Source organism: Dendrobates tinctorius, unplaced genomic scaffold (assembly GCF_039654945.1).
Source record: "Dendrobates tinctorius isolate UK_male_01 unplaced genomic scaffold, ASM3965494v1 ptg000003l, whole genome shotgun sequence".
Lineage (NCBI taxonomy): Eukaryota > Metazoa > Chordata > Amphibia > Anura > Dendrobatidae > Dendrobates > Dendrobates tinctorius.
Genome location: NW_027361671.1, coordinates 91,847,834 through 93,001,266, shown reverse-complemented (window position 1 = coordinate 93,001,266; position 1,153,433 = coordinate 91,847,834). Strand labels below are relative to the sequence as shown.

General features: G+C 43.9%; 3 protein-coding genes across 4 annotated transcripts; 1 reads left to right on the top strand and 2 right to left on the bottom strand.

Moving 5' to 3' along the window:
• Positions 1-218,911: 218,911 nt before the first annotated feature.
• On the bottom strand, positions 218,912-1,105,995 carry KSR2 (kinase suppressor of ras 2). 2 transcript variants are annotated; one of them, XM_073560006.1, is made up of 20 exons: positions 1,105,770-1,105,995; positions 976,697-976,837; positions 898,277-898,427; positions 740,020-740,527; positions 600,179-600,357; positions 501,421-501,490; positions 496,141-496,224; positions 486,116-486,183; positions 483,921-484,039; positions 476,973-477,141; positions 467,299-467,385; positions 466,764-466,830; positions 453,326-453,374; positions 450,336-450,703; positions 333,333-333,429; positions 320,207-320,340; positions 250,881-251,012; positions 250,379-250,508; positions 221,315-221,448; positions 218,912-220,969 (listed from the first exon to the last, which is right to left on the bottom strand). In XM_073560006.1, exons 1-20 carry the CDS (start codon positions 1,105,944-1,105,946, stop codon positions 220,963-220,965), a joined length of 2,871 nt encoding a protein of 956 aa, XP_073416107.1. In that variant the 5' UTR covers positions 1,105,947-1,105,995; the 3' UTR covers positions 218,912-220,962. The 2 variants fall into 2 exon arrangements, with proteins under 2 accessions (XP_073416107.1, XP_073416183.1); XM_073560082.1 differs by lacking the exon at positions 218,912-220,969 and having other exon boundaries at positions 221,311-221,448.
• On the bottom strand, positions 713,678-716,210 carry LOC141072908 (uncharacterized). Its single transcript, XM_073560186.1, has 2 exons — positions 713,875-716,210; positions 713,678-713,774 (listed from the first exon to the last, which is right to left on the bottom strand). Exons 1-2 carry the CDS (start codon positions 714,691-714,693, stop codon positions 713,769-713,771), a joined length of 825 nt encoding a protein of 274 aa, XP_073416287.1. The 5' UTR covers positions 714,694-716,210; the 3' UTR covers positions 713,678-713,768.
• Positions 934,271-936,844, top strand: LOC141093048 (uncharacterized). Its single transcript, XM_073579526.1, has 2 exons — positions 934,271-934,607; positions 935,883-936,844. Exons 1-2 carry the CDS (start codon positions 934,271-934,273, stop codon positions 936,842-936,844), a joined length of 1,299 nt encoding a protein of 432 aa, XP_073435627.1.
• Positions 1,105,996-1,153,433: the final 47,438 nt, after the last annotated feature.

Genomic DNA, 1,153,433 nt, shown 5'->3' with positions numbered 1-1,153,433 from the left:
ATCCCAATTTTTTTTTTTTTGTCCTGCTGAGGTACTGAGCTGCAAACTGCTTTTTTAAAAGCAATCCCAATTTTTTTTTTTTTTGTCCTGCTGAGGTACTGAGCGTGCATTTTTTCACACCATACAGCAGTGTACGCTCCTCACACAGTACCGTGTAACGGCTGTTATCACAGCCACAGTGAAGCTATCTGTGTCACTCTGTGAGAATAAGTCGAGGACATGTTCCGTTCTTACAGACCTGCACTCTAGGGAGATTCCTACTCTGCCCAATTCTACATACACCTTGTAGTTTGTGATACACTAGCCAATTTCTGCCTGTGACATAGCGCTGTGATATTCAGTGGGCCTCACACAATCCAAAAGTGTCCAGTGTCCACAAGTGTGTGCAGAAATTCAAAATCTCCCTTATCCTCTAGTCACTTTGGTTACAGCTGTGCCATCGAGCCTGTGACATAGCGCTCAGATATTCAGTGGGCCTCACACAATCCAAACGTGTCCAGTGTCTGCAGAAATTCAAAATTTCACTAATCCTCTAGTCACTTTGGTCACAGCTGTGCCATCGAGCCTGTGACATAGCTCTCAGATATTCAGTGGGCCTCACACAATCCAAAAGTGTCCAGTGTCCACAAGTGTCTGCAGAAATTCAAAATCTCCCTTATCCTCTAGTCACTTTGGTCACAGCTGTGCCATCGAGCCTGTGACATAGCGCTCAGATATTCAGTGGGCCTCACACAATCCAAAAGTGTCCAGTGTCTGCAGAAATTCAAAATCTCACTTATCCTCTAGTCACTTTGGTCACAGCTGTGCTATCGAGCCTGTGACATAGCGCTCAGATATTCAGTGGGCCTCACACAATCCAAAAGTGTCCAGTATCCACAAGTGTCTGCAGAAATTCAAAATCTCCCTTATCCTCTAGTCACTTTGGTCACAGCTGTGCCATCGAGCCTGTGACATAGTGCTCAGATATTCAGTGGGCCTCCCACAATCCAAAAGTGTCCAGTGTCTGCAGAAATTCAAAATCTCACTTATCCTCTAGTCACTTTGGTCACAGCTGTGCCATCGAGCCTGTGACATAGCGCTCAGATATTCAGTGGGCCTCACACAATCCAAAAGTGTCCAGTGTCCACAAGTGTCTGCAGAAATTCAAAATCTCCCTTATCCTCTAGTCACTTTGGTCACAGCTGTGCCATCGAGCCTGTGACATAGCGCTCAGATATTCAGTGGGCCTCACACAATCCAAAAGTGTCCAGTGTCTGCAGAAATTCAAAATCTCACTTATCCTCTAGTCACTTTGGTCACAGCTGTGCCATCGAGCCTGTGACATAGCGCTCAGATATTCAGTGGGCCTCACACAATCCAAAAGTGTCCAGTGTCCACAAGTGTCTGCAGAAATTCAAAATCTCCCTTATCCTCTAGTCACTTTGGTCACAGCTGTGCCATCGAGCCTGTGACATAGCGCTCAGATATTCAGTGGGCCTCACACAATCCAAAAGTGTCCAGTGTCTGCAGAAATTCAAAATCTCACTTATCCTCTAGTCACTTTGGTCACAGCTGTGCCATCGAGCCTGTGACATAGCGCTCAGATATTCAGTGGGCCTCACACAATCCAAAAGTGTCCAGTGTCTGCAGACATTCAAAATCTCACTTATCCTCTAGTCACTTTGGTCACAGCTGTGCCATCGAGCCTGTGACATAGCGCTCAGATATTCAGTGGGCCTCACACAATCCAAAAGTGTCCAGTGTCTGCAGAAATTCAAAATCTCACTTATCCTCTAGTTACTTTGGTCACAGCTGTGCCATCGAGCCTGTGACATAGCGCTCAGATATTCAGTGGGCCTCACACAATCCAAAAGTGTCCAGTGTCCACTAGTGTGAGCAGAAATTCAAAATCTCCCCTGTCCTATAGACACCTTGTACCTTGTTTTACATTACTATATAGTTTGTTGGATTTTGTCTACATTTCTACCAAAAATGAGGAAGGCTGGTGGAAGAGGCCATGGAATTGGGCGGGGGTTGGCAGCTGGTAATGATGATGGTGTTGGTGGTGGATCTGATGGTAGTGGCAAGAGCAAAATAGGACCGAATGCAGGAGATGTTGAGCCTGCGTCATCGTCTGGCTCCATAAGGCTTCGAAGGCTTAGTTTTCTAGGAGTTGGCAAACCGCTTTTAAAGCCAGAGCATCAGGAAAAAGTTTTGTCTTACATTGCTGACTCAGCCTCCAGCTCTATCGCCTCCTCTTCTTCAGTTGTAAAAAGTAAAAGCACTGAGTCGTCATTGGAGGCTCATGTTCATGAACCACACCTTTCCTTGTGTCCTTCACCCCAACCAAGATTGATGGATGACCCAGGCCATACTACTGATTACTCCATGGAGCTGTTTTCACATACCATGCCTGGATTATCAAGTCAAATGGTGAATTACCCAGGCCAAGATGAATCTGACATGGAGTGCACTGATGCACAGCCGCTGATGGATGATTCTGCTGGTACATTCACTCAGGGCACTACATTGTCCTCACAGTGTACAGAGCCAGATTCTGACCCTGATGAGACTCAGGTGCCCCTTCCCGCACACTATACCACCATACACGGTGACACAGAGGAAGGTGCACATGACATTGAAGAGGAGGTGATGGATGACCCAGTTGTTGACCCAGTTGTTGACCCAGATTGGCATCCATTGGGGGAAGAGGGTGCTGCTTACAATAGCTCAGATGAGGAGCATCCACAGCAGACATCGACATCGCAAAAGCTGTTATCTGGCTGGCCCGGAGCACTCCAAAGACAGGTTCCAAAAATCAAAAGAGTTGCTGGACAGCTTGTCCAGAGGGTCAAAAGATCACAGCGTGCTAGGCCGCAAAATGTCTGCCAAAGTAGGAAGAGTGCAGTGTGGCACTTTTTTGAACAAAATCCTCATGATCAGGCCAAGGTTATCTGTAAGAAGTGCGCAAAGACCTTTAGCCGAGGGAAAAATCTGAAAAATTTGAATACCAGTTGCATGCTTAGACATTTAAACACCATGCACTTGCAAGCGTGGACACAACACCAAACCTCAAGTGCCACATGTGCAACTGATCACAACGAAGGTAGTCAGCAATGCTACATTGTTTCCCCCACTGTAAGCCCACCGGTTAGCACAGCAGCAAATGTTGAGGTGTCGTTGCAAGGCCACAGCAGTCAGGGAATCCCACTGTTATATCAATGAAAGACTGATTCTAGGCCATCAGAAAGAACACCAACTCCATCACCATCATCAACCCTCTCTCAGTCCGCCTTGTCCACCGCTACTTCCACCATATGCAGCTCTCAAGTCCAGCTCACCCTCCCAGACACTATGAGTAGGTCAAGAAAGTACTCAGTCTCTCATCCGCGTACACTGGGTTTGAACGCCCACATTGCCAAACTAATCTTGTTTGAGATGATGCCCTTTCGGTTGGTGGAAAGCGCAGCTTTCCGCGAACTCGTGGCCTATGCAGTACCACGCTATGACCTACCCAGTCGCCACTTCTTCTTTCGCAAAGCCATCCCAGCCCTCCACCATCATGTGAAAGACCGCATTGTCCATGCACTCAAGCAGTCAGTGAGCGGAAAGGTGCACCTCACAACTGATGCATGGTCCAGTCGGCATGGCCAGGGCCGTTACGTGTCCATCACTGCGCACTGGGTTAATGTGGTGGATGTAGGGTCCACAGGGGACAGCGGTGGTGGGACAGTGCTGCCTAGCCCACGGTATAGGAAACAGTTGGCTCTAGGCGTCCGACCCTCCTCCTCCTCCTCCTTCTCCTCCTCCTCCAGAAGCGAAAGCTCGTTCCCAGAGCGCAGTCGTACGAGCACTCCATCTGCAGCTGCCACTGTTGCACACGAGGTGTCCCCCTATCGAGCAGCTAGTGGAAAGCGTCAGCAGGCTGTGTTGCAGATGATGTGTTTGGGTGACAGACACACCGCCGAGGTGCTGGCCGAGTACTTGAAGCGACAAACTGAGTCATGGCTGGGCAGTGTACATCTTCAGGCAAGCAAGGTAGTTGGTGATAACGGCCGTAATTTTGTGGCAGCCATAGCCCTTTCAAAACTCAGCCACATACCTTGCTTGGCTCACACCTTGAACCTGGTGGTGCAGTGCTTCCTCAAAAATTATCCGGAGTTAACAGCCCTGCTCCAGAAGGTGCGAAGACTATGCGCGCACATCCGCCGGTCGCCTGTACACTCCGTTCGTATGCAGAAGCTGCAGCGATTGCTCCACCTTCCCAACCACCGCCTCATTATCGACATTGCAACAAGGTGGAACTCCACCCTGCACATGGTGGAGCGGCTGTGCGAGCAGAGGCAGGCCATAATGCATTTGTGGGAGGATACACGGCCAGGCACTTTGAGAGCAGACATGGAGTTGACAGGTGTGCAGTGGTCGAAGCTGAAAGACCTCTGTAAAGTCCTTCAGTGTTTTGAGGAATGCACACGGCTGGTAAGCGCAGACGACGCCATCCTAAGCATGAGCATCCCACTTATGCGTCTGCTCATACAAACTTTGACGCACCTTAAGGAGCAGGCTTCTGCAGCCAATGTTGATGAGGAGGAAGAGGAGGAGGGAATCCTTGATGACATTCAGCCATTGTCTGCTCAGGGACCTCTCCTGGACGAGGTGGAGGAAGAAGAGGAGGAGGAGGATGATGGGGATGATTACTTAGGGGAGGAGGATGCATCTCGTGGGGCAAGTGAAAATGTTGGCGTGGCAAGGTCTGGTACAGGGTTTGTGCGTGACTGGAGGGATGTGGATTTGCCAGAAAGTGCTCCTCCAACCAGCACTCGCAGTGCATCATTGACACCGGGAACATTGGCCCACATGTCAGATTATGCCTTGCAGATCCTAAAAAGGGACCCCCGCATTGCTAAAATGATGAACGATGAGGACTACTGGTTGGCCAGCATCCTGGATCCACGCTATAAAGGCAAATTACAAAACATCATGCCACAGGAGAACCTTGACCTAATATTGGCTAATAAACAAGCAACTCTGGTAAATCGGTTGCTTGAGGCATTCCCAGCACACAGCAGCGGTGATGGTTCTCACACGAGCCGTACGGGCCGGGGGAAGCTTGCCAGAGGTGTTCGTGGTGCACACAGCAGAAGTGGCGTTGGAGACAGGGGTTTCATGACAATGTTGTGGACTGATTTTTCAAGTACCGCTCACACAACTGGTAATACTGCATCGATGGAAAGTGACAGGAGACAGCAGTTGTCAACTATGGTTACAAACTACTTTTCCTCCCATATCGATGTTCTCCCACACAGGTCATTCCCCTTTGACTATTGGGCCGCTAAACTGGACACCTGGCCTGAATTGGCCCAATATGCCTTACAGGAGCTCGCTTGCCCAGCTGCAAGTGTGCTATCGGAAAGAGTCTTCAGTGCAGCTGGATCAATCCTGACAGAAAAAAGGACCCGTCTGTCAACCCAAAATGTGGATGATCTAACCTTCATTAAAATGAACCACGCATGGGTTTCCAAGGATTTTGTCCCACCTTCCCCTGATGACACATAGGGTGACAGAAAAATGGCTTGCTTTGGTCCACCTCTTCCTGGGACTTGACCTATTTCACCTTTTGCATCAGCTGAATGTCCAACATCAACATATGCCACTTTCTAAAACTCCCTAACTGTGCTGCCCCCCCCCGTGGCCGGGGTCACCACCTAGCGCACGACACCGTGCGAGTGCCGTTGCCCTGGACAGGTGGGTAGGCCGACTCTTGGGCGTGGGCACTGGCACAGGGTCCCTCATAGTGCAATCAAGTGTCTCTGACGGTGGTGGTGCACACCCGCCGTACTATGAGGGGCCCAGTGCCAGTACCGACACCCACGAGTGGGCCCCCCTTGCTTGGGCAGGGCTCCAGCATTTGCAATCTTTACCTCTCCCTGCTCCTCCGCTGTGTAGTCTGGGCCGTTAAATCCATACTGTGCCTGACACCGTTTGAGCCTGCCTTCTGATGTATAGACATATATTTTGAATGTGTACGCTATCCATACATGTTATCCGGGGATACGGTACCCTTTCTAACCTTTGTGCAATCATGTGCAATCCATACTGGGCCTAACACCGTCTGAGCCTGCCTCCTGATGTATAGACATATATTTTGAATGTGTACGCTATCCATACATGTTATCTGGGGATACGGTACCCTTTTTAACCTTTGTGCAATCACTTGCAATCCATACTGGGCCTAACACCGTCTGAGCCTGCCTCCTGATATATAGACATATATTTTGAATGTGTACGCTATCCATACATGTTATCTGGGGATACGTTACCCTTTCTCACCTTTGTGCAATCACGTGTAATCCATACTGGGCGTGAGAACGGCTGGCGAGCTGTTAAGCAAGCTACAGCACCTGTGGTTTGCACACGTAAGTTTTTCATTTTTTCAGGAATGACGGTTAGGCCTAATTCCGGAACTGCGGTTGACCTGCACTTACTGGGAAATCATTGTTCGCGGGTAATAATTGTAATCAGTGATCCCCATCACTAACGTTGTTCAGCGGGTTATCTGCACCTGTAAGCGACAAACGCTGGCCTTTGCAGTGTAGCGCACATGCAGCCACGGACATGTAAGGGCATGACACACCAGTTATTGGCCAATCTCATGTGCCAGAGCCTCACGTGTCCCTCTAGTAAGCCGGACTCGGACCGCGGGGCATGACGGAGTCTCGTTCGTTATCGGAATTAAGCTTGCAATGTGTGCATCTGTTCTGTAGCTGGCATGTTTGAGGTTTCCCAGGTGGAGTCGAATTTAACCGTAGGCTCCACTCCTGGTGGTGCCCTTCTGGACATTCCTTTAAGGTTCAGCTTTGCAACCATACTGCCCACGTAAAACAAACACTTTGCCTTCATGAACGCTGTTTGGAGGGTCATGACTCATGGGAATAACGCCGCCCAATCAGTTAACCTGCTAGAGAGATCGTTCGTTGCTCCCAAGCATGACATCACACTCCCTAGGAGGAAGGTAATGCCACTGTGGCGACCGTACTCCTGGGGGCGACACAAGTGCACTGATGCCCAGCCACTGCTCGATGAATCTGCTGGTACATTGACCCAGACCACTACATTCCCCTCGCATGCTACATGGCCTGAATCTGACCCTGATGAAACTCAGGTTACCCTTCACGGTGACAAAGAGGAAGCTGCAGATGAAAGTGCAGGTTCGGCCCACCCGCCATCAGACACACCACCGTACTATCAGGGGCCCTGTGCCAGTGCCGTCGCCAATGAGTGGGGGTCCCCCCCTGCTTGCTCAGGATCACAGCACTTGCAAAGTTGAAACACTGTGCAGTGAGATGGAAGATGGGGACGACGGGGAGTCCAGACAAGTACAGGGATTCCCTAGCGAGGAGACTTATTTGATTGTTTTCAATGTTGGGACAGCAATTTTTGGGGAGCACTATACTCTGGAGAATGATAGATGGGGCCCACCATACACTGGAACATTCCAAAGGTGGACATCAGACACTGGAGCAGCATTTACAGGGCCCATTATACACTAGAGCATTAGAAATGGGGCCCATTATGTTTGGAGCATTATTTGGGCCCATAAGACAGTGGAGCTTCATCCATGGGGACCAACATATACTGTAGCATTATGTGGAGCTCATCATATACTGTTTCAAACATTATATGGGACCAATGATTCTGTATGGAGAAATAGATGGGCCTCGTCATGAGATGTAAAAAGTGAGGTATTTTTCATTGTACTATACCGCTATTTCTCTGCCGTATCGGAGCATGATGAGTTGTGGTATGTGTTAATGGGGCGCTCTTTCGCCCAGGGCACATGAAAACCTGGAGCCAGCCCTCCCCCCCCCACAACTGTAGCCAAATAACCCCCATTTTTCAGTGCGTAACTTGTATTATGAAGTTAATTAAGGTTGACAAGCTTAAGTAAGAAGAATTGATGCTTTTGGCATTCAAATGGGCACTGTAGGTGTGTTTCCTGTCCTACTCTCACTGCCGACTTTTATTCCCCATTGACTTATATTGGGTTTCGTGTTTCGGGACGACCCCGACTTTTCCCTATAATCGGACAATCTTGCTCGACCCGACTTTTGGAAAAGTCGGGTTTCACGAAATGAAACGCGACCCTAAAAAAACAAAAGTCGCTCAACTCTAAAAATAAGTATTTGGTCAGAAACAAGCAATCAAGATTTCTCCATCTAGCCAGACGGGAATCCAGTATCTTCTCTACCTCATATTCCATGTTACCTTCAACCAATACAGGGTCCGGAGGTGCCACCCCAGGAACTACTGGTTCAACAAACCTCTTCAACAAAGACTTATGAAACACATTATGGATTTTAAATGTGACAGGAAGAGCAAACCGAAAAGAGACCGGATTAATGATCTCCAAAATCTTGTAAGGCCCAATAAATCTAGGCTTAAACTTAGGAGAAGCTACCTTGATAGCGATATTTTTTGATGATAACCAAACCATATCACCCACCTTAAACTGGGGACCAACGGTCCTATGTCGGTTGGAAAACCGCTGGTCCTTTTCCTGGGAGAGAGATAACTTATCCACCACTTGGTCCCAGATCTGGTGCATTCTCTCCACCACAGTGTCAACACCTGGGCAGGCAGAAGGCTCCACCTGCCCTGAAGAAAATCGAGGATGAAACCCAAAGTTACAAAAAAAGGTGACATCAAAGTGGCAGAACTAGCTCTATTATTTAAAGCAAATTCGGCCAAGGGCAAAAATGAAACCCAATCATCCTGATCAGCGGAAATAAAACATCTCAAATACGACTCCAAGGTCTGGTTTGTTCTCTCCGTCTGCCCATTGGTCTGAGGGTAAAATGCAGAGGAGAAGGACAACTGAATTCCCAGCTTGGAACAGAATGTCCTCCCAAATCTAGACACAAACTGAACTCCCCTGTCAGATACAATGTTCTCAGGAATCCTATGCAAGCGAACCACCTGTTGCTAAAACAGGGGCACAGCTCAGAAGAAGATGGCAACTTAGGGAGTGGTACAAGATGAACCATCTTAGAGAACCTATCACAAATCACCCAAATAACAGTCATTCTCTGAGAGACAGGCATATCAGAGATGAAATCCATTGAAATATGGGTCCATGGCCTCCTGGGGACCGGCAAAGGCATCAACAACCCAATAGAGCGAGAACAAGGTTTAGACCGGGAGCAAGTCCCACAGGACTGCACAAAATTCCTGACATCACGAGACAAGGCGGGCCACCAAAAAGACCGACTCACCAGATCTCTAGTACCAAAAATACCTGGATGACCAGCCAATGCAGAGCAATGAACTTCAGACATCACTCTCTTCTTCCACTGGTCAGGAACATACAACTTTCCACTGGGACAACGCTCAGGTTTGTCCTCCTGGAACTCTTCCAGAGCATGTCTCTAATCGGGCGAGATGGCAGAAAGAACTACCCCTTCACCTAAGATGGTAGCAGGCTTGGTCACCACAGGAGAATCAGCAAAGAAGCTCCTAGAAAGAGCGTCATCCTTGACATTCTTAGTGCCAGGAAGAAAAGAGACCACAAAATCAAAACGTGTAAAAAACAAGGCCCATCTAGCCTGTCTAGGGTTCAAGCGTTTGGCCGACTCTAGGTAAATCAAATTCTTGTGGTCAGTGAGGACCACGACTTGATGTTTAGCTCCCTCCAACCAATGTCTCCACTCCTCAAATGCCCATTTCATGGCCAACAGTTCCCGATTCCCCACATCATAGTTACGTTCAGATGGGGAGAACTTTCGGGAAAAGAAAGCACAGGGATTCATTTTAGATGTTACAGGATCCTTTTGGGACAAAACAGCTCCTGCACCAATCTCAGAAGCGTCCACCTCTACCTGGAACGGGAGTGAGACATCAGGTTGCCGCAAAACCGGGGCAGAAGTGAATCTTCGCTTCAGCTCCTGAAAGGAAGAAACAGCCTCCGGAGACCAATTCAACACATCAGCACCCTTCTTAGTCAGATCAGTCAATGGCTTGGCAATACTAGAAAATTTTGCTATAAATTTCCGATAAAAATTAGCAAAACCCAAAAACTTCTGGAGGGCCTTCAAAGAAGTGGGCTGAACCCAATCATAAATGGCCTGTACCTTGGCCGGATCCATTTCAATAGTTGACGGAGACAAAATAAATCCCAAAAATGAAATCCTCTGTACCCCAAAAAGGCATTTCGATCCTTTGACATACAGGGAATTCTCCCTCAAGATCCGGAACACCGTCCGAACATGTTCCACATGAGAATCCCAATCCTTGGAGAAGATCAAAATATCATCCAGATAGATAATCAAAAATGTATCCACAAAGTCTCGGAAAATGTCTTTCATGAAACACTGGAAGACAGAAAGGGCATTAGTGAGCCCAAAAGGCATCACCAGGTACTCAAAATGTCCCTCTGGAGTATTAAACGCCATTTTCCATTCATCCCCATGCTTAATGCGGATAAGATTATGCACCCCCCTGAGGTCAAGCTTGGTAAACCAGCAAGCAGCTTTAACTCTGGAGAATAGATCCGAAATCAGGGGTAACGGATACTGATATTTAATAGTAATTTTGTTGAGGGCACGATAATCAATACAAGGCCTTAATGAACCATCCTTTTTGGCCACGAAAAAAAACCCAGCACCTAATGGTGAAGAGGATGGTCTAATATGACCCTTCTCCAACGCCTCCTTAATATAGGATCGCATAGCCTCGTGCTCGGGTACAGATAAATTGAAGAGCCGACCCTTGGGAAATTTACACCCCGGGATCAGTTCAATTGCACAGTCATAACTCCTATGAGGAGGCAAAGACGCAGACTCATTCTCACTAAATACATCATAAAAGTCCGCCAAATAGTCAGGAACATCATGCGACTGAGGAGAGGTGGAAAAAACCGGAGCCTCACTAAGGGCACACCGACAACCCCAACTCACCACAGACACAGATTTCCAGTCCAAAACTGGATTATGAATTTGCAACCAGGGAAACCCCAGAACAATGGTATCATGCTAATTATGCAACACCAAAAATCTGCAATTTTCTTGATGGTTTGGGGCAACCCGCATAACCACCTGGGTCCAAAACTGAGGTTTATTTTTCGCCAAAGGAGTAGCATCAATCCCCCTCAAAGGGATAGGTGTCCGCAGAGGTGTCATATGAAATCCACAACGTTTAGCAAAATCCAAGTCCATTAGGTTCAGGGCTGCTCCCGAATCCACAAAAGCCTTGGCGGAGAATGTGGACAGGGAGCAGATCAGAGTAATTGCCAGAAGAAACTTAGGTTGAACACCACCCACAGAAATCATGTGTGCAAAACATTTCTCTAGTTTCGGACAGACAGAAATAATATGCGAGGCATCTCCACAAAAAAAAACACAGCTTATTACGCTTTCTGAACTCCTGACGTTGCTCCCTGGACAAAACTCTATCACATTGCATAGGTTCAGACACTTGTTCAACAGGTGGCAACAACTCTCATGCAGTCCTGCGTTCACGTAAACGTCGATCAACCTGAATGGCTAATGACATAGAATCGTCCAGACCAGAGGGAACAGGAAATCCCACCATAGTATCTTTTACGGCTTCTGACAAACCCTTCTGAAAGAGAGCTGCCAAGGCATTATCATTCCAGGCAGTAAGGACCACCCACTTTCGGAATTTTTGACAGTACAATTCTGCAGAATCTCGACCCTGGCTCAATGCCAACAGGGTCTTTTCAGCCTGATCAATAGCATTAGGTTCGTCATAAAACAACCCCAATGCTTGAAAAAATGCGTTCACATTAGTCAGACAAGGATCATCAGGTTTCAAAGAAAACGCCCAATCCTGGGGATCGCCACGCAGCAAAGAGATGACAATTTTAACCTGCTGCGCGGAGCTCCCTGACGAGTTAGGCTTCAAGGCAAAAAATAATTTACAATTATTTTTGAAATTCAAATATTTAGACCGATCCCCAAAAAACACATCAGGAGTAGGGATCTTTGGTTCAGCAGCATGTGAATGAGCAAGGTAGGCGGAAATTCCCCACACTTCCGCAGCGAGCTGCTCCACACGATCAGACAATTGCTTTATCTCCATTGAGAGAAAAAAATATTCCCCCTACAGCCTCAGAGATATAGAGGAAAAAATATACACACTTTTTTTTTTTTTTTTACAATTCTTTCCTGCTATTGAGTACCCTAGGATCTGCGGTATGGCTGGTGATTCTGTTATGAATGAGTCACAGTAGGAGGCAAAAAACAGAAATGCTAGCTAAGTCCAGAAAACCAGAGAAGTTGGCAGCTATCGGATTGCAGACCCATGAACCTATCAACAACAACTAGCAGTAGCCGTGGGGGGTTCCTACGATGCCCTAGACCCCTCGATCACAGCCAGAGAACTACATAGCCTAAAGACAGAAAGGGAAATCTAAACTGCCCCAGAGCAGACCCCAAAGCAATAGGCAGCCCCCAACATATAATGACGGTGAAGCAAGATGAAAAAACACTCACACAGATAGAAAGATAGACTGAGCAAATGACGGGGCCCAAGTTAACTAGATAGGACAGGATAGGAAAGCTGCTGTCTGCAATGCGCGAAAAACCCTATCAAAATCAGAGCCAACAGACTACCAGGGAAAAAGGCCCTGAAGACGCTAGGCTTCAAAAAGACTATGTCAGTACTCAGGTATTTTCTGAAGACAGAGCAAACCGACAAAAAAGGAATTCAGCTCACCCCAGTAGGGAATGGCAGAATCCAGAAAAGCAAGGCAAACTAAAACCAAAACACAAATGCAAAAAGGCAAAGCAGAAAACTTAGCTTTTGAGGAGCAGGAATCAGACTGGTCTCCTAGAATTCCACAGAGAAATCACCAGCGAGGCAGAAGGGCGTCGGCTGCCTTATATCCAGTCAGAGATCCCCGTCGCCCAGTCATCCTCTCCCAGCTCAGGTGCTTGGTAATCAGCCTCACTACCTTCCTTCACCAGAAGAGGGAGTTCATCAGACCTCAATGGTGAAGGGGAAAATGAACTCATAGCATCCTACTGCTGCTGCGATGTCTGGTCTTGTAACATTCACTAGATACAGTAATTTTTCTATTGCCATTCTATACTCTTCATTATTTGGTAACACATTTTTCTCACTATTCATCTCTTTAAGATAATTAGTTTCCATTGGAGACTTTGCTATTTTTGCATCCTTCAATCCAAATGTTTCGGTTATGTCTTGAATCATGTGATTTTGATTAAGTAAGAAACTTCCATCTTCTTTTCTTTCTTTCTGTATTCCTAGGTACTGTTTCACATTTTCCAAGTCTTTGATCTTGAAATGTTGATCCAGGATTTTTAGTATGTCCTCTTTATCCCTTTCTTTATCAAAACAAGCTAAAATGTCATCAACATATATGAGTACATAAATCCATCTGTTCATTAGTCTTTTTGTGTACAGGCAAGAATCAGCTTTGCTTCTTTGAAATTTTTCATTTGTGAGCACGTCTATGATTTTATCATTCCACGCTTTAGCAGCTTGTTTTAAACCGTATATACTTTTCTGTAATTTGCAAACCATGTTTGGGTTACTTTTATCTTTGAATCCTGGAGGTTGTTCCATGTAAATATCTTCTGTTAAAGTTCCATTCAAAAATGCTGTCTTTACATCCAGATGTTTCAGTTCCATTTGTTTCATTGCTGCAACTGCAAACAAAGTTCTTATTTTAGAATGTTTGACAACTGGAGCAAATGTTTCATCATAGTCTTCTTCATATTTTGGAGAATAACCTTTAGCTATGAGTCTTGCTCGGCATCATTCAGTTGTGCCATCTGTTTGGTATTTTACTTTAAAAACCCATTTACGATCCTATAGCTTTTCTTCATTCTGGTAATTCTGTCCACATCTTTGAGTCATGCATGGATTTTATTTCTGCTGCTTCTATCCATTTATTAGCTTCTTCTTCAGGAAGTCGAGATATGTCTTCCCAAGAGGTAGGTTCATACATTTTACTTGTACTTGCCTTGTATGAGAGACGTTTTGGTGGTTTTCCTTTGTTTTCTTTTGTTGAACGTCTTGGTTCTGTGTCTGTTTGTAGTTGTATCTCTTCACTTTCAGAATTCTATTTTTTATCAATTTCAACTTCTTTTTCATCAGATATTCCTTCAGCTATATCACTGCTAGGTTTTTTTTTCATTTTTTGTTTCCAGTGAAATCATAGTGTCTTCATTTAGATCCTCAATGAAAGTCACAATGTTACTCACCATATCTTTGTCTGTTTTGGGATCTAGGAGTCTATATCCTTTGCAATTTTCACTATATCTAACAAATATTCCTTCTATGGACCTGTTTTGAAGTTTGGAATGTTTTTCTGATGGAATGAATACACAAACTTTACAACCAAAAACTCTTAAATGATTCACACTTGGTTTCATACCTTGCCACAGTTCATATGGAGTTTTTTTCACCTTTCTGGAAAAAGTTGGTTTTGTAGATATGTAGCTGTTGTTGCTGCTTCACCCCAATATTTCTCTGGTAGTTTGGAATCTGTCAGCATACACCTTATCATTTCAGTCAGAGTTCTGTTTTTCCTTTCTGCTACTCCATTTTGTTCAGGTGTATATGGAACAGTCTTTTGATGTTCTATACCATTTTGTCTTAAGTAGTTTTCTATTTCGTGTCCTGTAAATTCACCTCCATTATCACTTCTAATGACAATTGGCTTCATCTGAAACTTGCTATTTGACTTTGTCACGTAGTCTACAAGTTTATTGAAAACTTCGCTTTTGTTCTAGATCAAGTATGTGACTGTGTATCTTGAGTAGTCATCTATAAAAGTCACCATATATCTATTGCCTCCTGATGTAGTCACTTTCATGGGTCCACATTCGTCAGTATGCACCAAATCAAGTGGTCTTGTGCTTTTCGTTTCGCTTTCTTTAGGAATAGATATCCTTGTGGCGGTAGATTTTATACAACATTCACATCTTACAGTAATTGAGCAATCAGATATCAATAGATCCTTTGTCAATTCTTTCCTGTGTAGCTCCATTATACTTTCAGGATGTCTGTGTCCTAGATGTCTATGCCACATGTGAATACAATTCTTGTGATCATGTGTATACAACTTTATGTGTTCCTTTAATGTGTCTAGATGATATAATTGTTCATCTGCCTTGACATTGATTATTACCTTATTTCCTGCTAGGATTGTACATTCATCATCTTTGAATTTTACACTAAGTCCTTTAGCTGTTAGACATTTTACAGATAACAATCCCCCTTCTAATCCTGGAGTGTAAAACACATCCTGTACAAGTATTTTTGAATCATGCCCAAATTTGTTAGAACAGTTTAGCATTCCTTGTCCAATACCTTCTGCAGTTATTTTGCTTCCATCTGCAAGATAAATGGCTTCCTTCTAATTTAAATCAAGTTTAGTAAATAAATTTTTATTACTTGTCATGTGACTTGTTGCTCCTGAGTCAATAAACCTACCAAATGATTTCTTTTCAGTTACTTTAAATGAGCCATTCCAATTATTTTCACATGAATCAGAAATGGTGTTTTTCACGTTCTTTGTATTCTCCCTATGGTGTCATTTCTGTTGTTCTGCTTTCCATATAGTACAGTCTTTCTTTAAATGTCCTTTTTTCTTACTTCTGAAACATTCTCTTGTCTCTTTATTATAGGGTCTTTTTGATTCTGTAGCTTTAAGAGCATTTCCATTATCTTTTCCAATAGAAGAATCATTTGTTTGCTCTTTCCTTCTTTGATATTCATCTAGGAGTCTGGTCTTCACAAATTCTAATGTAATGTCTATTTCAGGTCTTGTCTCTAGTGCATTTATTAAAGCAGTATATGAATCCGGTAAACTGCACAATAATATTGCTGCTACATGGCTTTCCTTAATATCTTCATCAATTGATCTCAGCTGTGATATTACTTCCATAATAGAGAATATGTATATCCGCATGTCATTTAAGAGAAAAAAGACCAAGAAAAGAATGGCCTGCACACCAATTAAATCTGATAACACATAATAACCGAGAAAAATGCTTTATTGGAAAACACAACACACAAGTTAAAAACAATTAAAAGGACAAAGGAAGTCCTTGTAACACCCCTGCATATAATAATCACATACAGCCATAATAGGTATAGAGCCCTTTTTGTATCATTAAGAGTACAGACAATGAAAAGCCATCACAATACACCATGTGTGCAGAGTTTTTTCTGAGACATATGTAGTCTCCAAATTGATTCCTATATACCAGCCCAGTGTACAAACTTTCCAGGACCACAATTCAGGAGCCTGCAAACAAATAAGGCTGTTAAAATGTAAGAGAAGTTATAGCTACATACTCACTGAACCACCTAATGAGCAAAAACCCTGAAAGCCAGCTCAATATTGCCAGATTATACAACATATTATCCGCATGTCATTGTCTGCACTTAGTCTCATACTGTAAAGCTTTCATAACAGAAGTAACTTGTGATTTAAGCTGGGTCTCTCATGTAGCTTTTTCAGTTCTTCCCACATTGCCTTTGCTGTATCCTCATTCCTTATGTGGATTAATTGAGCATCATCCACTAATAGGCTGATAGTAGCTCTTGCTTGCCTATTTTTTCTATCCTATGTCTGATTATCTTCATCAGGTCTATCTGTAGTTATTACTTCCCATAAATCATCTTTAGACAATAACATCTCTACTTTGATCTTCCATGACTGATAGTTCTCATTTTTCAGCTTAGCTACTGTGAGTTTTAGCTCTGTGCTACTCATTATCTTTAACTTGTCTTACTTGTTTGTAGAGAATTGTACTGAAGAATCCTTCTGCATTCACTACGGTCTTTGCTGAGAGTTCAGGTGTACTGGGTGTCTGGTATCCTCTGTGCTTGGGATTCTCTATGAGTCTCTAGTATTTTCGGTGCCTGGGATTTTCTGTGCCTGGGCCCATAACCTGTTGCACAGCTTGTTGCAGAGCTCCTTGAATACCCACGGTTGCAGTAGAAAACTTCAGAGAGCAAATTACATGAGATAACAAGCTTTTACTTGTCAGAGCATGAGGTAAAGGAAAAATGCACAGTCATACAATGCTGCATTATCAGGAAGTAGGAAATCAAAACTGAAACTAACAAAAGAGACCTTTTCTCTTAGAACACGTTAAGCAAGGAAACTTTACACAACATCGCCATCTATTGTAAGATCAGCATAAAGTCCTCCTTTAAACAAATGAAGAAGTCCACAGCTGTTGCATATGCCAACACCTGGAAAGAGGCTATATGAGTCTGTCAATATTTGTCCCTGGTTCTGTCTGAATCCTACCTAACAGTGGAGGTAGACACCCTAGGGACTCTGCACATTGGCGCCCCCACTCCACGACAGCTCTCCCTACTTGTCTTTCTCTATTTCACCCTAAGATTTCATAGGAAACTCTGATATGTCAATTGTTCATTTATACCTTGGGGAGTTGTGATATGTAGTTGGAATATCCAACGTATCTTCCTCTGTAGTATCTTCTGATCCCAATCACATCCTCTACTTGGTACGGTGACTTGATCCATTCCCGTAAAGTTTATCATTTTTTTCATTCCCTTGATGTACAGTTGTGGCCAAAAGTATTGACACCCCTGCAATTCTGTTAGATAATACTCAGTTTCTTCCTGAAAATGATTGCAAACACAAATTCTTTGGTATTATTATCTTCATTTAATTTGTCTTAAATGAAAAAACACAAAAGAAAATGAAGCAAAAAGCAAAACATTGATCATTTCACACAAAACTCCAAAAATGGGCCAGACAAAAGTATTGGCACCCTCAGCCTAATACTTGCTTGCACAACCTTTAGCCAAAATAACTGTGACCAACCGCTTCCGGTAACCATCAAAGAGTTTCTTACAATGCTCTGCTGGAATTTTAGACCATTCTTCTTTGGCAAACTGCTCCAGGTCCCTGATATTTGAAGGATGCCTTCTCCAAACTGCCATTTTTAGATCTCTCCACAGGTGTTCTATGGGATTCAGGTCTGGACTCATTGCTGGCCACCTTAGAAGTCTCCAGTGCTTTCTCTCAAACCATTTTCTAGTGCTTTTTGAAGTGTGTTTTGGGTCATTGTCCTGCTGGAAGACCCATGACCTCTGAGGGAGACCCAGCTTTCTCACACTGGGCCCTACATTATGCTGCAAAATTTGTTGGTAGTCTTCTGACTTCATAATGCCATGCACACGGTCAAGCAGTCCAGTGCCAGAGGCAGCAAAGCAACCCCAAAACATCAGGGAACCTCCACCATGTTTGACTGTAGGGACCGTGTTATTTTCTTTGCCTCTTTTTTTCTCCTGTAAACTCTATGTTGATGTCTTTTCTTAAAAAGCTCTACTTTTGTCTCATCTGACCAGAGAACATTCTTCCAAAGCGTTTTAGGCTTTTTCAGGTAAGTTTTGGCAAACTCCAGCCTGGCTTTTTTATGTCTCGGGGTAAGAAGTGGGGTCTTCCTGGGTCTCCTACCATACAGTCCCTTTTCATTCAGACGCCGATGGATAGTACGGGTTGACACTGTTGTACCCTCGGACTGCAGGGCAGCTTGAACTTGTTTGGATGTTAGTCGAGGTTCTTTATCCAACATCCGCACAATCTTGCGTTGAAATCTCTTGTGAATTTTTCTTTTCCGTCCACACCTAGGGAGGTTAGCCACAGTGCCATGGGCTTTAAACTTCTTGATGACACTGCGCACGGTAGACACAGGAACATTCAGGTCTTTGGAGATGGACTTGTAGCCTTGAGATTGCTCATGCTTCCTCACAATTTGGTTTCTCAAGTCCTCAGACAGTTCTTTGGTCTTCTTTCTTTTCTCCATGCTCAATGTGGTACACACAAGGACACAGGACAGAGGTTAAGTCAACTTTAATCCATGTCAACTGGCTGCAAGTGTGATTTAGTTATTGCCAACACCTGTTAGGTGCCACAGGTAAGGTACAGGTGCTGTTAATTACACAAATTAGAGAAGCATCACATGATTTTTCGAACAGTGAAAATACTTTTGTCCACCCTCTTTTTTATGTTTGGTGTGGAATTATATCCAATTTGGCTTTAGGACAATTCTTTTTGTGTTTTTTCATTTAAGACAAATTAAATGAAGATAATAATACCAAAGAATTTGTGTTTGCAATCATTTTCAGGAAGAAACTGAGTATTATCTGACAGAATTGCAGGGGTGTCAATAATTTTGGCCACAACTGTATGTTAAACTACAAAAATGGTGAGAGCATTCTAATTTATCATTTAATTGCTGATGTGACTCCCACCACAGGGCAGGGTAAGGCATATTTTGATTTGTACACCATAGAGGGTTGCAGGTATTATTACCCATCAAGTTAAGCAATGCTAATTACCTGGTTTAATATGTACAAACGGATGAATAGTTTGCTACTGCACTGTTTTTAGCACTTTAGCCAAAACAGGGTTTCATTTATGCTGGTCTCTATATCCTATTTTTTAAGGTAAAGATTAAAGATTAAGTTTAATATCACTCACTCTCTAGTGCACAATCATATGAGTTACCGTATATACTCGTGTATAAGCCGGCTTGAGTATAAGCCGACCCCCCTAATTTTGCCACAAAAAACTGAGAAAACTTATTGACTCCTTCAGGGGAAGAGTCCTGAGGAGATCATTTGCATATTCCCAGTGCCTTCTGGGATAAGTGAAGAGTCTCCTGCGAGCTCAACGAACACTGGGTTTTGGCCGTTGCAGCTGAAAAGAGGAAATCTCAATATGGAAGAGGCCAGGAGCCATTTGGTGAGCTGCATTTCTTGCTACATGTTCACAAACTTACCAGTGGAAAAGCCAAACTTCACATGCCACAAAGGCAAGCTTGAGTCCCTGTTGGAGGAAAAGTTGCAAAATCTCGAAGAGAGGTTAGCTACGTTGAAGATCATTAAGGAAAGCGAAGAGTTCTTAGACAGAGTAGAATTATCTCATGTTACAGAAAGAAAAGAAATTCGAAGTGCACCTGAAGAAACAGAGGAATGGAAACATGTGACCCAGAGAAGCAGGAGGATCAGAAGGCAGTCAGCACCCATACTTCTCAGGAACCAGTACCAGGCTCTCACGCAGGAAAACGATGAAGAAATACATCAGGATAAGACTTTGCCCACAAACAGCAACCTTGTACGCCTTCAAAGTCCTCCTGGATGGAGAAAGAAAAATGTTGTGAAGACGAAATGGAGAGTGGTGGTCATGGGGAATTCCCTGTTGAGAGGAACAGAGGCCGCTATCTGCAGACCGGATATAACTTCAAGAGAAATGTGCTGTCTTCCAGGTGCAAAAATTAAAGATGTGTCTGACAGAATATCACGACTCTTCAGACCTACAGATGACTACCCATTCCTGCTACTACATGTGGGGACAAATGACACCACAAGAAACGAGATGGAAAAAATCTGCAGAGACTTTGAAAACTTAGGCAAGAAACTGAAAGAACTGGGAGCGCAGGTGGTCTTCTCTTCCATCCTCCCAGTGGATGGCCATGGAACAAGAAGGTGGAATAAGATTCTGCTGGTGAACAACTGGCTACGTCGATGGTGCCGTCAGCAACGATTTGGATTTCTGGATCACGGAGTGAATTACCTATACGATGGACTACTTGCTAGAGATGTGGTGCACCTTACGAAGACTGGAAAACATGTATTTGGAAGTTGCCTTGCTACACTTGGAAGGAGAGCTTTAAACTAGAACAACATGGGTAGGGAAGCAAAAGACCAGAAAAAGCCATACACCTGACAAATGCTATTGAGAACTCTGCTATTAGAAGTGGAAAGGAAGAACAAAGACAAAAGAATCTAATTAATACAAATATTGGAGAAAGAGAAACCAATCACAAACTAAAATGTTTCTATAATAATGCACAAAGCATGGGCAACAAACAAGGAGAATTGGAACTACTAACACAGGAAAAGAAATATGATGTCATTGGAATCACTGAAACTTGGTGGGACAATACACATGATTGGAATACAAGACCATAATAATACAACTTATTTGCAAGAAACAGATTTGATAAACGAGGAGGAGGTGTCGCATTGTTAGAAATGCGTATATCTGCACAGAGATTGAAGCTTCAGAGACTGGGAGTTCTGTGGAAACTGTTTGGGTAAGAATACAAGGACAGAACAATGGAAAGGACACCATTGTAGGTATTTACTACAGGCCGCCTGTGCAAGCTGAAGATATGGATGAACTCTTTATGCATCAAATGGCCAAGTTCTCCAAAAACTATGACATAGTTGTCATGGGAGATTTCAACTATCCAGACATTTGTTGGGAATCTCTCTCAGGCAAAACTAACAGGTTAAGGAAATTCTTATCCTCTCTTGCTGACAACTTTATCTTCCAAAAGGTAGGGGAGAAAACAAGGGGAACTGCTACCTTGGATCTAATCCTTATAAACAGGGAGGAAATGTTTGAGGAGGTAAAAGTGGCTGGGAGCCTAGGAGGTAGCGACCATGCTATTTTAGAATTTTGGATAACTAGAGGCGGAAGACCTGTGAAGACTCAGACGTCAAGGTTAGATTTCAGAAAGGCAGATTTTAAGGGATTCAGAAAGAGAATTGGAGGGATCCAATGGCTGGATATCCTTAAAGACAAAAATGTCCAGGAAGGATGGGAAATCTCGAAAAATGAAATTCTCAAAGCACAATTGTTAACAATTCCGAAAAGAGGGAAGAATAGGAAGCATTTAAGGAAACCAGGAAGGATGAACACAGAACTTAAGCACATGCTAAAAAGGAAGAAAAAAATGTTTATAAAATGGAAAGAGGGAGGCATATCTAAAGAAGAATATAATGCTGTCTGCAGAACCTGCAGGGCACAAATCAGATTATCTAAAGCTGACAATGAATTGAGGCTTGCAAGAGATGTCAAAAGCAATAATAAAGGATTTTGGGGATATGTCAAAAGTAAAAGAAAAGTCAAAGATGCTATAGGATTTTCACAGGATGAAAATGATGAAATGGTAAGACAGGATGTTGAGAAGGCCGAACTTTTAAATTCCTATTTTGCATCAGTTTTCTCTCAGAAAGGAAATGTAACATCAACTGTTCTTCACTGTCCTATTAAGGGAATAGAAGAATCCAGGATATCTATAAACAGAAAGATAGTGAGGAAACACTTAGCTAACCTAACTTAATTCAAGTCTCCAGGTCCAGATGAATTACACCCCAGAGTACTGAAAGAGATAGCAGAAGAAAGTTTTGAACCCCTCTCCATAATCTTTGAAAATTCTTGGAGAATAGGAGAAGTCCCAGAAGACTGGAGAAGAGCAAATGTTGTTCCTATCTTCAAAAAGGGGAAGAAGGTGAACCCAGGCAACTATAGGCCGGGGAGTCTGGCTTCTATACCAGGAAAGATCTTTGAACATTTATTAAACAACATGTATGTCAGTACCTGGATAAGAATGAAGTGATTAAACAGAGTCAGCATGGGTTTGTAACTAATAAGTCATGTCAGACTAACTTAATTTCCTTCTATGACGGAATCACTGATTGGGTGGATCAAGGAAATGCTGTAGATATAGTATATCTTGACTTCAGCAAAGCATTTGACAAAGTATCTCATACAATCCTTATTGAAAAAAATGACTAAGTATGGAATGGACAAGGCAACTGTTAGGTGGATTCATAACTGGCTTAGTGATCGGACCCAAAGAGTGGTCGTAAATGGCTGCGCATCCAGTTGGAAGAATGTCTCAAGTGGGGTACCACAGGGCTCTGTCCTGGGCCCTGTATTGTTCAACATCTTTATCAACGATTTAGATGAAGGAATTGAGGGTAAACTGATTAAATTTGCTGATGACACAAAGCTAGGGGGATAGCTAATACTAGAGAAGAGAGAGAGAGGATTCAAAAAGATTTAAATAAACTGGAGCAGTGGGCAGCAACTAACAGAATGGTTTTTAAGAGGGAAAAATGCAAAGTACTACATCTGGGCAATAAAAATGAAAAAAGCATATACAGAATGGGAGGAATAGGGCTAAGCAACAGCACATGTGAACAAGACTTGGGTATACTAATAGATCACAGACTGAATATGAGTCAACAGTGTGATGCAGCAGCAAAAAAGGCAAATGCAATTCTAGGATGTATTAACAGAAGCATACAGTCTAGATCACGTGAAGTCATTATTTCCCTCTACACCTCTTTGGTCAGACCTCATCTGGAATATTGTGTCCAGTTTTGGGCACCACATTTAAAAAAAAAAAACACACTGGAGCAAGTTCAGAAAAGAGCGACCAGAATGGTGACCGGTCTGCAAACCCTGTCTTATGAGGAAAGGTTGCAGGATTTGGGAATGTTTAGTTTGCAAAAGAGAAGACTGAGAGGAGACTTAATAGCTGTCTACAAATATCTAAAGGGCTGTCACATTGTAGAAGATCATCTTTATTCTCATTTGCACAAGGAAAGACTAGAAGCAATGGGATGAAACTGAATGGGAGGAGACACAGATTAGATATTAGAAAAAACTTTTTGACAGTTAGAGTGATCAATGAGTGGAACAGGCTGCCACGAGAAGTGGTGAGTTCTCCTTCAATGGAAGTCTTCAAACAGAGGCTGGACAGACATCTGACTGGGATGATTTAGCGAATCCTGCTTTGAGCAGGGGGTTGGACCAGATGGCCCAGGAGGTCCCTTCCAACTCTACAATTCTTTGATTCTATGACTCGCGTATAAGTCTAGGGTGGAAAATGCAGCAGCTACTGGTAAATTTCAAAAATGAAAATAGATACCAATAAAAGTAAAATTAATTGAGACATCAGTAGGTTAAATGTTTTTGAATATTAACTTTGAATCAGGAGCCCCATATAATGCTCCATACAGTTCATGATGAGCCCATAAGATGCTCCATACAAAATACACATCATATAATGCTGCACAAAGGTTAATAATGGCTCCATATGATACTCCATAGAATATGCCCCATATGCTGCTCCATAATATGCTCTGTTATGATTGAGTCACCGAGGAGGAAAAAACAAATCACAAGCTCAGCCCAGAAAATCAGAGAGGTTGGAAACTAGCTGATTGCAGACCCCTAATCCTATCACACTACTAGCAGTAGCCGTGGAGTGTTCCTACGGTGATCCTAGACACCTCGGCACAGCCGGAGATCTACATAAGCCTAAAGAGAGAAAAGGGAAAAACTGACTGCCCCAGAGCAGACCCCAAAGCAATAGGCAGCCCCCAACATATAATGACAGTGAAGCAAGATGAAAACACTAACACAGATAGAAAGATAGGTTGAGCAAACGATGGGGCCCAAGCTAACTAAAAAGGACAGGACAGAAAAGCTGCTGTCTGCAATCCGAGAAAACCCTGCTAAAAATATTACCAACACAACTGATAAGCAAAAAAGACCCTGAAGTCACTAGACTTCAAACCCTATATCAGCACTCAGAATATTCTGGAAGCAGAGCAAAAGAGATCACTGATCAAGGAAAAAGAATCCAGCACACCCCCGGCCGGGGATGGCAGAACTCAAAAAAACAAGATAAACTAAACCAAAACTAATAAGTTCAATAGCAGAGCAAAAGCTTATCTTTGGGAAGCAGGAATCAGACTGGTCTCCAAGAATCCAGCAGAGAAATCACCAGCGACTAAGAAGGGCGTCGGCTGCCTTATATCCAGTCTGAAGTTCCCGTTACCCAGTCACCATCTACCTGATCAGGTGTTTGGTTTCTTTCATCCCAATCAGCCTCACTACCTTCCTTCACCAGAAGAGGGAGATCCTCGGACACAAAAGATGAATTAACAGATGAGCTCACAACAATGCTCCATAGTTTATGCCCCATAAGATGTTCCATAGATTATGTCCCATATGCTGCTCCATAAAATGCTCCATAGATTATGCCCCCATAAGATGCTCCATAGAATATGCCCCCATAAGATGCTCCATAGAATATGCCCCCATAAGATGCTCCATAGATTATGCCCCATAAGAAGTTCCATAGATTATGCCCCATGTGCTGCTCCATAAGATGCTCCATAGTTTATGCCCTATAAGATGTTCCATATATTATGCCCCATATGCTGCTCCGTAAGATACTCCATAGAGTAAGTCCCATAAGATGTTCCATAGATTATGCCCCATATGCTGCTCCATAAGTTGCTCCATAGATTGATGCTCCATAGATTATGCCCCCATAAGATGCTCCATAGATTATGCCCATAAGATGTTCAGATGTTCCTTAGATTATGCCCCATATGCTGCTCCATAAGATGCTCCATAGTTTATGCCCCATAAGATTTTCCATAGATTATGCCCCATATGCTGCTCCATAAATTGCTCCATAGATTATGCCCCCTTAAAATGCTCCATAGAATATTCCCCCATGAGATGCTCCATAGATTATGCCCCCATAAGATGCTCCATAGATTATGCCCCCATAAAAAGCTCCACAGATTATGCCCCCATAAGATGCTCCATAAGATGCTTCATAGATTATGCCCCCTTAAGATGCTCCATAGATTATGCCCCCTTAAGATGCTCCATAGATTATTCCCCCATAAGATGCTCCATAGATTATGCCCCCATAAAATGCCCCATAGATTATGCCCCCTGTGATGAAGGAGCAGCCGCCATCATAGATATGGGGCCACATGTCTGAGCTTGGCATCCATTTTGGTCTAAGTTCAGGAATTACAGGCAGCTAACGGCTTCTATACCCCCAGGTGCTGTGTACTTAATAAATAAAAGCAGGATTTATTGTTCCAATGCTAAATAGCCAGGGCCATTGGTGTGATAATGAGGATAGGCCCAAAACATAGCTTCAAAGCTCAGGTACGGAGCCGTGCCAGCAGGGGGCCGGAAAAAAGCCTAGGGCTTCAATTAGAATGTACCTGCTAGCAGACGCAGGAATATACATCCTTTGTGTGTCCCAGATGCTTTGGCTCCATCCTAGGAGCATGGATTATTAGCCCACCCTCTGACACAGGGGGAGGAACCTAGCGTGTTTAAGGACTAGCAGCCCCTGGCAGATATTCATTCTTTCACACAGAAGATCCAGACGACGATCTAAGAAGGACCTGGGGACAGACCTGCCGAGGGGAGCAGCGGCCCATGCTTTGGGGGTCTGTCCGGCAACTAAGATTCTTGTACCTGTGGACTGCAGAGCTCCCAAGCACCCACATGACCCTACAATCTGGTAAATTGACCTCCAGCTTAATATCTTAAGTCTTGTACCCTTATTGTTATATCTTTTCTCTGACTGCAAATTTACTGTATATTTCTGTAATTATCTAGTGCGCCCTTAAGGCAATTAAACTATAAACTTAATCTTGGGCTGATGCTTTTACTGTGATCACGAATCTTAGAACCCCCAGCGGGTAACAGGATCTCCTCCCTGGCGACCATTTGCTCTAGGTGCAGTTCCCTTACTGACCTGAGAGACAAAGGGGGCGCCGGAGAGCTGTGCCTGTGTAGTTACGTCACGGTGGTGACGTGGGGGGAACGGGTCTGTGTGTGTTCCTCCACACTTGGTGGCAAGCGGTGGGATCAGAGTAATAGTGTGCGTGGGACCCCTACTCCCAGACACCAGAGACTACCAGTGGTTACTTTCACTGTTGGGGTCTTAAGGTCAGCCCAGCACTAGACGGTCAGAGTGCAAATATAATAAGTTGTGTGCGAGGCCAGGGTTGCAGCTGTGTCAGTAACCAGAGGTTCCCAAGATGGCGGATGGCACCAGGAGTAGGACAAAGGGGGAGGCCAATGCTATGGTCTATGAGGAGGTGGTGGAGGACAATACCAATGAAGGCGAGGGGGAGCTCAGCCAGGGCTCCCCAAGGAGCCAGACCCCAGTGCTCAGTCCCGCAGTGGACTGCCCACCACCTGCCCACCCCAGCCTGTCCAGATCGGAGGCCCTTTTCCATGCGGCTATGGCACAGCTCGAGGCTGGTAACGACGCCGCCCATGACAGACTCCTAGCGGCAGCAGAGAAAGCAGCGGAGCGTGAGCAAGCGGCGGCCGAGAGAGCAGCAGAGCGTGAGCATACTGAACGCCGTGAAGCTGCGGAGCGCCGGCACCGACTGGAGATGGCTCAGCACGGGCTCCCGCTGGACGCTCCAGCCCCACCAGGGACCAAGGCTTCCAAGGTCCGGGCGGAGGACTTCCCCCTGCTTGAAAAGGATGGAGACCTGGATTCCTTTCTGCTGGCCTTTGAAAGAACCTGCCTCCAACACCATCTGGCCCTGGATCAGTGGGCAAGGTACCTGACCCCCCGTTTGAGGGGTAAGTCCCTGGAAGTTTTGGGGGACTTACCTGCCGGGGAGGAGCAGGACTACAACAGCATCAAGCGGGCCCTGATCCAGCACTACAACCTCACCCCGGAGTCGTACCGCAGGAAGTTCCGGAGCCTGCAGCGGGGCTCAAAGGACACCAGGACCGACCACATGCGGGCACTGCTGAGAGCTGCGGAGCACTGGACCTCGGGTCTAGAGCTCACCACCCACCAGGAGGTCCAGGAACTGTTTGTCACGGAGCAGTTCTTGTGGAACTGCCCAGAGGACCTCCAGCAGTTCCTCCGTGACCGGAAACCAAAGGGGGCTTCTGCTACAGCCGCCCTGGCAGACGAGTATGCCAACAACAGGGCCTCTGAGCTGAAGAAGCCTGCCAGCAGCACCTGGAGAAGGGGTAAGCCCAGTCCTGCCCCTGTCCCCCAGCCCCCAGAGTGCAAGGGGTGTACCCCCCTGCTGCCCTCTCCAGGCCAGGAGCAGAACCTAGACTTTGTCATCATTGCAACCAGCCGGGACACTTTAAGGCTGCGTGTCCCCAGCGCCATAAGGTCGCATCCCTGTCCCAGAAACCGTCCACTGTTTTGTGTGTGGGAGGGGGTGGTGGGTGGTCCCTGGACAATTACCAACCCGTCACCATCGGCCGCTCAGCGATCATGGGACTGCGGGACACAGGCGCTGAATGAACCCTGGTATGTCCTGAGGTGGTGTCCCCTCAAGACTTGGTGCCTGGGAAAACCCTTTCCATCTCCGGAATTGGAGGTGTTGAACCGGTGCTGCCCATCGCCAAGGTGTTTTTGGACTGGGACTCCGGGAGTGGAATGCGGGAGGTGGGAGTAACGCCAAATATTCCTGCCAATGTGTTGCTTGGGACTGATTTGGGGCGGCTAGCATCTCAGTATGTGGCCACTGAACCCCCAAGTCCGGCTCCCCAAGAATGTCATGACCCTACTGTGATGGCCAATTCTAATGTATTGAATGTGCCTCCAACAATGGAGGTGGGAGTAATGCCAAATTTTCCTGCCAATGTGCTGCTTGGGACCGATTTGGGGCAGCTAGTGACTCAGTGGGTGACCACTGAACCCCCAAGTCCGGCTCCCCAAGAATGTCATGACTCTACTGTGAATGCTAATGTTAATGTGTTGAATGTGCCTCCAACAGTGGAGGAGGGAGTGAAACCTGATGGTAAGCCATGCACTGACACTACACACACAGGGCTCACAGTGAGGACAGCTGAGAAGACTGCAGGGGAGAGCTCAGAGGTGGAGGGAGGGGCTGCTATGGGCAGTGTAGGGCCCCTAAGTGAATCCAGCCTGCTGAGTCGAGGGCCTCTGCAGAAAGAGGAACAGGCCATGGGGGGAGGGGGCGTCCCGGGAGAGGAGCCACCAGGTAAGACCCCAGGGCAGGAGTTCCCCACATCCGGGATGTCAGGAGGCCAGGGAAGTCTGCCTGACCCGGTGACTTGGTCGGGGGCCGAGGGGAAGCAGGCGCTACCTGTGGTCTCAGCGGTCGTGGCCGCTGTTACCAGGAGTAGGAGCGCCGGAGCCCAAGGAGCCTCACGGAGGTCCGACGGTTCCCCTCTCTCTGACCAAGTGGCTGCCGAGTCAGACAGCGGCCAGGAGACAGATCCCGGGGAGCTGATAGAGGAGGTGGCAGTTTCGTCAATTCTTGCCACATCGAGTCAGGGATTTCAGGCAGCGTTGGAAGCTGACGCTAGCCTGAAAGCTCTCAAGGAGCAGGCGGCACAGCCTCCCCTGGAGTCCGACCGCGAGCGAGTGGTCTGGGACCAGGGGTGGCTGTACTGGGTAACGGTCCATCAGGGTTCACCGGAGGCGTGGCCCAGGGACCGACAGTTAGTGGTACCCTATCCGTTCAGGGCAGAATTGTTGCGGATCGCACACGAGATTCCCATGGCCGGACACCTAGAGATCGCTAAAACCAGGGTCAGGCTAGCTCAGCATTTCTACTGGCCAGGAATGAGGACCGAGGTGATTGCCTACTGCCATTCGTGTGACACCTGTCAAAGGGTGGGGAATGCGGGGCGGCACCCCAAAGCCCCACTGGTAACTCTGCCCATCATCGAAGAGCCTTTCTCGAGGGTGGCTGTGGATCTCATTGGACCTCTGTCCACTCCCAGCCGCTCCGGGAAATGCTTCATACTAATGGTAGTGGACTACGCCACCCGGTACCCGGAGGCGGTAGCTTTGTCGTCCATTTGGGCCGACAAAGTGGCCACTGCCTTACTGGAGACTTTCTCCAGAGTGGGGTTTCCCCAGGAAATGCTCACCGACCGAGGGACCCAGTTCATGTCGCAGCTGATGGAGTCTCTCTGTAAGCAGGTACAGGTGCAACATCTGGTAGCCAGCCCGTACCACCCACAGACCAATGTCCTGTGTGAGCGGTTCAATGGCACCTTAAAGCAGATGCTGAAGATGTTGGTCGACTCCCACGGGAGAGACTGGGAGCGGTATCTCCCACACCTGCTGTTTGCCTACCGAGAGGTCCCACAGGCCTCAACAGGGTTCTCCCCCTTTGAGCTCCTGTACGGGCGACGTGTACGGGGGCCTCTTGCTCTGGTGAAGGAAGCATGGGAAGGGGATTTGGCTACCCCTGGAGTGTCGGTCATTGAGTATGTCGTGCGCTTCCGGGACAGAATGACGGCCTTGACACGGCTGGTGCATGACAATATGGCACAAGCCCAGGCTGACCAGAAGCGGTGGTACGACCAGAATGCTTGTGAGCGGACCTACGAGGTGGGTCAAAAGGTGTGGGTACTGGTCCCCGTACCACAAAACAAGCTTCAGGCGGCCTGGGAGGGTCCATACCTCGTGCACCAGCGGCTCAATGCTGTCACCTATCTGGTCACCCTGGACCACGCCCGTGGAAGGAGGAAGGCCTTCCACGTGAACATGATGAAGGCCCATCATGAGCGGGAGGCTTGTGCCCACCCAGTGTGCAACCTTCCCGAGGAAGGAGAGGTAGAAACCCTCCTGGATCTGCTCACCCAAGCCAAGGCGGGTGGATCCATCGAGGATGTGGGGGTTGGCCACCAGCTCTTGGAGGAACAACGTTCCTAGCTGAGGGTCACCCTACACCCCTTTAGGGAGCTGTTCAGCAGGCTGCCCGGAAGGACTGAGACAGCCGTCCATGACGTGGACACCGGCAATCACCCCCCGATCCAGCGTTCAGCATATCGGGTCTCTCTTGAGGTGCAGCAGCACATGCGCCAAGAGATAGACGAGATGCTGAAGCTGGGGTGATCCAAGTGTCCAATAGTGTGTGGGCTTCGCCTGTAGTCGTCCTTAAAAAGGACCGAACTACACGGTTCTGCGTGGACTGCCGGGGGCTCAACGCTGTGACGGTCACCGATGCGTACCCAATGCCGCGTATCGATGACCTGCTCGATCGGCTGGCCGGGGCCAAATACCTGACCATCATGGATCTGAAAAGTGGCAGGGGCATTCTTCATGCCGAATGGCATCACCGTGGACTCATACAGTCCGAATGGGGTGATAAAGGCAGAGCATTCCCGTGCCCCAGGGGTCAGGGGAATCTGCCAATTTCCCCTGACCCCTGGGGCACGGGAATGCTCTGCCTTTAACACCCCTTTCGGACTGTATGAGTCCACAGTGATGCCATTCGGCATGAAGAATGCCCCTGCCACTTTTCAGAGGATGGTCAACACGCTGCTCGAGGGACTGGAAGGGTATGTGACCGCATACCTAGACGACATCGCCATCTTCAGTCCCACCTGGGAAGATCACCTAGAGCTCCTGGCGCAGGTGCTCGGGCGGATCCAGCGAGCAGGCTTGACCATTAAGCCCGAAAAGTGCCAGCTGGGTATGAGTGAGGTCCACTACCTGGGGCACCGGGTAGGTGGGGGAGCTCTGAAGCCAGAGCCCGGGAAGGTGGATGCCATCGCATCCTGGCCCACCCCCAGGACCAAGAAGCAGGTGATGTCCTTCTTGGGGACAGCTGGGTATTATAGGAGGTTTGTTCCACACTATAGTGCCCTGGCCAAGCCCCTGACGGACCTCACCAAGAAGAGGCTGCCCGTCACAGTCGACTGGACAGTCGCCTGCGAGACAGCTTTCCAGGTGCTCAAGACCGCCGTTTCTAGTTCTCCTGTACTACAGGCAGCCGACTTCATGCAGCCCTTCGTAGTGCAGACCGACGCCAGCGACTTCGGCCTCGGTGCTGTGCTCAGCCAGGTCGACACTACGGGCCATGAACACCCCGTTCTGTACCTGAGTCGGAAGCTCCTGCCGAGGGAAGTGGCCTATTCCACGATAGAGAAGGAATGTCTGGCAATTGTGTGGGCCCTGCAGCGTCTGCAGCCATACTTGTATGGACGCCAATTCACCATGGAAACAGACCACAATGCTCTCAGCTGGTTACACACGGCCTCTGGGACGAATGGGAGGCTGCTACGCTGGAGCCTCTCTCTCCAGCAGTATCACTTCACCATTCACCACAACAGAGGCAGGGACCATGGTAACGCTGATGGGCTGTCCCAGCAAGGAGAGGGTGCGGAAGGGCGCATGGGGGATCACAGGAATGTGATACCCCCTAGCGTCCTCTAAAGCAGGGAGGTGTGATGAAGGAGCAGCCGCCATCTTAGATATGAGGCCACATGTCTGAGCTTGGCATCCATTTTGATCTAAGTTCAGGAATTACAGGCAGCTAACGGCTTCTATACCCCCAGGTGCTGTGTACTTAGTAAGTACAAGCAGGATTTAGTGTTCCAATGCTAAATAGCCAGGGCCATTGGTGTGATAATGAGGATAGGCCCAAAACATAGCTTCAAAGCTCAGGTACGGAGCCGTGCCAGCATACGTCCTTTGTGTGTCCCAGACGCTTTGGCTCCATCCTAGGAGCATGGATTATTAGCCCACCCTCTGACACAGAGGGAGGAATCTAGTGTGTTTAAGGACTAGCAGCCCCTGGCAGATATTCATTCTTTCACACAGAAGATCCAGATGATGTCGATCTAAGAAGGACCTGGGGACAGACCTGCCGAGGGGAGCAGCGGCCCATGCTTTGGGGGTCTGTCCGGCAACTAAGATTCTTGTACCTGTGGACTGCAGAGCTCCCCAGCACCCACATGACCCTACAATCTGGTAAATTGACCTCCAGCTTAATATCTTAAGTCTTGTACCCTTATTGTTATATCTTTTCTCTGACTGCAAATTTACTGTATATTTCTGTAATTATCTAGTGCGCCCTTAAGGCAATTAAACTATAAACTTAATCTTGGGCTGATGCTTTTACACTGATCACGAATCTTAGAACCCCCAGCGGGTAACAGGACCTCCTCCCCGGTGACCATTTGCTCTAGGTGCAGTTCCCTTACTGACCTGAGAGACAAAGGGGGCGCCGGAGAGCTGTGCCTGTGTAGTTAAGTCACAGTGGTGACGTGGGAGGAACGGGTCTGTGTGCATTCTTCCACACCCCCATATGCTGCTGCAAATAAAAAAAATGACATACTCACCTCTCGTCGCTGGCGGCCAGGTGCCGGTGTCACCGCAGTGGTATTCACCTGGTCCAATGCTGCTCGCCGCTGTCTACCAGGTCATCTGTCACTGACTGTATAGGCAGAGGGCACGGCGTGCACTAAACACGTCATCACACCCTCTGCTGCCTGAACGCCACTGACAGAGGACACTGCAGACAGCGGTGAGCAGCGTTAGAACGGGGACAGGTGAATACTGCATATACTCACTCCCTCCTGGTGCGGTCTCTGTAGCTCCACTTCTCCCACGGTCTCCCTTCCTTCCTTCAGCGGTCACGTGGTACCGCTCATTAAAGTCATGAATATGCACGTATTCATGACGTTAATGAGTGGTACCACGTGACCGCTGAAGGAAGGAAGGGAGACCGTTGGAGAAGCAGGGGTCTGCAGAGATGTGCCAGAGGAGGGTCAGTATGATCTGACACCCCGCTCCCCCTCACCCGCCGACCACTGGCGTATATGACACATATAAGACCAGAGGGGGACTTTCAGCCCCCAAAAAGGGCTGAAAATCTCAGCTTATATGCAAGTATATATGGTACCAGAGTACTCAGGACAAACTGGACAACAGCTTTTGGGGTCCAATTTATCCTGTTAACCTTGTGAAAATAAAAAATTGCTTGCTAAAATATAATTTTTTGAGGAAAAAAAAGATTTTTTATTTTCACGGTTCTGCGTTATAAGCTTCTGTGAAGCACTTGGGGGTTCAAAGTGCTCACCACACATCTAGATAAGTTCCTTGGGTGGTCTAGTTTCCAAAATGGGGTCACTTGTGGGGGGTTTCCACTGTTTAGGCACATCAGAGGCTCTGCAAACGTAACATGATGCCCGCATGGGGTACCAGCGTACTCAGGACAAACTGGACAACAGCTTTTGGGGTCCAATTTATCCTGTTAACCTTGTGAAAATAAAAAATTGCGGGCTAAAAAAATCATTTTTGAGGAAAAAAAAGATTTTTTTATTTTCACAGCTCTGCATTATACACTTCTGTAAAGCACCTGGTGGCTCAAAGTGCTCACTATGCATGTAGATAAGCTCCTTGGGGGGTCTAGTTTCTAAAAAATCATTTTTTGAGGAAATAAAAGATTTTTTATTTTCACAGTTCTGCATTATAAACTTCTGTGAAGCACTTGGGGGTTCAAAGTGCTCACCACACATCTAGATAAGTTCCTTAGGGGGTCTAGTTTCCAAAATGGGGTCATTTGTGGGGGAGCTCCAAAGTGTAGGCAGACAGGGCCTCTCCAAACACGACATGGCGTCCGCTAGCGATTGGAGCTAATTTTCCATTCAAAAAGTCAAATGGCGCTCCTTCCCTTCTGAGCCCTGCCGTGCACCCAAACAGTGGTTCCCCCCACATATGGGGTGCCAGTGTACTCAGGAAAAACTGAACAACAACTTTAGGGGTCCAATTTATGCTGTTACCCTTGTGAAAATAAAAAATAGCGGGCTAAAAAATCATTTTTGAGGAAAAAAAATGATTTTTTATTTTCTTGGCTCTGCGTTTATAAACTTCTGTGAAGCACTTGGGGGTTCAAAGTGCTCACTACACATCTAGATAAGCTCCTTGGGGGGTCTAGTTTCCGAAATGGGGTCACTTGTGGGGGGTTTCTACTGTTTAGGCACATCAGGGGCTCTGCAAACGCAACATGATGCCCGCAGAACATTCCATCAGTCTGCACTCCAAAATCGCGCGCCTTCCCTTCTGGGCTCTCCCATGCACCCAAACAGTGGTTTCCCCCCACATATGGGGTATCAGTGTACTCAGGACAAATTGCACAACAATTTTTGTGGTCCAATTTCTCCTGTTAGCCTTGTGAAAATAAAAAGTTGCGGGCTAAAAAATCATTTTTGAGGAAAAATTTTTTTTTTTTTTATTTTCACTGCTCTGCGTCATAAACTTCTGTGAAGCACTTGGGGGTTCAAAGTGCTCACCACACATCTAGATAAGTTCCTTGTGGGGTCTAGTTTCCAAAATGGGGTCACTTGTGGGGGAGCTCCAATGTTTAGGTACACAGGGGCTCTCCAAACATGACATGGTGTCCACTAACGATTGGAGCTAATTTTCCATTCAAAAAGTCAAATGGTGCTCCTTCCCTTCCGGACCCTGCCGTGTGCCCAAACAGTAGTTTATGACCACACATGAGGTATCGGTGCACTCAGGAGAAATTGCCCAACAAATTTTAGGATCCATTTTATCCCATTGCCCATGTGAAAATGAAAAACCTGAGGCTAAAAGAAAATTTTTGTGAAGAAAGTTTTTTTTTTTTTTATGGATCAATTTGTGAAGCACCTGGGGGTTGAAAGTGCTCACTATGCATCTAGATAAGTTCCTTGGAGGGTCTAGTTTCCAAAATGGGGTCACTTGTGGGGGAGCTCCAATGTTTAGGCACACAGGGACTCTCCAAACTCGACATGGCAACCGCTAAATATTCCAGCATATTTTCATTCAAAAAGTCAAATGGCGCTCCTTCCCTTCCTTTCCCTGCCGTGCGCCCAAACAGTGGTTTGTAACCACATATGAGGTATTGGTGTACTCAGGAGAAATTGCCCAACAAATTTTAGGATCCATTTTATCCTGTTACCCATGTGAAAATGAAAATTTGATGCTAAAAGAAAATTTTTGTTGGAAAAATTAAAATGTCCATTTTTTTCCTTCCACATTGCTTTAGTTGCTGTGAAGCACCTGAAGGGTTAATAATCTTCTTGAATGTAGTTTTGAGTAGCTTGAGGGGTGCAGTTTTTAGAATGGTGTCACTTTTGGGTATTTTCTGCCATATAGACCCCTCAAAGTGACTTCAAATGTGAGGTGGTCCCTAATAAAAATGGTTTTGTAAATTTTGTTGTAAAAATGAGAAATCGCTGGTCAACTTTTAACCCTTATAACTTTCCAACAAAAAAAAATTTTGTTTCCAAAATTGTGCTGATTTAAAGTACACATGGGGGAAATGTTATTTATTAACTATTTTGTGTCGCATAACTCTCTGGTTTAACGGAATAAAAATTCAAAATGTGAAAATTGCGAAATTTTCAAAATTTTCGCCAAATTTCCATTTTTTTCACAAATAAATGCAAACATTATCGACCTACATTTACCACTAACATAAAGCCCAATATGTCATGAAAAAACAATCTCAGAATCGCTAGGATCTGTTGAAACATTCCTGAGTTATTACCTCATAAAGGGACACTGGTCAGAATTGCCAAAAATGGCCAGGTCATTAAGGTCAAAATAGACTGGGTCAAGAAGGGGTTAATACCCGGCACTACCGCCGACACTCAGGACAGGAACATTCAGCTGCATAGAAATACATTCAGCTGAACGCTGTGATCCGAGTGCCGGCGGCAGTGCCGGGTATTGACGTGTGAGACTCATGCGAATTTCTCGTAATGTGACCCCGGCCTCATAAATATATGGTTATGTATTTTCTGCAAAGGCGAAGCTTAATTTTAGTGCTCCTGTCCCCTGACTAGTCAATCATCCCTGCATTGGCATCACGCCCTCCGCTGGGTGATTGATAATTCAGATTATGCAGAGAGGACAGAGAGGAGGAGCAGTTGTCCTCTTTGTCTGTCTCCCTAAAGGTATGTTCACACCATGCGCTTTTCTTGTGGCCGGAAAGAAGCTGCAGAAAAAAAACACATTTTTTGCTGCATTTTTGGCATGCTAGATTTGTCTCTTGTGCGTGCTGATAAAGTTTAGGGTTGAAAAAAGTCCTATTTGATAGAATCATGTGTTGGCACACAGGTTTTTGGTGCGTTTTTTTTCAGGGTTTTTCACCACCCACTCATTTCAGTGGGTGAAAAATTCTAATAAAAAAGCTGAAGTGACATGCTCCATTGTGCAAAAAAAACATTCAAAGCACAACATACTGATGACAATAAAATTAAGGCGTGTGCATGAGATTTCTGAAATAATAGCTGATACTGTAAAACGCAGCTGAAAATTTGTATTAAAAAAATGCATTGAAAAAAAAAGCTGGAAAAACGCCTAATGTGAACTTAGCCTTAATCTGCAGGTAAATGGAGGACTACAGATTGATTGCATGCTATACTAGTACCTTCCTCACACATGTTTATTCATCCAATGAAAAATTTTGCTAAATAATAAAAGCATAAACCATATTAATAAAACTGAATAACTTCTGATTTTAAAATAAAATTCTCCAAGGACATGCCCTACCATCTATGAGTTGGCAACTGCAGAAGTATGGCATGACATAAAAATACAGAAAGATACAGCCCCTACAGATGGACAATCAAAAGCGTCACAATAGGAAGCCACTTGTAATTGGTTGGCAGTGAAAGTATGAGGAGCATTAACAGTGCTCATTGTGAGTCACCAGCCTGTAATAAATCAGTTAATTAGCAATTGACAAGCATTGTTAATTGCTCATTAACTTAAACTGCTATTCATGATCACAAACAGATTATTCCAACACAGATTATAGATCTGCCATGAAATGCTAGGTTTGCCTTATTTACATCCTATATACATTTTTAATGGTCTTACTATGAGCTGTTTTGTTAGTTTTCCTTTTGATTGTATAAAATGTAGAATTTCTCTTCTTGTAGTCTCTTGTAAAGTAATGTACTGCATATATATAATATTTTATAAATACACATTTATTACCAGAGTTAGGTGTTGAAATTAATCCAGTGTATATTAGCATGTGATGTGATACAAGAGGAAAGCATGATGCAATCATCAGACCGAAATCAATAGAAATCATCACTCCTCAACATATGTGTCGTGTATAGTGTTGAGCGATACCGTTCGATACCCAAAAATATCGTATCGGATGGTATCGCCCGATACGAAAAAATTATCGGGTATCGCCGATTCCGATACCGGAAGTCCCATTCAAGTCAATGGGACTTCCGGTATCGGAATTTAAAAAAGCCCTTTACTTCCTTGTTGGCTAATTCTACGTAATTGAAAACAAATAAGAGTCATGTAGAATGTATTGTGGGAGGTGGAGGAGACATTAAAGGCATAGTGGTTTATTCAAATCACATGGCATAGCATTAATTCCAATTTTTTTTTTTAAGACGTTCGGAGTTAAAAAGATATTGACTATGTTAACTTTTTTATATTTTGTCAGATATGTATGTTTCACAACTTCCATGCTCTTCACCTTCTTTTGTACTTCTCCCACACTTTCTCCTTCATGATCCGCAGCAGTAGCATTTTTTTCATCAACTTTTTCTTCACCTTATTCATCTTCTTCACCTTCTTCCCATTAATTTTTTTTTTCCATTCTTCATATTCTTCTTTTTCAGCTATTATTAATTTTCATATGCTATTTCTTCATCTTCGTCCTATTCTTGTTTTTCTTCATTTTCTTATGGTGACAGGCATTCCTGTAGTACTTATCTATAAAAGTTATAAGATTACACCTTACGTTCTGCCTGTCACAAAAGATTTACAACAGGATTTGTCCGCATTCAGTTTGGCCTGAAGCAGCAGGCAATATCCAGGGGCACCACGAGGAGGAACGGACTCACCCCCATTTACTGCTTAGGCTGGAGTCACACAAACCTGCGCAAAATACGCTCCGTATTTTACATGCGTAATACGGATGAATGACCACTAAATAGTGGTCCGTAAGTCATCCGTAAGCAAGGTGAGGTCGCGTATTTTGCGCATGTGTGTATCCGTATGTAATCCGTATGCAATCCGTATGGCGAGATTTTCTCGCAGCCTTGCAAAATGGACATTTAACGGTTTTGAGGCCTGCAAACAATTTAAATCATTGGCCTGCACCCTATTTAGACACTCAGAAACAGGTGGCTGCCTACATTCTGTACATTTGTCACCTTGCTTTCACGAGGTGTGTTGGTGTTCTTTGTGCAGCATGGCAGAGGGTCTGACATTCAATACAACCGAGCAGGTTCTCTTTACCTGGCTTTTTTCACTGCGCTTTGGCCAACCATTTCCTGTGATAGTGGATCCGCGGAGGAGGAGACGCATGTGGGTACATCCACTTTTGAGGCAACGACTCACAAGAGGTCATTTTCACCGCCTCTATTCGTCTCTGCGGGAGCATCCGGAGAAATTTTACCAGTACTGTCGAATGAGCATTTCCACATTTGATCGCCTCTTGGAGACAATGCACCCTGGGATCACCTTTCAGGACACTAGGATGCGCAAAGCCATATCTGCAGAGGAGCGACTTCTACTCACAATACGGTATTTACTACACAACCACATTCTCTATGTTCATAATGTGTGTGTTAATTTATGGTTTTTGGCTTTCTTGGACAAAGTTTAATACCCTCATCTTACTCAAAATATGTTTCACCTGACACAGCAGAATGTTACATCTAATATGTCCTGCATATCACTTAGTCATTGTGCCACCAAATATGTGTGTGTTGTTCTCTCTCATTTCCTAACAAGTTTGGTCGGCATGTAACTGATTTTTTTTTACTTTAGCCATTCTAACCTGTACTATTTCTGTTGTTCTACAGCTTCCTGTCCACTGGCCTGTCTTATGCCGCCCTCCACCATGAGTTTCTCATTGGAAAGTCAACCATTTCAGGCATAGTGAGGTCTACATGTGCACAAATCTGGACAAGACTCCATCAGGTGGTCCTACCCGAGCCCAGGATGGAAGACTGGTTAAGGATTTCAAGGGACTTTGAGGAGGACTGCCAGTTTCCAAATTGTATTGGGGCCCTGGATGGCAAACATATCAGGGTGCGTAAGCCGCCAAACTCAGGCTCCCAATTCTTCAATTATAAGCAATACTTTTCTGTTGTATTGTTGGCTCTGGTAGACCCTCAATACAAGTTTATAATTGTTGACATTGGGGCCTATGGAAGGACGGGAGACTCTCGAGTCTTCAATACTTCCATAATGGGTCGGCGGCTACGCACCAACCAGTTGGATCTACCACCACCACGCCAGCTACTAGGCTCCCCCGAACAATCAGTCCCTTATGTCCTTGTGGCAGATGAGGCCTTTCAGTTATCACGTAATGTCATGAGGCCATATCCCCGGCGCAACCTTGACCACAGGCGCAGAATTTTTAACTTGCGCCTATCACGTGCTAGGCGACTGGTGGAGTGTTCCTTTGGGATTCTTTGTGCCAAATGGCGGGTACTCCAGTCTGCCATTCAGTTGACTGAGCAAAATGTGAATGAAGTTGTCAAAGCCTGTGTTGTTCTGCATAACTTCACCAGGATACATGATTGTTCCTCCTCTGATGGTGTTGTGCGTAGGCCGGACAATGTGCGCAGGGTGAGACCACCTATCATCCCTCAACGTAGACCGCTCTCTGGCCTCAAAGTGCGTGATATATTCACGAATTACTTTATCTCACCTGAGGGGGCAACTTCTTGGCAATTGTCTGTTATAATTTGTTTCTTTAAAAGTGTGTCTAAATATATATTACTCAAGCCTTTTTATGATTCTATGACTGTTTCTTTGCATTGGTTGGTGTCTGTTAGTATGTTGTGAGGGATTGTGAAAAATCACACAGACGTTAACTAGAGTAGACACATTTTTAGTTTTGCCTTTTTTGTTTTTGTTTTGCTTAAAGGCAAACCTAATTTTGCCATAACACAAATTTGGCAATGGCCAAAATGACCCTTTGTGCCTTCTTTAACTTGGTGTAACATTAACATTACAGAAAAAAAATGCAACAAACATTATGCAATAACAACATTGCTGCATGCCTACATTAACCTTGATTAGGCAACAAAGGGTGAGCTCCATCACCTAAATAAAGTCAATAAGATAACACTCACATTTCCTCATAATGTTTTCCAATCATAGAAAGATTCCACCATGAAAGGCAAGGCTACCTCACATCTTTCACACAGATATTACCTGTCTGTAGAACAGACAATATTTAAGCATGCTATACTGGAAAGGATGAAAATACAAAACTCACTTGTTAAGACATAGAGAGAGCGTGATATTCTGAATGCTGGTCGCCTCAAATTGTTTTACTAGAGATTGCTAACAACAAAGTTGACTACTTAACTAAAGGCAAGCACACCTTTCCTATGCATTAGCAAGTGAATAGTGTATTTTCATCCTTTCATGTAACAGTATAGCGCATTTAAATATTCTCTTTTATACACACATGTAATATCTGTGTGAAAGGCGTGAGGTAGCGTTGCCTGTCATGATGGATTGTTTCATATGTTTGGAAAACATTGTTTAAAAATGTGAGTGTTAAATTATGTTCTAAATGTTGGTGAAGGAGAACACCTGTTTTTTTGTCTAGATTAGAAGCACCAGTTACATGTCACTGGACATCTCCAAATTTTTGATTCATAAATCCTCATATGTAGGGGAAGGGGAACGTGGAGGAACAGCCTGTGGGTATTGCTGGACATTGTGGGCAACATCGCCCTGTGTGGGGCCATACTGTTGCCCATGATGCTGTTGTTGTCCAGCCTCCTGGGCCTGTTGGTGATACTGGCCAGAGTAATGATGATGGTGAGGGGCTTCTTGTTGGCTCTGGTAGGCCCGTGGCTCATACCCACCAACATAGCCAGATCGTCCCCAACCAGGTTGGGACCAGCCTCCAACACTGGGTGGGTACAAGTGGCCATATTGGTGGGGTTGGCTTGAGGAAGACATTTGGGGCTGCGAAATAGAAGGATGGGTAGGGGGAGGAAGGGGTTGAGGTGTTGGCCCACGTATTAGGGGCTGTTCAGACCCTGCTTAAGCAAGCATCTGTGTGGATGGTCTCATGCGCATTAAATTTCTTGGTGAGAGCTGCCACCTCTCCAGAAATTCAAACACCTCATATGGGGTATTGGGGGGGGGTGCTTGCATCAAGCAGGATCTGAATACATCCCCTAATACGGAGCCTGACCTCACGGGTAAGGGCACGGAGATAAAGGGTGAGGCTACGTGCATAGGCCTCCTCACCATCATCTGTAGTGACTCTGGACAAGTAATTCAGCACTCCTGTGTCCACATTGGTCCTTCTCTCTTGAATGGTGACCTGGCGCCTTCTTCTTATTCGCCGGGATGCTAGAGCAGCCTGTGGGGAGGGCCTGATCTGGGCAGTTGGGCTGCTGCTCAAGTTGCCCGGCTCTTCCAGGATGGGTGAGGTTGCAGCAGCAGACCGTCCTGGTGGTGTGTTGTGTAGGGCAGCCATTGTGTGTTCTGGTGATGCCGCCTCTTCAGCCATCCTTCTTGTAGGGGGAGAAGATGGGCCAGCCACCTCATCCCCTACAGGATCTATAATGGGCTCTGCCTCTGAGGCCGTTCCTCGATCCGTAAGGTTGGATTGAGTTCTGTTATGAAATAGAACAGAGGCAAAAATACATCAATATTTTTGTCCCTGTAAAGTATTTGTGTAATGTTTTTGTGTCATGTGGTGTGAGGTATGTACTTACGGTCTCAGAGCCAGAACTGGGGCGAGGAAGTTCAGCCGGTCATAGTAGATATATTTGCGCTTTACATGGCCAGCATCCCCACTCCTGGACCGCTGCTGGCGTTCCCTGCGGTACTGGTCCCGGATGCTTCTCCACCGTTTCATCACATCTTCCACTGCAATGTGACAGGAAAGATTGTCAAAATCACATATTTGAGAGATCACATTTTCAAACAGTAGTCTAGGCATGGGGCCTTCTGGGGTGTGCGTTCTACCCATGGTGGCATATGTAATTGGGCCGATACCCAGGGTCTCATTAGCTCCACTGAAACTAATTTTAGTGGCTAGGAGGATGAGGAGCTTGTGGCCTAACCCCTAATTATGGCTGTGTGAAGCCACGTGTCACATCCTAATGTAACGGCCTCATGAGGCTAATAAAAGTACATGCACAGGAAGGGGGGGTGCTGATTGTAGATTCATTTTATAGCGCGCGCTAAGGTTAATTATATTTTTATGGTTGCACTTACGAATTTTATGCTGCTCATCACGTGGTCTGTCACCAAAGTCATGGTACATCTGGCGACAGATGCGCCTCCATGACGCCTCCTTTCTTGTGCGGTTCGCATAGTTTGCGTCGCGTGGGTCCCATATTTCTGGACACTCCTGCACCAGCACAATGAGCATCTCTACATTAATATATGTGGACGCCATGCTGCTGCTGTACTCCGTGGAGGCTGACTTCCTGGATGTCTGGAGCGGTTTTTGAGCTCATTTGCATGTCTAGGCTTCCTGATGATGGATTGGCCCATTTCCTGTTCACCAGCCAAAAGACCTGCGTATTGCTCGCAGGTCACACGTGTGTTCCGTGTGTAATGCATATTTTTTGCGCACCCATAGACTTGCATTGGCGTACTACGGGCGTAGTACGCTGACAATCGCAGCATGCTGAGAGTGGCACGGAGCGTAGGATACGGAGGAGAAATATACGCCTGGTGCGAGTGACCCCATAGAGAATCATTTGTCCATGTCTAATGCGTGCTTTTAGCGCCTCTCACTCTCCCGTATTCCTCGCCAGTGTGACTCCGGCCTTAGTCTTCTTCTGCTTATAATTTTGATTTCTTCTATGCTGATTTTTTGTCTTATGCTTAATGTTCTTCTGCTTTATGTTCTTCTGCTTTTGCTTCTTCTGCTTCTTGTTCTTCTGTCTTTTGTTCTGTATCTTGGTGGTTGTCTTCATGTTCTTTGTCCTCTTGGTCTTATTATTTAGGGTCATATTTCTGGTCTTCTTTGGTGTGGTCTTCAGGGTCGTCATCATCAGGGTCGTCGTCATGTAGATCAATAAGGATTACCAAAGACAATTTCAAAAAGCTTGATCTTGGAAATGTAGCAGAAGGTACCAGAAGGCTGAGAAACTGGCGAGAACCAGCTGACAGTACTGGAACCCGTAGTGGCAGCAGAAGGAACAATAGCCAATGGCACTACTGAGGAACAGCTGACGGTGCTGGACCCCGGTTACTATGCAGGAGGTACCTGTGCTAGAAACCACTACCAAGGACCAGCTGACGTTGCTGGACCTCGGATACCAAGATGGAGGCACCTAGGCCAAAGGCTCTGGCGAGAACCAGCAGACAGTGCTGGAACCCGGATGGGTAGCAGAAGGAAGAAGAGCCAATGGCACTACCGAGGACCAACTGACGGTGATGGACCACGGTTACTAAGCAGAAGGTACCTATGCTAAAAAGCACTACCAAGGACCAGCTGACGGTGCTGGACTTCGGATACCGAGATGGAGGCACCTAGGCCAAAGGCTCTGGCAAGAACCAGCTGACAGTGCTGGCACCCGGATGGGTAGCAGAAGGAACAAGAGCCAATGGCACTAACGAGGAGCAACTGACGGTGCTGGACCACAGTTACTAAGCAGAAGGTACCTGTGCTAAAAAGCACTACCAAGGACCAGCTGACGGTGCTGGACCTCGGATACCGAGATGGAGGCACCTAGGCCAAAGGCTCTGGCGAGAACCAGCTGACAGTGCTGGAACCCGGGTGGGTAGCAGAAGGTACCCATCCAAATCAAAGTAGCCAGGCCGCAAGCTGGCCGCAGTTACCGAAACCCACAGTCCTACAGGGGGTCCATGTCCCATTGGCACTACGGATCCAGCCTTCAGTGCCAGTTCCCGCAGCCCACATAGGAGTCACCTAAACTGCAGGCACCGTAGAGTCGGCTAACCCGGCCGCAAGACGACAGGACAACGGATTGGTGGCATAGTGACCTTGACACTACCCGGAAACAGCTGGCCTGCTGGAACCAGGCTGGGCAACAGGGAGTACCCGTGCCAAAGACACTGCCGAGAACCAGCTGACGGTGCTGGAACCCAGATGGGTAGCAAAAGCTACAAGAGCCAATGGCACTACCGAGGAACAGCTGACGTTGCTGGACCACGGTTACTAGGCAGGAGGTACCTGTGCTAGAAAGCACTACCAAGGACCAGCTGACGGTGCTGGACCTCGGATACCGAGATGGAGGCTCCTAGCCAAGGGCTCTGGCGAGAACCAGCAGACAGTGCTGGAACCCGGATGGGTAGCAGAAGGAAGAAGAGCCAATGGCACTACCGAGGACCAACTGACGGTGATGGACCACGGTTACTAAGCAGAAGGTACCTATGCTAAAAAGCACTACCAAGGACCAGCTGACGGTGCTGGACTTTGGATACCGAGATGGAGGCACCTAGGCCAAAGGCTCTGTCGAGAACCATCTGACAGTGCTGGCACCCGGATGGGTAGCAGAAGGAACAAGAGCCAATGGCACTACCGAGGACCAACTGACGGTGCTGGACCACGGTTACTAAACAGAAGGTACCTGTGCTAAAAAGCACTGCCAAGGACCAGCTGACGGTGCTGGACCACGGTTACTAAGCAGAAGGTACCTGTGCTAAAAAGCACTACCAACGACCAGCTGACGGTGCTGGACCTCGGATACCGAGATGGAGGCACCTAGGCCAAAGGCTCTGGCGAGAACCAGCTGACAGTGCTGGCACCCGGATGGGTAGCAGAAGGAAGAAGAGCCAATGGCACTACCGAGGACCAACTGACGGTGATGGACCACGGTCACTAAGCAGAAGGTACCTGTGCTAAAAAGCACTACCAAGGACCAGCTGACGGTGCTGGACCTCGGATACCGAGATGGAGGCACCTAGGCCAAAGGCTCTGGCGAGAACCAGCTGACAGTGCTGGAACCCGGGTGGGTAGCAGAAGGTACCCATCCAAAGCAAAGTAGCCAGGCCGCAAGCCGGTCGCAGTTACCGAAACCCACAGTCCTACAGGGGGTCCATGTCCCTTTGGCACTACGGATCCAGCCTTCAGTGCCAGTTCCCGCAGCCCACATACGAGTCACCTAAACTGCAGGCACCCTAGAGTCGGCTAACCCGGCCGCAAGACGACTGGACAATGGATTGGTGGCATAGTGACCTTGACACTACCCGGAAACAGCTGGCGTGCTGGAACCAGGCTGGGCAACAGGGAGTACCCGTGCCAAAGACACTGCCGAGCACCAACTGGCGTTGTTGGAACCCAGGGACAATCATGGTGAAGGCCGAGGCCTACTTGGTGGTAGTTTTAGATTGTTTGTAGGCTACAACAGACTGTCAACGTGCTCCAATTAGGCATCTGTCTCCACTCTGTTTCCAGGATTTCACGTGACCACCAACACCGCCAGTTTATGCGTACAGTAGCCGTCTGCCCAATCCACACATGTTCCTGTGTTACTGGGGTTCTGTAATGTCAGCAGATCCCCTGATGTGTGTCTGCCACTGTCTCCTGCTCTGTCCACATTCCCACCGCTTGCAGTGGGAAGGTGGACAGCGCAGGAGACAGTGCCGGACACACATTGGGGGATCTGCTCACGTAACAGAACACCAGGAACACAGGAACAAGTGTGGAATGCGCGGACGGCAACTGTGAGCAGGAACTGGCGGTGCTGGAGGTCAGGGGAAATACTAGAGACAGAGTGGAGACAGAGGCCAAATCAGAGAATGTTTAAATCTGAAGTTACAATTTGGAGGCAGCAGCACTTTGCCCTCCACACAGCAGGGGATCAGCTGACGTTACCGACCCCCACTTTCACATGAACGAGTGTTTTTTTTCTGTGTGGACAGCACTTCTGAGCAACAACTGGCGGTGTCGGAGCCCAGAGAAAATCAGGTAGTAGGCCGAGTCCTACTTGGAGCCAGGTGTAAATCTGAGGTTGTTTGACTGTGGAGGGAGCAGGACACTTTGCCCTCCACACAGCAGGGGATCAGCTGACGTTACCGAACCCCACTTACACATGAGCGAGTGTTTTGTCTGTGCGGACAGCACTTCTGAGCACCAACTGGCGGTGTCGGAGCCCAGGGAAAATCAGGTAGTAGGCCGAGGCCTACTTGGTGGCAGTTTTTGTTTCTAGACTACTACTAACTGTCAACGTACTCCAATTAGGCCTCTGTCTTCACTCTGTTTCAAGTATTTCCTCTGGCTTCCAACCACACCAGTTGCTGCTCTGAAATGCAATCTGCACAACCCACACTTGTTCCTGTGTTACTGGGGTTCTGTAACAGCAGCTTCTCCCTAGAGGTGAGTCAGGCAATGTCTCCTGCTCTGTCCACTTTTCCACTACAAGTAGTGGGAATGTAGACAAAGCAGGAGACATTGCCGGACTCACCTCTGGAGATGAGCAGATGTTACAGGACCCAGGTAACACAGGAACAAGTGTGGATTGTGCAGACGGCACTTGAGAGCAGAAACAGGCGGTGTTGTAGGCCGGAGGAAATACTCAAAACAGAGTGGAGACAGAGGGCAAATCAGAGAACATATTAAATCAGAGGTAGTCAGAAGTTGTAGGCAGCAGGAGAGTTTGCCATACACACAGCAGGGGATCAGCTGACGTTACCGAACCCCACTTACACATGAGCGAGTGTTTTGTCTGTGCGGACAGCACTTCTGAGCAACAACTGGCGGTGTCGGAGCCCAGGGAAAATCAGGTAGTAGGCCGAGGCCTACTTGGAGCCAGGTGTAAATCTGAGGTTGTTTGACTGTGGAGGGAGCAGGACACTTTGCCATACACACAGCAGGGGATCAGCTGACGTTACCGAACCCCACTTACACATGAGCGAGTGTTTTGTCTGTGTTGACAGCACTTCTGAGCAACAACGGGCGTTGCTGTAGCCCAGGAAATAAAGTTCAGGTCATAGAAACATGAACACAACAGGAGACCTGGATCCTGCTGCCAGCCAATTATTTGTTCTGGAAGAGGACTGGCAAATTCAGGTGAGATCCAGGCCTTGTTCATTTTCAGAAAAGTAAGCCGGTCAACGTTATCGTTGCGTGCGGCGGTCTGTTACCACACCACCTGCAGCACTAAAGACACGTTCCGATAATACACTGGCAGCAGGGCAAGCCAGCACCTCCAATGCATACTGGCTAAGCTCTGGCCATGTATCCAGCTTAGAGACCCAATACTTGAATGGGGAAGAGCCGTCTGGGAGTACACTAACAGGGCAAGACAAGTAGTCTGTCACCATCTGATGGAAACGTTGCCTCCTGCTGACTGGAGCCGTCTGTGATGGTGTAGCCATTTGTGGCAGTCCCACAAAACTTTTCCACATTTGGGCCATACTGGCCTTGCCTTGTCCTGCGGCACTGCCTCTGCTACCTCTTTGTGCAGAGCTTCCTCCACTGCCTCTACCCACATGGCTGCTTTGAAAAGCACTACCTGCAACACTTGCGGGGGAATGGAGAACATGATGACCTGCACAAGTGTTTCTTGGTACGCCCGCATTTTTCGCTCCCGGTTCAACTGTGGTATGAGGCTTTGTAAGTTGTCCTGGTAGCGAGGATCTAGGAGGGTGTACACCCAATAATCAGCCGTGTGGAGAATGTTGGCGATGCGGTGGTCATTTAACAAGCACTGCAGCATGAAATCAACCATGTGCTGCAGACTGCCAACTGGACCAGAAACGCTGTCCCCAGCTTGAGGCAGCATCTCAGCCTGCTCAGCATCACCCCACCCTCGCTGTACACACTGACTACTAGAGCCTTGTGTACCTCCCTCCTCTGGAGAGATGTGTTCCTCCTCCTCCATTGACTCCTCGTCATCCTCCTCACTAAGTGTCCCCTGCCTGGTCCTTTTTGTGGAAGCACTTTGCGCAGACTTGCCAGAAGCAGATGGCATTTCTGACTCCTCATCCTTGACCTCTTCAAAAACATCCTCACTTAGTGCTTGTAAGGTTTTTTGAAGCAGACAGATAAGGGGGACAGTCATGCTGACTAGTGCATCATCTGCACTGGCCATCCACGTGGAGTCATCGAAGGCACGCAAAACTTGGCAGATGTCCCTCATAGTGGTCCACTCAGTGGTGGTGAAGTGTGTCCGGCGCACAGTGCGACTTGTTTGCGCCTGATGCAGCTGGTACTCCATTACTGCTGCCTGCTGCTCACACAACCGCTCCAACATATGTAACGTTGAATTCCACCTGGTGGGGAGGTCACATATGATGCGATGTTCTGGCAGGCGGAATTGGCGTTGCAGAGATGCAATGCGCGATCTTGCCATGCTGGAACGCCGCAAGTGAGCACACTCTAGGCGAACCTTGTGCAGCAGTGCATCAAGATCCGGATAGTCCCTCAGAAAGCTCTGCACGACCAAATTGAGCACGTGTGCCAGACATGGTATGTGAGTGAGGTTGCCTAGGCCCAGAGCTGCCACTAGATTTCGGTTATTGTCACTCACTACCAAACCTGGCTGGAGATTCGCTGGCACAAACCACACATCGCTCTCCTGCTTGATGGCATTCCAGAGCTCCTGTGCTGTGTGGCTCCGATTCCCCAAAGAAATTAATTTAAGGATGGCCTGTTGACGTTTGGCCACACCTGTGCTCATATCTGGCCTAACAGGCTCATGCAGTGCTGATTCCGAGGAACTAGAGTAGGAGGAGGACTCAATATGTACAGACTGCATTCCTGCAATCCTTGGAGTTGGCAGAATACGTACAGAGCCACTCTCCAGATCTGTACCCGGCTCCACAACATTGACCAAATGGGCAGTGAGGGAAAGGTATCGTCCCTGTCCATGGCTACTGGTCCACGCATCGGTGGTCAGGAGGACCTTGCTACTGACGGCGTTTAGTAGCGCATTTTTAATTTTTACCTCCACATGCTTTTGCAGGGCAGGGACGGCTTGCCTGCTGAAATAAAATCGGCTGGGCACATTGTATTGTGGAACTGCCAATGACATCAAGTTCCGGAAGGTGTCAGTCTCCACCAGCCTGAATGACAGCATCTCAAGGGCCAGTAGTTTGGCAATGCCGGCATTCAGAGCCAGTGCTCGGGGATGGTTTGCCAAGTATGGCCGCTTTTTCTCCCATGCCTGTGCTACCGATTGCTGGTGAGTGGCCTGGGAGTGTGCTGATGACTGAGAACGTGGTTCAGTGGGTGGAATTTCACTGGGTCTCTGTACAACAGTGGCAGAGGTTCTTCCATGGCGTTCCAGTGAGGAAGCCGAACCAACTGTGTGTGAGCTGGAGGAAGAGGCCCCAACACGAGCTGAAGAGGTTGTAGGTGCTGCTGAAGGTTGGCCTACATCTTCAGTGTGTCTGTGTAACTCCACCTCGTGCTTGGTACGCACATGTTTCCAAATATTTGTGGTATTGAGTTTGCTCACATTTTTCCCTCATTTAACTTTCTGATGACACAGCTTGCATTTGACAAAGCAAATGTCATCTGCAACTGTGTCAAAAAAAGACCACGCACTGCAAGTCCTGGGAGCGCCCGTTTTCTGTTTTGGAAGAGGATTGCTCCTCACGGGTGCCAATGTGGAGGCTACAGGCAACCAAGTCTGCCCCCGCCCTCTCCCTCCTCTTTTGGCCGTTCGGGGAATCTCTTCCTCAGAGCTGCTCCCACCACCTTCCTGTGGCTGACGCCATGATCGGTCAAGGACCTCATCATCTCCACTCCCCTCTTCAAGCACCGGCTGGTCCTGGGTTGTCTCGCCAGCACCGTACGCACCAGAAATTGGCGACTGAGTCTCATCATCAGATGAGCACTGAGGTGTGCTGACAATAGGCACTGGCCCACCCGCCTCTTCAGATTCAGAGGGACAAAGCAGTTGCGCATCACTGCATACTCCCTCTTCTTCACACTCTAGAATGCTGCTTGGCTGGCCACCTCTTTCCAAGCCAACAGATTCTGAGAACAGAAGTAAAGATTGAGATGGCTCCTGTCCAGGGCTCTCAGACTGCCTGGGCAATTTGGCAGGTGGTGAAGAGACAGATGGTTGCTCTTCAGTGCTCTGGCCATGGGAGGATGCGGAAGTCATTGAAGTGGATGCGTTAGCTGCCATCCATCCGACAACGGCTTCAATTTGTTCGTCACGCAGCAGTGGGGTACGGCGAGGTCCTACAAAGCTACGCATGAAGGACTGTTGCCTGGTAAAAGTGGGGGATGCCGGGTCACTGGTGGCCGCAGCAGATACCGAATCCCCACGTCCTCTCCCTGCTGAATCCCCCCGTCCTCTCCCTGCTGAAACGCCACGGCCACGACCACGTGCCTTACTCCCTGCCTTCTTCATCTTGGTAGACTGATAAAGATAGGCAGAAAAGTAAAAAAGGGGTGGCTTAGAGTTCTTATTCCTGAACACCTGCTAACCAGTATAAGAAACACTAGTTTGGCTAAGAGTGTGTGTACTACACTTTAATATGATCTAATGTGGCCTACACAACTGTAAAGTGGAGTGTTTGGTGAACTTTATTTCCTTTTTTTTGGGGGGAAAAAGAAAAGGATGTGACCAAAGTTTGAAAGCTATAGTATCACAAACTTTTTGGAGCGATTACAATGCAGGAAGCTAACCTACAATGCAATTGATGAGGCTCCAAAAAATAGGGTGATACTAGTCTGGCTGGCCCTGAAGGGCACAAGCCAGCAAAAAGGCTCCTCTATCTAATCCTATATAGTGTTTGCAACCAACCAATGACAATGGATGCGGATGGAAGCACACTAATATAGGAGCAAAAATCTGGATAAATTTGCTGCAAAAAAAGGACTATGTATGAGGCAGTGACGCACGCTGAGCAGACTACAACCAGCGGTGGCTGTAGAACACACTGCAACGTGAGCTGCACTCACACACAGAGAGACCTATCAGACAGCCAAAAACAGTGCAGAGAAATGGGCTATAGCACTGAAAGGCTGCTGAAAGGCTCCGCTGTCCACTCCTTTAGTGTTTGCAACCAACGTATATGGATACGTATGGAAGCACACTATACAGGAGAAAAAAAAAGCAGCAATAAAAGAAAAATGTGTATGAGGCAGAGACACACGCTGGGCGGCCTACAAGCAGACGTGCCTGCAGGACACACTACACAGCATGGGTCTGCACTCACATAGCCCTTGCAGACAGCTATTAAAACAGCGCTACTGGGCTACAAAAATGCTACAGTGGTGGATTATGTAGCCTGGGTAGAGCAATAGATATGTTTGATGATCGCTATTTCTAACTGTCCCTCACAGTCTTCAACAGCAGCCTGTCCCTAACTGAATTCACAGCAGAGTGAACCCGAAATGGCAGCTGCTGCGGTTTTTATAGTGCATTCATGACATCATATCAGCAGCCAATCACAGCCATGCCAGTAGTTAACATGCCTACATGCCTAACAGGATGTGCCCACACTTCTGAGGATCCCCATTGGCTGAATCAAATCGAGCGGGCTCCTAGCATTATGGGAACTTCCGATTCTGGTATTCGATATGAAAAAAGTATTGGAACTAAGTATCGGAATTCCGATACAGCTAATATCGGCAGATACCCGATACTTGCGGTATCAGAATGCTCAACACTAGTCGTGTAGGTTTTGATTTATATGCATTATTTTATTATCCTAAAAAATTACATTCACTTACTGTTGGCAGCGGATTATTCAGGATACTCTCCAAGCGTGTGACAACAGAGATTCTTTATTCAGGAACAATATATGATAAGCTTAATAGATCAGGAATAAATCCTTTGTGTGTCTCTATTTGTGCAGAATCTACAGCAGGCTGCTTCTCTCATACACAGACACAGGAAAACAAGAAATACAGTCACATGATCTCCCTGTGTGAGCCTCTGGGAGTTTTTTTTGTTCTAACTTTATAAACAGCATACAAATTTAGCAACTGAACACACATAGACAGGAATGGAGTTGTTGCACCAAACAAATTCCAACACCCCCACTCAACACCTACTTATTCTGTTAGTCCCATTGCGGTTCTGAAGTTCCCAAACTTGGCTTTTGATAATGGCTTTGTCATACCATCAGCTATCATCTTGCCACACTCGCAATAAACAAACTTGAGTACACAATGTTCCACTAAGTCACGTAAATGGTGATGTTTTACATCAATTTGCTTAGTCCTTGCACTAATCTTCTCACTGCTGGCAAGTTTAATGCATCCTTGGTTGTCCTCATAGATAACTGTTGGTTGAGCTAATGGCTTGCCGAAATCTTCAAAAAGTTGTTTCAACCAAATGACTTCTTGAAATGCATAAGTAGCAGATATATATTCTGCTTCTGTAGAAGATAATGTGACTGACACTTGCTTTCTGCTGGACCAAGAAACTGAATTTTCTCCTAACTTGAACAAGTAACCACTTGTTGATTTCCGATCACTTGAATCTCCAGCCCAATCTGCATCCACATAACTTCTTAGAGTGAGATCTCCTGATGCAGATATCTTAAGATTTAGACTTTGAATTTCTTTAAAATATTGAATAATTCTTTTAATTGCATTCCAGTCTCTTTTTTGCGTGACTTGCTTACATGTCGGCAGAGAATTCCAACTGTGGCTGTGATATCCGGATGAGTTGTGTTTGCTACGTACAGAAGAGCCCCCACTGCTTGTCTGTAACTCTCATTGCTGGGTTGCAGATTTTCTTCTCCTTGCAACTTTAAGTAGGACAGATCCATTGGTGTTGACGCACCTTTGGCTTCTGATATTCCAAACTGGTTAAGTATTGCCGAAATTTTAGAACTTTGGTTTAGAAGAAAACTCCCAACTTCCTCTCTCTGGATTTGGATTCCCAAATAATATGGCACATTTCCAAGGTCCTTAGTCTCAAACTGCTGGTTGAGAATTTCACCTAGCTTTGCAATTTTCTTTTCATCTTGATGACACATGATTACATCTTCTACATATAGGAGAACATACATTCACTCCTTTGCTACATTTTTCACATACAAACATGGATCACCTTGAGATCTTTTAAATCCTTCATCCATCAAACCTTGTTCATTTTCGGGTTCCAAGCTCTTGCCAACTGCTTAAGACCATAGAGAGATTTTTGCATTTTACAAACAATGTGCTCTTTATCCTTTTTAATATATCCCTCGGGTTGGCTCATGTACAACTTTTCTTCCATGTCACCATGGAGGAAGGCTGTTTTGAGGTCAAAATGACTCACTATCATCTGTTGAACTGCAGCTATGGACAATATAGTTCTGAATGTGGTTTGCTTTGCAACTGGAGAAAATTTAGCATCATAATCTTCAATATACTTTTGTGAGTATGCTTTTGCGATCAATCTTGCCTTAAACCGGTGAACTATACCTTCTGAGTCATATTTGTTTTTGAAGACCCACTTACATCCGATAGCTTATTTTCCTTGTGGTAGCTCTGTAAGCTCCCATGTCTGGAATTGGTGAAGGGACTCTGTCTCTTAGTGGCATTTATCCACTTCTGCTTCTCATGAACAGTCTGTTTTTGCATCTCTTGGCATGACTGTGGCTCTGGTTCAGGAAGTGTTCTGACCATATAACAAAGGCGGATAGCTGAGATACCTTTGCTTGGCCTTTCTGATCTCCTGACTGGAGGTTGACTTGGTTCTTCTGTGTCTTCTTTGGTGGCTTCAGAGCTTATCCATGTTGCATTTTTTTCCTTTTCGGTGTATGGGTTTGGTGACTGAGATTCTTGTTATTGCTTCTTAGGTTGAATAACTGATGTAACTTCATGGATACAGAGTTTTCATCAATCACTATATCTCTGCTGATTGTTACTGTCTTGGTCTCTGGGTGCAGGATTCTGTATCCCTTTTGAGTTTCGTTATAGCCCACCAAGACTCCATGATTTGCATGTGATTCCCACTTGGAACATTTTTCTTTGGGAACATACATAAACATTTTGTTTCCAAATATCCTGAGGTGCTTTAGGTTAGGCTACTCGCAGTTCCATGGCTGATATGGAGATTTATTTGTGGCTTTACCTGGCACTCTTTTGAAGATAGCAAGCTGTTATGATGGCTTTTCCCCAATACGTTGTAGGTAGATTCGCATCAAACAGCATACTTCTTCCACTTTCACAGAGAGTACGGTTCTTTCTCTCTGCAATGCCATTTTGTTCTATGTTGTATGGAATGATAGTCTGGAACACGATTCCATCCTTTTTCAAAATGGTTTGCGCCTTACCACTTGTATATACGGCTCCATTATCTGCACGCAGGGCTTTTGGCATTCTTCTAAATTTGTTAAACACTACAGCAAGATATTCTTCAAGTTTCTGTGGAACTTTATCCTTACTGTGAAGCAGGTAGGCAACTGTATATCTGGAGTAGTCATCAATAAATGTGAGAAAATATCTCTTCTTGCTAGGAGTTTGAATACTCATTGGACTAAATACATCTGTATGTATCAGATCCAGAGGTTGTGCAGATCTAGTGGTGTGTTATGCGTCGGCTTCCTGTCGCTGCACAGCAGGAACCCCAAGCCTTGCATTCGTCAGTCTCCCATTCCTTTCCGGCCGCAGAGGAGGCTACTCAGCAGACTCGTCGATCCCAGCGCTCTGCTCAGACCAGCTCTGTTTGTTTGGTTGCTGCTGCCACCTCTGGTTCAGCTATAGCAACGCATGCTGGTCAGCAGCGCGCTACTCCAGGGACTAAGTCCTCCTTTCGGTCCACTAAGCATGCCCGTGGGACAATATCTCATTGGAGATCGGAGGTCACATGCTCAGGTCCTTCTCCAGCTCGGATTGGACCATCAGGAAGGTCAGGAAGGTCCCGGCAGGATGCTGCTATAAAAGGTTTGCATGGCCGCTTGGCCATGTGCTAGTATAGACTGCATTACCAGACTATGAGGAGTGAGTGTTGTATGCATGTATGAATGTCTCTGGTGAATGACTCATTAAGAAACCCCTACCCTTGGTGTATGCATGTGTTGTGCAGCCTACCCTGTAAAGCACCCAGGCTTAGGTGTAGATAGAGGCAGAGTCTGAGACTGGCATCAGTGTCCACAGGTGGCTCTGCACGCCACAGTGCACGTGCTCGACACTCCACCATAGTCAGCGTCTATAGTGGCGTCCGTAGGTGCGACGTCGCACGCTCAGGAGGTCTAGAGGGACTCTGACCCCATGTCCTTGGGGCAGAGTTCTGTGACCGCATTCTGTGCGCTCCGTTGCCGAGCTATGTGAGCTAAACAGGCTCCTGCATTTATGTTCTGCGGTAGTGCGGCTCTGTGAGGTAACAGAGTTTGCCCTGTTCACACTGGGTGACATTAACCCACGTGTGACCTTTTGTATACCACTTTATACTTCCGCCATTTCTAAGCAGCAGTTTACCACCCCTGCACGGTGGACCCCAGGCTGCGAACGCAACTTACTATTATTTTGTGCGTTCCGCCAGTCCTAACATTGTGCTTATTTTAGGAAAGGATTTTCTGGACATTTTCCCTTTAAGACAGATTGTGCACTTCATCATTTGACTACACTGGTTGATTTCAATACCATTTGCAAGCTGAGCTAGCTTCCTTACAGCTTATGGGTCTCTGTGCCCATGTCGCCTGTGCCATACATGGATACAGTTCTTATGTAGATCTTGTCTAGCACTGTACACTCTTTCTTTGCATTTTAGCTGATAAAGTTAATCTTGGATTTTTCCTTCTGCAAGAGTGTGACCCTTCTTTGAGATGATGCAGCTGTTACCTTTAAAAGTAACTACATACCCCTTTTGTGTGAGCTTCTTTACTGACAGAAGATTGCTTTCAAGGCTGGGAACATAGAGAACATCCTTTATTAGGATCTTTCTGCTTTGTGCTGAGGAAACTTGACAGTGGAGGTAGCTGTCTCCTACTCCTTCTGAAGTCATATAGTGACCTTTTCTGACTTGCTTTCATTAAGGTTAGTGAAGAAATCCTTGTTATTTGACATATGACTGCTTGCACCAGAATCTATACACCATATGCTTTGCAGATATGCCTGTACTGGTATTAAATGCAGCTTCAACACATGCAGAATCTCTCTTTACAGCTGTTTTAACCCTTTGATGACTGGTCTGCCTTTTAAGCTGACTCATTCTTGATTTCTAAATTCTGCAGTCTGCTTTAAGGTGGCCAGGCTTTAAACAGACAAAACATTCACAAGTTTTTCTTAGAGTACTCTTATATTTAGGGAAATCCTGTGTCTTTAATGCTGTTTCTGCTCTGGATTCATTACTGCTGCTTACATGCTGCATTTTTTTCTTGAATTCATACACAAGTTTGCCTTTAACATACTCTAGTGTTAGCTCATCATCTGTCCGTGCATCTATTGCAGTCATGAGTGTGTCATAACTCTCTGGAAGACCACTTAATAGAAGTGCATCAACATGAAAATCTTTAATTTCTTCTTCAATACCCCTGAGATACTCCACAGTCTTTAGGGTGTTTCTTATGTAGTCCTGCATATTCTGTCCATCACTTAGCTTAGACTGATACAGCTTTCTCATGAGATAAAGCTTATTGCTGAGATTTGATCTTTCATGCCCTTTCTGTAACTCATCCCACATGTCGTTTGCAGTTGCACACTTGCATATATGCACAATCTGATTATCATCTACACAGAGGGAGAAGGTGCTTTGTGCTTTCTGATCCTTCTCTAGCCAATCATCTGGTAATGGATGAGGCACTTGTTCCTGAGCTGAGTATATTTCCACATACCTTCTCTTATGAGCCGCATCTTCACCTTGAATTTCTAGGACTGGAAGTTCTGGTTAGTGAGGCTTGGCACTGAGAACTTGACAGGATTGCTGCTGGTGGACATCTCTGTTGCTCTGTGCTGCTTTTGCCTTGGGCTTCTGTTGCTGTGGTACTCTGGGGTTCTGTTTCACTCTGGGTCCACAACCTGTTGGCAGCAGATTATTCAAGATAATCTCCAAGAGTGTGACAACAGAGCTTATTCACGAACAAACAGGAACAATATATGATAAGCTTAATAGATCAGGAATAAATCATTTGTGGAATGAAAAGCAGGAAATACAATTACATGCTCTCCCTGTGTGAGCCTCTAGGAGATTAGGAGATTTTTTTGTTGTAACTTTATAAACAGCATACAAATCTAGCAACTAAACACTCAGACAGGAATGAAGTTGTTGCACCAAACATATTCCAACATTTGCAATCATTGGCCCCAATTCATCAAGCTGGGCAATTTTCTCACGAGTCTTGATGTGCGGGTGGTAGTGGAGATGTTTTGTGATTCATGAAAAGGTGTATTCCTCTTCATGAATTTGGAGCATCTAACATTGGTGAGTGTGTTACAGCAACCAGGGTAACCTGGGGGTAGAAGATCACTGCAAATTGTGAATCGCAGATCTTCCATTTAATCTGTGTGTTTGGGTCTCATATTAAATTAATTTATTTTCCTTTGATGCTGAAGAGGTCAATGACCCTTTCTATGTTGGTCAGAAACTTGCAGCTCCATTTTCAGCTGTTTCTGATCTAGTCATTATTTTTTCCTATAAAACCTGACCAGACCCTCTCTGTCTTGCCAGTGAAAGCAAGCTTTGCTTCCTAGCTCTTTGGGGAAGCTGTTCTGAATAGGAGTTTGTTGTTGCTACTGGAGATTTGTTTTCCTGTGCTGTGTGCTAAAGCTAAGGGGTTTAGGAGTAGAGTCATTATAGAAGTGGTTCTGTCTGATGCAGCACATGTTTGTTTATCTCCTGGTCCTTTTTCCATTTAGTTTATTCCTCCCTGTCCCTATCCTCCTTCCCTATTGTTCGATAGTGTTTTTGCATGATAGAGATTTTCTGTTACCCTTGTTTTGTCTTTGTGTTTTGTTTACATTAAATTTCTGTCCCAGGCCTCATGGGGTGGGGCAGGGGATCAGTGTTTAACCAGAGCATAGTTAGGTCAGAGACTCAGCCCTGTGTACCTTCAAGAGTACCCCTGGGACAGGGACAGTTATTGTCCCAGTTCCAGTGACAATTTGAGGCTCCCCTTCCTTACCGAAGACCGTCACAGTATGACATGACCTGTACCTCCCTGTGCCTCGCATGATATCGTACTCTAATCACTAAATGGAGTAAGATTTTAAGAAACACCACAGCTCATCATTAATTAGACAAGCAATTTATTCCAAAATTCTGTTGATATTGCTTTGATGAATCAGTACCATATTATTAACTGGTATGTGGCTGTTCCTTCATAACTAGATCATGCTGATTTTTCTGGATATAGAATGATGGGCTATGCATAAAGGTAGTATTTTGCCTTCCTCTACCTTAAGATAACATCCTATCTCAACTAAACTTAAAATTCAAGTAACTGTGCAAGCATTTAAAGGGAAGGTGCCGTGTTTTTTCATAATTTAACCCCTTCCTGCCATCCGACGTACTATCCCGTCCATGGGACCTGGGCCTCTATGCCCATGGACGGGATAGTACGTCTCAGCGATCAGCGGCGCCCACGTGGTGAGCGCCGCTGATCGCGGCCGAGTGTCAGCTGATTATCACAGCTGACACCCGGCACAATGTGTCAGGGGCGGTCACGGACCGCCCCCGACATGTTAACCCCTTGCACACCACGATCAAACATGATTGCGGTGTACCGGGGGTTAAAGGGAAGCATCGGCAGGGAGGGGGCTCCCTCCATGCTTCCCTGAGCCCCCCACGGCAGCGCAATGTGCAGCGCTGCTGCGGGGGGCTCCTTTCCTACAGGCCCCCGAATCCAAGATGGCGACGGGGGCCTTCGGGGGCCTGCAGGAAGCTGGCTTCCTCAGTGCCTGCAAAGCGCAGGCATGAGGAAGCCTTCTGCACTGCCTGTGACAGATCGCTGATCTGTCACAGTGATCTGTGATGTGACATATCAGCGATCTGTCACAGGACAGTGATGTCCCACCTGGGACTATTTAATAAAGTTAAAAAAAAATAAAAAAAAGTGTTAAAATAATTTTAAAAAAATCACCAAATAAATTAGAAAAAAAAAAAAAATATTCCCCCAATAAATCCATTTTTTGGAAATAAAAAAAAAAAAACCAATAAAAGTACACATATTAGGTATCGCCGCGTCCGTAACGACCCGCCCTATAAAACTGTCCCATTAGTTAACCCCTTTAGTGAACCCCTTAAAAAATAAAAATAAAAAACGAAGCAAAAAATGATTTATTATCATACCGCCAAACAAAAAGTGTAATAACGCGCGATCAAAAAGATGCATATAAATATCCATGGTACCGCTGAAAACGTCATCTTGTCCCGCAAAAAACGAGCTGCCATACAGCATCATCAGCGAAAAAATAAAAAAGTTATAGCTCGCAGAATAAAGCGATGCAAAAATAATTATTTTTTATATAAAATAGTTTTCATTGCATAAAACCGACAAAACATAAAAAAAATGACCTAAATGAGGTATCGCTGTAACCGTACTGACCCGAAGAAAAAAACCGCTTTATCAATTTTACCGCACGCGGAACGGTGTAAACGCACCCCCCCAAAAGAAATTCATGAAACGCTGGTTTTTGTTCTTTCTGCGTCCCAAAAATCGGAATAAAAAGCGATCAAAAAATGTCACTTGCCCAAAAATGGTACCAATAAAAACGTCAACTCGTCCCACAAAAAATAAGATCTCACATGACTCGGTGTGTCAAAATACGGAAAAATTATAGCTCTCAATATGTGGTAATGCAAAAACTATTTTTACAATAAAAAGCGTCTTTTAGCGTGCGGCAGCTGCCAAACATAAAAACCGCCATAAATAGTAAATCAAACCCCCCGTTATCACCCCTTTAGCTAGGGAAAAATAATAGAATTAAAAAAAATGTATTTATTTCCATTTTTCCATTAGGGTTAGGGTTAGGGCTAGGGTTAGGGTTAGGGCTAGGGCTAGGGTTAGGGTTAGGGCTAGGGTTAGGGCTAGGGTTAGGGCTAGGGTTAGGGCTGAGATTAGGGTTAGGGGTGTGTTGGGGTTCGGGTTGGAGTTAGAATTGGGGGTTTCCACTGTTTGGGCACATCAGGGGCTCTCCAAATGCAACATGGCGTCTGATCTCAATTCCAACCAATTCTGAGTTGAAAAAGTCAAATGGTGCTCCTTCCCTTCCAAGCTCTGCCATGCGCTCAAACAGTGTTTTACCCCCACATGTAGGGTATCAGCCTACTCAGGACAAATTGCAAAACAATTTTTGGGGTCCAATTTCTCCTGTTACCCTTAGGAAAATAAAAAATTGGGGGCAAAAATATCATTTTTGTGGAAAAAAATGATTTTTTTATTTTCACGTCCGAGTGTTATAAACTTCTGTGATGCACTTGGGGGTTCAAAGTGCTCACCACACATCTAGATAAGTTCCGTGGGGGGTCTAGTGTCCAAAATGGGGTCACTTGTGGGGAGTTTCAATAGTTTAGGTACATCAGGGGCTCTCCAAACGCACATGACACCCGCAGACCATTCCATCAAAGTCTGCATTCCAAAACGTCACTGCTTCCCTTCCGAGCCCCGACGAAGTAGTTTTCTCCAACATATGGGGTGTCAGCGTACTCAGGACAAATTGGACAACAACTTTTGGGGTCCAATTTCTCCTGTTACCATTGGGAAAATGAAAAAAATTGGGGACTAATTGATCATGTTTGTGGAAAAAATACGATTTTTTTATTTTCATGCCCGGGCATTATAAACTTCTGTGAAGCCCTTGGGGATTCAAAGTGCTCACCACACATCTAGATAAGTTCCTTAGGGGGTCTAGTTTTCAAAATGGGGTCATTTGTGGGGGGTTTCCACTGATTAGGTACATTAGGGGCTCTCCAAAGGCAACATGACACCCGCAGACCATTCCATCAAAGTCTGCATTCCAAAACGTCACTACTTCCCTTCCGAGCCCCGACGTGTGCCCATACAGTAGTTTTCTCCCACATATGGGGGATCAGCATACTCAGGACAAATTGGACAACAACTTTTGGGGTCCAATTTCTCCTGGTACCCTTGGGAAAATAAAAAAATGGTGACTAAAAGATCATGTTTGTGGAAAAAATACGAATTTTTTATTTTCACGCCCGGGCGTTGTAAACTTCTGTGAAGCACTGGGGGGTTCAAAGTGCTCACCACACAATTAGATAAGTTCCTTGGGGGGTCTAGTTTACAAAATGGTGTCATTTGTGGGGGGGTTCCACTGTTTAGGTACATCAGGGGTTTTCCAATCGCAACATGGTGTCCGATCTCAATTCCAGCCAAAAACGTCAAATGGCGCTGCTTCCCTTCCGAGCTCTGCCATGCGCCCAAATAGTGGTTTACCCCCACATGTGGCATATCAGCGTACTCAGGACAAATTGCACAATAACTTTTAGGGTCCTGTTACCCTTGGAAAAATAAGAATTGAGGGTGAAAAGATCATTTTTGTGGAAAAAATATGATTTTTTAATTGTATGGCTTTATGTTATAAACATCTGTGAAGCCCATGGGGGTTCAAAGTTCTCACCACACATCTAGATAAGTTCCTTAGGGGGTCTAGTTTCCAAAATGGTGTCATTTGTGGGGGTTTCCACTGTTTTGGTACATCAGGGGTTTTCCAATCGCGACATGGTGTCCGATCTCAATTCCAGCCAAAAGGGTCAAATGGCGCTGCTTCCCTTCCGAGCTCTGCCATGCGCCCAAATAGTGGTTTACCCCCACATGTGGGGTATCAGCGTACTCAGGACAAATTGCACAATAACTTTTAGGGTCCTGTTACCCTTGGGAAAATAAAAATTGGGGTGAAAAGATCATTTTTGTGGAAAAAATATGATTTTTTAATTGTACCGCTGTACGTTATAAACTTCTGTAAAGCCCTTGTGGTTCAAAGTTCTCACCACATATCTAGATAAGTTCCTTGGGGGGTCTAGTTTCCAAAATGGGGTCACTTGTAGGGGGTTTCCACTGATTAGGTACATCAGGGACTCTCCAAACGTGACATGGCGTCCAATCTGAATTCCAGCCAATTTTGCATTGAAAAAGTCAAACGGCGCTCCTTCCATTCTGAGCTCTGCCATGCCCCGAAACAGTCGTTCCCCCCCCACATATCAGGTGTCAGCGTACTCAGGATAAATTGCACAATATCTTTTGCAGTCCAATTTCTCCTGTTACCCTTGGTAAAATAAAAAATATTGAACCTGAAGTATTTTTTTTATGAAAAAAAGTTAGATGTTCATTTTTTTTAAATATTCAAAAAAATTCCTGTGACGCACCTAAAGGGTTAATAAACTTCTTGAATGTGGTTTTGAGCACCTTAAGGGGTGCAGTTTTTAGAATTGTGTCACTTTTGGGTATTTTCTATCATATAGACCCCTCAAAGTGGCTTCAAATGTGATGTGGTCCTAAAAATAAAATGGTGTTGTAAAAATGAGAAATCACTGGTCAACTTTTAACCCTTATAACGTCCTAACAAAAAAAAATTTTGGTTCCAAAATTGTGCTGATGTAAAGTAAACATGTGGGAAATGTTAGTTATCAAGTTTTTTGTGTGCCGTATCTCTGTGATTTAAGGGCATAAAAATTCAAAGTTGGAAAATTGCGAAATTTTCAAAATTTTCGCCAAATTTCCATTTTTCTCACAAATAAACGCAAGTTATTTGAATGAAATTTTACCACTAACATGAAGTACAATATGTCACGAGAAAACAATGTCAGAATCACTGGGATCCATGGAAGCGTTCCAGAGTTATGACCTCATAAAGGTACAGTGGTCAGAATTGTAAAAATTGGCCCGGTCATGAACGTGCAAACCACCCTTGGGTGAAGGGGTTAATGTAAAAAAGAAAATAGTATAAAAAGATATTGTCCCCTAAGCTTGACTCAGTGATGTGTATGGATTTTTTTTTTCTGTAGTAATGCAGCCACTGGGGGTTGCCATCTTATCTCTCTGGCTGCTGAACGACACTTTCCATGCTCATTTACGGCAGTCCCTGGGCATAAGAGATAATAGTCGGCTGCTGACCACTGTCTCTTTCATTGCAGCTGCATCAGGAGTGAAATGGCCACGCCTCTGTGGGCAGCTCAATTCACAGCTGTAGGTGTGGCCAGGTGCCATCTTATTAGGCTGAGTGCAGACGGACTTTTTGGCCCTGCGGATTTTTCCGCGCAGAATGGAAGAAATCCGCAGGTCAAATGACCTGCATTTTTCCTGCGGATTTCTTCCATTTTTCATGCGGTTTTCATGCGGTTTTTGTGCGGTTTTCCATTGCGGTTTTCCCCCTGCGGATTTGGTGACAGGGGAGATGGAAAACCGCACAAAAGAAGTAACATGCTGCGGATTTTGTACCACGGGAAAACCGCGCAGAAAAATCCGCAGCGTCTGCACAGCGTTTTTTTTTTTACATTGATTTTAAGGCTACTGTACATCACAATGCGGATATGCAACGTTTCGGTAAAATCCGCTGCGGAACTGCTGCAAATCTGCATCGTGTGCACACAGCCTTAGAGCCCTGTGCTTTTCTTTTAGCAATAGCCCTGGATGCTGTACTTTTCCAGCATAACAGGGCTTGGATGTTGACTCTGCACATACCAGCTGCAGGAGAGGAACGAGCTCCTGGACACCAAGCTGCTCTTTCCAAAACACACGGCCAGCTGCTGCCCCTGCAAAACATAGGAAGCGCTGCTCCCGGCTGTTTGAAATCACTTGGCAATCTGCTGGATATCTAATCCTCTCCTGTGTGAAACTGACTGCTGAGCCGTGTATCTAATCTTATCCTGTGTGATACTGCCTGCTGAGATGTGTATCTAATCCTCTCCTGTGTGATACTGTGTGCTGAGCCGTGTTTCTAATCCTCTCCTGTGTGATACTGACTGCTGAGCAGTGTATCTAATCCTATCCTGTGTGATACTGTCTGCTGAGCCGTGTATCTAATCCTATCCTGTGTGATACTGTCTGCTGAGCCAGATATCTAATCCTATCCTGTGTAATACTGACTGCTGAGATGTGTATCTAATCCTATCCTGTGTGATACTGACTGCTGAGCAGTGTATCTAATCCTCTCCTGTGTGATGCTGTCTGCTGAGCCGTGTATCTAATCCTCTCCTGTGTGATACTGACTGCTGAGCAGTGTATCTAATCCTATCCTGTGTGATACTGTCTGCTGAGCCGTGTATCTAATCCTATCCTGTGTGATACTGTCTGCTGAGCCAGATATCTAATCCTATCCTGTGTAATACTGACTGCTGAGATGTGTATCTAATCCTATCCTGTGTGATACTGACTGCTGAGCAGTGTATCTAATCCTCTCCTGTGTGATGCTGTCTGCTGAGCCGTGTATCTAATCCTCTCCTGTGTGATACTGTCTGCTGAGCCGTGTATCTAATCCTATCCTGTGTGATACTATCTGCTGAGCCGTGTATCTAATCCTATCCTGTGTGATACTGTCTGCTGAGCCGTGTATCTAATCCTATCCTGTGTGATACTGTCTGCTGAGCCGTGTATCTAATCCTATCCTGTGTGATACTGTCTGCTGAGCCGTGTATCTAATCCTCTCCTGTGTGATACTGTCTGCTCAGCTGTGTATCTAATCCTATCCTGTGTGATACTGACTGCTGAGCCGTGTATCTAATCCTATCCTGTGTGATACTGACTGCTGAGCCGTGTATCTAATCCTATCCCGTGTGATACTGCTCTCCTGAAATACTCTGTGCTGCTGTCACCCTGCTCCTCCACCACATATGTCCCTCTGTGCCCCCCATAGGCCAGCACACTGCTCTCCTGAAATACTCTGTGCTGCTGTCACCCTGCTCCCAGAATCCTTGCTGCCTGCCATCCTCGGTGACCGAAGACCCCATTCCTCTCCTCAGATCCCGTCCTGGCGATGTGTGAAAGCGAGGCGACAGGGGCCTGATATATGGTGGAAGGAGCAGGGCAACAGCAGAACTGAGTATTTCAGGAGAGCAGTCTGCTGGTCGATGGGGGGCGCCCTGTTACATAGAGTGCTGTGTTTTATACACATGGATGGACCGTCTGCTTGTCTGCTCCACAGAAATCCAGGAAACATTTCTGCTGATTGATGGCCTGTTCTGATCCATACTTTACATGCAAAGACAGTCAGTAACTTTGCAGGCCCCATCAAAATGGCTGCTCACTGTGTTCCTAGATGTCATCCTCTCTTTTGCCTTAGCAAACACCCAGAAGGGTAGGAGAGGAGTGACATCACACCCATGTCAGCAGACTCCGCCCATATTTACTCCAGTGCAGTAATGTGAGCTAGTTGCACTAGGTTTTTGTGCCAAACTTTAGTAGCTGCTCCCCCTAGTGTTAACAAGTGGAAATGCCAAACTTTTTAAAATTATTTGTCATATTTTACAAAATTAAAAACAAATGATAATATTTTTTAAGAAAATGTAAACATTAATTCTTTACATTTTTTCAATTACTGAAAAAATTTTTTGGGGATGTCACCTTCCCTTTAATTACCATCTTCAGATTCTGACTTACAACTTGTTAAATGCTTCTGAGCTGCATTTACAATTCTGCAGATTTTAGCTCTGAAATCCCCCAGCTCGCTTTGCTGTACAGAACTTTCTCTTATTTGAATTCCAGTAATGTACAGTAATATGATATAGGTAAGGCTCACTGTTTCTCTGTATTGCAACAGGAGACCAACCTGTGGAAAGCTTGGTGATTAGCGGTGATTATCTGGCATAACAGGCACCGTTCATGCAGCAGTCAACTAATCAATTGTCTTCAATTTTATTCATAGTTTTTTCACGGTCAGTAATCTATTGCATCCAAACTGTGCTCCTGATGTGTTGATCAAAAGGAAGGCAAAAACCATAATAGTGACAGATTCTAACTGCCTCACATTAGGGGGAAAAAATAATTCCTGACACCAAATATGGTAATTGAAAAAATTGCCTAAATCAACATTGATTCATAAAATCTGTTACTGATATTGTTAGATTTTTCAAGACAGGCCCTTTGATTTAAATTTGTTTAGTGAATCACCTATTGCAGTATCATGTGGCAGAGAGTTCCATATTCTCTCTGCTCGCACATTAAAGATTCAACATCTGTGATAATGCTTAAATGGAATCTGTCAACAGATTTTTTTGATATGTAATCTGAGACGAGCACAATGAGACCCTGATTACAGTCATATGTCACTTACTAGGCTGTTTGTTGCAGTTTCAATAAAATCAGTGTTTTATGAGCAAGAGATTATCACTAGAGGAATAGTTGTCTTGTGCCATGTAGTCCTCCTGCTCTGTATAACCCCACCCCACCACTGACAGTGTACACAAAACAATCAGTGGTCTGGGTGGAGCTATACAGAGCTTAGCATTCAATTACCGCAGCCTCTGCCCCCTGATGACGCTTCGTTTGAGTATCCCACAATACACTGGGATTCTCAAATGAAACATCAAAGAGAAAGTAGAAAAAAATTAAGCAATTAGATAGTGTAGTAAGGGAATTTTTAGGGAAATTGTAATTGAAGTATATTAGAAAAAAAAGATTAGATTATGACATTAAATAGAGTTTAGGATAAAAATAAAATTTAGTTTTGGATCAACCCTTTAACCGATGCTCCTTGAACGATCCATCCCATATTATATAACATCCAGTGTTATATAACAACGTCCAGTGTTATATATGGAGCTGACCCTTATTACATAGCACTTCATTTTGTTATACAGAATGTAGGCCATCCCATATTATGTAGTGTCCTTTGGTTAATTATAGCGCCATCCCATAGTATACAGGATCCTTTTGTTATTTATAGCACCGTCCCATATTATACAGCGTCCTTTTGTTATATACAGTATATATTTCTAACTACATAGTATCCTCTAGTATGTATAGTGCTATGTTATATATACAGTATATATGCGTCTGCCATTTTGCATCTTGAGATGTGCATCAGAGTAACAGTGTGTTAATCTCGTGACCCATCTCATGCTCTCAGGGAAATCATGTGACATGTGACATGTCACATGGTACATCAGGTACTGGGGGGCACACCCTTTAAACTTCCCGCGTTCCTGGCTACTCTTAGGCTGGAGTCACACTAACCAGCGCAAAATACGCTCCGTAGTTTACATGCGTAATACGGATGAATGACCCCTAAATAGTGCTCCGTATGTCATCTGTAAGCCAGGTGCGGTCGCGTATTTTGCGCATGTCTGCATCCGTATGTAATCCGTATGGTATCCGTATGCAATCCGTATGGCGAGATTTTCTCGCAGCCTTGCAAAATGGACATTTAACGGTTTTGAGGCCTGCTAACAATTTAAATCATTAGCCTGCACCCTATTTATACACTCAGAAACAGGTGGCTGCCTCCATACTGTCCATTTGTGAGCTTGCTTTCACGAGGTGTGTTGGTGTTCTTTGTGCAACATGGCAGAGGGTCTGAGATTCAATACAACTGAGCAGGTTCTCTTTAACCAGCTTTTGTCACGCCGCTTTGGGCAACCATACCCAGTGATAGTGGATCCGCGGAGGAGGAGACGCATGTGGGTCCATCCACTTTTGAGGCAACGACTCACAAGAGGTCATTTTCATCGCCTCTATTCTTCTCTGCGGGAGCATCCTGAGAAATTTTACCAGTACTGTCGCATGAGCATTTCCACATTTGATCGACTCTTGGAGACAGTGCGCCCTGGGATAACCTTTCAGGACACAAGGATGCGCAAAGCTATATCTGCAGAGGAGCGACTTCTACTCACAATACGGTATGTACTACACAACCACATTCTCTATGTTCATAATGTGTGTGCTAAAGTATGTTTTTTTGCCTTCTTGGACAAAGTTTTATGCCCTCATCTTACTCCAAATATGTTTCAACTTACGCACCAGAATGTTACATCTAATATGTCCTGCATATCACTTAGTCATTGTGCAACCAAATATGTGTGTGTTATTCTATCTCAATTCCTCCCAAGTTTGGTCGGCATGTAACTGATGTTTTTGGACTTTAGGCATTCTAAACTTATCAATTTATGTTGTTCTACAGCTTCCTGTCCACTGGCCTGTCTTATGCCGCCCTCCACCATGAGTTTCTCATTGGAAGATCAACCATTTCAGGCATAGCGAGGTCTACATGTACAGAAATCTGGACAAGACTCCATCAAGTGGTCATGCCCGAGCCCAGGATGGAAGACTGGTTGAGGATATCAAGGGACTTTGAGGAGGACTGCCAATTTCCAAATTGTATTGGGGCCCTGGATGGCAAACATATCTGGGTGCGTAAGCCGCCGAACTCTGGCTCCCAATTCTTCAATTATAAACAATACTTTTCTGTTATATTGTTGGCTCTGGTAGACCCTCAATACAAGTTTATAATTGTTGACATTGGGGCCTATGGAAGGACGGGAGACTCTCGAGTCTTCATTATGGCTCGGCGGCTACGCACCAACCAGTTGGATCTACCACCACCACGCCAGCTACCAGGCTCCCCTGAAGAATCAGTCCCTTATGTCCTTGTGGCAGATGAGGCCTTTCAGTTATCGCGCAATGTCATGAGGCCATATCCCCGGCGCAACCTTGACCACAGGCGCAGAATTTTTAACTTGCGCCTATCACGTGCTAGGCGACTGGTGGAGTGTTCCTTTGGGATTCTTTGTGCCAAATGGCGGGTACTACAGTCTGCCATTCAGTTGAGTGAACAAAATGTGAATGAAGTTGTGAAAGCCTGTGTTGTTCTGCATAACTTTACCATGATACATGATTGTTCCTCCTCTGATGGTGTTGTGCGTAGGCCGGACAATGTGCGCAGGGTGAGACCACCTATGAACCCTCAACGTAGACCGCTCTCTGGCCTCAAAGTGCGTGATATTTTCACTAATTACTTTATCTCACCTGAGGGGGCAACTTCTGGGCAAGAGCATGCTGTGTTTGTTATAATTTGTTTCTTTAAGTGTGTCTAAATATATATATATTTATACCCCTTATGATTCAGGGCAGCACGGTGGCTCAGTGGTTAGCGCTGCAGCCTTGCAGCGCTGGGGTCCTGGGTTCGAATCCCACCAAGGACAACATCTGCAAGGAGTTTGTATGTTCTCCCCGTGTTTGCGTGGGTTTCCTCCGGGCACTCCGGTTTCTTCCCACACTCCAAAGACATACTGATAGGGAATTTAGATTGTGAGCCCCATCGGGGACAGTGATGAAAATGTGTGCAAACTGTAAAGCGCTGCGGAATATGTTAGCGCTATACAAAAAATAAAGATTATTATTCTATGACTGTTTCATTGCATTGGTTAGTGTATGTTAGTATGTTGTCAGGGTTTGTGAAAAATCACACAGAGACGTTAACTATAGTAGACAAATTTTTAGTTTTGCCTTTTTTTTGGTTGCTTAAAGGCAAACATAATATTGCCATAAGAACATTTTGGCAATGGGCAAAATGACCCTTTGTGCCTTCTTTAACTTTTTTGAAAAGTAACATTACATAACATAACCCAAAAAAAGATTAGGCAATAACAACATTGCTGCATGAGAATATTAAACTAGAAAGGAAAAAAATAGGTGAGCTCCATCACCAAAATTAATGCTAAAAGATAACACTCACATTTCTTCATAATGTTTTCCAATCATAGAAATATTCCACTGTGACAGGCAAGGCTACCTCATGGCTTTCAGACAGATATTACCTGTCTGTAGAGCAGAGAATATTTAACCATGCTATACTGGAAAGGATGAAAAAACAAAACTCACTTGTTAAGACATAGAGAGAGCGTGATATTCTGAAGGCTGGCTGCCTTGATTTGTTTTACTAGAGATTGCTAGCAAAAAAGGTGACTACTTCACTAAGGCCAGCATGCCTTTCCTAGGCATTAGCAAGTGAGTAGTGTATTTTCATTCTTCCATTTTACAGTATAGCGCGTTGAAATATTCTGTTTTGTACACACATGTAATATCTGTCTGAAAGGCGTGAGGTAGCCTTGCCTGTCATGATGGATTCTTTCATATGATTGGAAAACATTGTGAAAAAATTAGAATGTTAAATTAGGTAAAAAAGTTTGGTGATGGAGAACACCTGTTTTTTCCTTTCTATTTGGAGCACCAGTTAAACCGCACTGGACATCTCCGGCCATCAGACTTATAAATCCTATAGGTTGGGGAAGGGGAACGTGGAAGAGCAGCCTGTGGGTGCACCAGTTAAACCGCACTGGACATCTCCGGCCATCAGACTTATAAATCCTCATAGGTTGGGGAAGGGGAACGTGGAAGAGCAGCCTGTGGGTGCTGTTGGACACTGTGGCCAACATCGCCCTGTGTGGGGCCATACTGTTGCCCATGATGCTGGAATTGTCCTGCCTCCTGGGACTGTTGGGGATACTGGCCAGAGTAATGATGATGGTGAGGGGCTTCTTGTTGGCTGTGGTAGGCACGTGGCTCGTACCCACCAAGATAGCCAGATCGTCCCCAACCAGGTTGGGACCAGCCTCCAACACTGGGTGGGTACAAGTGGCCATATTGATGGGGTTGGCTAGAGGCTGACATTTGGGGCTGCAAAATAGAAGGTTGGGTAGTGGGAGGAAGGGGTTGAGGTGTTGGCCCACGTATTAGGGGCTGTTCGGACCCTGCTTGAGCAAGCATCTGTGTGGATGGTCTCATGCGCATTAGATTTAGGGGGGAGAGCTGCCACCTCTCCAGATATTCGAATAGCTCATATGGGGTATTGGGGGGGTGCTTGCATCAAGCAGGATCTGAAAGCATCCCCTAATACGGAGCCTGACCTCACGGGTAAGGGCACGGAGATAAAGGGTGAGGCTACATGCGTAGACCTCCTCCCCATCATCTGTAGTTACTCTAGATAAATAATTGAGCACCCCTGTGTCCACATTGGTCCTGCTCTCTTGAATAGTGACCTGGCGCCTTCTTCGTGTTCGCCGTGATGTAAGGGCAGCCTGTGGGGAGGCCCTGATCTGGCCAGTTGGGCTGCTGCTCAAGTTGCCCGGCTCTTCCAGGATGGGTGATGGGGCAGCAGCAGACCGTCCAGGTGGTGTTGTGTGTTGGGCAGCCATTGGGTTGTCCTGTGATGCCTCATCTTCTGCCATCCTTCTTGTAGGGGGAGAAGATGGGCCAGCCACCTCATCCCCTACAGGATCTATTATGGGCTCTGGCTCTGAGGCCGTTCCTCGATCCATAAAGTTGGATTGAGTTCTGTTATGAAATAGAACAGAGGCAAAAATACATCAATATTTTTGGCCCTGTAAAGTATTTGTGTAATGTGGTGTGAGGTATCTACTTACGGTCTCAAATCCAGAATTGGGGCGAGGAAGGACAGCCGGTCATAGTAGATGTACTTCCTTTTAACATATCCAGCATCCCCACTCCTGGACCGCTGCTGGCGTTCCCGGCGGTACTGGTCCCGGATGCTTCGCCAGCGTTTCAGCACATCTTCCACTGCAATGTGACAGGAAATATTGTCAAATTCACATATTTGAGAGGTCACATTTTCTAACAGTAGTCTAGGCATGGGGCCTTCTGGGGTGTGCTTTCTACCCATGGTGGCATATGCAATTGGGCAGATACACAGGGTCTCTTTAGCTACACTTAATAATTGTTTTGTCTAGAAGGATGAGGAGCTTGTGGGCAAACCCCAAATTATGGCTGTGTGAAGCCACGTGTCACATCCAAATGTAACGGCCTCATGAGGCTAAAAGTACATGCACAGGAAGGGGGGTGCTGATTCTATATTCCTTGTTTGTTGCGCGCTAAGGTTACTCATGTTTTGCGTTGTACTTACGAATTTTATGCAGCTCCTCACGTGGTCTGTCACAAAAGTCATGGTACATCTGGCAACAGATGCGCCTCCATGACGCCTCCTTTCTTGCCCGGTTTGCATAATTTGCATCGCGTTGGTCCCAGATTTCGGGACGCTCCTGCACCAGGACAATGAGCATCTCAACATTTATGTACGTGGACGCCATGCTGCTTCTGTACTCCGTGGAGGCGTACTTCCTGGATGTCTGGAGCGCTTTTTGAGCTCATTTGCATGTCTAGGCTTCCTGATGATGGATTGGCCCATTTCCTGTCAACAGCCAAAAGACCTGCGTATTGCTCGCAGGTCACACGTCTGGTCCGTGTGTAATCCGTATTTTTTGCGTGCCCATAGACTTGCAGTGGCGTACTACGGGCGTAGTACGCTGACAATCGCAGCATGCTGCGATTGGCACGGAGCGTAGGATACGGATGAGAAATATACACCTGGTGCGAGTGACCCCATAGAGAATCATTTGTCCGTGTCTAATGCGTGCTTTTAGCACCTCTCACTCGGCTGTATTCCTCGCCAGTGTGATCCCGGCCTTAGGCTGTGTGCCCACGTTGCGTTTTTGAAGCGTTTCCACAGTGCTTTTAGACAAGCGTTTCTGCTGCGGAAACGCTTAAGAAAAGCATCCAATGTAATAGAATGGAAAATGCACATGTTGTGCTAATGGTGCGTTTTTTTCCGCTGCAGAAACACTTCGCGGAAAAAAACGCAGCATGTTCATTAATTGTGCGGAATCGCATGTGATTCCGCATACATACACTGCAATTGCAAAAACGCATAGGAAAACGCATGTCAAAATGCTTGACAATCGCGTCAAAAAGCGCATGCGTTTTCCCTGGCAAGGGCATGCGTTAAAAAACGCTTAAATGCTACGCAGGCACATAGCCTAAATCCGCCCCTGGACCCACCTGTCTGACTATTCTACAGCTCGGCACGGTCCGGGGTGGTTTTCAATGTGCATTCTTCTCTGAAATGCTGCAGCGTTGCAGAGTCAAACATACTTGGCCGAGGTCATACAGCCAATTCCTGAGATATGCTGCCCATAGATTGAGCAGCATGCATCAGCTGTCAGGTTCACTTTCAAATCTGAAAAAAAATCTGAATTTTGTAGAAAAAAATGGTCTTTTTTGCTATTAAGTTTTGATCGTTGTATAATTGGATTTTTTAGGAAAGTGTGACGAGTCGACTGAAAAACCATAGTTCTGTTATTTTGATTCATTTTTCTTTATGGCATTTTCCGTATTGGTCAATTAATTTTAGATTTTGATAGACCGGACCTTTTTGCACACAACAACTTTAGATATATTTATTTTCTTGTTCAATTTCTTTATTTTTAATTGGGAAAAAGAGGGTGATTTAAATTTTTTGATTTGTTTTAAAATTTCTCTTATAGAACTAGATATTGAAATTCTATTCTTCAAGTCCTCTACAAGATTATTAATAAATATAGATCTCAATAGTGACCCCTTTGGTACCCTCCGGTATTTATGACCCAATCATGATCTGTTCCCACTGTATGTTTCCTGTCACTTAGCAAGTTGTTAGTACCAATAGGTCTCAATTTATAAACCAAGCCATTATGTGACACCATATCAAACACCTTTGAAATATCCACGTAGACAACATTCATGGCATTACCCTGTCTCAGTCTAGGATTTACATCCTCATAAAAGTTCTATCAGATTAGTTGGACAGGTCTGATACCTCCTAAGCCAAGGGTGGTGAATCTTTTTTCTGCCAAGGGCCATTTCGATATTTAGACCATCCTTTCTGGGCCGTACAAACTCCGCCCACAAAGTACATCCTGACTCTGGCACTGGTGTTAGGATGTAATCTTTCATTGCATGCCCTTCAGTGTTCATTAGTGAACACTGCATGTGTGTGCTAATAGAGAAAGAATAAATTAATGTGTTTGTGGCAATTAAAATACAGCTCCTTGCCCAAGAATGCGATCCCTGAGAATCTGCCCGAGGGCCTGATGAAAGGTCATCGAGGGCCGAAAATGGCCCTCGGGCCTGAGGTTCCCTGAGCCATTACAGTTGCTGAATTATAAAGTTATTTTATGAGATACTCCAGAATAACATCTACCTGGTCTGGTCAGGTTAACCAAACCTGCATCTAAACAAAGTTTCCAAGCCGCAGATAGCTACAGTATATACCCTAATGGGGTATTTTAAGGGAGTATATAAAACACAAAGTTCAAGTCATTGATTGTTGTGTCCAAAGATGATCAACAGTAATTCATACTACTCATGCCATTTACAAACAATATGCTCCACATAGAACTTTTTTTATATCATACAACAGTAGGTTTATGTGACATGGTACTTTCATCAATTCATTCTTTTTTTGTTGTTGTGATTATATTTTTATCCCACATATTTTTGCACTATTAAACTATTTTTTAATGTTAGGCCAGGTTCAGATTGCGTTAGGCAGTCCGTTCAATGCATGCGCAACTGCCTTTTTTGGATCTCGTTATGCGTTAGCAGTGACGGACCCTTGAACGCTGCAGACCGCGTACAAGAGTCCGTCACAGCATGACGGCACATCGCTAACGCATGCCGATTAGGACATGCGTTAGTGATGCGCCTCGTTATGGCAGTGTTAACAGATGCATTACATCGCGTTAATGCCGTGTTGTAACGCAATCCGTTAGACGGACTGCAATAACGCAATGTGAACCCGGCGTTACGCAGTTGTGAAATGTCCGATGTATGAAGCCTATGGATATTTGCATGTTACAAAAGATAAATCTAGTTTGCGTGCACCTCAGTAGGATTATATATGTGCTAGGAGACATACAATGACCTAAAAAAATTTTTCCTGGTGTCTTAAAAATGTGTCCTGTCTTCAATATCACCTTCCACTAGAAAGTATGATAATAATCTTTATGATTATTCTTGTCTTATTTTTTTTTAAACACAATCTTTGAAATGGTTCAAAAGTACCCAACATTGCAGGAGGATGCCAGTCTGAGAATCTCACAAATCCCTGTAGATGAGAGGAAAGAAATTGCTGAAATCTCTACTCACAAAAGCCATTTGCACGCAGAACATGTGCAGTTCAAGGACTCTACTAAGAAGAAAAATTAACCTGTGTGACCCATACTGTTTATAAAGAACAGAAGAATTGTTTTGAAGGGAAGAGCACTAATGAGTCTGTACATAATTAATGATAGACACACATACGTGGGGGTGGCAACTGCAGGGTAATTTCATGTTCCTAAAAGAATATTAATACAATTTGTAAATGCAACCTCAGTAAATAAAACCAACAGAGAGGAGTTTGGGAGATGTATGGGTTCAGCAAAATGCATTATGATTTAGTCAAACATAATTTGGGATCTGCTTAAGCTACTCAGGTGTTAATTGCTATATACAGTAGCGAATCCAGAGCATTTAAGAGTTTACACGTAGTAATTATACCATTCGAATTTCCCAAACAGTGTGATAATGCGATAGTATCACAGCCACTACTGCCTTGCCGAAGAGTTCCCTTACAGAAGTCTGTAGCCTTGCCAGAAGTTAAGTTGGTATACAAATCCTGAGGTAGGTCCTTTCCCAACAGCAGTGTCATGCAATGCTGAATTGGACTTAAAAATGACACAAATTTACAGTAATATATTAGTATCATAACACAATTTGTCTATGAGAGTAGTACAACACATTACAATTTAAAGCACCATTCCAGTGTTTTTCATTTCAGCGATGGAGTGTTGTCACTAATGTAAGTTCCCTGACCTTAGTTTTTTACTCCTCAGACGCAGTCTTCAACTGTTCCCGGAAGCGCTCTGGTCCCATACCACGGTCTTGTGACCACAACTTATGACTGACTGGAAGCATGGCCAGCGTTGGGTGGGAAAACTAGGCAAATGCCCAGGGCCTCAATCACACAAGGGACCAATCCTTCTGAGTTGCCAACCAGCAAAAATTTTGTGACTCAGGCATTATCAGTGAACAAATTTTCAAAATCTGTAGGAAAATGTGCATTTGTCTTTGCTGCTTCTTGGATAGCAGAACAGTATTCATAGCTAAAGTTGCAGACTGAAATTTTATGGAGCAAAGTTGAATGTTTAGATGCTTTATATGGAGATATAATGGAACAAAAAGAAAATTTGAAATGTCAGATAAATGTTTAGAATAAAGGTACTGTCACACTTGGCGATGTACCAGCAATCCCGACCAGCGATATGACGCGGTCAGGATCGCTGGTACATCGCTAAGTGGTCGCTAGTGAGCTGCCACACAGGCAGATCTCACCAGCGACATCGCTGGGGACGGGGATCGCTACTTACCTGTCACACCAGGCGATCCTGCGTCCTCCCGCCCGGCTCCACGCGTCGCTCGTCCTCACAGCAGGAAGCGCCGCAGGAAGCAGACGACGAGAAACAGTCCTGAACGTTCTCACGCGATCAGCGATAACCAGCGGGGGAGCCGGTCGTAGGTAAGTATCACACATAGCGATATCGCTAGCAATATCGCTATAACGTCACTAGTTATAGCGATATTGCTAGCGATATCTCTTAGTGTGACTGGCCCTTTAGGAAACTCAAGAATTAAAGGTATCTGATAAAAATGCTGAGTGAGCAACTCAGTGAAAATCTGAAGGCAACAGAAAGCCACATGGCTGGGCTATCTGCTTCCTCTATCACTAATCAGGCTAATCATTCCAAATCCAAAATATGTATGAAAGCTGAAAAATGGGAAACAGTGATACATAAAAGTTGGATAGCAGCTGCAATATATGCTCTTTTAACCCCTCAACGTCAATTGACGTGCACAGTCCGTCATGGCCAGGTGTAAGTTCCTGCACCATGAAGGGCTGTGCATGTCATTCATTTAAACTGTCACTGCGTGTAAACACGCAGTGACAGTTCAGTGCCGACAGCTGTCATAGACAGCTGACAGGCACGGCAAGTTCCAAGTGCAAGTTCCAAGTGCAAGTTCCACCACTTAAAAAGATGAGAGGCGTCTGTAATTTACATCATAGGTAGACCTCAACTATGGGAGACAAACTGAGAAAAAAAAATCCAGAAAATCACATTGTCTGTTTTTTTTCATTTTATTTGCATATTATGGTGGAAAATAAGTATTTGGTCAGAAACAAAATTTCATCTCAATACTTTGTGATATATCCTTTGTTGGCAATGACAGAGGTCAAACGTTTTCTGTAAGTCTTCACAAGGTTGCCGCACACTGTTGTTGGTATGTTGGCCCATTCCTCCATGCAGATCTCCTCTAGAGCAGTGATGTTTTTGGCTTTTCGCTTGGCAACACGGACTTTCAACTCCATCCAAAGGTTTTCTATAGGGTTGAAATCTGGAGACTGGCTAGGCCACTCCAGGACCTTGACATGCTTCTTACGAAACCACTCCTTCGTTGCCCTGGCGGTGTGCTTTGGATCATTGTCATGTTGAAAGACCCAGCCACATTTCATCTTCAATGCCCTTGCTGATGGAAGGAGGTTTGCACTCAAAATCTCACGATACATGGCCCCATTCATTCTTTCATGTACCCGGATCAGTCGTCCTGGCCCCTTTGCAGAGAAACAGCCCCAAAGCATGATGTTTCCACCACCATGCTTTACAGTAGGTATGGTGTTTGATGGATGCAACTCAGTATTCTTTTTCCTCCAAACACGACAAGTTGTGTTTCTACCAAACAGTTCCAGTTTGGTTTCATCAGACCATAGGACATTCTCCCAAAACTCCTTTGGATCATCCAAATGCTCTCTAGCAAACTTCAGACGGGCCCGGACATGTACAGGCTTAAGCAGTGGGACACGTCTGGCACTGCAGGATCTGAGTCCATGGTGGCGTAGTGTGTTACTTATGGTAGGCCTTGTTACATTGGTCCCAGCTCTCTGCAGTTCATTCACTAGGTCCCCCCGCGTGGTTCTGGGATTTTTGCTCACCGTTCTTGTGATCATTCTGACCCCACGGGGTGGGATTTTGCGTGGAGCACCAGATCGAGGGAGATTATCAGTGGTCTTGTATGTCTTCCATTTTCTAATTATTGCTCCCACAGTTGATTTCTTCACTCCAAGCTGGTTGGCTATTGCAGATTCAGTCTTCCCAGCCTGGTGCAGGGCTACAATTTTGTTTCTGGTGTCCTTTGACAGCTCTTTGGTCTTCACCATAGTGGAGTTTGGAGTCAGACTGTTTGAGGGTGTGCACAGGTGTCTTTTTATACTGATAACAAGTTTAAACAGGTGCCATTACTACAGGTAATGAGTGGAGGAAAGAGGAGACTCTTAAAGAAGAAGTTACAGGTCTGTGAGAGCCAGAAATCTTGATTGCTTGTTTCTGACCAAATACTTATTTTTAGAGTTGAGCGACTTTTGGTTTTTTAGGGTCGCGTTTCGTTTCGTGAAACCCGACTTTTCCAAAAGTCGGGTCGAGCAAGATCGTCCGATTATAGGGAAAAGTCGGGTCGTCCCGAAACACGAAACCCAATGTAAGTCAATGGGGAATAAAAGTCGTCAGTGAGAGGAGGACAGGAAACACACCAACAGTGCCCAATTGAATGCCAAAAGCATCAATTCTTCTTACTTAAGCTTGTCAACCTTAATTAACTTCATAATACAAGTTACGCACTGAAAAATGGGGGTTATTTGGCTACAGACTGTGGGGGGGAGGGCTGGCTCCAGGTTTTCATGTGCCCTGGGCGAAAGAGCGCCCCTTTAACACATACCACAACTCATCATGCTCCGATACGGCAGAGAAATAGCGGTATAGTAATAAAAATGAAAAATACCTCACTTTTTACATCTCATGACGAGGCCCATCTATTTCTCCATACAGAATCATTGGTCCCATATAATGTTTGAAACAGTATATGATGAGCTCCACATAATGCTACAGTATATGTTGGTCCCCATGGATGAATCTCTACTGTCTTATGGGCCCAAATAATGCTCCAAACATAATGGGCCCCATTTCTAATGCTCTAGTCTATAATGGGCCTTGTAAATGCTGTAAGTGTCTGATGTCCACCTTTGGAATGTTCCAGTGTATGGTGGGCCCCATCTATCATTCTCAGACGGTGTTAGGCCCAGTATGGATTGCACGTGATTGCACAAAGGTTAGAAAGGGTACCGTATCCCCGGATAACATGTATGGATAGCGTACACATTCAAAATATATGTCTCAGGAGGCAGGCTCAGACGGTGTTAGGCCCAGTATGGATTGCACGTGATTGCACAAAGGTTAGAAAGGGTACCGTATCCCCAGATAACATGTATGGATAGCATACACATTCAAAATATATGTCTCAGGAGGCAGGCTCAGATGGTGTTAGGCCCAGTATGGATTGCACATGATTGCACAAAGGTTAGAAAGGGTACCGTATCCCCGGATAACATGTATGGATAGCGTACACATTCAAAATATATGTCTCAGGAGGCAGGCTCAGATGGTGTTAGGCCCAGTATGGATTGCACGTGATTGCACAAAGGTTAGAAAGGGTACCGTTTCCCCGGATAACATGTATGGATAGCGTACACATTCAAAATATATGTCTCAGGAGGCAGGCTCAGACGGTGTTAGGCCCAGTATGGATTGCACGTGATTGCACAAAGGTTAGAAAGGGTACTGTATCCCCAGATAACATGTATGGATAGCGTACACATTCAAAATATATGTCTATACATCAGGAGGCAGGCTCAGACGGTGTTAGGCCCAGTATGGACTGCATGTGATTGCACAAAGGTTAGAAAGGGTACCATATCCCCGGATAACATGTATGGATAGCGTACACATTCAAAATATATGTCTCAGGAGGCAGGTTCAGACGGTGTTAGGCCCAGTATGGATTGCACGTGATTGCACAAAGGTTAGAAAGGGTACCATATCCCCAGATAACATGTATGGATAGCGTACACATTCAAAATATATGTCTATACATCAGGAGGCAGGCTCAGACGGTGTTAGGCCCAGTATGGATTGCACGTGATTGCACAAAGGTTAGAAAGGGTACCGTTTCCCCGGATAACATGTATGGATAGCGTACACATTCAAAATATATGTCTCAGGAGGCAGGCTCAGACGGTGTTAGGCCCAGTATGGATTGCACGTGATTGCACAAAGGTTAGAAAGGGTACCGTTTCCCCGGATAACATGTATGGATAGCGTACACATTCAAAATATATGTCTCAGGAGGCAGGCTCAGACGGTGTTAGGCCCAGTATGGATTGCACGTGATTGCACAAAGGTTAGAAAGGGTACCGTTTCCCCGGATAACATGTATGGATAGCGTACACATTCAAAATATATGTCTCAGGAGGCAGGCTCAGACGGTGTTAGGCCCAGTATGGATTGCACGTGATTGCACAAAGGTTAGAAAGGGTACCGTATCCCCGGATAACATGTATGGATAGCGTACACATTCAAAATATATGTCTATACATCAGGAGGCAGGCTCAGACGGTGTCAGGCACAGTATGGATTTGACGGCCCAGATTACACAGCGGAGGAGCAGGGAGAGGTAAAGATTGCAAATACTGGGGCCCTGCCCAAGCAAGGGGGGCCCCACTCGTGGGCGTCGGTACTGGCACTGGGCCCCTCATAGTACAGCGGTGTGTCTGACGGCGGGTGTGCACCACCACCGTCAGAGACACTTGATTGCACTATGAGGGACCCTGTGCCAGTGCCCGCGCCCAAGAGTCGGCCTACCCACCTGTCCAGGGCAACAGCACTCGCACGATGTCGTGCGCTAGGTGGTGACCCCGGCCATGGGGGGGGAGGCAGCACAGTTAGGGAGTTTTAGAAAGTGGCATATGTTGATGTTGGACATTCAGCTGATGCAAAAGGCGAAATAGGTGAAGTACCAGGAAGAGGTGGACCAAAGCAAGCCATTTTTCTGTCACCCTATGTGTCATCAGGGGAAGGTGGGACAAAATCCTTGGAAACCCATGCATGGTTCATTTTAATGAAGGTTAGATCATCCACATTTTGGGTTGACAGACGGGTCCTTTTTTCTGTCAGGATTGATCCAGCTGCACTGAAGACTCTTTCCGATAGCACACTTGCAGCTGGGCAAGCGAGCTCATGTAAGGCATATTGGGCCAATTCAGGCCAGGTGTCCAGTTTAGCGGCCCAATAGTCAAAGGGGAATGACCTGTGTGGGAGAACATCGATATGGGAGGAAAAGTAGTTTGTAACCATAGTTGACAACTGCTGTCTCCTGTCACTTTCCATCGATGCAGTATTACCAGTTGTGTGAGCGGTATTTGAAAAATCAGTCCACAACATTGTCATGAAACCCCTGTCTCCAACGCCACTTCTGCTGTGTGCACCACGAACACCTCTGCCAAGCTGCCCCCGGCCCGTACGGCTCGTGTGAGAACCATCACCGCTGCTGTGTGCTGGGAATGCATCAAGCAACCGATTTACCAGAGTTGCTTGTTTATTAGCCAATATTAGGTCAAGGTTCTCCTGTGGCATGATGTTTTGTAATTTGCCTTTATAGCGTGGATCCAGGATGCTGGCCAACCAGTAGTCGTCATCGTTCATCATTTTGGCAATGCGGGGGTCCCTTTTTAGGATCCACAAGGCATAATCTGACATGTGGGCCAATGTTCCCGGTGTCAATGATGCACTGCGAGTGCTGGGTGGAGGAGCACTTTCTGGCAAATCCACATCCCTGCAGTCACGCAAACCCTGTACCAGACCTTGCCATGCCAACATTTTCACTTGCCCCACGAGATGCATCCTCCTCCCCTAAGTAATCATCCCCATCATCATCATCCTCCTCCTCCTCTTCTTCCTCCACCTTGTCCAGGAGAGGTCCCTGAGCAGACAATGGCTGAATGTCATCAAGGATTCCCTCCTCCTCTTCCTCCTCATCAACATTGGCTGCAGACGCCTGCTCGTTAAGGTGCGTCAAAGTTTGCATGAGCAGACGGATAAGTGGGATGCTCATGCTTAGGATGGCGTCGTCTGCGCTTACCAGCTGTGTGCATTCCTCAAAACACTGAAGGACTTTACAAAGGTCTTTCAGCTTCGACCACTGCACACCTGTCAACTCCATGTCTGCTCTCAAAGTGCCTGGCCGTGTATCCTCCCACAAATGCATTATGGCCTGCCTCTGCTCGCACTGCCGCTCCACCATGTGCAGGGTGGAGTTCCACCTTGTTGCAATGTCGATAATGAGGCGGTGGTTGGGAAGGTGGAGCAATCGCTGCAGCTTCTGCATACGAACGGAGTGTACAGGCGACCGGCGGATGTGCGCGCACAGTCTTCTCACCATCTGGAGCAGGGCTGTTAACTCCGGATAATTTTTGAGGAAGCACTGCACCACCAGGTTCAAGGTGTGAGCCAAGCAAGGTATGTGGCTGAGTTTTGAAATGGCTATGGCTGCCACAAAATTACGGCCGTTATCACTAACTACCTTGCCTGCCTCAAGATGTACACTGCCCAGCCATGACTCAGTTTGTCGCTTCAAGTACTCGGCCAGCACCTCGGCGGTGTGTCTGTCGCCCAAACACATCATCTGCAACACAGCCTGCTGACGCTTTCCACTAGCTGCTCGATGGGGGGACACATCGTGTGCAACAGTGCAACTCGTACGACTGCGCTCTGTGGACGAGTTTTCGCTTCTGGAGGAGGAGGAGGAGGGTCGAACGCCTACAGCCAACTGTTTCCTATACCGTGGGCTAGGCAGCACTGTCCCACCACCGCTGTCCCCTGTGGACCCTGCATCCACCACATTAACCCAGTGCGCAGTGATGGACACGTAACGGCCCTGGCCATGCCGACTGGACCATGCATCAGTTGTGAGGGGCACCTTTCCGCTCACTGACTGCTTGAGTGCATGGACAATGCGGTCTTTCACATGATGGTGGAGGGCTGGGATGGCTTTGCGAGAGAAGAAGTGGCAACTGGGTAGGTCATAGCGTGGTACTGCATAGGCCATGAGTTCGCGGAAAGCTGTGCTTTCCACCAACCGAAAGGGCATCATCTCAAACGAGATTAGTTTGGCAATGTGGGCGTTCAAACCCAGTGTACGCGGATGAGAGACTGAGTACTTTCTTGACCTACTCATAGTGTCTGGGAGGGTGAGCTGGACTTGAGAGCTGCATATGGTGGAAGTAGCCGTGGACAGGGCGGACTGAGAGAGGGTTGATGATGGTGATGGAGTTGGTGTTCTTTCTGATGGCCTAGAATCAGTCTTTCGTTGATATAACAGTGGGATTCCCTGACTGCTGTGGTCTTGCAACGACACCTCAACATTTGCTGCTGTGCTAACCGGTGGGCTTACAGTGGGGGAAACAATGTAGCGTTGCTGACTACCTTCGTTGTGATCAGTTGCACATGTGGAACTTGAGGTTTGGTGTTGTGTCCACGCTTGCAAGTGCATGCTGGTTAAATGTCTAAGCATGCAACTGGTATTCAAATTTTTCAGATTTTTCCCTCGGCTAAAGGTCTTTGCGCACTTCTTACAGATAACCTTGGCCTGATCATGAGGATTTTGTTCAAAAAAGTGCCACACTGCACTCTTCCTACTTTGGCAGACATTTTGCGGCCTAGCACGCTGTGATCTTTTGACCCTCTGGACAAGCTGTCCAGCAACTCTTTTGATGTTTGGAACCTGTCTTTGAAGTGCTCCGGGCCTGCCAGATAACAGCTGTTGCGATGTCGATGTCTGCTGTGGATGCTCCTCATCTGAGCTATTGGAAGCAGCACCCTCTTCCCCCAATGGACGCCAATCTGGGTCAACAACTGGGTCATCCATCACCTCCTCTTCTATGTCATGTGCACCTTCCTCTGTGTCACCGTGTATGGTGGTATAGTGTGCGGGAAGGGGCACCTGAGTCTCATCAGGGTCAGAATCTGGCTCTGTACACTGCGAGGACAATGTAGTGCTCTGAGTGAATGTACCAGCAGAATCATCCATCAGCGGCTGAGCATCAGTGCACTCCATGTCAGATTCATCTTGGCCTGGGTAATTCACCAGGCAATGGTGAATAATCCAGGCATGGTATGTGAAAACAGCTCCATGGAGTAATCAGTAGTATGGCCTGGGTCATCCTTCAATCTTGGTTGGGGTGAAGGACACAAGGAAAGGTGTGGTTCATGAACATGAGCCTCCAATGACGACTCAGTGCTTTTACTTTTTACAACTGAAGAAGAGGAGGCGATAGAGCTGGAGGCTGAGTCAGCAATGTAAGACAAAACTTTTTCCTGATGCTCTGGCTTTAAAAGCGGTTTGCCAACTCCTAGAAAACTAAGCGTTCCAGGCCTTATGTAGCCAGACGATGACGCAGGGTCAGCACCTCCTGCATTCGGTCCTATTTTGCTCTTGCCACTACCATCAGATCCACCACCAACACCATCATTACCAGCTGCCAACCCCCGCCCAATTCCACGGCCTCTTCCACCAGCCTTCCTCATTTTTGGTAGAAATGTAGACAAAATCCAACAAACTATATAGTAATGTAAAACAAGGTACAAGGTGTCTATAGGACAGGGGAGATTTTGAATTTCTGCAGACACTTGTGGACACTGGACACTTTTGGATTGTGTGAGGCCCACTGATATCTGAGCGCTATGTGACAGGCTCGATGGCACAGCTGTGACCAAAGTGACTAGAGGATAAGGGAGATTTTGAATCTCTGCACACACTTTTGGACACTGGACACTTTTGGATTGTGTGAGGCCCAATGAATATCTGAGCGCTATGTGACAGGCTCGATGGCACAGCTGTGACCAAAGTGACTAGAGGATAAGGGAGATTTTGAATCTCTGCACACACTTTTGGACATTGGATGGACACTTTTGGATTGTGTGAGGCCCACTGATATCTGAGCGCTATGTGACAGGCTCGATGGCACAGCTGTGACCAAAGTGACTAGAGGATAAGGGAGATTTTGAATCTCTGCACACATTTTTGGACACTGGACACTTTTGGATTGTGTGAGGCCCACTGATATCTGAGCGCTATGTGACAGGCTCGATGGCACAGCTGTGACCAAAGTGACTAGAGGATAAGGGAGATTTTGAATCTCTGCACACACTTTTGGACACTGGACACTTTTGGATTGTGTGAGGCCCAATGAATATCTGAGCGCTATGTGACAGGCTCGATGGCACAGCTGTGACCAAAGTGACTAGAGGATAAGGGAGATTTTGAATCTCTGCACACACTTTTGGACACTTTTGGACACTTTTGGATTGTGTGAGGCCCAATGAATATCTGAGCACTATGTGACAGGCTCGATGGCACAGCTGTGACAAAAGTGACTAGAGGATAAGGGAGATTGGATTGCTTTTAAAAAAGCAGTTTGCGGAGCAGTGGGTAAACAGCAATGCAGGAATGTCAGGAAGCCTTAGAAGGCAGCCCAACAACCAACACCACTGATACACCACTATATAGCCTCCCCTTGCACTGCACACACAGTGACTGGTGTGTTGTGCAGGCCAAATCGCTAGCAGCAGAAGCAGTTTTTTTGTCTTCTTCCCTGCCTAATGCTCTCCCTACAGAATCAGCAGCAACCTCTCCCTATACTAAGATCGGCAGAAGTAAGATGGCGGTCGGCGTGCACGCCCTTTTATACCCCCTGTGACGCCCACCAAAGCAAGCCAATCACTTGCATGCCCTTCTGAAAGATGGTGGTGACCCGTGCCTATGTCATCACGTTGCCCACAGTGTCCGTGGATCCTGATTGGCTGAAAAAGAGCGCAAAACAAACTTTTGAAACGCGACTTTGGCGCGTAAGTCGCCGACCTCGTGGCCGACCTCATCCTAGGGTCGGGTTTTGTTTCATGAAACCCGACTTTGCCAAAAGTCGGCGACTTTTGAATTTTTTCGACTCGTTTCGCTCAACTCTACTTATTTTCCACCATAATATGCAAATAAAATGAAAAAATAACACAATGTGATTTTCTGGATTTTTTTTTCTCAGTTTGTCTCCCATAGTTGAGGTCTACCTATGATGTAAATTACAGACGCCTCTCATCTTTTTAAGTGGTGGAACTTGCACTATTGCTGACTGACTAAATACTTTTTTGCCCCACTGTGTATATATATATACCCACAAGTCATTGAGATAAACATATATAAATATATATTTATATTTCACAGAGTTCTTCATAGCAGAATAGCCGCTAATTAAATTGCCGGCTTCTATCAAATCCTTCCCCAACCCGACATGAAATGACACATGGTTTACATTCAGTAAACCATTTCATTTCATGTTTTCTTATATGTCCATGACTAATAATTAGATGCTGGTTTGTGTGCAAAATTTGGGAGTTGTAGTTGTTATTTTAAGGGGTTAATTCGTTGTTAAAAAATGCGTGGGCTTCCCATTGCCCTGTAGCGGTGGCGAATGGGTTAATCTAACAAAGGGTTAATGTCACCTTACAATCGAATGGTGATATTAACCCTTTGTTAGATTAACCCACTCGCCACCAATATAGGGCAAAGGGAAGCCCACGCATTTTTTAACAACGAATTAACCCCTTAAAATAACAACTACAACTCCCAAATTTTGCACACAAACCAGCATCTAATTATTAGTCAAGGTCATATAAAAAAAATGAAATGAAATGCTTTACTGAATGTAAACCATGTGTAATTTCATGTCGGGTTGGGGAAGGATTTGATAGAAGCCGGCAATTTAATTAGTGGCTATTTTGCCATGAAGAACTCTGTGAAATATAAATATATATATGTTTGTCACAATGACATGTATGTGTACTGTGGTGAAGTTACCACTATGTCAGCTAGGGGGTGCTGTGTGGGTGTCCCAGGACGGGTGTACAGGCACATTCAGTGTGGTAACAGGAGCAGGGTCCTAAATGACCATTATGGGTCTCAAGGTGGGTGGCCTTGGGATGCAGGCTCCAGGGTGTATTGATCAGCAGAGGTACTGCTGATCTTTCTATTACACTGTGTCAGGGAAGCCTGTGTGTGTCATTACAACCTTTAGTGATGTCATAGCCATGTGATCACCTGTGGGTGTGGTTACAGGGCTATGTAATTGAGGTGTTTGGCACATGTCAGAGAGTGGAGGGAGTCTGTCCAAGTGTGGACAGACTTCCATGTGTCCAGGTGGGACACTACAGAGAGTGTATATGGGGAGGACTACAGCTCCCAGCATGTGCTGAGACTCTCAGTCCGAGTCTGAAGCCACGGACATTTCTGTTCCTTTGCCTGAAGTGAAGGTTACATTTCAGTGTTATGCTGCCTTGTGGGTTTATGAAGTTAATAAACCCCATGAACTTTGGGAAAACCTGTCTCATGATTGTCTCCCGCTGCACCTGAGCGAGTCACATCCCTACAATTGGTGACAGACTGCGGGCAGCGACTCCCAGAAGCACGTGTGGCAGCGCTGGCGATTCTGAGCCAGGAGAGCAGACTGTCTGACAACCGTGAGTAATACTGACCGAGGTCAGAGAAAGTGACTGTGTTAATATTTGTGGGATACCTCTGAGGAGAAGAGGCGTCCAGGAACCTGTGTGGCCGACACAGGTAACAGACAGGAGTCTGTGTTGCACTGACCAGGGTCAGTGAGAGACTGTGTCCCTGGAGGGGTCAGTGAGCAAGGTCCTGGAGGGTCAGTGTTGGGAGGAGCCCTGAAGCACGTGCTATGACCTTGGACCTGGTGAGGCGTGTGTTGGGCAGTCTCAGGTGGAGACGGATGTCCTGAAGAGCACTCGCTGAGCCCCTGGACCTGGTGAGACCGGTGTGTTGGGAAACCCTGGGAGGAGGGCTGCTCCCTGTATAGCACTCGGTGTGCGCCTGTGTGTTGGATGGTCTCAGGCGGAGACGGTACGTCCTGAACAGCACACGGACAGGACATGAGAGACTGTGCATGTGTTTTTGGTTTTTTTTTTCTTTTCCTCTGCAAAACCTGAAGGTGCTTGCCGTGGCTCAGTGGGGTCATGAAGGTCTCGCAGCACAGGGTCCTGGTGTTTTTCCTTTTTTGGGATCTGCCCTGGGAGCATTGGTAGCAGACGCTGTCTGTCTACACCATCCTGCTGCAGCTTTATTGCATGTGACTAAGCGGATACAGTAGTTGTGGCTTTACACAACTATTGAGGGTGAGTACCCTGTATCATTGCTTCATAACCCATTATACCTGCACTGGTAAGGCCCTATGGGCACGCTTTTGTGGTTTTTATCTTTGAGGGTGACAAGCGGTTTCCGGTAACCCGGCGGGGCTAAGAAGGGGACAAGCAGCTTCTGGTGGATCGGTGGGTCCACGAAGACTGCGCAGCAGGAGCTGCAGTGACACCAGTCGCTGTGTGTGTGTGAACAGCAGCCGGAGGTGCCAGTGATCAGTGACAGCAGGAGCTGTGGTGGTGCCAACAAAGACTTGTGTGGTATCGTTAAAAGACAAACTGTACTGTGTGAACTGTGGCATAAGAAGTTCTGCAGAATGGACATGGGGAAATCCCAAAAGGGGGCGGTGACCCAAAAGGGAGTGGTAACCAAAAAAGGGGTGGAGTCCCAAAAGGGGGCGGTGACACAAATTGGAGTGGTAACCCAAAAAGGGGTGGAGTCACAAAAGGGGGCGGTGACCCAAATTGGAGTGGTAACCCAAAAAGGGGTGGAGTCCCAAAAGGGGGCGGTGACCCAAATTGGAGTGGCAACCCAAAGTGGGGTGGTGGTCCAGAAAGGGGCCAAGTGTGAAGAAGTGACAGCACTGGGTGACTCAGTAGGTATGTCTGGAGTACCTCAGTGTATGTGCAGGTCTTTTTCAGAATGTGGAATATCCTTTCCGGGTAGTAATGACGGGCCACAGATGTGTACAGTGATGCTGCACCGGGAAGGAGCCTTTGGTCGGCTGGACTCAGAGAGTCAGGTGACTCTGACAGGAACACCTCTCGTTTTCTCTCTGACCGAGAAAAACGTCAGGGTTCGCTGTAAACACGGGGTCACGGTGAACTACGCAGTAGACACAGTAGTGTTTGAGGGGACCAAAGGTGGTGAGTGCCAAGGTAGCGGGATACCACGGGACTTAGTCTATGCCTGGGAGAGGGGCCGGGACTTTCTTTTGTTTGATGACGTTTGGCCGGACGATGGAGATGCTTCGACTGTGGGGCCAGCGGACACTGAGACAGTGACGGCTCCTGACGTGGACAGGTCAGAGGTAGAACTGACCGGAAGAAGGACATCTGCCCAACTTACGGACCTGACGTCTCGTGATAAGACAGATGGTGGGCTGGGAGATGAGACGACTGGACTAAACAAACTGATCCAGTGCTACCCTTTAACGATATAATTAAAGAGGTAGTGGTGAGACACGTGATGGACAAAAGAGAGCAGGATCGTGAGATACAGCTGATAAAGGAGACTGTAACAGAACATGTCGAACGGGAAAGAGTCCTAAGGCAAGCAGCTGAGCACAGAGTGGATGCGCTGGAGAAGGAAGTCTCTGAGCTCAGAGGTCACCTGTCAGCGTGTAAAACCATGAACAAGACCCTGTTGGAAGATATGGAGGTGCTCAGAGAGGCCCAAGAGAAGCATCAACAGGAGATTCTCAGGAGAGAGGATCAGCGTCGCTACCTGGCAGAGGAGCGAGATAAAGTTCTGCAAGAACTCAATGGAGTAGTAAAAGGTCTTCTACAGGAGAAGAAGTGGATAGGCGAAGACGTACAGCGGCCTTGCCCGACTGATAGCAAGGCAGAACTGCCAAAGCCCATCTTGGAAAAGGGTCCTGAAGACTGTAAATCTCAGGAAGATGGTGAGCCAAGAGCTGCACAAGACAGTCACCCGGTCTTGGCAGATACCTTGAGGGAAGTGTCCGTGGGGAACCCAGAGCCATCTGTCCAGGATGAGAGCAAGTCCATGACCTTCAAGTGCGTGATGGAGGTACCCGAAGACGTGCGAGAAGCGTGTGCCAGCGAAGGTGTGCATGAGACCTTTAAAAAGGCAGTAAAGGCCTACAGTGTGAGCTGGGCACCAGAAACAGACCAGTTGGTGATACTGGCAGAAACGGAAGACACAGAGAGAAGGGTGGCTGTCCTGAAGGAGATGCACCTACAATGTCTCCGCACGAAACAGATGCTCGTGGAGCGTAATAGGAAAGCCGTTCGACGTCTGGAGCTTGCAAGGGAAGCGCAAAGTCGGCTGGGCTTTGTGGAAGACATAATTCCGGTACCCAAAAATCTGGTGGGGAAAGTTGTTGGCAGACTTGGAAAGGTAATGCAGGAGATGGTGAATCGATCCAGTGTGAAGAGAGTGAGGATCCCACCTGCTGCTGAAATCCAAGTCGCTGTTGAAGATGACATGGTTCCTGTCATTGTGGTTGGTTCGGTGGAAAGCATTGGGAAGCTTCGCATGCTCCTGGAATATCGGGTAGCGTACCTGAAGGAGATTGAGCAGCTAAGACAGGATCGACTGCAGGTGAATAAGCAGATACAGAATGTCAGGTGGCGTCCCCCTCCAACCCAAGGTGTAAGGACCCGAAGGGATCCTCCAAGGAATGAAAGGACAGGTAGTCGAAGGCAAGAACGTCGAGAGTCCGCAAGTGGCCGGTCTAATCTTAGTAACATAGGCACGAGACTCGGTGGTGGACATAGCGACAGAGGGTCAGACTCAGACCAGCCAGTTGGCCCAGCTGGACGTGGGACTCATGACCGTGCGAACTGGGAGAGCCAGCCAGTGAGAGAAAGGTCGCGTGATGAAGCACACTGCAGACAGGTGGAGACTAAAGAGTGTCTGGTCACACTGACGGACGTTGACGGGAAGGCCAAAGCCCAAGGCCGAGATACTGACCGCTGGGGGCAGGGGAGGCCTAACGTAAATATGCAGTATGACTACCGAAACAGACGGAGATGGTCCTCCCGACTGGTAGGGCAAGGTGACATGGGTGCCAGGTCTCAAGATCCCTGGGTGATGTCATGTGTTCAACCCCACAAGTTTGAACAGAGGGGGGAGGTATGTGGTGAAGTTACCACTATGTCAGCTAGGGGGTGCTGTGTGGGTGTCCCAGGACGGGTGTACAGGCACATTCAGTGTGGTAACAGGAGCAGGGTCCTAAATGACCATTATGGGTCTCAAGGTGGGTGGCCTTGGGATGCAGGCTCCAGGGTGTATTGATCAGCAGAGGTACTGCTGATCTTTCTATTACACTGTGTCAGGGAAGCCTGTGTGTGTCATTACAACCTTTAGTGATGTCATAGCCATGTGATCACCTGTGGGTGTGGTTACAGGGCTATGTAATTGAGGTGTTTGGCACATGTCAGAGAGTGGAGGGAGTCTGTCCAAGTGTGGACAGACTTCCATGTGTCCAGGTGGGACACTACAGAGAGTGTATATGGGGAGGACTACAGCTCCCAGCATGTGCTGAGACTCTCAGTCCGAGTCTGAAGCCACGGACATTTCTGTTCCTTTGCCTGAAGTGAAGGTTACATTTCAGTGTTATGCTGCCTTGTGGGTTTATGAAGTTAATAAACCCCATGAACTTTGGGAAAACCTGTCTCATGATTGTCTCCCGCTGCACCTGAGCGAGTCACATCCCTACAATGTGTACATATATATATATGTATTCTATGTGTATATATCTATTCTTTCGTTTCTTTATTAAAACTGTCAGTATGAGTTTACTGTATAGCGCACTGAATTGCCGGCTTTTCTAAAAGACACCGGGTGCGTATTTCTCGCAAGTCACATGTGTGGTCCGTGTGTAATCCATATTTTTTGCGCACCCATAGACTTGCATTGGCGTATTACGGGCGTAGTACGCTGACAATCGCAGCATGCTGCGATTGGCACGGACCGTAGAATACGCCAGAGAAATATACGGCTGTTGGAAGCTGCCCCATAGAGAATAATTTGTCCGTGTGTAATGCGTGCTTTTAGCGCCTCACACTCATCCGTATTCCTCGCTAGTGTGACCCCGGCCTAAAAGTGTCACCCTAGTTAACCCCTTCAGTGAACACCGTAAAAAAAAACACAAAAAAGTAGCAAATTATACTTTCATTATACTATCATCATACCGCTTGGAAAAAGTGGAATTAAACACGATACAAAATTTATTACCATTAATTTTTTTTATTACTGAATGCACCATCTTGACCCGCAAAAAACAAGCTGCCATACAGCTCCATCAGCGGAAAAATAAAAAGTTATAGCTCCAGAATAAAGTGATGCAAAAATAATAATTTTTCTATAAAAGTTTTTATTGTGTAAAAAAACGGCAAAGCATAAAAAAAATAAATAAATGAGGTATTGCTGTAATCATAGTGACCCGAAGAATAAAGCTGCCTTACCAATTTTACCACATGCGGAACAGAGGGAAAAAAAAACAATTCCTGAATTGCTGGTTTTTGTTCATTCTGCCTCCACAAAAATCGGAATAGAAAGCGATCAAAAAAGGTCATGTGCCCGAAAATGGTACCAATAATAACGTCAGCTCGTCCCACAAACAACAAGCCCACATATGACTCTGTGGGCCAAAATATGGAAAAATAATAGCTCTCAAAATACGGCGATGCAAAAATTTCTTACGAAAAATTCTTACAAAAAAAGTGTCTTTTAGTGTGTGACAGAAGCTAAACATGAAAAAAGGATATAAATCTGGTATTGCTGTAATCGCACCAACCCAAAGAATAAAGTCGCCTAATCACTAATACCGCACGAGGAACAGCGTAAAAAATAAAACCAATACTTCACCTTTTATGGATTTGTTCATTCTGCCTCCCAAAGATCGCAGTAAGGCGATCACATTGGTTCCCCCCCACAAATTGGGTATCAGCGTACTCAGGAAAAATTACACAACAACTTTTGGGGTCTAACTTCTCCTGTTACCTTTGTGAAAATAAAAATTTGGGGGCAAAAAAGTCATTTTTGTAGAAAAAAATATGATTTTTTATTTTCACGGCTCTGTTATAAACTTCTGTGAAGCACTTGGGAGTTCAAAGTGCTCTCCACACATCTAGATAAGCTCCTTGGGGGGGTCTAGTTTCCAAAATGGGGTCATTTGTGGGGGGTTTATACTGTTTAGGCACATCAGGGGCTCTGCAAACCCAATATGATGCCCGCATACCATTCCATCAAAGTCTGCGTTCCAAAACGGCGCTCCTTCCCTTCCAAGCTCTGCCATGCGCCCTTGAGGGTTCAGAGCTCTCACCACATATCTAGATAAGTTCCTTGGGGGGTCTAGTTTCCAAAATGCGGTCACTTGTGGGGGGTTTCCACTGTTTAGGCACATCAGGGGCTCTCCAAACGCGACATGGCGTCCAATCTCAATTCCAGCCAAAAAAGCCAAATGGCGCTCCTTCCCTTCTGAGCTCTGCTATGCGCCCAAACAGTGGTTTACTCCCACATATGGGGTATCAGCGTACTCAGGACAATTTGCACAATAACTTTTGGGGTCCTGTTACCCTTGGAAAGATAAAAATTGGGGGTGAAAAGATCATTTTTGTGGAAAAAAATATGATTTTTTTCCTTTTATGGCTCTACATTATAACCTTCTGTGAAGCCCTTGGGGGTTCAAAGTGCTCACCACACATTTAGCTAAGTTCCTTGGGGGGGTCTAGTTTCCAAAATGGGGTCACATATGGGGGGGTTTCCACTGTTTAGGTACATCAGGGGCTCTCAAAAAACACGACATGGCATCCACTCTCGATTCCAGCCAATTTGACATTCAAAATCTCAAATGATGCTCCTTCCCTTCTGAGCACTGCCATATGGCTAAAGATTGGTCTTCCTCCACACATAGGATATCGGTGTATTCAGGAGAAATTGCACAACAAATATTGTCGTTCATTTTCTCCTGATACCCTTGACAAAATAAAAAAAATTTGTGTCCGAAGAAACATTTTTGGGAAAAAAGTTAAATGTTCATTTTTTCCTTCCACATTGCTTCAATTCTTGTGAAGTACCTAAAGGGCTAATAAATTTATTGAATGTGGTTTTGAACACCTTGAGGAGTGCGGTTTTTAGAATGGTGTCACTTTTGGGTATTTTCTGTTATATTGACCCCCCCAAACTCACTCAAATGTGAGGTGGTCCCTAAAAGAAATGGTTTTGTAAATTTTGTTGGAAAAATGAGAAATCGCTGGTCAATTTTTAACCCTTATAACTTCCAAACAAAAAAATTATGTTTCCAAAATTGTGCTGATGTAAAGTAGACGTGTGGGAAATGTTATTTATTAACTATTTTGTGCAACATCACTCTCTGATTTAATGGTACAAAAATTAAAGGTTTGGAAACTACAAAATTTTCAAAATTTTCACCAAATTTCCATTTTTTTCACAAATAAACGCAGATCCAGGAGAAACAATATTCACATTAGAGGGTTGATGAAACTACTCCTGACAAAGACCTGTCAGGTCTCCTGCAGAGCTTTATACAAACAGTGATCTCTTCTGCAGACAGCAAGGACGTAATGGTGGATAGAATACACAGGATTCCAAAACCAAAAGGCTTCAGCCCAGATTTACCTCGAGATGTTATTGCCTGCATTCATTTCTATACAGTGAAGGAGACTTTTATGGCTGGCCTCAGGAAACGGCCAAAACATCCAGACAATTTGGCCCAGCAAAAGGTATTCCCTGATTTGTCGGCAGGTACTTTAGCTCAGAGGAGGGAATATATGCCGTATACTACAGCCCTCAGAGAACAAGGGATAAAGTACCACTGGGGATTCCCCACAAAACTGAAAGTCTTGAAGGACAATTCCATATTTGTCTGCACATCCCTGGAAAAGGCGAGAGATTAATTGCTAAAATGGAAGATTCAACCTATATATCAGAATGACAAAAGAGCTCCTCAGGCAGAGAAACAGAAAAAACTTGACCCAGACTGGTTTAAGGCATAATTGATTACTGGAGAGCAGTTCTCTATTTCCTGCTTTCTACTCTTTGCTTGGTGCCTCTATGGCAATGTTGAAACCAGGCAAATTTGCCCACAGAGTGTCTTTTCTTCCCTCCTTTTCAAGTTGTTTTTTCACTCTTTTCTGTTTTCTTTACTATTTGCTTGATTTTGGAACTGTAACGGGACTTCCTCTTATGTTGAAGCAAAAATTTTGGTTTGATATCCCTTCATCTACATATTCAAGCAAATTTCTTCCCCTGTCAGTCCCCCTCTACGTCCTCCCAATGTTTGTCACTCATTTAAGAGCAGTGGTCTCACATAAAGCAATGTATAGTATTAACAATGCAAATAAAGGTTTTATCTATAAATGTCAATGGTTTAAAATCGGCAGATAAAAGATCCATCTTTTGGAAGAATATTTGCAAAGAAACAGTTGATGCAATTTATGTTCAAGAAACATCCTTTTTCGGCTCAGGATAATGCTCGACTAAATAACCCCCGATATCCACACCAGTTCTTTGGAAACAACAAGATTGAAAGAGCTGGAGTGGCTATTTTTATAAGAAACTCACTAACCTTTAAATTGTATGATACTATTATTGATTCGGTTGGGAGTTTTATTTTCCTTGATTGTTCTTGAAATAACACTAAATACACAATTGTATCTCTATATGCCCCAAATACGCACCAGTTCTCATTAATCAGACAAACACTTAAGAGGGTTCAGGTATTCTCCAAAGGGTTTAAAATTGTCTGTGGAGATTTCAACCTCCCCATGTCTGCCATATTATATTGCTCAAACAGGCATACCTCTAGGGGGGAGATGAGATCTCTTGTTTCAGAATATAACTTACATGATATCTGGAGATATCTCCACAGCTCTGAGAGAGATTACTCCCAATTCTCCTCTAGACTGATTTCCTATAGCAGAATAGACTATATTCTTGTGGATGATAGAATTCTAGTTTGTGCACTTGATGCAACGATAGGTGCCATCTCGTGGTCTGACCATGCTCCTGTCTCGCTCACCATATCTGATAGTGATTCCTCATTCAAAGCTAATAGGTGATGTTTAAATGATTTTTTACTGACCAACAAAAAATCATTGAGTTAATAGAGACCAAATGAAAAGTCTTCTTTGACATAAATGTTAATAACTCCACCTTAGACGAAGTGGTTTGATCAGTCCACAAAGCATAAATGAGAGGCATTTTTATTAAAATGGCAGCAGTAGAAAAGAAAAGGAGAGACGGCAGTGTCGGACCAAATGACTCAAATTAACAATCTGGAAAAATCAACAAGAAAAACCCCACCCCACAGTTGTCCCAAAAAATAACAGAACATAGAATGAGGCGCGTGCTCTACTTTTATTCCAGTACGAAAAAGCTCTTAAAAAGTCCAAAACAAAATATTATGCAATGGGAGATAGAGCAGAAAAGATCTTAGGTAGGAGAATTAAAACAAGGGAGATAAGAAATAGGATTGCATACTTGAATAAACTGGACTGGACAAAAGTACTAAATCCAAACGACATCGCTAAAGAATTTAGGCGATTTTACTATTCACTATACAACCTAAAAGAGGATCCCCATACAGTTCAGCCTAATCCACAGGAAATTAGTAACTTCCTAGAAAGAATCTCGCTCCCCAAATTATCGGCAGCTCAACTTAGTGACCTTAATACTCCTCTCTCTATGAGTGAAATAGAACAAATTATCCGTTCTACTAAAAAGTTCTCTCCTCTGGGCCTGGACGAGTTTTCTAACACCTATTATCATTGTTTTGTCAAAACGATAGCTCCTTACCTCGTAAAAACTTTTAATTTTTGGAAATGTAGTTCTTCAATAAGCCATGAAAACCTGGAGGCAGTAATCACAACCATTCCTAAACCAGGGAAACCCCCTGAACACTCCTGGTCATTTTAGGCCTATCTCTTTAATAAACTGTGATCTAAAAATATTCTCTAAAATACTGGCAGCCAGAATAATGTCAGCTCTTCCCTCTCTGATAGTACCTGACCAGGTTGGGTTTGTCCCTGGGAGGCAGGCCAAGGACGACACTAGAAGAGTAATAGATTTGTTGGAGATAATGGAGACTAGTAAACTCGCCCGTGTACTGCTGTCTCTTGATGCTGAGGAGTTTGTCAGAGTGCATTGGGGTTATATGGGAGAGGTTCTAGATAAGTTTGGATTTGTTGTAGATATTAGGAAGGCTATATTGGCTCTATATTCTAATCTGAACGCGGTGGTGAGTGCATCTGGCTTCACCTCGGACCGGTTTGTGATATCTAATGGCACCCGGCAGGGCTGCCCTTTTTACCGGTTATCTTTGCTTTGCTAAAGGAGCCGCTGGCAGAGGCTCTTAGGACTAATCCAAGCATACATGGAGTACATGTGGGAGATATGGACCATTTGGTGGGATTGTATGCAGATGATGTGATATTATCTCTCACCGGCGTGGAGGAGTCCCTGGTGGGTTTCATGGACACTTTAACTGAATTCTCCAGAATCTCATATTACAAATTAAATGCCACAAAGTCTATCATATTCCCCATAAATATTACACCTTTGTAAAGGATAGAATGCTAGAGCATTTTCACTTTAAGTGGGAGGAAGCGGGATTTACATATTTGGGAATTAAAATTTCAAAATTTGGAAATCTAATTAAGTTGAACTGTGAATTGCTAATTTCGGAGGTTCATGGGGACTTGGAGAGGCAGACCCTTCTCCCACTGTCATGGGTTGCCAGAATACAAATGGTAAAAATTATGTTGCTGCCTAAGATTACCTACTTGTTTACATGTCTCTCCCTCAAGTTCACATCTAGATGGATAGGGCTTCTACTGTACATTCCCTATTGTGTAAGTTTATTTGGAAAAACAAAAAAACAAGGGTGACAGTCGGGGCTCTGCATTTCCAATATTTCTGGAATGGCGTACCAAATCTATCTTTATACCACAAGGCAGCCATTTTCGAGGCTGCAAAGAATTGGTGGGCTGGGGATCTTAATTATAGATGGCTCCAAATGGAAAGACAGTTTGCTCCCCTCAGGTCTACTAGACTTTTGCTAGAGATTGAACTACTGAATACCCTGAATTTGAAATTTCCCTTACATACGATGTCCTCGTTGATTTCTTATTGGAATAATCTTGATAGAATTCTGACAAAATTCCTATTTACATGCATTTCTGTAAAAGCGATAGAGGCACACATCTCTGGGTTGTCGCTAGACCTGTGGGTGAAATCAGGGGTAAGCACCCTTGACAAATTATTAGATGGCCCTGTATTCCCCTCATTTGCAGATTTGTCTCAACTTTACAAGATTCCCAAAATGTGCATCTATCAGTACCTCCAAATTCGTCATTTTATCCATTCGTGTACATTTCCAACTTGGTGGAGACCTGACCCATCAGACATACAGTACTTTAAAGTAGAATATCCAAATAAACATGGATTGTCTCTGTTTTATAGGACTCTTAACTCACCAGCGAAGTCGGTCAAACTCCCTTATATGATTGTCTGGGAAAAAGCACTATCTTTCTCTTCCACCCCCGAACACTGGTGGATTGGGGCCACATTTACTAAAAGGTACTCCTCCTGCATTAACCATCTTGAACAACTAAAGAAAATACATATGAACTGGTATCTGACCCCTTATAAAATTTCCAAATTTAACAAATCATATTCCTCTTTATGTTGGAAGGGATGTGGTAAAAAAGGTGATCGGGTCAAGTGTGGTGATGGTGCCCCAAGATAGAATTCTGGAATCGAGTGGTTGACTTAATCAGGACTTTGATAGGTTTCCCTTTAACCCTGGAGGGGTCCCTGGCAGTCTTAAGTATTGGGTTGGACCTTCTTTACCAAACCTAGTTCCAGTGATAACCCATGTTTTGACAGCGGCTCGTCAGAGCTTGGCAAGGCACTGGAGAGAAACTACTACCCCCACACAGGAGCAACTCATTGGTAGAATAAATTCTCATTATCTACATGAACGTTGTTTGGTTCCCTCGATAGAGCAAAAAGAGACAGTCAGTGGCCAGTGGCCAGTGGGAGATTTGGGAGACTACTGGATTGGCGATATCTCACACTTAGAATGGTTTCTAAAATTTTTTCCTGGTTCTTATGGTCTTCTCATGATTTTATTGGTTAGATTGGTACACAAAAATGTTAAATCAAAGCTCCTAAAGTTCATTCTCCCCCAATATGCATTAATTTACCTTTTGTGTCCAATTCCGGCGGCCTTTCCTTCTGTGTGATCCTTCTTTCCCTCCCCTCTCCTATAATGTCCAATTTGGAATTAGTTTATACTAGTGGTGATAATTTGAGCATGACTGCTTTATTGATATAATTGTGTAAACAAGTTTTTTCTGTTATAACATTTTTTTTAATAAAAAAATTATTGATTAAAAAATAAAAGTGAATTAAAGAGCAGAGAGTGTGGACTTTGTGTTGAAAGCAATAAACTGTTGTGTTTGTGTTGTGTGATGTCTATAAAGCGGCTGATATAGCATATAGTATATAGACACGTGTCTGTGAATAAAATAATATTAGCAAATTTAACAGAACACAAATTTATATTAATGTTTGTCAAATCCAGACTGTCTCAGTAAATCATATCACTTCCAAATGAAAAGGTATCAACAGAACTGTCTAGGTATACAGTCATGGAGGGAATTGGTGTTGGCACCCTTGAAATTGTTCCAGAAAATGAAGTATTTCTCCCAAAAAATTATTGCAATTATACATGTTTTGTTATACATTTTTATTTCCTTTGTGTGTATTGGAACAACACATAATTACAGAGAAAAAAAAATTGGACATCATTTCACACTAAACCCCAAAAATGATCCGGACAAAATTGTTGGCACCCTTAACTTAATATTTGGTTGCACACCCTTTGGAATAAATAACTGCAATCAATTGCTTCCTACACCATCAACAACAAGCATGAGCAAACCCAAACTGTAAAGTTCAGGGTTTGCTCCATGTCCAATGCTGAACTCTGAACAGTCCAGTGCTGAACTACGAACACGGACTTCTCCTGGAAGTCCGTGTTACTGATTGGAGCTCGGATACTTAATAAAGCTGGTTAAAAGGCTGCAGCGCCAATTCTGATGCTTACCTTGGCTGTTCCCGATTGCCCTGCTGTAGCGACAATCAGGTTAATTAGATTGTGAGGTCCACATGGAGGTCCCACAATGATGCCAGTCTGTGTCTTCAAATGTATGGAGCCCCATTCATACAGTAAGGTAAGTGCCATACACTGGAAGATGGAGACGGGGATCATCATGGGATCCATGTGGATGAAGGCAGATGAGCGTTGGACCACCATTTTTTCCCAGGCATAAGGGGCCTAACATGCTAATGTGGTCATGAATATAACATATCTATGCTTTAATAGCCTCATTAACTAACTCAGCCTGTCTGATACATTACAGTACCTGACTAGAACAAACACAATGGCCACTACCAGCAGGATATCTAAACTGTATCCACTCAAAGTGACCTCTAATTTTGAGGATGCCAACATTCATTGGTTCTTCCATTTTAACCCTAAAAAACAGTTCATTTGAAACCTCCCAAAACAGCACTTGATGCTACCAACCAAGTTTTCAATTAACCGTCTACCTCATCCAGAATATATTCTCAACACCCCAGCAAGGAGGAGTAATAAAGGGTTTGGAATAGGAATTCCCATCTAAAAACTATACCTACTATGTCGGAGATGGAATCATATTTCCCCTACCTGTGGTATTCAGAAAACCATGGGCAGCAGTAAAACATGAAATAATGCAGATTGGCCAGAGAGTTGAAGTTGTTAACCCTGCTGTTATGTTCGGGTCATAGTGACCCGTAAGAGAATTTGTGTGGCCCTGTAGATATTTTTCTATAAGTTTCTAAAACTTGAGGTTACTTGACGTTTCCTCATTTGGGGGACCTATCTATGAGTATTTTTTTTTGTGTGTGTTTACTTTTTGCTACACGCCGATTTGTACACTTGTCGTGTTCGGGTCATAGTGACCCGCAATCATTTTTTACAGCTGTGAGGCCATATTTTCAGTGAAATAAAGGAGTTATAACCTCAGTTCGGTCTATTTATTGCATCTACTATTGTATATCAATTTATTTATTTCCTAAATTATTTCAATGGGGTCGTACACGCGCTCTCCCGGGTGCACGCATTGAAATCTGCGCACCATAAAAATGGCTTTATATTGATTATTTTTGGTGCGCAGTCTATACTAAAATGTAGAGCACATCCAGAGAGATCACTAGGTGTGCACTACACGTGTATATTCTGCGCAGTACAGACTGCGCAGAACGTGCTGTGTAAGAGGGCCTTATTTTGTAAAGCTGAGCTCTAAAGGCCTCCAAATGATTTTTTTTTGCTAAGTAAGTCTGTCTTCCTTGCTTATCTCCTTGTTTTCAGAAGGGTTCTTATTTTCTCTGATCTTATCAGTACACATATGTTAGGTCAAATGGATAAAGGTACTGTCACACTTAGCGATGTACCAGCGATCCCGACCAGCGATATGACGCGGTCAGGATCGCTGGTACATCACTAAGCGGTCGCTAGTGAGCTGCCACACAGGCAGATCTCACCAACGACATCGCTGGAGACGGGGGTCGCTACTTACCTGTCAGACGAGGCGATCCTGCGTCCTCCCGCCCGGCTCCACGCGTCGCTTGTCGTCACAGCAGGAAGCGCCGCAGGAAGCTGACAACGAGAAACAGTCCTGGACGTTCTCGCGCGATCAGCGATAAGCAGTGGGGGAGCGGTCGGAGGTAAGTATCAGACACAGCGATATCGCTAGCAATATCGCTATAACGTCACAAGTTATAGCGATATTGCTAGCGATATCGCTTAGTGTGACATGCCCTTAAGTGTACTTTCTGTTTCTTTGGACAGCAGCTCTGAACACATCTCTGTTCCAGGCTGTATCTTGGCTTTTTACAGGTATCTAGCTTGTTATGCTTTTCTTATTCAATTCTGTTGGTAGATTGTATATTGTAAAGGAATACTTTTATTTTATTTTTTTACATGTACTTAGTGTTATTACTATGTGTTTCTGTAAGCTATAGGTCACTGCATACTGTCTGCAAAGCTGACAAACTTTTTTCAGCTAAGAGCTGTTTTTTTTTCCTTGGCTCCTTCTTTGTTGAAGCAGGGGGTCACTTACATTTGAAAGACTCAATGTTTTTACAAGTGGTGTCGTATTCTCACTGCTCTGACTGAATGATTAGCATGTTAGATGGCTGGACATTGAGCACTGGTATGTTTTGATGTAGTATAGAAGCTCTTATTGTTTTTGAAGCTGGTTGTTTTTTTCTCAGATTTTATTAATATTGGAAAATCAATGGTTAGGCCATATATTGAGGAAAGAAAGGTCACACCCAGAATGGAAGGAGCAGCAGGCCTTGTACAGAGCATCCAGCAACATGCTCAGGAAAGTGAAACCATGACCTCCACAAGCACTTCTACCCCCATGGCCTCTACCAGCGGTGCTTCAAGATTAAAAAGATAAAGGTGCAGCTATTGCCCTTATTCTTGTGATAATAAAACAAGTGTTACATGTTCTGGATGCAAAAAATTCTTATGCAAAGCCCATGTTTATTGTTCTTCATGCAAGAATACATAAAGTAATCTTACCATGTAAATATGTTCCAATTGAAGTGTTTATTATCTTTAATTTTTTTCACAAAACGATTTGCTTGTTTTGGTTTGGTTTTTTTACCACATGTGTAGTTTGCTATTTTTCGTTTTGCTTATTACTAAGTTTTTTCTGAATAAAAAAAAAAATAAAGATTTCAATTGCATTTTTCTTTTTTTTATTTCCAAACATGTTCCCATACAGTCTAGTAAGCAAAAAGTATAAAAATAATTGAGTTTTAGAGTATCTAAAATCAAGATTTAATAAACCGGGTCATAGTGACCCGGGAACAGTACAAGTGTATAGTACATGGGAACAGAACAGCAGGGTTAAAGAAGTCCACAAATCTGTATTTACACAGCTTGAAACTCATACAATTTTAGTGCAATAGCACACATCTCAGATTTCTGATACTCATGCTCATCTCGATAAACTAGAAAATCACCATAAACAATCTTTGCATGAGGAAAATCCCTGAATCTTTCTCCAGGTCAGAACTGGAGATTGTGATCCAGAGAATCTTTGGAAAGCTCTTGATGCACTAGCCAACAGAACTGGTTATGATTGACAGGATCCATAGGACCCTAGGCCCAAGACCAGAAGATCCAAAAGAGAAATTTACATGCAAAATTCACAACTTTAAAGAGAAGACAAATAGGTAATTATTAACACTGCTTCAGACCAGAAAAATATCTCCTACAACACCAAAATCTCAATGCTGGCAGCTTACTCATTGCACCCTACAAATAATAAGAACTCTTCATTCCTTCCTCTCAGCTCTAATAGAAAGGGTGCCCCATTCCAATGGAGCTTCCCATTACAGCTACACACACCTTGAATGGAAAAATCTGATACATTACAGTTGCCAGCCATCTTACCAAGCTTCTACATATATTAAAACTACTGATGATGTCTTTACTAATGATGTCTTTACTGGATTTGTCTACTCTATTCTTTTAACCAGGTCTTCCTCAGTGGGAGAGATAGTAGGTCACAGGAAAATCTGCATTTGAGAAGATGATTAGTGCTGTTGGTGCCACTGACTCCCTTCAGAGACAGTATACTTGCAATCCTATATATAATGTTCTGACCTGTTGACAGGATTGGACTATCTGGATTCTACTCCCCTCTGACATCTACAGTATGCAGCTGAACTCATGTTCAATGACTGTGGTTTGTATCCTGATGAAGAAATTGGAAGATTTTGAAATGTGTACATAATAAACCGCATAAAGTATTTATTGAGTCTCCTGGGATATTCCTGGTTTTCATTTGCAGCACAAAGTAAACACCTGTTCCTATTTTTGGGGTTATCTATGGTTTTTTAAACCTGTGAATCTGCAACAGCTGATCTTCTCAAAGCTCTAATATTGTTGTGTATTATACAACTCCACCACGTAAAGGGAATCCTTGCCCTACAGTGCACCCTTTAATACTAGATAAGACTCAGTTTGCTCTTTTGGTCCCAAGTTTCCTTCTACTTCTTTCTCATAGAGAACACATTAGACCTCGGCTGAACGGGCACTCCTGTATTTGGAAGTGTCGACTGAGATGGCTGTTGGCCAAATGATTGGCTGAAGCATCATTCAGCCAACAGCCATCTAAAATGTGTGGGAGCCTTATCTCTCCTACCTCACTATTATTACTTAGGGTCCCCTTTGATGTTATGCTTTCCTCCCTTCAGGACCCCACTAGGGACATCCTCAACTACCACATGAAAGTCTTAAGCCAACCTCCCACTGGATAATAAAGGAACTTAGACTATCCCTTTCATACTTGGCTGAGTTTTCTTTTGTATACCGATCAGTGGTGAATTTCTGATCTTGATAAATAGTCCTTGGAGAATGACTTTTCCACCAAATAGGTGGAAGCAGTCACAAAAGAACTCAAAGCAGGAAAGATCCCAGGATCTGGTGGTTTCATGCCTAAGTTCTACAAGATATTGAGCTCTGTGCTGAGCTTTTAAAGCTTTTCAAATTATCACAAATGGACAGTCATTCTCCTCCCAATCAGTAATGGCACATTTCTCCTTAGTTCTGAAACTTGGGAAAGAAAAAACATATTGCGGAAAGTATGGTCCAATATCTCTTATTAATGGAGATATAAATTTACATTAATAAGAGATTGAAATTGCATAATGTAGATTTACATTATCCACATTATTCAATTGGATTTTATCTCTGATCGCAAGGCTTGGTACAATTATATCAAAACCATTTCTTTGATTTCCTGGGTGAGTATTAGGAAAATCCTGATGTATCTATTATCAATCAACACTGAGAAAGCATTTGATCGGATAAGCTAAGATGTCTTGGAGGCTGCTCTAAATACCATTGAGCTGGATTCTTCTGTGATTTTCAGAATAATTGCTCTGCATACTAACCCCTCTGCTCAAATTTGTGTTAATTTTTGGCTGATAAACAGTTTTCAATCTGGACGGTGCCAAGATGTGACCAGGCAGGTTGAGAACCACTGAGGAAAGAGGTGCCTCGAGCTCACCCTCAGTGACTAGCGGTGATGTCATCAAAGTTACCACTGGTCACTGAGGCCTTGTTTCCTGCCAGGCCCTTGAACTGTGGGGACATTGAGACTTTTTTGAACAGCTGACATATGCCTGTAAAAGCCGCTGGTGGAATCACGATAAACCCGCGGCTGTTAACCCATTAAATGGCGCTGTCCATCTCTGACAGGGGCACTTTGCTCACACTTCTGGCAAGCGTGCCAGAAATTCCACCCATCGGTGACCCCGTCACGTGATCGCAGGTCACCGATGGGTTGGCATGACAACCAGAGGTCTCCAGCAGACCTCTATGGTTGTCATAGCCACATTGCTATTATCAGATTGCTCCTGTTACATACAGGAGATCTGATCATCGCCTGTATGTAGTAGAGTCGATAGGATAACTGCAACTTCTAGTCTTCCATGGAAACTATTGAAGCATGCAAAAAGTAAAAAAAAAGTTTTAAAACTATTAATAAAAAAATAAAAGTTCAAATCACCCCCAATTTCACCCCATTCAAAATAAAACAATAAAAAAAAATAAAACAATAAAAAAAAATCAAACATACACATATTTGTTATTGCCGCATTCAGAATCGGCCAATTTATCAATATAAAAAAAGAACCAGATAGGTGAGCAGCGTAATGAGAAAAAATTCAAAACTCCAGAATTATGATTTTTTTGGTTGTCGCTACATTGCAATAAAATACAATAATGGGTGATCAAAAGATCGTATCTACATCAAAATGGTATAAATAAAAATGTCAGCTCGGTGTGCAAAAAATAAGCCCTCACCCAGCCCCAAACCATGAAAATTGAATATGCTACGGGTCTTGGAAAATGGTGCAATTTTTTTTACCAAGTTTTGGATTTTTTTACCACTTAAATAAAAAAGAACCTATACATGTTTGGTGTTTCTGAACTTGTAATGACCTGGAGAATCCTAATGGCAGGTCAGTTTTAGCATTTAGTGAACAAAGTAAAAAAAAAAACAATTGTGGAATTGCACTTTTTTTTGCAATTTTACTGCACTTGGAATTTTTTTCTCGCTTTCCAGTACACGATATGTTAAAATCAATCAAGTTGTTCAAAGGTACAACTTGTCCCACAAAACACAAGCCCTCACATGGCCATTTTGACAGAAAACTAAAAACATTACGTGTCTGGGAAGAAGGGGAGCAAAAAACGAAAACCCAAAAACGAAAAATGGCCCGGGCATTAAGGTGTTAAAAGAGTCTTTGACATACTTTCAATTAAAGGACTTTATTCTAGCAATGTGTTTATTAACAATAGAACTATAGGATTACTAATGGATAGGCATCTTATAGACACCTCTCCATTATGAAACCGTGGGCTTGATGTCACCGGACAATGCAAAGGTGACATCAAGGTGCCAAAATTGGCCAAAGTTCGGTAAATAATAATAATCTTTATTTTTTTATATAGCACTAAAATATTCTGCAGTGCTTTACAGTTTGCACACATTATCATCACTGTCCCCGATGGGTCTCACAATCTAAATTGTCTAGCAGTATGTCTTTGGAATGTGGGAGGAAACCGGAGTACCTGGAGGAAACCCACGCAAACATGGGGAGAATATACAAACTCCTTGCAGATGTTGTCCTTGGTGGGATTCGAACCCAGGACTCCAGCGCTGCAATGCTATCCACTGAGCCAAGTTCACTAAGGGCTCCTTCAAATGTCAGTATTTCATGGGTATGGGCTGCAAAACATCCCGCACACGTTCACACTGATGACAGCTCCGTGTCATTACTGTCACCAGCGGCACCTGGGAATTAGCGGTACTGTTTGCACTCTTGCCCTGCGCCAGGTGCTGAAGTGAAGACAGCTCACATCACTGTCCCCTGCTCATGCTGCCATCAGCGCTAGCAGGAGACAATGTTGAAAGTTGCATTCAGCTGTTAACAGCAAGAGCAGGCGGCGGCTGCTGGGAGTATTCATCGGCCGCCGTCTGCGCTATAAATAAATATAAAAATTAATGTGGGTTCCCCTGTATTTTTGATAACCAGCCAGGCAAAAGTGGCAGCTGTGGGTTGCAACCTTCAGCTGTCAGCTTCAGCAAGGCTAGTTATCAAAAATAGGAGTTCCATTGAGTATTTTTTAATTATTTAACTAAAAATTATTTTTGACAACCAGCCAAGCTAAAGCAGACAGCTTGGGGCTGGTATTCTCTGGCTAGTAAGGGACCATGGATATTGCCTTCCCCAGCCGAAAAATAGCAGGAAAGGCTAAGTATTAATGGCCTGGGAACCTTTATGAATATTGTCTCTTTCCTAAAATATTAACATCAGCCCCCCGCCGCCTGCTTTGCCTCAGCTGTTTATGAAAATTACAGGGGACTCCACTACATTTTTTTTCATTAATTTTTTTTATTTATTAACAAGTACAGTAAAATACACAACCAAGGTAACCTTAGTTCACAACCTTTAGGTGTTCCAGCAGCTGGAGACTTCAGTAACCTTAAAATGTCCCTCAAAGTTTCATATGAGGTTTCCGGGGCTTGCAACTGCCGGGAGAATCAGTGGCTGTGAAGTCTTGTACCATGAAAGGTTACCAGAGTTCAAGCCACTGGGTCTCAAGGTAGCTCCAGTGCCGGACTGTTGAATGCGCTATTGCCAAGTGCCAGATTCACGGATATTCATCAGTCCGGCACTGGCACTTGCAAAGAAAGAGAAACAGCTGCTATGAACTCAGGTGACCTTACTGTTCTTGTTGACAATTAAAAAATTAATTGAAAAAAATGTATGGAAGTCCCCCGTAAATTCATAATAAGCAGAGGGAAAGCCCATGGCTGGGGGCTGATGTTAATTGTCTGGGGAAAAGAGACAATATTCAGAAAGGTTTCCAGGCTTTTAATATCAGCTGACAGCTGTATACTTTTCCTTTCCTGGTTATTAAAATGGGGTCCCTCAAAAAAATTATTTAGTATTCTCCTATATTTAATAATAAGCAAATGCTAGGCAGACAGATGCGCCAAAACTGGCACTTAGCCTCACTCTTCCCACTTGCACTGGTGCGGTGGCAATTGGAGTGATAGCTGAGAGGTTAATGTCATCTTTGTATTGTCAGGTGACATCAAGCCAAGGGGTTAGTAATGGCGAGGCGTCTATAAGACGCCCAAATTGCTAAGCTCATATTCATATTCAATAAAAAAACACACCCAAAATAAAGTCTTTAATTGAAAGAATGACACAGACTTCTTTAAGCCCTTAACCCCCGGAGGTATTTTCGTTTTGCGCTTTCGTTTTTCGCTCCCCTTCTTCCCAGAGCCATAACTTTTTTTTATTTTTGGTCAATATGGCCATGTGAGGGCTTCTTTTTTGTGGGACGAGTTGTACTTTTGAACTACACTATTGGTTTTACCATGTCGTGTACTAGAAAAAAATTCCAAGTGCGGTGAAATTGCAAAAAAAATGCAATCCCACACTTGTTTTTTGTTTGGCTTTATTTACTAGGTTCATTAAATGCTAAAACTGACCTGCCATTATGATTCTTCAGGTCATTACGAGTTCATAGACAGTGAACACATCTAGGTTCTTTTTTAGCTAAGTGGTGAAAAAAATTCCAAACTTTGTAAAAAAAAAATTAAATTGCGTCATTTTCCAATACCCCTAGCGTTTCCATTTTTCATGATCTCGGGTTGGGTAAGGGCTTATTTTTTGCATGCTGAGCTGACGTTTTTAATTATACCATTTTGGTGCAGATACAATTTTGATAGCCCTGTTATTGCATTTTAATGCAATGTCGCTGCGACCAAAAAAACGTAATTCTGGCGTTTTGACTTTTTTCTCACTACGCCAATTAGTGATGAGGTTAATTCTTTTTTTTATTGATAGATCTGGCGATTCTGAACTCGGCGATACCAAATATGTGTATGTTTGATTTTTTTTGTTTTATTTCGAACGGGGCGAAAGGTGGGGGATTTGAACTTTTATTTTTTTCATTTTTTTAAATATTTTTAAAAACATTTTTTTTATTTTTGCCATGCTTTATTAGTCTCCATGGGAGACTAGAAGCTGCCATAATCCGATTGGCTCTGCTACATACAGGTGATGATCAGATCGCCTGTATGTAGTAGATTTACTAACTTGCTACGAGTGTCAATCACCATGTGGTGCTCATAGAAATCCAGCACTGACAACCATAGAGGTCTCCAGTCCAAAGATGCCAATGCCTTCTGTAACAGAGTTAAAATAATAAGCAACAATGTTCCTCACCAGTCCACAGAGAAAATAATCCATTTATCCCATGATGGGTCTAGCTCTGAGGCAGCAACAGGCTCCCATTTTTAGGCTTTGAAGACTAATATCAATGGCCCCTTACAAGCCTAAGAATACCATCCCACAGCTGTCTGCTTTAGCTTGGCTGGTTGTTAAAAGTGGGGGAGACCCCACACCATTTTTTAAAATTTATTTATTTAAATAATTAAAAAACATGGGCTGGGGACCCCTTTATTCTTGATAACCAGCCTTGCTAAAGCTGATAGCTGAGGGTTGCAGCCCACAGATGTCTGTTTTGCCTGGCTGGTTATCATAAATACAGGGGAGTCCACATCAATTTTTTTTACATTTTTATTTATAGTGCCATTTATGGGTCAATTGATGCCACTTTTCCTGGTGTCTGCCTCTAATTTGAGCTGTTTTGGCAGCTTTTTGTCTCCCCTGAAGGTGTTGTCTAATGTGTTGAATTCAGTGGGGTTCGGATATGTTCGTCGAACCATTCTCCAAACATGTTCGTTGAACATCGGGATGTTATCTGAACCGAACCTTGAAAGGTTCGCTCATCTCTACTAGAGAGTGCAACTTTATTTGTTAGTTTGTGAGCTATGTATTGAAATGGGTACTCTTAGTTTGTAACTGTATACACAAGTTTTCTGTTTGGAAGTGACAATCAATCATTTGAAATTCATAAATAGTGTCTTTGAGCACTCCACCAATTAGCCCATTGTGGTTTAATTACAGCAGGATCCTATCTACCCATATAAATGTAGGCTATCAGTCCATGAGGAGTCTTATTAGATTAGGTTCCCAGCAGAGAAGGTCGCCTTGCTGTAGCTGCTTGGCTTGCATTAATTTGCCAATTTATGTACCAAGTATCTTTATTTTTTTCATATATTCTAGAGCACTCTTGACTAATTGGGGGAAGCCCCCTAGGCTTAATTGGAAAACTTATTTCATGACTGCCCCTCACACTTACCAACAATGTGGTTTTGAGTCCTTGCAAACAGAGAGTGTTAAAATATGCCCATCAAAGAAAACCCTACCCCATTTTTCCTCCTCAAATCCACTCATTGTTTTTGTTATTATATTTTTGTAATACCAAGGGAAGGCTCATGTTGCATTCAACCCTTTTTAATGTTTATTAGAAATGGAATTTACCATTAATGCATGCCTACTATTCTGTATTGTCCAAACTTCCTTTTTATGCTTCTTCTTAATTGAACCTGAAGACTTCCTTGTATGCTTTGAAACATGAACAATTATGTTGGATATCTTTTTTTTCCATAAACGTTTAATAAACTGAAAAACATCTTGTCTAACTTAGTGAATAGCTCTGGCGCTTTAAGAAAGGGAGACTAAGGTAAGTTGAAGTTGGGCTCTTTGCGGTCTCACTTTTGACAGCAATAGCAAATAAAATACAGTGAAGAAAAAAGTACTGTATTTAGTCAGCCACCAACTGTGCAAGTTATCCCACTTAAAAACATGAGAGAGGCCTGTAATTGACATCATAGGTAGACCACAACTATGAGAGTCAAAATGAGAAAACAAATCCAGAAAATCACCTTGTCTGATTTGGTAAGATTTATTTTGCAAATTATGGTGAAAAATAAGTATTTGGTCACCTAAAAACATGCAAGATTTCTGGCTCTCACAGACCTGTAACTTCTTCTTTAAGAGGCTCCTCTTTCCTTCACTCATTACCTGTAGTAATGACACCTGTTTGAATCTCCTAGCAGGTGATGGTCGGATTTCTTTGATTCACATCCGTGATGAAGATCTTACTCCAATACTTCTTCATGGAGGGTGAACTGCAACAACATCAACAGTTTAATGGAAGCTCTGGTGATAAGTCATAATCCAGAGGAATGGAAGCTCTTCATTGATTCTTCCAAAACAGCTGCATAATGGCAATGCACTAATCATAGAATGCTAGAGTTGTCCAACCCCCTGCTCAATGTAGTGCAGGATTCACTAAACCATGGCAAATGTCTCTCCAGCCTCTTTTGGTAGACATCCATTGAAGGAGAACTCACCACCTCTCATTGCAGCCTGTTCTGTTATGAATGAGTCACCGTAGGAGGCAAAAACAGAAATGCTAGCTAAGTCCAGAAAACCAGAGAAGTTGGCAGCTATCGGATTGCAGACCCCTGAACCTATCAACACAACTAGCAGTAGCCGTGGGGGGTTCCTACGATGCCCTAGACCCCTCGATCACAGCCGGAGGACTATATAGCCTAAAGACAGAAAGGGAAATCTAAACTTCCCCAGAGCAGACCCCAAAGCAAAAGGCAGCCCCCAACATATAATGACGGTGAAGCAAGAAGAAAGAACACTAACACAGACAGAAAGATAGACTGAGCAAAGACGGGGCCCAAGCTAACTAGATAGGAAAGGATAGGAAGGCTGCTGTCTGCAATCCGTGAAAAACCCTATGAAAAAAAAGAGCCAACAAACTGACAGTGAAAAAGGCCCTGAAGACGCTAGGCTTCAAAAAGCTATGTCAGTACTCAGGAATATTCCGAAGACAGAGCAACCGGCAAAAGGAGATTCAGCTCACCCCAGCAGGGAATGGCAGAATCCAGAAAAGCAAGGCAAACAAAAACAAAACACAAATGCTAACAGGCAAAGCAGAAAACTTAGCTTTAGAGGAGGAGGAATCAGACTGGTCTCCTAGAAGTCCACAGAGAAATCACCCACAGGGCAGAAGGGCGTCGGCAGCCTTATATCCAGTCCGTGACTCCACTCAGCCAGTCATCATCATCAGGCTCAGGTGCCTGATAATCAGGCTCATTACCTTCCTTTACCAGAATAGGGAGTTCACCAGACCTCAGTGATGAAGGGGAAAATGAACTCACAACAGTACCTCCCCCTTGAGGAGGGGTCACCGAACCCTCAACCACGCCACCAGGGCGACCAGGGTGAGCCCGATGAAAGGCACGCACCAATCTTTTGGCATGAATATCAGAGGCAGAGACCCAGGAATTATCCTCCTGACCATAACCCTTCCACTTAACCAAATACTGGAGTCTCCGTCTAGCCAGACGGGAATCCAGTATTTTCTCTACCTCATATTCCATGTTACCTTCAACCAATACAGGGTCCGGAGGTAAATCTTCGCTTCAGCTCCTGAAAGGAAGCAACAGCCTCCGGAGACCAATTCAACACATCAGCACCCTTCTTAGTCAGATCAGTCAATGGCTTGGCAATACTAGAAAATTTTGCTATAAATTTCCGATAAAAATTAGCAAAATCCAAAAACTTCTGGAGGGCCTTCAAAGAAGTGGGCTGAACCAATCATAAATGGCCTGTACCTTGGCCGGGTCCATTTCAATAGTTGACGGAGACAAAATAAATCCCAAAAATGAAATCCTCTGTACTCCAAAAAGGCATTTCGATCCTTTGACATACAGGGAATTCTCCCTCAAGATCCGGAACACAGTCCGAACATGTTCCACATGAGAATCCCAATCCTTGGAGAAGATCAAAATATCATCCAGATAGATAATCAAAAATCTATCGACAAAGTCTCAGAAAATATCGTTCATGAAGCACTGGAAGACAGAAGGGGCATTAGTGAGCCCAAAAGGCATCACCAGGTACTCAAAATGTCCCTCCGGAGTATTAAACGCCGTCTTCCATTCATCCCCCTACTTAATGCGGATAAGATTATACGCCCCCCTGAGGTCAAGCTTGGTAAACCAGCAAGCACCTCTAATTATAGAGAATAGATCTGAAATCAGGGGTAACGGATACTGATATTTAATAGTAATTTTGTTGAGGGCACGATAATCAATTCAAGGCCTTAAAGAACCATCCTTTTTGGCCACAAAAAAAACCCAGCACCTAAGGGTGAAGAGGATGGTCTAATATGACCTTTCTCCAACGCCTCCTTAATATAGGATCGCATAGCCTCATGCTCGGGTACAGATAAATTGAAGAGCCGACCCTTGGGAAATTTACACCCCGGGCTCAGTTCAATTGCACAGTCATAACTCCTATGAGGAGGCAAAGATGCAGACTCATTCTCACTAAATACATCATAAAAGTCCGCCAAATAGTCAGGAACATCATGCGACTGAGGAGAGGTGGAAAAAACCGGAGCCTCACTAAAGGCACACCGACAACCCCAACTCACCACAGACACAAATTTCCAATCCAAAACTGGATTATGAATTTGCAACCAGGGAAACCCCAGAACAACGGCATCATGCAGACCATGCAACACCAAAAATTGCAATTTTCTTGATGGTCTGGGGCGACCCGCATGACCACCTGGGTCCAAAACTGAGGTTTATTTTTCGCCAAAGGAGTAGCATCAATCCCCCTCAAAGGGATAGGCGTCTGCAGAGGTGTCATCGAAAATCCACAACGTTTAGCAAAATCCAAGTCCATTAGGTTTAGCGCTGCTCCTGAATCCACAAAAGCCTTGGCAGAAAATGTGGACAGGGAGCAGATCAGAGTAATTGCCAGAAGAAACTTAGGTTGAACACCACCAACAGAAAACGTGTGTGCAAAGCGTTTCTCTCGTTTAGGACAAACAGAAATAATATGCGAGGCATCTCCACAGAAAAAACACAGCTTATTACGCCTTCTGAACTCCTGACGTTGCACCCTAGACAAAACTCTATCACATTGCATAGGTTCAGACGTCTGTTCAACCGGTGGCAACACCTCTCGTGTAATCCTGCGTTCACGTAAACGCCGATCAACCTGAATGGCTAATGACAGAATTGTCCAGACCAGAGGGAACAGGAAATCCCACCATAGTATCTTTTACGGCTTCTGACAAACCCTTCCGAAAGAGAGCAGCCAAGGCATTATCATTCCAGGTAGTAAGGACCGCCCACTTTCGGAACTTTTGACAGTGCAACTCTGCAGAATCTCGACCCTGGTTCAATGCCAACAGGGTCTTTTCAGCCTGATCAATAGCATTAGGTTCGTCATACAACAACCCCAAGGCTTGAAAGAATGCATTCACATTAGTCAGAATAAGATCATCTGGTTTCAAAGAAAACGCCCAATCCTGGGGATCGCCACGCAGCAAAGAGATGACAATTTTAACCTGCTGTGTGGAGCTCCCTGACGAGTTAGGCTTCAAGGCAAAAAATAATTTACAATTATTTTTGAAACTCAAAAATTTAGGTCAATCCCCAAAAAATACATCAGGTGTAGGGATCTTTGGTTCAACAGCATGCGAACGAGCAAGGTAGGCGGAAATTCCCCGCACCTCCGCAGCGAGCTGCTCCACATGATCAGACAATTGCTTTATCTCCATTGAGAGAAAAAAAAAATTCCCCCTACGGCCTCAGAGATATAGAGGAAAGAATATACACACTCTTTTTTTTTTTTTTTTTTAAACACAATTCTTTCCTGCTATTGAGTACCCTAGGATCTGCGGTACCGCGGGTGATTTTGTTATGAATGAGTCACCGTAGGAGGCAAAAACAGAAATGCTAGCTAAGTCCAGAAAACCAGAGAAGTTGGCAGCTATCGGATTGCAGACCCCTGAACCTATCAACAGCAGTAGCCGTGGGGGGTTCCTACGATGCCCTAGACCCCTCGATCACAGCCGGAGGACTATATAGCCTAAAGACAGAAAGGGAAATCTAAACTGCCCCAGAGCAGACCCCAAAGCAAAAGGCAGCCCCCAACATATAATGACGGTGAAGCAAGAAGAAAGAACACTAACACAGACAGAAAGATAGACTGAGCAAAGACGGGGCCCAAGCTAACTAGATAGGAAAGGATAGGAAGGCTGCTGTCTGCAATCCGTGAAAAACCCTATGAAAAATAAGAGCCAACAAACTGACAGTGAAAAAGGCCCTGAAGACGCTAGGCTTCAAAAAGCTATGTCAGTTCTCAGGAATATTCCGAAGACAGAGCAACCGGCAAAAGGAGATTCAGCTCACCCCAGCAGGGATTGGCAGAATCCAGAAAAGCAAGGCAAACAAAAACAAAACACAAATGCTAACAGGCAAAGCAGAAAACTTAGCTTTAGAGGAGGAGGAATCAGACTGGTCTCCTAGAAGTCCACAGAGTAATCACCCGCAGGGCAGAAGGGCGTCGGCAGCCTTATATCCAGTCCGTGACTCCACTCAGCCAGTCATCATCATCAGGCTCAGGTGCCTGATAATCAGGCTCATTACCTTCCTTTACCGGAATAGGGAGTTCACCAGACCTCAGTGACGAAGGGGAAAATGAACTCACAACACTGTTCCATTCATTGATCACCCTCACTGTCAAAAAGTTTTTTCTAATATCTAATCTGTATTTTTTCCCTTTCAGTTTCATTCCATTGCTTCTCGTGTTTCCATGTGCTAATGAGAATAAGGATGATCCCTCTACACTTCAATTCCAGTTGGTTATGTAATCTACATTAAAGAAACATATTACAACATGAAATTGCTGTTGAGGTGCCTGAACTATGACCAACATTTGTGGCACCTCTGTTGTGGCTTAAAGGTGGCTGCCCTCTTACTTTGTCTCCAGGATAGATAAGCAAAGTACTGCTGCTTTTTGTTTGAGTGGGATAGTCATGCAAGAAAATATCACTACAATAAAAGAGTCTGGCCTCTCGCCGACATTCACTTCAGCCAGGGAGTAAAAATGTCATGCATCTAGCACTTGTTGACCCACATTAAGGTTTTGCTTCCACCATTACATATCAAGTTGGGCATAATGAAGATCTTTAGAAAAAATCTGAAAAAGTTCATCAGCTCACGCATATTTGCTGTAGTTCCAAGTGCCTGATCCTGCACGGACTGGGCTAAGCAGCCTCGGAAGAGATAATGAGAAAACAGGTGAATTACAGCAGGATCCACAGGAAATCTTGATCACTTAAAAAGTAACTTTTATTGATTATCATAAAATTATGAACAATTATGATGTTCAATGCAAAAATAGCACTAGCAGCACAACACATATAGCAGCATAATCCAATGCGTTTCTACTCTGTCTTAATCATGTGTGGTGTATTGACCACTGTGTCCACTAGGGGGTGTTGTGTGGGTGTCCCAGGGCAGGCGTATAAGCATTTCCAGTGTCCTGGTAGGTGTAGGATGCTGAATGATCGGAATGTATCTCAAGGTGGGTGGCCTTGAGATGAAGCTTGTGTATGTGTTTATCAGCAGTGATACTGCTGAGGTTTCGTGCCAATGTGTTAGGGAGAGCTACCTACAAATCCACCCAGGGGTGTGTCTGAAAACGCTGGTAGTAAAAGACTATGTGAGTGTGAAGGACCTGTGATGAGGTAATAGCCATGTGACCCAGTGGGCGTGGCTACAGACCATATAAGGTGGCCAGGGTAGGTCAAATGGGTGACTGCTGGGACCCAGTTGGTCCGTTGTGGAAGGTCCTGCTGGGAGATGGGGCTTCCTGCCTGACAGAGCATGAATGCTGTGAGTAATGGCTGCAAGCGTCTGACAGTTCCCAGGGAGAGGGAATGAACGTCTGCAGTGAGCTGAAGCAGCCATGAGGTAACCCTGACGGGGTGAGATATCTGTGAGGCTGAAGAACCTGAGTACTGGACATTGCGTAACCTGTGTGACCACAGGGATAACAGAGGGAAGCTCTGTCATGAACTCTATGCTGATTATATGAACTTTATGTTACTGCTGTGGGTTTATGATGCCTGAATAAACCGCATGGATTGTTATTGTTTTATGGAAAGCCCGTGCCAGACGTGATTATTTGGCTGCCAAGCGAGTGTCCCCAACCTTGAATGACAGCGCTACCTTACACATGGTATAAAGGTATAGGCATTGTTCACATTTAAATAGTATACTTCCCATTCCAATCAGGTGTTATAATCATGACGAGTGTTTCAGGTTCAAGAAACAAACCAAATAGCTGCATATGGGCACAAAATCATTAAAACAAAAACTTCCTTTGGCAAAGGAACTGATAAAAACATATATTACATCCAAGAAAAATCCCAGAATGATATAAATTCACAATAGGAGAAAATAGTTTGAAAAATATATGCAGATTTTTTTTTTCCTTTAATATTGTAAGATCAAATCTTGCCTCTGATTTAAATCATTCGGTATTCTTGTCTCCAGAAAGATTCTCTGTTTAAAAGTTTGCGTTTATGATCACCACCTCTGTAGGGGCGATAGACTTTCTCAATAGCACAAAATTTTAATCCGCTTACATCTCCCTTGTGAATTCTGGCAAAATGTTTAGAAACCGCTGATGAGGAAAACGCTTGGGAATTGGCAGTATCTGATATATGCTGTCGGATCCTAGTTTTTAGCGCACAAGTGGTGCAGCCAACGTACTGCAATTTACACAAAACACATTCTACAAGATAAATCACATACTTATCATCACAAGTAATGAAATCACGAATGTGGTATATATTAGAATTGGGTACAGATGGAAATTTATCAGTTTTATTAACATGATGACACGCAATACATCGTTTTGCCCCGCATCCAAAAAAAACCCTGTATACTTAACCACGTTTTTTTTTTCCCTTAATTGTGATGTGTGCTCTCCAAAAAGACTGGGTGATAATAGGGACCCCAAAGTGGGGGCTTTTTTAGCTACAAATCTAACATCATTACCCAGAATTTCTTTTAATTTTATATCTTGATTCAATGTTGGAAGATATTTTTTAATAATACTCACAATATCATTATACTGGGACTATATTCTGTTGAGAAAGTTATGCCTGAAAAATGGTTTTTATTTTCATTTTTAGATTTATATAGTAAAGTCTTAAGGTCAATATTATCTATTCTAGCTTTAGCCTTTTTCAAACACCAATCAGGGTATCCTCTATTTGATAATCTATTGAGAGTATTATTAAGTATTAAGTTCCCTAAACGGTATATTGTATTTGACGTGTGGTGGATGGCATGATTGGGCTGCTAGAATGGTGTTGCTGGCTGTGGGTTTCCTGAAGGCGGCAATATTGATCTTTTTCCTATCACAATTAACCTGTAGTTTTAAATCCAAAAAATTAATATCCCGATTATCAAAAAAATATGTAAATTTGAGGTTAAAATGATTGTGATTTATATAATCAACAAATGCCATTGACTCTCATCGAGTACCCCCCCATACAAAGAGCAGGTCATCTACAAATCTGCCATACCATTTAATAAGATTTACCAAAGGGATTGTCATCATTATAAAGAAAAAGTTCCTTCCATCTAGACATTACCAAATTGGCAAAAACCGGAGAGAATTTTGCCCCCATACTCACACCATTTTTTTATAGGAAAATAATAATACATTTTATTTCTATAGCGCCGACATATTCCGCAGCACTTGACATTTCAGAGGGGATTTGTACAGACAATAGATATTACAGCATAACAATAATCACATAGATTATAACAAATACCCAGAGGAATGAGGGCCCTGCTCGCAAGCTTACAGTCTATGAGGAAAAAGGTAGACCCAAAAGGTGGGTGGTAACAGTTGCCCTGATTGTATGGACCAGCCATAATGTTAAGTGTGTAACAGTACAAACACAGAGGGCTAATGGATGCTAAAGCATGTGGCAACATGATGCGGGGAATCTAGTTATGGTAAAACTTTTGGCTGTGCCACACAGGGATAGATAAGGTTAATGTGTTGAGGCGATAGGCCAGTCTGAATAAATGCGTTTTCAGGGCACACTTAAAATTGTGGGGATTTGGGACTAATCGTATTGACCTGGGAAGTGCATTCCAAAGAATTGGCGCAGCACGTGTAAAGTCTTGGAGACGGGAGTGGGAGGTTCTGACTATTGAGGATGCTAACCTCAGGTGATCAGCAGAACGGAGGGTGTGGGTAGGGTGGTATACTGAAACAAGGGAGGAGATGTAGGGTGGTGCTGAGCCATGGAGGGCTTTGTGGGGGAGGGTAATAAGTTTATACTGAATTCTGGAGTGGATGGGTAGCCAGTGTAATGACTGGCACAAGGTAGAGGCATCAGTGTAACGATTGGTGAGGAATATAATCCTGGCTGCAGCATTCAAGACGGATTGGAGAGGGGAGAGTTTGGTGAAAAAAGAGGGGAAGAGAGAGGGGAAAAAAGAGAGGGGAAAAAACGGCCATCGAAACTAAAATAATTGTGAGTCAGAAGAAAATTAATGGCAGATATCAAAAAATCTTTAGTAGCGGTATTATAGGAACTGAAGGTATCCACATGATAAGATAAGCTTTCTATAGCAATATGGTGTGGAATTGAAGGATAAAGTCCAACAACATCACATGCTAGCCAGCTAAAATTTTCTTCCCATACAAAATCGTTGAAAATACCTGCTACATATTTAGTGTCCTTGTTAGCAGCGGATTAATCAGCGTAACATCCAGAGTCAGCAACACAGAATGTAGATTTATTCATATCCAGGTTGAACAGCTTACAGCATGAAATTTGATCAGTCTGGTATCTGCTGTGGCTTGCAGCATGGGAGCATTACAACAACAAGAAGGGAAGAGGAGGGGGCATTCTGTCTGTTTTTTTTTTTGTCACTGAACTTTGTTAACAATCTCACAATATGCACAATATATAAAACAGTACAGTAGTAGTTGTTGCAATACATACAGATCAATATGCATTATTCCAACACCCCCACTCAACAACTACTTATCCTCTTAGTCCCAGTGTGGTCGTCAATTCTTGGAACCTGGCTCGTGGTCTGTTTAGCGAATGGAGCAAACGTGGCATCGTAATCTTCGCCATACTTTTGAGAATATCCTTTTGCCACCAACCTTGCTTTAAATCTGTGGACTTTACCTTCAGAGTCATATTTGGTTTTGAAGACCCACATGCACTTGATTGCCTTTTTGCCCTGTGGCAGCTTGGTGAGTTTCCAAGTTTGAAGTTGATGAAGCGATTTGATTTCCTCATTAGCAGCATTGATCCACTTTGTTCTTTCATGGACAGGTAGTTCTTGCATTTCATCCCATGACTGCGGCTCTGATTCAGGTAGTGTTTTGACTATGTAGGATAGACGTTTAGCTGGTACCCCTCTGTTTGATCTTGAAGATCTCCTGATTTCAGATTCACCTGATTTTTCTGTTGTTCCTTCAGTGGTTGAAGAATCCAGCCAGACCTCTACACCCTCCTTGTTATTGTCTTGTAATTGTGACTTCAGCTGGACTACTGGCGTGATGTCACAAAACTTGGGGGACATAAAGTCCTCATCAATCACTACATCTCTACTTATTGTGACCTTGTTTGTTTCTGGGTGTAGAATCCTATAACCTTTCTGGGTTTCACTGTAGCCTACCAGGATCCCTTCCTTAGCGTGAGATTCCCACTTAGTTCGCCTTTCTTTGGGAACATGTACAAGCGCTTTACTTCCGAATATTCTTATATGATGTAGTTTTGGCTTTCTGCTGTTCCATTGCTCAAACGGAGTTTTCTATGTAGCTTTACCTGGTAGTCTGTTCTGAAGATAGCAAGCTGTCATGATTGCTTCCCCCCAATATGCTGTGGGCAGATTTGCATCAAACAACATACTTCTTCCACTTTCACAGAGTGTTCGGTTCCTTCTTTCCGCAACACCATTTTGCTCAGGATTGTATGGTACAGTGGTCTGAAATAGGATTCCATTTTTCTTTAAAATGCTCTGTGTCTCATTACTTGTGTATTCAGTCCCATTATCTGCACGTAGAATCTTTGGCATTATCCCAAATTTATTATATACCTCAGCTAGATATACTTCAAGTTTCTCTGGAACTTCTTTCTTGCTGTGAAGCAGATGGACAACTGTATATCTTGAATGATCATCAATAAATGTGAGAAAATATCTCTTCTTCCCAGGAGTCTGAGTGCTCATTGGAGCACAGACATCTGTATGTATTAAATCTAGTGTCTGTTCTGTTCTTGTAGTACTTCTCTTAGGAAAAGCTTTGCTAGACATTTTCCCTTTGATGCAGCTAGTACATTTCATTATCTGGATACATAGATCAATTGTAATGTCCTCAGCTAGTTGCTTTTGAACTAACATCCTTATTGCTTCTGGGTCTGTGTGTGCCAGGCGCCTATGCCATACATGAATGCAGTTATTGTGCCTTTCTTCCTGAGCAGTATACACACACTCTTTGCATTTAAGCTGGTAAAGTTCATTTGTGATTTTTCCTTCTGCTAGTGTGTGGCCCTCTTTTGAGTTGATGCAGCTATCATGCTTAAATGTAACTTCATTTCCTTGTTTTGTGAGTTTCTTCACAGATTGTAAATTACTCTGAAGACTAGGCACATAGAGCACATCTTTTACTGGGATCTTCTTGCTTTGTGTTGGTGAGATTTGACAATCAATATAACCATCTCCTATACCTTGTGAAGTCATGTACTGACCATTAGCCATAATCACTTTCTCTGACTTACTTTGGTTAAGCTTAGAAAAGAAGTCCCTGTTATTAGTCATGTGACTAGTTGCTCCAGAGTCTATACACCATGCATGCTTTGATGTATTTACACTGACAGTAAATGCAGTTTCAGTATTCACAGAATCATTTTCTGCAGACACAGCACTTTTAACCCTTTGAAGACTGCTTAGCTTTTTCAGCTGATTCATTCTAGCTTTCCAGACTCTGCAGTCGGCTTTCAAATGTCCTGATTTCTTGCAAACAAAACATTCACGTGTTTCTTTTAGGTGCTTTCTGTTATCATTTAGATTTTGTGTCTGTAAAGCAGATTCTGCATCGCATGTCCTGCTGTTTACACCTTCCGCTTTCCACTTATATTCATCGATGAGCTTCCCTCTGACATACTCCAATGTAAGCTCATCATCTGGGCGCGCATCTAGTGCGGTTACAAGCGTGTCATAGTTTTGTGGAAGACCACTAAACAGTAATGCGGCTACATGAAAGTCCTTCAAATCTTCCCCAATGCCTCTCAGGCGTTCTACAATCTCCTACAATCTACAATCTCCAGGAGGAGGAGCGCCGAGAGATGACTGCTCTGGCATGAGGCTCCTGAGTTTTTTAGTTTTTTACCCCGTTTAATTGTTAATTCTCCCTTTGGTTCATTCACCATTGCGTAGCTACAGGATTCGGCAGAGCTGGGAGTAGTGTGGAGACTGCGATCAGCTGGGACCGGTGTATTTTTGTCCTCGTGGAGCTCCGTGCCTGGATTCAGCTGGGAGAGAGTGAAGCTGCTGGCTGCCTGCCAACTTTCCTACAACTTGTACCCATTTCCAGCAAGAAGATGATCCCAGGATAGGAAACCCGGTGGAGTGTGTGGTGCTGGAGTTTTTCTGGAGATCTTGTGGTCCACGTGGAGCTGTAGGGCTACAGGATTCGGTAGAGCTGGGAGTAGTGTGGAGACTGCGACCAGCTGGGACCGGTGTCTTTCTGTCCTCGTGGAGCTCCGTGCCTGGTTTCAGCTGGGAGAGAGTGAAGCTGCTGGCTGCCTGCCAACTTTCCTACAACTTGTACCCATTTCCAGCATGCAGATGATCCCGGGATAGGAAAGCTGGTGGAGTGTGCGGTGCTGGAGATGTTCTGGAGATCTTGTGGTCCAGGTGGAGCTGAAGGGGTGAGCTGGGCAGGTTTGGACTGACTGTTGGTATGTCCCCTGATGTCCCTGTCTTGTTGCACCCATGCCCTCCCCCCCAGCAGTGCTGGGAGCACCCTTTATGGAAAGTTGTACATTTAACTCTGCTAAGCTGTGACTGTTCAGTCTTTATAGCTACGAGCTGAGTGTAATCATGGCCACTGCACTCTGTAAACCTACTCTTATGATTTCAAGGGACAATTTATTATTCTGGAATCATCCGCAATTTCTCATGGACTCCCCTTCTTGAAGCATGATTGCTAATTCAACAATTGAGTACATAAAATCCATTACTTCTGTGAAACCTGTGGAGGTGTACTGCAAGAGAGGTAGGAGAGGAGGCGTCCTGGCACGCCTTCGGAGGAGAGGGTTCAGAACAGCTCTTCCTTCACTCCACTTGGCTAATGTCCGTTTCTTATCTAACAAAATGGAGGATCTGAGCTTACTTTGCAGCATGAGATCTGATATGGCCAATTCAGCTGCTCTTTGTTTTACTGAGACCTGGTTGAATGAGACCATCCCTGATTGTAGTCTGGATCTACCTGGTTTTGTTATCTACTGAGCTGACCTGATTGTGTAGCTTCAGGTAAACAAAGGAGGGGTGGGGTATGTCTCTACATCAACACTAGCTGTTGCTGTGATGTTAACATACTGGGAAAAGGTTGCACTCCAGATCTAGAGTACCTTGCACTCAATTGTAGACCTTTTTACTCTCCAAGAGAGTTTTCATCTATGGTTCTGGTTGCAGTATATATTCCCCCTCAAGCATCTGTTAAAGCTGCTATTGGTGAATTAGCTTGCAAAATATCAGAATGGGAGAAAGGATCTCCAGAAGCATTTGTGATCGTAATGGGGGACTTTAACAAAGGAAAACTCAACCTGGATCTCCCCAAATTTACTCAACATATAAACTGCTTCACGAGAGAGAACAATACGCTTGATCACTGCTATACAGTCATAAAAGGGGCCTACAGGGCAGTGAGGAGAGCAGCAGTGGGCTTTTCAGATCATTGTCTAATTCATTTAATTCCAGCCTACAGGCAAAGATTGAAAACATCCAAACCTACAGTTTATACAAAGAAGACATGGTCTGAGGAGGCAAAATTGCAACTACAAGCATGCTTTGAATGCACGGACTGGGAGGTATTCCAGGAAACATGCTCGGGTCTGGATGAATGGGTTGATGCAGTGTCCTCATATATCCATTTTTGTGAAGACACGTTTATTCCATCCAAATCTGTCCACTTTCGGGGAAACAACAAGCCGTGGTTTACAAATAAAGTCAGGTTGATCCGTAAGAGAAAAGAGGAGGCTTATAAAGCAGGCGATATTACTGAATTCAAGAAACTTAGGAACTCGCTATCTAAAGAGATCAAGTTAGCCAAACACGAGTATGCAAAGATTCTGGAGGAAAGGTTCTCATCAAAAGATACTAGATCTGCATGGAGAGGATTAAGAGAGGTCACCAATTATAAAAGCCACCCCACTATAGTGAACCCCAGCAGAAGTCTGGCAGCAGAGTTAAATGAATTCTACTGCAGATTTGAGGCAAGCTCTACACACAGTGGCTATTCATCTCTAAGCTCCTCAGTCTGTTCATATAAAGGTCATTCATTGTGCAACACCCAAGTAGTGATCTCCGAGGCAGAGGTGATACGCATCCTGAAGGGACTTAAGGTCAAAAAGGCACCTGGCCCTGATGGTGTATCTCCAATGTGTCTGAAAGTATGTGCTACCCAGCTTGCCCCTATACTGACAAATATATACAATGTGTCACTGAAAGAGTGCGTTGTACCTCAGTGTTGGAAAAATTCCACAATTATCCCTGTCCCCAAGAAAGTGGGATCCTCTGAGTTGAACGACTATAGACCAGTAGCACTCACATCTGTAGCTATGAAAGTCTTTGAAAGAATTATGATGTCCCACCTGATAAAATTCACGCAGAAGCTATGGGACCCGCTTCAGTTTGCCTATAAGGAGAATCGTTCAGCAAACGACACTGTCAATCTGGCACTGAAGCACATTTTGGATCATACAGATGAACTGCACTCATATGTCCGGATTCTTTTCATGGACTTTAGCTCAGCGTTCAATACCATTGATCCGAATTTACTTCATAAGAAAATGGTAGCTCTTGGAGTCCCTCTCAACTTATGCTTGTGGATTTATAACTTCCTGACAGCCAGGATACAGAGTGTAAAAGTTGGACCATTCACTTCGGACACCTTGGTAACAAACATCGGGGCACCTCAGGGGTGTGTTTTGTCCCCGTTACTGTTTTCTCTCTATACGAATGATTGCATCTCTTCAGCAGACTCAGTAAAAATCTTGAAATTTGCCGATGATATGACACTGATTGGTCTCATCAGGGGAAATGCTGAAGACTTGTATCGGAGTGAGGTGGAAAGAATATGTGACTGGTGTAAAGCCAATAATCTTGTACTCAACACTAAAAAAACTGCTGAGATGGTTGTGGATTTTAGGAAAGATCAACATGAGATACTTCCAATCTACATCCATGACGAAGTGGTTCTTAGGGTCACAGAGACCAAATTCCTTGGTGTTATCATCTCTCATGATCTTAAATGGGGGAAAAACGTGGATGCTGTTATAAGAAAAGCACAACAGAGGATGTTCTTCCTGCGTCAGCTGAAAAGATATGGTTTGTCTAAGAATCTGCTGATCTTATTCTTTAATGCTGTCATCAGATCTGTGATTTGTTCTTCTCTGATAGTCTGGTATGGGGGAGCCGCTGCGCATGACAAACTCCGCTTACAAAGGACTTTCAGAACAGCAGAGAGAATTATAGGTTCCCCCCTGCCTAAAATCCAGGATCTTTATGATAAGAGTATTCGATCCCACGCATTGAAAATTTCATCCGATCCCTCTCACCCGGGACACTCCTCATTCCAACTACTCCCTTCAGGACGTCGCTTCAGAGTCCCCAAATGCAGCACCAACCGCCATGTGAACAGCTTCTATCCACTCTCTGTTCAACAATTAAATCGTCATGTGTAGACTATATACTGTATCTGTCTTGTTAGATGTTACTTGTTGTATCTGTTGTTATATATTATGTTGCCTCTTTGCCACAAAGAATTCCTTGTATATATGTAATATGTACTTGGCGATAATAAATTTGTTTGATTGATTGTTTGATTGATTTTTGATTGATGAAAGTCCTTGAAATCTTCCCCAATGCCTCTCAGGCGTTCTACAATTTCTAGAATGCTTGTTATGTAGTCCTGCATATCCTGGCCATTCTGTAGTTTAGACTGGTACAATTTTCTCATGAGATAAAGTTTATTGCTTAAATTTATCCTCTCATGCACCTTTTGCAGCTGCTCCCACATTTCTCTTGCAGTTTCACTTTTACACACATGCACAATCTGATCATCATCTACTGTATACTGAGTGATATGGTACTTTGTGCTTTTTGATCCATCTCTATCCACTCCTGTGATACTGGGTCAGGTTTAGGCTCCTGTGTGTATTTCCATGTACCTTCTCTTATCAGCAGCATTTTCACTTTGAATTTCCAGGATTGATAATTCTGGTTAGTGAGACTTGGTACTGTAAACTTCATGGAGTTGCTGTTGCTGGTGGCCATCTTTGCTGTCTTCCTTTCTTTTCTTTTCTCTGTGCTCTGGGGATCTGGGACTCTAGGACTCTGGGCCCATAACCTGTTAGCAGCGGATTAATCAGCGTAACATCCAGAGTCAGCAACACAGAATTCATATCCAGGTTGAACAGCTTACAGCATGAAATGTGATCAGTCTGGTATCTGCTGTGGCTTGCAGCATGGGAGCATTACAACAAGAAGGGAAGAGAAGGAGGGAGCATCCTGTCTGTTTTTTTTTTGTCACTGAACTTTGTTAACAATCTCACAATATGCACAATATATAAAACAGTACAGTAGTAGTTGTTGCAATACATACAGATAAATATGCATTATTCCAACAGTCCTTGATAAAACTAGGTGTATCAACTACAAGCGGTTGTAAATGGTGATCGACCCATGCCCCCAATTTCTCTCCAAGAGCACCTATACCAGCCACAATAGGTCTTAACGAAGGTGGAAAAATATTTTTGTGCACTTTGGGGAGGGCATGGGAAATTGGAATTATCGGGTTCTCTACATACATGTAATCGGAGAAAACAAAAAGCAAAAAACACAAATATCCTGAACTAAAAAGTAAAAAATAAACTGCAAATAATGCATAAAGGTAATAATAATAATAATAAGGGTATTTAGTAAACATAATTTTGATCAAAATAATGTACAAGCCATCCCGCCACGTCACGGCAAGCCTTGTGGGACAGTCCTACTCTAGTATTTAAAACCTTTTCACTTGCCAAGTGACGTGAATGTGAACAAGGATCAAGCAACTGAACCACTGGTAAAAGCATAGGCCAGACAGAATGGTTTTCCCAGCTCAGAAATATATTTATACATGTAATCGGCTATTTTTTTGTTTATTGCACCAGTAAATAATGCCTCCTGGATCAAATCATATAAAATTTGGTTGTAATCCTTTTGTTAATTCTGCATAGTTATCAATATTTTCCAAATCTTTTAGGTTAAGTTTTTATATAGACCTGCATTTAGTAGCACAATAGTCCCACTCTAATCCGCCTGGCAGACTACAAGATCAGTATTAGCTCTAATTTTATTAAGAGCATGTCTTTCTACCATTGTTAAATTATCATCATGAAATTTTGAAGAACAATTTTTTTTGAGTTGGATAAGGTCCTGTTCTATCATTTCCTGGAACTGATCCAAGACTAGTGGACGAGACTGTAATGGTTAATAGAATGGATTATTCATCATGAAACTTCAAATTCAAATTGAATGTGTTTTGACGGGATTCTGATTCAATAATTTTTAAATTCAAAATTGACTTTTGAATTTAAGACCTACTGTTGGACAATTGTAAGAGATGATCCGATGCAGGAGTGCAACAGAGACAAACAAAAAAGAGTTTTAGTTATTTTAATTGTTGCTAAGTTTACTCTAATTAAATAACAGAGAATTGGCATAACAAATATTCTACATCTTTATTTGTAAAAATAATAATAATGCAAAGTACTCAAACTTTTATGCATAAAATTAATAATAATTTGTAGCACGGTATAAAAAAACAAACTTCCTTCTCACCCCCAATGGGAGTGGTCTTTGTTGTCCTTTCTCATTCTCGAGTCCTCTACCAGACGCCTGGGAGTTTAAGGGTTCTGTGCAGGATCATAGTTGTTACAAGCGTTGCGCTTTTCTGGACAGAGAGTTCAGATGTTGCTCCTGGGATCTGTTGTAGTAGCCATTCTTCCAACTTAGGGGTCACTGCTCCAAGTGCTCCTATCACCACAGGAATAACTGTTGCCTTCACTTTCTATATCGTCTCCAGTTCTCCTTTGAGGCCCTGGTATTTCTCCAGCTTCTCATATTCCTTCTTTCTGATGTTGCTGTCATTTGGCACTGCCACATCTATTATCATTGCTGTCTTCTGATCCTTGTCTACTATCACAATGTCTGGTTGGTTAGCCCACACCTGCTTATCCATCTGGATCTTGAAGTCCCACAGGATTTTATCCCTTTCATTTACCACCACTTTCTCTGGGGTCTCCCACCTGGACTTAGGGGGACTTAGCCCATGTGCTGTGCAGATGTTCCTGGGTCACGCTCATGCCCTGACTGGTGGGCGTGAGCCAGAGTTATGGCCCCACTGCGACACAAACCAGACTACCCTGGAAGGGGTGTGACTAGGACAGATGCATTGGTTTTCACTGGAGCCTCTGATGGTGAGGTCAGACTTATGCGGCAGGCAGTTGCCAGTTGACTCTCCAGGGTGGTGTCTGGCTGTGGCTGTTGATCCCACTTGGGAAGATGGTGGCATGGCTGAGACACTGGCAGGCATGGCAGAGACACGAGCAGGCAGGTACGGCTGAGACACTGGATGGCAGGTACGGCTGAGACTGAGAGTAAGCAGGCACGGCTTGAGACACAGGGCAGGCAGGCATGGCAGAGACACAGGGCAGGCAGGCATGTCAGAGACACAGGGCAGGCAGGCACGGCTGAGACAGGGCAGGTAGGCATGGCTGAGACACAGGGCAAGCAGACATGGCTGAGGCATGGGGAAGGCAGGTGTGGTGTATGAAGGAACAGGTAAAGCCCTGTTCACACAGTGGGTGCTAGTACTGGTACAGACAGGAAAGAGTGGAGTTTGACGGAACATGTTTGGACCTGTTCACACAGGAAGAGCAGGTACGGGTACTGACAGGATAGAGTTGAGTATGACGGAACAGGTTTGGACCTGTTCACACAGGAGAAGAACAGCAAGGCTGCGGAGAAGAGTTGTAGAGCAGCAAGAGGTTCTGCTGTAGCAGAACCAAGCAGAACCACAAGAATACAGAGCAAAGGCAGAGCCTAAAGAGTACAGAGCAGGCAGAGTTGCAAGAGAGCGGAGCACGAACAGTCACAAAACTGCGGAGAAGAGTAGTAGAGCAGCAAGAGGTTCTGCAGCAGCAGAACCAGAACCAAGCAGAACCGCAAGAGTACGGAGCACAAGCAGACTGGGAGGACACAAGGAAAGACACAGCAGGGAATGAAGCCAAAGACAAGGAGACAGACAGACAAAGGTAGGACAGAGTTCAGACAGGGCAACAGTACGAGACAGAGCCAAGAACACAGGGACCAGAGTATACACAGATACAAAGCAAGGCAAGAACAAAGACACAGAGACCAGGGTATTCTGCCCCCTGGAGGGCAGACAGAGAAGTAGCAAGCAAAGCTAGAAGTAATGCCTCCAGAAAAGGAGGAACACCCTGACTCCATAAGAACCAGAGAGTTATGGCGCCACCCCCCTATGTACACAGCCAGGAAACATGCACAGAGCAGATAGGAGACAAGCGGCACAGAGCATGGAGATGGCAGCAGACAGAAATCACAGCATGGCATGGAGCATTGAGTAAGCTGGTGTGTGGGAGATGAGAGGCCATGCAGCGATGCCAGCAGGGTTGTTACATCCTGTATACAATTCCCGCTATTTCTGTTATAAAAGTCCGGGTTGGGAAACACGCCTTGCCTGAGTATTCTGTTTGCTGTTGGCTTGCTTCTGGATTTCCTGCTGCTTGTTTAATTGGGGCTGCTTCCTGATCCTGGCGGTGGTAAACCTTTTGTTCAAACTTCTAAAGAGAGGAGTTATACATCTCCTATGCATCACTCTTGCTTCATATAACTTCTGAACTTGCTTGTATTAGCGGTCATGCCCCGATATCATAGTTGCTGGACATTTCCGTTTTGTGCTGTCCACTTCACTGCAATTTCAGGATTGTTAGTTTATGTTATACCTCATTTTTCTGAGGTATTTCTGGATACTCCTTGTTTCATCCGTGACCAGCACACTATGCCACCTCAGTCAGATAATTACAGAGTCTGGCTATGGATGCAAGTTTAAGAGTGCTTCCACTATGCCACCTCAGTCAGATAAATGCACTGTCCTCATTGCTGTCCTACATAGGCTTGAACCACCTCAGTCAGATAATTACAGAGTCTGGCTATGGATGCAAGTTTAAGAGTGGAAGCCTATGTAGGACAGCAATGAGGACAGTGCATCACCTTGATATATTCCGCATTTGATGACCACTTGTGCTAGTTGTCTTGAGTTGACTTCCAATGTTGTTCTCCATTGCCCCATTGAGTTTCTGAAGGTTCTCAATTTCTTGTTGACATTGTAGAGAGCCAAGCATTCACAGATCCATATGTGTGGCATTGAGTCATTGGCTTTCCTGTAGTCAATCCAGGCTGTGCTGAGACTTATTTATTTATTTTACTCATTAAGCGCTTTACAGACATTATCGGCACTGTCCCGATGGAGCTCACAATCTAGAATCCCTATCAGTATATCTTTAGAATGTGGGAGTTAACATGAGTACCTAGAGGAAACCCACGCAAACACAGGCAGAACATACAAACTCCCTGCAGATGTTGTCCTCGATGGGATTTGAACCCAGGACCCCAGCACTGCAAGGCTGCAGTGCTAACCCCTGAGCCACTGTGCTGCCCTAATAGCGCTGTCTGGATCTTGAGTCTCGAGCGACTGCTCTATCTACTAAGAGCTGGTGCTTAGAGCTTTTGGTGTCAGTCCCAATGCCTTTCTGACTTTCTGAGCTGGATTCATGTACTGGTTCACACGGTTCTATAGCTTGGTGGCTAAAATGCCTGATAGAAATTTCCATGTTGTTGCAAGGCAGGTTATTGGGCGGTGTGTGTGTGTATATACTGTATATATATATATACACACACACACATACACCCACACACATCTCAAAGACCATGCAGCTGAATAGGACCTGAGCTGCAATTTTTGCATTGGCCACTATCATGTCCAGAGCTATGTTTTTTACTTGAGTATGTATGTATATATGAGTTAAACCAGTGGAGTATATTCATAACCATAAAATATGCTTAAAGCATTTGTTACTTCTCTTCTGTAGCAGAGGAATCATTTGGCAGGCTCAGCTAATGCTCCAACTAATCTCTGCCTAGGGTGGGATCATTTCCAACAGTGGTTGAAAATGAGATTATCATGGGAGCTAATTAAAATGTAAAAGTTACATACTTAAATATTGATCCAACATTTTTTTAGCCTTTACATCACTTTTAGCCATTAAATATGGGAGCAATTTAAAGCTGGACTTTACTGGAATGTTTCCTAAATTGCAAAATTGTTACTTTTTTATATGCTATAGATTTGTAGTATTAACTGTGCAAATGTGATTAAGTAATTAGACAGAATTGATGGGTCTGAACTAATGCTAAATGTAATACTGTAGATAAAGAGATAACAAGTAATCAGTTGGTGGATGCTGGAAGTAAACTATATTTGTGTTTTATGCTATACTAGCTGAAGAGCACGGCGCTGCCCGACCATAGTAACTAACTACGGTTAGTTATAACAAATTATAATGATTATATCTCTATATATATAAAGCTGAGTGTATAGCCCCGCCCACTCCGCATAGCCACATTCACTATAATATCCCACATCATCCCGTCAGCCAGAGCTACCGGACTACTACCCCTAATATCCCACATCGTCCCGTCACCCAGAGCCACCAGACTACTACCTGTTAGGGGTCAGGTTTCTGCGTCTGCTCTGCAGGAATCCAGACCCTTACATTCTGTGGTCTCTTGCTGTTTATCTGCCGCAGAGGAGATTGCCTTGCAGCAAATCTCTCCAGGGGCTAAGTCCCTCTGTCCTCCTACTGAGCATGCTCATGAGACGATTTCCCATTGGAGATCGGGAGTCATGTGCTCAGGTCCTGCTCCAGATCTCATTGGTCCATCTCGGAGATCTGGAAGCTTCCGGAAGGTCCCAGCTGCTATAAAAAGTGCCCATGGCCGTTCCGCCATGCGCTAGTATAGTCTCTAGTTGCTACTGTGTGAATGATGATGGATGTATGATTCTGGTGAATGACTCATTTGAAACCCCTTCCCTCTGATATTACGTATGTGGACAGGGACTAAGCTTAGAGTCACGCCAGAGCGCCACTACTACATCGTCCACGGTTGCTAGTGTCCGACATTGCGCTTGCATACTAGCTTTGTTGATTAGCGGCAGTGTCCTACGCCACGCTGCAGTTGCAGTCCTCCTTGGCATCCGCAGTTGCGACGTCGCACACACGGTAGGTCTAGACGAACGCAGTTCCGCTGTCTTTGGCTCTGCTCCTGTGACCAGATACTGTGTGTGCATTTACTCTGAGTACTGTGACTCCAACAGGCTCAGCCTTATTGTATTTGTCTTTGTTGGCACCTCTGTGACTTAACAGAGATTACTCTGCGCACCTGGGTGACGTTTAACCCACGTGCGCATTTCCGCCATATTGCTTGCCTGCCACCACTTAGCAGCAGTCATATCATCTACTGCACGGTGGACCCCGAGCGGTGAACGCACTTCATTATTATTTTTATTTAGTGCGTTCCGCCGTTCCTAACAACTACCCCTAATATCCCACATCATCCCGTCAAAGCCACCTGACTACTACCCCTAATATCTCACATCGTCCCGTCAGTCAGAGCCACCGGACAACTACCACTAATATCCCACATCATCCTGTCACAGCAGTCGGACTACTACCCCTAATATCCCACATCATCCCGTCAGCCAGAGCCACCGATCAACTACCACTAATATCCCACATCATCCCATCACAGCCGCCAGAATACTATCCCTAATATCCCACATCATCCCTTCAGAGCCACCGGACTACTACCTCTAATATCCCGCATCATCCCATCAGCCAGAGCCACCGGACTACTACCCCTAATATCCCATATCATCCCACCAGCCTGGGGTCAGAACCAGAGCGCTGAGTGGAACGGTCCTAACTTCCATACCGGGGATCCCTTTAAGAGAGGCCTGGCGTCAGAACCAGAGCGCTGAGTGGATTTGCCCTGACTTCCATACCAATGATCCCTTTTATCGAAGCCTGGGGTGAGAATCAGAATGCTGAGGGATTTACCCTAACTTCCATACCGGAGATCCCTTTAAGAAAGCCTGGGATCAGAACCAGAGCACTGAGTGGATTTGCCCTGAGTTGCATACCAATGATCCCTTTAATAGAACCCTGGGGTCAGAATCAGAGCACTGAGGGATCTGCCCTAACTTCCGTACAGAAGTTCCCTTTAAGAGAGTCTGGGGTCAGTACCAGAGCATTTGAAGGCAATTGCCCTGACTTCCATACCGGGGATCCCTTTAAGAGAGGCATGGGGTCAGAACCAAAGCACTGGATGGATTTGCCCTGCCTTCTACGCCAGAGATCACTTTAAGAAAGGCCTGGGGTCAGTACCAAAACGCTGAGTGGATTTGCCCTAATTTCCATACCAATGATCCCTTTAAAAGACCCTGGGGTCAGAACCACAGAGCTGAGTGGAACGGTCCTAACTTCCATATCGGGGATCCCTTTAAGAGAGGCCTGGGGTCAAAACCAAAGCGCTGGATGGATTTGCCCTGACTTCCATAGTGGAGATCCCTTTAAGAGGGAAGATGTGCCTATGGGATGGAGGATGTGTGATGTGCATATGGGCACGAGAGGGGGGATTCATTTCTGTCATGTGCTCTGTGCTCCTGTCTGGGGGGCAGAGAATGGCTGGGAGCTTTTGTTCCCGGGGATGCTAGATTTCTGCCACCATGTCAGTGTCTGCGTAGGTGTTGTCAAGTGGGAAAACTTGCTCCTAGCAACCAATCACAGCTCAGCTTCTTTTAACCAGCTCAGGTGAAATGAGAGATGCTTAGTGATTGGTTGCAAGGAAATCTGTTGTTCATAGCAACCAATCACAGCTCAGCTTCTTTTGAACAGCTCTGGTGAAATGAAAGATGCTTCATGATTGGTTGGTGATACACACACACGTACATACATACATTCAGTTTTATATCTAGAGATTAGAACTCATTGCTATAATTTTCAGCTTATTTCTGAATCTATCATAGAGAAAATATAATGAATAATGTGAAAAATGAATATATATTTTTACCATATCAAATATTTGGTCTCCTTGACTCTGCAGCGAATCCCTAAATGGTAGTGAGCTCAGTGTCGCACTGGAATGTCAAGGGCCCACCATAATCATAGATCCAGGGGGCACACTAAACAGTTACATGCAAGTATTTCCTGCTATTATCTGATTTTAAATTCCTGGTCAACACATTCTCCATGAATATGAATGGAAAAGTGGTGTTGGTTCTTTTTGTCAGGCCACATCTTCACTAAAGTAAATAGAAAATGTTGGGGAATTGGTAACCCACCATACATCTAATAGAGAAGGATCCCAGAGGTGGCATTTATAGCACATCTTGCAAAAGAAGGGTAAGTAGTATATAAATAGTGCTCACATTTTGCATAAAAAGTGCTCTTGTACCACAGTCTCCTGGCTTGTTTGCATATAGTGGATCAAGTGTACTATGTCAAACAAAGATCATGTAAGGGCTGACGACCCACCCTTGCATAGAAACCAACTGGGGAATCCAGCTGTTCTCCTGTGGACCAGTCTGAGCCTGAGTGGGTGGCTAAAATACTTAAAATTAATTACATGCCTCTGTTCAGACCTTCTATTCATAAGACATTGGCATTTATTGGTGCCTCACAATCAATGGAAATAGTTTAAGCTATCACTATCACAAGAACAAAATTAATGGGTGACATCTTGGTTTCCTTGATGTCACTTTGATGGCACAGACACAAGTAGCTATAGCATGCATCCTGAAAAAACTATCCCTTGTCTAGCACCACAGACACCTGTGAATATTATCTGGTGAATGAAAAAGTGCTCCTTTCCATAACTTGTCCTGTGATCTATTAAGAATCACAGTGGTTTAGGTTTACTATTTTACCTTAATAGAAAATACCAGAGATTGTCTGTTTGCTGTTTCGAACACCATGTCCTCCCACAATCAGAAAATGCATCTTTCCAAAACTGAGTTTTTCATGTTTTTCCACTCTTCCCCAACCTACCTATACCCGATATTGCAATTGCCTCTGGGGGTCAAACCATAATTCTTCTCAAAAGACAAAATGAGAAAAACCCTGCTGTAATTAAATACATAAAAAGCAAAAGTGCATTTAAATAATACAGAGTTCTTAGTAATACTCTATTTGATCAAATATGGCATAAAAGCCATCTCACCATCGACAAGGTGACTCTGTGGCCGGGGCGGTCCTACACTGTCTAATATTAAAAACCTAATGTGTGAATTTTGACTTCAGTGTTTGAATAAGGGCAGCAAACAGGACCGGGTCCCAACCAGTGGACACCAGTCAGGGGAAGCCTTTAAATGCAATTTTCAGCTCAGCAGAGGGAGGCCACACCTCGGCTTGCACAAAATGCAAAAATACAAAGAGAAAAACACAAAAATTGAGCTTGATATACAAAAAATATTGTATACTTTATGGCCAATGTGAACATGCGTTTATATGCTGCATGTATTCCAACTCAAACCAAGCTCAATTTTTTGTTTTTTTCTTCATAATTCTTCTCAAGCAGTAGGCTCGCTGTCTTGGAGTCATATTTGACACAGAACTTTACTGTACTCCCGGTGTCCAATCGCTCATGTTACCTACATTTTAAAAGCATCTCCAGGAGCCAACCATTTCTAACCTTTGAAACTGCAAAAAAACTCACTGTCACTCTTATTCATACTTGCCTGGGCTACTGCAGCTCTCTTCTGATCTGTCTTCCTCTTACCAAACTATCTTCTCCAATCCATCCTGAATGCAGCAGCCAGTCTTATATTTTTGTGCAGCCAATTGACCGATGCCTACACCTTGTGCCAGTCATTACAATGGTTGCCCCTTCACTATAGAATACAATACAAACTTATCTATCTGACACACAAATTCACACACAAAGCTCTCCACAGTGCTGCACCTCCCTGTATCTCCTCCCTTATCTCTATCACCCTGCCTGTGTTATGCTTCTGCAACTGATCTAACACTAACAACCTCCATAATCCGAACCTCATACCTTCGTCTCCATCCCTTCTCTCCCCAGACGATCAGACTACGGCCGGGGTCACACTGGCGAGGAATACGGGAGAGTGAGAGGCGCTAAAAGCACGCATTAGACACGGACAAATGATTCTCTATGGGGTCACTCGCACCAGGCGTATATTTCTCCTCCGTATCCTATGCTCCGTGCCACTCGCAGCATGCTGCGATTGTCAGCGTACTACGCCCGTAGTACGCCAATGCAAGTCTATGGGTGCGCAAAAAATACGGATTACACACGGAACACACGTGTGACTTGCGAGCAATACGCAGGTCTTTTGGCTGGTGAACAGGAAATGGGCCAATCCATCATCAGGAAGCCTAGACATGCAAATGAGCTAAAAAACCGCTCCAGACATCCAGGAAGTCAGCTTCCACGGAGTACAGCAGCAGCATGGCGTCCACATATATTAATGTAGAGCTCCTCATTGTGCTGGTGCAGGAGCGTCCAGAAATATGGGACCCACGCGACGCAAACTATGCGAACCGCACAAGAAAGGAGGCGTCATGGAGGCGCATCTGTCGCCAGATGTACCATGACTTTGGTGACAGACCACGTGATGAGCAGCATAAAATTCGTAAGTGCAACCATAAAATTAAAATTAACCTTAGCGCGCGCTATAAAATGAATGTACAATCAGCATCCCCCCTTCCTGTGCATGTACTTTTATTAGCCTCATGAGGCCGTTACATTAGGATGTGACACGTGGCTTCACACAGCCATAATTAGGGGTTAGGCCACAAGCTCCTCATCCTCCTAGCCACTAAAATTAGTTTCAGTGGAGCTAATGAGACCCTGGGTATCGGCCCAATTACATATGCCACCATGGGTAGAACGCACACCCCAGAAGGCCCCATGCCTAGACTACTGTTTGAAAATGTGACCTCTCAAATATGTGATTTTGACAATCTTTCCTGTCACATTGCAGTGGAAGATGTGATGAAACGGTGGAGAAGCATCTGGGACCAGTACCGCCGGGAACGTCAGCAGCGGTCCAGGAGTGGGGATGCTGGCCATGTAAAGCGCAAATATATATACTATGACCGGCTGAACTTCCTCGCCCCAATTCTGGCTCTGAGACCGTAAGTACATACCTCACACCACATGACACAAAAACATTACACAAATACTTTACAGGGACAAAAATATTGATGTATTTTTGCCTCTGTTCTCATAGAATCATAGAATCGCAGAGTTGGAAGGGACCTCCTGGGCCATCTGGTCCAACCCCCTGCTCAAAGCAGGATTCGCTAAATCATCCCAGTCAGATGTCTGTCCAGCCTCTGTTTGAAGACTTCCATTGAAGGAGAACTCACCACTTCTCGTGGCAGATTGTTCCATTCATTGATCACTCTAACTGTCAAAAAGTTTTTTCTAATATCTAATCTGTGTCTCCTCCCATTCAGTTTCATCCCATTACTTCTAGTCTTTCCTTGTGTAAATGAGAATAAAGTTGATCCTTCTACAATGTGACAGCCCTTTAGATATTTGTAGACAGCTATTAAGTCTCCTCTCAGTCTTCTCTTTTGCAAACTAAACATTCCCAAATCCTGCAACCATTCCTCATAACAGAACTCAATCCAACCTTACGGATCGAGGAACGGCCTCAGAGGCAGAGCCCATTATAGATCCTGTAGGGGATGAGGTGGCTGGCCCATCTTCTCCCCCTACAAGAAGGATGGCTGAAGAGGAGGCATCACCAGAACACACAATGGCTGCCCTACACAACACACCACCAGGACGGTCTGCTGCTGCAACCTCACCCATCCTGGAAGAGCCGGGCAACTTGAGCAGCAGCCCAACTGCCCAGATCAGGCCCTCCCCACAGGCTGCTCTAGCATCACGGCGAATAAGAAGAAGGCGCCAATGTCACCATTAAAGAGAGCAGGACCAATGTGGACACAGGGGTGCTGAATTACTTGTCCAGAGTCACTACAGATGATGGTGAGGAGGCCTATGCACGTAGCCTCACCCTTTATCTCCGTGCCCTTACCCGTGAGGTCAGGCTCCGTATTAGGCCTCTTTCACACTTCAGTTTTTTGCATCAGTTATAATCCGCCAAAAAGGCGGACAAGCGGATCCGTTGTAAACTGATGTGAACGGATGGCACAGGATCCGTTTTCAGACGGATCCTGAAAATGAAGAAATTTAAAGGAAGAGAGAGAGAGAGAGAGAGAGAGAGAGAGAGAGAGAGATTTTTTTTTTTTTTGTCCGGCACCCAGAAAGAAATTCGGGTTAAATCAGTGTTTGCAGGATCCGCCAGAGAAAAAAACGTTACAAGCTCCGTTTTGAAATTTTTGACGATGGTGACGGACAGCAACTTTTGGCGGATCCTCACAAAAAACGGATGCAACGGACAGCAATCCGTCACAATCCGCCATTAATGCAAGTCAATGGGAAAAAAACGGATCCTCAAAAAAAAATTGAGGATCCGTTTTTTTTCAAAACCTGGCGGATTGTGACTGATTGTAAAAAACGGAAGTGTGAAAGAGGCCTTAGGGGATGTATTCAGATCCTGCTTGATGCAAGCACCCCCCCCCAATACCCCATATGAGGTGTTTGAATTTCTGGAGAGGTGGCAGCTCTCACCAAGAAATTTAATGCGCATGAGACCATCCACACAGATGCATGCTCAAGCAGGGTCTGAACAGCCCCTAATACGTGGGCCAACACCTCAAGCCCTTCCTCCCCCTACCCATCCTTCTATTCCACAGCCCCAAATGTCTTCCTCAAGCCAACCCCACCAATATGGCCACTTGTACCCACCCAGTGTTGGAGGCTGGTCCCAACCTGGTTGGGGACGATCTGGCTATGTTGGTGGGTATGAGCCACGGGCCTACCATAGCCAACAAGAAGCCCCTCACCATCATCAGTACTCTGGCCAGTATCACCAACAGACCCAGGAGGCTGGACAACTACAGCATCATGGGCACCAGTATGGCCCCACACAGGGCGATGTTGCCCACAATGTCCAGCAGCACCCACAGGCTGTTCCTCCACGTTCCCCTTCCCCTACATATGAGGATTTATGATTCAAAAGTTTGGAGATGTCCAGTGACATGTAACTGGTGCTTCTAATCTAGACAAAAAAACAGGTGTTCTCCTTCACCAACATTTAGAACATAATTTAACAATCACATTTTTAAAAAATGTTTTCCAAACATATGAAACAATCCATCATGACAGGCAACGCTACCTCATGCCTTTCACACAGATATTAAATGTGTGTATAAAAGAGAATATTTAAATGCGCTATACTGTTACATGAAAGGATGAAAATACACTATTCACTTGCTAACGCATAGGAAAGGCGTGCTTGCCTTTAGTTAAGTAGTCAACTTTGTTGTTAGCAATCTCTAGTTAAACAATTTGAGGCGACCAGCATTCAGAATATCATGCTCTCTCTATGTCTTAACAAGTGAGTTTTGTATTTTCATCCTTTCCAGTATAGCATGGTTAAATATTCTGTGTTCTACAGACAGGTAATATCTGTGTGAAAGATGTGAGGTAGCCTTGCCTGTCATGGTGGAATCTTTCTATGATTGGATAACATTATGAGGAAATGTGAGTGTTATCTTATTGACTTTATTTAGGTGATGGAGCTCACCCTTTGTTGCCTAATCAAGGTTAATGTAGGCATGCAGCAATGTTGTTATTGCATAATGTTTGTTGCAGTTTTTTTCTGTAATGTTAATGTTACACCAAGTTAAAGAAGGCACAAAGGGTCATTTTGGCCATTGCCAAATTTGTGTTATGGCAAAATTATGTTTGCCTTTAAGCAAAACAAAAAAAAAAAGGCAAAACTAAAAATTTGTCTACTCTAGTTAACGTCTCTGTGTGTTTTTTCACAATCCCTCACAACATACTAACAGACACCAACCAATGCAATGAAACAGTCATAGAATCATAAAGGCTTGAGTAATATATATTTAGACACACTTTTAAAGAAACAAATTATAACATAGACACAGCATTCTCTTGCCAAGAAGTTGCCCCCTCAGGTGAGATAAAGTAATTCATGAATATATCACGCACTTTGAGGCCAGAGAGCGGTCTACGTTGAGGGATGATAGGTGGTCTCACCCTGCGCACATTGTCCGGCCTACGCACAACACCATCAGAGGAGGAACAATCATGTATCCTGGTGAAGTTATGCAGAACAACACAGGCTTTGACAACTTCATTCACATTTTGCTCACTCAACTGAATGGCAGACTGGAGTACCCGCCATTTGACACAAAGAATCCCAAAGGAACACTCCACCAGTCGCCTAGTACGTGATAGGTGCAAGTTAAAAATTCTGCGCCTGTGGTCAAGGTTGCGCCGGGGATATGGCCTCATGACATTGCGTGATAACTGAAAGGCCTCATCTGCCACAAGGACATAAGGGACTGATTGTTCGGGGGAGCCTGGTAGCTGGCGTGGTGGTGGTAGATCCAACTGGTTGGTGCGTAGCCGCCGACCCATTATGGAAGTATTGAAGACTCTAGAGTCTCCCGTCCTTCCATAGGCCCCAATGTCAACAATTATAAACTTGTATTGAGGGTCTACCAGAGCCAACAATACAACAGAAAAGTATTGTTTATAATTGAAGAATTGGGAGCCTGAGTTCGGCGGCTTACACACCCTGATATGTTTGCCATCCAGGGCCCCAATACAATTTGGAAACTGGCAGTCCTCCTCAAAGTCCCTTGAAATCCTTAACCAGTCTTCCATCCTGGGCTGGGGTAGGACCACCTGATGTAGTCTTGTCCAGATTTGTGCACATGTAGACCTCACTATGCCTGAAATGGTTGACTTTCCAATGAGAAACTCATGGTGGAGGGCGGCATAAGACAGGCCAGTGGACAGGAAGCTGTAGAACAACAGAAATAGTACAGTTTAGAATGGCTAAAGTAAAAAAAAATCAGTTACATGCCGACCAAACTTGGTAGGAAATGAGAGAGAACAACACACATATTTGGTGGCACAATGACTAAGTGATATGCAGGACATATTAGATGTAACATTCTGCTGTGTCAGGTGAAACATATTTTGAGTAAGATGAGGGTATTAAACTTTGTCCAAGAAGGCCAAAAAACATAAATTAACACACACATTATGAACATAGAGAATGTGGTTGTGTAGTACATACCGTATTGTGAGTAGAAGTCGCTCCTCTGCAGATATGGCTTTGCGCATCCTAGTGTCCTGAAAGGTGATCCCAGGGCGCACTGTCTCAAAGAGGCGATCAAATGTGGAAATGCTCATTCGACAGTACTGGTAAAATTTCTCCGAATGCTCCCGCAGAGACGAATAGAGGCGGTGAAAATGACCTCTTGTGAGTCGTTGCCTCAAAAGTGGATGTACCCACATGCGTCTCCTCCTCCGCGGATCCACTATCACAGGATATGGTTGCCCAAAGCGCCGTGACAAAAGCCAGGTAAAGAGAACCTGCTCAGTTGTATTGAATGTCAGACCCTCTGCCATGCTGCACAAAGAACACCAACACACCTCGTGAAAGCAAGGTGACAAATGTACAGAATGTAGGCAGCCACCTGTTTCTGAGCGTCTAAATAGGGTGCAGGCGAATGATTTAAATTGTTTGCAGGCCTCAAAACCGTTAAATGTCCATTTTGCAAGGCTGCGAGAAAATCTCGCCATACGGTTTGCATACGGATTACATACGGATACACCCATGCGCAAAATACGCGACCACACCTGGCTTACGGATGACCTACGGACCACTATTTAGTGGTGATTCATCCGTATTACGCATGTAAAATATGGAACGTATTTTGCGCAGGTTAGTGTGACTCCAGCCTAATACTTAGCCACCACATTTTTAAGTGTGCTTTAAAAACACATCTTGTTAGACAAGCCTATCATCTCTGTTCCCTCTTTCTAAATTTTCCTCAAAATCTGGTCCCTCCTATTCATCGGTCTCCACATCCTCCATGAACCCCAAAAGCACACGTTAACTGTGCATAAAGAGTTACTGACTGATGACAGCATCATGCAGCTTTATTTGGAAAAAGGCCGCATCTATATATATAAAACTGAATGTATGTATGTATGTGTGTATCACCAACCAATCACAAAGCATCTTTCACTTCGCCAGAGCTGTTCAAAAGAAGCTGAGCTGTGATTTGTTGCTATGAGCAACAGTTTTCCTTGCGACCAATCACTAAGCATCTCTCATTTCACCAGAGCTGGTTAAAAGAAGCTGAGCTGTGATTGGTTGCTATTAGCAAGTTTTCCAACTTGACAACACCTCAGCACACTGACTGGGTGGGAGAAATCTAGCATCCTTGGGAACATAAGCTCCCAGCCATTGTCTGCCCCACAGAAAAGAGCACAGAGCACTTTGGTTTTGACCCCAGGCGTCTCTTAAAGGGATCCCCGGTATGGAAGTTAGGGCAAATCCACTCTGCGCTTTGGTACTGACCACAGGCATTTCTTAAAGGGATCTCCAGTATGAAAGTCAGGGCAAATCCATCCAATGCTCTGGTGCTGACCCCAGACCTCTTTTAAAGGGAAATCCCAGTATGGAAGTCAGGGCAATTGACTTCAAATGCTCTGGTACTGAACCCAGGCTCTCTTAAAGGGATCTCTTGTATGCAAGTCAGGGCAAATCCACTCAGCGCTCTGGTTCTGATCCCAGGCTCTCTTAAAGGGATCCCCGGTATGGAAGTCAGGGCAAATCCACTCTGCGCTCTGATTCTCACCCCAGACCTCTCTTAAAGGGATCTCCGGTATGGAAGTCAGGGCAATTGCCTTCAAATGCTCTGGTACTGACCCCAGGCTCTCTTAAAGGGATCTCCTGTATGCAAGTCAGGGCAAATCCACTCAGCACTCTGGTTCTGATCCCAGGCTCTCTTAAAGGGATCCCTGGTATGGAAGTCAGGGCAAATCCACTCTGTGCTTTGGTACTGACCCCAGGCCTCTCTTAAAGGGATCTCCGGTATGGAAGTTAAGGTAAATCCCTCAGCACTCTGATTCTCACCCTAGGCCTCTCTTAAAGGGATCACTGGTATGGAATGGAAGTTAGGACCATTCCACTCAGCGCTCTGGTTCTGACATGGAAAAAGGTTGTCCAGCTCCACGATGTAGTGAAAACAAATTTATTTTATTCACTTCAATCGATACAGGGTAGAGGTTAAAATGCCAGCATAGATATAGATGCTTGCATTCTCAATGCGTTTCTGGTGTCTTAGTTACTATGCCCAAGCAGCGCCGGGCTCTTCAGCTAGTTTATTATAATGATGGCTGGACCATACATGACATGCCCCCCCTATTTCCTTATAGATTGTAAGTAGAGTTGAGTGAATTTGTTCATATTTGCTATATTTGGTTTTGCAATATTCGTTGAACACAGCCGAACATCATTAGTCAATGGAAGTAGAAATTACCGAATTTGTTTGGAACCTATCATCAAACATACATTCAGCACGAATAGGGTACCCATATGGCACGAATATGGCAACTTCAGATTCGGCGACAGAATTCGAACAAATTCGCTCAACTCTAATCGTAAGCTTGCCAGCGGGACCCTCACTGCTCATATAACTGTTGAGCTGCATATTACTTTCTATTGGCTTTATGGTCTGTACATGTCCCCACTTAATTGTAAAGAACTCTGGAACTATATAAATAAAATTATCATTATTTATTATTATAATCTTTTTTATGTAAAATACGCACAGTTGAAATGACATTTATTGCAGCAGTTATAAACGCACATCAAATTTTTCTACCCAAGATATAAATATAAATTATATATGTGTTGCCATGAAAGTCATAATCATCAAATAGAATGTAATCACACAATCTCTATGATTTGTATTAAAATTATAATACAGTTTATTGCATCCAGGCTGTTACTCTTCTATTTCTGCTTCATGTACAGTGAACATTTATTTTGTATTCTTGTCATTGATAAAATGATCTTGCTAATATTCATAAACTACATTGCTGAGCAAGTTCCAGTAATGTGTATTGTTCCTGAAGGTTCTTTATTCTTGAAGGTTCCCTATTGATATGATTTTACCTGGTCAGGCAACCGACACAGCTTTGTCTAAAGTTTAATACACAACACATAATGCTCATGATTACTAGTAACTAAAAAGCAATATTCACAGCTTTATCATTATAAGAGACAATTACAGTATGGGCCCGTACACTGAGAATATTACCAAGCTCCTTTACCACGCAGGATTTGGCTTGCAAACATATTTGTTTTTAGATGAAGCAGAGACAGTTCATTCTCACTATTGCAATCTGTGGTAGGTACAAAATTATTTTTATTCTTTATGCTTATTTTATTCTTTGCTTTTTTTTAGTTGCTAGGAAACCATTTCTTCATACTGAACCTTTAAGTGTTTAAATGATGACGGCCTCCATACCACAAGGATAGCCTAACTGCACGCAACCACTGTGAAAATCATATGCTGCTAGCACATTCAAAGGAAACCTGTCTTGAGCTTGTGCTGCACCCTCCTTCAAGGCACTTAGCTACAGGAATTTCATGCTACATGAAGAAGATGTAGGAAAAATATATAGTCATTGGTAACAGCTTAAAGACAATGCACCTTTGTTTAACAAAACTGCGTATCATATTCATCAGTTTTGTTCATTATGCTGGTACATTATTTTCTAGAAAGTCATCAGATTGGGATAGGTGGATTGTGTGACTGTTCTAAATGTAAATAGTCTTCTACAGACCTTGGAGCCGTCGGCGCCCTCTTACACCCTTCAAACTGTGTGTTTGAGTCTACGAGCAACAGTGGCGATGATGTTACTAGATCACTCATGCTCCATGGAGCCTTAAGGGGGTTTTACACATAGCGATATTGCTATAACGTCAACGATTTTGTGACGTTATAGCGATATTGCTAGCGATATCGCTATGTGTGATACTTACCTCCGACCGGCTCCCCCGCTGGTTATCGCTGATCGCGCGAGAATGTCCAGCTCCATTTCTCGTCGTCAGCTTCCTGCTGGGGCTTCCTGCTGTGATGATGAGCGATGCGTGGAGGCGGGCGGACGTCTTCATCGCTGTGTGTGAAAGGTGAGTATCGTCCGCTGTATCACTGTGAGATCTTTCTGTGTGAAAGCTCACTAGCGATCATTTAGCGATGCACCAGCAATCCTGACCGGGTCGGATCGCTGGTCGGATCGCTGGTGCATCGCTAAATGTAAAAGGGCCTTCAGTCCGGTCGCTGTACAGAGCAGAGTATCAGGGAAATAGGACTAGGTGAGGGCCTTGTATTGTCATTCTTGTGTGATTAGCAGTCATCATAGTGTGTGTGGAGTGCTGTGGAAGTGTAGGGTCGGACAGGTTCGCAGGATGCAGTGACGAGACACTAGACGAATGGTGGTTTTTGAAATCACTTTTATATAACTCTAGCCGATGGGCTAGGCTGAACAAAACAAGAATAAAGTACAACAACAACAGTCCACGCAGGGACTCAACAATCTTAACCAAATATAGTTTCACTTAGCCTTCCAGGGACTGCTGGGTTCGGTAGCGTGGCCTCGTTGAGGTTGCTGAGGTGGCTGTCCTGAGGAAAGTGATGTCGGTGGGGGGCAACAGGCCCTGAAGAAAATAATACCGTTGGGGCGCAACAAGCCCTGAAGAAAACGCTGCCGCTGGGGCGCAACAGGCCCTGAAGAAAACACTGCCACTGGGGCGCAAAAGGCCCTGAAGAAAGCAATGCCGTTGGGGCGCAACAGGCCCTGAAGAAAGCGCTGCCGCTGGGGCGCAACAGGCCCTGAAGAAAACTCTGCGTTGGGGCGCAACAGGCCCTGAAGAAAGCAATGCCGTTGGGGCTCAACAGGCCCTGAAGAAAATGATGGAGGTGGTGCGCGGTGATGACGCAGTTCCCCAGAAGGCCTGTAGCCGTCCTTTACCAAGGAGTCTCTTCCTAAGCCCGGGTAGCGAGCCTTTTTCCCCGCCTGTGACAAGGTGGCGTATCTTGAGGCCGATGATGGCCGTGTCGGCGTGATGGGGGAAGGCTGGGGGGAAGGGCCCAGGTCTCTGTGGCCTGGTTACCGGTACTCACGGCCACAACCTGAGGTATAGTTCCTCTCTTTCCAAGGCGGTGGTTAGCGGGGATTATTCTCTCAGAACGGGAGCGGGGAGCAGTCTCTGGGCATAGTCTCTCACGTCTCTCTTGTCGGTAAATCGGCCGCTTTCTCCTCGCAGGCTCCTCTCGGTGCCCCTCCAAGTCACCCTGCGTCCTGCCTTCACTCCCTCTCTTCCCCAACTGCCACTTCAGCATGTCCCCTGCTCCTTTTACCCTAGCCCCTCCCCCTGTTGCCCTGACAACCTCAGTCGCATGTCTCCCTTTGTAATTCCCCTGTTGTGCTTCCTTCAATAACTCTGATGGCGGTCCCCTTGGTTCCGGCCCAAACACTATATGGGGGTCCTCCTCCCCACATTCCTCCACCCTGTAAGCTCACCAGTCCTCGGGCGAGGGAGTTAGTCTATTAAGATTGGCCTGTAAAGGTGTTAATATTCGTTGCCATATGAACTGATCTTGTTCATACCGTTCGGGGGGTTTGCCGGCTGTTGACCACTCGGAGCGTCTAAGTTCGACTGGGGTGGAATCTTCTGGGGTGGTGGACGTCGGTGGGCTGCATGGTGCTGGTGGGTTAATTGTGTCAACTGGCTCATTATTGGGTGGAGGGCCCTTGGGAAGTGGAGGGAAATCCTCGTCTTCCGAGTCCCAGCATATGGACTCCGGTTCGGATGTCTTCAGGACAGGTTCCAGCTGCTTCGGGTCGGTGGAAATACATGGGCGTAACATATTACGATGCACAATGCGGGTGGGCAGTGTTTCATCCTGCTCGGGCCGTATTTCATACACAGGTCCTTCTGGATGGATACGACGTAGTACCCGATAAGGGCTCTCTTCCCAACGTGACTCCAGTTTATTCTGGGGGCGTTGATCTAGTACAAGCACACGGTCCCCGCTTTGGAGATGGGGAGGGGAGGTTGTATTCTTCCCTGGGTGTTCCCAGTCTTGAAGTTTGGTATGTACAATTCGGTGAAGAGTTTGCAGCCTGTGGCGATGATTTCGGACCCAAGACGACACTCCGGTCCAGGGCCGAGGCTCTTCGGGGTCCAACTCTACCTCCGTGATCCCTTTACCCTCTCGTCCGAACAGCAGGAAATAAGGAGTATAGCCCGTAACTCGATGTACCCGATTATTATAAACCCATACTAATTCAGAAACATATTCAGGCCAACGAGCTTTCTTGTCACTCTCCAGAGTGCGTAGCATTTGAATCAATGTCCGATTAAATCGCTCACAAGCCCCATTCCCTTGCGGGTGATATGGTGTGGTCCGGGATTTATCAATCCCATAAAGATGATGTAGTTCCTCCATAACTTTCCCCAAAAAACATGCTCCCTGGTCGGAATGTATACGTTGAGGACAGCCGTACACTTATATAAAGTTTCTGCAAATTGCGGAGGCGGCTGACTCCGGGGTCTGGTCTCGAGTAGGGGTGACCACAGCGAACTTGGTGAAATGATCCACCATGACGAGGCAGTGTTCAGCAGTGAATGTGAGACCAATGTGCAGATAATCCACCGTCAGGAGCTCAAAGGGTGCTGAAGTCACAATCGTCTGTGTTGCGGCCCTCTGAGCAGGCAGTTTGGCCAATTCACATAAGAGGCAGGTGCGGCAAACTTCTTCCACAACAGCCGACAAGCGTGGGTGATAAACTTTCTGTTGTAACCATTGCAAAGTCTTTTTGACTCCAAAGTGGGCTCCTTTTACGTGAGCCTCTTGAGCCAGCTCGTGTAGTTGAGCTCCGGGTGTAACCACCTGCCAAACAGTCGCTGAGGTTTTTTGCGAAGTGATTTTACGGTACAGTAGTCCCTTACGGATAATCAGTCTCTCCCATTGTTGCAGCATCAGCGACAGGTCTTGGGTCAAAGTTTGTAGTTGAGTATCAGTGGGAAATTGACCAGCGGCGACCCATGTCCGGAGAAGTCCAACTTCATCTTCTTGTTGCTGTTGTATCCACTTATCCCGAGATTGTTCCAGGATGCCCCTGTGGGCCTCTGGGGAAGATACTTTTGCATCAACATTGGTGAGCACGGCAGCGGTAAGAGCGAACGGTATTTCCTCTCCTTCTAATTCTTCATCTCGATTCTGTCCGGGAGTTGTATGTCGAATCCTGGAGAGAGCATCTGCATGAACATTCTCGGCCCCTCTTTTGTAAATAATCTTGTAACTGTACTTCGCCATTCGGGCCACCCATCGCTGCTCCAAAGCCCCCAACTTGGCGTTTTCCAAATGAGCCAGTGGGTTGTTGTCAGTTCGCACTACCACCTCGGAGCCCGCTAGGTACTCTGCGAATCTCTCCGTCATAGCCCACACCACTGCGAGGAGCTCGAGCTTAAAAGAGCTGTAATTGTCAGGGTTACGCTCGGAGTCATGGAGTGAATGGCTTCCATAAGCGATCACCCTCTCCTGGCCATCCTGAACCTGTGACAACACAGCCCTTAGCCCGTGAAGACTCCAGTCAGTGTGCAGGATGAACGGCTGAGAGAAATCCGCATAAGCCAACACTGGGGCATCCGAGAGTGCAGCCTTGAGATCTCGGAAGGCCTCTTCCTGAGGGTGTCACTACTGGATTTTTCGCCCATTGGCCCCAGCGGGAGCCCCCTTCAGCAGGTCATGCAGGGCCCGAGCTTGACATGCAAAATTCTTTACGAAACGACGGTAATATCCGGCTAACCCCAGAAAAGCCTGCATGTCTTTCACCGTCTCGGGGGTAGGCCATTCCTGGATAGCAGCAACCTTCTCCCGGGACGGCCTCACACCCTCTGCCGAAACGACATGACCCAGATACTCAATCTGAGAGTGAAATAGGTGGCATTTCTGAGGCTTCACCTTCAACCCGTACTTTTGCAGCCGGCTGAGTACCTGTCCCAACCCCTTCAGGTGGTCCTCGAAGGAGGCGGCATAGACAATGATGTCGTCCAGGTAGATCAACGTGGCCTCAAAATTGAGATCTCCTAAACATCGCTCCATCAATCGCTGAAAGGTCCCGGGGGCGTTGGCCAGCCCGAATGGCATACGATTAAATTCAAACAGTCCCATGGGCATTATGAATGTCGTCTTAGCTCTGTCCTCTTCTGACATGGGCACCTGCCAGTACCCACTGGCCAAGTCCAGGGTCGAAAAACATGTTGCTTTGCCCAATGCAGACAGAGATTCTTCTATGCGGGGCAGTGGGAATGAGTCTTTAATAGTGCAAGCATTCAATTTACGATAATCCACACAGAATTGTAGTGTACCATCTTTCTTCCGGACCAACACGATGGGGGCCGCCCAAGGGCTTTGACTTTCCCGTATCACCCCTTTTTGCAGCATCTGAGCCAGCAAAGTTTTCACCTCTTGATAGAGTTGTGGTGGGATCTGTCGATATCGTTCTCGGATAGGGGCCACTCCTGCTGTGGGAATCTCATGAGTGATGGCGGTGGTACACCCAAAGTCGTCCTCATGGCTAGCAAATTGTCAGAGACACCGCACTGCACTTGCTCATAGAGCCAGTGCGCGTGTCCTGAGTACAGAAGCAGTGCTAAAAGTTACCTGGGGAGCAGGGCAGCAGCGGTGACCATGCGTGCTTCAGGCTAATAGTGTCAGGGTCCAGTCAGCGCTGGAAAGTAAAGAGGCATAGGACCTGCGGACACTGAAAATGAGTAAGCTTGCACGGGACCTATGGTCATGTGACTGCAAGGGGGCGGGGCTTAGCGTCCTGTATTCAGATAGGACAGGACACCATACAACAACTCAGAGTCAGGTAAAACAGAGGTCACAGCAGTACGGGCAAACGAGGTACAGGAGGGACAAACAGACGGGTAGTCAGACAGAGCCAAAGGTCATACACAAGAGGGCGACGTGGTACCAAGTGGACGAGCAGAGAGGAGTCGGGTCACAAGCAGAGAGTCATACACGAGAGGTAGCGCAGTGCAAGAGGGTCAGGCAGAACTCATAACAGGGACAGAACCAGATCACAACCGAACAAGCAAGCAAGATATCAGGCACAAGGCACATGTATACAAGAGGTCACTTAACTCAGCCGAGGGCAGGAGTATAACTGACACCGGACCCAGGTCCAGTGAGCACTAAATAGCCTCCTGCTGCCAGAGAGAGGCAGCACAATTAACCCATAGTATAACCAGGACGGGTCAAAGCGAAATCCCGTCCTGGATCATGACAGTACCCTCCTCTCAATGGGGGGGCCACCGGACCCCCAGGTCTCTCAGGGTACTTGGCGTGAAAGGCTTGGATCAACCGATCCGCATGAACTGATCAAGCAGGAACCCACGAGCGTTCCTCCGGACCGTAGCCCTTCCAATGTATCAGATATTGAAGGGCACGACGGACCAACCTGGAGTCGACAATTCGTTCCACCTCGTACTCAGCCTGCCCATCTACCAGAACCGGTGTCGGGGAAGATGATGATCCCTCCCCATCAGACCTCACAGGTTTCAAAAGGGCCTTATGGAAGACATTAGGGATCCTTAGAGATGGCGGAAGACTCAACCGAAAAGCCACCGGGTTAACTGCTTCGGTAATTACATAGGGACCTATAAACTTGGGTCCAAGCTTCGCAGATGGGACCTTGAGCCTTATATTTTTGGTGGATAACCATAACTTATCTCCGACCTGAAACACTGGACCCACGGATTGCTTTTTGTCCGCAAAAAATTTAAATTTGTCCTGGGCCTTCGTAATGTTATTCTGGACCTTCCGCCATATCTCCCCCAACCGCTGGATCGTCTCGTCCGCCCCAGGACACCCAGAATTCAAGCGGGAAAATTCTCCAAAATGAGGATGAAACCCATAATTGCAAAAAAAAGGAGATGTACCCGTAGACTGGTTAGTGCGGTTGTTAAATGCAAACTCAGCCAATGGTAACACAGAACACCAATCATCCTGTCGGGCTGAGGTCAAACAACGCAGAATTTGCTCCAGAGACTGATTGGTCCGCTCAGCAATAAAAAGAGAGAAGAGCCAGCACTGCCAGTGGTCAGGACGCATAACATGAGGTGCATATGCACATATCTTACTGCATTCAAAATGAGACATTTAGCAAAATATTGATCAATATATTGAGCCACCCCGCCATGCCAAGGCAATCTCATATGGGGGGTCCTACTCTACATTTTTATTTATTCACTGTGCCATTGCGGCCTCCTAAATGTTTTAAAAGCAAGACCATATCAAATACAATCCATACCTGAAGCATAGCTGCATCACTCCCGTGCAGCCAGATGGAGCAGGTGCAGATGAAGGCCAACCAGGTCTGAACACAGACATCTCAGATGTGACCTCCACACACTGCCTGACCAGCAAACAAGGATGAAGGGCAATGCAGGCTCAGACATGGATGCAAAAATAAATAAAGCCTGGGGCAGGGCGGGGCTGCCGTGAGTGTGCACAGCAGCCTAGATCAATCACAATAAACACAGAAAAGATGGCGAACATGACCCAGCGTGCACGGCAACAGTGGTGGTCAGCCACAAAACCAATTTGCAATAAAAAGAGAGAAGAGCCAGCACTGCCAGTGGTCAGGACGCATAACATGAGGTGCATATGCACATATCTTACTGCATTCAAAATGAGACATTTAGCAAAATATTGATCAATATATTGAGCCACCCCGCCACGCCAAGGCAATCTCATATGGGGGATCCTACTCTACATTTTTATTTATTCACTGTGCCATTGCGGCCTCCTAAATGTTTTAAAAGCAGTAATGTGTCATTTTGAATGCAGTAAGATATGTGCATATGCACCTCATGTTATGCGTTCTGACCACTGGCAGTGCTGGCTCTTCTCTCTTTTTATTGCAAATTGGTTTTGTGGCTGACCACCACTGTTGCCGTGCACGCTGGGTCATGTTCGCCATCTTTTCTGTGTTTATTGTGATTGATCTAGGCTGCTGTGCACACTCACGGCAGCCCCGCCCTGCCCCAGGCTTTATTTATTTTTGCATCCATGTCTAAGTCTGCATTGCCCTTCATCTGTGTTTGCTGGTCAGGCAGTGTGTGGAGGTCAAACCTGAGATGTCTGTGTTCAGACCTGGTTGGCATTCATCTGCACCTGCTCCATCTAGCTGCACGGGAGTGATGCAGCTATGCTTCAGGTATGGATTGTATTTGATATGGTCTTGCTTTTAAAACATTTAGGAGGCCGCAATGGCACAGTGAATAATAAAAATGTAGAGTAGGACCCCCCATATGAGATTGCCTTGGCGTGGCGGGGTGGCTCAATATATTGATCAATATTTTGCTAAATGTCTCATTTTGAATGCAGTAAGATATGTGCATATGCACCTTATGTTATGCGTTCTGACCACTGGCAGTGCTGGCTCTTCTCTCTTTTTATTGCAAATTGGTTTTGTGGCTGACCACCACTGTTGCCGTGCACGCTGGGTCATGTTCGCCATCTTTTCTGTGTTTATTGTGATTGATCTAGGCTGCTGTGCACACTCACGGCAGCCCCGCCCTGCCCCAGGCTTTATTTATTTTTGCATCCATGTCTGAGCCTGCATTGCCCTTCATCTGTGTTTGCTGGTCAGGCAGTGTGTGGAGGTCAAACCTGAGATGTCTGTGTTCAGACCTGGTTGGCCTTCATCTGCACCTGCTCCATCTAGCTGCGCGGGAGTGATGCAGATATGCTTCAGGTATGGATTGCATTTGATATGGTCTTGCTTTTAAAACATTTAGGAGGCCGCAATGGCACAGTGAATAATAAAAATGTAGAGTAGGACCCCCCATATGAGATTGCCTTGGCGTGGCGGGGTGGCTCAATATATTGATCAATATTTTGCTAAATGTCTCATTTTGAATGCAGTAAGATATGTGCAAATGCACCTCATGTTATGCGTTCTGACCACTGGCAGTGCTGGCTCTTCTCTCTTTTTATTGCTGATTGGTCCGCTCAGTCTGCCCATTAGTCTCTGGATGGTAGGCGGATGAAAAGGACAGACCAATACCCAACCTCCTACAAAAGGCTCTCCAAAATCTGGACACAAATTGCACTCCCCTATCAGACACCACATTCAGGGGTACCCCATGCAACCGCACCACATGCTCCACAAACAATCTGGACAATGTTTCCGCATTAGGTAGAGCTGCCAAAGGTACAAAATGTGCCTGCTTACTAAACCTGTCCACTACGACCCAGACCACGGTATTACCCTTGGAAGGGGGAAGGTTGGTGATGAAATCCATGGACAGAAGAGTCCATGGTCTCTCAGGAATTGGCAGTGGTACCAATTCCCCGGCCGGCCGGTTATGGGGAGTTTTCGCACGGGCACAAACCTCACACGCAGACACATACTCCCCAACATCAGAGGCTAAAGAAGACCACCAGAATATTCTAGCAATGGCCTTCCGGGTCGCTGAGATCCCTGGATGTCCACCCAGAACTGAGTCATGGAACTCCTGGAGGACCTTGAGACGAAACTGAGCTGGCACAAAAAGTTTATCCACCGGCTTAGCTGGAGGTGCAAGAGCCTGGGCTTCTCGAATCTCCCGTTCCAACACATTAGAAACCTCTGCCACCACCACCCCAGGCTGAAGAATGGAGGATGGAGGTTCCGGGGGGGATACCGGATCAAGACTGCGTGACAACGCATCCGCTCTGATATTCTTGGATCCTGGTCGAAAAGTGATCGAGAAGTTGAATCGGGAAAAAAAAGTGACCATCTAGCCTGTCTGGGAGTCAACCTTTTAGCTGACTCAATGTAAGCTAGGATTTTGTGGTCCGTGATTACCGTTATAGGATGAACAGCCCCCTCCAAAAAATGCCTCCATTCTGCAAAAGCCAATTTTACGGCCAGAAGTTCCCGATTCCCCACATCATAGTTTCTCTCCGCCGGAGAGAACTTCTTTGAGAAAAAGGCGCAAGGTCTTAAATTGGTCAAAGTGGCGGGTTCCTGGGACAATACCGCCCCCACCCCCACCTCTGAGGCATCTACCTCAACAATAAATGGTTCAGAGGGGTCCGGTTGGATAAGAACCGGGGCCGACATGAAGCATTTTTCAAAAACTGAAATGCCGCTACCGCTGCGGTTGACCAATTCTTGATATCGGCCCCCTTTTGAGTCATGTCTGTGAGGGGTTTAACCACCTGTGAGAACCCCCTTATAAATTTCCGATAATAATTAGCGAACCCTAGGAAACGTTGCAGACCCTTCAAATCACACGGTTGAACCCACTCGAGAATGGCCTGCACCTTATTAGGATCCATGCGATACCCTTCAGCAGACACGATGAACCACAGAAAGGACAGTTCCTGAACAAAAAATAAACATTTTTCAAGTTTAGCAAACAGACAGTTCTCCCTGAGCCTTTGGAGAACTGCCCGAACATGACCAATGTGAGTCTGTTTATCAGGCGAGTAGATTAAAATGTCATCCAAATACACCACCATAAAACGTCCAATCAAATCGGAGAACACATGATTTATGAAATTTTGGAAGACCGCTGGAGCGTTGGTCAGGCCGAAGGGCATGACCAAATTTTCAAACAACCCTTCAGTAGTGAGAAAGGCGGTCTTCCATTCATCTCCGTCCCGGACTCGGAAAAGGTTATACGCTCCCCATAGGTCTAATTTCGAAAACCACTTAGCTCCGGACAACTGATTGTATAAATCAGGAATAAGTGGAAGGGGATAAGTATTCCTCACAGTTATTTTATTTAACTCACGAAAATCGAGGCATGGGCGCAAACCACCGTCTTTTTTTTTTACAAAAAAGAACCCTGCCGCCACAGGAGAAACAGAAGGACGAATATGTCCCTTACGGAGGCTCTCAGAAATATATTCCTTCATCGCAGCCCGTTCCGGACCTGAGAGGTTATTCAGGCGGGCTTTGGGCAATTTAGCACCTGGAACCAGGTCAATGGCACAATCAACTGGGCGGTGTGGTGGTAAAACCTCAGCCTCTTTTTCGGAGAAAACGTCAGTATAATCTATCAGGCACTCCGGAATGCCTTCTAGACCCACGGACGACACAGACACAGAAACAAGACATTTCTCAGAGCAATAGGGACCCCATTTAACAATATCCTGAGATTCCCAATTAATCACAGGATTATGCAGCTGTAACCAGGGGAACCCCAACACCAGTCCCGCAGGCAGGTTGTTCATTACAAAACATGAAATACGTTCCTGATGTAAGGAACTCACTTTAAGGAGAAACTCTTCAGTACAAAACATAATGTCATTCTTAACCAGTGGTGTTTTGTCAATAGCAACAAGGTGAATCGGAGTCTCCAACCTAACTGTCCCTAACTTACACCTGGCCACCAAGTCAGAGTCAATAAAGTTCAATGATGAACCGCAATCCACGAAGGCAGAAGTGGATGTGGAGTCACCCCCACAACAAAGTTCCACTTGAAATGACATTTTAGAAAATGCAGAAAAGGGTACCTGAGAGCCTGGGTGACCTCCACGATAATCACCCGGGCTCAGTCGCTTGTTGGTTAGTGGCCGGGAGGGGCAATCCTTTTTCCCATGTCCAGACTCGCCACTGTGAACACAGCATTTTCTCACGTGCCGTTGTCTCCTTTCTTCCTCCTTAAGGTTGATGGTTCCCATCTCCATGATTTTCAATGAAGAACTGGCTCCCCTTCCTTGGGAGAATAATGATGTCTCGGTTTGTATCACTCCATTTGCCCGTAACCTGCGATCCATTCGGATGGCCTGTGTCATAGCTTCCTCCAGGGCATCACGTGGGGGGTGGAGAGCCAAGGCGTCTTTCAGATGCTCAGACAGGCCTCTACGGAACAACCCCCGGAGAGCGGCGTCGTCCCAGCAGACCTCAGCAGCCCAGCGTCTGAACTCTGAGCAAAACCACTCGGCTGAGTGTTTCCCCTGGCAAATATTCATCAGCCTGTCCTCAGCCATACGCACCCGATCAGGCTCATCATAAATATGTCCCAGGGCCTCAAAAAATGCATCCACAGTCATACGCTCAGGGGCCGTGGTAGGAAGGGAGAAAGCCCAGGCTTGGGGGGCTCCCCTTAACAGAGACATAATGACCCCCACTCTCTGACTTTCATCCCCAGAAGAGTGTGGTCTTAAGGAAAAAAAAAGCTTACAGCCCTCCGTGAAAACTCTGAAGTCATTTTTATCTCCAGAAAAGGTATCTGGTAACTTCACTGGAGACTCAGGGGAAATTAATGTAACATCCCGAGCCCCCAATGAAAGAACCCCCTGCACAGTGTCAGCGATCAGCTGCTGAGACTGAGCCAGGACTCTTTGTTCTCCAAAGAGTTTCTGAGACATCTGCGTCAGATGCTTAACCTGCTCAGAAAGAGCATGCATAGGATCCATCACACACACAGGTGAATGGGAGCAGAGAAAAAAAAATGGTATCGGTCAGTTATAATGTCAGAGACACCGCACTGCACTTGCTCATAGAGCCAGTGCGCGTGTCCTGAGTACAGAAGCAGTGCTAAAAGTTACCTGGGGAGCAGGGCAGCAGCGGTGACCATGCGTGCTTCAGGCTAATAGTGTCAGGGTCCAGTCAGCGCTGGAAAGTAAAGAGGCATAGGACCTGCGGACACTGAAAATGAGTAAGCTTGCACGGGACCTATGGTCATGTGACTGCAAGGGGGCGGGGCTTAGCGTCCTGTATTCAGATAGGACAGGACACCATACAACAACTCAGAGTCAGGCAAAACAGAGGTCACAGCAGTACGGGCAAACGAGGTACAGGAGGGACAAACAGACGGGTAGTCAGACAGAGCCAAAGGTCATACACAAGAGGGCGACGTGGTACCAAGTGGACGAGCAGAGAGGAGTCGGGTCACAAGCAGAGAGTCATACACGAGAGGTAGCGCAGTACAAGAGGGTCAGGCAGAACTCGTAACAGGGACAGAACCAGATCACAACCGAACAAGCAAGCAAGATATCAGGCACAAGGCACACGTATACAAGAGGTCACTTAACTCAGCCGAGGGCAGGAGTATAACTGACACCGGACCCAGGTCCAGTGAGCACTAAATAGCCTCCTGCTGCCAGAGAGAGGCAGCACAATTAACCCATAGTATAACCAGGACGGGTCAAAGCGAAATCCCGTCCTGGATCATGACACAAATACTTCGTGGTACTGTCCCAGCAATGCTTTTACTTGTGAAAGTTGGGCCGCAGTTAGTCCAGAAAGCTCAGCCCGCATCTGCTCCAAAATATTTCGGCCCTTCTCTCGTGTCGAGACTTCGTGGGCCTGTAAGGTTCGTATTGTTACCTCCCAAGGATCCTCGGGGTGTACTCGTAATTGAACCGCAGGAGCGGGCAGCACTTCTTCTAAAGGCTTTACTAGTTTGGCCAGTACACTCCGTGCTCTCAGAATGGTATCTCGGTCTTCAAGGTTAACGCAGCGGACCAGGACGGTTCCTTTTCGCACCGTAGCGAGGGAACGAGCCACCAGTATGCCAGGAGGTAAGTGCTCTGAGTGACACGGCTCCACCTGCACCTCTACGCCCTCCAAAGGTATCGGGGCCCGAATTGGCAGGGCCACCACTCTCTGTCCAGGTGGCAGCACAAGCAGGGGTGCCGCTGACGCGATGACCTTACCCAGAGCCTCACCCTCCTGGCAGTCCCGATGCACCCACGCACCTCGCACCAGCTGCTGGAATACCTGTCCCTGAGCTGTGCGAGAACCCCACTGCTTCAGGGTCCTTTGTGTGGGATCATTAAGCAACAGGTTACCAAACTCTTTTAAAACATTCATGCCTAGGGTGACGGGGTGTCGTTGATCAGCTTCTCCTTGAGTCAGTACCATCCCTCTGCGGCCGAGGGGTTTACCGCACAACGTCATCTGCACCCACACTACCCCGGCAACCGGGACCGGCAGTTGGTTAGCGGCTACTAGTCTAATCATGGGCCCCCACTGAGGCCTTGCTGCCTCTGGAAAGTTTCGTTGAAAGTACGCAGCGGGCATAGTGGTTACTTGTGACCCCCTGTCCACCAGACACCAGACGGCCCGGCCCTCTACTTCTGCCCAAACTACCGGACACTTTGCTATCAAATCTTCGGGACTTCCACCACCCCTAGTTGTGGTTTTCGGCTCCGAGCGGCGTCCCCCCAGCCCGGAGCCCTTTAGTTTAATGACCGCCGGGGTGGGTATCTCCCATGCCGCGGACACTCTCGGGCAAAGTGGCCTGGTTCTCCACACTCATAACACCGGGCCGGTATAGATTGACCACCCCGCGGAGAACGTGACCCCCAGGGACCGGGATTAACACTGGGTCGTCCAGTCTCTGGTTCGGTTCTTCTCTTTACTTCAGCCAACTCGCTCTTAATATTTTTCAATTCTCGCTTCATCTCCTCCACCCACTGGGGTTCCTCAACTGTGTTCGAGGAGGCCTCCACACCTCGGACCTTCCCCACGGGAACCGCCATCCCCTGCTCTTGCTCCCGAACCCGTGCCTGACTTCCCACTTCTGAAAAGTCTATTTGGGGATTCATTCTGATCTGTTCCCGTAATGCCTGTTTTAACAGTGGATCTCGCAGTCCAGTCACCAGTAGGTCACGTAGGGTAATGTCAACAGGTCCTACCCCTACCCCGTCTTTTCTTTCAATAGCCGTATGCAATTCTTGGAGCACATTCATATACTGAGTAATCGTCTCCCCCTCTGCCTGCATCCGGCTAAACAGACGGGTCTTTAACTCTCCCACATCAGTGGGATCTCCGTGGGTCTGTTCCACTATCTGCAACACCTTTTCAAAAGTGTTGCGGTGCCCCGGAGGTTTCAACATCACTGACCTCCGCACCTCCCCGTCTAGGGCCATGAGTGCCACTTCAGCTTCCAGGTCAGGGGTCATTGTGTGCATCCGAAAGAGCCCCCGCATTCGCTCTGTCCAGCTCCATAGCATAGTATTGGAGCCGGAGAATCTAGGCAGGTTGTTCAGCATGGCCCCCAATGAAATGCTAGTACGGGGGCCCTCATTATTTACAGAGTCTACAGCTTCCCCCTGACCTGCGCCACCACCGTCTATGCTCGGAGACTGCATCCTGCCGACTACGCCAAGTGTAGGGTCGGACAGGTTCGCAGGATGCAGTGACGAGACACTAAACAAATGGTGGTTTTTGATATCACTTTTATATAACTCTAGCCGATGGGCTAGGCTGAACAAAACAAGAATAAAGTACAACAACAACAGTCCACGCAGGGACTCAACAATCTTAACCAAATATAGTTTCACTTAGCCTTCCAGGGACTGCTGGGTTCGGTAGCGTGGCCACGTTGAGGTCGCTGAGGCGGCTGTCCTGAGGAAAGTGATGTCGGTGGGGGGCAACAGGCCCTGAAGAAAATAATACCGTTGGGGCGCAACAAGCCCTGAAGAAAATGAGGATGTTGGGGCGCAACAGGCCCTAAAGGAAATGGGGACGTTGGGGCACAAAAGGCCCTGAAGGTAACGCTGCCGCTGGGGCGCAACAGGCCCTGAAGGAAACGCTGCCGCTGGGGCACAACAGGCCCTGAAGAAAGCAATGCCGTTGGGGCGCAACAGGCCCTGAAGAAAGCGCTGCCGCTGGGGCACAACAGGCCCTGAAGAAAACTCTGCCGCTGGGGCGCAACAGGCCCTGAAGAAAATGATGGAGGTGGCGCGCGGTGATGACGCAGTTCCCCAGAAGGCCTGTAGCCGTCCTTTACCAAGGAGTCTCTTCCTAAGCCAGGGTAGCGAGCTTTTTCCCCGCCTGTGACAAGGTGGCGTATCTTGAGGCCGATGATGGCGGGTCGGCGTGATGGGGGAAGGCTGGGGGGAAGGGCCCAGGTCTCTGTGGCCTGGTTACCGGTACTCACGGCCACAACCTGAGGTATAGTTCCTCTCTTTCCAAGGCGGGGGTTAGCGGGGATTATTCTCTCAGAACGGGAGCGGGGAGCAGTCTCTGGGCACAGTCTCTCACGTCTCTCTTGTCGGTAAATCGGCCGCTTTCTCCTCGCAGGCTCCTCTCGGTGCCCCTGCAAGTCACCCTGCGTCCTGCCTTCACTCCCTCTCTTCCCCAACTGCCACTTCAGCGCGTCCCCTGCTCCTTTTACCCTAGCCCCTCCTCCTGTTGCCCTGACAACCTCAGTCGCATGTCTCCCTTTGTAATTCCCCTGTTGTGCTTCCTTCAATAACTCTGATGGCGGTCCCCTTGGTTCCGGCCCAAACACTATATGGGGGTCCTCCTCCCCACAGAAGCATCACACTGTGTGTGAGGGACTATAGGATAGTCACACTTCATGAGTGGAAGCTGTAGGTGCCATAATACTGTGTCACAGAGCTGTGTGGGGTATCATACTGTGTGTGGGGCTTCATATAATCATGTGTGAGAGTCTGCAGAGACCAATCATGTATGAGGGGTGTGGTGGGGCTACAAACTGCAGGGGAGGATTATAGGGGCATCATTCTGTGTGGGGCATTGTGGGGGTCATCTTACTTTGTGTAAGGAAGCACTGGGAGAAGCATAATGAGTGTGAGGCACTGTGGGGTTGTCATACTGTAAAATTGTTTGAGGATTGAAGGAAAACGTCACATCTACAAATCTCATTAAAAATCAATTACTTTGATTATACATAAGAAATAAATAAAAAGAATAAAATCTACATGGCATGGTCTGAAAATTCACAAGAAGTACTTAATTTTCAATTAAAAAAGAGGCAGCACTTACTGTTCCAGATGCAGTTCTTTATTCAGTGGCGTGAACACATATTGGCGGCCGATATGTGTTCACGCAACTGAATAAAGAACTGCATCTGGAATGGTGAGTGCTGCCTCTTCTTTAATTGGACATCACATTTTCTTTTTTTCAGCAAGCACCCAAATTTCCTTGTCCCCAGGTTCATCGCTGCTCTGTTGTGCTGGGCTGACGCGTGCCAATGTCCAGGGGCTGGTGCCAGGTTTTCAATTCCCCTGCTGGAGTAGTTAATTTTCACACCATGCCATGTGGATTTTAATCTTGTTTCTATTTCTTATGGATAATCAATAAAGAAATAACCGATTTCTAATTAAATTTGAGGATGTGCTGTTTTCCTTCAGTGCTCAAAAAATTTACCAAGTTGGAAGACTTTAACTCCTTAATGCGTCATTTTACTAACATGTGAAATAAGAGAATAGCATCCCCCAACGGGTGACAATCCAGCAACTATCAGCTGTACACAATAGATGACAACTTGCTGCAGCAGCTTTGATCATTGATGGCATTGACAATGGTTGTTTAACCCCTTAAATGCTGTTGTAAATAGTGATTAGGGCATCTAGATGGTTAACGTAGAGTGGTGGCTTAAGGCTCCATTACACATAACGATGTCCCAGCTATCTCACCAACGATCCGACATGGATGGGATCGCTGGGACATCGTTAGGCTGATCACTGGTAAGCTGTCACATAGACAGCTATTGTGAATTCCCTTGCTCGTAGTTCTGAGCTGACGCTCTCTCTGCTGGTTACTGAGAGTAGTGGAGCTGGCCAGGTGGATGGAAGTTCTCCACCTGACGACAATAATTGGGAACCTGGGATTACTGGCTGGGAGTATATAATTGAGCTGGCTGCTCTTGGAGGTTGCTGGTGATTTCCTCTGTGTGCATTTGGAGTTCTTTTGTCCCCTGCCTGATCTGCATGGTTCAGCTAAGTGATTCTTTTGCTAATCCTTTGCATCTAATCTGGTTGTGTGTCTTTTTTTTGCTTTCTGTTTTGCTGCTAGGGTTCAGCGTGCTCCCTGCTGGGGGCAGCGCTGGGCCCTTCTTCATATGTTGCAGCTTGTTCAGTCCCCTGTTATATTAGTATATTTTTGCTTTGCTGACAGTTTATATCAGAGTGCTGATTTAGCGGGGGTGAGGTCGTGTGACCTCAGGTTTTTTGTATATTAGAAGTGTTGGACTTTTTCAGTGTTTTGTGCGTGATTGCAGACAGTATCTCTTCTGTCCTGTCCTGTCTAGACAGCTTGGGCCCCACTGTTTGCTCAGTCTGTTCTCTGCCTGTATTTGTGTCTCATCTTGTCTCACCGACAATATATGTTTGGGGGCTGTCTATTCCTTTGGGGATCTGCTCCGGGGCAGTTTAGATTTAATCTTTTTGTCTTTAGGCTTAGTTAGTCCTCCGGCTGTGACGAAGCGTCTAGGGCTTTAGAAAGGGGATTAGGGGGCATATTCCTATAGAATAGTTTTTATTTAATATGCAAATGAGGGTGTTTTGTAGCACTCATATTTGTGTACAAGTTTCTAAAATCAGCTTGCAAGTCTGCTTGCAAGTTTTTTTTTAAATCAGGCAAAATCAGGCTTTTCTGCCAAATCCTGATCCTTTCAGGATCCATTTTTTTGTCCATTCATTTTAATGGTGTCAGGAAGCAACCTGAAGTAACTGGATTCTACCTGACACTATTAAAGTGAATGGACAAAAACTGGATCCTGATTTTCCCTGATTTGAAAAAAAAAATGCAAGTGTGAAACTAGTGACACTAGATGAGTGCAGCTGCCTGCTCCAAGTGTCAGTGTGGGTGCACACAATGTGGCTGCAGGCTCACTCTGGTGCCTGCTACCTGTCTGCTCTTGGCTTCCCTTTGAACACCTTCAGTAAAGAGGAGGGGTGAATGAGCAGACACAATGTCTCTATATCACTAGGCCTCTCCTCACTGAAGCACCTATTTTAAAGGGAATCTGTCACCTATTTTTTCCACTATGAGATGTGGCCACCTCCATCAGGTGCTTATCTACAACATTCTGTAATGCATTCTGTAATGCTGTAGATAAGCCCCCAATGTAACCTGAAAGATAAGAAAAAAGAGTTATATTATACTCACCCAGGGGCGGTACAGTGCGGTATGGGTCCAATGGGTGTTGCGGTCCGGGTCCTTCCATCTTCTAGCGATGATGTCCTCCTTCTTACTTCTGCCGCGGCTCCTGTGCAGGCGTAATTCTTTGCAATGTTGAGGGCAGAGCTGAGTACTGCAGTGCGCAGGCGCTGGACCTCTCTGACCTTTCCCGGCGCTTACGCACTGCAGTACTCTGCTCTGCCCTCAACAGGGCAGAGAATTACGCCTGCGCAGGAGCCGCGACAGAAAGCAAAGAAGAGGACGTCATCGCTAGAAGATGGGAGGCTCAGGACCGGACCGCGACACCCATCGGACCGGACCCCGGGATGAGTATAATTTAACTTGTTTTTCTTATCTTTCAGGTTACATCGGGGGCTTATCTACAGCATTACAGAATGCTGTAGATAAGCCCCTGATGGCAGTGGCCGCATCTCATAGTGGAAAAATGAGGTGACAGATTCCCTTTAATCACTTGATGACTTTGAGAAGCTGAAGGTGTTAAAAAAACGCTCAAAAGACTGAACCTGTGCGCAGCAAGTGCAGATGTTCATTCTTTTAGTGTTTAATTAGCGCTTTTTAAAGTGAGTAGATCTGCCTTGTAGATGCCATGTGCATAGACTCAGTGTGTGACGTCTGTAAGGGGCGCAACCACGAAAAGTGGCTAGGGCAGCATGAAGGCCAAATACGGTCCTGAGTACATGGCAAACCTAAACTATAATAGTGTTTCTCACAGTAAAATACCATACACTGGATGCTCATATGCTCAAGATTTGTCACTATGACATACATGTAATACAAGGTAATTTCACAGAAGTACCAAAGGGGAAGGTGAGAAGAAATTAACATGTTCAATGACCATATATTGTATATTGTGTTACAAAATGTCACAGCACAAAATGTACTACTAGAGACATGTGCAGCTCTCTCCGTATCACCAAGATCTTAGGTGCCAATGGGTTGTTCATAGCAGGCAGTGGGCCCAATTAAGGCTCCACCAGGTTTTTCTATCTTTGTGCCTCTTTTATGTCTGCAATACAGTAGTATTTTCAATGAGAGATCATACTCCAACATCATCAGGTCCCATAGAGGAACTAAAATAAAGAAGAAAAAGTTAAATAAAATATTTAGGAAAAGCTCCATGTGTACCAACCAAGGTTGTGCTCAAAGTGCATAACACTGGAATAAACGTGAGAGCTCCCCCGAATTGCTGCTGCACCAACAGCAGGCTCCCACTGATGAAAGCACGAAGCTGGATGAATAACAGTAATATAGTTTTGAAGGCTGAAGGAAGACCTTATGTCCATCTAGTTCAGCCTATTTTTAGTGCAGCTGTTCTGCATTGTTGACCCTGGGGAAGGCAAAAAACCCACAGAGTAGAAGCCAATTTTCTCCATAGGGAAAAAAATTCCTTCCCCTAAGCTGGGTCAACCATCTACCAATAATATTCTGTTATTCGTAACCTTCTATACTGTTACTCACAAGAAAAGCATCCATTCCTTTTTTAAATTCATTCAGTGAGTTGGCCATCACCACTTCCTCAGGAAGAGAATTCCAGAGCCTCACTGCTCTTACCGTGAAGAACCCTCTTATATGCTGGTGCAGAAATTGTCTTTCCTCCAAACGAAGAGAATGCCCCCTTGTTCTTGTCACAGTCCTTGGTACAAACAGTTCATTGGAGAGATCTCTGTATTGCCCTCTGATATACTTGTACATATATATTAAGTCTCCCCTAAGTCTTCTCTTTTCTAGAGTAAATAGACCTAATTTTAATAACCTTTCTCGGTATTGTAGTGAACCAACTCCATTTATCATTTTAGTAGCCCGCCTTTGAACCCTTTCAAGTTCAGTAATGTCTTTCTTGAGCACCGGCGTCCAAAATTGCACACAATACTCCAAGTGTGGTCTGAAGAGTGATTTGTACAGAGGGAGAATTATGTTTTCATCTCGTGTCCCCAGACCTCTTCTAATGCATCCCATGACCCTATTTGCTTTGGTGGCAGCTGCCTGACACTGGGCACTTCAATTTAGCTTCTTATTGACTAAGATGCCTAAGTCTTTTTCCATGTCTGATTTCCCCAGCAGTTTCCCATTTAGTAAGTAATTATAGCATCTGTTTCTCCTTCCCATGTGCATAACCTTACACTTATCTGTGTTAAACCTCATTTGCCATTTTTCAGCCCAATTTTCCAATTTACTCAAATCTGTCTTTAGTTGCAAACTGTCCTCCTTTGTGTTAACTACCTTACATAGTTTTGTATCATCTGCAAATACTGATATTTTACTGTGTAAGCCATCCACTAGATCATTAATAAATATATTAAATAGTAGGGGGCCCAATACAGAACCCTGTGGTACCCCACTAGTAACCCTGGCCCAATCTGAGTATGCCCCATTAATAACCACTCTTTGTTTTCTATCACTAAGCCAGCTACCCTACACACATTTTCCCCTAGCCCAAGCTTTCTCATCTTACTTACCAATCTTTTATGTGGGACAGTTTCAAATGCTTTAGAGAAGTCGAGATAAATGACATCCAATGATTCTCCTTGGTCCATTTGAGAGCTTACATCCTCATAGAAGCTGATCAGGTTAGTTTGACAGGAGCGATCCTTCATAAATCCATGTTGATATGGAGTTAAACATTTATTAACATTATGATATTCCATAATGTTATCCCTTAGAAACCCTTCAAAAATTTTACCCACAACAGATGTTAAGCTTACCGGCCTGTAGTTTCCAGGTTCCCTTTTACACCCCTTTTTGAATATTGGTACCACATTTGCTTGCTGCCAATCAAAAGGAACAGACCCTGTTTCTTTAGAGTCTTTAAATATGAGGAATAGAGTCCTGTCTATCACATTACTTAACTCCCTTAATACCCGCGGATGAATACCATCAGGGCCTGGTGATTTGTCAATTTTAATCTTCCTAAGGGGGTTCTGTACTTCTTCCTGGGTTACGCAGGTAATACTTAATGGGGAGTTTACATTATCACTCTGCATTTCCCCTGGCAAATCCTTTTCCTGTGTGAACACTGTTGAGAAAAAAGTATTTAAAACATTTGCATTTCCTACTTCGCTCTCTATGATTTCACCCTCATTGTTCTTTAAAGGGCCGACACCATCAATTTTAATCTTTTTACTGTTTATATAATTAAAGAATAGTTTGGGGTTTGTTTTACTTTCCTTAGTAATGAGTCTCCCAGTTTCCACTTTTGCTAAATGTTTTTGTTTTGTACACATTTTATTTTTTTCTCTATAACTTTTTAATGCTTCTTCATTGCCTTCTTGTTTTAGCTTCCTAAATGCCTTGTTCTTGTTATTTGTTGCCCTTTTTACATCCTTATTTAGCCACATTGGTGTTCTCCTGTTCCTAGCCCTTTTATTTCTGTACGGGATGGCTAGCTCGCAGTGGGTGTGTAAAACTGATTTAAATATTTCCCATTTATTTTCTGTGCTCCTATTTTTGAGGACATTGTCCCAATCAATCAAATCAATGAAGGAAGGAAAAAAGGAAAAGTGGCATCAGGTAGCTGCAAGGAGGAGACATGCCAGATCCGGGTAGGATAAAAACCATTTATTCCGCTCTGTGTTTCAAGGATGGTCTGTCCTTTCATCAGGTGTATACAGTTCACTATCGGCCTTAAATAAAAAGGTTTGAGAAGATTAAAACATATATACTGTACATACAGTATATGGCCAATTAGATGGGTTGTCTGATGTTAAAAAAAATCTTAGGCATTTACAATTAACCCCTTTCTGACATGAGATGTACTATCCCATCCATGGGACCCGGGCCCCTATGGCCATGGACGGGATAGTACGTCTAGCGCGATCAGCGGCGCTCACGGGGTGAGCACTATGTGTCAGGGGCGGTCATGGACCGCCCCCGGCACGTTAACCCCTGGCACACTGAGATCAAACACGATCACAGTGTACCGGGGGTTTAGGTAAGCATCGGCAGGGAGGGGACTCCCTCCGTGCTTCCCTGAGCCCCCACAGCAGCGCGATGTGCAGCGCTGCTCCGGGGGCCTCCTTCCCTGCAGGTCCCCGGATCCAATATGGTAGCGGGGACCTTCGGGGGCTTGCAGGGAGCCGGCTTCCTCATGCCTGCAAAGCGCCGGCAAGAGGAAGCCTCCAGCAGTGCCTGTGACAGATCGCTGATCTGTCACAGCGATCTGTGATGTGTTAGATCAGCGATCTCACACATGCCAGTGATGGCCCCCCTGGGACAGTATAATAAAGTTAAAAAAAAAAGTGTAAAAATAATTTATAAAAAAAATCGCTAAATAAAAAAAAAATATTCCCTAATAAATTCATTTTTTGGCAATCAAAAAGACGGATATAAATATCCATGGTACTGCTGAAAATGTCATCTTGTCCCGCAAAAAAAAGCTGCACACAGCATCATCAGCAAAAAAGTAAAAAAGTTATAGCTCGCAGAATAAAGCGATGCAAAAATAATTATTTTTTATATAAAATTGTTTTCAGTGCATAAAAGCGCCAAAACATAAAAAGACATAAATAAGGTATTGCTGTAATCGTACTGGCCCGAAGAATAAAACCGCCTTATCAATTTTACCGCATGCGGAATGGTGTAAACACACCCCCCAAAAGAAATTCTTGAAATGCTGGTTTTTGTTCATTCTGCAACACAAAAATCAGAATAAAAAGCGATCAAAAAATGTCACATGCCCGAAAATGGTACCAATAAAAATGTCAACTCGTCCCGCAAAAAATAAGACCTCACATGACTCGGTGGGTCAAAATATGGAAAAATTATAGCTCTCAAAATGTGGTGATGCAAAAACTAATTTTACAATAAAAAGCGTCTTTTAGCGTGCGACAGCTGCCAAATATAAAAACCCACCATAAATAGTAAATCAAACCCCCTGTTATCACCCCCTTGGTTAGGGAAAAAAATAAAATTAAAAAAATGTATTTATTTCCATTTTCCCATTAGGGCTAGGGGTAGGGATAGGGTTAGGGCTAGGGTTAGGGTTAAGATTAGGGTTAGGGGTGTGTTGGGGTTAGGGTTGGAGTTAGAATTGGGGGGTTTCCACTGTTTGGGCACATCAGGTGCTCTCCAAATGCAACATGGCGTCTCCGTTGAAAAAGTCAAATGGTGCTCCTTCCCTTCCAAGCTCTGCCATGTGCCCAAACAGTGTTTTACCCCCACATATGGGGTATCAGCCTACTCAGGATAAATTGCAAAACAACTTTTGGGGTATAATTTCTCCTGTTACCCTTAGGAAAATAAAAAATTGAGGGCAAGAATATCATTTTTGTGGAAAAAAAATATGATTTTTTTATTTTCACGTCCGGGCATTATAAACTTCTGTGACGCACTTGGGGGTTCAAAGTGCTCACAACACATCTAGATAAGTTCCATGGGGGGTCTAGTTTCCAAAATGGGGTCACTTGTGGGGAGTTTCAACAGTTTAGGTACATCAGGGGCTCTCCAAATGCAACATGACACCCGCAGACCATTCCATCAAAGTCTGCATTCCAAAACATCACTACTTCCCTTCTGAGCCCTGACATGTGGCCATACAGTAGTTTTCTCCCACATATGGGGTATCAGCGTACTCAGGACAAATTGGACAACTACTTTTGGGTTTCCAATTTCTCCTGTTACTCTTTGGAAAATAAAAAAATTGGGGACTAAAAGATCATGTTTGTGGAAAAAATATGATTTTTTTTATTTTCAGGCCTGGCGTTATAAACTTCTGTGAAGCCCGGGAGGTTCAAAGTTCTCATCATACATCTAGATAAGTTCCTTGGGAGGTCTAGTTTCCAAATTGGCGTCATTTGTGGGGGGTTTCCACTATTTTGGCACTTCAGGGGCTTTCCAAACGCAACATGGTGTCCGATCTCAATTCCAGCCAAAAAGTCAAATGGCGCTGCTTCCCTTCTGAGCTCTGCCATGCGCCCAAATAGTTGTTTACATCCACATATGGGGTATGAGCGCACTCAGGACAAATTGCACAATAACTTTTAGGGTCCTGTTACCCTTGGGAAAATAAAAATTGGGGGTGAAAGGATCATTTTTGTGGAAAAAAATATGATTTTTTAATTGTACGGCTGTACGTTATAAACTTCTGTGAAGCCCTTGTGGGTTCAAAGTTCTCACCACATATCTAGATAAGTTCCTTGGGGTGTATAGTTTCCAAAATGGGGTCATTTGTGGGGGGTTTCCACTGTTTAGGCACATCAGGGGCTCTCCAAATGTGACATGGCTTTCGATCTGAATTCCAGCCAATTTTGCACTGAAAAAGTCAAACGGCGCTCCTTTCCTTCTGAGCTCTGCCATGTGGCCAAACAGTGGTTCCCCCCCACATATCAGGTACCATCGTACTCAAGAGAAATTGCACAATAACTTTTTCAGTCCAATTTCACCTATTACCCTTTGGTAAAATAAAAAAATTGGACCTGAAGTAATATTTTTGTGAAAAAAAGTTAAATGTTCATTTTTTTAAACATTCAAAAAATTCCTGTGAAGCACCTGAAGGGTTAATAAACTTCTTGAATGTGGTTTTGAGCACCTTGAGGGGTGCAGTTTTTAGAATGGTGTCACTTTTGGGTATTTTCTATCATATAGATCCCTCAAAGTGGCTTCAAATGTGATGTGGTCCGTAAAAATAAAATGGTGTTGCAAAAATGAGAAATCGCTGGTCAACTTTTAACCCTTATAACTTCCTAACAAAAAAATTTTGGTTCCAAAATGGTGCTGATGTAAAGTAAACATACGTGAAATGTTACCTATTAAGTTTTTTGTGTGCCATATCTCTGTGATTAAAGGGCATAAAAATTCAAAATTGGAAAATTGCGAAATTTTCACCAAATTGTTAGGAGTCAGATTTCGGCCATTGCTAGGCAGGAATCTAGACCCTCACATGCTGCAGTCTCCTGCTCTGTGTTTAATGATTGCAGAGGAGATTGCTTTACAGCAACTCTCCCCGGAGGCTAAGTCCTTCGTCCCTTCTTCTGAGCATGCTCGTGGGATAACCTCCCATTGGAGTTCAGGAGTCAGGTGCTCAGGTCCTGCTCCTGATTCCATTGGTTCATCCCAGGGCTCTGGAGATTTCCGGAAGGTCCCGTTCACTATAAAAAGTGCGCATGGCTTTTCCGCCATGCGCTAGTATTTCATACTTGCTGCTGTATGTATGGTGATGGATGCTTGGACTGGTGACTGACTTAAGAAACCCCTTCCCTCTGATAATACGATTGTGTGAGTGTTTGGGTTCAGCCAGTAGCAGCGCTTGCGCCAGCGCGCTTACTCTCCATCTACCTCAGCAGCTAGCGTCCTGCATCGCGCTTGCGATATAGCGGTGCCATCTCTGTGGCACAGGTTTTGCCGCGCTGCGCTTGCAGTCTTGTCAGGCGTTTGCAGTTGCGACGTCATGCACCTTATTTTACGGTAGGTCTAGAAGGAGTAGTCCTGTTGTTTAAGGCTACTTCTGTGACTTCTAATACCGTGTCGGCATCGCTGATAGTCTGTGACCTTGAACAGACTCAGCGTTTAATTTTTGCCTGCAGCTCTGTGAATTTAACCGAGCTTGCTTTGGTGCACTGGGTACAGTTAAACCCTTGTGCACATTACTGCCGTAGTGCTCTGCCTCTTCTAGCAGCGGTTTTTCCATCTGCCGCACGGTGGACCCCGAGTGGTAAAGGCACTTTATTTATTTTTTATGTAGTGTCTTCCGCCACTCCTAACAAGTACTGCTTTGATCACACCCAGAGAACTCTAGCCTTATGTGTATGTGGACAAAAACATGGATTTTTCAGTAATGCAGTGGCAGAGTTTAAGAACAAAAGTTGTCAATTGTCTTATCTTTCAAAGAGCTAAATGACAAATGGCCACTTTAATGGTTTGAGGAAGGTTGTGGCATGGGGTTAGTCAGCAATTGAAAAACTCCCCTAAAAAAATTAACAGAGACATGCTCACATGCTGCCATTACTGTGGAATCAGCACAGGCTGCTTTAGTGGTCGGAGTTGGCATTAGAGCAGATGACTGTGCCATCCAGATATGATTGGCCTGCTAAAACCTGTGTTTGGATGATGTAGTGATCAGGTGACTAGAACAGCTTTCATCAGATATTTTCTTACCTGCCTAACTCATACATACCCTCCAGTCCGTGGTCAGAAACTGGTGAATCCCCGCAGCAAAGTGCATGCGCTGGGGGGATTCAGAAGTCTGTAGTCACACAGAATGACTGCAGACTTATCGATCTGGTCTGGACAATTCCTTTAACTCTGTCTGTGTTTGCTGCATTCCACATAAAAAGAGTATCAAACTTCAAGTATTTAATCGTGCTTTACCATATAAAAACATTATTGTGATCCCCAACTCTGGGGTATTACATAACTCAACAGTAACTACAAGCATTGACCATATACTTGTGTACATAGGAGATTCTACACTGGGTGCAGAATTATTAGGCAAATGAGTATTTTGATCACATCATCCTTTTTATACATGTTGTCCTACTCCAAGCTGTATGAAAGCCAACTGCCAATTATGTAAATCAGGTGACTTGCATCTCTTTAATGAGGATGAGTGTGGTCTAATGACATCAACACCCTATATAAGGTGTGCTTAATTTTTAGGAAACTTCCTTTCCTTTGGCAAAATGGGTCCGAAGAAAGATTTGATGGACTGTGAAAAGTCAAAAACTGTGAGATGTCTTGCAGAGGGATGCAGCAGTCTTGAAATTGCCAAACTTTTGAAGCGTGATCACCGAACAATCAAGCGTTTCATAGCAAATATCCAACAGGGTCGCAAGAAGCGTGTTGATAAAAAAGGCGCAAAATAACTGCCCATGAATTGAGGAAAATCAAGCGAGAAGCTGCCAAGATGCCATTTGCCACCAGTTTTGCCATATTTCAGAGCTGCAACGTTACTGGAGTATCAAAAAGCACAAGGTGTGCCATACTCAGGGACATGGCCAAGCTAAGGAAGGCTGAAAAACGATCACCTTTCAACAAGAAACATAAGATAAAACGTCAAGACTGGGCCAAGAAATATCTTCAGACTGATTTTTCTAAGGTTTTATGGACTGATGAAATGAGAGCGACTCTTGATTGGCCAGATGGATGGGCCCAAGGCTGGATCAGTAAAGGGCAGAGAGTTCCACTCCGACTCAGACGCCAGCAAGTTGGAGGTGGGGTACTGGTATGGGCTGGTATCATCAAAGATGAACTTTTGGGACCTTTTCGGGTTGAGGATGGAGTGAAGCTCAACTCCCAGACCTACTGGCAGTTTCTGGAAGACACCTTCTTCAAGCAGTGGTACAGGAAGAAGTCGGTATCGTTCATGAAAAACATGATTTTCATGCAGGACAATGCTCCATCACATGCATCCAAATACTCCACAGCGTGGCTGGCCAGTAAAGGTCTAAAAGAAGAAAAAATAATGACATGGCCCCCTTGTTCACCTGATCTGAACCCCATAGAGAACCTGTGGTCCCTCATAAAATGTGAGATCTACAGGGAGTGAAAATATTACACCTCTCCGAACAGTGTCTGGGAGGCTGTGGTGGCTGCTGCACGCAATGTTGATCATAAACCGATCAAGCAACTGACAGAATCTATGGATGGAAGGCTTTTGAGTGTCATCGTAAAGAAAGGTGGCTATATTGGTCACTGATTTGTTTTGTTTTTGAATGTCAGAAATGTTTATTTCTAAATTTTGTGTTGCTCTATTGGTTTCCCTTTTGAAAATAAACGAGTGAGATGGGTATATACTTGGATTTTATTAAGTTGCCTAATACTTCTGCACTGTAATAGTTACCTGCACAAACAGATATCCTCCTAAGATAGCCAAATCTAAAAAAAACCACTCCAACTTCCAAAAATATTATGCTTTGATATCTATGGGTCTTTTGGGTTGATTGAGAACATAGTTGTTATTCAATAATAAAAAGAATCCTCTCAAATACAACTTGCCTAATAATTCTGCACATGGTGTACTGTCTGTATCTGCAGAATGAAAGCCCTAATTTTCCAAATTCAGTTGATAGATTATAGCTGACATCTGATTGGTGGCACAGGGTAACTTATAGACATTTCCATTTCACTTGTTTTGACCAATCTGCTTCCAGTATGTAGTTAAACTTCTTTTAAGCCTTCTGTTTCTTGGCATGTGCGCTATTATGATATATTTTACCACTTCATTTGAGTATTCTAAATTGCTGCATCAGCAGAATATTGTTATGTTTTTATATCATTGACAAATTGGTTGGAAAACATTTGGTGCAGGCAGCAGCGTGTTTTACTTTAATGGTATTAATCATTGTGTGTTGTACTCATATGCCAGAATGTTAGTCTGTAGCAGTAAAAAACTTGGCATTAAGTTAAGATTTAGTGTAATGCGATTCCTTATGACATCCGGTGCACCATATACAAGGCAAATCTAGATTCAGTTATTTAACACCAAGAGAGGTTATCTCATTTAACATTTATTAAGTATATTGAAAATGAAATCCAAGCTTACTTTGACCTACAACATTTTATAAAATTTTTGCATTGCGGCATTCAGAGATTATATTTTATTTTTTATTCTTTCGTTAACTTCATTCTTTTTTGGAACGAAGAGGTGAGATGGATTTTTCAATGGTACCATTTTGGGGTCCATATAACTCTGACTGAAGGCTCATTCAGATGCCCGATTTTCACGTATGAGTGTTGGCCATATTTTTCATGGATAGCAGTCGTACCTGTGATAGTCTTATGGAGCCATTCACATGGACATATTTTTTTTTTTTCATACCAGAAAAATGGATGACATTCAAACCACTTTGTGATCAAAGTCTGATCAGAATAATTAATCTGTTTTTCAGAAAAATCCAAGGTGAATGAGCCCTTTTGTGATCATATATGTCTCATTGGGGATAGAAAATAAATCAAATTCTAACTTGTTACTTTCATTCTTTGTGAGAGTAGTATGATTTCAGAAATATTAAATGTTTTACAGCTTTTTAACAGTAATAGCACATCTCATGGAAAAAAGTTATGTATTTTGCGTCATTCCAAGAGCAGTAACTTTTTGTATTTTTTAGTTGGTGATGATTATAACCGTTTCGATTTAGATTTCATTTTTTTAAAATTTATATTACGTTTTTAGAAATAGGGAGGCGGAGTTGGAATAAAAAGGAATTCTGACATTGTTTTTTACATTTTTCTACTGTATATTAACACCATTAGAAATGTTTTTCAAGGGTGATTGAAGACAGACTGGGATACAATATGATTTTTCATATTTGCTTTTTTGTTTTTCCTTCCTTTCATTCAAGAGACATAACTGTTTATTTTTCCGTCAACATAACAATAAGAGGTTTTGTTTTTGCATAAGTTGTAGTTTTGAACTACACCATTCATTTTATCAAACAATATAGTATAAAACAGGAAAAAAATATAAGTGGGATGAAATACAATACAGCTATTGTTTTTGGGTTTTAAATTTTGCAGCGGTCATTGTGCTGTAAAAATGACCTGGTAATATGATTTTCCTGGTCAGCACTTTTTGGGGATATCAACCATCTAAGGTTTTTTTTATATATTTTAAAAGTTAAAAATAACTCAGAACTTTGTAAAAAAAAAAAAAAGAACAAACGAAAAGATGTGTCGCCATTTTCTGAAACATGAAACCTTTTTACATTTTGCTGACGGAGCTGTCTGTAGGATTGTGTTTTTGCCCACTGAGTTGTAGTTTTTAGTTATATCATTTCAGGCTGCATACAATATTTGCATTTTATTTAGGGACAGAAAAAACAGCAACTCTGGCATTTTAATTTTTCTTTCTTGTCAGCATTTAATGTACAGCTAAAATAATTTTATGTATTAGTAGATCAGACTTTTTAAGAACTAATAATAAATATTTTTTAATTTCTTTATTTTTTTTATCAAGTACAATGGAGTGAATAGATGATTTGAAGGGGTAGTCTAAAGTTCTTAAATTGCAATAACAGCATGCACTTTAAATAATCAATTGACTTGCTTTTTCTATCTGCTGTTATTTTCCTGCAATTACAGCTTTTATCTTTTGTAGTGTATAGCTCGTTTCCATGGAATCGGGCCTCTAGAGACTGAGAGTGTGCAGTAGTTACATTCCAAGAGGTGTTAACTCTTAACATCCCAATCAGCTGTCTCCATCCCTGACCTCGGCAAAGTGCCCTCCCTGTTGACGTTAATCTGCTGCTGCCACTGCAATCCTCATACTCTGGATGCAGGCAAAGGTGAATACATTTGTGGAGTAGGGGCCGCCAGCCACTTCTTCCACCAATTAGCATGTGAGATAGTTTACTCGATGATGTAATTTCATTGCATTAGCTGTGCACTGTGGAGAGTCAGTGCACCTGAGATAGGAGCATAGGCAGAGTGCCGGGGGAACGGGAGCGAGGTGAGTATGTGTGTTAGGGCTAGCGGAACACACCAAATAATAAAATAATAGTAAGGTGCGTTCACAGCCCAGAGTCCACCGTGCAGGGGTGGTAAACTGCTGCTTAGTAATGGCGGAAGTATAGAGTGGTGTACAAAAGGTCACACGTGGGTTAACGTCACCCATTGTGAACAGAAGCGAACTGTGTTAACTCACAAAGCCATGCTACCGCAGAACATAAATGCTGGTGCCTGTTTAGCTCACAGAGCCTTGGCACAGAGCGCACAGAAAGCGGTCACAGAACTCTGCCCCAAGGACATGGGATCAGAGTCCCTCTAGACCTTCTGAGCATGCGGCGTCGCACCTGCGGATACCACTATAGACGTTGACTATGGAATGTCGAGCACGTGCACCATGGATACTGATGCCTGTCTCAGACTCTGTCCTACCTACACCTAAGCCTGGGCACTTAACAGGCTAGGCTGCACAACACATGCGTACCAAGGGTAGGAGTTTCTTAATTAGTCATTCACCAGAGACATTCATACATGCATACGACACTCACTCCTCATAGCCTGAGAATGCAGTATATACTAACCTTTTATAGCCGTGTCCTTCTGGGACCTTCCTGACCTTTCTGATGGTCCAATCCGAGCTGGAGAAGGACCTGAGCATGTGACCTCCGATCTCCAATGAGAGATCGTCCCAAGGGCATGCTCAGTGGACCGAAAGGAGGACTTAGTCCCTGGAGTAGCTCGCTGCTGACCAGCATGCTTTGCTATGGCTGGGCCAGAGGTGGCAGCAGCAACCAAACACACAGAGCTGGTTTGAGCAGAGCGCTGGGATCGACGAGTCTGCTGAGCAGGTTCCTCTGCGGCCGAAGAGGAATGGGAGACTGCCGGATGCAAGGCTCGGGATTCCTGCTGTGCAGTGACAGGAACCCGACGCCTAACATTACCCCCCTCCTAGGGCTCCCTCCCCTCTGAGCCTCGCTATGCTCAAATGCCGTAATAAGGAGCGGAGCGTGGATGTTCTCCACTGGCTCCCAGGTCCAAGTCTCTGGACCACGACCCTTCCAATTCACCAAAGAAAATTTTTTAAACCGCACCACCCTGCATCCCACAATGGCATTGACCTCAAACTCGTCCGATGACAGGTCTGATGTCCCGGCAGATGACTCGGAGAACCGGGACATGTGCACAGGTTTAAGGAGGGACACGTGGAAGGTGTCAGAGATAGCCAAGTGTGGTGGAAGGGCCAGACGATAGACCACCGAGCTGATCTGCTCGAGGAACTTAAAGGGACCAATGTAGCAAGGAGTGAACTTAGTGGACTCGACTCACAACCTGATGTTACAGAAAGAAAGCCACACTAAGTCGCCAGGGGAGAAGGTGGGAGCACGACGCCGGTTTGCGTCTGTGGAGACCCTCATTCTCTCCTTAGTGGCCCAAATAGCATCCTGGGTGCGGTCCAAAATATCACGTGCCTCCACTACCCAGTCTGCCACTCTAGAGTTGGTGGATGACACGGGCATGGGCACAGGAACACGAGGATGTTGGCTGTAGTTAAGGAGGAATGGGGTCTGGCTAGTGGAATCGGCCAGAGTGTTGTTCAAGGCGAACTCTGCGTATTACAACAAGGATTCCCAGTCATCCTGCCTGGCCGAGACAAAATGTTGGAGATATGTGACCAGGGTCTGGTTGGCCCTCTTTACCAGCCCGTTCGTCTCGGGATGATAGGCCGAGGAGAGATTCAGCTCAATACTGAGCAAGCGATAGAGCTCTCTCCAGAACCGAGAGGCAAACTGGGGACCTAAACCAGGGGAAGAGTCTTGAGGAGATCATTTGCATATTCCCAGTGCCTTCTGGGATAAGTGAAGAGTCTCCGCGAGCTCAACGATCACTGGGTTTTGGCCGATGCAGCTGAAAAGAGGAAATCGGAAAACCAGGGGAAGAGTCTTGAGGAGATCATTTGCATATTCCCAGTGCCTTCTGGGATAAGTGAAGAGTCTCCGCGAGCTCAACGATCACTGGGTTTTGGCCGTTGCAGCTGAAAAGAGGAAATCGGAAAAATTTGGGCTCATCTTTCATCGTTTTTAAGAAATCTCAAGATGGAAGAGGCCAGGAGCCATTTGGTGAGCTGCATTTCTTGCTACATGTTCACAGACTTACCAGTGGAAAAGCCAAACTTCACATGCCACAAATGCAAGCTTGTGTCCCTGTTGGAGGAAAAGTTGCAAAATCTCGAAGAGAGGTTAGCTACGTTGAAGATCATTAAGGAAGGTGAAGAGTTCTTGGACAGAGCAGAATTATCTCTTCATGTTACAGAAAGAGAAGAAATTCGAAGTGCACCTGAAGAAACAGAGGAATGGAGACATGTGACCCAGAGAAGCAGGAGGATCAGGAGGCAGTCAGCACCCATACTGCTCAGAAACCAGTACCAGGCTCTCACGCAGGAAAACAATGAAGAAATACATCAGGATAAGACTTTGCCAACAAGCAGCAACCTTGTACGCCTTCAGAGTCCTCCTGGATGGAGAAAGAAAAATGTTGTGAAGAAGAAACGGAGAGTGGTGGTCATGGGGGATTCCCTGTTGAGAGGAACTGAGGCCGCTATCTGCAGACCGGATATAACTTCAAGAGAAATGTGTTGTCTTCCAGGTGCAAAAATTAAAGATGTGTCTGACAGGATATCAGGACTCTTCAGACCTACAGATGACTACCCATTCCTGCTACTACATGTGGGGACAAATGACACTGCAAGAAACGACCTGGAAACCATCTGCAGAGACTTTGAAGACTTAGGCAAGAAAGTGAAAGAACTGGGAGCGCAGGTGGTCTTCTCTTCCATCCTCCCAGTGGATGGCCATGGAACAAGGAGGTGGAATAAGATTCTGCAGGTGAACAACTGGCTACGTCGATGGTGCCGTCAGCAACGATTTGGATTTCTGGATCACGGAGTGAACTACTTATACGATGGACTACTTGCTAGAGATGGGGTGCACCTTACGAAGACTGGTAAGCATGTATTTGGAAGTCGCCTTGCTACACTTGTAAGGAGAGCTTTAAACTAGAACAACATGGGAAGGGAAGCAAAAGACCAGAAAAAGCCATACACCTGACAAATGCTATTGAGAACTCTGCTATTAGAAGTGGAAAGGAAGAACAAAGACGAAAGAATCTAATTAATAAAAATATTGGAGAAAGAGAAACCAATCACAAACTAAAATGTTTCTATACTAATGCACAAAGCATGGGCAACAAACAAGGAGAATTGGAACTACTAACACAGGAAAAGAAATATGATGTCATTGGAATCACTGAAACTTGGTGGGACAATACACATGATTGGAATACAAGACTAGAAGGATACAACTTATTTGCAAGAAACAGACTTGATAAACGAGGAGGGGGTGTCGCATTGTATGTTAGAAACGCGTATATCTGCACAGAGATTGAAGCTTCAGAGACTGGGAGTTCTGTGGAAACTGTTTGGGTAAGAATACAAGGACAGAACAATGGAAAGGACACCATTGTAGGCATTTACTACAGGCCGCCTGTGCAAGCTGAAGCTATGGATGAACTCTTTATGCATCAAATGGCCAAGTTCTCCAAAAAATATGACATAGTTGTCATGGGAGATTTCAACTATCCAGACATTTGTTGGGAATCTCTCTCAGGCAAAACTAACAGGTCAAGGAAATTCTTATCCTCTCTTGCTGACAACTTTATCTTCCAAAAGGTAAGGGAGAAAACAAGGGGAACTGCTACCTTGGATCTAATCCTTATAAACAGGGAGGAAATGGTTGAGGAGGTAAAAGTGGCTGGGACCCTAGGAGGTAGCGACCATGCTATTTTAGAATTTTGGATAACTAGAGGCGGAAGACCTGTGAAGACTCAGACGTCAAGGTTAGATTTCAGAAAGGCAGATTTTAAGGGATTCAGAAAGAGAATTGGAGGGATCCAATGGCTGGATATCCTTAAAGACAAAAATGTCCAGGAAGGATGGGAAATCTTGAAAAATGAAATTCTCAAAGCACAGTTGTTAACAATTCCGAAAAGAGGGAAGAATAGGAAGCAGTTAAGGAAACCAGGATGGATGAACACAGAACTTAAGCACATGCTAAAAAGGAAGAAAAAAATGTTTATAAAATGGAAAGAGGGAGGCATATCTAAAGAAGAATATAATGCTGTCTGCAGAACCTGCAGGGCACAAATCAGATTAGCTAAAGCTGAAAATGAATTGAGGCTTGCAAGAGATGTCAAAAGCAATAATAAAGGATTTTGGGGATATGTCAAAAGTAAAAGAAAAGTCAAAGATGCTATAGGATTTTTACAGGATGAAAATGATGAAATGGTAAGACAGGATGTTGAGAAGGCTGAACTTTTAAATTCCTATTTTGCATCTGTTTTCTCTCAGAAAGGAAATGTAACATCAACTGTTATTCACTGTCCTATTAAGGGAATAGAAGAATCCAGGATATCTATAAACAGAAAGATAGTGAGGAAACACTTAGCTAGCCTAAATGAATTCAAGTCTCCAGGTCCAGATGAATTACACCCCAGAGTACTGAAGGAGATAGCAGAAGAAATTTTTGAACCCCTCTCTATAATCTTTGAAAATTCTTGGAGAACAGGAGAAGTGCCAGAAGACTGGAGAAGAGCAAATGTTGTTCCTATCTTCAAAAAGGGGAAGAAGGTGGACCCAGGTAACTATAGGCCAGTGAGTCTGACTTCTATACCAGGAAAGATCTTTGAACAAATTATTAAACAACATGTATGTCAATACCTGGATAAGAATGAAGTGATTAAACAGAGTCAGCATGGGTTTGTAACTAATAAGTCATGTCAGACTAACTTAATTTCCTTCTATGACGGTATCACTGATTGGGTGGATCAAGGAAATGCTGTAGATATAGTATATCTTGACTTCAGCAAAGCATTTGACAAAGTCTCTCATACAATCCTTATTGAAAAAATGATTAAGTATGGAATGGACAAGGCAACTGTTAGGTGGATTCATAACTGGCTTAGTGATCAGACCCAAAGAGTGGTCGTAAATGGCTGCACATCCAGTTGGAAGAATGTCTCAAGTGGGGTACCACAGGGCTCTGTCCTGGGCCCTGTATTGTTCAACATCTTTATCAACGATTTAGATGAAGGAATTGAGGGTAAACTGATTAAATTTGCTGATGACACAAAGCTAGGAGGGATAGCTAATACTAGAAAAGAGAGAGAGAGGATTCAAAAAGATTTAAATAAACTGGAGATGTGGGCAGCAACTAACAGAATGGTTTTTAACAGGGAGAAATGCAAAGTACTACATCTGGGCAATAAAAATGGAAAAAGCATATATAGAATGGGAGGAATAGGGCTAAGTGACAGCACATGTGAAAAAGACTTGGGTATACTAATAGATCACAGACTGAATATGAGTCAACAGTGTGATGCAGCAGCAAAAAAGGCAAATGCAATTCTAGGATGTATTAACAGAAGCATACAGTCTAGATCACGTGAAGTCATTATTTCCCTCTACTCCTCTTTGGTCAGACCTCATCTGGAATATTGTGTCCAGTTTTGGGCACCACATTTTAAAAAAGACATCAACAAACTGGAGCAAGTTCAGAAAAGAGCGACCAGAATGGTGACCGGTCTGCAAACCCTGTCTTATGAGGAAAGGTTGCAGGATTTGGGAATGTTTAGTTTGCAAAAGAGAAGACTGAGAGGAGACTTAATAGCTGTCTACAAATATCTAAAGGGCTGTCACATTGTAGAAGGATCAACTTTATTCTCATTTGCACAAGGAAAGACTAGAAGCAATGGGATGAAACTGAATGGGAGGAGACACAGATTAGATATTAGAAAAAACTTTTTGACAGTTAGAGTGATCAATGAGTGGAACAGGCTGCCACGAGAAGTGGTGAGTTCTCCTTCAATGGAAGTCTTCAAACAGAGGCTGGACAGACATCTGACTGGGATGATTTAGCGAATCCTGCTTTGAGCAGGGGGTTGGACCAGATGGCCCAGGAGGTCCCTTCCAACTCTACGATTCTATGATTCTATGATTCTATGACCTCGGTCACTGACAATCTTGTCTGGCATGCCATGTAACTGAAAAACGTGTTTGATGAACAACACTGCTAGGCCACGTGCGGAAGGCAGCCGAGAGAGAGGCACCAAGTGCACCATTTTAGAAAAATGGTCGGTGACGATCCAAATAACTGTGCTGCCACTGGACTTGGGTAGACGCACCACAAAGTCCATGCCAACCATCTCCCAGGGCATGTCTGCCACCGGTAAGGGGTAAAGTAACCCAGCGGGTCGTTGCTAGGAAGGCTTATTCTTGGCGCAGGAGATGCACGCCTGAAAATAGTGTTTGACGTCACGAGCCATATGCTGCCACCAGTACGTCCTCACCAAAAGCTCAACCATCCGCTTAGTACCAAAGTGTCCATCCACCCTGGATGTGTGAGCCCAAGAGAGGACCTCCGGACACAATCGGGCAGGGACAAAAGTCTGGCCCCGGGGTACAGACTCAAGGGAGACTGGAGCCACTGTCCTCAGGCTCTCAGATGGTACAATTAACCGAGGCTCCTCCTCCTCTGCTGACACCACAGAGCGAGAGAGCTCATCGGCCAGGACCTTCTTCTCACCAGAAAGGAAGTGTAGGGTGAAGTGGAACTGGGAGAAGAAGAGAGACCATCGGGCTTTGCGAGAATTTAACCACTGGGCAGTTTGGAGATAGACCAAGTTTTTGTGGTCAGTGTAAACTTGGAAGGGATAGTTAGCCCCCTCCAGGAGGTGTCTCCATTCAGAAAAGGCCAACGTCATGGCTAGCAACTCCCTGTCTCCAATGGAATAGTTCCTCTCGGCCGGTGAGAAGGTCTTGGAAAAGAAGCAAGGATTTTTCCGACCTTGAGCATCCTTTTGGAACAGGACTGCTCCAGCAATGACGGACGAGGCATCCATCTCTAAAATAAATGGCTTATCCACATTGGGGCGATGTAAAATGGGAGCGCTAGCCAAAGTCGCAGTTACTCACCGGTTAACGGTATTTTTCGGAGTCCATGACAGCACCACCTGAGAGAGCGGATCCGCCCTCTAGGAACAGGAAATCCTACAGATACATAAGGGCAGCACCTCTCCCACGCATCAGTTGGTTTACAGAGCACAAGAGGACCGCAATGGTTAATAGCATAATTTATATACAATACTGTACACGACTATCAATTACCCGTGTACATATAAGAGGAATAAGAGGAAGAAGTGCACACCCAAATTAAACTAAAGGGAGGGAATATACGGGTGCTGTCATGGACTCTGAAAAATACCGTTAACCGGTGAGTAACTACGACTTTATTCGGTCATCCATGACAGCACCACCTGAGAGAATTACAGAAAGTAATAACTACTTTAGGGAGTGACTACAGCCTGCAGAACCCTGACACCAAAGGAGAGGTCTGAGGAAGCACCCAGGTCTAGTCTATAATGGTTATAAAAAGTGCTCGGAGAGGACCAAGTAGCTGCCTTACATATTTGGTCGATTGAGACCTCCGATCTCTCGGCCCACGAAGTTGCCATGGCCCTGGTGGAATGCGCCCTCAGCCTGCAGGGGCCAGTTTGCCTTTTGAGGTGTATGCTAAAGAAATGGCCTCCCTAATCCATCTCGCTAGCGAACTTTTTGAAGCTCTAAGTCCCTTCCTAGTGCCCTGCTAGGAAATAAATAAGGAATTATCTTTTTTCCAGGGTTCGGCAACTGTCAGGTACTCTAGGAGACATCTCCTAACGTCTAGTGTGTAGAGAAAAGGGGGAGACAGGGCGCTTCCAATGCGCAGGTCTGTATAGAAAGTAGATGAGTGCACAGCAAGTGTTAGGCTCACCTGATAGGGTTGTGAGAGTCACAACACCTATAATCGCATAAAACAGCTGCAGCAGTCTGCACGAGGTCCAAGGACTTGGTACAAAGAGAAGGTTGGTAGTGCAATAAGAGACTGCTCTGCTGTGGTAGAATTCAAGATATCTTTATTGCCAACGCGTTTCCTGAGCCAGTCCCAGCTCACTTCATCAGGGCATCTGATGAAGTGAGCTGGGACTGGCTCAGGAAACGCGTTGGCAATAAAGATATCTTGAATTCCACCACAGCAGCGCAGTCTCTTATTGCACTACCAGCCTTCTCTTTGAACGTCTAGTGTGTGTAATTTCCTTTCCTTATCGTTCGTGGGATTAGGGAGGAAGGATGGAAGAACTATCTCCTGAGTTCTATGGAAACTGGAGGCTACTTTAGGCAGGTATGCTGGATCAGGTGTAAGAATTACCCTATCATCCCTGAATTGTATGTAAGGAGGGAGTCTAGATAGTGCTTGGATGTCACTCACTCTACGGGCAGATGTCAACGCCACCAGGAGAGCCACTTTAAGGCATAGGTTTTTCGTAGAGGCTGATGATATAGGTTCAAACGGGGCCTCTGTCATGGCTGTAAGAACTAGGTTTAGATCCCATGGCATAGATTTATTTTTCACTTACGGTCTGGACCTGCCTGTTGCTTTAATGAACCTATTGATCCAACGGTTATTGGCGATGTTGCAGTTGAACAGTGCCCCAAGAGCCGACACCTGTACCTTGAGGGTGCTGGTGGAGAGTCCCATATCCAGACCTTTTTGCAAGAACTCTAAGATCTGTGCTATGGGAGTGGACTGTCCAGCTACTACCCCTGAACTCTGAAGGAATCTCTTCCAGATCCTGACGTAGATTTTTGTTGTAACCGGCTTTCTGCTTTTAAGCAGGGTGTTAATTAGGACCTTTCTCTCTTAGCAGTGCCCGTTCAAAATCCACGCCATCAGATGTTGGCCAGCTACCTGAGGATGGTAAACTGGACCCTGGGACAGGAGGTCTGGGATGTTTGGTAGGACCCAAGGGTCGGATACCGACATGGTCCTCAGACATGAGAACCATGCCCTCCTGTGCCAAAACGGGGCGATCACTATAATCCTCGCTTTGTCCTTCCTGACTTTCCTCATCCCCAGGGGTAGTACAGCCAGGGGAGGGAAGGCGTATGCTAGCCTGAAGTCCCATTTGATAAAAAGAGCATCTACTGCCAGAGGGTTCTCCCTGGGATTCAGGGAGCAGAACCGCGGCACCTTCCTGTTCTCTCAGGTGGCGAAGAGTGTTTCCCCTTCGTCACTGAGGTCTGGTGAACTCCCTATTCTGGTAAAGGAAGGTAATGAGCCTGATTATCAGGCACCTGAGCCTAATGAGGATGACTGGCTGAGTGGAGTCACTGACTGGATATAAGGCTGCCAACACCCTTCTGCCCTGCGGGTGATTTCTCTGTGGACTTCTAGGACACCAGTCTGATTCCTGCTCCTCTAAAGCTAAGTTTTCTGCTTTGCCTGTTAGCATTTTTGTTTTTGCCTCCTACGGTGACTCAATCATAACAGAATCACCCGCCATACCGCAGATCCTAGGGTACTCAATAGCAGGAAAGAATTGTATTTAAAAAAAAAAAAAAAAAGTGTGTGTATATTCTTTCCTCTATATCTCTGAGGCCGTAGGGGGAATTTTTTTTTCTCTCAATGGAGATAAATCAATTGTCTGATCGTGTGGAGCAGCTCGCTGTGGAAGTGCGGGGAATTTCCGCCTACCTTGCTCGTTCGCATGCTGTTGAACCAAAGATCCCTACACCTGATGTATTTTTTGGGGATCGATCTAAATTTTTGAGTTTCAAAAATAATTGTAAATTATTTTTTGCCTTGAAGCCTAACTCGTCAGGGAGCTCCGCGCAGCAGGTTAAAATTGTCATCTCTTTGCTGCGTGGCGATCCGCAGGATTGGGCGTTTTCTTTGAAACCAGATGATCCTATTCTGACTAATGTGAACGCATTCTTTCAAGCTTTGGGGTTGTTGTATGACGAACCTAATGCTATTGATCAGGCTGAAAAGACCCTGTTGGCATTGAACCAGGGTCGAGATTCTGCAGAGTTGTACTGTCAAAAGTTCCGAAAGTGGGCGGTCCTTACTACCTGGAATGATAATGCCTTGGCTGCTCTCTTTCGGAAGGGTTTGTCAGAAGCCGTAAAAGATACTATGGTGGCATTTCCTGTTCCCTCTGGTCTGGACGATTCTATATCATTAGCCATTCAGGTTGATCGGCGTTTACGTGAACGCAGGATTGCACGAGAGGTGTTGCCACCGGTTGAACAGACGTCTGAACCTATGCAATGTGATAGAGTTTTGTGTAAGGTGCAACATCAGGAGTTCAGAAGGCGTAATAAGCTGTGTTTTTTCTGTGGAGATGCCTCGCATATTATTTCTGTTTGTCCTAAACGAGAGAAACGCTTTGCACACACGTTTTCTGTTGGTGGTGTTCAACCTAAGTTTCTTCTGGCAATTACTCTGATCTGCTCCCTGTCCACATTTTCCGACAAGGCTTTTGTGGATTCGGGAGCAGCGTTAAACCTAATGGACTTGGATTTTGCTAAACGTTGTGGATTTCCGATGACACCTCTGCAGACGCCTATCCCTTTGAGGGGGATTGATGCTACTCCTTTGGCTAAAAATAAACCTCAGTTTTGGACTCAGGTGGTCATGCGAGTCGCCCCAGACCATCAAGAAAATTGCAGATTTTTGGTGTTGCATGGTCTGCATGATGCCGTTGTTCTGGGGTTTCCCTGGTTGGAAATTCATAATCAAGTTTTGGATTGGAAATCTGTGTCTGTGGTGAGTTGGGGTTGTCGGTGTGCCTTTAGTGAGGCTCCGGTTTTTTCCACCTCTCCTCAGTCGCATGATGTTCCTGACTATTTGGCGGACTTTTATGATGTATTTAGTGAGAATGAGTCTCTGTCCTTGCCTCCTCATAGGAGTTATGACTGTGCAATTGAACTAAGCCCGGGGTGTAAATTTCCCAAGGGTCGGCTCTTCAATTTATCTGTGCCCGAGCACGAGGCTATGCGGTCCTATATAAAGGAGGCGTTGGAGAAGGGTCATATTAGACCATCCTCTTCACCCTTAGGTGCCGGGTTTTTTTTTGTGGCCAAAAAGGATGGTTCTTTAAGGCCTTGTATTGATTATCGCGCCCTCAATAAAATTACTATTAAATATCAGTATCCGTTACCCCTGATTTCGGATCTATTCTCTAGAGTTAGAGGTGCTTGCTGGTTTACCAAGCTTGACCTCAGGGGAGCGTATAATCTTATCCGCATTAAGCAGGGGGATGAATGGAAGACGGCGTTTAATACTCCGGAGGGACATTTTGAGTACCTGGTGATGCCTTTTGTGCTCACTAATGCCCCTTCTGTCTTCCAGTGCTTCATGAACGATATTTTCCGAGACTTTGTCGATAAATTTTTGATTATCTATCTGGATGATATTTTGATCTTCTCCAAGGATTGGGATTCTCATGTGGAACATATTCGGACTGTGTTCCGGATCTTGAGGGAGAATTCCCTGTATGTCAAAGGATCGAAATGCCTTTTTGGAGTACAGAGGATTTCATTTTTGGGATTTATTTTGTCTCCGTCAACTATTGAAATGGACCCAGCCAAGGTACAGGCCATTCATGATTGGGTTCAGCCCACTTCTTTGAAGGCCCTCCAGAAGTTTTTGGGTTTTGCTAATTTTTATCGGAAATTTATAGCAAAATTTTCTAGTATTGCCAAGCCATTGACTGATCTGACTAAGAAGGGTGCGGATGTGTTGAATTGGTCTCCGGAGGCTGTTGCTTCCTTTCAGGAGCTGAAGCGAAGATTTACCTCCGCCCCGGTTTTGCGGGAACCTGATGTCTCACTTCCGTTCCAGGTAGAGGTGGATGCTTCTGAGATTGGTGCAGGAGCTGTTTTGTCCCAAAAGGATCCTGTAACATCTAAAATGAATCCCTGTGCTTTCTTTTCCCGAAAGTTCTCTCCATCTGAACGTAACTATGATGTGGGGAATCGGGAACTGTTGGCCATGAAATGGGCATTTGAGGAGTGGAGACAATGGTTGGAGGGAGCTAATCATCAAGTTGTGGTCCTCACTGACCACAAGAATTTGATTTACCTAGAGTCGGCTAAACGCTTGAACCCTAGCCAGGCTAGGTGGGCCTTGTTTTTTACACGTTTTGATTTTGTGGTCTCTTTTCTTCCTGGAACTAAGAATGTCAAGGCAGACGCCCTCTCTAGGAGTTTCTTTGCTGATTCTCCTGTGGTGACCAAGCCTGCTACCATCTTAGGCGAAGGGGTAGTTCTTTCTGCCATCTCGCCCGATTTGAGACTTGCTCTGCAAGAGTTCCAGGAGGACAAACCTGAGCATTGTCCCAGTGGAAAGTTGTATGTTCCTGACCAGTGGAAGAAGAGAGTGATGTCTGAAGTTCATTGCTCTGCATTGGCTGGTCATCCAGGTATTTTTGGTACTAGAGATCTGGTGAGTCGCTCTTTTTGGTGGCCCACCTTGTCTCATGATGTCAGGAATTTTGTGCAGTCCTGTGGGACTTGCTCTCGGTCTAAATCTTGTTCTCGCTCTAGTGGGTTGTTGATGCCTTTGCCGGTCCCCAGGAGGCCATGGACCCATATTTCAATGGATTTCATCTCTGATATGCCGGTCTCTCAAAGAATGACTGTTATTTGGGTGATTTGTGATAGGTTCTCTAAGATGATTCATCTTGTACCACTCCCTAAGTTGCCATCTTCCTCTGAGTTGGTGCCCCTGTTTTTGCAACAGGTGGTTCGCTTACACGGGATTCCTGAAAACATTGTATCTGACAGAGGAGTTCAGTTTGTGTCTAGATTTTGGAGGACTTTCTGTTCCAAGCTGGGAATTCAGTTGTCCTTCTCCTCTGCTTTTCACCCTCAGACCAATGGGCAGACAGAGAGAACAAACCAGACCTTGGAGTTGTATTTGAGATGTTTTATTTCCGCTGATCAGGATGATTGGGTTTCATTTTTGCCCTTGGCCGAATTTGCTTTAAATAATAGAGCTAGTTCTGCCACTTTGATGTCACCTTTTTTTTGTAACTTTGGGTTTCATCCTCGATTTTCTTCAGGGCAGGTGGAGCCTTCTGCCTGCCCAGGTGTTGACACTGTGGTGAAGAGAATGCACCAGATCTGGGACCAAGTGGTGGATAAGTTATCTCTCTCCCAGGAAAAGGCCCAGCGGTTTTCCAATCGACATAGGACCATTGGTCCCCAGTTTAAGATTGGTGATATGGTGTGGTTATCATCCAAAAATATTGCTATGAAGGTGGCTTCTCCTAAGTTTAAGCCTAGATTTATTGGACCTTACAAGATTTTGGAGATTATTAATCCGGTCTCTTTTCGTTTGGCTCTTCCTGTCACATTTAAAATCCATAATGTGTTCCATAAGTCCTTGTTGAAGAGGTTTGTTGAACCAGTTGTTCCTGGTGTGGCACCTCCAGACCCTGTATTGGTTGAAGGTAACATGGAATATGAGGTAGAGAAAATACTGGATTCCCGTCTGGCTAGACGGAGACTCCAGTATTTGGTTAAGTGGAAGGGTTATGGTCAGGAGGATAATTCCTGGGTCTCTGCCTCTGATATTCATGCCAAAAGATTGGTGCGTGCCTTTCATCTGGCTCACCCTGATCGCCCTGGTGGCGTGGTTGAGGGTTCGGTGACCCCTCCTCAAGGGGGAGGTACTGTTGTGAGTTCATTTTCCCCTTCGTCACTGAGGTCTGGTGAACTCCCTATTCTGGTAAAGGAAGGTAATGAGCCTGATTATCAGGCACCTGAGCCTAATGAGGATGACTGGCTGAGTGGAGTCACTGACTGGATATAAGGCTGCCGATGCCCTTCTGCCCTGCGGGTGATTTCTCTGTGGACTTCTAGGACACCAGTCTGATTCCTGCTCCTCTAAAGCTAAGTTTTCTGCTTTGCCTGTTAACATTTTTGTTTTGTTTTTGTTTTCCTTGCTTTTCTGGATTCTGCCATTCCCTGCTGGGGTGAGCTGAATCTCCTTTTGCCGGTTGCTCTGTCTTCAGAATATTCCTGAGTACTGACATAGCTTTTTTGAAGCCTAGCGTCTTCAGGGCCTTTTTCACTGTCAGTCTGTTGGCTCTTATTTTCATAGGGTTTTTCACGGATTGCAGACAGCAGCCTTCCTGTCCTTTCCTATCTAGTTAGCTTGGGCCCCGTCTTTGCTCAGTCTATCTTTCTGTCTGTGTTAGTGTTTTCATCTTGCTTCACCGTCATTATATGTTGGAGGCTGCCTATTGCTTTGGGGTCTGCTCTGGGGCAGTTTAGATTTCCCCTTTCTTTCTTTAGGCCTATTTAATTCTCCGGCTGTGATCGAGGGGTCTAGGGCATCGTAGGAACCCCCCACGGCTACTGTTAGTTGTTGTGATAGGATCAGGGGTCTGCAATCCGATAGCTGCCAACCTCTGGTTTTCTGGACTTAGCTAGCATTTCTGTTTTTGCCTCCTACGGTGACTCAATCATAACAGAAGAGGTCCACTTCTGGCTGTCCCCATTTTTGTACTATCTGGTTGAAGATGCACGCTTTTAAGGACCATTCTCCTTGCTTTAGGAGGTTGCGGCTGAGGAAGTCTGCCGTGGTCTTTTCCTTTCCTTTTATGTGCAGAGCTGTTAAAGACAGGAGATGTTGCTCTGCCCACTGGAACAGCCGTTCTGCTACCTCCATCAGGGGCTTGGACCGAGTGCCGCCTTGGTGGTTGATGTAAGCCACGGTGACCTGATTGTTGGAGAATATACGAACATGGTGCCCCTGTAGATACACAAGAAGGTTTTTAACTGCCTGCTCTACGGATGTTAGCTTTTTCAGGTTGGAGGACATTCCCAACTAATGACTAACCCACAGGTCCTGAATTAAGGTTTCCCCCATGTGGGCCCCCCAACCCGTAGGACTTGCGTCCGTGGTGACTACCCGGGTTATGTTATATCCAGGGTACCCCTCTGGCTAGATTGTTCACGTCTAGCCACCACTCAAGTGATCTCAAAGTGTGTTGGGACAGAGTCAACCGACCTTCTAGATACCCGCCCAGGATTTTTTGGTGGCGTAAAACCTCGCTCTGTAGCACCCTTGTATGGAACTGGGCCCACCGGATCACGGGGACGCAGGATGAGAGAGACCCCAGGAGGGACATTGCCTTCCTGAGAGACATGGAAGGGCTATTGGAGGCGTTCAAGACCTGCTGACATAGGCAACTTTATTGTGGAGCTGATCATTTCCATTTTGAAAGGTTGAATGACTAGGTAATTGTTAAGCGCCTTCAGATTAATTATGGTCCTGTAGGAATTATCCGGTTTATGGACCAAAAATAGGGGGGAGTAGAAGCCTTTGCCCTTCTCTGCCTCTGGTACCTTTATCAGTACCCCCTTCTGGCATAGTTCAATAACTTCGGTTTCAAGGGCAATCTGTTCCGCCAAGGAAGACCTAAGTGGCGTGGCTCTAAAGCTGCTCTGGGGGACACAGGCAAATTCGAGCTTTAGGCCTGCGGCCACCAACCCCAGGATCCAGTTACTGTTTGAGATCCGCGACCATGCTGGATAGAAGGCCGATAGTCTACCTCCCACCAGGGCCTCTAGTCATTGGGGAGGTTTCTTGGCCTCATGGGATGCTTCTTGGCACCCCCTCCAAACATAAAACCGGTACCTTTTCTTTTCTTATCTTCCCATCTGCCCCAATCCCTGGATGACCTCCTCCGAATAAATCTCTTCCTAGAAAAGGGACGCCTATAGGAAGTGGTGGGTAGGGAAGGGAATTTCTTTTTATAATCGCCAGCCATCTCCAGGAGTTCATCTAGGATGGGTCCGAATAAATATTCTCCCTCACATGGGATGGAGCAAAGCCGGGATCTGACCTGGATATCCCCGGGCCAGCATTTCAGCCATATAGCCCGTCGGGCTGCATTCGAAAGCCCTGCGGCCTTGGCCGCCATTCTCGCAGAGTCTGCTGAAGCGTCGGCTAAAAAGGCTGCCGCATCCTGGATGGTAGGTAGGGTTTTTAAGATAGACTCCCTCGAGGCTCTGTCCACTAGCTGTGTTTCTAATTGGTCCAAACAGACCATCATAGATCTGGCCGTGCAGGTAGCTGTGACCGTCGGTCTTAGGGCGCCAGCTGACTTTTCCCATGTGCCTTTCAAGTAGGAGTCCGCCTTTTTATCCAGCGGATCTTTCAAAGAGACCATGTCCTCAAAGGGAATAGTGGATTTTTTGGACGCCTTAGCCACTGCTGCATCCAATTTCGGGGCTTTGTCCCATTTATTCACCACAGGGTCCTCAAAGGGATATCGCCGTTTAAAGGCTGGTGGTAGGGAGTAGAGATGAGCAAACAAAAAAATGTTCTATTCGAATCTAATTTCGAATCGAACCGCATAAAGTGCGGTTCGATTCGAAAATGTTCGATTTCATTTCGAATTCAAATAGAACATTGTTCGAATACACTTTTATCTGCGGGTGCGTTCGCGTGTGCACTGACTACTAACTGCCACTTGTCTGCGAAACTGACTGCTTTGCTTGCTCTAACTCTCCAACCACCTACTACTATCTTAGCTCCCACAAAACAGCATCCGGCGAACGCGCTCTCGAGTCTTTTATACGGGCGATGACGCGATCTAGGACGCGAGCGCTGACGCGACCGATGACGCGCCGCTCTGAGCCAATCAGTGTAATGCCAGGAATGAACATGGCCGCGGCACCCTTCCCTCGCTTCATGATGATTGGTTCTATTCGCAGTGATACAATGTCGGGCGTGGCGGCGAAACTGAAAGTGCGACGCAACAGCCATTTCTAACACAACAGCCACAAAACCCGCTAATGTTCGATAAAAATGTTCGAAATTCGAACATGTGTGGTTCTATTAGCTCAACTCTAGTAGGGAGCCTTTCCTTTCTGGTTTCCTCCATTCTTTATTAATCAAATTTTGGACCTTGTCATTTAACGGGAACGACTTACGTTTCCTGGGGTCTAAACCCCCGAACATTAGGTACTGTGCTGACCGTTCAGGTCTGGCGTCTGTTACCCCATGGTAGCCCTAACTGCCTTGACTAGCTTGTCCACTTGGTCAAGACCTAGGCAGAAACGGCTGGCGTCTTCCTCTGAAGAGGATGCGGACGCGGAGGTGGAGGGTTCTGAGGAGTCTTAGTTTCCTCTAGGGTCTGCTGAAGAGCCTGACTCTGAGAAGCTCACCCTCTTTCTCTTCCTAGACGACTCCCCCTGGGGTATGGATTTTAGGGCTTTAACCTCCGCTCTGATTATCTACCTTAGACTTGTAGCGAAGTCAGGGGTCTCTTCTGCCACCTACAGGAGGGGGGACAGAGCAAGGAAGTATGCTTGTAACTCTTTGGGACTACGCCCCCCCTTTTCCCTTTTTTTTTTTTTTTTTACCGTCTGCCGTATGCATGACTGGCACAGCCTCTTAGGGTAGGCATCCGGCAAGGAGCATTTACAAAGGGCGCATTCCCTGTTTTTTGCCTTGTCGGTACATTTCTTCCCCTATAGGAGGAAAAACATACAGGGGAACACTGCATCAGGGCACATTCACGAAGATCTCTTACCCTGAGCAAAAGGCGTAGGTACCGGATCAGGGGGGGGCGAGCTGGATCCTTCGGCCTGGAGGAACTTCTATGGCCGGATTGTCCAGTTCATTTCTTCTTTTGCTGGGAGCTGGTTTGGGACCTCTCTGAGGTACGTTCCTGCTCTTTGTCCAGCTGTGGCATGGGAGCTTCCGGCTCGTCCATCCTGCCTCTGAGCTTGAAGCCGCTCGGAAGTGCATCTGTGCCCTTTTTCTCCCCCCGGAAATCCGGGTCCGCAGATGACGTGGCCAGGGGATAATTTTCACCCCCCCATTTTCCCTGACGTCCACCCCCCGTATGCCTTGTCCCCCCTCCCCCACCGCCCTGACGGTGCCGGCGACGCATGGGGAGAGAGAAAGCCAGCCAGCCGGCACCTGACTTCCGGTCCGGCGCCACCAGCCCCGCCCCCGCTGCGCCACTTCCGGTCCGGGAGCGCACGGCGGCGGGCAGGCCATCAACGTCACCGGCCCCGCCCCCCTCCACGCCACTTCCGGTCCGGGCGCGCGAGGATGCGCAGGCCACCGGCCCCGCCCCCGTCACATCCGAACCGGGCGCGCGCGAGGACGCGCAGGCCACTGGCCCCGCCTCTCACCCGTGCCACCCCCGGCCTGGCGCACGAGGATACGCAGGCCACCAGCGCCCCGGCGGCGCCAACACATAGCGCCTCCTGAGCGCCACCGAAGCACAGCCCCAACCGCCATCCAGGCAAGGGGAGCCGCACCAGCCGGGGCAAGGACCGGAATCCTGGGGGGAAGCCTACTTACCCGCCGGCGCCGGCCCAGGAGACGGGCATCCACCGGACCCCGCTCCCACCTGCCCGCACACTGCCGTGAAACCCTGCACGGGTCACCGTGGCGCTTCCAGGGGACTCCGCACTGCCCGAGGTAGGAGACGCCCCCGCTACCTGAGTCAGACAGCCGGCCTGGGGATTCCTTCGTCCATGATGGCATGATCTGTAGGGAATCCTGTCCTCCAGGAATAGGAAACCAACTGATAAGTGGGAGAGGTGCTGCCCTTATGTATCTGTAGGATTTCCTGTTCCTGGAGGGCGGATCCCCTCTCTCAGGTGGTGCTGTCATGGACGACCGAATAAATGGGACTTGATGGAGAAGAAGGCCTTGGAGACCTCCTCTGACCACAATTTAGGATTCGCTCCCTTCTTGGTGAGGGCAACCAAGGGAGCTACCAAAGTCGAGATGTGCAGGAAGAATTGGAGGTAGTAGTTAATAAATCCCATAAAGTGCTGCACCGCTTTGAGGGAGTGAGGCTCCTGCCAATCCATCACTGCCTGTAGTTTGGCAGGATCCATGGCCAAACCCTGGGCCGAGATGATATAGCCCAGGAAAGGCAAGGACTCCTGCTCAAACACACACTTCTCCAACTTGGCATATAGGGAGTTTTCCCGTAGGAGATCGAAGACTTTGCAAACATCCTTCCGGTGGGAGTCTATATCTGGAGAGTAGATGAGGATATCATCCAGATAGACTACAACCGAGGTGGTGAGCATATCCCAGAAGATGTCGTTCACAAAGTCTTGGAAGACGGCAGGAGCATTACAGAGCCTGAAGGGCATCACCAGGTATTCATAATGCCCGTCCCTGGTGTTAAAAGCCATCTTCCATTCGTCTCCCTCACGGATGCGAAACAGGTTGTAAGCACCCCGCAGATCCAGCTTAGTGAAGACCCTCGTTCCCCGCAGCCTATCAAAAAGCTCAGGTATCAAAGGCAAAGGGTACTTGTTCTTAACGGTGATGGCATTAAGACCCCTGTAATCTACGCATGGACGTAGTTCCCCGTTCTTCTTCTGCACGAAGAAAAACCTGGCCCCTGCAGGTGACACTGACTTCCTAATAAAGCCTCTTGCCAGATTCACCCTGATGTACTGAGACATGGCCTCTGTCTCCGGGAGAGATAAGGGGTAGACTCGTACCCGGGGAGGCTCCGCATCCAGCAAGAGGTCAATAGGACAGTCATAGGGGTGATGCGGTGGAAGGGTCTCCGCCGCCTTTTTGGAGAACACGTCCGCATACTGTCGATAATGTTTGGGGAGCGAGGAAAGATCAGCGGGGACCTCGGTGGAAGCAACCTTGACACACTCCCTCAGATATCTACCCTCACATGACTTACTCCAACCAAGAATTCTCCCCTCGGACCACTCTATATGGGGAAAATGGTACCGCAACCAGGGGACCCCTAGAAGGACCTGGTCGATACCCTCGGGCATGATGAGGAGGGATATCATGTCCTGATGAGATGGAGACACCGAGAGTAAGTGGAGCGGTTTGGTGGGTAATCTGTGAGGGCAGAGTCGCACCGTTCACTACTCTGACGGTGACTGGCTTAGATATCATAACCAGTGGTATTGCGTGCCGTTGAGCAAAGTCAGATGACATAAAATTGCCCTCCGCTCCAGAATCCACGCAAACCTCCACCGCCAGAGTGGAAGAACTAAACTCAAGTGTCCCCTTAAAGGACAACTTGGAGGAAAACGCCACAGATTCTAGTAAGCTGCCTCCTATGGCCACTAGATGCGAGCATTTCCCCAGCCGCTGTGGGCACCGGTTGGCAAGGTGACCGGACTGCCGACAACCATGACAGATCACAGGGACTCGAGCGGACCAGGGCCTGGATCCCTCACGTGAAGCCCCCTGATGCTCGGACGTCCGATTGGGAGGTTCCAGAGGTTTAGCAACACTGGGTGCCAACCTAAACCTCTGCCTACACTGGGACCGCTCCAACCTTCGCTCGGCAAAGCGAAGGTCTATATGGATGGAGAGACGGTGATAAGCTCCTCCAGTGTAGCGGGAATCTCCCTGGTGGCCAGAGCGTCCTTCACATGGTCAGCCAAACCTCTCCAGAATGCCGGGATGAGGACCTTATCTGGCCACTGTAACTCCGAGGCCAGCGTCCGGAACTGGATGGCAAAGTGGCTGACCATGGACAAGCCCTGTGACAATGCCAGCAGCCAGAGCGCAATGTCATGGGTGACTCGCGGTCCCAGGAAGACCTGCTTCAGATTGCCCAAGAACTGCGAAGCACTCTGCACCACATGATCACCACGCTCCCACAGCGGTGTGGCCCACTCCAAAGCCCTGCCCAACAAGAGGGAAATAATAAATCCCACCTTAGCCCGCTCAGAGGGGAATTGTGCTGCCAGCAGCTCCAGCTGTATAGAGCACTGGCTCACGAAACCCCTACAAGAAGCACTATCGCCCGAGAACTTCTCGGGCAGCGGGAGGCGGACAAAGTCGGGGCAGGGATGGCAGTGGTCACACGGGAGACAGCCTCTGTGGCTGCCTGAACAGCGACCGCAGTAACATCCGCAGCTGAGGCTGAACCCTCAAGAGCCGCCAACCTGCCCTGCAGCTTCCGGATGTACTGCATTACAAACCACTGATTGCTGAATGTATTATAGCAGAACTTGTGTTCAGTCTTATAATTCTATAAAAACAACAGTTCAAGTGCTGCCCCTTCCGCCACACTGACACATGCAGCAGGTTACACCAAGAGATCAGAGCTGTATTATTACATTTCATATACTGAGAAACCTGCTCTAAGTTATGGTGTATTGCATTAAAAAAGTTAACTCATTAAAGTATGTGGCAAATACTTTGATTGCTAATACCTCCACAACAGAGAGGCAAAATTAAAAAGAAAAGTTTTACTCTGATCTGCAGTTTCTATTACATTGTGTATCTAAGTCAATATGAAAAATCTGCTAAAAGGTCTTCTTAACATGTCTGTGTGAACTTGATAAAAAAGCACAATAGTTTTAACTAGCTATGATACTTTCAAAAGGGGGTGATACTGGGTACTACCCAAATTTTTGCATCGGCCCATTTCCCTTTTTGTAATTTTTAAAATCAATTTTAAGATCAATGCACTGGCATAGCACAAGGCAGCTCTGGTGCAGGCCAGAGATACATTGAGCTTTGACCATATCCTTATATTTAACTAGCTCCCATCTGTAGAGCGTTTTCTGCAGTTTGACATTCAGCGTAAAATTATAAATACTTTTTGAAAGTGTAGAAAATGTTAGAAATGTTTTCTGTACAAAATTTACAGAACAAGACCCCCTTCCAACCTATCCTGCCCTCCCCCGATAGTTTAATTTAGTATCACAGTCTATTTCATTGTTCTTTCATGACTGCACGGTTACTAATATTCAGCTTGCACCACAATATTGCAAACCAATTTATCTGGAAACAAAATAAATCACACCAAAATTCATCTAGCAGAAACCTGACACAAAATGGAGCAGCGTCACACTCATTATGTAAAAATATGCAAAATGCTATTATACCTGTACATGCTGAAGAGGCAGTCATCCTGTGGATGGAAACCATTTTTGGTAAAACCTTAGTCTATGGATTCATGCATATGGCTGTATTATGAGTCCAGTTGGTTCTACTATTCACTTGAAGTATTGCTCAAGGATAAGAGCCCACCCTGCCAGAAAACAGGAAGTAAGAGCATGCCCCCACCATGTCTTAGAGCAGATTTAGGGCCTTGTCACACATAGCAACGCACTAGCGATCCCGACAATGATATGACCTTGTCAGGATCGCTGGTGTGCCACTACATGATCGCTGGTGAGCTGCCAAACAGGCAGCTTCACCAGCGATCAGCACCAGCAACATGCGGGTAACAAGCGACGCACGTCGCTTTGCTACCCACTGTGTACCTTAGTTACCAGCGCGCTGGTAACCAAGGTACACATCGGGTTTCTAAGCACTGTGAGGTGCTTAGAAACCGGATGTGTACCTTAGTTACCAGCGCCAGCTCGTTGATCACTGGTCTCCCGCCTGCCACACGCAGCGATGCGTGCTGTCCAGCGGGAGATCAGCGATCAAAAAAATGTCCTGGCCATTCCAGGATGATCAGCGATACCCGGCAGGGGGGCCGGTCGCTGGTCAGTGTCATACACAGCAATCTCGCTGGTGAGATCGCTGTTGTGTCACAAAACTTGTGACTCAGCAGCGATCTCGCTAGTGAGATCACTGTGTGTGACGGGGGCTTTAGGCTATGTGCACACGTAGTTGGAAGTGCTGCGGATTTTTCCGCTCGGATTTTGAAAAATCCGCAGGTCAAAATACCTGCGGTTTACCTGCGGATTAGCCTACGGTTTCGCCCTGCGGTTTCATACCTCACAATTGTGAAGGTGTGAAACCACAGCGGAATCCGCACAAAGAATTGACATGCTGCAGATTGCAACCCACAGAAAAATCCACAGCATGTGCACAGCGTTTTTGGTATTACCATTGAAAACAATGGTACTGTACAACGCAGCAGAAACTGCTGCGGACCCGCAGGGTCAGAAACGCTGCGGATCCGCAGCAGAATCCACAACGTGTGCACATAGCCTCAAGTGTCAGTTTGTGGGGAGGAGCAATGCAGCTGGGTTTACCTGTCACATTACAAACCCTTCTATCAGCTTACAGATTACTGAGTGTGTCAGTTATCACACTTATGTCTACTATGCTTCAGCAACTTGTATTTCCCCTTTAGTGAGATCAGGGGTGTCACTAAACCTCTCACACAAGAGCAACCTGCCTGTTCTGGACTATTCCTGAGTGATATATAATAACACCCTGCTCTGATCTCACTGCATTGCAGTTATAAAGTGAGCACAACAGACTGTGTGGAGGAGAGGCAAAACAGAAGAGCTGATAGTGCTATTAGAGGAAGAGAGGTGATGGAAGTGTTTGTAATATGACAAATATTCAGGATTGAGAGTCCTCAGTAGTTGATACCTTTTAATGGCTAACTGAAAAGATGGTAATACATTGCAAGCTTTCGAGACTACTCAGGTCTCTTCATCAGGCTAGACTAATACAAAATCTGAAGTCACATATTTATGCACAATACAGCCTAGAAAAAATGCAATAGATAAGACAAGTGACGTGAAGCAGAACTATCAATATGGGAGAGGGAGAAACATAAATATAAACATTGGACCAGTTCATAGATAAGGAGTCTGGATGTTTTATGGTCCTCTGATTGGGGTCTAGTTCTGTGTTGCCCCGCAAGGTTTTAAAAGGAAATTCCTTAATTGATGTAAAAAGACATAAATCCATGCGACACATTCATTCCAGCACTGAGAGTGTCAAAGTTTGTCATAAATTTGTACTCCCAAACTCGTCTCTCTCTCTGAGATGTGAAGTTACCTTTCAATACCAGTAATTTCATATCCATGCTGCTGTGATCAGGGATACAGAAATGTTTTGCCACAGGTAGATCCATTCTTTTTTCTCTTATTGTGTGACGATGAGCATTCATCCTTGTTCTAAGCTTTTGCCCTGTCTCCCCCACATACAGACCCCCAGTTGGACATTTAGTACAAATAATTAAGTACACCACATTAGATGTAATGCAGGTGAAAGTACCTGGGATCTTGTAGTCCTGATGTGAGTTGGGGATCTTTATCTTGTCCGTGGTCATTATAAATGGACAGGTTTTACATTTTTTTCTGGTTGCAAGGAAAGGTTCCTGCAGCTGTTGGAGAGGACAGGGAGCTTCTGACAATGATGCTTCTTAAATTTGGGGGCTGCCTAAAACACAGCAGTGGGGGGTCTGGAAAAATGGATTTTAGTCGGGCATCTTTTTGTAGTAAAGGTTGTAATTTCCGTGCAGCTCCCCTTAGCACCTCCAGATTTGGGTTGTAGGTGACTACTAGAGGCACTCGGTTATTTACTTCTTTAGCTTTGTAATGTAGCAGGTGATTCCTTGACAATCTGGTGGCTCTTGTAATTTGGTTTTCAATTGTTCTTGGATGGTAACCCTGATTCAAAAAGGTCTTTTTGAGGCGACCAAGGTGTTTGTCTCTATCCATGGGGTTGGAACATATACGATTGTATCTGATGGCTTGGCTATAGATAATAAAGTTCTTTATGTGTTTTGGATGGAAACTGTCCCATTTAAGGTATGTTGGACGGTCGATTGGCTTCTGATACAGGGATGTCTCTATTTCATTGTTTTTTAGCTTAATGATGGTGTCCAAAAAATTAATCTCGGTACTGGAGTAGTTGAGTGTTAAATTGATGGTGGGATGAAATTGATTAAACTGTTCGTGGAACGTCTTTAGCTGTTGCTCAGACTCCGTCCAGATGATTAAAATATCATCAATGAAGCGGTAGTAGGCCAGGGGCCTGATGGGGCATGAGGACAAAAAATCGTTTTCAAGCTTGGCCATGAAAAGATTTGCATACTGTGGAGCCATTTTACTTCCCATAGCTGTGCCAGTCTCCTGTAGATAGATCCTGTTGTCAAATTCAAAGTAATTGTGGGTGAGAATGAATTTTATGAGTTTCACCACAGCATCAGCATCAGTCCCTGTGTTTTCCATGAAGAATTTGCAGGCATGTAAACCATCTTGGTGTGAGATATTAGAGTACAAAGATTCCACATCCATGGTGGCCAGGATGGTTCCTTCTGGTAGAGGACCTATTGCTGCTAGTTTATTCAATAGGTCAGTTGTGTCCTGAATGTAGCTGGATGTATCCTTTACCAGTGGTTTAAGAATACCCTCTACCCATCCAGATACCTGCTCAGTGAGGGTGCCCACACATGAAATAATTGGTCTTCCTGGATTTCCAGATTTGTGGATTTTGGGAAGCATGTAGAATGTCCCTATTCTTGGAGTCTCTCGTATCAGGTCATCGCCAGCTCTTATGGACTGGTCAGGCAGACAAGAAACCAACTTGTTTAGTTCCTAGTAATAGTCCTGTGTAGGATCCGACTCCAATTTTCTATAGTAGTATGTGTCCATAAGTTGCCTGTTTGCTTCCTTCATGTAGTCTGACGTATTCATCATGACTATTGCACCTCCCTTGTCAGCAGGTTTAATGATGATTTCTTTGTTGGTTTTTAAAGACTGTATGGCCTTTCTCTCCTGGGCACTGATGTTGGATGCTTGTCTCCTGTTAGTGTCTATGATTGTGGATTTTATCAAATGTCTGAAGGAGTCTATATATTTATCCAAATGAGGGTTGCGTCCAGGTGGAGGTGTCCAGTCTGACCTTTTCCTAGTTGTTACGATCCCTTTTCCTTCGGTCTGAGTGTTTTCTGAATCTTCTGTATCATTGAAATATTCCCTCAGGCGCAGTCTCCTGAAATACTGTTCCATATCACTGCAGAGTTCAGTTTTATCTAGGGCCTTAGTGGGACAAAATGAGAGTCCTCTAGAAAGCACGGCCAGTTCCACTTTGTTGGGTTTATAATCTGAGAGATTGGTGACACAGTTAGATGCTTTTGTGTCTGGAATGGAGTGGTTGTCCAAGTTGTCAGGTTTTGGATTTGTTTTGTGTCTGTTTGTATAGAGTCCTGAATTGAGACGCAGTCTGTGTAGTTTCTTTTCCTTGTTATGAACCAGAAAGGTCCGTAGTTTGTTGTAGTATTGTTGTAATTTTTGCTCTGTGCTTTCTGTAAGTGTTTTCCTCAGAGTTTCAAATTGCCCCTGGACTTTACTCCTTATGCTGTAGCAGACATGTAAAAGGTGGTTCCTTAGTCTCTCAGAAGTCCTGTGACAAAGGTTTTGTGCATAATGGGTATTGTAGGTATGAAGAATTGGGTTTGTAATCCAGAGTCCTTTGGGAATTAGATTCTCCTTTTTGCATTTAGATAAGAAAAAAATGTCGCTGTCCATTTGTGCACGTTTCTTCAGAAGTGGTTTTAGTTCCATAAAGATGCGGTACATTCTGGTATCCTCCATTTTGATACAGGAAAGATGTATATCTTTGTACCATGTTAGCCAGTGGATAGAAAAATATTCAGGATTGAGAGTCCTCAGTAGTTGATACCTTTTAATGGCTAACTGAAAAGATGGTAATGCATTGCAAGCTTTCGAGACTACTCAGGTCTCTTCATCAGGCTAGACTAATACAAAATCTGAAGTCACATATTTATGCACAATACAGCCTAGAAAAAATGCAATAGATAAGACAAGTGACGTGAAGCAGAACTATCAATATGGGAGAGGGAGAAACATAAATATAAACATTGGACCAGTTCATAGATAAGGAGTCTGGATGTTTTATGGTCCTCTGATTGGGGTCTAGTTCTGTGTTGCCCCGCAAGGTTTTAAAAGGAAATTCCTTAATTGATGTAAAAAGACATAAATCCATGCGACACATTCATTCCAGCACTGAGAGTGTCAAAGTTCGTCATAAATTTGTACTCCCAAACTCGTCTCTCTCTGAGATGTGAAGTTACCTTTCAATACCAGTAATTTCATATCCATGCTGCTGTGATCAGGGATACAGAAATGTTTTGCCACAGGTAGATCCATTCTTTTTTCTCTTATTGTGTGACGATGAGCATTCATCCTTGTTCTAAGCTTTTGCCCTGTCTCCCCCACATACAGACCGCCAGTTGGACATTTAGTACAAATAATTAAGTACACCACATTAGATGTAATGCAGGTGAAAGTACCTGGGATCTTGTAGTCCTGATGTGAGTTGGGGATCTTTATCTTGTCCGTGGTCTTTATAAATGGACAGGTTTTACATTTTTTCTGGTTGCAAGGAAAGGTTCCTGCAGCTGTTGGAGAGGACAGGGAGCTTCTGACAATGATGCTTCTTAAATTTGGGGGCTGCCTAAAACACAGCAGTGGGGGGTCTGGAAAAATGGATTTTAATCGGGCATCTTTTTGTAGTAAAGGTTGTAATTTCCGTGCAGCTCCCCTTAGCACCTCCAGATTTGGGTAGTAGGTGACTACTAGAGGCACTCGGTTATTTTCTTCTTTAGCTTTGTAATGTAGCAGGTGATTCCTTGACAATCTGGTGGCTCTTGTAATTTGGTTTTCAATTGTTCTTGGATGGTAACCCTGATTCAAAAAGGTCTTTTTGAGGCGACCAAGGTGTTTGTCTCTGTCCATGGGGTTGGAACATATACGATTGTATCTGATGGCTTGGCTATAGATAATAGAGTTCTTTATGTGTTTTGGATGGAAACTGTCCCATTTAAGGTATGTTGGACGGTCGATTGGCTTCTGATACAGGGATGTCTCTATTTCATTGTTTTTTAGCTTAATGATGGTGTCCAAAAAATTAATCTCGGTACTGGAGTAGTTGAGTGTTAAATTGATGGTGGGATGAAATTGATTGAACTGTTCGTGGAACGTCTTTAGCTGTTGCTCAGACTCCGTCCAGATGATTAAAATATATATCAATGAAGCGGTAGTAGGCCAGGGGCCTGATGGGGCATGAGGACAAAAAATCGCTTTCAAGCTTGGCCATGAAAAGATTTGCATACTGTGGAGCCATTTTACTTCCCATAGCTGTGCCAGTCTCCTGTAGATAGATCCTGTTGTCAAATTCAAAGTAATTGTGGGTGAGGATGAATTTTATAAGTTTCACCACAGCATCAGCATCAGTCCCTGTGTTTTCCATGAAGAATTTGCAGGCATGTAAACCATCTTGGTGTGGGATATTAGAGTACAAAGATTCCACATCCATGGTGGCCAGGATGGTTCCTTCTGGTAGAGGACCTATTGCTGCTAGTTTATTCAATAGGTCAGTTGTGTCCTGAATGTAGCTGGATGTATCCTTCACCAGTGGTTTAAGAATACCCTCTACCCATCCAGATACCTGCTCAGTGAGGGTGCCCACACATGAAATAATTGGTCTTCCTGGATTTCCAGATTTGTGGATTTTGGGAAGCATGTAGAATGTCCCTATTCTTGGAGTCTCTGGTATCAGGTCATCGCCAGCTCTTATGGACTGGTCAGGCAGACAAGAAACCAACTTGTTTAGTTCCTTGTAATAGTCCTGTGTAGGATCCGACTCCAATTTTCTATAGTAACATGTGTCCATAAGTTGCCTGTTTGCTTCCTTATCTATGAACTGGTCCAATGTTTATATTTATGTTTCTTCCTCTCCCATATTGATAGTTCTGCTTCACGTCACTTGTCTTATCTATTGCATTTTTTCTAGGCTGTATTGTGCATAAATATGTGACTTCAGATTTTGTATTAGTCTAGCCTGATGAAGAGACCTGAGTAGTCTCGAAAGCTTGCAATGTATTACCATCTTTTCAGTTAGCCATTAAAAGGTATCAACTACTGAGGACTCTCAATCCTGAATATTTTTCTATCCACTGGCTAACACGGTACAAAGATATACATCTTTCCTGTAATATGACACATATAAATTAAGCTGTGCTGCCCCTTCCGCCACACTGACACATGCAGCAGGTTACACCAAGAGATCAGAGCTGTATTCACCCCTACTCTGGAACTCTCTACCACAACATATCAGACTCTCACCTACCATCGAAACCTTCAAAAAGAGCCTGAAGACCCACCTCTTCCGACAAGCCTATAACCTGCAGTAACCACCGATCGACCAAACCGCTGCACGACCAGCTCTACCCTCGCCTACTGTATTATCACCCATCCCTTGAAGATTGTGAGCCCTCGCGGGCAGGGTCCTCTCTCCTCCTGTACCAGTTATGACTTGTATTGTTTAAGATTATTGTACTTGTTTTTATGTATACCCCTCCTCACATGTAAAGCGCCATGGAATAAATGGCGCTATAACAATAAATAATAATAATAATAATATTATTACATTTCATATACTGAGAAACCTGTTCTAAGTTATGGTGTATTGCATTAAAAAAGTTAACTCATTATGTGCCAAATACTTTGATTGCTAACACCGCCACAACAGAGAGGCAAAATTAAAAAGAAAAGTTTTACTCTGATCTGCAGTTTTTATTACATTGTGTATCTAATTCGATATGAAAAATCTTCTAAAAGGTCCTCTTAACATGTGTATGTGAACTTGATAAAAAAGCACAATAGTTTTAACTAGCTGTGATACTTTCAAAATGGGGTGATACTGGGTACTACCCAAACTTTTGCATCGGCCCATTTTCCTTTTTGTAATTTTTAAAATGTAAACAAAAAACAATATTTTTTTGCCTAAAATACAATGGAAATGTGTAATTTTTAACTTTAGGTCTTTTAGAGATAATTTTATCTTCAACTTGCTTAACTGTTCACAATTACAGTAATTTTGACCAGGGTGCCTAAACTTTTACATGGCACTGTATATAGATTTGGGAGGGTGCACACAATACCTCTTGTCTTGAATGGAGTCCACAAGATCTCTGGAAATGTCCTGTAGTATTTAATTGTGAGGCATTAGCAGCAGGTCCTGGAACTTGCATAGTAGGGAATCCAGTAATTGGACTTCATTTTCCAGCACATAACACATCAATTATATTGAGACTTGGGGAATTTGCATGCCTTGAACTCTTTATTATGTTACCCATAGCATTTATCTTTTTTGCAGTGTTGCAGAGCACATCACCCTGCTAAAAGCAGTCACTGTCCTCAGTATACAGTTGCCATGAAGAAATGTACCGTATTTTGCGGATTATAAGACGCAACCCAAATTTTGCAAAGAAAAATAGGAAATAAATTTTTTTAATAGAATGGTGATGCTTCTTATAATCCATGCATCTTATTGCTTACTGTGGGTGGCGGTTGCAGTAGAGAGGGGTCCCAGGAGGCAGGAGTGGGACGATGTTGCGGAACCACAGGATGAGAGGAAGAAGTATTTGGAAGTGCTCCGCTGAGAGTGTTCATTGGCGCTGGGGCTCCAGCTCCATGGTTTATATTGTGGTGGATCAGGGGTGACACATGTGCAGATGGAGATCTCAGGGCCAAGATCTCATCTCCCGAAATCTCACCGTTGAGATCTCCATTTGCGCATGCGCTGTCCCTGTTGGCTAATTTCCGAGTCCACTGCAATGTACACCATGGAAGGGCGTGGGGATCTGGGCTTTAATAAAATGTTGGCAAAGTCCCCGCGCCAGCGAACAACCGCAGCGTCGCACCTTCAAATACCACTCCCAGGCCGAGGCTCACAGCATTGCCTTGCTCCTGCCTCCACCAGCAGGGACCCTGGGACCCCGATTAACTGCAGCTGGTGAGATATATTCGAATTAGAAGACACACCCCCATCTCCCCCCCAAATTTGAGGGAAAAAAGTGCATCTTATAAATTTCTCTCTCCCACCCTACAATACAACACATAAATTAATCATTTTGTAATGTCTAAAGCTTAAAAACCACAATAACATTTTCCAGAATGTGATTGTGTAAGAGACGAATATACAGAGAAACAGGTGAGGAAAAAAAGGCCATGGTCAGTGTAAGGTTTGATGCAATCCCTTTCAAATTCTTTATTGGCGTAAGTAATAGAAGACGGCGGCACTTTTTACGAAACACTGCATGAGAAAACACAGGTGGGTAGGAGGAAAAGAAACACATTTTAAGATCAATGCACTGGCGTAGCACAAGGCAGCTCTGTTGCAGGCCAGAGATACATTGAGCTTTGACCATATCCTTATATTTAACTAGCTCCCATCTGTAGAGCGTTTTCTGCAGTTTGACATTCAGCGTAAAATTATAAATACTTTTTGAAAGTGTAGAAAATGTTAGAAATGTTTTCTGTACAAAATTTACAGAACAAGACCCCCTTCCAACCTATCCTGCCCTCCCCCGATAGTTTAATTTAGTATCACAGTCTATTTCATTGTTCTTTCATGACTGCACGGTTACTAATATTCAGCTTGCACCACAATATTGCAAACCAATTTATCTGGAAACAAAATAAATCACACCAAAATTCATCTAGCAGAAACCTGACAAAAAAAGGAACAGCATCACTCATAATGTAAAAATATGCAAAATGCTATTATACCTGTACATGCTGAAGAGGCAGTCATCCTGTGGATGGAAACCATTTTTGGTAAAACCCTAATCTATGGATTCATGCACATGGCTGTATTATGAATCCAATTGGTTCGGAGCTGCAGTAAGGCTTCCTCGGAGGTGCACGAGGACCCTATTGTACCTCCATATGCTCTCAATCATATGTAAGTTTTTTCTGTTTAGGATTGGTACCAATCTAACATAAGATGTTTTGCTATGCTTCCTTGAATGATAAATGTACTTTTAGGGGAGAATATTTCCATAAATATGACTGCCGAAGAGAACCTGTACAGCGGCCCCTGGAGACCGGTGGACCATCTTACTTGGATTTTGTTTATTGCCATACAGACTCCATACATTCAGCTCTTACAGTATGCATTAGCAATTAGTCTCTGGCTACAAGAATGTTTTTTGAGACACATTAACTACTGAGTGACAGCTGCAGTCCAAGGGGGTGTACTAAGTTGTTTAAAGGGACTCTGTCAGCACAGAATGAATGTTCAAACTAGACACTTGGTGCATCATGGCAGGGCCAACCATTTATATACACCTTCCCATCTGCTTGTTTTCTCTAGTAAGTCACAGCTGTCAATCAAAGAAGAGAGAGATGGAGATAGAGGGAAAACAAGCAGGTGGGAAGGTGTATATAAATGATTTGACCAGCCATGGTGCATTGAGCACCTATACTTGGTTTGAACAGTCATTCTGTGCTGACAGAGTCTCTTTAAAATTAAAATTAGTCCTCTGGACTGCAGTTGTACTGTAGCTTAATAATTGTAATTGAAATGTCCATGCCCACACAGCGTTTCAATGTAGTCATGGCCTAATTAACTTATGATTTGATTCTATTTGGTGAACCTATAGGCTTCAATCTATTTAAGAACTCTCATAATCTGATAATACGTTTGGATTTGAAGATATATTTGGAATATTTGAACATTTGACTGAAAATCAAAATCCAGTTTCAAGACAATTTTAGGGTCTTCTTTTTAAAAATAGAACATCTCAGCTACTCATGGCACCATAAAAAAGAGGACTGCCTCCGAAGTATTTAAGTGAGAGACACATTAATTGGCATTTACAGTTTTCAGCAGAGGAACGAGAAGATTTATTTCATTTGAACAAACACCAATAAGCCGCACGATGGGTAGTGTACCACTGTGTGAGAACGCTTCTTAGCTGGAGGAACAAATTAAGTTACTGAACTGCTCCCCAGCTGAGATAATTCAAGTGAAAATAACGGTGAAAGTAACACAAGGCATAAAAAGTACCGTACTGTGGATTGGATGGAGAAATCTGTCTTAATAATGTAGCATTTTGTGACTGCAAGCCATCAGTGTTTTGAATTTCTGAAAAAATAAAATTGAGCTTTATGTTGAGTTTTATGCCTGGACAGCTGTACATGTCTATGTGTATAAAGAGGTTTCTCTCTATCGACGTACAATGATCACACAAATAAGAAGGGTCCCTTCTGGAACTGTATTATTTAAGCTCAGGGAAACTAAATGTCATTTTTTTTTGCAAATAATGTCTCCCTCAATCTGCCTCTAAATGATCAAACTACAAAATCTTGCAATCATTTTGTTTTTATCGTAATATTCCCATTTTCAACATTCTTTAGTGTGCTTCAGTCCTTAACGTCTTGCGTCTGAAAAGCATAAAATTTGCACATGTAGCATGGAAAGGCCGTCTACTATATGGAAGAAAGTACTTTAAAGAAGCACTCTCATGAAGTTTTATTTTTTACTAAAGCTCTGTGTAGGTGTATGTAGTTTTGTGTATGTGTGTTAATATACTCACCCACTGCTGCCCTCTCTTGGATCCAGTGCTGTTCTGCTCCTCTTCTCAGAGACGTCATCACTCTTCAGTATCCATGTCATAGAGCGCTCTGCATGACACGGAAGTGTAATGAACAAACTAAATGGAGCATCAGAACAAGGCGCCATATCCTTACATTGTAAAAGAGACTTCTTGCTCACACAGAGAGCCTAGAGTAAGCCAGAGAGTCTGAAGTCATGTGACGTCACTGAGAAGAGGAGCAGAACGGCACTGGATCCCAGAGAAAGTGGCGCTAGGTGAGTATAATAGTAAAAAAAATAAAACTTCATGGGAGTACTTCTTTACATGACCCTTTCTTTGAAATACACAAAAGGGATAAACCAATTCTAAGTATGTCAGATTGCTAGGGATTTACATTAAACCTGTACACAGAACATACTGTCTGATTTAAATGCCAGAATATGGAACATGTATCTCTTCATTTTCTCCTGCTCTATGACAAGCTGTCTACCGATCAGACTGACAGATTTGATTCCTTGCTGAAAACTATCAAACTATTCACGGTATAAGTCATTATTCTTATTTCAGGCACGGTCAGTCAGTGTAGACAGTCAGAGCACGATTAAAATGTACAGTATGTTAAATGACGATAACAATTGGTTTGGTCAATATCATGGAATCGTGGAATCCTCACTTCGCATTTCTAGATAATTATGATTAAAACTGTAATATTTTCCTAGGACCTACACTATTGAATTTTTACTTTTATGTTGTTGCGACGACCTTTAGTTTTCCATTCTCTTTTTTTTTTTCTTCAATAAACAGTACTTATAGGACAGAATTAAATAGCATAATAATTCCATCTAAAGGGATTCTGTCACCAGGTTTTTGCTACCCCGTCTAAGAGCAGCATAATGTAGGATGCAGTTATATGAGGAATGTGGTGGTTCACGCGTTTCAAGGTTTTCAAACCTCTTCATCAGGCAAAACCTTAATAACCATAATAATGGTTCTGTCATGATGAAGAAACCCTGAAATGTTTTGACAAATTAAACCACATTGATACCTCATCTTTGTCTTTGATCGCACTTTGGATCTTTGGCATTCCACATTCAATTGCATCAGATCCTATTGGTGATCCTGCAGCAATCTTCACATGCTTTCTATAGGGGTTGTGACTATCACAATTCTATCAGGTGAGCGCATTTCTTCATTTTTTAAACTTTTAAAATTTCTTAAACTTTTCATACCCTTTTGTTCCCAGTTAAGACCCTGTTTTGCACTTCTTGTTTCTCCATTTTCACTACTTTATTTGCAGCTTAATGTAGGGGCACAAAACCTTGAAAGTTTTGATTAAGAACTGTTTTATCTCTTGCAGATCTAGCAGTTATCTGAATGCTGAGCTGTGTAAAACCCCGCCCGCACCACTGATTGGTATCTTTCTGTGTAAGCTATGCATAGGAAGGAAGCTGCCAATCAGTGGTGAGGGTGGGGTTGGACTATCTGGCAGCAGGCCAAAAAGTCATATAGTATGCTAAAAAAAATACACTAAGCAGACCATTAAGTAATACATTGCTTAAATCAGGATCGCTGTCCTTATATCATGCTACTCTCAGATTAGGTAGCAGAAAACCTGGTTACAGAATCCCTTTAAAGGAGGGTTGCCCTAAATCTACACCATTCGGTTCTGCTAACTAAGCAGATATACTGCATTAATTTATAGCTGTATCAAACAGACCTGAAGTTTTCATTTACAGCTCTGTTTCCAGTTGCCATAGTCTTGAAGTGTGTTGCACTAAACACGTACATGTACCTATATTTACTGGCGTTCAGGAAGGGCCATGTCACTGGCTGACTCAGGCAGAAAAATGGTTAGGCACACAACCGAGATTATTAAGTAAATGAAAAGAAAAGGGCAGCTCATTTTCTTATGCTCTAGGCTACAAAGTGAAGTACATTTATAACATATTTGCCAGCCTGCTGTCATCAAATGTTATCAAGCACACTATCAAACACTCGTTCCACAAAGCACAACGTGCTCTGCTCCTGTGTTCTTTGTTTAATTTAATATATCAACCACTTCAGGTACATAAACTAAATGATGGTCAAAAGCAGTAGCCATCAGCTTATTTGTGCAACCTAAGTAATTACCAGAGAAAATTAAGTGGGAAATTCAAGAGCAAAACATTTACTAACGGGTCGTGTTGGAGAAAATTTATGACAGCCTAAAATGCTAATAAATCATTCGGAAGTGAATGAAGCAGGAACATCTTTAGTGCATTAAAAGGCAATCTAAAAAGTCCATTAAGTGGGTATTCTGAGTAGCAATGTCTTCTCTTAACCAGGGTCCCACCTTTTTCTACTTGCACCAAAATATACAGTATACACCAACCTTACAGGGAGCGCTAAGGATCATCAATATCTTCTCTAAACCAAGTGGTCTCAGTTATTAGCTGACTGCCAGGAATCCGGTTCCATATATAGTTGATAGAATATAGTTGTCTACTCAAATTTTACCGAATTTGGCCCAAAGCCCATGCCTAGGGTGAACACCAGACAAAAGATGTTGGCAGGGAACAGCGGGAGGGGATGGAGTGGTGGCGGAGTGGTTGAGTATAAGTATTTTAATCAATTTTCACATTTTACATTTATAATATGCATACTTTCTTGTCTGGAGAGGCCCAGAGCATAATAAGGGACACTACAATCACAGAAAATAATTTCTCTGCAAATTGAATTTTCTGGGAAAATCCACGCTAACAGATGATTATGAATTTTGTCCGAATAATAAGTAGTAGTCTATAGAAACAGACATATTTCTATAACATCTATGTTGCCTAATATGGAATATTGATAGGATTTAGGACACGACCTTTAATCGAAATTAGCAACCACCATGGCAACATCTGCATGGGGTTTGTATAATTTTACTATGATTACAGAAGTTGTTTCCCATAATTTAGTTACAGTACCTTAAGATAAGATTCACCCTGTACATGGACTCTCTATGGGAGTATATCAAACAGCTACAGTATTATCACATAGAAGCAAAATGCCAAGCAAAACCACCAGACATAAAATGAGAGTCTCCTACAGGTAAATTATGGACCTATACAAGGATAAGGGTACCGTTACACTTAGCGATGCACCAGCGATCCCGACAAGGATATGGATCGCTGGTGCATCGCTAAGTGGTCGCTAGTGAGCTGCCACACAGGCAGATCTCACCAGCGACATCGCTGGGGTCGGGGGTCGCTACTTACCTGTCAGAGGTGGCGATCCTGACGTCTTCCCGCCCGCATCCACGCGTCGCTCGTCGGCGCCGCAGGAAGCGCCCGACGAGAAATGATCCAGGACCTTCTCGCGCGACCAGCGATGAGCAGCGGGGGAGCCGGTCGAAGGTAAGTATCACATGTAGCGATATCGCTAACAATATCGCTGCTACGTCACAAAATCGGTGACTTTACAGCGATATTGCTAGCGATATCGCAGTGTGTAACGGGGGCTTTAGCCACATAATCGGGATTCGTATACTACAACTTGTAAGTAGGTACATAGGTATATGGCTAATTGGGGCAAGTGTTAATTTCCTTGTGTATATATGAGATATGGAAATTAGGTAAAGGGACATGTAGGTAAAGGGACAAATTAGATTAAATATTTTTTTTTACTATTGTGTCCAACATGTCAACATTATATGCATTAAAATCTAGTGTTCATGAATGGTTAGTTTGTTAATCATTGTAGAAGACTTCTCTTTAGCTGGTACCTGTTAAATTCCCTTGTAGATTTAATCTTGTATGAGAAATTTCTTTGTTTTTATCAATAGCTGTGTCAATTTGAAATTTATTAGGATTGAATTTTATGTAAAACTTTTCCAATGAATAAATACAAATTTTTTAAAAGCGGAGAGCTTTCATACAGGAAAAAATTGCAGATTTTGAAGTATGAGGAAATAATACTTTTTTTTTATTAACAGAGCAGTTTTTAGTCCATTTGACCAATTAATTCTTAGTCTAAGCCTTTGCATATAATTAGCCCAGTTAGTAAAATGCTTTCTGCTCAAGCACGCCCAGGGTTTTTATCGTACAAGATTAGATGTCAATGAAATTTGTCCGTGTATCAGAAAAATACATGTATCCATAATATTATGGAAAGGGTCTATGATGTTGCACCATTTAGTGCACAGTATCGTTCTACATATATATATATATATATATATATATATATATATATATATATATATATATAGCTTCACACTGATCCCAGCAAGGCTCTAACCAGACTAAGCTAAGCTTACTATGATCTCTGTACACTCTAAAAAATAGACTAAAACCTCATTAAGACATGTGTTTGTTTTTGCATGCAAAAAATGGTCGGAGTGTCATTAGTGTTTTGGATCAGTCTGTTAGTAGTGTTTGTTTAGTGATTACAAAGCCTCTCCTATCCATTTCAATGTTAATCATGGAGGGCACACAGTTGATACACTGAGACTATAGGGGGTTTTACACTAAGCGATATCGCTAGCAATATCGCTAAAACGTCACTGGTTTTGTGACGTTATAGCGATATTGCTAGTGATATCGCTATGTGTGATACTTACCAACGACCGGCTCCCCCGCTGTCCATCGCTGATCGCGCGAGAATGTCCGGCTCCATTTCTCGTCGGGCGCTTCCTGCTGAGACTTCCTGCTGTGATGACGAGCGACGCTGGACGCGGGCGGGAGGACGCAGGATCGCTGTGTGTGAATGGTAAGTATCGTGCGCTGCGTCGCTGCTGCATCGCTGTGAGATCTTTCTGTATGAAAGCTCACTAGCGATCATTTAGCGATGCACCAGCGATCCTGACCGGGTCGGATCGCTGGTTGGATCGCTGGTGCATCGCTAAATGTAAAAGGGCCTTATCCGTGTTCTTTTTTTTATCTGTTTTTCATGGACCCAAAGACCTGTACGGGTACTTTTCATCCATAACGCATTTTTTTTATTTTTTATTTCTATTTTCATTTAAATTCCGTCTTCTTTTTTCATTCAAGTTCTTTACATTATATTATTTCTTTCCCATTCTCTTTCACTAACCATCACTCTTTACTTCGAGCTTCCGGGAGTTGCGCTCATGCTGTCAATACACATACTCCTTTACTTTCCTGTATGTCTCCATGCATGTGTACTGGTTACTCATCAGCCGGAGACATCCACCCGCCTCCTCTGCACCATGTGACCTTACCTCGATCACATGACTCCCCATCTCCTTCCTGCTTGCACGGAGCCAACGCTCACCACACTGGTGAGTAATTACATGCATTATAGCAAAGCAAGCTGTACTTCCCCTGACGAAGCTGCGCTAGATGCTACAATATGTGTAGGGTCAGTCCCCAAGCCACTGGATACATTTATTACCAAGTTTGCCCTGGCAATTGTGCCCAGTTCTCCTCTATTGCCTCACATTTAAGGGGCATTCTGAGGGTTCTTGTCTTCCAGGTGCTATACACATGTAGGTAACTCTGGCGTATGTGCTCTTTTTGGACACTTTGTGGGATTTCTTCATATTGCATATTGGCTATATTATACTTTATGCCCGCGTATGTCCTATATCTTTCTTTAAGAGCAGCCACGTTATTTTCTGGTTATTCTTAAATGAATGGTCACACGTTATTTTCGTGTTTTGTTAACTGGCTGTCTCTTTTTTAGTTCATGCTGCAGGATAATCACCATTAGCTTTTGTTTCTGTGCAATGGTCCATATAGTCAAACTTTATTGAAAATTTATTTCTTGCTTCATATTTACATGATATTTGTGGATTCACACTGTATGCACTTTATGCACTTATTTATTTGATTCATTATGGGGCATTTTTGGGTCCTGGGCTACCTCAGTTTAACAACTTTTAATTGTTTTTATTTATTTTTTTGTGCTTGTTTCTGTTTTGTGTCCAATAAAATTTCATATTTTTTATTTATAAACTTGGTGAGTGTGCACATGATTACAGGTAGCCTTCTCTTAGCTGTTCAAAACAGCTGACATGTCCCGGGAAAGATGTGGTCTCACCGCCGGAGCCCACATCAAAGGGAGGGAGTCTGACATCGGCGTAAGCTTATGCCCAACATCGGAAAGGGGTTAAATTAAAGTATGAGGGGCTACTTAAAAGAAATGAAGCTGAATTCAGTTCAGTTGTAAGGGTCCGTTGTACACATAGATACAATAATAATTGCTCAATTATACAGTCAGTTCAGGAAAAACCCCGAACTTTGTCACTAAACTATGTTATACTTATTCTATGCTTCACTATTCTCTATCTTGTATTAAATGCCTTGTTGTTCACTTTCAAGTCCTTTTATATTTTGCCTATATCTCATTTCTGTTTTCTTCCCCTAGTATAAGCAGCTGGCTTGAAATAAACAGCTTTTTTTTAAAAAAATTGCAACAGAATGCAACAAAAGAATATTAGCATTTTTATGCCTATGAGAATGTGTCTTATTTATGTGCTTAGAAATGCTTTCTGATATTATTTCAAATTCCTAAACCTACAGAATAGTCTAACTTTACATTTAATATGATCCAAGTCCTTTAATCATCACTTTTTTCCCCTAAATATCTCAAGAAAAAATATTCCTAAAGATAATATCAACTGTAAAGCGCTGCGGAATATGTTAGCGCTATATATAAAAATAAAGATTATTATTATTATAATTCTCTATTTCAGCCATTCTCTATGTGCTTTTAATTACACAGGTATGCAAAATTTGTTGTTTTTTTTTTTCAAATCCAATGACTAGTCGATTCTTATCTTTTTTTATGCCCTGATTTAAAAAAACACTTCTATTTTTAACCATCAGGTATGGATTTTGCACAAAACATGCATGAAATTATGTACAAGCGAGATGAACAAGAAAAAACATATAAAAATTTATTGAACATTCATTCTGCAACTTTATTGGAAATTAATTCTTGCACCTTTTAATTTTTTCTTCAAAGCTTCTCTTGATACCATTTTTCTTCTTATAGAAGGCCTGCGGATCTTCTCTGTGATGCAATCAACAGTAGTCACCCATCATGTTCACGCTCCATCTACCTTAGTACTGTCGTTACATCTCCTTGATATTCAGATGAAATCTTTCTCCTTGCTCCTTGTTAACAGCACCAAGGTTTTCAGGAAAGTTCTCCAAATTGGAATGTAAAAAATGTCACTTCAAATTCATCAGACAACCTAAGGCTTTGAAACGTTTCAACATGTTCTCCATGATGGACTTACATTTTGGATCTTTGTTGTTACCCAGAAATTTCTTCACGACTTCTTTAAAAGAATCAAACACATCATCATTCATAAGTTTCCAAATATTCGGACCCACAAAAATGCCTTCCTTCAGTTTTCCTTTGGACAGTCCCTGAAACTTTGTACGTAGGTATTTAAAAGTCTTTCCTTTCCGTAGAGCTTTCACAAACTGCTTCATCAGTCCAAGCTTAATGTAGAGCGGTGGAAGGACAAATTTAGTGAGATCAACTAACCTTTCTGCAACTACATTCTTGAGTCCAGGATGAAAGGTGTTCTCGTCAACTTTTTGGCTTCAGTGATGAGTCCCATTCACATAAAATGCACAGCTACCTTGTGCTACCCAAGGTACAAAGACAGAACTTTCAGATCACCACATATTAACCATCCTTGATCGTTGTAGTTAAGTTTCCTGAGAATAAAGTCTAAATTCTCATAGCTTTCCTTCAAGTGCATAGCATGCCCTACAGGCATTGAAGCATACTTGCTGTCATTGTGAAGTAACACAGCTTTCAGACTTTTTTGGACGAATCAATAAAGTCTCCTCTCGCTCACATTGTACACATTGTAAAAAAATTTCTGGAGCTCAGGAACATCACTGCAATACACTAGAGCACCGACTTGAGACAAGTATGGAAAGAATTCCACTTCTGCTTCGGTACCATGAAAAGCAGGCATCGGGAGCTATCAGGTTCTTTTCCTTTAGTCTAGAGCCTAAAAGTTCTGCAGAATGTTTACGAAGGTCCAAGTCCCTGACTAAATCATTTAATTTGAGCTGGGAAAAAATCTGTGGCTCGATGGGACTAGAATGAAAGTCTTCGTCAGCATCCTAGTCTTCATGTTCTGAGTCTTCTGAATCAGTTGTATCTTCAAGTTTCTCCGGAGGTGAAAGACATGTATTCCTGGACCGTGAGGCACAGAGTGAATTGCTGACTGAAGGTTAGGGTATATAATTTGCTCCTTATTTTTAAGGTTGAATCTCTTCACATTGCACGTACAAAAGTAGCAGTCACATGATTTTGTGGTTCTCTCCAGATCATTGGCACACCAAAATTAAATCTCTCTTTCTTACCTTTAGACCATTTTCGTAGTTCTTCTACACAAACAGAACACAATACATGTGAAATCCACAACCTAGTTTTACACCAAAGTGTGCAAAATACACATTTCAAATTAAGTCCGTAATGTTTCTTTGTTGTTTTTTCACTATAAAACATTTGACATTCATTTGTAGCCATTTCAATCATGTTGTTAGAAACAGAAGTTTAATCCACCACAACCACTAAATGCTGAAATGAATCATGGTAAGCACAATAGCACGCTCTTACGAACCCGGTCTAGAAGAAAATCTGCCTTTGCTCCTCATAGTAACCAATCACAGTGCAGCTTTCAGTACTTATACTGCTGAGGTAAAATGAAAGCTGTGTTCTGGTTGCTATGGACATCACCACAGTGTTATGAACTGTGACTAAAAAAAAAAAAATCTGTCTTTACTGCCCATAACAACCAATTACATTTCATTTCTTATACTACTGAGGTAAAATGATAGATGTGCTTTGATTCCATACTATAGACACCGACACACTCTTTTTAAGCTGGGTTAAGAAAATCTTCTCTGCCCACAGCAGCCAATCGCGGCACATCATCCAATAATTTCTAACCAATCTAATGTCACCAAAATCATCTACCAAAGGTCACGCAAAGGGATCAAAGTCAGGTGCAATAGAGCAAGAAAAATGGAGTCAGTGTTTGTGAAAAATCTGTATGCAATGGAATTTTTTCGATATTTTTACTGAGTTCAGCGATTGAAAGTATATATAAATCAACTCTTTCTTTTAAAACAATTTTACCTTTGCAGACCTGTGTTATTGTGATAAATAAACTTCAAATACATTGTGTGTGTAGTTTGTTGGTGTGTAGGAGAGAACAATTATCATAACTTTTTTGCACTATAGGTTCAAAAACAGAGGTGTACAACTTGTGGTCTAGGGGCTACATGTGACCCACAATGTCATTCTAAGCAGTCACCAACCATTTGGTCACTGCCATCTATATTCCTTGCAAGAGAGAAGATTAGTGGCGTGTAGTGCAGAGGAAGGACAGATAAGTACCTATAGCTCACTATGTGCCTTTCTCTGGAACTCCAAAATACTGTTATAATGAGGGTCTACTGACTCTTGTGTAGTACTCCAGAAAGGAGTAAATCAGTGTTTCCCAAACTATAGTTCTCACGGCCCCCAGCAGATCAGGTTTTTGGGATTTCCTTAGCACTTCAGAGAGGAGAGAACCTGTGGCAAATTCTGATGTCTTGATAATAATTGCATCACCTGTGCAATAGTAGAGAAATACTGAAAACATGATGTGTTGGAGTTTGGTAAACACTGGAGTAGATGATGCGGAGACATGGCCATACATGAATCAGGTTCTCTTCAATGTAGTTTCACTGGATAACTGAAACACCTTTTAGTAATTCACAATAACTATAGTAGAGAAACCATGTATGATCTCTTCCACTCTACAATGTGAGTAAGGGAAAAGATGACTCATTATTTTCGTGATGGATGAGAGTCTTGGAATTGTAACTTGTACAAATCTGATATTTATGACGCTTAAATACAATATTCATTACATATCCCAGATTATAATACAGCTTTAGGATTTATTAAAAGGGCTGTAAACAACAGGACAACCTCAGCTTAATCAATTCAGGGCCCCAATTATAGTAAAAGCAATGTATACTCACTTCTTTAGTGGCACTGTTCCAGTGATATCGGTGCAAACGTACCTGGAGCGTGATGCGAGTTGTGTCAGGTGCAGACTGCAGTCAATGAGCGAACGCTCATTAACTGCAGCCTTCACTATTACATCAGAGTGGCCGTCAGCCCTAACTGAACATTGATGAGCTGCAGCCAAAAAGCAACTGCTCATTGACTACAGACTGCACCTGACACAAGAAGTCACGTCATATTTGGGGAAAAACAGCACCAACATCAATGTAATGACACCACTGAAGGAGGTAAGTATACACTGCTCTTATTTTAATTGGAGTCCTGAATAGATTAAGCTGTGGCTGTCCAATAATGGACAACCCCTTTAAGGTCCTTGGAATTGATTTAATTTGACAAATTGGCCCTCAGACCAGAAAAGGCTTCTAGCTCAAGATACTTAAACTATACTTACCTGACTGTCATAACTACATTTTTTTAGCTTATTTTCCTCTTGTTTACATGGTATTAACATATTACCAAGTGCTATACAGAGGTTCCTGCGACTTACTAGCATAATGTATCAGATTTTCATCTATTTTTGGTCCATATGACCTATGAGGCTGTAATTTCTGGTCAAGATGTCCACGGTCAATCTGGACATTAAGGTCTTTATATGGACAGTGAAATACGCCCATCTGAGCTGGCTCTCTATCAGATTGATATCTAGGACCCCAAAATTGCCAGGGAATAGTGTTAACCACAAAGCCACCACACACACACATCTTCAGGTCTTTTAACATCTAGCACTGGGAATATTCAAACCAGGTGCATTGTGCTTGCATGTAACAATGACAGATACCACCAACTGATGAATACCAAACATAGGAAGTTAATTAGCTTCTTGTGTAAATAAAGGCCATCATTTACATGCTAGCTGAACGATAGAACAAGTAATCATTGTGCCAGCAGCCCTCCTGGCAGGCTCTCATATACACAGGAGTGCTCGTTCAACAAAGCACTCCTGCGTTTTCTATGATAGAGCAGTCCCCAGACATGTCTTATCTCCGGATAAACAAAAGAATAGACAGTCCAAAATATGACATGTTAGATGTTTTAACTTCCCTGACAATCATTTGGGGTCCCCATACACAATAGACTGTTGGCTGAACTCATCAATATGGGAGCGTTTTGTCGAAATTAGTGTAATGCATTTAAGGCTTAACACTAGAGTGTAGTTGGACATGAACTATGAAAGTCTACTCAAGAGAAGGACTGAAGTAAATAATCACTTTTTTTGGACTATCCCAAACAATCTAAAACATAGGAAGAGATTGCCTTCAATGATATCACTATGCAGGATTATAATGGCTTATGTTTCAACTAAAAAAAGATACAATATTAACAGTTTAGCCAGAATATTTTGTGTTAAATCATGCAACACTAACAAAAAATGCCTTGTGAACTTTCACAAACTTGAATTATGTCACATCTTAGTAGAAGTCAATACAAGGTGTGAACATGGCTCAATCATTAGCAGTAAGTTAAAGAAAATACAATGAATAACAAGGATCAATCTAAAATGATTCGCTAAATGGTTCCAATTAGACCATTTAAACTGTCTGTTTAGTTTCTATGGTTGGGTAAAATTGTACACATAAGTGTAATGTCATTAAAATGAATCCTGGGGAGGTCAAACACAGTATTCATGGATTCAGAATTGGAAGGTTATTTTCTCTGTAAACGTGCCCCCTGTACTTCACGGGAAAAGCAGCATGCTGCCAGTAACCTAACAAAGAGTACAAATTAGACACAAATAAAGGACATCTATCTTTCAACCAATCCAGTCACTAATGTACAATCTCACATCAATCAGCCAGATTGATCAGTGTAAAACTGTAGAGGATCTTCATACTTTCCAAAACAGTTTCGATCATCAAAAAAAACATGTTAAAAAAATAAAATTGGCGCTTCGTTTGCCTTCCTTAGAGTGGGTAGGACAAATGTGAGACAATTTATTCTAGGTAAAGTCAAGAAATTTTCCCCAGCGTACATTAACTGCTAGAGAAGGCCACAGGACTGTGAAATCCCAGAGTTCTGCAGCAGTTTCTAGCATATTGGAGGTGCATATTCAGGGTCAGTTTAGAGTTATGTGCACAACTGGCCCTCACAACGATACAGCGCATATAATGACCACCAAGAATCTTAACAGCTCTGGCCAAAAACATATCTTCTAATCTCCTTCTAGCACTCCAGTCTCTGAGAAAGTTAGAACTTCTCACTGAAACAATCCAACCTACAGGCAGGTGAAATCAGATGGGATAGCCCATGGCTTGTTGTCATGTAAGAGTGCAAGGCTCCAATTGTCCTCAGCTTTCACTGTCTTTTCTACAGATTCTTCCACCTTCAGATTTTCCAAAGCTTGAGGAGGAGAACAGTAGTGCTTGGGACAGGGAGAAGGCAGATGTAGAAAAGGGGGAACTAAGATGCCAATGCACAACACAAGATATTTGTCACAGCCTAAAAAGAAAAAGAAAATAATGGAAAAAATATGCATTATACAGTAATAACAGGGTCAAAACTAAGCAATTTTATATAGTGTACACCATTATAATATCTTCCTATGTAATAACTAGTATAATAGATTATGGTCAAATATATAAAATGTTGAAATATTTGGGAGGCAGGATCATCTTTAGTGAATCACTTTTCCATAATATATCAGATAATGTCATCAATTGTACTTAAAATGATTCCCTTATCGTTATAACAGGTAAACCATTATACCATTAAGAATTCAAATCATTTACATCTTCTTCAAACAAATTATTACATAGAAAGAAGTCACCAATTTGGTGTACTCACTCAGCTGACTTCCAAAAGTGACCTGGATGAGAGAGGCGTCTGTTCCGCTTTGGCAGTTTTTCCAGCATCTCCACCAGTTTGGTGAAACTTGGCCTTTCTTCCTGCTCATAGGCCCAGCAGAAAAGCAAGATGTCCTAAAATTATAAACAAATATTTTTTTAATTTTTCATGGAGCATAAGAACAACATGGATCAACATGGAGTAATCTGCATGTATTAGTAGTTTTGCAGACTTAATTTCTAATTTCGTTTTCCCCGAACTCAGCTACAGATGGGGCAGAGACTTGATCTGATTCTCCAACATACTGCACATTGAAATAATAGGAGATCCTGCACCCCTTTCTTTATCTCTCTGTTATTTCCTTCTACTATGGCCGCCTTTGTATGTAGTAGTCCATGGTTATGTAAGGGGGACGACAGGACTACGGGTCCGGAACTAAAAGGGCTGCATTCCCTGTTCATGGGGGGAAGTCTGAGTGTGCTGGACCTTCCCCTGTTGCCTGAGGGAAGCCCTAGCGAGGCGGAACTTCCTGCTGATGGAGGGGGGAGTGAGGAGAGACGGAGGGAAAGCGCATGCAGCAGCGGGGGGACAAAAGGAAAAAGCACACGAAGCAGAGGAGTTTGGCGTGAACGGAGGGCAGCGCACAGACAGGCAAGCGGTGCTCTACGCTTCCCCCCTCACCAAGGAGTACCGTAGCTGCAGCAGGGCCCCACCATCTGAAGGGGGCCCTTGCGCTGAGGGGAGCAGTGTGCCCAGCAGCAATCCAGTGAGAGGGACCGCTGCAGAGAGTGCAGAGCCAGGTTTGCCCAGCAGCCAGTGAGAGAAGTGCTCCGTCTTGGGAGCACCAGCATTACGCAGGTCAGCGTCCGTGCAGCAGCCCCGTCGCCAACAGCGGGGACCAGAGAGAAAGAGTCGTGTAGTGTGTCCAGTGACTACAGAGAGACGGTGCAGTGTGCCAGTGACTACCAGAGAGAAAGGCGCTGCACGCTAAGTGTCCGTCAGTACAGTACACGTGCCACATAGGAGGGACCATATGCGGGACTGACACTTGCACCCTGACGTTACCAGCGAATATTTGCCCAGACACTTGCACCCTACTTCACCAGTGTATATTTGCAGAGCCACGTTGGGCTCGTAAAGGACTGTGGCTCGTACCCTTGTCAGCCACTGCAGTATATGGACTAGGCTCAGCGGAAGGTACCGGAGAATGACCATTGCTGCCAGAAGACTAGACATTGTTGTCCATAGGACCTTCCTGGAAAAGACACTATGCCAACCGTTGCCGGCGCTATTAAGTTCCCAGCAGGAGTTACAGTTTGAGGAACCACTGAATTTCATCAAAACTGCCGTTATTTGAATTGTTGTCCTCCCACTCACCATATCCTTTACCTTTTGAACTGTTTAATCCCCTGTTTTACCCTTTGCATCCCTGCGTGGAGTGTTCCCCTGTTATTAAACCTGTTAAGCCTTGCTCTGCCTCCTGTCCGTCGCGGCATCCCACGTACCTGCTCACAGTTACTATGGTGGCTTGGCAAACATGTCCTTGGCTATGTGCGGTTTAAAAATTGAAATTGCATTACTCAGAGCAACTGCATGCTTGTCTTAAGAGTTACTTTATTTTCCACTAAGCTCATACTCCAGCCTGATGCCTAAATTATCTTTGGCTACTCATGACTTCCATTCAACTACTAGCATTTATTTAATCACTCAGTCCTCTGAATCCTGGTGCTATTGCACTCTCATCTTTATTGTTACAGGTACTCGTGGGAAGACTCAACTCAACTATTACTGGTGTTCAGATAAATGTCTTTTTAAGCTAAGTATCTGATTATTGCTTGCCGCTAGAGATGTGAGACTTTGCCTTGTCGGGTTTCATGAAATCGGCCGATTATCGTGAAAAGTCGAAGGCCGACTGAAACACGAAACACAATGCAAGTCAATGGGGAACCAAGGTCGAAAGGGAGTGGAGGACAGGAAACACACCTACAGTGCCCATTTTAATGCCAAAAACATCTATTCTTATTACTTAAGCTTGTCAACCTTAATTTACTTTATAATAATAGTTAGGTGTTAAGAATGAGTCACCGAGGAGGAAAAAACAAAAAGCAAGCTAAGCCCAGAAAACCGGAGAGGTTGGTAACTAGCGGATTGCAGACCCCTGATCCTATCCACAACAACTAGAAGTAGCCGTGGAGCGTGTCTACGGTGGTCCTAGATGCCTCGTCGCGGCCGGAGAACTAAATAAGCCTAAAGAAAGAAAGGGAAAATCTAAACTGCCCCAGAGCAGACCCCAAAGCAATAGACAGCCCCCAACATGTATTGTCGGTGAAACAAGATGAAAACACAGACACAGGTAGAAAGATAGGCTGAGCAAACGATGGGGCCCTCGCTAACTAGAAAGGACAGGAAAGAAAAGCTGCTGTCTGCAATCATGCAAAAAACCTTGCCAAAAAGAATGTCCAACACGCCTGATAGAAAAAGGCCCTGAAGTCGCTAGTCTTCAAATCACTATATCAGCACTCAGGTATATTCTGAAGACAGAGCAAAAGAGATCAACTGATCAGAGACAAAATGGGGATTCAGCCCATTCCCAGCCAGGGCTGGCTAAACACAAAAACTAAGCAAACCAGACAAAAACTCATATGAACAATAGCAGGGAAAACTTAGCTTTAGGAAGGCAGGAACCAAACTGGAAACCAGGAGCCACAGTCAGGAAAAATCACCAGCAAGAAACTAGGGAGTCGGCTGCCTTAAATCCAATCAGAAACTCCTGATGTCCAATCGCAGTCCTCTTCCTCAGGTGGCCAGTCTCTGCCATTTAGATCAGCTTCATTACCTCCCCTCACCAACAGAGGGAGTCCAGATAGAGAACTCACTACTCCTCTGTCAGCACAGCCAGCTCCATAACCCTCACCAGAAGCCAGAGGCAAACCCGAAAATGAGCTCACAACAGTTAGGCATTGAAAACTGGGGGTTATTTGGCTAAAGTTGTGGGGGGGGTAGGGCTGGCTCCAAATTTTCATGGGCCCTGGGCCAAAGAGTGTCACTGGGCTCTTGTAACACATGCCACAATTCATGATCCTCTGATATGGCAGAGAAATAGCGGTATAGTACAATGAAAAATACTTCACTTCTTACATCTCATGACTGATATCCATTTTAAATTCTCCAATAGCTCCAAAAACGGACAGTATATTACTCCATACAGTATTATGGCCACCGCATAGTGCGCTATACAGAGTAATGAGGCCCATATATTTCTCCATACAGAATCATTGGTCCCATATAATGTTTTGAGAAAAGGAGATAAATCCAGCGAGCCAAGTTTGAAGTACTTAAAAAATCTTTTTCTTTATTTCAAACGTAGATTAAAAATATTTATCCATAGCAGCGTATTATAGATGTAGGCAGAAATAGGAAAAATTACTGCTGTAAAGCGCACGGCAAGACGCGTTTCAGCTAGATCTTTATCATTGCCAATCATTGGCAATGATAAAGGTCTAGCCGAAACGCGTCTTGCCGTGCGTTTTACAGCAGTAATTTTTCCTATTTCTGCCTACATCTATAATACGCTGCTATGGATAAATATTTTTAATCTACGTTTGAAATAAAGAAAAAGATTTTTTAAGTACTTCAAACTTGGCTCTCTGGATTTATATCCTTTTCGCAATTATTGTTGGCAAGAGCTCCTGTCATTTATCAGTTGCTGAGAGCCTATACAGTATAGCAGCTTATCTTTTGAACCAACCGGGTAAGCTGGCATTTTTTCTTTCTTATTATATAATGTTTGAAACAGTATATGATGAGCTCCACATAATGCTACAGTATATGATGGTCCCCATGGATGAAGCTTCACTGTGTTATGGGGCCAAATAATGCTCCGTATATAATGGGCCCCATTTCTAATGCTCCAGTGCATAATGGGCCCTCTAAATGCTGCTCCAGTGTCTGATGTCCACCTTTGGAATGCTCCAGTGTATGGTGGGCCTCTTATATCATTCTCCAGAGCATAGTGCTTCCCAAAAATAGCTGTCCCAACATTGAAAACAATTGAATAAGTCTCCTCGCTAGGGAATCCCTGTACTAGTCTGGACTCCTCGTCGTCCCCATCTTTCATCTCACTGCACTTGGACTGTTTAGGCAGAGGGCATACAGACGTGATGTCATCGTGCTCTCTGACCAGAATGTCACTGTTAGGAAACGCGGAAGACGTCACGGCGGTGGAGCAGGGAGAGGTAAGTATTTCAACTTTACAAGTGCTGTGATCCTGAGCAAGTGGGGGGGCCCACTCGTTGGCGATGGCACTGGCACAGGGCCCCTCATAGTACGGCGGTGTGTCGGACGGCGGGTGGAGGGCCGTCCCACCGGCAGAGACATTTTTGCGTACTATGAGGGGCCCTGTGCCAGTGCCGTCGCCCATGAGTATGCCCCCCCCCCGCTCAAGGAACCTGCACTTTCATCTGTACCTTCCTCTTTGTCACTGTGTAAGGTGGTATAGTATGCGGGAAGGGGAACTTGAGTTTCATCAGGGTCAGATTCTGGCTGTGTAGAGTGCGAAAGGAATGTAGTGGTCTGGGTCAATGTACCAGCAGAATCATATAGCAGTGGCTGGGCATCAGTGCACTTGTGGTGCCCACAGGAGTACGGTCGCCACAGTGGCATTACCTTCCTCCTAGGGAGTGTGAAGTCATGCTTGGGAGCAACGAAGGATCTCTCTAGCAGTTAAACCAACACACAACACAGTTCCCACTCCAGGCCAGCAGGGAGACCTCTGAACCTGACGCAGTCTGTGAAGGGAAGAGGAAGTGTGTGGACGTGAGAAGGGGAGCTGGAGGATGAGCAGAGTTAAGGCTCACTCCTAGCTGGAGCGCATGGTCCGGATTCCGGTCTCCGAGTTTGTAGGGACACTGATGGTCCTGCAGCAGAAACCGGAGGAAGTAGCAGCTGTAAATGCTCTGTTCCCAACTAAGGCTCGGAGGCCCCGGCAGCGAAGTGTGTGAGCCAGAAGGAAAAGGCTATGGCTGCCTGCCATACGAGAAAGTTCCAAAAGAGAGTCAACAGGGCGAACTTCAGTGAACTCAGTACTACGAGTACTTCAGATAAGCGCTAGAACGGAGGCCACACTACCTATCTGCAGAGAGAGAATTCCAAATTTGCTTCCAGGCTGACCAACTCCTTCTCCATCTGTACTCTGGGTCCTGGATGGCACTTACCAAGTACAGGTAAAGGAACTGCATGACTGTGTCTGTCATCTTTCTTCTGCGCCTGCTACATCCTGCAGTGCACACCATCTACCAACTCTTTCATCTGCCCTGCAACTATGGCCCTACCTGTACAGGGCTTCTACATCTTAGCTGCACCACATCTGTCTCGGAGAAGCAACACTTCAGTGTGGGTCAATCTGATCAGAAACCACAGGTGGCGTCACGTATCATTCACCTATAAACGTTATTCACCCCTTTGCATGGACACCCAGGGCCACGGAACGGGTCATCACCACCAAAGTGACGCATCCCTCTGAGACACCGGCCCGGTACCGATTAACCCCACTGCCCTGGCTGGCCACCCACACTCCATGTCAGATTCATCTTGGACTGGGGAATTCACGATTTGACTTGATAACCCAGGCATGGTATGACAGAAAGAGCTACATGGACTAATGTGAAGTGTGGCCTGCTGCATTATTCACTTTTGGTGGGGGTGAAGGACACAAGGAAAGGGGTTCTTCCTGACCAGGAGCCAGCACTTGACGACTCAGTGCTTGCATTTTTTGAAACTTCAGAAGAGGAGGGCATATTTGCTGGAGTCTGTTTCGGCAATGTAAGCCAAAACCAGTTCCTGATGCTCCAGCTTTAAAAGCGGTTAACCTGCTCCCAGAAAAGGTAGCCTTCCAGGCGTTCCGGAGCCAGACCATGACGCAGGCTCAACACCTCTTGCCTTAGCTGCTATTGTGCTTTTGCCACTACCAGCAGATGCACCACCACCATTAGCACCAGCTGGCCCCCCCACACCCACATCCACGGCCTCTTCCACCAAACTTCAAAATGTTGCAGAACATGAACCCAAAATAACATCAGATATATGGTACTGTATCAGAAGCGTACAGCTCTATACAGTCAAAGGAGGATTGTCAATCTCCCTATATATATCATCAGTCACACAGAGACGCTCACAGGCTCAGTATGGATTAGACAAGAAAATAAAAAGTAGAAAAAGTGTACAGTATCATCAGATAGCAGGTATATATAGTATAGTGTAAGCATTCTAAATCTCCGTAGATATTTCAGGAGGCAGACACAGACGCTCTCAGGCTCAGTATGGATTACAACACAATATAAAAAACCGTAAAACGGTAATGGATCTGAAGAGTGCAGCTGTAGACAGTGTAGGGGTCATTGTTGACAATCTCAGTATTTATTTCCACAGTCAGAAAATAACTCTCACTTGGCCATTTTGGATTATACCAGAATATAAAAAGCAGTAAAGGGGTAATGTATCACAAGCGTAGAGCTGTATACACTAGTGTTGGGGTAATTTTTAAATGTACATCTAAATTGCAGGAGTAACCCACAGACTGTCACACACTCAGGATGGATCACACCACAATATAACAATAAGATCTGCAAGAAATAATAACACATGTGGGACAATGTTCCAGGTGTCAATGATGATACACTTAGAGTGGTGGGTGGAGGACTTCCTGGCAGAAAGAGTACAGTGTCACCAGATGCCAGGTTTATATAGCATAGTTTAAACATTAAAAATGTACGTCTATATATTCAGGAGTAGTGTTGAGCCACCCCGCTAGTGTTCCAGTTCGTTTGGGTTCGTTGAACACGAGGCAAGTTCGTCGAATGTTTGTCGAACACCATTGAAAACAATGGCAGGCAAACACAAACACATACAAACACATAGAAAACAATTACAAAACACCTTAAAAGGTGTCCCAAAGCAGACAAAATGCTCAGAAGACACAAATAACATATTGAAAAGGGCAACTACATATAGAAAAGAGGTGGAGGAGTAAAAGGAGGAGACACAGATATAGGCATGTCATGCCCTTATGAAGTCAAGAAAGGCTGGAATAAAAATGTGAAATACCAAAAAACAGTAAAAATCTGAAATTGAAGACAATCATATACCGTCGGACTTCCCACCATAAATTAGGCCAACTTCTGATCGGGCGGCGTTATTCCCACGAACCTCCGAACAGCGTCCATGAAGGCAAAGTGTTTTGTTTCCTAGGGCAGTATGGTTACAAAGCTGAACCTTAAAGGAATGTCCAGAAGGGCGCACCAGGAGTGGAGCCTGCGGCTAAATTCGACTCCACCCGGGAAACCTCAACCATGCCAGCTACAGAAAAGATTGACAGATTGCAAGCTTTGTTGATTCTGTGGGTGGTGGTGGATGTTCGTTTTTAGTTGTGCTAGTGATTTGTCAGCTTAATTCCGAACGAGACTTTGGCATGCCCCAGCGGTACGCGTCAAGCTTACTAGAGGGACACGCGAGGCTCTGGCACGCGAGATCGATCAATAACAGGGCTGTCATGCCCTTACATGTCCGGGGCTGCATGCGCGCTACACTGAAAGGTCCAGCGTGTGTCGCTTACAGGTGCAGATAACCCGCTGAACCCCTTTACTGATGGGGATCGGGGATTACAATTCTTCCCCGCGAACAAGGATTTCCCAGTAAGTGCAGGTCAACCGGATTTCCAGAATTAGGCCTAACCGGCATTCCAGAAAAAATTAAGTGTCCAAACCACAGGTGCTGTAGCTTGCTTAACAGCTGGGCTCCTATGCTGAGTAGCACGCAGTTCTTACATAAAAAGGCGGCATAGCTTGGTTCACTGGTGGGCTCCTCTGCTGAGTAGCAGACAGTGCTACAAGGCCCAAAAGGATTTTCTGGACAAGATGCGGTAAAAAATAATTAGAAACACACACGGTGTAGCTCCTTGACAGGTGTACTACACCGCTTGCTACCACACACCGCTACTATGACATGAAACAGTCTATTAACATTGAAAACCATTTTTAATGTGAAAATTAAGTTACGCTTTTGGTGAACGAACTGTTCTCGAACGGAACCTCGAACAGCCGAATTTTAAGCAAAGTGTTCGAGTTTGACAAACGGCTCGAACACCGCCCAAAACAGCTTGAATTTTAACTTGGCGAACAGGTCGACTCAAACACCACTCATCTCTAATCAGGAGGCAGACTCAGACGTTCTCAGGCCCAGTATGGATTCGACAAGATTGTACAAAGTTGAGAAAGGGTACAGTATCACCGGATAACAGGTATATATAGCATAGTTTAAACATTAAAAACCTATGTCTATATATCAGGAGGCAGACTCAGACGGTCTCAGGCCCAGTATGCATTCGACGTGATTGTAGAAAGTTGAGAAAGGGTACAGTATGACTGGATAGCAGGTATATATAGCATAGTTTAACCCTCCGTCAGGAACAATGGATCTGACAGGCGCAGCTCTTCTACTTTCATTTCTCCCTTCTCACCAGATTTTCAGGAAACCCCCTCCCTCTCGATAGTCTCCTGGCTCTAGCTGCTGTGTGAAACCTGATACCACAGTTGGTCTGCAGAGCTTCAGGAAGGAAGATATAGCTGTGCTGGCTTCTCAGGCTCATTGGTCCCGAACACATCACACTTTATAAGGTTGGTATGTAATGTTTTTAGTCATTACTATTGTTTATTTAGCTTGTTTTATGAATGGATAGAGAAAGGTTTGTGGATATTTCATATAAATAAGGCAGATTTACTTACAAATGAAAGTGTACTTCTCAGGAGTTTTGAAATTTGTGTATATCAAAGTTATTACTTTTATGTTGAGTAAATGGGTTTATTTTGCACCTGATAATGTGTAGTCTCTTTTATTACATCCCTATGAAGGTCTCTGATCACTTTTAGATCACTGAAATTGAGAAAATTAGATATTCTAGGCATTTTTCTAGTCTGCGCTTGACAGGCACATTGTTCCATTACGAGTTATTGCGAATATTGTTCCTGACGGAGGGTTAAACATTAAACATCTGCGTGTATATTTCCGGAGTCTGACCAAGACACTCACAGCCTCAGTATGGATTAGACAAAAATCTAAAAAGTAGAAAAAGGGTTATGTATTCGAAGCGTACACCAGTATACACTGTTGGGGTATTTTTCAATCTTCATATATATTTCAGTCTCAGTAAGACAGTCCAGACTCTCCGTAAGAGTAAACGAGATGATACAAATACAGAAGGAAAGTCGACTGATTGCTGAAATTTTAGAATTACTCATCATGGTAAAAACTCCCGGGAGAATTCTCAGAGGCGATGCTGACCCTCAATTACTTTGTCTGTGGAGACAGCGAAAACAGTTCTTGTGAAGAAAGGTTTGCTGTATTGCAGTACCGTGGAACCCATCACCGTTACTCATCTCCATCAAATTGTGATCACAGGGACAGATGTAGACATTGCCCTTCCTGCCTATCATGATCTGTCAGGTAACTTTGGAGTGCAAAAGACACAAGCCACAGGCCGTAGGTGATTCTATTGGATTGGCATGAGAGGACACATTTAAAAATGTGGGCAGGAATGTCACACGTCTGAGTCGGAAAACCGTGAAAGCTGATGATAAACCACCACTGCATCTCATTGTGAGTCGACGTCCATAACAAATGGAAGCCATTGATCATCTGAAGATAGAGCCCAGCAGGAGAGGGCATAGCTACATCTTAACCATCATCTATCATTTCACCAAATTTGTATTGGCAGTACCAGTGAAGTATTTAACAGGCCAGACTACACAGTGGTGGAGCAGGGAGAGGTAAGTATTGCAAGTACTGGTGCCCTGAGCAAGCAGGGCGGCACACTCGTGGGCAGCGGTACTGGCACAGGGCCCCTCATAGTACGCCGGTGTGTCTGACGGCGGGAGTGCACCCCCACTGTCAGAGACACTTGATTCTACTATGAGGGACCCTTGTGCCAGTGCCAGTGCCGTTGCCAAAGAGTGTGCCCACCCACCTGTCCAGGGCAACAGCACTCGCATGGGTACGTGCGCCAGGTGGTGACCCCGGCCCTAAGGGGGAGGCAGCCCAGTTAGGGAGGTGGAAAAAATGGCATATGTTGATGTTGGACATTCAGCAGCTGCAAATTATTTTGGAGAAGTAATTGGAGAAGTCCGCGGAAGAGGAGGACAAAAGTAAGCCATTTTTCTGTTAACCTACGTGTCAGCAGGGGAGGGTGGGACAAAATCCTTTAAAACCCATGCATGGTTCATTTTAATGAAGGTTAGATCATCAACATTTTGGGTCGACAGACGGGTCCTTTTTTCTGTCAGGATTGATCCAGCAGCACTGAAGACTCGTTCAGATAACACACTAGCAGCAGGGCAAGCGAGCTCCTGTAAGGCATATTGTGCCAATTCAGGCCAGGTGTCAAGTTTACTGGCCCAATAGTCAAAGGGGAATGACCGCTGAGGGAGAACATCGATATGGGAGGAGAAGTAGTTTGTTACCATAGTTGACAACTGCTGTCTCCTGTCACTTTCGATCGATGCAGTATTACCAGTCGTGTGAGCGGTACTTGAAAAATCAGTCCACAACATGGTCATGAAACCCCTGTGTCCAATGCCACTTTGGCTGTGTGCACCACAAACTCCTCTTCCATGTTGCCCCCTACGGCTCGTTGGAAAAACATCACCGCCGCTGTGTGCTGGGAATGCCTCAAACAAACGGTTTACCAGAGTTGCTTGTTTGCTAGCCAATATTAGCTCTAGGTTCTCCTGTGGCATGATGTTTTGGAATTTGCCTTTATAGCGTGGATCCAGGATGCTGGCCAACCAGTAGTTGTCATCGTTCATCATTTTGGCAATGCGGGGGTCCCTTTTTAGGATCTGCAAGGCATAATCAGACATGTGGGCCAATGTTCCAGGTGTCAATGATGCACTGCGAGTGCTGGGTGGAGGAGCACTTTCTGGCAAATCAACATCCCTCCAGTGACGCACAAACCCTGTACCTGACCTTGCCACGCCAACATTTTTTCTTCCCCCCTGAGAAGCATCCTCCTCCCCAAAATAATCCTCCTCCCCTTCCTCTTCTTCCTCCACCTCGTCTACGAGACTTCCCTGAGCAGACAATGGCTGACTGTCATCAAGGCTTTCCTCCTCCTCTTCCTCCTCGGCTGCAGACGCCTGCTCCTTAATGTGCGTCAAAGTTTGCATGAGCAGACACATAAGTGGGATGCTCATGCTTATGATGGCGTCGCCTGCACTTACCAGCCGTGTGCATTCCTCAAAACACTGAAGGACTTTACAGAGGTCTTTCAGCTTCGACCACTGCACAACAGACAACTCCATGTCTGCCTGCAAACTACCTGCCCGTGTATCCTCCCACAAATGAATTACAGCCTGCCTCTGTTCGCACAGCCTCTGAAGCATGTGCAGGGTGGAGTTCCACCTTGTTGCAACGTCGATAATTAGGCGGTGCTTGGGAAGGTGGAGCAATCGCTGCAGCTCCTGCATACCACTGGAGTGTAAGGGCGACCGGCGGATGTGCGAGCACAGTCTTCGCACCTTATGGAACAGGGCTGTTAACTCCGGATAATTATTGAGGAAGCACTGCACCACCAGGTTCAAGGTGTGAGCCAGGCAAGGTATGTGTCTGAGTTTTGAAAGGGCTATGGCTGCCACAAAATTCCGGCCGTTATCACTAACTACCTTGCCTGCCTCAAGATGTAGACTGCCCAGCCATGACTCAGTTTGTCGCTGCAAGTAGTTGGCCAGTACCTCCGCGGTGTGTCTATTGTTGCCCAAGCACATCATCTTCAACACAGCCTGCTGACGCTTACCACTAGCTGTTCGATAGTGGGACAACTCGTGTGCAACACTGGCAGCTGCGGATGGAGTGCTCATGCGACTGCGCTCTGTTGACGAGCTTTTGCTTCTGGAGGAGGAGGAGGAGGGTTGAACACCTACAGCCAACTGTTTCCTATACCGTGGGCTAGGCAGCACTGTCCCACCGCCGCTGTCCCCTGTGGACCTTGCATCCACCACATTAACCCAGTGCGCAGTGATGGACACGTAATGTCCCTGGCCATGCCTACTGGACCATGCATCTGTTGTGAGGTGCACCTTTCCACTCACTGATTGCTTGAGTGCATGGACAATGTAGTCTTTCACATGCACGTGGAGGGCTGGGATGGCTTTTCGTGAAAAGAAGTGCCGACTGGGTAGGTCATAGCATGGTACTGCGTAGGCCACGAGCTCGCGGAAAGCTTTGCTTTCAACCAACTGGTAGGGCATCATCTCTAACGAGATTAGTTTGGCAATGTGGCCATTCAAAGCCAGTGTACGCGGATGAGAGGATGAGTACTTTCTTGTCCTACTCAGAGTCTCTGGTAGGGTTAGCTGGACTTGAGAGCTGCATATGGTAGAACTAGGGGTGGACATGGCGGACTGAGAGAGGGTTGGTGATGGTGATGGTGATGGTGTTGTTGGTGGTGTTGCTGATGGCCTAGATTCAGTCTTTCGTAGCAATAACATTGTGATTCCATTACTGATTTGCCCTTGTGATGACACCTCGACATTTGGTGGGCTTACAGTGGGGGAAGCGATGTAGCATTGCTGACTACCTTCATTCGGAGCAGGTGCACATGTGGTACGTGAGGTTTGGTAGTCCGTCCATGCTTGCAAGTGCATGGTGGTTAAATGTCTAAGCATGCAACTGGTATTCAAATTTCTCAGATTTTTCCCTTGGCTAAAGGTCTTTGCGCACTTCTTACAGATAACTTTTGCCTGATCATTAGGATTTTGTTCAAAAAAGTGCCACACTGCACTCTTCCTACTATGGAAGACATTTTGAGACCTTGCACGCTGTGCTAATTTGACCGACTGGCCAAGCTGTCCTGCAACTCTTTTGGTTTTTGTAACCCGTTTTTGGACTGCTACGGTCATGCCAGATAACAGCTGTTGCGATGTCGTTGCCTGCTGCAGATCCTCCTCCTCTTCTGAGCTATTGGCAGCGGCACCCTCTTCCCCCAATGGATGCCAATCTGGGTCGACAACTGGGTCATCCATCACCTCCTCTTCAATTTCATGTGCAGCTTCCTCTGTGTCACCGTGTAAGGTGGTATAGTATGTGGGAAGGGGCACCTGAGTTTCATCAGGGTCTGCTTCTGCCTCAGTACACTGCGAGGACAATGTAGTGCTCTGAGTGAATGTACCAGCAGAAAAATCTAGCAGTGGCTGTGCATCAGTGCACTCCATGTCAGATTCATCTTGGACTGGGGAATTCACGATTTGACTTGCTAAGGCTGGTTTCACACTTGCGCTTTTTTGCGCTGTTTTTTTAGCGCAAAAAAGCATGCGTTTTTTCCCCCTATCTTTTACATGGGTGCGCATAGGTGCACATACACATGCGTTTGTACGCGTTTGTATGCGCATGTGTTTTTTTGTAGTGTGCGCTCGGGCGAACAAAATGCATCCTGTTGCATTTTTTGTGCGTCCGACTTGCCCCAAAAAACGCGTGCGTACGCAATGCGTTTTTTTTTTACAGTAAAACACCCATTATAGTCTATGGGTACGCATACGTGCGCATTGTAATGCGCACGTATGCGCCAAAACGCATGCGTTTTTTTAAAAAACGCACCAAAACCCGCAAAAAGCACACAAACGCATGATGCGTTTTTTTCATGCGTTTGTGTGCACAAAAAATGCACCGCAAAAAAACGCAAGTGTGAAAGTAGCCTAACCCAGGCATGGTATCTGAAAAGAGCTCCATGGAGTAATCAGTAGTGTGGCCTGTCACATCCTTCACTTTTGGTAGGGGTGAATGACACAAGGAAAGGTGTTGATCCTGACCAGGAGCCTCCACTGACGACTCAGTGCTTTTATTTTTTGAAACTTCAGAAGAGGAGGCGAGAGAGCTGGAGGCTGTGTCAGCAATGTAAGCCAAAACTTGTTCCTGAAGCTCCAGCTTTAAAAGTGGTTTACTTACTCCCAGAAAAGAGAGCCTTCGAGGCCTTGTGGAGCCAGACGATGATGCAGGCTCAACACCTCCTGCCTTAGGTGCTATTATGCTTTTGCCACTACCAACAGATGCACCACCACCTCCATCGGGACCAGCTGGCAACTCCCGCGCACTTCCATGGCGTCTTCCACCAAACTTCCTCATTTTTGTGAAAATGTACCCAAAATACCACCAGCTATATGGTACGGTAAAACAAGGTAGAAGGTGTATCTGCTATTGGTGAGAATTTGAACCTCACTATAGATTTGAGGATGCTGAACTATTGTCTCAGGCCCAGGAGAGATTACACCTCAATGTAACAGGCTGAAATTGGATGGTGTATGACAAGGAGTAGGGTGTCTATAGGATTGGTGAGATTTTGAATCTCACTATAGATTTGAGGACGCTGAACTATTGTCTCAGGCCCAGGAGAGCTTACACCTCAATGTAACAGGCTGAAATTGGATGGTGTATGACAAGGTGAAGGGTGTCTATAGGATTGGTGAGAATTTGAATCTCACTATAGATTTCAGGACGCTGAACTATTGTCTCAGGCCTAGTAGAGATTACACCGCAATGTAACAGGCTGAAATTGGATGGTGTATGACAAGGTGAAGGGTGTCTATAGGATTGGTGAGAATTTGAATCTCACTATAGATTTCAGGACGCTGAACTATTGTCTCAGGCCTAGTAGAGATTACACCGCAATGTAACAGGCTGAAATTGGATGGTGTATGACAAGGTGAAGGGTGTCTATAGGATTGGTGAGAATTTGAATCTCACTATAGATTTGAGGATGCTGAACTATTGTCTCAGGCCAAGGAGAGATTACACCTCAATGTAACAGGCTGAAATTGGATGGTGTATGACAAGGAGTAGGGTGTCTATAGGATTGGTGAGATTTTGAATCTCACTATAGATTTGAGGATGCTGAACTATTGTCTCAGGCCCAGGAGAGATTACACCTCAATGTAACAGGCTGAAATTGGATGGTGTATGACAAGGAGTAGGGTGTCTATAGGATTGGTGAGAATTTGGATCTCACTAGAGATTTGAGGACACTGACAATGATGCTCTCAGTCCAAGTATGGACGCAGGCAGCCTAATAAGCAGGACTGCTGCACACACAAAAGGGTGAAAAAATGAACGCTTGGTAACTGTGCAGAAAAGAGGAAGAAAAGTATTTTTGCTTTTAAAAAAGAAGTTTGCACAGCAGTGTGCAAACAGCAATGCAGCTATCAGGGAGCCTTATAAGGCAGCCTAATAACAAACAGAGCTGATGCACAAAAATAGAGCCTCCCCTGTCACTGCACACAAAGTGTTGTGTGTTGTAAGTGGAAATCGCTAACAGCAGAAGCAGTTTTTTGGTTCTTCTTCCCTGCCTAACGCTCTCCCTTCTTCTGAATCAGCAGCAGCAACCTCTCCGTAATGCTAAGATCGGCAGAAGTAAGATGGCGTTCGGTGTGCACACCCTTTTATAGCCCCTGTGACGCCACACAAAGCCAGCCAATCACTTGCATGCCCTTCTCAAAGATGGTGGTGACCGATGCCTATGTCATCGTGTTGCCCACAGTGTGCGTCCTCCATCATTAGCTGAAAAAGGGCGCTGGAAGCATCTTTTGAAACGCGACTTTGGCGCTCTGGTCGCCGACCTCGTGGCCGACCTCACGCTATGGTCGGGTTTCGTTTCATAAAACCCGACTTCAGCGAAAGTCGCCGACTTTTGAATATGACCGACCCGTTTCGCTCAACTCTACTTGCCGCAACTATTCCTGTGTGTAATCTCATCACTGAAAGCAATACACAGTTTGTATATTTATAACTTCTGTCCTGCAGTTAACGATCTGTCTGCTGCAAGCATAGGACTTTGCCATTAGCCATCAGTCTGCTATAAGCATAATACTCTGCCATTAACAAATCTCATTACTCTCAGAAAGTCTAAACATCTACTGTTCCCTTGTGTAAGTATGAATCCTCACATCTAGCTCTGCTTCATTCAGTGCTTACTGTTCAGTTTGTTAGTCTGTTGAATTGCATGCCCCCCTGTCCTGTCTCTGCTGATCTATATATCATCGGGCAAAACCTGCTCTGCTACTCCATCGACCATGGTCTGTGCTGCTCAACCTGATCTATGGCTTAGAGAATCCACCTCAACAGGTAAACCTTTAACTGTATCCCACTCAATAACTCATACAGAAACAGCAGAATGGAGGACATTATACAGTAATAATGAGCTGTAGTGTATTTGGTGGTTGGAGAGTTTTTCTGGAGACTGCTGTGTGGAGTTGGTTTGCGAATTTATCCTTATCCTCTCACATTTGGGTTCCCTTCCTATACCTACTCTGTTGTTTTGTGAATGTATTTGTTTGATTGTAGTTTTCTTTTATCCCTGTCTTTTAACCCTCTCTGTCTGGTTCGTGTTTTCCTATACACTTCAACCCCTCACCTCCCTGGGTGGGGGAGGGATAGGATAAGGGTTAATTTGGGAACATAGATAGGTGCAAAAACCCGGCATTTCCACCTTCAGGAGTAATCCAGGGGTCAGGGATAGACTAGGGCACCCCTAGTTCGAGGGAGGTGTCCACAGTCCCTTGATACTACCTGACAAGAACAGAGCATAAGAGAAGCTGCTGCTCTGTCTATGTGACATCATCGGAAGCTACTGAATTGCTGACAGGATCGGCCTATGACTGCTCTATGCCAGCAGAGATCGGCGCTGGGCACAAACAGAAGGTAGTTAGCAACTAGCTACATGTAAGTTCTTAGGCACATTATAAAAAAAGTAGTCCCAGATAACCCCTTTAATAATCACCGCAAACCATATAAACCTACAATGATGCCTCCTGGACTGTTGCATGAAACACTTAAAGAGGTTTTCCAAATGAAAAAAGAAAAAGAAAAGAGGAACCCAAACGCTTTTATGTACTGTATGTAATAGAAAAAAAAGATCAAGTGCTCACTGCTGCTGTGGTGAAAGTATTTTGGCTGCAGCGGTGATATCAAATCAACAGTTTACATCACAGCCAATCACTGAGCTCAGTGGCTTTGCAAATGTAGTCAGTATGAGCCACCAAGCCCAGTGATTGGCTACAGTGGTGATATGAGCTGTTGATGTGACGCGTGGTAACCACTGAAGCAAAGTCCCTGAGATCAGAGCAGCATCAGAATGGCAGTTCTGCCCTCCGGAGGATGAGTATCTACTGTGTTTGTTTTATTCCACACAATATATAAAAGTATTTGGGGTGCACTTTTTTGAAAGTGGAAAACCCCTTTAAGAAAACTATGTCACACGCAAGACATGCACATGGTGATAAGATTTCAATCCCAAAGCATATTTTATTTTGGCATTAGTTCCACATTTTGAAGGTGCTGAATACAGACTCTAATCCACTGAACACCCATAGTAAATAATGTTAGTGAAATACAATGAGTAGCATTGTTTGTGAAAGAAAGCAAACGTGTATTCTTTTCTTAATCTCCAAAAACAATAATGATGTATATATACCCCAACCTGACCTGCAAGACAAGAAAAAGACCTTTTATGATACTTGCCTGTGGGGCGGTCAAGAGGGGTGTCGGTGGTTTTGGTCCAGCACCTCACATCGATGCAGTCCTCCTTCTTGGTTCATGTGGCTGACATGTCCCTATGTAAGGGTGGTAGTCATGGCAACTGGCTGTTATGTTCCCACACCCTGGCACCCCACAGATGAACTGCAATGTCCCTTCTGCTGTGTGCGCAGTACAACACTCACGTCAATTGCTGGAGTCCTCTCGTCGTCTGTTACTCCAGCTTCAAATCCATGGTACTCACAAAACACTTCAGAGTCACAGTCCTTTTCAAACAGTTCAACTTTACTAATGGAAAGGGCACTTATCACTTTAGTAGCAAGATTTATACAAAGCCACATATCATGTTCTTTCTCTGCCTTCCGGGCAGACTCCATTCTTACTGTAATCCTTCTCTCTTTTCTCTCGGCAATCCCTGCCATCTGTTTGGACAATCCGTGTCCCGTCCATGCCTTCCTTTTACCTGCCTTCTGAGCAGCCTCTTTGGACAGTCCGTGTCCCATCTGTACTTTCCATGTCACCAGCTCCCTGTCAGCTTCACGTCTGGTTCCAATTGAGAAAGGTGCCAGGAACACCATCTCAGCTGCTCCCACCCCGGTCTTAGACCCCGGATCTGTCCTGAGAATGATACTATTGAGCTGGTGCCCGACTGAACTATTCTCCAGCCTGGGGCCCCTTCCTGCCATAGCAGCTTTATCCTCATGGCCTGCAACAGTCTGCTCTACCACTTCTCACACACTCGGCCCTGGTCAGGGGTGCCCCAGCTTCTGCCTCTAATCAGGAAGCTCTTCTCCTATATCCCTTTGGCTCTGTCCTGCTCTCTGGCTCCTCCCAGCTGCTTAACCCTTATGCTGTCTGAACCTTACTAACACTTCCATTTATTCTATGCTATCCTATCACTGTGATGCCCCCCTATATTCTAATCCCCTATGGTCTTATACTGTCCTTAAGCTTAAGCACATTACTGTCATGGTATCTGGAATTTTGGTCTGACAAGCGAAGGGTTAATGATTAGAGCCACTCTTTGACCTCAGGGAGGGTATTTATGGCCACAGGCGAGCAACCTTCCCTGTCATTTATACTTTATACTTGAGTGTGTCCGACCCTGTCTTTGATAAGTGCCTCTCGCCTGTTCCCGTGTCTATGGTGTGTATGATCTGGTCTGGTTTCTGGTTTTGTCTCTTGGCTTTCTGATTTGGTACCGTCCTGCTCGACCCATGTTCTGACCTTTGGCTTCCCTCGACTACCCTCTCGTTTTCTGATTTTGTACCGTGCAGCCTGACCCATGCCTGACCTCCTGCTTGCCTGACCATTCTTGTTCTGCCTGATTCTGTATCGCATTGCTCCTCCTGTGTATGACTTCTGGATTGCCTGACCATCGCTACTGTATAAACCCCTGGCTCTCTGAGCCCCCTGCCTGTCACCTCAGCGTCCCTGCGATAAGCTCCGCCCCCTCTGACGTCACAGGTCACGTGGTGCTAGGTCCTGCAACCTCTGAGTGCTTTTACCAGCACTCCGCCCCTTCCACAGGTCCTGCGACCTCCCAAACTGTGTTCCTACACAGGTCCCTCTGACAGCCCTAAGGTCTGAGTTGCTACGCTGACGCCGGGACAGCTGACCGGTCACGCTACCCTCCTGCAGATAAGGGTAAGCGTGATATTTACATAACAAATGAACAAAATTAAAGTACATGACAATAACATTAAGAAACTGCACATTACATTAATAAGCAATGAGGTACCACAGGTAATCCTGTGAGCAGCCACTAGGGGAGAGGAGGCATGTGAGGGTCCCTGCCACCTCCTTACACCTATGTCATCCATACAGTCTTCACCATCATCACGCTCCTGCGCAGGTGTACTTCTCTGCCCTGACATCTTGTTCCGCGAGGGTTCAAGCCGGAAAAGGTCAAAGAGCTCTGATGCATTCACACTGCAGTACTTTACCCTGCCTTCGTTAGGGACATATATACAGCATTATAGAATGCTGTATACCAGGCCTGAAAGAAGGTGGTCTTATCCCATATCGGTCAAACCTGATTGCAGGTTTCCTTTAAAGAAACACTTATCCAAGTTTTTATACTCTTAATATATTACAATCATCATATTATATAGCACTGCGTACTTACAATTGCTCATTTTGTCTTTCTACCCAGCTAAATCTTCTCTTTTATCTGCTCTATGTAAAAAAAGGAAGTCTCTAGTCCCTGCATTTATCATTCCCCTTTTCAACTTCTGATCCAGCTGCTCCCGATCCCCCTGCCAGGGACCTTTGCAGTAACATATGAGTCATACAGGGAAAATTGACCTCCTGTTTCTGCACAGAGCTTAGATGGACTCAGCTAAGCAATTTTTAAATCACATGATGTCATAGACCTAATGTAAAACAGAAGAATTAGCTGGGTAGAAAGGCAAAATAAGCAATTGTAGGTATACAGTGCAATATAATATGTTGACTGCAATATATGAAGAGGATAGGAAGAAAAACATTTTTTAACCTCTTCACCCCTCAAGCCAGCTTCACCTTCATGACCAGGTTAAATTTTACAATTCTGACCGATGTGAATTTATGGGGTAATAACTTTGGAACGCCTCAATGGATCCTAATGATTCTAAATTATTTTTTCATGACATATTGTGCTTCAGGATAGTGGTAAAATTAGTTTGATATTGTCATGCTTACCGCCGGCTCCACGCTCGCCGCCCCCGCCGCGTCCTCGGCTCCTGCTTCCGCCTCTCCCCGCGCTGGGTGCGCCCGCCGCCTCCGGCGTGCTCCCGTGGCGGGCGCGCGCTCGCCTGCGCTCCTGCCCTCTGCCCCGCGCTCTGTCCCGGCGTTCTGCCCGGGGCGCATGCGCGCCTTGCGCTCCTGGTCCCAGTGCAGGCCAAGCCAGGCCTTCTCCCCGCCCTCCTGACCCTGCTGACCTGACCCGGAACTCCTGTCTCTATAAGAGGCAGCCTCTTCCTCCAGCTCACTGCCTGATCGTCACTTCTCTCCCTCTGTGACTCTGGCCCCAGTCTGCCTGCCTTTTCCTGCTGCTCTTACCCTTTTCCTGGTGCTCCCTGTCTAACCGTTCCTTGTGTTCCTCCCAGTGCCCGCCATCTCGTGTCCGTGTTCAGCCTGTGCCTGCGTCTGACCCGTTTCTTGCCGTTCCAACCTGCCTGCCTGTATCCTTCAGCCTCCGTTCCTGGCTTCCAGTCCTGCCGGTTCCGGTCCAGCTCATTCTTCCGCCTGCCCGCTGCATCTTCTACTGTGCTCCTCCGTCGTCGGGTACCAGCTGCCGTGGTGAGTAGTTTCCCCTGGGCCTGTCCCAAACGCTCCCTGTATAGAGGGTGGTCCACCTAGTCCGCTCGCCCAGGGGAGGTTCGCTTGCCGCGGTCCAGTGGGTTCACCCTTGGGAATCATTACAGAACGATCAGGCCATGGACCCCGCTGGTACTTCTACCCCGACCCAAAAGGAACTTCTGTTCCTGCGGGAAAATCAAGCGAGGATCATGTCGTTCCTCAAATCCATGGAGTCTCGTCTCTCGTCACTACAGGCCTCGGATCCGGGGAGTACCACCCAGATCGCCGGCCTCCAGCAGGAGCTAGCCCAGCAGCGCGACACTCAGGCTCATATCCTGAACTACATGGCCTCGGTGGACAACCGCTTGCTGGCCCTCCAGACCGCGGCCGCAGCCCCGGCACAGCCTGCGGTTCCGCTCTCCTCCCCTCGACTGGCTAAACCCCCGTGATATAGTGGCGACCCCAAGACGTGTAGAGGGTTTTTAAACCAATGCCAGCTACATTTTGAGTTGCTGCCACAGCAGTACCCCACTGACCGTGCCAAGGTGGCCTTCATCGTGTCCCACTTAGAAGGAGAGGCTCTAGCGTGGGTTAACCCCCTCTGGGAAAGAGACGATCCCGTGGTCACCCAACTCTCCTTTTTTCTAGACACCTTTCGTAAGGTGTTTGATGAACCCGGTCGCCTTGCCTCCGCTACCGAGGCGCTGTTCAATCTTCATCAGGGCATGCTTTCTGTAGGTCAGTACGCCATTCGGTTTCGCACCCTGTCCTCAGAGTTGGGTTGGAACAATGAGGCCTTGGTGGGAGCCTTTTGGCGGGGCCTTTCGGGGTGGATCAAGGACGAGCTGGCGGGGCGGGATACCCCCACCTCCTTGGAGGATTTAATCTCTTTGGCCACCCGCATCGACCTCCGCTTTCAAGAACGTTCCCGAGAGCTCGCTAGGGACAGGAGACCTCTCCGCGCTCCTCCGGCCGCTCGGAGTCCACCTCGAGCCCGCTCAACTCCAGCCTCCACGCTCCCGCTACCAGAACCCATGCAAGTGGATCGCCTCAAACCGGTGGAGGAGCGTCGGAGAGAGAGGGTCGAACAGGGGCTCTGTTTCTACTGTGGGAGTGCGTCCCACTTTCTTCGTGCCTGCCCCACTCGTCCGGGAAACGCCTCCGCCTAGGACAGGTAAGAGAGGTCTTCCTAGGTAATTTTGACTCCTCTCTACCCTTGACCCTATCTGTCCTTTTGCTTCTGGATTCTAAACGTTTTTCTGAATGGGCCTATATAGATTCTGGGGCGGCCGGTAACTTCATCCAACTTGAGGCGGTTAGGAGACTTGGAATTCCTGTCAGATCCCTGGAGACCCCTCGGCAGATTGCTTCGGTCGACGGTCAACCCCTGCGGGAGTCCGTTACTCAGGTTACCGAAGACGTGGAGCTTCAGGTCAGAGCCTTACACCGGGAGAAGATAGTATTCTACGTGCTGCCTTCTTTGTCCCATGCCATCCTTCTGGGACTTCCCTGGCTAAGGACCCACGAGCCTATCCTGGATTGGCGCTCTGGTGACGTTCTGCGATGGGGTCGACTTTGTCAAGATAAGTGCTTACTCCCTGTACAGCCGCCGAAATTTCCACGTCCTACGTCAATGTCTAACGAATTACCCTCCGCCTACTGGGCCTTTTTGGATGTCTTCGACAAGAAGGAAGCAGAGGTCCTGCCCCCGCATCGTCCATATGACTGCCCCATCGATCTGCTCCCCGGTTCCACGCCGCCTCGTGGTCGCATCTACCCGCTGTCACCCTCCAAGACCCAGGCCATGTCCGAATACGTTCAGGAAAACTTGGCCAAAGGCTTTATTCGTAAGTCTTCCTCTCCTGCAGGCGCTGGGTTCTTTTTTGTCAAGAAGAAGGACGGGTCCCTGCGTCCCTGTATTGATTATAGAGGGCTCAACGTTATCACCATCAAGAACAAATATCCTCTGCCCCTCATTCCGGAGCTATTTGACCGTCTACGAGGTGCTCGGATCTTCACTAAATTAGATCTTCGAGGGGCCTACAATCTGGTCCGGATCCGCTCCGGTGACGAATGGAAGACCGCCTTCAACACTCGTGACGGCCATTATGAATACCTCGTTATGCCCTTCGGCCTATGCAATGCTCCCGCGGTGTTCCAAGAATTTGTCAACGACATTTTCCGAGAACTTCTTTACTCCTGCGTGGTGGTTTACTTGGACGACATTCTGGTGTTTTCTCCGGATTTGTCCACACATCGAAAAGACGTGCGTCAAGTTTTACTTCGGTTGAGAACACATCGTCTCTACGCCAAGCTGGAGAAATGCGCCTTCGAACAGTCGTCTCTGCCGTTCTTGGGTTACATCATTTCCGATTCTGGCTTGCGCATGGATCCGGGAAAAGTGTCTGCGGTACTCAACTGGCCGCGTCCTCAGGGAATTAAGGCAATCCAACGGTTCCTGGGATTCGCCAACTATTACCGGCAGTTTATTCCGCACTTTTCCTCTCTGACCGCTCCCATCTCTGCTCTGATCCGAAAGGGAGACGATCCTCACCACTGGCCTCCGGAGGCCGAGAACGCCTTCCGAACCTTGCGGCAAGCCTTTGCCACAGCCCCGATGCTACATCGTCCAGAGGCGAACAAACCATTCACCCTAGAGGTAGACGCTTCTGCCACCGGAGCCGGTGCGGTTCTCTCCCAGAGATCTCCTTCCGGTCGCTTGGTGTCCTGCGGCTTCTTCTCCAAGACATTCTCCCCTGCGGAGAGAAACTATACCATCGGGGACAGAGAGCTGCTTGCCATTAAGCTAGCCTTGGAAGAGTGGCGGCATCTTCTGGAAGGAGCGGTACACCCACTCCACATCTTCACCGACCACAAGAATCTAGCCTACATTCAATCAGCACAAAGGCTTAATCCCCGGCAGGCGCGATGGTCATTATTCTTTAACCGGTTCGATTTTGAGCTCCATTTCCGTCCGGGTGAAAAGAATCTCAAAGCGGATGCCCTGTCTCGATCCGTTCTGGTCACCGACAACGAGGAGGAGCCTTCACACATTGTGGAGCCAAGCAAGCTCATCATAGTCGCGCCTGTTAACCTGACTTCCGTGCCCCCCGGCAAGACTTTTGTCCAAGATGATGACAGGAGGCGAGTTCTACACTGGGGTCATGCTACCAAGTTAGCGGGTCATGCCGGCCTCAAGAAAACATTCTCCCTCATCTCTCGTTTTTATTGGTGGCCTTCTTTGTCTCAAGATGTCCGAAGTTTCATCCTCTCCTGCCCATCGTGTGCCAAGAACAAGGTCCCACGTCAGCCACCCTCCGGTTTTCTGCATCCACTTCCGGTTCCCTCGGCTCCGTGGCAGCATATCGCGATGGATTTTATTACGGATCTACCTCGTTCCTCAGGTCACACGGTCATTCTGGTGGTCGTGGACCGCTTCTCCAAGATGGCCCACTTCATCCCTCTGCCCGGTCTACCTTCCGCTCCTGACCTGGCGAGAATTTTTATATCTCATGTCTTCCGGATTCATGGCTTCCCCAAGCACATTGTCTCGGACAGAGGGGTTCAGTTTACCTCGCGTTTCTGGAGGGCTCTATGCAAGCTGATGGAGGTAACGTTGGACTTTTCCTCCGCTTATCACCCTCAGTCCAACGGTCAAGCGGAACGCACGAACCAGATCCTCGTAGCATACCTCCGACATTTTTCCAACGCCCATCAAGACAATTGGTCCAGCTTGCTTCCTTGGGCCGAATTCGCTTACAACAACCATACCAGCAAATCCTCCGCCAAGTCGCCTTTCTTTACGGTCTACGGTCAACATCCTGGTATACCTCTGCCGGTACTCTCGACCTCGGGTGTGCCGGCGGCTGATCTTCTGACCGAGGAGTTCTCCAGGGTCTGGCAGGAGACCAAAACCGCACTTAAGCGAGCACGAGACGGGTTCAAGAAGCACGCCGATAAGAAACGCCTGGATTCTCCGCTGTACCACCCTGGGGATAAAGTTTGGCTATCCTCAAAATTTGTTCATCTCAAAATTCCCTCCTACAAACTAGGTCCCCGCTACATCGGTCCCTTTGAGGTTCTAGCCCGTATCAATGACGTTGCCTACAAGCTAAAACTCCCCGCTTCACTGCGGATTCCTAATTCGTTTCACGTTTCCCTTTTAAAACGGTCATACTCAACCAGTTTCATGCTTCCACTGGCAGCGCTCCCGCGCCCGTTTCCGCACAGGATGTCTTTGAGGTTAAGGAAATCCTTGCTATGAAACGATCTAGAGGTAAAACTTTCTTTTTAATTGACTGGAAAGGTTTTGGCCCTGAGGAGAGATCCTGGGAACCCCGGGAGAACATTTAAGCTCCCCAGATTTTAGCTAAGTTTCTTTCCGGCCGTGGGAAGAGGGGGCGTAAAAGGGGGGGTACTGTCACGCTTACCGCCGGCTCCACGCTCGCCGCCCCCGCCGCGTCCTCGTCTCCTGCTTCCGCCTCTCCCCGCGCTGGGTGCGCCCGCCGCCTCCGGCGTGCTCCCGTGGCGGGCGCGCGCTCGCCTGCGCTCCTGCCCTCTGCCCCGCGCTCTGTCCCGGCGTTCTGCCCGGGGCGCATGCGCGCCTTGCGCTCCTGGTCCCAGTGCAGGCCAAGCCAGGCCTTCTCCCCGCCCTCCTGACCCTGCTGACCTGACCCGGAACTCCTGTCTCTATAAGAGGCAGCCTCTTCCTCCAGCTCACCGCCTGATCGTCACTTCTCTCCCTCTGTGACTCTGGCCCCAGTCTGCCTGCCTTTTCCTGCTGCTCTTACCCTTTTCCTGGTGCTCCCTGTCTAGCCGTTCCTTGTGTTCCTCCCAGTGCCCGCCATCTCGTGTCCGTGTTCAGCCTGTGCCTGCGTCTGACCCGTTTCTTGCCGTTCCAACCCTGCCTGCCTGTATCCTTCAGCCTCCGTTCCTGGCTTCCAGTCCTGCCGGTTCCGGTCCAGCTCATTCTTCCGCCTGCCCGCTGCATCTTCTACTGTGCTCCTCCGTCCTCGGGTACCAGCTGCCGTGGTGAGTAGTTTCCCCTGGGCCTGTCCCAAACGCTCCCTGTATAAGGGGTGGTCCACCTGGTCCGCTCGCCCAGGGGAGGTTCGCTTGCCGCGGTCCAGTGGGTTCACCCTTGGGAATCATTACAGATATGACTTGTGTTTATTTGTGAAAATACCGGAAATATGACAACAAGTTCGCAATTTTCAAATTTTCTTATGCTCTTAAACTAGGGAGTTCTGCCACACAAAATAGTAAACAAATAACATTTACCACATGTCTACTTTACATCTGCATCATTTTGAAACATATTTTTTCTTTGTTAGGAAGTTATGACTTTATGACAGAAAATACTCAAAAGTGACACCATTCTAAAAATTGCACCCCTCAAAATCCTCAAATCACTTTTAAGAAGTTTATTAACCCTTTAGGTGCTTCACAGGAATTAGTGCAATGTGGAAGGACTTTTTTTCACAAAAAAATTACTTTATCTCCAAATTATATATTTTCACAAGGGTAACAGGAGAAATGGTCCCCAAAATTTGTTGTCCAATTTCTCCTGAGTATGCCAATATACCATACATGGGGGAAAACTACTGTTTGGATGCATGGAAGAGCTCGGAAGGGAATTAGCACCATTTTACATTTTGAACATAAAAATGGCTGGAGTGAAGAGTGGATACCATGTCTGCTATTTGATGGAATAGTACATCCAATGGCAGTATCCCAGCTTTGAAAAGGGCTCCGGTGGTGAGCCTGCATCAAAGCCGGGATATGTCAGCTATTTTGAACAGCTAACATGTGCTGGCAATCGGTGCAGGTGGAATTGCGATCCACCTGTGCCTATTAACTAGTTAAATGCCGCTGTCAAAGACTGACAGCAGCAATTAACAAGCACTCCCGACCATCCGGCCGGAAATGCGCTCACCGGTGACCCCCATCACATGATTAGGGGTCATTGGTTCATTGGCAATAACAACCAGAGGTCTCCTTGAGACCTCTATGGTTGTTGATGCCGGATTGCTATGAGCGCCACCGTGTGGTCGGCCCTCATAGCAATGCAGTAGTTCTGCTACATAGAGGCGATCTGAGCATTGCCTCTATGTAGCAGGGGCGATCAGGCTATGGCATCTTCTAGCCTCCTATAGAGGCTATTGAAGCATGCCAAAAGTTTAAAAAAAATAGTTTTAAAAATATATAAAAAAAATATATATAAAAAGTTTAAATCATCCCCCTTTTGCCCCATTCAAAATAAAACAATAAAAAAATCACGCATACACATATTAGGTATCACTGCATTCAGAATCTTCCGATCTATCAATAAAAAAAAAAGCTTTAACCTGATCGCTAAATGGCATAGCGAGAAAAAAAAAATTGAAATGCCTGAATTACTCTTTTTGGTTGCCATGACATTGCATTAAAATGCAATAACGGGCAATCAGAAGAGCATATCTGCACAAAAGTGGTATCATTAAAAACAAGAGCTCGGCGCGCAAAAAATAAGCCCTCACCCAACTTGAGATCACGAAAAATGAAGACGCTACAAGTCTCGGAAAATGTGGCAATTTTTTTTTTAGCAAATTTCTGGAATTTTTTTCACCACTTAGATAAAAAAGAACCTACACATGATTGGTATCTATGAACTCGTAATGACCTGGAGAATCATAATGGCAGGTCAGTTTTAGCATTAAGTGAACCTTGTAAAAAGCCAATCAAAAAACAAGAGTGGGATTGAACTTTTTTTGCAATTTCACTGCACTTGGAATTTTTTTCCCATTTTCGAGTACAAGACATGCTAAAACCAATGATGTCGTTCAAAAGTACAACTCGTCCCGCAAAAAATAAGCCCTCACATGGCCATACTGATGAAAAAATAAAAAAGTTATGGCTCTGGAAAGAAGGGGAGCAAAAAACGAAAACGCAAAACAGAGAAAAGCTCCGGGGGTTTAAAAAAAAACTAAAATGACCTTATTTTGGAAACTAGATCACCAAAAGGAATGCATCTAGATGTTTGTTGAGCATCTTAAACCTCCAGGTGCTTCACAGAAGTTTACAAAGTAGAGCTGTGAAAATAAAAAAAATCATAATTTTTTCCCACAAAAATGTTATTCTAGCTCCATTTTTTTATATTTAGAAGGGTAACAGAAGAAATTGCACCATACAATTTCTTGTGCACTTTCTCCTGAGTACGCTGATAACCCATATGTGGGGGAAAACCACTGTTTGGATGAATGGGAGGGCTCGGAAGGGAAGAAACGCCATTTTACTTTTTGAATGCAAAATTAGCTGGAATCAATATGGATGCCATGTTGGGTTTGGAAACCCTCTAATATGCTTAAACAGTGAAACCCCCCACAAGTGTTGCCATTTTGGAAACTAAACCCATCAAGGCATTTATCTAGTGGTGAGCACTTTGAATCCCCAAGATTATAACGTTGAACTGTGAAAAAGAAAAAATAAAATTTTCCTACAAAAATGTTGGTATTGCCCCAAATTTTCAATTTTCATAAGGATAACGGGAGCAAAATGGACCATACAATGTGTTGTGCAATTTTTCCTGTATGCACCGATACCCAATATGTGGTCGAACACTACTTTTGAGGCACAGTGCAAAGCTCAGAAGATCTCAGTGCTGAGATCTCATCTCCCAAGATCTTGGTGCTGAGATCTCTATCTGCGCATGCGCCACCCCCGGCCGGCAGCCATTTTCCCGGAGACCAGTCCACCGCATAGGAAACCATGTAAGGTAACTGCAGGGGCAATGGGCTTTCACAAGATGTCGGCAGAACCCCCGCAGCACCGAACACTCACAGCACCGAACACCCGCAGCGGTGCGCCGCATCGCACATCCGAACACCCCCCCATTCCAGCATGCGGACGGTAAGGTATATCCGCATTAAAAGATGCACCCCCATTTTCCCCCAAATTTGGGTGGAAAATGTGCGTCTTATAATCTGAAAAAAATGATATTTTCCCCTCTGTAGCTATAATCAGAAAAACTGTACTACATTTCTAAGTAGAGGCATTTGCTAATATTTTTATTATTACATCTACTACATATTGAAATAAGAGATGGGAATACCCCTTTTTGTAAAAACGGACAAAACAATGAGTGAATAGGGCCGCCAAGAGAATATAGTAATCTACCTACAGAACAAGTCATAGAAAATATTTACAGGTTGAAAGCTTATTGTTAATAGTTTTACTTACCGATATCTCTTTTCCCATTCCAATTTGGCTAAGATTTGGCTTCATGCCTGTTCCCACTTGCCATATGATGGCCTCTGCAGATTGGCTTTTGAATGGCCACTCTCGAGCATGCAACTCATACCAAATAGTTCTGTGGATATAGAATATAATAATACTATGCCTTGAGCTTAGTTTTTGAAAATATTTGTGCAGTGTTTGCAAAAAAAAAAAAATCCTATTGAATTTATTTTAGAATGTTTTTCAGAATGAACAGATCAAAATATTTCAAATTAGGTTCAGGAAGAATCATTTTTATTATTATTAAGATTTCCTTTTCACGTTACTAACTATGCCAGGAACTCATCTAATCTAGAGAGCTCCATTATCTTCTTATTCATGATAGAAAAATGATATGCTCATCTAAGCGGACTAAAGTCCTATGTAATGTAAAATTTCTTGGAATGACTATATTTTCTATAAAGCATTCTCCCTCTACACTGAAATATTTCATTAATTTACTTACCCAAGTGCAAATACATCAGAGTGCTTTGAGAATGGAAGTTTATCCTCCTCCGTGTCAGGAGACAGCTGCCGTATTATTTCTGGAGCCAAATGACAAAGCCAACCATTAGGGACCCGCAGCTTGTCTTCTCGTCTGATCAATGGAGAAAAGAGTAGTCTATATAAATATTTGTGCCATGGATTAGATATATTCCATGTATTTAGACATTGCGATAAACCAAAGTTATAACAGGAATAATGAAACATCTGCTGTCAAACAGTAGGAATGGAAGAAGCCTCTGAGGAGCTCTATGACCACAGACATAATAATAATAATCTTTATTTTTATATAGCGCTAACATATTCCGCAGCACTTTACAGTTTGCACACATTTTCATCACTGTCCCCGATGGGGCTCACAATCTAAATTCCCTATCAGTATGTCTTTAGAATGTGGGAGGAAACCGGAGTGCCCGGAGGAAACCCACGCAAACACGGGGAAAACATACAAACTCCTTGCAGATGTTGTCCTTGGTGGGATTCGAACCCAGGACTCCAGCGCTGCAAGGCTGCAGCGCTAACCACTGAGCCACCGTGCTGCCCACGCACATGCACAAATTTACAGGAGAAGAACTTTTATTGAGGTTGAAGAACTTTCTGTGATTCAAAAGTTTCGTAGTTTTTTTTTACAATTTTTTAAACGGTTTTCTGAAACTTTGAGACTGGTGTCTTTGCCTTATTACGGGCTGATTGAGAGAGCTATGACGATCAAGCGAGCACCACAGCTTTTTCATTGTTTACCGGGCACATGTCTGAGCTACATTACCAAACACATCCTTTACAAACTGTCTCATTCACTTTAATAGGACGGAGCAGCAGTGAGATGCAGTACCATGAATGGCCACTAGAAAGTGTAAGGAGCGGTGAATGGTAAACACCACTAGCCCACTGGCTCATTGTGTCAGTCCACCTTAGAAATGATAAAGGCCATCAATATCAAAGTCTCTGGAAACACCTTTAAATGTTGTGTGATAATAATGATGTTTTAGCATTGAACATGCATTACCTTTAAATTTATGGATTTATATGGTATGTACTGTATTATGACGGTTTAGCGCTCCTAATGAAGGTGCAATCGCTAGGATCTCCAGCAATCCCAAGAACAGAGCTCTAGATCCTTGTACCAGGATCTGCTCAACCTCAGCTTGGGAGTTCATACTCGGGATTTCAAAGGGATCCCAATGGTCAGAACAGAAATCAGTAAAGTATCCCTTAGTCTTATCCCTTTAAAATTCTGCTCATTCTTGACTCAAAAATACTGTGATAGTCCTGCTCTGTGACTGACAGACTTCCCTGAATGCATACACAGATAGCCATCACTGGTAGGGCCGCCCCCCTTGACTATTAACACAGAATGATCAATGTTTCAATTATTAAAATACAAGTTAAGGGCCCGTTACACACAGCGATCTCGCTGGCGAGATTGCTGATTTTGTGACACATCAGCGATCTCTCCAGCAAGATCGCTGTGTGTGACATCCAGCAGCGATCGGCCCCACCCGCGGGGTATCGCTGATCGTGCTGGATCGTCCTGGCCCATTTTTTCATCGCTGGTCTCCCGCTGGCCAGCGCGCATTGCTGCATGTGGCAGCGGGAGCCAGCGATGAGCGACGCTGCACGCTGGTTACCAACGTAAACATTGGGTTTCTAAGGGCTGCGGGGCCCTTAGAAACCTGATGTTTACCCTAGATACCAGCGTGCACTGCAGGCAGGGTGGGAGGTGGAGGCAGAGCGGAGCACAGACCGGAGTAGCTCTGCTATCTGCTACTCCGGTCTGTCACCAGACGGAGGTCAAATGTATTTTTTTTCCTCCATGGCCGGTATGCATCAGCATACTGTTGGTTTTACTGAACCCTATTATACAGAGGGTCACTGCAAAGAACCGTATACTATGAAATATACGTTTTTATAAAATGAGTGCCTGTCAGGCACATACCTGCTAAGTGCATGTGCCTGACAGTAAGCATAGATGGAGTGTGCACCTAATCTAATTTGAGGAGAAATATAGGCTTGTAGAGGTGTATTTCACTGATATTAGACAGTTCTTAGATTTAAAGGGGTAGCAGGTCCAAATCGATAAGTCTGCAATCACTCTGTGTAACTGCAGACTTATGAATGCCCCAGCGCACACACTGTTTGATGCAGGGATCCGCTGGTTTCAGATCCGGTACTCGAAGACATGTATGTGTCATACATACCCCCGGCCAGTGGGCACGGTGTCGCTACATAGACATGTATCAAGCAAGGCTGCACCCTGTTTAGTGACGTGATAGGTCAGCGGGCATTACTGACTAGAGGGTGCGGCCTTGCTCCATACAAGTGAACAGAGCTCATATATGCCCTCCAGTACCGGGTTGCCGCAGTGCACAGTGCGCTGGGGGGATTGATAAGTCTGCAGTCACACAGAGTGACTGCAGACTTAGCGATTTGGACTGAACAACCCCTTTAAGGGAATCAGAAATCAGTGAAAGACAAATCATTTCAGGCTCATGGGTGGACCCTTCCATGAGTGGTATTTTGGAGAAGTTCCACTATGTCTCACATTTACAGACGTAGCTTTTCTTAATATGATAAAGATATCATAATACAGAAAGATATCCAGATGCAGCAAAAAAACAGAAATGTAGAAATTTTTCTAAATTTATTAAAAAAGAAAAACTGAAATATCACATGGTCATAAGTATTCAAACCCTTTGCTCAGACACTCATATTTAAGTCACATGATTTCCATTTCCTTGTGATCCTCCTTGAGATGGTTCTACTCCTTCTTTGGAGTCCAGCTGTGTAATTAAACTGATAGGACTTGATTTGTAAAGGCACACACCTGTCTATTTAAGACCTTACAGCTCACAGTGCATGTCAGACTAAATGAAAATCATGAGGTCAAAGGAACTGGCCAAGGAGCTCAGAGACAGAATTGTGGCAAGGCACATCTGGCCAAGGTTACAAAAGAATTTCTGCAGTACTCAAGGTTCCTAAGAGCACAGTGGCCTCCATAATCCTTAAATGGAAGAAGTTTGGGACCAACAGAAGTCTTCCTAGACCTGGCTGTCCAGCCAAACTGAATAATCGTGGGAGAAGAGCCTTGGTGAGGTAAAGAAGAACCCCAAGATTACTGTGGTTCAGCTCCAGAGATGCAGTAGGGTGATGGGAGAAAGTTCCACAAAGTTAATTATCACTGCGGCCCTCCACCAGTCGGGCCTTTATGGCAGAGTGGCCCGACGGAAGCCTCTCCTCAGTGCAAGACATATGAAAGCCTGCATAGAGTTTGCTAAAAAAACAAATGAAGGACTCCCAGACTATGAAAAATAAGATTCTCTGGTCTTATGAGACGATGATAGACCTTTTTGTTGATAATTCTAAGCAGTATGTGTGGAGGAAACCAGGCACTGCTAATCACCTGCCCAATACAATCCCAACAGTGAAACATTGTGGTGGCAGCTATGGGGGTACTTTTCAGCTGCAGGGACAGGACGACTGGTTGCCATTGAAGGAAACATGAATGCGGCCAAGTACAGAGATATCCTTGATGAAAACCTCTTCCAGAGTGCTCTGGACCTCAGACTTGTCCGAAGGTTCGCCTTCCAACAAGACAATGACCCTAAGCACACAGCTAAAATAACAAAGGAGTGGCTTCAGAACAACTCTGTGACCATTCTTGACTGGTCCAGCCAGAGCCCAGACCTAAACCCAATTGAGCATCTCTGGACAGACCTGAAAATGGCTGTCCACCAACGTTCACCATCCAACCTAACGGAACTGGAGAGGATCTGCAAAGAAGAATGGCAGAGGATCCCCAAATCCAGGTGTGAAAAACTTGTTGCATCATTCCCAAGAAGACTCATGGCTGTACTAGGTCAAAAGGGTGCTTCTACTCAATACTGAGTAAAGGGTCTGCATGCTTATGACCATGTAATATTTCAGTTTATCTTGTTTAATAAATTTGCAAAAATTTCTACATTTCTATTTTTTTTTAGTCAAGATGCCGAGTGTACAATAATGAGAAAAAATGAACGTTTTTGAATTTACCAAATGGCTGCAATGAAACAAAGAGTGAGAAATTTAAAGGGGTCTGAATACTTTCCGTACCCACTGTAACTATATAGATTCAATTGCTTTTGATGTGTTAAAATGTAACTGGCACTTTATAAAGAAAATTTATGTATTACAGATTCCGAAATAGCATTTCTGATTAATTGGGGTTCCTCTTCTGAGACCCTGGCCGATGAGTTAAAACACTGATCTGAAGTGCACATCTCCTGCATGAATGATGTATGGGCTCAATAGTAAATGTATGATTCCACACATTCATAGAGCTGTGAAAAAAAAAAAAAAAGAGGAAAGCATGAAACCGACCGCACAGTCCAAAATAGCAATACTCTATTCATTGCGACTTGTCTGTTTATTTTTTACCTGAATTTGTTCTTACCAGAAATTTGCAATAAATAAACTGATTGCTATTTCGGACTGTATGGTCGATTTCGTGCCCTCTTCTCTTTTTTGTTTCGTATTTTCCGACTGTCCATGCCCTATCACTCAGGTCCGGCTTCTTGGTAGCAGGGATTTTTTACTTTCATATGATTTTGCATTGCAAATTCACTAAATATCACATATACCCTCACTACTATGTAGCATTCCTTTGTTGCCTTTATTGTTGATATTCATAGGGCTGTGTACAGACCCATAGACTTACTATTGAACCCATACACCATTCATGCAAGAGCTGCACACTTCAGATCCGCATTTTGACCGATCGGTGGGGCTTTTAGACCACAGACTCCACCGACTAGCAACATTATCCAGAGCCTGTATTATATAAAATATTTTATAAAGCAAGAGTTATACTTTACAAAATAATATTTCTGCATAGTGAAATCATAGTTTAAAGAAAGGCTATATCTGCAGTAGGATGTTATCTTTCTGATTGTAAAAGAATACTCGGGTTTTGAACTTTTTGCTTGCAGTGGGTAAAATAGTGGAAACAGCTTTGGATGCCATCTTCTGTAAAGGTACTGTCACACTCAGCGATATCGCTAGCAATATCGCTATAACGTGTGACGTTATAGCGATATTGCTGTGTCTGATACTTACCTACGACCCGCTCCCCCGCTGGTTATCGCTGATTGCGCGAGAACGTCCTGGACTGTTTCTCGTCGTCAGCTTCCTGCTGGGGCTTCCTGCTGTGGAGAGACGAGCGTGGAGCTGGGTGGGAGGACGCAGGATCGCCTAGTGTGACAGGTAAGTAGCGACCCCCGTCCCCAGCGATATCGCTAGTGAGATCTGCCTGTGTGGCAGCTTACTAGCGACCACTTAGCGATGTACCAGCGATCCTGACTGCATCATATTGCTGGTACATCGCTAAGTGTGACAGTACCTTTATTTGAGTCACAGGTCACACTCCTAAACAAACACTACTGCAAGAACACAACATGGATATTACCCTGCTCTCTGTTTCTTAACTCCTAGCCTGGGTTAGGGTCATATTGTTCTAATTATTCCGTTATGTATCCAATGTAATAAGCTAAGCATGGCAGCAGCTTGCAGAAGGGCTCTCATAAATAAGAAAACATTCTGATGACATTAAAGTGAAATTAGATTATGCACTTGGCAATAAAGACCACAAGACAACAAATCAAACCACAAATTGGCCACTGAAAAGCAGTAATTACAGAAAGCCTGACGAGATTAATTTCATCGAGTGAAATACCGATTGAATAGTGTTTTATGAATTAGAATGAAATGGTTTGTAGAATGAGAAAGCCCCACTGACACTACAGAGAAGAAGACGATGCGCACAGATGTCCAGCTAAATAGAAGCTGAACAGAGGAAATACAGATCTTAAAGAAGCACTTCTATCAAAGTTTTTATCCTCTTGATATATTTCAGTCATCATATTATAAATACCACCAAGAGAATAAAACAGGTGCATGTGATCTCTCAAAAAATATAGACTTTATTGAATTCAAACAATTAAAAACAATATACAATAAACAGAGTAAGACAATATAGGACCACTTAAATGTATTTACATGTTTACACCTAATATCACTAAAATTATATCATTATTAGTCTGAATAAATGTTCAAAGTTGTAAATTTACGACACTCAAATCAAAGCCTTAATGGCAGAAGGTTATTTTTCGGACTGTAAGACGCACCTAGGTTTTAGAGGAGGAAAATAGAAAAAAAATTGAAGCAAAGAATATGGTCAATTCTGTACTAATATCCCCCATCCTGCTATATATATATATATATATATATATATATATATATATATATATGTGTCCCCAATCCAGGTATACATGGTCCCCTCATCCCTATCTTGAGATGCATGGCCCCTTCATCCCTATCCTGTTATGCATAGCCCCCTCATCACCATCCTGCTAAGCATGCTCCCCCCTCATCCCCATCTTGGTATGCATGTCCCCTCATCCCCATCCTGGTATACATGGCCCCCTCATCTCTGTCCTTGTATGCATGGCCCCCTCATCACCATCCTGCTAAGCATGCCCCCCATCCCCATCCTGTGGTGCATGGCCCCCATATTCCTATCCTGGTATGCATGGCCCTCTCATCCTTATCCTGGTATGCATGGCCCCCTCATCCCCATCCTGGTATGCATGGCCCCCCATCACCATCCTGTGGTGCATGGCCCCCTCATCCCTATCCTGGTAAGCATGACCCCCATATTCCTATCCTGGTATGCATGGCCCTCTCATCCTTATCCTGGTATGCATGGACGCCCATTCCCATCCTGGTATGCTTGGCCCCCTCACCTCCATCCTGATATACATGGTCCTCTCATCCCCATCCTGGTATACATGGCCTTATCATCCCCACCCTGGTAAGTATGGCCCCATTAGAAAAACATAAGAAAACAAAAACCATTCTTCTTAACTTCCCTGCGTTCCCTCGCAGCAGCCTGTTCTGAAGCCAGCAGCTGATTTCTGTTGTGAGCAGAGCATGGCAGTGATTTTATGCACTGTTTAGAAGCTAAGGACAGCTGCTGGAATACTCATTGCTCCCCACGTCCGGGACTATGGGCATGTGGAGCAGTAAATATTAATTTCTCTTTAAGAGCAAGCACACTGGTAACTGCAGCTGACTGCTTCCTGCAGCTGCTGGGCGATCATGTGTGCCCACTACTAAAGGGAATGAATATTTACTACTCTCTACTTCCATGGGCATGGGGAGCAGTGAATATTCATTCTCTTTAATAGCGGGCACATATGATTGCCCAGTCGCTGCAGGAAGCCAGTGGCTGCTGCTAGTGTGCCCACTATTAAAGAGAAATGAATATTCACTGCTCCACACGCCCATAGTCCCTCCCATCTCTCAGCACTGACTTCAATGCAAAGAGGTGAGAGGGACTATGGGTGTGGCGAGCAGTGAATATTGATTTCTCTTTAACAGACAGCACAGTGTTAGCGGCAGCAGCAACCTCCTGTCACCCGCTGCTCCACCGCTACCGCTTCCCCACCTCCCCATCCATAGCCACAGCCAGTACATCCAGACTATTAAACACCCCCCCATTTTCCTCCAAATTTTTGGAAGAAAAAAGTGCATCTTATAGTCCAAAAAATACGGTATATATTCAATATGCCCTCTGATGAAGGAAGAATGAAATATATATTGGGGCACCAGGATCACATATTACACCAGTCTGCTGAACATGTTTTCTTCATCCTTTAGCATATATGGCTTACCATACCATCTTCTTAAAAATGTCAGAAATTTTTTGCTGTGTAATATATACATTCTGCCATTAAGGCTTTGACTTGTGTGTCAAAAAGTAATAAGTTTCAACATTTATTAAGACTAGTGATGATATAATTTTAGTGATATTAGGTGTAAATATGTAAATACATTTATGTGGTCCTCCAAAGTGTACACGCTGCGGATTCTGCTGCGGATCCGCAGCGGTTTTGGTACTGCAGATCTGCTGCAGTTCTGCAGACAGTGTACATTGCAATGTAAACCTATGGGTTTTCAAAGCCGCTGTACAGTACACATGCTGCGGAAAAAAAGTGCGGAAACGCAGCTACGCAGCTTTTTCTTTCCGTAGCATGTCAATTCTTTTTGTGGTTCTGCAGCGGTTTTGCACCCATTGACTTGCACTTAGTCAGTGTATTCCGCAGCAAAACCGCAGATGAAAAAAGATCTGCGGTTTTTGCTGCGGTTTGGGGTGTCAAAACCACTGTAGAAGGAAGTGTGTGGGCGGAGTGTAGTGTAGGGAAGAAGACGTCGCCATCATGGAATACCGTCGCATGGACATTGACGTAGGGCGTTTGATAGACTTGGTATGTATGTTTGTATGTTTGTGTGTGCGTCTGTCTGTGCGTCAGTCTGTGTGCATCCTGAGTGTCCATGAAACGGTAGGCCCCCTATTGTGCTCAATCGCCGCATGGGATTGCTGCTCCCATCCGCCTATAGGATGGGAGAGTAGTCCCTGGGGCGACCGAGCACAATGAAAGTGTGAAAACATGTAACAAAACACATACATGACATACAACATACAATACATGTATACATGACAGACATGACATACAACATACAACACAGAATACATACTCACCACATACAGCACATCTTGGTCCCCGAAGCCCTCGATCACCTAGGGAAAAAATAAAATAAAAAAGCACCAAAATACTCCCTGTACGCAGAAATCCAAAAAACGAGTGTCTCGCGGCGATCTCTGCTGTCCTCGGGCGATACACTAGCAGGAGCGGTGCTCCTGCAGTGTATCGCCGAATCTCCCGGAGTTCTGTTGCTCCAGGACCTCGCTTTCCGGCTTTGAGCTGCGTGAGAAAATTACCACGCAGCAATGGCATAAAGCGAGAGTACCGGAGTCAATGAACTTAGCTCCTGTCAGTGTTTCTGCAGCCATGGAGAACGGTCACATCTCCTGATGTGACTGTTCTCCATGGCAGATCGTCATGGGATTCTCGTTTAATGGACTGTGTCGGAACAGTAGGCATAGAATTGGTTTGGTTTTTTTTCTTTTTCTCTAGGTGATCGAGGGCTTCACTATGGATTAACAGAGAAATAAAAAAATTGTCAAAAATATTGTTTTTATTTCATTAAAAAAAATTGTTTTATTGTGTCAGTGGTTTTTTTTTTACATTTTTTTAATATAGGATTAATAATGGATCGGTGTCTTATTGACACTTCTCCATTATTAACCGGCGTTAATGTCACCTGTCAATCAAAGGTGGCATTAACCCCTTTATTACCCCACTTCCTGCCGCCACTGAGCGGGAGTGGGAAGAGAGGGGCTAAGTGCCGTAATTGGCGCATCTTATAGATGCGCCATTTCTGGGGCGGCTGTGGGGTGATATTTGTAGCCGGGGGGCAATATCCATGACCCCTTCCTAGGCTATGAATATCAGACCGCAGCTGTCTGCGCAGCCTTTCTGGCCCTTATATATGGGGGGACCCCACATCATATTTTTTGGGGGTCCCCCTTTTTGTTAGAGCCAGAAAGGCTACGCAGACAGCTGCGGCCTGATATTCGCAGCCTGGGAAAGGGGCCATTGATATTAACCCCTTCCCAGGTTGTAAATATCAGCAAGCAGGTTTCTGCTTAGCCTTTCTGGCCCTAAAATATGGGGGGACCCCATGTCATTTTTTGGGGGGTCCCCCTTTTTGTTAGAGCCAGAAAGGCTGCGGCCTGATATTCGTAGTCTGGGAAAGGGGCCATTGATATTAACCCCTTCCCAGGTTGTAAATATCAGCCCACAGCTGTCTGCGTAGCCTTTCTGGCTCTAAAAAAAAAGGGGGACCCCCCAAAAAAAATGACGTGGGGTCCCCCCATATTTTAGGGCCAGAAAGGCTAAGCAGAAAGCTGAGGGCTGATATTTACAACCTGGGAAGGGGTTAATATCAATGGCCCCTTTCCCAGGCTAGAAATATCAGGCCGCAGCTGTCTGCGTAGACTTTCTGGCCCTAAAATATGGGGGGACCCCACGTCAAAATTATTTTTTTTTTGGGTTACACATCTAATATATAATATATAATATATAAAGCTCAATGTGTGTGTGTGAGTGTATGTTTGTATGTATGTGTCTATGTCCGGGATTGCCATCTGCACCGTCGCAGCTACAGTCACAAAATTTTGCACACGTCACACGTCTGGACCCTGAGAGCGTCATAGGCTATGCTGTGAGATCAAATTTAAACCCCTCATGTTCCAATTCACCAAACAATTTTGCCCCTAGGTACATAATGGGGAAAAAGTGAATGTATTTATGCATATGTGTATGTCCGGGATTGCCATCTGCACCGTCGCAGCTACAGCCACAAAATTTTGCACAGTCACACGTCTGGACCCTGAAAGCGTCACAGGCTATGCTGTGAGGTCAAATTTAAACCCCTCATGTTCCAATTCACCAAACAATTTTGCCATTGATAATCAAACTGTGCTCTTTCCTTTCTGAGCTCTGCAGTGCTCACAAATAGTGGTTTCCCCCACATATGGGGTATTTGTGTACTCCATGCAAATTACATAAAAAATTTGGTGGCTAAATTGTCCCTTTTGTGTTCGTAATATTTACAAACATCAGGTTTGCACAAACGCAAACCTCACACTCGCATAACATTGCATTAAAATATGCATTCAAAAATGTCACTACTTCCCTCCAGAACCACAATGTGTGGCCATTAGGGTTAGTTTAGGGTTATGTTTATGGCTGTAGTATGAGTAGGGGTTTAAGATAAGAAAATTTTTAAATAAGTTTAGGAGATAATTAGCGGGTTTGATATAGTATGTAATGACATAATTCTATACATTGTAGGTCCGTGAATATCTCACAATATGGGACCAGGCAGAGGACAGTTTTAAAGATCATTACTTAAAAGAAAAATGCTGGAACAAGATCTTTGTGGACCTCTACCCGGAATGACATTCATTCCAAAGTTCTAAGCAGTTGCAAATCGGTAATTATAATGTTATTGTACACTTTAGATTAGATTTGTTAAGAAAGGGATAGTGAAGTAATTTTTGTTTTCTTTTTCTCTTTTTGCAGATAAAGATTTGAAGCAGAGGTGGCGGTCCGTTAGGGATCGATTTCATAAATGCATGGCAAGCTTGCAGAAAAGTGGATCTTCACCACCTAGGAAGCACACTTTCCCTTTCTTTGAAGAGCTGCAGTTCCTTGTAACCAGCCGTACATTGCGGAGGTAATAATAATATTTATTTTTATATAGCGCTAACATATTCCACAGCGCTTTACAGTTTGCACACATTATCATCACTGTCCCCGATGGGGCTCACAATCTCAATTCCCTATCAGTATGTCTTTGGAATGTGGGAGGAAACCGGAGTACCCGGAGGAAACCCACGCAGACACGGGGAGAACATACAAACTCCTTGCAGATGTCCTTGGTGGGATTCGAACCCAAGACTCCAGCGCTGCAAGGCTGCAGTGCTAACCACTGAGACACCGTGCTGCCCTATTTCCCATAAAAAAAAGGAAATTGTTAATGATATATATCCTTTATCTTTCAATGTGGCTCACCACTATTGGCTGTCTATTGAACACTGTGTACAGCTGCAGCATTCAATACGCAGTGTCAAGATGTTACTGCAAAGTGGGTTTTGATTTTGGGAAATCACGCAGCCACTCTGCGTAAAATCTTTGAAGTGCCTAGACATGCTTTACCTTATATGTGGCTTTACCGTACATGTGGCTTGTCTTTTCACACCACAGCATGTATAGTTATCTTGCGTTGGCGCTCTGTCTCTGGCAGATAACTAGAACACTGTATTGATGTATTGTATCATCATGCAAACACAAAAGTGTTCATCAATTTTGGCGCATCGTGATTTTTTCTGCTTAAAAACTGTTGGTCATACAGAGCGTGGAAACATACACTAATTATTTTTTTGGTTTCGTTTTTCCACAGTACTCAAGGGAACATTTGTCCTGCAGAGGAAGAGTCCGAAGATGGAGCAGGTTCCTCTGGAGCTGTTGACAGATCTTCGCCATCTGTAGCAACCGCTTCTGCTGGGGCAACTTCTTCATCAGCTGCTGGCCCATCTGCAGCTGCTGGCCCATCTGCAGCTGCTGGAGCATCTGTCTCCGCAGAACTGTTGGTACAGAAAGAACTGCCTATCTGGTGAGAGGTGAGCCAAACAAGAAAAACCCAAAAAACAAATTGAGGATAAAACGGTAAAAGCCGCCACAGAGACTCTGGAGTTGCTCAAAAAAACAACTTCAGAGGATGTCTTTGACTTTTTTGCCTTAACGATAGCTAATAGGGCTCGCTCACTGACGCCGGATAGGCAGTCTATTTTTATGAGCCTGGCACAGATGAATCTGACAGCTTTGGAGGACCCTGCTCCAATCGCACCATACAAGAGCATCCTCATGGGTATTTTCGGACTCTTCTGGCCCACACAAGCACCCCAGCAGCCCTCAAACTTTGGAGCAACCCAAAAGGATTGGACCCTCAACAGCAGCCCCCTTAAATTCAGAACCGTCATCATCATATGCGTATGGATACTGCCCAGAGTATCAATACTTATAATCCTATGTTTTGGAGACATCCAGTTGGTTGTAGTTATAATGTTAACCTTTCTACCTCGGTTCTATGGAAAATAGACAAATTTTGAAGGCTCGCTCAGCACTTTAGCATGAGCGCTGATAATGTTGAATTGGTGTTGATTACAATGAGAATGCTAAAGAGGTCTCCCAACTCTCTTAAATGCCCTGTATGGATAAAAATATAAAAGTATCGTATTTTTATCTATTAAAATCCCCAATCCTCCTGTGACAAGGATCGGCAGGTCCCCCTCTCTACTCTTTGTGGTACTAATAGCCACCAATCACATGTAACAGAAAGGAGATCTTAATGGAGAGCACCTCACTCCTGCAACCAATGACTGACCACATTATCCTAGCCTCATTTTTCAGGATAACAAGTCCTTTTGTCATCCAGGAAAATTTTTATTAAAAGGCATCTAGAAGGTCATTTTTGTACACCATAGTAGTATCCTGAGTAGGGCTTGAGCATCCCTTTCTGGACATGAAACTTTTATTGACATGGAAAATATTTAGTTGTGCATCTGTAATTGAATGTTCACTACTTCCCCTGGCCATAATCCCACTCACCTCTCTGCGCCGCCATCAGATGGATGGCAGCAATTAAATTAATCAATTCAAAAACTAAAAGGAAATCTGTCAAGTCTCAAAAGACTATATTGGGTTACTTTGCTGGTCAATAGCATTTCTAAGCTGCCCGGCCGCTGTACTGAAATCACAACTTTCAAGAGAAAAGGAACTTTATTCCGCTCAGCAGCATTGGGCTTTCAGTCATAGAGGCGCGACTTCGTTCAGTGCTCAGTACATAGTGAGCAGCATCTGTAGCCACAACCCTGCCACTGACGGGACAGCTGGCGCAGCACAGCATCAGTACAGAACCGCTTGTGAGTTTGTGCCAGGGCGTGGTTATAGCTGCCGGTCACTATGTACTGAGCGGTGACTAGCTGAACCTCTATAACTGAAAGCCTGAGGCTGCTGGGAGGAATAACATTAATTTCTTCCCGGCATCAAGGCTCTCAGTGCAGCAACTGGGCAGGTTTGGAATGCTATTAACTTGCAGGATATCAGGTTCTATGATTATCCTCTACAAATTTGTGATATTCACAAATATCACATTTTGTACCAGAATTTATGTAAACATTTTGAAGAAATGACAATGCTTGTCATGCTTTGTTGCTTGTTAATAAAATTTATTGATATGTTCTACTTTCTGGTCATGGCTATATGAGGGCATGACTATGTTAAGGTGATATGTGTGATTGTAAATGTGCAAGTGACTATGTGATGGAGGATGTGTGTCATGGCAGTGACTTAGCTGTGTACACCTGTTGTATCTCAGCCATGCTCGCCTAAAGTGTTGCCCTCCTGTCTGAGCCTCAGCCTGACCAGCTAGCCAGTGCCCCATCCATGCTCTGTGCTTCCTTGAACCCATGCTGTCTCTGCACTGTGTATTGCATGCCCTCTTGGCACGCGTAGGCCCTCGCCTGTACCCTGGCGTGCCTCCAAGCATGCGCAGGCCCTTGCCCTAGCCTGAACACTGGCGTGTCCCTTATCAAGCTCCTTGACTTGGACCATGGTGTGCCCCCTACCACACACCCTGCCTGGAAACCTGCCTTGGACCTTGGCGTGTATTCTAACATGCACCCAGTGTTGAAATATGCCGTGCCTCCTTGCCTCAACCCTGGATTGCCTTCCGGATGCCCGGAGCCTGCTAATCGCTGGCAGAGCTACCGAGCCTGATGACCGCGGCCTGATGTTCGGAGCTGATGTCCACATCTGATGTCCAGATACTGAAGATAGTTGCCAGATGTCCGGAAACCAATGCAATATAGCCCTTGTGGAAACGCTTGTGTGCCACCTGGCACGTATCATGCCTTGGACCTAATCGTGCCCCTGTACGCACCTTGCTGTGCTTGTCTTTATCCAGTAACTATGTTTACATTCAAATGAAGCCATGTGACCACATTTATTGAAGAAACACTAGCAAATAGAAAATGACTGACAGCACTTACAGGATCAAACAATGCGCGCGCTAAGTCCAGGGACCCAGTTGGACATGAGAAGTCACAAAATGAAGAAGTGCAGCATCCGGTCCGGGTGAAGAAGCATATAAAATTTATTATGCCATGAAAACATACAACGTTTTGACCATCACATGGTCTTTTCCAAGCATGCTTGAAAAAGACCATGTGATGGTCGAAACGTTGCATGTTTTCATGGCATAATAAATTTTATATGCTTCTTCACCCGGACCGGATGCTGCTCTTCTTCAATTTATTGAAGAAACACTGTGACCACGTTTTATGCATTGTTTCCTGCACATCCCCTGTTGTCATACACTCACACTCGTGTCTTCCAGTAGACGGCCGTCTGATTACAGCAGTCACGGTGAATCACCCCCTTGGTCTTGCCACTGACACTCACTGTATCGGGAGTGGTTCATCACAAGGTCAGTTTGACCTCTGTGTGTGGGTGCCACGACCCAGAGTGTCCACTCTAGAAAAAGACTCAGCAATAGCTGACTCCCTCACAATATGTATGATGTTAATCTGGGCCTGGGAATACGGGATGGAGAAGAGGTTTCATAGTATCTGTACACTGCACTGTGTAAAGTTCAATATTGGAACCAACCCAGTAAATTAAAAAAGGAACACACCTGAAATTAACATGTAAAAATTTTTATTACATAAAAATACATAGTGAATTTAAATTTTTAAACCAAAAAAAAATTAAGGGTACTTCTTTTGTGTTGCTCCATCTTCTTCCATCCTTCACTGCTGTTCTGTGCCGGTGTTGGGCGGCCTGGAGTATTGCCAGTGCACGGCACCTTCAGGACTCATAAAATAGTCAGCAAAAATTTCTCTCACACGCACACCCAAGTTGAATGGCCTTCCCGCATTGCGCACTGGATTAAATTGTGGCTGCTGGTACTCCACATCTACATCAGTATTGTAATCATGATTGTAGTTGTGGCGTACACAGCAGGCCTTAATCACAGTGTCAATGGTGTCTGCATCTAACTGGATGGCTGTGTGAAGGATCCTCCACTGACTAGTCATGATCCCGAAGGTGCATTCCACATATCTGCGTGCACGACTCAGCCGATAATTAAAAATCCTCCGCCGGGCATTCAGTCCCCTTTCTGGGTATGGGCGCAGCAGGGTTGTCATTAAGGGAAACGCCTTATCCGACACCTTCACAAAGGGCACTTGATGTGTGGAACCCAGCAAAGGTCTTGGGGCTGGGAGCGTTCCGCCATCTCGAAGAAATTGCTGACCAATCTGTGATGTTCGCAACACCCGAGAATCCCCAGTACTGCCATAGGCACCAATGTCAATGGCAACAAATTTGTAATGTGCATCAGCCACCGCCATCAGGACCACCAAAAAATACTTCTTATAATTAAAGAAGCGTGATCCTGATCGTGGTGGCTTCTGCACTCTTACATGTTTACCATCAACTGCACCTATGCAGTTTGGGACATTGTGCACAGACTGAAAGCCTGCTGCAACCTGCAGCCAAGTCTCCTCGGTTGGGGAAGGCATAACCATGGGCTGCAACTTCTGCCAGATGGCGGCACATGTGCACCTCACAATTTGAGAGATGGTGGATTTACCAACTCTAAATTGGAGGTGTAGGGATGTGTAGCTCTCTCCTGTGGCCAAAAATCTGCAAAGAAAAAAAAAAACAAATTAGAAATGTCACACAAACATGTAATGGAACCTGGCAGCATTTATGGCTATAAGATGTGGCCAACGCCTGGTGTTATCTGAAGCATTTTATTATTCTGTCTCTCTCACCCCAGTCACTCAACAAAGGTTCAAATAGCAAAAAATGGACCCAAGAGCGTGAGGCGATCATGTCAGATGGGAGTTGCATGTGCGTGGCCTGGCAATAAAATATTTTTTGAACGCCGCCAGCCTTCTGTTTGTTAAAACACTATACTGCTCAGCCGTACTTTTTTACCCTGTAGAGGGAAGAACAAATTCATGCAGTGATCAAGCGCCAGAAAAGGACATTGAGGCCCAGCGCGTACACACCTCCGGAGTTTGGTTTATGCTCATCAGGACGCAAGAGTAGTCCTGCGCAGTAGAGCGATGAAGCAAGCAGGAGAGTGGTATCGCATTATCCAGTTGTGAATACTGCAGAAAATCCCTCAAAGGCAGTGGCCGCATCTTATAGCTGCCAAAAATGCAGACAGGTTAAAAAAACACCAGGATATGTCCGGTACGGCAAAACACTGTACCAAAGATATCCATGTCAGTGTGTCTGTGTGTGTATGTTGCATGTATGTGCCAGCCATGTGCTGCACCATTCACACACGAATGGCTTGCAGGGAAAAAGCGCTCCAGAAAGTGAAGTTACACGGTGGCAGGTGGTGAAAGCAAAGCCCATTCTTCCCTGATGGCGGTTAAATCCTGCAGACCAGGGGAGAATGAAGCCACCATCTTCAGCACCTGCCGCCAGGGAACAGCGCTTCCTGTAGTGCTTCTTCACTAGTGTCAATGCATGTCACTCAGAAGACATCAATGTCTGTTCTCTGTGTGCAGGCCAATTTAGGCACCGTGCAACTGGTCATCGTGTATTTCACTGAGACCACGAAAACACGCTGACATGTGCACAGACTGATTAAAGTGAGTGGGTGTGTGTGTCAGTGTCTCCAGTACATGTGAAAACTGTCATCACACATACCAGACACACTGACGTGTGAAAGAGGCCTAATGAATCACATACAAAGCAAAAAAAAATTACTTACTGCAAAGTGATGAGCAGCCTTTCTTCAGCAGTGATGGCCTTCCTCATAACCGTATCTGACAACGTAAGATGAGATCCTAATATTTCCAGAAGTCAGTCAAATGCCAGGATGCTTAGTCTGCAGAAGGATATGAATTTGTACGGAAATCTGGAAATTAAACAGGAAAAAAAAAAGGATTAGTGTTTTACATACACATTTTAATGTGGATAATATATTTAGAAATTTGTCTACTTAACTCCTCAAATCAGTGTAGAGCACATAAAAATGGCCCTTTTCTGTACGCTCCCTACTATTGGGTGAACCCACATTTTTCGTGCTCGTATTCTTCTCTGCTGCACCTAAAAAAAATATAGCATTTAGTACACAACACAGTGATAAACCAAAGGCTGTGTTCAGTTTGCGTTAAAGGTGTGCATTTAATGCATCCATTACATAGCGGCATTACCGCTATGTAACGGATGCGTTTATGCACCCATATGCTGCCATAGACAAGCGCATTGCTAACGCATGTCATAATTAGGCTAGGTTCACATTGCATTATGCCAGTCCTTTCAATGCATGCGTTAAACTGACTGCGCTAACGCAACTTCTTTTATGATTGCATTATGTGAACGCGCTAGCAGTGACAGACCATTGAACGCTGCAGCCGACGTCCAACGATCCGTGACAGAATGACAGCACATGACTAACACATGTCAATTATGACATGCGTTAGCAATGCGCTCGTCTACGGCAGTCTATGGGTGCGTTAACGTAAGCGTTACATAGAATTAATGTCGCAATGTAACAGATGCGTTAAACACACGACGCAATGTGAACCCAGCATTTGCAATGTGCTGTCATTCTGTGACGGATTCCTCACATGCGGTCTGCACCATCCGAGGGTCCGTCTGTCACTGCTGTTGCAGATGCAGCATCTCCACTAGTGGAATCACATAACGCAATCATAAATAAGTGGCGGTAGCGCAGTCCATTTGCATGGATTGATCGGGCTCCTGAAACGCAATGTGAACCTAGCCAAAGACATGTCAGTACTTTTTGACATCTACTTTCGCTTACTTGCTGTGTGTGGCGATTGAAGATATTCAACAGGAACTCAAGAATCCAAATTCTATTGGGCCTGCGGAGCCATAGAAGGGCGCTGTGCTCTAATGTGCGATGGGCGCTCTGCTGATCATTTTCCCGTCCACTCATTGTGTTATTTGGCAAAATGGAGATTGGAAGAAGAAGGGGCTGGACAAGGAAGTGACATCATTTTTTTTCTCCAGTCAAGTTTGTAAAAACTTTATAGGTCTCCATTGCTTCAAAAACCGCAGACAAAACCGCAGCAACAAGAGACCTGCGTTTTCTGCCAAGAGCTGCGGTTTTTGTGCAGAAAAAATCCGCAGACAAATCTGCACTGTGTGCACATAGCCTAAATCCATTTATTCTACATTGTTTTTAATTGTTTGAATTCAATAAAGTCTATAATTTAAGAGATCATATGCACTTATTTTGTTCTCTTGGTGGTATTTATAGTTGAGATGGGTCTTCAGTCACCATCATTTTGATGATTTATGCTCCCTCATGTTGATAGTCAGTCAGAAATAATTGACCTCCTGTTTCTACATAGCGATTGGAAGGTTTAAGGTACTCAGTTTTTAATCATGTGATGTCATAGACCTAATGGAAAAGAGAAGAATAAGCTGGGAAGAAAGGCAAAATGAGCAATTCTAAGTACACAGTGCTATATGATATGATGAGTGCAATATATAAAGATGATAAAAACTTTGATGGGAGGAGTGCTTCTTTATTATGAATGCACTTCAATATATAGATAATAGTTTGAATCATATTTCCAGAAATGTGAGAGAAATATTGTGATAGGCAAAATGGGGGAAACTGTTAAATATTCAGAGTACTTTTCATGAAAGTAAAAAGTCTCAAATTATGGCACATGTCATGTTTGAGCAAGAATTGGAGACTTTTCTTCCGTCTCGTCTTTTGGAAAGGGTCAGGAAAAATGCATGGTTGGTTTAATTGAGAGGGCCAAGGAGTTTGTATGTTCTCCCCGTGTTTGCGTGGGTTTCCTCCAGGCACTCCGGTTTCCTCCCACATTCTAAAGACATACTAATAGGGAATTTAGATTGTGAGCCCCCATCGGGGACAGTGATGGTGATGTATGCAAACTGTAAAGCGCTGCAGAATATGTTAGCGCTATATAAAAATAAAGATTATTATTATTATAGAGGGCCGTGGTTTCAGTAGGGTGTACACACCACATAAATTTGCTAAATTGTGCTACAAAAATTATGGATTAAGCCTGGCATTTAACAAACAAGGAGGTTTAATAAATGTGCACCCATAAGTATTTTGTCACTGATGCCAGCTCATGTGTTCCATCTACAGCAGTGTTTTCTCTGGTAAGGTTCCAAGAGAGTCAAGGGTTTCCTGTTGGAAATACTCTTAAAACCCTTGAAAGTTTCTTGGAATGGGGTGGAAATAAAATTATATAAGTCTGAGCCACTAAATGATGATCATGAGATAAGTGAAACGTGCATTGCACTTCTGCTCTGGCAGACTAAAGGTCATTTACAAAGAAAGCTATTTATTTGATTTGCAGCCACCACATTCTTACAGTGCAGCCAGCTTCATTTTTGTTCTCTCTTCCTATTTTTTTTTACAATAGATTAGCGATAGGATTCAACGGTATATGCATCCAAGTACACGCTAATGTAGAAGTATATGTTGTTGATTTTTTCTGCATTGGGCAGTGCAATGGCTACTACAGATTTATTCTTCAGAAAAGGTAGCTTTATACTAGGGTTCTTGGAAGACAGATCAGTAGTTGTTAGATAATTCTTCTGATACTCCCCAGTGGTTATTTCAAAATAAAGTCATAACATTTTACCATTGCTTTGATCACAGGAAGTGGAACCATATTGGACGTCATTACTTATCACAATTATTCAGTCAGCATATTCTAATAATGACAAAGTGACAGATGAAGGGGCACAAAAGTTTCACAGTGAAGTACTAGGTGAAGGATGACAAATTAATCCATATGCACCTTATAAAATGTAGAAATATTTTTTTTTCTGAAAATCAAAATAGATAAAATCTCATGGCAGCAAATCTATCAGAAGCTTTAGTTCTCTTATGTAAGTCAGTTGAGCATGGCATGAAAGTTAGTACACAAAAAGGCCAAGAGCAGCAGATAGGCTATATTCTGTAAAGGGAATGTGTCAACAGAAAATTGTTTAAATCAGGTTTTTATTAAAGTGAATCTGACAGCTAATACATGCTGCCCTATCTACAGACAGCACAGCATGTATCAGACGCTGGCTGTATCCGACAACCAGGTATGCTCCACTTTGAAACACTGCAGCGTTTCAGAGAAAAGCATACTTTAAAGCGAACCTGTCAGCAGGATTTTGCTAAATAGACTACAGACACTGTCAGGTTTGCAGTGTTAAACTGCTTAAAATTATACCTGCGGTGAAGATATCTGTCTTGTGGTTCTTGTGAAGTTTTACAAGCTTCCAGTTTAATGAGATACCTGTGCACCAGAACAGGACTGCAGGCAGAATCTTATCTTTCTGCTCTAAACCAGAGAAACCTAGGAAAGACCTGCCCACAGACTGCATCGAAGCACAAACAGGTTCCTCATCATAGAGACAGACTGTTTGTGCTTCGAGGCGGCCTGGGGGCAGGTCTTTCCTTGATTTCTTTGGCTTAGAGCAGGAAGATAAGACTCTTCCTACAGTCCCACACTGGAGCACCGGCATCTCATTAATTGAAAACTAACACTGATTACACAAGAACCACAAGACAGATTTCTTCACCCCAGGTGTAATTTTAATCAGTTTAACAGTGCCAACCTGACAGTGTCTGTAGTTTCCTTGGCAAAATCCTGTCAAAACGTTAACTTCCTTTAGTTTAATCAAACACCACATGTACAGTAACAGCAATGAACAAACTCTGACCCTACCTTTTGCACTGAAGCATCTACTGAGCATGTGCAAAAGGTCACTGTGAAGGGAGGAGAGGAAGGGTCAGGGGTGATATCACTTATTGTGATTGATGGATCCTGTTATATCATCTATATATAGAGGTGTTACTTGTCATTGTTATACTTCCTCTGATGATAAGGAGCCTACTGAAAACTCTTCCTGAAAGGACAAAATAGTTAGAGTCTAAAATAAACCCTAGTGTCCAATATGAAAATTACTAAATGACTAATTTTATTTTTATAACAATTGTAATATGAAAAAAAAAAAACCACTAGCATACTGGTATGTCATATGTCGGCTCCGCATCTTTACCAGCAGAGATTAGCTGTTTTATTCAGACATCATCTGCCTCTATCAGCTGCGATTAGAGCAGAGCCATCTATGGCTGTTAACCTGTTAAATTACTGTTCTATTTGCTTATCGGTTCCACTGCGACATGATCGTAGGACTCCAATGGGTTGCCATGATGGCCATGGTCTGTAGAAGAATCACATGTAGGTCATGACCGATACTCCTATTAAAGCTATCCTTTGGCTGGAGTTCATAGGACACCATGATTTTTCCTATATATATCAATACAATATAGCAATGTATAACACAGACAATCACCGACTCAATTCACCTATTCATAACAAGAAAGTAGATGAAAATAACTGAATTCCGTTTTTTTGGATGCCATAACAACACAAAAAAAATCAATAAACAGTGACCAAAGCTTTATATTTATCCCAATATGTTATCCTTAAAGTGGATATCTGGGAAAATGTCCCTATGCACAAACAGGCAGGTAGTTGCTACCTACCTGCCTATTGAACCTGGTGACGTTTATCACTGGCACAGGTGTTATGAATGGGTCACCGAGCAGGAACAACAAAAAGCTAAGTCCCAGAAAAACAGAGAGGTTGGTAACTATGCAGATAGCACATCCCTGATCTTAACCACACAGCTAACAGTAGCAGTGGAGCTTTCCTACGATGTTCCTAGACGCCTCGTCACCGCTGGAGGACTACATAAACCTAAAGCAAGAAAAGGGAAAACTAACTGCCCCAGAGCAGACCCCAAAGGAATAGACAGCCCCCACACATGTATTGATGGTGAAGCAAGATGAAAACACAAACATAGGCAGGAAAATAGGCTGAGCAAACGATGGGGCCCAACTAACTATAAAGAACAGGAAAGGAAAGACACTGTCTGCAATCTGCCAAAAAACCCTACAAAATAATGTCCAACACGTCTGATAACAAAATTAACCCTGAAGTCACTAGACTTCTCCCACTATATCAGCACTCTGAAATATTCTGAGACAGAGCAAAAAGAGGCCAATCTAATAAGGGACTAAAAAGCAAATTGGCAAATACAGATAAATAAGAGAGGAAGTTCAGCACAGCCCAGCCGGGGCTGGCTGAACACACAAAAAACTGAATAGACCAACAAAATCAAGTGTGAACATTAGCAAAAACACTTGGCTTTGAGAAGGCTGGAACAGAGCTGAAAACAAAAACCTGAGCAGCCTGAAGCATTCACCAGCACTGACTTAGGGCGTCGGCAGTCTTAAATCCAATCTAAGATTCCTGAAGTCCAATCGTCTTCATCACCATCAGGTGGTAGATCCCCACTGACCAAATCAGCCTCACCACCTCCTGTCACCACCAGAGGGAGTCTGGAAGGCGAACTCACACTGGTGGACCAGAGAATGAACTCACAACACACAGGGCAGGCACATACCACTCCTGGTGAGGATTCAGCTACCTTTGTTGACATCACATCAACAGAGCAGCGGCTTCATTGTTATTCTGATAGACAGTCAACTTCTCCAGTTACAACTCCACCAGTTAGGCAGCGGTATCTGGCTATCAATCAGAATGACATTAAAGCCCCACCCCATCAACGTGACGTCAGCACCAACAGCGGAATCGCCGGTTGGAGCATTCTGTGACCACTCTTGTGACACTGGGCACAACAAACTAGCTACTTGTTAGTGCTTAGAAAAAAAAACACAAAAATTGAGCTTGGTTTGAGTTGGTATACATGCAGCATATAAACGCATGTTCACATTGGCCATAAAGCATACAAAACCTACAAAAGACAAAATGAGAAAAACCCTGCTGTAATTAAATAAATAATTTTCTTTGTATTTTTGCATTCTGTGCAAGCCGGGGTGTGGCCTCCCTCTCCTGAGCTGGAAATTGTATTTAAAGACTTCCCCTGACTGGTGTCTACTGGTTGGGATGCGAACCTTTTGTCTGCCCTTATTTTTATTTTTTTGTAATAATTTATTTTTTCACCTTTAAAATTAAAAAAACATAAGAACTATGCATGTTTTGTATCACTATAATATTGTAGACCTGCAGAATCATATTTCTAGGTCATTTTTACAATATAATGGACACTGTAAAAAAAAAAAATCCTAAAACCAATGACAGAATTCTCCTTTTTTGTAATGGTGCTGCTATCAGAATTTTTTCCCATTTCCACTATATAACATAGTAAAATTGATGGTGTCATTCAAATGATCCCAGAAAAAGCATTCATATGTCTATGTCAATGAAAAAATAAAGTTATGGATTTTGGAAAAAGGCGAAGTAAAAATGAAAGTGATTAAACAAAATAAAATAAAAAATTTACCCTGTCAGCGTTAAAAAAATACATGTAACACAAAAACTTGATTTACACAGTATAATTTTCTGATTACACATTCCCTTTAAAAGCATGTGGGGTTAGAGCATTATTGCTATCAAAGGGGATAGTTGTCCATTGTACTGTTAAAGTCTGCTGTGCTCCATAGATTATACAAACCTGCAAATACCCTTGGGTGAGGAGAGAGTCATAAAGCGGAAACTGGAATAAGGGATCACACAGAATGAATATAACATATTCAAGCTTTCTTATCTTGTGACTTTATTCTGTACATGTCCATATTTCTGGCAGTGAATTCTGGCAAACAAAAATTGTTAAGTATTTTCTTGACATCTTTCCTGTCTTGAAGCACCGGATCTCGAAAATCTAAAAACTCATATTTGGGTTTATTCACAAACTTCTGGTATGTTTCTGAATCTTCTCCAACGGTCCCATTCATTTGAACAGAATTTGTAAATGTTTAGTTTAATCCCTTATTTGTTTGATCCTTTTTTATCCCAAAATACTAATAATAAAAATATCATAAATTAGTTTAAAAGTTTAATTTATATCCAACCCACAATACTTTCCCATCCCTTTGGTGACACGTGAGAAAGCAAAAAAAAACTAACTACTAGTATTATTCCCCTTCAATCACAGTAAACCTTTTCCTGCAGTATAATAGTTGGAAATCAGGTCCCTACATAAACATTCTGTCACAATCCATTTTTGAATCTGTGTCAGATTCTGGATTCTCTTATATAAACTTTTTTCCTTTCAGGCCATCGGGGGTTAATATTAGTTTTTGCCACCGGTTGCCGCTGGTGTTACTACATGTTTGGTTATTCTGAGCCTGCTGATGGTGACCACTCCCAACTTCCTATAAAAGGTCACCTGAGGCATCACCTGGTGTTGGTGATACACTTCCTTTTGGTTACCAACCGTGGTCAAGACAGGAGCTGGCTGAGAGCAGTGGGGTTTCTGTTGAATGCTGATCTGGTGCCTTACTCTGCTGCTAGGTGCATTGCAGCAGATAAAGCTAAGTGTTGTTTTTCTTACCTTGTCTGTTATCTTTCCTTGGTGTTTAGTGTAGCGGTGGGACCAGTATCTGCACTTACCAATTCCCTAGTGAGGGATAGGTGCAGGGTAAGTGAGGGACAAGGTATCCTGCTTGGCAACAGGTTGAAAGACCCTGTATAGGGACATCAGGTTAGTCTAGGACTCAGTCGCAGCAGAGTGCAGGAGATGTCCCTTTCCCCATTCCCTATAGCAGGGTCCACTGTTGTAATTGTGTCCCCGATGTTCCCTTGCTTGTTTGTCTTGTTATTAGGTGACCGACCGATCGTCGGGTCGCGTCACGCAGGGTCAGTCCCTTATCGTGACATTTTCATACATAAAACTGAGATGCCTCATATTAGAAATCATTATTAGTTTACTTACTATTAATAATCCTCTCCATTCTCAAGAATGTAGGGATTTCTAATTTTATAGTTTACAGCTCGTTGCCAACATAAATGGCCACCCTGCAGTCTATCAAAGGTAGCCGGTGTCCTAGGCATGTAGTTTGCACTTGAAAGCGGTTTGCGATACAGTTTTCAAGGGTTGCTCTGGGAGCCCTACTTACACAGGCAACCCGCCAAATGGAAACCCAACTTCATAGTCTCCACATTTAAAAAAAATAATTGTCATACACCAATAAAGTGGCATCAATTCCCACAGGGTAGAAATAGTATAATAGGCCTCTGACACACCTTCCACTACAGGCAACCCACAAGATGGAGACCCAACTTGAAGTCTCCACATTTAAAAAAAATGTTTGTAACATCAGCAGCAGTAGAAACAGTAAGCACAGAGGCCACAACAAAGGTGTCAGACTGCAATAACGCAAGATCACTACAAGATGGTAACACTAAAAACAAGACCATCGCCTAGTCTGCCTAATCTGTGACTGGGATGCAAAATTCATCAGAGATCCATGACTTGTTCATTTTGATAAAAGTTAGATGGGGACAGCCAGATGCGCTTATCCATTAGGATACCACCAGAAATGCTGAAGACACGTTCTGAGAGAACACTGACTGCATCACAAAACCTCCAAGGCATGACAGGCAAACCCAGGCCACTCTTCCATTTGTGAAGACCAAAATGCAAAATGGTCCATACCACCACCTGATGGAATTGATATTGGGCTCCAGATACTCCTGCACCATCCTCTCCAGTCATTCACAAGGTATCAGACTTGTACTTTGTTCTGCTGGCTGGTCTAAAAAATGTGTGAAACAACTCACAGAAATTGGTTATGACCCTAACACTGCTGCTAACGTTTTTGCGATGACGCCTTGACATTCCCAGGTTGGACGTGGACGTCTAGAACTGTGATGCACACTGTGTGACTCACTGCTGTCTTGGGAAAAATCACTGGACAGTACAAGCATGTTTCAATACGCCAGCATGCCCGTCCCATTCCGGGGGGGGCAGCATCTGGCTTAATCTACTCTTGTACCGTGGATCTAGCAGAGTGGCAACCAAGTAGTCAGCACTATTTTTAACCCTAAGAATATGGGCATCATGTTGAAGATAGTGTGTGATGTTAAGGTTGAGGAACAGGAGGAGAGGCCACTTAATGCAGCACTTGCCACCCACTGGAGCAAGTGCTCTTTCTGGCCCTCATCTACAAGGCGTACCGCTGTGCTGCCAAAGAAAGGGATTCAAGTAGCCCATCCAGTAACAGAAGTTGTCAGTTGTCTTTGGATAGGACGAGACAGTGTTTGTTCAGTTGAGCTTTCATTAGCATTAACAACTAACCCATGTATATGTCGAACACCAAGCCTATTCCCCCTTCCACCATGACCTCGCTTTTTCACACTCATGTTGTATGTATATTGTATGTACCCTTCCCCTCTTTTAACCTGCTGTTTAACAACTTTAGGCCCACAGCTCTCAGTCATCTGTCACTAAATGAACAATCACTATATATTTTCTGATAGTGTGCCTGAACAACACTGTTATACCTAACCATTTTGATGAGCAAATGAACTCCTATAACAGACCTAACAATTTTTAGGTGGAAATCTTGTATTCTGATTTCTCACTGAAACACAGTTTTATCAGAAGCAATTTGGATTAGCAAATGGGGCCACCTGAGACTGCAACACAGTTCTTGAACAATCTAGTTGGATGCTGGAACATCCATTTCACACAGGACAGGATCCTATCTAGCTAAGGGTGGTTTCACATTAGCGTTTCAGGGCACAGCGACAGCCTGCGCACGGCCGCCGCTAAGCCCCGCCCCCTACCGTGCCTCCACCGGTAGCTCCGCCTACGGGCGCATGACGCTGCATGCGTCCTGCGTCCCCTATCTTTATCACTGGGGACACAGGCCGTGCGCAGTATGCATTTGGCGGTGCATGCGTCCTTTTGGCAGTGCGCCGACCAGCGCCAAACGCAACCTGTTGCAATTTGGTTGTGCTCAGCGCACCGTCAAAAGGATGCACGTGCCACCAAACTCATACTGCGCACGGCCTGCGTCCCCAGTGATAAAGATAGGGGACGCAGGACGCATGCAGCGTCATGCGCCCGTAGGCGGAGCTACTGGAGGAGGCGCGGCAGGGGGCGGGGCTTAGCGGCGGCTGTGCGCAGGCCGTCGCTGCGCCCTGAAACGCTAATGTGAAACCACCCTAACTGACAAGATCACTTGCAGCACTAGCAGGAGCAACTTCTCTGCACTGTAACACTGGGAAAATGGTGCCAGATAAACAAGATATCTGCTTTTTAAATGGCCAGGGACATGTGACTTCAGCAGCCAATCACAGAAGACATTGTGTCATGACATTGTGGATGGTTTCTGCGCCCTGATTTGCTTCCGTAATGTACACACATTAAGTTATAAAAAAAAAAATTTTTAATTACACTCCGCAGCTCCTCTGACATAGACCCCTCCCCTCATCAAACACGTCCCCCAGACCAGCCCCGCTCATCATACAGCACCACAATCCTAGCCAAAGTAATAGCAAAAGTATTAGTGGAAATGCGACGATTTACTGTGACCGAATTTTACCAACTTTGAGTAAAAATGCTTGTGAAACCGAACACGAATCCAAATGTGCTATGTTCATGCCAAATTTGAGATTAATGATATTTTTCCGAACAAGTTCGCTCATCTCTACCATTAATTATTTACAGAACCATTTACAATTCCCTATGTTGCAAAATTGGAATTTATTTTTTTTTTGCACATCCATAGACTTGAATAGGTGAGTCTCATCTGATTTATGGAAGAAGCTAGTCAATAGTCACTTAACTGCCCTTTAAAAAAAAGTAACTCAAAAGTTTGAAAACAGTACAAAAGTGGCTTAAAACATATTTGTCACCAGATTTTGCAATGCAAACTGCATATATAATATTGAGATTATAAGGAGCATTTTAACAGTCCAGCTTTAGCTTTAGATGCATAAAATGCTAATTTTCATATTAGGGAGAGAAAGTTTACCAAACAATTATACAGCCATTCTGACATGGATTTTTCAAAGTTAGTCATAGCTCCGAACCATCCAGATTCTCACGGGACAGTCCCGTTTTTGACCCCCCCACCCACGTCCTGCCCGGGAGCCATGTGTGTACGAGGTGTACGGAGCAGAGCCGCATGTGTACGGAGTGGAGCCGCATGTGTACGAGGTGTACGGAGTGGAGCCACACGTGTACGGAACCACGTGTGTATGAGGTGTACGGAGCAGAGCCGGATGTGAAAGGAGCTCCCAACCATCCCGATTCTCACGGGACAGTCCCGTTTTTGACCCCCCACACACAACCCACCCGGGACTCTATTTTTCCCGCACTGCGCTGAGCCGCCACGCCCCCCATGCACCGACCCCTTCCTCGCCCTCCCAAAGAGACCCACCGCAGCCTGCAATGACATCCTAGGCTGTTCTGTGGCTGTGCGCACAGGACCTGTGATTAGGTCACAAGAGGGGATGAGTGAGGGGTCACATGATCAGGGGCCTCCATATCTGCACTCTTCAGGACTCTGCTGTGCTGGTTGTCATGGTGCTGGATGAGGTGAAGTTTCTGTGTGGGGTCAGGAGGGGTTTACAGTGTGGTTGTAGCAGAGATGTGTGTACGAGGTGTATGGAGTGGAGCCGCGTGTGTGCGAGGTGTACGGAGCGGAGCCACGTGTGTACGAGGCGTACGGAGCGGAGCCGCGTGTGTACGAGGTGTACGGAGCGGAGCCACGTGTGTACGAGGTGTACGGAGTGGAGCTGCGTGTGTACAAGGTGTGATGACTGGAAGTAAGAGGCTGCAAGGAGAATATAACTTGATTTTCTCCTTATAGTCGCACCCAGACAGGCATGGTTAACACTATATCTACAGGTCAGTAGCATTTCTGAAGGTCACAGGTTCCCTTTAAATGTGGTAAACAAGAAATATATTACATTATTAACAATATCTCTCGAGAATTACATTGCAATGAACTGTGGGCTAAAAATTTTGCTGAAATGTAATTTGTGAGTTGTCATAGCTAGAATATCATATTGGATAAATTGTGTTTCTACATGACTGGAAGAGGCCATCAACCTCCGCAGGATGCCTGCCCTAAGACCAAAGAACAACAGAGCTGGGTGTTTAAAGATAACCTTGAAGCATATAATTAGAAGGGTTTTTTTCCCCATTGTTGGAACTGATGTTTAATGCATCCCAAGCCTTCAAGCCCACAGTAGACTGCACCAGGTGTCCTCATTTCCTAACTGCAGCTCATCCTGACACATCATAAGAAAAATAATTGCCCAACATCATTTTTTGCTGTGTTTTAATTGCAAGTTGTGCTACAATGAAACGCTCATCATAAAAGCCATAGAAGAAAGGATCTCCCACATAATAATGCAGAAACTTTACAGCTGCTAATAGGAGTTTTAATATGTTTACAGAATGATACACGTTAACTAACGGTGAACCTTTGTGAAACTCAAGACTGAGTGAAAAGGCAAAATTCATCAACTAAGGTGATAGTGTCAAGTTGCACGGCAATGTGCATGTTATCTTATATAGCATATGTCAAGAACCTAAGACTCCCCTCCCTTAGATTTGTCTGAATTCTGTATTCTAGACTGAAGATAACAATACGATATTTTGTAAATAGAGTGGCAAAGGAATTGTCTCTTCTTGCATTGCTATTTTTATTCATAGCAATTTACTTCACTGGGAACTTAGTGCTTCCCTCCTGCTGTCACTGTAGAAAGATTTATTTTAGAGAGAGATTTTGCACTTTGTACAAAACATCCAGATATCCTGTATATTTTCTGTGTCCTAAAACACACAGAGCTATTAGATTACATCATCCACATTATTCTCTTATTATAAACAAAAAACAAACATATTTTGTGTGAAACTTTCACAATCCGCTCATGGCGACAGCTTGGACCTGAGGTCCATTACCTGTTTACATACAGTTAAAAACATTGGCCCTGATTCATCAAGACCAGTAATCAGCACATCGATCTTGATGGAAGGGCAGGGTGGAGTACGAGACTCCTGATTAATTCAATGTGCTCCATGTGTACGTCACCACAAATCTTACTACATTACCCAGAGAGATTAGCAAAATTAGGATTATTTAGTCTAGAAAAAAGACAACTGAGGGGCGAACTAATAACCATGTATATGTATATAAGGGGACAATACAAATATCTCTCTGAGGATCTGTTTATACCAAGGAAGGTGATGGTCACAAGGGGGCATTCTCTGCATCTGGAGGAGAGGAGGTTTTTCCATCAACATAGAAGAGGATTCTTTACTGTTAGGGCAGTGAGTATCTGGAATTCCTTGGCTGAGGAGGTGGTGATGGCGAACTCTGTCGAGGGGTTCAAGAGAGGCCTGGATGTCTTCCTGGAGCGTAACAATATTGTATCGTACATTTTTTAGGTTCTTTAGAAGGACATAGATCTAGGGATTTATTCTGACAGAATATAGGCTGAACTGGATGGAAAAATGTCTTTTTTTGACCTTCCTTACTATGTCCTTTCTGGTGTAAAACATGTGGCATGGGCCACTGATCGTCATAAATTTGATGGATAGTGGTCACCACTCCCCTGTCACGCCCCAGCTCTACCAGATTTGTCAAAGCTGGGTGAAAATGGTGTGAGAAAACCAAAACTTACGAAATTTGAATGCAGCCTCAAGTTGTGACTCTTCAAGGCTTTTTATGCCAGAATTCTGGGGTAAAAACATTGATGAATTGGGCCCACAAAGTATACATAAAAATGGTATAAAAATAAAAGATAGGGCATTTGCCCACAGCAAAAAAAAAGTTGTGCTTACTTTCCATATACAACACAAGACAAAGGATTTCTGACCACATTAATTAAAGAAATTTAAAGGAGTTGTCAAGAACTTATAAACCGATGACTGCATAGGCTATCAATATCAGATTGTTGAGGGTCTCCTGCACTCCCATGATCAGCTGTTACTAGGACTTGTAGCAGCAGGAAGTAGTGTATGGAGTCGGGACACAAGAGCCATGAACACTGTGACATGGCCATTGTCGGGTACAACGTCTCAATTCCAATTCACTTCAATGGAAGCTGAGCCGTAGTACTTGAGAATGGCCAATACACAGTGGATGGAGCTCTGGTATCCTGGGTCAAGTCACGGATAACTTCCAAACAGCTGTACAATTACAAACAGCTGATCGGTGAGGAGGTATGTTGTCGGACCACATCTAATCTGATATATAAAACAATCTATTACCGCCATGTACGCCCGGCTCCTTGTGCTCCAGTCTCCCAACGGGCTGCTGGGACCGGGGCGTGCCGCGCTATCACTGTGCTCCCGGCCTTGTAGCCTCCCCAGGTGCCTCGCTGTCCGCGCATACGCATTCTTAGGTCTCGGCCACGCGCTGGCCAGGTGCACTAGGCTTCTGTCAGAGTCCTGACAGAGTCCGGTGTCAGGTATATCAGACGGCTTCGTCCATTCCTCGGCACCTGATCATTTTTTCCTGCATTTGCCTGTGCAGGTGCATGCTCTGGTCTGTCCCTGTACGCTTCCAGTGCGTGCTCTGCTCTGTCCCTGTACGCTTCCAGTGCGTGCTCTGCTCTGTCCCTGTATGCTTCCAGTGCGTGCGCTGCTTTCTCCCAGTACGCTTTCCAGTATGCGCTCTGCTCTGACCCTGTATGCCTGCCAGGGCAAGCTCTGCTCTGCCCAGGACCTCGCACCCTCTGTGAACTCTGCCTTGTCCCAGATCCCGTGTCTCTCCGCGCCTGCTCAGGTCCGTCTCATTCTCGGTGAGTACCCTGATTCTTCAAATTGTCCTAGAGCCAATCCTCTGGCACTAGCTATTGTGGTATACATTCCTCCTGGGCCTGCCCCTACCGGTCCCTGTATAGGGGTTGGTTCCACCTGGCCAGCTCGCCCAGGGTCGGTCGGTACCGCAATCCAGTGGGCCCACTCTAGGTTTCGTAACACAATCCTAAGGATAGGGCAGCAATATACAGTAATATACAGTACCACTCAATTATTTGAAGAGAAATTACAGTCCATCACTACTTTAAGACTTGAGGGACAGTCAAAAAAGGAAATTGGTAGAAACTTGAAGGTATTCCTTAAGTGAATCAATTGCTATGATGGAACTCAAATGAGGACAACTCCAGGAAAGGAAGACCAAGAATTACGATTACTGCAAAGGATGTTTCTCAGACTTATCGACCTCAGAAAAGGTAAATACACAGCACCTCAGGTTATAGCCCTCATAAATGATGCACAGACATCAAATATCAACCTAAACTATCCAAAGGGGAAAGCGGGAAGCAGGTCTTTATGATGAAATTGCTGCAAGGAAGCCACTACTAAGGACAGCAAACATGAAAATACCTGTTTGTGCCAAGCAACACAATGACATGAAATTAGATCAGTAGAAATATTTTATAGTAGGCTGAGTCAAAATGTGAGTTTTGTGGTAAAAACCACCATGTCTTCATCAGATGCAGAAAAGGTGAGCAAATGGTTTCTACATGTAAAGGGCCCACCACGAAGCATGGAGGGGGGAGCTGATGGTGTGGGGGTGCTTTCCTGGTGACATTATTGGTGATTTATTCCAAATTAAAGACACAATTACCCAGCAAGCCTACCACAGCATTCTGCCATCCGATTCTGCCATTCCACATAGAGGAATCATTGTTGTGTTGCGCAACAGTATCATGACCCAAAACACACCTACGGGCTAAGTAAAGGCAATGTGACGGAGAAGGAAAGGGAAAAAGTGCTGCGTCAGATGACATGGCCTCCACAATCACCTGAACGCAACCCAATTGAAATGGTTTGGGATCAGTTTGCGCACAGTGAAGGCAAGGAGCTCCGCGGACTACTACAGTGGGGAAAAAAAGTATTTAGTCAGTCAGCAATAGTGCAAGTTCCACCACTTAAAAAGATGAGAGGCGTCTGTATTTTACATCATAGGTAGACCTCAACTATGGGAGACAAACTGAGAAAAAAAAATCCAGAAAATCACATTGTCTGTTTTTTTTTCATTTTATTTGCATATTATGGTGGAAAATAAGTATTTGGTCAGAAACAAGCAATCAAGATTTCTGGCTCTCACAGACCTGTAACTTCTTCTTTAAGAGTCTCCTCTTTCCTCCACTCATTACCTGTAGTAATGGCACCTGTTTAAACTTGTTATCAGTATAAAAAGACACCTGTGCACACCCTCAAACAGTCTGACTCCAAACTCCACTATGGTGAAGACCAAAGAGCTGTCAAAGGACACCAGAAACAAAATTGTAGCCCTGCACCAGGCTGGGAAGACTGAATCTGCAATAGCCAACCAGCTTGGAGTGAAGAAATCAACTGTGGGAGCAATAATTAGAAAATGGAAGACATACAAGACCACTGATAATCTCCCTCGATCTGGTGCTCCATGCAAAATCCCACCCCGTGGGGTCAGAATGATCACAAGAACAGTGAGCAAAAATCCCAGAACCACGTGGGGGGACCTAGTGAATGAACTGCAGAGAGCTGGGACCAATGTAACAAGGCCTACCATAAGTAACACACTACGCCACCATGGACTCAGATCCTGCAGTGCCAGACGTGTCCCACAGCTTAAGCCTGTACATGTCCGGGCCCGTCTGAAGTTTGCTAGAGAGCATTTGGATGATCCAGAGGAGTTTTGGGAGAATGTCCTATGGTCTGATGAAACCAAACTGGAACTGTTTGGTAGAAACATAACTTGTCGTGTTTGGAGGAAAAAGACTACTGAGTTGCATCCATCAAACACCATACCTACTGTAAAGCATGGTGGTGGAAACATCATGCTTTGGGGCTGTTTCTCTGCAAAGGGGCCAGGACGACTGATCCGGGTACATGAAAGAATGAATGGGGCCATGTATCGTGAGATTTTGAGTGCAAACCTCCTTCCATCAGCAAGGGCATTGAAGATGAAACGTGGCTGGGTCTTTCAACATGACAATGATCCAAGGCACACCGCCAGGGCAACGAAGGAGTGGCTTCGTAAGAAGCATTTCAAGGTCCTGGAGTGGCCTAGCCAGTCTCCAGATCTCAACCCTATAGAAAACCTTTGGAGGGAGTTGAAAGTCCGTGTTGCCAAGCGAAAAGCCAAAAACATCACTGCTCTAGAGGAGATCTGCATGGAGGAATGGGCCAACATACCAACAACAGTGTGTGGCAACCTTGTGAAGACTTACAGAAAACGTTTGACCTCTGTCATTGCCAACAAAGGATATATCACAAAGTATTGAGATGAAATTTTGTTTCTGACCAAATACTTATTTTCCACCATAATATGCAAATAAAATGAAAAAAAAAACAGACAATGTGATTTTCTGGATTTTTTTTTCTCAGTTTGTCTCCCATAGTTGAGGTCTACCTATGATGTAAATTACAGACGCCTCTCATCTTTTTAAGTGGTGGAACTTGCACTATTGCTGACTGACTAAATACTTTTTTTCCCCACTGTACATGTTTTTCTTGATAGACCTATGCAACCCCTGTAAAAAATAAAGTAAGAATTAAAAATAAATCCAGCTGTTTAATTATTATGTGTAATGTTCTCGGTTAAATCTTCCATTTCACTTACATCATTACTCTTATGTAAAGTAATTATCATGAATAATAGCTGGGCTTGTTATGCATTAGGAGGTTGTGGTTTTTTAATGAACATAATATAACACGGTATGTGGTACTAAGAGCAAAAACATCCACACTGAGAATTCATATATTTAGCATAGGAATATACAGTCCAATGCCAAATATACATCCATAGGGAATCTCCAATTAAAAGGGGTACAAAAGGATCATCCCAGCTATTTAATACTGTTCTTGCTTATTTACTTAATCTGTATTGTATTTTATTTCAAACGTTTATTTGTTCTTGTATCTTAAGCCTTATATTGTAGGTTTGTTATTAGTGAAACAACCATTCATAATAGTCAGAGGCACTACCTTAGGATCAGTGAACATAGTTGTCTTCTTGATTTGTGCCCCTTGTTCTATGCTTTTTGAGCTGTGGCGCCAATATTTTCATTACTCACAGGATTCCACACTAATATGAGGAAACATTTCAATGAGGCTCTTTAGGATCATAATTTTGCCATTGTGAAATAGGGGAGGCATACCAATTAGAGTTGAGCAACTATTGCTTTTTTAGGGTCGAGTTTCGTTTCATGACCGAAACACGAAACCCAATGTAAGTCAATGGGGAATTAAAGTCGGCAGTGAGAGGAGGACAGGAAACACACCTACAGTGCCCATTTGAATGCCAAAAGCATCAATTATTATTACTTAAACTTGTCAACCTTAATTTACTTCATAATACTAGTTACGCACTGAAAAATGGGGGTTATTTGGCTACAGTTGTGGGGGGGTAGTGCTGGCTCCAGGTTTTCGTGGGCCCAGGGCCAAAGAGCGCCCCTTTAACACATACCACAACTCATGATGCTCCGATATGGCAGAGAAATAGCAGTATAGTACAATGAAAAATACTTCACTTCTTACATCTCATGACTGATATCCATTTTAAATTCTCCAATACCTCCAAAAACGGACAGTATATAACTCCATACAGTATTAAGGCCAGCGCTTAGTGCGCTATACAGAGTAATGAGGCCCATATATTTCTCCAGAAGGAATCATTGATCCCATATAATGTTTCAAACCGTATATGATGAGCTCCACATAATGCTATAGTATATGTTGGTCCCAATGGATGAAGCTCCACTGTCTTATGGGCCCAAATAATGCTCCATATATAATGGGCCCCATTTCTACTGCTCTAGTGTATAATGGGCCCTGTAAATGCTGCTCCAGTGTCTGATGTCCACCTTTGGAATGCTCCAGTGTATGGTGGGCCCCAAATATCATTCACCAGAGTAGAGTATAGTGCTCCCCAAAAATTGCTGCCCCAACATTGAAAACAATTACATAAGTCTCCTTGCTAGGGAATCCCTGCACTACTCTGAACTCCTTGTCGTCCCCATCTTCCATCTCACTGCACTTGGCTGTTTAGGCCCTCCCACCGGCAGAGACACTTTTGCGTACTATGTGGTCCCCTGTGCCAGTGCCATTGCCCATGAGTATGCCCCCCTCACCTGCTCAAGGAACCTGCACTTTCATCTGCACCTTCCTCTTTGTCACCGTGTAAGGTGGTATAGTATGTGGGAAGGGGAACCTGAGTTTCCTCTGGCTCAGATTCTGGCAGTGTAGAGTGCGAGGGGAATGTAGTGGTCTGGGTCAATGTACCAGCAGCATCATCCAGCAGTGGCTGGGCCTCAGTGCACTTGTGGCGTCCCCAAGAGTACGGTTGCCACTGTGGCATTACCTTCCTCCTAGGGAGTGTGTTGTCAAGCTTGGGAGCAACAAAGGATCTCTCTAGCAGTGAAACCAACACACAACACATTTCCCACTCCAGGCTAGCAGGGAGACCTCTGAACCTGACTGCTGAGGAGCTGCTCTCTGTGGTCGGGAGGAGGTAAGTTAGGGCACTCTGTGCAGGGAAGGGGAAGTGTGTGGACGTGAGAAGGGGAGCTGGAGGATGAGCAGAGTTAAGGCTCACTCCTAGCTGGAGCGCATGATGCCGATTCCGGTCTCCGAGTTTGTAGGGACACTGACGTTCCTGCAGCAGAAACCGGGGGAAGTAGCAGCTATAAATGCTCTGTACCCAACTAAGCATCGACGTGTGGGAGCCAGAAGGAAAAGGCTACAGCTGTCTGCCATACAAGTAAAGTCTGAGGAACATCTGTTAGACAGGAGGCGCTTCAGTAAACCACGGTCCAGTGAGTGCTTCCCCCACAAGCGCTAGAAAGGAGATGTTCAGGAAGGTACATGTTGGCGGAGTGTTGGAAGGGAGCTTTCCATTTTGGTCCCGGAAGTTGGCTGAGGTCCTGACCCGGAGGACACAGCACGGAGGCAGGCATCTGTGTAACCTGCAGACTGTGAGTAAAGCTTTGGAACTGCACGCTCTGGTGTCCTACAGTTATTCCAGCACCGCTACATCTGGGTACCAGCACCTACACCGCCTGTGCCTTTCCCCCATCACTACATCTACACTTCCCTGGGACTCCAGCTCCACCTGTGGGGAGCTTCACCATCTTTGCTGCACAACACCATCAGTCCCAGAGGATCTGCATGCAGCGTCGGCCTAACATCTATGTTGCCGAACACCACAGGTGGCGTCAAACTATCTATATAAACTCTTTACCATTATACCACGCCATTTACATGGGCGCCCAGGGCCACCGTCCGGGTCACCGCTGCTGTGACACATCCCACTGACACCGGCCCGGTACCGAGTACCCCACAGCCCTGGGAGGGCGACCCATATGCCGACTGCTGATCGGGCGGCGTTATTCCCACGAACCTCCAAACAGCGTCCATGAAGGCAAAGTTTTTCGATTCCGGGGGCAGTATGATTGCAAAGCTGAACCTTACAGGAATGTCCAAAAGGGCACCACCAGGAGTGGAGCCTGTGGCTTAATTGGACTCCACCCGGGAAACCACAACCATGCCACCTAAAGAAAAGATGCACACTTTGAAAGCTTTGTCGATTCTGTGTGTGGTGTGGTATGTGTGTTTGTAGTTGTGCTAGCGATTTCTCAGCTTTATTCCGCTAACAACCGAGACTCCGGCATGCCCCCGCAGTACGCGTCAAGCTTACTAGAGGGATAAGCGAGGCTCTGGCACGTGAGATCGAGCAATAACAGGTCTAGCATTCCCGTACATGTCTAGGGCTGCATGCACGCTACACTGAAAGGACCAGCTTTTGTCGCTTACAGGTGCAGATAACCTGCTGAACTCCGTTAGTGATGGGGATCTGGGATTCAGATTATTCCCCGCGAACAATGATTTTCCAGTAAGTTCAGGTCAACCGTAATTCCGGAGTTAGGCCTAACCGTCATTCCTGAAAAAATTACGTGTCCAAACCACAGGTGCTGTAGCTTGCTTTACAGCTCGGCAGCCGTTCTCAGGCCCAGTATGGATTCAACAACATTGTAGAACGTTGATAAAGGGTACAGTTTCACCGGATAACACGTATATACAGTATGTAGCCTAGTTTAAACATTAAAAATATATGTCTATAGATCAGGAGGCAGACTCAGATGTTCTCTGGCCCAGTATGGATTTGACCAGATTGTACAAAGTTGAGAAAGGGTACTTTATCACTGGATAGCAGGTATATATAGCATAGTTTAAACATGTAAAATCTCCGTGTTCTCAGTATGGATTACACAGCAATCTAAAAAGTGGAAAAAAGGAAATGCATTTGAGGCGTACACAACTATATACTTTTGGTGTTATTTTTAAATCTTCATATATATTTCTGTCTCAGTAATACAGTCCAGCCTCTCCGCAATAGGAAATGAGATGCATACAATTACTGACATAAAGGCTAGTGATTGCAGAAATCTAGGAATTACTATTCACGGGAAAAACTTCCGTCACAATTCTCATAGGCGATGCTGACCCTCAATTAATTTGTGTGTTGAAACAGTGAAAACATTTTTTTGTGAATAAAGTCTTGCTGTATCGCACTTCCGTTGATTCCATCACTGTTACTCATCTCAATCAAATTTTTATCACAGGGAGCAATGTAAACATGGTGCTCACTGGCTATCATGATCTGTCACGTAACTTTGGAGTGCAAAAGACAGAAGCCACAGGCCGTAGGCAATTCTATTTGATTGGCATGAGAGGGCACATTTTAAAATGTGCGCCGGAATGTCACACGTTTGTGAGTAGGAAAACTGTGAAAGCTGATGATAAACCACCACTGCATGTCATTGTGAGTCGACATCCATAAGAAATGGAAGCCATTGATCATCTGGAGCTAGAGCCCGGCCAGCAGGACAGGGCATAGCTACATCTTAACCATCATCTTTCAGTTCAATCAATTTGTAGTGGCACTCTCAGTGAAGGATTTGACAGCCCAGACTACATAGCGGAGGAGCAGGGAGAGGTAAACATTGCAAATGCTGGGGCCCTGCCCAAGCAAGGGGGACACACTCGTGGGCATCGGTACTGGCACTGGGCCTCTCATAGTACGGCGGTGTGTCTGATGGCGGGTGTGCACCACCACCATCAGACACTTGATTGCACTATGAGGTACCCTGTGCCAGTGCCCGTGCCCAAGAGTCGGCCTACCCACCTGTCCAGGGCAACGGCGCTCGCACGGTTTCGTGCGCTAGGTGGTGACCCCGGCCATGGGGGGGGGGCAGCCCAGTTAGGGCGGTTTACAAAGTGGCATATGTTGATGTGGGACATTCAGCTGCTGCAAAAGGCAAAATAGGTCAAGTTCGCGGAATAGGAGGAGGACCAAAGCAAGCCATTTTTCTGGCAACCTATGTGTCATCAAGGGAAGGTGGGACAAAATCCTTGGAAACCCATGCATGGTTCATTTTAATGAAGGTTAGATCATCCACATTTTGGGTTGACAGACGGGTCCTTTTTTCTGTCAGGATTGATCCTGCTGCATTGAAGACTCTTTCCGATAGCACACTTGCAGCTGGGCAAGCGAGCTCCTGTAAGGCATATTGTGCCAATTCAGGCCAGGTGTCCAGTTTAGCGGCCCAATAGTCAAAGGGGAATGACCTGTGCGGGAGAACATCGATATGGGAGGAAAAGTAGTTGTTAACCATAGTTGACAACTGCTGTCTCCTGTCACTTTCCATCGATGCAGTATTACCAGTTGTGTGAGCGGTACTTGAAAAATCAGTCCACAACATTGTCATGAAACCCCTGTCTCCAACGCCACTTCTGCTGTGTGCACCACGAACACCTCTGCCAAACTGCCCCCGGCCCATGCGGCTCGTGTGAGAACCATCACCGCTGCTGTGTGCTGGGAATGCCTCAACCAACCGGTTAACCAGAGTTGCTTGTTTATTAGCCAATATTAGGTCAAGGTTCTCCTGTGGCATGATGTTTTGTAATTTGCCGTTATAGCGTGGATCCAGGATGCTGGCCAACCAGTAGTCGTCATCGTTCATCATTTTGGCAATGCGGGGGTCCCTTTTTAGGATCTGCAAGGCATAATCTGACATGTGGGCCAATGTTCCCAGTGTCAGTGATGCACTTCGAGTGCTGGTTGGAGGAGCACTTTCTGGCAAATCCACATCCCTCCAGTCACACACAAACCCTGTACCAGACCTTGTCACGCCAACGTTTTCACTTGCCCCACGAGATGCATCCTCCTCCCCTAAGTAATCATCCCCATCATCATCCTCCGCCTCCTCTTCTTCCTCCACCTCATCCAGGAGAGGTCCCTGAGCAGACAATGGCTGAATGTCATCAAGGATTCCCTCCTCCTCTTCCTCCTCATCAACATTGGCTGCAGACGCCTGCTCCTTAAGGTGCGTCAAAGTTTGCATGAGCAGACGCATAAGTGGGATGCTCATGCTTAGGATGGCGTCGTCTGCGCTTACCAGCCGTGTGCATTCCTCAAAACACTGAAGGACTTTACAGATGTCTTTCAGCTTCGACCACTGCACACCTGTCAACTCCATGTCTGCTCTCAAAGTGCCTGGCCGTGTATCCTCCCACAAATGCATTATGGCCTGCCTCTGTTCCCACAGCCGCTCAACTATGTGCAGGGTGGAGTTCCACCTTGTTGCAATGACGATAATGAGGCGGTGGTTGGGAAGGTGGAGCAATCGCTGCAGCTTCTGCATACGAATGGAGTGTACAGGCGACCGGCGGATGTGCGCGCACAGTCTTCGCACCTTCTGGAGCAGGGCTGTTAACTCCGGATAATTGTTGAGGAAGCACTGCACCACCAGGTTCAAGGTGTGAGCCAAGAAAGGTATGTGGCTGAGTTTTGAAAGGGCTATGGCTGCCACAAAATGACGGCCGTTATCACTAACTACCTTGCTTGCCTCAAGATGTACACTGCCCAGCCATGACTCAGTTTGTCGCTGAAAGTACTCAGCCAGCACCTCCGCATTGTGTCTGTCGCCCAAACACATCATCTGCAACACAGCCTGCTGATGCTTTCCACTAGCTGCTCGATAGGGGGACACCTCATGTGCAACAGTGGCAGCTGCAGATGGAGTGCTCGTACAACTACGCTCTGTGGACGAGCTTTCGCTTCTGGAGGAGGAGGAGGAGGAGGGTCAAACGCCTACAGCCAACTGTTTCCTATACCGTGGGCTAGGCAGCACTGTCCCACCACCGCTGTCCCCTGTGGACCCTGCATCCACCACATTAACCCAGTGCACAGTGATGGACACGTAACTGGACCATGCATCTGTTGTGAGGTGCACCTTTCCACTCACTGACTGCTTGAGTGCATGGACAATGCGGTCTTTCACATGGTGGTGGAGGGCTGGGATGGCTTTACGAGAGAAGAAGTGGCGACTGGGTAGGTCATAGCGTGGTACTGCACAGGCCATGAGTTCGCGGAAAGCTGCGCTTTCCACCAACCGGTAGGGCATCATCTCTAACGAGATTAGTTTGGCAATGTGGGCGTTCAAACCCAGTGTACGCGGATGAGAGACTGAGTACTTTCTTGACCTACTCATAGTCTCTGGGAGGGTGAGCTGGACTTGAGAGCTGCAGATGGTGGAACTAGCGGTAGACAGGGCGGACTGAGAGAGGGTTGATGATGGTGATGGACTTGGTGTTCTTTCTGATGGCCTAGATTCAGTCTTTCGTTGATATAACAGTGGGATTCCCTGACTGCTTTGGCCTTGCAACGACACCTCAACATTTGCTGCTGTGCTAACTGGTGGGCTTACAGTGGGGGAAACAACGTAGCGTTGCTGACTACCTTCTTTGTGATCAGTTGCACATGTGGTACTTGAGGTTTGGTGTTGTGTCCACGCTTGCAAGTGCATGCTGGTTAAATGTCTAAGCATGCAACTGGTATTCAAATTTTTCAGATTTTTCCCTCAGCTAAAGGTCTTTGCGCACTTCTTACAGATAACCTTGGCCTGATCATTAGGATTTTGTTCAAAAAAGTGCCACACTGCACTCTTCCTACTTTGGAAGACATTTTGCGGCCTAGCACGCTGTGCTATTTTGACCGTCTGGACAAGCTGTCCAGCAACTCTATTGATTTTAGGAACCTGTCTTTGGAGTGCTCCGGGCCTGCCAGATAACAGCTGTTGCGATGTCGATGTCTGCTGTGGATGCCCCTCCTCCTCATCTGAGCTATTGGAAGCAGCACCCTCTTCCCCCAATGGATGCCAATCTGGGTCAACAACTGGGTCATCCATCACCTCCTCTTCAATGTCATGTGCACCTTCCTCTGTGTCACCGTGTATGGTGGTATAGTATGCGGGAAGGGGCACCTGAGTCTCATCAGGGTCAGAATCTGGCTCATTACACTGCGAGGACAATGTAGTGCTCTGAGTGAATGTACCAGCAGAATCATCTATCAGTGGCTGTGCATCAGTGCACTCCATGTCAGATTCATCTTGGCCTGGGTAATTCACCATTTCACTTGATAACCCAGGCATGGTATGTGAAAACAGCTCCATGGAGTAACCAGTTGTATGGCCGGCGTCATCCTTCAATCTTGGTTGGGGTGAAGGACACAAGGAAAGGTGTGGTTCATGAACATGAGCCTCCAATGACGACTCAGTGTTTTTATTTTTTACAACTTCAGAAGAGGAGGCGATAGAGCTGGAGGCAATGTAAGCCAAAACTTTTTCCTGAAGCTCTGACTTAAAAAGCGGTTTGCCAACTCCTAGAAAACTAAGCCTTTGAGGCCTTATGGAGCCAGACGATGACGCAGGCTCAACACCTCCTGCATTCGGTCCTATTTTGCTTTTGCCACTACCATCAGATCCACCATCAACACCATCATTACCAGCTGGCAACCCACGCCCAATTCCATGGCCTCTTCCACCAGCCTTCCTCATTTTTGGTATGTGATCAAACAGCAAATATACTTAACTGTTTGAAAACCAGACAAAACTAGAAGGTGGAGGTCTGTAAGAATGGAACAGGTCCTCGACTTATCCTTACAGAGTCACACACAGATAGTTTCACTGTGGCCGTGATAACAGCCGTTACACGGTACTGAGAGAGGAGCGTGCACGTACACCGCTGTCCGGTGTCCGTAAAATTGTCAAGCTCCGTGTTTTTTAAGTATACGGACTGACACACGCTGTCTCTCTATAGTTTTGAATGTGATCAAACAGCAAATATACTTAACTGTTTGAAAACCAGACAAAACTAGAAGGTGGAGGTCTGTAAGAACGGAACAGGTCCTCGACTTATCCTTACAGAGTCACACACAGATAGCTTCACTGTGGCCGTGATAACAGCCGTTACACGGTACTGAGAGAGGAGCGTGCACATACACTGCTGTCCGGTGTCCGTAAAATTGTCAAGCTCCGTGTTAAGTATACGGACTGACACACGCTGTCTCTCTATAGTTTTGAATGTGATCAAACAGCAAATATACTTAACTGTTTGAAAACCAGACAAAACTAGAAGGTGGAGGTCTGTAAGAACGGAACATGTCCTCGACTTATCCTAACAGAGTCACACACACATAGCTTCACTGTGGCCGTGATAACAGCCATTACACGGTACTGTGTGAGGAGCGTACACCGCTGTATGGTGTGAAAAATGCACGCTCAGTACCTCACCAGGACAAAAAAAAAATTTGGATTGCATTTAAAAAAGCAGTTTGCAGAGCAGTGGGAAAACAGCAATGTAGCTATCAGGAAGCCTTATAAGGCAGCCTAACAACCAACACAGCTGATACAGCAAAATATAGCCTCCACTTGCACTGCACACACAGTGACTGGTGTGTTGTACAGGCAAAATCGCTAGCAGCAGAAGCAGTTTTTGGTGTCTTCTTCCCTGCCTAACGCTCTCCCTACAGAATCAGCAGCAGCAGCAGCTCTCCCTATTCTGAGATCAGCATGAGTAACATGGCGGTCGGCGTGCACGCCCTTTTATACCCCCTGTGACGCCCCCCCAAAGCAAGCCAATCACTTGCATGCCCTTCTCAAAGATGGTGGTGACCCCTGCCTATGTCATCACGTTGCCCACAGTGTCCGTGGATCCCGATTGGCTGAAAAAGGGCAGAAAACAAACTTTTGAAACGCGACTTTGGCGCTAAAGTCGCCGCGCTCGAGGCCGACCTCACCCTAGGGTCGGGTTTCGTTTCATGAAACCCGACTTTACCAAAAGTCGGCGACTTTTGAAATTTTTCGACCCATTTCGCTCAACTCTAATACCAATGTTACTTCAGTAACTCCAGGTCCATAGGACACTAGCATCTGTACATTATCTGTTTCTGATGCACGTATATTGTAATTGAATAGTCCAAGCCTAGTGTGAAAAGAGTGTGTCCAAGCCTAGTGAGATTTTTTTTTTTTTTGAAGCACTGGTAGCAACATCTGGAAAATAGAAACAGCTTATGAATCCATGTTCAGCTACACTTGTCACATAAGGAGCTTTACTTCTTCACTGGCTTATTTTTAGGGCAGAGAACAAGGATTGTCAAAACCATAAAAATACACAGAGCTTTTCAAGTAACATATTTAATCAGCAAAGACTCAATGATATAAAAAGGTGTCACCTGTCCTCTTCCCATGTAATTTCTCTACATGAGTGAAGGGCAATTAATTTTCCGAAGGGACGATGTGAATGACAATGATTTAATGGAGGGTCAAACCAATAAGCTGAACTAAATTCTGCTCAATATTCAGTATTCTTAATACTGTCATTAACCCTTTCACTACATGCGCTGTACCTGTACTGCGCATGTCGTGTCCCTCTCTTTGATGTGGGCTCCGGTGCAGAACCCACATCTTTCCCGGCACATGTCAGCTGTTTTGAACAGCTGACTTGTGCCCCTAACAGTCGTGGGTGGAATCGCGATCCACGCAGGGCTGTTAACCCGCTAAATGCCTCTGTCAATCTCTGACAGCGGCATTTAATGTGATCGAGCCAGAAGCGCCTTACTAATCCCGCCTATCAATGACCCCGTCACATGATCATGGGTCACTGATGGGTTGGCATGACAATCAGAGGTCTCCAGCTGACCTCTATGGTTGTCAGCGTCGGATTCTAGTCTCCTATGCTTACTACTGAAGCATGCAAAAAGTAAAAAAATAAAAGTTTTAAAAATATTTAAAAAATAAAAAAAAAGTTTAAATCACCCCCCCCTTTCGCCCCATTCAAATAAAACAATAAAACAAATACAGATTTTTGGTATCACCGAGTTCAGAATCGCCCGATCTATCAATATAAAAAAAGAATTAATCTGATCGGTAAACGGCGTAGCAGAAAAAAAAAAGTCAAAATGACAGAATTACGTTTTTTTGGTCGCCGCAACATTGCATTAAAATGCAATAACGGGCGATCAAAAGGTCATATCCACACCAACAAAGTATCATTAAAAACATCAGCTCGGCGCTCAAAAAAATAAGCCCTCACCCAGCCTCAAATCACGAACAATGGAGACACCACGGGTCTCGGAAAATGACACTTTTTTTTTTAACAAACCTTGTATTTTTTTTTTACCATTTAAATAAAAAACAACCCAAACATATTTGGTATCTACAAACTCGTAATAACTTGGAGAATCATAATGGCAGGTCAGTTTTTGCATTTGGTGAGCATGGTAAAAAAAAAATCCAAAAAACAGTTGTGGAAATGCACTTTTTTGCAATTTCACCGCACTTGGAATTTTTTTTCCAGTTTCTGAGTACACGATATGGTAAAACCAATGGTGTCGTTCAAAAGTACAACTTGTCCTGCAAAAAAACAAGCTCTCATATTGCCATATTAATGGAAAAATAAAGCTATGGCTCTGGGAAGAAAGGGAGCGAAAAACATAAATGCAAAAATGAAAAAGGGCCCGGGGTTGAAGGGGTTAAAAACAGCAAAACTCAACCCTAACCCCAATGGATGAAAGAAATAAAAATTATAAAATAAAATAAATGTAATGTGACTAATGGGATGACACGGGGAGGATGATTTACTAATTATTGGGCTTTTGGACACTGTGATAGGGTATATCAAAGTGATCAAAAGTCAAGAACTATTAAGAAAAATGCCTGCTGATACCGGGTGCCAGCTGGCAGATCACGGTAGGTGAACAGCGCATGAGCCTGCCATTTTTCATCATAAAGTGGAGACAGAGGGCCAGAGGATGGTTAAGGTACCAGAGGATGGCAGAGGTATGATGTCATACGAGAGAGAAATTATTTTTACACCTGATTCCCCTTTTTTATGAGATCACTGTTTGTTATGATGAGTCACCGAAGGAGGAAAAAACAAAATACCAGCTAAGTCCAGAAAAACCAGAGAGGTTGGCAGCTATCGGATTGCAGACCCCTGAACCTATCCACAACAACTAGCAGTAGCCGTGGGGGGTTCTTACGGTGCCCTAGACCCCTCGATCACAGCCGGAGAACTATATAACCTAAAGACAGAAAGGGGAAAAACTAAACTGCCCCAGAGCAGACCCCAAAGCAATAGGCAGCCCCCAACATATAATGACGGTGAAGCAAGATGAAAACACTAACACAGATAGAAAGATAGGTTGAGCAAATGATGGGGCCCAAGCTAACTATATAGGACAGGATAGGAAAGCTGCTGTCTGCCATCCGCAAAAACCCTATCAAAATGAGCCAACCGACTGATAGGAAAAACAGGCCCTGAAGTCGCTAGGCTTCAAAAGACTATACAGTATCAGCACTCAGGTATATTCTGAAGACAGAGCAAAATATCAACAGATCAGAGACAAAAAATGGAATTCAGCTCACCCCCGGCCGGGGATGGCAGAACTCCCAAAGAACAAGGCAAAACAAAAACAAAACTGAAGAGTACAAAGCAGAGCAGAAAAACTTAGCTTTGAGATGCAGGAATCAGTCTGGTCTCTAAGAATCCAGCAGGAAAATCACCAGCCAGGAAGAAGGGCGTCGGCAGCCTTATATCCAGTCCTCAATTCCAGCCACCCAGTCATCATCTAGCTGCCCATGTGTTTGGTAATCAGCCTCACTACCTTCCTTCACCAGAGGAGGGAGTTCATCAGACCTCAATGGTGAAGGGAAAAATGAACTCACAACAGCTGTTATTCAATGAATTACGTGATCGGGGACCATAGAATCAAGCCCTGATCATGCTCTTCAGGGTAGCTGAGACCCTGGAAATTTTCAGACTCTGGGGGGGGCACTATTCACTTATTCCCAGAGGGAACGAGAGAATAGGGTGTATCGGCGTATCATATTATAATATGTATCGGCAGTCGTTAAAGGGTTAAAAAAATTCCTGGGTTGCTTTTGCAGTATGCTTTGGGTCATGGTCGATCTGCACTGTGAAGCGCCGTCCAATATCCTTGCAGCATTTGGTTCAATCTACTTCTGTCTTCACTTTCATCATCAATAAACACTAGTGGCCCAGTGACATTGGAAGCCATCCGTGCCATCACACTGACTCCACCATGTTGTACAGCCTTCTCCAAACTTTCTTCTTCCCATCATTCTGGTACAAGTTGATCTTAGATTCATCTGTCTAAAGAATGCTTTCCAGAACTGGGCTGCATTCTTTAGATTTTTTTGTTGGCAAAGTTTAATTTGACCTTTCTATTTTAAAGACTGATTAATGGTCTGCACATTGTGGTGAACTCTATATTTGCTTTCATGAAGTCTTATCTCTATGGTAGACTGAAACACCTACTTCCTGGAGAGTGTTCTTCACTTGGTTGGATGTAGTGAAGAGATTTTACTTCACCATGGAAAGGATTCTGTGATCATCCACCGCAATGTATGAAAATGATTTTTTTTGCCACTTCTAACATTTCGGCTATGTCTCAGATGGATTTCTTGTTTTTCAGCCAAATGGTCTGTTTCTCTTCCATTGAGAGCATGTTGTAGGTTCACAGCAACAGCTTTCAAATGCAAATGTCACAAATGGAACATGCTCCAGGCCTTTTATCTGATTAATTGATGATGGGTTAACAAGGGAATAGCCCATTAACGAGCTCTTGAGATAATTATCCAATTACTTTTGGTCCCTTTAAAAAGAGACAGCTACATATTAAAGAGCTGTAATTCCTAAACCTTTACTCCAATTAGGATGTTAATACCCTCGAATTAAAGAGAGTCTACATTTAGGCTGTGTGCCCACGTTGCATTTTTGCAAGCATTTCCGCAGCGTTTGAGCCGGATCAGACGCTGCAGAAACGCTTAAAAGAAGCTTCCCATTAAATTTAATGCATTTTTGGCTTTTTGTGCCAATGCATGCGTTTTAAGCGCTCAGGAAACCCTTAGTGGCTAAAAACGCAGCATGCTCATTAATTTCAGCATTGCTCCGCGTTTTTAGCCATTTCAAATGTTCCCAGAAACTGCGCGAAAAAAACGCATGAAAAACGCACGTTTTTTTTGCAAAAATCGCGCAAAAAACACGCGGAAATAAAACGCGCGGTTTCTGGGAAGGAGTCCAGTTTTCTGACCGTTTAAAAACGCTAACGTGGGCAAATAACCTTAAAGTACATACTAATTATATATCTGCATCTTCAATATGTTTTGGTAAACCGTTAAATTGCCAAAACTTGCATCACTGTTCAAATATTTCTGGGCCTAACTGTACATGCTACGATAGGACTTATTGGAACATGTGTTCTGATTAGTAACAGCTAATGAAAACCATTTAAATTACTGTCATTTTTAAAGTTTATAAGTTCTACTGCTCCTGTTATTTAGCCTCTGAATCCCTATGTTTCCCCCCTAGTAAAATAATAGCACTTTTGCTCACCTCTGGTGCTGACACTGTTCCACCAGTGTTGGCACTGGCTCCCACGGGGAGCTGATCACCGCTTGCTTCACTTTCCCCTCCTTTGGGCAAATTAAGAGATCCAGAAGAGTGAGGGGGCTGCCGCAAATCACTCACTTCCTCCAACCAACACTGATTGTACGCAGAGATCGCATGACAATGTTATATTGAGCCATGGGAGAACCATTGCTGACATTGCTGGAACGGCACCGGAGGTGAGTATAGGTGTTATTATTTTACTGGGGAGCAACACAGATATTGAAAAGGGGCTTCCAAGTAGTGGACAACCTTTTTAAGTACCGTATATACTCATGTATAAGCCGAGATTTTCAGCCCATTTTTGGGGGCTGAAAGTCCCCCTCTCGGCTTAAACACGAGTCATATACCTGAGTCATACTTACCCCCTCCTGGTGCGGTCTCTGCAGCCCCCCAGCTTCTCCCACGGTCTCCCTTCCTGCCTTTAGCGGTCACATGGTACCGCTCATTAAACTCATGAGAGACCGTGCCAGGAGGGGGAAAGTATATAGAATATTCACCTGTCCGGGGTCCATCGCTGCTCATCGCTGTTTGCTGCATCCTGTGTCAGTGACATTTAGGCAGCAAAGGGCGCGGTGATGTGGTTAGTGTGTGCTGCGCCTTCTGCTGGCTGAACAGTCACTGACAAAGGAAGTGGCAGACAGCGGTGAGCAGCGATGGACCCCGGACAGGTGAATATCTCAGGTGCCGGGTCCTGAGCAGGAGAGGCGAATATAATATATGAAGAATCTTATGGGGGCAGCATATGGGGGCATATTATATGCAACAGCATATGGGGCATATTCTATGGAGCAGCATATGGGGGCATATTCTATGGAGCAGCATATGGGGGCATATTCTATGGGGCAGCATATGGGGGCATATTCTATGGAGAAGCATATGGGGGTGTAGTCTATGGAGCAGCATAGGGGAGCATATTCTATGGAGCAGCATATGGGGGCATATTCTATGGAGCAACATATGGTGGCATATTCTATGGAGCAGCATATGGGGGCATATTCTATGGAGCAGCATATGGGGGCATATTCTATGGAGCAGCATATGGGGACATATTCTATGGAGCAGCATATGGGGGCATATGCTATGGGGCAGCATATGGGGGCATAATCTATGGAGCAGCATATGCGGGCATATTCTATCGAGCAGCATATGAGGGCATAATCTATGGAGCATCATATGGGGCATAATCTATGGAGCGGACATAATCTATGGAGCATCATATGCGGCATAATCTATGGAGCAGCATATGAGGACATAATCTATGGAGCATTTTATGGGGGCATAATCTATGGAGAATTTTATAGGGGCATAATCTATGGAGCATCTTATGGTGGCATAACCTTTATGGAGCATTATATGGGGCATATTATTCTATGGAGCATCTTATGGGGGCATTATTAACCTTTGTGCAGCATTATATGGGGTGTATTTTGTATGGAGCATCTTATGAGGCCCATCATGAACTGTATGGAGCATTATATGGGGCTCCTGATTCAATATGGATATTCAAAAACATTTAACCTACTGATGTCTCATTTAATTTTACTTTTATTGGTATCTATTTTTATTTTTGAAATTTACCAGTAGCTGCTGCATTTTCCACCCTAGGCTTATACGTGAATCAATAAGTTTTCCCAGTTTTTTTGTGGCAAAATTTGGGGGTCGGCTTATAAACGAGTATATACGGTAAATATAATAGGAATAGATGTATCTTGATTGGCTGTGATCCTTACTATAATTTCTTCCATGGTCTCTATCTCTTTATCTGTCACAATCACTTTATCCTACTTTCTCTTTCTCTCACTGCTTTGACCTTCCTGTACTTGATCTCTTCTCTTGCACACATTCTTTCTTCCTCTCCCCTGATTTTCTAATGCCACATGCATACCTGACCTTCATCTAAGGGTCACCTGTGCAGTGCAATGCTGCCATCACTGCACTGCATTTGATTTCCAACCCACTGGCAACCCCGGTCCATGAGTCAGACAGGAACAGCCAAAGGGCCGGATATGGCTTGCATGCTATAATAAATGTATATAGTGTCACTGAACTGTTATATAATTACTCATTTTGCATAATAATGGTTACATTTATAATAGAGTAGTAAATAGATTAGCAATTTTTCTACTAAAATAACAATTCTGGCACTTCTCTTCTGAAAACTTTGCCCTGTGCCCTTCCTTTTTTATTCTTCCACGAAATACATGTATTACGGTAAGTGAGAACTGAGAGTATTCATATCACCGACCTTTTCTAATTATGTCTACATCAGTGCTGGCAGACTTCAGGCCAATGATGAAGAAATCAATTTAAAGAAGAACATTTTTTCCTGATCATTGGCCCGTTTAAGAAAGCATGCAGCCGATTAGTCAACGAAAGGGCAAAATGCTTGTTCGTCGGCTACCTGGATAATTTATGACGGCATAAAAATTATTATGGTCAGCAGCACACAATGTCCCATGCAAAAAGGGGATGTGCTGCCAACACTATAGATGTTGTATGGTGAATGAACAATTGTTTTAATGATCAGTTTGCATTAACTTGTGTGAATAGAGTCATAAATGAGCGTTGATAAACTTGTGCTGTTAATCAGTGCTCATTAAAGCGCATACCCTATTGACAAGAGGACTACTAACACATTGGAATCATATTTTTTAGGACTCTAGACAGGATCAATGTGAAAGTGACGAATATAATTTCAAAATTAAAGTTAAAAAAAATCTTAAAAATTAAAAAACCTTTGAATTAAAAACTTTTAAGGTATCATTTAATCAATAATTCGGTAATAGTTTCCTTGGCAGCACATTTTTAAGGAAGTGGCTTACATATACCATTACAATAATTTAATAACTCATTTATAGCTTAATATTTCAGAAATACATTTCTTGCAAAGCAATTCCTGCCCGATCAGATTAATTAGTAGACAATAATTTATTTTTTCATTATCTTTTTTCCTACTCACTTACTTTGATGAACCATAATTTCAAAAAGACAAGATATAAAAAAAAATATTTCTTAATGACTTCTTCATAGCTTGGCTTGCTATGTAAAATGTGTAAGAGAGTATAATAGCCTACAGACATTACTAATTATGAGGTGTGGGAGATCTGAGGCAGACCAGGGAATATTGATGATATTAAGATCATGCTAAAGAAATTCACAACTCTATCCAAGAGATGTATAATATGCCCACACAATATAGGTATTGCACATACTTTAGACATACATATTGATATACAGAGATAATACTCAGGGAGGATGGCACATTTCCATTTTCATGATGACAGTTCATCAGGAGTGAGGGGAAGAATTTAGATAGCAGTGGGAGGTAAGTAAGTCAGGTCATTAAACTTAATAGCAGTAAGTGACAAAGCATCACACACAGAGGAGTGGGTTTCATAGCCAATTTACTTCTATCTATCATTGGTTTATAATGGTGTGTTTTATATCAGCCCAAGCACGGAGCGCTGCCAAGTTGGTTGAGATACAAAATGTGACTTTGAAAGTTAATTTTCTAGCATCATCTTGGAAATCGATTTTTTTTATATATTTTTTTTCCATATAAAAAGGGACCTGACATCTGGATCAATACCGATAAACTATACAGCATATGTGGCTGCATCTGTCTTTTAAAGGGGTTGTCCAGGTTTAGCATGAAAGTCTGCAGTCACCCTATGTGACTGCCGATATGTGAATGGTGACATTGCACACAGCACGTGCTGTCAGGATTCTCCAGTGCAGGTGATGCAATATGCATACTCCCGGACACACTCCAAATAGAAGTGCGCTGTCCCACTCAATACATATGAATTGAGCGAGGCCATGTATTTCTGGAATCTGGCAGGAAGTATGCTGATCGTATCGTTGCGGTCACAAGACCTCCCAGCCTTGACACTGGCACCAGAGAATCATGAGTGCGCGCTGTGCAAAATGTAAGAGTGACAGCAGGCTTTAAAGCTGATATAGGCAAACTCACTTTGTGGGGAAAGTTTACTCACCTTTTCAAACTTCTTTCCCCGCATATCCATAGGACCTTGAATAGTCAAAAATTGTGCATTATGTGCAAACCAGTCCTGCCCCATCTGCCGATAATACATCCAGTGAGACAGACTGAGTCCCTAATTCGGGCTCACTCTCTCCTCCCAGTACTTTGCTGCTTATTAATACTGTGGCTTCACTCATTCAAAATATGACTCCTCAGCTCTTATGGGAAGAGAGAGTGAGGCAGAAGGGGAACGGGCAGGACTCTTGCGCCTATAGAGCACACCTTATATTCTCATATGCTGTATATTTTCCTCATACAATGGGGTTGCCTCTAATCAGCCTTAAAAGACACATGCAGCCATACAATTAGTCTGTAAGTGTAGATCCAGCTGGCAGGTTCCTTTAAAAGGGGGTTCTGGATTTAGTCGCATAAAGCTTCATTATGATATGAAAAAATGTTACCTGTTTTAGATATACATTAGGCTCGATACAATAGCTTCGGATAAGAACTTATCCAAATAGGTATAGCACTTCCCGAATAGCTGCCTCGGGAACCCGGATACCTGGAGCGCTCCCGATAATCAGCTGTTTGGTGCCGCAGCTGCATGTGTCGTGACTTTGTGACAGTCACAACAAACAGGCTCTCCATGCATGTGTTGTGACTGTCACACAGCCGCAATACATGCAGCTGCAGCTCCGAACAGTTGATTATCGGGAGTGTTCCAGGTATCCGGATTCCTGATGCAGCTATTCGGTAAGCGCTATAGCTATTCGGATAAGCTCTTATCCAAAGCTATTCGAGCCACCCTAATTATTATATTTGTACTGTTTTTTTTTCTAGTCTTTAGCATTTTCTGTTTTCTTTTTTTCTGTGTCATATTAATATTTCCATTTGGACCTTTTTAAATCCACTTTTTCAATTTGTCTGTTTATTTATTTTTTGGGGTTTGGCTCCTTGGGCAGAGTTTAGGATTTCCATATGTTTTCACCAGAATAATCATTTGCAAATTTTGAAAAGTCACAACATTTGGTTCTAATGTACTCCAGTCACTAGCGCCATTTTGATCAATTTAAAAAAAAAAAAACGTTAGTGGCCTCTGAGTTTTAACTTCTCACCATTTACAAGATACTGGGTTGCTGTCAATGAATAACAACATTCTCATTTACATTTGAAGGTAGCAACCAGTACTTACCTACTAATCCTGCTGTTGCTCTAGAAGTTTGCTATAATGTATCAGTCTGGAGCTCTTAGAGCAGTGGTCCCCAACCTTTCTGACCCTGAGAGCCACATCCAGCTCTGAGAGAGGGCCGTGAGCCATGTTCAGCTTTGAGAGATGGTCACGAGCTACATCCAGCTCCCATACTCCCTCACATTAGTGGCAACTAAAGCCCCTATTATGAGTATAATGACAGCCAAAGCCTTTCCACAGAAGCAGTATACCAAGATCCAAGGGTTCCCACAATCCCCCTTTAGTATTCTCCCTTCAAACACTCCCGCTACTCTGTCATATCCAGCTTCAAGCACCTCCTCTGATCGGTAGTCTCATCCTGTCTCCAGCACACCATCCTTAAATTATTTCTAAACCCATAAGACCAGTATATGTGCATCCAGATCTGCTCTTCTGTGTCGGGTTACTCACAAAATTCACCATTTTGAGATGCACTCTTCAGCTCTTTGCTAGACCTGGAGCTAATGCACCAAGCAAGCAGACAGCCGCGAGCTACAATTCATGTGGCTCCTGAGCTACAGGTTGGGGACCCCAGTCTTAGAGTATTGCCAGGCCTGCATGCAATTGTCACGTCAGACCAAGACTAGGTTTGTATGGGTCTGCTGCTTCCTGAATCTGAAGAACTCTTAGGTTATGTGCACATAACTTCTTTTTCAGGTGGATTCCGTTTGGAACCCACCAGAAAAACTGCTATAAAACAGCTACAAATAATGAACATAATGCACAGCAATCTAAAAATGAATTGTTATGCCTTTTGTAACGTGTTCCATCTTTTGTAGCATGTTCATAATCTTAGAAGCTGTGTTGGGTGTAATGTTAGAAGTATAAAAAATAAGCCATGACAAGTATAGCACCTAAGAAGACGCTTCACAAAAATACTCCACCATTGTTTTATGGGTGCAGTGACGAGTCTACGCAGCTGCTCCCGATGTCTGGTATTGGTTGATGTCACGTTTACAGCCAGTCAGTGAGCTCAGCAATACTTCCCGTTCACTGATTGGCTGCTGTACTGTCGATGTGATGTCAGCATTGTAGTCAATACCAGATACCGTGAGCAGTGGCGGAGACTCAACGCTGGACCCAAGGACAGTCTGTAAAGTACAGTTTATCTGTAATAAATTGTGCCCCGTGACTGGAATTTTCTGAAAAAAACACAACCCCTTTAATTCATGGAATATTTTATAGACAAGAAAACAAGTTTGTGATACAGTAAGAAAAGGGAAAGCAATGCTATCCAGCTGAGGCTTAAGGGGTATTAAGGTTTCAGGAACTTCAGCTTATTCTTTGAATAACAGAGTTTTCAATTTTCCAAAAGACTTGCTATATCAATTTTTGTGGTTTGAGTTCTTTGTTTGTAGTCATTCAATACAAACTTTATTTGTTTATTTCCATGGAATAAGAATCTGTCTTGTAATGGACACATAAATGAACGGCTCATTACAAGGCATCGCATTCTGCGTCCATCACAAAAACAGGACAGATTTAGATTATTTTTTATTATTGCTTATACGAGACTCATAAAAATATTATTTAAGCCCTTTTTATTTTTATTTTTTTCAAGTAATGTGCCTTTTCTACGCTTTCCAGGTTCTTGGTACCAAAGTAAAAAGGCATTCACTTTTCCTGTGTGTGATATGTGTGATTAATATATCTATCTGTATAGCAATGCCACATTTACAGGTTCAGTATTTGCTCAGTATTTCACATCAGTATTTCTAATCGAAAACCAGGAATGGAACAATGGAATGTATTTATTGGTCACTCCTGGTTTTGGCTTACAAATTCTGAGGTAAAATACTGACCAAATACTGCTGTGTGAACATGGCCTAATAATTATATAACCAAGGTATGGATTCTTTTAACCAAACACTAATCAAAGAATGGATAATCAAAATCAAGGGACATCTGGAAGTGGACTCAGTATAGCTTTCTAAGGCTTTATTCACACAACAGTATTTTTGATTAGCATTTTATCAGTTTTTTGTATGCCAAAACCAGGACTGTCTCCAAAACACAGAACAGATGTCAATCTTTCAATTATAGTTTTTCTCTGTGTGTACCAGTCCTGGTTTTGGCTTACAAGCTCTCATGACAAATACTGACCAAATAGTGATGTGTGAATAAGCCCTTAGTAAATAACTGAATACTATTGTGTAAAGGTGTATACAGGAAGTATGGGCCAATCAACAAAGTTTGAAAATGTTTCCAAGCAATGATCTCTGTGACAACCATTTATAGAAAAAGAATAATAATGTGACAATATGGAGACACTATAGGTTTAGACTAGGAATCTGTTCTCCCCCCATAAGGCTGAGCTTAAGTTGCCACAACATAAATGATTAAAAGCAAGTATAACACTAATCCTATGGAAACCTTAGGATAACCACATAAACACATGCAGCACACGATGACATGTTTCTAAATGATTTGGTACAATAGCTAAAGATCTGATCATATTGAGCGACAACATCAGAAGTCATCATGTTTTTTTTGCCTTCCTCTGGATCAACATGTTAGGGCAGGTTAGGATAGGATATGGGTTGAACTAGATGGACTTAAAGTCTTCCTTCAACCTTAACTATGTTACTATGTTACTCTGTTACAATGAAGTCACTGAACAAGGTCTTCAAATCGAGGAACATTTCACTGGTGACAATCACTCGGCTTGTACATAGTTTGGTCTTTTCTGTGCTAACATATGGATGATACAGAAGAAGAATTGACACCTTGGAAATGTGGTGCTGGAGAAGGCAAGAAAAACAAACCATTCAATACAGGAACAAATCAAGCCAGAAAATCTTATTCAAAGCAAGGATCACCAAGCTACGACTTGACGACTTTGGGCACATCATGCAAAGAGAGTAATCACTGGAGAAGGATATCATGGTAGGAAGAATAGAAGGAACAAGTCAAAGAGGAAGACCAGCAACCCAAAGGCTTGATACTATCAAGATAACAGTAGAGAAGACCCAGGTGGACCTACCTAGGCTTGTGCAAGATCGATCTTCCTACAGAGCGTTAAATGATGTGAATTCTCCCTCTGGCTTTCCTCTGGTGATTACTGAAGGTAGTGGAGCTGGTTAGATTGACAGAGGGGTTGCGAGTTCTCTTTCTGGACTCCCTCTGGTGGTTACTGGAGGTAGTGGAGCTGATCTGATTGAGAGAGGCTTGCCACCTGATAATGAGGAAGACGATTGGAGATCTAGGGTTTCTGATTGGGATTTAAGACAGCTGACTCCCTTTATCCCTGCTGGTGATTTTCTTCCTGTGCCCTCTGAGGTTTGATGTCTCCTGCTCTTTCCCTGCATGGTTCAGTTAAGTGGATCATTTGTTATTCTGTCTCCATTTGATCTAGTTTTGTTTATCTTTGCTTTGTGTGGGTCAGCCAGCTCCGGCTGGGGCTGTGCTGAACCACCACTCATATGTTACTGCATGTGCCAGTTTGTATTGTCCCCTGTTATATTGGTTTCTTTTTGCTTTGCTTTCAGAATATACCAGAGTGCTGACATAGTGGGGGCGAAGTCGTGCGACTTCAGTGTTTTTTGTGCATCAGACGTGTTGGACTTTTTGCAGGTTTTTTTGCGTGATTGCAGACAGTGTCTTTCCTTTTCTGTCCTGTCTAATCAGTGTGGACCCCATCGTTTGCTCAGTCTATTTTTCTACCTGCGTTTGTGTTTTCATCTTGTCTCACTGACAATATATGTTTGGGGGCTATCTATTCCTTTGGGGTCTGCTCCAGGGCAGTTTAGATTTCCCCTTTCTTGCCTTAGGCTTAGTCAGCTCTCCGGCTGTGCTGAGGCATCTAGGATCATCGTAGGCACGCTCAATGGCTACTGCTAGTTGTGTAGACAGGATCAGGGGTCTGCATCCGCTTAGTTACCAACCTCTCTGGTTTTCTGTGGCTTAGCTTGGGCCTGCTATCCTCCTCAGTGCCCATTCATAACAGAATCACCAGCCTAACTGTAGACTCTAGGGTACTCTAAAGAAGGATAGGATATTTTTTGTCTAAATGGAGACTAAGCAATTGTCTGATCGTGTTGAGCAGCTCGCTGCTGAAGTGCGGGGAATTTCTGCCTATCTCACTCAATCATCTGCTGTTGATCCAAAATTCCCTACTCCTGATGTGTTTTCTGGGGATCGGTCTAAATTTTTTAATTTTAAGAATAATTGTAAACTATTTTTTGCTTTGAAACCTAACTCATCGGGGACCTCTGTGCAGCAGGTTAAAATTGTCATCTCCCTGCTACGCGGCGATCCCCAGGATTGGGCCGTTTCTTTGACACCAAAGAGATCCTATTCTGGCTAATGTGGACGTGTTTTTTCAAGCCTTGGGGTTGTTATATGATGAACCTAATGCTATTCATTAAGCTGAGAAAACTTTATTGGCATTGAACCAGGGTCAGGATTCTGCAGAGTTATATTGTCAAAAATTCCGAAAGTGGGCGGGCCTTACTAAATAGAATGACAATGCCCTAGCAGCTCTTTTTCGGAAGGGTTTGGCAGAAACCATAAAAGATGTTACGGTGGGATTTCCTGTCCCCTCTGGTCTTGACGACTCTGTCATTGGCAATTCAAATTGATCGGCGTTTACGTGAACGTAAAACTACACAAGAGGCATTGCCGCCTTTCGAACGAACTTCTGAACCCATGCAATGTGATAGGGTTTTGTCTAGGGCGCAATGTCAGGAGTTTAGAAGGCGTAATAAGTCGTGTTTTTTCTGCAGGGACGCCCCTCATACTATTGCTGTCTGCCCTAAACGAGAAAAGCGTTTTGCTCACACATTTGCTGTGGGCAGTGTACAGCCTAAGTTTCTTTTGGCGATTACCCTGATCTGCTCCTTGTCTACACTTTCCACTAAGGCTTTTGTTGATTCAGGAGCAGCTTTGAATTTGATGGATTTGGACTTTGCTAAGCGTTGTGGTTTTCCCTCGATACCCCTGCGGACTCTCATCCCTTTGAGGGGTGTTGATGCACAATTTGCATGATACTATTGTTCTGGGTTTCCCTTGGTTGCAAACTCATAATCCTGTTTTAGATTGGAAATCTGTGTCTGTGGTGAGTTGGGGTTGTCAATGTGTTCTTAGTGACACTCCTGTTTTTTCCACCTCTCCCCAGTCTCATGATATTCCTGACTATTTGGCTGATTTTTCGGATGTATTCAGTGAGAGTAAGTCTGCGTCTTTGCCTCCTCATAGGAGTTCTGATTGTGCAATTGAGTTAATGCCCGGGTGTAAATTTCCCAAGGGTCGGCTTTTCAACTTATCGGTACTCGAACATGATGCTATGCGGTCCTATATCAAGGAGTCGTTGGAGAAGGGTCATATTAAACCATCCTCTTCACCTTTAGATGCTGGGGTTTTTTTTGTGGCCAAGAAAGATGGTTCATTAAGGCCATGTATTGACTATCGGTCCCTTAACAAAATCACTATTAAATATCAGTACCCGTTACCCCTGATTTCTGATTTCTTTTCCAGAGTTAAAAGTGCCTGTTGGTTTACCAAGCTTGACCTCAGGAGGGCGTATAATCTTATTCGCATCAAGCATGGGGATGAATGGAAGACGGTATTTAATACCCCGGAGGGACATTTTGAGTACCTGGTGATGCCTTTTGGGCTCACTAATGCCCCTTCTGTCTTCCAGTCTTTTATGAACGATATTTTCCGGGACTTTGTGGATAAGTTTTTGATCATTTATCTGGATGATATTTTGATCTTTTCCAGTGATTGGGATTCTCATGTGGAACATGTCCGGACTGTGTTCCGGATTTTGAGGGAATATTCTCTGTATGTTAAGGGATCGAAGTGTCTCTTTGGTGTACAGAGGATTTCATTTTTGGGATTTATTTTGTCCCCGTCTGCTATTGAAATGGACCCGGCCAAGATACAGGCCATTTATGATTAGGTTCAGCCCATTGCTTCGAAGGCTCTCCAAAAGTTTTTGGGCTTTGCTAATTTCTACCGTAAATTTATAAGTAATTTTTCTGGTATTGTTAAACCACTGACTGATTTGACCAAAAAGGGTGCTGATGTGGTGAATTGGTCTCCAGAGGCAGTTTCGGCATTTCAGGAGCTTAAGCGGAGATTCAGTTCTGCTCCGGTTCTGCGGCAACCTGATGCCTCACTCCCATTTCAGGTGGAGGTAGATGCTTCTGAGATTGGTGCAGGAACCGTTTTGTCCCAAAGAGATCCGGTGACTTCTAAGATGAATCCCTGTGCCTTCTTTTCTCGAAAATTCTCCCCTTCTGAACGTAACTATGACGTGGGGAATCGGGAATTGTTGGCCATGAAATGAGCATTTGAAGAATGGAGACATTGGTTGGAGGGAGCTAGACATCAAGTTGTGATCCTCACTGACCACAAGAATTTGATTTATCTTGAATCGGCCAAACGCTTGAATCCTAGACAGGCTACGTGGGCCTTGTTTTTTACGCGTTTTAATTTTGTGGTCTCTTTTCTTCCGGGCACTAAGAATGTTAAGGCGGACGCCCTTTCTAGGAGTTTCTTTGCGGATTCTCTTGATGTGACCGAGCCTACTACCATTCTAAATGGAGGGTGTAGTTCTTTCCGCCATCTCACCCGATTTGAGACGTGCCCTGGAGGAATTTTAGGAGGACAAACCTGAACCTGGGAAAATTGTATGTCCCTGACCAGTGGAGGAAGAGAGTAATGTCTGAAATTCATTGCTCCGCATTGGCTGGTCATCCAGGTATTTTTGGTACCAGAGATTTTGTGAGTCGGTCTTTTTGGTGGCCTGCCTTATCTCGTGATGTCAGGAATTTTGTGCAGTCCTGTGGGACTTGTTCAAGCCCTGTTCTCGTTCTAGTGGGTTGTTGATGCCCCTGCCGGTGCCCAGGAGGCCATGGACTCATATCTCAATGGATTTTATTTCTGATCTTCCTGTCTCTCAGAGAATGACTGTTATCTGGGTGATCTGTGATAGATTTTCTAAGATGGTTCATCTTGTACCACTCCCAAAGTTGCCATCTTCTTCTGAGTTGGTGCCCTTGTTTTTACAACAGGTGGTTCGGTTGCACGGAATTCCTGAGAACATTGTGTCAGACAGAGGAGTCCAGTTTGTTTCCAGATTTTGGAGAGCTTTGTTCCAAACTGGGAATTCAGTTATCTTTCTCCTCTGCATTTCATCCTCAGACCAATGGGCAGACTGAGAGAACAAACCAGACTTTGGAATTCTATTTGAGATGTTTCATATCTGCTGATCAGGATGACTGTGTCTCATTTTTGCCCTTGGCCGAATTTGCGCTAAACAATAGGGCTAGTTCTGCCACTTTGATGTCGCCCTTTTTCTGTAACTTTGGGATGTGCAGCCACATCTAAAAAGTGTGACGTACTGCATGCAATTCATATATTACAGACAAAAAATCATACACGTGTGTCATTCGATTTCAAGTGAACCAATGCAATTTTCCCTTTTTGTTTTTAATTCTTTTGAGATTTAGTTCTTTGGTAATAGTGTGTTAGAAACATTTCTAAATACTTTAGTTTTCTTAAAATTAATTTTCAAAGTTTTGAAAAAATGTGTTGCATCCCTTTACGATTCTTTTCATAACTCAGACCAGAATCAAAATAGAGAAGCAGGAAAATCACTGTACAGGCTTCCACAAGAGTATATTTTTTAATATTCTACCCATGCAGACTCAAAAGCAAAATTTTGAAAAGCATTTCCAAAAAATCAATATTATATAAAAATTTCCAAAAATTTGCATGTGCTTCCTATGCTCTTAAGCCACATCTGTACCAAAATTCAAGTTGGGATCTCAAAGGGATCATACTTCAAAACATAACTATATGAACAGTGTCTACAGTCATGGCCAAAAGTTTTGAGAATGACACAAATATTATATTTTCACATGATCTGCTGGCCTCTAGTTTTTATGTGTGTTTGTCAGATGTTTTTATCACATACAGAAATATAATTGCAATCATATTATGAGTAGCAAAAGGTTATATTGACAGTTAGAATGAGTTAATGCAGCAAGTCAATATTTGCAGTGTTGACCCTTCTTCTTCAGGACCTCAGCAATTTTCCCTGGCATGCTCTCAATCAACTTCTGGATCAAATCCTGACTGATAGAAGTCCATTCTTGCAAAATCAATGCTTTTATTTTGCCTGAATTTGAAGATTTTTGTTTGTCCACCCATCTCTTGATGATTGACCACAAGTTCTCAATGGGATTAAGATCTGGGGAGTTTTCAAGCCATGGTCCCAAAATCTCTATGTTTTGTTCCCTGAGCCATTTAGTTATTACCTTTGCTTTATGGCAAGGTGCTCCATCATGTTGAAAAAGGCATTGTTGATCGCCAAACTGCTCTTGGACGGTTGGGAGAAGTTGCTCTTGGAGGACATTCTGGTACCATTCTTTATTCATGGCTGTGTTTTTAGGCAAGACTGAGAGAGAGCCCATTCCCTTGGCTGAGAAGCCACCCCACACATGAATGGTTTCAGGATGCTTGACCGTTGGCATGAGACAAGACTGGTGGTAGCGCTCACCTGGTCTTCTCCGAATAAGCCGTTTTCCAGATGTCCCAAACAATCGAAAAGGGGATTCATCAGAGAAAATGATTTTACCCCAGTCCTCAGCAGTCCACTCCCTGTACCTCTTGCAGAATATCAGTCTGTCCATGATGTTTTTCCTGGAGAGAAGTGGCTTCTTTGCTGCCCTCCTTGAGACCAGGCCTTGCTCCAAGAGTTTCCGCCTCACAGTGCGTGCAGATGCACTCACACCTGCCTGCTGCCATTCCTGAGCAAGCTCTGCACTGCTGGTAGCCCGATCCCGCAGCTGAAACACTTTTAAGAGACGGTCCTGACGCTTGCTGATCTTTCTTGGGCGCCCTGGAGCCTTTTTGGCAACAAGGGAACCTCTCTCCTTGAAGTTCTTGATGATGCAATAGATTGTTGACTGAGGTGCAATCTTTCTAGCTGTGATACTCTTCCCTGTTAGGCCATTTTTGTGCAGTGCAATGATGACTGCACGTGTTTCTTTAGAGATAACCATGGTTAACAGAAGAGAAACAATGATGCCAAGCACCAGCCTCCTTTTAAAGTGTCCAGTGGTGTCATTCTTACTTAATCCTGACAGACTGATCTCCAGCCCTGTCTTCATCAACACCCACACCTGTGTTAATGGAGCAATCACAGAAACGATGTTAGCTGGTCCTTTTAAGGCAGGGCTGCAATGATGTTGAAATGTGTTTTGGGGGATAAAGTTCATTTTCTAGGCAAATATTGACTTTGCAAGTAATTGCTGTTAAGCTGATCACTCTTTATAACATTCTGGAGTATATGCAAATTGCCATTAGAAAAAATGAAGCAGTAGACTTTGTAAAAATTAATATTTGTGTCATTCTCAAAACCTTTGGCCATGACTGTATTTGAAAATCTTGAATTCAGATCTTTTCAGCCTGTGGGCAAAAAGTGTAGGGTCTATGTTTTGTGAAAAAAACAATTCATGATTTTTAGATATTATTACATTTTTATATTATGTTACAGCTTAGAAGCAGGAGAGGACAGAGGTGTATGGCTGGAGTGAGCAGAAAGCTTTATTACAGCAAAGATGTTGAGAAGGAACAGGGGGAGACAGTTGAGCAAGGTCCACTACTTCTCGGATGGCTCTTCTGCACAATATAAAAGCAAGAAAAACTTTATCAAGGTATGTCATCACAATAAAGATTTTGGAATGGAAGCTGAATGGCACTTTTGTGCCACAGCTCATGGCAAAGGTGTATGTGATAGTTTAGGAGGCACCTTGAAATGCTTTGCAGCTTGAGATAGCCTCCAGAGGCCATATTGAGACCAAATTTTAACACCCATGCAACTTTTCAACTGCAGTGAGAAAAATGCTCCTAACATCCAGTTTATGTACTGTACAAACGAGGACTACGAAGAAGAGGAGTGTTTGTTAAAACATTGGACACAGGAAGCAGAACCCATCGAAGGGACTCAGAAATACCACACTTTCATTCCACATAGTGAAAGAAAAATAAAAACAAGGATTTTTTCATTCAGCAATGACAGTGAAGTCCATGAAGTGATTGAAGGTGACACAAGATTGGCAATGGATGATATAACTGGTTATGTGACCTGTGTGTCATGATTCCTCTGCTCAGTGAGTGATTGCTATGCTGTTCTATGGAGACTGTCTTGCTGAGTTGTCTGTAACTTGATTGACAGCTTAGCTGTCAAATCCCGTGATGGGCTTGCTGAGCTATCGGTGCCTTGATTGACAGCTCAGCTATCCAATCTGTGACTGGGAGGAGTGAGACTTTCTCCAGGTGTTCAGTGTTCTGGTGATTGCCCAGCTACTTAACTGAGCTGTCTGCCACTGATCCCTGCCAGACATAATTTGTGCTTCCTGGTGAGTGTTAGCCTGATTCTGTTGCACTGATTTCAGATCTTCTGCTGCCTGACCCTTTGGACCATGTTCTGACTATCCCTTTGTCTTGTCCTTTGGCTTTTGATCCACTATCTCTTGTTATTGACCCTGGACAGTGACCTGACTTACGCCTTCGTCTTTTCCCTTGGCTATCTACATACTCTCTTAGTATTGACGCTGGAACATCTGATTCTTCTGCCTCACGGCCTGTCCATTACTAGTGTCACACTGTGAATATGATCAGCACTGCAGGCTTGCTAGTGTACTCTCCAAAGATTATGATAATGAAGAAGTAGAAGTGACTTTTCTGCACCTTCTGGTCCATCACGTCCTTTGTGAATCCAAGAAAACCAGACATTTTAATGATAAAAAAAATTAGAAATTAACTCAGGTGAGCCCAATCCCATAACAGCCGTACATACTCTGACATAAGGAAATGGCCATTGTTAGTAAGATATTGTTGACAAGATTACATTTCACCCACTTGAAGGGACAAATTGATGAAGAAAGCTCAGTGTAAAGACTTACTATTAATTGTTTAAGGCTACGTCAGATTTTATTTTATAGCTTGATAATTTAACTACTGCACTATTCTTTTTTAAAAACTTGAAAAGGGACATGTCTAGTGATGTAATAATAAAAAAATGTATGTATATTTAAAAAGGCCTTAAAAATATTCTTTTAACTTAGTATTAAATATATGATTAGGATGAGACTGCATTTAGAAAATCACATTTAGAAATCTGATCCTACAGAGATCCCAACTTGACTCCCTGTACAAATACAGGCAAGAGCACAAGTAACGCATATGCACTTTTAGAAAAATTTAGAACATACAGTTTTCCCCCATCACCCATCAAAATTTAGAATTTGACTCTTGAAAAGCAAAATATCAACATAGTCTTGTGTGCCTCTCCCAAATCTCTATATTAATTTCAGCCAGAGATCTGATAAAAAATGTAAAATCATACAAACCCAAAATTCAGGCTTTCAAAACTTTAGAAATCTATAAAACATAAAACTAAGATAAAAATTCAAAACTTAAAATTTTTAATTTACCAAAGCGGCACTTTAAAAAACACCACAGAAAATAAATGTCCTAAGATGTCAGGCAAAAAAAAAATCATAATTGGATCACTTGAAATGGAATGACCCACAGCAGAAAAATGTTGTAATTTTCACATTTCTTACTAACTTTATATCTACACATTTTGTAGTAATTTGTAAATGTGATTTCTGAATCACATGAAGTCATAGGAAAAAAACAAAATTATTTTCACAGACGCATCCCAGGTAGACAAAACATAGCTTGGTGCCATTTCAGATGTATCTACATTTTATAAGTTTTTTTATATCATATGTAGCTTTTTTATTGTATGTATAATGCCAGCGTCCTTGTGTGCGTCTTCCTCTCTGTGGTAGGGAAGTTGATGTACTCACCACCCCAGCTGCGTGTCTGTTCCAGATATCGTGCATAGTATGGGCGAGCATGCACTTCCTGTGTCTTAAAGGTGTAGTGTACGTGCTACTAAAATGTCCCCAGCCAATACATGGGAGGCATCTATTATTAAAGACACCCTCCCCTATTGGTGTCTAGCTTGTCCTTAAGCTGCAAAGTCCATTGTCAAGTCCTCTTTTTACCAGAACATGTTTCCCTTGATCTGTATGCCCAGGTCTGAATCCTGAACCTATACCTGTGTCTGACCTTGTCTGAACCTGTGTCCCTGGGTCCTTATGCCCAGGCTTGAACTCTATACATGTACCTGTGTCTGATCTTGTCTAAATTAGGACCTGACACTTAAACCTGTTTGTATTTAAGTCTGGATCTTTCCCTGAACCTGTTATCTCAGAATCTGGATCTGTGTCTGTATCTTTCTTTGTCTGACAGAGCATCTGTTTCCACACCAGCTGTGTCTGAATCAGTACCTTCCTCCAAATGTGCGTGTACCTATCCTTCTATTTGATCTGTGTGAACCTGCTCCTGTTTGTCCAGTGTGCACCTGTCCTTGTATTTGCCATGTGTGAACTTGGCTCTATCTGACCTGAGTGTACGTGTCCTTGTATTTGTCCTGTGGGTATCTTACCCTGTCTGCCCTGTGTGAACCTGGTCCTGTCTGTCCTGTGAGAACCTGTGGTTCCCTTCCTGTCCACAACTCCGGTTGCATGCCTGTCCGCACCTGCAGACTGGAACCTCTCTTGCCAATAACCTAGTTCTCCCTAAATCCGTTCTGGTCCATCCTGTCTGAACTGGATTCTATACATTCCTGTTGCTGAAGCCTTACCTGCCAGTACCTGCCTGTTTACCAGTTGTACCTACTTGCCTGCATAATCAGTCGTGTCAACGAGCATCTGCCTGCCTGTGAACCAGTTGTACCTGTCAGTACCTGACAGCACCTGCCTTCCTATATATCAGCCATGGCCACCAGCACCTGAATGCATATCAGCTATGCCCACCAGCACCTACTTGCCTGTATATCAGCCGTGCCTGCCAGCACCTGCCTGTATAAGAGCCATGCATGCAAGCACCTGCCCGCCTGTGTATCAGCCGTGTGCCTGCTGTTCCTGCATACCAGGCAAACCTGCCAGTGAAAAGTCGAATGTTTGCTTAGCCATCCCCCTCCATGCTTTCCTCACTTCATGGCACAGTGGGTCCACAATCCATGTGAGAGCATAACAGTATATGTTGATGTCTAATTTTTATCCTCATTTAAATTTTAGGTTGTAAAATTATGTTCAGTACATATATATTAGAGCTCAATTTTTCTGATACAGAGTCCCACCCAAATTCGGATGACCATAATACATAGCCAAATCAACTACAGCTAACAAAAGAAATTACTAAGTTGGGTACTCCAAACTTAAAACAGAAAATGGGCAAGGTTTGTTTATATGACACCACTCCTTTCAATTGTTATGGGAAAGGAAAACAAGGGATTTCTAACTAAAAATCGTAACAAAATGTAAATGTAAACAGTAACTATCATTTTAATTTTTATTTTATGAATCAATAGTACACATAAAAATACACATGAAAATAAGAAACTTTGTGAGATAACTTATCAGCGACATCGGCTTCTTCCTCTGCCAGAATTAATCAGTCATTATCAAAATTCACAATTCTAAGGTAAAATCTGTATTCAGTGAAGACAGATTCTTACATTACTGAGACAGGAGGTGAGTAGCGCTACTGATGAGATTCTATCTAGCTAGAACTGAGAGCAGGATGGAGAAGCTCTGCCTGTAGCCTCTCCCTCCCATCTACATAGAATCTCCTATCTCAGTAATGGGAAGGTGTCTTCACTGAATACAGAGTTTACCTGAATTGAGAATTTTGATAATTACTGATCATTTATGCCAGAGAAAGAAGCAGATCTCTTAGATAAGATATATTATAAAGTTTCTTATTTTCAGGTGTATTATTGATTTATGAAATAAAAACTAAAACAATAGTTATTCTTTAAAAACAAAATTACAAGAGAAAAAGATCTGGCACTCCTTGTGGTGTTGAAGAGAACAAACTTTAATGGTGCAATCCAGAAAAATGTTTCGGTCTACTTTAGACCTTCATCAGATGGACTGCCACATATAGAGGAAAGGAGTATAGATCAAGCGTTGAATGACACTGGCATGCTCGGACACCCCAGGGAGGAGAAAGTGAGACTATCACATATCGACTTTTGTTCTTAGGCAATATGTCAGACACTAATGAACACACTGCATAGTTGCTCATATACTTTTATCCATTTGCATGTAAAGAAAATGGAGACTCTACCATGTCTTATGTAGGGTTATGCTGAAACGATAATTTTGTTGATATCCAATTTACTTTTAAATTATTTTATCCATGGCATTTGGTTAATTATTAGTAAAATCCATCTTCAGTTACATTACCTAACTCATCTTCCCAAGATAAATCTCTTCTGATCTATCACTTGTTCTATTATCCAGATAATTTGGGTGGAATTTTTCATTTACTACAGATTACTATAAAAGATGAATCTTGCAGTATGTCCTTACTAATTTTATTTTAATTTTTAATAACATAAAAAACTAACCAATTAATTATGCTATTACTATAAATCTTATAAAAGTAATGTACATAGGGAACTAAGAGGCCTCATAAAAAATATCAAAATAGCCAACCACTAAAGTGTCTGGTTTAGCCACCAGAATAAGTTGACATGGGGTTTGTTCCCATTTTTTTCCCAATAACCTTTTCATCATCATTAAGCCAAATAAACACATTCATATTTGCAAGCAATACAGATCTTCTGCAAACTAAAGGCAAGAGTCTGGAGTACTGACCTTAAAATATATATGTATTATAAAAAGTATGTGTCCCAGTATTTACTGTAGCATCATTCCACATTTTCTCCGGTATACAAGATTTAGTATTTTGAAATATCGGACTCATGACTAAAACTTTTCAGCATGATTAATAAGTTGAAAATTAAAATATAAAGACATAGGTCATATATAATACTAATGAAAGATATTACATCATACCTGCCAGCCTGCAGCACGCCCGATATACTGAAAAGGCCAAAATCAGTAATCACTACTTTTCCATTGTCATAGAAAACATTTTTTGATTTGAGGTCTTTATGTAGAATGCCCTTGGCATGGAGATATCCCATTCCCTAAAATAAAAGCAAACAAATGTAATTATTGATTACTACTGGTGTCTACCAAAGAAAACAAACTACAAATTCACATTGTTGTTGTTAAATTCAACTAATTATAAAAAACAATGATAAAACTGTGCAATCTGAGGTATAGGTCTAGGTACAGCCCCCCGAGAAAGCCCACGGGAAACGCGCGTTGGGGCTGCAATAGGACACAGAAATTGACAGCTAATTATGGGTAAGACTTATCTTTCCTCACTGAGACCTTTATCACTATGATTTATATGAAAGCGATATTGATGTAATGGCTACGTAGTATTTTATTTGCACTTTATATGCACTATGCACTTTTTTGGATTCATTTGCTATTGGCACCTTTTTCATGCAAATTTCTAGTGGGTTTTGTTTGTTTATGCCCAGGCTGCTACACTCAATTTTTGTGTCCTTCATTCATGAGCTTTTTGAAGTATGCTTTGTTTGTTTGAGTCTGTATACTATTATATTTTGTGTCTTATGTGGATATATATTTTTAATAAAATCATTTTGATATTTTCATACTTTTAGACGTATTACTCCGTTTGTTAAGTGTAGGATTTATAGGTCTAGGGTTGTAGCTAGGGGGTGCAGAGATAGCAGTCACACTCTATGAGTCGCAGAAATACCTTTTTCACATATTCAGACATTGCTATCATACTGTATATGGCACATACGTGGTGTGATCAGAAGCTTGATATTATGCGTTTGTGCAAATCAGCTGCATACCCCAAATTGAATGCGTTTATGATCATTTTTATCCTTTAGCCTGTGTTTTTCACACATTTTTTTCTCACGTCCCTGTAACATGGCTACCTGTCAACATAGTTTTGTGCCGACTATTACTGCTGCCAGTTGCCACCAATCTATCTTCTTAGGTGGTACTTACAGCACTTCAGTTTTTGATGGTGCACTTCCAAGTCTCCTGGGGGAGATATGATTTATTAATTTTCTCCGTATCTCTGGTTCTGAACTAGCATATTGAAACTTGTGCACCAAACAAGCCCCACTTGCCAGCAGCTATTCTGTGGACCCAACCCAAGGGCCTCTACTGCAAAGGTTACATACCTACATGAAAATGAACACCACAGAGCATTTGGGATCTGCAAAATGGAATAGCTGCTACCTAGATTGTCCATGATACCCTTTTTGTTTTGACAGATACATAAATTAACAATCAAATCCTTTTATAATTTTAGTATTACACTTATAGTCAATAAAGAATAGCGTTATGGCAAAGGAAAAAGAAAAGTCACAAGTGTGCAGTAAGCCGCAGCATCTGCTTGTGTGAAAATCCTACATATAACAAAAATGGTCTGGACAATGGAAAGCCATGTCACACTTTCCACAGGAACAAGGAGAAGGTATCCCCTGCGCGCTCAATATTGTGATGGGTCCTTCTAATTAAAACACTTAAAGCATAGTGACACGATACGTCTTAGATTTGAGTAATGCAAAACTACTTAAAAGTGACAATAACAAAGGGCAACGCAACATAAGAGACATGTTGGAGATAACACGGAGTAGCAATCTAATATATAAAGCTCAATGTGTGTGTTTGTATGTTTTTATGTATGTGTGTATGTCCGGAATTGGCATCTGCACCGTTGCAGCTACAGCCACAAAATTTTGCACACGTCTGGACCCCGAGAGCATCATAGGCTATGTTGTGAGGCAAAATTTTAACCCCGCGCGTTCCAATTCACCAAACAATTTTGTCCCTATCTACATAATGGGGAAAAAGTGAAAGGAAAAGTGTTGGAGGCAAATTGACAGCTGCCAGATGTGAACAAAGGGGACGTAAAGAATGAGAGTGATGGCGCCAAAGAGTATATACCGTACAGTTGCTAAGGTGGGGCCCTGACATGGGATACTCACCACACACGGGGATATGAACACACACAAAATGCGCCACACACTACCACGTGCTTCAACACATATACCACCGTCAGCACACTTTTCACCACACATACACCAACCTCGCCACATAAAAGTCGAAACACAAAAGTCGCCACTCAAAACTCGCCACACTGTCCCAGAGCTGTTTAAAAGATGAAAAATGAGCTGTGATTGGTTGCTATCAGCAACAGTTTTCTTTGTAGACAGTTGTGGTAACTGAGGCCTATTATTCTTATCATTTCTATGGTGTTATCATCCTTCTGTAAAGCTGGAAATAACACAATTTATTACTGTGATGAACAAAGCATGATTTAGGGCTCCAATGTTGAATAACCAGGCCTTTTAGTATGATAATGAGATAAGGCCCAAAACAGAACTTCAAAGCTTGAGTAGGAGCCACGTCAGCATGGGGTAGGGAGGCGCCTGGGGGCCTCAATTAGAATATGCCTGTCAGCTAGACACAGGAATACACATTCATTGTCTCTCCCAGCTGCTCCGGCTCCATCCTAGGATCATGTATTATGAGCACATCTTTCGAGTTATGGACTCATGGAAAATATCCGAGTGACCCTGAGGAAATCACGCATCTTGCAGTGCGACTCCTAAGGTGGTGAGGGTTCTGGGGCCTAAGATACATAGATTGGCCCTCCACAGTGACCCAATGGGGCCATGTTTGCTCTCCACACGACAGGCAAAACAAACCACATTCACTGGTACCTCTCATGTCCTGATCCGATCATGCTGTTGAAAGTTACCCCCTTTCTTAGATATTGGGAGTAAGTTCTGCAAGGAGCTACAGGGTGGAGATTATTATCCCACCCTCTGACACAGGGGGAGGGACCTAGCCTGCTTAAGAACTAGCAGCCCATGGCAGAGGGTCTCTCTCACAGAAAAAAACAGACGATGATGATCTAAGAAGGAACTGGGGACAGATCTGCCAAGGGGAGCAGCGGCCCATGCTTTGGGGTCTGTCCGGCAACTAAGATTCTTGTACCTGCGGACTGCAGAGCTCCCGACACCCACATGCAACCTACAATCTGGTAAATTGACCTCCAGCTTAATATCTCTAATTCTTGTACTCTTATTGCTATATTTTACTCTGACTGCAAATCCACTGTAATTCCACTGTATAGCTTACTGTATATTTCTGTAATTATCTAGTGCGCCCTTAAGGCAATTAAACCATAAAATTAATCTTGGGCTGATGCTTTTACTCTGATTACGAATCTTAGAATACCCAGCGGGTAACAGGACATCCTCACCGGCAGCCATTTGCTCTAGGTGCAGTTCCCTTACTGATCTGAGAGACAAAAGGGGGGCCAGAGAGCTGTGCCTGTGTAGTTACGTCACATTGGTGACGTGGGAGGAACGGGTCCTGTTTCCTCCACATTGGTGGCAGCGGTGGGATCAGAGTAATAGTGTGCGTGGGACCCCTACTCCCAGACACTAGAGACTACCAGCGGTAACTTTCACTGCTGGGGTCTTAAGGTCAGCCCAGCACTAGACGGTCAGAGTGCAAATATAATAAGTTGTGTGCGCGTTCAGGGTTGCAGCTGTGTCAGTAACCAGAGGTTCCCAAGATGCCGGAAGGCACCAGGAGTAAGGCAAAGGGGGAGGCCAATGCTATGGTCTATGAGGAGGTGGTGGAGGACAATACCATTGAAGGCAAGGGGGAGCTCAGCCAGGGCTCCCCAAGGAGCCAGACCCCCGTGCTCAGTCCCGCAGTGGACTGTCCACCATCTGCCCGCCCCAGCCTGTCCAGATCGGAGGCCCTTTTCCAAGCGGCTATGGCACAGCTTGAGGCTGGTAACGACGCTGCCCATGACAGACTCCTGGTGGCGGCAGAGAAAGCAGCGGAGCATGCCAACACAGACCACCCTCTGACACAGACTGCAGGGGGAGCCCAGTATCACACAGTATAGGATTACATAGCTCAGCAGTCAGTATCACACAAGATAGGATTAGATACACAGCTCAGCAGTCAGTATCACACAGGAGAGGATTAGACACATGGCTCAGCGGTCAGTATCTCACAGGATAGGATTAGATACACAGCTCAGCAGACAGTACCACACAGGATAGGATTAAATACACAGCTCAGCAGTCAGTATCACACAGGATAGGATTAGATATACAGCTCAGCAGACAGTATCACACAGGATAGGATTAAATACACAGCTCAGCAGTCAGTATCACACAGGATAGGATTAGACACATGGCTCAGCAGTCAGTATCACACAAGATAGGATTAGATACACGGCTCAGCAGACAGTATCACACAGGATAGGATTAGATACACAGCTCAGCAGTCAGTATCACACAGGAGAGGATTAGACACATGGCTCAGCGGTCAGTATCTCACAGGATAGGATTAGATACACAGCTCAGCAGACAGTACCACACAGGATAGGACTAAATACACAGCTCAGCAGTCAGTATCACACAGGATAGGATTAGATATACAGCTCAGCAGACAGTATCACACAGGATAGGATTAAATACACAGCTCAGCAGTCAGTATCACACAGGATAGGATTAGACACATGGCTCAGCAGTCAGTATCACACAAGATAGGATTAGATACACGGCTCAGCAGACAGTATCACACAGGATAGGATTAGATACACAGCTCAGCAGTCAGTATCACACAGGAGAGGATTAGACACATGGCTCAGCAGTCAGTATCACACAGGATAGGATTAGATACACGGCTCAGCAGTCAGTATCACACAGGAGAGGATTAGACACATGGCTCAGCAGTCAGTATCACACAGGATAGGATTAGATACACAGATCAGCAGACAGTATCACACAGGATAGGATTAGATACACAGCTCAGAAACAGGATGTTCCAATGGAGAGGACATTTTCATTCCAAGAATCCCACTCATTCCATCTGATTTGTTTTTTGATTTTAAACACCTCCAGTTTCCAGTTCAACTGCTATTTGCAATGTCCATTAATTAATAATGCTCAGGGACAGTCCTTGAAAGTAGTAGGGATCGATTTAAGTAGTAGGGATCGATTTTCAATCTCCATGCTTTTCTCATGGTCAACTTTACATGGACTGTTCAAGAGCTGGAACAGCCAAAAATCTGTTCATCTTTGCACCAAAAGGAAAAACCAAACATGTTGTTTATGAAAAGGCTCTTGAATGAGTTGATAATAAAATACTATCAATACTTGGGTAATCGTTTAGTTAATTTGTGTTGCAAATCTGTAGTGTTGAATACATGATGTGAAATGTTTTTATGTGCAATATAATCATTATAATTTGTTATAACTAACCACAGTTGGTTACTATGGCCAGGCAACGCCGGGCTCTTCAGCTAGTAAGAGATAAATTAAGGGTAGAATTAAATAGGGCCTGTCTTCTCTACGGACATGTCTGTTTTTGTAAGGCTATGTTCACAACTGTGTTTGTGAATTCTGTTTTATCTGTTCTGTTGTAGGCAAAAAACAGCAGAATTCATGTCCAAAATGAATCTGTTGCATAAATAATGTTATAGGAAGCAGAGGCGTTCCTCTGCCTATTATAGTTAGTCCAGATTTTGTTCTATGTAAGTTTTTTGAATGACAAAGTTATTAACGATGCATTTTTTCTATTTAAAAACAAAGGTACTTTTTGGGACGAATTCTTGTGCTTGGTACAGTTTCAAGTCCAATGTTGAATACACAATGGCTGATTTAGTACACCAGCTCCTCCATTAATTTTACTTTATTACATCAAAGCATTTGATGAACACTATAAAATACATGTTGCTCCGTGACAGAGCTGCATTAACTTAACAGGGCAATGACGGAAATCTTAAATTCCTTTATTCAAGACTGTTATCAGCCTTAATAATGATGCTGTGTATTGCGTCTTCATTTTCTGGCCTCCTAGCAAGGAAAATCATAATTTAAAACTTCTTTGAAGATGAGAAAAATAGCTATTGTGCTCTGACTAGAAGTTACGTGGCAAAATGTGCTGTAAATCATTGTGCAGATGAATGGAGGAAACTGACAGACTCTGCTGTGTAGAGTATATAATACAGAAACCTCTATTACCACAGCACATTCAATGTAAGAAAAGGCATGAATTAATATCCAGTAATGTTACCACTTAAATGTTTAAATCTCAGAATGAAATAAAAACAAGTTATTCTATGTCAAAGATGGCTACCTCCACATTTCCATTATTGCTAACTTACAGTTGTGGCCAAAAGTATTGACACCCCTGCAATTCTGTCAGATCATACTCAGTTTCTTCCTGAAAATGATTGCAAACACAAATTCTTTAGTATTATTATCTTCATTTAATTTGTCTTAAATGAAAAAACACAAAAAGAATTGTCCTACAGCCAAATTGGATATAATTCCACACCAAACATAAAAAAGAGGGTGGACAAAAGTATTGGCACTGTTCGAAAAATCATGTGAAGCTTCTCTAATTTGTGTAATTAACAGCACCTGTAACTTACCTGTGGCACCTAACAGGTGTTGGCAATAACTAAATCACACTTGCAGCCAGCTGACATGGATTAAAGTTGACTCAACCTCTGTCCTGTGTCCTTGTGTGTACCACATTGAGCATGGAGAAAAGAAAGAAGACCAAAGAACTGTCTGAGGACTTGAGAAACCAAATTGTGAGGAAGCATGAGCAATCTCAAGGCTACAAGTCCATCTCCAAAGACCTGAATGTTCCTGTGTCTACCGTGCGCAGTGTCATCAAGAAGTTTAAAGCCCATGGCACTGTGGCTAACCTCCCTAGATGTGGACGGAAAAGAAAAATTGACAAGAGATTTCAATGCAAGATTGTGCGGATGTTGGATAAAGAACCTTGACTAACATCCAAACAAGTTCAAGCTGCCCTGCATTCCGAGGGTACAACAGTGTCAACCCGTACTATCCGTCGGCATCTGAATGAAAAGGGACTGTATGGTAAGAGACCCAGGAAGACCCCACTTCTTACCCCGAGACATAAAAAAGCCAGGCTGGAGTTTGCCAAAGCTTACCTGAAAAAGCCTAAAAAGTTTTGGAAGAATGTTCTCTGGTCAGATGAGACAAAAGTAGAGCTTTTTGGGCAAAGGCATCAACATAGAGTTTACAGGAGAAAAAAAGAGGCATTCAAAGAAAAAAACACGGTCCCTACAGTCAAACATGGCGGAGGTTCCCTGATGTTTTGGGGTTGCTTTGCTGCCTCTGGACTACTTGACCGTGTGCATGGCATTATGAAGTCTGAAGACTACCAACAAATTTTGCAGCATAATGTAGGGCCCAGTGTGAGAAAGCTGGGTCTCCCTCAGAGGTCATGGGTCTTCCAGCAGGACAATGACCAAAAACACACTTCAAAAAGCACTAGAAAATAGTTTGAGAGAAAGCACTGGAGACTTCTAAGGTGGCCAGCAATGAGTCCAGACCTGAATCCCATAGAACACTTGTGGAGAGATCTAAAAATGGCAGTTTGGACAAGGCACCCTTCAAATATCAGGGACCTGGAGCAGTTTGCCAAAGAAGAATGGTCTAAAATTCCAGCAGAGCATTGTAAGAAACTCATTGATGGTTACTGGAAGCGGTTGGTCGCAGTTATTTTGGGCTAAAGATTGTGCAACCAAGTATTAGGCTGAGGGTGCCAATACTTTTGTCTGGCCCATTTTTGGAGTTTTGTGTGAAATGATCAATGTTTTGCTTTTTGCTTCATTTTCTTTTGTGTTTTTTCATTTAAGACAAATTAAATGAAGATAATAATACCAAAGAATTTGTGTCTGCAATCATTTTCAGGAAGAAACTGAGTATTATCTGACAGAATTGCAGGGGTGTCAATACTTTTGGCCACAACTGTACAAAGTTATGCCATTGTATTTTAAAGCACCATTACAGTGTATTTCCTTAATTCACTGCTGGAGTGGTGCCACAAATGTAAATTCCCTGCACCTAGTATAATACTTAGGCAGGGCTGCGTACTTCCTCCTTTCTTCTTCTGTTAAGCCGCGCCCACTGCCACACCTCTTCCATTCAGCTCCGCCTACATCAGCATGTGTCCTGCATAGCCATCTTTAACATTGGGTATGCAGGCGATGCAAATGTATGCGGATGAATGCGCATGCTTCGTTTTGACGCTGCGCCGAGCGCAACATGTTGCATTTTGTTGCGGTCAGTGCAGTGTCAAAATGACGCATGCACAGGTATCCGCATACATTTGCATGGCCTGCATACCCAATGTTAAAGATCGGTACGCAGGACGCATGCCGACGTAGGCGGAGCTGAATGGAAGAGCTGCGGCAGTGGGCGGGGCTTAATGGAGAAAGAGAGGGGGAAGTACACAGCCCTCCGCAGAGTTGCTGAACACTTGTGTGAAAATAGCCTTACCCGCCACCATCTTCATCTTACATTCGCGCAACTCCAATCACCCTCCAGCAGTTTGTAACCTGCCAGATCGATCCAGTGTTTGCTGGAACGATCTGAAAGTCAAAATTCAGTGTAAGACAATGAGATCCAAAACGAGGGTCTCGTATATTTACACTGAGAGCTTGTGATCGTTACCTCTGACTTCCGGTAAGTCAAAAGTAGTGGTCACAGGATGGTGGCGCAGGACCAGAGCGGCGATGGAAAGAGCTGAAGACAGCAGCTAGTAAGTATAAGGCTACGGTCAGGGAACTTAGATTAGTAGCACCACTCCAGGACTGATATAGAAAAAGACTGAAGTGGTGCTTTAAGCTGCGGAGTCATGTGTAACCCTTATAGTCACACCCATATCAAGGTGATGGAGAGGGGATTTGTGACACTGGTCACCTCTCGTGAATAAGCGGCTAAGCCATGTGAGTTGTCAGGGAGTCCGAGGTCAGAAGCCAGGAGGATACGTCATAAATAGAGGGAATAGACAAAAGCATAGTCAGGTAACGTTCCGAGGTCAGAGTACCAGGAGGATAACGAATCAGAGTTGAAGGAGTTAAACAGGCGGATGGTCAGAACAAAGTCCAAGGTTGGGCAACAGATCAAGCATATTGAACTCAAGGCACAGGGAGCACAAAGCCAAACTTCACAAGATGAATGTACGCCTGACAGTGGTCTGGGAGAAGCTGCTCAGTTAAGTAGGCATGGCCATTACCAATCACAGATTGGCTAGTCGAGCTGTCAAACAACACACTGACAGCTCAGCATGCCCCTGAACCAGACTGGATGGTCATACTGTCAATCAAAGTACTGACAGCTTCAGCATGCCCCTGTACCGGACTGGATGGCCGAGCTGTCAGTAACTTCATCCCAGACACCCTGAGGGGTGGAACCGTGATAGGATTTTTATTTTTACAGTGTTCTAATCAGCTTCACTAGGCAATGATGTCTTTAAATTGGAGCTCTGGGACATAACTTCTTGCTGAAAGATATAAAGTACATTATCTAAAATATTGCAGCCACACATCAGCATTATTGCAGGGGGAAAGATGTGGGAGCATGAGTGCTGGATGTTACGGTACAGGGGGCATTTACAAACTAATCAGATCAAGTAAGGTATTAAAATATAAGACATGGACAGCAAACTATACTAAATCTCAGGACAAAAAACTAGCCACAATATATGACTCTGAACAATCTAAAAGTAATCCAAGTTTACTATTACATAGACAAATGAAAATACAATTCATAAACAAACTGTGAGCACAACGATATTATAAAAATAAGTTTATAATAGCAGATCATCCAATTTTGCTGATGGTGATTAAGAATAATTTTCTAGTTTACAAAGGGCAATAGTGACGATATTAATTACATGAAAAACACACCTACACATACAATGGATTGTGATCTTTTCACCTCTACATGCTCAGCGGAGCAGAAAATGAAGTCTTGTAATTTTTCTGGCTTTGATGTGTGCTGCATAACATTTTGTGGAGAAATGATTTACTTCTATCATTGTCAGTTGTTTCGCTGTACAATACTTGGTGGCACAATCTTGCTTACACTGCAAGAGTTCTATGATCTAACATTTTTAGCAGCACAAAGCAATTACTTTCTTGAAAAGCAGAATAAATTATTTACTGTGCATCAAAATGTTTAACTTTCTTCCTTCTTCAGCAACAATATGGGGTTACGCATGGAAAAAATGAGTAATAATCTCTTCTTTGTTTTTTACAGAATTGCTATTTTTCTGTGTATTTACATAACAGCCGCTATTCAACAACTGCGGCAATATTAGTTATCCTTCCATCTATCAGATAAGCGGTTCATATTTACATTGCATGTTGTCAGATACACATTTTTATTATAATACTACTGTTTGGTCTTCACTATTTTATTAATCCTTCACAGTCAGCACTGTTGCTCATGGCTGCTGTATTGTGAACTTACATAAAAATGCATAACATTAGCTAACATTACATACCAGTATTACTGCAATCAGTGGTGTAACTAGGGTCCCATGGGCCCCGCTGCAAATTTTGGAAATGGGCCCTCATCTCCATGTTGGTCAGAGGTGTGGGCCCTTGTAGCATTCTAGATCCTATAAAGACATATGTATTCGCTCCCCCATCTAATAATGTCACTCCTCCTGGCTGCTCCCTGTAAATACCTCTGCAATAAAGTCACTCAGACTGGGCCCCTTCCAGGAATACTGTCCCCAATCCTGGTCCTCTTCAAGTAATAATATTGCCCCATCCTGGGAGCCATGCTATAACCATATACCCTATCCTGGGCCCCTTCCTGGTACAATATTCCACATTCTGGGCCCCTTCCTGGTATAATATTCATCATCATGTAATAATGTCCCCCGTACTGGGTTCTTTCCTATAATATTCTCAATCCTAAGCAATTTGTAGTAATAATGTTTCACCAAGCCCCTTCCACTAATAATGTCCCCTATCCTGGACCCCATCCTATAACAATGTCCCTCATCCTGGGCCCCTTCCGTTCTTCTCCAGCATATTTTAAAAATAAACAAATGATAATGCTTACTTTCCACAGCTCCTATGATGCGCGGCGTCCTCCCAAATAGCCAATGCAGAATCCAGTAGCTGAGTTTGGTGTGCCAATGCGGGAAGTGCATGAAGCCACTGCCATGTGCTGCCCATCACAGGTAAGGTGATGTCTACTGCTGGCCACTGATTGGCCATTAGCATGTATTGCAGTGCATGGAGCCAGCGGGTTGTTGCTCCTTAATACATTTCAGCATAATGTGTGTCCGAGGATGCACATCAGGGCTGCCATCAGGGCATTATTTCCCTTACTGCTTACTCTTACTCTTCTGCTAACCAGACCCACAGCGGAAGAATTCTGCAAGCCCAGTAACTCCTCAGACACACGTTCAGTTAAAATCTGTTACCATGTATAATGGCACTTATGGTAAAATTAGTATTGTGTCTTTTTAGTAATGATCAGTATTGTAGTATTTGGTCACTATGTGGTGGTAATATGTGGTCTAGCCATGGTGTGGCAGTATTTGTCCCTTGTATGTGGTATTTTTTGGTAACTATGTGGTGGTAATATGTGGTCTGGTCATGGTGTGGTGGTATTTGTCCCTTGTGTGTGGTATTATATGTCACTATGTGATGGTAATATGTGGTCCAGCCATGGTATGGAGGTATTTGTGCCTTGTATGTGGTATTATTCAGTCACTATTTGGTGGTAATATGTGATCTGGTCACGGTGTGACAGTATTTGCCCCTTCTATCTGGTATTATTGTTTTATTTAAAAAAATGTGTGTGACACATTCCCTTAAAGAATAATAAATAAAAAAGAGTATTGGATATTTTAACAAATATTTAATAGGTTAGAGCAGTGCATTGCCTGGCCAAAAGAGTCTAACTAGTTGTGGTGGAGGCTTAAAAAAAATATTTTAGCCAAAACAAAAGCTGCTGGCTATGTTTGTGATCTGGTGTTAGATGGGACCTTTTAATGTGTGATTGGTGAGGACATGGTGCAGATGTGGAGGTTTTCTATGAGTGGGCGGTGGGACTGTGGAAGGTTTGAAGATTGGAGGCGAAGCTGAGGTGGAGCCTGAGTGGAGTCTCAAGGGAGCCCAAAAATCTTGCCATTATGGGGTTCTCAAATTCCTGGTGGCAGCCCTGATGCACATACAGGTAAAATAGCCCCCCCATGGGCCCGGTCGTGATCACACCTTCTGCGACATTGATCATTATTCCCATGATTGAAATTAAAATAATTTAAAGTGACTATGCAAAAAATAGAATCAAAGAATGAACATTCTTTTAGGAACTGGAAAAATGCTTATCTTTTCTCTACTTTTACGCTGCTCCACATCTGACTCATGGCTTCAGAAAGAAGCAGGCAGGCAGTCACGGGTGAGAAATCATCTGGCTATGCCCTCTAACCTATTATTCACTTATAGTTGGACTAGATCTTTTTAAGAGTGACAGGTTAGTGTAGGAAAGTGTTTCAGACTATAGGTATTACTACTGTCATTACCATGATTTAGCCCTGATGTCATATGTAAGTCAACTGTTTCATCATTTTCTTTAAATAAGGAGAATAAATAAATTTACATTCATGGTGAGATAATGGAGACGTTCAACTTCAGTTCTCAGCGGTACATCTGCCAAGAACTGCCATGAATCTATGATTTTGATGTGTGCAGAATATACTGTAATTGTTGAAAAGCAATGAAAAACAGGTTCCTATGATGGTGCAGGGCCTCATCCAGACATCATTTTTCATGTTGATTGAACACATACTCACTAAAGTTTAAGGACTGTTCATAAGTCCCATTTTTTATAACACAAAGTCACCCATCCAAGTCTGGGTTTGTGAAAATCATGGACTTGACATGGATGCCATCTGTGTGCTTTTAATTGTTAGCATTGTAATGGCTAGGAGGCATGTGCCATTTTTCTTCTGCCATCTGAGAAAATCACTGATGGTAAAAACAAACACAGCAACCAAACACTGATAACAATTCTGATCCAGCGCACTGATGAAAATCGGCCATCTGAATAATGTTCATTCATAAAAGCAAAATGACAATCCTGGGGTCATGCACACCCCGCTTTTATCTCTAGCGCTAATTTAAAATGAATTTTGCTTTAACAATGCCAAAAAATAATGAATTGCCTGAAATAGACAATGAAAATAGGTTACTTACCTTCACAATTTCTTGTGCTATCTGCCTGGTTTTGTTGACATCTAAGACAATTTTTGCATCCCGTACCACTGAGTATAGTGTTCGTCCCTTGCACAAGCTGTAACAAAAATACATGTATATTAAATCCAAATGCCCTGAAGCCTCACAATATGATATCTTAATAAGTTATGCCAAATAACAAACTTGGCTGACATATTTCAAACCGTTGCATCTGCTCTTTTCTTGCTAACAAAAATGAAACAGAGATAAGTGACTGATATTTTTACAGAGATTTAAAAATATGGTTCAAATAGCAATGGTACCCATGAATGCAATATGTGTCAATGTATACAATACAGCCTCTTATACAGACATGAAGGGAATCTGTTAGTAAGCTTTTGCTATGAAATCTGAGAGCAGAGAGATGTAGGGGCAGAGACCCCGATTCTGGCGACATATCGCTCATTGTGCTGCTCGTTACAGTTTCAATAAAATCAAAGTTTTATTAGCAGGATATTATCACTAGAGGATTAGTTGTCTTGTGCCATGTAGTCCTCTTGCTCCGTATAACCCTGCTGATTGGCAGTTTTCTGCCTATGCACAGTGTACACAGAATGCTGCCAGTTAGTGATGTGGGTGGAGTAATTTAGAGCTCAGCATTTAGAGAAGTACTAGATCATCAGCAGAAGAAACAGTGAGTTTATCAAAATGGCAGCATGCAGACGAGTAAGTGAGGCATTGCTGTAATCAGAGTCCCTGTAGCATGCTGCTTTCAGATTACATAACAAACCTGCTGACATATTACTGTATGCGCTAAAGGCATCTCAAAACCTGATGTAAACACTATGGTCAAATCACGGTATACTAATCGAATAGAAAAGAAAGATGATTATCATTCCTCATTTACTACTAGCGATGACCTGGACTTTCAGTGTGTTTGAAGTTCTCATTAATTGTACATCATACATAGTTAAAGGGGACTTGTGAAATCTGCACTAATTGCTCTGACAGTTCAGGAGCCTTTTAATCACCAGTTACAAAGAAGTTTTCTAAACAATTTTTTTTCCAAAGAGATCCTAGGAAATAAAATCTTTTTGCCTCCTTGTCATGAACATGTGCCCAAGCACAAGTGGCTACAGGCAGCAAATACAGTATGATATGATCGACAATTAATGACAATGATTATTGATCGAAGAGGAAATGTAACACAAAGATTAAGGCCGGCGTCACACTAGCGAATAAATCGGACGAATGCAATGCGATAAAAAATCACATTGCATTTGTCCCAATGTTATTCTATGGTGTCGCTCCCATCATCCGATTTTTTGTCGGATCTTTTCCTCGGAACGAGACAATTGCAGCATGCTGCGAATGTCACCGATTTTCGGATCGGACTCGCCAATGCAATTCTATGGGTGTGATAAAAAATCGGATTACAAACGGACCACACGTGTGACTTGCGATAAAATCGCAACACTTCTCCAGGTCACAGGAAATAGCATCAGGCATTGGCAGGAAGCTTTGGGATGCAAATTTCACTTGCACCATAAAAAAAAAACAGGAGGAACGCCTCCACGGATTCCTCCATCATGTCCACGCAAGTGAATGTAGAAGTGCTGATAGTTCTGGTCCAGGAGAGGCCAGAACTATGGAACCAGAGAGATCCCCACTATGCTGACCGGGCACGCAAGGAGGCAGCATGGAGAAGAATCTGTGCACAGATGTTCAGTGGTTATGAGGCAAGACCTCAGGAGAAGCAGGAGCAAATTAGTAAGTTAAATATTCCCCCAAAAATTCAATTGCACTGTAAAAATGTGGACACGTAATTAAAAAGGCAAATGTAATATACTCAATGTAAGTTACAATATGTGGCCTCCTTGGCCAAATAGCTTTCAGAAATTACTACGCAATTAATGTCTACATAATAGCCCAATCTAAATTACACATCCCTGACTGGTGGCCCCATTAATATTTTCGGACAAATATTGCAATCCTTAGCTAATTTTTCTTCCACCAAATGCAGTGCTCTCCTTGTTTTTTGGTCCGTATCTTAGCCAGTATATAAATATATATATTTTTTTTAATTCAAAAAATAATAGATGTTTGCATCTATACATCAATGTGAAGCAGAAAAAGAAGAAATATGCAGCACTCACCGATGTAGCTGAAAAACTGTGAGTCTTTATTTCACATAATTTCCATCAAATGTGTGGACATGCAGGACGTGGAGGAATGCTAGGGGAGGGAGGTGCCGGACAACGGCCGTTTCGCGATTACTCGCTTCTATAGGTCCAGGTGACCAAAGAGATAGGATGGTTGGACTTGAAATGGCAAGTCAACCATCCTTGGAACCTCTTCCTCCTCCTCCGCCACGGGTGCCAAAACCTCCACCACGGGTGCCAACACCTCCACCACGGGTGCCTCCACCTCAGCCTGCACACATCCAGAATGTGGCTCCACAGGTCCAATATATGGGCCAGGGCGCACATGCACAATATGGCCACTTTAACTTACCCAAAGTTGGAGGGTGGCCCCAACATGGGTATGTTAGACATGGCCATAATGGGGGATATGGGCAATTTGGGCAGCCCTACCATCAGGACTACTCCCAACAATTTCCTAATTATCCCTACCCAAACCCCCAAATTGCTCCTGCCAGGATGCAACAGATGCCAGATCCAACTGGCAGCGCACAGAGGGACAGTGATTTGGCCCAGCAACCAAGGCCAAATGTCCAAGCAGGACCCCCACCTTCACCACCCCCAACCTACCATGACTTGTAGGTTTGCCTTTGGTACTCATTGTTTTTTCATACAGTATGTATATTATTTGCTAAAATTTTGACATCATAATGTGCTGCTAACATTATGCCATATGTTACTTATATGGTTATTTTCTTTTGGCATTACCAAAAAAAACCAAGTAATAAACTTGTTAATTCACAAAGTGTGCTTGTTCATGTTCGGATATGTTCTGTAATGTGCTGGATACATCTAAAACACTAAACTGGTCACAAAAACACACAAAAGGGCAAGCAAAAAATCTTTATGACAACACAAAACAACCAAAACACTACATAGATAAGGCTTGCCAGAGAGTAGCACCCTGAGGTGTAAGAAAATAAGTAGTGAACACATCACGTACTTTGAGTCCTGAGATTGGATGACGGGGTGGGATTACATGTGTCCTAGGCCTAGACACATTGCCAGACTCAACTTCAGCATTATCATGTGAAGGGCAATCATGAATTTGTGTGAAGTTAAGTAGGACCACACAGGCTTTAATAACTTCATTTACATTAGCTTCACTCAGCTGAATGGCGGACTGTAGGACCCTCCATTTGGCCGAAAGAATACCAAAGGCGCACTCCACCAGTCGCCGAGCATGTGATAGGTGCAAGTTAAATATTCTCATGACATGTTGGCTCAATTGAAACGCCTCAACTGCTACAAGAACATAAGGCACTGGTTCAAGATTTGAGTCTGGAAGCTGACGTGGTGGTAGGTCCAGCTGATTATTACGCAGCCGCTGACCCATAATGGAAGAATTGAAGACTCTGGAGTCTCCAGTTCTTCCATAGGCCCCAATATCTACAATTATAAACCTGTAGTGAGTGTTGACCAGGGCCAACAATACTACAGAAATACTACAGAAAAATATTTTTTATAATTATAGAATTGGGACCCTGAGTTTGGCGGCTTACGCAAACTGATGTGCTTCCCATCCAGGGCTCCAATACATTGGGGAAACTGGCACGTGGCCTCAAATCCACGGGAAATACGCAACCAGTCTGCCATTTTGGGCTCCAGCATTACCACATGATGGAGTCTGGACCAGATTTCTGAGCATGTAGACCGGACAATGCCAGAGATTGTTGATTTCCAGATTAAAAATTCTAAATGCAGACCAGCATATGAAAGGCCAGTTGAAAGGAAGCTAAATTGCCTATTTGTGAGTTCTCTAGTTTTAAATTTTTTCCATACCTGTACAAGGTTCTTTATTTCCCATTCACTTTCCTCCCTTCCTACCTTCCTTCCCTTACCCTGTTTAATGACTAAAAAAACAATAAAATTATTTGAAAAGAAAGGAAGCTAAAAAATAAAAAAATAAAAAACATGAGTACACAGCCCAACAAACAACAGATAAAGCTTAAATTAAATTTATAGTCTATCAATTATAAAGTATGCATGGTCAACATTAAATTACATGCCATGGCTTGGTTCAGTAATACACAAGCATATCATGTATCTTGGGAAATGTGCTTGTAAATATATAATATTACATGCCAAAAATCTATAAGATTCAAGTTCTCGAAATGAAATATGCTGCTTCACACATCATCAACATATTGTTTTAAGACATACCGTAAGGTGAGGAGAAGCCGCTCCTCTGGAGAAATAGCTTTGCGCATCCTCGTGTCCTGAAACGTGATCTCAGGGCGCACAATCTCCAGCAAAAGAACAAATGTAGAAAGGCTCATCTGACAATATTGAAATAACTTCTCCGGATGGCTTCGCAGAGATGTATAGAGATGGTGGAAATGGCCTTTAGAAATCCTGCGCAACAAAAGCGGATGGACCCACATTCGTCTACGCCTCCTCGGATCGACAATCACAGGGTATGGCTCACCAAAACGTCGGGATATAACCCAATAGAAAAGAACACGCTCAGTGGTGTTTAAAGTCAGCCTGTCTGTCATATTTAGCACAATGCAGAGATAACAAAATCCAAGCACTAACTCTATGGCAAAGGTAGCTGGCTCCCACCTATTGGAGAGCCCATAAATATAGGGTGGGATGATGATTTAAATTAGTTTCAGGCCTAAAAACCGTTATTTGTCCATTTTGCAAGCAATATCGCCAGACGGCTATCAAACGGATGCTTAGATGCAAATAAAATCGGATAATCGCAGGAAATTCGGATGACAGACGGATCCCTGGTCAAGAAACCTTTGTGCGATTTCGGTACGTAAAAATCGGACCGATTTTTTTATCGTTGTGTGTGACTCCGGCCTAATAATAACAGAAGGAAATACGGCACTCACCAAGCTGCATAAAAAATACTTTATTTCCAAAACTAGTGCACGTCACAAGAAAGAGTTCCATGGTGTCGGCCTGGGTGACAGCCGCTTCCCATTCACCTCATCTGATAATGGTCAGATGAAGCGTAAGTGATCACAAAACGACTGATTCCCAGCCCCACAGCATGGAACTCTCTCCTGTGACATGCACTCATTTTGGAAATAAAGGAAGCTTTTTATGCACCTTGGTGAGTGCTGTAAGTTTTTCTCTCTTATTATTATACTTTGTCTATTCCTATTTACTGCCCACCACCGCTGGTTTTTCCTCTTAGCCTCTTAGCAGATCTTTTTTTCCCACTCATGATAGTGTTTGGTGCCTACTTTTATTTTGTGTAATAACTTAAAGAGATTGTTCAGCTATTTTAAAAAACACCTAAAATACTATAAAGTAATAAATATTATCTGACAGATCCCCCACAGTTGAGTTTCTAATGCTTCCTCCCATCCCTCACTAGTCTCTGTTCTTTGTGAACATCTGACGGCTGTAGTCAATCACTGGCTGCACCAATGATCAGCTGACTAGACAGAAGTAACCGCTGTGGCTAGTGATTGGCTGGAGTGCTTACATATCTGTACTGTGACAGGGCAGGAAGTACAGAGATCGCCAGAAGGATCAGACTGGGTGCAGCAGGGTATCAGTAAGGTGGGTACACTTCATGACAGATTGACAACCCCTCTAAAAAGACCAGGGCCAGCGTTAGGGGCAGGCAGATCAAGCAGCTGCCTAGGGCCCCTGCTCCTCCAGGGGCCACCAGCCAGTAGCCACTATGGGGCCCCTGAGTAAGACAGGGGCGCCGCCCCTACCCCGCTTTCAACTTGGCATCATAGATGCCAAAAAAGTTGAAAGCAGTGAAGGAGGAGAGAGTGTCATGTGACGCTCCCTCTCCCATCACTCCTCCTCTGCCTCTAACTCAGCTTGTTTCAGCAGTGGAGCTGATGAGACGCTGAGACGCTCTCCAGAAGACAGAGCGGCTGGGGAACTAGGAGGAGAGGTAAGTAATGTGTGTCTGTGTGTGTCTGTTTGCTGCACGATAGTGTGTGTGGGGGTACTGCACTATATTGTGTGTGGGGGACTGCACTATACTGTGTATGTGGGGGGTTGCATTGTACTGTGATCAGGGCTGCACTGTGTGTGGGGGCTGCACTATACTGTGTGTGGGGGCTGCACTATACCGTGCGTGTGGGGGCGACTGCACTATACCAGGGTTCCCCAACTCCAGTCCTCAAGGCCCACCAACAGGTCATGTTTTCAGGATTTCCTTAGTATTGCCTAGGTGATAATTGCATCACCTGTACAATACAAGGGAAATCCTGAAAACATGACCTGTTGGTGGGCCTTGAGGACTGGAGTTGGGGAACTCTGCACTATACTGTGTGGGGGGGCTGCTTTGTAATCTGTGTAGAGGGCTACATTATACTGTGTGAGGGGGCTGCACTATACTGTGTGTTTGTGGGGGGCTGCATTATACTCTTAGGGGGCTGCATTATAGTCTGAGGGAGCTACATTATACTGTATGATGGGGCTGCAGCATACTCTATGAGGGGGGCTGCAGTATACTCTATGAGGGGGCTGCAGTATTCTCTACCAAGGAGCATGGTAAGAGCATTTTACTACATGTACTATACGGGACCTGCATTATACTGTATCGAGGACTATCTGTACCAATTATTCTTCCTCACCCGGAGTAAGGCTAGGTGAACACGGTCAATAAACGATGCAGGGTTTTACATTGTGTACTTGTGCAGCAGCCAGATGTTACAGCATAGTGGATGGAATTTCATGAAATCACATGTCCACTATGCGTGCACAGACACACGCAGGTCACCCGCGGAGATGGACATGTGGCGCGTCTTTCCAGACCGCAGCATGTTAATTTATCTTTGTCTCCGCAAGATAAATTTCACCTGTACAATGTACTGGACGCAGTGAATCCGCACGGTTCAATGAACACATGCGGATTCACAAGCGCTTTGGACGCAACGGACAAAATACTGCCGATTATGGAACGTGTGCACCTACCCTAAGAAGACAGGGAAACAAGCGAACAACTTCAATATTGTCGATGGCGCTCGTTTAGCGGCCTGAACTTACCACTTGTAAATACAACAGAAATGTTTCTGTGCGATATGTTAGCATTTGGTGCCCCACTTTAAACTTTTGCCCTGGGCCCCACTTTGCCTAAAATTGGCCCTGAATAAGACTATAATATGCAATTGTTCTTGCTCGCATCATATTCAGATTGAGTGTGCAAAACGTCATTTTTATGCTTCTACAGGCAAATATCAAAATGTCAATTATATAATAAATGATTCATTATCTATTACAGTGTCTGAGACACATGACATGTGATTATTAGTTTGCTATTACATTTATGTATTTGTATGGCACATCCAAGGCAACGTGATCAAAAACATGCAATTCTGTCACATATCTGCAGAATGGTATCAGGTTCTGCCTTGCGCTGCCCTGATATAAATGGCTTACAGTATGTCACTGACGAGTGCTTTCTGTTATCAGACATCCTTCTGCACCAGACTAATGAAAAGCAACATGTCTATAAATCTGTCATCATCACATTAAAGTGAGGCAGCACACAATACAGCAGTGCTCTCCAGAAACAGCCCTGCCCGATGATTCATTTATAGAGGAAGTCATGTTTCCATATCATACCATCTAATTTGAATGTTAATCTTTCCAGTAAAAGTCAACTTCAACTAAAGGACATGGGTGGACTCTGTACTGGTTCCTGTTCTCAAAAAACTAATGAAACAACCAAACTGTTGAGAGACCAACCACTGACTTCTGCTCGTGAGAACAGCTAGGAGGCTTTAGGCGACCATACACATTTGAAGAATGTCAGCCAAAATCACTTTTTTTGGCAGGACCTGACGACTATTTAATGAGTATGGTGGTCAACTGACTCAATCCCAATAGCAGATGTCAGGTGAAGGTAATGCATGCTGTATTTCAATATGTCCATTCCTTTGTTATCTACAAAACGCCTTTTTGTAAATGTTCCTTAGGAATTCCAGCCTTTGTCGACCCTCTTACAATACAGGATTTAGCATCTGATTGGCTGATTATATCACTGAACTAAATTATACTTAATTTGATTGACCAGAGGGCATTCTGTAACTCCAGCCTTAAAGGGCAACCATCGCTTTAATTTTTCTTTCATTAATCAAAAGTACATGTGAAGATAAGAAATGTTGCTACATATCTTATTAGAGAAATCTAGACTGATGATTTATTCTTAAAAATCTCAATTCATGGGTTAAATCTGTTATCAGTGAAGACAGATTTTCCCATTACTGAGATAGGAGATGACAGTTGGTGCTAAGGAAGTTCTATGGAGAAACGCGACTATTGTTTCATGAGAACTGGCAGCAACATTTCTGTGTGTGCATGTAGCTTTACTTCTCTCCCCTCCCCCTCCACAGAATTATAAAAGCACTAAGTGTCATCTCATTTCTCAGAAAGGCCGGAGTCACACTAGTGATTTTAAAATCCATCTGATTTTTTTTCCTGCAAAGTCAGACAAGTGTAATGCAAGGGTCATGCGTTTTTCATGTGATTACAGTCCAATTGTTCATACCTAGCATCCGATTTACATCCTAATGCAGTGCGATTGCTATCCGATTGCAATGAGATTTTAACATGAGCTTTTATTACAAGCAACTCTCTATGTCTTTTACACATAGTTTTCAAAGGAGATATTCTTCAAAGCACTTACAGTATATATAGATTAGGTTAGATAGATAGATACTGTACATAGATAGATAGATAGATAGATAGATAGATAGATAGATAGATAGATAGATGAAAAGCTGGCAATTGAGCAGCCGCTTACAGTAAAATCACAGTGGGACCCGACAGGAAAGAATAGCTAGATTACATACAGTATATACACACAGAGTAGATGGTTATAAAGATGTCAGTGGCATATACACTTAGTGCAGTGCATGTGTAGATTACTGTACATGTATTTAATTATTAAAAGATTATTTTTCTGAAAAAAATGGCATGAGCTCTGGCATAATTTTCTTAACCAGCATAGCCTGGGAAGGCGTATCAGCTCACAGCTGTATACTTAGCCTTTAATTTTGTAGGGTCCAACTATAATTAATAACCAGCAATGGCTAGGCAGACAGCAGCGGGCTGACATTAATAGCCTAGGAACGAGCCATGGATATTGGCCCCCCAGGCAAAAAACATCAGCTCTCAGCTGCCCCAGAAAAGGCACATCCATAAGATGCGCCAATTCTGGTGCTTAGCCTTGCTCTTCCCACTTTCCCTGATGCGGTCGCAAGAGGGGTAATAGTTGGGAGGGTTAATGTCACCTTTGTATTGTCACGTGACCTCAAGCCCAGCGTTCTATAATACACCCCCATTACTAACCCCATAGTGATATTGTATAAAAACACACACACACAGAATAACGTCCTTTAATTGAAAGAATGACACAGACTCCTTTAATAAATCTCAATTAAACCATACTTACAGCATCGCCCAATCCAGTGAAGCTAATATTCCTGGCAAAATAATTAAAATAACAAACAACAATATTCCTCACCTGTCCGCTGAGAAGATAATAATCTATTTGTACCACAACGGGACTAGCTCTGCTACATCTAGATGGCAGGCTGCATGTTTGCATGATGTGACCATACAGCCTTCCATACAGCAGAACTGTACAGAGAACTGATGTCTTTAGCCTGGGGAAGGGGGGCAATATCAATGGCAGCTTCCTAGGCTATTAATATTAGCCCACAGCTGCCTGCCTAGCCTTTGCTGGTTATTAATTATAAGGGGACCCTACATCATTTTTTTTAATAGCCAGTAAAGGCTAAGCATACAGCTGTGAGCTGATATTAATAGCATGGGAAGCTCCATGGATATTACCCCTTTTCTCTTCATTCCTGTCGAGTCCCGTTGTGATTTTACTGTACATGGCTGATGAATTGCCGGCTTTTCAAAGGACATTAGTGTGTAAAAATCGGACAGCCATTGACTACTGTTGCCGAATGTGATCCGATTTCCAATTACAATCGCAGCATGCGGCGTTTTTTTTTCCAGTCCGATCGTGACCGGATCCGAGCTGAAAAAAAACGCAGATGAACACGCAATGATAGGATAACATTGGTCCGAATGCAATCCGATTTTTCATCGGATTGCATTCATCTGATTTCACCGCAATTGAGAATGAGCCCTTATGAGAAAATCTGTGATTTCTGAATACAGATTTTTGCCATGAATTGAGAAATATCCGTCCAGTAGGAGAAAATAAGCAAATATTTCTGATACAGATAAAGATACGTTACAAAGATGCTTATTTTTATATATGCTATTTACCGGTATTTATTTAAATAAAAATTAAACTGTCATTTTTTTAAACTCTTTAAAGATGTTGACCTTGACTGTACAATATTACAAAACGATCTGGACAAGATGTCTGAATGGGCAAACACTTGGCAAATGAGATTTAATGTTGATACATGTAGAGTAATGCACCTAGGACAGAGTAATCATATTGCTGTATACATATGAAATGGTAGAATACTAAGGACAACAGAACAGGAGAATGACTTGGATATTCTGGTTACAAGTAGGGATGAGTAAACACAAACTGTCTGTTACTGAACCCCAAACATGGACTTTTTACCGGATGTCTGGTTTACTGTTCAAGTTCAGATGCCTAGTAAAGTCTGAAGAAAAGCTGCATTGCAGCCAATCAACAAGCTTTTAGTCTCCTGTGGAAGTACTGTTCCAAAAAGCCTCTGTGTACTCTGTATACATCTCTGTAAGTGTAGTGTGCCAAAAAAATAATTTTACTCTGCAGCCGTCTCTATGCCACTTGTGGGCCCAATTTTTTTTTTTTGTTAACTCTACAGCTGTGTCTATAGCAGTAATGTGCCGCAAAAAATAGTTCTACTTTGGCGCCATATGTATGAGTTTTATGCCTACAAACCACTTCCAAAAATGAGGACAGCATAAAATAGGGGATGTGGACGTGGCCGTGGTATTGATGGTGAAGCTGCTGCTGTTGGTGGTGCTGAAGCTGCTGCAGGGAGAGGATGTGGTCATTTTGAGCCTGCGATGTGCCCAAAAGAAAAGCCTTCTTCTGGTGCCCCCGCAGGAGACAGGATGTTCTGCGTCATTTCGTAGGGCCGAGTACCACTGCACAAATGGTGAGGCCACACGCTGTTGAAAAAGTGTTATCTTCTTGGCATCTGAAGTCAAATTGTCATTCGGCTTCCACCTCACCCCCTTTCAAATCAACCAAGCAGTCTGAGCCAAGTTATGCAGCAGTCTGTTCTGCTATTTGATGACTCCACTGTCTGGGATTCCGTTGCCAATCCACTTGGTCCTGCCCCAGAAGTGGAAGAGACTGAGTGCACTGGCGCTTAACCACTTGTTTGGTTGGAGAATGAGTACGTGGAAGAGTTAGTGCACATGATCTGTGAACCACTGCAGCACATCTGAAAGGATGACGAAGCACAGTTGCCAACTGCAGCGTATTTCTACAGTGTGCAGACCGGCAAGGAGGGCAGGGGTGAAAAGGCAGTGGAAGATGATGAGGGGGATGATGAGGTCCTAAATCTCACATGCAGCAAAGGACATCCTAGTGACATGCAGTTTAAGGGAAGTGGAGGTAGTCACGCTGCCTCAGCAGCACAGCAATTGAGACAGTAGGGTGCAAAAACACAGGAGGCGCCCCTAGCCAGTATGTTGGCTGCTACTGCTCAACATGTAGCTGAAATCAACACACCAAAGCCAGCTCAAAAGAGCTCCCTGGCGTGGCATTAATTCAGGCAATGTGCTGATGGAAAGCGACAGGTTGTTTGCACGCTGTGCTGTCAGAGCCTGACGGGAGGCATAAATGTTCTGTACCAGAGCACCACCTGCATGATGAAGAATCTGAATTCCAAGAGTGAGGTGCAGTGCACTACACACCTTAAAAAGCATGACAGATCTGAGCCTCTTCCTGCTCCCTCTTCTGCTGGGGCCTTCTGCCTCTGTCCCAGCCGCCACTACATATACCCATTGGGCAGTTAGGGAGATGTAACGTCCTTGGCCGTGCTTACTGGTCCACGTATCGTTAGGTAGTTTTGTGAAGCTTGCCACTGATGGCGTTGCACAGTGCACACCTTATTTTATCAGCAACATGTGCATGCAGGGCTGATATAGCATGCCTGGAAAAGTAGTGGCGGCAGGGAAGAACATACTGCGGGACAGCCACCGCCATCAGTTTTTAAAACTATCCGCCTCTACTACCTGGAATTGCAGCATTTCAAAGACCAATAGTTTGGAAATGCTGTAATACAGGACCATGGTTCGAGAGTGGGTTGGGGGGTAGATTTCCTCTTTCTCTCAAGGGTTTGGGGTTGGAAAGCTTAACACTCCCATGAAACAGTGTGGAGATGCTCGGTGACACTGGTTGTGGTGCTGTCACATCCTATTTTTCATAGATTGATAGAATATTAGAGTTGGAAGGGACCTCAAGGGTCATGGTGTCCAACCCTCTACTCAATGTAGGATTCACTAAACCATCTCAGACAGATGTCTGTCCAGCCTCTGCTTGAAGACTTTCATTGGAGAGCTCACCACCTCTTGTGGCAGCCTGTTCCACTCACTGATCATCCACACTATCAGTTTTTTCTAATATTTCATCTGTATTTTCTCCCTTTCAGTTTCATTCCATTGTTTGTTGTGTTTCAATGTGCAAATCAGAATAAAGATGATCCCTCTACACTGTGACATGCTTTCAGATATGCGAGGAGGCATGTGGCCTGTTGATCGTAAGGTGTGAGGTGAGCACTAAGCAACACCATCAGTGGCAAGGTTCACATTACTACCGATACGTGGGCCAGTTAGAACAGTCAGGGACGTTCCATATCCCTAACTGCCAAATGGTTATATGTATGGCGGCTAGGACAGAGGCGGAAGGTGTTCTTTCCCATGTCCTACCACCACCAAGGATTGCTGGACATGTCTTTGTCCAGGTTGCCTCCTTCTACTCTGCCTCCCCCACCACCTCCTCTTCCAGTCACAGTAAGGCCTGCACCACCAACTTCAGCACAGCCAGGAGGAAACAACAGCAGGCTGTTCTGAAACTCACCTGTTTGGGGGACAAATCCAACAAAGAACAACAACAGCTGTAGATGGGGAACAAACAGCAGACAGATGAGAGGTTGGTGCTGGTGAACCTCAAGCCCAGCCTGGTGGTATGCGATAATAGGTGAAATCTCGTTGCAGTTCTGGGCCAAGTCGGTTTGACACACATCCCTTGCCTGGTGCATGGGCTGAACTTGGTGGTACAGAGCTTCCTGAAAAACTACCCTCATCTGTGAGAGGTGCTGCTGAAAGTGTGGGCAGTTAGTGCACGCTTTCGGCGTTCTCACCTTGCAGCTGATTGCCTATTTGAGCTGCAGCATTACTTCTGCCTTCCCACTCACTGGATCACATGCATGGTGCCAACAAGGTGGAACTCCACCTTGCATATACTGGAGAGACTCTGTGAGCAGGAGCAGGCAGTAGTGGAATTCTAGCTACAAGGCGCACAGCGGAGTTTCTCTGCGAAACAACACCACTTCACTACTAATGAGTGGGTCTCCATGCAAGATGTGTGTGCCTGCTTCAAATATTCCACCAATATGGACAGCACTGACGACACTATAATCAGCGTTACTATACCACTTATATGCCTGCTGAAAAACAATTCAAGCAATGATGGATGAGGTAGTGGCACAGGAGGAAGAGGAGGAGGGTCAATTCTCACCATAATCAGGCCTGTCATCCACACATGGCTCATAAGGTGGGTTACTGTTCCAACAGTGGCCAGGTACCCAACTGTACAGCCAGGGGACATTTTGGGAGGTGGAGGAACAACCGTGTTCACAGCACAGTGGCACTCAAAGCAGCTCACAGGCATCACTGGAATGTGGATAGGGGGATACAGAGAACCCAGACAATACACCTCTCACCGAGGACAGCTTGTCGTTGCCTCTTTGCAGCTCAACACACATGAGCCAATGCATGTTGCTGTGCCTGCGCGATGACTGCCTGCGTGAATACAAGCTGATGCATATCCCACCTGACAGCGATGGCTCAGTTTAAGAATAAGGCAGAGGTGGAGGAGAAAGTCGCCAGTGAAACTGGGGCACTGCCACCACCTCAGAAGGCAGGGTTAGCATCGTCAAAATGTGGCACCACCATCTGATACGGTCCATATTAGTAGAAGGCAGCTTTCCAACAACATGGTGGAAGAGTACCTGTCCACACGTCTCCAAGTACTATCTGATGTGTCTGTGTAGAGAAGAAGACCGGGCTGTGGATGCTGACAGAGCACTGGGTCTGGAAATGCTGGGTTCGAACCTACTGTTGCAGGGGGGAAGGAGATTGGAGAGTGAGCAGACACTTAACCTGCGTAGAAGGGGTGTAGCGAACCAGGGAGGTATAAAATGGTTTGCGTGGGAAAAGAAGGGGGCTTCCCGCCAGAGAGAGGAGTCAGTGAGGACTGGCACCAGACTGCGGGGAAAGATAGGCCACAGTAGTAGCGATCACGGCCGGGTGCGGCGAGGACTTCCAGATTTTGGTGGGCGTGTGAAGGAACGCACGCCGAGTAGAGGTGGACTCCTCTCAGCTGCGCTGCAGCATGACAGACTAGAGGATCAGCAGGTAAGACCGGTGACCACCCACAGCCACTAGAAGTGAGACCGACTTGTTTAGTGGAGAAGCCGCAAGAATTCAACAGCGGCCTCAGCCAGCTGTCAACCAACCATCTGACTTGGGAAGAGAAACGGACAACCAAGTCACGCTAAGTGGAATTAATATTTAGACTGCCATTCTGAATTACTCTTTCCCTGTTTATCCCTCAGCCTTTACCTGTTAATTTCCTGTTTCTCCCTGTGCGGAGGTTACCCCTGTATTGATAAAACGAGTAATTGTTATCCCCTGCTCTGTGCCACTGCATCCCGGATACCTGTGTTACATTTGGAGCAGTCGGCAGGATGCAGTACTTGGAAACACGCTGCAGACCAGTCCACCATGAGTACCCCAAGGTCTAGCTTGCCATTGGAGGCCATGCTTAGCAATCTCCCAAAGTTCACGGGGAGTAATATGATGGTGTTGGTACTGGACTTAGAGGGTTAAGAGCATGTTATGGATGCACCCCCATGACCCCTGCTATGCAGGTTGAGATAGCTTTATTGACCCTGGATGGTAAGGGTCCCATGTCACTTAGCTATGCACCAGCAATCCCGACAACGATACGACCTGGTAGGGATCGCTGGTGCATTGCTAAATGATCGCTAGTAAGCTGCCAAACAGGAGATGCAGCAACGATCCAGCGATCAAACACAACGATGCGCGCTGGCCAGCAGGACGCCGACGACAAGAAAATGGTCCCGGACATTCCTGCACGATCAGTGATATCCAGTAGGGGGGCTGGTTGCTGCTGTGTGTCACATGTAGCGAGATCGCTGTTGCGTCACAAAACTGGTGACGCATTAGCGATCTCGCTAGCGATCTCGGTATGTGAGACGGGGCCTTAAGGTTCGGTACTCTGTTATGTTCCGTCCCCCATGAGCGAATATGTTGGATAAGTTGCTGCAGATCCTAGAAGAAATGCCTGGTGATCCCAATGCATGCGACACGCAGCAGTGACCACCCCCCTGCTGGATATCGCTGATCGTGCAGGAATGTCCTGGGCCATTTTTCATCGTCGGCATCCCGCTGGCCAGCGCGCATTGCTGTGTTTGATTGCTGGTTCGTTGCTGCGTGGCTGAAGAGATCTGCCTGTTTGACAGCTTACTAGCGATCATTTAGCGCGCACCAGCGATCCCTACCAGGTCGTATCGTTGTCAGGATCGCTGGTGCATCGCTAAGTGAAACGGGACCCTAAGAGTGAAGTAGCCCAGATCCTGGGAATGTCAGAAAAGTTAATGTGATCCAAACCAGTACAATTGGCTGTCGTACGAGAAGATCCCTGGACTTTAGCCGTTACAACGGCATCAGAACTAGTGATGAGCGAATATACTCATTACTCGAGATTTCCCAAGCATGCTCGAGTGATCTCTGAATATTTGGATGTGCTCGGAGATTTAGTTTGTGTTGCCGTAGCTGCATTATTTGCAGCTGCTAGACAGCCTGAATACAAGTGGGGTTTCCTAACAACCAGGCAATCCCCAGATGTATTCAGGCTGGCTAGCAGCCACAAATCATGCAGTTACGGATGGACCGGTGTATGAGGTTCAGCCTGAATGGGCGGAAGGAGCGCCCACCCAAGTTGTCCGCCATAGCATGCTGCAGCCCTGCTTATTCAAAGGACCCTAAGGTGAAGAGTAGTCACCAAAAATTACTGAGGTACCCACCTTGATGGTTCCAGACTTTGATGGAGAGGAAGTTGTACCAGCCTTGCCCCCAGACCCCAATGCTTCGCTACCTGCCACTTCCGGGGAGGTGAGCGCTGAGCTCCCAATGCTTGAAGCCACAGAAGCAGCAAGCCCACTGGACCAGAGTAGCTCTTTGCCTCCCATTAGTCAGCCCGGATTACGGCGATCAGAGCAAACCACAGCTGGAGTGCCTCCCACCCGTTATGAGCAAGATCAATTCATTTGGCAACGAATTATCCAAGAACTTGAGAATTGTGAACGCTTGATAAAAAAGCTCTCGTCCGTGGAATGGTGAGTTAAAGGAGAGCGGGGAAGTAGAGGAGAAGATCGGGCAGTGGATACTGACAGGGCACCCTTAACCTGTGTAGAAGGGCCGTGGCGAGCAACAGAGGTATAAAATGGTTTGCGCAGGAAAAGAAGGGGGCTTCCCACTAGAGAGAGGAGTCAATGAGGACTGGCGCCAGACAGCGGGGAAAGATAGGCTGCATAGTAACGTCGAGTGGAGGATTACGGTGGACTCCACTCTGCTGCGCTGCAGCATAACAGACTAGGGACTCAGCAGATAAGACCGGTGACTGCCCGCTACAGCCAGAAGTGAGACCAACTTGTTAGGCAGGGAATCCGGAAGAACTCTGCCTCAGCCGGCCGCCAACCAAACATCTGACTCAGGAAGAGAAACGGACAACCGAGTCAAAAAAAATAAAGGGAACACTTGAACAACAGAATATAACTCCAAGTAAATAAAACTTCTGTGAACTCAAAGGAAGCAACACTGATTGACAATCAATTTCACATGCTGTTGTGCAAATGGAATAGACTATAGATGGAAATTATTGGCAATTATCAAGACACCCTCAATAAAGGAGTGGTTCTGCAGGTGGGGACCACAGACCATATCTCAGTACCAATGCTTTCTGGCTGATGTTTTGGTCACTTTTGAATGTTGGTTGCGCTTTCATACTCGTGGTAGCATGAGACGGACTCTACAACCCAAACAAGTGGCTCAGGTAGTGCAGCTCATCCAGGATGGCACATCAATGCGAGCTGTGGCAATTAGGTTTGTTGTGTCTGTCAGCGTAGTGTCCAGAGGCTGGAGGAGCTACCAGGAGACAGGCCAGTACACCAAGAGACATGGAGGGGGCCGTAGGAGGGCAACAACCCAGCAGAAGGACTGCTACTTCAGCCTTTGTGCAAGGAGGAACAGGAGGAGCACTGCCAGAGCCCTGCAAAATGACCACCAGCAGGCCACAAATGTGCATGTGTCTGCACAAACGGTTAGAAACGGACTCGATGAGGATGGTCTGAGTGCCCGACGTCCACAGATGGGGGTTGTGCTCACAGCCCAACACCGCGCAGGATGCTTGGCATTTGCCACAGAACACCAGGATTGGCAAATTTGCCACTGACGCTCTGTGCTCTTCACAGATGAAAGCAGGTTCACACTGAGCACATGTGACAGACATGACAGAGTCTGGAGATGCCATGGAGAGAGATCTGCTGCCCGCCACATCCTTCAGCATGACCGGTTTGGCAGTGGGTCAGTAATGGTGTGGGGTGGCATTTCTTTCTTTCTTTTGTTATTAGCAGCAAGCGTCGGCTGATGGGAGCAGTAGTCCAATAAGCTGACACCAGTGACCTGGGGTAAACTTTATACCTCAGATGAGAGCTTTGCGCTCATGCTGTCATTTGACAGCGTGGGAACCGCAGCTGTCTGACCAGCGGTGATGATTTTACCGCCAATCAGAAGTGGTGTTTGCCACGCTGTCATGCACATGCCAAGGCAACAAACACCCGGTGGCTGAACCCAACAGTAACACGGACTTACTGGTGAAGTCTGTGTTCGGTGTCCATGTCCAAACAGTAGGTGTTCGGTATGGACGCCGAACTTTACCATTTGGGTTTGCCCATCCCTATTCATAAGGCGATTGGCAGCCTGATTTTTTTTCCCGGAATTCTAATTCCTAATTTTCAGCCAAAGTCGATGTACCCTAAAAAATGCTGGTTACTTAACTTCCAAGATGAATGATTGAGAAAGGAAAAAAATGCAGCAGAGCCACAAGTTTCACAAATAGGAAGATTTATGAAATATAGTATAACTAGTTACAAGAGTGCCGGTTATGTAATTGTCTTAATTTATTCATAAGAATAGCATGACTGTAACACTATGTATAAAAATAATATCTATTAGGTGTTGTAATATTTATTGCAATTGCTGTTAACTCTTTTTCTGCTTTCTTTTTCAGCAACTACTTCCACACCATCGTTGAGAATTATATACATTTCTGGACACATTTCTGGATAACAAATACTGTGTATACCTTGATTATCTTCTTATGCTGGTTAAATATATTAGTTGCATTCTTTTTCTCATTTTCAGGGCCGTGCGCTGCACCATTCCCCCATTACTGTTGCCTCTTGCTGTGCTCCACATCCAGTCTTAAAAGTAGTATGGTGTTTCAGGAATATCATTTCACAAAGTCTTTTAACACCTTCTTGACCTACAACGTATGTATACATCATAGCTCATGTATCCCGCTTTGATGTGGGCTCCAGGGCTGAGCCTGCATCTTTTCCGGAACATGACAGCAGATGATGATTTTTGCTACACATAGTAAGGTTGAAACCCTGCAATGTGCAGCACGAGCAATCGAATGGTCGCAGCTTTAAGTCTCCTAAAGGGCCCGTCACATTAAGCGATATCGCTAGCAATATCGCTATAACGTCACTGGTTTTGTGACATAGCCGCGATATTGCTAGCAATATCGCTATGTGTGATACTTACCTCCGACCGACTTCCGCGCTGGTTATCGCTGATCGCGCAAGAACGGCCTGGGCCGTTTCTCGTCGTCAGCTTCCTGCTGTGGCGACGAGCAACGCGTGGACGCGGGCAGGACGAAGTCTTCATCGCCTCGTCTGACAGGTAAGTAGCGACCGCTGACCGCTGCTATGGCGCTGGTGAGATCTGCCTGTTTGGCAGCTCACTAGCGACCACTTAGCGATGCACCAGCGATCCTGACCAGGTCATATCGTTGTCAGGATCACTGGTGCATCGTTAAGTGTGACAGTACCTTTAGGCAGGGTTCCCCAACTCCAGTCCTCAAGGCCCACCAACAGATCATGTTTTCAGGATTTCCTTAGTATTGCTCAGGTGTCACGTGGACCCGTCCTGTGTGACACAACCCGCAGGCCAGTAACTAAGACAAAAAGAGACGGCACCTGTAACTGTCCTGTGTGACACGACCTGCAGGCCAGTAACTAAAACAACAAGACACAGGGGAAGCAGAAACAGTTACAATGGTGGGCCCTGCGATAGGGAACGGAGACATGGAGACCTCCTGCACTCCCCTGAGTCAGTGTCCCTCACACTCCTAACGTTCCCTATACAGGCCCCTCACCTGTCGCCGAGCCAGAACCCGTCACCCTAGCACACCCTACACCTATCCCTTGCTAGGGAGCTGGGTGGTGCAGGCACTGGTCCCACCACTGTACTAATACACACCAGGGAAAAATACAAACAGGGAAACACCACTTAGCTTTGCTCTGATGCTATTGCTCCCAGCAACAGAGTCCACCACCAGAATGCAGCTTTCTTCCAGAATAGCTGCTACTTCTCCAAGCTTTGTCAGAGCTGCAAGGAACACCTCTCTGTAATTCCTTCCTTCATCAGACTTTACACCAGAGCTCCCCTGAGCTGCTCTCTGTAGTTCCTTCCTTCACCAGTCTTGGTTGGAAATGAGCAATATCACCAACAGTGAGTGAAACCACCTGCTACACCTTTATAGGCAGGACCCAAGGAATCACACCTGCCTCATTATCATGTGCAATAACACTAACCACCACCGGGGGCAAACTAGAACAAAACCAACTTCAAGCAACCAGCTCAAAGGAAAAAAAAAGGTTACTTATTCAAAACCTGTCATAATCCAGCATGAATCATGACGTCAGGTGATAATTGCATCACCTGTGCAATACAAAGGAAATCCTGAAAACATGATCTGTTGGTGGGCCTTGAGGACTGGAGTTGGGGAACCCTGTCCTAAGGGAACTATTGAAGCCACTAAAAAATAAAATAATGGTTTTAAAACTATTACAAAAATATAAAAGATCAAAACACCACACTTTTGCCCCATTCCAAATTAAACAATAAAAAATACACATATTTCGTATCACCCTATTCAGAAATGCCGGATCTATCAAGATATAAAAAGAATTAATCCGATCGATAAACGGCATAGCAGGGAAAAAAAATCTAAATGCTGGAAATGTGTTTTTGTGGTCGGCACAGCATAGCAAAAAATACACATGTTCAAATCAAAACATTATATTACCTCAAAATGGTATCAATAAAAACACCAGTTCGGCCTGCAAAAAATAAGCCCTAAACTAGCCCCAGATCACGAAAAATAGAGATGCTACAGGTCCCGGATTTGGCGCCATTTCATTTTCTTTTTTTACCATCTTTGGAATTTTTTTTTTCACCACATAAATAAAACAGAAGCTATACATGTCGGTATCTGCAAACTCATAATTACCTGGAGAATCAAAATGGCAGGTCAGTTTTAGCATTTAGTGAATATGGTTAAAAAAAATTGTGAAATTGTCATATTGACGTAAAAATAGAAAAGTTATGGCTCTGGGAAGAAGGAAACGCAAAATAGGGAAAATCCCAAGGTGAAGGGGTTATGGTTCAATTAGACACACCTATGTATCAAGAGTATTGACTCTAATTTTATAATTTCCTGTTTGCCACCAGCAGGTGTCTTTTGCCATCATCTCCTCAGGCTCCTGTGATTTCTACAAGTTGCAGCTAGTGCTCCACAAGACCTGCTGGCTAACCCATTATTTGCTCTAGGCATCTCAAATTGATTCTCAGATACATGATGAATAGTGTGATGAATCAACAGTCCTATAAAAAAAAAGCGGCATGTAATGTTTTTTGACCCACCGCCAGAACCCAACAACTGATGTACCAGAAAACAGAACAATCCCATATAAATCTATGCATGTGTTCTGGCACCAATTTCCCGCCAAGAGGTCATGAAGATATTTTTTTCTTATAAAGATCCCAACCTAAGATCCCAATTTTGATTTATCAAAATCATTTACATTTTAATTTTATAAAAAAAAAATTATATTTTAATTTTAGGTAATATTCAATTTTTTTTATAAAAATTATGTGTATGTAGAGGCTTTAAGGATGAAGTATTTCACTTTTCAGCATACTGGACATAGCGACTGATGATTGTGATATAGGTGTACTCTACACTGGGAAATACATTTTAGCTGGAGTCTCCCAACAAATTAAGGCCTGTTTCACACATCCGTTTTTTCCCTTCAGTCAAAATCTGCCAAATTTTTTAAAAAACAGATCTGCCAAAAAAGGGGCGGATCCGTTTTTTTCCCCCGTAGACTTAGATTATTGGTGGATCTTGACTGACGGTCGTCCGTCCCACCCGTTTTTTTACGGTTCCACCAAGATTTTAGCGGCTCCCGGGCGGATGAAACGGACCCTGCAACGTTTTTTTGCTTTGACGGTCCGCTAGTTTCAGCATTAACCCTAAATGCTGCTCCGGGAGCCGAAAAATCTCTCTCTCCTCCAACTCACCCGTCCCTCCCGTGATATCCCGATCGCGCTCCAACTCCTGCGATATTCCGATCGCGCTCCACCTCCCGCGATATCCCGATCGCACTCCACCTCCCGCGATATCCCGATCGTGCACCACCTCCCGTGATCTACATGCAATTCGCGACCGCCGCGGTCGCTTTAAATTTGACCGCATCGCTTCTCCCACGGATACTTCATCCTACATGCTCCGCTGACATCCGTCCATCACGGATCAGCTGGTTTCAACCTTTGGCGGATTTCAACTGACCGCCGATGACGGAGGTATGAAACAGGCCTTAAGCGGTTTTTAGCAGTCTTCAGTAGTCACCTGTGGTGAAAGGTACAACACTGACATCACAGGAGATAAAGCATTAGAGTTCTAATTAAACTTAATAACTGGTCTGTATCTATAATATAACCAGGGGAGCGTCCCTCTGTCTGAAGCCTCTATAGACTACGCAAGCGCAACGCGCCTGCGCAGTCTGGCTCCAGACAGAGTGAGGCAGCCAGTGGTGAGGAGTGTGTATGGCGCTGGAGATGGCGGTACCGTACACACTGCATACCGCCATGTCCGACGCCATACATACATACTTACCTGTCCGGGAGGAGCGTTGCCGCGGCGCTTCTCTTCGCCCGGAGACCGCCCGGAGACACTTGCAGTGTGTCTTCAGCAATATGGCGCCGGACAGCGTTATGAGCATGCGCGATTCCGGCTGCACTCCTGCCCCAGCCTCCAGAGAGCAGAACAGCGCTGGAGAACAGGAAAGAAGGGTGAGTATTCTCGCTGCAACTACTCGTTTTTAACACAATGAGTGCATTGTAATAATTTCCCCCTGCTCCTCTTGACTGACATTGTGTTCCTCACAGTGTGTGTGCAAAGTAGGGTGTCAGTCAATTACCAATGGCCATGACTAAGGTGCTCCCACTGTGAAAAGAGCTCTGACTGCTCACTGACCCTGTTGTAGGCTTGTGACTACAAGCCAGTGGCTGCAGGTAGAATATCACTTAATTTTCTTCATGAAGCTGAAGTCATAGTTAAACAACCATGTACACATTTAGAACAGAATCTACCTGCATATTAGCACTATGGCTTCAGGTTAATAAAAAAACTTATTTATGACAGCTTTTTTTAACAGATGATTACCATGAAGAAATAAAAAAAAAAATAGTGCAAATCATTCAGAGCAAGTGAAGATAATGGTGAACATCTATACAATATGTGAGTTACCCACTTTTCATCTGTATATGAATAATATACCATATAGTGAATAGATTCACTAACACAGTGGTGGCAAAAATGTATTAAGGCTGAGTTCACACGTGGCGTTTTTTTCGCGTTTCCGCGGCAGTTTTAACCGCGCGATTTTGCCGCGAAAAATAAGCATCCCATGCATTCCTATGGGATTCCGCAATGCTGTGCTAATGCTGCGGTTTTTACCGCGGCGGAATCGCTTCGCGGTAAAAAACGCAGCATGCTCATTATTTTGCGGAATCGCAGTGATCCCGCACCCATAGGAATGCATTGTTCCGCTTCCTTCCCGCATGTGGCTGTGCACAACATGCGGAAAGTAAGCAGAACAATTGCGGATGGTACCCACGGTCCGGAGGAGAGGAGACTGTCCTCCGGGCTTTGGGTACCATATCCCTGTAAAAAATAGAATTATAAAATAAAAAATATTGTTATTCTTACCTTCCGGCGTCCCCCGCAGCCTTCCCGACTCTCTCCACGCTCCCGTTCCCAGTAATCCTTTGCGAAAATGCCCGCGATGGCGTCCGATTACTGGGAACGCCTGCGCGGGACGTCGGAAGGTAAGAATAACAGTATTTTTTATTTTTTTTTACATTCTATCTTTTACTACTGATGCCGCATAGGCAGCCTCAGTAGTAAAAAAGTTGGTCACACTCGTCAAACACTGTTTGACGAGTGTGACCAACCTGTCAATCAGTTCTCCAAGCGATGCTACAGATCGCTTGGAGAACGCTAGCATTTTGCAAGCTAAATACGCTTGCAAAATGCTAGTTTTTCCGCGGGAAAATCGCGGGAATTTAAAATGCGATTTTCCCGCGGACTGGAATTCCGGAATTCTCGCGGTAATTTCCGCGAGAGTTCCGGTACGTGTGCACTTAGCCTAAATGTACCACAGAAATGAGTAATAATATAATGAAGTTGTGCAGGTGTTACACCTATTCCATCTACTAGGTCATCTAAAATGTGCAGGTTATTAGGAAGTAAATGTGTTAGGCTACTTTCACACTTGCGTTTTTTTGCGCTGCACACCGTGCGCAGAGCATTCGCACATAAAAAACGCATCATGCGTTTGTATGCTTTTTTTGCGGTTTTGAGCATAGTTTTTTTTAAAAAACGCATGCTTTTTTTTTTTTGCTCTGATGTGCGCATTACCATGCGCACGTCAGCGCACCCATAGACTATAATGGGTGTTTAGGTGAAAAAAAAAACCCATGTAAAGAATAGGAAAAAAAACGCATGCAATTTTTTGCGCAAAAAAACACAAGTGTGAAACCAGCCTTAGCTGTCTACAGAGTTGCCCAAAACTGAACGTATTAAGGAAGTGTTTCTGAAACAATATTTCAGAAGACAAGGATTGATAGCGAAACTGCTTGAGAGCCCACAAGTTTTCTATACCTACACTATGTACCAAACCAACTCAGACAAGCAAAGAAATATAAACAAATGTAAGACTCCATGTCAAATTGCCAAGATAACGAGACGGGAAATGAAACAGAAAAAAAGGAGAGCAAGAAAATTGTACAAATTTATCAATGGTGTATTTAAGTGGACTACTAGAGAAGGAGATGAGGACAGGGAGTAGAAAGGTGAATGGGCAAAGAAGCATATGTCTGCCGCGTTATCTAATGTGCTGTCATTCATATAATGAGTTTCTTCTCCATTTCAACTCATCTATTAGTTTTTCTGACATGACAGTCGAGTACACACTGGTGTCATAATAAAGATTAACGACTGCTTTCTCCATGCCAAGGTAATGAGAAAAAGAGTAAAAGAACAACTAAACTAATGGGCAGAAATTTGGAGTCAGTAGAGCCCAGAGTCAGACCTGGGTGCATAGTGCCCACAGGCAAGTTATATTTTAGGTACCCAACCTCCCGCTACATAGAAACATTTACATTTTCCTTTTTAGCCTCATGCACATGTGCATTATGAGAAATAGTCTTTAACCCCATCACCCCGAAGCCTGGTTTCACCTTCCTGACCACACCAATTTTTACAATTCTGACCATTGTTAATTTATGAGGTCATAACACTGAAACACTTCAACAGATCACGGTCATTTTGATAATGTTTTCTCGAGACATATTGTACTTTATGATAGTGGTAAAATTTCTTTGATATGACTTGCGTTTATTTGTGAAAAAAATGGAAATTTGGTGAAAATTTAGAAAATTTCTGCAATTTTCAAACTTTTAATTTTTATGCCCTTAAATCAGACTCATATCACACAAAATAGTTAATAAATAACATTTCCCACTTGTCTAATTTACATCAGCACAATTTTGTAAACATAATTTTTTTTGTTAACCGGTTCCCGACCGCTGACGGTAGATAAACGTCGGCGCTTGATGGGCTTTGTGCCTTATAACGTGGGGATCCTGGAGCACAATGCTTCCTGTGACCCCCGACCTCATCGAGACATGATTGGTTCAGGTCCTGATGACATCAGCGTCACGGCAGCCAATGAGAGAGATCATTGGGAAAGCTTGTTGCAGCAACGAGCTTTCCCTTACGATCTGGCTCAGTAATGTTGTTTCTCCTCTGATCTCCTGTCAGTGCGAGAAATAGTGTGACAAGCGCTGCTGGCAACAGCTGTGCCAGGCAGCAATCTTGTCACACAGTAAAAATAGCATGTACACAGGTTAGGGCTAGTGATATAGTTAGGGCTAGGGTTACTGTTAGGGTTAGGATTGAGGCTAAAATTAGGGTTGGAGTTGGGGCTAGGGTTAGGGTTGGGATTAGGGGTGTGTTGGGGTTAGGGTTGTGGTTAGGGTTATGGTAGGGATTAGGGTTAGAGGTGTGTTGGTGTTAGGTTTGTGGTTAGGGTTATGGTTAGGGTTGGGATTAGGGATAGAGGTGTGTTGGGGTTAGGGTTGGAATTAGAATTTGGGGTTTCCACTGTTTAGGCACATCAGGGGCTCTCCAAATGCAACATGATGCCCACAGACCATTCCATCAAAGTCTGCATTCCAAAACGGAGCTCCTTCCCTTCCGAGCTCTGCCACGCACCCATACAGTGGTTCCTCCCACATATGGAGTACCAGCATACTCAGGACAAATTGGACAACTTTTGGGGTCCAATTTCTCCTGTTACCCTTGTAAAAATTGGGGGCTAAAAGATAATTTTTGTGAAAAAAAAAATGATTTTTTATTTGCACGGCTCTACATTAAAAACTTTAGTGAAACATTTGGGGATTCAAAGTGCGCACTACACATCTAGATAAGTTCCTTGGGTGGTCTAGTTTCCAAAATGGGGTCACTTGTGGGAGGTTTCTACTGTTCAGGCACATCAGGGGCTCTGCAAACACAACATGACGCCCGCAGACCATTCCATCAAAGTCTGCATTCCAGAACGTCACTAATTCCCTTGCAAGCCCTACCGTGCTCGTGTAGTTTTCTCACACATATGGGGTACCAGAGTACTCAGGACAAATTGGACAATAACTTTTGAGGTCCAATTTCTCCTATTACCCTTGTGAAAATAAAAAAAACGGGGGCTAAAAGATAATTTTTGTGGAAAAAAAAGATTTTTTATTTTCACGGCTCTACATTATAAACTTTAGGGAAACACTTGGGGTTTCAAAGTGCTCACCACACATCTAGATAAGTTCCTTGAGTGGTCTAGTTTCCAAAATGGTTTCACTTGTGGGGGGTTTCCACTGTTTAGGCACATCAAGGGCTCTCCAAATGCGACATGGCGTTTGATCTCAATTCCAGACAAATCTGCATTGAAAAGGTCAAACGGCGCTCCTTCCTTTCCGAGCTCTGTTGTGCACCCAAACAGTGGTTTACCCCCACATACAGGGGTATCAGTGGGAGAAATTGCACAAAAAAATTGTGGTTCATTTTCTCTTTTTACACTTGTGAAAATAAAAAAATGGTTCTGAAGTAAAATGTTTGTGAAAAACAGTTAAATGTTTATTTTTTCCACATTCCATTCATTCATGTGAAGCACCTGAAGGGTTAATAAACTTCTTGAATGTGGTTTTGAGTACCTTAAGGGGTGCAGTTTTTAGAATGGTGTCACTTTTGGGTATTTTCTGTCATATTGACCCCCCAAACTCATTTCAAATGTGAGGAGGTCCCTAAAAAAAATGGATTTGTAAATTTTGTTGTAAAAATGAGAAATCGCTGATCAACTTTTAACCCTTATAACTTCCTAATAAAAAAAATTTTGTTTCCAAGATTGTGCAGATGGAACGTAGACATGTGGGAAGTTATTTATTAACTATTTTGTGTGATATGACTTTCTGATTTAAGGGCATAAAAATTAAAAGTTTGAAAATTGCGAAATTTTTGCCAAATTTCCATTTTTTTTAACAAATAAACACAAGTCATATCAAAGAAATTTTACCACTATCATGAAGTACAATATGTTGCGAGAAAGTAGTGTCAGAATCACCAGGATCCGTTGAAGCATTCTAGAGCTATGATCTCATAAAGTGACACTGGTTAGAATTGAAAAAATTGGCCCGATCACGAAGGCAAAAAAAGGCTCTGGCGCGAAAGAGTTAAGAAGTTATAAGGGTTAAAAGTAGAGTTGAGCGAAACGGGTCGAAAAATTTCAAAAGTCGCCGACTTTTGGCAAAGTCGGGTTTCATGAAACGAAACCCGACCCTAGGATGAGGTCGGCCACGAGGTCGGCGACTTACGCGCCAAAGTCGCGTTTCAAAAGTTTGTTTTGCGCTCTTTTTCAGCCAATCAGGATCCACGGACACTGTAGGCAACGTGATGACATAGGCAGGGGTCACCACCATCTTTCAGAAGGGCATGCAAGTGATTGGCTTGCTTTGGTGGGCGTCACAGGGGTTATAAAAGGGCGTGCACGCCGACCGCCATCTTACTTCTGCCGATCTTAGCATAGGGAGAGGTTGCTGCTGCTGATTCTGTACGGAGAGCGTTAGGCAGGGAAGAAGAAAAAAAAACTGCTTCTGCTGTTAGCGATTTTGCCTGTACAACACACCAGTCACTGTGTGTGCAGTGCAAGGGGAGGCTATATTATGGTGGATCAGCGGTGTTGGTTGTTAGGCTGCCTTCTAAGGCTTCCTGACAGCTGCATTGTTGTTTACCCACTGCTCTGCAAACTGCTTTTTTAAAAGCAATCCCAATTTTTTTTGTCCTGCTGAGGTACTGAGCGTGCATTTTTTCACACCATACAGCGGTGTACGCTCCTCACACAGTACCGTGTAACAGCTGTTATCACAGCCACAGTGAAGCTATCTGTGTGTCACTCTGCGAGAATAAGTCGAGGACATGTTCCGTTCTTACAGACCTGCACCTACTAGTTTTGTCTAGCTGTCAAACAGTTAAATATATTTACTGTTTGATCACATTCAAAACTATAGAGAGACAGCGTGTGTCAGTCCGTATACTTAAAAAACACGGAGCTTGACAATTTTACGTACACCGGACAGCCGTGTACGTGCACGCTCCTCTCAGTACCGTGTAATGGCTGTTATCACGGCCACAGTGAAGCTGTGTGTCACTGTGGAAGGATAAGTGGAGGACTTGTTCCGTTCTTACAGACCTACACTCTAGGGAGATTCCTATTCTGCCCAATTCTACATATACCTTGTAGTTTGTGATACACTAGCCAATTTCTGCCTGTGACATAGCGCTCTGATATTCAGTGGGCCTAACACAATCCAAAAGTGTCCAGTGTCCACTAGTGTGTGCAGAAATTCAAAATCTCCCTTATCCTGTAGTCACTTTTTTCACACCTGTGCCATCGAGCCTGTGACATAGCGCTGTGATATTCAGTGGGCCTCACACAATCCATAAGTGTCCAGTGTCCACAAGTGTGTGCAGAAATTCAAAATCTCTGTGATCCTGTAGTCACTTTTTTCACACCTGTGCCATCGAGCCTGTGACATAGCGCTTTGATATTCAGTGGGCCTCACACAATCCAAAAGTGTCCAGTGTCCACTAGTGTGTGCAGAAATTCAAAATCTCCCTTATCCTGTAGTCACTTTTTTCACACCTGTGCCATCGAGCCTGTGACATAGCGCTGTGATATTCAGTGGGCCTCACACAATCCAAAAGTGTCCAGTGTCCACTAGTGTGTGCAGAAATTCAAAATCTCCCTTATCCTGTAGTCACTTTTTTCACACCTGTGCCATCGAGCCTGTGACATAGCGCTGTGATATTCAGTGGGCCTCACACAATCCATAAGTGTCCAGTGTCCACAAGTGTGTGCAGAAATTCAAAATCTCTGTGATCCTGTAGTCACTTTTTTCACACCTGTGCCATCGAGCCTGTGACATAGCGCTCTGATATTCAGTGGGCCTCACACAATCCAAAAGTGTCCAGTGTCCACTAGTGTGTACAGAAATTCAAAATCTCCCTTATCCTGTAGTCACTTTTTTCACACCTGTGCCATCAAGCCTGTGACATAGCGCTCTGATATTCAGTGGGCCTCACACAATCCAAAAGTGTCCAGTGTCCACTAGTGTGTGCAGAAATTCAAAATCTCCCTTATCCTCTAGTCACTTTTTTCACACCTGTGCCATCGAGCCTGTGACATAGCGCTCTGATATTCAGTGGGCCTCACACAATCCAAAAGTGTCCAGTGTCCACTAGTGTGTACAGAAATTCAAAATCTCCCTTATCCTGCAGTCACTTTTTTCACACCTGTGCCATCGAGCCTGTGACATAGCGCTCTGATATTCAGTGGGCCTCACACAATCCAAAAGTGTCCAGTGTCCACTAGTGTGTGCAGAAATTCAAAATCTCCCTTATCCTCTAGTCACTTTTTTCACACCTGTGCCATCGAGCCTGTGACATAGCGCTGTGATATTCAGTGGGCCTCACACAATCCAAAAGTGTCCAGTGTCCACTAGTGTGTGCAGAAATTCAAAATCTCCCTTATCCTGTAGTCACTTTTTTCACACCTGTGCCATCGAGCCTGTGACTTAGCGCTCTGATATTCAGTGGGCCTCACACAATCCAAAAGTGTCCAGTGTCCACTAGTGTGTGCAGAAATTCAAAATCTCCCTTATCCTGTAGTCACTTTTTTCACACCTGTGCCATCGAGCCTGTGACATAGCGCTCTGATATTCAGTGGGCCTCACACAATCCAAAAGTGTCCAGTGTCCACTAGTGTGTGCAGAAATTCAAAATCTCCCTTATCCTGTAGTCACTTTTTTCACACCTGTGCCATCGAGCCTGTGACATAGCGCTGTGATATTCAGAGGGCCTCACACAATCCATAAGTGTCCAGTGTCCACAAGTGTGTGCAGAAATTTAAAATCTCCCATGCTATTGAGAACTCTGCTATTAGAAGTGGAAAGGAAGAACAAAGACGAAAGAATCTAATTAATAAAAATATTGGAGAAAGAGAAACCAATCACAAACTAAAATGTTTCTATACTAATGCACAAAGCATGGGCAACAAACAAGGAGAATTGGAACTACTAACACAGGAAAAGAAATATGATGTCATTGGAATCACTGAAACTTGGTGGGACAATACACATGATTGGAATACAAGACTAGAAGGATACAACTTATTTGCAAGAAACAGACTTGATAAACGAGGAGGGGGTGTCGCATTGTATGTTAGAAATGCGTATATCTGCACAGAGATTGAAGCTTCAGAGACTGGGAGTTCTGTGGAAACTGTTTGGGTAAGAATACAAGGACAGAACAATGGAAAGGACACCATTGTAGGCATTTACTACAGGCCGCCTGTGCAAGCTGAAGATATGGATGAACTCTTTATGCATCAAATGGCCAAGTTCTCCAAAAAATATGACATAGTTGTCATGGGAGATTTCAACTATCCAGACATTTGTTGGGAATCTCTCTCAGGCAAAACTAACAGGTCAAGGAAATTCTTATCCTCTCTTGCTGACAACTTTATCTTCCAAAAGGTAAAGGAGAAAACAAGGGGAACTGCTACCTTGGATCTAATCCTTATAAACAGGGAGGAAATGGTTGAGGAGGTAAAAGTGGCTGGGACCCTAGGAGGTAGCGACCATGCTATTTTAGAATTTTGGATAACTAGAGGCGGAAGACCTGTGAAGACTCAGACGTCAAGGTTAGATTTCAGAAAGGCAGATTTTAAGGGATTCAGAAAGAGAATTGGAGGGATCCAATGGCTGGATATCCTTAAAGACAAAAATGTCCAGGAAGGATGGGAAATCTTGAAAAATGAAATTCTCAAAGCACAGTTGTTAACAATTCCGAAAAGAGGGAAGAATAGGAAGCATTTAAGGAAACCAGGATGGATGAACACAGAACTTAAGCACATGCTAAAAAGGAAGAAAAAAATGCTTATAAAATGGAAAGAGGGAGGCATATCTAAAGAAGAATATAATGCTGTCTGCAGAACCTGCAGGGCACAAATCAGATTATCTAAAGCTGAAAATGAATTGAGGCTTGCAAGAGATGTCAAAAGCAATAATAAAGGATTTTGGGGATATGTCAAAAGTAAAAGAAAAGTCAAAGATGCTATAGGATTTTTACAGGATGAAAATGATGAAATGGTAAGACAGGATGTTGAGAAGGCTGAACTTTTAAATTCCTATTTTGCATCTGTTTTCTCTCAGAAAGGAAATGTAACATCAACTGTTATTCACTGTCCTATTAAGGGAATAGAAGAATCCAGGATATCTATAAACAGAAAGATAGTGAGGAAACACTTAGCTAACCTAAATGAATTCAAGTCTCCAGGTCCAGATGAATTACACCCCAGAGTACTGAAGGAGATAGCAGAAGAAATTTTTGAACCCCTCTCCATAATCTTTGAAAATTCTTGGAGAACAGGAGATGTGCCAGAAGACTGGAGAAGAGCAAATGTTGTTCCTATCTTCAAAAAGGGGAAGAAGGTGGACCCAGGCAACTATAGGCCGGTGAGTCTGACTTCTATACCAGGAAAGATCTTTGAACAAATTATTAAACAACATGTATGTCAATACCTGGATAAGAATGAAGTGATTAAACAGAGTCAGCATGGGTTTGTAACTAATAAGTCATGTCAGACTAATTTAATTTCCTTCTATGACGGTATTACTGATTGGGTGGATCAAGGAAATGCTGTAGATATAGTATATCTTGACTTCAGCAAAGCATTTGACAAAGTCTCTCATACAATCCTTATTGAAAAAATGACTAAGTATGGAATGGACAAGGCAACTGTTAGGTGGATTCATAACTGGCTTAGTGATCGGACCCAAAGAGTGGTCGTAAATGGCTGCACATCCAGTTGGAAGAATGTCTCAAGTGGGGTACCACAGGGCTCTGTCCTGGGCCCTGTATTGTTCAACATCTTTATCAACGATTTAGATGAAGGAATTGAGGGTAAACTGATTAAATTTGCTGATGACACAAAGCTAGGAGGGATAGCTAATACTAGAGAAGAGAGAGAGAGGATTCAAAAAGATTTAAATAAACTGGAGAAGTGGGCAGCAACTAACAGAATGGTTTTTAACAGGGAGAAATGCAAAGTACTACATCTGGGCAATAAAAATGAAAAAAGCATATATAGAATGGGAGGAATAGGGCTAAGTGACAGCAGATGTGAAAAAGACTTGGGTATACTAATAGATCACAGACTGAATATGAGTCAACAGTGTGATGCAGCAGCAAAAAAGGCAAATGCAATTCTAGGATGTATTAACAGAAGCATACAGTCTAGATCACGTGAAGTAATTATTTCCCTCTACTCCTCTTTGGTCAGACCTCATCTGGAATATTGTGTCCAATTTTGGGCACCACATTTTAAAAAAGACATCAACAAACTGGAGCAAGTTCAGAAAAGAGCGACCAGAATGGTGACCGGTCTGCAAACCCTGTCTTATGAGGAAAGGTTGCAGGATTTGGGAATGTTTAGTTTGCAAAAGAGAAGACTGAGAGGAGACTTAATAGCTGTCTACAAATATCTAAAGGGCTGTCACATTGTAGAAGGATCAACTTTATTCTCATTTGCACAAGGAAAGACTAGAAGCAATGGGATGAAGCTGAATGGGAGGAGACACAGATTAGATATTAGAAAAAACTTTATGACAGTTAGAGTGATCAATGAGTGGAACAGGCTGCCACGAGAAGTGGTGAGTTCTCCTTCCATGGAAGTCTTCAAACAGAGGCTGGACAGACATCTAACTGGGATGATTTAGCGAATCCTGCTTTGAGCAGGGGGTTGGACCAGATGGCCCAGGAGGTCCCTTCCAACTCTACGATTCTATGATTCTATGATTCTATGATTCTATGTCCTATAGACACCTTGTACCTTGTTTTACATTACTATATAGTTTGTTGGATTTTGTCTACATTTCTACAAAAAATGAGGAAGGCTGGTGGAAGAGGCCGTGGAATTGGGCGGGGGTTGGCAGCTGGTAATGATGGTGTTGGTGGTGGATCTGATGGTAGTGGCAAGAGCAAAATAGGACCGAATGCAGGAGGTGTTGAGCCTGCGTCATCGTCTGGCTCCATAAGGCTTCGAAGGCTTAGTTTTATAGGAGTTGGCAAACCGCTTTTAAAGCCAGAGCATCAGGAAAAAGTTTTGTCTTACATTGCTGACTCAGCCTCCAGCTCTATCGCCTCCTCTTCTTCAGTTGTAAAAAGTAAAAGCACTGAGTCGTCATTGGAGGCTCATGTTCATGAACCACACCTTTCCTTGTGTCCTTCACCCCAACCAAGATTGAAGGATGACGCAGGCCATACTACTGATTACTCCATGGAGCTGTTTTCACATACCATGCCTGGATTATCAAGTGAAATGGTGAATTACCCAGGCCAAGATGAATCTGACATGGAGTGCACTGATGCACAGCCGCTGATAGATAATTCTGCTGGTACATTCACTCAGAGCACTACATTGTCCTCGCAGTGTACAGAGCCAGATTCTGACCCTGATGAGACTCAGGTGCCCCTTCCCGCACACTATACCACCATACACGGTGACACAGAGGAAGGTGCACATGACATAGAAGAGGAGGTGATGGATGACCCAGTTGTTGACCCAGATTGGCATCCATTGGGGGAAGAGGGTGCTGCTTCCAATAGCTCAGATGAGGAGCATCCACAGCAGACATCGACATCGCAACAGCTGTTATCTGGCAGGCCCGGAGCACTCCAAAGACAGGTTCCAAAAATCAAAAGAGTTGCTGGACAGCTTGTCCAGAGGGTCAAAAGATCACAGCGTGCTAGGCCGCAAAATGTCTGCCAAAGTAGGAAGAGTGCAGTGTGGCACTTTTTTTAACAAAATCCTCATGATCAGGTCAAGGTTATCTGTAAGAAGTGCGCAAAGACCTTTAGCCGAGGGAAAAATCTGAAAAATTTGAATACCAGTTGCATGCTTAGACATTTAACCAGCATGCACTTGCAAGCGTGGACACAACACCAAACCTCAAGTGCCACATGTGCAACTGATCACAAAGAAGGTAGTCAGCAACGCTACATTGTTTCCCCCACTGTAAGCCCACCGGTTAGAACAGCAGCAAATGTTGAGGTGTCGTTGCAAGGCCACAGCAGTCAGGGAATCCCACTGTTATATCAACGAAATACTGAATCTAGGCCATCAGAAAGAACACCAACTCCATCACCATCATCAACCCTCTCTCAGTCCGCCCTGTCCACCGCTACTTCCACCATATGCAGCTCTCAAGTCCAGCTCACCCTCCCAGACACTATGAGTAGGTCAAGAAAGTACTCAGTCTCTCATCCGCGTACACTGGGTTTGAACGCCCACATTGCCAAACTAATCTCGTTTGAGGTGATGCCCTATCGGTTGGTGGAAAGCGCAGCTTTCCGCGAACTCATGGCCTATGCAGTACCTCGCTATGACCTACCCAGTCGCCACTTCTTCTCTCGCAAAGCCATCCCAGCCCTCCACCATGATGTAAAAGACTGCACTGTCAATGCACTCAAGCAGTCAGTGAGTGGAAAGGTGCACCTCACAACTGATGCATGGTCCAGTCGGCATGGCCAGGGCCGTTACGTGTCCATCACTGCGCACTGGGTTAATGTGGTGGATGCAGGGTCCACAGGGGACAGCGGTGGTGGGACAGTGCTGCCTAGCCCACGGTATAGGAAACAGTTGGCTGTAGGCGTTCGACCCTCCTCCTCCTCCTCCAGAAGCGAAAGCTCGTCCACAGAGCGCAGTCGTATGAGCACTCCATCTGCAGCTGCCACTGTTGCACAAGAGGTGTCCCCCTATCGAGCAGCTAGTCATGGCTGGGCAGTGTACATCTTGAGGCAGGCAAGGTAGTTAGTGATAACGGCCGTAATTTTGTGGCAGCCATAGCCCTTTCAAAACTCAGCCACATACCTTGCTTGGCTCACACCTTGAACCTGGTGGTGCAGTGCTTCCTCAAAAATTATCCGGAGTTAACAGCCCTGCTCCAGAAGGTGCGAAGACTGTGCGCGCACATCCGCCGGTCGTCTGTACACTCCGTTCGTATGCAGAAGCTGCAGCGATTGCTCCACCTTCCTAACCACCACCTCATTATCGACATTGCAACAAGGTGGAACTCCACCCTGCACATGGTGGAGCGGCTGTGCGAGCAGAGGCAGGCCATAATGCATTTGTGGGAGGATACACGGCCAGGCACTTTGAGCAGACATGGAGTTAACAGGTGTGCAGTGGTCGAAGCTGAAAGACCTCTGTAAAGTCCTTCAGTGTTTTGAGGAATACACACGGCTGGTAAGCGCAGACGACGCCATCCTAAGCATGAGCATCCCACTTATGCGTCTGCTCATGCAAACTTTGATGCACCTTATGGAGCAGGCGTCTGCAGCCAATGTTGATGAGGAGGAAGAGGAGGAGGGAATCCTTGATGACATTCAGCCATTGTCTGCTCAGGGACCTCTCCTGGACGAGGTGGAGGAAGAAGAGGAGGAGGAGGATGATGATGGGGATGATTACTTAGGGGAGGAGGATGCATCTCGTGGGGCAAGTGAAAATGTTGGCGTGGCAAGGTCTGGTACAGGGTTTGTGCGTGACTGGAGGGATGTGGATTTGCCAGAAAATGCTCCTCCAACCAGCACTCGCAGTGCATCATTGACACCGGGAACATTGGCCCACATGTCAGATTATGCCTTGCAGATCCTAAAAAGGGACCCCCGCATTGCCAAAATGATGAACGATGACGACTACTGGTTGGCCAGCATCCTGGATCCACGCTATAAAGGCAAATTACAAAACATCATGCCACAGGAGAACCTTGACCTAATATTGGCTAATAAACAAGCAACTCTGGTAAATCGGTTGCTTGAGGCATTCCCAGCACACAGCAGCGGTGATGGTTCTCACACGAGCCGTACGGGCCGGGGGCAGCTTGGCAGAGGTGTTCATGGTGCACACAGCAGAAGTGGCATTGGAGACAGGGGTTTCATGACAATGTTGTGGACTGATTTTTCAAGTACCGCTCACACAACTGGTAATACTGCATCGATGGAAAATGACAGGAGACAGCAGTTGTCAACTATGGTTACAAACTACTTTTCCTCCCATATCGATGTTCTCCCACACAGGTCATTCCCCTTTGACTATTGGGCCGCTAAACTGGACACCTGGCCTGAATTGGCACAATATGCCTTACAGGAGCTCGCTTGCCCAGCTGCAAGTGTGCTATCGGAAAGAGTCTTCAGTGCAGCTGGATCAATCCTGACAGAAAAAAGGACCCGTCTGTCAACCCAAAATGTGGATGATCTAACCTTCATTAAAATGAACCATGCATGGGTTTCCAAGGATTTTGTCCCACCTTCCCCTGATGACACATAGGGTGACTGAAAAATGGCTTGCTTTGGTCCACCTCTTCCTGGGACTTGACCTATTTCGCCTTTTGCATCAGCTGAATGTCCAACATCAACATATGCCACTTTCTAAAACTCCCTAACTGTGCTGCCTCCCCCCCCCATGGCCGGGGTCACCACCTAGCGCACGACAACGTGCGAGTGCCGTTGCCCTGGACAGGTGGGTAGGCCGACTCTTGGGCGCGGGCACTGGCACAGGGTCCCTCATAGTGCAATCAAGTGTCTCTGACGGTGGTGGTGCACACCCGCCGTCAGACACACCGCCGTACTATGAGGGGCCCAGTGCCAGTACCGACGCCCACGAGTGGGCCCCCCTTGCCTGGGCAGGGCCCCAGCATTTGCAATCTTTAGCTCTCCCTGCTCCTCCGCTGTGTAGTCTGGGCCGTCAAATCCATACTGTGCCTGACACCGTCTGAGCCTGCCTCCTGATGTATAGACATATATTTTGAATGTGTACGCTATCCATACATGTTATCCGGGGATACGGTACCCTTTCTCACCTTTGTGCAATCACGTGCAAGCCATACTGGGCCTAACACCGTCTGAGCCTGCCTCCTGATGTATAGACATATATTTTGAATGTGTACGCTATCCATACATGTTATCCGGGGATACGGTACCCTTTCTCACCTTTGTGCAATCACGTGCAAGCCATACTGGGCCTAACACCGTCTGAGCCTGCCTCCTGATGTATTGACATATATTTTGAATGTGTACGCTATCCATACATGTTATCCGGGGATACGGTACCCTTTCTCACCTTTGTGCAATCACGTGTAATCCATACTGGGCGTGAGAACGGCTGGCGAGCTGTTAAGCAAGCTACAGCACCTGTGGTTTGCACACGTAAGTTTTTCATTTTTTCAGGAATGACGGTTAGGCCTAATTCCGGAACTGCGGTTGACCTGCACTTACTCGGAAATCATCGTTCGCGGTAATAATTGTAATCAGTGACCCCCATCACTAACGTTGTTCAGCGGGTTATCTGCACCTGTAAGCGACAAACGCTGGCCTTTTCAGTGTAGCGCACATGCAGCCACGGACATGTAAGGGCATGACACACCAGTTATTGGCCAATCTCATGTGCCAGAGCCTCACGTGTCCCTCTAGTAAGCCGGACTCGGACCGCGGGGCATGACGAAGTCTCGTTCGTTAACGGAATTAAGCTTGCAATGTGTGCATCTTTTCTGTAGCTGGCATGGTTGAGGTTTCCCAGGTGGAGTCGAATTTAACCATAGGCTCCACTCCTGGTGGTGCCCTTCTGGACGTTCCTTTAAGGTTCAGCTTTGCAACCATACTGCCCACATAAAACAAACACTTTGCCTTCATGAACGCTGTTTGGAGGGTCATGACTCGTGGGAATAACACCGCCCAATCAGTTAACCTGCTAGAGAGATCCTTCGTTGCTCCCAAGCATGACATCACACTCCCTAGGAGGAAGGTAATGCCACTGTGGCGACCGTACTCCTGGGGGGCGACACAAGTGCACTGATGCCCAGCCACTGCTCGATGAATCTGCTGGTACATTGACCCAGACCACTACATTCCCCTCGCACGCTACACGGCCTGAATCTGACCCTGATGAAACTCAGGTTACCCTTCCCATATACAGTTCCATCTTACACGGTGACAAAGACGAAGCTGCAGATGAAAGTGCAGGTTCGGCCCACCCACCATCAGACACACCACCGTACTATCAGGGGCCCTGTGCCAGTGCCGTCGCCAACGAGTGGGCCCCCCCTGCTTGCTCAGGATCACAGCACTTGCAAGGTTGAAATACTGTGCAGTGAGATGGAAGATGGGGACGACGAGGAGTCCAGACTAGTACAGGGATTCCCTAGCGAGGGGACTTATTTGATTGTTTTCAATGTTGGGACAGCAATTTTTGGGGAGCACTATACTCTGGAGAATGATAGATGGGGCCCACCATACATTGGAACATTCCAAAGGTGGACATCAGACACTGGAGCAGCATTTTTCAGGGCCCATTATACACTAGAGCATTAGAAATGGGGCCCATTATGTTTGGAGCATGTAGGTGTGTTTCCTGTCCTCCTCTCACTGCCGACTTTTATTCCCCATTGACTTACATTGGGTTTCGTGTTTCGGGACGACCCCGACTTTTCCCTATAATCGGCCGATCTTGCTCGACCCGACTTTTGGAAAAGTCGGGTTTCACGAAACGAAACTTGACCCTTAAAAACCAAAAGTCGCTCAACTCTAGTTAAAAGTTAACCAGCGATTTCTCATCTTTATAGGGGCCTATATGAAAGAAAATACCTAAAAATAACACCAAACTAAAAACCGCACCCCTCAAGGTACTCAAAACCACATTCAAGAAGTTTATTAACCCTTCAGGTGCTTCACAGGAATTTTGGGAATGTGGAAGGAAAAAATAAGCATTTACTTTTCTTTTGCAAAAATTTTCCTTTAGACCCATTTTTTTTACTTTTGGAAGGGTAACAGGAGAAAATGGACAATACATTTTGTTGTGCAATTTCTCCTGAGCATGCCGATACCCCATATGTGGAGGAAATATACTATTTGGAAACACAGCAGGGCTCAGAAGGAACGGAGCGCCATTTCGCTTTTTGAATGTAAAATATGCTGGCATAATTTGCGGACGCCATGTCATGTTTGGAGAGTCCCCAGTTGTGCTTAAACAGTTGATCTAGAGGGGCTGGAGAACCTCACCGACAACATCATGTATAGATTGAAGCAAAAGGTAAAAGAGATATTAACCAAGAAAATGCATAAATTTGCAAGAGATAATATCTCTATAAACGAGACATATAAACAGAATCATTCTATTAATAATGAGGATTCTATTTATAGCCCAATTGACAATAACAATCTTATAACCTTGGATGAATATAATCGGTCTACAATACAAAATCCATCAGAAATATCAATGGTATTTTCTACATATAGTAACTCAACACAATATACACCTGTTTCAACTCGCACTCATTCAAGACGGGTACAAAACCATTCTCCGGAGGTGGATGATACCCCTAATCACCTCCAATGCCAGGAGGATCCCTCCACTATCACAGATTCTCCCTTCATGAATACGGATAACATTCCTACCACCAACAGGTACTCGGAACTAGCTGCATTGGCGGAGGAACCAGACAATGTTAGTAATTGGGAAGAATCTACTCCCTCAGGGAGCAATACATTACGGACACAAGAATCCAGCAGATCTATGAGCACACTGTCAAATTTTGCCAAAGGGACAAGATCTACTAATCCAATATATAGAAAAACCCTGTCTAACAATAGACCCTCAAATGGGAAAAACCCAGCACGCAGACAACCAGTTTCAAACTATGGTTTAAATTATAAACCTAATTATAGATCAAAAATAACCACTAACCAATTGACAAAACCCAAAAGACAAGGAGGTCTCCAGAAGCATCCACCAATTAAGGATTTTTTTCAGGTACAAAATACAAAACAAGAAGAGGCAAAAGGGGTAGGTCACTCTCCCAAAAGAAAATAAATAAATTGAACCATACAGAATCAATCAGCACACAAAAAATCTTTAACTTAAGCTCTTATAAACTCTCAGCGAATGAGAGATTATTACTCCAAAAGGGTCTAAAATTTGCTCCAACTGCCACATCTAAACCATTTAATCTATATATCAGTATGAAGAAATACCTCCGTAACCTTGCCCTTAAAAAATATTTTTTAAAAAAAGGGGACAATCACCAACAATCCACTCACACTAGTGTTAATTCTATGCCCACAAATTTCATCCACACCAGCTTGTCCCTACCTTCAACTTTCAACCCTCTGAATGAATACTCAAATTCATTCAGAACATTTGAGACCCTAGTAACAGCAGAAATAAGAAAGATCAATAACCGATCAACTAAAATGGTTATGCATAATTTAAGCCTGGGAGAAAGACAGTCAATCATCAAACTTCAGGAAAATAACCAAATTGTAATCCACCCGGCGGACAAAGGTGGGGGTATTGTAGTAATGGATTGTTTATCCTATCACGAAGAATCCTTGAGACTCCGAGGGGACACAATCACATATAAAAGAATACCCTCTGACTCTACCATCCAGTTTATGAAGGAATTGAATAGGTTATCAACAAAAGGTAAAACTGTAGGGATCCTAAATAAAAAAGAATACCAATACATAAATAACAAAACTCCCTCTATAGCAGTATTTTACCATATCCCAAAAATTCATAAGGACATACAAAAACCACCTGGCAGGCCAATCATATCCTGCATAAACTGCCTGACTGCCAACTTATCAAGATATGTGGATACACACTTACAAAAATGCATGCCACTAATACCAGCCTACCTAAAAGATACTACACATACTTTACAAATTTTAAATTCACTAGAGTGGAATAGCAACTCCATTCTGGGAACATTAGATATTAAGTCTCTTTATACAGTCATAGACCCATTGAAAGGCTGCCAGGCAGCCCAATTTTTTCTTGACACTCTGGGAAAATATCATAATTCCTAAATAGCGTTCATTGTTGAGTGTATTGAATTTATACTCAAGCACAACTATTTTTCATACGACAACCAATATTATTTACAGACACATGGCACTGCTATGGGCACGCGATTCGCGCCCAGTTTTGCAAGTTTATACGTAGGCATGTGGGAACATGATTTGATCTTTCAAAACAACAGCCTTCATAAAGGCCTGAGATTATGGAAGCATTTTATCGATGACATACTTTTTGTCTTAGACTTACAAACATTCATTGCTAGTCTAAATACAAATTCATACGGCCTGGAATTTACACCTACATATAGCAAGACTAGTGTGAACTTCCTTGACTTAACGATCTGTGTAGAACACAATAAATTAATCACCAAGGGATACCACAAGGAAGTGGATTCCAACAGCTATATTCACATTAATAGCTGTCACCTACCGGTGTGGTTAACAAATATACCCAAAAGCCAATACATGAGGGTAAAAAGAAATTGTACAAATACCCAGGATTTCCATAAGGAAACAGAACGTCAGACAGACCAGTTCATGGAAAAAGGCTATGATCCTCAACAATTGAACCAAACCAAGAAAGAGGTGGAATACATGTCTAGAACATCTCTAATATACAAATCTCAGAATAGTGACACTCCACTTAGTATTCAAGATCAAATTAAAAAATTACCTATTATTACACAATTTCATGCGGGCTATAAACGATTCAATAACATTATTCGAAAATACTGGCCAATATTACAGGGGGATAAACACATAGGGGAATTGCTACCGCAACGTCCTAGATTTGTTTACACTAGAGCCCAGAATTTAGGGCTTCTAGTGGCACCCACCACAAAAATGATCAAACCCATAACAAGGCCATCCTTACGCCAAGCACTCCTTACTAATTCAAATACACAACCATCTGGGTTTTGGGCATGTGGGAGATGCTTATGTTGCAATAGAACGTTGACACAAAGGAAGTTACAAACGACATTCACAGATATGACAAATAATAAATTTAGTTTTAGGCCGGGGTCACACTAACCAGCGCAAAATACGGTCCGTAGTTTACATGCGTAATACGGATGAATGACCCCTAAATAGTGCTCTGTATGTCATCCGTAATCAAGGTGTGGTCGCGTATTTTGCGCATGTCAGCATCCGTATGTAATCCGTATGGCATCCGTATGGCGAGATTTTCTCGCAGGCTTGCAAAATGGACATATAATGGAGCCCTATGACAAGGTTTATAACAGAAACCAAAGAATAGATATAGCCACATAGAATGCACATATATATGTATGTATTCTATGTGTATATATCTATTCTTTCGTTTCTTTATTAAACCTGTCAGTGTGAGTTTACTGTATAGCGCACTGAATTGCCGGCTTTGGTAAAAGACACCTGGTGCGTATTTCTCGTAAGTCACATGTGTGGTCCGTGTGTAATCCGTATTTTTTGCGCACCCATAGACTTGCATTGGCGTACTACGGCCGTAGTACGCTGACAATCGCAGCATGCTGCGATTGGCATGGAGCGTAGAATACGGATGAGAAATATACGCCTGGTGCGAGTGACCCCATAGAGAATCAATTGTCCGTGTCTAATGCGTGCTTTTAGCGCCTCTCACTCGGCCGTATTCCTCGCCAGTGTGACCCCAGCCTTAGCGATGACATAACATGCCAAACTAAGGGGGTGATATATATATACTCAGGTGCCCTTGCAATAAAATCTATGTAGGCAGAACCAAGAGACGTTTAATGGATAGGATTAAGAAGCACCTGGATAACAATAAAAAAGGATTCAAAGGTTACCCCTTATCGTGTCATTTTTTGGACAAACATAATCAGTCTTACAAGGGGGTATCCTATTGTGGAATCCAGGTGGTCCCCCAAAATCCAAGGAAGGGCAACTATTTGAAAGCTATGTCAAGAGTGGAGTCAAAGTGGATTTACACTCTTGACAGCCTGGCCCCAAAAGGCCTCAACCATCAGATTGAGCTATATGCTTTTTAGATAAAATTATTAAAACATTAATCTTATTTTTATTAATTTTTTTTATTATTTTTTATTTATTTCTTAATACACTTATTGTTATTTCTATCTACATTTTATGAAACATACAATTAAGGATGTACATACTACATCCGTGCGTCAGTTTTCATCTTTATCCATATTTTCTTTATATAGAGATTCACGACGAGTACCATATGGTCAAATCAGTCCTTCCCCCCCCTTCCATTTCTATCCTTTTTTCCGGTTTGCGGTTTTTTTTTTTTTTGTTTTTTTTTTGCTAAAGTGCTGGCAGCTAGAGTTGAGCGAAACGGGTCGAAAAAATTCAAAAGTCGCCGACTTTTGGCAAAGTCGGGTTCATTAAACGAAACCCGACCCTAGGATGAGGTCGGCCACGAGGTCGGCGACTTACGTGCCAAAGTCACGTTTCAAAAGTTTGTTTTGCGCTCTTTTTCAGCCAATCAGGATCCATGGACACTGTGGGCAACGTGATGACATAGGCACGGGTCACCACCATCTTTCAGAAGGGCATGCAAGTGATTGGCTTGCTTTGGTGGGCGTCACAGGGGGTATAAAAGGGCGTGCACGCCGACCGCCATCTTACTTCTGCCGATCTTAGTATAGGGAGAGGTTGCTGCTGATTCTGTAGGGAGAGCGTTAGGCAGGGAAGAAGACAAAAAAACTGCTTCTGCTGCTAGCGATTTGGCCTGCACAACACACCAGTCACTGTGTGTGCAGTGCAAGGGGAGGCTATATAGTGGTGTATCAGTGGTGTTGGTTGTTGGGCTGCCTTTTAAGGCTTCCTGACAGGCTGGCATTGCTGTTTACCCACTGCTCCGCAAACTGCTTTTTTAAAAGCAATCCCAATTTTTTTTTTTTGTCCTGCTGAGAAGAAAAAAAAACTGCTTCTGCTGCTAGCAATTTGGCCTGCACAACACACCAGTCACTGTGTGTGCAGTTCAAGGGGAGGCTATATAGTGGTGTATCAGTGGTGTTGGTTGTTGGGCTGCCTTTTAAGGCTTCCTGACAGGCTGGCATTGCTGTTTACCCACTGCTCCGCAAACTGCTTTTTTAAAAGCAATCCAATCTCCCTTATCCTCTAGTCACTTTTGTCACAGCTGTGCCATCGAGCCTGTCACATAGCGCTCAGATATTCATTGGGCCTCACACAATCCAAAAGTGTCCAGTGTCGAAAAGTGTGTGCAGAGATTCAAAATCTCCCTTATCCTCTAGTCACTTTTGTCACAGCTGTGCCATCGAGCCTGTCATATAGCGCTCAGATATCAGTGGGCCTCACACAATCCAAAAGTGTCCACTGTCCACAAGTGTGTGCAGAAATTCAAAATCTCCCTTATCCTCTAGTCACTTTTGTCACAGCTGTGCCATCGAGCCTGTCACATAGCGCTCAGATATCAGTGGGCCTCACACAATCCAAAAGTGTCCACTGTCCACAAGTGTGTGCAGAAATTCAAAATCTCCCCTGTCCTATAGACACCTTGTACCTTGTTTTACATTACTATATAGTTTGTTGGATTTTGTCAACATTTCTACCAAAAAAGAGGAAGGCTGGTGGAAGAGGCCGTGGAATTGGGCGGGGGTTGGCAGCTGGTAATGATGGTGTTGGTGGTGGATCTGATGGTAGTGGCAAGAGCAAAATAGGACCGAATGCAGGAGGTGCTGACCCTGCGTCATCGTCTGGCTACATAAGGCCTCGAACGCTTAGTTTTCTAGGAGTTGGCAAACCACTTTTAAAGCCAGAGCATCAGGAAAAAGTTTTGTCTTACATTGCTGACTCAGCCTCCAGCTCTATCGCCTCCTCTTCTTCAGTTGTAAAAAGTAAAAGCACTGAGTCGTCATTGGAGGCTCATGTTCATGAACCACACCTTTCCTTGTGTCCTTCACCCCAACCAAGAATGAAGGATGACGCAGGCCATACTACTGATTACTCCATGGAGCTGTTTTCACATACCATGCCTGGATTATCAAGTCAAATGGTGAATTACCCAGGCCAAGATGAATCTGACATGGAGTGCACTGATGCACAGCCGCTGATGGATGATTCTGCTGGTACATTCACTCAGAGCACTACATTGTCCTCGCAGTGTACAGAGCCAGATTTTGACCCTGATGAGACTCAGGTGCCCCTTCCCGCACACTATACCACCATACACGGTGACACAGAGAAAGGTGCACATGACATAGAAGAGGAGGTGATGGATGACCCAGTTGTTGACCCAGATTGGCATCCATTGGGGGAAGAGGGTGCTGCTTCCAATAGCTCAGATGAGGAGCATCCACAGCAGACATCGACATCGCAACAGCTGTTATCTGGCAGGCCCGGAGCACTCCAAAGACAGGTTCCAAACATCAAAAGAGTTGCTGGACAGCTTGTCCAGAGGATCAAAAGATCACAGCGTGCTAGGCCGCAAAATGTCTGCCAAAGTAGGAAGAGTGCAGGGTGGCACTTTTTTGAACAAAATCCTCATGATCAGGCCAAGGTTATCTGTAAGAAGTGCGCAAAGACCTTTAGCCGAGGGAAAAATCTGAAAAATTTGAATACCAGTTGCATGCTTAGACATTTAACCAGCATGCACTTGCAAGCGTGGACACAACACCAAACCTCAAGTGCCACATGTGCAACTGATCACAACGAAGGTAGTCAGCAACGCTACATTGTTTCCCCCACTGTAAGCCCACCGGTTAGCACAGCAGCAAATGTTGAGGTGTCGTTGCAAGGCCACAGCAGTCAGGGAATCCCACTGCTATATCAACGAAAGACTGATTCGAGGCCATCAGAAAGAACACCAACTCCATCACCATCATCAACCCTCTCTCAGTCCGCCCTGTCCACCGCTACTTCCACCATATGCAGCTCTCAAGTCCAGCTCACCCTCCCAGACACTATGAGTAGGTCAAGAATGTACTCAGTCTCTCATCCGCGTACACTGGGTTTGAACGCCCACATTGCCAAACTAATCTCGTTTGAGATGATGCCCTTTCGGTTGGTGGAAAGCACAGCTTTCCGCGAACTCATGGCCTATGCAGTACCACGCTATGACCTACCCAGTCGCCACTTCTTCTCTCGCAAAGCCATCCCAGCCCTCCACCATCATGTGAAAGACCGCATTGTCCATGCACTCAAGCAGTCAGTGAGCGGAAAGGTGCACCTCACAACTGATGCATGGTCCAGTCGGCATGGCCAGGGCCGTTAAGTGTCCATCACTGCGCACTGGGTTAATGTGGTGGATGCAGGGTCCACAGGGGACAGCGGTGGTGGGACAGTGCTGCCTAGCCCACGGTATAGGAAACAGTTGGCTGTAGGCGTTCGACCCTCCTCCTCCTCCTCCTCCTCCAGAAGCGAAAGCTCGTCCACAGAGCGCAGTCGTACGAGCACTCCATCTGCAGCTGCCACTGTTGCACACGAGGTGTCCCCCTATCGAGCAGCTAGTGGAAAGCGTCAGCAGGCTGTGTTGCAGATGATGTGTTTGGGCGACAGACACACCGCCGAGGTGCTGGCCGAGTACTTGAAGCGACAAACTGAGTCATGGCTGGGCAGTGTACATCTTGAGGCAGGCAAGGTAGTTAGTGATAACGGCCGTAATTTTGTGGCAGCCATAGCCCTTTCAAAACTCTGCCACATACCTTGCTTGGCTCACACCTTGAACCTGGTGGTGCAGTGCTTCCTCAAAAATTATCCGGAGTTAACAGCCCTGCTCCAGAAGGTGCGAAGACTGTGCGCGCACATCCGCCGGTCGCCTGTACACTCCGTTCGTATGCAGAAGCTGCAGCGATTGCTCCACCTTCCCAACCACCGCCTCATTATCGACATTGCAACAAGGTGGAACTCCACCCTGCACATGGTGGAGCGGCTGTGCGAGCAGAGGCAGGCCATAATGCATTTGTGGGAGGATACACGGCCAGGCACTTTGAGAGCAGACATGGAGTTGACAGGTGTGCAGTGGTCGAAGCTGAAAGACCTTTGTAAAGTCCTTCAGTGTTTTGAGGAATGCACACGGCTGGTAAGCGCAGACGACGCCATCCTAAGCATGAGCATCCCACTTATGCGTCTGCTCATGCAAACTTTGACGCACCTTAAGGAGCAGGCGTCTGCAGCCAATGTTGATGAGGAGGAAGAGGAGGAGGGAATCCTTGATGACATTCAGCCATTGTCTGCTCAGGGACCTCTCCTGGACGAGGTGGAGGAAGAAGAGGAGGAGGAGGAGGATGATGGGGATGATTACTTAGGGGAGGAGGATGCATCTCCTGGGGCAAGTGAAAATGTTGGCGTGGCAAGGTCTGGTACAGGGTTTGTGCGTGACTGGAGGGATGTGGATTTGCCAGAAAGTGCTCCTCCACCCAGCACTCGCAGTGCATCATTGACACCGGGAACATTGGCCCACATGTCAGATTATGCCTTGCGGATCCTAAAAAGGGACCCCCGCATTGCCAAAATGATGAACGATGACGACTACTGGTTGGCCAGCATCCTGGATCCACGCTATAAAGGCAAATTACAAAACATCATGCCACAGGAGAACCTTGACCTAATATTGGCTAATAAACAAGCAACTCTGGTAAATCGGTTGCTTGAGGCATTCCCAGCACACAGCAGCGGTGATGGTTCTCACACGAGCCGTACGGGCCGGGGGCAGCTTGGCAGAGGTGTTCGTGGTGCACACAGCAGAAGTGGCGTTGGAGACAGGGGTTTCATGACAATGTTGTGGACTGATTTTTCAAATACCGCTCACACAACTGGTAATACTGCATCGATGGAAAGTGACAGGAGACAGCAGTTGTCAACTATGGTTACAAACTACTTTTCCTCCCATATCGATGTTCTCCCACACAGGTCATTCCCCTTTGACTATTGGGCCGCTAAACTGGACACCTGGCCTGAATTGGCCCAATATGCCTTACAGGAGCTCGCTTGCCCAGCTGCAAGTGTGCTATCAGAAAGAGTCTTCAGTGCAGCTGGATCAATCCTGACAGAAAAAAGGACCCGTCTGTCAACCCAAAATGTGGATGATCTAACCTTCATTAAAATGAACCACGCATGGGTTTCCAAGCATTTTGTCCCACCTTCCCCTGATGACACATAGGGTGACAGAAAAATGGCTTGCTTTGGTCCACCTCTTCCTGGTACTTCACCTATTTCGCCTTTTGCATCAGCTGAATGTCCAACATCAACATATGCCACTTTCTAAATCTCCCTAACTGTGCTGCCTCCCCCCCATGGCCGGGGTCACCACCTACCGCACGACACCGTGCGAGTGCCGTTGCCCTGGACAGGTGGGTAGGCCGACTCTTGGACGCGGGCACTGGCACAGGGTCCCTCATAGTGCAGTCAAGTGTCTCTGACGGTGGTGGTGCACACCCGCCGTCAGACACACCGCTGTACTATGAGGGGCCCAGTGCCAGTACCGACGCCCACGAGTGGGCCCCCCTTGCTTGGCCAGGGCCCCAGCATTTGCAATCTTTACCTCTCCCTGCTCCTCCGCTGTGTAATCTGGGCCGTCAAATCCATACTGGGCCTAACACCGTCTGAGCGTGCCTCATGCTGTATAGACATATATTTTGAATGTGTACGCTATCCATACATGTTATCTGGGGATACGGTACCCTTTCTAACCTTTGTGCAATCACGTGCAATCCATACTGGGCCTAACACCGTCTGAGCCTGCCTCATGCTGTATAGACATATATTTTGAATGTGTACGCTATCCATACATGTTATCCAGGTATACGGTACCCTTTCTAACCTTTGTGCAATCACGTGCAATCCATACTGGGCCTAACACCGTCTGAGCCTGCCTCCTGAGACATATATTTTGAATGTGTACGCTATCCATACATGTTATCTGGGGATACGGTACCCTTTCTAACCTTTGTGCAATCACGTGCAATCCATACTGGGCCTAACACCATCTGAGCCTGCCTCATGCTGTATAGACATATATTTTGAATGTGTACGCTATCCATACATGTTATCCAGGGATACGGTACCCTTTCTAACCTTTGTGCAATCACGTGCAATCCATACTGGGCCTAACACCGTCTGAGCCTGCCTCATGCTGTATAGACATATATTTTGAATGTGTACGCTATCCATACATGTTATCCGGGGATACGGTACCCTTTCTAACATTTGTGCAATCACGTGCAATCCATACTGGGCCTAACACCATCTGAGCCTGCCTCATGCTGTATAGACATATATTCTGAATGTGTACGCTATCCATACATGTTATCCAGGGATACAGTACCCTTTCTAACCTTTGTGCAATCACGTGCAATCCATACTGGGCCTAACACCGTCTGAGCCTGCCTCATGCTGTATAGACATATATTTTGAATGTGTACGCTATCCATACATGTTATCCAGGGATACGGTACGCTTTCTAACCTTTGTGCAATCACGTGCAATCCATACTGGGCCTAACACCGTCTGAGCCTGCCTCATGCTGTATAGACATATATTTTGAATGTGTACGCTATCCATACATGTTATCCGGGGATACGGTACCCTTTCTAACCTTTGTGCAATCACGTGCAATCCACACTGGGCCTAACACCGTCTGAGCCTGCCTCATGCTGTATAGACATATATTTTGAATGTGTACGCTATCCATACATGTTATCCAGGGATACGGTACCCTTTCTAACCTTGGTACAATCACGTGCAATCCATACTGGGCCTAACACCGTCTGAGCCTGCCTCATGCTGTATAGACATATATTTTGAATGTGTACGCTATCCATACATGTTATCCAGGGATACGGTACCCTTTCTAACCTTTGTGCAATCACGTGCAATCCATACTGGGCCTAACACCGTCTGAGCCTGCCTCCTGAGACATATATTTTGAATGTGTACGCTATCCATACATGTTATCTGGGGTACAGTACCCTTTCTAACCTTTGTGCAATCACGTGCAATCCATACTGGGCCTAACACCGTCTGAGCCTGCCTCATGCTGTATAGACATATATTTTGAATGTGTACGCTATCCATACATGTTATCCAGGGATACGGTACCCTTTCTAACCTTTGTGCAATCACGTGCAATCCATACTGGGCCTAACACCGTCTGACCCTGCCTCATGCTGTATAGACATATATTTTGAATGTGTACGCTATCCATACATGTTATCCGGGGATACGGTACCCTTTCTCACCTTTGTGCAATCACGTGCAATCCATACTGGGCCTAACACCGTCTGAGCCTGCCTCCTGAGACATATGTTTTGAATGTGTACGCTATCCATACATGTTATCTGGGGATACGGTACCCTTTCTCACCTTTGTGCAATCACGTGTAATCCATACTGGGCGTGAGAACGGCTGGCGAGCTGTTAAGCAAGCTACAGCACCTGTCCAGACAAGTACAGGGATTCCCTAGCGAGGAGACTTATTTGATTGTTTTCAATGTTGGGACAGCAATTTTTGGGGAGCACTATACTCTGGAGAATGATAGATGGGGCCCACCATACACTGGAACATTCCAAAGGTGGACATCAGACACTGGAGCAGCATTTACAGGGCCCATTATACACTAGAGCATTAGAAATGGGGCCCATTATGTTTGGAGCATTATTTGGGCCCATAAGACAGTGGAGCTTCATCCATGGGGACCAACATATACTGTAGCATTATGTGGAGCTCATCATATACTGTTTCAAACATTATATGGGACCAATGATTCTGTATGGAGAAATAGATGGGCCTCGTCATGAGATGTAAAAAGTGAGGTATTTTTCATTGTACTATACCGCTATTTCTCTGCCGTATCGGAGCATGATGAGTTGTGGTATGTGTTAAAGGGGCGCTCTTTCGCCCAGGGCACATGAAAACCTGGAGCCAGCCCTCCCCCCCCACAGTTTGTAGCCAAATAACCCCCATTTTTCAGTGCGTAACTTGTATTATGAAGTTAATTAAGGTTGACAAGCTTAAGAAAGAAGAATTGATGCTTTTGGCATTCAAATGGGCACTGTAGGTGTGTTTCCTGTCCTACTCTCACTGCCGACTTTTATTCCCCATTGACTTACATTGGGTTTCGTGTTTCGGGACGACCCCGACTTTTCCCTATAATCGGACGATCTTGCTCGACCCGACTTTTGGAAAAGTCGGGTTTCACGAAACGAAACGCGACCCTAAAAAACCAAAAGTCGCTCAACTCTACTGGCAGCACACATATACTTTTTAGAAAATATAGGTATCTATTTTATTAACGTGTGGAAGGTCAAACTGCTCGTGTAACCCTCCATACTCATGTTTTATTTATTTAGTTCCAGTAAAATTATTTGGAATTATCTTAAAATTGGTATAAATAAAAGTTATGTTTTAGTTTAGTATATTATGCACACAAGTTAGGTATACTTTTATTATTTAGGAGACAAAGCGGACTATCCATTTTAATAAATCAACAATATAATATTGTAATTATAGCAGCAAGGCGTATCTTGAGGCAACAATACACACAAAGAAAAAAAAAAAAAAAACATACATTTCTGCCCAAGACTAAAGATTGGTATGGGTTGCAGCTTGGTGAGCTATTATATAAGGACGGGCTGACAGGCATTCAGCATAGCCCTGACGAAGAGGGAAGCCCCCCTTGAAACGCGTCGGTTGGTTTGTGCCTCTCGTGCACCCGTCCTCCTCCCTGCCTGTGACGTCACAGTAGCTCTGCCCCCCCACTCTCGGCGCGTCCTCGTCAATACTTCCGGCCGGAGTACACGAGGTGCTGGCGTCTACCCGCTCCCCTACTACACGCTGCATAGCTTATCGCTCCATCAGCAGCCGCTGCCTCAGCCAGAGCTGCTGCCTCAGCCAGATTGCGCCAGAGCAATCACCAGAAGTAAGTGCATAGAAGTCCTATTAGGACTAACTGATTATTGGAACGCTAGCATAATTAGGGTGTCTAGTGGATCCCTCCTTACACTGCATCGCTTATCACTCTATCAGCAGCCGCTGCCTCAGCCAGACTGTGACAGAGAAATTACCAGAAGTAAGTGCATAGAAGTCCTACCAGGACTAACTGGCTACTGGAACGCTAGCACTATTTGTGGGTTTAGTGGATCCCTCCTTACCCAGCACTTTGTCATTTTTTTCAACAGTGGATATCGTCCCTGCACCGGCTCTAAATAAAGCCAACAAAGACCATTATAGAGAGTCTATCAGGATTTACACCTGGGTAGCATAACAAATCTAGCACAAGTAAGTGCATATGTACCCCAGGAACTGGGACTGAATATCAAGGTTGTGGTCATTGTTAGTAATTGAAATTGTCTTCATATTTAGTATTTTATCAATTGATCCACCATAAAGGGAACACCCCGAAGAGAATATAAACGTTAAGATACAACCAGTGAGTATGGTGGACATGCAAGGAGTGGTGTGACCTTTTGTATGTTTTATTGGTACCTTAATATATCATTGTTCCAATAGCATCAGCAGCTATCAAAAACGAGATCTCTACCATCAGATAACCTGCAAACTACTTGCCACGTAGACATCTCAACTTACACAGAATATTCTACATCAACTTCATTTTTAAGTAAGTACGCATAACTGCTGTTAAGTATTTATCCCCCCCCACTTTTTTTTTTTTTTTTTTTTATACATCTGCTCAGCATAGCGCGGTGAATCACACAAATATACGGTTCGCTCAGACTTTATAACAGGAGCCGACACAGTCCTGTCTCTTCACCAGCTGCATCTGAGTTTTTTGGATAGGTAGCGCCCGTGTTACTTTACCGTAATTAAAGGACAATACATTTTGTTGTGCAATTTCTCCTGAGCATGTCGATACCCCATATGTGGAGGAAATCTACTATTTGGAAATGCAGCAGGGCTCAAAAGGAACGGAGCGCCATTTCGCTTTTTGAATGTAAAATATGCTGGCATAATTAGTGGACGCCATGTCATGTTTGGAGAGTCCCCAGTTGTGCTTAAACAGTGGAAACTCCACACAAGTGACACCATTTTAGAAACTAGACACTTTAGGGAACTTATATTGATGTGTATTGAGCACCTTGAACTCACAGGTACTTTACAGAAGTTCATAATGCTAGGCTGTGAAAATAAAAAAAAAAAACATTTTTCCCAGATAAATATTTTTAAGCTCCAAATTTTGCATTTTTATAATTTGTTGTGCAATTTCTCCTGAGTGAGCAAATTCCCAATATGTGGAGGAAAACAACTGTTTGGGCGCACGGCAGGGCTCAGAAGGGATGGAGCGCCATTTGACTTTTTGAATGTAAAATATGCTGGAATAATTAGCAGTTGCCATGTCGCGTTTAGAGAGCCCCTGATGTGCCTAAACAGTGGAAACCTCCAGCTTGTTGTGCAAACTACTTTTGAGGCACAGTGCAAAGCTCAGAAGGGAGTAGCGCCATATTACAGTGCAGATTTTCCTGCACTTGTTTGAGGGTGCCATGTTACATTGGCAGAGCCCCTGAGGTGCCAGAACAACAGAACCCCCCAAAAGTGACCCCATTTTACCAATTAAACCTAGACTAGTTTGTGGATTCCATATAAAGAGCCCCTAAGTGCTAGAAAGCAGAATCCCCCCCTCAAGTGACCCCATTTTGGAAACTATAACCCTTTGGGAATTTATCTACAGATGTAGTGACAATTTTGACTCCGCGGGTGTTTTCCAGAAACAAGCAGTAGTGGATGTTGCTGAGTGAAAATTGAATATTGGCTTTGTAGTGACCAGTACGCTGTAGTAACCAGTACGTTGCAGTCACCAGTATATTATGCCCAGCTCATGCTCTCTTTCGGGGAGCGAAGAGCCATTTAGCTTTTCCAGAGCCTTTGTGCTACCAGTAAAGTGGAAGCCCACTATAATTCCTTTAACAGATGACAGACCTGAGTCTGACTTGCTTTTTTCATCTATTGAGTTTTGAAGCTTATATTGGGAACATTTTACGTAATGTTTGGGATCACAATTATCCGGCACGCAACGCTGAGCACTTCAGGGTTTCCATCTAAATCTCTAAATGATGTGACAGATGAAACCCCAGAGGGATCTGTTCACTATAATGATGCAGCAGAGTTACTCTGGACTCCGTCTGGTCTCTCTTCAGTGGTGTCCTTTTCAGAAGTGCACAAAACTGTGGCCGACGGCACTTTTATGCAATCCTAAAAGGATGGACACTGCCAGATCACAGGTCAGACGGCGTCCACAGTGCATCCATCTGCCTCATTATAGGGAATCTTCCGCCGGGGGTTCTGTCTGAATCACATATTTCAGAGATTTACACGAAAACCTTGGCGTAAGCGCTTAGCGCAGGATAAATGTGCGCGGAGCCTTACTGTGATCTTTGGGAGGCACAATGGAATAAATCAACAGCATGTGAAGAATTGGTTTTATTTATTTTTTACACCATTCCTCGTGCGGTATAAGTGATTAGGCGGCTTTATTCTCCGGATTGGTGCGATTACAGCGACCAGATTTATATTGGCCACCTTCCCTGCAAGACTCGGAAGGATCCCACGGCCATCTTGGTTCCGGGGTTCTCCATGGAGACTATAAGGGCAACGTGATCGTATCATGTTGTCATGATGGAAGTGCGCAGGGAGCCCCCTCTCTGCGCGATGCTCCTCTATGCGGCTATCACTACTGACAGCAGCATCAGAGGGATTAAATGCCCACAATCGGTGCTTGCTGCAGGGTGTCAGCTGTCACATACAGCTGACACCCGCATGCGATCGTCGCGGCGCTCAGCGTGAGGCCGTGCGATCGCTATGCCGTACATATACTTCTCCTGCTGGAATGCAGCTCCTGCAGAGCAGTATATGTACGGCGCATGTCGGGAAGGGGTTAAAAAATATTGTTAGGGTTGCGGATCGCACTAAATATAAAATATGAGAAAGTGAGATCTAGAGCTCCTCTAGACCATCAGCGCTCGGCGCCGCGGCTGCGGTGCCAGCAAAAGGTAAAAGTATATATATTCACAACAAGTGCACACAGTGCCGCTTCGGCGGACGCCACTAACCACCCAGGACGGGGAGGAAAGTGCTAGGGGTGCGCACGGCTGTCACAGCTACCTGGTGCTGTATGACAGTGCCCGTAGCAGGGAGGCACAGTCAGACGCTAGTGTGCATAGAGTACTGGGAGCACAGTGGCTTGAGCATAGCCACTGATTGGCGCTGACTCTCACTCTGAATCCCTAACCAACATGCGTATCAAAGGGAGGGGAGTCTTAATGAGTCAGTCACCAGATAGATACATCCATCCATCATCATACACACAAAAAAGCATAAGAGTCTATACTAGTGCATGGCCGAGCAGCCATGCAACTCTTTTATAGTGGCGTCCTTCTGGGATCTTCCCAGTGATGGACCAATCCGAGCAGAAGCGGGACCTGCACATGTGACCTCTGACCTCCAATGAGAGGTCGTCCCACAGGCATGCTCAGTACCCAAAAGATAGGACTTAGTCCCAGAAGCGTCTACTTGCTGCTGACTCAGGCATGGAGTTATAGCAGACCCAGAAAGAGCAACCAGACGCCTAGCATCAACCTGGGCAAGACGCCTGGAGCGACGACCCTGCTGAGCAGGAATCTCTGCGGCTGCAGAGGAATGGGAGAGCGCATGGCTCGAGCTTTCCCCTGTGCAGTGGGGAAAACTCAACACCTAACAAACATATTCACAGAAATAATAAAGACTTCTTAAAATCTAACTTTTAACCCCTTCCTGACATTAGATGTACTATTCCGTCCATATGCCCTGGGACTTAATGCCTATGGACGGAGTAGTATGTTATATGCGATCAGCTGCGCACACGGGGGGGAGCGCGGCTGATCACGGCCAGGTGTCAGCTGATTCTCACAACTGACACCCGGCACCAAATGCCAGGAGCGGTCACGGACCACTCCTGGCACTTTAACCCCCCAGCACACTGCGCTCAAACACGATTGCAGCATTCCGTGAGCAGGCAGAGGGGCTGTCTGCATGCCATATAAGCGATCAGCCTGCACAACATGAGTGTCCCATAGTGGGACACAGTGTAAAAGTAAGAATTACATTTTTTTAAAAAATTAAATAATTGTAAAAATATAAAAAAATAACAAAAATAATAAAAAAAATAAAAAATAAATATTTATTCCATCAATAAATCAATATTTGAATAAAAAAAAATCTAAACAAGAAAAGTACACAAATTTAGTAGCAGTGCGTCCATAACAAACCGACCTATAAAACTGTCCCACTAGTTAACTCCTTTAGTGAACACCATTTTAAAAAAAAGAATAAACAAAGCAAAAAAAAATGCTTTATCATCATACCGCCGAACAAAAAGTAGAATAACAAGCAATCAAAGGACGGATATAAATAAACGTGGTACCGCTGAAAACTTCATCTTGTCCTGCAAAAAAAAAGCCACCATATAGCTCCATAACCAGAAAAATAAAAAAATTATAGCTATCAGAATAAAGCGATGCAAAAATAATTTTTCTATAAAATAGTTTTTATTGTATAAAAGCGCCAAAACATAAAAAAAGATATAAATGAGGTATCACTGTCATCGTACTGACCCAACGAATAAAACTGCTTTATCTATTTTACCACTTGGGGAATGGTATAAACACCCCCCTCAAAAAAAATGAAATTCATGAATTGCTGGTTTTTGTTCATTCTGCCTCCCAAAAATCGCAATAACAAGCAATCAAAAAAATGTCATGTGCCCGAAAATGGTACCAATAAAAACGTCAACTCGTCCCACAAAAAACAAGACCTCACATGACTCTGTGGGACAAAATATGAAAAATTATAGCTCTCAAAATGTGGTGATGCAAAAACTATTTTTTGCAATAAAAAGTATCTTTTAGTGTGTGACAGCTGCCAAACATAAAAACGCGTTATAAATAGTAAATTAAACCCCCCTTTTTCGCCCCCTTAGTTAGGGAAAAATAATAAAATAAAAAAATGTATTTATTTCCATTTTCCCATTAGCGTTAGGGTTGGGGCTAAAGTTAGAGTTAGTGTTGGGATTAGGGTTAGGGGTGTGTTAGGGTTAGGTTTGTGGTTAGGGTTTTTAGGCACATCAGGTGCTCTCCAAACACGACATGCGTCTGATCTCAATTGCAGCCAATTCTGCGTTGAAAAAGTCAAACAGTGCTCCTTCCCTTCTGAGCTCTGCCATGCGCCCAAACAGTGGTTTACTCCAACATATGAGGTATCAGCATACTCACGACAATTTGCATAACAACTTTTGCAGTCCAATTTCTTCTGTTACCCTTGGGAAAATAAAAAATTGGGGGCGAAAAGATAATTTTTGTGAAAAAATATGATTTTTTATTTTCACGGCTCTACATTATAAACTTCTGTGAAGCACTTGGGGGTTCTAAGTGGTCACCACACATCTAGATAAGTTCCTTAGGGGGTCTACTTTCCATAATGGTGTCACTTGTGGGGGGTTTCCACTGTTTAGGCACATCAGGGGCTCTCCAAACACGACATGGCATCCAATCTCAATTCCAGCCAATTTTGCATTGAAAAGTCAAACGGTGCTCCTTCCCTTCTAAGCTCTGCCATGCGCCCAAACGGTGGTTTGCCTACATATATGGGGTATCAGCGTACTCAGGACAAATTGTACAACAACTTTTGGGGTCCAATTTCTCCTGTTACCCTTAGTAAAATAAAATAAATTTGATCTGAAATAAATTTTTTGTGGAAAAAAGTTAAATGTTCATTTTTTTAACCATTCCAAAAATTCCTGTGAAGCACCTGAAGGGTTAATAAACTTCTTGAATGTGATTTGAGCATCTTCAGGGGTGCAGTTTTAAGAATGGTGTCACTTTTGGGTATTTTCTATCATATAGACCACTCAAAGTGACATCAAATGCGATGTGGTCCGTAAAAATAAAATGGTGTTGTAAAAATGAGAAATCGCTGGTCAACTTTTAACCCTTATAACTTCCTAACAAAAAAAAATTTTGGTTCCAAAATTGTGCTGATGTAAAGTAAACATGTGTGAAATTTTATTTATCAACTATTCTGTGTTACATATTTCTCTGTTTTAATTCAAAGTTGGAAAATTGCGAAATTTTCTAAATTTTCGACAAATTTCTGTTTTTTTTTCACAAATAAACGCAAGTCATATCAAATAAATTTTACCACTATCATGAATTACAACGTGTCACAAGAAAACAGTGTCAGAATCACCGGGATCCATGGAAGCGTTCCAGAGTTATTACTTCATAAAGGGACAGTGGTCAGAATTGTAAAAATTGGCCTGGTCATTAACATGCAAACCAACCTTGGGGGTAAAGGGATTAAAATGTCACCTTATAAAAGATGATCACTCTAATATACTCAGTTGTCAAATGCATACCAATTAGCTAGTGTAATTTACTCTCATCGAAAAGAATCAGGCCGATTATGCTATTCACACTCTGATCAAATTCTGATCAGAGTTGGATTGTGTCAGTCTGTGAAAATCCATAGAGTGTGATCCAATATCAGACGTGGACAGCCTCATAGACTAACATTGGTCCGAGTGCGATCCAATGTTTTGTTGGATTGCATTCTGATCAAAAACATGGTCATGGACACAATGATGAGGGTGATGGAAGGCATGATCTATAAGCCAGCAAATCAATACTAACCACTGGTCTGAGACTAAGGCTCCAATTAATAACAAATAATTCACAAAATGATAAACCCGTCCATTATCTGTGATATTTCATGTAAAATCATATAATGCAAGTAGAGTTGAGCGACTTTTGCTTTTTTAGGGTCGCGTTTCGTTTCGTGAAACCCGACTTTTCCAAAAGTCGGGTCGAGCAAGATCGTCCGATTATAGGGAAAAGTCGGGGTCGTCCCGAAACACGAAACCCAATGTAAGTCAATGGGGAATAAAAGTCGGCAGTGAGAGGAGGACAGGAAACACACCTACAGTGCCCATTTGAATGCCAAAAGCATCAATTCTTCTTACTTAAGCTTGTCAACCTTAATTAACTTCATAATACAAGTTACGCACTGAAAAATGGGGGTTATTTGGCTAAATTTGTGGGGGGGGGGAGGGCTGGCTGCAGGTTTTCATGTGCCCTGGGCGAAAGAGCGCCCCTTTAACACATACCACAACTCATCATGCTCCGATACGGCAGAGAAATAGCGGTATAGTACAATGAAAAATACCTCACTTTTTACATCTCATGACGAGGCCCATCTATTTCTCCATACAAAATCATTGGTCCCATATAATGTTTGAAACAGTATATGATGAGCTCCACATAATGCTACAGTATATGTTGGTCCCCATGGATGAAGCTCCACTGTCTTATGGGCCCAAATAATGCTCCAAACATAATGGGCCCCATTTCTAATGCTCTAGTGTATAATGGGCCCTGTAAATGCTGCTCCAGTGTCTGATGTCCACCTTTGGAATGTTCCAGTGTATGGTGGGCCCCATCTATCATTTTCCAGAGTATAGTGCTCCCCAAAAATTGCTGTCCCAACATAGAAAACAATCAAATAAGTCTCCTCGCTAGGGAATCCCTGTACTTGTCTGGACAGGTGCTGTAGCTTGCTTAACAGCTCGCCAGCCGTTCTCACGCCCAGTATGGATTGCACGTGATTGCACAAAGGTTAGAAAGGGTACCGTATCCCTGGATAACATGTATGGATAGCGTACACATTCAAAATATATGTCTATACAGCATGAGGCAGGCTCAGACGGTGTTAGGCCCAGTATGGATTGCACGTCATTGCACAAAGGTTAGAAGGGGTACCGCATCCCCGGATAACATGTATGGATAGCGTACACATTCAAAATATATGTCTATACAGCATGAGGCAGGCTCAGACGGTGTTAGGCCCAGTATGGATTGCACGTCATTGCACAAAGGTTAGAAAGGGTACCGTATCCCCGGATAACATGTATGGATAGCGTACACATTCAAAATATATGTCTATACAGCATGAGGCAGGCTCAGACGGTGTTAGGCCCAGTATGGATTGCACGTCATTGCACAAAGGTTAGAAGGGGTACCGTATCCCCGGATAACATGTATGGATAGCGTACACATTCAAAATATATGTCTATACAGCATGAGGCAGGCTCAGACGGTGTTAGGCCCAGTATGGATTGCACGTGATTGCACAAAGGTTAGAAAGGGTACCGTATCCCTGGATAACATGTATGGATAGCGTACACATTCAAAATATATGTCTATACAGCATGAGGCAGGCTCAGACGGTGTTAGGCCCAGTATGGATTGCACGTCATTGCACAAAGGTTAGAAGGGGTACCGTATCCCCGGATAACATGTATGGATAGCGTACACATTCAAAATATATGTCTATACAGCATGAGGCAGGCTCAGACGGTGTTAGGCCCAGTATGGATTGCACGTCATTGCACAAAGGTTAGAAAGGGTACCGTATCCCCGGATAACATGTATGGATAGCGTACACATTCAAAATATATGTCTATACAGCATGAGGCAGGCTCAGACGGTGTTAGGCCCAGTATGGATTGCACGTCATTGCACAAAGGTTAGAAGGGGTACCGTATCCCCGGATAACATGTATGGATAGCGTACACATTCAAAATATATGTCTATACAGCATGAGGCAGGCTCAGACGGTGTAGGCCCAGTATGGATTGCACGTCATTGCACAAAGGTTAGAAGGGGTACCGCATCCCCGGATAACATGTATGGATAGCGTACACATTCAAAATATATGTCTATACAGCATGAGGCAGGCTCAGACGGTGTTAGGCCCAGTATGGATTGCACGTCATTGCACAAAGGTTAGAAAGGGTACCGTATCCCTGGATAACATGTATGGATAGCGTACACATTCAAAATACATGTCTATACAGCATGAGGCAGGCTCAGACGGTGTTAGGCCCAGTATGGATTGCACGTAATTGCACAAAGGTTAGAAGGGGTACCGTATCCCCGGAAAACATGTATGGATAGCGTACACATTCAAAATATATGTCTATACAGCATGAGGCAGGCTCAGACGGTGTTAGGCCCAGTATGGATTGCACGTCATTGCACAAAGGTTAGAAGGGGTACCGTATCCCCGGATAACATGTATGGATAGCGTACACATTCAAAATATATGTCTATACAGCATGAGGCAGGCTCAGACGGTGTTAGGCCCAGTATGGATTGCACGTCATTGCACAAAGGTTAGAAAGGGTACCGTATCCCTGGATAACATGTATGGATAGCGTACACATTCAAAATATATGTCTATACAGCATGAGGCAGGCTCAGACGGTGTTAGGCCCAGTATGGATTGCACGTCATTGCACAAAGTTTAGAAGGGGTAACGTATCCCCGGATAACATGTATGGATAGCGTACACATTCAAAATATATGTCTATACATCAGGAGGCAGGCTCAGACGGTGTCAGGCACAGTATGGATTTGATGGCCCAGATTACACAGCGGAGGAGCAGGGAGAGGTAAAGATTGCAAATGCTGGGGCCCTGGCCAAGCAAGGGGGGCCCACTCGTGGGCGTCGGTACTGGCACTGGGCCCCTCATGGTACAGCGGTGTGTCTGACGGCGGGTGTGCACCACCACCGTCAGAGACACTTGATTGCACTATGAGGGACCCTGTGCCAGTGCCCGCGCCCAAGAGTCGGCCTACCCACCTTTCCAGGGCAACGGCACTCGCACGGTGTCGTGCGCTAGGTGGTGACCCCGGCCATGGGGGGGGAGGCAGCACAGTTAGGGAGTTTTAGAAAGTGGCATATGTTGATGTTGGACATTCAACTGATGCAAAAGGCGAAATAGGTGAAGTACCAGGAAGAGGTGGACCAAAGCAAGCCATTTTTCTGTCACCCTATGTGTCATCAGGGGAAGGTGGGACAAAATCCTTGGAAACCCATGCGTGGTTCATTTTAATGAAGGTTAGATCATCCACATTTTGGGTTGACAGACGGGTCCTTTTTTCTGTCAGGATTGATCCAGCTGCACTGAAGACTCTTTCCGATAGCACACTTGCAGCTGGGCAAGCGAGCTCCTGTAAGGCATATTGGGCCAATTCAGGCCAGGTGTCCAGTTTAGCGGCCCAATAGTCAAAGGGGAATGACCTGTGTGGGAGAACATCGATATGGGAGGAAAAGTAGTTTGTAACCATAGTTGACAACTGCTGTCTCCTGTCACTTTCCATCGATGCAGTATTACCAGTTGTGTGAGCGGTATTTGAAAAATCAGTCCACAACATTGTCATGAAACCCCTGTCTCCAACGCCACTTCTGCTGTGTGCACCACGAACACCTCTGCCAAGCTGCCCCCGGCCCGTACGGCTCATGTGAGAACCATCACCGCTGCTGTGTGCTGGGAATGCCTCAAGCAACCGATTTACCAGAGTTGCTTGTTTATTAGCCAATATTAGGTCAAGGTTCTCCTGTGGCATGATGTTTTGTAATTTGCCTTTATAGCGTGGATCCAGGATGCTGGCCAACCAGTAGTCGTCATCGTTCATCATTTTGGCAATGCGGGGGTCCCTTTTTAGGATCCGCAAGGCATAATCTGACATGTGGGCCAATGTTCCCGGTGTCAATGATGCACTGCGAGTGCTGGGTGGAGGAGCACTTTCTGGCAAATCCACATCCCTCCAGTCACGCACAAACCCTGTACCAGACCTTGCCACGCCAACATTTTCACTTGCCCCACGAGATGCATCCTCCTCCCCTAAGTAATCATCCCCATCATCCTCCTCCTCCTCCTCTTCTTCCTCCACCTCGTCCAGGAGAGGTCCCTGAGCAGTCAATGGCTGAATGTCATCAAGGATTCCCTCCTCCTCTTCCTCCTCATCAACATTGGCTGCAGACGCCTGCTCCTTAAGGTGCGTCAAAGTTTGCATGAGCAGACGCATAAGTGGGATGCTCATGCTTAGGATGGCGTCGTCTGCGCTTACCAGCCGTGTGCATTCCTCAAAACACTGAAGGACTTTACAAAGGTCTTTCAGCTTCGACCACTGCACGCCTGTCAACTCCATGTCTGCTCTCAAAGTGCCTGGCCATGTATCCTCCCACAAATGCATTATGGCCTGCCTCTGCTCGCACAGCCGCTCCACCATGTGCAGGGTGGAGTTCCACCTTGTTGCAATGTCGATAATGAGGCGGTGGTTGGGAAGGTGGAGCAATCGCTGCAGCTTCTGCATACGAACGGAGTGTACAGGCGACCGGCGGATGTGCGCGCACAGTCTTCGCACCTTCTGGAGCAGGGCTGTTAACTCCGGATAATTTTTGAGGAAGCACTGCACCACCAGGTTCAAGGTGTGAGCCAAGCAAGGTATGTGGCTGAGTTTTGAAAGGGCTATGGCTGCCACAAAATTACGGCCGTTATCACTAACTACCTTGCCTGCCTCAAGATGTACACTGCCCAGCCATGACTCAGTTTGTCGCTTCAAGTACTCGGCCAGCACCTCGGCGGTGTGTCTGTCGCCCAAACACATCATCTGCAACACAGCCTGCTGACGCTTTCCACTAGCTGCTCGATAGGGGGACACATCGTGTGCAACAGTGGCAGCTGCAGATGGAGTGCTCGTACGACTGCGCTCTGTGGACGAGCTGTCGCTTCTGGAGGAGGAGGAGGAGGAGGAGGGTCGAACGCCTACAGCCAACTGTTTCCTATACCGTGGGCTAGGCAGCACTGTCCCACCACCGCTGTCACCTGTGGACCCTGCATCCACCACATTAACCCAGTGCGCAGTGATGGACACGTAACGGCCCTGGCCATGCCGACTGGACCATGCATCAGTTGTGAGGTGCACCTTTCCGCTCACTGACTGCTTGAGTGCATGGACAATGCGGTCTTTCACATGATGGTGGAGGGCTGGGATGGCTTTGCGAGAGAAGAAGTGGTGACTGGGTAGGTCATAGCGTGGTACTGCATAGGCCATGAGTTCGCGGAAAGCTGTGCTTTCCACCAACCGAAAGGGCATCATCTCAAACGAGATTAGTTTGGCAATGTGGGCGTTCAAACCCGTGTACGCGGATGAGAGACTGAGTACTTTCTTGACCTACTCATAGTGTCTGGGAGGGTGAGCTGGACTTGAGAGCTGCATATGGTGGAAGTAGCGGTGGACAGGGCGGACTGAGAGAGGGTTGATGATGGTGATGGAGTTGGTGTTCTTTCTGATGGCCTAGAATCAGTCTTTCGTTGATATAACAGTGGGATTCCCTGACTGCTGTGGCCTTGCAACGACACCTCAACATTTGCTGCTGTGCTAACCGGTGTGCTTACAGTGGGGGAAACAATGTAGCGTTGCTGACTACCTTCGTTGTGATCAGTTGCACATGTGGCACTTGAGGTTTGGTGTTGTGTCCACGCTTGCAAGTGCATGCTGGTTAAATGTCTAAGCATGCAACTGGTATTCAAATTTTTCAGATTTTTCCCTCGGCTAAAGGTCTTTGCGCACTTCTTACAGATAACCTTGGCCTGATCATGAGGATTTTGTTCAAAAAACTGCCACACTGCACTCTTCCTACTTTGGCAGACATTTTGCGGCCTAGCACGCTGTGATCTTTTGACCCTCTGGACAAGCTGTCCAGCAACTCTTTTGATGTTTGGAACCTGTCTTTGGAGTGCTCCGGGCCTGCCAGATAACAGCTGTTGTGATGTCGATGTCTGCTGTGGATGCTCCTCATCTGAGCTATTGGAAGCAGCACCCTCTTCCCCCAATGGATGCCAATCTGGGTCAACAACTGGGTCATCCATCACCTCCTCTTCTATGTCATGTGCACCTTTCCCTGTGTCACCGTGTATGGTGGTATAGTGTGCGGGAAGGGGCACCTGAGTCTCATCAGGGTCAAAATCTGGCTCTGTACACTGCGAGGACAATGTAGTGCTCTGAGTGAATGTACCAGCAGAATCATCCATCAGCGGCTGTGCATCAGTGCACTCCATGTCAGATTCATCTTGGCCTGGGTAATTCACCATTTGACTTGATAATCCAGGCATGGTATGTGAAAACAGCTCCATGGAGTAATCAGTAGTATGGCCTGCGTCATCCTTCAATCTTGGTTGGGGTGAAGGACACAAGGAAAGGTGTGGTTCATGAACATGAGCCTCCAATGACGACTCAGTGCTTTTACTTTTTACAACTGAAGAAGAGGAGGCGATAGAGCTGGAGGCTGAGTCAGCAATGTAAGACAAAACTTTTTCCTGATGCTCTGCCTTTAAAAGCGGTTTGCCAACTCCTAGAAAACTAAGCGTTCGAGGCCTTATGTAGACAGACGATGACGCAGGGTCAGCACCTCCTGCATTTGGTCCTATTTTTCTCTTGCCACTACCATCAGATCCACCACCAACACCATCATTACCAGCTGCCAACCCCCGCCCAATTCCACGGCCTCTTCCACCAGCCTTCCTCATTTTTGGTAGAAATGTAGACAAAATCCAACAAACTATATAGTAATGTAAAACAAGGTACAAGGTGTCTATAGGACAGGGGAGTTTTAGAATTTCTGCACACACTTGTGGACAGTGGACACTTGTGGATTGTGTGCGGCCCACTGATATCTGAGCGCTATGTGACACGCTCGATGGCACAGCTGCCTGTGACCAAAGTGACGAGAGGATAATGGAGATTTTGAATCTCTGCATACACTTGTGGACACTGGACACTTGTGGATTGTGTGCGGCCCACTGATATCTGAGCGCTATGTGACACGCTCGATGGCACAGCTGCCTGTGACCAAAGTGACGAGAGGATAATGGAGATTTTGAATCTCTGCGTACACTTTTGGACACTGGACACTTGTGGATTGTGTGCAGCCCACTGATATCTGAGCGCTATGTGACACGCTCGATGGCACAGCTGCCTGTGACCAAAGTGACGAGAGGATAATGGAGATTTTGAATCTCTGCGTACACTTGTGGACAGTGGACACTTGTGGATTGTGTGCGGCCCACTGATATCTGAGCGCTATGTGACACGCTCGATGGCACAGCTGCCTGTGACCAAAGTGACGAGAGGATAATGGAGATTTTGAATCTCTGCGTACACTTTTGGACACTGGACACTTGTGGATTGTGTGCGGCCCACTGATATCTGAGTGCTATGTGACACGCTCGATGGCACAGCTGCCTGTGACCAAAGTGACGAGAGGATAATGGAGATTTTGAATCTCTGCGTACACTTTTGGACACTGGACACTTGTGGATTGTGTGCGGCCCACTGATATCTGAGCGCTATGTGACACGCTCGATGGCACAGCTGCCTGTGACCAAAGTGACGAGAGGATAAGGGAGATTGGATTGCTTTTAAAAAAGCAGTTTGCAGAGCAGTGGGTAAACAGCAATGCCAGCGTGTCAGGAAGCCTTTGAAGGCAGCCCAACAACCAACACCACTGATACACTACAATATAGCCTCCCCTTGCACTGCACACACAGTGACTTGTGTGTTGTGCAGGCCAAATCTCTAGCAGCAGAAGCAGTTTTTTTGTCTTCTTCCCTGCCTAACGCTCTCCCTACAGAATCAGCAGCAACCTCTCCCTATACTAAGATCGGCAGAAGTAAGATGGCGGTCGGCGTGCACGCCCTTTTATACCCCCTGTGACGCCCACCAAAGCAAGCCAATCACTTGCATGCCCTTCTGAAAGATGGTGGTGACCCGTGCCTATGTCATCACGTTGCCCACAGTGTCCGTGGATCCTGATTGGCTGAAAAAGAGCGCAAAACAAACTTTTGAAACGCGACTTTGGCGCGTAAGTCGCCGACCTCGTGGCCGACCTCATCCTAGGGTCGGGTTTCGTTTCATGAAACCCGACTTTGCCAAAAGTCGGCGACTTTTGAATTTTTTCGACCCGTTTCGCTCAACTCTAAATGCAAGGCATTATAGAATGTAAAACAATACCATTCACACAGGCATATGTAGTGGTGTAAGATTACATTATAGATCTCTTCACCTGTCTTCTACTTTGACATTGTTTATCACCAATCAATCCAAATGATAAAGTTAGAGTCACAGGGGCCATTCTGTTGAAGAGTCATGCATTCCAATCTTCAAACCCTACTTCCATTCTTTTATTCTTGCAATTGCCCTGGCAGCTTGTCACTTCCAGCCTCCTGCCACACTCCTTCCAAACTTACGGGAGTGCACAGTAAAGCACGGTGTACACAGGGATGTGAGTCGGATATTTTTCACCAGCTCATTTTAACTGGTTATCTATATATATATATATATATATATATATATATATAATCGTCTTATCATGTCTGTCTGTAACCGAAATCGTGGGTCGCTGACCGGTCGCGGCAGCCAGGCCCTTGCCAGGCCGCAACCAATCAGCAACAGGCGCAGCTGTTTGTAACGGTAAGCTGCGCCTGCCGCTGATTGGTCGCGGCCGCCAGTCGGGCGCAGCGCTCAATCGGGCGCAGGCCTTAATCTGTAAAAAAGATAATTAAAATAAAAAAAGCCGCAAAGCATTACTGGGAATGCGAAGCCGGGCGCGTGGAAAGAAGACAGGAGGCCGTCGGAAGGTGAGAATAACTTTTTTTTATTTTTTAATATTTTTTTACATGCTAGAGGGCCGCGGCAGTGATTGGTCGCAGCTACAAGGCCGCGTTGCTGATTGGTCGCGGACAGAGGGCAGCGACGCTGATTGTTCATGGCTACACGGAAAGGGGGGGAGAGGGGACCATGCATACCAGGATAGGGGGGTGAGGGGACCATGCATACCAGGAAAGGGGGGTGAAGATACCATGCATACCAGGATTGGGGGGTGAGGGGACCATGCATACCAGGATAGGGGGGTGAGGGGACCATGCACACCAGGATTGGGGGGTGAAGGGACCATGCACACCAGGAAAGGGGGGTGAGGGGACCATGCACACCAGGAAAGGGGGGTGAGGGGACCATGCATACCAGGATTAGGGGGGGTGAGGGGACCATGCATACCAGGATTGGGGTGTGAGGGGACCATGCATACCAGGATTGGGGGGTGAGGGGACCATGCATACCAGGAAAGGGGTGTGAGGGGACTATGCATACCAGGATTGGGGGGTGAGGGGGCCATTCATACCAGGATTGGGGGGTGAGAGGACCATGCATACCAGGAAAGGGGGGTGATGGTGAGCATACATACCAGGATTGGGGTGTGAGAGGACCATGCATACCAGCAAAGGGGGTGAGGGGACCATGCATACCAAGAAAGGGGGGTGAGGGGGCCAAGCATACCAGGATAGGGGGGTGAGGGGACCACACATACCAAGATTGGGGGTGAGAGGACCATGCATACCAGGACTGGGGGTTGAGGGAACCATGCATACCCCGAAAGGGGGTAAGAGGACCATGCATACCAGGTTTGGGGGGTGAGTGGACCATGCATATCAGGAAAGGGGGGTGAGGGGACCATGCATACCAGGATAGGGGGTGAGGGGACCATGCATACCAGGAAAGGGGGGTGAAGATACCATGCATACCAGGATTGGGGGGTGAGGGGACCATGCATACCAGGATAGGGGGGTGAGGGGACCATGCATACCAGGAAAGGGGGGTGAAGATACCATGCATACCAGGATTGGGGGGTGAGGGGACCATGCATACCCCGAAAGGGGGGTAAGAGGACCATGCATACCAGGATTGGGGGGTGAGGGGACCATGCATATCAGGAAAGGGGGGTGAGGGAACCATACATACCAGGATAGGGGGTGAGGGGACCATGCATACCAGGAAAGGGGGGTGAAGATACCATGCATACCAGGATTGGGGAGTGAGGGGACCATGCATACCAGGATAGGGGGGGTGAGGGGACCATGCATACCAGGAAAGGGGGGTGAAGATACCATGCATACCAGGATTGGGGGGTGAGGGGACCATGCATACCAGGATAGGGAGGTGAGGGGACCATGCATACCAGGATTGGGGTGTGAGAGGACCATGCATACCAGCAAAGGGGGGTGAGGGGACCATGCATACCAAGAAAGGGGGGTGAGGGGACCATGCATACCAGGATAGGGGGGTGAGGGGACAATGCATACCAAGAAAGGGGGGTGAGGGGACCATGCATACCAGGATAGGGGGGTGAGGGGACCATGCATACCAGGATTGGGGGGTGAAAGGACCATGCATATCAGGATTGGGGGGTGAGGGGACCATGCATACCCCAAAAGAGCGGTAAGAGGACCATGCATACCAGGATTGCGGGTGAGAGGACCATGCATTCCAGGATTGGGGGGTAAGGGGACCATGGATACCCCGAAAGGGGAGTAAAAGGACCATGCATACCAGGAAAGAGAGGTGAGAGGACCATGTATTCCAGGATTGGGGGGTCAGGGGACCATGCATACCAGGATAGGGGGTTGAGGGGTAGCATGCATATCAGGATTGGGGGTGAGAGAACCATACATATCAGGATTGGGGGGTGCATTATTGCATTATTATTAAATCTTCAAAAATAAACTGCATACATATTCTAGAATACCCGATGCATTAGAATCGGGCCACCATCTAGTAAAATATAACTGTAGTTAGAACGCAGGATGCTGCCACAGGTTGCCATACTTTGTTATCTTGTCAAAACATCAGCACTGCTGACAGCAGCGGCAGTCCATTTAGGTCTTGGACCCAGTATTTCACAGTGATACAGCAGCCTGATGATGTCATAACATCTTTTGCAGTGATCCACAGGACTATAGAGAGCAGAGGACAAGCATTCCTTATAGGAGCATTGCATGGGACACAGTGAGGACTTTGACAAAGTAACTGGCAAAGTACAGGAGGGAAGATATGTATCATTGAGATTATGAATTTAGAAAAATGCTCCAGCACACTAAGTGCTGAGAGGGGTTAATCGCCATTGTTTAGGGCTAGGTTTAGTGAACAGCTGAAGAGTGGGTGGGAGGCTGTTCACCAAATCCCCACCTCAGGGTGGAGTCCAGAGGGTAAATACATAGCCTTCTCTATCATTCACGGTTGGGTATGCCTGGAGGTGGGAGCTCCAGAGCGGAGTTTGAAGATAACAAAAGTTGACCTTTTTTTATTTGTTTCCTGAGGGGCTGTTCCATTTGTTTTTGTTTTGTTTTCTCATTAGGCAAGGTCCTGTTTATGTTGCAAACCATGCCCGGGTTTATGCTATACCTCAATAAACCAGTGGATAATTTAAACAGACAGGACTCCTGTGTCTACCTCTACGATCAGCCGAGTGAGCAGATCTATCACAGTTGCTGCTAGAAGTGTGGGCAACTTCCCCAAGGAGCACATGTGACAGCTGTGGATAACCTGAATATCCTGGATGAAGGCAGCATTGAGCCAAGAAGCAAAGTCAGACAACATGGAGGAGCTGATCAATCATCTGGTCCTAGATGAACAGCAGCTGCAGCATCTAACATAGCAGGAAGCAAATAAACTGTTGGTGCGGCAGCTCCAATAGCTGCAGCAATTGTAACAGGAGGTGCTTATGCGGCAAATGGAACTCCTCACAGAGGCCATTTGTGGAAGGCCAGAGGTCCCTCTCCCAAGTTCAGGTAATGACTCATACATCCGGAAGGCGGTAAGACAAGCCCTGTGTCGATAAACTTATTAAGAGGCTAAGTTCAGCCAGACACATCACCACCCTGGACCTAACAAAATGGTACTAGCAAATCCTCATCTACTAAAGTTCCAAGGAGAAAACGTCTATGACGCTAGTTAATACTCATGGACCGGCTGTTAGGCAGAGAAGTCAGATGTTCCGGGGTAAGTAGCAAGAGAGCATGTAGTAAACTAAGGAAAAAGACGAAGTGTAAGTCAGGTCACAGTCCAAGGTCAGAATACCAGAGAAATAGAGGATCTAACAAAGAAGCAAAAACAAATGGGTATTCAGAACACAGTCCAAATGTGAGGCAGCAGTAGATCAGAACAGAACTCACAGCAAAGGAATCAGACAAACACACACCAGAGAGCAGCAGCTTTGACTGGCACTGATCTGGGGCCAGACAGCTCACCTAAACAGCAGGCAAATTACTAAGAATAGGGAGCAACTGGAGAAATTTCTGCACCTCCCAGTCTCAGAGCTGTCAATCAAAGCACTGACAGCTCATCATGCCCCAGAACAGGATAGAATGAAAGAGCTGTCCATAATTGAGTCCCAGAGACACTGCACAGAGGAGTTGTGACAACAGTCGTCTCATCACCATATGGTATACCAGAATGCTGTTCGGGCTGCAAGGAGCCCCTGCTACCTTCCAGAGGGCCATGGACTGGATCCTAGCCCCTCATAGAAAGTCTGCCATAGCTTGCATCAACAATATTGTGATTTTCAGCCCGGATTGGGGAAGTCATTTGCCGAAGGTCCAGGCCATACCGGATAGGTTGATGAAGGCAGGGTTTACCACAAACCCAAAAGACATGTGCTATGGGGAAAGAGGAGTCAAAATACTTGGGCTACATCGTCAGAAGAGACAAAATAAAGCTGACCTCAGAAGATGGTGTTTCAAGAGTTGGAGATGGCCCTGTGTGAGCAGTCGGTCTTGATTGTGCCTGACTTCAGTAGGGAATTCGTGGTCCAGACAGACTCCTCAGGGGTCAGGTTGGGAGCCATGTTGTTGTAGGAGTTAAATGGGAAGGAACATCCAGTCCTGTATTTAAGTGGGAAACTCGACTACTATGAGAAATACTAATCTATTATAGAAAAAGAATGCTTGGCCATCAAATGGGCAATTGACACCCTGAGGTACTACCTGTTAGGCCAGTTCAGGCTAGAGTAAGATCATGTGCCCCTAAGATGTATGAGGAAAAGGAAGGGGAAGAATGTCCGGGTGACAAGCTGGTTTCTAGAGTTACAAAACTTCAACTTTCATGTGGAGCGTGGGCCTGAGAAACTGCACAGTAATGCCAATGCCTTGTTTAGACTTCCCTGTCTGGTAACTGAAGGTCCCAAAACCCTCAGCTTTGGGCAGAGGGGGGATATGTGACAAAGTAACTGGCAAAGTACTGGAGGGAAGATATCTACAGTATAACTGAGGTTATTAGCTTCAGTGATATGAATGTAGAAAAATGCCCCAGCACACTAAGTGCTGAGAGGGGTTAATCAGCCTTGTTTAGGGTTTGGTTTAATGAACAGCTAAAGAGTGGGTGGAGGCTGTTAACCATATCTCCACCCCAGAGCGAAGTCCAGAGAATAAATATACAGCCTTCTGGCTCGTTCAGGGTTGGGTGAGCTCCATATCTGTGTTTGAAGATAAGGAAAGTTGAACCTAGCTGATCCCCGCAGCAACATGGACTGTTCCATTTGTTTTTGTTTTCTTGTTATGCCACAAAGGCTTTTTTTATGTTGCTAACCCTACCCTGATTTATGCTGTACAGCAATAAACCAGTGGAAAATTTTAAGAGACAGCGTACCTGTGTCTACTTCTATGAGCAGCCGAGTGAACCGAACTACCTCATGGCACTTTTACCCATGTGTAGGGGCATAGAGAGCACAGGTACCATGTGAGAGGGCACTACCATATGTGGCAAAAGAGGGGAGTTTTTGTGGGCATAGAGGGACACTATTATCTGGAGTGGGCACAGGAAACACAGGCAACACCATTACTTTGTGGAGGCACCATTACAATGTGGAGGCAAAGAGGCCAACTATTTCTGTATGAGGGTGCTAAGGGGGCACTATGACTGCATGCAAATGACAGCAGCATTTAAGTGGCACACTGCAGGTGACATGTCGATTGACCTTATTGCATGAGTCCAACAGGCAACCATAGCAGGCAAAGGTCAGCTAATAGCCCCCATAACTGCAATACAGGCACTCCTATGAGTCCTAGCCACAGGCTAGATTTCATAGGAGATGTCATTTTTACTATATACTGTCAGACTGCTCAAGTGCCCTATGGAAACTAAAACAAAGTACGAAAAAGTTTTTAAATGTCTTATAAAAATATATAACAACATTTATAATCACGTCACCATTTTCCTATTTAAATAAAAACATTTAGAATAAATAAAAAGATAAACTTATTTGGTATCACCACATTCGATGTACAAAAATTTAAAATTATTTAACCCATACAGTAAATGCTGTAAAGCAAAAAAGAAATTGACACCCCCAGATAGAATTTTTTTGGTTGCCACTTCTCACAAAAAAACACATTAAAAAGTAATCAAAGCATCATATGTACCCCAAAATAATAGCAATAAAAAGTACAAATCATCACACAAAAAAACAAGCAGTCGCACAGGTTCATTCAACAAAAAATACAAAAGTTATTGTTCTCAGAAAAAGGCCACACAAACCCAAATTTTATGTACAATTTTCAGATTTTTTTTCACCACATAAGAAAAACTGCAAGTTTGGTATTGCCATAATTGTACTAACCTAGAGAATTACGCTGCCAGGTCACTGACGCACAATAAATGCCGTAAAAACAAAACTCAAAATAATTGTGAAGTAGTGAAATTCAGGTTTTCTTCACCACTTCACCATTTTTGGATTTCTATTCTGTTTTCCAGTAGATGCATGGTTAAATGAATTACATCAGTCAACAAGCAAATCTTCCCATAGAAAAAAAACAAGCCCTAATATTATTATGAAGAGGGAGAGGAAAATTAAAGCACAAAAGTGAAAACTGTCCAGAGCGGGAAGGGGTTAAAGTTTGAAGTTGACAAATCATCTGCAAGAAGCCAGAATCAGGCGAGAGAAAGAGATTGATATTATATAGTGTTTAAACTTCTAAATATTTAGGTTTAGGAGCTCTGAACACCTATCGGAATACCGGACACATGCAAACTCTTGGTGGTCCCAATTTTTCTAAATTTGCACTTTTACAAAGATCAGTGATTGACCAAAATGGTCATGTAGGTAGTGAATCATCACAGTGGCCCAGCAAACAAACTCGGCTAGGCTTGACCTAAGCAATATGCAGGAAAATTGTCTGGTGCGTTATTGGCCTTTTATTACTTTCTACAATTGCAGTTTCTGCAGCACAATTTTTTCTGATCTCAGAAAGCGTCTAATCTAGCCAACTGAAAATGGACCTGCTCCAGAATATAACATGAGCATATACTCTGGAGCAAGTCCATTTTCTGTCGCCTAGATTAGACTTTTTCTGGCACCTCAGAGATTAGAGAAGGGGGCACTACTAAAATTAGAAAAGCATGTTGTGTGCACCCTGAGGTCAGAAGAGTCAGGGGCTAAGGAAGGCCCAGTAATGATTTAGGGCTGTAACAATGCTACTCACTTGGGAGCAATCTGAGATATCACAGGAACCATTTCTATTTAAAGTCAGGCTGGTTTATTTCAGTCTTCATAAACCACATAACAGGAAAACTTAAACACCGCTTTTGTCCTGGAACAAAATGAAACAAAGTAACAAATCCATATAATAGCGTTGGTTTGCCCGCCTGGCTTAGAGTCCAGCTTCTTAGTCCTTTAGCAAAGGCACTCAACCTAGGAGATCTGCACACCTCCATACAGACAGACAGGTGTGAGACAAATAAGTCTCATTTTACACAATGAACCACATCCAGGGTGGAGACATGGTGAGCAGTCATCTCTACCAACTCTTCAACTGCTCATAATCAAACTGCCATGGCTGATTAACCCCTTTTAGTCCTATATGCACTAAAGCATTACTCCAGACTTATCTCCCATCCACTAGGTGTCCTACAGGTACCTTACAGGGCCACCTGCAGAATTAGCTGTGGTGGCAGTTCACTACATTTCTTGCAGATGCATACCACAACAGGTTATATTAGATAGCAGTCACAAGATTATCAAATAGTGTCTGCTCAATAGCCTGAGGCCCATAAAAATATGTTCTCTGCGAAACATATATTTTTTCATCCACAGTAGTAAATATAATATCATTAAAAACAGAAAAATACAGCTTAAAGGGAATCTGTCAGCCAGCTTTTATTATGTAATCTGGTGCAGCAAAATGTAGTGGCAGACAGCCTGATTCCAGAGATGTATCACTTACTGGACTGGATAATCTCCTGCTGATAAAACACTGATTGTATTGAAACTGGAGCATACAGCTCTATAAATTACGCAGACCTGAAATCTGTCTCACTGTCCCTACGTTAACCTGCTGACAGTATGCTTTTAACATTCACGTACCTGAATATACAAAACTGTGTCTTCCTGCCAATATAAGAAGTGTGTGTATTAAGATAAGTAAAAATAATAACTTAGAAATTCTGGTGAGAATCAGAACCTGCTGGAATAATAACTTGTTTAAAAACATAGGTTCAATAAACCAGCTGCACCTTAGCATCTGGGGAAAAAAAGCCAGTCTCCTAGTAATAACATATGCGGAGAAGGTTTGTCTTCATTTGAAACATCTGTCAGACTTTTCACTAAAATGTTGGTAAATATCTTTTAAAAGGTAATTTAATGCTTCATATTTTTCTTTAGGGTTATTAGATGATCCCTCAAGAAACCAGATTCTTCCCAACTTTTTGCTAACTTATTTGCCTCTTTGTAGACATGACATTTCCATGTTCACGGATGCATTGGCTCAGATAATCTATTTTACCGGCTGGTGCTGAACATGCACTTACACTCAAGAGGATACAACTAGTGAAGCTGAATAAATCTAAGGAGCAGTTTGTAAAAAGATACACATGGGTTAGAACTCCTGCTATTTACAACCTGCCAGGAGTTTGTTATCTCAGTAGAAAAACAACTTCCTAATTGGCATCTACAATTACAGCAGTTTTCCCTTCCCTGGCACATTTTATATATAATACAGTACAGACCAAAAGTTTGGACACACCTTCGCATTCAAAGAGATTTCTTTCTTTTCATGACTATGAAAATTGTAGATTCACTCTGAAGGCAACAAAACTAAGAAATAACACATGTGGAATTATATAATTAACAAAAAAAGTGTGAAACAACTGAAAATATGTCTTATATTCTAGGTTCTTCAAAGTTGCCACCTTTTGCTTTGATTACTGCTTTGCACACTCTTGGCATTCTCTTGATGAGCTTCAAGAGGTAGTCACCGGAAATGGTTTTCACTTCACAGGTGTGCCCTGTCAGGTTTAATAAGTGGGATTTCTTGCCTTATAAAAGGGGTTGGGACTATCAGTTGTGCTGTGCAGAAGTCTGGTGGATACACAGCTGATGTCCTACTGAATAGACTGTTAGAATTTGTATTATGGCAAAAAAAAGCAGCTAAGTAAAGAAAAATGAGTGGCCATCATTACTTTAAGAAATGAAGGTCAGTCAGTCCGAAATATTGGGAAAACTTTGAAAGTGTCCCCCAGTGCAGTGGCAAAAACCATCAAACGCTACAAAAAAACTGGCTCACATGAGGACCGGCCCAGGAAAGGAAGACTGTTGTGAGTTCATTTTCCCCTTCACTACTGAGGCCCGAGGAACTCACTCTTCTGGTAGAGAAAGGTAGTGAGCCTGATTATCAAACACATGAGTTTGATGATGATGACTGGCTGAGTGGAGTTACTGACTGGATATAAGGCTGCCGACGCCCTTCTGCCCTGCGGGTGATTTCTCTGTGGGATCCTTGGAGACCAGTCTGAATTCCTGCTCTTCTAAAGCTAAGTTTTCTGCTCTGCTTTTTGCATTGGTGCTTTGACTTTGTTTTGCTTTGTTTTTCTGGATTTCTGCCATTCCCTGCTGGGGTGAGCTGAATTCCTTTAGCACTGTCTTCTGAAAATACCTGAGTGCTGATTTAGTTTTTGAAGCCTAGCTGCTTCAGGGTCTTTTTCCATATCAGCTGTTGGCTTATGTCTTTGATAGGGTTTTGGCAGATTGCAGACAGCAACCTTCCTTTCCTTTTCTGTTTAGTTAGCTTGGGCCCCATCGTTTGCTCAGCCTATCTTTCTATCTGTGTGAGTGTTTTTTCATCTTGCTTCACCATCATTATATGTTGGGGGCTGCCTTTTACTTTGGGGTCTGCTCTGGGGCAGTTTAGATTTCCTTTTCTGTCTTTAGGCTATTTAGCGCTCCGGCTGTGATCGAGGGGTCTAGGGCATCGTAGGAACCCCCCACGGCTACTGCTAGTTGTGTTGATAGGTTCAGGGCTCTGCAATCTGATAGTTGCCAACTTCTCTGGTTTTCTGGACGTAGCTTCTATTTTTGTGTCTGCCTCCTACGGTGACTCAATCATAACAGAATCACCTGCCATACCGCAGATCCTAGGGTACTCTCGCGCAGGAAAGAATTGTAAAAAAAAGAAAAAAAAAATGTATATTTTTTCCTCTATATCTCTGAGGCCGTAGGGGGAATTTTTTTTTCTCTCAATGGAGATAAAGCAATTGTCTGATCGTGTGGAGCAGCTCGCTGCGGAAGTGTGGGGAATTTCTGCCTACCTTGCTCATTTACATGCTGCTGAACCAAAGATTCCTACACCTGATGTATTTTTTGGGGATCTGTTATGAATGAGTCACCGTAGGAGGCAAAAGCAGAAATACAAGCTAAGTCCAGAAAACCAGAGAAGTTGGCAACTATCAGATTGCAGACCCCTGAACCTATCAACACAACTAGCAGTAGCCGTGGGGGGTTCCTAAGAAGCCCTAGACCCCTCGATCACAGCCGGAGAATTACATAGGCCTAAAGAAAGAAAGGGGAAATCTAAACTGCCCCAGAGCAGACCCCAAAGCAATAGGCAGCCCCCAACATATAATGACGGTGAAGCAAGATGAAAATACCAACACAGACAGAAAGATAGACTGAGCAAAGACGGGGCCCGCAACTATCTAGATAGGAAAGGACAGGAAGGCTGCTGTCTGCAATCTGCCAAAACCCTATCAAAGACATAAGCCAACAAGCTGATATGAAAAAGGCCCTGAAGCAGCTAGGCTTCAAAAACTAAATCAGCACTCAGGTATTTTCAGAAGACAGAGCTAAATGAATTCAGCACACCCCAGCAGGGAATGGCAGAAATCCAGAAAAACAAAGCAAAACAAAGTCAAAGCACAAAAGCAAAAGGCCGAGCAGCAAACTTAGCTTTAGAGGAGCAGGAATTCAGACTGGTCTCCAAGGATCCCACAGAGAAATAACCCGCAGGGCAGAAGGGCGTCGGCAGCCTTATATCCAGTCCGTAACTCCACTCAGCCAGTCATCATCAGCCTCAGGTGTTTGATAATCAGGCTCACTACCTTTCTTTACCAGAAGAGGGAGTTCCTCAGGCCTCAGTAATGAAGGGGAAAATGAACTCACAACAGGGATCGGTCTAAATTTTTGAATTTCAAAAATAATTGTAAATTATTTTTTGCCTTGAAGCCTAACTCGTCAGGGAGCTCCGCGCAGCAGGTTAAAATCGTCATCTCTTTGCTACGTGGCGATCCCCAGGATTGGGCATTTTCTTTGAAACCAGATGATCCTATTCTAATGTGAACGCATTTTTTCAGGCCTTGGGGTTGTTGTATGACGAACCTAATGCTATTGATCAGGCTGAAAAGACCCTGCTGGCATTGAACCAGGGTCGTGATTCTGCAGAATTGTACTGTCAAAAATTCAGAAAGTGGGCAGTACTTACTACCTGGAATGATAATGCCTTGGCTGCTCTCTTTCGGAAGGGGTTGTCAGAAGCCGTAAAAGATACTATGGTGGGATTTCCTGTTCCCTCTGGTCTTGACGATTCTATGTCATTAGCCATTCAGGTTGATCGGCGTTTGCGCGAACGCAAAGCTGCACGAGAGGTGTTGCCACCTGTTGAACAAATGTCTGAACCTATGCAATGTGATAGAGTTTTTTCCAGAGAGCAGCGTCAGGAGTTCAGAAGGCGTAATAAGTTGTGTTTTTTCTGTGGAGATGCCTCGCATATTATTTCTGTCTGTCCTAAACGAGAGAAACGCTTTGCACACACGTTTTCTGTTGGTGGTGTTCAACCTAAGTTTCTTCTGGCTATTACTCTGATCTGATCCCTGTCCACATTTTCCGCCAAGGCTTTTGTGGATTCGGGAGCAGCCCTAAACCTAATGGACTTGGATTTTGCTAAACGTTGTGGATTTCCGATGACACCTCTGCAGACGCCTATCCCTTTGAGGGGGATTGATGCTACTCCTTTGGCTAAAAATAAACCTCAGTTTTGGACCCAGGTGGTAATGCGGGTCGCCCCAGACCATCAAGAAAATTGCAGATTTTTGGTGTTGCATAATCTGCATGATACTATTGTTCTGGGGTTTCCCTGGTTACAAATTCATAATCCAGTTTTGAATTGGAAATCTGTGTCTGTGGTGAGTTGGGGTTGTCGGTGTGCCTTTAGTGAGGCTCCGGTGTTTTCCACCTCTCCTCAGTCGCATGATGTTCCTGATTATTTGGCGGACTTTTATGATGTATTTAGTGAGAATGAGTCTGCGTCTCTGCCTCCTCATAGGAGTTATGACTGTGCAATTGAACTGAGCTCGGGGTCTAAATTTCCCAAGGGTCGGCTCTTCAATTTATCTGTACCCGAGCACGAGGCTATGCGATCCTATATTAAGGAGGCGTTGGAGAAGGGTCATATTAGACCATCCTCGTCACCCTTAGGTGCCGGATTTTTTTTTGTAGCCAAAAAGGATGGATCATTAAGACCTTGTATTGATTATCGTGCCCTCAACAAAATTACTGTTAAATATCAGTATCCGTTACCCCTGATTTCTGATCTATTCTCCAGAGTTAAAGGTGCTTGCTGGTTTACCAAGCTTGACCTCATGGGGGCGTATAATCTTATTCGCATTAAGCATGGGGATGAATGGAAGACGTCGTTTAATACTCCGGAGGGACATTTTGAGTACCTGGTGATGCCTTTTGGGCTCACTAATGCCCCTTCTGTCTTCCAGTGCTTCATGAACGCTATTTTCCGAGATTTTGTCGATAAATTTTTGATTATCTATCTGGATGATATTTTGATCTTCTCCAAGGATTGGGATTCTCATGTGGAACATATTCGGACTGTGTTCCGGATCTTGAGGGAGAATTCCCTGTATGTCAAAGGATCTAAATGCCTTTTTGGAGTACAGAGGATTTCTTTTTTGGGATTTATTTTGTCCCCGTCTACTATTGAAATGGACCCGGCCAAGGTACAGGCCATTTACGATTGGGTTCAGCCCACTTCTTTGAAGGCCCTCCAGAAGTTTTTGGGTTTTGCTAATTTTTATCGGAAATTTATAGCAAAATTTTCTAGTATTGCCAAGCCATTGACTGATTTGACTAAGAAGGGTGCTGATGTGTTAAATTGGTCTCCGGAGGCTGTTTCTTCCTTTCAGGAGCTGAAGTGAAGATTCACCTCCGCCCCGGTTTTGCGGCAACCTGATGTCTCACTTCCGTTCCAGGTAGAGGTGGATGCTTCTGAGATTGGGGCAGGAGCTGTTTTGTCCCAAAAGGATCCTGTAACATCTACAATGAATCCCTGTGCTTTCTTTTCCCGAAAGTTCTCTCCATCTGAACGTAACTATGATGTGGGGAATCGGGAACTGTTGGCCATGAAATGGGCATTTGAGGAGTGGAGACATTGGTTGGAGGGAGCTAAGCATCAAGTCGTGGTCCTCACTGACCACAAGAATTTGATTTACCTAGAGTCGGCTAAGCGCTTGAACCCTAGACAGGCTAGGTGGGCCTTGTTTTTTACACGTTTTGATTTTGTGGTTTCTTTTCTTCCTGGAACTAAGAATGTCAAGGCAGACACCCTCTCTAGGAGCTTCTTTGCTGATTCTCCTGTGGTGACCAAGCCTGCTACCATCTTAGGCGAAGGGGTGGTTCTTTTTGCCATCTCGCCCGATTTGAGACGTGCTCTGGAAGAGTTCCAGGAGGACAAACCTGAGCGTTGTCCCAGTGGAAAGTTGTATGTTCCTGACCAGTGGAAGAAGAGAGTGATGTCTGAAGTTCATTGCTCTGCTTTGGCTGGTCATCCAGGTATTTTTGGTACTAGAGATCTGGTGAGTCGGTCTTTTTGGTGGCCCTCCTTGTCTCGTGATGTCAGGAATTTTGTGCAGTCCTGTGGGATGTGCTCCCGGTCTAAATCGTGTTCTCGCTCTAGTGGGTTATTGATGCCTTTGCCTGTCCCCAAGAGGCCATGGACCCATATTTCAATGGATTTCATCTCTGATATGCCTGTCTCTCAAAGGATGACTGTTATTTGGGTGATTTGTGATAGGTTCTCTAAGATGGTTCATCTTGTACCACTCCCTAAGTTGCCGTCTTCCTCTGTGTTGGTGCCCCTGTTTTTACAACAGGTGGTTCGCTTGCAAGGGATTCCTGAGAACATTGTATCTGACAGAGGAGTCCAGTTTGTGTCTAGATTTTGGAGACCTTTCTGTTCCAAGCTGGGAATTCAGTTGTCCTTCTCCTCTGCTTTTCACCCTCAGACCAATGGGCAGACAGAGAGAACAAACCAGACCTTGGAGTCATATTTGAGATGTTTTATTTCTGCTGATCAGGATGATTGGGTTTCATTTTTGCCCTTGGCCGAATTTGCTTTAAATAATAGAGCTAGTTCTGCCACCTTGATGTCACCTTTTTTTTGTAACTTTGGGTTTCATCCTCGATTTTCTTCAGGGCAGGTGGAGCCCTCTGCCTGCCCAGGTGTTGACACTGTGGTGGAGAGAATGCACCAGATCTGGGACCAAGTGGTGGATAAGTTATCTCTCTCCCAGGAAAAGGCCCAGCGGTTTTCCAACCGACATAGGACCATTGGTCCCCAGTTTAAGGTTGGTGATATGGTGTGGTTATCATCAAAAAATATTGCTATGAAGGTGGCTTCTCCTAAGTTTAAGCCTAGATTCATTGGACCTTACAAGATTTTGGAGATTATTAATCCGGTCTCTTTTCGTTTGGCTCTTCCTGTCACATTTAAAATCCATAATGTGTTCCATAAATCTTTGTTGAAGAGGTTTGTTGAACCTGTTGTTCCGGGGGTGGCACCTCCAGATCCCGTATTGGTTGAAGGTAACATGGAATATGAGGTAGAGAAAGTACTGGATTCCCATCTGGCTAGACGGAGACTCCAGTATTTGGTTAAGTGGAAGGGTTATGGTCAGGAGGATAATTCCTGGGTCTTTGCCTCTGATATTCATGCCAAAAGATTGGTGCGTGCCTTTCATCGGGCTCACCCTGATCGCCCTGGTGGCGTGGTTGAGGGTTCGGTGACCCCTCCTCAAGGGGGAGGTACTGTTGTGAGTTCATTTTCCCCTTCACTACTGAGGCCCGAGGAACTCCCTCTTCTGGTAGAGAAAGGTAGTGAGCCTGATTATCAAACACCTGAGTTTGATGATGATGACTGGCTGAGTGGAGTTACTGACTGGATATAAGGCTGCCGACGCCCTTCTGCCCTGCGGGTGATTTCTCTGTGGGATCCTTGGAGACCAGTCTGAATTCCTGCTCTTCTAAAGCTAAGTTTTCTGCTCTGCTTTTTGCATTGGTGCTTTGACTTTGTTTTGCTTTGTTTTTCTGGATTTCTGCCATTCATTGCTGGGGTGAGCTGAATTCCTTTAGCTCTGTCTTCTGAACATACCTGAGTGCTGATTTAGTTTTTGAAGCCTAGCTGCTTCAGGGTCTTTTTCCATATCAGCTGTTGGCTTATGTCTTTGATAGGGTTTTGGCAGATTGCAGACAGCAACCTTCCTTTCCTTTTCTGTTTAGTTAGCTTGGGCCCCATCGTTTGCTCAGCCTATCTTTCTATCTGTGTGAGTGTTTTTTCATCTTGCTTCACCGTCATTATATGTTGGGGGCTGCCTTTTACTTTGGGGTCTGCTCTGAGGCAGTTTAGATTTCCTTTTCTGTCTTTAGGCTATTTAGCGCTCCGGCTGTGATCGAGGGGTCTAGGGCATCGTAGGAACCCCCCACGGCTACTGCTAGTTGTGTTGATAGGTTCAGGGGTCTGCAATCTGATAGTTGCCAACTTCTCTGGTTTTCTGGACGTAGCTTCTATTTTTGTGTCTGCCTCCTACGGTGACTCAATCATAACAGAAGACCAAGAGTCACGTCTGCTGCAGAGGATAAGTTCATCCGAGTCACCAGCCTCAGAAATCGCAAGTTAACAGCAGCTCAAATTAGAGACGAGGTCAATGCCACACTGAGTTCTAGCAGCAGACACATCTCTACAACAACTGTTAAGAGGAGACTTTGTGCAGCAAGCCTTCATGGTAAAATAGCTGCTAGGAAACCACTGCTAAGGACAGGCAACAAGCAGAAGAGACTTGTTTGGGCTAAAGAACACAAGGAATGGACAATAGACCAATGGAAATCTGAGCTTTGGTCTGATGAGTCCAAATTTGAGATCTTTGGTTCCAACCACCGTGTCTTTGTGCGACGCAGAAAAGTTGAACGGATGGACTCTACATGCCTGGTTCCCACCGTGAAGCATGGAGGAGGAGGTGTGATGGTGCTTTGCTGGTGACACTGTTGGGGATTTATTCAAAATTGAAGGCATACTGAACCAGCATGGCTACCACAGAATCTTGCAGCGGCATGCTATTCCATCCGGTTTACGTTTAGTTGGACCATCATCTATTTTTAAACAGGACAATGACCCCAAACACACCTCCAGGCTGTGTAAGGGCTATTTGACCAAGGAGAGTGATGGGGTGCTACACCAGATGACCTGGCCTCCACAGTCACCAGACCTGAACCCAATCGAGATGGTTTGGGGTGAGCTGGACTGCAGAGTGAAAGCAAAAAGGCCAACAAGTGCTAAGCATCTCTGGGAACTCCTTCAAGACTGTTAGAAGACCATTTCCAGTGACCACCTCTTGAAGCTCATCAAGAGAATGCCAAGAGTGTGCAAAGCAGTAATCAAAGCAAAAGGTGGCTACTTTGAAGAACCTATAATATAAGACATATTTTCAGTTGTTTCACGGTTTTTTTTTAATTATATAATTCCACATGTGTTAATTCATATTTTTGATGCCTTCAGAGTGAATCTACAATTTTCATAGTCATGAAAAGAAAGAAAACTCTTTGAATGGGAAGGTGTGTCCAAACTTTTGGTCTGTACTGTATGTATATATATATATATATATATATACACACACACACACACACATATATATATATATATATATATACACACACTTAATCAACCCCCAAAAAATGCAAAAAATGTGAGATAAGTGCTCGTATTTCTGATTTAGTATTTTTTATGACAGGCAGTATGTTAAAGGGGTAGTCTCAGGTTGTTAAATTGCTTTAGTTACACAGTATGATACTAAGAAAGTTACCAATTGAGAGGTTTTATCTGTCATAGTATACAGCTAGTTTCCATGGAGCTCAGTCACTAGTGCCTGCCCAGACAATGGCCAAATGCACAGTAGTTACATTTCAGGAGAGGAGTTAACTCTTAACATACCAGTCAGCTTTCTCCAGCCCATTGATTTCTATACAGCAGTTAACTGCTCACTTCCTACTTCCTCTCTCTCAACTCATGGCTCTTATCAGTCCTGCATAATCAAAATTTTTATTGCTTGCATTGTGGGGGGGGTTAGGGATTCCAGATATTTTTGCCTGTTTCATCATTTGTAACTTTTCCCTCTGGAGTGATTTTATGTACACCTGAAATTTTTGAGGCCTTTTTACAATATGTTGAAAAGATGCATCTTTTTGCTCTAAAAATGGCAATAAAAAGGTTAAAGACAGAAATTTATAAAACATATAAAAAAAAGGAAAAGTGACTTAGAAACTTAGAAATGCAAATAATGACTCAGCCCAAGCAGTATTTATTTATCAAAGTAACAGAAGTTAATGACAAGCTATAATAGCCGATTGTGCCAAATGAAAGCACCCCTTCACCTCATCCATGCAACATTATAAGCTGTTGGGAATGGAATATCAGATGCCTAAAAAAACTGACAGCTAATCATTGCTAATGCTCATTTTCTATTCGACGAGATACATTAGGTAGTAAGGATAAGTCTATTAAAATGGTGTGATGTGGTATGCCTGGGCATCATGGTTCACTTCACCAATATCTAAACTGGAGAACTGATTTCAATAGCAACCAACATCAAAATCACCTGTTTACAGGAAATTTTGGGAACCAGACACTCCCTGATCAGCTGACAGCCTCGTAGTTCCCCTCTGGTGAAATAAAACCACTTTTAACAAGTAAATAAAAAACTGGACTAAATCAAAATAACATTTATTAATACTGTAAAGCAGATCAATCAACTAAAATGCACTAAATAATGGAAGCATATTAGCACTACAACCCCATACTCCTAGTCAAAGCAGCACGGAAATGTTGTGCCATTTAGCTACTAGAAGACTTAAGGAATACAAGTCCTGCCTTCTCCTGGGCTAAATGTTGTGTCCAGTGCATTCTTTCTGCACTACTACTGTCCAAAGGGAACAACAATAACCTCTTAGTGATGGTCAATACACTTGTGTGGCAGCTGTGCGCCATCAATAGATAGAGCGGATTTAGGAGCTGATCTTGCTCCACACAGCATGGGTACAAATTGGGTTACATAGCTGACAAATGATACGGTGAGCGGGGTCAGGATGCAGTGACAGTCAGAAGGCAGAGCAAGCGTTAATAATTTTTTCCACTTTAATTTAACAGGGGGTTAACTCCTTGCAGGGAGATAAAGGGTTAAACGAGGGAATAAACAGTACAATTGAACAGGATATGCAGAGTTAATGAACAAAGTAACAGCAGTTCTTTTGTGCACTTATGTCAGGAGTTGCTCAGACTGCAGATACTACTTGGGGGTGAGCAGCTACAACAACGACTGGCACAGTGCTTGTCCAAGAAGGTTCTGTTGGTAACGGCGGTCCGCCTTCTGCTGGCAGCGGTCAGTCTCCGGCACCTTCCGCTGAGCCCCTAGTCCATATGCATATGTGGCCGGAACAAACAAGGCCGCAGCACTATCAGGGTCTACCGTGAGCGGGTGGGTATATGCTTGTAAGGTGGGCCGCAAACGTCTGTCTAGTACCCGGTTTCCTCTATGTGGCACATGAGCTAAACTCACGGTCACGAAGCGCATGGCTCCTCGCTCTCTATCAGTTACCGGGCACACTGTACTTCTCTCTCTGGAATCCCCACTGGTGATGGCGAAAGTACACGGACGCGCGCGTGTTGGCGCAGTCTCGATACTCAAGGGATGGAGCACTCCTCTCTCTGTCTAGCACGCTGCCTGTTCCTGCCAAGACTGATTGCTTCCACGCACGCTGTGCCTGTTGCCGCTTAGCCACACCCCCTGCTTCTGAGTGCAAAGATCTGTCCGGTCACATGGTACAGCTCATTACACTCATGAATATGCGCATATTCATGAGGTGTAATGAGCGGTACCACATCACCGCTGAAGGCAGGAAGGGAGATCGCGGAAAAGCTGGGGGCTGCAGAGACCTGCCAGGACCGGTAAGTATAGCGATACTCACCTGTCCGGGTCCATCGCTAGTTGCTGCTGTCTGGCACGTCATCTATCAGTGACGTTCAGACAGCAGAGGGCGCAGTGACATGGTTAGTGCGCGCCACGCCCCCTGCAGTCTGAACGTCACTGACAGATGACGTGCCAGACAGCAGCAAGCAGTGGCACCTGGCCCAAGCGACGGAGAGGTATGTCTTTTTTTTATTTTTATATGCAGCAGCGGCAGCACATGGGGGCATAATCTATGGAGCATCTTATGGGGGCAGCATATGGGGGAATAATCTATGGAGCATCTTATAGGGGCAGCATATAGGAGCATAATCTATGGAGCATCTTATGGGGCAGCATATGGGGGAATAATCTATGGAGCATCTTATAGGGGCAGCATATAGGGGCATAATCTATGGAGCATCTTATGGGGGCCGCATATTGGGGCACAATCTATGGAGCATCTTATGGGGCCATAACCTTTATGGAGCAGCATGTGGGGCATATTATTCTAGGGAGCATCTTATGGGGCCATTATTAACCTTTGTGCAGCATTATATGGGGTGTATTTTGTATGGAGCATCTTATGGGGCCATCATGTACTGTATGGAGCATTATATGGGGCTCCTGATTCAGTATGGATATTCAAAAATATTTAACCTACTGATGTCTCAACTATTTTACTTTTATTGGTATCTATTTTTATTTTTTAAATTTACCAGTAGCTGCTGCATTTTCCACCCTAGGCTTATACTCGAGTCAATAAGTTTTCCCAGTTTTTGTGGCAAAATTAGGGGGGTCGGCTTATACTCGGGTCGGCTTATACTCGAGTATATACGGTACTTATATAATAATAATAATATTGAGCACAATTAATTTTAGCCTGTCAGTTCGGCCTCCAGAACAGTCATGGTCTCTCATGTGGCCCCTTGGGAAAATGTATTACTCAGACGTGTTCTCTATGATTCTTAACACAATTTTCCAGATCACAATACATCTCCTAAACTAAAAGAGGTTTTTCCTAATCAAATAACAATAGTTGAGTAAAATTGCATCATTAGACATCAAAATCTGACTACCAACTGACCTGTAATGCATATTTATTCGATCACATGTCGGTTACTAAATAAGCAGAGCTTCACACTGATGGTATGCTTAACTAAAAGACTTTTATCCGACGTTAAGTCAATAATTATAATGACAGTGACAGTCACGTTATAATGCTCAATAATGAAATAAATACAACCTACATATTCAAAATGGTAAAAAGTCTAAAAAATTGCATTACATTTACTTATTTATTTAACTATTATAACAGACAAAAGCAAGGGTTAATACTTTGACGTTTACAGTTCTTACAGATTTATAGCAGGAAGCAAAAAAAATATTTTGCTGATAAACTGCATGGAAGATAGATATAAAGACCTATCATTCGCTCGTTTTGATTCATTACTCGGATTGATTTGGTCTTCTTGCCTTATATTGATGGAAGGACAGATTTTCAACCCCTGATCAATGCATCCTGTTATATCTCTTGACTGGACGCCAATATCTCTTTAACCTTAGATTAATGGCATTCATTACATTAAATACTGCAATGAAATAGCCTTCATAGTATGAAGGAAGAGAAGACCTACAGTATGCAAGATCATTCAGTCCATCATGAGTATACGAATCAGTGTGTGAATGGCTATTATCCGATATAGGCACAGTTCAACAAAACCCTATTAATTTACAAAACAAAATTTTCAAACATACAGTAGAATGTAATTTTTCCTTGTCCTATCTTTCCAATTTACTTTTTTCCATTTGTTTTCCTAGTTTATTATTTTCTGCACACCAGAACCTCTTTGAGTAACTTTGGCCTACATGCTACTTTGTCCATTAACCCCTTAGTGACAGAGCCAAATTATAAAAATTTGACCAGTGTCACTTTATGTCGTAATAAGTCTGGGTGGCTTCAACAAATTCCAGTGATTTTGAGATTGTTTTTTCGTGACACATTATACTTTATGATAATGGTAAATTTAGGTTGATATGTTTTGTGTTTATAAAAAATATCAGAAGTTTGACAAAAACGTAAAAAAATAGCAATTTTCAAACTTTGAATGATTATCCCTTTAATTCAGACAGTCATACCATAGCAAAAAATTAATAAATAATAATTCCCACATGTCTGCTCTACATCAGCACCATTTGTAAATTTGTATTTTATTTTGTTTGCATTTTAGGAGGTTTCAAAATGTAGCAGCAATTTTTCATTTTTTCAAGGAAACTTACAAAATAATTTTTTTTAGCGACCTATCCAGGTTTGAAGTGACTTTAGGGGTCCTATATATTGGGAAACCCACCAAAGTTATACCATTTTAAAAACAACACCTCGTGACATACTGAAAATTGCTATCAGACAGTTTATTAACCCTTCAGGTGCTTTTCAGGAATTAATACAAAGTGGCATGATAGGAATTAAAAAGTTGATGTTCACCACCTTATTGTCACTGACTTTTGAACATGTTACTATAGCCGGCAGACTCTAAGGCTGCTATTTGCTAGTGAATTGCCATGGCAAACATCAGTACCACACAATCATGATCTCAGGGTGCCGATGGGGACAAAGAGGGAGAAGCCACATTCTTTTAAACATTTATATGAAGTAGTCAGTATTGGCAGCAGCATCTAAGGGGTTAAACAGATATGGACGGTGACAAAACTGATCGTGGCTGATGCAGCAAGTTGTCAGCTATAGTGTGCAGCCGACAGCTGCTGGATTGTTACTTGTATGGGGATGCTAGTCTCTTATATCTCAGGTCAGTTAAAAGACGTATTGACGGTCATTAAGGGGTTAATGTCCTACTATAGTGAGTGTCAACCTCTTCAAGTTAGTAAATGAATGCATTGTGGTGGTTGAAAGAACTGGCATCAAATTGTGGCCTTAAATAGAACCTGTGATGTCCCCAATCACTATTAACCTCCAGGCATAAGGTTAATCTGCAGATAAATAGCATTACAATGATGTTAGACTGCAACTACAGGGAGAAAATTCACTTTCAGTCATACAGACTTGCATGGAGAAGCTTCAGTCACCACTCACACCACTGATCACTATACTGTAAGCACACCCCAGCACATTGATTGATTGATAGCTCTGCAGTGCATCGATGCAGAACAACCTGTCAATCGAAGTGCCGAGGCATGCTTATAGCCAATGACGTGTCCAACAACTTGGGAATCATACAGTATTCTATTACCATTGTATTATTGCTGTTGCACTGCTATGCAATCAGGGTTGCCTTTTTAGAATTTGTCCTCTCTCTCTCCCTGTAGCCCAGCTCTGATGTTAGTAACTCCTCCCTTCTTCCTCTATGCCAGTGTTTGTTAGTCATATTCATCTGAAGATCATCTCTATAAATCTCGGCTTCACAACTGTCTTTTTACCTACTGCAATCACATAATACAAGAGTTCAGATGCACAATAAAACTTATCTTCATACGTGCCTCTGCAGTCGAATTAAGCTATCTTATGAATCACTTCATGTGAGTACTGGCTCAATACAGACATCCATAGAAATGCTGTCTCAAGAGCTCCACACTCGCAGCCCAGTTAAGGAGTCAGAATAGCCACCATTCACAATGCTTAGAGTAGTGACTGTAGCCACTCCATGTACACCTCTCTAACTGCAAGCAGGCGGCTCCCAGGAGGAATAAAGTTATTTTTCTCCCAGTAGCTGTGCTTTCTGTAAGGAGGACGGACAGCACTGTACCGCTATTACTCTGCAGATTATCCCTAAGTCTGCAGGTTAATAGTGTTTTGGGGCATGACAAGTTCCCTTCATCTCTTTCATCACCATGATAATGTGCCCTATTATTGAAAAAGTTGAGATTTTTTGTAATAGTTTGCAAGTTTAGCCATTTAAATTACATTTTCTTATTAGGTTTGTAAAATAATTGTCATGTCTTTAATTTTGAAACTTGGCTCTTTATTTATTGTCCATTATTTTAACAATTTAGCTATGTTATTTTGTTATAATCAAAATGTGGACAAAAAGGTTAAAAAAGTAGTATTTTTACTTTCTTCTTAAGGCACCTGATCTGTCATATTAGCACAGATAGAAGATAAATATAGGTCCTCTACCCAGACTACAGATAAAAACTCAGCAGCCCTTGATACCACTCCACAATCATATGATTTATTCTCTGTCACCTCTGTTGTTAGTCCATTTGTCTCTTTTTATTAATATCATGTGAGCTGACTTTCTGCTGGATCTGTGGGAGACAGCAGGCGCTGCTGGAAGGTAGGCTTCCGCATTTTTGCATTAGTCTATATGAGAAAGAAGAGTTACAGAAAATGCAATGCAAACTAGGTTACATGTAGAGATTTAGGGCCTAATTCATCGCTAGCATTTATTTCCTTTTATGTCTTGCCAGAAACCAGTTTTGGTGTAAAATTCCTCAAAATTTTGCACACAATTCATTGATTTGGTGTAAAGTCAAAATTGGGCTGTCTTGAACTGTTTTTGCAGCTTTTGGCGTAAAAAGTCGCACATTGATGCCAAAGGGTCTCAAAAATTGCACAAAGAATTTGGTTTACTCAAAAATGCATCACGAGGGAACTGAAGTGACGTTGTGTTGAATACATCTAGACTCTGCGAGCACATATAAAATAGACATAAAAAAACAGGCAAATAGAATAATGAATTAAGTGCTTTAAAAAAAACACAAAACACACAAAACTACAGTAGACAAAAACAGGTGTAAAGGCAATGATGAATTGGAGCCATAATGTCATCAGACAGTGTACCAACTTTGTATTCTGAAGTTCACCTTTTTAGTGAGTACAGTCTAATGGGTTAGGATGGGTTCATCTTTTTATAAGCCTAATTACCCCAAAAACACATGCAAACCAATATCCCAGCTTTAATACCAAACCTAATTCACGGCTCTTTATGCCTAATATTAAAGGGTTAGTAATATAAAGTACTTGGCACTCCAAAATTCAACAAGAAATCTTGTATCATGGAGTACTGAGTACTTTCTGTTACTATTTGTATGGAGTGAAACCCTCACCACGTTCTAAAGAGTGCCGTAAATCCTTTCTCACCTAATATTAAAGGGTTGTCTGGCCTTAACTCTATGTGACTGCAGACTCGTAAATCCTAACATTGAAGCGCACAGTGAGCACTGTCAGAATTATCCGGTGTTGGGTGTGGTGGGTGCGTGACCACAAGCATGCAATTTACATACATGTGGTCATGTGCCAACTAGATGTGCGCAGCCTCACTCAATGCAAGTGAATTGATTGAGTCCAGACACGTCTAGTTAGTATATGGTGGAAATATGCAAATCACATACTTGCAGTCATATGACCGCCCACTCCAGTCACTGGAGAATCCTCGCAGTGCCTAATGCATGCGTTGTGAGGATTCACTAGTATTCAGCCACACTGAGTGCCTGCAGACTTGCACCTCAAGTTAAAACAACCCCTTTACCTTCATATAAGTTTATTAGAAACACTCCAAAAGCCTTGGATCCTAATAATTATAATAGCACTCACTTGGATGTATGATTAAGATTTAAGTTCTATTGATAAGTTGTAGGGAAGGTGACCTGACGGACGGATGGGCTAGTCAGAGTGAAGAAGGAAAGGTTTGCACAGTGTAGGTAGGTGTCAGTTATTACAGTGGGAAAACAGCTAGGAAAGTGTAGTGGACGTGCAGTACCTTGGGTTGACCATTAGATGGCAGGGAGGAGTGTGAGCAAAGGACTTGACATCAGCTTAGGGCTTTAGAAACCGTTGGTCATGGGGGGCGGAGTGACAGTTTCAAGGAACCGGGTTAGCTATAAATACTGAGGGAGGGTTCCAGAAGGTTCCAGTCCCCAGGGGGAGCTCCAGTGACAGGAGGACTGCTACAGTCTGTGTGCTGTGAGGAGAATCCAGACCAGGGGGACTGAGGAGAGAGAACGTCAGGGGGGTGGTCCTGACAGATATACTGCAACAGAGACGAGTTAAAGAGAATAGGCATACCGTGTAAAGAACGACGTTTGACCAGTGAAAGGACTGTTGGTCATTAGGCCTAGGGCAGCCACAGTGTCGGAAGCTGTCAGTGCATCAGGAAAGGAAAAAGGACAGGACGTATATATACGTCCCAGGCGAGAAACACGGTGTGTGAAGCGGCTCTGGATACAGAGGGCCATGAGTGAGGTACTGTGCTTTATTGGGAAGCGGCTCTGGATACGGAGGGCTGAGAGAGAGAGATATTGCGGTGTGCTGCGAGGGCCGCCAGGCGGACGGCGAGCGAAAATAAACTTGGACCTGTTGCACCCAGAATCTGCCTCCATCTTGTCTCTGTTTCGTCTCTGCGCGGTAAGAAGAGTGACCACCCCCCCAGCTCGCCCCACCGACCCTACAAAGTCAGCATGTGGAAATACATGCAAAAGCATGTGGAAGGATGGACAATGTTTTGGTCTACCCCAGACCTTGGTCACAGCCTATGTCATATGTGCAAAGGTTCATAGCAGATAAAAACACTAACTGCCTTCCAGCAGTCAGTCCCTGTATCTGCTATGAACCATTGCACATAGGATAAAGACCATAATCAAGGTCTGGGGTAGACCGAGATGTTGGCTGTCCTTTGTATTTCTACATGCTGACTTATTACTAAAATGTAAATCTTGTTTACGGTACATATCCAAGTGAGCGCTGTGGTATTTTGTACTATTGTTTGGCGAGTCGTCCCTTACCGTGAAGCACCACTGTCTCCAAGCTACGAGTGCCAACGTGAATTTAAATGATTTCTTAAAAATACTAAAACATCATATAATTCTCCATATAGCAACAAGATCCATCTATCTATAATTATCTGTACAGTTATCATAAAGTAAAAACTTGTCTACGGCAAAATTATATAATTTCTTTATAACGTACAAAATTGCTCTGGTAGTGTGATTCATGTTGTTTGTGATGTTTTAATCTTTTTGCAGTTTTGAAATGTATTTTTTCATTTTTCCGGTAATTGCTGACATCTGTACCTCATATGTTCCACTGGCCCTGTACTGTCCTCAATTGCCATTTAGTGAGGCACTGTCTTTCTGATTGTGATCTGCCTACATGACTGATCCTCCCATTTACTGTCAATATAATGAATTAAAAAATATAAATATAGTTTATTTTATTCCTTTCCAAAAGTGATTCCATTATTCCCTTCCATAAACACCGGGTGTATATTCTCCCATCCCTTTAGGTCACTGTTCCTCAGCCTTGAATCCTGGAATTCCTAGCTAAAGAAAATAGATTTCTAACATTTTTAGCCACAACTACATTAAGTTTTCCTGAATTATAAATAAGAGCGCAGATTCCCCAAAAATGGAATATGGTTAGGAATCACTTTTCTAGGTCACCTACAAAAACCTTCCATAAAATGGTATCAATCAATGGCCATTAGTGTTGAGCATTCCGATACCGCAAGTATCGGGTATCGGCCGATATTAGCGGTATCGGAATTCCGATACTTAATTCCGATACTTTTTTCATATCGGATTCCGGGATCGGAATCGGAATAGGAAGTTCCCATCATGCTATGAGCCTGCTTGCTTTGATTAAGCCAATGGGAATCCTCCGAAGTGTGGGCACATCCTGTTAGGCATGTAGGCATGTTAACTATTGGCATGGCTGTGATTGGCTGCCGAAATGATGTCATGATGCACTATAAAAGCCACCGCAGCCGCCATTTCTGGTCACTCTGCTGTGAATTCAGTTAGGGACAGGCTGCTGTAGAAGACTGTGAGGGACAGTTAGAAATAGCGATTCCACCAAACATCTAGTGCTTTACCCAGGCTACATAAACCACCACTGTAGCCTTCTTTGCCCTAGCAGCAGTGTTCACAGCTGTCTGCAAGGGCTGTGTGAGTGCAGCTCACGCTGTGGAGTGGGTCCTGCAGCCACGTCAGGCTGTAGGCCACCCAGTGTGATCACTGCTGCCTCATACATCTTTTATTTTTTGAGCTGCATTTTTTAAATAATTTCAATCTAGTGTGCTTCCATCCGTATCCATATACGTTGGTTGCAAACACTAGTAGTAGACAGCGGAGCCTTTCTGCAGCCTTTCAGTGCTAGTGTCCACTTTGCTGCACTGTTCACGGCTGTCTGAGAGGTCTCTGACTGTGTGTTAGTGCAGCTCACGCTGAGTAGTGTGTCCTGCAGCTACGTCTGGCTGTAGGACGCTCAGCGTGCGTCACTGCCTCACACATATTTTTATTTGAGTGCAGCTCATTTTTTCTTCTATTAGTGTGCATCCATCCGTCTCCATCTACGGTGGTTGCAAACACTATATAGGAGTACACAGCGGAGCCTTTCTGCAGCCTGTCAGTGCCAGTGCCCACTTAGCTGCACTGTTGACGGCTGTCTGAGAGGTCTCTGACTGTGTGTGAGTGCAGCTCACGCTGAGTAGAGTGTCCTGCAGCTACGTCTGGTTGTAGGACGCTCAACGTGCGTCACTGCCTCACACATATTTGTCTCTGAGTGCAGCTCATTTTTTCTTCTCCTATTAGTGTGCATCCATCCGTATCCATCAACATTGGTTGGTTGCAAACACTATATAGGAGTAGATAGAGGAGCCTTTTTTTCTGGCTTGTGCCCTGCCGGCGCAGCCAGATTAGTATTACCCAATTTTTTTGGAGCCTCATCTTTTGCATTGTAGGTTACCTGCCTGCATTGTAATAGCTCCAAAAAGTTGGTGATACTATCAGTTTCAATTCTTTGTTCTCATACTTTGAGTTTGTTTCAAACAAAGAAACCACATAAAAAGTTCACCAAACACTACATTTTGAACTTGTGTAGGCCACATCAGCTCCTATTAAAGTCTAGTCCACACACACACACTTCATAAAATTAGTGTTTCTTGTACCTGTAACCAGCTGTTCAGGAATAAGCACACTAAGGCCCCCCTTTGTACTTTTTTGCCTATCTTAAGCAGTCTTGCAAGATGAAGAAGGCAGGGAGTAAGGCGCGGGGGCGTGGGCGTGGGCGTGGAGTTTCAGCAGGGAGAGGACGTGGGGATTCTGCAGGGAGAGGACGTGGGGATTCTACAGGTAGAGGACGTGGGGATTCTGGGCCTGCTGCGGGCACCAGTGGATCAGCATCCCCCAGTTTTAGCAGGCAACAGTCCTTTATGCGCAGCTTTGTAGGACCTCAACGTACCCCACTGCTGCGGGAGGAACAAATTGAAGCCGTTGTCGGATGGATGGCAGCTAACGCATCGACTTCAATTACTTCCGCATCCTCTCAGGGTCAGAGCACCGAAGAGCAACCATCTGTCTCTTCACCACCTGCCAAAGTGCCCAGGCAGTCAGAGAGACATGGACAGGAGCCATCACAGTCTCTACTTCTGTTCTCGGAATCTGTTGGCTTGGAAAGAGGGGGCCAGCCAAGCAGCATTCCTGAATGTGAAGAAGAGGGAGTATGCAGTGATGCGCAACTTCTTTGTCCCTCTGAATCTGAAGAGGCGAGTGGGCCAGTGCCTATGGTCAGCACACCTCAGTACGCATCAGATGATGACGAGACTCAGTTGCCACTTTCTGGTGCGTACGGTGCTGGCGAGACAACCCCGGAGAAGCAGCTGTTTGAAGAGGGGAGGGAAGATGATGAGGTCCTTGACCCATCATGGCGTGAGCAACAGGAAGGTGGTGGGAGCAGCTCGGAGGAAGAGATTCCCCTACCGGCCAAAACAGGAGGCAGAGGGAGGGGGAAGACTTAGTTGCCTGTACCCTCCACTTCGGCACCCGTTAGGAGCATTCCTCCTTCCAAAGGCAAACCGGGCGCTCACAAGAGTTGCAGTGCGTGGTCCTTTTTTGACACAGTTGCAGATGACATTTGCTTTGTCAAATGCAAGCTGTGTCATCAGAGAGTCAAAAGAGGGAGAAATGTCAGCAACCTCAATACCACAAATATGTGGAAACATGTGCGCACCAAGCACGAGTTGGAGTTGCAGAGACACCCTGAAGACGTAGGCCAACGTACAGCACCACCTACCACCTCTTCAGTTCGTGTTGGGCCCTCTTCCTCCAGCTCACACACTGCTGGTTCGGCTTCCTCACAGGATCGCCAAGGAAGAACCTCTGCCACTGTTGTCCGGAGACCCTGTCAGATTCCACCCATAACAGCACGTTCCCATCCATCACAGCCATCGGTAGCACAGGCATTGGATAAAAGGCGCCCTTACTCGGCAAACCATCCCCGAGCACAGTCTCTGAATGCTGGCATTGCCAAACTTCTGGCAGTTGAAATGCTGTCATTCAGGCTGGTGGACACTGACACCTTCCGGGACTTAATGGCATTGGCAGTCCCCCAATACAACGTGCCCAGCCGCTTTTATTTCAGCAGGCGAGCCGTCCCTGCCCTGCAGAAACATGTTGAGGGCAAAATAAAACATGCGCTACTAAACGCCGTTAGTAGCAAGGTCCACCTGACCACCGATGCGTGGACCAGTAACCATGGACAGGGACGATACCTTTCCCTCACTGCCCACTGGGTCAATGTTGTGGAGCCGGGTACGGATCTGGAGAGTGGCGCTGTACGTGTTCTTCCAACGCCACGGATTGCAGGACTCCAGTCTGTACACATAGACTCCTCCTCCTACTCAAGTTCCTCAGAAACAGCAGAGCAGGAGCCTGTTACGACCGATATGAGCACAGCCGTGGCCAAACGTCAACAGGCTGTACTCAAATTAATTTCTTTGGGGAATCGAAGCCACACAGCGCAGGAGCTCTGGAATGCTATCAAGCTGGAGAGCGATGTGTGGTTTGGGCCAGCGAATCTCCAGCCGGGCTTGGTAGTGTGTGACAATGGCCGAAATCTGGTGGCAGCTCTTGGCCTAGGCAACCTCACACACATCCCATGTCTGGCACATGTTCTTAACTTGGTCGTGCAGAGCTTTCTGAGGGACTATCCGGATCTTGCTGCACTGTTGCACAAGGTCCGCATAGAGTGCGCTCACTTGCGACGTTCCAGCACGGCAAGATCGCGCCTCGCTGCTCTGCAGCGACGATTTGGCCTTCCGGAACATCGCATCATATGTGACCTACCCACCCGGTGGAATTCAACGTTACATATGTTGGAGCGGTTGTGTGAGCAGCAGGCAGCAGTCATGGAGTACCAGCTGCATCAGGCGCAAACAAGTCGCACTGTGCGCCGTTCACACTTCAGCACCATTGAGTGGGCCTCTATGAAGGACATCTGCCTCGTTTTGCGTGCCTTCGATGAATCCACGCGGATGGCGAGTGCAGACGATGCACTAGTCAGCATGACTGTCCCCCTTATCTGCCTGCTTCAACAAACACTGCAAGCACTAAGGGATGAGGTTTCAGAAGAGGTGGAGGATGAGGAGTCCCAAATGCCATCTGCTTCTGGACAGTCTGCGCTACGTGTTTCCTCACAAAGGCCTAGGCAGGGGACACTTTGTGAGGAGGATGAGGAGGAGTCGATGGAGGAGGAAGACATCTCTCCAGAGGAGGGAGGTACACAAACCTCTACTCAGTATGTACAGCGAGGGTGGGGTGATGCAGAGCAGGTCGAGGTCACGCCTCAAACAGGGGACAGCGGTTCTTTGGCAGTTGGGAGTCTGCAGCACATGGTTGATTTCATGCTGCAGTGCCTGAGAAACGACCGCCGCATCGCCCACATTCTCGTCTCGGCTGATTATTGGGTGTACACCCTCCTAGATCCTCGCTACCGGGACAGCGTACAAAGGCTCATACCAACGTTGAACCGGGAGCGTAAAATGCGGGAGTACGAAGAGTCACTGGTGCAGTCCATAATGTTTTCCATTCCACCCGACAGCATTGTTGCTAGTGCTTTACAAAGCAGCTCTGTGCGTCGAGGCAGTGGAGGAAACTCTGCACAAAGAGGGAGCAGAGGCAGTGCCGCAGCACAAGGCAAGACCACTATGGCCCAAATGTGGCAAAGTTTTGTGTGTCCACCACAATTGTCTACACCATCAGCGACGCCTCGAGTCAGCAGGAGGCAACGCTTCCGTCAGATGGTGTCAGACTACATGTCTTGCCCTGTCGCTGTACTCCCAGATGGCTCTTCCCCCTTCAAGTTTTGGGTCTCTAAGCTGGATACATGGCCAGAGCTTAGCCAGTATGCATTGGAGGTGCTGGCTTGCCCTGCTGCCAGTGTATTATCGGAACGTGTCTTTAGTGCCGCAGGTGGTGTACTAACAGACCGTCGCACGCGACTATCTTCCGATAATGTTGACCGGCTGACTTTTCTGAAAATGAACAAGGCCTGGATCTCCAAAGACTTTGCCATTCCTCTTACAGACTAAATTAGTGGTTGGCAACTGTATCCAGGTCTGCTGGTGTGTTCATTTTTCTACCACCTGAACTATAATCCCTGTGCTTCAACACAGCCAGTTGTCGCTCAGATGTGTCGTCTGCACAGAGAAACACACTAGCTCCTGTGTTACTGGGGTTCAGTAATGCCAGCTGATCCCCTGCTGTGTGGACGGCAGAGTCACCAGCTCCATCAACATTCAAACCACTACTGATTTTTAACCGTGCCCAACTTAGGTCTCTGGCTCCACTGTCTCTACTATTTCCCCTGACCTCCAACCCCGCCATCTACATCTCTGAAGTGGCGTCAGCACAATCTACACTTGTTCCTGTGTTCCTGTGGCTCAGTCCCATCAGTTTATCCCCTGATGTGTGTCCGGCAAGGTCTCCTGCTCTGTCCACATTCCCATAACCAGTAGTGGGAATGAGGACAGAGCTGGCGAACTTGCCGGACAAACATCAGGGGATCAACTGATGGGACTGAGCACCAGTAACACAGGAACAAGTGTAGATTGTGCTGACGCCACTTCAGAGATGTAGCTGGCGGGGTTGGAGGCCAGGGTAAATAGTAGAGACAGTGGAGCCAGAGACCTAAGTGGAGCATGGTTAGAATCAGTAGTAGTCCACAACCTCCATAAAAACCGATGCCCATTGGCCTCTGCATGCGGCATGCGTAATCCTGGGCTCCAACAGCGTCAGTTGGTGTTCAGAAGTGTCGTCTCCACAGAGCCAAACACATTCGTTCAAGTGTTAGTGGGGTTCAGCACTGCCAGCTGTTCCCCTGCTGTGGAGATGGCAAGTCTCCTGCTGCATTCACCTGCCAAAATCCAGTAGGCCCCAGCCTGCTCCTCGCCTAATCCTGGGCTCCAACAGCGTCAGTTGGTGTTCAGAAGTGTCGTCTCCACAGAGCCAAACACATTCGTTCAAGTGTTAGTGGGGTTCAGCACTGCCAGCTGTTCCCCTGCTGTGGAGATGGCAAGTCTCCTGCTGCATTCACCTGCCAAAATCCAGTAGGCCCCAGCCCGCTCCTCGCCTAATCCTGGGCTCCAACAGCGTCAGTTGGTGTTCAGAAGTGTCGTCTCCACAGAGCCAAACACATTCGTTCAAGTGTTAGTGGGGTTCAGCACTGCCAGCTGTTCCCCTGCTGTGGAGATGGCAAGTCTCCTGCTGCATTCACCTGCCAAAATCCAGTAGGCCCCAGCCTGCTCCTCGCCTAATCCTGGGCTCCAACAGCGTCAGTTGGTGTTCAGAAGTGTCGTCTCCACAGAGCCAAACACATTCGTTCAAGTGTTAGTGGGGTTCAGCACTGCCAGCTGTTCCCCTGCTGTGGAGATGGCAAGTCTCCTGCTGCATTCACCTGCCAAAATCCAGTAGGCCCCAGCCTGCTCCTCGCCTAATCCTGGGCTCCAACAGCGTCAGTTGGTGTTCAGAAGTGTCGTCTCCACAGAGCCAAACACATTCGTTCAAGTGTTAGTGGGGTTCAGCACTGCCAGCTGTTCCCCTGCTGTGGAGATGGCAAGTCTCCTGCTGCATTCACCTGCCAAAATCCAGTAGGCCCCAGCCTGCTCCTCGCCTAATCCTGGGCTCCAACAGCGTCAGTTGGTGTTCAGAAGTGTCGTCTCCACAGAGCCAAACACATTCGTTCAAGTGTTAGTGGGGTTCAGCACTGCCAGCTGTTCCCCTGCTGTGGAGATGGCAAGTCTCCTGCTGCATTCACCTGCCAAAATCCAGTAGGCCCCAGCCTGCTCCTCGCCTAATCCTGGGCTCCAACAGCGTCAGTTGGTGTTCAGAAGTGTCGTCTCCACAGAGCCAAACACATTCGTTCAAGTGTTAGTGGGGTTCAGCACTGCCAGCTGTTCCCCTGCTGTGGAGATGGCAAGTCTCCTGCTGCATTCACCTGCCAAAATCCAGTAGGCCCCAGCCTGCTCCTCGCCTAATCCTGGGCTCCAACAGCGTCAGTTGGTGTTCAGAAGTGTCGTCTCCACAGAGCCAAACACATTCGTTCAAGTGTTAGTGGGGTTCAGCACTGCCAGCTGTTCCCCTGCTGTGGAGATGGCAAGTCTCCTGCTGCATTCACCTGCCAAAATCCAGTAGGCCCCAGCCTGCTCCTCGCCTAATCCTGGGCTCCAACAACGTCAGTTGGTGTTCAGAAGTGTCGTCTCCACAGAGCCAAACACATTCGTTCAAGTGTTAGTGGGGTTCAGTACTGCCAGCTGTTCCCCTGCTGTGGAGATGGCAAGTCTCCTGCTGCATTCACCTGCCAAAATCCAGTAGGCCCCAGCCTGCTCCTCGCCTAATCCTGGGCTCCAACAACGTCAGTTGGTGTTCAGAAGTGTCGTCTCCACAGAGCCAAACACATTCGTTCAAGTGTTAGTGGGGTTCAGCACTGCCAGCTGTTCCCCTGCTGTGGAGATGGCAAGTCTCCTGCTGCATTCACCTGCCAAAATCCAGTAGGCCCCAGCCTGCTCCTCGCCTAATCCTGGGCTCCAACAACGTCAGTTGGTGTTCAGAAGTGTCGTCTCCACAGAGCCAAACACATTCGTTCAAGTGTTAGTGGGGTTCAGCACTGCCAGCTGTTCCCCTGCTGTGGAGATGGCAGTCTCTCCTGCTGTCTCCGCATTACAAAGACAGTAGGCCTCTGCCTACACCCTCCTATTTCCTGGGCTTCAACACAGCCAGTTGTAGTTCGGAAGTGCCGTCCACACGGAAAGAGATACTTGCTCCCGTGTCTCAGTGGGGTTCAGTAACGTCAGCTGATCCCCTGCTGTGTGGATGGCAGTCTCTCCTGCTGTAAACTCATTCAAAATACAGTAGGCCTCTGCCTACACCCTCCTATTTCCTGGGCTTCAACACAGCCAGTTGTAGTTCGGAAGTGCCGTCCACACGGAAAGAGACACTTGCTCCCGTGTCTCAGTGGGGTTCAGTAACGTCAGCTGATCCCCTGCTGTGTGGATGGCAGTCTCTCCTGCTGTAAACTCATTCAAAATACAGTAGGCCTCTGCCTACACCCTCCTATTTCCTGGGCTTCAACACAGCCAGTTGTAGTTCGGAAGTGCCGTCCACACGGAAAGAGATACTTGCTCCCGTGTCTCAGTGGGGTTCAGTAACGTCAGCTGATCCCCTGCTGTGTGGATGGCAGTCTCTCCTGCTGTAAACTCATTCAAAATACAGTAGGCCTCTGCCTACACCCTCCTATTTCCTGGGCTTCAACACAGCCAGTTGTAGTTCGGAAGTGCCGTCCACACGGAAAGAGACACTTGCTCCCGTGTCTCAGTGGGGTTCAGTAACGTCAGCTGATCCCCTGCTGTGTGGATGGCAGTCTCTCCTGCTGTAAACTCATTCAAAATACAGTAGGCCTCTGCCTACACCCTCCTATTTCCTGGGCTTCAACACAGCCAGTTGTAGTTCGGAAGTGCCGTCCACACGGAAAGAGACACTTGCTCCCGTGTCTCAGTGGGGTTCAGTAACGTCAGCTGATCCCCTGCTGTGTGGATGGCAGTCTCTCCTGCTGTCACCTCATTCAAAATACAGTAGGCCTCTGCCTACACCCTCCTATTTCCTGGGCTTCAACACAGCCAGTTGTAGTTCGGAAGTGCCGTCCACACGGAAAGAGACACTTGCTCCCGTGTCTCAGTGGGGTTCAGTAACGTCAGCTGATCCCCTGCTGTGTGGATGGCAGTCTCTCCTGCTGTAAACTCATTCAAAATACAGTAGACCTCTGCCTACACCCTCCTATTTCCTGGGCTTCAACACAGCCAGTTGTAGTTCGGAAGTGCCGTCCACACGGAAAGAGACACTTGCTCCTGTGTCTCAGTGGGGTTCAGTAACGTCAGCTGATCCCCTGCTGTGTGGATGGCAGTCTCTCCTGCTGTAAACTCATTCAAAATACAGTAGGCCTCTGCCTACACCCTCCTATTTCCTGGGCTTCAACACAGCCAGTTGTAGTTCGGAAGTGCCGTCCACACGGAAAGAGACACTTGCTCCCGTGTCTCAGTGGGGTTCAGTAACGTCAGCTGATCCCCTGCTGTGTGGATGGCAGTCTCTCCTGCTGTCACCTCATTCAAAATACAGTAGGCCTCTGCCTACACCCTCCTATTTCCTGGGCTTCAACACAGCCAGTTGTAGTTCGGAAGTGCCGTCCACACGGAAAGAGACACTTGCTCCCGTGTCTCAGTGGGGTTCAGTAACGTCAGCTGATCCCCTGCTGTGTGGATGGCAGTCTCTCCTGCTGTAAACTCATTCAAAATACAGTAGGCCTCTGCCTACACCCTCCTATTTCCTGGGCTTCAACACAGCCAGTTGTAGTTCGGAAGTGCCGTCCACACGGAAAGAGATACTTGCTCCCGTGTCTCAGTGGGGTTCAGTAATGTCAGCTGATCCCCTGCTGTGTGGATGGCAGTCTCTCCTGCTGTCACCTCATTCAAAATACAGTAGGCCTCTGCCTACACCCTCCTATTTCCTGGGCTTCAACACAGCCAGTTGTAGTTCGGAAGTGCCGTCCACACGGAAAGAGACACTTGCTCCCGTGTCTCAGTGGGGTTCAGTAACGTCAGCTGATCCCCTGCTGTGTGGATGGCAGTCTCTCCTGCTGTAAACTCATTCAAAATACAGTAGGCCTCTGCCTACACCCTCCTATTTCCTGGGCTTCAACACAGCCAGTTGTAGTTCGGAAGTGCCGTCCACACGGAAAGAGATACTTGCTCCCGTGTCTCAGTGGGGTTCAGTAACGTCAGCTGATCCCCTGCTGTGTGGATGGCAGTCTCTCCTGCTGTAAACTCATTCAAAATACAGTAGGCCTCTGCCTACACCCTCCTATTTCCTGGGCTTCAACACAGCCAGTTGTAGTTCGGAAGTGCCGTCCACACGGAAAGAGACACTTGCTCCCGTGTCTCAGTGGGGTTCAGTAACGTCAGCTGATCCCCTGCTGTGTGGATGGCAGTCTCTCCTGCTGTAAACTCATTCAAAATTCAGTAGGCCTCTGCCTACACCCTCCTATTTCCTGGGCTTCAACACAGCCAGTTGTAGTTCGGAAGTGCCGTCCACACGGAAAGAGATACTTGCTCCCGTGTCTCAGTGGGGTTCAGTAATGTCAGCTGATCCCCTGCTGTGTGGATGGCAGTCTCTCCTGCTGTCACCTCATTCAAAATACAGTAGGCCTCTGCCTACACCCTCCTATTTCCTGGGCTTCAACACAGCCAGTTGTAGTTCGGAAGTGCCGTCCACACGGAAAGAGACACTTGCTCCCGTGTCTCAGTGGGGTTCAGTAACGTCAGCTGATCCCCTGCTGTGTGGATGGCAGTCTCTCCTGCTGTAAACTCATTCAAAATACAGTAGGCCTCTGCCTACACCCTCCTATTTCCTGGGCTTCAACACAGCCAGTTGTAGTTCGGAAGTGCCGTCCACACGGAAAGAGATACTTGCTCCCGTGTCTCAGTGGGGTTCAGTAACGTCAGCTGATCCCCTGCTGTGTGGATGGCAGTCTCTCCTGCTGTAAACTCATTCAAAATACAGTAGGCCTCTGCCTACACCCTCCTATTTCCTGGGCTTCAACACAGCCAGTTGTAGTTCGGAAGTGCCGTCCACACGGAAAGAGACACTTGCTCCCGTGTCTCAGTGGGGTTCAGTAACGTCAGCTGATCCCCTGCTGTGTGGATGGCAGTCTCTCCTGCTGTAAACTCATTCAAAATTCAGTAGGCCTCTGCCTACACCCTCCTATTTCCTGGGCTTCAACACAGCCAGTTGTAGTTCGGAAGTGCCGTCCACACGGAAAGAGATACTTGCTCCCGTGTCTCAGTGGGGTTCAGTAATGTCAGCTGATCCCCTGCTGTGTGGATGGCAGTCTCTCCTGCTGTCACCTCATTCAAAATACAGTAGGCCTCTGCCTACACCCTCCTATTTCCTGGGCTTCAACACAGCCAGTTGTAGTTCGGAAGTGCCGTCCACACGGAAAGAGACACTTGCTCCCGTGTCTCAGTGGGGTTCAGTAACGTCAGCTGATCCCCTGCTGTGTGGATGGCAGTCTCTCCTGCTGTAAACTCATTCAAAATACAGTAGGCCTCTGCCTACACCCTCCTATTTCCTGGGCTTCAACACAGCCAGTTGTAGTTCGGAAGTGCCGTCCACACGGAAAGAGATACTTGCTCCCGTGTCTCAGTGGGGTTCAGTAACGTCAGCTGATCCCCTGCTGTGTGGATGGCAGTCTCTCCTGCTGTAAACTCATTCAAAATACAGTAGGCCTCTGCCTACACCCTCCTATTTCCTGGGCTTCAACACAGCCAGTTGTAGTTCGGAAGTGCCGTCCACACGGAAAGAGACACTTGCTCCCGTGTCTCAGTGGGGTTCAGTAATGTCAGCTGATCCCCTGCTGTGTGGATGGCAAAGTCTCCTGCTGCCTACACAGTCGTACCACTACTGATTTTTAACCGTGCTCCAATTAGGCCTGTGGCTACACTGTCTCTCGTATTTCCCCTGTCCTCCAACCCCGCCAGTTACAGCTCCGAAGTGGCGTCTGCACAATCCACACTTGTTCCTGTGTTACAGGTGTTCAGTCCGGTCAGTTAATCCCCTGATGTGTGTCCGGCAATGTCGCCTGCTCTGTCCACATTCCCATTATCGGAATGTGGACAGAGCAGGCGACATTGCCGGACACACATCAGGGGATTAACTGACCGGACTGAACACCTGTAACACAGGAACAAGTGTGGATTGTGCAGACGCCACTTCGGAGCTGTAACTGGCGGGGTTGGAGGACAGGGGAAATACGAAAATCAGTGAAGCCACAGGCCTAAGTGGAGCTTGGTTCAAATTAGTAGTCTACAACCGATCTTAAAATTTCTTCAATGCAGCCTAAGCCTGCTCCGTGCTTGTCCCTGGGCTTCAACACAGCCAGTTGTTGCTCGGAAGTGCCGTCTTCACAGAGTAAAACACTAGCTCCTGTGTTTGTGGGGTTCAGTAACGTCAGCTGTTCCCCTGCTGTTTTGATGGCAATCTGTCCTGCTGCCTCCCAATTGACAGCACATCAGGCCTCAGCCTGCTAAGTGCTTGTCCTGGGCTCCAACATCGCCAGTTGCTGCTCATAACTGACTTTGGCACGGGTACTCCCTCCTGCCCAGCTTGGTTCCAGCCCTGCCTGCTGTTTCCGGGAAGTGTCAATGTCAGTTTGCCACCCCAAGTTGCCATGTCGTGTTGCGGTTGGGTTAGCCGAGGCTAGGGTGCCAGCAGTTTAGGTGCTTCCTATGTGGACTGCGGGTTCTGGTAAGAAAGGTTTGTTCCATAGTGCCAGTAGGACAAGCACCCCCTGTAGGACTGTGTGATTCGGTAACTGCGGCCAGCTTGCGGCATGCCAACTTTGCTTTTCAGGGGTAACTTCTGATACCCCTCCGGGTTCCAGCACCGTCAGCTGGTTCTCATCAGAGCCTTTGGCCTAGGTGCCTCCATCTCGGTATCCGAGTTCCGGCAACGTCTGCTGGTCCTTGGTAGTGCTTTGTAGCACAGGTACCTCCTGCTTAGTAACCGGGTTCCAGCACCGTCAGCTGGTCCTCGGTTGTGCCATTGGCTCTTATTCCTTCTGCTGCCCCTCCGGGTGCCAGCACTGTCAGCTGGTCCTCGCTATTTCCATTTGCTCTTGCAGCTTATGCTACCCCTCCGGGTTCCAGCACCGTCAGCTGGTTCTCGTCAGAGCCTTTGGCCTAGGTGCCTCCATCTCGGTATCCGAGTTCCGGCAACGTCTGCTGGTCCTTGGTAGTGCTTTGTAGCACAGGTACCTCCTGCTTAGTAACCGGGTTCCAGCACCGTCAGCTGGTCCTCGGTTGTGCCATTGGCTCTTATTCCTTCTGCTGCCCCTCCGGGTGCCAGCACTGTCAGCTGGTCCTCGCTATTTCCATTTGCTCTTGCAGCTTATGCTACCCCTCCGGGTTCCAGCACCGTCAGCTGGTTCTCGTCAGAGCCTTTGGCCTAGGTGCCTCCATCTCGGTATCCGAGTTCCGGCAACGTCTGCTGGTCCTTGGTAGTGCTTTGTAGCACAGGTACCTCCTGCTTAGTAACCGGGTTCCAGCACCGTCAGCTGGTCCTCGGTTGTGCCATTGGCTCTTATTCCTTCTGCTGCCCCTCCGGGTGCCAGCACTGTCAGCTGGTCCTCGCTATTTCCATTTGCTCTTGCAGCTTATGCTACCCCTCCGGGTTCCAGCACCGTCAGCTGGTTCTCGTCAGAGCCTTTGGCCTAGGTGCCTCCATCTCGGTATCCGAGTTCCGGCAACGTCTGCTGGTCCTTGGTAGTGCTTTGTAGCACAGGTACCTCCTGCTTAGTAACCGGGTTCCAGCACCGTCAGCTGGTCCTCGGTAGTGCCATTGGCTCTTGTTCCTTCTGCTGCCCCTCCGGGTGCCAGTACCGTCAGCTGGTTCAAGAGGACAAAGAACAGGAAGACAACCACCAAGATGCAGAACAACAAGAGAGAGAAGACAAAGAAGCATAAAAAAAACAAAGCAGAAGAACATTAAGCATAAGACTAATACTCTGAGCAAATGATATTATCTTATTTATAAGCAGAAGAAGACTAAGCAGTGTATGGGGGTGAGTCCGTTCCTCCTCGTGGTGCCCCTGGAAAAGGCCTGCTTCTGCAGGCCAAACTGAACGCGGACAAATCCTGTTGTAAATCTTTTGTGACAGGCAGAACGGAAGGTGTAAACTTCTAACTTTTCTAGATAACAACTACAGGAATGCCTGACACAAACAAGAATATGATGAAGAAGAATAGGAAGAAGATGAAGAAGCTGAATATGTAGAATAATAATTGTTGAATAAGAAGAATATGAAGAATGTAAGAAAAGGAAGAAGAAGAAGAAGAAGAAGAATGTAAAAAAGGGAAGTAGAAGAAGAAGAAGAAGAATGTAAAAAAAGGAATAAGAAGAAGAATGTAAAAAAAGGAAGTAGAAGAAGAAGAAGAAGAATGTAAAAAAAGGAAGTAGAAGAAGAAGAAGAAGAATGTAAAAAAAGGAAGTAGAAGAAGAAGAAGAAGAATGTAAAAAAAGGAAGTAGAAGAAGAAGAAGAAGAATGTAAAAAAAGGAATAAGAAGAAGAATGTAAAAAAAGGAAGTAGAAGAAGAAGAAGAAGAATGTAAAAAAAGGAAGTAGAAGAAGAAGAAGAAGAATGTAAAAAAAGGAAGTAGAAGAAGAAGAAGAAGAAGAATGTAAAAAAAGGAAGTAGAAGAAGAAGACATACATGTCTGGCAAAATATAAATGAGGCTAACATAGTCAATATCTTTGTAACTCCTAACATCTTTAAAAAAAAAAGTTTAATTCCTGCTATTCCATTTGATTGGGCTAAACCTCTATGGCTTTAATGTCTCCTCCACCTCCCACAATACATTCTACATTATTCTTAGTTGTTTTTCTTCATGTAGAATTAACCTACAAGGAAAGAAAGGGTTTTTTTTAATTCCGATATTTTGGCCCCATTGACTTGCATTGGTTCCCGGTATCGGAATCGGCGATACCGATACTTTTTTTAAAGATCGGCCGATCCATTCCGATCCGATATTTTCAAGTATCGGCTGGTATCGCTCAACTCTAATGGCCATGCCTTAATCGATCAAGATTTATGGGGGTCTTCAGTGAAGCCTATCTACTTTCATTAAGAAGCCTTCAATAAATATGAATTATGAATGGGATTTCAAATTTGCCAAGAGCTGATGACTGAAAGGTGCTGTGATTTACGATACTATTTATAACTATTAGCTTTGGGGAGGCCATCAAATCTTCATATTCAGGATGTAAGTAGTTTACATATGTTGGTATATACCGGCCTATACACTTAGATACCCTAGATACGACGGCATCCCATAATAGTTTAGAATCTAATGAGTCCTAGATGGTTTACATTAATCTCAATGAGGAAAAGCAGTGACACATAGAAATAGACCCAGGGTTTTTGATTAACTATTTCTATGCCCTGGACGCCAGATGTAGGTTTTGTATAATGGAAAATTGAGTGTGTAATTCAGAAATTCTATTGCAAAAGTATTAAAAAGTATTTATATAAGCTGGAACGGAGGCAACATTAAAATGTATGTCTATTGCTATTTTTCACTTATAGTAAAACCCATACACTCAGTTTGCTTGCTCTGAGCAGTTGCTATATTTTGTTTTGTTGCTATAAACTACACATGGTTAATGAACTGCAATTACTTTGTTAAATGAACATTCCCTAGTTACGACCGCTCATATAGTGACAGGTAGTTAGCTGCTAGTGGTCATAACCATGGATCTCTAAGCTGCTGCAATGCCCTGCACATGGGGTAAAGAACATAGCGAATCAGAAGAACTGTGATACATTTCTAATTGGAGGTATTTGCTAATATTATTATTATTACACCTACTACATATTGGGATGGGATCTTGAAGATTAGAACACCCCTTTAAAGATAGAATTGGTGTTCTTTAAAAGAGTTACTCCAATCTTTAAAAATGCTACCAAATCCCCTTGATCAGAGGGGTTCCACAGTTCAAATCCCTACTAATATTTAAGTGGTACATTTCCTAACAATATGGTATCACTTTATATCATGGTAATAACCCTTTACGGTAAGGGTGCACAAACTTTTTTGTTTACATTCTAAATAGGATAAAGCACTAGACATTGTCCAGTTCCGCACAATTAGTATTGGACAGTTCCATGCTGGAGTCAGTGTGAATGCATCCCATTCCATCAACCACTACAGTGCTCTGTGGCCGCTGGACTGGAGAAGGAGTACAGCCTTTTAACTGGTAGTGTCCGCCGCTTTCCTTTTGATTAGCCAACAGTAGCACAACTAATGCAATCCTCTGCAACCCTTTTCTCCTTTCATAAACGTGAAGTGGGCATTCATCTTTACCCTCATGTAGTTTTTAGAGTGAGTTATTTCTTATTTTGATCAGTTTTTGAGTGGATTTATTTATTGAGTATGGTCTTCTTAGGTTGATGTAGAAAAACGGGAGCGTATTACTGTGATCTAGTGTGCCAACCTCTGCTGACAGGCATGGCTATGGATCTTTGAAGAGACATATTAGGGCTATTTGCTGATTTGTATATAAATATATAAGACATGACCTATATTGTCATTACATTAAACAAAATATAAATTTAAAAACGGCATTTTGTGTTGACTTGTATTATCTTTGTCTAATATTTAAATTTGTTTGGTGATCTGGAAAATTTAAATGTGACAAATATACAAAAGAATAGAAAACTAAGAAGGGGAGAAACACTATATACACACACACATATACATACCCACTGGTCAAAAAAAAATTAAGGGAACACTAAAATACCACATCCTAGATGTCATTGAATTAAATATTCCAGTTGCAAATCTTTATTCATTATATAGTGGAATGTGTTAAGAACAATGAAAAATAAAAAATGATCAGTTCAAATCAAAACTAATATCCCTTCGAGGTCTGGATTTGAAATGATACTCAAAATCAAAGTGGAAATTCAAATTACAGGCTAATGCAACTTCAGTGGAAATGACTCAAGACAAGGAAATGATGCTCAGTAGTGTGTGTGGCCTACACGTGCCTGTATGACCTCCCTACAACATCTGGTAATAGTCCTGTTGAGGTGGTGGACATTCTCTAAGGATCTCTTCCTATACCTGGATTAACGCATCAGTCACCTCCTGGACAGTCTGTGGTGCAACATGGCATTGGTGGATGGAACGAGACATGATGCCCCAGATGTGGTTGATTGGATTTAGGTCTGGGGAACGGGAAGGTCAGTTCATAGTATCAATGCCTTCATCACGTGGGAACTACTGACACACTTCAGCCACATGAGGCCTAGCATTGTCATGCATCAGAATGAACCCAGGGCCCATGGTCTCACAATAGCTCTGAAGATTTCATCCCGGTACCTAATGGCAGTCAGGGTTCCTCTGGCTAGCACATGGAGGCTTGTGTGGCCCTCCAAAGAAATGCCTCCCCATACCATTACTGACCCACTGCCAAACCGATCATGATGGAGGATGTTGCAGTCACCAGGACTTTTTCCACGGCATCTCCAGACTTTGCCACATCTGGCACATGTGCTCAGTGGGAACCTGCTCTTATCTGTGAAGATCACAGGGTGCCAGTGTCAAATCTGCCAATCTTGGTGTTCTCTGGCAAATGCCAATCGCTCTGCACATTGTTGGACTGTAAGCAGAACACCTGCTTGTGGAGGTCGGGCCCTCATACCATCCTCATGCAATCTGTTTCTGACAGTTTGACACATGGATGTTAGTGGTTTGCTGGAGGTGATTTTGCAGGGCTCTGACACTGCTCTTCCTGTTCCTCCTTGCATAAAGGAGGAGGTAGCGGTACTGCTGCTGGGTTGTTGCCCTCCTACGGCCCACTCCACATCTCCTGTTGTACTGGCCTGTCTGCTGGTTTCTGCTCCATGTCCTAGACACTGTGATGACAGACACAGCTACAATTCTTACCACAGCTTGCATTGATGTGCCATCCTGTGTGAGCTGCACTGCTTGAGCAAGTTCTGTGGGTTGTAGACTCTGCCTTAAGCTACTGGACAGTACCTCTAGGTGTGTGAGCATTGACAAAATGCAAAAGTGACCAAAACAACAGCCAAAAGGGTGAGAACAGAGAAATGGTCTGTGGTCACCACCTGCAGAATCACTACTTTATAAGAGTTGTCTGGGAAATTGCCTATAATTTCTACCCGTTGTCTGTTCCAGATGCACAACAGCAGGATAAATTGATTCACAATCGGTGTTGCTTTGCAACTGGACAGGTTGATTTTCACAGAAGTGTGATTGACTTGGAGTTACATTGTGTTGTTTAAGTGTTCCCTTTATTGTTTTGAGCAATATATATACATGGTATATACATATGTAGAATGCTCAAAAAAATAAAGGGAACACTTAAACAACAGAATATAACTCCAAGTAAATCAAACTTCTGTGAAATCAAACTGTCCACTTAGGTAGCAACACTGATTGACAATCAAGTTCACATGCTGTTGTGCAAATGGAATATACAACAGATGGAAATTATTGGCCATTATAAAGACGCCCTCAATAAAGGAGTGGTTCTACAGATGGGGACCACAGACCACATCTCTGTACAAATGCTTTCTGGCTGATGTTTTGGTCACTTTTGAATGTTGGTTGTGCTTTCACACTCGTGGTAGCATGAGACAGACTCTACAACCCACACAAGTGGCTCAGGTAGTACAGCTCATTCAGGATGGAACATGAATGCGAGCTGTGGCAAGAAGGTTTACTGTGTCTGTCAGCGTAGTGTCCAGAGGCTGGAGGCGCTACCAGGCGACAGGCCAGTACATCAGGAGACGTGGAGGGGGCCGTAGGAGGTCAACAATCTAGCAGCAGGACCGCTACCTCCACCTTTGTGCAAGGAGGAACAGGAGGAGAACTGCCAGAGCCCTGCAAAATGACCTCTAGCAGGCCACAAATGTGCATGTGTCTGCACAAGTCGTTAGAAACCGACTCCATGAGGATGATCTGAGTGACCGACATCCACAGATGGGGGTAAAATGTCTCTATTTTAGAGACAGACAAGAATATGAAAATCTGATTTCATTGAATACATATTTTTCCCATCAACTGAGCATGAAAGGTCACTCCAAGAGGAGAAAGAAGCAGATTTCTCTAATAAGAAAAATTAAAAAATTGCTTATTTTCAGGTGTACTTTTGATTTATGATAAAAATATATTAAAATAATGGTCACTCTTTAAAAAGTCTTCTATTCATTCATCTTCCTGATATAAACTTGTTGTCTACATAGAGAACTAGGAAGCTGTGTTTAATCAATACTTTATAAATCTTGAATGTCATCATGCAGGGAGGTGTATGAATATTAATAAGGTTCACTCTAAAAATGGTGCTTAAAAGGGTGGTCCAGTACGTAATATGTCCATTTTTAATGCCTATGCTTACACCCTAGCTACTTTTGTATTTATCTTTATTATAAAATTCCCTACACTTCCTATCTAGCTAATCCTAAATGTATTTTTTACTGCAGTTCCTGTGATGTTTCATTTGAGATGAGTCTCAAACGGGATGTCACAGGAGGCTGGGGCTGCACTCACTTCCCTGCAGCCTCTATCACCCCTCCTGGAACAAAACAGTACATCAGAGGGCAGTACTGCAGATACATACTAAAGTTTCTGGCATCGCCGGTCTCTGAAGATGTCCTGAATCCATGGTGATAGAAGCTGCGGGAGAGGTGAGTGCAGTGCCGGCACTCTGCTTCTATCTTCGCTGCTGCATCTTCTAGCTGTGAAACAAGAGGTCATCAAGGGGGAGAGATAGAAGCAATGAGTGACACAAGCGCTGCACCCAGGGATTAGCTAGATAGGGAGAAGTGTACAATATTTTATAACAAAGCTAATTACAAAAGTGGTTAGAGTGTAAAGATAGATATTAGGAAAGGAAATTGTAGGTGCCGGACCAACTCTTTAAGGGTATTACAGAAATATTCCAATTTTGTAGATATAGTTTTAATGTAAAAATGATAAGATGTCTCCGGATGTCTATCTAGGTTATCTGCTCAATGATAAAACCCAGAAGAAAAGTCGAGCAGATAGATAGATGTAACATTTGTGATCTATAATTCTTTGACCATGGTCATATATGTTTGCTCCTATGATATAAAAGATCTGACATTTCTTTGGGGAACTGTCAGTCAGGTTGTTTCTTTACAGATTTTGTGTCCAAAAAAACAACTGCCATGGGAATGTCACTGCTGTGTTCAGCAGAATGAGAGCGACTCTTGATGTGCGCCTTTGATCAGGCCATACTTTCTAAGGCATTACCCACAGGGAAAGCTTCAGAGGCACGTCCCAATTCAGCATACGTTCAGCATTCATGGAGGAGTTGGGACATTTTACCATCAAGTAATGGGATTATGGCTGTCTGATACAACCCCTTGGGTAAATGACACAAAAAGATAACTGATATGTATGAGCAACAAATTAATTTTCATATATTAAGTGTACAATACTTTTTATGACCCCGTAACTGAACGGTTACACATTGTGAGTGAATAGATCACAGTGTGCACATCTCCCATGTCTACATTGAAGACGGAGTGACAACCGCACTGAACTCCACTTTTGGGCGTTCAGACAGGTTGTCCCTTCATTTTCCCCATATAGAATTTATGAGACTCTCTGAAGTTTATGGCGACGATAAAGCTCTTTCCGGTGATTTGCATTTATGCAATTTCCCCTAGTGATATATTTCTGCTAACTGCTGTCCTGTATAAATATCTCCTGTACGGAAACGCTTCATAAATTATAGACAAGAATTCCCGATCCTATTATAATGATCCATCTGAACCTCTGTTATCTCTTAAACATATTTGCTAGAAAATGCATAAAAATTATCTTTAGCATAAAATGAAGACCATAAAGTTAACACAGCATACTTACTATAATTGTGGCTTAATCATAAAAAGACATGAGGATATGAATACAGTAATTATCATTATATTCCGCTCTCAGGAGATCATCATCAAAGGCAATGTGTGGGTCACTTGGTGGGTATTTGTATACATACTATGATAATTAGGATACAACTTAGGATGGAAAGACAATTTTAACTCAAAGCTAAGAGAGGACTGGCAGTCCTCATTAGGGGTTTTAAGAATTAACGCCAATCATCTGAAATTATAGATAAATGTAGGTAAACTATAGCCCTATTTAACTACTAAAATGCCTAAATCTCTCACTGTGACAGAGGAACTCTCAGGGAAAAGGCTAGATCCAACATGTATGAACGCAGAACAGCTGTCTGGTTAGCAAGAGAAAGTCAGATGAGATGCTTAGTGAATTATGAGGGACCACTTCAACCTCCAAGGGATCAATTAAAAAAAAAAAAGATAAAATTATATATTGCAGCCGCGGTAAAATACAAATGGAGAATCAACTTTGCAAATAAAATTGATTCAAAGATGTTTTCTCTACAAAGCTCCTATGCAAACCTATGTTCCTCCATCTGTCTCCTCTTCATTCATACGTGGTCAGCAAATGAGAGGATCAGAAGGAAAGAAACAATACAAACAGATCCTTATAGAAAAAAATGGTAAGATAGGCAAGTGCATACACTGCATTGGAGCAATAAAAAGTCTTTGCAAAGATGGCCTTAGCTTTTAAAGAGTATTCTCATCAATGGAATATCATCAGGACTTGCCATAAATATATGATTAATCTGGGATGCCCCTCACACCCAGGGCTATGGGGTACTTAGTACCGGATCCGGTGGATCTCAATGGAAGTGGTCACGGTAGCTGCGACCCGGCCCGTGGCCCTCGGCGCCCATTGTAAATGTTCAGTGTGAATGAATAAGTCGTGACGCCACCTGTGGTGTTTGGCAATGTAGATGTTAGGCCGACGCTGTAGACAAATCCTCTGGGACAGATGGTGTGGTGCAGCAGTGATGGTATAGCCCTCCACAGGCAGGGCTGTTGTCCCAGGGTAGAGTAGATATGGTGACACTTAGGTGGTGTAGTGTAAGGTGCAGGGGAGGTAGCGGTGCCGGGCAGGTTGACGCTGGAATAAGTGGAGGACACCAGGGCATGTAGTTCCAAAGCTTTACTCACAGTCTGTTGTACAAACAGGTGCCTGCTTCTGTGCCGTGTCCTCCGGGTCAGGGACTCGGTCAACCCCCAGGCCAGATGGAATACTCCTTTCCAACACTCCGCCAAAGTGTGCCTTTCTGAACGTCTCCTCTTATAGCGCCTTTAGATGAAGTACTCCTAGTACTGAGTTACACTGGAGTTCCTCCTGTCTGATGTTCCTATGAACTCTACTTGTACGGCAGACAGCTGTAGCCTGCTTCGGGGACTCCTTGCTACTAAGTCCCAGCTCACTATCCAGTTGCTGTTGTGCCCCCAAGTCTTGTGTGGGAATAAAGTGGTCACAACTTCTATTCCTCCGGTGTCTGCTGCAGGACCATTAGTATCCGTACAACCTTGGGGACCGGGCCCTGGCCTTGCGCTTAGAACTTCTAGGAAGGGTTCGCTTCTCACCCACGTCCTCTGTTCTCTTTTACTCCTCACGTTCCGTACTAATCCTTTCTTTCTATGGAGAGTCAAGCTTTCAGTCTATGTTGCGCTCTCTTTCTCTCCTTCCCGTGCCAGCAGACTCAGATCACTGGGATCTGCTGCAGCACCTCCATCCATCTATCCCTCTCTCTAGGGATCTTCTTCTCTCTCCAACCAACTACTGACTAACTAACTCAAACTCTTCCCGCTCCTTGAAATGTAATCTAACTCCACCCACCTCCCAGCACGTTTCGTTTTCCAAGCAGGGAGCCACCAATGGGTGCTTTGCTATACTCCAAGCAGGGAGCCGCCGAAGGTCCTTTGCTACACTAATTTGTGGTGTCGGGTGCAGGTGTTGGAGCGTGGTCAGGAGTCTCCACCTTACCTGGATGGTGGGGTACCAAACCTCAGGAGGAGGTGCAGTACCTCTGTGGCGACTGAGCCTCAGGAGGGCCACAAATCCATGATACCCCTTGAGTTGGAATATTATGACCAGTTAGCTAAGAAGTGGTTGTGCTTGTACACTCCACTCTCCATTAAGTCTATGAAAAATACTGGAAGTGCAAAGTCACAACAGTTATAGGACCGATTGTTGTGTTACATGAATAAGGCCCAAATTATTGGAAGTCCGCTAATATATCGCCCTTCTATAATAGAGGGCAAAATTGATTTAAGCATGTACTAGAACGGTCTACATTAGTAACACATTTTATCAATGGCCAATGCAGATTGAAAAACTTGCAGTGGATCCTTGTCTAATCTGTATTTGTGGCAGCAATATTGGCTACAATACAGTATGAATAGTAAATGTGGATAAACAAGCTGTATCACAAGACCATACACTTCATCAGCATTTGTAAGCATGACATGGGAATATTACCTGGTGATGATTGCTAAGTGTGGAGGGCTCATGCAGGCTCCCATGAAGAGTACCACATTCTCGTGTCGTGTTTGTCGGTAAGCCATTACCTCCCGTTTAAATGCCTTCAACTGGTCTTCATTATCTCGCTCGATGTCAATGAGCCTAATGGCCACTTCACCGTGCCAGCGCCCATGATACACTAAACCAAAGCGTCCTTTGCCAATCATCTCCCCAATTTCCAGCTGCTCAAATGGAATGTCCCATTCTTGCAAAAATATGCTGGTTTGGCTGGCTTTGCGGGGAAAGTTCCTGGCTGAAAGTAATAAGTGGTTCATCTCTTCAAAGTCATCTTCGGACTCCTCTGCTTTCTCATTGCTTTCTTCATTCTAAGAATAATGAACAACCAGCAAACAGCTTATCATCAAAGGAAATCTCTAACAAAAGAGGCATAAAAAGCAAACAACTTTTAAAGGGGTTTTCCAAAAGCAAAAAAATGTCAAAAGGCAGACAGTGTGATAAATAAGCAAAATAACTCACATATTATTTCCACCTGCCACTCTAGTGCCGCCACTACAGTACACCATGTTGGTCTCTGCTTTCTAGGTTGCAGGAATAACGTGCCATCTAGTCATGTGACAGTAGCAGCAAATAACTAGGTTCATCGGTCTCATGCCATACCCTACTGAGCTCAGTGATTGGCTGCAGCAGTCATATGTGTAGATAGCACATCATAGCTGCGGCCAAGTAGACAAAGATCAGAGGACAGCATCATTAAGACAGTGCTGGAGCTTCTATGAAAAAAAACCCTTAGAAGAAGACATTGTCGGTATTGTGTGGAATTTTTTATTTTATTTGCACATTTACATTCACATCATTTTAAGTTATGCCCATGGATTTAAATATTTGTCACTAAATACATCTGTGCTCCTTTCCGTTCCCATCATAATCTTGGGCTCCTCGGGCAATAGGAGTTAATATTTATGGAACAAAATTGTTGAAATAAAGAAAAACAAAAATAAATATTTCATTTTAGAACAATGATCAGCATAATACCCTGCTGGGACATCTGGCAGCACTTCAAAGGATTTTGGGGGTCATGCCTTAAAATGAAAAGAAATAAAACCACAGAATTGCCTCCAGCAGCCAGATTTAACTGTATGGTTTTAAATCGGAGGGTACAAAATGAAAGTATTTGAGTTTGCAAACTTTTAAAATAATATTTAACAAAAAATAATGAACAAAGCACTATACAATTGCTAAGGAAGGTAAAATATTATCTGCCATGAAATAAATAAGCCAGAAGCTAATTGGCGAAAAAGAGCACGCAGAAGGTAGTCCTGAGATACAGCAGCTACTGCATTGTTTGTACAGTGCAAAAGAAGCCCAATTCATCATGTAGGTCTTGATGAGGAGGTATGCTGGAGTTAGACATTCCAGCTTCATAAAAAGGACAAGTGACATGTATTGCTCTGTGCACCTTGTCACGCATCATGCTCCTGCTCTGCTGGAGTAAGATTTGGGGAGTAGCAAATGTCACCGCTCACCTTGAATTGACGAGTGGTTAAAGACACCAAAAGTTGCAAACTGTTGGCTTATCTCCAAGTTGAGCCCAAATTTTGTGACTTTTCAAAGCTTTTACACCAGAATTTTGGGGTGAAAGCTTTGATAAATAAGGCTTTTGAAGTACCTGAATCTGGAGAGACCATTCATTAATTGACAGTCCAAACACACATTACTCTTTATATTCTTCTATTCTACAGTTACCAACAATTTATTTTGTTCCTCTGACATTATGAATGCTACGAGAATCCAAGTTTTAATGCTTAGCGGTCACCTGAATATGGGCAGCATATTGGAGAGAAAGGTCCACGCTAATATGAAACAGCTCCGACCCCACTCTATTAGGCCAAGCATGATTCTGGACTGTTGCAGAGTTATGCCTGGACTGTTTGCTTTGTATCAGGCACTTTTTGCACTAAAAGATTTGTTCCATCTTGGACATTTTTGGCATACCGATAGGTTGTTATTGTCAGCAATTGTTGGAGCTTTTCTATCCCTAACAGAGCAGAGTGCGGTCTTATTCTCGAGACAGATGCAGGTTCCAGCAGTAAGACCTCTAGGGTATTTTTTGTCAATATGTGATAAATATTCCAGAAAAACCCCTTTAAGGCACCACTCCAGTATTTTTCTTTATTTCCTCACTGGAGTGGTATCACTAATGCACGTTCCCGCCTCTAGTAATATACTTAAATGCGGCCGTCTTCAGCTGTTCTCGGTGCCGCTCTGATCATCTTTTGTAGGTTGTGACCCACTGGATCTACGGTGTTTACTGTATGAGCTGGAAGTCACTACCCAATGTAAGTCTATGAGAACCAGCACAAGGTTCTTATACACTTGTATTGAATGCTAGTGATTATTACCTCTGACTTCTTGTCAATCAGGAGCTGGGGTCACTAGATGGTAGAACAGGACCGGAGCGGCGGCGAGAAGAGACGGCAGCTGTAAGTATAATAGGTGATACCACTTTGGAGGTGAAAATGAAAAAAAAATTAAAATTATTAAAATAATTTGACCCAAGGTAATTTAAAAGCAAGAACATTACAGCTACCACTGATCCAGTGCTCCAAAAGAAATATTTAACAAAGCCCAAACTTATCTGCGGCAGATCTATGGTGCTTACGAGAGTTGAGCGACTTTGGTCGGATCGGGTTGTGGATGACATTCATCCACTCAATGCCAACTTTTATTCCCCATTGACTTGCATTGGGGTCGGGTTTCGGACGAAACTCCGACTTTTTTTGCCCTAGTCGGACCAGTTTCACCTGAAACAAATTTTGTTTCATGAAACCCGATCCGACCAAAGTCGCTCAACTCTAGTGCTTACATCTTTGTAAAAATCTATATTTTACAATATGTCCTATAATAATCTGGCAATTTGTAACATATAAAAAGAAAAACAATGTTAAACTTTACAATCCCTCAAGACATGAACCAATGCGATTATTTACCTCAGATGTTGGCTCCACTTCAATTTGAAGTAATGGATTTCCTTCATTACTGGAACAGATAATAAAAAATTCTGTTGTAATTACTGATATTTGGATAATGTCATGGGAACAGGACAATTAACATAATAGAATTTGTGATTTTCTAAATTTGCCTATTAAAGTCATAACATTAAGCATTAGCAGGAACATATCAGAAGATTAAGGTGTCTGCTTTTCATACATTTTCTAAAGTGTATTCTCAGGGGCAGAACTTCAAGCTCCTGAACCCGGTTGTGAAATCTGTAACAAGACCACTACCATTGGGACATTACTTTTATAATCGTTCTTATGCAACTTAGTCAAGTGAATTAAACTTTTCAGAATAAATTGCTGAGTAAAATATCCATTTATCTGTGTGTTATGGTGTCTATGATGGTCATATTAAGGAAAATCTTAATCCCTTAGTCCCTCAGTTGAGGGCCTCTCAATCAGCCACCTAGTCTCCTTTCTTGCATGACTAAGAAGCAAGAACTCCTGAAAAAGTGGTTTACAAATAAAGTGTTTTCCTTTTGAAGAAGATTCTGGTTTTAGCTTTACATACCTAGTCATGTGCAAGCCTCACTACAACACTGACTTCTAGGATGACCACCCAAAATGGATGGCAGTACAGAAGGAGCTCTGTTTCTCTGTAAAAAGGATGTTTGTTTGTATCTATGTAGCAACACTCCTGTGTGAATGTTCCCCGTGCTGTGACATGACTGCAAATTCCATCTTCATTGTCCATCTAATATAACATATAGCCCTATGTGCATTATAGAAAGTCATGGGGTAGACACAAATGGCATATGGCGCATGTCAAGGGGTAGAGACAATAAAAAATCCTACGTTATTCATGTTCTGAATTGATTAAGATGGTTTTGGTGCAATGGGGTTACAGTTTTAACTTGGGGTCTCGGTTTCTTCTTACAGCCATGAAAAGAGGGGTAAAGAATATGTGTTCCAAACTAGAGCATCTGTAGGAGAACTATAGACTGAGATCATGCTCAAGGTTACCACACCCTTCCTGTGAAATGAATGTTTTTCCTTCTTTGAAAAGTCTGTCTTGGCACGGAAGATGGATGTTTTCTGGAGAAATGAAGTAAATATCAACCCAATGGTACGCTTCTAACCTCAATTGCTTCCAGCTATTTGTGTCTGTTTTTACAAAATGGTTTGGCAGATGTGAAAAAATCAGTTTATAAAATGGCTTTAGTGCAGAGACCTTTTAGCATAGTTTTAAAAGCTGCTCTTATATGAGAAGACTTTCAGTTCAAATCAGAAACCATTGTGTGAACAGTTACAGCAGTATGTAAAAGTTTGGGCACCTCTGGTCAAAATTACTGTTATTGCAAACAGTTAGGCAAGTTGAAGAGTAAATGATCTCTAAAAGGCCTAAAGTTAATGACATATTTCATTTGTTTTTTATCCCCCCCAAAAATAACAATAATATTATAATAGTAATTTTGTACATTTTAAAAATTCCAAAAAGGAAAATGGGCAGATGCAAAAGTTTTTGCACTCTTGGTGATTTGTGTGCTCAGATAACTTTAACCAAGGTTTCAGACCTCAATTAGTCTGTTAGGGTTATGGCTTGTTCACCATCAACATGATTCAAGTTTTCTAACTTTATAAAAACTCATCCTCCTCTAACCTTGTGCCAAAAAATTGCAACCATGGGTTCTTCTAAGCAGCAGCCTAGCACTCTGAAAATTAAAATGGTGGAGGCACACGAAGCAGGAAAAGGCTATAAGAACAAAGCGTTTTCAAGTAGCCCTTTCCTCGGTTTGAAATGTAATTAAGAAAAATGGCAGTTAACAGGAACAGTAGAGTTCAAGATAAGGTCTGGAAGACCAAGCAAAACTTCAGTGAGAGCTGCTTGCAGGATTGCTAGTGAAGTAAATCAGAATCCCCACTTGACTGCAAAAGACCTTCAAAAAGATTTAGCAGACTCTGGAGTTGTGGTACATTGTTCTACTGTTCAGAGACACCGGCACAAATATGGCCTTCATAGAAGAGCCATCAGAAGAAAACCTCTTCTGCGTCCTTACCATAAAATACAGAGTCAGAAGCATGCAAAAGAACATCTAAACAAGTCTGATGCATTTTGGAAACAAGTCCCGCGGACCGTTGAGGTTACAATAAAACTCTTTGGCCACAATAATCAAAGCTATATGTGGAGAAAAAAGGACACAGAATTTTGGGAAAAGAACATCTTGTCAACCATTAAGCATGGGGGTGGATCATTCATGCATTGGGGTTGTGTTGCAGGCAATGGCACAAGGAACATTTCATGGGTAGAGGGATGGGATTCAATGAAATTTCAACAGATTCTTGATACAAACATAACACCATCTGTAGAAACACTGAAGTTGAAGACAGGATGGCTTCTACAAATAGATAATGATCCCAAACACAGTCAAAATCCACAATAGACTACCTGAAAAGGTGCAAGCTGAAGGTTTTACAATGGCCCTCACAGTCCTCACATATGAACATCATTGAAAATCTGTGGCTAGACCTCAAAATAGCAGTGCATGCAAGATGACCCAGAAATCTCACAGAACTGGAAGAATTTTCAAAGGAAAAATGGATGAAAATCCCTCAAACAAGAATTGAAAGACTCTTGGCTAGCTACAAAAAGCGTTTACAAGCTGTGATACTTGTAAAAGGGGGTGCTACTAGATACTAACCATGCAGGGTGCCCAAACTTTTGCATCTGCCAATTTTCCTTTTTGTAATTTTGACAATAAGGCTAAGTGCACATGTACCGGAACTCTCGTGGAAATTACCGCGAGAATTCCGGAATTCCAGTCCGCGGGAAAATCGCATTTTAAATTCCCGCGATTTTCCCGCGGAAAAACTAGCATTTTGGAAGCGTATTTAGCTTGCAAAATGCTAGCGTTTTCCATGCGATCTGTAGCATCGCTTGGAGAACTGATTGACAGGTTGGTCACACTCGTCAAACATAGTGTTTGACAAGTGTGTCCAACTTTTTACTACTAAGGCCGCCTATGCGGCATCAGTAGTAAAAGATAAAATGTAAAACAAAATAAAAAACAGTGTTATTCTCACCTTCCGACGTCCCACGCATCCGTTCCCAGTAATCCTTTGCGAAAATGCGATGTCGTCGCGCGAATGACCGCGAGACTTCGCGATCCCGCGAGAACGGACGCCATCGCGGGCATTTTCGCAAAGGACTACTGGGAACGAGAGCGTGGAGAGAGGCGGGAAGGCTGCGCGGGACGCCGGAGGGTGAGAATAACAATATTTTTTATTTTTAAATTCTATTTTTCACAGGGATATGGTGCCCAGAGCCCGGAGGACAGTCTCCTCTCCTCCGGACCGTGGGTACCATCCGCAAATGTTCTGCTTACTTTCCGCTTGGTGTGCACAGCCATATGCGGAAAGTAAGCGGAACAATACATTCCTATGGGTGCGGGATCGCCGCGATTCCGCAAATCAATGAGCATGCTGCGGTTTTTACCGTGAAGCGATTCCGCCACGGTAAAAACAGCAGCATTAGCACAGCATTGCGGAATCCCATAGGAATGCATGGGATGCTTATTTTTCGCGTTTTCGCGGCAAAATCGCCGCGGAAACGCGAAAAAAAGCCACGTGTGAACTCAGCCTAAACGACAATATTTTTTTTGCATAAAATACAAAGGAAATGTGTCATCTATAACTTTAAACCTTTTAGAGATCATGTCATCTTCAACTTGCTTAACTGTTCACAATAATAGTAATTTTGACCAGGGGTGCCCAAACTTTTACGTGGCACTGCATTCTTAAATTAAGTTATTGTTCAGGTTTCTAGCTCTCACACACCATCTCTGATAGTTTTGAACTCAAATTGATTCTTGCTTTGTTCTTTATTTTTTTCAATCTTTTTTTTTTTACTTTTTAGATTTTGTTTCATTTCTGGTAGGCTCTAGTTGTCCACACGAATGTATAAAAAAATTGTCAGATTTTCATCCAGAAAAAATGCAAATTATTTCTTCTGTATTGTCATCCATACATTCATTTATATACAGCAGCAGTTAATAAAAGTTACAAGACCACATATAGTATTGTACGTATAAGAATTGCAGTGTATCCTTAAAAATCAGACGCTGATTAAGATGGGACCTGATTATGTTGCGCTCCGAGTGCTGTCAGTATTTTTATCATGGATTGAAAACAGACCGAAAATATAGTTGTGTGAACGTAGCCTTAGCATCACAACTCTTACAATATACTAAATCTCCCTGGCACACACACTGCATGTATTTATAGTGATTTACTGCAGGTAAAGTCAATAATGTTATGAGAAGTGAAGCTGATCAGCAGCTATAATCCACGTAAAATGACTTTGTTCCTCTGACGCATTCTTTCCATTGTAGTGAGAAATGTCCTCATTCTATACATTCCCGTGAAGTTCTGTGATGCCTCTTGTAGTCATCATAAATGCATGCTCTACAACGAGCCAATCTGCAGCTAGTTAATCTTTACCATATCTGAAGACCTAGGGTGTGTGCACACGCTGTGGATTCTGCTGTGAATCTGCAATGGTTCTGGTCCTGCCGATCCGCAGCAGTTTCTACAGTACTATTATAATCAATGAAAAATGAAAACCACTATGCAGACAGTGCAGAATTTTCCACGCGGATTTGCGGCGGTTTCAAAATCGTAGCATGTCAATTCTTTGTGCGGATTCTGCTGCGGTTTGGCACCTGCTCCATGACAGGTGTCAAACCGCAGGGGAAAACCGCAGGCTAAACCACAGAAAAACTGCAGATAAACCGCGTGGAAAAATCCGCAGGACAATCCGCAGCGTGTGCACACACCCTTAAACTGCCAACTTGCTCTTGGTAATGACGATGACATTTCTAGTAATAATCTGTCAAAATTGTCAAGTGACACATGGATCAGGCAGTTTTCTGCCTTCATCTTTGTCTCTATGTCACTATAATGGCAGAAGTTTATAGTTTTTATAGCAGCCAGTTGGATTGAAGTTGGCATAAGGTTTGCTACATAAGGGTAAGATCACACAGGGTGTTTTTGCTGCTTTTTTCTGCAGCAAAACCTGATGTTCTTGGCAGGAAAGAAGCTGCGGCAAAAATGCAGGTTTAGGTGCATTTTTTGGTGCGTTTTTTTTCCTATTTGTCCATGCTAATGTCCTTGACTTTCAGCAGCAACAACGCTGCAAATAATGATACCTTGCGCTGAAAAAACGAGGAAAGAAGTGACATGCTCTATGTCTCAAAAAACGCAGCAAAGCACAAAATCCTGATGACATAGTGTACATGAGAGTTTTGAAATCTCATAGGCTTTGCTGGTAATGTAAAAAGCAGCTGAATATTAGCATAAAAAAATGCAGCAAAAAAAACGCAGCAAAAACGCCCAGTGTGAACATACCCTCAGAAAAATTAACTGACTGGTGGCAAGGAACAGGGCAGATCTGGAAGTTAGTATGGGGTATTTTCACCTGCAAAACTGCTACAAGGTCCTGTTCACATTGCTTTTATACAGGAAGACTGGTGTTTACATCTGCATCATCTTTTCAGAGTCCATATGATCTGTAATTGTGTCATTTCAGTTCCATTGGGGTATCTATCTCAATTTCATTTATAAAGATTCAGATGGAACTCCCCAGGCGTGCACAGTGTGAGCAATCCCTAACGGAAAATGTAGTAGAGAAGGATGACGTCACATTGAATGGGCTGCACTGCAGTGAATGTAATACTGCATATGGACAGTGGTCATCTAAAAATATACTATACAGTACATAATATGATATACTATACCAAATTGAACAGAGTCGCATAAGTACTCAAACAAAACTTTCCTGAAATCGATTCTTCACAACATCTCAACATTCCTTTTAAGATTAGTTAAACCTTATTGGTTTTAGATAAAGAGACCTATCCTTGGAGTTCCCCCCAAGTTGTAAATACTGGAAGTAATTTGGTGGAAAGAGGACAAGCATTCCAGAGCCTGCATATACAGTTGAAACCAAATATTAATAATTATGGTATTCCTAATTGACCTAAAATGGGAAAGGTTTATTCTGATTTCATGTCAGATATTGAGAATAACATGCATATGTGTCTTTTTATATAGTGTATGTAAGAATGGAAGAAGTTTGGGACCACCAGAAGTCTTCCTAGACCTGGCCGTCCAGCCAAACTTAGCAACTGTGGGAGAAGAGCCTTGGTGAGAGAGGTAAAGGAGAACCCCAAGATCATTGTGGCTGAGCTCCACAGATGCAGCAGGGAGATTGGAGAAAGTTCCACAAACTCAATTATTACTGCAGCCCTCCACCAGTCGGGCCTTTATGGCAGAATGGCCCGACAGAAGCCTCTCCTCAGTGCAAGACATAGGAAAGCCCGCAGAGAGTTTGATAAAAAAAAACATTGAAGGACTCCCAGATTATGAGAAATAGGATTCTCTGGTGTGATGAGATAAAGAAAGAACTTTTTGATGATAATTTTAAGCAGTATGTGTAAGGAGAAAAACAGGCACTGCTCATCAACCGCCCAATACAATCCCAACAGTGAAACATGGTGATGGCAGCATCATGCTATGGGGGTGTTTTTCAGATGCAGGGACAGGAAGACTAGATGCAATTGAAGGAAACATGAATGCAGCCAAGTACAGATATGTCATGGATGAAAACCTCTTCCAGAGTGCTCTGGACCTCAGACTTGGCCGAAGGTTCACTTTCCAACAAGACAATGATCCTAAGCACACAGATAAAATAACAAAGGAGTGGCTTCAGAACAACTCTGTGACCATTCTTGACTGGCCCAGCCAGAGCCCTCACCTAAACCCAATTGAGCTTCTCTGGAGAGACCTGAAAATGGCTGTCCACCAACGTTCACCATATAAACTGACGGAACTGGAGAGGATCTGCAAGGAAGAATGGCAGAGCATCTCCAAATCTAGGTGTCAAAAACTTGTGGCATCATTCCCAAGAAGACTCATGGCTGTACCAACTCAAAAGGGTGCTTCTTCTCTATACTGAGTAAAGGGTCTGAATACTTATGACCATGTGATATTTCAGTTTTTCTTTTTCATAAATTTGCAAAAATGTCTACATTTCTGTTTTTTTCAGTCAAGATGGGGTGCAGAGTGTACATTAATGAGAAAAAAATTAACTTTTTTAAATTTACCAAATCGCTGCAATGTAACAAAGAGTGAAAAATTTAAAGCAGTCTGAATACTTTCTGTACCCACTGTAGCTTTGGGACTGTGCAATAGTATAGCATGAATTGTGTGCACTGTGACAAGTATTGCACACTCTAACACTCTAACCCACTAATAATACCCAATGAGTCACCTTTAAAGCAAATCATGCCACCTGAGTGCCCCATCTATAAAGTATTAATACCCCCTTAAAAATAAATTTTGTTTTCTGAGTGCCTCCCCAAAAAGTAATACCACATTTTTGCAACCCCTACCCCCAAAAAATAAATAAAGTTTATAGTCACATAATCTGAGTGATTGAGTCCTTTTCTCCCCTGCACACAAGGCTGGCCGACACAGTTGGTACAAGCATGCTTTTAGTCCTTTCCTTATAAAACGGGAACGCTTCTTGTAGTAATGTGAATAATGCTTATATAATATGATAATTGTTTTATTGTGGATGATTCCTGTTTATTGTTCATATGTGTTTTATGATATTGTAACACGACTATGGAAAATATTAGAGTAAGAGATTAGGGCATAGATCTAAGGATAAGATGTAGAAATGATAGTTAGTAATTGGGGAGTACAGTGGAGGGCACTGTAGTTCAAGAAGTAATTAGAGACAGTAAGGTGATGGTTAACACAGTTTAGGAGCCTCCAGTTACGGAGGGGCACAGGTTTTATAAGGGGGGACACTTACTGATGGAGTGCATATAGTTGGAGATAAGATTGCTCTAGATAAGAGTTTTGTGGGAACAGTCATAAGGCTGAAAGTAACACGGATACAAAGGAGAACAGAGAGAGAAAAAGGGAGCAGCATGAGGACGGCTGCAACCAGGTCCAGTGGTTCATTTCAGAATGTCCGATGCCAACGGCCTGAAAAAGGTATGGAGGAGCCAGCCTTGTCTTCATCCCTAAACGGGAAAACGGATGGGGATTCACAGACAGGAATTAGGTTGGGATTCAGGGAAGCTGCGGTACTGGACAGTATCCTAGGGAGTGCCATCAGAGGAAAGGACAGCACAGGTTGAAGGAACTGTTATCAATGTATCCTACTGCAGTGATATCATCGACGTTCCCACCGGTCCCTGAACTGCGGTGACCTCGGTGAGATCCCCGCTAGCACAGTGAGAAAGTCTCACAGTGTAGCACTAAGCTCAGAGTTCACTTTGAGAAATTTCTCCTGGTGAACTGCGGTGAAATCACGGGCCCGGCTGGGAAAGCTGCCTCAGTGACCAGCGGTAACTTCGATGATGTCACCGCTAGTCACTGTTGCTGCGCTCGCAGCAGCTCATTCATTGGTGGTTCTCAGCCTGGATGGTTGCAGCTTGGCACTGTTCAGGTTGAAAACTGTTTATTCCCAGACATGAATTACAACATGGGACAGAACGACAGACAGGTGAGGGATATGGTTGTTTTTTATTTTTGTTTTATTACAGGAGGCAATAACTTCAATGGAATGGTCGATGATGTGAGTGTGGTTTAATTTAGAATCATTAAAGGAGTCTCTGTCATTCTTTCAATTAAAGGACTTTATTCTGGCTGTGTGATTATTTACAATATAACTATAGGATTAATAATGAATAGGTGTCTCATAGAAGGAGTGTTAGCAGTGCGGTCATGCACATAACAGGGCGACAAACACCCGGGGGGGCCGAACCCGAACAGTACCACGGACTTCCAGGTGTTTGTTCAGCACGGATGCAAAACTTTACAGTTCAGGTTCGCCCAACTCTATCCTTCAGGACATAATGCGTGTCATGCACTTCACACAAACCACAAGACATGACATTATTTTCCAGGGTGTAGAAGAACAGCTGCCCATCGCCTACGACTGCCGCCCTGAGCCCCTTACACCTACAGGATAGGGAGAGGTGGGGCCTTAGGCTCCCTGCTCCACCATGGTCAAATTGTATCAGCGTCATGTAGACACCAATACAGTAAAATTGGTGCTTGCCTGGAAATTTAAAGAATTTGCATTGCCCCAGATCTTTAGCACTAGCAACGCCACAACTACTTTGATTTTTTTAATTTGTTCTTTTAATAAAAAATTTTCACCCCAGAGCAGCCACACCCTTTCCCTACGTTATCCCACTGGTACAGTGTTGATAGCACATATTTTATTATTACAAAAAAATGCTTTATGTACTTAACATAGTGTTCATGAAAACAAGTGTTCATATAGATATACTGTATGAACAAACACTAAGAAACAGCACTATGCAAACATCATATATATGAATTCCATTATTGCTGCACCTGTAAAAACGTGAAATTCTTTCCACACATTGAATCAAATTATGTGAGCACATCTGCTAATGTCAAGGCGATCTCTGTTGGGATCTACAATCTGTAGATCTGAACCTTAATCTACAGGCTAACAAAAAATTATCGGTTTTGTGATTTTTCTTTTCTATTTTTAAAACAAAAAATTGTGCTAAAATGGTAATGTTCATCTTTTGCAAAAATAAAAATAAAAAAAACCCAGCAAGTTGAATATCCATATCCATAGTACTTCAATATGCGTACAGAATATATGCCAAAGTAAAGAAGATATCAATATTCGCAAACAGGATTGGAGTGCACAGGATATTTATCAAACCTGTGCAGTTCCTAAACCCGCTAAGAGCAAAGATGAACATGTTTGCATTCGGATTTTGGATACCTTATTAAATAAAGCTGCACATTTTAAATACTGGCAAGATCAGGTAGTGGCACTACGGATAAAATGTAAATGCAGAAAAAAATTACAGAGGTAGGAGCCCAAGTGATTGCCAATTCATTTTATTTTCTCTGTTTATACAGCTGCCCACACTGCACCCTGCCGGAGGATTAATTTATATCTGTTATTTTATTTGGTCTCCCAAGCTAAATACTAAATCTCTTTTTATGTTTTAGTCTTCAGTTGAAAAGGTAGACAAGCAGCTTTAAAGCATATTTATGTAATCCAGACATTCAAGATGCCAAATTGAGAAAATTACTTTGGAACCTCAAATAGCAAAATATAAAATAGTCAAAGTGAGAACAAGCACATCTTGAAAGGATCAAGAAATGATAAAGTTACATATTTGTACCTGGGATTAGGTATAATGAAAATAATGTACCCTTCAGCTTGGGTACATTGTTCCTCGGCAGCCAATTTTATCTGACTTTAGACTTTGTGCATTTTAGACTCATCTTGGGTCCCGCAATGTATTAAAACCTGGGGCTCCAGTAAGCATATAATAATTCTATCACCCATTTATATTGCCTTTTATTACTATCCATATAAAGAACTGGAATCCATAAGGCTTAAAACAAGCTTACCTACCAAAACAATGAGACTTACTCAACACTGAATTCCTCCTTAACCCATAAAAGTGTTCTATGTTTTTTTTTATCACTAAAAAGGAGTTGTCTGGTCATATCATGTTGATTACATTATCCGTACAATGGAGGGTTAAACCCAGAATTTTGCTAAATCTTATACATAACAATTGGGTAATTTTCATAGGTTTTGAGTAAAAACCATCATTGGTTTGACAATCTGTAGGCTAGGTCTTCAATATCAGCACCCTCACCGATCAGCTGCTACTAGCCCCAGCAGTAGCCAGCTCGAACCAATGAACAAAGCTACACTGCAAAACTTTATTCAATTTGTAGCGGATTCTGCCGAGTGCTGCACATTAGCATTTTATTTTTTGCCACCCTTCTTTGGGTGAAAAACATTGCTGCCAAATGTTAGTTAGCTGTCAAATGGGAATTATGAAATGCAATACCAACTTTGGCCCTCATTCATCAAACAATTTTTACTAGATTTCTAGCATAAAACTGTTAGAAATGATACAAAATTGTCTAAAAAATTTGTATCATTTGGTATTTTGTAAGCCAGTGCCAGTCAAATCCACCACCTTCTTGACAGGTGAGTGAAGCTTCACAGGGAAGGGGAGTAGCTGAGCACATATGACAAATTCTTCCAATTTTCCTAAAGGGGTTTTTCCATGAAGAAAGCACATTTTAATAATAGATCTTAGAATAAAAATAACTTCCACAACTGAATGGGTTTAAAAAATTGTTCCTGTGCTCAGATAATCTTATAAATGTGTCCCTGCTGTGTACTGTGTAATGTTGTCTGACCGTACAGGAACATGGTCTGAACGTACCACAGCTCCTGGGCAGGGAGGGGGCAAAAGAGAATACAGACATTACAGTCGGGGATCGCAGTTGATTCTTTTATGGGACAAAGCGTTTCTGAGCTGTGATGCCATTTTGTAAAGTCTGTTTACTCTCTTTTGCTTTTGGAACTTATTATTGTTAAAAGATCTATTGATCAAAATGTTGATTAACATAAACGGGTTTTCCCACGAACAAAGTTAAAGTGCCAGTTTTACAACCGTATGTAAGCATAATATTTTTATTTTAATGCTTATTCTCAATTTGTATGTTTGGCTGCACACAGATTTCAATGCTCTTTCTGATCCTGGTTTCTGGAGGGACGGTTACTCTTCCTTCAGTTATGGTAATAGCAGAGCTGCAGTATTAGTAGAACTATAAAGTTTTGTTGTAACACATTCTGCTATCAGTGGTTTGTTCTGGGTCTACACTGCTTCACTAAATGTACATTAAGATATACCAGTGCATTTGAACAAGCACACAGCGAAACCGTGAGAGTCTTAATTAGGGGACCTGCTGATGGTGGTGGCAGGTGATTTTGCAATATTTATAACAGCAGCTTGTCAGGTGCTATGAGAGGGTGGTGGGTAGGTGATGAACTAACTTCTGTATAGAAATCAAATGGTTGGAGAAAGGTGGACGGGTTGTTGGGAGTTAACTCTTCTCCTGAAAAGTAAATTCTATACATATTCCATGGAAACAGGTTGTACATTATGTTAGAAAAAAGCTCTGATATGATATGAACCATAGCAGATAGAAAAAGTAAAGTCAACTGTAAACTTGCTTATTTTCATACTGTTTAACTAACTAAAGCAGTTTAATAACATGTAAATTCCCTTTTAACATTTTTAATTAAGAAAAAACAACAATCATGCCATTTCCTTTACTATCATTTTCTGATCATGGTAAATATTCTTTACAATGAATTGTACGGTTTTGTTACAATTACAGTGATACAAAATATGTTCATGGCATTTAGTGACTTGTGATGTTTATTAAAAAATATATAAAAAATTTGATAATCATAGCTATTTATTTTTTTCACAATTTTATAGAAAAAAAATCTCTTACTTATAAATTACCATTTAAATAAAGGTATATAGAGATGTACTAGTATTAAAAGATGTATCTCTTTATACCAGTACAATATGACTGTAGAGAAGATGAATACTACTTCTTTAATCAAAAAAAATACTTTTATTCTTATCAGTGCGGGCAGTAATTCATTGCTAGAATAATTGTCTACCATGCTAAAGATTAAGCTTGAATTCCACGAAAGACCACACTTCAAAAAAAGCAAATAATTAATTGACCATACATGAAATCATTTATTGAGCACAAAGAGATGCTTGGAGCACATTCTGCAACTTTCCTGAGCTGGAAATTGTATTTAAAGGCTTCCCCTGACTGGTGTCCACTGGTTGGGACCAGTCCTTTTGTCTGCCCTTATTCACACACTGAGGTCAACTTTGACACATGGTAAGGTTTTTAATATTAGTCAGTGTATGACCGCCCTGATCAGAGTCACCTTGTCGTTGGTGGGACGGCTTTTATACTATTTTTGATCAAAAACAGTATTACTAAGAACTCTGTCTGATTTAAATGCACTTTTTGCTTTTTACTTATTTAGTTACAGCAGGGTTTTTGCTCATTTTGTCTTTTGTAGGTTTGTATGCTTTATGGCCAATGTGAACATGCGTTTATGTGCCGCATGTGTACCAACTCAAACCAAGCTCAATTTTTGTGTTTTTTCAACGTCTTGAGTGGGAAGAAGAGAGGGTACACTAGGAAATGAAAGGACAATCACAGCAGCATCCTGACTGGAATACATGGAACGTGACAGGACCTCCCTCACCCTTGGCCCCTGTACAGCTTACTTAGTTGCATATGCGGAGTATCAGCCCCTGGGAGAACAGTTAACTGTACTTTCACTACTGAGATGCATCAATATATACTATAAAAATGGTTACTATAATATTGTGCAAATTATAAGCAGGAGATTACTCTTTTTATCATTATGGACAAAGAAAAATATGGGTACATTTCCAAAATTGTTCTTAACAACAAGAACATTAGACTGGAAGCTGCAGGGAGCACTTACACTGGATTAGAGTTTACAGGATGAAGGATTACTTGAGGTGCTCGGGGAGGGACTTCAGGCACAACATCTATAGGAAATAATAGGCAGGTTTAGAAAAACTCTTCTAAAGACATTTAAAGTGGTATACAACAAGGTTGACCATATTGACAGGATACAAACATTGTAACAACATTATATTTTGTAATATTTATTAAATACTAGCTCTTAATCTACAACTATATATCAGAAGATATAAACCAACCAAACAAGCCATACAATAATACTGTAGAATGAGTGTCTAGAAACACATCAAACATTGAAGGCAGGGCGTCCGAAGCATAGAGATTTATTCTGTATCATACAAGTACACTGTGATGTTAAAATATTTATCAAAAGCAACTCCAAGATCAAGGAATTATGGAAGAAACTCGGGAGCTCAGCTCCATAGGTCTCCATAAATTAACATTATCAACTCTCCCAGCGAGGTCACCATAATGGAAATTTCTTTATTGATAAAGGATTTGCACAAGAAACGTGAATAGAGTCAGGAAATTACCTGGAAATATGAACTGCTGTTTGTACTTGTAGTAATGAGAACCTTGCAGCAAAGATGAGGTACATTGATGAGAGGCATTATTCGACCCTACAAGAAAAGAAACATCTCAGGCCAACATTATCTATAATGGCTATCTGATTAGTTTTTACAGACATTTCTATAACCCTCAAGGATTGGTAATAACCAGGATTGTGCTCATTTAGATATATAAACAAGCATTATGCAACAGCACTCTGCAAACACTATATACATAGATTCCCCTATTATTCCACATGTAAAAAATGAGAGGTTCTTTGCACAAATGTGATCAAAGTAAGTGAGCCCATCTGCCAATCACCAGGTGACCTCTGTTTAGATAGGACACTAATCTGTAGACTCACTTCTTGCTTGGCTTAGGACTTCAATAAATAGGATAGGACTTAGTTAGGCTTTGCTTTAATTACGGTAATATCTTCTCGAACTTACTTACATTGTAGTATGTCCGACGTCAGGTCCCCATGTATGAAGCATATAACTCACAACTTGCTGGAGGCAAATAAATCCCTAACTAAGGACCCTAAAAATTAACTTTTATTAGTACTATTAAAACAGAAATAATTGATAAAAAGTTGCACTTGTCAGTGTGTATAAGGTGGGTACAAGGGTACTATTATCATGACTAGTGTCTAATGAAGTTGCTCATAGCTCTATCCCTATCAATTGACAGTATACAGGGGTATGGGGTGAGGTGTGGCTGTTACCTATATCCCATCAATTCCCCATACACATACACTGATTACTGCTGTTAAAAACTGCTCCTAAGTCTAAGTTTCACCAGTTACAATGGCTTTGTCAGGGGGTTGAGGTTGCAACCCACCTTATACACACTGACAATGCAACTTTTTATCAATTATTTCCATTTTAATAGCAGTAATAAAAGTTAATTTTTAGGGTCCTTAGTTAGGGATTCATTTGCCTCTGGTAATTTGTGAGTTATATTAATATTACTTGTGAAGAAGCTGCGGCGTAACGAGCGTAGGGGCGGCAGGCCAGGGCAGCGTGACTTTACACTTAATGTAAGTTTCTAAATGATTTTGGCACTTTATTACTATGTCTATTGTGGCACCTTATGTACCATGTGTATTGCAGTAGGCTTACCGCCACATGTGTTGTAGCAATTGTGCACTTTATTTAGCATTTAGCACTTTATCCCATTTCCTCACTGGAGGTTTATTATCTATATTGGGTTAAATTAGAACGGGGGTTGGTCTACATTTTTGACAGGTAACGATCCCCGTCCCCTGCGATGTCGCTGGTGAGATCTGCCTGTGTGGCAGCTCACTGGCGACCACTTAGCGATGCACCAGCGATCCTGACCGCGTCATATCGCTGGTCGGGATCGCTGGTGCATCGCTAAGTGTGACAGTACCTTTACATTTACTCATTGGTTAATGTGATTTATAAGGTGAGTTATTGTTATTCATGCCCTGTGTCACCTGCATTGGCAATGATGCTCTGTTTTATAAGTTTTGTCAATAAAATTTAATATTTTAGCTTGAAAAACTCTTGTGATTCCCAGTTTTTGCATAATTGACTTAATAGGGGATGTTGTTGTATTGTAAATATATAATAAGCAAACAAATAATTGCAGATGTAAATTCCTCTAATAAGTCTAAAAACTAGAGTAATAAAGTTAATAGAAATAAAGTTTTAATAAATCTAAAAAAAAAATTAAAGTCTACGAAAATTTGAATCAGTTGCTCATGGAAAAATAAATGACTTTTTTTTTATTACGCATATAAGATATCGCTGAGTCTCTAAAAATCTGATCTATCAAAATATAAAATTAATTAACCCACTTGGTAAATGCTGTAAAAGGCTATGTGTACACAAAGTCTTTTTGTTGAGTTTTTTTTAGATGAAACTGACCAGAAACTCTAATTTTTTGAAGAGTTTTGAATTTTTGAAGAGGATTTTGAGAATTTCTAATCAGTTTCCACTCCAATGTGTGCACAAAGCTAATAGGAAAAAAAATCAAAGTGCCAGTATTGCAGTTTTTCTGTTGCCATATCTCTCTAAAAAAAAGAATAAAAAGCTTACAAATAGTCATATGTAACTCTGAATGGTATAACGTCATCATATTCAAAGTCCTAAACAATGGCAACACAAAATAATTTCATTTTTATAGTTTTCCACATTTTTTTCACCACTTAAATAAAAAAGAAACTATATAGGTTTGTTATTCCACTTCGAATTTTCCTATTCCAGTACATTACATGTTAAAGTGAGTGGTGTCTTACAAAACTATAACTAGTTCCACAAAAAACAAGCACTCATATGGCTATGGTAATGGAAAAGTAAAAAAAGTTAGGGCTCTTGAAAGAAGGGGAGGAATAAAAGCTGATAATGAAAATTGTCTGTGCCAATAAGGGGTTAGAAGCACTCTTGGAAAGATGGATAAGTAGAGTGCAAGGCTAAGGTCACATTCACACGTTCAGTATTTTACATCAATAATTGTAAGCCATAACCAGAAGTGGATGAAAAATGCCTGCGTTTCTATTATACTTTTCCTCTGACTGTTTCACTCCTGATTTTGGCTTACGAATAATGACGTAAAATACTGACCAAATACTGAATGTGTGACTGTGGCCTAATGAAACATTTGACAGGAATATTGTAGCACAATTCAGATCAGCGCGTCACAGTCACTAGATTAAAAAAAATATCAATGGTCACCTCTTCTATGTAAATAAAATAAAAATTGTCTATATCGAGCTCTAAATATCTCTATCAGGAGTCTTACAAGAGAGCAAATGGAGGGGTCTGCAGCACTGAGAAGAAGCAGGGTCTTCCTGGAGATTGCAGTTTTAGCAGATAACAGGAGAACCACTCATTCAGCTCTGTGAGGCTGAATTTGTAAAAGAGTCAGAAGGGTATGAAAAAAAGACAAAAAGGCAGACATTTTATCTTGTGCTTGTACTGTAAATGAACAATAGTCATGCAAATACAGTGCTTTACAAAAAATGCCATTGTGGGAACAGCCCTTTAAGTACTATAGATAGATTCACATTTACAGATAGGGTTGTGAAAAGTATTCAGTGTAGCAATTTGTCAACCTCTACCACACAAAACTTACACTGGGCAATAGTATTTATGAAGCTGAAGAATCAATAACATCATGTTTGCCTATTCATTATGTAACAACGTTACTCATTTGGGAGCGATCTAAGGGAGAACAGGAACCATTTCTATTTAAAGTCCGGCTTGTTTATTTCAGTCCTCATAAACCACATCACAGGAAACTCAAATACAACCCTTGTCCAGCATAAGGTAAAAACATAAAGCAAACAGTCCATACAATAGTGGTAATTAGCCTGTCTGGCTTAGAGTCCAGCTTCTTAGTTCTTTACCAAAGGCACTCAATCCAGGAGATCTGCACACCTCCATACATACAGACATATGCGAGACAAACACGTCTCATTTTACAAAGTGAACCACACCCAGGGATGGAGATACGGTGAGCTCATTCAGTTGCTCATAATCAACCTGTCATGTCCGATTAACCCCTTTTAGTCGTATATGTACTAAAAGCATTACTTCAGTTTTATCTCCCATCCACTATGTGTCTAACAGCCACCTTACAATTATTAAAAAGAACCTAACGATTGATAAATCCTGCTCAATCCGTGAGCAGAATGTACTGTATCAGGCAGTGGCTATATGTTTGACACTGAAACACTGCGGTGTCAATGGATCGGACAGCATTTATCAGCAGTCAGGTTCTCTTGAAGGTGAAATTTGCCATTGTGTTTGTAAATAGATAAAATCTACATAAAAAGTTGAATGTCTTTCTTAAAAGAGGTCTTTCTTTACTTATTTCTTTACTCATTTTCAGTAGCAGGGTTCCTAACAAAATCAGTCGACTCAGAAATGAACCTTCTATGAGCACCTATGCTACAGTGCTACCTAGTTATCCAGCAGTTTCCAATATGCACAGTGCCTAATTTAATTACTATAATTCCAGAATGCAGGTTATCACAGCAAGATCAGAAATTAGGCTGGAAGGTAATGTTGGGGAAAAAATGAATCTTAAAAAGACTTGAGAAGGAGAATATAAATTATAACTATTTTTAACACTGCAAAACTTTGGCAACAGAAATTCAAAGATGAAATATTGAATAATTGGCTGAAAGGTAATTACAGTTGTGCTCAAAAGTTTACATACACTGACATAATTTTTGCTTTCTTGGCCTTTTTTCAGAGAATATGAATGATAACACCAAAACATTTTTTTCACTCATGGTTAGTGGTTGGGTGAAACCATTTATTGTCAAACTACTGTGTTTTCTCTTTTTCAATCATAATGACAACCCAAAACATCCAAAGGACTCTGATCGAAAGTTTACATACCCTGGTGATTTTGGACTGATAACGTGCACAGAAGTTGACACAAATGGGTTTGAATGGCTACTAAAGGTAACATCCTCACCTGTGACCTATTTGCTTGTAATTAGTGTGTGTGCATAAAAGCTGAGTGAGTTTCTGAGATCCAGACAGACTCTTGCATCTTTCATCCAGCCACTGATGTTTCTGGATTGTGAGTCATGGGGAAAGCAAAAGAATTGTCAACAGATCTATTGGAAAAGGTAGTTGAACTGTATAAAACAGGGAAGGGATACAAAAAGATATCCAAGGAATTGATAATGCCAGTCAGCAGCATTCGAACTGTGATTAACAAAAGGAAAATCAGTGGCTCTGTAAAAACAAAACCACGGTCAGGTAGACCAACAAAAAATGTCGTCCAGAACTGCCAGGAAAATTGTTTGGGATGCAAAGAATAACCCACAAATAACATCAGCTGAAATACTAGACTCTCTGAAAACTAGTGGTGCTGTTTCAAGAAGCACAATAAAAAGGTTCTTGAAGAAAAATGTGCTGCATGGTCGAGTTGCCAGAAGAAAGCCATTACTGCACAAATGCCACAAAGTATCTCGCCTACAATACGCAAAACAGCACAGAGACAAGCCTCAAAACTTCTGGAATAATGTAATTTGGAATGATGAGACCAAAATGGAACTTTTTGGCCACAACCATAAACGTTACATTTGGAGAGAGGTCAACAGGCCTATGATGAAAGGAACACCATTCCTACTGTAAAGCATGGAGGTGGAGCACTGATGTGGATGTGTGAGCTACAAAGGCACAGGAAACTTGGTCAAAGTTGAAGGAAAAATGAATGTAGCATGTTATCAGCAAACACTGGAGGCAAATTTGCAATCATCAGCCCAGAAGTTGCACATGGGGCGTACTTGGACGTTCCAACATGACAACAATCCAAAATACAAGGCCAAGACAACCTGTCATTGGCTACAGCAGAACAAAGTGAAGGTTCTGGAGTCGCCATCTCAGTCTCCTGACCTGAAAATCATTGAGCCATGCAGTTCATGCTAGACAGCCCTGGAATTTACAGGAACTGGAGGCTTTTTGCCAAGAAGAGTGGGCAGCTTTATCATCTGAGAAAATAAAGAAACTCATCCACAACTACCACAAAAGACTTCAAGCTGTCATTGATATTAAATGGGGCAATACACAGTAATGGGGTATGTTAACTTTTGATCAGGGTCATTTGGATGTTATGGGCTGTGATTATGATTTTAAAAGATAAAACACAGTAGTTTGACAATAAATGGCTTCACCCAACCACTAACCATGAGTGGAGAAAAAGTTTTGGTGTTATCATTCATATTCTTTGAAAAAAGGCCAAGAAAGCAAAAATTCTGCCAGGGTATGTAAACTTTTGAGAACAACTGTAAATGTAGCAATAAAACTTTGCATTACTGGCCACATCAAATGTTATTATAAAAATATAAAACCAATGAATATTACTAAAAATAAACTCCTTATTTCCAATATGTATTAGGTACAATTAGTAATATAAATCAGTAAATGTCAGAGTGACAATTTCTTGTCATTGAATTTGGCAAAAATGGAAACTGTTACGTTTAGGCTGTGGGAATGAAGAGCCTTCATACAGTGGTGGCCAAAAGTATTGACATCCCTGCAATTCTGTCAGATAATACTCAGTTTCTTCCTGAAAATGATTGCAAACACAAATTCTTTGGTATCATTATTTTCATTTAATTTGTCTTAAATGAAAAAACACAAAAGAGAATGAAGCAAAAAGCAAAACATTGATCATTTCACACAAAACTCCAAAAATGGGCCAGACAAAAGTATTGGCACCCTCAGCCTAATACTTGGTTGCACAACCTTTAGCCAAAATAACTGCGACCAACCGCTTCCGGTAACCATCAATGAGTTTCTTACAATACTCTGCTGGAATTTTAGACCATTCTAATTTGGCAAACTGCTCCAGGTCCCTGATATTTGAAGGGTGCCTTCTCCAAACTGCCATTTTTAGATCTCTCCACAGGTGTTCTATGGGATTCAGGTCTGGACTCATTGCTGGCCACCTTAGAAGTCTCCAGTGCTTTCTCTCAAACCATTTTCTAGTGCTTTTTGAAGTGTGTTTTGGGTCATTGTCCTGCTGGAAGACCCATGACCTCTGAGGGAGACCCATCTTTCTCACACTGGGCCCTACATTATGCTGCAAAATTTGTTGGTAGTCTTCAGACTTCATAATGCCATGCACACGGTCAAGCAGTCCAGTGCCAGAGGCAGCAAAGCAACCCCAAAACATCAGGGAACCTCCGCCATGTTTGACTGTAGGGACCATGTTCTTTTCTTTGAATGCCTCTTTTTTTCTTCTGTAAACTCTATGTTGATGCCTTTGCCCAAAAAGCTCTACTTTTGTCTCATCTGACCAGAGAACATTGTTCCAAAACGGTTTAGGCTTTTCCAGGTGTTTTTGCAAACTCCAGCCTGGCTTTTTTATGTCACGGGGTAAGAAGTGGGGTCTTCCTGGGTCTCCTCCCATACAGTCTCTCTTCATTCAGACGCCGACGGATAGTACGGGTTGACACTGTTGTACCCTCGGACAGCAGGGCAGCTTGAACTTGTTTGGATGTTAGTCGAGGTTCTTTATCCAACATCCGCACAATCTTGCGTTGAAATCTCTTGTCAATTTTTCTTTTCCATCCACATCTAGGGAGGTTAGCCACAGTGCCATGGGCTTCAAACTTCTTGATGACACTGCGCACGGTAGACACAGGAACATTCAGGTCTTTGGAGATGGACTTGTAGCCTTGAGATTGCTCATGCTTCCACACAATTTGGTTTCTCAAGTCCTCAGACAGTTCTTTGGTCTTTCTTTTCTCCATGCTCAATGTGGTACACACAAGGACACAGGACAGAGGTTGAGTCAACTTTAATCCATGTCAACTAGCTGCAAGTGTGATTTAGTTATTGCCAACACCTGTTAGGTGCCACAGGTAAGTTACAGGTGCTGTTAATTACACAAATTAGAGAAGCATCACATGATTTTTCGAACAGTGCCAATACTTTTGTCCACCCTCTTTTTTATATTTGGTGTGGAATTATATCCAATTTGGCTTTAGGACAATTCTTTTTGTGTTTTTTCATTTAAGACAAATTAAATGAAGATAATAATACCAAAGAATTTGTGTTTGCAATCATTTTCAGGAAGAAACTGAGTATTATCTGACAGAACTGCAGGGGTGTCAATACTTTTGGCCACAACTGTATTCCAAATCAGTTTTTATTAATACCAACGATTTTCTGCGTCAGACCAGTACCTTTCTCAAGGTATAGAAACCAGTTGTTGTACCCTGGACACTTTTTATACCTTGACAAAGGGGACGGTCAGGTACAGAAATGTGTTTGTGTTAAGAAAAAACGATTTGGAATATGAAGGCTCTTCATTCCTACATCACAGCCCGCCTAAACGTTAACAGTTTCCATTTTTGCCCTTATACACCTGGAAGAGCCATTTCCTTCAGCTACGGGGTAGCAGTGGCTTTCTTCGCTTCTATAGGAATGGTGCCTGTACAACATACCGTCAGTCTCGTGCTTCCATCGCTTATACTTATCCTTTACCAGATGGTATTGCCCTATTTTGTGTGCACTTCTATCCCTCCCCAGAGCTTCTCACTGAATTTCACAGATTTAGACAATGACCATAGTGCATCCAACACTAATGTGAAGAGCATCTAACCTGACAGTTCAATAGAAATGCACAAGATACCTACGGTACATTTTTGACTGATATGAGCTTAGTCCAGTTAGTTGCTATTTCGGCGCCTGAGCTGCTCACATTGAAGATCTGACCTGACATTTTGACTATTTCCTACATGACGAAGCAGGATACTAAATGTGCAGGAGTCACAATAAGGAAGAATCTATTAATTTGTAATTATGTCAGATAAATCTTATATTTTCACAATCATGATGATAATAATAATTATTATTATATTAATAACTAGTTGAAGAGCCCGGCGCTGCCCGGGCATAGTAACTAACTGTGCTGTGGTTAGTTATAGCAAATTATAATTATCCTCCATCCCATAGTCCCGTCCCCATATACCCATCATACATATCCACGATCCTATAGGCCCGTGCCCATATACCCATCATACATCCTCCATCCCATAGTTGAGTGCCCATATACCCATCACACATCCTCCATCCCATAGTCCCATGCCCATATACCCATCACACATCCTCCATCCCATAGTCCCATGTCCATATACCAATCATACATATTCGCCATCCCATAGTCGAGTGCCCATATATCCATCACACATCCTTCATCTCATAGTCCCATGCCCATATACCCATCATACATATCCTCCATCCCATAGTCCCATGCCCATATACCCATCATACATATCCGCCATCCCATAGTCCCATGCCCATATACCCATCATACATATCCTCCATCCCATAGTCCAGTGCCCATATACCCCTCACACATCCTCCATCCCATAGTCAACCATTATGACATCATAATGAGCGGCGGGGCTGGCGTGCAACCTATGATGACATCAGCGTCGCCATTGCAACCATTATGACATCATAATGAGGGGTGGGGCTTGATACACACACACTTTTTCCCCATTATGTAGATAGGGGCAAAATTGTTTGGTGAATTGGTACGCGCAGGGTTAAAATTTCGCCTCCCAACATAGCCTAGGACACTCTCGGGGTCCAGACGTGTGAATGTGCCAAATTTTGTGGCTGTAGCTCCAATCCCGGACATACACACATACATACATACACACACTTGAGCTTTATATATTAGATACAATCGTTTGCAAATAGAGATATTTGATATAATTTAAAAAAAATAATTAAATGCTTAAATTTAAAGGCCAATAATCACCAATAGTGAAGTAGCTTTAACTTTTACAAAGTATCACCAGATATATACATGCAGACTGGCTGGTAATCTATTGGTTATTGGGGGATTCTTAGTTTTACTGCTGTAAACCAAAAGGTCTAATAGTCATCTATACAGTCACACAGGCTGAGCTGTGAGGAGGATATGCGGGATGCATGCATACATCACTATGTAGGTATCATGTCCAAAGAGCAACCTATAGGGTTGTATAAAGACAATCTGCCCTCCAATGCTCCAGCCAACGTTTATTGTTATTTACTGAGCACACCAGAACCCCCTCATATGTGACATAACTAATGTAACCTTCTCTGTGTCAGTAATATAGTACAGAATTAGGTTCTGAAGCTCTTTGTCTGTCCCAGGGGGGCTTTGGTACCTGGTAAGTTGAACGGCTTCTGCTGGCGGGTGCATTGTGGGGATGGGTGGAGAGGAGAGGGTGGGGTGGCACTGGGGGGAAGCGGAGGAGCAGGTGAGGACGGTGTGGAGGATGTCGTAGAGGAAGGGTTGCTGCTGGAATCTGGCTGGTAGGGCACTGGAATGTGGTCCTGGGAAAACAAAAGAGATAACACATTGGGAAGCAGATGAGAGGAGAGCAGACACACAGTGACACATTGGACAAAACGTATCTTCATAAATGTATAAGTATAGGTTAACATGACTGGGTACTCATCATCAGAGTACTGTAATAAATGCACACCAGCAAAGTCAGGGTGGATCACAGTTATTTATTGATCTGTCTAGGGCATAGTGTGGATTAACACCACTATGTCCATTTCCATCGTGAAAATTTTGTTGAGCTTGTGGTTAACAGGATCCTAATCAAGCTTTTTTTTGCACTCACAGATATTAGGAAGCTTAAATATAAGGAGTTGTTTAACAAATTTCTCACAGTAATTAATGAACTGTCATCAGTATTCACCACAGATTAGACCTCTACTCCGTCTGCACTGCCAAACTCAGAAACATTTGGGCTCTGTACTGGAGATGAGCAGATCACTTGAAAATTAGTTTGAGGTCTCTGCCGAATTCTACCTCAAAATTTGATTCAAATAAAATAAATTTGAAAGGAATCGTGTTACTGGAAAGTTTGTAATTGCATAGAAAGAGGAAGAGAGAGAGAGAGATTTGCCTTCAAGAGGATCTGTATTGGCCACTTACCAGGTGATTCTGGAGATGGAATACAAGTCTGCTGTACAATTTGCCCTCCTCTGCTCTACTGGTAGCTCACGTACTGGCCACCACCGCACAAGGTGTTAATCCTCTCAATAAATGGGGATAGATCATGTGACCATATGACGTCAAAGCTGTAGGTTAGTATTGCATAGCCACGGAAAACGTCTTTAGCCCGCTCTCTTATGAAAAGTAGGAAATAGTGCCAGACTACTTTTTTTCGTGATCCTTTCAAAATGAAACTCATAGAGTTTAAGTTTGCGAATTTCTGGAAATTTGACTAAAAGTTGATCCTCTGCAGATGGAACTGATCTTTACCCTTATATAAACACTACTGGATTATTTAGGGTAAGGCAATTAATAACTATTATGAGTGAAAACACTGTCAAACAAATTCCTATATCTTAACTACCTGGACTCCTGTAGGCGTTACATGGAGGTGTTAAAGAATAATGCTGTTTTATCTGAATTTTGGGGCTTCAGTGGTTCTGAAGGTATGTCAGAATGCACAAAAGTCATGATCCCCTCGTAAAATATAGCAAGCAAAGTACAACTGAAGTCAATGAGTTAAAGGGGGTATTCAGGACTTTTCGAAAAACAAAATTGTACCTAAGCACTAACAGGCAAATAATTGCAACTTACCTGTCTGTTGTGTATGGCGCCGTTCTTCCACAGCATAGAGCAGTCACATACCTCTCCTGCTGGTGATTCAGCTGCCTCTGCTGACAGGACGGGCTAGCACTTACGTCAGTCTGATTGCCATCCGGCTCCCCCAGTTAGGCAGTGGGATCCGGCTGTCAATAAGAAAGTCTTTGAAAGTCCCGGACGTCTACAGAGTGGACCAGAAACGAAGTCTCTAATCTGTAGCTGTGACATCAGCAGAGGCTTTTGAATCCCCGGCAGTAATGTCTGTGACCGCTCTGTGCTGGAGAAGAACGGCATCGTGCACAATAGGCAGGTAAGCTGCCATAATCTGTCAGTTAGTGTTTAGGTACATTTTTTGTTTTTTTGAAAGTCTCGGATATCCCCTTTAAGGCAGCAATTCTTAGTGACTTGGTGAAAGGCATTATCAAAGACCAAAGCTTAGCCCCAACATAGCCCACGTGTTCTTTGGGAATGGCTGTAAGATAAGTCTGGATGCAAAAGATACAAGCTGATTTTTTGCTATCACTCAGCCTGATTTATTTCCCACACAGTTTCTCAGTCCGCCTCCTCACCAGGGTTTGTTTGTTTTGTTATTATCTTATTTTATTTATATGTAAAGATACAATGCCTAAAATCCCTACATACCATCTGGAAGAGGCTGGAAGCAGATGGCTCCGCAGCCATCCAGTCACTTCTACAAAGGAACAAGTGAACATTGTGCCCTCAGCATAACCTGTCCGTCACTCGCCCACTGCTCCCACAACTCCAGCATGCTTCCCCTGCGATCTTCAGAGCATTCATCAAGAACCTTGTGACGTTAATCAATGATTTGCCTTATAACATTAAAGTCAATACACAAGAAATCAGGATAAGATAACAAAGCTCCAATAATATACAGTATATAATATAAACACTAAATATTCTTCTGATTGACATTGTATTGTGAGCTGTCACTCGAGTGTAAGCTCTGTGGTAAAGACGCACTTAGTTCTGAATATATCATATACGTTACACGCATCACTCTGCAGATCATGGGCAGAAGACTGTCACTTTCAATTACACGCCCAATATATTTCAAGTAAAACGTGGAAATAATCTTTGCACGGCAACTTATTAACGCATTACTCAATTTTTTTTATGTAAATGCCTCGGCTCAAATCTATATATAAAGCCACTTGTTCTGAAAAGAAAAAGCCCCGCGCCTTTGGAAATATCTGTCATTGTCTAGATTTGCCCAAACTAATTGTTCATGTCTGATGACGAAAGCAGGAACCCATGGACTAATCTCAGATAAAACTGACATTTTGCTCTCTTTCAAGCGTCACAGTTATTTCTGTTCAATCCAGGTTTAGTGTTATGTTTATCCCAAACATTTCACCATTTTATTATGTTTTATTCCTTAAGCTGTTTGCTTGGGGCACTGCATTTTCTACATTGATATCAATCTCAAAAGGGAGGGGAAAAAAAAAAGAGGAAAACTTAAGGCTCCGTCACACTTAGCGACGCTACAACGATCCCGACAATGACACGACCTGGTAGGGATCGTTGCTGCATCGCTATGTGGTCACTGGTGAAATGCCAAACAGTCAGATCTACCCAACGACGCAGTAACGATACGGCAACCTGTGGCGACCTTTGTAACGATGTCGGTGGTCGTTGGGACCCTGTCACATTGCAGCTACTCTGACGATTCAAACCCCGATGAAGGATGTACTGTGTGACGCTATAGTCACACAGGCGTGGATTTGCGGTCCCTTTTTCATGCCCCCTCAGCTCCGATTGGTGGTGGCTCCCACGTCCTGATTGGCGGCCTTGCCTTTAAAAGAAGGTAACATAGTAGCGCTTCAGTTCTTTGTTCCTGACCGCGTGCGTCCTGGCTTGCAGATCCTAGTAGCGTTCACCGGCTGTGACTCCACATCGATTGATCTATTATTCAACGGTTCTTCAGACACCTAAACTCTGTGTTCACGGTAGGTATCTTTGGGGTCTCAAATGCATTTCCATTTGCTTAATTTATAGGACACCTTACAATTATCTGCTATCATTGCTCTGGAGGGAGGGCTTGGCTTCTATCTGTGTACATATGCTTTTGCATGGTCAGCCATTTTAGGTGGTCAAAGCACGTTTTCTGGCATGGTATGCAATTTTGCATCACACGTTGCATGTACAGTTTTAATAATTGCTTTATTGTTTTGTTGAAACTTTTATAATCTTTTTCCTTTTTTTTTAGTTTGCACCATCATGAACAATGCGCAGTGTTCTGTTGTGGTGGCTGCCTTGCTGGTTGAGGAAGCTCGGCGTCGAGATGAGGCACGGATGCTGGAGAGGCGTTCAAAAAGAAAGTGTCGCATGTGGACCAGAGAATGGCTGCAGAAGAGGTCCGAATTGTCCCACATGCAACTAGTGAGAGAGCTGCAGGAGAAAAATCCACATGATTTCCGTAACTATCTGCGAATGTCGGAGGAATCGTTTATCTATTTACTCGAAAAAATTACTCCACTTATTCAACAAAAGGATACAGTGATGCGTGCTGCCATCCCAGCTGATGAAAGAATGGCAGTCACGCTGCTATTCCTGGCCACAGGACGCTCACTTCAGGACTTGCATTTTTCTGCTGTAATTTCGAGGAGCCTGCTCAGCGCTCTTATTCCGGAGACATGTAAAGCTATTTTCAATTGTCTACGTAGCTACATGGAATTTCCCAACACGGAGGAGGATTGGAAAAAGATTGCCTCCGATTTTGAGCAACTTTGGCAGTTTCCTAACTGTGGTGGGGCTTTGGACGGGAAACATGTCCGTATCACACAACCACCGAACAGCGGGTCCTATTTCTTTAATTACAAGGGCTATTTCAGCATCATCCTGTTGGCCCTTGTTAACGCCAATTATGAATACATTTATGTAGTCGTTGGCATGAACGGAAGTGTTTCCGATGGTGGAGTTTTTCAGTAAAGATGTAGTGTTCAGGAGAAAACATCAATCTCCTGCTATACACCACCCAAAAATAATAATAATAATGAAATATTTGTTCCAATAATCGTAACTTCTTTATTTCTTCTCTGCTTAAAATTGTCCAGAATTCTATTCTATATCATTGTAAATAGTGTATATGTGCCATTTTGGATTTCCCAGGCAAAACAGGGTGCCCACCATTGGCATACTGGTTGTCACCTACCTTTTTCAAAAACAGACTTCATTAAAAGGAAACTTGTCAAGTTTGCAGACTGTCCCAAACTGCTACTATACTGTACAGATATGGATTTGTTTATTCTCATAAGTAGAGTTCAGCAACTTTGGTCGGATCGGGTTTCATGAAACAAAATTTGAGTTGGATGAAGCTGGTCCGACTAGGGTAAAAAAACATTCATCCGCTCAATGCCGACTTTTATTCCCCATTGACTTGCATTGGGGTCGGGTTTCGGACTAAACTCCGTCTTTTTTTTGCCATAGTCGGACCAGTTTCATCCGACTCAAATTTTGTTTCATGAAACCCGATCCGACCAAAGTCGCTCAACTCTACTCATGAGGTGTTTTATTTTTCACACTAACGATCCTATTTTGTAGAAATGAACTTTGATCTTGCAGGGTCACCTACGACAATGAGGCAGGACTAGTCCTTTGGGGTCTCTTCCCCTAGACTAGTCCTGCCTCAGATCCCCTATTCCCACCTCCCTGCACATGACTGATAGCCTGCAGGCACAACTCGCTACATTAAAATCACTAGACAGGCTGTTACTCAAGCTTAGGGAGAAAATCCAAGGCAGGACTAGTCTAGGGGAAGAGACAATGCCAGATTAGTCTTGGCTCATTTGCATATTAGTCCTGGCTCATTTGCATATGTAAAACTGCGAGTGTTCATTTTTAAAAGATAGGAACATTAATGTTCCTCATAAAACACCTTATCAGAATACACAAATCCCCATCCGAATCAATATGGTGACCATCAAGGAACCTGTCAAGTTCCCTTTAACCATAGAGGTTTCTGTAACATGAATTCCCCTCAACCCCCCTTAAAGGGGTTGTGCCAGGATTGTTAATTATGCCCTAACCACTGGAACCCCAATTGATCCTGAGAACCAAGTGTGTGAAGAGACCCCCATGTGAATGGAGCGGTGGCCAACCATGTGTACCTCCATTCCATTAATGGGGGTGCTGAAGACCAGTGAACGCTGCGCTTGGCTATCTCTGGCAGTACGACTAAGAATGAATAGGGCAGAGGTGCGTATGATTGACAACCACTTCATTCACAAGGGTTGTCTCTTCAGAGTCTTGGTTCTCAGGATCAATAGAGGTACAAGCAGTCAAACTTCCATCGATTGGGAAGCCATATCCTTTCCTATGGATAATAGATCATTTCCAAATTTTGCTACCAATCTTTTACAAAAATAGTAAAAACATTTATTTCTGTAGCACCAACATATTCTGCAGCCCTTTACAATTTATAGGGGTAATGTATAAACAAGATACGACATTACAGAGTGACACATCATTGAACACATACCAAGAGGAGTGAGGGTCCGGCTCACAAGCTTACAGTCCATGAAGAAATGGGGGGGGGTGCACAAAATGAACAAATAAAAGACCTTGTCGTGTAAGGTCCAGCTATCAGCATAATAAATAGGGGGTTCAAATAACATTGCATGAATCCCTTTAAATCTAGACTCCAGTACAAGAAGTGAATAGAGAAGGCAATCAGACTACTCATGCTCTTAGTAATCAATGAATTTACTGTACTGGTGCTCAATGCTTTCTTTCGAAATCTAATATCTGTAATAATACATGTGTGGTCATTCATACATATGTATGCTAGTACTATATATTTTCTGTATACTTTATACCAAGGGTCCAACAGATGCGGAAAGAAGGCCTTAGAATAGTGGAGTCAATATCTCAAGGAGAAAACACTCTGAAATAACCAGCAATACTACTGAAGGCAATGGAAAGTTCAATGTTTCCGATCTTGGAGTGTTCCAGAGTTACATCTTACGTTATAAATGAGAGGAACATGCCATAATTGCGATGACTGGCATAAAACAAATCAATGTAATGCAATCAGGTCTGTGTTTCCTGTTATCTGTTGTGTAGTGTAGACATGTGTATTTGTCCCTGACTCTATCCATCTGTACAAATGCCATGCCAGGCCTGTGAAGTCTCCGGTACGTATATCCATATGTCTCAGCTATTGATACTGACAACATGAATAAATGAGATTTGATGAACATGGCTTCCTACATTCAGCCCCTTTATAATTAAACCAGAACTAGATGATTGTATGCTGGTAGTAAACAATGAAATCCGTCTGAAGCTTGCCGTAAACCAGACGCCATGTCTTAAAAGGAATGGGTGAACTTCGCCATGATTATCTAGGCGGCATGTACAGAATGCATGTATAGCATTGTTCTGTTCGCTTCTTCCTCTAGTCTGGTCATCTTCTCCAATTTATCCCATCCTTGACAGATAACACGCAGATAAGCTGCTTATTGAGCCGCTCTGACCAATGGTGACTTACCTTGTTAATCTTGTTGGTTTTAGGAAGGGTTTGGCTGACATGGAGGTCTGAGTACCGCGGAGGTTTTCTTAAAGGATTGTTGATGTCGCATGGAACGGATTCAGTCCTAACTAGTCGTGCTAAAATTAAAATAAATCCCTGTTAGTAATAATCAACCTTAGGCTTAGAATTTTTTTTAATGGTATAGAAGTAGCCAATAAATATGCTGCATTTGCGGGATATTCCCCTCTCATCACAGCAGCACATCCTATACAAGCAAGTGTACGCTACCGACAGATACTAATGGCAGTCTTCGAGACAAACAGATTATATTGAAGTGGGAATGCTAGGATCTTATGTCTTTAAAGGGAATCTGTCAGCCAGTTTTTGCTTTGTAATCTGAAGGCGGTATGAAGTAGTGCCTGAAACACAGATTTCGGTGATGTGTCACTTACTAGTCTGTGTGTTTCAATACGATCAGTGATTTATCATCAGGAAATTATCATTGCCAGACTAGCTGCCCGTTTGCCTCCTAGTCAAACCAGCACTGATTATAAGCTTACTGTAATTATACAATGTACAGAGAAAGCTGTGGTGTGGACTGGGATGCCTGTGCACAGATTGTATTGCTTATTTTTCCTGTACTGTGACATTACTGTTTACTATCTCTGTGGTAGAAGGCCATCATATATGTCTGGTGCAGCATCCTGTTTCTTTGAAATACTTGCAATAGTGGCCATTCACTTTGGAGATTGATAAAAAGGGTTGACAGCTATTCCTTTCAACCCCAGTCCCCCACACCGTAAGGAAAGGTGCAGATGGCCTTATATTATTTTATCTGAGCGAATCCGGCTGATTATGCTAATGAAACTCTGATCAAACCCAGCATAGTGTAAGCCGATTATCTCTGATGAAAGATCAGGAGCACACTGTGGAGAAGATGAACAAAATTTCTCCATCTTCTTCATTGTGTCCATGCACGGCACGGAAAACGGTGTTTTCCGTGCACTCCTTTACTTGCGTGGCCAACTGCAATCCAAATATCAGATCCAACTCGAACATGCAGTGATTTTTTTTTTTTGTGTGTGTGTACAGCCCCATAGACTAACCTTGGTCTGGGTGCAATCCGATGTTTTGTCAGAGTGCACTATGACAGATAATAAGGTTGTCTGCACAAGCCCTTATAAAGAGGCATAATGGGGAGAAGACAGTAAGCTGCTGCCACACATTTTTGGAGGCGAGTTGCTTCCCTTGGGTTGTTCATAACAACTTGGAATGCTTAAACCCAACATGCCTGACCCTTCTTTCCTCCAACGTATGCCGATGAAGAGAAGTCAGCCCAACCTGATACCCAATAGATGAACAGCTGATCGTGCCGAAATCAGCAGGTTTGGTCCACAAATATCTATGACTTCTTGCAGTGGGGTGATAGCACTTTGTCTGAGATCATTTAGTGAATCCTGCATTGAGCAGGGGGTTGGGCACTATGACCCTCGAAGTCCCTTCCAACTCTAACATTCTATGATTCTATGATATTTTTACTACAAGAACCTGCATAAAATACATTTTATTCCAAAATTAATTTTTGGCAGCTATGGTTTCCGTTTCTCTTTTTTTGTGGTAGCATAGAAAGATTAACATGATAACAGTAAATTAGCACCAGCCACATAGTGACCTGCTTGGCACATGGTACACAATGGTCTTATTTCTCCTGAATAATAGGAAAGGTACAGTAAATCTGCTAGTGACATTAATTCTCTCTATTTCACTTAGGTCATATTAACACTAATGAAGATCTTGACTGCTGAAATCTTAGGGCATTTGCACACGTTGAGGATTCCTGTGCCGATTTTTCCGCACAGAATCTGCAGGTAAAATGACCTGTGTTTTACCTGCCGATTTAGTGCAGATTTTGTGCAGATTTCCCCTGTGTTTTTACACTTGCGGATTCCTATAATGGAATAGGTGTAAAAACGCTGCGGAATCCGCACAAAGAATTGACATGCTAGGGAAAATAATCCGCTGCGTTTCCGCGTGGAATTTTCCACAGCATGTGCATAGTGGTTCTTGTTTTCCATAGGTTTACATGGTACTGTACACCGCATGGAAAACTGCTGTGGATCAGCAGGGCAAAATCCACTGCGGATCCGCGGCCAAATCCACAACGTGTACACATACCCTTACAACTGAAGTCATTGTCCCTATGGTACACGTACCTCCCCGATGTATAATTAATAAATGACACGGAGGGGCCTCTTTGGTGCATTTGTTGTGGCACTTCAGCCTACAAAGCGAAAAAGAACATAAAGAACTAGTTAGTGTAACATATCAGTCAAATTGTAATACAATAAACTAATATGGCAGCAGGAGACCTCAGTTACTGAGTCTGATTTCAGAGGTGAAATCAGAAGTAAAATGAAGGAATATCAGTGTCACCCATTCACCAACAAAAAAATTTATCAGACACAAAATAAAAATAAAAAAAAAATAGAAATTAAACTTAGTCAATGTTTCTTTTTTTTAATGAAAGTAGAATGTTTTAGACTATGTTCAGAAGTTGCATTTTTCGGCATTTTTTTTCTGCCAGGAAAACCTGCTCTCTTGGAAGTAAAAAAGCTGCTTAAAATAGCAGGTTTTGCTGAGTTTTTTTTCCTGCGTTTTTCAAGTACATTTGGCTCTTGTGCGTGCCGATACAGTTTAGTTGTTGTTCCTTACTTTTCTGCACCAAAAAAGCAGAAAAACTTGATACCTGCACTGTTTATGCATCTTTCCACTTACTCACCGATTTCTATTGGTGAAATAATGCTGCAAAAACATGGATTTGTGTGATAAACTCACCGTAAAATCCTTTTCGCCAAGACGCTCATTGGGGGACACAGGTACTGTGGGTGTATGCTACCGCCAACTGGAGGCTGACACTAAGTGAAAAAAAGAGGTTAGCTCCTCCGCCATATACACCCTCGCCCCGATTGCGGGCGGAAACCAGTTTACTGCAAAAGCAGTAGGAGAACAACAAAAATCAGCCTTAATGCAGATAACAATATGTCCACAAAAGAACCACCCTAATATCCACAAAAATGCACATTAATTAAATTAACAAGAGCCAACCGGCTATCAGGGTGGGTGCTGTGTCCCCCAATGAGCGTCTCGGAGAAAAGGATTTTACGGTGAGTTTATCACAAAAATCCATGCTTCTCCTTTGCCTCATTGGGGGACACAGGTACTGTGGGATGTCCTAAAGCAGTCCCTGGGTGGGAAGTTGACTCACCAATCCAAGCTACATGCACCTTGTGTCTAAAGGTGCGCCACTGTTGCTTGGAGAATCCTTCTACCCAAGCTTGCATCCGCCGAAGCCCGAGTATGGATATTGTAGTGTTTGGTAAACGTGTGCAGGCTGGACCAGGTTGCTGCCTTGCAAACCTGTTCTGTCGAGGCCTGGTGCCGAAGCACCCAAGAGGCGCCCACTGCCCGAGTAGAGTGTGCTCTGATCCCTGCTGGAACTGGCGCACCCCTGATGCGGTAGGCCTCCTGAATAGTCAGACGGATCCACCTGGCTATGGTCGATCTTGAGGTTGCGAGTCCCTTCCTGCGTCCCTCGGGGAGCACGAACAGCGTGTCTGTCTGCCGAAAGTGTGTCGTCCGTGACACTTACCTCCTGAGGGCTCTTACCAGGTCCAATGTGTGAAGAGCTTTTTCCACGCAGTGTACCGGTGCTGGACAAAATGAAGGCAAGAAAATATCCTCATTTATGTGAAACGAGGAAACGACCTTCAGCAGAAAGGGGGGAGCTGGTCTGAGGACCACCTTATCCTTGTAGAAGGTGAGAAACAGTGCTCGGCAGGACAGGGCCACCAGCTTCGAGACTCTTCTGATGGAAGTTATGGCTACAAGGAATACCACTTTCCAGGAAAGGTACGACAAAGAAACATCTTGTAGCAGTTCAAATGGAGCTTCCTGCAGAACACTTAGGACCAGGTTAAGGTCCCAGGCATCCAGGGGTGCCTCATAGGGAGGTACAAAGTGGGTGACTCCCTGGATGAAAGTTTTCACCTGCATATTGGTAGCAATTCTGCGCTGAAAAAGGACGGATAAAGACAATATTTGTCTTCTAAGGGAGCTCGGGGCCAACCCTGAGTCTATGCCAGACTGGAGAAAGGCCAAGATGTTGGGAGTAGAGAATCTCAGTGGAGAATAACCGCGGTCTCGACACCAAGCAAAGAAAACCTTCCAGGTGTGATGGTAAATTCTCGCCGAGGTAGGCTTCCGGGCGCTAACCATTGTAGCGACCACCTCACGTCCAAACCCCGCCTGGGTCAGAATCCAAGATTCAACGGCCATGCCGTCAAACACAGGGCCCCTGAGCTCGGGTGGAAGATCGGGCCCTGGACAGTAGATCTGGACGCTCTAGGAGTCACCAAGGAACGTCAGCGAGCAGCTTCACTAGGTCTGTGTACCACGCTCGACGGGGCCAGTCTGGGGCTAGCAGAATTGCTGGAACCCCTTCTGTTTTGATCTTCTTGATGACCCTCAGAAGTAGTCGCAGCGGGGGAAACAAGTATGGGAGGCGAAACTGGTTCCATGGCAGAACCAACGCATCCATGGAGATCACCTGTGGGTCACGGGACCGAGCGACAAACCTGGGTAGCCTGGCGTTCACCCTGGAGGCCATCATGTCCACATCCGGTGTTCCCCACCGTGGGCAAATCTGCTGGAAGACCTCGGGGTGCAGAGACCATTCCCCGGACGCAATCCCCTGCTGGCTGAGGAAGTCCGCCACCCAGTTTTCCATGCCCAGGATGTGGGCCGCCGATATCACCGAATGGTTCCTCTCGGCCCAGTGAAGAACTTGCCCTACCTCGCACATGGTTGCTCTGCTGCGGGTGCCCCCTTGATGATTTATGTAAGCCACTGCCGTGGCATTGTCCAATTGAATCCGGATGGGGCGGCCTGCTAGAAGGTGCTGAAACTGTCGCAGAGCCAGCCAGACCGCTCGTATTTCCAACAAGTTGATCGGGAGGCATGCCTCCTGTTGCGACCATTGTCCCTGGGTCGTGTGGTGGCGAAAAACCGCTCCCCAGCCGAGGAGCCTGGCATCGGTTGTGACTACTAACCACTGCTCTGGGGGAAAAGGCTTCCCCTGAAGCAGGGAGGAACTTTCTGTCCACCACTCGAGCGACTGCCTGACCTGAGAAGATAACCGGCATCGGTGATCGAGCGTGAATGGGTTCTTGTCCCAAGATGACAAGAGGGCGTGCTGCAGGGGGCGAATATGAAATTGGGTGAACGGAACCGCTTCTATTGCTGCCACCATTTTCCCTAGTATCCTCATCCCAAAACAAATGGTGTGAGGGACAGGTTGGAGAAGAGTCCGGACTCCCTGCCGAAGCGCTAGAGCTTTATCTCGAGGGAGAAATACCAACCCTCGGCAGGTATCGAAGATCATCCCTAAAAAAGAAATCTTCTGGGCTGGGACAAGGGATGATTTCTTCATGTTGACTAACCACCCTAAGCAGGAAAGGGTATCCAGCGTGATGCTGACACTCTCCTCACATGCCCGAAATGAAGGGGCCTTGACCAAGAGGTCGTCTAGGTACAGCAAAGATGACTATGCCCCGAGAGTGCAAGATGACCATGACGACTGCCATGACTTTTGTGAACACCCTGGGGGCGGTGGCTAGCCGGAAGGGCAGCGCTACAAACTGGAAATGTAGGCCATTGATGGTGAAGCGTAGGAACCTCTGATGCGGAGGAAAAAAGGGGATGTGCAGGTAGGCGTCCTGGATGTCGATAGAGGCCAAGTATTCTCCCTGCCCCATGGCAGATAAAACTAAACGGAGAGACTCCATTCGAAAATGTCTGATCCTGATGAATTTGTTCAGGAGCTTCAGGTCCAAAACAGGCCTGACTGTCCCGTCCTTTTTGGGGACCGCAAATAGGTTGGAATAGAAGCCCTGATCCCACTCATGCTCCGGCACGGGGATAATCACTCCGCTGTGCTGGAGTGACTCGATGGCTCCTAGTAACGCCCTTACCCGGGTCTCCCCTTTGGGAAGATGGGAAAGAAAGAAACGTTTTGGGGGGTACCTGACAAACTCTATCTTGTACCCCGAGGACACCAGCTCTGTCACCCATGAGTCATGTGCGACGGTGACCCAGACGTGGCGAAACCAGAGTAGGCGGCCGCCTACTTTGCTGATGTCGCCTAAAAAATGCTTAGAGTCATTTTGCTGAGGATCTTTGGGACCTGGTTCCCCTCAATCAGGCCTGACGAGCATGCATCCTCCCCAACGGGTCGGCTCTATATGAGACCTGTCGCTCCCTATTTTGGTTGGAGCGATCTGAAGCGGCGGAGCTGGCCGCTGTAGTCCACCCGGGGTTGCGAAAGGCCATAAACTGTGCCTGAAACTGGTGGCGAAACGACTGCTTCACCCTTTGTTGAGGGAGAAAACTACTCTTTCCCCCTGTGGCATCGGAGATGAGCTGGTCTAATCTTTCTCCGAATAGGCGGCCGCACTGATAAGGCAGGGAAGTCAAGGACTTCTTGGAGGTAGAATCGGCCCGCCATGTCCTTAACCATAGCGCTCTTCTAATAGAAATTGTGTTTGCGGCCACTTGCGCCGAGCAATTGGCCGCATCCAAAGAAGCATTGATTAAGTAGTCCCGGCCATAGCGATCTGACTCGCGATCTCTCATACCTCCGCAGGTAGGCCCCTATCCTGCAAGGCTCTATTCAATGATTCTGACCAAGAAATCATGGCCTTGGCGACCCACTTTACCGCAAACGAGGGAGAGAGTGCTGATCCTGATGCTTCAAACACTGAGCGGGCCAAGCTCTCTATGAGACGATCCATGGGATCCTTAATAGAAGAACCACTAGGTACAGACAGCAAGGTCTTAGAGGCCAAGCGTGACAAGGGGGAACCACCATTCGGGATTCCATCCATTTCTTACAGAAATCCAGGGCAAACGGATACCTCGCCTCGCGTGCCTTCTGGCCCGAAAAACGCCTGTCTGGCCATTCCCTGTGTCGTTGCACTATGTCCTCGAACTCTGGGTGAGTGCAAAATACTCTATGCGGCTGATTAGCCCGCTTAAAAGACACCTTATGGCCTGAAGCCAGGGCGGAATCATCCTCAATCCCCAGCGTCTCATTGACCACTTCGATAAGGCTGTCCACCGTTTCTCGACACCCCGGGGTATCTAGGTCCAGGGGTTCATCTGAGTCATAATCTGAGCTTTGCCCGCTCTCAACTACTGGTGAAGGAGAGCGAGACGCAGAACTCACGGATGCCGAGGCACCGGATGGGTCGCGTGGGTTCATTTCCCCTGCGTTTGCCTGGAGTAAGAACGGCCCCTGCAGGCCGGAGGCTCTTGTGAGGTGGAGGACCCCTCCAAGACAGGCGATCCGCTACCCCTGCCCCTATCTGGGGCGCGAAGGGACTTGATCACCTTTGTAAGCGATGCCATAGACTGCGACAGTGATAGGGCCCATTCCGAGGGACTTGGAACACTGGGCTCGGCTGCAGGGGAGGGCTCCTGGGCGCATTCGGAATCGCAGGCTTCGCACAATTGTTTGCTCTGCACCCGCGGAAAAGCGGCCCGACAGTAGGTGCATGCAGCGTATAGGAAAGTGTGCATCTTCACTTTTCCGGCCTTATTGTATCTGCTCGGCCTCAATACCCTCTGGGGGGAGGAGGGCACCCCTCGATTACACGTAGCATGGCTCAGGGGTTGGGGTGCAGCACTTACCCCAATCCTGTGTCCCCACGTGTCCTGGATGCGCCAAGTGCTGCTCCTCTGCGCGCCTCAGCTGCGGGCGGGCCGTCGGAAGCAGCGTCCTGCCAGTACTTCCGGTTGCAGCCTAGCCCTGCTCTGAAGCCAGGGGCTCAATTTATCCGACGTCCGCCCAGGCCATGGAGGCGGGCCGCTGGAAGTGACGCGGAGAGGGGAGGCAGGACTTCTGCCCGCGGCCTATCACCGGCCGAAGCCGTGGGCTGGATTTTTAGTGCCTGCCCACGACGGGGGACGGGCGGGCCGCCGACCACCCTGAGGAAGCGTGGCCAACTCAGGGCACGCTGCCATGCGCGCCAGGGGGGAGGAAATGGGACTACCTTCGCCAACTGCGAGGCTGAGGGCTCCAGCCCTGAGGACGCTGCTGCAGGAGCCCTCCCTGGCTATCCCCTCCATGACGATGCTGTCGAAGACCCTTCCAGAACAGGTAGAGGGGAGGGGGGCCACAACCAGGATGGTGCAGGCACCCTGGCTTCATTGTTCCTTACCCGGGATGAGGAGAGGGACCGTCCGCCGCCTTGCAGCACCGCCGTCTAACATTGGTGGAGCAGTGGGGGCCGCACAGACTATGCTTGTGCCTCTGTATAGCCCATGGTTTCAATACCTAGGGGTGGTCAGGGCTAAGTCTGGCATCATGTCTCACGTTGCGGGAGAGGATACGTTGAGGCGACACTCGCACGTGCTCGCCCGTTGATGGTTTGGGGAAATCGGACCCTTTCGATAGGGTCCATTGCCCCTGTTTTATCTTCATGGCAGGAAAAAAAAAAAAAAGTCTGGGAAAAAAAGACCAGACATGTCCCACGTTGTGGGAGAGGATACGTGGAGGCGACACTCACAAGTGCTCGCCTGTTGTTGGTTTGGCGAGATCGGACCCTTTCAATAGGGTCCGTCGCCCCTGTCTCATCTTCATAGATAAAGAGAAAAGAAAAAAAAAAAAGAAGTCTGAAGAAAAAACAGACGTGTGCCTCCAACGGACACTAAGCATGAACTGGTTTCCGCCTGCAATCGGGGTGAGGGTGTATACGGGGGAGGAGGAAATAACCTCTTCTTTTCACTTAATCTCAGCCTCCAGGCGGCAGTAGCATACACCCACAGTACCTGTGTCCCCCAATGAGGCCAAGGAGAAACACTGAAAGAAGTGATATGCTGCAGTTTTCAAAAACACATAAGTTTTCCAATTCAACAAGGAAAAAAAACAATGTGTGTGCATGAGATTTCAGAAATATCATAGCTTTTGCTGGTATTGTAAAACGCAGTTTTAATTTGAAGAGAAAAAGCCAACATGTGAACATAGCCTTAGTTTGGATCACTGGTAATGGTATGAACACTTAATGGTGATAAACAGCAAAAAAGTGGGTTAAATACCCACAAATTCTCACGATACAAAGTACCGAATCAGCAATCGAGAAATAACATAAAACATAACTTTTAATAATAAGTGTAAAAAGCTACCAAAGATAGTAGTCCAAGTAAATCACTAAATCAAAAACCACAAAAAATAAAGGAGGTAACTGTATAAGTCTCTATAATAGATTACTACCAATATATACATGTGGCTATTCCAAGTCCAAAATTTTTTGAGATTGGACCAGAAAAATACTTGGACTAAACCAGTGCAAAAAAAGGCCAAGTAAAAAATGAACAGTTTCCTTATCAGAGGAACTAAAGAGGCCTCTACCCTGTAAAGGTTATCAAGGAATATGCCTATTCATGTATATAATAAGGACATAATAATAAACCCATCAACAAAGAAATGTGAAAAGGACATATTAGCACAAACTGGGCATCATGACAGAGTATACAGGCTGCCTCCTAAGATGAAAATGGAGCAGCCCAGTTTGTGCTAATATGTCCCCTGAAGAGTCATTTAGTGACGAAACGCGTCGGGATGCACAGGGATTTTTGTAGGGCTATGGTTTATAGGGATTAGATGTGGACTGCCCTTGTTAGGGCGGGAGTCATGGGTGTCAGTTATAGTTCAAACAGGGCTTGTATAGGGTGAACCCCCTTTTTTCCTGACCTGATATGACTCTGATGGGACATCTGATCCTGGACATCCTCCATCTTCATGTGGTGAGACCTTTCCTTTTCACATTTCTTTGTTGATGGGTTTATTATTATGTCCTTATTATATACATGAATAGGCATATTTCTTGATAACCTTTACAGGGTAGAGGCCTCTTTAGTTCCTCTGATAAGGAAACTGTTCATTTTTTACTTGGCCTTTTTTGCACTGGTTTAGTCCAAGTATTTTTCTGGTCCAATCTCAAAAAATTTTGGACTTGGAATAGCCACATGTATATATTGGTAGTAATCTGTTATAGAGACTTATACAGTTACCTCCTTTATTTTTTGTGGTTTTTGATTTAGTGATTTACTTGCACTACTATCTTTGGTAGCTTTTTACACTTATTATTAAAAGTTATGTTTTATGTTATTTCTCGATTGCTGATTCGGTATTATGAACACTTAATGGTCAACTGATTAGAATAACAACTTGTAAGATGATAACACGAAAAAAAAAAATGTTGCATAAAGTAGACATTACATGCCACATTGCTAAGTTTGGATGAGTTTTCCTGCCCTCCCCCTAGTAACTATGACTGTGCTGAGGTTTGGGCAGTATATGTGATCAAATACCTTTCGTTTTCATTTTTATGTTGGAAATTGAGCTCCCTTTATTATATTCAGAGCCGCTGAGAACTTTGTGAAGGTTATTTCCAAATACAAAACAGAGTCAAGCATGTGACTGATGTCTCTGCGGTTCATAGTAAAAAAAGACCTGTTATTTAGTGGTGTGCTGCTGACTGTTCTTGGCCATTAGATTTATTTGGTAAATCTAAAGTGTGAAGGTGAAAATAAAAGGCACAAGACATAAGAGGCCACACGTGGTGGGATGGCTGTGCGGTGCTGCTGAAAATAGCAGGGTGTGCTGATAAACCTGTGAGCATTCACAAAATTCATCCCTATATGATAATGATCCAAATGTATTAAAAATAATAAATATATATATATACACACATATATATATATATACATACACACATACATATTTCACAGTAATGATGCATATAGAAAAATTAAGGAAAAAGTAAACACATAATTTAAAGATCTGTATTACAGGGAATCTGTCACCAGGTTTTTGTACCCAATCTGAAAGCAGCAAGATGAAGGAGCAACTACCCTGATTCTAGCAATGTTTCACTAATTACTTTCAGAGCTGCTTGCTGCAGGTTTTTTTTTTTTTTAAAAAAACATTTTCATCAGCTTCACAGCTCTGATTGGCAGCTTTCTGAATCAGGACCGTGGGTGTGGTTATTCAGAGCGCATGAATATGGAGGACTACACAGCTGCAGGTCTACTAGACCTGGAGTGATAACCTCCTGCTGATAAAACATTGATTTTTATCAAAACTACAGCAAGCAGTTTAGTAGGTGACACACTGTTGGTCTCTTGCCTGTACATTATGCTGCTGTTAGATTAGGTGGCAAAAAAAGTTGACTATTAGACCATCTAAACACAGGCAACCAAAACACTCGATTGTTTAGTGCAATTATTTTTAAGCTTTCTTAAAAATGATCATGCTCGGCGGCACTTTGTCCTGTGTAAACAGATGTGTGCTGCCGATAACCTGATATTTCTATGTGCACACAACGATCATATTAATGATTATTCTCTGTGCACAGAATTCTGATTGGCTGTTGCCTAAACTCATCATATTTGAGCCAAGCTAAGCATGTATATATGTGCATGTATATGGCTCTTAAAGAAACATTTCCATTAAGTTTTATATTCATTGGTGTGTATAAGTGCATGTAATGTAGTGTGAGTGTATTAGTATACTCACCTGCTGCTGCGCTCTCGCGTGTCCAATGCCGGTCTTGTCCTCTTCTGAGTGACATCACCGCTCTCTGGGTTACGCTGTGTTCCGCGCAGCATGGAAGCCTAGGGAGCGTAGGCTTACACTATAAAAGAGACTTCGGGCTCACGCATGGATTATTGATTGAGCCGGCTAGTCGCAAATGTGGTGATGTCAATCAGAAGCAGAAAAGAACAGCGCTGGACACCGGATAGAGCAGGTGAGTATATTCATACACTCACACTGCACTCCAAGCACATACAGATTTAATGTGGTAATGCTTCTTTAATAACTACCTGTCTGCTGACAAACTGAAGTGGTACAATTCCTAGGGAGACCATTGGTAGGATGATGAATTAAACATTAGATGTGGAATGACAACATTTGAGATAACGCGTACCATTTGTATTGAAAATGCTCATTCCATTTCGAGTTCTAAAACTAGGACAGCGGAGGAAATTATTTATATTATTAGACTGTAGATTAATAATCTGCACTGAAAAGAAGCACATATTATCCATCCCCAAACTTTAAATACATTGTATCTGAGTCACTGGACAATTCTGCCTTGGTATAAAGTGAATCACATACTTGCAGTTTTTACATTTGAGTCCAAATAGCATTCCTTTCCCGCAGACAGTACAGGTCTGAGACATCCAGTACTTGGTTGAGAACCTGAAAAACAAGGAAAGTGCATTATGTTCTCCAGAGACAAAGCTGTGCTACATATATTAGTCATTCCCTAATAGAGATGCCCTTTGCTCTCCCACAATCAAGATGCTCTGGCCCTCATAACCCACAGGTATAGTTCTTCAAATCTTCTCATTTCCGCTACGTATAAAGATTAATTTACTTTCTGCTTTTCACGATTTTGGAGAAGGATTATATTGTGACTACTGTATATACTCGCTTATAAGCCGAAATTTTCAGCCCATCTTTTTGGGCTGAAAGTCCTCCCTCTTGGATCATACTGACACCCCCCCGGCGCGTCTCTGAAGCCCCCCTGCTTGTCCCATAGTCTCAGGGGCCTGCCTTCAGCGGTCACCTGGTGCCGCTCATTAAAGACATGAATATGCGCATATTCATGTCTTTAATGAGTGGTATCATGTGACCGCTGAAGGCAGGCTCTGGAGACCGTGAGAGAACGGGGCTGCAGAGACGCGTCAGGGGGGTGAGTATATGCGATATTTACCTGTCCCTGTTCCCAAACTGCTCACCGCTGCCTGCCGCTGTCTGCCACATCCTCTGTCAGTGATGCTCAGGTCAGAGGGCGCAGTGAGGTTGTTAGTGCGTGCCGCAACCCCTGCTGCCTGAACGACACTGACAGACGACGTGGCAGACAGCGGCGAGCAGCGTGGGAATGGGGACAGGTGAATATCGCCAGTGCCGGGGTCCTGAGCCAGCAGCGACATCGGCACCTGGCCCCCAGCGACGGAGAGGTGAGTATGTCATTTTTTTTATTTGCAGCAGCAGCGGCATATTGGGATTATTCTATGGAGCATCTTATGGGGGCAGCATATGGGGCATACTATATGGAGCATCTTATGGGGGCATAATGTATGGAGCATCTTATGGGGGCTATTCTATGGTGCATCTTATAGGGGCATATTCTATGGGGCATCTTATGGGGGCAGCATATGGGGGCATATTTTATGGAGCATCTGATGGAGCAGCATATGGGGCATATTATTCTATGGAGAATCTTATGAGGCCATTATTAACCTTTATGGAGCATTATATGGGGTGTATTTTGTATGGAGCATCATGAACTGTATGGAGCATTATATGGGGCTCCTGATTCAATATGGATATTCAAAAACATTTAACCTACTGATGTCTCAATTAATTTTACTTTTACTGATATCTATTTTTTTTTTTAAATTTACCAGTAGCTGCTGCATTTTCCACCCTAGGTCATACGCAAGTCAATAAGTTTTCCCAGTTTTTTGTAGCAAAATTAGGGGGGGGTCGGCTTATATACGGGTCGGCTTATACACGAGTATATATGGTAAGTCAGTAAAAGTCCACTTCGGTCTGGCATTTAACATTTTTCCTTTCACCTATAATTGCATTTTGGAGATTTAGTAGAAGTTTCTGTGGAGAAATAATAGTGTTAAATAAATCTTTAAATGGGATCTGTTACAAAGGACAAACTAAACACATTCTTAGATCCCTTAGTCCCGATGAAGCTAGTATAAAATGCTTCTAGAAAAATTTCCTGATTAATATTAAAGGCAAATGTTTTACAAGTCCACCTCATCTTCGTTACAATATCAGGAATGGAAAGTTTCACATAGGATTATACAGAAATTCTGATATGGAATTTCAAAGTAAGTAAACCAGCCACATTGGGTCTAGGTCATTGCTTTAACAATTATGCAGTTTGTCATATTAATTCTGGTAACAAGGAATCTGGTAACGGTATCTGAGAGCACCATAATGTAGGAGGAGTGACCCTTATTACACGGATGTGTCACTTACTCTATTTTGATGTTTAACTACAATCAGTGTTTTAACAGCAGGAGATTATCACTACTGGCCGCGTGCATCTTAGTCCAACCACACCCCCAGCACTGTATACAGAAAGCTGCCAATCAGTGTTGTGGGCGGGGTTATACAGAGCACAACATTCCAAGCTCTGCTAGATCTGCAGCAGAGAAAACTGTGATTCTATCATAACTTCTGCACCCGGTAAACTAAGTGACACATTGCTAGAATCAGGGTCTCTGTCCCTACCTCCTGCTGCTGTCATATTGCAATATATAAGATTAAAACTATAGGAAAATAAAAAAGGAATCTCCTTTCCATTCTCTTGTCTATAGGTTGCATCTAGTATTGAAGCACAGCTCCATTCACTTGGGGCTGAGCTGCAACACCAAACACAACCTATGAACAAGATTTAATAACATCTTTAATTCACCATTCATTAGCGGTATGTATCAATAAGCGTTGCCTATTCTGAATTAATGTGCTGCATAATGTGGAGAATGGTTAGATTTTTTTTTTATTGCACTCTGTCTTTATGTCAGTATGTTGTGTCAATGCTGATGTATCCAAGGAAGAAAGATGAATTATTTGAAATATATTTACATTTCTGACTTTATCTCCACTTTCATCAAGAGTTTGCATGTGCAGTCTAGCACTTTGTAGGCATCTCTTGTACTTCCCCAAGAGACATACTTGATTGTCCTTTTCATTTTAACATGAAGCTGCTGTGGTCCTGCTTTTATTTTCTACCAACAATGACTTTTAAATTTTGCAACATGAAGGATTTACCCGAATGTGCAGAATGGACATCATTATGTCTGCCTGATATCAAACTTCATACACCAAGCATTAACCTAGTCCAATATTCACGCTGGAAAATGTCTTATCGATGCCAGGATGGGGAGGAAGGATTGGGCGCTATCTCCAATGCTCATACAAAATACTTCCAGTTTAACAGTGTTGCGTTTATTGCACTACTGCCAGGCCTCAAGTTAATTTGATTTCTTTTTATCATCCTGGCTGAGTTTTATCTCATCTTAATAGTTCAGTTGCTGAAATGGGATTCAAATTCAGGCAGGATCCTCCTTCTTGAGAGACGAGTGAGGGAGCGAGAGAAAGGAGAAGATGAGATTGCTCCCAAGCAGGATGCGAACGGCTCAGTCTTTACTCTTCTTACACAGGATAATCAATCACCTTGTATTAAGCACAAGGAAAATATTACTATCCCAGAATACTATGATTAACTCTTACAGACAAATACTGAGCGGCAGGGCCGGTGGAGAGCTTTGTACTTTATCCGTATGAGACATGTTGTTTCTAATACATTTATTCCCATGTTTCCATAAAACTGTTTATAATATTATTATTATGTTACAATGTGATATTTTATCTAACAATGTATTTGTTTTTCTTTAATTCTTCACTTAGTTTTTATCACGCTACACAACCACTTCTTGTCCTGCTTTACCATCTAGTATGTTTTTCACGAGAAAGTGCCATAAAAGCGCCCCATACAATTCACATAGTGCTCAGCAATGGCAAAATGATATTGCTTTGCAGATGTTTACACATTTCTTATAACTGTTTCAGGAAATAAAGTGAAATGCTCATTCTTCTACCGAAAGCCGCCCGCTCTCTATGCTTAGTATAGCGTGAAAGCTGCCGGCGTTGCAAGAACGACGGCAGAGCCAGGAAAAAGCGGAGGCTGCGCTGGCGCCTGAATAACACTGTGCGCACAACCTTATTTTGCCACATGTGTAAGAATCATTTTACACAGTTCAATACATGACAAGGGTGAATCCAACAGTTTACTAGAAAAAAAAAACCTGTTTAAAATATAACTTTTATTAAGTGTAATAATAAAACAAAAAAAAGGTCTTGATACCACCTAAATAGAAATGCCTCAATGCCATGGGCTACAAAAAGTACTAGGGGAAAAACAACTATTTGGATCCTCTAGTCTATTTAAATTGCCAGTATACTGTCAATCTGGCTCATGTTCACCTCTGCTTAAAAAATGAAAATCGCAGAGATAAGCCCATCCAAATACCTCAACAAAAAAACAAACAGGTTTGGATGGGCTTATCTCTGCATTTGACTTGATTTTTCTATGTGCTGTCATTCTCATACAAATTGAGCTGTTATCTTACATAGTTTACAGCTGGATTTCATGGTGTCACTACTGCATGCCCAGACCCAAGCCAAGAGTGCAAAGTAGTTATATTCCAAGAGAGGGGTTAACTCCTAACATACCAGTCAGCTCTCTGCAGCCCATTGATTTCTATACAGCATTTAGCTACTCACCTTCCTCCACATCTTTCTCAGCTCCTGACAAGCTGCTGTTATAAATCTCAAAAAATCACTAGCCCCCACCATAAGCTGCTCTCAGAGCAGTACTCCTTATCATGGCTCTCACTATCCTGAGCCATGTGCTTGTTCAAATGTCCAGTTACCTCTGTGTAAATAAAGCGATAACGGTGTACTTTATAGTTCTACTAAGGCTGGAGTCACACCAGCTTATAGCATCTGATGTGAGAGCATGAGATGCAGTATGCTAATGAACCTTGGCTCCTGCTCTGCTGCGAATATGAGCCTAGTGTCAAGCTACTGTGCTCTGATCCTCTTGCATGAAAGGATCGTAGCACAGCTGTGGAGGAGATGGAGAAAGTAATTTCTCCATCTCCTCTGCTGCTGGCGTCGGTTGTATATTGTACTGCCCTCTGGTGATATCAGAGTGCAGTGCGATGTTTCACTCGCACCCATAAACATCTGTGGGTGCGAGTGAGCCAAGTCTCGCTGACAATTGCAACATGCTACGATTGTTCTCTCATGCCGAATCAGCATGAGAAAATAATCCCAGATCTGAGATGCGCCATAGTATAACACTGAGCCAGGTGCTATTTATTGCATAGCACTAGGCCATGTTATACGGTCAGGCAAGAGTGCCCTCACTGCCCTGTCCCCACGAAGAAAGGAGACTACTGTTCTGAGCTGCTCAAGAGACGACTTGAGAATACCAATTTAACACGTTTTTCTTTCAACCTCAGGATACATACAATTTTATTACAATAATAAGATGGATGCTTTGTTAGACAACAACTGGGAAAAGGATTTATGTAAAACAATGAGATTATTTGGAGTAAATCAAAATGTGTCTTAATTGTCCTGTGTTTTAGATTCAAATCGTGAGGAGAACAAATATTTCTTTCCCGTATACATTTACGTTTAGTTTCTATTTGTTTAGTGAATATGTGCACCAAATTGGTAATATGTAAAGGCCAAGATATATAACCAACTGGTTATAAAGTGACTAGAGCATGATTAAAATATAATTTTGGAATCAGTGTGCCAACCTCCATTGTTTTGCATTGGTTATGATTATACCTGTGTTTGATGGAGTTTCCCAGATCTCTGCGTGGAATCTGTGGGGACCAGCGAGGCACTGACAGTGTGTCTAAAAGTAAAAAAAAAAACACGTAACATTAAGAGCATTAACAACCAGCAACCTAGTTCAAGCTTACAAATTACAAAAATGTAATAATTTGTTACCAAGGACTGCATGTTATCAATGAACACAATGTATGCACAAGCAGCTCTGACATCCAGGAAGACAAGGCAGAAGTATCAGCTTAATACAAGTATTGATAACCACAACAGAAACTGTAAGAGTATCGCAGTGTCAATGTACTATATGGAATTTTAAAATTAACCAATCTACATATTATACTAAACCAACATAGAAGAGGATTCTTTTCTGTTAGGACAGTGAGAATCTGGAATTCCCTGCCTGAGGAGGTGGTGATGGCGAACTCAGTCGAAGGGTTCAAGAGAGGCCAGGATGTCTTCCTGGAGCGTAACAATATTGTATCTTACAGTTATTAGGATCTTTAGAAGGATGTAGATCTGGGGATACATTCTGACGGAATATAAGCTAAAATGGATGGACAAATATCTTTTTTTTGGCCTTGCTAACTATGTTGCTGAAAATCTTGACAAAAGAGAGATCTAAAAGAGAACTAGGGCAGCTGGGGAAATTCGGATTTCTCTCAGCTTACCTGACAATCAATCACAGACTATGAAATATTGAACAAAAGTCGGTATTTTTTTTTTCATTTGTCCTGTAACTACAGGCTGCCAGAAACTGCAAATTTCAGTCTATTGACGGAATCTCAAAGCAATCAGCTCTGATATTCCTTCCCCAGTCAGAAAGCTTGCTACGTTGCTTTACTGTGAAATCACTCACACTACAAGATCCCATTAGGACAAATATATTTAAGATTTGCTAATGCTGGAGTTTATTCAAATAACCCCAAACAGCAGGCTTTATTTCTCAAAAGTATATGAAAAGTGGCAAATAAAATATAAGCAAAACAAGTACCGTCTTACAAGAAATTGTCTCTTTGACCATGTAGACAAGCACCAGGTGAACTAGCTCGATTTTTTTTCCTCAACATCTTAGAAATCAGGATCGTTTATCATATTTAATCAACAATTACAAAAAGCACTGAAGCTATAAAGCAGGATACAGTTATCTGGAACAAAGCAGCGGTATGGCCCATATACATGACATTGCTCCTTAGGTGTCAGTTCTCTCTCCTGATTCCCTCCTAATAAATGACCAAACTCAGCTAAGTGGTCATGCGCTCTAAGAAAGCCCAGTATACGTCAGAGCGTCGGCCAGTCCAGCTAAAGTTGGCACGTTAGGATGAATTTAACGTACTGTGTATATGGGGACATGTAGAACAGAAGTCACATGATTAAGGTTGGGCAGAACGATTTACGGGACTCCGGTGCATCAACTATGTCAGTAGTCTCTGGCTGCTGGAAGGGAGACTTGCCAATCTTACATTCTGGGATCTCCTGAGCAACTTTTAATTAGCCAGTCTGGCATGGCATGATCATTAAGACACAGAAAAAATACACAGTATGACAAACGTGCATGAATACTCTGTTGTAAAATATATGTAACACTAAGCAGCAAGTGCTAGTAAAAGATGATAACAAACACAGGGTATTTAGTTGATACATTTTTTGCAAAAAATGTATACTAAGCCACTCCACCACGTCATGGTAACCCTTCACGGAGCAGTCCTATCTAATGTATTTAAAACCTGATCATGTGAACAAAACCTACATGAGCAGGATTCAGAAAGGCGCTGCATGGTATGGGCACACTGGGCAAAATGGCTCCTTATGTGCATGTCCCACAAGAGAGAGGTGGGGATCTCCCAAAGCTTGCATAAGAAAATTTAAATACATTAGATAGGACTGCTCCATGAAGGGTTACCGTGACGTGGTGGAGTGGCTCAGTATACATTTTTTGCAAAAAATGTATCAACTAAATACCCTGTGTTTGTTATCATGTTTTACTAGCACTTGCTGCTTACTGTTACATATATTTTACAACAGAGTATTCATGCACATTTGTCATACTGTGTGTTTTTTCTGTGTCTTAGACTTTGGGTGGTGTGAACAGTTTCTTACTGACCTGTTCATTTTTTGTGCATGTCTCATGTGTTCTTAATGGCATGATCATTGCATCGAGACACACAGATGACATTGTGGCAGCCCTGCTAACCAATAGTTATATCGGCTATCCCAGAAGGTAAGAGATTCTCGGTCCTCCAATACAGTTGCCAAAGGCTACTTAACTGGCCTTTGCAGGTGATTTTTATTAATTATTCTAGTTTACTGAGATAATGACTTTTGGGTTTTCATTGGCTGTAAGCCATAATCATCAACATTAACAGAAATAAACACTTGAAATAGATCACTGTTTGTAATGACTATATAATATGAGTTTCACTTTTTGTATTGAAGAACTAAATTAACTTTTTGATGATATTCTAATTTAGCGAGAAGCACCTATATCTAATTCCAAATGACCCTGAAAATCAAAGTAAAACATTGAAATCCCAGAAGAACCAATTCACATGAACTTCATTATGACAACTCGTAATATGACTCATTAGTTTGAATGCCTGTATGCACTCTTGATAATGTTTGGCAAGCTCCTGATGTTGTCCTGGAAGATCTCTTCTCAGAGCTGGACCAGCGTATCAGGGACCTCTGGGACAGTTTCTGTTACTACTTGGCAACATTGGATGCACCAATAATGTCCCAAAGGTTTTCAATTGGATTCAGGTCTAGGAAACTTGAAGGTCAATCAATGCTTTCATCATCAAAGAACTATCTATACACTCTGACTACAAAAGGCTAGATATTTTTCTATAGAAACCTACCCCCACTGCACTAGATTGATACTGGCTCTGACAAATTCATTTTGAAACCTGTTGGGTAGAAGTCCCATTTCAGGATGACCGGTCTCCTGCCACAATCATGTAGTCAATTTCTGACAGTTTAGACTGAAATTTGTACACCAATATCCCGCTGGAGGCCATTTTATAGGTCCCTGGCAGTGCTTCTCCCATTTCTCCTCTCTCAAAGGAGCAAATACTGGTCCTACCTCTTAGTTGCTGCACTTCTATGTCCCTGCCTGGCTCTCCTTGGGTAACTGCCTATGTCCTGCTATCTGCTTCATGCTCTTGAGATAGTGATGATAAGCAGTAATCATGTGTTGTCCTGCTGTCAGTGAGATCCTTAAGCGGGAGTCACACATAGCAATCTCGCTAGGGATATCGCTGCTGAGTCACAAGTTTTGTGACACAACAGCGATCTCACCAGCGAGATCGCTGTGTGTGACAGCGATCAGCGACCGGCCCCCCTGCCGGTATCGCTGATCGCTGCAAGAAACCTCTGGACATATTTTTCGTCGCTGGTCTCCCGCTGGCCAGCACGCATCGCTGCGTGTGACAGGCGGGAGACCAGCGATCAGCTGTAAAAAAATAATTAAAAAAATATTGTTATTCTCACCTTCCGACGTCCCACGCAGTCTTCCCGCCTCTCTCCACGCTCCCGGTCCCAGTGATCCTTTGCACGAATGACCGCGAGATGTCGCGCTGCCGCGAGACCGTGACATTCTCGCGGTCATTCTCGCAAAGGATTACTGGGACCGGAGTGTGGAGAGAGGCAGGATGGCTGCGCGGGACGTCGGAAGGTGAGAATAACAATATTTTTTATTTTAATTCTATTTTTTTACAGGGCTATGGCATCAGCGCTAACGACCACAGCGATGCCGGGCGCTCGGCATCGCTGTGCTGATCGCTGGTGATGCTGTCTGTTTAACAGCTCACCAGCGATCACATAGCGACTTACCAGCGATCCTGACACGTTGATATCGTTGTCGGGATCACTGGAAAGTCGCTATGTGTGACTCCAGCTTTAGACTAAATGGTACCCTGTGCATAATTTCTTTAGGGTGCCTCAACCTCATTTATTTATTTTTTTTACTCAGGACACATGCATGGGCATGTTTGTTATTTGTAACCTATGCATGGCACTTGAACGGTTTTTAGTGTGGCTGGACAACCTTTTTATAAGAGGTTTCTAGTACTATACGTATTAGTAGGTTTTTAGTATATTGATGACCAATCCTTAGAGGGGTTCCAACATATGACACCTCACCATCAGTTGTATCAGCCCTGGATAGATGAAGACAGTGTACAAAGCTGAAACAGCTCCACACACTATGTAGTGGCTTCTCAGGTATTGCAACTCAGCTACCAATAGAGTGAATCTGATCTGCAGATTCCAAGAATGGTCACTACGCAGTGAAGAGCACTGTGGTGTCCTAGCTCAAAACACTTTGCTGGCCATGATGCCACATGACCTGCGAACCACTGAACATCGGGTGGAGGGTGTTACACCTTAAACGGCCTAACACTAATGACCAATAGGGATACGTCATCAATATCTAAATACTTTCTGATACTCACCTTCCAGCGTCAACATTTTTTATCACCGCCACTCCTGTCAATCTCTGGCAGATTATGACTTGTCCAGCTGTTGCAGTGTTTCATGGAGTGATCCGGAAGTCACTAGTCAATCTAAGTCAATGACAGCCTCATTTTGGCTTTCATAGACATTGAGGGGCAGGTCAGTGAGGGATCAGTGACCTCCTAGCAGTCTTCATTATGAATACCTAATCAGAGCACTACATGAAGACCCCTCCACAGGCTACCCCGGAGCACGAGCATATCATTAGCTAAAAACTAAAAATAAAGATTAAAGAACAACCACAAGATGGATTTCATCAACCAAGGTATCATTTTAATCAGTATAACGGCGCTGACCTGACACTGTCTGTAGGTTACTATGCATAAGCCTGCTGACAGGTTCCATTTAAAGGAACCTCAACATTGCGGTTCAGTTTTATTAGTCAAGTATAATAGTCAATTTTAACACAGGACAGGGCACTTCAACAAGAGTTGCATGTGTGGTATCCCACAAAGTGTCCATTTCTATGGGATAACGGATATATAGTGTGTTTTCATATAAATACACCGGCAGGGACAGCGCTCCTGAACCTGCCTGGAACGCAAACAACTGAAGACTATCCAAACCATGAGCCAAGTACCTTTTTAAACCACGTACTAATTAATAATTTTTTGTGCTAACCTCCTAGGGAAGTTGCTGATATTGCCTGAGCAACATACGCCTTTGTTTAAAACACAGGTATTACGCTCCTTATCTAGAAACTATTTTTTGCCACGAACAGCTATATATCCACACCGTGTTTTTGCACTGGCACGTTACTGGAATGGATTATTACTATTAATTTTATGCATTGTCTATTAACCCCACGATAAATCAACTAGTGTTATTTGGCTATTTGTACTAGGGGGGTATTGATCAACTCATAACGTATTTTACATAATAAGGCATTTTTAGCATATTGTTATATTAACCGTCCCCTTCTCTTATCCTATACCTGACCCTGACTATTTGTTGCACGCCAACAAAAAATCATCTACATCTAACAGGTACTTCATATTAACCCATGTTTCATTGTATGCAGTTTGATTCATAGCGCAAGTACTTAGATATATACATTTTGAGACCTGCTGACAGGCAGCACAAAAAGGGTTACTCTTCTCCTCACAGGCTTGATCAGGTGACCCAGCTCTGTTTGAATATGCAGAAGGTTCCGGAAAAACGCCTCAAGGCAGTCAGCCAATGACTGTAGTTCTACGGTCACATAGAAGGGAGAGGAGCCAAGTCCAGTGAGATAGTTTTAATTTGAAGTGGAAGTTGGTGGTTAGACATTTTGAGAAGAGGAAGCCATTTTGTAGGTCAAGGAATTACAGTTGTGGCCAAAAGTATTGACACCCCTGCAATCCTGTCAGATAATATTCAGTTTCTTCCTGAAAATTATTGCAATCACAAATTCTTTGGTATTATTATCTTCATTTAATTTGTCTTAAATGAAAAAACACAAAAGAGAATGAAGCAAAAAGCAAAACATTGATCATTTCACACAAAACTCCAAAAATGGGCCAGACAAAAGTATTGGCACCCTCAGCCTAATACTTGGTTGCACAACCTTTAGCCAAAATAACTGCGACCAACCTCTTCCGGTAACCATCATTGAGTTTCTCACAATACTCTGCTGGAATTTTAGACCATTCTTCTTTGGCAAACTGCTCCAGGTCCCTGATATTTGAAGGGTGCCTTCTCCAAACTGCCATTTTTAGATCTCTCCACAGGTGTTCTATGAGATTCAGGTCTGGACTCATTGCTGGCTACCTTAGAAGTCTCCAGTGCTTTCTCTCAAACCATTTTCTAGTGCTTTTTGAAGTGTGTTTTGGGTCATTGTCCTGCTGGAAGACCCATGACCTCTGAGGGAGACCCAGCTTTCTCACACTGGGCCCTACATTATGCTGCAAAATTTGTTGGTAGTCTTCAGACTTCATAATGCCATGCACACGGTCAAGCAGTCCAGTGCCAGAGGTAGCAAAGCAACCCCAAAACATCAGGGAACCTCCACCATGTTTGACTGTAGGGACCGTGTTCTTGTCTTTGAATGCCTTTTTTTTTTCTCCAGTAAACTCTATGTTGATGCCTTTGCCCAAAAAGCTCTACTTTTGACTCATCTGACCAGAGAACATTCTACAAAACGTTTTAGGCTTTTTCAGGTAAGTTTTGGCAAACTCCAGCCTGGCTTTTTTATGTCTCGGGGTAAGAAGTGGGGTCTTCCTGGGTCTCCTACCATACAGTCCCTTTTCATTCAGACGCCGACGGATAGTACGGGTTGACACTGTTGTACGCTCGGACTGCAGGGCAGCTTGAACTTGTTTGGATGTTAGTCGAGGTTCTTTATCCAACATCCACACAATCTTGCGTTGAAATCTCTTGTCAATTTTTCTTTTCTGTCCACATCTAGGGAGGTTAGCCACAGTGCCATGGGCTTTAAACTTCTTGATGACACTGCGCACGGCAGACACAGGAACATTCAGGTCTTTGGAGATGGACTTGTAGCCTTGAGATTGCTCATGCTTCCTCACAATTTGGTTTCTCAAGTCCTCAGACAGTTCTTTGGTCTTCTTTCTTTTTTCCATGCTCAATGTGGTACACACAAGGACACAGGACAGAGGTTGAGTCAACTTTAATCCATGTCAGCTTGCTGCAAGTGTGATTTAGTTATTGCCAACACCTGTTAGGTGCCACAGGTAAGTCTCAGGTGCTGTTAATTACACAAATTAGAGAAGCATCACATGATTTTTCGAACAGTGCCAATACTTTTGTCCACCCTCATTTTTATGTTTGGTGTGGAATTATATCCAATTTGGCTTTAGGACAATTCTTTTTGTGTTTTTTCATTTAAGACAATTTAAATGAAGATAATAATACCAAAGAATTTGTGATTGCAATCATTTTCAGGAAGAAACTGAGTATTATCTTACAGAATTGCAGGGGTGTCAATACTTTTGGCCACAACTGTACCTACCTTCTACCTGCCTGCTTTTCTTAAAAAGGGGACTGACACAAAAAGGGGAGATAATAGTTTTCATATGAGGAAGACTACCGCACCTCTAGGAGGAAGAATTACCTCAGGGCAGAAACAGAGCACAGTGCTGAAGAAGAAATATTCAGACTTAATAAAACCAGAGGTTACTAAGATCTGCCTGTCTGCAGGTACACAGCAATCATCAACCGTGAGTGTAATCCTGTACCCCCGTTTCCCACTGTTTGTAAATAATAATTTGCCCCATTACCTTCAGTAAAAAGACTTCTGTTTGAAATTCTTACTGCTGCTTCATGACTGGAGCTCAAATGCACCCACTACTACTGCCATCATCATCTTCTGCCTAGAGGCAGTTAATGTGCAAAAATTGTATTATGGAGTTTCCTGTGTGTGTAATTTGAGAAGGAAAGACTCTTCTGACAAAAAGCATGGCCACTGTAACAAGGCTGTGTGCACACGCTGCGGAATGGTCTGCGGATTTTTCCGCGCAGATTTAGTAAAATCCGCAGGTCAGAAGACCTGCAGTTTATCTGCGGATTACCCTGCGGTTTTGCCTTGCGGTTTATCACCTCTACAATGGAGCAGATGGCAAACCGCAGCGGAATCCGCAGAAAGAATTGACATGTCAATTCTTTCTGCGGATTTGAAACCGCAGCAAATCCGCACCGTCTGCACAGCGGTTTTTAATTTCCATTGATTTTAATGGTACTATACACCGCAGCAGAATCCGCAATGTGTGCACACACCCTAAGATACATCATACCCTGTCAGGAGTACAACCCTCAGCCATACAACACATGGGAACGCCACAAGAATTTGGCATCACGAAAAGGATGAATCCTCTATGCCTAATATTTATTGAAGACTGAGTGAATAAATACTGCTGATATTGAGGAAGTTGAAGAGAAAATTACCTCAGAAAGTGTCAGTCTTTACTGCTGTAAAGAATTTGTACTACACCACAGTTGTTGTTGGACTGTACACATCCCATTGGCTGCTTTATTGAGAACTGTGATCTGATGTGACTGAAATATCCTATGATTTAAACTGTGCCTTTCTTAGTTGTTGCTCAGATATCTTGTATATAAAGTCGGTGCCCTGCAGGCATAAGCAACTGAAGTTGAAATTTTATCCCCTGTACCTTAAAAAAAAAAGGGGAGAGACTCTTCTCAAGATGTATGACCACCAACTGCCACATCAAATTAAAACTATCTCACAGGAATTCTATGTGACTGCAGAGCTGCAATAATTGGCTGGCTGCCCTGAGGCATTTTTCCAGAACCTTCTGCATATTCGAACAGAGCTGGGTCACATGATCAATCTTGTGGGGAGACCTGTTAGCAGGTCTCACAATGTATTTAAAATGCACAGTCCACATAAAAATTCACAGCATTTATATGAAAACACACTGTACTGTATATCCGGTATCCCATAGAAATAATCACTTATAAACTATAGGGACATTACTCACACCTACTTGCTGCATTCCACAGAGAGTATCATAAACCTGAGATGCTTCTTACTCCCTGAAATGGAACAATTCAAAAAGTTATAAGAGCAAATCAGAGTAAGGTCTGACCCATCAATCATAACTTGATGTATAAAAACTATCAGCATTTTATTTTGATCCTTACACGTAGCCAAAAATGAACCTGGGACTTTTCTGCTGGCTAGGAAGAGATAATACCTGGCCACATCCAGCTGGTTCAGCTATGTATATTATTCTTCCATCCACATGGAAATTTGAACACAATTTCTCAGTCTCCAGCTGAATCAGATCAGTGGGGAATGACCGCAAAATATAACCTGCACAGTACGGAGGATTGTTTTGGCTTTAATTACAGATTTTTCTTCTGAGCATTTCAGAGAAAGCGCTGGGACAGAGGTAATTGACTGCGCTCTGCCACTGAGGTCTCGGTTTCTTTTTTATATTTATCAGTCTGAGCTTTAGAGGCCAACAGAGAACATTGAAACTGCTCTGAATATCCTCACTGTTAGACTTCTTATCAATCACTGTTAATTACCAAGTGTCTCAATCACTTTGTGAGTTCTCTAACAAAATGGTCAATAAATTTGATTTATACACCATCATTTATGAAATTAACAAAAATATTGCAGAGGGGTTGCATTGGGATTCTCTGCTATCTCAGGTGTATGCTAAGAGAATTTGAAATGTCAGTTATATATTTAAGCGGGCAGTTATACTGTTTATGTGCAGTTATTATACCAGACATCCTACTTAAAGGGGTTATCTCAATTCATAAATAGGTAAACTTACAAAGGTTTTGTAGAAACAAGCAACTTATTCCTGATTAAAAATCCTTTGATGTCCTCTAGAACAGAGGGATTTTTAATTTTAGAGTGTACAGTTTTTTGCCTAAGTTACTAGTCACCCTGCAGTTCCAGTATGGCCAGTTACAGCAGCAGGGTCTACACTTTACAGCTTGTTTGTGTTGCTCTGAATCAATCCGTATTACTGGATCTGAGCAGCCTCAGCCCCCTAGCATTCCTCCCATGCCACAGGTCTGAACTGTCAATCTTCAGGAGCGCAGCAACCTTTACAAAGCAGAAGAGAGGGGCTAAAAGCGGTGTGCTCCCGAAGACTCATCTTGATCCTTTAAGAAATGTCAGAAAAAAAATTCAGTTACTTTTAATGCTAATTTGTCAAGAGGGGAATGCTCTGATTCCTTTATATCAGGTGTAAGGATTCTTGAGCTTCACTACTGACTGATTTGTCAATTGAACAAGTAGGTCTAAAGTCTTTTGGATGTTATGCAATGCTTTGTGTAGATGAGTTTTCATACACAGACTACTAGTTTGAAGGATCTCTTGATAAAAAAGCTTTTCACAATTAACAAATAGTAGCGTATCCATCAACTCAAAAGGGCTTCCATGGCCAGACTTAGAACATGCCACTTTGGTTAGAAGGTGCAAAGGCACTCTCTGTGGTTCACCCAATTAAGTAAATAGCGCAGCAAAAGCAGTCTAAATACAATGCAATAATTGGCAACTGAAAAGTCATTTAAGTTGTCTGGTCAAAACCGATAAGTCTGAAGTCACTGTGGGTGACTGCTGACTTATGAATCCCCCAGCACACGCACTGTGCGCTGCAGGGATACTCCAGTTTCAGACCCAGGACCAGTGGGTACATATGAGTTATGCATACCATACATGGCCATTCATGTCACTAGATGGGGCGCGGCCTCGTTCAATACAAGTATATGGAGAGAAGCCATGCCCTCTGACAGGGAGCATGAATAACTGAAACATACCATTGGTCCCGGGTCTGAAACCGGCGAGTCCCCGCTGCTCACAGTGTGTGTGCTGGGGGGGATTAATAAATCTGCACTCAGAGGACAACCCCTTTCACCCCTATCATTGATACAATGAGCAGATGCTACAGGCACAAGAGCGAGGAGGGGCAACCTCATTACAATTGTAATTCAACTGCAACAGGGTATATGAAAAACTCTTAATTTATTCACTTTTTACTCCCCATTCACACAGATGTGTTATGGCCTGATCATATTTTATATTAATATATTCCTATTTATAATAGATGGAGTAAACTCAATAGTCTTAATCCCTATTTCATAGACTGATATATCCAAGTATATTAATATTATCCAAGTATATAAATATTTACGCATCACATAAGTTCCATCTTTTAAGAAGGCACGGCAAAAATAAAAAAAAGTGGACTAGTAAAAAAAATCCTACAAGGCTCCAGAGAGTGGGAAAACTTGAAAAGTGGTAAATGATTTTCACCAGATTGTATATTATGGTGCTAGGGATCCTAATGATCTTTTCTAAATCTTAGAATATATGATTCAATGGTATCAACTGAATCCAACATAAAACACATGAAGTATTCAAACTACAAGGCATAATAGAAAAACATATGGTACATGTCAGAGATAACAATAGTGCCATATTGAAAGATTCCAAGGAAAAACTAACTTTAGCCAAGTGCCCTAAAAATGTCAGGTTATAAAACCTAATTTTCTGTCTGCCTCAGGATAATACAGATTAGAAGAAACAAGAACCAGTGTCTAATGCACAATTTAAGTATTTTCATGTCATTGGACCATATGTATAAGGGCTCATTCAGATGTCAATATTTTTCATGTACGAGAAATATGGACAGATTTTTTTTTATCACACTTTGCTCTGAATTTGATTAGAATGTGGTCCCAATGTCAAAAAAAATAAGTTTCTACGCGTTCTTCATTCTGGCAGTCCATGAAAATCAGACCACACTAGAATGTTGTCCCGGTGAGACCTGCTTTTTTTAGACTTGTATTGTTGATTTTGATCAATATCGGACATGCGTTCGATATTTCCTGCAAACCACTCAGTCCGAGGAAGAAAATCAGACATGTGAACAGCTCCATACAACACCATAGGTACGGAGCGGTAAAAAACAGATAGCACTTGTATGACAAAAAGAGGGGTGTGAATGAGCCTTAACAGTCCACATTCTCCGCAGTCCATGGTGAAGATAAACAGATAAAAAAAAAAAAAAAATCTTTTCCTTTAATACTTTGCCATGACAGTTTAATGGAAATTTCACAAATATAGTAAAATTACAGTTAGCATTAAACAAGCACTAAATACTTCAAGAAAATCATAGTTGTAATAAGTCTAGTGTATACGAGCAGAGGTAGTATGTAATAGGGCAATGTAAAACAGTACGAAACATGCCTATTCTAGCACTATCCACAGTACCGTAGTTTATCTTGTATTGATGTGCAAATATGGCTTGTAACTTGGAGTCTGTGGGTTTGTTCACAGGCTGCATTTTTGCAACATGTTTTGAAGGATAAAAAACTGCACTTTACAGTATCACAATAACTATACACAATCTCAAGTAATGAAATGAGGAAAGATGATATATTGCAAGTTTTTAAGATTAAAAATCAAATCATTATTATTATTAGAGCATAGTAAAAAAGAAAAAATAATATATTTTTTTTAAATTCAAGATATAGAACATTAGAAATCACGCTAGTATGGAAATAAAATGCTGAGATTGACCATAATTAAATGCACAGATAAGACTATGCTGCTTACTCAAAGTAAAAAAAAATTTGTGCAGACTGCACTCAGAGTGTAAAAAATATATGTATCTACTATATAATCGTCTTATTCTGTCTGTCTGTCTGTCTGTAATGGAAATCCTGCAGCATTGATTGGTTGCGACCGGCCGGTCGCAACCAATCAGCGCATTCAAAAGATGCACGCCTCTGTCTGGAGATCTGCGGCGCGGAGAGAGAGATTCTAGAATACCCGATGCTTTAGAATCGAGCCACCATTTAATATGCAATAATCTTCTAAGTCTGTCTGTAACGGAAATCCCGCGGCGCTGATTGGTCGCCCCCGGCTGCGACTAATCAGCACAATCAAACGACGCACACCTCCGTCGGGAGATCTGTGGCGTGGAGAAAGACTCTAGAATACCTGATGCGTTAGAATCGGGCCACTATCTCGTATGCAATATTTCTGTACTGTTTAAATTACAAGGGTACGACCTATAAAAAGATCCACAATCTGAATATAAAGTGCAAAGTGCATATATAATAATGCGGACCACTAAGTTGCCACTGTAGACATCACAGCAAATATGCGGAATTAAATGATTAAAGGAAACTGGTGCAAGTCACTGAGTAGAACATAGTGCGAACTAAGCATAGAGTAAGTGGAAAAAGTGAAGCATAGTCATAATTCAGGAAAGTTACTTACAAAGTGAAATGTGCATGGTTCCTGACCGCTGCATGCTTCTACCCCAGGTGAGCAGAAGAGTCTCAGTCTCCGCTGTCAGTTAAGAGTAGAGCAGAAGAGTCTCAGTCTCTGCTCTGTCAGCTAAGAAGAGAGCAGAAGAGCCTCAGTCTCCGTTGTCAGTTAAGAGAGCAGTAGAGGCTCAGTCTCCTCTGTCATTAAGAGGAGAGCAGAAGAGCCTAGGTCTCCGCTGTCAGTTAAGAGGAGAGCATAAGAGCGTCAGTCTCCAAAATCATTTAAGAGGAGAGCAGAACCTCTGTCTTCGCTGTCACTTAAGAGGAGAGAAGAGCCTCAGTCTCCTCTGTCAGTTAAGAGGAAAGCAGAAGACCCTTAGTCTCTGCTGTCAGTTAAGAGGAGAGCAGAAGAGCCTCAGTCTCCACTGTCAGTTAAAAGGAGAGCAGAAGAGCCTCAATCTTCACTGTCAGTTAAGTGGAGGGCATGGCACCAGCAGATAGATGTGTGGCGTCCCCAGGAGTATGGTCGCCACAGTGGCATTGCCTTCCTCCTAGGGAGAGTGATGTCACGCCTGGAAGCAATGAAGGGTCTCTCTGGCAGTTGATCACTGCATTCAACACAGTTCCCACTCCGGGTCAGCAGAGGGAGCTCTGAACCCAGAACTGAGGGGAGGAGCTGTCTCTGGGGGCCAGGAAGGAGTGAGTTAGTTAGTGTGAGGAGGGCGTCGTGTGCAGACGTGGATGAGAAGAGCTGGGGAGACTGAGGAAAGTGGAGAGCTCAGTCCCAGTGATAGCGCATGATCTGGAGCCTGGTCTCCAAGGGTGTATGGATACTAACGGTCCTGCACCAGAAACCAGAGGAATAGGAAGCTGTGAATGCTCTATTCCCACATAATCCTCAGAGGCACAACAGCGACGGGTGAGCCAAGAGAGATAGAAGGCTACGGCTGTCTGCCATGCGAGTGGAGTGTGGATAACATCAGAAAGGAGGAACTCCAGTGTAACTCTGTACTGGGAGTACTTCATAGAGAGCACTAGTAAGGAGACTGCACAACCCATCTGCCAGAGTGATTCCTGATTTGCTTCCAGGCTAACCAGCTCCTGTGCCATCTGTACTCAGGACCCTGGGCTGCATTTGCCAAGTAAAGGTAAAGAAACTGCAACCTATTGTGTCCTTGCCTTCTTGCTGCAACCTCCCTGGCACTGCTACATCTCTGTGCCTGACACTGCACCTTCCTTCCCAACACCCATCTACACTGCCCTGGGACAACAGCCCTGCCTGTGGAGGGTTATAACATCTTGGCTGCACCACACCATCTGTCCCAGCGGATCTGTCTGCGTCGGCTTAACATCTTCATTGCCGAACACCACAGGTGGCGTCACGAATGATCTATTCATAAACTTTATCCCATCACTTCACTCCCTTACATGGACGCCCAGGGCCATGGACCGGGTCACCGCTACTGTGACACTTCCCTGTGAAATACCGGCCCAGTACCGAGTACCCCACTGCCCTGGCGGGCGATCCAGATGCAAAGAATACCATAGACTGCACTGATTTTCCCACCAGTGATAACCAATAAAAGCAGAATTTTGGTTATCTCGGAGATATGCGGTGGAATTACTTGAAGTACGTAGGCTACAGTGCGAAATCTGTAACAGGCCCCCTGTGGCACCCGTTCTGGCTTCTATTATTGTTCTACCTACTATATTATCCTATTACAACTTTTACTACTTGCTCTCCAGTAAATGAGCTACTACTGTAAACGGTGAAACTAAAATGGTGCAGTCCCAGCCTCTCTCACTCTGCTATAAACGGTTGGGTTACTTTAGTTTCCTTTTTAAACAGAACATGTAGTCACAGCACAGCAGTCATCACATCCTAAATTCTGTTTGTTCAAACTGCGGCACATTATGCTTCATGTATACAGCAAAGTAGGTAAAATTTACAGCACAGGTGTAAAAGGAAGGAGAAGGGTGACAGCACTATTATGATAGGTGACAGCTATGTAAGACCTCTCCATGACAGGTGACAAGTCCGCGTTTACCTCCCGTGCATAAGGAGGCAAGAAATGAGAGACAGCAGCAGCCATCAACCTGATCCTCTTGTTATGGTTATCAGCCAAGGGCAGAGGGGACACACATTATGCAAAAATACAATGTAGATATAGGAAGATGTTTTTTCTATATGCCACCACGTTGCCCAGCAAGTGACAGGTGACGATTATGCAGTGTGCACTTGATGACCTATATAGAGCAACTGCAAAGCAATAAAATACTATTTTCATCAATGCAAATGGGATTTCTATGACAGTGAAAAAAATATCCTCTGCTGCTTACCTGTTCAAACCTCAGTGCTATAAAGTAGCTGTCTACAATGATGCACAAAAGAATTAACGTTGCAATCTAAAGAGCCAATATATATACAGTGGGGAAAAAACGTATTTAGTCAGTCAGCAATAGTGCAAGTTCCACCACTTAAAAAGATGAGAGGCGTCTGTAATTTACATCATAGGTAGACCTCAACTATGGGAGACAAACTGAGAAAAAAAAATCCAGAAAATCACATTGTCTGTTTTTTTTTTCATTTTATTTGCATATTATGGTGGAAAATAAGTATTTGGTCAGAAACAAGCAAACAAGATTTCTGGCTCTCACAGACCTGTAACTTCTTCTTTAAGAGTCTCCTCTTTCCTCCACTCATTACCTGTAGTAATGGCACCTGTTTAAACTTGTTATCAGTATAAAAAGACACCTGTGCACACCCTCAAACAGTCTGACTCCAAACTCCACTATGGTGAAGACCAAAGAGCTGTCAAAGGACACCAGAAACAAAATTGTAGCCCTGCACCAGGCTGGGAAGACTGAATCTGCAATAGCCAACCAGCTTGGAGTGAAGAAATCAACTGTGGGAGCAATAATTAGAAAATGGAAGACATACAAGACCACTGATAATCTCCCTCGATCTGGTGCTCCACGCGAAATCCCACCCCGTGGGGTCAGAATGATCACAAGAACGGTGAGCAAAAATCCCAGAACCACGCGGGGGGACCTAGTGAATGAACTGCAGAGAGCTGGGACCAATGTAACAAGGCCTACCATAAGTAACACACTACGCCACCATGGACTCAGATCCTGCAGTGCCAGACGTGTCCCACTGCTTAAGCCTGTACATGTCCGGGCCCGTCTGAAGTTTGCTAGAGAGCATTTGGATGATCCAGAGGAGTTTTGGAAGAATGTCCTATGGTCTGATGAAACCAAACTGGAACTGTTTGGTAGAAACACAACTTGTCGTGTTTGGAGGAAAAAGAATACTGAGTTGCATCCATCAAACACCATACCTACTGTAAAGCATGGTGGTGGAAACATCATGCTTTGGGGCTGTTTCTCTGCAAAGGGGCCAGGACGACTGATCCGGGTACATGAAAGAATGAATGGGGCCATGTATCGTGAGATTTTGAGTGCAAACCTCCTTCCATCAGCAAGGGCATTGAAGATGAAACGTGGCTGGGTCTTTCAACATGACAATGATCCAAAGCACACCACCAGGGCAACGAAGGAGTGGCTTCGTAAGAAGCATTTCAAGGTCCTGGAGTGGCCTAGCCAGTCTCCAGATCTCAACCCTATAGAAAACCTTTGAAGGGAGTTGAAAGTCCGTGTTGCCAAGCGAAAAGCCAAAAACATCACTGCTCTAGAGGAGATCTGCATGGAGGAATGGGCCAACATACCAACAACAGTGTGTGGCAACCTTGTGAAGACTTACAGAAAACGTTTGACCTCTGTCATTGCCAACAAAGGATATATCACAAAGTATTGAGATGAAATTTTGTTTCTGACCAAATACTTATTTTCCAACATAATATGCAAATAAAATGAAAAAAAAACAGACAATGTGATTTTCTGGATTTTTTTTTCTCAGTTTGTCTCCCATAGTTGAGGTCTACCTATGATGTAAATTACAGATGCCTCTCATCTTTTTAAGTGGTGGAACTTGCACTATTGCTGACTGACTAAGGCTAGTTTCACACTTGCTTTTTTTTGCAGCGCGTTTTTCCCGCAAAAAAACGCATTGAAAAAACGCATACATAAGCATACAACTGCTGCGTTTTTTTCAAGCATTTTTATGAGCATGCATGAAAAAAACGCAGCGTTTTTATGCGTTTGTATGCGTTTTTAGCGCGTTTTTACCGCGTTTGCGTTTTTTTCCAACATTTTTAGGTGGCCCCTCACACTACCCAAACCCTGACTTTACTAACCCTAACCCTGACCCTAACCCTAACCCTAACCCTGACCCTAACCCTAACCCTAACCCTGACCCTAACCCTTAACCAAATCATACTTAACCCTAACCCAAACCCTAAACCCTAACTAACCCTAACCCTAACCCTGACCCTAACCCTAACCCTGACCCTAACCCTGACCCTAACCCTAACCCTAACCCTAACCCTAACCCTAACCCTGACCCTAACCCTTAACCAAACCATACTTAACCCTAATCCTGACCCTAACCCTGACCCTAATCCTTAACAAAACCATACTTAACCCTAACCCTGACCCTAACCCTAACCCTGACCCTGACCCTAACCCTGACCCTAACCCTAACCCTAACCCTAACCCTGACCCTAACCCTTAACCAAACCATACTTAACCCTAATCCTGACCCTAACCCTGACCCTAATCCTTAACAAAACCATACTTAACCCTAACCCTGACCCTAACCCTAACCCTGACCCTGACCCTAACCCTGACCCTAACCCTAACCCTAACCCTAACCCTGACCCTAACCCTTAACCAAACCATACTTAACCCTAATCCTGACCCTAACCCTGACCCTAATCCTTAACAAAACCATACTTAACCCTAACCCTGACCCTAACCCTAACCCTAACCCTAACCCTGACCCTAACCCTTAACAAAACCATACTTAACCCTAATCCTGACCCTAACCCTGACCCTAATCCTTAACAAAACCATACTTAACCCTAACCCTGACCCTAACCCTAACCCTAACCCTAACCCTGACCCTAACCCTTAACAAAACCATACTTAACCCTAATCCTGACCCTAACCCTGACCCTAACCCTTAACCAAACCATACTAAACCCTAACCCTGACCCAAAACCCAACCCTAACCCTAACCCTGACCCTAACCCTAACCCTAAACCCCCTTAACTAACCCTAACTCTAACTCAAACCCCTAAATTCCATGGTTAAAAAAAAAAAATGCATATGCAAAAAAACGCTTACATGAGCATGCCAGTGCGCACATATGCGCATCCATAGGCTATAATGGCCATTTTTAGCGCAAAACGTGCGCATATGTGCGCATGCGCTTTTTTGCAGGGCCAAAAAATGCAACATGATGCGTCTGGAAAATCCAATCGCACACCCCAAAAAAACGCAGCGCATGAAAATCGCATACATGCGCTTACAAGCGCGCAGGTATGCGCACCCATGTTAAATATAGGGGAAAAAACGCATGCGCAGGTTAGCGTTTTTTTCCAGCGCTAAAAAACGCAAATGTGAAACCAGCCTAAATACTTTTTTTCCCACTGTAGTATAAACGTAGAAATGCTATTGTTCCATTGACTTATGTGGCAATAAACTGCACTGGACAGATTGAACGATGTCTCTGCAGCCGGCCATTTCTAACCAAGGGATATGTTCCGTCAGCTTTAAAAAATGGAACCACCGTACGAGGTGAGTCTCTCAAACTTTAATACTGCTTAGCTATTGATGAAAGATTGTACAGTTTTACCTGTGAGTCTTTAGTTTATCACTTCCCTGTGTGGGAAGTGTCATTAAAGGGTAGGGAACTGCTTTTAAAAATATTCGAGTGGCTGATCTTAAAGGGGTTCATCTTTTTTTTTTAAAGAGGACCTGATGAGAGGTTGCCCAGGTTCATTTGCAACTATGGTGCCTAAATAGTGAGCTCCTAATGACTTTGAAAGACTCACTACACTGATATAACAACACCATCGGGTGCTCGCTTAGAGGGAACAGGTCACTGAGGAAAGAGTGACCTGTCAGTCTAAGACCAGGGGATGGTGGTGGGTGAAAAAGTGCAGCAGAGCTGGTGAGGGAAGGGCCCGCCCTGATGTATTTCAAAAATAGATTTCTCAGGGGTAGCGTCAAGGAATCACACATGGTGGAAACAAAATAAATTAACTAGGCTGCAAAATGTATCTACTCACTTTAAACTAATGCCAAAACAAGACTTCATCACAAAACATCAAGTACCAAGGTCTGAAATTTTTAGGTTAGAACAAATTTTCCATTTTTTACAAAAATTAACTGCAAACTCAGCGGACTCTAAACCTACATCTTATGAACTACAATGCCTATATGACCCATTGGGAAATGGTCTTATATCCCATCTTTACTTTATATTTCTATAACCTAGGGAGTGCTTGAAAATGAAGGTTATGGAACAATGGGAGGAAGATTTACAAATCTCCCTTACACCTCAAAGGTGGTACAAATGCTATGAAAATATAGTAAAAGGTAGTAATCAAGTTTCACTCACTGAAACGTCCCTTAAATTGTTTCACAGAATGCATTATGTTTAGTGTTGAGCATTCCGATACCGCAAGTATCGGGTATCGGCCGATACTTGCTGTATCGGAATTCCGATACCGACTTCCGATATTTTTTCAATATCGGAATTCATGAGCATATTCATGAGTTTTAATGAGCGGTACCACGTGACCGCTGAAGGCAGGAACAGAGAGCGCGGAGAAGCTGGGGGCTCAAGAGACAGCATCAGGACGGGTAAGTATGACCTGACACCCCCGCCCCCTCTCCCCCTCCGACCCCCCGGTGTATATGACTCGAATATAAGCCGAGAGGGGGACTTTCAGCCCAAAAAAACGGGCTGAAAATCTCGGCTTATATTCGAGTATATACGATATATATATATATATATATATATATATACACATACACATACACACACATACACACACACACTACTGTTCAAAAGTTTACTGTCACTTAGGAATTTCCTTATTTTTGAAAGAAAAGCACAGTTTTTTCAATGAAGCAAACATTAAGTGATTCAGAAATACACTCTATACATTATCTAGCTGCAAACATCTGGTTTGTAATGCAATATCTTCATAGGTGTATAGAGGCCCCTTTCCAACAACCATCACTCCAGTGTTCTTATGGTACTTTGTGCTTGCTAACTGTGTAAGAAGGCTAATGGATGGTTAGAATACCCTTGAAAACCCTTGTGCAAGTATGTTAGCACAGTATGGCTGATTACAGAAGCTATAAACCTGACCTTCCTTTGAGCTAGTTGAGAATCTGGAGCATTACATTTATTAGTTCCATTAAACTCTCAAAATGGCCAGAAAAAAAGAACTTTCATGTGAAACTCGATAGTCTATTCTTGTTCTAAGAAATGAAGACTATTCCATGCGAGAAATTGCCAAGAAACTGAAGATTTCCTACAACGGTGTGTACTACGCCCTACAGAGGAGAGCACAAACAGGCTCTATCCAGAGTAGAAAGAGAAGTGAGAGGCCCGCTGCACAACTGAGCAACAAGACACAAGTACATTGAAGTCTGTAGTTTGAGAAGTCGACGCCTCACAGGTCCTCATCTGGCAGCTTCATTAAATAGTACACGCAAAACGCCAGTGTCAACGTCTACAGTGAAGAGGCAACTCTGGGATGCTGGCCTTCAGGGCAGAGTGGCAAAGAAAAAGCCATATCTGAGACTGCCTAATAAAAGGAAAAGATTAACATGGGCAAAAGAACACAGACGTTGGACAGAGGAAGAATGGAAAAAAGTGTTATGGACAGACGAATCCAAGTTTGAGGTGTTTGGATCACACAGAAGAACATTTGTGAGATGCAGAAAAACTGAAAAGATGCTGGAAGAGTGCCTGAGGCCATCTGTCAAGCATGGTGGAGGTAATGTGATGGTCTAGGTTGCTTTGGTGCTAGCAAAAGTGGGATATTTATACAAGGTAAAAGGGATTTTGAATAAGGAAGGCTATCACTCCATTTTGCAACGCCATGCCATACCCTGTGGACAGCGCTTGATTGGAGCCAATTTTATCCTACAACAGGACAATGACCCAAAGCGCACACCTCCAAATTCTGCAAGAACTATTTAGGGAAGAAGCAGGCAGCTGGTGTTCTATCTGTAATGGAGTGGAAAGCGCAATCAGCTCCATTGAGCTGTTGTGGGAGCAGCTTGACTGTATGGTAAGCAAAAAGTGCCCATCAAGCCAAACCATCTTGTGGGAGGGGCTTCTGGAAGCATGGAGTGAAATCTCTCCAGATTACCTCAGCAAATTAACTGCTAGAATGCCAAAGGTCTGCAATGCTGTAATTCCTGCAAAGGGAGCATTCTTTGACGAAAGGAAATTTTGAAGGAGAAAATTATTATTTCAAATAAAAATCTTTTTTTTTTAACCTTGTCAATATCTGGACTAGATTTTAAACTCATTTGGCAACTCATTTGATTAATAAAAGTATGAGTTTTCATGGAAAACATAAAATTGTCTGGGTGACCCCAAATTTTTGAACGGTGTGTACATTAATTAAAGGATATTTTACACCAAAACTCTACTCTTCTTTTGCTCATGAGGGAGAGTTCATAATATATTAACCCCTTCATGACCCAGCCTATTTTGACCTTAATAACTTGGCCATTTTTTGCTATTCTGACCAGTGTCCCTTTATGAAGTGATAACTCAGGAACGCTTCAACGGATGCTAGCGATTCGGAGAATATTTTTTCGTGACATATTGGGCTTCATGTTAGTGGTAAATTTATGTCGATAATTTTTGCATTTATTTGTGAAAAAAATGGAAATTTGGCAGAAATTTCGAAAATTTCGCAATTTTCAAATTTTTAATTTTTATTCTGTTAAATCAGAGAGTTATGTGACACAAAATAGTTAATAAATAACATTTCCCACATGTCTACTTTACATCAGCACAATTTTGGAAACAAAATTTATCTTGTTAGGAAGTCATAAGGGTTAAAAGTTGACCAGCAATTTCTCATTTTTACAACAAAATTTACAAAACCATATTTTTTTAGGGACCACCTCACATTTGAAGACACTTTGAAGGGTCTATATGGCAGAAAATACCCAAAAGTGACACCATTCTAAAACTGCACCCCTCAAGCTACTCAAGACTACATTCAAGATTATTAACCCTTCAGGTGCTTCACAGGAACTAAAGCAACGTGGAAGGAAAAAATGGACATTTTAATTTTTCCAACAAAAATTTACTTTAAGCATCAATTTTCTCACTTTCACATGGGCAACAGGATAAAATGGATCCTAAGATTTGTTGGGCAATTTCTCCTACACCGACACCTCATCTGTGGTCATAAACCACTGTTTGGGCGCATGGCAGGGCTCAGAAGGGAAAGAGCGCCATTTGACTTTTTGAATGGAAAATATGCTTGAATATTTAGCGGCTGCCATATCGCGTTTGGAGAGCTCCTGTGTGCCTAAACATTGGAGCTCCCCCACAAGTAACCCCATTTTGAAAAATAGACCTCCCAAGGAACTTATCTAGATGCATAGTTAGCACTTTGAACCCCCAGGTGCTTCACAAATTGATCCGTAAAAAAGTACTTTTTTTCACAAAAAAATTTTTTAGCCTCAGTTTTTTCATTTACACATGGGCAACAGGATAAAATGGATTCCAAAATTTGTTGGACAATTTCTCCTGAGTACACCGATACCTCAAATGTAGTCATAAACCACTGCTTGGGCGCATGGCTGTGCTCGGAAGGGAGGGAGCGCCATTTGACTTTTTGAATGGAAAATTAGCTCCAATCGTTAGCAAACGCTATGTCGCCTACAGAGAGCCCCTGTGTGCCTAAACATTGGAGCTCCCCCACAAGTGACCCCATTATGGAAACTAGACCCCCCAAGGAACTTATCAAGATGTGTGGTGAGCACTTTGAACCCCCAAGTGCTTCACAGAAGTTTATAACGCGGAGTTAGAGTTGAGCGACTTTGGTCGGATAGGATTTCGTGAAACCCGAATGAAACAAAATTTGAGTTGGATGAAACTGGTCCGACTAGGGCAAAAAAAGTCGGCGTTTCGTCCAAAACCCGACCCCAATGCAAGTCAATGGGAAATAAAAGTCGGCATTGAGCGGATGCAGACGCAGAGCCATGAAAATAAAAAATAATTTTTTTCCTCAAAAAATGATTTTTTGGCCCACAATTTTTTATTTTCACAAGGGTAACAGGAGAAATTGGACCCCAAAAGTTGTTGTCCAGTTTGTCCTGAGTACTCTGGTACCCCATATGCACACGTCAGGGCTTGGAAGGGAAGTAGTGACGTTTTGAAATGCAGACCTTGATGGAATGGTCTGCGGGCGTCATGTTACATTTGCCGAGGCCCTGATGTGACTAAAAAGTAGAAACCTCCCACAAGTGACCTCATTATGGAAACTAGACCCCCCCAAGGAACTTATCTAGGTGTGTGGTGAGCACTTAGAACCCCCAAGTGCTTCACAGAGTTTATAACGCAGAGCTGTGAAAATAAAAAAAACATTTTTTTCCACAAAAAATGATTTTTTAGCCTGCAACTTTTTATTTTCACAAGGGTAACATGAGAAATTGGACCCCAAAAGTTGTTGTCCAGTTTGTCCTGAGTACTCTGGTTCCCGATATGTGGGAGGAACCATTGTTTGGGCACACATCGGTGCTCGGAATGGTAGTAGGGACGTTTTGAAATGCAGACTTTGAAGGAATGGTCTGTGGGCGTCGTTTCGCTTGCAGAGCCCCTGATGTGCCTAAACAGTAGAAACCCCCCACAAGTGACCCCATTTTGGAAACTAGACCCCCCCAAGATACTTATCTAGATGTCTGGTGAGCACTTTGAACCCCCAAGTGCTTCACAGAATCTCATAACGCAGAGCCGTAAAAATAAAAAATCATTTTTCTTCCACAAAAATAATTTTTTAGCCACCAATTTTTTTATTTTTCCAAGGGTAACAGGAGAAATTAGACCACCAAAGTTGTTGCAATTTTTCCTGAATATGCTGATACCCCATATGTTGGGGTAAACCACTGTTTGGGCATAAGTCGGGGCTTGGAAGGGAGGAAGCACCGTTTGACTTTTTGAACGCAAAATTGGCTGGAATCAATGGTGGCGCCATGTCGCATTTGGAGACCCCCTTATGTGCCTAAACAGTGGAAACCCCTCAATTCTAACTAACCCCAACACACCCCTAACCACAACCCTAACCCCAACATATCCCTAATCCTAATCCCAACCATAACCCTAACCCACCCCTAACCCTAATCCCAACACACCCCTAACCCCAATCTTAACCCTAATCCCAACCCTAACCGTAATTCCAACCCTAGCCCTAATTCTAACCCTAATTCTGACCCTAACCCTAATAGAAAAATAAAAATATTTTATTTATTTTATTATTTGTCCCTACCTATGGGGGTGATAAGGGGGGGTGATTTACTATTTTTTTATTTTGATCACTGTGATACAATCTATCACAGTGATCAAAATGAATGAATGGAATCTGCCGCTTGGCAGATTCGACGGGTGCACTGTGCGCGCGCCCGCCATTTTAGAGGATGGCAGTGTTCATCACCGATGATGGCAGGACACCGGGAGCGACAGCAGGGCTTGGAAGGTACTGGGGGGGTGGGAGGGGGGATTTGAATCCGGGGAATGCAGGGAAGGGGAGGGGAGCAGATGGTGACGGAGGCGGCAGATCGCCGCCGTCAGTCGGTGGCGGAGGCAGATCGCCCCCCGTCATTCGTGGGGGGGGTCAGATTACTGTGTCCAGCCATGGTCGATGATATTTCAGCATCGGCCATGGCTGGATTGTAATATTTCATCAAATTTCATTGATGAAATATTACTGTTGCTCTGATTGGCTGTTTCACTTTCAACAGCCAATCAGAGCGATTGTAGCCATGGGGGGGCAAAGCCACCCCCCTGGGGTGAAGAACAAAGGGCCCTGTATCTGCGGGTCAGGTGACCTTTCAGTGATCCCAGACATACAAGAGGATAGCTAGCAGCACTTCCAGGATCAAGGAGATGCACGCTCAAAGTCCAAAGACCCAATTGGACATAAAAAGTCCCAAGAAAATGAAAAGAAGCAGCATCCAGTCCGGGTGAAAAAACGTGCAAAAATGTTATTTCGCCATGAAAATATACTACTGTATATTTTCATGGCGAAATAAAATTTTTGCACGTTTTTTCACCCGTACTGGATGCTGCTCCTTTTCATTTTCTTGGGACTTTCAGTGACCCCAGTCACCCGACCCGCAGTAACGCGATCAATTCATGAAGCCACATAGGCGTCATGGGTCGGATTGGCACAGACTTTCATGACGCCTACGTGGCGTCAAAGGTCGGGAAGGGGTTAAAGAAAACCTTTGCAGAAATAAAAAGCTTTATACAGTACTGACCCATAAAAAAAATGTTTTATCATCCTTGATATGACTATGTATATCCTGCCCTAACAATGCCAAGTTTTAAACGATTCTACAGAACCAAATGACACCATATCACCTAGACTACATAATATGGTAGAACTTCACTGCCAGTAAAGATTGTTTTATCTACAGGAGAAACAGATGCTACAATTACTTACTAAATGGGAAACTGCTGGGGAAATCAGACATGGAAAAAGACTTAGGCATCTTAGTCAATAAGAAGCTAAATTGGAGTGCCCAGTGTCAGGCAGCTGCCACCAAAGCAAATAGGGTCATGGGATGCATTAGAAGAGGTCTGGGGACACGAGATGAAAACATAATTCTCCCTCTGTACAAATCACTCGTCAGACCACACTTGGGAGTATTACAGTATGTGCAATTTTGGTTGCCGGTGCTCAAGAAAGACATTACTGAACTTGAAAGGGTTCAAAGGCGGGCTACTAAAATGATAAATGGAGTTGGTTCACTACAATACCCAGAAAGGTTATCAAAATTAGGTCTATTTACTCTAGAAAAGAGAAGACTTAGGGGAGACCTAATATATATGTACAAGTATATCAGAGGGCAATACAGAGATCTCTCCAATGAACTGTTTGTACCAAGGACTGTGACAAGAACAAGGGGGCATTCTCTTCGTTTGGAGGAAAGACAATTTCTGCACCAGCATAGAAGAGGGTTTTTCATGGTAAGAGCAGTGAGGCTCTGGAATTCTCTTCCTCAGGAAGGGGTGATGGCCAACTCACTGAATGAATTTAAGAAAGGAATGGATGCTTTTCTTGTGAGTAACAGTATAGAAGGTTACGAATAACAGAATATTATAGGTAGATGTTTGACCCAGCTTAGGGAAAGGAATTGTTTTCCCTATGGAGAAAATTGGTTTCTACTCGGTGGGTTTTTTGCCTTCCCCAGGATCAACAATGCAGAACAGCTGCACTAAAAATAGGCTGAACTAGATGGACATAAGGTCTTCCTTCAGCCTTCAAAAATATGTTACTGTGTTACATGACAGCCATTTAATCAGCTTTGATGATGAGAACGTTATCCACTTTGACTAGGGTGCTGTGCCAATTCTACCTATTATTTCCAATTAGCCTGCAGTCGCTTGATTGCTTTCATTAAATTGTAGTGAACCATATACTTATCACGGTTCCCACAATGAGCTGTTGGTCTGTGGGTGAGTTTTTGATGTTGCAGATTTTTTGCACCATTTCTGCACCTACTAAGTAAATTAGATTGAGTTTTTTTCATTGCACTTTTTATTGCGTTTTTTTATACATTTTTATCGCATTTCACAGTGCGTTTTTTGTTTCTTGTTGGTATGCTTATATTATAAATAAAGCTGCTTTGATTTTGATACTTCCTGGTATTTGGCTCTAACAAAACTATATTAGCATTTTCATGTGCAAATTACATGCATTTTTTATGTATTTCTGCAGTGCAAATGCACGAAATATCCATGTGCATTTTTTTTACCTGAGAATTTTCTGCATCTATTGAAAGTCTATGGGGAAAATCTGCACATAAAACTCGGCGTACCCATCGGAGAAATTGATATGTTTCAGATTGGAAAAATACTGCTTTCAGTGTGAAAAACAAGATAATCCTGTAGTTATGATACATTTTAATGGCTAACAAAAATAAAATAAATGATGTTACATCACACAGAGCACTATTTTTTCAACTCGCTAACACGGTACGGAACCCCTTTTTTTTTTTTTAGCAGATTGGAAACACACACCCTAGGTCAGTTTATGCTGAGTAAAATGAAAACTCAATGGACATGAGATTTCTATAAATCCCATCCACTTTGCTGGAACTGTAAGAAGCTGCATTTGTTTGAGGATTATAGAAAAAAAGAAAAGAAAAAATAGAAAAAAACATTAAACAAAACTGTCCAGGCCAGAAGGTCAATAACGGCTAAAATATGCCATCGCGCAAGTTAGCAAACTGTACAGGTACCTAAGGCAATAACAATGGTCAAGAAACATTATTAAACAAGTTGAACAGAGAGGAAAGGAAAGAAGGAGGACGGAGGGAAGTTACTAGCATGTTAGAACAAAGATATGCAGCAAGAAAAAAGAGAGGATGTGGAGGAGAAAGATGAGAAGTTATGTCAGATTAATAGGGGTTGACAAAGGGGAGGAGGACCAGATATTCCAATTACGAAGTGCTTTGTTTTAAGACTGGAGATTGGAGGTTGGGAAGTATCCATGATGAAAATGGGAATTAACATTCTCAGAGGTCTTTTATTGAAGGACTTTGAGTAGATTTCCATTTTGCATCCAAGCATTGTCTAGGCGACGTGAGTATATGTTCAACTGTCCATCTGAGTTCACATGGAACTTCATCAATTCCAATATTCAACACCACCAGACCCGGGTCAGTTGCGGACTGGATTTAAGTGGTTGAAGAGATTAGACGGAAAACCAAGGACCAAAAAGCAACCTTTCCAACAAAGCAACCTTTCGAACAAAGAGGAGAGTAATTAGGGATATAGTGAGATGATTTTAAGTTAGAAAGATACCATCTCATATGGATTTTCTTCAGTTGTTCAAGGTGGTTAATACATGAGGATATTTCTTGAGACCACATTATGGATTTATGCCATTGCTGTAGTGAGGGGTTTAGAGATAGTTCTGACTCCCATTTGGTCATGTAAGGCTGATTTATATCTACTGGGGGGCTATTTAAGAACTAGTAGATAGTGGAGAGGCCCTTCGAAGAGGAGTTATTTGCAAAGAAAAAACGTTGAAAGGGGGTTGATGATAGAGAATGTTTGAAAGGGGAGCACGCGGGTAAGGAAGTGTCTAATTTATAAGTATTGGTAAAATTATTTTCATATTGCAGTATATTTATTAGTGAGGATATTAAAGGGGAGAAGTGACTCTTTGGACATGATGGCTAATTTATGAATCCCACTTTCCTCAAAGAGGGCTAAGTTAAGATATGGGATGTGAGATTCTAAAACTCTGATTGATATTTCAGAAAGACATGATGGAGACATTCCCAGAAGCCCAATTGTTCCAGAGATATAAGGTGGCTGACATAGTTGGCAAACAGAGATTAAAGGAAGAAGGTTTGAGATATTCTACTTCAAGAGTTCACTTAGTGGAACCATGAGTGAAAAAAAGTTTCAGTCTGTAGTGGATTTCAGAATGGAGGCTTTATGGTATGCTAAGACATTAGGCACACCAAGGCTTCCTAAATTGTAAAGGTAGAACACTGTTTTGTGGGAGACCCTTGTTTTTTTGTTAGAACAAAAGTATTTCCCAAGTAAGGCTTGAAGTTTTGTAATAACCTAAATTGGGATTTTAAAGGGGATCTATCTAAAGAGATATACGCATCTCACAAAATTAGAATATCATCAAAAAGATAATTTCAGTTCTTCAATACAAAAAGTGAAACTCATATATTAGATAGACGGCTGCGCTGACTATGGTCTTGATAAAACACAGTGGATCTACACCAGCAGATGACATGGCTCCCGAAACCATCATTGATTGTGGATACTTCACACTAGACCTTGGAAATCAAGGTCCCAGAGTCTGAAGGAAAAGTGGAGAGGCACAGAATCTATGCTGCTTGAGGCCTAGTGTGAAATTTCCACAATCACTGATGGTTTGGGGAGCCATGTCATCTGCTGGTGTAGGTACACTGTGTTTTATCATGACCAAAGCCAGCACAGCCGTCTACCAGGAAATTTTAGAGTACTTCATGCTTCCCTCTGCCGACAAGCTTATTGGAGATGGAAATTTAATTCTCCAGCAGGAATTGGCACCTGTCCACACTGCCAAAAGTACCAATACCTGGTTTAAAAACAATAGTATCACTGTGCTTGATTGGCCAGCAAACTTGCCTGATCTTAATCTCATAGAGAATCTATGGGGTATTGTCAAGAGGAAGATGAGAGACACTGGACCCAACAATGCAGACAAGCTGAAGGCTGCTATCAAAGCAACCTGGGCTTCCATAACACCTCAGCAATGCCACAGGCCAATCGCCTCTTTGCCACGCCACAGTGATGTAGCAATTGATGCAAAAGGAGCCCCGACCAAGTATTGAGTGCAATTACTGATTATACATTTCAGTAGGCCAACATTTCAGATTTTAAAATAATTTTTTCAAGCTGGTGTTATAAAGTATTCTAATTTACTGAGATAATGACTTTTGGGTTTGATCTGAGTGTCATCTTAGTGTGATCAGATTATCTTGCATGAGAGATTTGCAGCATAGGTGAGGAGAAGATGGAGAAATTCATTGTGCGCAATCTAAATTCTGGAGCCACTCACAGAATACTTAATTTTTTTTTCTCATGCCGTATTAGCATAAGAAAAAAGAGGCAGATCTGCACTGCCCCATAGTATAACATTGGGACAAGTGATATCTGATAAAACATTGGATAGCACCCAGTCATGTTATACGCTGGTGTGAGCGAGCCCAAACTTAAATTTTATCCACATAAGTTTCCGATCTTTCAGAGTCCAGTGGGTGGTCATAGTTAGTGATTGACAGCTATCTCTGTATCATACATAGAAGGCTGAGGCTTCAATTACTTTATAGAAACACCCACAATAATTATAGAAAGATCAGTAATATAAGTAAATAAAATACACATTATATGGAATATTTTATCCTGAAAACTACAGTGTATATCAATCTTTTTAGCTCATTTTGCTCTGTACCATACTCATCAAAGATCAGACTAATTTTTCAATGTGACACATTGACTTTAATAATGTTGCTGCAAAGTGACAAGTGACTTTAATGGTGTGTACTGAAAAATTCATGAACATTTTTAAAACTCATCTGTAAAATTGTGAAAAATAGCGTATGCGTGGAGAGTGTCCTACTGTATGTAGCTAAGCGTCAAGTAATGTACTTTGCTATTGCTAGGCAAAAGTACAGTACATACCTTTAATATAAGCCAAACTTGACAAATCATTTTTAATAAAGAGATAAATGATCCAAAAGGTTGTCCATATTCAGATTCAGAGAGTTGTGATTCATGAATTAAAAGGTTTTCTGTGAAATGATGTCATTGCAGGGCACACAGGTACCCTCCTGATAGGACACTACAAGAGGCCAATTGGCCAATAGGCCAATTACAGTAAAAATGTCCACCTTAGGGATGTATCAAAGCCTGACAGCTCATTGTTGCAGAAATAATAAGAATCTGATACTGCACAAGCTTTGTGTTATAACACTTTTTTTCCTCTGTCTAGGAATGCCTTTAACTATACTGCAATTTATCTTCACATGATATTATGTTGTAGGTATATCCTGAGCAACCGCACCTTAAAAAGAATCCGGTAGCAAATTTAGTCTATTCAGTTATTCTCATGGTCAAAAAAACAATGATATTAAGATAACAATAGGATAGACTTGTGTACTGGAATCTAAACTTTTTTTATGCATTTTCTAATCTTTCAAGTAAAAATAAAAAAAGCAGAGCATAGTCCAAAACCTTTGTAAAATATTTGTAAAAGGTAACAGGATGTCTCAGCAACAAATAAATGATCTCATCTCTGTACCAATATCTATATTTATTGCAAAAGTAGTATTTTTTTGTGTTATAGTGCAATTTTCTTTGTCACTTCATTTCTTGAGGCACAAAATTAACTGTTAAAATAAATATTATTTATTTTAAGTCTCCAATATCTTCATATTTGTTCTCTGCATAGATAACAAGCACAGCAATTGTTATTGGACCTGCTACAGGCATAACCAGGTGAAGAATTGTTTCTTCTTTTTGTAGTGGTTTTGTTACAATGAGGTTTTCTCAATCGTCACCAACTGTCTTAGAGACGTGGATTCCATAGATTCATATACTCCTTCTTCTGACTCCATGGATAGCCATGGTCTGCACAGGATACCTTGGACGTCAACTCTTGGAGTTGCAGGTGCTAGGCAGGGTATCAAGGCTTAATCTTTGCTGAGCTGAGATTGTTATATGCATCTGGTCATATGGTGCGGGAGAACCAGTCTTGTCTGATCATTCAATATTTAACCTGTCTCTGCTTTGATGGTGATGCCAACAATAGATTCTCTATCCTGGTCTGAAGAGGTGAACACGTCCTGGTTTTTAGTGGTTAATTCCAAAGTTGTTGCAGCGGTGTTTGATTAATCCCTTCCCTTTTCCGTAGATGTCTTTATATTACTTTGTTGCCTCTTAGGATTTACACCTTTATATTCCTTTGTGTATTTTTCTAAGAGTGCTGAGTGACTGTGCTTCCGTTTTACCCTTTCTGTCTTGTTTGTATTTCCCCCATACATTGTACAGACTAGAGCAACTTAGGGGCACAGGAAGGAACGAGGCCTAGGCATCTCCACATTCAGGTGTAGTCCTGATGAAAGGGATAGCTACAAACCCCTAGCCTGAGGGTCAGTATAGGTGCATCTGCTATTCCACAGTCACAAGTGCCAGCTTGCTAACTTCAGCATCCACAGGTCCTGTGCATCTTTACTTTCCGGTGCTGACAGGATCCTGACACAGATAGTTTGAAGTACGCATTGTCACCTCTGCTGCCCTGCTCCACAGGTATCTTTTAGCACTGTTTCTGTACTCAGGACACGCGCACTGGCTCAGTGAGCGAGTGTAGTGCAGTGTTCCTGACACATTCACAACTCCCCCTGGACAGGTGAGAGGAGGATAGCTAATTATATGCAAGGAAAGACCGTTTTATGACACAATTCTAATTTATGCAATATTTTCACATAGAAACCTCCTATTGGAAAGGTCAGGTAGTTGCTAAATACCTGCCTGTTGTGCTCGAGCCAATCTTTGCCGTCTCAGAACGGTCACGGATTGCTCCTGTCGGAGCACCGATGTCTCTTCATCTCTGCTCTGTTGACAAGGAGTTACTGCCAATAGACTTGCTGACTGATATCTGATTCCCCACTGAATAGCTGCGGGAAGTTGGCTGTGAATGAGCATGATTTGACAAGTCATGCCTCATCGACAAAGCAGAGTAGAAGTGGAAGAGGTACTCTGTTGACATGAAGCATCAGAATCGCCGGTAGAAGCAGTTTGTGCCTGTGCTAGGCAGTACAGGCATGAAGTTAGCAACTACTTTAGTTCCATGAAAAAAAAAGAATAGTCATGGATAAACCCTTTAAACGGGATGTCCAGGTCTGGGATGAAGTCTGCAGTCACTGGGGGTCACATGATTACCTTCTGTTGCTGCCAACACCTGAGAATTCTGACAAAGTTTGGAGCATGAGCTTTGAAAATTCAAAAGACTTTCATGCCAAACCTGGACAACCCCTTTAATTTTGAAAGCCGTTGCAATATAACGCTACCAGTTTGACAAATTAGTTTGAAATTTAAGGCTGTCTTCCCATTAACCCCTTCACTACTTTTGACGAACTTGAACATCTAAAGCAGTGTCCCTACCTTTGATGCGGGCTCACTCACCCACAGCTGTTAATCCGCTAAATGCCGCTGTCAAACAGTGACAAAGGAATTTAACATGCGCCATCCGGAAGCACGTCATTGCTCCCATCAATTGGCACCCCCGTCACGTGATCGAGGGGCGCCAATGGGTTGTCATGCCATCTGGGGAATCTGCTGATGACCCCTATACCTGTTATTATGAGCCTCTTGTGAATGCTGGCCCGTGGCCGGTGTTCATAGGAGATCGTGATTTCTGCTGTACATAACAGAGCTGAAGTCCTGCTACGTATAAAACAAGTGATCAAATTATCGCAGCTTCAAGTCTCCTAAGAGAAATATAAAATGCAGTATAAAGTAAAACAAATACGTTTTTAAAAATATGAAAAATCAAAAGCACAAAAGTTCAAATCACCCTCTGTTTGCCCCCATTAAAAATAAAACAATCAAATAAAAAAAAATAAAAAATACACATTTGGTATCGTCGGAGAAATGTCCGATCTATCAAAATATAAAATAAATTAATCCAATCAGTAAATGGCGCATCGGGAAAAAGAATCAAAACGCCAGAATTACATTTTTTGTCTGCTGCAACATTGAAATAAAATGCAATAAGGGGCAATCAAAACATTGTATGTACACCAATATGGTATCATTAAAAACATCAGCTCAGGATGCAATAAATAAGCCATTAGTAAGGCAGAAAAAATGTTCACACACAGAATTTCTATATGTACATCGGTACATACTAAACCTAAGTTGCCATTTGAAATAAGAATATGGTCGCTAAAATAAAGAAAATAGTGGTATAAATAGTGCTTGTCCTGATGCCTTTTGATTCACAAATTATCCTTCACCTTGTCAGGGTCACAGTTCAAACATGTCATTAATTTTTGACAGGAAAATAAAATGCCAATCCAAGCAATTTTGACTGTGACCATGGAATTAAATGATCTGTTCTAGGTGCCAAGTTTTTATGTCAAGGGATGCAAACATCAATCTCAGGATTGCATGAAGCACTTGTCATTACACGAGCTAAGAAGATCCAAAGATGAAGGATTTCAATTACAAACAATAGTAGGTTCAAGTTCTGCAAATGTCATTCAAATATTATATACATTTGCTATTACAACTGAAATATGATGTGTCGGCAAAGCTGATTTTTATGGAAATTCTAATAACTAAAACCAGATATAAATTCTTCTTCTTAATAATGTTACTATTTCCTAATTGGAGATTTTTAGTGTATTTTATTTACATCATTATGGGGGCTTTCATGTTAATAAAAGCTTCTGTTAACCGCATTTAGATATACCTGACAGCAGAAATATGGACTATAAAAAGCAGTAGACAGGCTCTCATCTATTGACTTTTTCAGAAGTATTTTCTAAGCATGCTCTGTGGTCTTTGTGATAAAAGGGGAAGGAGGTGAGCTGTGATCATCTCCTGTTGTGATGGGGGACTCTGTTACCTAATTTATAGAGGTGTTATATCAGTCATTGTTATTCTGCCTGTAATGATAATAAGATGAAAAATATTCTGTGCAGAACAGAAAGTATCAGCCAGATTTTAGGCTAGGTGGTCAGAGTTTTCCATAAGGCCTCTTTCACACATCAGGTTTTCGCCGTCAGGCGCGATCCGGCGCTTTTGACAGAAACCGGATCCGGCGAAATGCAATGCCGGATCCGGTTTCCCCCCCATTGACTTGCATTTGCGCCGGATCGCGCCGGATGGCCATGCGTTTCATCCGGTTTTCGCCAGATCCGGCAATGTGTCGCGATCCGGCGTCTGGAAAAAATGGCTACTGTAACGTTTTTTGTCTCCGGCAAAAAAGCCGGACACGCCGGATCCGGCGCGTCCGTCTTTTTCACACAATGAAAGCCTATGAGCGCCGCAATGCGCCTGATCCGGCGAAAGCCGGATCCGGTGGCCGGATCCGTTTTTTTTGGTCTGAGCATGCTCAGTAGCTCTGCCCACAAGACATATATAAAAGCAAGACAGTGGGACCCACAGCCACACCCAACATGCCACCCAAGAAAGCAACCAAGCGCAGCAGGAGAAGGCAGGAGACCACTGCAGCACCATCAGCACCACCACCACCCCAAATGGAGCAGCAAATGGAACATGCTGAGGAGGGGAGGCCAGCAGCAGATGAGAGACGGTAATTATCAAATCCCCCATTCCTCCAAACTAGGGCTATTGAATATCAAGATATTCATTGGCCCTTTGTTTCTCTTTATTCAACAGCCGCCCAATAGATGCAGCAGCAGCAGCAGCAGCAATGGCAGCAGCTGGAACACCACCCACAGGCATGGAGTGTGGCCACCAGGAAGACAGCACATCATCTTCTGGGAGCCCTCCCTCGCATCGTCAGCGTTTGACGGTAAGTTTTTATTTCCAAAATCCATCATCTCTGTAATATATGTCTATTCATTGCCTTTTATTTCAAAACAGGATTCACAAGATGAAGAGGAGCTCCCAGAAGAAGAAGGAAGGGGTGGACAGACACCTGGAGTGGGCTCACAATTGGTAAGTTTTTTGCATCAAACGCAGAAACACAACATCACACTACACACAACACATAGAAAACAATGTTCTGCAGACCACACACAGCAAACAAATGCCTACATCCAAAGACATAACATTTTTTGTTTTCTTCTCTAGTCTTCCCAATCTGGTGCTCGGCCAAGAGGTCCTCGCAGTGCCTCCCAGGGTCGTCGGCGACAGCAACGCGGCGGTCACCAGCGTGTAAGTATAAATATTTTTGCTTTGTTTTTTTGCACTTTTTATTTCATTTCTTTTGTGGAGGCTAATTATGTTATTTTTGTCTTTTTCTTTAACAGCCTTCACAGCGTGCTCCCGACTCTGACGGTGAGGATGGAGGACTCGATGTGGACCACCTCATCGATCTCGTCAGAGAAAGGGAGCCGCTCTGGAATATGGCTGACCGCCGCCACGCTGACCTTATCGTTACCCGACGACTCTGGGAGGAAATCTGTTCGCTCCTTGTGGGCCGCTGGGAGGACCTCGATGTTCGGGCCCAGATTAAAGAGCGTAAGTATATACAGTACCGGTTGCTTGATGTAAACCAGTGTTTCCCGAACTCCAGTCCTCGTGGTCCCCACGGATCATGTGTTCAGGATTTCTATTTACTATGGAAATCCTGAAAACATGACCCCTGGGGACCATGAGGACTGGAGTTTGTGAAACACTGATGTTGTATACTAACCACTCCTTTCTCATTTCAGGGAACAGAATTGTGAATCGGTGGCGGTCTGTGAGGGATCGTTTCAAGAAGGAGTTCAATAAAGAGATGCGGGCCCCGAGTGGATCTGGAGGACGCAGGAGCAAGTACAAGTACGCACAAGCCCTGTCGTTCCTCCGGGAAACAATGGTCACTAGAAGGTAAATATTACACACCACATGTGAAAAAAAATGTTAGATGTAACTTTTTTTTTTCAGCCAGGGCCATACCATGTCAGTATTTTAATTGTTTTTTTTTCTCTTTATTCCACAGCACGGTGAGCAGCACTTGGGAGCCTGCACGATTGGACCCTTCTGAGGCGATCCCTGAGGAGACCGGCACCGAGGGACACTTCGACCGCCCCGGTACATCTGCACCTTCCCAGCCTTCCCACACATTCGACCCATCTGTCCCATCCACCAGCACAGGAGCATCGTGGCTGCCTACATTACATGAAGCTGCTGGTGAGGAGATCGCTTTCCCTTTACCCCACCCTTCTGCCCCTGCCACCTCTAGTACACCTGCGGGTACTGGGCGGCAGCGGCAGAGGGGTCAGGAAAAGAGTTATGCGCCAGATTTCTTGCATCTGAATGCATCTTTCCAGAACTGTCTAAAAGTCTTGTCAGAGCAAATCTCCGCAGGCTTTCAGCAGATCAACTCCAGCATTCTGGAGGTGAAGACACTTCTGCAAACCATGCATTCAGAAGCAAGATCTTCGCCAAACCACACCTTTTTCAGGTCTGTTGTGGAGCGCATGGCAACACTATCTCCTACCCAGCAGATGCATGTAATGCATTCGTGCCACAGTGCTCTACAGCAGGTTACCTCCCAACCTCCACCTCCCACCACTGTAGTTCCTCCACCTGCACCCCCTCCAGCCACTTTCCATCCTCCCCCTCCTATTACATCTGCACCCCCTCCAGCCACTTTCCATCCTCCCCCTCCTATTACATCTGCACCCCCTCCAGCCACTTTCCATCCTCCCCCTCCTATTACATCTGTACCCCCTCCAGCCACTTTCCATCCTCCCCCTCCTATTACATACCAGCAACCTCACCAGTACCAGCAACCTTCCCAGTACCAGCAACCTCCCCAGTACCAGACATCTCCCCACTTCCAGCAACCTGCCCCGTACCAAACTCCTTCCCCGTACCAAACTCCTTCCCCGTACCAAACTCCTTCCCCATACAACTTTCCATCAACATCATCTGCTCCTACAGTCCCTGCCCAACCCTCCACTCCACCGCCCACCACCTCTTCTGCCTCCCACATGTCCACCCATTCTGTAGCTTTTTCCACACCATCACCTCTAACTGTTCCTTCCCCACCACGATCCCAGTCCTCTCTCCACACTCCCATTGTCGAAGTGTCCCGCAGCCCCTCCAGCAGTATTTCCACCCCACACTACACCGAGTTATAATGTTTTTTTTGTAATAAAAATGCCCATTTGGTTGGTTTCAAACCTTTATTAAAAAAGTTTTTTTAACTTTAAAAACAGTTTACACAAAAAAAAATATTTTAAATAAAAGTTAAATTATTGTTTACACTGGTTGTCTGTCATTTCTTTCTGCGGCGAAATATGTTTAAAAAAAAGGTTAAATACAGGGTATGTAAAAGGTAAAAAGGTATTCAAAACCAGGTATATAACTGTGGGTAAATTTTAGCTTTTTGCCACAGTTGTGTTCCTGGTTGTGTTTGAAGCAAAGTATTTCACCTGAAAAGTTGTGTTTATTGTTGGTGATTTCCTAACAATGTACACAACGTTTGTTAAAAGGTGAAATACTTTGCATAAAACACAACCAGGTACACACCTGTGGCCTAAAGCTAAAAATAGTAAGACCATGACAAGATAGCCAACTTTGGTTGGCAAAGGTATATACTGTTGGTCCAGAAGGTACACAAGTTTGGTTAGGGCACAAATCTTTCACACTCTGTCATCCTGCCAGTGTACTCTGCCTTGAGGTGACATAAAGTATAGTGCAAAATTGTCCCTCATTACTGAAACCGTCACAGAACTTCTAGTGGTAATATTTCCAATGACAACATCCATCTTCGCCAGTAACTTGCTCTTCTCTCCAACCTGCACTTTCTCCTCTACAACCTGTCAAAGAAGGGCTGTAGGAACATGCTATATATAGTTTTCCAGTAGCCAATCCCGTTCGGAAGGCCACAAGGGTCAATTTTAAAAACCAGATCCGGCGTAATCCGTTGAAAAATGGATAGAAAAACGGATGAACCGGATGAGACGGATCCGGTTTTGTCTGTCAAGAACAAGACGGATCCGGCAGAAAACCGGATCCGGCACATCAGGTTTTACAAAACATTTGCCGGATCCGGCATTCCGGCACGACGCCGGATCGCGCCTGACGCCGAAAACCTGATGTGTGAAAGTAGCCTAAAACTTCAATAAAAAAAAAAAGTTATTTTCTGATAATACATTCTAATGACAGGGAAAAAACTCATGCAAAAACACATCAAAACCGCTACAAAAATTCCCCTTTTTCCTCTTCAGCATTTTTTTCCTGCTAAGAGACATGTTTTTATGCAGCATTGTCTGCAATAAATATTTAACTTGTAATCATACCCTTGTAGTTCTCACTTGCATACCAGAAATAATGGTGTAAGTAGTTGTGCAGTTCAAGTGAATGTAATAAAATAATATAAAAAAACTATTTGAATAAATGGATGTTCTTTTCATGGACAGTTATTGTTTGTCAGAGCAAAAGATGCTACTTAAAGGGGTGTTCTTCAGCTACAAGTATGCAGTAACTACATGACCGCCTGCTCCTGGTGTCGGCACAAGAGAATCCAGCAGTGCACGTGATGTGAGAATTCAGAAGTCTGCAGTCAGATAGAGACACTGCTCAGTGTCTCTGCTGGATGACAGGCTGCATGGTCGCATCATGCAACCATGCAGCCTGCCATCTAGATGTAACAGAGCTGGATCCATCATGGGACAAATGGATTATCATCATTTCTGCGTAAAGGTGAGAAATATGGTTGTTTGTTTTTTTTTCAGATGACAATGGCATCGGTGGAATGGGCGAGGTCGTAAGTATGGTTTAATTAAGATTTATTAAAGGAGTCTGTCATTCTCTCAATTAAAGGACTTTTTTCTGAGTGTGTGTGTTTTTATACAACATGACTATGGGGAGACGCCTCTACATTACTAACCTTGGGGCTTGCTGTCACCTGACAATACAAAGGTGACCTTTTCTGGGGCAGCTGAGAGCTGATGTTTTTAGCCTGGGGGGACAGAATCCATGGCCCCTTCCTAGACTATTAATATCAGCACGCAGCTGTCTGCATAGTCTTTGCTGGTTATTACTTATAGGGGGACCATATGTAATTTTTTTTAGGGTCCCCCATTTTAATAGCCAGTAATGGCCAAGTATACTGTTGTGAGCTGATATTAATAGCTTGGGAAGCTCCATGGCTATTACCCCCTTCCCAGGCTATAAACATTGGCCCCCAGTCGTCAGCTTTCCCTCTGCTGGTTAAGAAAATTACGCAAGAGCCCACGGCATTTTTTTCAGAAAAATAATATTTTATTAATTAAATACATGTACAGTAAGCTGCACACACACTGTACTAATTGCATTTGTCACTGACATCTGTATATCTACCTATTCTATATGTATTTACTGTATGTAATCCATCTATTCTATGCTGGCTTTTCTTCTATCTATGTATGTAATAAATACTGCTCAAAAAAATAAAGGAAACACTAGCACTTCCCTTTATTTTTTTGAGCAGTATATATACGTGTGTGTGTGTGTGTGTGTGTGTGTGTGTGTGTGTCACTGACATCTACAGGGGTTGGACAACATAATGGAAACACCTGGAAACATCAACAAAAGTTAGTTTATTATGCTGTAGGTCCACCTTTTGCGGCGATTACAGCCTCAATTATCCGAAGTATGGATTCATACAAGGTGTGAATTGTTTCCAAAGGAATTGTAGCCCATTCTTCAGTTAAAACACACTCCAGTTTTTTGAGCGACGACGGCGGCGGCAATCGACGTCTAAATTGAATCTCTAAAATCGGCCATAAATGCTCAATAATGTTGAGGTCTGGGGATTGTGGGGGCCAGATGAGATGCTCAACTTCATTACAATGTTCCTCGTGCCATGCTTTAATGATTCTAGCTGTATGAATTGGTGCATTATCATTCTGAAGGATGGCGTTCCCCTCCGGGAACAGTGCTTGAACCATAGGATGCACTTGCTTGCCAAAAATGCCTAACTAATTGCGGCAGTTAATTCTTCCATGAAGGGGTATCATTGGCCCGGCAGATCTCCACGAAATAGCACCCCTGATCATCACAGAACCTCCGCGATGTTTTACGGTTGGGAGAAGGCAGTCTGGATGGAATGCTTCTTTCGGCTGTCTCCAAACGTATACTCGGCCGGAGGTCGGAAATAGGGTAAACGATGATTTATCTGAGAATATCACATGTTTCCACTGCTCTAGGGACCTATTCTGGAGCTTTCTACACCACTCTAAACGTTTGGAAACATTTGTCATTGAGAGCAGCGGTTTACAAATTGAAGCTCTTCCGTGGAATCCAGATTTGTGCAGCTCCTGACGAGCAATTTTCGTTGGAAACTGGGTTTTGTAGGTGTTCATTGAGCTCAGCAGTGATTTTCGGAGCCGTGGTCTTGCGATCCTCTCTCACAATTCGCTTTAGAGTCCGAAAGTCTCTCTCAGTCAACTTCGACTTTTGGCCGCACCTGTGCTTTGCTGCGGACGGTTTTCCTTCTCTTTCAAACGCAGTCATTACTTTAGAGACAGTACCTCTTGACACACCAAGCATTCGGGCACTTTCTGTTACACGAGCACCAACAATTTGGCCTCTTTGAAAATCAGAGAGGTCTGCCATTGGTATCAGGTTTTAATCAATGTTCTTACAATTCTGCAAAATAAATAGTTAATTTACATACACATATCACATAACACAAATAATCAACTACAAAACATTACCATATGTCACGGTTTGCATGTTTATAACATGTTCGAAGATTATGATGCCAAAACGTTAGGTGTTTCCATTATTTTGTCCAACCCCTGTATATAGCTATGTACAGTTGTGGCCAAAAGTATTGACACCCCAGCAATTCTGTCAGATAATACTCAGTTTCTTCCTGAAAATGATTGCAAACACAAATTCTTTGGTATTATTATCTTCATTTAATTTGTCTTAAATGAAAAAACACAAAAAGAATTGTCCTAAAGCCAAATTGGATATAATTCCACACCAAACATAAAAAAAAGTATTGGCACTGTTCGAAAAATCATGTGATGCTTCTCTAATTTGTGTAATTAATAGCACCTGTAACTTACCTGTGGCACCTAACAGGTGTTGGCAATAACTAAATCACACTTGCAGCCAGTTGACATGGATTAAAGTTGACTCAACCTCTGTCCTGTGTCCTTGTGTGTACCACATTGAGCATGGAGAAATGAAAGAAGACCAAAGAACTGTCTGAGGACTTGAGAAACCAAATTGTGAGGAAGCATGAGCAATCTCAAGGCTACAAGTCCATCTCCAAAGACCTGAATGTTCCTGTGTCTACCGTGCGCAGTGTCATCGAGAAGTTTAAAGCCCATGGCACTGTGGCTAACCTCCCTAGATGTGGATGGAAAAGAATAATTGACAAGAGATTTTAACGCAAGATTGTGCGGATGTTGGATAAAGAACCTCGACTAACATCCAAACAAGTTCAAGCTGCCCTGCAGTCCGAGGGTACAACAGTGTCAACCCGTACTATCCGTCGTCGTCTGAATGAAAAGGGACTTTATGGTAGGAAACCCAGGAAGACCCCACTTCTTACCCCGAGACATAAAAAACCCGCGCTGGAGTTTGCCAAAACTTACCTGAAAAAGCCTAAAACGTTTTGGAAGAATGTTCTCTGGTCAGATGAGACAAAAGTAGAGCTTTTTGGGCAAAGGCATCAACATAGAGCTTACAGGAGAAAAAAAGAGGCATTCAAAGAAAAGAACACGGTCCCTGCAGTCAAAGATGGCGGAGGTTCCCTGATGTTTTGGGGTTGCTTTGCTGCCTCTGGCACTGGACTGCTTGACCATGTGCATGGCATTATGAAGTCTGAAGACTACCAACAAATTTTGCAGCATAATGTAGGGCCCAGTGTGAGAAAGCTGGGTCTCCCTCAGAGGTCATGGGTCTTCCAGCAGGACAATGACCCAAAACACACTTCAAAAAGCACTAGAAAATGGTTTGAAAGAAAGCACTGGAGACTTCTAAGGTGGCCAGCAATGAGTCCAGACCTGAATCCCATAGAACACCTGTGGAGAGATCAAAAAATGGCAGTTTGGAGAAGGCACCCTTCAAATATCAGGGACAGGGAGCAGTTTGCCAAAGAAGAATGGTCTAAAATTCCAGCAGAGCATTGTAAGAAACTCATTGATGGTTACCGGAAGCGGTTGGTCGCAGTTATTTTGGCTAAAGGTTGTGCAACCAAGTATTAGGCTGAGGGTGCCAATACTTTTGTCTGGCCCATTTTTGGAGTTTTGTGTGAAATGATCAATGTTTTGCTTTTTGCTTCATTCTCTTTTGTGTTTTTTCATTTAAGACAAATTAAATGAAGATAATAATACCAAAGAATTTGTGTTTGCAATTATTTTCAGGAAGAAACTGAGTATTATCTGACAGAATTGCAGGGGTGTCAATACTTTTGGCCACAACTGTATTCTATGTGTATAAAGTATACCTACTATGTCTATTCTATTCTAACCTGTCAGTGTGATTTTACTTTACACATCAGATGAATTGCCGGCTTTTCAAAGGACACCACTGCGTAAAAATCAGACAGCACTCACATGGACCGAGTGCTGTGCGATTTTTTTCTCACACCCATAGGCTTGCATTAGCGAGTCTCGGCCGAGTCTCGGTGACAATCGCAGCATGCTGCGATTTTACACACATGCTGAATATGGTTGAGAAAATAAACGGTGATGTGAGTTGCCCCATAGATGTTTTCTCGCATAGCACTCGCCTGTATTCTACAGTAGTGTGTCGCCAGCCTAAAGGTTAAAATTGTTTAAGTCATAGCACATTGCAAACAGAGCTCTAAACACCCTTGTGCTCAACAGGCTTCTATAGATGACCATAAATTTGGAATTTTGGAAGATTCGCTATGGTTTTCAGAATAAAACTGATTTAGACTTTTATCTTTAATAAAGACATCTCACTTTGCTCAACTCCATTATCCACAATCCAAATGATTAAAGTCACAGAAAATCCAAAAATGCAAGTGTTATACAAGATTCATCTCCCCAAACATTCAGCTAAACATGTATACGCTGATCCAGACTCATTGTAACATCACAAGGGGATAGCTTACCATGTGGCAATGCAAAAAATTCCCCCAGTCACTGCACTCACTTGTACAAAGTATAAGGGAACATATTCAAGATCAAGATCATATTCTAGATCCAGATCACCATCGGCACGACCCCATGGCACCACGGGTGACGATACGTCCAATTCTGCCTTACAAGTCGGCACCTCTGCTTCTGGCAGTACCACCAATAGTAGAGTGATGCATTAGCGATCTCACTGTGTGTGGTACGCATCAGCGACCGGTCCCCCCGTCGGGTATAGCTGATCGTGCAGGAATGTCCTGTGCCATTTTTTGATCGTTGGTCTCCCGCTGGCCAGCACGCATCGCTGTGTGTGGCAGCGGGAGACCAACGATCAGCGAGCTCCCAGCACTGTAAGCAGACGCTGGGAGCTGGTATCCAAAGTAAATATCGGGTAACTAAGCATGCGCGGCGCTTAGTTACCCGCTGTGTACCTTGGATACCAGCGCACTCGTGCTGGGAGCTGGTATCCAAGATAAACATCGGGTAACTAAGTGCCATGTGCACTTAGTTACCCAATATTTACCTTGGATGCCAGCTCTCAGCACGAGCATGCTGGTATCCAAGGTACACAGCGGGTAACTAAGCGACGCGCACGCTTAGTTACCCGATATTTACCTTGGATACCAGTGTCCTAGCTGGTCCTGATCGCTGGTGTGTCTGCCTGTTTGGCAGCTCACCAGCGATCATGTAGCGATGCACCAGTGATCCTGACCAGGTCCTATCGTTGTCGGGATCGCTGGTGCATCATTTGGTGTGACGGGACCCTAAAACCAAAATGTCGGGAGGAAAGTCGTCACGGGCTGGGCCCCAGGGAGTATTACAGGTAGTTGATTTATCAGACCACAGACTCTCCGATGTACAATTGGAGGTCTTAGGCAGGGGCTTATCGTTTTCACCAACCAATGCTTTTAATTATTTTACAGCCTTAAAAGACTTGCACCTGGTTTCACGCAAGCTGGTTCTGAGGAAGCTTCATAACCATTACCAGAACATGGAGGCACTGAGTGACATCAAGAAAGAGACATTGAGGAATTTGGAGGACCTACTTCTATACATAGTAGGTTTCCAAAATCAATAATACCCAGATCCACAAGGCTTCCCCCCTTGTCTCTCTGTCCTGCAGTTGACATTTTTACCCGTCAGGTATTGGAAGATTTTAAAAAGCTATCTAAAAAACGTAGATATGATAACCTTACTGCTAAACAGCGGTTGGATATTAAGCAACTACAGTCCATGTCAGATGTTGTATTTAAACCGGCAGACAAGGGGGGGAAACATTGTGGTCGGGCCGAATAATTTATATGAACGTGAGGCCTTCCGCCAATTACGTGATTCCAACACATATACCAAGCTTTCTTATAATCCCATGTCTTCTTTCTTGGTGGAATTACAGCGTATCTTGTTCAATGCATTTGACCAAAATGTGATTCCTAAAAAAGTTCTGGATGGTCTCATCACCACATCCCCTAAGGTTCCCACGTTTTATCTTTTACCCAAAATCCACAAGAATGCCCTCAACTCCCCGGGGCATCCCATTGGATTGTGTGATGCCATCTGTAAATTCATAGATTTTTATCTAAAGCCAATTGTTGAGACCTTTCCGTCCCATGTCCGTGACACAACGGACGTCCTGTCACGGGTTGATGGCATTCTTGTGGATGAGAGGGTTATATTTGTGACTGCCGACGTGGAGTCCTTGTACACCTATATTGATCACTCACAGGGTCTGGAGGCGGTTCGCATTTTCCTCGGGACCTCCGACCTGGACAGCTCTATGTGTGAGCTACTCCTCAAGCTCATGCACTTTGTCCTTACCCACAACTTCTTTGTCTTCAAAGATGTATACTATCTACAGAAGCGTGGCACTGCCATGGGTGCTGCCTATGCGGCCACGTTCGCTTATCTCTTTCTGGGTTTCTGGGAGAGATTAATTTTGGGGGACGCGGGTGCGCCGGTCGCCTCCCAGATTTATTGTTGATATTTTGATGTTGTGGGACGGGACTGTGCATGAGCTCAAGGACTTTATGGCATGTTTGAATGACCATCAATTTAACATTCATCTTACTTACTCCTGTCATCCAACTAGGATTGATTTTTTGGACATTACTTTGGAGGTGGATGGCTCACAGCGGATACATACTGATGTGTTCCGTAAATCCACCTCCGTCAATTCTCTCATACATGCCAAATCTGTGCACCATCCTGCCACCATTAGGGCTCTCCCAGTCGGACAGTTCCTGAGGATGAGGAGAATTTGCTCCTCAGATGCATCTTTTGAACATCGTGCTAATGACCTCAAGGACCGCTTCTTGGCCGTGGGTATAGGTACAGGTCTATCCGGGCTGGATATGATAGAGCGAGAAGGACTCCACGCGGTAGTTTATTACATACTGGGCAGAAACAAAAGGCGACTGGTGACGGGACCATACGCTTCATCACAACCTATAACCACGAGTGGTTCAGTATGCAAAGTATTGTTAAAAAGCATTGGAATATACTTAGGTCTGAGCCCTCCCTGGGGACAGCATTGGGCGGACGTTCCCTCCATGACTGCCAGAAGGTCCAAAAATCTAAATGACCTTTTGGTTAGGAGTCATTATACTCCCAACCCCTACCAATTTCCTCAATACACAAGGTCCCACTCCTGGGTTTGTCCCGTGTGGGCACTGTCTTTCCTGTGCCATTGTCATTCATTGTTCCACGTTTACATCCTCTGATGGTTCAAGGACTTTTGATATTCGCCGGCGTATATCGTGCGGCAGCACCAATGTGCCACTTGTGGCTGCCCCATGATATACGTCGGCCTAACTACCCGCGAACTTCGTGTACGGGAACATGTGAGGGACATTGGCGCTGCCAGGACAGTGTGCAACATTGGTGAATTAAAAACTTTGCCCCGTCATTTTCGGGAATTTCATAAATGTGACACAAGAGCTCTCAAGATTAGGGGCATTGATGTTATTCACTTGGGCATCAGGGGTGGCAACAATAAGAAGTTGCTTGCCCAATTAGAGGTGAAATGGATCATCATCCTTGGGACCATGGTCCCCAAGGGTCTAAATGAATCCCTGAGCTTTAGCTCATTCTTATAAATTACTCCTTTTCCTGCATTGTCCATCTTCGTTTTTTAAGATTTTATTATTTTTAACTTTATTTTTTCTTGTTTGCACCTGTAGTACCGGTATAGTTTTGGGTTGGTGACCTGCTCTTCGACTGACCTCTTTGAAAGACGTTGCTTACCCTTTTCCATTGGGCATCATCATACGGAGGCATCATCATGACATCTTATCCTTCATCATGTTATTATAATTTTTAGTCTTGTTATGTGTGTTACATATTGTTGAATTTTGTATTACTGGTACCTGCCGTATTTATGTATATGAGATCACAGTATGCTCATACCTATATTTCTTTGTCTTTTTCCCATTTCGCTCTTCTCCTTCTAAAATCTTTTCTTTTTCTATTCCTTTTATTCTCTCCCACAGGTCCTTTTTACCTCCCCCTTTCCTTTCTTGTAGATTTTTACTTCCACAAAAGACGATGCGCATGTGCGCTGCTGCACACTCCTCCTGCTCTTGGACAGGCGTCTGTATGCCTCGGCACGTGTGCGGTCATTCTTTGCCCGCGCATGCGCTAAGGGGAATGACGCCGTGTACTGCGTGCTAGGATCTGCTGTGCGCAGTGCGCATGCGCCTCCTTCGTCTTTTCATTGGACTTATTGCAGCACGTGACGCTGCTGCATCACTATTTTAACCCCTTTACCCCCAAGGGTGGTTTGCACGTTCATGACCGGGCCAATTTTTACAATTCTGACCACTGTCCCTTTATGAGGTAATAACTCTAAAATGCTTCCATGGATCCTGGTGATTTTGACATTGTTTTCTTGTGACATATTGTACTTCATGTTAGTGGTAAAACTTCATTCAAATAACTTGCATCTATTTGTGAAAAAAATGGAAATTTGGTGAAAATTTTGAAAATTTCGCAATTTTCCAACTTTGAATTTTTATGCCCTTAAATCACAGAGATATAGCACACAAAAAACTTAATAAGTAACATTTCCCACATGTTTAATTTACATCAGCACAATTTTGGAACCAAAATTTTTTTTTGTTAGGAAGTTATAAGGGTTAAAAGTTAACCAGCAATTTCTCATTTTTGCAACAGCATTTTATTTTTACGGACCACATCACATTTGAAGTCACTTTGAGGGGTCTATATGATAGAAAATCCCCAAAAGGGACACCATTCTAAAAACTGCACCCCTCAAGGTGCTCAAAACCACATTCAAGAAGTTTATTAACCATTAAGGTGCTTCACAGGAATTTTTTGAATGTTTAAAAAAATGAACATGTAACTTTTTTTCACAAAAAAAAATTACTTCAGGTCCAATTTTTTTTATTTTATCAAGGGTAACAGGAGAAATTAGACTGCAAAAGCTATTGTGCAATTTGTCCTGAGTACGCTGATACCTGATATGTGGGGGGAACCACTGTTTTGGCACATGGCAGAGCTCAGAAGGGAAGGAGCGCCGTTTGACTTTTTCAATGCAAAATTGGCTGGAATGCAGATTGGATGCCATGTCACGTTTGGAGAGCCCCTGATGTACCTAAACAGTGGAAACCCCCCACAAGTGACCCCATTTTGGAAACTAGACCCCCCAAGGAACATATCTAGATATGTGGGGAGAACTTTGAACTCACAAGGGCTTCACAGAAGTTTATAATGTACAGCCATACAATTAAAAAATCATATTTTTTCCACAAAAATGATCTTTTCACCCCCAATTTTTATTTTCCCAATGGTAACAGGACCCTAAAAGTTATTGAGCAATTTGTTCTGAGTACGCTGATACCCCATATGTGGGTGTAAACGACTATTTGGGCGCATGGCAGAGCTAGGAAGGGAAGCAGCGCCATTTTACTTTTTTGGCTGGAATTGAGATCGGACACCATGTCGCGTTTGGAAAGCCCCTGATGTACCAAAACAGTGGAAACCCCCCACAAATGACACCATTTTGGAAACTAGACCCCCAAGGAACTTATCTAGATGTGTGGTGAGAACTTTGAACCCCCAATGGCTTCACAAAAGTTTATAACGTACAGCCGTACAATTAAAAAAACACATTTTTTCCACAAAAATGATCTTTTCACCCTCAATTTTTAATTTTCCAAGGGTAACAGGACCCCAAAAGTTATTGTGCAATTTGTCCTGAGTACGCTGATACCCCATATATGGGGGTAAACCACTATTTGGGCGCATGGCAGAGCTCGGAAGGGAAGCAGCGCCATTTGACTTTTTTGGCTGGAATTGGGATTGGATGCCATGCTGCGTTTGGAAAGCCCCTGATGTGCCTAAACAGTGGAAAACCCTGACAAGTGACCCCATTTTGGAAACTAGATCCCCTAAGGAACTTATCTAGATGTGTGGTGATCACTTTGAGCCCCCCAGTGCTTCAAAGAAGGTTATAACGCCCGGGCATGAAAATAAAAAAATCATATTTTTTCCACAAACATGATCTTTTAGTCCCCAATTTTTTTATTTTCCCAAGGGTAACAGGAGAAATTGGACCTCAAAAGTTGTTGTCCAATTTGTCCTGAGTCCACTGATACCCCATATGTGGGAGAAAACTACTTTATGGGCACACGTCGAGGCTCGGAAGGGAAGTAGTGACGTTTTGGAATGCAGACTTTGATGGAATGGTCTGTGGGTGTCATGTCGTGTTTGGAGAGCCCTTGATGTGCCTAAACTGTTGAAACTCCCCACAAGTGACCCCATTTTGGAAACTAGACCCCCCACGGAACTTATCTAGATGTGTGGTGAACACTTTGAACCCCCAAGTGCTTCACAGAAGTTTATAATGTCCGGGCGTGAAAATAAAAAAATCATATTTTTTTCCACAAATATGATATTTTTGCCCCCAATTTTTTATTTTCCTAAGGGTAACAGGAGAAAGTGGACCCCAAAAGTTGTTTTGCTATTTGTTCTGAGTAGGCTGATACCCCTTATGTGGCGGTAAACCACTGTTTGGGCGCATGGCAGAGGTTGGAAGGGAAGGAGCACCATTTGACTTTTTCAACGCAGAATTGGCTGGAATTGAGATCAGACGCAATGTTGCGTTTGGAGAGCACCTGATGTGCCTAAACAGTTGAAACCCCCCAATTCTAACTCAAACCCTAACCCCAACACACCGCTAACCCTAATCTCAGCCCTAACCCTAATGGGAAAATGGAAATAAATACTTTTTTTTTTTATTTCATTATTTTCCCCTAACTAAGGGGGTGATAAAGGGGGGTTTGATTTACTATTTATGGCGGGTTTCATTTTTAGCAGCTGTCGCACGCTAAAAGAAGCTTTTTATTGTAAAAATAATTTTTGCATCACCACATTTTGAGACCTATAATTTTTCCGTATTTTGACCCACAGAGTCATGTGAGGTCTTATTTTTTGCGGGACGAGTTGACGTTTTTATTGGTACCATTTTTGGGTGCGTGACATTTTTTGATCACTTTTTATTCCGATTTTTGAGACGCAGAATGAACAAAAACCAGCATTCCAAGAATTTCTTTTGGGGGGTGCGTTTACACCGTTCCGCGTGCAGTAAAATTTTATGTTTTGGCGCTTTTATGCAATGAAAACAATTTTATATAAAAAATAATTATTTTTGCATCGCTTTATTCTGCGAGCTATAACTTTTTTATTTTTTCACTGATGATGCTGTATGGCAGCTCGTTTTTTGCAGGACAAAATCACGTTTTCAGCAGTACCATGGATATTTATATACATCTTTTTGATCGCGCGTTATTGCACTTTTTGTTCGGCGGTATGATAATAAATCATTTTTTGCTTCGTTTTTTATTTTTATTTTTTAAGGGGTTCGCTAAAGGGGTTAACTAATGGGACAGATGTATAGGGTGGGTCGTTACGGACGCGGCGATACCAAATATGTGTACTTTTATTTTTTTTTTATTTCCAAAAAATTAATTTATTAAGGCTTTTTTTAAAAAAAATTTTAGCGATTTTTTTAAAATTATTTTTTTTACACTTTTTTTTTAACTTTATTACATTGTCCCAGGGGGACATAGCTGTCATGTGACAGATCACTGATCTGTCACATCACAAGATCACTGTGACAGATTAGCGATCTGTCACAGGCATAGAATCAGACTTCCTCATGCCTGCACTTTGCAGGCACTGAGGAAGCCAGCTCCCTGCAGGCCCCCGAAGGTCCCCGTCGCCATCTTGGATCCGGGGACCTGCAGGGAAGAAGTCCCCCGCAGCAGCGCTGCACATTGCGCTGCTGTGGGGGGCTCAGGGAAGCACGGAGGGAGCCCCCTCCGTGCCGATGCTTCCCTTTAACCCCCGGTACACCGCGATCATGTTTGATCGCGGTGTGCAAGGGGTTAACGTGTCGGGGGCGGTCCGTGATAATCAGCTGACACCCGGCCACGATCACCTGCGCTCCCCCCGTGAGCGCAGCTGATCGCGCTAGACGTACTATCCCGTCTATGGGCATAGGGGCCCAGGTCCCATGGACGGGATAGTACGTCTGATGTCAGAAAGGGATTAAGGTCCTCAATCTCTTGTTTATCTCATCCCCTTGAGAAAGCTGCACCTGAGGCAGCAAAACGTATGTCGGGTTCCACATAGGGGTTCTCCTCCTTTCTGTCACTTCCTGGTAAGCCAGGTTGATCTTATCCTTGTTTATGTGATTTCATCATAAGTGGATGTATTACTGTAACCTGGCGACACCTATTGACTTCTCTATGTGCATTTGAGATCTCTCTAATGCTTTCACTATGGAGGAGTTACCCCTATTCCCATAGCGCTACTATCTGCCACATTTTTTGATATATACTTTTCATGTTAATTTTGTATGTGATAACTTATTAATAAAATTGTAATATATTCAAAAGAAAGCACTCGTCACTTCCTTTTTCTCCTGTTCCCTTATTCAGCTAAACATGTAGAAGCTTATCTCACTTTTAACATGATTGATACATTTATCAATAGGTGACTGATAATTAAATGGCAGTCTTTGCCTACAGATAATTAATAACCATATCAATTATATTCCAGTGAAACAAACTGCTTCTTTTTGCATATAGATGAAAACCATGATCAGAGGAATACAGATCATTTCTAAGTCTTTGATTTTGTCAGAAGCGCAAGATGAAACAGTTTTGATTTTCTTCTCCTTGCAAGTAGTTGGTAAAAAAAAGTCATTTTGGCAAGAGGTCAAGAATCTCCTCCCTGTGCACACGATCTGTGCTGCGGTGTTGAAGGTCATTTCATGAATAATGTTCACCAAGCATCTAGAGTCCTTTTAATTTATTAGGATGATCAGATCATTTCTATTTCTCTTTACTGAATAAATCACCAGATGAAATGCCCATGAACAATAGTAATGGCAGGCACTGTACTGAATAAGGATCGTGCCTCTGACTGTAGAGCCCCCATGGATTTGATGATAAGCGAACTCCGTGCAGTGCCTCCCCCTCCAACTACTCCCCCCCAGGTGATGCCATAATTAGGACGCCCCACTGTCCAACGGAAAGAGAGGAAGGGGCGTCCGGCCACACCCTCAGGGGTTAAATTCAGGTGCTGGGGTGGGGGTCTTTCTCTTTCCTCTCCTGCTGATATCTAGGAGCTTTTGTTCCAGGAATCCCCTGAAGCCATGTCCGAGGAATTGATTGCAGCCCTGCGGCAGAGAGCAGCACAGGTGGGTGATCCGTGTATTATATCCCTTTTATCTAAACTGGATGGGCACCCACCTGTGCCCTCTCCTGATCCCCTATTGCCGCAGGCCTCCCCTTTGTCTCCCAGGGCCCAATCCTCCCCTGGGCCCCAGGCTTCTCTGTCACCCCCTCATCCAGCTCCAGCGCTGCCCTCGCAGCACACAGCCCCCTCATCCCTCCATGCCCCAACCTCACCTGTCTCCTCCTCTTCTCAGCAGCCACCCGGCTTATCTGGGACTGCTCCTGCCTCCACTACAGCTGCTCCGACCTCCTCCTCAGCAGTCCCGGCGAGACCTGGCAGGAGCTCTAAACGCTCATCGCGCCCACCAAAGCGTCTCCATGTCGGTGGTGGTGCCGCCCCTGATCACTGACGCCACCGGACTGCTGCTGCTGCTCTGGACCCCGTTCTGGCCACTCGCACCGCCTCAAGTAGGCCGCAGGCCCGGACTCCATTGTTAGGCTCCGGGCATCTATCCAAGCCTGTTGCCACGCCCACTTCCTCCACCAATGGTCCACCCATCTCACCACCCACCCCTTGTCTAGAGCAGAGCGGTGGGCGGAGTCGGTCCGAAGCTCCGCCCATTTCTGCCCAGCGTCACCACAGAGGCCCGACCAGCAGTACGCCCACCTCTATTATTTCAATAGGTGCCAGTCATCAGAGCCGGCTGTAGGCTCCGCCCACCCAGCGTCACCACTGCTCCAGTGGCCGGCCCAGCACAGCCCCCACCACTACAATACCGAGGCCAGGGCAGCAGCTTCTAGAGGGCAGGCAGCGAAGCACTGAGCACAGATTAACCCATTCCAGTAGCAGTAACGTCCCACTACCAAACCTGGTCTTCCACATCTCTCCTACGGGCACAGCTTTGCCGCCCGTGCAGAACACCGGGAGTTCGGGTGGAAATAGCCATGGTGCTGCCAAGCGTGCTGTCTGGTCTAACCTGACCATTCAGGACGCTCTGCAGCAAAACCTATGTGTAGCACAAACACAGCACACTACACACCACCAACCCCCCCAATGTCACAAACACCTTCGTCGCACACTATTCCATTGGCGGTCAGAACGCCATCCCCCTCAAGACGCACATTACAGCCAGTGAACGCCTATAGTGATAGCAATAATAACTCCTCACCACTTATTCGCGAACCTACCAACAACCTGCATACATCCAACCATCATGGACGTAGTCACATACGTCACAGATCCTCCACACCCTCCTCAGTGGATTCCCACCACCACCATTTTCGCTGTCTCTCTGTCTGTCGCTGTTCCCATTACAGGCGAAGGCGTAGCTCCAACAGGAGCCGCCACAGGTCACGCTCCTCCAGATGGAGGTCACCTTCCCCATCTGGACGGTCCGATGCGTCCGAGGGGCACCGCAGCAGGCGTTCTTGGACATCCAGCAGAAGACGTCACACGAAATCTCCACCCCACACCAGTAGCCGGAGGTGCATCGATGAACATCTTGCGACCTCCAGCCAGACCGTCATTCAGGAGGGAGCACTGCCACGAGCTCACGACAGCCATCGGCTGCAACGTGCTCCATCATTGTCACCAATCCAAGAAGATCCATCTGTATCCATCATGACCCAACATAATCAAAGTTCTATCACCGAAGCCTGTTTTCAACTACGTTCCATTGCCCAACAAATTTCTGGGCCATATCGGGCCGCCAGCCGGGAGCAGGATATCGCCAGGGTACCTCCTTCAACTGGAGACACTCGATCGGCGACAGACAGCGGTGAGTCACGTATAAGTAACACGCAAAATAAAATACACAACACAGAAGAGAGCGACCTGGCATCGGCCATCAGGGCGCTAGTCAACCATTTGAATCAGCCCGGAGGTCAACCCGTCACCGGGAGCATACCTCAATCAGCTAGTCTATACAAAGACGCCTTTTTCTGCGGAATTTGTCCGCTAGGTACACACATAGACCTAGAGAAGATTTGGAATAATGAATATGTAGACATATGGTCACTCTTATCAGCGGACCAACAGTCAGTGGATAAGGAAAGGAGGTCTGGCGAATGGTCATACGATAGAAATAGAGGTAAAATAGCACATACAATGAACAACTGGCTGCAGGCCTTCGTAGTCCTCGGCTGTATAATGGGCCAAAAACATCCTGAACGCTGCTCTGAGTTATTCATATACCAGGATTTAATATATAACTCCTATAAGTCTCATGGCGGTGTTGCTTGGAAGTGCTATGATGAGGAATTTCGCAGGAGGCTAGCCCTGCAACCTGATCTAGTGTAAAAGCGACAGATGTTTGGCTACGACTAATGCTTACACAAACCCCCCCTTTTCATCAACGGCCACTAGTTTCTCAGCAGCCGGAGGCCAGAACTCTGTGGTCATACGGAGACCAGGGGCCTGCTTGTTATACAATAATGGAAACTGTCGCTTCCAGACTGCATGCTGATATAGACACGACTGCTCAGCCTGCGGAGGCGGACACCCTGCATCAAGGTGTACACGCCTCGCAAGTGGAACGGCTACGAGGCAAAACCCCAGTGAGCGTAGCCACAATGGGCCCCTGGCTAAGCCTTTATCCCAGCAATTATACGACGGTTTTAAGTACGGTTTCTTCATCCCCTTTAAATTTAACCGAACACCAACATCGGCAAAAAATCTAAAATCAGCTCGGGAGTTTTATAGCAAAAAATCACAAAAGAGGTCGAATTAGGTAGGATGGCGGGCCCATTTCAATCATTACAATTTAAAAATTTAAGAATCTCGCCATTAGGTATTGTGCCAAAAAAAGAACCCGGTAAACATCACCTTTCCTACCCAAAAGGCGATTCGGTCAATGACGCTATACCCCCAGAAGACTCGTCGGTAACCTACATTTGGTTGGACAGAGCAGTTGAGCTTGTGCGCGTGGCGGGGCCCGGGGCCCTGCTGGCAAAAACCGACATCGAGTCAGCTTTCCGTCTTTTACCCGTGCACCCTGAATGCTTTCATTTGTTGGGTTGTAAGGTAGACCAGCTTTTTATTTCGACATGTGCCTGCCAATGGGCTGCTCCATTTCCTGTCACTATTTCGAGCTTTTCAGTACCTTCTTAAACTGGGTAGTGCGTCACGAAACAGGCAGCAAATCAACAATCCACTACCTAGATGACTTTTTGTTCATTGGACCTAGGGAATCCAAACTCTGTTCTTTTCTTCTTCAAAAGTTTAAATTTATTTCTAGGCGTTTCGGAGTCCCACTATCGCCGGAGAAAACGCTTGGTCCGTGTAACGTTCTCCCTTTCCTCGGTATTGAAACAGACACAAATAAGATGATTTTTCGTTTACTGGCGGATAAATTGTAAAAAACACTCCAAATAGTTAAAAGTTTCCTCGTTGAAAAGATAGTCACCCTCCAGCACATGTAGTCCTTACTAGGTTTACTCAACTTTGCTTGTCGCGTAATGCCGGTTGGCAGAGCCTTCTCACGCAGGTTATCATTAGCTACAAAGGGCATCGCCCAGCCGGGCCACAGAATCAGAATTAATCGCTCAATGAAAGCGGATTTGTCCATCTGGAAAACATTCTTGGAATCCTACAATGGGCATACATGTGTCATGTCTCAGGAAACGCTAAACAGCGCCCTAGGTCTCATGGTGGGCGCAGATCTCACAAATGGTTTTGTCGCAATCTACTGCAACCAATGGTGCAAAAGCAGATGGCCGGTCCCGTGGGCCTCTGCCAATTGGGGCCGCAACCCCGTTTTGTGGGAGATATTTGCCATAGTCACATCAGTCGAACTATGGGGTGACAAACTAAAAAATGCTAATATCAGATTTCTAATCAAAAACCCAGGAAGTGCGAAATGTTTAAACAGCATGTCTTCCTCATCGCCACCGATTCTTGCGCTGTTGCGCCGCTTTGCACTATTATGCCTTAGACACAACATCTGGTGCCAAGCCAGAGTGACGTCTACTGTGGATGATAAGATGGTTAACTCTCTGTTGTCTTCCGATTGGCAGGCCTTCAAAGTCTTCCTTCCAAGCGCAGAACCAAGGGGCCTACTGTGTCCTCCCTCCCTCTGGGACACAGTGGCCAATCACTGATGCCCTTGATCCGAGCCTCAGTGACACCAGCTACCTGGCAGGTTTATGGTAAGGCATGGGAAGAGTGGTGCTCGCTAATTAAAGGGAGGCCAGTCGATACATGTGATCAGGCGAGATGCGACGTGGTGGTAGAACTCCTGAACCAGCTCAAAAGTAGAGGCGCGTCAGGCACATTAGCGCAGCATCATTTATCGGGAATAGCCTTTTTCTTTCAGCTAGTGGGATGGGCCGATGTAACTAAATATTTTTTCATAAAGCAAGCCGTTAAAGGCTGGAAAAGGCTCCAACCCAGTCAGGAATGTCGTTGCCCTGTTTCTTTAAGTCTGTTGCATGATATTATAACAATATCTAAAACGGTATGCAGGTCACAATACGAGTCAACCCTAATATCTGCAGCGTTTGCGATCGCATTTTTCTGGGCGCTGCGAATTAGTGAACTAGTGCCGCATTCTAAAACAGCATCAGCAGGTGCGTTAATTAATAAGGATCTCGCAATATGCAGCAACGCTCTGCGCATTAGGGTGTGGAAATCAAAACATGACCCCACCGGTAGGGGGTCGTGGGTCCTGGTCAAGACTCTAGACGGCCCCATATGCCCGGTTAAAATAGTCAGACACTGCGCAGCTATAAGGCACGAAAGTAGATTTTTCCTTTCACACACCGACGGGTCCCCACTTACTAAATATCAATTTCACACAATTTTTAAGAAATGTATACAAGCTGTCGGTGTAGACCCCAAAGAATACGGAACGCATTCTTTTAGAATTGGAGCGGCCACTGAAGCATCTAGGGCCGGTGTAGCTGAAGCTGAAGTACAGAGATTGGGCCGTTGGAAATCCGCATGCTTTGCAAGATACATAAGACCAGACCTGCTATAACACATCTTGTTTCTTACAGGAGGTCATAAGCCCGCAGTTTGGGTATTGGGACATTCTTTTATTTATTGGGTGTGCAAAAGAGCCGAGATACGCCCTGGTGGAAAGAATTTTTACTTCCCACAACTTGTGGTCAACTGGAGAGGCATCAGAGGGCCCCAGTGGGATCAGATCTTCCCGGAGTTGGTTAAAATTTCAAAAATGGCAAAAGGGCCACTGATATTGGTGTTACATGCTGGTGGTAATGATTTGTGCAAGACAACAGGTGCGGAGCTCTTCACGACAATGAAAACTGACATAAAGCGGGCTGTTTGCTTTATACCAGATATGGGAGTGGTGTGGTCCGATATTATATCACGAACGGTCTGGCACGGAGCTAAAAGATCTTAAGGCCATCGACAAGTCAAGGAGAAGGATAAACGCAATGATGGCAACGTTTGTCAAAGAAAACTACGGCATCATGGTTCACCACCACAATCTGGAAGACATCTCATCCCTCCTGAGACCGGACGGCGTTCATCTAACAGATATCGGGCTAGATATGTTTTTAACTAACTTGCAGGACGGGGTTGAACAGGCCTTAATGATGTTGTGTGGGGATCGGAGTCCTGTGTAGGTCATACACATGATCCTCCGTGGCGGTTAGTGTAGAGGGGGGGCAAGGTTCGTAACTTCTCATCAGCCGACGTGCCCAGCAGCCGCGGGCTTACAGCTTTGAGTCAGTTGCGAATTGTACTTGCCTCTCTCTGCTTATTAATAAACTGTGGCCGACCTGTTCAACCCATCCATGCTTGTCGGTGTTTTGTTATTACGGGATTGGTGTGAGGCGGGATGGCACTGCTTACGACACACAGGTCTCTGCAGTCTGGCAGGCACTGTACTGAATAAGGATCGTGCCTCTGACTGTAGAGCCCCCATGGATTTGATGATAAGTGAACTCCGTGCAGTGCCTCCCCCTCCCACTACTCCCCCCAGGTGATGCCATAATTAGGACGCCCCACTGACCAACGGAAAGAGAGGAAGGAGCGTCCGGCCACACCCTCAGGGGTTAAATTCAGGTGCTGGGGTGGGGGTCTCTTTCCTCTCCGGCTGATATCTAGGAGCTTTTGTCCCACCCTCCCTCCCTTATAGATTAGCAGATGTGCGGCGCAAATGTTGTTTAAACTGTGACCGACCTGTTCATCCCATCCATGCTTGTCGGTGTTTTGTTATTACGCGATTGGCACTGCTTACGACACACAGGTCTCTGCAGTCTAGGCAAGACTGAGAAAAACACTGCATTGTCCAAAGGCAATGTAATACAGCCAATATCATTTACAAGATCTGGGTCTATAGTGGTCACTGCCCGGTTTCCCCAACACTAAAACTAGGTCTGTCCTAGTAGGGCAATGCAAATGATAACTGTTCTGTAGTAGTCTGAGGTAGTAGCACTGAGAAATCAAGTTTTAAAGCCACATTTAAATTAGCTTGCAAGTACAGTGGCGGCATGATGATGCACCAGGGGTAGGGATGTGCGGACCAGAAGTTTGGGTTCCGATACCTGACCTGAGCTTTATTTCAAAGTTCGGGTCGGGTAGCAGAATTGTACCCGAACTTCAACCAGAAGCCAAGTGAAAATAATGGGGACCCAGACTTTTGAGCTGGAAAAAAAAATCACTCTCTTTCCCCCTCGAAACTCCAAATTGTAATGGAATTCTGGGAGAAGTCAGTGTTTGACACTAACTATCCGGTACAAATCCCGAACTTTTAAGTTCGGGTTCACTCATGTCAACGGGGAGCATTCAAATACTCGCCCAATGCAACTCCATTTGCATGTGGCTTAAAAGCTTCATTTTTCAGCACATCAGATTAACAAGACAAGTATTATATATTTTCTATTCTACTAGGATCCATATGGTCACACCGTTAGTTTCAATAGTAAGATCGTCCTTTTAAGATGAACTCAGTATGGCCTGCAGCAGATGTACCAATGTTACTTGGAGCCAAAATCTGAGCTTTATGGAGTTTGGTGTTCTAATTGATTTAGGTAAGGGGTCCTCAACAATGACCCTTTATATCAGCTCAGCAAGCGCAAAGCATTTTACAAGTAGCTGTCTGCTTGAAACATGTTTAAGATTTTGCTAAAAGCAGCTACTTCCAAGGAAAGATACCATGATTGCCTCCGTTAATATTCTTTTTCAAAATTAGATATCATTCAATTAAAAATATATTACAAGGAGAAAAAGATCATATCACCATAAACTGGCTTATTTTTAAGGGTTTTTTTTAAGTAGGGTGATAAAAAATATTACCTCTGGCTGCCCTCACACACAGATTTTACTTTTATTAATTTCAGCTAGATCATATACCGTAGTCTACAGAAGCATTTCACCACTCGTGACATGTATGTTATAGCAAATACTTGTATTCCCCATGTAAAAAATAATCTGGGGCATCTTCTCTGTTATTCCTCATGGAAAGGTAACAAGGGCGAGTTTCACTCATCAAAGGGATATGTCCTATACAATCTCAACAAGAGCTGGACAATTTTAGAGTAAAGAACCCCTCATCTAGTAACACCCAGTTGTCAATTGATTCATACATTTCTAGAAGGAATAATAGAGATATATTGTAGAAGTCTAAGGTGATAGAATTGTTAAAATCATCCTACCTGTAGACCTCAAAGCTGCGGTCTTGTTGCTGAGCAATAAACTTAATTTTTTATGTTACTTAGTCCTTCCAGGCTCCACAGACGTGCTGTGCCTGGAAGAAAACTCTGCCTCCAGTGTTAATTTGGGTAACACCCCCTCCCATGCACATCACAGTGCCATGTGAAATGTAGTTGTGGCCCAGTAGAGTACTATGGGCATGGGCTTTACTGTTCTTCCGTGCAGGTGGTGGCGAGTCACTGCTACTGAAATAGCAATGACTTGCCGATGCCTGTGCAGAAGAACAGTGAAGACACTGCCAATAGCAGAGCAAAAAAGGTAGTGGTAGTGCAGGGCGCGGGCTTCCGGCGCCACAACTACATGTCACATGGCACTGTGATACTGACGGGAGATGGGTGGTATGCAAATTCACCAATAATGAAAAAGTTATTTATCAAACATATTGTTTGATCAAACATATTGTTTGATCCGCGTTGCTGTGTCTTTCCACTATGATGGTGCATGTCCGCTTATCCTTGTTCTTACGCCTTGAATAAATTTTTGTATATTTGGAAGCTGGAAACTTTTTCATTATTGATTTACTCCACGTGTGGCTTCACGAAATATCCGAGCTTCCACGCACCACTACTAGCCAAGAAAGCAGGTGAGCTGGCTATCTTTATTTTATGCAAATTAACACCGGAGGCAGAATTTTCTTCCAAGGATCGCACACCCCGAAGCTTGGAAGAACTTATCAACATAAAAGATTAAAAGTATATTTCTCAGCAGCTGTGGCCCAGTAGAGTGCTATGGGCATGGGCTTCATTGTTCTTCTGCGCAGGTGCCGGCGAGTCACTGCTACTCAAGTAGGAGTTACTCACCTGCACAGAAGAATGGTGAAGACATTGCTCATAGCAGGGTGGAAAAGGTTGTGGTAGTGCAGGGAGCAGGGGCGGGATTCTAGCGCCACAACTGCACGTCACATGGCACTGTGACGCGGATTGGAGAGGGGTGGTGCACAAAGTAACACCGGAGGCAGATTTTTCTTCCAGGCATCGCACACCCCGAAGCTTGGAAAAACTTCTGAACATAAAAGATTAAAAATATATTTCTCAGCAACATGACAGCATCTATGAAACACACAGGTAGAGGTAGAACTTGACAGCTTCCCAGGAGGTGACAGATTGCCTTTAAAATCAAACTCATCATAAATGATATGCAATAACTGGGGGTGAGAAGAGTAACATTTTTTTTTTTAATTTTTCAGCATTTTAGACTGTTTTAACATTAATAAAAAATTAGAGTTTGGTTTAGATGGGCAACAGATGTTAACAATAGAACTCCTAAAAGATTTTTCATTGAATGTATTGTTCTTATCAAATCTGATCACATCAAAAGAACAGGCAAATGAATATCAGTAGATGACTTGATATTTGAAGAGAAACAGGATAGGAAAGAGATCTGTTTTGTTTATTACATGTATTCAGGTTTTTTTTTTCAGAATTACAAAACAGAGTATTAAAAAATGACTTGGCTAATGTAGGCTGATAAGCTTTGTTAATGCAATGCACCAAAATCACTTAGATAAGTCTTGACAGATGCTTTGTTTTCCATCATCTTTCATTGTATCAAAGCTCTGTATTTTGTGTTATATATGGTTACTGGAACTCTCTGTGATGTAGCAAGTTGAGACTTCTAATTCTTTGAGACATAAGTAAACAAGACCTGGGTTCCGGTCTGTATGGTGATATCATTAAGAAAAAGTCACCAGATGCACAGAGTGATACTGAAAAACGTATTAACCTTTTATCTTCCAGAAACATGAATACCCTAACAGATACAGACTTACTGCCTACAATACCATGAAGCTGCCACTGACAGCAATACCCTTATGACCCTATGAAAAAGCAAAAAAGAAAGAAAGCAATAAACCGCAGGTGAGCATCACCATTAACCAAGAGTGCAGATGCCTAAATAGAAACTTTAGTCCTTGTGAGAGGAGGGATTTCTATTCCTTCTCAGGCTTTTTCTGTCTTAGGTACACAAGCTGTCATGATCCAGTGTTGGATCTGGCGGTATTAAATCCATTAAGTGAACTTTTTTTCCTTTGGTTCCAAAGTGTGTCGTGATTGCCCCCGGTGGCCATTAGAATCATCACGTGGTGTCGTTCATTCTAAGTTGCCCGGTGGTGGGGAATGGTATCGCACTTTAGGTTAATGTTCACTTAATTATGGATCAGGTGTGACACCCTATAAAGGTTTGCTCAGGGTGTTCACTCACTGCCTGTGATATTGTGAGTTTGTGTTCATTCTGTTTTTGGAGAGCCTGGATGAAGGATGGAGCTGGTGAGGAGTCCTGCGCAGCTTAGCCAGGGGGGACGTGTTGCAGCTATGGTGTCTGGACGAAGGGCTCTCATGGCGTGGTGGGGTCGCAGTGATGGAGTCAGCGGGAAGTGTCTGCATGGTCTGGTGGAGTGGCTACTATGGAGAGTGGCACTCACCATGTGGGACTTGGCCGCTGAGCTGGACTCAAGCATGCTTGACTTCGTGGCAGAAGCTGAACACTTCCTTGGGACTCTGGTACTAAGCAGCTGCAACTGGTGTTGGACTCTGCTCCAAGGTTGCACTAAGGTGAAGGATCCTGTTATGGTGATGGATCCGGGTGGAGGAGAAGATGCACTCAGGTGGAGGGCTCTGTTGCTGGGAGCGCACGCAACAGAGCAAAGCTAAGTGGTGTTTCCCCTGTATTGTCTCTTTCCTCATGTGTGTTATTAGTGCAGTGGTGGGATTAGTCTCCGCACCGACCCATTCCCTAGTGAGGGTTTAGGGTCAGGGTGAGCAAGGGCGTTAAGGTACGCGTGCGGCGACAGGTGCGGAGCCTGTTTAGGGAATGTAAGGAGTGCAGGGACTCTGGCTCAGGGGAGCTTAGGAGGTCTCCATTTCCCCATTCCCTATCGCAGGGCCCACCATTGTTATAGTTTCCCAGGTTCCCCCTTTATTATTTGATTATTGTATGTATAACGTGTAATACCCAAATTCGCCAGGTGGAGGCGGCGTATCCACCTGCACGTTTTATTATTTAAATTCACCCCACTGGAGGCGGTGTATCCAGGGTCACGTGTGTCACATGGGTTCGCCTTGCGGAAACATCTGCGTCCTGACACACGTGACCATGACACAAGCTATGAGCAACAATCAGAGAGGCATATACATGTCTTGTGTTTCCAAAAAGTCTCTGTTTAATGGACTGTGATGAATGCTGCTTGTTTATGCCAACAAGACTGAAAATGTTTAATTTGTTTTGGACTGGTTTATGAAGCATGTTTTTAATAAACCAGTTGAACATTTAAATAAAAAGCATGGGATAGCAGGCACCAAAACTCTCCCGCCTCTAACCATCTTCTCCACTTACCAAAAAAATGACACAAAACACATGGTGTGAAGATAAAAGGCTGTGGTATTCATTAATGGTTACTCAAAATTAAATATATTCAACCAATAAATAACAATAAAATTCATTACTCCATAGACAATAAAACCATCCAGTCTCCACCCAGAAAGCTGGGCGAGCACCATCTAATAAATACCACAATGACATTAACTTGGGCAGGCGGGCAGCTGTAATTAAGATCCCGGCTGCTATAATTCTTCTGACAGGAATGCAGTGTTTGAGAAGTTCTTCTCCTTGGCACCAAAATCTGTTAATCAATCAGACTCCTGTTGCTCATTTCTGCCTGTCACCTGAGGACTAGAAGAACCAATCCACCAAAAGGTAAGCACCATTAACATAACAAATCAAAGAGCGGGGAGATATGAATAAACCTTAAACATTGAGAGAACTAAAGCCCCCGTTACACACTGCGATATTGCTAGCAATATCGCTATAACTTGTGACGTTGCAGCGATATTGCTAGTGATATCGCTATGTCTGATACTTACCTCCGACCGGCTCCCCCGCTGGTTATCGCTGATCGCGCGAGAAGCTGCTGGACCATTCCTCGTCGGCCACTTCCTGCGGCGCTTCCTGCTGTGACGACGAGCGACGCGTGGAGCCGGGCGGGAGGACACAGGATCGCCTCGTCTGACAGGTAAGTAGCGACCCCCGTCCCCAGCGATGTCGCTGGTGAGATCTGCCTGTGTGGCAGCTCACTAGCGACCACCTAGCGATGCACCAGCGATCCTGACTGCGTCATATCGCTGGTCGGGATCGCTGGTGCATCGCTAGGTGTAACGGTACCCTAAGCGAACATACTAAAACTGAACTCTAATCCAATTAGCCAAAAGAAAACATGGGGGAGCTGGTGTCGCAATCCCATGAAGCCCCCACGCTATTTCCTCTAAAGGGGGGCTTGTACATTCCTCCAAGTACCTCTTTAAGCAGCCAAGTGAGCCAATGTTCCATAATACATATAAACTTATATTGCATTGTTTATATTAAGATCTATAAAATCTTTATGGACTATCCAATGATAGTTTACAGTCAGGATGATACAGTATATATCTGTAGGAAAATGTATCAATTCAATCATTAAAAGAAAGATTGGTGCTGCTGATGGTTTTTCATGTGAAGTTCTTATTTCTAGGGGTGCGCCAAAATTCACTAAACAGTGGAAATAATCAACAACAAGGCTGAATGTGACAAAATCAGCTGTGAAGGGAAAAGATGGGGATATACACTAACTGGGAGCATTATTTGCTGTAAATAAAAATCATCTGGTAGTTTGGTGACCATCTGAGAAACCCATGGAGCAGATTATTGCGACCTCCTATGGAAGAATAGAAGACATGAGCATAGTTTTTCAATTTTCAGAAGTTGAATGTGATATTTGTTTACTTATGTCTCTCTGGCTTATAAATCTTGTGGCTTTCATGTGTAATTCTCTGAACTAGGTATGAGAAGCATTCATTTGCACCCAAGTTGGAAGGTGTCATATAGACAATTTGATTGTAATATTTGTTTTGTCAGCTTTCGCCTTCCTTAACATTTTTTTATTTAAAGACTTGCTTGAGCTAAACAAACCATTACTTGCCTATTCAATTTCCTGCCACCCCAATGCCGCCAATCTGCTGGTCCTCAATGGTCCTGAAGCGGTCCGGTCCTTCATTCATGTGACTAATACAGCCATTTAGTCATGTAAATGACAAACTTGGCGTTATCCTGGCAGCACCAAAGGTGTGGCAGCACTTTAGCAGTGGGAGAGTGAATAGGTAAGTAAAGTTTATTTTCTTATTTTAACACATTTCCATTTCTTAGCCTGGTTTTTAAAAACTTAAGTAGAGGAACACTGGATAATTTCCATCTAGGACTTATAATAAATTAGTCTTTACTGTAAAAATACAAATGGATCTCACAATGGTTAAAGATAACCTGATAGCTGATACGTGTTGACCAATGTATGCACACAACTAGGTATAAGTATGTTCTACTCTGAAACACTATAATCAAACATATTTAGCTGTGTTCATACAGCCAGTACCTAATACACGCTGCCCACAGATTGAGCAACGTGTATCAGGCTCACTTTAAGACTACTTCATAGCCTGGCTTAACAGGCTAACAGATTCTTAACTCCTTCAGGACCTATAACGTATATATAGGTCATAGATCATGTTCCTGCATTCCATGCGGGCTCCAGCACTGAGTCCACATGTTTTCCGGTACATGTCAGCTGATGACCCTAACAGCCGCAGATGGAATCGCGATCCACCCACTGCTGTTAACATGTTAACTGTCACTGTCAATCTTCGACAGCAGCATTTAACATGGCTGCGTCGGAAGCACATCACTAATCCCGCCGATCAGATTGGCATGACAACTTGGGGTCTGCAGCAGACTCCTGGGTTTGCCATTGCTGTTCTGCTGTGAATACCACCCTGTTGCTGGAGCTAGTCATTTTAGCTGAAGCCCTGCTATGTGTAGCATAGGTGATCAGATGATTGTGGCTTCTAGTCTCCCATGTAGTCTATTGAAGCAAGTGAAAAGTAAAAAAAAAAAAAAAGTTTTTAAAAATATTAAAAAAATATAAAAAGTTTAAATCAACCCCCGTTCGCCCATTCAAAATCAAACAATTAAAAAATATTAAATACACATATTAAAAAATACACATATAGTATCTCCACATTCTATCAAAATCTAAAAAGAATTAATCCGATTGGCTAATGGCATAATGAGAAAAAATCAAAATCCTAGAATTACGTTTTTTATGGTCAGCGCAACACTGCAATAATAGGTGATCAAAACATCATAAGTACCCTCAAAATGGTATCAATAAAAATGACAGAGCGCCTAAGATCCAGAAAAATGGAGATGCTATTGGTCTTGGAAAATGGTGCCATTTTTTTTTTTTTTTTTTGCAAACTTTGGATTTTTTTTCACTACCTACATGAAAAACAACCTATACACGTTTGATATCTGTGAACGTGTAATGACCTGGAGAATAATAATGACAAGTCAATTTTAGCATTATAGTGAACATGGTAAAAAGAAAAAACTACTGTAGAATTGTACCTTTTTTGCAATTTCACCGCACTTTGAATTTTTTTCCTATTTTCCGGTACACGATATAGTAAAGCAAATGGTGTCATTCAGAAGTACAACTCGTCCCACACAAAAAACTAGCCCTCACATGGCCATATTGACTGAAAAATAAAAAAGCTATGGCTCTGGGAAGAAGGGGAGGGAAAAAAACGGAAACAGAAAACCCAAGGTGGTGAAGGGGTTAAAGGAGCACATTGAAATATTATGCCCGGGATGCCTCTTATACCCAGTCTACAAGGATTACTCTGGGGTCCTTTGGCCTCTGATCAACCCTAAATTCGCGGATTTTCATAGTTTTGAATAACAAAGCAGAAAAACTTATTTGACCACATTTAATATACTAGACTTTATTTGGAGCTACCGTTTTGTTTTTTACTTTCTACAACTATTCTCCCATATGTTGCTTTTCTGTTTGCTTCAGGGGCTACTTGTAAAGAGGATGTCACTTAAAGGAACAGGGACATTAATCTGCTCTTTTATGGCTCATTACTTACAGTATATCAGGAAACTGCTGAAATCACTGCGCACAAATATGCCATCAGCTCAGCATAGGTTAAGCATAGATCATACTGTGAGACATTTCATGGCTCAGCACATTTAACACTGCTGGTATGCCGAAGTGTAAACTATCCATATTTGTCGTCGGTCAAACAACACACGCTCCTCTGCTATTGTGAGATGATTGATGTGCTATTGAAGTTAGATCGCCTATACTGTAGGTATTCACTCTTTCAGGGAGGCTTTAGGTGGCTTCACACAGGCAGTGCGGTCTGGTCCAAACAGGTGCAGTTTTATTGCTTTCATAAAACTCCAAGGGATTCAAAACCAAAACTGGCACAGAAGTATCACACCAAACAAGAGAGTTCATTTACCAGACACATGTGTCAGTGCGGCCCACCCAAACAGATTACAGTTAGTGATCAGCGAACCTGCTGAGATAAGGTGTTATCAGAGCATGCTCGGGTACTAACCTAATGCCTTCGGCGTATTCGAAAAATATGTTAGAGTCCCCGCACCTGCATGTCTCATGGCTGTTCGCAGGGATTGCCTAACAAACAATCCCTGCTTGTGTAATGGCTGTCTAACAGCCGCGAGATGTGCAGCCGCAGGTACTTAAACATATTATTTGAGCTCGCCGAAGTCACTCAGTTAGCACATGAGCACATTTATCCAACCACACTTGCTCACCACTAATTACAGTCCTTTCTCCCGGAGCATACTTTCCACCAGTCTTGGTATTCCCTTCAGCTCGAGCTCCAGCAGCTTCCAGTGCCAAACAGAAGTATTCAACCCCTTGCACAGTTCACACTTAACAGGCTGCAACTTTCACACAATTCTCTGCAGCTCCAATACACAGACAGCTCACCTTTCTAGCTGACCCAGGCAGTCTCCATTCAGTGGGAGACCCTAGCATGTCCCTCTCTCAGCTATAGCTCACATTTTGGCTGGAAACTAACCATCAGCAAACTCAGGCTACTTTCACACTTGCTTTTTTTTGCAGCGCGTTTTTCCCGCAAAAAAACGCATGGAAAAAACGCATACAAACGCATACAAATGCGTTTTTTTCAAGCATTTTTATGCGCATGCATGAAAAAAACGCGTTTTTATGCGTTTGTATGCGTTTTTAGTGCGTTTTTACCGCGTTTGAGTTTTTTTCCAACATTATTTGGCCTCACCAAAAAAAATCAAGATAGGGTTAGGATTAACACTAACCCAAACCATGACTTTACTAACCCTAACTCCTAACCCTAACCCCTAACTAACCCTAACCCCTAACCCTTAAACAAACCCTACTAACCCTAACCCTACTAACCCTAACCCAAACCCTAACCCTAACCCTACTAACTCTAACCCTAACCCTTAACCAAACCATACTAACCCTAACCCAAACCCTAACCCTAAATCCCCTTAACTAACCCTAACTCTAACCCCTAATTTCCATTGTCTAACCAATGGTCAACAAAGAAACGCATGCGCAAAAAAAGCATACATGTGCATGCCAATGCGCACGTATGCGCACCCATAGACTTACAATGCGTGTCTTGCTGTAAAAAACGCATTGCGCGCGCATGCGTTTTTTTGAGGCAAGTCGGACGCCCAGAAAATGCAACAGGATGCATTTTGTGCGCCCGAGCGCACACCACAAAAAAACACATGCGCATAAAAACGCATACAAACGCATGTGTATGCGCACATAAGCGCATCCCATGCAAAATATAGGAAAAAACGCATGCGGTTTTTAGCGCTAAAATACAGCGCAAAAAAACGCAAGTGTGAAACCAGCCTCATCTCTGCTTTATTCAGCAGACTGACTCATCTAGTGCATACAGGCCTTGGTTCTTACTTAAAACAAGTCATATGCATCTAACCAAGACCTTCAGTGCTAGGTTTTAACTCTACCCTACCTGACTTTGCAACAATACATGCATATATATTCAGTATATTAGGGGTGGTATGACTCTTTAATATTACTGGGCACTGCTTTCCACTGAGTGACAAAGCACATAGAAAAAAGCATGCTATTATTGTAGGGTTACTTCCATGTTAGCATTGAAAATGGCATGTACTGTATGTAGTGGTCATCAAGGCAATGTATCAGTGCTGCAAGGTCTCCATATAATACTTTGTATAATGAGGTACCATATTTGGGAGATATTTTCCAAAGAAAGCACTGCTTATAGAGGAGAAAGCTTTGTATACACCACATATAACAGTGTATGACACTTTTTATGTAGGATTACATTTAAATTGTCAATGATGTGTGTACTGTGCAGTGTATGTGCATCATATGCAGTGAGGAATAATGGGTATATCATACAGGATATTAGTAGTGTAAATTCATTCTCACAGGTTTACATAATATAGGAGGGAGAAATAAGAAGCTAAACCTCGGAAATCTGCTACACTTTGGGAAGTGGATTTGCAGAATTTGCCCCCATTGCAAGGCTAGGTTCACACTGAATTTTTTGGGGAGGGGAATTTCTTTTAGCAAATACTCTGAAAAATGTCCTCCTCAAAAACGCTTGCAATGTACTTTTACTTTATTAATTAATTTATATGGAAAATCCAATTTTCTATTCTTGAAGAGGTTTTGAAAAATTCCTGCTGGGAAAAAATGTCCCTTCTTTGGCTGGAGTCACACTAACCTGCGCAAAATGCGGTCAGTATTTTACATGCGTAATACGGATGACAGACCCCTAAACAGTGCTCCGTATGTCATCCGTAATGAAGGTGTGGTCGCGTATTTTGCGCATGTCAGCATCCGTATGTAATCCGTATGGCATCCGTATGCAGAGATTTTCTCGCAGGCTTGCAAAATGGACATATAATGGAGCCCTATGACAGTTTTAATAAAGAAATGAAAGAATAGATATACACACATAGAATGCATATATATATATATATATGTATTCTATGTGTGTATATCTATTCTTTCATTTCTTTATTAAAACTGTCAGTGTGAGTTTACTGTATAGCGCACTGAATTGCCGGCTTTGCTAAAAGACACCTGGTGCGTATTTCTCACAAGTCACATGTGTGGTCCGTGTGTAATCTGTATTTTTTGCGCACCCATAGACATGCATCGGCGAATTACGGGCGTAGTACGCTGACAATCGCAGCATGCTGCGAGTGGCACGGAGCGTAGGATACTGAGGAGAAATATACGGCAGGTGCGAGGGACCCCATAGGGAATCATTTGTCCGTGTCTAATGCGTGCTTTTTGCGCCTCTCACTCTCCCGTATTCCTCGCCAGTGTGACCCCGGCCTTTGAAGAAGATACTGAAGGAAACAGCTACAAACCAGGCAATATCTAATTTAAAGGCTACAAATAACACTTCAGGGAAAAAAAACATCCAAAATTTTTCAAAACTGTGAACATAGCTTAATTAAATGGAGGTATTCTGAGGCTTTTCTGCAATGACTGGTAAAATAAAAATGCTGAGGATTTGCGTGCATTGCTCGTATAATGCTTAAATCCTGACAGTACCCTCAATATGTAAACACTGCCTCAGTGTCATTAAGGCCTCTTTCACACATCAGTTTTTTGCCTTCAGGCGCGATCCGGCTTTTTTTTGTAAAACCGGATCCGGCAAAATGCAATGCCGGATCCAGTTTTTCCCCATTGACTTGCATTAGCGCCGGATCGTGCCGGATGGCATTGCGTTTCATCCGTTTTTTGCCGGATCCGGCAACTTGTCTCATTCTGGCGTCTGGAAAAAACGGCTACTGTAACGTTTTTTGTCTCCGTCGAAAAAGCCGGAAGCGCCGGATCCGGCGCTTCCAGCTTTTTGCTACAATGAAAGTCTATGGGCGCCGGAAAGCGCCGGATCCAGAAAAAGACGGATCCAGCCACCGGATCCGTTTTTTTTAAGTCTGCGCATGCTCAGATCCAATTGGCCAGCCCCCAGGAACAGATATAACCTGCTAGACGGATCCAGCAAAAAAACGGATCCGTTTCTACAGTTCTCCAAAATTTATGCCGGATCCGTTTTTTCTAAAAATAGCCGGATCCTGCCTGACGGCAAAAAACTGATGTGTGAAAGTAGCCTTAGGCATTGTGACCTAATTGTAACATGCCTGCAATATGAAGGTCATTGCTGTTTTTTCTAAAAGCTCAGTTTTTGTCTCTCTTGTGAGTACAGTCAAAAATATCAGGGAGAAAAGGCAGCCATATTTACCAACACCAGAATACATAATTAAGGCTGGTTTCATATTTGCGTGGTGTACGCTGTTCTGTCCCCACATGAGGCGAATGGAGGTGTAGTTGATTGGGGTTGGGAGAGATTCCTACCTTCCGTTTCCTCAATGCAGAGCAGACAGGATCATTGTTGCTGTTTTGCTGTTCATGCATCCGGAGAGATGATACACACCAGATATTGTGAAGTCCAGACTTGTTTATTGGAAATCTGGACATTTATGTTTTTTGTTTAAATAAAGTTCAATAACCTAGAAAGGAAACACAAATATGCATGCAACAATAACAACTTCAAAACAAAGTAAATGACAGTCAGTTCCTGACACAATCCAATGAAAACCCATCTTCGGATCGGAGAAGCCGCACTAGGCCAAACTGCCTCCGACCCAACGGTAATCCAATGGACGAAGTGGTAGGGCAGTGTTCTGTTGGTGGTTCATCCTACCGGAATGTCCTCAATTGGTAGTATCAATACGAGCTCGTGGATTGGCCTCTGAAATGTCTTAGGCTCGCCTTTCCTAAGGACCTTCAGCTCCACCTTCCGGACCCTACCGTCTTGACTAGGGAAAATCTTTGTAACAATTCCCATAGGCCAGTCGATCCTTCGGGCTTGTTGTTCTTTCATTAGTACCACGTCTCCTTCTTTCAAGTTCAGGTTATTCTGTCGCCATTTTCTTCTTCCTTGGAGAGTCACAAGATATTTGTCATGCTCGCGCCTTGGCTGAATGGCGCGAGCCGGGGGTTTTGTGGCCCCACTGTGCCACAAACCAGACTACCCTGGAAGGGGCGTGACTATGACAGCTACCTCGGTCTTCACTGGAGCCTCTGATGGTGAGGTCAGGCTTGTGCGGCAGATAGCTGTCGGGTGCCACTCCAGGGTGGTGTCTGGCTGTAGCTGCTGGTCCCACTCGGGGACAAGTCACTTTGACAGAGGCTATAGACAGGCAGGTAGACACGACAGGCACAACGGAGACACAGGGCAGGCGGGCATGGCTTGGAGACACAGGACAGGCGGGCACGGCTTGGAGACACAGGACAGGCGGGCACGGCTTGGAGACACAGGACAGGCGGGCACGGCTTGGAGACACAGGACAGGCGGGCACGGCTTGGAGACACAGGACAGGCGGGCACGGCTTGGAGACACAGGACAGATTGGCGTGGTATGAGGAGCAGGTAGGGACCTGTTCACACAGCAGGTGTATGCAGGGGTGAGTGGTGTATGCTGGAACAGGATCTGGACCTGTTCACACAGGAGGTGCAGGTATGGATATAGGCAGGAAGGAGTGGTATATGAGAGAACAGGTTTGGACCTGTTCACACAGGAGGTGCAGGTATGGATATAGGCAGGAAGGAGTGGTATAGGAGAGAACAGGTTTGAACCTGTTCACACAGGAGATGCAGGTAGGCAGAGCCGCAGGAGTGCGGAGCAGGCAGAGCCGCAGGAGTGCGAAGCAGGCAGAGCGGCTAAGGAGCCGTGCAGATGCACAGATAAAGCTGCGAGGGTGCAGATGCACAGATAAAGCTGCGAGGGTGCAGATACACAGACAGGGAGGACACAAGCAAAGACACAGCAAGGAAGGGAGCCACGGACAAGGAGAAAGGGAGACTGATAGACAAAGGTAAGACTGAGTTCAGACAGAGAGACAGGGACAAAGACACAAGGACCAGGATATACAGCCTCCTGGCAGGCAGACAAGGTACAAAGCAAAACTAAGAGTAAACCTCCAGAGAAGGAGATACACAGAACAGGGCCTGGCTTCCTCAGCAGCAAGATACTAACTGAGATTAGACATTGCACAGGTAATGTTTCAGTGGGAGTGGCGAAACTAAGTAGTCAAGGGCTCCAGGTGATTGGTCAGGGACAGATTACACAGGTGCACCCTGACTGCATAAGAACCAGAGAGTTCAGGCGCCGCCCCCTATACACACAGTCTGGAAACATGGAGAGCAGAGGCACAGAGCTGGCAACAGACAGAAATCACAGCATGGCTTGAAGCAGAAAGTAAGTTGGTGTGCGGGGGATGGGAGGCCATGCAGTGATGCCAGCAAGGTTGTTACAATATTCCTTTCTCCACTGGTTCCAGATGTAGTCAGCGAGGTACTGCACACATTTCCACTGTTTCTGGTAGGTGTTTTCATGAGTAAACTCTCCACTGTTAGCGGGTTCCCGATCTTTTGGGTGAGAAGAGTAGCTGGCGTAAGAATGGTCAGTTTTTCGGGATCCATGGACACTGAGACAAGTGGTCTTGAGTTAATTATGGCAGAAACTTCAGCCAGAAGAGTAACCAAGGTCTCATGCGTAAGCCTTGAAGAGTTTACGTCCATAAACATAGAATTCAGGATGTTGCGTGAGATCCCGATCATCCTTTCCCAGGAACCTCCCATGTGAGAACTATGCGGAGGATTGAAGATCCAGGTGCCACCTCTTACTGCCAGCTGATCCTGAATTGGCTTGATGTCAATATTCAGCTATCGACATGCACCGATGAAGTTGCTTCTGCGGTCGGACCCAAATGTTTCACCGGTCCTCTTATCGCTAGAAACTGCCAGAGGGCGTTGATCAGGCTGGATGTGTCCATAGACTCTATTACCTCTATGTGGATGGCACGGACACTCATGCAAGTGAATAGTACGGCCCATCGTTTGCTGTTGGCATGACCACCTCGAGTTCTGCATGCAGATACCATCCATGGCCCAAAGACATCTAGGCCAATGTAGGTGAAAGGCGGCTCAGCACTCAATCTGTCAGAGGGCAGGTCGGCCATTTGTTGATGTACCTGTTTTCCTCTGGTTTTCCAACATTGCACACAGCGATGTAGTGATCCTGCTACACGTCTTTTCATACCTATGATCCAAAGCCCTGCAGACCGTAACTTGCCTTCTGTGATCTGCCTGCCTTGGTGCTCGGTTTTTTCATGAAAGTGCCGGATCAGTAGATCAGTGATATGATGTTTACTGGGAATGATGCAAGGATGTTGGTCTGAAGCCACAATCTTGGCTTGATTTAAACGATCACCGACTCTCAGCAACGAGAAGCTGTCCATTACTGGATTCAAATGGGCAATGGGGCTTTTCAGAGGGATCTGCTGTTTGTGGTGAAGGCATTCCCATTCAGTACTGAATACGCTCTGATGGACGTAACGTATTATAAGAGACTCACAGTGAGAAATGTCCTCAGCAGAGAGTGGTTTATGGCAGACGTGCCATCCGTGACAGTTTTTGTCTCCACGTGAGTTGTGATAAGATCTTGCAATGTGGACTAACCTTGCAATAGTCTTCACGAGTCTCATCCAATTGGAGAAGTGTTCAAAGCGCTGGCAACCGAGGCTGGAGGTTGGTTTAGTGTTCGTCGCCAAGGCACTGACCTCGGAGCGGACTTCTGGATCGCCATCCGGATCCTGGAGGCTGAAGACTTCCTGGACACGTTCACTTCCCTTCTGTTCCAACAGAAACTTAGGACCTGAAAGCCAAGAACAGTTAGCAAAGGACCTTATAGATATAGGTCTAGTGGCATGGTCAGCTGGATTAAGTTCAGATGGGACATAGTGCCATTGTTCAGGCTTGGAAGACCTCCTTATTCTCTCGATGCGGTTACTGACGTACATGTAGAAGAGCCTTGTTTGGTTGTAGATGTAACCTAAGACAACCTGTCACTGTAGTATTGCACATCATCTATGTTGGTGTCCAGCTCGTGCTGTATAAAGTCTGCGAGTTCTACTGCAAGCACAGTCGCACAGAGTTCAAGCCTGGAAATAGTGTGATAAGGCTTGGGAGCCAACTTGGCCTTGCCGAAGACGAATCCAACGTGATCTTGATTGTCGGGACCCGTCACCTTCAAGTAGGCGACAGCTGCAATGGCTTCTGTGGATGCGCCTGAGAACACATGGAGTTCCGTCCTATTGCTGGCAACAAGTGAGGTTCTTGCATAGCATCTTGGTATATAGATTTCATCCAAGGCACACAAAGACTGCTTCCAGGTTTTCCATTTCGGTTCCTTCTCAGGAGGGAGTGGGGCATCCCAGTCCTTGACGGTTTCAGAAAGCTGTCTCAGAAGGGATTTACCTTGTATGGTAATTGGTGCTACGAACCCCGGTGGGTCGTATAAGCTATTCACCACTGACAGGACACCACGCTTAGTGAATGGTTTGTCTGCACAGTTGATTTGGAAACTAAAGGTATCGACTGACAGGTTCCACCTCAAGCCTAAGCTTCTCTGCACAGGTGGACAGTCTGGTCCTAGGTCTATGTCCTTGAATCCTGGTGCGTGGTCACTTGAATCAAAGGCTCTCATGACAGCCAGGCTGTTTGAAGCAATTTTGTGCAATCTAAGCTTAGCTTGGTTCAGCATACCTTGGGTCCTCTTGAGTAGATCGATGGCTGCTTCTTCTGTGGACAGAGATTTTAGTCCATCATCTACATAGAAGTCTTTCTCTACAAAGTCTCTGGCATCTGTTCCCTATTCGGACTCTCCTTCTTGAGCGGTTCTCCGCAGGCCATAGGTTGCCACTGCGGGGGAAGGGCTGTTCCCGAATACGTGCACCCTCATGCGGTACTCCACCATCTCTTTGCTTGGGTCATTGTCCTTGTACCATAGGAACCTGAGGAAATTCCTATGGTCCTCTCTGACTATGAAACAGTGGAACATCTGTTCAATGTCGGCGGTGATGGCAATGGGCTCTTTCTGGAACCTCATCAACACTTCTACTAGGTTGTTTGTAAGGTTAGGACTCATGAGGAGGACATCGTTGAGCGATACACCTTGATGTTTGGCGCTTGAATCAAAGACAACTCTAATTTGCTTAGGTTTCCGTGGGTGATATACTCCGAATGAGGGTAGGTATCAGCACTCCTCGTTTTCCTTTAAGGGAGGCCCTGGCTCAGCATGGTTATTCCGGAATATCTTGCTCATGAAGGTGACAATGTGTTCTTTCATCTCCGGTTTGTTGCTAAGTGTGCGCTGGAGAGAGTTGAATCTGGACAAGACTGGTTCACAATTGTTCGGGAATCTTACCTGGTAGCTCGGAAGGGTAGAGGAAAAACCCAGTGATTGGTCTCGTCCTTAAGGAACTCATTGTCCATTATCCTGACAAATTCGTTGTCTTCCATTGACGGGGCTATATTGTTGTCATCCTTAGTTGTATGAAACACCGATCTTCCCAAGTCGTCTGCATAGGGAGAAGGAATGATATCAGGCAGCTGTACTGGATCTGGAGGCTTCTCTTTCACATCATAGTGATGAGGGAATGGTTTTCAGAAAGTAGCTCGTCAGTCTCTGTGTACATACGTCTTAAAGGAATCGACTCTTGTTCAGTCCAAGCACACATTTCCTATGATTACCCACCCCAAGTCGAGTCTCTGTGCGTAGGGGGCATAGTCGGGACCATTGCACTGTTGGCGGACCTTATGTATCCTTAAATTGTCTCTGCCGAAGTAGGATTTCAGCATCTGGGTCCATAGGTGGGATAACACTGACTAGGTGCCTTAGGTGTGGTTGGTGGAACGCAGCTTCCAGGGTAGGGATCTCATCCCTTTGGTCGGGTATTTGATCGCATTCGATTAGCGTAGGTAAGGGTATTTCTAGGCCTCCGTTGACAGGAGAAGCAATGAAACCTTGTGCCCTTCTGCCGCTAGTCTCTATGCGGCCTGAGCAAGTGTTCAGAGTATAGGGCGTAGCTGGTCCCTTGATTCCAAAGGCTTCAAAGAACTTAGGTCAAGCTAGGGATCGATTGCTCTGATCGTCAATGATGGCATACATTTTTACTGCCTTCTCTGGTTGCCCTTCTGAATAAACTCTGATTAGGCATATCCTGGCACAGCATTTATCACTTTGGCTCTCCCCACATACCTCTGAGCATGAGCAGGAGACAGCCATGGTGGAATTGGTGTTATTCTGTGGCTCCCTGCCATGGCTTGTAGTCGGACTAGAGGTAACTGGGCCTGCTGGATCACTGGGGCTGAGGTTGTATGCAAAGCTGATGGGTGTTTGTCACTATGACACTCTTCACACTTAATGGCAAATTTACAGTCCTTGGCCATGTATTCTAATGAGGCGCAGCACTTGAAACATTCCCCAAGTTCGCTGAGGATTTTCTTGCGTTCCTGCATGGTTTTGGACCTGAAGCCTCTACATTTATTCAGTGAGTGCGGTTTTTTGTGAATGGGACACTCACGATTGAAAGACTTATCTCTCGATGGAATAGTGTACTGTTTATCGGCAGTTACTGCAGGTGGTGGCAGGTTAGTCTTTCTGACACTTATACTGCTCCTCAAGTCCTTGCGTCTATGTGAGATGCTTTCATACCTTGATGACGGTGTTGCTGGAGCTGCAGTGTTAGACTCCAGGAAGTCTAGGCTAGGGTTGTTCCTCATTTGGGCCTGTTCGTCGAAAAACTTGCAGAACTGATCGAACGGAGGAAAGGTGACATCATGTGATCTTTTGTACCTGGAAACGCATACTGCCCACTTCTCTTGCAGACTATTCGGCAGCTTTGAGACTATTGGGTTCACCCCATGGGCAGTGTCCAGGTAGCCTAATCCAGACAGACGAGAGTCTCTTTTTGTGAGTTCCAGTTCCATAAGCATATCACTTAAGTCCAGAAGCTTGTGGGCATCCTTAAGGTTGATCCTTAGAGCATTCTGCAGTCTCTTGAATAGGGACTTTTCTATGGCTTCAGCACAGCCATAGGTTCTTTCGAGTCTCAGCCAGGCAGCAGCGAGACTTGCTTCAGCTTGCCCTACGTAGACGGTCCGATGACTCTTGATACGGTTTGTGGAGTCAGGACCCAACCATTTTACCATGAGGTCGAGATCCCATTCTGCAGATAGATTGAGGTCAGCAATGGTGGCCTTGAAGGTTGCTTTCCAGGCTCTGTAGTTCTCTGCACAGTCGTCAAACTTTAAGAGGCTGGTGCTGATTAGATTTTTGCTCACCATAAACCTGGCTAACTCGGGCATATCCGATCCTTCACTCCTTGTTACCATGTTAGCTTGTGTTGCCTCTCGGGCGTTTTAGCTGTGTGGCGTGGAAGGGTGAATTGTTCCCTGGTAGAATGATGTTGCTGCAGGGTTGAGCTGTGGTTTAACCTCTGGAGATTTCGATGACTGCGGCTTGATCTGTGGAGATGGACTGGAGTGCATCCTGTGGTCATCTTGTGATGATTGCTGCACCTGAGGGGACACATTATGGCGTTGGTCTTGGGTCTCTGCATATGCTGTGGGTAACACTGGCACCGTAAGTTAGGCTGACTTGGACGTTTCCACATTGTTGGGTTGAACGTCTCTGGAGAAGGTGTGTGCTGCAGATATCTGTTTCTGCACATAATCACTGGTACGGACAGCTGGGTCCTCTTCTTCCAGTGGTGGTAGGCAAATCGGGTCGAGGATTTGATTCAATGCTTGCTCAAGTATTTTCACTTCAGCTAATGCGATTTTTTTTCCTCCATTTCTGTCTGAAGAATCTTTGCCCGAGCCTCTGCTTCTGTTTGAAGGATCTTTGCTTGGGCCTCTGCTTTTGCTTTCTTGGCTTCTGCCTCTGCTTTCGTTTTCTTTTCTGTGTAGGAGCGTCTTAGTTTGGATCGCTCTGCGTTTAAACGGGCCTCTAGGATTCTGTCGCTGAGGGCTGAAGTTCTTGAGCACGATGATTTGTATGACCGAGCAGAGTGTCTGGATGAGCCTGACCTGTGAGATCCAGCTTCTTGCAGATAAGCGATACGGAGCTCCGCTTTATCTTTGGCATCTTGCACAGCGGCGTCCCTTTCTCTTTCTGTGGAATCCACTTTGCTTAATTCTGATGAGGCTTCATCAATATTAGAGTCTTTTAGGCAGGCAACGTACCTTGTGGACAGTCTCTTGTATCTTCCGTGGGCCGTGTCTAGCTGTTTTATAGTGTCCTGTAGACTCGCTGCATCATTTTTGTGGCGTTGGATGCTTGACATGAGGGAGGTGACTCGTTCCCATAGGTCGTACAGGTTGTCATTGAACTCATCCTTCATATTGTGATAGTTTTCGACAGCCTTTATGGTTGGTTTGACAGAGCGTTTTGATTGTGAGTCTTGGTCCGTTTCTGAAGCTCTGTTTCCCCCTCTTCATAATGAACAGTATCGGGTTGTATTTGCTCTGTTTCAGCAGTGGGAGACTGTGCAGGGTATTTTTTGGCCATTTTGATTTAAGGTGCACTGTCTCTTTAAGAAACTGAACTTTTGAATTGGGGGCTGGAAATCGAAGTGCGGCTTAGTTAAGATGTCCTGATGAGATCACCAATGTGTTTTTAGAGAATTGTGGGGTTTTGCAGTCCGACAATCTGCAGCGATGTTGTATAATATACAGACAGTCTTTATGCACAATGCGGTCTGGGGTGACGCTGCAGAGTTTCTAAGCAGAGCAGGGCTGCAGTATGTGAGCGGGCAGACAGGTTAGGATATAAGGGAGATTTTTTGGCCGGGCTTCAAGGCAGTATTTTGACTGTTCTGTCCCCACATGAGGCGAATGGAGGTGTAGTTGATTGGGGTTGGGAGAGATTCCTACCTTACGTTTCCTCAATGCAGAGCAGACAGGACCATTGTTGCTGTTTTGCTGTTCAAGCGTCCGGAGAGATGATACACACCAGATATTGTGAAGTCCAGACTTGTTTATTGGAAATCTGGACATACAGCGTATGATTGGTAATATAGTACTTCTCCAGAAATGCAGGTGTAACAACCCAGGTGGTACAGCAAGATGCAGCAAGGTGAGCAACGGATTTGTATGTGGTCAAAAAACTGAAGCCTTTCACAGCCTGGTAAGCGTGTCTCTCCCAGGAGAAAATGAAACTAGTAATGGCCACCGGCAGGAAGAGAAGGACTGACTGACCTGGAAGTGGAAAGCATGTATTGGAATTAATTAGCTGCAGTCTGCTATACAGAAAAAGGACAGCAGGTGGCAGCAGACCAAATGCAAAACTGAACACAAAGAATTTTAACTTAACACAATCTATATAAGCATATAGTCATAACTTTAGATGGAACAGCACATACGCAGGGACCTGCGTTTCAATGCGTTCGCATGCTTTTGCGCACGCATGCGTCATTTTGCAGTGTGCGGTGGGGCGTGGCTAACGCAACATGTTGCATTTTTTGTGGTGTCAAAAATCCCTCAAATATGTGCAAGCATTCGGATGAGTGAGTAAAAAAAACCGAATTACTGTCTATGGGATCGCATTGGTACGCAAGGACATGCGTACGCATGTGTTCGATACACATGCGTAGTTCAGAATGAGCAGGTCCAGGAAATGGTTTCATTCACCCCCAAAACAAAGCTGTATATAAAAGGAAGTGTGGAAACTGCAAGGCCATTACTTTCAAGACTCTGGATCTGACAACAACACTGGCTATGTAAGTATAGAACTTTTGAAAATGTCTGTCTCTCTCACTGCAGTCTGTACATTGTACTCATTTTTTTTTCTGTTCCTTTTAGACTGGTTGTCTCCTGGTGCTGCTGTCTCCTGGTGCTGCCGTGTGTCCTGGTGTCTCTCCTGGTGCTGCCCTCTGTCCTGGTGCTGCCGTCTTTCCTGGTGCTGCCATCTGTCCTGGTGAGGACAACACTCTCTATGTAAGTATAGAAGCTTTGAAAATGTCTGTTTCTCTTAATTTTTTTTCTGTTCCTTTTAAGACTGGTTGTCTCCTGGCGTTGCCGTCTGTCCTGACGCTGCCATCTGTCCTTGTCCTGTGCTGGCTGCTGTGCTTTTGGACTACTGCCTGTAATGTAAGTATTGGTGTCCTTTTTTTTTTTGCTACATTGTGTTTGGCTCTTAACAAGTTTAATTTTTATCTTTTTTTCTGTAGTGTTTTACTTGACTGCTGCCTGCTCTTCAACCATGTCCTCAAGTGAAGAACTGGCTTCTTCCAAGGGTGGACCTGACAAAGATTATGTAATCACATTTGCTATACTGATTGGTATGTAGCGACTGACAATACTATATCTGTGTTAAATCATGCAATTTCTTCACAGGTACCTTCCACTGATGAAGAGCAGGAGCAGTCGAGTGGAAATGATTCTTCCCAGGGACGTCGAGCTCATGTGTCTCAGGAGGAAAGACGGGGTGCAAGTATTCTTTTCATCAGAGTTGTAATTGAATTTTTTTTCAGTTTTATTTAAAATTGTTTTTTTTTTATTTGAGCTATAGGTTCCACAACAGGAAGAAGCCAAACAGGACATTGACAACGATCAACTCATTAACCTTGTGCAAGAGCGAGTACCGTTGTGGGACACCCATGATCGTCAACACTCCAACACTGTTGTGATTCAACGACTCTGGGAAGAAGTGGCCAGATCGCTGTTGCATGATTGTGCCATGCCACGTTCCAGAAATGATTTTGTAAAGTATTGCAATGTGGTGTGACACGCCATTGAAACTGTAAATGTGGGTGCATTGTTTTACATTTAAATTTTAACTTTCTTTCCCCCTTCACAGTGAAGAGAATAAAAGTCTGTTGGCACTCGATGAAGGATCGCTTCAACAAGCACATGAGACAGGAGAACCAGGTTAAAAGTGGTGCTGCTCAAAGGATAATAAGAAAATACAAATACCACCGTAACCTTGCTTTTCTGAGGCCTGCGCTTGCTCAGCGAACGTGAGTATATTTTGTGTTGTCTTACTATTATTTAACCTTTGTTTTCTTTTCACTAATGTTTTCCTTTTATTTTCACCACAGAACCTGGAGTAGCACAACACAACCTGGATCATCCTCTGTTGAAGCGGCCCCTCATCGACCAGACAACGAACAGACGCAGTCCCTATCATCCACCAGCAATGTAGCAACTCGTAAGGTCTCACAGGCTGAGGAACAGGCAGCCGCCAGTCCATCAGGTTTTCCCCTCTCCCAGCCCTCTGCCGCTGCTTTTGTTGGGTCTTCTCGTCAGCGGAAGTGAGCCTGGGAGAGGTCACTCATGCCCGAGTTTATGCACTTAACTCGGTCTTCCAGGATGGGCATTAAGGTATTTGGTGACAGACAGAAGAGTGGGTTCAACCATGTGAACACACTTATATAGGATGTCAACAAACGCCTTGACCGCCTGGAATCCAACCTCGAGAGCCCAGCGCAACATTTTTTTTTCAGCAATAGAGTGGGAAGTGTCGGAAAAACTTATTCCTCAATTCCAGCTCAACGTCATGCAGGCCTGCCAGGCTGCTTACAGCCACACATTTTAGCAACAGCAGTCCCAAAGCTACAATCCACAGGCCGGAGGATATTACCAGCAGCCGAATATATACTTTACAACTCCCACAGCACCAAACTATCCTCTGCCACCACTGCCTCAAGTTCAGAAATCCACCACGTTGCCGACTTAATCATTCCTGCAGCCAGCAGCATCCACCACGCTGCCCAGTCAAGCAGCACGCCAGAAGACTGCTACAGAGGCAACCACTCCCACTCAGCCAAGAAAACAAAGGACAAAAAAAACAGATTACCACTAGGACGAAGACCCAGAGGCAACCCTGCCAAAATTGGACCCACCAACTCCACCCTCACATAGCAATGTGTATCTGTTGTCAATTGTGTCACTACCTTGCCTTGTGTCTGTAGCTTTCAGTTTGTCTATCCATTCCCATGATTCCATCCATGATCCAATTCTTCAATTTGTTGCCCCGTCCCATGTAACCCCTTCCTCATCAACTACCACCCAATCCTCACAGCTCCACACCCCCAAGGTCCACCCCATCTCACCCTCAGATAGACCCCGATTCTAAACCCAATATATTTTTAGATTAAATTTTTATTTTCTTTGCAATATCTGTTTTCTTTGTCTCTTTAAGCGCCGCCACCGCAAACACACACGTGTGTATTGTATTGTTGAGGGAACTTGTAACGGGTGTTTTACTACAGGTATTTTATTATTTAATTCTGCAAACATTACATATAGGCATTACAGGTACATTTTACTTAGCGGCTTAAACAATTCCATCTTGCCATGCCAGACGTCCATTATCAGAAACAAAGTATGCAGCAAACTTATCCCTCATCTGGGCAACTTCCACTGTAGTTCTCAGAGGGTGATCTTGGTAATCATTCAATGTAACAGGTTCCTCAGGTTCTAAGTTGGGTCGCTCTTTTGCAAGGATGAAATTGTGCATAACACATGCTTTCACAACCTCATCAATTGTCTCAATTTTGATATTTATGGCTGTTTCCAAAATGCGACATTTAGATACCAGCAAGTCAAAGGCACACTCCACAGTTCTTCATGCCCTTGTCTGGCTGTAGTTGAAAATCCGTTTGGTGTGATTTAAGTCCCTACTTGAGTAAGGTTTTAGGAGGTTGGCACACATTTAAAAGGCCTTGTCTCCAACCACAATAAACGGCATTGGTGGTCCTTCAGTTTTGGGAAGAGGTTGTGGCTGTGAAAAATTGAAATTATTATGATATAAACGTTGGTCCATCTCAGAGTTTTTGAAAGTCTAAGAGTCATTTCCTCGTCCAAATGAGCCAATGTCCATGGTGACACATCGACATTCAGCATCTGCAGTCACCATGAGAACAGTCGTAAAGTATTTTTTGTTATTAAAAAATTCAGTTTCACTTCCAGCAGGTTTCATAATATGAATGTGTTTGCCGTCCACAGCCCCTACACAGTTAGGAAAATCACAAATGTCCTTGAATTTCTCAGCATTTTCCACCCAGAGTTCAATTGTGGGTTGGGGAGGAATTCTTGATGCAGAATGTCACATAAAGCCCTGCAGGTGTCTCCAACAATCACAGAAAGGGTGGACACTCCAATCCAGAACTGGAAATGGAGAGATGATAAGGTCTCTCCGGTAGCCAGGAATTTGTTGAACAGAAAATGGAAAAAAAAATACATGGGTTTTCTAACTATAATACTATGAACATGTGTTTGTTTTAACTCTTACTTACCTCAGGGTTATTAACCGATGTTCCTCAGCAGGAATTGCTCAACGGAATTGTGTGTCATGCCTGGTGATGGATCCTCGGACACGTTGCAGCAAGTCATTGAAACTCCGTTCAGACATCCTCGTGTAGTAAAAAATCTGCTGACAGTTTGCACACAGCCCGGTTTACAAAGTGTGGTAGGCTCTCTTGGAGTTAAAGGATGGGGTGTTGCCAGTAGCGACGATGACATCTTCTCAGTCATTGTCTTCTTTCTTCTTGACAAGCAAAAGCAAAGACAACAGCCAATTTCAATTGTAAATCTAGATTATCATAGAAGCTCTCCATATCGAGATCCATCTTGCAGCTGCATACAGCAGCCAAAGACGAGGATTTCCTCAGTGCAGTGTGTCAATATATCTAGAAATCCCATGAGGCACGCTCATTGGGTGTCTGATGTCAAGGAAAAGCTACTGCAAAACATTGGAAATATCGAACGCATGCATATAATTAATGCAAACGCATACCAAAATGTATACACATGCAGCCTTTTTGTGCCGTCATACGTAAGATGATGCGGATAAACGCTGCGTGTTTGCATGCGTTTGCGCATGCGGATGATACGCTGTGGACTCAAACGCAAATGTGAACCTAGCCTAATGCCTTGCAGGATGCAGCAGGTCTCCATGATAAAGGCGGAATCAGGACAGATGCAATGTACCGGCAGCACGGTGGCTCAGTGTTTAGCACTGCAGCGCTAGAGTCCTGGGTTCAAAACCCACCAAGGACAATATTTGCAAGGAGTTTGTATGTTCTCCCTGTGTTTCCTCCGGCTTCCTCCCATATTGCAAAGACATACTAATAGAGAATTTAGATATAGATTGTGAGCCTCAGTGGGGACAGTGCTAACAATATCTGTAAAGCGCTGCAGAATATGATGGTGCAATAAAAGCAAAGCATAATAAATACTGATGACACAACCACTCACATTCCGACTATCTAAAGATATAAATAAACTGGAGCAGTGGGCAGCAACTAACAGAATGGTTTTTAACAGAGAAAAATGCAAAGTACTACATCTGGGCAATAAAAATGAAAAAAGCATATACAGAAAGGGAGGAATAGGGCTAAGCAACAGCACATGTGAAAAAGACTTGGGTATACTAGTAGATTACAGAGTGAACATGTGTCAACAGTGTGATGCACCAGCAAAAAAGGCAAATACAATTCTGGGATGTATTAACAGAAGCATACAGTCTAGATCACGTGAAGTCATTATCCTCCTCTAGTCCTCTTTGGTCAGTCCTCATCTGGAATACTGTATCCAGTTTTGGGCTCGACATTTAAAAAAAAAACCTCAACAAACTGGATCAAGTTCAGAGAAGAGCGACCAGAATGGTGACCGGTCTGCAAACCATGCCCTATGAGGAACGGTTACAGGATTTGGGAATGTTTAGCTTGCAAAAAAAGAAGAATGAGAGGAGACTTAATAGCTGTCTACAAATATCTCAAGGGCTGTCACACTGCAGAGGGATCATCTTTATTTTCATTTGCACAAGGAAAGACAAGAAGCAATGGGATGAAACTGAATGGGAGGAGACACAGATTAGAAAACACTTTTTAACAGTTAGGGTGATCAATGAGTGGAACAGGCTGCCAGGAGAGGTGGGGGAGCTCTCCTTCCATGGAAGTCTTCAAACAGAGGCTGGATAGATATCGGTCTGGGATGATTTAGTGAATCCTGTATTGAGCAGGGGGATGGACCAGATGGCCCAGGAGGTCCCTTCCAACTCTACGATTCTATGATTCTATGATTCATCCATGGAAGGGGCTGTTGTCTACTATTACAAATGCACAGTGCAATAATATTGTGTCCTGGTGTTGGTAAATATGGCTGCATTTTTTCTGTGATTTTTTTTAATTTTATGTTTGTGTGTTTTTTTTGATAAGTTACAACAAAAAATACTTTCATCTGGTGTCTAATTATCCAAAAATTCCTGCAATACAATGGAGCATCACAACATGATTAAATTGGTGTTTATAGTAAGTGTCATTTTTTCGCCAGATCCACTCATTACCCAGAAGTTATTGCAGTGGTTGGCCTTTGTCCATGCCAGGTAATGCACCGACTATTCATAAATGCATGGCAAAGGATTTTTAGAGAATTGATTAGCTGCTTTTATTAGTCTTTCTATTATTACACATCAGCTAATCATAAAATTATCTTTACTGGAGTTTCCCTAGGATGTAAATCAGCCCGTGAATCCCCGACTGGTCGGAACAATTTTATAAACTAACAATATTATATCTGCCTGGCACTATAGTATTGCATCAATTACGTATCTTTAATGGTGTTTATGTATTTATTTCTTCAATTTCTTCTTGCTCTCAGGCTGAAGGAAGAAGCAAATACAAGATGAGTCAATTCACTTGTGACTAATATCACATAATAATCTATTGATGCTGCCTCCAGCAATCATAGGGTCCTAGAAAATTCTGTTTCTGCCTTTTTGGATATTTTTCTTTTTAGCTGAATGGCCTGACGACCCGCACAACCGAGAAACTTGCCAGTGACACAAGTGACGACAGTGATGCTGATTACATTAAATTGCTGATGGAGATTTAGTCTGGCAGTGCCACAGGGAGTGGGATACACGCTTTCTGGGGCTAGATATACAATACAGACCAAAAGTTTGGACACATGTTATTCAAAGATTTTTCTTTATTTTCATGACTATGAAAATTGTAGATTCACTCCGAAGGCATCAAAACTATGAATTAACACATGTGGAATTATATAATTAACAAAAAAGTGTGAAACAACTGAAAATATGTTTTATATTCTAGGCACACTCTTGGCATTCTCTTGATGAGCTTCAAGAGGTAGTCACCGGAAATGGTTTTCACTTCACAGGTGTGCCCTGTCAGGTTTAATAAGTGGGATTTCTTGCCTTATAAATGGGGTTGGGACCATCAGTTGTGTTGTGCAGAAGTCTGGTGGATACACAGCTGATAGTCCTACTGAATAGACTGTTTCATTTTGTATTATGGCAAGAAAAAAGCAGCTAAGTATAGAAAAACGAGTGGTCATTACTTTAAGAAATGAAGGTTAGTCAGTTCGAAAAATTGGGAAAACTTTGAAAGTGCAGTGGCAAAAACCATCAAGCGCTACAAAGAAACTGACTCACATGAGGACCGCCCCCGGAAAGGAAGACCAAGAGTCACCTCTGCTGCGGAGGATAAGTTCATCCGAGTCACCAGCCTCAGAAATCGCAGGTTAACAGCAGCTCAGATTAGAGACCAGGTCAATGCCACACAGAGTTCTAGCAGCAGACACATCTCTACAACAACTGTTAAGATGAGACTTTGTGCAGCAGGCCTTCATGGTAAAATAGCTGCTAGGAAACCACTGGTAAGGATAGGCAACAAGCAGAAGAGACATGTTTGGGCTAAAGAACACAAGGAATGAACATTAGACAAGTGGAAATCTGTGCTTTGGTCTGATGAGTCCAAATTTGAGTTCTTTGGTTCCAACCACCGTGTCTTTGTTCGACACAGAAAAGGTGAACGGATGGACTCTACATGCATGGTTCCCACCGTGAAGCATGGAGGAGGTGTGATGGTGGGAGTGTTTTGCTGGTGACACTGATGGGGATTTATTCAAAATTGAAGGCATACTGAACCAGCATGGCTACCACAGCATCTTGCAGCGGCATGCTATTCCATCCGGTTTGCATTTAGTTGGACCATCATTTATTTTTCAAAAGGACAATGACCCAAAACACACCTCCAGGCTGTGTAAGGGATATTTGACCAAGAAGGAGAGTAATGGGGTGCTACGCCAGATGACCTGGCCTCCACAGTCACCAGACCTGAACCTAATCGAGATGGTTGGGGTGAGCTGGACCGCAGAATGAAGGCAAAAGGGCCAAGAAGTGCTAAGCATATCTGGGAACGCCTTCAAGACTGTTGGAAGACCATTTCCGGTGACAACCTCTTGAAGCCCATCAAGAGAATGCCAAGAGTGTGCAAAGCAATAATCAAAGCAAAAGGTGGCTACTTTGAAGAACCCAGAATATAAGACATATTTTCAGTTGTTTCATACTTTTTTGTTTAATTATATAATTTCACATGTGTTAATTCAAAGTTTTGATGCCTTCAGAGTGAATCTACAATTTTCATAGTCATGAAAATAAAGAAAACTCTTTGAATGAGGTGTGTCCAAACTTTTGGTCTGCACTGTGTATATATATATATATATATATATATATATATATATATATATATATACATATATATATATATACACACACATACACACAGTATAATAAATATATAATCATCATCATCTCAAACACTAATTACATAGCGGGAATAAAGATGAGAAGCTAAATGTTTTCAACAGTATTTTTATTGAGCAAAAAATGTCTGTTTGACTAAAATGCAAAAAACTGTTTATTAGTGATGAGCAGGCGAGCTAGGATAAGGTGTTATCTGACCATGCTCGGGTGCTAACCGAGTGTCTTCCGTGTGCTCAATATGTTTGATCCTTGCATGTGTTGCACCTGTCGAACAGCCATTAGTCATGTAGCTGCGAGGACTCAAACGTATTACTCGAGCATGCCGAAGATATTTGGTTAGCACCCGAACATGCTCGCATAACACCTTATATTTAATTATTGATCCACTTTCATTATTATTACTTATTGCACAATGCACTTTTCTGATTTCATTCATTATTTTATTCATGAAATTCCTGGATTTTTTTTACTGCGTCACCTTAGTTACCTTATTATTATTTTATTTATTAATTGTTGCATAATGCACTTTTATTTTTTGTATTGATGCATATAGTGTTTATATGATTTTTTTGTTTATGATGCTATAATGGGCTACCAATTATTGGCCTTTGACTTGTTGTTTCTGAGACATACAGCTCTGGCAAAAATTAAGAGATCACTTTCAAATGTTCATTTTGTCTGATATTTTTGAGTAAAATTTCAATTGTTCTTTTAGTCTATAAACTTCTGACATGTCTCCGAATTTCCAAGCAATAAATTTTGTATTTTTTTTCTGACAAAGAAATATGGTCAAAATAAAAAAAACCAGTGCTTTCAGGCCTCAAATAATGCAAAGAAAACAAGTTCATAATCATTTAGAAACAACAATACTAATGTTTTAACTCAGGAAGAGTTCAGAAATCAATATTTTGTGGAATAACCATGATTTTCAATCACAGCTTTCATGCGTCTTGGCATGCTTTCCACCAGTCTTTCACACTGCTCCTGGCGCAAACATTTAAGCAGTTCTTCTTTGTTTGATGTCTTGTGACTATGCATCATCCTCTTGATTACATTCCAGAGGTTTTCAATGGGGTTCAGGCCTGGAGATTGGGCTGCCCATGACAGGGTTTTGATGTGGTGGTCTCTTAATTTTTGCCAGAGCTGTATATGTACCCAGCGCACATTCATCTCTCTTCTCAATTTTATCTTTTCACACCCCTTTTCCCATTTTACCCCCCACATTTTTTACTTTAGAATTTGTGTTCAATGTTTTTAATGTGAATAATAAAGAAATATACATTTTACAGTGTTAGTCTCTGCCTTTTTTTTTATTTCCTTCTTTTGTAGGTTTGTCCCTCTATCTTTTGCCTTGGTATACTTCTATGGGTGCAAAATTAAGCTACAAGGACAGAAGATTTAAACTTGAGTAAAATGTTTTTTCCTTTAATAACATAGTACGTCATAAAGACAATCAGTAAATTACAAGTCAAAAACAGCTGTCTAAGTTCGGCCAAAGGTGCACAGATGTAAAAATAGTGCTACATCATAGACATAAAAATGGGAATAAGTAATGCATCAAACATGTATATCAAAAAACCTTTACAGAATATTAATAAAAGTAAAGTTACAGTGCATACTCCACAATTGTAAAGGGGTGGTTGAATCCTTAATGCTACATAGGTCAGTTATATTTCAATTTCATAGAGGGTTATCAGGTCAGTGATCTCTCAAAAAAAAAAAGAGAAAAAATCAAGCTAGCAAAAGGGGCCATCAATAAGATCAATAAATCATACCCATGTTAATGTCCATGTGTAAACACCTGCCCCGCTGCGCGTTTCACAATGGTTTCCTCGGGAGGCCAGGACGGTAATAAAGTCTCCATTGTCCTCCTTAAATATCCCCTAATCGATCACGATTGGTGGCATGTGGCAGGTCAAACAAGCCGCATCACTCGCGGTGCCAAAATGGCGATGCGGTTCACTTGGAAGTCCCCGATGACTGACGTCAATAAGCCGCATACATCACAGAAAGGCGCCGGAAGTGATGCCGAGGCCGGAGCGCGTGCCGGAGACATGCGCTCTGTCGAAGAAACATTGATCATCTCACAGCGGCACCATATTGTTTAAGGGCAATTTTGCCATCTAATAAAATCCCCAGTGATCATCTTTCCCCTTCGAATGAAACAGGAAATACATATATCACTGGGGATTTTATGAGATGGCAAAATTGCCCTGGTTTATATGCTCCATGTCCTTGTAGTTTAAAGTGGTTTGGGAGCTCCATAGGGTATGTACCTATATTTGTTTGGGTTAACAATCCCCAGATTTTGTAATAGAATATGGTATCTGTATTTGAGATTGTGTTACTACTTATGGGTGCAATATTGTAGCAACATTTTAAAATTGCAAAAAGTCATAATTACAGTTCATGACAATAAAATAAATCCTTGAATCTCTTATCTTGGAAGCTGATGGACAACAAAGAAGCTCAATTCCAAATTCTTGCTGTTTCAGCTCAAAAAAACAGCTGTTATTGCTTTAGGCCATGTTCACACATTCAGTATTTTACCTCAGTATCTGTAAGCCAAATCCAGGAGTGGGTGATAAATCCAGAAGTGGTGATGTGTTTCTATTATACTTTTCGTCTGATTGTTCCACTCCTGATTTTGGCTACAAATACTGAGGTAAAAATCAATGGGAGAAGAGTATAAAACTAACTTTAACATCCAATATATGTGTGACCCTCCAAGAATCGTATTATAAGATTCTTACCGGTTGGTATCATACACCAATTAGACTTTATAAAATTAATTCAACTTATTCCCCTAACTGCTAGAGAAAATTGTGGGAAAAAAGTGACTTTATGCATATTTATTGGAACTGTCCAAAGAACAAGAATCTGTGGTATCAGGTGTCTCAGCTAATTAATAAACTTCTTAAGGCAGGGGTTACACTTGCGAATGCAATGTGAGAAACTCGAGCGAGTCTCTCGCCTCAATACCTGGGTCTACCGCCGGTAGTTCGGACCGAAGCGTTCAGCTGCATAGAAAGACATGCAGCTGCACACTCTGGTCGCAAGTGCCGTTGGCAGTGCTGGGTATTGAGGCGAGAGACTCGCGCGAGTTTCTCGCATTGCACTCGAAAGTGTGACCCTGGCCTAACAGAGAAATTATACTGTCACCCCAAATAGCTCTCCTTTCTCTTGGGATGGAACAACTCGCTCCTCCTTTTAGGCTCCTTTTAATCCACATATTTCTGGTGGTAAAAAATTCAATAGCAGCATTATGGAAAAAACAATTTCCTCCTAAATTTACTGATATTATTGAGAAAATGTCCCTACATAAAACATATGAATGTAAATTTACCATTATAAATAATATGTTTGAAAATTTTTATATAAAAAAATGGGATCCTTGCAGTCAAATATTCCCTTAACTTGTCTCTCTCCGGTACTTATTTTGTTACTCCAATTTTAACCTCCGTGAATTGTGTAATATTGTTCTTTCAGGTTATTGTTGTTTTCTTGTATTTTTGCTCTAAAATGTTCAAATATGACTATACAATCTTTTTTTCTCCTCTTATTTACCCTCCTCCTTTTCCCTTCTTTATTGCCCTTCCTTAATTTTTTCCCTTCCCTTGTTTCCCATTTTTTTCCCTTTCCCTTCTCCATACAAAAATTATTACCCCAAAAAATTATTGAAATACAAATACTGACAAGACGAACTATTCACACTCTAGCCGTATACGACTGAATCCATTGCTGTGGTATTAGACTTTAAATGATATTGAGTCATCAGATTGTATTTCAATTATCAGGCTATATTTATTTTACTCACTTATATAACGTTATTAATTCCACAGCGCTTTACAGACATTATTGGCACTGTTCCCGATGGGGCTCACAATATAAATTCCCTATCAGTATGTCTTTGGAGTGTGGGAGGAAACTGGAGAACCTGGAGGAAACCCACGCAAACACGGGGAGAACATACAAACTCTTTGCAGATGTTGTCCTTGGTGGGATTTGAACCCAAGACCCCAGCACTGCTATATGGAGGTATATTCCTTTATCTAGGGGTTATTGAACCCTACGGGTATGGACGTATAGCTTAGGAACACACAGTTCGGTGGAAAGGGCTCCTATTTTGACACCCTTCTTTTGTTTCTGTCTGATCCCATGATAGGATACAATCATAAGAATTTCTTTATATACTGTTAATGTCCGTGAAAACACACTGCTTGTGCGCAGACACATTCACTTGAATGGGTCTATGTGTGTAAGTGTCTCCAGTATGTGTGAAAACTGTCACGACACATATCGGACACACTGACATCATAAAGAGCCCTTAATGTATATTGAATTATTGGTGGCACTTTTTGTTTTTTTTGACAAAATAAGATGTGAGGTTCTAAGAAAAATATTGGACTCAAATCAGTTATGAATCACATAACTTGCAATGAAAAAACACAACTAAAGACCCAATAAAAACATTCAGGTACTAAAGCATATTAAAAAATGTACCAAAAATTGTTTAAAAAAAGACAGTAAAAAAGAATGTAGTCACTGAAAGAAGAGAAGATAACAAGCTTTCTGCACAGGGCTGCTGTTATCTCTTGGAATAAAATAATGGCTTGTCTAACCAATGTCATTGACTGGTAATTCCACCTCATTTAGTTCATTTTTTTACTGTAGATTGAGATTTTTTTAGCAAGTATAAAATACTGAATTGACCATAAGAACATATAAAATTTAACTTCAACTAATGTTTGAGTGTAAGGCTACATTCCCACAATGAGCTTTTGGACAGTTTTTGATGTTGCAGATTTTATGTACTTTTTAACCCCTTTCCGACATTGGGCGTAACAGTATGCCCATGCCGGACTCCTCCTGTTTGTATAAATCAGCTGTTATGTGACCAGAAAGGTGCGGGCTTCATCGCTGAGCCCACACCTTTCTGGTCACATGACAGCTGACATGTGAATGCCACAGCCGTGGGTGGAATCGCGATCTGTTGACTAGCTAAATGCCGCTGTCAATCTCTGACAGCGGCATTTAATTTGCGCTTACCAGAAGAGCGTTGCTGATGCCGCCCTTCAGTGACCCCATCACATGATTGTAAGCCCCAATTGGTCGGCATGACGACCAGTAGTCTGCAACAGATCTCTATAGTTCTGATTGCCAGATTGCTATGAGCGCCACCCCATTGTCGACGCTCATAGCAAGTGAGCATTTCTGCTACAGACAGGCAATCTGATCATCGCCTGTGTGTAGCAGAAGCGATCAAAGTACTGCAGCTTCTAGTCTCCCATGAAGACTATTGAAGCATGCAAAAAGTAAAAATAAAAATGTATTTAAAAAAAAATTAAAAAATATAAAAGTTCAAATCACCCCCCTTTCGCCCCACTCAAAATAAAACAATAAAAAAATATTAAATATATACATATTTGGTATCACCGTTTTCAGAATCCTTCGATCTATCAATATAAATAAAGAATTAACCCGATTACTAAAGGATGTAACAAGATAAAAATTCAAAACGCCAGAATTTTAGTTTTATTGGCTGTCGCTACATTGCAGTAAAATGCAAAATCAAAAAGATCAAAAGATTGTATCTGCACGAAAATGGTATAAAAAAGTCTGCTCAGCGCCAAAAAATAAGGCCTCACCCAGCCCCAGATCACAAAAAATGGAGACACTACAGAAAATGGCTCCATATTTTTTTTTTTTACCAATTTTGTGATTTTTTTTTCACCACTGAAATAAAAAAGAACCTATACATGTTTGATGTCTATGAACTCGTAATGACCTGGAGAATCATAATGGCAGGTCAGTTTTAGTATTTAGTGAGCATGGTAAAAACAAACAAACTGTGGAATGCACTTTTTTTTTAAATTTCACCGCACTTGGAATTTTTTCCCATTTTCCAGTACATGATATATTAAAACCAATGGCGTTGTTCAAAAGTACAACTTGGTCCGCAAAAACTCAAGCCCTCACATGGCCATTTTGACTGAAAAATAAGAAAGTTATGGCTCTGGAACGAAGAAGGGGAGCAAAAATCGGAAATTCAAAAACTGAAATAGCCCTGGTCGTTAATGGGTTAAGTAAAATAGGTTCCTTGCGTTTTTTTTTAAATATGCAGCGCAAAAAAAAAAATCACCAAAAACTCATTGTGGAAATGTAGCATAATGAAGCCGTCAATAAAATACACCATAACCATTGGGTTAAATTAATGCTTCTTAATTTATTGCTGGAGAGTCGGCCACTGCTTTATTCATATTCGAAAAACCTAGCAAGTATTCTGGATAACTCTTCTACTGTTTTGTCGCTGAAAGCAAATCTGTCAGTGGGTTCAAGTCCCCTTTTATTAAAAATAATCTCTGGAGGCAGATCCTCATACAGATCTATGTCCGGCCCATAGTCCCCAGCAGCTCATTTACATATAAGAAAAATATGGCTAGCTCTAGAATAAGACATCAGATTGCAGATATGAAGGTATCATGTTATACCTCTCCCTATGACCTATATGTCCATATAGACGGCTTAGGAGGTTGATGCAACTGACATATTCCCTTTAAAGTCCAGCTTCAGTAAAAGTTATTTAGTGACACAAAAGTAGAAAATGTATTTCCTATTTTTATTTCCGTACCCTGCTAAAGGACTCATATTGGAGCTGGTCACTTGGTTGGCTCTTAGCTATATCGGGAAAAATATGTTTTGTTATTTTTGATGAAAAATGCTCTGAAGATGTTCTCAACATTGTGCTGGAAGCCATTAATTCCTAGACGGAGGGTACGCTTTTATTAGATTCAATCTTAAAGTTTTGTACTTTATTGTCTCCTTGAACCCTCTGAACTGTATATTTGTTTCTGATGTGGGAGTTACGACTACACTTAAGACTCTAGGTAGCAAAACCATTTAATTGTATGGCGCCAACATGCCAATCTCTTTATGAATCACTGTTAGAGTGGGAGCACATCAAAGTCCTGTATTGCCAGTCATAATAGGTATTACATGAATACACACTTCCCACACACCTCTAATTGCACAAGCCAAAGATCTGTTTTCAGACAGTGTGCAGGTGCATATCCAACAGTCACATTTAAAGCGTTCCTTTCAGTCATCCCATAGGTTAGTGCCAGATCTGCGATGCATTTTCTTAAGATGCTTTACATGAACCAATAAAGCAAAGTAGTTTCAGATGTCCTCTTGACATTAAATAGGATCATTCAGATTGAACCTTTTCTTCTCTGTTCAGAGATTTCTTTCAGGCCCTTTTATTGCACCGTACTTTTTATCATTTTATACATAGACAAAGAGGTCCAAGTATAGCCAATTAACGATGAATTGAAAAAATAACCGCATCTAACAGGGAAGAGAAGCCAAGCTTTCACTTGGAAAGAATAAAAAAGGGTAAAATTATGCATTTTTGATCGTACATATTACATGTTGGTGTATAGCTGGCATTAATTGAAATATTTATTTTATTACTCACTTACATAGCGCTACCTTATTCCGTAGCACTTTACATATATTATCATCACTGTCCCCACTGAGGCTCACAATCTAGATTCCCTATCAGTATGTTTTTGCAGTGGGTCTGCAGAAGACAGCGGTGGTTGTCATAACCGATCTGCTATGAGCGCCACACGGTGGCTAGCATTCATAGCAGATGAGCATTTATGCTATACAGAGCAGGGTTGAAGCCCTGCTCTGTGTAGCACAAGCGATCAGATGATCGCAGCTTCTAGTCTCCTATGGTGACTATTGAAGCAAGTAAAAAGTGAAAAAAAAATTTTGAAAAATAGTTCAAAAATTAAAAAAAAATTAAATTAAGATCTCACCCCCCTTTTGCCCCATTCAAAATGAAACAATAAAACAAATCTAAAATACATGTATTTGGTATCGCCACGTTTAGAAATGCCTGATCTGATCAGCCATCGACTCGGTCGCCCCTGTCATGCACAACAGAGTGCGACGAATCAATAGACAACCCTGGCACAATAACACCACTAAAAAGCCTACTCCTGCATTGATTAGAAGCACTTCAGCTTCTTGCTAAACAGTGTAAGTTTCTTTTAGCAGTGCAGGGATTAATCTGCTCAGCTGAGAGCTCCTGGAAGCTTTCCTGCTTTAAGGCTCTCAGCTATGTTAGCCACTCCCATCTCCTATGTAATCTCATCCTGTCCAGCACTCATTGTCACATGTAAGCTTTTGCTGCATGGCTGGAGGTTGGTGGTTATTGGAGAAGGTGTTTGGTGGTTTTATCTGTGACTGTTGCTAGGTTTTGAGTGTGTGATGATTCCCTTGCTTCTATTACTTTGGTTTAACCCCATCCTCCACTCCCTTTATTTACCTCTGTTGTTTGAGTGAATACATTTGTATGTTTGGTATTTTTCATTATCCCTGTAATACCTTGTTAGTCTGGTTGGTGTATTACAGTACACTACTGGTCCCCTCTTTCCTGGGTGGGGGACGGGTACAGACTGAAGATAGATTCAGGAGCTAAGGCAAGGTGCGTGGCCCCAGTATCTTCACAATCAGAAGTAATCCGGGGAACGGTGATCTAGGGCACCCCTAGCGTTATGGACAGGGTAGGAGCCCCTGGTCCTGGGACACTCAACAACAGAGTCATGAGAAAGGTGCTCAATGGTACCAGTGCCCCAGAAGAAAGGTTCGGTCTCACCTCCAGGGAGGGATATCATTACATTATTAGGGTATACACTTGGGTACTGCCCTTGTAAGAGCAGGAATATGCTGAGCAAAACCAAGACGCAGGAATAGGATTATCTCTCCTGTTTGACCTTGTTCTTTCGGATACAAGAATTTAGATGAAACCGAACCATTCCTCTGGGGCACTAGTACCACTGAGCACCTTATTTCAACGTACATATCTTGTGTGATTATGTGTTGTACGTCTTGAGCTTAGGTTCTTTTAACTCTTGCAATTCACATTTTAACAATAACTATTAAAAGTTTTATTTTATGCATTATTAAAAGCAATATTTCTGCTTTATATTGTTACATTATAAAATCACTGTGTATGCTGAAAATCTTGTATTAAAAATAAGTGCAAGGCCTTCAGACACTTCAGAATGAGAAGAATCACTACAGACCTCTCAGGGCCTTTCACACATGCAATGTCACAAGTTAGAATCTCATAAGCTCTGGGGTAAAACAGTCACAAGCAACACTTCCTGTGGCAAATGACTGAACACTGAATAAAAAGACATTTATTGATCACACATGATTGAGGAACCTAGGGGACTTTTTTTTATAGAGATGTGCTTTCTTGTTTTTTGCTGCTGTATATTGCATACTAAAAGCAAATTAAATGTTGAATTTTGGAGGCTTAAAAGGGATATTCCCATTTCCAAGATACTATCCCCATATGTATTAGGTATTATTATTATTAGCAAATAACTCTTATTAAGAAAGTAGTACAGGTCTTTTGATTTGCTGTGTCGTTTACCTCATGTAGGATATTGCAGTAGCTTAGATATGTTAGCTGTTAGTGGTCGCAACCATGGATACCCAAGTTATTGCAATTTCTAATTGGTGGAATTTGCTAATGTAATAATAATAATAATAATAATAATAATAATAATAATAATAAATATCTACTACATATTGAGATTGACTCTTTGAGATTGAGATGGGAATACCCCTATTAATAGGTTGTCCAATTGTCCAAAACATTTTAGTATTTTAAAATTGGTCCTCGGGTAATCCTAAAATAAAATAAAAAAAAATATACTGACCTGCAAGACTCCTGGTATGGCCGGGTTCTCACTTGCATCTGCAATGCGAGAAACTTGCTTGAGTTTCTCGCCTCAATACCCGGCACTGCCACCGGCACTCGGGCCCGGAGCGTTCAGCTGCATAGAAATACATACAGCCGCATAGTGCCGGCGGCAATGCCCGGTATTGAGGTGAGAGACTCGTGCAAATTTCTCGCATTGCAGTTGCAAGTGATACCCCGGTCTATCTCCTCTTTTGTCGCTGATGTCACGTCAGTGCTGCAGCCAATTAGTGGTATCAAAGGGGTAAACAGGCAGTAATGCCAAGGAATGGCAAGAGTCTGGTAAGTAAGTGACTATATTTTTCATTTCTTAAGAACATTAGGGTCCCTTTTTGTGGACAACCCTTGTATAATATGTCACAATTCTGCATGTAAAATAAATGAGTAATTCAGTAAAATTTGAAGGCACCACTATCATGCATATCTACAGTACATATTCTGTATCTGTTATGTGCCTTAAAAAAACACGTACAATATTATGATTATTCAATTCCAGATTAAATTTTACACAACAACCCACCGGTCTGAAATGCACAATATGTACTTTCTTATAGGTTTGCTTGTCTAGTTAAAATGGTTGCTGGAGACTTACTTGCAGAAGAAGGTTCAGTGTGAACAGGGGGAGTAGAAGGAAGAAAAGATGGGTAGCCCACAAAGAAAGAACGTAGGGATCGCTCGGAGAGAAGGGGCGAGCGCTGAGATGGGATATTCTCACAGCTGCCCACGCTGTTGTGAATCTTGAGGTTCAGAGGCTTGTTCTTTTTCTTTGTTCTGAGAGAAAGACAGGGAAAATAATGGGAGGAAGAGGGACATAAGACATTTAATATTAGTTGAAATATTAAAAGAAAGCTAGAAGGAAATTGTTAGTTTATTAAAACTAATAAAATCACACCAAGCTGGATTGCACTTGTATGTATAACTTACAAAACAAAAACATCCCAGAGTGGAGCAGAAATATTTTAAAATTTTTATCATGTTAGGAATCAATTGATGTGGACAGTTACAGATAAAATGACACCTTTTGTTGTTTCTTGGGGATGTTTCAAAGCAGTTTTAATATAGTGGGTCTGATATCTTAACCCCTTACCTACAATGGACGTAATATTCCGTCCATGTGACCCTGGACCTAATTACCATGGACGGAATATTACGTCCCAGCGATCAGCGGCGCCCACGTGGTGAGCGCTGCTGATCGCGGCCGGGTGTCAGCTGATTATCACAGCTGACACCCGGCACAATGTGTCAGGGGCGGTCACGGACCGCCCCCGACACGTTAACCCCTTGTACACCGCGATCAAACGCGATTGCGGTGTACCGGGGGTTAAAGGGAAGCATCGGCAGGGAGGGGGATCCCTCCATGCTTCCCTGAGTCCCCCACAGCAGCGCAATGTGCAGCACTGCTGCGGGGGTCTCTTTCCCTACAGGCCCCCGGATTCAAGATGGCGACGGGGGCCCTCGGGGGCCTGTAGGGAGCTGACTTCCTCACTGCCATGAGGAAGTCTGCAGAACTGCCTGTGACAGATTGCTGATCTGTCACAGTGATCTGTGATGTGACAGATCAGCGATCTGTCACTGGACAGTGATGTCCCACCTGGGACAAGGTAATAAAGTAAAAAAAAAAGTGTTAAAAATAATTTAAAAAAAAAATCGCTAAATAAATTAGTAAAAAAAAAAAAATATTCCCCAATAAATCCATTTTTTCAAAATAAAAAAAATAAAAAAAACAATAAAAGTACACATATTTGGTATCGCCGCGTCTGTAGCGACCCGCCCTATAAAACTGTCCCATTAGTTAACCCCTTTAGCAAACACCTTAAAAAATAAAAATAAAAAACGAAGCAAAAAATAATGATTTATTATCATACCACCGAACAAAAAGTGCAATAGCGCACGATCAAAAAGACGCATATATTAATATCCATGGTACCGCTGAAAACGCCATCTTGTCCCGCAAAAAACGAGCACCATACAGCATCATCCGCAAAAAAATAAAAAAGTTATAGCTCGCAGAATAAAGCGATACAAAAATAATTATTTTTTATATAAAATTGTTTTCATTGCAAAAAACCGACAAAACATAAAAAAAGACCTAAATGAGGTATCGCTGTAACCGTACTGACCCGAAGAATAAAAACGCTTTATCAATTTTACCGCACGCGGAACGGTGTAAACGCACCCCCCCCAAAAGAAATTCATGAAACGCTGGTTTTTGTTCATTCTGCGTCCCAAAAATCGGAATAAAAAGCGAACAAAAAATGTCACGTGCCCGAAAATGGTACCAATAAAAACGTCAACTCGTCCCGCAAAAAATAAGACCTCACATGAATCGGTGGGTCAAAATACGGAAAAATTATAGCTCACAATATGTGGTGATGCAAAAACTATTTTTACAATAAAAAGCGTCTTTTAGCATGTGACAGCCGCCAAACATAAAAACCTGCCATAAATAGTAAATCAAACCCCCCCCCGTTATCACCCCCTCAGTTAGGGAAAAATAATAAAACTAAAAGAAAATGTATTTATTTCCATTTTCCCATTAGGGTTAGGGTTAGGGCTAGGGTTAGGGCTAGGGTTGTGTTGGGGTTAGGGTTGGAGTTATAATTGTGGTTTCCACTGTTTGGGCACATCAGGTGCTCTCCAAATGCAACATGGCGTCTGATCTCAATTCCAGCCAATTCTGCGTTGAAAAAGTCAAATGGTGGTCCTTCCCTTCCAAGCTCTGCCATGCGCCCAAATAGTGTTTTACCCCCACATATGGGGTATCAGCCTACTCAGGACAAATTACAAAACAACTTTTGGGGTCCAATTTCTCCTGTTACCCTTAGGAAAATAAAAAATTGGGGGCAAAAATATCATTTTTGCGGAAAAAAATGATTTTTTTATTTTCACGCCCAGGCGTTATAAACTTCTGTGAAGCACTTGGGGGTTCAAAGTGCTCACCACACATCTACATAAGTTCCTCAGGGTTGTCTAGTTTCCAAAATGGGGTCATTTGTGTGGGGTTTCCACTGTTTAGGTACATTAGGGGCTCTCCAAAGGCAACATGACACCCGCAGACCATTCCATCAAAGTCTGCTTTCCAAAACGTCACTACTTCCCTTCCGAGCCTCAACGTGTCCCCATACAGTAGTTTTCTCCCACATATGGGGTGTCAGCATACTCAGGACAAATTGGACAACAACTTTTGGGGTCCAATTTCTCCTGTTACCCTTGGGAAAATAAAAAAAATGGGGACTAAAAGATGATGTTTGTGGAAAAAATACGATTTTTTTATTTTCACACCCGGGCGTTATAAACTTCTGTGAAGCACTGGGGGGTTCAAAGTGCTCACCACACATCTAGATAAGTTCACTAGGGGGTCTAGTTTCCAAAATGGGGTCACTTGTGGGGGGTTTCCACTGTTTAGGTACATCAGGGGCTCTCCAAAAGCAACATGACACCCGCAGACCATGCCATCAAAGTCTGCATTCCAAAACGTCACTACCTCCCTTCCGAGCCCTGACGTGTGCCCATACAGTAGTTTTCTCCCACATATGAGGTATCAGCGTACTCAGGACAAATTGGACAACAACTTTTGGGTCCAATTTCTCCTGTTACCCTTGGGAAAATAAAAAAATTGGAGACTAATTGATCATGTTTGTGGAAAAAATACGATTTTTTCATTTTCATGCCTGGGCATTATAAACTTCTGTGAAGCCCTTGGGGGTTCAAAGTGCTCACCACACATCTAGATAAGTTCCTCAGGGTTGTCTAGTTTCCAAAATGGGGTCATTTGTGGGGGGTTTCCACTGTTTAGGTACATTAGGGGCTCTCCAAAGGAAACATGACACCCGCAGACCATTCCATCAAAGTCTGCTTTCCAAAACGTCACTACTTCCCTTCCGAGCCCCAACGTGTCCCCATACAGTAGTTTTCTCCCACATATGGGGTGTCAGCGTACTCAGGACAAATTGCACAACAACTTTTGGGGTCCAATTTCTCCTGTTACCCTTGGGAAAATAAAAAAAATGGGGACTAAAAGAGGATGTTTGTGGAAAAAATACGATTTTTTTATTTTCACGCCCGGGCTGTTGTGAGTTCATTTTCCCCTTCATTACTGAGGCCCGAGGAACTCCCTCTTCTGGTAAAGAAAGGTAGTGAGCCTGATTGTCAAACACCTGAGGCTGATGATTATGACTGGCTGAGTGGAGTTACGGACTGGATATAATGCTGCCGACGCCCTTCTGCCCTGCGGGTGATTTCTCTGTGAGATCCTTGGAGACCAGTCTGAATTCCTGCTCCTCCAAAGCTAAGATTGCTGCTCGGCCTTTTGCTTTTGTGCTTTGACTTTGTTTTTGCTTTGTTTTTCTGGATTTCTGCCATTCCCTGCTGGGGTGTGCTGAATTCATTGAGCTCTGTCTTCTGAAAATACCTGAGTGCTGATTCAGTTTTTGAAGCCTAGCTGCTTCAGGGCCTTTTTCATATCAGCTGGTTGGCTTATGTCTTTGATAGGGTTTTGGCAGATTGCAGGCAGCAGCCTTCCTGTCCTTTCCTATCTAGGTAGTTTTGGGGCCCCGTCTTTGCTCAGTCTATCTTTCTGTCTGTGTTAGTATTTTCATCTTGCTTCACCGTCACTATATGTTGGGGGCTGCCTATTGCTTTGGGGTCTGTTCTGGGGCAGTTTAGATTTCCCCTTTCTTTCTTTAGGCCTATGTATTTCTCCGGCTGTGATCGAGGGGTCTAGGGCATCGTAGGAACCCCCCACGGCTACTGCTAGTTGTGTTGATAGGTTCAGGGGTCTGCAATCTGATAGTTGCCAACTTCTCTGGTTTTCTGGACTTAGCTTGTATTTCTGCTTTTGCCTCCTACGGTGACTCATTCATAACACCGGGCGTTATAAACTTCTGTGAAGCACTGGGGGGTTCAAAGTGCTCACCACACATCTAGATAAGTTCCTTGGGGGGTCTAGTTTCCAAAATGGTGTCATTTGTGGGGGGTTTCTACTGTTTTGGTACATCAGGGGTTTTCCAATCGCGACATGGTGTCCGATCTCAATTCTAGCCAAAAACGTCAAATGGCGCTGCTTCCCTTCCGAGCTCTGCTATGCGCCCAAATAGTCATTTACACCCACATATGGGGTATCAGCGTACTCAGGACAAATTGCACAATAACTTTTAGGGTCCTGTTACCCTTGGAAAAATAAAAATTGGGGGTGAAAAGATCATTTTTGTGGAAAAAATATGATTTTTTAATTGTACCGCTACAAAGTACAAAGTTCTCACCACATATCTAGAAAAGTTCCTTGGGGGCTCTAGTTTCCAAAATGGGGTCACTTGGGAGGGTTTCCACTGTTTAGGTACATCAGGGGCTCTCCAAACGCGACATGGCGTCCGATCTGAATTCCAGCCAATTTTGCATTGAAAAAGTCAAACAGCGCTCCTTCCCTACTAAGGTCTGCCATGCGCCGAAACAGTGGTTCCCCCCCACATATCAGGTATCAGCGTACTCAGGACAAATTGCACATTAACTTTTGCAGTCCAACTTCTCCTGTTACCCTTGGTAAAATAAAGAAAATTGAACCTGAAGTATTTTTTTTGTGAAAAAAAGTTAAATGTTAATTTTTTTTTTTAAATATTCAAAAAAATTCCTGTGACGCACCTAAAGGGTTAATAAACTTCTTGAATGTGTTTTAAGCACCATAAGGGGTGCAGTTTTTAGAATGGTGTCACTTTTGGGTATTTTCTATCAAATAGACCCCTCAAAGTGGCTTCAAACGTGATGTGGTCCATAAAAATAAAATGGTGTTGCAAAAATGAGAAATCGCTGGTCAACTTTTAACCCTTATAACTTCCTAACCAAAAAAAAAAATTTTGGTCCCAAAATTGTGCTGATGTAAAGTAAACATGTGGGAAATGTTATTTATTAAGTTTTTTGTGTGCTGTATCCCTGTGATTTAAGGGCATAAAAATTCAAAGTTGGAAAATTGCAAAATTTTCAAAATTTTCGCCAAATTTCCGTTTTTTTTCACAAATAAACGCAAGTTATTTGAATTAAATTTTACCACTAACATGAAGTACAATATGTCACGAGAAAACAATGTCAGAATCACCGGGATTCATGGAAGCGTTTCAGAGTTATGACCTCATAAAGGGACAGTGGTCAGAATTGGAAAAATTGGCCCGGGAGTTAACGTGCAAACCACCCTTGGTAGTGAAGGGGTTAAATTCACTGGTCAACACAAAAAAATCATCAGCAAAGGTAATATGTCTGTTTTATGGAGTTTAATGTGCGGATTCCAGAAATATGCTTAGTTTTGCTCTATCACATAAAGTTTCTGAGATAGAAGTATTTTTGCTATTACGTTATTTCTGCATTTTCAATGTATGTGGCTTTTCCTATGTTATTCCCATTTCTTCGCTTGTTTTACTTACTTGTGAATTTTCTTACAGGGACAGCATCAGTAAAGGTTTGCGTGAGTTTTAAGGGAAGGAGTATTGACAGTGCAGTCAGCCAATGACTGATTCTCGGAAAGTCACATGTTATGGGGAGGAGTTAACTGTTATGAGGCTGTAAGATCTGAGACAGTCAGAAAAAGATGGTGATGGAAGCAAGGACTGGTATGTGAGACTCTGACAGGAGACAGGCTTCTACAGGAATCAAAGCCCTGCTACAGGGAGATAGAAGGGAAGGCAGCAGATAGCCGCCATTGTGAGGGGATTTTTACTGCATTTCTGGGAGGGCAAGTCACCTCAGAGGGAAGAAAACAGCTCAGCCACTGAGGTGTAACTGAGTGAGGGTCTCCACAGAGAGAGAGCCTGAAACCAGCCAATATCACACTAAGAAACTGCCTGTCTGCAAATGGTCATCTGTAAGGAACAGGCTGGCCCGTTTACCTCACATCTGTATATAGTTATCTACTAGATTACCTCCAGTAAAATCAGTTCTAAATACAAGCTGCCTCTGTCATCTCTGGGGAAATATCTACGTAAAGTCGGTCGGCGCATCGCATTTTTTTTTTTAGTTTGTCACCACCATTAAACTGAACTTACTCTACAGTCTGATCTGATTTAAAGGAGAAAAATGTCCTGAAAAATTGTATCTTCGACAGTCTAATTTCAAGCACTTTTCATTTCTGCTCATATTTTGGTTTCTATTTTGCATGTGAAATTATTTTGGTTCAATAAAAACTGTTTTGTAAGGTGAAGCATTTTTTTCTGATATGTAGATTACTGTTTTCTTAATGTCGCCCTTATATTTCCTATACCTTATAATAATGATGCTGCTCCATGGAAACTACTTGCTACAGAAAAACTACATACATTTTTCAATTCAGGACAAAAAGATTATTCAAAAAAGTACAGTCACCTGCGATGATTTCAAAAAATATTTTTTATAGACCTGTGAAAGTGGTTGTCCAACGAATAAACTACATTTTAAAGGGAATCTGTCACCCTATTTTTCCCCTATAAGTTGCCAGCACCGACATCAGGAGCTTATCTACAGAATTCTGTAATGCTGTAGATAAGCCCCCGATGTAACCTGAAATATAAGAAAAAAAGATTTAGATTATCACAAAACTCAAGATAAAAAGCGGACGGCACCGCTGTTACCGTGTGACTTCAAATGATGTGCGGCATACAGAAGCCCAGCAGCTGGGAATCTCGGGTGCCAGACCTGGAAACAGTCAATCCTGGGAATCCATACGAAGAGAAGAGGTCGCACTCATCGAGATTGAAGTTTCACTGATTTATTGACATATCATGAACATGTCAAGTCGGGGGAGTGACATAAGGAGTGCAAGAAAGGCTGACAACGGCCGTTTCGCGCTGCTCGAGCGCTTCAACGGGTCAAACAGTGGGGGGAAGTGCCGGGTTCATATGGAAATCACATCACTCCGTACCTCCTCCCTCCACAGCTGCTGTCTAAGTGACATTAGTGATTAAAAACATGCTGAGATGCATTACAGCATACAAAAGCATAAATACAACTTGCTGCACAAGCAGAAAAATGGTTACATCGAGAGATAAATTACAATGCATATTCATATATCAAAGACTACTGTTATTTTCATATGTCGAAAACTACTATTTTTTCTTTCTTTCTTTTTCTTATGGAAAACATCTACAATCATATGTATCCAGAGACCAAACTGTCTCACTATTATTGAACTATTAATATACTCACAGGAAGAGAAAAAAAAAAAAAAAAAATGTTTTCAAAAAAATTCCCTCAAAAAATTTTTTAAAAAAAAATTTTTTTCTTATCCTAAAATGAATTGTGTGCAACTTAGTAGCTGTTTTTTTAGGATTCTCATGAACTACTATATACCTGCATAGCTGTATCTTATTATGAATAAACACAAAAATGGACTATCAATGACAAATCTCAATAATAGCGGACAAAAACCGCTGCACCGAAAACGCACAATGTATATGTGCACGTATACTATGCAAACAAAAAACAAGTCACTAAACGATTCAAATGCTACGGGAGAGAAAACCCACCAAATTCAAAAAGATGTCTTTGCCTCAAATGTGTGGAAGTTCATCAAAGCTGCAATAAAAGACTCCAGGAAAAAGTACCAACCAGAAAAGCCACATGTGTACATATGTGACCTAGTTCTCCTATCAACTAGGAAAAACCACCTTCTCGATTCCTGCAAAAGAGAGAACATTAGGCCGGAGTCACACTGGCGAGGAATACGGGAGAGTGAGAGGCGCTAAAAGCACGCATTAGACACGGACAAATGATTCTCTATGGGGTCACTCGCACCAGGCGTATATTTCTCCTCCGTATCCTACGCTCCGTGCCACTCGCAGCATGCTGCGATTGTCAGCGTACTACGCCCGTAGTACGCCAATGCAAGTCTATGGGTGCGCAAAAAATACGCATTACACACGGAACACACGTGTGACCTGCGAGCAATACGCAGGTCTTTTGGCTGGTGAACAGGAAATGGGCCAATCCATCATCAGGAAGCGTAGACATGCAAATGAGCTCAAAAAGCGCTCCAGACATCCAGGAAGTACGCCTCCACGGAGTACAGCAGCAGCATGGCGTCCACATATATTAATGTAGAGATGCTCATTGTGCTGGTGCAGGAGCGTCCAGAAATATGGGACCCACGCGACGCAAACTATGCGAACCGCACAAGAAAGGAGGCGTCATGGAGGCGCATCTGTCGCCAGATGTACCATGACTTTGGTGACAGACCACGTGATGAGCAGCATAAAATTCGTAAGTGCAACCATAAAAATATAATTAACGTTAGCGCGCGCTATAAAATGAATCTACAATTAGCCCCCCCCTTCCTGTGCATGTACTTTTATTAGCCTCATGAGGCCGTTACATTAGGATGTGACACGTGGCTTCACACAGCCATAATTAGGGGTTAGGCCACAAGCTCCTCATCCTCCTAGCCACTAAAATTAGTTTCAGGGGAGCTAATGAGACCCTGGGTATCGGCCCAATTACATATGCCACCATGGGTAGAACGCACACCCCATAAGGCCCCATGCCTAGACTACTGTTTGAAAATGTGACCTCTCAAATATGTGATTTTGACAATCTTTCCTGTCACATTGCACTGGAAGATGTGATGAAACGGTGGAGAAGCATCCGGGACCAGTACCGCCGGGAATGCCAGCAGCGGTCCAGGAGTGGGGATGCTGGCCATGTAAAGCGCAAATATATCTACTATGACCGGCTGAACTTCCTCGCCCCAATTCTGGCTCTGAGACCGTAAGTACATACCTCACACCACATGACACAAAAACATTACACAAATACTTTACAGGGACAAAAATATTGATGTATTTTTGCCTCTGTTCTATTTCATAACAGAACTCAATCCAACCTTACGGATCGAGGAACGGCCTCAGAGGCAGAGCCCATTATAGATCCTGTAGGGGATGAGGTCGCTGGCCCATCTTCTCCCCCTACAAGAAGGATGGCTGAAGAGGAGGCATCACCAAAACACACAATGGCTGCCCTACACAACACACCACCAGGACGGTCTGCAGCTGCAACCTCACCCATCCTGGAAGAGATGGGCAACTTGAGCAGCAGCCCAACTGCCCAGATCAGGCCCTCCCCACAGGCTGCTCTAGCATCACGGCGAATAAGAAGAAGGCGCCAGGTCACCATTCAAGAGAGCAGGACCAATGTGGACACTGGGGTGCTGAATTACTTGTCCAGAGTCACTACAGATGATGGTGAGGAGGCCTATGCATGTAGCCTCACCCTTTATCTCCGTGCCCTTACCCGTGAGGTCAGGCTCCGTATTAGGGGATGTATTCAGATCCTGCTTGATGCAAGCACCCCCCCCAATACCCCATATGAGGTGTTTGAATTTCTGGAGAGGTGGCAGCTCTCACCAAGAAATTTAATGCGCATAAGACCATCCACACAGATGCTTGCTCAAGCAGGGTCTGAACAGCCCCTAATACGTGGGCCAACACCTCAAGCCCTTCCTCCCCCTACCCATCCTTCTATTCCGCAGCCCCAAATGTCTTCCTCAAGCCAACCCCACCAATATGGCCACTTGTACCCACCCAGTGTTGGAGGCTGGTCCCAACCTGGTTGGGGACGATCTGGCTATCTTGGTGGGTATGAGCCACGGGCCTACCATAGCCAACAAGAAGCCCCTCACCATCATCATTACTCTGGCCAGTATCACCAACAGGCCCAGGAGGCTGGACAACAACAGCATCATGAGCAACAGTATGGCCCCACACAGGGCGATGTTGCCCACAATGTCCAGCATCACCCACAGGCTGTTCCTCCCCCTTCCCCTACATATGAGGATTTATGAATCAAAAATTTGGAGATGTCCAGTTACATGTAACTGGTGCTTCTAATCTAGACAAAAAAACAGGTGTTCTCCTTCACCAACATTTAGAACATAATTTAACACTCACATTTTTAAACAATGTTTTACAAACATATGAAACAATCCATCATGACAGGCAACGCTACCTCACGCCTTTCACACAGATATTACATGTGTGTATAAAAGAGAATATTTAAATGCGCTATACTGTTACATGAAAGGATGAAAATACACTACTCACTTGCTAATGCATAGGAAAGGCGTGCTCGCCTTTAGTTAAGTAGTCAACTTTATTAGCAATCTCTAGTAAACCAATTTGAGGCGACCAGCATTCACAATATCACGCTCTCTCTATGTCTTAACAAGTGAGTTTTGTATTTTCATCCTTTCCAGTATAGCATGCTTAAATATTGTGTGTTCTACAGACAGGTAATATCTGTGTGAAAGATGTGAGGTAGCCTTGCCTGTCATGGTGGAATCATTCTATGATTGGAAAACATTATGAGGAAATGTGAGTGTTATCTTATTGACTTTATTTAGGTGATGGAGCTCACCCTTTGTTGCCTAATCAAGGTTAATGTAGGCATGCAGCAATGTTGTTATTGCATAATGTTTGTTGCAGTTTTTTTCTGTAATGTTAATGTTGCACCAAGTTAAAGAAGGCACAAAGGGTCATTTTGGCCATTGCCAAATTTGTGTTATGGCAAAATTATGTTTGCCTTTAAGCAAAACAAAAAAAAAAAGGCAAAACTAAAAATTTGTCTACTCTAGTTAACGTCTCTGTGTGATTTTTCACTATCCCTCACAACATACTAACAGACACCAACCAATGCAATGAAACACTCATAGAATCATAAAGGCTTGAGTAATATATATTTAGACACACTTTTAAAAAAACAAATTATAACATAGACACAGCATTCTCTTGCCAAGAAGTTGCCCCCTCAGGTGAGATAAAGTAATTCGTGAATATATCACGCACTTTGAGGCCAGAGAGCGGTCTACGTTGAGGGATGATAGGTGGTCTCACCCTGCACACATTGTCCGGCCTACGCACAACACCATCAGAGGAGGAACAATCATGTATCCTGGTGAAGTTATGCAGAACAACACAGGCTTTCACAAATTCATTCACATTTTGCTCACTCAACTGAATGGCAGACTGGAGTACCCGCCATTTGGCACAAAGAATCCCAAAGGAACACTCCACCAGTCGCCTAGCACGTGATAGGCGCAAGTTAAAAATTCTGCGCCTGTGGTCAAGGTTGCGCCGGGGATATGGCCTCATGACATTATGTGATAACTGAAAGGCCTCATCTGCCACAAGGACATAAGGGACTGATTGTTCGGGGGAGCCTGGTAGCTGGCGTGGTGGTGGTAGATCCAACTGGTTGGTGCGTAGCCGCCGACCCATTATGGAAGTATTGAAGACTCTAGAGTCTCCCGTCCTTCCATAGGCCCCAATGTCAACAATTATAAACTTGTATTGAGGGTCTACCAGAGCCAACAATACAACGGAAAAGTATTGCTTATAATTGAAGAATTGGGAGCCTGAGTTCGGTGGCTTACGCACCCTGATATGTTTGCCATCCAGGGCCCCAATACAATTTGGAAACTGGCAGTCCTCCTCAAAGTCCCTTGAAATCCTTAACCAGTCTTCCATCCTGGGCTCGGGTAGGACCACCTGATGGAGTCTTGTCCAGATTTCTGCACATGTAGACCTCACTATGCCTGAAATGGTTGACTTTCCAATGAGAAACTCATGGTGGAGGGCGGCATAAGACAGGCCAGTGAACAGGAAGCTGTAGAACAACAGAAATAGTACAGGTTAGAATGGCTAAAGTAAAAAAAAATCAGTTACATGCCGACCAAACTTGGTAGGAAATGAGAGAGAACAACACACACATATTTGGTGGCACAATGACTAAGTGATATGCAGTACATATTAGATGTAACATTCTGCTGTGTCAGGTGAAACATATTTTGAGTAAGATGAGGGTATTAATCTTTGTCCAAGAAGGCCAAAAAACATAAATTAACACACACATTATGAACATAGAGAATGTGGTTGTGTAGTACATACCGTATTGTGAGTAGAAGTCGCTCCTCTGCAGATATGGCTTTGCGCATCCTAGTGTCCTGAAAGGTGATCCCAGGGCGCACTGTCTCCAAGAGGCGATCAAATGTGGAAATGCTCATTCGACAGTACTGGTAAAATTTCTCCGGATGGTCCCGCAGAGACGAATAGAGGCGGTGAAAATGACCTCTTGTGAGTCGTTGCCTCAAAAGTGGATGTACCCACATGCGTCTCCTCCTCCGCGGATCCACTATCACAGGATATGGTTGGCCAAAGCGCCGTGACAAAAGCCAGGTAAAGAGAACCTGCTCGGTTGTATTGAATGTCAGACCCTCTGCCATGCTGCACAAAGAACACCAACACACCTCGTGAAAGCAAGGTGTCAAATGTACAGAATGTAGGCAGTCACCTGTTTCTGAGTGTCTAAATAGGGTGCAGGCTAATGATTTAAATTGTTTGCAGGCCTCAAAACCGTTAAATGTCCATTTTGCAAGGCTGCGAGAAAATCTCGCCATACGGATTGCATACGGATTGCATACGGATACACACATGCGCAAAATACGCGACCTCACCTTGCTTACGGATGACCTACGGACCACTATTTAGTGGTCATTGATCCGTATTACGCATGTAAAATACGGAGCGTATTTTGCGCAGGTTAGTGTGACTCCAGCCTTAGGGTCATTTCCATGTGCATCTCTTACATGGTTACTTAAACGTGAGACTCCTTTTCCCGTTCTAATGGACTTAAAATGCTCACGAAAGCGAATGTATAGCGGACGTATGGTTTTGCCTATGTAGAAAAACCGACATGTGCAAAAAATCACATAGACTACATGCTCTGTCTTGCATGTGATCAAATCTGTTACTGTATGTGTGACCGCGCCCATGTGTAGTGTATGATCAGTACGATGAAATTTACAATAAGGACAATGGCCACACCTATAATTCCCTTGTGGTGTTCCTTTACTCAGCCAAGTGTCACGCTTAGTGACGATCCGATTCTTAACCAGAATATCTCTAATTCTTGTACTCCGCTTACATGAGATAAGGGGCCCTCTAGATACTATGTCGCTTAAATCCCTATCTTGTTCCAAAATGTGCCAATTTTTTCTAATTGCTGCTCGTATCTGACGATCCATGGGACTATAACGAAAACAGAAGGTAAATCTCTTTTCATTTTCAACTCTTTTATTCTTTAGAGGCACAACTCCTCTAACTTTATTACTGTAACTGAGATTTTACTTTTTCAAGTGTGGTATCTAATAGAACCTTAGGATATCCCCGTTGTCTGAACCTATTATATAACTCTCTAGATTGTGTTTCAAAGCCCTCCAAGGTATTATTGAGGCGGTGAACTCTCAAAAATTGACCATATGGCAATGAATTAATGGTATGTGATGGATGGAAACTATCATAACGCAATATGGAATTAGTAGCCAAAGGTTTCCTGTAAACTGACGTGCAGATTTCATTATCCTTAACTTCCAACAAGACATCAAGAAATTGCAGCCGTGTCCCTCCAAAATAGGGAAATTTTTTGCACATGTCAGTTTTTCTACATAGGCAAAACCATACGTCCGCTATACATTCGCTTTCGTGAGCATTTTAAGTCCATTAGAACGGGAAAAGGAGTCCCACGTTTAATTAACCATGTAAGAGATGCACATGGAAATGACCCTAATGTTCTCTCCTTTGCAGGAATCGAGAAGGTGGTTTTACCGCCGCAGGGAGGGCATTTAAATAAAATCTTATTAAAACGAGAATCCAGGTGGATTATGAATACACAGGCGACAGGTCCGCTGGGTTTTAATGATAGAATAGACATGGCTGTTTTTTTATGAAGGAGTTTATATTTTCCCTCATTTCCCTTGAAGTTGATAGGAGAACTAGGTCACATATGTATACATGTGGCTTTTCTGGTTGGTACTTTTTCCTGGAGTCTTTTATTGCAGCTTTGATGAACTTCCACACATTTGAGGCAAAGACATCTTTTTGAATTTGGTGGGTTTTCTCTCCCGTAGCATTTGAATCGTTTAGTGACTTGTTTTTTGTTTGCATAGTATACGTGCACATATACATTGTGCGTTTTCGGTGCAGCGGTTTTTGTCCGCTATGATTGAGATTTGTCATTGATAGTCCATTTTTGTGTTTATTCATAATAAGATACAGCTATGCAGGTATATAGTAGTTCATGAGAATCCTAAAAAAAACAGCTACTAAGTTGCACACAATTCATTTTAGGATAAGAAAAAAAATTTTTTGAGGGAATTTTTTTGAAAAATTTTTTTTTTTTTTCTCTTCCTGTGAGTATATTAATAGTTCAATAATAGTGAAACAGTTTGGTCTCTGGATACATATGATTGTAGATGTTTTCCATAAGAAAAAGAAAGAAAGAAAAAAATAGTAGTTTTCGACATATGAAAATAACAGTAGTCTTTGATATATGAATATGCATTGTAATTTATCTCTCGATGTAACCATTTTTCTGCTTGTGCAGCAAGTTGTATTTATGCTTTTGTATGTTGTAATGCATCTCAGCATGTTTTTAAATCACTAATGTCACTTAGACAGCAGCTGTGGAGGGAGGAGGTACAGAGTGATGTGATTTCCATATGAACCCGGCACTTCCCCCCACTGTTTGACCCGTTGAAGCGCTCGAGCAGCGCGAAACGGCCGTTGTCAGCCTTTCTTGCACTCCTTATGTCACTCCCCCGACTTGACATGTTCATGATATGTCAATAAATCAGTGAAACTTCAATCTCGATGAGTGCGACCTCTTCTCTTCGTATGGATTCCCAAGATTTAGACTATACTCACCCAGGGACGGTCCTGATCTCGTTCGGGTCCGATGGGTGTCGCAGTCTGGTCCGGTGCCTCCCATCTTCTAACGGTGACGTCTTCTTTTCTTCCCATCGCGGCTCCTGCGCAGGCGCACTGCTCTGCCCTGTTGAGGGCAGAACAGAGTCCTGCAGTGCACAGGCGTCGGGAGAGGACGTGTGAAACTGGCCTAAGATAAATAACTATTCAGACAATACTGCATGGGCTCATAGCTAATGCTTTCTGAGGTAACACATTCCCCTGTCTGTTTTATCACAGGAGCGAGTGTTTTTGTCACATTTCCAACCCTTTGAGCTCATCATAAATATGTAAGCTCATCATAAATCAAGTCAGTAACGTCGGAGCTCCAGCTGCAGTTGAACTCCTTGTGTCACGTTCGACAGCGGCAATTCAGAGGTTAAACTGTTGTAATCACAGAAGTTACTCTTGGATGCCAACTGAATAAAAGAGCTGGCACCCATGGTGTGTGTAGGTGTGTGTATTGGGATAAGCTCCTGAGCCCATTCCAGATACAGAGAGCGCACTTTCGCCATACATGTATAGCAGCTACCACAAAGGGATTTAAGGTAAATGCTGTTGAAAATATAGTGAGAATATTTAAAAAAAACAGTCAAAGTGTCACGAATTTAGCAGCAGATCCCACCAGGTGACATTCTGAATACAAGAATCATGTCAAACATGATCACCTTCTATTCTGCAGAAGCACTGGTAGAACATATTGCTGATGTGTCACCTACAATGTCGGGCTACTGCATATTGCATTAAGGGTAAGAACTAGTTTTTCAGCCCTGATATAGATGGCGTACTTTAATTATTCAGTTATCTATTTTATTTATTAATGGTATGGAGGTCAGAGAGAGTGAAGTGGCAGCAGACAAGGTTTCCTTATCTGAGGTTTGTTATTACTATTTCTATTTTAGAAATAGATAGGGATTTTTCTAGCCCACAATTCTATATCCTGCATGAAAAATACATTTAACATGATTCAAAAACTTGCATTTTATTTTTTTTGGAACTCTTTAAAGTAAGCCTGTCACTAGATTCATGATGTCCTAAGTACAGGCAGCATGAGTGAAAGCCCGCCTACTCGATTACAACCATGTATATTTACTCTGAAACGCTGTGTCTTTTCGGAGAAAACATAGTTTTATAAGCTTGCTGGAGATTATGGACTTAATTCATAAAAGAATTGTGGAGGAAGAGCTTTGAAAAGGCACAAAACGTAGTAGCAACTCAGAGTTGCACCTAAATTTTGTGACATTATTGAAGCTGGCACATGCCCCTTAATGAAATTTGTGCACACAGAGTACAAACATTTCTGCAATTGTCTTAGTCATCCGAACAGGGTTTTCAGAACCCCATGTGCTTACTCGAAAACAATTCTATCCAGATGAATAATTTTCAGTACTTGTAAATGTATAAAGTTTGTCATGCACAAATAAATCATGAATTAAAGGGAATGTATCATTTATTCTCTTATTTTTAACTAAGCAAAATACTCCTGAGGTAGAAGTCCTGTAGACTTCGAAATGCGTTGAAAGAATAAAACACCATTTCTTCACTTCTTCACCATCTACATGACTAGACTGTTATTTGGATAGCAGCGCGGATGATAAACACAATTTCTCCCTATTATACTCCTATTTTTAACTAGTGACAGATAGTGATATACCGTACATTCTTTTTGTAATCTATTTTTATGTTTTGATGAAAAATGTTCTTATTTCTCTTACTTTCATTTTTTTGTACATTATCAGTGCAGGGATCTTGGCTTAGCGGCTTTATTCATAAATATGCATTAAAGCAGCTACATTCCTTTAGATGTTCATTAACATGTATGTGAGAGTTATCTAGGCATGCTCTGTGACCTGTGCAGAAGTCATTGTGCAGGGGATGAGTTCTGTCCATCAGTCACCCATTTCTGGACCCAGATATTTTAATTTATCTTAGAGATGTTAATTGTCATTCTAATCCTGCCTTTTATAAAGAGATGAATAAAAAGTTATCTAAAGACAAGAAAAAAGGAAAAACTACAATAATTCAGGGATTTAAAAAAATAGATGAAAAACAAAAAATTTTTAAAATTTTCTTTTAATTCAAGTTTCATGTAATTTTTTTTTATTTCAACAAAAAATAATTTGTGAGTGAGATATTCCTTTTAAAATGCTTAAAGGAGGATTGTTATATGGTGCACGTACCGCTTAAGCCCTGATCATAAGTAATCTCTCTGAACCTGTTTAATTTGCAGGTGTTACTTATATCGCATGTTTGTATCTCAGTAGAATACAATAGAAGCCTGATATAATCACATTGTAATTTGCCAGGAGCAAAGCATATTAGAGGGTTTTCACTACTCATAAATGTGTAAATTACTATTGTTTCATCCGAGAATTCAACAAACTAAGTAGGAAGCCGGGGATTAAGGATACAGTATGAAAGTGAGAAGTGCTTAGTTCATGTTTAGCTTCAACTATTAGAACACAATGAAGCAATTGCCTTTGGGGTCAAGTCCCTCTGTGTGCCTTGGTACCCAGAAATGATGAATGTATAGCCAAATTATGGAACAAATTGGCACAATCATTTATGTGAAATATGGTGCATACATCATATATCTGCATAAAAGGCATAAGCCCGCAATACACAGACTAATGTTGTCTGGATCCGCCAATAATGACAGCTTTGGTTGACAGTCTAATGTGTATGGGTGGCCGGGCAACAATTGTTCAGAGAGATAATGGTCCGGCATGTTCGATTTTAGAATGCCGAGCCTTTTGTTCTCCCTTGTAACTCACCTCCAGACATGTTTGACAGCGTCTCTATCATAGAGATCACAGGTGAACTCAGCTGAGCAATCACTCCTGTATATGGAGAATACAGCAGAGATAGCTGTTGGCGAACGATCAGCCAAATTATCGATTTGGCTGAAGAGTAGTGATGAGCGAACAAGCTCAGGTGTGCTTGTATATTATGTATGAGTCTCTGTGGCTGCATGATTTGCGGCTGTTAGACAGCCTCAACCCATGGAGGGAGTACCTGTTTGTTACGCAATTCCCACATGTGTTGAAGCTGTCTAACAGCTGCGAATCATGCAGCCGCAAGGACTAGAACATGTTATCCAAGCATGCCCAAGATACTCGGATAACACCCGAGCATGCTTGGATAAGACGTTATCCGAGCATGTTCGCTCATCACTACTGAGGAGTCTTCTAATATATATGGGGGTCTTTACACATTAGATGCATAAAGGAGTTGGGTCATCACAACTATTTATATTGAAGACAGCACAATCTTGAAGATGTACCAACCATCTACAGCTGACATTCTGACACAGAGGCTGGGATCAGTGATAACTGAGATTCATTTAAACCATCAGATGATATAGTCAATAGTGTACTCAGCATGTGTTCAGACTGAGGGACTAAGGGAGGAAGCTTCCTCTGTCATTCCTTGTGTAATAAAAAAGTGTCACCTTTGGAAATTGAAAATACATTTTTTTTTCTATCAAATATAAAAAATGCATCTCCTTACAAGATACTGACTGCATCTGTAGTAGTTTTGTTCCTGGTATCCACCTACAGTCGTCAAGACTCAATCCTTTTGCGCTACTTCTAAACATCTACTCCTGGGGGGGTGAACACATTTTGAGAGATCTGATACCGCTATATGTACTGATGTTACATTTTGCTGACTTCCCAATACATCTACCTGGAAAATGAGAGCTATGGAAAATACAGACATAAGATCAGAGTAGTGTTTGTGTATTTAGTATCAACTAGGGCAGTTTGTGGTGGGAAAAGGAGGTACACAGGACTCTATATGAGCTGAGAGCTCAAAAAAATGATTGAGGTTTCACCTAGCAAGCAGTCAGTGGAAAGCAGACAACATATGGATGTAGCGTTAAGGATACCCGTGCGCTGTCAGCTCCTTTTTTGTGGGTCTGCAAAAAACAGCAAAGGGCTCCCCGAGTATAATCCTAAAATAATATTTTTTAGAAGTTAATTAAAATACAAAAATAATTAAAATACAGAGACTACTAAGCAAAGTGCAGGGAGAATGAAGACCGACAAGCTAAAGCGCATAGTGCAAAATAGGTAACAATACATCCATGTATGGCAACAGGGAATAAACACAGCGTAAGGTAAGTAGTAGCAAAAATGGTGTCCTCACAATTAGTGCACTGAGTGATCACATTGCTATGGCCTAACAAGAAGTGGCTGGCTGGATACCAGGCACTGAAGTGGCCTGCAGTAAGAAAGGTCTCTAGACTTAAACAGTCAAAGGCATAGGAAGAAACACCATGTAGTGAGAGTAAAGCCAGGAGGGCTTAAGGAATAAGGTACTTACGGATGATTGTGTCAGTCTGAATGCTCTCTGTCACCCCAATGCACGTTTTGTCACTACTTCATCAGGAGGCCCTCCTGGGTTTAATGTTTGCAGCCCGTGCTGCTGCTACAAGACAGTAGAAAGGAGAAAAGATGTGCACTCTTGCTTAGGAGGTGCTGACTGAACGTGGAATTACTCCACTAATCGTGAACCAGAGGATAAACAGTCGCACTCAGGATTTCATGTAATTTGCAGAAAAAGGATTTATTTAAATCACCAAATAAAGAAAATTGATTCACCGCAGTAGAAAATGCAAGCTATTCCATAAGGTAACGTTTTGACCATATCCCTGGTCTTTATCAAATCTTATATGGTGCTACATGGGGGATCGTGGTGGAATAGCTTGCATTTTCTACTGCGGTGAATCAATTTTCTTTATTTGGTGATTGAAATAAATCCTATTTCTGCAAATTACATGAAAACCTGAGTGCGACTGTTTATCCTCTGGTTCGCTGCTACAAGACAGACATGTCAGCGTATTTTGCCTATGGACACATGGTCCATGGAGACACACTGACATGTGCCCGGACCCATTCACTTGAATGGGTCTACGTGTGTAAGTGTAGGAAAGCACAGGAACACGGGATGCAGTGATGAGCAGAAGGCAGATCAAAAGTTAAAAGGAGATTTATGACAGAGGACACTCCACGCAGGGAGGTTATTGGTAATGAAGGGGGTAAAGGTAGAACGCATAAAACACAGGGGAAACAATAAAGTTAGCTAAGGAACTGGCAAACTTATCAGGCTGAAGTTTTCAGGGCAATGCCGATTGGTGCTCCCACAGTGGCGCCGAAGGAAGCGCGTGAAGTCTCTGGCTTGGTCCTGAAGATAGTCGAGGCACTGTCTCCTGACAAAAGTGGTGTGTCTCTTGAGTGAGGTCCTGCAGAGACGGAGCAATGTGTGGAATGTGGAGCAGTCTATAACTCCACCGAAGTTACGCAGAATTCAGTGTCAGAGGCGGGATGTAAGCCAGTCAGCTCCAGTTGATAACACTATTCAAGGGAAGGCCGTGTGCCCACGTTGGTCTGCGGAACGGAACGCACGGTAAATTCTGTCTCCGAGTTAGATGTAGGCACGCAGTCAATGCCTTCACGGTCGGGGAGATGTCCGGCAGATTACGACAATGAGGAACGGTATCCAGGAGTCGTCTCACGGAGAGAGTTAACTGTCTCCTGCTATGTACTCTCTGTCTTCCCGCCAAGTCTCCCTGGTTTCCACAAACAGGCCCTTTTATTTCAGTCCAAACACACAGTAATCTCCAGCAGGAAGGTAGTTATAAAAAATATTCCTTTATTTCTTTTCGTTAGAAGAACATGTTACAGGTAGTGGATACCCCAGTGGATGGTAAAAAATCCAACGTGTTTCAACTCAAAAGAGTCTTAAGACTCTTGAGTTGAAACGCGTTGGATTTTTTACCATCCACCGGGGTATCCACTACCTGTAACATGTTCTTTTAACGAAAAGAAATAAAGCAATATTTTTTATAACTACCTTCCTACCTGAGATCGCTGGAGATTACTGTGTGTTTGGACTTGTATCCGCCAGGCCAGGGCGGCACCGTGCGAAGGTGTGGTTCCTGCTATCTGGAGGATGCTAAGGGGTGAACTGAAACATTTTTTTTGACTTTTATTTCAGTCACGCCCCCTTCAGTCCAGTGCAAAGCTTGATCCAGGTCTGAATGCCTTCCCCCCGCAACAATGGTGACAGTCCCTTTGGTTCCAGGACCGGCACAGGAGAGGCACCACTGGCCCGGTCCATCTTCCTACATAAGTGTCTCCGGTATGTGTGATAACTGTCACCACATGTACCGGAAATACTGACATGTGAAGGAGGCCTAAGAGATAAGCTGCCATCAGAGATGTCTGTCAGATGCTTAAGTAGGAGTGCTCAGTAGAGTGAGTGCTCTTCTGTATGGGAACCAAAAGCAATTTAAAGTGTGTGAGGAGCTTACATTTAAACTGTCTAGCTATTTTACAGAACAAATAAATAAACCTAATAGTTGCTGAAAATTAGCTAATGAGTTGACCTATAGTCCAGGAGTAATTATTTCCTTTTTTTTTGCAGGATCCCCATATAATGGTTAAAATAATAAACCTGTCGGCAAGTAGCCCTCCATATTCATGAGCTATGTATAACCCCACAAATGATTAAAGGAAAACGACGGGAGGTATCACTCATGCACTGTTGAGATAAAGTCCTTAAAATCAAATACTTTATTAGAACAGGTTTACAAGTCAACGCGTTTCGAGGTCACGCCGGACACTTCATCAGGACCTCCCGTCGTTTTCCTTTTACCAGTGCTCGTCCTTTTGATCGTTATCTGTGTAGCAGCTGTTACATGCCATTCATGTGTTGCCTTTAAGCAACTCAGCAAGGTAAGTGTATCTCACTTTTTCCCTGACACCCTATTGTCATTGGATAAGACCCTATTGCACTTTTTTTCTTCCAAGTTATATTTCCACAAATGATGCGCAGCTTTCTGCCTATGAATAATTTACACAAAAAAGCTGCCAATCAGTGGTGTGAGCGGGGTCATACAGAGCTCAGCATTCAGAGAACTGCTAGACCTGCAGCAAATAAAATAGTTGTTTTATCAAAAACACACCACACTTTGGCTTGCTGGAGAGGTTGCGGTGGTTTGGGATCGTTGAACCACATGTGATGGTCCTGTCTGGTCGTGATCAGTTTTTGGAATACTATAAATATGTGGTTAAGGGAGGTGACTGGGATTCAGGTTAACTTGACACCATCAATGGGACTGTTGCATACAGGGACAACTGATCTTCCTTTAAATATCAGGGGTATAGTGTCACATATTCTGATTGTGGCTAGGCTCACCTTTGCTGCTAAATGGAAGGGGATGTCTCTTCCCACCATGAGAGAAGTGATGGACAAAATTAATATACATTGTCAATATGAACAAACTCTGGCGCACTCGTCAGTTACCAAGAAAAAAGTTGATCGAATATGGGAACCGTGGTTACTTAGTCAGAGGTCTGCCCCTTTGCATTGAAGATATGTCTTTTCATATGATTTTTTTTATGCAAGTGTCAAAATGTTTTCTGTTTTATACATTATGTCAATCTATGAGTACGCGCATTTATGCTTATGTTTTCCCTTGTTTAAACCCCTACGTCGGGGGTGTTGTTACTTATGTTTTCTTTTTCGAAAATATGCAATAAAAATTTATTGAAGTAAAAAATAAACACACCACACAGTCCAGTAAATGATTCACAAAAGGAATCAGGGTCTCTGTCCCTTCATCATGCTGCTCCCAGAAGGAGTAGCAAAAACCTAGTGACAGATTACCTTTAACCCCTTATGGATCAGGGGTATTTCTGTTTTTGTGTTTCCATTTCTTGCTCCCCTTCTTTCAACAGCCATAACTTTTTTATTTTTCTGTCAATATGGCCATGTGAGGACTTGTTTTTTGCGGGATGAGTTATACTTTTGAATGGCACCATTGATTTTACAATTACTGGAAAAAAGTGGAAAACGGTGAAATTGCAAAAAAAAGTGAAATTACACAATTGTTTTTTGGATTTTTTTTACCATGTTAACTAAATGCTAAAACTGACCTGCCATTTTATGATTTTCCAGGTAATTACGAGCTCACAGATACCAAACATTTCTAGGTTCTTTTTTATTTAAGTGGTGAAAAAAATTCCAAAGTTTGTAAAAAAAAGTTGCCATTTTCCGAGACCCGTAGCATTTCCATTTTTCGGAATCTGGGGCAGGGTGAGGGCATACCTTTTGCGCGTCGATTTGTCGTTTTTATTGATACCATTTTGGTGTAGATACAATCTTTTGATCACCCATTATTGCATTTTATTGCAATGTTGCAGCGACCAAAAAAACCCCGCAATTCTGGTGTTTCGATTTTTTTTCTCGCTATGCCGTTTACCGATCAGATTAATTCTTTTTATATATTGATACACTGGGCGATTCTGAACGTGGCGATGCCAAATATGTGTATGCTTGATTTTATTTTTATTGTTTTACTTTGAATGGGACGAAGGGGGGTGACTTGAAATTTTTTTTATTTTTTTAATAATTTTAAAAATATTTTTTTTTACTTTTTACTTGATTCAATAGTCCCCATGGGAGACTAGAAGCTGCGATCATCCGATCGCTTGTGCTACATAGAGCAGGGCTGCAGCCCTGCTCTATGTAGCAGATATGATCACTTGCTATGAGCGCCAACAGCTGGACGGCACTCATAGCTATCCAGCTATGACAGTCACAGGGGTCTCTTGCTGACCCCAGGTTGTCATGCCAACCCATCGGCGGCCCGCGGTAATGTGACACGGGCACCGATAGGAGGAGGTAATGACGCGCTTCCTGTGCATGCATGTTAAATCCCGCTGTCAGAGTTTGATAGTGGCATTTAACATAACAGCCGCGGGTGAATCGCCGGAGCCCGAACCAAACAGGGGGAGCGTCCGATTACGGACTCTGCCCATCATTGGACATTAAGGGGTGAAAGATCAAGGTTAAATTTTTATTAGACATTTTTCTTTTTCATAATGCATAACTTGTATTGAAACAAAACATTAGAAATCTTGCAGCTTTCATACTGACCACTGGGACTATTTTAGACTCCTGTTCTTTTACAAAGAGTTCTCCTTATCAGAGGCAGAATTACCATGACAGGTAATATTTCTATACACAGCCGATAATACTGCATTCACTGTTTACAATATGTGATCTTAAGCCCCCGTCACACACAGCGATGTCGCTAGCGAGATCGCTTCTGAGTCACAAGTTTTGTGACGCAACCGCGATCTCATCAGCGAGATCACTGTGTGTGACACCTATCGGCAACCGGCCCCCCCACCGGGTATCGCTGATCATGCTTGAATGCCCTGGACATTTTTTTGATTGCTGGTCTCCCGCTGGCCAGGCGGGAGAGCAGCGATCAGCGAGCTCCCAGCTCGTATCCAAGGTAAACAACGGGTTTCTAAGCTCCGCGCAGCACTTAGAAACCCTCTGTGTACCTTAGATACCAGCGCGCTGGTGCAGGGAGCTGGTAACCAAGGTAAACAGCAGCTTTCTAAGTGCCACGCGGTGCTTACAAACCCGCTGTTTACCTTGGTTACCAGCTCCATGCACCAGCGCGCTGGTATCTAAGGTACACAGCGACGCGTGCACTGGTCGTCGCTGGTGCTGATCGCTGATGAAGCTGCCTGTTTGGCAGCTCACCTGCGATCATGTAGCGACACACCAGTGATCCTGACACGTTCATATCGTTGTCGGGATCGCTGGTGAGTCGCTATGTGTGACGGGGCCCTTACTCAATCCCTTATCTTTTGTACATATGTGGCGCCCCTGAGGCTCAGTCGCCACAGAGGTACTGCACCTTCTCCTAAGGTGTAGTGCCCCACCATCCAGGTAAGGTGGGAACTCCTTACCACACTCCAACACTCGCACCCCACACAACAGGGTAGTTCTGCACAACCACATTGCGGCTCAGTGCTTAGAGAGTAGCAGAGCACCTCTGGTGGTTCCCTGAATGGAACACTGGATGTGCTGAGAGGTGGGAGGAGTTTAGATACATAAAAGAGTGGGAAAGTGTAGGATGACAGGTCAGTCGGGGTTGAGTCTGACAGAAGCCACTCGGGAGGAGTGGGGATCCCTGGAAGAAGGGAGGGAGGAAGGAGTGCTGCAGCTGCCTCAGTGATCTGAGCCAGCTGGCACGGGAAAGGAACAGAAGGAGAAAGACGTAGAACTGCAACCTAAGCTTCCATAAGAGAGAGAAGGATCAGTACGGAATGAAGGAGTAGGAGAACAGAGAGGAGACGTGGGATGGAAGAGGAACCCTGCCTATAGGTTCTCAGCGCAAGGCTGGGGCCCAGTCCCCGAGGTTGTATGGACACTTATGGTTCTGCAGCAGACACCGGTGGAGTAGTAGGCTGTAAATGCACTACTCCCAACCAAGACTTGGGGCACAACAGCAACTGAATAGAGAGCCAGGACTCCGGAGAAAGGGGTCCCCGAGAGAGACTACAGCTGTCTGCCATACGAGTAGAGTTGTTAGGAACATCTGACAGGAGGAACTCCAGAATACCACGGTACTGGAGCTCTTCACACCTTAAGATGCAATAGAGGAGTCGTTCAGGAAAAGTACATGTTGGTGGAGTTTTGGAGAGGAGCTTTCCATCTGGCCTGGAGGTTGGCTGAGTCTCTGACCCGGAGGACACGGTCCGGAGGCAGGCACCCTTGTGTAACGCAGACAGTGAGTAAAGCTTTGTAACTGCAAGCCTCGGTGTCCTCCATTCATTGTTGCGCCAACTCACTCAGTACCGCTACATCTGGGTACCATCTTTTACACTGCCTGGGCCTTTCCACAACCATTACAACTACACTGCCCTGGAACATCAGCCCTGCCTGTGGAGGGCTATACCATCACTGCTGCATCCTACCATCTGTCCCAGAGGATCTGTCTGCAGCGTCGGCTTAACACCTCCCTTGCCGAGAACCACAGGTGGCGTCACGAACTATTCCATTCCACTTAAACTACATCACATTCCGCCACTGACTTGGGCACCCAGGGCCACGGACCGGTTCACCGCTGCTGTGACACATTCCCCTGACACCGGCCCGGTACCGAGTACTTCGCAGCCCTGGGAGGGTGTCCCACATGATCATCAGATGCTGTGATACAAAAGATAGGGTTTGATATAGATTATTGCTGCTAATGTACGTTTGAATATTTTGGAAAAGCAGGAGGTATGGATCTAGAATAACTCTAAAGGCATGTGTGAATTTTGCAAGATTTCTAATTTATTTTATTTATTTTTTTTAGAGTATGGTGTGAGAAAAAGAAACAATAGCAAAAAAAACAATAAATACATTTAACATAAAAATTAGTGATGAGTGAGTATACGCGTTGCTTGGGTTTTCCTGAGCATGCTCTGGTGTCCTCCGAGTATTTTGGCGTGCTCGGAGATTTAGTTTCTGTCGACGCAGCTGCATAATGTGGCTGCTGGACAGCCTGAATACATGTGGGGAATGCCTGTTTGTTAGGGAATTCCCACATGTATTCAGGCTGTCTACAAGTCGCAAATCGTGCAGCTGCTTCCACACAAACTAAATCTCTGAGCACTCCAAAATACTTGGAGGACATGCTAGCAACGAGTAAACTCGCTCATCACTAATAAAAACCTGATTTAAACATTAGGTAATTTTATGATGACACATTCCATTTAAGGACAAGACCGGCTTAAACAATCTATCAACCTCAACGATGATAGATATATGATGATTTATTTTATTATATCAATCAGTTTATGAATATCATCTTTATATATTTTCATGTGAAGGTTTTTCAGTGCTAGTAAGTTAGGCAAGGCTAATATCGTACTATGCAAAACATGTTGCATTAGCAAAAACATCAGCAAAGTAACTATGAAACAACACAAGAGTTAAAAGTAGAAGTCAATGCTTCACCAGCTGACAATCTGCACCATGAATCAATATGCTTCTTCACAGAAGTTAATTCAACAGCTTGTTTTACTGTGATTAATACTGTACATTTTTCTATCCATCAAACTAACAGGTAATTGGCAAGTCTTCTAAGAATATCCATCATATTAGGAAATTCCAGAAATAGAAAAGCCGGCGCTATCATTCAGATCTCCAGCCAGAAAGTCTTCTACCATAGAAATCATTACAGGGCATACTACCAGCACCTGTTCTGCTCTTTTCATCTCTACCCTTGTTTAAAAGAGTAAACCAAAATCATCCCTATATAATGTGGAGAAATGGAAAAGACATCAACCCATCACAGCTTTGCGGTTTAGGAGTCAGATGAAAGTTGTGGACAAGTTGTTATTATTATTATTAATTTATATAGTACCATTAATTCCATGGTGCTGTACATGAGAAGGGGTTACATACAAATTTAAAGATCATTTACAGTAAGCAAATTTACAATGACAGTTTGGTACAGAGGGGAGAGGACCCTGTCCTTACAGACTTACATTCTACGGGATAATGGGGAAGAGACAGAAAGTCGGGGGTGCAGCAGCTCTGGTGGTGGGGAGGCGGCAGACTGGTCATTGCAGGCTGTAAGCTTTCCTGAAGAGATGGGTTTTCAGGTTTTGTCTGAAGGATCCGAGGGTGCTGGATAATCCGAAATGTTGAGGCATGGAATTCCAGAAGATGGGGGCTATTCGGGATAAATCTTGAAGGCGGTTATGTGAGGAACGAGTAAGTGTGGAGGAGAGTAGGAGGTCTTGGGAGGATCGAAGATTACATGAGGGAAGATATTGGGAGATTAGTTCAGAGATATAGGGGGAGGGGACAGGTTGTGGATGGCTTTGTAAGTCGGTGTTAGTAGTTTGAACTGGATTTGTTGGAGAATTGGGAGCCAATGGAGAGATTTGCAGACGGGAGAAACAGGGGAATAGTGAGGAGAGAGGTGGATTGAGGACAAACTGGAGTGGTGCAAAAGAGTTGGTGGGGAGGCCACAGAAGAGGGTGTTGCAGTAATCAAGGAGGGAGATGATGAGGGCATGCACAAGAGTTTTTGTAGATTGAGGGCTGAGGAAGGGACGGATTCTGGAAATATTTTTGAGTTGGAGGCGACAGGAAGTGGCAAGAGTTTGGATGTGTGATTTGAAGGACAGGGAAGAGTCGAGAGTTACTCTGAGGCAGCGGATTTCAGGTGCAGGAGAGAGCGTGATGCCATTCACCATAATAGATAGATCGGGTAGGGAAGATATGTGAGATGGAGGAAAGATGATGAGTTCAGTTTTGTCTACATTGTGTTTTAGGAAGCAAGAGGTGAAGAAGGAGGATATGGCTGATAATACTCCGGGATTCTGGACAGCAGAGAGGTGAGTTAAAGGGAAGGTGCCGCAATTTTATATAATTAGCAAAAAAAGAGTAAGTAACAAAACATGTTGTTAAAGCAAATGTTGTACTAACTAGGATTTATGGTTTGTTTGTAATAATGTTTTAATGTAGCCACTGGGCGCTGACATCTTGATTTGCAGATCTGTGGAGGACTCATACAGTCTGCAAATATGGCCGTCCCTGGACATAGGAGACTGCGGTCGGCTCCCGACCCCACCATGCAGCCTCATTAGCAGAGAACTGGGCACGCCCCTGTGGGCTGCACCATTCACTGCTGTAGGTGTGGCTGGGCGCCATTTTACTGTAGCCCAGTGCTATCTGCTGAGCTCGACTTTCTGCACCGTACTTCCTGCTCCAGCTCCACTGTCCTCCTGCTCTGTCTCCGCCTCCTCACTCACACACAGCCCCAGTGATCTCCGGTAAGGCCTCTTTCACACTTCAGATTTTTGCAATCAGTCACAATCCGCCAGGTTTTGAAAAAAAACGGATCCTCAATTTTCTTTTGAGGATCCGTTTTTTTCCCCATTGACTTCCATTAATGGGGGATTGTGACAGATTGCCGTCCGTTGCATCCGTTTTTTTCAGGATCCGCCAAAAGTCGCTGTCCGTCACCATCCTCAAAGATTTGAAAACGGAGCTTGCAACGTTTTTTTCTCTGGCGGATCCTCCAGACAAATTCTTTCTGGGTGCCGGACAAATCTCTCTCTCTCTCACACCTTTGCTTTTATAGTGACAGTGACATATACAGCCCATAGTCTAGTGTATGGGGGGGGCAGTTACACCAGTGTGAGAATATCTGCAATACTGTCTCCTGTGATACTGCCTGCTGAGCCGTGTATCTAATCCTATCCTGTGTGATACTGACTGCTGAGCCATGTGTCTATTCCTGTCCTGTGTGATACTGTCTGCTGAGCTGTGTATCTAATCCTATAATGTGTGATACTGACTGCTGAACCGTGTATCTAATCCTCTCCTGTGTGATACTGACTGCTGAGCCATGTATCTAATCCTCTCCTGTGTGATACTGTCTGCTGAGCCGTGTATCTAATCCTCTCCTGTGTGATACTGACTGCTGAACCGTGTATCTCATCCTCTCCTGTGTGATACTGTCTGTTGAGCCGTGTATCTATTCCTATCCTGTGTGATAGTCTGCTGAGCCGTGTATCTAATCCTCTCCTGTGTGATACTGATTGCTGAACCGTGTATCTAATCCTCTCCTGTGTGATACTGACTGCTGAATCGTGTATCTAATCCTCTCCTGTGTGATACTGACTGCTGAACCATGTATCTAATCCTCTCCTGTGTGATACTGTCTGCTGAGCCGTGTATCTAATCCCCTCCTGTGTGATACTGTCTGCTGAGCCGTGTATCTAATCCTCTCCTGTGTGATAGTCTGCTGAGCCGTGAACCTAATCCTCTCCTGTGTGATACTGACTGCTGAACCATGTATCTCATCCTCTCCTGTGTGATACTGTCTGCAGAGCCGTGTACCTATTCCTATCCTGTGTGATACAGTCTGCTGAGCCGTGTATCTAATCCTCTCCTGTGTGATACTGATTGCTGAACCGTGTATCTAATCCTCTCTTGTGTGATACTGACTGCTGAACCGTGTATCTAATCCTCTCCTGTGTGATACTGACTGTTGAACCGTGTATCTAATCCTCTCCTGTGTGATACCGACTGCTGAACCGTGTATCTAATCCTATCCTGTGTGATACTGACTGCTGAGCCGTGTATCTAATCCTCTCCTGTGTGATACTGACTGCTGAACCGTGTATCTAATCCTCTCCTGTGTGATACTGTCTGCTGAGCCGTGTATCTAATCCTCTCCTGTGTGATACTGTCTGCTGAGCCGTGTATCTAATCCTCTCCTGTGTGATAGTCTGCTGAGCCATGTACCTAATCCTCTCCTGTGTGATACTGACTGCTGAACCGTGTATCTCATCCTCTCCTGTGTGATACTATGTGGTGAGCAGTGTATCTATTCCTATCCTGTGTGATACAGTCTGCTGAGCTGTGTATCTAATCCTCTCCTGTGTGATACTGCTCTCCTGAAATACTCTGTGATGCTGTCACCCTGCTGGTTTTATGTGTGGTCTACATGGTGGTATTGTGTATGATCTATATGGCAGCATTGTGTGTGAAGTATATGGCGGTATTATTTGTGATCTGCTAAAAGGGGACCCATTCTAGGGTGGTTCTGGCTGAGCACCTGCACACGGGTCAGGGGTAATAGGTGCAGTCAGGGGAGCGCTGGTGAGGCAGCTGAAGAGAGGGGTCTCATTTTTATCGTTATTGTATGGCTCTATTCCCCCCAGCCTGCTTCCCAGTGTCACCCCGGACTGTGCCTGTCGCCTCGCTTTCACACATCGCCAGGACAGAATCTGAGGAGGGGAATGGGGTCTTTGCATGCAAAGTCTGGATCAGAGCAGGCCATCAATCAGCAGAAATGTTTCCTGGATTTCTGTGCTGCTGTCACCCTGCTCCTCCCCATATATCTCCCTCTGTGCCCCCATAGACCAGCGCACTGCTCTCCTGAAATACTCTGTGCTGCTGTCACCCTGCTCCCAGAATCCTTCCTGCCTGCCATCCTCGGTGACCGAAGACCCCATTCCTCTCCTCAGATCCTGTCCTGGCGATGTGTGAGAGCGAGGCGACAGGGGCCTGATATATGGTGGAAGGAACAGGGTGACAGCAGCACAGAGTATTTCAGGAGAGCAGTGTGCTGGTCTATGGGGGGCCCCCTGTTCGGTGCCAGGGATTGTACATAGAGCGCTGTGTTTTATACACATGGATGGACCGTCTGCTTGTCTGCTCCACAGAAATCCAGGAAATATTTCTGCTGATTGATGACCTGTTCTGATCCAGACTTTACATGAAAAGACAGTCAGTAACTTTGCAGGCCCCATCAAAATGGCTACTCACTGTGTTCCTAAATGTCATCCTCTCTTTTCCCTTAGCAAGCACCCAGTAGGGGAGGAGAGGAGTGACATGACCCCCATGTCAGCAGATTCCACCCATACAGTGTCCATTTTAGGGCATGATCAAACATCATGGACACTGTACGCTCATAATTACTGCAGGACAGTAATGTGAGCTAGTTGTACACTAGGTTTTTGTGCCAAACTTCAGTAGCTGCTCCCCCTAGGGTTAACAAGTGGAAATGCCAAACTTTTTACAATTATTTTTCATATTTTACAAAATTAAAAACAAATGATAATATTTTTTAAGAAAATGTAAACATTAATTCTTTACATTTTTTCAATTGCTGAAAATTTTTTTTTGGGATGGCACCTTCCCTTTAAGGTGGACTCATTTTAACTAATAGAGGAGGTAAAAACCTGATGGTGGTGAACAGGCTAGACTTTGGTGGCCAGCCTGAAGGGCATTGTAATGGTAATGTCAATCATGGGGAGGAAGTGGTTAAGCACAGGAGGGAGGATAATAGGGTCATTGGTGCCCTGAAAGTTTACTGGCTATGCTTGAAAAGAAAGCCAGGGCGTGCCGCCCTTTTTATGGCTGTCTGTCCTGGTGCTATATGTCAGACAGCTGGGGGTATCACAGTACTTGTGAAACCCTATGTACAAGGATCACCTTACTCCTACTGTGGTTGTTTTAATCTTGTGATTTAAGTAAAGCTGTGGCCAGTTTGACAACCACAAATAGTGTGTTTTGTGTATTTATTTTAGTGCCTAGGTTTACTGTAGTTATGATTGTTTTAAGATGGAGTGGGGATCCGTCCCATATCTAAAAGTCAAGTTTTGGTTGCCTTAAATAGTTTGCATATACACTTTTCTAACTGCTTCAGAAAGGTCTGCATCCAGGAATGAACCGTCGCCACATGGGCCAGTAAGGAGCACCTTATAATTGCTACATGGAGTGCTGTTCCAACTTTTTTTTACTCTATCTACAAGGTTTGGAATATGCCTGTGAAACTCTGCACCCTGTGTTTTGTGCTGTGCATTTTTTTGTCTGTTTTATCTATGCACAATATATATATAGGTTTACTTTTCTTTGTATTTTTTTAATACTGTGACATGGAAAATTAAAAAAAAAAATCAGCAAAAATTCTTTAAAGGGAACTTGTCACATAAAAAAAAGCTATTAACCTGCAGATATGGGGTTAATTTGCAGGTAAATAGCATTCTAAACCAGGGAAGAAATTAACTTTATTACTCCTGGCAGCGTTAGGGTTTAAGTCACAGGGGTGGCTCCGGCGTGGGTTCACGCAACGCTCTCTGTATAGAGCGCAGTGATTGTAACCATGCCCCCTGAACTGACTGAAGACCATCCCTAATGCTGAGCAAGCTCTCAGTCAGTGTGACTGAAACCTGAATGCTGCCAGGAGTAATAAAGTTAATTTCTTCCCAGGTGTAAAATGCTATTTATCTGAAAATTAACCCCATATCTGCAGGTTAATAGCTTTGTCAGTTTCAGAATGCTATTAATCTGCACGTTTTTTCCACGTGACAAGTTCTCTTTAACCCCTTCCTGACATCAGATGTACTATCCCGTCCATGGGACCCGGGCCCCTATGCCCATGGACGGGATAGTATGTCTACCGCGATCAGCGGCGCCCACGTGGTGAGCGCCGCTGATCGCGGCCGGGTGTCGGCTGATTATCACAGCTGACACCCGGCACAATGTGTCAGGGGTGGTCACGGACCGCCCCCGACACGTTAACCCCTTGCACACCGCGATCAAACATGATCGCAGTGTACCGGGGGTTAAAGGGAAGCATCGGCAGGGAGGGGGCTCCCTCCGTGCTTCCCTGAGCCCCCCACGGCAGCGCAATGTGCAGCGCTGCTGCCGGGGTCTCCTTTCCTGCAGGCCCCCGAATCCAAGATGGCGACGGGGGCCTTCGGGGGCCTGCAGGAAGCTGGCTTCCTCAGTGCCTGCAAAGCGCAGGCATGAGGAAGCCTTGTGCACTGCCTGTGACAGATCGCTGATCTGTCACAGTGATCTGTGATGTGACAGATCAGCGATCTGTCACAGAACAGTGATGTCCCACCTGGGACTATTTAATAAAGTAAAAAAAAAATTTAAAAAAAGTGTTAAAATAATTTAAAAAAAATCGCCAAATAAATTACAAAAAAAAAAAATATTCCCCCAAATAAATCCATTTTTTGAAAATAAAAAAAAAAAAAACAATAAAAGTACACATATTAGGTATCGCCGCGTCCGTAACGACCCGCCCTATAAAACTGTCCCATTAGTTAACCCCTTTAGCAAACCCCTTAAAAAATAAAAATAAAAAACGAAGCAAAAAATAATGATTTATTGTCATACTGCCAAACAAAAAGTGCAATAACGCGCGATCAAAAAGACGCACATAAATATCCATGGTACTGCTGAAAACGTCATCTTGTCCTGCAAAAAATGAGCCACCACACAGCATCATCAGCGAAAAAATAAAAAAGTTATAGCTCGCAGAATAAAGCGATGCAAAAATAATTATTTTTTATATAAAATAGTTTTCATTGCATAAAACCAACAAAACATAAAAAAACGACATAAATGAGCTATCACTGTAACCGTACCGACCCGAAGAATAAAACCGCTTTATCAATTTTACCACACGCGGAACGGTGTAAACGCACCCCCCCAAAAGAAATTCATGAAACGCTGGTTTTTGTTCATTCTGCGTCCCAAAAATCGGAATAAAAAGCAATCAAAAAATGTCACGTGCCCGAAAATGGTACCAATAAAAACGTCAACTCGTCCCGCAAAAAATAAGACCTCACATGACTAGGTGGGTCAAAATACGGAAAAATTATAGCTCTCAATATGCGGTGATGCAAAAACTATTTTTACAATAAAAAGCGTCTTTTAGCGTGCGACAGCCTCCAAACATAAAAACCGCCATAAATAGTAAATCAAACCCCCCGTTATCACCACCTTAGTTAGGGAAAAATAATAAAATAAAAAAATGTATTTATTTCCATTTTTCCATTACAGTTAGGGTTAGGGTTAGGGTAGGGTTAAGGTTAGGGCTAGGGCTAGGGTTGGGGCTACGGTTAGGGCTAGGGTTAGGGCTACGGTTAGGGCTAGGATTAGGGTTAGGGGTGTGTTGGGGCTCGGGTTGGTGTTAGAATTGGGGGTTTCCACTGTTTGGGCACATCAGGGGCTCTCCAAATGCAACATGGCGTCTGATTTCAATTCCAGCCAATTCTGAGTTGAAAAAGTCAAATGGTGCTCCTTCCCTTCCAAGCTCTGACATGCGCCCAAACAGTGTTATACCCCCACATGTAGGGTATCAGCCTACTCAGGACAAATTGCAAAACAATTTTTGGGGTCCAATTTCTCCTGTTACCCTTAGAAAAATAAAAAATTGGGGGCAAAAATATCATTTTTGTGGAAAAAAATGATTTTTTTATTTTCACGTCCGAAAAAAAAGTGCTCACCACACATCTAGATAAGTTCCGTGGGGGGTCTAGTGTCCAAAATGGGGTCACTTGTGGGGAGTTTCAATAGTTTAGGTACATCAGGGGCTCTCCAAACGAACATGACACCCGCAGACCATTCCATCAAAGTCTGCATTCCAAAACGTCACTGCTTCCCTTCCGAGCCCCGACGTGTGTCCATACAGTAGTTTTCTCCCACATATGGGGTGTCAGCGTACTCATGACAAATTGGACAACAACTTTTGGGGTCCAATTTCTCCAGTTACCCTTGGGAAAATGAAAAAATTGGGGACTAATTGATCATGTTAGTGGAAAAAATACGATTTTTTTATTTTCATGCCCGGGCATTATAAACTTCTGTGAAGCCCTTGGGGGTTCAAAGTGCTCACCACACATCTAGATAAGTTCCTTAGGGGGTCTCGTTTCCAAAATGTGGTCATTTGTGGGGGGTTTCCACTGTTTAGGTACATTAGGGGCTCTCCAAAGGCAACATGACACCCTGAGAACATTCCCTCAAAGTCTGCATTCCAAAACGTCACTACTTCCCTTCCGAACCCCGACGTGTGTCCATACAGTAGTTTTCTCCCACATATGGGGCGTCAGCGTACTCAGGACAAATTGGACAACAACTTTTGGGGTTCAATTTCTCCTGTTACCCTTGGGAAAATAAAAAAATTGGGGACTAATTGATCATGTTTGTGGAAAAAATACGATTTTTTCATTTTCATGCCCGGGCATTATAAACTTCTGTGAAGCCCTTGGGGGTTCAAAGTGCTCACCTCACATCTAGATAAGTTCCTTAGGGGGTCTAGTTTTCAAAATGGGGTCATTTGTGGGGGGTTTCCACTGTTTAGGTACATTAGGGGCTCTCCAAAGGCAACATGACACCCGCAGACCATTCCATCAAAGTCTGCATTCCAAAACGTCACTACTTCCCTTCCGAGCCCCGACGTGTGCCCATACAGTAGTTTTCTCCCACATATGGGGTATCAGCATACTCAGGACAAATTGGACAACAACTTTTGGGGTCCAATTTCTCCTGGTACCCTTGGGAAAATGAAAAAATGGTGACTAAAAGATCATGTTTGTGGAAAAAATACGAATTTTTTATTTTCACGCCCGGGCGTTATAAACTTCTGTGAAGCACTGGGGGGTTCAAAGTTCTCACCACACATCTAGATAAGTTCCTTAGGGGGTCTAGTTTCCAAAATGGTGTCATTTGTGGGGGGTTTCCACTGTTTTGGTACATCAGGGGTTTTCCAATCGCGACATGGTGTCCGATCTCAATTCCAGCCAAAAACGTCAAATGGCGCTGCTTCCCTTCCGAGCTCTGCCATGCACCCAAATAGTGGTTTACCCCCACATGTGGAGTATCAGCGTACTCAGGACAAATTGCACAATAACTTTTAAGGGTCCTTTTACCCTTGGGAAAATAAAATTTGGGGTGAAAAGATCATTTTTGCGGAAAAAATATGATTTTTTAATTGTACCGCTGTACGTTATAAACTTCTGTAAAGCCCTTGTGGGTTCAAAGTTCTCACCACATATCTAGATAAGTTCCTTGGGGGGTCTAGTTTCCAAAATGGGGTCACTTGTAGGGGGTTTCCACTGTCTAGGTACATCAGGGACTCTCCAAACGTGACATGGCGTCCGATCTGAATTCCAGACAATTTTGCATTGAAAAAGTCAAACGGCGCTCCTTCCATTCTGAGCTCTGCCATGCGCCGAAACAGTCGTTCCCCCCCACATATCAGGTATCAGCGTACTCAGGACAAATTGCACAATAACTTTTGCAGTCCAATTTCTCCTGTTACCCTTGGTAAAATAAAAAAAATTGAACCTGAAGTACTTTTTTTGTGAAAAAAAAGTTAGATGTTCATTTTTTTTTAAATATTCAAAAAAATTCCTGTGATGCACCTAAAGGGTTAATAAACTTCTTGAATGTGGTTTTGAGCACCTTAAGGGGTGCAGTTTTTAGAATGGTGTCACTTTTGGGTATTTTCTATCCTATAGACCCCTCAAAGTGGCTTCAAATGTGATGTGGTCCGTAAAAATAAAATGGTGTTGTAAAAATGAGAAATCGCTGGTCAACTTTTAACCCTTATAACTTCCTAACAAAAAAAATTTTGGTTCCAAAATTGTGCTGATGTAAAGTAAACATGTGGGAAATGTTAGTTATCAAGTTTTTTGGGTGCCATATCTCTGTGATTTAAGGGCATAAAAATTCAAAGTTGGAAAATTGCGAAATTTTCGAAATTTTCGCCAAATTTCCGTTTTTCTCACAAATAAACGCAAGTTATTTGAATGAAATTTTACCACTAACATGAAGTACAATATGTCTCGAGAAAACAGTGTCAGAATCACCGGGATCCATGGAAGCGTTCCAGAGTTATGACCTCATAAAGGTACAGTGGTCAGAATTGTAAAAATTGGCCCGGTCATGAACGTGCAAACCACCCTTGGGGGTGAAGGGGTTAAAATATGCTTAATAGTAAAAATACTTTAAAGACCCGCTCCAGTGGGTTTTTTTTTAATGGAAAAAAAAGGTTTGGGTAAACAGTTCACATCATTGGTCCTAGGCGTTAAAGAGCAGTGAAACCATGTGACCACTCGTGTGTTTCCAAGAAAAAAATGATAAAAATTCCAACTTATAAAATTTCAAAATGTATTTAAAAAATTTAAAAACATGAATCAACTGGTACAAGGCATCGCTTTTCAAATGCCCCCTGGCATTCTTTATCAAAGCTGTGTGAAGGTGATTGCCAATAAAACAACATGATTGACTGAAGGAGCCAACTGCAACATGAATATAGATGGATAGAAGATACCTAAAACATGGATTTTTGTGAGTACTCACCGTAAAATCCTTTTCTCTGAGACGCTCATTGGGGGACACAGGTACTGTGGGTGTATGCTACCGCCATCTGGAGGCTGACACTAGGCAAACAACACAAGGTTAGCTCCTCCCCTGCCATATACACCCTCTCCCTGATTGCGGACAGAAGCCAGTTTAGTGCAAAAGCAGTAGGAGAACAATAACAATCAGCCTTAATGCAGAAAACAATATGTCTGACAAGGAAAAAACCACCCTGGCATTCACAAAAAAAAAATACACATTAATTAAATAAACAAGAGCCAACTTGGCTAACAGGGTGGGTGCTGTGCCCCCCAATGAGCGTCTCGGAGAAAAGGATTTTACGGTGAGTACTCACAAAAATCCATGTTTCTCCTTCGTCTTATTGGGGGACACAGGTACTGTGGGACGTCCTAAAGCAGTTCCTGGGTGGGAGATTGACTCATCGATCCAATCTACATGCACCTCTTGTTTAAAGGTGCTCCACCGCTGCTTGGAGAATCCTTCTACCCAGGCTTGCATCCGAAGAAGCCTGAGTATGGACATTGCAATGTTTAGTAAACGTGTGCATTCTGGATCAAGTTGCTGCTTTGCATACCTGTTCCGCCGAAGCCTGATACCGAAGCGCCCAAGAGGCGCACACTGCCCGAGTAGAATGTGCTTTGCTCCCTGATGGAACCGGTGCACCTCTGATGCAATAGGCCTCATGAATTGTTAAACGGATCCATCTGGCTATGGCCGATCTTGAGGCAGCGAGTCCCCTCCTGCGCCCTTCAGGGAGCATGAACAGCGTATCTGTCTGGCGAAAAAGTGCCGTCCGCGACACATACCTCCTGAGTGCTCTCACCAGGTCCAGCGCATGAAGAGCCTTTTCTATGCGATGCACATTAATGTGGAATGAGGACACAACTTTCGGCAGAAAGGGGGGAGCTGGTCTAAGCACCACTTTATCCTTGTGGAAAATGAGAAAAGGAGCTCAGCAAGACAGCGCTGCCAACTCTGAAACTCACCTAACGGAGGTAATGGTTACCAAAAATACCACCTTCCAAGAGAGGAACGATAAGGAAATATCCTGTAGCGGCTCAAAAGGCGCTTCCTGCAGAACACTGAGAACCAGGTTAAGGTCCCAGGTGTCCATCAGCGCCTTATAGGGAGGTACTAGATGAGAGACGCCCTGGATGAAAGTCTTTACCTGCATATTAGTAGCAATCTTTCGCTGGAAAAGGACTGACATCTGTCTCCTAAGGGAGATCGAGGCCAGCCCTGAGTCTAGGCCTGATTGAAGAAAAGCCAAGATGTTGGGAATAGAGAATATCAGGGGCGAACGACCCCGCTCTCTGCACCAAGTGAAGAAAACTTTCCAGGTGTGGTGGTAGATTTTCACCGAGGTCGGTTTTCTGGCGCTAACCATTGTAGCGACCACCTCACGCTCAAACCCTGCTTGAGTTATAATCCAAGATTCAACGGCCATGCTGTCAAACACAGGGCCCCTGAGTTCGGGTGGAAGATCGGGCCCTGGTGCAGTAGATCTGGGCGCTCTGGCAGTCGCCATGGGACGTCGGTGAGCAGCCGCACAAGATCTGCGTACCACGCCCGACAGGGCCAGTCTGGTGCCAGCAGAATTGCTGGGACCCCCTCTGCTTTGATCTTCCTGATGACCCTCGGAAGCAATGGCAACGGGGGAAACAGGTATGGAAGGCGAAACTGCTTCCATGGTAGGACCAACGCATCCACCCTGAACGCTCGTGGGTCTTGGCACAGAGCGACGAAAACAATCACCTTGGCGTTCCTTCTGGACACCATCAGATCCACATCCGGTGCCCCCCACCATTGGCAAATTTGCAGTAAGATCTCGGGGTGCAGGGCCCATTCCCCAGCCACGACCTCTTGTCGGCTGAGGAAGTCCGCTGCCCAATTTTCTATGCCTGGAATGTAGACTGCCGATATTACCGACTGGTTCTTCTCGGCCCAATGAAGCACACATGCTTTCTTGCGCATGGTTGCCCTGCTGCGCGTGTCCCCTTGATGATTTACATAAGCCACCACCGTGGCGTTGTCTGACTGTATCCGAATGGGCTGTCCTGCTAGGAGGTGCTGAAAATGCTGCAGCGCCTGCCAGATCACTCGTATTTCCAACAAGTTGATCGGGAGATGAGCTTCCTGTTGTGACCACTGGCCCTGGGCCGTGTGGTGGCAAAAAACTGCTCCCCAGCCGAGGAGACTGGCGTCGGTCGTGACCACTAGCCAGTGGTCTGGGGGAAACGGTTTTCCCTGAAGAAGGGAGGATCTGGTCATCCACCACTCTAGTGATTGCCTGACCTGAGAGGACAGCCGGCACCGCTGATCGAGGGTGAACGGGTTCTTGTCCCATGCTGACAAGAGAGCGTGCTGTAGGGGTTGAAGATGAAATTGGGCAAACGGAATTGCTTCCATTGCTGCCACCATCTTCCCTAGTATCCTCATCCCAAACCGAATGGTGTGAGGGACCGGCTGCTGGACTCCTTGCCGAAGCGCTAGGGCTTTATTTTGAGGGAGAATTACCAACCCTTGGGAGGTATAGAAGATCATTCCCAGAAAAGCAATCCTCTGAGCTGGGACCAGAGATGATTTCTTCCTGTTGACCAACCAACCTAAGCGGTTGAGCAAGGTGGGCCGGCTGAACTGGCTGCTGCCATCCATCCGGTGTTGCGAAAGGCTCGAAAACGTGTCGGGACCTGGCGAAAAGGCTGTTTCACCTTCTCCTGAGGGAGGAAGCTGCATTTTCCTCCTGTCGCGTCGGAGATGAGCTGATCCAACTTCTCCCCGAACAGGCGGCCTCCCTGATAGGGCAAGGAAGTCAAGGACTTCTTGGAAATTGAATCAGCTCGCCAAGTTCTCAACCAGAGGGCTCTCCCAATGGCTACCGCATTAGCGGCTGCAAATTCCGCACAATTAGCCGCATCCAAAGAAGCATTAAGTAGTCTCCAGCCATAGAAATCTGACTTGCGACCTCAGACACCTCCGCAGGTAGGCCTCTATCCTGCAAGGCCTTATTCAAAGACTCTGACCATGACATCATGGCTTTGGCTACCCACGTCGCCGCGAACGAGGGGGCGAGCGCCGACCCTGATGCCTCAAAAACTGATCACACCAAGCTCTCTATGAGCCGATCCGTGGGGTCCTTAATAGACGAGCCGCTAGGCACCGACAACAAAGACTTCGAGGCCAGGCGCGACACTGGCGGATCCACCACTGGATATTCCGCCCATTTCTTACAGAGTTTCGGGGTAAATGGGTATCTTGCCTCTATAGTCTTCTGGCCCGAGAAGCGCCTATCTGGGCGTTCTCTGTGGCGCTGCACTATGTCCTCAAATCCTGGGTGAGTGCCAAACACTCTATGCGGTTGCCTGGCCCGCTGAAAGGCTACCTTATGGCCCGCGGCCAAGGTAGCACTATCTTCAATTCCCAGGGTCTGATTGACAGCTTCAATGAGGCTGTCCGCTGTCTCCCGGCACCCCGGGGTATCTAGATCAAGTGTCTCGTCCGAGTCACGATCCAAACTCTGCCCTGTTATGGTTGAGTCACCGAGGAGGAAAAAACAAAACACAAGCTCAGCCCAGAAAATCAGAGAGGTTGGAAACTAGCAGATTGCAGACCCCTAATCCTATCACACAACTAGCAGTAGCCGTGGAGTGTTCCTACGGTGATCCTAGACACCTCGTCACAGCTGGAGATCTGAATAAGCCTAAAGAGAGAAAAGGGAAAAACTGACTGCCCCAGAGCAGACCCCAAAGCAATAGGCAGCCCCCAACATATAATGACGGTGAAACGAGATGAAAACACTAACACAGATAGAAAGATAGGTTGAGCAAACGATGGGGCCCAAGCTAACTAAAAAGGACAGGACAGAAAAGCTGCTGTCTGCAATCCGAGAAAACCCTGCTAAAAATATTACCAACAAAACTGATAAGCAAAAAGGACCCTGAAGTCACTAGACTTCAAACCCTATATCAGCACTCAGAATATTCTGAAAGCAGAGCAAAAGAGAACACTGATCAAGGAATAAGAATCCAGCACATCCCCGGCCGGGGATGGCTGAACTCAAAAAACAAGGTAAACAAAACCAAAACTAATAAGTTCAATAGCAGAGCAAAAAGTTATCTTTGGGAAGCAGGAATCAGACTGGTCTCCAAGAATCCAGCAGAGAAATCACCAGCCACTCAGAAGGGCGTCGGCTGCCTTATATCCAATCTGAAGTTCCTGTTACCCAGTCACAAGCCACCTGATCAGGTGTTTGGTTTCTTTCATCCAAATCAGCCTCACTACCTTCCTTCACCAGAAGAGGGAGATCCTCGGACACAAAAGGTGAATGTACAGATGAGCTCACAACAGTACCTCCCCCTTGAGGAGGGGTCACCGAACTCTCATCCAAGCCACCAGGCCGATCAGGATGAGCCCGATGAAAAGCATGCACCAATCTTTCGGCATGAATATCAGAGGCAGAGACCCAGGAATTATCCTCCTGACCATAACCCTTCCACTTAACCAAATACTGGAGTCTCCGTCTAGCCAGAAGGGAATCCAGTATCTTCTCTACCTCATATTCCATGTTACCTTCAACCAACACAGGGTCAGGAGGTGCCGCCATAGGAACCGCTGGTTCAACAAACCTCTTTAACAAGGACTTATGAAACACATTATGAATCTTAAATGTGACAGGAAGGGCCAACCGAAAAGAGACCGGATTAACAATCTCCAAAATCTTGTAAGGTCCAATAAATCTAGGTTTAAACTTTGGAGAAGCCACTTTCATAGAGATATTCTTTGATGACAACCAGACCATATCACCCACCTTAAACCGGGGACCAATGGTCCTATACCGGTTAGAAAACCGCTGGGCCTTTTCATGGGAAAGAGACAACTTATCCACCACTTGGTCCCAAATCTGATGCATTCTTTCCACCACAGTGGCAACCCCTGGACAGGCAGAAGACTCCACCTGCCCTGAAGAAAATCGAGGATGAAACCCAAAGTTACAGAAAAAGGGTGACATCAAAGTGGCAGAACTAGCTCTATTATTTAAAGCAAATTCGGCCAAGGGTAAAAATGAGACCCAATCATCCTGATCAGCAGATATAAAACATCTCAAATAAGCCTGGTTTGTTCTCTCCGTCTGCCCATTGGTCTGAGGGTGAAATGCAGAGGAGAAGGACAACTGAATTCCCAACTTGGAACAAAAGGTCCTCCAGAATCTAGAGACAAACTGAACTCCTCTGTCTGATACAATGTTCTCAGGAATCCCGTGCAAGCGAACCGCCTGTTGCAAAAACAAGGGTACCAACTCTGAGGAAGATGGCAACTTAGGGAGTGGTACAAGATGGACCATCTTAGAGAATCTATCACAAATCACCCAGATAACAGTCATCCTCTGAGAAACAGGCAGATCAGAAATAAAATCCATTGAAATATGGGTCCATGGCCTCCTGGGCACCGGCAAAGGCATCAACAACCCACTAGAACGAGAACAAGGCTTAGATCGGGAGAAAGTCCCACAGGACTGCACAAAATTTCTGACATCACTAGACAAGGCAGGCCACCAAAAAGACCGACTCACAAAATCTCTAGTACCAAAAATACCTGGATGACCAGCCAACGCGGAGCAATGAACCTCAGACATCACTTTCCTCCTCCACTGGTCAGGAACATACAACCTACCACTGGGACAACGCTCAGGCTTATCCTCCTGAAACTTTTCCAGAGCACGTCTCAAATCAGGTGAGATGGCAGAAAGAACCACCCCCTCACCTAAGATGGTAGCAGGCTTGGTCACAATAGGAGAATCAGCCAAAAAACTCCTAGAGAGGGCATCAGCCTTAACGTTCTTAGTGCCCGGAAGAAAGGAGACCACAAAATCAAAACGTGTGAAAAACAAGGCCCACCTGGCCTGTCTCGGATTCAAGCATTTAGCCGACTCAAGGTAGATCAAATTCTTGTGGTCAGTGAGGACCACAACTTGATGTCTAGCTCCCTCCAACCAATGTCTCCACTCCTCAAATGCCCACTTCATGGCCAACAGTTCTCGATTCCCCGCATCATAGTTGCGTTCCGAAGGAGAGAACTTTCGGGAAAAGAAGGCACAGGGGTTCATTTTAGATGTTACAGGATCTTTTTGGGACAAAACAGCTCCTGCACCAGTCTCTGAAGCATCCACCTCCACCTGAAATGGAAGTGAGACATCGGGTTGTCGCAAAACCGGAGAAGTGAACCTCCACTTCAGCTCCTGAAAAGAAGAAACAGCCTCTGGAGACCAATTCAGCAAATCAGCGCCCTTCTTAGTCAAATCAGTCAATGGTTTGGCAATAACAGAAAAATTGGCTATAAACTTACGATAAAAATTAGCAAAACCCAAAAACTTCTGGAGAGCCTACAAAGAAGTGGGCTGAACCCAATCATAAATGGCCTGTACCTTGGCCGGGTCCATTTCAATAGTTGACGGAGACAAAATAAATCCCAAAAATGAAATCATCTGTACACCAAAAAGACATTTCGATCCCTTAACATACAGGGAATTTTCCCTCAAAATACGGAACACAGTCCGAACATGTTCCACGTGAGAATCCCAATCCCTGGAAAAGATCAAAATATCATCCAAATAGATGATCAGAAACTTATCCACAAAATCCCGGAAAATATCATTCATGAAGCACTGGAAGACAGAAGGGGCGTTAGTGAGCCCAAAAGGCATCACCAGGTACTCAAAATGTCCCTCCGGAGTATTAAACGCTGTCTTCCATTCATCCCCATGCTTAATGCGAATAAGATTATACGCCCCCTGAGGTCAAGCTTGGTAAACTAGCAAGCACCTTCAACTCTAGAAAATAGGTCAGAAATCAGGGGTAACGGATACTGATATTTAACAGTAATTTTGTTAAGGGAGCGATTGTCAATACAGGGTCTTAATGAACCATCCTTCTTGGCCACAAAAAAAAACAGCACCCAAGGGTGAAGAGGATGGTCTAATATGACCCTTCTTCAACGACTCCTTAATATAAGAATGCATAGCCCGGTGGCTCAGTGGTTAGTGTTGCAGCACTGGGGTCCTGGGTTCGAATCCCACCAAGGACAACATCTGCAAGGAGTTTGTATGTTCTCCCCGTGTTTACGTGGGTTTCCTCCGGGTACTACGGTTTCCTCCCACACTCCAAAGACATACTGATAGGCAATTTAGATTGTGAGCCCCCCCGTCGGGGACAGTGATGAAAATGTGTGCAAACTGTAAAACGCTGTGGAATATGTTAGCGCTATATAAAAATAAAGATTATTATTATATTATTATAGCCTCATGTTTGGGTACAGATAAATTAAAAAGTCGACCCTTGGGAAATTTACACCCCGGACTCAGCTCAATTGCACAGTCATAACTCCTATGAGGAGGCAAAGACGCAGACTTACTCTCACTAAACACATCATAAAAATCAGCCAAATAGTCAGGAACCTCATGCGACTGGGGAGAGGTGGAGAAAACAGGAGTGTCACTAAGAGCACACCGACAACCCCAACTTACCACAGACACAGATTTCCAATCCAAAACTGGATTATGGATTTGCAACCAGGGGGATCCCAGCATGATGGTATCATGCAAATTATGCAACACCAAAAATCTGCAATTTTCTTGATGGTCTGGGGCGACCCGCATTACCACCTGGGTCCAAAACTGAGGTTTATTCTTCGCCAGCGGAATAGCATCAATACCCCTCAAAGGAATAGGCGTCCGCAGGGGTGTCATAGGGAAACCACAACGTTTAGCAAAATCCAACTACATTAGGCTCAAGGCCGCTCTTGAATCCACAAAGGTTTTAGCAGAAAATGAGGACAGGGAGCAGATCAGAGTAATTGCCAGAAGAAACTTAGGTTGTATACCACCTACAGCAAATGTGTGTGCAAAACGTTTTTCTCGTTTAGGGCAGACAGAAATAATATGAGAGGCATCTCCACAGAAAAAACACAGCTTATTACACCTTCTAAACTCCTGACGTTGCGCCCTAGACAAAACTCTATCACATTGCATAGGTTCAGACATTTGTTCAACAGGTGGCAACATTTCCCGTGTGATTTACGTTCCCGTAAACGCCGATCAACCTGAATGGCTAATGACATAGAATCGTCAAGACCAGAGGGAACAGGAAATCCCACCATAGTATCTTTTACGGTTTCAAAAAGGGTGACAAACCCTTCCGAAAGAGAGCTGCCAAGGCACCATCATTCCAAGTGGTGAGGACCGCCCACTTTCGTAATTTTTGACAGTACAGTTCTGCAGAATCTTAACCCTGGCTCAATGCCAACAGGGTCTTTTCAGCTTGATCAATCGCATTAGGTTCATCATACAACAACCCCAAGGCCTGAAAAAATGCGTCCACATTAGTTAGAATAGGATCATCTGGTACTAAAGAAAACGCCCAATCCTGGGGATCGCCGCGCAGCAAGGAGATGACAATTTTAACCTGCTGCGCAGAGCTCCCCGATGAGTTAGGCTTCAAGGCAAGAAATAATTCACAATTATTCTTCAAGTTCAAAAATTTAGACCGATCCCCAAAAAACACATCAGGAGTGGGGATTTTTGGTTCAGCAGCGTGTGAATGAGCAAGATAGGCGGAAATTCCTCGCACTTCAGCAGCAAGTTGCTCCACACGATCAGACAATTGCTTAAACTCCATCAGAAAAAAAAAATATTCCTTCCTGCTTTTGAGTACCCTAGAATCTGCGGTATGGCTGGTGATTCTGTTATGATTGAGTCACAGAGGAGGAAAAAACAAAACAAGCTCAGCTCAGAAAATCAGAGAGGTTGGAAACTAGCGGATTGCCGACCCCTAATTCTATCACACAACTAGCAGTAGCCGTGGAGTGTCCCTACGGTAATCCTAGACACCTCGTCACAGCCGGAGATCTGAATAAGCTTAAGAGAGAAAAGGGAAAAACTGACTGCCCCAGAGCAGACCCCAAAGCAATAGGCAGCCCCCAACATATAATGACGGTGAAATGAGATGAAAACACTAACACAGATAGAAAGATAGGTTGAGCAAACGATGGGGCCCAAGCTAACTAAAAAGGACAGGACAGAAAAGATGCTGTCTGCAATCCGAGAAAACCCTGCTAAAAATATTACCAACACAACTGATAAGCAAAAAGGACCCTGAAGTCACTAGACTTCAAACCCTATATCAGCACTCAGAATATTCTGAAAGCAGAGCAAAAGAGAACACTGATCAAGGAATAAGAATCCAGCACATCCCCGGCCGGGGATGGCTGAACTCAAAAAACATGGTAAACAAAACCAAAACTAATAAGTTCAATAGCAGAGCAAAAAGTTATCTTTGGGAAGCAGGAATCAGACTGGTCTCCAAGAATCCAGCAGAGAAATCACCAGCCACTCAGAAGGGCATTGGCTGCCTTATATCCAATCTGAAGTTCCTGTTACCCAGTCACAAGCCACCTGATCAGGTGTTTGGTTTCTTTCATCCAAATCAGCCTCACTACCTTCCTTCGCCAGAAGAGGGAGATCCTCGGACACAAAAGGTGAATGTACAGATGAGCTCACAACACTGCCCGCTCCCACTCGCTGGTGAAGGGGAGCGTGATGCTGAACTCCCTGGTGCCGCGGCACCGGATAGACCGGGAGACCTCGTGCAGGTTCGTTTCCTTCGCCACTGTCTGGCACGGGAGCGGCCCCTGCAGGCCAAAGGTTCCTGTGAGGTGGAGGACCCCTCCCAGATAAGCAAGTCACTATCCTTGAGCCCCTTTGGGGCGTGAAGGGACTCTATCGCCTTTGTAAGCGAAGTCATAGACTGGGACATTCCGGAGCATTCGGCTCTCTGGATTCAGTCGCCGGGGGGAGGCTCCTGGGCGCGTTCGGAGTCGCAGGCCTCGCACAATTTGGCGCTCTGCGCTCTTGGAAACGGAGCCCTACAAGAAGTGCATGCAGCGTAGGAAAACGTGTGTGTCTTCCCTTTCCCGGCCATATTGTGCCTGCCAGGCGTTTTATATATATAAACTGTGCGCTGCAGCCCCGACCTCCTCTGAGCCTCCGTGGGGCAAGTCGACCTCGTCCCTGGTTGCGGCCTACCTTGCACTGAAGCCGGCGCCTGGATTTATCTGGTGCCCGCCCAGGCTCCAAGGGGCGGGCCGCCGGAAGCGACGCCGCGGCCGAGGGCAGTACTTCCGCCGTGGCCTAACACTGACCAAGGACGGGGGCTAAATTTTTTACCACTGCCCGCGGCGGACGCGCGTGTCGCGGCGGTGGCGCACCACGGCGGTGATAACGGCGAAAGCGCCGCTACTCCTGTCCCCACTATGGAAGCGAGGAGGGCCTCAGGGAAATGCATACCGCTGCCTGCTGCTGCCCAGGAGCCCCCCACACGACCTGTACCTTCAAGTCCACTTCATTCAGACGACTCCAGGTAGGCCCTTTAGGGATCACGACCAACCAAAACAGGGAGCGGAGGGTGGTGTGGGGATCCTGGACGGTGCATGCACCCTAACTCCGTCCAGCATCAGCCGAGGAGAGGGACCGTCCGCCTCCTTGCAGCACCTCCGTCTTGCGTTGGTGAAGCAGTGGGGGCAGCTCGAACTGTCTTGTGCCTCTGAATAGCCCATGGTTTCTCTACCTAGGGGTGGTCAGGGCTAGGTCCGGCATCATGTCCCACGTCGCGGGAAAGGATACGTGGAGGGACACTCGCACGTGTTCGCCCGTTGTTGGTTTGGGGAAATCGGACCCTTTCAATAGGATCCGTTGCCCCTGTCTCATCTTCTTAGAAAAAATAAAGAAAATAAAAAACAAACTAAAATAACAAATTCTTGGGAAATTGCCCAGATTTGTCCCACGGTGCGGGAAAGGATACGTGGAGACGATACTCGACACGTGCTCGCCCGTTGATGGTTTGGGGAAATCGGACCCTTTCAATAGGATCCGTTGCCCCTGTCTAATCTTCATGGAAAAAAAGGCCTGGAGAAAAAAGACCAGACGTGTGCCTCCATAGACACTAAGCAAAAAACTGGCTTCCGCCCGCAATCAGGGCGAGGGTGTATACGGCGGGGGAGGAGCTAACCTTGTGTTGTTTGCCTAGTGTCAGCCTCCAGATGGCGGTAGCATACACCCACAGTACCTGTGTCCCCCAATGAGACGAAGGAGAAAACTATTTTTAACCTATTCAAAAAAACAAAAAGAGAAGAAAACACACTATGTCTTAGGCTGGTTTCACACTTGCGTTTTTTTTAGCGGTATTTTAGCGCTAAATAGCGCATGCGTTTTTTTTCCTATACTTTGCATGGGATGCGCTTATGTGCGCATACACATGCGTTTGTACGCGTTTTTCCACGCATGCGTTTTTTTGCGGTATGCGCTCGGGCGCACAAAATGCAACCTGTTGCATTTTTTGGGCGTCCGACTTGCCTCAAAAAAACGCATGCACGCGCAATGCGTTTTTTTACAGCAAGACACCCATTATAAGTCTATGGTGAGCATATGTGCGCATTGGCATGCTTATGTATGCGTTTTTTTGCACATGCGTTTTTTTTTTACCATTAGTTTAGACAATGGAATTTAGGGGTTTGGGTTAGAGTTAGGGTTAGTTAAGGGGGGTTAGGGTTAGGGTTAGGGTTAGGGTCAGGGTATGGTTTGGTTAAGGGTTAGGGTTAGGGTCAGGGTCAGGGTTAGGGTTAGTGTGAGGGGCCACCTAATGTTTGGAAAAAATGCAAACGCGGTAAAAACGCACTAAAAACGCATACAAACGCATAAAAACGCTGCGTTTTTTTCATGCATGCTCATAAAAATGCTTGAAAAAAACGCAGCAGTTGTATGCTTTTGTATGCGTTTTTTCAATGCGTTTTTTTGCGGGAAAAACGCGCTGCAAAAAAAAGCAAGTGTGAAACTAGCCTTAACATAATTTTTCTCATCTTTTCTTTTTTTATATATATATATATATATATATATATATATCAGCACTGGAGTGGTGCCACTAATGTAAGTTCCTTTGCCCTAGAATCATACTTACCAGCTGCTGTCTTCAGCTCTTCCCAACAGCACTCTGGCCCTGTGCCACCATCTTGTGAACACAACTTCTGACTGACCAGAAGTCATAGGTAATGGTCAAAAGATCTCAATGTAAGTCTATGAGAGCCTTATTCTGACTCTCACAGACTTACGGTATATTGAAGGGTGAAAAGAGTGGTTTGTGGATGGTTTCCGAGCTTGCTGACGGTTAATGAGACATATATCCCAGGATATAAAACAAAATGGTGGTTTACTCAATGCGTTTCAAATTACAAATGACTTCTTCATAAGGAAAGACTATATTGAGAAGTGACCTCTCGCTCGCCCAGCAAACACAGAAGAGATCCAGCAGGTCACAACCTGCAGAAGATAAAAGAGTAAGACAGCAGCTGGTAAGTATACTAATAGGGGCAGGGACCTTAGAATAGTGATATCACTCCAGTGGTAAAATTAAAAAAATGCTGGAGTGGTGCTTTTAAAAAATAATTTTCTGAAAACACATTCCATTTAAAATGTTAATTTTGCCACATAAGACATTTATTTTGTCTTATCAAATGCAGTCATTGGCAACACTCGAAGGTCATTCTTGCTAAATGTCAGATGTACACTCCAGCAATAGTTGTTGAAAATGAGCAGTAGATGAAAGTCTGAATGGCAGGTTTTTAAAGGAACCGAATTTTGGGTCCAGGATTTAGAAGCGATCAAACAGCCTGGTTGGGACTGGTTGTTCACATGCCTCCAATCCAAACTTTGCTTCTCCTACAAAAAGCAGCTGAATTAGCTCAGCCGTGTCTGTGGTAGTGGAGACAAATAATGCCCGTGCTGTGGTTTATGTACTGTGTCTACCCTGACTAAAAGGACTATTTGGTGTATTATACGTTTGGGGCTGAAGAAAAGCTGTTATGCTTTTGAAAGTTTATGAAGAATAAACTTTACCAATTTGACATTGTAAACAACCTGTGCCTGTGTGGATTTAGAAGTTACCAGACAGAGTCAACCCCTACAATGGTCTGACCAGACTACAGACCCGTGCGCATCAACATATTAAAAGAAAATCTCTAGTGGTTAGTTTATGACTATTCACTAGATTACTAAATTTCCTTATATTAAAAAATGACCCCGTATTGCTGTCACTGACAGTTTTTTAAAGTTGTTAATTCTGCACATACAAACATTTTGCCACATTTGCATAACCTAATTTATGAAAATCTGAATTTAATGAAAGTTGCAGATTGCAAAAAAACTTTTAATAGTCTTCTGTCCCTGGCCAGATGCTCATTATGCATAATTGCCAGAACCAGTATCGTCCACCGTCTGAAACTTTGCCTAACCCTCTGTGTAGGAGCAATAGCCTCGGGGACCTTTAAAAACCTCACACCTCGTGGTGCATTTAGACAGTAACCCCATAATTAATTTCTGGATAATTAAAACTTCCATTCTAAGTGGATAGCGCCCCGTGGGAGCTGTTTTATGTGCATCTATATTTAATTTTCAACAGTTAACATAAACACAGCAAGTATAAAGTGGATAATCATTAAGCTAAAGCTTCTCCTTAAATATGGTGCAGGAATCACAGCTGCACATCTATAGATACAAACAGAAAAGCTCATTAGTTTCCCATTTTTACCCAGAGAATACTCATGGGACTAGCTATTCATTTTCCAAAAAGCATCAGGTTTTGTGATAACTCCGGTATTGAGATGCACCAGTCTTAAGTTTCGCTTCCTTTTTAAAATCACTCTTCCCCAAAAAAAAGTAGATAAGAAGAAAAGAAGAAAAAGATACAAGACAAAGTAAGCCTATTTTTAATAGGTATGTATCACCAATTTTACAGATCATGCTAAACTTCAGAAATGAGAAAAATTCTGAGATATGGAGTTAGTTATGTCTTTCAAAAATGTAATTTGTTCATAAATTAGGCTCCTCATAATTCCTCTCTCAACTCAGTAGCCATTTTTGACCAGGGTCCCTAAAAATATTCATGTGACATGCTGTGTGGCCCTGACAATTCTGCTGTGAGGGACTCTAAAAACTCAATAATTCAGGCTGTGAAGCTCAGCTTCATGAGCCATGTATTTGGTACTTTTTCACTCACTAATGTAGCATTTTGTGGTCTTCTCTGGAGTAAGATTTCTTTTAAAAATGTTCAGAACGTCACTTTTTTGTTTCAATGTTAGAATTAATATATAAAGCTTCTTTAAAAAAAATCTGACTTTCTTTATGCCTCTTTGCATTTCAACTTTATCGCTAAATATTTTTCCGCTAATGAGGTTGATATCATATGGTTTGAGAAGGTGACACTGCCCTTATCTAGGACCATTGCTGCTTTGTTCTAGAGGTCTGGAGATGTCAAAATGATCAGAAACATTGTGTAGGTAAAAAAATTGATTAGAAACATGCCTTATGGTCTTCCACAAAATGTCTATGTTAAAAAGGCAGATAACTATTAAATAGTTAGTAACTACCTGCCTGTTCTAACTGGCGCCAGCTCAAAGCAGTCACTGACCGCACTTGCCAGCGATTAAGCTTCTCTATGTCAACAGAGCAGCTCTTTCTCTTCATTGCTGCTCTGTTGATTGGGCGTGACTGCTGACATCATGCTGCCTGACAGCCACCTTACCGCAGTTATGCAGCAGAGAGCTGACTGTCCATCAGCATGACGTCAGAAGTCACACCCTTCTACAGAGCAAAGCATAACAGAAGCCACTGCTCTGTCAATGTGAAGTTAGCGGAAGCCGCAGAATATCTGACCACTCTATATTGGCAGAGATTTATGCTGGGCAGAACAGAAATGTAGTTAGCAACTAGTTAATATTTAGAAAAAAAAGCAAGTATTATAAGTCAGTTACACCCAAAAATCCTGCTACAGAAATGTACAAAAACTTTTAGAGGATATTGAGGCATTCTGACAAATATTAGTTCAGCACTTATAATGGATGCCACCAATGTGCATAGGTAACAAGTGCATGATAAATGGAGAAAGCCTTACTCGTAACGCACGCTCAATCAGTACACCCACCAATTTTACCTGTTAAATTGAAGATAATATAAAAAAATTTCACTTTGTTTAAAGGATCACTTTTAAGTAATCACATAGACACGAGTCTGAATGAAGCACAATTTGAAAGGTCTGGACAAGAAAGCATTTGGGACATATTTGATAAGATATATTACAATCTATTCTATTATTTCTAAACACTGTTTTTTGGTAATTCCTTTGTATCCCCATTCATACTGCACCCACACACACAAATGATACACCATTTGAAACTTAAATTTACCCCCCTTCAGCAAGAAAATAGCCAAACAAACACACATCCACGATTTGATCACAAAATACAGTTTAAACGTTAATTTTCATAAACCTGCAGTAAGGAAAAATGACCTGCAGGTGGCACGACAGTACCCCAAAGCACACTACCAACACATTTGCATACATGTACTGCTTTTTCAAGGATTACTTTGCCCCACTCACACACGATACACAATTTGAAAGGTAAACTTGCTCCCTTCAGCAATAAAACAGCAAAACAACCCACACATTCAAGATTTTATCACTAAATACAGTTTGAACATTCATTTTCATAAACCTGCAAAAAGAAACAATGAACTGCAGGTGGCACCTCAACCGGAAGACATTTTTTGGCCTCTACTTATCAAAACAATTTATTGTATTACCAATCTACATATATAAATACTTGTCTGTGTTCATCAGCTCATGAAATACATTTACATTCAACCAGCTTGCTTTTTCTGAAATTGCCTGCGCCCCCGACGACCAATGTGCGAAAATTTTGTACGGGTCAAGCTAGTTTCTATAATTCTAAGACACATACATACTGTTTGATGCATGTTCCAATGGCTTGTGTGGAAGAAAAGTCTCAATCCACTAAGCGCAGTAACCTCCTACCTTAATGATCTGTTACCTACATTGTCCAACATGTCTATTGGCCAGGTAGTTCAACACAACACGTTTCTACACATCTATAGATTATTTATGGTGTGCTTTCTGTGCTTACACGCCAAATTTTCAAATTATTTATTTAAATAATAAAAAAAATCAGGGCGGGGACCCCTCTATTTTTGATAACCAACCTTGCTGAAGCTGACAGCTGAGGGTTGTGGCTTCCATTTGTGAGTTTTGCTAAGTCGCTTATAAAAAAATACCGGGGAACCCACGTCATTTTTTTTTTTTAAATTATTTATTTAGAGCACAGGCGCCGGCTGATGAATACTTCTATCATCAGCCGCCTGCTCTCGCTTTTATTAGCAGCAGGCGTAGGCTAATGGGAGCAGTAGTCCCTTCAGCTGATGCCAGTGACTGAAGGTAAACTTTTTAACTCCAATCACAACTGTGTATCATGCTGTCATTTGACATCGTGGGAACCTCAGCTCTCTGACTGGTGGTAATGATTTTACCGCCAATAAGAAGAAGCGTTTGCCACGCTGTCAAGCACATGAAAGAGTGGCAAACACCCGGTGTTCAGGGGGCTGAACCTGAACAGTAACACAGACTTCCTGGTGAAGTCCGTGTTCAGTGTTCGTGCCTGACCAGTATGTGTTTGGTATGGACGCCGAACTTTACTGTTCGGGTTTACCCATCCCTATTGCAGAGATATTATCACATAAAGTGACAGCGGTCAGAATTGTAAAAATTGGCTTGGGCATTAATGTCAAATTTGACCCGGTCACTAACAGGTTAAAATGACTAAAACTTAAATTGCAATAAAAAGAAATCAAAATGTTGTATCTACCCAAAGAAGGTATAAATATGTTAGCTTGAAATGCAAAAAACAAATACATCTCCATCCATGGAAAGATAAAAAATGATGCAGGTCTCATAAAATGATAACACAAAGCAATTAATAAAAAATATGCAAATTTTTTTGACCACCAAATAGAAAAAAATTATACAGTAGATATAAAAAGTCTTCATGCTCTTGTTAAAAGGCCAGGTTTTTGTAATGAAAAAAATCATATTAACAAAAATAATTTAAAAGCTTTTTTCAGCTTTTTTTGTCATTCATAATCTGTACAATTCAATGGAAAAATGAACTAAAAATAATGACGTTGCATAAATATGCACACTGATAAACTACCGTATATACTCGATATAAAACAAATGTAGACCACAATGCACAGGACAGTACAATTAAAGACACCTGTGCCCATGTAGGGAATTAGATATACAAAGTTCAGTGCAAAGAAAACTGTTAACTCATACAGAAAAGAAAGTTGCACATGACAGAACTAGTAATTAAGAGTAATTAAAAAGTTATAAATTTATTGAACAATTTAAAAGACATACAACCATAGTCTAAATAGAGAATTCAGAGACAGTGAAAAATAGAAAAGAAAACTGGCACCGCAGGAAAAGAGGCAAGTCAAGTATTTAATGTATATAGCATGCTGCTCCAAACATCAAAAAATTTTATGTTGTATTATAGCTAGATGTCACACCATAAAGGGGTTAGATAAAGCCACTATTAAACCAGATCAAATCAGTGTAAAAAAGATGAAAGGGCAAGTGAATCAAAAGTATTCAAAAATTACCTCAGACCTGCAGGTGCCACTGTAAGGTGAAGGAACTAGGCATGTCTCCTCTGTGAAGGGTCCAGAAACATCGGGGCTCTCACCTATATTGCGGATAGAAAGCTTGAGACTCCAGACCATACTCTGTTTGAGAAAAGGGGGTGTGGCTTAGCAGACAGCACTGCGAGTGACTAAACAGTTTGGGCGGGAACTTTGGGCGCGCGGGACGCCTGTGAGGTAAGATCAGCTGAGAGGTGTCTGGGCATAGCAGAGCCTGGGATGGCAGAGCACTTTGACAGGATACCGTCGACTGAGTACCGCTCAGACACCACAGTCTCAGCCGACATCACTGCCCTCGTTGAGTCTGCTGACACAGATGACAACGCTACCACAGCCACCCCCGTTGACAGTACTGACCGTGAGAGACAAGGTCTGCGAACGGGACTTAGGCGTGTGTCGATTCAGCACAGCGCACCGGGCTGCCCATTGTAAACTGTGTTTGGGCAGTGCTGCAAATCTACGTAGTGTTGGGACACTCACTGCTGAGGATAAAGACGTATCCCTCTTCATCCCCTCATCTGCTGAATCCAAGACCTGCATCAGGATCCCGAGGATTCGTCAAAAGATACTACATAATTTACCTCAGGATTGTGACAGACCCCCACTGCCACGCATTCTAGGCAGCACCAGTCACAGACAGAAGTTCAACCGTGACTGGCACTGAGTGATAAGTTATATTTTATTGTATTGTCGGCTTTACCTATCCCTGTTCTTTAAGTTATCCCCATTAGCCTTTTGCTGTATTAGGGAATATTATCCCTCCGTTTTCTCCCTGCGTGGAGTTTCTACTGTATAATAAACCCTTCCACCCTTGGTCTATGTACAGTCCGTTACTGCATCCTACGTGCCTGCCGTCTCCTCACACCACAACCCTGCCGGTCTGAGGTAATTTTTGAATACTTTTGATTCACTTGCCCCTTCATCTTTTTTTACACTGATTTGATCTGGTTTAATAGTGGCTTTATCTAACCCCTATATGGTGTGACATCTAGCTATAATACAACATACAATTTTTTGATGTTTGGAGCAGCATGCTATATAGATTATATACTTGACTTTTCCTGTGGTGCCAATTTTCTTGGTATTTTTCACTGTCTTTGTATTCCCTATTTATACTATGGTTATATGTCTTTTAAATTGTTTAATAAATTTATAACTTTTTAATTACTCTAGGACTGTTTTGTGCAACTTTCTGTATATACTTGACCATAAGACAATCCGAATATCAGCCGAGGCACCTAAGTTTACCACAAAAAACTGGGAAAACTTATTGACTCAAGTATAAGCCTGGTATGCATGGCACCCTTCTCCCTACCCTGGTATGCATGCTCCACTCTATAGGCCTCATGGACACAGCCCTCTCCTGGTTCTCCTCCTACCTCTCTGACTGCTCCTTCACTGTATCTTTTGCCGGCTCCTCTTCCTCTCCTCGTCCCCTTACTATCAAGGCTCAGTCCTAGGCCCCCTCCTCTTCTCTCTATACACTTCCCCTATTGGACAAACAATCAGCAGATTTGGGTTCAAGTATCATCTCTATGCTGATGACACCCAGTTATACACTTCTTCCCCTGATATCACCCCTACCCTAATTCAAAATACCAAGGATTGTCTGTCTGCTGTCTCTAACATCATGTCCTCCCTCTATCTGAAACTAAATCTCTCCAAAACTGAACTTCTTGTGTTTCTCCCCTCTACTAACCTCACTCTACCTAACATCGAAATAACCCTGGAGGGTTCAACCATAACTCCCAAGCAGCATGCCCGCTGTCTTGGGGTCATATTCGACACCGAACTTCCTTTACTCCCTATATATGATCACTCACTCGCTCTTGTCGCCTGCATCTTAAAAACATCTCCAGAATCTGACCTTTTCTCACCTTTGAAAATGCTAAGACTCTTACCATTCTCGTCTGGACTACTGCAACTCTCTTCTGATCAGTCTCCCTCTTACCAAACTTTCTCCTCTCCAATCCATCTTGAATGCGGCAGCCAGGGTCATATTTCTGTCCAGCTGCTTCACCGATGCCTCCATCTTGTGCCAGTCATTACACTGGCTACCTATTTGCTACAGGGTCCAGTATAAACTCATCTCTCTCACCCACAAAGCTCTCCACAGTTCTGCACCGCCTTATATCTCCTCTCTCATCTCTATCGCCCTACACACGCCCTCCGTTCTACAAATGACCTAAGACTAACATCCCCCGTAATCCGAACCTCGCATCTCCGTCTCCAAGACTTCTCTCGTGCTGCACCAGCTCTCTGGTGTCATGATCTCAGTGCGGGTTTGACTCGCACACGTGGGGTTAATGTTTGGAACCAGTGCTGATGACTGGCATTTCTGGGGTTAAAGGTTGTGATCCCGGTGCAGGCTTACCTGCACACCTGGGGCTATGATTGTGGCCTCTCCCTGGTTCTGGGGGAGGCTTCTTATAGCCTCAGGACGCTCCCATCCCTGTCAGTTATACTTTCGCCCTTGGCATTGTGTGGTGACCCCTGAGTGTGTTTGTGCTGTGTTCTGGTTACTTGATTCTCTGTGTATGACTCGGTCTGTTCCCTGGATATCGCTTTGGATTCTGCCTGGTACCTTATATGTCTGTTTGGTTTTGATCTCTGCTTGGCCCTGATTATCCGCTCTGTCTCCTCCCTGGTACTGTACTGTGATCCTGTGTATGACCTTTGGCTTTGTCTGACCTCCCATCTGTTTATCTCTACTGTACCTCGCTGGTCTGTACTGTGCATAACCTCTGCTTTGCTTGGACTCTGAGTTCTCTTCCTTCTCTGTGTGCAGGACGCTAAGCCCCGCCCCCTTGCAGTCACATGACCATTCACATGACCATAGGTCCTATGCTGGCTTCCTAAACTTCAGCATCCACAGGTCCTGTGCATCGGTACTTTCTGGCTGTACCTGACCCCGGTACCCCTACATTGCGGGTGAGTCACTGCTCAGCGGAGGCTGCACGCCGGCGCTGACACTCAGGACACGCGCACTGGCTCAGTGAGCAAGTACAGTGTGGTGTTCCTGACATCTGGAATGCACTTCCCCAAACGATCAGACTGATACCTAGCCCCGACCTATTCAAATGCGCTTTGAAAACCCATCTCTTCAAACAAGCCTACCACATCAACTACTCAGTAAAGTAACTTTGCCCTGTTCCCTCCTTCCAAATATTATTCTGAATCAGCACTCTACTATTCATCTGTCTCCACACCCTCCATGCACACGATAACTGCACTTGATACTTGACTATTGCACTTAAACACAGGCTGATGACCGGATCATGCAGCTTTATATGAAAATCCCTATTTATTATAATTGCCAGACCTGAAATAACAAGCACTTTTCACCTACTGTGTCCCCCCCATTTCCTTGTAGGGTGTAAGCTTGCGAGCAGGGACCTCACTCCTAATGTTACTGTTTAAATTGTCTTAACTTGTATTGAATTTATTGTCTGTACATGTCTCCACTTAATTGTAAAGTGCTGTAGAACATGTTAATACTATATAAATAAAAATTATTATTATTATTATTATTATTATTATTCCTTATCCCATCCTGGTATGCATAGTCTACTCATCCCCATCCTTGTATGCATGGCCTCCTCATAACTATCCTGGTATGCATGGTCTCGTCATCCCTATCCTGGTATGCATGGCCCCTCATCCTTGTATGCATGGCCCCTCATCCCTATCCTGGTATGCGCATAGCCCCCTCATACCTATCCTAGTATACATGGTCTCCTCATCCCCATCCTGGTATGCATGGTCCCCTCATCCCCATCCTGGTATTCATGGCTTCCTCATCCCCATCCTTGCCTGCACGGTACCCTCATCCCCATCCTTGTATGCATGGCCTCCTCATCCCTATCCTGCTATGCATGGCCCCCTCACCCCTGTCCTGGTATACGCATAGTCCCCTCATCCCTATCCTGGTATGCCTAGCACCCATCAGAAAAACATTAAAAAATAAATCATCCTACTTATCTTCTCTGCGCTCCCTTGCAGCGTCTTGTTCCAATGCCATCAGCTGAGTTATGCTTGTAAACAGTGCAAGGCAGTGATGTCATGCGCTGCTTACAAGCAGAGTTCAGGTGCCGGAATACTCATTACTCTTTAGTCCCGGCGTGGAGGGCAGTGAATATTCATTGCCCTTAAATAGCAGGCACAGTAACCTAAGCTGCTGGCTTGCTGCAGCGGCTGGGTGATCACGTGTGCCCGCTACTAAAGGGAATGAATATTCACTGTTCTCCAAGCCTATGGGAGTGGAGGGCAGTGAATATTCATTCCCTTAAGTAGCAGACACCATTGATCGCCCGGCAGCTGCAGGAAGCCAGCTGCTGCAACTACTGTGCCTGCTATTAAAGAGCAATGAATAATCACTGCGTGTGCAGTGAATATTCATTTCTAATTAGCAGCGGGCACAGGCTTTAGACACAGTAGCTGGCTCCTGCCCCTCCATTTTGTGGGACCCTCACTTGAGTTTAAGTCAAGGGGGGCCTTTTTCAGCATAAAAAATGTGCTGAGAAACTCAGCTTATACTCGAGTGTATACGGTAATCTTTATTGGAGCACCCTTTGAATTTATGACAGCATTCAGTCTTTTTAGGTAGGAGTCTATTAGCCTTGCACAGCTAGATTAGCAAAACTTTGCCCACTTTTCCTTGCAGTAGAGCTCTAAAACTGTCAGATTTTGTGGGCATTTCCTGTGTACAGTGCCCTCTTTAACCATGTTTCTAATTACACTGATTAAGCGTGATTGTGTGTAATTGAACACATGGTTGGGATAGGATGTGGTATTTAAGGGGGAACTTAGTATTGAATGGTATGCAAAGACTAAGAACTATTGTTCGAAACGCATCTGCCCACGCTACTATTCCCACATGGGGGTTGTGACTTTTTACCATGTGTGACCATTGTTTTCTGACAAATATTTTTTCAATAAAAATGTTTTGAATTTTTAATGGACTTGTTTGAGCTGGATAATACCCTGGACCATTACTTAACCATAACTCCTACTTAGCTCCCCATGGATGTGTGCAGTGGGTTGACCCAGAACATGCATCTCTGTTGGTCAATGTACACCAGTGGAAGTCCGACGACTGACGCCATATTTAGTCCAATTCAGAGAGTCCATGAATGAAACAACGGTGTGATTCCCTACACTGTCAACCAGCAAATAAAAAAAAAATGAATACCCCTTTAACACGTGCTTAAACAATACCAGTAAATAAGTATTTAACTGGTGCAGATTTTGTGTCCAGAAAACTGTATAACATAGTGACAATAAAGGAAAAATGGTAAGAAATTCTGACACTCATCTGTCGGTTTGAATGGCACTTCAATTCCCTGCTTGTTGAGGCAATCCAGGAGATAAAATGACTTCCTGTGGCCCCTGTAACATTTCAACATGAGGCGTCTACTTGAATATCCAGTGAGGCTGTCCCTCAAGATGGTCTTGACACTGGATCTCAGGAATGGATTAAGCTGCCTATAACAAACCACCTCTTGACATGGAAAAGACCTATTCATTACTAACATTGTTGTTCCCGTTTATCTGCTCTGCCACAGAATTTAATAGAGTTCAGAGAAGACGGCGACAAACAGATACCTGGACCAGTCCCAAATCTCTGAACTCATCCTCCTGCTCCTCCAAGCAACATCGTGAGCTGCCAGCAACCAAAACCGCTTCCTGTACTACAACTAATCTTATTGTTCCCCACCCATAAATCAAGTTACTGACCAAAATATTTACGCAAAAGGACAATTTCCTTCTTTCATGACAGTGTTCATTATTTACAGAAGGTTGATTCTGGACAGATGATATTTTCTGCTGCTTTCTTTTTAAGTTTATTTAATTAAGGCTTAAAAAAGAAAAGAATGTTATAAAAGACAATTATAACTGCCCCGTTATTATACAAGGGGACCTCTGGTAATCCAGCTCCCAGATGTTATGTTAAGGAGGATTTATTATTATCAATAATGAGTGCATTATAAGTTTCCTTCTGATACAAAGCTGCTTTTAACATAATTTCCACTGCCCCGAACAATATGAGTTGTCCATTAAGATGTCAAAGTTTGCAGGCAGGACTGCTATGGAGGTTAGATTTTTGTTATTCTTAAAGTAAAGTTCGGCTTCTCTAACCACCGGAAACCAGCTGTTGAAGCTAGGGGATGCTGCCAAGAAGCAGACTTGTGGAATATGTTGACATGGGACATAAGTTGAGTGGGAAAAAAATCTGTGATGAATGTGAAGAAAAATTAATGAGTAAGAGTAGATTTGTGGTGGATCTAGCCACATTTTTCATCATTTGCATTGTAAAGAGTGAAATCCATGGTGAAAAGCTACAGCATAGATGGAATGGTGCACATTTCAAAATTAGAAAGTCGATTTTTACGCAGTGTGCAGAGGAAATTTTGAAAAATCTCCTATTATCCTGGAAGTACAATATAAAGCACATTTTCTGAATGAAAATCTGGAGTAATGTTTTTTTGCTCAGTATAAACAAATCTTGTGAGATGGGAAATATGTTGCACCATTTCCATTAACAATCTGTTTACAGCTGCAGTAATGTCTCCATACTAATATATATGACAGTGTACTGCTTAGACATTGAGAACATTGTTGCCTGCAGTACTAACAACCGGCCAACAATAGGTCATTTACTTCTTTTCGATCTATAAATAGTCTTTCATTAGGAACTTACGTACAGGAGAGATTTAAGATATACTCAATTCTGTGAAAGACAAAAATGGGTTCATAGGTGACAGAAACTTGTGCCATGGTAAATGGACTTTGTTTTGTTGATTTAGACTGTATTTTGAAAGCCAACAAATAAAGTAGCACTCTGTAGCGATAAGGCATGCAAATATGAAATATATGAAATATGAATTGAATTAATGCACTAGAAAATATGAAAAATTGAGTGTTAGTTTTTTTAACTGGATTCATTGGTGAATTGGGAGCCAGTGGAGGGATTTGCAGAGGGGAGAGACAGGGGAGTAGCGAGGAGAGAGGTGGATTAGTCGGGCAGCAGAGCTGAGTACAGACTGGAGTGGTGCAAGAGAGTTAGCAGGGAGGCCACAGAAGAGAGTGTTGCAGTAGTCAAGGCGGGAGATGATGAGGGCATGTACAAGAGTTTTAGTAGATTGAGGGCTGAGCAAGGGACAAATTCTAGAAATATTTTTGAGTTGGAGGCGACAGGAGGTGGCAAGAGTTTGGACGTGTGATTTGAAGGACAGGGAAGAGTCGAGAGTTACTCCGCGGCAGCGGATTTCAGGTGCAGGAGAGAGCGTGATGCCATTTACCATAATAGATAGATCGGGTAGGGAAGATACGTGAGATGGAGGAAAGAATGAGTTCAGTTTTGTCTACATTGAGTTTTAGGAAGCAAGAGGTGAAAAAGGAGGATATGGCTGATAGACACTCTGGGATTCTGGACAGCAGAGAGGTGACATCTGGGCCAGAGAGGTAGATCTGAGTGTCGTCCGCATACAGGTGGTACTGGAAGCCATGGGACATTATGAGTTGTCCTAGGCCAAGAGTATAGATGGAAAAAAGTAGGGGCCCCAGGACAGAGCCTTGGGGGACTCCAACAGAGAGAAGGCAGAATGAGGAGGTAGTGTGGGAGTGGGAAACACTGAATGTGCGGTCAGAAAGGTATTACTGGAGAGATCTCACACACCCATTTTGATATAACGATTATGCAGCTAATCTAAAATGTCGACATTCTAAAGTAAGTGCACCAGACTCATCAGGACTAAGATTAGTTTTATATACAGTTTGTATTATGAAATCTGGGAACAGGTTAGATAATTTCCACTTCTCTCACTGACAGACATTTCCATCCTATTTGCTCTGGACTATGGATGGCTCGGTCTATTTGGACCAAATTTATCTCCATCAATAGTCACTTCTTATCCAAGTATGATATCCACCTACCATGTCTTGACATTAGTTTTGTTTTAGCCCTCTCCTACAAATACATGCAGTTTACTTAACAGTCTAGTTGGTTTTTAATGCTCTGTCCCTTCTTTCTCCAATTTTAAAAAGAACTTGTCCCCATTTCAAAATTGGCCAACTTGACCAATTGTTACTCATATTTTATCCCTGCTGGTCAGGAGTAATTAATTTTTTTTTCTTTTTTTTACTCATACAGTTGCTGAGATATGGGCCTTTTAATTAATGTTAAAGTGATTGGTCATCATTACTTATTTCCAATCTCTGTCAAGGGATGCTAATATTGATAATATTTACTGATTTTCTGGTCCTGTTTTCCAGTTTCTAAAACATTTTGGCGCCACACATGGTCTTCTCAATGTCTTGTCTAGCCTACACTCACTTATTCTCACCTAGCTGCCTTTCGTTAACACAAAGCACTTTCTTCTGTTCTCAATAAGGTGTAAATTACCAAACTAGACAGTGTTTGAACCACCAATACTTACTATATCCTACATACATCTCTCCTAAAATGTACACACATCTGAATGGTGGAATCTAGCCCTCAGCTCAGATCTTCTCAGCTACAAGTTTAAACTCCTCCATGTTTCAATGTCATGTTCTACCTTCTCCATTCCCCATGCCGTAGAATGACAATTGATTCGTTATGGTAATGGAATATTTGACTGTTTTCCCAACTAGTTACCAGTCTTTTTATTGTCTTCTTATACACATAGGAGTAAAAAAAAAAAAACTGCTGTGATAAATACAGTTTACTGTAGGCCAAGATGCATATAAGGTGTGCAAAATGTATTCATAGAATATAAATCCCAATGTGGAAGAATGTAATTGTTAGGCGTCGGATTTCTGCGTTTACTCCGCAGGCATCCAGAACCTCACATTCTGCAGTCTCCTGCTGTTTATCTACTGCAGAGGAGATCGCAGAGGAGATTGTCTTGCAGCAAATCTCTCCTGAGGCTATGTCCTTCTGTCCTCCTACTGAGCATGCTCATGGGACGATATTCCATTGGAGATCGGGAGTCATTTGCTCAGGTCCCGCTCCAGATCTCATTGGTCCATCTCAGAGATCTGGAAGCTTGCGGAAGGTCCCAGCTGCTATAAAAGGCGCGCATTGCTGTTCTGCCATGCGCTAGTATAGACTTACTTGCTGCTGTGTGTATGAGGGCAGATGTATGATTCTGGTGAATGACCCATTAAAAAAACCCTTCCCTCTGATATTACGTATGTGGTTAGGGACTGAGTTAGAATCAGCGCCAGCGCTCCTCTGCTGCAACATCCACAGCTGCTAGCGTCCGACATTGTGCTTGCGCCTTAGCCTTGTTGTTTAGCGGCAGTGTCCACGCCGCGCTGCAGTAGCAGCCCCTTTGCGTCCACAGTTGCGACGCTTCGCACACGGTAGGTCTAGATGGAAGTAGTGCCGCCGTCTTGGGCTACTCCTGTGACTTGATACCGTGTGTGCCTTTTTACTGAGTTCTGTGACCTCAACAGGCTCAGTATTTTGTGTTTGTACATATTTGGCATCTCTGTGAATTAACTGAGATTGCTCTGCGCACCTGGGTGAAGTTTAACCCTGTGCGCATTTCTACCATATTGCTCCTGCCACCACTTAGCAGCGGTTATATCACCTACTGCACGGTGGACCCCGAGCGGCAAACGCACTTTATTATTAATTTTATTTAGTGCGTTCTGCCGTTCCTAACAGTAATATGCATACAAGCTTGGCCATATCAGCACTTTTGTTAACAAAGATTAAATACCTAAATCAGCATTATTGTGGGGAAAATCCTACTCATGTAAATGGGAATTGGATCTGGCAATTTAGTAGGGATTGACTTTTTATTACTGTTTACTTACACCAAGGACAGCCCAGTTCTGCATCACTACCTCCGCTAGGTTATGTCACAAGGCTCCAGGTGTAAATGAAGAATAGATGAAGCACAGAGAGGAGTGTAAACTATCCTAGTGGAAACATAATAAGAGGAGGCAAATTGGAAAAGACAATGGTTATCCATTCTACACAGAAAACAAATGATTGCTTTCAACAGTAGCGAAAGTAGAGGGTAAAAAGTTGATGGAAATAACCATTTTTGTTGTAGTTAAACTACATTTATTCTTCACGGGTTGCGATCCACAACAATTAAACAGCAGAAAAGTATGATGTGATACTTTTGTATGTAATCTTTTAATATTCTGACTGAACATTTGTCCTACCTGGAAGATTTCTCATTGGCCACGTTTCTTGACCTCATAGTGGCCACCCAGTCCATCCCTTTAAATTCAATTACAGACTTGACTATGATCAAATGCCTGCCCGATCTATTAGACAAGGAACCAATGCCAATGGCAGGACGTTGTGTGTGGGCGGCTATATGCGGCTTGTATCATGGCTTAACTTCACTTCCTTCTTAGTTTATTACCATAGTTTGGCAGAATTTTAACCGTTTCCTAGAATGTACTACTGATCAAGAAAGCAACAAAGACCTTTACATATTTCACCATGCTCAGTTTTACTTCTGTCCAGGCACGCTGTCTGGTATTATAACTCACATTCATCACATATGGTAGGACATCGTATTTCACGAGTCTAATTCTAGCGTTTCTGAGATAACTGGAATTCTATAATGACTGACAGACAAACATTCCCTCTTGTCTTTAAAAAGCCAACATACACTACATGTTCAGCCAACCAAAAGAGCATTTTCACAGCTGACATCAGATACTTGAACACATTAAAATGGTCCGGCATGTGAGCAATAAACTAATAAACATAGGTGTTCTTAACAAAGCTGGTAAATTGACTGCTAATTCTCAATTTTTTAATGAATCTAACCACAGTTACCTTAGACAGTAGAAGATTCAAAGATATCTGCATATAAGTAGTTTCCTTCGTAGACCGGTCCTCTATTAATAGAACTTTACATAATGAAGCATAATAAATCTGGTATGGGAGATGTCACATGGTTGAGTGCTTCAATAGACTGGATATGCAAAATACTCACCTCATATTATAAATGACAATTGCAATTTCCTACACTGCGAATGACAACTGTTCTATAGTAACAGTCTACAGCACAATTCACATGAGCAAGTATACTGCCAGCCCTCCATGTCTCTCTGTAACTGCATAAATCTAAGGGTTTGAGAGGTAACCTACTTGGTTGGAGATAAGGATCGGGATCAGGTGCTCCACCTTTTATAGCAATTTGTAAATTATACGTGAACTTACTTGTGACCAGCTCATAAAGCTAAGAGTATATAGTGCTATGAAGAAAGAAAAGTGCAGAACTCAAATAAAAGCCTAACCTGTCACAAGAGTAATATGCGGTTTTAGTTTATGTGCTTTTTACACTATTTGCGTGAACAGGGCCGGACTGGGACTAAAATTCAGCCCTGGCATTTGAAGTTACACAGGCCCACTAGTCACATGGTGACTATATAATATCTTTGTACACTTGTAGGTTACAAGAAGTGAGAGGAGATTAACACGACTATATAACATGTAGTCACAGCTGTGCCCAGTATTTCAGCTCAGTCCTATTTATTGCTTTTAGGTACAGTACTCCTCCCAAAGCTCTGTCCCCTTTTGTACGCACGGTGCCAGAATTCCTGGCAGAACTGCTATCCATTGGGCAACCAGACCCCCTGGTCACAGCTGCCCCTATCATACCTCCCAACTTTTGAAGAAGGGAAAGAGGGAGTAAGACAGCGGCGCACGCAGCGCACCACTGCAGATTTTAGGCCACACCCCGGCTACATCCATTTCGCAACTAGTCACACCCATGTCCACGCTCAACCGCACCCATTTAGCACTGCTGATCTCACCTACTGGTACTGGTACTGAGGGCACAGTGGCTGGCATTATGGGCACACTGACTAGCACTAAGGAAGAGAGAAAACAGAGAGAGAGAAAAAAGAAAACAGAGAGAAAGAAAGGAGAGCGAGAGAGAAAGAAAGAACAGAGAGAGACAGAGAAAGACCTGAGAGAGAAAGAAAGAAGTAAAGAAAAGAAAGAACAGAGAGAAAGAGAGGAAAGAAAAAGAAAGAAAGAGGGGAAAGAACAGAGAGAGAGAGAAAGAAAGAAAAAAGAAAGATTAGAGAGAGAAAGAAAGAACAGAGAGAGAGAGAAAGAAAGTGAGGGAAAGACAGAACAGAGAATGAGAAAGAAAGAAAGAACAGAGAAAGAAAGAAAAAGAGAGAAAGAAATAAAGAAAGATTCTATAAAGATACTATAGCAGCCCGGCTCCCATTGTAGTGCCCACCTGAGCTTCCTGATGCAGGACATATCATGATCCGCTCACATGGCCGGCATCCCCGATTCCAAGGCGATCCTGCTGTCTGCGCTGTCGGAGGAGGACATGGTGATGGAACTGAAGTATTCCTAGTTCCGTCACAATCTCCTCATGAAATTATCTCATTTCCGGTCAGCTTCCAGCATATCACTTCCGGTGGAACGTCATGTGTGAGTTTTAAAATGCTCCTCGGGGCTCCGCCATGTACTCCTGTGTCCGTGGGAAAAGCCCACTTTGTATGCTTCGTACACACTTGGCTCCGTTCCATACATCCCGTACACATATGGCTCCACTCCGTACACACACGGCTCCGCTCCGCATACCCCATACACACGCGGCTCCGCTCCGTACACCTCGTACACAAACGGCTCTGTTCTGTACACCTCATACACACACGGCTCCTCTCCGTACACCTCGTACACATCCAGCTCCGCTCCCTACACCTCATACACACGCGGCTCCACTCCGTACACCTCATACACACACGGCTCCTCTCCGTACACCTCATACACACACAGCTCTGCTACATCTACCCTGACCATGACAACCAGCAAAGCAGAGTGCAGCAGACTCCAAGAGGCAGGGCTGTGCACACAAGACCTGTGATGAGGTCACGGGAGGGGCAGAGTCAGGGGTCACATGATCAGGGGTCTGGACAAAGGCTCCTGATCATGTGACCCCTGACTCCTCCCCTCCTGTGACCTCATCACAGGTCCTGTGTACAGAGAAGAGAGCAGGCAAGCGACGCTGTGAGTGGCTGTGGGGGGGTCTCAAGCTAGGGCGAGGATGGGGTGCGTGGCGGCTTATCTCCCTGCAGTGTGCACAGAAGGCCGGCGGCAGGAACAACAGCCAGGCCAGTGGCCGCATCAGCTGGCAAGCGGCCAGATGAGCGGGCGCTGCCGCCCGCGGCCCACATGACAGCGGCCCAGCGGGAAAATGCCCGGTTGGGCATATTACCATTCCGGGCCTGTGTGAATATGCATAATCATATTATATATGACTCACACTACATGGTTAAACCTTGGTCTACCATAGTGCAGATACTTATAACAAAAGCTACTCACATTAATGAAAACCAATCCAAAAACATGCTGATGTAATGGATATTACTTTTGGTCAGTTACTCCATTCACATTAGGTCAAAGCCAAGACAGAAGGTAGGGTGATCCTACCTATCCCTTTTATAAAGAATCCATCAGAAAAAAAAAAACATCTGTATATCTCCATATGAAACGGATTGTATGTGGAGGTAAAGTCAATTCCTATAAACTTCACTGGATGCCATATTATAGACTCATATAACACACAATTATACAATGGTAGGCACTAGATCTAATCTAAGACTAGGTTGGCACTGGTTTGCACAATTCATTTCCCATACCGATTAAAAATTATGAAGAGTGGAGCAGTCATTCAACAGATTTTCTATTGACTTTAAAGTTAAAAATTGGTTCTGCTCATGAATCAGTTTTGGCAAATTGAACTTAAAGCATCACTCCAGCGGGGTTTTTTTTTAATTATTTTAGTACAGGAGTGGTTCAACTAATCTACATTCCCTGACTCTAGTGTTATACTGACCAGGGTCTTACTGGACTAGACCCTTATAAAACAATAAGTTATTCAAGCAAGTCTCAGTAATACCCTTAATAGTCCTATTTTACTCTGTGACCCTATTACACTCACCAGAAAAATAAAATATATTATAATATTCACTAGCCATCATTTTCAGCTGCTCCTGGCGCTGAAATCTTTTGACCACAACTTCTGATGGACTGGAAGTCAGAGGTAACAGTCACAAACTCTGTTTAAGTCTATGAGAGCCCCGTTCTGGCCCTCATAGACTTACATTGAGTTGTGATTTCGAGATCACCCAGCAAACACTGGAGCGATCCAAAAGGTCACAAACTGCAGAAGATGACTCCAGCAGCACTGGGAACAGAAGAAGATGACAGAAGTTGGTAAGTATGGATACTAGGGGCAGGGAATTTAGATTAGTTGCACCACTTGAGCGCTGTAATATAAAAAGTTAGCGTGGTGCTTTAACCCCTTTCCGATAGTGGGCGTAATAGTACGCCCACGTCAGAATCCCTCCCTTTCCCTGCACATGTCAGCTGTTTCACCTATAACAGTCGCGGGTGGAATCGCGATCCACTCGCGGCTGTTAACCTGTAAAATGTCGCTGTCAATCTCTGACAGTGGCATTTAACTTGCGCTTCCAGTAAGTACGCTGGAAATCCCGCCCATCCCCCGTCACGTGATCGTGGGTCACCAATGGGTTGGCATGACATCCAGAGGTCTCCAGCAGACCTCTATGGTTGTCATAGCCAGATTGCCATAACGCCGCCCGGTAGTCTGTGCTCATAGCAAGTGAGCATTTCTGCTACATACAAGCGATCTGATCATCGCCTGCATGTAGCAGAGCAGATCAGACAACTACAGCTTCTAGTCTCCCATGGAGACTATTGAAACATGCAAAAAGTAAAAAAAAGTTTTCAAAAATATTAAAGAAATAAAAAGATATAAAAGTTCAAATCACCCCCCTTTTTGCCCCACTCAAAATAAAACCATAAAAAATCAAACATACACATATTTGGTATTGCCGCATTCAGAATCGCCCGGTCTATCAATGTAAAAAAAGAATTAACCAGATCAGTAAAGAGCATAACGAGAAAAAAATTCAAAACAACAGAATTACATTATTTTGGTCGCCGCTACACTGCAATAAAATACAATAACGGGCTATCAAAAGATCGTATCTGCAACAAAATGGTATAAAAAACCATCAGCTCAGTGCGCAGAAAATAAGCCCTCACCCAACCCAAGATCACGAAAAATGAAGACGCTACAGGTCTCTGGAAAAGGCGCCATTTTTTTTGTACCAAAGTTTGGATTTTTTTCACCACTTAAATAAAAAAGAACCTACTGTATACGTGTTTGGTGTCTATGAACTCTTAATGTCCTGGAGAATCATAGTGCCAGGTTGGTTTTAGCATTTAGTGAACATGGTAAAAAAAAAAAGTGTGACACTGCACTTTAATTGCAATTTCACCGCAATTGGATTTTTTTTCCCGCTTTCCAGTACACGATATGTTAAAACCAATCATGTTGTTCAAAAGTACAACTTGTCCTGCAAAAAAACAAGCCCTTACATGGCCATTTTGACTGAAAAATAAAAAAGTTATGGTTCTGGGAAGAAGGGGAGCAAAAAACGAAAATGCAAAAACGAAAATACCTCCAGTCGTTAAGTGGTTAAAGACTGACTAGATTTACTCAAGAGGTCACTCATAAGTGCTCAGCTCAGGAGGCAGAAGCCCATAGCTCCTACCTGAGAGTATGCATAGAGGGGACTATGGATACAATAGAAAGTCTATAGATTCAATAGAAGATCTAGACTTTCTAGCTAAAGATTAAAGTATAGACTTTCTATTGAATCCGCACTTTGGTCTTTGTCTACCGATTTTCTTTGGATTCCATACTCCGGTGAGTAGGTGCTCGGGTAAAAGCTGTGCACTTCTGCCTCACAATTTTTAGCGATTAATGGAGGTCTCAGGACCTCGTCCCCCATCAATCTTGTTCCTTCTTGAGGAGTTCATCCCATAGAAGTTCTAGAGCTCTGATTGATCTTTATGTTTAGTATTAAAAGTTATTGAGAAAGCTATAAATAAGACCTAACTTACTAATGAACATTGTAATATTTAATTTTTTCAATCTAAATGAAATGCTTATACTACTTGCAAAGATAGTAATGCAAATACTGCATACGCAGGAATCAGAACATGCTTTATGTTAGGTTACAAAGCTAAATATCATGACATACTTTTGTAATGCAAATACTGCATACGCAGGAATCAGAACATGCTTTATGTTAGGTTACAAAGCTAAATATCATGATATACTTCAAGTAAAAGGCATTTCATAACTATAAAATAAATCAAGGAGACATCAGATTTTAAATTATTTTTTGCTCGTTACCTGTTTTAGTTATCGCTACTTTAATATAATAAGGAATTAAAAACACACCACTAGAATCAAGGATAAACTTGTTCATAAGAGATTAGAAATATTTAATCAGCAGCATCCCAATTTCCTATTTGGTAAACCAATTGCTTCTTGATTGATCCCCTTACTGCCTCAATATTGGACTCAGAGGTCCATTTTTTCCAACAAGACATAGAGCAATTGACTATGTTGTCATTTATTCGCCCCTCAGGAGCCCATCATTATCATATTAGTGAGGGTAGAGCAATCCGATGTGCCTGGAGGAGGCACAGAATGAGACTTCTTGAAATCACCACTTATTGCCATAGTTTTCCTAATATTACCACTCATAAAAGAAGGGCTGCATAAGCTGTTAAGTGCAGAGACCATGTGAAAATGTGAGGTAGAGCTATTCCAGAAATGTAACATATTGCTGCATACTGTTTCTTGTGAAAAGTTATACTAACAGGAAAGAAAATTTTAAATTGTAATTTTAATGTCATGGATGTTTATATTATGTGGTTAAAATGATGCTAAACTGCTATTAAAAAGCTCAGAATAATATGCTGGACAAGTAATTGGTCATTATATTAAGGCTATATGCAGCATAGAATTGTCCGCGGCATTTCCGCAATTTCCAGCAGTGGGTAAAACGCAAGCGGAATTCGAATACGTTTTCCCGCAAAACACAAGCGTTATGCAAGTGTTTTTAGATTGCGGAATTCAAGCGCTTTTCCAAGCGATTTGAAGCAACACTTGGAAAAGTGATTGACAGATTGGTCACACTTGTGAAGCATAGTGCTTGACAAGTGTGACCAACTTTTTACTATTGATGCTGCCTATGCAGCATCAATAGTAAAAGACAGAATGTTAAAAATAATAAAAAAAAAAAATATATGGATATACTCACCTCCTGTCGGCCTCCGATCTCCTCAGCGGCGCTGCCGGCAAGTTCCGTTCCCAGTGATTCATTGCGAGAATGACCTCTGATGACGTAGCGGTCAAGCGACCGCGATGTCACAAAGGTCATTTTGGCAAAAGCCTCCGTGTGCACCGCTGAGGACCAGAAGGACTCCGGGGGCCGTCAGAGGGTAAGTATATCCTGATTTTTATTTTAATTCTATGTTTAACAGGAATATGGTAACCAAGATCTGGAGGAGAGTCTCCTCTCCTCCAGACCCTGGGTACCATCCGCACATGAAACGCTCACTTTACACATGGTAGGCATGGTCACATGCGTAAAGTGAGCGTTTCAATGCAATCCTATGGCGTTGTATTCACCGCGATTCTGCCATATTAAAGGACATGCTGCCTATTTTTCCGCAATGGGATTCAGCAGCGGCATAATCCACAGCATGGGCACAGCAACTGTGGAATCCCATAGGACTGCATGGGATGTGTTTTAACTAGCGTTTTTTAAGCATTTCTGTGGCGGCCTTGCCGCTGCGGAAACGCTTAAAAACGCAACGTGGGCTCACAGCCTAAAGGCTCGATTGTTGCAAAACACAAGGCTGTGGATGAAACTAAACAGAAGAACGACTATTTCACTATGATGAGGGCGAAAACATAAATTCTACTATTTACAACTATTTTTTTTCTGTTCACTATGGCCCTGATTTATAAAGACAAGCGTGAGCAATGCCATTATTTATGAAGGAACCTGCTGGAGTCAGATGCTACTGATTGATTAAGATGCGCACACCTTTTAGTGAATCAGGCACATCTGAAAAGTGTTGTACGCCTCTGTGTGCTTTGTCCCAAAACTTACTCCAGTCAGAAATCTTTTTCCAGTCTCTGACATAAGGTATGCCACAACTTATCATGATTTAGATGATCTCTGGTGTCACACCACCGTTCCGTCCCCATCTCATTCAAGCTCAACCCATTTTGGTGGAGCTGGTTGAAACTGGTTCAAAAACGCCAAAAATTGCAACATTTTTGAGCAACTACATGTCAGACAATATTAAAGACTGGCATGACAAATCACGACAGGTCAAGTTAAGGCACTTTTAGCACTTTCCCAAATAGTTAATTTACAGTGAGGCCTAGAATGGACCTTGTGCAGCTCTGGGATATTGCACCTGTTACTTGTGACCTTAACTTGCCTACTTACCCACCACCCACATTATACACTAGATCAGAGCGCCAGCATCACAATGATATCATCCTCCCATGCAATGAAAAAGGTTATACAAACACAAACTATAAAGGACGTTTGATCGGGGTCCATATCTATGTATGTCTATGCTGCAGATTTCACCAAGGGTTTCACACTTTCCAATGCATAGGGTGAAATCCACAGCAAGATCTGCAAGAAATCTTCAAATTATTTATACAAATTTAACTTCAGACTCATCACAGATATTTTCCCCTACTTTATATCACATGTGGACATATCCTACTATTCAAGATCACTGCAGCTGCCACCTCCATGTCTGGTCATGTCTTAAGTTTTCTATGACCATCATCCCAGGTCACATAAATACTGCATTTTCTGCTGCTTTTTGGGGTGTGAAAATCATTGGCATTCAATGCGATTTCATGAAAACTCTTGTCCATTGAATGTTTAAAATCCCTGTTGAACTGTGCGCTCTTTGTTGCGTTTTGGTGCTATAGGTTTCTATGAGGCACCTGAAAAATCGCATATAAAAAACACAAATGTTTCTGCAAAAAAACACACATTAAAAACTGTGTTCCAGATCTGCGCAAAAAAAAATCATTAAAAATGGAAATTGCCGCTAAAATGCACTAAGAATAGACTAATAGTGTACTTTGGTGTGGACGCCTGCGAAAAGTGTTTTTTTGTCCTATTAATAACTAGGCGATTTACATATTGTCCTTATATATATTGCCTGAACAGTTGGGCCTCTGTCCTGCCCTGTCCCCATCTACATTGAGGTCGGATGACACAAGGTGAGGCTTTTATACTAAAATATAGGCCTGTCCCGATGGGATGTCTTTTAAATTTTAACGTGTTTTTTTTCAAAATAGTGTTACCTAAGTACTCAATGCTATTTACATCCAATATTACTATTTAATCACTTACTACATGGTATGCTTGGTTTTTATCTTGGGTCTTATTGCCTATTTAACAAGACAGAAGTTTTAAGGGTTCAGTTTTTTTTATACCAAGAGCTTTTGTAGCAAATAGGAGTTTCTTTAACATACTCTATTTCCTAATAATATATTGATTTTGAAGATTAAGAAATATAAAACTCATTTACTTTATTATCTAACCCTGGCGGATCAGTACATCAATCATTATAGAATGACTGCACATTGTTATTTGCACTTTTGCATTTTGGATTTTATTAGGCAGGGATGTTTTTTCTGTGCTTACTTCTATAGTTAGCAATAAATGTTGTCAGGTGTACATCTGTAGAAAGGGCATTTATGTAATGATTTTGTATGCATGCTAAATAATATACTGTATATTAATCCTTCTTAAACAGCAGTTGTTACTTTAAAAATAACATTTCAGGAACCAGAATTATTTTCTCGCTCTAGTTTCCATGGCGCCAGACCTTTTCATTATTCTGCAATTTGTACCTATAATTAAATGCGTGTGTAAGGTAAAAAGGTAGAATGATGAAGTCCTTTTACATTAGAGTATTCCAATGTATTTGCCAATATGAGAACAATTCAATGGAATACTATCATCTTATTGGTAAGTTACATGGCATCATTACCTGAACTGTATTACTGCCAGAGATGCAATTCTAAAAAATTACAGTGAATGGAACATCTGCTAGGTTTATGTATTTCGAAAGTCTTCCTTGAATATTTGGAAATCTTAAGTATGGTAGTTGTAGGACACCAGAAGATTATATTTCCATTTATTGGGGTTTTTTTTCTTAAACTGCTGGTAGAAAACATTGGTAAGTTGCTAGAACACTTCTTATCTTCTCATCACACTTCTCATCTTCAGCTTCTCACGAATATATGTAAGTTTCATCACAGTCTCAGGTTTCTACTCTACTAACGGCTATAAATGTTATAGATAGCTCTCGGCGAAAGGATGCTTCGTGGGATAGTCGTGCAAAAGAATATCTCTACAATAAAAAAGTTTGGCCTCTTCGACATTCACTTCAGCAGTGCAGTAACAATGCCCTTGAACCAGCACTTGTTGACTTACATGATTTTCTTATCACCATTACAAATCAAGTTGGGACTAAAGCCCCCTTCACACATAGCGAGATCACTAGCGATATCGCTACATGTGACACTTACCTCCGACCCGGCTCCCCGCTGGATATCGCTGATCACGCGAGATCGTCCCGGTCCATTTCTCGTCGTCGGCTTCCTGCTGGCACCGACGAGCGACTCCATGGACACGGGCGGAAGACGTTACCCTCGCTGCGTGTGACAGGAAAAGATTAATTTCTTACATTCGTATCCAGACTCTTTTCCACCAAGCTGTAGAGCAGTGAGTGACGAGCATGGTAGGGAGATTTCATCAAGATATTGCGTCTATGGAGTAAGGATATCAAGGAAAACTGAATCCATCAATGCTTGCAGATTACTGTTGGACAATTGTAAGAGATGATCCGATGCAGGAGTACAAGAGACAAGCAAAAAAGTTGTCACTGAATGATGACCAAATTTTGAAGAGCAATTTCTGTAACTGTTTACAATTCACAATAATGTTTAGTCATCCCAGCAAAGAGCAAAGAGATGAACGGCAAACTAGGGCACACAAATCACCACATTAACAGATGGAGCTATTTATCTGAAGTATTGCGGTATATATTTCAGTCAAAAAACGGAAGTGCTTGCAAGAAAAAACATGAATATTTCAATGTGAAGCAAAAAAGAAAGAAATATGCAGCACTCACCAATATGGCTGAAAAACTGAGTCTTTAATTCACATGATTTCCATCAATGGATATGTGGACATGCAGGACGTTAGAGGAATGCTAGGAGAGGGAGGTGCCGGACAATGGCCGTTTTGCGATTACTCGCTTCTACGGGTCCAGGTGAGGGGATTAGCTTAAGGTCATTTCCTTTATAGGACCACAGACCTTACTAATTAATATACAAAACAAGTTGTGAGATAAACATTTGCAAAAATATTTTTTTACAAAAAATAGTTAAGAGATATACAGAGTGCAAGATACTAGTAAAGAATAAATGTTTCCATATCAATTTACAAGATAATCTATATTTTTACAATGTCATAGGAAGATTATAATCTAAATAATTTTACATACAATTTTTTTATATAACATTTTTTATAAAAATACTGATGGATCGATCCAGTCATTTAGTCCCAAAGGACCTTGTGCGTTCGCTTTCAGGATCCATGTCACTTCTTGTTGTAATAAAGCTTTGTCATGGTTGCCTCCATGAGATGGAAAATTGACCTTTTCAATTCCTGCAAAACTCAAAATTTCTGGGTTAGCTTTATGCTCATCTTGAATATGCTTGATTAATCGCAGTGAGCCCTTTCCTGATGTAATAGATCTATAGTGTTCACCAAAACGTATCGTAAGTGGTCTTATAGTTTTTCCAATATAAAAATAACCGCATGGACAGAAAATAATATAAACCTCGAATTTAGTTTGACAAGAAATGTAGTTTTGTACCTTATGTTCAATTGAGCCAAAATGTATATAATTCCCTGTCTGATGAAGATGACAGTATTTGCAGTGACCACATTTATAATTTCCTTTTATTGATAAATCTCGTAGCCAATTTTTTTGAGGGGGACGAAGTCTATGATGTACTAATAAATCACCTATATTATGTGCCCTTTTGTATGCAAGTTGCGGAACTAATTTACCATCTGTGTGAAAAGTTTTTTCTGCATCAATGAGATGCCAGTGTTTTCTCACTGCTGCATGTATTGCTCTATCCATTGGACTATGTTTGAAACAAAAATTAAATTTTTTTGTAGGTTTGACTACACTATTTAATATTTTAGTCCTTTCCTTTAATAAATCCATTTGAGAAAATTTTTTTACCCTTTCAATGGCATCTCATTGATGCAGAAAAAACTTTTCACACAGATGGTAAATTAGTTCCGCAATTTGCATACAAAAGGGCACATAATATAGGTGATTTATTAGTACATCATAGACTTTGTCCCCCTCAAAAAAATTGGCTACGAGATTTATCAATAAAAGGAAATTATAAATGTGGTCACTGCAAATACTGTCATCTTCATCTGACAGGGAATTCTATACATTTTGGCTCTATTGAACATAAGGTACAAAACTACATTTCTTGTCAAACTAAATTCGTGGTTTATATTATTTTCTGTCCATGTGGTTATTTTTATATTGGAAAAACTATAAGACCACTTACAATACGTTTTGGTGAACACTATAGATCTATTACATCAGGAAAGGGCTCACTGCGATTAATCAAGCATATTCAAGATGAGCATAAAGCTAACCCAGAAAGTTTGCGTTTTGCAAGGATTGAAAAGGTCAATTTTCCACCTCATGGTGGCAACCATGACAAAGCTTTATTGCAACAAGAAGCGAAATGGATCCTGAACGCGAACGCACAAGATCATTTGGGGCTAAATGACCGGATCGATCTATCAGTATTTTTATAAAAAATGTTATATAAAAAAATTGTATGTAAAATTATTTAGATTATAATCTTCCTATGACATTGTAAAAATATAGATTATCTTGTAAATTGATATGGAAAGATTTATTCTTTACTAGTATCTTGCACTCTGTATATTCTATAACTATTTTTTGTAAAAAAAAATTTTTGTAAATGTTTGTCTCACAACTCGTTATGTATGTTAATTAGTAAGGTCTGTGGTCCTATAAGGTAAATGACCTTAAGCTAATCCCCTCACCTGGACCCGTAGAAGCGAGTAATCGCGAAATGACCGTTGTCCGGCACCTCCCTCCCCTAGCATTCCTCTAACGTCCTGCATGTCCACATATCCATTGATGGAATTCATGTGAAATAAAGACTCACAGTTTTTCAGCCATATTGGTGAGTGCTGCATATTTCTTTCTTTTTCGCTTCACAATAATGTTTATACAGGTTTTAATTATGTGAATTGTTGCTAAGTTTACTCTAAATAAATAACTGAAAACTGGCATAACAAAATATTCTACATCTTTATATTTGCAAAAATAATGTTTCAAAGTACTGAAACTTTTATGCATTAATTATATGTAGCAGTAAAAGTTAAACTCTTTAACTTCATAGGAACAAGAGCCAACTAAAATTTTTCATTGTCAGATTTAAACTCAGGAGGTCAAAATCATTAAGAAATGAACTTGCCAACTTTTGAGAATATGTAGAACAGTGTTATCAGGGAGACATTCACGCCCACATCATGCCCCCAATATTGGACTTCATACAAGTAGATGGAATGAGGGAACTGGCTGCTGCTATTAGCAGGGAGCAGGTCATGCCCCCTGACGTGTGACATAACATCCCAAAAAGGAAGGGGAGCAGCTGCAGCTAGTGTGAAAGTAGGACACAGCGTTAAGCTCCCGTCACACATAATGATGTCCCAGCGATCCCACCAACGATCCGACATGGATGGGATCGCTGGGACATCGCTAGGCTGATCGTTGGTGAGCTGTCACATAGACAGCCCCAGCGATCAGAACCAGCGACGCTGGACGCTGGTTTCTAATGTAAACGTCGGGTATCCAGGAGCTGTGGCTCCTGGATACCCACTGTTTACCTTGGAAACCGGCATCTCACTGGCGAGATCACTGATGTGTCACAAAATCAGCGATCTCGCTAGCGAGATCGTTGTGTGTGACGGGGCCCTTATTCATGTTATCCTAATAGTTGAAGGCATGGCCATTACAATAATTTTTTATCTCCCCGAAGTACCCTTTTAAGGCCTCCTGCGCACCACACAACTGCATGCAAGTAGTCTCTACTGGTGCACAAAGAGTTCTTGATGCTCTGTATATTCCACCCCAATGAATAATAAACATGGAACCATGTGCATGGAGATTGTATTTAACCATACCACATAGTATAGAGGCAAAAAAAGCCATATACTTTTTGTGAATAGTCCAGTAGGACACAATAGACTAAAGTAGATGGGGGACTTTAGGCTTGGGGTTGTCTTTAGGTAACTAGTTTTATTCCAAAGGTTTGCTCTATGTAAAAATTACAAAACCAGCCTTGATTAACCATGCTGCTTCTCTGCTGCTGCCCAGTTTACAAGGCACAATACCACCGAGCCCAGTGATTGGCTGTAGCAATGAAGTAAAAAACAGACTGGGGCAGCAGAGAAGAGGCAGCACTAGCGATATCGCTGCTGCGTCACCAAATCGGTGAAGCTTTAGCGATATTGTTAGCGATATCGCTATGTGTAAAAACCCCTTAACTGCAATCTGTTAATTGCCCCTGCTGTGAAGTGTCTTCCAGCCCCCTTCTCCTCCTACCTCCCTCACTCACCTGGCGTCTTTTCATGGACATTTGAATGGTATAAGTTGAAAAGAGAAGGTCTCTCTTACCCCCCACCTCGCTTTATCTGCACACATACTCCTTAACCTCAGACCTATCCTACTAACATACCATACAAGACGATCACTCTCCTTCACCCACCTGCTTTCCCTTTCTCTGCTTCTTCTCACTGCTGGTGACATATCCCCCAATCCTGCCCCCCCCTGCCTCATACATCCCATTAATCCTCACCCCTATCTTTCTCATTCTAAGACAAACTACCGCAGTCACTCACACTTAAAACCTGTGCCACTGACCCCCTCCCGCACCCTCTTTATGGAGCACTTTAGAATGCTCGCTCCCTCTGCAACATGCTCCATGTGATCCACGACCTCTTTACCTCCTGCAACTAGTGGATGAATGTCATCCGCTCAATGCCGACTTTTATTTCCAATTGACTTGCATTGAGGTGTGGTTACGTACGAAACTCCGACTTTTTTTGCCCTAGTCGGACCAGTTTCATCTGAAACAAATTTTGTTTCATGAAACCCGATCCGACCAAAGTCGCTCAACTCTACTCGCAACCTTTCCTTCCTGGCCCTCACTGAGACCTGGCTGACACCCCCTGACATGGCCTCCCCAGCCGCACTGAGTTATGACGGCCTCCACTTTACACACACTCCTCGCCCTGGCAACAGACATGGTGGAGGAGTGGGTTTCCTCCTTTCTAAAAACTGCTCCTTCAACCCTATCCAACCCCCACCCTCCCTTATCCTCCCTTCTTTCGAGGTTCACTCTGTCAGTATTTAATCTCCCTCTAATCTCCAAATGGCTGTCATATACCGACCACCGGGCTCAGCCACTGCCTTCATTGACCAATTCTCCACCTGGCTCCTCCACTTTATCTCTTCTGACATCCCCACCATCATCATGGGGGACTTCAACATCCCCATTGACACCCACCAGCCAGCAGCTTCCAAACTCCTGTCACTTACCTCATCCTTTGGACTTACTCAGTGGTCCTCCACAGCCACCCACACCAATGGACATACATTAGACCTCATCTTCACCCGCCTCTGTTCCCTATCTAATCTCACAACCTCTCCCTTCCCCCTATCTGACCACCATCTACTCGTGTTCCTTGTCCTTCTCACCTGCTCCCCATGTCCAGCCACTAGCACATCCTCGCAGAAACCTTGCACACCTAGACATCCACGGACTCTCAGACTCTTCTACCTCTGTCCTCCATATCTTCACTCCACAACACGGACAGTGCCACCGCTTTCTAGAACGCCACCCTCACATCAGCCATAGACTCAGTCGCTCCTCTCATGCATGGCAAAGTGCAACAAACCAATAGGCAACCCTGGCACAACCTCATCAAAAAACTTCGACAAGCATCCAGGGTCGCGGAGCGGTGTTGGAAGAAAACATGCCTGCCAGACGACTTTACCGCTTTCAAACAAGCAATACTTGCCTTTAAATCAGCCCTTACCTATGCTAAACAGACATATTACACAAACCTTGTATCTTCATTATCCCACAACCCAAAACAATTGTTCAGCACATTCAACTCTCTCCTCCGCTCACCACTGCCACCTCCAACTCCCCTCATCTCTGCTGAGGACTTTGCCACCTACTTCAAAAACAAGATTGACCAAACAAGGCAAACCTTTCCAAATCTAATCTCCTTTCCAAATCACGCCTCACCACCTGTGCACTTGACCCCATCCCTTCCTGCTCCCCAACCTCACTATCATGATCATTCCAGCTCTAACCCATCTCTTCGACCTATCCCTAACTTCTGGTACCTTCCCCTCTGCCTTCAAACATGCCGCCATAACACCCATCCTCAAAAAATCAAACCTTGACCCAACTGCTATGCCCAGCTAACACCCATATCACTGCTCCCATTTGCTTCCAAACTCCTTGAATAGCATGTCCATGCTCAGCTTTCCTCCCACCTCTCATCTAACTCCCTCCTTGACATCCTGCAATCTGGCTTCCGCCCCCACCACTCCACTGAAACTGCCCTGATTAAAATTACTAATGAATTACTCACAGCTAAAGCTAACAGACAGTTCTCCATCCTCCTGCTTCTTGACCTGTCCTCTGCCTTTGACACAGTTGACCACTGCCTACTGCTACAGATTCTTTCTTCCCTTGGCATCAAAGACCTTGCCCTGTCCTGGATTTCCTCATAGTTTTCTGACCGCACATTCAGCGTTTCCTACTTCCACACTACCTCCTCATCCCGCCCCCTCTCTGTTTGAGTCCCCCAAGGCTCTGTCCTGGGGTCCCTACTTTTTTCCATCTATACTCTTGGCCTAGGACAACTCAAAGTTCCATGGCTTCCAGTACCACCTGTATGCAGATCTACCTCTCTGCTGTCCAGAATCCCGGAGTGTCTATCGGCCATGTCCTCCTTTTTCACCTCTCGCTTCCTAAAACTCAACGTAGACAAAACTGAACTCATTATCTTGACTCCATCTCACATATCTTCCCTACCCGATCTATCTATTATGGTAAATGGCATCAATCTCTCTCTAGCGCGTGAAATCCGCTGCCTCGGAGTAACTCTCGACGCTGCCCTGTCCTTCAAACCACACGTCCAATCTCTTGCCACCTCCTGTTGCCTCCAACTCAAAAATATTTCCAGAATCCGTCCCTTCCTCAGTCCTCAATCTACTAAAACTCTTGTACATGCCCTCATCATCTCCCGCCTTGACTACTGCAACACTCTCCTCTGTGGCCTCCCTGCTAACTCTCTTGCACCACTCCAGTCTGTCCTCTGTTATGCTGCCCGACTAATCCACCTCTCTCCTCGCTACTCCCCTGTCTCCCCCCTCTGCAAATCCCTTCATTGTCTCCCAATTCCCCAACGAATCCAGTTCAAACTACTAACACTGACCTACAAAGCCATCCACAACCTTTCCCCTCCCTATATTTCTGAGCTAATCTCATAATATCTTCCCTCACGTAATCTTCGATCTTCCCAAGACCTCCTACTCTCCTCCACACTTATTCGTTCCTCACACAACCACCTCCAAGATTTCTCCCAAATATCCCCTATCCTCTGGAATGCCATGCCTCAAAACGTCCGATTATCCACCACCCTCGGATCCTTCAAACGGAACCTGAAAACCCATCTTTTCAGGAAAGCTTACAGCCTGTAATGACCATTCTGCCGCCTCACCACCACCTGAGCTGCCAACTCATCACCACCAGAGCTGCTGCACCCCCGACCTTCTGTCTCTTCCCCACTATCCCATAGAATGTAAGTCCGCAAGGACAGGATCCCCTCCCCTCTGTACCAGTCTGTCATTGTAAATTTGTTTACTGTTAACGATATCTATAACTTTGTATGTAACCCCCTTCTCATGTACAGCACCATGGAATTAATGGCACTATATAAATAAATAATAATAATAATGGTACTGCTAGTACTAGAAGTCTATCGAGAACCATGATACTGAATGTCCCTATTTTATTTGCAAACCTACAATTTCAGATCTAAAATGACATGATGTTGATAAAACAAATTTGTAACATAAAGGCGATGTCCAGTTAAACTTTTTTTTTTACCCTGTTGACTTCCTGAACTGAAAAATAATAAAGACAGCTGTACAAACTAACTGTTACTCTGGTCCTTGTTGATATCGACATCACATGATTCGCATCAATATCACATCCGGGGCCACCTTCATTCACGGCAGACTGATGGAGGGGAGCCAGCTTTGGAGCGGCGGTGGTACAGCAGACCAGTGCTCTAATATTTTTTAGCACAGGAAAGCAATGCAGCCAAAAAAAAAACCATTTAACCATACAACCTTTTATATTATGTAGAAATTATGACCGGTCTGTTATTAGTGTTAGATAAAAATGTGCTTTAATGATGCCATCTGTAAGATTATATTGCATTTAAATTTCTCCTTTATTACAGTTTCACCTGTTATCTGCAGATCCTCTCCCCACTGACTCCACATCTCTCCTTCATCAGAGAGTAAATTTTATTAGTGTGATTTAATTTTCCTCATTGTTTCTTACTGTAAATGCCCATTATAATTCACCAACATGTTTTCTATTTTTCTAAATTTATACGTGTACTTCATGAAAGAGATATCTAGGGAAAAAATGAAGCATGGAGGGTATCACAACCATTACTTTATCTTAAAGGAAAACATAGGCTAGGTTCATACCAAATTTTTGCACCCTGCTGAAGGGTACTGTTTTTTCTTTTAGGGCAAATTTACAGCTACAGTTAGATGAAAGTTAACAGCAACAGGATGCAAATGGAAAGTGATTTTCTTGTTTTCTATTTTCTAGGCTTATTTTCTTATTTTTAGTATAAAAAAATATTATAGCAGAATTCGGTAACACAGGAACAGCTGAAAGTGTATTAGGGCAAACTATCACCATTTTGACCATGATATGCAGTTATATGGCCACCAGTGTACTTTGCTACAATGCTACATTCATTAAAATATGCTTCATTGTCTAATGTTAATATTTACCAACTAACTTCACAACATTGACCTGTAATTGTGACGCTGAGTCATTTCTCAAGAACAAGCCATGAGTCAGAATAGTCAAGGAGTCTGAGGTCAATAGCCAGGATGATGGCGGATGAGAGCAAAGGGGTTAAATAGATGGAGGGCCAGAACGAGGTCCAAGGGCAGGAAGCAAAAAATTATCAAGCAAAACACCAGGCACAGAGAAAACCAACCACACTTAGCTAAATCTACGTCTGGCAGAGGACTGCAACTGACAGTCCAGATAAGTAACTGGGCAATCACCTGGGGCAAGTAACACCTGAAGGCAGTCCAGAACCTCCCTGTCTCAGATTGGACGGCTGAGCTGTCAATCAAAGAATCAACAGCTCTGCACGCCCCTGCACCAGACTGGACGACTGAGCTGTCAATTAAAGTACTGTTTGCTTCAGCATGCCACTGCACCAGATTGGATGGCTGAGCTGTCAGTAACTGCATCCCAGACACACTGAGAAGTGGCCTCGAGACAGTAATGTACCTGTACGCTAAAGAAAAACACAAAAAAGAGTCACCAAGTTTTAGCATAAAATTAATGTATGGTGCAAAAATACGCTGTGACCAATATCAAACCTATATATACAGTACACACCGTGAGTCAGCACACTTCGACTGATGAATATATGCATTCCACTATTGCTACACATGTTAAAAATCTACATTTTTTTTATCATAAAGTGCAAAAGTCATCCAACCATACCAAGGTGTGCGTATATGAATCGTCTTTTTCACTAACTTTCTAATTCTCCATGTATCAAGCCATGCCTCATATGAACTGGGGAAGTGAGAAGAAACCAAGTATATTGGGTGGATAAGGGTGCTCGGCCAAATAAGGTTTTCACCAAGAGCTATGCTTGGTTTTCTCTCAATTCCCAGTTCAGAAGAGGCCTGGCTTGGCACATAGACAGGTGAGACAGAAGTGGTAGGGACCAGCCATATTTAGGTACACCTTGCATGGCTTTTGCACTTTTTGATCAAAAATATTAACTAACTACCTAATATTTCCAACATCTCTAGCAATAATGGAATTCATGTATTGATTAAAGAAGCACTCCTCCCAACAAAGTTTTTATCCTCTTAATACATTATAATTGTCATATTATATAACACTGTGTGCTTACAATTGCTCATTTTAAATTTCTTACCATCTAATTCTTCTCTTTTTTTTTCTCTGCTAATTCTTCTCTTTTCTCTGCTCTATGTATGTAAAATACAAAATAATATTGTAGTACCATGTTAGCCAGAAAAATAGATGTAAATACTTACGTCCCCAAAAAAAAAAAAAATTGAGAAAAGTATTCAAGGAGTGACACCTTTATTGGCTAACCAGAGAAATTATATTCGCAAGCTTTCAAGGCTCAGAAGGCACTACTGCTATTTATTTACTGCAGTGTATTTGCTTATGTTTTTATCTTAGGATTAGTATGTTCAGTGGCCAGTGGCAACATGCGCCTACATGCTTCATGCACACCAAATTATATTCTTTAGGTTTTTTGTTTCAGCTTTTTTTGCACCTAGTGCAAATAAAGGTGTGTCCTGCCTTTTCTTTCAGCTGGACATTACATTCATATAGTTCCCCATGGCTGCGTGTTCACTAGCCCAATTTCAGGCCTCTTCAGCCTTTATTCACATGTTTAATATTAGAGGTTAGGACCATCCCAAATAGGTTCACCGTGACGTGGTGGGACAGAGGTTATATTTTTTTAAGCAAAATTTTGTTAACTAAGTATCCAGTGTCATTTTCATGTATAATTGCTATGTATTTACTGCAGGGTATTTGCTTGTTATGTTTTTATCTTGGGTTTAGTCCTCAGGAAGTGATGGATATACAAACTCATTTAGAAAAGCTATTCAACATTATTTAGTCCTTGTAATGCACAAAAAAACTGTTATCAGTCATTAAAAAGGACCTTTCACTTTCAGCAAATGTTTAATGTTGAACTAGAAGCACAATGTATTAGTGGCTGCAGAACAGAATAAAACATGTTTTTTTTTTCCTTTTTTAATCCCTCTTTTGCCAAAATAATAACAAGCAAAGCATTTGTGACTTAATGAGTTAGTTTTCCCTGGGGTGTGTAATTCTTCCCCCTGTATAAACCAATCATAAGCAGGCAGCAAAACTCAAGTAAATGAAGACCCCCCGCAATAGATCAGAGCAAGCTACTCCTGAGTGAGACATGTAATGGCAGACAACATAATTTGACTGCAGATCTATTACAAGTTGCTGTAAGCATAGCAAACCTAAGCGATTACTGACACCTTTGAGCTTTCATCTTCTGATAGTACATGTGGAGGAAGGAGCGATACAGTTGAGTTTAGCTGTGTCATATTATAAACCAATCCATTAGCTCTCCTCCTCTCAATGCACTGTCATCTCTTCTGCATTGAGCCTTCACCACACTGCCTCTCCGGTGAGAAGTAAAAAATGTCAGTACTGACACATGTATGTTAAACTAATGACAACTAGTAATGGCTCTTCAGTGAGATCAGTCAAGAGATATCATGTCATAGGCATCACTAAAACTTGGTGGGATGATACACATGGTTGGAATACAAACCTTAAAGGCTACAACTTATTTATTAGAAACAGGGTTAACAAGAGGGGAGGAGGTGTTGCACTGTATGTTAGGAAAACGAATATCTCCACAGAGATACAAGCTTCAGAGCATAGTAGCTCTGTATGTTTGGGTAAGAATAAAAGGAGAGAAGAACAGAAAGGACACTATTGTAGGTGTCTACTATAGGCCACCTGGACAGACTGAAAATATGGATGAACTCTTTTTACAACAGATGTCTCTGTTATTAAAAAAAAAAAAAAAAAAAAAACAACATAGTGATCATTGGTGATTTTAACTATCCAGATATTTGTTGGGAATCTCTCTCAGGCAAAAGTAATAGGTCCAGAAAATCCTTACCTTCTCCTGCTGACAAATCTATCTTTCATTAGGTAGAAGACAGAACAAGAGGACCTGCAATCTTGGACCTAATTTTTACCAACAGGGAAGAAATGGTTGAGGGAGTAAAGGTGGCCGGGAATTTAAGAGGCAGCGATCATGCTATCCTCCAATTTTGGATTACAAGAGTAAGACCAGCTAGAATTCAGACTTTAAAGTTGGACTTCAGAAAGGCAGATTTTAATGGACTCAGAGCGAGGGTAGGAAAAGTCCAATGGCTGGCTGTTCTAAAGGACACAAATGTCCAAGAAGGATGGAAGATTTTGCTAACTCAAATTCTCACTGCACAATCGGTAACAATCCCAAAAAGATGGAAGAATTGGAAGAATTTAAAGAAATTAGGTTTGATGAACACAGAACTTAATCACTTGCTAAAAAGGAAAGAAGAAATGTATGTTAAATGGCGAAAAACGGATCCGTCGCATCAGTTTTTTCATCCATTTCTTCCGTTTTTCGACGGATTCGTTTTTAAAACCATGATTTTTTTCTATTTTAACCAAAGTTTTGTTCCTTGTTACCACAAGTATTGTACCTTGTTACCTAAAGTATTGTACCTTGTTACCCAAAGTATTGCACCTCATCATTAAATAAATGAAAGACAATAAAACTTTATAAAAAAAAAATATTTTTATTTATTAATTAATTAATTTTTTATAAATTAAGATAGTTTGGGGTGGAGATATGGAGATAGTAATTGGAGCATGCTCAGTTAAAAAAACGGATTGACGGATTACGACGGATCCTGTGCCCATAGGCTTCCATTCTAGCAAATGACGGGCGACGACGGATCCGTCGCTGTCTGATTTTTCGACGTAGACAAAAAACGTTACTTTGTCCATCATGTCCGGCCGACGGACAAACAATTTTCGATGGATCCAGTGAACGATGGATGAAATGTGAGGCCATCTGTCGCAATCCGTCGCTACTACAAGTCGATGAGAAAAAAACGGATCCAGCGGCATCAGTCGCCGGATCAGTTTTAATCAAAATTCGAAGGACTGCGACTAATAGCAAAAAACTGATGTGTGAAAGGGGCCTTAGCTAATTTATATATTCGAGTATAAGCCAAGTTTTTCAGCACTTTTTTTGTGCTGAAAACACCCACCTCGGCTTATACCCAAGTCACTGTCCCAGAAGACGGCGGAGGAGGGGGAGCAGCGGAGCAGCGGGTCACAGGAGGCAGGAGCTGACTGCTGTGGCTAAGTCCTGTGCCCGCTGCTAAAGAGAAATGAATATTCACATCTCAACACCTGTGCACTTGACCTGATCCCATCCCACTTCATTCCAAACCTCACCACAGTCTTCATCCCAACCCTAACCCATCTCTTCAACCTATCACTAATAAATGGTGTTTTCCCCTCAAGCTTTAAACATGCCTCAATCACACCTATCCTCAAAAAGCCCTCTCTTGACCCATCCTCTGTATCTAGCCATCACCCCATATCACTTCTCCCCTATGCCTCAAAACTACTGGAAAAAACGTCCATCTTGAACTGTCCTCCCATCTCTCTTCTTGCTCCCTCTTTGACTGCTTACAATCTGCCTTCTGGCAGCATCACGCCACTGAACCTGCACTAACTATTGTCAACAATGACATATTAACCAAAAAACCCAAGTGACACTACTCTGTCTTCCTCCTCCTGGACCTGTCCTCTGCCTTTGACACAGTGGACCATTCCCTATCACTACAAACCTGCTCATCTCTTGGCATCACTGACTTGGCCCTATCTTGGATCTCGTCATACCTAACAGACCGGACATTTAGCGTTTCCCACTCGCACACCACCTCCTCACCTCACCCCTATCTGTCCTAGGGCTTCTGCTCTTCTCCATTTACACCTTCGGCCTCAGACAGCTCATAGAATCTCACGGCTTTTAGTATCTATGCTGATGACACACAGATCTACATCTCTGGACCAGATATCACCTCCCTACTAACCAGAATCCCACAATATCTGTCTGCTTTTTCATCCTTCTTCTCCGCTAGGTTTCTAAAACTTAATATGGACAAAACAGTATTCATCACCTTTCCCCATCTCACTCACCCCCCCCAATGGACCTATCCATTAAAATAAATGGCTGCTCACTCTCCCCAGTCCCACAAGCTTGTTGCCTCGGGGTAATCTTTGACACTGATCTCTCCTTCAAACCACATATCCAAGCCCTTTCCACTTCCTGCTGAATTAAATTCAAAGATATATCTCAGATCTGTACATTCCTCAACCAAAAATCTGCAAAAACCCTAGTCCATGCCCTCATCATCTCCCGTCTTGACTACTGCAACCTCCTCTGTGGCCTCCCCTCTAACACTCTTGCACCCCTCCAATCTATTCTAAACTCTGCTGCCCAACTAATCCAACTGTCCCCTCCCCCCCGCTATTCTCCAGCCTCTCCCCTTTGTCAATCCCTGCACTGGCTCCCCAATACCCAAAGACTCCAGTTTAAAACCCTAACCTTGGCATACAAAGCCATCTACAACCTGTGTCCTCCATACATCTGTGATCTCGTCTCCCGATACTTACCTGCACGCACACTCTGATCCTCACAAGATCTTCTTCTCCACTCACCTCGTATCTCTTCTCACAATCGCATACAAGATTTCTCCCGCGCATCACCCCTACTCTCTACCACAACATATCAGTCTCTTACCTACCATGGAAACCTTCAAAAAGAACCTGAAGACCTACCTCTTCCGACAAGCCTACAACCTGCAGTAACCACCAATCGACCAAACCACTGCACGACCAGCCCAACCCTCGCCTACTGTATCCTCAACTATCCCTTGTAGATTGTGAGCCCTCGTGGGCAGGGTCCTCTCTTCTCCTATAACAGTCGTGACTTGTATTGCTTAGGATTACTGTACTTGTTTTTATTATGTATACCCCGCCTCACATGTAAAGCGCCATGGAATAAATGGCGATATAATAATAAAGTATATTGACACATGTGTCAACTTCAGACAGGCATAGTGGAAGTAGAGGCAGTACCGCAGAGGTGACAATGAATGGAGGAGAACTGATATAAGGGTTTGCAATGTGACACAAATAAACTCTGCTATACTGCCTCTCCCCCTATATGGACTGCTAAGAGATGAAAGCTCAAAGGTATCAGTAATCACACTTATATCTGCTGATAGCAACTTGTAATAGACTTGCAGTGAGATTTCACATAGAAGTAGCCTGTTATAAGCTATGGCAAGCTATTTTTTTCTTTTCATTCAGTGTCACTGCCTGGGTATGATTGGTCAAGATCATACAAGGAGAAGAAAAACACCCCCCCAAGTAAAAATCTGATGCTGCCCACTTGGTTTTAAATTGAACTCATAAGTTGTCAAATACTTTGAATGCTAATATCGCTGCAATAGAGAGGCTAAATTAAAAAAAAACAACATTTTATCTGCTCTGCATTCAGTATTACAGTGTTCAGTTCAACATGAAAAATATAGTGAAAGGTCCACTTTAAAGAGTTATTCACGAAATAATAATAATGTGGTCTTACAATAATATACACATATTTATTAATTTGAGTGAATATAACTAAATTATAAATCTGCCCCGTTTTGCAGATATTACACCTTCCTGACCCTAAAAATGCCCCTTCAGGCTCTACTTACCCTCCCGTTACCACTGGAACTGTTCTGCTGTAGTTCCAGTGTTCCACGTCATCATGCACAGTGCAGTTAATCTCAGCTAGCTACCTGTGAGCTCTGATTTTATCTTCTGTCATCTAAACCAGTATAGCTTTGCCTGTGTGGTATTATATAATTGTTAGCTGGTTTCTCACAGCTCAACTCTCCTGAACTCCACCACAAAGGAGCTTTTAATACCTAGGTAAAGCATAAATAAGACACAAACTGCAATGTGTTTTTGCTGGCAATAGACAGCTCAGTGATGTGAAATTGCTAATGCCACTCTGTTGATGCATATGGAAGAAGATAATCATCTGTCATATGCATCAACAAAACAGCACTTTGCAGTTTCACATTACTTATCTGTCAGCAGCAGGTAACAAACACATCCAAGCTTATGCCTAGTTATTACAAGCTCTGTTGTGGAGGAGTGCAGGACACTTGAGCTCAGCTATAAACCAGCTGACAGTGATGTAAAAACACAGCTGTACTCATGTAGATGGCAGAAGATATACTCAGTCATGCAGGATCATGTACAGGAGCAGAGAGGGCACAGAAGCAAAAGGAGAATTCTACACTTAGATTAGCTTGATGATGATAACTCAGACAGGTGAGGCTAGTCATGAGCACATGGAGGAGGAAGAGGTCTGCTTTAGTGATGTGTTGTTCGCGAATGATCTGACACAAAGAGTCGGCTCCCTGCTGTGAACGATGGGAGCCGGCACCCCAGTGAGAGCCACTAAAATCCCTGAATGGCTCTCACTGTGTGTAAAATCCTGAGGTGCAGCACACGTAACTCCAACAACCCAAACAAAACTCAGCCCACGCAGCACTTTAATTGGTTCTTAGAAAGTGGTTTCGGCCGCTTGAACACACAAGCAGTAGGGATCCATTTAGGATCCAAAAAGAGCCGGTTCTTTTTGGTGAGCGGAGCCGTGAGAGCCAGATCACCAAAAAGAGCCGGACTGCCCATCACTAGTCTGCTGCACTGAGAAGAAGCAAAGTACACCTGGGAAATGTAGATTTAACACTTTGTGAAGCTGAGTGCACACAGGATTAGGTATGGATCAAAAAAGACCCAAAGAAACGGTGTTGTGCATTTATTGTGTTTTGTGAAAAATAATGTGAAAGTGGAAATTACCCTTTAAATCCCTAAGCCTTCTGTTGACCTGACACATTGTTCACAGCAAAGCTGACACATGAACAACTGCAACAAGAAATATCAGTCTATAGTGTGTACTTCAGTGGCAATTGTGAAAAATACATTTTGTCATTTTTTTTTCTCAGGAGTAGTTACAAAAATGCAACAAGGTTTAAAATATAAAAACATGTACGGTAATATTTCATTTTCTGAATGCATTTAAAGTCACATGATGTATTTACTAATTGTTTGCAGTTATAAACACACTAACAAGTCCCAACAAAGTTATAGCAGAGTAGTTTGGCAATTCTATGTTATCACATTCATTAATAAGTAACTGATTGTATAAGTTCATTTAGAAATTGCATTCCTAGATCAAAATGTGAGACATCATATAGACACTAAATGTGGCTTATAATTTCATCTATTTTTCCAGGAAGTATTGCATACTATTGACCTCCTGCTATCCAGGCAATGCTTACAAAATGTCATAATGGTCTGTGTAGTTCTTTATGAAAACTGATTCACAGGCTAAAAGGTCTTTTGCAAAACAACAGTTCTTCTAGCCATTTATACCTAACAACCATCTAAACCGATGAAAACAAATCACTCGAAGCTAAATATGTTATTATCAGGGGTAAATTACAAAAGGGATTAGGAAAACATTTATTTTAAGTGTTCCCGTCATAAGCCAAACATTAACGTACTACAATAGAGAATCTTTAGATCAAAGTATGCTCCTTCAGTCATAATTATCATTGAGAGACATAACCCTGGGTGCCATAGTGAGCTATTTCCCCTGCAGATATTAACTTTTTGTAATAAATGATTGTCATCAGCATCAAACAGCAGATGGCCTCTGTGGGGTTTACATGATCACTCTTCATCCTCCCACTGTGGGATACTGATATTGTAATGTCTGCCAGTTAATTACTATTTTTTTTATAATGTTATAGTTTTACAATTATGTTGTGTATACAACATAGATTACTTTCTTCAAAAACACCTGAAGGTTGATATTTTTGCAAAAGTTTGCTATTTTGCTAAATGTCAGAGAAGTACCCCTACCACTTCATGATGTATCGGTAATATCGGTGTCATGTGGGTCGGATGGACAGTGGATGTATTATCATAGTGTAGCAACTCACTTGAGAAAATAGGTAACACTCTAAAAATTGTACCTCCCTAGAGGTTCCTGCGTGAGCTGAAATATTCATAACCACAGACTAGATGATTGCAACTCAGACCTAAAAGGCCATAGAGCACTTCACGTTCCTCCTAAAGAACCAGAGGGCAGAGCAGAGTGCAAATTACCTACAGAAGGGAAAATGCGCTAAAATAGAAACATTCCAGAATTAGAAAAACAAACCACGAAATACAAAATATGTAATGTTAAAGAATATGCTGAATCTCTATATATAAAAGTGAATGTATGTATGTATGTATGTGTGTATCACCAACCAATCACTAAGCATAGTTCATTTCACCAGAGCTGGTTAAAAGAAGCTGAGCTGTGATTGGTTGCTATGAGCAAGTTTTCCCACTTGACAACACCACAGCAGACACTGACATGGTGGGAAAAATCTAGTATTCCCGGGAACATAAGCTCCCATCCATTGTCTGCCCCCCCGACAGGAGCAGAGCACATGACAGAAATGAATCCCCCCCTCCCGTGGATCATTGGTATGCAAGTTAGGACGAATCCACTCAGCGTTTTGGTACTGACCCCAGGCCTTTCTTAAAGGGATCTCCGGTATGGAAGGCAGGGTAAATCCATCCAGTGCTTTGGTTCTGACCCCATGCCTCTCTTAAAGGGATCCTCGGTATGGAAGTTAGGGCAATTGCCTTCAAATGCTCTGGTACTGACTCCAGGCTCTCTTAAAGGGATCTCCTGTATGGAAGTTAGGGCAAATCCCTCAGCGCTCTGATTCTGACCCCAGGGTTCTATTAAAGGGATCATTGGTATGCAAGTCAGGGCAAATCCATCCAGCGCTTTGGTTCTGATCCCAGGCTTTCTTAAAGGGATCCCCGGTATGGAAGTGAGGGCAAATCCAATCTGCACTTTGGTACTGACCCCAGTCCTCTCTTAAAGGGATCCCCGGTATGGAAGTCAGGGCAATTGCCTTCAAATGCTCTGGTACTGACCCCAGGCTCACTTAAAGGGATCTCCTGTACAGAAGTTAGGGTAAATCCCTCAGCGCTCTAATTCTCAATCCAGGCTTCCATAAAAGGGATCATTGGTATGGAAGTCAGGGCAAATCCACTCAGCGCTTTGGTTCTGACGCCAGGCATCGCTTAAAGGGATCCCCAGTATGGAAGTTAGGGCAAATCCCTCAGCGCTGTGGTTCTGACCCCAGGCCTCTCTTAAAGGGATCCCCGGTATGGAAGTTAGGATCGTTCCACTCAGCGCTATGGTTCTGACCCCAGGGTCTCTTAAAGGGATCTCCGGTATGGAAGTGAGGGCAATTCCACTAAGCGCTCTGGTTCTGATCCCAGGCGCCTCTTAAAGGGATCCCAGGTATGGAAGTTAGGGTAAATCCCTCAGCGCTCTGATTCTGACCCCAGTCTCTCTTAAAGGGATCATTGGTATGGAAGTTAGGGCAATTCCACTCAGCGCTCTGGTTCTGATGCCAGGCTTCTCTTAAAGGGAGCCCTGGTATGGAAGTTAGGACTGTTCCACTTAGCGCTCTGGCTCTGACCCCAGGCTGACGGGATAATGTGGAATATTAGGGGTAGTAGTCTGGTGGCTCTGGCTGTCAGGATGATGTGGGATATTAGGGGTAGTAGTCCTGTGGCTCTAAATGATGGGATGATGTGGGATATTAGTGGTAGTAGTCCGGTGGCTCTGGCTGATGGGATGACGTGGGATATTAGGGGTAGTAGTCCGGTAGCTCTGGCTGACGGGATGATGTGGGATATTAGTAGTCCGGTGGCTCTGGCTGACGGGATGATGTGGGATATCAGGGGTAGTAGTCCGGTGGCTCTGGGTGACAGGACGATATGGGATATTAGCGGTAGTAGTCCAGTAGCTCTGGCTGACGGGATGATGTGGGATATTATAGTGAATGTGGCTATGCGGAGTGGGCGGGGCTATACACTCAGCTTTATATATATATATATATAATCATTATAATTTATTATAGCTAACCGTAGTTAGTTACTATGCTCTTCAGCTAGTACTTAATAGAAAAGAAACAGAAGATAGGTGCAGTGTAAAGAACATAAATGACAGAGAGATATACCCAAGATGGTCTTTCACTGACTGGCTTAAACTACAGTAGTATGGCTGGACATCAAAATGAGACTATCACCAGCAGCAAATACCAGCAGGTGAAAAGTATATAAAAGGTGATAGGGCAGGCAAATGAGTAAATGAAAACACCTGTTACCCTCAAAAGACTGTAGTAAGGATAACAAAAAGTAAACACCCGGAGAAAAGGTGTATCTGCTGTGGCTCAGGGTATACAGAGCCAACCACAAATCACAGGCTTGAGGATTCAAACCCAGATGTATGACAGAATGTCATACTGATCAGGCAGGTGATGCTTTTGCAGTTGTACTAGCAACTGCAGGAGCTTGATTGTCATACACAGCGACGCTCCTGCTGAAATTGATACCCACAGATGCACCTCTTGGACGTTGCTTTTAGCTGCAAAATTAAACTTCTCTTCATCGGCTGAAATGACTTTTTGGGCTCCAAAAAAGTAAACAGAACTAGCACTGCAGCAAACAATAGCAGCCTATGCATCTAAAAAGTGGTCTGTCGGTGTAAACAGGCTATTAAAGGGAATCTGTCAGCAGGTTTTTGCTACCTCTTCCGAGAGCAGCATGCTGAGGGTAAGGAGATCCTGAATCCAATGATAATCTCAAGGTGATTACGCCTTCAGCCTAAGTAAACAACACCACACAGCCTGATAAGTGACACATAGTTGAGTTCAGTATTTTAACCACTATCTCATGCTGTCCTCAGATTATATAGTAAAAACTTGCTGACAGATTCTCTATAAACAACATCGCACAGCTGGATAAGTGACACATAGTTGAGTTCAGTATTTTAACTAATATCTCCTGCTGTCCTCAGATTATATAGTAAAAACCTGCTGAAAGATTTTCCTTAACCTGTCATGGCAGGATGTCAGTTCCCGCACCAGGACGGGCTATGCCGAACATGCATTTAAACTACAACTGTGTGTTAACACGCAGTGAGGCCGGGGTCACACTAGAGAGGAATACGGACGAGTGAGAGGCATTAAAAGCACGCATTACACACGGACAAATGATTCTCTATGGGTTTGCTCCCAACAGCCATATATTTCTCGGCCATATTCTACGGTCCGTGCCAATCGCAGCATGCTGCGATTGTCAGCGTACTACGGCCGTATTACGCCAATGCAAGTCTATGGGTGCGCAAAAAATACGGATTACCCACGGACCACACGTGTGACTTGCGAGAAATACGCATGTCTTTTGGCTGGTGACAGGAAATGGGCCAATCCATCATCAGGAAGCCTAGACATGCAAATGAGCTCAAAAAGTGCTCCAGACATCCAGGAAGTACGCCTCCACGGAGTACATCAGCGTCATGGTGCCATATTTCCTTAATGTGGAGATGCTTATAGTATTAGTGCAGGAGCGGCCAGAACTCTGGGACCAATGTGATGCCCATTACGCCAACCGGGCAAGAAAGTCATGGAGGCGCATATGTCGCCAGATGTTCCATGATTTTGGTGATCGGCTACGTGAGGAGCAGCAGCAACTGATTAAGTACAACCCAAAAACAGTTTAAAAATACCTCACATCAAAAGATGCATATAGAATCGGCCACCCTCCCTTCCTGTGCTTGTACTTTTTTCCTCATGAGGCAGGTAGATTTTGATGTGACCCATGGTTTTACACTGCCATCATCTGGCACAGGCCACAAGCTCCTCATCCTCCTAGCCAACCAAGTTATTAAGTGTAGTTACTTGATACATGAACTATTCTGACCCTGTGTATCTGGGCTGGATGGGCCAATTAGATATGCCTCCCTGGGTAGAAAGCACACCCCAGAAGGCCACATGCCTAGACTACTGGTAGCAAATTTGACATATCAAATATGTGAAATTGATAATATTTCCTGTCACATTGCAGTGGAAGATGTGATGAGACGGTGGCGCAGCATCCGCGACCAATACAGGCGGGATCGTCAGCAGCGGTCCAGGAGTGGTGATGCGGGCTACATAAAGAGAAAATACATCTATTACGACCGCCTCTCCTTCCTCGCCCCTATTCTGGATCTGAGACCGTAAGTAGATACTTCACACCACATTACACAGATACTTTACAGGGCCAAAAATATTGATTTATTTTTGCCTCTCTTCTATTTCATAACAGAACTCAGTCAAACCTTATGGATAGAGGAATGGGCTCGGATACAGAGCCCATCATTGATCCTGTAGGGGATGACGTGGCTGGCCCATCTTCTCCCCCTACAAGAAGCATGGGTGAAGAATCCTCTCAGGAGAACCCATTGCCTGCGCCACAAACCCCACCACCAGGACCGTCTGCTGCTGCACCATCACCCATCCTGGAGGAGCAGGGTAACATGAGCAGCAGCCCAACTGCTTAGATCCGGGGCTCCCCACAGCCTGCTGGACCATCCCAGCGAGGACGAAGAAGGCGCCAGATCCCGGCCCAAAAATACCCAGACCAATGTGGACACAGGGGTCCTAACTATCTGGCTGGCGTGAATACAGATGATGGGGAGAAGGCATACTCACGTAGCCTGGCCCTTTATCTACGTGCCCTTTCCCGTGAGGTGAGGCTCCGTATTCGAGGATGTTTTCAGATCCTGCTTGATGCAAGCACACCCCCCAATACCCCATATGAGCTGTTTGAATATCTAGAGAGGTGCCAGCTTTCCCCCAGAAATCTAATGCGCATGAGACCACCCACACAGATGCTTGCTCAAGCAGGCTCTGAGGATCCTCAAATACGTGGGCCTACACCTCAACCCCTTCCTCCCCCTACCCAACCTTTACAACACCAGCAACATATGTCTGCCTCTAGCCAACCCCACCAATATGGCCACTTTTTCCCACCCAGTGTTGGAGGCTGTTCCCAACCTGGTTGGGGACGACATGGCTATATTGGTGGGTATGAGACACGGGCCTACCCGAGCCAACAAGATGCCCCTCTTCATTATTACTCTGGCCAGTACGCCCAACAATCCCAAGCGGAAGGACACTACCCACATCATGGGCAACAGTATGCCCCCACACAGGGCGATGTTGGGCAAAGTAGCCAGCAGCAACCACAGGCTGCTCTTCCGCCTTCTCCTTCCCCAACTTACCACAATTTATAAGAGCATAAAAACATGTAAATTCTTTACGCATACCGTACATCAGTGTCCGTAAGCGGTCTGATGCCAGGAGATGTCCAGTGTGGTTCAACTGGTGCTCTAAATCCCAATCCAAAGGAAAAAAAAGGTGGTCTCCATCAGCAAAATTATATAAAAAAGATAAAACTCACATTTATTAGGAAGGTTTTCAAATCATATTAATAAGCCACCATGACAGGCAAGGCTACCTTACGCGTTTCTGATACATATTACATGTCTGTAAAAAAGACAATATTTCACCGCGCTATACTGGGAAAGTCAAAGGATCAAAATAGACTACTCACTTGATAATACATAGAGAGAGCGTGATGTTCTTCAGGCTGTTCGCCTTGATTTGGGAATATAGTTAGCTGCCAAAAAAAGTGACTAACTGAATAAGGACAGCACACCTTTTCTATGCATTATCAAGTGAGTAGTCTATTTTGATCCTTTGACTTTCCCAGTATAGCGCGGTGAAATATTGTCTTTTTTACAGACATGTAATCTGTGTCAGAAACGCATAAGGTAGCCTTGCCTGTCATGGTGGTGGTGGTGTCATTCAAAATGTCTAATGTAGCAATTTTGTTATTGCATTCTGTTTTCTTTGGATGTGTGAAAATTGTATTTTTCTAAAATGTTCACATCTGCAAAAAGGCCAATTTGGCCTATTGCCCCAGTTATCATATGGCAATAATGTTTGCCTTTAAAAAAAAAACAAAACAAAAAAAGGCAAAAGTAAAAATTTGTCTACTACAGTTTACGTCTCTGTCTCAATTCTCAAAAACCGTGTCAGCATACTAACATACGTTTACCAATGCAATTAAACAGTCATAGAATCAGAAGGGGTAGAAATATATATATTTAGACACACATAAAACCAAACATTCTAACATAGATACAGCATGCTCTTGCCAAGAAGTTTCCCCCTCAGGTGACAAAGTAATTAGTGAAAATATCACGCACTTTGAGCCCAGAGAGCAGTCTACGTTGAGGGTTGATAGGTGGTCTCACCCTACGCACATTGTCCGGCCTACGCACAACACCAGCAGAGGAGGAACAATAATAATAATAATAATAATAATAATAAATTTTATTTTTATAGCGCCGACATATTCCGCAGCACTTTACATTTCAGAGGGGATTTGTACAGACAATAGACATTACAGCATAACAATAATCACATACAGTAGATTATAACAAATACCAAGAGGAGTGAGGGCCCTGCTCGCAAGCTTACAGTCTATGAGGAAAGAGGTAGACACGAAAGGTGGGTGGTAACAGTTGCCCTGATTGTATGGACCAGCCATAATGTTAAGTGTGTAACAGTACAGACACAGAGGGCTAATGGATGCATAAAGCATGTGGGAACATGATGCTGGGAACCTGGTTATGGTAAAATTTTTGGCTCTGCCACACAGGGATAGGTTAGGTTAATGTGTTGAGGCGATAGGCCAGTCTGAATAAATGCGTTTTCAGGACACGCTTAAAATTGTGGGGACTGGGGACTAATCGTATTGACCTGGGAAGTGCATTCCAAAGAATTGGCGCGGCACGTGTAAAGTCTTGGAGACGGGAGTGGGAGGTTCTGACTATTGAGGATACTAACCTCAGGTCATCAGCAGAACGGAGGGCGCGGGTAGGGTGGTATACTGAAACAAGGGAGGAGATGTAGGGTGGTGCTGAGCCATGGAGGGCTTTGTGGGTGAGGGTAATAAGTTTATACTGAATTCTGGAGTGGATGGGTAGCCAGTGTAATGACTGGCACAAGGTAGAGGCATCGGTGTAACGATTGGTGAGGAATATGATCCTGGCTGCAGCATTCAAGACAGATTGGAGAGGGGAGAGTTTTGTAAGAGGGAGACCGATTAGAAGAGAGTTACAATAGTCGAGACGAGAATGAATAAGAGAAACAGTAAGAGTTTTTGCAGAGTCAAAAGTAAGAAAAGGTCGAATTCTAGAAATGTTTTTGAGGTGCAGATGACAAGAGCGAGCCAGTGATCGAATGTGGGGGGCAAAGGAAAGCTCGGAATCAAGTATGACCCCAAGACATTCATGTATCCTGGTGAAGTTATGAAGAACATCACAGGCTTTAACTACTCCATTAACATTTTGTTCACTCAGCTGAATGACAGACTGGAGTACCCGCCATTTGGCACAAAGAATGCCAAAGGAACACTCCACCAGTCGCCGAGCACGTGATAGGCGCAAGTTAAAGATTCTGCGCCTGTGGTCAAGGTTGCGCCGGGGATATGGCCTCATGACATTGCGTGTTAACTGAAACGCCTCATCTGCCACAAGGACATAAGGGACTGATTCTTGAGTGGAGCCTGGTAGCTGGCGTGGTGGTGGTAGATCCAACTGGTTGGTGCGTAGCCGCCGAGCCATAATGGAAGTATTGAAGACTCGAGAGTCTCCCGTCCTTCCATAGGCCCCAATGTCAACAATTATAAACTTGTATTGAGGGTCAGCCAGAGCCAACAATACAACAGAAAAGTATTGTTTATAATTGAAGAATTGGGAGCCAGAGTTCGGCGGCTTACGCACCCGGATATGTTTGCCATCAAGGGCCCCAATACAATTAGGAAACTGGCATTCCTCCTCAAAGTCCCTTGATATCCTCAACCAGTCTTCCATCCTGGGCTCGGGCATGACGACTTGATGTAGTCTTGTCCAGATTTCAATACATGTTGACCTGACTATGCCAGAAATGGTAGATCTTCCAATGAGAAACTCATGGTGGAGGGCGGCATAAGACAGGCCAGTGGACAGGAAGCTGAAGAACAACAGAAAAGGAAGATTTTAGAATGTACAAATTACAAAAAAAACAGTTACATACATACCAAACTTGTCAGGAATTCAGAGCGACTAACACACACATATTTGGTTGCACAATTACTAAGTGATATTCAGTACATATTACACATAACATTCTGGTCTGTAAGTTGAAACATATGTGGACTAAGATGAGGGCATTAAACTTAGTCCAATAAGCCAAAAATACATACTTTGGCCAACACATTATGAACATAGAGAATGTGGTTGTGTAGTACATACCGTATTGTGAGTAGAAGTCGTTCCTCTGCAGATATAGCTTTGCGCATCCCTGTGTCCTGAAAGGTTATCCCAGGGCGCACTGTCTCCAAGAGTCGATCAAATGTTGCAAGGCTCATGCGACAGTATTGGTAGAATTTTACAGGATGCTCCCGCAGAGAAGAATAGAGGTGGCGAAAATGACCTCTTGTGAGTCGTTGCCTCAAAAGTGGAAGGACCCACATGCGTCTCCTCCTCCACGGATCCACTATCACTGGGTATGGTTGGCTAAAGCGGCGTGACAAAAGCCAGTTGAAGAGAACCTGCTCAGTTGTGTTGAAACTCAGACTGTTTGCCATGTTGCACATACAACACCAACACACCTAGTGAAGGCAAGGTCACAAATGGACAGAATGGAGGCAGCCACCTGTTCCTGAGGCAATAAATAGGGTGAAGGCTAATGATTTAAATAGTTAGCAGGCCTCAAAACCGTTAAATGTCCATTTTGCAAGGCTGCGAGAAAATCTCGCCATACGGATTGCATACGGATGCCATACGGATTACATACGGATGCTGACATGCGCAAAATACGCAACCACACCTTGCTTACAGTTGACATACGGAGCACTATTTAGGGGTCATTCATCCGTATTACGCATGTAAACTACGGACCGTATTTTGCGTCGGTTAGTGTGACACCGGCCTGATAGTTCAGTGCCGACAGCTGTCTGTGACAGCTGAGAGGCACGGGAAGAAGTGCAGGAGTCCATGCCTTCAGCCCCCCGCACCCATATCGCTGTGATCGGTCAGTCCATTCTGACTGACCGATCACAGCATGATCGCGCAGGAGATGCTGAAAAATCAGCGCCTCTCGCTCGATCAGTGCGGCAGCTCAGCTTTGCCAGTGGCTGAGTGTCTGCACTAGCAGCCAGGAGCGGTGTCCGCACTGCCCCTGGCTGTTAACCCCCTAACTGCTGTGATCTAACGCAATTGCAACGTTCAGGAGTGAGGCAGAGGGACTGGAGCTCCCTCTGCATTCAGATTGGTGTCCCTGCGACGTCATCGTTGATCATTGCCATGGTGACCCAGGGTCGTCAAAATGACCCCCAGGTCATCTAGCTATGGAAAGCCTCAGAGACCATGTTCACAGCATGGTGTCAGAAGCTTTGAGTATAGGTATAATGCAGTGCAATGCTTGTTCATTGCAATGTATTATGCCTGCAATCAATGTGAAAAAAGTGTAAGTCCCATAAAGGGACTAGGTAAAAAAGAAAGCATTTTTTTAAAAATATGTTAAAGAAATATTATAAAACAATAATAATAATCAATAATTCCACTAATAAATACACATTTTTATGTAAAGAAAAATTAAATAAACAAAAAAGTACACGTTTGGTATCTCCGCGTCCGGAACAATCCGATGTATAAAAGTGTCACACTAGTTAACCCCTTCAGTGAACGCCGTAACAAAAAACACAAAAAAGTAGCAAATTTTGCTTTATCGTACCACTTGGAAAAAGTGGTATAAAACGTAATCAAATAAATACGTGATTCAGATAGAATCACCAGCAGGATTCTCTATAATGAGGAAGAGGGAGGCACTGTGAACGCCATAGGACCTGGGATCCGGCCTTGTCCGTCTTTTTCGTTCTGGATAAAAACGCAGTCCTCCATAGTTTTGTGCACCTATGAAAGGAAGGACAACGCTGAACAGAGGCCAGACGGAGTCCAGAGTAATATCCGTTTCACGATTACTCGCTTCTACGGGTCCAGGTGAACCCGTAGAAGCGAGTAATCGCGAAACGGCCGTTGTCCGTCACCTCCCTCCCCTAGCACTCCTCTAACGTCCTGCATGTCCACATATCTATTGATGGAATTTATGTTAAATAAAGACGCACAGTTTTTCAGCTATATCGGTGAGTGCTGCATATTTCTCCTTTTTTCACTTCACATTGAATTATTCATGTTTTTTCATGCAAGCACCTCCGTTTTTTGACTTAAATATATACTGCAATACTTCAGATAAATAGCTCCGTCTGTTAATGTGGTGATTTGTGTACCCTAGTATGCCGTTCATCTGTTTGCTCTTTGCTGGAGTCCAGAGTAACTCTGCTGCCTCATTATAGTGAATGGATCACAAGGGTTTCATCTGTCACGTAGCTCGGAGATTTAGATGGAAACCCCAAAGTACGGTATGTGCTCAGTGTAGAGCCCTGGATAAATGTGATCACAAATGTTATGAAAAATATTCCCAATAAAAGCTTCAACTCAATCCATAAAAAAGTCCCCATTTAGGTCTGACATCTGTTAACAGAAATATTGGAGGCTTACACGTTACAAGGCTCTGGAAAAGCCAAATTAAATTCAGCAAATTCTGCGCTCCCAAATCAAAATGCCCCCCTTGCTTCTGAGCCCCAGTGTGCATAAACCACCTTTAGCGGTCACATTTGGCAGGGTTATAATTTCCAAAAAGGGGTCACTTGGGGAAGGGGGGGGGGTTCTGCTCTCTAGCACTTAGAAGGCTCTGTATATGGAGTCTGCAAACTATTCTAGGAAAATCTGTGCTCCAGAATGCAAATAGCGCTCGATCCCTACCGAAGACTCTCCATATGGTTAAGCAGTACTGTACAGCCACATATGGTATATTTCTATATTCTTCAGAAATTGTGGGACACATTCTGGTGCCTATTTTACCCACTTCTTGTGTGAAAATGTTAAATCTGGGGCTAAAACAAAATTTTTGTGGTAAAAATGTAATTATTTTTCTTCACTGCCCAATGGTATAAAATTTTGTGACACACCCTTGGCACCAATATGATCATTACACCCCTAGATTAATTCATTGAGAGGTGTAGCTTGTAAAATGGGGTCACTTATAGAATGTTCTACTGTTCTGGCACCTTAGGGGCTCTCCCAGTGGGTCATGGGACCCTCAAACCATAGTAGTAAAATCTGCTCTATAATATGGCGCTCCTTCCCTTTTGAGCTTTGCACTGTGCTTCAAAAGTAGTTTTCACCCACACATGGGGTATTGGCACACTCAGGAGAAATTACACAACAAATTCTGGGGTCCATTTTCTCATGTTACCCTTGAGAAAATAAAAAATTTGGGGCTAAAAAAAAATTACTTTTTTAAATTTTCTTAGCTCTGTTATAAACTTCTGTAAAGCACCTGGTGTTTTAAGATGCTCACCACACATCTAGATAAGTTCCTTGGGGAGTCTAGTTTCCAAAATGGTATCACTTGTAGAGGGTTTCCACTGTTTAGGCACATCAGGGGCCCTGCAAAAGTGACATGTCATCCACTCTCGATTCCAGCTAATTTTATGTTAGAAAAGTCAAACCTTTCTCATTCCCTTCCGGGTCTGGCCATGCGCCCAAACAGTGGCCTTCCTCCACACATGAGGCATCGGCGAACTCAGGATTAATTGCACAACAATTTTTGGTGTTCATTTTCTTCTGTTCTCTTTGTTAAAATAAAAAAATTGGTGCTAAAATATGATTTTTGAGGCAAAAATTTGATTTTTCATTTTCACTGCTCTACGTTATAAACTTCTGTGAAGCACCAGGCGATTCAAGGTGCTCACCATGCATCTAAATACATTCCTTGAGGGGTCTAGTTTCCAAAATGGGGACACTAGTGGGGGGGTTTCCACTGTTTAAGCACATCAGGGACTCTCCAAATGCAACACGGCGTCCGATCTCGATTCCAGCCAATTTTGCGTTGAGCTCTGACATGCGCCCAAACAGTGGTTTACCCCATATATGGGGTATCAGCATACTCAGGACAAATTGTACAACAACTTTTGGGGTCCAATTTCTCCTGTTACCCTTTGGAAAATAAAAAATTGGGGGTGAAAAGATCATTTTTGTGGAAAAAATATGATTTTTTATTTACATGGCTCCATATTATTAACTTCTGGGAAGCACTTCGGGGTTCAAAGTGCTCACCACACATCTAGATATGTTCCTTGCGCGGTCTAGTTTCCAAAATGGGGTCACTTATGGGTGGTTGCCACTGTTTAGGTATATCAGGGGCTCTCCAAATGCGACAAGGCATCCGCTCTCGATTCCAAACACTTTTACGTTCAAAATTTCAAATGGTGCTCCTTCCCTTTCAAGCCCTGGCGTGTGCCTAAAGAGTGGTCTTCCTCCACATATGGGGTATCGGTGTTCTCAGGACAATTTGCATAACAAATATTTTGGTTCATTTCCTCCTGATACCCTTGACAAAATAAAAAAATTGTGTCCTAAGTAAAATTTTGGTGAAAAAAAGTTACATTTTTTCATTACACATTGTTTCAATTCTTGTGACGCACCTGAAGAGTTAATAAACTTCTTGAATGTGGTTTTGAACACCTTGAGGAGTGCAGTTTTTAGAATGGTGTCAGTTTTGGGTATTTTCTGTCATATAGGCCCCCAATGTGAGGTGGTTCCTAAAATAAATGGTTTTTTAAATTTTGTTGGAAAAATGAGAAATCACTGGTCAAATTTTAACCCTTTTAACTTTCTAACAAAAATATAAATGTGTTTCAAAAATAGTGCTGATGTAAAGTAGACATGTGGGAAATTATGTTATTTATTAACTATTTTGTGTGACGTAACGCTCTGATTTAGGGGCATAAAAATTAAAAGTTTGAAAATTGTGAAATTTTCTAAATTTTTGCATAATTTACAATGTGTTCACAAATAAACACAATAAATTTTGAAGAAATTTTACCACTATCATAAAGTACAATATGTCATGAAAAAACAATCTCAGAATTAGTGGGATCCGTTGAAGTGTTCCAGAGTTGTAACCACATAAAGTGACAATGGTCACATTTAGAAATTAAGGCCTGGTCATTAACCTACAAAGTGGATTGGTCCTTAAGGGGTTAAATGACTTCCCACCAGAAAAAAAGAAAACATACCTTAAAGGCCCCATGACACACAGCGAAATAGCCAGCGAGATCGCTGATTTTGTGACGCCACAGCGAACTCGCCAGCGAAATCGCTGTGTGTGAGGCCGGTTTCACACGTCCAGATAATTCCGGTTCCTGAGAAAACGGTCCCAGAGCTATGCGTGTCCATGTGGATACGTAGGCCATCCGTGTGACATCCATGTGCTGTCCTTGTGTCATGTCCGTGTGGTGTCCGTGTGCTGTCCGTGTGAATACGTATCACTCACAAAGCTTTTGACGCACACGAATCACACACGGACCGCACACGGATGCCATCCGTGTGCAGTACATATTTACAGACATTTACTAACTTGTATGGGTCCGTGTGATCCGTGCTGTCGCCCAAAAATGGACATGTCAGCGTATTTTGCACACGGACACACGGTCCATGAAAACACGCTGGTGTGTGCATAGACTCATTCATTATAATGGGTTTACGGGTGTCAGTGTCTCCGTTACGTGAGAAAACTGTCACTACACCTACCGGAGCCACTGACGTGTGAAACTGCCCTGACGTGTATCAGCGACCGGCCCCCCTGCCGGGTATCGCTGGTCACGCTCGAACGTCCTGGGCCGTTTTTTGATCGTTGGTCTCCTGCTGGCATCGCTGTGTGTGACAGCGAGAGACCAACGATCAGCGACGCTGGGAGCTGGTTTCCAATGTAAACAGCAGGTATCTAAGAGCCACGCAGCTTTTAGATACCCGCTGTTTACATTGGAAACCAGCTTGCTCGCTGGTCCTGATCGCTGGTGGGTCTGTCTATGTGACAGCTCACCAGCGATCAGCTAAGGCTACTTTCAGACCTCAGACTTTTTGTCCCGGCATGGTGCGGCGAAAAACCGGACTACCGCATCCGGCCGCAAACGCAGACACCGGATCCTTCTTTCTGCCGCATATATTCCTGGCAGAGAAGGTCTTCCGGGCATTCGCAGTGCGAAAAACCAGTCCGGCATTTGGAAAAAACATTGCATGCAACGCTTTTTCCAGACGCCGGACCGGCTATTTTAACCGGATCCGGCAAAAACCGGACGCGCCGCATTGCCATCCGGCGCAATGCGGCGGCAATGAAATAGCACGGGGAAAAATCCGGGTCTGGTCGGATCTAGAAGTCCGGTTTTTCACCGCACCATGCCGGATACCGAAAGCCTGAAGTCTGAAAGTAGCCTTAACTATGTCCCAGCAATCCCATCCATGTCGGATCGTTGGTGGGATCGCTGGGACATTGATGTGTGTAATGGGGCTCTTAGTCTTTCAGGTAGACCTAGCCAGCGACAGTGTAAAATACTGCCTTTCAGCATTAGGCTGAAAAAAGAGGTATTGTAGTGCATTATATGAGATCAAGCCCAGTTAAGTCCCGTAGTGGGATTAAAATTAAAAGCGAAAAAATCAAAAATGGAAAAATAATTAAAAAAAATGCTCTTTTCCCCTTAACCATTTCTTTGTATAAAAAGACAAATAATAAAACACAAACATAATTGTATTGCCAAATTCACATCGAATGTCATGTGTATTGTTACCTATATAGTGAATGACGTGAAAAATAAACTCTCGAATTACTGTTTTCATTTGTATGCCTTAAAAAAAAATAAAAATGAAAGACAAATAATATTAATCATTATATGTATCCCAAAATTGTACCAATAAATAAATCAACTCATCCTGCAAAAAAATCAAGCCATCATGGAGAGTACAGTAATTCGATAATGCACACTAACACTCCATTCATTCTTAATGAAAGCGCCAGAGTTTGCTGAGCTCTGCGCTTTTTTTCAGTACTCTTATTAAAATGAATGGAGAGGCAGTGCACATGATCAGCCTACTCCATTCAACTGGGGATCTTCAAAGCCCCAGGTTTCAGAATCAGTGGGGCCACAGCAGTCGAACAGCCAGTGATTGGAATGTTATTACCCATCTTATGGATAGATTATAACTTTCAAACTTGAACACTCCTTTAGGAGGTTAATAGATGTTATGTGGCAGATTGTGTATATTCTAACCCTGGCCATTACATTACACTAAAGCCTAATCAAACAGACATTGGTCATCTTACTGTCACTTGGGCTACTGAGAGTCAATGGCCCAAACTTATAATTAGTCATATTTGCCAATTTTTGAAAAGTGACATCAGCACTGTGAACATTTTTTGGATAATGAATACAAATCCCTCTTCTTTAAACAAATACAGGCCAAGATCATATCCGCAAATAGGACTGTCTAAACAAAATCCGACTCAGACCAATCACTCCTAGACACTCCTAGATACTTGAGTCCATGTTATTTCATTCACATAATGTTAGAATGTGTTCTGTAGAGTTAAACCTAAGGAATGGCAGACAGCCATGGTGACTGAGAGTGAAGATGACTTTAGGAACGAGAAGCACTTAGTTAGGATGTGGTATTCAAGAGATTTGACAGCTCTTTCTGGAGTTTTGAGTAGTCTCCCAGGTTTCTAAATACCTCCTGGAAATTCCTACAGAGTTGGCAAGTCCATTGACTTTAACTTCAACTGATATTTGGGGGACTTATAAGTAATGTCGATATGCTAAAAATGTCTGTAGTGGAAAAATTCCTTACAAAATGCAATCCTATACAGGTACACATGGTAAAGTAATAGTGATACAGAGAACATGTCATTAAATAGTAAAATATTACTGCTAGTACTAATCACTAATAATACAAATACTATATGGTGCCTTCAGATACTTGTGTAATATATAAAATGGATCTCTTAGTGATAAACTGGAATGAAGTAATAATATTAAGCCGCTTAGCAGATAGGTTTAAATAATACAATTGCCGACTTTTGTCATGCAGAAAATAGAGTATCTCTAAAGCATCATAATCAAAGCAGTATCATGCTGCTTTACTAAGTAGGAGTTCACAGCTGGAGTTTTTGCAAATCTCTTTATTTCCACCTCATTCACCCTGTGGCTGCTATTTTATACTCACACAACGTTATTTTCTGAATTCTTCCCAAGAGGTCTAGTTAGTTATTTTTAATATTTGCAGCATACAACCTGTCCAGTCCCACAAAGACCCAAAGCAAAGATTGTTCCCAAGAGAATTGTCACATACAGATGAAGGTGTTTGAGTAATACGATGATTCCATTCCAAAAGTGTGCCTTATGCTATGTGCACACGTTGTGGATTTTTATGCGATTCCGCAGCGTTTTTGGATGAGCGGAATTGCATCAAATCCGCAGTGTAGTACAGTACCAATGATAGTCAATGCGAATTTGAGATTTGCTGTGCACATGCTGCGGAAAAATCCGTGCGAATTCTCTGCTGTTTTTTTTCTGCAGCATGTCAACTCTTTGTGCGGAAACACAGCGTTTCTGCACCCACTGACTATACATTGAGTAAGGCAAATCCACACATCAAAAAATGCATGACAATCTGCAAGAAATCTGCATCAATTATGCATGAAATCTGCAAGCATTTTGGCCTGCTTTTTCTGCCAAGAGATGCAGATTCTGTGCGGATAATTCCGCAGGCCAATCCGCAATGTGTGCACATACCCTTACTCGCCCTGTGGTGTCATATCTCAGGTTCACTACTATTCTCTTAGTGCATGAAAATAAATACCACTGATACACACTCATTACTCATATAGATAGATAAATCTTCATTGAGGATATATAAGTAACTACGGAAACTCCACTATAATATAGATCCTAAAAAAACCATGGAGATACGAACCGCAAATATAGTAAAAAAGTCACTTTATTGTAACAAACGCTTTAGACAAAATGTACAAAAATACAGACAACAAACAAGTTGCTCAAACAGGGCTCATATATGGTAACCGCTGCTAACACCCTATATATAACAGAATGGGTAATATAAAGTGAAGCAAAGAATCTCAAAGAGAGCCATTAATTTCATAGTGTACAGGCCCTCACTAAGAGAAAACAGAGCTATCACACTCCAAATAGACAAATTCAAAGTGAATGGATAAATATCCATCCAAATTAGTAACAACACAGTCCAAGGAGTCAAAAAACATACCCATAAGTATCTGCAGGTGAACGCGGCACTAAAAAGAGCAGCCCCGACGCGCGTTTCGCGTGGGCTTCCTCGGGGGGCTATGTCTGTGTGTTGGAATTGTGGGCATTTTATGTAGGAGACCCAGGTGTGTAGAATCATCAGCGCCATAGTCGGCACATGCGCAGTGTGAAGCAAAGCGCCATGACACAACGCCCACAGCCGCCCATGTGATCGGAAGGCAGAGGGAAAACCCCTCATGACGTCAGACGCCTTCCCGCATCACAGCCAGCCGCCTGGGGGATGAGTCATGAGAGCGGCCACACCGGGCATGCGCACTCACTGAGACAACCATCTTATATAAGGGCAAAAAAGAGAGCATGCATATCACTACAACTCATAATAGTGCAGTCTAAAAAGCTGTGAAAGATATTAATGTTCATCAGTGAATCTAAACATTATAAGGGGCACATACTCAAGATGGACCCATATGCATATGACATATATATACAATTAATACAGATAACCATACACAGTGAACGCACATTATATAGAGCGTAATACTAATACATATCTCTCAAAAGTCACATAGACATAAAAATATACTGTAAACATTATTATAAAGATCCCAAAGAAAAGGGAAATACAAACAACAAAGTGTATAATAATACATAAATATATAAACATACACAGATGCAATACACATAGAGTTGCAAGAGAGCATCCCACCATATAAAATATAAAACCCAATAAGTAGGCAGTTGCTTCAGGGTTGCTGTATCTTGAATAGCCTGTCAATACCACACGAATCTCCAGTCTCCAACCACGAAATGTCCAAAAAGCATAAGCCAATGATGGAATGAGCAAAAATACTAAATAAACAAAAAACACACAGATTAAAATCCAAGAACAGGGACACATTAGAATTACTCACAGAAAGGATGCAAAACTGAGCTGCTCGTTCAGGCCAAAAGGACTCATAGTCCCCAGAACAGTGATCCAACGACACTCCAACTGTGCCAAAAGGCGCTTCATGTCTCCGCCCCTGATGCCACATCTAATTTTGTCAATACCAAAGACTTGCAGGTCTCTGGGATTGCATTTATGATATAGTTTAAAATGTCGTGGAACAGTTTTCAAAACTGCAATATCCTCCACCGTCTTTGCTGCTAATATGTCTCTAACATGCTCTCGGGTGCGAATTCTCAGTTCGCGTGATGTTAGGCCAACATATAGCAAATTACAGGTACATTTTGCCACATAGACTACAAATGTAGTACTACACGAGATATAATCAGTAATTTTGAAATCTTTCTGGCCATCAGCAGACGTAAAAGATGTGGTCCAGACATGATTACGGCATGCTAGGCAATCCCCACAGGGAAAAAAACCCCATTTCCGTTTACCAGCCCCGAAAGGATCAGATCTTCTGGGGACATAATGACTCTGTACAAGGATATCTCTCAAATTCCTACTCCTCCTTGCCGTCATGAGGGGGGAATCCCAGAGACATCTAGACAGCATCTGGTCAGTTTTTAATATTGGCCAATGTTTTTTAAGAATGGATCTTATAGTCTCCCATCTATGATTAAATGTTGATATAAATCGTATTCTTGAATCCTCTTTCTTGACCTTTTTGCTCATTGCGAGTAATTCAGTACGTTTAGAATTTCTCGCCCGATAATAACCTCTCCTAATACTCCTCCTGCTATATCCACGCACTTGAAATCTGTCCCCAAGGTCCACAGATTGATGTTCAAATGCCTCCTCCGTAGTACAAATCCTCCTCATTCGTAAAAATTGTCCAATAGGAATTGCTCCTATTGTAGAGCTAGTATGAGACGAAGAGGCATGAAGGAGGGCATTCACAGATGTTTCCTTCCTAAATACATCAGTGTGGATAGAACCATCCTTCTGGACACACAAAGCAACGTCTAGAAAAGAAATCATTTTCTGATGGTAAGTATATGTGAGTCTGATGTTGAGGCTGTTGCGATTCAACTCACGCACAAAATCATGTAGATGGTCAACAGTACCCTGCCAAATAAAAAGTATATCATCAATGAAACGGTACCACCCCAGAATATGGGGAGCGGACTGCACACCCCCCTGAAAAATGCTCCTCTCCCAGTATCCCAGAAAGAGGTTAGCATAGGAGGGCGCACAGGCCGCCCCCATGGCGGTACCCCTACTCTGGAGGTAGTACCGATCCCTGAAGGTAAAGAAATTGTGAGTGAGAATGAACCGCAAGAGCCTCAACACCAGACCCCTAACATCCACAATAATGTTACTGGATTCCAGAAAAAATGACGCTGCCTTGAGTCCATCTTCATGGCGGATGGAGGTATATAAAGCCTCAACATCCGCCGTAACTAACAACATATCGGGTTCAAGGACGACCCCATCCACACGCCTCAGGACGTCAGTAGTGTCTCTGACATAGGAGGGCAGTGTCTCAACCTGTGATCTAAGATAATAATCAATAAATTTGCAAATCGGATCACAAAGCCCTCCTATGCCAGAGACAATGGGACGCCCAGGAGGATTCAAAGCATCTTTGTGGACCTTGGGGAGAAGATAAAACGTGGGAATAACAGGATTTTTAGTAACCAATCCGTCAAACAGTTTCTTATGTATAGTACCCACATCAAGTGCTTCCTCCAAGATTTCCAATAGTTCACATTGAAAATGGGGGAGTGGATTCTGAGGAAGGAGTTCATAAGTCTCTTTATTACGTAATTGTTTAAAAGCCTCTTTCTCATATTTCTCAACGGGCCAAATGACCACGTTCCCCCCTTTATCCGCTGGTTTTATAACAATATCATGTAATCCTTTTAGTTCTTTTAAGGCTTCCCTCTGAACCGCAGTCAGATTGTCCCTCTTACCTTTATTAGAAACCTTTTTTAGATCAGCAGAAACCAATCTGGTAAAGATATCCACCTGAGGGCAGAGGGCAAAAGGGGGAAACGTGGTCGATTTAGCAGAAATAAGAGGAAGAGGGATACCTGTAGATGACTCCATAGATTCTTTTTCCAGATCCTCCAATATAGAGATGGCTTCTTGTTCTGCAATACTTAAATTTTCTGTGGCAGACCGTGAATGCAGTTTTTTCAACACAAGTTTCCGTGAAAATAGATGCAAATCTTTCAATGCTGTAAAATAATCATAATTATTACATGGAGAAAAAGAGAGACCGAGACCCAAGACTTCCTTTTGAGGCATTGTCAAAGTATGATGGGATAAGTTAATTACCTCTAGAGTATTATTCTTAGGTCTCTTGTCTTTCTGAGGTGATATAACTTTTTTCCTTTTGTTACTGAATCTAGTCGTTCTCTGCCAACGGTCTTTGCCATCAGATCTGTCCGAACCCATTCTATTTATATCAGATGCTCCAGATCTCTCATCCACAGAAGAAACTGATGAGAATGAAACAGATCGTGCTCTGGACGTGGATCTCCTATTTAAACTGGATCTCCATCTATAAACCCGATTATTTTGGGCATCCATTGAGTCACGCTGATATTTCTTAGTTTTAACAGAAACAATGTCTTTTTCCCATTTCTCTATTTCATTATCAATCTCATTTTTGAAATTGATACTAGTTTCAGGAGTTAGATTCTTATTAATCTCATCCTGAATAAGGATGAGATCTTTATCAATCTCACTGAGAGTTCCTTCATTGTTGGAAATCAATAACCCCATAAAACCTTTTGAGCACGTGGATGCAATTTCTTCCCATTGATTTCTAAATTGATCACACTCAATACTAAAAGAGGGAAAAATTTGAACACGTAAACCTCTTGGTATAGGACCACACGAGATGTATCTTTCTAGAAAGGATTTATTCCACCATAAGCGAATCCTTCTCTGGAGCAATTCTTTATATTTAATTGTTAATTCAGTCAAGTCCCTATTCTTGGAGTCAACCACCACACATGAACCACTGTTAAACACCTTGTCCAGCTGCAAAAGCCACGTTTTTTCACGTGCTTTAAAATCCATCTGATCAGCAGAAAAAGCTGTGAAAACACAGAAAAGACTTGAAAATAAATACCACTGATACACACTCATTACTCATATAGATAGATAAATCTTCATTGAGGATATATAAGTAACTACGGAAACTCCACTATAATATAGATCCTAAAAAAACCATGGAGATACGAACCGCAAATATAGTAAAAAAGTCACTTTATTGTAACAAACGCTTTAGACAAAATGTACAAAAATACAGACAACAAACAAGTTGCTCAAACAGGACTCATATATGGTAACCGCTGCTAACACCCTATATATAACAGAATGGGTAATATAAAGTGAAGCAAAGAATCTCAAAGAGAGCCATTAATTTCATAGTGTACAGGCCCTCACTAAGAGAAAACAGAGCTATCACACTCCAAATAGAAAAATTCAAAGTGAATGGATAAATATCCATCCAAATTAGTAACAACACAGTCCAAGGAGTCAAAAAACATACCCATAAGTATCTGCAGGTGAACGCGGCACTAAAAAGAGCAGCCCCGACGCGCGTTTCACGTGGGCTTCCTCAGGGGGCTATGTCTGTGTGTTGGAATTGTGGGCATTTTATGTAGGAGACCCAGGTGTGTAGAATCATCAGCGCCATAGTCGGCGCATGCGCAGTGTGAAGCAAAGCGCCATGACACAACGCCCACAGCCGCCCATGTGATCGGAAGGCAGAGGGGAAACCCCTCATGACGTCAGACGCCTTCCCGCATCACAGCCAGCCGCTTGGGGGATGAGTCATGAGAGCGGCCACACCGGGCATGCACACTCACTGAGACAACCATCTTATATAAGGGCAAAAAAGAGGGCATGCATATCGCTACAACTCATAATAGTGCAGTGAAAGATATTAATGTTCATCAGTGAATCTAAACATTATAAGGGGCACATACTCAAGATGGACCCATATGCATATGACATATATATACAATTAATACAGATAACCATACACAGTGAACGCACATTATATAGAGCGTAATACTAATACATATCTCTCAAAAGTCACATAGACATAAAAATATACTGTAAACATTATTATAAAGATCCCAAAGAAAAGGGAAATACAAACAACAAAGTGTATAATAATACATAAATATATAAACATACACAGATGCAATACACATAGAGTTGCAAGAGAGCATCCCACCATATAAAATATAAAACCCAATAAGTAGGCAGTTGCTTCAGGGTTGCTGTATCTTGAATAGCCTGTCAATACCACACGAATCTCCAGTCTCCAACCACGAAATGTCCAAAAAGCATAAGCCAATGATGGAATGAGCAAAAATACTAAACAAACAAAAAACACACAGATTAAAATCCAAGAACAGGGACACATTAGAATTACTCACAGAAAGGATGCAAAACTGAGCTGCTCGTTCAGGCCAAAAGGACTCATAGTCCCCAGAACAGTGATCCAACGACACTCCAACTGTGCCAAAAGGCGCTTCATGTCTCCGCCCCTGATGCCACATCTAATTTTGTCAATACCAAAGACTTGCAGGTCTCTGGGATTGCATTTATGATATAGTTTAAAATGTCGTGGAACAGTTTTCAAAACTGCAATATCCTCCACCGTGTTTGTATTTCCCTTTTCTTTGGGATCTTTATAATAATGTTTACAGTATATTTTTATGTCTATGTGACTTTTGAGAGATATGTATTAGTATTACGCTCTATATAATGTGCGTTCACTGTGTATGGTTATCTGTATTAATTGTATATATATGTCATATGCATATGGGTCCATCTTGAGTATGTGCCCCTTATAATGTTTAGATTCACTGATGAACATTAATATATTTCACAGCTTTTTAGACTGCACTATTATGAGTTGTAGCGATATGCATGCCCTCTTTTTTGCCCTTATATAAGATGGTTGTCTCAGTGAGTGCGCATGCCCGGTGTGGCCGCTCTCATGACTCATCCCCCAGGCGGCTGGCTGTGATGCGGGAAGGCGTCTGACGTCATGAGGGGTTTTCCCTCTGCCTTCCGATCACATGGGCGGCTGTGGGCGTTGTGTCATGGCGCTTTGCTTCACACTGCGCATGCGCCGACTATGGCGCTGATGATTCTACACACCTGGGTCTCCTACATAAAATGCCCACAATTCCAACACACAGACATAGCCCCCCGAGGAAGCCCACGCGAAACGCGCGTCGGGGCTGCTCTTTTTAGTGCCGCGTTCACCTGCAGATACTTATGGGTATGTTTTTTGACTCCTTGGACTGTGTTGTTACTAATTTGGATGGATATTTATCCATTCACTTTGAATTTTTCTATTTGGAGTGTGATAGCTCTGTTTTCTCTTAGTGAGGGCCTGTACACTATGAAATTAATGGCTCTCTTTGAGATTCTTTGCTTCACTTTATATTACCCATTCTGTTATATATAGGGTGTTAGCAGCGGTTACCATATATGAGCCCTGTTTGAGCAACTTGTTTGTTGTCTGTATTTTTGTACATTTTGTCTAAAGTGTTTGTTACAATAAAGTGACTTTTTTACTATATTTGCGGTTCGTATTCTCTTAGTGCAGTATATCAGCCCTAAAACTAACCATGCTTTTTCCTCTTTCAGGTGGTCTGCCTTGTATATACTACTAACTCAAGGCAACTTTCCACCTGTTATCAACGTGTTCTTTTTAGCTTCAAAATTCTCTGGTTTTTTTCCACATACTGTAAGTTTATATTGGCTATGTGTCATTTTTGTGAGTTAGAGGGAATCTATAACCAGGTTTATGGTGCCCTGCCTGAGGACATTCAGGGCAGTCTAAAGTAGTGACAGATATCCTGATGCTAGCACTGTGTCATGTTTTTTCGTATAGTAGTCCTCAAAAATATCATAGTATCAGATGCAGCGCACGTGCCGTGGAGGCATCGCCAATTACGACTGACTTACCACACCTCCCCTCGTACCTCCAAACACTAATTGATTGTTTTTTCACTATATTGTGCATTGCTAGAAAACTATCAAATAATAGTGGTTGCGGGGGAAGATGTAGAGCATGAATATTAGGGACGCCTTGGTGGTCACAACATTAAGTGCTGCAAGTAGTGAAGGAAGAGATACAAAGCTGAAATGAGCGCTACTTTCACTACTTTCCAGCATAATCCTGGTGACAGATTCCCTTTAAAAGATGACATGCTGTTTTTTCCACTTGGACATAATGTGAATGCTGCAGTCGCTGATTGTCTGCAGTGTTCATATGATTCCCTCACTGGATAGTGAACCTGGCAGGCTGGTGGAGGATGAAGCGCTGGGTACAGAAGTGCGGCACCAGTCCAGGAGGTGAGAATGAATGGGTTTTTTGTTTGTTTTTTTCACCTTTCTTGTCCTATTAAAAAAAGGGTTGTGCAATAGTGGACAACTCCTGTAAGGAATGACGAATTCAAGTTAAATTGCTAAATGTGTCATGAGATAAAAAAATCAATTAATTTTCGTCATACTGAAACCTAGTAAGTCACTCCTCAGCAGTGAAATTGTAACATCAAAAACGAAAAAAAGTCATGGAGTTTTTTTTAAATCACAGGATCAATAAACATGGTGATAACATGCAAATGATGAAAAATGGAAACAAAGTTTTAGAAACTCCTCAATTTATTCAGTATTGATTATAAGCACATAAATACAAGTACTTACACATCTTGGCTGCTATCAATGAGGTTTTTATTGATTGTCTGAGGAATGTTCTGCCACACTGAATGCTCTTGAGCACACAAATAATCAAGATCTACTGTTGGCAGCTCCCTTTGCAATTTCCAACGATTGATGTCCAAAATGTGTGGGGACAAATCTGGAGACGCTAACATCACCATGATAGCACGTTTAGACCACATGGGCTGCTCACAGTAGCATGTGCAACATGACTTCATTAATTGGTAGTTGCAAATGGAGCTGCCAGCAGAGGATCTTGAGGATTAGTTTGCTCAAGTACATTCAGCGTGGCAAAACGTTCCTCAGACAACCATTAATAACCTCATGGAGAGCAAAACAAGGCATATATATGTGTGTATTTCTGCACGTGGTGCTCAAATTTAACACCAAATAAATCGAGATGTTTTAAAAATTTGTTTAGCATTTTCTAATAATTTGCATATTATAAAAATGTCTATCGATCCTGTGATTTTCATAATTTCCTGACTTTTCCTTCTTGATGTTGCAATTTTAATGTTGAGGAGTGTGTATTACCTGTTGCAGTGTGATATAAATGCTTGGGGCCAATAAAATAAAAAAGCTTATACTCACCTCCCAAGTCAGCGCCGTTCGAACGGTGTCGGCATTCGTGTTCCCTGGGCTCTCATGTGGCTGTTGTGACACATGAGCCTTGTGTCCAATCAGCGCTGGCATCACTGTCCCTGCCTTCATATGAATTGAACATCAAAAAAGGAAGTCAGAGGTCAGCTGCAACCCGGACTTCCTCTTTATGTTCAAAACGTTTGAAGGTGGGGCCAGTGATGCCAGCACTGAATGGGCGCCAGGCACCACATGTGACAGAACCACACTAGAGCCCCAGGACCATGAGTCCTGACACCGCTGGAATGGCGCCAGCATGGGAGGGGAGTATAAGCTTTCTATTTTATCTGGGCCAAACATTTAGATCAAGAAGGGGTTGTCCTAGTAGTAGACAACCCCTTTAAGTCAAGAAGATATGGCATTCATGAACATATACCTTGACACATAATAATAACATCATCTACCTACTACTCCCTGGGGAAATGTGATATTCAGCCAATGTGCATTTAGGGTATTAATTCACAGGAGCTGGTCATATCAGAGATAATATCCCCAAAAAAGGTTTAGAATACACACATTATTAAAGATTCAAATTTTGAATGTTGAGGCCGTCTGACTGCCACTTAGAATCCAGAGGGGAATTTAATTTTTCTTACAACAGGATGCCTAATGCCTTAGGTTTTTTTTTGTTTTTTTGGAGGGAGGGGGGTAACTTTTTTCTGGATCAATATTGTGAACCAAGGTTCTAACAAAAATGAGTCACAAAAAAATTGCGAGCTCATGGTCTTTAATGGCTTTGATCTCCAACTAAAAGCAACAGATACATGTGCACGACAGTGGAAAAAGTACAACAAAACTAAAATATTTAGAAATATATTTAAATAGTTAAAGTATAGCTATTAGAAATCAGTACCAATTGAGAAATCTATAAAGTTTACTTTATGCCATCATTTCAGCCTTGCTCTATGAACTAATTAGTTTTTTAATTACCATATTATGTATCATAATATATTTGGGGGTATGGACATACTCCGCATCCACATCCATCACCTGGTTGGACTTGATGGACATTTTTTTCAACCCTACTAACTATTCAACTTTGTAGTGAACATGTGCAAAGTGGAAATGTAAGACTTAATGGTGCCCTGTGGCCATTAGATGTCATTTTGAATGTCAGAAATATAAAGTTAGAGGTTTAAGAAGGCTAACAGCATCTTCTTATTTAAGGGTTAATGAATAGAAAGAAGAATCTCTGGTCCAAAACAGCTGCAAATTAGTATATGAAATGAAGGATCCAGGAAGCAGTTTCTGCATTAAAGTGTAGTATGGGGCCCTGCTTCCCGCACCCATCTCCGCTCATCATTTTTGCAGTAATTAATTCTTGATTCAGAATCCCATCTGGGGTACTTGGGCCTCCAGTTTGCATGCAATGATCATTTACAGTCTTCCATGAAATAATGTTATCTGTCACTTACGTAAATCTGTCCTGGCCATTAGCAAATAACATAGGCCGGATATCTGCATCCTTACACATGGCCATGTATCTGAGAATGGAACAGCATACGTGTGCACGTATTAAGTGACAAGCAGTTCTTACATAGCCAGACCTAATAATAGCTGCTAATAGTGACTAATCTACTGTTCATTACACTATGGAGTTTTTATTCCAAGGAAAACAAATAATTAGTTGCCGAAATATCATTTTTGTAAAACCTGTCCAAAATGTATCCAGCCATCAAATACTCTTAACATTGTACAAGGTACAAAAACAAACTTAATGAATATATAAGTCCAGGTAGATGTAATTCTAGTGACCTCATTATATACCTTTAGGCTAGAGTCACACGAGCGTATTTTCTCTTATACGAGAGAATCGGGACCAATTGTGCTAATTACACTCTGGTCAGAGTTTTATCAGAGTGTGATCCGATTTTCTCAAATGAGGGGAAAACAAACATTTCTCCATTCTGTCAGTCTGTGAAAACCAGACTGCACTCAGATGTCATCCGAGTGCGGTCCGATTTTTTTGACAGACCCACTGACTTGCATGGCAAATTGTGCATGTTGTGATTTTTTCCTTTTCGGTCAGAAGAAAAAAAATCAGACATGTGCAAGGCCTTATAGGATAACATCTGTCAAAGTGCGATTTGATGTTTTGTCAGATCACACTCAAACCGAAAATACGGTTGTCTGCATGAGCCCTAATATTGTACAATCGCAAAGAGAAGATTTATAAGAATAGAAAAATGAATCACAAAAAGAGAGTTGGCTGGTGATCTTCTAATGCCTTGGTCTCCACCTAAAGACAACATATACATGAGTTGATTAAGAATGAAAAAGTACAAAAAAGCAATGTAGGAACATAGCAAAAAAAATGGGGAGTTTGTCCACTACTACATAACGCCTTCTAAAAGCGAATCTATCATCAGGTTTTTGCTACCTAATCTGAGGGCAGGATAATGTAGTTATAGGGACCTTGATTCCAATGATATTTCACTTACAGGTGCTATGAATTTGTACAAACACACATGGGGAAAAGCCACACCTACAGTCAGCTGGTCCCTGTACAGACTAGAGAGGCCCTAGCCGCTCAACTAAAAACACCACTTAGGACCTAACTCCCTAAAAGGCTGTCGAGGGGTTTCTCGTACCTCCTGAGGAACCAGAGAGGATGTCACAACACACTGCCAACAAGGGAAGAGGAAAGTGTAAAGTAAGATACAAAAACCATGGGAGATAGAGAGGAAAGCTAAGGAGAACCAAAAATAAAAGGAACAATCATAAACTCCCAGAAACACAACAGTGGTAAAAGGAAAAGATGCTTTGAGAGAAAGCAAACAGACTGAAAGAATACAACTGGAGTTCACCAAGCAAGGTAAACCATTTAGCTGGGCTAGAACTCCTGAACACACATCCACTAAGAGGTATAGCCAGCAAGGAAGTGCAGTGAAGGATGAACCTATAAAACCCCACCCAGAAATGTGATAGGGCAAACCAAAACTGGACAACGAGAAACACCTGGAGAGGAGCAAACCAAGAAAGGAAAACAAAGACAATAGAATCCATCAGCATTTGGACAGGGAAAAAAGGGCAATAGCTCAGCAGACAGGGGAACCGACCACGGAACAACAGGTAACCATAATAAATCCCCAAACTGAGCTATGACAAGTGGGCTGCTTGCTGTAGTTTTAATAATCAGTGATTTTATCACTAGACTACTAGCATTCCTGTAGCCATGTATTCCTCCATATTCATGGGCACTGTATACCACCACCCCTACCACTGTCTGGCAGCTTTCTGCCTATGCAAAGTGCACACAGAAAGTGGTCAGTGGGGTGGCTGGGGTTATACAGAGCTCAGCATTCAGAGAACTGCTACACCTGCAAGTGACAAATCACTAATATCAAGAACTCTGCCCCTACATCATGCTGCTCTCACAAAGGGGTAGCAAAAACCAGAATCTCTTTTAATCAATTCAAGGTCCCATAGAAAGTAAAATAACTTACACTCACCTCCTGCAGCGGCGCTGGTCCAGCTATGTCAACTCTGCTTTTACTGGGGTAGAGGTTTTGGGGAGCGACATGTGTTGTGTCACGTGACTGCTACAGTCAATCAATCAGCTGTGGCTTATCAATATTCAACCAGTGGCCACTGCTTGGTTAAAACAGCAACAACAATGTAATGTTACTATCCGGGAACAGCAGAGCTGATATTGCTAGAATGGCACCTCTGTGAGAGGTGAGTATAGATTGCTATAATTTTCTTTGGGGCCTTGAAATGATTAAGCATGGGTTGTCCAGCATTGGACAGCCCCTGTAAAGTATTACTATTAGAAATTATTCAGCATTGAGAGTCCTCAGTGGTTGATACCTTTTAATGGCTAACTGAAAAGATGGAACACATTGCAAGCTTTCGAGACTACTCAGGTCTCTTCATCAGGCTAGACTAATACAACATCTGAAGTCACATATTTATGCACAATACAGCCTAGAAAAAATGCAATAGATAAGACAAGTGACGTGAAGCAGAACGTCTGCTTCACGTCACTTGTCTTATCTATTGCATTTTTTCTAGGCTGTATTGTGCATAAATATGTGATTCTTCAGATGTTGTATTAGTCTAGCCTGATGAAGAGACCTGAGTAGTCTCCAAAGCTTGCAATGTGTTCCATCTTTTCAGTTAGCCATTAAAAGGTATCAACCACTGAGGACTCTCAATGCTGAATATTTTTCTGTCTACTGGCTAACACGGTACAAAGATATACATCTTTCCTGTATTAGAAATTAAAAATTATTTGGAATATTGCAGTTTACTATGCTTTATAAATGCAGTCTTGCTCGACCCATTGAATTAGGTTTTTTTCAATTTCAAATTTGGTCTTTTATTAGGAATATAACAGTACCATGATGTATTTGAAGAGAATAGACACTTGTTTAGCCAGGCATATACACTGTACGAAGACAGAAAACAGAACAGGTTCTGACATATACGACAGATGTTCACAGCACTGCAGCAAAAGAAACACTGACACTAGTCACCTCTGCAATTTCTAAAAACCTTAGGCTTGTTAAAAAAAAAAAGTCAAGTATTTGCTGTAAAATAGTATCATAAAAATAAGTAGTTAATGTCACCATAATTTCTGAAGTTCCCTTCCACTTCTCCTGAAGTACACACCATACTAAATCTTGATAGAATGCAGTATACATCGCTGTCATTTCCCTGCTCATTTCTAAGGTAAAGCCCCAAGGAGCCATCGTGTGTATTTTTTGATGATTCGGTATACAGTTGTGGCCAAAAGTATTAACACCCCTGCAATTCTGTCAGATAATACTCAGTTTCTTCCTGAAAAAGATTGCAAACACAAATTCTTTGGTATTATTATTTTCATTTAATTTGTCTTAAATGAAAAAACACAAAAAGAATTGTCCTAAAGCCAAATTGGATATAATTCCACACCAAACATAAAAAAGAGGGTGGACAAAAGTATTGGCACTGTTCGAAAAATCATGTGATGCTTCTCTAATTTGTGTAATTAACAGCAACTGTAACTTACCTGTGGCACCTAACAGGTGCTGGCAATAACTAAATCACACTTGCAGCCAGTTGACATGGATTAAAGTTGACTCAACCTTTGTCCTGTGTCCTTGTGTGTACCACATTGAGCATGGAGAAAAGAAAGAAGACCAAAGAACTGTCCGAGGACTTGAGAAAGCAAATTCTGAGGAAGCATGAGCAATCTCAAGGCTACAAGTCCATCTCCAAAGACTTGAATGTTCCTGTGTCTACCGTGCGCAGTGTCATCAAGAAGTTTAAAGCCCATGGCACTGTGGCTAACCTCCCTAGATGTGGACGGAAAAGAAAAATTGACAAGAGATTTCAACGCAAGATTGTGCGGATGTTGAATAAAGAACCTCGACTAACATCCAAACAAGTTCAAGCTGCCCTGCAGTCCGAGGGTACAACAGTGTCAACCCGTACTATCTGTCGGCATCTGAATGAAAAGGGACTGTATGGTAGGAGACCCAGGAAGTCTCCACTTCTTACCCCGAGACATAAAAAAGCAAGGCTGGAGTTTGCCAAAACTTTCCTGAAAAAGCCTAAAACGTTTTGGAAGAATGTTCTCTGGCCAGATGAGATAAAAGTAGAGCTTTTTGGGCAAAGGCATCAACACAGAGTTTACAGGAGAAAAAAAGAGGCATTCAAAGAAAAGAACACGGTCCCTACAGTCAAACATGGTGGAGGTTCCCTGATGTTTTGGGGTTGCTTTGCTGCCTCTGGCACTGGACTGCTTGACCATGTGCATGGCATTATGAAGTCTGAAGACTACCAACAAATTTTGCAGCATAATGTAGGGCCCAGTGTGAAAAAGCTGGGTCTCCCTCAGAGGTCATGGGTCTTCCAGCAGGACAATGACCCAAAACACACTTCAACAAGCACTAGAAAATGGTTTGTGAGAAAGCACTGGAGACTTCTAAGGTGGCCAGCAATGAGTCCAGACCTGAATCCCATAGAACACCCGTGGAGAGATCTAAAAATGGCAGTTTGGAGAAGGCAACCTTCTAATATCAGGGACCTGAAGCAGTTTGCCAAAGAAAAATGGTCTAAAATTCCAGCAGAGCATTGTAAGAAACTCATTGATGGTTGGTCGCAGTTATTTTGGCTAAAGGTTGAGCAACCAAGTATTAGGCTGAGGGTGCCAATACTTCTGTCTGGCCCATTTTTGGAGTTTTGTGTGAAATGATCAATGTTTTGCTTTTTGCTTCATTCTCTTTTGTGTTTTTTCATTTAAGACAAATTAAATGAAGATAATAATACCAAAGAATTTGTGTTTGCAATCATTTTCAGGAAGAAACTGAGTATTATCTGACAGAATTGCAGTGGTGTCAATACTTTTGGCCACAACTGTATATTAGAAAATGCAATAATACCAATAACAGGAAGTCAGGATTGGAACAAAATGTTGGTAAAATATGAAAAACTACTACTAAGTGTTGGTCTGACATTGAAATGAACACATATAGATGAACATCAAAGCAACAAAAGTATCAATACTCGTCTACATAAAGACACTGTGGGCCTGGTTCATTATTGCGTTTGCGTTTGCCCCTTTAATTGGCGTATTTTTGCCTGTTTTTCATTTGCACCAAATTCTTCCTTCAATTTGCACCTTTTTTAAAATCTATTTTAAATGTGTTTGCCTGTTGTTACGCGGGGCTTAGGTCAATGGAGGCTGAAATACCCAGGGCCCCTGCGGAGTCCCTCCAACTAGGGAAAACCCTGTCTGAACCTCAACCCAGGGTTTTTGCTAATGGTGCAAATGCCTGAGCCTCCAACCTTTCCTTATCTCCTGCTCAGCCCTAAGCTGAACCATCCACCCTCCACCCAGTGAGTCGTCAAACCACCAAAGCCCACACAGTAATGACAGACAGGGAGAACTTAAACCGCACTGCGCCGCATACACACAGGACAATACCGTAATGTGAACAGGGCAAAACAAAACACAAATATAGGAAGGCGAAAAGGTAACAACGGATCATACGCCACCAGATATGAATTTCTCTCTCCAACACCTCCTCTCCAGACCGGAACCACTTGGCATAACACATATGCTATAATCGGCGACGCCCATAGGCCAGCACGACTATTTAAAGACCATGGGCGTGACCCAACATCCCACCTGATTTCCAGCTAGATTAACCCCCGATAACCTGAGTAAAATCAAGCCGGCGCCACTGAGGCTATAGTGGACGGAGATGGAACTACCGCTGCCTGCCGCACGCTGTGGTGTTAATAGCGTCCGACATGACACCTGTTTTTCTTTTGATCGCCATTGAGGAGGGGTTTCAGGTTCCCTGATAGTTTTGACAAATTCATTAATTGCAATTTATTTTAAAGTTCAATTTATTTTTGTGTAAATGTATTACAGTTCCCTCTGAAGTGATATTATGGACATTTGAATTTTTTTTTCCGCAAATTTTAGTTTCAACAATTTTATTGAAATGAAAACATCACTTAACATGAAATACAATCACATTAGAGTACAAGGATCCCCTCGCAGGGGGAAATACATAGAAAAAAGGCACTTAAAGTCATATGGTATCCTTGACTACAGAATCTTTGTTTAGAATATGTGTAGAAAGACAGTTATAACACAACTAAGTTAAACTTAAAGGGATGGGAAGGGAAAGTGGGGAATTTGAAGTGAGTGTCGATAAGACGAGATATACCAATGTGGGACACCAGTGTACCTGCTTTAGAGTCTCTGATTGTAAGGAGCCACTGCCATGCCAGTATATTATACAGTGTTGGCCAAAAGTATTGACACCCCTGCAATTCTGTCAGATAATACTCAGTTTCTTCCTGAAAATGATTGCAAACACAAATTCTTTGGTATTATTATCTTCATTTAATTTGTCTTAAATGAAAAAACACAAAAGAGAATGAAGCAAAGAGCAAAACATTGATCATTTCACACAAAACTCCAAAAATGGGCCAGAGAAAAGTATTGGCACCCTCAGCCTAATACTTGGTTGCACAACCTTTAGCCAAAATAACTGCGACCAACCGCTTCCGGTAACCATCAATGAGTTTCTTACAATGCTCTGCTGGAATTTTAGACCATTCTTCTTTGGCAAACTGCTCCAGGTCCCTGATATTAGAAGGGTGCCTTCTCCAAACTGCCATTTTTTAGATCTCTCCACAGGTGTTCTATGGGATTCAGGTCTGGACTCATTGCTGGCCACCTTAGAAGTCTCCAGTGCTTTCTCTCAAACCATTTTCTAGTGCTTTTTGAAGTGTGTTTTGGGTCATTGCCCTGCTGGAAGACCCATGACCTCTGAGGGAGACCCAACTTTCTCACACTGGGCCCTACATTATGCTGCAAAATTTGTTGGTAGTCTTCAGACTTCATAATGCCATGCACACGGTCAAGCAGTCCAGTGCCAGAGGCAGCAAAGCAACCCCAAAACATCAGGGAATCTCCGCCATGTTTCATTGTAGGGACCATGTTCTTTTCTTTGAATGCTTCTTTTTTTCTCCTGTAAACTCTATGTTGATGCCTTTGCCCAAAAAGCTCTACTTTTGTCTCATCTGACCAGAGAACATTCTTCCAAAATGTTTTAGGCTTTTTCAGGTAAGTTTTGACAAAATCCAGCCTGGCCTTTTTATGTCTCGGGGTAAGAAGTGGGGTCTTATGGGTCTCCTACCATACAGTCCCTTTTCATTCAGACGCCAACGGATAGTACGGGTTGACACTGTTGTACCCTCGGACTGCAGGGCAGCTTGAACTTGTTTGGATGGTAGTCGAGGTTCTTTATCCAACATCTGCACAATCTTGCGTTGAAATCTCTTGTCAATTTTTCTTTTCTGTCCACATCTAGGGAGGTTAGCCTCAGTGCCATGGGCTTTAAACTTCTTGATGACACTGTGCACGGTAGACACAGGAGCATTCAGGTTTTTGGAGATGGATTTGTAGCCTTGAGATTGCTCATGCTTCCTCACAATTTGGTTTCTCAAGTCCTCAGACAGTTCTTTGGTCTTCTTTCTTTTCTCCATGTTCAAAGTGGTACACACAAGGACACAGGACAGAGGTTGAGTCAACTTTAATCCATGTCAACTGGCTGCAAGTGTGATTTAGTTATTGCCAACACCTGTTAGGTGCCACAGGTAAGTTACAGGTGCTGTTAATTACACAAATTAGAGAAGCATCAAATGATTTTTCGAACAGTGCCAATACTTTTGTCCACCCTCTTTTTTATGTTTGGTGTGGAATTATATCCAATTTAGCTTTAGGACAATTCTTTTTGTGTTTTTTCATTTAAGACAAATTAAATGAAGATAATATTAACAAAGAATTTGTGTTTGCAATCATTTTCAGGAAGAAACTGAGTATTATCTGACAGAATTGCAGGGGTGTCAATACTTTTGGCCAACACTGTATAAAGATATCATTTTGGAAAGGTCATCATCTCTATGTGCCTGAATCCAAGGATCCCAGATACCTCGAAAGTTTACGAAAGAATCAGATCTGATGGCTTCTATTTCCTCATATAACATTATCAGATTGACCCTTCTCCTCACCTGCGTAATTGAGAGAGTACTGGTTTTCCATCTGCTAGCTATGTGATTTCTTGTTTCCATAGCAATAAAGTCAATGAGACAGCAAGTCATATTGTTAGCATTGATTGGTCTGTCCCCCAGCAGAAGAACCGACGGTGACAGAGGTAGTTTCCTACCCAAGATAGTATCAATTAATTTTACTACATCTTTCCACAGAGACTTCACTATCGGACATGTCCACCAAATATGGAGAGTATCTCCGTTGTCAGTGCACCCTCTAATACAGTTACCAGGAACCGAATGATAAATATTGTGCAGGAAGCTAGGTACATAGTGTAATCTAAAAAACAATTTAAGAGAAGTCTCAGTAAGCGAAACTTCATTACTGCCCCTCATTATATTTTCATAACATCTGAATCACCTTTGAGGTGTGAGGGAGATTCGTAGGTCTGCCTCCCACTGCTCCATAGTCTTCAATTTCAGGCCATCACTGGGTTTGTTAAATAGAGAATAAAGATGGGATATAAGGCCATTGCCAAGTGGGTCATATAGACATTTTAGTTCGTATGTTGTAGGTTGTACGTTTGAGGAGCCAACTGTAAGGTTTTGCAGGAAATGAAAAATTTGTTCAAGTCGGAAGGTCTCAGACCTCGGGACTTGATATTTTGCGATGAACTCTTGTTTTGACATTAGTTTGAAGTGGGTAGTTAAATTTTGTAGCCTAGTTAGCTTATTCTGCTGCCACCATACGTGGTTTCGGGATGTAACTCCTGGTGGGAACATGGGATTATTAAACAAGTTCAGGAGAGGAGAGGGATGAGATTGCAAGGCAAATTGGAACCTATTCGCTCTCCAGATTCACAGGGAGTGAAATTTATATGGCGAATGTAAAGCCAAATCTTTCAGTAAAGGCCCCGTGGCCCAAATTAGGCTTTCTAAGGAGTATTGAAATAGGCAAGGATCGGAACAGATATAGAAATTGAGGCAAAGTAACCATTTTAACCGAGTGCACCCTTCCAAAAAAGGAAAGAGATGGGGATGACCATTTTGACAAAGAGTTTGCATTAGTTTTTGGAGGAGGGGAAAGTAATTATATTTAAATAGCGTGGACTTGGATAAAGTAAGGTTAATTCCTAGATATGTAATGTAATGCTTTGCATGTCGGAAGTGAAAGTTCTCTACTATTGAAGCTTGTTCGGCAGGAGGAGTGTTCGGAAACATAATCTCTGATTTATCGATATTGACCTTTAAGCCTGAGATTTCCTCAAAAAAATTAAGTGTATTTAAGAGATTCGGCAGGGATATATGGGGATTTGTCATGGTCAGAAGTAGGTCGTCGGCAAACAGACTGACCTTATATTCATGTCTACCTATAGTTTGGCCTGTGATATCGGGGTGTAAACGGATCTTCTGCGCTAGTGGTTCCATCACCAGAGCAAATAGGGCTGGAGATAGGGGGCATCCTTGCCTGGTTCCTCTGCCGATAATTATTGGTTCTGGAGTGGTCGAGGGTAATTTTAAATAGGCAACCGGAGTATTGTATAGAAGTTTAAGTGAGTCGATTAATTGTTGTGAAACCCCCATTTTGTGCAAGATATTAAACATATATGACCAAGTGACGGTATCAAAAGCTTTCTCTATATCTAAAACTAGCAAGGTTAAGGGGGGTTTACGTTTGTTGGCGTTCTGTATAAGGTTTAGGTTTTTACGAATATTATCCGGGGCTTGTCTGGCTGGGATGAATCCAACCTGATCTTTGTGAATAAGACTAGGTAGGCATTTATTAATTCTATTGGCTATTATGGAGGAGAAAATCTTAAGATCCACGTTCAAAAGGGATATTGGCCTGTAATTTTTTGTGAGCAATGGGTCTCTCCCTTATTTTGGGATGACAGTGATATGCGCCATAAAGAATTCCGGCGGCATTGTTTGGCCTGTTAGGATATTATTGCAGTATGTTTGTATATGTTTTAATAAAATACTTGAAATTTTTTATAATATAATGCGGTCAACCCATTAGGGCCCGGAGCCTTCCCAGTTTTAAGATGGTTTATAGTAGATGTGATTTCTTCTTCAGTGATAGGGTAATGTAATGTATCAGCGTAAGCCGAAGTTAGGGAAGGTAGTGGTACATTAGCTAGAAAATCATCCAATTTGGGCAATGAAAAATTCATGCTTTCAGTGTATAGTTTTTGATAATAAGTTTGGAATTTTTTTTTACATTTTGTTCGGGTTAAAAGTAGTTTGGGATTGTTCATCTTTTATGGAGAAAATAGAGTTTAATCGCTCTTTCTGTTTTAATTTTCGAGCAAGCATTTGGTCCATTTTATTAGAGAACGGACAGAATGTCGCTTGCGTCCACCCGATTGCTCTTTCCATACGAGTCGTTAGCAAAGTGTTTAGCTGAAGTTTTAAGTCATAGATTCGCTTAGTTAAGTATAGAGAGGGGTGTGACTGATTGGTGGTTTCTAATTTATAAAGTTCATTCTCGAGAGTCAATTGCTCCTTAAGACGATTCCTCTTTTTTTGGGATACTATCCTAAATGAGTACACCAGTAATATATTTTTTATGAGCCATCCAACCATTACCCATAGAGGTGTCAGGGGTGATATTAGAAAGGAAGAAGGCATTGAGCTCATGTTCGACCATTATTCGTTTTTAAGGATCAGAAAGCAAAGATTCATTCAGTCTCCACGTATACAGACGTGCAGTTTCCACGCTTAATTTAAATACAGAGAGTACGCTATCATGGTCGGACCAAGAGGAGGGGACATGTCTGTAATACATCAATGACGGTATATTTTCTGAATTAGTTAGAATCCAGTCAATCCTGGAGTATGAATGGAAAGCTCTAGAAAAATAGGTATAACCTCTGGATTGTCCATGAGATTCTCTCCATGTATCCTCCAGATCAGTGATTTTCAACCTTTTTTGAGCCGCGGCACACTTTTTATACGTAAAAAATCCCGGGGCACACCACCAACCAAAATGGCACAAAATGACACTAAAACAGTACATATTATACATATAGTTAATAATATAGATTCTAAATGTATTTTTACTCACTTAGTGTGAAACCTGGGCCTGTTTCGATAAATACAAAAGGGATATCCTGGCAGGAATGGTGGAAAGACACACACGAAGCTCTTCCTCAACAGTTCTCAGTCTCTCCCTGTTTTTAGTTTTTATCGCAGTCAAGCTTGAGAAGCCCAGCTCACATAGATATGTGGTCGAAAATGGGAGCAATGTCAAAATAGCTTTGTTGGCCAGAATGGGGAACTCCTTGGCAACAGATAACCAAAAACTGTGCAAAGGAAGATCAGCAAACTTTAGCTTTAAACCGCGGTCTTGCTTCAGTTCAATGAGTTCCTCTTGCTCCTTTAAAGTCATGTCCTTTCCAGCAACGGATAATGAGCTGTATGGGTCCCTAACCCAGTCAAGGCATTCTGTGAAGGTTGAAGAGAAATAAAACGATAACTTCTCCTCAAGAGTTTTCAAATGTCTGCCAATCACCTCGCACATTGCAGCAGTGTTGTCATCATGCAGTTTCTCGGTGAGCGGGAACATCTGAAGGTTGCCACCCTGCACATGTTGCTGCCAGAGCTGCACCTTTAAACGGAATCTGTTCATTTTATCAGTGCTTGTAAGCAGGTTTTCATTTCGGCCTTGCATCCGTGTGTTTAGTTCATTCAGATATTGAAATATATCAGCCAGGTATGCCAGCTTTGCACACCACTCATCACTTGCAAGCAGCTTTGAATAATCGGACCTCTCGTTTGTCAGAAATATTTTAAGTTCCTCTCACAACTCATACACACGGGCCAGCACTTTGCCGCGTGACAGCCACCTGACCTCCGTGTGGAGCAATAAGATTTTATGTTCCGCTCCCATTTCTGTACACAAAGACGCAAATAAGCGACATCTCAAAGGTCGCGTCTTCACAAAGTTCACTATGCGCACAACATCATCCAACACAGGAGCTAGATCTGCTGGTAAGGTCTTTGCAACGAGGGCCTCACGGTGCAAGAAACAGTGGGTAACAAGAACATCTGGGTTTCTTTCTTTAACCCTACTTACAAAGCCTTTGATGCGCCCGACCATGGCTGCGGCTCCATCAGTGCAGACACCTGTGCAGTTTTCCCATGTAAGCCCACTTTTATCAAGATATTCCGATGTGACCTGGAATATTACCTCTCCTGTTGATTTTTCTGGCAGTGCCTTGCAAAATAGGAAGTTTTCTCTAATGGCTTCTCCATCCACAAAATGCACATTGGCCAACAGCTGACAATGTCCACTGATATCCGTCGACTCATCAAGTTGCAAGGCAAATTTCTTACTGATGCGCACCTTTTCCAAAACAACAGTTTCAATGTCCGCAGACATGTCATCAATCCGTCTGGCAATTGTGTTATCAGAGAGAGGCACTTTAGCTATCTCTATGGCTGCGTCAGGGCCAAGCATCTCATTTACAATAGCTTTACAAGCTGGCAGTATTAATGTTTCTGCCACAGTGTGGGACTTTTTTGATTTAGCTATGAGTTCAGCAACAAGGTAGCTAGCTTTGAGGGCTCTCTCATTTACCTTTGTGCTTTTTCTCAAAAAAGTTGCCCCTTTCTCATTGTTTGTACGTAAGCGTACAAAATACTCCATCGGCTTGTTTTGAACGGAAGGGTGTTTCGTTTGGAGATGGCGTTTAAGCTTGCTTGGCACCATGGCGCTATTGGAAAGCTTCTCACCACACACCAAGCACAGTGGTGTTGGTGCTGTCGCATCCCCAGCGGAAGTAAATCCAAATGAAAGATAGCTTTCACTGTATTGCCTTGAGCTCACTGTCTTGTCTTTTTTCTTTTGTCGACCTCTCATACTAGGGCCTTCATCTGGGTTAGAATTGTGTCCAGGGTCCTGTTCGGCATTTGCCTTTTCCATTCTCAAATACTTCTCCATCACTGCTGAGATAGTGTGTGCAGCCACACACTAAAATAGAAGAGTATTACATTATCTGCCACACTTAAACTTTAAGTCTGAAAGGACCTCTGCCAGGCATATTTCACTCTTGAGGGCTTAAAAAGCAGCTCTTGTGGTGATAAGAAGCTGATTTAAAACCCCCAAGAGTGAACTTCGTGAGAGCTGTATGTGTGTAATAATGACTTATATTACTATGGTCTGCATTTCCTGCTTGAATTGACACTAGTGACGTAGCACTCAGCTTTCTCTTTAAGTAGAATAGAGCCGGCTGCAAAGTGCTACGAGCTACGCCACTAGAGTCAATTCAAGCAGGACATGACTGCTGAAGACCGGCAAAATATCATTTATTATTCCACACATATAGCTCTCACGGAGTTCACTCTTGGGGGTTTTAAATCAGCTTCTTATCACCACAAGAGCTGCTTTTTAAGCCCTCAAGAGTGAAATATGCCTGGCAGAGGTCCTTTCAATAAATTATTTATTTTAAAAAAGTTAAATAAAAAAGGATAACCCCCTCATATATACAATCCCATGTAACCTCATACATACAGTCCCATGTATTCCCATATATATATACAGTCCCATGTAAAGTCATACATACAGTCCCACGTATATGAGCCACATAATTATCAGCATATACCATATATAGTATATGAGCTGGCGCTTGTACTCCAGCCTCATGGCCATAGTATTTCTCATTGTACCCCTTTATATTGCAGTATATGAGCCACATAATTATCCCTTTCTTTTAGTAATATGCCCCATCATTATCCCCTTCTTTTAGTAATATGCCCCATCATTATCACCTTCTTGTAGTAATATGCCCCATCATAATCCCCTTCATGTAGAAATTGCCCATTCCACTACCTCCATCATTTCCTTCTCCCCACCACCCCATTATTGCCCTTTCGACAACCCCATCATTGCCCTCTCCCCACCACCGCCTTCTTATCACCCCCATCACCGCCTTCTCCATTGCCCTCTCCCCATCACCGCCTTCTCCATGACTCCCATCATTGCTTCTCATCACATCCATCAACTCACCTACACACGCACACAAACACACACCTCTCACCTAGACACACACACACACACCCCTCACCTCTCCTCACCGGCAGCTTCCTCTCACTGGCACAGCAGCCGCGGGGCTGAATGATGATGTCATCCAGCCGCGCCGCTGACTGCTGTGTCAGGGAGGAAGCGACACAGGAACACGGGACTGCTGCCTCTCCGACCCGCCGCCCTGCTTGCCTCCACATGGCTAATTTGCATCGCATGTAAATTAGCCATGCGGACACGCGGCACACCCGAACATGTGTCGCGGCACACTAGTGTGCCGCGGAACACTGGTTGAAAACCACTGCTCCAGATGATGAGTTTGCAAGATACCGTCAAAGATAGTTTTTTCCCTCCTTGACATGTCAGGCCTCCCCTTATTAGAGCTATCAAGGGTTGGGTTTATAGTCAGGTTAAAATCGCCTCCCCATATGATAGTATCATAGGATATGGACCTTAAAGATCTTGCAATAGATTTAATTATTTTCATTTGAAATGTCGGGGCTGCATAACAATTCACAAGACAGATTCTTTTCCGCAAATTTTGCAACATTTCAGCGGAAGATTTTTTCACTAATATGTCGCAAAAAAACAGCAAATTTTTATTTTCAAACCAAATACAGGTGCTCGGTGCATTTAAAGTCACCTTCCCACTGTTAGGGTTGGCGGATCGCACTAAATTAAAATAAATTATAAAGTGCAATCGCAACCTGGGGTCCACCATGAGGATGTCAACCTGCTGCTAGTGTGAACATATGACGGATAAAAAAAACTAGCGAACACATTAAAACCACACAGAGTGAACGGGATGCAGAGTACCAAGCTCAGCTAACCACCGAGAGGCACAGAGAATATAAGTACTCAACTCAGCTAACCACCGAGCAGCACAAGAAAATATAAGTACCAAGCTCAGCTAACCACCGAGTGGCACAGAGAATATAAGTACCCAACTCAGCTAACCACCGAGCAGCACAAGAAAATATAAGTACCAAGCTCAGCTAACCACCGAGTGGCACTAAAAAATGAGAAGTGTGCAATACCCTGTTAAACCTTCAAGGAATAAGCACGTGTGAGTTGAGCTTGCCCCGCAACTGACCCATGCTAACCGCACACGTGGCCGAGACAGGTGCTAAGTCAAGCGGAAAAGCAAAATCTACACTACCTTTCTGAAGCTGACCAGTGCTAACCACACAAAAGCATGAAGACAGAGCGGTAGAGTATCCACCCACACACACCAAAACACAAATGACACAAGCATGCCTGCGTGCGCCGCTGGAAGCATTTTATGCGCTAGGCTCCACTCCAAACACTCAGACAGACGGGGCGTCGCTCATGGGCAAATCCGGAGCTGCCACATCACCAGAGCAGTCAGCGTCCGAGCGCCAATGAGAAGGCGCCACATCACGGATATGCTCAGTAACATGATTTCTGGACTTAGACTCCAGAGGGTAGTGCTGGCTCTGTATACCACTGGTTCTCATAGACTTAGCTGGAGAGCCGGCAGTAACCACATGGACACTTCGAAGCAGTGCAAGACGCTGGGACCGACATCTGTGCTGAGCAACAATCACAGCGGCTGAGCCTGGGAGACCACAGAACCTGATAGTGCTTGGGATCTATCGCGCGCGCATCGGAGGAATCCCGGCGCATAACACCCACCTACTTATTTTCCCCCTACATTACAAACTAGGATCCCACAGAGGATGAATATAATACAGGATTTGATACTGCAATATACTTATTTGGATTTTTATATGGGTCTCCAAATATTTTTTGATGTCTGTACAAATGGTTATATTGTTTTACATGCTCTCTTCTTTTAATCCATGTCCACATGGGGTTACATTTAGTGGGTAATGGTAGTTAATTAACTACACACAAGTGCTCTAAAGAGAAGTTGTATAAATTTGGTCAGTACTTGCGATCAGCAGACCATGAATAAGACTGTATAGTCGAAACGCGTCGGTTTGCTTCGGGGGTACTAGGTGGTCTGCCATCATGTTTCTTTTTTATATGTAAGAAATAAACGTGGAGTTTTATTTTAACAAGTATCTTAACTGGAGAAATAGTTTTTCCTATGTAAATGTTTGACCACATCAAGGGTGCACTGAGCACCTGCACTTGGTTTGAACAATCAAGTTTATGGGTCCATGAATAACATCGGGCCGCACTCTGTTGACACAGATGACTAACTGAATCGAGAAGCTGCACTTCTAGAAAGGTCCGCCTTCTTGAAAAACGGGATCCCACTCTGATCATAGTCTGAGTAGCATAATTAACCGTTTTGTAACTTCCTTTTTATTTACTGGTAGCAAGCAGAAATATTGAAAATATAAAATACTTTTATTATTGCCCACTGTTTTCTTCCATGTTACAAAAATAGCTCAACACCCGAAAACTATCAGACTCTTCCAGAGAAACAATCAGGCATGTTGTGAATGCAATTACAATTTATAGAGGTGTGGTGGGACTACAATATTGATCCTAAGGGGTCGTGCACATGATCATATTATTGTTCCAAGTACCATCTGACAAAACATCGGACTGCAGTCAGACCAATGTTATGTTACGGCGCTGTGCATGTCTGATTTTTTTATAATTTTTTTTAAATCGCAGCATGGCTGAGTTGGATTTGATTATCGGATAGCACTTGACCTTGCATGTCTATGAGTCCATTGAAAACATCGGACGGTACTTGCATGACATCCAAGTGAAGTCCGATTTCCATGGACTGACAGAATGGAGAAGATGGAGAAATCTTTATTTCCATCTTCTCATCAGAGATTAGATCATGCTGTGATGACGCTCTGATAAAACTGTGATCAGAGATTGATCAGAGTGTTATTAGCATAATGGTCCCGATTCTCTCGGATGAGAGAATATACAGTGGGGACAGAAAGTATTCAGAACCCTTTAAATTTTTCACTCTTTGTTTCATTGCAGCCATTAGGTAAACTCAAAAAAGTTCATTTTTTTCTCATTAATGTACATTCTGCACCCCATCTTGACTGAAAAAAACAGAAATGTAGAAATTTTTGCAAATTTATGAAAAAAGAAAAACCGAAATATCACATGGTCATAAGTACTTAGACCCTTTGCTCAGACACTCATATTTAAGTCTCATGCTGTTCATTTCCTTGTGATCCTCCTTGAGATGGTTCGACTCCTTCAATGGAATCCAGATGTGTTTAAACTGATAGGACTTGATTTGTAAAGGCACACACCTGTCTATATAAGACCTCACAGCTCACAGTGCATGTCAGACCAAATGAGAATCACGAGGTCAAAGGAACTGGCCAAGGAGCTCAGAGACAGAATTGTGGCAAGATACAGATTTGGTCAAGGTTACAAAATAATTTCTGCAGCATTCAAGGATCCTAAGAGCACAGTGGCCTCCATAATTCTTAAAAGGAAGAAGTTTGGGACCACTAGAAATCTTCCTAGACCTGGCCATCCAGCCAAACTGAGGAATTGTGGGAGAAGAGCCTTGGTGAGAGAGGTAAAGAAGAACCCCAAGATCACTGTGGCTGAGCACCCCAGATGCAGTAGGGAGGTGCTAGAAAATTCCACAAAGTCAACTATCACTGCAGCCCTCCACCAGTCAGGCCTTTATGGCATAGTGGCCCAATGGAAGCCTCTCCTCAGTGCCAGACATATGAAAGCCTGCATAGAGTTTGCTAAAAAAAAATACATGAAGGACTCTCAGACTATGAGAAATAAGACTCTCTGGTCTGATGAGATGAAGATAGCATCAGCATCATCTAATATACTGTATAAAGCTCAATGTGTGTGTGTGTGTGTGTGTGTGTGTGTTCACCAAACAATTTTGCCCCTATGTACATAATGGGGAAAAAGTGTATGTATGTATGTATGTCCGGGATTGGCATCTGCACCGTTGGAGCTACAGCCACAAAAATTTGCACAGTCACACGTCTGGACCCCGATAGCGTCATAGGCCATGTTGTGAGGCGAAATTTTAACCCCGCTCGTTCCAATTCACCAAACAATTTTGCCTATTATTCTTATCATTTCTATGGTGTTATCGTCCTTCTGTATAGCTGGAAATAACACAATTTATTACCGTGCCAACAAAGACCACCCTCTGACACAGACTGCAGGGGGAGCCCAGTATCACACAGGATAGGATTAGATACACGGCTCAGCAGTCAGTATCACACAGAATAGGATTAAATACACAGCTCAGCAGTCAGTATCACACAGGATAGGAATAGATACACAGCTCAGCACACAGTATCACACAGAATAGTATTAGATACATGGCTCAGCAGACAGTATCACACAGAATAGGATTAGGTACACGGCTCAGAAGTCAGTATCACACAGGATAGGGTTAGATACACGGCTCAGCAGACGGTATCACACAGAATAGGATTAGATACACTGCTCAGCAGTCAGTATCACACAGGATAGGATTAGTTACATAGCTCAGCAGTCAGTATCACACAGAATAGGATTAGATACACAGCTCAGCAGTCAGTATCACACAGGATAGGAATAGATACACGGCTCAGCAGACAGTATCACACAGGATAGGATTAGATACACGGCTCAGCACACAGTATCACACAGAATAGTATTAGATACACGGCTCAGCAGACAGTATCACACAGAATAGGACTAGATACACGGCTCAGCAGTCAGTATCACACAGGATAGGATTAGATACACGGCTGAGCAGTCAGTATCACACAGGATAGGATTAGATACACGGCTGAGCAGTCAGTAACACGCATGATAGGATTAGGTACAGGGCTCAGCAGTCAGTATCACACAGGATAGGGTTAGATACACGGCTCAGCAGATGGTATCACACAGGATAGGATTAGATACACTGCTCAGCAGTCAGAGTCACACAGGATAGGATTAGATACACGGCTGAGCAGTCAGTAACACATGATAGGATTAGATACACAGCTCAGCAGAAAGTATCACACAGGAGAGGATTAGATACACAGCTCAGCAGACATTATCACACAGGATAGGGTTAGATACACAGCTCAGAAACAGGATGTGCCAAAGCACAGGACATTTTTATTCCAAGAATTCCACTCATTCAATCTGATTTGTAAAGTTGTTTATCAAAAGGCTCTTGAATGAGTTGAAAATAAAATACTATCAATACTTGGGTAATCGTTTAGTTAATTTGTGTTGCAAATCTGTAGTGCTGAATATATGATGTGAAATGTTTTTATGTGTAATATAATCATTATAATTTGTTATAACTAACCACAGTTGGTTACTATGCCCAGGCAACGCCGGGCTCTTCAGCTAGTGCTGTATAAATATATTGGTAAAATATTATTTTGTGTCCAAGCTGACTACTGTGAAAACACATGTGTGCAAAACAGAAAAGTACAAAAGTTATATATCTATCAATCCAGTGAAGCATATTGTAACAGGAATCTATCACCAGGTTTTGCTACCCCATCTGAGAGCAGCATAAGTAGGGGCAGAGACCCTCATTCATTATAATAGGTGGAAAATTCCCTTTAAAGCATGGATGAGTTTGGTTTCCCATATAAACCTATTTGAGTACTTACTTGGGGGTGTGAGACTCATCCACACGGTGACCAACTTGGAACTCATGCGATTTGCTTCGGTGCAAGGAGGTGAATCCAGGGATAAGGTGGATGAGCTTCCTGGAAGAAGGAGGCGGGGTACCTGGTGGTTTCAGTTTGTTCCTCCTTCTTACAGGAGGGGTGCCAGGAGGGGTCATAGTGGTTACTATATTAGGTGTCCTTGGTGCATTGTTGTGAGCTGTATGTCGCTGACGAGGAGATGGCGGTAATGAGCGGTGCCCAGTCTCTGAAGGTTGGCATGAGCCTGGATATGCTTCAACAGTCAACCTGTCTACATTAGTGTACAGGGATCCATGAGCTACAGGCAAATGGCAGTAGTGCTGGATGCATTTAGGCTGCAGTTTTGGACTCTGTGATAGATGTGTTCGGATCCACTGAGCCGTCTCTTGCTGGGTGACAGGACTGTTCTCCTTCCCTGTTTCTGTAGCGGGCCACTGAATGGCCCAGTCTTGCTTAGACAAACTGCTTCCTATAAAATAAACAAGCAAAGGTTAGTAACAGAAGCAAGAAACAGTCACATTTATCAAACACCACATGAAAATGATCCATGATACTTTATATGCAGAGCATAACATCCACAACACAAAGTCAGTGGGCTATACAGTGACTGGTTGTACAAAGCTACACAATGATGCGCGGCCGTTACGTTGGTGATTCGGGCCCTGACTTCCGAACCCTAAATATGTGTACAAAAATCTGTCGCTAGTTTCTATATCAGGTTCCTTCATCTGTATTGGAACAGCTAGATTAATACTCACAAAAACATTAGATTTTTTGTTTGTGCTAAAGATCAAATAAAGAAATAAACCTGTTTTGTTGAGAAGTCATTTTGCGTTGTCTCTTTAGTTGTTTTTCAAATTACAGTACAACTAGTAACTATAACCCCTATTCCAGGACTGCAGTTTATTACAGCCTTGCGGTGTGTCTATCACTCTGTTATAAATCATTTACTCAGCAAATAAAAATTGTCAATTTATAGTGACAGCAACAGAGACCCCCGGAAGGCAGAGTAATAAAGCAGCATGTTTTTAAGCATGGTCCATTCCATGTCACCCTACTACCTTGAAGCATCTGATGGAAGATGAATTTCTACTGTATCTCAATACACTAAGAAGATGTCTAAATCAATGGCCACAAAGCCGGATTCTGTTCCTGTGCATGAAGTTATGGCAACACAATTTTAGATCAATTAACATATGAAAGTCAGACATGAAGCATGAAAGTCTAAGGCTATGTGCACACGTCGCGGCTTCTTCTGCGTTTCCGCAGCGTTTTTGGCCCTGCGGAAACGCAGCAGTTCCGCTGACATGGTACAGTACCATGTTAACCTATGGCATTTCAAATCCGCTGTGCTCATGCTGCGTTTTTTTCATGCGGTTTTGTTGTGGTTTACAAACCGCAGCATGTCAATTCTTTGTGCGGATTCCGCAGCGTTTTCACACCTGTAACATAGTAGAGGTGTGAAACTGCAGGGCAAAACCGCAGGCTAATCCGCAGGAAAACCGCAGGTCACTTTACCTGCGGATCCGCGTGGAAAAACCCGCAGGTGAATCTGCAGCGTGTGCACATAGCCTTAGTCCTACCATGGGTGTTCTTAGTGATCTCAATCAATATTGTTATGCCACTCATCCATACATAATAACCCTGGCTATTGAATAACTTGACATTTTAAGTCCGATTACTCCAAAGTGTGGCCCCATACTGGATTATTAAGGGATTATCCCCTTTTATACAAGTAGTAATAGAAGGAGAACATGTGATTATTATATTTCGTAATGTACACTCTATTAACATCTAGACACAATGGCAGAGTTTGTTAGCCGATTCATGCTCGCGGATGTATGGACAGAGCTTCTGAATGTCAATCATGGCCCCCAAGAGCCAATATCATCAATTTTTCACAAACATTATGCTAAAACTAAATGAAAGCCCGATGCTATCGTATCGGGAGGGCGATGTCACAATGAGGGCAGGCTTTGCAGCATTGAGAATCTCTCCCCCCATGTGCTCACCCACCTATCCACTCTCTCTTTCCCCATGTGCTGACTTCTCCCATCTGTGCTCTCTTCTTTGACCTGTCTACCCCATGTGCTATCCCCTTTGTCTGCTGTCTCTCTCCTTCCTGGGCTGTGTTCTCCTCTCATGTTCTGTCCCTTTTGAGCTGTCTCCCCCCAGTGCTCTGTTTCTCTCATCCCTGTGTCTGACTGTGTACAGGTCATACCACAGCTCCTGGGCAGGGGAGGAAACAAAAGACAATACTGACATTACAGCAGGAGATCGCAGAGGATACATTTTGTGAGGTAAAACATTGTTTAAAAACAGTCAGTGAAATATGTTACCTCACAAAATGAATCATCTGTGATCCCCTGCTGCAATGCCAGTATTGTCTTTTGCTTCCTCCCCTGCCCAGGAGATGTGGTATGCTCCTTACACGGTCAGACACAGACAATTTTTAAAATGAACTTTCGTTCGTGGGAAAACCCCTTTAATGTGACTGGCTTCCTCTGCCTGTAGACACGTCACACATCTGCCGCTGGGATCAGCCGAATGATTCGGTGTTCCGCTGGTGGTACCGCGCAAGAGGCTGCATGAGTGTGTGTCTGAGTGAGTGTATGAGTGTGAGTGTGAATGTGTGTGTGTGTGTGTGTGTGGTGCGTACGGCGTATAGAGTGTGTGTGTGTGTGTGTGTGTGTGTGTGTGTGTGTGTGTGGTGCGATGGTGTTCCGCTTGTGGTACCGCACAATAGGTTGGTACCAGCAGCAGTTTCCATATTGAGACACCCATCATTTGGGTGTCCCAATATGGCGGTGGGTGAACCTTCTCCGCTTGGAAGTCTGGGATACGGTGACATCTGGACAGAACAGGAAATGAAAACATTACAAGGCAATTATATAAATAGATTTGTTATTTCTGTATGTGCTCACAATAGGGATTTATTAGAATCGTTTATAATTGTGAATGCTGATACAGAATAGGTTTATGCGATGGTGCAGCAGTAGGGGGTGCAGATGTCGCAGTAGTACCCAGGATATAATACTTGTAGGGCCAAAACCTGGTACATGTGGGGGCATGAAAATAGACCCCTGTTTTCCTTGTGTGGTTTATATATGATTATGCTCATTTATCAAAAATACCTTACAATAACAGTAAGACTGTGTTCCTTGTAGCTACCAAGCTAAGTTTTTTATTTATCAGATTAGTGTAAGGAATTAATGAAGCCCATCATATCTTTTCTACGAGTCTAGGGGACCCAACAATCAATTCACTAAAAAACTGTGATAGTGGACCCTAGAGATGAGCGACTTTGCCTTTTTTAGGGTCGAGTCGGGTTTCATGATACCCGACTTTCTCAAAAGTCGAATCGAACGAAATTGGCCGACTATCGTGAAAAGTCAAAGGTCTGACTGAAACACGAAACCCAATGCAAGTCAATGGGGAAGCAAAGTTGGCAGGGAGTGGAGGACAGTAAACACACCTACATGCCGGACCGCTTTTTTAAAGTGCGCGAAAACTCTCTCTCTCGATGTTGCACATGTCATCTCGTTGGCCACGGTGTACGTCCTTGCTCAGTGGCTGAAAAAAGTCACGTGCAAACATTCTGGGAAATCCGTCTTTGGCACTCGGGTCTGCGACCGCATGGCCGACATCGCACTATGGTCGGGTTTCGCTTAAAAGTCGGCGACTTTTAAATTTGACCGACCCGTTTCGCTCAACTCTAGTGGACCCCATTGTACACCAGGCTCATTCATAGGAACATTGGACTGTTCTGCTGCATAGTTCATGAACCTTCTTATCCCAGAAAAATTCAGAGTGGTCATAAGAATTACCGTATTTTTCGGACTATAAGACGCACCGGACCATAATACGCACCCCAAATTTTCAGAAGGAAAATAGGGAAAAAAAATAATGTGTCAAATGGGGGTCCGTCTTACAGTCCGAATTCAGCTTACCCGGGGGGATCAGCAGCGTGGTCACAGGAGATGTTCAGTGGTCGAGATCTCAATCTGAGCATGCGCCGCCCCCTGGCGGCCATTTTTCCGGAGGCCACCGCATCGCAGCAATGGAAGTGCGGGGCCTCCGGGCTTTCACAAAATGCCAGAGGAGCCCCCCCCGTACCACAAAGCACCACTGCCGAACCTGTCACACCTGCTGCACCAGCCTGGGAGGGGAGCGTGATCATCGCCCGGCAGGGTTGGAACGGGACCACCACAGAATCGCCTGACTCCTGCTACCGCCACAGTATTTGTAAGTATATTCTGACTATAAGACATACCCCCCTTTTTCCCCCGTATTTTTTGGGAAAAAAGTGCGTCTTATGGTCAGAAAAATACGGTAGCTATCGCCTGACACATTATGAAATCCACCACATGACCCCAGCTGTAATTAATATTAAGAGGGGAGACTCTTGCTATGAGCCTAATATAACTTAGCAGTGTGTATACACAGGGGATATCCTAAACATATAACCTCTTTAAAGGAGTTATCTGATGTGGTTAAATTGGCATAGTTAGACAGCAAGAAAATAAGCAAGTTTGCAATTGACTTGCTTTTTATATCTACTGTTGTTCTCCTGCTATGAGAGCTTTTTCTCTCGCACTGTAACTTGTTGGCAATGAAACTGACCACCAAAGAGTGGCCGAACATGTGCAATAGCTACATTGAAAGCTGAGATCTGACAGTTAACTCTTCAGATCCCAGCAACCTCTCTCCAGACCATTAATTGCTATAAGCAGTTTGACAGTGCTGTTCACTTTCTCCTCCCTGTTGGATCCTGACCCCGATTTGCTATTAGTCCTGTAAAATCACAACCCCCGCTGAAAATGTTATTATACATATTATTCTAGATATGATTATACTATCCCTTATAATTAGGTTTGTTAAAGTGCCTCTGTCTTTAAGGGGTTATCTGATATGTAAACTTTTATTTGGAGTGGATGGTATTATAATAACAAACAGAGGCATACTCTTTCTGTCACCCCGCCTCCAGCATCGGCCGCTTGTTAGGTGTATGCTTCCTCTGGAAGCAATGTCTGCACTGTCTGAATGTCAGGAGTATAGCTGAAGCCCGTAAATTGCTACAGCAGTCAGGTGACTAGAAAAGCGAAGCAACAGATATTTCTCTGATGATATGCTCTTCTCTACACATGACTGCTGCAGTCAGTCACATACTTCAGCGATACTGATGGCATCTGGATAGTGCAGACATCACTTCTGGAGCTGGTGCAGACCTTTTAAGTGGCCTGTGTGGGATCCACAGAATGTTGGAAGATAAGTATGTCTGTTATTGCAAAAAAAAATGCATGCCTAAAAATACTGACAGCAGCAGACAACCCTTTTAACTTCTGTATTTGCCTCAATCAAATAAAGGGAATTGCGTCATAAGAAAATTATCTACTGTTTAAATAGAGGTTTTTGTGCTAAATGTATGTTTTAGCAATTTTTTTTCCATATCAGAATCTTTATTTAAGAACAAAAAATTGAAATCCTGCAAGTTTCACACTGGCTATGGAGGTTTTTTTAGACTCCATCTTCCTGCTTCAGGAAACAACGCATGTACATTATCAGCAATAAACATACTCTGATTGCATCTTTTCTATTGAAGCATCTAATGTGCGTATGCAAAGTTCATTGTGAAGAGAGGGGTCATCTGTAACATTGCCTATTTCGAATTGTGTAACCTGTGTTAGTAGCTGTGTATAGAGGTCATTGTCATCCTGCCTTTGCTGATAAAGAGTCTGCTGAAAACTCCTCCAGAATGAACAGGAAGTACCAGTTTAATATGGTAACAATGGCCACTATGAAAAATACAGGATAACTAATTTTGTTTAGCTATTAATGAAGATTGTAATATGAAAAAAATAATTATCAGACATTGTTAAATAATACATGCAACACAAAAACCGGTTTTAAACAATAAGTCATTTTCTGATGACACTTTCCCATTAAGCCTTATTTCTGGATCTGGAATCTTAAGCATAGCTTTCATTGTTGAGAAGCACATTATGAGCCACGACACCTGCACATTTTAACATAAATTCATCAAATATATTACCTGGGAAGCTTTTATTTAATGAAGTCATGGTGAGACCATTAAGATTTTATATCTACAAACTTGTCAAGTGTTACATATTACTTTGTACCTTATGGATATTTAGTCCTTACCATAGGGAGTTTTATTGCCACTAAGAAAGCACCAAGCATTTTGCCTACAATTAGACACACATCAGTTCAGAGATAATTATGAAACACATCTGTCTCTCGACTGTAAAAGTTATTTTATACTGCGTCCATTTTACAATTTATTGAAACACAGTACAGAGTTATTTCATACAGTATACTTATGTAAATGTTGTGCTCCTTGACGGACACAGATAGAGAAGGGTCCCTGTGAAAGAACAGTATATGGACCCTTTGCAGTCCAATAGCTCATCACAATGCAAAATTCCACTTGCTTTGGAGGTAGAAGTGTCCCCCTTACCTCTTGGGCCCCTGTGCACCAATACTATGTCCAACACTGGTCGTGCTTGCAGCACACTATCATACTGTAGCTTCAGATTACGGTGCGGTATATACCAGAGGTACAGTGGCATGTATAAGTTTGGGCACCCCTGGTCAAAAATACTGTTATTGTGAACAGTTAAGCAAATTAAAGATGAAATGATCTAAAGGGCTAAAGTTAAAGACGACACATTTCCTTTGTATTTTATGTAAAATAAAAATTACAATATTGTCATTTTTTACAATTTAAAAATTACAAAAAGGAAAATGGGCTGATGCAAAAGTTTGGGCTCAGATTTGTGTGCTCAGCTAACTTTGACCAAGGTTTCAGACCATAATTAGCCTGTTATGGCTTGTTCATTATCATCGCAAGGAAAGGCCAGGTGATGCAAATTCCCAGCTTTATATAAAGACAGCCTTCTCTACCCTTGTGTCAAAAAACAGCAGCCATGAGTTCTTCTAAGCAGCTGCCTAGCACTCTGAAAATGGTGGGGGCCCATAAAGAAGGAGAAGGTTATAAGATAGCAAAGCATTTTCAAATTACCCTCTCCTCAGTCCAAAATGTAAGTAAGACATGGCAGTTAATAGGAACAGTGGAGGTCAACATAAAGTCTTGAAGACCAAGCAGAATTTCAGTGAGAACTGCTCTTAGGATTGCTAGAGAAGCCCCCAGAAGAAGCAAAGGGCGAAACATACGTCGGGGCGAGGGAGAACGCTCCACTCATCCTATTCCATGGTCCAAGTCCTCCAGTGCTCCTCTTCATTCAGGTACTGTTCCACTGGTTATTGTTATTCAGGTTATAGGACTATTCACTTACTGTTGGGGGTACTTGTATTCGATTTATAACGGTCTCTGATATATATTTAATAATGTATTGATGTACTTATTTTCTTTCATCCTGATTCGGGATCAACATATTCTGACCTGAGCTGGGTTCTAGGACCGGGCATTTGATATTAGGCCCTTGGTGTTCTTATATGGGACATTTCTCATACTATTTCTCATATCGTTCATTAACCCTTACATATATACCCATTATTATAACTGAACTCAAGGCACCTATATACCTACCAGTGTTGTATTGTTTACATGTGTGATATTTTATTACATGTTGGACTGGATTAGGGTTTCTTCTACTGGGCACTTTGTTCTCTCTATTTAAATTGTCTTTTTATAGTATCTAAATAAAGTTCTACATTTTATTTTACATATGTTTTGCTTCTTTGGACTAAAAAAGATTTAAGTCCGTAAGTGGTTGTAGATTATTGGAAGTGTCATAGTCTTTCTAATATGGACATTATGGGATAAATCAGCTACTAACCATGCAGTGTGCCCAAACTTTTGCATTGGCCCATTTTCCTTTTTGTAATTTTTAAAATGTAAAAAAATTACAATATATATTTTTTCTTTGCCTAAAATACAAAGGAAATGTGTCCACTTTGACTTTAGCCCTTTTAGCCCTTGATTTTCACACCGGTCATAAAGAATCAGGGCCATTGTTTTTAATCTATGTCTATGCATGGGATTTAAAGATATGTATTAAAAAAAAATCTCAAATCTCTATAAAGATATAAATCAACATAGAACGTTGGATGTAAAAAAGACATGATTATATAAGGTGGAAATTCGTTTTAAGGGCTTGTGCAGACCACCATAGTATAGGTCTGGGTGTGATCTGACAAAACATTGGATCACACTGAGACCAATGTTAGTGTATTGAGCATTGCACATGTCCAGCCATTTACGTCAATGCAGTCCAATTTCTATGGACTGACAAAATGGAGAAGATGGAAACATTTTTTTTCTCCATCTTGTCATCATCCAAGAGAATCTGGTTAGAGCTTGAACAAAGTGTGATTCGCATAATTGTTCCAATTCTCGGATAGGAGAATATATGCTTGTGTGACCCGAGACTAAGAAAAAGCCATAATCTAAGCCAGGGATGGGGAACCTCAGGCCCCAGAGCCATTTACGGCCCTCGATGACCTTTTATCAGGCCCCCAGGCAGATTCTCAGGGACCGCATTCTTGGGCAGGGAGCTGTATTTTGATTGCCACAAACTCATTAATTTCTTCTCCCTCTGTTAGCACACACACTCAGTGTTCACTATTGAACACTGAAGGGCATGCAATGAAAGATTACGTCCTGACACCAGCACCAGAGTCAGGATGTCATTTGTGGATGGAATTTGTACAGCCCCCGAAGGATGGTATAAGTATCCAAATGGCCCTTGGCAGAAAAAAAGATTCCCTACCCCTGATCTAAGCAATTTCATGCCTTAATCAGCAATCATGAAAGTTTGTCAGAATTCTTATATTTTTATAGGCTAAAACAATGGTGTTGTGTAGTGAAAAAAGTAGAACAAACTGTTATGTGACGCAATGCAAGTCATGATCTGTTCACATGTCCGTTTGAGGGTTCCAGTTGTATGTTCCTTTGTTAAATTATGCCAAGCAGAGAGACTCCACTGAGTATTGTTCTGGCTTCTGTTTGGTGTCAGTTTTTAGAATAGAAGAAAAAGAGCAGCATGCAGAATTTTTCTTCCGTTCTAAAAGCTGACATCATGTAGAAACCAGACAGTTCCAAAAATAAACAAGTGGGCCCTTCCACCTCTACATGCATCAGTGCTTTGTATTGTACCAAGGCTAAGCTTCTTTGCAAATCCCTCTGTACCAGAAAACTACCAGTCTGTAGTGAAAAAAATGGAAATTTGGCAAAAATTTTGAAAAATTTGCAATTTTCAAACTTTTTAAATTTTATGCTCTTAAATCAATTTCTCCTGCACATGCTGATGCCCCATACGTGGGGGAAATCTACTGTTAGGGCACACGGCAGGGTTCGGAAGGTAAGGAGCACCATTTGACTTTCTGAATGTAAAATATGCTGGAATAATTAGCGGTTGCCATGTAATGTTTGGAGAACCCCCTATGTGACTAAACAGTGGAAACCCCCCACAAGTGACATCATTTTGGAAACTAGACCCCTTATGGAACTTATCTAGATGTGTGGGGAGCACCTTGAACCCATAGGTGCTTCACAGAAGTTTATAGCATAGAGCCGTGGAAATAAAAAAGAATCACATTTTTCCCAAATAAATTTTTTTTAGCTCCATATTTTGCATTTTCACAAGGGCAAAAAGGAGAAAATGGACCACAAAGTTTGTTGTGCAATTTCTCCTGAGTTCACGGATACCCCATATGTGATTGAAAATTACTTTTGAGTCACAGTGCAGAACTCAGAAGGGAAGTAGCACCATATTACTTATTTTGCTGCACTTGTTTGAGGGTGCCATGTTACATTGGCAGAGCCTCTGAAGTGCCAGAACAGCAGAACCCCCCATAAGTGACCCCATTTTACCAATTAAACCTCTCAATGAATTCATCTAGGGGTGCAGTGATTATATAGATACCACAGGTGTGTCACAAACTATTATACCATTGGGCAGTGAAGAAAAAATAATTTACATTTTTACCACCAAGATTGTGTTAACCCCAAATTTTACATTTTCACACTGGGAAATAGGTAAAAATGGCACCACAATTTCTACTGAATGTAGAAATACCCCATATGTGGCTGTACAGTACTACTTTGCCATATGAAGTGACTCGGGAGAGACAGAGCACTATTTGCCTCCTGGAGCGCAGATTTTCTAGACTAGTTTGTGGATTCCATATAAAGAGCCCCTAGGTGCTAAAAAAGCAGAATCCCCCTCAAGTGACCCCATTTTGGAAATTATAACCCTTTGGGAATTTATCAACAGATGTAGTGAAGGTTTTGACTCCATGGGTGTTTTCCAGCAACAGGCAGCAGTGGATGTTGTGGAGTGAAAATTATGAACTGCAGCCGTAGTGTTCAGTACGTTGCAGTCACCAGTACGTTATGCCCAGCCCGTGCTTCTGGAGACACCTATAAATTAGGCGGGCTCTCATCACTACAGAAATGCCAAACATGTGGGCACTATATGTGGTTTAGGAATGCTGGGGCTCAGACGAGGAGGGGGCACTTGGGTTTGGGAGCAGAGAATTTGCTCAATTTCTTTTGGCGGGTGAGGAGCCATTTCGCTTTTCCAGAGCCTTTGTGCTACCAGTAATGTGGAAGCCCCCTATATTTCTGTTAACAAATGACAGATCTGAGTGGGGACTTGCTTTTTTTGTGGATTAAGGGGAAGATTTTATTGGGTACATTTTACATAACGTTTGGGTTCACATTTATCCGGAGCGCTACACTAACCACTTACTTTGGAGTTTCCATCTATATGTCTAAGTGACGTGATTCAGATGAAACCCCCAATGGATCCATTCAATATAGTGAGGCAGAAGAGTTACTCTGGACTCCGTCTGGACTCTGTTTTGCGGATTCCTTCTTTTCAGAAGTGCACAAAACTGTGGCCAACGACACTTTTATGAAATCCTAAAAAGACGGACACCCCCGGATTACAGGTGGTATGGCATCCACAGTGCCTCCATCTGCCTCATTATAGGGAATTTTACACCCGGGTTCTGTCTTAATCACGTATTTCAGAGATTTACACGGAAACCCCGGTGTAAGTACTCAGCGTAGAGCACAGGATAAATGTGCGCTGAGCCTTACTGCGATCTTTGGGAGGCAGAATGAAAAAATCAACAGCATGTGAAGAATTGGTTTTATTTATTTTTATGCCATTCCTCATGCGGTATAAGTGTTTAGGCGACTTTATTCTTCAGGTCAATGCGATTTAAGCGATACCAGATTTATATCGTGTTTTTATGTTTGGCTGCAGTCACACACTAAAAGATGCTATTTATTGTGAAAACTAGTTTTTGCATCACCATATTTTGAGAGCTATAATTTTTCCACATTTCAGCCGACAGTCATGTGAGGTCTTGCTTTTTTAAAGGACAAGCTGATGTTTTTATTAATACCATATTCAGGCACATGACATTTTTTGATCACTTTCTATTCCAATTTTTGGAAGACAGAATGAACAAAAACCAGCAATTCAGCAACTGCTTCTTTTTTTTAATACCGTTCCCCATGTGGTAAAATTGGTAAGACCGCTTTATTCTCTGTGTCAGTACAGTTACACGATACCTCATTTATATCGTTTTCTATGTTTTGGCACGTTTACAAAACTATTTTCCAGGAAAAATAATTATTTTTGCATCGCTTTATTCTGAGAGCTATAACTTTTTTTAGTTTTCTGCTGATGGAGCTGAATGGTTGAAAGGTTGTATTTTTGCGGGACAAGATGATGTTTTCAGCGTTACGTACGTCTTTTTGATTGCGTTTTATTGCATTTTTTGTTCGTTGGTATGATGAAAAAGCATTGGTTTTTTGCCTTGTTTTTTATTTATTTTTACAGTGTTCACTGAAGGGATTAACTAGTAGAACAGTTTTATAGAGCGGGTCATTATGGATGCGGCGACATCAAATATGTGTTGTTTTTTTATTTACATAAATAAATGTATTTATTGGTAAAAAAAAAATTTTTCCTTGGGGGATTTTTAAAAAAAATATTTTTACACATTTTTTTTAAACTTTATGACATTGACCCAATATAGGACATTACTATTTTACATCAGATCGCTGATCTGACACTGCACAACAGAGTATCAGATCAGCAATCTGGCAGGCAGGGAAGGAGGCATTCTGGAGGACCCAGAAGGACCGCACGGTCATCTTGGTGCTGGGGGTCTCCATGGAGACCACCAGAACAACGTGCTCACATTGCGTTGTTCTGGTGGGAGCGCCCATGGTCACAGAAATTCAGCTGGCTGCGAGAACAGCTTCAATGAATAGCGGTGATGTCACTGATGATACGCTCCCTCATAGCCTGACCCACGCTCAAAAGTTCATCGCATTTCAGCCAGTGAGGGAGCGCAGACTCAGTGACGTCACCACTAGTCACTGAGCCTGCACTGGCAGCATCTCATTCATTCACCAGCATCTTAGCACCGTCATGGTGGCAAACTGAATATCCCCCAGATATGGATTACGGTGTGGGACAGAACGCCGGACAGGTATGGTATATTGTTGGTTTATTATTTTATGTTTTTTTTACAGGAGAACAAGGGTTTCGGGGTATTAGCAGAGGATGTAAGTATAGTTTAATTAAGAACAATAAAGGAGTCTGTGTGTTTATTTCAAATAAAGGATTTTTTAATAGGTGTCTGTGTTTTATTTACTACTAGCTGAAGAACCCGGTGCTGCCCGGGCATAATAGCTAATTGTGGTTAGTTATAGCAAATTATAATTATCCTCCATCCCATAGTCCCGTGCCCATATACCCATCATACATATCCACGATCCCATAGGCCCGTGCCCATATACCCATCATACATATCCTCCATCCCATAGTCCCGTGCCCATATACCCATCATACATATTCCTCATCCCATAGTCGAGTGCCCATATACCCATCACACATCCTCCATCCCATAGTCCCATGTCCATATACCCATCAAACATATCCGCCATCCCATAGTCCCATGCCCATATACCCATCATACATATCCTCAATCCCATAGTCCTGTGCCCATATACCCATCATACATATCCGCCATCCCATAGTCCCGTGCCCATATACCCATCATACATATTCGCCATCCCATAGTCGAGTGCCCATATACCATCACACATCCTTCATCTCATAGTCCCATGCCCATATACCCATCATACATATCCTCCATCCCATAGTCCCATGCCCATATACCCGTCATACATAACCTCCATCCCATAGTCCCGTGCCCATATACCCATCATACGTATCGGCCATCCCATAGTCCTGTGCCCATACACCCGTCATACATATCCTCCATCCCATAGTCCAGTGCCCATATACCCATCACACATCCTCCATCCCATAGTCCCGTTCCCATATACCCGTCATACATATCCTCCATCCCATAGTCCAGTGCCCATATACCCATCACACATCCTCCATCCCAAAGTCAACCATTATGACATCATAATGAGCGGCGAGGCTTGCAACCTATGATGACATCAGCGTCGCCATGGCAACCATTATGACATCATAATGAGGGGCGGGGCTTGGGGAATTGGAACGCTCGGGGTTAAAATTTCACCTCACAACATAGCTTAGGATACTCTAGGGGTCCAGACGTGTGACTGTGCGAAATTTTGTGGCTGTAGCTGCGACGGTGCAGATGCCTATCCCGGACATACATACATACACACACTTGAGCTTTATATAATAGATTTGACTATTTGGGGTTAGCAATGGGGGTGTCTAATTGATGCATCTTCATTACTAAGCTCGGGGCTTGATGTCACAAAGGTGACATCAACACCCCAACTATTACCCCATATGCCACCACTACAGGGCAAGTGGGAAGAGCAAAGCTATGTGCCAGAATTGGTGCATCTTACACATGCGCCTTTTCTGGGGTGGCTGAGCACTGTTGATTGTAGCCAGGGGGGAACCACTATCCATGGCCCCTTCCTAGGCTATAAATATATATATTATACATGTATGTATATATATATATATATATATAATGTATATGTATGTACAAATTATATACAGTGCCTACAAGTAGTATTCAACCCCCTGCAGATTTAGCAGGTTTGATAAGATGCAAATAAGTTAGAGCCTTCAAACTTCACACAAGAGCAGGTTTTATTAACAGATGCATAAATCTTACAAACCAAAAAGTTATGTTGCTCAGTTAAATTTTAATAAATTTTAAACATACAAGTGTGGGTCAATTATTATTCAACCCCTAGGTTTAATATTTTGTGGAATAACCCTTGTTTGCAATTACAGCTAATAATCGTCTTTTATAAGACCTGATCAGGCCGGCACAGGTCTCTGGAGTTATCTTGGCCCACTCCTCCATGCAGATCTTCTCCAAGTTATCTAGGTTCTTTGGGTGTCTCATGTGGACTTTTATCTTGTGCTCCTTCCACAAGTTTTCAATTGGGTTAAGGTCAGGAGACTGACTAGGCCACTCCAACACCTTGATTTTTTGCCTCTTGAACCAGGCCTTGGTTTTCTTGGCTGTGTGCTTTGGGTTGTTGTCTTGTTGAAAGATGAAATGACGACCCATCTTAAGATCCTTGATGGAGGAGCGGAGGTTCTTGGCCAAAATCTCCAGGTAGGCCGTGCTATCCATCTTCCCATGGATGCGGACCAGATGGCCAGGCCCCTTGGCTGAGAAACAGCCCCACAGCATGATGCTGCCACCACCATGCTTGACTGTAGGGATGGTATTCTTGGGGTCATATGCAGTGCCATCCAGTCTCCAAACGTCACGTGTGTGGTTGGCACCAAAGATCTCGATCTTGGTCTCATCAGACCAGAGAACCTTGAACCAGTCTGTCTCAGAGTCCTCCAAGTGATCATGAGCAAACTGTAGACGAGCCTTGACATGACGCTTTGAAAGTAAAGGTACCTTACGGGCTCGTCTGGAACGGAGACCATTGCGGGGGAGTACGTTACTTATGGTATTGACTGAAACCAATGTCCCCACTGCCTTGAGATCTTCCCGGAGCTCCTTCCTTGTTGTCCTTGGGTTAGCCTTGACTCTTCGGACAAGCCTGGCCTCGGCACGGGAGGAAACTTTCAAAGGCTGTCCAGGCCGTGGAAGGCTAACAGTAGTTCCATAAGCCTTCCACTTCCGGATGATGCTCCCAACAGTGGAGACAGGTAGGCCCAACTCCTTGGAAAGGGTTTTGTACCCCTTGCCAGCCTTGTGACCCTCCACGATCTTGTCTCTGATGACCTTGGAATGCTCCTTTGTCTTTCCCATGTTGACCATGTATGAGTGCTGTTCACAAGTTTGGGGAGGGTCTTAAATAGTCAGAAAAGGCTGGAAAAAGAGATAATTAATCCAAACATGTGAAGCTCATTGTTCTTTGTGCCTGAAATACTTCTTAATACTTTAGGGGAACCAAACAGAATTCTGGTGGTTTGAGGGGTTGAATAATAAATGACCCTCTGAATAAACTTTTCACAATTTAAAAAAAAATTAAACAAAGAAATAACATTCTTTTTTGCTGCAGTGCATTTCACACTTCCAGGCTGATCTACAGTCCAAATGTCACAATGCCAAGTTAATTCCGAATGTGTAAACCTGCTAAATCTGCAGGGGGTTGAATACTACTTGTAGGCACTGTATATATTTTAAATGTATATATATATTATATATATATATGTGTGTGTGTGTTTTGAAGAATATTTTGTTTAAAAACGATGTGTACAGTTATGTTTTACAATGCTATTTTAACATGAGTTTTTACATAGAGAAAACTGCTGTATGTAAAAGCTTATATTAAAATCGCATTGCATACGGATTACATACGGATGTCATTCCGATGCTGCGTTTAAAAATCGCACAGAAATCGCTTTGCACTCGCATGACGATCACATGGCACTCGTCGTTTTTTTCGGTCCGGAAATCAGACCATTTTTTTTCTCACAGATGGGTATGAGCCCTAAAAAGAATCTTTTTCAGGTTCTGGCTAACAGTGATATAATAAACTACTTGGTTTCTACAGCACAGTTCTCCGTAATGTCATGCTATCAGTGAAACAATAAGGAGGAATACTCCAAAAATTTACATTTATATCTCAGCAGTGCGGCGGTATCCATCAACAACACTTTAGCAGGAAAATTTCAAAAAAACATTTCCCATTCTTCTCCGCTAATGCACCAACTGAATTATAAAATATGAAATGTAATAATGGCCTAACCAACCATAAAAATACTTTTTTTAATTTTTATGGTTGTCAGGTTCAAATAGAGACAGAGAAATGGGAGTGAAGAATACGTTCAATCTCCAGGGCGACTCCATGGAAGATAACAGAATCGTCTGCTGCTTTCTGTGTGATATTCTCCTCTCATCTCCTTCTGGGGATTGCAGTTATCAAAAGGAACCGCGATTAATTACCAGAAGTGCCTCCTGCAGGCAAGATCCTCCTTATTGCAGTAAGAAACCTTTAGAAATGGCCAACTGCTGGACTGTGTTAAAGATATCATTTTCTGCGGCTTTTGATCATCGCCCTTAATTATATTGAAGCGGAATAGACATGCAAATCTAGTAATAGGATTTAAAAAAGAAAACTTGTTTTTTTCTGTTTAATCATTTTCTTTCCCTTTTTATTTTGGTTAATAAGAGTGAATCTCCTTAATCTCTGCCTTTTCTTTGTGCTTGAATCATGTGATCCCACTCCATATAATAGAGTCCTCTTTTATTAAGTCGTTAAATGGGATAAGAACAAGTTCAATTTAAAATAAGGAGTAAAGTAATTTTTTTTGCAAAACTTTATAGATTTCTTTTCATTTTTAGCTTCCTGATTTATGGGTATATGTTCAACATTATGGTTAATTAAAGAAGTCCTCCTGGTAACTTTCTTATTTGCTATACTTGTCTAAATACGTCTATGGAGCATAAAAACAAGGATCCATAGTTACTTTGCAAGGGTACCACGTATGGTAAAAATGGACCATTTATTTTGATCAGACTTTCATCAGACTTTCATCAGAGTTTAATCAAAGTGTGGTCCAAATGTCCTCCGTTTTTATCGTGTGAGGAAAAATAAAAATAAAAAATTTCTCCACCTTCTCGTTTCTGACAGTCCATGAAAATCAAAACACACTTGGATGTCTTCAGAGTGTGTTTAGATTTTTCTCACCAGCCCATTGACTTACAAGGTCGATTTTGATTTGATCCATGGATCAAAATCAAACATGTCTCTTCAAGGTTTTGGTGTTATCATTCATACTCTCTGAAAAAAGGCCAAGAAAGCAAAAATTCTGCAGGGGTATGAAAATTTTGGAGCACAACTGTATATATTGGAGGTGCACAATAATTATAACTGTCCAGGTTAAAAAAAGAATCTATGTACACTAGGATAAGAAAAGCCCTGAGCGGTAAGGTACAATTGCATTGTATCCTGACATGGCTTTTCTCATATCAGTTCCTCTAAACAATAATGGTTCAATTATTATAGGATGAAATACTCGAGGAACAGATATAAGACCAAAAGGTGAAACTACAAATTAACAGTTCTCAGCCGTACAGATTTGATGGAGGATAATTAGACTGAAAAGGGCTACATATTCCAACAACAATAAGGTTCAGAAATGTATCACTGTCTTTAAAAGCGTTTAAGTTACACAATGTATACTATGAATTTGTTTGGCTTTTTGAACTATTGCAGCATATTTATGTATGTTTCAGACTTTGTTATGTTTAGTATAAAATCTGTCAGAAGCCAAAAAAGGCTACTTTGGGAAGAATTAGCTAAAGCCATTGGGGCTAGAAGATCCCAGAGGAACTTTTGTAAATGTTTGTCATGAATGAATAGATTAAATTTCCTAATTAGTTTCTTGACATTGATGTAACTGGCCAGAACTCAGGAACTCTCCTTTGGACCATAACCCCTCCAGTGCACCAGATATTCTAAGGACCCTTGCACCTTACAAAATTTTTTTTTACTTTATACTCTTGAGTTCCCTCTGATCATTACAGGTGGAGGAAGATCTCAAATGGGGTGAACGTTCAAGGAAGTCTTAGGTGAAGAGCTACAGGATTAATCACCTCAAGTTTTTCCTACAGATTAATATATTTGGGCCCCATTTTAGTGTAAGGAACTTTGAGTTTGATGTTTTTAATGGATAACTACACCTTGTCCCCATCAACAAAGCCTGGCCAAACCATGCGTCTCTTATTAGCATATGAGATATGAATAAACTGGGCTTTTTCTAGTTTTCTCTGACTTCAAACACGATAAGTTTAAATCCACCCACAGATTTTTCAGCCTCTGGATTGTCCATCTCAGAAGCCAAAAAAACAAGGATAATACATAAGATAATTGATGAATGGAAAAGTTTTAATGGACTCTTAATACTGATTTTTAAAACAAACTCAGCTAACGGAAGATATTCCACACCAGTCAGACTGATGATCATATACATAACACTTAAGATATTGTTCGGCTAACTGATTAACAAGATCATTCTGACCTTTGGTTTCTGGGAGGTTGGCAGAAAAAAAGAATTCAATATTGGCCTTATTACAAAATGCCTTCCAAAGTTTGGAAATGAACTGAGTACCACAACTGGAAACAATATTTTATGAAATACCATAGAGACGGACAAAGTGATGAATAACATACATTAGGTTTGGGAGATAATTTGGACACAGGGACAAAGTGATATTGCTTATAAATCCTGTTAATAACTACCAAAATAATTGTTTTTTCTTCAAAGGATGGCACATGAGTAATGAAGCACATAGAGAGGTAGAGGACTCTATCGAATGGGCAAGGATCAGAGTAGTCGGGCAAGCAAATATTCTCTACAGCCTATTTTTGCTGGTTTTAAATAAGGCTGGTTTCAGATTTGCGTTCAGGAGGGCTGCGGCTGGCAGTCTACTTCCTCCTTTCTTCCTCCCTGAAGCTCCGCCCACTCTTCGCCTACTTCTGTATGCGTCCTGCGTTTCCCTGCATACCTATCTTTAACATTGGGTACGCAGGGACATGCATTGAATGCGGATGCGTCCACATGCGGCGATTTGACGTGTGCGGCGACTGCACAAAAACGCAAAATTTTGCGTTTGTCACCGCACACATCAAATCTCCGCATGTGGACGCATCCGCATACAATGCATGTACCTGCTTACACAATCTTAAAGATAGGTACACAGGGAAACGCAGGATGCCTACAGAAGTAGGCAGAGAGTAGGCGGAGCTTCACAGAGGATGAAAGAACGAAGTAGGAAGCCATCCGCAGCCCTTCTGAAAGCAAATCTGAAACCAGCTTAAGGGCACTTTCACACATCAGTCGAAAAACGGAAGAAACAGATGGAAAAAATGATGCGATGGATCCGTTTTTTAGCTGGATCCACATACAACACTCACTCCTCATAGTCTGGTAATGCAGTCTATACTAGCGCATGGCCGAGCGGCCATGCAAACCTTTTATAGCCGCATCCTTCCGGGACCTTCCTGACCTTTCTAATGGTCCAATCCGAGCTGGAGAAGGACCTGAGCATGTGACCGCCGATCTCGAATGAGAGATCGTCCCACGGGCATGCTCAGTGGACCGAAAGGAGGACTTAGTCCCAGGAGTAGCTCGCTACTGACCAGCATGCGTTGCTATAGCTGGACCAGAGGTGGAAGCAGCAACCAAACCCACAGAGCTAGTCTGGGCAGAGCGCCAGGACCGACGAGTCTGCTGAGCAACCTCCTCTGCGGCTGGAGAGGAATGGGAGACCGCCAGAAGTAAGGCTTGGGATTCCCGCTGTGCAGCGACAGGAACCCGACGCCTAACAGTTATGTTTCGCACGTTCTAGGAAATGATGCTATTCTTTGAAGGAACACTTGAATGCCAAAAATTTGAGATTACTGACATTGTAATTTCCCTTTGCAGATAAAAATTTTCATGAAAAGCCAAGTAAAAGATGATTTACCTTGTGGTAACACAGCTCCATCTTTAACCTCTGAGGCATTAACCTCCATAACAAAATAACGCTTAAGGTCTGGCTAATGGAAAGGACTAAGTCAAGTTTACAATTGACAATATCAGCTCCTTTTTTAGTTAAATCAGACTTTTGTTTGGCAATCTTCATAGATTAAGATAGTAATAAAATGCATCATAAACTGTATTTCTTCCTAGCACCTCCATTCACATGCTAGCGCTACTTTTTTTTTTTACAGTTTATATGTCATAGCTGAGTGCTGGAACAACGTTAGATTCAATAGTTAATATGTTTCACAGAACAACGCGACAAAAGACTATTAGTAATTGGCTCAAGTGAAGAAGCAGAAAGAAATAGGTGACCTTCATTAGAAATGACATTATAGCAAATGAATGGAAGGAAAGAGGCATACACAAATGTCTTGCAGGAACAGAATATTGCTTACATGGTTATTACAAATGAGTTTTTTAATACCTCCAGAAATTAAGCAGCCTCTACAAGTATAATGGGATTGTCAATATGATCTAGAGCATTCATTTCTTAGTTTGGCCGTGGAGGATAGCATACACCTTCACCAAAGAAGTTAAACACTATCATTCACGTGTATAATAGCTGGGACACCAGTATGCACACAGCACAGGCACACAAAGTCCTAGTAGCTCCATAGTAAAGAGATGGAGGTATTCTGTATGGCGCTGTCCAATACCTCTGTATTCTCCCCTAAAAGCACTGATTCCTTATAGTATTTCACTTATACATTACATAATAGCAATAATGGAACATAAAAAGAAAAACTATAACACTCGTACTCAAAATATAAAAAAAACAGAAAAACCTTTTGAGCAAATAGTGCTATTTAGTTAATGAAACTTTTTATCTTTTATGCATATTGGATATAAGTACTGTGGTATCTTCTTTCTATGCTGTTGGTTTAATAAGATTCCATTTAAGATGTTCAGGGAATTAAAATCCATAATTCTAAGAAAAATCACACTTTTTGTCAATCAGCCTTGAGCCTGACCATTGACTGTGTCTAGTTAGGTGAATTGTTACTATGTAGTAAGTGAGAAAGGAATCAAATGCAAGGAAAGAAGAAAGGGATTGGGCAGAAGAAAAACATTATAAAGATACTGCAGTAGCTTTATATCGGCTGGCTATATAGGAAAAGGCGGAGCTTCATTAAAAAAAGGAAAATTTGGAACACAGTTGAGTTTACAATGTTATAAGCTATGAATGTGAGTTTCTACCTTCGATGAAGGGTGGATTAACACAATGAATAATTATTACCGAATTTCTGTTGTAAAATCCGCACGGAAATTCTGCAACAAAGTACAGTACAATATTATTTAACGGAAATCTGTCATCAGGTTTTTGCTATGTATTCTGACAGCAGCTTGATGCAGGAACACAAACCCTGATTCCAGAGATGTATTACTAAATGGGTCACTTGTTGTAGTTTCAATAAAATCACTGCATTACCAACAGAAGATTATCACTAGATAGCACGCTGCCTCATGTCATGTAGTGCTCCTGCTTTGTGTAAACTGATAAAAATATCACAGAAAAAAGGCAGCCATATTTACCAAGCCATAATAACAATAAAGCAGAGAGGTTTACCCATCCAGGCCTCCAGACAAATGCACTATCAGGATGCAGCGGACCCATATAATTAAGATGGCAACACAGGTGCAAAAATACCGATGAAACAATCGCGCAAAGCCTACCAATACATGGAGGGGGCGGTTGCCTGGTATATTGATGCCCAATAAAAACTTGTATGCGGCGCTGTTCACACTATGGCAATGCACAGCATCCAGGTCAACAGCCTAGTAGTGACACCCTTCTATTAGATCAGGCGGGCTGCCCAGCGCTACCAAAATGCATGCCATGTGAACAGACACCGCAGTTTACAAGACCAAATGGGCCCAACTGCACCCTGAATAAAAAGTGCAAAAACACATAAAAAGGTGAGGTATTAGCTGATATTTTGGCCAAAATACGTGAGCCCGTAACCGGCGCCAAAGTCCCCACATTTACGGGTCCCTAACACTAAATCCTAACACTGAAATAGCACAAGGAGAGGACTTAGAATTATACGGGTCCACTGCATCCTGATAGCGCAATGGTCTGGAGGCCTGGACGGGTAAACCTCTCTGCTTTTTTGCTGTTTTCTTGTATCATTGGAGGATTTTTAAGTCCTCTTCTTGTGCTATTTCAGTGTTAGGATTTAGTGTTAGGGACCCGTAAACGTGGGAACCTTTTACGCAGGTTACGGGCTTACGTATTTTGGCCAAAATATCAGCTAATACCTACCAAACCATAATACAAATACACTACAGGATGCAGCAGCTCACTGATAAAGGTGAAGGCGGCACAGGTACAAAACACTGATGAAATATCAAATCAAAAATGCCTTGCAGGAACAGACTATTGCTTACATGGTTATTACAAATGAAAGGTTTAGTACCTCCAGAAAGCCTACCATTCAAGAAGGACATAGTTGCTTAGTATTATAAGTGCAAACGGAGAAGGCTAGGTTCACATTTGCGGTTTAGTCCGCAGCGTTTGATGCGCATACATCTGCATGCGTCCTGCGTACCTATCTTTAACATGGAGTACGCAGGGACATGCGTTTGTATGCGTTTGGGTGCGTTTGCGTAAGGTTGTGCCTTTTTGCAGTATGCGGCAGGGCACGCCGAATGCATCTTGTTGCATTTTTTGAGGCGTCAAATATCTGCAGTCATCCGCATGTGGATGACTGCGGATGACGTGCGTAAAAAAAAAAACGCATTAAAGGCTATGGAAACGCATGTGTACGTTTTGCATTTGCGTACGCAAGAATTTACATAAGACATGGGTGTGGCTTGTGTAAATTCAAAAATTTGCTGGGAAATAGCATTTGCCTATCTTCCGCAACTGCAAACACATGCATGCATTTTTGCATGCGGTTGCGGACGATATGCTGCAGACTCAACCGCAAATGTGAACCTAGCCTTAGGCTTGCAAAAGGCGCCAGTCACACACATAAGTACTACGCACAGTATCTGGCTTATAACCTATTAGTGATGCTCATACTATTAGAATAGGCGGGCTGCCCAGCACTATATGTGCACCTCATGAGAACAGCCACTTTAATTCCCCAAACCAACACTAATGGGCCTGACTGCACCCTGCAAAAAATGAAAAATATACAACAAAAAGGTGAAAAAAAAAGCTATTAAATCTATGAGGTGTTTGTGGATATCTTGCCTGAAATACTCAAGCTCACAATCCACGTCCAAGGTCCTCATTGTCATGCAAGTCCCTATACCTAAATGTTTTATGCATTTTATGTCCTTTTTGGTGAGTTGCTTTAAATTTTAATGTAGGAACTGACAAGGCAGTGAGGTCCCTTGACGTGGGTCGCGAGATTGCGCATTTTGGCCAAAATATCAAACAAAACCTCATGGATTTCATACATCTTTTTCATCTTGACTGGTGAGTGGATACTGAGTTCATGAAGGAGGGGGAAATAGTGGTTTGTAAGAGGAGAAAGGGGCAAATTTCTCTAGTAGGATATATTGTAAAGTTTCTTTTATTCACTCATGCTACTGATTTCTGTTACGAGTGGCGGAAGGCACTAAATAAAAAATAAATGAAGTGCCTTCGCCACTCGGGGTCCACCGTGCGGCAGGTGATATAACCGCTGCTAGAGAGGCAGAGCACTGTAGCGGTAATGTGCACGGGGTTAACTGCACCCTAAGTGCACAGAAGCGAGCTCTGTTATGCTCACAGAGCTGCAGGCAAAAGTATAAACTAATACGCTGAGTCTGTTCAGGGACACAGACTAACAGCGAAACTGTCACGGTATTTAGAGTCACAGAAGTAGCCTTAGGCAGGACTACTCCCTCTAGACCTACCGTTAAATAAGACAGGAGGCGTCGCAACTGCAGACGCGGTGTGAACAGAGCCACAGAGGAAACACCGCAATATTGCTGGCGCGATGCAGGACGCTGGCTGCTGAGAAGGTATAGCTGGAGCGCGCTGGCGCTAGCGCTGCTACTGGCGGCTGCCAAATCACTCACACAATCGTAATAACCAAGGAGGGGGATATTTAATGAGTCAGTCACCAGTCCAAGCATCCATCACCAAACACACAGCAGCAAGTATGAAAAATAATAGCACATGGCGGAACAGCCATGCACACTTTTTATAGTGACCGGGACCTTCCGGAAATCTCCAGAGCCCTGAGCTGAACCAATGGAATCAGGAGCAGGACCTGAGCACCTGACTCCTGAACTCCAATGGGAGCTCATTCCAGGAGCATGCTCAGAAGCTGGCTGAAAGGACTTCGCCTCTGGAGACAAATGTGAGGATCTGGATCTCTGTATAAGTATGGCAGGACACAGATTCCTAACAATTTCTGCAATGTACAGTTCACAGTTAAAACATTTCCAGAAGTAAGATTTATTTCTTAACCTCTCAGCCACCCCCTTTTAAATATTTTAGATGAAAATGTCAATAAAGAACCACTGACTAACATTCAATAAAAATTTGCTATTTTTTAGGTTACATTGCAACAGACTTGGACCTACCGTAATACTGAGTATGAGGAAATGACATGAATAGGAAAGGAGAGACTGCAACTGTCCAAAAAGGAAAATCTTATATCCCACATATTAAAATCCTACAAAATGCTATTGCACTAACCATAAGCTTACTTATGGAAGCAAAGCAAATCTACAGGCTTAGAAAGGTTAGGAATATATTTTTGTACTTTTGTTGAATGCATTTTAAGAAGTATAAGAGGATTTTACTATGACATATATCATGCATTTTAAAAGACAGGGCAAATCCATGGATCTCTGCAAGTCATAGAGTATAGAAAGCCTTTTTCATTACCATACCATGCTCTCCAATTAAAGAACACGTACGCACAGACTCTCGACTAACAGTCTAGCTCCAGTGAGTATCACAGACAACACGCTACAAAAGCCAAGCATATTTTGTTGGCCTCATCTAACAGACAGACGTTAATTCTTGATACCACAAATAGATTATAGCACACTGTAGTGTGAAATCTTAGCATTCACAGGAACCCTGATTCCTGTCAAATATTCCTAGAATCCAAAGTGCAGAATAGTTTGTGTTCAGTGAGTGCAGGGGCCATTACAGGATGTGAAATGGAAGTCAGTCTGAGCCTAATGCTATAGCTGAAAAACATATCCAGGGTAATATAGTTAATTCTGTCCAAATGTAGAAAACTAAAGGACCAAAGCATCAACGAGGACTTAAGACATGACTGTAGAACTATACAGGACCGAGAGTTAAACACAATATGCAAAAGGGCAAAAAACTGACAAAAAGTAGCTGTAAAGGATGTTTCCTTCACTGATTACATAGAGAAAAAGCCATCATTCTCCAATCAAGAGGAAACTCCGTCCTGACCCCAATGACTCTGACTGCCAATCACTGGAATCAAGTGGCAGCTGAATTAATGATTACTAGCTGGTTTCCTGTATGTCATGTCCATTATAGCCAATGGTGGATTATGTAGCACCTGAACACAGTATAAAAGATCTGACAGCAGTTAAATAATCACTTTGCCTTTTTAGCTCTGATATCACTTAGAATTCCAAAAAAATATTGGTCTGTAGTGATTTTCAAAAGGCTGTCAAGTGACTTAAATGGAATCTGTGAGTAAGCTTGAACCACTAAACTGTTTATATGTGCATGTAGCCCAGTGAAGGATGAACTCATTGGCAGCTTTATATTGTGAATACGGTGAATCATGATCCATGTTATTAGAGGTATGCAAATGAGTCATTAAGTGTTATGGGTAGCAGAATACACTTAATGAAACTCTGCCACTTCAGGTTATTAACATACTGACTACCTCTCTCTATTGATCAATAGCTGAATAGATGATGTGCATCTGTAGTATGTTGATGTTTTCTGCTATAAACAATGATGCTGCAGTAATTTAGTTTGGCCACTAGAGGTCATCTTTGAGTACCAGATATAAAACTCTGGAAGCAGATAGCTGAAAGTCACCCTAACTATTTTCCCGGGGAGATGAGAGGACCCCTGTCAGAGAGACTCAGAAGAATCCAGAGCCTGAAGTGATCCGAATTGAGCAAGTGTGATCCAGAGGAAGCGGCTCCTGTGAGCAAACTGAGAAGTGTGACCGGTCACTGACTGTTTAGTTAGTTAGGGTGAGTTAGGTAGAGAATGGCATTTTTAAGAACACTCCTGTTACTAAGATTGCATATGGACTGGCAGAGACTGTGTGAATTCATCTTTATCAAGATTCTGGCCATGAAATATTACTGGGACTGATTGGAATTTTCATCTGTATTGGTATCAAAGGACTTGGTGACCTAGAAATCTGATTGAATTTGGTCGCTGGATGTCAGGAAAACAAGTTCAGTTGTTAAGTATATTCTGTCAGAGCACCTGCTCTGAGCACTCACAAATTAGACAGTGCACTGTGTCAATGTTGTGCTGGTTTAAGTGATTTATCGTGTAAATATATATATATATATAAAAGGGAAAACCGAGTACCTGCAATCTATTGTAATTAAGGTGGGAGGCGGGTGTAAGATTGTATACCTGTGAGGACCACATGTCAGAGTCGTGGTAGAACTCCATATAGGCCCGGTAGCGGATAAGGGAGGGAGTGGCATAGTCTTGGGGTAGTCTTTCTCCTGTCCATGAAGCTGGCACTTGGGATCTCTCAGGCTGCAGAAATTGTATTGTGTGGTTTGTGGCTGTTGTGGACCATATTTTGTTGAGACATAGAATCATGTTATCCTTTGCACAAGTTATAAAGAAAAGTTGGTTTAGTATCATATTGTGCTCGGAGTCATTCATAGCAGCGCCGTATTCCGCTCTCGATCAGCGACCGGCATACCGGTTGTTACACATCTGACATATGGGCTGGCCACTACACTGTGTATATGCGCAGATCAGCAGTCGCCTCAAATTTGCGCACTAACTTGCCCTTCTGAGGGCACAGGCTTCAGAGCTCTACTGTGCATGCACCGCAGAATGCTGATGATGTGTGCATATAACACTTAAAGGGAATCTGTCAGCGGGTTTTGCTACCTCATCTGAGAGCAGCATGATGTAGGAAAAGAGACCCTGACTCGAACAATGTATCACTTACTTACACAATCAGAGTTTCTAGATATAGAGTGCAGCAAAGCTGAATAGCTAATCCACCAACACCAAGCTCTGTATGTACACAGCCTATAGCCAGTGAGCTGCTTAACACAGTAGAGGACGAAGTTAGACAAGCAGTCGCGTACAGGGCCAATGCTAGTCTCCTAGTAATAAAACCTCCACTGCAAGTAAACAATGTCAGTGTTTCAACCCCTACCTCATACTGTCCTCAGGTTACATAGCAAAAACCTCCTGACAGATTCCTTTTAATGCCTCATTTACATATGACCAATTATATGGATTTCTCAAGTTTAGAGGCAACAGATTGATAATCTAAGGGAACCAATGATTTAATCTTACTCTAGGCTACATGTACATATACATGGTTTAAGGGGGTTAAACTTACTGACACTTTTCCTTTAATGCATTGCTCGCGACAGTAATTTTTGATCTCCTTTCTGTAGTTGTTCCTGTTAAGGTCCCACTGTAGACATGACTTAATCACGAGATGGATTTATTTTGTGTGTTTCATGAAATTTTACTTACACGCTTAGGCTGCATAAACCATTTCTGAAAATAGTTGTTTCTGTCTGTAAAGTATTTGATGTCCCCAAGTTATAACTTGATGCAACCTGCTTCGATGATGAACACAAAAAAAGTCAAATTCTTAATGTTTTCTAATTGTTGCTTAATACGAAGACAAAACATGGCCGAGTTAACAAAAGCCTTCAAATCTTGACAATTCTTTGATGACATTTTGAAATACAAAAAGTAATGTGTTGACATAGCAATGGTCATCTTGATTGACAACTCAGCCGACAGGTACTCTAACCTAGCACCTTTAGCTCCTAAGATGGCACTCACAATGACAATCCTGACAGCATTTACCTGTCATCCAACTGGTGATCTCCTTTCTTCTACCAAACTCTTGCTGAGCCAATGACCCAGAAACCAATTCACTTATTCATACAGTTTAAAAGGTCATCTTAAGCACTTGGCTGGATTTACATCAATATGAAAAGAATGTGAAAATAATACTTCTACGTCTGCTATCTTAAAATCGAACAATTCTTTTTTTATACCTCTTTAATTGGCTTCTTTTATTTATAGCTATGTGGTTAGTTTTTGCAGAGAGGAAGAGAAGCTCCAGAAAACTTTCATTTGTTAAAAAAAGAACGTAATCTCGATCACATTAAATAATTTGGCTGTTGCCTACTGAACTGTTATCAGTGAAGAAGTGTATAAAAAGGTACATGCAGGTACAGTAAAACTGTTCACGAGTTTCAAACTTCATCATCAAATAGGAAGGATTAGAAAGATGGTGAGATTCCAGGGGGTTCAAAACTTTTCTATTTATTGCTTTTGTCCTGAGTTACTCAGGATCAGTGGAGGTTCCAAAGATCAGACACCCCAGCAATCATAAGGCAATGGCCATTTACCTGGATCATGTAAGCACCTCAATTTTGGAAAATATGGAGGGTTTAAGAAAAGAGTTAGCCAATTTTAAAGTGAAAATGGTCCTGATATAGCATCAGTCAATATCTGGATAACTGTTTTTTTTAATTCTATGAATGAAAATAAATGTAGTTATGGTAAAGAATAGTTTCGAGTGTATATTCACACAGTGATCAAATCACACTTTTTTGCTACAAAATTGGGCATTTTTGTAGAACTGGGCAATAAAACCATTACATTGACCATTACATGTGAATTATTGACCATTACATGTGTTGAGTTTTCCTCAACATGGGAATCAACTTTAAAATAGAGATCAGCCAGATGTTCTGTTGAAACCAATATCAGCAGTTATCAGGAAAAGTTGTGTTTGGTCCCAAATTTGCCAGCAAAAGTCACTCCTAGTGATAAGCAAGTATACTCGTTCCTCAGGTTTTCCTCGGGTGTCCGAGAATTTTGGCGTGCTCGGAGATTTAGTGTTTGTCGACACAGCTGCATGATTTGCGGCTGCTAGATAGCATTAAAAAAAATTCTAGAGTCTAACCATTAGCAATTTCACTAACAACAGTAAGATGCCCTACAAGTATGTGTGCCTCCTAATAAACTCTAGAGGATGCAACTATTTTAAGACTTGAGGACACTTTCTTTTCTTGCAAGACTATTTTCTGAAAGCCATCACTTTTTAATAATGCTCTCAATGCAGCAGCTTATTTTCTTGTGGAATGTATTCTGAAATGGGCAATTTTGGGGTGAATATAATGTATTAAGTGATATTAAAAATGTAATGATAAAAACAGTTATGCATTTATTATGGGGGGGTCGTTTTTATGGATTTCACCATGTGGTGTATATAGCATGGTTGACTTTATTCTGAGGGTTAATACGATTATTGCAATAGAAAATGTAATTGATTAAGATTTTACTGCTTTTACTTTTTTTTAATCCCTTTCTGCCATTGGACGCAATAGTACGTCCAATGGCAGATCCCCCGCTTTGATGAGGGCTCCAGCGGTGAGCCCGCTGACATGTGCCCGCAATAGGCGCTGGAGGAATCGCGATCCACCCGCGCCTATTAACTAGTTAAATCCATCTGTCAAACGCTGACAGTGGGATTTAACCGGCGCTTCCAGCAGCCGGACCAGAAATGAGCGCATCGCTGACCCCCGTCACATGATTGGGGTCAGCGATGTGCTGCCATAACAACCTGAGGTCTCATAGAGACCTCTATGGTTGCTCTATGAGCACCACCGGGTGGTCGGCGCTCATAGCAATGCTGTAAGTCTGCTACATATAGGCGATCTGCTCATCACCTATATGTAGCAGAGCCGATCGAGTTGTGGATGCTTCTAGCCTCCCATGGAGGCTATTGAAGCATGCCAAAATTAAGTTTTAAAAAAATATGAAAAAAATAAAATATAAAAGTTTAAATCACCCCCCTTTCGCCCCATTCAAAATAAAACAAAATAAACCCACACACATATTAGGTATCGCCGTGTTCAGAATTGCCCGCTATATCAATAAAAAAGGATTAACCTGATTGTTAAACATAGCGGGAAAAAAATTGAAACGCCAGAATCACGTTTTTTTGGTCGCCGCTTCATTGCATTAAAATGCAATAACGGGCGATCAATAGATCGTATCTGCATATAAATGGTATTCTTAAAAATGTCAGCTCGGCGTGCAAAAAATAAGCCCTCACTCAGCCCCAGATAACGAAAAATGGACACGCTATGGGTATCAGAATATGGCGTAATTTTTTTTCATTTTCTTTTTAGCAAACTTTGGAATTTTTTTTCACCACTTAGATAAAAAAGAACCTAGACATGTTTGGTGTCTATGAGCTCGTATTGACATGGAGAATCATAATGGCAGGTCAGTTTTAGCACTTAGTGAACCTATCAAAAAAGCCAACCAAAGAAGAAGTTTGGGATTGCACTTTTTTGCAATTTCATTGCACTTGGAATTTTTTTCCCATTTTCGAGTACAAGACACGCTAAAACCAATTAGGTCATTCAAAAGTACAATTCGTCCCACAAATAATAAGCCCTTACATGGCCATATTGACAGAAAAATAAACAAGTTTTGGCTCTGGGAAGAAGGGGAGCGAAAAACAAAAACGCAAAACTGAAAAAAGCACTGGGAATTAAGGGGTTAAACAATTTTCAAACGTAGTCAAGGAAATAGCCATAGAGGTGATTTTCTGGATTGTTATTCTTATTTTTTTTTACAAAAAGCAATGTAAAGTACATTCTAAGCCATAAGTCTTATATCCAAGAACAAAAACGACATAAGTAAAATCAGATAGAGTAAATATGTATCCTTGAAGGGATTATATAGCATTGTAAAACATTGCAGCCTAGACCCTATTTCTTCAAATGGGCTGAGCTGCAACACCAGACAAAGAGTAAACCTGTACTTAGATTCATGCTGCATACAGACATCTTGAATCAGAGCATGATTGTGCGATTGCAGCCAGGTGCATTTTTTACTCTGCATGATGACGTGTTCTGACACCCCTTGCTGTCTTCTCAGTGCTCCACTCCAGATGATCGTCAGGTCTTTCCCTATGTACACACATGGGAGAGCTCTGACAATCAACTCAAGCAGGATGGTGTGAAGCCAGTTGGGGGCTGCACTGGACTAGTCAAGTATTTCCTAGAGATAAGCAGATTAGTGAATTAGCGAGTATACTCGTTGCTCGGGTTTTTCCGAGCATGCTGGGGTGACATACGAGTATTTTGGCATGCTCAGAGATTTAGTTTCTGTCGACACAGCTGCATGATTTGTGGCTGCTGGACAGCCTGGATACATGTGAGGAATGCCTGTTTGTTAGGGAATTCCCACATGTATTCAGGATGTCCAGCATCCGCAAATCATGCAGCTGAGGCGACGAAAATTAAATCTCCAAGCACGCCAAAATTCTCGGAGGACACCAGAGCATGCTCGAGAAAACCTTAGCAATGAGTATACTCACTCTTCACTAGAGCAGATGTTTTGCAATTCAAATCACCGACTTTTCCCAAAAAATTTAATTTGCAGTGAATAAATTTGCATCAATCTCTTTAACAAAAAGCTTGTAATTTCTCATGAAATACACTTTGGAGAGAGGACAGAAAGTGATGGCGAGGACCCCACTGACCATAAAAGTTTACACTCTAAAGCAGAGAACGGGCCTGCTGACCTTAAAAGTTTACAGTCTACAGGAGAGAAACGGCCCGCTGACCATAAAAGTTTACACTCTACAGGAGAGAAAGGGCCCGCTGACCATAAAAGTTAACACTCTACAGGAGAGAAAGGGCATGCTGACCATAAAAGATTACACTTAACAGGAGATCTAGGGCCCGCCGACCATAAAAGATTACAGTCTGCAGGAGAGAAAGAGCCCGCCGACCATAAAAAATTACATTTTACTGGAGTGAAAGAAGGAGAGAAAGAGAGAGGACCCTGTTTTCCATAAGAGATTACATTTTACAGGAGAAATAGAAGACCCTGTTGATCATAAAAACTTACACACTACAGAAAACAGAGATTTACCCAGTGACTCTGGAGATGGAAAATAACTGCCGTACAAACTGTGCTCCACTGTGAACCACTGACCTGTGATGGCGGAAGGTCTGACCACCACTGTTCAAGGTATGATAAAAGCAAAGCAAACCGAATCTTAAAATGTTCGAATTCGCATGAAACCGCAAATTTTAAATCTCAGGAAATTTGAATCAAACTCGATTGTTGTGAGATCATTTTCCCCTTCACCATTGAGGTCTGATGAACTCCCTCTTCTGGTAAAGGAAGGTAGTGAGGCTGATTACCAAGCACCTGAGCTGGATGATGATGACTGGGTGACGGGAATTGCTGACTGGATATAAGGCAGCCGACGCCCTTCTGCCTGGCTGGTGATTTCTCTGAGGGATTCTAGGAGACCAGTCTCATTCCTGCTCCTCAAAAGCTAAGTTTTCTGCTCTGCTTTTTGCATTTGTGTTTTGGTTTTGTTTTTGCATTGTTTTTCTGGATTTCTGCCATTCCCTGCTGGGGTGAGCTGAATTCCTTTTTGCCTTTTTGCTCTGCCTTCAGAAAATACCTGAGTACTGATATAGTCTTTTTGAAGCCTAGCGTCTTCAGGGCTTTTTTTCCCTGTCAGTCTGTTGGCTCATGTTTTGATAGGGTTTTTGTGCGGATTGCAGACAGCAGCTTTTCTATTCTGTCCTATTTAGTTAGCTTGGGCCCCATCATTTGCTCAGCCTATCTTTCTATCTGTGTTAGTGTTTTTTCATCTTGCTTCACCGTCATTTATATGTTGGGGGCTGCCTATTGCTTTGGGGTCTGCTCTGGGGCAGTTTAGATTTCCCTTTCTGTCTTTAGGCTATTTAGCTCTCCAGCTGTGATCGAGGGGTCTAGGGCACCGTAGGAACCCCCCACGGCTACTGCTAGTTGTTGTTGATAGGTTCAGGGGTCTGCAATCCGATAGCTGCCAACTTCTCTGGTTTTCTGGACTTAGCTAGTATTTCTGTTTTTGCCTCCTACGGTGACTCATTCATAACAGAATCACCAGCCATACCACAGATCCTAGGGTAATCAATAGCAGGAAAGAATTGTAAAAAAAAGTGAGTATATTTTTTCCTATCTCTGAGGCCGTAGGGGGAGTTTTTTTTTTCTCTCTCAATGGAGATAAAGCAATTGTCTGATTGTGTGGAGCAGCTCACTGCGGAAGTGTGGGGAATTTCCACCTACCTTGCTCATTCAAATGCTGCTGAACCAAAGATCCCTACTCCAGATGTGTTTTTTGGGGATCAGTCTAAATTTTTGAATTTCAAAAATAATTGTAAATTACTTTTTGCCTTGAAGCCTAACTCGTCAGGGAGCTTCGCGCAGCAGGTTAAAATTGTCATCTCTTTGCTGCGTGGCGATACCCAGGATTGGGCGTTTTCTTTGAAACCAGATGATCCTATTCTGACTAATGTGAACGCATTTTTTCAAGCCTTGGGGTTGTTGTATGACGAACCTAATGCTATTGATCAGGCTGAAAAGACCCTGTTGGCATTGAGCCAGGGTCGAGATTCTGCAGAATTGTACTGTCAAAAATTCCGAAAGTGGGTGGTCCTTACTACCTGGAATGATAATGCCTTGGCAGCTCTCTTTCGGAAGGGTTTGTCAGAAGCCGTAAAAGATACTATGGTGGATTTCCTGTTCCCTCTGGTCTTGACGATTCTATGTCATTAGCCATTCAGGTTGATCGGCGTTTACGTGAACGCAGGACTGCACGAGAGGTGTTGCCACCTGTTGAACAAGTGTCTGAACCTATGCAATGTGATAGAGTTTTGTCCAGGGAGCAACGTCAGGAGTTCAGAAGGCATAATAAGCTGTGTTCTTTTTGTGGAGATGCCTCGCATATTATTTCTGTCTGTCCTAAACGAGAGAAACATTTTGCACACACGTTTTCTGTGGGTGGTGTTCAACCTAAGTTTCTTCTGGCAATTACTCTGACCTGCTCCCTCTCCACATTTTCCGCCAAGGTTTTTGTGGATTCGGGAGCAGCCCTGAACCTAATGGACTTGGATTTTGCTAAACGTTGTGGATTTCCTATGACACCTCTGCAGACACCTATCCCTTTAAGGGGGATTGATGCTACTCCTTTGGCGAAAAATAAATCTCAGTTTTGGACCCAGGTGGTAATGCGGGTCGCCCCAGACCATCAAGAAAATTGCAGATTTTTGGTGTTGCATAATTTGCATGATACCATTGATCTGGGGTTTCCCTGGATGCAAATTCATAATCCAGTTTTGGATTGGAAATCTGTGTCTGTGGTGAGTTGAGGTTGTCGGTGTGCCCTTAGTGAGGCTCTGGTTTTTTCCACCTCTCCTCAGTCGCATGATGTTCCTGACTATTTGGCGGACTTTTATGATGTATTTATTGAGAATGAGTCTGCGTCTTTGCCTCCTCATAGGAGTTATGACTGTGCTATTGAACAGAGCCCGGGGTGTAAATTTCCCAAGGGTCGGCTCTTCAATTTATCTGTACCTGAGCATGAGGCTATGCGGTCCTTTATTAAGGAGGCGTTGGAGAAGGGTCACATTAGACCATCCTCTTCACCCTTAGAATCATAGAATCATAGAATCATAGAATCATAGAATCGTAGAGTTGGAAGGGACCTCCTGGGCCATCTGGTCCAACCCCCTGCTCAAAGCAGGATTCGCTAAATCATCCCAGTTAGATGTCTGTCCAGCCTCTGTTTGAAGACTTCCATTGAAGGAGAACTCACCACTTCTCGTGGCAGCCTGTTCCACTCATTGATCACTCTAACTGTCAAAAAGTTTTTTCTAATATCTAATCTGTGTCTCCTCCCATTCAGCTTCATCCCATTGCTTCTAGTCTTTCCTTGTGCAAATGAGAATAAAGTTGATCCTTCTACAATGTGACAGCCCTTTAGATATTTGTAGACAGCTATTAAGTCTCCTCTCAGTCTTCTCTTTTGCAAACTAAACATTCCCAAATCCTGCAACCTTTCCTCATAAGACAGGGTTTGCAGACCGGTCACCATTCTGGTCGCTCTTTTCTGAACTTGCTCCAGTTTGTTGATGTCTTTTTTAAAATGTGGTGCCCAAAATTGGACACAATATTCCAGATGAGGTCTGACCAAAGAGGAGTAGAGGGAAATAATGACTTCACGTGATCTAGACTGTATGCTTCTGTTAATACATCCTAGAATTGCATTTGCCTTTTTTGCTGCTGCATCACACTGTTGACTCATATTCAGTCTGTGATCTATTAGTATACCCAAGTCTTTTTCACCTGTGCTGTCACTTAGCCCTATTCCTCCCATTCTATATATGCTTTTTTCATTTTTATTGCCCAGATGTAGTACTTTGCATTTCTCCCTGTTAAAAACCATTCTGTTAGTTGCTGCCCACTTCTCCAGTTTATTTAAATCTTTCTCTCTCTCTCTAGTATTAGCTATCCCTCCTAGCTTTGTGTCATCAGCAAATTTAATCAGTTTACCCTCAATTCCTTCATCTAAATCGTTGATAAAGATGTTGAACAATACAGGGCCCAGGACAGAGCCCTGTGGTACCCCACTTGAGACATTCTTCCAACTGGATGTGCAGCCATTTACGACCACTCTTTGGGTCCGATCACTAAGCCAGTTATGAATCCACCTAACAGTTGCCTTGTCCATTCCATACTTAGTCATTTTTTCAATAAGGATTGTATGAGAGACTTTGTCAAATGCTTTGCTGAAGTCAAGATATACTATATCTACAGCATTTCCTTGATCCACCCAATCAGTAATACCATCATAGAAGGAAATTAAATTAGTCTGACATGACTTATTAGTTACAAACCCATGCTGACTCTGTTTAATCACTTCATTCTTATCCAGGTATTGACATACATGTTGTTTAATAATTTGTTCAAAGATCTTTCCTGGTATAGAAGTCAGACTCACCGGCCTATAGTTGCCTGGGTCCACCTTCTTCCCCTTTTTGAAGATAGGAACAACATTTGCTCTTCTCCAGTCTTCTGGCACTTCTCCTGTTCTCCAAGAATTTTCAAAGATTATGGAGAGGGGTTCAAAAATTTCTTCTGCTATCTCCTTCAGTACTCTGGGGTGTAATTCATCTGGACCTGGAGACTTGAATACATTTAGGTTAGCTAAGTGTTTCCTCACTATCTTTCTGTTTATAGATATCCTGGATTCTTCTATTCCCTTAATAGGACAGTGAATAACAGTTGATGTTACATTTCCTTTCTGAGAGAAAACAGATGCAAAATAGGAATTTAAAAGTTCAGCCTTCTCAACATCCTGTCTTACCATTTCATCATTTTCATCCTGTAAAAATCCTATAGCATCTTTGACTTTTCTTTTACTTTTGACATATCCCCAAAATCCTTTATTATTGCTTTTGACATCTCTTGCAAGCCTCAATTCATTTTCAGCTTTAGATAATCTGATTTGTGCCTTGCAGGTTCTGCAGACAGCATTATATTCTTCTTTAGATATGCCTCCTTCTTTCCATTTTATAAACATTTTTTGCTTCCTTTTTAGCATGTGCTTAAGTTCTGTGTTCATCCATCCTGGTTTCCTTAAATGCTTCCTATTCTTCCCTCTTTTCGGAATTGTTAACAACTGTGCTTTGAGAATTTCATTTTTCAAGATTTCCCATCCTTCCTGGACATTTTTGTCTTTAAGGATATCCAGCCATTGGATCCCTCCAATTCTCTTTCTGAATCCCTTAAAATCTGCCTTTCTGAAATCTAACCTTGACGTCTGAGTCTTCACAGGTCTTCCGCCTCTAGTTATCCAAAATTCTAAAATAGCATGGTCGCTACCTCCTAGGGTCCCAGTCACTTTTACCTCCTCAACCATTTCCTCCCTGTTTATAAGGATTAGATCCAAGGTAGCAGTTCCCCTTGTTTTTTCCTTTAAAAGTGGGAAGCGGGATTCAAACCCACGCATCCACGGGAGACTGCAACCTGAACGCAGCGCCTTAGACCACTTGGCCATCTTCACTGCTGACTTAGGTGCACTTAGGTGCCGGGTTTTTTTTTTGTGGCCAAAAAGGATGGTTCATTAAGGCCTTGTATTGATTATCGTGCCCTCAACAAAATTACTATTAAATATCAGTATCCGTTACCCCTGATTTCGGATCTATTCTCCAGAGTTAAAGGTGCTTGCTGGTTTACCAAGCTTGACCTCAGGGGTGCGTATAATCTTATCCGCATTAAGCATGGGGATGAATGGAAGACGGCGTTTAATACTCCAGAGGGACATTTTGAGTACCTGGTGATGCCTTTTGGGCTCACTAATGCCCCTTCTGTCTTCCAGTGCTTCATGAACGACATTTTCCGAGACTTTGTGGATACATTTTTGATTATCTATCTGGATATTTTGATCTTCTCCAAGGATTGGGATTCTCATGTGGAACATGTTCGGACTGTGTTCCGGATCTTGAGGGAGAATTCCCTGTATGTCAAGGGATCGAAATGCCTTTTTGGGGTACAGAGGATTTCATTTTTGGGATTTATTTTGTCTCCATCAACTATTGAAATGAACCCGGCCAAGGTACAGGCCATTTATGATTGGGTTCAGCCCACTTCTTTGAAGGCCCTCCAGAAGTTTTTGGGTTTTGCTAATTTTTATCAGAAATTTATAGCAAAATTTTCTAGTATTGCCAAGCCATTGATTGATCTGACTAAGAAGGGTGCTGATGTGTTGAATTGGTCTCCGGAGGCTGTTTCTTCCTTTCAGGAGCTGAAGCAAAGATTCACTTCTGCCCCGGTTTTGCGGCAACCTGATGTCTCACTCCCGTTGCAGGTAGAGGTGGACGCTTCTGAGATTGGTGCAGGAGCTGTTTTATCCCAAAAGGATCCTGTAACATCTAAAATGAATCCCTGTGCTTTCTTTTCCCGAAAGTTCTCCCCATCTGAACGTAACTATGATGTGGGGAATCGGGAACTGTTAGCCATGAAATGGGCATTTGAGGAGTGGAGACATTGGTTGGAGGGAGCTAAACATCAAGTCATGGTCCTCAGTGACCACAAGAATTTGATTTACCTGGAGTCGGCCAAACGCTTGAACCCTAGACAGGCTAGGTGGGCCTTGTTTTTTTACACGTTTTGATTTTGTGGTCTCTTTTCTTCCTGGCACTAAGAATGTCAAGGCTGACGCTCTCTCTAGGAGCTTCTTTGCTGATTCGCCTGTGGTGACCAAGCCTGCTACAATCTTAGGCGAAAGGGTAGTTCTTTCTGCCATCTCGCCCGATTTGAGACGTGCTCTGGAAGAGTTCCAGGAGGACAAACCTGAGCGTTGTCCCAGTGGAAAGTTGTATGTTCCTGACAAGTGGAAGAAGAGAGTGATGTCTGAAGTTCATTGCTCTGCATTGGCTGGTCATCCAGGTATTTTTGGTACTAGAGATCTGGTGAGTCAGTCTTTTTGGTGGCCTGCCTTGTCTCGTGATGTCAGGAATTTTGTGCAGTCCTGTGGGACTTGCTCCCGGTCTAAACCTTGTTCTCGCTCTAGTGGGTTGTTGATGCCTTTGCCGGTCCCCAGGAGGCAATGGACCCATATTTCAATGGATTTCAACTCTGATATGCCTGTCTCTCAGAGAATGACTGTTATTTGGGTGATTTGTGATAGGTTCTCTAAGATGGTTCATCTTGTACCACTCCCTAAGTTGCCATCTTCCTCTGAGTTGGTGCCCCTGTTTTTGCAATAGGTGGTTCGCTTGCACGGGATTCCTGAGAACATTGTATCTGACAGAGGAGTTCAGTTTGTGTCTAGAATTTGGAGGACTTTCTGTTCCAAGCTGGGAATTCAGTTGTCCTTCTCCTCTGCTTTTCACCCTCAGACCAGTGGGCAGACGGAGAGAACAAACCAGACCTTGGAGTCGTATTTGAGATGTTTTATTTCCGCTGATCAGGATGATTGGGTTTCATTTTTGCCCTTGGCCGAATTTGCTTTAAATAATAGAGCTAGTTCTGCCACTTTAATGTCACCTTTTTTTTGTAACTTTGGGTTTCATCCTCGATTTTCTTCAGGGCAGGTGGAGCCTTCTGCCTGCCCAGGTGTTGACACTGTGGTGGAGAGAATGCACCAGATCTGGGACCAAGTGGTGGATAAGTTATCTCTCTCCCAGGAAAAGGCCCAGCGGTTTTCTAACCGACATAGGACCATTGGTCCCCAGTTTAAGGTGGGTGATATGGTTTGGTTATCATCAAAAAATATCGCTATGAAGGTGGCTTCTCCTAAGTTTAAGCCTAGATTTATTGGACCTTACAAGATTTTGGAGATTATTAATCCGGTCTCTTTTTGGTTGGCTCTTCCTGTAACATTTAAAATCCATAATGTGTTTCATAAGTCTTTGATGAAGAGGTTTATTGAACCAGTAGTTCCTGGGGTGGCACCTCCGGACCCTGTATTGGTTGAAGGTAACATGGAATATGAGGTAGAGAAGATACTGGATTCCCGTCTGGCTAGACCAAAACTCCAGTATTTGGTTAAGTGGAAGGGTTATGGTCAGGAGGATAATTCCTGGGTCTCTGCCTCTGATATTCATGCCAAAAGATTGGTGCGTGCCTTTCATCGGGCTCACCCTGATCACCCTGGTGGCGTGGATGAGGGTTCGGTGACCCCTCCTCAAGGGGGAGGTACTGTTGTGAGTTCATTTTCCCCTTCACCATTGAGGTCTGATGAACTCCCTCTTCTGGTGAAGGAAGGTAGTGAGGCTGATTACCAAGCACCTGAGCTGGATGATGATGACTGGGTGACGGGAATTGCTGACTGGATATAAGGCAGCCGACGCCCTTCTGCCTGGCTGGTGATTTCTCTGAGGGATTCTAGGAGACCAGTCTCATTCCTGCTCCTCAAAAGCTAAGTTTTCTGCTCTACGTTTTGCATTTGTGTTTTAGTTTTGTTTTTGCATTGTTTTTCTGGATTTCTGCCTTTCCCTGCTGGGGTGAGCTGAATTCCTTTTTGCCTTTTTGCTCTGTCTTCAGAAAATACCTGAGTACTGATATAGTCTTTTTGAAGCCTAGCGTCTTCAGGGCTTTTTTTCCCTGTCAGTCTGTTGGCTCATGTTTTGATAGGGTTTTTGTGCGGATTGCAGACAGCAGCTTTTCTATCCTGTCCTATTTAGTTAGCTTGGGCCCCATCATTTGCTCAGCCTATCTTTCTATCTGTGTTAGTGTTTTTTCATCTTGCTTCACCGTCATTATATGTTGGGGGCTGCCTATTGCTTTGGGGTCTGCTCTGGGGCAGTTTAGATTTCCCTTTCTGTCTTTAGGCTATTTAGCTCTCCGGCTGTGAGGGGTCTAGGGCACCGTAGGAACCCCCCACGGCTACTTCTAGTTGTTGTTGATAGGTTCGGGGGTCTGCAATCCGATAGCTGCCAACTTCTCTGGTTTTCTGGACTTAGCTAGTATTTCTGTTTTTGCCTCCTACGGTGACTCATTCATAACACTTGATTCTACGCGGATGGATCCATTCATCTTGTGTCTCTCGCTATAGTCCCTGCTTTTTTTTCAAACTGTTATTCATACTAAAACATACCTGTCTGTAATTGTGCAGCCAGGCTCTAATTCAGCATGAGTCTAATGACAGGTTATTTTTAACCCATGGATGTACTCAGGTATGGACTTGGACTGAAATTCAGCCCTGGCATTTGAAATCACAAAGGTCCATGTTGTCCCCGCCTTCAAGCATCAGATGGGGATATACAGTTAGGTCCATATATATTTGGACAGAGACAACATTTTCTAATTTTCTAACAACAGGGTGGCACATGTTAAGCAGCTGAAACTCCTAAACCCTTCATCCAATTTTAATGTGGATACCCTCAAATGAAAGCTGAAAGTCTGAACTTCATCTGCATCTGAATTGTTTTGTTTAAAATTCATTGTGGTAATGTCTAGAACCAAAATTAGAAAAATGTTGTCTCTGTCCAAATATATATGGACCTAACTGTATTGCTAGTGTTACCCTGGACGAAGTAAAGCAAGATTTACTACAAGACCAATATTTCTACTGACAGCTGTGGCCTGCTGGGGTAAGTGACAATGTGCTTCATCACAACTGTTAACAGTATGGGTGTCTTAAGATCACCAATTCTGCTAACGTAGCAGACAAGGCAGTCCATGAACAGACAGGCCCTTCTGGCATTTGCCAGAATTGCCAGATGGCCAGTTCGGCTCTGGATGTATTGCATTCTTGCTGGAAGAAAGAAGTCATGATATTCTGAACCTATTCAGTTTCTTTAACTGTGTGGTCCAATTAACTGAAAACACATCATGATGTATGACATGAAAAGACAATATACACCTATACGCCTTCATATCCTTCCTTGCACAAGTGACATAAGAAAAACAGGTTCCTGTTGTGAATTCACTTTCTGGCCTACCTCTGGTTGCTAATGAAGGTAGTGGAGCTGGTTGTATTGACAGAGGAGTCGCGAATTCTCTTTCCGGGCTCCCCCTGGTGGTTACAGGAGGTAATGGAGCGGATCTAATTGACAGAGGCCTGCCACCTGATAATGAGGACAACGATTGGACATCTGGAGTCTCTGACTGGATTTAAGACAGCCGACTCCTCTATCCCTGCTGGTGATTTTCCTGCCTCCTCAGGTCTTAGTTTACAGTTCATTCCCTGCATGCTCAAGCTAAGTGTTCTTTGCTATTGTTCACATTTGATTTGGTTTTTTCTATTCAGTTTTGTGTGGTCAGCCAGCCCCGGCTGGGGCTGTGCTGAATTTCCATCCTTATGTTACTGTTTGTGCCAGTTTGTTTTTTGTCCCTTATTAGATTGGCCTCTTTTTGCTCTGCTTTCAGAATATGCCAGAGTGCTGATATAGTGGGTGAAGTCTAGTGACTTCAGAGTTTTTGGGTATCAGAAGTGTTGGACATTTTTGTAGGGTTTTTTGCGTGATTGCAGACAGTGTCTTTCCTTTCCTGTCCTTTCTAGTTAGTGTGTTCCCCATCACTTGCTCAGCCTATTTTCCTACCTGTGTTTGTGTTTTCATCTTGTCTCACTGACAATATATGTTTGGGGGCTATCTATTCTTTTGGGGTTTGCTCTGGGGCAGTTTAGATTCCCCCTTCTCTTGCTTTAGGCTTATTTAGTTCTCCGGCTGTGTCGAGGTGTCTAGAATCATCGTAGGTACGCTCCGCGGCTACTGCTAGTTGTGTGGATAGGATCAGCAGTCTGCAATCCGCTTAGTTATCAACCTCTCTGGTTTTCTGAGGCTTAGCCTGGTCTTGTTTTCCTCCTCGGTGACCCAATCACAATAGAATCACCAGCCTAAACCGCAGATTCTAGGGTACTCAAAAGCAGGAGAGAATTGTAAAAAAAAAAAAGTGTCAGAATTTTTTTCTTATATATATTTTTTCCTCTTTTTCTCTGGGGCCGTAGGAGGATTTTTTCTTTAATGGAGATTAAGCAATTGTCTGATCGTGTTGACCAGCTCACTGCTGAAGTGCAGGGAATTTCAGCCTATCTCGCTCAATCACCTGCTATTGAAGCAAAAATCCCTACTCCTGATGTGTTTTCTGGGGATCAGTCTAAATTTTTGAATTTTAAGAATAATTGTAAATTATTTCTTGCCTTGAAGCCTAACTCATTGGGGAACTCTGTGCAGCAGGTTAAAATTGTCATCTCCTTGCCGCGCGGCGATCCCCTGGATTGGGCTTTTTCTCTGACACCTGGAAATCCTATTCTGACTAATGTGGACACATTTTTTCAAGCCTTAGGGTTGTTGTATGATGAACCTAATGCTATTGATCAAGCTGAGAAAACCCTATTGGCATTGAACCAGGGTCAGGATTCTGCAGAGTTACAGTATACTGTCAAAAATTCCAAAAGTGGGCGGTTCTTACTACATGGAATGACAGTACATTAGCAGCTCTCTTTCGGAAGGGTTTATCAGAGACCGTAAAAGATGTTACGGTGGGATTTCCTGTTCCCTCTGGTCTTGATGACTCTATGTCATTAGCCATTCAAGTTGATCGGCGTTTACGTGAACGTAAAACTGCATGAGAGGCGTTGCGGCCTTTTGAACAAACGTCTGAACCCATGCAATGTGATAAGGTTTTGTCTAGGGCGCAACGTCAGGAGTTTAGAAGGCGTAATAAGCTGTGCATTTTCTGTGGAGATGCCTCTCATACTATTTCTGTGTGCCCTAAACGAGAAAAACATTTTGCACACACATTTGCAGTGGGAAATGTACAACCCAAGTTCCTTTTGGCAATTACTCTGATCTGCTCCTTATCCACATTTTCCGCTAAGGCTTTTGTGGATTCAGGAGCAGCTTTCAATCTGATGGATTTGGACTTTGCTAAATGTTGTGGTTTTCCCATGATACCCTTGCGGATGCCTATTCCTTTGAGGGGTATTGAAGCTACTCCTTTGGCGTAGAATAAACCCCAGTTTTGGACCCAGGTGATAATGCGGGTCGCCCCGGACCACCAAGAAAATTGTAAATTTTTGGTGCTGCACAATTTGCATGATATTATTGTTCTGGGTTTTCCCTGGTTGCAAACTCATAATCCTGTTTTGGATTGGAAATCTGTGTCTGTGGTGAGTTGGGGTTGTCAGTGTGTTCTTAGTGTCACTCCTGTTTTCTCCCCCTCTCCCCAGTCTCATGATATTCCTGATTACTTGGCTGACTTTTTTTATGTATTTAGTGAGAGTAAGTCTGCGTCTTTGCCTCCTCATAGGAGTTATGACTGTGCAATTGAGTTGATGCCCGGGTGTAAATTTCCCAAGGGTCGGCTTTTCAACTTATCGGTACCTGAACATGATGCTATGCGATCTTATATCAAGGAGTCGTTGGAGAAGGGTCATATTAGACAAACCTCTTCACCCTTAGGTGCTGGGTTTTTTTGTGACCAAGAAAGATGGTTCATTAAAGCCTTGTATTGACTATCGTTCCCGTAACAAAATCACGGTTAAATATCAGTACCTGTTACCCCTGATTTCTGATTTATTTTCCACAGTTAAAAGTGCCTGCTGGTTTGCCAAGCTTGACCTCAGGGGGCGTATAATATTATTCGCATCAAGCACGGGGATGAATGGAAGATGGCGTTTAATACTCCGGAGGGACATTTTGAGTACCTGGTGATGCCTTTTGGGCTCACTAATGCCCCTTCTGTCTTCCAATCCTTTATGAATGATATTTTCCGGGACTTTGTGGATAAGTTTTTGATCATCTATCTGGATGATATTCTGATCTTTACCAGTGATTGGGATTCTCATGTGGAACATGTCCGGACTGTGTTCCGGATTTTGAGGGAAAATTCCCTGTATGTTAAGGGATCGAAATGCCTCTTTGGTGTACAGAGGATTTCATTTTTGGGATTTATTTTGCCTCCGTCAGCTATTGAAATGAACCCGGCCAAGGTACAGGCCATTTATGATTGGGTTCAGCCCACTTCTTTGAAGGCTCTCCAGAAGTTCTTGGGTTTTGCTAATTTCTATCGTAAATTTATAGGTAATTTTTCTGGTATTGTCAAACCACTGACTGATCTGACCAAGAAGGGCGCTGATGTGCTGAATTGGTCTCCAGAGGCTGTCTCGGCATTTCAGGAGCTTAAGCGGAGATTCACTTCTGCTCCGGTTATACGGCAACCTGATGTCTCACTTCCATTTCAGGTGGAGGTAATATAGTAACATAGTTTTGAAGGCTGAAGGAAGACCTTATGTCCATCTAGTTCTGCCTATTTTTAGTGCAGCTGTTCTGCATTGTTGATCATGGGGAAGGCAAAAAACCCACAGAGTCAGAGTAGAAGCCAATTTTCTTCATAGGGAAAAAATTCCTTCCACTAAGCTGGGTCAACCATCTACCTATAATATTATGTTATTCGTAACCTTCTATACTGTTACTCACATGAAAAGCATCCATTCCTTTCTTAAATTCATTCAGTGAGTTGGCCATCACCACTTCCTCAGGTAGAGAATTCCAGAGCCTCACTGCTCTTACCGTGAAGAACCCTCTTCTATGCTGGCTGCAGAAATTGTCTTTCCTCCAAACTAAGAGAATGCCCCCTTATTCTTGTCACAGTCCTTGCTACAAACAGTTCATTGGAGAGATCTCTGTATTGCCCTCTGATATACTTGTACATATATATTAGGTCTCCCCTAAGTCTTCTCTTTTCTAGAGTAAATAGACCTAATTTTGATAACCTTTCTGGGTATTGTAGTGAACCAACTCCATTTATCATTTTAGTAGCCCGCCTTTGAACCCTTTCAAGTTCAGTAATGTCTTTCTTGAGCACCGGCGTCCAAAATTGCACACAATACTCCAAGTGCGGTCTGACGAGTGATTTGTACAGAGGGAGACTTATGCTTTCATCTCGTGTCCCCACGCCTCTTCTAATGCATCCCATGACCCTATTTGCTTTGGTGGCAGCTGCCTGACACTGGGCACTCCAATTTAGCTTCTTATTGACTAAGATGCCTAATGTCAGGAACACCGCACTGCACTTGCTCACTGAGCCAGTGCGCGTGTCCTGAGTACAAAGACTGTGCACAAAGATACCTGCTGAGCGGGGTCTCAGTGGTGATGATGCATGCTCCAAGCTCACAGGACCTGAAGCACGTGACTGCTGGGGGCGTGGCCTCAGCACCACAGAGCCAGGAGCTGCAGGGAAACTCCTAGAAAGGTAACTACTGGACAATGTTACCAAGGGGCATAGACAGAGACAGAAACCAGATCAAGCTGGGTCAAAGCACGAGATAGCAATACAGTACCCAAGGGTTAGACAGAATGGATAATCAGGACGTAGCAATAGATCAGAAAACCAGAACGGGCAATAGATGGTACAATAGGGACAAACTGTAACGGAGTAACAATAGCCAAGCCAGGAGGTCAGAACCGGAAAAGACAATAGTACCAAAACGAGAGACTTAGTACAGAGTGAGGGAACGGACCGGATCATACACGGGAAGCAAACATGCAACGCAGAATACACACACCAGGGGTCAGACACACCAGAACAAAAGTATAGCTGACAGAGAACCCTGGTGAAGAGTGAGTATAAATACCCCTCCCAGATCCAGAAAGAGGCCACAAACACTTAACCCTGTGAGTGCAGGGCAAGAACCCTGTTCAAACCATGACACCTAAGTCTTTTTCCATGTCTGATTTCCCCAGCAGTTTCCCATTTAGTAAGTAATTGTAGCATCTGTTTATACTTCCCATGTGCATAACCTCACACTTATCTGTGTTAAACCTCATTTGCCATTTTTCAGCCCAATTCTCTAATTTACTCATATCTGTCTGTAGTTGCAAACTGTCCTCCTTTGCGTTAACTACCTTACATAGTTTTGTATCACTTGCAAATACTGATATTTTACTGTGTAAGCCATCCACTAGATCATTAATAAATATATTAAATAGTAGGGGGCCCAATACAGAACCCTGTGGTACCCCACTAGTAACCCTGGCCCAATCTGAGTATGCACCATTAATAACCACTCTTTGCTTTCTATCACTAAGCCAGCTACCTACCCATCTACACACATTTTCCCTTAGCCCAAGCTTTCTCATCTTACTTACTTCTCATCTTACTTACCAATCTTTTATGTGGGACAGTGTCAAATGCTTTAGAGAAGTCGAGATAAATGACATCCAATGATTCTCCTTGGTCCATTTGAGAGTTTACATCCTCATAGAAGCTGATCAGGTTAGTCTGACAGGAGCGATCCTTCATAAATCCATGTTGATATGGAGTTAAACATTTATTAACATATTCCATAATGGTATCCCTTAGAAACCCTTCAAAAATTTTACCCACAACAGAAGTTAAGCTTACCAGCCTATAGTTTCCAGGTTCCCTTTTACACCCCTTTTTGAATATTGGTACCATATTTGCTTGCCACCAATCAAAAGGAACTTCATTACCAACTCCAGATCTTCAATCTTATTGGTCAGGCTTCTTGCGTTACTCAGCATGCAGGAAAGAAGTTTTGCTTCCTTTTTCTTAGCTTCCTTCTGAGTACCCTGTCTTGGGTCCTCTTTACCACATCTAGGATCCTTGATTAGTTTGTCCTTCTGCTGCATGTTCTTGTCTGCTGTTTTTCCTCCCACCCCTCTTCTTCTAGTTTAAAGCCCTCCTGATGAGTGTGGCAAGTCTTCTGGCAAATGTGTGTTTCCCCTGTTTTGTGAGGTGTATCCCATCTCTTGCGAGAAGTCCATCGTAGAGGTAATTCACGCCATGGTCCAAGAATCCAAATCCTTGCTGCCTGCACCACCGTCAAAGCTAGTTGTTCACCTCTAGTATCCTATTCCATCTTCTGATGCCATGACCATCGACTGGGGGGATTGATGAGAAAACAACCTGTATGTTCTGTTCCTTTATTTTCTTCCCCAGAATTTCAAAGTCTTTGCAGATAGTTGGTAGGTCATTTCTTCCCGTGTCATTTGTGCCTACATGTATAAGTAGGAAAGGGTAGTCGTCCTTGGATTTGAGGATAGTTGGTATCCTGTTGGTCACATCCTTGATTTTTGCTCATGGGAGGCAGCATACTTCTCGTGCGGTTATGTCCGGCCTGCAGATAGTTGCCTCTGTGCCTCTTAGTAGTGAGTCGCCTATAACTACCAGTCTTCTTTTCTTTCCGGACGCACTGCTTTTTGCTCGTGAGTGTTTTTGAGTGTCATTTGTTTCCGCTTTTGTTGACAGAGTAACTTCTTTTGTTGATAGTGTGTCTTCTCTTGTAGATTCGGTATCATCCTGAGCTGTGCCATTTTCGTTCTCCAGCATGAGGGCTTCATATTGGTTGCTAAGCTGTGTGGGTGGTGATGACAACTTGATCCGTTTGCTTCTTTTCGTCACATGGCTCCACTTTTCAGCCTCTGTATGTAGAAGGTAGATGCTTCAGAGATTGGTGCAGGAGCTGTTTTGTCCCACAAACATCCGGTGACTTCTAAAATGAATCCCTGTACCTTCTTTTCCTGAAAATTCTCCCTATCTGAACGTAAATATGACATGGGGAATCGGGAATTGTTGGCAATGAAATGGGCATTTGAAGAGTGGAGACATTGGTTGGAGGGAGCTAGACATCAAGTTGTAGTCCTCACCGACCACAAGAATTTGATTTATCTTGAATCAGCCAAATGCTTGAATCCTAGACAGGCTAGGTGGGCCTTGTTTTTCACGCATTTTAATTTTGTGATCTCTTTTCTTCCGGGCACTAAGAATGTTAAGGCGGATGCCCTTTCTGGGAGTTTCTTTGCGGATTCTCTTGTTGTGACAGAGCCTACTGCCATCCTAGGTGAGGGGGTAGTTCTTTCCGCCATCTTGCCTGATTTGAGACATGCCCTGGAGGAATTCCAGGAGGACAAACCTGAGCATTGTCCTATGGGAAAATTGTACAGTCATATGTTAAAGTTTGGGCACCCCTATTAATGTTAACCTTTTTTCTTTATAACAATTTTGGTTTTTGCAACAGCTATTTCAGTTTCATATATCTAATAACTGATGGACTCAGTTATATTTCTGGATTCACATGAGGTTTATTGTACTAACAGAAAATGTGCAATCTGCATTTAAACAAAATTTGACCGGGGCAAAAGGATGGGCACCTTATCATGTTCTTGATTTGAACACTCCTAACTACTTTTTACTGACTTCCTGAAGCGCTAAATTGGTTTTGTAACCTCATTGAGCTTTGAACTTCATAGCCAGGTGTATCAAATCATGAGAAAAGGTATTTAAGGTGGCCACTTGCAAGTAGTTCTCCTATTTGATTCTCCTATGAAGAGTGGCATCATGGGCTCCTCAAAACAACTCTCAAATGATCTGAAAACAAAGATTATTCAACATAGCTTTTCAGGGGAAGGATACAAAAAGTTGTCTCAGAGATTTAACCTGTCAGTTTCCACTGTGAGGAACATAGTAAGGAAATGGAAGAACACAGGTACAGTTCTTGTTAAGCCCAGAAGTGGCAGGCCAAGAAAAATATCAGAAAGGCAGAGAAGAAGAATGGTGAGAACAGTCAAGGACAATCCACAGACCACCTCCAAACACCTGCAGCATCATCTTGCTGCAGATGGTGTCACTGTGCATCGGTCAACAATACAGCGCACTTTGCACAAGGAGAAGCTGTATGGGAGAGTGATGCGAAAGAAGCCATTTCTGCAAGCACGCCACAAACAGTCGCCTGAGGTATGCAAAAGCACATGTGGACAAGCCAGTTACATTTTGGAAGAAGGTCCTGTGGACTGATGAAACAAAGATTGAGTTGTTTGGTCATACAAAAAGGCGTTATGCATGCAGGCTAAAAAACACAGCATTCCAAGAAAAACACTTGCTACCCACAGTAAAATTTGATGGAGGTTCCATCATGCTTTGGGGCTGTGTGGCCAATGCCGGCACCGGGAATCTTGTTAAAGTTGAGGGTCGCATGGATTCAACTCAGTATCAGCAGATTCTTGACAATAATGTGCAAGAATCAGTGATGAAGTTGAAATTACGCAGGGGATGGTTATTTCAGCAAGACAATGATCCAAAACACCGCTCCAAATCTACTCAGGAATTCATGCAGAGGAACAATTACAATGTTCTGGAATGGCCATCCCAGTCCCCAGACCTGAATATCATTGAATATCTGTGGGATGATTTGAAGCGGGCTGTCCATGCTCGGCGACCATCAAACTTAACTGAACTGGAATTGTTTTGTAAACAGGAATGGTCACAAATACCTTCATCCAGGATCCAGGAACTCATTAATAGCTACAGGAAGCGACTAGAGGCTGTTATTTTTGCAAAAGGAGGATCTACGAAATATGTCACTTTTATGTTGATGTGTCCATACTTTTGCACCGGTCAAATTTTGTTTAAATGCAGATTGCACATTTTCTGTTAGTACAATAAACCTCATTAGAATCCAGAAATATAACTGTTATGAATGAGTCACCGTAGGAGGCAAAAACAGAAATACTAGCTAAGTCCAGAAAACCAGAGAAGTTGGCAGCTATCGGATTGCAGACCCCTGAACCTATCAACAACAACTAGCAGTAGTCGTGGGGGGTTCCTACGGCGCCCTAGACCCCTCGATCACAGCTGGAGAACTACATAGCCTAAAGACAGAAAGGGAAATCTAAACTGCCCAAGAGCAGACCCCAAAGCAATAGGCAGCCCCCAACATATAATGACAGTGAAGCAAGATGAAAAAACACTAACACAGATAAGATAGGCTGAGCAAATGATGGGGCCCAAGCTAACTAAATAGGACAGGATAGAAAAGCTGCTGTCTGCAATCCGCAAAAACAATTAAAACAAGAGCCAACAGACTGATCGGGAAAAAAGCCCTGAAGACGCTAGGCTTCAAAAAGACTAAATCAGTACTCAGGTATTTTCTGAAGACAGAGCAAAAAGGAATTCAGCTCACCCCAGCAGGGAATGGCAGAAATCCAGAAAAACAAGGCAAAACAAAACCAAAACACAAATGCAAAAAGCAGAGCAGAAAACTTAGCTTTTGAGGAGCAGGAATCAGACTGGTCTCCTAGAATCCCTCAGAGAAATCACCAGCAAGGCAGAAGGGCATCAGCTGCCTTATATCCAGTCAGCAATTCCCGTCACCCAGTCATCATCATCCAGCTCAGGTGCTTTGTAATCAGCCTCACTACCTTCCCTCACCAGAAGAGGGAGTTCATCAGACCTCAATGGTGAAGGGGAAAATGAACTCACAACAGTACCTCCCCCTTGAGGAGGGGTCACTGAACCCTCATCCACGCCACCAAGGCGATCAGGGTGAGCCCGATGAAAGGCACGCACCAATCTTTTGGCATGAATATCAGAGGCAGAGACCCAGGAATTATCCTCCTGACCATAACCCTTCCATTTAAACAAATACTGGAGTCTCCGTCTAGCCAGACGGGAATCCAGTATCTTCTCTACCTCATATTCCATGTTACCTTCAACCAATACAGGGTCCGGAGGTGCCACCCCAGGAACTACTGGTTCAACAAACCTCTTCAACAAGGACTTATGAAGCACATTATGGATTTTAAATGTGACAGGAAGAGCCAACCGAAAAGAGACCGGATTAATAATCTCCAAAATCTTGTAAGGTCCAATAAATCTAGGCTTAAACTTAGGAGAAGCCACCTTCATAGCGATATTTTTTGATGATAACCAAACCATATCACCAACCTTAAACTGGGGACCAATGGTCCTATGTCGGTTGGAAAACCGCTGGGCCTTTTCCTGGGAGAGAGATAACTTATCCACCACTTGGTCCCTGTCATGGTCCAGTCCGGAGTTTATCTTCTGCTGTCTTCACTCCGGACTGGTCATGCGGGGGTTAATCTCCTCAGCCTCGTTCTGGAGCTAGTTGGGCTATTTCAATCCCTCACAGCCTGCTGACCAGTGTTAGTGATAGCTCAAGCTTGCAGTTTAGAGCCGCTGACCCTTGTACCCTGGTGATCCTCCTGCCTTGGACTGATATTTACGTGTATGACCCGGACTGATTTCTGACCCCGTCTCTTGGTATTTGTTTCTGCTGTTACGTTCCCTCTCTGGCATCTGACTCCCTGGCTTGTACCCCGACCACGTATTTCGTCTCACGTTTTGGACCCTGGGCTCATGTTCTGGCTTTCTGACTCTCGGCTTTGGTATTTTGACTACGTGTATTGCTACTCCTTCTGGTACGTCTGCTCCTGTTAGTTTCTGACTCGGTTCGTCTGACTATTCTCTCTCGTTACCTGTGGCACCTGTGCTGTTGCTCAGGGTTGCTGCTCTTAGTGTATAACCTCTCTTCCCTCACCAGCTCCCCCTGGTGGAGGTTTCACTACAGTCCCAGATCTGGTGCATTCTCTCCACCACAGTGTCAACACCTGGGCAGGCAGAAGGCTCCACTTGCCCTGAAGAAAATCGAGGATGAAACGTAAAGTTACAAAAAAAAGGTGACATCAAAGTGGCAGAAATAGCTCTATTATTTAAGGCAAATTCGGCCAAGGGCAAAAATGAAACCCAATCATCCTGATCAGCAGAAATAAAACATCTCAATTACGACTCCAAGGTCTGATTTGTTCTCTCCGTCTGCCCATTGGTCTGAGGGTGAAAAGCAGAGGAGAAGGACAACTGAATTCCCAGCTTGGAACAGAAAGTCCTCCAAAATCTAGACACAAACTGAACTCCTCTGTCAGATACAATGTTCTCAGGAATCCCGTGCAAGCGAACCACCTGTTGCAAAAACAGGGGCACCAACTCAGAGGAAGATGGCAACTTAGGGAGTGGTGAGTGGTACAAGATGAACCATCTTAGAGAACCTATCACAAATCACCCAAATAACAGTCATTCTCTGAAAGACAGGCATATCAGAGATGAAATCCATTGAAATATGGGTCCATGGCCTCCTGGGGACCGGCAAAGGCATCAACAACGCACTAGAGCGAGAGCAAGGTTTAGACCGGGAGCAAGTCCCACAGGACTGCACAAAATTCCTGACATCATGAGACAAGGCAGGCCACCAAAAAGACCGACTCACCAGATCTCTAGTACCAAAAATACCTGGATGACCAGCCAATGCAGAGCAATGAACTTCAGACATCACTGTTGTGAGTTCATTTTCCCCTTCACCATTGAGGTCTGATGAACTCCCTCTTCTGGTGAAGGAAGGCAGTGAGGCTGATTACAAAGCACCTGAGCAGAATGATGATGACTGGGTGACTGGAATTGCTGACTGGATATAAGGCAGCCGATGCCCTTCTGCCTTGCGGGTGATTTCTCTGAGGGATTCTTGGAGACCAGTCTGATTCCTGCTCCTCAAAAGCTAAGTTTTCTGCTCTGCTTTTTGCATTTGTGTTTTGGTTTTGTTTTGCCTTGTTTTTCTGGAATTCTGCCTTTCCCTGCTGGGTGAGCAGAATTCCTTTTTTGCTCTGTCTTCAGAAAATACCTGAGTACTGATATAGTCTTTTTGAAGCCTAGCGTCTTCAGGTCTTTTTTCCCTATCAGTCTGTTGGCTCTTGTTTTAAAAGGGGTTTTGGCGGAGTGCAGACAGCAGCTTTTATATCCTATCCTATTTAGTTAGCTTGGGCCCCATCATTTGCTCAGCCTATCTTTCTATCTGTGTTAGTGTTTTTTCATCTTGCTTCACCGTCATTATATGTTGGGGGCTACCTATTGCTTTGGGGTCTGCTCTGGTTCTCCGTCTGTGATCGAGAGGTCTAGGGCACCGTAGGAACCCCCCACGGCTACTGCTAGTTGTTGTTGTTAGGTTCAGGGGTCTGCAATCCGATAGCTGCCAACTTCTCTGGTTTTCTGGACTTAGCTAGTATTTCTGTTTTTGCCTGCTACGGTGACTCATTCATAACAGAATCACCCGCCATACCGCAGATCCTAGGGTACTCAATAGCAGGAAAGAATTGTAAAAAAAAAAAAAAAGTGTGTATATTTTTTCCTCTATATCTCTGAGGCCGTAGGGGGAATTTTTTTTTATCTCAATGGAGATAAAGCAATTGTCTGATTGTGTGGAGCAGCTCGCTGCGGAAGTGCGGGGAATTTCCGCCTACCTTGCTCATTCGCATGCTGTTGAACCAAAGATCCCTACTCCTGATGTGTTTTTTGGGGATCGGTCTAAATATTTGAATTTCAAAAATAATTGTAAATTATTTTTTGCCTTGAAGCCTAACTCGTGAGGGAGCTCCGTGCAGCAGGTTAAAATTGTCATCTCTTTGCTGCGTGGCGATCCCCAGGATTGGGCGTTTTCTTTGAAACCAGATGATCCTATTCTGACTAATGTGAACGCATTTTTTCAAGCCTTGGGTTTGTTGTATGACGAACCTAATGCTATTGATCAGGCTTAAAAGGCCCTGTTGGCATTGAGCCAGGGTCGAGATTCTGCAGAATTGTACTGTCAAAAATTCCGAAAGTGGGCGGTCCTTACTACCTGGAATGATAATGCCTTGGCAGCTCTCTTTCGGAAGGTTTTGTCAGAAGCCGTAAAAGATACTATGGTGGGATTTCCTGTTCCCTCTGGTCTTGACCATTCTATGTCATTAGCCATTCAGGATGATCGGCGTTTACGTGAACGCAGGACTGCACGAGAGGTGTTGCCACCTGTTGAACAAGTGTCTGAACCTATGCAATGTGATAGAGTTTTGTCCAGGGAGCAACGTCAGGAGTTCAGAAGGCGTAATAAGCTGTGTTTTTTTTCTGGAGATGCCTCGCATATTATTTCTGTCTGTCCTAAACGAGAGAAATGCTTTGTGCACACGTTTTCTGTGGGTGGTGTTCAACCTAAGTTTCTTCTGGCAATTACTCTGATCTGCTCCCTGTCCACATTTTCCGCCAAGGCTTTTGTGAATTCGGGAGCAGCACTGAACCTAATGGACTTGGATTTTGCTAAACGTTGTGGATTTCCGATGACACCTCTGCGGACGCCTATCCCTTTGAGGGGGATTGATGCTACTCCTTTGGCGAAAAGTAAACCTCAGTTTTGGACCCAGGTGGTAATGCGGGTCGCCACAGACCATCAAGAAAATTGCAGATTTTTGGTGTTGCATAATTTGCATGATACCATTGTTCTGGGGTTTCCCTGGTTGCAAATTCATAATCCAGTTTTGGATTGGAAATCTGTGTCTGTGGTGAGTTGGGGTTGTCGGTGTGCCTTTAGTGAGGCTCCGGTTTTTTCCACCTCTCCTCAGTCGCATGATGTTCCTGACTATTTGGCAGACTTTTATGATGTATTTAGTGAGAATGAGTCTGCATCTTTGCCTCCTTATAGGAGTTATGACTGTGCAATTGAACTGAGCCCGGGGTGTAAATCTCCCAAGGGTCGGCTCTTCAATTTATCTGTACCCGAGCACGAGGCTATGCGATTCTATATTAAGGAGGCGTTGGAGAAGGGTCATATTAGACCATCCTCTTCAACCTTAAGTGCCGGGTTTTTTTTCGTGACCAAAAAGGATGGTTCATTAAGGCCTTGTAAGGCCTTGTATTGATTATCGTGCCCTCAACAAAATTACTATTAGATATCAGTATCCGTTACCCCTGATTCCGGATCTATTCTCCAGAGTTAAAGGTGCTTGCTGGTTTACCAAGCTTGACCTCAGGGGGGCGTATAATCTTATCCGCATTAAGCATGGGGATGAATAGAAGATGGCGTTTAATACTCCAGAGGGACATTTTGAGTACCTGGTGATGCTTTTTGGGCTCACTAATGCCCCTTCTGTCTTCCAGTGCTTCATGAACGACATTTTCCGAGACTTTGTGGATAAATTTTTGATTATCTATCTGGATGATATTTTGATCCTCTCCAAGGATTGGGATTCTCATGTGGAACATGTTCGGACTGGGTTCCGGATCTTGACGGAGAATTCCCTGTATGTCAAAGGATCGAAATGCCTTTTTGGGGTACAGAGGACTTCATTTTTGGGATTTATTTTGTCTCCGTCAACTATTGAAATGGACCCGGCCAAGGTACAGGCCATTTATGATTGGGTTCAGCCCACTACTTTGAAGGCCCTCCAGAAGTTTTTGGGTTTTGCTAATTTTTATCGGAAATTTATAGCAAAATTTTCTAGTATTGCCAAGCCATTGACTGATCTGACTAAGAAGGGTGCTGATGTGTTGAATTGGTCTCCGGAGGCTGTTTTTTCCTTTCTGGAGCTGAAGCGAAGATTCACTTCTGCCCCGGTTTTGCGGCAACCTGATGTCTCACTCCCGTTCCAGGTAGAGGTGGATGCTTCTGAGATTGGTGCAGGAGCTGTTTTGTCCCAAAAAGATCATGTAACATCTAAAATGAATCCCTGTGCTTTCTTTTCCCGAAAGTTCTCTCCATCTGAACGTAACTATGATGTGGGGAATCGGGAACTGTTAGCCATGAAATGGGCATTTGAGGAGTGGAGACATTGGTTGGAAGGAGCTAAACACCAAGTCGTGGTCCTCACTGACCACAAGAATTTGATTTACCTGGAGTCGGCCAAACGCTTGAACCCTAGACAGGCTAGGTGGGCCTTGTTTTTTACACGTTTTGATTTTGTGGTCTCTTTTCTTCCTGGCACTAAGAATGTAAAGGCAGACGCCCTCTCTAGGAGCTTCTTTGCTGATTCTCCTGTGGTGACCAAGCCTGCTACCATCTTAGGCGAAGGGGTAGTTCTTTCTGCCATCTCGCCCGATTTGAGACGTGCTCTGGAAGAGTTCCAGGAGGACAAACCTGAGCGTTGTCCCAGTGGAAAGTTGTATGTTCCTGACCAGTGGAAGAGAGTGATGTCTGAAGTTCATTGCTCTGCATTGGCTGGTCATCCAGGTATTTTTGGTACTAGAGATCTGGTGAGTCGGTCTCTTTGGTGGCCCGCCTTGTCTCATGATGTCAGGAATTTTGTGCAGTCCTGTGGGACTTGCTCCCGGTCTAAACCTTGTTCTCACTCTAGTGGGTTGTTGATGCCTTTGCCAGTCCCCAGGAGGCCATGGACCCATATTTCAATGGATTTCATCTCTGATATGCCTGTCTCTCAGAGAATGACTGTTATTTGGGTGATTTGTGATAGGTTCTCTAAGATGGTTCATCTTGTACCACTCCCTAAGTTGCCATCTTCCTCTGAGTTGGTGCCCCTGTTTTTGCAACAGGTGGTTCGCTTGCACGAGAATCCTGAGAACATTGTATCTGACAGAGGAGTTCAGTTTGTGTCTAGATTTTGGAGGACTTTCTATTCCAAGCTGGGAATTCAGTTGTCCTTCTCCTCTGCTTTTCACCCTCAGACCAATGGGCAAACGGAGAGAACAAATCAGACCTTGGAGTCGTAATTGAGATGTTTTATTTCTGCTGATCAGGATGATTGGGTTTCATTTTTGCCCTTGGCCGAATTTGCTTTAAATAATAGAGCTATTTCTGCCACTTTGATGTCACCTTTTTTTTGTAACTTTGGGTTTCATCCTCGATTTTCTTCAGGGCAGGTGGAGCCTTCTGCTTGCCCAGGTGTTGACACTGTGGTGGAGAGAATGCACCAGATCTGGGACCAAGTGGTGGATAAGTTATCTCTCTCCCAGGAAAAGGCCCAGTGGTTTTCCAACCGACATAGTACCATTGGTCCCCAGTTTAAGGTTGGTGATATGGTTTGGTTATCATCAAAAAATATCGCTATGAAGGTGGCTTCTCCTAAGTTTAAGCCTGTATTAGTTGAAGGTAACATGGAATATGAGGTAGAGAAGATACTGGATTCCCGTCTGGCTAGACGGAGACTCCAGTATTTGGTGAAGTGGAAGGTTTATGGTCAGGAGGATAATTCCTGGGTCTCTGCCTCTGATATTCATGCCAAAAGATTGGTGCGTTTCTTTCATCGGGCTCACCCTGATCGCCCTGGTGGCGTGGATGAGGGTTCGGTGACCCCTCCTCAAGGGGAGGTACTGTTGTGAGTTCATTTTCCCCTTCAACATTGAGGTCTGATGAACTCCCTCTTCTGGTGAAGGAAGGTAGTGAGGCTGATTACAAAGCACCTGAGCAGAATGATGATGACTGGGTGACTGGAATTGCTGACTTGATATAAGGCAGCCGACACCCTTCTGCCTTGCGGGTGATTTCTCTGAGGGATTCTTGGAGACCAGTCTGATTCCTGCTCCTCAAAAGCTAAGTTTTCTGCTCTGCTTTTTGCATTTGTGCTTTGGTTTTGTTTTGCCTTGTTTTTCTGGAATTCTGCCTTTCCCTGCTGGGTGAGCTGAATTCCTTTTTTGCTCTGTCTTCAGAAAATACCTGAGTACTGATTTAGTCTTTTTGAAGCCTAGCGTCTTCAGGGCTTTTTTCCCTATCAGTCTGATGGCTCTTGTTTTGAGAGGGTTTTGGCGGATTGCAGACAGCAGCTTTTCTATCCTGTCCTATTTAGTTAGCTTGGGCCCCATCATTTGCTCAACCTATCTTTCTACCTGTGTGAGTGTTTTTTCATCTTGCTTCACCGTCATTATATGTTGGGGGCTGCCTATTGCTTTGGAGTCTGCTCTGGGGCAGTTTAGATTTCCCTTTCTGTCTTTAGGCTATGTAGTTCTCCGGCTGTGATCGAGGGGTCTAGGGCACCGTAGGAACCCCCCACGGCTACTGCTAGTTGTTGTTGATAGGTTCAGGGGTCTGCAATCCGATAGCTGCCAACTTCTCTGGTTTTCTGAACTTAGCTAGTATTTCTGTTTTTGCCTCCTACGGTCACTCATTCATAACAGAATCACCAGCCATACCGCAGATCCTAGGGTACTCAATAACAGGAAAGAATTGTGAAAAAAAAAAAAAGTGTGTATATTTTTTCCTCTATATCTCTGAGGCCGTAGGGGGAATTTTTTTTTCTCTCAATGGAGATAAAGCAATTGTCTGATCGTGTGGAGCAGCTCGCTGCGGAAGTGCGGGGAATTTCCGCCTACCTTGCTCATTCACATGCTGCTGAACCAAAGATCCCTACTCCAGATGTGTTTTTTGGGGATCAGTCTAAATTTTTGAATTTCGAAAATAATTGTAAATTATTTCTTGCCTTGAAGCCTAACTCGTCAGGGAGCTCCGCGCAGCAGGTTAAAATTGACATCTCTTTGCTGCGTGGCGATCCCCAGGATAGGGCGTTTTCTTTGAAACCAGATGATCCTATTCTGACTAATGTGAACGCATTTTTTCAAGCCTTGGGGTTGTTGTATGACGAACCTAATGCTATTGATCAGGCTGAAAAGACCCTGTTGGCATTGAGCCAGGGTCGAGATTCTGCAGAATTGTACTGTCAAAAATTCCGAAAGTGGGTGGTCCTTACTACCTGGAATGATAATGCCTTGGCAGCTCTCTTTCGGAAGGGTTTGTCAGAAGCCGTAAAAGATACTATGGTGGATTTCCTGTTCCCTCTGGTCTTGACGATTCTATGTCATTAGCCATTCAGGTTGATCGGCGTTTACGTGAACGCAGGACTGCACGAGAGGTGTTGCCACCTGTTGAACAAGTGTCTGAACCTATGCAATGTGATAGAGTTTTGTCCAGGGAGCAACGTCAGGAGTTCAGAAGGCATAATAAGCTGTGTTCTTTTTGTGGAGATGCCTCGCATATTATTTCTGTCTGTCCTAAACGAGAGAAACATTTTGCACACACGTTTTCTGTGGGTGGTGTTCAACCTAAGTTTCTTCTGGCAATTACTCTGATCTGCTCCCTCTCCACATTTTCCGCCAAGGTTTTTGTGGATTCGGGAGCAGCCCTGAACCTAATGGACTTGGATTTTGCTAAACGTTGTGGATTTCCTATGACACCTCTGCAGACACCTATCCCTTTAAGGGGGATTGATGCTACTCCTTTGGCGAAAAATAAATCTCAGTTTTGGACCCAGGTGGTAATGCGGGTCGCCCCAGACCATCAAGAAAATTGCAGATTTTTGGTGTTGCATAATTTGCATGATACCATTGATCTGGGGTTTCCCTGGATGCAAATTCATAATCCAGTTTTGGATTGGAAATCTGTGTCTGTGGTGAGTTGAGGTTGTCGGTGTGCCCTTAGTGAGGCTCTGGTTTTTTCCACCTCTCCTCAGTCGCATGATGTTCCTGACTATTTGGCGGACTTTTATGATGTATTTATTGAGAATGAGTCTGCGTCTTTGCCTCCTCATAGGAGTTATGACTGTGCTATTGAACAGAGCCCGGGGTGTAAATTTCCCAAGGGTCGGCTCTTCAATTTATCTGTACCTGAGCATGAGGCTATGCGGTCCTTTATTAAGGAGGCGTTGGAGAAGGGTCACATTAGACCATCCTCTTCACCCTTAGAATCATAGAATCATAGAATCATAGAATCATAGAATCGTAGAGTTGGAAGGGACCTCCTGGGCCATCTGGTCCAACCCCCTGCTCAAAGCAGGATTCGCTAAATCATCCCAGTTAGATGTCTGTCCAGCCTCTGTTTGAAGACTTCCATTGAAGGAGAACTCACCACTTCTCGTGGCAGCCTGTTCCACTCATTGATCACTCTAACTGTCAAGAAGTTTTTTCAAATATCTAATCTGTGTCTCCTCCCATTCAGCTTCATCCCATTGCTTCTAGTCTTTCCTTGTGCAAATGAGAATAAAGTTGATCCTTCTACAATGTGACAGCCCTTTAGATATTTGTAGACAGCTATTAAGTCTCCTCTCAGTCTTCTCTTTTGCAAACTAAACATTCCCAAATCCTGCAACCTTTCCTCATAAGACAGGGTTTGCAGACCGGTCACCATTCTGGTCGCTCTTTTCTGAACTTGCTCCAGTTTGTTGATGTCTTTTTTAAAATGTGGTGCCCAAAATTGGACACAATATTCCAGATGAGGTCTGACCAAAGAGGAGTAGAGGGAAATAATGACTTCACGTGATCTAGACTGTATGCTTCTGTTAATACATCCTAGAATTGCATTTGCCTTTTTTGCTGCTGCATCACACTGTTGACTCATATTCAGTCTGTGATCTATTAGTATACCCAAGTCTTTTTCACCTGTGCTGTCACTTAGCCCTATTCCTCCCATTCTATATATGCTTTTTTCATTTTTATTGCCCAGATGTAGTACTTTGCATTTCTCCCTGTTAAAAACCATTCTGTTAGTTGCTGCCCACTTCTCCAGTTTATTTAAATCTTTCTCTCTCTCTCTAGTATTAGCTATCCCTCCTAGCTTTGTGTCATCAGCAAATTTAATCAGTTTACCCTCAATTCCTTCATCTAAATCGTTGATAAAGATGTTGAACAATACAGGGCCCAGGACAGAGCCCTGTGGTACCCCACTTGAGACATTCTTCCAACTGGATGTGCAGCCATTTACGACCACTCTTTGGGTCCGATCACTAAGCCAGTTATGAATCCACCTAACAGTTGCCTTGTCCATTCCATACTTAGTCATTTTTTCAATAAGGATTGTATGAGAGACTTTGTCAAATGCTTTGCTGAAGTCAAGATATACTATATCTACAGCATTTCCTTGATCCACCCAATCAGTAATACCATCATAGAAGGAAATTAAATTAGTCTGACATGACTTATTAGTTACAAACCCATGCTGACTCTGTTTAATCACTTCATTCTTATCCAGGTATTGACATACATGTTGTTTAATAATTTGTTCAAAGATCTTTCCTGGTATAGAAGTCAGACTCACCGGCCTATAGTTGCCTGGGTCCACCTTCTTCCCCTTTTTGAAGATAGGAACAACATTTGCTCTTCTCCAGTCTTCTGGCACTTCTCCTGTTCTCCAAGAATTTTCAAAGATTATGGAGAGGGGTTCAAAAATTTCTTCTGCTATCTCCTTCAGTACTCTGGGGTGTAATTCATCTGGACCTGGAGACTTGAATACATTTAGGTTAGCTAAGTGTTTCCTCACTATCTTTCTGTTTATAGATATCCTGGATTCTTCTATTCCCTTAATAGGACAGTGAATAACAGTTGATGTTACATTTCCTTTCTGAGAGAAAACAGATGCAAAATAGGAATTTAAAAGTTCAGCCTTCTCAACATCCTGTCTTACCATTTCATCATTTTCATCCTGTAAAAATCCTATAGCATCTTTGACTTTTCTTTTACTTTTGACATATCCCCAAAATCCTTTATTATTGCTTTTGACATCTCTTGCAAGCCTCAATTCATTTTCAGCTTTAGATAATCTGATTTGTGCCTTGCAGGTTCTGCAGACAGCATTATATTCTTCTTTAGATATGCCTCCTTCTTTCCATTTTATAAACATTTTTTGCTTCCTTTTTAGCATGTGCTTAAGTTCTGTGTTCATCCATCCTGGTTTCCTTAAATGCTTCCTATTCTTCCCTCTTTTCGGAATTGTTAACAACTGTGCTTTGAGAATTTCATTTTTCAAGATTTCCCATCCTTCCTGGACATTTTTGTCTTTAAGGATATCCAGCCATTGGATCCCTCCAATTCTCTTTCTGAATCCCTTAAAATCTGCCTTTCTGAAATCTAACCTTGACGTCTGAGTCTTCACAGGTCTTCCGCCTCTAGTTATCCAAAATTCTAAAATAGCATGGTCGCTACCTCCTAGGGTCCCAGTCACTTTTACCTCCTCAACCATTTCCTCCCTGTTTATAAGGATTAGATCCAAGGTAGCAGTTCCCCTTGTTTTTTCCTTTAAAAGTGGGAAGCGGGATTCGAACCCACGCATCCACGGGAGACTGCAACCTGAACGCAGCGCCTTAGACCACTTGGCCATCTTCACTGCTGACTTAGGTGCACTTAGGTGCCGGGTTTTTTTTTTGTGGCCAAAAAGGATGGTTCATTAAGGCCTTGTATTGATTATCGTGCCCTCAACAAAATTACTATTAAATATCAGTATCCGTTACCCCTGATTTCGGATCTATTCTCCAGAGTTAAAGGTGCTTGCTGGTTTACCAAGCTTGACCTCAGGGGTGCGTATAATCTTATCCGCATTAAGCATGGGGATGAATGGAAGACGGCGTTTAATACTCCAGAGGGACATTTTGAGTACCTGGTGATGCCTTTTGGGCTCACTAATGCCCCTTCTGTCTTCCAGTGCTTCATGAACGACATTTTCCGAGACTTTGTGGATACATTTTTGATTATCTATCTGGATATTTTGATCTTCTCCAAGGATTGGGATTCTCATGTGGAACATGTTCGGACTGTGTTCCGGATCTTGAGGGAGAATTCCCTGTATGTCAAGGGATCGAAATGCCTTTTTGGGGTACAGAGGATTTCATTTTTGGGATTTATTTTGTCTCCATCAACTATTGAAATGAACCCGGCCAAGGTACAGGCCATTTATGATTGGGTTCAGCCCACTTCTTTGAAGGCCCTCCAGAAGTTTTTGGGTTTTGCTAATTTTTATCAGAAATTTATAGCAAAATTTTCTAGTATTGCCAAGCCATTGATTGATCTGACTAAGAAGGGTGCTGATGTGTTGAATTGGTCTCCGGAGGCTGTTTCTTCCTTTCAGGAGCTGAAGCAAAGATTCACTTCTGCCCCGGTTTTGCGGCAACCTGATGTCTCACTCCCGTTGCAGGTAGAGGTGGACGGTTCTGAGATTGGTGCAGGAGCTGTTTTATCCCAAAAGGATCCTGTAACATCTAAAATGAATCCCTGTGCTTTCTTTTCCCGAAAGTTCTCCCCATCTGAACGTAACTATGATGTGGGGAATCGGGAACTGTTAGCCATGAAATGGGCATTTGAGGAGTGGAGACATTGGTTGGAGGGAGCTAAACATCAAGTCATGGTCCTCAGTGACCACAAGAATTTGATTTACCTGGAGTCGGCCAAACGCTTGAACCCTAGACAGGCTAGGTGGGCCTTGTTTTTTTACACGTTTTGATTTTGTGGTCTCTTTTCTTCCTGGCACTAAGAATGTCAAGGCTGACGCTCTCTCTAGGAGCTTCTTTGCTGATTCGCCTGTGGTGACCAAGCCTGCTACAATCTTAGGCGAAGGGGTAGTTCTTTCTGCCATCTCGCCCGATTTGAGACGTGCTCTGGAAGAGTTCCAGGAGGACAAACCTGAGCGTTGTCCCAGTGGAAAGTTGTATGTTCCTGACAAGTGGAAGAAGAGAGTGATGTCTGAAGTTCATTGCTCTGCAATGGCTGGTCATCCAGGTATTTTTGGTACTAGAGATCTGGTGAGTCAGTCTTTTTGGTGGCCTGCCTTGTCTCGTGATGTCAGGAATTTTGTGCAGTCCTGTGGGACTTGCTCCCGGTCTAAACATTGTTCTCGCTCTAGTGGGTTGTTGATGCCTTTGCCGGTCCCCAGGAGGCAATGGACCCATATTTCAATGGATTTCAACTCTGATATGCCTGTCTCTCAGAGAATGACTGTTATTTGGGTGATTTGTGATAGGTTCTCTAAGATGGTTCATCTTGTACCACTCCCTAAGTTGCCATCTTCCTCTGAGTTGGTGCCCCTGTTTTTGCAATAGGTGGTTCGCTTGCACGGGATTCCTGAGAACATTGTATCTGACAGAGGAGTTCAGTTTGTGTCTAGAATTTGGAGGACTTTCTGTTCCAAGCTGGGAATTCAGTTGTCCTTCTCCTCTGCTTTTCACCCTCAGACCAGTGGGCAGACGGAGAGAACAAACCAGACCTTGGAGTCGTATTTGAGATGTTTTATTTCCGCTGATCAGGATGATTGGGTTTCATTTTTGCCCTTGGCCGAATTTGCTTTAAATAATAGAGCTAGTTCTGCCACTTTAATGTCACCTTTTTTTTGTAACTTTGGGTTTCATCCTCGATTTTCTTCAGGGCAGGTGGAGCCTTCTGCCTGCCCAGGTGTTGACACTGTGGTGGAGAGAATGCACCAGATCTGGGACCAAGTGGTGGATAAGTTATCTCTCTCCCAGGAAAAGGCCCAGCGGTTTTCTAACCGACATAGGACCATTGGTCCCCAGTTTAAGGTGGGTGATATGGTTTGGTTATCATCAAAAAATATCGCTATGAAGGTGGCTTCTCCTAAGTTTAAGCCTAGATTTATTGGACCTTACAAGATTTTGGAGATTATTAATCCGGTCTCTTTTTGGTTGGCTCTTCCTGTAACATTTAAAATCCATAATGTGTTTCATAAGTCTTTGATGAAGAGGTTTATTGAACCAGTAGTTCCTGGGGTGGCACCTCCGGACCCTGTATTGGTTGAAGGTAACATGGAATATGAGGTAGAGAAGATACTGGATTCCCGTCTGGCTAGACCAAAACTCCAGTATTTGGTTAAGTGGAAGGGTTATGGTCAGGAGGATAATTCCTGGGTCTCTGCCTCTGATATTCATGCCAAAAGATTGGTGCGTGCCTTTCATCGGGCTCACCCTGATCACCCTGGTGGCGTGGATGAGGGTTCGGTGACCCCTCCTCAAGGGGGAGGTACTGTTGTGAGTTCATTTTCCCCTTCACCATTGAGGTCTGATGAACTCCCTCTTCTGGTGAAGGAAGGTAGTGAGGCTGATTACCAAGCACCTGAGCTGGATGATGATGACTGGGTGACGGGAATTGCTGACTGGATATAAGGCAGCCGACGCCCTTCTGCCTGGCTGGTGATTTCTCTGAGGGATTCTAGGAGACCAGTCTCATTCCTGCTCCTCAAAAGCTAAGTTTTCTGCTCTACGTTTTGCATTTGTGTTTTAGTTTTGTTTTTGCATTGTTTTTCTGGATTTCTGCCTTTCCCTGCTGGGGTGAGCTGAATTCCTTTTTGCCTTTTTGCTCTGTCTTCAGAAAATACCTGAGTACTGATATAGTCTTTTTGAAGCCTAGCGTCTTCAGGGCTTTTTTTCCCTGTCAGTCTGTTGGCTCATGTTTTGATAGGGTTTTTGTGCGGATTGCAGACAGCAGCTTTTCTATCCTGTCCTATTTAGTTAGCTTGGGCCCCATCATTTGCTCAGCCTATCTTTCTATCTGTGTTAGTGTTTTTTCATCTTGCTTCACCGTCATTATATGTTGGGGGCTGCCTATTGCTTTGGGGTCTGCTCTGGGGCAGTTTAGATTTCCCTTTCTGTCTTTAGGCTATTTAGCTCTCCGGCTGTGAGGGGTCTAGGGCACCGTAGGAACCCCCCACGGCTACTTCTAGTTGTTGTTGATAGGTTCGGGGGTCTGCAATCCGATAGCTGCCAACTTCTCTGGTTTTCTGGACTTAGCTAGTATTTCTGTTTTTGCCTCCTACGGTGACTCATTCATAACACTTGATTCTACGCGGATGGATCCATTCATCTTGTGTCTCTCGCTATAGTCCCTGCTTTTTTTTCAAACTGTTATTCATACTAAAACATACCTGTCTGTAATTGTGCAGCCAGGCTCTAATTCAGCATGAGTCTAATGACAGGTTATTTTTAACCCATGGATGTACTCAGGTATGGACTTGGACTGAAATTCAGCCCTGGCATTTGAAATCACAAAGGTCCATGTTGTCCCCGCCTTCAAGCATCAGATGGGGATATACAGTTAGGTCCATATATATTTGGACAGAGACAACATTTTCTAATTTTCTAACAACAGGGTGGCACATGTTAAGCAGCTGAAACTCCTAAACCCTTCATCCAATTTTAATGTGGATACCCTCAAATGAAAGCTGAAAGTCTGAACTTCATCTGCATCTGAATTGTTTTGTTTAAAATTCATTGTGGTAATGTCTAGAACCAAAATTAGAAAAATGTTGTCTCTGTCCAAATATATATGGACCTAACTGTATTGCTAGTGTTACCCTGGACGAAGTAAAGCAAGATTTACTACAAGACCAATATTTCTAATGACAGCTGTGGCCTGCTGGGGTAAGTGACAATGTGCTTCATCACAACTGTTAACAGTATGGGTGTCTTAAGATCACCAATTCTGCTAACGTAGCAGACAAGGCAGTCCATGAACAGACAGGCCCTTCTGGCATTTGCCAGAATTGCCAGATGGCCAGTTCGGCTCTGGATGTATTGCATTCTTGCTGGAAGAAAGAAGTCATGATATTCTGAACCTATTCAGTTTCTTTAACTGTGTGGTCCAATTAACTGAAAACACATCATGATGTATGACATGAAAAGACAATATACACCTATACGCCTTCATATCCTTCCTTGCACAAGTGACATAAGAAAAACAGGTTCCTGTTGTGAATTCACTTTCTGGCCTACCTCTGGTTGCTAATGAAGGTAGTGGAGCTGGTTGTATTGACAGAGGAGTCGCGAATTCTCTTTCCGGGCTCCCCCTGGTGGTTACAGGAGGTAATGGAGCGGATCTAATTGACAGAGGCCTGCCACCTGATAATGAGGACAACGATTGGACATCTGGAGTCTCTGACTGGATTTAAGACAGCCGACTCCTCTATCCCTGCTGGTGATTTTCCTGCCTCCTCAGGTCTTAGTTTACAGTTCATTCCCTGCATGCTCAAGCTAAGTGTTCTTTGCTATTGTTCACATTTGATTTGGTTTTTTCTATTCAGTTTTGTGTGGTCAGCCAGCCCCGGCTGGGGCTGTGCTGAATTTCCATCCTTATGTTACTGTTTGTGCCAGTTTGTTTTTTGTCCCTTATTAGATTGGCCTCTTTTTGCTCTGCTTTCAGAATATGCCAGAGTGCTGATATAGTGGGTGAAGTCTAGTGACTTCAGAGTTTTTGGGTATCAGAAGTGTTGGACATTTTTGTAGGGTTTTTTGCGTGATTGCAGACAGTGTCTTTCCTTTCCTGTCCTTTCTAGTTAGTGTGTTCCCCATCACTTGCTCAGCCTATTTTCCTACCTGTGTTTGTGTTTTCATCTTGTCTCACTGACAATATATGTTTGGGGGCTATCTATTCTTTTGGGGTTTGCTCTGGGGCAGTTTAGATTCCCCCTTCTCTTGCTTTAGGCTTATTTAGTTCTCCGGCTGTGTCGAGGTGTCTAGAATCATCGTAGGTACGCTCCGCGGCTACTGCTAGTTGTGTGGATAGGATCAGCAGTCTGCAATCCGCTTAGTTATCAACCTCTCTGGTTTTCTGAGGCTTAGCCTGGTCTTGTTTTCCTCCTCGGTGACCCAATCACAATAGAATCACCAGCCTAAACCGCAGATTCTAGGGTACTCAAAAGCAGGAGAGAATTGTAAAAAAAAAAAAGTGTCAGAATTTTTTTCTTATATATATTTTTTCCTCTTTTTCTCTGGGGCCGTAGGAGGATTTTTTCTTTAATGGAGATTAAGCAATTGTCTGATCGTGTTGACCAGCTCACTGCTGAAGTGCAGGGAATTTCAGCCTATCTCGCTCAATCACCTGCTATTGAAGCAAAAATCCCTACTCCTGATGTGTTTTCTGGGGATCAGTCTAAATTTTTGAATTTTAAGAATAATTGTAAATTATTTCTTGCCTTGAAGCCTAACTCATTGGGGAACTCTGTGCAGCAGGTTAAAATTGTCATCTCCTTGCCGCGCGGCGATCCCCTGGATTGGGCTTTTTCTCTGACACCTGGAAATCCTATTCTGACTAATGTGGACACATTTTTTCAAGCCTTAGGGTTGTTGTATGATGAACCTAATGCTATTGATCAAGCTGAGAAAACCCTATTGGCATTGAACCAGGGTCAGGATTCTGCAGAGTTACAGTATACTGTCAAAAATTCCAAAAGTGGGCGGTTCTTACTACATGGAATGACAGTACATTAGCAGCTCTCTTTCGGAAGGGTTTATCAGAGACCGTAAAAGATGTTACGGTGGGATTTCCTGTTCCCTCTGGTCTTGATGACTCTATGTCATTAGCCATTCAAGTTGATCGGCGTTTACGTGAACGTAAAACTGCATGAGAGGCGTTGCGGCCTTTTGAACAAACGTCTGAACCCATGCAATGTGATAAGGTTTTGTCTAGGGCGCAACGTCAGGAGTTTAGAAGGCGTAATAAGCTGTGCATTTTCTGTGGAGATGCCTCTCATACTATTTCTGTGTGCCCTAAACGAGAAAAACATTTTGCACACACATTTGCAGTGGGAAATGTACAACCCAAGTTCCTTTTGGCAATTACTCTGATCTGCTCCTTATCCACATTTTCCGCTAAGGCTTTTGTGGATTCAGGAGCAGCTTTCAATCTGATGGATTTGGACTTTGCTAAATGTTGTGGTTTTCCCATGATACCCTTGCGGATGCCTATTCCTTTGAGGGGTATTGAAGCTACTCCTTTGGCGTAGAATAAACCCCAGTTTTGGACCCAGGTGATAATGCGGGTCGCCCCGGACCACCAAGAAAATTGTAAATTTTTGGTGCTGCACAATTTGCATGATATTATTGTTCTGGGTTTTCCCTGGTTGCAAACTCATAATCCTGTTTTGGATTGGAAATCTGTGTCTGTGGTGAGTTGGGGTTGTCAGTGTGTTCTTAGTGTCACTCCTGTTTTCTCCCCCTCTCCCCAGTCTCATGATATTCCTGATTACTTGGCTGACTTTTTTTATGTATTTAGTGAGAGTAAGTCTGCGTCTTTGCCTCCTCATAGGAGTTATGACTGTGCAATTGAGTTGATGCCCGGGTGTAAATTTCCCAAGGGTCGGCTTTTCAACTTATCGGTACCTGAACATGATGCTATGCGATCTTATATCAAGGAGTCGTTGGAGAAGGGTCATATTAGACAAACCTCTTCACCCTTAGGTGCTGGGTTTTTTTGTGACCAAGAAAGATGGTTCATTAAAGCCTTGTATTGACTATCGTTCCCGTAACAAAATCACGGTTAAATATCAGTACCTGTTACCCCTGATTTCTGATTTATTTTCCACAGTTAAAAGTGCCTGCTGGTTTGCCAAGCTTGACCTCAGGGGGCGTATAATATTATTCGCATCAAGCACGGGGATGAATGGAAGATGGCGTTTAATACTCCGGAGGGACATTTTGAGTACCTGGTGATGCCTTTTGGGCTCACTAATGCCCCTTCTGTCTTCCAATCCTTTATGAATGATATTTTCCGGGACTTTGTGGATAAGTTTTTGATCATCTATCTGGATGATATTCTGATCTTTACCAGTGATTGGGATTCTCATGTGGAACATGTCCGGACTGTGTTCCGGATTTTGAGGGAAAATTCCCTGTATGTTAAGGGATCGAAATGCCTCTTTGGTGTACAGAGGATTTCATTTTTGGGATTTATTTTGCCTCCGTCAGCTATTGAAATGAACCCGGCCAAGGTACAGGCCATTTATGATTGGGTTCAGCCCACTTCTTTGAAGGCTCTCCAGAAGTTCTTGGGTTTTGCTAATTTCTATCGTAAATTTATAGGTAATTTTTCTGGTATTGTCAAACCACTGACTGATCTGACCAAGAAGGGCGCTGATGTGCTGAATTGGTCTCCAGAGGCTGTCTCGGCATTTCAGGAGCTTAAGCGGAGATTCACTTCTGCTCCGGTTATACGGCAACCTGATGTCTCACTTCCATTTCAGGTGGAGGTAATATAGTAACATAGTTTTGAAGGCTGAAGGAAGACCTTATGTCCATCTAGTTCTGCCTATTTTTAGTGCAGCTGTTCTGCATTGTTGATCATGGGGAAGGCAAAAAACCCACAGAGTCAGAGTAGAAGCCAATTTTCTTCATAGGGAAAAAATTCCTTCCACTAAGCTGGGTCAACCATCTACCTATAATATTATGTTATTCGTAACCTTCTATACTGTTACTCACATGAAAAGCATCCATTCCTTTCTTAAATTCATTCAGTGAGTTGGCCATCACCACTTCCTCAGGTAGAGAATTCCAGAGCCTCACTGCTCTTACCGTGAAGAACCCTCTTCTATGCTGGCTGCAGAAATTGTCTTTCCTCCAAACTAAGAGAATGCCCCCTTATTCTTGTCACAGTCCTTGCTACAAACAGTTCATTGGAGAGATCTCTGTATTGCCCTCTGATATACTTGTACATATATATTAGGTCTCCCCTAAGTCTTCTCTTTTCTAGAGTAAATAGACCTAATTTTGATAACCTTTCTGGGTATTGTAGTGAACCAACTCCATTTATCATTTTAGTAGCCCGCCTTTGAACCCTTTCAAGTTCAGTAATGTCTTTCTTGAGCACCGGCGTCCAAAATTGCACACAATACTCCAAGTGCGGTCTGACGAGTGATTTGTACAGAGGGAGACTTATGCTTTCATCTCGTGTCCCCACGCCTCTTCTAATGCATCCCATGACCCTATTTGCTTTGGTGGCAGCTGCCTGACACTGGGCACTCCAATTTAGCTTCTTATTGACTAAGATGCCTAATGTCAGGAACACCGCACTGCACTTGCTCACTGAGCCAGTGCGCGTGTCCTGAGTACAAAGACTGTGCACAAAGATACCTGCTGAGCGGGGTCTCAGTGGTGATGATGCATGCTCCAAGCTCACAGGACCTGAAGCACGTGACTGCTGGGGGCGTGGCCTCAGCACCACAGAGCCAGGAGCTGCAGGGAAACTCCTAGAAAGGTAACTACTGGACAATGTTACCAAGGGGCATAGACAGAGACAGAAACCAGATCAAGCTGGGTCAAAGCACGAGATAGCAATACAGTACCCAAGGGTTAGACAGAATGGATAATCAGGACGTAGCAATAGATCAGAAAACCAGAACGGGCAATAGATGGTACAATAGGGACAAACTGTAACGGAGTAACAATAGCCAAGCCAGGAGGTCAGAACCGGAAAAGACAATAGTACCAAAACGAGAGACTTAGTACAGAGTGAGGGAACGGACCGGATCATACACGGGAAGCAAACATGCAACGCAGAATACACACACCAGGGGTCAGACACACCAGAACAAAAGTATAGCTGACAGAGAACCCTGGTGAAGAGTGAGTATAAATACCCCTCCCAGATCCAGAAAGAGGCCACAAACACTTAACCCTGTGAGTGCAGGGCAAGAACCCTGTTCAAACCATGACACCTAAGTCTTTTTCCATGTCTGATTTCCCCAGCAGTTTCCCATTTAGTAAGTAATTGTAGCATCTGTTTATACTTCCCATGTGCATAACCTCACACTTATCTGTGTTAAACCTCATTTGCCATTTTTCAGCCCAATTCTCTAATTTACTCATATCTGTCTGTAGTTGCAAACTGTCCTCCTTTGCGTTAACTACCTTACATAGTTTTATATCACTTGCAAATACTGATATTTTACTGTGTAAGCCATCCACTAGATCATTAATAAATATATTAAATAGTAGGGGGCCCAATACAGAACCCTGTGGTACCCCACTAGTAACCCTGGCCCAATCTGAGTATGCACCATTAATAACCACTCTTTGCTTTCTATCACTAAGCCAGCTACCTACCCATCTACACACATTTTCCCTTAGCCCAAGCTTTCTCATCTTACTTACTTCTCATCTTACTTACCAATCTTTTATGTGGGACAGTGTCAAATGCTTTAGAGAAGTCGAGATAAATGACATCCAATGATTCTCCTTGGTCCATTTGAGAGTTTACATCCTCATAGAAGCTGATCAGGTTAGTCTGACAGGAGCGATCCTTCATAAATCCATGTTGATATGGAGTTAAACATTTATTAACATATTCCATAATGGTATCCCTTAGAAACCCTTCAAAAATTTTACCCACAACAGAAGTTAAGCTTACCAGCCTATAGTTTCCAGGTTCCCTTTTACACCCCTTTTTGAATATTGGTACCATATTTGCTTGCCACCAATCAAAAGGAACTTCATTACCAACTCCAGATCTTCAATCTTATTGGTCAGGCTTCTTGCGTTACTCAGCATGCAGGAAAGAAGTTTTGCTTCCTTTTTCTTAGCTTCCTTCTGAGTACCCTGTCTTGGGTCCTCTTTACCACATCTAGGATCCTTGATTAGTTTGTCCTTCTGCTGCATGTTCTTGTCTGCTGTTTTTCCTCCCACCCCTCTTCTTCTAGTTTAAAGCCCTCCTGATGAGTGTGGCAAGTCTTCTGGCAAATGTGTGTTTCCCCTGTTTTGTGAGGTGTATCCCATCTCTTGCGAGAAGTCCATCGTAGAGGTAATTCACGCCATGGTCCAAGAATCCAAATCCTTGCTGCCTGCACCACCGTCAAAGCTAGTTGTTCACCTCTAGTATCCTATTCCATCTTCTGATGCCATGACCATCGACTGGGGGGATTGATGAGAAAACAACCTGTATGTTCTGTTCCTTTATTTTCTTCCCCAGAATTTCAAAGTCTTTGCAGATAGTTGGTAGGTCATTTCTTCCCGTGTCATTTGTGCCTACATGTATAAGTAGGAAAGGGTAGTCGTCCTTGGATTTGAGGATAGTTGGTATCCTGTTGGTCACATCCTTGATTTTTGCTCATGGGAGGCAGCATACTTCTCGTGCGGTTATGTCCGGCCTGCAGATAGTTGCCTCTGTGCCTCTTAGTAGTGAGTCGCCTATAACTACCAGTCTTCTTTTCTTTCCGGACGCACTGCTTTTTGCTCGTGAGTGTTTTTGAGTGTCATTTGTTTCCGCTTTTGTTGACAGAGTAACTTCTTTTGTTGATAGTGTGTCTTCTCTTGTAGATTCGGTATCATCCTGAGCTGTGCCATTTTCGTTCTCCAGCATGAGGGCTTCATATTGGTTGCTAAGCTGTGTGGGTGGTGATGACAACTTGATCCGTTTGCTTCTTTTCGTCACATGGCTCCACTTTTCAGCCTCTGTATGTAGAAGGTAGATGCTTCAGAGATTGGTGCAGGAGCTGTTTTGTCCCACAAACATCCGGTGACTTCTAAAATGAATCCCTGTACCTTCTTTTCCTGAAAATTCTCCCTATCTGAACGTAAATATGACATGGGGAATCGGGAATTGTTGGCAATGAAATGGGCATTTGAAGAGTGGAGACATTGGTTGGAGGGAGCTAGACATCAAGTTGTAGTCCTCACCGACCACAAGAATTTGATTTATCTTGAATCAGCCAAATGCTTGAATCCTAGACAGGCTAGGTGGGCCTTGTTTTTCACGCATTTTAATTTTGTGATCTCTTTTCTTCCGGGCACTAAGAATGTTAAGGCGGATGCCCTTTCTGGGAGTTTCTTTGCGGATTCTCTTGTTGTGACAGAGCCTACTGCCATCCTAGGTGAGGGGGTAGTTCTTTCCGCCATCTTGCCTGATTTGAGACATGCCCTGGAGGAATTCCAGGAGGACAAACCTGAGCATTGTCCTATGGGAAAATTGTACAGTCATATGTTAAAGTTTGGGCACCCCTATTAATGTTAACCTTTTTTCTTTATAACAATTTTGGTTTTTGCAACAGCTATTTCAGTTTCATATATCTAATAACTGATGGACTCAGTTATATTTCTGGATTCACATGAGGTTTATTGTACTAACAGAAAATGTGCAATCTGCATTTAAACAAAATTTGACCGGTGCAAAAGGATGGGCACCTTATCATGTTCTTGATTTGAACACTCCTAACTACTTTTTACTGACTTCCTGAAGCGCTAAATTGGTTTTGTAACCTCATTGAGCTTTGAACTTCATAGCCAGGTGTATCAAATCATGAGAAAAGGTATTTAAGGTGGCCACTTGCAAGTAGTTCTCCTATTTGATTCTCCTATGAAGAGTGGCATCATGGGCTCCTCAAAACAACTCTCAAATGATCTGAAAACAAAGATTATTCAACATAGCTTTTCAGGGGAAGGATACAAAAAGTTGTCTCAGAGATTTAACCTGTCAGTTTCCACTGTGAGGAACATAGTAAGGAAATGGAAGAACACAGGTACAGTTCTTGTTAAGCCCAGAAGTGGCAGGCCAAGAAAAATATCAGAAAGGCAGAGAAGAAGAATGGTGAGAACAGTCAAGGACAATCCACAGACCACCTCCAAACACCTGCAGCATCATCTTGCTGCAGATGGTGTCACTGTGCATCGGTCAACAATACAGCGCACTTTGCACAAGGAGAAGCTGTATGGGAGAGTGATGCGAAAGAAGCCATTTCTGCAAGCACGCCACAAACAGTCGCCTGAGGTATGCAAAAGCACATTTGGACAAGCCAGTTACATTTTGGAAGAAGGTCCTGTGGACTGATGAAACAAAGATTGAGTTGTTTGGTCATACAAAAAGGCGTTATGCATGCAGGCTAAAAAACACAGCATTCCAAGAAAAACACTTGCTACCCACAGTAAAATTTGATGGAGGTTCCATCATGCTTTGGGGCTGTGTGGCCAATGCCGGCACCGGGAATCTTGTTAAAGTTGAGGGTCGCATGGATTCAACTCAGTATCAGCAGATTCTTGACAATAATGTGCAAGAATCAGTGATGAAGTTGAAATTACGCAGGGGATGGTTATTTCAGCAAGACAATGATCCAAAACACCGCTCCAAATCTACTCAGGAATTCATGCAGAGGAACAATTACAATGTTCTGGAATGGCCATCCCAGTCCCCAGACCTGAATATCATTGAATATCTGTGGGATGATTTGAAGCGGGCTGTCCATGCTCGGCGACCATCAAACTTAACTGAACTGGAATTGTTTTGTAAACAGGAATGGTCACAAATACCTTCATCCAGGATCCAGGAACTCATTAATAGCTACAGGAAGCGACTAGAGGCTGTTATTTTTGCAAAAGGAGGATCTACGAAATATGTCACTTTTATGTTGATGTGTCCATACTTTTGCACCGGTCAAATTTTGTTTAAATGCAGATTGCACATTTTCTGTTAGTACAATAAACCTCATTAGAATCCAGAAATATAACTGTTATGAATGAGTCACTGTAGGAGACAAAAACAGAAATACTAGCTAAGTCCAGAAAACCAGAGAAGTTGGCAGCTATCGGATTGCAGACCCCTGAACCTATCAACAACAACTAGCAGTAGTCGTGGGGGGTTCCTACGGTGCCCTAGACCCCTCAATCACAGCTGGAGAACTACATAGCCTAAAGACAGAAAGGGAAATCTAAACTGCCCAAGAGCAGACCCCAAAGCAATAGGCAGCCCCCAACATATAATGACAGTGAAGCAAGATGAAAAAACACTAACACAGATAAGATAGGCTGAGCAAATGATGGGGCCCAAGCTAACTAAATAGGACAGGATAGAAAAGCTGCTGTCTGCAATCCGCAAAAACAATTAAAACAAGAGCCAACAGACTGATCGGGAAAAAAGCCCTGAAGACGCTAGGCTTCAAAAAGACTAAATCAGTACTCAGGTATTTTCTGAAGACAGAGCAAAAAGGAATTCAGCTCACCCCAGCAGGGAATGGCAGAAATCCAGAAAAACAAGGCAAAACAAAACCAAAACACAAATGCAAAAAGCAGAGCAGAAAACTTAGCTTTTGAGGAGCAGGAATCAGACTGGTCTCCTAGAATCCCTCAGAGAAATCACCAGCAAGGCAGAAGGGCATCAGCTGCCTTATATCCAGTCAGCAATTCCCGTCACCCAGTCATCATCATCCAGCTCAGGTGCTTTGTAATCAGCCTCACTACCTTCCCTCACCAGAAGAGGGAGTTCATCAGACCTCAATGGTGAAGGGGAAAATGAACTCACAACAGTACCTCCCCCTTGAGGAGGGGTCACTGAACCCTCATCCACGCCACCAAGGCGATCAGGGTGAGCCCGATGAAAGGCACGCACCAATCTTTTGGCATGAATATCAGAGGCAGAGACCCAGGAATTATCCTCCTGACCATAACCCTTCCATTTAAACAAATACTGGAGTCTCCGTCTAGCCAGACGGGAATCCAGTATCTTCTCTACCTCATATTCCATGTTACCTTCAACCAATACAGGGTCCGGAGGTGCCACCCCAGGAACTACTGGTTCAACAAACCTCTTCAACAAGGACTTATGAAGCACATTATGGATTTTAAATGTGACAGGAAGAGCCAACCGAAAAGAGACCGGATTAATAATCTCCAAAATCTTGTAAGGTCCAATAAATCTAGGCTTAAACTTAGGAGAAGCCACCTTCATAGCGATATTTTTTGATGATAACCAAACCATATCACCAACCTTAAACTGGGGACCAATGGTCCTATGTCGGTTGGAAAACCGCTGGGCCTTTTCCTGGGAGAGAGATAACTTATCCACCACTTGGTCCCTGTCATGGTCCAGTCCGGAGTTTATCTTCTGCTGTCTTCACTCCGGACTGGTCATGCGGGGGTTAATCTCCTCAGCCTCGTTCTGGAGCTAGTTGGGCTATTTCAATCCCTCACAGCCTGCTGACCAGTGTTAGTGATAGCTCAAGCTTGCAGTTTAGAGCCGCTGACCCTTGTACCCTGGTGATCCTCCTGCCTTGGACTGATATTTACGTGTATGACCCGGACTGATTTCTGACCCCGTCTCTTGGTATTTGTTTCTGCTGTTACGTTCCCTCTCTGGCATCTGACTCCCTGGCTTGTACCCCGACCACGTATTTCGTCTCACGTTTTGGACCCTGGGCTCATGTTCTGGCTTTCTGACTCTCGGCTTTGGTATTTTGACTACGTGTATTGCTACTCCTTCTGGTACGTCTGCTCCTGTTAGTTTCTGACTCGGTTCGTCTGACTATTCTCTCTCGTTACCTGTGGCACCTGTGCTGTTGCTCAGGGTTGCTGCTCTTAGTGTATAACCTCTCTTCCCTCACCAGCTCCCCCTGGTGGAGGTTTCACTACAGTCCCAGATCTGGTGCATTCTCTCCACCACAGTGTCAACACCTGGGCAGGCAGAAGGCTCCACTTGCCCTGAAGAAAATCGAGGATGAAACGTAAAGTTACAAAAAAAAGGTGACATCAAAGTGGCAGAAATAGCTCTATTATTTAAGGCAAATTCGGCCAAGGGCAAAAATGAAACCCAATCATCCTGATCAGCAGAAATAAAACATCTCAATTACGACTCCAAGGTCTGATTTGTTCTCTCCGTCTGCCCATTGGTCTGAGGGTGAAAAGCAGAGGAGAAGGACAACTGAATTCCCAGCTTGGAACAGAAAGTCCTCCAAAATCTAGACACAAACTGAACTCCTCTGTCAGATACAATGTTCTCAGGAATCCCGTGCAAGCGAACCACCTGTTGCAAAAACAGGGGCACCAACTCAGAGGAAGATGGCAACTTAGGGAGTGGTGAGTGGTACAAGATGAACCATCTTAGAGAACCTATCACAAATCACCCAAATAACAGTCATTCTCTGAAAGACAGGCATATCAGAGATGAAATCCATTGAAATATGGGTCCATGGCCTCCTGGGGACCGGCAAAGGCATCAACAACGCACTAGAGCGAGAGCAAGGTTTAGACCGGGAGCAAGTCCCACAGGACTGCACAAAATTCCTGACATCATGAGACAAGGCAGGCCACCAAAAAGACCGACTCACCAGATCTCTAGTACCAAAAATACCTGGATGACCAGCCAATGCAGAGCAATGAACTTCAGACATCACTGTTGTGAGTTCATTTTCCCCTTCACCATTGAGGTCTGATGAACTCCCTCTTCTGGTGAAGGAAGGCAGTGAGGCTGATTACAAAGCACCTGAGCAGAATGATGATGACTGGGTGACTGGAATTGCTGACTGGATATAAGGCAGCCGATGCCCTTCTGCCTTGCGGGTGATTTCTCTGAGGGATTCTTGGAGACCAGTCTGATTCCTGCTCCTCAAAAGCTAAGTTTTCTGCTCTGCTTTTTGCATTTGTGTTTTGGTTTTGTTTTGCCTTGTTTTTCTGGAATTCTGCCTTTCCCTGCTGGGTGAGCAGAATTCCTTTTTTGCTCTGTCTTCAGAAAATACCTGAGTACTGATATAGTCTTTTTGAAGCCTAGCGTCTTCAGGTCTTTTTTCCCTATCAGTCTGTTGGCTCTTGTTTTAAAAGGGGTTTTGGCGGAGTGCAGACAGCAGCTTTTATATCCTATCCTATTTAGTTAGCTTGGGCCCCATCATTTGCTCAGCCTATCTTTCTATCTGTGTTAGTGTTTTTTCATCTTGCTTCACCGTCATTATATGTTGGGGGCTACCTATTGCTTTGGGGTCTGCTCTGGTTCTCCGTCTGTGATCGAGAGGTCTAGGGCACCGTAGGAACCCCCCACGGCTACTGCTAGTTGTTGTTGTTAGGTTCAGGGGTCTGCAATCCGATAGCTGCCAACTTCTCTGGTTTTCTGGACTTAGCTAGTATTTCTGTTTTTGCCTGCTACGGTGACTCATTCATAACAGAATCACCCGCCATACCGCAGATCCTAGGGTACTCAATAGCAGGAAAGAATTGTAAAAAAAAAAAAAAAGTGTGTATATTTTTTCCTCTATATCTCTGAGGCCGTAGGGGGAATTTTTTTTTATCTCAATGGAGATAAAGCAATTGTCTGATTGTGTGGAGCAGCTCGCTGCGGAAGTGCGGGGAATTTCCGCCTACCTTGCTCATTCGCATGCTGTTGAACCAAAGATCCCTACTCCTGATGTGTTTTTTGGGGATCGGTCTAAATATTTGAATTTCAAAAATAATTGTAAATTATTTTTTGCCTTGAAGCCTAACTCGTGAGGGAGCTCCGTGCAGCAGGTTAAAATTGTCATCTCTTTGCTGCGTGGCGATCCCCAGGATTGGGCGTTTTCTTTGAAACCAGATGATCCTATTCTGACTAATGTGAATGCATTTTTTCAAGCCTTGGGGTTGTTGTATGATGAACCTAATGCTATTGATCAGGCTGAAAAGGCCCTGTTGGCATTGAGCCAGGGTCGAGATTCTGCAGAATTGTACTGTCAAAAATTCCGAAAGTGGGCGGTCCTTACTACCTGGAATGATAATGCCTTGGCAGCTCTCTTTCGGAAGGTTTTGTCAGAAGCCGTAAAAGATACTATGGTGGGATTTCCTGTTCCCTCTGGTCTTGACCATTCTATGTCATTAGCCATTCAGGATGATCGGCGTTTACGTGAACGCAGGACTGCACGAGAGGTGTTGCCACCTGTTGAACAAGTGTCTGAACCTATGCAATGTGATAGAGTTTTGTCCAGGGAGCAACGTCAGGAGTTCAGAAGGCGTAATAAGCTGTGTTTTTTTTCTGGAGATGCCTCGCATATTATTTCTGTCTGTCCTAAACGAGAGAAATGCTTTGTGCACACGTTTTCTGTGGGTGGTGTTCAACCTAAGTTTCTTCTGGCAATTACTCTGATCTGCTCCCTGTCCACATTTTCCGCCAAGGCTTTTGTGAATTCGGGAGCAGCACTGAACCTAATGGACTTGGATTTTGCTAAACGTGGATTTCCGATGACACCTCTGCGGACGCCTATCCCTTTGAGGGGGATTGATGCTACTCCTTTGGCGAAAAGTAAACCTCAGTTTTGGACCCAGGTGGTAATGCGGGTCGCCACAGACCATCAAGAAAATTGCATTTTTGGTGTTGCATAATTTGCATGATACCATTGTTCTGGGGTTTCCCTGGTTGCAAATTCATAATCCAGTTTTGGATTGGAAATCTGTGTCTGTGGTGAGTTGGGGTTGTCGGTGTGCCTTTAGTGAGGCTCCGGTTTTTTCCACCTCTCCTCAGTCGCATGATGTTCCTGACTATTTGGCAGACTTTTATGATGTATTTAGTGAGAATGAGTCTGCATCTTTGCCTCCTTATAGGAGTTATGACTGTGCAATTGAACTGAGCCCGGGGTGTAAATCTCCCAAGGGTCGGCTCTTCAATTTATCTGTACCCGAGCACGAGGCTATGCGATTCTATATTAAGGAGGCGTTGGAGAAGGGTCATATTAGACCATCCTCTTCAACCTTAAGTGCCGGGTTTTTTTTCGTGACCAAAAAGGATGGTTCATTAAGGCCTTGTAAGGCCTTGTATTGATTATCGTGCCCTCAACAAAATTACTATTAGATATCAGTATCCGTTACCCCTGATTCCGGATCTATTCTCCAGAGTTAAAGGTGCTTGCTGGTTTACCAAGCTTGACCTCAGGGGGGCGTATAATCTTATCCGCATTAAGCATGGGGATGAATAGAAGATGGCGTTTAATACTCCAGAGGGACATTTTGAGTACCTGGTGATGCTTTTTGGGCTCACTAATGCCCCTTCTGTCTTCCAGTGCTTCATGAACGACATTTTCCGAGACTTTGTGGATAAATTTTTGATTATCTATCTGGATGATATTTTGATCCTCTCCAAGGATTGGGATTCTCATGTGGAACATGTTCGGACTGGGTTCCGGATCTTGACGGAGAATTCCCTGTATGTCAAAGGATCGAAATGCCTTTTTGGGGTACAGAGGACTTCATTTTTGGGATTTATTTTGTCTCCGTCAACTATTGAAATGGACCCGGCCAAGGTACAGGCCATTTATGATTGGGTTCAGCCCACTACTTTGAAGTCCCTCCAGAAGTTTTTGGGTTTTGCTAATTTTTATCGGAAATTTATAGCAAAATTTTCTAGTATTGCCAAGCCATTGACTGATCTGACTAAGAAGGGTGCTGATGTGTTGAATTGGTCTCCGGAGGCTGTTTTTTCCTTTCTGGAGCTGAAGCGAAGATTCACTTCTGCCCCGGTTTTGCGGCAACCTGATGTCTCACTCCCGTTCCAGGTAGAGGTGGATGCTTCTGAGATTGGTGCAGGAGCTGTTTTGTCCCAAAAAGATCATGTAACATCTAAAATGAATCCCTGTGCTTTCTTTTCCCGAAAGTTCTCTCCATCTGAACGTAACTATGATGTGGGGAATCGGGAACTGTTAGCCATGAAATGGGCATTTGAGGAGTGGAGACATTGGTTGGAAGGAGCTAAACACCAAGTCGTGGTCCTCACTGACCACAAGAATTTGATTTACCTGGAGTCGGCCAAACGCTTGAACCCTAGACAGGCTAGGTGGGCCTTGTTTTTTACACGTTTTGATTTTGTGGTCTCTTTTCTTCCTGGCACTAAGAATGTAAAGGCAGACGCCCTCTCTAGGAGCTTCTTTGCTGATTCTCCTGTGGTGACCAAGCCTGCTACCATCTTAGGCGAAGGGGTAGTTCTTTCTGCCATCTCGCCCGATTTGAGACGTGCTCTGGAAGAGTTCCAGGAGGACAAACCTGAGCGTTGTCCCAGTGGAAAGTTGTATGTTCCTGACCAGTGGAAGAGAGTGATGTCTGAAGTTCATTGCTCTGCATTGGCTGGTCATCCAGGTATTTTTGGTAGTAGAGATCTGGTGAGTCGGTCTCTTTGGTGGCCCGCCTTGTCTCATGATGTCAGGAATTTTGTGCAGTCCTGTGGGACTTGCTCCCGGTCTAAACCTTGTTCTCGCTCTAGTGGGTTGTTGATGCCTTTGCCAGTCCCCAGGAGGCCATGGACCCATATTTCAATGGATTTCATCTCTGATATGCCTGTCTCTCAGAGAATGACTGTTATTTGGGTGATTTGTGATAGGTTCTCTAAGATGGTTCATCTTGTACCACTCCCTAAGTTGCCATCTTCCTCTGAGTTGGTGCCCCTGTTTTTGCAACAGGTGGTTCGCTTGCACGAGAATCCTGAGAACATTGTATCTGACAGAGGAGTTCAGTTTGTGTCTAGATTTTGGAGGACTTTCTATTCCAAGCTGGGAATTCAGTTGTCCTTCTCCTCTGCTTTTCACCCTCAGACCAATGGGCAAACGGAGAGAACAAATCAGACCTTGGAGTCGTAATTGAGATGTTTTATTTCTGCTGATCAGGATGATTGGGTTTCATTTTTGCCCTTGGCCGAATTTGCTTTAAATAATAGAGCTATTTCTGCCACTTTGATGTCACCTTTTTTTTGCAACTTTGGGTTTCATCCTCGATTTTCTTCAGGGCAGGTGGAGCCTTCTGCTTGCCCAGGTGTTGACACTGTGGTGGAGAGAATGCACCAGATCTGGGACCAAGTGGTGGATAAGTTATCTCTCTCCCAGGAAAAGGCCCAGTGGTTTTCCAACCGACATAGTACCATTGGTCCCCAGTTTAAGGTTGGTGATATGGTTTGGTTATCATCAAAAAATATCGCTATGAAGGTGGCTTCTCCTAAGTTTAAGCCTGTATTAGTTGAAGGTAACATGGAATATGAGGTAGAGAAGATACTGGATTCCCGTCTGGCTAGACGGAGACTCCAGTATTTGGTGAAGTGGAAGGTTTATGGTCAGGAGGATAATTCCTGGGTCTCTGCCTCTGATATTCATGCCAAAAGATTGGTGCGTTCCTTTCATCGGGCTCACCCTGATCGCCCTGGTGGCGTGGATGAGGGTTCGGTGACCCCTCCTCAAGGGGAGGTACTGTTGTGAGTTCATTTTCCCCTTCAACATTGAGGTCTGATGAACTCCCTCTTCTGGTGAAGGAAGGTAGTGAGGCTGATTACAAAGCACCTGAGCAGAATGATGATGACTGGGTGACTGGAATTGCTGACTTGATATAAGGCAGCCGACACCCTTCTGCCTTGCGGGTGATTTCTCTGAGGGATTCTTGGAGACCAGTCTGATTCCTGCTCCTCAAAAGCTAAGTTTTCTGCTCTGCTTTTTGCATTTGTGCTTTGGTTTTGTTTTGCCTTGTTTTTCTGGAATTCTGCCTTTCCCTGCTGGGTGAGCTGAATTCCTTTTTTGCTCTGTCTTCAGAAAATACCTGAGTACTGATTTAGTCTTTTTGAAGCCTAGCGTCTTCAGGGCTTTTTTCCCTATCAGTCTGATGGCTCTTGTTTTGAGAGGGTTTTGGCGGATTGCAGACAGCAGCTTTTCTATCCTGTCCTATTTAGTTAGCTTGGGCCCCATCATTTGCTCAACCTATCTTTCTACCTGTGTGAGTGTTTTTTCATCTTGCTTCACCGTCATTATATGTTGGGGGCTGCCTATTGCTTTGGAGTCTGCTCTGGGGCAGTTTAGATTTCCCTTTCTGTCTTTAGGCTATGTAGTTCTCCGGCTGTGATCGAGGGGTCTAGGGCACCGTAGGAACCCCCCACGGCTACTGCTAGTTGTTGTTGATAGGTTCAGGGGTCTGCAATCCGATAGCTGCCAACTTCTCTGGTTTTCTGAACTTAGCTAGTATTTCTGTTTTTGCCTCCTACGGTCACTCATTCATAACAGAATCACCAGCCATACCGCAGATCCTAGGGTACTCAATAACAGGAAAGAATTGTGAAAAAAAAAAGTGTGTATATTTTTTCCTCTATATCTCTGAGGCCGTAGGGGGAATTTTTTTTTCTCTCAATGGAGATAAAGCAATTGTCTGATCGTGTGGAGCAGCTCGCTGCGGAAGTGCGGGGAATTTCCGCCTACCTTGCTCATTCACATGCTGCTGAACCAAAGATCCCTACTCCTGATGTGTTTTTTGGGGATCAGTCTAAATTTTTGAATTTCGAAAATAATTGTAAATTATTTCTTGCCTTGAAGCCTAACTCGTCAGGGAGCTCCGCGCAGCAGGTTAAAATTGACATCTCTTTGCTGCGTGGCGATCCCCAGGATAGGGCGTTTTCTTTGAAACCAGATGATCCTATTCTGACTAATGTGAACGCATTTTTTCAAGCCTTGGGGTTGTTGTATGACGAACCTAATGCTATTGATCAGGCTGAAAAGACCCTGTTGGCATTGAGCCAGGGTCGAGATTCTGCAGAATTGTATAACTGAATCCATCAGTTATTAGATATATGAAACTGAAATAGCTGTTGCAAAAACCAAAATTGTTATAAAGAAAAAAGGTTAACATTAATAGGGGTGCCCAAACTTTAACATATGACTGTATGTTCCTGACCAGTGGAGGAAGAGAGTGATGTCTGAAATTCATTGCTCCGCGTTGGCTTGTCATCCAGGTATTTTTGGTACCAGAGATTTGGTGAGTCGGTCTTTTTGGTGGCCTGCCTTATCTCGTGATGTCAGGAATTTTGTGCAGTCCTGTGGGACTTGTTCTCGGTCTCAACCCGGTTCTCGTTCTAGTGGATCACCAGCCGGTGCCCAAGAGGCCATGGACCCATATCTCAATGGATTTTATTTCTGATCTTCCTGTCTCTCAGAGAATGACTGTTATCTGGGTGATTTGTGATAGATTTTCTAAGATGGTCCATCTTGTACCACTCCCAAAGTTGCCATCTTCTTCAGAGTTGGTGCCCTTGTTTTTACAACAGGTGGTTCGGTTGCATGGGATTCCTGAGAACATTGTGTCGGACAGAGGAGTCCAGTTTGTTTCCAGATTTTGGAAAACTTTTTGTTCCAATCTGGGAATTCAGTTATCTTTCTCCTCTGCGCTTCATCCTCAGACCAATGGGCAGACTGAGAGAACAAACCAGACTTTGGAGTCCTGTTTGAGATGTTTTATATCTGCTGATCAGGATGACTGGGTCTCATTTTTGCCCTTGGCCGAATTCGCGCTAAACATTAGAGCTAGTTCTGTCACTTTGATGTCGCCCTTTTTCTGCAACTTTGGGTTTCATCATTGATTTTCTTCAGGGCAAGTGGAATCTTCGACCTGCCCAAGTGTGGACACTGTGGTAGAGAGAATGCAGCAGATTTGGGACCAAGTGGTGGATTAGTTGTCCCTCTCTCAGGAAAAAGCCCAGCAGTTTTCCAACTGGCATAGGACCATTGGTCCCCGGTTTAAAGTGGGGTGATATGGTTTGGTTGCCGTCAAAGAATATTTCTATGAAGGTTGCGTCTCCAAAGTTCAAGCCAAGATTTATTGGACCTTATAAGATTTTGGAGATTCTTAATCCTGTTTCTTTTCGATTGGCTCTTCCAGTTACGTTTAAGATCCATAACGTGTTTTCATACATCTCTGTTGAAGAGGTTTGTTGAGCCAGTAGTTCCTATGGCGGCACCTCCTGACCCTGTATTGGTTAAAGGCAATGTGGAATATGAGGTAGAGAAAATATTGGATTCTCGTTTTGCTAGACGGAGACTCCAGTACTTGGTCAAATGGAAGGGTTATGGCCAGGAGGATAATTCTTGGGTCTCTGCTTCTGATATTCATGCCGATACATTGGTTCGTGCTTTTCACCGTGCCCATCCTGATCGGACTGGTGGCGTGGATGAGGGTTCGGTGACCCTTGCCCAAGGGGGGGTTACTGTTGTGAATTCACTTTCTGGCCTACCTCTGGTTGCTAGTGAAGGTAGTGGAGCTGGTTGTATTGTCAGAGGAGTCGCAAGTTCCCTTTCCTGGCTCCCTCTGGTGGTTACAGGAGGTAATGGAGCTGATCTAATTGACCTGATAATGAGGACAACGATTGGACATCTAGAGTCTCTGACTGGATTTAAGACAGCCGACTCCCTCTATCCCTGCTGTTGATTTTCCTGCCTCCTGAGGTCTTAGTTTCCAGTTCAGTCCCTGCATGCTCAAGATAAGTGTTCTTTGCTATTGTTCACATTTGATTTGGTTTTGTTCATTCAGTATTGTGTGGTCAGCCAGCCCCGGCTGGGGCTGTGCTGAATTTCCATCCTTATGTTACTGTTTGTGCCAGTTTGTTTTTTGTCCATTATTAGATTGGCCTCTTTTTGCTCTGCTTTCAGAATATGCCAGAGTGCTGATATAGTGGGTGAAGTCTAGTGACTTCAGAGTTTTTTGGTATCAGAAGTGTTGGACATTTTTGTAGGGTTTTTTGCGTGATTGCAGACAGTGTCTTTCCTTTCCTGTCCTTTCTAGTTAGTATGTTCCCCACCATTTGCTCAGCCTATTTTCCTACGTGTTTGTGTTTTCATCTTGTCTCACTGATAATATATGTTTGGGGGCTATCTATTCTTTTGGGGTTTGCTCTGGGGCAGTTTAGATTCCCCCTTTTCTTGCTTTAGGCTTATTTAGTTCTCCGGCTGTGTCGAGGTGTCTAGAATCATCGTAGGTACGCTCCGCGGCTAGTTTCCAGTTCAGTCCCTGCATGCTCAAGCTAAGTGTTCTTTGCTATTGTTCACATTTTATTTGGTTTTGTCTATTCAGTATTGTGTGGTCAGCCAGCCCCGGCTGAGGCTGTGCTAAATTTCCATCCTTATGTTACTGTTTGTGCCAGTTTGTTTTTTGTCCCTTATTAGATTGGCATAATCTGAAAGCAGAACAAAAAGAGGCCAGAGTACTGATATAGTGGGAGAAGTCTAGTGACCTCAGTTTTTGCTATCAGAAGTGTTGGACATTTTTGCAGGGTTTTTTGCGTGATTGCAGACAGACCCCATCGTTTGCTCAGCCTATTTTCCTACCTGTGTTTATGTTTTCATCTTGTCTCACCAACAATATATGTTTTGGGGCTATCTATTCTTTTGGGGTCTGCTTTGGGGCAGTTTAGATTTCCCCTTTTCTTGCTTTAGGCTTATTTAGTTCTCCGGCTGTGTCGAGGAATCTATAATCATCGTAGATACGCTCCACGGCTACTGCTAGTTTTGTGGATAGGATCAGGGGTCTGCAATCCGCTTAGTTACCAACCTCTCTGGTTTTCTGTGGCTTAGCTTGGTCTTGTTTTCCTCCTCGGTGACCCAATCACAACAGGTTCCATTTGCAGGTTATTGGGATCTTTAGCTGCTTTGGCATGTAAAGCTGCTGCATTACTTGCTTTGTTCCTGAAGCAAACTAAACACTTGACTGCTTAGAAAACATGGAAATATTTTTCTATTTTTGTTTTTCTATGAGTCACATTGTCAGGCATCCTTTTTTTTCTCAAGATAAAAGCAGGATCATACAGCATTACTGAAGGGAATCGTAATCCCTTTCATTCCAAGACACAGCACATATTCAATATTAATATTACTGAGTTTCAATGTTAATATTTATGTTCACATGTCAAAGTAAGGCTTTATCTGCACCGTGAATTCACAGTGAGATGAAATACACACTAAAGTGACAATCAACAGTGATAAGGTAACGAAACAAAGTTTACAAGAGCTGGATCCTATTTTCAGCTAAAAGTAATTAAAATTAGATGATTACCGTAAGAAAAAAATCGAAAATGACTAAAATATGACTGTGCAAGATATATACCGTATGTATTGTATGTGTACATACAGTAAAACAACTGCATGACTGAAATTAGCAAGAAAATCTAACTCTTCCAAATAAGTCTGCATACATATTCATGTACTCCATAATGTTTCCAGATTTTTCATCATAGAGACAAATTCTGATTAATTAAAGATTAGATATCATTTGGAAACTTTGAGCCACTAGCTACTATAATAAAGTTCTCTAGTGAAAAAAACAAAATCCCTGCAGAATATAATGCCAAAATTAAAGTTTACTTCAAGTTATACTTTCCCACCTGATCTAATCGTCGTCTATAAAAAAAACGACAACAGAGTGATGCCTTGTGAGCATGTGCAGGTCCTAATAAAAATCCTGAGGATGCAGTTATTTAGACACTTAGAAAACAGTGATGCAAAAAAAATTTGCTGATTTCTTGAGAGTCATACATTTTTAATTTTTCGGTCAACCAATTTCTAGCATTTTTAATGGGTCATTTTGGGTTAAATATAATGTATTGTACAAAAAAAGGAATGCTAGTTTATGTTTTGTTTTCCAGCATTTATCATGTGTTGTACCCATCTAAACTATTTGATTAAATAAAAAAAAACAGATTCTTATAGACGCTCTTAAAGGGAATCTGTCAGCAGATTTTGGTTATATAATCTGACAACAGCATAAGGTAGGGCGTAATATAGTGAATTCAGTCATGTGTCACTTATCAAGCTGTGTTATTTACACATTTTTCATTTTGTCTGATTTTTCTCTTTACAGTTATATTTTTGAGTAAAATGTAAATTGCTCTTATATTTTATAAACTACTGACAACATGTCTTCGAATTTCCAAGCACTAAATTTTGTATTTATTTTCAGAAAATGAGAAATGGTCAAAATAGCAAAAAAAAAATGCAGTGCTTCCAGACCTCAAATAAGGCTAAAAAAAAGTTTATAATCATTTAGAAACAACAATACTAATGTTTTAACTCAGGAAGAGTTCAGAAATCAATATTTTGTAGAGTAACCATGATTTTTAATCACATCTTTCATGAGTCTTGGCACCAGTCTTTCACACTGCTTTTGGGTGACCTTATGCCACTTCTGGTACAAAAATTTAAGCGGTTCTTCTTTGCATGACTATCCATCTTCCTCTTGATTACATTCCCGAGATTTTCATTGGGTTCAGTTCTGGAGATTGGGCTGGCCGTGACACGAATTTGATGTGGTGGTCCTTCATCCACACATTGATTGAGATAGCTGTGTGGCATGGCGCATTGTCCTGCTGGAAAAACCAGTCCTCAGAGTTGGGGAACATTGCCTGAGCAGAAGTAATCAACTATTTTTCCAGGATAACCTTGTATGCGGCTTGATTCATTAGTCCTTCGCAAAGATTAAGCTGCTCAATTCCAGCCTTGCTGAAGCATCCCCAGATCATCACCGATCCTCCAACAAATTTCTCAGTGGATGCAAAACACTGTGGCTTGTACGCCTCTCCAGGTCTCCGACTAACCATTAGATGACCAGGTGTTTGGCAAAGCTGACAATTAGACTCATCAGATAAGATAACCTTACTTCAGTCCTCTACGGTCCAATCCTTATGATCTTTGGCAAACTTCAGCCTGGCTCTCCTTTGCTTCTCGCTGATGAAAGTCTTTTTTCTAGCTTTACATGACTTGAGCCCTGCCTCTAGGAGCCTGTTACGAACTATTCTTGCCGTGCACTTCACCCCAGCTGCCATTTGCCATTCCTTTTGTAGATCACTTGATGTCATCCTGCGGTTGCTGAGTAACATTCGAATAAGACGATGGTCATCCCGGTCAGAGGAGAGTCTTTTTCGCCCTCTGTTGGTCTGTAGCTTTGTTGTCCCCAATGTCTGCTGCTTGACCTTGTTGTAAGACTTAGAAATTTTAAGGATGGAGGCAACATCACGCTCACTGTATCCCTCAGCTAGTAAAGCCAGAATTGAGCCCTTCTTTTCTTCACTCAAGACTTTTCTTTTGAACTCCTTTATCATGGTTAAAAGTCTTTTTTTTTCATTCCTATCACTTTTGGGATATTACTAGCACTTGTTTTGCCATCCAGCTTGTCCTATTGCAAGAGGCTTGTGAACACCACAGCAGGGTTTTTTATACTTTCCTTCATTAAAAAAAGATTTGGTTCAGGTGATCACCTGATCAGAAGCACATTAAGTAGAATGAGATGTACTCTGGTTGGAATTCAACTGACACTGGAATGAAATGGCTGTCAGACATGTAGAGAAGCTGATTTTTATAAAACTATGCAGTGGTCTCTTAATTTTTGCCAGAGCTGTATAAACAGAGCCTGTGTGATCAGGGTTATCTTTCTCAGATCTGCTTCATGTTACATCTAAAAACTCTTGTGGAACAACTAATGCACTCAGTAAACTAAGTGGTACATCATTAGAATCAGTGTCTCTTTCCCACATTATGCTACCCTCAGATGAGTTAAGCAAAATACCATACACCTGATGTTCCTACAATAGATTATATCTTCAATAAGATATCCTAAAGATAGAATATAAATGCTTCAAATTGTAAACCGCTAGGTGCGCCAGAAAGAAGGGGGGAGTGAAAACCACTCAATTGCAGAAAAAAACTTGATGACAGCGCATAAAAGCTTTTCTTTACCAATGGATATGTTGAATATTATTCAGTGAGGGGAATGACCTGGCAATCTGGTTGTTAGAAAAATCGAATGTCATGGTAGATGTGGTCTCCTCTGAAGTGCTGGTTTCAATAAGCTGTGATTTTTTTTGCCTCCCCAAAACCTTCTTTTCATTCCCATTCTTTCTTCTTTACATTCCTCTTGCACACAGATAATTATTTGGTTCATGTTAGAGTGTATATTATAACCTCATCAAGCTGGCATGATTATATTTTAAAGTTTAACGATAAGTTAATATTAACAACGGTCTTTTTATTGTTATTATTGAAGGTAGCTGGAATATTCAGTTTTCATATCAACGTTGATAAAACCCATTAAAAATATTTCAAGAAAAACAAACCTGGTGACAGATTCCCTTTAAAATGTGGTGCTACAGTTGCTTGACTGTGATTTCAGAAAGTAGGGGAAATATATAAAATACAATTACAAAAAACATAAAATTGAAGAGTCTTAGTTCTATGGTGAGATGAACGTATTCTTTTATGAATGATCTCCAACAGACGGTCTAGAAAAACGTGAAATGAAAGAAGGGATTTAGAAGTATTTCTTGGCTCTACACAAAATATCACATCTGTTGCCTGGAAAAATGTAGTCAATTCTAAACAAAGAAGGTCGTGTCATGTGTAATACATATCTCATAGTAATAAATCCTAAGACAACAAGAGAACAGAAATTAAAAGCAGCGCAGACCCTTTCACGAACATAGCATTACATTTTCAGTTGTGAATTCTTTATTTCCATTTGGCAGTTAACTAAAGGAATAAACTTGAAGGAGAAGTTGATAGAGCAAGTCACAGGATGCTTTATGACCACATGAAACAAGAAGGTAACAGGTACATTCAATCTTGTCGTCTAAGTGAGCAGCGCATGGCCAAATAAAGGATTCAAGAACATCTTGCTCTCTGCAACCACATCATCGTTCTCTCTTCCCTCTGAGCATTTCGAATTTGCCAAGCATTAGCTAAATACTCCATTGACAAATCTGCAATGGCAGAACATATTTTTCTCTCCACTTGAAATGGCTAATTACTCATCACTCCCTAGTCACAGGCCATTACCTCCTAGGTCTCTGGCTGCACATCTGAGAGATCATATCACATTAATCCTCCATGAAGTTCAAAGACAGTTTGTGAACTTGCGGCCTCACAATGGATTCGTAGGTGTTATATCTGCTGCAGCCAAATATTGCTCTGTTACCACTTTCAGGTATTCTTTCACTGTGAATAATGTATATGAACATATATCACTTTAACACTAAAACAGGACCAGGTAAGCGGAGGACTTGTAGAAACAAGAAAACAGATATATACTTCATAAATATCGACTAAAATAAGAATATAAAACCAAATGAGAACAAAGTAATCGGCATCTAAATTGTAACAATGTTTTTGGCTAATCACCAGCTACGGACTGGCCCACAATAGTATCAGAGGATCTCCTGGTGGGCAAACACACTGACATTATAATATCCTTTTTATGGGGGATAATGTAAAATGTCCTATAAATCCTTATTACTGGGCTGGGTGAAGTGAATGAAAACTATGAAGGACCCAAAAAAGGAAAATAATAAACTTTGCAATATCTGCCAAATATTGCTTTATTCCCATTTTCCTTCACCTTTGTGGATCCGCTATGTTACGATATTGTTGTGAGGAGCCACATGTAGCAGATCCTTCCAGAATTTCTTGTAGTTCACATGTTTTACCTTTAGAGGTGATAAATATGTTATATTCCAAGGCTCTTTAGCACGTCAAGTGTCAAATGCAGGCCTCAACTTCACAGGAAATACAGCATCCTGACTGCACTGTAGACCGAGGTAGTTTGCCAAGAATCATCAGATCCTCCAGCTTCCTGATGTAACAGGCCAAATTAACCCCTGTCCAGGTTAAACCAGGATATAGTTTGGCCCAGGTCAAAGTATACCTTAGGGGATAAACTGTCCTGGGCCAAACTATACCCCTCCAAGCTACAATATACCCCTCTATTTTATGAGCCCTTGTAAAGGAGATATATTTTAGATGCCATTTTTTTAAAACTTATAACTTAAAACTGACTTAAGGGCCTGTCACACTAAGCGATATCGCTAGCAATATCGCTATAACTTGTGACGTTATAGAGATATTGCTAGCGATATTGCTATGTGTGATACTTACCTCCGAACGCTCCGCTGCTGGTTATCGCTGATCACGCGAGAACGTCCTGTGCCGTTTCTCGTCGTCAGCTTCCTGAGGCGCTTCCTGTGGAGAGACGAGCAACGAGCGTGGAGTCGGGCGGGAGGACGTCAGGATCGCCTAGTGTGACAGGTAAGTAGCGACTCCCGACCCCTGCAATGTCGCTGGTGAGATCTGCCTGTGTGGCAGCTCACTAGCGACCACTTAGCAATGAACCAGCGATCCTGACAGCGTCATATCGCTGGTCGGGATCGCTGGTACATCGCTAAGTGTGACAGTACCTTTACATGTAGTGGGAAAGTATTTGTGTTATTAATCACATGATGAAGATTGATCTTCCAATACAATGTGACTGGTAATGAACAATAGTCATTAAATCTGAGATTACACTGTTGTCCACTAAGATAAGTGCATTTACCTTATAATGCAATTGTAACTTGATCTTATCACTTCACTAATTTTCTCACCCGGTCTAGGACTGGTTGAAAAGTGTGCAGATGTCTTGATATCATACTCAGACACACAACTGCTTTAATGAGTGACTACTGAGACGTGCGGCAGGATTCTTTAACTCATATCTTTGTGGAAGTCTAATATTTGTATTAATTGAAGATTTACTGGTTCAAGTAATAAAAGTCTATGTGTTTAGAACTTTAAGATTTAAGTACATTATCTTCTCACATAACTTACCTGACAAACCTCAACCCCAATAACATGATAAAAATTAAGTAATTCTTGTCAACACTGCTGATATTAAGGAGGGTATAATATGGCATGAGGGGTATGAAATGGCCTAGGCCAATTTATTCTGGAGTGTAAATTGGCATAGACTCTAATATACCCGGGGTATTATCAATCCTCATACCGCTTTAACCCCGAGTATAGTCTGGATGGGGTATACTATGGCCTGTTACACCGGTACCTTGCAATCACATGATTGCTGTAGCATGAGGAAATAGTGACATGATCACGTCCTGAAGAGTATACACAGCTCTCCTTGAGCACTATCTAAACAGTGATCAGGAAGGCAGAGATGGCAAAATATCTCTGCTGTTTCTATGGCGAACCTGGCTGTCTCCGACAGTGACTCCCCATCAGTCACACATTTCAGTGTTGATGTTGAGCAACGGTATTCAGAAACTTCCTTGCAGACTCATATTTAGACTGATGGTATAAGACATTAGGTGGTCCACAAAAAGAGCCTTTTTGATTGATTTTGAATGCTAAAAATTGTAATATTTCAGAGTACATCTATTCATGCAAAACCATGCATGAGCAGAAAACTGAGGATTGCTCTTGCTACTGTGAAATAATATTCACCACATTTGGCAAACTGTTTTACCTACCCATATCGTCTAATACAAAGAAACCTGTCTAATGATAGAGCCTATATTTTCATATCAATTGGTAGCACAAAGCTTCTGCAAATAAAGTTCTGTAATGAATATGAACATTTAGAAACACCTGAAGGAAACTTGTGCTAAAATTAATTTGCTAAAAGTGACATTAAATTATTTTTAATTAGTAAAGCTCAATTCATAATCCTAATTTTTTCACTAAATTGAAGACACATTTGCCCTGTCGTGTAAATGCTAGGGCTGCTCTATAGAGAATCAGAGATTTATCCTAATAAGCTAGTCTTCGATACTATGTTAACCTTTTTAATTCATCTCTATTTATTGAAGCGTTAATTACCTTGACTTAATTTCCCTTGCTATTTCTTCACTGGAACAATTCAGAATGAAGGGAGTAAAAAGGCAGCTTATCACTTATAATATTCCTAAACTATAATTAAGCTTTAGTCGAAGGATTTAGATATATGGATGCTATCAGTCCGTGCCCCATATTAAGATTAAAAATCACACTCTTAATAGTGTGTCCTCCCTCTCTTCATGTAATTTATTCAAAAATTATATCTTCCCCATTATCATAATATTGAAAATTTACCCCATTAGTGTTTAACCCTGACTGCACAAGAAGGTAAGTAATGGGTGGTTATGTGGAATAAAAATTCCTCAAAATGGTTGTCACAATTTAATCTAAGTTATCTTTTAAGCACAGAAGGGTTGAAAACTTTCTTATAACTTGGTTTTCCACCACTGAGATCTCCAGGGATTTAGAGAAAAGGGCTTTTAGTGCCTCTTTGAATGGAGCAATGGTCTCACATCACATATGCATCATCATTGGGACATCACTCGTCTATCACAAGCAGTCCCAATAATCGAGAATGAGGCACCATTGTGCTTTTGTGGCCAACAACGTGTGTAAATATATATGTAACATCTTCCAAAAATAGTCAAAGGAGTTTTCATTACACTAACTCGTTTTAGCATTACAACTGAAAAATATAAAACAACAGCATTTCCCAAGATAGAATATAATGGTTTAAAATCACACAAATGAACTAAAAACTTAATCTGATGAACCTGGCATTCCGGGACCATGGAAATGTGTGCCAAGAAATAAATCCCAAACTGTGCTTCACTAAGACGACTCTTACTATTGTGATGAAAATGTATTAAAATTAATCCAGTTGGTAGAAGATTAAAAGAGACCCCCCACACTGGCACAGAAATGTGACTGTATTTGTCATGTAAGGTCACCCATCCTGGTGCCCACTGTCTACCTCCTGCTACTTCGTCCAACAAAACTGGTATTCTGGCTGGCATGCATTACAGTTAAGTGAATGAGTGTTTGTGTGTTGGTTGTCAACAAAGGAGTTATCTCCCATTTTTAATGATAAAAGAGAAACCACTTTTTAAATTAAAAAAATTCTCTGCAATCAATTTTAACACCAAGTAAACTTGAGACTGACCATCATACAATGTAGTTTTGCATGCCATCTACTGGAAAAAAAAATGACTGAACAAGTAATACTTTACATCGAAGGGTTGGGTCCATCAAGCCAATTATTTTTATTGTGTTTTTAATAGTTTTAAAGTAACATACACACAAAGCAAAATGTCAAATGCTTATTACAGCTTATGCATCATCTAAGTGAATCAAATAAGTGTACCGCAATGAATTAGACCAGAACGTAACATGATGTATATGGAATGCACTTAGTCATCTATCATTACCGCTCTCTAATCTTCACCTAATCATCATGTCTATTTGTCTACTCCTCTAACAGGTATGTTTGTTACTGCTACCCAGCTTTTCCAATGCCTGATATTCCTTTGTGTCTGCTGCATGTCCCTGGTATGTTTGATACTACTACCCCACTACCTCCTTCCCACTTTTTTCTGTCCCGCTTATTTACTCTGCCTACAATATCTTACATCTGGCTCAGCTTTGATTAACTGAGTAAGATAAGTACAGGCCTTTTCCCTCTGTTTCACTCCTGAATGCATTTATAAATATATATATTATAAGCAAGTCTGCATAGACATTAGTCTGCTAGTGCTTCATCTAACTGCATTGAATAAGTGTACTACAATGAATTAGACCAAAATTGAACCAGAGGGGTACTGAAGGTAACTGGATACATAGTCACTGTAAAATTTGTTTCTGTTTATTTCCATTATCATTCCCATAGTCCACCACTTTCTACTAACCCCCTAATCCCTACAACAAGTAATAAACCGCTTATCTCTCCCTCCATTCTCCCTATCCATCTTACCGCCTCCTCAAATCTGTTCCTCAACATAAATTCCTTTGTCTCCAAACACAGACAACCACCTCATGCCCTCTCCCGCTCCCACCTACTAAAACTCCCTCATTGCCGGTTATATTTCTCCAATTCCCGGGCCTACTCACCACATTGCCACAGTCACTTCTACCGCTCATCCATAATCTATCATGAATTTCCACAACCTTTCTAACCTTATACCAATTCACACAGCCCAAGTCCCTCTAACAGGAGCTACTTCATTTTTGTTCCACTGACATCCCCACTATCATCATGGGTGACTTCAACTGCCCCATTGAGACTTCCCTGTCTCCAAGATTCTGACACTCACTTCCTCCTTACGCCTCGATCAATGGTCCTAAAACTTAACATGACAAAACAGATTTCACAATCTTTACCCCATCTCACTCAACCCCCCCAACAGACCTATCCATCAAAGTCAATGGCTGTTCACTCTCCCCAGTCCCTCAAGTTCACTGCCTAGGGGTAACTCAACTCTGCTCTTGCCTTCAAACCACATATCCAAGCTCTTTCCTTCTCCTGCAGACTCCAACTCAAAAATATTTCCCAGATCCATACATTCCTTAACCAAGACTCTGCAAAAACTCTAATGCATGCCCTCAATCTCCCGTCAAGACTACTACAACCTCCTGCTCTGGGGCCTCTATTCTAACACTCTCATATCACTCCAATTTATCGAAAACTCTGCTGCCTTTCCTCTCTGACAATCTGTTCACTGGCTTTCCATTACTCAGAAACTCCAGTTCAAAGCCCAAACTATGAAATAAAGTCATCCGCAACCTGTCCATACTTCTGTGACCTAGTTTCCTGGTAATTACCTGTATGCAAACTCCGATCTTCACAAGATCTCCTTCTCTACTCCCCTCTTATCTCCTCTTCCCACAATCGCATACAAGATTTCTCCCGTGCATCCCCCTACTCTGGAACTCTCTAATCCAACATATCAGACTCTCACCTTCCGAGGAAACATTCAAAAGGAATCTGATGCCTACCTCTTCCTACAAGCAGTAATCCTCGTTCCACTACCGCTGCATGACACTTCTACCCTCACCTACTGTATCCTCACCCTTCCCTTGTAGACTGTGAGTTTTTACATGTCAAGCGCAATGGAATAAATGGCGCTATAATAATAATAATAATTACAGATTACAAAATATTGAAATATGAAAGAAAATTGTAAATCGCACATATTACAGGAGCTGGAAGCTTAGCTATCTAACAATATCACATTACATACATTAAGATATATGGAGATTTCTGGAATAAATTAACCAGATGTAAAAGTTAGGAGCATCTATCTTGTACATGGTAACCCCGTAGGAGAATTGTCAAACACATCTCCCAATGCCTTCCATTATGAAACCTAAATGATATACCTTACTCATAGTCCTGTTCAGGTCTTCAGCCTCAAGATACCCAAAGTCCCTCACTGATCTTCCGTTCAGTACATTTCAGTGCCCCGAAATGGATGAATTAAATCTTGTATCTTGCATTTCATAGTGTGGACTTCAACAAATTTTTTCTGCTTTTTAAAGACATTATTTGCATTTCTTTCATGTCTCTTTGTATGAAGTTAGTGTAAACCAAACAATAGTTTTAATTTCATACAATAGCTGCAGAATCTGGAGTCTTTAGACCTCACCACTGATGGAAGAGACGCTGTAAAGCTACCACTAATATATGAAGCATTTTGGGCACAGTGGTACTTCCTTCTGTACCACTACGCTGGTGAAATAAAATTGCTGTAAGGGGAACATTTAACCTCAAATATCTGTATATATCCTGATACCACTTTCTAGTACTCCTGTGTGAACGTACACTTGAATGCCCCATGCTATAAGTTGGTGAGGGAAGTCCGATATTTCGGGCATGCTGTAAGCCGATTTGGTAACTTAGGAGATGAGCGTATATTAAAGGGAACCTGTCACCCCCCCAGGCGTTTTTAAGTAAAAGGGCTGGGAATCTTGGGCATGAGAGACACATAGAACTACTGCGCATGCCCATGATTCCCAGCCCCGCAGTGTGAATAAATCATAAGCGACTGCGGGGCGGGATCTGAGGCCGCGCGATAGGAAGGCCGGGATGTGATGTGAGAGCCCGGGCAGCGCTAACTGTGCATGCCCAAGAAGATATAGTACAGCGCAGGTGCCACGATTTCAAAAGAAGCTGAGGAGGCAGCGCCAAATACTGAAGAAAGAAATATCATACAAGGCAGCATGCATCAGTTTAACACAGTTCTCTCACCAATGTTCATTAATTATGCATTTACTAGCTCTGTTCCATTTGTCCAGTATCTAGTATGTAATTTCTTGATCCCCTGTCCATCTTGCCAGTTTTCGACTCCACTTTAAAGAAGTGGTTTCTCAGACCATTATAGAATGAAAATAGGGATTTTCTGTGTAATGTCTGGCCTGCCATATTCAAGGCCAATCTTTTCAGTGATTCCTTTCAATGAGGATATAAGGGGGGTGGACTAAGTGGGGAGCCCGTTTTCTGAAGTTCATCTACTGTTGTAGAGAATAAGGAAAGTGATTGTCTTCATGAGACATCATCTCCACTTACCTGTTTCTCAAAGGTTACTTTTTCTGCTATCTTTACACCCGGGGAAGATGGTAAAATAATTAAAGGGGTATTTCCATCTCCAAGATCCTATCTCAATATGTAGTATGTGTAGTAATAATAATAATAATAATAATATTTGCATAAGCCTCCAATTAGAAATGATGAGACCCCAATTGTCTTGCCCCTGATGAATCCTCAATGATCAGGAGGGGGAAACGCATCGGGCGTTCTTTTTGACATCAAAGGCTGATAAGTATCGATTTCTCTGTTAATTGATTATGCATTGCAATAAACTCTATAAAAAAATTTTTTTTTTTCTTTGCATCCATGGCTGATATTCTGGTTATGAATCGCAATATGCTTGATATATACTAAATGTGGGGTAAGAAATAAGAGCCCTAATTTTGCCATAGGATGCTATTTATATGAGCTGCAATAAGATATAAATGGACTATGAGGTCCTGTTTTATGCATATTTGTTTACCTGCACCGGGTGGACTGCATTTGCTTTAGGTTAAAAATTGCTGTTGTTGCTGGGGTATATTAAAGCCCTGTTGTTGCTGGGGTATATTAAGCCTAGCTTGAATATGAGACTAGATAAGGCCTGCTTCTTATGGTGCTGTCACACTTAGCGATGCACCAGCGATCCCGACCAGCGATATGACGCGGTCAGGGTCGCTGGTGCATCGCTAAGTGGTCGCTAGTGAGCTGCCACACAGGTAGATCTCACTAGCGACATCGCTGGGGACAGGGGTCGCTACTTACCTGTCACACCAGGCGATCCTGCGTCCTCCCGCCCGGCTCCACGCGTCGCTCGTCGTCACAGCAGGAAGCGCCGCAGGAAGCTGACGACGAGAAACAGTCCAGCCTGTTCTCGCGCGATCAGCGATAACCAGCGGGGGAGCGGGTTGTAGGTAAGTATCACACATAGCGATATCGCTAGCAATATCGCTATAACGTCACAAGTTATAGCGATATTGCTAGCAATATCTCTTAGTGTGACATGCCCTTTATATGCGTTTTTTAGGCAATAATTTTTATGCATATGGTCTGTTCTCTTTGCAGCCTACGTATTGTTTACTACGAGATAAGATATATGAGCTGCATTTTTCTATTCCGAGATAAGTTTCACTGAGCTTTTTTTTGACTACGAGAAGTTTACAGCACTTCAGCACTTTTTATAAGAGACATATTTATGTCTGCCCACTAGGGGCATTTTTTGTCGGGTTTATTTGTATGTGTGTGGATTTTCTGTGTATCCCTTTTGTTGTTTTGTTAGGGTGATTTAGGGTCTCTAGGGTTACCGACATTGAGCGGGGGCGCCACATCGTCAACAACTAGGGTGCCAACCTCCACAGTCAGGAAGGGACACATTAGGGCCTATTAGGGTGAGTGCATTCCCCTTCCTTTGATAAAAATCTTTTTTTCTATGCAAAAATATTTTCTATGTGTCAATTTTTGGGCACTGTTTGAAGCTGTACATCACCCAGGTTTTTTAGAATTTTCTAAAAAAAAAATTTTAAAAAAATGAATTAAAGGTTTTATTTTAGGGGTTTACTAATTTATTTTGCTTTCTTGGTTTGATTAAGATTATTATTACACCTTCTGCTTATTGGGATAGGATCTTGGGGATGGGAATACCCCTATAAGTATCTCTAAATATGTATACTACTTTATGTGACTACTCAAGGAACTGGAAAAGATAACAGGAGTCCAGAAATATGCAGGACATAGAATTTAGCATTTCTCACATGGCCAAGTACAGGGTTAAATTCAGCACTTGTGTTTGAAATAGTTTTGGAGGTGATATCCCTATGTCCTTATGGGCCTAATTATGGTTGTGTGATAGAAAGTTGTTAATCCAATTAGTGCTTGCAATAGAAGAGGGAACATGTCTATAAATGAGAAAAAAATTCCTTGCTTTGGCCAATTAAGTGTTAGCACTTGTAATAGAATTGGGTTTTCTGCAGAGTAGCCGTTGTGTAATTTCTGTCAATGGATCATCTCTTTTCTCATTTCTTGTCTTAATCAACAGTGACATGAAATAATTAATTTCCCTCAAGTAATCAGTCTTTATCATAGTCAACATATCTTGCTCATATACTTTTCAGTGTCATATTCTTTTAACAATTCCTTATTCTCTGGAATTAAGTGGTAACTTGTATGACTAGTTAAGAAAACATGTATGTTATTAGCTCAAGGAAAATTAAATTTAGATATGAACGATGCAAATAATCAGGAAACATTCTTGCCCACACTGTTTGTCAGTTGAAAAAAAATCAGTTTTATCTTAATCCTGCAGAAAAACTTAGTTTCATTACCTGCTGATCTCTTCCATAACAGTTTAGGGTGGTCTTGGTTAGGGGATTGGTCTTAACATTCTATTGTCCTACTGCAGATAGACGAATAGGGGGAGTCTTGCTGCAGTCAGTTACCTTACAATCATACAGAATTATGAGTAGGAGGATGAGGGATCAATATGGAAAATTTCTAAACATATACCGTATAAACAGTAACAGTCAATATTTTGGACACACCTGTTTATGAAATGGTTTTCCTTATTCTTATTGGATTATGCACCCTATATGCTTTATCGTTGCACCCTGATGAGTTTCCACTCCTACCTGCCCACTTGGAATTTTCTTAAGCAGCTTCATCAGGAAGTTTCCTGTAATGGCATGAAGGAGTTCCTAAAGGTGCTGAGCACTTGTTGGTCTCTGTGCCTTCACTCTGCAGTCCAACTCATCCCAAAACATCTCTATTGCATTGAGCTTGGGTGATTGCTGAGCTCATGTAATCTAATTCAGCACTCATCCCTCTCCTTCTTGGTCACAGTCTAGAGGTGTGTTTTGGGTCCTTTTGCAACACAACTGATGGTCCCACTAAGTGCAAATCAGATGGGGTGGCATGTCATTGCAGAAAGCTGTAATAGCTTTGCTGGGTAAGTGTCATGGTTAGGACATGGTTAATGTCCTGTTCTGACAGGGTTAACATTGCTGGCCTCTCTTTGGATCTGGGAGGGGTATTTATGCTCACTCCATACTGGCATTCTCTGTCAGTTATACTGCTATTCTGGTGTGTCTGACCCCTGGTGTGTGTGTACTCTGCATTGTTTGTTTGCTTCCCGTGTATGACCCGGCTTGTTCCTTCACTCTGTACTCCATCTCTCGTTTTTGGTACCATTGTCTTTTCTGGTTCTGACCTCCTGGCTTGGCTATCGTTACTCCGTTACAGTTTACCCCTATTGTACCGTCTAATACCTGTTCTGGTTTTCTGATCTATTGCTACGTCCTGACTATTCTTTCTGTCTAAGCCCTTTGGTACTGTCCTGCTATCTCGTGCTTTGACCCGGCTTGATCTGGTGTCTGTCTCTGTCTATGCTCCTTGGTAGCTCAGGTCCTGGAGCATGCATTGTCACCACTGCTGCTCGCTCCGCAGGTATCTTTGTGCACAGTCTTTGTACTCAGGACACGCGCCCTGGCTCAGTGAGCAAGTGCAGTGCGGTGTTCCTGACATTATAACTGACCGTTTCAGTTTTTTTTTCCTCTGAAGAAAAAAAAAAAAGTGTGTGTTATCCTCATGGATCCCATATAAGCCTTGGCTGATCAGGTCAAGCACCTGACCCAAATGTTCCATAAACTCAATGTGGAACAGCGCACGATGGCCCATACCCAGCAACAGTTGGTGGTTACTGTGCAGGGGGCTGTCGATGCAGGGGCTTCTAGTTCTGGGGGTAGGGATGTGTCATTAGCGTCCCCCGAATCTCCAGTTAAAATGCCCGATCCCTTCTCAGGGGATAAAAAGGAGTTCAGGTCTTTCAGAGAAGGATGCAAGCTTTTTTTTTCTCTAAGGCCCCACTCCTCCGGGGATGAGTTCCAGAGGGTGGGGGTCATTATTTCCTTACTTCGGGGGGCTCCGCAAGCATGGGCTTTCTCTCTGTCTTCCTCTGCTCCTGAACGTATGTCAGTGAACTTGTTCTTTGAGGCTCTGGGGCACATTTATGACGAGCCTGATAGAGTGCGTCTGGCAGAGGATATGGTGATGAGTGTGACACAGGGAAGGCACTCTGCTGAATGGTTCTGCTCAGAGTTTAGACGTTGGACCGCCGAAGTATCCTGGAATGACGCCGCCCTGAGGGGGTTGTTTCGCAGGGGCCTTTCTGACCATCTGCAGGACGCTCTGGCATTACATCCACCTCCTGATACCCTGGAGGACGCCATGATGCAGGCGGTCCGTATGGAACGGAGACTCCGTGCTAGAGGAATGATGCAACAAGAGTCTCCCTTGTACCCCAAATTGTGTGACACTTCACCCGTATCTGAGCCCATGAACGTTGGGTCAGTCTCGGTTAAGGAGAAAGAGAGAAGGCACCGCAGAGACAACCTACTATGTTTTTACTGTGGAGCCTCTGGACATTGGAAAAGGAATTGTCCCTCCTGCCCTTCTTCAGAGAAACCTTCAGAGAAACGACTGAGTCTGGGCAACAATCGAGGAGGTTGTCCAGACTCCCAGGTACATTTTTTCTCACGTATAAAAATGATCCTCCAGGTTGAATTGGAAATTGCTGGCGGTCCTGTTATGACCACCGCCTTTGTTGACTGTGGTTCCTCCATTAATCTGATTGATGCCCAAGTTGTGACTCTTAATAAGATAGGGACAGTCAGGTTAAAAGACCCTGTTAAAATTGTGGCTGTGGATTCATCCCCTCTTACCCGGGATGGAATTTGTTTTATGTCTGAAGTTTTTTCTATGAAAGTGGGTTCCACTCATGTGGAAAATTTAAGTTGTTTCGTTATGAATAATCTGCCTGCAGGACTGGTATTGGGAATTCCCTGGTTGCAACGCCACAATCCTCTTATTGATTGGGTGAAGGGGGAGATCACCCGTTGGGGATGTAATGATAATGGTCTGTGTTGTAACCCGGTTCCTTTTGTCAATCCGATAAAATCTGTATCTGTGTCATCTGTCTGGAGGGTATTCCGGAGTACCTGAGAGACCTTAAAGATGTGTTTTCCGAAAGCGAGGCCGAGGCGCTCCCACCACATAGACCATATGATTGTGCTATCGATTTAGTACCTGGAGCCAAATTACCCAAGGCTCGTTTGTTTAATTTGTCCGGGCCTGAGCGCCAAGCTATGAAAGAGTACATTAAAGAAAGCCTTCGCAAGGGGCATATTCGGCCCTCGGTCTCACCCGTGGCAGCGGGGTTTTTCTTTGTAAAGAAAAAAGATGGTGGGTTGCGACCGTGCCTCGACTTTCGAGAACTGAACAAAATTACTGTTAAGAACACGTACCCTCTCCCGTTGATTCCTGATCTATGCAATCAACTCACGGGGGCCAAATGGTTTTCTAAGCTCGATCTACGAGGGGCTTATAACCTTATAAGGATCCGGGAGGGGGACGAATGGAAAACAGCGTTCCTGACAACTGAGGGGCTGTTTGAAAACCTGGTTATGCCCTTCGGCCTCACTAATGCTCCTGCGGTTTTTCAGAACTTTATTAATGTTGTTTTTTCTGACTTGATTGGACGTTATGTAGTCATTTACCTGGATGACATCTTGATTTACTCTGAGGACAGTCAGTCACACTTGCATCATCTCCGTACGGTGCTTATGAGACTCCGGGAGAACCATTTGTATGCTAAGCTGGAGAAGTGCTCATTTTTTATGCAAGAACTGTCTTTTCTGGGTGTAATTGTATCCGGGGAGGGATTCCGCATGGATCCAGGGAAGGTTCAGGCCATTACAGATTGGGTGCAGCCTCATGACCTTAAGGGGTTGCAGCGATTTCTGGGCTTCGCTAATTATTATAGGAAGTTCATTAAAGGGTTCTCGCAGGTGGTAAAACCCTTGACGGACCTCACTCTTAAAGGGGCAGATGTAAAAAGTTGGTCTGTGGCCGCAAAAAATTCCTTCCTGGCATTAAAGAAGTGTTTTACTACAGCCCCTGTGTTGGTACAACCCGATTCGTCAAGACCTTTTATCGTCGAGGTCGACGCTTCGGAGGTGGGGGTGGGGGCAGTATTGTCACAGGGTCCCTCTACCCTGACTAACCTCAAACCCTGTGCCTTTTTCTCTAAGAAGTTCTCGTCGGCCGAGAGAAACTATGATGTCGGTAACAGGGAACTGTTAGCAGTTAAATTGGCCTTTGAAGAATGGAGGCATTTTTTGGAGGGGGCCTCTCATCCCATTACGGTCGTCACTGATCATAAAAACCTGGCCTATATCGAGTCTGCTAAGAGATTGACCCCCAGACACGCTCGGTGGGCACTTTTTTTTTCTCGATTTCAATTTACCATCACGTTCCGACCAGGGTCTAAAAATGTAAAGGCAGATGCCTTATCCCGAAGTTTTGATTCTGTGTCCCCTCCAGAACCTCCTTCCTCCATTCTTCAACCGGGAGTAGTTGTAGCCGAAATCTCCTCTGAGTTACAGAGAGAGATTCTGGAAGCACAAGCTCCCAGGAATAAACCCCCAGGTAAATTGTTTGTACCCGAACAATTCCGTCCCACACTCCTCCAAGAATTTCATGACTCTATGTTAAGTGCACACCCTGGTATTGCAGCTACCCGGGGGGCAGTAGCTAGGGGTTTTTGGTGGCCCTCTATGGGTACTGATATAAAAAGGTTTGTGAATACTTGTGGGGTGTGCGCGCGCTCTAAAAGCTCTCAGGTCCGGCCGGCCGGGGAATTGGTGCCTTTGCCAATTCCGGATAAACCATGGACACACCTGTCCATGGACTTTATCGCAAACCTTCCACCTTCCAAGGGCAACTCAGTGGTATGGGTAGTGGTTGATAGATTTTCTAAGCAAGCCCACTTTGTGCCATTACCTGCGTTACCATCTGCTGAAACCTTGGCTCGTTTGTTTATACAGCACATTGTTCGACTGCATGGAGTGCCTGTGAACGTGGTGTCGGACAGGGGTGTGCAATTTGTGGCCAGGTTTTGGAGAGCGTTTTGCATGAAGTTGGGGGTCACGTTGTCATTCTCCTCTGCCTATCACCCGGAATCTAACGGACAAACAGAACGCACCAACCAGTCATTGGAGCAGATTCTGAGATGCCTGGCCTCCTCCAGACAGGAAGACTGGTGTGAGGTATTGCCCATGGCAGAATTTGCATTCAACTGTCGGGTTAATCAGTCTACCGGAAAGCCTCCCTTTCTGGTCAATTATGGGTTTGTTCCGCAGTTTGGGGAATTTTCCCGTATGGATTCGGATTGCCCTGGTGCCGAGGGGATGGTACAACAATTAAAAACCCTCTGGAAGGAGGTACAGGGGAACATCTTCAAAGCCCAGAAGAAGTTCAAACATTTTGCAGACAGGAGGAGGGGGGTGGTTCCTGTGTTGACAGTGGGAGAAAAAGTCTGGTTGTCCACTCGTAACATCAAACTTAAAATACCCTCTATGAAGTTGGGCCCCAAATTTATTGGCCCATACAAGATTGTAGAGGTGATCAACCCGGTGGCATATAGATTACAGTTGCCCACCTCCTTCAAAATCTCTAACGTCTTCCACAGGTCCCTATTAAAACCTGTGGGGACAGTTAGAGAAGATCCCTCATCCGTGGCTCCACCAGTGTTGGTAGAGGGTCAACTGGAGTACGAGGTAGGGCGCATCATTGATTCATGGTGGGTGCGCCGGAGACTTCAGTACCTTATCCATTGGAAGGGATATTCCGTTGAGGATCGATCGTGGGTTCCGGCCAGTTCGGTGCACGCTGATCGACTGGTGCAGGCTTTTCATGCCAGGTACCCTGAGAAACCTGGGGGTCCAGTGGCCCCCCATTAAGAGGGGGGTACTGTCATGGTTAGGACATGGTTAATGTCCTGTTCTGACAGGGTTAACATTGCCGGCCTCTCTTTGGATCTGGGAGGGGTATTTATGCTCACTCCATACTGGCATTCTCTGTCAGTTATACTGCTATTCTGGTGTGTCTGACCCCTGGTGTGTGTGTACTCTGCATTGTTTGTTTGCTTCCCGTGTATGACCCGGCTTGTTCCTTCACTCTGTACTCTGTCTCTCGTTTTTGGTACCATTGTCTTTTCTGGTTCTGACCTCCTGGCTTGGCTATCGTTACTCCGTTACAGTTTACCCCTATTGTACCGTCTAATACCTGTTCTGGTTTTCTGATCTATTGCTACGTCCTGACTATTCTTTCTGTCTAAGCCCTTTGGTACTATCCTGCTATCTCGTGCTTTGAACCGGCCTTAATCTGGTGTCTGTCTCTGTCTATGCTCCTTGGTAACATTGTCCTGTAGTTACCCTTCTAGGAGTTTCCCTGCAGCTCCTAGCTCTGTGGAGCTTAGGCCACGCCCCCAGCAGTCACGTGATTCAGGTCCTGGAGCATGCATTGTCACCACTGCTGCTCGCTCCGCAGGTATCTTTGTGCACAGTCTTTGTACTCAGGACACGCGCCCTGGCTCAGTGAGAAAGTGCAGTGCGGTGTTCCTGACAGTAAGTGTGCGCTGAATTTGGAATTAATCCCCAATGTTTTAACCAGCAAAGCTTCCTCACACTATTTTTCCACCCATTGTAGCTCTCAGAAATAAGAGATGCAAAAATAATGATTTTTTTCTATTAGTTTTTATTGTGTAAAAGCTCCAAAACGTAAAACAATATATAAAGCTGCCTTATCAATTTTACTACAAGCGAAATGGTATAAAGAAGCAAAAGGCAATTCCTGAATTAATGTATTTTGCTTTTGTTCATTCTGTCTCCCAAAAGTCAGAATAGAAAGCGATCAAAAAATGTCATGTGCCCAAAAATAATACCAATAAAAATGTCAACTTGTTCTGGAAAAAAAACAAACCATCACATGACACGGTCAGCCAAAATATAGAAAAATTATAGCTGTCTAAATATTGTGGTGCAACGACTAGTTTTCACAATAAAAAGTGTCTTTTAGGCTATGTGCACACGTAGCGGAACTCTCGCGGAAGTTACCGCGAGAATTCAGGAATTCTATTCCGCGGGAAAATGGCATTTTAAATTCCCGTGATTTTCCCGTGGAAAAACTAGCGATTTGCAAGCATTTGCAGCTTGCAGAATGCTAGCGTTTTCCAAGCAATCTGTAGCATCGCTTGGAGAACTGATTGACAGGTTAGTCACACTCGTCAAACATAATGTTTGACGAGTGTGACCAACTTTTTACTATTGAGGCTGCCTATGCGGCATAAATAATAAAAGATATGTTAAAAATAATAAAAAATGGTGTTATATTCACCTTCCGGCGTCCCGTGCAGCCTTCCCGGGCCTCGGCGATGCTTCCGTTCCCAGTAATGCCTTGCGAGACCTTTAATGACGTCGCAGTCTCGCGATGCTGTAGTGATCTCGCGAGGAATAGGGACCGCTACATTATCGCAAGACCGCGACATCATCAAAGGTCTCGTAAGGCATTACTTGGAACGGAAGCATCGCTGAGGCCCGGGAAGGCTGCGCGGGACGCCCGAAGGTGAATATAACCTGATTTTTGTATTCTATTTTTTACAGGGATATGGTACCCACAGCCCAGAGGACAGTCTCCTCTCCTCCGGACCATGGGTACCATCCGCAATTGTTCTGCTTACTTTTCATATGGTGGGCACAGCCACATGCGGGAAGTAAGCGGAACAATGCAATCCTATGGGTGCGGGATCGCCGCGATTCCGCAAAATAATGAGCATGCTGTGTATTTTTCCGCGATGCGATTCCGTTGCGGGAAAATCTGCAGCATTAGCACAGTATTGCAGAATCCCATAGGATTGCATGGGATGCTATTTTTTTGCATTTTTGTGGCAAAATTGCACGTTAAAAAACGCCGCGAAAACGCAAAAAAAGTTACGTGTGAACGCAGCCTAAATGTGTCACAGCAGCCAAACATAAAAATAAATCTGTTATCGCAGTAATTGCACTGATCCGAACAATAAAGTCACCGCATGAGGAACAGCATAAAAAATAAATAAAATCAATTCTTCACATGCTGTTGATTATTTCATTCTGCCTCCCAAAAATTGTAGTAAAGATTGGTGCAAATTTATCCTGCGCTCTGTGCTGAACGCTTGCACCGGGGTGTCCGTGTAAATCTCTGAAATACGTCATTTAGACAGAACCCCAGGCGGAAGATTCCCTATAATGAGGCAAATGGGGGCACTGTGGACACCATAGGACCTGTGGATCTGGCGGTGTCCGTCTTTTTAGGAATCAAAAAAAGTTCTGTCGGCCACAGTTTTGGGCACTTCTGAAAAGGGCAACTCTAAACAGAGGCCAGACTGAGTCCAGAGTAACTCTGCTGCTTCATTATAGTGATTGGATCCATCAGGGATTTCATCTGTCACGTCACTATGGAAACCACAAAATAAGTGCTCAGCATGGAACGCTGGACAAATGTGATCCCAAATGTTATGTAAAATGTTCCCAATAAAAGCTTCAACTCAATCAACAAACAAAGCAAGTCCCCACTCAGGTCTGTCATCTGTTTATGGAATTATAGTGGGCTTCCATGTTACTGTTAGCACAAAGGCTCTGAAAAGGCAAAATCGCTCTTCGCTCCCCAAAAGAAATTCAGCAAATTCTCCAATCCCAAATCTAAGTGCCCCCCTCCCCTCAGCCAGCCTGATTTACAGGTGCATGTCTCTAGAAGCATGAGATGGGCATAATGTACTGGTGACTGCAACGTACTGGTTACTACAGCGTACTGTTCACTACAAAGGCAATTTTCACTCAGCAACATCCACTATTGCTTGTTTCTGGAAAACACCCGCAGAGTCAAAATCGTCACTACATCTGTAGATAAATTCCCAAAGGGTTATAATTTCCAAATTGGGGTCACTTGAGGGGGATTCTGCTTTTCTATCACTTAGGGGCTCTTTATATGGAACCCGCAAACTATTTTAAGAAAATCTGTGCTCCAGGAGGCACATGGTACTCCGTCCTTCGCTGGTCTCTCCGTATAGCTAAGCAGTACTGTACATCCACATATGTGGTAATTCTACATTCAGCAGAAATTGTGGGATAAATTTTAGTGCCATTTTTACCCATTTCCCAGCATGTAAATGTGAAACTAACACACAATCTTGGTGGTAAAAATGTAAATTATTTTTTTCTTTACTGCCCAATGGTATAAAAGTCTGTCACACATCTATCATGTCAATAAAATTACTGCACCCCTAGATAAATTCATTCAGAGGTTTAGTTTGTAAAATGGGGTAACTTATGGGAGATTCTGCTATTCTGGCACCTCAGGGGCTCTGTCAATGTAACATGACACCCTCAAACAAGTGCAGCAAATTCTGCACTGTAATATGGCGCTACTTCACTTCTGAGCTTTGCACTGTGTCTCAAAGTAGTTATCGACCACATATGGGGTATCGGTGAACTCAGGAGAAATTGCACAACAAATTCTGGGGTCCATATTCTCCTGTTACCATTGTGAAAATACAAAATTTGGAGCGAAAAAAGATTTTTGTGGGTAAATGTGATTTTTTTATTTTTACAGCTTAACGTTATAAACGTCTGTGAAGCACATGGGGGTTCAAGGTGCTCATTACACATCTAGATAAGTTCCCTAAGGGGTCTAGTTTTCAAAATGGTGTCAATTGTGGGGTTTCCACTGTTTATGCACATCAGGGGCTCTCCAAATGCGACATGGCATACGATAATAATTCCAGCAAATTTTACATTAAAAAAGTCAAATGGTGCTCCTTCCCTTGCAAGCCCTGCCTTGCACCCAAACAGTTGTTTTCCTCCACATAGGGGATATCAACATACTCATAAGAAATTGAACAACAAATTTTATGAAGCCATTTCTCCTGTTACCCTTATATAAAAATGCAAAATTTGGAGCTAAAAAGATTTTTGTGAGAAAAATGTGATTTTTTTTTAATTTTCACGGCTCTATGTTATAAACTTCTGTGAAGCACTTTTAGGCTCAATGTGCTCAATACACATCTAGATAAGTTCGCTAAGCGGTCTAGTTTCCAAAATGGGGTCACTTGTAGGGGGCTTCCACTGTTTAGTCACATCAGGGGCTCTCCAAACATGGCATGGTGTCCGCTAATTATGCCAGCAAATTTTATTTTGAAAAAGTGAAATGGCACTCCTTCCCTTCCGAGCCCTGCCGTGTGCCCAAACAATTGATTTCCCCCACATATGGGGTATCGGCATGCTCAGAAGACATTGCACAACAAATTGTATGGTCCATTTTCTCCTGTTACAATTGTGAAAGTAAAAAAAAAGTAGGTCTAAAGGAAAATTTTTGTGAAAAAAAAGTAAATGTTTTTCCTTCCACATTCCAAAAATTCCTGTGAAGCACCTGAAGGGTTAATAAACTTCTTGAATGTGGTTTTGAGTACCTTGAGGAGTGCAGTTTTTAGAATGTTGTCACTTTTGGGTATTTTCTGCCACATAGGCCCCTTAAAGTCACTTCAAATGTGAGGTGGTCCCTACAAAAAATGGTTTTGCAAATTTTTTTGTAAAAATTAGAAATTAATGGTCAAATTTTAACCCTCATAACTTCTTAACAAAAAAAAAAAAATGTTTGAAACGTTGTGCTGAAGTAAAGTAGACATATGGGAATTGTAATTTATTAGCTATTTTGTGCAATATGACTCTCTGATTTAAGGGCATAAAAATTAAAATTTTGAAGATTGCGAAATTTTCAAAATTTTCGCCAAATTTCCATTTCTTTCACAAATAAACGCAAGTCATATGAAACCAGTATCATTAAATACAATATGTCATGAGAAAACAATCTCAGAATCAGTGGGATTCAATGAAGTGTTCCAGAGTTACGACCTCATAAAGTGACAGTGATTAGAATTGTAATAATTGGCATGGTCAGGAAGATGAAAACAGGCTTCGGGGTGAAGGGGTTAGGTTCCAACACCACATATTAACCATCAACACAATTACTACATTTACGGCCATGCCCACTAACATCAAAAGAATACATTTCTATTATACTCACATCCAAGAGGATATACTGTATTCACATGAGGCTGATTTGTTACAAATATTTGCCCTATATATCTCAATATGACTTGCAGAAATCCCTGCACATAATGCAAAAATAATTCCATTCAGATTTATTGAATTATTCTGGCAGATGTCATCCAGCTTCCCAAACTACTTTGGAAAAAAAATTAAATATAAATCTTATGAATGATCGCTCCGTTACCTCGTTCCACCTACCCATCCTCAAACCTAGACAATTAACATTCATTATCCCTTAATAAATAGAAGCATTCACTAGTTTGAGAATGTTACACATCATGGAATCGTGGCTGCAGAGCTGAACACAACATATTTTTTATTTTTTAATTTCTCTTCTCCGTTACAGTGATTTTAGCTTGTAAAGTTTAGGTTCTAAATTATGGTAAGTCCAATAGGGCATTAACAAAGATTATTCTTCCTCTGTATGACACTGACTTATCACAAACAGACAACAACATATACAGGTAGTAATCTGTGGCATCCTCTCAGCACTTTGTAATCACACACAGCTGTTGTGATCTCATAACTGATCTCACTGCAGACTGTCTTTCAGTACATGGCTCACACTGAAAAACCTGATCTAAACTAATGTGGGGGGCGTGTTTTTCATTCATCTGCATATTGATGTTTATGATTGATCAATGTCCTGTAAGGAAGAAGACCATGCCCCCAAATAAAAATCTTTGGTAATGCCCCCTTAAATGAACATAAATTATAACCTAAACATTCAAAGCTAATTTATATGCAATGTAGAAAAGAAATTAAAAAATAAAGACACAACGTTGGTTGCAGAGACAACTGCACTGTTGACCATCTGCTTCAGAGTAATTGTATGGCTCTCACCCATAAAGCTTTCCACAGTGCTGCACCACCCTTCATCTACTCCTTCATCGCTGTGTACCTACCTATGTTCTCCATTCTCCTAATGATCAAAAACGAATATCCTCTAAACCTTCCTCTTGAGTCCCGAAGAATGCTTTGCGCTGCACGTTTTCTTTGGGATGGACTACTTCAGTCAGATTAACTTCCCACAGTTTTAAGAGTGCCCTAAAAATACACTTTTTAAGGCAGCTCATTCACACCATTTCAGTAGCATAACGTAAAATCTTGTTTGTTTTTAATGTGTTTCACACACAATCCAAACATTCAGTAACACTTTGTATCTGGACATATACAAATAATGCTTCATACAGTCTTACATGTATATCCTTATTTATTACTTATTAAAATAATGGCTTGACCACACAAAACAAGCACTTTTTTTTTATCTGTTATCCCACCCACATCCCTACTTCATTATACATTGTAAGCTCTTGTGAGCACGAACCTAACTGCACTTGTGTGAATTACTGAATTGCTTTTCAATATACCGTATATACTCAAGTACAGGGTGAGCCATTTATATGGATACACCTAAATAAAATGGGAATGGTTGATAATATCAACTTCCTGTTTGTGGCACATTAGTATATGGAAGGGGGAAAACTTTTCAAGATGGGTGATGACCATGGCGGTCATTTTGAAGTCAGACATTTTGGATCCAACTTTATTTTTTTTCAATGGGAAGAGGGTCATGTGACATATCAAACTTATTGAGAGTTTCACAAAAAAACAATGGTGTGCTTGGTTTTAACGTAACTTTATTCTTTCATGAGTTAGGTGCCTCGGCTTTTACTCGGGTCGGCGTATACAGGGTGAGCCATTTATATGGAAACACCTAAATAAAATAGGAATGGTTAGTGATATCAACTTCCAGCTGGTGGCACATTAGTATATGGGAGGAGGGAAACTTTTCAAGATGGGTGGTGACCATGGCAGCCATTTTGAAGTTGGCCATTTTGGATCCAACTTTATTTTTTTCAATGGGGAGAGGGTCATGTGACACATCAACCTTTTTGAGAATTTCACAAGGAAAAACAATGGTGTGCTTGGTTTTAACGTAACTTTATTCTTTCATGAGTTATGTACAAGTTTATGATCACTTACAAAATGTGCTCAAAGTGCTGCCCATTGTGTTGGATTGTACATGCAACCCTCTTCTCCCACTCTTGACACACTGATAGCAACACCGCAGAAGAAATGCTAGCCTAAGAGGGTCAGATTTCTTGTAGGAATGCTCGGACCTGACACTCATAATGTGGTGGTGCACCATCTTGCTGGAAAAATTCAAGGAATTCAGTGCATAAAGAAGGCAACACTTCATGTAGCAATTTCAGATATCCAGTGCCATTCAGCTTTCCATTGATGAAGAATGGCCCCACTATCTTTGTACCCCATATACCACACCATACCATCAATTATGGGTGTCAGAGCCGAGCATTCCTACATGAACAGTTTCCTGGAAAGTGGATTGGTCGTCATGGGCCAGTTGATTGACCACCAAGGTCTACCAATCTGACCCCCTTAAACTTTTATCTTTGGGGTCATCTGAAGGCAATTGTCTATGCTGTGAAGATAAGAGAGGTGCAGCAACTGAAACAACGGATACTGGAAGCCTGTGCTAGCATTTCTTCTGCGATGTTGCTATTAGTGTGTCAAGAGTGGGAGAAGAGGGTTGCACTGACAATCCAACACAATGGACAGCACTTTGAACACATTTTATAAGTGGTCATAAACTTGTAAATAACTCATGAAAGAATAAAGTTACGTTAAAACTAATCACACCATTGTTTTTCCTTGTGAAATTCTCAATAAGATTGATGTGTCACATGACCCTCTCCCCATTGAAAAAAATAAAGTTGGATCCAAAATGGCCAACTTCAAAATGGCCGCCATGGTCACCACCCATCTTGAAAAGTTTCCCTCCTCCCATATACTAATGTGCCACCAGCTGGAAGTTGATATCACCAACCATTCCTATTTTATTTAGGTGTATCCAAATAAATGGCTCACCCTGTATAAGCCGACCAGAGTAAAAGCCGAGGCACCTAATTTTACCACAAAAAAAAATGGGAAAACTTATTGACACAAGTATAAGCCGGGTATGCATTGTCCCCATCCTTGTATGCATCGCCCCCTCATCCCCAACCTGGTATGCATGGCCCCCTAATCCCTATCCTGGTATGCATGGCTCCTTCATCCCCATCCTGGTATACACGGCCTCCTCATCCCCATCCTGGTCTGCATGGCCTCCTCATCTCTATCCTGGTATGCATTGCCTCCTCATTTCTATCCTTGGATGCATGGCCCACATCAGAAAAAAACATTAAAAAAATAAACCAGCCTACTTATCGTCCCTGTGCTCTCCCACAGCGTCTTGTTCTGGTGCCAGCAGCTGTAGTGGCGGGGAGATCACGGGTGCTCGCTACTTAAGGGAATGAATATTCACTGACCTCCACATCTATTCATTCCTTTAAGTAGCGGGCACATGTGATCGCCCGACCACTGCAGGAAGCCGCTATTAAAAGAGAAATGAATGTTCACTACCACCACAGTGAATATTCATTTCTCTTTAGCAGCAGGCACAGGCCATAGCTGCAGCCTCTGGCTCCTGACGCCTGTGATCCGCTGCTCCCCCTACGTCTTCTTGGACCCTCACTCGAGTATAAGCCAAGGGAAGCTTTTTCAGCACAAAAAAATGTGCTGAAAAACTCGGCTTATACTCAAGTATATACGGCAATTTGTGATTTTGTTTGTACATGTACCCTATGATTGTGTGGCAGGATATTTTGGCATTTTTAAATAAAAATTATTCTTATTATTAGAATTAAAGCCTTGCTGCTAGCACAGAATTTAATTTGTGAATGGGGAAAAATCCAATTTAGGCAATCAGCTTTTTAGAGAGCAAACACTGTAACATACAAAGATTCATAGAGAAGGTGAGATACGGATCAAATCTCTCCCCATTTTCGTCTTGCTTGTGCTAACCAGCGATGACATGAAATATTTCATTTCCCCAAGAGCAATTAGTCTTTATCATTGTCATCAGATTTTGCACTAACTCATTGGTGTGTCACCAACATCTCCACAATTTACTGAAGGTTTTCTTACGGTCTGTTTTTCCTGCATGACAGAGTAACATGAAGAACAGAATTTCTACTGAGGATTATTAACACTGAGGACTATTAACACTGTATCGCAAGATTAAACTTGATGGAGCAGCGTCTTTTTTCATCCTATTTAACTATATAAATATTTAACTATAGTGTGCCATTCTCTATATTAATACTTAAGGTACTGTCACACTTAGCGATGTACCAGCGATCCCGACCAGCGATATGATGCGGTCAGGATCGCTGGTGCATCGCTAAGTGGTCGCTAGTGAGCTACCAAACAGGCAGATCTCACCAGCGACATTGCAGGGGTCGGGGGTCGCTACTTACCCGTCACAGTAGGCGATCCTGACGTCCTCCTGCCCGCGTCCACGCTCGTCGCTCGTCTCTCCACAGGAAGCACCGCAGGAAGCTGACAACGAGAAACAGTCCAGGACATTCTCGCGCGATCAGCGATACCTTCGACCGCTCCCCCGCTGGTTAAGTATCAGACATAGCGATATTGCTAGCGATATCGCTTAGTGTGACAGGCCCTTTACACGTGATTTAATATCAAAGCTGTTTTCACAATCATGATCACTTTCAATCTTGTATGCAAACTTCTATAGCATAGTTAATCTACCTGCTTATTGTTCTAAGAGGAAATGCAACCTTATGGAAAGGGGCACAGAAAACACTTCAAGGAATTACAAATGTTTTTGAGCAATGTCCAAAGACTTTAACCCCTTAAGGACCAAGCAATATTTTGTTTTTGTGCTTTGTTTTTTTCCCTTACATTATTGCAAGAGCTATAACTTTTTTATTTTTCCGTCAACATTCAGTAGCATGTAAATGTTTGGGCACCCATGGTCAAAATTACTGTTATTCTGAATAGTTAAGCAAGTTGAAGATAAAATGATTTCTAAAAGGCCTAAAGTTAAAGACACACTTTGTGTATTTTAAGTAAAAAAATAGTCTTTTTTTTCCATTTTAAATATTATAAAATGGGCCAATGCAAAATTTTTAGCACCCTTGCAGATTTGTGTGTTCAGATAACTTTGACCCAGGTATCAGACCTTAATTAGTCTGTTAGCATTATGGCTTGTTCACTATCATCATTAGGAAAGGCCAAGTGATGCAAATTTCCCAGCTTAATAAAAACCCAGCCTCCTCTATCCTTGTGCCAAAAAAACAGCAGCCATGGGTTCTTCTAAGCAGCTGCCTAGCACTCTGAAAATGAAAAAGGTGGAGGCCCACAAAGTAGGAGAAGACTATAAGAAGATAGAAAAGCCTTTTCAAGTTGCCCCTTCCTCAGTTCAAAATGTAGTTAAGAAATGGCAGTTAACAGGAACAGTGGAGGTCAATATAAGATCTGGAAGTCCAAGCTAAATTTACGTGAGAGCTAATTGTAAGATTGATAGAGAAGCAAATGAGATCCCCTGCTTGACTGCAAAAGACCTTCATAAAGATTTAGAAGACTCTGAAGTTGTGGTACATTCTTGCACTAGTCAGACACCTGCATAAATATGGCCTTCATGGAAGAGTCATCAGAAGAAAACCTGTCCTGCGTCCTCACCATAAAATTCAACATTAGAAGTATGCAAAAGCACATCAAAGGAAGCCTGATGCATTCTGTGGACTGATGAGGTTAAAATAGAAAACTCTTTGGCCACAATTATCAAAGGTATGTGTGGAGAAAAAAGGGCACATAATTTCAAGAAAATAACATCTTGACAACCACTAAGGATGGGGCTGGATCAATCATGCCTTGGTGTTGTGTTGCAGCCAATGGCATGGGAAACATTTCACGGGTAGAGGAAAGAATTTGATTAAATGAAATTTCAACATATTTTGAGGCAAACCTAACACCATCTGTAAAGAAAAGCTGAAGTTCAAAAGAGGATGGCTTCTACAAATGGAAAATGATCCTAAACACATCAAAATCCACAATGACTACCTCAAAAGGTGCAAGCTGAAGGTTTTACAATGGCCCTGACAGTCCCGTGATCTGATCATCATTGAAAATCTGTGGCTAGATCTCAAATTAAATTAAAAAAAATAAATCTTTATTTAAATAATGACAACATATTCTGCAGCACTTTACAGTTTAACAGTTCATACACAAGTCATAAGCAACAACGTTCAAAATAATACAATAATTAAAGCAAAATAAGATGACCCTGCTCGTGAGATCTTACAATCTACAAGAGTAGTGGATGCAGGACGACTCAGGAATTTCTCAGAACTGGAAGAATTTTCCAAGGAAGAGTGGATGAAAATCCCTCAAACAAGTACTGAAAGAGTCTTAGCTAGCTACAAAAAGCGTTTACAAGCTGTGATACTTTAAAAAGGGGTTGCTACTAGGTACTAAGCATGCAGGGTGCCCAAACTTTTGCATCAACCCATTTTCCTTTTTTTTGTAACTGTAAAATGTAAAAGATGATATATAAACATATCCTAAAATACAAAGGAAATGCGTAATCTTTAACTTTAGCCCTCTTAGGGATCATTTAATCTTCAACGTGCTTAACTGTTCACAGTAACAGTAAATTTGGCCAACGTTGCCCAAATGTGTACAACCCACTGAAGCCAAGTGAGGGATTACTGGGTCATGCCTTCATAAATGATAAAGTACCCTAGATAAAATAAAAACAAAGAAAAACACTTCTAAGACGAATGCAATTACAGCAATGTCAGCTGTGTGACTCCCAAAGCATATGTACTATTATCATGTCACTTTACAGCTGCAGCCTTTACTGTTTTGTCAGATTAAACTATCCTGTCTAAGGTAAATTTGAAGGCTGCAGCCGATCAGTAGTTGCCATGGCTGCAGCAGTCATGTAACATAACAATGCCACGTGACCGCCCAGGAGAAAGCACCGACATCACTGGAATGGCACTGACCCAGGAGGTATGCATTTTTTAATTTTATCTGGGAAATTCTTGCCTTTAAGAAAGGGTTGTCCAGTATAGGACAGCCCCTTTAATTGAGGAGAAATAGTGATCTCCTAGAACTGCTTAAAGAAATTCTATCAGCTGGTCATTCCTTAACACAATGTCATCTGTATGTTATAGGTAATTAAATTTTTTTTTAGAGGAAATGTTGATGAAGGCCCAGTTCTTCCAGGATTTCTGAATAGTACTGTAGAAAATTGCGGCATTGTAACTAGAGATGGGCGAAGCCCTAGATGTTTGGGTTCAGCCGAACATTTAGAAAAACTTTGGTTCGGGTACCAGTACAGTACCTGAACCTGGACCCCATTCAGCCCGAACATCCGTTGTTATTATTTATTTAAATAATTTTTTAAAAATGGTGTGAGGACCCCTCTGTCCTTGATAACCAGCCATGATAAAGCTGACAGCCGAGAGTTGCAACCCGCAGCTGTCAGTTTCGCCATGTTGGTTATCAAAAATTGAAAGACCCTCGCCATTTTTTTACAAAAAAATATTTATTTATAGTGCAGGCGCCAGCTAATAAATATTCCCAACAGCGGTGCTTGCTCTCGCTGATATCAGCGACAGCATGTGTATGCTGCACTGAAAAGGACTCACAAAAGCCGACGCCTCTTTGACTGGCTCACCTCAGTGCTCTGACCACAGCTGTCTGACCAGCGTTAATGATTTTACCGCCAATCAGAGCCGCCAGTGTTTCTAGTGCCAATTTAAAAATACTGACCGTCACATCCAAGCATAAACTAAGTGTGAACCTAAGTGCTTAACCTAGAGTCACCAACTCATATACACTCAAACAAAAAAGGAAGCACTCGGTAGCGCCATAGCATGCAAACATGAAATATGAATGGCATTACTGCGTTAGAAATATGAAAAATTGAGAAAGCTTAGCGCATAAAATGGCCAATTTATGTGTACCTGGAAGCCACATTAAGGCGTTTCTCATTTTCCAAGACCCTAACCTAATGCCAAGCCTCAATTTTTCAGATTTCTAATGCAGTAACGCAATTCATTTTTCATATTTGTTTGCCTGCTATGGCGCTACAGAGTGCTTCCTTTTTTGTTTTTGTGTTTCTAGTGCTGTCATGAAGATGACAGCGTGGGAAACAACCGATGTTCAGGGTGCCATACAATAACACAGACTTCCTGGAGTTGTCAGTGTTCAGGGTCCATGCCCAAACAGTAAGTGTTCAGTACGTACCCTGAACTTTACTTTTCGGGTGTGTCCATCACTAATCTTAACCCTTTTGGGTAAGATTTATGGCTGAAAGAATTCATAGATGGGACACAGATTATCATATGAGTAAAAAAACTAAGAAACAAAATGAACATATACCCTGCTGTATTGTGTGAGGAAGACCATTTTGTACCCTTCTGATGGGCATAAGGTCTAATTTGGTGTAGTAATTTTAGCATGAATACAATGCTGGGTCGTTGCCACATTGCTTTGTGTAGGCATCGGTTTGGGGGTTATTTAATGCTCATTTACAAGAGTCACATGACAACTACATTATTTGTGCGTTATAATATGAGTCCAGATACGATAGCACGTTTTAATTACATGTTTTAATTATTGTGCTCCTTACAGATTTATTTTTAGGGCACACCTAACCTAAGTCTATATGGAGAATATCTGCTGACAACAAAAAATAAACTATGTGAAATGTGTGTAGTCATCCGCAGTCTGTCTCTATCGACAGGGCCGACTGCCTATGCTGAGGAGTAAGCAGCTTTAATCTTTCTGATCTATGCAAGCAGGAGGTCTCATCTAGAACATGGTATACGGCAATAAGGATGAAACAAGTAACTCTCCCTTGGAGTTCTTTTTGCAGTTTAATTTGGTGCTCATCATTAGGTTACAGAGCAGAATTGGTTTTACTAATTGGCCTTGGAGATTTAAAGAGCGGTTTAGGGAATATAATGCTAAAATTCAGTTTTTAATTGTATCTCAAAACACATATTATTGCATCCATTTAGGAAACTGCATATCTGCATAAATGCCTCCAATGTGTCATTATCTCCACTATGACAGTCTCACCATATCCCAAAAATGAAATCTGAAATTTTAAATAATAAAAAAGCAGTGGTCATATCCCTGCTGGGACCTAATTATATTAAAAAAAAATTAAAGCTATGATTCATCAAGCAGTTTTTGCCAATTTTCTGCAGTAAAACTGCTCAGTGTCACAGTTTGTTATTTTCGCTGCTTTTACACCAATTCTGGCCAGCTCCGGCTACTTTTTTAAAAGTGGACAGAAATTAGCCTGAAGGTAGTATGGCTAAGCATGGTCAACAACTTAATAATTTGCGACAGAAATATACCCTAGTTACTGAACTGTCTGCATTTATTGCATTGGTGCCCAACAGCTGAAAGATCCCCCAAATTCATAAAGAGGTGCACAACTCTTGATGAATTTGGTGCAACCTACTCTAGTAGACCCATTTATCAAGACTCGTGTACAAAACACAAGTCTTGATAAATCGGAGACTCATATTTTTGGGGTTTAAAGTGTACGGTTAATAGGCACACGAGGAGAAACACTACCACTGTTCCAAACTGTGTTTAACCCATGCCTGCCACTGTCACTTTTCGGTTTTGCACTTTGTTTTCTTCCTTCCCGTCTTCTTAGAGTCATAACTTTAATGTTGTCTACATAGCCGTATGAGGCCTTGATTTTTGCAGGAAAATTTGTGGCTCTGAATTACATCATTCGTTTTAACTTGTGACGTACTTGAAAACAGAGAAAAAAAAGTTACCGTATGTGAAATGTTGAAAAAAAAAAATAGTTTTTCCATTTATTTTATGGTTTCGGTTTTATGGTGTTTATTGTGCAGCAAAAATTACCTGCCAATATGATTTGCCAGGTCAGAATGGTTACAGCAATATCAAACTTTGATCAAACTTTTACAGATGTGGAGATACCAAATACAATTATTTATTATTAATAAACAGAATAAGGGGGGAGGCCAAACTTTACAATTTTTGTATATTTAAAAAAAATGTAATTTTATTTTTTACTTCACTTTACATTTTACCATTAGAAATTTGAACCTCTGATCATCTGAACTTGTTCCCTATACCGAACTACTGCGGTGCAGTATATATACGGAACATAATGTTTTCTTTTCTCCCGATTTTACATGTACATCGTATATGAGAAGCCAACATAGAACATACTATTATGTCCTACTCCGGGATGTAGCATCATTTTACTATACTAAAAATCCCTATGAAGAGCCAAAACAACATTTCCACATAGTGCTTAGACATTACCAATATACATTACATAAAAATATTACCCCAACCTTGCCCATAATAATGTCATAAATTGGTAAACAATAGCAATATATAGAGATAAATTGTAGCGTCACAAGTGACATACATAATACTGCAGTACACAATACAAATAAAAGTGCTCAGTTTCTGTGTTTCCAAATCTATTGATGATGCAGGGGTAGAACTCTCTAAGTTTCAAAGTTGTTAAAATTGTTAAGGCAAAAACCCCATGAGGCTGATACTTATGGCCCCATATTAGTGAAAAACCTCCTATGGCAATCAAGTTACTTCAATGAATCAACGTCATATTGCAGAAATCTATATCCTGTAACTAGAGATGGGGGAACCTGACCAGAAATCTTCAGCATTCGTACCGGACTGTCACTGTTTGAGCCTGAACACATGGACTTTCTGTTGAAGTCCGGTGCAGTATTCGAAGTAAGTGTGTGTGGTAGCGTGGATGAGAGAAGAGAAAGAGAATTTTTTAAATTTTCTTAGCAATTCGGGTATCCATTATTTTCAATGGGGTTTGGGTTCTGGTGGAAGTTCTGGTACCGGAACCGAACATAAATTTTTATGAAGAAATAAAAAAATAAACAAAAAAAAACACATCTTTGGTATCAACGCATCCGGAACAACCCAATCTTTAAAACTGTCCAACCAGTTACCCTTTCAGTGAACACCGTTAAAAACAAAAAAGAACATGAGGCAGAAAATGGTGCATTTTCATCATACCACCTAACAAAAAAGTGGAATAAAAGGCGATCAAAAAGACGAATGCAAATAAAGATGATATCCCTGAAAATGTCATTTTCTCCCGGTAAAAAACATGCAGCCATACAGCTCCATCAGTGGAAAAGTAAAAAAGTTATTGCTCTCAGAATAAAATAATGCAAAAATAATTATTTTATCTATAAAATAGTTTTGTGTAAAAGTGCCAAAACACAGAAAACTATATAAATGTGGATTCGTTGTAATCATGTAATCCTACTGACCTGAAGAATAAAGCTTCCCATTCAATTTTACCACATGCAGAATGGCATACCCAAAAAAAAAAAAATCCTGTATTCCTGGTGTTTGTTCATTCTGCCTCCCAAAAATTGGAATAGAAAGCGATAAAATAATGTTATGTGCCCGAAAATGGTACCAATAAAAACATCAACTCAAAATATGGAGCTGCAAAAACTAGTTATTCCAAAAAAAGCGTCTTTAAGTGTGTGGCAGCCAAACATAAAAACCGGATATACAGCATATCTGGTATTGCTGTAATCACACCGACTCGAACAATAAAGTCGTCTAATCACTTAAACCGCAAGATGAACCATAAAAATAAATAAAACCAATTCTTCAACTGCTGTTGATTTTTTCATTCTGCCTCCCAAAGATAGCAATAAGGCACGGCTCAAATTTATCCTGCATTCTGCGATGAGCAATTGCACTGGGGTTTCCGTGTAAATAGCTGAAATACGTGATTCAGAAGGAACCGCTGGTGGAAGATTCCCTATAATGAGTCAGAGGTACTGTGGACGCTGTGTTATCTATGATCTGGCCGTGTCCGTTTTTTTAGGCATGCATAAAAGTGCCGTTGGCCACAGTTTTGTGTTGTGCGCCCAAACAGTAGTTTACCCCCACATATGGGGTACCTTTGTACTCAAGAGAAATTGCAACTGATTTTGGGTTCCATTTTCTGATGTTAATATTCGGGAAAACAAAAGATTTGGGCCTAAAAAACAATTTTGTGTGAAAAATGTGATTTTTTTTTTTATTTCCATGGCTCTACGTTATAAACTTCTGTGAAGCATCTGGGGGTTCATGGTGCTCATCACACATCTAGGTAAGTTCCCTGAGTGGTATAATTTCCACAATGGTGTCACTTTTAGACATGGCTTTCACTAATTATTCCAGTCAATTTTTCATTCAAAAAGTCACTCCTTGCCTTCCAAACCCTGCTGTGCACCCAAACAGTAGTTTTCCTCCACATATTGGGTATCGACATACTCAGGAGAAATTGCACAACAAATTGTATATTACAATTTCTCCTGTTACCCTTATGAAGACGCAAAATTTGGGGCCTCAAAAACATTTTTGTGTGAAAAATGTGATTTTTTTTATTTTCACGGATCAATATTATAACCTTCTGTGAAGAACCAAGGGGGTTCAAGGTGCTCACTACACATCTAGATAAGTTCCCTGAGGGGTCTAGTTTCCAAAATGGGGTCACTTGAGAGGCGTTTCCACTGTTTAGGCACATCAGGGGCTCTTCAAAGGTGACATGGCATCCACTAATTATTCCAGCAAGTTTTGCATTCAAAAAGTCAAATGGCTCTCTTTCCCTTCCGAGCCCTGCCATGCACCACAGTATTTTTCGCTACATATAAGGTATCGGCATACTCGGAAGTAATTGGACAACAAATTATACAGTGCAATTTATCCTTTTACCTTCGTGAAAATGCTAAATTTAGTGCTAGAAACATTTTTGTGGGAAAAATGTTATTTTTTTATTTTCATGGTTCAATGTTATAAACTACTGTAAAGCACCTGGGGTTTCAAGGTGCTCCGCACACACCTAAGTAAGTTCCCAAAGGGGGTCTAGTTTTTAAAATGGTGTCATTTGTAGGGCACTTCCACTGTTTAGGCATATCAGGGGCTCTCGAAATGCGACATGACGTCTACTAATTATTGCAGCAAATTTTTCATTCTAAAAGTCAACTAGTGTTCCTTCCCTTCCAAGCCCTGCGCCCAAACTGTGGTTTTCCCCCACAAATGGTGGTCCATTTTTTTCCGGTTATCTTTGTGAAAATAAAAAAATGGTGTCTAAAGTAACAATTTTGTGAAAGAAAGTTAAATGCTCATTTTTTCCTTACATATTCCAAAAATGACTGTGAAGTACCTGAAGGGTTAACAAACGTCTTGAATGTGGTTTTGCGCACCTTGAGGGGTGAAGTTTTTAGAATGGTGTCACTTTTGGGTATTTTCTGTCACATAGACTCCTTAATATCATGTAATGTGGTCCCAAAAAATATGGTTTTGTAAATTTTATGAGAAATCGCTGGTCAACTTTTAACCTTTTTAACCTCCTAACAAAAAAAATTAAGTTTCAAAAAATGTGCTGATGTAAAGTAGACATGTGGGAAATGTCGTTTGTTAACTAATTTGAGTGACATGATTGATTTAAGGGCATAAAAATTAAAAGTTTGAAAATTGTGTAGTTTTCAAAATTTTTACCAAAGTTCTATTTGGTTTTTTTAAAAAAATAAATAAATAAATGCGAGTCATATCGAATAAATTTTACCACTGACATGAAGTACAATATGTCACAAAGAAACAATCTCAGAATTAGTGGGATCCGTTGAAGCATTGCAGAGTTATTACCACACTGGTCAGAATGAAGGTGAAAACAGGGTTGGGGGGCCGAATATAAAGTTATTGAAAAACAAAATAATAATAGCTATTCAGTGTCACACTGATGATTAATACGATTTTATTATTCACAGGAGCAGAAGTCCAGCACTACTAGCAGAAAAAGTTAGGAAATTACATTATGGCTGAATTTATCCCTGCAAAAGCTGAGAAACCTTCACTTTAATAAGCCTTTAAACTCTAGTTCTTCTGGGTTATTAAAGCACCTGAACAAGTACCCAAGAATGAAAAATATTCTTCAGCAAACAACAAAAATTTGCATATGTACTAGATCATGTTTAATGACATGCAAAGTGCACAAGAGGGAGGACGCATCAGCGGAGCAGCAGAAGATTCATTCAGCACAATCTCCTCCCTCCTCCTGGCTGCTGTCTACTCTCAGACGAATTGAATCCATAAATAAAAGGAATTTTCCTTTTTTTAATGAAAAACCTGAGGTGAACATTAGTTCCCTAAACTGTTCAACATAAACGTTTTTCTCTCATAACAAAATCCGCAGGGTTTTAAGCAAAGCATGCAATAGTAAATTTAATGAAATATTAAATTTAATTATAGTACGGATTTTAAAACATCAACTAATCAGTATTAATGATGGACAGCCATGACTGAAAATATGCTAGAAATAAATAAAAACATCAACAGAATGCCCGGTATTATTTAGGATGACCATAACAATATAGCCTACGTTTTTCCCACGAACAAGGATATTTTAATCAATAGATCTTGGAAAAAAAATATTTGGATGTATTTAAAAATATGTTCCTGTGCTGGGATAATCTTAAAAATGTGCTCCTGCTGTGTACTGTGTAATGGCCGTGTCTGACTGTAAGGCTAAGTGCACACGTACTGGAACTCTCGCGGAAATTACCGCGAGAATTCCGGAATTCCAGTCCGCGGGAAAATCGCATTTTAAATTCCCGCGATTTTCCCGCGGAAAAACTAGCATTTTGCAAGCGTAATTAGCTTGCAAAAAGCTAGCGTTCTCCAAGCGATCTGTAGCATCGCTTGGAGAACTGATTGACAGGTTGGTCACACTCGTCAAACATAGTGTTTGACAAGTGTGACCAACTTTTTACTACTGAGGCCGCCTATGCGGCATCAATAGTAAAAGATAGAATGTAAAAAAAAAAATAAAAAATAGTGTTATTCTTACCCTCCGACGTCCCGCGCAGGCGTTCCCAGTAATCCTTTGCGAAAATGCCCGCGATGACGTCAGTTCTCGCGGGATCGCGACATCTCGCGGTCATTCGCGATGACGTCGCGCGAATGACCGCGAGACTTCGCGATCCCGCGAGAACGGACGCCATTGCGGGCATTTTCGCAAAGGACTACTGGGAACGAGAGCGTGAAGAGAAGCGGGAAGACTGCGCGGGACGTCGGAAGGTAAGAATAACAATATTTTTTATTTTTAAATTCTATTTTTTGCAGGGATATGGTACCCAAAGCCCGGAGGACAGTCTCCTCTCCTCCGGACCGTGGGTACCATCCGCAAATGTTCTGCTTACTTTCCGCATGGTGGGCACAGCCACTTGCGGGAAGTAAGCGGAACAATGCATTCCTATGGGTGCGGGATCGCCGCGATTCCGCAAATTAATGAGCATGCTGCGGTTTTTACCGCGAAGCGATTCCGCCGCGGTAAAAGCCACAGCATTAGTACAGCATTGCGGAATCCCATAGGAATGCATGGGATGCTTATTTTTCGCGTTTTCGTGGCAAAATCGCGCGCTTAAAACCGCCGCGGAAACGCGAAAAAAACGCCACGTTTGAACTCAGCCTAAAGGAACATGGTCTGATCATACCACAGCTCCTGGGTAGAGGAGGAAGCAAAAGAGTATACAGATATTACAGCAGGGGATCAGAGATGATTCTTTAACTTTTAGGCTATGTGCCCACGTTGCAGAAATGCTGTGGAAATGTCCGCAGCATTTCCGCAACTCCCCGCCACGGGTAAAATGCATGCGGAATTTGCATGCGTTTTCCTGAAAAACACAAGCGTTTTGTAAGCATTTTTAGCTTACAGAATGCTTGCGCTTTTCAAGCGATTTGAAGCATCACTTAGAAAAGTGATTGACATGTTGGTCACACTTGCCAAGCATAGTGCTTGACAAGTGTGACCAACTTTTTACAATTGATGCTGCCTATGCAGCATCAATAATAAAAGATAGAATGTTAAAAATAATTTAAAAAAAAAAAATTAGAGATATACTTACCCTCTGTCTGCCCCCGGAGTCGTCCCGCCTCTCAGTGATGCTGCCGGCAACTTCTGTTCCCAGGGATGCATTATTTTATCTACTTTTACATGTATTAGTATAACAAGCCCCCATATAGTAACCATGAGCTGCATCACATTTAAAGGGAATCTGCCACCCCTTTTTTGAGATATCATATAATGATATCATTCAATTGTGTGTCACATAAGGATTCTCTTAGTACTTTTGCTTCCCCCTGACCCAGCACCTTTCATGCCTAAATACCTTTTTTATATCGGTTCAGATGTAAATAAATTGCCACGGTCCGATCCGATAATCGTTACTGCACATGCGCCGGTATTTTTCCCTGCGTCTATGACCCGGAAGTCTTCATATGCATATGCTTTGCCCACAGTTTGGCAAAGCATACTGCGCAAGCGCCGGAGGCCTTTGCAATGCGCGAGCACTGAAACAATATGTGAACGCAGGAAGAAGAAAGAAGAAATGCGTAGAGCAAGACAGGGAGGGGGGGCAGGCGAATAAGCCCCGCCCATCGGACCGAACAGCGGCAATTTACATACATCTGAACCGATATAAAAAGGTATTTATGCATGAAAGGTGAGGGGTCAGGGGGAAGCAAAAGTACTAAGAGAATCCTTATGTGACACACAATTGAATGATATCATTATATGACATCTCAAAAAAGGGGTGACAGATTCCCTTTAAAGGAAATGTGTCCCTCCCCCGGACGTATGCCTATGCCTCATATTAATGGTCTTGTTGTTGAGAAATGTTATATTCTTTCCTTATATTAATGATTTCTTCCAGGCTCTGAGGTATGCGATGCTTGTAAGAAACCCCTGCCTCCTGTCTTCATTGTAATACTACTCCCGTCCTATCAGCGTCAGTTATGGCCCTGGAATCCCATGCCTGAGCCCTGCACTACCTCAGAAATACATACCTCATCCTCCCTTCTGTAGGCACATCATTCAGGGTTCTTCTGTGCAGGCACCAGCGACTTCCGCTGCAGTGAACTCCGGTGTGCATGCCTATAAGGGGCTCTCCCCACTTCCTCCCTGCATAGTCATTGCCGGGAACACATGGTTCCTAGCAATGACTGTGCAGGGAGGAAGTGGGGAGAGCATATTATTGGCGTGTACGCTGGGGGTCACAGTGACTCGCCGGCGCAGAAGATCCCTGAGCGCAGTGCCTATAGAAGGAAGAGATACAGATTGTGGTGACTCGCAGGGAGCAGGTGCGGGATTCCGGCGCCATAGCTGACGTGCATGGGAGGGGGTAGTATTATAATGAAGTCAGGAGGCAGAGATTTCTTACAGCACCGCACGCCCCGGATTTTGAAAGAAATCATTAGCGTAAGGAAAGAACATTTCTCAACAACAAGCCCATTAATATGATGCATACAGGTAGGACTAGTGAAACATTTCTAATACCTGTATGCCCATATTAATAGGTCATATACTGTACGTCCTTGGGTGACAGATTCCCTTCAAAGCACCACTCCAGCATTTTTATTTGGTGGTGGTGCCTTAAAATCCAAGACTTCTACCGATGTCTGATACTCACCTTCCAGCGTTTTCATCTGTTTTCGCCTCCATCTCCTGCAGTTTGTAACCTGCCGACTGCCCCAGTGTTTCATGGAGCAGCACAGAAGTCTCTAATCAATGTAAGTCTATGAGAGCCCCTTTCTGGCCATGTTCTCGCCTCTTTCTAGCTTTCATACACTTATATTGAGCGTTTGTGACGTAGCTTCTAACTTCTGGTCAGTAAGAAGCTGCGCCCACAAGTTTGAGCCACGGCACTGGAACTGTGCCAAAAACGGTGAATACGCCGGAGGATGAGTATATGACCGATGCTGGGGACTTGTGCTTATAGCACCATTCCAGCAGTAAAAGAGAAAACCCCGCTGGAGTGCTGCTTTAATAATTTAATAAAAAGCAATCTATTATTATAAAGTTAATTACGGCTTGGAATAAATGTGTGCAGTCACTGCATCAGCCCCCAATGTCACAGGCGTTATCAGGCGGTTATGTTACCCCCATGTTTGCTATGTGCATGTGTTGACTAGAAAGGTTTGGTTTCTCTCAATAGAAGAGAATTGAGAGAAGCAGAAAGAGTGGTCACATGACAGCCTGCTCGAATCTGTGATACCAGGGCCATTATTACTGTACATGGGGGGACATTATTAAATGTTAAGTGGGTACTTAAGCATTATTGTTAAAGGGGCACTCAGATTATTGTGACCACCAAAATGTACAATCCTCATGCTGTTTTTAACATTGGAATGGATGGGAGAAGCGTTGCGCTTTTTTTGTGTATTTGAGAAAATTATGGTGAAATAGTGATGATAAAAATACACACTGATGACAGTTGGATGCAAATCACTGTGTAGGGATTTACTCGCTTTCAGGTAGCTTTTAGCATTTATATTGTATCGTATCATATTTGAGACGTGCCCTGGAGGAATTTCAGGAGGATAAACCTGAACGATGCCCTATGGGAAAATTGTATGTCCCTGACCAGTGGAGGAAAAGAGTAATGTCTGAAATTCATTGCTGCGTGTTGGCTGGTCGTCCAGATATCTTTGGTACCAGAGATTTGGTGAGTCGTGTATCTTATATGGGGGGACTCAGGGGACATTATTAAATGTTAAGTGGGTACTTAAGCATTATTGTTAAAGGGGCACTCAGTATTGTGACCACCAAAGTTGAATATGGGGTATTATTGCTGTTTAGGGACAAAATGTGGATGGCACTATACACTTCAATAAACCTCCCTGTTTGACCCAGAAACTAGGTGCCTGTGTGAATGCTACCAGCTACCCGAAAGCGAGTATATCCCTACACAGTGATTTGCATCCAACTGTCATCAGTGTGTATTTTTATCATCACTATTTCACCATAATTTTCTCAAATACACAAAAAACGCAACGCTAATCTCATCCATTCCAATGTTAAAACAGCACGAGGATGGTACACAGAGAGTGTCTGTGTGCTGCTTGTGGCTTTCATTGACCCATAGAAAAGGACACACGGTCCACAAAAACCACTGACATGTGAACAGCACCATTGACTATAGTGACTATGTGTTCTGTGACAAACGCAAATATAACATGTACGTGAAAAACACTTCTGAATGAGGCCTTATTCACACAACCGTTTTTGTTTTCTGAGTAAAAATTGATCTAAAATCTGACAGCACCCAGAGCCATACCAGTCAGGCTCAGATCACATCTGCATTTTCAGTTCTGTTAAAAAAAAAAAAAAGACACAAATCGGTAACCTGACAGACCTTCCACAGAGTCCACAGAACATTGGTTAAACTGTATTCACACATCCGTTTTTCTCAACCACGTGCTGTTGGCTTTTAACACGAATGGAACACTGACCCATAGAAACTCTGCTTTACACTTTCATTTTTTACACCCGTGACTCCAAAAGCCATTACTTTATTATATTTCTATCGACATAGCCATAGTTGCAGTTTTAAATTACACCATTCATTTTAACAATGTAAGTATGAAATGAATGTACTGAGGGAAAAAAGGAAAAAAAATGTCAAATGCGGTAAAATGGTGAAAAATAAAGCAATTATGCCACTCTTTTGGGGTATTGTTGTTATGGTACTCATTGTGCAGTAAAAAAGACTCCTCGACATCATGTCCAGCTCAGTACGAGCACAGCGATACCAGACTTCTATATATTTTGTTTTCATTAAGTGGTGAAATTTGATAAAAAATCAATTTGATTTGTGTACCCTTTCTGAAACCCATAGCGCTTTAGTTTTCAACAATAGCGCTGTAAGAGGGTTTGTTTTTTGCGTAGTGAGTTGACATTTTCATTGATACCTTTTTGTGTACATAGGACATTTGATCTCATTTCATTGCATTTTTTACAGAGGTGTTTATTAAGGCCTCTTTCACACTTCAGTTATTTGCATCAGTTAAAATCCGCCAAAAATCCTGAAAATGAGGAAATTTAAAGGAATCGCTGGCCGGGAAGGGGAGAGAGAGAGAGAGAGAGAGAGGGAGAGGGAGAGGGAGAGGGAGAGAGAGAGAGACTTCTTTTTGTCCAGCACCCAGACAGAATTTTGGATTAATTCAATGTCTGGAGGATCCGCCTGCCAAAAAAAGTCGCAAGCTCCGTTTGGAAATCTTTGAGGATGTTGACGGACACTAACATTGTGGCGGATCCTCAAAAAAACGGATGCAACGGACGGCAATCAGTCAGGATCCGGCAATAATGAAAGTCAATGGGGAAAAAACCGGATCCGCAAAGAAAAATGACGGATCCGTTTTTTTTCAAAATTGGCGGATCTTGACTGATTGTCAAAAACGGAAGTGTGAAAGAGGCCTAAGGCATTTTGTTTTTTTCGCTTTAAGGTTTGACCATAAAGGTTAACTAATCTACTGTAATATTTTCATATATCGAACTTTTATGGAGTAGTGATATGATTTATGCAAATTTTTTTTATTTCTTTATTTTTAAACTGGGAATAGAGGGTGATTATTTTCTTTTACCTTTTTTATCTTTTTTTTTTTTTGTTTCTTTACTTTAGTTTTAATCCATGCAGGGACCTTGAACCTGAGATAATTTAAATGTTTGTTCTATATGGTGTAATAGATATACTGCAGTATATGGAGAACTTAATTTTCACTATTGAGGAGGACTAAGATGGCAGCCATGGTGGGCACAGGTGCCTTAACACCACATCAAAATCCCCCCCAATTATGTTTAAATACCTCTGTTAGTGATCGACAATGGCTTTTAAATGGTTAAACAGCAGCAATCTGAGCAAGCTCCAGTCACTGCTGTTACAGATACTGAATGTGTGACACAACAGGTAGTTGCTGGGTAAGGTACGGGCTTAACGCTCACGAAACCAACATAGTAAACACTAATATGTCTGTGTTCTATGCAGGGCTGTGAAGTCGTGGAGTCAGAGTCGGTGTCCATTTTAGTGGAGTCGGTATAAAATGGACTCCTAAAATATATAATAAATTGGGTACCGTAGTACAATGGAGAATGTGCAGAATAGATTTTCATAATAATTTGGGAAAGTTATGAAATGTCCTATAAATGTCTGTTCTATTCCGGATCTAAAGATCTTGGCTTTTAGTTAAGCTGAATCTATACTGTTTTTTATGTACATGCTCAGTAGTGAGGCAGTGCTGTGGAGTCAGAGTCTTTCAGTTGGAAGTCACGGAAATTGAGGAGTCGGAAAAGCCTTACTGACTCCACAGCCCTGGTTCCATGTGTCTGTTCTATTAAACTCAGTGCACAATCTATTCTCATCCATATTTGCAGATCAGATATAGCCATTCAATACTATAAGGATTATCAAAAACAAAAACTAAGAGGAAATCTTACATGCATTTTTAAATTAAGTTTCAATGGAAAAAAGTTCAGTTTACAACCATCAGTTATTAAAAAAAAAAAATCAGATAAAAAAAACATTCAAAACAAATGACAAAGGGGAGAAGCTAAACGGAATTGAGAGCTTTCAGAATTTTGAGTTATTATGTATGTAGAGCATAGAGGAGATGGGCGAGCTGGAAGTATGTGCGACGCAGTGTAAGCCAATGGCTGCAGATCAGGAAGTATGTGGGGCACAATGTCAGTTAATGTCTGCAGAGCAGGAAGTATGTGAGGCGCAGTGTCAGCCAATGGCTGCAGATCAGGAAGTATGTGGGGCGCAGTGTCAGCCAATGGCTGCAGATCAGGAAGTATGTGGGGCACAGTGTCAGCCAATGGCTGCAGATCAGGGAGTATGTGGGGAGCAGTGTCAGTTAATGGCTGCAGATCAGGAAGTATGTAGGGAGCAGTGTCAGTTAATGGCTGCAGAGCAGGAAGTATGTGGGGCACAGTGTCAGCCAATGGCTGCAGATCAGGAAGTATGTGGGGCACAGTGTCAGCCAATTGCTGCAGATCAGGAAGTATGTGTGGCACAGTGTCAGTCAATGGCTGCAGAGCATGAAGTATGTAGGGAACAGTGTCAGTTAATGGCTGCAGAGCAGGAAGTATGCGTATTACAGTGTCAGCCAGTGGCTGTAGAGCACTGAGTGATGTCAAAGAGTGGTGTCATTTTGGCAATTTCTGCCAAGTCTTATAACATGCAGCAGGTGTATTATTACCTGTGGTCTCCATGAATTATAGTGAACAGAGTGAACGAATTAGAAGAGATGCCAAAAATGCCTCCTAGATTCAGGGTCCTCACTGGGTCCTACTTCAGTCTCAAAAATGGAGCCTGAGAGGTGACAGTGAATATGGGAGTTCCAAAAATTGCCAAACAAGCAATTTTAAATGATTCTAAGACGTCCATATTACTAGTCACGCAATTTATCTAGACTTTCCCTTTTAAAATATCATTGGGCCAAGTTCTCTCTTTACTTATGTAGATAACATGAAAGGTTTCCTATTTAATTGAACTGAAGTGTGAAACATATTATTACTTCATACTTGCAATGCTTACATGACTTTGTAACCTCTTCAATCTGGTTCTGAATGATTACCCAGTGTCCTGGTGATGTAATACACACAGCGCTGGAGGCATCTACAGATGCTTATTAAATCTTAAGACGATATTAACAAGGTGTATGGATTAAATTATTCTTTTTCTTCATTACAGAGTTTATTTCACATTTTAAGAAGAAAATAAGAAATCCACTCAGGCATCAGTCATCAGTCATTATCGTGAAGCACGTACCATGGATGCGTAAGATGGCCTTGTTTTGTTCAGAGTTATAAACTTTAATCACACATTTCGGTACCTAATAATACCAAAAATTATGAGGAGATCCATAGAAAGAATTAAAAATGAATAAATCTTTATTGTCAATTAATTAAAAAAACATAAATGAAAAGTTAAAAATAGCAGAGTGCCTCACAGGGGAGAATAAATAAATAATCTCAATTGCTATAAAATGTAAGTCACTATAAATTGAGGTAAGTCAATGTGTAGCAGACAGCAAAAAATGAGACTAAATATAATTCAAAAGTACTATTCAAAGAATAGGGGGAGAGAAATTAAACAAATCCTAAATCTCAACCAAAACTTACAATATATGACGCCTTATATGAATCATGAATCCTCAGACGTGATCATAATACTGCCACTGTACATCTAATATATAAAGCTCAATGTGTGTATGCATGTATGTATCTATGTCCGGGATTGGCATCCGCACCGTCGCAGCTACAGCCACAAAATTTGGCACAGTCACACGTCTGGACCCCGAGAGTGTCATAGGCTATGTTGTGAGGCAAAATTTTAACCCCGCACGTTCCAATTCACCAAACAATTTTGCCCCTAGGGATTGGCATCTACATAATGGGGAAAAAGTGAAAGGAAAAGTGTTGGAGGCAAATTGACAGCTGCCAGATGTGAACAAGGGGGACTTAAAGAATGAGAGTGATGTCGCCAAAGAGTATATACCGTACAGTTGCTAAGGTGGGGCCCTGACATGGGATACTCACCACACACGGGGATATGAACACACACAAAATGCGCCACACACTACCACGTGCTTCAGCACATATACCACCCTCAGCACACATTTCACCACACATACACCAACCTCGCCACATAAAAGTCGAAACACAAAAGTCGCCACTCAAAACTCGTCACGCTGTCCTAGAGCTGTTTAAAAGATGAAAAATGAGCTGTGATTGGTTGCTATCAGCCTATTATTCTTATCATTTCTATGGTGTTATCGTCCTTCTGTAAAGCTGGAAATAACACAATTTATTACCGTGCCAACACAGACCACCCTCTGCCACAGACTGCAGGGGGAGCCCAGTATCACACAGGTTAGGATTAGATACACAGCTCAGCAGTCAGTATCACACAGGAGAGGATTAGATACACAGCTCAGCAGTCAGTATCACACAGGATAGGAATAGATACACGGCTCAGCAATCAGTATCACACAGGATAGGATTAGATACACAGCTCAGCAGTCAGTATCACACAGGATAGGATTAGATTCACAGCTAAGCAGTCAGTATCACACAGGATAGGATTAGATACACAGCTCAGCAGTCAGTATCACACAGGATAGGCATAGATACACGGCTCAGCAGACAGTATCACACAGGATAGGATTAGATACACAGCTCAGCATACAGTATCACACAATAGTATTAGATACATGGCTCAGCAGACAGTATCACACAGAACAGGATTAGATACACAGCTCAGCAGTCAGTATCACACAGGATAGGGTTAGATACACGGCTCAGCAGATGGTATCATACAGGATAGGATTAGATACACTGCTCAGAAGTCAGTATCACACAGGATAGGATTACAGTTGTGGCCAAAAGTATTGACACCCCTGCAATTCTGTCAGATAATACTCTGTTTCTTACTGAAAATGATTGCGAACACAAATTCTTTGGTATTATTATCTTCATTTAATTTGTCTTAAATGAAAAAACACAAAAAGAATTGTCCCAAAGCCAAATTGGATATAATTCCACACCAAACATAAAAAAGATGGTGAACAAAAGTATTGGCACTGGTCGAAAAATCATGTGATGCTTCTCTAATTTGTGTAATTAACAGCACCTTTAACTTACCTGTGGCACCTAACAGGTGTTGGCAATAACTAAATCACACTTGCAGCCAGTTGACATGGATTAAAGTTGACTCAACCTCTGTCCTGTGTCCTTGTGTGTACGACTTTGAGCATGGAGAAAAGAAAGAAGACCAAAGAACTGTCTGAGGACTTGAGAAACCAAATTGTGAGGAAGCATGAGCAATCTCAAGGCTACAAGTCCATCTCCAAAGACCTGAATGTTCCTGTGTCTACCATGCGCAGTGTCATCAAGAAGTTTAAAGCCCATGGAACTGTGGCTAACCTCCCTAGATGTGGACGGAAAAGAAAAATTGACAAGAGATTTCAACGCAAGATTGTGCGGATGTTGGATAAAGAACCTCGACTAACATCCAAACAAGTTCAAGCTGCCCTGCAGTCCGAGGGTACAACAGTGTCGACCCGTACTATCCGTCGGCGTCTGAATGAAAAGGGACTGTATGGTAGGAGACCCAGGAAGACCCCACTTCTTACCCTGAGACATAAAAAAGCCAGGACAGAGTTTGCCAAAACGTGCCTGAAAAAGCCTAAAACATTTTGGAAGAATGTTCTCTGGTCAGATGAGACAAAAGTAGAGCTTTTTGGGCAAAGGCATCAACATAGAGTTTACAGGAGAAAAAAAAGAGGCATTCAAACAAAAAAACACGGTCCCTACAGTCAAACATGGCGAAGGTTCCCTGATGTTTTGGGGTTGCTTTGCTGCCTCTGGCACTGGACTGCTTGACCGAGTGCATGGCATTATGAAGTCTGAAGACTACCAACAAATTTTGCAGCATAATGTAGGGCCCAGTGTGAGAAAGCTGGGTCTCCCTCAGAGGTCATGGGTCTTCCAGCAGGACAATGACCCAAAACACACTTCAAAAAGCACTAGAAAATGGTTTGAGAGAAAGCATTGGTGACTTCTAAGGTGGCCAGCAATGAGTCCAGACCTGAATCCCATAGAACACCTGTGGAGAGATCTAAAAATGGCAGTTTGGAGAAGGCACCCTTCTAATATCAGGGACCTGGAGCAGTTTGCTAAAGAAGAATAGTCTAAAATTCCAGCAGAGAATTGTAAGAAACTCATTGATGGTTACCGGAAGCGGTTGGTCGCAGTTATTTTGGCTAAAGGTCGTGCAACCAAGTATTAGGCTGAGGGTGCCAATACTTTGGCCCATTTTTGGAGTTTTGTGTGAAATGATCAATGTTTTGCTTTTTGCTTCATTCTCTTTTCTGTTTTTTTTCATTTAAGACAAATTAAATGAAGATAATAATACCAAAGAATTTGTGATTGCAATCATTTTCAGGAAGAAACTGAGTATTATCTGACAAAATTGCAGGGGTGTCAATACTTTTGGCCACAACTGTAGATACACGGCTGAGCAGTCAGTAACACACGATAGGATTAGATACACAGCTCAGCAGAAAGTATCACACAGGAGAGGATTAGGTACACAGCTCAGAAACAGGATGTGCCAAAGGAGAGGACATTTTCATTCCAAGAATTCCACTCATTCCATCTGATTTGTTTTTTGATTGTAAACGCCTCCAGTTTCCAGTTCAACTGCTATTTGCAATGTCCATTAACAATGCTCAGGGGCAGTCCTTAAAAGTAGTAGGGATCGATTTAAGTAGTAGGGATCGATTTGCAATCTCCATGCTTTTCTCATGGTCAACTTTACGTGATCTGTTCAAGAGTTGGAACTGCCAAAAATCTGTTCATCTTTGCACCGAAAGGAAAAACCAAACATGTTGTTTATGAAAAGGTTCTTGAATGAGTTGAAAATAAAATACTATCAATACTTGGGTAATCGTTTAGTTAATTTGTGTTGCAGATCTGTAGTGTTGAATATATGATGTGAAATGTTTTTATGTGCAATATAATCATTATAATTTGTTATAACTAACCACAGTTGGTTACTATGGCCAGGCAACGCCGGGCTCTTCAGCTAGTGTACTATAAATGACACTCTCCAAAGCCAAAGGCTTGAAACCAATCATGGTGGAGACAATTAAATTTAAGAAAAATGGTGCCATATTACTATACCTCAGATAAATAGGAACGTGGACTCCCCACACCCCGAGGCGTGTTTCGCCACTGGCTTCTTTCGCCCCCCCGACTGTCATTTATAGTACATGTACAGTGGCAGTATTATGATCACATCTGGGGATTCATGATTGATATAAGAGGTCACATATTGTAAGTTTTGGTTGAGATTTAGGATTTGTTTCATTTCTCTCCCCCTATTCTTTGAATAGTACTTTTGAATTATATTTAGACTCATTTTTTGCTGTCCTCTGCACATCAACTTACCTCAATTTAAAGTGACTTACAGTACTTTTTATAGGAATAGAGCTTATTTATTTATTATTCTTGTGGTTCTCCCCTGTGAGGCACTCTGCTATTTTTAACTTTTGATTTATGTTTTAATTAAAAGATTTATTATTTTTTTAATTCTTTATATGGATCTCTTCATAATTTTTGGTATTATTAGGTACCGAAATGTATGATTATATTTGATTTGAAGTGCCATTATCATGATTTTGTGGATACCTTTGTGTAAATTTAGAGTTATAAACTTGTATGGACCATGATGTATGTGTCTGTACATGACAAAGAATCGGACAAAATACCACAAATATAAATTATAGTTACTATGCAAGGCTCAGTGGGATCTATACAGGACTTCAATATCACATACAGGATCCAGCCTGGAAACATGATTTAGTATTACTGCAATATACCATTAGTTCCTGCTTAAATATACCCAATATTGCCTGTGATTAGATGCCATCCTTTCTAATAGTCAGTAAGTGACAGGTAATAACATCAGGAATACAATATAGATCACAACTATATAAAAAAACCCCACAATAATGAAAACCTAGTGAATGTGTATACACAGGACATGGATCCTTCCTCTGGATGGCATTGTGCGCCAGCTGTGTGTCACTGGAGCCCTCTGTAGGATTATAGGGCATACTACAAGCAGAAATAACACACCTAAAACACTGTAGGGGCTGCTGTCATGTGAAAAAGGGGTTAATGAAAAGCGTTTCTTTTTAATTTGTTGCAAAAAGTGTAATACCTACAGCACAGTTATATTTTTTATTTACGTTATCAAGGAAAATATACCCTAAGACAAAAAAGCTCTGATTTTAAACAAGTGTGCCATTCAGTGGATCTCCTAGGTGCCATCACCAGGACAAGCGGTCTAACCGATTAGCTGCAGCGCTGGATCACCAATACATGTTGGCTCACATTAAGGGCTCAAGTGGACGTCAGTCGGTCTGAGCGCGGACAGCTAAGGCAGGGACTGGCCGCTGGTCTCCCGACCGATGCATGGTAGCTTCATCTATTGCTATGAGCCGGACAGGTTTGGGTCGATAAAACAGCAGCCAGTCCATGCATTGAGGTCCGAGTTCAGTCCTACATTCACTGATGTCTGAATAAAAATGCCTTTGACAAATATCTGCATTTTAAATATTAGGAAATCAGCATAATAATTCAATAGCAGACACAAATAGATGGACAATAAGGACAATCGCAATCTACCTAGGGAACAAACTGAGCAAAGCTCCAAAAAGGCGATTAGAAGTCCAAAGTAAAATCAATAATTTTTATTATTAAGACAAATCCAGATACAAGTGGGGTGAAGTGGACAATAAGGTCCCTGATGAAGGAGTAACCCTCCGAAACGGTCATTGGGGTGGGCTGCTGACTGCTGGAACCTTTGCCCGCCATTTCATTAGGTAATTCTTGCTTCTCTTGCTACTTTGCTTCTTAGGCGTCATATACCTGTTTAACCATGGTGAATGATCACCTGCTATCTGATAATGACCTGTGTATTTAGAGGTTTACTTGATGGATGGAGCTTGAATACGACATTTTTTTGGCGGTGCACTCTTATTTGCCATACATTGCCATGCACTATATGCACTTTGCGATAATTCAGTAATTTTATGCATGTATTTCTTGTTATTGCATAGGTTCTGATTGTACAGTAACCCTTTGTTATTCATGCGGCGTGCGGTTTTCGCATGTTATTGTCCACTTCCCCCCACTTGTATCTGGATTTGTCTTAATAATAAAAATTATTGATTTTACTTTGGACTTATAGTCGCCTTTTTGGAGCTTTGCTCAGTTTATTCACTGATGTCTGCATGAGCCCTTACTCTATGGTTTGACACTGCCTCCATGTTTTGGTACGTTCTATTATAATAATGGTAGAAGTGTACCTTGAACGATCGGGCAGCAAACTCTGTAAGAGGGCTTGTTACTTACAAAAATACCATTTTTATACAGGTGCCTTCTGGCAAAAGGAACACCAGCCCCAAAAACTGTCACTAGGCATTTGCCACCTAATATAAGAGAAGCATAATGTACAGGAAGAGACCTTGATTCTAATGATGTGTCACTTACTACACTGCTTAGTGTAGTTTTGATCATCTCCTGCTGATAAAACAGTGGTTTTTATCACTGGATTACAAGTAATAACCTCCTGCCATGTAGTCCAACCTCACCCCCACCTCTGATTGGCAGCTTTCTCTATACCAAGTACATTGGGAAAAAGCTGGTGGAGGTGAGGTTGGACTACATGGCAGCAAGTTTACTAGTCATCCAGTGATGATCTCCAACGGTTTATAAAAACTACAGCAAGACGCCCAATAAGTGACACATCGCTGGAATCAGGGTCTCTGTCCCTATATTAAACTGCTCTCAGATGGGGTAGCAAAACACTTTTGATTCCCTTTTAATTGGTTGTCCAGTGCTTTTATATTGATGGGCTATCCATGGATAGGTCATCAATATCAGATCGGTGGGAGTGCAACTCCCGGCACCTCCATTAATTAGCTGTTGCTGTTGGCAACCAGAAGTGAACAACTGCGGAGCAGAGCAGCGCAGATCAGTGAACTTTATAGTGGCCGCAGTGAGGTACTGCAGATCCACTCTCCATTCGCTGAAATAGGGGCGGCTGTGCAGGCGCTAGAGATTTCACAGATCCATGTAGCACCGCAACTGATCACATCCGGCTGCCGGCAGCACCAGAAACAGCTAATCGTTGGCAGTGCCAGGTAACACATCACCACGGATCTGAAATTGATTAACTATCCTAAGAATAGGCCATCACAGAAAAAGTACTGGAGAACCCCTTTAAGTGTATGACCACCCCGCAAAAACGGCATCACATAAACTAATTGGAGCTTAATTGTATAGTGAACTTCTCATTCAAGGTGACTTTTCCCCATTATTCAGCTGTAATTTGGTGTATTAGAGGTATAGTGGTATTTCTGACTGCAATGTGACCAGTATCATGTGTTAACAATGAACAATCAAGTTCACAGAAATGAAAAAAGATTGCTCACTGTACTGTACATGGGAAACATACTCTCTGACTAAGACCGTAGTTACACTGGCGTATGGCACCGGATGCGAGATGCTAATGACCCTCGGCTCCTGCTCTGCTGTGAGTGTGAGCCGAGTGTCAGTGCTCTGTGCTCCGAACCTCTCGCATGACTGGATCAGAGCACAGCTGTGGCGGAGAAAGTAATTTCTCTATCTCCTCTGTTGCCAATGTCAGCAGGAATCGCACTGCACTCGGGTGATATCCGAGTGCAGTCCGATCGCTCACTCGCACCCATGCAACTGTATGGATGTGAGTGAAAGGAGTCTCACTGCCTATTGCAGCAGGCTGTCATTGTTCTCTCCTGCTGAATCGGCATAAGAAAATAATCACAGATCTGAGCTGCCCCATAGAATAACACTGGGCTGAGTGTGATGTTTTATCACATAGCACTCGGCTGTGTTATACAGTAGTGTGGCTCTGGTCTTAGGGCGCAGGCTGTGCTAGAATTATGACAGTGTTCTTTTTCAAAGCCATCATGTGGATTTTAATCTGCCGAATTCTTAATAGTTTGAAGCTTTTTTTTTTATTCAATGTGGATGTGCCATTCCATCCCTCTATTTATGTATTATCTGTTCAGGGAGTAAACTGTGGCTGTGGACCCATATTATTATACTTGGGGATCGTGCACACGGCCGTATTTTCATTCCGAGTATGATTTGACAATACATCAGATTGCTCCCAAGCAAATGTTATTCTATGGGGCCATGCACATGCTCATTTTTTTTTTGTTATGTTTTTTTTACCTAGGAACCAGACAGTCCACTGAAAAAATGGAAGTATGGCCGAATTTGATTCGATATTTGGATCGCACTTGGTCCTGCAAGTCAGTGAGTCCTTGGGAACCATTAGACTGCTCTCTGAAGTCATCTGAGTGCAGTCCGATTTCCACAGACCAAAACTCGGATCACACTATGATCACGCTCTGATCAAACTCCAATCAGAGCGTGATGTGAGTAATTGACCCGATTCTCTCTCATAGTTACAATAACTGACAATAGTTACAATAGCTGACTTATTCAGTGAGCACATAGTTTTTAAATGGTTATGGTTTCTGAAAAAGACAGATACATGGAGAAAGATGCATTTTTCCCTTATCAAGATACATTACAATGTTTTTTCTCTTTGCACACAATTGATTGCCGAATGTTATAAATAAAAATATTCTGCATGGTCTAAATTGAATCTGTCAAGTGGCATGGGTTATAAGCCCAAGTATAACAATAAAAATGATACCTGTTCTTTTAACTGATTTGCAAACTGATGTGCAACTGCGGGTCGCACAATAATAACATATACATAATATACATACACAGGTCATCACCTGGCACACCCTAGCCAGTGCAGGGGGGCCCTGAGCAGGCGGGGGAGGCCTACTCACCGTTGGGGACACGGTGCAGTATGAGAGGCCAATTCCAGTTACCGCAAGTGGGGCCCCCCACCGCTTGGTTAGGGCTCAAATACATGAAACACTTACCCCTCCCTGTTCCTGCGCTGCAGCATCTTCCAACTCTGACATTTCAGGTCAGAGGGTGCGATGACATCACATTTGTGCGCCCTCTGCCTGAACACTCACAGTAAAGAGAGCCAGCGACGCCGAGGAGTCCGGAGCAGAGCAGAAGCCAGCAAGGAGAGGTGAGTATTTCATTTTTCCTTTTTTTATGTTTGAAGCATTATTTGGGACCCATCATATACTGGAGCATCATATGGGGCCCATTATATATGGAGCATCATATGGGGCTCATTATATATGGAGCATCATATATAGAGCATCAGATGGGGCCCATTATATATACAGTCATATGTAAAAGTTTGGGCACCCCTATTAATGTTAACCTTTTTTCTTTATAACAATTTTGTTTTTTGCAACAGCTATTTCAGTTTCATATATCTAATAACTGATGGACTCAGTTATATTTCTGGATTCAAATGAGGTTTATTGTACTAACAGAAAATGTGCAATCTGCATTTAAACAAAATTTGACCGGTGCAAAAGTATGGGCACCCTTATCATTTTCTTGATTTGAACACTCCTAACTACTTTTTACTGACTTCTTGAAGCACTAAATTGGTTTTGTAGCCTCATTAAGCTTTGAACTTCATAGCCAGGTGTATCAAATCATGAGAAAAGGTATTTAAAGTGGCCACTTGCAAGTAGTTCTCCTATTAGATTCTCCTATGAAGAGTGGCATCATGGGCTCCTCAAAACAACTCTCAAATGATCTGAAAACAAAGATTATTCAACATAGCTTTTCAGGGGAAGGATACAAAAAGTTGTCTCAGAGATTTAACCTGTCAGTTTCCACTGTGAGGAACATAATAAGGAAATGGAAGAACACAGGTACAGTTCTTGTTAAGCCCAGAAGTGGCAGGCCAAGAAAAATATCAGAAAGGCAGAGAAGAAGAATGGTGAGAACAGTCAAGGACAATCCACAGACCACCTCCAAAGACCTGCAGCATCATCTTGCTGCAGATGGTGTCACTGTGCATCGGTCAACAATACAGCGCACTTTGCACAAGGAGAAGCTGTATGGGAGAGTGATGCGAAAGAAGCCGTTTCTGCAAGCACGCCACAAACAGAGTCGCCTGAGGTATGCAAAAGCACATTTGGACAAGCCAGTTACATTTGGAAGAAGGTCCTGTGGACTGATGAAACAAAGATTGAGTTGTTTGGTCCTACAAAAAGGCGTTATGCATGCGCTGTATTGTTGACCGATGCACAATGACACCATCTGCAGCAAGATGATGCTGCAGGTCTTTGGAGGTGGTCTCTGGATTGTCCTTGACTGTTCTCACCATTCTTCTTCTCTGCCTTTCTGATATTTTTCTTGGCTTGCCACTTCTGGGCTTAACAAGAACTGTACCTGTGTTCTTCCATTTCCTAACTATGTTCCTCACAGTGGAAACTGACAGGTTAAATCTCTGAGACAACTTTTTGTATCCTTCCCCTGAAAAGCTATGTTGAATAATCTTTGTTTTCAGATCATTTGAGAGTTGATTTGAGGAGCCCATGATGCCACTCTTCATAGGAGAATCAAATAGGAGAACTACTTGCAAGTGGCCACTTTAAATACCTTTTCTCATGATTTGATATACCTGGCTATAAAGTTCAAAGCTCAATGAGGTTACAAAACCAATTTAGTGCTTCAGGAAGTCAGTAAAAAGTAGTTAGGAGTGTTCAAATCAAGAAAATGATAAGGGTGCCCATACTTTTGCACCGGTCAAATTTTGTTTAAATGCAGATTGCACATTTTCTGTTAGTACAATAAACCTCATTTGAATCCAGAAATATAACTGAGTCCATCAGTTATTAGATATATGAAACTGAAATAGCTGTTGCAAAAACCAAAATTGTTATAAAGAAAAAAGGTTAACATTAATAGGGGTGCCCAAACTTTTACATATGACTGTAGAGCATCATATGGGGCCCATTATATACTGAAGCATTATATGGGGCCCATCACATACTGGAGCATCATATGGGGCATATTATACTGTATATGGATCATCATATGGGCCCCATTATATACTGAAGCATCATATGGGGCCCATTATATACTGAAGCATTATATGGGGCCCATCACATACTGGAGCATCATATGGGGCATATTATACTGTATATGGATCATCATATGGGGCCCATTATATACTGAAGCATCATATGGGGCCCATTATATACTGGAGCATTATATGGGGCTCAACACATACTGGAGCATCATATGCGGCCCATTATATACTGGAGCATCATAAGGGGCCCATTATATACTGGAGCATCATATGGGGTCCATTATATACTGGAGCATTATATGGGGCCCAACATATACTGTACGGAGCATTATATGGTGCCAATTATGGAGGACTATATTGTCCGGTTTCTGAGCTATTGATATCACTCATGTAATGTAAGAATCTTTGGTATTGTATTATACCTATATTTTTCTGTTATATCTGTGCATCATGAATTGTGGTATGTATTTAAGGGGCTCAATGAGACTCTTTCGTCAGATTCACAATAGTGTTTTCGCCATTTTTTGGCACAATGCCTCTTTATAAGTGACTTTTTCATTTGCGCCAAATTCACCGACACTTTTTTTCGTGGTTTAGTTATTTTTAGAGATGAGCGACTTTGCCTTTTTTCAGGTCGAGTCGGGTTTCATTAAACCCGACTTTCGCAAAAGTTGGGTTGAACGAAATCGGCCGATTATCGTGAAAATTCGAAGGCCGACTAAAACACGAAACCCAATGCAATGGGCTCCTTTAACACATGCCACAATTCATGATCCTCTGATACGGCAGAGAAATAGTGGTATAGTACAATGAAAAATACTTCACTTCTTACGTCCAAAAACGGACAGTATATTACTCCATACAGTATTATGGCCACCGCATAGTGCGCTATACAGAGTAATGAGGCCCATATATTTCTTCATACAGAATCATTGGTCCCATATAATGTTCCATACAGTATATGATGAGCTCCACATAATGCTACAGTATATGTTGGTCCCCATGGATGAAGCTCCACTGTCTTATGGGCCTAAATAAAGCTCCATATATAATGGGACCCATTTCTAATGCTCAAGTGTATAATGGGCCCTGTAAATGCTGCTCCAGTGTCTGATATCCACCTTTGGAATGCTCCAGTGTATGGTGGGCCCCATATATCATTCTCCAGAGTATAGTGCTCCCCAAAAATTGCTCCCAACCTTTAAAACAATTAAATAAGTCTCCTCACTAGGGAATCTCTGTACTAGTCTGGACTCCTCGTTGTCCCCATCTTCCATCTCTCTGCACTTGGACTGTTTAGGCAGAGGGCGTACAGACGTGATGTCATCGTGCTCTCTGACCAGAATGTCACTGTCATGAAACGCGGAAGACGTCACGGCAGTGGAGCAGGGAGAGGTAAGTATTTCAACTTTGAAAGTGCTGTGATCCTGAGCAAGTAGGTGGGCCCTCCCACCGGCAGAGACACTTTTGTGTACTATGAGGGGCCCTGTGCCAGTGCCGTCGCCCATGAGTATGCCCCCCCCACCTGCTCAAGCAACCTGCACTTTCATCTGCATCTTCCTCTTTGTCACCGTGTAAGGTGGTATAGTATGCGGGACGGGGAACCTGAGTTTCATCAGGGTCAGATTCTGGCTGTTTAGACTGCGAGGGGAATGTAGTGGTCTGGGTCAATGTACCAGCAGAATCATCTAGCAGTGGCTGGGCATCAGTGCACTTGTGGCGCCCCCAGGAGTACGGTCGCCACAGTGGCATTACCTTCCTCCTAGGGAGTGTGATGCCATGCTTGGGAGCAACGAAGGATCTCTCTAGCAGTTACACCAAAACACAACACAGTTCCCACTCCAGGCCAGCAGGGAGAGCTCTGAACCTGACTGCTGAGGAGCTGCTCTCTGTGGTCGGGAGGAGGGAAGTTAGGGCAGTCTGTGAAGGGAAGGGGAAGTGTGTGGATGTGAGAAGGGAAGCTGGAGGATGAGCAGAGTTAAGGCTCACTCCTAGCTGGAGCGCATGGTCCGGATTCCGGTCTCCGAGTTTGTAGGGACACTGACGTTCCTGCAGCAGAAACCGGAGGAAGTAGCAGCTGTAAATGCTCTTTTCCCAACTAAGGCTCGGAGGCCTCAGCAGCGACTTGTGTGAGCCAGAAGGAAAAGGCTACGGCTGCCTGCCATACGAGAAAGTTTCAAACAGGGGGAACTTCAGTGAACTCAGTACTGCGAGTACCTCAGATAAGCGCTAGAACGGAGGCCACACTACCTATCTGCAGAGAGAGAATTCCTAATTTGCTTCCAGGCTGACCAACTCCTTCTCCATCTGTACTCTGGGTCCTAGATGGCACTTACCAAGTACAGGTAAAGGAACTGCACGACTGTCTGTCATCTTTCTCCTGCGCCTGGCTCTGCCACATCCTGCACTGCACACTATCTACCGACTCTTTCATCTGCCCTGCGACTACGGCCCTACCTGTGCAGGGCTTCTACATCTTAGCTGCACCACAACATCTGTCCCAGAGAAGCAACACTACAGCGCTGGTCAATCTGATCAGAAACCACAGGTGGCGTCACGTATCATTCACCTATAAACGTTATTCACCCCTTTGCATGGACGCCCAGGCCCACGGACCGGGTCACCACCACCGTGACACATCCCTCTGAGACACCGGCCCGGTACCGATTAACCCCACTGCCCTGGCTGGCCACCCACACTCCATGTCAGATTCATCTTGGACTGGGGAATTCACGATTTGACTTGATAACCCAGGCATGGTATGTGGGAAAGATATACATGGACTAATGAACTAAGTGTGGCCTGCTGCATCATTCACTTTTGGTGGAGGTGAAGGACACAAGGAAAGGGGTCTTTCCTGACCAGGATCCAGCACTTGACGACTCAGTGCTTGCATTTTTTGAAACTTCAGAAGAGGAGGGCATATTTGCTGGAGTCTGTTTCGGCAATGTAAGCCAAAATCAGTTCCTGATGCCCCGGCTTTAAAAGCGGTTAACCTACTCCCAGAAAAGGTAGCCTTCCAGGCGTTCCGGACCCAGACCATGACGCAGGCTCAACACTTCCTGCTTTAGCTGCTATTGTGCTTTTGCCACTACCAGCAGATGCACCACCACCATCAGTACCAGCTGGCCACCCCCACGCCCACGTCCGCGGCCTCTTCCACTATACTTCCACATTTTGGAGAAAATGTACCCAAAATAACATCAGATATATGGTACTGTATCAGAAGCGCACAGCTCTATACAGTCAAAGGATAATTGTCAATCTCCCTATATATTTCATGAGTCACACAGAGACGTTCATAGGCTCAGTATGGATTAGACAAGAATACAAAAAGTAGAAAAAGGGTACAGTATCATCAGATACCAGGTATATATAGTATAGTTTAAACTGTTATGAATGGGTCACCGAGGAGGAAAAAACCTAAACATGCTCAGCCCAGAAAAACCAGAGAGGTTGGTAACTATGCAGATTGCAGATCCCTGATTCTACCACACAACTAGCAGCAGCCGTGGAGCGTGCCTACAATGAACCTAGATGCCTCGTCATGGCCGGAGGACTACATAAGCCTAAAGCAAGAAAAGGGAAAACTAACTGCCCCAGAGCAGACCCCAAAGTAATAGACAGCCCCCACACATGTATTGACGGTGAAACAAGATGAAAACACAAACGCAGGTAGGAAAATAGGCTGAGCAAATGATGGGGCCCAAACTAACTAGAAAGGAGAGGAAAGGAAAGACACTGTCTGCAATCTGCAAAAAACCCTACAAAAATAATGTCCAACACTTCTGATAGCAAAAATAACCCTGAAGTCGCTAGACTTCTCCCACTATATCAGCACTCTGAAATATTCTGAGACAGAGCAAAAAGAGGCTGAATAAGGGACAAAAAGCAAATTGGCAAACACAGATAAATAAGAGTGGAAATTCAGCACAGCCCAAGCCGGGGCTGGCTGACCACAAAAAACTGAATAGACCAACAAAATCAAGTGTGAACATTAACAGAGAAACTTAGCTTGAGCTGACTGGAACAGAGCTGAGAACAAAGACCTGACAAGCAGAAGGATCACCAGCAACTGAATAGTGCATCGGCTGCCTTAAATCCAATCTGAGACTCCTGAAGTCCAATCGTCATCCTCATTCCCAGGTGGTGGATCTCCACTGATCAAATCAGCCTCACTACCTCCTGTTACCACTAGAGGGAGTCTGGAAGGAGAACTCACAACTGGTGAACCAGAGAATGAACTCACAAAATTAAACATTCTAAATCTCCGTATATATTTCAGGAGGCAGACACAGACGCTCTCAGGCTCAGTATGGATTACAACACAATATAAAAAGCCGTAAAACGGTAATGGATCTGAAGCGTACAGCTGTACACAGTGTAGGGGTCATTGTCAATCTCAGTATTTATTTCCACAGTCAGAAACAGACTCTCACTTGGTCAGTTTGGATAAGACCAGAATATAAAAAGCAGTAAATGGGTAATGTATCACAAGCATAGAGCTGTATACAGTGTTGGGGTAATTTTTAAATCTACATATAAATTGCAGGAGTAACCCACGGACTCTCACATGCTCAGGATGGATCACACCACAATATAATAAGAAGATCCGCAAGAAATAATCACACATGTGGGCCAATGTTCCAGGTGTCAATGATACACTTAGAGTGGTGGGTGGAGGAGGACATCCTGGCAGAAAGGGTACCAGATACCAGGTATATATAGCATAGTTTAAACATTAAAAATGTACGTCTATATATCAGGAGTAGTGTTGAACCACCCTGCTAGTGTTCGAGTTCGGTTCGGTTCGTCGAACAGGAGGCAAGTTCGTCGAATGTTCGTTGAACGTTCGACGAACACTGTCGAGCATCAATGAAAACAATGGCAGGCAAACACAAACACATACAAACACATAGAAAACAATTACAAAACACCTTAAAAGGTGTCCCAAAGCAGACAAAATGCTCAGAAGACAAAAATAACATATGGAAAAGGGCAACTACATATAGAAAAGAGGTGGAAGAGTAAAAGGAGGAGGAGGAGACACAGATATAGGCATGTCATGCCCTTATAAAGTCAAGTAAGGCTGGAATAAAAATCTAAAATAAAAAAAAATATCTAAAATCGAAGACAATCATATACCATTGGACTTCCCACCATAAATTGTGCCAACTGCCGATCGGGCGGCGTTATTCCCATGACCCTCCGAACAGCGTCCATGAAGGCAAAGTGTTTGGTTTCCAGGGGCAGTATGGTTGCAAAGCTGAACCTTAAAGGAATGTCCAGAAGGGCACCACCAGGAGTGGAGCCTGCGGCTTAACTGGACTCCACACGGGCAACCTCAACCATGCCAGCCACGGATAAGATGGACAGATTGCAAGCTTTGTCGATTCTGTGGGTGGTGGTGCATGGCCGTTTTTAGTTGTGCTAGCGATTTGTCAGCCTAATTCCGTTAAAGAACGAGACTCTGGCATGACCCCTCGGTCCGCGTCCAGCTTACTAGAGGGACACGCGAGGCTCTGGCACGCGAGATTGAGCAATAACAGGTCTGTCATGCCCTTACATGTCTGGGGCTGCATGCGCGCTACACTGAAAGGCCCAGCGTGTGTCGCGTACAGGTGCGGATAACCCACTGAACCCCGTTAGTGATGGGGATCTGGGATTCCAATTCTTCCCCGCGAGCGAGAATTTCCCAGTAAGTGCAGGTCAACCGGAATTCCAGAATTAGGTCTAACCGGCATTCCAGAAAGAATGTGAAAAAATTAGTTGTCCAAACCACAGGTGCTGTAGCTTGCTTAACAGCTGGGCTCCTCTGCTGAGTAGCATGCAGTTCTTACATAAACAGGCGGCATAGCTAGGTTCACGGGTGGGCTCCTCTGCTGAGTAGTAGACAGTGCTACAAGGCCCAAAAGGATTTTCTGGACAAGATGCGGTGAAAAATTATTAGAAACACACACGGTGTAGCTCCTTGACAGGTGCACTACACCGTTGGCTACCAGACACCGCTACTATGCCATGAAACTGTCTATTAACATTTAAAACCATTATTAATGTGAAAATAAAGTTACGCTTTTGGTGAACGAACCATTCTCCAACGGAACCTCGAACAGCCGAATTTTAAGCAAAGTGTTCGAGTTCGACGAACGGCTCGAACACCGCCCAAAACAGCTCGAATTTGAACTTGGCAAACAGGTCGACTCGAACACCACTCATCTCTAATCAGGAGGCAAACTCAGACGGCCTCAGGCACAGTATGGATTCGACAAGATTGTAGAAAGTTGAGAAAGGGTACAGTATCACCGAATACCAGGTATATACACTCACTGGCCACTTTATTAGGTACACCTGTCCAACTGTGTGTTAAGACTTAATTTCTAATCAGCCAATCACATGGCGGCAACTCAGTGCATTTAGGCATGTAGACATGGTCAAGACAATCTCCTGCAGTTCAAACCGAGCATCAGTATGGGGAAGAAAGGTGATTTGAGTGCCTTTGAACGTGGCATGATTGTTGGTGCCAGAAGGGCTGGTCTGAGAATTTCAGAAACTGCTGATCTATTGGGATTTTCACGCACAACCATCTCTAGGGTTTACAGAGAATGGTCCGAAAAAGAAAAAAAATCCAGTGAGCGGCAGTTCTGTGGCCGGAAATGCCTTGTTGATGCCAGAGGTCAGAGGAGAATGGGCAGACTGGTTCGAGCTGATAGAAAGGCAACAGTGACTCAAATTGCCACCCGTTACAACCAAGGTAGGCAGAAGAGCATCTCTGAACGCACAGTGCGTCGAACTTTGAGGCAGATGGGCTACAGCAGCAGAAGACCACACTGGGTACCACTCCTCTCAGCTAAGAACAGGAAACTGAGGCTACAATTTGCACAAGCTCATCGAAATTGGACAGTAGAAGATTGGAAAAACGTTGCCTGGTCTGATGAGTCTCGATTTCTGCTGCGACATTCGGATGGTAGGGTCAGAATTTGGCGTAAACAACATGAAAGCATGGATCCATCCTGCCTTGTATCAACGGTTCAGGCTGGTGGTGGTGGTGTCATGGTGTGGGGAATTTTTTCTGGGCACTCTTTGGGCCCCTTGGTACCAATTGAGCATCGTTGCAACGCCACAGCCTACCTGAGTATTGTTGCTGACCATGTCCATCCCTTTATGACCACAATGTACCCAACATCTGATGGCTACTTTCAGCAGGATAATGCGCCATGTCATAAAGCTCGAATCATCTCAGATTGGTTTCTTGAACATGACAATGAGTTTACTGTACTCAAATGGCCTCCTCAGTCACCAGATCTCAATCCAATAGAGCATCTTTGGGATGTGGTGGAACGGGAGATTCGCATCAGGGATGTGCAGCCGACAAATCTGCGCCAACTGTGTGATGCCATCATGTCAATATGGTCCAAAATCTCTGAGGAATGCTTCCAGCACCTTGTTGAATCTCTGCCACGAAGAATTGAGGCAGTTCTGAAGGCAAAAGGGGGTCCAACCCCTTACTAGCATGGTGTACCTAATAAAGTGGCCAGTGAGTGTATAGCATAGTTTACACATTAAAAATCTCCGTGTATATTTCCGTAGTCCGACAAAGACACTCACAGCTCAGTATGGATTCGACAAGAATCTAAAACGTAGAAAAAGGGTAATGTATTTGAAGCGTACACCAGTATACACTGTTGGGTTATTTTTCAATCTTCATATATATTTCAGTCTCAGTAAGACAGTCCAGACTCTCCGCAAGAGGAAACGAGATGGATACAAGTACAGACGGAAAGTCGACTGATTGCCGAAATTTTGGAATTACTAATCACGGGAAAAACTCCTGGGAGAATTCTGAGAGGCGATGCTGGCCCTCAATTACTTTGTCTGTGGAGACAGCGAAAACAGTTCTTGTGCAGAAAGGTTTGCTGTATCGCAGTACTGTGGATCCCATCACCATTACTCATCTCCATCAAATTGTGATCACAGGGAGAGATGTAGACATTGTCCTCACTGCCTATCATGATCTGTCAGGTAACTTTGGAGTGCAAAAGACAGAAGCCACAGGCCGTAGGCGATTCTATTGGATTGGCATGAGAGGACACATTTAAAAATGTGGGCAGGAATGTCACACGTCTGTGAGTAGGAAAACCGTGAAAGCTGATGATAAACCACCACTGCATCTCATTGTGAGTCGACGTCCATTACAAATGGAAGCCATTGATCATCTGAAGATAGAGCCCAGCAGGACAGGGCATAGCTACATCTTAACATCATCTATCAGTTCACCAAATTGGTATCGGCAGTCCCAGTGAAGGATTTAACAGCCCAGACTACACAACGGTGGAGCAGGGAGAGGTAAGTATTGCAAGTGCTGGGGCCCTGAGCAAGCAGGGGGGGCCCACTCGTGGGCAGAGGTACTAGCACAGGGCCCCTCATAGTACGCCGGTGTGTCTGACGGCGGGTGTGCACCCCCACCGTCATAGACACTTGATTCTACTATGAGGGATCCTGTGCCAGTGCCATCGTCCAAGAGTGGGCCCACCCACCTGTCCAGGGCAACGGCATTCGCACGGTGCATGCGCCAGGTGGTGACCCCGGCCCTGGGGGGGAGGCAGCCCAGTTAGGGAGGTTAAAAAAATGGAATATGTTGATGTTGCACATTCAGCAGCTGCAAATGGAGGAATTGGAGAAGTCCGAGAAAGAGGAGGACAAAAGTGAGCCATTTTTCTGGCAACCTACGTGTCAGCAGGGAAAGGTGGTACAAAATCCTTTGAAACCCATGCATGGTTCATTTTAATGAAGGTTAGATCATCAACATTTTGGGTCAACAGACGGGTCCTTTTTTCTGTCAGGATTGATCCAGCAGCACTGAAGACTCTTTCGGATAGCACACTAGCATCATGGCAAGCGAGCTCCTGTAAGGCATATTGTGCCAATTCAGGCCAGGTATCCAGTTTACAGGCCCAATAGTCAAAGGGGAATGACCTGTGAGGGAGAACATCGATATGGGAGAAGTAGTTTGTAACCATAGTTGACAACTGCTGTCTCCTGTCACTTTCAATCGATGCAGTATTACCAGTCGTGTGAGCGGTACTTGAAAAATCAGTCCACAACATGGTCATGAAACCCCTGTGTCCAACGCCACTTCGGCTGTGTGCACCACGAACACCTCTTCCATGTTGCCCCCTATGGCTCGCGGGAGAACCATCACCGCCGCTGTTTGCTGGGAATGCCTCAAACAAACGGTTTACCAGAGTTGCTTGTTAGCCAATATTAGCTCTAGGTTCTCCTGTGGCATGATGTTTTGGAATTTGCCTTTATAGCGTGGATCCAGGATGCTGGCCAACCAGTAGTCATCATCGTTCATCATTTTGGCAATGCAGGGGTCCCTTTTTAGGATCTGCAAGGCATAATCACACATGTGGGCCAATGTTCCAGGTGTCAATGATGCACTGCGAGTGCTGGGTGGAGGAGCACTTTCTGGCAAATCAACATCCCTCCAGTCACGCACAAACCCTGTACCTGACCTTGCCACGCCAACATTTTCTTTTGCCCCCTGAGAAGCATCCTCCTCCCCTAAATAATCATCCCCATCGTCCTCCTCCTCCTCCTCTTCTTCCTCCACCTCGTCCAGGAGAGTTCCCTGAGCAGACAATGGATGACTGTCATCAAGGCTTCCCTCCTCCTCTTCCTCCTCGGCTGCAGACGCCTGCTCCTTAATGTGCATCAAAGTTTGCATGAGCAGACGCATAAGTGGGATGCTCATGCTTATGATGGCATCATCTGAGCTTACCAGCCGTGTGCATTCCTCAAAACACTGAAGGACTTTACAGAGGTCTTTCAGCTTCGACCACTGCACACCAGACAACTCCATGTCTGCCCTCAAACTGCCTGCCCGTGTATCCTCCCACAAATGCATTACAGCCTGCCTCTGTTCGCACAGTCTCTGAACCATGTGCAGGGTGGAGTTCCACCTTGTTGCAACGTCGATAATTAAGCGGTGCTTGGGAAGGTGGAGCAATCGCTGCAGCTTCTGCATATGACTGGAGTGTACGGGCGACCGGCGGATGTGCGAGCACAGTCTTCGCACCTTATGGAGCAGGGCTGTTAACTCCGGATAATTATTGAGGAAGCACTGCACCACCAAGTTCAAGGTGTGAGGCAGGCAAGGTATGTGTCTGAGTTTTGAAAGGGCTATGGCTGCCACAAAATTCTGGCCGTTATCACTACCTTGCCTGCCTCAAGATGTAGACTGCCCAGCCATGACTTTGTCGCTGCAAGTAGTCGGCCAGTACCTTCTCGGTGTGTCTGTTGTCGCCCAAACACATCATCTTCAACACAGCCTGCTGACGCTTGCCACTAGCTGTTCGATAGTGGGACACCTCGTGTGCAACACTGGTAGCTGCGGATGGCGTGCTCGTGCGACTGTGCTCTGTGGATGAGCTTTCGCTTCTGGAGGAGGAGGGTCGAACGCCTACAGCCAACTGTTTCCTATACCGTGGGCTAGGCAGCACTGTCCCACCGCCGCAGTCCCCTGTGGACCTTGCATCCACCACATTAACCCAGTGCGCAGTGATGGACACGTAACGGCCCTGGCCATGCCTACTGGACCATGCATCTGTTGTGAGGTGCACCTTTCCACTCATTGATTGCTTGAGTGCATGGATAATGCGGTCTTTCACATGCAGGTGGAGGGCTGGGATGGCTTTTCGAGAAAAGAAGTGCCGACTGGGTAGGTCATAGCATGGTACTGCGTAGGCCATGAGCTCGCGGAAAGCTTCGCTTTCAACCAACCGGTAGGGCATCATCTCTAACGAGATTAGTTTGGCAATGTGGGCGTTCAAACACTGTTTATGCGGATGAGAGGATAAGTACTTTCTTGTCCTACTGAGAATCTCTGGTAGGGTGAGCTGGACTTGAGAGCTGGATATGGTGGAACTAGCGGTGGACATGGCGGACTGAGAGAGGGTTGGTGATGGTGTTGGTGGTCTTGCTGATGGCCTAGATTCAGTCTTTTGTAGCAATAACATTGTGATTCCCTGACTGCTTTGGCCTTGTGATGACACCTCAACATTTGCTGCTGGTGGTGTGCTAACCGGTGGGTTTACAGTGGGGGAAGCGATGTAGCGTTGCTGACTACCTTCATTCGGAGGAGGTGCACATGCGGTACGTGAGATTTGGTAGTCCGTCCATGCTTGTAAGTGCATGGTGGTTAAATGTCTAAGCATGCAACTGGTATTCAAATTTCTCAGATTTTTCCCTCGGCTAAAGGTCTTTGCGCACTTCTTACAGATAACCTTTGCCTCATCATTAGGATTTTGTTCAAAAAAGTGCCACACTGCACTCTTCCTACTATGGAAGACATTTTGAGGCCTTGCACGCGGTGCTAATTTGACCGTCTGGCCAAGCTGTCCTGCAACTCTTTGGGTATTTGTAAACAGTTTTTGGACTGCTATGGGCATGCCAGATAACAGCTGTTGCGATGTCGATGCCTGCTGCGGATCCTCCTCCTCTTCTGAGCTATTGGCAGCGGCACCCTCTTCCCCCAATGGATGCCAATCTGGGTCAACAACTGGGTCATCCATCACCTCCTCTTCAATTTCATGTGCACCTTCCTCTGTGTCACCGTGTAAGATGGTATAGTATGCGGGAAGGGGCACCTAAGTTTCATCAGACTCTGATTCTGCCTCAGTACACTGCGAGGACAATGTAGTGCTCTGAGTGAATGTACCAGCAGAAAAATCTAGCAGTGGCTGAGCATCAGTGCACTCCCTGTCCGATTCATCTTGGACTGGGGAATTCACGATTTGACTTGATAACCCAGGCATGGTATGTGAAAAGAGCTCCATGGAGTAATCTGTAGTGTGGCCTGCCCCAATCCTTCACTTTTGGTAGGGGTGAAGGACACAAGGAAAGGTGTTGTTCCTGACCAGGAGCCTCCACTGACGACTCAGTGCTTTTATTTTTTGAAACTTCAGAAGAGGAGGCGATAGAGCTGGAGGCTGTGTCAGCAATGCAAGCCAAAACTTGTTCCTGAAGCTTTGGCTTTAAAAGCAGTTTACCTACTCCCAGAAAAAGGGAGCCTTCGAGGCCTTGTGGAACCAGACGATGACACTGGCTCAAAACCTCCTGCCTTAGGTGCTATTGAGCTTTTGCCACTACCAGCAGATGCACCCCCACCACCATCAGTACCAGCTGGCAACCCCGGCCCACTTCCACGACCTCTTCCACCATACTTCCTCATTTTTGGAAAAATGTACCCAGCTATATGGTACTGTAAAACAAGGTACAAGGTGTATATAGTATTGTGGAGAATTTGAATCTCCCTAGAGATTTTAGGAGGCTGAACTATTATCTCAGGCCCACTATAGATTACACCTCAATTTAACAGGCTGAAATTGGCTGGTGTATGACAAAGTACAAGGTATACTGTATATAGTATTGGGGAGAATTGGAAGCTCCCTAGAGATTTTAGGAGGCTGACCTATTATCTCAGGCCCACTATAGATTACACCTCAATTTAACAGGCTGAAATTGGCTGGTGTATGACAAAGTACAAGGTGTATATAGTATTGGGGAGAAATGGAAGCTCCCTAGAGATTTTAGGAGGCTGACAATGATGCCCTCAGTCCAAGTATGGCAGCAGGCAGCCTCATAAGCAGGACTGCTGCACTCAAAAGTGTGGAAAAATGAACGCTTGGTAACTGTGCAGAAAAGAGGAAGAAAAGTATTTTTGATTTTAAAAAAGCAGTTTGCACAGCAGTGTGCAAACAGCCTTGCAGCTATCAGGGAGCCTTATAAGGCAGCCTAATAACCAACAGAGCTGATGCACAAAAATATAGCCTCCCCTGTCACTGCACACAAACTGTTGTGTTGTACAGTGGAAATCGCTAACAGCAGAAGCAGTTTTTTTGTTCTTCTTCCCTGCCTAACGCTCTCCCTTATTCAGAATCAGCAGCAGCAACCTCTCCCTAATGCTAATATCAGCAGAAGTAAGATGGCGGTCGGCGTGCACGCCCTTTTATAGCCCCTGTGACGCCACACAAAGCAAGCCAATCACTTGCATGCCCTTCTCAAAGATGGTGGTGACCGATGCCCATGTCATCGCGTTGCCCACAGTGTGCGTCCTCCATCACTGGCTGAAAAAGGGCGCTGGAAGCATCATTTGAAACGCGACTTTGGCGCTCTGGTCGCCGACCTCGTGGCCGACCTCACGCTATGGTCGGGTTTTGTTTTATGAAACCCAACTTCAGAGAAAGTCGCCGACTTATGAATTTGACCGACCCGTTTCGCTCAACTCTAGATATTTTTCATATTTTTATGCAGCTTTTCACATATTTTAGACTGAATCATCAAATACAACTTTTTAAAAAGTTGTTAACTCCAATCCTTTCCTGGAGCGTTTTTATGGACGTTAATCGCAAAACCACTTTACTCATTTTTCACTAAATTTTCGTGCATCATGTTGAAATATATGGTGCACAAAGCGGCAACGAAAAACAGACAAAAAAAGCAAATTTGCAACTTACCATATGTATGGAGGAGTATTGTCACACAATACATCACTTTTATAGACACTGTGGTTATCTTTCTATATTTGATAAACTCTATACTATAGAAGCTGCTTTGCTCTTGGAACACTTGCACACCGACTCTTTTTCTTTTTTTTTGTAAAGATATTCACGTGGCGGTTTTTGATGCGGATCTGCTTCAAAATCAATGTGAAAAAAAAACCTTTGTGTGAACGTAACTTGATGCATTCACAAGCCATATCAAGTGCTCTCACCTGACTTGTGCACACTTCGTAGACAGGAGAGGGAGGCATTTAACCGGCCACATTCTTCACTGCTGGCACCAAACTTTCCCAATGTTTCACAGACCTGCTCATCATTCATTTCCATCAGCTCCTCCAAAGTCACCTGCCCGGGGTCAATTTCCTGCAACAATAGTGGAAAAATAGTACGACTGTGTTAACAGACTCTACAGAGAGTGATAACATTTTCACTACCAGAATTACACCTTGATTGTGCCCCCACCATTGAAAATATATAAAAGACTTATTATTAAGGGCTCATACTCATCTGCGAGTAAAACGGACGAGTCCAATCCGATAAAAAACTGAAGCCAATGTCCCCTGTAACAGAATTAAAATAATAAACAACCACATTCAACACCGGTCCGTTGAGATGATAAAAATCCATTTGTCCCGCGGCGCGTCTAGCTCTACTACAACCAGGTAGCTAGCTGCATTGTTGCATGAAGAGACTATGTAGCCTGCCAATCACCAGAGACACTGAGCTGTGCGTACTTACTCAGTACAGTGCCTCGCGGTGAACTCCTTTCACCTCACTGATGTCATCGTGAGCATGAGAAAGTTCACACGCTCGCGGTGCAATCAGAAAGGACTTGCGAGTTCACAGCCAATGAACTCAGTTCAACTCACTCACGTCAGCTCGAGTGCAACTTTTCCCATGGTGCTCGCGCTAACGTCAGTGAGTTGAACTGAGTTGAACTTTCTCACACTCGCGGTGACATCGGTCAGGTCATAAGAGTTCACTGTGAGACACTAAGCAGAGCTAGCACACACTGCTCAATGTCTCTGGTGGATGGCAGGTTGTATAGTTGTACCATGCAACACTGCAGCCTGCCATCTAAATGTAGCGGTACTAGATGAGTCGTGGGACAAATAGATTATCTTCTCTGCACAGGTGAGAAATATAGTTGGTTATTGTTTTAATCCTGTTACAGGGGCATTGACTTCTGTGGACTGGGTGTTGACATGAGTATAGTTGGTTTGGTTTAATTTAGAGTCATTAAAGGAGCCTGTGTAATTTATTTCAATTAAAGAAATTTATTCGGGGTGTGTGTTTTTATACAATATAACTATGGGGTTAGTAATGGGGGAGTCTAATAGACACTTCTCCATAACTTACGTCTAGGCTTGATGTCACCTGACAATATAAAGGTGGCATCAAACCCCCCCTCCAACTATCACCCCCCTTGCCACCGCAATGGTGCAAGTGTCAGATTTGGTGCATCTTATGGATGCACCATTTCTGTGGCGGCTGAGAGCATATGTTTTTAGTCTGGGAGGGGACCAATATCCATGGCTCCTGTCTAGCCTTTGCTGGTTATTAATTATAGAGGGACCCTATGTCATATTTTTTTTGACACTTCATGGGTATTAACCCTTTCCCAGGCTATAAACATCTGTCCCCAGCTTTCCCTTTGCTAATTAATAAAAAGTCAGGTGATCCCATGCCATTTTTTTTCCCGAAAGGAATTTATTCACTAAAAAAGAAATATGTACCGTAAACTACATACAAAGCACTGATTATATATTTCACTCGCATATCTATAGCTATCTTTTTGTATCTATCTCATATATATCTTGAAGAATATTTCTTTGGAAAACTATGTGTAAATTGCATAAACGATTGCTCTGTCAAAAGTCATATTAAAATCGCATTGCATGTAAATAGCATGCTAGGTGTTCAAAATCGGATTGTACTCGCATGAAAAATCGCATGACACTTGTCCCACTTTTCATCACCGAAATTGGACTGTTTTTTTTTTCACTGTGATGGGTATTAGCCCTAATAATATTTCAATTAAAAAATAATTGAAAGGCAAAAATTTTGGAATATTAACATTGAAATGCAGTAAATATTGGTTTAGTACACAATGTCCCTTAGGCTGGAGTCAGACGCAACGTATAAGAAAAAAAAATCACGGTCCATTTTTCACGGACGAGAATCGCAGAAATGTTCCTTGAACAATGATCCATATGTCATCCGTGTGCAATGCGAGAATGCTATTTTCTCGCATCTAAGTATCCATGTGACATCCGTATGGCAAGATTTTCTCACCGGCTTGCAAAATGAACATATAATAGATACTGGCCCAAAAAATCATGAATAATGTGGAAGCCTAATTTATTGGCTCCACAAGTTCCATCCTCATCCTTCAAGTGGTAAAATTGCGCGGGCTCCCGCGCAATTTTCTCTGCCAGAGAGGGAAAGCCAGTAACTGAGGGCAGATATTAATAGCCTAGAAAGGGACCATTGTTATTGGCCCTCCACTGGCTAAAAAAAAAAAAAAAAAAAATCTGCCCCCACCCACCCCAAAAAAGCGCATCTGTAAGACGTGCCAATTCTGGCACTTAACCTCTCTCTTCCCATTGCCGTGTAGCTGTGGCATATGGGGTAATAAGGGTTAATGTCACCGTGCTATTGTAAGGTGACATTAAGCCCGGTTAATAATGGAGAGGTGTCAATAAGACACCTATCCATCATTAATCTTATAGTATGAAAGGGTTAATAAAAACACACACATTAAGAATAAAGTATTTTAATGAAATAATTAAACACACAGGTTTGCCATCTGTATTAAACTCCGAATTCAATCAAAGCCCTTGTTCTGTAAAAAAAATTAAAAATAAAAATGCAACAATATCCCATACCTATCCGCTGTACAGTCATGTCCTACGCTGCAATCCATCTCAAGGGTTAATTAGTTTACAACCGAGAGCAGTGCTAATGCTACCCAATATTTCACTGACTGTTTTTAAACAATATTTTACCTCACAAAATGTATCCTCTGCAATCTCCTGCTGTAATGTCAGTATTGTCTTTTGCTTTCTCCCCTGCCCAGGAGCTGTGGTATGTTCTGTACACGGTCAGACACAGGGATGAGAGAGACAGAGCACAGGGGGGAGACAGCTCAAATGGGACAGCACATGAGGGGAGAACGCAGCACAGGAAGGGGAGAGACAGCAGACAAGAGGGATAGCACATGGGGTAGACAGGTCAAAGAAGAGAGCACAGACGGGAGAAGTAAGGACATGTGGAAAGAGAGAGTGGATAGGTGGGTAAGCACATGGGGGGAGAGATTCTCAATGCTGCAAAGCCTGCCCCTATAGTGACATTACCGCAAACCCGATGCAATAGCATCGGGCCTCCATCTAGTATTGTAAATAAAAACACAGCAGGTATAAAGTCTTTTATTTGAACTAAAAACAAAACACACTTTGACTTTTTTATTTAAGAATAGCAAACACAGTTACACTCACCTAACGCCCATTCCATTGAAGCCCGCAGCTGTAAGTTTTGCCTGGCTGGTTATCAAAAATACAGGGGAACCCATGTAAAAAAAAATTTTTTTTTTAATTATTTATTTATAGCGCAGGTTGAATACTACCATCAACCAACGCCTGCTCTTGCTGTTATCAGTTGAATACAACTCTCAACATTGTCCCCTACTTGCACTGATCGCTAAGTAAGCAGGGGACCATGATGTAAGCTGTCTTCTTAAATACACAGACACGGACACTGATATCTCCGGTACTGGTTTTTCCAGTACTGGAAATATCAGGATGTGTGAAAGAGCCCTAAGTCTATGAGATCCTCATTCTGGCTCTCATAGACTTACATTAAGTAGTGACTTCCGGCTCACTCAGCAAACACTGGAGCAATCCGGCAGGTCACAATCTGCAAAAGTACCCTAATAAAATATGAAGATGGCGAATGTTAAAGGGAATCTGTCACCCTTTTTTGGACTATCAGCTGCCGGCATTGACATCAGGGGCTTATCTACAGCATTCTGTAATGCTGTAGATAAGCCCCCAATGTAACCTGAAAGATAAGAAAAACACATTAAATTATACTCACTGGAGGGGGCAGTCCAGTCCGATGGGTGTTGCGGTCCGGTCTGACGCCTCCCATCTTCATACGATGCCGTCCTCTTCTTCCCTTCCTGTAGTGGCCCCGGCGCAGGCGCACTGCTCTGCCCTGTTGAGGGCAGAGCAGAATACTGCAGTGCGCAGGCGCCAGACCTCTCCCGATGCCTGTGCACTGCAGGACTTTGCTCTGCCCTCAACAGGGCAGAGCAGTGCGCCTGCGCCGGAACCACTACAGGAACGGAATAAGAGGACAGCATCGTATGAAGATGGGAGGCGTCGGACCGGACCGCGACACCCATCGGACCAGACCGCCTCCTCCGGGGAGTATAATCTAACGTGTTTTTCTTATCTTTCAGGTTACCAGGGATTGGAGAAGCAGGAAGCTCATCTGCATATTTCCGGTGCATTCTGGGAAGAGGAGAAGAGTCGCCTTAAGCTGATCGATCGCTGGGAGTTTCCACCCATCATAGCCTGCATCAGCAATATGTAAGAGAAGAAAATCCACATGGTCACCTGCAACACATGCTACATGTTTACGGATCTTCCGGCCCAAAAACTCAACTTTACCTGTCAGAAGTGCAAACTTGTTGCCCTCTTAGAGGAAAAGGTGCAGGGACTGGAAGAAAGAATAGCAACATTGAAGGCAATTAAAGAACATGAGGACTTCTTGGATGAAGCAGAAGCAACCATTCAGGATTTGGAAAGTGAGAAAAGCTTCAGAGCACATACAGAGGCTGAAAAGTGGAGCCATGTGACGAAAAGAAGCAAACGGATCAAGTGGTCATCACCACCCACACAGCTTAGCAACCAATATGAAGCCCTCATGCTGGAGAACGAAAATGGCACAGCTCAGGATGATACCATATCTACAAGAGAAGACACACTATCAACAAAAGAAGTTACTCCGTCAACAAAAGCGGAAACAAATGACACTCAAAAACACTCACGAGCAACAAGCAGTGCATCCGGAAAGAAAAGAAGAGTGGTACTTGTGGGCGACTCATTACTAAGAGGCACGGAGGCAACTATCTGCAGGCCAGACATAACCGCACGAGAAGTATGCTGCCTCCCAGGAGCAAAAATCAAGGATGTGGCCAACAGGATACCAACTATCCTCAAATCCAAGGACGACTACCCTTTCCTACTGATACATGTAGGCACAAACGACATGGCAAGAAATGACCTACCATCTGCGAAGACTTTGAAATTCTGGGGAAGAAAATAAAGGAACGGAAAGTACAGGTTGTTTTCTCATCAATCCTCCCAGTCGATGGCCATGGCATCAGAAGATGGAATAGGATACTAGAGGTGAACAACTGGCTATGACGGTGGTGCAGGCAGCAAGGATTTGGATTCTTGGACCATGGCGTGAATTACCTCTACGATGAACTTCTCACAAGAGATGGGATACACCTCACAAAACCTGGGAAACACACATTCACCAGAAGACTTGCCACACTCATCAGGAGGGCTTTAAACTAGAAGAAGAGGGGATGGGAGGAAAAACAGCAGACAAGAACATGCAGCAAAAGGACAAACTAATCTAGGATACTAGATGTGGTAAAGAGGACCCAAGACAGGGTACTCAGAAGGAAGCTAAGAAAAATGAAGTAAAACTTTTTTCCTGCATGCTGACCAATGCAAGAAGCCTGACCAATAAGATTGAAGATCTGGAGTTGGTAATGTATGAGGAAAAATACGACATAGTAGGAATAACTGAGACATGGTTAGACGACAGCTATGACTGGGCGGCTAACTTGCAAGGATATGATTTGTTTAGGAGGGATCGTAAAAAAGGGAAAGGGGGTGGAGTCTGTCTATATATAAAGTCCACTTTAAAGCCCACACTAAGAGAAGATATACAAGAGGGAAATGAAGAGGTGGAGTCTCTATGGGTGGAGATACAAGGAGAGAAAAGTAATAAAATCCTCATAGGGGTTTGTTATAAGCCACCAAATATTAAAAACCACTGAAAATGTATTACTGAAACAAATAGACAAAGCAGCAAATCACAATGAGGTGATTATTTTGGGGGACTTCAACTACCCCGACATAGACTGGGAAACTGAAACCTGCGTATCTCAGAAAGGAAACCAATTTCTGTCAGTGACCAAGGATAATTATCTGTCACAACTAGAGGGACAGCCCTTCTGGACTTAATTTTAAGCAACAGGCCAGATAGAATAACAGAAGTACGAGTCGATGGGCACCTAGGGAACAGTGACCACAATATAATACAATTCCACTTGTCCTTTAGTAAGGTGCCCTGGAAGGGGGTTACAAAAATGCTGAATTTCAGGAAAGCAAAGTTTGATCAGCTTAGAAAGGACTGTCGCCGAATTGATTGGGAAAATGTCCTCAAAAATAGGAGCACAGAAAATAAATGGGAAATATTTAAATCAGTTTTACACACCCACTGCGAGCTAGCCATACCGTACAGAAATAAAAGGGCTAGGAACAGGAGAACACCAATGTGGCTAAATAAGGATGTAAAAAGGGCAATAAATAACAAGAACAAGGCATTTAGGAAGCTAAAACAAGAAGGCAATGAAGAAGTATTAAAAAGTTATAGAGAAAAAAATAAAATGTGTAAAAAACAAATACATTTAGCAAAAGTGGAAACTGAGAGACTCATTGCTAAGGAAAGTAAAACAAACCCCAAACTATTCTTTAATTATATAAGCAGTAAAAAGGTTAAAATTGATTGTGTTGGCCCTTTAAAGAACAAGGAGGGTGAAATCATAGAGAGCGATGTGGGAAAAGCAAGTGTTTTAAATACTTTTAACACAAAGGAGGACAGTTTGCAACTACAGACAGATTTGAGTAAATTGGAGAACTGGGCAGAAAAATGGCAAATGAGGTTTAACACAGATACGGTTATGCACATGGGAAGGAGAAACAGATGCTATAATTACTTACTAAATGGGAAACTGCTGAGGAAATCAGACATGGAAAAAGACTTAGGCATCTTAGTCAATAAGAAGCTCAATTGGAGTGCCCAGTGTCAGGCAGCTGCCACCAAAGCAAATAGGGTCATGGGATGCATTAGAAGAGGTCTGGGGACACGAGATGAAAACATAATTCTCCCTCTGTACAAATCACTCATCAGACCACACTTGGAGTATAGTGTGCAATTTTGGACGCCGGTGCTCAAGAAAGACATTACTGAACTTGAAAGGGTTCAAAGGCGGGCTACTAAAATGATAAATGGAGTTGGTTCACTACAATACCCAGAAAGGTTATCAAAATTAGGTCTATTTACTCTAGAAAAGAGAAGACTTAGGGGAGACTTAATATATATGTACAAGTATATCAGAGGGCAACACAGAGATCTCTCCAATGAACTGTTTGTACCAAGGACTGTGACAAGAACAAGGGGGCATTCTCTTCGTTTGGAGGAAAGACAATTTCTGCACCAGCATAGAAGAGGGTTCTTCATGGTAAGAGCAGTGAGGCTCTGGAATTCTCTTCCTCAGGAAGGGGTGATGGCCAACTCACTGAATGAATTTAAGAAAGGAATGGATGCTTTTCTTGTGAGTAACAGTATAGAAGGTTACGAATAACAGAATATTATAGGTAGATGGTTGACCCAGCTTAGGGGAAGGAATTTTTTTCCCTATGGAGAAAACTGGCTTCTACTCTGTGGGTTTTTTGCCTTCCCCAAGATCAACAATGCAGAACAGCTGCACTAAAAATAGGCAGAACTAGATGGACATAAGGTCTTCCTTCAGCCTTCAAAACTATGTTACTATGTTACATCGGGGGCTTATCTACAGCATTACAGAATGCTGTAGATAAGCTCCTGATGTCAATGCCGGCCGCTCATAGGGCAATAAAAGGGTGACAGATTCCCTTTAAGTATAATACTAGGTGCAGTGAACTTATATTGGTGACAACCTCACGCAGCATTAAAAAAAACACTAGAGTGGTGCTTAAATTTACATTTTGTTCTAGTTTTTGCTTCGTTTGTAAAAGATCCGTTTTTTTTAATTAAATGCTGAATGCTTTGCAAGTGAATGGACATGTGAACAGATCCTAAATTACCCAGTTCAGCTAACATGGGAAAGTGTATATAGCTTTGTATTATTTGTTTCTTTTTTGACGCATAAAACAGATATCAAACTTGTAAGGTAGCGCTGTCATTCGGGTAGGGGATACTCGCTTGGCAGCCAATAAATCACATCCGGCACAGGTTCTCCATAAAACAATCACAGTCCAAGCGGTTTATTTAGGCATCATAAACCATGACCAGCAACATAAAGTTCATATTAACAGCATAGCGTCCATGACAGAGCTTCACTCTGTTATCCCTGTGGTCACACAGGTTGTGCTATGTCCAGCACACGGGCTCTCTTAGCCTCACAGTTATATCCCCTCTCTGGGTTTACCTCATGGCTGCTTCACCACGCTGCAGATGTCCATTCCCTCCAGGGAACTATCAGGTACGTGCAGCCACTAACACAGCGTTCACTTGCTGTCAGGAAGACAGCCCCATCTCTCTCAGACGGGACCTTCCAAAACGGACCAAACAGGTCCCTGCATTCACTCCATGTGACCTACCTTGGCCACCTTATATGGTCCGTAGCCACGCCCACCGGGTCACATGGCTATGACCTCATCATAGGTCCTTCAACCACTCATACACACTTTACAATAGCGTTCTTAAACACACACCCTGGGTGGGTTTGCAGGTAACTTGTTCCTCCCATGTCACCAGTTACCTGGAGACTTCCCAAACACATTGAAACAGCACCTCAGCAGTATCACTGCTGATCAACACACACAAATCTCCATCCCAAGGCCACCCACCTTGAGATACATAATGGTCATTCAGTATTCTGCCACTCATCCTCTCTCCTGGGACATCCACACAGCACCCCTAGTGGACGCAGTGGTCACTACACCACAAACTATACAGAAAAAAATTCTTATTTTTTTAGAAGAAAAATTGACAGTCTGCTAATCTGCATTGCTAAAATTTGATTTCCCTTAAGGGAATATGAAATGATATATGCAACTGTGCTTTCCACCAGTAGCTCCAATTATAAATACTTTTTTTAAGTCTTTAATTTCACACATACATGCAGTATATGATATGTACAATATTTTGCTTCACTTTTCTTGTACTGATCCTGATTCACAACTTAAAACAATTTTTATATCTCATTTCCACCACTTCATCCTCAATCCTCTGGATCACAAGCACTGCTGGCTCAGCATACATGGGTTGGTTTTGGTGATTTGTATTCTGCATGGTAAGAGCTATTTTTTTATTTTAATACAATAATATTTAGAAAATATATAAAAAAATGCAGAAAAAAAAACAAAACAAGCTTCATAAAAAAAAAGAGAGCCTAACCAGCTATATGGGAAAGTACAGTAACTCCATGTCCTGAGGGCTCATAGCATGATGGCATACTAGTGAATAATTAACAAATGCATAATTAACTGCTCCAGAGGGACATGTAAACAGTGCGTCCTGTGTTAAGTACCAGGTTCCTGGCAATGAATCGTATTCAATAACATAGTGTAGATAAATGGTCCTGGGAGATTAAGGCAATACTGAAGCCAGAAAACAATTCTCATACACAGATCACATCTCCCGATCTCCCGCATCAGGAAAACTACTGGCAGGAAGATAAACCTCACCCAGGAAAGGTTAAAACCAGGAAACCTGGGTTTACTGAGAAGTTTTTGTACACTTTATTTTCCTTCTGTTATGGGATTTCTTTATAGACCTCATTAAAGTCAGAAAATGCTGCTAATTTGTATTATACAGTACTATATGGCCGCATTCACATGCTGCATCTGCATAACATTTTTTTTTACGTAATGTTACCCCCCCCATAGGACAAAATTTAATATAGGGGGGGACTCATGGCCGCTTAGGCCTCTTTCACATTTCCGTTTTTGACCATCAGTCAAAATCCGCCCTTTTTTAAAACAATTTTTTGGGGCGGATCCGTTTTTTTCCTCATGGAGTTGCATTACCGGCGGATCTTGACGGATGGCCATCCGTTGGATATGTTTTTTGGCGGATCCGCCAAATATATTGCGTCCGCCGACATGCCTGGACGGACCCTGCAACTTTTTTTTGTTGTAGGATCCGCATTTTACAGTGCGCATGCCGAGAGAAAGGAAGTCAGCCGGAAATTTAACCCTGAAATCCTTTCTGGCGCACGAAAAAGATTCTCTCTTTCTCTCTCTCTCCTTCCCAGCCAGCGGTTCCTTTAAAATTCTTCATTCGGCGGATCCGTCAAAAAACGGATCCTGTGGCATCCGTTCACATCAGTTAGGAACGGATCCGCTTTCCGCCATTTTGGCGGATTTTAACTGACACAAAAAACTGAAGTGTGAAACAGACCTTAGGCCCTGAATTTTCCTTCAGTGTTTTCTATATTATATGAACAGGTGGTACTGGGGTCAATTTGAGGTCAAGTGACTGTTTCATGGCAAGCACGTTCACAAACAAAAACTGGTTTTATCCAGTTCTTGGCGCCTTTTTAAACTGTTTCTGATTGGTGGTGATGCATTTTAGCAGGGCTAGTTCTATGTATAAATTGCCCTGTCAGCAAGCTCAGCTCCATTACGTCGCTGGATGAAGAAAGAAGATCCCTCCCTCCCCTTTACTTACAATTCCCTGTCGTGATGTTAATTGTGGGGAGATCGCCCTTTGTTTAGGGTAGATTGGTTATGTCTTGGTAATATGGTTTAAGTGATATGGTATTTATTTATGGAAATTATTTATTAAAGTTATCTTATGTAACCCAAATAAACGTCACGGCCATTTCTGCCATTTTTTTTTGGTGTAATGTATTTTTTGGATGAATGGGTCTTATGTGGCCATGACAGAAGAAAAATGCTTTGTTTTGCTGAGATAGGATTGTGGCAAAAAAAAAATGTGAAAGCAGCTTATAGAATCTACAGGGAGGGCCATTTATATGGATACACCTAAATAAAATGGGAATGGTTGGTGATATCAACTTCCTGTTTGTGGCACATTAGTATATGGGAGAGGGAAAACTTTTCACATGGTTGGTGACCATGGTGGCCATTTTGAAGTTGGCCATTTTGTATCCAACTTTATTTTTTTCAGTGGGAAGAGGGTCATGTGACACATCAAACTTATTGAGAATTTCACAAGAGAAACAATGGTGTGTTTGGTTTTAACGTAACTTTATTCTTTCATGAGTTATTTACAAGTTTATGACCACTTATAGAACGTGGTTCAAAGTGCTGTCCATTGTGTTGGATTGTCAATGCAACCCTCTTCTCCCACTCTTGACACACTGATAGCAACACCAAAGAAGAAATGCTAGCACAGGCTTCCAATATCTGTTGTTTCAGATGCTGCACATCTCGTATCTTCACAGCATAGACAACTGCTTTCAGATGACCCCAAAGAAAAAAGTCTAAGGGGATCAGATCGGGAGACCTTGTTTGCCATTCAACTGACCTACGACGACCAATCCACTTTCCAGGAAACTGTTCATGTAGGAATGCTTGGCAAGATGGTGCACCACCACATTATCGGTGTCAGCTTCCTATGGTGTTTCCCACTCTGTCATCTGTGTGACAGCGTGGGAAACACCAGTGTGGTGGTTCTTGATGGCGGTAACGCTACCTCCGGTAAGACCGTCGGTCAGAGCGCTGCGGGGTCATGCTGTCAGATGACAGCGCAACCCCGCAGCTATGACTGTGACTCGTGGTAACGCTACCGCCGGTAAGACTGCCGGTCAGAGCGCTGCATGATCATGTAGTCAGATGTCAGTGTGACCCTGCAGCTGTCACTGTGACCTGTGGTAACGCTGCCGCAGACTGTCGGTCAGAGCGCTGTGGGGTCATGCTGTCAGATGTCAGCGTGATCCCGCAGCTGTGACTGTAACAAGCGGTGACCTGCAGTAAGAGGCCAGTAAAGGCTAAACAAACAGCTGTGAGCTGATATTATTAGCCTTGGAACCTTTATGGCTATTGACTCCTTCCCAGAATATTAACAACAGTCTTCAGCCATCAGCTTTCCCTCTGCTGGTTATTAAAATTACGCGGGAGCCCACAGTTTTTTTTCCAGTTTTTTTTCTTTAAAATTAGCAATTGCTGTCTGGTTTACAGCCTATGTACATTCGTTCTGTTAACACTCCTACATAGGCTGGTGACAATCTGTGTGTTTGTTTGTGTTTACTTATCGGTTTAGTAATGAGGGTGTCGGGCTGACACCTTTTCATTATTGAGCCTAGAGCTAGGTGTCAATGACAGCTGCTGACACCAAGCCCTAATCCCATTACCCTGATGGTACTGCATAAGAATGAAAAAGGTGGTATTGAACCAAGAAATTATATCACAAAACTTTTTTTTAAATATCTTTATTTAGCTCAAAAAAGCATTCATTGCTGTACAAAAACGCACATTTTTTCCGCAGCGTGTTTCCTGTCAAGAGCTTCAGAAAAATTGCAGTAATTTCTGCAAGCAAATACTCAACGTGTGCACATAGCCTAAAATGTTGCCAAAGCTTTGTGTAACTTGATGATTTTATAATGGCTTGAGAAACTATTTGTACACTGGGCAAAGCTTAATAAGGAGGGGCAAAGCCGACCAATTCTTCATAACTTACACCACAAAGTGCCATACGTTCACACGCTCAGTATTTGGTCAGTACTTTACCTGAGTATGTGTAAGTGAAAACCAGGAGTGGAACAATCAGAGGAAAAGAAAAATAGAAACATATCAGCAATTCTGTACTTATTGCCCACTAATGGTTTTGGCTTGCACAACCTGAGATAAAATATTGACCAAAAATACTGAATATGTAAATGTGGCCTTACAGTGCCTTACTGAAAACATGGCTACTGGGTGAAAATAAATTTTATTCCTCACAGGGGTGCTGCTTTACAGTCATAGAGGAGTGTCCAAAGTGTCATCAGTGACCGCTGAGTACACAGTGAGTAAGCACTCTTTCATCCAGTATAAGTTTATGCTTAGAACATACAACACTGCCCTTCACCTCTCCAAACAAACCTATTTCAACACCCTCATCACCTCACTGTCCCATAACCCTAAACGTCTCTTTGACACTTTTCATTCTCTACTCAACCCAAGAGTACAGGCCCCAACCACGGAGCTCCGAGCTGACGATCTGGCCAATTACTTCAAAGAAAAAATTGACCAGCTCCGACAGGAAATTATCTCCCAATCACCTCATACCATGCATTGTCCTCCCTCCCCCACTGCATCTAGCTCACTCTCTGATTTTGAACCAGTCACAGAAGAAGTAAGCAGGCTCCTTGCATCTTCTCGCCCAACCACTTGCACCAGTGACCCATTTCTGTCACATCTCCTCCAGTCCCTTTCCCCTGCTGTCACCCCTCACCTAACTAAAATATTTAACCTCTCTCTCTCTTCTGGTATCTTTCCCTCCTCATTTAAGCATGCCATCATACATCCACTACTTAAAAAACCATCCCTCGACCAAAACTGTGCCGTTAACTATAGACCTGTCTCTAATCTTCCCTTCAGCTCTAAACTCCTGGAACACCTGGTCCACTCCCGTCTTATCCGCTATCTCTTTGATAACTCTCTTCTCGACCCTCTCGAATCCGGTTTCCACTCTTTACACTCTACTGAAACTGCCCTCACTAAAGTCTCTAATGATCTACTAACAGCTAAATCAAATGGTCATTACTCCATGCTAATTCTCTTGAATCTCTCTGCAGCATTCGACACTGTGGATCATCAGCTCCTCCTCACTATGCTCCGTTCCATTGGCCTCAAGGACATCGTTCTCTCCTGGTTCTCCTCCTATCTCTCTGACTGCTCCTTTACTGTATCTTTTGCCTGTTCCTCCTCCTCTCACCTTCCCCTTACTGTTGGGGTTCCTCAAGGATCGGTTCTAGGCCACCTCTTCTCCTTGTACACTGCCCCTATTGGTCAAACAATCAGTAGATTTGGTTTCCAGTACCATCTCTATGCTGATGACACCCAATTATACGCTTCTTCTCCTGACATCACGCCAGCCTTTCTAGAAAACACCGGCGATTGTCTAAACGCTGTGTCTAACATCATGTCCTCACTATATCTGAAACTGAACCTGTCAAAGACTGAACTCCTTGTGTTTCCTCCCTCTACTAATGTACCTATACCCAACATTGCCATTTCCGTGTGTGGTTCCACTATTACTCCCCAGCAACATGCCCGCTGTCTTGGGGTCATACTTGACTCCGAGCTTTCCTTTGCCCCTGGCTCGCTCTTGTCATCTGCACCTCAAAAACATTTCTAGAATTCGACCTTTTCTTACTTTTGACTCCGCAAAAACTCTTACTGTTTCTCTTACTCATTCTCATCTCGACTATTGTAACTCTCTTCTAATCGGTATCCCTCTTACCAAACTCTCCCCTCTCCAATCTGTCTTGAATACTGCAGCCAGGATCATATTCCTCGCCAATCGTTACACCGATGCCTCTACCTTGTTACAGTCATTACACTGGCTACCCATCCACTCCAGAATCCAGTACAAACTTATTACCCTCACCCACAAAGCTCTCCATGGCTCAGCACCACCCTACATCTCCTCCCTTGTTTCAGTATACCACCCTACCCGCGCCCTCCGTTCTGCTGATGACCTGAGGTTAGCATCCTCAACAATCAGAACCTCCCACTCCTGTCTCCAAGACTTCACACGTGTTGCGCCAATTCTTCAGAATGCACTTTCCAGGTCAATACGATTAGTCCCCAATCCCCACAAGTTTAAGCGTGCCCTGAAAACGCATTTATTCAGACTGGCCTACCGCCTCAACACATTAACCTAATCTATCTGTGACGTCCGTCCGCGGATCTGGACTGCAGTAGGGACAGCACCCCGAGAAACCCAGAGACCCTTAACCCCTATACAGGGATCTGGAATTGTAGCAAGGCCCAGGGGGTTGCTGTCTGGTGGAGCAGAGCGCCAGAGCAGGACGGTCGCCAATAGGGGAGAAGGCAGGGAACCAAAAACGTAGTCAGAAACTGGGAGAGCAGAGGAGGTACAGAAACGGCAGGCAGTGGCAGAGTCGAATATCCAGGCCAAGGTCACAAACCGGGAGAATAGCAGAGGTACAAAATCATCAGGCAGTAGAGGGGTCAGAAATCCATGCTGAAGTCAGAGTCAAACAATAGCAAATCACACAGTAGCACATATGGGAACCAAGAATATATCCAGCGGCTTGCAAGACCAGTCCCAAGGTATTTGAGGGATCAGGTAATCCCTCACAAGCTCCTGGACTGATGATGTCATCAGGACCACCCCCAGGACCAGGCCAGATGGTGATGCAGCAACCCCTTCATGACTGACAGAGGAGTGGAGCCTGTGTCCATCAGATGCCTGCGCAGGAGCCCCTTCTCTGTCGCCGCCATCACTCGGGGGGTGAACCACGGCGCCTCCCAGTGGCCGAGGCAGGAACAGCAGGCCCCGAGTCTGACGGCGATGTGACAGTCCGGCGCCTCCTAGTGGCCGAGGCCGGGACAGCAGGCCCCGAGTCTGACGGCGACGTGACACTATCCCTAGTTGGCACAGTCAAAAGTTTTACCATAACCAGGTTCCCCGCATCATGTTCCCACATGCTTTATGCATCCGTTAGCCCTCTGTCTGTACTGTTACACACTTAACATTATGGCTGGTCCAAACAATCAGGGCAACTGTTACCACCCATCCTTTCGTGTCTCCCGTTTTTCCTCATAGATTGTAAGCTTGCGAGCAGGGCCCTCATTCCTCTTGGTATTTGTTATAATCTATGTGATTATTGTTATGCTGTAATGTCTATTGTCTGTACAAATCCCCTCTGAAATGTAAAGTGCTGCGGAATATGTCGGCGCTATAGAAATAAAATGTATTATTATTAATTTATTAATAATCACACCCCAGCACTATGATTGACAGCTCACTCTTAGCACTTCTCACAGTATACTGAGTGGTGACTGAAGCCGCATCGGGCATGCGTCCATGAGTGGCAGCTGCCGCTATGAATAAAGTTCATCTTCTCCCAGTAGCTGTGCTTTCAGTAAGGCAGCTGGACAGGACTGTTAGGCCGGAGTCATACTACTGTATAGCATTTGATGCGAGAGCATCTGATGCGATATGCTAATGACCCTCGGCTCCTGCTCTGCTGCGAACGTAAGCGAGGGTTATGCTACTGTGCTCCGTTCCTCTCACATGACAGGGTAGGAGCACAGCTGTGGAGGAGATGGAGAAAGTAATTTCTCCATCTCCTCTGATGCCGGTGCTGGCGAGAATCACAATGCACTCAGGTTTTATCCGAGTGCAGTGCAATGTTTCACACGCACTGATAGACTTATATGGGGGCGTGCGATCTGATTCCTGGGTGCAATCGCAGCGTGTTGCAATTGTTCTTTCATGCCGTATCGGTATTACAAAATAATGGCTGATCTGAGCTTTCCCTTAGAATAACACCGGATTGAGTGCTATGTGGTGTTTTATTGCATTGCACTCAGCCGTGTTATACAGTACCGTGACTCTGGTCTAACGCTATTACTCTTCAGGTTAACCTCATAATATTAAAGCTAATAGAGTTTGGGGATATGACAAGTACTCTTGACATGGGCCGACTTCCTGAATACCTAGTTGGAACATGTTATACAATAGCAAAGACATCCTTTAATTTAAGTTGGGAAATACTTTAAAAATAAATCTGGTTATATACGAAATACAAAGTGTCAGCATAGCAGAACATTACAGCAATCAGATTTCACGTACTTAACAAGCACTTCTTTGCATTAATGCGATGGACGGTGTGAGGGATACACAAGGTGAGGGAGCAAACAAACATGGGAGATTTGATTTCCTGAGCCAGAGTAGTACATTATCTGAATATTCTCATAGATTGCCGACCATGAACTGAAGATACGAGCAGCGTCATTTTTCTGCCTCAACATAAACTGCATTAACTAAAAGTTTTCAAACAGACTGACCAAACAACAAGGCGGTGTATAAGTCTGGGAGAGCAGACCTGCACGGCCACATTTTCAGCAAATATTCATTTTCTGCAATATTACATTAGCCTCTACAAATAAAACATGTTACGATTTTACATTTTGTGTTCAGCAGCGAGGATTCTGCCCACACAAGTGTGACCCGCGCACACTACTACTGCCCACACACACAATAAACACAATTAGTAGAAACTGCCTGGACTCTTGGACATTTTCATGGCAGACGCCCACATATCTGCAAATAATTGTCAGAATATAAAACAGTTTTCTTGTTCAGCTGTAACTCGTGCTAGCGTGCAGGCTTTTTTTTATAAAAAGTTATATATAATCACCTAATCATCGGTGTGAAGCCCAATTAAGTCAATAACTACGGTATATCTAATTGTATTATAAATTCCCTGTGTTATACATAGGGGTCTCATGAAGGTTTCCGTCATCACTGCATAATCTCGCCCTCCGTTAATTACTTACTGAAAGCATCTGCTTTATCACCAATCTCACCAGTGCCACAGCACTTAAAAAAAACCTTGTTCCTTTCTTATGGCCCTCATATCATTTCTCACTAGTAAAGAAAAATAAAATATACACATAGGCCCCGATTCATCATTTGTATGGGGGGCTTAAATCACTTTCCTTTTTATGTCTTGAGGTAAAAGTTGCAGTTTTTGGCGTCAAACTCATTTAGGTGGCGATCCATTCATTTGGTGCAAATTCAAAAATACACTCGGGGAGGGGGGACTTGAGCGAAGTTGAGTCAAATTTTGAGACTCTTTAAAAAGTCACAATTGATGAACCAGGCTTAGGCCATGTGCACACGATGCAGATATCCAGCGAATCCGCAGCGGATTTTTCCGCGCAGAAACGTTGCATATCCGCATTGTGATGTACAGTAGCATGTTAGTCAATTTTAAAAAAAAAACGCTGTGCAGGATTTTTCTGCGCAGTTTTCTCGTGGTTCAAAATATGCAGCATGTCACTTCTTTTGTGCGGTTTTCCACCTGCTCCATTCTCCAAATCCGCAGGGGGAAATCCACAGGGGAAAACCGCACAAAAATCGCAAGAAAACCGCAAGAAAAAGGAAGAAATCCGCAGGAAAAATGCAGGTAATTTGACCTGCGGATTTCTTCAATTCTGCGCGGAAAAATCTGCAGGGCTAAAAAGTATGTGTGCACTTAGCCTAAAACATCTGGAATTGCTAAACTCTACCCACAAAGCAGAGAACAAATGAAACCGACTTCAGGGAAAGCACCAATAAGAATAGTGAATTGGGTGCAAAAAAAATAAAATAAAGCTCAATACACATAAAGCTAGGCAAAAAAAAGAGGTGCAAAGGCAATAATGAATCAGGGCCATAGCATTCTCTTAACCCCTTAGTGACAGAGGCAATTTGGTACTTAATGACCAACCAATTTTTAGGTATGTGCACACGCTGCGGATTCTGCTGCGGATCCGCAGCGGTTTTGGCCCTGCGGATCCGCAGCAGTTTTTGCTGTGGGGTACAGTACCTTTATATTCTAAGGAAAGCAAAATCCGCAGTGCACACGGTGCGGCTTTTTCCGTGCGGATTTGCTGCGGTTTCAAATCCCCAGCATGTCACTCCTTTGTGGGGAATCCGCAGCAGTTTCACACCTGCTCTATTGTATTGGTGTCAAATCGAAGGGAAAACCGCAGGCTAATCCGCAGAAAAATCCGCAGCAGAATCCGCAGCGTGTGCACACACCCTTACAATTCTGACCACTGTCACTTCGTGAGGTTATAGCTCTGGAACGCTTCAATCGATCCCATCAATTCTGACAATGTTTCTTCATGACATATTGTACTTCATGTTCGTGGTAAAAGTTCTTCATCATGACCTACATTTATTTATGAAAAAACAGAAATTTGACAAAAATGTAGAAAATTTAGCAATTTTCAAACTTTTAATTTTTATGCCCTTAAATCAAAAGAGTTACATCGCACAAAATAGTTAATAAATAACATTTCCCACATGTCTACTTTACATCACCACAATTTTGGAAACATAATTTTTTTTGTTAGTACGTTATAAGGGTGAAAATTTGACCAGCGATTTCTGATTTTTCCAACAAAATTTGCAAAACCATTTTTTTATAGTGACCACCTCACATTTGAAGTGAGTTTGGGGGGTCAATATAACAGAAAATACCCAAAAGTGACACCATTCTAAAAACTGCACTCTAAGTGTGCAAAGCCACGTTCAAGAAGTTTATTAATCCTTCAGGTGCTTCGCGAAAACTAAAGCAATGTCGAACCGAAAAAAAAAAAATTTTTACGTTTATCACAAAAAATTTACTTTGGAACCAACCTTTTTTATTTTCACAAGGGTATCAGGAGAAAATGGACCCCAAAATTTGCTGTGCAATTTCTCATAAGTATGCCAATACCCCTGCATGTGGGGGAAAGCCACTGTTTGGGCGCATGGCAGGGCTCAGAATGGAGGGAGTACTGATTGAATTTTTGAATGCAAAGTTGTCTGGAATCAATGGCGAGCGCCATGTCACATTTGGAGACCTCCTGATGTACCTAAGCAGTGGAAACCTGTCAATTCTAACTCCAAGCCTAACACAGCCCTTACCTTAATCTCAACAATAACCATAACCCTAACCACAACACCACCCTAACCCCAACACTACAACCCTAACCCCAACACAACTCTAACCTCAACCCTCACCCTAGCTCTAACCCCAAACCTAACCCTAGCCCCAACCCTAACCCTAGCCCAACCCTAACCTGTTATGATGAGTCACCGAAGGAGGAAAAAACAAAATACTAGCTACGTCCAGAAAAACCAGAGAGGTTGGCAGCTATCGGATTGCAGACCCCTGAACCTATCCACAACAACTAGCAATAGCCGTGGGGGGTTCCTACGGTGCCCTAGACCCCTCGATCACAGCCGGAGAACTACATAGCCTAAAGACAGAAAGGGGAAAAACTAAACTGCCCCACAGCAGACCCCAAAGCAATAGGCAGCCCCCAACATATAATGACGGTGAAGCAAGATGAAAACACTAACACAGATAGAAAGATAGGTTGAGCAAATGATGGAGCCCAAGCTAACTAAAATAGGACAGGATAGGAAAGCTGCTGTCTGCCATCCGCAAAAACCCTATCCAAAATGTGCCAACCGACTGATAGGAAAAACAGGCCCTGAAGTCGCTAGGCTTCAAAAGACTAAATCAGCACTCAGGTATATTCTGAAGACAGAGCAAAAGATCAACAGATCAGAGACAAAAATGGAATTCAGCTCACCCCCGGCCGGGGATGGCAGAACTCCCAAAAAACAAGGCAAAACAAAAACAAAACTGAAGTGTACAAAGCAGAGCAGAAAAACTTAGCTTTGAGACGCAGGAATCAGACTGGTCTCCAAGAATCCAGCAGGATCACCAGCAAGGCAGAAGGGCGTCGGCTGCCTTATATCCAGTCCTCAATTCCAGCCACCCAGTCATCATCTAGCTGCCCAGGTGTTTGGTAATCAGCCTCACTACCTTCCTTCACCAGAGGAGGGAGTTCATCAGACCTCAACGGTGAAGGGAAAAATGAACTCACAACACTAACCCTAGCTCTAACCCAAACCCTAACCCTAGCTATAACCCCAACCATAAACCTTAACCCTAGCCCTATCCCTAATGGAAAAATGGAAAAAAAATAATTTTTTATTTTATTATTTTTAACTAAAGGGGGTGATAAAGGGAAGTTTGATTTACTATTTTTTTATTTTGACCACTGTGATAGACCCTATCACAGTGATCAAAGTAAACCAATAGGACAAATCTATTGTTGTTGAGTGTTGGCTGGCAGATCATTTTCTTCCAGACGCCGAGGGCTGGGGGACACAGCCGGAGGGACCAGAGGACACCACAGGTAAAGGGAGGGCTCGGGGGACCCCATTTCTCTCTTCTCTGAGGTGCTAGATCATATCAAAGGAGAGAGAAATAAATAGGAAATCTGACTTTTTTTTGCGGTCGCCATTATTCCGTAAATAACGGTGATCACAACACTGGGGTCAGAAAAAAACAACCCGTATCATGTTCTCCAGGGTCTCAGCTAGTCCTGGTAGCTGAGACCCCAGAGATTTTCCAACACTGGGGGGGCGCTATAACCTTATTTCTCAGCATCATTAAAAAACAGCGCTGAGGAATAAATATCCTTAACTGCTGCCGTTAAAAGGCGTATCGGCTGTCGTTAAGGGGTTAAAAGGGACCCTGTTACCAGGCTTTTGCGATCTAATCTGAGAGCAGCATAACATAGAGACAGAGACACTGATTCCAGTGATGTGTCACTTACTGGGCTATTTGCCTTATTTTTAATAAAATCACAGTTTTATCATCAAGAGATTTCCACCCAGTTAATAATTCTGTTTTCTCTGTTCTATGTATAAACAGGAAGTCTCTTATCCCTGTAATTATCATTCCCCTCTTCAACTCCTGACCCAGCTGCTCCCTTCTCCCCCCTGCCAATGACTTATGACTCATACAGGGAAAATTGACTTCCTGTTTCTACATAGAGCTAAGAAGGATTCAGCTAGTCAGTGATGTAATAGACCTAACCAGAATAATTAACTAGGTAGAAAGGCAAAATGAGCACTCATAAGTACACAGCGCTTTATAATATGATGATTGCAATATATTAAGAGGATAAAAATTTTGATGGGAGGAGGAGGAGTGCTTCTATAAATCAAGCATTGAAAGAACAGGATACTGGCAGCATGGATATACAGTACATACACAATATTAGATAAGTGGTCTTAATCTTATTAATTGATGTATATAGAGGTGGTCAATAGCTATAGCAAAACACTACAGATGTGTATCAAGTCCCTCAATCTCGGGCCGCAGGGAGGATGAACATAGCACTCAATAAGTCATGAAGCTTTAGCATGAGTATATGTCAGACAACAAAGAAAATGAGCAGGAATAAGCAGGGGTGTAACTACCGCGGTCGCAGTGCCTGGAGTGCTTAGGGGCCAGATCGCGAGTTTGCACTTTGAAGGTGAGATGTGTAGTGGGCGTGTCAGGGGAGTAGCAGTCTCTGGGAGCTGCAGTCGCTCACTGGCTGTGCAACTCCGTGCTTTGATTGGCTGCCAGGCTGCAATTGGCCTGACGCGATGGCTGTTCTGTGTGCACAGGACCTGTGATGAGGTCACACGAGGGGAGGAGTCAGGGGTCACATGATCAGGAGCCTCAGTGTATGCAGGACTCTGCAGTGCTGGTTGTCATGGTGCTGGATGAGGGTAAGTTTATGTGTGGGGTCAGGAGGGGTTTACAGGGTGGATGTAGCAGAGCCGTTTGTGTACAAGGTGTACGGAGCGGAGCTGTCTGTTTACAAGGTGTACAGGGCACAGCCGTGTGTGTGCAAGGTATACAGAGCGGAGCCATGTGTGTATGAGGTGTACGGAGCAGAGCCATGTGTACGAGGTGTATGGAGTGGAGCCGTGTGTACGAAATGTAAGGCGCAGAACCATGTGTACAAAGTGTATGGAGCGGAGCCGCGTGTGTGCGAGGTGTACGGAGCAGAGCCGTGTGTGTACAAGGTGTATGGAGCAGAGCCATGTGTATGAAATGTATGGAGCGGAGCCACGTGTGTACACGGTGTACAGAGCAATGCCGCGTGTGTATGAGGTGTACGGAGCAGAGCCGTGTGACAAGGTGTACGGAGCGGGTCCGCGCGTGTACGAGGTGTACAGAGTGGAGCCGCGCATGTACTTGATGAGCAGAGCCGCGCGTGTACGAGGTGTGTGGAGCGGAGCCGCGCGTGTACGAGGTGTGCAGAGCGGAGATGTGCGTATATTTTGGCATGGGGGCCCCATTTGAAAGTTCGCACCAGGGCCCATAACTTTGTAGTTACGCCACTGGGAATAAGAAATATTTTAAATATGGCTGGTGCATCTGTGCTATGAAGAAATAAGCTTGTGCAGCAAGCAAAGATTACTTTAATTAAAGGGCATCTGTCAGTAGGATTAGCTCTCCTATATCGTCTATATGGGCATATAGGTCATAGGGAGCTGAATAACATGATATCTTGAGATCTGAGATCTGATGTTTTATTCCAGGGAAATTGGCGATTTTCTTATATGTAAATGAGCTGATCCACACTACCGGTCATACACTGATCTGCATGAGAATATAGCTCCAAGTCTTATTTTTAATAAAGGAGAGTGTCACCAGTGTGACAAGTAAGTAACACAGAACAGGAGAACTGAACTTTGTCTACTTACAAACATGTTACCAGCTGCAGCTCTCACAGCTCTGCTGTTTTGCAACCCTATCTGCCTGTGAGCTGGAAGCTGAGAGGAACCTTCAGATGTGTCAATTATAATCACACACAGCTCTGCAGGGAGATAAGGAGAGCAGAGAGTGGCCATCACACATCACACTGGTAATCTCCCTGTCACTGGTTTACCGTGACAAAGAGGAGCCAGAAGACCATAGCATCTGATTTCTCATACTCCTGCATTGATTAGAAGCACTTCACCTGCATTAAAGGGGGTTTTACACTAAGCAATATTGCTAGCAATATCGCTAAAATGTCACTGGTTTTGTGACGTTATAGCGATATTGCTAGCGATATCGCTATGTGTGATACTTACCAACGACCGGCTCCCCCGCTGTCCATCGCTGATCGCGCGAGAATGTCCGGCTCCATTTCTCGTCGGGCGCTTCCTGCTGAGACTTCCTGCTGTGACGACGAGCGACGCTGGAGGCGGGCGGGAGGACGCAGGATCGCTGTGTGTGAATGGTAAGTATCGTGCGCTGCGTCACTGCTGCATCGCTGTGAGATCTTTCTGTATGAAAGCTCACTAGCGATCATTTAGCGATGCACCAGCGATCCTGACCGGGTCGGATCGCTGGTTGGATCTCTGGTGCATCGCTAAATGTAAAAGGGCCTTAAGGCTCAGCTGTGATCTGTCAGCCACTCCCATCTCCTATATAATCTGGGCCCTGGATAGCACTCATTGTCAGAGAGATAGCTTTTGCTGCATGGCTGGAAGTTGTTGGTGATTGTTATTGGAGAAGGCATTTGGTTGATGCATCTGTGACTGTTGCTAGGTTTTGAGTGTGTGATAATTCCTTTTCTTCTCCTACTTTGGTTTTACCCCATCCTCCACTCCCCGATGTTTACCTCTGTTGTCTGAGTGAGTATATTTGTATGATTGGTATCTTCCTTTATCTCTGTTTGTATTACCTTGTTAGTCTGGTTGGTGTATTACTGTACACTACTACTCCCCTCTTCCATGGATGAGGGAAGGGTACAGACAGAGGGCGGATACAGGATCTAAGGCAAGTTGCGTGATCCCGTCATCTTCATCATGAAAAGTAACTCGGGGAATAGGGTGAGCTAGGGCACCCCTAGCATTAGGGACAGGGAAGGAGCCTCTAGTCCTGGGACACCCGACAACAGAGTCGTGACTGCCCCCTTCATTTACAATAAGTTCTGTAGGTAGATTCTTATACAGATTAGTGTCTGCCCCTATTGCCTGGAACAGCTCATTTACTTACATACAAGAAAAACATGGATATCCCTGGAAAAGACATTGGATCATAGATATCAAAGTGTCATTTTATTCTGCTCTCTATGACCTACATGCCAATACCGATGGTTTAGGAGGGTTGATCCTACTAACAGGCTCCTTATTTTGTCCTTCAAAGTAATGACGGCAACAAATCATAAATCTCATTTTAAGAATAAACTAGAAATTATGAAAATATGCCATTTACCCCAGTCTCCAGTCTTAGAAAATATTCCTGTTTCTTTTACAAAATGGCAACATTGACAATCCAAACCTGCACTAACGTTTTTCAGATTTCTAATTGTCCTCCTAATTGTTCTGTAGCCTTTAGAAGGGACATATGATTTAATGTATCATGTCTATTTTATTGAATAATTGCATTCCTGATTAAATTACATTTTTGGAGCATCTTTTCTGCAATGTGTTGTTCTACTGTTATACCTCCCAAAATTTTCTGGTCCAAAATAATGGTTTCTTCTTGAAACCTATGAGAGTAATTGTGAACGGGCACTCAACATCTATTCCAGAGTTGTAGCTCCAGAGCAGCTTTTGCCTTTGAATGCTGTTGCAGTTGTAGAAGAAGCCAAGCAGGCAGTGGATATGCCTTAGATGTTAACAATGGTGTGAAGAAAATAGGAAACATAATTTAATGTTAATCATTTGTATCCTATTTGGTATGGGAGTATAAAACTCCCATCAGAATGCAGCTGTATGACATCACTTAGCTCAACAGGGGTGTCAAGCCTCAAAAGGCTGTGAGTGACAGATCTCACACCTTGAGCCAGCCAGCTCAGAGCAGAACAAAGGCTTGCTTGCAATAAAGTCATGCTAAAGCTTCAGGAGAACATTCTGGAAACATAATTCCATGATGAGGTATGGAGATTCTATATGTCCTAGCAGTACATCGTTTACATTTTTGATTTCTCTGGAACGGACCGAACGTCTCCCAGAGTGTCGATCCGTTCTAAAACCCCAGGGAAGGAACCAGATAGCAAAGATGTGTTAAGTCTCCACGTGTAGCAGGGGCCTGGCTGGTTCCGATGACGGCAAAATCGCCTCCCTAGAACCGTCTATTAAGGAGTTATGACTCATCTTAGGTTTTGGAGTTTTTAGCTGCGTGATGCAGTGACCCCTGTGACAGCTAGGGGGCGCTGTATGGGCTCCCCAGGTAATGCATACAGGCGTTCCCTCTGTGGTGATGCAGAAACAGTGACTTACAGGATTGTGAATGGTCGATATGTCACAGGGATGGATGCTCCCTGAGATGCAACCCGGAGTGTTTTATTATTAGTGCACGTGAGCATTAAGATAACGGTTAGTGCACATGGGTCCAGGTTGCGGGTAGCTATGAGAGATGGGAGGGTTCCGGCTGTAACTCTGTTTTCCTTCAGAAGCTGCAGGTATATTCGAGAACTGCTGTGAGGTCATGACCAGGTGACCAGCCATGTGATCCATACCTCACCTGGGGGTGGGGTTACAGCTACATAATGAAGGTGTGTTTAGCATATGAGAGGGTGTTGGGAGTCTGGATTGTGCACAGATTTCCATGTGTCCAGGTGGGACATTACAGAGTTGTCTGTGACCTGGGAGGTAGAAGGCCTCCTGTGTGTGTAGCTCCAGGCCAACCCTGCTTGCTGGATATCGCACAGCCTGGGGAAGCAGTGCTGGCTTTCCTGAACCAGAGAAACGAGGTCTGTGAGATACTTCCAGAGTGGGCGGTCGGACAACTGTGAGTGGCACTGACCCCGTCAGTAAGGCTGGTTTCACATTTGCGTTTTTTAGCGCTGGAAAAAAATGCATACGTGCGCATGCGTTTTTTCCCCTATATTTAACATGGGTGCGCATACCTGCGCGCTGGTAAGCGCATGTATGCGATTTTCATGCGCTGCGTTTTTTTGGGGTGTGCGTTGGTATTTTCCAGACGCAGCATGTTGTATTTTTTGGCCCTGGAAAAAAGCGCATGCGCACGTATGCGCACGTTTTGCGCTAAAAATGGCCATTATAGCTTATGGATGCGCATACGTGCGCAGTGGCATGCGCATGTATGCGTTTTTTTAGCGCTGCGTTTTTTTGGTGGTGTCCACTTGTTGTCCTAGTTATAATCTTCTAAAGTCAAAAAAAAAAAGTCTATATAAAGGAGGTGCCTGCCAAAACTCTGCCACTACTACACTGACAGATTGAAGAGCAGACAGTCAACCAAGAACCCATTATATCAGCGAAGAATGTGAGTATATTACATTATATGCCTGTCCTTTTAAATTATGTATGTACTAATGATTTTTATTATTTTTACATGCAGTATGTCTTCAGAATCCGAGTATTCCCCATCGCGGCAGGAATTGGCGCAAGCAGACCGTGAGGTGATTATTTTCGTGCATCTGGTAAGTATATCTGCTGCTTCTCCAAATCTCTTACGTTTTTTTCAACTTTTTTAAGACATCGTCATCATCATCTTCTGCGGACGGGACTAGTGAGGGCGAAGAGCAGGAGCAGCGAAGCCAAGTCCCGGTGGTGATACGGAATGTAAGTATCAAATGATTTGTAATGTTCTTTATTTTTTATCTTCTATTTTTACTCTTTTTTATGTTTCTTTTTTTGTAACTTTTTATTCAATTTAAATTTGATTATTCTAATGAATGTGTTTTGTCTAGGTTCCACAACGGGATGAAGACGTCTACCTGGATAATGAGCAGCTCATCAGCCTGGTCCAGGAGCGTTCGCCGTTGTGGGACAGCCATGACCGGTTGCACAAGGACATTGTGGTGACCCGGCGGCTATGGAATGAGGTGGCCGCAGCGTTGATGGATGGCTGGGACAGCGCCACAGCATCCTCCAAAAAGGCGTTTAGTGAGTATTTCCCTGCTCTGTATTGTGCCGCAGTGACTGTTGTCCTTGACGGCACTGTTGGGTTTCGTGCTAGGCATATTCTAGCAGGAAACCCAACAGTGTCATCGGGGTCTACAGTGACTGCTTTGAGTATTGTATTGCTACATTGTGCCGCAGTGACTGTTGTCCTTGACGGCACTGTTGGGTTTCGTGCTAGGCGTATTCTAGCAGGAAACCCAACAGTGTCATCGGGGTCTACAGTGACTGCTTTGAGTATTGTATTGCTACATTGTGCCGCAGTGACTGTTGTCCTTGACGGCACTGTTGGGTTTCGTGCTAGGTGTATTCTAGCAGGAAACCCAACAGTGTCATCGGGGTCTACAGTGACTGCTTTGAGTATTGTATTGCTACATTGTGCCGCAGTGACTGTTGTCCTTGACGGCACTGTTGGGTTTCGTGCTAGGCGTATTCTAGCAGGAAACCCAACAGTGTCATCGGGGTCTACAGTGACTGCTTTGAGTATTGTATTGCTACATTGTGCCGCAGTGACTGTTGTCCTTGACGGCACTGTAGGGTTTCGTGCTAGGCGTATTCTAGCAGGAAACCCAACAGTGTCATCGGGGTCTACAGTGACTGCTTTGAGTATTGTATTGCTACATTGTGCCGCAGTGACTGTTGTCCTTGACGGCACTGTTGGGTTTCGTGCTAGGTGTATTCTAGCAGGAAACCCAACAGTGTCATCGGGGTCTACAGTGACTGCTTTGAGTATTGTATTGCTACATTGTGCCGCAGTGACTGTTGTCCTTGACGGCACTGTTTTTTTTTTATCAACAGTGGACAAAGTCCGAACACGTTGGCGTTCGATCAAGGACCGCTTCAACAGTGATGTTCGTGCTGAGGGCCAGGTTCGCAGTGGATCTGCGTCAAGGACCAGAACTAGATACCGTCATTATCACGCGTTGCAGTTCCTAAGACCGGTCCTTACCACGAGATCGTAAGTATTATAAATTTTGGGTTTTTATTTTTATTAATCTGTGTTTTTCTAATCCACAGCTGATGCTTCTTGTAAAGGCATGGTAGTAATGATTTTCCTTTCTTCCACAGCACCTGGAGCAGCACCCTGCAACCTGGCCCTGGAGCGGTCCTTCCTCGGACGTCCTCTGACCCGTCCCAGCCATCCGACAGCCAGGAAGCACCTTGCAGGTCAACCACACACACAGCTGGTGACCAGGAAGCTGGGCCATCAGGTGTTCCCCTGTCCCAGGTCTCTGCCACTGGTTATGCGGGCACTACCCGCCAGCGGCAGAGGGCCTTGGACAGGAATGTCTTGCCCGAGTTTATGCATTTGAGCGAGACATTTAATTCCAGCCTCAAGTCACTGTCCGACAGAGTTGAAAGCGGTTTTGCACTCATGGAACGTGGTTTTAACCACTTTGAACACCGCTTCAATTCTGTAGAACAGCGCCTTGACCGTCTGGAGGCCGACCTCAACAGACCAGCACACCATTTTTTTAGTAAGATTGAAAAGGGCATGGCGGAACACCTTAGTCCTGATCAACAGCTGAATGTGCTGCAGGCCTGCAACAATGCTTTCTTGCAGGCTATGCAGCATAATCGGTACGGTCAGCAGTCAGTGGTGTCCTTTCCACCTGTGCCACCATTGACTCGCTTCACCTCACTACCGACTTGTGCTGCATACCACTGCACGGACACCTCTATTCAAAGCCAGGACACCCACCGTTACACCACCACAAGTCTGAGTGCAGCTGGTCACTTCACCGACACCACCATGGCAAGCGCTGCTCCTGTCTGGAGCACCACCGCCACTCCCATGCATGCGTGGAGCTCAGCCACCACTAGGCAAACATGGAACAGCCCTGCCGCTACAACAACATGTAGTAGCCCTGCCACCACCACTCTGCAAACCTGGACCATCACTGCCGCCACCAGTCCTCCTGCAAGGACGAGCACTGACAACGAAGAGCAGCAGCAGCAGCCACCTCAGCAGCAGCAGCCACCTCAGCAGCAGCCACCTCAGCAGCAGCAGCCACCTCAGCAGCAGCAGCAACCACCTCAGCAGCAGCAACCACCTCAGCAGCAGCAGCCACCTCAGCAGCAGCCGCCACCTCAGCAGCAGCCGCCACCTCAGCAGCAGCAGCCGCCACCTCAGCAGCAGCAGCCATACCAGCAGACGGGGGACCTACATTCAATATTTGCCCCTAGTTCAAGGCGAAATCTATCAAGGCGGGCATTGGGCCAAAGTCGGTCCAGGCACACAAGCCTACGGCGACATGCCATTACAACTAATGTACCTGAACAGATTTCCTCTCCTCCAAGTGTTCCTAGTTTAATTCCCTTAACTGGACTACCTTCCCCCACAAGTTTTGTTGCCCCTTCCCCTCAAACACCGTCTTCAACTGCAAGTGTTGCATATTCCCTGCACACCCCCAAATTGAAACCATCTGCCCCCAAACGCCGGAAAAAATAATTTTTTGGTTTATTTTTGTGATAAAAAATAAATTTACATTTGTGGTTCACCATTACTAAGTTTCATTAATGTTGTTTGCGCCGCTCACACACACTGATGGGTAAATACATGTTAAAAACCAACCCAAGGCCTAGTATAGTCATATGTGAAATAACACGGACTAGTATAGTCATACCAAGGCCTAGTGTAATAACTCGAGTTTTACCAACTTGGATCTGGTTTCATGAAAAACAAACTGTTGAAACTTGTCTTAAAAATAAGTTTCTTTCTAGTTTCACCAGTTTGTTTTTTGTGAAACAAGATGCTAGTTGTTAAAAATCGAGTTATTACAGTAGGCCTTGGTATGACTATACTAGGCCGTGGTATTTCACATATTACTATACTACTAGCCCCAAGGCCTACTATACTCATATTTGAAATACCACGGCCTAGTATAGTCATTACAAGGCCTAGTGTAATAACTCTAGTTTCACCAACTAGAATCTGGTTTCATGAAAAACAAACTGTTGAAACTTGTCAAGTTTCACCCGTTTGTTTTTCGTGAAACAAGATCCTAGTTGGCAAAAATCGAGTAGGCCTTGTTATGACTATACTAGGCCGTGGTATTTCACATATGACTATACTAGTAGGCCCAAGGCCTACTATACTCATATTTGAAATACCACGGCCTAGTATAGTCATTCCAAGGCCTAGTGTAATAACTTGTAAGTTGGAATGGAGCAGATTACATTCATCCACTCAATGCTGACTTGTATTCCCCATGGACTTTCATTGGGGTTGGGTTTTGAGGGTTGTGTTTTGAGAAAATCACATACTTTGTTTTCAACTAGTTGCACAATTTTCTCTTGAAAAAAAATGGTTTCCTGATTCATGGCCTGCAGCTTTGCTCGTTCCAATATATTTCACGCAGACTAGCAATGCTGCATTTTCATATGTGTATTTACCTGCCCAGGTGTGTGAACATCAAAAAATTCAGTTATACATGGGAAGTTTTTTATTTAATTGGAGTTTAAAAAATATAGTGCACTCAGTAATGGTATCAAATAAGGTTTTTTATTACCATAAACAAACAAAAACATTACACCATTTCATCTTGCCAGTGCACCCGTCCTACATCAGAAATAAAGTAGGCCGCAAATTGGTCCCTCATTTGGCCAACTTCAACGGATGACCTGAGAGTGTGCTGAGTGAATTCAGGCAATGGGTTAGGAGCATCATCGTCCAGTTCAAAGGTCGGGTGCTCTTTAGCCATCACAAAGTTATGTAGAACCACACAGGCCTTCACCACCTCATCGACTGTTTCAAGTTTAAGATTAATGGCCGTGCCCAGAATTCGCCATCTGGAAACAAGAATCCCAAAAGCACACTCGACAGTTCTTCTGGCCCTGGTCAGCCTGTAATTAAATATTTTTTTGGTGTGGTCCAAGTCCCGGCTGGAGTAGGGTTTCAGTAAGTTTCCGCACATTTGAAAAGCCTCATCGCCAACCATTACAAAGGGCAGTGGCGGAGCTTCGGTGTGAGGAAGAGGCCGTGGCATAGGGAAATTAAATTGGTTGCCATACAACCTCCGGCCCATGTCTGAGTTTAAAAGCCTGTGAGTCATTACCACGGCCAAATGCTCCAATGTCCACTGCTACAAACATACATCCGGCATCCGCAATCGCAATGAGTACTATTGAAAAGTACTTTTTGTAATTATAGTACTCAGATCCTGTTCTTTGGGGTTTGATGATCCGTATGTGTTTACCATCAACAGCTCCCAAACAGTTGGGAAAATTGCATACTGTCCAGAATTTGCCAGCAATTTCCATCCACTTTTCAGCGGTGGGCAGGGGCATAAATTCTGGGCAAAGAACATTCCAGAGAGCCCGGCAGGTGTCAGCAACAATTCCAGACAAGGTAGAGATTCCAATACGGTACTGGAAGTGTAGTGAAGATAGGGTTTCTCCAGTCGCCAGGAATCTGTGAACAGACAAAGAAGTAAAATTAATATTTATGTATATTATTTTAAAAAACTATAAAATAAAATATTAGTACATTCACGAAAACTAATTACCCAAGGTTTTGAATACTAAATTTAAAAAAAAAACATCAGACCGCACCCCTTGGTTTTTAAAACATACCGTAATGTCACCAGTAGCCGTTCCTCAGGAGGAATCGCACGACGGAGCTGTGTGTCCTGTCTCCGGATGGATTGTTGGACACGAGCAAGCAAATCCATGAAACTTTCGTGGGACATCCTGATATAATCTGTAAATTTCTCCGGGTTTGCCTGTAGCTCGCTGTAGAGGGTGTGGTATGCCCCACGGCTCTCCCGGAGTTCAACAATCGGATGTATCCACATACGCCGCCGTCTTCGCTGCCTCTCTCTCTTCCTTTGTTCATGGCAAGCAACTGCATACGCCTGAGCCATCGCGATGTCCAAATCCAAGTTGAAGTGAAAACTCTTCCAGCGCAGATCCATGGTCACGAGAAGAATCAAGCAAATGTGAAGAATACTGTAGACAGGGTCTATATATTAACATACCACACCCACAATGAAGTCCCATTGGTCTTGTGTGTTGTTGAATGGTTGTTTTTTCATTTTTGTGGGGTTTTTCCAAAATCTGTAAAAAAACGCAAACGCACAAAAAACGCATACAAACGCGCAAAAACGCTGCGTTTTTTTCCTGCATGCGCATAAAAATGCTTGAAAAAAAACGCAGCGTTTGTATGCATTTGTATGCGTTTTTTTAATGCGTTTTTTTGCGGGAAAAACGCGCTGCAAAAAAAAGCAAGTGTGAAACTAGCCTAAGAGACTGTACTGTCCTATGGAACTGAATGTTTAATGGACATTGCCCTGGCCCTGTGTGTGAACAGGGTCTGAGGGGAGCAAAGCCCTGTTTATGGACATTATTATTTTATGTTGCAGAACCTAAAGGCTGACTACTCTGTGTTTGTGTTGCTGGGGATATGGAGCAATAAACCCAGGAGAACTTTTAAGGAAATTGAGTCTTCCTGTATGTTATAGCGCTGCCAAGCGGGTGTTCCCCAATGCACTCAGTGAGCGCTACCTTACAGCTGCTAGAGGCAAGTGGAGGGGATTTGGTTTCAGCCCAGAGGGCAGGAGGGGAGTGACCCAAAGGTTATAAAGGCCATGTGGTCCCTCTCACTGTTATGCATGCGGTTCACTACGATAGGGGGTCACGTCAATTAACGTGCTGTGAAGGATTTAGGAGCCAGCTGGCAGTCCCTGCCCTCTGCAGCTCAGAGAACACCTGGTTGAACATCAAGCCAGTAATTGACATGATCCATCTGCTAGTATCTTTTGGCCTACCAATATTGTATTTGCATATCTGACCATTGTATGTGTATAACCATCGTGTATATAGTGTATTGTCTACTGTGCCTTTAAGGAGAATAAATATATAACTTAACTTTCGGCAGCTCTTTTATCTCGATCCACGAATCCGCGCGTCTGTTTCTCGGTTTAACTTTCCATGCTACTGGGGCCGGTTTCTTGCCTGATATAATCCCATTAATGGACCAGTCATTTCTAATGAGGAACTGGTGGCAGTCCTACAGGCTAGCAGTGCTCTTTTTTCACAGGTGCTAATGAAAAGGATCTCTCAGCCTATGAGCAAGTGTGGTGCTATCTCAGTGACTGCTTGGACCACATCCTCTGACTCCCTGTGCCTTCCTGGCCCATGTGGTCAGGGGCACCTGTGTAAAATTGTACCAAAGCTGACCTTGGGTGTCCCCAGGAACATCACGTTCGAGGTGCAGAACGTCATGTTGGTGAAAGTGGGGAGACCGCATTACGTAATCCGTCTGACGTAATAGTGACATCAGATGAGGGTTCTTCACAGATGAGAATATCCTTTTAAGTTACTGAGCTCCCATTAGACAAACAGCAGTGTTATTTTCAGCCATAATAGCAAAATTGAATATTTTTTTCATTATACAATTTTCATTTTAGTTGGCATTTACCTTTCATTCATTTTATAAGAATAATTGTGAAAATAACCCTTATTCTAAGCGTCAAGTGAGGCCGTACTGGGCCACAGGCCATAGAAGGGAGGACGACATGAAAGGGTTGAGGGGAACTATAGGAATGGTAACATGTAAGGGGTTTTGGTAAGGAAAGGGTTAAAGGGTTTTTGTATAATAGCAAGGGGACGAGGCTTCGGAGTGGTAGGAGGGGTTGCAAGGGAGAGGTGGTGGGGACTAAAAAAGGGCATTGCCATCTTAGTGGGGCAACCATTTTAGGTGCCCCATCACAGTAGGAACAAGCTGTGATCCTACCTGAAAGAATCGACGTTGAAGCGATCCTTCAGCAGCTGAGGGTGGCTGCGAGCTCCAGGGGCGCAGGATGGCTGCAGGCTTCCTTACAAGGCCTGCTGCAGGAGGGGGCAACCATTCAGACTGAGAGTCAGGGTGACGGGCGACTGCCTCGGAGAACCAGGCCTCCGGAGCGCCTCATCCCAGAGGTAACCCCCTGGGTCCGGCGCCGTGTTAGGAGCCCCTCCAGGGACCCTCCACCTGGTGCCACGAGCCGCAGGCCTAAGGTGAGGGGACCGAGAGCTGGGAGGAATTCGGTGTCGAGGCGGGACCTGCAGCGGGGGGGAGGTGTCGGCTTCCCCCTTCAACACGGGCGTCTATGCCTGCTGGGGAGCCAGGAGCAGGGGCGGCTGGTGCCCAGCCAGGAATGGGCCCAGCTCAGCTGGATCGCCAGGGAGCACAGGGGCCGGTTTCCACGGCGCCTTCAGCCAGAGGCAGGAGAAGAAGGGACGGGAGCGCTGAAGTAGCAGGACCACCCAGCGTGCACACTGCTGCACGGCTGAGCGGGAGATCTCCAGCAGGGCAGGCTCCACAGTGCAGAGCAGCCGGCGAGTGCCAGAGCAGTACACCCGCTCACCAGATGGCTGCTGCTGCTATGAGGCAGACTGACAGGCGAACGGCTATGCCTGCATGGGATAGGGAAGGAGGGGAGGGTAGGGGTGCAGTATGTCAAAGGGGTTTTCTAGCTGATGGGGGGGGTTGCGGCAGCTGGGAGGGGGCGACAGATTACATGACCCCTGGACAGAACGCTACAAACCCGGCGCTGTCAGGGGAGCAAGATACAGCACGGCAGCGTATGGTGCCAACGATGGACGCAGCAGTCAGTCCTGGCCGGCTGTACGGACCTTCAGCAGACGCTATTCTAAGGACAAGGAGTACCTCAAGCACGGACCAAGGACATCAGGATACCGGATCGGCGGCCGCTGGGAACACAGCACCCAGGCAGCTAGGTGAGAGGAACTCCGTAACTTACTTGCAGCCATCATTAGCCTCTGATGTAAATGCGCGTGGGGAATCATCCGTGGGGGGGGCTAGTGCCAGCATGGGGATGTTTTTCCAAGGTCTGAGAGAATTGGTGAGGTCATGGGATGCGGGGGGAGGTCAGGGGGAGCCGTCACCGCTGTCAGCCTGGTTAGGGCCTGGGATGATTTAGCGAATCCTGCTTTGAGCAGGGGGTTGGACCAGATGGCCCAGGAGGTCCCTTCCAACTCTACGATTCTATGATAAGGGACAGTGGGTTGTTGGAGAATAACGTGTCACCGGGTCCGCTATCGGGGAATAATGGGCCGCCGGTTTCATTAAGCGCAATGCCAGGCACGGCGGCAAGGGAAGTATTGGTGGGGGACAAATCAGTGGGTAGGGGGTCTACAGGTGAGGGGGGTGAAAAGGAAAAAGAAGACGCGGTGCGCTTAGATGACGCTGCGAAAAGGGAAGTGTACGTTTGTTTTGAAGGGCCTTTGGGGGCACATTTGAAACAAGAGGTTAGAGAAAAAATATGGAAAGGGGAGTACGTGTAATTTTTTTCGTTGCTCCCACTGGATCGCTTTAATTTGGACAGGGTCCGGAGGGATGACTCAAAAAAGGAGGATGAAGAAAAAAGGAGGTTTCGGCTCATCCCCCAGACATTTTCAAATTGGTTACAGGCCTTTGCTATTCTAGCTAGCGTGATTGGGGAGAAATCACCGGAGAATTGTTCATCCCTTTTTTGTTATATGGACGCCATCGGGGAGGCTTATAGAGTGTATGGGGGGCAAGGTTGGCTAAGGTACGATGAACAATTCCACCAGCGGAAAGCAGTTAGGCATAGCATCCGCTGGGACCACAAGTACATAGCACTATGGATGAGAGTAATGGCTCCGGTTAGATCAGGGCAGGGATCCCAGATTTTTTCCGGGGGCACCGGGGGGTTCGGGGCAGTCAGGGCACTCGCTGGCATTGCAGAAGGGACTGTGCTTCTACTTTAACGATGGCGCATGTAAATTTGGGGCAAAATGTAAGTTCAAGCATGAATGTTCCTCATGTGGAGGCAGTCATGGGGCAGCAAAGTGTTTTAGGGGAGGGAAGCAGAGAGGGTCTGATGGGACTGAAAAAAGGGGTGACGCCAGTACGCCTGGCAGAGATGGATCGCTATCTAAATAAGTACCCGGATATTGAGGCGGCGGTCTTGTTACGGGATGGATTTAGGGACGGGTTTCAGATCCCCTTTGTGGATGTTGAGGTGAAGTTGTCAACCAAGAACTTAAAGTCGGCCAGAGAATTCCCTGAAGTGGTCACGGAAAAGTTGAATAAAGAGGTGGCGTTAGGTAGAATGGCTGGGCCGTTTGAATCCCCGCCAGTAAATAATTTGAGAGTTTCACCATTAGGGGTAGTGCCCAAAAAAGAGCCTAACAAGTTCAGATTGATACATCACCTCTCATTCCCAAAGGGTTTGTCAGTTAATGATGGGATTGACCCGCAAATGTGTTCGGTTTCGTACACATCATTTGATTTGACGTTGACTTGGGTCAGGGAGTGCGGCCTAGGAGCTCAATTGGCATAAACGGACATTGAGGTCGGCTTTTCGTCTGCTGCCGGTTCATCCGGACAGCATGCATTTGTTGGGGTGTTTTTGGAATGGGGGGTTTTACGTCGATCGTTGTTTACCGATGGGGTGTTCATTGTCATGTGCGTATTTTGAAACGTTTAGCACATTTTTGGAATGGGTGGTTAGGGAAGTGTCAGGGCTTAGCTCCTGTATTCATTACTTGGATGACTTTTTGTTTATGGGTTCAGCGCAGTCGAATGCTTGTTCAGTTTTGCTTCACACTATGGAGAGCGTGGCAAAAAAATTTGGAGTCCCACTGGCAGCAGAAAAAAAGGTGGGCCCAGTCACGTCGCTAAGTTTCTTGGGTATCGAGATTGATTCTGTGGCGATGGAATGTAGGATCCCAGTGGATAAAATGTTAGATATGAGGGCCACGGTAAACCGGATATGTGGTTTGAAGAAGGCAACATTGAGAGAGGTTCAATCACTACTTGGCAAGCTTAATTTCGCTTGTCGGATTATGCCGATGGGGAGAGCCTTTTGCAGGAGGCTTTCCTTGGCTACAGTTGGGATTTCATCGCCGTCGCATTTTATACGGTTAAAGAAGGAGTTGAAAGGCGACCTGAGAGTTTAGGCACTTTTCTTGGAATCTTACAACGGGAAGTCGATTTGGATTGCGCCAGTGGTGTCAGCTGACTCACTTGGCATGTTTATTTCAACCAGTGATCGAGGTTTTTGCATGTTCTTTCGTGGTATGTGGTTGGTTGAACAGTGGCCATCGGAGTTGTTTGCTAATCAGGTAGTGTATGAGGTTTTCCCGGTAGTGGTGGCCCTATCATTATGGGGAGAGTTGGTGCGGGACAGAAAAATTTGTTTCAATTGCGAGTCGTTGGGAGCAGAAAAAAACTTAAATTCATTGTCAACCTCCGATCACACCATGGTCAGAATTTTACAGCACTTGGTGTGGGTAGGTTTGAGTTCCAACCTGTGTGTGACGGCTGTGGTGCAGCCTGAAAGAAAGTACCCTATTCTTGAAGCTCTTTTTTGTTCACAGTGGGATCGATTTCGGGAGTTGGCACCTCAAGCGGAACCCACGGGGTTGGCGTGCCCGGAGGAATTATGGAACCTTCTGTCAGGGCAGTAAGAGAATTGCTTTCCAGGTCGTTGGCATCGGGAACATGGTCTCACTATTCCAAAACTTGGCGTGTTTGGGAGGATTGGAAGCTAAGGATAGGCGGTGGCTTAGAGGATGAGAGCAAGTTGCTATTGTTATTGGGTCATAGTTGGGAATCGGGTTGGTCGGTTCCGAAGGTTAATAATTTTTTGTCAGGATTGGCTTTCGGCTTTAGGTTTAGGGGGCTGCGGGATTTAACTAAGTCATTTCTGGTTCTGCAAGCAGTGAGGGGAAGGAGGAGAAACTGGAGAGCTTCGGACAAGAGATGTCCGGTATCCTATGAGGTACTGTTAATTTTAAGCGAGCACGTGAGAGAGGTATGTGCTTCGCCGGGGGAGGTTGTTTTGCTTAAATTGGCGTTTTCTTTGGCGTTTTTTGGGGCCTTTCGGTTGGGGGAATTGGTGAGCCCTTGCCGTTTTAAAAAAGGGGGGCTCCTTAGGCAGGATGTGGACGTGTTTGGGGATCGTTTAGAAATAATTCTGCGTTCTTCCAAGATGGATAGGGATGGTAGGGGTTGTAAGGTGGTACTTTTTGAGGTGAGCGGGTCTCCGTTATGCCCCGTGAGTTGCATGAGGAATTTTGGAACAAGATGGGGATCGATGACGGATCCATTGTTAGTTCATGAGGATGGCTCATTCCTATCTCGTTTTCAATTTGTAACAATATTTAGGTGGTGTTTGGAAAGAGGGGGCATTTCAGCAAGGGAATACAGTGGTCACTCATTTCGGATTGGGGCAGCTACGGAGGCCGCAAGCAGGGGACTGGGTGAGGACATGGTAAGGAGGATTGGTCGTTGGGAATCGGTGAGGTTTCGGTCATATGTACGCCCTGATTTGGTTTAGTGTTTGTCCGCAAGGTCTGATTAATGTGGTCACGGTGTTGTTGTTTTCTTATTTGTTTCAGAGTCGGGACAGCTGCTCGTGTGGATCATGGGTCATTCTTTTGTATTCTGGGCAGCGCTGAGAGCTGACGTTCGTCCGGATGGGAGGCAGCTTGGTGTGCCGAGGACTTTAGCAACCTTGAGGTGGATCGGTAAACGGGGGATGGTGTGGAAACAATTGATACCCGAATTTCATAGGTTCGTTCGCCTAGATCGGACTCCGGAGGTGCTGTTGATCCATTTAGGGGGGAACGATTTGGGAAAGCGGCCATGCAGGGATTTGATAAGGGATATTAAGTTTGATATGTTGAGGCTGTGGTCGATGTTTCCCAAGCTTCTGGTGGTTTGGTCGGATATTGTTCCGAGAAAAGTGTGGCGCGGGGCGAGATCGGTTCGAGGGGTGAAGAAAGCTAGGATAAAAGTAAATCGTACGGTCTCCCGTTTTATGGCGAGGAAAGGGGCGATAGTTGTACGTCACTTGGATTTGGAAGCGGGCGAAGGGGATTATTGGAGGAAGGATGGGATCCATCTGAATGCGATCGGATTGGATTTATGGTGTTTGGCAATTCAGGAAGGCATCGAGAAAGGTTTACAAGTGTGGCGGGACACAAATGTTTGAGGGGTCAGAACATTTGTGTTGGTGGCGTGGCGGGAGTGGTCCTCGAGGTTGGTGGTGCCAGGAAACGGCGGTTTGGAGGGGGGGGATCTGTAAGGTCCTGGACTCCCCCTTGGGCGGATTAATGTGGAACGGAACATAATGGTCACACCGAGGAACAGAAGTGGAAATACGCGGGAATTTCGGGCGGATATTGTCCGGTTGAGTCTATATGTGTCTCTGAGCTGGTGCTTAGCGGCTAGAGGCAGGACTCGTCCTTGGGACAAGGTTTATGGGGTCATTAACCTGTGGCAGTTACAATTCTTGGGCCTCGAGGACCGCCCCTCCTTTGGGAACATTGTTTTATAAATGTTTTGTTAAAATGTTAATAAAAGGGTGCTGTGGCCAATTTATCCAATAAAGGTGTGTGAGTCATCATTGGGTGGGTCAGCAATATTAGAATAGATGGGGAGGAAATCTATAGGAATCGCGAATACCCATTGTCATGTAGTAAATATATTTTTGTTGACTGTAAGGGTATGTGCACATGTGAAGTATTTGGTGCAGGAAAGATATATATCTTTGTACCGTGTCAGCCAGTAGATAGATGAATAGAATTGAGAGTCCTCAGTGGTTGATACCTTTTAATGGCTAACTGAAAAGATGGTAACAAATTGCAAGCTTTCGAGACTACTCAGGTCTCTTCATCAGGCTAGATTAATGCAAAATCTGAAGAATAACATATTTATACACAAGACTGCAGATAGCAGACAGCAGCACGGTGGCTCAGTGGTTAGCGCTGCAGCCTTGCAGCGCTGGAGTCCTGGGTTCGAATCCCACCAAGGACATCATCTGCAAGGAGCTTGTATGTTCTCCCCGTGTTTGCGTGGGTTTCCTCCGGGCACTCCGGTTTCCTCCCACACTTCAAAGACATACTGATAGGGAATGTAGATTGTGAGCCCCATCGGGGACAGTGATGAAAATGTGTGCAAACTGTAAAGCGCTGCGGAATATGTTAGCGCTATATAAAAATAAAGATTATTATTATTATAAATAACTCAATAGATAAGACAAGTGATGTGAAGCGGAATAGTCATTGTGGGAGAGAGATAAGCATAAATATTGGAGCATTTGGTGCAGAAATTTCTGCATAATTTCTGCATCTCTTGGCAGGAAAAATGCAGCTCCAAAAGTAGACGTTTTAGCTGTGTTTTTGGTGCCAATTTTTCCCCACTCATTAATATGGGTGAAATCTGTAGCAAAACAGTGAAAGAATTGACATGCTGCAGATTTAAATGTGCACCAAATCTGCAAGTCACAAATAAGCACTTGTGCATCATGCTTCAGGATTCTCATTCACTTTGCTGGCATCAGGAAACCCTTCAGGTTTTGTGATAAATCTGCACTGAAAAAATGCAGCAAAAATGCAACATGTGCTCACAACTTAAGGGCTCACACACTTCTGCATTTAAAATATTGCTGTGATGTTGATCCAGAAAGGTAGGACGGGTGTCATGCGAGTAAAATGCGATTTTTGTAGCATCACATTATTAGTATACATTTTAGTAGCGCCATTTATTGCATGGCGCTTTACATGTGGAAGGGGCAAATATAGACAAGTACAATAAACATGAGCAAAACAAGGCACACACAAGTACAGAAGGAGAGAGGACCCTGCCCGCAAGGCTGTATGCAATGCGTTTTTTTTCTCTGCAACTATTCTTCTACAATCATTTACAGGACAATTTACAGTGTTCTATGCTACAGAATGGTAATATATCAGTAAAAATCGGGTAGCGTATGGATGGCTCATGTGCCGTCCATTTTTTTTTCTCGCACCCATTGACTTGCATTGGTGAGTCTCATCCGATATAAGCGGCCATCGCAGAATGCTGCAATTTTTTAAACATTTTTTTTATCGGATTGCACTCGTCCAATTGATACGCAGATGAGTATGAGCACTAACACTTGTGCTTCTATGTCTACAGGTCTCCTGACAGTATGAACAGACCTGTAAAATGCTTTGTAGACCTTCTTAATGCTAAGTAGCAAAACTTCCTAAAATAACCTAGTACCTGCAGTTCTTTGTATATTTAGTAACTGTCAGAAGATATAAAGTGCGCGCTGACAACGTGCTTAAATAGTCTTCTGCCATCTTCACCAAATTGGAGCTGCTTAATGACAGTGCTAATAGGTGGAAGAGAAAACGGCTATCGACTTCCTCCTCGCTTTGTATATGCTAAATGGTAGCTGTTTTTACGAGCACCCATTTTCATGGAATTTTTGTATAAAAAAAGGTTTGGATTACAAGTAAAGCAAAACTGCAAACATACAAAAATGTCACTGCCACATCTAAGCTATGCGAAACCATGAAAAGGCAAAAGAATCTATTTTTTCCTTTTAAGAGAACTATGGCAAGCGTTCTGTGTCCTTTGGTCATTGCGCCTTGGCCACGCTGTGAAGTCTTGGTTTCAGCATGTCTGCAATGTACTTTTGTACATAAGGTAAAAACCTTGAATATAAAAACCAATTCTATCGGAACCACAATAACTTGGATGACTGCTTTACTGTCTCTGCTACAACATTGCCACCATGAGGGTGTTATAATGCAATGGTGACACACTTACTCAGGCTCCATCGAGGAAGCAGCAAAGAGTCACTTTACAGTTATGTAGGGAATTGACTCCTGACTCTCCAAATTGGGATAGGGAGTTACCAGTGCGCAGATACTACTAGTCAATCATGGGAAGGACAGAGCAGTGTTGGAACATAAAGCATGTATAAGTTTACAATGTGTCCAGTTCTCTGCAGAATGCAAAAAGTGACTGCTTTACTTGGGCCTCAATCAAGAGAAGAATATTCATTCCATATGTTATATATTTTGCACAAAAGCAAATCCACATCAAAGTATAAGATATCAGAACGTTTCCTGCACTTAAAGGGGTTGTCCGGCATTGTATAGAGCCTTTTAAAAGAGCCATCTTGGCTGAATTTTACATACAGTATGTCTAATTTGCCTACGACAGCCACAGATCCAAGGACGGCATTATCCGGATCTTAGGCTTTTCCACTAAAGTCACATTCGAATGATCAAGAAGTCTCTACGGTATGCAAATGCAATTTCATTAATGATGCCTTTACTGACATAACATTCTAGTGCTGTACAGATTTATAGGACATTCAATAATCACTTAGAATCATAGAATGTTAGAGCTAAATCTTAAACACCTTGACCTACACTCATTCTCTGAATCCCTCCTCCCTCTCACAGATATAAGTTCCTTACACAATGCGGATGACGCTGCTGCTCTATATAACACCACAATAGCTGCAGCTTTGGAATCTGCTGCCCCACTTACACATACCAAAGCTCGCAAAATCAACAGAAAGAACTGAGGCGAACTTCCAGGGCTGCTGAGCGCAGATGGAAACGATCCCACTCCAACGAGCACTTCATCGCATTCAAACAGTCCCTCACTACTTTCAAGACCACACTCGCAACAGCTAAACAAACCTACTTCTCATCTCTCATATCCTCCCTGTCTCACAACCCTAAACAGTTATTCAACACCATCAATTCTCTCCTCCGTCCCCCAGAACCTCCTCCCTCCCCACTCATCTCAGCTGAAGACTTTGCCTCATTTTTCAAGCAGTAGATTGATAACATCAGAGACAGTTTTGGTCAACAACCCCCAGAGCCCTCCACCTCCTAAACCAAATTCTCCAACATCACAGAAGATCGACTCTCCACTCTACTCTCAAGATCACATTTCACCACCTGTGTACTTGACCCGATCCCATCCCACTTCATCCCAAACCTCACCACAGTCTTCATCCTAACCCTAACCCATCTCTTCAACCTCTCACTAACATCTGGTGTTTTCCCCTCAAGCTTTAAACATGCCTCCATCACACCTATCCTCAAAAAGCCCTCTCTTGACCCATCCTCTGTATCTAGCTATCGCCCTATATCACTTCTCCCCTATGCCGCCAAGCTACTGGAACAACACGTCTACCTTGAACTGTCCTCCCATCTCTCTTCTTGCTCCCTCTTCGACCGCTTACAATCAGGCTTCCGGTCACACCACTCCACTGAAACTGCCCTTACTAAGGTCACCAATGACCTCTTAACTGCCAAGAGCAAGCGACACTACTCTGTCCTCGTCCTCCTGAACCTGTCGGCTGCCTTTGACACAGTGGACCATTCCCTATTATTACAGACCCTCTCATCCCTTGGCATCACAGACTTGGCCCTATCCTGGATCTCATCATACCTAACAGACCGGACATTCAGCGTCTCCCACTCACACACCACCTCCTCACCTCGCCCCCTATCTGTCGGAGTACCACAAGGTTCAGTCCTAGGACCCCTGCTCTTCTCCATTTACACCTTTGGCCTGAGACAGCTCATAGAATCTCATGTTTTTCAGTATCATCTCTATGCTCACGACACACAGATCTACATCTCTGGACCAGATATCACCCCCCTACTAACCAGAATCCCTCAATGTCTGTCCACTATTTCATCCTTCTTCTCCGCTAGATTTCTGAAACTTAACATGGACAAAACAGAATTCATCATCTTTCCCCCATCTCACGTGACCCCCCCAACGAACCTATCCATTAAAGTAAATGGCTGCCCACTCTCCCCAGTCCCACAAGCTCGCTGCCTCGGGGTAATCCTTGACGCTGATCTCTCGTTCAAACCACATATCCAAGCCCTTTCCACTTCCTGCCGACTTCAACTCAAAAATATTTCACGAATCCGTTCATTCCTCAACCAAAAATCTGCAAAAACCCTAGTCCTTGCCCTCATTATCTCTCGCCTTGACTACTGTAACCTCCTGCTCTGTGGCCTCCCCTCGAACACTCTCGCACCCCTCCAATCTATTCTAAACTCTGCTGCCCGACTAATCCACCTGTCCCCCCGCTATTCCCCAGCTTCTCCCCTCTATCAATCCCTTCACTGGCTCCCCATTACCCAGAGACTCCAGTACAAAACCCTAACCATGACATACAAAGCCATCCACAACCTGTCTCCTCCATACATCTGTGCCCTCGTCTCCCGGTACTTTCCTGCACGCAACCTCAGATCATCACAAGATCTCCTTCTCTACTCCCCTCTTATCTCCTCTTCCCACAATCGCATACAAGATTTCTCTCGCGCATCACCCCTACTCTGGAACTCTCTGCCACAACATATCAGACTCTCACCTACCATCGAAACCTTCAAAAAGAGCCTGAAGACCCACCTCTTCCGACAAGCCTATAACCTGCAGTAACCACCGATTGACCAAACCGCTGCACGACCAGCTCTACCCTCGCCTACTGTATTCTCACCCATCTCTTGTAGATTGTGAGCCTTCGCGGGCAGGGTCCTCTCTCCTCCTGTACCAGTTATGACTTGTATTGTTTAACATTATTGTACTTGTTTTTATTATGTATACCCCTCCTCACATGTAAAGCGCCATGGAATAAATGGCGCTATAACAATAAATAATAATAATAATAGCTATAAGGAACCTCCAGGGTCATTGTGTCCAACCTCCTGCTTAATGCAGGATTCACTAAACCATCTCAGACAGATGTCTGTCCAGCCTCTGTTTGAAGCCTTCCATTGAAGGAGAACTCATCACCTCTCGTGGCAGCCTGTTCCACTCATTGATCACCCTCACTGTCAAAAAGTTTTTTCTAATATCTAATCAGTATCTTCTCCCTTTCAGTTTCATTCCATTGCTTCCACTTGTACACTGCTCTTAAGTCTCGTCTAATCCTTTTTTGCAAGCTAAACATTCCTAGATCTTAACCGCTCCTCATAGGACATACTTTGCAGTCCGCTCACCATCCTGGTCACTCTTCTCTGAACTTACTCCAGTTTTTCGATGTCTTTTTTAAAATGTGGTGCCCAGAACTGGATACAGCATTCCAGATGAAACCTGACCAAGGAGGAGTAGAGGGGATAATTACTTCATGTGATCTAGACTGTATGCTTCTCTTAATACATCCCAGAACTGTGACTGCCTTTTTTGCTGCTGTGGAATTTCCGAAGATCTACATAGTGGAGAGATCTCTAAGATAGCTTATTAGAAAGGATCTTCATTTTGTTGGACAATCCCTTTAAATTCTGATTTCATTTAGAGTATCTCTTTGAATTACTGCTGTTCCATTGATTTTTTTTTCTGTACCCCTTTGTTCTAATGCTATGCCCTTTGGTAATAAAGATGCAAACTTGCCATCATCCAACTGTACATATATCACAGAACTTTTGTTAGGCTACGTTTCCAGGGGTTCGAGTACACTTCCAGAACTTTCCACTGCAACTACTGGAACACACATGCTGCCCTTCCCCCCTATTAGGTTGTACAGTACACACATAAGCTTCAGCGTCCAACCCCCTCCTTCTCTCCCTGCCAGCACTGTGTAATTCTATCTCACTTTTCCCCCTCCCTCAGGAGTGTGTGTGTGATTCCCCTCACCCATCCCTCAGGAATGTGGTTGTCACGTGGACCCATCGTGTGTGACGCGACCCGCAGGCCAGTAACTGAAACAACACGATGCGGCACATGAAGCTGTCCTGTGTGACATGGCCCGCAGGCCGGTAACTGTAAACAACAAGACAAGGGGGTGGGACAACAGTTACAGCGGTGGGCCCTGCGATAGGGAAAGGGGACGTGGAGACCTCCTGCACTCCCCTGAGTCAGTGTCCCTAACGCTCCTAACGTTCCCTGTGCCGGCTCCGCACCAGGCGCCGCTCAGGATACCTGTCGCCCTAGCACACCCTACACCTATCCCTTGCTAGGGAGCTGGGTGGCGCAGGCACTGGCCCCACCGCTGTACTAATACACAAGAAGGGAAAACACAAACAGGGGAACACCACTTAGCTTTACTCTGTGCACTTGCTCCAGGCTACAAAGTGCACCACCAGAATGCAGCTCTCCTCCTGAAATGCTGCACCAAGCACTGTCAGAGCTGCAAGGAAATACCCTCTGACTCCTTCCACACCAGGGCTTTGACCGTGCTGCATGGAGCTCTCTCCAGCTCCTTCCTCCACCAGGGATGGTTGAAAATGAATACTATCAACAACACTGATTGCAACACCTGTGACTCTTTTATAGCAGAGCCAGCAATCTCACCTGAAATCTAATCATGTGCACTTAACTAAAGAAACAGAGTGCAATGACGCTCACCACCACCGGGGGCAAACTTAGAACAAACGACACCACAGTGCAATAATCCAACTGGCCACCGGGGGCAAAAACATCTCTAAGCACAGCTTGAGAAGAAAAAAAGGTTACCTGTGCTTTTACCTGTCCTGATCCCGCATGGATCATGACAGTGGTGTGATCAGAAACCAGCCTTTGTCTAAAAGCACATGGTTCCTTTGTGTATCTCTGATCAAATATAATGGCGTAGAATATTCATAGAAGCAGGAAGCTTATATTTCTGGAAACTGCTGGGTTAGAGCTATCCACCGGTGGGTTTTGAAGCTTTGGCGCCTATCCGGAGTTGAGAAAAGGGTTCCCGCCAGCCACTAGCCTGCAAGTAGTTCATATCTGGTATTGAAAGAACGATAATTTCATAATAAGTAAAATGATATTCCTGCCGTTACTCTGCGAACCACACGGCCAGAGTTATGACACTTATGAGTTTGTAGTAACTTTTGAAAAGGAGTGTACATTCCATAGCTCCACCCACCCAGTGAGATAACCCAGAAGAAGGTATAAGGATAGCAGGCTCATTCAGGCTGGGGGAGACAGCATATACCATCCCTTCTGTGGACTGAATCCTGGTCCTTGGTAACTCTCCTCTCCCACATGGCATACCATTGACTGAGATACATAAGTTCTTTCTTTTAATCCATTTTATTTTGTAATTACCTGTATATATTGTAATTGTCTCATTTGTAACATCTTTTTATATTTTTCTAAACACTGCCTATCTTTTCTGGAGTAAACCTATAAAAATTTACTAACTTCGTTTTCCTTGCTCTAAACGTATGGCCACATCCTCTGGGCTAAATTCATGCTACTGGTGGGTTGACTCCTGATCCGATATTGATTTTAATATCAGAACTAGGAGCTGGTGGCAGCAAAGTGTGTCCTGGGGGAATTGGGGAGACCCTGGCAGGGACGGAACAGAGGTTTTACATGTGTATTTCCTTCTTGGGACTGGGAATATACATACCGCGCTCACTGCAGAGTGCCCAATAGCCAGTACACAGCAAGCCAGCCTTTCTGGTGACTACTTATCCTAGGTGTAGTTCCCTGACTGATCTGAGGGTAAGGGGGCATCAGAGAGCTGCAAGTTCCAAAACAGGAACTGAAGGTGGGATCATAAAATAGGATCCCTGACACTGACCAAATACTGATAGTGTGAACTTAGCCTTAGTGGAGAAAAAGCATTCGCCCACAGACACATTCTGCAGTATATGCCCATTTGATTGAAATGAAAATTTGTAATTACATTACCAAGGCAAGGGGCATAACAAAGTTGTACCTGAAAAAAAAGATTGGTTCCAAAATCAGTGGCAATTAGGAGGTACTCAGGTAAAATAAAAAAAAATCAAGCGCCATGTCCTCTTTAATTTGGCCTCCTCACTGCTCTCCTACACCTATGGTTTGTTCTAGAAGGTTTTCAGGAGGAACTTGTCACATGGGACCTGATGTGTAGCTTATAATAAATATACAGGGAACTGGCCTGGACGCTGATGGACTACACACACAAGGAGAACATGTAAGACTTGGATCCTTGTCTATTTAACATGACATAATAAGAAATGTTAAAAGCCTTGTGACATTATTCAATAGTTTTCCAGGGCCAAGACAACTTATGATCTGTAATAGTAATGGGCATTTATTTTGCAGGACAGTGTCTCCTTGAGTGGCCACATTCCTGTCCCCACACATCTGAAGAGGTTGTGAATATTGTTATTACTTGACCAGAGCCAATTGTTCAGTCCATTGACCATAACAGCAGAACTTCTGGCTAACTACTGGTGACGGCAGGAAGGATGTTAGTGGACTCCGTATGCTATGAAGCCCAAACAGGAGCACTGGGCCAATTGCCTGATGTACATACATTTTTTACAGTTGACATGTCACAGGACTGAATTTGTCATTTGAACTTCATCTCGAGTTTGGTTAATGTAGTGGGTTATTCTTATTTTATATGTTTTTTTCCATACAACATATAATGATATCACAATAAACTAACAAACCCAGCTCTGCTACACCTAATTATATGGCCAGAAATGCAACTTAGTGTTTAGAACTTTTGATTTTAGACTTATCAGTCTTATAATAAAACTGTTCTTTTTATTTATGACAACTTTAAAAGAAAAAAAAAGCTTAAACTAGATATGGATAAGGTCTACACCTGGCATGGTACTAAAACCCCGGGAGGCACAATGCCGATGTGAACATGCAAAGTAATGCATTCCTAAAAAGTAAAGACAGATCCTGGTCATACATCGCCATCTAGTGGAGACCAAAAATAATTATCTGATTGTTACAGCTGCAGCACAGATGCTTGATGTCTGCAGTGTGCTTGTTTCAATCATTAGGATGAAACATTTTACAGTCCATAAACTTCCATGGCCCATTATCTAAAACAAACAACATTTTCATATTTCCTAAAAAATCATTTTCCAGCATGAACTTGTTTTGTTATTACAAGGTTGGGAACACAACATTCCACTGTTATGTCTCCTGTTTCCAATAATGATATTGTTTTGTCACTCAGATATGAAGCTATTTGCCCATGAAATATAAGCGGTGAATATAAAATGTAATATACCTATCTGCAGCCATTCGATCGTCTATGTCCTCTATGTCATTTTCCCTTTTATGTGGAAAAGAGTTAACTGTTTTCCGAGTTCATCGCCAATGTTTTAAGTTTTCAAGCTGTCACATCATTGCTGAAAATCTAACAAACTATTAATGAGATATTATATTTATTCATGGGCAAAATATTTCAATAGACATAGAAATCCAAAGTTTATCTGAGGTAGGAAACTGTGTGTTACCGAGAAAATACACTTTAAAATATACATCTAGCCAGAGATTATAGGCAGAAATTAGACTAGCCCAGCACTGCCCCAGCCGCCTCTTCCATTGCTGCTACAGATGATTAGTAGGTGTGTCACCATGGCAGAATCCTAACAATCATCTCTAGTGGTGCTGGGAAGAGCCGTCCAGGTGCTGAACATGACTAATCTGGTCTCTGGCTATGGTCCCCAGCAAGATCTTCAAACTATATTTTCTCTGAATAGCTGGAGCATTTAAAAAATTATATCTACACTTGACTGCAATGGTGCCAAGCTAGGCTCTGATTCAGTTTGCAGAGTAAGAACAACTGTCTCTTTAACAAAACAGAAACATTTTGTAACACTGGTGGGTATGAACCCACTACGCAACTAACCAGGCTTACCCTGGAATGGCATAACTAGTTGTCTACAGGGTCTTCACTTGTGCCTCAGATGGTGAGGATAGGCTCAGCTGCCAGTAAACACCAGGAAGCACACCAGGGCAGTCCCTGGGACTGCAGCAGCTGACTGGAGAGTCAGAGGCATGGATACGGTGTTCAGGAGGGTGAGACAGAGGCGCAGTCATACAGTCCGAGGTCAGGAAAGGCAGCACACGTTAAGCATATGTCGTCGACGTCAGAAAAGGAGTGGTCACATAGGACGAGGTGTCCTTACCGCCCGGGTCAATAACAAACCAATCCATACTAACAAACACAGAAGCAGTAATCTAGCAGATGAGCAGACTGGGAACCAACATTTGGGTCAGGAGTGATGGGAAGAGCCTGCTGCCACGTGTTAGGTCGGGGAGCCTAATCTCTGCAGGACACAGCAGGGTTAAATTCCTGTAGGGACCAGCTACGCCCCCTAAACCCAAATAGAAACACTTTCAAATGAAGCAGTGCTGAGTAGTGCTGAAAGAGGAAAAAATTCAGCTAATCAGCCTGGCGCCGTGGTGACCACGGTAGGGCGGCGCTGAAGAGGCATGCAAGATAGCCCCTTGAGAGTACCTCTTATGCCCCTCTTTTTAGGCCAGACCTCAAAGGAAATGTCACACGAAAGGAAGACGTGCAGATATTTTCAGCAGGTTTTCTCCTGGAGGACTCACTATTACTAGCACACCGTGGACAGGAGGCCACAAAGTCCTGAAATCCTGGGCCAGCTTGGATTCATGTATCCAGGACACGATTCTCCTCATCTTCAATTAAGGGTCTTATCAGGAGGGACGTCCTTTAAAAGAACAGGAGCATATTCAGCAATCTTATCCGGGTTTAAGATGTGCTGAGATTCCTCCACAGAATAAGAGGCATCAAAGGATCGAGAGAAGACGCGAGTCTCAGGCAGAGGAGGCAGGTCTGACGACATGGAAGGCAGGGATTTGGGCAAGACCTTGGCAAGGCAGTTGGTAGAAAAAGACGATCCATATTGAAGCACATGAGCAGAGGACCAGCTAATAACCGGCGTGTGTAGATGAAACCATGGAAGACCCATAAGAACAGAGTTTACAGAGCCAGGTAACATTTAAAAAGGGATTCATTCAGAGTGCTAGGTTTCAATTTACAGGGTGACAGGCAGCATGACATGACAAATAGGCTCTGCCAGGGGTTGTCCATCAATGGAGGCAACAGCCAGGCAATGAACAAGCGGTTAAGTAGGAAGATGAAGCTGACTAACCATGTCAGGATGGATGAGGTTGGCAATGGATCCGGAGTCTAAATGGGCTGCCATCTAGAGAAACCTCTCTCCCCAAACCAAGGTGACATAGGTCAATGTATTGGAGAGCTAACTTCACATCCAGGGTCATATTTCTAACTGTCCCAAGGGACTGGAGGCCTCTGGGCTTCACTGGGCACTGACGAACATGTCGTTAGCTTAAACAGTACATGCTTACGTTGTCATGATATCTTCGCTGTCGCTCTTGTACAGAGAGTTTGGCTCTCTCTACCTGTATCGGCTCAGTGGCTGGTGGTGCCACTTGAGGTAGAAAAGGAAACTGAATGTTTGGATCCAGTCTGGGCAGTCTTCTGACATGTGAAGATGATAATGCTTCTTTCTAAGCTCGCATATGGGAGAGGAGATCTATCATAGTGGCCAGTTGTAAAAGGGTGTCCAGCAAGGATGGTAGGTCTCTGCCAGCCAACTCATTGTTGATGCGACCAGAAAGGCCTTGCCAGAACATTGGCAGCAGGGCCTCTTCGTTCTAAGTCATCTCCACAGCCAAAGTACGGAAGTGTAAGGCATACTGGGCCACAGTATCCATGCTCTGCCTTAGATCCAAGAACGAAGCAGCGGAGGAGGTGAGGTCTGGAACCTCGAATACCTCAGGGAACATCTCCACAAATTTCGCAACATCGCGTGTCTCCAGACCTCCACGCTCCCTAATTGGGTTTGCCCTGGCCAGGGCTTGACCAGACAGCCGAGAGACCATAAATGCTTACTTACTTGCAGGAAGAGGATAACTGCAGATGCAGATTCTGTGTCAGTATCTCCCTGGTATGGTCATCTGTTGACCTGATCCCAGAATTCCATCACTGACAGCATAGGTTTTCTTATAGTTTGGTGACTTCACACCAGGTGTGTAGGAAAACTGGTCCCAATACCACACAGAATTTGAAGGAGCAAACAATGCTCCGGGATATTACACAGCCACAGTCTTAGAATAACCAAACTTCATAGTTCTAGGCAGGTATTCAATCACTACCTGGATTGACAGCAGACACCAGTAACACAGGAACAACAAGAATGTATTTGGGGGTTTGTGGGGGGAATCATTCTGTGGGGCATCATACTGTATATGGGAGAATGTACTGTGGGGACATTATAATGTGTGTGTGTATGTATATTTTGGAGGAATCATAATGTGTATATGGGAATGTACTTTGGAGGGAATCATACTATTGTGTGTAAGCGGTGTGTCCCTCTCCACTGTTCCCCAGTATTCAGTCCATCTTCTGGCCATTCTGCCAGTCCAGCTGTGTACTTCATGATGACTAACTAAACCAGAATCTCCAAAGTAGGTCTCACTGTCGCTCATGTGCTTACCGCACCACACACTTGTTTGGGGCACACCCACTGAACATACACATGTACAGTGGGGAAAATAAGTATTTGATACAGTAACTATTTTGCACGTTTTCCCACCTACAAAGCATGGAGAGGTCCAATTTTTACCATAGGTACCCAAACTGTGAGAGACAGAATCTAAAAATAAAAAACAGAAAATCACATTGTATGATTTTTAAATAATTAAATTGCCTTTTATTGCATGAAATATTTGCTCACCTACCAATCAGCAATAATTCTGGCTCTCACAGACCTGTTAGTTTTTCTTTAAGAAGCCCTCCTACTCTGCACTCATTACTTGTATTAATTGCACCTGTTTGAACTCGTCACCTGTATAAAAGAAAGATACCTGTCCACACACTCAATTATCACACACCCCAAGATCAAAGAGCTGTCTAAGGACACCAGGGAAAAAAAAATTGTAAACCTGCATAAGGCTGAGATGGGCTACAGGATAATAGGCAAGCAGCTTGATGAGAAGGCAACAACTGTTAGCACAATTATTGGAAGAAACACAAGATGACTGTCAATCTTCCTCGGTCTGGGGCTTCATGCAAGATCTTGCCTTGTGGGGTAAGGATGATTTACCGAGAGATCAGTAATGAGCCCAGAACTACACAGCAGGACCTTGTCAATGACCTGAATAGAGCTGGGACCTTAGTCTCAAAGATTACCTTTAGTAACACACCACGCCATCATGGATTAAAATCCTGCAAGGCATGCCAGAACATGTCCAGGCCCGTCTGAAATTTGCCAAAGACCATCCGGATGATCCAGCGGAGGCATGGGAGGTCATGTGGTCAGATGAGAACTAAAATAGAAGTTTTTATCTTGGTGTGGTTCGAAGGAAAGTGGTGAGTGTGGAGTGTGAAATGTATATGACACTGACTGATGAAGCCGCAGCTCTCCTTGGGGTCTCTATCGTAGCGGGATGGAAGTGGAAGTTGAAGCTTAGCAGTTCCATCATAAACTGGTGCATTAGGTGGTTCCCTCAAAGAGGCTGACTGACCAGAGGAGGTTTCGCCAACGTAAAGTCGGAAGGCAAGACAGATATTGCGGCAACTGGGTAGCCACCACACCGATGACCTGCATCAGCTGGTCCTGAAACTCACGGTGAGATTGGGCTTCCTTGTACAGTACTTGGCCACTTGACTTGGGAACCCTGGATCCCAATTCGCCAGCAGTATCCATGACTCGAGCATAATTTAACGCACTTGGCCTGGCTTATTCTGGATGCATGTGACTAAGTGTCTACCTGGACTTCACTAGGGCCTCAGATTTTGAGGATATGCTTGGCTGCTGGTAGACACCAGCTACCACTCCAAGGCAGTTCCCGGGACTGCAACAGCTGGCCAAATGGTCAGGGGTGCAGGTACAGGGTACAGGATGGTGAGACGGAGGCTTAGACAGACAGTCTGAGATCGGGGCAGGCAGTACAGGTTAAGGATATGGAAGAGGCTGCCAGGGTTGATGTCATGGCCGAGCACTCCAGTGTATCTGTGCCCTGGCCTCCTCACGCATGAAAACAGCTTTCATTAATCAGCATACCTGTGTCTTCTCTCACTGCGCCATCAGGGATACCACTGTGGTGCTGAAGCCTTTCTGCAATTGGTTTCATAAGAATTGAGACACAGTCCAGTTCAAATGCAACATGTGAAACTTTACTTGAATAACTTGGCAGCACATTCTTGTCAGTAACAACATCATCAGCAAGTTCCATGCAGTTCTCATTCTGTTCTTTTCCTGTACTCAGTTCCACGTCCTCCAGTACATTACAGGGTAATAGCGCCTTAGGTCGGTACCGCAGCGTTCTCCCTGTTCAGACTTACTGTGCTTGGGGATTCTCTAGTCCCTTTCGCCCCGGTCCTGAGAGCATCGGCTCATGCAATAATCTGCCACATGTTGAACAATCTGCACCCTGTAGTATTCCGGACCGCTTTCTTTCTCCAGCTATGAAATTGCTGCAATCCTGCTGCTTGATACCATACTTCTGTCCTATAGACTCCGAATGGCTAAGCTTCTCTTCTTACAACATTACGTGACTTCTGTGGTGTCCTGGAATTTTGGCTTATCTTTCATCGTTTTTAAGAAATCTCAAGATGGAAGAGGCCAGGAGCCATTTGGTGAGCTGCATTTCTTGCTACATGTTCACAGATTTACCAGTGGAAAAGCCAAACTTCACATGCCACAAATGCAAGCTTGTGTCCCTGTTGGAGGAAAAGTTGCAAAATCTCGAAGAGAGATTAGCTACGTTGAAGATCATTAAGGAAGGTGAAGAGTTCTTGGACAGAGCAGAATTATCTCTTCATGTTACAGAAAGAGAAGAAATTCGAAGTGCACCTGAAGAAACAGGAATGGAGACATGTGACCCAGAGAAGCAGGAGGATCAGGAGGCAGTCAGCACCCATACTGCTCAGAAACCAGTACCAGGCTCTCACGCAGGAAAACGATGAAGAAATACATCAGGATAAGACTTTGCCAACAAACAGCAACCTTGTACGCCTTCAGAGTCCTCCTGGATGGAGAAAGAAAAATGTTGTGAAGAAGAAACGGAGAGTGGTGGTCATGGGGGATTCCCTGTTGAGAGGAACAGAGGCCGCTATCTGCAGACCGGATATAACTTCAAGAGAAATGTGCTGTCTTCCAGGTGCAAAAATTAAAGATGTGTCTGACAGGATAGCAGGACTCTTCAGACCTACAGATGACTACCCATTCCTGCTACTACATGTGGGGACAAATGACACTGCAAGAAACGACCTGGAAACAATCTGCAGAGACTTTGAAGACTTAGGCAAGAAAGTGAAAGAACTGGGAGCGCAGGTGGTCTTCTCTTCCATCCTCCCAGTGGATGGCCATGGAACAAGGAGGTGGAATAAGATTCTGCAGGTGAACAACTGGCTACGTCGATGGTGCCGTCAGCAATGATTTGGATTTCTGGATCACGGAGTGAACTACTTATACGATGGACTACTTGCTAGAGATGGGGTGCACCTTACGAAGACTGGAAAGCATGTATTTGGAAGTCGCCTTGCTACACTTGTAAGGAGAGCTTTAAACTAGAACAACATGGGAAGGGAAGCAAAAGACCAGAAAAAGCCATACACCTGACTAATGCTATTGAGAACTCTGCTATTAGAAGTGGAAAGGAAGAACAAAGACGAACGAATCTAATTAATAAACATATTGGAGAAAGAGAAACCAATCACAAACTAAAATGTTTCTATACTAATGCGCAAAGCATGGGCAACAAACAAGGAGAATTGGAACTACTAACACAGGAAAAGAAATATGATGTCATTGGAATCACTGAAACTTGGTGGGACAATACACATGATTGGAATACAAGACTAGAAGGATACAACTTATTTGCAAGAAACAGACTTGATAAACGAGGAGGGGGTGTCGCATTGTATGTTAGAAACACGTATATCTGCACAGAGATTGAAGCTTCAGAGACTGGGAGTTCTGTGGAAACTGTTTGGGTAAGAATACAAGGACAGAACAATGGAAAGGACACCATTGCAGGCATTTACTACAGGCCGCCTGTGCAAGCTGAAGATATGGATGAACTCTTTATGCATCAAATGGCCAAGTTCTCCAAAAAATATGACATAGTTGTCATGGGAGATTTCAACTATCCAGACATTTGTTGGGAATCTCTCTCAGGCAAAACTAACAGGTCAAGGAAATTCTTATCCTCTCTTGCTGACAACTTTATCTTCCAAAAGGTAAGGGAGAAAACAAGGGGAACTGCTACCTTGGATCTAATCCTTATAAACAGGGAGGAAATGGTTGAGGAGGTAAAAGTGGCTGGGACCCTAGGAGATAGCGACCATGCTATTTTAGAATTTTGGATAACTAGAGGCGGAAGACCTGTGAAGACTCAGACGTCAAGGTTAGATTTCAGAAAGGCAGATTTTAAGGGATTCAGAAAGAGAATTGGAGGGATCCAATGGCTGGATATCCTAAAAGACAAAAATGTCCAGGAGGGATGGGAAATCTTGAAAAATGAAATTCTCAAAGCACAGTTGTTAACAATTCCGAAAAGAGGGAAGAATAGGAAGCATTTAAGGAAACCAGGATGGATGAACACAGAACTTAAGCACATGCTAAAAAGGAAGAAAAAAATGTTTATAAAATGGAGGGAGGCATATCTAAAGAAGAATATAATGCTGTCTGCAGAACCTGCAGGGCACAAATCAGATTATCTAAAGCTGAAAATGAATTGAGGCTTGCAAGAGATGTCAAAAGCAATAATAAAGGATTTTGGGGATATGTCAAAAGTAAAAGAAAAGTCAAAGATGCTTTAGGATTTTTACAGGATGAAAATGATGAAATGGTAAGACAGGATGTTGAGAAGGCTGAATTTTTAAATTCCTATTTTGCATCTGTTTTCTCTCAGAAAGGAAATGTAGCATCAACTGTTATTCACTGTCCTATTAAGGGAATAGAAGAATCCAGGATAACTATAAACAGAAAGATAGTGAGGAAACACTTAGCTAACCTAAATGAATTCAAGTCTCCAGGTCCAGATGAATTACACCCCAGAGTACTGAAGGAGATAGCAGAAGAAATTTTTGAACCCCTCTCCATAATCTTTGAAAATTCTTGGAGAACAGGAGAAGTGCCAGAAGACTGGAGAAGAGCAAATGTTGTTCCTATCTTCAAAAAGGGGAAGAAGGTGGACCCAGGCAGCTATAGGCCGGTGAGTCTGACTTCTATACCAGGAAAGATCTTTGAACAAATTATTAAACAACATGTATGTCAATACCTGGATAAGAATGAAGTGATTAAACAGAGTCAGCATGGGTTTGTAACTAATAAGTCATGTCAGACTAACTTAATTTCCTTCTATGACGGTATCACTGATTGGGTGGATCAAGGAAATGCTGTAGATATAGTATATCTTGACTTCAGCAAAGCATTTGACAAAGTCTCTCATACAATCCTTATTGAAAAAATGACTAAGTATGGAATGGACAAGGCAACTGTTAGGTGGATTCATAACTGGCTTAGTGATCGGACCCAAAGAGTGGTCGTAAATGGCTGCACATCCAGTTGGAAGAATGTCTCAAGTGGGGTACCACAGGGCTCTGTCCTGGGCCCTGTATTGTTCAACATCTTTATCAACGATTTAGATGAAGGAATTGAGGGTAAACTGATTAAATTTGCTGATGACACAAAGCTAGGAGGGATAGCTAATACTAGAGAAGAGAGAGAGAGGATTCAAAAAGATTTAAATAAACTGGAGAAGTGGGCAGCAACTAACAGAATGGTTTTTAACAGGGAGAAATGCAAAGTACTACATCTGGGCAATAAAAATGAAAAAAGCATATGTAGAATGGGAGGAATAGGCCTAAGCAACAGCACATGTGAAAAAGACTTGGGTATACTAATAGATCACAGACTGAATATGAGTCAACAGTGTGATGCAGCAGCAAAAAAGGCAAATGCAATTCTAGGATGTATTAACAGAAGCATACAGTCTAGATCACGTGAAGTCATTATTTCCCTCTACTCCTCTTTGGTCAGACCTCATCTGGAATATTGTGTCCAGTTTTGGGCACCACATTTTAAAAAAGACATCAACAAACTGGAGCAAGTTCAGAAAAGAGCGACCAGAATGGTGACGGGTCTGCAAACCCTGTCTTATGAGGAAAGGTTGCAGGATTTGGGAATGTTTAGTTTGCAAAAGAGAAGACTGAGAGGAGACTTAATAGCTGTCTACAAATATCTAAAGGGCTGTCACATTGTAGAAGGATCAACTTTATTCTCATTTGCACAAGGAAAGACTAGAAGCAATGGGATGAAACTGAATGGGAGGAGACACAGATTAGATATTAGAAAAAACTTTTTGACAGTTAGAGTGATCAATGAGTGGAACAGGCTGCCACGAGAAGTGGTGAGTTCTCCTTCAATGGAAGTCTTCAAACAGAGGCTGGACAGACATCTGACTGGGATGATTTAGCGAATCCTGCTTTGAGCAGGGGGTTGGACCAGATGGCCCAGGAGGTCCCTTCCAACTCTACGATTCTATGATTCTATGATTCTATGATTCTATGATTCTGGGCCTGGAGCCCATGTGGACTATTCGGGCGCCTGGGCCCTTCTTACTACCTACGGGAACGTTCCTATCTTACCATACAGTAGCCCCTCCTATGTTAACCATTTCCTACACTACACACTAGCTGAAAGCTCTGTTCACTATAATGCCCCCATCTAGTGGCCAGTCAATAGCAGCATTTACCCTATACACTATACATAGCAGCATTACAACGGTATAACATTATTCACATATATACATTTAGCAAAAAACGGTAATACACTAGACAGTGTAGCAGTACCATTGTATAGGAAGGGTAATACACTTAATCGTGTAGTAGTACCATTATATATTTAACAAATATACATTAAAGGTATAACCGTCATACAGCATACCCCCTACAGATACATAGCCGAGGTCAGAAGCAAAGAGGTCAGACAGGATGGGTATACGATTCGGATCAATAACAGGTGAATATATACTAACAAATGCACAAATAGAATTCTAACAAATAAGCTGACTGGGAGCCAACGTTTGACCCAGGAGTGGGGGAAGTAGCTGCCTGATGAAGAGCCTGCAGGCACAGGATACGCCAGGGAACCTAATTTCTGCAGGACATAGCAAGCCAAATGAAAAAGCATTCAGATGCAGCAGTGCTGAGGAGTGCTGCAAGAAGCAAAATTCAGCGAGCCGTCCTGACGCGAGGGAAAGCCGCATGGTGACCACGGTGAGTAGGGCGCAGCTGAGGCATACGAGTTATCACCATGACACATTTGAAGTCACATTATAATAGGGAACTGAATTTCATTACTGAGAAGTATATTTACAAAATGTTTCCAAGTACTACTGATCTGGAAAATAGTTCAGAGTAAGGCTATGTGCAATTGTTGCGTATTTGATGCATTTTCGCTGCGTTTTTTTCCGAGCGTAAATGGTTTAAAAACGCAATGGAATACTTATGCAAGCTTATTCAATGACAATCCTGAAGTGTTGTTCACATGATCAGTAAATTTGCAGTGCGTTTTTTTTTCTGCGGCATGTCAATGTTTTTTGCGTTTTTGCCTGCTTTTTTGACACACACTGAATGCACAGGAAAAAAACTTGGCGTATTTTTCCACAGCGTTTTTGCTGCCAAGAGATGCAGAAACCTTGCAGAAATTTCTGCAAGCAAATACGCAACGTGCGCACATAGCTTAATAAGAAAAGCTTCTTTGACTGTCCTGCTGTCACTGTAAGGGCTCATACTCACTTGCGGGAAACTCGGACGAGTCTCGCACGTCAATACCCGGCACTGCTGTAGGCACTCAGGACAGGAGCGTTCAGCTGCATAGAAATACATGCAGCTGAACGCTCCGATACGAGTGCCGGTATTGAGGTGCGAGACTCGTGAGAGTTTCTCGCAAGTGAGTATGAGCCCCTAAGTAGAATACAAGCACTGATTTCAGCAGCCTTTAAACCTGAATGACAATAAGTTGTTTGTATCTTAGTTCCCATAGTGTAGAAATATACTTGTGAGGTTGTGCACATCTGCCACTCATTGCAGCAAAACTGCAGCAGAAACTCAGGTTGGTAAAAATTAAGCAGCTTTAGCTTTTGAAAAAGAAAGGGTAAATTAGATTGTCCTTCTCCTAAGTCATACTCCTACTCCGGACCTGAACACAGGTGTGTTTCTGCTGGTTTCCTGGTCACTTATGCTGGTTGTGCTGTCAGCAATCTTGCGGATGAAAGCTAGATTCCCTTTAAGAAACAGCTTGCTGATTACCTACTGCCACTAAATTAAGATGAGGATAATACAGCCTGCTGTATACATTACATCTCAGGTTCCCTCTGTTAATCTCTATATTAAGAACCCATGACATTCAAGATTGAGCAAATGGGTGATAAACGCTATTGTTAAAGGGGTTGTCCGGGCTTTTCACATAATCTCAGTACATATCTGGGCTGCAGAATTATGACAATTTAGTAATTTACTTTCTGTCACTAGTTTGCACAGTTTTCTAGATATTCTGAACAGAACCTCCAGGGGGGGGGTGTTATGGCATTGAAATGAGACCAAGTCGTAACCTCCAGGAACAGCCCCGAAACCTAAAAGATATTGTATGGAGGAGTGGGCCAAAATACATCCTGCAGTGTGTGCAAAGTTGGTCAAGAACTACAGGAAAAGTCTGACCTCTGTAATTGCAAACAAAGGTTTCTGTACCAAATATTAAGTTCTGTTTTTCTATTGTATCAAATAATTCATGCAATAAAATGAAAATTAATTATGTAAAAATCATACAATGTGATTTACTGGATTTTTTTTAAGATTCTGTCTCTCACAGTTGAAGTGTACCTACGATAAAAATTCTTTGCAGGTGGAGAAACTTGTAAAATTGGCAGTGTATGAAATACTTATTTTTCCCACTGTATATACTCACACACTGAACATACAGTGGCATGTAAAAGTTTGGGCACCCCTGGTCAAAATAACTGTTATTGTGAATAGTTAAAGGAGTTGTCCACTACTAGGACAACCCCTTCTTGATCAAAATGTTTGGTCCTGATAAAATAATAAAGCTTATACTCACTGCCACGGTGTCGGCACTCCATCTCCCGGGGTTCTGTGCAGTTGTTGTGACGTGACACGTGACGCTGTCACCCAATCAGCGCTAGCATCACTGTGCCCGCCTTCAGACAAATTGAACTTGAAGAAGAAGTCTGAGCTGCAACTGATCTCAGAATTCCTTTTCCTGCTCAATTTGACAGGAGGCAGGAACACTGATGCCAGCGCTGATTGGGCGCCGTGGTCATGTGTCACAACAGAACAGATGCCCCGGGAGACAGAGTGCCAACACTGCGGTAATAGCGTCAACATGGGAGGAGAATATAAATTTTATCGGGACCAAGCAAGAGGTATTAGAAAACGTTATCCAAGTAGTGGACAACTTCTTTAAGCAAGTTGAAGATGAAATGATCTCTAAAAGTTCTAAAGCTAAAGATGACACATTTCCTTTGTATTTTAGGCAAAAAAAAAAATTACATATATATAGTATACATTTTTATCTTTTAAATTTTAAAAATTACAAAAAGAAAAATGGGCCGATGCAAAACTTTGGGCACCCTGCATGGTTAGTAGCCAGTAGCACCCGCTTCTGCAAGTATCACAACTTGTAAATGTTTTTTGTAGCCAGTCAAGAGTCTTTCAATTCTTGCTTTGAGGGATTTTCATCCATTCTTCCTTGGAAAATTCTTCCAGTTCTGTGAGATTCCTGGGTCACCTTGCATGCACTGCTGTTTTGAGGTCTAGCCACAGATTTTCAATAATGATCAGATCAGGGGACTCTGAGGACCATTGTAAAACCTTCAGGTTGTGACTTTTGGGGTAGTCTATTGTGGATTTTGATGGGTGTCATCCTCTTTTCAACTTCAAGTTTTTTACAGATGGTGTTATGTTTGCATCAAGAATTTGTTGAAATTTCATTGAATCCATTCTTTCCTCTACCAATGAAATGTTCCACGTGCCATTGCCTGAAACACATCCCCATGCTTTCAACTTCAACTTTTTTACAGATGGTGTTATATTTGCATCAAGAATTTGTTGAAATTTCATTGAATCCATTCTTTCCTCTACCAATGAAATGTTCCACGTGCCATTGCCTGAAACACATCCCCATGCTTAATGGTTGGCGATATGTTCTTTTCCTGAAATTCTGTGCCCTTTTTTCTCCACACATACCTTTTGATCATTGTGGCAAAAGAGTTCTATTTTAACATAGAACTTTTTTCAAAAATACACCAGGCTTTCTTCAGACGTCCTTTTGCCTACTTCTCACTCTCAATTTTATAGTGAGGATGCAGGAGAGGTTTTCTTCTGATGACTCTTCCATGAAGTACAATGGATGATAAGTGTCCCTGTATGAGTGGGTGCTCTGAAGTATGACAGGAAAGTCACATAAATGAAATATAATATAAACTTCGGCACTCCAAGTTGCAAGTAAATGAAAGTTTATGCATAAAGTTGAATCACAGACATTCAAATTAAGCCAACTTTTCTGCCCTTATGTGGCCTTTATCAAGATAAGTCTGTAGGTGCTATGATGAGGCTTCAGGGTATGTGGATGTTGTGAGAGGTCCCTAAGAACTAGTCTTCCATGTTGCTGAGGCGATGAAGTTTGCCCTACCCAACCCTGAACAAAAGCCCTGACTGTAACTAGGGATTATTTTTTAAGTAAGGCTTATATTTCAAGCATACTCAAAAAATCCTGTAAAATTATGCTAGGGCTTATTTTCGGGTTAAGTCTTATTTTTATTGAAACATGGTGGCACAGAAAATGGCACTGCGCTAAAAGAGGCCTGGACTGGGGAGTGTTACCCTAGTGTACAGCACAACATCATCTACACACTTCTAAGATAGGATGTTCTCACACCACAAAAAATGTCACCATTCACTTTCACGCTTTGGCTTACGTTACTTAAGTCTGCACATTAGGGCCTGCAGCCTCTTGTTATAACCATATAAATTCATTATACAGGGCATTCAATCACGCTTTATGACTGCAGCGCCTATAACACAGAAAAATGCATAGACTGGCCCCAAAGCTAAAGTCCTTTTTGTCCTTAAAGAGAAAGTACATGTGCACTGTCTCACATTCTCGTGACTGATGTTCTCTTGTGTCATGCTCTCCATTGTCTCAACAGTGTAATCGATAAGGTCAGAAATAGTTACGTTGGTCTATGTGTGTCGGCAGGACATCATCGCTGCAACCAAGTAAAAACAAAGACCTGTCGCAAGTTATGTTTAAACTTAATTTAATGACTATGCATCAAAAGACCTTAAAGGTGGTTTTTTTTCAATAATTCATCAATGTCAGATTGTTTGGTGTCCAACACCCTGTACTCCAATCAATTGTATGTTCTCAGCTCCGCCGGTGGCCAGAGGTAAAGTCAATTTCAAGTTGCACTAACATTCTGCATCATTTCAAGCATTTTTACACCCGAAAACTACTTGATGATTATGTGCCTATGTCTAGTGACACTGAAAGGATGCTTGCCACATTGCTTTGACTATAGCCAAGCTCTGGCATAACTCCTGTTTCTTACAGGAAAGAACATGACTAAAGCAGATCTGCGGAGTGTGCATGCAGTGTGTGGGTGTGTATATGTACTTAGGCAATATCAGGCTGCCACCTTTTTTCTGTTTACAGCCTCGCTTAGCAAAACATGTGCCATATGAGTTGTTTGCAAACTACATAAATATTGATGCACATTCATGCTGTGCGGCTCTCATTCTCTGATTGAGCATTGTTATTATACTTATATAGCGCCAATAGATTCCACAATACTATGCAGACGTTGCATCAGTCACTGTCTACAGTGGGACCCACATCGAAATTCCCAGTACCTGGAGTTAACCCACATACGTGGAGTGTACCTAAAGGAAACCAACCCAAAATGCAGACTCCATGCCGGTGATGATCTTGGTCAGATCTGAACCTAGAACCCCCAATGCAAGACAACAGTGCTAACCAGGAGCCATCGTGCTGCTTTCTTAAATTACTTGTTTCATAAACATCAGTAATGTCAATTGTACAAATCTTGTTTTACAGTCAAGCTGGAGGTATACTTCAAGTGTATTCATCCATTTTATAATAAGACATATCCACAGACTGCCCCATAAGCAAAATATGCTCCTTCTTCCATCATCCCCTTGTCAGCGTCTGACGTCACCAACACTGACAGTGGGCGCGATGATGTCCGTACTCGGCGCCTGCAGTCGGAGATGAGCGGGAGCAGAGCAGGAACCAAGAGGAAGAGAGGTGAGTATTTAGTTTATGGGGGAGGGGTGCATTATACTACAGATGGTGGCTATAGGGCTGCATTACACTACAGAGGGTGGCTATAGGGCTGCATTATACTACAGAGGGTGGCTATAGGGCTGCATTACACTACAGAGGATGGCTATAGGGCTGCATTACACTACAGAGGGTGGCTATAGGGCTGCATTACACTACAGACGGTGGCTATAGGGCTGCATTACACTACAGAGGATGGCTATAGGGCTGCATTACACTACAGAGGATGGCTATAGGGCTGCATTACACTACAGAGGATGGCTATAGGGCTGCATTACACTACAGAGGATGGCTATGGAGCTACATTATATACTACAAAGGGTGGCTATAGGGCTGCATTATACTATAGAGGGTGGCTATGAGGATGCATTATACTACAGAGGGTGGCCATAGGGCTGCATTACACTACCGAGGGTGGCTATAGGGCTGCATTACACTACAGAGGGTGGCTATAGGGCTGCATTACACTACAGACGGTGGCTATAGGGCTGCATTATACTACAGAGGGTGGCCATAGGGCTGCATTACACTACAGAGGGTGGCTATAGGGCTGCATTATACGACAGAGGGTGGCTATAGGGCTGCATTACACTACAGAGGGTGGCTATAGGGCTGCATTATACTACAGAGGGTGGCTATAGGGCTGCATTACACTACAGAGGGTGGCTATAGGGCTGCATTACACTACAGAGGGTGGCTATAGGGCTGCATTACACTACAGAGGGTGGCTATAGGGCTGCATTATACTATAGAGGGTGGCTATGGGGTGCATTATACTACAGAGGGCAGCTATGAGGGTGCATTATACTACAAAGGGTGGCCATAGGGCTGCATTACACTACCAAGGGTGGCTATAGGGCTGCATTATACTACAGAGGGCAGCTATGGGGGTTCATTATACTACCGAGGGCGGCTATGGGGGTGCATTATACTACAGAGGGTGGTTATAGGGCTGCATTATACTACAGAGGGTGGCTATAGGGCTGCATTACACTACAGAGGGTGACTATAGGGCTGCCTTACAATACAGAGGGTGGCTATAGGGCTGTATTATACTACAGAGGGTGGCTATAGGGCTGCATTACACTACAGAGGGTGACTTTGGAGCTACATTATATACTACAGAGGGTCGCTATAGGGCCGCATTATACTACAGAGGGTGGCTATGGGGGGCATTATACTACAGAGGGCAGCTATGAGGGTGCATTATACTACAGATGGTGGCTATAGGGCTGCATTACACTACAAAGGGTGGCTACATGGCCGCATTATACTACAGAGGGTGGCTATGGGGTGCAGTATACTACAGAGGGCAGCTATGAGGGTGCATTATACTACAGAGGGTGGCTAAAGGGCTGCACTATACTACAGAGGGTGGCTATAGAGCTGCATTACACTACAGAGGGTGGCTATAGGGCTGCATTATACTACAGAGGGCAGCTGTGGGGGTTCATTATACTACAGAGGGTGGCTATAGGGTTGCATTATACTACAGAGGGTGGCTATAGGGCTGCATTATACTACAGAGGGTGGCTATAGGGTTGCATTACACTACAGAGGGTGGTTATAGGGCTGCATTATACTACAGAGGGCAGCTATGGGGGTTCATTAGACTACAGAGGGTGGCTATGGGGGGGCATTATACTACAGAGGGTGGCTATAGGGCTGCATTACACTACAGAGGGTGGCTATGGGGGTGCATTACACTACAGAGGGTGGCTATGGGGGTGCATATACAGAGGATGGCTATGGGGGTGAACATACAGAGGGTGGCTATGGGGGTGCATAAACAGAGGATCGCTATGGGGGTGCATATACAGAGGATGGCTATGGGGGTGCATATACAGAGGATGGCTATGGGAGTGCATATACAGAGGATGGCTATGGGGGTGCATTACACTAAAGAGGCCGCCTATAGGGGTGCATTACACTACAGAGGCTGCCTTTAGGGGTGTATTACACTATAGAGTCTGCCTATGTGGAGTTCATTATACTATAGAGTCTGCTTATGGGGAGTGCATTATATACAGTATAGAGTCTGCCTATGGGGAGTGCATTATACAATATAGAGTCTGCCTATGGAGAGTGCATTATACTATATGGAGACCTATGGGGAGTGCATTATACTATATTGAGAACTATGGGGAGTGCATTATACTATATGGAGACGGTTTACCTATGAGGAGTGCATTATACAATATGGAAACCTATGGGGAGTGCATTATACTATGTGGAGGCCTATGGGGAGTACATTATACTATATGGAGACCTATGGGGAGTGCATTGCACTATATTGAGAACTATCTGGTGTATTATGCTATATGGAGGCTATCTAGGGGGCCATCATACAGTGTGGGAATTATAGTGACGGGGATATAATACAGTGTTGGAGCCATTAAATAGTTTGGGGGATATTAAGGGGTCAGTATATATACAGTGAGGGGGCATTATACTGTGTATAAGAGAGCATCATACTGTGTATAGAGAAGCTGTACAGGGGGGAGACTCAGGACATTATAAAATGTAAAGTGGGCACTTATTGTTATAGGGGAACTTAGGTTACTGTGACTGTCAAATGGGCATTATTACATTCTAGGGGACAAAATGTGGGCACTGTTTTCTAGGGCACTTGCACCCGGCCTTAGTATTTTCTAAAGGGTTGCTTTAAAATTTAGAGGTCACACAGTGGCTCAGTATTGGGGAATCAGGTGCAGTAATAAGGTCACATACGGCAGCAGCAGAACAGCATTGGGGTATCAGCAGGATGAGGAGTTTGTGCAGGTCGGGAATAGTCCCGTTTTGGAGAGTGCTGAAAATGTGAGAAGTGAAACGTGTCTTTGTTGTATTCTCTGTAGCCGAGTCCTGGCTGGAGGAGTTGTCATGTCAGTCTGGGCCAGATGGAAAAGACGTGAAAAGTGAACGATTCCTTCAGAAAGAACGTCAGCGGTAAGTCATCTGTAGCTGTGCTGTGATCTCTTAGGCTACTTTCACACTAGCGTCGTGCACTGCACGTCGCTATGCGACATTGCAGCGCACCGACGCATAGTGTGGAAGCGCCGCACAATGGGGGCAGCGGATGCTGTTTTTCATCGCATCCGCTGCCCCATTGTGAGGTGCGGGGAGGCGGGGGCGGAGTTCCGGCCGCGCGTGCGCGGTCAGAAATGCTGCAGACGACGCACCAAAAAACGTTTCATGTAACGTTTTTTGGTGGCGACGGTCCGACGCAACCGTCGCACGACGGTTGCGAAGTGTGGCAATGTGTCGCACTGCGTCGTTAATAAAAGTCTATGGAGAAAAAACGCATCCTGCAAGCACTTTTGCAGGATGCGTTTTTTCTTCAAAACGACGCATAGCGACGTGCAGTGCACGACGCTAGTGTGAAAGTAGCCTTATTCAGTATGTTCTGTAGGACTGGTATCTACTACTGACTATATGGTGGTAATATCAATGTTGGTCTTTATATAGCGATTATTTTCAGTAACAGCGCGGTCTCATCTGCTGAGGTTCTCCTCCACTATTAGGGTGCGTCACCCAGTTATAATCAAGGTTACCTGGTTAGGGGCCTACTCAGGAGTTTCGCCCCCCCCCCCCCCGAACCAAAACCCTAGCTACGCCTCTGCTACAAACACATGTAACTGCCTGCAGGAGCATGGGGTCGGGTGAACAGGTGGTTTTCTGATGTCAGGTTCACTTTCAGGGAGAAAATGAACTTGCTGTATATCTTCCTTGTAGCCGCTTGCGTGTACAGAGCATTTACTGTCATGATCCCAGTGCAGGTTTTTGAGCTGCACGTCAGGGGTTACTGTCTGGAGCTTAGTGCAGGTTTTTACCTGCACACCTGGGGTTAATGATTGTGGCCTCTTTTTGGTTCTAGGAGAGCTTCTTAAACCCCAGGGAAGCTCCAATCCCTGTCAGTTATACTTTTGCCTTTGGCCGAGTGTGGTGACCTCTGTGTGCCTGTGCTTCTGTGTTCGTTGTTATAGATTGTTTATATGGTTCTAACCCGGTTCCATTCCCCGTTGTGAGTTTGCCTGTCGATTCTGTACTGCGCTACCCTCTCTGTGTATGACTCGCTGCCTGTGATCCGACTACTCTCTGCTCGCCCCTCTTGTACCTTGCAGCTATCTTTGTGTATGACTCATTGGCTACGTCCTGATTATCCATCCTGTCTATGCCCCTTGGTAACTTTGTCTCACAGTTACCCTGCTAGGAGTTCTCTTGCAGCTCCTAGCTCTCTGGAGTTTAGGCCATGCCCCCAGCAGTCACGTGCTTCAGGTCCTGCTGTTCTGAAGTACGCACCTACTCGGCTGCTGCCCGCTCCACAGGTATCTTTGAGCACAGTTCGCTTTACTCAGGACACGCGCACTGGCTCAGTGAGCAAGTTCAGTGCGGTGTTCTTGACATTTACAGTCACCGGTCACTATAATGTGAGCATTCTGTAATCATTCCCAAGCACTTTGACAGCCTGCTTTACACTCACACACACATCAATGTGCCTGGGAATGATTACAAATCAAATAGCAAAACTGGAGAGACAAAAATGCAAATAGGGTCTTATCTGATAACTGAGTGGTGCAAGATATTATAGGTACGCTCACCTGATGGGGTTGTGACAGTCACAACTCCTATAAAAGCATGTAAACGCTGCAGCACAACCACCAAGGAGATATGTTGCAATAAATGAGAAATATGGTGGTTCAGAGTCCGTGCTGCCCAAGGTTCAAAGGCACGATCACACACGGAGGTGAAGCATGAATGCGGTTTATTATGTCCACGTGTTTCAAGGTTTTCAAACCTCCTCATCAGGACCAAATCACAATGATCTGGATGAAGCAGGTCAGGTAATGTGTATTTTTGTAATGAGATGGTGAGGACTAAGGATACAACACCCTTTATCAAGGTGTGCAAAATTATTAGGCAACTGATGGCAAAATGGGCCAAAAAGATTTAAGTGACCTTGAAAAGTTACACGTTGTTAAAAGTCTTACTCATGGATGAAACACTCTTGAAATATTTTAGATATTTGGGTGTGATCACAGAACCATCAAAACTTTTGTTGAAAATATTAACAGGGTCGCAACAAATGTTTTGAGAAAAAAAAACGCACATCAACTGTCAAAGATTTGAGAAGAATCAAACTTGAAATGAGCAGGAACTTGTTATCCTCCAGTGCTGTCATATTTCGGAACTGCAATCTCCCTTGAGGACAAGGTGTTCAGTGGCACCGCAGGTCCGAGGTAACCACTTTCCATCTATGCTCCTTGCAATCCTCCTATTGATTCACTTTTTGCCTTATTACTTTATTAGGAAACAACTTGACACATATGTGAACTTTCACTTGTTACTACAGGCATATACAGTGGGGAAAAAAAAGTATTTAGTCAGCGACCAATTATGCAAGTTCTCCTACTTGAAAAGATGAGAGAAGCCTGTAACTGACATCATAGGTAGACCACAACTATGAGAGTCAAAATGAGAAAACAAATCCAGAAAATCACCATGTCTGATTTGGCAAGATTTATTTTGCAAATTATGGTGGAAAATAAGTATTTGGTCACCTAAAAACATTCAAGATTTCTGGCTCTCACAGACCTGTAACTTCTTATTTAAGAGGCTCGTCTGTCCTCCACTCATTACCTGTAGTAATGGCACCTGTTTGAACTTATTATCAGTATAAAAGACACCTGTCCACAACCTCAAACAGTCACACTCAAAACTCCACTATGCTGAAGACCAAAGAGCTGTTGAAGAACACCAGAAACAAAATTGTAGCCCTGCACTAGCCTGAGAAGACTGAATCTGAAAATGGGCAAGCAGCTTAGTGTGATGAAATCAACTGGGGGAACAATAACAAGAAAATGGAAGACATACAAGAACACCGATAATCTCCCTCGATCTGGGGCTCCATGCAAGATCTCACCCCGCGGAGTCAAAATAATCACAAGAATGGTGAGCAAAAATCCCAGAACCACACGTGGGGAACCTAGTGAATGACCTGCATAGAGCTGGGACCACCGTAAGAAAGGCTACCATCAGTAACACACTACACCGCCAGGGACTCGTACTGCAGTGCCAGACGTTTCCCCCTGCTTAAGCCAGTACATGTCTGGGCCCGTCTGAAGTTTGCTAGAGAGCATTTGGATTATCCAGAATAATATTGGCAGAATGTCATATGGTCTGATGAAATCAAAGTAGAACTGTTTAGTAGAAACAAAACTCATCATGTTTGGAGGAGACAGAATGCTGAGTTGCATCCAAAGAACACAATACCTACTGTGAAGCATGGGGGTGGCAACATCATGCTTTGGGGCTGTTTCTCTGCAAAGGGACTAGGACGACTGATCCGTATACATGAAAGAATGAATGGGGCCATGTATCGTGAAATTTTGAGTGCAAACCTCCTTCCATCAGCAAGAACATTGAAGATGAAATGTGGATGGGTCTTTCAGCATGATAATGATCCCAAGCACACTGCCTGGGCAACAAAAGAGTGGCTTCGTAAGAAGCATATAAAGATCATGGAGTGGCCTAGCCAGTCTCCAGATCTCAACCCCAGAGAAAACCTTTGGAGGGATTTGAAAGTCCGTGTTGCCCAGCGACAGGCCCAAAACATCACTGCTCTAGAGGAGATCTGCCTAGAGGAATGGGCCAACATACCACCAACAGTGTGTGCCAATCTTGTGAAGAAATACAGAAAACATTTGACCTCTGTCATTGCCAACAAAGGATATATAACAAAATATTGAGATGAACTTTTGTTAATGACCAAATACTTATTTTCTACCATAATTTGAAAAATAAATCTTGCCAAGTCAGACAAGGTGATTTTCTGGATTTGTTTTTTCATTTTGACTCTCATAGTTGTGGTCTACCTATGATGTCAATTACAGGCCTCTCTCATCTTTTTAAGTGGGAGAACTTGTACAATTAGTGGCCGACAAAATACGGTCCTTTTTTCCCCCCACTGTGTATGAACTTCTACTTATTATCACGGGCACTTTGGGCTCAATTCATGTGCCTCTGACCTGCGGTTCCACTCATTTGGTGACTTTCATTATCTGTTTACCCGATTTTTGCTCTTTACTTTTTACTTCAAGTAAATTAATGTTTTAATATTTTTTGCTAATAAATATATTTTTTATTTCATCTTGGTTCTTGATGTGTATTTTTCTTTATATGATTTATTTTCTCTATTTAGGTTCCTCATTGCTTAACCTACCCTGATCCCTTGTAAATCACAACTCTGCTACACCAGTTGCTGTCCTGCTCCTGTGACAAATGCTGCTTGTTCCAACAGGACCACCTCACTTCCACAATGTCATCTGTAGGTGTATGCATAACAACTGCTCATCCGGACCAAGTGCTTCGGGGTCCACCTCACCGGGCACAACATAACAGCTTTGCTGACTCCATAACGAAGAGTCCAGCCATTCTCTGGTATTACCACAAGCAGAAAAACTGTGCGCCAAGAGCAGCATGGCATGACTGTTCATAGCCCATCTGCTGCATGGAAGTCGTTTGTCACCAAGTACAATAGTGGTACAAAACGCGCCACTAGTGAACTCTGGAGCAGTGGAAATTTGTTCTGTGGAGTGCTATTAAGAAAATGCAAAGTGAACATTACCTTACTGACCACACTGTGCCAAAATGTAACATTTGGTAGAAGAGGGGCAATGCTATGGGGTTGTTTTTTAGGGGTTGGTCATAAAGGGAGATCTTTTACGGGTTGTTCAAAACCTATATTTATTTTTGGCATGATGCTTTTAAAATAATAAATGCAGGAATACTCGCTTCCATGGATCCAGCATGGGCCTTTACAGAGGTAAAAGATGGCTCTGGAAATAATATCTGCTCCACTCAGAAGTCATAAGACTGATGAAACCTGTGTGTCACTGCAATGGTCAAGTGACTAAAAGAGAGTATAATTAGAGAAACATCCGATGACGCGTTCATCTTGTCACCTTGCTACTGCAGCGGTCCTGTGACTGCTGAACGGAGCAGACATTACTTCTGGAGCTGGAAGACCTCTGGAGCGGCTTGCTCTGGATCCATAGGCGCACCAGAAAGCGCGTATGCCACCATTTATTATATTAAAATCATGAATGCCTAAAAAAATTTAATTTCATTGTTTCACAATCCCTTTATTGCATTAGTATAATGTCACGGTTTCATTTCTGACTGTGGCTTTGGGATGGTGTGAGCGACAACTCGGCCACCCTATGGGAACTGTGGTGTGCTGATCCTGGGGCGTCCTTGTCTGGTTTAGCCTGCAGGAATTTCCTCTGGTGCCTCTCGATCTAAAATGATTTGCAGAGTATTTAACTGGCTTGCTGTGTGCAGCAGATTGTCAGTTGTAGATTTGTTATTGTTAGGTGTCTATGCTTGCTCTGTGTCTGAATACTGATCTTGCTGATGACCCTGTATTTTGTTCTGACTACTCTTGTGGACTATCCATTCTGCTTTTGACATTCTCTGTCTTTAGGTATCTGACCCCGAATTTGGCCTTTGACTATCCATTTGTTGTACTTCCATGTTTTGATGTACCCTCCTGGCATTTGACCACAGACTGTTACGTGACCATGCTTTTGTCTCACCCCTCTGTACTAGAAGCCCTTCTGGTATCTGAACTCGGACCTCCTGATGACCCTGTCTCATGGCTTGCCCGTAAGTAGTGACTCAGCGTTACATACAGCAAGATTTTTTAGGACAATTGTAGTTTGCAGCTTTGTTGGAACAGTGGAACAGTTTGGGAAAGGACCTTTTCTATTTCAGCAAGACTTTGCCTTAAGGTCACAGAGTAAGGTCCACATAGACATTGTTGGGTGAGGTTGGTGTGGAAGAACTTGTCTGGTCGCACAGAGACTTCTATCCTATCTGACACCTTTGGGACGAAATAGATAGGAGATTACAAGTCAGGCCCTCTGAAATAGAAAGGAGATTACAAGCCAGGCCTTCTGAAATAGAAAGGAGATTACAAGCCAGGCCTTCGGAAATAGAAAGGAGATTACAAGCCAGGCCTTCTGAAATAGAAAGGAGATTACAAGCCAGGCCCTCTGAAACAGAAAGAACAATACAAGCCAGGCCCTCTCGTCTGATATCAGGGTCTACCATCACAAGATCTCTTCTGAACGAATGGACAAAAATTCAGACAGACTCCTCCAAAACCTTGTAGAAAGTCATCCCAGAAAAGTGGAAGCTATTTTAGCTGCAAAGGGAGGACCAACTCCTTATTAAGGTCTATGGATACAGAATAGTATCCCAATACTTTTGTCTATACAGTGTGTGTGTGTGTGTGTGTGTGTGTGTGTGTGTGTGTGTGTGTGTGTGTGTGTGTGTGTAATATGTACACTACCGTTCAAAAGTTTGGGGTCACCCAGACATTTTTGTGTTTTCCAAGAAAACTCATACTTTTATTAATCAAATGAGTTGCCAAATGAATTTAAAATCTAGTCCAGACATTGACAAGGTTCGAAAAAAAGATTTTTATTTCAAATAATAATTTTCTCCTTCAAACTTTGCTTTTGTCAAAGAATGCTCCCTTTGCAGCAACTACAGCATTGCAGACCTTTGGCATTCTAGCAGTTAATTTGCTGAGGTAATCTGGAGAAATTTCACCCCATGCTCCCAGAAGCCCCTCCCACAAGTTGGTTTGGCTTGATGGGCACTTTTTGCATACCATACGGTCAAGCTGCTCCCACAACAGCTCAATGGGGTTGAGATCTGGTGACTGCGCTGGCCACTCCATTACAGATAAAATACCAGCTGCCTGCTTCTTCCCTAAATAGTTCTTGCATAATTTGGAGGTGTGTTTTGGGTCATTGTCCTGTTGTAGAATGAAATTGGCTCCAATCAAGCGCTGTCCACAGGGTATGGCATGGCGTTGCAAAATGGAGTGATAGTCCTCGTTATTCAAAATCCCTTTTACCTTGTACATATCACCCACTTTACCAGCACCAAAGCAACGCCAGACCATCACATTATCTCCACTATGCTTGACAGTTGGCGTCAGGCACTCTTCCAGCATCTTTACAGTTGTTCTGCGTCTCACAAATGTTCTTCTGTGTGATCCAGACACCTCAAACCTGGATTCGTCTGTCCATAACACTTTTTTCCAATCTTCCTCTGTCCAATATCTGTGTTCTTTTGCCAACATTAATCTTTTCCTTTTATTAGCCAGTCTCAGATATAACTTTTTCTTTGCCACTCTGCCCTGAAGGCTAGCATCCTGGAGTTCCCTCTTGACTGTAGACGATGACACTGGCGTTTTGCGTGCACTATTTAATGAAGCTGCCAGTTGAGGACCTGTGAGGTGTCAATTTCTCAAACTACAGACTCTAATGTACTTGTCTTGTTGCTCAGTTGTGCAGCGGAGCCTCCCTTCTCTTTCTACTCTGGACAGAGCCTGTTTGTGCTCTCCTCTGAAGGGAGTAGTACACACCATTGTAGGAAATCTTCAGCTTCTTGGCAATTACTTTCATGGAATAGCCTTCATTTTTAAGAACAAGAATAGACTGTCGAGTTTCACATGAAAGTTCTTTTTTTCTGGCCATTTTGAGAGTTTAATCGAACCAACAAATGTAATGCCCCAGATTCTCAACTAGCTCAAAGGAAGGTCGTGTTTATAGCTTCTCTAATAGGCCAAACTGTTTTCAGCTGTGCTAACATATTTGCACAAGGGTTTTCAAGGGTATTCTAACCATCCATTAGCTTTCTTACACAGTTATCAAACACAAAGTACCATAAGAGCACTGGAATTATGGTTTTTGGAAATGGGCCTCTATACACCTACAAACATATTGCATTACAAACCAGACATTTGCAGCTAGAGTAGTCATTTACCACATTAACAATGTATAGAGTGTATTTATTAATCATTTAATGTTAACTTCATTGGAAAAAATTATGCTTTTCTTTCAAAAATAAGGAAATTTCTAAGTGACCCTAAACTTTTGAATGGTAGTGTATATATAATTATATTTACAAGAGACAGCTCAGGAACTGAACCTCTTGGCCAGAATAATAGACATACACTATGATTAGTTTCAGACAACCTACAGGGTTTCTCCAACCCCGCTCACTTCCACATTAAGAGGTGCGTAGTGCTAATGATTTTGAGTGCAAAGGTGGCAGGTATTCTGCATGGGTCCTTTTCATGTAGCCTTCCTGGCAGGCAACTATTTTCACAATATCACCGGTGCTTAGCACCCTCGAATGGAGAAGTAAGTGGCAGTAGAGAAGGCTGACATTTCATCATAGATAGTGAAACTGTAAAAACAAGTAGCTTTGTAATTTACTGATTAGATTTACTTAATAGATTTTTAATTGTGTAGTTTGTTGCTCATTGCCTGGCTTACTGGCCATATTTGCAGTCTATCAACAGTGGCAGTCTCCTAAACAAGGAGCGCAGTGTTTACAAGGTCTTTTCTATAGACCTTGTAATCACTGCTCTAAAACTGGATGAATTTGGCCAGTATCAGTTTCCTTGCATACAGTTGTGGCCAAAAGTATTGACACCCCTGCAATTTTGTCAGATAATGCTCAGTTTCTTCCTGAAAATGATTGAAAACACAAATTCTTTGGTATTATTATCTTCATTTAATTTGTCTTAAGTGAAAAAACACAAAAGAGAATGAAGCAAAAAGCAAAACATTGATCATTTCACACAAAACTCCAAAAATGGGCCAGACAAAAGTATTGGCACCCTCAGCCTAATACTTGGTTGCACAACCTTTAGCCAAAATAACTGCGACCAACCGCTTATGGTAACCATCAATGAGTTTCTTACAATGCTCTGCTGGAATTTTAGACCATTCTTCTTTGGCAAACTGCTCCAGGTCCCTGATATTAGAAGGGTGCCTTCTCCAAACTGCCATTTTAGATTTCTCCACAGGTGTTCTATGGGATTCAGGTCTGGACTCATTGCTGGCCACCTTAGAAGTCTCCAGTGCTTTCTCTCAAACCATTTTCTAGTGCTTTTTGAAGTGTGTTTTGGGTCATTGTCCTGCTGGAAGACCCATGACCTCTGAGGGAGACCCTGCTTTCTCACACTGGGCCCTACATTATGCTCCAAAATTTGTTGGTAGTCTTCAGACTTCATAATGCCATGCACACGGTCAAGCAGTCCAGTGCCAGAGACAGCAAAGCAACCCCAAAACATCAAGGAACCTCCGCCATGTTTGACTGTAGGGACCGTGTTTTTTTCTTTGAATGCCTCTTTTTTTCTCCTGTAAACTCTATGTTGATGCCTTTGCCCAAAAAGCTCTACTTTTGTCTCATCTGACCAGAGAATATTCTTCCAAAAAGTTTTAGGCTTTTTCAGGTAAGTTTTGGCAAACTCCAGCCTGGCTTTTTATGTCTCGGGGTAAGAAGTAGGGTCTTCCTGGGTCTCCTACCATACAGTCCCTTTTCATTCAGACGCTGACGGATAGTACGGGTTGACACAGTTGTACCCTCAGACTGCAGGGCAGCTTAAACTTTATCCAACATCCGCACAATCTTGCGTTGAAATCTCTTGTCAATTTTTCTTTTCCGTCCACATCTAGGGAGGCTAGCCACAGTGCCATGGGCTTTAAACTTCTTGATGACACTGCGCACGGTAGACACAGGAACATTCAGGTCTTTGGAGATGGACTTGTAGCCTTGAGATTGCTCATGCTTCCTCACAATTTGGTTTCTCAAGTCCTCAGACAGTTCTTTGGTCTTCTTTCTTTTCTCCATGCTCAATGTGGTACACACAAGGACACAGGACAGAGGTTGAGTCAAATTTAATCCATGTCAACTGGCTGCAAGTGTGATTTAGTTATTGCCAACACCTGTTAGGTGCCACAGGTAAGTTACAGATGCTGTTAATTACACAAATTAGAGAAGCATCACATGATTTTTCGAACAGTGCCAATACTTTTGTCCACCCTCTTTTTTATGTTTGGTGCGGAATTATATCCAATTTGGCTTTAGGACAATTCTTTTTGTGTTTTTTCATTTAAGACTAATTAAATGAAGATAATAATACCAAAGAATTTGTGTTTGCAATCATTTTCAGGAAGAAACTGAGTATTATCTGTTAAAATTGCAGGGGTGTCAATACTTTTGGCCACAACTGTACCTGCTTGCAGCCTCAGGAAGCGCATAGTTTAGGATAGCAGTGCAACCAAGCGGCTAGGTTGAATTGTCAATCATTAGGAGTGCACCTTCCCTGGCAAGCGAAGAGGCTGAGGTGAAGTGTGCAAAATAAGAAAACCCCTTTTAATTTTACTATAGTGACACTGCAGGGAAAGTGAACGCTTAGTGCCAAGTGTTCATAGCAGGACACACCATCAAAGAAGGGGGTATTTTATAATCAACTTACACTTTTTACCAAACAAGAATTGTCCAAATCACAGAACCTTTTTAACTGTAGGTTTCAACATTTGCTTTGAGCCCAGTAGTTGCAAGGTAGCTTATAGTCTAGCGAAGCCCCACTGGTGACAATACCACTAATACTGTCCTATCAGCTGCAAATGGAGGCTCTAATGTTCACAGTTCTTCACTGAGAAATGATGGGACAGAATGTACAGATCAGGTTTTAAATTATTATTATTTATGTATTTATTTTTTTTACATTTTCATTTTGCAAAGTATACAGATAAGAAACTATAATCCTGCTCCGCTCCATCAATAATCTATATATCTAATAATCTAATCTCCATGCAGCCCTAATGCCATTTTTATGCTGAGATGTGTTTAGGAATCTCTTCGCTTTCTAAAAAGTATATTTTTTTCCATTCTCTACAATCACATCTTCAAGTAAATAATTATACAGTCGAAGGTCAACAATCATCGCACAAAAATAGAAAACTTGGCACTCAACTTTGAATATCTTTGCAAATGCTTTTTATTATAGCAGTCTGGTAGACTCCTATAATAAAAAGCATTTGCAAAGATATTCAAAGTTGAGTGCCAAGTTTTCTATTTTTTGCACAATTTGAGCACCCCACCGTAGTGCCACGCTATATTTAACAATCATCGCACAGCATTTCAGCCATCTGGAAATCACATCACGGTCGGATTAGGCTATCGGTGTGAACCTCTTCTTCTCGGTCACTTCTTACAGTTTACTAATGGGCAGCTAGGTTCTGTTACTCCATTTCTGAATCTACAGATGTACAGATCTACAGCGGCACCAATCTGGCAGATGCCAAAAGGTGCTCAGAGTGCATAAAGCCTGATCTGTTCACACGTAGACGTCATGGGCATTTACCACCTAGGCTGAAATCCGCCATTACCTCCATTACTTCTTTGCGGATGTTGACAATCCTGAACCAGTGCTTAAGTTGAGGAAATCCTTCTAGCTCCGCATTACGTTCCTGTAGCGCCACTTTTCTCTTGCAGGACAGCTGTCGACTGAAGTACTTCACTAGCTTGCTCTGAAAAGAAAAGAAAGGGAATTCAGTAATGGACATGAGATTTGATACTATTTTATCATACTCTACCTAGTCGTGTGCACTAGATGGACAAAAGGTTTGGGACAAACCTCTTAATCATTGAATTGAATTTTTCCTTATGGTCCCGTTGCCACAGTCATATAAAATCCTGCCCCAGCCATGCAGTCTCTGCAGTCTCTACAGACACTTGTGAAAGAATGGGTCATTCTAAACAGATCACTGGCTATGAGGGTGGTCCTGTAATGGGATGTCACCATTGTAACAAGCCAGATCATGAAGTTTCTTTCCTCCTAAACATTGCGCAATAAAATTGTGAGTGGGATTATTGAAAAGATCAAACATTTAGACTCACAGCAACTCAGCCATGAAGTGCATATATGTTGCCAATGCTCTGCTGACTCAATAGCTGCAGAGTCCAAACCTTCTCTGGCATTAAAGAGAACCCAGAAAAACAAAGACAAACTGCGACCAAAAATTCCAATACTATATAAGTTTATGCAAAATTCAGTGCTTTATTAATTACAAGGGTATCTGGAGGGGAAGGGGTCCACCAAATGACACATGTTAAAAGGGAAGCTCACCGGACATCTAGATGGTGATCATATTAGTATATACATACATATATCCATTCTTAAGAAACCACAGATAGGATAATAGTCATCTAATCAGAAAGATATATTGCACATATCCCATATGGCCTAAGAGGAACTAAGGAAGCATGTAAAACCCACATAGATAATTAATCATCCTTATGTAAAATTACCAGATTATTAGGCGGGAGTATGTCCAGTAGCATCCACCCCAACGCGCGTTTTGGCAGATTGTGCCTTTCTCAAGGGGTAAAGAAAACCCGTCCGCAAGATTTTGTAATTTAGAGGACGACATGGCTGTAATATCGCTGTAATACTGATTACATTGATACCTTCGGTGAAGAAATCCACTTTGTTGTTTTTCTTTAATCATCAAGTTTTCTGCTAATCAAATTTTGGTGCACAGGGGCCGGACTGTGCACTGGGTCTTCCCCATCCTGTCTGTGATACCCGGCCTCTCTGCCTGCCTACGGTCTGTGAATGACCTTCCTCCTCTGTTTAAAACCTCAGCAATGACATGTCTCATTCACAGACTGGAGGCAGGCGGAGGGGCCGGGAATCACGGACAAAATTTAAATACGAGAAAACTTGAAATGGTGATTAAAGAAGACCCACAAAGCGGATTACTTCACCAAAGATATCAATGTAATCAGTATAATAGCACCATTATAGTTAAAATCAAGCTGACCGGCTCTCTTTACCATCAGGAACAAAACCGCTGCATGGGTTTTCATGGCTGAACAGCAGCATGCAGCCCTACATAGGATGAAGGGGTGTAAGTCATATCGCCAGTAGACTCTGAAGCAGTGCAAATGTTCTGTAGAGAGACAAAGCATATTTCTCTATCCAGTAGTCTACAAAAAATGACCAGCACGTCCGAACAGAATAAAGCAAGTGTGAACAGGTGTAAGCTGCTATGACTGTATAATATGCAAGCAAAAGAATACAGCTGTATGCAGACATTGAGTATATGAAATCTGAACTGCATTACTCCTATATGGAGTATACTTATAAAAATGAAGATCCATAAATTGGCCAATTCATGTGAGCATACAAAGACTGCTACATTCTTTTGTTTGTATATTTAATAATATTTCATTTATATTCAATTTATGCTGGATCCTACTTGCCCTTTAAATGTGTAGGTTTTTAGCCTGGGAGAGTAAGAATATTCAGTTTAGGGTCCCATCAAAGAAAGGTCACCTTGCCGTGGTTGATGGGCCCACATGAATTGGCCAATTTATGCGCTAAGAACCATTATTTTTATAAGTATAATCCATGGAGAAGTAATGCAGTTCAAATTTCATATTTTCAGGGTTTACATATATCCTACTGCTTACAAAGTGCTGCTGTGTGTAGATTGTCCATCTAATAGTCTGATTGAGGAGTATGGGTTTGGTGAACGTCAGGAGAATTATATAGTTTGGTGAAAGAGGGATTAAGCTATGGGATTCTTTTTCAGGGGCTGGATAGGCCCCTTATTTCCAATGAAAGGAAATATTATAGCAAATCTGTCAGCAGGTTTTTGCTATGTAATCTGGGGACAGCATGAGGTTGGGGTTAAAATGCTGAAGTCAGCGATGTGTCACTTATCAAGCTGTGTGCTGTTGTTTACTTACAATGAAGGTTCTCTCACTAGGTTATTATCATTGCTGGGACTAGCTGTCTGATGCCAAGTCAGAAGACCATGAGCCCCCCCCCCCCCTCTGTGATAAGCAGCCCACTGTCAATAGACAAGGTACACAGAGAGCCTGGTGGTGGCGGGGGCAGCTTTCTGAGCTCTGCTACATCTGAAAACTCTTGATTGTGTCAAAATTATTGCACTCGGTAAACTAGAGTAATACATCGCTGGAATCGGGGTCTCTTTTCCTACATTGTGCAGCTCTCAGATAAGGCAGCAAAAACTTGGTGACAGATTCCCTTTAATGCTTCAGCATACAAAGCTATTTTGGACGATTGTAGCTTTGTGGGAACAGTTTGCAGCTCTTATAGGTGTAATGTGCATGTCTCCAAATACTTTTATATCCATTCTGTATAAGCAACACAGATTAATGAGAAAAAAAAAGAATAATACTCCAAACACTTCAACTTTTAAAAATAGGGCACAAAAAATATTAAACAATTTGACTGGCTTATGAATCCCATTTTAAACATCCAATTATGGAATTCTGCGATAATAGAGCTGGACCCCTCATATTCTGGAGGGCACGGAACATCTGTGCAGTAAACTGACAGCCAACCAGCAGAAGCACATCCATATAGATGACTGTGCCTAGTACAGACAAACTGTTGTGAATGACACATTAAGGAATATTTATTCTGGATATATTTGCAGCAAATACTGTCTTTCACGACTTGCATCATATTCATGATGTGCTTTAGATACTTTTTACAACTTGTACGGACAATTGGAGACAAATCTGCACTTTCAATACCACAGTGAGGGCAATGGCAACACGCAATCCACAACCTCATGTAATAATAATAAAAGAAAAAAAAATAGAAATGTAGCTGTTAGTATTACACGTGCTACTTCAGTTTGTCCACAGGATGGCACTGTTGCATTAACTGATGAACAATAACCAATGTAATGCAGAAGAGAATAGATCATGTCAATGATAGTGTTGAGTTTAGTTATACATATGTAGCCTAAATATAAGTGTAATTATACATTCACTCTCAAAGACTGATATGTAATGATTTAGAATCAATTGTATCACTAAATCCAGTAGATGGATGGATGGATGAATGGATGGATGGATGGATGAATGGATGGATGAATGGATGGGTGGAAATATGAAGAGGCACTAATAATAATAACAGCAAAAATGTGATCTTGATTGCAGCCCTCATTTTCAAGTTAAAATCAGGTCTAAACTACGCTGTGAAGCCATTGTAGCACTAACTTACAACTACAATCTATTTAGAAACCGCTTTACATAAAATGTCCTTCGGCTCATAAAAAAAAAACAGCTTACATACAGTATGTGCAATAACTGATATTAAAGGTTAATTAAATCAACTAAGATTAAATGTTGTAATACTAACTAAAATCTGCAGATGATACAGCGAATATACCTTTCTAAAAGCACTGCCTGATATATCAGAATCTATAGTATAGGATGAGGAGGCGCCACTCCGGCAGGTCTCATCTCTTATGTAAGAGACGGCCTGTTTTGTGCCTTAATCATTTTATCACCATAACATTTTTTCTTTTCCCAGCAGCTTAGCTTTATCATGAATTATTTTTTGGATGCAATTCTTGTGTCTCAATGCCATAGTTGTGGGACACATACAATTAATTTTCTTTGATTTGCAACTTTGCAGGAAAAAAACAGCAATTCTGAAAATGTTTTTTTTTTTGGCTATTAAAGGGGTTGTCCACCCCTGGTGAAATCTTTTGACAATCCTTGCACCTTGCAGAATGCGAGCGATGTGTAATGCACACACTGTTAGGACTGGGGTCCGCCAGCCTGTTCCAGCAATTGTCATGTGTAGGATGAGCGAATTTGTTCGGATGTTAGCTACAAATCTGATTTTGAGATATTAGAACACTATTCGGGACGAATGTTTGTCTTATGTTCGCTTCCGAACATATTCAATAATTTCGACTCCCATTGACTCTAATGAAGTTCGGCTGTATTCGACGAATACTGCAAAAACAATATTCGATTCCGATTGTATTCGGAACCGAATCCGAACAAATTCGCTCATCTCTAGTCATGTGACTGCAATCATGCGATTTGCATACTGGCGGTCATTTGTCAATTGGGTCTCAGCTGCGCCTCGCAATGTTCTCGAGAAACAAGACTCTAATCAGCACGTGACCTCAAGAATGCAAATCTCATCAAATCTCATACAACTGCTGGAATAGGCAAGTAGAGCTTTCCTGCTTATGTAGCGGGATCGTCATCATACACATTAGTCCCCGTCCCAACCAGGCCTAAGAATCGAAATCTTAAGGGCACTTCCATAGCCAGAAACCAATTTCATATAAGACCATGATTTAAATGTTTATTAATAAATGTTTGATCGGTGGGGTAAGTGAATGGACAGATATACGGAAAATCCGCACTGCCAGTGCCAGACACCTAGCAGCCATGATGCCTGTTGAAACCTGCAATTCATTATCCTCTAGTCACAATTTCTAGGGACTGTTCCTTTGCAATACAATGTTATCTATACTGTGGCTATTCAGAATTTCCTGAATTTTCTGCACAAAAATCTGCATTATGTGAATGAATCTACCCTAATGTAGTATAACCAACGTGCGTAGGTATGCAGATATTCCCAGCTTCCATCTACCGTATCATGTATGGTAAAGCCGGAAGCATAAAACCAGTCATTTATTTTACCAAAGATGAGGACACTGGACGGGTGGTAAGAGGCATTCTCCTGTACTTAGCGTTTCTATGGGTGTACGCTGGCTTTTCCTGCGGTGCAACATTTTATGAGTACACAAATACCTATGTAATGCAACTGTAGCTGTGACACATAGTAAACTCAATAATGTCTACATGATTCAGGTAAAGAACCGAGCACAGTGGATTAGGGTAGAAATCTTTTATAATGTTATCTGCATTTCCTTTAGCCTCTGCTATAGTGGGGCTTCACATAGTAACTGTACTGTAGACATAATCTGCCCTCTTTATATCCAGTAACTACACAATATCGCGCATGTTGGACTCATGAATATGTAGAATTGAGAGTCCTCAGTGATTGATACCTTTTAATGGCTAACTGAAAAGATGGTAACACATTGCAAGCTTACGAGACTACTTGGGTCTCTTAATCAGGCAAAGACTAAAGGGCCTGTCACACTAAGCGATATCGCTAGCAATATCGCTATAACGTCACTGGTTTTTATGACGTAGCAGTGATATTGCTAGCAATATCGATATGTCTGATACTTACCTCCGACCGGCTCCCCCGCTGGTTATCGCTGATCGCGCGAGAACATCCTGGACCATTTCTCGTCGTCGGCTTCCTGCTGGGCTTCCTGTGGCGACGAGCGACGCATGGACGCGGGCGGGAGGACGTCAGGATCGCCTCGTCTGACAGGTAACGACCCCCGACCGCTGGTATGTCGCTGGTGAGATCTGCCTGTGTGGCAGCTCACAAGCGATCACTTAGCGATGCACCAGTGATCCTGACCGCATCATATCGCTGGTCGGGAACGCTGGTGCATCGCTAAGTGTGACAGTACCTTAATACAGAATCTGAAGAATCACATACTTATACACAAAACAGCACAGAAATAACGCAATAGATAAGACAAGTGACGTGAAGCAGGATTGTCATTATGGGAGAGGGATAAACATAAATATTAGAATAGTTCATAGATAAGGAGTGTGAAAGTTTTATTGCCCTCTGATTGGGGTCTGGTTCTTTGTTGTGTGATGACCCCAGAAGGTCTGAAGAGCAAATTCCTTAGGTGATTTAAAAAGACAAAAATCCATGTGACACATTTATTCCTGCACTGAGTGTGTCAAAGGTTGTCATAAATTTATACTCTCAGACTCTTCTGTCTCTCTGAGACTTGATGTTACCTTTTAATACAAGTAATTTCATGTCCATCATGCTATGACCGGGGATACAAAAACGGTTTGCCACAGGTAGATCCATTCTTTTTTCTCTTATTGTGTGGCCATGAGAATTCATCCTTGTTCTCAGTTTTTGCCCGATCTCCCCCACATACAGACCCCCAACTGGACGTTTAGTACAAATAATTAAGTACACCACATTAGATGTGATGCAGCTGAAAGTACCTGGGATCTTGTAGTCCTGATGTGAGTTGGGGATCTTTATCTTGTCCACGGTTATTATAAATGGACAGGTGTTACATTTTTTCTGGTTGCAAGGAAAGGTTCCTGCAGCTGTTGGAGAGGACAGGGAGCTTTTGCCAATTATGCTTCTTAAATTTGGGGGCTGCCTAAAACATAGCAGTGGGGGGTCTGGAAATATGGATTGTAATCGGGCATCTTTTTGTAGTAAAGGTTGCAATTTCCATGCAGCTCCCCTTAGCACCTCCAGATTTGGATTGTAGATGACCACTAGAGGCACTCGGTTATTTTCATCTTTAGCTTTGTAATGTAGCAGGTGATTTCTTGACATTCTGGTGGCTCTTGTAATTTATATATTACTTACTGCCATGTAGTTTTTATGATATGAATGTTTTATCAGTCTAAGGTTATTATGAATGAAGCGGTAAGCCTGTTTCCAAGTAGTCCAACTAAACTCCACTGATTGGCAGCTTTCTGCCTATACACAGTGGACACAGAAAGCTGTCAATTAGTGCTGGGGGGAAGAGTTATTCAGTTCTTATCAATCAGAGAACAGGTAGAACTTCAGCAAAAAAAGAACAAAAACATTTTTAATCAAAACTGCAGCACCTAGAAAAATAACTGATACATCCCTGGAATCAGGGTCTCTGCCATTACATTATACTACATTTGACTCTGGTTCTCCTTGTTAATCATGTCATGATGAGTCGCTAATATATGGGTACTTTTAAATGCGGAACTGGTACTTTTGCAATACATTATATTTCATGTAAAATTTAGTGGTAAAATTTAGGCTGATATGATTTGCGTTTTTTTACGAAACTATACTAAATTTGACATATTTGGATGCCCTCCAAAAATAGTCATACCCCCAAAAATAATTAATAAATAACATTTACCATGTCTACTTTAAGTCAGCATAATTTTTTTAAACATATTTTTTTTCTTAGGAAGTTAGAACAGTTAAAAAATGAGCAGTCATTTTTTATTTTTCCTACAAAATTTACAAATCTATTTTTTTCAGGACCACTTTACTTTTTAAGATACTTGATTTAGAGATGATCTTTAAAGAGGAGTTGACCAAAATTCCTCCTGACATGTGCGCAAACCTACAAAAAAACATCTGACTGCTGTGCTTGCCAACAAGAGTTTTCCACCAAGTACTAAGTCTTGTTTGTCAGAGGGATCAAATACTTACTTCTCACTGCAAAATGCGAATAAAGTTATATAATTTATAAATGTGATTTTCTGGATTTTATTTTTGATATTCTATCTCTCAATGTTAAAATTAACCTACCCTTAAAATTATAGACTATTCATGTCTTTGTCAGTGGGCAATCTTACAAAATCAGCAAGGGATCAAATCATTATTTCCCCCACTGTAAGTGTAATATGAGAAAATGGATCACCAAATTTGTTGTGCAATTTCTCCCAAATACACAGATGCCCCACAAATGGGGAAAACTACTGTTTGGGCACATAGGAGGGCTCAGAATTAAAGAAACACTATTTGACTTTTCAAGCACAGATTTGGCTGGGATCGACTATGGACGCCATGTCGCATTTGAAGAGCCTCCAAGTTGCCAAAACAGCAGAAAATGGCCAACACAAGCGATCCAATTTTGGCAACTACACCCCTTAAGGAATTTATCTAAGGGTATGGTGAGCATGTTGATCCAACAGGTGCTTCACAGAATGTTAAAACATTGAACGCTTAAAATTAAAAATTACATTTTTCTCAAAAAATGTTGCTTTAGCCCCAAATGTTTCTTTTTTACAAGGGGCTAAAGCAGGAGAAAATGGATCATCCAATTTGTTGTGCAACTTCTCCTGAGTACACTAATTCCCCATATGTGGGGGAAAACTACTGTTTGGGCACAAGAGAGGGCTCCGAAGGGAAGGAGCGCTATATGACTTTTTAAGTGCAAATCTGGCTGGAATAGATTGTGGCTGCCATGTTATATTTGAAGAGCTCCCAAGGTGCCAAAACAGCAGACTCCATAAGTGACCCCATTTTGAAAACTACACCCCTCAAGGAATTTATCTAAGGCTGTCAGTACAATTACAGCGACGCCAGAGTCATAAAGTATTTTCATAATTTAGATGCTAAAATACTGATTTACAAAACAAAATATTTGTTATTGCATCGCCATATTCCAAGTTGCCAAAACAGAAGAAAATCCCCACCACAAGCGATCCAATTTTGGCAACTACACCCCTTAAGGAATTTATCTAAGGGTATGGTGAGCATGTTGATCCAACAGGTGCTTCATAGAATTTTAAAACATTGGACGCTTAAAATTAAAAATTACATTTTTCTCAAAAAATGTTGCTTTAGCCCCAAATGTTTCTTTTTTACAAGGGGCTAAAGCAGGAGAAAATGGATCATCCAATTTGTTGTGCAATTTCTCCTGAGTACACTAATTCCCCATATGTGGGGGAAAACTACTGTTTGGGCACAAGAGAGGGCTCCGAAGGGAAGGAGCGCTATATGACTTTTTAAGTGCAAATCTGGCTGGAATAGATTGTGGCTGCCATGTTATATTTGAAGAGCTCCCAAGGTGCCAAAACAGCAGACTCCATAAGTGACCCCATTTTGAAAACTACACCCCTCAAGGAATTTATCTAAGGCTGTCAGTACAATTACAGCGACGCCAGAGTCATAAAGTATTTTCATAATTTAGACGCTAAAATACTGATTTACAAAACAAAATATTTGTTATTGCATCGCCATATTCCAAGTTGCCAAAACAGAAGAAAATCCCCACCACAAGCGATCCAATTTTGGCAACTACACCCCTTAAGGAATTTATCTAAGGGTATGGTGAGCATGTTGATCCAACAGGTGCTTCATAGAATTTTAAAACATTGGACGCTTAAAATTAAAAATTACATTTTTCTCAAAAAATGTTGCTTTAGCCCCAAATGTTTCTTTTTTACAAGGGGCTAAAGCAGGAGAAAATGGATCATCCAATTTGTTGTGCAATTTCTCCTGAGTACACTAATTCCCCATATGTGGGGGAAAACTACTGTTTGGGCACAAGAGAGGGCTCCGAAGGGAAGGAGCGCTATATGACTTTTTAAGTGCAAATCTGGCTGGAATAGATTGTGGATGCCATGTTATATTTGAAGAGCTCCCAAGGTGCCAAAACAGCAGACTCCATAAGTGACCCCATTTTGAAAACTACACCCCTCAAGGAATTTATCTAAGGCTGTCAGTACAATTACAGCGACGCCAGAGTCATAAAGTATTTTCATAATTTAGACGCTAAAATACTGATTTACAAAACAAAATATTTGTTATTGCATCGCCATATTCCAAGTTGCCAAAACAGCAGAAAATCCCCACCACAAGCGATCCAATTTTGGCAACTACACCCCTTAAGGAATTTATCTAAGGGTATGGTGAGCATGTTGATCCAACAGGTGCTTCATAGAATTTTAAAACATTGGACGCTTAAAATTAAAAATTACATTTTTCTCAAAAAATGTTGCTTTAGCCCCAAATGTTTCTTTTTTACAAGGGGCTAAAGCAGGAGAAAATGGATCATCCAATTTGTTGTGCAATTTCTCCTGAGTACACTAATTCCCCATATGTGGGGGAAAACTACTGTTTGGGCACAAGAGAGGGCTCCGAAGGGAAGGAGCGCTATATGACTTTTTAAGTGCAAATCTGGCTGGAATAGATTGTGGATGCCATGTTATATTTGAAGAGCTCCCAAGGTGCCAAAACAGCAGACTCCATAAGTGACCCCATTTTGAAAACTACACCCCTCAAGGAATTTATCTAAGGCTGTCAGCACAATTACAGCGACGCCAGAGTCATAAAGTATTTTCATAATTTAGACGCTAAAATACTGATTTACAAAACAAAATATTTGTTATTGCATCGCCATATTCCAAGTTGCCAAAACAGAAGAAAATCCCCACCACAAGCGATCCAATTTTGGCAACTACACCCCTTAAGGAATTTAAGGGTATGGTGAGCATGTTGATCCAACAGGTGCTTCATAGAATTTTAAAACATTGGACGCTTAAAATTAAAAATTACATTTTTCTCAAAAAATGTTGCTTTAGCCCCAAATGTTTCTTTTTTACAAGGGGCTAAAGCAGGAGAAAATGGATCATCCAATTTGTTGTGCAATTTCTCCTGAGTACACTAATTCCCCATATGTGGGGGAAAACTACTGTTTGGGCACAAGAGAGGGCTCCGAAGGGAAGGAGCGCTATATGACTTTTTAAGTGCAAATCTGGCTGGAATAGATTGTGGATGCCATGTTATATTTGAAGAGCTCCCAAGGTGCCAAAACAGCAGACTCCATAAGTGACCCCATTTTGAAAACTACACCCCTCAAGGAATTTATCTAAGGCTGTCAGTACAATTACAGCGACGCCAGAGTCATAAAGTATTTTCATAATTTAGACGCTAAAATACTGATTTACAAAACAATATATTTGTTATTGCATCGCCATATTCCAAGTTGCCAAAACAGCAGAAAATCCCCACCACAAGCGATCCAATTTTGGCAACTACACCCCTTAAGGAATTTATCTAAGGGTATGGTGAGCATGTTGATCCAACAGGTGCTTCATAGAATTTTAAAACATTGGACGCTTAAAATTAAAAATTACATTTTTCTCAAAAAATGTTGCTTTAGCCCCAAATGTTTCTTTTTTACAAGGGGCTAAAGCAGGAGAAAATGGATCATCCAATTTGTTGTGCAATTTCTCCTGAGTACACTAATTCCCCATATGTGGGGGAAAACTACTGTTTGGGCACAAGAGAGGGCTCCGAAGGGAAGGAGCGCTATATGACTTTTTAAGTGCAAATCTGGCTGGAATAGATTGTGGATGCCATGTTATATTTGAAGAGCTCCCAAGGTGCCAAAACAGCAGACTCCATAAGTGACCCCATTTTGAAAACTACACCCCTCAAGGAATTTATCTAAGGCTGTCAGCACAATTACAGCGACGCCAGAGTCATAAAGTATTTTCATAATTTAGACGCTAAAATACTGATTTACAAAACAAAATATTTGTTATTGCATCGCCATATTCCAAGTTGCCAAAACAGAAGAAAATCCCCACCACAAGCGATCCAATTTTGGCAACTACACCCCTTAAGGAATTTAAGGGTATGGTGAGCATGTTGATCCAACAGGTGCTTCATAGATTTTTAAAACATTGGACGCTTAAAATTAAAAATTACATTTTTCTCAAAAAATGTTGCTTTAGCCCCAAATGTTTCTTTTTTACAAGGGGCTAAAGCAGGAGAAAATGGATCATCCAATTTGTTGTGCAATTTCTCCTGAGTACACTAATTCCCCATATGTGGGGGAAAACTACTGTTTGGGCACAAGAGAGGGCTCCGAAGGGAAGGAGCGCTATATGACTTTTTAAGTGCAAATCTGGCTGGAATAGATTGTGGATGCCATGTTATATTTGAAGAGCTCCCAAGGTGCCAAAACAGCAGACTCCATAAGTGACCCCATTTTGAAAACTACACCCCTCAAGGAATTTATCTAAGGCTGTCAGTACAATTACAGCGACGCCAGAGTCATAAAGTATTTTCATAATTTAGACGCTAAAATACTGATTTACAAAACAAAATATTTGTTATTGCATCGCCATATTCCAAGTTGCCAAAACAGCAGAAAATCCCCACCACAAGCGATCCAATTTTGGCAACTACACCCCTTAAGGAATTTATCTAAGGGTATGGTGAGCATGTTGATCCAACAGGTGCTTCATAGAATTTTAAAACATTGGACGCTTAAAATTAAAAATTACATTTTTCTCAAAAAATGTTGCTTTAGCCCCAAATGTTTCTTTTTTACAAGGGGCTAAAGCAGGAGAAAATGGATCATCCAATTTGTTGTGCAATTTCTCCTGAGTACACTAATTCCCCATATGTGGGGGAAAACTACTGTTTGGGCACAAGAGAGGGCTCCGAAGGGAAGGAGCGCTATATGACTTTTTAAGTGCAAATCTGGCTGGAATAGATTGTGGATGCCATGTTATATTTGAAGAGCTCCCAAGGTGCCAAAACAGCAGACTCCATAAGTGACCCCATTTTGAAAACTACACCCCTCAAGGAATTTATCTAAGGCTGTCAGCACAATTACAGCGACGCCAGGGTGATATAGTATTTTCATAATTTATATGCTAAAATACTGATTTACAAAACAAAATATTAGTTATTGCATCGCCATATTCTAAGGGCTATAACTTTTTATTTTTCCGCAGATCGAGCTGTGTTGGGGCTCATTTTCTGCGGGATGAGCTGACATTTTTATTCATATCATTTAAGACTAAATAACTTACATTTATTGCTTTTTTTTTTTTTAGATTTTTGGGTGGCAGAGTGAACGCTTTTGCACATTAAAAACTACTTTTTTTTATAAACAATAATTTGTTTTTCCATAGTCATACTATTATAGCTGTAACTATTTTTATTTTTTTGTCCGCGGAGCTAAATAAGGGCTTGTTTTTTTGCAGGACAAGATGATGTGTTTTACGCTATTTTTTGTATGTAATTTTTGGATCACTTTTTATTCTATGTTTTGTGTGTATGATGAAAAGGTGACATTTTTAGTATGGTTTTTTTATGGTGTTCACCAAACCGGTTAAAAAAAATGACTGTTTTATAGATTGGTGCTTTCTAGACTCAGCGATAGCTAATATGTGTACTTTTTTCCTTTAGGGCTTGTGCACACGATGCGAATTCCATTGCAGAATTTTCCGCGTGGATTTAGCTAAATCCGCAGGTAAAATGATGGCATAGCGAGAAAAAAAGTCAAAATGCCAGAGTTACCTTTTTTGGTTGCCGCAACATTGCATTAAAATGCCATAACAGACGATCAAAAGAACATATTTGCACCAAAATGGTATCACTAAAAATGTCAGCTCAGCACGCAAAAAATAAGCCCTCACCCAATCCGAGTCGCTTTGAGCTTTGAAACATGGCGCAATTTATTTTTTTTTTTTTTTTTAACAAAGTTTTGATTTTTTTCCCCCACCTAGATAAAAAAGAACCTATACATGTTTGGTGTCTATGAACTCGTAATAACCTGGAGAATCATAATGGCAGGTCAGTTTTAGCATTTAGTGAACATGGTAAAAATGCAAAACAAAAAACGACTGTAGAATTGAAATTTTTTTTCACCGCACTTGGAATTTTTTTCCCGTTTTCCAGTACATGATATGTTAAAACCAATGGTGTCGTTCAAAAGTACAATTCGTCCTGCAAAAAACAAGCCATGACAAGACATGGCCATATTGAGGGAAAAATAAAAAAGTTATGGCTCTGGGAAGAAGCGAAAATTGAAAACACAAAAACAGAAAAACCTCCGGGGGTTAAGGGGCTAAAGGTGGAAAAAGTTCTCAAATGATTCCCCTTGGTTTGATTTTTACAAAAACCTGTCATTTTAACGGAGGTGTATAGATTTTTTCATATCTATTGTAGGCAATGGCGGATCTTAATAGGGGCGGATGGGGCGGTCGCCCCGGGCCCAAGGTTTTTTGGGGGCCCAGGGCAGGGGCCAATCCGGTCGGTCGGCATCTGTGTGAGCCGCCTGCCGCAGCCCAGTGGCGTAGGAACTTGGAAGGGGGGCGGGCAGTCCCAGGCGGCACGTGTGTGGGGGCGGCACAGCACGGCAGGAGCAGAAATTCCTCCTCTCTCTGTGCTGTGGCCGGGACTCGCGAGAGAAGCGTGGAGGCGGCCGGCCGAGGCACAGTGAGGAGAGAAGAGAGAGTATATCAGGCTCAGCCCAGGAGATTTTGGCAGCGGCTAGCGCCTAGCGCAGGTGGGTCACTCACCGTCACCATTTGGGAGGAGGATGCTCTGCCTCTCCCCAGCCTCCCTGGCTGCTCCCTCCAATCCAATGCATTATGCAATTTATGCGGCTGCCTCCATGCTCTGCCTCTCCCCAGCCTCCCTGGCTGCTCCCTCCAATGCATTATGCCGCATAATGCATTGGAGGGAGCAGCCAGGGAGGCTGGGGAGAGGCAGAGCATGGAGGCAGGCAGCCGCATAATGCATTGGAGGGAGCAGCCAGGGAGGCTGGGGAGAGGCAGAGCATGGAGGCAGGCAGCCACATAATGCATTGGAGGGAGCAGCCAGGGAGGCTAGGGAGAGGCAGAGCATGGAGGCAGCCGCATAATGCATTGGAGCCGGGAGCAGCCAGGGAGGCTGGGGAGAGGCAGAGCATGGAGGCAGCCGCATAATGCATTGGAGGGAGCAGCCAGGGAGGCTGGGGAGAGGCAGAGCATGGAGGCAGCCGCATAATGCATTGGAGGGAGCAGCCAGGGAGGCTGGGGAGAGGCAGAGCATGGAGGCAGCCGCATAAATTATGCGACTGCCTCCAGGCTCTGCCAGGTCTGCCTCTCCCCAGCCTCCCTGGCTGCTCCCTCCAATGCATTATGCGGCTGCCTCCATGCTCTGCCTCTCCCCAGCCTCCCTGGCTGCTCCCTCCAATGCATTATGCGGCTGCCTCCATGCTCTACCTCTCCCCAGCCTCCCTGGCTGCTCCCGGCTCCAATGCATTATGCGGCTGCCTCCATGCTCAGTCAGCTGCTGAGCTCTCCCTGCGGGCAGCTTCCTTCCACTCAGTGTCACTCACAACTTAAGTCACACTCACACACACAGCAGCCAGGCAGCCGCAGGCAGGCAGCCTGTGCAAGGCTGTGTGCACACACTGCGGATTTTGCTGCGGTTCAGCAGTGGTTTTTGACATCCGCAGGTAAAACCGCAGGTATTTTGACCTGCAGTTTCACCTGCGGATTTTACAAAATCTGCGTGGATGAATCCGCACCTAATCCGTAGCGTGTGCACACAGCCTAAGTGTAACTTATATGTTAACACAAAAAAATGGAGTGAAAGTCCAAAATATTTTAGAAACGTAAGAAATTTATTTGAGGAACAACCCCGTTATCCCACGCTAAAATGCTTACCCATCATGTGCTCCAGGACAAGTGCAGCGCCGCCACCAGCGCAAGGGGGGTACAGGGGCCCAGGTTTTATGAACAGCCCCGGGCCCATAGTCCACTTAATCCGCCACTGATTGTAGGTGATTATGCTATCGGCATCTTTACAAGTTTCAAATGAATTTGAAATTCCATAATTTGTTTGACTTCACCTCTTGGTCATAAAGGAAGATTACTGAATTTACTTGTGGTGATTATTCAATGTCATAATGAAGTTGAAAATCATATGGGCTGATATATCAAAATGTATACTCCACAAAACTGCCGTAAAACACTTAGAATTGGAGCATCATTTTTTGCGCAGTGTGAAATTATACCAAAATTGTGTGGCTTTTGATGTCTTTACGGCAGTTTCAAGCACAGCAAAATAGGCAGAGCTGGGGGTGGCAGGACGGAGCATAAAATTCAAGGGAAATGACGTTTTTTACGTTAGAGATGTTACTCCAATTACTGACTGAAACATATCTTGTGAGGTGCAAGATACTGATAAGATGATTCAAATTCATTAAGTGGTATGTGCTTCCTAATGAGTTTGATGCATCTTATTAACACATGCCTGAAACGCCAAGTTTAATTAATCAGTGTTATGCGGTGTGGGGAAACGTCAAGATGCTGCTCGGACGAGTCTCGCATCGTAATACGCGGCACTGCTGCCGGCACTCGGATGGTCGGATCCGATGGGTGGCGCAGGTTCTAGTCCGGTGCCTCCCATCTTCTTGCGACGACGCCCTCCTGCTTGCTTCATGGCTCCCCGGCATCGCGCTCCTGAGCAGGTGTACTTATCTTCCCTGTTGAAGGCACAGCAAATTCCTACAGTGCGCAGGCGCTGGGCCTCTCTGACTTTTCTCTGGGCCTGTGCACTGCAGTACTTTGCTCTGCCCTCAAGAGGGCAGAGAAGTACACCTGTGCAGGTGCACGATTCCGGGGAGCCATGAAGCAAGCAGGAGGGCTGTGTCGCAAGAAGATGGGAGTCGCCGGACCAGGACCTGCGCCACCCATTGGATCCGACCAACCCCCGGCTGAGTATAAATAAAACTTATTTTTCTTATCTTTCAGGTCGGATCGGGGGCTTATCTACAGCATTATAGAAGGCTGTAGATAAGCCCTGAAAGGCGGTGGCCACATCTTGTATCAGCCAAACCTGGTGACAGGTTCCTTTTAAGAGCTTTTCAGAGCAGTTAACAATGTTTTTCTTACATAATTCAGTCTTGTACTGGTTATCACTCAGTATTGGGTCAGCACACATCCCCTGCAGTGTTCTGCTTACATAATGTACGTGTGGGATCTTCTGTCGATACTGTGCCAGCAAAAAATTTTACAGAAGTAACTGTTGAACGGTTTAAATGTAATATTATAAAGAGAGCCTCATTAGGAAGTAGTGGGAGACTGAATTATCACTGTTAAATTAATACATCAGTCCAGAAAATAAATTATTATTATAATTATTTATATAGCACCACTGATTCCATGGTGCTGTACATGAGAAGGAGTTAAATACAAATTACAGATATCACTTACAGTAGATAAACTAACAACGGTAGACTGGTACAGAGGTAAGAGGACCCTGCCCTTGTGGGCATACATTCTATAGGATTATGGGGAAGGAGACAGTAGGTTGGGAGTTGCAGTAGCTTCAATGATGTTGAGGTGGCCGTGTGGTCATTGCAGGTTATAAGCATTCTTGAAGGGATGGGTTTTCAGGTTCCGTCTGAAGGATTAGAATGTGGTGGATAATCGGATGTGTCGGGGCACAGAATTCCAGAGGATGGGGGATATTCTTAAGTCTTGGAGGCGACTGGGTGAGGAACGAATAAGTGTGGAGGCGAGAAGGAGGTCTTGGGAGAACCGGAGATTACGTGAGGGAAGATATAGGGAGATTAGTTCGGTGATATGCGGAGGAGAAAGGTTATGGATGGGCTTGTAGGTCAGTGTTAGTAGTCTGAACTGGGAACGTGGGAAATTGGAAGCCAGTGAAAGGATTTACAAAGGGGGGAAGCAGGAGTGTAGCGAGAAGAGAGATTAATTAGTCGGGCAGCAGAGTTAAGGACAGTCTGAAGAGGTAAAGTTTTAGAAAGTAGGCCACAGAGGAGGATGCTGCAATAGTTGAGGCAGGAGATGATTAGGGCGTGTACAAGCATTTTAGTAGATTGAGGGTTAAGGAAAGGACAGATTCTGGAAATATTTTTGACCTGGAGGTAACAGGAGGTGGCGAGAGCTTGGATGTACGGTTTGAAGGACAGGGCAGAGTCAAGGTTTACTCCGAGACAGTGGATTTCCAGTACAGGGGAAAGTGTGGTGTGGTGTGATGTCATTTATTGTGTTACATAGATCAGGTAGGGAAGATATGCAAGCTGGAGGAAAGATAATTCGCTCAGATTTGTCCATATTGAGCTTGAGGAAGAGTGAGGAGAAGATGGATATGGCTGACAATCTGGGATTCTAGCAGCAGAGAGGTGATATCTGGGCCAGAGAGGGAGATCTGAGTAGGAAACACTAAGTGTGCAGTTGGTAAGGTACTAGGAGATCAAGGATAGGGCAAGGTCTTTGATGCCAAAGGAAGAGAGTATCTGTAGTAGAAGGCAGTGTTCAACTGTGTCGAAAGCAGAGGAGAGATCTAGAAGGAGGAGTACAGAGAATTGTCTGTTAGCTTTGGCTGTAAGTAAGTCGTTGATAATTTTGGTCAGGGCAGTCGGAAGCCAGATTGTAGTATGTCAAAGACTGAGTTATATGCAAAGCGAGAGGAAAGTTCAGCGTGGACGTGCTGCTCAAAGAGTTTGTAAGCAAATGGGAGCAATGATATGAGGCGATAGCTGGACATAGCGCTTGGGTCAAGGGATGGCTTTTTGAAGATAGGTGTGATTGCTGCATGTTTGAAAGCAATGGGGAAGGTACCAGAAGTTAGTGATAGGTAGGGATTGGATAAGTGTTTTGGATGAGATTGGGGAGAAGGTGGGATGGGGTCAAGTGCAAGTGGTGAGGTGTGATTTGGAGAGATGAGTAAGCTCTCCTGCAGTGAAGTGGGAAAGGGAGGTTATGGGGTAAGAGCATTTGGTATGGTATACAAAGGGGTTGTGATGGTCAAACAATAAAAGACTTGCCTTGTTTGGTCTATCTTATTTTTGAAGTGCGTGGCAAGGTCCTCGGCAGAGATTAGGGAGGTCGGAGGGGGCAGTAGTGGGAGGAGGAGGGAATTAAAAGTGTTGACTAACTGTTTGAGGTTGTAGGATAAGGAAGATACAAGGAATGTAAAGAAGGCCTGTTTAGCAGAGGCTTGAGAGCTGATTTGAGTGCGAGTGTTGCTTGTTTGAATGCGATTAAATCGTCTTGCGAATGCGTTTTCTTCCAACACCACTCTGCAATTCTGGATATTTGCCACAGCTTTTTAGTGATGTTATTGTGCCAGGGTTGTCTATTGATTCATCACACTCTGCTACGCATGAGTGGGGTGACCGAGTCGATAGCAGATGTGAGAGTGGCAATTATAGAAACTAGTGGCAGTGTCTCTGTTGTGGAGTGAGGATACGGATTCCAATGGTAGAATAGTGTCAGAGTGTGAGAGTGTCTAGATGTGTGAGGTTTCTGTGGAGGTGCGCTAGTTGTGGGACATGGGTGAAAGGTGAGGAGGACAGTGATGAGCAAGTGGGTAGATGGTGGTCAGATAAAGGGAGAGGAGAGGTTGTGAAGTTAGATAGGGAGCAGAGACGGGTGAAGACCACGTCTAATGTATGTTTGACTGTGTGAGTGGCTGAAGAAGACCACTGAGTAAGTCCAAAAGATGAATTCAGGGACAGGAGTTAGGATACTAGTAATAAAAAGTAAATTGCCTCCAAATGTATCTATGTATATGATGTTCTTATATTAATATGTCTGCTGTATAGACTGTTCTGTGCATTCAAGTACAATCTACTCCAAATATGCTATATGTTTTAGACATTTGCTATATCAGCTATCTTTTTATCCCTATCCCTAATGATAAGTTGTGCACGCTGACCTCCTAGCCATAGGCTGCAAAACCCTAAAATGGCCACTGATTTCCCTGCCTCATCTTTTATAGTGGCTGTGATAGTCTCCCTTGATTGGCTACATTAGACCATGTGCTGTAATAGCTGCAAGGCATGATTGGAAGCTTGTTATACAACAGCAAGGTGAACAACAATCACCAGTTAGATCACTACATTAGTGTGGATCAGGTATGGATGGGACTGAAATTCAGTCCTGGCATTTGTACTCACATAGGCCCATGCTGTCACTGTCCCCAAGCACCAGATGGGATATATTACTAATATTACCCTGGATTGAGCAAATCAAGATTTACTACAAGACCAATATTTCTAATGATACCCGTGGCCTGCTGGTGTAAGTGACGGAGTCAGCAACTTTGTGCTTTGTCAGATGGCCAGTCCCTGGTGTGGATATTCAGTGGAACAAAATCTACAGTATATACCTACTCAAAAAGAGTGAATAAACCAAAAGAAATAAAATCAGTAAAAATACATTTTTTATTGGATTGTAATATAAAATATAAGAAACAATAAAAAACACATGGGGGGTTAAACCCAGTAAAATATATAGGGAAACCACTGCAAAAAGGATTGGTAATGGGTATAGTGACTCTACAAAATAAGAATTTCCATTCATATAGCCTATGACATTTGTAAACAGGTACATACATTTGCGTGAAAAAACATGATAGATAGTCACATAATAAGAAAATGAAGAAAATGTACTGGTTAAACTGAGAAATGAAATCAAAACCATACACACTTCATTAACAAATTTTGACAATATGCCAGAGATGTCATTACTTGAAGACAAAATTATGCAGAAAGTAGAAAAATTACAGAATACTATTACAGAATTTTAAAAAATGTAAATTTCAGTGGGATACAGAGGATTTTGCTAATAACAAAGTAAATACCTGGAAGTCTAACAGAACGATTCTGAAAAATAGGAGGGGAGACCAATCCCGCAGAGAGGAAAGGAGAGTCATCTCTGACAGTCCTAATACATCAGCAGGATCTTCTTCACCATATAACTGCGATGAAAATTCTGACACTTCAACAGGCAATGCAGAAATATCCACTCACAAATCTGGACCTAGCACATTCTACAAATCTCAACCAAAAACGGCGCAGGAGGGTAGGGAGGAAACACAAGCGCAAGGAGGTATGACCCGCGTCTGAACAATAGATATTAACTTGTCATGTCTGGAACCTGTCCTGCTGTATTCTCTTTGCTGCACAATTATCCTTGCCCTCCAAGGAACCAAACTTTTCACCAACAAATAAATTTAATATCTTCCAGACCACTCTGGATGGATGTAAAAAGCTAGCGAGAAACCTTACCCTAAAATGTAGTTTTCCAGAAAAGATGGGAAAACAGGATACTATGAATGTTCAAACTGGTCCCTTATTTTTCATCTACAAATTTTTGCCTTCCAGGAATTTAGTAATCTGTCCAGCTTTAGATCACTTCAATCCGAATCAGCAACATCTACCCATTCTCTCAACGAGTACTTCATGACTGACAACCCATTTTTTATATCCCATTCAATCCAGTCCTAAACAGATTCAGAGACAGAGGCTATAAAGATAACATCCCAAACCGTGCCAATGGAATAGTGGCTGAAACAGACAGGATTTGTTGAGGTATAACATATGAAGCTGCAGTAAAAGAAAATTCAACAACAGGATATCAGAACAATCCTATTTCTTTTTTCACCCAATTTCATCAACAATACTATGCCGTAATTTACATTAACCAAAAATATCTATACGTTTTGTGGATAAAAGAGCTACAACTATAGGCTCCTTACTATCTCCCAGCATTTTTGTTGAAAGATGCCAAATAACCTACTGATACCTGACTTATACTCAGGCTATGTGCACACGTTGAGGATTCTGCTGCGTTTCCACAGCGTTTTTGGCCCTGCGGAAACGCAGCAGTTCCGCTGACATGGTACAGTACAATGTTAGCCTATGGGTTTTCGAAAACGCTGTGCTCACGCTGCAGTTTTTTCCGCGCGGTTTTGCTGCGGTTTATAAACCGCAGCATGTCAATTGTTTGGGCGGTTTCCGCAGTGGTTTCACACCTTTAACATAGTAGAGGTGTGAAACCGCAGGGCAAAACTGCAGACCAAAATGCACTTTACCTGCGGTTTTACCTTAGTTTCCGCGCGGAAAAACCCACAGCGGAATCCGCAGCGTGTGCACATAGCCCAAATGGTTCTTTCAGATGCGGTTATTCAAGATATGCATCATGTGAACATGCGTTTAGCCCCTTCACGACCTTTGACGCCACATAGGCGTCATGAAAAGTCATGCCAAAATGACCCATGACGCCTATGTGGCGTCATGACTTTAAAGCCCCCCTGCGGGTCGGGTGACTGGGGTCACTAAAAGGTCACCCGATCCGCACACAGAGGACACCTTAGAGTTAACCCTAGGGGGCGTGGCTTAGCCCCCACGTGCCTACGATCGCTCTGATTGGCTGTTAAAAGTGAAACAGCCAATCAGAGCAATTGTAATATTCCATCGATGAAATTTGATGAAATATTACAAATCCAACAATGGCCGATACTGAAATAGCATCGGGCATGGCTGGAGACACTGAACCGACCCCCCCCCAACTGACTGACAGCGCCGATCGGCCGCGGCCACCATCTGACGGCGCCAATCGGCAGCCGCTGTCAAAATCTGCCCCCCCGCCTTCCCTCCGGTCTCCCTGCCCTCCGATCACCCGCTCTCACCTTCCACGAGGCCTCCGCACTCCCTCTGGCCGTCCCGGTGTCCCGGATCATGGGCGCCGCCATCTTGGAAAATGGTGGGCGCATGCGCCGTGCGCCCGCCATGAATCTGCGACGCTGCAGATTCATTCATTTATTTTGATCACTGTCACAGTGATCAAAATAAATGAAAAAGTAAATCACCGCCCCCCTTATCACCCCCATAGGTAGGGGCGTATAATAAAATAAAGAAAATATAAAAAAAAATTTCCCATCAGGGTTAGGGCTAGGATTAGAATTAGGGTTAGAATTAGGGTTTGGGTTGGAATTAGGGTTAGGGCTAGGGTTAGAATTAGGGTTAGGGTTGTAATTAGGGTTAGGGTTGGAATTACGGTTAGTGCCGGAATTAGGGTAAGGGCTGGAATTAGGGTTGGGATTAGGGTTAGGGTTGTAATTAGGATTGGGATTAGGGTTAGGGGTGGGTTGGGGTTGGGATTACGGTTAGGCTTGTGGTTAGAGTTAGAGTTGGGATTAGGGTTAGAGGTGTGCTGGGGTTAGGGTTGTGGTTAAGGTTATCATAAGGGTTGGGATTAGGGTTAGGGGTGTGTTGGGGTTAGGATTGGAGATAGATTTGAGGGGTTTCCACTCTTTAGGCACATTCGAGGGTCTCCAAACGCTACATGGCGCCACCATTGATCCCAGCCAATTTTGCGTTCAAAAAGTTAAAAAGTGCTCCCTCCAATTCGAGCCCCGATGTGCACCCAAACAGTGGTTTACCCCCACATATGAGGTATCAGCATACTCAGGAAAAATTGCACAACAACTTTGGGGGTCTAATTTCTCCTGGTACCCTTGGGAAAATAAAAAATTGGGGGCTAAATAATTATTTTTGTGGAAAAAAAATTATTTTTTATTTTCACGGCTCTGCGTTATAAATCTCTGTGAAGCACTTTGGGGTTCAAAGTGCTCACCACACATCTAGATTAGTTCCTTGGGTTTAGTTCCTTAGTTCCTTAGTTCCTTGGGATTAGTTCCTTAGTTTCCAAAATGGGGTCACTTGTGGGGGGTTTCCACTGTTTAGGTAAATCAGGGGCTCTGCAAACGTAACATGACACCCGCAGACCATTCCATCAAGTCGGCATTTCAAAACTTCACTACTTCCCCTCCGAGCCCCAACGTGTGCCCAAACAGTGGTCCCTCCCCACATATGGGGTACCAGCGTACTCAGGACAAACTAGACAACAACTTTTGGGGTCCAAATTTATCCTGTTACCCTTGTGAAAATAAAAAATAGTGGGCTAAAAATCATTTTTATTTTCACGGCTCTTCGTTATAAACTTCTGTGAAACACCTGGGGGTTCAAAGTGCTCACTATGCATATAGATAAGTTCCTTAGGGGGTCTAGTTTCCAAAATGGGGTCAATTGTGGGGGAGCTCCAAAGTTTAAGCACACAGGGGCTCTCCAAACACGACATGGTGTCCGCTAACGATTGGCGATAATTTTCCATTCAAAAAGTCAAATGACGCTCCTTCCCTTCTGCGCCCTGCTGTGCGCCCAAACAGTGGTCCCCCCACATATGGGGTACCAGCGTACTCAGGACAAACTGGACAGCAACTTTTGGGGTCCAATTTACCCTGTTACCATTGTGAAAATAAAAAATAGCTAAAAAAACATTTTTGTGCAAAATAAATGATTTTTTATTTTCACTGCTCTGCGTTATAAACTTCTGTGAAGCACTTGGGTTTCAAAGTGCTGACCACACATCTAGATAAGGTCCTTGGGGGTCTAGTTTCCAAAATGGGGTCACTTGTGTGGGAGTTCCAATGTTTAGGCACACAGGGGCTCTCCAAACACAACATGGTGTCCACTAACGATTGGAGCTAATTTTCCAATCAAAAAGTCAAATGGCGCTCCTTCCCTTCCGGGCCCTGCCGTGCACCCAAACAGTGGTTTATGACCACATATGAGGTATTGTTGTGCTCAGGAGAAATTGCACAACAAATTTTAGGATCCATTTTATCCTGTTGCCTATGTGAAAATGAAAAAACTGAGGCTAAATTAAATTTATGTGAAAAAAAGTACTTTTTTTTACAGATCAATTTGTGAAGCACCTTGGCGGTCTAGTTTCTTGGGGGGTCTAGTTTCCAAAATGGGGTCACTTGTGGGGGAGCTCCAATGTTTAGGCGCACAGTGACTCTCCAATCGTGACATGGCAACTGCTAAATATTCCAGCATATTTTCCATTCAAAAAGTGAAATGGCGCTCCATTCCCTTCTGAGCCCTGCCGTGTGCCCAAACAGTGGTTTATGACCACATATGAGGTATCGGTGTACTCAGGAGAAATTTCCCAACAAAATTTAGGATCTATGTTATCCTGTTACCCATGTGAAAATGATAAAATTGATGCTAAAAGAAAATTTATGTTGGAAAAATTAAAATGTCCATTTTTTTCCTCCACGTTGCTTTAGTTCCTGTGAAGCACCAGAAGGGTTAATTAATCTTCTTGAATGTAGTTTTGAGTAGCTCGAGAGGTGCAGTTTTTAGAATGGTGTCACTTTTGGGTATTTTCTGCCATAAACCCCTCAAAGTGACTTCAAATGTGAGGTGGTCCCTAAAAAAAAATGGTTTTGTAAATTTTATTGTAAAAATGAGAAATCGCTGGTCAACTTTTAACCCTTATAACTTCCTAACAAAAAAAAATTTGCTTCCAAAATTGTGCTGATGTAAAGTAGACACGTGGGAAATGTTATTTATTAACTATTTTGTGTCAGATAACTCTCTGGTTTAACAGAATAAAAATTCAAAATTTGAAAATTTTGAAAATTGCAAAATTTTCAAAAATTTCACCAAATTTCCGTTTTTTTCACAATAAGTTATCGACCTAAATTTACCACTAACATGAAGCCTAATATGTCACGAAAAATAATCTTGGAATCGCTAGGATGCGTTGAAGCATTCCTGAGTTATTACCTCATAAAGGGACACTGGTCAGAATTGCAAAAAATGGCCAGGTCATTAACGTCAAAATAGGCTGGGTCATGAAGGGGTTAAAAGTACAAGCTTTTCTTCATAAGTCAGCGTTATAAAAAAAACTTCATAAGCTGCAATACTGCAGAAGTTGTTTATTTAATTGCATGTACAACATGCCAGGTACAATATGTGGGATGCACTATAGGGCCACTTAAGAAAAGAATCAGGAGACATATATCAGACGCAGTGAGCACTACAGCCATTAATATCTCTGCAGTCACTTTTTGTATGTGCACAGAGGAGATGTTTCCGCTCTGAAATTTGTTGGCATTGAAATGGTGCTGTATTACATGATGCTTCAGTATTCTCATCTAGCATGTTTATAATATTTGTCCGTATTATGCGTTTGTCATCAGGTGCGGCATAATGTGCACTTTACTTCCATTGGCTTTTAACTAGTGATGAGCGAGTATACTCGTTGCTCTGGTTTTTGCGAGCATGCTCGGGTGCCCTCCGAGTATTTTGGCGTGCTCGGAGATTTAGTTTTCATGATCTAATCTGCATGATTTGAGACTTTTAGACAGGCTGAATACATGTGGGAATTCCCTAACAAACAGGCATTCCACACATGTATTCAGCCTATCTAGCAGTCGCAAATCCTGCAGATAAGACGATGAAAACTAAATCTCCGAGCACGCCAAAATACTCGGAGGACACCTGAGCATGCTCGGAAAAACCAGAGCAACAAGTATACGTGTTCATCACTACTGTTAACCAGACATGTGATTTTCAGCAAACAATATTTAATGATGGTATTTTCAGCAATACTTGAACTATGATTAACGCTTTGTTGCTGTAATGCGTAGGTTTGCTCTCATGATGGAGGCACCAACATTTTTTTAATGCAGAAATAAATGTGAAGTTTTAAATCCACAATTTGTGTCATTGTTGGAGGATTTTTACAAATAAAGGACTTTTCTACATTTGCATTTATTTCTTTTGTCCAGGAGGTTAGTAATGGGGGTATGTGACAGGCACCTCTCCATTACTAACTCCTGGGCTTGATGTCAGCAGACATTACACAGCTGACATCAACCCCAAAATCATTACCCTGAATGTCAATGTAACAGGGCAATCAGGAAGAGTGCCAATATTGGCACATCTAATGGATGCACCATTTCTGGGCGGCAGAGGGCTGGTCTTATTAATTTGGGAAGGGGCCAATATCTATACCCCTTTCCAGCCTATTAACATCAGCCCGCAGATGTCTGCTTAGCCTTTGCTGGCTATTAAAAATAGCTTGGACCCCATGTAATTTTTTTGGGTGGCCCCCCTTTTAAATAACCAATAAAGGCTACACAGAGAGCTATGAGCTGTTATTAATAAGCTGGGAACTCCATGGATATTAGCCCCTTTCCAGAATAATAACACCATCTCACAGCTGTCTGCTTTACCTCAGCTGGTTAGTAAAAATAGGGTGGACTCAACACCATTTTTTGCATTTATTTATTTAATTACAAATACAAGTACAGAAAACTACACACGCAAAGCACTGATTATATCTCACTTACATCTATCTATTTTATCAGTTCGGGCTATGAATTTCTGTACTTGGCTAAAGAAATGTTGGGTTTCCGTTTAGATGTGTACTTAAAAATCAGATGGCACACGGTCCGTGTGCAGTGCAATTTTTTTTCTTGCACCCAATGGTTTAATTTGCATTGGCGAGTGCGATCCCGTTCTCGCAGATTTTTTTCTCAGTCCGATCTGAGCTGAGAAAAAACTCGTAGATGAGCACTGAATCATTGTATAACATTGGTCAGAGTGCAATGCGATGTTTTCTCGCATTGCACTCATCGTATTAAACGCTAATATGAGCGAGCCCTTAGGCCAAGAATGGCCTTTAATGATAAGTTTAGTAAAATCATTTTTTATATACTTTGAGGTGCAGCTCTTCTCTTATTCCTACTGGAAATTTAAAATTAAATAGATAAACGTGTGTTACTAGTAATATATAGGTCCTCTCACACTTTGATTAGTGAATTATTTATCTATACAGGTTTCTGCTTTCTGGACTTAGATCTGTTTTTATTTTAGGGTCTGTATTGATTTTGGATATATGGTTGGGTGGTATTGGCTTTGAAGTCTGGCTAGTTATAGATATGTCTACTCACACTTCGACACTATACAATTATTGCTGACAATTCAAGAGTTTGTAGAGACGTATTTATTTTGACGGGGGAAAAGTGATTTAAATACTCAGGAAAAATAAAAGAAACGGCACAATGAAGAGCAGTCAAAAATTGTTATTCCATGGGAAATACAAGCCTGTTTATGAAAGCTTCTGTGTTTGGCTTTTTCTCTGGGCCTGGCTGTTGCTGCAAGTTATCAATGTGGTTGTGTACGCTTACGGGACTTTGTGCAAATTGTGGCAATGCTTGAGAAAGAAAGAAATGTGTATACTGGTTTAGTTTTATTTGATGGCTAAGTTTTGTATAATCAGAATCTGCTGTCTGTAGAGACCAGGCCACATATGCCTAATGATAATCGAGCATGTTGCAAGTTTTCTTTTTTTTTTATAAAGTTACATGTATTTTTTAGAAAAAATAAGAGATTGTTTTGTTTTATCAGTAATGCTTAGTGAACTGCAGAAGCAAGCACAGAGCCTGGCATGAGAGTGAATCTCCACCCTGACATCTGCTGTTTTCCATTGATCTCCCAGCCTCCTACTTTGATCGTAGGCAGCTGAACAAAACTACACTAGCCTGTATCTGTGTCTAACAACTCGTGAAGAATTGTATCTGCACCTTTACACCATAATTCCACTTGTGTGCCTAAATAAAATATTAGTATTATAAGATAAGCATTATTACTATCTTGATATTGATTTCACAAACAAATCCATTGCATGTTGTTACTCTGATATCTCACTTAGTCGTTACATTATTTGTTTGGAGAATCATTGAAAACTTTACCACTGATTTGATCCCACCATTTCAACACTGGTTTGTAACAGTCCAGTGCCGTCCCTTGCCGGCTCTTCCCAGCGCTGCTGCATGTGATTGACATGACTCTCCCTAATATGTACATAGGAAAAGACCTATTAATCACCAGGAGCAGCTCTGGGAAGATCCAGCCGGGAGTGGCGCTGGACTACGCTTATCATGCTCGCCATGTCTGTCATGTCCGCCATGTCTGTTTTGCCTCAAGAACCCCTGGAGCGGTGTGCACGCGCATCTCGTGTCTGCTATCCTGCATGTTCCCTAGAGAAGTGTGCACACTCACCTCATGTCTGTTGAGCTGCGGGTTGCCTGCGTTTCTGCTCTAGAATCCCTGATCATGTGTCCTTCCTATGTTCCAGCATAGGCTGGTTCTGCAATCGTTTCTGCATGTCTGAAACCCTGATCATGTGACCTTTCCTAGGATCCTGCACTGTCCGGTTCTGCAATCGTTTCTGCATGTCTGAAACCCTGATCATGTGACCTTTCCTAGGATCCTGCACTGTCTGGTTCTGCAATCGTCGCTGCAGGTCTGAAGCCCTGATCATGTGACCGCGCTCTGTGATCCTAGAGGATCTGAACTGGAAGCTCTTCCCTGGTCCTGACCCGGAAGTGGTGGTGCTATGCCCTATATCAGAGCGCCCGTTCCTATGCTCAGGGCCTGAGTATCGTGTTGCTTCTCTGCATGGCTGCTTGGTCTGCGGGGTTGCTCCCTTTATTCTGTGCCCTTGCACCTTGCTCTGTAGTGCGTCTCTGCACACGCTCCGTGCTCGTAATACGTCTCTTGTCTCGTGCCTTGTCTAGTGTTTGTCCTTCGTGTTATGTTTTGCTCTGTCCCTATCGCTGACGTGTCTGTCTACACGTGCAGGCCTCGCTCTGTACCCTGTCCCTGGCGTGTCTTCTACACGTGCAGGCTCCGTTCTGTACCCTGTCCCTGACGTGTCTGTCTACACGTGCAGGCCTCCGCTCTGTACCATGTCTAGTCCCAAGGTTTTCCCTTGGCCCGGCTCTGGGGTTCGGCCTACGCTCCGCTGCTAGACTCTGTCCCTGTCCCTGATGTGTCTGTCTACACGTGCAGGCCTCCGTTCTGCGCTCTGTCCCTGGCGTGCCCCTCGATACGCTCAGGCCTCACCCTGTACCTTGCCCCTGTCATGTCCTTTGCATGTGCAGGGTCCTGTCTACTACTCTATGCCTTGTCTCTGATACTTTGTGCGCTCTTGCATTTTTCGTACTAGGCTTTGCCGTGCTGTCTCGCACGCGTCTCTGTCCTGTACCTTTGCCTAGCCCTGCCTTGTGGCTCCGTGCCTCCGTGCACGTGCCTGGTCGCCTGTGCCTGGTGTGCGTCAGCCGTGCCGCCTCTAGCCGTGCTCGCCTGTGTGCCTCAGCCGTGCCCGCTGTCCAGTGCTATAGTGGTTTTCAGCTGCGTGGCCGCAGCGGTGCCGCCTCTAGTCGTGCTCGCCTGCCTATGCCATTGTCGGTACCACCTGCCGGTGCTCCCAGCTGTGGTCTCCGTGCTCCCTTGCACGCACGCTGGTTCTTGCACTGTGCCTTTTCGTGCTACTCTTGCACAAAGCCTTTTGCCTCTTTTGCTCTGCTCTGAACCCTAGTTTGCCTGCAGGATCCTGTAACCTGCCGACCGCTGCCAGAGGTCCGGACCTAGATGACTGCGGCCTGATGTCTGGAGCTGATGTCCGTAGCCTGATTCCTGGACCCTGTCGGTCGATGCCAGCACCCCGGATTCCGATGCCATTGAACCCGTCCCTGGCGTGCCCTTGCACGCGCAGGCCACCATCCATGTGCTCCTCCCTGGCGTGCCCTCGCACGCGCAGGCCTCCGTCCTTGTACCCGTCCCTGGCATGCCCATTGGCATGCACAGGTCTCCGTTCTGTGAATCTGATCCTGGCGTGTCTCCTTGCACGCACCCTGTTTTGTCTCCTAGTTGGTCTGCTGGATTCCTGAAGCCAGCTGACTACCGTCAGAGGTCTGGAGCCAGATGTCTACACTCTGATGCCTGGACCCTGTCAGCCCTTGCCAGCCTTCTGGAGTCCAATTCCTCGCACCCTGCCTTGGACTTTGGCGTGCCCTGGCACGCACCTTGTTATATGGATTCTGTGTGTTCACGTTTTGCACCTGTTTTACCTTGAAAAGTTCCTCATGCCTTGGACCTCGGCATGCCCTCGCACGCATCTTGCTTTGTGTTCTTTGTGTGTTCACCTTTGCACCTGTTGTACTCGGAAGTGTTCCTGAATGAAGTTTACTTGAACTAATGCCTTGTCTCGTCTTGTCTTGTTTCCCTGAGCCGACCGTCTGGTCCAGCTGCCGTGCTGGCTCACCCCCTTGGTCTTGCCCCTGACACCCACTGTATAGGGGGTGGTTGCTGACTAGGTCAGCTCGCCCTAGGTGGGTGGGTGCCACGGCCCAGAGGGTCCACTCATTCAAAGAAGAACGACTGAGCGGAAGCTGACGCTCGTCACAACGCTCATCTCCAGCTACGGTCCCCCAGTCAGACCTCTTTAATTGTACTTCCTCTGAAACTCTGGAACATTTCAGAAAAATATATACTTGGCCGCAATCGTCCTGCCAAACTCTAAATCATGTAACAAGTTTCCTTTAAGAATATATATTTTTATTATATTTTTATTTTTTAGTTTTCTTTTCACTATCCATGATAAAAAAAATCCTTGACTAAATTCAATTCTGTTCATAGAAGCCGAAAGTGTCTATTTGGCATGTGAACACATACATGCAGTCATGGGATTACTTGTTTACACCAGGAATACCGGAGGTATTCTTCACACCAGGAATACCAGGGTATTCTTCACACCAGGAATACCGGAGGTATTCTTCACACCAGGAATACCGGAGGTATTCTTCACACCAGGAATACTGGAGGTATTCTTCACACCAGGAATACTGGAGGTATTCTTCACACCAGGAATACCAGGGTATTCTTCACACCAGGAATACCGGGGGTATTCTTCACACCAGGAATACCGGGGGTATTCTTCACAGGAGGAATACCGGGGGTATTCTTCACAGGAGGAATACCGATGCATTCTGATTCAGCATTCTGCAGTCACATAGAAAGACTACATACAATGTGGTATTGCCAGCTGAAGGTTTACGAAAGGGGGATGTAATAATAAAGTTCGTTTGAACACTGCCCATAACATTAACATAAAAAATAATAAATTCAGAGAAATTATGGCATAATGTAAACAGATTAAGGCAGTTTGAATTAAAATTATTTAAGGATGGTATAGCTGCCGTATCACCAGACCAAATAATAAGCAGGTCATCAATATAATGACCATACCAGACAATATTGGTCAGAAAAGAAAAAATAGGCAAATGTAAATAGTTGAACTCCCATCACACCATATAGATCTTTGTTAGGGCTTGCGGAATGCACCTAATAATATCAAGCAGCGGCTAGGTGCGTTCGCAGCCTGGGGTCCACCATGCAGAGATGGCAAACTGCTGCTAGTAATGGTGGACGTGATATGGCGGTATAATAGAGAAACACACGGGGTTAACTTCACCCTGTGTGTACAGAGGCAGACTGTGTTACCTCACAGAGCCGCACAGCCGCCAAATATAAATGCCGTGGCCTGTTAAGCTCACAGAGCACGGCAGGGTGAACACTAGTGTGTAGTAACAGGACTCTACCCGAGACACTGGGTCGGCACAGGAACTGCGGTGCCAGGAGGAAACAAATAGATAAATCGCACTACGTGTGCACAGCACTGCTCTGGCGAATGCCACCTGGACTAGGGAGGAAAGCGCTAAAGTTGCGCACGGTGCCGCACAGGTGGTGACTGTAACTTGCCATGGTATGATAGTGCCCTGCAGTGAGCGACACCATCGGACGCTAGTGTGTGCAGAGTACCAGGAGCACAGTGGCGTGAGCACAGCCACCCATTGGCGCTGACTCTAACTCTGAATCCCAATAACAACAGACACAACCAAGGGTAGAGCTTTACATCTATCATCATACACACCATGAGCATTAGAGTCTATACTAGCGCATGACTGTGCGGCCATGCGACTCTTTTATAGCAGCGTCCTTCTGGGACCTTCCTAGTGGGCCAATGGGAGCAGCAATAGGACCTGAGCATGTGACATCAGACCGCCAATGAGAGGACTTCCCACAGGCATGCTCAGTGAGGCGGAAGAAGGACTTAGTCTCAAGAGCTGCTCGCTGTTGGCTATTGCAGGTTACTATAGCTGAACCCTGATTGGCAGCAGTAACCAAGCCAACAGTAGTAGACTGAGCAAGACGTCGGGAATGACGTCTTTGCTGAGCAGGCTCTTCTGCGGCTGGAGAGGAATGGGAGGTCGCAGACGGCAAGGCTCGGAATTCCTCCAGTGCAGAGGCAGGAACCCGACGCCTAACATTACCCCCCCTCCTAGGGCTCCCTTAACCCTGTGCCTTGCTATGCACAAAGGCCACATTGAGCAAGGGAGCACGAATGTTCTCCACAGGCTCCCAGGTCCTATCCTCTGGGCCATGACCCTTCCAATCCAATTGATAATATTTTTTGCCCTGTACCACCTTACACCCCACGATGGCGTTCACCTCGTACTCGTCCGAGAACAAGCTTGATGTCCCGGTAGGTGACTCCGAAAACCGGGACATGTGAATGGGCTTAAGGAGGGACACGTGTAAGGTGTCAGTGATACCCAGGTGTGGAGGAAGGGCCAGACGGTAGACCACAGGGTTAACTTGCTCAAGGACTTTGAAGGCACCTATAAAGCGAGGAGCGAACTTAGTGAACTCAACTCGCAGCCTAATGTTACGAGCGGAGAGCCACACCAAGTCGCAGGGGGCAAAGGTGGGAGCGGGGCGCCGGTGTGCATCAGCAGAAGACCTCATTCTCTCCTTGGATGCCCGTATGACATCCTGAGTGTGGTCCCAAATGTCACGTGTCTCCACCACCCAGTCTGCCACCCTAGATTCGGTGGACGACATGGGTATGAGCACAGGAGCGTGCGAATGCTGGCTGTAATTGAGGAGGAATGGGATCTGACCGGTGGAATCGGCCACAGTGTTGTTCAAAGCGAACTCCGCCCATGGCAGCAAGGATGCCCAGTCATCCTGCCTGGCCGAGACAAAATGTCGTAGATATGTGACCAGGGCCTGGTTGGCTCTCTCCACCAATCCGTTTGTCTCGGGATGATAGGCCGAGGAGAGATTTAGCTCAATGCTGAGCAAACCACAGAGCTCTCTCCAGAACCGAGACGCAAACTGGGGACCCCGGTCGCTGACAATCTTGTCCGGCACACCGTGCAGGCGAGAAACGTGTTTAAAGAGCAATGCTGCCAGGCCCCGTGCAGAAGGTAACCGGGAGAGAGGTACCAGGTGCACCATCTTGGAGAAATGGTCGGTGACAATCCAAATGACCGTGCTGCCACTGGACTTGGGCAGTCCCACCACGAAGTCCATACCAACAATTTCCCAAGGCCTGTCCGCTACCGGCAGGGGGTAAAGTAGCCCAGCAGGCCGCTGCCGAGGGGACCTATTCTGGGCACAGGAGACGCATGCCCGAATACAGTCCCTGACGTCACGGGCCATATGCAGCCACCAGTACGTCCTCGCCAGAAGCTCAGAGGTCCGTTTTGTCCCGAAATGTCCACCCACCCTGGATGAGTTAGCCCAAGAGAGGACCTCCGGTTGCAGACGGGCAGGGACAAATGTCTTGCCCGGAGGTACAGACTCAAGGGCGACCAGAGCCACGGTCCTCAGGCTCTCGGATGGGACGATCAGCCGAGGCTCCTCCTCCGATGATACCACGGAGCAGGAGAGAGCATCGGCCCGGACATTCTTCTCACTGGAAAGAAAATTGAGGGTGAAGTGGAACCGGGAGAAGAACAAGGACCATCTGGCCTGGCGAGAATTTAGCCGCTGGGCCGTTTGCAAATACACCAAGTTCTTGTGGTCGGTGAACACTTGGAAAGGGTGGTGAGCCCCTTCCAGGAGGTGTCTCCACTCCGAAAAGACCAACTTCATCGCTAGCAACTCCCTGTCCTCGATAGAATAATTCCTCTCCGCCGATGTGAAAGTCTTTGAGAAAAAGAAGCATGGGTGCTTTCAACCTTGCGTGTCCTTCTGGAACAGGACCGCTCCATCACCGACGAATGAGGCATCCACCTCCAGAATGAAGGGTTTATCTACATTGGGGCGATGTAGAATGGGAGCGCTAGCAAAATGGGACTTAATGGAGGAGAAGGCCTTGGAGACAGATTCCGACCACAACTTGGGATTTGCGCCCTTCTTGGTGAGGGCCACCAAGGGGGCTACCAAAATCGAGAAGTGGGGAATGAATTGGCGATTGTAATTTATGAACCCCATAAAGCGCTGCACCGCTTTGAGAGAATGGGGCTCCTGCCAATCCATCACCGCCTGTAGTTTGGCAGGATCCATGACCAATCCCTGGGCGGAGATGATATAGCCCAGGAAAGGCAAGGACTCCTGTTCAAACACACACTTCTCCAACTTGGCATAGAGGGAGCTTGCCCGCAGGAGGTCGAAAACTTTGCAAACATCTCTCCGGTGGGAGTCAATATCTGGAGAGTAGATGAGAATATCATCCAGATAGACTACTACCGAGGTGGTAAGCATATCTCGGAAGATATCGTTCACAAAGTCTTGGAAGACAGCCGGGGCATTACAGAGTCCAAAGGGCATCACCAGGTATTCGTAGTGCCCATCCCTGGTGTTAAATGCCTTCTTCCATTCGTCCCCCTCACGGATGCAAATCAGGTTGTAAGACCCCCGCAGATCGACTTTAGTAAACACTCTCGCTCCCCGTAGTCTATCAAACAGCTCCGATAAAAGGGGCAGAGAGTACTTATTCTTAACGGTAATGGTGTTAAGACCCCTGTAATCGATGCAGGGACACAGTTCTCCGTTCTTCTTCTGGACGAAGAAGAATCCCGCCCCTGCTGGTGACACCAACTTCCTAATGAATCCCCTTGCCAGATTCTCCCTGATATACAGAGAAATGGTCTCTGTCTCCGGGAGAGAAAGGGAATAGACTCGACCCCAATTAGACTCAGCACCAGGCAAGAGGTCAATAGGACAGTCGCAGGGGCGATGAGGTGGAAGAGTCTCTGCCGATCGCTTGGAGAACATATCTGCATACTGTTGATAGTGTAAGGGGAGAGAGGAAAGATCTGCGGGGACTTTGGTGGAAGCAACCTGAACGCACTCCCTCTGGCATCTACCCTCACAAGCTTTACCCCAACTGAGAATCCTCCCCGAGGACCACTCTTTATGGGGAGAGTGGAACCGTAACCAGGGAACCCCTAAAAGGACAAGATCGGTACCCTCAGGCATGACGAGGAGGGATAACGTCTCCTGATGAGACGGAGACACCAAGAGTATCAACGGGGGGGGTCTGGTGGGTAATTTGTGAGGGTAGAGTTGCGCCATTCACCACCCTGATGGTCACTGGCTTGGCCATCATAACCAGGGGTATGGCGTGCTATTGAGAGAAGGCATAAGACATGAAATTGCCCTCCGCTCCGGAGTCCACGTAAACCTTAACCGCCAGAGTGGATGAACCAACCCCAAGCGTTCCCTTAAAGGTCAGCTTGGAGGAAAACGCCGCTGATTCTAGTGAGCCCCCTCCCATGACCAGTAGAAGTGAGCGCTGTGGGCACCAGTTGGCAAGGTGACCAGACTGCCTGCAAAGATGGCAGACCCCGGGTGCTCGAGTGGACCGAGACCTGAATCCCGCGCGAGGAGCCCCCAAGGTCCCCTGAGGCTCGGACGCCTGATCGGGAGATTTCAGAGGTTTAGTAAACCTAGGTGCCAACCTAAACCTCTGCCTACACTGGGCCCGCTCCAACCCTCACTCGACGAAGCGACAGTCTATACGGGTAGAGACGGTAATAAGCTCCTCCAGTGTGGCGGAAATCTCCCTGGTGGACAGAGCGTCCTTCATGTGGTCAGCCAGACCCCTCCAGAACACTGGGATGAGAACCTTATCTGGCCACTCCATCTCAGAGGCCAGGATCCGGAACTGGATAGCATAAAGGCTGACCAAGGACGAGCCCTGGGACAGTGCCAGCAGCTGGAGCACAGTGTGATGGGTGACTCGCGGTCCCAGGAAGACCTGCTTCAGAGAAGCCAAGAACCGCAAGTGTTATGAATGAGTCACCGAAGGAGGAAAAAACAAAAATACAAGCTAAGTCCAGAAAACCGGAGAGGTTGGTAGCTATCGGATTGCAGACCCCTGATCCTATCCACAACAACTAACAGTAGCCGTGGGGGGTTCCTACGATGCCCTAGACCCCTCGATCACAGCCGGAGAACTAAATAGGCCTAAAGAAAGAAAGGGGAAATCTAAACTGCCCCAGAGCAGACCCCAAAGCAAAAGGCAGCCCCCAACATATAATGACGGTGAAGCAAGATGAAAACACTAACACAGATAGAAAGATAGGTTGAGCAAACGATGGGGCCCAAGCTAACTAAAAAGGACAGGATAGAAAAGCTGCTGTCTGCAATCCGTAAAAAACCCTAACAAAAAATGTCCCAACCGTCTGATAGGAAAAACAGGCCCTGAAGTCGCTAGGACTTCAAAATGACTATATCAGCACTCAGGTAAATTCTGAAGACAGAGCAAAGAGACAAACTGATCAGAGACAAAAATGGAACTCAGCACACCCCCGACCGGGGATGGCTGAACTCCAAAAAACAAGGTAAACAAAACAAAACTAATAAGTTCAATAGCAGAGCAAAAACTTATCTTTGGGAAGCAGGAATCAGACTGGTCTCCAAGAATCCAGCAGAGAAATCACCAGCGACTCAGAAGGGCGTCGGCTGCCTTATATCCAGTCAGAAGTTCCTGTTATCCAGTCATCATCTACCAGATCAGGTGTTTGGTAATCAGCCTCACTACCTTCCTTCACCAGAAGAGGGAGTTCATCAGACATCGACGGTGAAGGGGAAAATGAACTCACAACACGCAAGGCACTCTGCACCACATGATCACCACACTCCCACAGCGGTGTGGCCCACTCCAAAGCCCTGCCTGACAAGAGGGAAACTACAAATCTCACCTTAGCCCACTCGGAGGGGAATCGAGCAGCCAGCAGCTTAAGCTGAATAGCACACTGGCTAACGAAACCCCTTCAAGACACAGCAACGCCCGAGAACTTTTCGGGGAGTGGAAGGCGGGACATAGTCGGGGCAGGGATGGCAGTGGTCACACCGGAGGCAGCCTCCGTAGCTGCCTGAACAGCGACCGCGGTTACATCCACAGCTGAGGTTGAGCACTCGATAGCCGCCAACCTGCCCTCCAGCTGCTGGATGCACCTGAGAAGTCGCTGTTCGTCCACCATTACTAGCTAGACCCTGGCACTAGTATAATGTTAGGGCTTGCGGAATGCATCTAATATAAAACAGAAGCTAGGTGCGTTCGCAGCCCGGGCTCCACTGTGCAGAGATGGCAAACTGCTTCTAGTAATGGTGGACGTGATATGGCGGTATAATAGAAAAACACACGGGGTTAACTTCACCCTGTGTGTTACCTTACAGAGCCGCACAGCCGCCAAATATAAATGCCGTGGCCTGTTAAGCTCGCAGAGCACGGCAGTGTGAACACTAGTGTATAGTAACTGGACTCTACCCCTGAGACACTGGGTCAGAGTCCCTCTAGACACCATAGTGCTCAGCACTGGAACTGCGGTGCCACGAGGAAACAAATAAATAGATAAAGCGCACTACGTGCACACATCACCGCTCTGGCAAAAGCCACTAACCACCTGAACTAGGGAGGAAAGCGCTAAACTTGAGCACGACGACGCACAGGCGGTGACTGTAACTTGCCGTGGTACGATAGTGCCCTGCAGTGGGCGACACCATCGGACGCTAATGTGTGCAGAGTACCAGGAGCACAGTGGCGTGAGCACAGCCACCCATTGGTGCTGACTCTAACTCTGAATCCCAATAACAGACACAACCAAGGGTAGGGGTTCCAATGAGTCAGTCACCAGATACATGCATCCATCATCATACACACCATGAACATTAGAGTCTATACTAGTGCATGGCCGTGCGGCCATGCGACTCTTTTACAGCAGCGCCCTTCCGGGACCTTCCTAGTGGTCCAATGGGAGCAGCAATAGGACCTGAGCATGTGACCTCAGACCTCAAATGAGAGGACTTCCCCCGGGCATGCTCAATGAGCCGGAAGAAGGACTTAGTCCCAAGAGCTGCTCGCTGCTGGCTATTGCAGGTTACAATAGCTGAACCCTGATTAGCAGCAGTAACCAAGCCAATAGTAGTAGACTGAGCAAGACGCCGGGAAAGCCATCTTTGCTGAGCAGGTTCCTCTGTGGCCAGAGAGGAATGAGAGACCACATATGGCAAGGCTCGGAATTCCTCCTGTGCAGAGGCTGGAATCCGACGCCTAACAGATGTTATCTGTATAGGGGGGAAATTTAGCCCCCATTAAAGTGCCAGATCTTTGCAAATAAAATTGAGAATCTAATGAGGAAAATTGTGTTTTAATAAAAATCGAATAGCAGAAATAAAAAAAATCCTGTAAATCAGTTGTCTATTCACTAAAGATATGTAGAAGCCATTATATTGATAGTATAGCTAGATCTTGTGGTATAAACGTGTATAAGGAACGTACCTCTGCCATGATCAACTTAAAATCATTTCTTCATTTCAACTGGTTTAAAATTAACAGCACATGGGTAATATCCTTAAAATGGCCAGGATTACGTTTGGCCCCTTCCTGAAACAAAGCCTCATCAGCAACATCTGTTTCAGGGGCTAGGCTAGTCCCTGCTCTGTTGAGCACGTATCAGCTGTCAATTTCAACATATGCTCAATAGATTTTTGTCACTGCAATATTCACAGTGACAGTGCGCTCCCTTACCAGCTCTGATGAGTCATAACAAGCTTGCAAGAGAGCGCATTGTCAGTGCACATTGTAAGAAGCTTACCCTATGTGTAGGAAACACAGAGACCAGCGCTGCCCGACAAATGATATCACTCATTTGAGTATCCCAGCATGCACTAGGATTCGCAAACGAATCAACATCAAAGAGGAAGTAGCTAAAAAATAATATTTTTTTATTTCTATAGCAACAACATAGTCCGCAGCACTTTACATTTTAGAGTAGAATTGTGCAAACAATAAAGGCACTACAGAGTAACACATAACATATACCAAAAGGAATGAGGGCACTGCTCACAAGCTTACAATCTATGAGATAATAGGGGATAGACAAAAGGTAAAAGGAGCTTGTATTGTATGGTCCAGCCATCAATATGCTAAGTAGGGTTTGCTCATAAAGCTACATGAACCGGTCACCAGCCAGAATATGTATAATTACAGACACAGAGGGCTATTAAGTGCATTTTCGGTGTGTGAACAGATGCTATGAAGGTCCTGATTTTGAAGAAAATTTTCTATGGGCAAAATGGGGATAATTAGATAATTGAGGTGAGGTGACAGGCCAGTCTGAAGAAATACGTTTTTAGGCCATTCTTAAAACTTAGGGTATTGGAAATTAATCGAATTGTCCCGGGTAGTGGATTTCAAAGAATTGGCGCAGCACGTGAGAAGTCTTGGAAATGGGAGTGGTAGGTTCGGATTATTGAGGATGTTAGTCTTAGGTTATTAGCAGAAGGGTAGTGTTAGGGTAGTGTTTTAAACTGAGATGAGTGAGGAGATGTAGGGTGGTGCTGAACTGTGGAGCGCTTTGTGGGTGACAGTGATAAGTTTATACTGAACTCTGTAGCGGATAGACAACCAGTGCAATCACTGTCACAGGGTAGAGGCATCGGTGTAGCGGCTTGAAAGGAATATGATCCTGTCTGCTGCATTCAAAAAGAATTGGAGAGGGTAGAGTTTGGTAAGAGGGAGACCGATTAGTAGAGTGTTGCAATAGTCCAGACGAGAATGAATAAGATCAGCAGTAAGTGTTTTTGCAGAGTCAAAAGTAAGTAAAGGTCAAATTCTAGAAATGTTTTTGAGTTATAGGCAACATGAGTGATCGGATTTGGGGGTGAATAAAAAATCTGAAACAAATATGACCCTAAGACAGTAGGCATGTTGCTGTGGAGTAATGGTAGAACCACACACAGAAATGGCATTATCGGGCATAGGCAGGTTAAAGCACCTCGATAGTTTTGTGAGGGAAAAGTAGGCAATTTTTAATTAAAGTGTAATACAAAAGAGATTAGATTATGACATTATATAGTTAGGTATTTAGGATTAAAATAAATTTTAGTTTCAGACCACTCCTTTAACGCCGGGGTCAGAGAAGTTTATCAACAATCTTGTCGGCTTTTCATCCCTGTGCCATACATGTGTCGGCATTTTATGTCTACTTGACATACGTGTGGCGTTCATTTTTATACGTCATGTACATAATCATGAACAGCCTTATTGAATTACATTGGTAAGTGTGATGACCGATTTTTACTTGGCACACGTCTTTATAATAATCTCATTTAAACAATTCCTAAAGAGGAGAAAACCGTTCAGGGAGACAAGAATCCTGAAAATCAAACTGACACATTCAAATGAATGGGTGTGTTAGAAACTCAGATACCATTTGGAAGCCATTCGAGTATCTTCCAATTAGCAGCGTATGAGCACTGATTACCAGGTCCAGACGTCTGGTTGCTTGCTTTATGCTGGTAATGTATTATTTTTTAAAGGACAGGTGTGGTTTGAAATTTTACTTTGCCTACAGAAAAACGGATGTCACACTTGTGGTAAAACCAGTTTGGCATCAGAATGGAAAAACAAATGATAAAAAATGGTCTGATACCCAAAACAATATCTCAGACGTCTGAATGAGACCTAAGTTGTTAGTTTCCTGGGCACCTAGCTATTAACCAAGGGACTTTCTGTGCAGTTTTTAGCCACTTTGCGTTTTTCATTGGTATATTGACCTTAGTATTTATATTTGTATCTATTCTCTGATAATACTTATTGGTGAAGAGGAACTCTCTATGCGGAGAAGGAAACAGACAGAAGAGGTGCCCTGTGCAAGAACAGCATATGGGCCCTCTGCAGTCCTGCTTTGGAGGTGGTAGTGGCCCCCTTATCTTTCCTGCCCATGTGCGCCTGCACAGATTGCACCAATGGTCTGTCTGCCCTGTCTTTCTGGCGCCCTTGAAGCTCATTTTACAGCAGGCCTTTCTAGGTCAGCTAATGCTAGAGTAGCTGCATATTACCATGCCAGGCTAAGTCTTTGTGTCTACACTCTGCATGGCACAATTTTCTTTCTATGGATTTAAATGGAACCTTTCATCGGAATCCTGCTGCCTTGAACTACGAGCATCATGTAAAAGACACTGGCTGTGTTATTGCAACCCGCTATGTTTTATTCTGGAGTGCTAGCACCATGCCAACTAATCCAATGTGGGTCCATGGCCAGCTTCTCCACTTCTCGCTCCAGTTGACTGAGAGATATCTTTCTACATAAAGAGAGACCTCTCAGTCAAAGTGATCGGTGCATGGAGAAGCTACAGGACACCTGCTTTGGACCTGTCACTTGAGCAGCATGGTCCTCGCCGGCATTCCAAAGTTAGTTTTCTCTGAAACAATGCAGGATTTCAGAATAAAACATACCGGGCTATGATAACACAGCCAATGTCTTACACATTTTGCCCGTAGTTCAGGGCGGCATGAAAATGATGACAGGCCCTCTTTAGGAAAGACCCCATGTGTGCTTCATATGGAGTACGAGGCCATGGCTGGGTGTGGGAAGTATATTTGGATTACAGGTACTATGTACAGTATGCCACCATGGGCATCAGGATGGCAGTGCCCAGGTTACATTCAATTGTATGCTCCGAATTTATACATCTCTTATTAAGCAGCAGATATAATCACCTGCATTCTCTATGATTAACGATCATTGACCTTTGGCCAATAAATCAATCATGATGTTTTTCATGTTGTAGAAATAGAGACTCAGCACATAGGAGCTGGCAGTTAACCTGTTACCCACCAAGCACAGAGATTAAGCGTTGCAGCCATGCCAATAAATAGCAGGTCAAATGCAGTAGGGAACCTCAGACATAACCCTGGAGACCGGGCACTGACGTACATCTCACACATACAACGCCACAGCACTGCCTCCTGCGGGAATTACAGACTACTCTATATCTAATCGACGCACAATGCAAAATACCCAAACAATGATCGAGTTCATATTGCATCATACATAAGCCAGATTGTAGTGACAGCAATACAGATTCACACATGAAGCCTCAGCTCCATTCCAGGAACAGAAAATTGACTAAATAATACCTACATAATGATTCTTTGATGGTAGTGTACCTGTAGTAGCTTTACATAAGGATCAGATGGAATAAAGGCTCATTCAGACATCAGTTTTTTACATCCGTGTTTTGTTTACCTTTTCATAGACGCTGTATAACGTACTCATTTATTGTCTATGGCGCTATTCACATGTACGTGTCTTTTTGCGGACCGAGTAGCCTTCACCAAAACATGCAATTAAATGGGTATTCCCATCTCCAAGATCTTCTTGTAATAATAATATTAGCATACATCTCCAATTAGAGATGTAGTATAGTTCTTCTGATTCGCTATGTCGCTTACATCATGTGCAGGGCATTGCAGAAACTTAGATAACTTAAAATACTGCAATGCCATACACATGGGGTAAGAGAAATAGCAAATCAGAACTATACTACATTTCTAATTGGAGGTATTTGTTACTATAATTATTAGTAGCTGAAGAGCCCGGCGTTGCCCGGGCATAGTAACTAACTGTGGTTAGTTACAACAAATTATAATGATTGTCCTCTATCCCATAGTCCAGTGCCCATATATCCATCATACATATCATCCATCCCATAGTCCCGTGCCTATATACGCATTACACATATCCTCCATCCCATAGTCCAGTGCCCATATACCCATCACAAATCATCCCATAGTCCTGTGCCCATATACCCATCATACATATCCTCCATCCCATAGTCCAGTGCCCATATACCCATCACAAATCATCCCATAGTCCTGTGCCCATATACCCATCATACATATCCTCCATCCCATAGTTCAGTGCCCATATACCCATCACAAATCATCCCATAGTCCTGTGCCCATATACCCATCATACATATCCTCCATCCCATAGTCCAGTGCCCATATACCCATCACACATCCTTCAACCCACAGTTCCGTGCCCATATATCCATCATACATATCCTCCATCCCATAGTCTCGTGCCTATATGCCCATCACACACTCTCTATCCCATAGTCCAGTGCCCATATACCCATCACACATCCTCTATCCCATAGTCCCGTGCCCATATACCCTTCATACTTATCCTCCATCCCATAGTCCCATACCCGTATACCCATCATACATATCCTCCACCCAACAGTCCACTTATAAAATGTGTTCAAAGTGCTGCCCATTGTGTTGGATTGTCAATGCAACCCTCTTCTCCCACTCTTGACACACTGATAGCAACACTGCAGAAGAAAAGCTAGTCTAAGGGGGTCAGATTCCTTGTAGGAATGCTCGGACCTGACACCCATAATGCGGTGGTTCACCATCTTGCTGGTAAAACTTAGGGAACGTGCCATCTTCAGTGCATAAAGAGGGCAACACATCGTCATGAAGCAATTTCAGATATCCAGTGGCATTGAGGTTGCCATTGATGAAGAATGGCCCCATTATCTTTGTACCCCATATATCACACCATACCATCAATTATGGGTATCAGGTCCGAGCCTTTCTACATGAACAGTTTCCTGCAAAAGTGGATTGGTCTTCGTGGGCCAGTTGAATGGCCACCAAGGTCTCAGGATCTGACCCCCTTAGACTTTTATCTTTGGGGTCATCTGAAGGCAACTATCAATGCTGTGAAGATACGAGATGTGACGCATCTGAAACAACGGATACTGGAAGCCTGTGCTAGAATTTCTTCTGCGGTGTTGCTATCAGTGTGTCAAGAGAGGGAGAAGAGGGTTGCATTGACAATCCAACACAATGGGCAGCACTTTGAACACATTTTATAAGTGGTCATAAACTTGAAAATAACTAAAGAAAGAATAAAGTTATGTTAAAACCAAGCAAACCATTGTTTATCTTGTGAAACTCTCAATAAGTTTGATGTGTCACATTACCCGCTTCACATTGAAAAAAATAAAGTTGGATTCAAAATGGCCAACTTCAAAATGGCCGTCATGGTCACCACCCATCTTGAAAAGTCCCCCCCCCATATACTAATGTGCCACAAGCAGGAAGTTGATATCACCAACCATTCCCATATTATTTAGGTGTATCAATATAAATGGCCCACCCCGTATATATATATATATATACACACACACACAATGCCTTGCGAAAGTATTCGGCCCCCTGGAACTTTTCAACCTTTTCCCACATATCATGCTTCAAACATAAAGATACCAAATGTAATTTTTTGGTGAAGAATCAACAACAAGTGGGACACAATTGTGAAGTTGAACGAAATTTATTGGCTATTTTAAATTTTTGTGGAAATTTAAAAACTGAAAAGTGGGGCGTGCAATATTATTCGGTCCCTTTAACTTAATACTTTGTTGAGCCACCTTTTGCTGCGATTACAGCTGCAAGTCGCTTGGGGTATGTCTATCAGTTTTGTACATCGAGAGACTGAAATTCTTGCCCATTCTTCCTTGGCAAACAGCTCGAGCTCAGTGACGTTTGATGGAGATTGTTTGTGAACAGCAGTTTTCAGCTCTTTCCACAGATTCTTGATTGGATTCAGGTCTGGACTTTGACTTGATCATTCTAACACCTGGATACGTTTATTTGTGAACCATTACATTGTAGATTTTGCTTTATGTTTGGGATCATTGTCTTGTTGGAAGACAAATCTCTGTCCCAATCTCAGGTCTTTTGCTGACTCCAACAGGTTTTCTTCAAGAATGGTCCTGTATTTGGCTCCATCCATCTTCCCATCAATTTTAACCATCTTCCCTGTCCCTGCTGAAGAAAAGCAGGCCCAAACCATGATGCTGCCTCCACCATGTTTGACAGTGGGGATGGTGTGTTCAGGGTGATGAGCTGTGTTGCCTTTACGCCAAACATATTGTTTGGCATTGTTGCCAAAAAGTTCGATTTTGGTTTCATCTGACCAGAGCACCTTCTTCCACATGTTTGGTGTGTCTCCCAGGTGGCTTGTTGTAAACTTTAAACAACACTTTTTATGGATATCTTTGAGAAATGGCTTTCTTCTTGCCACTCTTCCATAAAGGCCAGATTTGTGCAGTATATGACTGATTGTTGTCCTATGGACAGACTGTCCCACCTCAGCTGTAGATCTCTGCAGTTCATCCAGAGTGATCATGGGCCTCTTGGCTGCATCTCTGATCAGTCTTCTTGTTTGAGATGAAAGGTTAGAGGGACGGCCGGGTCTTGGTAGATTTGCAGTGGTATGATAGTCGTTCCATTTCAATATGATCGTTTGTACAGTGCTCCTTGGGATGTTTAAAGTTTTGGAAATCATTTTGTATCCAAATCCGGTTTTAAACTTCTCCACAACAGTATCACAGACCTGCCTGTTGTGTTCCTTGATTTTCATGATGCTCTCTGTGCTTCAAACAGAACCCTTAGAATATCACAGAGCAGGTGCATTTATACGGAGACTTGGTTACACACAGGTGGATTATATTTATCATCACTAGTCATTTAGGACAACATTGGATCATTCAGAGATCCACAATAAACTTCTGGAGTGAGTTTGCTGCATTGAAAGTAAAGGAGCTGAATAATATTGCATGCCCCACTTTTCAGTTTCTGAATTTCCACAAAAATTTTAAATAACCAATACATTTCGTTCAACTCACAATTGTGTCCCACTTGTTGTTGATTTTTCACCAAAAATTTACATTTGGTATGTTTATGTTTGAAGCATGTTATGTGGGAAAAGGTTGAAAAATTCTGGGGGCCGAATACTTTCGCAAGGCACTGTTTATATATATACACACACAGTTGTGGCCAAAAGTATTGACAACCCTGCAATTCTGTCAGATAATACTCAGTTTCTTCCTGAAAATGATTGCAAACACAAATTCTTTGGTATTATTATCTTCATTTGTCTTAAGTGAAAAAACACAAAAGAAAATGAAGCAAAAAGCAATACATTGATCATTTCACACAAAACTCCAAAAATGGGCCAGACAAAAGTATTGTCACCCTTAGCCTAATACTTGGTTGCACAACCTTTAGCCAAAATAACTGCGACCAACCGCTTCCGGTAACCATCAATGAGTTTCTTACAATGCTCTGCTGGAATTTTAGACCATTCTTCTTTGGCAAACTGCTCCAGGTCCCTGATATATGAAGGGTGCCTTCCCCAAATTGCCATTTTTAGATCTCTCCACAGGTGTTCTATGGGATTCAGGTCTGGACTCATTGCTGGCCACCTTACAAGTCTCCAGTGCTTTCTCACAAACCATTTTCTAGTGCTTTTTGAAGTGTGTTTTGGGTAATTGTCCTGCTGGAAGACCCATGACCTCTGAGGGAGACCCAGCTTTCTCACACTGGGCCCTACATTATGCTGCAAAATTTATTGGTAGTCTTCAGACTTCATAATGCCATGCACACGGTCAAGCAGTCCAGTGCCAGAGGCAGCAAAGCAACCCCAAAACATCAGGGAACCTCCGCCATGTTTGACTGTAGGGACCGTGTTCTTTTCTTTGAATGCCTCTTTTTTCTCCTGTTAACTCTATGTTGATGCCTTTGCCCAAAAAGCTCTACTTTTGTCTCATCTGACCAGAGAACAATCTTCCAAAACGTTTTAGGCTTTTTCAGGTAAGTTTTGGCAAACTCCAGCCTGGCTTTTTTATGTCTCGGGGTAAGAAGTGGGGTCTTCCTGGGTCTCCTACCATACAGTCCCTTTTCATTCAGACGCCGACGGATAGTACGGGTTGACACTGTTGTACCCTCGGACTGCAGGGCAGCTTGAACTTGTTTGGATGTTAGTCGAGGTTCTTTATCCAACATCCGCACAATCTTGCGTTGAAATCTCTTGTCAATTTTTCTTTTCCGTCCACATCTAGCGAGGTTAGCCACAGTGCCATGGGCTTTAAACTTCTTGATGACACTGCGCACGGTAGACACAGGAACATTCAGGTCTTTGGAGATGGACTTGTAGCCTTGAGATTGCTCATGCTTCCTCACAATTTGGTTTCTCAAGTCCTCAGACAGTTCTTTGGTCTTCTTTCTTTTCTCCATGCTCAATGTGGTACACACAAGGACACAGGACAGAGGTTGAGTCAACTTTAATCCATGTCAACTGGCTGCAAGTGTGATTTAGTTATTGTCAACACCTGTTAGGTGCCACAGGTAATTTACAGGTGCTGTTAATTACACAAATTAGAGAAGCATCACATGATTGGAAATCATTTTGTATCCAAATCCGGTTTTAAACTTCTCCACAACAGTATCACAGACCTGCCTATTGTGTTCCTTGATTTTCATGATGCTCTCTGTGCTTCAAACAGAACCCTTAGAATATCACAGAGCAGGTGCATTTATACGGAGACTTGGTTACACACAGGTGGATTATATTTATCATCATTAGTCATTTAGGACAACATTGGATCATTCTTTGGAGATGGACTTGTAGCCTTGAGATTGCTCATGCTTCCTCACAATTTGGTTTCTCAAGTCCTCAGACAGTTCTTTGGTCTTCTTTCTTTTCTCCATGCTCAATATGGTACACACAAGGACACAGGACAGAGGTTGAGTCAACTTTAATCCATGTCAACTGGCTGAAAGTGTGATTTAGTTATTGCCAACACCTGTTAGGTGCCACAGGTAAGTTACAGGTGCTGTTAATTACACAAATTAGAGAAGCATCACATGATTTTTCGAACAGTGCCAATACTTTTGTCCACCCTCTTTTTTATGTTTGGTGTGGAATTATATCCAATTTGGCTTTAGGACAATTCTTTATGTGTTTTTTCATTTAAGACAAATTAAATGAAGATAATAATACCAAAGAATTTGTGTTTGCAATCATTTTCAGGAAGAAACTGAGTATTATCTGACAGAATTGCAGGGGTGTCAATACTTTTGGCCACAACTGTATATTAGATTAGATATTTTATATATATATATATATATATATATATATATATATATGTATATATACATACAGTGGGGCAAAAAAGTATTTAGTCAGTCAGCAATAGTGCAAGTTCCACCACTTAAAAAGATGAGCGGCGTCTGTAATTTACATCATAGGTAGACCTCAACTATGGGAGACAAACTGAGAAAAAAAAATCCAGAAAATCACATTGTCTGTTTTTTTTCATTTTATTTGCATATTATGGTGGAAAATAAGTATTTGGTCAGAAACAAGCAATCAAGATTTCTGGCTCTCACAGACCTGTAACTTCTTCTTTAAGAGTCTCCTCTTTCCTCCACTCATTACCTGTAGTAATGGCACCTGTTTAAACTTGTTATCAGTATAAAAAGACACCTGTGCACACCCTCAAACAGTCTGACTCCAAACTTCACTATGGTGAAGACCAAAGAGCTGTCAAAGGACACCAGAAACAAAATTGTAGCCCTGCACCAGGCTGGGAAGACTGAATCTGCAATAGCCAACCAGCTTGGAGTGAAGAAATCAACTGTGGGAGCAATAATTAGAAAATGGAAGACATACAAGACCACTGATAATCTCCCTCGATCTGGTGCTCCACGCAAAATCCCACCCCGTGGGGTCAGAATGATCACAAGAACGGTGAGCAAAAATCCCAGAACCACGCGGGGGGACCTAGTGAATGAACTGCAGAGAGCTGGGACCAATGTAACAAGGCCTACCATAAGTAACACACTACGCCACCATGGACTCAGATCCTGCAGTGCCAGACGTGTCCCACTGCTTAAGCCTGTACATGTCCGGGCCCGTCTGAAGTTTGCTAGAGAGTAGAGTTGAGCGACTTTTGGTTTTTTAGGGTCGCGTTTCGTTTCGTGAAACCCGACTTTTCCAAAAGTCGGGTCGAGCAAGATCGTCCGATTATAGGGAAAAGTCGGGGTCGTCCCGAAACACGAAACCCAATGTAAGTCAATGGGGAATAAAAGTCGGCAGTGAGAGGAGGACAGGAAACACACCTACAGTGCCCATTTGAATGCCAAAAGCATCAATTCTTCTTTCTTAAGCTTGTCAACCTTAATTAACTTCATAATACAAGTTACGCACTGAAAAATGGGGGTTATTTGGCTAAAGTTGTGGGGGGGGAGGGCTGGCTGCAGGTTTTCATGTGCCCTGGGCGAAAGAGCGCCCCTTTAACACATACCACAACTCATCATGCTCCGATACGGCAGAGAAATAGCGGTATAGTACAATGAAAAATACCTCACTTTTTACATCTCATGACGAGGCCCATCTATTTCTCCATACAGAATCATTGGTCCCATATAATGTTTGAAACAGTATATGATGAGCTCCACATAATGCTACAGTATATGTTGGTCCCCATGGATGAAGCTCCACTGTCTTATGGGCCCAAATAATGCTCCAAACATAATGGGCCCCATTTCTAATGCTCTAGTGTATAATGGGCCCTGTAAATGCTGCTCCAGTGTCTGATGTCCACCTTTGGAATGTTCCAGTGTATGATGGGCCCCATCTATCATTCTCCAGAGTATAGTGCTCCCCAAAAATTGCTGTCCCAACATTGAAAACAATCAAATAAGTCTCCTCGCTAGGGAATCCCTGTACTTGTCTGGACAGGTGCTGTAGCTTGCTTAACAGCTCGCCAGCCGTTCTCACGCCCAGTATGGATTACACGTGATTGCACAAAGGTTAGAAAGGGTACCGTATCCCTGGATAACATGTATGGATAGCGTACACATTCAAAATATATGTCTCAGGAGGCAGGCTCAGACGGTGTTAGGCCCAGTATGGATTGCACGTGATTGCACAAAGGTTAGAAAGGGTACCGTATCCCCGGATAACATGTATGGATAGCGTACACATTCAAAATATATGTCTCAGGAGGCAGGCTCAGACGGTGTTAGGCCCAGTATGGATTGCACGTGATTGCACAAAGGTTAGAAAGGGTACCGTATCCCTGGATAACATGTATGGATAGCGTACACATTCAAAATATATGTCTCAGGAGGCAGGCTCAGACGGTGTTAGGCCCAGTATGGATTGCACGTGATTGCACAAAGGTTAGAAAGGGTACCGTATCCCTGGATAACATGTATGGATAGCGTACACATTCAAAATATATGTCTATACAGCATGAGGCAGGCTCAGACGGTGTTAGGCCCAGTATGGATTGCACGTGATTGCACAAAGGTTAGAAAGGGTACCGTATCCCCGGATAACATGTATGGATAGCGTACACATTCAAAATATATGTCTCAGGAGGCAGGCTCAGACGGTGTTAGGCCCAGTATGGATTGCACGTGATTGCACAAAGGTTAGAAAGGGTACCGTATCCCTGGATAACATGTATGGATAGCGTACACATTCAAAATATATGTCTCAGGAGGCAGGCTCAGACGGTGTTAGGCCCAGTATGGATTGCACGTGATTGCACAAAGGTTAGAAAGGGTACCGTATCCCTGGATAACATGTATGGATAGCGTACACATTCAAAATATATGTCTCAGGAGGCAGGCTCAGACGGTGTTAGGCCCAGTATGGATTGCACGTGATTGCACAAAGGTTAGAAAGGGTACCGTATCCCTGGATAACATGTATGGATAGCGTACACATTCAAAATATATGTCTCAGGAGGCAGGCTCAGACGGTGTTAGGCCCAGTATGGATTGCACGTGATTGCACAAAGGTTAGAAAGGGTACCGTATCCCTGGATAACATGTATGGATAGCGTACACATTCAAAATATATGTCTATACAGCATGAGGCAGGCTCAGACGGTGTTAGGCCCAGTATGGATTGCACGTGATTGCACAAAGGTTAGAAAGGGTACCGTATCCCTGGATAACATGTATGGATAGCGTACACATTCAAAATATATGTCTATACAGCATGAGGCAGGCTCAGACGGTGTTAGGCCCAGTATGGATTGCACGTGATTGCACAAAGGTTAGAAAGGGTACCGTATCCCCGGATAACATGTATGGATAGCGTACACATTCAAAATATATGTCTCAGGAGGCAGGCTCAGACGGTGTTAGGCCCAGTATGGATTGCACGTGATTGCACAAAGGTTAGAAAGGGTACCATATCCCTGGATAACATGTATGGATAGCGTACACATTCAAAATATATGTCTCAGGAGGCAGGCTCAGACGGTGTTAGGCCCAGTATGGATTGCACGTGATTGCACAAAGGTTAGAAAGGGTACCGTATCCCTGGATAACATGTATGGATAGCGTACACATTCAAAATATATGTCTCAGGAGGCAGGCTCAGACGGTGTTAGGCCCAGTATGGATTGCACGTGATTGCACAAAGGTTAGAAAGGGTACCGTATCCCTGGATAACATGTATGGATAGCGTACACATTCAAAATATATGTCTCAGGAGGCAGGCTCAGACGGTGTTAGGCCCAGTATGGATTGCACGTGATTGCACAAAGGTTAGAAAGGGTACCGTATCCCTGGATAACATGTATGGATAGCGTACACATTCAAAATATATGTCTCATGAGGCAGGCTCAGACGGTGTTAGGCCCAGTATGGATTGCACGTGATTGCACAAAGGTTAGAAAGGGTACCGTATCCCTGGATAACATGTATGGATAGCGTACACATTCAAAATATATGTCTCAGGAGGCAGGCTCAGACGGTGTCAGGCACAGTATGGATTTGACGGCCCAGATTACACAGCGGAGGAGCAGGGAGAGGTAAAGATTGCAAATGCTGGGGCCCTGCCCAAGCAAGGGGGGCCCACTCGTGGGCGTCGGTACTGGCACTGGGCCCCTCATAGTACAGCGGTGTGTCTGACGGCGGGTGTGCACCACCACCGTCAGAGACACTTGATTGCACTATGAGGGACCCTGTGCCAGTGCCCGCGCCCAAGAGTCGGCCTACCCACCTGTCCAGGGCAACGGCACTCGCACGGTGTCGTGCGGTAGGTGGTGACCCCGGCCATGGGGGGGGAGGCAGCACAGTTAGGGAGTTTTAGAAAGTGGCATATGTTGATGTTGGACATTCAGCTGATGCAAAAGGCGAAATAGGTGAAGTACCAGGAAGAGGTGGACCAAAGCAAGCCATTTTTCTGTCACCCTATGTGTCATCAGGGGAAGGTGGGACAAAATCCTTGGAAACCCATGCGTGGTTCATTTTAATGAAGGTTAGATCATCCACATTTTGGGTTGACAGACGGGTCCTTTTTTCTGTCAGGATTGATCCAGCTGCACTGAAGACTCTTTCCGATAGCACACTTGCAGCTGGGCAAGCGAGTTCCTGTAAGGCATATTGTGCCAATTCAGGCCAGGTGTCCAGTTTAGCGGCCCAATAGTCAAAGGGGAATGACCTGTGTGGGAGAACATCGATATGGGAGGAAAAGTAGTTTGTAACCATAGTTGACAACTGCTGTCTCCTGTCACTTTCCATCGATGCAGTATTACCAGTTGTGTGAGCGGTATTTGAAAAATCAGTCCACAACATTGTCATGAAACCCCTGTCTCCAACGCCACTTCTGCTGTGTGCACCACGAACACCTCTGCCAAGCTGCCCCCGGCCCGTACGGCTCGTGTGAGAACCATCACCGCTGCTGTGTGCTGGGAATGCCTCAAGCAACCGATTTACCAGAGTTGCTTGTTTATTAGCCAATATTAGGTCAAGGTTCTCCTGTGGCATGATGTTTTGTAATTTGCCTTTATAGCGTGGATCCAGGATGCTGGCCAACCAGTAGTCATCATCGTTCATCATTTTGGCAATGCGGGGGTCCCTTTTTAGGATCCGCAAGGCATAATCTGACATGTGGGCCAATGTTCCCGGTGTCAATGATGCACTGCGAGTGCTGGTTGGAGGAGCACTTTCTGACAAATCCACATCCCTCCAGTCACGCACAAACCCTGTACCAGACCTTGCCACGCCAACATTTTCACTTGCCCCACGAGATGCATCCTCCTCCCCTAAGTAATCATCCCCATCATCCTCCTCCTCCTCCTCTTCTTCCTCCACCTCGTCCAGGAGAGGTCCCTGAGCAGACAATGGCTGAATGTCATCAAGGATTCCCTCCTCCTCTTCCTCCTCATCAACATTGGCTGCAGACGCCTGCTCCTTAAGGTGCGTCAAAGTTTGCATGAGCAGACGCATAAGTGGGATGCTCATGCTTAGGATGGCGTCGTCTGCGCTTACCAGCCGTGTGCATTCCTCAAAACACTGAAGGACTTTACAAAGGTCTTTCAGCTTCGACCACTGCACACCTGTCAACTCCATGTCTGCTCTCAAAGTGCCTGGCCGTGTATCCTCCCACAAATGCATTATGGCCTGCCTCTGCTCGCACAGCCGCTCAACCATGTGCAGGGTGGAGTTCCACCTTGTTGCAATGTCGATAATGAGGCGGTGGTTGGGAAGGTGGAGCAATCGCTGCAGCTTCTGCATACGAACGGAGTGTACAGGCGACCGGCGGATGTGCGCGCACAGTCTTCGCACCTTCTGGAGCAGGGCTGTTAACTCCGGATAATTTTTGAGGAAGCACTGCACCACCAGGTTCAAGGTGTGAGCCAAGCAAGGTATGTGGCTGAGTTTTGAAAGGGCTAAGGCGGCCACAAAATTACGGCCGTTATCACTAACTACCTTGCCTGCCTCAAGATGTACACTGCCCAGCCATGACTCAGTTTGTCGCTTCAAGTACTCGGCCAGCACCTTGGCGGTGTGTCTGTCGCCCAAACACATCATCTGCAACACAGCCTGTTGACGCTTTCCACTAGCTGCTCGATAGGGGGACACATCGTGTGCAACAGTGGCAGCTGCAGATGGAGTGCTCGTACGACTGCACTCTGTGGACGAGCTTTCGCTTCTGGAGGAGGAGGAGGAGGAGGAGGGTCGAACGCCTACAGCCAACTGTTTCCTATACCGTGGGCTAGGCAGCACTGTCCCACCACCGCTGTCCCCTGTGGACCCTGCATCCACCACATTAACCCAGTGCGCAGTGATGGACACGTAACGGCCCTGGCCATGCCGACTGGACCATGCATCAGTTGTGAGGTGCACCTTTCCGCTCACTGACTGCTTGAGTGCATGGACAATGCGGTCTTTCACATGATGGTGGAGGGCTGGGATGGCTTTGCGAGAGAAGAAGTGGCGACTGGGTAGGTCATAGCGTGGTACTGCATAGGCCATGAGTTCGCGGAAAGCTGTGCTTTCCACCAACCGAAAGGGCATCATCTCAAACGAGATTAGTTTGGCAATGTGGGCGTTCAAACCCAGTGTACGCGGATGAGAGACTGAGTACTTTCTTGACCTACTCATAGTGTCTGGGAGGGTGAGCTGGACTTGAGAGCTGCATATGGTGGAAGTAGCGGTGGACAGGGCGGACTGAGAGAGGGTTGATGATGGTGATGGAGTTGGTGTTCTTTCTGATGGCCTAGAATCAGTCTTTCGTTGATATAACAGTGGGATTCCCTGACTGCTGTGGTCTTGCAACGACACCTCAACATTTGCTACTGTGCTAACCGGTGGGCTTACAGTGGGGGAAACAATGTAGCGTTGCTGACTACCTTCGTTGTGATCAGTTGCACATGTGGCACTTGAGGTTTGGTGTTGTGTCCACGCTTGCAAGTGCATGCTGGTTAAATGTCTAAGCATGCAACTGGTATTCAAATTTTTCAGATTTTTCCCTCGGCTAAAGGTCTTTGCGCACTTCTTACAGATAACCTTGGCCTGATCATGAGGATTTTGTTCAAAAAAGTGCCACACTGCACTCTTCCTACTTTGGCAGACATTTTGCGGCCTAGCACGCTGTGATCTTTTGACCCTCTGGACAAGCTGTCCAGCAACTCTTTTGATGTTTGGAACCTGTCTTTGGAGTGCTCCGGGCCTGCCAGATAACAGCTGTTGCGATGTCGATGTCTGCTGTGGATGCTCCTCATCTGAGCGATTGGAAGCAGCACCCTCTTCCCCCAATGGATGCCAATCTGGGTCAACAACTGGGTCATCCATCACCTCCTCTTCTATGTCATGTGCACCTTCCTCTGTGTCACCGTGTATGGTGGTATAGTGTGCGGGAAGGGGCACCTGAGTCTCATCAGGGTCAGAATCTGGCTCTGTACACTGCGAGGACAATGTAGTGCTCTGAGTGAATGTACCAGCAGAATCATCCATCAGCGGCTGTGCATCAGTGCACTCCATGTCAGATTCATCTTGGCCTGGGTAATTCACCATTTCACTTGATAATCCAGGCATGGTATGTGAAAACAGCTCCATGGAGTAATCAGTAGTATGGCCTGCGTCATCCTTCAATCTTGGTTGGGGTGAAGGACACAAGGAAAGGTGTGGTTCATGAACATGAGCCTCCAATGACGACTCAGTGCTTTTACTTTTTACAACTGAAGAAGAGGAGGCGATAGAGCTGGAGGCTGAGACAGCAATGTAAGACAAAACTTTTTCCTGATGCTCTGGCTTTAAAAGCGGTTTGCCAACTCCTAGAAAACTAAGCGTTCGAGGCCTTATGTAGCCAGACGATGACGCAGGGTCAGCACCTCCTGCATTCGGTCCTATTTTGCTCTTGCCACTACCATCAGATCCACCACCAACACCATCATTACCAGCTGCCAACCCCCGCCCAATTCCACGGCCTCTTCCACCAGCCTTCCTCATTTTTGGTAGAAATGTAGACAAAATCCAACAAACTATATAGTAATGTAAAACAAGGTACAAGGTGTCTATAGGACAGGGGAGATTTTGAATTTCTGCACACACTTTTGGACACTGGACACTTTTGGATTGTGTGAGGCCCACTGATATCTGAGCGCTATGTGACAGGCTCGATGGCACAGCTGTGACAAAAGTGACTAGAGGATAAGGGAGATTTTGAATCTCTGCACACACTTTTGGACACTGGACACTTTTGGATTGTGTGAGGCCCAATGAATATCTGAGCGCTATGTGACAGGCTCGATGGCACAGCTGTGACAAAAGTGACTAGAGGATAAGGGAGATTTTGAATCTCTGCACACACTTTTGGACACTGGACACTTTTGGATTGTGTGAGGCCCAATGAATATCTGAGCGCTATGTGACAGCCTCGATGGCACAGCTGTGACAAAAGTGACTAGAGGATAAGGGAGATTTTGAATTTCTGCACACACTTGTGGACAGTGGACACTTTTGGATTGTGTGAGGCCCACTGATATCTGAGCGCTATGTGACAGGCTCGATGGCACAGCTGTGACAAAAGTGACTAGAGGATAAGGGAGATTTTGAATCTCTGCACACACTTTTGGACACTGGACACTATTGGATTGTGTGAGGCCCACTGATATCTGAGCGCTATGTGACAGGCTCGATGGCACAGCTGTGACAAAAGTGACTAGAGGATAAGGGAGATTTTGAATCTCTGCACACACTTTTGGACACTGGACACTTTTGGATTGTGTGAGGCCCAATGAATATCTGAGCGCTATGTGACAGGCTCGATGGCACAGCTGTGACAAAAGTGACTAGAGGATAAGGGAGATTTTGAATTTCTGCACACACTTGTGGACAGTGGACACTTTTGGATTGTGTGAGGCCCACTGATATCTGAGCGCTATGTGACAGGCTCGATGGCACAGCTGTGACAAAAGTGACTAGAGGATAAGGGAGATTTTGAATCTCTGCACACACTTTTGGACACTGGACACTTTTGGATTGTGTGAGGCCCAATGAATATCTGAGCGCTATGTGACAGGCTCGATGGCACAGCTGTGACAAAAGTGACTAGAGGATAAGGGAGATTTTGAATTTCTGCACACACTTGTAGACAGTGGACACTTTTGGATTGTGTGAGGCCCACTGATATCTGAGCGCTATGTGACAGGCTCGATGGCACAGCTGTGACAAAAGTGACTAGAGGATAAGGGAGATTTTGAATCTCTGCACACACTTTTGGACACTGGACACTTTTGGATTGTGTGAGGCCCAATGAATATCTGAGCGCTATGTGACAGGCTCGATGGCACAGCTGTGACAAAAGTGACTAGAGGATAAGGGAGATTTTGAATTTCTGCACACACTTGTGGACAGTGGACACTTTTGGATTGTGTGAGGCCCACTGATATCTGAGCGCTATGTGACAGGCTCGATGGCACAGCTGTGACAAAAGTGACTAGAGGATAAGGGAGATTTTGAATCTCTGCACACACTTTTGGACACTGGACACTTTTGGATTGTGTGAGGCCCAATGAATATCTGAGCGCTATGTGACAGGCTCGATGGCACAGCTGTGACAAAAGTGACTAGAGGATAAGGGAGATTTTGAATCTCTGCACACACTTTTGGACACTGGACACTTTTGGATTGTGTGAGGCCCAATGAATATCTGAGCGCTATGTGACAGGCTCGATGGCACAGCTGTGACAAAAGTGACTAGAGGATAAGGGAGATTTTGAATTTCTGCACACACTTTTGGACACTGGACACTTTTGGATTGTGTGAGGCCCACTGATATCTGAGTGCTATGTGACAGGCTCGATGGCACAGCTGTGACAAAAGTGACTAGAGGATAAGGGAGATTTTGAATCTCTGCACACACTTTTGGACACTGGACACTTTTGGATTGTGTGAGGCCCAATGAATATCTGAGCGCTATGTGACAGGCTCGATGGCACAGCTGTGACAAAAGTGACTAGAGGATAAGGGAGATTTTGAATTTCTGCACACACTTGTGGACAGTGGACACTTTTGGATTGTGTGAGGCCCACTGATATCTGAGCGCTATGTGACAGGCTCGATGGCACAGCTGTGACAAAAGTGACTAGAGGATAAGGGAGATTTTGAATCTCTGCACACACTTTTGGACACTGGACACTTTTGGATTGTGTGAGGCCCAATGAATATCTGAGCGCTATGTGACAGGCTCGATGGCACAGCTGTGACAAAAGTGACTAGAGGATAAGGGAGATTTTGAATCTCTGCACACACTTTTGGACACTGGACACTTTTGGATTGTGTGAGGCCCACTGATATCTGAGCGCTATGTGACAGGCTCGATGGCACAGCTGTGACAAAAGTGACTAGAGGATAAGGGAGATTTTGAATTTCTGCACACACTTGTGGACAGTGGACACTTTTGGATTGTGTGAGGCCCACTGATATCTGAGCGCTATGTGACAGGCTCGATGGCACAGCTGTGACAAAAGTGACTAGAGGATAAGGGAGATTTTGAATCTCTGCACACACTTTTGGACACTGGACACTTTTGGATTGTGTGAGGCCCAATGAATATCTGAGCGCTATGTGACAGGCTCGATGGCACAGCTGTGACAAAAGTGACTAGAGGATAAGGGAGATTTTGAATCTCTGCACACACTTTTGGACACTGGACACTTTTGGATTGTGTGAGGCCCAATTAATATCTGAGCGCTATGTGACAGGCTCGATGGCACAGCTGTGACAAAAGTGACTAGAGGATAAGGGAGATTTTGAATCTCTGCACACACTTTTGGACACTGGACACTTTTGGATTGTGTGGGGCCCACTGATATCTGAGCGCTATGTGACAGGCTCGATGGCACAGCTGTGACAAAAGTGACTAGAGGATAAGGGAGATTTTGAATTTCTGCACACACTTTTGGACACTGGACACTTTTGGATTGTGTGAGGCCCACTGATATCTGAGCGCTATGTGACAGGCTCGATGGCACAGCTGTGACAAAAGTGACTAGAGGATAAGGGAGATTTTGAATCTCTGCACACACTTTTGGACACTGGACACTTTTGGATTGTGTGAGGCCCAATGAATATCTGAGCGCTATGTGACAGGCTCGATGGCACAGCTGTGACAAAAGTGACTAGAGGATAAGGGAGATTTTGAATCTCTGCACACACTTTTGGACACTGGACACTTTTGGATTGTGTGAGGCCCACTGATATCTGAGCGCTATGTGACAGGCTCGATGGCACAGCTGTGACAAAAGTGACTAGAGGATAAGGGAGATTTTGAAATTCTGCACACACTTTTGGGCACTGGACACTTTTGGATTGTGTGAGGCCCACTGATATCTGAGCGCTATGTCACAGGCTCGATGGCACAGCTGTGACAAAAGTGACTAGAGGATAAGGGAGATTTTGAATCTCTGCACACACTTTTGGACACTGGACACTTTTGGATTGTGTGAGGCCCAATGAATATCTGAGCGCTATGTGACAGGCTCGATGGCACAGCTGTGACAAAAGTGACTAGAGGATAAGGGAGATTTTGAATTTCTGCACACACTTGTGGACAGTGGACACTTTTGGATTGTGTGAGGCCCACTGATATCTGAGCGCTATGTGACAGGCTCGATGGCACAGCTGTGACAAAAGTGACTAGAGGATAAGGGAGATTTTGAATCTCTGCACACACTTTTGGACACTGGACACTTTTGGATTGTGTGAGGCCCAATGAATATCTGAGCGCTATGTGACAGGCTCGATGGCACAGCTGTGACAAAAGTGACTAGAGGATAAGGGAGATTTTGAATCTCTGCACACACTTTTGGACACTGGACACTTTTGGATTGTGTGAGGCCCACTGATATCTGAGCGCTATGTGACAGGCTCGATGGCACAGCTGTGACAAAAGTGACTAGAGGATAAGGGAGATTTTGAATCTCTGCACACACTTTTGGACACTGGACACTTTTGGATTGTGTGAGGCCCAATGAATATCTGAGCGCTATGTGACAGGCTCGATGGCACAGCTGTGACAAAAGTGACTAGAGGATAAGGGAGATTTTGAATTTCTGCACACACTTTTGGACACTGGACACTTTTGGATTGTGTGAGGCCCACTGATATCTGAGCGCTATGTGACAGGCTCGATGGCACAGCTGTGACAAAAGTGACTAGAGGATAAGGGAGATTTTGAATCTCTGCACACACTTTTGGACACTGGACACTTTTGGATTGTGTGAGGCCCAATGAATATCTGAGCGCTATGTGACAGGCTCGATGGCACAGCTGTGACAAAAGTGACTAGAGGATAAGGGAGATTTTGAATCTCTGCACACACTTTTGGACACTGGACACTTTTGGATTGTGTGAGGCCCACTGATATCTGAGCGCTATGTGACAGGCTCGATGGCACAGCTGTGACAAAAGTGACTAGAGGATAAGGGAGATTTAGAAATTCTGCACACACTTTTGGACACTGGACACTTTTGGATTGTGTGAGGCCCACTGATATCTGAGCGCTATGTCACAGGCTCGATGGCACAGCTGTGACAAAAGTGACTAGAGGATAAGGGAGATTTTGAATCTCTGCACACACTTTTGGACACTGGACACTTTTGGATTGTGTGAGGCCCAATGAATATCTGAGCGCTATGTGACAGGCTCGATGGCACAGCTGTGACAAAAGTGACTAGAGGATAAGGGAGATTTTGAATTTCTGCACACACTTGTGGACAGTGGACACTTTTGGATTGTGTCAGGCCCACTGATATCTGAGCGCTATGTGACAGGCTCGATGGCACAGCTGTGACAAAAGTGACAAGAGGATAAGGGAGATTTTGAATCTCTGCACACACTTTTGGACACTGGACACTTTTGGATTGTGTGAGGCCCAATGAATATCTGAGCGCTATGTGACAGGCTCGATGGCACAGCTGTGACAAAAGTGACTAGAGGATAAGGGAGATTTTGAATCTCTGCACACACTTTTGGACACTGGACACTTTTGGATTGTGTGAGGCCCACTGATATCTGAGCGCTATGTGACAGGCTCGATGGCACAGCTGTGACAAAAGTGACTAGAGGATAAGGGAGATTTTGAATTTCTGCACACACTTTTGGACACTGGACACTTTTGGATTGTGTGAGGCCCAATGAATATCTGAGCGCTATGTGACAGCCAGGCTCGATGGCACAGCTGTGACAAAAGTGAATAGAGGATAAGGGAGATTGGATTGCTTTTAAAAAAGCAGTTTGCGGAGCAGTGGGTAAACAGCAATGCAGGAATGTCAGGAAGCCTTAGAAGGCAGCCCAACAACCAACACCACTGATACACCACTATATAGCCTCCCCTTGCACTGCACACACAGTGACTGGTGTGTTGTGCAGGCCAAATTGCTAGCAGCAGAAGCAGTTTTTTTTTCTTCTCAGCAGGACAAAAAAAAAAATTGGGATTGCTTTTAAAAAAGCAGTTTGCGGAGCAGTGGGTAAACAGCAATGCAGGAATGTCAGGAAGCCTTAGAAGGCAGCCCAACAACCAACACCACTGATACACCACTATATAGCCTCCCCTTGCACTGCACACACAGTGACTGGTGTGTTGTGCAGGCCAAATCGCTAGGAGCAGAAGCAGTTTTTTTGTCTTCTTCCCTGCCTAACGCTCTCCCTACAGAATCAGCAGCAACCTCTCCCTATACTAAGATTGGCAGAAGTAAGATGGCGGTCGGCGTGCACGCCCTTTTATACCCCCTGTGACGCCCACCAAAGCAAGCCAATCACTTGCATGCCCTTCTGAAAGATGGTGGTGACCCGTGCCTATGTCATCACGTTGCCCACAGTGTCCGTGGATCCTGATTGGCTGAAAAAGAGCGCAAAACAAACTTTTGAAACGCGACTTTGGCGCGTAAGTCGCCGACCTCGTGGCCGACATCATCCTAGGGTCGGGTTTCGTTTCATGAAACCCGACTTTGCCAAAAGTCGGCGACTTTTGAATTTTTTCGACCCGTTTCGCTCAACTCTACTAGAGAGCATTTGGATGATCCAGAGGAGTTTTGGGAGAATGTCCTATGGTCTGATGAAACCAAACTGGAACTGTTTGGTAGAAACACAACTTGTCGTGTTTGGAGGAAAAAGAATACTGAGTTGCATCCACCAAACACCATACCTACTGTAAAGCATGGTGGTGGAAACATCATGCTTTGGGGCTGTTTCTCTGCAAAGGGGCCAGGACGACTGATCCGGGTACATGAAAGAATGAATGGGGCCATGTATCGTGAGATTTTGAGTGCAAACCTCCTTCCATCAGCAAGGGCATTGAATATGAAACGTGGCTGGGTCTTTCAACATGACAATGATCCAAAGCACACCGCCAGGGCAACGAAGGAGTGGCTTCGTAAGAAGCATTTCAAGGTCCTGGAGTGGCCTAGCCAGTCTCCAGATCTCAACCCTATAGAAAACCTTTGGAGGGAGTTGAAAGTCCGTGTTGCCAAGTGAAAAGCCAAAAACATCACTGCTCTAGAGGAGATCTGCAGGTAGGAATGGGCCAACATACCAACAACAGTGTGTGGCAACCTTGTGAAGACTTACAGAAAACGTTTGACCTCTGTCATTGCCAACAAAGGATATATCACAAAGTATTGAGATGAAATTTTGTTTCTGACCAAATACTTATTTTCCACCATAATATGCAAATAAAATGAAAAAAAAACAGACAATGTGATTTTTCTGGATTTTTTTTTCTCAGTTTGTCTCCCATAGTTGAGGTCTACCTATGATGTAAATTACAGACGCCTCTCATCTTTTTAAGTGGTGGAACTTGCACTATTGCTGACTAAATACTTTTTTGCCCCACTGTATATATGTAAATATTAGACATTTATTATATGGGGCTTTGCGTGTGGAGGGAGTGTGGCTATGTGGAGTGGGCGTGGCTTGATACACACACACACATACATATATAGACTCATTTATATATATATATATATATATATATATATACACTCACTGGCCACTTTATTAGGTACACCTGTCCAACTGTGTGTTAAGACTTAATTTCTAATCAGCCAATCACATGGCGGCAACTCAGTGCATTTAGGCATGTAGACATGGTCAAGACAATCTCCTGCAGTTCAAACCGAGCATCAGTATGGGGAAGAAAGGTGATTTGAGTGCCTTTGAACGTGGCATGATTGTTGGTGCCAGAAGGGCTGGTCTGAGAATTTCAGAAACTGCTGATCTACTGGGATTTTCACGCACAACCATCTCTAGGGTTTACAGAGAATGGTCCGAAAAAGAAAAAAAATCCAGTGAGCGGCAGTTCTGTGGCCGGAAATGCCATGTTGATGCCAGAGGTCAGAGGAGAATGGGCAGACTGGTTCGAGCTGATAGAAAGGCAACAGTGACTCAAATTGCCACCCGTTACAACCAAGGTAGGCAGAAGAGCATCTCTGAACGCACAGTGCGTCGAACTTTGAGGCAGATGGGCTACAGCAGCAGAAGACCACACTGGGTACCACTCCTCTCAGCTAAGAACAGGAAACTGAGGCTACAATTTGCACAAGCTCATCGAAATTGGACAGTAGAAGATTGGAAAAACGTTGCCTGGTCTGATGAGTCTCGATTTCTGCTGCGACATTCGGATGGTAGGGTCAGAATTTGGCGTAAACAACATGAAAGCATGGATCCATCCTGCCTTGTATCAACGGTTCAGGCTGGTGGTGGTGGTGTCATGGTGTGGGGAATTTTTTCTGGGCACTCTTTGGGCCCCTTGGTACCAATTGAGCATCGTTGCAACGCCACAGCCTACCTGAGTATTGTTGCTGACCATGTCCATCCCTTTATGACCACAATGTACCCAACATCTGATGGCTACTTTCAGCAGGATAATGCGCCATGTCATAAAGCTCGAATCATCTCAGATTGGTTTCTTGAACATGACAATGAGTTTACTGTACTCAAATGGCCTCCTCAGTCACCAGATCTCAATCCAATAGAGCATCTTTGGGATGTGGTGGAACGGGAGATTCGCATCAGGGATGTGCAGCCGACAAATCTGCGCCAACTGTGTGATGCCATCATGTCAATATGGTCCAAAATCTCTGAGGAATGCTTCCAGCACCTTGTTGAATCTCTGCCACGAAGAATTGAGGCAGTTCTGAAGGCAAAAGGGGTCCAACCCCTTACTAGCATGGTGTACCTAATAAAGTGGCCAGTGAGTGTATATATATATAGACTAGCTGAAGAGCCCGGCGCTGCCCGGGCATAGTAACTAACTATGGTTAGTTATAACAAATTATAATGATTATATCTGTATACATATATATATATATATAAAGCTGAGTGTAGAGCCCCGCCCACTCCGCATAGCCACATTCACTAAAATATCCCACATCATCCCATCAGCCAGAGCTACCGGACTACTACCCCTAATATCCCACATCGTCCCGTCACCCAGAGCCACCGGACTACTACCCTTAATATCCCACATCATCCCGTCAAAGCCACCTGACTACTACCCCTAATATCCCACATCATCCCGTCAGTCAGAGCCACTAGACAACTACCACTAATATCCCACATCATCCCATCACAGCCACCGGACTACTACCTCTAATATCCCACATCATCCCGTCAGCCAGAGCCTCTAGACAACTACCATTAATATCCCACATCATTCCGTCACAGCCGCCGGACTACTACCCCTAATATCCCACATCATCCCATCAGAGCCACCGGACTACTACCCCTAATATCCTACATCATCCCGTCAGCCAGAGCCACTGGACTACTACCCCTAATATCGCACATCATCCCATCAGCCAGAGCCACCGGACTACTCCCCCTAATATCCCGCATCATCCCATCAGCCAGAGCCACCAGACTACTACCCCTAATATCACACATCATCCCGTCAGCCTGGGGTCAGAACCAAAGCGCTGAGTGGAACGTCCTAACTTCCATACCGGGGATCCCTTTAAGAGAGGCATGGCGTCAGAGCAAGAGCGTTGAGTGGATTTGCCCTGACTTCCATACCGGAGATCCCTTTAAGAAAGCCTGGGATCAGAACCAGAGCGCTGAGTGGATTTGCCCTGACTTGCATACCGGGGATCCCTTTAAGAGAGTCATGAAGTCAGTACCAAAGTGCAGAGTGGATTTGCCCTCACTTCCATACTGGGGATCCCTTTAAGAAAGCCTGGGATCAGAACCAGAGCGCTGGATGGATTTGCCCTGACTTGCATACCAATGATCCCTTTAATAGAACCCTGGGGTCAGAATCAGAGCGCTGAGGGATTTGCCCTAACTTCCGTACAGGAGATCCCTTTAAGAGAGCCTGGGGTCAGTACCAGAGCATTTGAAAGCAATTGCCCTGACTTCCATACCGCGGATCCCTTTAAGAGAGACATGGGGTCAGAACCAAATCACTGGATGGATTTGCCCTGCCTTCCATACCGGAGATCCTTTTAAGAAAGGCCTGGGGTCAGTACCAAAACGCTGAGTGGATTTGCCCTAACTTGCATACCAATGATCCCTTTAAGAGGCCCTGGGGTCAGAACCACAGAGCTGAGTGGAACTGTCCTAACTTCCATACCGGGGATCCCTTTAAGAGAGGCCTTGGGTCAAAACCAAAGCGCTGGATGGATTTGCCCTGACTTCCATACTGGAGATCCCTTTAAGAGGGAAGATGTGCCTATGGAATGGAGGATGTGTGATGTGTATATGGGCACGGGAGGGGGGATTCATTTCTGTCATGTGCTCTGTGCTCCTGTCTGGGGGCAGACAATGGCTGGGAGCTTATGTTACCGGGGATGCTAGATTTCTCCCACCATGTCAGTGTCTGCTGAGGGGTTGTCAAGTGGGAAAACTTGCTCATAGCAACCAACCACAACTCAGCTTCTTTTAGCAACCAATCACAGCTCAGCTTCTTTTAACCAGCTCTGGTGAAATGAGAGATGCTTAGTGATTGGTTGCAAGGAAAACTGTTGCTCATAGCAACCAATCACAGCTCAGCTTCTTTTGAACAGCTCTGGTGAAATAAAAGATGCTCTGTGATTAGTTGGTGATACACACACACACACACATACATACATATATACATTCAGTTTTATATATCGAGATTACATATTGGGATAGGATCTTAGAGATGGAAATACTCCTTTAAGTCTGATTTTGATCCCAGTCACAGATCACACTCATCACTGCAAGTCTATGGGTACATTAAAAAAGTCAAGTCGAATCTGTGTAATTTCTGATTTTCATGTTTGTTTAATAAGAGAGACTTGAGAAAACTTAAAGGGAACCTGTCACCAGAAAAAAACGCTATTAAACTGCAGATACGGATTAATCTTCAGGTTAATAGTTATTAACCTGCTTGGCATCCGCACTTAGCCAATCGCTGCCAGGAGAAAATTAACTTTATTCCCTCCAGTGGCGTTTGACCTTCAATCTTGGGGGGCGGCGCTGTCACGGGTTCAGTCTCCACGGCCTCTGTTACCGCACCCCCGGCCCTGACTGACAACTGACCCCAATGCAGAGCCAGTGTTAGTCAGGGCCAGGGGCACGGTTACAGAAGCCGTTTTCTATACTCAGAGCGGTGGCTGAACCCACACCAGTGCCGCTGCCATGACTGACACCAGAACCGGAATAAAGTTCATTTTCTCCTGGCTAAGTGCAGGCGCCGAGCAGATTAGTAACACTATTAGGCCGGCGTCACACACTAGAGAGAAATACTGACGAGTGACAGGCACAAAAACAACACATTGGACTCTGACCTATGTTTCTCTATGGGGCAGCTCCCATCAGCCGTATATTTCTCGGACGTATTTTATGGGCTGAGAATATTGCAGCATGCTGCGATTGTCAGCGTATTCCTCCAAAAATACGCCAATGCAAGTCTATGGGGGTGAGAAAAATACAGATTACACACGGACCACACGTGTGACTTGCGAGAAGTACGACCGGTGTCCCCTAACAAAAGCTGGCAATTTATTTTGCGATACAGTAAAATCACACTGACATGTTTAATAAAGAATAGAAAGAATAGATCTAGACACATAGAATACATATATATATATTCATGTCATTGAGACACACATATATATATATATATTTTATATATTTATTTATATTTCATAGAGTTCAACATAGCAGAATAGCCGCTAAATCAATTGCCGGCTTCTGTAAAATCAATACAAAACCCAACATGAAATGACACTTGGTTTACTTACAGTAAACCATTTCATTTCATTTAGTTTTTTATATGTCTTTGACTAATAATTAGATTAGGGTATGTGTGTAAAATATGGGACATGTAGGTGTTAAATTAACCCCTTCACCCCCAAGCAGTGGCGGATTATAATGAGGTCAATTTGGGCAGTTGCCCCGGGCCCAGTGGGGTTAAGGGGCCCACAGCCCAGGCCAGTAATTTGCCCCATTATAATCCGCCACCGCGCAGGGCCGGATTATAGGCAGGGCAGGCGGGGCTTCAGCCCCGGGGACCCCACCACAAGAGCTTCTAAGGGGGCCCCCACCACATTCCTGCTGGCTGCTGCAATGGCACTCCATCTTCTCCCCACCTAAAAGTGAGTGACCGTGGGGGCGGCATTATGTGCTCTGCTACCAGCAGCATCTACGAGTAGCGTGAACGCTGATGCTGCTGGTAGCGTGCAAAGGCTTGTGATGAGATCACAGGAGGTAAGGTGTCAGGGCCCCCGATCATGTGACCCCTGTCTCCTCCCCTCCTGTGACCTCATCACAGGTCCTGTGCACACAGCACAGAGCACTGAGAGCAGCCATGTATTTGGAGTGTGGCTCTGCGGGTGGAGGTCGGTGCTGGAGGCTCCATTATTCTCTATGTGGAGTGCGGGTGGAGGTCGGTGCTGGAGGCTCCATTATTCTCTATGTGGAGTGCGGCTCTGCGGGTGGAGGTCGGTGCTGGAGGCTCCATTATTCTCTATGTGGAGTGTGGCTCTGCGGGTGGAGGTCGGTGCTGGAGGCTCCATTATTCTCTATGTGGAGTGTGGCTCTGCGGGTGGAGGTCGGTGCTGGAGGCTCCATTATTCTCTATGTGGAGTGCGGCTCTGCGGGTGGAGGTCGGTGCTGGAGGCTCCATTATTCTCTATGAGGAGTGTGGCTCTGCGGGTGGAGGTCGGTGCTGGAGGCCCCATTATTCTCTATGTGGAGTGGGGCTCTGCGGGTGGAGGTTGGTGCTGGAGGCCCCATTATTCTCTATGTGGAGTGGGGCTCTGCGGGTGGAGGTCGGTGCTGGAGGCCCCATTATTCTCTATGTGGAGTGGGGCTCTGCGGGTGGAGGTTGGTGCTGGAGGCTCCATTATTCTCTATGTGGACTGTGGCTCTGCGGGTGGAGGTCGGTGCTGGAGGCTCCATTATTCTCTATGTGGAGTGTGGCTCTGCGGGTGGAGGTCGGTGCTGGAGGCTCCATTATTCTCTATGTGGAGTGCGGCTCTGCGGGTGGAGGTCGGTGCTGGAGGCTCCATTATTCTCTATGTGGAGTGCGGCTCTGCGGGTGGAGGTCGGTGCTGGAGGCTCCATTATTCTCTATGTGGAGTGCGGCTCTGCGGGTGGAGGTCGGTGCTGGAGGCTCCATTATTCTCTATGTGGAGTGCGGCTCTGCGGGTGGAGGTTGGTGCTGGAGGCCCTATTATTCTCTATGTGGAGTGTGGCTCTGCGGGTGGAGGTCGGTGCTGGAGGCCCTATTATTCTCTATGTGGAGTGTGGCTCTGCGGGTGGAGGTCGGTGCTGGAGGCTCCATTATTCTCTATGTGGAGTGCGGCTCTGCGGGTGGAGGTCGGTGCTGGAGGCTCCATTATTCTCTATGTGGAGTGCGGCTCTGCGGGTGGAGGTCGGTGCTGGAGGCTCCATTATTCTCTATGTGGAGTGCGGCTCTGCGGGTGGAGGTCGGTGCTGGAGGCTCCATTATTCTCTATGTGGAGTGCGGCTCTGCGGGTGGAGGTCGGTGCTGGAGGCTCCATTATTCTCTATGTGGAGTGCGGCTCTGCGGGTGGAGGTCGGTGCTGGAGGCTCCATTATTCTCTATGTGGAGTGCGGCTCTGCGGGTGGAGGTCGGTGCTGGAGGCTCCATTATTCTCTATGTGGAGTGGGGCTCTGCGGGTGGAGGTCGGTGCCGGAGGCTCCATTATTCTCTATGTGGAGTGCGGCTCTGCGGGTGGAGGTCGGTGCCGGAGGCTCCATTATTATCTATGTGGAGTGTGGCTCTGCGGGTGGAGGTCGGTGCTGGAGGCTCCATTATTCTCTATGTGGAGTGTGGCTCTGCGGGTGGAGGTCAGTGCTGGAGGCTCCATTATTCTCTATGTGGAGTGCGGCTCTGCGGGTGGAGGTCGGTGCTGGAGGCTCCATTATTCTCTATGTGGAGTGTGGCTCTGCGGGTGGAGGTCGGTGCTGGAGGCCCCATTATTCTATATGTGGAGTGTGGCTCTGCGGGTGGAGGTCGGTGCTGGAGGCTCCATTATTCTCTATGTGGAGTGTGGCTGTGCGGGTGGAGGTCTGTGCTGGAGGCTCCATTATTCTCTATGTGGAGTGCGGCTCTACGGGTGGAGGTCGGTGCTGGAGGCTCCATTAGTCTCTATGTGGAGTGCGGCTCTGCGGGTGGAGGTCGGTGCTGGAGGCCCCATTATTCTCTATGTGGAGTGGGGCTCTGCGGGTGGAGGTCGTGCTGGAGGCTCCATTATTCTCTATGTGGAGTGTGGCTCTGCGGGTGGAGGTCAGTGCTGGAGGCTCCATTATTCTCTATGTGGAGTGCGGCTCTGCGGGTGGAGGTCAGTGCTGGAGGCTCCATTATTCTCTATGTGGAGTGTGGCTCTGCGGGTGGAGGTCAGTGCTGGAGGCTCCATTATTCTCTATGTGGAGTGCGGCTCTGCGGGTGGAGGTAGGTGCTGGAGGCCCCATTATTCTCTATGTGGAGTGCGGGTGGAGGTCGGTGCTGGAGGCTCCATTATTCTCTATGTGGAGTGCGGCTCTGCGGGTGGAGGTCGGTGCTGGAGGCCCCATTATTCTCTATGTGGAGTGCGGCTCTGCGGGTGGAGGTCGGTGCTGGAGGCCCCATTATTCTCTATGCGGAGTGCGGCTCTGCGGGTGGAGGTCGGTGCTGGAGGCTCCATTTTTCTCTATGTGGAGTGCGGCTCTGCGGGTGGAGGTCGGTGCTGGAGGCCCCATTATTCTCTATGTGGAGTGCGGCTCTGCGGGTGGAGGTCGGTGCTGGAGGCCCCATTATTCTCTATGTGGAGTGCGGGTGGAGGTCGGTGCTGGAGGCTCCATTATTCTCTATGTGGAGTGCGGCTCTGCGGGTGGAGGTCGGTGCTGGAGGCCCCATTATTCTCTATGCGGAGTGCGGCTCTGCGGGTGGAGGTCGGTGCTGGAGGCTCCATTATTCTCTATGTGGAGTGAGGCTCTGCGGGTGGAGGTCGGTGCTGGAGGCCCCATTATTCTCTATGTGGAGTGCGGCTCTGCGGGTGGAGGTCGGTGCTGGAGGCCCCATTATTCTCTATGTGGAGTGCGGCTCTGTGGGTGGAGGTCGGTGCTGGAGGCCCCATTATTCTCTATGCGGAGTGCGGGTGGAGGTCGGTGCTGGAGGCCCCATTATTCTCTATGTGGAGTGTGGTTCTGCGGGTGGAGGTCGGTGCTGGAGGCTCCATTATTCTCTATGTGGAGTGCGGCTCTGCGGGTGGAGGTCGGTGCTGGAGGCTCCATTATTCTCTATGTGGAGTGCGGCTCTGCGGGTGGAGGTCGGTGCTGGAGGCCCCATTATTCTCTATGTGGAGTGCGGCTCTGCGGGTGGAGGTCGGTGCTGGAGGCCCCATTATTCTCTATGTGGAGTGCGGCTCTGCGGGTGGAGGTCGGTGCTGGAGGCCCCATTATTCTCTATGCGGAGTGCGGCTCTGCGGGTGGAGGTCGGTGCTGGAGGCTCCATTTTTCTCTATGTGGAGTGCGGCTCTGCGGGTGGAGGTCGGTGCTGGAGGCCCCATTATTCTCTATGTGGAGTGCGGCTCTGCGGGTGGAGGTCGGTGCTGGAGGCCCCATTATTCTCTATGTGGAGTGCGGGTGGAGGTCGGTGCTGGAGGCTCCATTATTCTCTATGTGGAGTGCGGCTCTGCGGGTGGAGGTCGGTGCTGGAGGCCCCATTATTCTCTATGCGGAGTGCGGCTCTGCGGGTGGAGGTCGGTGCTGGAGGCTCCATTATTCTCTATGTGGAGTGAGGCTCTGCGGGTGGAGGTCGGTGCTGGAGGCCCCATTATTCTCTATGTGGAGTGCGGCTCTGCGGGTGGAGGTCGGTGCTGGAGGCCCCATTATTCTCTATGTGGAGTGAGGCTCTGCGGGTGGAGGTCGGTGCTGGAGGCCCCATTATTCTCTATGTGGAGTGCGGCTCTGCGGGTGGAGGTCGGTGCTGGAGGCCCCATTATTCTCTATGTGGAGTGCGGCTCTGTGGGTGGAGGTCGGTGCTGGAGGCCCCATTATTCTCTATGCGGAGTGCGGGTGGAGGTCGGTGCTGGAGGCCCCATTATTCTCTATGCGGAGTGCGGCTCTGCGGGTGGAGGTCGGTGCTGGAGGCCCCATTATTCTCTATGTGGAGTGCGGCTCTGCGGGTGGAGGTCGGTGCTGGAGGCCCCATTATTCTCTATGTGGAGTGCGGCTCTGCGGGTGGAGGTCGGTGCTGGAGGCCCCATTATTCTCTATGCGGAGTGCGGCTCTGCGGGTGAAGGTCGGTGCTGGAGGCTCCATTATTCTCTATGTGGAGTGCGGCTCTGCGGGTGGAGGTCGGTGCTGGAGGCCCCATTATTCTCTATGTGGAGTGCGGCTCTGTGGGTGGAGGTCGGTGCTGGAGGCCCCATTATTCTCTATGCGGAGTGCGGGTGGAGGTCGGTGCTGGAGGCTCCATTATTCTCTATGTGGAGTGTGGTTCTGCGGGTGGAGGTCGGTGCTGGAGGCTCCATTATTCTCTATGTGGAGTGCGGCTCTGCGGGTGGAGGTCGGTGCTGGAGGCTCCATTATTCTCTATGTGGAGTGCGGCTCTGCGGGTGGAGGTCGGTGCTGGAGGCCCCATTATTCTCTATGTGGAGTGTGGCTCTGCGGGTGGAGGTCGGTGCTGGAGGCTCCATTATTCTCTATGTGGAGTGAGGCTCTGCGGGTGGAGGTCGGTGCTGGAGGCCCCATTATTCTCTATGTAGAGTGTGGCTCTGCGGGTGGAGGTCGGTGCTGGAGGCCCCATTATTCTCTATGCGGAGTGCGGCTCTGCGGGTGGAGGTCGGTGCTGGAGGCTCCATTATTCTCTATGTGGAGTGCGGCTCTGCGGGTGGAGGTCGGTGCTGGAGGCCCCATTATTCTCTATGTGGAGTGCGGCTCTGCGGGTTGAGGTCGGTGCTGGAGGCCCCATTATTCTCTATGCGGAGTGCGGGTGGAGGTCGGTGCTGGAGGCTCCATTATTCTCTATGTGGAGTGTGGTTCTGCGGGTGGAGGTCGGTGCTGGAGGCTCCATTATTCTCTATGTGGAGTGCGGCTCTGCGGGTGGAGGTCGGTGCTGGAGGCTCCATTATTCTCTATGTGGAGTGCGGCTCTGCGGGTGGAGGTCGGTGCTGGAGGCCCCATTATTCTCTATGTGGAGTGTGGCTCTGCGGGTGGAGGTCGGTGCTGGAGGCTCCATTATTCTCTATGTGGAGTGAGGCTCTGCGGGTGGAGGTCGGTGCTGGAGGCCCCATTATTCTCTATGTAGAGTGTGGCTCTGCGGGTGGAGGTCGGTGCCGAAGGCCCCATTATTCTCTATGTAGAGTGTGGCTCTGCGGGTGGAGGTCGGTGCTGGAGGCTCCATTATTCTCTGTGGAGTGGGGCTCTGTGGGTGGAGGTCGGTGCTGGAGGCCCCATTATTCTCTATGTAGAGTGTGGCTCTGCGGGTGGAGGTCAGTGCTGGAGGCCCCATTATTCTCTATGTAGAGTGTGGCTCTGCGGGTGGAGGTCAGTGCTGGAGGCCCCATTATTCTCTATGTAGAGTGTGGCTCTGCGGGTGGAGGTCGGTGCCGGAGGCTCCATTATTCTCTATGTGGAGTGTGGCTCTGCGGGTGGAGGTCGGTGCTGGAGGCTCCATTATTCTCTATGTGGAGTGGGGCTCTGCGGGTGGAGGTCGGTGCTGGAGGCCCCATTATTCTCTATGTGGAGTGCGGCTCTGCGGGTGGAGGTCGGTGCTGGAGGCCCCATTATTCTCTATGTAGAGTGTGGCTCTACGATTCGTGACCCCCGTCACGTGACGAGGGGGGCCCACAGAGTCTGAACTGCCCCGGGCCCTGGCTACCCTTAATCCACCCCTGCCCCCAAGGGTGGTTTGCACGTTCATGACCGGGCCAATTTTTACAATTCGGACCACTGTCCGTTTATGAGGTAATAACTCTGAAACGCTTCCATGGATCCTGGTGATTCTGACATTGTTTTCTCGTGACATATTGTACTTCATGTTAGTGGTAAAATTTCATTCATATAACTTACGTTTATTTGTGAAAAAAATGAAATTTGGCGAAAATAATTTCGCAATTTTCCAACTTTGAATTTTTATGCCCTTAAATCACAGAGATACGGCACACAAAAAACTTAATAAGTAACATTTCCCACATGTTTACTTTACATCAGCACAATTTTGGAACCAAAATTTTTTTTTGTTAGGAAGTTATAAGGGTTAAAATTGACCAGCGATTTCTCATTTTTACAACACTATTTTATTTTTACGGACCACATCACATTTGAAGCCACTTTGGGGGGTCTATATGATAGAAAATCCCCAAAAGTGACACCATTATAAAAACTGCACCCCTCAAGGTGCTCAAAACCACATTCAAGAAGTTTATTAACCCTTCTGGTGCTTCACAATAATTTTTTGAATATTTAAAAAAAAATGAACATTTAACTTTTTTTCACAAAAAAAATAATTCAAGTTCAATTTTTTTATTTTACCAAGGGTAAAAGGAGAAAATGGATGGGAAAAGTTATTGTGCAATTTGTCCTGAGTACGCTGATACCTGATATGTGGGTGGGAACCACTGTTTCGGCGCATGGCAGAGCTCAGAAGGGAAGGAGCGCCGTTTGACTTTTTCAATGCAAAATTGGCTGGAATTCTGATCGGACGCCATGTCACGTTTGGAGAGCCCCTGATGTACCTAAACAGTGGAAACCCCCCACAAGTGACCCCATTTTGTAAACAAGACCCCCCAAGGAACTTATCTAGATGTGTGTTGAGCACCTTGAACCCCAAGCGCTTAACAGAAATTTATAACGTACAGCCGTACAATTAAAAAATCATATTTTTTCCACAAAAATGATCTTTTCACCCCCAATTTTTATTTTCCCAAGGGTAACAGGACCCTAAAAGTTATTGTGAAATTTGTCCTGAGTACGCTGATACCCCATCTCTGGGTGTAAACGACTATTTGGGCGCATGGCAGAGCTCGGAAGGGAAGCAGCGCCATTTGACTTTTTTGGCTGGAATTGAGATTGGACACCATGTCGCGTTTGGAGAGCACCTGATGTGCCCAAACAGTGGAAACCCCCCAATTCTAACTCCAACCCTAACCCCAACACACCCCTAACCCTAATCTCAGCCCTAACCCTAGCCATAACCCTATTGGGAAAATGGAAATAAATACATTTTTTTAATTTTATTATTTTTCCCTAACTAAGGGGGTGATAACGGGGGGTTTGATTTACTATTTATGGCGGTTTTTTGTTTGGCAGCTGTCACACGCTAAAAGACGCTTTTTATTGTAAAAATAGTTTTTGCATCACCACATATTGAGAGCTATAATTTTTCCGTATTTTGACCCACTGAGTCCTGCGAGGTCTTATTTTTTGCGGGACGAGTTGACGCTTTTATTGGTATCATGTTTGAGAACGTGACATCTTTTGATCGCTTTTTATTCTGATTTTTGGGACGCAGAATGAACAAAAACCAGCGTTTCATGAATTTCTTTTGGGGGTGCGTTTACACCGTTCCACGTGCGGTAAAATTGATAAAGCGGTTTTATTCTTCGGGTCAGTACGGTTACAGCGATACCTCATTTATGTCATTTTTTTATGTTTTGGGCGCTTTTATGCAATAAAAACAATTTTATATAAAAAATTATTTTTGCATCGCTTTATTCTGCGAGCTATAACTTTATTTTTTCTCTGATGATGCTGTGTGGCGGCTCGTTTTTTGCAGGACAAGATGACATTTTCAGCGGTACCATGGATATTTATATGCGTCTTTTTGACTGCGTTATTGCACTTTTTGTTCGGCGGTATGATAAATCATTATTTTTTGCTTCGTTTTTTATTTTTATTTTTTAAGGGGTTCGCTAAAGGGGTTAACTAATGGGACAGTTTTATAGGGCAGGTCGTTACGGACGCAGCGATACCAAATATGTGTACTTTTATTGTTTTTTTTTATTTCCAAAAAATGAATTTATTAGGGTTTTTATTTTAAATTTATTTAGCGATTTTTTTTTTTTTTTTTTTTTTTTTTTTTTTTTAAATTATTTTTACACTTTACTTTTTATTTTTTTTAACTTTATTAGGTTGTCCAAGGGGGGACATCACTGTCCTGTGACAGATCGCTGATCTGTCACATCACAGATCACTGTGACAGATCAGCGATCTGTCACAGGCATTGAAGAAGACTTCCTCTTGCCTGCGCTTTGCAGGCACTGAGGAAGTCAGCTCCCTACAGGCCCCCGAAGGTCCCCATCGCCATCTTGGATCCGGGGACCTGTAGGGAAAGAGAACCTCGCAGGAGCGCTGCACATTGCGCTGCTGTGGGGGGCTCAGGGAAGCACGGAGGGAGCCCCCTCTCTGTCGATGCTTCCCTTTAACCCCCGGTACACCGCGATCATGTTTGATCGTGGTGTGCAAGGGGTTAACGTGTCGGGGGCGTTTCGTGACCGCCCCTGACACATAGTGCCGGGTGTCAGCTGTGATAATCAGCTGACACCCGGCCGCGATCTGCGGCGCTCACCATGTGGGCGCCGCTGATCACGCTAGATGTACTATCCCATCCATGGGCATAGGGGCCCGGGTCCCATGTACGGGATAGTATGTCTGATGTCAGAAAGGGGTTAAGGGGTTAATTCGTTGAAAAAAATTGCATGGGCTCCCTCGGTAATTTCTCCAACAGAGAGGGAAAGCCTGAGAGTGAGGGCATATTTTAATAGCCTAGAGAGGACCATTGTTTTTGTCCCCCCAGCTAAAAAAATCTTCCCCAGCCACCCCAGAAAAGGCGCATCTATAAGATGCGCCTTTTCTGGCACTTAGCCTCTCTATTTCCATTGCCCTATAGTGGTGGCTAATGGGTTAATAAATGGGTTACTGTCACCTTGCTATTAAAGGGTGATATTAAGCCGGGTTAATAATGGAGAAGTGTCAATAAGACACCTATCCATTATTAACCCTAGAATAGGGTAAAGGGTTAAAAAAACACACATTAATTAAAAATTCTTTTAATGAAATAAGCACACCAAGTTTTTGACCAGATTTATTAATCTGCTAAAAAAACATGGTGTCAGGACTGCCACGCTGAGCAGGGTGACTTACCCCCACTATGGGAGAGCACTGGGTCCAATACAGTAGTGACGGTTCAAGCAGACAGGACCTGCGGCACTGAAAATAGTAAGGAGTCTCAGGACCTAGATCATGTGACTGCAGGGGGCGGGGCTTAGCATCCTACTGCTGCAGATGATATAATGTACCTACTGCAGGGAAACTGTAGTAGAGGAAATCGCAGGCCAGACAAGCGAGGGTTCGTACATGGAGAGGGCTGTGCGGTACCAGAGGAACGAGCAGAGAATAGTCAAGTCACAGGCAGAGGGTCATACACAGAGAGGTAGCGCAGTTCAAGAGGGCCAGGCAAAACTCGTAACAGGGACAGAACCGGATCAAAACCAAACAAGCAAGCAAGATATCAGGCACACGTACGCACGAGGTCAACTAACTCAGCCGAGGGCAGGAGTATAACTGACACCGGACCTAGGTCAAGTGAGCATTAAATAGCCGCCCTCTGCCAGAGAGAGGCAGAAACAATTAACCCCTGTCTGACCAGGATGGGCCAAAGACAAAGCCCATCCTGGATCATGACACATGGTTCTGAAAAAAATTAAAATGAAAAAAACAACAATATACATACCTCTCCACTGTTCAGTCAGGTCCCCCGCTGCAATCCATCAGAAGGGGTTAACTGGTTTACAACGGGGACCGGTGCTAATGCGACTGGCCCCGCTGTAAACCACTGCAGAATGAATTAGATCATCTCTGCGCAGCCTCCCCGGCTGACTGGAGATGAACTAATAATCGTGGGAAAGTTTCTGAAATTTTTCCCATGCTCATTAGTTCATCTCCAGTCAGCCAGGGACTCCGTGCAGCTTCACTGACATCAGCTGCAGTCTACTAGAGTGAGAAAAGGTTTGTCAGTACATACTAGTGTAGAGTACTCCAAAGAGACAGACATTAGGGAATATGCGATCAGACCTGTGGAGACTTATGATGTGAAATACATGCTCTACAAACCTTTCTCTAATGTGCCATTTTGTAATCTACATGATAAGCCCAATTCTCCCCCACGTAATGAGGCTGTCCATTTCAGGAGTACTGGACAAGACTGGCTTAACCTCTTAAAGTCCATGGACGTTCAGTCCATCATGGGCAGTTGTAACTTACCGCACCAGGACAGACTGTGCACGTCATGACTTTGAACTGTCACTGCGTGTAAACACGCAGTGACAGTTCAGTGCCGACAGCTGTCTATGACAGCTGAGAGGAATGGCAAGGGGTGCATGGACCCTTGCAGTCGGTCCCTGCACCCCAAGAGCTGTGACTGGTCAGTCAATCTGACTGACCAAACACAGCAGCGATCGGACAGGAGAGACTGAAATTTCAGCATCTCCTGCCTGATCAGTGCAGGAGCTCAGCGCTGCAGTGGCTGAGCTTCCTGCACTGACAGCCAGGAGTGGCGCCCCCGCCGCCTCTGGCTGTTAACCCCCTGATTGCTACGATCGAGCGTGAACGCAGCGTTCGGGGGGGAGGCAGAGGGTAGGGGCCCGACCTGTGCCATGACAACCTCTGGGTCATTCAGCTACAGAAAGCTGTTGAGACCATGCTGACAGCATGGTGTCAGCAGCTTTCAGCATAGGTATAATACATTAAAATGCTGGAGCATTGCAATGTATTATACCTAAAGTGAAAGTCCCATAAAGGGACAAGGTAAAAAAAAAAAAAAATTAAAAAAATAATGTAGAAAAAAATCCCCTGAAAATACACATTTTTATGTAAGAAAAAAATAAACAAAAAATACACGTTTCATATCACGTCTGTAAAAATTCCATCTATAAAAGCGTCACCCTAGTTAACAATCTCAGAATCAGCAGGATCCGTTGAAGCGTTCCAGAGTTATAAGCACATAAAGTGACAGTGGTCTGATTTCAAAATTAAGGCCTGGTCTTTAACCTACAAAATGGCTTGGTGATTAAGGGGTTAATCAATTCTGGGCCTCAAAACAAAAATAATCATCTCCTGCTGCGGCAGCTTTCCAGGGACGTTGGTGACCCTACTCCAGGCAGCGGTGACTTGCTGTATCACGTGCAGGCTGCAGCCAATGAGCGGACGCGCGTCAACTGCAGTCTTTACCACTTCATCCAAGTGGCTGTCCTTCGTGCCTGAATATTGATGAGCTGCCGCCGCTCACCGGCTGCGGCCCGCACGTGACACAAGTCACAACAATATCTAGGAACAAAGACGCCGATATCGCTGGAATGGCGCCGCTGCAGGAGATGAGTACGCACCGTTTTTATTGTAATTGAGATCCTAAATTGATTAAGGTTGGATTGTCCACCGTTGTCTTTAATATTCACACACGGGTATATAAGATAATCTTTATTTTTATATAGCGCTAACATATTCCGCAGCGCTTTACAGTTTGCACACATTATCATCACTGTCTCCATTGGGGCTCACAATCTAAATTCCCTATCAGTATGTCTTTGGAGTGTGGGAGGAAACCGGAGTACCCGGAGGAAACCCACACAAACACAGGGAGAACATACAAACTCCTTGCAGATGTTGTCCTTGGTGGGATTCGAACCCAGGACAACTGGCTAACCACTGAGCCACCGTGCTGCCCTAGATGCCAAAATCGACTGGGACCCCCATGCAGAGAAGTTAAATTTTATTTTGAAATCATTAGATAAACTGAAAATCTAAAAAGCATATTTAAGAGGGTGTACCAAGCTTTCATGGGGCAAGGATTGGTTCCCTTCCCTCAAAAGTATTTGTTTTATATGTGTTTATGTTTAGACAAAAGGAAGAAGGGTCTCGGTGACTCTGTTTTCGGATGAGACCAAAACAGGTTGTTGTACTACACAAGAATTAACCAGTTATTCCCAAAGCCAAATTGTTCAAATCTGATGTGTCACTTTACGTGGCAATAACTCTGGAATGTTTCAATGTATCCCAGTGATTCTGAGACTGTTTTTTCATGACACATTATATTTTATAATAATAGTAAATTTTACTTGATAAGTTTTGCGTTTATTTATAAAAAATATCAGATATTTGACAAAAAAAATAAAAATGCAATTTTCAAACTCTTAATGTTCATACCGTTAATCCTGACAGTCATACTACATAAACGAGTTAAAAAATAACAATTCCCATATGTCGGCTTTACATCAGCACCATCTGTAAAATGTCCTTTTATTTTGTTAGGGTGTTAGGCTGGTTTCAGACTTGCCTTGAGGAGGGCTGCGGATGGCAGCCTACTTCCTCCTTTCTTCCTCCGTGAAGCTCCGCCCACGCTCCGCCTACTGCCACATGCGTCCAGCGTTTCCATGCGTACCTATCTTTAACATTGGGTACGCAGGGACATGTGCTGTATGCGTATGCGGCGATTTGATGTGTGCGGCGACCGCACGGAAACACAAAATTAACAACATTACATATTCTGCTGTAATATTTAATGTATTTGCTATTGAGTACATGCAAACTGGGGCCAGACATGACGTAAGTCTGATTAATTGCATGCGTAATATCACAACAGAGGAGCTTGCACTCACAAAGGAGTTTACAAGTTAAGAGATAGCGTGAAAAGTTATATTTCCACCAAAGTGATAAATGTGACTGTTGAAAATGTATTTTACCTGTACAATTTTCAGAATGCAGGGTCACCTGTCATAAAACAAAATGAACCCTGCACTCAAAATTAAGCTCTAGAATATAGTACTTCCCTACCTCAGTAACCAATGTCTTTTTTCCTGGCTTCTTGCACAGTTAATTTTCTTCTTGGCTATTGAATGGTATTTATTATACCAAACTGGCTGCGCGGCCATTTATATAAAAATGCTCCCTCTGCTGGACAGTCCAGGAATCGGATCCATTGCCAGTAATAGTGCATCAGAGGGAAGGAAAGCTCAGATTTCTTGACATAAAAAAACCTAGGTGAATAGCGGCTATATTTTAAATTAGCCTTAAAAGTCAATTCCTTGCCTTATCCAGATGTCAGTGTTGCACGTAGGTGTTGTATCTGTTTTTTCACAGACAGAACATGAACCCATTTATAATCTACGGAGCTATTCACATGTTCTTGTTTTATCATGGTCAATGTGTCCGTGTAAAGGCTCTTTCACATGTCAGTGTGTCCAGTAGGTGTGGCGACCGTTTTCACACGTACACATTGAAATCTATGTTGGTGTGCACGTCAGTGTGTTTCCACGGACTGTGTGAGCTACGCTGCAAAACGTCCCACACAGAGAGACACACTGGCATGTCATCTGTATGACACCTCACAGTGCCTGAGAAGCAGCGGTACAGTAAGAGCTGATCCCTGGAGCCGGGAGCTAAAGACGGCTCTCCTCATTCTCCCCTGCTCTGCCGGTGATCAGCGCAAGCAGGGGAGAATGATGAGAGCTATATATTCAAGTGATAACAATGAGAGCAGGCGGTGGCTGATGGGACTACATCAGCCTACACCTGTTGCCGCTAATAATAGTGAAAGCAGGAGCAGCTGATGAATACTCTCATCAGCCACCGCCTGTGCTATAAATAAAGAATCCGGCGTGAGTTCCCTGTATTTTTCATAACCAGCCAGGCAAAACTCACAACTGGTGGCTGCAACCATCAGCTGTCAGCTTTAGCAGGGCGGGTAATCAAGAATAGAGGGTGTCACGGGGTCCTTCTCTGGTATCACACAATCAACAGAGCAAGCGAAGAGTGAACAATTCCAAGACCTTTATTAAGGCAAAAATATGAAAAGGTCCATATTCAGTCCACCACACAAAGGATAAGATAGTCCAGAATAAGAATGCAGTCCAGTATCAAAAATGTCCAGGGAAACGAGATTCCAAAACACTCTAGCACCAGAGGATAAAAATGGGTCCTTCTCTCTGAAATGCAGCCTTTTCACCCTCTTATCTCTACCGGAACTGACTTGTCCAGCTGCCGTTCTTCCACGCACCCCCTTCCTTCCCAGGGGTAGTCAAACAAGTTGCCTCCCAGAGAAGAACAAAAGGCCTTAGGGATTAATGCACTACAGGGGGTCATCAAGAGACAGATACAGTGAGGCTGTAGACTTACAATGTAATAAGAAAAACACTATGAAAATAACTGGAATTGTTAAAAATAGGAATATACAAAAAATGACATCCACATATCACAACCTCTCCCCCCCCCCCATAATAAGTGAGCACGCCATGAGGTCTACACAGACCTCTGGCCTGCTCACTTTAGTCCACATTGCTCAGTTATTTATAGTTCCTTGTACAGTGGCAGGGGTAGGTCGGCCTGGGGAGCCTATGGTTCTTCTTGTCGAGACAGTCCATCGGCGTTCTGGTGTTGGCTTCCTCGCTTGTATTGGATGGAGAAGCTGTAGGGTTGTAAGGACAAGCTCCACCGCAGCAATCTTCCATTGTCCCCTGATACACGATTCAGCCATGTGAGGGGGTTGAGGTCTGTAACAATTGTAAAGTCTCTGCCATACAAGTAGGGCTGCAATTTTTTTAGCGCCCATACGATGGCAAGGCACTCCTTTTCAATAGTGGCATAGGCAACTTCCCGATCCAGTAGTTTCCGACTGGCAAAAGCAACAGGATGTTCTTCTCCGGCGGCGTTCACTTGGCTAAGTACTGCCCCAATCCCAAAGGTGGATGCATCTGTCTGCACGAGGAACCTGCGTTTATAATCCGGGGCAGCCAAGACAGGAGCAGTGACGAGGGCAGTCTGAAAAGGCATCCTCGCATGCCGTCGTCCACGTCACATTCCTAGGCATGTTCTTGCGGGTCAGGTCGGTTAGGGGCTTGGCCAAGGTGCTGAAATTAGAAACAAATTTGCGATAGTAACCAGCAGTTCCTAAAAACGCAAGTACCTGCTATTTAGTCTGGGGTCTACACCAGTTGCTAATGGCTTCCACCTTGGCAGGCTCAGGCCTTAGTGTCCCACCCCCTACTCTATGCCCGAGGTACTGCACCTCAGCCATCCCTATTTGGCACTTATCAGGGCGAATGGTCAGTCCTGCAGTAAGGATACAGTCCAGCACTATGCCCAAGTGATTAAGATGTTCCTCCCAGGTTGTGCTAAAAATGGCGATGTCGTCTAAGTAAGCACAGGCAAAGTCCTGACATTGTTGTAACAGTCGATCCACCAGTCTCTGGAAAGTAGCGGGGGCAGTTTTCATCCCCAAGGGCATTCCCAGGAACTCATAAAGCCCAAATGGAGTAATGAAGGCTGAGTGCTCCCGAGCGTCCTCCGTAAGGGGTATCTGCCAGTACCCCTTGCTCAAGTCTAACGTGGTCACAAATTGGGCACTCGCCAGACGATCCAATAGATCATCAATCCTGGGCATGGGATAAGCATCACTCTTGGTGGCATCATTTAGTTGTCTGTAATCAACGCAGAATCGTGTTGTACCATCCTTCTTGGGGACCAGGACGACAGGAGAGGCCCAAGAACTGTGAGATGGCTGAATAACTCCCAGTTGTTTCATCTCCTCCAGTTCGTTCTTTATCATGCCTTGAACAGCCTCTGGAACCCGGTAGGCAGCCTGCTGGATGGGGCGTTGTCCGGGGGTTTCCACATGGTGACTGGTGAGAGTAGTCTTCCCCGGCTTTGAGGAGAAAGCAGCAGCCCTCGGCCTTAGTATGGCGACAATATCGTCCTTTTGTATATCCGATAAATGGGAGCCCAGGGGCACTTGTTCCAGTGATCCTCCCGCTTGGGCAACCTGGAGGAGATCTGGGAGATACTCGTCGGCGGCGGTATCACTAGGGGGTGGCAGACAGCTAGAACAGGCAGAGATCGGTCGTGGTAGTCTTTCAGCATGTTAATGTGGACGGTTTTCTGTCGTCGACCACTAGAGTCCAGGGCAATAACCTAGTTAGTGTCATTAATTTTCTTGACAACCTGATAAGGGCCTTCCCACACTGCTTGAAGCTTGTTGGCAGGGGAAGCAGTAATCATGAGTACTTGCTGTCCTTCCATAAATTCCCGGTTCCTGGCATTACGGTCATACCAGGTTTTTTGTCTGGACTGGGCCATTCGCTGATGTTCTTTAGCGAAGGTAGCTAGCTGGGCGAGACGGTCTCTGAGCTCTAGAACATAGGGAACGATGGGCATTCCGGTATCTGAGATGTCTCCCTCCAAATGTTCTTTCAGAAGAGCGAGAGGCCCACGGACCTTCCGGCTAAACAGTAGTTCGAAGGGAGAGAACCCTGTGGACTCTTGGGGAACCTCCCGATAGGCGAAGAGGAGATGTGGCAGGTACTTTTCCCAGTCTTTTTCAACGTCAACAAAAGCCCTCAGCATATTTTTTAGGGTTCCATTAAAGCGTTCACATAGTCCGTTGGTCTGCGGGTGGTATGGGGTGGTGCGAATGGCTCGAACACCACAGGTATGCCATAGGGACTGGACCAGATCCGACAATATTTCACTAGGAAACCCTACCCGGGTTAAGATGGTAACAAGGGCCTCGGCTACCTTTACTGCTGTAATACTGGACAGGGCCACAGCTTCAGGATACCTAGTGGCATAATCCACCACGGTCAGGATATATTTTTTCCCTGACCTGCTGGGGTGGGCCAGGGGACCTATGATGTCGACGGCTACACGTTGAAATGGTTCCTCAGTTATGGGCAGGGATTGCAGGGGTACCTTATGTCGAGCTCCTGGATGCCGCATTCGCTGGCACACATCACAGTTGCGGCAATAATGGGCTACCGACTGCGAGACGCCCGGCCAGTAAAAACTTTGGTGAGTCTCTTTTCAGTCCTTTTTCTCCCTTGATGCCCAGCCAAGGGGATGTCATGGGCCAGTTGAAGTAGCTGTGCCCTGTACTTCTGAGGGACAATGAGTTGCCTGGTCGTTGCGTCAGGCTTGCCCTGGTCACTGCCCTTTGTTACACGATAATACAGTCCGTTTTCTCGAATGAAGCCATCCCCATCATCTCCCATGTGCCCAGTTTCTGCCTTTCGCCTAAGGGCTGCTAAGGTAGTGTCACCCTCTATTTCTCTCCTAAACTCCTCTCTGTCCCAAGACTCTCCCAATGTAGTAGCAGCGAAAGTATTGCTTACCGACACTGATGCGGTTCGTGGTGGTTGCTCCCCGGTGGGGTCCGGATGACGTAGTGCTTGAAGGGCCTGTAGTTGGGTGACTGCTCCCACAAATTGGCACTGTAACTCCCCAATGTCGTTCCCAAGGAGGATATCTGCAGGAAGTCCTCCCATAACTCCAATCCAACACAGTTTTTCTCCACAACCATAATCCAAACGCACAGAAGCTCGCTGTATATATTTGCAGGCACCGCCCGCCAGGACAATGGGAATTCCCGGACCCTGGTAAATTGCCTCGGGTCGAACCACACGGGGGTCAGCGATAGGCAAGAATGCCCCCGTGTCTCTAAATCCTGACACTTTGTATCCATCGAAAAAGACATCCTGCAGGTGGCGTTGCCGTTGCTCTGAGTAGTTAAAGGACAGAGGCCGGAGTCCGTACACTCCAGGAGGGGTATCTATGGTGCCGTGGTCGGTGGTCCACTCTGGTGGGGGTGGTGGTAGCTCTTCCTCAGGTGTGGTGAAATGAACAAGATGCACTGGACGAGGTGGGGCTCCCTCCGAATCCTGGAGGGACAGGCAGACTGCAAATGTCCAGGTTGCCCACACCCATAACACCTCCTCTCTGTGATACCCCCAGGTCGTGGTCGGAACTGTTGGGGCCTAGGATTGTGAGGCGTGATTGTCATGGGCTTGCGACTAGGTGGAAGGGCAGATATAATTGGAGGGGGACGGGGCGCGGGAGCAGGCCGTGGTTCATTGTCCAGAAGCCTCCTCCATTGCGGCCGGATAGTAAGGGCTTCATCGGCCAGGGCTGCAGCTCTATCCACGGTACACGGCGTGCTCTCCCGGACCCATTCCCGTACCTCTGCACGGCACTTGGCAAGAAATTGTTCTATAAGGAACGCCTGTATAACATCTTCCACAGTAAAGGCGTTTTCTGCTTCCAGCCATCTCCGACATGCCTCGGACATCTTATGTGCATACATCCTAAACGATCCCCCCGTGGTGCATGGGAGGTCTCGGAACTTGGCCCTATATGAGTCTGGGGTGATAGCATGGTAATCCAGGATAGTCCGCTTTACAATGTTATAATCCCGATTCCGCAGTGCATCAATGGTTCGGTAAGCCTCCGCCAAGCTTCCGTTCAGGAGCCCCGCTAACAAACGCATCCAGCTAGAGTGGGGCACCTCCATCACAGCACACTGCTGCTCAAAGTCTTTGAAGAACCCCTCCACATCTCCAGAAGCCTTATCAAATGGCTTAAACTCTGTCCGGGTGATCCGTACAGGCTCCCGGATTGTTGGGGTTACACTCCACATTGCGTTACTCCCTTTTCCAAGCTCCATTGCTTCCTGTCTCCGCTGTTCCCGGCGGGCAGCCTCCTCCTTGTACTCCTGAGAGACGCCGGGGCCCAGAACGGCCATCTTTTCTTCATACCACACCAACCACTGGCTTTTCTGGATGGGGATCCCTGTCTCCAGTGCTCGTCCTTCAGACATCTGGGAGGAGGTGGCCGGGCTAGCGCCCACCAGTAGATCGATTAAGGCCTCTTTAGTCAGTCCCTGGTAGTTCAGGCCCAGGTCTCTGGCTCTCTCCTGTAAACTGAATACAGTCCAATTTCTGTACTCACTCTGTTGGTGGTTCGCCATTGGGTGATGCTCTGTTGATCCCACTGCTGCCACCAGTTGTCACGGGGTCCTTCTCTGGTATCAGACAATCAACAGAGCAAGCGAAGAGTGAACAATTCCAAGACCTTTATTCAGGCAAAAATACGAAAAGGTCCATATTCAGTCCACCACACAAAGGATAAGATAGTCCAGAATAAGAATGCAGTCCAGTATCAGGATAAAATGTCCAGGGAAACGAGATTCCAAAACACTCTAGCACCAGAGGATAAAAATGGGTCCTTCTCTCTGAAATGCAGCCTTTTCACCCTCTTGTCTCTACCGGAACTGACTTGTCCAGCTGCCGTTCTTCCCCCCACCCCCTTCCTTCCCAGGGGTAGTCAAACAAGTTGCCTCCCAGAGGAGAACAAAAGGCCTTAGGGATTAATGCACTACAAGGGGTCATCAAGAGACAGATACAGTGAGGCTGTAGACTTACAATGTAATAAGAAAAACACTATGAAAATAACTGGAATTGTTAAAAATAGGAATATACAAAAAATGACATCCACATAACATATCACACCATCACAACCTCCCCCCCCCATAATAAGTGAGCACGCCATGAGGTCTACACAGACCTCTGGCCTGCTCACTTTAGTCCACATTGCTCAGTTATTTATAGTTCCTTGTACAGTGGCAGGGGTAGGTCGGCCTGGGGAGCCTATGGTTCTTCTTGTCGAGACAGTCCATCGGCGTTCTGGTGTTGGCTTCCTCGCTTGTGTTGGATGGAGAAGCTGTAGGGCTGTAAGGACAAGCTCCACCGCAGCAATCTTCCATTGTCCCCTGATACGCAATTCAGCCATGTGAGGGGGTTGTGGTCTGTAACAATTGTAAAGTCTCTGCCATACAAGTAGGGCTGCAATTTTTTTAGCGCCCATACGATGGCAAGGCACTCCTTTTCAATAGTGGCATACACTCTAGCACCAGAGGATAAAAATGGGTCCTTCTCTCTGAAATGCAGCCTTTTCACCCTCTTGTCTCTACCGGAACTGACTTGTCCAGCTGCCGTTCTTCCCCGCACCCCCTTCCTTCCCAGGGGTAGTCAAACAAGTTGCCTCCCAGAGAAGAACAAAAGGCCTTAGGGATTAATGCACTACAGGGGGTCATCAAGAGACAGATACAGTGAGGCTGTAGACTTACAATGTAATAAGAAAAACACTATGAAAATAACTGGAATTGTTAAAAATAGGAATATACAAAAAATGACATCCACATAACATATCACACCATCACAGAGGGGTTCTCACTCCGACTTTCTAAATTATTTAAATAATTAAAAAAATGACATGGGATCCCCCCATTTTTGACAATTAGCCTTGCTAAAGCAGACAACTGGAAGCTGGTATTCTCAGGCTGATAAAGGGCCATGGATATTGGCCCTCACCAACCTAAAAATAGCCCGCAGTCGCCCAGAAAAGGCACATCTATTAAATGCGCCTATTCTGGTGCTTTGCCCAGCTCTTCCCACTTGCCCTGTAGCGGTGGCAAGTGGGGTTCATATTTGTAGGGTTGATGTGACTTTAGTATTGTCAGGTGACATCAAGCCCACCGGTTAGTTATGGAGAGGTGTCTATAAGACTCTCATCCATTACTAATCCTATAATTGCATGGTAAATAAAGACACAGCCAGAATAAAGTCTTTTATTCGAAATAAAAAGAAAACATACTTTTACTTATTTAAAAATATTAAACACAGTTATACTCACCTAACGCCTATTTCCACTGAATCCCTCGTCTCCTGTAATAAAACAAAAATAAAAAAACAACAATATCCCTCACTTGTCTGTCGTTCTGTCCCATGCCGTAATCCATGTCTGGGGCATAAATAGTTTCCAACCTGGACGGTGTCAAGATGTAACTGTCCAGGCTGAGAACCACTGGTGAATGAGCTGCTGTGAGCGCAGCCTCAGTGACTGGAGGTGATGTCACCGAGCTTACCTCTGGTCACTGAGGCTGTGTTCTCAGCCAGGCTGAACTGCAGTGACCTCAGCATCGTGGGAAAAGTCAGTGATAAGGTCACCGTAGTTGAAGCTCAGTGACTTCACCGCAGATCACCGTGAGAAATTCTATTTAGATATAAAATAGTATTAGCAGTTTAATACAAAATGGAAACATTATAATTGCAATTCATAAGAGATGGTGAAAACCAAACAGAAATGCATCCCTAGCTGTCAATATATTTTTTGGAAATAATAGAATGCTTTGCAGTAATGGGTGGAATTTATACATTTTACCTCTGTCCTGTGTTATAAATATACATTTATTTGTCCTGCATGGACAAGCAGTGGCTGTGAATAGTTATCATGGGGTCAGGACCAGATGAAGAAAAAGTGGATAGGAACAACTCCAATCAGAGAATAAATCACATAGGAGGTTCCTGGATCTAAGAGACCATTTAGACTGCCTGATAACACTTTCACATGCACGAAACGATCATTAACATGATTGTTCTGTGTACATGGAATAAAATTGTTCTAGGCAGCACATGTCCTGTTTACACAAAATGATGATAATTATGGAGCTTTAAAAATTATTTCATCCAATGAGTGAACATTTTGCTTGTGCAAGAGGTAATTAACAGCCTAAATAGATAGGCACCTTAATCAGTAATTATGTTTTATGTCCTTTAAATCTTATCTCACTGGAAGTCCAGGTCCAGAGACCCAGTCAAAAAAACCTCTTAGAAGTGTGCACCTCAGAAGACAGAAAAACACACATAGCAGGGTAAGGAAGCAGGAAAAAGTCATAGGTGTAATGATTCAACCCCTCAGTCCTGAGTTGTCTGTGCAGTGATTGACAGATCAGTTGTTCAGTCTGGTGCAGGGGCATGCTGAGCAGTCTGTGTTTTGATTGACAGCTCAGCCATCCAATCTGAGGTCTAATATAAATATAAGGAGAAGAACCTTGTTGGTATTCAAGTTAATACATGGCCCCTTTCTACATTTCTTCATTTTGAACGCTAAGGCATTCAACATTTTATAAAGTTAATACATGGCCCCTTTCTACTTTATAAAATGTTGAATGCCTTAGCGTTCAAAATGAGATCTGAAAAAGATATAAAAGTCTTTCATTTTGAAACAGAGATAACAAGGTCCCACTGTATTCGGATGACATGTCTATGTTTTGGGGGACATTCACATTTTAGAAATCATACCCCTTTGGGAATTTATCTACAGGTGTAGTGATGATTTTGACTCCATGGGTATTTTCCAGAAACCAGCAGCAGTGGATTTTGCTGAGTGAAAATTGCAAACTGCCGTTCCAGTGACCAGTGGGTTATAGTGACCACTACATTGTAGTGACCAGAACATTGTGCTCAGTTCATGCTTCTAGAAACATGCACCCATAAATTAGGCAGGCTCTCATTGCTACAGAAATGCCAAACATGTGTATGCTAAATGTGGTTTAGGCACATTTTAGGGCTCAGAAGGGAAAGGGCTTTTTGGATTTGTGAGAAAAGAATTAGCTGGATTTCTTTTGGGGGGCGAGGAGCCATATTTCTTTTCCAGATCCTTTGTAGTACTAGTAATGTGAACCTCCTATATTTCCATTGACAGATAACGGGCCTGAGAGGTGACTTTTTTGTGGATTGATTTGAACCTTTTGTTAATAACATTTTATATTATGTTTGGGATCACATTTTTCCAGTGCTCTACACTGAGCACTTACATCGGGGTTTCCATCTAAATCTCCAAATTACGTGATTCAGATGAAAACCCCCTGAGAACAGAGTTATTCTGGACTCCATCTGGCCTCTGTTCAGCATTGGTCATCTTTTCAGAGGTGCACAAAAGTGTGGCCGATGGCACTTTTATGCACGCCTAATAAGACGGACACCGCCAGATCATAGGCCATACAGCGTCCACAGTGCCTCCATTTGCCTCACTATAGGGAATGTTCTCCCAGGGGTTCCGTCTGAATCACATATTACTGAGATTTGCATGGAAACCCTAAATATTTGCCAAGCCTTACTGCGATCTTTGGGAGGCAGAATGAACAAATAAACAGTAGTTGAATTGGTTTTATTTATTTTTTACGCTGTTCCTCTTGCGGTATAAGTGATTAGCCACCTCTATTCTTCAGATCGGTGCGATTACAGCGACATTAGATTTGTATTTTTTTTTATATTTGGCTGCTAAAGAGAACAAAGGCATCAATGGCGTCACCCACCGCCACCTACATAGCCTATGTTTCGGGCATCTGAGTTGCCCAAATCACCACAGAAGATCAGTCCAGTGGCAGTCACAAATTTTTAATTTTCAAATAACTCAATGAATGTAGGAATGACTGGGAGTGATGGTTCCAAAAGTAGATAAAGGGAAGGAGACTGTCCATGGAAGTCCTCCTTCCCCCACTGCCTGATGTGCGTCTATGCATGAAAAACACCAAAAGAAGTGAAAAGATTATGTTTTTTCTTCTCTGATTGTTCCCATTGTGGCTGTGTTCAGAGGCAATTCCCTTAGTCAGTTTTGTTAGACTCAGCAGAAGAGAAAGATCTCCCAGTAGATTGCTGCAGCACAGAGACCTGTTGCCCTGCTCTTAAAGAGACTTAAGGCCCCGTCACTAGCGAGATCGCTGTGTATGACGGGGAACAGCGACCAGCCCCCCTGCCAGTTATCGCTGTTCGTGCTCGAGTTGGCCTGGGCCATTTTTCAATCACTGGTCTCCCGCTGCCCAGCGCGCATCGCTGTGTGTGACAGCGAGAGACCAGTGATCAGCGACGCTGGACGCTGGTTGCTAATGTAAACGTCGGGTATCCAGGAGCCGCAGCTCCTAGATACCCGCTGTTTACCTTGGAAACTGGCGTACATGCTGGTTTCCAAGGTAAACGTCGGGTATCCAGGAGTCGCGCGGCTCTTAGATACCCGATGTTTACATTAGAAACCAGCATCCAGCGTCACTGGTCCTGATCGCTGGGGCTGTCTAACGAAATCCCAGCGATCCCATCAGGTCGGATCGTTGGTGGGATCGCTGGGACATCGTTTAGTGTGACGGGTCCTTTAGACACTCCGGTCGGGTCGCTTATCTATGTGGCCAGCCATCTTTGTCAGACGTGGACGTTGTTCACCGGAGAAGAAAAGAGGGTTTGTACTTGGTTTTTTATTCGTTTTATTATTCTCGTGTGATAAAATGGTTGGAGATGATCATATTTGGCCGTGGGGAGAGGATGGGATAATGAAGACGTCATAGTATAGGGGGTTGTTATTATGTTGTTTGTAATTTGATGTACTGATGTTGATATGTGAATATTTATATGTGTGATAAAAAGGGTTTTATTATATTCCTATGGCCGGTGTGTGTTCTGTTCTCCTATAGGCTATGCCTAAAGCCATCCTTGGGAATGCAAGAGGTCTGTCCACTAGGGGAACCATACAGTAGATAGGGATAAAGTTTGCACTACACTAGGGATTAGATAATTAATAGAATTTGGATTAGCCCAAAGTTTGGGAGGGGTTTTGACCAGCTTTATAAGAAAAGGTGTTTCCGAGTTAGTAGAGTTAGTTCGATCAGTCAGTTAGAGTCCAGGACTCAGTCAAGAACAAGTTCAATTTCATGGTGAAGTGGAGAATAAAAGCTGGACAAGACAGCGTTAGCAGGAGTAAGAAGAGGCAGATGCAGCAGAGTTGAAAGGGTGTTGCCAGGTTAAGTTTCCACACAGCATGAGGACACATTCTGAGGTTCGTCTGGATGACGGAACAGTCTTGGGCTTGTCGTCCAGAAGGGGTATTGAGAGCCTACCTCTGTCCCCAGAGGCATAGCTAGGGTTTTGGTTCAGGGGGGCGAAACTTCTGAGTGGGCCCCCAACCAGGTAACCTTGATTACAACTCGGTGACGCACAATAATAGTGGAGGAGAACCTCAGCAGAGGACCGCGCTATTGCTGAATATAATTTCTAAATAAAGACCAATATTGATATTACCGCCATCCTGTACAGCTCCCCTATACACTGTATGATGCTCCCCTATACACAGTATGATGCTCTCTTATACACAGTCTAATCCTCTCTCACTGTATATATACTGGCCGTTTATTATTCCCCAAATTGTTTGATAGCTCCAACACTGTAATCTCCACACTGTATGATGGCCCACTAGATAGCCTCCATGTAGTATAATGTGCCAGACAAGTTCATTATAGTCCTCAATATAGTATAATGCACTCCCCATAGGCAGGCCCTATAGAATAATGCAGCCCCTTATATAATGCACCCCATAGGCAGCCCCATAAAAAATAAATCCAAAACTCACCTTTCCTCCTGGTTTCTTCACTGCTGCGAGCTCCCACACATCTCCGGACTGTAGGCTCCAAGTAGTGACGTCATTGCGACCCCCTGTCAGTGTTGGCATTAGTGACATCAGAAGCTAATGAGAGGGGGATGATGGGAGAGGGAGCGTAATGCTCCTTCTCTCATCAATGTAGTCAGCTGAAATGGCATCCAGCCAACAAAGTTGATTTTGCAATGACAGGTGGGGACCCACTGCGGGCGCCCCTGCGCCTGCTCACGTGCCCCATAGCGGACGGGTGGCAGAGCAGGGAGATCGATTCTGCTTGATCTGCCGCAGAATGTAACACTATCGGCGTGCTGTGGGTGGGTCCCCTCAAAGCGCTGGTCCCGGGGTGACCTCCCTCCCCCCTGTAGCTCACCACATTGTAGGATTCACTCCAACAATAAGTCACCTGCATTACTGATATTAATATATTATATCACACTAGTAACATGTCCATGCCACTAACAATCGCTGTATAGAAAAACACTATTCCACAGCTATTTGTCATCAAGCACTAACTGCTGCTGTGGCACCACAGACTTAACTTTCCAGTAGGAGCACTCTGGGAGCAGCAAACGCTAGTTAGGGTGTGTGCACACGTTGCGGATTCTGCTGCGGATCCGCAGTGGACTTGGTCCTGCGGATCCGCAGCAGTTTCTGCTGCGTTGTACAGTACAGTCTATGAGAAATGAAAAACACAGTGCACATGCTGCGGATTTTCTGCAGATTTAAATCTGCAGTATGTCAATTCTTTGTGCAGAATCCGCAGCGTTTTGACACCTGCTCCATTATAGGAATCCGCAGGTGTAAAAACGCAGGGGAAATCCGCACAAAATCTGCACTAAATCCGCAGGTAAAACGCAGGTCATTTGACCTGCAGATTTACCTGTGGATTTGGCCAAAAAAAAAATCCGCAGAGTAATCCACAACGTGTGCACATACCCTAATCCTCTAGGACTCGCTGCCAGCCTGGTAACGGGTAGGTTAATAATTGCACGCCAGCACAAACAGCGAGATAAGGTGATCGATACACTGGTTTAACCCTCCCTCTGCCTGCCAGGGAGGATGCGCCGCGTTCTCTGCACAGCTCAATGACTGCAGCCAGCAGTGCGATCTCTAGTTTGCACTTTTCCTGGTTTTCTCTCAGTCCCAAAGTGCAGTAAATTCACAGGCCAAGACTAAGCATCGCCATATAGCGCATCAGTGACCGCTGCAAAGTGCCTGAAAACTATGTATCACGTAAGGAGAGCATCAGGTAATGAATATTACACCCAAATAGTAAAGCGCCTGTCACACATAGCGATATCGCTAGCAATATTGCTATAACGTCACTGGTTTTTGTGACGTTATAGCGATATTGCTAGCGATATCGCTATGTCTGATACTTACCATCGACGGCTCCCCCGCTGATCGCGCGAGAAGGTCCTGGACCGTTTCTCGTCGTCAGCTTCCTGCTGTGGAGATGAGCGACGCATGGACGCGGGCGGGAGGACGTCAGGATCGCCTCGTCTGACAGGTAACGACCCCCGACCCGCTATGTCGCTGGTGAGATCTGCCTGTGTGGCAGCTCACTAGCGACCACTTAGCGATGTACCAGCGATCCTGACCGCGTCATATCGCTGATCGGGATCGCTGGTGCATCGCTAAGTGTGACAGCACCTTTAGTTGTATGTATATATCCAAAGCAACAGATTAGACACGTCAAATAGTAATTAACATAGATACTCATCAATTCCCATGCTGTGTGCAGTGTCCACTGGTCCTGGAGCAGAACGCTCCTCAGCTTTCAGGCTCCTCTCAGTCAGAAGCAATCAAGTGCAGAGCAGACAGTGAACTCAGCTCACAGGCAGAGGCAGAGCCCCCTGCGTCCAGGCTGCTGCTGGAGCTGTTGACTTCTCTGCAGGAGGGAGCTTTCAAGGAGCGCGCGCTCAGCCAGGATTGGGTGAGTGACCTCCCCTCCCCCTCTCCTCTGCAGAAGAGCAGTCACATGACTCACTCCCTGCTGCAGCATGTAATTGTATAGGTGCGATCTGCACGCCGATATAGTTACATAGCATAGCTCGGGTGGGCCTCATCAGAGCGCGGGGACCGGGGCCATCGCCCCCCGGTAGCTACGCTACTGCCTGTCCCTCTGTGAGCAAGATGTCAGCCGGGTCGCAGAGACAGGAAAGGATGGTGGTCCTCAGGGAAGCTGTTATGCCAGGAGGAGAGTCCCCAGGCCCAGCTAGGATAGTTGGGCTAGGGACAAGTCGGGCACAGTAAAGTTGAACTTGTTAACCCAGACCCAAGGTCTCATGTCTTATCTGAAGCTACAGCCAGACCCGATCCCATGAACAGAGAGGTATAAAGAACTTCTGAAGGAACTGTGAATAAAGCACCAACAACACAACACCCTACAACTGACCGACTTCCATTTTGAATAGGGATTTCAAGGCAACCATGGATTGTTTTTTGCGGGACGAGTTGATGTTTTATTGGTACCATTTTCAAGCACATTACATTTTTTGATCGCTTTCTATCCCAATTCTTGGAAGGAAGAATGAACAAACACAAGCAATTCAGGAATTGGTTGTTTTTTTGTGTTTTTTTTTTTTGGGGGGGGGTTATGCCATTTCTTGTGTGGTAAATTTGATAAGGCAGTTTTATTCTGCGGGTCAGTACAATAAGGCTGGGTTCACACGTGGTGTTTTTTTCGCGCTTCCGCGGCAGTTTTTACCGCGCGATTTTGCCGCGAAAACGCAAAAAATAAGCATCCCATGCATTCCTATGGGATTCCGAAATGCTGTGCTAATGCTGCAGTTTTTACCACGGCGGAATTGCTTCGCGGTAAAAAACACAGCATGCTCATTAATTTCGCAGAATCGCGGCGATCCCACACCCATAGGAATGCATTGTTCTGCTTACTTTCCGCATGTGGTGGTGCACACCATGCGAAAAGTAAGCAGAATATTTGCGGATGGTACCCACGGTCCGGAGGAGAGGAGACTGTCCTCCGGGCTTTGGGTACCATATCCCTGTAAAAAATAGAATTTAAAATAAAAAATATTGTTATTCTCACCTTCCGACGTCCCGCGCAGCCTTCCCGCCTCTCTCCACGCTCCCGGTCCCAGTAATCCTTTGCCACAATTACCGCGATGACGTCCGTTCTCGCGGGATCGAGACTTCGCGATACCGCGAGAACGGACGTCATCGCTCGCAAAGGCTTACTGGGACTGGGAGCGTGGAGAGAGGCGGGAAGGCTGTGCGGGACGTCGGAAGGTGAGAATAACAATTTTTTTTTTTCATTATTATTATTTACATTCTATCTTTTACTATTGATGCCGCATAGGCAGCCTCAATAGTAAAAAGTTGGTCACACTCGTCAAACACTATGTTTGACGAGTGTGACCAACCTGTCAATCAGTTCTCCAAGCGATACTACAGATCGCTTGGAAAATGCTAGCAATTCTGCAAGCTAATTACACTTGCAAAATGCTAGTTTTTCCATGAGAAAATCGCGGGAATTTAAAATGCGATTTTCCCGCGGAATGGAATTCCGGAATTCTCGCGGTAATTTCCGCGAGAGTTCCGCTACGTGTGAACCCAGCCTTACAGTGAAATCACATTTATATAGCTTTTTTATGTTTTGGCACTTTTACGCAATGAAACCAATATTATGAAAAAAAAATAAAAATGTTTGCATGGCTTTATTCTAAGAGCTAGAACTTTTTTACTTTTACGCTGATTAAGCTGAATGGCGACTATCTTTTTGTGGGACAAGATGACTTTTTTGAGCGATACTATTTTTATTTACATTTGTCTTTTTGATTGGGTTTCATTCCACTTTTTGGTTCCAGAAGTACCATTACAAAATGTGTGTACTTTTTTTTTCATAAAAATATCTATCTTATTATTTACTATTACTTTATTTTATATATTTTTACATTTTTTTTTAACTTTTTTACTAAGTTCCTTTATGGTACTTTCATTTTCTGCACCAGCATTGCAAAGTATTAGAACTGTCAGTGCTGCAGACACAATTTAGTTATATCATACACTGCGCATCTTACTAATTTGCTAGTGTCTGGTGACCCGGATGTCGGCACCAATGATTGGGCCCCGATTGGGCCAATCGGAATGTAGGAGGGGGCACCCTCCCTTTGCATGCCTGATAAATGCTGCAATCTTAGTATTTAAAGGGTTAAAGTGTCGGGAGCCGTGTGGGCACCGCTCCTGCAATGAGTGCTGGGTGCACAGCCTCTGTGCATGCAAAATCGCCATTGGATCGCCTGCCAGGGCCGTGGGGTACTCGGAGCCGGGCCCGTTGATTTCAATGGGAAGTGTCACGGTATCGGTGACATGGTCCGTGGCCCTGGGTGTCCATGTAAAAGGAAATAGTGTGGCTGATGATTAAAGTTTATAAGTGCATGATTCGTGACGCCACCTGTGGTGTTCGGCAATGAAGATGTTAAGCCGACGCTGCAGACAGATCCTCTGGGACAGATGGTGTGGTGCAGCAATGATGTTGTGGCCCTCCACAGGTAGGGCTGTAGTCCCAGGGCAGTGTAGATGGAGAGGTAGTGAGGAGAGGAGAACGGTGTAGTATTAAGCACAGAGATGTAGCAGTGCTGAGTGGGTTGGCGCAGGAATAAGCGGAGGACACCAGGGCATGTAGTTCCAAAGCTTTACTCACAGTCTGTTGTGCATACAGGTGCCCGCCTCGGTGCTGTGTCCTCCAGGTCTGGGGCTCAGCCAACCTCCAGGCAAGATGAAGTACTCCGTTCCAACACTCCGCCAACATATGCCTTCTCTGAACATCTCCTTTCTAGCGCTTATAATGAAGTACTTGTGGTTGTGTGTTAAAACCAAGTTCCTCCTTTAAGATGTTCCTTTGAACTCTACTTGTACGGCAGACAGCTGTAGCCTGCTTCGGGGACTCCTTACTACCAAGTCCCGGCTCACTTACATTGCTGTTGTGCCCCCAAGTCTTGTGTGGGAATAAAGTGGTGACAACGTCTATTCCTCCGGTGTCTGCTGCAGGACCATTACTATCCATACAACCTCGGGGACCGGACCCCGGTCATGCACTTAGAACTTGAGGAAGGGCTCCACTCCTACCCTAGTCCTTAGTTCTCTTCTTCTCCTTACGTTCCGCACTAATCTTTCTTCCTTATGGAGAATCAGGCTTTCTATATCTCTTTCCAGTGCCAGCAGCTCCAGGTCACAGGAGACTGCTGCAGCACCTCCCTCCATCCATCCCACTCAGGGGATCTTCTCTCACAGACTGACCTAGTCCTAATAATCTCCCGCTCTCTTGTGCATACTAAGCTCCACCCACTTCCCAGCTCTCTTCGTGTTCCAAGCAGGGAGCCACCAAAGGTGCTTTGCTACACTACTATGTTGTGGGGGATGCAGGTTTTGGAGTGTGGTCAGGTGTCTCCACCTTACCTGGATAATGGGGCACCACACCTCAGCAGGAGGTGCAGTACCTCTGTGGCGACTGAACCCTCAGGGGCGCCACATACCCCCCCGTTAAACACAGCACGTCCGCGGGCTGCAAGTGAAACAAAGATGTTACAAATAAGGAACATACAAAATTTTTGAAATGCTTGATAAACAGTTCTTAAACTAAACTTCCCAATGTGGGAGGCATTGACTCTTGAACGTTACAGAACGATTTAACAGACTACTGTATCTATAACTTAGCATATTACTTAATTTAAAGTGCTATTGAAAGTAACAATTACTAAGAAGTTCACTACTAATTCAAGTACCATCATCAACACATTTTTCTTCTTTTTGTCATTCACATTTTTCTACATTTTACTGTCTCTGCTAGACCATGGGTGACAACCACTGATGCCTGGTTCGTCACCTGCATTCAAGTCTTTATTCAAATTTCACATCTTTATTAAAACATCACTATGAGGCTAAACTCTTTAGAAAACATTCACTCCTAATCAGATACCTAAACATTGCTACCAGCTAAATTCTGTAGAAAATCTGTTTTATTGCTATCAATATTTTTTTTTTTTTATTAAATACTATCACTATAGCCTATTCTTATCCTTCACTATAAAATACTAAGCATTACTTATTAAGACATTAGTGCGATTATTCTTGGATAAAGTAGACACTGGTCCAGCCAAAAATGTCTTGAAATGTCCTTGTGATAGGAGCAGAGCTCCCAGTCCGAGGTAGTTCTTATCTAGAGAAGACTTATGTAAAATCAAGAGTGGGCACCTTAAGAGGCGCAACTATTTACAAGAAAGTTTTTGGATCAGTCATTGTCCATTATCTCTCAGTTCAATAAAAACTGGTGCCAACTGGGGAAAGCACAAACAAATAAGGGCACAACAGTGCCCATACCCTCCTGGGTAACAGTCTAAACGATTATTGTAGCATGTTCTTTTATTGGTGGTCCCCTCCTGGGGTAGTGGAAGCTGGTTTCTTTTGCTTCCAGAGAAGACTGTCTGTTTTTCCACCTCCTGGTGGGTTTACAAATTGCAGGTATTCCTTCTGTTGGGCTTTGGGGAAGGCTGCCTGTGCAGATGAGGTGGCAGCTGGCGAAACTGCCGCCTGTGGTACAGCAGGGGTAGCAACTTGTACCTGGGGGTGTTGTACCTCAGCTTCAGGTGGTATCTCTGCTGCCTTGGCTTTTGGTCGGACCGCGGGTGAAACTTTTGCCTGTTGCCGCTTGTAGGGTGAAACGCGGGGATCATGAATCTCTGGAAGGGGGAACCCATGATGCATAGTAACACCCATCAGCTGCTCAGACTCCTTTGCTGAGATCAGAAGATGTCGAATGGGACACATCTGCTCCAGCCTTGCTCTTTTTAGCAGAGCCTTCTTCCACTTCCCCATCGCAGTCAGCTTAGTGCCTTGGAATTGAGAGCACAGCTCTTCCATTTGTCCCATGCGTGGTACCGGCCCGTTGCACGCGGTGTAAGGGAACTCGGGGCAACCCGGTTGCAGGGGCGGCGGTCATACCTGATGCTTCCCGGTGGTGTCTTAGCTCCGGTGCCGGTACTGGACAGCAGCCGATGGCAGAGGTGGTTGCTGGAGCTGCCTGGTCAGAGGCCGGAGACGGTGGTGGAGCGGATGGTGTCTCCGGGTCCGCAGGGGTCTCCAGCGGGACCTGTGTGGCCACGCTCGGTCCAGGCAGGAGCACAGCTTCTTCCTCCTCAGCTCCCAGGCCCTCGGGTAACTCCTCCTGGCAGGAAGCGCCCAGCAAGGGCTGCAGTGCGGAGGTGGTACTAGGCGCTGCTGATGGCATCGCAGCAGCCGCAGGCTCCGCAGGTGCTGCCTGAGGGAGAACCGGCGTTTCGGCGGTGGGTACCGGTGGTGAAGGTACCGTTGGTGTAGGCCCCCCTGGGCGCGCTGCAAGTTCAGAGTCCACAAAGCCTCCTGCTTCAGCCGCAGACAGTGGGTCAGCTGGGCAATTTCGTCCTCCAGTTGCTGGCGGTCCATGGTGGAAGCGGAGTTGGAGCCTTCAATCAGGGCGCCGAGGAAGATCAACTTAGCCTCCTCGCGCTCTTCAGGCCTCCGTGCTTCTTCCAATATAGTGTCCTGGCGTTCTCTCTCCTTCCTGGGCTCCTTTCCCGCCACAAGGCCTCGCTCCTCCTTCTGGGGGCGGCGTCTCCTTCCTCTGCCTCCATACCAAGCCAGTATACGAACCCCTCTGGGGGTGGGCCATGTTGCTGCCGCATGAAGTTCAGGCAGGGGAGGCCCAGGACAGTTTGCGCTCTTTTCTTAGGGTCACCCATGTTGTCACGCCCTTCACAGCGCCAGCGGCCAATTTGAGAGTCCATTTTACAGTCTATCAACTTGGTTATTTTGCACATTCTCAGCAATTTTAAGTCCAATGTAATAAATCTTCAGCACACAGGACCCGGTGGTACCGGGCTTCGTCATCCTGTTCGTGACACCAAAATGGATTGCCCGCCAGGGCCGTGGGGTACTTGGAGCCGGGCCCGTTGATTTCAATGGGAAGTGTCACGGTAGTGGTGACACGGTCCGTGGCCCTGGGCGTCCATGTAAAAGGAAATAGTGTGGCTGATGATTAAAGTTTATGTGGATGATTTGTGACGCCACCTGTGGTGTTCGGCAATGAAGATGTTAAGCCGACACTGCAGACAGATCCTCTGGGACAGATGGTGTGGTGCAGCAATGATGTTGTGGCCCTCCACAGGTAGGGCTGTAGTCCCAGGGCAGTGTAGATGGAGAGGTAGTGAGGAGAGGAGAACGGTGTAGTGTTAAGCACAGAGATGTAGCAGTGCTGAGTGGGTTGGCGCAGGAATAAGCGGAGGACACCAGGGCATGTAGTTCCAAAGCTTTACTCACAGTCTGTTGTGCATACAGGTGCCCGCCTCGGTGCTGTGTCCTCCAGGTCAGGGGTCAGCCAACCTCCAGGCAAGATGAAGTACTCCGTTCCAACACTCCGCCAACATGTGTTTTCTCTGAACGTCTCCTTTCTAGCGCTTGTAATGAAGTACTTGTGGTTGTGTGTTAAACCCAAGTTCCTCCTTTAAGATGTTCGTTTGAACTCTACTTGTATGGCAGACAGCTGTAGCCTGCTTCGGGGACTCCTTACTACCAAAACCCGGCTCACTTACGTTGCTGTTGTGCCCCCAAGTCTTGTGTGGGAATAAAGTGGTGACAACTTCTTTTCCTCCGGTGTCTGCTGCAGGACCATTAGTATCCATACAACCTCGGGGACCGGACCCTGGCCATGCGCTTAGAACTTTAGGAAGGGCTCCACTCTGACCCTAGTCCTTAGTTCTCTTCTTCTCCTTACGTTCCGCTCTAACCTTTCTTCCTTATGGAGAATCAGGCTTTCTATATCTCTTTCCTGTACCAGCAGCTCCAGGTCACAGGAGACTGCTGCAACACCTCCCTCCATCCATCCCACTCAGGGGATCTTCTCTCACAGACTGACCTAGTCCTAACAATCTCCCGCTCTCTTGTGCAGACTAAGCTCCACCCACCTCCCAGCACTCTTTGTGTTCCAAGCAGGGAGCCACCAAAGGTGCTTTGCTACAGTACTATGTTGTGTGGGATGCAGGTGTTGGAGTGTGGTCAGGTGTCTCCACCTTACCTGGATGATGAGGCACCACACCTCAGGTGCAGTACCTCTGTGGCGACTGAACCCTCAGGGGCGCCACACCATCACATGTCCATACATCCAAGGTTGGTAAGTATCTAGGTCTGGAAGGGGTTAAAGGATAGCTACTTGACCTTGGTGGAAATAAGTTCTTTTCACATAAGATGTATTTTATATGAATGTAAGACAAAGAAAATTTAAATGTTTTAGTAAATGTTGACTAAGAAATTAAATTAGGTGACCTACTGTTGTTCCCAATAGATAAGCTTCTACAGCTATGTACTAGCCTAAAGCCCCCATTACACACTGCGATATCGCTAGCAATATCGCTGTAATGTCACCGATTTTGTGACGTTGCAGCGATATTGCTAGCGATATCGCTGCATGTGATACTTACCTCCGACCGGCTCCCCCGCTGGTTATCGCTGATCGCGCGAGAAGCTCCTGGACCATTCCCCTCCGGTCACTACCTGCGGCGCTTCCTGTGGCGCCGACGAGCGACGCGTGGAGTCGGGCGGGAGGACGCAGGATCGCCTCGTCTGACAGGTAAGTAGCGATCCCCATCCCCAGCGATGTCGCTGGTGAGATCTGCCTGTGTGGCAGCTCACTAGCGACCACCTAGCGATGCACCAGCGATCCTGACCGCGTCATATCGCTAGTCGGGATTGCTGGTGCATGGCTAGGTGTAACGGTACCCTATGGGCCCCGTCACACATAGCGATCTCGCTAGCGAGATCGCTGCTGAGTCACAAGTTTTGTGACACAACAGCGATCTCACCAGCGAGATCACTGTGTGTGACAGCGATCAGCGACCGGCCCCCCTGCCGGTATCGCTGATCGCTGTAGGAAACCGCTGGACATTTCTTTTGTCACTGGTCTCCCGCTGGCCAGAACGCATCGCTGTGTGTGACAGGCGGGAGACCAGCGATCTGCTGGTAACTATTATACACATTGGGTATCTAAGGGACGCACGTCCCTTGGATACCCGATGTGTACGTTAGTTACCAGCAGATCGCTGGTCTCCCGCCTGTCACACGCTGCGATGCGTGCTGGCCAGCGGGAGACCAGCGACAAAAGAAATGTCCAGCGGTTTCCTTCAGCGATACCGGCAGGGGGGCCGGTCGCTGATCGCTGTCACACACAGTGATCTCGCTGGTGAGATCGCTGTTGTGTCACAAAACTTGTCAGATTGACAGCTCACCAGCGATCACATAGCGACTCACCAGCGATCCTGACACGTTGATATAGTTGTCGGGATCGCTGCGCTGGTGTCGCTATGTGTGACTCCAGCTTAAGCAATTCTATCTGAATTAGGGTTTGTTCACATTTGCAATGTAATTTCAGTTACGTACATAGCTACAAATGTTGAAAAAATAATAATAATAAATAATAATAATCTTTATTTATATAGCGCCAACATATTCCGCAGCGCTTTACAATTTAACAGTTTCAAAACACAAGTCATAAATAATAACTTTAACAATACAATAATTAAAACAAAATAAGACGACCCTGCTCGTGAGAGCTTACAATCTACAATGAGGTGAGGGAGATACAAAGTACAGGTGTGTATTTACAATGGTGTATTTACAATAATGGTCCAGCCATCTTGAGGGAGTGAGGGATGGATGGAGATAGTGAATGGGTTACTCATGCACACTTACACATAGAATGATTTTGATTTGTGAACGTGATAGGCAGCTCTGAACAAATGTGTTTTGAGGGAGCGCCTAAAACTATGCAAATTGTAGTTAGCCTTAATTTCTTGGTGTAGAGCATTCCAGAGGATTGGCGCAGCGCGGGAGAAGTCTTGGAGTCGGGAGTGGGAGGTACGGATTAGTGCAGAGGTTAGTCGAAAGTCGTTTGCAGAGCGCAGTGGTCGGTAAGGCCGATAGACAGAAATGAGGGAGGAGATGTAGGGGGGTGCCGCACCGTGGAGAGCTTTGTGGGTGAGAACAAGTACTTTGAATTGGATCCTATAATGAATGGGCAGCCAGTGTAAGGACTGGCGAAGAGCAGACGGGTCCGAGTACCGATTAGCCAGATAGATGACCCTGGCTGCTGCATTAAGTATGGACTGGAGAGGGGATAGTCGAGTAACGGGGAGGCGAATTAATAGAGCATTGCAGTAATCCAGAAGGGAGTGGATCAATGCTACAGTGAGGGTTTTTGATGTTTCCATGGTGAGAAAAGGGCGGATTCTAGGGATGTTCTTTAGGTGTAAGCGGCAAGAGCGGGCAAGAGATTGTATATGGGATGTGAAGGAGATATTGGTATCAAATATAACACCTAGACAGCACGCCTGCTGCCGGGTTAATAAAGTTCAACCTTTCTCTATCAATTATACATAATTTATGGAACTTATTTTTAATTTTATACATCATTTGTTTAGCATCAAGCTATTTTTTATATGTGGAGATAGTATTTGCTGTTGATGTGGTAGGGCATTCCATTGTTATGACTACTGCAACTGTAAAGAACTAATTGTCCTGTAGATGATTAAATCACCTTTTTATTCATAAGGAATGACTGTACCCAGGCCCTTTGTACAGTCCTTGGGAGGAATAAATCATGTGTCAGTCCTTTGTATTGACCACACATGAATTTATACATATGAAGGAGATCGCCTCTGAGGCACTTTGTTCTAAGCTAAACAAGTCCAACTTTCTATAACCTTATGTGGAAGAATGGGCCAAAATCACACCTGAGCAATGCATGCGAGTAGTTACTCCATACTGTAGGTGTCTTGAAGTTGTCATCACCAACAATGGCTTTTGTATGAAGTATTAAACATATTTCAGTAAGTGTGTTCAATACTTTTAGAGATCATTTATTCTTCAACTTGGTTCTGTTCACAATAACTGTAATTTTGACCAGGGGTGCGCAAAAGTTTACATGCCACTGTATGGCAAACAGAGTAAAGGGATTTAGCTCCTTTGTAGCTTTGTAGTTGGCACCGAGAGTTCACACAGGCATGCAGTTTCTTGTCAAACATGAAGGTTTATTAACTCCATAAACTTCAAGCAGAAAGTAATAATAAAACAAAGTCCCTACAGCAGCATGAGAAACAGAGCGGTTAAGCTGCTCAATATTCAAAGTCCAATACTCGGCTTCTTGAAGAGTGTAAGCAACTTACACAGGTCCTCTACCTTACAAACATAGACCCAAATAACTGAGGTATTTTGTTTTCTACTCCGAGACAAGTAATAAACAGCTCAGTTACTCTTTTAAGCAAGCACCTCCTGAATTGGAGGGTGGAAATGACTAGTCCCACCCATCTCATTCCTAATAAACCTGGACCCATATGTTGTTCCTATTAACCCTTTCAGCGCCTCCAGGATTCAGGATTATCCCAGCTGCTTGTCTACATACCCTCTCCCTAAAGCAAAGGACTAGACATCTTCACCCAACCAATTGTGAACTCCATCCTGCCGAGGCTTGACCAAGCCAATATGACATACCTTTTGGGGCTTCCTTTTCTTTGGTCTGTAAACGTTAAAGTGGCCCTCACTAATCCTTTACAACGCTTCATACAGTCCTTGCAACTTGGTGAGGAATTTGTTCCCCATGGTGGGCACCCACACACACACCTGATTCCAGGTTTAAATTGTTTTAACAGAGTCAACAGACTGTACCCTCTGGATCGTACCATGAGGAGGCACTCTTTTGCCTGGCTCATCACATTGGTCTCTTAACATAACTGATCATAATGAGGAATCTGAACACCGGTTCACGGCTACTGGGGAACAACATTTAGAACACCTTAATTTTCCAAGAGTACTTTTTTTCTGAAGTCCTTCAGTTGGGCAGTTCAAAAGTTTCCACTGAACAACTGCACCTCAGGCATAATGGCTTCAAGGGATGCTTCCTCATTGTCGCCAACCAGTATCAACAATGGGAGCTCATAAGCTGTGGCCTGTCATGAGATTTCCTCAGTTGTGACCTGATTGCTCCAAATCCCAAAACAGAGGAAAATCACGCCCGATAATTACAGGATACAACAAGTTTTTTTACCACTCTGACTCAGACTGTGGTTCCGTGTCCCAGATAGTCATAGTCACGGAAAGACTAGAAGCAATGGGATGAAACTGAATGAGAGGAGACACAGATTAGATATTAGAAAAAACTTTTTGACAGTTAGAGTGATCAATGAGTGGAACAGGCTGCCATGAGAAGTGGTGAGTTCTCCTTCAATGGAAGTCTTCAAACAGAGGCTGGACAGACATCTGACTGGGATGATTTAGCGAATCCTGCTTTGAACAGGGGGTTGGACCAGATGGCCCAGGAGGTCCCTTCCAACTCTACGATTCTATGATTCTATGTCAACCAGAGCCACAGGAAAACTCTTCCTGTCTCCATGGACCTACAATGATGCCCACCAGCTTCCCAGGGATTGGTACATGAAGACGTATGGCCCCTAACAGGGTCACCAAACTCCCCAAGTCCAGATGTCTTGTCATTATGACACCATTCACAGTCATCCAGCATACCTAAGGCCTCTCACCAGGATGAGTAACAGCGATGCAGGCAGGGTAGGCAAAGTAGGAATAGTGCTGGCCATTCAGCAGTCCTTGGGCTCGGAGGTCAAGGGACAATTGGCTGATATATGACCCAGGGCCTGACACCCCTAAAAGACAATGTGACAAGGTGAACCCCATGAACCAGCTCTGATCCCTCCTGGAACCTTGGACTCCACTCAGAAGTGATCTTTGGCCTCTTTTGGGTAACCCCGACAGGTGAACTCAGGTTTCTTTGACTGATCTGTGACTTCTCTGTTGCCACATATCTTTTCACCAGACTCAATAGGACATCTGCATTCTGAGTACCTCCCTGGTCAACCCAGCTTTGCATGGATTTAGGGAGTGAGTGGATAAATCGGTCCACTACCACTTTTTCCAACATCTGCCAGAGATCAGGTCTCAGGCTGCAGCTATTTTTGCACCAGGTGTAACAGGTTGAAAATATGAGACCGGGAACTCATATATTGGTCCTATTAACCCTCTCAGTGCCTCCTATCCAGGATTCTGCAAGCTATTTGTCTACAAGAGGAATATCATTAAAGGGGATGTCCACTACTTGGACAATTCCTCCTCAATCTTCATGCTGCCCTCTTATAATAATGAACACTTATAATCACCTTGCGGTTTCGGTGCCGTTCCAGTGGTGTCGGCACTGGTTCTCCTGCGACCAATCAGAGCTGGCTTCACTCTCCCCACCTTTGGACATTTCTCATAAATTCAGACGAAATGAGAGAGCATCAGCTCTTACTCTCTCCGGGTGTATGGGATTTGTCGAAGGGTGGGGAGATTGAGGCCAGCGATCAATGAGTGGAACAAGCTGCCACGAGAGGTGGTGAGTTCACCTTCAATGGACGTCTTCAAACACAGGCTAGACAGACATCTGTCTGGGATGATTTATCAAATCCTGCTTTGAGCAGAGGGTTGCACCTGATGACTCAAGAGGTCCCTTTCAACGCTACCATTCTATGATTCTATGATTCAGCGCTGATTGGTAGCAGGGATCGAGTGACATAACAATGTACGCAATCCCCGGGAGAGTCAGTGCCAACACTGCTGGAATAACGCCGGCACCAGAAGTGAGTATAAATGTTGTTTTGCAAGGGAGCAACGTGAGGATTGAGAACTTAAAAGGGTTGTCCACTACTCTGACAACCCCTTTAAGTTTGTCATTAAAATGCATTGAAAATGCTATAAATAAGAACTAATTTTTTAAAGCTCTTTAGCCTCAGTGCCACGAATGGACTAGAGCCTTTAACTACCGTGTGTAAATTATTATTCTGGTATCAGAAGGTAACTTGAGGTAAGTATCAGAAGGTAACTTGAGCTCCCTCAGGTAACAGGGTCTGATAGCAACCGCTATTTCCGCAGCACTAAAGCTACACCCCTGTTAATAAGATATAACATGAACTCAGAGGTATTACTTTTAATATTAATTTCCTATTGTTTCTACTCTTACTATTCTGTTTGTTTGAGATGTAATGCTTTGTTCACATTGGCATCACAATTCATTTCCATCATGGCTATTTTGTTTTGATGAACAGAATGCATATATATATATATATATATATATATATATATATAAACGCCTTATCGTGTCTGTCTGTAACCGAAATCGCGGGACGCTGATTGGTCGCGGCTGCCAGGCCCCCGCCAGGCCACAACCAATCAGCGGCAGGCGCAGCTGTTTGTAACGGTAAGCTGCGCACGACCGACATGCCGCGACCAATCAGCAGCAGGCGCAGGCCTTAATCTGTAAAAAAGAGAATTAAAATAAAAAAAAGTTATTCTCACCTTCCAACGGCCTACTGTCTTCTTTCCACGCGCCCGGCCTCGCGTTCCCAGTAATGCTTTGTGGCTTAGACCACTGATGACGTCACTCTCGCGAGAGCGAGAAAGAAGACCGACGTCACTCTCGCGAAAGCGAGAAAGAAGACCGACGTCATCAGCGGTCTAAGCCGCAAAGCATTACAGGGAACACGAGGCCGGGTGCGTGGAAAGAAGACAGGAGGCAGTTGGAAGGTGAAAATAACTTTTTTTATTTTTTAATATTATTTTTGTACAGGGCCGCGGCAGTGATTGGTCGCGGCTACAGGGCCGCATTGCTGATTGGTCACAGACAGAGGGCCGCGACGCTGATTTGTTGCGGCTACACGGAAAGGGGGTGAGGGGACCATGCATACCAGGAAAGGGGGGTGAGGGAACCATGCATACCAGGATTGGGGGGTGAGGGGACCATGCATACCCGGATTGGGGGGTGAGGGGACCATGCATACCAAGATTGGGGGGTGAGGGGACCATGCATACCAGGATAGGGGGTGAGGGGACCATGCATACCAGGATAGGGGGGTGAGGGGACCATGCATACCAGGATTGGGGGGTGAGGGGACCATGCATACCAGGATTGGGGGGTGAGGGGACCATGTATACCAGGATTGGGGGGTGAGGGGACCATGCATACCAGGATTGGGGGGTGAGGGGACCATGCATACCAGGATTGGGGGGTGAGGGAACTATGCATACCAGGAAAGGGGGGTGAGGAGACCATGCATATCAGGATTGGGGGTGAGGGGACCATGCATACCAGGATTGGGGGGTGAGAGGACCATGCATACCAGGACTGGGGGGTGAAGGGACCATGCATACCCCAAAAGGGGGGTAAGAGGACCATGCATACCAGGAAAGGGGGGTGAGGGGACCATGCATACCTGGAAAGGGGGGTGAGGATACCATGCATACCAGGATTGGGGGGTGAGGGGACCATACATACCAGGAAAGGGGGGTGACGGTGAGCATACATACCAGGATTGAGTTGTGAGAGGACCATGCATACCAAGAAAGGGGGGTGAGGGGACCATGCATACCAGGACAGGGGGGTGAGGGGACCATGCATACCAGGATTGGGGGGTGAGAGGACCATGCATACCAGGACTGGGGGGTGAGGGGCCCATGCATACCCCAAAAGGGGGGTAAGAGGACCATGCATACCAGGATAGGGGGGGGGACCATGCATATCAGGAAAGGGGGGTGAGGGGACCATGCATACCAGGAAAGGGGGGTGAGGGGACCATACATACCAGGAAAGGGGGGTGACGGTGAGCATACATACTAGGATTGGGGTGTGAGAGGACCATGCATACCAAGAAAGGGAGGTGAGGGGACCATGCATACCAGGACAGGGAGGTGAGGGGATCATGCATACCAGGATTGGGGGGTGAGAGGACTATGCATACCAGGACTGGGGGGTGAAGGGACCATGCATACCCCAAAAGGAGAGTAAGAGGACCATGCATACCAGGATTGGTGGGTGAGGGGACCATGCATATCAGGAAAGGGGGAGAGGGGACCATGCATACCAGGATAGGGGGGTGAGGGGACCATGCATACCAGGAAAGGGGGGTGAGAATACCATGCATACCAGGATTTGGGGGTGAGAGGACCATGCATACCAGCAAAGGGGGGTGAGGGGACCATGCATACAAGGATAGGAGGGGTGAGGGGACCATGCATACCAGGATTAGGGGGTGAGAGGACCATGCATACCAGGATTGGGGGGGTGAGGGGACCATGCATACCCCGAAAGGGGGGTAAGAGGACCATGCATACCAGGAAAGATAGGTGAGAGGACCATGCATACCAGGATTGGGGGGTGAGAGAACCATGCATTCCAGGATTGGAGGTCAGGGGACCATGCATACCAGGATAGGGTGTTGAGGGGTAGCATGCATATCGGGATTGGGGGTGAGAACCATACATATCAGGATTGGGGGTGAGAGAACCATACATATTAGGATTGGGGGGTGCATTATTGCATTATTATTAAATCTTCAAAAATAAACTGCATATATATTCTAGAATACCCGATGCGTTAGAATCGGGCCACCATCTAGTTTTATATACAGTGGGGAAAAAAAGTATTTAGTCAGTCAGCAATAGTGCAAGTTCCACCACTTAAAAAGATGAGAGGCGTCTGTAATTTACATCATAGGTAGACCTCAACTATGGGAGACAAACTGAGAAAAAAAAATCCAGAAAATCACATTGTCTGTTTTTTTTTCATTTTATTTGCATATTATGGTGGGAAATAAGTATTTGGTCAGAAACAAGCAATCAAGATTTCTGTCTCTCACAGACCTGTAACTTCTTCTTTAAGAGTCTCCTCTTTCCTCCACTCATTACCTGTAGTAATAGCACCTGTTTAAACTTGTTATCAGTATAAAAAGACACCTGTGCACACCCTCAAACAGTCTGACTCCAAACTCCACTATGGTGAAGACCAAAGAGCTGTCAAAGGACACCAGAAACAAAATTGTAGCCCTGCACCAGGCTGGGAAGACTGAATCTGCAATAGCCAACCAGCTTGGAGTGAAGAAATCAACTGTGGGAGCAATAATTAGAAAATGGAAGACATACAAGACCACTGATAATCTCCCTCGATCTGGTGCTCCACGCAAAATCCCACCCCGTGGGGTCAGAATGATCACAAGAACGGTGAGCAAAAATCCCAGAACCACGTGGGGGGACCTAGTGAATGAACTGCAGAGAGCTGGGACCAATGTAACAAGGCCTACCATAAGTAACACACTACACCACCATGGACTCAGATCCTGCAGTGCCAGACGTGTCCCACTGCTTAAGCCTGTACATGTCCGGGCCCGTCTGAAGTTTGCTAGAGAGCATTTGGATGATCCAGAGGAGTTTTGGGAGAATGTCCTATGGTCTGATGAAACCAAACTGGAACTGTTTGGTAGAAACACAACTTGTCGTGTTTGGAGGAAAAAGAATACTGAGTTGCATCCATCAAACACCATACCTACTGTAAAGCATGGTGGTGGAAACATCATGCTTTGGGGCTGTTTCTCTGCAAAGGGGCCAGGACGACTGATCCGGGTACATGAAAGAATGAATGGGGCCATGTATCGTGAGATTTTGAGTGCAAACCTCCTTCCATCAGCAAGGGCATTGAAGATGAAACGTGGCTGGGTCTTTCAACATGACAATGATCCAAAGCACACCGCCAGGGTAACGAAGGAGTGGCTTCGTAAGAAGCATTTCAAGGTCCTGGAGTGGCCTAGCCAGTCTCCAGATCTCAACCCTATAGAAAACCTTTGGAGGGAGTTGAAAGTCCGTGTTGCCAAGCGAAAAGCCAAAAACATCACTGCTCTAGAGGAGATCTGCATGGAGGAATGGGCCAACATACCAACAACAGTGTGTGGCAACCTTGTGAAGACTTACAGAAAACGTTTGACCTCTGTCATTGCCAACAAAGGATATATCACAAAGTATTAAGATGAAATTTTGTTTCTGACCAAATACTTATTTTCCACCATAATATGCAAATAAAATGAAAAAAAAAACAGACAATGTGATTTTCTGGATTTTTTTTTCTCAGTTTGTCTCCCATAGTTGAGGTCTACCTATGATGTAAATTACAGACGCCTCTCATCTTTTTAAGTGGTGGAACTTGCACTATTGCTGACTGACTAAATACTTTTTTTCCCCACTGTATATACACACACAGCTCTGGAAAAAATTAAGAGACCACCGCATCAAAACCCTGTTATGGGCAACCCATTCTCCAGACCTGGACCCCATTGAAAACCTCTGGAATGTAATCAAGAGGATGATGGATAGTCACAAGCCATCAAACAAAGAAGGACTGCTTAAATTTTTGAGCCAGAAGCAGTGTGAAAGACTGGTGGCAAGCATGCAAAGACGCATGAAAGCTGTTTTTAAAAATCATGGGTATTCCACAAAATATTGATTTCAGGACTCTTCCTGAGTTAAAACATTAGTATTGTTGCTTCTAAATAATTATGAATTTGTTTTCTTTGCATTATTTGAGGTCTGAAAGCACTGTTTTTTTTTGTTTCTTTTTTAATTTTGACCATTTTTCTTTGTCAGAAAAAAAATGCAAAATTTATTGCTTGGAAATTCGGAGACATGTTGTCAGAAGTTTATAGACTACAAGAACAATTTACGGTACATTTTACTAAAAAACATACCTATAAAGAGAAAGATCAGACAAACTGAGCATTTGAAAGTGGTCTCTTAATTTATGCCAGAGCTTTACTGTATGTATGTATGTGTGTATATATATATATATATATATATATATATATATATACACACATACTCACACACACATATACAGTGGGTACGGAAAGTATTCAGACCCCTTTAAATTTTAAACTCTTTTTTCTCATTAATGTACACTGTGCTCCCTATCTTGATGGAAAAAAAAAACAGATATGTAGACATTTTTTCAAATTTATTAAAAAAGAAAAACTGAAATATCACTTGATCATAAGTATTCAGACCCTTTGCTCAGACACTCATATTTAAGTCACATGCTGTCCATTTCCTTGTGATCCTCCTTGATATGGCTCTACGACTTCATTGGAGTCCAGCTGTGTTTAATTAAACTGATAGGACTTGATTTGTAAAGGCACACACCTGTCTATATAAGACCTCACAGCTCAAGGTGCATGTCAGGCCAAATGAGAATCATGAGGTCAAAGAAAGTGGCCAAGGTTACAAAAAAAATTCTCCAGTACTCAAGGTTCCTAAGAGCACAGTGGCCTCCATAATCCTTAAATGGAAGAAGTTTTGGGACCACCAGAAGTCTTCCTAGATCAGGCCGTCCTGCCAAACTGAGCAATCATGGGAGAAGAGCCTTGGTGAGAAAGGTAAAGAAGAACCCCAAGATCACTGTGGCTGAGCTCCACAGATGCAGTAGGGAGATGGGAGAAAGTTCCACAAATTCAACTATCACTGCAGCCCTCCAACAGTCGGGCCCTTATGACAGAGTAGCCCGATGGAAACCTCTCCTCAGTGCCAGACATATGAAAGCCTGCATAGAGTTTGCTAAAAACACATGAAGGACTCACAGACTATGACAACTAAGATTATCTGGTTTAATGAGATGAAGATAGAACTTTTTGGTGATAATTCTAAGCGGTATGTGTGGAGAAAACCAAGAACTGCTCATCACCTGCCCAATACTATCCCAACAGTGAAACATAGTGGTGGCAGCATCATGCTATGGGGGTGTTTTTCAGCTGCAGGGACAGGATGACTGGTTGCAACTGAAGGAAACATGAATCCAACCAAGTGCAGAGATATCCTGGATGAAAACCTCTTCCAGAGTGCTCTGGACCTCAGACTTGGCCAATGGTTAACCTTCCAACAAGACAATGACCCTAAGCACACAGCTAAAATAACAAAGGAGTGGCTTCAGAACAACTCTGTGACCATTCTTGACTGGTCCAGCCAGAGCCCTGACCTAAACCCAATTGAGCATCTCTGGAGAGACCTGAAAATGGCTGTCCACCAACGTTCACCATCCAACCTGACTGAACTGGAGAGGATCTGCAAGGAAGAATGGCAGAGCATCCCCAAATCCAGGTGTGAAAAACTTGTTGCATCATTCCCAAGAAGACTCACGGCTGTACTAGTTCAAAATGGTGCTTCTACTCAATACTGAGCAAAGGGTCTGAATACTTTTGACCATGTGATATTTCAGTTTTTCTTTTTAAATAAATTTGGAAAAATGTCTACATTTCTGGGGGGTTTTTTAGTCGAGATGGGGTGCAGATTGTAAATTAATGAGAAAAAAAATGAACTTTTTTGAATTTTCATGGCTGCAATGAAACAAAGAGTGAAAATTTTAAAAAGGTCTGAATACTTTCCGTACCCACTGTATATACAGCATATATAAATTGGAAAATATTTTAGGTTAATGAGATCTACAGAAAAACGGTTCAAAATAGAATCTTCACCATAAGAATTGCAACTCCAAGAAGGTTAAGTAGTGGAATAATGGAAATAACATTCACATGTCTAGCCATCATGTTATTTCCATAATTCCACACCTTTTCCTTCTTGGTGGTCCAATTTCATTATTTAGGAGTGTAAATCACATCCACTATTGTAAGCCTAGAAATGATTACCCCAAGGCAGAGGTTGGTCATAGTGGCATAAGAAACCTGCTGTGTGTGCCTCACCCTTGGTCTGCTGGATCTGTCTACATGCCTCCCTGGTTGTGGAACCCTGGACAGTGTCTAAGAAGACTGGTCCGCTACAGCTCTCCCAGATCAGCCAGGCTGAGTAGTATCCCACTGATGCCAAAAAAATGTGGAGAAACGAGGGGTCAGTGGGTTCTCTAGTCCGCTGACCCGAGACCACATTGACAAGGGCTCATCCCACTGAACGCCCACTCTCCTTTTAGTGTGGGCATAATACTACTCGGACAACACAGGATGAGGGTAAAACAACGTGGCAAAATTTTAGTGAACTACCAAACAGACAATGACAAATAGAACAGTACCTGCAAAATACCTAAAATGGTGACTCCCCTGGATTAGAGCAGCTGCAACTTCAGAGATTCCAGGGCCAACTACACCAACCTGTGGCACGCACAGAGAGGAGGTAATGACAAGCTTAGGAAGCTAACAGTCAATTGAGGTACATGACCAGGTGACCGGAGGGTTATAACCTGGCTTCTCCATGGAGCCAGGAGACAGGCTGGTCCCAATCCTGACTTCCCCAAACGTATCCATGGGTTCAGTGATGGTCAATGGAGCAGATCTGTATTCTTTCAGCCGGGGCCATGGTCCCCTAAGCTGACATCATATGGAATGTCAAATCTGTGTCCCTCGTGATGGAGCTATGATGTTCTGGCTGTCTTGTAGAGTAGTCCTGGCTGTGGTTTTGTAAAGAGTATCCTTTTTGTACCCACATCTGTGTTTCAGATCATCCACAGGTCAGGGGGCAGGTGGGAAGAGTTTAACTCTCATTGTTTGCATAGTTAATAAATTTGCATAGTTTTTCCTCCTCTGTTTTAAAAGTCAACAAGCCACAGGGTACCACACAATGGTCAATCAACATATTACAAAACATCCATTGTTCATTTACACTGCGTCCGTTTTGCAAAGATAGCGGACAATAAGCCATAGGAGCTGATATAAGAGGCAAACAACAGTTATTCAAAAATATTAAGAATCAACTTTTAAGACTCATATGCATTAGCGTAGCTACCGGGGGGGGCAGAGGGGGCGGTGGCCCTGGGCCCCGCGCTCTGAGGGGGCCCACCCACTGTAACTGTATCTGCGGCAGAGCAGGGAGAATCGATCATCTCCCTCCCTGCTCTGCTTTGTTCTCTCTTCTGTGTGCACAGGACCTGTGATGAGGTCACAGGAGGGGAGGAGTCAGGGGTCACATGATCAAGGGCCTCAGTGTGCTGGTTGTCAAAGTGCTGGTTGAGGGGAAGTTTATGTGTGGGGTCAGGAGGGGTTTACATGGGGGATGTAGCAGAGATGTGTGTGTATGAGGTGTACGGAGCGGAGCCGTGTGTGTACGAGCAAGGTGTACAGAGCAGAGCCGTGTGTGTGCGAAGTGTACAGAGCGAAGCAGTGTGTGTATGAGGTATGCGGAGCCTTGTGTGTACGGAGCGGAGCCTTGTGTGTACGGAGCAGAGCCGTGTGTGTACGGAGCAGAGCCGTTTGGTTACGAGCGAGGTGTACAGAGCGGAGCCGTGCGTCCGAGGTGTACGGAGCGGAGCCGTGTGTGTACGAGCGAGGTGTACAGAGCAGAGCCGTGTGTGTACGAAGTGTACAGAGCGGAGCAGTGTGTGTACGAGGTGTACGGCGCAAAGCCGTATGTGTACGAGGTGTACGGAGCGGAGCCGTGTGTGTACGAGGTGTACAGAGCAGAGCCGTGTGTGTGCGAGGTGTACAGAACAGAGCCCTGTGTGTACAAAGTGTACGGAGTGAAGCCACATGTGTATGGAGCGGAGCCGTGTGTGTTCGGGGTGTACGGAGTGGAGCCATGTGTATAGGGTGTACGGAGCGGAGCCGCGTGTGTACGAGGTGTACGGCGCAAAGCCGTATGTGTACGAGGTGTATGGAGCGGAGCCGTGTGTGTACGAGGTGTACGGAGCGGAGCCATGTGTGTATGAGGTGTACAGAACAGAGCCCTGTATGTACAAAGTGTACGGAGTGGAGCCACATGTGTATGGAGCGTAGCCGTGTGTGTTCGGGGTGTACGGAGTGGAGCCATGTGTATAGGGTGTACGGAGCGGAGCCGCGTGTGTACGGGGCGTACGAAATGGAACCCCTGTGTGTACGAAGTGTACGGAGCTGAGCAGAGCCATGTGTTTACGGGGTGTATGAAGTGGAGCCGCAAGTGTATGGAGCGGAGCCGTGTGTGTACGAGGTGTACAGAGTAGACGTGCCTGTGTACAAGGTGTATGGAGCAAAACCATATGTGTACAAGGTTTACGGACTGGAGCCATGTGTGTACAAGGAGTACAGAGCGTGGCTGCATGTGTACAAGGTGTACGGAGCAGAGCCACGTGTACGAGGTTTACGGAGTGAAGCCATGTGTGTATTGAGTGGAGCCGTGTGTGTGCTAGGTGTACAGAGCAGAGCCGTGTGTGTACGAGGCATAGAAAGCGGAACTGTGTGTGTATGAGGTGTGCGGAGCCATGCGTGTACAAGGTTTATGGTGTGGAGCATTCATACCTCTCAACCATCCCGGATTTAGCGGGACAGTCCCAATTTTGAGAGTCTGCCCCGGCCGGGAGTTTACTTTTCCCGGGGACACAGGAGTACACAGCGGAGCCCCGAGGAGCCCTTTAAAATTCACACGTAACATTCCCCTGGAAGTGATGTGTTAGAAGCTGACCGGAAAGGAGGTAATTTCAGGAGGAGATTGTGACGGAACCATGGAGGCACTTGAGGGAATGCTTCAGATCCATCACCATGTCCTCCTCCTCCAGCGCGGACAGCGGGATTGCCTTGGTCTCGGGGATGTCGGCCATGTGAGCGGATCATGATATGTTCTGCACTGGGAGGCTCAGGTGGGAATTACAATGGGAGCTGGGCTGCTATAGTATCTTTATAGAATCTTTCTCTCTCTCTGTTCTTTCTTTGTCTCTCTAATCTTTCTTTTTTTTCTCTCTCTCTTCTTTCTTTCCCCTCTTCCTTTCTCGCTCTCTGTTCTTTTTTTCGCTCTCTCTGTTCTTCCTTTCTCTCTATGTTCTCTTTCTTTCCTTCTTCTCTTTATCTCTCTCTTCTTTCTTTATAATGTAGCCCCCTTCATATGCACCTCACAAAACCTATAAAAATTAGGGAGCAGTTCCTCCTAGCTTGGTTTACATGTTTGACTTAGTAATGCTGTGACTGCTGTGGTAGTTAACTGCAGTGGTAAGGTGTTGCCTTGCAGGCAGGTTTACAGTTATTTTAAAGTTTGCTATTCACAATATAGCACAGAGCTATAAAATTTCAGGTTCAGAGAAAGTAAGACTAGGAAAGGTACTATGTTCCTGAAATGTACTACGTTTAAAAGACATGCTTTCTGCAACCCCAATATCATTCAATGGACAGCAAGTGTGTATGCACGCCCTTCCATGACCCAGCAGTCACGAATAAAATAGCCCATTCTACTGAAAATAAAACACTTTAGAGAAAAACCCCCTTTAATTACTATCTAACACTCAATTTATGTTGTATCGCCTTGCCTTAGCAAAACATTGTGCACAAGATACTACATAAAAGATGGTTGTGTAGATTTTAGTGATAAATTCTCTCAAAATATTGTTGTACTAAACTGTAGCCACCAAAAATATTAATAACAATTAAACATCATTTATTAATGGAAATTTCAGAATCTATAACACAGTGTTTCCCAAACATGGATAACTTATTGAAAAATTAGGCACATCAAATTTTTTCTGTCATTTGTATGTTAGCTTTCCGACTGAGCACTCCGCCCTTCATCAAGCTGTGATTTTAATTACATCCAACCACTTTTTGGTTCCTATCCTCCTATAAATATAGGCTTTATCTTGTTATTAGCCAGTAGTTCACATTAGGCAGTTACAATAGGGACCCGTTCAATGAGATCACCTTGACGTTGGTGAATGGGCTCACATCTTTTGGCCAAATTTTGTGCTAAGTATCTCATATGTTTTTTTCTAAATTCCAAAAGCCATTATGCTATTCACATTTCATATATTTCATATTTGATATGCCTTAATGCAATTGAGTGCAACCATTTCGATATTTTGATATGTAAGTTGTTTTTTGGTATGCACCTATTCAGACTAGGATGTGCCGTCAGTTTCTTCTGTCAATTGTCCTGCTTAAAGACCCATGACCTAAGACGCAAACCTAGCTTTCTGACACTGGACACTACATCCGGACTTACTGATGGCCACTTCAGAACTCTCCAGCACTTTGCTTCTATGCTGGGTGATGGTGAACTGACTTACTGTTAGCCAGCAAGAGCAGTGTGTCTGTCACACTTGGTGCTAGCTGTCGCACTGCCGCATACTCTTGAGGGCCGGGTATACTCTTCACCAGCCTCCCAGTCCTGGCAAGGGGTAACTTTAGTAGAGCCCTTCCCTGGCGGTGAGTAGCACGGTGGCTGGTGACAGGACACAGAAACAACAAACAGGGCAAACCCATCAGAACCAAGAAACAACAGTTGCAACTGCATGAACTAAGGTAAAGAATGATAAACCAAGCACAGGCAGCAAAGCATGAACCTCCTCAGATGCACAAAAACACTGACCTTAACCACCCAGCAGAACTGAGAATAATCAGAAACAAAAGGAGGAAATGGCAGGTTTAAATCTGCTTCCCAGCGGTCTTCTGTCCACACTGGGGCAAAGCCCAATCTCTACCCCCAGACCAGAGAGACACATCTGACTGCCCCAGCAGGTACAGCGTCCTGCACCCGCTGGCAGCAGCTAGTACCAGGGGACCCAGCGTCTCAGGATCCCCGTCGTCATGCTGGGTGAGGGAGGTGCTAGGTGCACAACAAGGAAAGATGGTGAGGAAGCCCAAACACTAGGAAAGGGCAGAGTGGAGACCCCTAGGCAACACCCTGTTCTAACATTCCTAAATAGGTTCCGCACCTATCGCCGAGCAGGAACCTCATCCCTGACTGTCCCTAGCAATAGACCCTGGATAGGGAGGGAACGGGGATGCGCTAGTCAGCCCCCACTACAACTAAAGACAAAGCAGGAAGACAAATGAGGAATACACTTAGCTTGAGATGACAAAAGAGAGCTCACACCAGCAATCCTCTAAGAGGCTCCAAGAAGAAACTAGTCAACTTCTATCACTTCCATCAGACAGAGGTAAACAGAGTTATCATCGGCCACTTGCTGAAGCATCTAAAAGTATTTAAACCTCCAGCAAGGGTGTGTTAATCAGCAGCAGATGGTGGAGGTCACCACTAGGTCTTAGAGGGTGAAGAATATCACTCCACAGCAGAGATGCAAGATCCAGAATATGCCTGCAGAGCTAATGCAATGACCTTCTACAGCCAGATCAAGAATGACTGTCACACGGTTCATCTGATACTTCTGTGACACCCTCATAGCAGATTCGCTGGGAGCAGTAGCGTCCCTTCTCCCAGCAAAGCTAGGAATACATCTCCTAGAGTGTGATATCCGGACTAAGCAAGGTCTGGCCCCTGGAGGTGACACCCCAGCCCTCATGGCCCATGAAGGGTGACGGGTGACCCGCCAGAGAGTCGGAGCCCACCCAGGTACAGAGCTACAATTCCTGACAGTTTCCATTCATTTTTGCGTGCTTCTTGAAGTATGTTTAGGGTCATTGCCCTGCTGGAAGACCCATGACCTAGTCAAAAACCCAGTTTTCTGACACTGGGCACTACATTGCAATCCAAAATCCTTTGGTAATCTACAGATTTCACGATGCCTTGCACACAATCAAGGCACCGAGTGGCAGAGGCAGCAAAATAACCCCAAAACATCTGTGAACCTCCACCATATTCTACTGTAGGTAATGTGTTCTTTCCTTCGTTGGTGTAACAATTATAAGGGTACTACGGAATCTGATTGCGTGGGATAACACAAGACAGAGACCAAAGCAGATGTAAATAAGTATATTAAGAAGTGAAACAAAACTAACAGAGCACTTCCTGCAATAGTAATGAAAATACAGCACAAAATAGAATGAAGCAAGTGTAGCAAAAGTAACATAGCACTTCCTGCAATAGTAACGAAAACACAGCACAATATAGAATAATGCAAATGAAGCAAAACTAACAGTTCACTTACTACAATAGTAACGAAAACACAGCACAATATAGTAATGTCCAGTGAAACTGAAGAGTGGGGCGCGACCGCTAATATGAACCGGTCCAACTGTAATATGACGCAGGTGTGCACTATGTACTAAACGTGATTATATACGAGAAGTATATATGAGAAGAAGCACACGGCCCTTAAAGGGAATCTGTCACTTCATTTCTGGCATATAAGCTGCGGCCACCGCCATCATAGACTTATCTACAGCATTCTGTAGGAGGACGGCATCGTATGTAGATGGGAGGCGCCGGACTAGACCGCAACACCCACCGCACCCGCCCCCCAGTGAGTATAATCTAACTCGTTTTTCTTATCTTTCAGGTTTCATCGGGGACTTGCCTACAGCCTTACAGAATGCTGTGAATAAGCCACTGATGGCAGTGCCAGCAGATGATAAGGCTAAAATGGGGTGACAGATTCCCTTTAATGAGGAAGTCCAGCGATATTATGGATGAGCACGCACACCGCACTAACATGTAGAAGTCCAGCAATCATATAGGTGAAAATGCACACGGCACCTAAACGTAGAAGTCCAGCAATACACAGAAGTAGCATTTACAGGGGAAGATCACCACATTTCCCTTTTGGACTCAGTAGAAGTTCAGATAGCAGTTATTGGGGAGACGCACAGGGGACTGAAGGCAGCAGAGCATGGAGAGGCGGAGAGCCGAGTAGCGAGCAGCAGCAGGGAGTCCGCCATTAAACAGGCAGGAGCTCAAGAGCCAACAGCAACAAAATACTCAGGCAAAGAAGAACACGCGACCTGGACTTAAATCACAAAACACACAGGAAATTCCATGACAGGGCGAGATACAAGACTCCATCTTGAATAAGGGCAAACAGGCACAAAGGAAAGTCAGGAATCCTTACAGTTGGCCTAATTCGGTTTTCAGTAAACAGTAGGATGATGTCATTTACCAAAAAGATTTATCCTGGTCTGATCTGTCCACAATACGCTTTCCCACCAGGATTTTGGCTGACTTACATACATGAGTTTTATTTATTTTTTTTAAATTCTGTGGAAGCATGGTTGAAAAGCCATGTCTGACTTTCATTTGTTCATTTTCATAGACTTTTTACTTATTATTACATTTGTCAGATTCAAGTTATTTCTGTGACCATTGCGGGTTTTTCTGTCATTAAATGAGGGGTACCAACAATTTTGACCACGTGTGTACATACAGTGGGTTGCAAAAGTATTCACCCCCTTGGATTTTTACCTATTTTGTTACACTACAATATCTGTTTAAACATTTTTGTAATCTGATTTATGTGTGATGCATCAAAATTAAATAGTAAGCTTGGTTAAGTGAACTGAGAAAAATACAGGCAGAAATGAAAGGAACAAATAACTACAAAATGGAATGTGCATATGTATTCACCCCTTTGCTATGAAGCCTCTAAAAAAGTGTGATGCAAGCAATTCCCTTCATACGTCACATGCTTAGTGAAAGGAAGTCCACCTGTGTGCAATCTAAGTGTCACATGGTCTGTTAGTATATACACATCTTTTCTGAAAAGCCACAGAGGCTGCAATACCATTAAGCAAGAGGCACCACTAACCAAACAACACCATGAAGACCAAGGAGATCTCCAAACAAGTCAGGGACAAAGTTGTTGAAAAGTACAAGTCAGGACTGGGTTATAAAAAAATATCCAATCTCTGATGATCCCCCGGAGTGCAATCAAATCTATTACCATCAAATGGAAAGAACATTGTGCCACAACAAACCTGCCAAGAGAGGGCCATCCACCAAAACTCTCAGCCTGGCGAGCAGGGCATTAATCAGAAAGGCAGCACAGAGAACAAAGTAACCCTGAAGGAGCTGCAGAGTTCCCAAGCAGAGACTGGAGTATCTATCCATACAACCACAATAAGCCGTATACTCCATAGAGGTGGCATTTTTGGACAGGGGGAAAAAAAGCCTTTACTTACTTACAAAAATTGTAAAGCTTATTTTGAGTTTGCCAAAAGACATGTGTGAGACTCACCAAATTTATGGAGAAAGGTCCCGTGGTCAGATAAGACCAAAATTTAACTTTTTGGCCACCAAGGTAAACACTATGTCTGGAACCAAACTCAGGAAAGCTCATCACCCCAAGAACACCATCCCCATAGTGAAACATGAGGGTGGCAGAATCATGCTGTGGGGATGTTTTTCGTAAGCAGGGACAGGGAAAATGGTCTAAGTTGAGGGGAAGATGGATGGTGCAAAATACTGTGATGATCTTGAGCAAAACCTGTTTCAGTCTGTCAGTGATTTGAAACTGGGAAGGAAGTTCACCTTCCAACAAAACAGTGACCCAAAACATGCAGCTCAAGCAACACATTTATTTTTTTATTTCAGCACTGGAGTGGTGCAACTAATCTTAAGTTCACTGTCCCTAGTATTATACTTACCAGCCTCCATGTTCCCGCACCGATCCAATCCCGCATGGCCATCTTGTGACTGACCGGAAGTCAGAGGTACCGATCACAAGCTCTCAGTGTAAGTCTATGAGATCCTCATTCTGACTCTCATAGACTTACATTGAATTATGACTTCTGGATGACCCAGCAAACACTGAAGAGATCTGGTCACAACCTGCAGAAGATGACTGGAGTGGCGCAGATAACAGATGAAGACAGAGTAAATTTAAGAATAGGGGCAGGGAACTTAGATTAGTGGCACCACTCCTGCAATAAAAAAAAAACACTGGAGTGGTACTTAAAAAAAGATAAAGTTGATCTTTACTTTGTCATTTTTCTGTAAATGTATTTGTATGCACAGAAGTCTAAGGGGTAAGGCTTCTCCTTATGGAGAGTGACATACCAGCTCTGGCATGCCAAGGTAAGGAGGCATATTCGCCGTGCAATACTCCTCTGGGAAACCTAATATGCAAATTGCATCTTCAGAGAAGAAGAGGACTTGAACTCTATAGCTCCACCTTTTGGAAGCAGCAATCCTACAAGTCTCTATTGACCCTTTAACAAGCCTTGAACTGTGATTTAGGGCAGTCCAGAGCCTCTCACCTAGCCAAATCAGTTCTCATACTTTGCATTAACGAGGAACAATAACCCAAAACACTGTGTCTGCAAATTGAGATTCTGATTTGGCTTTTTTCCTAAGTCACATTTCACGACTCGTTAAAGGGTCAATAGAGTTCAAGTCCTCTTCCTGTCTAAAGAGGCAATTTGCATATTTGTATGCACAGACTTTCCATTTTTTTGTGCCCAACTATTGTATATTGAGCACACTGTCAGCATCTGCTGTGGGGGACACTTAGAAGTTATTCATACACTTTACAAGACTAAAGGTGTGACTACTCGAGACCCCGATTGTGCGTAAAAAAAAAACAACCACACAACTTTACTGCTTCTATCTGCAAAGTGCAACCCCAGCCCCCATTATTGTAGGGAACTACAGAATAGCCCCATGCAAGTAATTGAGTTGGCTAAAGTGCCCGACACAGCCAGGTTCCTGGGAGGGCCGTTGTACTGAGAAATTAGTAAATAAAAGGGCAATATTATTGATAATACTCGGAACTCTGCAGTTAATAATCACCCATGTTTCATGCTGTCTAGACCAAAATCTGCCTGTCTCATATCACTCTCTCAAAGTCTTCGTAACTCATTTAAAGGGAATCTGGCACCTATTTTTTCGCATATAAGATGCAGCCACCGCCATCAGGGGCTTATCTACAGCATTCTGTAATGCTGTAGGTAAGCCCCCGATATAACCTGAAAGATAAGAAAAATGAATTAGATTATACTCACCCAGGGGTGGTCCGGGTCCGGTCTGGGTCTGATGGGTGTCGCGGTCCGGTCCGGCGCCTCCCATCTTCTAGCGATGACGTCCTCTTCATTGCTTCCTGTCGTGGCTCCAGCGCAGTCGTACTGCTCTGCCCTGTTGAGGGCAGAGCAGAGCACTGCAGTGGGCAGGACCTCTCTGACCTTGTTGCGTTCAAAAAGTCAAACTGTGCTCCCTTTCCTCTGAGGCCTGCCAAGCGTCCAAACATTAGCTTTCCCCCACATTCGGGGTATTGACATACTCAGGAGAAATTGCAAAACAAATTTTGTGGTCCGTTTTCTCCTGTTACCCTTGTGAAAATAAAAAAAAAAATTTCCAAAGTAAATTTTTTGTGAAAGAAGTAGATGTAAATACTTATGTCCCCCCCAAAAATTGAGAGCCTTGAAAGCTTGCGAATATAATTTCTCTGGTTAGCCAATAAAGGTATCACTTCTTGAATACTTCTCTCAATTTTTTTGGGGACATAAGTATCTACATCTTTTTTTCTGGCTAACACGGTACCACAATATTAAAAAAGTAAAATGTTCATTTTTTCCTTCCACATTGCTTTAGTTCTCGTGAAGCACCTGAAGGGTTAATAAACTTCTTGAATGTGGTTTTGTGCGCCTTGAGGGGTGCAGTTTTTAGAATGGTGTCACTTTTAGGTATTTTCTGTTATACTGACCCCCCCCAAAGTCACTTCAAATATGAGGTGGTCCCTAAAAAAACGGTTTTGTAAATTTTGCTGGAAAAATAAGAAATTGCTAATAAAAAAAAAATATGTTTCTAAAATTGTGCTGATGTAAAGTCGACATGTGGGAAATGTTATTTATAAACTATTTTGTGTGACACCACTGACTGATTTAAGGTACATAAATTAAAAGCTAGAAAATTGCAAAATTTTCACCAAATTTCCGTTTTTTATTTTTTCATAAATAAATGGAAGTTATATTGAAGAAGTTTTACCACTAACGTGAAGTACAATATGTCATGAAAAATACAATCTCAGAATCAGTGGGAAACGATGAAGCGTGCTAGAGATATAACCTCATAAAGTGACAGTGGTCAGACTTGTAAAAATTGGCCTGGTCATTAAGTACCAAATTGGCTCTGTCACTAAGGGGTTAATTAATCTCCCCTTATGGTTTTAGAGCCAAGAAAACTTTTAGCTATTGAAAAGTGTTCACAAACTTAAGAATTAAAGGGTTTTAAGATTTTGTTATAGTTTACTGAGATAAGCATAGCAAGTGATTACATCTCACAATACATATCAGTAAAAGGTGTTTCTACTGACTGTGACGATATTGTCCTCCTTTTTGATTTTCTGCAATTAGCGAGACATTTCTCATATAATATTACATGGTGGCCATTCAGGTGAATGACTGGTCAGGCTCAAATTTTCCAGAGAGACACTTATTGGTTAGGCTGTCTGTCCAACATGAGTTTTTGCAAAGTTTTATGTGACGATTTTTCCCATTGCATTGGATGCAGAAAATCTGGAGGTAAAAAATGAATAAAAATGTATGTAATCTGCACATAAAGCTTTGTCAAAGAAGAAATACCAGGAAGTATCAAAACCAAAGCAGCTTTATTTAAAACATGACATACCAACAAGAAACAAAAAACGAGACAAACATGCAGGTGCAGAAAATCTGCAACATCAAAAAGTCACCAAAAGCTGATTGTGGGAACGAAGCCTTAGGGTACACTCACAGTGGCGTCAGTTCTCTCGTGCAAGAGAATCGGGCCGATTATGCTAATGACACTCGGCTCAAACTCTGTCAGATCAGTGTCTCACATGAGAAAATCTCATCACAGGTGCAAAGATGGAAAATGTAATTTCTCCATCTTTTACATTGTCGCTGTGAGCGTACATTGTACTGAACTGGGACGACATCCGAGTGCAGTCTGATGTTTCACAAGTACCCATAGACTTGCACGTCATCCGAACACTGGAATCACTCACAACATGCTGCGATTGTTTTCTCATGTCGAATCAGCATGAGAAAATAATTGCAGATCTGCACTGCCCCATAGTATAACATTGGGCTGAGTACTATCCGATATAACATCACATAGCACTCGGCCGTGTTATATGCCAGTGTGAGCAACCCCTTAAAAGAGCCTAATGTATGTTCCCCATATTCTGTAACAGGGCAAATGGACGTGAGTTATCGTCATGAGACAATAACTTAACCTTATGACATACATTTATTACAGCACAAAAGATAGAAACTTAATTTTATAGCTTTTATACAAACCAACTATCCATAATTGGATGTTACCTTGCTCAGAGCAAACGGCTCGCCAGTGGACACGAAGATTCTATGGTGGCTTTTAGCTCAACACCAGTGGACACGAAGATTCTCTGGTGGGTCCTAGCTCAGCACCAGTGGACACGAAGATTCTCTGGTGGGTCCTAGCTCAGCACCAGTGGACACGAAGATTCTCTGGTGGGTCTTAGCACAGCACCAGTGGACATGAAGATTCTCTGGTAGGTCCTAGCTCAGCACCAGTGGACACGAAGATTATCTGGTGGGTCCTAGCTCAGCACCAGTGGACACGAAGATTCTCTGGTGGGTCTTAGCACAGCACCAGTGGACATGAAGATTCTCTGGTGGGTCCTAGCTCAGCACCAGTGGACACGAAGATTCTCTGGTGGATCCTACCTCAGCACCAGTGGTAATGAAGATTCTCTGGTGGGTCCTAGTTCAGCACCAGTGGACACGAAGATTCTCTGGTGGGTCCTAGCTCAGCACCAGTGGACACGAAGATTCTCTGGTGGGTCCTAGCTCAGCACCAGTGGACACGAAGATTCTCTGGTGGGTCTTAGCTCAGCACCAGTGGTAATGAAGATTCTCTGGTGGGTCCTAGTTCAGCAACAGTGGACACGAAGATTCTCTGGTGGGTCCTAGCTCAGCACAAGTGGACATGAAGATTCTCTGGTGGGTCCTAGCTCAGCACAAGTGGACACGAAGATTCTCTGGTGGGTCCTAGCTCAGCACCAGTGAACACGAAGATTCTCTGGTGGGTCCTAGCTCAGCACCAGTGGACACGAAGATTCTCTGGTGGGTCCTAGCTCTGCACCAGTGGACACGAAGATTCTCTGGTGGGTCCTAGCTCAGCACCAGTGGACACGAAGAGTCTCTGGTGGGTCCTAGCTCAGCACCAGTGGACACGAAGATTCTCTGGTGGGTCCTAGCTCAGCATCAGTGGACATGAAGATACTCTGGTGGGTCCTAGTTCAGCACCAGTGGACACGAAGATTCTCTGGTGGGTCCTAGCTCAGCACAAGTGGACACGAAGATTCTCTGGTGGGTCCTAGCTCAGCACCAGTGGACACGAAGATTCTCTGGTAGGTCCTAGCTCAGCACCAGTGGACACGAAGATTCTCTGGTGGGTCCTAGCTCAGCACCAGTGGACACGAAGATTCTCTGGTGGGTCCTAGCTCAGCACAAGTGGACATGAAGATTCTCTGGTGGGTCCTAGCTCAGCACCAGTGAACACGAAGATTCTCTGGTGGGTCCGAGCTCAGACATAATATCAGTGTTCTGCCACAATAAGATCTAGAAGGGCCAGCAGTTTATGATGGATTGAGGCAGTCCAGGAAGAGAATAGATCAAGTCAGTCCATTCCCTGAGTAAATTCTGCCCTCAACTTTTTACTACCCAAAACACAATAAACTTCCATACATGATACTTTACACGTGAAACAAATGTCCATGTTTTTTGTGAACATAGAATTATTAGGGTATGGGCCCACGATCAGGAACTTCTGCGAGTTTGACGCTGGGTACTTATGCAGCGTCAAACCCACAGCGGCCAAATGTGGCAGCATAGGGGATGGGATTTCTGGAAATCCCATGTCCACTAGGCGCCTACAGACGCCTGTGGAGAATGACATGCGGTGCGTCTTTCAAGACAGCAGCATGTCAATTTCTCTTGGGGAGACGCTAGTCTCCGCAACATAAATGACATCAATAGAATGTATTGAATGCGGTATATCTGCATGGTTCAGTGAACACATGCGGATTTACCTGCCGTTCACTAGACAGCAGCGCTTTGGACGCAGTGAACATACAAAGTGCTACTTACAGATGGTGGGGAACTCGGCCTAAGACATGACAGAGAACAAAATCTTAATTGGGGTGAAATAGACTGACGAGCTTCCATGCAATTTTTCCTCTTATAATCATAGAATCTGCATGCATTGTAAGAATTGCAAATGTTACATCACTTTTATTAGAATGAATGTATACACATTATGCTTTAGGCCTCTAAACCATAGAAGATGCCATATACCCAAGCAGAAACCATGCTGTACATCCAGACGTAAGGCAACACCACCAATCCAAAGACAGAATACATGCACCTTTTATCTCTAGTGTAAGAGTCCATATAACAGACACCTTCCTAACTGAGGCCACCATTATGTCATATAAAGGCCGCTGTATTTAACCATTACATTGCCAGGTATTATTTCAACTCAATCTAAATGTACTTTGGGTCATCGCTCCCGAGAATGAGCTGAGGCTGATCTGAATGGCACTTAGTTGGACAGGGGATCTTTGAGAATCCATTGTTCTAAAAAGTAACAATTGTAGGAACCGATTATAATATTCTGCTTACTAGAGTCGACAAAATAAATAAATAATATGGAAGCCAAAGCGAAGGGCCTGGCTGGGCCAAGGGTGCACATGCCTGTGTGCACCCCTTGTGCTGTAGGGGTGGGAGCCGGGTGGAATAATACCATTGTATAATAGAATAAAGCCCTTCTGGCAGAGAAGTGGAATAATTCCTGTGTAAGGTGTGGGCTGGGGAAGATGAAGGCGGCTGGGGGTGCACAGGAGCACTGCACAGTCTGGTACCTTTGCGACCACCTGCAGAATGCGCAGCCTCTCTCCATCTCACTGCAGCTGCTTCATTTATGGCACTGCACACCAAGCCGGGGATATCAACAAACCCACTGGCAGCATTAGGGGGATGGGTGCAAATAGGAGAGAAACTCTGCAGATAGCAGGGATCCCATTGTCACAGCACACCGCTGAGCTCCTACCTCCAGGGTCCGGATCTCCTTCTGGGTCAAGTCGTTGGAGGTGGCACACTTGGTCCGGAGCCCCTCCAGGTTGGAGATGCTGATGTCTATCATGTTCTGGACCAACTCGCACTGCTGCAGGGCTTTCTGCACACTCAGGGGCTGGTCGTCGCTGCTGGGCACATTTTCTTCATCCATCTCTCTCCCCTTTGCTCTGCGATCACCCTCTTCTTCCCACCCTCCCTCCCCCCCGAAATCAGCTTAATAAAGGGAAAACTGAGCCTCGTCTTCTTCCTGCTGTGTAACCTTCTCCCACTGGTGCACCCCACCCTCCCCTCGCTGCCTCCCACTACCCCAGGCTCTGCTCAGCACAGGTGCATGGAGAGGGCACTGCCTCCATTAGCGCCTCCAGCCCAGAGATGCTGTATCACAGGCGCACCAGGCAGCGCTGCTGATGCTGCTGCCAGCAGGCAAGAAAGCAAGCAATGTGGAGTGCGTGGTGCCCAGGCTCAGGGTGCGAGGCTCCAGGCGGACAAGAGGAATCTGAGCAGCGGGCAGCCGCATCTAGCCGGCTTATGACCCGGAGCCCTTTATTAGGCGCACACTACTCCAGGTGGCATGTGCGGGCCCTCAGGGTGACTGCTGCATGGAGCCGGTGCCTGCTGCCGCCGCCGCTGCTGCATCCCCTCCTGCCCCTCTCTGCACCGACATCTTGCCTGTCAATCAAGTGCCTTGGACGCGGATGGGAGGAGGGGGCGGAGTCCGGGAGAGGAGCAGGCACGCGCACCTGACAGGAGCAGCCTCACTGCTGTGTAGGTGAGCGCCATCACCCAAGTGTCTGCCAGCTGCCCCCTGGCTCCATACACTGAGGATCGGCGCTGCCGACCACAGAGAGGGAGCAGGAGGAAGAGTGAGCAGTAGTCTGGGGGAAACATGAAGGAAAGATGCTGCAGAACCATATACCTACAGTCATGGCCAAAAGTTTTGAGAATGACACAAATATTATATTTTCACATGATCTGCTGGCCTCTGGTTTTTTTGTGTGTTTGTCAGATGTTTTTATCACATACAGAAATATAATTGCAATCATATTATGAGTAACAAAAGGTTATATTGACAGTTAGAATGAGTTAATGCAGCAAGTCAATATTTGCAGTGTTGACCCTTCTTCTTCAGGACCTCAGCAATTCTCCCTGGCATGCTCTCAATCAACTTCTGGATCAAATCCTGACTGATAGCAGTCCATTCTTGCAAAATCAATGCTTTTATTTTGTCTGAATTTGAAGGTTTTTGTTTGTCCACCGTCTCTTGATGATTGACCACAAGTTCTCAATGGGATTAAGATCTGGGTAGTTTCCAGGCCATGGTCCCAAAATCTCTCTGTTTTGTTCCCTGAGCCATTTAGTTATCACCTTTGTTTTATGGCAAGGTGCTCCATCATGTTGAAAAAGACATTGTTGATCGCCAAACTGCTCTTGGACGGTTGGGAGAAGTTGCTCTCGGAGGACATTCTGGTACCATTCTTTATTCATGGCTGTGTTTTTAGGCAAGACTGAGAGAGAGCCCATTCCCTTGGCTGAGAAGCAACCCCACACATGAATGGTTTCAGGATGCTTGACAGTTGGCATGAGACAAGACTGGTGGTAGCGCTCACCTCGTCTTCTCCGAATAAGCCGTTTTCCAGATGTCCCAAACAATCGAAAAGGGGATTCATCAGAGAAAATGACTTTACCCCAGTCCTCAGCAGTCCACTCCCTGTACCTCTTGCAGAATATCAGTCTGTCCATGATGTTTTTTCTGGAGAGAAGTGGCTTCTTTGCTGCCCTCCTTGAGACCAGGCCTTGCTCCAAGAGTCTCCGCCTCACAGTGCGTGCAGATGCACTCACACCTGCCTGCTGCCATTCCTGAGCAAGCTCTGCACTGCTGGTAGCCCGATCCCGCAGCTGAAACACTTTTAAGAGACGGTCCTGGCGCTTGCTGGTCTTTCTTGGGCGCCCTGGAGCCTTTTTGGCAACAAGGGAACCTCTCTCCTTGAAGTTCTTGATGATGCGATAGATTGTTGACTGAGGTGCAATCTTTCTAGCTGCGATACTCTTCCCTGTTAGGCCATTTTTGTGCAGTGCAATGATGACTGCACGTGTTTCTTTAGAGATAACCATGGTTAACAGAAGAGAAACAATGATGCCAAGCACCAGCCTCCTTTTAAAGTGTCCAGTGGTGTCATTCTTACTTAATCATGACAGATTGATCTCCAGCCCTGTCCTCATCAACACCCACACCTGTGTTAATGGAGCAATCACTGAAACGATGTTAGCTGGTCCTTTTAAGGCAGGGCTGCAATGATGTTGAAATGTGTTTTGAGGGATAAAGTTCATTTTCTAGGCAAATATTGACTTTGCAAGTAATTGCTGTTAAGCTGATCACTCTTTATAACATTCTGGAGTATATGCAAATTGCCATTAGAAAAAATGAAGCAGTAGACTTTGTAAAAATTAATATTTGTGTCATTCTCAAAACTTTTGGCCATGACTGTACAGCAGTCTGGTGGTGGCACAGCCAGGGCCGGCCCGAACGTATAGACGAACTAAGCGGCCGCCTAGGGCGCCGACCCAAAGGGGGCGCCAGAAAAAAAATAGAAAAAATTAGAAAAAATCTTTTCAAAAGGCAAAAAGTTTTAGGGATGGAAAGAAAAGTGTACATATTTAAGGGCAAATATGACGCAAGAGAGGTTGGTTGGGTTGGCAACAATTTCGATAGAATCTGAAGTTGCTAAACAAATTAATCTCGGTGACTTAGTGTCATCCTTTTCAAAATAAAAGGCAAGGAAACAAAAATTTTAATTACCTATGGTCGTTTTTGTTTTGTGTTATTGATTACTTTGTATATATTTGTCCTATACAACTTCTCAGAAGATTAAAGAGTTAGGAGAGAGTTAAATAATCGTTGTTGTGGTTTATTTTGCTCCTAAATTTATATCCCAAGTTTTCATCTACTGCCAAGAATAGTAGGGCACAACAAAATAGTTTCGCCTAGGGCGCCGTATTCTCTCGGGCCGGCCCTGTGGGCACTACAATGTACTGGTCACTACTACGGCAGTTTGCAATTTTCACTCCGCAACATGTTTCTCGAAAACACCCATGGAGTCAAAATCGTCACGACACCTGTAGATAAATTCCCGCTTGAGTGGGGATTCTGCTCTTCTAGCACTTAGGGGCTCTGTATATGGAGTCCACGAACTATTATAGGAAATTCTACGCTCCAGGATGCCTTCTTTATAACAGTACTGCTTAGCCATACAGTGAGACTCAGGAGGGACGGAGCACTATTTGCCAGTAGCGCTCCATCCTTCCCAAGTCTCACTGTATGGCAAAGATGTACTGTACAGACACATTTGAGGTATTTATATATTCAGCAGAAATTGTGGGACAAATATTGGTGCCTTTTTTATCGATTTCTCTGTGTGAAACTATAAAATCTGGGGCTAAAACTAAATTTTGGTGGTAAAAATATATTTATTTTTTTTTTCACTGTCCAATGGTATAAAATTCTGTGACCCACCTGTGGTGTCAATTAGTGATGAGCGAGTATACACGATGCTCGGGTTTTCCCGAGCATGCTCAGGTGTACTCCGACTATATTTGCATGCTCGGAGATTCAGTTTCTGTCGACGCAGCGGCATGATTTGTGGCTGCTAGACAGTCTGAATATATGTGAGGAATGCCTGCTTGTTAGGGAAATCCCCACATGTATTCAGGCTGTCCAGCAGCCACAAATCATGCAGCTGCGTCAAAAGAAACTAAATCTCCTAGCACGCCAAAATACTCAGAGGACACCTGAGCATGCTCAGGAAAACCCGAGCAACGAGTATACTCGCTCATCACTAGTGTCAATATGATCACTGCACCCCTAGATGAATTCATTTAGAGGTGTAGTTTGTAAAATTGGGTCTCTTATGGGGAGGGATGTTTGCTGTTATGGCACCTCAGAGGCTCTGCAAATGTGACATGGCACCCTAAAACCAGTCCAATAAAATGTGAACTCTAATATGGCGCTTCTTCCCTTCTAAGCTTTGCACTGTGCCTCAAAAGTAGTTTTCAACCACATGTGGGGTATCGGGGTATTCAGGAGATAATGCACAACACATTTTTGGCTCCATTTTCTCCTGCTATCCTTGTGAAAATAAGAAAATTGGGGCTAAAATAGAATTTTGGCCAGAAAAATTTGATTATTTTTAATTTTCACTGCTCTACGTTATTAACTTTTGTGAAGCAGCTGGGGGTTCAAGGTGCTCACGACACATCTAGATACATTCCTTGAGGGGTTTAGCTTCCATAATCGTGTCACTTGTGGGGTTTTTCCACTGTTTAGGCACATCAGGGGCTCTCGAAATGAGACATGACACCAGCAGACTATTCCATCACAGTATGCATTCCAAAACCTCACTCACTTTCCTTATGCATTCTAAAACCTCACTCACTTTCCTGAGCCCTGCCGTAAGGCTAAACAGTATTTTATCACCACATATGGGGTATCGTGGTACTCAGAAGAAATTGTGAAAAAAAATTGTATGGTGCAATATCTCCTGTTACCGTTGTGAAATATGGAAAATATGATTTTGTTTATTTTCTAGGCTCAATGTTATAAACTTCAGTGAAGCACCTAGGGGTTCAAGGTGCTCACCACACATCTAGATAAGTTCCCAAAATGGTGTCAATTGTGAGGGGTTTCCACTGTTTATGCACATCAGGGGCACTCCAAACGCGACATGGCATCCTCTAATTATTCCAGCAAATTTTGCATTCAAAAAGTCAAATGGCAATCCTTTCCTTCCAAGCTCTGCTGTGTGCCCAAACAGTAGTTTTCCCCCACATATTGTGTATCAACATACTCAAGAGAAATTGCACAACAAATTGACTGGTGCAATTTCTCCTGCTACCCTTGTGGAAATGCAAAATTTCGGGCTAAAAATAATTTTTGCTGGGAAAATGTGATTTTTTTTATTTTCACGGCTCAATGTTCTAAACTTCTATCAAGCAACTGGAGGTTCAAGATGCTCACCACACATCTATATAAATTCCCTGAGGGGACTAGTTTCTAAAATGGTGTCACTTGTGCGGGTTTCCACTGTTTAGACACATCAGGGGCTCTCCAAACACAAAATGGCATCCACTACTTATTCAAGCAAATTTTACATTCAAAAAGTCAAATGGCGCTCCGTCCTTTCCAAGCCCTGCTATGTGCCCAAACAGTGGTTTTCTCCCACATATGGGGTTATCGGCATGCTCAGGAGAAATTGCAAAACAAATTTTGTGGTCCATTTTTTCTGTTACCCTTGTGAAATTAAAAATTTTGGGGTCAAATGTAAAATTTTTATGACAAAAAAGTTAAATGTTCATTTTTTCTTTCCACATTCCAAAAATTCCTGTGAAGCACCTCAAGGGTTAATAAACTTCTTGAATGTGGTTTTGAGCTCCTTGAAGGGTTCAGTTTTTAGAATGGTGTCACTTTGGGGTATTTTCTTGGTCCCTAAAAAAATGGTTTTGTTAATTTTGTTGGAAAAATGAGAAATTGATAATCAATTTTTAACCCTTATAACTCTCTTGATAAAAAAAATTTAATTAAAAAATTGTGCTGATGTAAAGTAGACATGAGGGAAATGTTATTTATTAGCTATTTTGTGTAATATAACTCTCTGATTTAAGGGCATTAAAATTAAACGTTTGAAAATTGCAATATTTTCCACATTTTCACCAAATTTCCATTTTTTTCACAGGTAAATGCAGGTCATATCAAAGAAATTTTACTGTTATCATGAAGTACATTATGTCACAAGAAAACAATCTCAGAATCAGTGGGATCTGTTGAAGCATTCCAGAGTTGTTACCTCATAAAAGGACAGTGGTCAGAATTGTAAAAATTTGCCGGGTCAGAAAGGTGAAAACAGGCTGGGTCGAGAAGGGGTTAAGTGTTATGAATGAGTCACCGGAGGAGGAAAAAACAAAAATGCAAGCTAAGTCCAGAAAACCGGAGAGGTTGGTAGCTAACGGATTGCAGACCCCTGATCCTATTCACACAACTAACAGTAGCCGTGGAGTGTTCCTACGGTGATCCTAGACACCTCGTCACAGTCGGAGAGCTAAATAAGCCTAAAGAAAGAAAGGGGAAATCTAAACTGCCCCAGAGCAGACCCCAAAGCAATAGACAGCCCCCAACATGTATTGACGGTGAAAACAGATGAAAACACAAACACAGACAGAAAGACTTGCAGAGCAAATGATGGGGCCCAACTAGCTAGATAGGAAAGGACAGAAAAGATGCTAGCTGCAATCCGCAAAAACCCTACCAAAAATGTCCCAACACGTCTGATAAGAAAAACGGCCCTGAAGTCACTAGACTTCAAAATCCCTATATCAGCACTCCGATATATTCTGAAGACAGAGCAAAAGAGATTTAACCGATCAGGGACAAAATGGAAATTCAGCAAAGCCCCAGCCGGGGCTGGCTGAACACAAAACTAAGCAAATCAGACAAAATCTCATGGAACAATAACAGAGCAAAACTTAGCTTTCAGAAGACAGGAACTGAACTGGAGGCCAGAGCTCAGAGCAGAGAAATCACCAGCAACCTTACAGGGCGTCGGCAGCCTTATATCCACTCAGAGATTCCGGATGTCCAATCGCAATCCACCTGTTCAGATGACAGGTTTCTCCCATCCAAATCAGTTTCACCACCTCCTTTCACCAGCAGAGGGAGTTCATCGGACATCAAAGGTGAACGAGAAAATGAGCTCACAACAGTTAAGGTTGGGTTGAGGCAGATAGGCCGGGGTCACACTGGCGAGGAATACGGACGAGTGAGAGGCGTTAAAAGCACACATTACACACGGACAAATTATTCTCTATGGGTTTGCTCCCAACAGCCGTATATTTCACTGGCATATTCTACGGTCCGTGCCAATCGCAGCATGCTGCGATTGTCAGCGTACTACGCCCGTAATACGCCAATGCAAGTCTATGGGTGCGCTAAAAATACGGATTACACACGGACCACACATGTGACTTGCGAGAAATACGCACCCGGTGTCTTTTAGAAAAGCCGGCAATTCAGTGTGCTATACAGTAAACTCACACTGACAGGTTTAATAAAGAAAGAAAGAAAGAAAGAATAGATATATACACATAGAATACATACATGTCATTGTGACAAACATATATATATATATATTTATATTTCCCAGAGTTCTTCATAGCAGAATAGCCGCTAATTAAATTGCTGGCTTCTATCAAATCATTCCCCAACCCGACATGAAATGACACATGGTGAGAAGACTGCAGAGAGCCGTTGGAGGGGGTGGAGGGCCGCGGCCTATGCTGGAGGAGAGACCGCTGACCGTTACAGAAAGGAAGGAGAAGGTCTGCTTACCGGAGGAGAGGGAGGTGAGCTGGTCGCAGGAGCCTGGCTGGTGATCAGAGGGTGGCCGCAGTGCTGGGTGCTCCTGGTGACTGAGACGGGCGCTCATGCTGCATACAGTGACTGGGGGTTTGGGGGTACTGCTCCCACTTTCCAGAGACGCTAAGACCAGCCTGATCCCATACCACAGCAGTGTGAAACCCTATATATAGGGCACCATATCAGGGCCTTATCTACTAATGCCAGCGCTCCACCTTTTAAGACGCATGAGGCTATCTTTACCTATGAATATGCATTAATAGACTTTCCCTGAATGCACGAGGAGTGATTTAAATGCACGCTTTAATTCAGCATTATGGTCAAATCTAATAAAGAGCGTGTAAAACCGCTGGATACTAGGGTACATCAAGGCAGGCAAGGCGAAATTGAGAAATTTTTAAAAAATAAACCTGGGTCGGCTAGGCCCACACCAAAAAAGCTACATGCAAATGCTGAGGTAGAGGAACAGGTCGAGGACTCGGACTCAAGTGATGATGTCTCAGGCAGCGATACTACCCACTCAGACTCTGGGAAGTTCTCTAGATCAGTATTTAAAAAACTTCTGGCCCAAGCATTAAAACCTTTGGTTACAGAGATATCTGGTATGAGAGCTGATCTGTCACACATTGGTAACAGAGTGGAGTCCCTTGAATCATCTCAGTCCTCTCTCATTAGCCACTCTAATACCATGAGGGATCATTTGGACTACCACAGAACACAGCTTAATAACTCTCTTCTGGCCTTGGAAGATCAAGAGAATAGAAGTCGCAGAAAAAATATAAGGATTAAAGGATTGCCTGAAAGTGTCTCTGCAGAAATACTGGAATAATCCACAAAAGAAATCTTTGCCCTCCTAATCCCGCAAGAAAAATGCGACCAAATTGTAATAGAGAGGGTCCATAGATCGCTCAGACCCAAGCCTAAGCCCTCTGAACCCCCGAGGGATGTGATCTGTGGCTTGTTGAGTTATGTGGACACCAATGTTATTTTGTCTGCCTCAAGGGATGTTAAAAATCTCGCCTACGAAGGATCTGCTATTCAACTCTACCAGGACATTGCGCCGTCGACCCTTGCAAAGAGAAGAATCCTGAGACCCTTATTGGAAATACTACGTTCGCGTAAAATTCTCTATAAATGGCTGTTTCCGTTTGGAATATCGGTAAATGGGGATGGCAAACAAATAACAGTGAGGAGTCCCGAAGATTTAAACAAAATATGGGACACTTTTGACATTGCTCCTATTGATATTCCTTCATGGTTACCTTTGGATATGGATCTTCGCACACCTCCTCCTATCAACGCTTATACAGGAGGTCAGGGGGATTGGGCCTCAGTGAAGAGACGCATGCCCCCTAAGCGAGGGAAATCTGGGGCAAGAAAAGAGATGCCCCCCTGAATTTTGTTTTATTTGGGCTAGTCGTATTTTCTTGCATTTAGACCCAGTAGTTTTGGTTTAACTTTGCAATGTTTTGGATCACTTTGGTTTGCCTTGATTGGCACCTGCCTAGGTGTTGATGCTTTCATTTAACTGCCTTATAAGCTAACATGTACTACTCGTGTGTTGGGGATGTGATTCCCTGCTCTGTCTTGGGGGGTATGTTGGGCCCCCTGCTCCTGCCCCAGGCAGGTAGTTGGTTATTGTTATCTATTGGTTACTGTTATTTTACCTTGCATTTTGTATTTTTTGTGGTCCGTCGGCATGGGACACTTTATCATTTATTTTTTCTTTTGCTACATCTAATTTACTATGGGTGATAAGGAAAATTTTGCCACTATAGTAGTGGCTTCGTATAATGTAAAGGGGCTACGCTCCCCATGTAAGAGAAATCAGGTATTGAACCTTCTGCATGCAAAAAAGGCTAGTGTGGTCTTTCTACAGGAGACACATTTTAAAGCGGGGAGAGTACCAGACATTTCTAGTTCTCGTTACCCGACCTGGTATCATAGTACAGGGGGGTCGGCGTCTAGAGGAGTGAGTATTGCTATTAAAAAAAATGTTCCTTTTATCTTGCATGATTGCCTTTCAGATTCCGAAGGAAGGTATATTATACTGAAGGGCCTTATCGCCAATACCAAAGTTACCCTATGTAACTTATATGCCCCAAACAAGAATCAGATTGGATGGCTGTGCAAAACAATGAATACCTTAAAACTATATACTGAGGGTTTATTGCTGATGGGGGGAGATTTTAATGTATCACTTAATCCATCCTTTGATTCTTCCACGGGCAAGTCGACCCTTTCTCAAAAGGCACTGAGAAAACTACACCTTTCTTTCCAAGAATTACATTTGATAGACCCCTGGAGGACACTCTCTCCTTCGGGCAGAGACTACACTTTTTATTCCCATCCGTGTGGTAGCTATCATAGAATTGATTATATATTGATACAAACAACCAACCTCTCATTAGTCAAAAATGCGACCATAGACGCTATCTCACTATCGGACCATGCTCCTATTTTTCTCGACATAGGCATAGAAACCCTTCCGCGACCAGCCAGGTCATGGTCGCTTAATGAGACATTATTAGATTCAGATTCCCACATTACGAAACTGACTGACACTCTTGAATTCTTTTTTCAGACAAATTTGCACTCTGGCCCACCCATACCTGTGGTGTGGGAATCACATAAAGCGGTAATGAGGGGAGAATTTATAGCTTTGAGTTCCTATCTCAAAAAAGAAAGGACAAAACAGGTTGTGTCTATTTTGCACCAAATTAATTCCTTGGAAAGATTGCATAAGAGATCTCAAGTAATTAAGATACTAACTGAACTGACAGACCTAAGAAATTCACTAAAAAATCTTTTAAATATCCAATCGGCCAAAACCTATATGAGATGCAAACAGAGGTTCTATCTCCATGGCAATAAAAGCAGTAAGCTTATGTCTTCATTGCTTAAAAAGCAGCAGGACAGGACGTTTATTAGGCAACTCAAAACTCTGGATGGCTCCTCAATCTTCGAGACCGCTGACATTGCCGAGGAGTTTAGATCCTTTTATGACAGCTTATATAATCTAAGCATACCAGATAATATGCAAGATCCAATAAAAGCTATAGAAAAAATTAGAGAGTTCCTGACTCCACTAATTCTACCTAAAATAACCCCGGAAGGCCAAACTTTATTAACTGCTCCAGTTACCCCTAAAGAAATTTTGGATACTCTTTCCACCATTCCAAATGGGAAGGCCCCAGGCCCGGATGGTCTCCCCATTATATATTAGAAAAAGTTTATAAAATCATTCTTACCTCAATTGGTGACCTTGTTTAATTCCTATTTGAAAGGTCAGCTTCCCCCTAAGCAATCACTGGAGGCATATATTACGGTTCTCCCGAAGGAGGGTAAGGACCCCAACTTGTGCACCAGCTACAGACCAATTTCATTACTTAATGCGGACATAAAACTGTGGGCTAAAATACTAGCGGGTAGAATAAGCAACTTTTTACCCAAATTGATTCATGCGGACCAGGCGGGCTTTGTGAGGGGTAGGGAAGGGAAAGATAACTCCACTAGGGTCATACAGTCTATAATGTTTGCCAAAACCAGGCAGGTCCCCTTGGTACTCTTGTCAACGGATGCCGAGAAGGCTTTTGACAGTGTGTTGGAGATTCATGGAACAGGTGTTGATTAAATTCGGCTTCCCTCCTCAATACATAACAGCTGTCCTCTCTCTCTACTCTCAACCGACGGCCAGGGTCAGGATAAATGGCACCCTATCAAAAAGTTTGGAGATTCACAATGGGACTAGGCAGGGATGCCCTCTGTCCCCATCCTTGTTCATTTTAGTTATAGAAACTTTGATACAAAGCATCAGACAAGAACAACGCATAGAGGGGTTGTCGGTGGGCCCGGGGACATTTAAAACGCTAGCTTTTGCGGATGATTTGCTTTTCCTCATATCCAACCCATCTCAGGCATTCCCGATCATCCTCCGAATTTTTCAACAGTTTGGCTCCCTTTCCAATTTTAAAATTAATCTAGCCAAATCTGAAGCGTTAAATATCACTCTCCCTCATTCCCAACTTTCCATTCTTCATACACAGACTCCCTTCTCTTGGGCTAATGGCTCTATTAAATATTTAGGAATATTCATAACTAGGGACCTCACTAACTTATTTCAAAGTAATTTCATCCCCTTATTGAAGAAAGTTACCAATCTGATGCATAAATATAACCTACCCACTTTATCCTGGTTGGGGCGCATCAACGTGTTTAAGGCATATATCATGCCTATCATTTTGTATGCCATGAATATGGTACCGATTCAGATACCCTTGACCTTTTTCGGGTAACTAAAGTCACTAATAGGAAAATTTATCTGGAAATCTAAACCGGCTAGATTGCCTTATAGGCTTCTTACTTACCCAGTCTCCTCTGGTGGATTGGGAGTTCCAGACCCCCTATTATATTATAAAGCAATTCACCTTGGCAGATGGTTAAAGGTGGTGTCTTGCGCTGAGGGTGGGGAGGGAACTTGTGTCGACCTGGCTTTACTGGGCCCGAGGGGTTTGCCTTATCTCTGGACTAGGGCTAAACCACCGGTTACTCTTAGACTGGACGAGATAACTCTACTACATTACGTATCAAAAGATTGATGTTGGGGGAATTACCGGAGGACACTTTTCCTTCAACATTAACGCCGATTAGCTCAATACCGTATCTATTGGATTATGATTTTCAAGATCCTTATAATCTATGGTCTACCCTCCCTAGAGATACATTGAATAGCTTTTATGGTAATAAAATATTACAAGGAGGAGTTTGGCCATCAAATGCAATGAGTCAACCAACTAATTTTCTTCAGTGCCAGCACATTCGACGTACTCTTCTGCAATTTAAGAAGAAATTCCCGACCAAATCAAACTGGTCCTGGTTAGATATCATGGTCAAACTCCCGCTCCCACGGCTAAAAATCTTGTCTCGTATTTACTCACATCTGATCTCTCCGGGAGTACATTTTAAGCCCTCATTTATTTACTCCTGGGAAATGGAACTTAATACTACATTCACAGAGAAACAAGTATCTAGAATGCTATCTAGTGCACGGGGATTCTCCAGGTGTGTTCTTTTGCAAGAAAATTCTTATAAAATATTGACCAGGTGGCATTGGACTCCCGCGAAGCTCTTTCAGATGGGTCTTGCTGATAATGATGCTTGTTGGAGATGCCTCAACCCTGGAGGACATCATACACACATATTCTGGGATTGTCCCAAATTGAGACATTTTGGGGACGGTGTCGAGCTAGTTGTCAAGAAATTGCAATTAATAAAGACTAATCTCAGGGCTACGGAGGTTCTTCTTTCGTGCCCGTCAAAGGATTTCTTACCAAAAAAACATGGCCTACTCCCATTGATGCTAAGTGCTGCAAAACAACTGATAGCTGTACATTGGAAAGATGTCGCTCCCCCCACATTGGAGGAGTGGCATGTTAAGATAAATCAGATTTCTTGTCTGGAGGAGCTGTCTAGCTGGGAGATCTTCAATCACAAATCTTATGTGTCGACCTGGGCCCCGTGGACTAGATATCTGGGGGATAATCCTCAAGGTGAGAGATCGGATAATACATGAGTCTTACTTAGACCTGATGGCCTTTATTTTGGGCTATCTGGTTCCAAGGTTACTTACAGAACTGTCCACCTACTCTATTTTCATAAACACACTCATTAACTGCTAGTGTCGATGCCGACGACTACTTTGTGTTGATGTTATTGTTATTGTTTGTTATTATGTATCCCTCTTTTCCCTTCCCTTCTTCTTCTTCCTTTTTCCCACCCACTTTTCCCTCCCCCCCCCCTTTATTTTCCCCCTCTTTTTTTTTTTTTTTTCACCTTGGACCGACGTCTAAGCATCTGTATTTGTAAAATGGTGTTCTGTCTTATGGTGTGGTTTAAACCTGAAAATAAAGAATTTAAAAAAAAAAAAAAAAAAAAAGAAATGACACATGGTTTACATTCAGTAAACCATTTCATTTCAAGTTTTTTTTATATGTCCTTGACTAATAATTAGATGAGGGTTTGTGTACAAAATTTGGGAGATGTAGTTGTTATTTTAAGGGGTTAATTCGGTGTTAAAAAATGCGTGGGCTTCCCATTGCCCTATAGTGGTGGCGAGTGGGTTAATCTAACAAACGGTTAATGTCACCATTCGATTGTAATGTCGGGTTGGGGAATGATTTGACAGAAGCCGGCAATTCAATTAGCGGCTATTCTGCTATGAAGAACTCTGTGAAATATATATATATATATGTTTATCTCAATGACTTGTGTGTTTGTGTGTATAAATAAATATATATATATATATATATATATATATAGTATATATATATGCATTATATGTGTCTATATCTATTACTTCGCTTCTGTTAGAAACCCTGTCATAGGGCTCCATTATATGTCCATTTTGCAAGGCGGCGAGAAAATCTCGCCATACGGATTGCATACGGATGCCATACGGATTGCATACGGATGCTTACATGCGCAAAATACGCAACCACACCTTGCTTACAGATGACATACGGAGCACTATTTAGGGGTCATTCATCCGTACGCATGTAAACTACGGACCGTATTTTGCATCGGTTAGTGTGACCATGGCCATATAAAGCATTTGGCTACTTTCACACTTGCGTTTTTTTGCACTGCGTGCGCAGTACAGACGCGCATAAAAAATGCATCATGCTTTTTTATGCGTTTTCTTGTTTTTTTGCGCATGGTTTTTGCATGACCATGCGCTCCCATAGACTTTAATCCCTTCATGACCCAGCCTATTTTGACCTTAATGACCTGGCCATTTTTTGCAATTCTGACCAGTGTCCCTTTATGACGTAATAAATCAGGAACACTTCAACGTATCCTAGTGGTTCCGAGATTGTTTTTTCGTGACATATTGGGCTTCATGTTAGTGGTAAATTTAGGCTGATAATTTTTGCATTTATTTGTAAAAAAAATGGAAATTTGGCGAAAATGTTGAAGATTTCAAAATTTTCAAACTTTGAATTTTTATTCTGTTAAACCAGAGAGTTATCTGACACAAAATAGTTAATAAATAACATTTCCCACATGTCTACTTTACATCAGCACAATTTTGGAACACAACATGTTTTTTGTTAGGAAGTTGTAAGGCTATGTGCACACGGTGCGGATTCTGCTGTGTTTCCGCAGCGGTTTTGGCCCTGCGGAAACGCAGCAGTTCCGCAGACCAAGTACAGTACAATGAAACCCTATGGGTTTTCAAAAACGCTGTGCTGACGGTGCGTTTTTTTCCGCGCGGTTTTGCTGCGGTTTACAAACCGCAGCATGTCAATTGTTTGGGCGGTTTCCGCAGCGGTTTCACTCCTTTAACATAGTAGACCAAACCGCAGGAAAACCGCCGGTCACTTTACCTGCGGTTCCACGCAGAAAAAAACGCAGGTGAATCTGCAACGTGTGCACATAGCCTAAGGGTTAAAAGTTGACCAGCGATTTCTCATTTTTACAACAAAATTTACAAAACCATTTTTTTTAGGGACCACCTCACATTTGAAGTCACTTTGAGGGGTCTATATGGCAGAAAATACCCAAAAGTGACACCATTCTAAAAACTGCACCCCTCAAGCTACTCAAAACTACATTCAAGAAGATTATTAACCCTTTAGGTGCTTCACAGGAACTAAAGCAACGTGGAGGGAAAAAATAGACACTTTAATTTTTACAACATAAATTTTCTTTTAGCATCAATATTTTCATTTTCACATGGGTAACAGGATAAAATGGATCCTAAACTTTGTTGGGCACTGATACCTCATATGTGGTCATAAACCACTGTTTGGGTGCACGGCAGGGCTCAGAAGTGAACGAGTGCCATTTGACTTTTTGAATGGAAAATATGCTTGAATATTTGAATATATGCTGACTCCAACTCAAAAATATTTCACGAATCCGTTCATTCCTCAACCAAAAATCTGCAAAAACCCTAGTCCATGCCCTCATCATCTCTTATCTTGACTACTGCAACCTCCTGCTCTGTGGCCTCCCCTCGAACACTCTCGCACCCCTCCAATCTATTCTAAACTCTGCTGCCCGAATAATCCACCTGTCCCCCCCACTATTCCCCAGCTTCTCCCCTCTGTCAATCCCTTCACTGGCTCCCCATTGCCCAGAGACTCCAGTACAAAACCCTAACCATGACATACAAAGCCATCCACAACCTGTCTCCATACATCTGTGACCTTGTCTCCCGGTACTTTCCTGCACGCAACCTCCGATCCTCACAAGATCTCCTTCTCTACTCCCCTCTTATCTCCTGTTCCCACAATCGCATACAAGATTTCTCTCATGCATCACCCATACTCTGGAACTCTCTACCACAACATATCAGACTCTCACCTACCATCGAAACCTTCAAAAAGAGCCTGAAGACCCACCTCTTCCGACAAGCCTATAACCTGCAGTAACCACCGATCGCCCAAACCGCTGCATAACCAGCTCTACCCTCGCCTACTGTATTCTCACCCATCCCTTGTAGATTGTGAGCCTTCGCGGGCAGGGTCCTCTCTCCTCCTGTTCCAGTTATGACTTGTATTGTTTAACATTATTGTACTTGTTTTTACTATGTATACCCCTCCTTACATGTAAAGCGCCATGGAATAAACGGCGCTATAACAATAAATAATAATAATAATATTTAGCGGACGCCATGTCACGTTTGGAGAGCCACTGTGCGCCTAAACATTGGAGCTCCCCCACAAGTGACCCCATTTTGGAAACTAGACCTTCCAAGGAACTTATCTAGATGCATAGTGAGCACTTTGAACCCCGAGGTGCTTCACAAATTGATCCGTAAAAAAAAATGTACTTTTTTCACATAAATTTTATTTAGCCTCACTTTTTTCATTTTCACATGTGCAACAGGATAAAATAGATCCTAAAATTTGTTGGGCAATTTCTCCTGAGCACACCAATACCTCATATGTGGTCATAAACCACTGTTTGGGCACACGGCAGGGCCCAGAAGGGAAGGAGCGCCATTTGACTTTTTGATTGGAAAATTAGCTCCAATCATTAGCAGACACCATGTCGAGTTTAGAGAGCCCCTGTGTGCCTAAACATTGGAACTCCCCCACAAGTGACCCCATTTTGGAAACTAGACCCCTGAAGGAACTTATCTAGATGTGTGGTGAGCACTTTGAACCCCCACGTGCTTCACAGAAGTTTATAACGCAGAACAGTGAAAATATAAAATCATTTTTTTTTTGCTCAAAAATGATTTTTTTAGCCCGCTATTTTTTATTTTCACAATGGTAACAGGATAAATTGGACCCAAAAAGTTGTTGTCCAGTTTGTCCTGAGTATGCTGGTACCCCATATGTGGGGGGGAACCACTGTTTGGGCGCACGGCAGTGCTCAGAAGGGAAGGAGTGTCATTTGACTTTTTGAATGGAAAATTAGCTCCAATCGTTAGCGAACACCATGTCTTGTTTGGAGAGCCCCTGTGTGCCAAAACTTTGGAGCTCCCCCACAAATGACCCCATTTTGGAAACTAGACCCCCTAAGGAACTTATCTAGATGCATAGTGAGCACTTTGAAACCCCAGGTGCTTCACAGAAGTTTATAACGCAGAGCCGTGGAAATAAAAATATTTTTTTTCCTCAAAAAATGATTTTTAACCCCCCTTTTTTTTTTTACAAGGGTAATAGGATAAGTTGTTGTCCAGTTTGTCCTGAGTACACTGGTACCCCATATATGGGGAGGGACCACTTTTTGGGCACACGTTGGGGCTCAGAAGGGAATTAGTGACGTTTTGAAATGCTGACTTGATGGAATGGTCTGCAGGTGTCATGTTACGTTTGCAGAGCCCCTGATGTACCTAAACAGTGGAATACACCCACATGTGACCCCATTTTGGAAACTAGACCACCCAAGGAACTAATCTAGATGTGTGGTGAGCACTTTGAACCCCCAAGAGTTTCACAGAAGTTTATAAAGCAGAGCCGTGAAAATTAAAAAAAAATTTTTTCCTCAAAAAATGATTTTTAGCCCACAATTTTTTATTTTCACAAGGGTAACAGGATAAATTTGGACCCCAAAAGTTGTCCAGTTTGTCCTGAGTATGCTGGTACCCCATATGTGGGTGGGGACCACTGTTTGGGCACGCACTGGGGCTCGGAAGGGAAATAGTGACGTTTTGAAATGCCAACTTGATGGAATGGTCTGCAGGAGCCATGTTACGTTTACAGCGCCCCTGATGTACCTAAACGGTGGAAACCCCCACAAGTGACTCCATTTTGGAAACTAGACCACACAAGAAACTTATCTAGATGTGTGGTGAGCACTTTGAACCCCCAAGTGCTTCACAGAAGTTTATAACGCAGAGCCCTGAAAATAAAAAATAATTTTTTTTTGCACAAAAATAATTATTTAGCCCCCAATTTTTTATTTTTCTAAGGGTACCAGGATAAATTAGACCCCCAAAGTTGTTGTGCAATTTTTCCTGAGTACGCTGATAGCCCATATGTGGGGGTAAATCATTGTTTGGGCGCACGTCGGGGCTCGAATTGGAGGGAGCACTGTTTAACTTTTTGAGCGCAAAATTGGCTGGAATAAATGTTGACGCCATGTCGAGTTTTGAGACCCCGTGATGTGCCTAAACAGTGGAAACCCCTCAATTCTATCTCCAACCCTAACCCCAACACACCCCTAGCCCCAATCCCAAACCTAATCATAACCCTAATCCCAACCCTAATCATAACCCTAACCACAACCCTAACCCCAACACACCCCTAACCCTAATTCCATCCCTAACCCTAATTCTGGCCCTAACTGTAATTCCTACCCTAACCCTAATTCTAACCCTAACCCTATTTCTAACCCTAACTCTAATTCCAACCCAAACCCTAATTCTAACCCTAGCCCTAACCCTAATTCTAACCCTAACCCCTAATGGAAAAATAAAAATATTTTCTTTCTTTCATTATATGTCCCTACCTATGGGAGTGATAAGGGGGGCGGTGATTTACTTTTTTATTCATTTTGATCACTGTGAAAGTGATCAAAATAAATGAATGAATGTGCAGCATCGCAGATTCCCGGCGGGCGCACTGCGCATGCGCCCGCCATTTTCAAAGATGGCGGCGCCCATGATCTGGGATGGCGGCAAACTGGGAAGGCCAGAGGGACCGGAGCCACCGTGCAGGGTGAGAGGGGGTGATCGGAGGGCGGGGGGAACCGGAGGGAAGGTGGGGGGAGCAGATTTTGACAGCGGCCGCCGATCGGCGCTGTCAGATGGTGGCGGCGGCCTATCCGCGCTGTTAGTCAGTTGGGGAGGGTCAGTTCAGTGTCTCCAGCCATGCCCGATGCTATTTCAGCATCGGGCATGGCTGGATTTGTAATATTTCATCAAATTTCATTGATGAAATATTACAATTGCTCTGATTGGCAGTTTCACTTTTAACAGCCAATCAGAGCAATCGTAGGCATGTGGGGGCTAAGCCACGCCCCCTATGGTTAACTCTAAGGTGTCCTCTGTGTGCAGGTCGGGTGACCTTTCAGTGACCCCAGTCACCCGACCCGCAGGGGGGCAATCAATTCATGACACCACATAGGCGTCATGGGCCGTTTTGGCATGACTTTTCATGACGACTATGTGGCGTCAAAGTTTGGGAAGGAGTTAATGGATTTTTGGGTGAACTTCGTGCACATTTGCTTTTTGAGACAGGTCGGACACACAAAAATGCAACAGGATGCATTTTGTGCTCCCCCGGGCGCACACTACAAATAAAACGCATGACAATGCGCACCCATGTTAAGTATAGGGGCGCATTTATGCGCAAAAACACAGCGCAAAAAATTGCAAGTGTGAAAGTAGCCTTATATATGGCCATGAAGGTGAAAACAAGCTCTGGGGTGAAGGAGTTAAATGATGCTGATGGGGGGAAAAATTGGTCACCACAGGTTTAGTTTGACAAACCCCTGGCAATTAGCTTTTCCAACCAGATGGAACTTGAGACCCAGCTATTTGAGTAAATGGCCATTCACTTAACAAATGGATGGTCTAGGTCTGCCATAGCGGTAGCTACTCATACTCAATGCCTCTTAGAGGCATTCCTAACTAAGAAAACCATAAAGGTGACAAACATAAGTGTCATGCCCCGGATCTGATCCCTTGAGTTTGTGAAATTGGACCTCAAAAGTTGTCGTACAATTTGTCCTGAGTACGCTGATACCCCATATATGCAGGTAAATCACTGTTTGTGCGCATGGCAGACCTCGGAAGGGAAGTGTTAGGAACGGCGTAACGCACTAAATAAAAATAATAATAAAGTGCGTTCGCTGCTCGGGGTCCACCGTGCGGTAGGTGATATAACTGCTGCTAAGTGGTGGCAGGAGCAATATGGCGGTAATGCGCACAGGGTTAAACGTCACCCAGGTGCACAGAGCAATCTCTGTTAAGTCACAGGAAAGCCAAATACAAATACAAAAGACTGAGCCTGTTGAGGTCACAGTACTCAGTATAAATACACACACGGTATCAGGTCACAGGAGTAGCCCAAGACGGCGGCACTACAGCCGTCTAGACCTACCGTATGTGCGGCGTCGCAGCTGCGGACACAAAGGGGAGCTGCTACTGCAGTGTGGCGTAGAAACTGCCGCTAATCGGCAAGGCTAAGGCGCAAGCGCAATGTCGGACGCTAGCAGCTGTGGATGTTGGAGCAGAGGAGTGCTGGCGCTGGTTCAAAACTGAATCCCTAACCACATATGTAATATTCCATCACTCCTGTGGTGGGTCTTTCTTTTTTTTTTTTTCTTTTTGGTTTCTGCTTTGAAGTGTAGAAAGTTTTTTTTTCTTCCCTTTCTCTGTTTGATGGCCTTGTCCAGCGTTAGTTATTTACCCTGCATAGTTAGTAATGCCTGCTCTGGCCTTGTGCTAATTGGTTAATTACTGATTGTGGCCTTTTGGTGGCTGAAGCTAGCAGACATTTCATTTCATATATATTTAGCTCTGGCTGGGATAGCACGCGTGCAACAGATATTAAGTGCAACAGGATCAAGTGTTTTGCAGTTAGACAATGCAGTTGGACAGGGCAGGAGACAGGTAAGGTGCATAAGTTTTTCATGCACGCTTGCTTCTTGGTCAGTCGTACTACATATGCATTGATCATATCAAACTGCTGCTTATTTGTCTTCACTTCTGCTTTTTAACAACTCGCCTGCCCTTTTACACATTCTGTGCACTCTCTGCATATCCACCCCTCCCTTTTCCCCCTCCCATGTATAACTCTGAGGCTCTATTGACATTTCTTACCCACACCAAACCATCCAAAACCTCCATGCAGCACTCAAAACGTTCATACAAATCATCCCACCACCTGCTTTTTCTGTTTTTTCTCCTTTTACTAGTTGCAGGTGACATCTCCCCCAACCCTGGGCCTCCCTCCACCAGCATACGTTACTCTCCTCCAGCTGCATATAGAAACCCTGCTAATCTTATTAACATTCAGTGCATGCCTTCTCCTATCACTTTCCAATGTGCTCTCTGGAATGCACGGTTTGTGTGTAACAAACTGACTTACATTCATGATCTTTTTCTCTCTAATTCCCTTAACCTTCTGGCTATTACAGAAACCTGGATCCAGCATTCAGACACCACCGCTGCTGCCGCTCTCTCGTTTGGTGGGCTGAAATTTTCACATACCACCAGACCTGAGAACAGACAGGGTGGAGGTGTTGGTTTGCTCCTTTCATCACAATGTGCTTTCCAGGTCATCCCCCCGGTTCCCTCACTTACATTTCCTTCCTTTGAAGTTCATGCCGTCAGACTCTTTAAGCCCTTCTCCTTACGAGTGGCGGATGTTTATCGCCCTCCAGGCTCCTCCCGCCAGTTTCTAGACCACTTCGCCACCTGGCTTACTCACTTTCTATCCTGTGACATCCCCACCCTCATCATGGGAGACTTTAACATCCCCATCAATGATCCGCTTTCCCAGTCTGCCTCTCATCTTCTTTCTCTAACTTCTTCATTCGGCCTCTCACAGTTTACTAATTCTCCTACACATGAGGACGGGAATACTCTGGACCTGGTTTTCTCCCGTCCCGGCTCACTGCACGACTTTACTAACTCACCTCTCCCGCTCTCGGACCACAACCTTCTTTCCTTCTCAGTCAAGAATTGTCTCCTCACCCGGGACACCCCCACTTACCACACTTATCGGAATACACGTATCATTAATACCCAACAGCTTATGGACAATCTCCACACATCTTTAGCCCCCATCTCCACCCTCTCCTGTCCAGACATAGCATTGTCACACTTCAATAATACACTGAAGAATGCCCTAGATGAAGCAGCACCTTCTATACGCAGAAAGACCCGACACAGACAACGGCAGCCCTGGCACACAACGCAAACACGCTTTCTTCAGCGCTGCTCAAGGTGTGCAGAGCGGCAGTGGAGAAAATCTCTCTTAGCAGAAGACTTCACCCACTATAAGTTCATACTCAAAACCTATAACTCTGCCCTTCATCTGGCCAAACAATCCTACTTCACCACCCTCATCACCTCACTATTCAACAATCCAAGACGACTTTTTGAAACCTTAAACTCCCTCCTGAAACCTAAAGTACAGGCCCCCATCCCCAACCTCAGAGGTGAGGATCTGGCCACTTATTTCCTAGAAAAAATCAACCACATCCATCAGGATATCTCAGCCCAATCTCCTCAGTGCCTGGATCCCCTTCCCTGCCGCACCTCAAGCTCACTAGACATCTTTGAGCCAGTTTCAGAAGAAGAAGTTTCCAAGCTCCTCGCTTCTGCTCGGCCTACAACCTGCAACAGTGACCCCATTCCTTCACAGCTCCTGCAGTCTCTCTCACCAGTGGTCACCACTCACCTGACTAAAATATTTAACCTCTCTCTTTCTTCAGGTATATTTCACTCCTCATTTAAACATGCCATCATAACCCCTTTACTTAAAAAGTCATCCCTGGACCAGAACTGCACTGCTAACTACAGACCTGTCTCTAACCTTTCCTTCATCTCTAAACTCCTGGAACGCTTGGTCCACTCCCGTCTAATCCGCTATCTCTCGGATAACTCTCTTCTCGACCCCTTACAATCTGGTTTCTGCTCTTTACACTCTACTGAAACTGCCCTCACTAAAGTCTCTAATAACAGCTAAATCGAAAGGTCATTGCTCCCTGCTGATTCTCCTGGATCTCTCTGCCGCATTTGACACTGTGGATCACCAGCTCCTCCTCACTATGCTCCGCTCTATAGGCCTCAAGGACACAGCCCTCTCCTGGTTCTCCTCCTACCTCTCTGACCGCTCCTTCACTGTATCTTTTTCCGGCTCCTCTTCCTCTCCTCGTCCCCTTACTATCGGGGTCCCGCAGGGCTCAGTCCTAGGCCCCCTACTCTTCTCTTTATACACTGCCCCTATTGGACAAACAATCAGCAGATTTGGGTTCAAGTATCATCTCTATGCTGATGACACCCAATTATACACTTCTTCCCCTGACATCACCCCTACCCTAATTCAAAATACCAAGGATTGTCTGTCTGCTGTCTCTAGCATCATGTCCTCCCTCTATCTGAAACTAAATCTCTCCAAAACTGAACTTCTTGTGTTTCTCCCCTCTACTAACCTCACTCTACCTAACATCGAAATAACCCTGGAGGGTTCAACCATAACTCCCAAGCAGCATGCCCACTGTCTTGGGGTCATATTCAACACTGAACTTTCCTCTACTCCCTACATCCGATCACTCAGTCGCTCTTGTCACCTGCATCTTAAAAACATCTCCAGAATCCGACCTTTTCTCACCTTTGAAACTGCTAAGACTCTTACTGTCGCTCTTATTCATTCTCGTCTGGACTACTGCAACTCTCTTCTGATCGGTCTCCCTCTTACCAAACTTTCTCCTCTCTAATCCATCTTGAACGCGGCAGCCAGGGTCATATTTCTGTCCAGCCGCTTCACCGATGCCTCCATCTTGTGCCAGTCATTACACTGGCTACCTATTCGCTACAGGGTCCAGTATAAACTCATCTCTCTCACTCACAAAGCTCTCCACTGTTCTGCACCGCCTTATATCTCCTCTCTCATCTCTGTCTATCGCCCTACACGTGCCCTCCGTTCTACAAATGACCTAAGACTAACATCCCCCGTAATCCGAACCTCGCACCTCCGTCTCCAAGACTTCTCTCGTGCTGCTCCAGCTCTCTGGAATGCACTTCCCCAGACGATCAGACTGATACCTAGCCCTGACCTATTCAAGCGCGCTTTGAAAACCCATCTCTTCAAACAAGCCTACCACATCAACTACTCAGCAAACTAACTTTGCCCTGTTCCCTCCTTCCAAATATTATTCTGAATCTGCACCCTACTATTCATCTGTCTCCACACCCTCCATGCACACAATAACTGCACTTGATACTTGTCTATTGCACTTAAACACACGGGCTGATGACCGGATCATGCAGCTTTATATGAAAATCCCTATTTATTATAATTGCCAGACCTGAATTAACAAGCACTTCTCACCTACTGTCCCCCCCCATTTCCTTGTAGATTGTAAGCTTACGAGCAAGGACCTCACTCCTAATGTCACTGTTTGAATTGTCTTAACTTGTATTGAATTTATTGTCTGTACATGTCCCCGCTTAATTGTAAAGTGCTGCGGAATATGTTGGCACTATATACAGTGGGGCAAAAAAGTATTTAGTCAGTCAGCAATAGTGCAAGTTCCACCACTTAAAAAGATGAGAGGCGTCTGTAATTTACATCATAGGTAGACCTCAACTATGGGAGACAAACTGAGAAAAAAAAATCCAGAAAATCACATTGTCTGTTTTTTTTCATTTTATTTGCATATTATGGTGGAAAATAAGTATTTGGTCAGAAACAAGCAATCAAGATTTCTGGCTCTCACAGACCTGTAACTTCTTCTTTAAGAGTCTCCTCTTTCCTCCACTCATTACCTGTAGTAATGGCACCTGTTTAAACTTGTTATCAGTATAAAAAGACACCTGTGCACACCCTCAAACAGTCTGACTCCAAACTTCACTATGGTGAAGACCAAAGAGCTGTCAAAGGACACCAGAAACAAAATTGTAGCCCTGCACCAGGCTGGGAAGACTGAATCTGCAATAGCCAACCAGCTTGGAGTGAAGAAATCAACTGTGGGAGCAATAATTAGAAAATGGAAGACATACAAGACCACTGATAATCTCCCTCGATCTGGTGCTCCACGCAAAATCCCACCCCGTGGGGTCAGAATGATCACAAGAACGGTGAGCAAAAATCCCAGAACCACGCGGGGGGACCTAGTGAATGAACTGCAGAGAGCTGGGACCAATGTAACAAGGCCTACCATAAGTAACACACTACGCCACCATGGACTCAGATCCTGCAGTGCCAGACGTGTCCCACTGCTTAAGCCTGTACATGTCCGGGCCCGTCTGAAGTTTGCTAGAGAGCATTTGGATGATCCAGAGGAGTTTTGGAAGAATGTCCTATGGTCTGATGAAACCAAACTGGAACTGTTTGGTAGAAACACAACTTGTCGTGTTTGGAGGAAAAAGAATACTGAGTTGCATCCATCTAACACCATACCTACTGTAAAGCATGGTGGTGGAAACATCATGCTTTGGGGCTGTTTCTCTGCAAAGGGGCCAGGACGACTGATCCGGGTACATGAAAGAATGAATGGGGCCATGTATCGTGTGATTTTGAGTGCAAACCTCCTTCCATCAGCAAGGGCATTGAAGATAAAACGTGGCTGGGTCTTTCAACATGACAATGATCCAAAGCACACTGCCAGGGCAACGAAGGAGTGGCTTCGTAAGAAGCATTTCAAGGTCCTGGAGTGGCCTAGCCAGTCTCCAGATCTCAACCCTATAGAAAACCTTTGGAGGGAGTTGAAAGTCCATGTTGCCAAGCGAAAAGCCAAAAACATCACTGCTCTAGAGGAGATCTGCATGGAGGAATGGGCCAACATACCAACAACAGTGTGTGGCAACCTTGTGAAGACTTACAGAAAACGTTTGACCTCTGTCATTGCCAACAAAGGATATATCACAAAGAATTGAGATGAAATTTTGTTTCTGACCAAATACTTATTTTCCACCATAATATGCAAATAAAATGAAAAAAAAACAGACAATGTGATTTTCTGGATTTTTTTTTCTCAGTTTGTCTCCCATAGTTGAGGTCTACCTATGATGTAAATTACAGACGCCCCTCATCTTTTTAAGTGGTGGAACTTGCACTATTGCTGACTGACTAAATACTTTTTTGCCCCACTGTAAATAAAATTTATTATTTATTATTATTATTATCAGAGGGAAAGGGTTTTATAATGAGCCATTCACCAGAATCATACATCCGTCCTCATACACACAGCAGCAAGTAAGTCTATACTAGCGCATGGCGGAACAGCCATGCGCGCCTTTTATAGCAGCCAGGACCTTCCGCAAGCTTCCAGATCTCTGAGATGGACCAATGAGATCTGGAGCGGGACCTGAGCACATGACTCCCGATCTCCAATGGGAGATCGTCCCATGAGCATGCTCAGTAGGAGGATAGAAGGACTTAGCCTCAGAAGAGATTTGCTGCAAGGCAATCTCCTCTGCAGTAGATAAACAGCAGGAGACTGCAGAATGTGAGGGTCTGGATCCCTGTGGAGTAAACGCAGAAATCCGACGCCTAACAGGAAGGAGCGCCGTTTGACTTTTTCAATGCAAAATTGGCTGGAATTGAGATTGGACGTCATGTCGTGTTTGGAGAACCCCTGATGTGCCTAAACAGTAGAAACCCCCCACAAATGACACCATTTTGGAAAGTAGACCCCATAAGGAACTTATCTAGATGTGTGGTGAGCACTTCGAACCCCCAAGAGCTTCACAGAAGTTTATAATGTAGAGCCGCAAAAATAAAAAAACTTATTTTTTTCACAAAAATGATCTTTTCGCCCCCATTTTTTTTATTTTCCCAAGGGTAACAGGAGAAATTGGACCGCAAAAGTTGTTGTGCAATTTGTCCTGAGTATGCTGATACCCCATATGCAGGCGTAAACCACTGTTTAAGCGCATGGCAGAGCTCGGAAGGGAAGGAGCGCTGTTTGACTTTTCAATGCAAAATTGGCTGGATTGAGATCAGACGACATGTTGCATTGGGAGAGCCCCTGATGTGCCTAAACAGTGGAAACCCCCCAATTCTAACACCAACCCTAAGCCCAACACACCCCAAACCCTAATCCCAACCCTAACCATAAACCCAACCCTAACACACCCCTAACCCTAGTCCCAACCCTAACTGTAGCCCCAACTGTAATGGGAAGATGGAAATAAATAAATGTTTTAAATTTTATTATTTTTCCCTAACTAAGGGGGTGATAAAGGGGGTTTGATTTACTATTTATAGCGGGTTTTTATGTTGGGCAGCTGTCACATACTAAAAGATGCTTTTTATTGTAAAAAATAGTTTCTGCATCACCACATTTTGAAAGCTATAATTTTTCCATATTTGGGCCACAGAGTCATGTGAGATCTTGTTCTTTGGAGGGACGAGTTGACGTTTTTATTGCTACCATTTTTGGGCACATGCCTTTTTTTAAATCGTTTTTCATTCCGATTTTTGGGAGGCAGAATGAACAAAAAACAAATTCATGAATTTTTTTTTTTTGGGGGGGGCGTTTACACCGTTCCACATGTGGTAAAATTCATAAAGCAGTTTTATTTTTCGGATCAGTACGATGACAGCAATACCTCATTTTTTTTTTTTATGTTTTGGTGCTTTTATACAATAAAAACTATTTTTCCCATAAGTGTTGATAACTCAACTTCTCTGAGGAATTTTCCATAACCAAGCAACTGTAAAGCACGGATACTATGATCGGGGGGAGATTCCTGCATAAACAGCCTCTCGAAAGAAGAGAGTACATACTGTGATAGTCGCCGACCACTGAGAAGACAAAAATGACTGCAACTTTAGGTATTCCATCCACAACAATCTCACGGATGGTGACCTATCCTGCAATGTAGTAAAAGCCGTTAATTTACCGTCTTCCATCACCTTTGCAAGATGGGTACCCTCCACCGCCCTTCAGCCCAAGAAAATTCCACACATATATCCAGCAGAGATAGCTGGGTTAAAAAAAGTGAGGTGAGGGAGCTGATTGTATTGGGGAAACAGTGCTTTTTCCTGATTGCATTCCAGACTTTAATTGTACCCTTTGTCAGCTCCATCAATCCCTCCATCACTAGGACATCAGCGCAGCAAGCCAAGGAAGATGTTTTAGCGGCACACCCACCCCTTCCTGTTCAATACTGACCCACTGCTTTGTCGAATAGTGGAAATGCCAATTGACAAGGTGACCCAAAGTGGAAGCCTGAAAATATTTTTTAAGATTTTAATCCAGCTCCCCCAGCTAGTTTAGGGCGGCTTAAAGTCTGCATACCTATCCTAGGTCTGGATTTACCCCATACAAATCTAGTTAATGCTGTATGTAATGCGCTAAAAAAGCTACAAGGGGGAGAAATGGTAACGGTTTGAGAAATATATAGAAAATGGGGCCCTAATTTTGCCATGGAAAACTGGGTAAGCTTATTGACTCGAATAAAAGCATTGTCACCTCATTCCTGTCCTGCTCTGTGTGGCTCTACCCCCTCCCAGTATGCATGGCTTGGCTCCTTCATCCCATCCATGTATGGCTCAGATCCCTGTCCTCCCCCGTCTTCCTCAGTGCTCCCCCGTCTTCCTCAGTGCTCCCCCATGCTCCTCAGTGCACCACCGTCCTCCTCAATGCTCCCCCATCCTCCTCTGTGCTCCCCCATGCTCCCCCATCCTCCTCTCTGATTCCCTGTCCTGCTCCGTGCTCCCCCGTCCTGCTCCATCCTCCTCTGTGCTCCCCCGTCCTCTTCTGGGCTGCCCCCGTCCTTCTCTCTGCTCCCCCATGCTTCCCATGTACTGAAAATCTCAGCTTATACACAAGTATATACAGTAATTTACTTTAAAATTACTCAGTAATCCAAATCTGTCAAATTTTCATTATGGAAGGAAAAGATACCCGAGGTTGGGAGACAGGAGAAGGTCATCTGCATATAGTGGTTTTATATGTTCTGGACCCTATTGTGACCCCATGGATACTACTGTTTTCCTTATTGCATTAGCTAAGTGCTTCATTACTATTACATAAAGAAGGGGAGACAACGGACACCCTGCCTAGTCCCATTCTGTAAAGTGAAAGAAGACGACAAGGTCCCATTGACCCCAACTCTAGCGGTAGGGCACGAGTGCAGAGAGAATATTAGTTGCAAAAATCGTGGCATGATGCCCACTTGATGTAAAGCTTCCCTCATGAATCGCCAATGGACCCTGTCGAAGGCCTTCTCCGCATCAACAGATAAAAGACCCATAGGCAAGGAACCACTCTTAGCTTTAGAGATCAATAGTAAGGTCTTGATAGTGTTATCCCCTGCCTCTCTGCCCTGTACAAATCCCACTTGATCCGTATTTATGATAGATGGCAATAGAGAGGATAGTCTTTCTGCAATTATTTTTGAGAATATCTTAATGTCAACATTTATTAATGATATGGGCTTGTAATTAGCTGTGATTGTGAGGTCCTTCCCTAGTTTAGGGAGGACAGTAATATGAGCTTCCAATGACTGAGGGACAAAGCCTGTTGTGTCGGTCAATGAGTTAAAGGTTTTATCCATGATGGGGGACAACTGTGTTTTAAAAGACTTATATAATGTTGGGGTAAAGCCATCTGGGCCAGGACTTTTACCGGATGGTGTAGACTGAATTGCGAGACTGACCTCCTCCTCCGTGATATCCTCTTCCAGTGCCTCAGACACCTGACTGTCCAAAGATGGCAAGGCAGTATCTTGCATGTACTCCCTAGTTCGATTAGACAGATCGGACGGTGAGAGATCTGCGTATTGTCCCTTAATATTGTGCAATTTCTAACAGCATGAGCGAAATGTATCAGCTATTCTTTTAGGATTATGAATGTCTTCCACATTTGATTTTTTTTATATGAGGAACATAGGCCGCCACAGAGCGAGGGTGAAGTAGCCTTTTAATGTGTTACCTGTGCCTTAAATACTTCTGGTCTAATAAGGCTCTAAGATCAAAGACAAGTCTGCAAGAGTGCTGGGCAACAATGTTTTTTATGTGATACCTCCAATGTGTGTATCTGCTTCAGAAGATCATCCACCAGCATATTTCTCTCCCTCTTGAGCCTACAACCGTGTTTAATCAGCACATCTCTCATAACACATTTTAAAAAGTCTTCCACTGCAAGGGCACCGAGGTTTGGTCCGTTTCATGAACCTGCAAAAATGTATCAATAGTCTCTTTCAGCTCCGCCATGCAAAGACCATCTTTCAGAAGAGTCATTCATTCTCCATGTCCATGAATGTTGGGCAAGGGAAGGAACAGACAAGGATAAGAAAACTGGAGCATGGTCTGACCACAAAACATCTATTGTAGCAGAGAGGGCGTGATGGCTCAATAAGAAATCTATACGACTGTACGAGCCATGCGCAGGAGAGATGCAAGTGTAATCTTTACCCTGAGGATTCAAGACATGCCAGACATCCGTCAGCCTGAGGGCGTGGATAGCCCACTTCAATGATCGAAGTTGTCTAATAGGGATGGCTGTTGTGAGTTCATTTTCTGGTCCACCAGTTGTGAGTTCTCCTTCCAGGCTCCCTCTGGTGGTAACAGGAGGTAGTGAGGCTGATTTAATCAGTGGAGATCTGCCACCTGATAATGAGGATGACGATTGGACCTTAGGAATCTCAGATTGGATTTAAGACAGCTGACGCCCTACTCTGGTGCTGGTGATTCCTTCTGCTTGTCAGGTCTTGGTTCTCAGCTCTGTTCCAGTCAGCTCAAGCTAAGTTTCTCTGCTAATGTTCACACTTGATTTTGTTGTTCTATTCAGTTTTTTGTGTGGTCAGCCAGCCCCGGCTGGGGCTGTGCTGAATTTCCACTCTTATTTATCTGTATTTGCCAATTTGCTTTTTGTCCCTTATTAGATTGGCCTCTTTTTCCTCTGTCTCAGAATATTTAAGAGTCCTGATATAGTGGGAGAAGTCTAGAAACTTCAGGGTTAATTTTGTTATCAGAAGTGTTGGACATTATTTTGTAGGGTTTTGGGCAGATTGCAGACGTGTCTTTCCTTTCCTCTCCTTTCTAGTTAGTTTGGGCCCCATCGTTTGCTCAGCCTATTTTCCTGCCTGTGTTTGTGTTTTCATCTTGTTTCACCATCAATACATGTGTGAGGGCTGTCTATTCCTTTGGGGTCTGCTCTGGGGCAGTTAGTTTTCCCCTTTTCTTGCTTTAGGCTTATTTAGTCCTCCGGCCGTGATGAGGCGTCTAGGTTCATCGTAGGTACGCTCCACGGCTGCTGCTAGTTGTGTGGTTAGGATCAGGGATCTGCAATCTGCATAGTTACCAACCTCTCTGGTTTTTCTGGGCTTCGCATGTTTAGGTTTTTTCCTCCTCGGTGACCCATTCTTAACAGATGGCACCTCTACCCGATGAGGAATCCACTGTAGGATTCCATGTAAAGTTGAAGTCTCCCCCTACAAAGTTCCTTCTGCAAAATCAGAGAGATGTTAGGAAGGATCTACACGTGGGGATCTGTTCTGTTGGGAAAGTACCAATTGGCTATTGTACACATTGTTTCTGCTTTTGTGAGGAAAATATATCTGCCTTGATCATCTATAAGAGAATCTATGAGAGTATAGAGTATATGCCAGCGACTTGTGTATCGCTATGGACAACCCCCTAGAACGTGAATCCGGACCAGCGCTGTGAAACCACCGAGAGTAGTATCTATCCCTCAGTGCCATTGTGTGCCCACTTTTAAAATGCATCTCCTGTAGCATAAGAATTTGGACTCTGTGTTTGTACATAGAGTACAGAATCTACGAGAGCTTTTGTGGAACGTTAAAGCCCCTCACATTTAATGAGCCTATTTTAAAGGAGAACATGATTACCTAGAAGATTGAGAGGAGGAGAGAGGCAACAGACAAGGAAAACACATGAAGGGTAGAGATAAAAGTAGGGAATAGGACAGTGAAAGAAGAAAAAGGGAACAGAAAAACAGAAGAAAATTACAATCTACACAATCCTATATGCAGAATATAACAATATGGTGAGGAAAGGTAAATAGTTCTACACCTGCACAGCAGAATGTAAACCCCTTGGAAGGACAGACTTTCTACCGAGGAGTCCCCCCTGAACCAGACATCAGGACACACCATTTTTCTTATACAGTTGTGGCCAAAAGTATTGACACCCCTGCAATTTTGTCAGATAATACTCAGTTTCTTCCTGAAAATGATTGCAAACACAAATTCTTTGGTATTATTATCTTCATTTAATTTGTCTTAAATGAAAAAACACAAAAGAGAATGAAGCAAAAAGCAAAACATTGATCATTTAATACAAAACTCCAAAAATGGGCCAGACAAAAGTATTGGCACCCTCAGCCTAATACTTGGTTGCACAACCTTTAGCCAAAATAACTGCGACCAACCGCTTCCGGTAACCACACGGTCAAGCAGTCCAGTGCCAGAGGCAGCAAAGCAACCCCAAAACATCAGGGAACCTCCGCCATGTTTGATTGTAGGGACCGTGTTTTTTTCTTTGAATGCCTCTTTTTTTCTCCTGTAAACTCTATGTTGATGCCTTTGCCCAAAAAGCTCTACTTTTGTCTCATCTGACCAGAGAACATTCTTCCAAAACGTTTTAGGCTTTTTCAGGTAAGTTTTGGCAAACTCCAGCCTGGCTTTTTTATGTCTCGGGGTAAGAAGTGGGGTCTTCCTGGGTCTCCTACCATACAGTCCCTTTTCATTCAGACGCCGACGGATAGTACGGGTTGACACTGTTGTACCCTCGGACTGCAGGGCAGCTTGAACTTGTTTGAATGTTAGTCGAGGTTCTTTATCCAACATCCGCACAATCTTGCGTTGAAATCTCTTGTCAATTTTTCTTTTCCGTCCACATCTAGGGAGGTTAGCCACAGTGCCATGGGCTTTAAACTTCTTGATGACACTGCGCACGGTAGACACAGGAACATTCCGGTCTTTGGAGATGGACTTGTAGCCTTGAGATTGCTCATGCTTCCTCACAATTTGGTTTCTCAAGTCCTCAGACAGTTCTCTGGTCTTCATTCTTTTCTCCATGCTCAATGTGGTACACACAAGGACATAGGACAGAGGTTGAGTCAACTTTAATCCATGTCAACTGGCTGAAAGTGTGATTTAGTTATTGCCAACACCTGTTAGGTGCCACAGGTAAGTTGCAGGTGGTGTTAATTACACAAATTAGAGAAGCGTCACATGGTTTTTCGAACAGTGCCAATACTTTTGTCCACCCTCTTTTTTATGTTTGGTGTGGAATTATATCCAATTTGGCTTTAGGATAATTCTTTTTGTGTTTTGTTTTCATTTAAGACAAATTAAATGAAGATAATAACAAAGAATTTGTGTTTGCAATAATTTTCAGGAAGAAACGGAGTATTATCTGACAAAATTGCAGGGGTGTCAATACTTTTGGCCACGACTGTACCTTTTAAGAAATTGAAGACCAAACGGCTAACTAGAATTCGCGTCCCACAACTGCTATGATCATCTTTAACCACTAAATAAAAATACCATTAATATATTGAAACAATAGCGTAGCTACTGGGGGGGCATTAACCTAATTATCCCTGTGTGGCCCATTCAAAATTTTTTTTACCATATTCAGGTTCCTTGCATCATGTTGTAACATGCTTTATGCATTTAATAGCCCTCTGTGTCTGTACTGTTACATACTTAGGCTGTTAACTGGTTCATGCAGCATTACAGGAACACACAACTCGTACACTATGGCTGGTCTGAACAATGAATGCAATTGTTACCATCTACCTTTCGTGTCTCCTCTTTTTCCTCATAGATTGTAAACTCGTGAGCAGGGTCCTCATTCCTCTTGGTACCTGTTTTGATCTGTGTTCATTGTTATGCTGTAATGTCTATTGTCTGTCCAAGTCCCCTCTATAATATAAAGTGCTGAGGAATATGCGCTATAGAAATAAAAATTATTATTATTTTGTTTCCTTCCATCATTAATAATGGTGATCCCAACACCAGGGTCTGTAGAAAACCAACCCGAATCATGTTCTCTGGGGTCTCGGCTACCCCCGGCAGCTGAAACACCGGAGAAATTCCAACGCCGGAGGGCGCTATAACCTTAAACCTCAGCACCGGTAAAAAGCAGCGCTGTGGTTTAAGTACCCTTAATTGCCGCCTTTAAAAGGTATATCGTTGGTCATTAAGGGGTGTGGTGTAGTGACCACTGTGTCCGCTAGGGGCGATGTGTGAGTGTCCCAGGAGCAGGGTCCTAAATGAACATTATATGTCTCAAGGTGGGTGGCCTTGGGATGCAGGCTCGAGTATTGATCAGCAGAGGTACTGCTGATATTTCTGTTACAGTGTGTCAGGGAAGCCTGTGTGTGTCTGTGTGCAATAGAACCTTTAGTGAGGTCATAGCCATGTGATCACCTGTGGGTGTGGTTACAGGGCTATGTAATTGAGGTGTTTAGCACATGGAGGGGAGTGAGAGGGAGTCTGTCAGAGTGTGGACAGACTTCCATGTGTCCAGCTGGGACATTACCGAAAGTGGCCTGTGTATATTGGCTGTATGTGAGGACGGATAAGCCTCCTTTGTTTGCTAAGGCTCCAGGACTGAGCCTGAAACAATGGACACATATGCTGGTTCTTGCCTGAGCTAAAGGCTATTCCATGTGTCCAGGTGGGACACTACAGAAAGTGGTCTGGGTTCCAAGGAAGGAGAAGCCTTCCTGTGTCTGCGGCTGCAGATAGAGCGCTGCTCTGGACATTGCCCTGGTGGTGTGCACAGGACCGGAGGGAACACAGCCCAGCTAAGGACTGTTTATGTGCTGTCTATGGTTTATGAAGCAATAAACCCTGTGAACTTTTAAAGGAACGTGCCTCATGTTTGTCTCCCGCTGCACCTAAGCGAGTCGAAGCCCCTACAGGGGTTACATGTAACTCATCATGCTCCCTTCCTTGCGCCAATCGCCAGGGAGAATAATGAGAGCAGTGTTCAGCACCGGCTTACTGTAACGCGCCTTCCCTGGCGCCCGTCCGTGAGTGCCGCAAGTATTGCACACGGACACTGACATTTCCGGTACTGGAAATACCAAGACATGCGAAAGAGGCGTTATAGCGGGCTTTTATGATTGTCAGTTGTCACATGCTAAAAGATGCTTTTTATTGCAAAAAATAGTTTTTGCATCACCACATTTTGAGAGCTATAATTTTTTCATATTTTGGCCCACAGAGTCATGTGAGGTATTGTTTTTTGCAGGACGAGCTGACATTTATTGGTACCATTTTCGGGCACATTACTTTTTTTCATCACTTTCTGTTCCGATTTTTGGGTGACAAAATTAGCAAAAACCAGCAATTCATGAATTTCTTTTGGGGGGGGTCGATTACATCGTTCCGTGTGTGTTAAAATCAATAAGGAAGTTTTATTCTTCTGGTCAGTACGATTACAGCGATACCTCATTTATATTTTTTTATGTTTTGGCGCATTTATATAATAAAAACTATTTTATAGAAAAAATAATTGTTTTTGCATCACTTTATTCTGACAGCTATAACTTTATTTTTTCCGCTGACGCTGTATGGCAGCTCGTGTTTTGCGGGACAAGATCACGCTTTCAGCGATAACATGTTTATTTATATCTGTCTTTTTGATCGCGTGTTATTCCACTTTTTGGTCGGTGTTATGATGATAAAGCATTGTTTTTTGCCTTTTTTTATAGTGTTCACTAAAAGTGTTAACTAGTGGGACAGTTTTATAGGTCAGGTCGATACAGACACAGCAATTTTCTTTTTTTTTAAAATATTTTTACTATTAAATTTTTTTTTTTTTTTACTTCTTTTTAATTTTTACACTTTGTCCCACTATGGGACACTCAATTTTTGCAGGCTGATCGCTTCTATAGCATGCAGATGAAGCAGCATCTGCATGCTACAGGACCACTCATGCCAGCATCAGGACACGCCCCACTGGAGGCTTGTTTTTAGCAGGACAAGATGAAGATTTCAGCAATACCATTTTTATTTACATCCGTCTTTTTCATCGCGTTTTATTGCACTTTTTGTTCGGCGGTATGATAAGCATTGTTTTTGCCTAATTTACAGGAGGGGCTAGTGGCACATTCTTCACAAGAGGGGCTAGGAGCATATACATCACAGGAGCTGATGTTGCCACTACTGTGACTGAAGCACACCGACTCCATCCACATAGGATGTAATCCTTAATTGCACACACCAGTTTTCAGTATTGAATGCTTGCAGTGTCTGGAGCACTGAAAACACTGCCATCCCTATTAGGCTGTATTCACACATAGCTTTTTTTGCATTTTCGCAGCTTTACGCGCGGAATCACCACAAAAATGCATCCCATGCAATCCTATGGGAATCTGCAATGCTGTGGATTTTTCAAGCCAATGGGAAAAAAAAGTCGGCATTGAGTGGATGAATGTCATCCGCTCAATGCCGACTTTTATTTCCCATTGACTTGCATTGGGGTCGGGTTTCGGACGAAACTCCGACTTTTTTTGCCCTAGTCGGACCAGTTTCATCCGACTCAAATTTTGTTTCATTCGGGTCTCACGAAACCCGATCCGACCAAAGTCGCTCAACTCTAGAGAAGAGCGAATAAGTGTGGTGGAGAGAAGGAGGTCTTGGGAGGTTCAGAGATTATGTGAGGGAAGATATTGGGAGATTAATTCAGAGATATATGGAGGAGACAGGTTATAGATGGCATTGTAGGTCAGTATTAGTAATTTGAATTGGATACGCTGAGGGAGTGGGAGCCAGTGAAGAGATTTACAGAGGGGAGAAGCGGAGGAGTAGCGAGGGGAGAGATGAATTAGTCGGGCAGCAGAATTAAGGATAGACTGGAGAGGTGCGAGGGTGTTAGCAGGGAGGCCACAGAAAAGGATGTTGCAGTAGTCGAGATGGGAGATGATGAGGGCACGCACAAGCATTTTAGTAGAGGGTTGATGAAGGGACGGATTCTGGAAATATTTTTGAGCTGGAGGCGGCAGGAAGTGTGGAGAGCTTGGATGTGCAGTTTGAAGGACAGGGCAGAGTCAAGGGTTACTCCGAGGCAGCGGACCTCAGGTACGGGGAAAAGCGTGATGTCGTCAATTGTTATAGATAGGTCAGGTAAGGAAGATCTGTGAAATGGGGGAAAGATGATCAGTTCAGATTTGTCCACATTCAGTTTGAGGAAGTGGGAGGAGGAGGATATAGCTGATAGACACTCCGGGATTTTGGAGAGCAGAGTGGGATTGCATTGAAATGCTCATTTTTCGCATGAAGCTATGCCCACTTTGCGTGAAGTGAGCGCTTCATGTGCGGATGGTACCCAGGGTCTGGAGGAGGAGAGACTCTCCTCCAGGCCCTGGGTAGCATAATCCTGTAAAAAATAGAAAAATAAAAAATATTGTTATTCTCACCTTCCGACGGCCACCGGAGTCCTTCCCGCCTCTCACCACACTCCCGGCATCATCCGGTCCCAGTAATGCTTTGCGCGAATGACCGCAATGACGTTGCACTCTCGTAAGTGTGACTTCATCACAGGTCCTTCGCGCAAAGCATTACTGGGACTGGAAGATGCCGGGAGCGCCGCAGAGCAGATCGGGGGCCGTCGGAAGGTGAGAATAACAATATTTTTTTTATTATTTTTAACATCCTATCTTTTACTATTGATGGTGCTTAGGCAGCATCAATAGTAAAAAGTTGGTCACACTTGTCAAGCACTATGCTTGACGAGTGTGACCAACATATCAGGTTTACAAGCGATGCTACAGATCGCTTGGAAAACGCTAGCATTCTGCAAACTAATTACGCTTGCAAAATGCTAGTTTTTCGGGGGAATTCCGCATGCGAATTTCCTGCGGCAGGGAGTTGTGGAATTGCCACGGAAATTTCCGTGACAATTCCGCACGTGTGCAAATAGCCTTACTGAGAACCCTGGGAATGTGTGTGGATAGCACTTTGATCGCTGGCCTAAGCATTGCGATCTCTGGGAATTTTAGGGCGACTGATGGCCATCTTCCCAATATATATAGAATCCTATTAATGGATAAAGTAAGCTAGACACTGCACTACACATCTGCTCAACTGGTGCACTATAGAAGCCTTTTCTGTGTGCATTTACAAAACTAGGCAACCACCCCCTCTATGAAGGGAAGGTGTATGAGTGGTTGTTTCATCAGTAATTTGCACCTTACTGCCACTGCTTTTATCATACAGGCTGCTGCATCCGGTCATGCATTAAGGTACTGTCACACTTATCGATGCACCAGCGATCCCGACCAGCGATATGACGCGGTCAGGATCCCTGGTGCATCGCTAAGTGGTCGCTAGTGAGCTGCCACACAGACAGATCTTACCAGCGACATCGCTGGGGTCAGGGGTCGCTACTTACCTGTCAGACGAGGCGATCCTGCGTCCTCCCGCCCGGCTCCACGCTCGTCGCTCGTCTCTCCACAGGAAGCACCACAGGAAGCTGACGAGAAACGGTCCAGCCTGATCTTGCGCGATCAGCGATAACCAGCGGGGGAGCGGGTCGTAGGTAAGTATCACACACAGCGATATCGCTAGCAATATCGCTATAACGTCACAAGTTATAGAGATATTGCTAGAGATATCGCTTAGTGTGACAGTACCTTTAGTGTAATGGGGTTGGGAAAATCCTGCTGCCTTTTTAATTTAATGTCTTTTTCAGAGAGTTGGATATATACTGCAAAACTGCATTATCACAGTTTATAGTGAAAATTGTAATCTCCTTTAAAGCCCAACATGTAGCCGAGTTTCAATGGAGGACCATAATGGCAGCTATGGGGAGGAATTGAGCAGATCCACAACTGTCATGGTAACCCTGTGAGCTTGTCACAGAGCACCGATGGGAGGCGTTATGCCATTTAAACGCTGCTATCAGAGATTGACAATGGGTTTAAATGGTTAACACATAGCTCTGGGTTTTACGACAAATGCTGGCTATATAACAAGGCTGGTATCTGCCACATGTTGAGCAAGCTCCCGAGACTCCTATCCACATGCGATCATGCACATAAATGTGATATTGTTCTAAGGAGTTAATAAACAACTTCAGGGATGTCGTTTCCAAAACATCTACAATTATTAAAATATTATGGCCAAATGCAGAGTGTTTCTAAAGCCAGAAAAGACAGGTCTACAAAAATATTTTTTTGTAATCATCGTGGTGACTTTGTACTTTACTGAATCAGCCTTTTTGTCCTGATTTCAAAACTGTACATAGTTTTCCAGTAGCACATATACTGTAGTTTCCATGGAGCAGCATCATTATTATAAGGTATAGAAAATATACCGGCGACATTAAGAAATCAGTAATCTACATATCAGAAAAAAAATGCTTCACCTTACAAAACAGTTTTTATTGACCCAAAATAATTTCACATGCAAAATAGAAACCAAAATATGAGCAGAAATGAAAAGTGCTTGACATTAGACTGTCATTGATACGATTTTTCAGGGTTGTCCCTATATAACATCCAACAGTAATCTGTCATCGAGTTATTCCAAAAACACTGGTAGCGATGTTCCATTACTTTAATGTCCTGGTGAAACTGCTCACCTTGTTCATCACTTACATCCCCAAAATTTTGAGGGAAGAAATCTAAATGTGAATGCAAAAAGTGCATTTTCAGAGACATGCGACATCCAAGACATTGGTATGCATTTAGCGGTTCCTCAACACCTTCAACATATCCTGGAGATTATTGTCTTCCTAAGAAGTTTTCACAGATCCACTTGAATCTTTTCCAAGACGTCAATTCCTTATCATTTAGAGTTCCTTCAAACACATCTTCTCTCATAAGCTCATAAGATCTGAGGACCAACAAATACCCCTCCCTTCAGTTTTGCTGGTGAAATGATGGAGAATTTCTGTGAAATGTACTGGAATCCTTGTGAATTTGTCTTTGCCATGGGCTTTCACAAGATTTAAAGCAATCCCAACTTTATATGTATTGAGTGGAGGAATAAAGGTTTTTTTTGGAGCAACTAAAAGATTATGCTGAACATTGTCTCTACCTGGAGCATATATGTTTCTCTGTCCCCAATGACGACGAACATAATGCTCTACTGTATTTCTTCTGTCCCATAAACACAAAAAGCAACAATATTTTGTGAAACCTCCTTGCAATTCCCATTAGCAGACCAATCACTTTCAAATCTCTACAAATATTCCATTGATGCTTATATTGTATAGCATCTAAAACAACTGACAGATTTTCATAACTTTTCTTTAGATGACATGATTGAGCATTAGGGATTGATGGTTTTCATATTTCCATTGTGAAGCAACACTGCTTTCAAACTTCTCTGGGATGAATCAATAAACAATCATCAATCTGGAACAAAATTCTCTTGATTCAGTTCTTCAAAGAGGCCATTCACATTGTTACAGTACACCATTGGTCCATCAACTGTGAAAAAAGGGAATTAGACCTACCGGTAATTCTGTTTCCTGTAGTCCCTCAGGACAGCACCATGAAGTCCTTCCTTGACCTACAGCAGGACAGGATCACAGAGAGGTTAAAAGGCCCCTCCCACCTCCATCCTTTTTTCAAAGTACCACCGAGGATGGAAGGAAATGGTCTAAACGCGCCCTTACAAACGCGTATGTAAGACCCTTTAGCGACTCCATCCCAATATCGAGCCACGATGACCTGATGGATGAACAATCTGCCGGACGATCGATCCCATGCAAGCCTAAAGACAAACATAAGGGAGGGAACTAAGGGTGCTGTCCTGAGGGACTACAGGAAACAGAATTACCAGTAGGTCTAATTCCCTATTTTCCTTACATCCCTCCGACAGCACCATGGAGAATACCAAAGCAAAGGTCCCAGGGTGGGTACAGAAGCCCAAGGATCAAAGTCCTAGGTAAGAACCAGGCTAAATATAGAAATTATCTATACGATGAGAAGAAATATAGATATTGAAAGGGATCTACAAAGGTGATCACCGTAGTGAGTGTCTGATATATGTCTATAATGGCCAATTCATAATTAGTATGAATGTGGCAAACAAGATCTGCTGTGGAACAAACCTGTTGTACCCCAATACCACTAATGAACCGCAGTGAATTACAGCTATTGCGATAGATACTTATGAACACCGCAGTCACAGAATAGGTTTAAAACCTTATTGCCCAGCAAAAGGTATGGTGATAACCACAGCCACAATACAATGAGAACTGTACAGACCAGTAATTCGCTGTATATGCTTATAACACAGGATAGATCCTTCGTCGGTCCTCCTGTGCTCGGCTTAAACCTTGGCTAGAGACCAGCTTACCATACTACAAGAAGACCTGCAGGCCAGAGACCATGCAACGCTGGAAGATCAAAGCAATAACCATACATGGAAAATAGCGGAGCATTGAGACGTATGTACCCTACTCATCCAGGAACTCATGTGTATTCTGAATGCTTTACATGTCTAAACACCAAGAAAGGGTTGGATATTATTTGAAACTGAGGAAATACTCCATCTGGCAGGTACTATCTCATGCTCCTACCAACATTGGGCTTCTCATTAGAAGCATTGAAAGGGAAATGTGGATCCTCACTCTTGTTTTACTGATGTTAGACACAGGGAGTCTGGACTCTGGAATTGAGGAGAGTAAAGGGGGTTTTACACATAGCGATATCGCTAGCGATATCGCTAACACGTCACCGATTTTGTGACGTTATAGTGATATCGCTATGTGTGATACTTACCTCCGACCGGCTCCCCCGCTGTCCGTCGCTGATCGTGCGAGATCGGGCGGCTCCATTTCTCGTCGGGCGCTTCCTGCTGGGGCTTCCTGCTGTGACGACGAGCGGACATCAGGATCGCTGTGTGTGAAAGGTGAGTATCGTGCACTGCGTCGCTGCTGCATCGCTGTGAGGTCTTTCTGTGTGAAAGCTCACTAGCGATCATTTAGCTATGCACCAGCGATCCTGACCGGGTCGTATCGCTGGTCGGATCGCTGGTGCATCGCTAAATGTAAAAGGGCCTTAAGTGTTGTGTGTGTGGGGGAAGGGGTGTTGGTAAGAATCCTTTGACGCAAGATATTATTTGAAACTGCCTCTATACAAGTCATTAGACCAGACATTGTAAATGTGTCAACTTATTTATCCATTATATCCTGAAAGGCAATCTTCTTAGGTATATTTTATACCCATGACTGCCATGGGGGGAGGAACCACACTCTATAACTAGAGGGAAGTAGGTTTCCTCCCATCACAGAGGGTACTGTCTACTGCGAGGCAGAGGGACTATGGATTCTCGACTGTGACAGTCCTGGATACAGCTTCTTTACCTTAGGAGCCCTGACTGCTGTAAAAGTAATGGGTATGGGATCCTCTGACACATGACGCAGAGCTGCTGATTCACCGCAAGGTACAAAGAGAAGTGATGTCGTCCCTAGTAAACATAATACAACGGATTTATGGGACAAGAATCTGTCTACCGGGTGTCTATCAAGGAAACTAGTCCAACTGCTCTATGTGGAGTCGGGAAGAATTGTTTCTCCCACTTTATGGGATTTTTCCTGCACCCAGAATAGTATGTCCACTTAAATGGTGAACCCCAAAGACGAATGTCTCCCTTTAATAGCTAACTATGAGAGAGACCTGCCTTTAGCACTCAAGGCAGTAACTCACTTGAGAGTTCTGTTCTGAATAGAAGAAATGCTAGGTTACTAGGCCAGTTCAAGCCTAACTGTTCATCTGGCTAAGCCTGGTCGCAAAGAATGAAGCAACAGAAGCTGGATCTGGGTCCCGAAACACGAAGATCGGAGTTGGGGCCTGAGACAAAATGTGAAGTGGTAGGCTGACCATACGAGGTATGGCCCACACAAGGCACAAGTCAGAAGGTCTAAGCCAGAGGCCCACAGCCAGAGGTACAAAGCCACAACGCCCGAGGTACTATGAAGCACAGAGGTATTATGACCCCCAAATGACACCTTGAGGCCCAGAGGTACCAAAGCCTTATGACGCAATATGATGCACAGAGGCCCTATGCTGTACCAAAGCACTATGACGCAATATGATGTGCCAAGACACTATGGGATGCTATGAAGTAATATGGCGCACAGAGCCACTATGAAGCCTTATGATGCAATATGGTGCACCAAGGGACTATGAAGCTATATCATGAAGTATGATGCACAGAGACACTATAAAGCGCTATGATGCAATATGATGTACAAAGGCACTATGAAGCCGTATGATGCACTATAATGCACAAAGGCACTATGAAGCCATATGATGCAATATGATGTACGGAGGTACTATAAAGCGCTATGATGCAATACGATGCACAAAGGCACTATGAAGCCATATAGTGGAATACGCTGCATAGAGGCCCTATGAAGCCCCCTGATGCCGTATGATGTACAGAGGCACTATGAAGCCCCCTGATGCCATATGAAGTACAGAGACACTATGCAGCCCCATGATGCAGTCTGATGCACAAAGGAACTATGAAGTCATATGATGTACAAAGGCACTATGAAGCCATATGATGAAGTATGATGTACAAAGGCACAATGAAGCCATATGATGAAGTATGATGTACAAAGGTACTATGAAGCACAGAGGTACTATGAAGCACAATGATGCAATATGAAGCACAATGATGCAATATGATGCACAATGATGCAATATGATGCACAATGATGCCATATGAAGCACAATGATGCCATATGATGCTCAGCAGCGATATGATGCACAGAGGCAACATGATGCACAGAGGCAATATGCTGCACAGAGGCAATATGATGCACAGAGGACATATGATGCAATAAGCTGCCCAAAGGCACTATGATGTAATATGATGCACAGACTACTGCCCTGCTTGAAGGTGCCAAACGAGAGACCAGGCCCACAGTTACCTCCAAGAGAGCAATCAGAGATCTGGATAAACCTCTGCTCTGAATAGTACATCTCAATTGTCAGACCGGCTCCACCTGAAGGAGCTAATTAATGAGCCGCAGCTGGAGGGCAGTCTTCCTGGAGACCATGTGCTGCATTCCACCATGTGTCCAGCCATAAGGCTCTGTGCAGACATGGCCTGCAACTAACTGAGGTCACATTATGAGAAGTAGCTTGGACATATGGCCTTACTATAGCCTAGAGGTCCAAGGCCTAGCTGCTTATATGTGAAGACACATCTCAGCACATGAGGCTCTAGGCCCAGCTTTGGCACCAAGGCATGAGGCTAGTATCAGCCTAGAGACCCAGGCCATGAACACAACATTCCAATGTGCACTCACCTATGCTGGCTCCACACCTGCTAGAAAGACAGGGGGAGCTGGTAACGCCGAGAGCCTACCATGGAGGGAAGTGGCGTTCGGTCAGGAATGTTGTATTAATGCCAGTGATTTCCTCTCCTGTGCCCCACGAGATCCAAGAAACTAGCCTGTTGCCTGTCTCGTTCTGCACTTTCACGTTCTGCCGTGGAACGCACGCCGACCTTATACTGACGTTACCGGAGGCGCGACGGCCTTCTCCACCGCATCTTTTCCGGAAGTAGCGATGTTTTGCTGGCCGGCGTCCGAGCCGAGAGCCTCCCACCGGGAGGAGCCGCTCAACTGGTCTTTGGGGCAGAGGGACTCCCCACAGGGGAGTGTCGGACCTGGGCCCCTTGACAGGGGGAAGGATTGGACGCACCGCATGATCCCCCTGAGCCCATCATTCAGGCGGCTGCTGGATGAGGAACTTCTCCAAGAGGTGTCAACCACGGTCCGCTTGACAGGGGGGAGGGAGAGAGGGCTGAGACCCCCAATCCCCGAGACCATCTGGTACAGCGAATGACGGCTGAGGGACCTCTCCCAGAGAGGAATCAGCCACGGACCGCCTGCCAGGGGGAATGGAAAGCCATAAACGTCCACAGGCTATCTTCACCCTAAGAGCAACCTCTCATGCAACCGTCCCTTGCTGGGACAGGAAAAACACTGGAGGGTGGAGGTGGGAGGGGCCTTTTAACCTCTCAGTGATCCTGTCCCGCTATAGGTCAAGGAAGGACTTCCTCCATGGTGCTCAAACGTAAGAAAAAGGAACAGCATCCGTCTCCAGGTGAAAAATTCTGTAGCTTTATTTTGCCATCATCACATACAACGTTTCAACCTCTATGAGGCCTTTATCAAGTACAAACTCATGACACAAGGAGCGGCCATATATTGTGTGGAAAGACCAATCACCATTCTGGCTACGCCCCCATATGAACATACATAAAAAAACGGTCAAACAAAACATCAGAGATATAAAATAAAAAATACATCACATAAAAAAGTTTACAAAGGTACAAAAATACAAAATTACTCTTATACACATATGCACTAATATCCCTAAACACGGGCCATATATTAAAGGCCAATCATCTTATTGTGTATCCATCACCATGGTGATAATTCACCAATCATAATCACTCTTTTGTATAGGAAATCACTAAGCCAATGAAAACGCTATATAGCGTTTGCACCAAAATCATGGCCAATCTCCACATGCAACACAGATAGTATACGCCACATTGACCAATCCATTGCCACCATAATGCCTCACAGAGGAATCGCGCCGCGCGACCATGAAGGACGGCTGGGTCCGGGCGAAGTCTCGCGACGCGTCACCGTCAGAGATCCCGCGCCTGGGCGCATCACCGTCGGGACGTCATCAGCAGAGGCAACGCCCCGCCCCACCGCCCCCCAATGGCGCACGCGCACAAGTCCACATGTAAGCCCAGTATCTGACTCAGCCATGTCGGCCAATCGCAGGGGCCAATCGGCGAGGGGAGCATGCCACATGACAGGTCACATGACCTGCCATGTAAACAAAACATCCCACCGCCGACCCGCAACCACCGCCAGAGGTCAGATCGTCAAGTCAAATAAACAGGATATAGCCAAATCCATGGCAACATAAGGGCTATGTAAATATATAAAGTATGACATGGCTGAGCGTTTTCATTGGCTTAGTGATTTCCTATACAAAAGAGTGATTATGATTGGTGAATTATCACCATGGTGATGGATACACAATAAGATGATTGGCCTTTAATATATGGCCCGTGTTTAGGGATATTAGTGCTTATGTGTATAAGAGTAATTTTGCATTTTTGTACCTTTGTAAACTTTTTTATGTGATGTATTTTTTATTTTATATCTCTGATGTTTTGTTTGACCGTTTTTTTATGTATGTTCATATGGGGGCGTAGCCAGAATGGTGATTGGTCTTTCCACACTATATATGGCCGCTCCTTGTGTCATGAGTTTGTACTTGATACAGGCCTCATAGAGGTCGAAACGTTGTATCTGATGATGGCAAAATAAAGATGCAGAATTTTTCACCTGGAGACGGATGCTGTTCCTTTTTCTTACGTTTGTACACAGTGTTGGACTCGACGGGCCCCGGGGCCTTTGGAACGTGCATCTATGCATCTGTGTGCTGTCGGCTGTTTTTCTTATTGACTGCTGTGGGACCCTGGCAGGCGTGCACCGGATCCAATATGGAATCTATTAATCCAGAGGTGGGTGAACTGGATAATGCCATGACGTTTTCTTATACAGAGGATGATGCAATGCGGATTCTATCTGGCACTCAGGCCGATATGTCTTTTTTGAACAAACCCACTGCAGACATGCTCCGAAAAAAATATGAGAATGAAAAGAGAAGGCTCATTTCTCTGGAGCTACATGCCACCACGCTATGTGAGTACCACAAGGTACACAGGATACCACGTGGTTTGCGGCCACATTTACGGCCGACACTTATGGCTGATAACATTCAATTCTGCAAGAGGTTTGAATCGATTTCTAACAAGTTCGCATTTGATTTGATGCTTTTAAACATCGCGTGTCTTCACAGTGAAATGGAAGCTATCAGAAGGAGAATATCTGATGTTGAGCAGCAGATTTCAGCCCAGATGACAGCACACGATGTGGATATTTTCAGGAACCAACTGGATGAGAAGTTGGTGAAATATCGTAATGACATCGAGGAGACCAAGTGAGCCAAATGGTTCCGTGATGCGGATGATTATAAGTCAGGTCGTGTTTTTACTTGGCAGGCCGGTATACAAAACTCTACACATTATAGAAGGGACAGATATGTCAAATCTGGTTGGAAAAAGAAATTCCGTGTTAGAGATCAGAGCAAATTTGGTTTCACGACAGCTGAATCAGAATCCACTGATGATTCAAGTGCAAGTGTGAGTGTACCTTCGGTGTCTGGTGTTTTTTTAGGAAAGGAAAAGATGGACAAGCACAAAACAAGAGGAGATCTTGCCGTGGTGGGAGGAAACATAGGAGGAAGAGGTACACAGTGTGACGACTCCTGGAATGGACCCTCTGGGTCGTGACACCAACCCTCCCAGGGCGCGCTGACCTAGTGAAGACCACCCCCTATACAGGGAGTGTCAGGGGCAAGCCCCAGGGGGTGAGGCACCACGACTGCTGGCACCAGGCGGCCGGCTCACAGGAGACGCGAGTGGGTGAGTGTGTCTGCAGGAACGTGTAAAGCGTGGACACCGGAACACGTGGTATACAGAGACTTCGTTCGGCCGGGTGTGAGTGAAGCAGGATGCGTGCAAGGAGCACGTCAGAGCACTGAGTCAGGCAGCAGGTGTGCCAGGAGGTGTAAGAGTACAGGAGCAGGGTGTGGGCCAGAGGGCACAACTGAGCATAAGACAGAGCGCAGGATTGGTACATGTGCCAGGAGGCACAACAGAGTAAGAGACTGAGTACAGGATCAGAGCATGTGCCAGGAGGCACAACTGAGTATAAGACAGAGCACGGAATTAGAATGTGTGCCAGGAGGCACAACTGAGTAAAAGACAGAGCACGGAATCAGAGTGTGTGCCAGGATGCACAACTGAGGATGAGACAGAGTACAGGATCAGAGCATGTGCCAGGAGGCACAACCGAGTATGAGACAGAGTACAGGGTCAGAGCATGTGCCAGGAGGCACAACTGAGTATGAGATAGAGTACAGGGTCAGAGCGTGTGCCAGGAGGCACAACCAAGTACACGGCAGAGTGCAGGTTCAGAGTGTGTGCCAAGAGGCACAACAGAGTGCAAGGCAGGGGACCTGAATACAGCGCATAGCCAGGCAGGGACA

Bases quoted from the DNA above. Each gene is read 5' to 3' on its own strand.
- LOC141093048 (XM_073579526.1), top strand. From the start codon at position 934,271: ATGGCGCATGTAAATTTGGGGCAAAATGTAAGTTCAAGCATGAATGTT. The intron at 934,608-935,882 runs GTAGAATGGCTG...TTTTGTTCACAG, and splicing joins GAATAAAGAGGTGGCGTTAG to TGGGATCGATTTCGGGAGTT.
- LOC141072908 (XM_073560186.1), bottom strand. From the start codon at position 714,693: ATGAGTGTGTATCAGTGGTATTTATTTTCAAGTCTTTTCTGTGTTTTC.
- KSR2 (XM_073560006.1), bottom strand. From the start codon at position 1,105,946: ATGGATGAAGAAAATGTGCCCAGCAGCGACGACCAGCCCCTGAGTGTG. The intron at 898,428-976,696 runs GTAATGGCGGAT...CTATTGTTGCAG, and splicing joins TCCGCAAAGAAGTAATGGAG to GAAATTGACCCCGGGCAGGT. The intron at 320,341-333,332 runs GTAAGTAACCTA...CTTTTATTTTAG, and splicing joins TAGCACAAGAAATTGTGAAG to GGAATGGGATATCTCCATGC.